Here is a 1064821-nt window from a genome sequence, read left to right as displayed (position 1 = left end):
TCATAAGTGCAGCGCCTCATTAATTTCCAGCATGTGAGAGGGCACACACATAAGCTAATGTTTCCATATAGCTTATGCAAAAGTTAAGTAAACCAAAGTGGACTACACTGCCCAATCTTGTCTCCATATCAACTCTGACAGCCCAGACTAGCCTATTGCGGATGGGGCATCCTTAGCTCAAAGCCTTTCATATCTGCTTCTTTCATGTCTCCTTCCACCAGGCTGGACCAGCCAGCAGAGAGCTGCACGCAGGCTGGGCGAGAGTTCTTGCCAGGAGTCCCATGGCTCCTTGCCATGTGGCAACTGAGCCGCTCCAACTCCAATTTACGGCATACGGGAGAGAAGCCTGCACTCCCCAGCTTCTCTGTTATGGCTCTTCTTTATACCCTGCCAGCACTGATACTCAGAATTGGTAAGAGTTACTTATGCTACTACCCTGTCTGCTATCACCTAACCCAAATATAGATGCCACAAAGTTAAGTTAACACGAGTCAAGTTAATATATAGAGCATCCTTAATTCCTCCAGTAAATCTGACATCAAAGACCGGATACACACATGCCATACCATCTTAAGGCCAGATTGTAATTTTTGTTTGGAAGTTGTTCGCCCCAGGTGGCTATGGCTCAGTCAGGTAAGCCAGGTGGTGGACGTCAGTCTCTTTTCCCAAGTAACAAGAGGACAAGAGGAAATGGCTTCAAGTTGCACCAGGGAAGGTTTAGATTGGACATTAGGAAAAATTCCGTCACTGAAAGGGTTGTCAAGCATTGGAACAGGCTGCCCAGGGAAGTGGTTGAGTCACCATCCCTGGAAGCATTTAAAAGACGCGTAGATCTGGTGCTGAGGGACATGGTTTAGTGGTGGGCTTGGTAGGGTTAGGTTAATGGTTGGACTTGATGATCTTAAGGGTCTTTTCCAACCTAAATGATTCTATGGCAATGCAGTAGTAGTGGATATTTACCACACGCTTTGGAGGGGTTTATAAACACATTGTTAAAACTGAGGTCCTCAAAACTGACCGAATGGACTTCCCAACCCATGCTGGGAGTAACGATGGTGTGTGTGCCATTTGAGCATATATAAGCATTAACGACGTTTTGATGGAGCATGGAGAATTGCAAATATCACTGCAGAAGTCACCGGCGTGCTAGAGACCCGGACAAGCTTTGATTTTTAGCAAAGAGCGGTGCATGTGTATACTCTCATACTATCCGCAGAGACCAAGCTTCTCCTTGTCAGCCTGGACCCACAGAACCTTCCTGAGATTCAGGAGCGCATTTACATACTAACGTTCTAGCGGTTGCCAGAAAGTAAATGGATGGTTACCTGGGCAATCAGAGGAAGACAAGACTACTCAGTATGTGCTTACATATTTAATATGGTTAGCTATTTAACTGCATGATATTTATATTATTCTCCAAATATGGTGACAATGAATCAATGTACTGTTTAACTCACAATTTGTCTTCAAAACTCGCATCACTTATCATGTCTGAAACATCACATCATGAGGTATTACAATCTGTAGCACAGGTAGATTATAAATAAAGCTTGCTAAGATTAAAAAATAATATTAAGGAAAATTAAAAAGATTGCCCTCGAGAACATTTTTTCTTTCATAATCCTTATAATCCATATTTTCTTGCATTCTTTCCTCCTCCGTTGTTTCACTAATGAGAAATGAAGCAATATACAGTTATACTGACTGACCCAATCATCAACTGCATAGTGTGGGAGAATAAAAGTAAGCCCTTCGATTCATGTTGCTCTCATGCTAAACTGCTATCCCCACTAACTTCTTATGCTGATTCTGCTGTTTGTCCTGCTTCTCCAGTGAAGCCTACACATCCAAAACAGCCTCAGGAAGAAGTCTAATCGTGGTGTTCTCCTACATTCAGCAGAAAATCCTCCAGACACACTCTGGGAGCAATCCTCAGAACACAGCACTGATCAATCACTTTGTCATCTTCCTTTATAGTAAAGGGACAGCAAAGTACCGTTCCAACAGTTCCTCCTTCTTTGCCACCTGCTCGCTGCACTCCAGAAGTAGCTACTGCAGCAGATTGTATTCAGCCTATTTGCTTTTTGCCTAAAGGCTCTCTCATGTCTCACCAACCAACAGTAGCATCACAGTACTATGTCCATCCACGATCACATCTGACATCCTTGACAAGATGTAAACAGAACATTGTTCTTCTCGTCTACAAAAAGTTCTCATGAATCACAATAAAATAAGGCTGCCTCAGAAGATGTGTCGATTCTGTTTAATTTTTTTGTGAAAGGGAAATATCCATCAAAATATATGATATATATGCACACGTGTACTCTCCCACCCTTGTTTCTTTGCAGGTTTCACAGTGCCAGATTTTTACTCGTAATTTCTGCTTTGCAGACTTGCAGGAGTACAATCAATGTGTTCCTTCCTGCACTTGGACTGTCCATCACGTTGCTCAGTTCTGGACCACATACAGCACGCAGGAGAAGAGGCTGGATTGGAAAAAAACCACAGTTTCTTTTACCTTTAATTGGTTCCTTTTACAGAAAAGCTGAACATAGTAAGACGCCACAACTCTACCTTACTCTACTAACCCGCCTGTAATAACATTCTGTCTTCCTGTTCCCGTTTACCCTGTCCTCAAAAAGTTCCACAGTTTCTGGTTTCACAGTGTTGTTCAACGTACCGGCCGTGCAAAATCCACGATGTCTTGTAGCTCACCAGTACTTGCGCAGGCAGACTCTGGATAAAGCTCTGTGGCCTGCGATAGGAAGGAGATCAGCCCAGACAGCCCCTTCTGGGTTTAGTCCATGAAATTACTGCCTTCAGTCAAGGCTTCATTCTAACAAGATTATTTGAACAATTTCCATGGACTGAGTACTTCTTTTCAACCATTTTTATAAAAGCACCATTCATTGACCTACCCAACGCAGACAACACCACTCTAAAATTTACTGGAGAACATTAGGTGAGAATTAAAAAGCATTTTTTCACTCTTACAAACTGAACATCTGTATTTTTAATAATAAACAAAATACCATTTAAAAGCCTGTATTTTACGTGGAGGGTTTTTTTCGAGTAAACAAAAAAAAAGGCAGAATTCAAGAGCCAATTTACTAATCTCTCAAACTAAAAAGCCCTGTCATTACCGTTACCTGGTTTGGTGTGATACACATAATCGCAAATGCAAAGCCTTAAGATGCGTACAAAAATTCAGGTTATGTGAGAGGGGCCAGTGATAAGCCTAAATGTTTGAATAAAAGTGGTGCAACATCTATGGCAACAGAGACTTGTAGAAGAGTTACCTACTTGTTGGCAATTTTGGCGGTTTGCAAAAGGTTATTGTACCTATAAGATTCTTGCTGGCTTTGTATTTCTGCATGATTTGATGACTGGACACCTGCTTTGAAATCCCTGCAAGAAGTGCTCTAAAGTAATCTGTATTGCTATAGCAAAGCTCAGCTTTTCCGAAAAAGCAGCCGCTGTATTTTCTGGAAGAAACACACAAACCATTTTAAAGACTTGACCCCTGATTCCTTCATCTCAGTACTTCTACTGACTTCAGGGAAGTCTCAGCATATGAGGAACACACAACGGGCTGTGATTCCACAGCCCTGAGCTCTCCAGACTGCTTTTCAGTCACGTAAAGCAAAGCAGCCTCCCCACAGCTGTGCTGTTTTATATACCTGAAAGGCAATTTCAAAAATTACCATGGTCTTACTAGGGAATTTGGATATGCAATCATTACTAAATTGCCATAAAGTTCCATATTACCAATTTTGTTATTACTGAACAGCTTCAAGACACGCAGTATCTTTGTGCTGCATCTCTTTTCACGCTCTAAAAAAAAAAACACACACAAGAGCATATGATCGACTGTAAAAATGAAGCCAAGTGTACTGTTGAGAAACTTGGTATTCTCTTATTTCTAGGAGAGTTATAGTGTAATTCTAAACTGTAGCATTCAGCATGTCTCCTGAGTTTCCTTGCTGAAATATTGCAATGGAAATTTTACAGCATCTGTGTTGCTTTTGGAAGCCATCACCTCACATCTGCTGTCTCTGTAGTGTAGAGCTTAAGTTCAGCGTAAAAAGGTACTTTGTAATAGGCAACAGGAATCGTGACAGAGCGGTAATTTACAGACTCACCCAGCTCTCCTGACTAGACTCGCTCGTTTTTAACATTCGGTAGAGATTTTAAAATAAGATACTCTTCAAGCAGCCAACAGCATAACAGTCCCTTCTTAAAATGGAGCATCACATCCAGGTCTAGAAAGAGACTTCTTACACCTCTGTCACTCCCGGAGATCTTAAGCCACATGACAAATTTTTCATTCTGTTTTGTTCACTGGGCATTGTTCAATCTCCTAACACTTTTCAGTAGGGTGTGAACTAAATTAGCACTAAAATAACCTTCAGAACTTTTAGAAAAGTTCTGGTTTTGACCAGAAATAACAACGCATACTTCGTAGTGGGATTTTTTTTTTTTTTTAATTTCCCAGCCCGAGATGCGAAGCACGGAGGAGGGCGGCTGCGTCCTCCAAACACCCACCTCTCAGGTCGGAAAGCGACACCTTCCCTCAAGGTGGGCGCTGGGCTGGAGGGAGGGGTTTTGCAAATTACCCAATAAACGTGTTTATTGTCCCATTATCGCCCATTTCCTGCGCACGGGGCAATCCCTGAGCCCGTTTAAACAGACGGAGGGGAGCGGCGGGGACCCCCTTAGCACCGCCAGCAAACGCGGGGGGGCTTTTTGTGTTTTGTAGTTGCCTCTCCGACCCCGCTCCGCCGCCCGCGGGGAACGGGCCACCTCCCCCGGCCCCGGCTCCGCTTCTCCCGCCGCCAAACGCGGCCAATCACCCAAAACCACCGTTCCGCGCCGCCGGCTCCCCGCCATCGCGGCCCCAGCGGGAGCGCCAGGCGCGGCAGCGCAGCAATTAACAAACAAACGCCCCGTCCCGGGAGGACGACAACCCCCCGGGACGGCCCCGCCGCGCTCCGAGCCCGCGCCCGCCGCCGCTCCCCTTAAGGTGGTCCGGCCTCAGAGGGGCCGCCCAACGCCGCCGCCCGCCTTCCCCGCAGCGGGAAACAGACCAGTCCCCGCAGGGCCGCCCTCCCCGGGCCCGGGAGCGGCGGGACAGCGGGCGGTCCGTGGCCTTGAGCGGGGAGCGAGGCGCCTCAGCCCCCTCAGGCCCCCACGGATCCCCGCGGGCGGGCGGGGAGGGCGGCGGGAGGCACCGCGACGCGGCGGCTCCTCCGGGCTGCTCCCTCCGAGGGCAGCCCAGGCGGGTCACCCCGCCCTCGGCGGGTCCTCAGCCGGGCGCCGCCTCCGCCGCCGGGCTGACGCGAGGGCTCGGGCAGCCGCGGCCCGGCGGGAACCGGGTATCGAGAGCTCCGGCCGGGCCGCGGGTCGCTTGCTAGGGCCGCCGGGATGGAGCTCGGCCCCTCCCGGGAGACTCGAACCGACCAGTCGCGCACACGCACCTGCGGCGGGGGCTGCCCCGCAGGCCCGGGGGAGCTCCGGCCCGGCCCGCTGTGCCCACAGCGCCGGTACCCGCTCAGGGAGCTGCCGTGCCCGGCATCCGCGGTTGTACCCGCGGCCGCCTGCGCTGCGGGAATCCCCACTTTATTGATTTTACACTTTCTCCCGCTGCGCAGCCCGAGCCGTGGCCCCCAGCGGGGGAACACCCACACCGCGCGTCCCACCGGCGCTGCCCACGCGTGGAGCCGCAGCCGTGCCGGGACGCGGGAGCCCCGCGCAGGCGAGAGCAGGTGGCGGCGGGCGCGATGCCACCGTGTCCCCAGCCCGGCCGCGCCCCCGCCGCCTGCGCCGACACCTGCAGCAGCCGGGCCCCAGGTAGCGCCGGCGCCTGACCGCGCTCCACCGAGCATGGGCTGGGAAGTCCCGCGGGTCCCAACGGTTCAGGACAAAACCGCTTCCCGGGAGGCTCCGGGCAGCTTGTGCTGCCCCTGGAGCGAACCCGACCGCAGCGGAAACCCTCTTCCTGCCGCAGCCCAGGCACCCGGCGGGGAGCGTTGCCCGCGCGCAGCCCGCACCCCTCCGTGCAGCCCAGGACCCGCACAGCCACCACGTCCCCCGCGGCCGCAGGGCCCTGCACACCGCCTCCGCTCCACCTTAAGGCGGTCCGGGGCCGACTCCCCCTCCGCCCCCCGCCCGGCCCCGCTGATAGGCGGACGAGGCGAGGGGGGCGGAGCCCGGCTGCGCTCGCTATAAATATTCATGAGAGCGCGGCGGCCGGAGCGGCGCTGCCGGGGCCGGAGAGCGAGAAGTTGTGCCGAGGCGCGGCCACGATCGCCCCGCGGTTCAGGTTGCGCGACTGGCAGCCGGTGGCGACCGGCTCAGGCTCCCCCCGCCGGCAGCAGCGGAGGAGGAGACGGAGAGCGAGGACCGGCTGGCTGGCACTCGGCCCGCAGAGCCCGGCGCTCGGGTGGGCGGCAGGAGGAGCCGCTCCGGCCGCCCCAGCACCGGCCCCACCGCTGCCCGCCCGCTCGGGGCGGTGGGAGCCCGGCGCCGCGGGGCGCACCGCCCGGTCCCCGGGACGACTCTGCCATCTTGACCGCGCCAGGCGGGGGCTGACACCGAAACTTCTCTTTTGCCGCCGCCGCTCCGTGCCCGGCCGGCGCTGGGGCAGCGGCGACCCCCCCCCTGCACAGCCAACCCCGCCAGGAGCGATGCGACGGCGGCTGAGGGGCCTTCCCTGAGCGGACCCCCCTCCTCCGGCGCCGCGCGGGGGCTCGCCGGCGGCTCCCTCTCCCTCCTCCCGGGCGACGGAGACCCGCGGGGGCTGCCAGCCCTCTCGCCTGCGGCCGGCACGGAGGGGGCCGCCCCCCGCCCCCCAGAGGGGTAGCCGGGGCGGGTGGGTGCTGTGGCGCCGCGCTGCCCCTGGCTGCCGAGCGGGACGGGAGAAGAGCCGGGGCCGCCGCCCGCCGCTGAGCATGGAGTGGAGTTACCTGTTGGAAATCACCTCGCTGCTCGCCGCCCTGTCCCTGCTGCAGCGCGCCGGCTGCGCCGCCGCCTCGGCCGCCAGCGCCGCGTCCTCCTCCTCCTCCTCGGCCAAGGAGCTGTCGTGCCAGGAGATCACCGTGCCCCTCTGCAAGGGCATCGGCTACAACTACACCTACATGCCCAACCAGTTCAACCACGACACGCAGGACGAGGCCGGGCTGGAGGTGCACCAGTTCTGGCCGCTGGTGGAGATCCAGTGCTCCAGCGACCTGCGCTTCTTCCTCTGCAGCATGTACACCCCCATCTGCCTGGAGGACTACAAGAAGCCGCTGCCGCCCTGCCGCAGCGTCTGCGAGCGGGCCAAGGCCGGCTGCGCCCCGCTCATGCGCCAGTACGGCTTCGCCTGGCCGGACAGGATGCGCTGCGACCGCCTCCCCGAGCAGGGCAGCCCGGACACGCTCTGCATGGACTACAACCGCACCGACCTCACCACGGCCGCCCCGCCGCCCGCTAAGCCCCCGCTCCGCGGCGCCAAGCCCGGCGGCCCGGCCAAGGCTCCCCCCGCCGCCGCCGCCCCGCCGGCCGAGGCCCCGCGTAAGCCGCGGCCGCCGCCGCCCTGCGAGCCGGGCTGCCAGTGCCGGGCCCCCATGGTGTCGGTGTCCAGCGAGCGGCATCCCCTCTACAACCGCGTCAAGACGGGGCAGATCGCCAACTGCGCCCTGCCCTGCCACAACCCCTACTTCAGCCCCGACGAGCGCGCTTTCACCGCCTTCTGGATCGGGCTCTGGTCCGTGCTCTGCTTCCTCTCCACCTTCGCCACCGTCTCCACCTTCCTCATCGACATGGAGCGCTTCAAGTACCCCGAGCGCCCCATCATCTTCCTGGCCGCCTGCTACCTCTTCGTCTCCCTCGGCTACCTGGTGCGCCTGGTGGCCGGACACGAGAAGGTGGCGTGCAGCGGCGGCGCGGGGGCGGGCGGCGCGGGGGCCGGGGCGGCGGGGGCCGGCGGCGGCGCGGGGGCGGCGGCGGCGGGGGGTCGGGGGGCGGCGGGCGGGGCGGCCGAGCTGCAGCCGGAGCTGGCGGTGGCCGAGCACGTTCGGTACGAGAGCACCGGCCCGGCGCTGTGCACCGTGGTCTTCCTGCTCGTCTACTTCTTCGGCATGGCCAGCTCCATCTGGTGGGTCATCCTCTCCCTCACCTGGTTCCTCGCCGCCGGCATGAAGTGGGGCAACGAGGCCATCGCTGGCTACGCGCAGTATTTCCACCTGGCCGCCTGGCTGCTCCCCAGCGTCAAGTCCATCGCCGTGCTGGCGCTCAGCTCCGTGGACGGGGACCCCGTGGCCGGCATCTGCTACGTGGGCAACCAGAGCCTGGAGAACTTAAGGGGCTTCGTGCTGGCACCGCTGCTCATCTACTTGGCCATTGGCTCCATGTTCCTGCTCGCTGGCTTCGTCTCGCTCTTCCGCATCCGCAGTGTTATCAAGCAGCAGGGTGGCCCCACCAAGACCCACAAGCTGGAGAAACTGATGATACGCCTGGGCCTCTTCACTGTGCTCTACACCGTGCCGGCTGCCAGCGTGGTCGCCTGTCTCTTCTACGAGCAGCACAACCGGCCCCGCTGGGAGGCCACGCACAACTGCCCCTGCCTGCGCGACCAGCAGCCCGATCAGGCCCGCCGCCCTGACTATGCTGTCTTCATGCTCAAGTACTTCATGTGCCTGGTGGTGGGCATCACCTCCGGTGTCTGGGTCTGGTCTGGCAAGACCCTCGAGTCCTGGAGGGCCCTCTGCACCCGCTGCTGCTGGGCCAGCAAAGGTGCTGCCGTGGCTGGGGGCACAGGGGCAGGAGCAGGTGGGCAAGCGGCAATCGCTGCAGCAGGAGGACTTGGGGCTGGAGGCGGTGGCTCCCTCTACAGCGATGTCAGCACCGGCCTGACATGGAGGTCGGGCACCGCCAGCTCTGTCTCCTACCCCAAGCAGATGCCCCTGTCTCAAGTGTGAGGAGGGGGAAAGAGGCCAAAGGTTAGGGAATGAGGGACACTGGCCTGCCTAAAATGCCCCCTCACTGTTTGGTGCCATTAATGAACCCCTAATGGTCCTTATTAGCCACAGCTTGTATAGAACAATGCAACTGGCAGAGGCCCCAGGCTCCAGCCCCCTCCTCCTTCCCCTCCATTCATATGCAGGGAGCATGTACTTCAAGGAGCCAGCTTATTATTTTGCTGGCAGAGGAGGGTAGAGGCTCACCCGTGTCTTGCAGAGGGCAAGGCACAGCAGCTTCTGATTCACTCTGGACTAACAGCAGCTCTTCCCTCATGGGAGGGAGAGTCTTCCTCTACCCCAGCCAGAGATGGGAGTCTGCTGGGACTGCAGGTTTTTGGGAATATTGGTGACCAGGCAAATGCCTTACAATACAGACTGAATCAAAACATGTCTTAATTATACACCCCAGCTAAATACGGGTTTCCTACATTAAAGGATGTATTTATATAATTATTTGTTACCTTGTACAGATGTGTAAAATATGTATATATCCAAAGCTATACAGTCTGTAAATTTTTTTTGTAAAAAAGTGTAGAGGCTACCCCTGTAAGAGCAAATATGAGTATTCTATTTTGTCAATAAAATGACTTTTGATAAATGACTTTTTCAAGCCTTTCCCATACTCCTGCCCTGGTTATTCCAGCTGCTCTGTCTTTAGGTGGTTCTATAAACTGTGAGCTACATTCATGCTTCAGTCATTGCAGCATAATAGATGGCTGCCTCTGATCCATAGACACAAGGAAAACAAGTCATTCAACAAGTTGTTCTGAAAAAGTGTTTGCCAGAACTGGGAGGTGCCTTACCATAGTTCTCCTCTGCTTTTTGAAAGATGACAGTGTCTTTAAGCTGAGCCTTTACAGAAGCGTCATCTCACATGGCATGTTAAGTATCCTTTTAAAATGGGTGTTATTTTAGGAATGTGTACACACACTTCTCATATCTGTTGTCTACACTTCTGTAAGCACCTGCCTTTCCGGGGATGCATACTGAAGTGTAAAAGGTTAATGTTTTAAATTCATAGATCATCTACTACAGTGGAACAGCAAGTTGAGATTTGTTAGATCAATCTCTTCTTAACAGATTAAACTAACATCTTAACCTTTCATACTTAACTTTTGTATATCAAATATGGTCCTTTTTCAAGAGAAAAGGTATTGTTCTTCTGTCAGGACTAAGCTAATTTATTTGAGCAGAAGGCTGTTGAATTAACAGAAGAATGCTTTGGCAATTGTTGAACTTTTTACCTGTCTGCCCAGTGGCTCAGAACATCATTCCTTTAAGAGGAGCTAAATGAATAGGGTTAATCTGTAGGGAACTTGGTTTCTTTTGAGTTTGGGAAAACTTTGATCTTTTCTCTTCACCAAACGTGATGTATAGTCTGAAGTTTCTTTCCCTGCTGCCTGGTTCCTCTTGTTGCAGACCAATTGGCCACCATGGAGCCTTAAAGTTCTTCAATTAGAGGGACGTGGGACTTTTTTTTTTTTTTTATTTTAAGAGGAAGACTTGTAACAGTTAGTGAACACCAGAGGGAAAAGGGAGAACAGCCTTTTAAACAGCTTTTCCCTGCATTGTTAGCCAGACCGCAGGCAGCAAGGCATGGCTTGGAGCATTATAGAAAAGAGCTATGAATGCCCTACAGGTGGTCTGCTCACATAATCTCCCCAATTTAAAACATTTTCCTTTACAGGACAATTGCATTACAAAACTCCCTTCTCTTTTGCTCCTAATTGAACCAAAGAACAACTACAAGATTTTCTTTCAAAACTGAGTATCTCAAAAAAAAAAAAAAAAGTAAATCTATTAACTACATTCTAATATGTTTTCTAAAATGAGATTGCTCAGAATACCAGGAGTAAAAGCTGCATTAGACATTATTCCAGATATTTTTATGCTTTCTACTTATATTCTGTCAAATTAGCCATCATTTAAAAGCAATTGGTTAGGTTGTGTGCTAGCAGTGAAAAGATAGCCCCAGGTTCCTTATTAACCTGTCAATCATGATAAGAGATGGGCAGCTACCCTACTAATGACACAGATATCAATCATGATTTGTGGGAAAAACCTTGTTCCATTGAGCACTGACTTGATTATTGGTGTCCCTTTCAAAGATCCCGTAACTTAATAGACTCCTCCACTTCTAGAAAGTTACCGGGATCATGAAAAGGAGGAATTTAAAATGCCAATCTTTAACTCCATGGAGGGAAAAATAGTTTTAACTACGCAAATGCAAAGGATGTTCTGCTAGCATTGATGCATGATGCCTGTTTATACACCAATTGACCCGGATCGGAATACTGACACACCTGTAAATGGAAAGTATTTTCCTGTATTGCTGGAAACATTTTTTAACAGTTGTTGAAACATTTAAATCAACGTGGCAATTTTCCCTGCTGTCAGTGGGGCTAAGATAGAGGTCTTCCTCCTGCTGGGGAAGCCCCACTTATGGAAGCACAATCACCTCATATAGAGAAAAAAAAATATCTGTGTTCCTTCCCCTCTAGTGGGTTCCAGCAAGGAAGACAGAGGGGAGGTACAGCCACAACTATTCTGTGAGAATTTGTTTAGGTAGGTCCCAGGAAGACTGCTGGTAGAGGTTGCTAGTGCTGAGATAAAAGCATTTTCTAGTAAAACAGAGGAAGTAGCTCTGTGGCTTAACCTACCCTGGCATGAGCTAAGAAGTGCTGCAGGTAGGCTTAGTCAGGAAAGCAGTCTCAGAGGTAGTTAGCTTAACAAGATGCCTGCTTTGGCATTTGGAAATGACTGCGTAATAAAGGTTAAACAAATAAAAATGAGACAAAATTTCAAATCACTAGAAACGCAAGCCTGGGGAAATGGTGCCAGAGAAGTTAATTTAGAGGTGCAGATTTTTGTGAATCAACATAAAATTTGTTTCGGGGGGGGGGGGGGGGAAAATACATCAGAAAAACCAAGAGCAAGGTATTTAGGTATGCCAATAGAAATCCACGGCTACACAGAACTTCACGTTATTATGATACCCTCTATCAGACTTTAAATTTGCTATGAACATCCAAAATACATTGGTGAGGTGGGAGGAGTTACGTGTTACCTTTCAAGGTCTGACGATAAACAGCATTCTCCCTAAATTTGCCATAGAGCTACTAAAAATACTCCCAGCAGACCAGTGGCCCAAGCCCGCGCCTGCAGAGCAGGAATACCCTCGGCATCCCTGCTGGTGTGGGCTCACCCCTGGGCAGGGGCAGCACCCACATGCCCCAGCAATCGCACCAGCTCACAAGAGCTACGGGAAAGCTTTATTACCACTGATGTGGCTCCACAGCACAACTTGCATAGCAACATTTGGAGAGCTGGATAGATGGCAACCAAGAGCCTCCTGCAGTTCACACAAAAGTCTAATTTACTTCTCCGTTCAGGAAAGTAACTAAACTAGCAGAGAAACATGGTTCAGGATGGGGTTTTTTTCCTTCTCTAGTAAGCAACATACCTTTAGAGTGTTCCTTTTCCTTGTAGGACCCCTCCCTGCTTTACATGTTCCTGCTTCAAAAGGAAATCCTATGGATTATTCTCCTCCTGCTGTAATGACTGAATAATCCTGCAGCCCCCAAAGGAGCCGGCCCACCTGCCAGTGGGCCTTTTTAAAAAAGGCAGTGCATTGCAGGTGTGCTGCAGAGCCTCAGAGGGACACCACACCTCCCCTAGGCCCTGCTGCTGAGCCCTTGGGAGCTACCTGGAAGTGTCCTGCAACCTGCTCCGGAGTTTTCCCTGTGCAGAGGAAGCTTCTCTGGAGCTTTGGTAATCAGTCATGGTAGGGAAGGGACTTCAGACAGGGAGGAATTGGGAAATTCTTATATATTGAAATAGTGGCCAGGCTTTCTGGGAAGGCTATGAAGGCTAAGACCGGCACGCAAGGAGTCTTTTTTTCCTTCTTTCCTACACAACATTTTAAAATCAAAGTATTGGGCTGTTCACCCATTAAAGAGTTCTTCAAATGTGCTTGACTAGTCCTGAAAGGTGTCCCAGGTGGGGTAGGAAAGATGGAGGTAGAGGCACCTGTGTGCGCACACTACCCGCAGTGTGCGTCAGCCCGGCTCCAGAGCCCAGGCTCTTTCCAGACTCACTGGGGCAGACACCTCGCCAGGCGCCTGAAGGTGGGTTGTAGGAAAAATAGAAAATGCAAGTTTTTCACAAGAGGAAACTAGTACCAGGAACAAAAGCAGAATGTCCAAATTTAAAAAGGAATCAGGAGCTAAGAAAAAAACCCAACAGAGTCCTTTAGAGAATCCCAGATCTACTTTGAAATATAAAAACTTCGCTACAGGTAAGACCACTGATCCTAGTGACCGTGCTCAACATACTTCTTTCACAAGCACTACACGCAGTGCAAAAGCCAAACCTAACCTGCCCAGTAAGTTAACCTTCTTAACCAATAGAGGCATGGAATTGTATATGGGATAGACAGGCCACATAATATGGGGCAAAAGCGAACTGGTGATAAAGAACGTTGGAAAATGACTAAAGATGTTCCTGGAGTGAAAGCTCACCTACAGTCAAGACCATGCTGGAGGAAAGCTCAGTGCCAGCCAGTCAAACCAGCTTGAAGAATCACAACCAGTTTCCAAAGTGCCTGTTACAACCTGCCTGTAGCATGCCCTGCTCCTGCACCCCATTTCCAGAGCCATGCGGCCTGTGTTTCTCTAGGCACACACTTCTTCCACTCCCACCCACCATGGACAACCCAGCTTCTGGCCCAACAGGGCAGCAAGTGAGGAACAATCTCTATCCATTGCCCATCCTGGCCATGTTCCCTCTTTTTTTGCCCCGCATACCAAAACTGGATGGTACGGAAAAGATAGCACACCTCTCTAGAATTAAAGAGACTGGGCAGCAAAGGTCACCATGAAAGCAACAGGATGAGCCTAAGAAGAATAAAGTGACTGATTTACAGATGGTCCAAGTAAGAAATATTAAACAGGGCAGACTCCCTGCATGTGGTCATGATGAGTTGTAGGCAGCCTTTAAGACAACTCAATTACAAACGTTCAGAGAGCTCTATTTACTTAAGCTTTTATAAATGCCCATCATTACTGTAATCAGGTATATGAATTTCACTAGTTCAGCAGAAAGGATCACACATCATAAATGCTATGGTGGTATGGAAATAACTACTGTCTGGTATTAAAATGTGGAGCCATAATCTGAGGTGACTAAGGATAGTCAAATCACTTCAGAAACTAGTACCTAAGGTCAAATGCTGAACCAGGCTTTTTGAAGGCTGAGATAATACTTTTTCACTCCTACAAGTCTCTTATCTATGATCTCAAAACACTTTACAGTCACTAGTGAATTAATAGTCAAATTTCTTCTTGGGAGACAAAAATTGCAGTAATAATACCCAGGCTAACGAAACTTAAGTGCAAGTCTAGGGGAAGAACCTGGATTTCATGACTCTTCTGTGTTTTCAGTAACGCTCCATTTTCCAAACACATCCTCACACCTATGCCCTCCCCACCAGTTTCCCCCCCAACAACGCCCCCACCAAAAGCCATAGTCCTGTACGCCCAGAGTGTACGCAGTTTCCCCGGCCAAATCTGTCGCCGGAGTGAACCTGGCACTCTCAAACACCAAACCCACTGCTGCCTTTACAACTTCTAAAGTACCCGAGCCCTCACACGGGGCCTGGGTGAGGGATGGCATCCTCTTCGTCAGGAAGACACGAAGAGGTTGGAGGCAGTTAGGTGAAAAGCAGCAGAGCGACGTGGGGCCATCGCATTCGGTTAACCAAGCCCAGCCTGGGCTCTGTATTGCTGAAGGGCTGAAGTTAAATCGGCTTTTAAGAGCCTGGAGAGAAATGACTCATTCCTCCCATTCTCTAAGGTATGGAGGAGGGAGCAGGTATGGAAAAGAGGGTTTACAGCAGTTTTGGAGTTGCATCGGGCAAGAAATCCCGGCAGGCGGAGGAGCCCCGGTGGGAACGAGCGTGCGGCAGGACCGGGACGGGGCGCGGGGGAGGCGGGGGGGGCGGAAAACTGCTCTGCTCGCCATCCAGCAGTGCCCTCAACTGGGAGAGACTGGGAATTTCACCCCGAGGCCCTGCCACCGTTCCCTGCTCTCGCAGGGCTCCCCAGCTGACGTTCCCCACCTTTTCTTTTCTCGACTTCTCCTCTCTCTTTTCGGTGCGTGGGGGAGGCGGTGGGGCGGGTGCCTCTGCACCCCCGGGACCTGCCCACTGCGCACCCACCTCGCACGCCCCGATAGCTGTGACCCGCTGGGCAGAGGTGACTGTCACCGCAACCCGCAGGGAACTACAACATCCTTTTTTAAAACACAGCTTTCCAAGAAAATATAAATTTAGTCAGAAAGATGTGGGCAAGTTACTATTCATATCCAGTATATTATAAAGGTGAAAGCTGGACTATCTCTTGGATACTGATTTTTTTTAATATGTTGCAGGAAAAAAACACGGTTCTTTTCCAATAATTTTTGCCCTACGTGTGATTTGTTAGATGCTTTCACGTGTTTTAAATGCTTTAGCTAGATGCTCTTTCCTCCAAACATTTGTCATTGATGAATTAATTAAACCTAATGTTTTTCACAAAGAAACATTAGTCTCAATTACTTTAATTACTTGATTTTTTTCCCCAGAAAATAAATCTACAACTAGAATGTCCCGTTTTGACATCTTCTGAAATTAGGAAGAATCATTTTCACGCTATGAACTGACTTGATTCGAAATGTATGTTAGACACGATACCCTCATCGTTTCTCAGTGGTTGAAATCTAAACGGCCTCTTTCAATGTAAATCAGAAAATGTCACAATCTGGCTTATGAAGCAAACGACTGGCTTTGGCTTTCTGTCCAAACGTAGGGTGGGAATAGAATCAAATCCGACTTTTTGGAAGGCAAGGGGGAATGTTTCCCATCCAGCCACAGAACCTGCAGCTTTGGGGCGGCGCGTGTTCTGTACATTGCTGCCATCTGGAGCCACAGCCTCCCAGCGCCGCAGAGAGGGACAACCAGCCGCTTGGCAGGGAGCTGCGTTACTTTCTTTCCCCAAACCTGCTGGGCAGAAAACACATTTAAAGTTGTGATTTTTAAGCTGAAGTTACTTTTTTGCAAAACTCGAGGGAAGCAGTATTTTGCCAATAATGGTTTGGAAAATGACAGTTTTCAAGAGTACGGAGCAGGGCATTAGGAGCAGTCAGATCAGGAAACCACAGAGACCCACAAGGAGCTTCATTGCTGCCATCCTCTAGCTCATTAGTGTACAAGAATTGTGTGTGTTGTTTTTAGCAGCTAAAGAGTTATTTATGGCTTCTATGTTCTCAAGCCAAAGTGAGTGAGGGGTGCAACCAGGGCAAACGCATCAGAGCAATGCAAATCACTGACAAGGCATCATGAATGCAAGCTGAGCAGAATTTAAATACAATCCATGAATGAGAGGAAAGATTTGCATGAGGGAAAGAATCATTAGAATCTGATTTAACAAGCAGCATATAAAACGGGCCTTTGCAGCTTAAAATGAAGCAAAGCACATTCATGTTATACATTCTTAATGGAAAAAAAAAGCAAAATCACAAAAAACCCTAATTTATTAGTAGAGCTTGGAATAGAAATGGTTTTCACAGAATACCTTTAGATCCTGATTCAGAAACTTGTGCTTGATTGCTTTCTTGAATAGAAGTGGATCATAAGCATGTAGGGTGGTAGGGACTATTTAAGTGCATGCCAAAGTCCTATTGATTTCAGTGAGATTTTATGAGATGCTTAAAGTAAGCGTATGCATAAATGTTTTCCTGAACAAGAGTGCATTTCTGAATTAGGATTTAACTCATGAATTTACACAGTGCTTTCAAATATAATTCCTTCTGGGAAAATAAGATAGATTAGAATAAAAAAAAAAATGTACTTCTGCATGTCTTAAAAGAAGGTAATGGAGAATTATGCTGGGCAGAATTATTCAGGGTAGAATTTTCTGTAAGGTACAAAAGCCAACAGTGAAAAAATCTGTGGAAGCTGAAAGTGAATAATGTTCATAGAGCAACTTTCATAGATCCTCTGCTGGTTTCACCCCAACTAAATTACGGAAGATTTTGAATATATGGTACTATGTAGGTAATGGCAGTCTCTCGGAAGAAAGGGCATATGTTATTTTACATTAAGTGATATTATATTTTATCTTTGAGACAACTAAGAGAATTTCTTTTAAGAAACTCCTGCCATTTTTCATTTCCAGTCCGTTGTCCCAAACACTAGGTAGAACAAAGTTTTATTTAATATCTCCTAAAATGCAATGTGTCTGCCTCTAAATACCTTGTCTTTTGAAGCTGATTCTGATGTCCTGTGTTTTCTGATAATAGGAGATCACATATCTCTGTCCACACCGGACAATCTTCTTGTTTCTGTTGAAGCATTGGTCCAGCTGTGTATTTACATCTCCTAGCAGATTCATGTGGAACTACAGCACTTCTTTTATGCATTTCTCTGAAGTAAGTAAGTCATTAGCAACAATACACATGAGAATTAGAAGAGCTCAGCTTACAGTTGTAGCCATATTGACTGTTCTTGTGAAAGTTAGACTTTAGTGTCAATTTTTCTTTTGGCATTTTAGAAGATTTCAGAGTGTTGCGGTGGTGACTTGCAAGATGTCTTGTTGAAATCTGTGAAAGGGATGACCACTGTGTTTTTGCTTTTCCTGCTATTTTCCTCAATAATTCTACCATGAAAATGAATATCATATGGTATTCCAGGTCCACAACAATACTATTCTCCTGACTTTGCTTTCTCTGTCTTTTTTGTTGAGCAAAACCAGTATCACGTTTGGTGACAGGTAACATCCTCTACAGTAGTATTTCCCCAGCTGTGATCATAGCTTAAATATTTCTTGATATCTTCATACTTTTTTTTTTCTTTCTTCTTTTTTACCCCCCTTCAAGTGTCATGTTTAGGTGAAGGCTAAAGTTCAGCTCAAGACTAAGGCATCTAAATGCCGGTAGGTATCTAATTATGTTTTTTTTTAAAGGTAAGCTATTACATAAACTCCTGTTGCAGTCAATAGAGTGTTAGTAATGCAGTCAGTGGGTCCTGGCAGGTGAGTCAGTTCCCTCTGAAGTGAACTTGTGGGCCTTAATTGCGCAGACATAGTCTCCAGCTGGTCCTGGAGACTCTTATCCAGTTTCTACCTGCCTCTCCAAATGATCGTGGGTCTCCTGTAATTTTCCGTCATGTCTGAAAGCCCCAGGTGAATGCCTCCGTTACCCTCTGGCAACTCTAATAACATAGGATACCTTTTCCCACATCTGGATTTGACCAGATCTCCTTGGAGAGTAGCGGGAGTTCAGACACCTACCTCACAGCCATGCGACAGAATGTAGGTGACGTAGCCTTGAGCTGAACCCTGCCAAGAGAGTCTGGTGATTATCATCAGCCACATCTCTGTTGCAAGATCTCAGTATTTTCTCAGTGGTGGATTCTTTAATTGCAGCTTCCTCAAGTTTTACACTTTTTGCTGGGCTCTGTCCTGTCTTTGCACAAGCTGGTACAATTTATTGTGTTGATTGTTCACTAGAGAGGTAGTTTCTTAGCCACCGGTCTGGCCTCTTTGGCTCTCTTAAAAGCACTCTGCACATTGTCTGCTAAGGATTTGGGGGGGAGAGGGGGTGTCAGTCTTGACAAGGGTTTTGATTGGTATAATCATATTTATTTGGTAAAATGATAATTTATTGAAATATACTTTGGCAGTCCCCTCCCTCATCTGTAATGATACCCATGTACTTCCTGCTACCTCTTTCCAGTATATTAACTTCTCTGTTATCTACATTAAACTTTAAAATTTATTTTGCTGCTGCTTCATTTCCTGGCAACGTCTTCTGGAGGTTATTGTTTACTTTGGGTTGCTTCCTTTCTTCATTTATCCAGGCTTTAGGTTGGCTTAAAGTGCATAACAGTATATCTTGAAACCATGCAAGTTCCATAAGTTCCTCTAGAGAGCAGCAAATATGTTCAAATAAAATAGTAACATGAGTCAACCCAATGTTCCCTGAAACACTCACAACCTTTATTGATTGAGCTAGCTAAGTACCGATAAAGGGCAAATAACTACAGGGAATGGAGGTCCTAAGCCTGAGTCTGGCATTTTCAAACCTTGTCTGAGAACTGTCCTAGCCCTGGCACTTGGTGTAGATGCAGCCCCCCTGCCCTCTCCAAAAGCCCGGCTTCAACCCAACCCCAACTCACCAACATCTTATGGCAGAGGGGAGAAGGAAGGCAACGAGAGTGCAGCCTGGGCCAGGGACCAGACTTGGATGCCCACCAGATCCGTGGGCTGTAAAGATTCCCATCCTTACTCATACAAGATTGTCAGCCAAGACGAAGCACTTGCTTTCGGAAAAACACCCACAAGTTCTCCATTCCTCATGGCCTTCAGTAGGCATGTGACAGATGAGGCTCTGTCTCCTGGTGTGCACTAGGGTTTAAGGGAACTTGGCACCTGACAGAGCACCACAATTATTTTTTTTAAAGAAAAATAGTCAAAGCTATGAAAAGTCTTGCCAGCTGTAGACCTCTTCAGACTAACACCACCATGTGTTTGAACCTAAATAATAGACAAATCTTCAGAAGAAGGACAAAGCTCTCTGTTCTTTTAAGATCAGTCTCCAAAGCAAGATTGACAGCTGCCTGCCTAAGCACTCACACAGCTGACACAGACCTAACAGTAAAGCAAACTCCTTCTTATGGGAAAACCCATAAAAAAAGAATTTCCAAAAACATGCTTGTGTTTTCAGCCCTGTTTCCAATAACATCTTCTGACAGTAAAGCTTCTGGGCCTGTGCTCGACTTCGTATCAACTGTCTAAAGCATCTTTTGCAAAGGTTTTTCTCTCAGATATAAGTCTGGCCAATCAAGCCAACTGAAGTCACCCCAGATCTGCAGAAGGCCTATGGCCGGAAGCAGAGCAGCTTTTCCCTCACAGTTTTCTGCGACCCACACTACATTTCATCACCACTACCAACCTTCCTGGTGGCATTCATTTCAAATTACCAGGTACCAAGGGACAAACGGAAACTGCCTTCCCCAAAACAACCACGTGAGCTCTGGTAAACATGAAGGGCTCTACAACATGGCTCTGGATGGATGGAAAATATTGCCAGGGTAAGAGCTGTGGCCAAGGCCAGACTGAAGCAAGGGGCTGAAACCCCTTCCGGAAAATGGACTTACCAAGGGTTGGCGCATACAGGGGGCTAGGCCAGGGTACAGCCGGGCTGGCCTGGGACAAAGCTGGAGGGAGCTGGAAGAGATGGACAGTGGATAGGGCCTGTATGCATCTTCCATGGCTTGCCTCAAGGCTGCTCATCTCGTCCTGGCATGCTAGCACAATGCAGGGAAAAGGGGTGAAGGCAGGCAAAGAGGGGAAATACAGCAAGAGAGAATGCTCTCTCTGCAGCTAAAGACCATGATTATCACCACATTTTCCCTATTCCTGGGTCGCCTTTCATACCAGGATCCCGCTTCTACAGTAACTGGATGGCACTGACTGGCTTCTGCTGGTAGACTGGAAAGAAACGGCAAACAAAGTCGGATACAGCAACACAGGCGGTCTGGTAAATAAGTTCTGCCTCATTTTTGGAAACACGCTTTGCTGAAGGTCCCGAAAATGGTGGAAGTGGTACCCCAGGGTGGGTGGTGAAGGCTGTACCTTGGTGCTTTTTGCAGAGTGTGCTGGCAGCTGGGGCAGCCCCACGCCGGGTGCAGCCGGTGTACTGGAAAGCCACAGCCTTCTGCACCATGAGACCCCACCTGGTATCGAGGCAGACAGAATATAAAGAGACTGGCAGAACTGGAAAAAGCTGACACTTACTAGCATTTTCTTTTTACAAACTAATTCCTGCAAACATTTACGTGCACATTGCATGGTGGTGTGCCAAATGGCAGAGAAGACTCAACCAAGAGCCTAAGTCCTCACTGAGATGGTAGGTGAGGTCTTCTGTCAGGCTGACTGAGGCACCCATACCATCATGGTATTCTTTATATAACCCCCTTTCAAGGCAGATCCTGCTGATTCTCCAGTCCAAATAAATTTATCTACAGGTGACTTTGTAGACATAGAGGTGTGCATGCAATTGTACTGTGTTCCTACCAAAGGGTTGCTCTGCAAGGTGGCCTGAGCTTTGCAACAGTTTCTCAATGTAACCCTATAGCACCGGATTTGTTTCAACTAATTTCCTAATTTCTTGTAAATCAACAGAAGAAACTCTCCATGTTTAAGGTGTTCAGTCCGTATAGGCAGAGGCCTGCAGGCTGCCTGCAGGGATGCAGTGGGAAGCTCTGTAGGGACTGGAAAGTCCTGAAATTTATCTTTTGGTGTCCCAACTGACCTGTTCTCATGATGACACAACTGCTTGGATGTTTTAATCAACTCCTTTCTTTGTGTGTGTGAGAGAAGTACCGTCCTGAGGAGGACTGAAATGTCAGCTGCTGAGTTTAAGCCACGCTGGTACCATTTTAAGGATTTTTACTGAAGAACTGAAGCACTAATCAAATAGGAAACTCAAGACTGTTGTCCTAAGGGGTTGTCAATATTTCTGTCCAGAAGTAATGAAATATTTTGCTCAGTCACAGGTAACTTGGAGAAATTATTTCCTATTTATCTGCACATTTCAGAGTCTATTACCATAGACTCTGAAAATTGAGATGGATTTCTTCTAAACTGAAGTAGCTCTGTGTTTCACATAGCACCAGGCCATGAGGTGGATAATTGTTACCACCCAGCTTTATTTATCTATCTATCTATCTATCTATCTATCTATCTATCTATCTATCCATCCATCCATCCATCCATCCATCCATCCTATTTTCATTACAGAAAAAAACCCTGTATTTAGATCATTCCTTAATTTAGGGTCATCTTTTCAATTTCATACAGGCCTGTGCTCCACAGAATCTGTTCTGAGTGGGAGAGAGGAGTGGGGCTGCAATGCAAATTCTGTGGTTTTCTCCAGTCGTTCAAAGATCAGGATCCTTTCCAGACTGTGTACCAAGACATATGTAAAAGTCTCTGGTGAACCTGTACAAACAGGTATCTATCAATGCATCACATTTGGTAGACTGTGTTATAGATATTCCATGTTTATGTTTTCAGAAAAATGCTTTAGAAAGAGCCTTGCTGAAGCAGAAAAGAAAGAGCCAATGTATACATGAGTTGTCCATCTGCCTACCTTTGAATATCTCCACTAGGCCTTCAAGGATACCGCAGAGCTTCAGGAAAAAGCAGGTAGCAGAAAGAAAGAGCTAATTGCACTGTATATGGTCTGTCAGGAGTAAGAATCACTCACACTGACTTTTAGAGAAATGAGCAGAAGGAGTGGGTGTTTAAGTGGGTGTCTAATTTGTCAGGACAAGGAAGGCATTGCTTAACAAGCCCAGTGGGGCTCTAAAAGCACCTTATCCTGATTTGTCTTTAAAAAAAAATAAAAAATGAAAAAAAAATTGCCTACCTGCAGTACAAGGAAAAAGCAGGAAATCACAGAGGAAAATCAAAAATTCATTCCGCTAGGTCAAAATCTTATGTTTCTTCCTATTATTGTTATTTCTTTACCAAAGGTAACGTGTTCAGTAAAATAAAATCCCCAAACACACATTGATGTGTGTGGTGCCTAAAGTGTCACAGCCAAAATAAATGTTATACACATAGAAAAGCCAGAAGTGAAAGGACCTTGAGTATTGTGTCCAGTTCTGGGCACCTCCATACGAGAGAGATATCGAGGTGCTGGAGCGAGTGCAGAGGAGGGCAACGAAGCTGGTGAAGGGCCTGGGGAATAAATCTTATGAGGAGTGATTGAAGGAGCTGGGACTGTTTAGTTTGAGGAAGAGGAGGCTGAGGGGAGACCTCATCGCTCTCTACAACTACTTGAAAGGCCATTGTAGAGAGGTTGGTGCTGGTCTCTTCTCACATGTGATTAGCGATCGAACAAGAGGGAATGGGTTCAAGCTGCAGCAGGGTAGGTTTAGGCTGGACATTAGGAAAAAATTCTTCACAGAAAGAATGGTCAGACACTGGAATAGGCTGCCCAGGGAGGTGGTGGAGTCAGCATCCCTGGATGTGTTTAAGACTCGTTTAGATGTGGTGTTAAGGGATATGGTGTAAGGGAGAACTTTGTAGAATGGAGATGATGGTGGGACTTGATGATCCCAAGGGTCTTTTCCAACCTAAATGATTCTATGATTCTATGACTTACTTCTGATTCCTGGCCCCAAATCCTCCATCTTTCTTGAGGGCACCATACATAAACATATTTTCTAAAGAAAGGCTCAGAATCTGCCGTCATCTTCACTCAGAAAATTGGTCATCAGTGAAAGATTTTCAAAGCTAATCCACTACTCAAACTCAACACTGCAGAACGTGAATGGGAGACAGCTCTCTGTCTCCTGGCATTTCCATACTGTGAACGGCACAGGATCATAAAAGTCCTTGGAGTTAGAGCTGTACTCCCATAATTAAATTATAGTTATGGAGATGGCCTGGGACATGCTGCCTGTCAACATCAAATGGGAGAGAACAGAAGGGGAGTGGGAGAAGGCAAAAGCTAGTGAAGTAGATCATGATTGTAATCTATCTACGTGGATGCTGGATAATTTTAATTGTAGCGATACAGTTCATAATTTCCAATCAGATTTCTGCCTTGGTGAACTAATTTTTCAGAAGTGGCATTGCTGTGCATCACAGGCCAAGAGTTCATGCTGTGGCTTTGAACAGAGACCAACTAATCTGCAGAACATTTTAGCAACGCAATTACAATGTAAGAGCACTACATTGTAAAATTACTTCTCTATCAGTTGAACATCAGGCTATTAAAAGTAGTACAAAAGACAGAAGAAAGAACAGCCTTTTCAACTACTCCACTTTCCTATTTTTGGAGATGTATTTCTTTATTATCCTAAAATACTACAAGCAGTAATAATTTATCTGTTCTCCATTGTAATCGTGATATTAAAATAAAATAATGTGCAATTAATATCCTCTTTAATGATCCCTTCTAGAAAGATAATCACTGCAATAACGATGCATCGCATAAGGGCAGATAATTTTAATAACTTGAAAGAATACACTAAGGATCTCTCTACATTGTTAACTTCGGATTTAATAATTATTCTGGTCTGAACTGTGAGATTCATGGAGAACAACTGCTGCTAATGGGAAATTATGCATTCCCTAGACACCTGTCTACAGTGTATTTCACGAGAGAGAGTTGCAGCTTTCCTTTATGCTGATGACAGTAAATCAAAGTGACCCAAACTAGACTGTAAGGAAAGAGGAGAAAGTGATGATAACTGATTGAAACTTGGTGTTTGGCTTCTATTTTGGTATTCAAAAAGATGTTCCAAACTAAAACAAAACAAAACAAAAGAAACTGAAAAATTTTGTTTAGAAAAAAAGTTTTTTAAAAAATATTTTGTTTAGGGATAAAAAAATATTGTTTTTTTTTTTTTTCTTTAAATCATGCCAATACTGCAGAAACCCCCAGTGATACCTGATTTTGCTGCATGGAAAACATGGATATTCCAGGTCTCCAACAGCCTAGTAAATACTTATTAAGCAAGTGAAGTCCTACAATGCAGTTGAAGATCCTAAGAAAACAACAGTTTTTTAGGCATTTTATAATTTTCCAATAAAAATTCTATTTCCCATGTGAAAACTATCACAGATTTCCTGAGCAGTTCCAAGTCTTATTTCCAGGGAGCTATTCTTTCTGTATAGTCTCATTTTCAGTACCACACGAGACCAGATGAGCAATATGTGTAGCTTATGTATTGTTCCGTAAACCCACCGCAGGGTGCAAGTGATACCTGCGCTGCAGCTACGGCAGCCTTGTCTGACCACGAGACAAAGCTTCCTGAGGGCAGGATTAGGAGTATTGTGCTTTCAGCACATCTTCAGAAATGTTTTTCTGAAGTAGGTGGTTTAAGAAAAGACTTAAAGACACACAGGCAAACTTAACAAGCAGCTTTTGTAACAATTTTCTGAGTATGAGATATGTTCTGGAAGGACTTAGAAAAATGATTCACAAATTTTAAAGACTGAATCTTTGCATAAACAGCAGAAAATCTTGTTGCTTCCTTGCTCCACATCTATTACTTTTACTCACTCTTTCTAGGACATCCAGACATCTTCACGGCACATTAACATTCAGCAATATTGAATATAAGGAGAAATTAGAGGTGTTCCCCTTTGTTCCTTCAAGCAGATCTTCTTTTCTGTTTCCTCCTCCCCGTTGCAGATGCCCCCAACAATGATCTCTCCTCATTTGGTTGAGCCGTGAAAGCTCAGAATAGTTCACACACATTTGCACATCTTCCCTTGGTCTGCCCTTGCTGGTAGATCCACTTAGTTTGTAAACCCATGTCTTTGTAATTAATAAATATGACTTGGAAATAGTTGTTAGAAGAGACTCAGAGACATTCCCTTAGAAGCAGGTTGTTGATGTCTGAAGCTTCTATCTGCTCCCCAGTGAAAAGCCCATACAAATCCTGCTCTTTTCGTATGCAGTTTTTATAAACACATTAAGTGCTTATTAAACTGGTCTGAATTATGAGTCAAAGGGTCCACAAGTCCTAAAAGCAGCCAGGTCTGCAGCCGAGTGACACAAACCAAAGGCCGCAATCTCACAAGAAACTGCAAACAGAATAAGGAAGAAGTTCAGTAATTTCATTTTCCATTTCAGACAGAGACAGGATCTTTCTGATTTGAAATGAGACTCCTTAGTCATTAAAAGATGTCTAGCTAGAGACACCAAAAAGCAAACTGTGTCCAGCCACAATGCATTTATTATTTATCCAACCCTATTTATATCTCATGCTGGGGGATTTACATGATAGACTGAATCCACATTTGTTCCTTGCATTCCTTCTCACAGCTGAGAAGATGCAATGAATCATAAAAGGTTCCATTGTTGCAATGTTTTGTCATGGTGTGTGTAATCAGCACAAACCCTATTAAAGAAGCTTCGGAGGATGAGAAGTTTAAATATTTAATGTTTTTCTGCCGATGATAAGTTTAATAATTAATGCTGCTCCTACCCTGGAAATGACAAATCATACAACAAGCATGCAGGATAAAAGAAACAAACACAGCTAATAGAGAAGGAAACTTTACTTAGGAGCTAGTAATTAAACACCTCTGTAGCATACCTCAGGATCCCCAAGTACTTTGAGGCAGAAGTAAATTCTGCCTCCTGACCCAAAGAGCAATTCTGTCCATCTATTAAGCTACCTACTTTTTGAAGGGATGCAGAAGATGAGGGATAATGAAGTTCTAGGCTTTACCTTGCATATGTGATATACAGACATTATGAGCCAAACTGTCTTAAAGACACCTGCACCCACAGGAGAGGAAAAGAACAATGTGAAAGCTGTTGTCCTTTGGTAGCCTGCACAGAGGAGCCGGCCGTTAAGTCATTTCAGAAACTTGCTATATGGCAGAGTAAGACTGGATCTGTGCCTGTTTACTCCTTTGTGTGGGTCTAAATGGAGAGGGAGCTACTCCAGCTCCAAGCAGCATCCACAAATACCAGCTCTTGGCACCCTCTGAATAATCTGTTTTGTAAGACAGTACCACCAGTACCTTTCTCTGAGTACATGCTCCTCCACATCCACTCCCACTGATGATCTGCAGGTAAACGCAACCTTCAACCCCCACTGACTTGTAGCTAAAAGCAAATTCAGCTCACGCACCGCTGTGCTTCAGTGCTGGACCACGCTTATGTAAATGCAACAGAATTAACACTGAAGCACAAAGCATGACAGTAATAAAATCTTCCGTGATTCACTCAATTTAGACACGCTTTCAAATGATTAGCATTAAAAGTCTGTCACACAAAGAGGGTGAGCACTTTCATATAGACAGTGCCACTATATCCTTCTCTCGGGGTAGAAACCGTTTTCCCTAAGCCCAGGTCTGAGATAATGCCATTGTGGGAGAAATAGGTATATCTAGAAAATGACTCATCTTACCTTCAGAGATGCCTGAACCAGGTCAAGCGACTCATTCCCCCTGCTGAAATGAAGACCAAGTCACACAAGACTAGTGTGACTATTTCAGACTGAGACACGTAACACTTTGCAGACATGTCCGTAGTACATCTACGCTGGTGCGCAGTCAGCAGTGCCAGGGCACGGGCACTGGAGCTCAGTCTGCTGCAACATCAAGCTGCTGGAGCGCTCCCTGACACCCTTCTGACCCACACCTCCTGGTGTGGGAATCCTGAGCGATTCTCAAGCACACGACCATTCCGAACAGCTAACCTGGATGGAGTCACCCTGATTTAGAGGCTAATGGAGCTGAATAACTCAGATGTGGTCAGACTGTGCCAGTTGACCTCAGGGTCCAAGAAAAGTACTGCCATGGTGTTGCTAACTAGGATAGGCGTAGCCTTCAGTCAGTAAGATTCAAGGGGTTTTTTTACACATTTCTTACACACTTTGCTACAAAAGATGTATTTTTATTTTATTCATCATCTACTCTTCTTGCTTTAATATCCTTTCTTAGAGTGGGCTTAGAGAATTTAGATGAGGAGATAAATTAACCTTCTGACAGTAGACAATGTACAACTGTGTGTGAAAGTCACAACTTTCCCAAGCTTAATCTTTTGCAATAAAACTAGATTAGGGTAAACAAGTGTTCACGCATACCCCTGGAAAATCAGATCAGACACATTAGCAACAGTCCACAGCTTTTTAAAGTCACTAACACTCAGACAAACATAAAGATGTTGTATTTTCCAAAGAACAGTTCCCTTAAAGCAGTAGCCTTCAAACTCTTATCTGAGGTTTTTCCTTCATCTTCAATGGAGCAACACAGTGTAGTAGTGTTTCTGCAGCATAACTTCAGCTGAGGGATCCAGCTCCCTGAAACCTTCTCAGTGACGCAATGACATGTCCTGCCAGGGTCACAGGGTAGTGTTCACTCAGGGCTCTATACCCATTCTGACTTTTTTGACCTCAAACAACTGGTACTGCTATAATTTGATTGTGCATCAGGGGGTTTTAGCTCAGCGGAAGGGCAGTATCCTAAAAGCTTGCTCTGAACCACAGAGGAAGAAACTCCAAGGTGAGACTTGATATGAGGTCTCAAAGTCAGGGCAGTATCTTTAATGAGGTCTTGATGAAGACTGGGTGTCACTTGCCTGCATGTAGTTCCTTGGTGGTCACCAGCACACAAGGGTTCTTCAGTGCTGTCTTGGTTAACAGCAAGACCTCCTGATATACAGGGCTTGTTGCTGTTGCTGTTAAGGTTAGTGCCGGCAGTTTGCTGAGAAACCACTTCAGGATGAAGGACAGCCTCTTCTTCCCCTTCAGAGAGCAGGGAGCAGGAGCCATCGCTGGTCTGGCTGCTATTTGATACTGGACAGTCCTGATTTTGAGGTGGAGAAAAGCTACCTGGCTGCACTGGAGGAAGATCTAAAATGCACTCATTCTCTATGTGGAGGTTTGCCAGCAGCTTCTTCTTTTGGTTTCTTGCTGTCATTCTCTGGAGAGCACAGGCAAGATCAGCAAGGCTAAGCAGAAAGGATAGACTGCTGACCCCCCAGATGAAAATCATCATGATGGATTTCTCAGTGGGCCGGGAGATATAACAGTCAACTGCGCTTGTGCAAGGTGAATGGTAGCAGGAAAAGCGCTCAGGAACAAAAAATCCAAAAAGAAAATATTGCACAGCTGCAAAGGCAGCCTCAAGTAGTGTCCTAAAAAAAAGATGAACAGTATATGCCCCAGAAAAATTAAGAACACTGAGGTTGTTTGCGCCACAATCTAATCTATTGACAGCAGCACTTCTACAGAGCTCCTTCGGGTTTGGGGGGCTTGATAAACCCTTATTCCCTTTGCATCCACGCACCAAGCAGTGCATTCTTACAATGTACATAGCCACCTTGTGCAAAACATAAATGCTGAACGCAGCATAAGGTAGCAGGATAGACACAGTCTGAATGAGCCAGAATCTGAAGTGAGATACGGGAGAGAACAAGTCATAGCAAACGTTGGAGCATCCTGGTTGCAGGGTGTTGCAGACGAAGCGCTCCTGTTCGTCTTGGTAGAGCGGATAGCCTGCTAACACCACCACTGCCATTCGCAGCAGAATCACTATCATTAGCCAGATCTTTCCTAGAAGAGAAGGTAAGAAAAAGAGTCAGAGCACTGAGAAGGAAGGGAAGGCAGGTAACGTAGTGATGCTTCTCTATACAAAAGACATTTGAAGAAATAGGGTCTGTTATCAGTCTCCTTTCCTAAAACCTCCACTTTGGCTTTGTTTTGACTGGGACTGAAACTCGTGTGAAAGTGTATTAGCTGACACATTCCATAACCTTCATCTAGACCTGGCAGTGTAGGAGTTTGATGTACAATGAGCCATGCCTACTGAAATCTCAGCCTAATGAAAACACTCTGAACATGTCCAAATCTGATAACAAGAGTTCACAAGTGAGTGAATAATCCCATTTCACTTAGAGTTCTTCCTTGAGGTTGGTTTCATACCTCTGCACCTGAGTTTTGTCCTATTTCAGTAATATAGATTAGCTAACACAGTATGAAACTCTTCTGGATACAAAAGATTTTTTCATGACATAGTATTTGTTCTTGGCCATGACATTTTATGTAAAGTTTACTATAGCCAACAAAATCTCTCTGTTGTGTCTAGACCAGTATTGACTAGAGAGCTAGTTAATAGGTGCTATTAGCAAAGTTATGCAAATGTCTTCTACAAATACACGTTTGTGTGCGCGCATGTGCACCCCAGTCATTTCTCTCTGCTGCTTTTTTGGTTGCTCCATCTTGATCATGTCTTCCAACCTTCATTCACCTTGGTGTGAGCTTCTCCCTCCATTCAGACCAAAAGCTCCCTTCTGTCTTGATACCAACATCAAGTGAAGCTTTACAAGTTTGGCATTTTCATACATTGCCTATTTCATCTTTCCCCAAATTCTTTCATATGAGTGCTTTAGTCTCGTCTTGGTCTCATCCACTTTGGTTGGAAAGATCAGGCCTTATCCATATTCCATTACACCAACAGCAGTGGAAAAAATCAGGCATTGGTACCCCACGTATCGTATCATTTGAAAGAAACCGTATTGTTCATGAGAGTTTCTTGGAGGATTTTGGATGGGGTAGGTTTTTATTAAAAATTTCTTGTAAAATTACACACACTGCTGTATTACTGACATAGTTATTTATAAAAAAAAAAGGAAAAAGAAAAAAAGAAAAAAATACTTTTCCTGGGCAGGATAGGAAGGCCTAGAAATATACTGTTATAATTGTCCAAAAATTAAAAATACATTCTGTAAAAACGCATGGAAAAACTCAACATCTGAAGTTAAGTTTAACACTGTAATTTCTCAAGTTTCCTTTTGAGTCCTCACGCTAGTTCCCTATATGGTTTTGAAAAAGTAATTTAGTTTAATAATACCCTGCTTTAATTTCATGTATTTTTAAAACATGCCAAGAAAAAAGAAGAAAACCCCCACACTTAGGAACAAAAAAAAATAAACCAACACCAAAACAAAGCAGAAAAGAGTGATAAGGTTAATTCTGGGCTTTAAGGAATAGTTAAGAAACCAGTTGTAACCACAGACAGAAAACCAGCAAGACTCAGTGACTAAAGAGAAGCATGTTATATGGAGTTAGTGGTTGAGAAATGCACTGAAAACCTCGTGTCATTAATAGTGATTGCACATCTCACATGCACACTAGGTTTTAAAGGCAGTTTGTAAAATAACACTAATACACATTCTAAAGGCTTATTAAAAATCCAGATCCCAAAGCATTTTTTCTATAAAATACCTGTTTATTTACCAGGTTATTATCTTGAACAACATTCTTTTCTATTTCCCATAAAGCTATTTCCCTGTAGCTGGTGTGAATTTTAAATATTCAAATATTTCTGCAACATTGTTTGATGCCTATTATTGCGCTGAACATGCAGTTTGAATGCCCCGTATAAACCATCGGTGGGTCGTAGACTCACTATGGGCTAGAACAGTAAAACTGCGCTCCGAAGTGGAAAAACTTCAGCTAGAAAAAAAGTTAAGGATATATAAGCTATATGAGACATCATCGGAGACACCTGTTGCTACTGGCAAAATAATAGATTCTCTAACCATAAATAAATTGAGGCCTTTCCCTTTTATCTTGAATCGCCTGAACTTTAGTGGTGGGTTTGCTGTGTTTTCAGCTTCCTGCCTGCTGGTGGACAGACTGTACCGTTACTCTCTTTTCCACATAGCCTGGGTCAACAGAAAACACCAGCTGTACAGAACCAGTCATCTTTAGCAAGCCATGTTTCATCCTTAGGTAGTGTTTTTTCCCTGCACGGACTTCAAAGTGTTTGAAGCACATTAGTTAATTAAGCTCAAAATACTACGTGCTATTTCACTATCAATTTTTAATTAGAACATGTACAATAGGGAGTGCTGCTTAAGAAAAATCAATGGCTCCTTAGGAAGTAGTTTAGCGTGACATACATTTTAGAGATAACCCCTCCTCGTATCACCTTCCCTAATGATTTGATCTTGATTAAACACACTAGAACAAGCCCCTGCACCAACCCCCCTGCGGCTGAGTTGGATGCTCCCTGCAATGCGCAGCACAAACTACAGCAGCTGTCCACGACTGGAGGCGAAGGGGCTTTGAAAGGCCCTGGAAAGTTTTTCTCTGGCTCACACTTTGCTCAAAGTAGCCCCTGAAAAAGGAACAGTGTCTTATTTAAATAAGAATTAAAAAAAGAAAAAAAAAAAAAAGGAGCACTCGGGCCACTGTTAGTTGAGGAAAATCAATTTGTATTTGGAGGTATTTTTAGATACTTGTGAACTTTGCTCCTTCGTAAAAATAAAGACCGAAAAGCAATGGTAATTAACCATAGCGGTAATAAACCACAGACTTCTTCCTGTAAAAGAGAGGGTTGGGTTTTTTTTCCCCTTCTTCAAACTTTTTAATTCATTGCTAAAGCTATTGCATACATTCTACTGTTCACTTTATGCGCTATAAATAAAACATTACTTCTGTGTGTTTTCCCCACGATCCCTACAACAACCATTAGAGCTGACTGGAAGCTCAGGCACCAAGAGGAGCCAAATTTGAAAACCTTGCCAGAATTTTTTCCATGAAGTTCAGAAAATATCAGAGGCAGAGTAGGAATCTATTTAACAAGAAAAGAAAGACATTAACCACTCATCACGTAACTATCTAAATAACAACTTCTTACTGTGAAGATCTCAGAGGTGCAGCTAGAAATTAGTCAATTATCAGTAGGACACCTGAGTGGCGTCAGGATATGGAGCAGCAAAAGAAAGAAGAGAGCTTTTTAAAAGTACTTACCTACAATAGTCACATTATAGTTGAGTGTGACAATCAAAAATCCCAGCGAGTCCCAGTGCTCCATGTTTGAACAGGTTCACAGCACTTCCGACTCCTGATGCCCTAACGATTTTGGCATTTCCACAGGAGATTAGACCTAAACAGGGAATAAAGGAAAAAAATAATAGAGAAAGGAATTTTTGGTAAGAGTCAACGATGGAAATGAGAAACCCAGCCACAGCAATGTATTGATGAAGGATTATCTTGATGATTTGAACAAGACTGTTAGCGTGGGGTTTTGGAACAAATCTTCCTAAGGCTGGATCGGTTTGTCTTGCGAAAGCTCTAGCTCTCAGATCCAATTGCTCCTACCTCTTTTGTGGATCCTCTGTCCAGACAACTGCAAGTAGGCAAACAACAACAGGAGTGATCTCTGCCATTGTAGACTATTCTTACCCTCCCAGGGCACACCAGCCTCCTGGCATTGCTGAGATATTTCAGCAATGAAAAGACAGGGAGAGGGGAGAGAGGGAAGAAAAGCATAGACCAGGAAATAACAGGCAGCTCTCTGTCTCTCCATGAGAATTGCAGATGGATTATAGAAGGAAAGGGGATAGAAAAGGACAAGCATCCCGATGTTTGAAAGGCACTTTCAGTTCAGCTCACTGGAAGCTATCCCATTGCAATTTTCCACAGCAATTTTATTTCCAAAACACAGCCTTCCTGACAGGACATCATGGCCCTGTCAATCACAGCCCCACCAAATTTCCTCCTGTGTGCTGAGCCAGGCAGAGGGGTGAGTGTCCCTGTGGGCAGGGTGAAAAAGAGGGGAAGCTTTAAAAAAAAAAAAAAAAAAAAAAAAAAAAAGGAGGCTGTTTTTTTGGTTTTTTTCAACACCCCACAAGTCACTTACTTTTCATTTATGTCAGTTCTTTCTGCCTAAACCGCTTGGTACTCTGGATATCACTCAAAAAATCCTAGGGCTGATTACCCAGCAACCTGAAAGCCCAGCAAGGGTCTGCAGCAATGATGGAGCGAGCTGTCTCTTCGGAGCAGGACACCCCGCGGGGTGCACGGTCCTTGGCTGCAGGGTGCAATTGCACAGCATGCCCTTCACACCGTGTGGCTGCACTGTACCCCAGGAAGTCTTATTTCCATGGGTGGAAATGAGACTCCCAGCTTTTCCTTCCTCACCCCCACCATACCCAGTTCCCTTGGGGAAAATCATCTGCTACCATTTTCCACCCACTGTTCAACTACTTATGGGATGTTACTCTGCCCTTTTAATTCATGCTTTAATAGGGACAAACATATTATGGACACTTATTGTCAGAAAATCTTATTAGTAACCAGAAGAACAGCAGAAAAAGGAGTCTGCATGTGATATAGCAAGGGAGAAAAGCGATGTCGTGACAGCCTGACACCTTGGGGCTGCCAGCAGCCCGGGCACAGCCTTGTTGCTCATGTACATGGACCCACGGCTCCGTTCCTGGTGGGGGCAAGATGAGTCGGCTCAGACAGGGAGCTGTGTGCTGATCCTGCATGAGTTATGGTCAGTGTGACAAGGCTGAGCTTTATGATTGACCACGCCTTACCCGGAAAAAAGGTAAAACTAATCATTTAACAAAGAAAAATGTAACTGTACAAAGACCATTTCTCCCCAGCTCTCTGCTCACAGGGCAGAACGCACTGAGCATCCTTTCTGCAGTGAGCCCCACCATAAGGAAACCCTAAAAGTGGAGTTTGAAAGGGTGGCACTTAAAAACTCTTCATCCATTAACCGTGTGACAAGATTTTTAGCTGCAGTAGTAAATACAGGAGTTTTCTTGGTTTCAGAATTGTTTTACATAAAGTATTTGCCAACCAACCATTTTTTCTGTTAACGAGTTTTATTTATGGTGTGTGATGATGGTTTTAGCTTCATTTCCCCCCCGTACACCTTTTTTTCAGACAGATGTGTGTGTGAGGAGAGGGAAAGCTGGAGGAAGGGAACAGAGGAAAGGTGCAAATGGCCAAGATATAAATTACGCTGAGATATGAAGGTATTCCTGGTTAAACATCCTTTGTCAAAAATAGAGTCAGGAATGCCGAGACGGTGGCAGGGTATGAATGCTCAGCAGCTGCATCCACACAATAGACTATAAATTGTCTCTGTCAATATTGCCAGTTAAAATATCCTCGCCTGTCGTTAACTGTGAGAGACCTCTACCATTTGTGAGCTAAGGATACCAGCTCAGGATTTAAGCCTCCAAACTGTTGCCTGCAGGACTAAGCCAGGCGACAACATCTGATCCCGCAGCAGGACGTGCTGAGGTAGGATGGCCTGTTTTTTTCTAAAAGAAAGCAAGCAACATCACCCTCCAGACTCACCACGCAGCCTAACTTAAGGATGGGTTTACCTCAGAAAGCTTAAATTCTGCATTGGCTTTTCCAGACAACTTTAGCTTTTTTATTTTAGCTTTTCCAGACATGTCGTATCTTACTTCAATCCAACACTTCTCCTTTTTGTGATGTGTCTTCTTCCCACATTCAGATTAGGAAGAGACCCAGACCGTCTAACCATCTGTGACCCTTCAGACCCCACTTGGATTTATTGCACCCAAAGGCTTCTACTGGCTGTCGTCTGGAGCTGTTTGGCCAAAGAAAGGCAGGGAACATATAGCCAATGCCAGGGCACTGCCCTCAGGGGCACTGCAGCAATAAAAAACTGCCTTTGAAGGACCAATGTGTCTGTAGAAGGACAAAAACACAGGCCTGCTTTCCTCTACAAGTGCCCGTCATCAGTCCAGCTTTGGGCTACAGGCTACAGTGGTCGTTATAAAGTGTTTGGTCTGCTAAAACGTAGACTGCAGTTCCTTCATGCCTTGACTCAGCACCATCTTTCAGCCCAGGGTTCCCATCTGAAGATACTCCATATTGTACCTGAGGATACTCAGCGTACAATTCCCCTCATTTTTTATTTATCTGTAGGTGTTCCCTGTATTTCCTGTTCATTTGTAAATACTGTAAGTAAACAGGGAGAGCAATACTACAGACATGGATACAGTAGCGGGGGGACTCCAGCTCTGCAGTGCCACCAGTTGGCACAGCAGCATCTTCCACACCAGAAGACAGGCACGTGGTGCACAGCCCCATCCTGCCGTACATGCTCCAGTGCTAGAATCTCACAGAAAACCATTCCCAGGCTGTAATAAAGTTCAGTTGTCAAATCTGTGAACTTGCATGGAATTCTAGTTAAAGAAGAGAGAAGACAGGCAGAAAAAATGGACGTGGCTTTGGGTAAAGCTAAATTTTGAAATCCAGCAGTATCTCATCACATCTGATTTTAGAAGGGGTCCTAAAAGCCACTGGAAAACTTTCAGAGACCAACAATGAAATATAAGAAGATGCAATTAAATCTATTTTAAAATCCACGACTGCCATCCACATTTCTAACCCGTTACCACAGATCCAGGGCTTGATCCCACAAAAATTCACAGATGTGACTCCATCACTGCGAGTGACCCACCGAAACTTTCCGAGCGACTGGAACTGCATTTCACTGTGGACCTGTGTCACGTCCCAGGCTAAGACCCAGGTTACTTGTCACAAAGCCCAGCAAAGACACTTTACTCAGACCTTGCCTCAGAATGACATCCAGAGGTGAAGTACAGTTAGCTTGAAGCCACTGCAGGGCTTCCCAATCTGGCAGCAAATCAGTCACCTGAAGGGTGCCACAGTGTGTATCACAAGCCAAAAAGCTTCAGAAGCTAGAGGCATTCCTCTGGTAGAGCAAATCCCAACCACATCTGTCCTACCCAGTCAGCACCTACACTAATGACATGGAAGTGCAGGGAAGTGGGAGTTACTACAGGAGATTGCATCCTACGTAGCACCTGACAATAAAGAAACCTCCTTCTACCAATTTCATTAACATCAAGACAAAACAGGTCAGCATAGCAGCCTCCTTAATAAAGAAGGGGATCTGGCATTTCAGTCCAGGTTCTTTGGCAGATTGTTATTCAAGAAAGAAAGAAAAAAAACAGATGCATATCTAATATTCTCAAGTCTAATTTTAAAATCTATTTAGAATTTTTCTAATTAGCAAAAATGATGTATTAGTGACCAATCTTGCAGTAGATCTAGCTACTCAGAAGGTGATCTGTAATTTCAGGAAAAAAATAATCTGTTCAGAAGGGACAGTAAACATTAAAATTAAGACAATTAATCTTGATGGCCTTGTTTTTAAAATTGGTAAAATACAGCAGAAGGCTGAGAAGAGGAAAAGAAGCTAGCCATGAAGGACAATAGCAAACAAGTAGCAGGAAAAGCTGCCCAGAACAAATGTTCTTTTTAAGACACGCATAGTGCATATGCACGCACTTAAACATGTCACACAAGCTTCAAAGTAATCCCGCAATGTGTGTAGAAGCCCACTATAGCGCACACATAGCGAAGGGGCCAGCATAGCATGGAAAACCCTCGCTTTACACAGGCACACGCAGCGCCACACACTTTGCATTCCCTGGGACCTCTGTTCGGCTGCCACTGGGATAATCACTGCAGGAAGAATACGGTTAAAAGTAGCCTCTCCCCAAAGCAGCTACTGCAGCCATACAGACATGGAGAAAACTGTGTGCGGCTCTGGAGCCCTCAGCACAAGAAGGACATGGACCTGTTGGAACGGGTCCAGGGGAGGGCCACGAAGATGATCAGAGGGCTGGAGCACCTCTGCTGTGAGGGCAGGCTGAGAGAGCTGGGGTTGTTCAGCCTGGAGAAGAGAAGGCTCCGAGGAGACCTTATAGCAGCCTTCCAGTACCTAAAGGGGGCCTATAGGAAGGATGGGGAGGGACTCTTGATCAGGGAGGGGAGCGATAGGACGAGGGGTAATGGTTTTAAACTGAAAGGGGAGAGATTTAGATTAGATATTAGGAAGAAATTCTTTACTGTGAGGGTGGTGAGGCTGTGGAACAGGTTGCCCAGAGAAGTTGTGACTGCCCCATCCCTGGAAGCGTTCAAGGCTGGATGGGGCTTTGAGCAGCCTGGTCTAGTGGGAGGTGTCCCTGCCCATGGCAGGGGGGTTGGAACTAGGTGATCTTTAAAGTCACTTCTAACCCGAACCGTTCCACGATTCTATGATTCCATAAAACAAGAAAATTATAACTCCAGAATTAGGGCTGTGGAGCCTACACACACTGAGGCAGGGGAGCGGTGAAGATTTTCCATCATGAACTATTCAATGGGGAGCTTAAACAACACCCTCCTACTCCCCACTGCTCAGCCTCAAACCCCTCAGTCCCCAGAAGTGGCATTGTGCAGAAGGTCTTTTAGGAAACTTTCAAACAACATGTCGCTCTTCCCCTTCCCTTGCTGCTACCTTCAACTCCCAGGAAGGAGATTCATTCACATGTGCTCTAATATATGCAGATGCCTATGCACAGATAGGTGAAACAGTCCAGAAGGACATCCAGAACAGTGGAGTTCAGCACATTTTAACTGCTCGTATTGATTGGACTTTGTAACTCCCACACTCGCTTGGTCATCTCCGTGCCTATATTGTGTCCCATATGTTGTTGTCTCCCTCTTCCTCTGCTAATTTAGTAAATCTAAAAAAAGACTATGTCTTACTGCATGCTCTAAAGGATTTAGACTATTCTCTTACTTTGCGTCAAACAGATCCCCTTACTATAAATATTTGAAGGTTTGGAAAGATCATCTTTCTAAAGCGAACTGTCTCAAATGGAAAAAGCAGCTCTCCTTCACACGTTGGTTCAGCAACCTCAAAGCTATTCAGCCAAGAACTTTAAACTTTTCGAGGCTGATCTGAAGGGAAATTAAGTAATGGGAAGTATAGTCTCATTCAGGAGCTCAGGGCCAATTTCTTCAAAAGTATTTAATTTTGCTGAGTAGTAAAAGTACAAAGTGAGTCCATGGGATTTTCAAAAGCACATTAATAATATCTGCTTAACTCCCGCTGAAGTAGGTAGCTACAGCAGCGCATGACATTATTACTGAAATTTACTCTGCTGTAACTCAAAAAAAATCTAGTATGAGAGGTTCCAGCTATTTTTTTTTTTAAATTTTGCACTTAACATTTGACACCAAGTTTTACGTTACATTTTTGCGCAGCGCAAATGCAAATCTGAAGGTTTGGAAAATTTTGGGATCCTGTATTTTATGATGAAGCTGGTAAATGCGTGTTTCATTAGTGCCCAACACCTGCCATTAATGAGAGGCTGCGTTCTTCGCCCAAGCCGGTCCGAACCTAGCAACGGGCAGGCAGGCAAAAAGTATGGTGTGCTATCATGGAAACTGTTTAAATAAGAAAAACTGGGAAATAGATTTCATAATAAACAAAGAATGGCAATAATATCTTTGAATTTAGTACTAATACACAATTGCTTCTCAGTATGAACGTTGCTCAGTTTGGGGAGAGCAAACAGATCCCTGTTTTCAACATACACAACACAAGGGGTTATTGTGTCGGTTCTGGATATCAGTAAATAAATCTGTCATCTCAGATTTAACATACAGGCAGCCACTGTGGAATTAAAATAAGAGTTATTTACACCTTCTTATATTTCATGGCTGATCATTGTAAGGAACAAAACCTATACTGTTGTCTCCGTTAGGGAGCACTGACCCTGCTTTTTCTTTCACTGGGGACAGATGAATTGTACCTCTGTGGTCATTCGCACTGGGCACCATGGAGGAAAGGCTAAACCTACACCAAAATTAAAGAAGGGAGCTGAAAAGAGAGACGGGATGTTTTTTCCTCTATTTCACATACAGGTTAAACGTCAGGAGTTGCTGCAGGCAGTAGTGAGTGTGGATTTCTTCTTGCGTGTGAAGAAATGTCTTTTTCAAGTTAAATCCATTCCTGTGCAGAAGTCAAAAGGTGCATTCTTTTAAAGCTCATCTACATCTTGAAAATATTCAAATCCCTCCAAAAGCTGTGTCCTGTCCATAATAAAATCCTTACCCATAAGAGTATTTCTGTCTAAAAATACTGTGTAATTTTATCATACTTATTCCCAATAAGAGACTTTGATCTTCAGCTGCATTTTAAGAATAATGAAGAAAAATTCTAATATTCTTCATAATTGCTACTCACAGCTTATTAAAGGAAAAAACAGTCAATTTCATGCACCAATAGCAGGATGTACAAATTATGTATGTACATCTAGCCATAGGATATCATTTATAGGACAATAGATAAATGAGTTTTTGAACGTCATCTTGATCTTACAAGCTTTGTTTTGAACTTAATCTATGAACTGCTAATAGTCTGTTTATTAAAGTGGCTTTGTAAAAAGTACTTTAAACAAACTGTAGCTGGGCCAACTTCCACAACATTGGGAAAAAAAAAAATTATAATTTCAGGATTTGAATTTTCCCCCCTCCCCCTCCAATCCTTTGCTTTACGACCCCCACCTGCTTTGCTAGTTGCCCACCGTTTCCATGGTTTCTGTTTTGCATTCTCACAGTGAGCATTTTTAATAATCATCACTAATGAACTCAGAACACACTGGGCAGGACACAGGGAATTCCCCTGTTAAACTGCAATAGTATTTGTACTTAATGTATTATATCAACCAGGATTTTTTGTTTTAAAGAGAAAAGCATCATAAACTTTGGCTTGATGGCTCAAACCCTGATAAAAATTAGCAGGAGTTCAACACCTGACTCTCATTTATGCTAGAGAAAATTTTTACCATAACATCAAAAGGGTAACGTGGATCTTGAAGGATTTATTCTGCTGTTTTAAAGACAGAAAGAAAACAGATGAGAATCGCCAAGAGTGGATTTCCTGGCAGGACCCCTCCCCAAGGCAGGCTGCAGCTGGGAGCCCACCAGCCCTGCCCACCTCCCGGCCTGGTCCAGGGCAAGGACAAATCACACCGTCGGTACCTTGTCCGATGTCATATTTGGGGCAAAGCAGGGAGCAATAAGGGGTTTTTGCCAGGAAGGTAAAACAGGGCATAAATGGATAAGGAAGCCGATTTAGGTCCTGCTTCAGGTCCAGTTTAGGCAAGGGGAGATGAAAAACATCCCGTCTCATTCTTGTGTTCAGCCTGCCGATCCTGCTGGTACACATAATTGTTGGCTTCGAACGGACAGCAGCTATTTTAATTGGTAGCACCTGTTTAGTTTTTAGCTATCAAAGCTCTTGGGAACGCACTGCTGTAGACATCTCCCATTAGCTGATTATTGGAGGGTTGAGTGGAAAAGCAAGGAATTCCTCAAGTTGCTGGAGGAGGCTACTAGCTACTGGAGGAGGCCAAGAAACATTACAGCTCCTGGAGACACAGTCTAGGCTATATAGGCAAGAAAATATGCAGTAAAAATTTGAATATGATTCAAGAGAATGTATCGGTAGCCTTACCCATAAAAGTGTATAAGAAGCATTTCTCTACCATCCCTATTAATAATGTGTTTTGTTTCATTTTTAAATGATAGTTGGACAGTCTGTTTTCCATGAAACAGCAGGGACTACTGATTACACTACTACTGATTACACTCCTTCTGCTTACCCACACTCACACGGCACTTCAGACGTTCCGTTAGCTGCGCCCAGGACAAACACGGACTAAACTACCTCATGTTTCTACACTTATTCTTCTTAAGCTTTGTTCCAAAGGCAGCTTCTCCCCAGACCAGAGAAACGTCTCCAGCCAACCAAGGTTTCCCTCAGAAAAACCTTTCAGTTTGGCTGGGTAAGGTGATTTTGCCCAGTGCAAGGTATCAAACAGCTTCCACTGAAAATTCTTTTAGCACCGATAATAGAAATGAAATTTCATTACTACGGCAAGGCAAGAACACAGCATGCAAAGACAAAACAGGACAATTAGCTCAATCTTTCTGCCTCTTCTGCATCATGACAGATACTTTGCCATTTCAATCTAATTTACAAAATTGCTACTGTGTGCCTGACACGTTTAAAAATTGTATTAGCTCTTTTAACTGGCCACAGATATTTATGGATATATTCGCTTGTGAACTGCATGGTGCCTCCTAACTGTTGGTATCTCCCTCTGTTTTTAAAAAAAATACTATTTTTTTTACGGTTTTCTCTTTTTGCTGCCTTTATTTCTCTTCATGGGAAAAAATATTTAGGGCATCCAAAAAGTCTTATGAAACATCTCAAAGAACAGTTGTTTAAATACTTTCACCCACTCAATGTGTCCACGATGTTTTCATTTCTGGGAAATCAATCTCATAAATTACCAAGGACCTGCATTCCTGAATATAACTGTATTCTCTTATGTACATGACAAATGAAGTTATGTCATCTTTATGTATATCTAGTCAATTAATCTTTCCTTCAATGACCAAATTAATTTATCTGCAAAAATACACAACTTTGGAAGGTTGTAACATCTTACATTTGAAAGTCAGCATGAGTCCTTCGGGATGTGTTTAAACTGCGTTCCCCCAAAGTAAATACTGTTGTTTCTCCACACTGAAGACAGTCAGAAGGACTTAAAGTTTTTCACTTACTCTTTAATGTTAATGTTACTTACATATTGACTTCTGCTCCGTTTAGTGATTTGTGGCAGGGATTCCTGTCCCAGATTGGGATGCTCAGAAGTAGGCGAGGGTAATTTTCACCTCAAGTAACGTGCCCCTCTTCCTACCTTCAGCAATTATTTAATTCATCCCCCAGGTTTAGAGGTTTCAGCTCCTCTAACATAGCTGAAGTGACTGTAAGTACCCAGTGGTGCCTGACGTGAGCTCGGTGTGCCAGCTCAGCTGCCCCTCTGCTCTCGGGGTGGGTGGCTGTCACACAATCTACTTGACAACATTTCCATCTTCCCCAGAGTTGCACTGATTTAATGCACAAACCCCACTATATACACTGTCCAAGTACGCGCAGATGAACACACCAAAAACCCACTGGCTAATGCTCCTGGCTCCGCTCTGAAATGCAAAAGAAAGATTTCATAATTCCTGATGTAACCCCCAAATTCCAGATCAGGTCTGTTTAAAAGTGGCCATCCTGCGGGGTGCCGAGCCCCCGGCGTCCCTGTGGTGACAGGGGTGACAGGCACGGCATGGGGCGGGCAGGCGTGCGCAGGGGGATCTCTGCAGATGGGCAGAGGGGGAAAACGCTGCAAAGAGGTGTTAGGTTAGAGATGCACTGGGGCTGCCTGGTTATACAGACCCCGTCTCACTGAGACGCACCCTGTGCATAAACGGACACCACGAACCAGTGCAGATCTGCAGAATTAGGCGTGTTCAGTGCCCGGGAGAAGGAGCTGGGTGGCAGCTCAGGATTGCAGCTGCAAGGACGAGGGTGAGGAACTTGTGGCGGGGCTGTCATGGGAAGCACCGATGAATTCCCTAGGTTGGAAGGGACCTTTCAGATCAGTCAGAATGGACCAGTCCAACCATCAACCTAACACTGGCAAAAACCGTCACTAAACCGCATCACTAAGCACTACGTCTACCCATCTTTTGAACACCTCCAGGGATGGCAATTCCACCACTTCTCTGGGCAGCCTGTTCCAATGCTTGATAACCCTTGTAGTGGAAAATTTTTTCCTAATATCTAATCTAAACCTCCCCTGGCGCAACTTGAGGCCATTTCCTCTAAATGCTAGCTTCCATGGTGCTTCCCATTGCCACAACAGATCCTCTTCCCCCGCTGCCCCGTATTTCCATTTTATATCCCATTCCAGGCTGACTTCCCAGGGAGCGCACCTCAAATCATAAAAAGGGTTGATGGGGTTGGGTTTTTCTGTTCAAATCCTGAGCAATTCTGCACTCAGGAGAACACGGTACATTCAGCAATAGATGCTGAAACTGTTTTTAGAGACACTTTATGAAGAAGAAAAGCTGAGGGAGACAGATTTTAGAGTCTGCTGAAGAAATCAAAGTTCCACTTTTCTTTTCTCCCCTGCCTCCCAGTCCTCTGAAGCTTTCAGTTTATACCATAATTTGTAAAATTTCATTGTTGATGTTACAATATGAAAGGGACAGTACCAAAACCTCCAATCTTGTATCATCGGATTTACCTATTCATAGTGAGTCAAGGAACCCAGACAAATGCATTCCTCAGGGGGGAAAACAACAGGTTCAAATGACATTTAAAATAATTACTTTTTCTATTAACAACTGCCATAAACGTTGCTTATCTAATGCAATTAGGACAAAAAAATAAATGCTCGCACGCACACTCACATACTGAAATTGTCAAAGAAAATTCAGCTCAAGTCTGAAATTATTAAAAAAAAAAAAGAAATCAGAGAATTAGATGCTGATTTGGAATCCATGTTATTTCACAGAAAATTTGCAACTGTTTTCTTGCCCTGGTTTCTTTTTCTAAAAGAAATTTGTTTTAGAAGAGTTAAAAGGAAAGTGTCACAGCTGGGATCAGATATCTAAGCACACAGCTCTAGCGAATGCATGGTTTAGCTATCCGCGTGCTTTAAGGAGCAGGACAACCTTGTTCTGCCACGTGCCAGCAAAACAGAGAACAAAAAAAAAAAGCCTTTCTGGTGTACCGTAATGACAGGGCAGCACAGAAAAGCAGTGATTTCACCATCTAGGTTTCTCACAGGTCAGAAACACTGAAGATGTCTGCACCGAGGTTCAGCAGTGGATCGATCCGTGGCTGAACGGGGAAGCAGAAGCATCAGGCGCGTCCTTTGTTCTCTTGGGCTCGGTGTCAGGGTGACACGACCAGCCAGTCTCATTTCTCCAGATGAAGTCAATACTGGCGCTTTGTACTTCGCAGTGGTTATTTCTGTCCAGCAGAAGAAATCATTGACCCAAAGCACTAAATGCAAGCAGATGCGGATGATCACTTTACCTGACAGTGTTCAAAGATATCCCCAACTATTTTCCTAGGATACAAGAATCAGTCCTCTAGTTTCTTAGAGGATGAATTTAGAATTGGTGCCCTATAAAGCGCTATTAAAGTACACATTCAGACTGTAGACTCATTCCTACGGTAAAATGTAAGGTGCATACACCTTGGCAGTAATAAGTAAGTGAAATATTTAACGTTACAAATGCTTGTGGCGATTTGGACATTTAACCCATTTCCACTTCTATGCAAAGCGACTACATAAAGAAGTTGGAATGCAGAATTACTGTAACTACAAAAAGGGGCTTTTCTTGTGGGGAGGGGAGGCGGCAGTCTGCAATTCACTCTTCTCACCCTCCCACCCTGTGACTTCAGAAGTGTCATTGACACGTACTGGGAGGTGTCACAAGCAGGAGACTCTCTTTACCCCCCTCTTTGCAAAATGTTCATACTGATGAAGCCCCACATCACCGCCAAATTACCCCCAGCAGCTTTTGTTCTTAACAGGAGCCCTTCTACTTTTTATTTTCCTTTATTTTGTAAAGTCTACCACCAAATATTATTGAGGATATTCTAGTGCTAGACAAAGTGAGCTAAGCTTTTGCATACGCAGGATGACCTTTTACTTTAAGGTCACAAGAGAAACCGCATGTAATTATACAAGTAAGGTGATCACCAATACTTTCCAAACACTGCTAGATTGTGGCTCAACACCACAGCAGTCCGGCAGTTCTAATGCACGATACTCAAGATTATTTGGTGTATGTTCTTTGCGTGTTGCTTCTGTGCCATTTTGCTCAGTACAACCCGGTCTTCCTCCTCCTAGGATTTATGGCAATACCATCTGCATATCCTGTCCAGTTGAAGGGAGACAATTATCCCTCAAAATCCTTGCCCAAGAAATTTAACAACATCTCGCTACTTAAAGTAGCATCAATGCCTTTTGGTATTGACACCATGGAAGACAAATAGATTTGCCTGTCTTTAGTTCCTGGTTTATCTTAAACCTAACCTAAACTTAAAATGCCTAATTCTGCCTCATAACCCTTCTAGCACACCGATCCCCATCTTTTTGGCCTTTTTCCACAGAAGAATGCGTAATTTGCCTGAAATACATGAGAGACAAGTATGTGGTCACAGGATGATCTGTATTGCTTAAATATAAGGCAGCAAGTGTAACACCGCCGCCAGTTCCCAAGATACTGTTTCCATGGTGAATAATTTGTACTAATGTCTAAAATAAAAGGGCATGAAAACTCAGCAGCAGTGAAGCAAGAAAACATAGATAACCGAAGAATTAGCTCTAGACTGAAGTGCGCTGCACAACCTCTTCTGTGAAGGAGGTGTCCTACTCTAACGCCTGGTTTAGTAAAGCACTCATCACGCGAGGAGCTCTTCATCCGCCTTTTGGGGATCTGCTTCACTGCCAGGGAATTCAAAGAGGGCAGCAGCATTAGTTCCAAAGATTTTCTAGCTTCAAAGTTTTCCTGCATTCCACAGCGCCGCAGTCTAAGTGGCAGAGATGCAAGGGAAAACAAAACAAAACAAAGTGTGAAACTACATTACGTAAGTACATTGAGTAAGCCAGAAATTGTCTGGTTTCACAAGTAAAATTTTTCACTTGGGGTTTTTTTTTTTTTGTTATTTGCTGCTTTTAATCTGTAGAGACCATTGACATCTTCACAAAAGATACCGTCCAGTGCCTTGTGTGAGTTTTACAAACTTAAGAGAGATTCTGGACAACTCATACGGGAAATGCCGGTACACTGTTGTCACCTATCACCACATCAAGAAGCTTGCTTAGCCTCCCAACACCAAAGAGTTCCTCTGGTTAGTAACAGTTGACAGTTTCCACCGACAATCACAGAATCATAGAAGGTTTGGGTTGGAAGGGACCTTAAAGACCATCTAGTTCCAATCCCTCTGCCCTGGGCAGGGACACCTCCCACTAGACCAGGCTGCTCAAAGCCCCATCCAGCCTGGCCTTGAACACTTCCAGGGATGGGGCATCCACGACTGAATGCTGGAACACATTCCACATGGTGTAAAGGGCATGAAAAAACAACTCTCTCTTTTTTTTCACATCAAATTGCATCAAACCAACCATTCTGTAAGGAATACAAGAAATACAGTCTATGTGTACTGCTCTGTCACCTGCCTTTCTTCAATCTGCCATCCTGTTGCTTCTGTCTTTAATGGGAAGAGCCTGATGACCAAGCCCAGACAACAGAAGTAGACCCAAGTGTGGCTTTTCTTGGCTAATGCCTTCAGTCATTTTTAAGCTGTGGGTCTGGGATTCACCAGTTACTTTTTATGGATTCTGAGAAGAGGAGCCAGAAAAGCAGGTTCATACATGCTATGAAACAATAATTTTCAGCATCATAATCTATATCTGCTATCAATTCTGGCTTCCTTATGATCAGCAGCTTTTCTTCTAAATCTTGTTTCCTTTTTTAAAGCATTTTCTCCTAACAGTGGTCGCTACATATCTTCTGTCATTACCTTTAGTCTACGCAACTCAAACTCTCATCCGTCCTGTGGTTTCCTGAAGATGTGGTTCGGTTGAAGAGGAAAAACAGAAACAGCAGAAAGACACTTACTGCACTTTGGGGGTAGATACTAATGTTTCCATATACGTCTAGGTTGCATGTTTGTGTCTATCTTTGAGTTGTTTTCTCAGAACCCACAATAAGTGGGCACTCCACCGCAGAGGTAGGAAGAGGTTTCCAACAACTGTCAATTCAAGGAAAAAAAAAGAAGTAAATTCTGATTATGTGTTCAAAACAGAAGTGAGGACAGTGCTAAAAGTGAGGTGGAGTGAATTCCTTACGAGAACCACAAGGAAGCAGAGAGCAATACGAGCCGGCAGTGGATGTGCCGCACTTCAGTTAAGTAGTTTAAACATGTCATTGGAAAATGCAATGTTCGTTACCAACAAAGGACAACTGTAAATTTGTTGCTTCAGCTGTTAAGGCTTTGGTGTTTTTCTGGTTCTGCCCTTTCAATTCCTTTATTCCCTCCCCCATACTGCTATTTTTATATATAGCCAACACTACCAGATGTCACTTTGTCATCTGCCACCAATACACCATCACCCTTTTCTCATGAGGTTTTTGCTACTTCTAATCTTCAGGTTATATCTAAGGTTTCTGGCATTAGGAAAGCTAGGAAGTAGAGAAAGAGGTGTTAAAAAACAAAGTCTGAACTAAGACTCCACAAATGTAAACAGTTCTTCCACCACTTCCTTAGTTTACATGATAAACAAAGCTAAATAAACTAAGTGAAACTAAGCCATATATGCTCATCCGTCTCCCTCTCTCTCAAAAAAAAAGGTTAAATAAAGATGAATAAAAAATACAGTTATTAAAAAGAATACCATTACCCTGCTATGGGACATATGCAATATGAAATATTGAAATAGTATGCAATAGAAAACAGGTATCATTTCAAAGACTGATAGGGCTTGTGGAAGGTGGAAAAGGTGATCAGACTTTTTTCTTCTTTTTGCACTTCATCACGCAACTCCAGTGTTCTCAGCCCCAAAGAAGAGTGTCTGTCAGAATGATACGTTATCGCTGACAAAAAAAATAAATATAAACAAAAAAAGAAATATAAACAAGTCTGCAGATGGAAAGAGGAATTAGGGAAACATCTCTGGGCTGCAGAGGGATGCATGAATAAAAACCCTTACAAGATGCCTTTTTCAAATATTTATCCAATTACCAATGCATAAATGACCAAACAAATGGCTCACTGGCTCAACATATAAAAATAATTCATTAAGACAATGATGCTTGAAGGGACAGGTTTATTACATTTCCTACACCTTGTTGTTTCTGAGCCGGTGACCAAAGCAATAACGAAACCCTTAATCCAGAAAACATTTACAGCAAATTTACTTTCAGGTTCTGAAATGAAAAACACAATGTATTTGTGCTGTTAATTAAAACACTATTTGGTTCTCGTCCCTTCTCACACCCCAGGTGATTCTCTAACCTTGCAATGGCATTTTCCATACAGTAATGCTTAAAAAACTATACTAAACACAACATAATCCTAAATAATATTTCATTTTTAATTACATGGTATAGAATACCTTGCAAACAAAAGACACTCATTAAGATTTACTGACAGATACTGTATTTTTTGGCAACCCTGGAACAAGCCAGAAGAAAAAGCAAAGAATTATTCTATAACAATGAGGGAAAGAAACGTCCATCTAAGTGTAGAGGATTCATATGGCAAAATTTAAACTAAAGAAAAAATCCACACTTACAGCAGATTTTTTTTTTAATTCTTAGTGCAAGAAACATAACCAAGTTAATCACAGAATCAGTACTAATTAAGAATATGGAAAATTCTCCTATACAGAGGTAGAGTCCAGTGCACAAGGCTAAAACGATATTCAATAGTCTAAACAAGACTGAGCCAGGTTTTACGGAATCCACTTTTTAAAGTATCAGACTGTATGTACATACATACAATAAATAGACTATACAATCTTTAAAGTAGTTTAATAAACTTCACAAAAATTATAGTAGATGCATTGAGATCTTTACATAATCCAAAGTTCATGTCTCTATCACGCAGAAATGGATAAACCCAATATTCCTGATATCAAGTTAAATGGAAAATAGTTTAGCAAAGTGTTGATAAATCAAAATATTTTACATATTTTAAAGCCTAAATTTATGCTTATAAAGGATGAATTTCAAATGCTCTGAAAATGTTCCGTTTGATACTATCTGTAAAGAGGTTTCAAATGCTGTAATTTGCATTTGTATCGTTATAAACACTTTCCTTACATTCCATGTTCAAGGGAAAAATGGACTTGGATACTCACAGTTCTGATGCATTGGCACAACAAGAAGTGATGAGAATTAGATTATTTTAAAGGCCCAAAGGAGATCAGGAGAATTTATGGACAAAACCTTCATGTCTCAAACTACACCGATCACATTAGAAAGTTAACAGAAAGCGGTTTGGTATCACTACTTCAATCCTGCCGGTGCCTCTCCGCCCCGAGGCATCCGGTTAGCATCGCGCTGGAAGCCAAGCGCGCATCCCTGGGCCCCTCGCTTTGCTACAAGCCCATAGGGCTTAATAAAACAAATACGGAATCTTTATGGTTTACCACAGTAGTGCATAAATCAGGGACGTCTGTTGCCATTCATTTCAGTGATAGTCGCAAAGAAAGGGTTTCAGGGAACTGAAAGTTTTCAGCTGTATCTTTCTAAACTGTGCAAAAAAAAGGGCGGGGGGGGAATCACCCTGGGGCGTTACAAAGCAAATACGCTTATACTGACAAGTTATTTTCTATAAGAGGTTAATACAGTTCCGAGGGGGCAACAGCTACAGTAAGAGGGAACTCTGTAACAGCAACAGAAGAGCTTAATAACTGGAGCCCAAAATTATGTTCACAGTTTGGTTACTTTTAATTTCTATAAGCACCTACGCTGGAAAACACAAGGGTTTGTATTTTACCTTCAAAATTGAATCTACTTGTGACAAATGCCTTGTTAAGATTTCCATTCTGCTCTTCTACAGGCCGCCTCACTGGAACTTTTTTTTTTTATTATTTTTTATTTTATACAAACAGACTCACTTTGATTTAAAGTAAACATATAAAAATTGAGAATATTGCTTGCAACAATGGACCTGGAGGTGAAGGAATGAACTAGTCAGGCCATACAAAAAAAAAAAATAAATCTCCCTCAAAATGAATTCTGCTAAACTTCCTAATGCTATGAAAATCTGCAAGAAGGATCACAAGATCTGTTGCAAATTTCAGAGATTTGGCCCAAATCTTATCATCATCATCTGAATACTTTAATAACCGTATCTTTATATTAAGGAAAAACAAATGATTCCAAGAACTCAGGAAGGCACACGCACCCAAGTATACTATAAATAAAACACATCATGAAATTACGAAGATCTTCTGATCCCTGTACACACTTTTGGTTCAGCACTATGGTCAAGTTCTCTCTTCTAAAATACAATAAAAGGCATACAAGAAATATAACATATGCATAATAATTACGAAGAATAATGCTAATAAGACAGCTTACAGAGAAAAGTGCAGTGAAAAAACCCAACGCTATTTATTCAGGGGCTTGTGCTACTGTAAATACAGATTTCGTATTTGCTGCTGTGCAAGGGGAAGAATTTATCCTGGGAAGCAGCAATAAGGAACGCAAAAAACCCAATAAAAAATAAAAAAAGATATTAAGAGAAACCTTTAGGATGGAACTCTCCCAACTTCATTCCTCTAGTGCACAGTCATCTGACTACATGGTTTGTTTTCATGCTGACATTTCTCTTCATGAGTACAGCACATCAGAAAACGGCACAGTTCTTAAATATTTTTCTGCCTCTACTTCATTTTTGTTTTGTTTCTTCTTCCAAGCACCTGATTTGCTGTTTCCTCATAAAAGGGGTAAAGCTGTTAGCAAAAGTGAGAAAAAAAATTGTCGCCCATGTTCTCTCCCGAACACCAATTTCTCCATTTCTCCTTCCACTAGGTATCTTACTCGTGTGCTACGCAATGGGGAGGCACTGTAAAGGCAGCTCGACAGATTTAAAAATAAAAAAAAATCAAAAGTCTTTTTTCTTTATCCCCCCGCCCCCAGCCCACCCCGAAAAAAATGGATGGATGAAACAGTACGTCCGTAGCATTATTCCAGTCTCCTCTGTTAGGAGATAATAGCAGGGGACCATCTAACCACAGTCAGATTGTCAGCACTGACTGACCGTTTCTTTGCAGCTTTCCTGAAGTCCTTATATTTATCTTCACACAAGCGGGAGATGGCCTACAAGAAAAGAATGAAAAAACTTCAATTGCGCTGACCACACAGGTAAAATAAGACTAAATGCAGATTTCTACATATAGGTAGAATTACAAAAAGTCACTTCATTAAGCCAAACACGTGAAGAGCTTCTCCCCAAATCCAAGCCTTTTCCAAGCCTTTTCTTTACAGGTTAGCCATCACAAAGCTCGTCGAGGTAGCTGGCAACACTTACCCACTGCTATATGGTAACTCACATATAGCATTTCCCTGGTGAAAAACTGTGAAAAACTTAATAAAACAATTCTAGAAATTGTAAGTATGTTTGTAGAATTTATAAAGAGGATGGCTTTTCATTTTTTTTTATTTCCTAAAAAGTCTTGTACTAATTATATTTTTCTCCACTGATGAATGGTCTGGCACAATACTCGCCCTGCTTTGTTTACAGAGTTGATGTTTACTTGCCTTTTGGAAGGAGATGGTGATATCTATGTGATCAGGCTATCTTATACGGTGCCCGTGGGAAACATAACTCATAGTCAAAATAATTTAATTTGCATTAAAAATAAATAGAAACGTTCAAAACCTTTTGAAGAGAGACACAAACATTATTCAAATGTTGACTTCTATTATACTGCACTGCAGTTAATGTTTTATGTTTCTCCTACTGTTTTTAGCCAAGTTTAAAACAAATATTTATTATGGACCTCATAGGCACAAATACACTGTGCCCTAAAACAGTGTGTCTATTAGAGTTTCTACAGGCGGGACGGGCTACGGCTGGCATCAGTAGGGATGTTAACTCAGATCAGACATGCAGAACTGCAGAGAAAGCTCACTGCAGGGAGTACTCAAGGCCAAATTAAAAGATGAACTAAATCAGTATTTTTATTTACTCAGGAATGCTTTTAAGTGGTGTCTTAAGATAAGATGTTTAATAAAAAGTATTATACAAACAAAACCAGCACGAATGTTTGATTATAAAAAGGCAATACAAATAAACAGCCTAACTCCACCAATCATTGTTTTCTCTCTTAATCTCTACTTCTATAGCACAGTAAGCTGTAGCAGCGAAGAGCCCTTTAATTTTAATTGTCCTGCAAAGACCAGAGGCAGGTATGACAGAAGTGCACGACTCATGCATCTGAGAGTAAGTTCACCTAACCCTTCCGTCAAGTCAGCCACAAAACATGGTTAAATTAAAAAAACAAAACCAAAAACGAAACAACACAAACCCCACCTCCACCAACAAGAAACCAGCTGCTACTTTTGAGTTGGAAACTGAATTTCCTTTTGTTAAGACCATTCCTGAACACAGTTTTCTTTCTTGATGCACACGAAGAGAACAACAGAATAAAATAACACAAATATTCCCACCGCTTTGTAGACCACAACGTAACTCGCTTAAAACTGCTTAATAACATTCTATTTAATTTAACCAGGAACTCATGGACTAAGAAAGTTTATGCAATTCAATTGGATTTAAAATACAACAGATGAAAAGTGTTTAATCATGAAATAATGTGCCAAGGCATGGCTTGGAAAACAGATGTACTGAGGTGGAGCTCGGCTTCTTTCAGCTGCCAAATCAGGCTATTGCTGTAAGCATCAAACAGCCAGAGAAGGTAATCACTTCAAAATTGCCTGTTTCACAGGAAAACTTCTGTTCTGGCACATGGTCAGATAAAATGAAATTTTGCTTGGAAGCGGCACTTTTAATATTTGGCATCTCTAGTCTCTGGTGATTAATCATGGATAGGAACCACACTGACTGCTGCCTAAAGCAATCCTGTATCTAACGATGCCTCTTCATTTGCAAATAATTTACAAAATTGATATTTGGAGCCTATTTGGCAAGTTAGTTAATCAACTTTAGCATAACATATGGGGAAACAAGAGAAAAGCATAAAATTGTAAATATTTATTATTGTCCTTCAGCTAAAATAAACCCAAATAGCTTATAAACACCTTTCTGTCATCTTGATATTTCTGTTGCTTCTATTGCTAGAAAAAGAAACCAATTTTTGACAGTTGCAAGGGCCCATTTCTCATATGAAATCAAAACATTCTTAAAACCAGCAACACTATCCGATCATGTGAAATGTTGTTGGATTTGATTGTAACACCTGTAATCAGCTAGAAAAATGCATACATATATATTCTTCCATTACATATATATATGCATACAGGACTAGAAGTCAGTTCCTCTGCTGAGTTAAGTGGCTCTAGATGAGACTGTCACTGGTGAAGGGGCAAAGTAAGGAGAAAAGAGGGGGGAGAAAGGCAGTAGTAGCAGTACAGGCCATGGCTTCACTGCTGGGAATGCACAAAGGCACACAACTGTGAGTGCCGCAACACCCACAAAAAAAGGACAAACCAGAGAGCACTCTGCAAGGACAGCCAGCACTAAGGCAGGAAGGGTTATACATAAGGAAAATGTAAAAAAAAGAAAAAAGAAAAAAGAAAAAAGAAAAAAGAAAAAAGAAAAAAGAAAAAAGAAAAAAGAAAAAAAGAAAAAAGAAAAAAAAGAAAAAAGAAAAAAGAAAAAAAAAGAAAAAAGATCACTATAACAACTAGAAGTTGTGATGATGGGGATTCTCCTTATTTTATGGGGAATGAAAAGAAAGAAGAGGAATCAGGTTACTCCTGACAAAAGAGCAGGGGACTTCTGTTCTCCCTTCATTTCTTGGCTAAGAGGATTCTGAACACACAAAACACGCAGGATTGCAATCAATCACTGCAACAGTGGGAAGCTGGGGGGATATAAAGACACTTCTCTACTTGTAACTTACATTATTTTCCTCCTCTTTTTTGTCTGTTTGATCTGTGGGACTGTACCTCTTTAGGCTCAAGAAAAAACAGCACTTAGTTCAAAGGGTTTGAACTACGTGCTCAAGCACTATCCTAACAATAAAAAGCTCAGACAATGTACAGCCCGTTAAACTGGGAGTGCCCTAACAAATGCTCTTACAAAATCTAGCCTTGAAACGAGCACAGTGCGAAGACCACAAGCAGAAATAGGGTAGGCATGTTTTGTGGACTTACCCCAAAGAGCAGAATCTGACTCATGTTTATCTCAGTACACGGGAGAATAACCAGGTGCAAGAGTAGGAAATTACAAAATACTGGATTAAGGTTGGATATCCAACAACCTTCCTGGCAGAAAAATCTCCCATATTAGAAAATAGTTCTCAGGAGAAGCAAAGGAAGCCTTGACATTTGACGTAATTAAAAGGAAGGAGAAAACACACTACAACATATGCTGGTTGGAACAAACAGCATTGGCAGGTGGACAGACTGGATGATCTAATGAAAGGTTACTTGCCATTTTTAACTTGCATGATTCCAGACAATAAGAAAAAAAAATAAAAGAGGGGTCATGAAAATGGTTTCTGGCTACTAGGTAGACTGGTGTAACAAGTCTTAAAGAATGTGGCCATTCTTTTAGGCCACAGAATGCTGAAAAGTAAGAAAAAATGACTTTCGTTTAGTCATTTAAAAGACAAAGCTACTTCTTAAGTGTCAATTGTGGGAATATTAAATAAGGAAAAACATCCACTGCAGATGCTCCAGAAAGCAATGTCATTTTTAACAAGTACTATAACATCTTATAACACCTCTAAGCTGATGGATCTCATCCAGCATTTCCATTTGATAAGGAACAGTATTTATTAGCCTTGTCCTTGTCCTCCTTGCATTGTTGTTTTTTTTTTCATCACGAGTATATCAACCTCATGACATTTGCAGAAATAGCAATGAAGATTCTGCCATGCCAGATCTAATACTCCTGCTTTAGACACATAAAATACCTTGAACATGCGAAAGTAGTAAAAACACGTTATAACTACTTCTCTGCGCACGACCTTTTGTGATCTCAAATGTCAGTAAATAAGTTGTTTGAAATCTTAGGACTGAGCAAGGTCCTTTCAGTTTACGGGACAAGGCAAATCCTTCCACTGCATACGCACATTCACTAGGAGCCTGTTGTCTTACATCACAGACTGCAGCTTGTCTCTCCGTATCAGAAATATCACAGCCCGTGTGGTACTACATCTACTCCACTTGACAATTCAGGCAACTGTTTTAAAAACAGAGAACTCTGGGCTCAACAGCACATGAGAGACCTAGAAAAGTGCTGCAAATGCATTTTGATAACTCTTGGCAAGCTAAATGCTTAACTGTGCTCAAGGAACCAGGCTATAATTTATGCTGTCAACTAGTTTCAAGGGCACGCTAATGACAACCGAGTATTGCCAGGGAACAAGGCAGTTCCCATCATGTTCCCTTCCTTCTGGACACAAAACAGGGGCAAGGAGCTGGTAGACCAAGTTGGTTTCACAGCAGATACTCATCCTCTTCCCTGAAGACATCCTCCTTGGCTAGCAGGATTACTTTACAGCCAACTTCTGCTAGCTGCACAAAGCATTCCCAACATGGGAAAATATTTAATAATATGGCTTTATTTTAAAAAATATTCCATTATTTCCTTTAAAATATGCATTCTCTTTAGTTAGTACAGAAGAACCATCAGTATTCTCTGGGTATTTACAGTCATTTCTTATTTTCTTTTCTTCTAAGGTTTTAGGAGCTATCGTTGTTACCTTCATTTGTAACCTGCTGTTATACGTTGTGTGCGCAATATAGACCGACAGTGTTGGGAAACACCGTGTACTAAATTCTCTTCAAAAAGTAATTAACTCAACTTTAATACATGTAATGGCACTTTTTATCAAGACCCACCATCTCATAAGTTAGTAAACTACCTCTTCTCATTTAAGATTACAATCCCAATGAATTTTAATTTTTTTAAATTCTCTTCAATAGAAACAAAATCTGATGCAAATCTACATCCCACTCCATACACAGAATTAAGTTACATTCTTATTGGAGCTATCTGCAAAATTTAGAAAGAATGAGAAATACAACTTTAGTGAAATCTGCTTTGATTCTTTCTCCACCACCTCCTGTTCCCACTACAGTCACAAACAAGTCAATTAACCTTCCCACGCACCATTTCCCCCCCCAAAAGCGTGTATAGTACTGCCTGCCTCTTTCACAGGAGCACAAGGAGTTTCAGAACACGCGAAGCTCACCCTAACCCACAGGCAAACAACCTCCAGTGCAAAGCTGCTATATAATTACACACGTGCAACGTGAAAAGCAGTTAGCATCTAACGACAAATTTCAAAATTAGTAATAAAATGTGTACACACTCAGGCAATAATGCCCTTATTTGAAAAAAAACTTCTTATCAGAAAGCTCAGGAAAAAGAAGATTCCAGCCTTGCAAAGTGCCCACAATTGTCAGATGATTTTAAATCCCTCCTGTGTCTGGGGTATTCATAGCATCCTGCATTTCGCAGGTCCAGACCATCCAACAGTGCTTTAAACTGCAGATGATATATTCAGGTCTCACAACCAGACTGTGAGCAGAGTCATTATAAAACTTGTGGGTACTTTCACAAAGCCAATTTAGACAACTGGAACTGAAAAAGAAATGGAAAGTAAGACAAGGTATGACGCAAACCGGGCCAAAAAGCTGCCTCCACATCCGTGAATTCCCAAAGCACAAACAAAACAGTTATGGAAATTGGGGCACACAATATTCTAACATCTGATGCAAATATTCGGGAAGAGATAGGAGAAGGGAGAAGCAATGCAAAAATTCCAAATCCCCCTATATATTCAGCTGTGAGCAATCTAAAAAGAAAGTGTCTTACCTCAAGTTTGTATGCCCTGTCCCTGCTGAGGGGCTCCAAAGGAAAACTCAGGTTATTCGCTTCTGCCAGGGAACGCAAATCAAAATAATACTTGGCATAAACACTGGAGGGAACATTAATATTGAACTGCAACAGCTCAAGAAACTGGCGTTCCAGCTCATTCCTGCAGAAAGAAGATAAATGTGAAAACATATTTCAGACTGTGCACTCTGAATGTAATTTACTTTAAATTGCAAATGGTATATACCAAGTTCATTTCTGATTCTTGACAGATGCAATTATCCTAGTCTAAGGTTTGACCTAGTCTACCAAGTTCTGTTGGCATATGTACGCCAATGAGGAATACGAAAGGTGCTGCACCTTGCAGCCGCTACTGCGATGCCGATCAAACCCACACACAAACTTCTGCTAGCAGAAGGGCACCTTTATCAGTTTAGCTAACCCAATCTGGGAAAGAAAAGCCAGCAGGAAAAAAATGTTGCTGTAGTTTCTGCTGTACCTCCACTAGGTGGGTCTGCACACACAGCTATGCAAACACAACGTGCAGACATGCCCTAAATTTGTCAGGCACCTCTCATAAATGCTGCAAATTCCTCTAACACCTAAATTACTGGAGAACTTATTTACTCTCTTCAGCCTTTCATAATCCATCTTTTAAAACTAAGTAATGGAAACCCTGAATTTTTCAGCGTACTGTCTTTCTGAACACAATGAAGCAATTTTTCCCTAGGACGTGTAGTCAAAATTCATAGTGGTGACCATTTGTTTTGTGTTTGTCAAAATACCTAATAGGAACGGAAGTCCTATTTGAGCTCACACCCCATGAAAACTTTGGTATAGCAATACATTATTACACCATTAAAAAGTATGTTAAGAAATAAGCAAATCAACAAAATTAAGGACTGGAAATGTTCATAAGTTGCACGGTAACTAGACATCCTACATAATACTTATTCAGGGCCATATGATACATTCAGAACAGTGATTTCAAGACATGAGAAATAAAAAAAATAAACTGATGGTAAAAGCTACACATGTTTGCTGAGGAGTATGGGGCTGCACAGCTGTGTCACCAGCAGGTATTGACTAACTATGATATTGCATTTAAGTTACATTTTGACTGCAGTGTAAGCGTGCAAGGGATGTACAGGGAGTTGGCAATAGAAAAGGATGGATCTGAAGATGAAAAGGTATTGGTACAGTAGTTTTTCAACACTCGGTGATTTTTCTTCTCAGTCTTTACTCTTACATCACTTACATCATAATCATTGTCCTTCCTTACCTTCGCTCTGTCTCTACCAAATTTCTGTGTCTACATACTGACAAATATTAATTAACATTAAAAGACTATCTAAAAGCTGGATATGGACGCTTTGGCATGCATTCACACTGTTGAAGATTGTAGCTTTTAAAAAATTCAAATTAAAAAAAAATACATTTTAAGATGTCTATCAATAAATACAGACGTTTATCTTTAAATGTCCTTTTATATTGCCACGATTTTACTTTCTGCAAGCTAAGCCTAAAGGTCTGTGTTAATGGATAATACAACGCCTGTTTTAATGGAGAAAGACATTGGCTGTACCTCTTTTGAAGAGCATCCCCAAATCCTTAAGAATAATACATAGCCTCAGATTCTTACTATCCCCTAGCTCCCAGATTTGAAGGTTAGACTAACTACAGCTGAGAAAGAACAACAACAAAAACATATACAGGTATTTCTTATTTGAACTAACATAATTTAACTAATCACCATACCCTTCTTCCCCCATACATCTACATTAGGCAGCTTTCGCATGTGCTTTCCTGTGGCCACTCTTCAAATTCACACAGGAACTCAAGGAAAGGCCACACACGTGCCTACAGATACATTCTGACCTTCAGTCCTCCCAAGTCCTCTGTCAGCTTTAAGGCACAGGTCAGTGTACTGCTGGTGACTTACAAAACACTGAAAGGTCTGCGTGATGCTTTGCAAGGCACACTTATGCCGAATGATTCACAGCAGTTGAAGATTTTGACCTAGAGTTTTTCTGCCTTATTGATATAAACAATGAAAGCCCACATCTTGCGTAGAGCTAGACACTGCAAAATCATAGTATTGTACTGTCCCAACTACCTGAAAAATAAGAAAGAAAAAATATCCAATCCACCACACTAGGGATAAGAGGAAAACAATAATTTGGAAAAACTGGCAGCAGGAATATAAGCATCAGGTCAACAAGCAGCAAAATCTTTGCTGGAGGGCTCACAAGGAGCCCCAAACACAAAGCCCATGAGCCAGATAAACCAAGTATACAGAGAGCACAGGCTTCACAAAGGCTTCTGGTTTTGCAGATTGTGAGAACCCTAAAATCTTGAAGAATTAAGGACAAGGACTCATCACAGTTTGGCCTAGGGAATGTGCAGTGTGGAAAGAGGGCCGACGTTAGCACGGGAGCACGGGTCTGACACGTGAGTAATGGTGTTATGTAGCTCAAGTGCAACTTCTAACAGTAGCACCGTCACATGTGTTTGTCAAAAACAATAACCTCTTTTTTTTTGTTTCCTTTCACACCATCACAGTATGCCTCATCACCTGCCTTCAAAAAAAGCTCTGAGAATCAGCAATTTCAAAACTCATATTTATAACCCTTACTAATTAATACTGTCACACGGCACAGTCAAACCTGTCAGTCTGCTTCAAGCTGTTCGGTTCTCTACTGCAGCTCGTGCCCCAGCTTCAGAAACGCTTTAAAAGCTCCCAGTTTTGCCTTGGAGAAGTGAACGGAGGGAGGCCCTTACTGCCACTGAATACCCGAAAGCATGAGAAAAGGATCAAGGGAAAAGCAGCTTAGCAAAATCATTCAGAAAACACTCGAAATACAGTCAAGGAACCATTATCTGCATGAAATAATACTGCACACAGAAATGTGAAGGGCCTGATTTTAGCCTCTTGTTCCCCTTATCCCCCCTTTTATTTTGGAAATTTCATTCTGTCTGAGTTATGTTGGAAAAGAAGTATCATCTACCATCCTTAAAGTGGCTTACATATTTTAAAACAGAAACTGAAATGGCATTATGTGGTATTTCCCGCCTCTATTTTGAAATGAGAGTTTTCCTCCAAACTAATGAAAGTACCTCCAGCATACCACAGCAATGCAAGCGCTGTGTTTTTCCACTTGGACTCAGGAAAAAAAAAAAAAAAAATCACCTCATTACAAATTGCTTGTTAACACAAGATTTAGAGATGACTTTTCTAATACTTGAGCAATGACAGCTACTCCCAATTTATAAGTCTTATCTAGCAGTGTATAAGCATGCTTAATTTAAAGCAATCAGCTGACTCCTAACATTCAACCTTTCCCTTACAGATCATTTTTAGGCCAGTTATAAATCTGACAAACGGCCAACTATTAACCTAAATTAGGGCTGCTTTGGCAAAAATGCCTGGCCTTTCACTGCTTTGAGATTGCAAACTGAGACTCAAAAAACATTCTGTCTGCATAAACACCTCTTCTCATCTACTTCCCTCCTTCCCTCTTCCCTCCTCCCAGAGTGCTAATCCACAACAAAACTCTCTTCAGTGGCTGCGATCCTGACGTGAGTGAGTTAAAGCAGAAACAAGCCTATACACTACTCACCACAGATACTTAGCTCTGCCTAAAAGAGCTCTGAAATACACAGATACTGTGCTAAAACATATTTCTAATAATTTTATTGTTATTAGTTCTTATAAGAAAAGGGGTGCACCAGTATATTGGTGTATGTGTGTGTGTGCAGCCCTTCCAGTGCCGCCCTCACACCCAGGCCAGCTCAGGTAAGGACACCTCGGAAAGTGTGCGTGGGATGTGACTCGGCCCTGAACGTATAGAGGATACAAACGCCGGGCACTTCAGCCAATATACGTAATACCTGCTAACCAACCAACCAAAACAAGCACTAGACTATGTAGTGAAATGAGCATCCATGTCAGTGTTTGTAAACATTACGGTCTTAATTTTATTTATTGTTATTGCAGTTCTTTTTGTTGCTGTTGGAACATACCTTTGATATGACTGGGGAGTATCCAGCCGGATACCACAACGCTCTATGCTGTTACAATGTGCGCTTCTTATGAACGCCATCAGATAGAAAAATGCCAATTTCTGTTTGCGAGTTGAAACACTAGATTTTTAACACCTTGGAAATGAACTCAGCAGGACACAGGGGGGAGGAGAAAAACAAAACCCAAAAGCACTAATTTTGAGTAATGGCAATAAATAAGTGGGTGATCATCTAGGGGGCATTAGGATGAGAACAATTTTTTTTCTTGCCTTACACGTTGGTCACAGTCTGTATGGAGAACTAGCACGACAGTAAATGTTGCTGAAGTGAATACATGCAGGCTCATTGGATGTGGTTTTTGGTTTTTTTTCGTGAAGTCATACATTTAAATACTCTGCAGGTCTGTTTTCATCACTGTGCATGAACATCCAGTGGTAAAATACACTTCAAACAGAAAACAAAAATAATTCATGCCTTCTATGTAAGCAACTATCAAGTAGACCTCATGCCATCTATCAGCATCCACCACGTTTAGATACAATGCAGATATACAAACTTTATATAATTTATGAGAGAACTTCCCGTCCCCCTCATAGACACAGATCTTGGCATTCATTGACAAAGATAAACATACTGAACTCACATGTCTTCGACCGTGATATCTTTCAGGATCTGGCAGTAATCCACGTTCCACACTGCCTGGTCATCCCAAACTTTGGATGCCAGTAGAATTGCACCCAGCACAATTCGCTTCCAGTTTGCTGGACATATATCTATCTCTGCATAAGTTAAAAGTCTTTCAAGATATACCTGTGGAAACACATTAAAATCAACACTTAATCTATTTTGCTATTAAGTAGAAATCAAAAACAAAACTATCCTCATAAACCCATTCCAGCAATTTTACAACAGTAATCTGCTCTTAAGACAATGCTTATATAAAAGCTGTAGGTTTAAACACATACATTTATGCCAAGCTCAAGACTGGATGTGACAAATTCATATTTCAGTTGGCCTTTGCCTTCTGTTCATATTACCAGAAACAAAATTGTTATCTTCTTATCTGTAACTGTTGCTAATATATTCACATGTTGGAATGAATTCAAATGATTGCTTAAATAAATTATTAAAATAATAATGTAAATAAATACAAAAGTACAAATGAGGAAGGCAAGGGTATGTTACCAGTAATAGCCACTAGCTACCACACAAACAACCACGGCACCATGTCACGCCGGGCCCCTGCGGCGAGCCTGTGTGAAGAGGTTCTGCAGGCACCTATAGGATGGACAGAGGAACAGCCACCACAGGAACAGCGAGCTGAGCAGCGGAAAAGTATCTGCCCAGAAGATAACGCATAACCAGTTTCCTCTGGACCGATAAACTCTGGAGATGAGTAACAGTAATCCTGTTGGAACTACACGAACTGATAAACTCAGGACACCGCAATCTGGCTTAATCTGCCCAAAGCCACCAACACAGGCTAGCGTCAATGAGAGCTCGTACAACCAAAACCTCATCCAAGAGGGTGGTGGCTTCTACCTACAAAGCCTACAGGATCACATACACACACCTGATCAAACAAGGGACTTCCTGGACACCTAGCAAAAAGCTGCTGGGGGTGGGTGAAGAATGACCCTCTGCTCCTGAGGACAGAGCTGGCCTGGCCCCCCAACTGATGCTCCAGCCAGGGAAGATGGGTGCATATGTCAGGCATCCACAGGAGCGAGTAAGTCAACAGGCTGTGTGAACAGTTACCTGCTATCAATAACAGCAGCTCAATTACATTAATAGCAACAGACCGACAAACAAAATGCCTTCTAAGAAATACTGGTTGTGGGTGAACTGCGTCCCCCTAATTCTACCCCCTATTAGGGAAAGGGAAATTACAATTATGAATAGTTACATGTTAGGTGAACAAAACTGGATACTTCTGCAATCCACAACATTTAAACAGTTTATAGACCAGCTGAGAAGATAGATAATAAATCCGCAGTTTGACTAAATTAATGCTTATTAACACCTAATCAAACAATGCCCAAAGAATAGCTAACATACATAAAAAATACCCAAACAACAGCTAATATGTAAAAAAATTAATCAAGTAATACCCAAAGAATAGCTAATAAATCAAAAATTCAATGTAGGATAGATATTGATAAGGGGAAGGGGAAAGGGGGAGCGTAGGACAGAAACTTTAAAACCCAGAACAGCTCACTTGTGATTTCCTAAAAAATTTGCACTCATACAAGCACACAGAGTTCCTTCAGTGATTTGTGCTTCTTGAAAGGTCTAGCATTATTAGAAAATATTATTCAATTAATAATAAAATAATGATTAATATACTTTGAAGCTCATTTATTTTTATGAGTCCACAATAAAATCAAGGCCAATTACATCTTTCATATAGTTTCGTTCATTAATTTTCACAATTATGTACAATTAATTAGAGCTTGGCACCAAAATAATCAAAAACAGCAGACAGCTCTTGTATGATTTAAAGTTTTACGGAAAAAACATATTTTATGAAAAAATATTAAATATCTGAATAGGTGCGCACAGATATTCAGCCCACAAAACGAACTGTCTCACACACTCTGCAGTATAAGTGGCACAGTGAGCAAGGAAATAATGGGAAAAAATACAAAATGCACAATATTAAACAACTTTTGTTCAAAGTGGACACCACAAAGTGTAAGTTCTTTGCCTCCTACTCTTACTGAAGGAAAACAGAAGTCGAGTTCCAGCGTCTGTAGCTGTCACTAATACTGTCATACTCCAACGAATTCACACGTAAAAAGTATACAATTTTCTCTCCTCAACAGACCACCTCTCCCAAGCAACAGATTTCTCTGTCCACTGTCAGGTCGTTTCAAACAGGTTTCACTGCACCCTTCCGGCAATGATTTAAGGAAAATGAGATGCGGTCATTTATCAAGTTAGCAAATTCTGCTCTGATTTGGAAGAAAACTTTTGTTACTGCCTTGACTGGCATCGAGGAACTGAACTTGTTCTGCAGTTTTATTTCTCACCCGTGGAACCACTTGCTGCGCACGAGGAACCAGAACTTGAACCTGGAAGTGCTTCAACATGACAACACAGACACATTTACTACAACCAACAATTAGTCCTGATATGCTACTCTGCAAAAATACAGGTTTGCATTTATTGAAGAATAACCTATTCTTTGTATCTTGTAACAGATCTTATAACACCCTCTTCTCTGCATAGCGATAAAAAGCAATTAGGTGGTTATTTAGGCGGCTAGTGCTCTTTCAGGAGACTACACTGACTGACAGAAACTAGCAGGAGATTGTATGAGATGCTCTGACGAAAGTACAATATACATGCGAAATACCATACCGACCTGAAAGGCTGCTTATTTTATAAAAACAGAACACTGCTTGGGATTCTGAAGGACCAGCATCTTGTTTTAAATCGTAAATACCTATTCTTCTACCGATGCTGAGGGAAATTTACTTCTGCTCTAACAAAAGAAATACGTGGCTGCTAAGAAAACTGAAAACATTCCTTTAAGATATAGGTGTTTAAAAATAATGTTGAAGTTTTTTACTTACCAATTTAAAACATTTTTTCTAAGATTATGGCTGATTTATAGATAATTACTAAAACTCACAAAACTTTTAGAAAATATCCCAAGTTTGGGGGGTATCTGTGCCTTCAAATAAATACCAGACTAACTTTAAACAAATAACGACAACTAACTTATAAACGAAGCATACATAAAAAAAATTAGATGCATAGAAATCTTATTTGGAAAAGCATCATCTCACTGATTCTACCAATGCCAAAATAGTTTCAATGAATTTTTGAAATTATAGAATACTGAAAAAGTCTGAATAGTTACAGTATGTTGGATATTACAGACTGGCCAAATAAATTAAAAAAAAGAAATCCCAGTAAAAGACCTTTGGCACTCCCCAAAGGGTTCTCTATTTTTCTTGTGTTAATGAGGAATTAACCTTAATCTTCTTTTAAACACTTTGTTCAACATTACCTACGTCATTAGGCACAAAAAGACAGGCATAATAAACATTCAAAAATCTCTTTGAAAAGAAAGTTATACTCAGCTATGAAGTCAGAATATTTACAGCATAAGACCTCTGGATAAAACTGGATTTTTCAGGTTTGGTTGGGGTTGTTTTTTGGTTGTGGTGTTGTTTTGTTGTGTGTTTTGGGTTTTTGTTTTGTTTTGGTTTTTTTTGTTTTTTTTTGGTTTTTGTTTTTCTAATAAGGAACGTATAGGTAGCAAGATAACATAAAACTAAAGCTGAATTTTTCAAGACTGCAGATGCCAGACTCCTGAATACACCATTTCTTCTTTAGTTGTGATTTGCCCCTGCCTGCCATCCAAACACTGAAGAAAACCGCAACGTTACCTTATAATGCTGTAAAACAAAATATCACTAATGGTTCAAAAAGGTATTTTCCTTCATAAGGAAGGCAAAACGCTATTGAAGCACAAAATTACAAGTTCCAAATTATTTGTCAAGCCCATTATTAAATACAGAGTTTTGACTTTTTACTTAGAGCATCACTCTGAAAAGATTTTGACGAGTAAAATTTGGTATTGGGAGACCAGAGAAACACAAAGCTTAGTGAAAAAGGTGGCACGTGGATCTCACCGGAGTCTGCGCTACCTGATGGTTCAATTTAAAAAGCTGCCTTTTGCTTTCCAGGCAGCCTGTGCAAACAAACCCCTTACACACTATATTACACAAACCAACTTCTTCCACTTAACAAGTAAAACTGCTCCTTGAATTATGAACAAACAGCATTCCTTGGATTTGTCCCCGGGAAGCAGAAGACTTCTTTAAAGCGATACACCATGCTACTGCAGGGAGCTGCATAAGCAGAGAGCGTGTGGAAGCCATAGTATCATGCCACTCTTAAATTAGGAAATGAACTCATTTGCTTTACATCGGTGCGGAATGTGACCCTTTACTGTTAATGCAAACCTCTTAAATTTCAACTTCCCACACGCAGTTTTATTAGATTTTGAATGAATACTCCATATCTATAGATACACAAAGCATACAAAAATCAGAAATTATCCTTTCTTATGTGCAGCTCTAGCTTCGAAATAGTGAGAAAAAAGGAAAAAAAAGAAAACCAAGTAAGGATGCTGTTGTGGGCTCGAATTCAACGACATTCAGAACAGTAAACTGATAAGAACAGATAAGAATGATGCTGCAAGGAAAGACAAAAAGGAGAATAATTCACAACAGATGAACTTACACCTAAGTAAAAAGGGAGCATAAACTTGCTACTACCTTCCCACCAGCATATACTTAAAAATTAAATAAGAGCTTGATAAGACACTATTCTTATACCACTTTAATTACCATATTTGAGCATCTTCCAAAAGCATGTTGAAGGATATGAATAATTGCTCTTGAGTCCTTGGTGATAACTTGGGCTTAACTCCAGGCGTATGGTTGGCTGGAGTGAGACTCTATCATCTTCCGATAACACTGAAGACGATAAATACCTTGCCAGGAGAAAAGCGCTTAGTTTGGCTTCTGGCTTCTTTCTTCAAAATGCCTTAAAAGAGAGCGTTTTGTTTTGCTCGCTTGCTGTGGCCTCCTTGACTGAGTCTTGGGTTTTAAGTGTATGCGTTCAAGTAAGAGAAGACCAAAAAAGAGCAAGACTACTTCTTGCAGCAAACATTTGTAAAAGTTTATCAAAGTCCTCAGCTAATGTGGGAATTCACTGTAATCTAGGACTTGTCTCCCAGAGATACGCCTATGCTGTCACGTTAGTGTAGTTCTTCAGCTTTCAGTCAAGCCTACTCAGTCACACACAGTCTTCGTTCTAGCTCTCCCTACCTCTAGTTTGGAGAGAACCAGGTAGGTGACTCTGCAGACAGTGAAATTTAGGCAGAGGAAAAGCTGGTACATACATGGGCTCTTGTCCTACTGATGTAGAGCATCCTCATAACAGCAGCATACACAGAGCCACGTGAGCTCTGTCTCCTACACAAATATGAGAAAGTTCATTATTCCTGACAAAGAGCTGTCGACCACTGTTTTTAATCTTGGAGCATTTCAATACATTAGGCCCAGGCCACAGTAACAGCCCAAGCACCAAGACTTTGATGGGACATCAGAGTGAAAAGGAGAGGTAGAGCCTGCCGTGTGCTCAGCAGTCTACGCCACTGCAGGGGGACGCTCCTGGCTGCTGCAGGGATGTGCTGACTCAGTGCAGACTTCTGGAGAAGGGCCAGGCGGCGCTCAGCCCGTTTGAAGAGGAAGGGCTGGTGGGTGGTCAGTCACTACGCTACTCATCACAAACAAACTCATGGCTGGTGGGAGAACACCACCTGCTCTTGCTGGCAAAAGCAAGTGAGTCTTCTCACATGCAGGCAGGCATGCTCCATCTCATTTAAAAAAAAATAAAAAAAATCACTGAAAACATTGAATGTAATGGTAAATGTGACATGCGGAAGTGCCATTTGTATGCAATTATGTCTATACGTTGAATAGCGTCTTAAACACAGGGGTCATTTTCTTAAACGTGGGGATTATATCCAACAGGCTTGGGATTCTGTGAGTACTATTCAGTATATTCATGTGTTGTAATGATTTTCACTGGCTTAATTTTCACAACCAAAACACTTTCTACATTTTCTTTGGGACTAGCTGCTGTAAAGTCATATAATAAAGCTCAATTTTAAAAGCTCACTGTAGAAAAGAATATTGTAACTCACATCTCAGAATGCTGGAAGAAATTTACTTATGTGTCAAGAGACCAAATAACGCAGAAGAAATAATATGAGAAACACTTTTTTTTTTTCTTTTTTTTTAAACAAGAAGTCTGAAAACCTCATCTCCTCTGGATTATTTTGATGGGTGTTCCTTGATAGAACTATAACTAATAAAAGATCAAATAAGCTTTTACTACCTAGAAGACATAAGTTAAAATAAATGCCATGATTTGCCTCCACCCACTTTTAACAGCTGTACCCGTGCTTAAGAATGGAACTAAAGCTTAAAACAAATGGAAGCTGTTACACCAATGCTACTTTTCTTCAATTTAATTGATCCTTTGAAGTGCCTCTTCTGAAGGTAATCTTCTGTGGCAAAACTTCTGACCACTCCTCTACTAAACATTCAAAAGTTGAATTCCAAAAAGACAACGGATTTATTCTGCCTTAATTCAACACCTAGTTCTCCTCAAACACTTTCATAGCTTCAAGAGTCTCATCTTCATCACACCTTCCATGACCCACTTAGTTCTATGACTGTATGGTTATAGATTTTTACAGAATGATAACAATACTATTTAAGTAAAAGATAAAAGTTACTGATGTGACATTAGCAGAAACTCACAGTGGCTTCAGTCAAACAACGTATCATTCTGAATTCCTCCCAGCTTGCAAACACCAAGTATAACTCAGTGTCAATACCAACAACACTACAATCTTTAAAACTCATTTGTAACATACTTCAATTCCTCACTGAAATGAAAATGCAATTCTGATCTGGAAAATACCAATGGACATTGGTCCATCAATACATTTTTTACTTACAAACTCAATACCTCCATTATTCGTCTGCTGTGTTTGGGAACGAACCACATGGTTTTATACGACTGTCAGTCTAACAAGCTTTGATGGACAACACACCTCACTGGGGGCATTTTAATAACTTGAGCACACATCAGAAGATACACTGCACAGAGTTAAGATTTCAGAAGAGCAATATTGGATTATAATTTTCCATCTCTTCCCACAGACTTGCACCAAGATCTTGCAATAACTGACCTTTACACTTGGAATAGGAGCAAAGTATTATTTAACCGTAACTGAAACCAATAGGGTGATTTGCCTTTGCTAAGAATTCATTTATCTGAATTAAAAAGAATTTATTTCTATTAATTAAATAAAATTACCACTCTGTGGGTATAGATAATCCCAAATTGGCTTTGAGTTCAGTGAACTCTGGAGAGATTCATTAGCTTAGACGCAGCACCACAGGAATGTAGTTAAATGGTTTCCAAAGCCATTTCAGGTCCAGCAGAGGTACAGAACTGAGTTGTTTCAGCAAGTATCTTGAGCTCATAAACCTGCCAGACCCGAAATGACTCCATGCTGAGCCAGTTTGGATGCCTCTGATCTTAACTCCCAGGACTTGGACTTGCAATAGAACAGTGGAGAAGCATTTAGCCACCCATTACCATCACTAGTCCTGGGGGGCTTTTTGTTATCCAGGCACAGAAGCATAACATGGCACAAAGCTAACCGGACTGGCAACAACATCCCAGCTGCAGCAACGCTGCTCCAGCAGGCCCACTGCTGAGCCAGAACTAATCCCCAGGGTGATTATTTGCAGTTGGGTGAATCCATCCTGGACTTCCTGAGTGTCTGATAGAAACCACAGCACCAAATGTTGTCCCAGTTATCTAGGATGTCCTGCTCCCCAAGATCCTGGATAGCAGAGAGCTGGTTACACAACATCCCAATCAACAGAACATACATTCGTTTGAAGAAACTGAAAACTAAAGATAGCACTGAAGAGCTCAGTTTTAATTAGTGTGAAACAGCATCTCATTTTTTCCATCTCAGAGGACATTATAGCATACTTTGTATGTTATATAATACCCTCAAGTAGAAAGAAAAGTTAAAATACCGGAGAAGATTTATTTCCTCTTTTTTTTTTTTTCCCCCTTCAGGAAGATATATACCAAATACGAAAGTGTGAATCATTTCATTTCAATATTTCATAAACCAAAGGAACACTCAAATTTTATTAAAATCTGACTACGGGATTCTTACAGAAGGTTTGTTTCTCTTTGTTACTTCATTTTGAAGGTGTTCGACATTAACTTCAATATCCCACTGACACCACTTATCACACTGGAGTTGCAGTCTAAGCACCCAAAATACCATAATTTTTTTTTTTTTCTTCACTTCCCTAAAACAACCGAGCAGGTTTTCTATGGAGGTTATGAAATTTCCATCCTTGGAGAAATCCAGAAATCAACTGGGCAGGCCCTGATAAGCCCGATCCAGGTGGTCGTGCTTTGAGCAGAGGCCAGACCACGTTGACCTCCAGGGGTCCCTTCCAACCTGAATTATTCTGTGATTCCATCTTTCTGCAGCACTGGAGTTTCCTGTGGTGCAACACAGAGAGCTCAGAAGTTGTGCGTTGCCTCCAAGCAGGCTGAGTGGGAGTCCTCAGCACACTAAAGAAATGGGCAATCACCAAGGAATGTCACTGACATTATTTACTAGAACAATTCTGAATTTTGAGGCAGGAGCAAGAGCAAAGCATTATCTTTTCTCATGCTGTTTTTATACTGCTCTATGTCAAATTTTATCTCTGTTTTACCAATAAAACTGTAGTGGCTCTATTTATTTCTCACTTGATTCACATTTACAGAAAGGAGATGATGGTTTTGGTATTTTAATTACCATAATTGAGAATCTACAAATGAACGTGTATTTGCAAAAACCTCCTTCCCTCCCTCTCTCATTTAAAGTCCGTATGAACTCACTACGTAACCCACATTATAAGTTGCAGGAGCACAGAACGACTCATGAAGACAGTTTCCATCCCAACACATCACGAAGAAATACGCAGTCCTTTCTCTTTAATGAGAAAACTTCGGCATGCCACAATTCCTTAAACTAAAAAGATACTCGTACGGAAAAAATTATAATTGGTAGTGGGTCCCATACAGCCAAATTACAGCTCTAATCCAATCACTACATTGCCATATGCTCTGTTCTAAGCAATCAGCCAGTTCCCTACCACGACTCTCTAGAAATAACTGTGCTTTGCAGTTGCCCAGCTGGGCATTTAAAATGTTCCACAAAGGTCTGGTGCCATCCATTTGCTGGAAAGGGACAGCCCGTCATTAGGGGCCTTGCAAATTCATCCCATTTTTATTTTTGAGAACAAATGTTGAAAAAGAGTAACAAACACAGTCACAAAACTCTGAAAATATGAATAACTGCAAAGCATCATTGTAGAAATTTGTAGGAAGCATTAATGCAACTGAGAGAAAAGTCACACATCTCCAGGTTTGCCCCATAATTTACTCATTTTAAGACAAAGATCTATAATACACATAAAATGCATTCAAACTATTAGGCAACATCGACTTTCCAGTCTAAAACTGGGATCAGCATTCATTCTTTGCCCACACAGAAGCCCTTAGAGATGCCTCAGAAAACAGACACCCATTCTTTGAATGAATGTCCTCTTCTCTTGGGGACTTGAAAAAAAAAAAAACAACCCCCTCCTCCAGCTTCAGTATTCTCTTTTTATAAAGTGTATATCCCAGTAGGCCTAAAGCAAGATTTGACTGACAGACATGTAGGTATTAACCGATAATGACACCTTTGTTGTATATTAGACTGTAGTCAAAAGATGAGAATAGTCCTAAAACCAGGGACTAGAACCTGAGTCTTCTGCTCCCACCAGTGCCTGTAGCACAGGCATAAAGCCATGTTCTTCCTGCCCTTCTCCGGAGTGTACCCTGACCCATGCGCCCACCTGCCAAGGGACTGAGGATCCACAGCACGGGTGGAGAGACCTTCTCTCTGTGCCTGGGAGACCCTCCTCAGATGTGGCAAAGTGGTGGGTTTCGTCCACCTCCCAGGGAATGCTTGAAGCCCAGGACAAAAGTGGTCACCAACAATGCTGGATACACACGACTCTGCTCATGGACTTCTTACACGAGGCGGAGCCTGGCTTCAATGTTTTGCCTTGCTCACCCAACCTCACTGATGATCCCGTATGGTTACTGGATGGAGAGTGACAGCTCTCAAACCAGGCAATAAACAGTACTTTGCACTGTACTCTGAGGTCTTCAGAGGAACCTGCATCTTCCATTAGCCTCGTAAGGATTGGTAGTTATACTGGGCCAGCTGAAAAGGACCTTGGCGGCAGATCAAGTGTCTCTATGGTCTCTGATCACTTTCTTTTGTGTTTTTGTTTTCTTTTATACAAATACTAGGGTTTTGATGCTTCAATTGAAATATTAAAAAAGAAAAGGCATTTTATCAGCATTTAAAAGTAAAAAATATTCCAGTGAAAGGAAATCAAAGCTTTAACCTTTCCTCCAAACACACAAAAAACAAAATTCTCCTCAAATACTATAATTTTCGCAACACAGTTCAACAATATTCTCTACCTAGTTGCTGAAAATGTGACTGGAGAGTACAATAAGAACTCAGGAATATCTGTCTGGATTCATTAAATACCTGTCTTTCCCAAGGAGAATTTATTGTTAGGTACTTCAAATTTCAAATTTCCCAGTACCAAATCTTCTCAGTCACAGTATGAACTTTGTAACATATTTCAAAAGCACATTCTCTGAACTTCACCAAAATAATTCAGCTGACGTACTGTATGTACTTACATTACGGCTGTAACTGATCAGTCTATAGCATACAGACCTAGCATATTTGCCTATTTGCAAATGCAAAATGTATCCTCTCTGAAACTATTATGGACACTGAGATATATTAGGAGCCTTAGATTTGGCCTATTTGCACAAAACTCAAAGTCACGCCAAGGCAAAGCAGAAAACTTGGACCATTCTCCTCTTCATGTCTACTTAACAAGGTTGTTTCATTTTTACAGAACAAAAGAACAAAGCATAAATATTTCATTCTCACAACATGCAAACACTGTATTGTTTTCCTGATAACGCTCCTGCCCACATTTTTAGTTGTTATCCAATTAATAGATTAACATAAGTACAACTTGTCACCTCTGCACTGGAGGAGACGGTGAAGAGACCGGCATTTCTCAGTGTTAGCAAGGATGGGAACGCTCTGGGTCAAGGGAGAAGCACATGAGCACTATTCTTCCCACAAAGTTCGGTCACAGAGTACAGTTCAGCGGTTCACTGGGACAAAACGCATTACTTGCAAGACTTTAAATCAGCAACACAATTGATTCTTGAAACTAATTTTATTCTTATGGTATTATTTTATAAATAAATAATGTGAATTAGTATTTAATTGTTTCAACCCTAGATTTTAATTTTTCACCTATCAGTATGGGAAATCTCCTGGCAGCTCTGGAGGCTGTGTGAAAATTAAATTTTTTGTTTAATTATAAATTGCTTTTGCTGTAATAGTGGAGGCTTTAATTGAAATATTTTAATTAAGTGCTCGAAGCAACACAATGCTGGCTTTTTGCTGAAGACTAGCTTATCTAACAGTCTGGAGTTTCACAGTTACTCAGCTCCTGTGCTGAACGTACAGCCTGCTGTAGGACCAATTGTAACTGCTGCTTCTACCTGGCTAATGGCACGTAAAAAGACAAACAGGGAGTGCATTCAACTACACACCTTAGACCACGTTAATAATGTGGGCAGTAAAAAGGGGTGGTTAGCACGGTTTAAAAAGAATTAGAGCGAGTGGAAGAAAGATAATAGTTGTAGCATCTTGTTCAAAATGTACTGTGATCTCCACAGATATCCTTCCTGCCTTCTGGCAACGCTCCCAGGAGGAGCAAGTGGCAGACAGGGCTATCAGATTGCGCCCCACGGACGGCCAGACTATGGCAAAACATAAGCTCCAGCAGGGAATGCTGCGCTCTCCTTCTCCAGACAGGGTATCAAACTCGAAAGCACTTGGAGCGTTCATAAATAGCTGTATCAACACTATTAAGATTTCAGGAGCGTGGGGAGGGCGGAAGGGTTGATTGCTTTTTCACAGATTAATTTCCACATTTGAACGTGCCAGAAACAACACGATCTGTCTCTGGGGCCCCTCCTGATGACACTAACAAATAAAGAAATGGGATCTAGAAGTGTAGAGGAAACCGAGAGCAGCAGCAGCAGAATTTCGTACTTGTAAAATACTATTTATCAAAAAACTCTGAAGCTTTCTGGAAAGAGCGGTCAGACAGGTGCTGTTACCCTGAAAACATGGGCAAGAATAGCAGAACAGTAACACTGATCGCTTGCACCAAACCTATCCTCAAACATCTGCATGGCTGCTTTGAGAACTAGGCTATAAAACCGTTTATCTGTGATCGTTGTGTTGGGTAAAAAACCCCAGGCACCGAAGTTTTCAAGCACTAACAGCTACAGGAACTACCTCTGCAATATAACAAATGAGTTAAAAACATTTATACTTCATTGCAGATCACACCAAAAGAGTTACTTGCAGAGAAACCACATGAGAACCAGAAAAGGCAAAATAGTTACAAATGAAAGATACTGAAATATTTGCCTGAGTTAACAAGATTTGAGGGGAAGAACTTTCCATGCATTGCAGTAACAGGAAGGTATTGTTATTAAAAAAAAAAAAGCTTTCTTCCTTTCTACTAAACAGCGCCCTCATTGATCAAATAACCTAAGATCGAACAACAGATAACTACAAGGTTCCACTGTATTTGACAGCAGATTAATTAAATTACACAAGAACACACTGATTCACACAACCTATCTTTCCTCCAGCAGAAAACACTTAGGAAGAAAAGGGAGAAGGACAAGTACTTAGTGCAATTAATGTGAGAGAGACAGAAAAAATGTCATTTCAGCAAACAAGTAATGGCTGGGTCAAGTAACTAGGTAGAGCAATACTTCAAAATGTAAGGGTGGAGCACTGCAGGGCGTTTCTTGCCCTATTTCTCTCATATTCCTGTTCTGTACTGGCTGGTACAATTCATTCTGACTGTCTGAAGAAGAAAAGCCTGCCAACTAATCTTAGAAGCCAAGGGAGAGAGATTAACAGAGGAAATGAGTAGGTCTGGGCTTCAAAATCCACCTTCTCCAATTTCCCCTTCTTCTATCTAAAGCGCATAACAAAGCTGTCATGAAACCACATGTTGTGATGGTAAAAAAACATTTTGTTCTTTTAAGATCTCTGAGTCAAGAACATGGCCAAAATCGTGCCTGAAAACTGAAGAGGCTTGTCAGAGTTGGCAAGATAAAAATTTCAGGAAAATTAAGAAATTCTCAGCTGGTGGAGATCACTTTAGCTCCTTTAATCCACATTGCTATGCTGATCCACACCAGCTGAAAATCTCAACCTTCTTTTGTGTCATGCTATTTTTAAGTAGCTAAACTTCAGTCTTGAGTACAATTGTTCAATCCTATGACATGGTCCTGAAAGACAAGTACTGTGCAAGTTAAAAAGAGCCATCATCAACATGTCCCAGTCACTCACCGAATCCTTCACGGGCCCATCAATTCTTCTCAGTGCTATTAAATTACCTACAGCTGTTCCTGAGCCTCTGCTGGGAGCTACAATGATACACAGCAAACCCCCCCCAAAAGTGGAAGCCTTTCTGCTTTTAACATTGCTTCTTGTTCGGAGCACTTATGCCACCTGTGTTTTCTATTAGTCACCTTGGTGGCCTGTAACATTATCACTGTGAGGGCAAGACGTAACCCCGGCTTCTGTGTCGCATGTTACCCAATCTCCTCTTCCATCACTTATTCTCCCCGAGAACATGAACCGTAGCACCTCTTCCCATCGAGAAATTCCCTTGGTCTCCACGGTGAGAAAAAAATTCCCTGGCAGCACCTAGACTTATTAAATCACACAAACCCACGCTTTGGGAACAAACTGGGTCTGTCAGATCATTGATGTCATCTCTCAGACACTCACCAGGGTGACAATGGCACATTCAGCAGTCAGTTGAGCAGCACTGAACAACGTCCGAACAAAGCGGTAAATCTGTTTCTGCTCTGGGTCATGTTTGTCATAGTCTGGTGGCACTTCGGATTTCTAAGGAAGAAATACTTCCAAATAGGTGACTGAAACAAAACGAAGCAGGCAGAAAGAAAGACGGTTCACACGAAAGGGAAGAAGAGGCAGACGAACTTACCGAGAGGGGATGAAGGTTTTCATCAAAAATATCTAAGAGCATTCTTCCGTCTGTGTCCCTAAAAAGTATTAAAACCAAAGCAGTGTCATTATCCGAACACGACAGCACACAGCTCTCATAGACATAAGCATATTGTTAAAACTCCAATACCCTTCATGCTGCGGAGCGCTTAGAAACACTGCAGAAATGTGATTTGCAAAGAGAAGTTGGCAGAAACTTATTCTGCCATAAGGTTCATGTGTAATATGAAATCCATATTACAAAGTATGCTAAAATTTTTAGCTTTCAATGCCCAGGACGCACAGCTTTTGTGCTCTCTACTGTGAGGCTTTTTCACAGCCTAAAAGGTACTACTATAACCTTACAGTAAAATCAGCCCAGCTTACTCTCCTGTTCTTAACCTCATCATGTCAATCCTTGCAATCTCTTCCTCCTTTATTGTCAACATCATGAACATTTACAAATACGCAACGCTATTTTTACAGTTATCCTTTAGTTAATACTTACACACTTCACTTTTTATTTATTTGGAAAACCCTATCCTACTAATGATTTCTGAAAGTAAAACGGACTACATAAAAAAAAAAAATCAGACAAAATAATATTCCTATTCATTGGTTTTATTTGGTATTTACTCTCTCAGATCCCTGTTGCTCAAGATCAACATGCAAGTTGATTCAGACTAACATCCAGTTTGCAATATGAGATTTTTGCTGTGTGTAATATTGGCAGGAACACTAACAATCACAGAAGCGAGTGGTATAACAGTACCAGTTAGAACTGGACGCTTTCTGGACAGACGCATCCATGTGACCTACTTAATACAATCCCATCTTTATTTATAGCATCCCTGGTCACAGAGTTCTTAAGAGAAAAACCACTGAATATGTTTTCTATCTTTACTCGATAGCACATGTCTCAGAGCATGGAAACACGAGTTTTTCACTGAATTCATGTCTACAAAATGTACTACTTAGCAGCTAATATTTAAACCTCAACATCTGAAGGTCACCTTTTTTTTTTTTTTGCTATAAAGCCTGCTGACACTGGAAATAAACACTGTGGGGGTTTTGTTTTGTTGTTTTATTTTTTTTTTTAAAAAAAAGGAGTCCCTAAATTAAAACAAACAAACAAAAATAGATTGCGATAATTACTAGAAAATTCCTAATGAGGAAGGATTTTAGGCCAGACTCTTTTACCCCTATATAAAAAAGGCTAGTATCTTAATGCAGAAGTAGTCTCACTGGAATCATCGATGTGCTACAGTAAACTGTGGTCCTTCGCAATGAGAAGAGAGAAAGAAAGAATTTCCTATTTTATTTCTTCATGCTGTAGCTGCTGCATGCTATGAAGGCATATGTGATTGCCCTCAAAAAATCTATTACACACAAAAAAAAGAGTTAATAGGTTTTCATCTTCATTAGAACAAGTTGACATTGTTGTCTTTCAAAAATGAACCATCTACTAATTGATCGAAGCATTTTTCTCGTTTAGTGTGTTGGGGTTTATTTTATTTTATTTATTGAATTAGGAAATTCACCAATACTTATGCATTCCTCTGACAACAAGACAGGTGTAGTCTTTTACACTTGTTGAATAGCTAAGCACAACAAAAGCTGCAGGAAGCCAATCAATATAACAATGACAGGAGACACTGGGAAAAGGAGTGATAACTAGAATGTTACAATCAAATGAAATGTGGGAAACATATGAAGGAATATTCTGTTTCATGTACAGTTTCTAAAAAACTGGGATTGGTGAGAGTTTAGAATATTATCTATAATATGTAAGTAATACATATTATAATATATAAGTAATTTAGTTTCAAGCCAACTGTGCAGGATAGAGGAACAAATAAATTCTGTCTGAAAAGAATTCTTTTCTGGCAAAGCAGGTGGTCGACTAATTTTCTGTCAAAACCAACCTTGAGCCTAAGAGTTACAGTGGTTTCTTACTTCCCCACCCTCCATAATGAACCAAAATCTACCACATACGTCAACAACTTCCTTTTCTCCTATAATGGCAGGAAACAGAACATATGTTTTGCTGTTGCTGTTTCAGCAGCAAGTACAACTGAATGCAGTTATCGGGTTGTCCCTCCGTTCCTAAATGACAGCCAACCGAAGACAGAACAATCATTTCACATCCTTCACTTCAGAGTCGTTAATTGACGTACGCGAGCCCACCCCAGCATCACTGCCAAGACCGTCTGTCCCGAGTGCGGCAGAGGGCACGTTCATATCACATCTCCCCACCCCGGGCAGCTTCAGAAGGGAGAAGCAGCACCCAGTTCTTCCTGAATAAATCAAATCTCCATTCCAAAACTGAAAGCACAGATAGCAAGTTTCCCAAGAAGGTAACATTCAGAATGGGTTCGCTTTCAAGACACTGACATGGGACCCTCTATTTTATAAAGGTTTAGCCTCTCTGCCTACTAGTTGTAGGTCAAATTTGCATCAAGTTCTGTAAGACCACAAATAGGCATATTCCACTGCAGGCTAAAATCAGCTCCATGGCAATCTGCACGAAGCGAATCTTGTGTACTTTGGCTCTGAATTCCTGTGGCTCTGGGTTCCTCCTGCCCGACTGTGAGCTCTAACTCATTTCTCACCTTTTGTGGTCCCTAACGTGCCCTGTTCTCCTGAGCCTTTTACTCATCTGGCATCACACTTAACAGAGTGTTTCAGACTAACTTATTTCCATAAAACTTTAGAGTCCGATTATCTTTGAGATCTCTACTATTTAGTCAAATGTAGTAAAAATTGATTAGTTAGCCCAACTAACCCAGGGACAAGGGAGGAGAGGGGAAAAAGGGAACCACAGATGGATAAACAAGTAATCCAAGCATGATCAGCTAATGCCTCATTTCCTGGGAAATGGGATTAAAAGTTAGCAAAAAGATTTCACTCCAACTTTTGCTTTACATATCACCATGTTTCAGTCCAAGGCCGACTGACATCTTGGAAAGTCTTCTAAGAGCTTTCAGAGCCTTCAGCAGGGATCAAGCCCTAAGCCTTTCTGCCCTTGTGCACTTCCAAAGGTTTCTCTTTAGATGTCAGCCTTGTTTCAAGAAGTGTGATGGGTTCCAGTGACCTGAAACATGGTCCCAAATGACGTACCAGCTTAACTTTAAATTTATGAGTAATTCCTTTTGTTCTAGTCAGACTTCTTACAGTCCAGAAGAAAAAAAATGTGTAAGTGGCTTGTTAGATCGAGATCTAAGCCAAGTTCTCTGAAAAGACACATTGAAAAGCCATGGACACAAAAGTCACTTAAAGTATTTACAGAATCTCTTATTAGAGATGTCAGGAAATATTATTTTATGATACTGTGACATATCACGAGAACATGGAATTTAAGATACAAAAGCACAATTCAATATGAAGAAAGTTAATTTATATACCAAGTTACTTTTTAGAGAACCTATTTTCTATTCAATTTTAATCATCTTGACTAAGCAGAGATCTAAAACATGCGACACCAGAAGAGATAAGCCAGGACCTGCTCTGTTTCTGAGGCATCTTGAATTACATCTATTCACAATGCCACTCATTGTATAATTAATGGGTTTTATTTCAAAATCCATTAACATTAACTGACCATGGTTTTACAGTTAAATTTACAAAGGTATAGTCTAAAAAAATAAATCTGAAAGACACTATTCAGATTTCTCTATATGTAATTGCAACATATGCAACAATGCAGATGTGTCCAGTGCATATAAAACTAAACACCGAATCATCAAAGTTTTTCAATGCTGAACTATGCTTCCAGATTTTTATTGTACATAATCCTCTGATTTTTATTGTTCTAAGCAAAATAATATATATATAAAAATATAAAAGAAACTGTTTCACATTTCTAACATGGGAAATAAGAAAACTACTACCCAAAACATGTTGAAAGAAACAGAGCATGGATTTTTAGGGTTTGGGCAGACCATTTATTTTGATTAAAGATATTTTCAGTACAAGATTTCATTATTCACATACCTGTTTTTGATGTGGTAATATATTGCAAGAGCTACACTGTAAAGAAAAATACAGAGTTAATATCTCAGAACTGCCAAATGAAATTATTTGTCATATTAACATGCAAATTAAAACCCAGCACAAAGCAAGACAAAAAGGATGCTCAACAGCCTATTTTCTTCTGTTCACTGTTAGATACCAGGAAAACTGCTGTAAATAGACAATTTTGTAATATTTGTTCAGCCCACTCCGAGTGACTCTTTTTCACTAGTAACGAAATACCTTACAAAACCCCTCATATTCCACATAACGAATTGCACATACCTTCCATTTAATGCCATATTCTACTAAAGTCAATAATAAAACTCCCACTGACTTCCAAGGTTGAAGATAAAGCATCACAGGCACTGGACATTCTCTTTTATTGCTTGCTAATGCTGCCAGGCTGACATGAAATGCTTTAATCACCATTGGTTTATGATTTTATATTTAAATCCAATAACTTTTGCCTGTCTTTCTATGTAGCCACTCACACACCAGACCCAAATACCAGGCTTCTACAGCCTTATGGCATCAAGTAACTTATTTGATCTCTGGAAAGACGACTCCCTGAATAACTTACTGCATTACGCATTTCCCATGTTCTCAACCACACACCCAAGTACCTCTCTCTCTATTCTGTGCAAAGACGACATGCATCCTTATATTCAGAGAAAGCTACGGTTTTAATTAAGTACACATCTAACTGATCTCATTAACGGTTGAGAATGAAGAGAATTAAGACGTGGCTTCTCATGGTTATGCTCCAGTTTCAAACTCATGACTCCAGCTTTATCGCAGGACATATGCTTTACACATGACAGAGCTTTACTGAAGGATAAAGCAGAATCAGCACCCTCCTTATTTGTTCCAGCAGCATAAAACCCAGTCAAAACTGACGAGGAAGGAGACCCAGTCAAAACTGACGAGGAAGGAGGAGGCAGTTCACCGATTCTATTTGTTGATAGTTTGTTTTGTCAGTGATTCACTGTAAGATGCTGATGTCTTACACTGACGCAAAATTCTCCCCCTTTTCTTTCCATAAAAGGCCTTTTAAAAGAGTCAATTGGCTCCTCTGTGATTTTATTACAGAATTTTTACATGAAAACTGACATACTATGTGTTAGGAAAACAATATGTTGGAGCTACATCATTAGTAGAATTTTAAATTACTTCAGGTTTGGTGGTTGGTTGATTTTTTTTGAACAGCCATGCAGTGGAAAATATTTTTTCTTAGTTGCAAGTAAATATATTTTACTAACGTTGTATAAGTATTATAGCTTTTACCTGGCTGCATTAGCAGTTTTTAGATCATAAATGCATTTTAAATTTGATTTTTTTCTATCGATACATATTTAAGGAATTAAGTTATTTAAGAGATACTGTGTACCGTGGACATTTAAAGGACACAGCCCTTGCTGAACACAAAAACCACATTTATGAATGAATTTAATTTGACTGAAAGCTATTCACAAAATGAATCACTCCTAAAATTTAATTTTAAATTACGCCCCTAGGAACACACTTGCAGCTCCAGTTCACTTTATGAAAGTAGATGCAAGAATCTACGTGCAGAGCTCTGCTTGGTGCCCATATGGTTGCCTTTGTAACAAAATGTCAAATTAAGTTTAGAAAATATTTACTATTTAGAAATCTGTATCAGAATCTGAAAGTATCAGAGCTGTAATAGATCAATCTATTATAAAACTACAGATTTATAGATCTATCTATAAAAATCTCAGATCCAAGTTTTATTCTGCTTTGTACACACTGGTACAGCTAGCCCTCAGTGTGCAGGAAAGAAGCTTATGGGGCTTTCCATCACCCTGCCCTGGCCACCCCACCGATGCCGCAGATCTCCAGTAGACGTGCTAATATTTTAAACAAACCAGTGCCTAACGTCACCCAGAAGAAATAAATGAACCGGCCGAAATACATCCCTCATAGATTTACCTACGTGCAATAGTCATTTATCTGCAGATATTGCCAGGATGGGAGCAAGAAACGACGCTGTACTACAAAAGCAATAATCCTGCAATCTCCCCACCCTTAAATCTGTTAAGTGTGCAGCCAGAGAGGCGTGCAGAGGAGATGAAGACTCCTCACCCAGAGGCCTCCTGTGCCAGACTCCAGTTTCTCACCCCACATAACCCCTTTTCAAACCCTCCGACCCCTTGCAGCTCCCAACCCTTCCCACGCCAGGGCCGGCTCTTCCAGCCCGACGTCCACCCACACCCCCCTGCAGCTCTGCCCCCCGCCACCCGCCCCCCATCTCTCCCAAATGCCACCACTTTGCCCGCCGCCCCAGCTTGTCTTTCTGCCTCCCCTTTCACAAGGCTGCTGCTGGCCACCGTGGCCCACTGAAAATGTTTCTCGGCTGCTGCAGCCAACTGAACCCACCTCTTCTTTCCAAAAACAGTCTCAGTTCCAATGCTAAAAGGGACCAGAACCACCCCCACCCCCCAAAAAAAGGATGCACTTAGAAAAATCTGCATGCAAAGAATTTTAGAGAAGAGTATGAGATTCCAGGAAGAAAAAAAACCACACCTCAAAAACTAAAAACATTTTTCCAGTGTTCATCTGATTTTAAAGTTACCAATAAAGAAAACTTGAGGAAAAGCAAGATTATTTCAGGCAGAAATAAATTACGAGGAATTAGGTGTCAGTGTGACTGTAAATCTCTTTTCCACTCCCCTCTTTTTTTTCTTACACAGAAAAATTAAGAACATGCTTCAGTGACCACCAACAGCACAAACTGCTTTGGATGTGATAGTCTGAATATGTTTGTCTCTCCTGTCTTTGTAGCACAGGCTTTGTCTCAATAAACTTTTGCATTTGAGTACAGCAAAGTAACCATCCTGCAAACAACTCAAGATATCAGCAGTCATAATAAACAAACAGCATAAAATGCCCAAGCATTTGTTGCCTCATTTTTCCCCTTTACTGTACAAAATGTAAAGAACAAGACACTATAAATACAAATTTCATTCCTCTCCAAACGTAAAAAGGCACCAGTGAAACCTGAAATGAACATTGGAGATGTCACCCAAGGGTAAACCCATGTGCACACCACATAAAAAGCTCCCCACTGCTGTGCAATAAACAGCCAGTGTCCTTGTACTCAGTAAGGAAATTAATCTGGAGGCAATTGATTTCCATTTCAAACACAATACTGGAAGGAAAGCTTAGCAAATGAGCATTTTCTCATGAACAGAAAAGAGCTCTTCGATTTCAAGAGATTTCTGATAATTCCCAAATTCTGGATAAATAAGTATCCAAGCAAGTTTTGCAAACTCATCCAAAGCAAGTATCCTGCTGAACATTGAAGCCCAGTGATTTCAGCTGCTAGAATGAGAGATTCTTAGTTGCTGCCTTCTGGTGAGACAGGCAGTATTGGGAGTTTGATTTTTCACAGACCTACACTCAGAGTAATACCATGTGCTCATCCTAGTCACTGCCTCTGGAGCATGACTGGATTAAAAAAAAAATTACTACTTCAAAAACTAAGATCTGTGAAGCTTGCTTAGTAATGACTCAGAACTATGTGTACATATATGCATATACATAACGTAGGTTCTAGCAAAAAAAATAATTATAAAACCCACCATTTGATGGTATACTTGAGGTTCGGTTGACTGACTGTGCTGTCATCCAGGAAAATAGTGGAGCAGGAACTGTACTTCCTTCTCAGCTGCCCAGGAGGATGCTATGAAAAACATGCAAAAGAACAATGGCAATTACGTAATACCAAAACAATTTTCTGAGGAGATGTAAGAATTTAGAAAAAACAAATTTCTCCGTCTCTCACAATGACGCACACAGTAATGTGATCATGTTTTGAAGCAGTTCAGAAAGTTCAGAAATAATTACCAGTGCACAAGTCACAACAATCCCTGCCTGAGCCTTGCCTAATGTTTTCAAGTCCCAATCTCCCCTCCATCCCTCCTTCCCAAAAAAACATGCAAAAATCTCCCTGCAAAATTACTCAAATTAAATACACACATTTGGAAAGCAAAGATGGACAAAGCCAATGTTTCTTTCCTCATTCCAAAGGAGTAAGTGGAAGAGAGAAATCATGTTAAAAATGAAGATTGATTTACACAGATACAAAACCATGCTTGAAGAAAAGACAATAAAAAAAAACCAAACACAAACACAGACACATGCCAAAAAACCCCAAAAACCTAAAAGAATGAAATAGGGGAAAGAGGTCTTTAAGGTAAAAACTACTAAAATACCTTAAAAATTAATAGGAAAAATTAAAAAAAAAAAAAATTAATCAAGAATAGATTGTTATTAGGAGGAAAACTGATCGAAGGATGAAAGAGAAAGTGGGTACGCAAATGAAAAAAGAATGAAAGTTTTCAACAGATTTCAGTCCTATTTCTGTACTAGCACAGGAAAAGATTGGAAAACTCATCCACAAAACCACATTTGACAACAGTGCTTATTTCTGAAATATTTTTTTTTTTTGAGAGGGCTTCTCCTTCATCTGTCCAGAGTAGCCAGCACTCCATCAGTCTAAAGAGAATAGTTTCATTTTAATCAGATAATAGGTATCAGTCATTAATGCCTTTTGATTTTACCCTTGCTTATTCTACCTACACAAGCGAATAACTTGACCAAGAGCTCGCGTCAGTAAAGACCAGTCAAATTACATGTTTAACTTAGAACAGAAGATTTAAATTTCAGTTGGCACATCCACATGACAATTCTAATTTGCCTTACAATGAATGTTGTTTCCAGTGTTTCAGTGGAGAGACCAATGGCAGAACCATCGGTGGAATCCACAGACATTTACCAGCTCAGAGCAACCGAGCACCCAGGCTGCGGCCCTGTGACTCCTTCCTCAATACATCTTCCCCTGCCTCATTTCCAAAACAGTTATTTTTTCAGGTGCCAGCACTCCATCATCTCATTAATGTTTTATTTTCCATAGGCAGCAGACTTCTTAGCAGCATTCATTAGCTACAGAACAGACAGACTCCTGGTAAAACCTACATGCATCTGAGTCATCTTTCTGTTTTTCCCAGCTATGTGCGGAAGAACATTCAAAGTCTTCCATTAATTGAAGAAAATCATTTTCTGGAGCTGTTGCAGTTGTAGAAACACCACGTTCAAATGATTTCAAAGTTCACCAACAAATTCAATCAGGGTGACCCAACTTGACCAATAAATTCATAGGCTGAACTGCTTTTCTTGGAAATTAAAAAGTTTACTGAAAAAAGGAAAAATACTATCCCCTCTCAAAAATTCTCCAGGAGTTTGGAAAGGTGCTTTGTAATACTTTGGAAGCTCATAATCCATCCACTTTCCAAGCTATTATGTTAAGCGAGGCAATAAACAGAAAATTTAGAAACACCGGAAGCATTAATGCCATAAAACGTATTATCTAGCATTGATGTATACAGAGAGAATGACTAGGGGACTGGTGATTTATAGTTTTTATTCTACCCACAGCTTAGTTCAAATTTCTGGATTAAACTGTTGAGTACCTTCCACAGGCATAACAAAGGCAAAGCAACTTAAAAACAACTGAAAATGAGACTGCTTAGCGTTCGGAAAAAAAGGGAGAGGTACAGATGTCTCAGCATCATTTTAAAAAAAAAAAAAAGCACACATGGAAAGTTTTAATTCTACATTTTAAGTGCCAACATGTTTTAAAGGTTTAGCTAAAATTTAAGATAAATGGACTGGATTCATTCAAGGCGAGTATGAGTGAAAAACAGAAAACGACTCCGTAGCAACACCACTACTAGATTTAAATTTTCTTATGTAAACAGCACTCTAACATTTGATACATGTCAATAATTAGAGCCACGCACCTTATTTCTGAAACTACCACATCACAGAACTCTCCACGGTTTTCAGCCCACATTACACTTCGTTAGGCTTAGAACTTTTCACACTTCAGAAAAATATGTGGTGTCTCATGCCTCACTTTCTGTTCATAACAACTTGGCAGGAAGGGGTACCTCTCCCAGTCTGAAACATGGTGCCAAGTGTAAACCTACTATCTTGGGTACATATATACACACTTGGGCCATGTGAATAACTAACCTATCAGTAGATCAACATTCCCAGTCTCTACTCTGACGCCCAACTGCAGACATATCGTACACCAGGTAATAGATTTTCTGCCTGTTCCAAATTACTGGAAAACACCCTCAGTTTCATATTCTAGCTTGACTAAGCCGGAAGACATCTCAAGTCACACAGTTCAGTCAAATAAGCTTTTCTGAATCTCCATAAAATGCTGCAGGTGAACCGTCTCCATCCTTGCAAAGGATCAAAGAGGTTACTGAGCATCGCTCACCTCAGTATTCAGCACCGTCCTATAAAGAAACCCCCTTCTGTGCCCATTTCAATGGGGTAAGTCCACACCCAAAATTGTAGAGGAGCTTCACATTTCCAATGCGTCATGTCTGACCACAAAATTTTTTCCATTTAGACAAGTCAGAGAGGCTCTAAGCAAGAAAAATCAGAAGAGCTGAGAAAGAATATAGAACCTTTGAAGAAATCAGCCAAACCCTCTAACATTAATGGGATCCTTCTCAGGTTCTGTCCCACCATTATGGATGACATGGGGGAAAGAAAGGACTGGTATAGCTCCTTTTGTAAGTCTTCATATGCTAACACGACAGTGAGCGTAGGACACGTGTGGAGCCTTGACAATGTCTGCTATTACAAATATTTACAAATCCAAAGCACCTCACTGATATGAACTGGGATACGCTCTGTAGGTACTTCAACTTGGCGTAGCAATATTTTTGTACCCCAGTTGAGATTCAGAGGACATCATGCTTCTCAACTTCAGTACGACTTCTGACTTCATCTCGCATCAAATTCCCAAAGGGCAAAACAAGGAAAACATGGCAGGTAAAAACTACTTGGAAAACTATACTCTGCTTACCCAGGGATCACTTTCAAATTGGAAGGTTGAAGTAAGGGACATTCCACAGAGGTCTGCTCTACTCGATGTAAAATATTGAGCAAAACTTTGACAACAGAATCAAGGTATTTTTAGCTGGATTTGCAGCTGACATTAACTTGCAAAGGACTCTCTTATTCAAAAAGGAAAACATAATAGAGGACTTATAGAGTTATGATGTATACAACAGGGTAGAGCACCCTTCCACTCTGCTCAGCTGGAATTTTATGTCCAGTTTTGACCACTGTATTTCAAGAAAGATGAACTGATTTCAGAGAGTCAGGAGGAAAGAGCAGCAAGATTAATCAGAGGTTTGAAAATCCCAATTTAGAAGGAAAAACTGAAAGACTGGAGAGGTTTTCTCCAGGAACAGAGCAACAATATTGGCCTTAAGTCATGCTGAAGGGAGTTCCAAAGAAGGGAATGTTGTTCTCCATGATCATTGTGGATGGGATAAGAAAGAGCAGGCTTATATTGAACTAGGGAAAACTAAAATTGGACATGGAAGTATGAGAGGAAGAGATGGCAAAAAAATACCCACCCCAAACTATCACCTTTTTCTAATGGCAGGGATAGCTTGAGTGACTTAAGCAGTGATAGAATCTCCATCATTGAAAGTTTTAAAGAAGAGGTAAACCAAACATATGCCAGGAATATCTTAGGTTCTCTGAGGCAAGAAACCAGACTGAACAGCCTCTTGAGATGAATTCTAGAACTATCTTCTATCATTTTGTGATTTCTTTTGGTGGAGAGAATTCGTAGCTCTTTACTTCGGAAGCAGTTGTTATTTTTCTCATTTCAACCAAAGACGTTCATTAAGAAACACTGGCAATATAGGTTCCAATGAACACATAATAGCTGTTTTGTGGAATTTTTTTCTTTACAAAAAAAGATGTATAACAGAAAAAAATGCTTCATAACTTGCTAAGCTTTTACCTGTGTCACAGAGCAAGCTCTAAGAGATAAAGATTCAATTTAATGCCAGGTGTTTCTAGCTCTTAAAAACAGCTGTTCTTCTGTCTTGCAGAGCTAGTACTAAGGAAATATCACCCCTTTATTTTTCTCGTAGTTTCATCCTGAAACTTTACAACTTTCCAAATCACATTTCTTTTAAGATGTTTGAACAATATGACTTACTTGCAGCTTACATAAAATACATCTCATCAGAAATAGAATGGCTTAGTTTGCCATCAAAATCACACAAGCTCTGCAGAACTGCTTCTATGTACCTGCTATGAAAGGAATCACAACAAATTTCTAGCCAATTCACAATGAGAACACACAAAAGGATGAATTTCTCTCAGCCTTCATTTTAGCATCACTCAGAAATTAAACCTAAATTTGTGGGGAAAGGGAAAGTGTTCATAGAATCACAGAATGGTTCAGGTTGGAAGGGACCTTAAAGATCATCTAGTTCCAACCCCCCTGCCACTAGACCAGGTTGCCCAAAGCCCCATCCAGCCTGGCCTTGAACACCTCCAGGGATGGGGCAGCCACAGTTCCAGTGCCTCACCACCCTCACAGTAAAGAATTTCTTCCTAATACCTAATCTAAATCCACTCTCTTTCAGTTTGAGGCTGTTACCCCTCATCCTATCATTACACTCCCTGATCAAGAGTCCCTCCCCATCTTTCCTGTAGGCCCCCTTCAGGTACTGGAAGGCTGCTATAAGGTCTCCTCGGAGCCTTCTCTTCTCCAGGCTGGACAACCCCAACCCTCTCAGCCTGTCCTCACAGGAGAGGTGCTCCAGCCTCTGATCATCTTCATGGCCCTCCCCTGGACCCGTTCCAACAGGTCCATGTCCTTCTTGTGCTGAGGACTCCAGAGCTGGATGCACTACTCCAGGCGGGGTCTCACCAGAGTGGATTAGAAGGGCAGAGTAGAGTGTAGTAGAGTGTTACTATTTCCTTTGTTAAAATAGTCATTTCAGGATGGTTTTGGGTAGAAACACCTAACGGACAGGTGCATACTGACCAAACCCCGCACTCAGAATGGAGCAGAAAGGGTACCCACCAGCCCTGTCCTGGCAGCTCTGTAGCCACACCAGCATGGCACTCTGCCCTCCTGCTCAGCAGGATTTGTTCATTTGGGCGCAATGCTTTCCTAATGAAGCCACACAGTTTTTGCACCAGAACTGGCCTTCAGCCAGCCAGCTTCCAGTTTGGCAGAGGAGCTTTAGTCTTTTTCAGTGTTCTTTTGCACTTGTCCGTCAAAAGATAATTTGCAGCCTCTGTCCTAAATAATGATAGCTCTGTCTCTTCTTCCATCAAACCAGGTGTAAGTTATTGCATGATTTTAAGAGGTACTATTAAACAGTATTTCCCCCCATGGAAAAACTGAGGCCTGCTTGCACCCGTTCGTGGAGACATGCACATTAGCTTCCAGGCAGTAGAGGCTGGCCAAAATGCTAATAGGCAAAACTGGCATGTAAAAGTACATGCGAAGCCAAATTACAACAGTGAACACAAATACCAAGACTGCTTCTGACTTGGAAAAGGGAGGTTCCTATCTTGTGGATCTTCCATTGCTTCAGGACATGATTTAGTTCTGACAACATTTTTCACAGCAGGAACATGATTTTACAGGTCAACAAAGTGCTTCCAGAATCAAGCAAGCCAGGCAACACAATTCTCTGCACGGCTCTGCAAAGCTGCATCTTCATCTTGCATAATTTGATACTACAGCACAATTGTCTACATTTCGTGGCTAGATACGGGTACACTCACCTGAACAAAAGCTATAGGAACCTGCACCACTGTACGCTTACCTTTCTCTGCCAACATCTACAATTAAAAAAAAAGATCCAGTCCAACCACTCTTAAGTAATTTAAGTAATACACATTGTTCCTCATCAGTCTACGACATGACTCCACCTTGTCCTCAGTTGATTAGTGTCGCCAGTGTTTGATGACGTCCAAAACTGATGCCTTAGACTAGATCTGTACTTGCAAGTTTTCGGCCCTCAAAGCTTGTCCTTACTCACGTCAACTATAGCAAATTACATCAGCGTACCACAGAGCTCCCGGGGGCTCAGCAACCACTGGTAAACTGTTCTGCAGCACACACAGGCCCCACTTAAGCACTGATAAAGCACCCTCTTTTACAAACCTGAAAAGATTAAATATTTCTTTGAACACTAAAAGCAGCTCAAAGGCTTGTATTTACATAGCGTATAATTGCTAGTGTTGTGCAATTTGACCAGAGGGACTTTACTAGGCTCCCAGCACAGCAAGTGTTATACAGCAGCCTTGTAAAATAACTCTCCCGTGTGCTCTCGTTCCACCTTAAAAGTTATTTTTTGTTTCTCCCCCTACAAAAGTTTGCCACTTCATATAACTTATTGCCTCGAGGCTGACAGTAGAGGTAAAATTCTTCACCCTGAAGGACAGGAAAAGAAGTGGCTTGAAAGACTGGAAAAAACCATTTCAAATGGTAAATTTAAATAAACTGTTAAAGAAAACCTGTTGATTCTAACTCATTGGAAGCCTGAAAAAGCATCTTAAACAGCATCTGTTCAGAATGGCATCAGTATAAGGACTCTGCTAGATGGGCCAGATGGGCTATAAAGGCCCCCTCTAGACCTGTTTTTATGTGATCTTGCAATGGAGAGGAGCAAAGACCAGATTAAGCAATCCCTAGGAGAGCTTCAAGAGCACCTGAGAAGCCTCTAATCTATCTTCCTGTTTATCTTGTTCTTCTCTTTGAGTAAGGAATGTTAATTAAAATATCATAAGGAATCTGGATAGCAATTATAAACCTCTACAACAGCCAGCCTTAGGCACTTAACAAAAACAACATTTCATATTTTATGTTGTGCTTTGCATTTTTCATGGATTAAAGCACTTTTTAGACTATGTTCCCATTTCAGCATGCACCATATTTACCTCTTATAATCACTAGCTGAAAGTGTTTGATTACCAGTCACGTGCCTAGTAGTTTTACAACAGGGAAGCGGAAGAGTCTCTTTATCCACTCTGACAGGAAAATTTGTGGGCTACACGGGAACAAATACCATACATCATTTCAAGCATGCAAAAAGGCTCACAGAAATTGCTCGTGCCACACCATGTACAGCAAAAGACCCCTCCGTTCTCCGCTAGTCCCCATCAGCAGGACTGCCACTGGGAAGAAGCTTCCCCTGATGTGAATCACTATGGGGTCACTTACAGGGACCGGGGTTCTGACATGAGTGATGCCCAGGAACTTTTCCCCAGGATGCTGAAAAAATTTTGGTCTATACACAGATTTTAGTTCTTCTACTTGGAATGATAAAAACAGTATTAGTGTGCTGGGATTTGAACATCCAGTTGCTGGGTAGTAGACAGGCGGAAGTCATGTCCAGATCCCTAAACAAGACGATGCTGAAAGGAAGCTGTTGCTACAAAGCTGATGAAAGATCTCCAGAATAAAAAAAAAACACAAACAAACAAACAAAAACACGCAGAAGAGAGATATTATTTCCCTTTATCTTCCTTTCATTTTCCTTCCCTTTATTTTCCTTCAGAAATATTCCAATGTTCAAAAAATATCTGTTATTTTTACTGGATATTACTGCTCATAAACACAGATTCAATTTTAAGAGCATATCTTGTCAAGAAGAGAAGAAAGTACTTTGTCAGAGCATTTTCATCTTGTCTGAAAGGGAAAATTGCTAGAAAAACTTGATGGAGAAAACAACTTTTCCCTCCCCTTTCCTGCTCCTTTTCCCTGCAAAAAAAAATAATCACCCAGTACAAAGAACTAACTACTGCAAACAATAATAATAAAAAAAAATCACTTTTTCTCCACCCACCCCCCCAAAATACATAAAACACGTCTTCCTGTTTGCTTTCCTTGTACAGGCAGAGACAGTGATGCAATCTTTCCTCTCTGAAAAAGGAAACGCCTCTATCTCCGTCTGCATCTTTATCCCCCTCAGCAGCTTGACTAAGCAGATTAAAAGAAAAGACAAGTGCACACCGAAGCAGCATTAAAGCCGCAACAAAAAACAACTGCCAGTTCAACGGGAAAGGGAAGTAGAGTCTGCTGCAACTGCTTAGAAATTAAAATAGGCTGGCAGAAAGCAAACACTCCAGGTGCGCTGCAGGTAGGTAACTTCCAGCACTGACAAGGATGCTGGAAGTTGTGCAAAGGATCCAGCACCATCTCCAACCTGTCCAGTCGTCTGTCTCCCTGGGCTCTGTGGGAAAACTGAGAGATGACAGCTTCTCCCTAGCACCCCTGTCACCCCCCACTTTCAGCCCTTGCCCCTGGCCTTCCCTACCCCCAAAAAAAAGAACAGCTGCTGCCTTCTTCCATCACACCCACTGACAAGGTGAATCTGAAACGTGGCAACTGCCAGCCCTCGACAAAGTGCAATAAATCAAAGCGGGAACCCGCTACTTGTATTTGAGGATGAAAGGAAGCTATTCAGCCAATTAAAATATTCTACAAACAAGAGCAAGCAAGAAAGGAAAAGAGTGTTGCTATCATACTGAGAAAGTGCATTTTTAAATGAAAAAGAGTCAATATTAATTCATTATTTTTTTCATACATAACATTTTGGAACTGTATCTGTATAAACTACTGTTCTCATCTATTACTACACAGAACTAGACAAGTGTCTAAAGAAGAAAAAGTACAACAGTTCTTGATACTTCTCTTGCTAGTCAGTCAGCCTGATCATTTGGGAGATGTTCAACTCTGCCTGCAAAATAACCAATAAGAGAGTGCACAAAAGGATAAAAATATTTTGTTGCTCGTCTTGGTTATTTGTCACAAGAGGAGAATAAGTATACAAGACTTAGAAAAGGAAAAAAAAAAAAAGATGATGTCATGGAAAAACCACAAAAGAGAAGAGTGCTACGTTATGGTGAGGAGTTGTTAAAGAAAGACAAAACAACATTTCAAAATTTATGTCCTATAGCTTGCTTCCTCCAGAGCAGATGTGGGGACCCAGAACTTCACATCAACAAGGAAAAAGATGAGTAGCAATAGCTCCTGTCAGAAATGCACTTCGCACACACTGAAAAATGGTGGAAAAGAACTGATCAACCAATAAGGTATATCATACATTCACTTACCACGTAAATACCACCCATAGTTTGTCACATACAATTGTTAAATTTAACTATTTCCTCAAATTTCTTCAGAAAAGGTGGTCTAGGAAAATTATGATGGTTCTCTGCAGCCTACAAAGCTAAACACAGTTCCCAGTCAAAGGCCACAGCAACCACTTCAAAAATGATCACCAGTTTGTGCGTCAGCTTTAGCAGACTGAATATTTAGGAGGTGTGTTACTCACGGGTGTGCTCAAGTAACAACTTCAATACCACAGGCCCTGTTCGAAAATATAGCTTATCTAAGAGTATTGGCTAAAAAACTTCACTGACTTGTAAGGACACACACAGAGGGCGCCATGGTAAGGACTTCAGCTTCATAAAAGCTATTTTTAGCTTTGTAATTCAGAAGTACTTTATAAGTACAAACAAGTCAGACTAAAGGTAGCAGTAAACCAGACTACTGGGGGAAGTTTACGTTGCTGCACCCTTAGCCAGTGCTTTGAATGATACTTGAAAGAAAAAGGAATTAGGAGGTATAGCGCTTAGGGTATCAACTGCATAAGCTGCTGCACTGAGCTCCCCACGACACAGCTTCTCAGTGACATGGTCACCCTTCCCTTTTCTGCAACAAGTCCAGCATTGCCTAAAAATATTTTATACGAGGGTTTGCAATAGTGTACTTCCAGCTGCATTTGTAATAGTCATCTTTGTTCACTCCACCAGAGGAATCCCCTTGTAGTCCACCTAACACAGAACACATCTTTTACGTGACATGGAGAGATTCAGGACATGAGAGAATTTCATCTATGACACATGGTGGACTGTCACAGAAACTCCGTTAATAGACACTTGCTTTGCAGTGTCTAAGTATTCTTTTTTTTTTTTTGCATTGAATCCTCCAAGTTTGAGGCTAAAAAGCACGCTGGAAGTTACCAAGCACACATTATTAAGTTTACAGGAACCCAGTGCATTAGCTTTACAAGTAATTTTATAACAATACAACTGCACTGCAAACAAGCCTCACATGCACTGCAAACAATGGAAATGTTTTACGGGCAAACAGAAGGTGAGAAGCACTGAAAATACCTGCTAACCTATTGGGGCCAACTTTAAGGCTTTTATAAGCCTCACAGTATCTCGTAACTTCTCAAAAGCTTAACTCTTGGGAAACTGAAATCTCAGTTTGCATTTGAAGCCAGGCAGGAATTTCAGAAACACTCGGCACAAACCAGTTCTGCCAACAAATGAAGCGGTCCTGCCCTCCCACCCCACTCCCCAGCTCATTCCTGCCTCCCTCCCTTTCTGCGGGTGCAAGTCCCGAAGTGAATCACATTTAGGAGCAGATCCATTTTAGCTTTTCACCGTGCGGGATCTACCTGCGTTCCTGCCCCAATCCAGTTTACCTGGAGCTGCACAAACGTTCGCCCCAGCACAGAGGAATGCAGAGGCTATAAACCACACCTGCTTCTTTCAGCAGCTGTACCGGCCCGAAAATGCTTCATGAAATTATGGCCTATATTTCCAGATAGAGAAAAGTTTGAGAACTTCTCCCCATTTCACCCTAAAGGCAAATACCATTGGGAGACAATTAGTTCTTTCCCTCTTCAATTTTACTGAGGCATGACTCCAGATATTTGAGCATAAGGCGTAACACACTGGGAACAGCTCTGGTTCCCGGTGCTTCAGTAGTACAAACAATACCAACTGGGGCAAAGAGCCTGGTCCCGTACCCAAAGCAAGCTACAGGGGATTTGCTCTCAGCTTCACCCAGAATTTGATTCAGAGGAGAACTGATCTGAAAAATGCCCAGGGTACACAAGCGTATCAAAACCCCATCTGCATACTCAGCAGGTACCACACGTCGATCCACTTTACATTCCATCAACACTGGTCGGGCACTTCAGAACTTCTGTGTAAATATCAAATGCTGCAGCTCTCTGCCAAAGCAAACTTGCATACTTAATTTAAAGTTTTGAGAGTTTTTGTAATTATTTTAAAAATCGTACTGATGTGTGCAGCTCTTTGTCCCAGACACCAGTTACCTACATATACTGGTTGTGAGCATGATATTGTCTTCAAACCAACAGATCTGTTCCACTAACTCAACAGCCGAGACCTATACTTCTGGATCCTGATGCAGAACAGACATCGGAAGCATCAGCACCCTCTCACCAATATTGAAATCATGTGTGATAACTCTTATTTACTGTATAATATAGACAACAAGGAGAAAGCTGCATAGTGAGGCATTTTCACTTACGTGGTTTATATAGAGACTCTTGCGTTTTTCTCTCACTGCAAAAACACAAAATATGATAGAAATATTACATGACTATTTTTCCCGATTAAGCTTCTTATATACCATTTATAATAAAAAGAAGAACAGGAGGCTATCTATGTGCAACGTTATAATTGCTTTTGCACTAACCAAGTATATTTATATATCAAACACAGAAGGAACATATATCTGTATGCATAGAGGCATTTATGCTCGCTAGTGTGGCAATGGATTAAAATTCTCATCCGGTTGGGTACTTCACCAGGCGTTGGGTCCGCATGGGAAAGTTAATATGCATTAAGCTGCAGTCCAAGTTAGCAATGGATTAGCCATCCTTCACCAGTTCTCTGCGCGGGCACTCCTGAGCCACCAGTGCCTTCGTGCAAGGTACCTTGCTGCCAAGTGGCCTATGCTACCTTGCAGGTATGAAAGGTATAAACCTAATTAGCTACACCATGGAGTTAGCAAATTCTCATCATAGCTTACTGTGCACCAACTCCCATAGAGCAGCCTGGAAACCACATGCATTACACCACTGCCTTCTATAAATGATCAGGTGCGAGCCTGGAACTGTTACTCGTGTCGGATATAACAATGGAAATATTTTACTTTGGTGAGGATGAACCAGTCACCACAAGCAAGGGTTGCAAGTCAAAGCCACAATTAGCCAAAATATTCAGAAAGTAAACAGCAACAGCAAGGGAGATAGATGTATAGAGTCTTAATTGTAAGGCAAACACTTATTACAGCCGATTAAATATACTCTATTTAATTTTTTTTAAGCACTTTCCCAATTAACTCACCCCATAGAGAGCCTGTGGAGCTCTGTTCCAGTGAAAATACCACAGCATTTAGGATACAAGTCTGGAGGCAACTAATACATAAATCAAACTGCAGGATTAAAATAATAATGGTTTCATGCTGTAAGTGATTAAATGCACTTTGTTGCACCATGATTTAAAAGCTATGCAACCCAATGCACTTAGCAAAATAAGAGTGTTCATAATGGTGGGATAGCCTGTCCATTCCCTGTTGGATGAGAAGCCATTACTTGTGATTTTTTATAAGCAAGCAATCTCACATAAACAAGGCTGTATGTGTGAATACCGTGAAATAATTGTGTTTAATGCAGACATAAAATGAAAAGAAAATAAGAAAAAACTTTTAAAAATCCTTACATAATTTTCCTCCCAGGGAGCAGAAAGGAGAATCACACATGACAGATGTTAGCCATGTCACTTAGTACATGCTCAGATCCACGATTACGGACATTGTAAACAGAATTAAACAGGAACAGCAGGAAAATTCTGATCGTCTAGTAAATAGTTAAACTGCTTGAAATCCTGCTAAAACACTGCACTACACTTAAGTTCCACACACTGCATTTATCACCAACAAGGGACATAAGTAATCTAAAGGGAAACAACAAAACGATGGTAGATACTCACTTTTAAGAATAGCCAAAGTATTTGTCTAGTATTGCATTTGTCTACTATTGCGTACAGGCAGTAAACAATTCTGATAAGCTGCATGTAAACCTAATAAGAGTACATAACTGAAAATTAACACCTATGAACTGTGACATTTTGAACACAATTAAGTATTTAACAGTGGTTTAATCACAAATAATTATACCACATACAAAGATCTTGCGGACAAAATCCTGTAAAGACAGCCTGTACATACACTCTAAATTCCATTTTAGTCACCATTTTCCCCCTACCTTAGTTCTTCTGTTCTGTATTTTCTCTTGTATTCATTATTCAATTCCCCATGAAAGTACAACCATCTATTTACCAAAGCAGGAAGAACACTCGCAGCTCATTCCCATTTGCTATTTCCATTCTCCAGAAGAATATATCCATGTATTTGGACACACCCCTCACTTCTCCCTGCTCAAGCACTGTTTGTGCTGCACATTCTTCCAAGCACCACGTTGACCTCCTTTACCCTATTTCCCCCAATAGAACAGAAATTCGGTCAGCCTGGATGCTCTGGTGAGGGACTACATAAAGGCAACTCTGCTTTTGTCCCTCAGGCCCAGTGTAAGGCTCAACTCTTTCCAGAATCCATGCCAGCGGGGAATCAGGCACAGCAGAAACCTATAACCGCTCTCTTTTGTGATCACAACTCTCTGTTTAAACAAGGGAAAGACAAGTATTGCACAAGGCAAAAGGCCACTTCTGCCAAGCTAAAATGACTCTGAAGTGGTCATTCCATTACTTGGCTTCAGTCAGTTCAAAGACGCTTTGCACTGCTCACACAGCACACTATGGTCCTCAGCAGACCAGACCCTATTATAACATATAATTAATTATATAATATAATTTTGTAGCATAAAGCCCTAACTGCAACTCCAGGCTTTTGGCTTTCAAGCATGGGGGTTTGACGAAATGAAGCTGAATCCATTTAGAGTCAGTTTAAACAATTACACTTCTACTTTCTTTCCAATATTTTAAGAACTGGAAGCTGGAATGGAACTTCTCAAGTGGAGACTGAGATGCTGCCAAATTGCCTAAGTTTTCCTCATTTTAAGGCCAATGACCTGTTCCTATTTCTGCAGGCACTTTCAACTGTTACCGTTGAACTTTCACGATAGTACGAAAATATATTATCCTGAAATAAAAGGGAGTGAGGAAATACGCACAAACATACATGTATGTATTTTTCATTGAGCTGTAATAGAAACTTTCTCTGTGCAATTTGTTAGACTATCTTAATGTTACCCATATCGGGATCGAAGACAAAATCCTTGAGGATTACATCAATAAAAATGTCTCACATTTTTGGTGTTTTAAAATAATTTCTTTTTGTTTTATGTGAGACAGGAGACCAGTCTTAGTTAACATTAAAGAGTAAGTGCCGTTTCCTTCACTTCTATCCACTATATAAATACAATTCCTAAACCCTCTTTGTCTGAAGCCCATCATTGCACTGACAGTCCAAAATTCAGCCATTACGTTGAATGTGTAAAGCCTCATGTAAGTTAGGAGAGGGGGACAGCTGTAACCCACTTACTGGAAAGACCATTACCAGCACCCTGAAGTAGCAACCGTTGCTCTCTTGCTATTTTAAGGAAAGGAAGTTACATTATTGGCGTGCTAAGGTTTGGAAACCCTGGCTTAACCGCAACCACACACTAAATAGTGCACGGCTTTTCAGTTACCTAGACCATCCTGCTTACAGGCCAAACTCAGCAAACAAAGGAGAACTTGCATAAAGCACTCATAGAAGTTAAAGACACAAAAAGTGATATTTTTTACTAGCTCTCTAAACAGAGAGAATTATTCATGTAAGATTCAGCACCTAGAAAGAGCTGGAAACATTTAGAAAAGCTACTTTCGTTAGGAATCGAATTAATATTTATTGTGTCTTCAACTTTTCTACAGATTCATTGAACTCTCAGGTAACTAAGGATGCATTCAGACTACCGACTAAGAGGGAGAGGCCATATTTAGGTGCTTAGTATTGGCATCCAAGCTTCACAGAACAATGGGAAATTCAGACCACATAATATCCAGAGATGTCAGATCCTGTCTCATTAGGTTTGGGGTAGTCAGCTTGTTGCTCTTCACTCACATGTTGATCAGAAGCAGCTCAAGCACAGCTCCCACACCAGGACAGTACTACAAGATTACCAGTGAGGCTGAAAGAGTACAGGGCTACTAGAAAGCCAAACGTGGAACTGCCTGAAGGTAATGTTGCCAAGTCCCTCTAGCAGGTAACAATGGACTCGGCCACTTCCCACTGTACAAACACGTGATGTACACTCAAGAGTCACAGCCAGATCCTGGATGAAACCTTGAGTCCTGATGACCCTCAACTCTCCAATACGGGTATTTTAAATGTCTGCAGGTCTTATCTACAGAAATATTTTCAGTTACAGTCAACAGGAAGGTTTGACAGCTCAATACTATACAAGTAATGGAGAGAGGTAGTTACGTGCCCACATTAGGTGTTTTCAACATTGCCAGCTCAGCTCTACCCTTCTACATTGTCTTAAGAAGTCTTGGGGGTCCCTAGGCTTCACAGCAGGCTGTCAGAATACAACCCTACAACACCCTAAAAAACCCTTATATTTTCCCCTTAAAAAGCATTTTATTGCATTTTGGTGCTAGGCAACATCCTCGAATAGTGTGGTAACTCCTATAGCTCACTTGATTCCACAACAGGCTCAAAGTACAGCCAAGCAAAATGCTTACTACTGTGAGTTGTCCCACCAGAATGGGATTGTTCTTGGCAATACATCAGCAGATAAATGTTTGCAGAATCTTTTTATTTTGTACAAGTAAAATAGCCTTTGGATTTTTTCCACCATGATCAAGAATAGCTGAACAGATCTTACATTCCTGTTGATAACATTTCTATGTTTCACTAAATTCATTGTTCTCACTCTTCGTATTACTTAAACTAGAACAAAGTTTCATAGACCAACTCTATCATTGGTGGAGACTGTCATTTTAAAAAATGCTTACAGTTAACTCCATACTGCAATAAATTAACCACTATTACTGCAAGTAAGAATAATCATCAGGTCAAAATTTTAGTTGTTGGACTTGGGATTTTTTTTGTCCTTTCTTTCAACAAGCTGTAACAAGAAACAGGTAGCATCCATGTGGGATTATACAGTCTCAAAACACTATAAAAACACCGTAAAGCAGACATCAATCTTCATAACACAATGTACTACGGAAATATTATCATATTCATTTTACAGACTAGGAAACCAGATTAGAATGGTAAATCAAATCCACAACCACATAACAAGGCGTTGACAGAACCAGGGCTGAATTCAGAGGACAATCTGAAGGGCAAAAGATGTACTCACATAATCAACTCTTCAATTAGGGCCTAAATGTATATCCTCTTTGTTCTAGTCATGCTCAAAAACTAGCAAAAAATATACAGTAAGTGAAAACTATATTATTTTTAAGTGATGTGCTTGACACTGCAAGTTACTATGTAAATCAAAAATGGCATTTATAGGCAGCAGAACGAAGGACAAAGAATTCATACTGAACAGTCAGAATTACAATGTAGAAACTACTTTGAAAGCCTTGGTAGAAAATAATGTGTTTTGCATCGATTATTCATCTTCTAAAACAACATGTCATACATGTCCAGGGAATGGAAAAGCCACAATAAGTGGCTTCTATTAACAGATGTAATTCCAGAGGGACGATTTTGTCTACGAATTAAAAAAACCACTCCAGACAAATACATGATCATATCAAATCCATAATAAGAGAAGAAGAGAGAATGTTTGGGTCGGATGGGACTTGTTTTGTTATTAAAATCTAGTACTGAGCTCATTTACAGTATCAGCTATATCAGAGGAAGCTCTGGACTGTCTTCTTAGCTAACGTAAACTGGCATTTTCTCAAGAAAATAGTCCTCATACATTTCCCAGAAGCTTGGCCTAATGTTCAGAGTTTAAAAAAAAAACAACAGTTACACAGAAAATTTTTGATTTAGGGAAAATATTTTAAAAATATAACGATATTAAGTTTTAGCTATATTTGTAGTTCTGATACAACAATCACTTGGAATTTGCAATTTCAGGATACGACAGGACTCAAACCTGTAACTTCTACTACTGATCTGACAAAATAATTAACTAAAGGTGTGACTTCTTTCAACTCTAACATGATGCCTATAAAAGCCTCTTTTTTGGGGAGGGGAATTATATGTTAAAAGACTATCACATGCATTCTAACAAAGGGTTTAGAAATAACTGTGATAGCAAATAACTGTAATAAATTCAGTAACCTACCATCTGTTTGTGATTTACTGAGAAATATCGTACTGGCCCGAGGATGATCTGATGGATTGAATTCCATGTTCAAATCTGTAATGAAAGAAAGAACAGCATAAAACCATCCATGATTATCCAATGGTATACACAGATTTCTTCATTCTTTTTAATAAGACCAAGTTTACATACTGAAGCAGCTATTGTAAAACAAAATCCATCTTTGAGGCCCACTTTTCTATCGTTCTTCACACTTTTTGGCATAGCAGTCATCTGCATCAACACAGCTTTGGGATTCTTTCTGAGGGCTGCTTTTGGATTAAAACAGATAAAGCAGCTGGAAAACTTTGTACACAAGAAGTCAGGAGTTACCAATTTACCATTGGTTTCTTCCCACCATGCCCCAAAGCCACTGCTAAGCACAGGAAGACAGCTTGTTATGTGCAATTATAGAAGAATTGAATATTATAAAACAAATATGCAACCCTTTGTAGATAGATGGGTTTCTAGCATTAGATGTGATTAAAAAAAGTAGATATTGCAGCTGATGTAAACAAATTATGCCTAGGCCGGAGTGTTTTAAATGGTCAAGATTACAAAACAACTTCGCAGATGAACATATTCCTTGATGTAACAACAAAAAACACACCAAAACCAAACCAGTCCTAAGAAACATTTACCAGCTTAAAGACTCGTATCTATCACAGCTTATACAAACTTCTATGAATGCTATTTTCTCTATCAAGGCTAAATTCCATTGAATTTACTTGCTCCCAAATTCCACACCACTACCAATTTGTCACAACTCTTATATGCCTGCATCCACTTGAAAGCGTGCTCCTAAAAATAGCACATAATTTTTTATCATTTTCTTGCTCTCCCAGTGTGGCTATCTCAACCTTAGTTCTCTTACATTCTTTTGATCTCCAGATAGACGTTCTCTTGTACTTAAGGCAGGCATTTATGCGAGATTACACATGAGCACTGATATGTTTATCTTCTGTGATTATCCCAGGCTTTCTACATTTCTCTCAGTCCCCTTTCATAGCTCTGTGAAAGCTCAGCAAAACTGGAATTTAAGCCCCACGTCTCATGAAAACAAAACAAAGTCTTTTTGCCCACAAGTCAAGTTCCCCTGTCTACAGCTTTCCCTGTTCCTTCACCATCCATCAGCATACTCCCTTCTCCCTTTCCCTTTTATTTACTAATTTACTATGTCTTCCATTTCCCTGCTTTTTTCTCCTGACCTCTCTGCAAATGTACTTTGTATTTGTGTTTTTCCCCTTTATGCTCTCCTGGTTTCCTTTTCATCTTCCTGCACTCTGCAGACCATGAGAGGAGCAGCCTGACACCCAACTGGTACCTGGACATAACTTCTGGAATAAACACGATCTTACTTACAAGGAAGAACCCAGAAACACAGAAGAGCAATTCCTCGGTTGGAAAGGGGGCTTACTATTATTATCAAACTCACAAACGAAAAAAAGAAAAAAATCTAAGAATTTCAAGGGAAAGTAACTTTGGTTCTCCCGGAAACCACAGTTTGCAGCCATGGTTGGAGAAGATTCTAGGAAGGTCATCTTACTACTAGAAGTTCTGACTTGAAAGGACTGTTAATTAGAGAGAATGTTTTCCTGTTACTTTCTGCACCTATATAGACATAGAGAAGCAAAAAAGAATGACCCATTGAGACAGATGGTGCTGGTAGATTGTTTTCCATTTCAGGACAGTTTTTCCATTAAATGGAATTCAAGATGCAATTCATTACATAAAGAGCAATCAGCATTTTACAATGACAAAATATATTGTCTTTTATCATCCTCATCATCTTTTATCAAACAGCACTATACATCACCATAAACAAAAAAATGTCCCCTTTTTAAAAAAAAAAAAAAAACAAAAACAAAAAACACAAAACCAACAACCACTACAGACAATCTTTCTACAAATCTTTAAAGTACAGCAATGCAAATTCAGTCAACAGAACAGGACCGGCAACAGGAAACTGAATTCAACTTACAAAACACTGCCCCAAACAGGCAAGCATTCCTTTCCTTCAGGCCCAGAAAATGATCTGCTCAGGGAGTAATAGCAACTGAGTACAGGCTTACAGGCCGCTTGCAGGGCCAAAAAGAAAAGAAAACCAATTGCCACATCTTGCAGTCAACTTGCAACTATTTAAGATCCCTGTGTTCTAAAAGGCTGTTATGCAGAAGCAGTAAACTAACAGAGGACTTAAAGTCTTTCTGAAAAAAAGCATGAACTACAAAAAAGCACTGGCTCTCGGATAAACTGTTATTCTTCAGACAGGAGCTGAAAGAAGGCCAGCAAAACCCAGCCTCAGCAGCTGCAGAGGCCAGACCAGGGATGCTGAACCATCCTGGCACAGGCAGTTCCCTGCTGCCAGGCAGTGGCCGTGGCTCCTTCCCACCAATGAACACCACAAAGCACCACGTGTCCTCTCCACATCCCTTCTCTCACATCCTCCCCAGCAACAGCAGCCATAAAACACATCCGTCTTTCTCAAACTGCCTGCACAAAAATCAGAGGAGGAGAACATGGGTATGGAGAGCAGCAAGGCCTGCCAGGGCAGGTTACCCAGCATAAGGTGGCCAGAAGAAGACAAGTGCTGCTGAGAGAGGCTGGTTCCCCACTTCCCTTTGGAGGAACAGCATAGGTCTCGTAGGCTCACAGGCAGAAGAAAGCACTTTTTGGTGTGTACCTTCAACTTGATCACTCCCAGCTCCTCCAGGAAAAAGCATAAGGCAAATCGGAGCATCCCACAGGCCACCTGTGGGACCACACCACTCCATGCCACCACTGCTGGCATACAGGAGCATTAGAATGGATGAAGTTTCACAACACGCAAGTAAGATTTCAGTCTCTGGTTGATCTTAGATGTCTTAATTTATTGTACAACTTAAAAACAAATGCCTTTTTGAATCTGGCAACAAATTCTTACAACTCTATCATTGGAAATCATGTTACAGGAGAAAGAGATCAAATTATATATATATATATATATATGAAGCTATAACTCATCATCAAAGGACATTATCCATCAAAAGGTTACCTCCATCCTAAATAAAGTAATATTTTCATACTGCTTTAGTGTTATCAGTAGTTCTTTCTAGTATTCAAAAAGTATTGTGAAAAACAGCCACAATATGAAAGGCTTAACCATTTTGTAATGGAATAGTTGAAAATACAGAGAGATTTAAACTCATACCAGCTATTCAAAAGAGAGGAAAATGAGAGCCAGAATTTCAATTATTGAAATCTACACAAAAATCTTCTCCGTTGCTAACAGTCTGCTCCGTGACTCACCATACAAACAAAAGATTTAAAGTGGGTACTTCTTACAACAGTTACCCTGCACTCCAAAATCAACTTTTAAGAAAAAGTCACTGTCTCATAGACAGTCCAACTCAAAAATCTTTCACTGTAGATGTTCTTTCCAGTTAAACAGATGTGGAATGTTTTCATATTTTCTTGTATCTTTTCATAGTTCAAAGTTCAGGTTTTCTTTTTTTCTTTTTTTTTTTTTTTGTTCTAAATAACTGTTAGGTTTTGCAAAGCATAACTCCCATTCTGTAAACACCTAAACAGTGTGATGCCTCGTGAAAATTTCAGGGGTTTTGTCTTCTCAGGATCAGGAACCAAAAGTGTGTGTCTACAAATACATGTATACATACACGTGCATATATCTATATCTATATAGATGTATATTTAAATCAAATCTAATGTTTGGTTAACTAAAGTCAGCCTCAGGTACCACTTCAGCTAAAAGATCATGTGCCTAACAGAATTCATATCATTTTGGAGGATTTGGGCAAGACCAGAGTTACAAACATATGCAAATACACGTAGGACTGCATCCTCGTCCTTGCTTAGCAGCATGCCAAAATAGCAGGTGTTACAATGAGCATTCCGATTTATCATGTTGAAATAAATTCACTCTCTCTCCAAGAAAAATAATGAGATATTGCATATAACTTTATTCGGTACGTAACTGCGGTGAAGTTTAAGACAACCACAAGATCACAATGAGATTCAGCCTGTACACTGTGAGAAACTTAGTTCCTCAAGCCACAGTAGCTGCACTCATATATGACCATAAAAAGAAGCGAACTGTAAAACAGTTTGGTTTCAGACTTGGGCAAAAGGCCAGGCAAGATTTTAAATCTTAAAGCAAGATCTTAAAAACCATTACTGAGACCAAAAATACTGAATAAAGCCTCAGTTTGCACTTTTTAAAAGGATAAGAATAAAGTTCAGATCAGTGTAGAAGTGAGCTACACGAATGACTGGAAGACTGCAGAAAATGCCTTCAAACGAGAGTCTGAGTTCAAACCATTTAGCTGTTGAAAAAGGAAAACTAGGAGGTGTCTGTAGTTCACATGTACCTTCACAGGAGGAAAAGAATTAAGTACTAAAAGCTCTCTCTAACCTAGCAGACAACACAATGGAAGAAGTGGAAAGTGAAAGCAGAAACATCTTAATTATGAACTTGGGTAAAAAAAAAAAAAAAAAAAAAAAGAGGATAATTAGGCACTGAAGCTCCACACCCAAGGAACTCAACTTATTTTGATGTCTTCCCTTTATAGAAGATTGCTTCAGCCAGACATCTCTAGGCTTTAGCCCAGCATGAGTACTTAGGCTCAATTTAAGAATAACTACATGCAAGTTACTGGCTTATGATTCATACACAGGTCAGACCAGATGATCCCAGGGGCTTCTAGCTTAAGTTCTATAAAATCTTCAGAAATAGCAATATTTAAATTATTAAGCACAAACCCTCAGCAAATCCCAGTGGCACATCTGTAAACTTTCTAAAATTGCACCTAACTCTGCTGCAATTCTTCAGAAAGAGCTACATTTTAAGACTTGTGGTCAGAATACATTATGCAAGATAAATACAGAAAAGGACGAGACCAAATCTTTCACGGCAAAATTTTAACGTAACAAAACAAAAAGTTTCTTCAACTCGTGAGTCCACTGAGATAGAAACAGGCACCACAAGAGGATGAAGGATGGGTGCTGCGGCAATTAACTTCTGAGCAACACGCATCAAAGCTTCTGCCGTGACACAAACAGGAAAAACCAACACAGTTGCTGCTTTTATAACAGCGCACGTGGGCTGCGGCACAGGGAGCAGGTCTGAAAATGTGTTTACCAGAAAAATAAGATGTTATTTCCTTCCTTTTGAACAATGAAAGTTGGGTTAAGTGTGCACTGCCAAATCTCTGATGCTGATTCAATGAGGAGCCAAAGTCTAAACTGAGTAAAACACTTGCTCTAGACTTCAACAGTTCTGAAATAACCTGGTGAAATTACTTTCCTTCCTTCCCTTCACCCCTGGGACCACAGGCTATTGCTGCCACTGCACAACCACCACTGTCGGTAAGGAAAGAGATAGTGCCACATATTAGCTCAGTGACCTATCATAGGCCTCAAAATGAAATCAATCCATGTTTTTTCTTCACAGAAGATATTTTTTTTTCTTAGCTATTTCTTAGCTATTTAAAGGAACTTCAGGTAAGAAAAGAACAGACCTGTCCAGGGCACGCCACGGGGGAAACTCCAGCTGATGGGCACTATGGGAATTAGTTAACCTCTCTGCCTTCTCTTCCCCACCCACAACCTGACATTACAGAGCAACTGCCTGGTATAGCCTGGTGGGTGGAAAACAACAAAAAACACCACAAAGTTGCTTATCAAAAAATTAAAGGAATGCAAGCAAAGAGCAATGTTTGATTAAACCCTACATGTTTCCAGGAAGCCTGTTGAGAGGGAAGAGAAAACAATCGCCACGGGAGCAGAGGGAAAGGGAAGCTCAGGTGATCCGAGGGAAGGGGCAGGCTTTTGCCAAGATGCCAAGGGCAGCGCTTTCAGAGCATCCTAATGCAGGTGGAGAATGGCCACCTCCATGGTACCAGCAGGACCTGAGATGTTATTTCTCCATCTGGCAGAAAGAGTGAAGCTCTCAGTGTACCAGCCCCTATGAATGAGCTGATGTCATCTGCGGGAAGGGAAAGAGAAATGGCATTCTCCAGGCACGGACCAGAGAATAAGTTTCCCCAACAGAACCTAGAAAAAACTGATAAAATACATTTCAAAAGTCTCATTGCACCTTATGTTCTTCTGCTTCTCTTTTACTCTGGTGGGCTGCTCCCCTCGATTAACAGCAATTAGCCGTTTAAATGTACAATAATGAAAATATTCCCTTAAATATTATTATATTATTATAATTCCCTCAGGAGTTGGTAAGAGTTAAATGGGTACCTCAGCCAAGAGGATCTCCCTCATCTGTCTCTAGACAAATGAAGCAATAAACCAAAGATTACTTTAAAAAAGAAGAGAGAGCAAAGAAACAAGACTGAAGAAAGCAATCTCTCACCGTTATTATCCATTTTCTTAAACTTTATTTTAAATCACCGTGATTTATGCAATGGAGACACGATACAATCTTACATTTGGAAAACCATGCGACTAAATCTACTACTAAAGTTTCCATTAGAGACTCCTGTGCATTAATGTCTCTAAAACGTGGGATGTGCCAAGCACTGGGACTAAAATAATTCACTGGGATGAATAAATAAACAAAGCCCTGGGATGCTTTCTGTTCAGAAGTTTTTACAGCTTTCCAATCGAAATAAGACTGAATTGTACAGGCTGATTTCACCGGGTAATAACAATAACTGCATCTGCTTTTACATAAAGCTTTCAAGATGTGAGATCCACTACTAGAAGTTTCATCTTGTGCCATTCAAACATCACACAATCACAGCATGAAGATTTATCAGTATCAGACCGCAAGATTTATCTGTACCTTTTTAGAGTGCTTCATGTCTTGTGTAAGCAGCAACTAATCTACCCCAAATGAAAATGCCTCTCAGCTGTGCTACCGCTTGTAGTATTCTTGTAAGAATGAATGTTAATGATGACATTCCAGTGCCTTTTAACAGTGATTACGAGAAGAAAAGAAAGTTGGAAATTGGAAGGCTTTCAAGAGGCTATTGGCTGGAAGGGCAAACTCCTTCAGGTTTGGCTAGGCCACTGGAAAAACTTGGATATGATCTTTGCTCCCCCGGAGCGATGGTATTCTCTGCGTACCATTCCAAGCAAACGACGGGCACGACATTTCTCAGCAAGCTCCAATTACGCGGTGACTCTGTTCCAGGCTCTGCTCTGATCTCGGTCTTCGAGGGAGGCACAGAGATAGTTCATCAATAAAAGGAGCCCTCTGTGACAAATAATGCTCATTTCTGTGCAGTCATTCCTCACCAGTCAGCCAAGTAACAACACAGGGTGGTTCTCACAGACACAGCTGTATTTATGTTCTCTTCTAGAAGGAAAATCAGATATATAACTTTTCACAGAACAAGGCTGAACAAGGTTTGCACCCAGAATTGTTAGGTTTTTATCATTTTTCACAATTTGCATTCCCTTTCACAGCAGTATCTCCCAACTAGACACATCTCAAGAGCAAATTAGATCAGCTGACACAACGTGGTATGCTAAGTCTCTTTTTTAACATCTCCTTGTATTTAGAACAGAAAAGTTAGCAATTAATAAATCTTTTCCCTCTCAAGTTCATCTCCTAAATGTCTTTCATATATTGTAGTGCTGCATTTATTAGTCTTTGCTTTAACTGTAACAAAAATGAAGCTTAAAAGTTTTATTGATAGATAGGTTAGCAGAGGATAAGAAAAAAAATATGCAAACACATACCCATTCCACACACACCCCTCAGGAAAACAGAGAGGAAAAGGCAATTTTTCCACATTACATGAAGAATTTAGCATGTACTTGGAGGCCAACTTCACTGTCAAGAGCATTCTCACTCCTTAAACAGAATTGTCCACTGTAAAAAGTGCCTAATGCAAAATATATGGCTGTGCATATATGTTTTTACATGGTACTCAAATACGGCTTCTCCAGCTTTTGAGTGTAACATAAAGGATGATTCTTCATTACAGCACCCTAAACGCACCTGAAGCGTAAATAAAATATAATATAATAATATAATGAAGGAATGCAGAACATGCTCTGCTCCGAAAGCCAGTTCTTTATGTTAAAATATCTTGATATAAAGAATGTAATTTTCCCTTCACTTACCCAAATGGAAATCTAAGGCCAGCAGAGAAGCAACTTTTCAAATGTGTCACCTTTAAGATTTTCCAGCAAAACCAGTTTCCTGTTAAAATCAGCAGGAGTGATGACAAGCCCGTGTGTGCGCACGCTCCCTTCCTTCCTGCCAGCATGCTCAAGACGTGCGACAGCTCAGAGGACACTGATAAATACAGGGTTGAAAACTGTCCTCCCAGAGAGCCCCCCCACCAATGTTTTATAAGAGAATTAAATTCTTCTTTTATGAAGCGTTCAACAGAATCTAGCCCAAGGATCACAACTGGACACAAAACTTGTTCATATGCAGATTATCCAGGGATATAAAGTGGGCATGTGCTGGAATACAGACAAACTGATGTCAGAGATGAAGGACAGCATTTCCTATGACATTACTGGTTCTCATAGACAAAAATTCAGTCTAAACCTCCATTTTCATTACAGTGAGAGCATAAGCAGATTTTTAGATTACATTGTGACAGCAAGTGAAGCCCTGCAAGTCCAACACATCTAAAAGCTCACATTGCTTCTGACTCCTTGGCATCGAGTAGGGAGCAGGTTCCAGCCCAGTGGATTCCACAGCCAGAGCAAGACCCAGCAGCCTCCCCCCAAGGTCTCGGGTCTGCAACCAACCACCTGCTCCAGCTCACCAGGATGAACACACAGTCAGGGAAACAAAGCTGAAGCCAAGAGAAGCCAGTCTAATGCTTCTCACCGAAAGGCATGGAAACATACCCACATCAGTTCTGCTGTTGGAAGGCAAAGTTGGGGCAAGCCTTGACATCATTTTTTCAGAAGCATGATCTGCTCTGAATATTGTAAGTAATATAAGCAATAATACGAAGACATTGGATGGGGCTTTGAGCAACCTGGTCTAGCAGAAGGTGTCCCTGCCCATGGCAGAGGGGCTGGAACTAGATGATCTTTAAGGCCCCTTCCAATTCTAGCCATTCTATAATTCTATGATTATTCCCACAAAACCTTTTTTTCAATGATCTTATATGATATGGTTGCCCTTAAGAAATGCAAGATGGAAAGAGGAACGACAATGCACGCTTTGCACTTCTGCACTTTGCTGTGCATCTACCATCATTGCTCATTTTCTCACTGCCAACCTTTCCATTTTGTTACCAAACACCGCTTTTTGGCACTTGAGAACACGGTACTCAAGTTCCCCAGTTCCACCTTCTCTCTTTCTCCATTAAATGACAGAGCGCCAGCTAACGCAGCACAGATGTGACCGTATCGGCATGCATCCCATCAGAAACAGGCTGGCGTCTCTCCATTCCGAGTGCATTTCTACGTAAGGCGGCAGGATGTCACCACCTGGACTCCTTCGCCGCATGTTTCCAGGGGGTTTTATTAACACCTGAACTACTGCCTGCTTTTGTCGATGTCACTCATGCCCCACTTACGGCACGGTAGGAACACAGCCACTGTCCTATTAACCTCAAACTGAAATTTATGCATTTCTCTAATGCCCCGGTGACGCTGAGCACCACGAACGATTTTTCCCTGATGCATTTTTACTTAATATATACACCACTTTAAAACGAATTCACTTTTGCCCTATTAGATCCAAAGATACAAAGAATGGAATATAAACAGTTGTGAAAGACTTTAAAAAAATGATTAATAATTTTTTAAAAAAATCTTATTTTTCTTCTTATAAGTCTATCAGCAAAAAAAAGTTACATTATGATTCATTTATCACTTGTTATGATAATCATATAACATGACAGGTGTCAAATCTTTTACAGATGTAAACACAGTATCATTACAGACCTAAACAAACGATACCGGGTGTTGCAATACCAAATTATTTTACTTGTCATTTCAAAACAGAACAGAACAGTACTACCATGGTCTCCACCAAGAGAGGCATGGAGCCACCAATGCCCCCAAGTGAGGATGTACCACAGATTTAATGCAGAAGTTATCGGCTGGCAAGGAATTATTTGTCACCGAGTGAAACACACAATACCAGTCAGCAGAAGTGTTGGGTTAACCTACAGTAAAGTGAGCCAATTTGACTTGAAGACACAGATCAATACAAAGTCAGCAGTATAATCATCATCGTCATTTCACAGCTGAGCTGACATTATAAACTCGAATCTTAGATGGAAGCCGTATCTGCTGCTTTGCACCAAGGTGTACGCATTTCATCATTCCTCAAAAAACAGACATCATTGCCACGCAAATCATTAAGAAACAGAATGACCTGAAGGATGTGTTATGTTCTGCAAATCAGGGCCCAGCAGCTTAAGCTGTAGCTCAACTCTTCATCTGGACAAAAGTAACTTACTAATAGTGACTCGAGTTCTGAGGAGCCCTCACAGCTGCCCAGCAGAGCCGGTCAGGCCTACCCTTCCTCATTCCCTTACAGAAATGGTTTCAATAAATGCCAGTGAAAATGGCATCTTTGCAGGGTCTCTTCTGTTTCCTTTTGCTTCCCTACTGAGCTGTGTGACCTGAAGTTAAAGTATTTATCAAACAGCTACTAGGTAATCCATCAAATACAAACAAAAAAAGAATCTGTTTTCATTTCTCTGAAAATTTAGTGCAAGTGTATTATAAAAAACACTTGTAAGGGTACATCTGCAATTTCAAGGACAGCAACTGTTTTTTTAATATACAAAAATACAATTTGCAATCTTTTCTGAGGAACACCACAGGATACTTGGTAAACTACAATAACAGGCCTTCAATATTTCCCCTGCAGATTTGTATTCACATGGCAACCAAATTACCATGCTACCAAGACACACTGTTAAAATCAGTACTACATGCAGATTGCCACCTAAAATTGAAAAGCCACTGACACTAAATTATAAACCTCCCTCATCACTGAAACTCAGTATTTGCGCCTGTATGCTAAAGCCCATCAACACAAAGAGCTGGAACACGTGTGTACGTCTACACCCACACCTGAGCCACTGAGCACTTCCATTACGGGTTGCAGTGCTGTCCCTAAACCCAGGAGGCTCACCCTCTTTAGTCTTGTGACAGAACACATACAATACAGCTTGCTCAACGTACATCCATGTAATTCTTGCCCATAATTCAGACACTATAGCTTCCAAAACCTAAAAACCTGCAACCTCCAGGTATTTCGGCTGCTCCTCAAAAACCCCTTAACTCACATCCACGTGTCCTATATACCAGGCAAATAAAAAGGAGCAAGAAGAGGGAAAAAGATACATTAAACTCTGAAGAAGACAACTGCAGATCTTGCCCTGACATTTATTCTCAGTCTTTGATGGAGTTCTTTCATTGACATTTGTTCCCAGAATCATTAAGTGCCGGTCTTGGAGAAGCACCTTGTAACAATTGAATGTGTTGCAAAATTGTTACCGTAGGAGGTAACATTACCAGAGTGATAAAAAGCATTACATTGATATCTTGTTATTTGCTGTGAATCTAAAACACTGCCATCCATCTTCATTGTGATTTACCATATTACTCTGAATACGTGAATAACCCTAAACAGACACAGAAAAGTCTTTAAAACAAAATCATCCAGAAGTGTTTTGTTCTTGTCCCAAACATGGACTTATTCCCAAAATTATGCTGGCTTAATGCCCAGGACAAGTAACATTCAGTCCCAGAGCAGTAATTAGTTTCAGATCCAATATCTTGCAACTCTTTAGCTCTTAATATGAGCTCTGGGCAACTGAAAAAGGGATAAAAGGAGCTTCCTATTTGTTTTTCTCCCAGTCCTGAGGACACAACCACTGCATATAAGATGCATGTCTTGAGGCTGACCTAAGCAGCCACAAGTAATGCAGGCACTTTAATTCAGGCAGATAAAACCTTACCAGACCAAAGCCAGAACTGGGATACCTGTGCGATTGGTAAGAAGGGGGAAGGTCACTGTGAAACTGCAATCCAAAGACTCGTTGCAGACAACACACACAAGGTTAAATTATGTACAGTATGGACAAAAAAGCAGAAGGGGGTACTAGTATTTCCATTACAGATGAGGAACTGAAGCAAAGGAATAAAGTCAATGCATCGCTAAAATCCTGGTGCCATTCTGCACTTAGTCTGCACCTCTGCAGATCAGACTCCAGGCCTCGATCTATCTAGTTAGCTAGAAAAGGAAGAGCACATACCTAGGATCCATAGGACCATCTTGTCCAATCTTAATATTGCTACTTTTAGATGCCTAATACAAAGCTAGTCACCCAGTTGCCCTACAGTCAACAAAGCATGCACTTTTAGAAATGCATTAGTCCACTGGCTCTTTGCCTCATCATAAAAATTCAGGATAGAACAGATGCCTCATACTCTAGACATGCTGACCATGTCTTTCCCGATACATTGCTTGGCAAAGCTACCAGGGAATTAATTCAAAATATGCATAAAGTGCTGCACTAACCCAGTCATAGTTTGCTTCTAATCATTCACATTGACACTATGTGCCACTTATTTCTTAAGTAGTAGCTTATTCCCAGATTATGGGAATTGTTCCATGTACCAAGGCTACTGGAAACGTCAGACGCTATGTAGTGTAACATCTTTGGATGACCATTTCCTATTATTGCCTGGCAGGGAAATGCTAATTTAACTCACCAAGTTCAATGCCTTTGAGCTATTTTTGCCTTAAGTAGCTCAACACTTTCAAATGTTCATTGCCAAATTCAGACCTGTGCTTAACCCATCCGGTAGATACACTGAAAGCAACAACTGTGAATTGCTACCACAGAACCGTTAAAATCACCTTGTGTCAGTCTACAATACTGCTTTCAGAGTTGCTATGACAAAAGAAAATCAGAAAAATAATATATTAAATCAGAAAAGATAATACCTAAAGCAGCATGCTAATCAGAATGATTTCATCAAGTCTCCTCCAAGACAACCTACTGAGGGAATCTACTGACAGGGAAGAATAACCACATCATTAGCAATTTGTACTCCTGTCAGGAATGCATTTAGTCACACCATAGATTAAATGTTTAAGCAATTGCTAAGCAGACGTGAAATTTTCCACTCTGAAGGCCTATGTCTAATCTGCCAATAAAAAAATTAAATACAGTGAGGCATTTCACTCAGGACAGCAGTTCCTCACTTCAAGTCTCATCAGAGGTTTTTTTTCATTAAAACAGGGCAGACAGTCGACATCACAGGAGAGGCAAGTGCTGATTGTATAGAAGCAGATATCCAACCAAACTCTGACTGCCCTTCAAAAGTGAAAAAAAAATACAATTTCGAACAGTCAGGAATCACCACATAAAATGAACAGGTGGTATTTACCAGAAGGTCCTACTCTTCTGAAGAAACTATTTTTAACAATAGTGTCCTGTTTTTAACAATAGTGTCCTGATATTTAAAGTACCTGGATACACAGAGGGAAAATCGTGCAGTTTTGTAATGGGACGTTATGTTGCTCAGACTTTCTAAAGTTCCTTAAAGGAATAACAAATATTTGTATAACGATCCAACCCACCTGGGCTTCCAAAGGCTTTAACAAGGTCACCTGCTTCTGAAACGAGGCAGACATTCAGTGCTCAGAAAGGCCAGGCACAAATTACTTAAAAGATGGGAAATGAAGCACAAGATGAAACCGTCACTTTTCAACAACTGTTCTCTGTTGTTTTTCAACACATTCAAAACCATGAAGTGAATTCAGTAAGACTGCAAAGTCTGCAGATGACAGGACATAATATAGCAAACTAGCATCAACTACAAAGAGCGTCTCAGTTACTGGTCAACAAAATGTCAGATGTAGAGAAATGTAAAAAACTGGGGCACATAGGAAAAAAAAATAATCTAACTTCATCCTCAAGATGATGGTCTTTGAATATTCCTACTCAGGAAATATGCTGTAGGAATTGGGAACAAATGCAACCAGTATGGAGAGATTCAAACCACATGAAGGAAGAGGTTCTTCAGCAACATTAACGCTGTGGGACCACTTGCCACAGGACACTGAAGCCCCTTAAGTTCCTACAGTTTCAAAGGATTCAAAAGGGATTAGACAGGTTCCTGGAAGGCAAATTTACTAAGAATTGCAAAGTATAGAGTAACTGCTCGGGAAGTTCCCAAGGTGCAATTTTAGGGCAACTAGGTATTCTGAAAAAATACTGTTGTGTTTCTCTGTTCTTGTATTCTTTTGTCCTGTGGGGACAATAGAGAGGGCTGGGCAAAACGTCCATATAACCAACACTGCTCACATTAAAATCCTGTTACATTGTAATCTGACAAACTAGAAAAATAAAAAGCTGAAATTAAACCAAACAGGTCCTTTGTGATTGAGAGCTACTGAAATATCTGAATTAATTAAACCCAAAGCAGGGAATTTACTAGACCAGCATGTACTTTTTACGCGAGGAGAAAAGCTGTCATTGCCTAGCAGTTTAACATTAACTAACTTTTCTCCACTGCTGCAGTTTTGCCAGCTTTACAGCATTAGATTTATTGCAGCATATGGACTTTCATCCTCAGAGAGCACCGACCAGACATGCATTTGCCTTTCTGGTAGCCGATGTTCTGGAAAGTAGAGGGGAGGGGAGGTACCACATGCCTTGCGCGTCGACCACAGCAACCAAAATACAGATGAGTTAGAAGTGAGACAAGTCCAAACCAAATTTTAAGTAAGAGCCCAATTATTCATCTGCTACAGGCCATGTTACCACTTCAGTTAATTCTCAGGTCAGTGGACTGCCGTGTTGCCATTTTTCTGGATGGAATGTCCCATCTAACACTATATACATGTCAATGCACTGCAAGTCGCCTAAGGATCTGTCCCAGTGCAGGAAGAATCGGTCACTAACTTCTTTTTCCCCCTAGTCTATACCTAGACTGAAGCCATAAACTAAAAACCCTACATCTCTGATTTGTAAAACGACGACTAGAGTTGCTAGTTCTGCAGGAAAAAAATTTACAGTACTTTTGGGTAGAAAGGAACAGAGGCTTTAGGTTTGGGGTATGGTGTTTTGGGTTGTTTTCCTTCACACGCCACTTAGATGAAATGCAGAGGATTTTGTAGGCCCTTGCTAACTGTGCAAGGAACACAAGAGGGATTTCAGCTTTCGCCTGGGTTGCTTTGCTTATTATGGTGCCTGCATTGTGCTTCATGTATGTGAAATAGCATGAGAAACAGGAAAACAGAGTATGAAATAAACTAAAGAATCAGAAATAGGAAGAAAAAGAGGCACTATACTGGACAGGCAATACTGTGCAAAGCACAGGGAAAAGAAAAGCTGCAACAGCTAGCGAGAGAAAATACCTAAAATGCAAAAGCCCAGTCAGAAACAGGCAGGGGAGACAACGAAACCATGGGAAGGCAAACCCATGGCTCATGAGTTAGCAACTAACAGCTTTTGTTGAACACTTTTGACTGATATTTATTAAACGTGTTATTCAACACACAGCTTACAATGCATTTCTACAACAAGGCCAGGTTTTGAAAAAGCCTTGGCTGTAATGGAAAGAGGGCCTAGATCCTGACTCCACCAGAGAGCCAACACCAGAAGCACGTCACTGCTCAGCGCGAGCCAGAGAAACTTCCAACACCTCAGTAAATGCAGCTCAAAACTGACGCTGCTTTTTATACACTCCGAGACCTCGGTGTAACTATTTTTTGTCATTCATTTTCAAAATACCACAAGTTCACATTTCTAAAAATTAACAGGTTTCGGATGCAGAGAAATATTTAATGTAGCGTTTTCATTCTGACATACACTTTTTAAAACAGATTTCCCACATTTTGTAAATCATGACCATCACCAGCTAGAGAGAGAAATCACAAATATAACAAAACAAAAATTTTTTTTTCTCTTACACTATGAGGTTTAAGTGTTCCCTCACCGTCTTAAATTTCTGCAAAAATATGTGAAAGTACAGCGTTGTCTTATGATTTAAAGACCTGACTGGCCTCTGACAGGCTGGCTGGATGGGCCGAGGCCAATGGTATGAGGTTCAACAAGGCGAAGTGCTGGGTCCTGCACTTGGGTCACAACAACCCCATGAGCACTACAGGTGCGGGGAGGAGTGGCTGGAGAGCTGCCTGGCAGAAAAGGACCTGGGGGTGTTGGTCGACAGCTGGCTGAATATGAGCCAGCAGTGTGCCCAGGTGGCCAAGAACGCCAACAGCATTCTGGCTTCTATCAGGAACAGTGTGGCCAGCAGGACTAGGGCAATGATCGTCCCCCTGTACTCGGCACTGGTGAGGCCCCACCTTGAGTCCTGTGTGCAGTTTTGGGCCCCTCACCACAAAAAAAGACATTGAGGTGCTGGAGTATGTCCAGAGAAGGGCAACGAAGCTGGTGAGGGGTCTGGAGAAGAAGTCTTATGAGGAGCGTTTGAAGGAGCTGGGATTGTTCAGCCTGGAGAAAAGGAGGCTGAGGGGAGACCCTATCGCTCTCTACAGCTACCTGAAAGGAGGTTCTAGAGAGGTGGGGTCAGTCTCTTCTCCCAAGGAACAGGCAATAGGACAAGAGGAAACAGCCTCAAGTTGCACCAGGAAGGTTTAGACTGGACATTAGGAAAAATTTCTTAAACACTTAAAGGGTTGTTAAGCATTGGAACAGGCTGCCCAGGGAAGTGGCTGAGGCACCATCCCTGGAGGTTTTTACAAGATGGGTAGACGTGTTGCTTAGAGATATGGTTTAGTGATGGTTTTTGTCAGAGTTAGGGTGATGGTTGGACTAGATTATCTGAAAGGTCCCTTCCAGCCCAGGTGATTCTATGATTCTATGACCACTTGCAAAAAGACAAGAGGGTTGTCTTTGCCTCCCTGCCCTTCAATCACATCCAAGTTGTGCAGAAAAATTACTTGACTGACCAGAGTTTCACCCACTGCTTGTGTTCAGTTTGGATCCAATCTGTACTTCATCCTCATCACCCCCCACAAAAATTCCCTGCTACTTCTTTTTTGTAATAATGCAAATTATTTTGCAAATCTGGCAGCTCCCAGCCTCCATTTATATAAGGAGAAGAATTAATTTCACTTTGCTGCTTCTACTTTGTCCTAACGACATGAAACACACACAGGATTTGATTGTATAATCTCCAGATATGTGGGAGGGATTTGGAGGTTTGCCTGAAAACCTGCTACTCCTTCTGCGTTCAAAAGCTCGATGGCATGTTTTTCCAAAGCACACATCCATGTCGCTGAAATCACAACTGAGTTCCTTCACTCTGTATCATCAAAAACATTACCAAAAAACCAAACACCACACAGGGAAGATATAAAATTAAAAAAAAAATAATTAAAAAATAGACAAGATGTCTGTTTAATAATTTGGACTTGGTCCTGTTTTAAATGAGAAGAGCTCTAAAGAAGGGAATGGATTTACACTAATTTACACTATCCAATAACTTCAGTGGTTTCAGTCCAAATACCAGCAGATCAGTCACCGTAAAATACAGCCACCAGAATTGACATTGACGTCACTGCTGTTGGCAGCTTTTTCTGAGAATTTGTGGACTGGCTGAACCTTAGCCTTTTTTCAACAAACACTCCGGCACATAACACATCAGCAGTTCCAGTGACAGCAGCGCTAGACAGGTCTCCCTGTTCCCTTTATCTATCACTCTTCACCGTGCCTTGGTCTTAAGGCAATTGGAAGTCTTCCAGTTACCAGTGAAGTCAGTCTGTTTTCATTTACTGGCAATAGGCTACGATTTTCAAAAACACCACAGAAAAAAAACTTTTAAAATTCACTTTTGCAAAGTTAAGGAACATTCCAATTATTCTATTTGAAGACTCACAAAACCGCAGAAAAATATAGAAAAGAGACAAGGTTCAACTCCACGTATTTTTGCAGCACAAGTACTAGCAAGGTGAATCTAGCTGAAAGGGATCTGCCTTTGAAAAATCTTTAGCATCATCTTTGTTTTCTGTTTTTCACCCCTTAAAACTTGACGCTGTCTCCAATCTGTCTGACTTCAAAAGGAGAAAATGATTTGTCCTCAATACAATTATATTTGCATACTGAAAATCGCTTTTTGAGTGGGTTTGACTTTTTTTTTTTTCTTCCTCCTATACCTTACATTTCTTCTTTGAGATACGCAAATGAAACTCCCACAACCGGACATCAATTTGCTCCCATATAACTAAGTGGAAAATAGCTAATCTATTCCTGAAGTCTTTTTAAGATCTTAGTCACTTTTCACCAACGCTGACAAGAGATGCCCTAAATTTTTTTAATCAACTGAATATGGAAATATATTCTGCAAGTTCACAGTATTTCATTTCTTCAAAATACCAGGGTGACTGAAGAAGCAGGAAAAATTTTGGAGACACCCATCTCAAAGGTTTCCTGTGTGCCTCGTGCCTTGGCTTTGGGAACATACACTGTACTCCATGGCACCCGTAGACCACCAGCTACTGGTATTTCTGGCATTGTCTTTTCAGCATGACAAAAGGAAGATTGTCATTACAGTGGAGGCAAAAGGCTGGGACTCCTGAGATTCAGGGTAAGCATTCAACTCTGCCACAAATTTACTATGTGAATCTGCATGAATAATTCTCCTGGATTCCAAACGCTGCTGTATTGACTCACTCACACTTTTAAACCTTTTAGAATGATTGTTTCTTGCTGTAAGTGTGCCACATAGCACCTCAGCTCTCATAGAGCAGTCTATAAGAGACTGTCTGCAGTAAAATAACGCAAATTAATTTCAAATCGATAGCCATGTGTAATGATTCAGGGAAAAAGTTTACACAGAGCTTATGAAAACTTTCAGATTTTAAGAAGTTGCTACTGAGAAAGCTGACATATCTTGGAGTGCCTTAGTCTGTCTTTCTGAAGAGGACCCTTAGCACGTACCCACCAAATTAAGATGACTGACTAAAACATCTGTACTTAACCAAATATTTGAAGGACTAATCAGAATGGTTGGAAAAGCTACTTTTCTTAGCTGTCTAAGAAAATGAGTTTGGGGACAGGAAGATACGGAATAAGGCAAGAGGACAGAGCTGACATGGGCAGGCTTTGGGCAGGTTTGAGGTGGAGAAAGGATGAACATGGGTGCTGCTACAAATGAACCCTGATCTTCTTACTGAGCCAAAACAGTGTTCCAGAAGAGGAAACAGAACAGAGAGTATACACTGTGAATATTTTATGCTACTAAGTAAATAGCAATGATATCCTAAAATATTTTAAGTGTACAGTGTGACACATGACACGCACCTATACAAGCAGTGGTTGCCCCAGAAAGCCAATACGGGTGGAGATCATGGACGCTGTAGTGTTTAAGCCACCAAATACCCTGGAAATCAGCACAGCTCTGAGTCTAAGGCAGTCACGATGTAAAGCTCCATTTTGTGACAGGGTGACAATAAGCCTAAAACCAGGAAATCTTTCAGATGTGCCAAGAAAGAAACAATACCACAGCCTCCTGAGACAGAGAAAGCACAGCAGATGTCCCAGCACTTCTGAGACTGAGAGCAGGCTGAGGAGCATTCAACTACATCAGTGTCAGCTCCACAGCTCTGGAAAAGACAGGACACATAGGCAAATCAAAATTCCTGCATTTCTGTCACTGGGTGAATCCATCACTGCATGAATAAGTTTCCACTTTCCATTTTGCCAACACTCTGCAAAGAGCAAGCATGCAAAGAGCTACACTTAAGGTTTAAGTAACTATACAGGCACTCCATGTTGGCCTATTCTCATATTTTTTTTCTGAGACCAGAACACCAGAAACTGTTCCATATTTCCCTGAAAAATCTAAAAGTGTTACATCTTTTTCTTCTAATAAGCCATAAGCTATTTTCTTTTCACGTTTGTTCTGAGTTTGTCACCGTGGTGTCAGAAGAATCATATTTTTACTAACAGAGGGCACCCTTTCCAAGCCAGAGCTTTGTTCACTTCTGGCTTCAAGGTGACCTTAACAAACATTCTAGGAGAGAGAAGAGAAGCTGGTCTCTCAAAATAGCTGTAAGAAAGTTCTGCTGAAATGTTTTTTCTCCCAAGCAAATTCTTCTCATTATTTTTAACTGTCATAAGAAAATCTTTCTCTATGCCCTCCCTCCCACTTCTCTTCACTAGAAAAATTTCATATCTATTCTGTAATAAATTAGCCTGTCTCCAGCTGTCATACTCTAACACATATACAATCAAGTGGAAAATCATTCCCTTCAATCCACCACAGAAAGCAACAAGCAATAGGAAAAAAAAAAAAAAAAAAGGAATTATTAGAACAGAATAGAAGCTTGCAAAATATCTTTATTTACCTCCCTTTCTGTCACCAAGATCAATTTTTCTTATTGGATTTCTCCCAGAAAAAAACCAAAAACAACACCACCAACAGCTTTTTTAAAGGGAGCTTCATATTTCCTGCAATGAAAAAAAGCATATGAATGCGCAAGTTTTTGCCCGCTATGTATAACCTCTGTAGCTTTATAAATTTCACCATTTACAGAGAGATGATTGACTACATATTAATTTTCCTTAAGACGTATGCTTTTCTGTCAAACTCTCAACAGAACATTCAAAAAATTACAAATGAACACATCACCAAACAAAGTGCAGAGACCCTCTAATACTGTCCATTTATGTAAGTGACAACCGTAATCCAGGCTGCACTAGTCTTCACTGTACTCACAGAACCTAATCCCCATTTCCCACTTTCTCATTTCAACACTGGCAATTCCAAACTTTGATTATCTTCTGTTCATAAAGGGAAGAACTCAACAGTAAAGACGTAAGAAATGACAGACCGCTGCATGGAGAACCAAATTTCACCACGGTCAGTTATCTCAAGCCTTCATTATTTGTAGGTAGACAAAGGTTCATACAGTTTGTTGGTAAAGGCCCTTGATTAAATCTAAATTAAAAGAGGAGCCTATCTTGCCATTATTATTTGATTTCTACTCAGACCAAAAGCAGAGCTTGAAGAAATACCTTGCCATGGAACACTTTCTTTCTAGTTCATTCCTACAATTCCTGCAAACATTTACATTCTCAACACTACTGGTGCAGTCTGGTGTCCGCACAGCTGCTACCCTTGAGGAGATTATTAGTCTCTTAATTAAGACATTTGTATATGCACGTTATTTTGGGAAGTAGAAATATTATCACACTGTTGGAAAAATTAACTCTTCTGCTCTAGCTAGTGTAGAATTGAACACTGTGACATATTTCGGAAGTTACCCTTCAAACAGGACTCTGTTATTACTTGGTCTTCGGTAAACAGAACAAAAAAATTGAAAAAGGATGATCTTATCCAAGTCATCAAAAGTAATCCCTTCTGTAACCAATATGATAATTTCCCCACCTACAAGTACAACTAAGTTTGTCTAATTAGTAGTAGCCAGTGATCATCCAAGTGATCATCCATCACTTACTTACTAGTCTATTGCTTCATCCAAAATCTTATTTTACCCTTCTCCCCGCTTTTACACACGTCCCATTCCATCCAAGCACGTGCTCTAGTACATCCTTTCACAATAGTTTCCAATGCTGCCAGGCTCTGAATGTTTTTTCTCATCACATCTTACTAGCTAATAAAACATTTGGAGAATGTCTCTCTAAACACTGTCTAGACCATGATGGGCTAGAAAATCTTAGCCAGAAGATTCCACTCTCTGTGTTGAAAAGTGGAATATGTGCGCTTTGCAAGTCCACACGCCTCAACTTCAGAAATAATTGTATAGGTGACAAATCGGAGAAAAATAAACCAGTGAACAGTTACAAGTTGGTAGAAAATGTATGTTTGAGATGGTCAAAGGGTGCCAAACAGCATCAGATGACTGTATTTGGAACAAATTCAGTGTACGTTACACTTGCAGCTGCATCCTGGAGGTTTCTCCAGAAATTTCTACTCAGCTCCTGTGGGGAAGCACTCACAGCTCTGCCAAAGGGCTGCTTGTGAGATGGGAGGTTCTAGCACAGGTCCTCACAAAGACCTCCTGCAGAGAAGAGCCTCAGAAAAAAGGTCCGTGATCCTCCTACAAACTCAAGGTGAGGTGCAAATGAGAACAGAAGGGAGAATAACAGAAAGGAAAAAAGTCTAAGCAAAACATAAAACCGCTCCTGTTCAGTGCTAGATAGAAGCAGTCTAGAAACGCAGCTGTTAATACAGCTCTACAGCCAGGGACTGGTGTTTGGTGGGAACAAATTTCATACTTCCACTTCCAAAAGTCTGTGAACGATATTATCCTACAGTCTCCTCTGGCTGCCAAAGGTCTGTTCCACAATAAACTCCTGCATTGCTGGTCCCAGTCAAAGCTGGGGCAGAAATATATGCAAGATGGGGAGGGGGAGGGAAGTAAGGGTCAAAGGGAGGTATTCAAATTAAAATTTTCCTTTTTTAAAAACTAATCATTGAATAACTGGGGAGTTTTGTCTGTCCTAGGCTTAGGCCTCAGGGTGTTTGCTTAAGTTTTCCCTTACATTTTCAACCGATGCTTTAAAAAGGTTCAATTGATGCAAGTTGCTGGCCAAACGTTCAACAGTTTGTGTCAATAATGGCTTGTTCTGCAAGTGCAGAAGCTATTTTCATCAATATAACTGAGTGATGAAGTCAAATTTGATTTGAAACAGGAAAGCTTGCTTACTCTATGAATAAAACCAGTAGAGATAAAATCATTAGTTCTAGAATTCAGAAGGATAAAGAGTCTAGAAACAGTACAACAATAGTTACCGTATCTTCCCCCTTAACAAGCTAGTTTAAGAAGTACGTGAATACTTTTTCCCTTTCTCGCCTTTCTAAGTATATGGGGTTACTTTATCCAGTAAGAGTGTTTTAACTGGGTTTGTGTATTTCTTTTAAATCCTAAATCCCTTGCAAATAGAGCCTGACATACACCACATTTAAAAATGAGTTACGCGTTAGCACAGTGTTTCAAGTAGATATTTTTATTTTTATCAAGCATAACTATCCCTACTGACACCTCAAAAGCAGCATGAAATATCACCAGGAGTTATCCTTGCTAAATATCAAACTGCTTATCACTCTGAAGCAGTTTGCATATTGTTAGTGATACATATAGTTTGTGGAACCTTATCCTCATGTAAATTAAAAAAAAAATAAATATAAATCACTTGGCATATTCTAACAGAAATATAAAGATTAACCTATGTAATCAATTAAAGATTAAACTGTACAGTTACTTATCTAACCTGTAGATCTTTCTTCTCTGGTCAACCAAAAGAATTACTATATAAAACAGATGCAACCTATTCTCCCTCAGAAATCTGAAAATGTAAAACACTAATCTAAATCCAAGTTTCCTATTTCCTTACTTGAATAAGGATTAAGATACATCCTTACTCAAAATAGTATCTAATTTTTCATTACTCCCTTCTAGACTCTGTTGAAGCTTTGAAGAAGCTCATTGCAACACAGCTTCAATGATCACAACACCCTTCTTCAGAACCACCACAGAAAAGCATATTCAAATGCTTATACCACTATCTACACTTGCTACTAGAAAAGACATTTTGCAGCAAAACTGCTCCAAAATCAAGTTTCTATTAATAAAGAGTTGAAAATATAACGTAATGCATGCTATTTAGAATCTAATTTCTTGTACTGCACCTTTGAAATTTATCATGCACCACAACTAGCACTGCACAGTTAAATTCCCTGTTAATTTTAATTTGCGTCAAATGAACTGAAACTCTGGTATCGTTCTGCCATACTGCAGCACCGGCTAGAGAACAGGCTGATGGTTTTAATTTAAGATGATCAATGGCCTGAGTGGCTATGTCAACAGACTGGCAAACAGTTCTATTTTTAAATCACAAAAACATATGTTGGGGCTTTATCATTTCATAGGGAGGTGTCTCCAATCATTAGGGAAAGCAAATAGGAATGTCAGGATCTCTCACTTTCCAGCTTTGGTACCTTGATCTGTTTTCATTTTTTTTCCTTGCCAAAACGTTTCAGACACTTTAGGTGTTGGTAAAAGATGTTCCTTACTCCTTGGGTATTTTTTTTTTTTTAACAGGACTATCATTAGATCTTGGAGTTAGTTGAGGAAGATTTTTCACTTAAAAATGATACATTCTTCCTGTTAGGTGATCTCTTTCTCATCTTCCTTGAATTCCCACAAATCTATTAGTTCTGAGGAACAACAGCACATTAAGTTAAAAAGAAAATAACCAAACAAAAAAGCATGGGGAGGGCTTTCTCCGTTGTGTTTTATTTTTCACAAGGAGCATGCAAAGACAGCTCAAAAGGAAAACTATGACAACAAGTGCCTGCAATGTAGAGAAACAGCAGGAGGAACAAAATCGACAGGGAGCAGAGACTGACTTGGAGCATGCGAAGGGGAAAAAAGAAGCTCGTTTGTACCTCCCATCAAGCATTTCTCTAATAATTGATTTTTAGCATCATCCCGATAGCTGGTAATAGACTACAGTGACTGAAAATGCAAATGAAAAAACATTGCCCATTCTCTTGATGCGATTAAAAGCTTTGCTCTTGGCCCACTCTGTGCTATGTGAGACAACAACGCAAAGATAAGAGGACTCCCCATGGGACAGAGCCCTGGACTACTCCTGAGTCATTCACTCAGGTCTGCCAACGACTCTCTCCACACGTCTCACTGCATTTAAAGATTGCCATGCATCTTCTCAGTGCCATGAAAATTACATTTATTTTTTTTTTCCATGAAGGCTGAGAAAATCTTGCATCCTGTAGCTCCGCCTCTAAGAAAACGCAACCCTGGAATCTAGAACACAAATTCAAACAAACCAACACTTGACGAAATCTCACTTTTCCCCCTTCTCTCCCCCCATTTTAGACAGCGGAAGACAGCAATTAAGGCACCACAGAAAAAATGTCAGCAGACCAAGACAGTAAAACTTACAGGTAAGTTAGCAACTGAGATAGTCAATCCTTGACGAAACAGGTAAACCTGGAGGTCCATCAACATTTCCTGCCTTCTTTATACACTTTCTTCCTTGACCTTTTTAACACGATATCATGATAGATAGATATAACAAAGTTGAATTAACCTAATTCTTTTCAATATCAAAAGAAGGAAAAGTGTTGAAGATGCTAACAAAGAAATAAGGTGTGAGAAAAATGAAATGGATAAAATACTATAAATTACCATTCTAATGGACAAAGTCTTTTTGACATAACACAAAAAACACAATATGATTTAACTTTCTTGTAGTGGGGTGGTTGGTTTGCTTTTAATAAAAAGAGAGAATAAAAAATGCCTTCAGACACTGCGGAAAAATTTTACACTAAATAACAATCTCAGCACAGTCATTCCAGATTTATACAGATTTGGCTGATTAGTTGCAAGATCAAAAGACTAAAAGTACATCAGGGAAAACAACTACAAACCAGATTTCAGAAAAATAACAAATCAGGCACTCAAAAAGATACGGGGTCTTATTTACCACAATCATCTTTTCTGGAGCTTGAAGGTATATAAATAGCAACTCTTCACTGAGAGGTTTATTATATTTCATTTTGAAATAGCAGGAAGTCTGACACTTCAGACAATGAAGGACTTCACGTGAATGTATTCTTCATGAATAATTAATAAAAAGTCAGTCAGCTTGCTTGGCTGCTTTAAAAGTAGCTTGGTTCTTTTGTTTCTTTTAGCTGCTGCCCTCCTACTTGTAACTGTAAGGCAGGCAGCAACACTTTTTCCTTAATGCCAAAACAGGAAAATACTCCTTAAACACATAGGTTGAAACAACTTTCTAGATTACACAGAGATACAATATGTTGCTATTCTCTCTGTAATTTTAATCTCCATAAAATAGTTTAACAGCTTGAATTAAAAATATTTTTGAATTATAACTCAGGTTTTTTTTTCCCTTTGCTCTTTATTACTAAAATATTTTAAGGCCCTATAAACTGGTAATGAATATTAAGAATATTTTTAATACCTTAAGATGCTCTGCATAAAGTAGGGCACACTGTATTTTTTTTGTGTATTCCATAATAAAGTAAATAAATGCTATTGGTAGAGAACGTCAGACCCAGCCATACCCCATCCATTTGTCCAAAAAATGTAACACAATACAAAATTATGTTCTAAAATGTGAGATATGGTTGATAGCATATGAGAAATTATTTTAATTTTTAATTTTTTCCACATTTTAGATAGAGAGAACCTGGTTCCTTTTTGCCTTTAGAAGCAGAAATACCTATAGTTTTACCTGAGAATTCTCCAGTTATATTCGGTGTTCATTCTGAGTAAGTAAGTATGTGTAAGTATTCGAGTAAGTAAGTGTACAGTATACCGTACTGATTCCAATTTCCCTGGTCAAAAAACTCCATTAGTTTGTCATTTTGTACAGCCCATATGGGTCATTTCACAATCACATTTAATATCTGCTACTGTAACAAAATTTCAAGCACAGTTTATCCTCCTAATGCATGACATAAGCACAACATGGACTTATTTTCTATTTAAACTAAATAAATGCAGCACAGCTTAGGCAGATGGAATACTGTGAAGGCTAATAACTTTTACAGTTGTGAATGCTATGCTGGAAACGTAAGCACCACGCTACAGGACATAAATTCAGGAGAGCGTTCCTTTTGACTTGTCAGATATTCTAGCGAGAAGTCCATTTATTCATTTCGTTTCGGACCCTGAGGTACTAAGCGGACACTGCAGAAGAAGGGTTCCCAAGCTGGTAGGACACGGTACAGCAAACTTTGCCCTCAAATGTGTCAGTTGGGGGGCCAATAATACACTAATGAAGTCTGAAAAGGTCATCACTTGGAGGTCTACACCACCCCAGCCAAGATTTCTGTTCCACAATTGGAACGCTATCGAGAAGGAATATTACTACTGTGTGTAACTTTCATATGAATGTTTTTGTTCCTATAACCAGGTTCTGAGCTAGGGGGATGTCCAAACCTCATAAATGTTCCTTTCCATTCTGCTTTCCCTTCACAATTTCTTTACCTACTTCCTATCACACTTCCTCACATTCCCATACCAAAATTACTATTTTCTTTACATGAAGAATTAAGAGAAGGAACCTAGAAAATAACTCTCACCAGGACAGAGGGAAGTCCAACAGACCCAAACTCTGTCACTCTGTGACAACAGAATGAATGGTTGGTCTACTGGTTACCAGTTATGACACAGATCAGAAAGTCGTTATGGAGTTGGGATGGGTAATACACTACTCACACGTGATTCTCAAGAATTCAGGCGTAACTCCCATGCCACAGACAAGGGGGACTTCATGAACTACCTCTCTGAGGTTGCCCTCAAGCTGTTCTTCTGTGCGTTTGCAGACCAGGACACATGGCACAACAGGCTCCTCTCTCTGAAGGGAGCCAAGAAAATGTACGGTATTGGGATTAGAAATAATTGGCATGACATTACAAGTGAAAGGTGTAAAGTATGTCATTAATTTATATGATCCTGAAAAAGCCTGCTTATTATATTCTAAATTATTACTCTAAATATCCGGAGATATCCTGGTGTCTCCCATTTTTTGGGCTAAGCAAACTTTCACTGCTCATTCAACTGAAGGTCTGATCTCACAACTGAAATCAATACACAAGGTATTGTTTTATGTATAAATTTTTTATGTACTGTATCCTGAAAATTTTATATTTGGCTACACTAGAAGCCTTCCCAGCACTCTCAGCTGATCACTTTATGTTTCCAATATGCAGACTCTGACCTATTACTTACAACTTTGGAAAACTTTAAGCGATCAGAAAGTTTTCAGCACACTTCTCAGACTTTGGGATGTTCAGCCAAAGCAATCTGGCCTATGTGCAACTCTAACCAGCCCTCCTTCATTTTGACAGCCTTTACTTATCCCAAGTATAAACCTCCCTCTCCCCAGTAGTTACGGGGGGGGCACTAGACAATGCACAAAATACACCAGCTGTAGAAACAAATCTGCAGCCCTGAATGAAGATAACAGTTATTTGAAGGATCTCTTCCCCTCATCACCGTAAACAAGCTGTGCAGTAGACTGTAAAAGAGAAACCAGTCTCACAATGGCAGAAAAAATGGTTCCTCTGCCTCCAGGCAGAGCTTGTTTTCTGCCAGGCAAACCCCAAACTTTGCAGAGGCAATCCTTAGCTGCCAGTCCTTGCGTTCCGCATGCCAAACCCCTCCTAAAGACTGCCAGAATAATCAAGAGTTGCAATTCTCAATCAACAGTAGCAGCTTTGCTAAGAACATGAACCGCTACATAATGCTCAGTACCCAGAAAAGTGAGTTCCTGGGCACTTAAAAATGAACACTAAACTAGCGGTCCTTTCCAAAATTACTCTGTATGGCAACTCACCAACTACAGTGTAAGGATAAACCTGATAAAACTCCTGAAAGACTCAGAAAAACACTTGTGTCCAGAAACACTACTGTGTAACCTCCCTTGGAACGAGATCTGAATAGTAGATGACCTGGGCCCACAAAGTGAACAATGGATGAGAAAGACACTGAAACACTGTCCATTATGTGACCAATGCTACAGAATAAGGCAGGAAAAGGTCCGTGGTTCGGGAATTCGCATAATGAGGGGAATAGCAAGATGAATTAAGTTTGAAAGGAAGCTTTAACTCCTGACATTTCCTATTATTCAAGTGTTCGATTTCGGGATCTTAATATTCTTTGAATACACCATTTACAACACAATTCATACAAAGAATGCCCACTGCCCATCTGCTTCATAGCACGTTTGAGAAATGTTATACTGTACTTGCTTTAGACAAAAAATTTAGAATAACAGGAACTGTGCTTCATAGCTGCCCACTATATCATTTTAAAAGCAGGTTCCTCTCTTGTGGTTTTCCAGCTGAGCAACTTTTTCTATTAAAGTATCCACCTGCAATTAAAAAAACTCTTAGTCCAGAATGAAATTCATTCATTCCCCGCTGCATTATGAAAAAAATGGAGCATTTACCACTAACAAATAACATAATTTTTCTAATAGTTACCGTGAATTCAAGATCTTTCATGACAAGTGCAACCCTGACAGAAGTTTTTTTAACTTGATTTCATTCTAGATTATCTACTTATTGTCTCCAGAAGGCATGAATTAGGAGATAAATATTATTTTTTTTTATTGGCAGGTGCAATAATATGTTCAAGAGAACGAGTGGTTCCTGCTCTAGAATTTGGGGGTAGATCACCACAATCAAAGCTATTTGGCTGTCAGCTTCCCAAGCTTGCAATAAACGACACAGTCCTTTAAAATGTCTGTGAACTACTTGTTTATAAATGATAAAACATACTCTGCTAGTAAGTAACTACACAGATCCTTATTCTGAATAAATACTAAGTAAATCAACTGAGGTAGACAAATGTTTGCCCAATGTCATTTGGTCTGCAACAAAGAACAAAAACCATGAAGCCATCAGAACAGTTTTTAATGCTATATTTTCAAATCCATAAATGCGTGCGCTCTTGTACTACTGTGTGTTTACCAAGTAAATACAGTAGCTAAGCTGTTGGGCTCATTAATCTCCAGTTCTTCATTAAATATCAAGCACCGCTCATTTCCCTGTGAGCTTTGCTCCACTAAAAATTGTGCTTACCTACATAGAATATTTTAGGCAGATGCAGGATTGCTCAACCTCCTCTCCAGGGGCATTATGACTATTTCAGCATCCCATCCCCTCACAGCACAGCAGAGCCGGCTCCCTTGCTAATATTATATCATGCAAACACACCTGTAAGTCTACCAAGATCATCACTATTCTGTTTTGCATCTTTGTGGTGAGTGTCAGGTTGAACAGCAACATGCAGGGCTTTAAATGCATCTCCTGAAAATACTTTTCATCAAACTAGAAATCTGTTGCCTGTAATGGACTTAAACAGCTAAAACTGATTTGCCCTATCCTTACAGCTAAGCATTATTAATAGCAGCTAGAATTTGTAAGAAAAAGACTGACATCAGAAGAGTGACTGAATAAACAACGAGGTTGTTTTTCTGAGAAAACAGGTGCTCTATTTCTACACATTTCGACGTGGAATCACACTTCAAATCACAAAATGCACTTATCACATTGGTAAAATGCAGCCTTCTTTTAAAACTTAAAGGCAAAATATGTGGCTATTTTTAAAATGTTTTGTATAATCATCTAAAAAGACACTAATAGCGGAGGCAAACTGGAACAACAAATGCAGGTAATATTCAGGGCATAAACACCCAAGTTACAAATCTGTTTCTCACACAATATTTCATTATTGCTTGTTCCAGTAAGCGCTACATTTCACACCAGCAGAGCTGCCCCTTGAAGAGACCAATTTTTCCACTGTTTGTTAACTAGCAGCTATTTAATAGACAATATTAGACAAAAAGCCTAATCACATGCAAATCTAAGCATCGGTGTGAGGGATGTTGTTCAAACAGCAACTGTCTTCATCCACCTGCGCAATAAAGCAGGCACATACACATAAAGAGGCCCTGGATTTGGGCAAACACGAACAGGGAGAGGTACGCGCTACCCGCAGACAGAGTCTTCATTATTATTATGCTGCTAAAACCGGCTGCCATGGGGAGACTTTCATCAAAATTCAGTGAAACCCAGGCCACTTGGCAAAGTACTACTTGGCATGCAGAGTACACCACCTACCCCAAGGGCCCGAGCAGTCTACCAAAAAATAAAATAATGATAACGAGCTATTTTGTATATGCAACAACTTCCCTATGCAATCTGTTTTACTGTTTTCTAGATATGCTTCTAATTGGGTGTGCATTTAGATTAGTTCTCACATAATTTCTGCACATGCAGATCATTTGTTAACATATTTTTACTACACAAAGCAGGTCCTAGGTAGTTAGCTACATCAAAACAGTTATCGTCTATAAAAAGAACGAAAGGAAGGAAAAAAGAGGAAAAGAAGAAAGGACAAAAAAAGCAAAAAAAAAAAAAAAATACAAAGAAAAGATAGGATGTATTTGGGTAAAAAACTAAGTATGAAAGTACACAGAGTTTTATCACCCAAGTCAGGAAATTTCAGCTGTCATCTTTTCTAAATGGACACATACAGAAGTGCCACACTTGCTTATTTTTGTTGTCCAAAAACAGGGCTCACAGACAATAGATGATGTCAGCTTCTTGGCTTGTAGATAAATATTAAAGCGTAACACTATTTTTAGCTAACTTCCTAAGGAAATCAGGCGTATGCAACTGTGTTAACGCTCAACCCTCACTCCTAATATTTTTTGAGCCCACAGCCAACTTGAACAAGTTTTGATAAAAGGCTAAACATCACAGTCGTACAACCCACCTGCCCATTTTGGGAAGGCCGGTAGCAGGGTATAAGGAAGACAGCATATCAAAGACCTTGTTCAAAGGAAGGTGGGAGGTCATCCTCCCCCTCTACTCTGCCTTGGTGAGGCCGCACCTGGAGTACTGTGTCCAGTTCTGGGCTCCCCAGTTCAAGAAGGACAGGGAACTATTGCAGAGGGTGCAGCAAAGGGCTACCAAGATGATTAGGGGACTGGAACACCTCCCTTATGAAGAAAGGCTGAGGGATTTGGGTCTCTTTAGTCTGGAAAAAAGACGGCTGAGGGGGGACCTTATCAACGCTTATAAATACTTAAAGGGTGGGTGTCAGGAGGATGGGGCCAGGCTCTTTTTAGTGGTGCCCGGGGACAGGACAAGAGGTAGTGGGCACAAACTTGAGCATAGGAAGTTCCACCTAAACATGAGGAGGAACTTCTCTACTTTGAGGTTGGCAGAGCACTGGAACAGGCTGCCCAGAGAGGTGGTGGAGTCTCCATCTCTGGAGACATTCAAAACCCGGCTGGACGCATTCCTGTGCAACCTGCTCTAGGAGACCCTGCTCTGGCAGGGGGGTTGGACTAGATGATCTCCAGAGGTTCCCTCCAACCCCTACCATTCTGTGATTCTTTGATGGTTCACTCCAAGAGGCAGAGGCTGGCCAGGCAGCACCCTGCCATTGCCAGCTCAGGGACAGCACCAGAGATCGGAAGACAGGAGGAAGATGGGGCACAGCAGCACAGGCTACAAGTAACAAAGATCTAGTAAGAAAAAAAAAAGAAAAAAAAAAAAGAAAGGAAGACTTCACTAGACTTGCTGCTCATGAACCACCACATACATATCTGCATATAGCGTGCTATGTTCTGTCTCGGCAGGAAGATCAGCTCAATTATTTAATGGGACTTATCCATCCCCAATTAAAACGGCCCTAAGTGCTCCTCACAATCTTTAAAATATATCCCTTGGCACTAATAATTTTATGATGAAGGCTAAATTATGTTCAGATCAAATTAAAAAAATTGAGGTAAATTGCATTAGGCTATTTAATACAAATGTTCATTCTGAACAGCAATTACACGTTTATTCTCATATCCTGTAGGAACAGGGACACAAAGGTGATCTGTCTTCACAAAAGCTCCAGATGCAATGAGAAGCAAAAGACGGGGGATAACTTAACTAACGGCATCTGGTTTTCCTCTGTGTCAGTGGCCTTATTGCTGGTAACCACCATAAATTACTTTTGTATCATCAACTGGGAAATCACACCAGCATGTGTCTACTCCCATTAACTTGGTCCTGGTCCTCATTTTCCTTCACCTTCCAGATGTTGTTTTCTTCCACAACAAACTCTAATGTTACAGTAACATACAGCATTATCTATTAGTACATCTTCTCCTTTCCTGCATTTAGGTTTCCTGCCCTGTAGTCAGAGAGGTCAATTTTTTCCTCTCCAGATACATTTTTTCAAATTTACGTTATTTCTCTCTCTCCCTCTTTTGTATTTATTTGTCTTGCCCTAGGGCTTTGGTTTTACGTTTACTACCTTTTCTCTCTTTTCTCTTCCTTAGCAGAAGAGAAACTGGAGACAAGTTTACTTCCCTCTCTTCCTAACATCAACATTGAGCACTCATTAGCTATTTCTTCAACTAGGTTCCTTTACCTCCTCTGCTTTCTTCACCTGCTTCCCAAGGGTGAAGGGCTTCAGCGCTGAGAAGAAGAGCAGGAACAATCACAGTATGCAAGAGGTGAAGTGGCAATGACTTTTTAGGCACTACAGGCAATGCCTTTACTGCAGGGGCCACATGGCTTCAGGTAAAGGCCAAAAAAAGGCCCAAGGTGAAGGCGGGGAGATGACCCAGAACACCATGATTGACTCTGAAAAAAAACAGGAGCGTTTGTGACTTTGAAGAGCCACGGAAATGCCAAAGCTGGGTAGAACAAGGGAAGCCTTATCAATTCTTTCACAAGGAAAGGCCACGCCGTGTTTATGTTTTCAATATAAGAAAAGCAGTTGCTAAAACAGAAGATTGCTATGTAGGGGAAGAGTGCTAAAGCACAGAGCAGCTTAAAGGAGAGTTGTGGCCTAGAAAAATGGAAGATTAAAGGGGATTGCATGAGAACAGTGAGAACATGCATGAGAACAGAGAACACACTGTAATACTAAATTGCACTTAAATATCATTAATTTTCCCAAAAAAGAACTAAAACCCTTTGCTAGGCTCACACTCAACCCATCTTGCTAAATAAAGCCTAAATTATGGGCTAATCATCTCAGCCTCCCTGCACAGTTGACAGAGATGAGCCTAACGCCTTTGTGTTCCTCTGTGCACATGTCAACGTGGAGATACAAAACAGAAACAGATACATGATTCCACTGGGAGAAGAATTACCTAAAAAAAACCAACACACCAACACAAAAAATTCCGTGAACATGCGATTAAACCACTACATTCTTTTGCTGTGTTTGTAGAACGTCAAAAAGACAGCAAGTAAATCTTTAAAAGCGTGTTTAAAGCTGAAATAGTGTGGGGCTGGGAATGGGATTTGCTCTCCAACCTTTCTAAGCATATTGTTCTCTCTCACACCTGGTCTGCAGCTCCTCCAGTCTCCCCATGCTCACGGCCTGTAAGCAATGGTTTAGTTCCTCCTAGACAGCTGGCAGCACCTTCGATTTTCTTCACAGCAAGTCTGACTGATCCTTGCCTCCTCCCCGACTCCGATTCCACTAGCAAGCTCCCAGTGTTCCCACACTGCCTGCACTCTTACCATGGACACCTGCAAGTCAGGAGAACGCACCCACCAAACGCGTGTATCCCTTTCACACGTTCTGTGCCCTCACTCAAACACAAGTGCAGGAGTACATTTAAAGAAAAAAAAAAAAGACAAGACAGACATAAGACAGACATACAAAGATGTCTGATTTATAAAATACAATAGTATGCTGCATATCTGATTTATTAATGTGTATATGATGCATAGATACTTTAAATCATTCATGTGTCTCGCACAAATGGAGACAGGCATCAAAATGACTATAACCTGATAATACAAGTTTTATGATTGGTCTCCTGTCTTGGTAAGAACTTTGCAAAGATGGTTCAGGAACCATTTCAGATGCTTTTCCCCTCCCTACATATCTGAGCCTACGGATGGGAGCCGCTACACACCATCAGATACACTATCCACTTACACCAAGACTTTCATCTTGTAGATACTAACATTAAAAATTTCAAGGGAAAGTGAAAAAAGAGGCAGACAAAAGAGTGAAGGAAGAAATAAATAAGAGAGTAGGCAGATGTAGGTTTTCACCTCCACAGGCATCACTCAAGTTACAAACGCTGTCAAACAGCAAAGCGCTAGATCTTTTTTCCTGTCCAAAACTTTGTCAGTTTTCAACTCACTGCTATTTTGTCATCTCATTAGAACCCTCCCAATTTTCTTAGTACTAAGTCAAAGTGATAATAGTTCCAGTGTTCTGTACTCAAGATGCAAGCCTAAACATCAGGCTAAATTAAGGGCGTTTATACACCACTGAATGAACAGAGCTAAATGGTTTTCTGAGTGATAGGTATTTTTGCAGAATACCTGTCCACATTTCTAAGGTTGCAGGATCTTCTGACAAAAAAGCTTTGTTCTATTTAAGTCTCCAAAGACTTTATTTTTCAGTGCTGGAACCCATTGAACGCAAGGTAGAAAAAAAATAATAATAAATTGCCACATAAATGCAGGCGTAGAAAAATCCTGCAAGTCCCACATTAGGTTCCAGATTTCTTCTCTGCTTTGTGCACAAACGACTGGTACAAACAAGACGGAATCACAGGCACACAGGAGACCGCCTGGGAACTCATCAGGGGCACGTTTGAAAAGGCATGTACTCCACAACTAATTGCTTTGGGGAAGAAAGCAGTCCAGAGGCTTACACCTACAAGGAATCTAAACTAATTGTAGAGCAAGTAACACTCAGCCCGAATTACAACAGGCCTAGGTTTATTACAAAGCTCCATAAACTTTCTCCTTTTCTGTACCACAAAACACATGCAGAATTAAACTTATGCTTGGGTAGAATATTTCAGCTGATATTATCATGCCAAAACCTTCAATCAGAAAAACAAATTAAGAAAAACAAGTCTTGGGGATGAGTCCCTTGCCATCTCTTCTGCACGCCAACATGTGCATCGTCCACGCTTAGCACAAAGGAAATAAGCATCACACATGCTGCCTATGAACTCACAACCACTCTGTAATGCGTTTGCTAGTCAAAAAAAATGTATTTAGAGAAGCTCATTAAACATCACTATAAAGACAGAAGAACAAACACCATAGTGAGGTTTAAAGCTCTGCTGGAGACAGACCCTACTCTTCCTGATGAAATAACCACTGCAATACTGAAATACATAGCTCAAATTTTATTTTCTGCTTAAGACTACACTGACATTCCTCCAAATGATGAAAACGGGTCACAAAACCTATATTAAAAAAGGTACACATCTTTGTAAGGTAATATTCATTATTAAATTAGTAGTTAATTTTTTAAGAGATACAAGTAGATGCCACATAATTCTTTGTTACTGATAAAAACAGCAGTGTGAAATGTTTGCCTACCATTATATAAAGGGAGGTGAGAAAAATTCTCTGAACAAGACAGATACGCATTTAAAAATAAGTAATGCTGGGGATGACAGAGGCACCTGTGCAACCTCATTAGGTGGGATGAATTCTGATGATCTCTTGGCAAGGATATTTTCCACAATTTATTTTTAAGAGACAGTTATGAATTTCGAGCTCAATGTAATATAATAATGGTTTTCTGTATACAGGAGAGATGATAAAAAAAATGTTCAACTCTGTATTAAAAGAGCTTCAGACTTGTAAGAGCAATTACTGTTCTAAACCATTTTTGTCGTATGAATCTCTCATGTTGTTGGCCAAGGGATGGGGAAGTTTTTCATTATGGTGTGTAACACAGGCATAAAAGCTGGAGATCTACCTGCCATTGGTTTCAAAATAAGAAATTAAAAAAATATAAATATAGCTCATAATAAATAAATAAATAAATATAGCTCATAAATGTCAACTGCCTTTTTGAAATGAATAGGGCAAAACTTTGGCTATAAAGAAAACAAAATAGAAAAAAAACCAAAAAACACCAAAAAATCCATCCTTTACAGATTTTCCTCTAAAAAACAAAGGTAGGTTTGTGGTTTTTTTATTTACTCCCTCCCATTTATGAGAGAAATAAAGATTTAAATAAAGATTTGGCTTTCATTCACATTCAGTCCCAATTTTTATCTCTCTAGTGGCTGGTCAGCAGCTTAGATGAAACTAGAGCATTAATACTGGCAGGACCGCTGCTATGCCATATACACGGAAAAGGAGCCTGTTTACTCAACCAAAGGGTTGAAATGGAATGGCACAGGGAACTACAAGAACAAAGTATCCCTACCGACAGGATCACAGAAGTAGCCGTGATATTAGCTCTCCTTCTCAGGCCGGTTCTGGACAGATTGAACATTCATATCAGAGAGTGGCTACTCTGAACTGTCAGCCCTGTTAACGGGTGACAGACAGAGGTGGCGACTGAGCGACAGTGCTGTCCCGCAGGTATTCTCCTACGGAGAGAAGTGGAATCCATCGTGGGACAGTGGGAAAAACTCAGAGCAAACCCAACGTGACCCCGAGACCACGGCGAAGAGCTGACAGCTCCAGAGGACCTCTGCTATTTCTTTGCTAGAGGCATTATTTATGTACTTTATAATGTACATCCAGAAGTCTAAGATCAGTCTTTATTCTACATTCTTCCTTCTGGGCTGCAGAAGACTACATCAGGAGTCATGCCTGCTCATTTAGGGGTTTTACGTGACTGCCCTTGACAGGCACACGAACAGCACGTCAGCACACACGATTCCTTCCCAAACAAGCCTTCACAGCCAGACCTTCCCTGGACAGCTTCTCTGGTGGAACACCGCAAAAAAAAACCCACCTCAGACGTAGACATCCCACAGAAGATCAAGGCACTGTAAACCTGGACCCAGAGCCAAGTTTATCCAGCAGACATACTGCTCAGGAAATAAGGAAAACTAGAAATGTCACTGTTCAACAGTTTGTTGGCAGACAAATTAAAGACAAATTAAATACATTCACAGGTTACCATGCCAAATGAAGGAAAGGAAATGTCCTGCTCCTTCTCCCTGGCCCTAGCAATATGGGTTTAATGTTCCCTTCAGTAGCACCGGGTGCAGGAGACCCTTCCATAAGCCACTCTGTCTGCTTCTGGAGGGAGTTAGAGTACACAAAAAGATCTAGAGAAATTTAAAACTGCATTTTCACTTAAATAGGAGGCAGTTCACATGCAGACTTGGCCTGCGATAAATAGTCCCCCGACAGCACGGAAGCTCAGCAGAAGACGAATGCCACCACACCAGTAAGACACGGCCGGGCCACCCAGTGCTGGGCTGGTCCCTGGGGCAGAGGTGGGCACCAGCACATCCTCTGGCCACCCGCAGGAGGACACCCTGGGCCCACACGGAAATCAAGCCAGACTTTTATTTAGAAAAGGAAAACCAAGCATGTTCAGCAAGGTCTATAAACCAGAAACTGGTACTCGGCTCAGTCTGCCAACTCGGTAACAAACACAGCCCCTACACAAACCAGTAAGGACGCCCCAGTCCGCTGCCCCACACACTGCAGGTGGGCACGCAGGGATGCATGTCCCCAGCACAAAAAGAGGGTGAAGGGGGGGAAACAGCAAGGAAAACCCTTCACAGGGCAGGTGAACGTCAGTATAGGAGAGCAAATACTGGAGAAAGGCAGTAGCCTGCTTCAGAAAATGAAAATATAATGCTGTAAGCTAGTACCCGCTGCTGTAAGACGCCAGGTTACTGTTGTATGCCTTGAACAGCGCCCAGGGACATTTTAATAAATTGACCCAAAGGTTACCTAGTTCCACCAGGATTTCCACCTGACACAGAACACTATTTTGCAGCATGAAATAAATTTTTCAGCAATGTCAACTCAACTTTCTACCTTCCAGAGCAGCAATTCAACATGCTAAGATTAAATAATGTTCCCTCTCCACTGGGGGTGACAAAACACTTCAGTGACAGCTGTGTCCCATAAACAGAGCTAAAAACTTCATCTCATGAAACACTTCAAGAAGATAGTTACAGTAAACATAGCCCTGCACTACAGAAACAGGAGCCTGGCAAGGAGGCAGACCATATTTTAAAAAGTTTCTACTACTATTTTTGTTTTGCACTGCCCTGACTTAATTCTGTCTTGTTACTGCTTTGCATATGTCACCAACCACTTTAATTTTTAGTTTTATTTACAAAAGCCAGGCTGCCTGCCCTCAAGTAGTGTAAAACACAGACACAGAGGAGACAAAGTTCAGAGAGTTCATCTTTGGAGACTCAAGCTTTCAGTGTACTGAAGTTCAGTCAAGTCTTTTTTGGCATATTTTTAAAAAATCATTTCTATTGCTGCATTAAACAAGGAAAAGGTGTTTTTATCTCATCCAATTGACTCCTATAATTTAGTCCTTATACCAAGCTTGACTTATACTCGAGATGGCAAATTTGTCATTCTTCAGACACTACCTATTGAACCACAAAACATGCTCTTCTACAGAGGTAAGAACCTGCATTACTCCAAACGCACACTCTGTATTGCTGGCTGCTTAAAATAGAGTAAGATAACAAAACCAACCACTGTGTTAAACCACTGAAAATATCCTTAATGAGCTAAGAGTGCCTCTAAAGTTGAGAGAAAACAAATTTAATTAGCTCTGTTGTTTCGTGATGTCAAAAGGGACCTTGAAAGTTTTTCAGATGAAAACAGAATACACTCCTACACAAATTAGACATTGATTTTAAAAGACAGGAAGGAAACAGTTCATACCAGATGCAAAAAGGGAGACCACAAATTTAAAATAACTAAATAGACCTGGTTTGTCCCTCTGCAGTACTTCAGGAGGACTTTGGTTAGATCTATACTGACCAAACGGAAGGCAAAAATCAAACCAGACCGAAGGTAGGTGTAACATGCACTTCATCCAGCTGGCACAAACTCCTAGGACGAGCCCCTGCTTCGATGAGGCAAACTGGGGAAAAAGATATATTACCCCACCAGCAAGTTCTCTTGTTCTAGTTCTACCATTTTCCCTCCTATGAGCAGAAGCATTTTTTTTTTTTTAAATATATATTTCATCTTAAGTACCACTGAACCTCCATAGATCTCTGCCACCTGACAAGCACCACGGCCCATTCTACAGCTTGAGTAAAGCAAACAGGCACAAGATCTTTGCCAGAGATATACATTTACGGTAATTTTCCTCTACTTGGAAGACTCAGAATAAGAAGAAAAGGATCTTTGAATATAAGAATAAAACAGATGAAATACACAAAATTCTCTTGATAAATTTTTAAAGAAAAATATTGACCCTTGCACCACTGAAATTATAAAAAGTAACAAAACAGGAGAACAACACTACAACATGCAATTTCACATCTTATGCAAGTAGAATTACTACCAATAGCAAGAAATGGAACAAATTCATCCACAGAAATGCGGTTCTTATTTTTGGAATTATCTTCATGCAAAATTAAACACCCCTTCCTCAAGGAAAGAAATGTAGATGAAAACATCTGAAGCTACTCGTAGGAGAGATCACTTTCTTACTAAAATAGAGGTACATTACCAAAAACAAGGAGCAAACGGGGCAGTGGGACCTCTAAGAAGCAGCAGAGAAAGGCAGCACAGAAAATTCTGTTGAGCAGCAAAGTATATGAGAGTTTAAACCTTTTATTCCTAAAACCTGAAGAAGAAAACACATGTATAACTTCCAGATATACCAATTTCACCAGGAGAGGACAGGAACTGTTTCCCATTAACATTGTAATAAAGGAAAAATGCCCGAGGGAAGCAGATCTGTAATGCAGCAGAAAGCAAACATTTCAAGAAGTATTTGTGGGAATAGGCTGCAGAGAGCCACCACCCACACGGTTCTGCCCACAGCGCAGGGAGCACCGGTGAACAAACGGAGAACTGAGACAGAAAGAACAGTCCACGCATCCAGATACAGGCGAAAAGCAGTTGGGGGGCGGGGGAAGGGTCGGGTCACAGATACCTCTTCCGAAACAGCTGGGAGATGGGAGTACAGAGAGGCAATTGGAGAGTGATGTTTCAGAGGCTTTGTGCTGCCCTGAAGGAACACTTCCATCTGTGGTCTTCTGCTGGTGGAAATGAAGATACGCTCCAAGACTTCAGAACAACAATGACAAAACCGCTGTGGGTGGTTTGGTTTTTTTTTTAAGCTTAAAAATTTTCAAATAATAACTGGCATCAAAAGGAATGAGTGTTCTGTCTCATGCTATCAGCACGGTTAGTTATCAAATTGTGTAGCTTCTTCCTGAAGCAGAGTGCCTCCTGCAGCAGAGCCCAAACACAGGACATCTCCAGGACATCTCCCTAGACAAGAGCACACTTCTCCTACAAGGAACCCACACTGAAGGGGGACATATTCATCACCCCTAGCACCCCAAAATAACCCCAAAGCATAGACTATCCTATTCTATCAATGCCACTTAATTTTTCAAGAAGACTCAGAAGATAAGGGGACAAACAACAAAACAAAGCCAAAACAGATGAGCAGGTTTTTGTCACGGCCAAAGAATGAAGAGCGGCTACAAAAAGAGAACTGGTTGCACACAAGATTTTTCAAGTATTTATAGGAAATAGTGACTGGAAACCCACAACAGGCACACCTCTCTCCAGAGAGGAGATGGAGACCAAAAAAACAACCCCACACCCCAAAGCCCATTACTGGAGGTTGCCGAGCAGACGAGGTCACGGGGACGCACGACACATTGGCCTTGTGCACTGCGCAGCCCGCTCCTCTGCCCATTGATGACGACGTGGTTTTGAAAACTGAAGGACAGAGATAAATGTTCAGGAAGCCAACTGAGCCCTCACACTTTTTTCCTTTTTCCAGGCGTTTTATGCAATGAGACTTCACCTAAAGCACAGAAGACAGCAGTTCACAAGAAAAATTATGCAAGTTCAGACAAGTTGAGAACCCCCCCAGGTCCACTTTGTCCCTTGGCAGTGGGCTGAAGCTAACCATCAATAACCACTGCCAAACTCCTACGAACACACAAAAGCCAATGGAACTCAGTATCTACTACTCAGGCCCATCACTGATGTATAAAACATTTATTTATGCTTGTCAGGTAAAAAAAACAGAACAAAAAAAACCCAACACTTGCTTGGGGAAAGCAGTATTTCACAGAGTGATTTAGTCTGGAAGAAACTGATAGTGAAAATAATTAGAAACATAAAATTAGAACATAAACAAATGAAGATCTTTGAGCATAACTGCCCCAAAAGGCATAACAAAGAGAAAAAATTGGGGACTAATCATTTTGACTGTTTCCACTGTAAATTATTATTTCTAAATATCAAGGGTTTAAGATAGTTATCTGCTATTAAGTCAACTTTGTTTAGAGTAGCAGATTCCAAGTACCTGTTTCCAATCCTCCAATTCTTGTTCTTTCTTTAAAATAGTAATAACAGTAACTACCCAACGAGAAAAGTACATTCAAGTAAGTCCCAGGACGCACAGACAGCCCACTACACAGTCCATTTCACCCAGCGTCAGATTCATTTTGGTGGGGGGAAAAGGCAAGGAAGATTAGTTACCTGAATAACCCTTACAGAAGGGGAAAATAATCAGATTGTAGAATACAGAACAAAGGATGGTCTGACAAAAACCAAATACGATGTTTATAAACTTACCTGCACTTTGTTCTGAAGCACGGGAAGCCAAAAAACCATAACAGTTTTAAAGATGGTTTAAAGATCTCATTAAAGGCAGATGGAAATTTAAAGAATAATGTTGAATCTTTTGAAGAATCATCATGGTCTGTCAGATGGGATGCTGGCACATTTAGCTGCCTCAGGTTGATTTTTCTCCACAAATCAGTATTTTAAAAGAAAAACAGCTTCCTTAGGATGAAGACTTAGTCAGGATTCTGTGTAATACAGCTAAAACAGATAAAATCTCCACACCAGGAGTACTTGGGTGGCTTAACATTCTTGGAGGCCGAAGACAAACACAACAGCAATATTAATAGATTGAGACTCGATTAGTAGATGTCAAGGTCCGACACAGAGACACTGTAAAGGGCTGTGGCTCTTTTACAGAGCAGAGAGGAGAGCACGACAGGATGGATGTAACAACATCGTCGTGTGCCATCACACCAGAAAGGCTTCCACTAACTGTAATCTCTCTCTTCAGTCACTAACTATAAATAGCATCAGCCCCAAAGCACTAGGAAACACAACATGCTAAGTGGAACCTCTGCTGAAAGAAATCGATTCAACCACAAGTCCATATTTTGGTGTTGGCAAATAGTTTCTTGAGACACAAGATACAAAAGCAGACACGTTAATTCTGCACACATTAGGAGCTCAAATAATCCAGGCCTGCAGAAGCAGGAGGCAGGAAGCTTGTTAGGGAAATAAATACATATTTTAGTCCCAAGACATGAGCAAGTAATATACTGTTTACTTGGTCTCATTTTGTAGCGGACAAGCCCACTTAATTCCTTTTCAAAATCAAGCTTCCACCTATGCAAGCTTCTGCATTAAATCTAGATCTAAGATAGTGGCCAATGAGGTTAACAATATAATTTGTTACTAGACGTAGACAGAAGCATAGATTTAGCACTGGGCTAAAAATTCCAATCACACAACCTGAGAAGCCCATGGTACATCCACCCAAATCTTTAAACTGCTTCATTGTTGGTGTCCGTGCAATGGCTGGGATTTTCCACCTGGGAACAGGCTTGCAGTAGCTGGCAGAGACTGAGGTGAAGAGGTCCCTACCAAACTCCATGGCAATTTGAGTCGTGAAACTGCATTACAGAAATTGATTAATTCCAATAATAAAAGCAGGTTGTGATAGTAGAGGAGGAACTGTAACAAGTATTTTCCCCATGTAATAAAGAGTGCATGTAATATGCCATTGGATTTATTTTTTGCAAGTTAAATCATGTTAGAAAGTATCTTACTGTGCAAGTATTTCTACCAAATAAACTATATAAACTAAATAAAGAAAAGTTACACTTATTGAGAAGGTGAATTATTCAACAAGAGTCGGAGTGACAGATTTATCAAACTTGCAAAGTAAAAGTGTATTATATATCCACACTGCTAAATATTTTATTAAAAAAGTAAATCCAACAACAAAACGAATCTGCAGTGAATCAAGAATACAATAAGTGCACTTCTAATAAGATTGCTGCTTTGATGTGCATCTGCGTTACGGAAACAAAGATTTCCCCTGAACAGAAAAGAAACGATACTAAATGTCACCTAAATGACACACATGCACAAACCACCCCACAGTCCCCACCCCACCAAGCCACCTTGTCCGCACTTCACAGGACCAACCTATCCAACAGCAGAACACGCAACAATTAGTGTAGTGTCTTCTCGGACTTTGAAATCACATTCCACGATACTTCCTGTACCATTAAAGGTATATAGTTAAGTGGTAATTTGCAACAGTTTATTTCTTCCTATGCTGTGCCCCAAAAAAATCTTGAGGGCAACTCCTAACACTATTTAAGTTATAGATGATGTATGTAGAAGGAAAGCCGGAGAGAAGATGTTGGGGGGGAATATTTCAAAAAAAAAAAATATCTTTGACTCATTGTGCTTCATAATTATGCCAAGCATCTCCCAAGGAAGATGATAAGCATACCAGTGCCTGAAAGATTTAACATCCCGAAATGGAGGAGAAGTTTGGGAACACCAAAACCCTCTTTATTAGCAGTTCTTGTAAAAAAAGCTAGTATTAGGCCGTATATACTATATAACACAAAAACACACACAGTAGACAATTAACAGCTAATAATTCTACAAAAGTAATTTTGATCTCTCATCCTTTTAGATAAACTTCAAATGCCAGAGGCTGTCAACCGCTTATGTCAACTATTGTCCATATAAGTCATCTCACCTTTAAAAAAAAAAAAAGTTTGAAATCTCAGACCCTGATTTTTTCTTCAAATACTCTCAAGCTCATCCACAGAGAGAGAAGACAACCATTGCTTACCCAGATGAAGAGTCCCCCTGCTTCCAGCAACAAAGCTGAGAAGGAAACCTACTTTGAGTTCTTGCTGTGAATCCCATTAAAGTTCAAATCTAAAGAAGATAAAGGTCCATCCTTCCCTTAGCCAGCTATTAATGTGAACAAGCTTCTGAAGTGAGGGCTTACGCAACCATTGAAATAAAATAGGCAAGACCTCCCAGCAAGATCTAAAACAATGCCATACGGTAAAGTCATAGGGGATTTTTTTTATTACTTCTTTTTAATTTCCAAGAACACTTAGAAGCATTTGTTCAGATCTTAATGGGATTTACCATAGCTTTTGTCTTTCTCAGGAATCAATGCCCATTTTATCTATTTTTACCAGAAAGGCAACTGCTGCTAGAACATCATGTATTAGGGTCTAACATTTTCAGCAGACAAACATTTTTCAAAAATTAGGTAGCCTCAGCCATACTCAAGGAAGCAGGAGAAAAATTCACAGCACGAGATGGGGTAGTGTTTCTCACCCTTCTTGCCCGCTGTGCAACAAGCGGTGACACTAAGAAATCATAAGAAAGTACCCCCAATTCGGGTGACGTTTGCAAGGCAAGTAACAGAAACCACAATTGCCAACCGCCATTTGCAGTTACTGTATGTCTTAAAAACAGCATCATCGGGGGCCACAAATTAGCATCGCACTAGAGAGATCACAGAATCGCAGAACAGTGAAGTATTATTTATTTATGTATTGTGATCTCCCAAAGTAAAAATCAACATACAAACAACACAGACATTTAAAAAAAAAATCAAAAGTAAACAGAAAAATAAAAGCATGTTCAGAATGTAGAAGTTTGTTTATCTTTAAAGAAAAATGTAGCTTTTGCTTAAATTTTATTCTTTAAATGAAAAAGGACTGGCTGATATAGCCGCTCCAACGTGCATATTGCCTTGATCTACAGCTTAGCCCTGTAAAAACTATATTTACAGAAAACATAGCTGGGACAGACGTCAGAGACGTTCTCCTCCTACACCTCAGTCACCTTATTAAAATGAAACCTCAGTGCAAAATTCAAACCTAGTGTAATAAGCATAGCTAATTTTTTCTTGAAGAAAACTAATTAATCCCAAAGCTCTCTCAAAGCTTAATATAAGCTCGTACTGGGTTTGGAAAAGCAAGAAGCTTTGAGCTTGTCTATGCTGAGTACTCTTCATGTACCAAAGTTTGTCAGGAAAAAAAAAATAAATGAAAGTAGCCCAAACAAATAACAAGGAAAAAAACCCTACACTCGAGAAAATTAAAAAATAAGGCCAAATTAGCTTTGCATATATCTTGAATTTTTTTATTCCTTTTTTTAAAAGCTGTGTAATCTCAATACTGCTGCATTTAATTGTGCAATAATTCCCACCTGATCAGAAGTGCAGTTAAAAATACCACCTCTCTCCAGAACAAGACAACGCTGTTAAAATACCAAACTTCCCTGCTGGGCAATTTGCCAGAAAGCAGCTCCAAATGTCTGGATTTCTTCCCAGCCCTGTGAATGCATAACACAGGAGGAAGAATACCCCTCTCCGGACCAGGACACACTGACATACCCGAACATAGCGGGCGTGAGGTGCTGTGCAGCATCCTCGCAGCATCCTCCCCTGCCTCAGCACCCCGACTGCTGCCAAGAACGGAGCCAAGGGGAAAGACCGCGGATGGATTCAGGCGCTCTTGAGAGATATGACTGACTCTGTCTCATCTTTGGCAGCTTGCCTTACCAAGTCATTTGAAACGTTGGTGTTTACTGCTTGACATGAGCCAGCAGCTCCCCAAGGAGCTCTTCGCTCCTCGCCTCGCGCCTGCGCCCCAGCTCCTGCTGCCCACAGCCCCGCGGCCGATGGCTCCCCAGATGTGGATATGGGATGTGCCCGTAATGCCCGCTACCAGGCTTTTCCTGGCAGACAAAGAGTTCCTCGCACGACAAATTGGCACCAAAAGGCGAAACTCCGGCAGCAGCAGCCCTTCCCAGCTGTGCCGGCAGCACATGGGCTGCTCCCGCCTGCACACGACGCTCAGTTCTCACCACGATCCCTCCCAAAGCCATTCTTCTAGAAAATCGTCTTCAGCTCCCTTTACTTTAAGAATTAGAAAGTAATAAATTGGAGGGGTTTCTTGCTGCCAAGTCTCTCACAGGTTTAGCTGTTTTATGGCAACCCTGGTAGACATAAAGCACCAACACAAAGTGCAGGCTGTCACGAGCTATACTACCGACAAGCCTTATTAGGGCTAAATTATGTCCCAGGGGCTACATGATGGACAACCTCCCCTCTATTATCATCAGAGCAGCGCACAAACAGGAGGGAAAGCGCAACCCAGCCAGCTCCTCCTGGAAGAGCGGGGAAAAACAGTGGTTGAATAAATGGGCTGGATGGGGAAGATCACTGGTTGCATTTCAAACTGATTACTTAATGGAACAAAGGACTAGGAAATAAAAATATAATTTACCACTCTGGTAATGATTAAATTTACCAGTCAGAGCTGGTATGTGAGAAAGCACAGTGCCCAAGAACCACTGACAGCAGTATTGTGATGAGCACTAAATTCTTAAGAAAAAAAAAGTTAAGTGGAAATTGCAGGGGCATATATGTACATAGCAGATGTAATACAATGTATTATTAAAGCCGTAGTAAAACCTAACGGCTGGAAGCAGTGATAAATACATTTAGATAAAACTTACAGTTAACTGTGAGAATAATTAACCTTTGAAAGCAATTTATTTATTGATGCAGTGATTCTTCTAAGTGCTGAAATTAAAGTTGAATGTCTCTATATTTTAAGGGTTAAAACTTCCTTCAGTTTCATTTTGCTACAACAAAGAAAAAAGGGACTATATGAGGATACACGTTTGGATTTGCATAGTACCAAAATAAATCATTTTATCTAAGCAAGGTTCTTGTTCCAGACTCACATGAACATGGTTCTTGTTCCAGACTCACATGAACATGGTGTTTCCATAAAATCTTTTTCCATCAAATAATGTAAACTTTGAAGTTTATATTATAACTGTAATCACACATTGGAGAAGCATACCTAGGGACAACAGAAGTATTTCTGACCTCTCAGCTGACGGAGGGATTTCCTACACTGCCTCAGAACACCAGAGCCTGCCACGTGGCACGGGATGCATGAAGAAAAAGCATCTCAAAATACCTGAGCAACAGTGAATCATTAAATTATTTGCAGCGAGCCATCTCCATGTCAAATCCCTGATAGGAAAGACTAAGCAGGGGTGCCTACTATATCCAGGCTTCAGGATTTTAGAAATACAACAAGCACGACAGTCAGCAGATGCTTTCAAGGTGTTCCTTCCCATGCCCTTGCCACTGACATATTTCACTGTGCCACACGGGTTCAAAACTTTATTTCTTAAGGCAGTGATTTAGAAACTAATAAAAAAAATTAAATATTTCAAGTAATGGATCCTTTACAATCTTTTGTAAACAATCCTTTGTAAACAATCCTTTATACTATAAATTCAAACTGATGCCTTGTTTTATTTGGAGAAACAGGGCACATCCCTCAGTTCTGATACAGGACCGCAGGCATTGAGCACCATGACACAAGTAACAACCTGTGTAATAACCCAATGTCTGTCTGAAGGCTCTCTGAAAACCTTTGCAAAGCTATTAGTAGCATGGTTCTGTTTCAGTTAAAGGCTACGGAGAGTCAGCATGGGTGGTAAATCCTGCAGCAGTTTTTTCTTCATGGTAAATTAACATCAATCTAATCTCCATCACACATAACACTGCTTTAGAGCCTGTGTCTGCTCAGACTGATACAAACAGCAAAAACTCCACTCAAACTGTATAGGCTCATAAAATCTTACATCTTAATTAAAAATAAAGAAAAAATTGTAAATGAGAACAGAGTCGTGGCAAGAAATGAAGTTATAATGGAGCTGCTTTTAGCTGGAAGATAATAGTCATTAAGCGACTGAGCAACTGCAGGAACTCTCTAGATGTACTCCAGTGTAAGAACTTACCCATTCTAATACTATTAAGAGAAACAAGAGACTAAATATTGACTCTAAGGATAAAAATACCCTTAAGTGATGTAGCCCATAACTGTAACATATGTGTAAATGTTTCACAAATCAAGACACTACAAATTACAGTTATTCACAACAGAACACACTTTATGAAGACTTTTTAAAGGCTGTTTTTATTTCACAGTCTTTGTATGATGATATGTATCTTCCCCTTCCCCAAGCCCTAAAGACATTAGCTTCAGCATAACATGTAAAGTACAGACTAGACTGAAGAGGCTGTAAGGAAGAAGTATCCTCTAACGCCGAGGCAAACTTGCAGTGTACTTTAACTTCGCGTATGTTTCCTAAACTGCAAACTCACAGACTAATAAATCCCTTAAGATCCGAGCTCTATCTTCAGTTTTTTGTATATGACAGCTTTTAATAAACATTAAAAATCTAAGTTAATTTAGAACTAATTTCTTTTAAAACATTCCCAAAACTTTTTTCATTTCCAGAGCCAAGGAGAAAGGAAGGCTGAAGAACTGCAGGCAACATTTTTGCTTTCTTATAGACCACCATGTACGTTAGTGACTGTAAGGCAAGAGGCGACTCAGCTCACTGCAGCTCTGCACCCAAACCAGCTTGCTTCTGCTCCAACAGACATATTTCTGAACGTACCAAAAATATTCCAAAGGCCGCGCTTACAATAAACACCCACCACAAGCAAGAGGAATTGTTATATTGACGTGGTTTCTTTCATCCTGATCTGAATGCGTGCTGAGATCCAACGATAACAAGAAACACAGAAGGCAGAGTTTGTCACTGTTCTTAGCTGCATTTCTGACATCTGTTTCACAGCTCTTGGAAAGACCATTTCCATTAATCTATCATGAGAAAGGACAGGAGATAAAATTCCCAGGCTGCAGAGGGCATTAGGAGACTTTCCTAGCTGACTGTACATTAAGAAAGAACTGTAACAGCCAAATTACATTACTGTGAATAGACGGAAGATGCTGTAATTCTATTCCTCCTTTTGTCTTCATGGAGTTATTTACGTTGCGATCTTGAGGGCAGACCACTTACCAAAGACATTACCAGCCACCTGACACAAAGGAACAGCAGACTGAGAACAGAAGGTGACATCCTGGTCCCATTCAGCATGAGCAGGTCTATGCTTCCCTCACTCAGCCTACCAGTTGTCACTGTGAGAGTTTACTCCTGCTGCACGTTAATATTTAAGCAGATTCCACCAAACAACCCAGAGATTCATTATCAAATCTCGGTAAAAGCAAGGGAAACAATTAAAGGTCTCATCACAAGAGAGCTTTAAATGACTTAAAAGCATAGCCTTTGTGGTATTTATGCATTTCAAAAATCAGAACAAAAATACATTTCCCTTTCCGTATCATTAAAACATAAACATAGCAAGCTGCTTCAAAGTTGAATACTTTCCTAAGATTAATATCCTAAATCAAAGAGGGATCACATGCTGGTCACATCCAGCTTCCACAGAAATAATGTACACTCAGCACACTTAATAACTGGGCTTCTTTTACTTAGAAAGATTAATTTCAAGCACCTGGCCTTGAAAGCACGAATCTCACTTTATATGACAAGATTCCCAACTGGCTTCTCTCATACATAAGCAAAAGCAACACTAAAAACAAATACAGGATCTGACAACAACAGAAGCTTGTGGAGAAGGAGGAATAAAAACAGGAGAAGGAGAGGGAAGACTCTCTCTTGTTACAAAAAAAATTAAATTAAACCATTCATTATATATACGTAACTCATGGGAGGTTTTAAAACATCCAACAGGTTTTCTGTTTTCCTGGAGGACACTAACACTCTCTACTCATCGTATTTGCTACTGAGGAATAAAAAGAAATGGGGTCAGCAAAGAGCATCTACTCACCTCATGTAACCTGGAGTTACCAACCCCAAAGTCTAAGTTTACAGAAGCAAATGTTAGAAAAGCACCTTCAAGCATGAAGAATAAACTGTGATATGGAAGCATGTTAGTGCTCACTTTGCAATCCTGAGTACAGAAACACAGTGGTCAGCCATTTGAAAGAGAAAAATAATTGGAACTTGCTCCTCTGGATTAACTCAATAATCAAAAAGCCCAATTTTATTGACCCATATGGCAGGAGCTGTGTGGGTTGAAAGATATATCACTTTTGAGAGTCTACTTTGAAGTCTAAAATAGAATAAGCATGGTGGTCTCAGCCCAAATCCCTCCAAATGCTGCTAAAAGTCATTTAATCTGGAGCAGCCGAATTCCTGGTAGGATGTGTGAGAAGAGATTGTGTTCCCCTGAACAAAACCGACAAAACAAAGTACCAACAACTTCACAGCACAGCTAATGGTCGCAGAGGTCTCCGTCTGCATTGGTTTAAGGAACAGAGAACAACCAACTCATTGCCTTCAAGATGTTTATTATCTAGCATCATAATTAATGCCATTTCAGTTAAACTCCATATGGGAAAGCAGCAGGAATTAAGAGTAAATATCAAAACTCCTGTCAAAAGGAAAATTATTTCAACAAGCTATGAATACATGTCATTATCTCCATGCCTGCAGTTACTAGACTTTAACTTGCTCTTAACAGTTTTCATTTGGTCTCAGACAGCACAAGAAGTAACAAGACTGCCAGTTTGTTCAGTTTTCCCACTTGAGATGGGGCAGCAGACACTCACATTCGTAGAGATTTATAGAAATAATTATTGTCCAGACAGGATTTAAACACAATCCTACAAAATACTTCCCATTTGAGGATGTTTTCAGGGAACAGGAAAGGTTTTGGGAGCCAACGCATCTCTTAATTTGCAGGCTACTTTTTATGCAGTAAAATATTCACAGTACATTTCTCAAGTATGAAGGAAACCAAGATAATAGTCTAGTTTACCACACACTTTGTGGTTTAACCACAAGAAATAAAAAGTAGTTGGCCCACGGGAGAATGTCTGTATGCAGTGGGGCCGTAGCTGAAACAAAACTATCCCAAAGAATGCATTAGCTATGACAAAGCAAGAAACAGAAGACCCTGCTTTATATATTATATAGTACATTTAGCATTCTACTTTTGATGTTGTGTGACAGTGATTTTCACTAGTTGACATCCATTGAAAAATACATATATGGTCAATAGGGCTATATACAGCCCTCGAGCTACAGGCATACTCCTCTGCTTATCAGTAAGACACCTTACATCACCTATAAGGATGTAAGTCCTTCACCTCCACCGCCTAGTATAAATTTATTTCTCCTTTGTTTTCAACTTCATCATACTAGAAAACGGCAAAATTTTAGTTTATTAATTTCTGTTCCTCTATTTTGTCAAGCTACCCTGATAGAGAAGAAAAAGTTCCTCATCCCTCATTGGCAGTGAGTTTAACCAGAGAACCAAAGGACAAGAGAGTAGGCCAAGGAGGAATGGGTGCTTCAGAGGCAGGAATCCAAGCTGTAATCTTACAGACAAAAATGCGAGAAATATTTTCTTTTTCTTCCCCCTCCCCCCCCCCCCCCAACATCACACTACTGCTGAAATTGTATATAAAAACCAGAGGAGAGGACAAACTCAAAAAAAACTCGTAATAAAAAGAGAACCAGGGCCAAATCAACACTTGGCTTTCTTTCAACCCAAAAGAAAAACAAACTTCAACAGGGGGAAGAGCAAACAGTGGAAGGGTGACCATCTGCAGGCAAAAAAAGGTCAGACATCTGAACAAACGTGCTGGAGCAGGGGAGCTCTCCAGACAAACACTTCCTTTTGGCAAACGCCCTCCCACTTACAAGACACTTTCCCCTGTGAAAACGCAATATATTGGCAGCCTTCCAAGTGTACGTAACGTGCCACTGGGCACCTGCTACATCCTTATGATGTCACCAAAAGTTAGCCCATAGCAGAAGTCTCCAAGGTTTGCACCAGCCCTAAGAAAGAGGAGAAGACTTTGGCTTGCTCAGGCTACGGGTCCACTCTGGTTACACACGCGTGGTCAGCCAGGCACAAACGGGGAGGTTTTCTTTCCCGTCACAAAGTGCTCAGCCAAGGGAAGCATGACCAGTAAGTTAAAACATAACAGTACTGTCACTGTAGCATTGAAATTAATATTATTTCTTACAAACCTTGATATAAAAAAACTAAGTTCAAATGCACCGAATTCGGAAGAGGGATTATCTGGGGACAGGGGAAAGAAGGAGGAAGCATATTCAAAATCATTTGGTAAAAAGGTAAAATAATTTACAGAAAGAAGAGAAGCATTTCAGCATCCATAAAATAATTTTAAATTATTCTTCCTCAGTGATATAAATACATAGAAACCATAAATTCAACACAGAGGCTGGAATTGGGTCAGTTTCCTCCCAACATTAACAGCCTGTGGGAAACAGATCCTAGCTTCAAATTGCTCATTTTTAAAAATTAAAACAACCTTGTCAGATTTAAAGTATACGCTATGCAGAGTTGTCCGGTGGATAACTCCTGAACTCCAATTATGTAGCACTTTTGTTTTCAGAAGACAGAATGACAGGGGAAAATAACTTAAACTAAAACATGACAACATACGTGTAAGTCAGCATCAGAATTTAAAGGTATTTCCAGTGCATGAGTTACATTTCAATGCAACAATAAAAGAATTGGAGGCAATGTTTTTACTTCAGTGACCTTTTAATCAGAGGGAAAAAAAAAAGGAGAAAGAACTCTCATCAACCTAATTAGTTCAGAGAATATTAAATGTTCTTAATTGTGAGTACAACTCAATGAGTAAATAAATATAATAGAGCAATGTAATTTGATTTTAAGCATCAGGTATGTAACAAAATCTCAGTTTCAAATCACTGAGGACACATACAGTATTTCCTATTTCTCTTCATAGGTGCAGCATAAAGTTCCTAAATATAGGAACACCCTATTGAGGAGCTCAAGAACCCACACAACTCGTGTGCCTTAACCACTATATATTCAAAGACGTCAAAATCCGGCAGAGACTTTGCAAAGTCCTCAGAAAAGCGGGCAGCCAAAGGCAAACCACAAGTTACCATGAACTGTTCCATCAGGCCTGATGTCACTTGACAGGCACAACTCTGAGATCCTCAGATCAATGGCCAATAAAAACACAAAAATAAGTTAAAACCCTCAAATCAGAAGATAAGTTTTAGGAAGATCAAGTAAAAGCAACATTAAATTCTTTACTATCAGGTAAGACAATGTCTTACACTTGTGCAAGAGGTTTGTGATTTAGACAGTTTTCTTACCACTTGTTTAATAGTTGGCCATGCTTTTTGGAAAAAGCTGAAAACCAGATTGTTACAGAGCTGCAACATTTCCGTTTAGTGCCAGCTAAACGCAGGGCTGTTTTGCAGCAGTCTCAACAGTAACAAGAATTACTTAAAAAAAAAAACCACCCTTCTCATAGTGATTTCTCTGATGGCAGTGTCCTGGTTCTGGCGGGGACAGGGTTATTTTTCACAAGGAGCTGGGAGGGGACACAGCCCAGAGGCTGTCCCAGACTAGCCGCAGGGGTACCCCACACCATGTGCCTCCTGCACAGCACGCAGCTGGGGAAACCGGCCGGGGAGCGGGGCAGGAATCGCCGCTCTGGATCGGACTGGGCTTTCCGGGTTCTGATGGGTGAACAGTGGTACATTAATCATGTTTTGTATGTTCCTTTATCAGTATTACTGTTGTTGTTTTCCCCTTTCCTCTGCTGTTATGTTAAACTGCCTTTATCTCAACCCATGAGTTTAGCCTTTTTCTTCCGATTCTCCCCCGAGTCCCGCCGCCGGGATGGGGGGTGAGCGAGCGGCCACCTGGTTCTGTGCTGCCAGCCGGGGCTAAGCCACCACAAGCAGTTTCAGCCCTCTCAGTGTGCAACACGCCGTAATACATGCATGATCATAGAATGGTTTGGGTTGGAAGGGACCTAGTTCCAACGCCCTGCCATGGGCAGGGACACCTCCCACAAGACCAGGTTACTCAGAGCCCCATCCAGCCTGGCCTTGAATGCTTGCAGGCATGGAGCATCCACAACTTCTCCAGGCAACCAGTTCCAGTGCCTCACCACCCTCACAGTAAAGAATTTCTTCCTAATATCTCATCTAAATCTACCCTCTTTCAGTTTGAAGCCATGTCAAACCACCAGAAAACCATTGACTACATGTCAAACCATTAAAAAATTAATTTAAAAAAAAATCCATAAAAAAGTGCTTAAACTGAAAGATGAATGGGGTCCTACTCCTGAAGTATCTCAGAACTAAACAAATTCTGGCATAAAACAAGCTAACGCCACAAGTCAGATTGGAGATTACAGGAACTCCGCTGCTTATCTTTAACAGTGTTGTCCTGGGGAATAAAATTGTAGGTCTTCTATAGCTCTGGAAAAGGCCTCCAAAAATATTTCTCTCTAACACACAGAGAACAGCCATGGATGACTAAATGCACAACAGATCTCCGCTTAAGAAGAGGCACGTGCTACTGCTCATTGAGAGGATGGTTACGTACTAAGGTTTTGGGATCCCTCTGTTTGTTTTTACAACTCCCAAAACAAAACAAAACCCAGGAAAACAAATAAAAACCCCTCAAGCCCAATATAATGTTTTAAGAATTTTTAACACTTTGGTTATCACATCTGCCATATAATTTTCATGGTCACTATTGACTTTTACCCCTAAGCAGGACACTGCAGTTCTCTCTATCTGAAAGCTGTATACCTGTTAGAAATTGTTTATTCACCCTCTGTCAGACAAGAGTGTTGCTTTACAACATAAAATACAGCCTCTACTAGTTATCCATTCACCCTTCTGAAAAGACATAACTGGTTTAGGATTTGTTTTTGTTTTACGTGAACTTTAGAACCTATATAGTTGCCTTCCGATAGAGACTCGGATAGGAGTAACCCTAAAGGTGGTCTGTCACAGGAGCTCCACTTCAAGTCCACCCCCAAGTGATTCCCAAAAGGGTAAGAAGCAACAACTCAATATTCATACTGGCAAAAAAAAAAAAAAAAAAAAAAAAGAAAATAATTGCTCTTTTCCTATAACAGCAACACAGTCACTTTACAAACAAACATAAAGGAGCTTTCAAGGGCAAAGTAAGGAAAGACTATCCCATTTCTCCCTCAGAGCACGCCAGAGTCTCCTTTCGATTTTGCCAAGATCTTAAGGCCAGCTCTGATCGCTAATACTGCTGGGGACTGGAAGACCCTCACGTCTCCAGAGAATCATAGAGTCACCTAGGTTGGAAGGGACCTTTGAGATCATCGAGCCCAACACACACACAGAGGATGCCAGTTTGCTGTATTTCTGTCCTACCAGGTTTGGGGCCGGGAATTCTCCACAGAGCAGCAGACTCCATGCCCACTGTCTCATTCGCCTTGTAAAACCCTGGGAACAAATCCACAACCCCGATATGCAAGTGCTGTCCCAAGGCAAAACCAAAGCCTGCTGTACATTTTATGCCCCACAGTACCACTGCTTGATAAACAGCAGAGTCATTTGACAAATAGTATAAAATTTGAAACCTGTCCCACATGTCTAAAGTCCAGTATTTACAGGGCACCTTTGTATCAGCTGCACAAGGAACATTATTTTAAAATGACCGTTTTGTTTACTTACTGGTTATTTGTATTGGTTCCATAGAAAATAACTGACTGGCACAACATTTTTAGAATACAAATGTAAAGTGATTATACCAGAAATTTTGCCTGCTATAGGCACATTATGACAGACAGAGATAAAACTCATCAGGCTCCAGCCTGCCATGGCCTCAGATGGTATCAGCCATCAACTTCAGTGCAGGCATGAGTGGCTTTGAAAGGAGACACTGTGATGTGAGGCTGCAGATTAAAAAGGAAATTTCAAGCCTTTAAAAGGGATTACAGTGTTGAGATAAATGAGCACAGGTGTGACCGGTTTATCTGGAATTAGCATCAGAATTTGGGACTTTGAAGAATTTAGAATGCTTAAAAGTCTGTAAATAAATTAATTTAGTGAAGGAAAATAGTCTGTCAAAGGACTTCATTACTTGGGGGTTGTTTTTCCACCACAGAAACAAAGATTAGAACTAGATAAAACAAAAGAAAGATATTCCTTCCAAGGGATCAGTGTGCCCACAGAGACCAGCGTTAACCCTGAAGCTTTTTTGCCACCCTGTTCTGACTTCAGTTTTGCTAGGAAATGAACAATCTCTGCACTACAGCATCATGCAATGAGCTAAAGCAGCCTTAAAGAGGAAAAAAAGAAACTCCACTTCTTTGTGATGGAAAAAATACTTCCCAGCAATACTGTTAATCAATACAAAACTAATATTATAAACATTTGAATGCTAAATCATACAGGTGTGATTTGGTGTTTCACTAAAAATAACATATCTGAAATTCCCTGGAAAAAAGGCCACTCAATCAGATGCTGGAATCCTACTGAATTATTTGCTTTCTCCAAAGGCGAGAGCAAAATAACCCAGTCAGATCTTTCACACACTTAAATGCTGTAACAGAGGTTTTAAAGACTTAGTTCCCATATCTTAACTTCACAGTGCCACCCCAGCAAGCTACTTAAAGTGAATAATAAGCATGTCTCTTAAGACAGCAGGTCCTCTCCGACTTCTGAGAATAATACAGACTTGTGTTGTTCTCACTGATTTGTGCTGTTGCACTCCTTACAGTGAGATTTTGATTCCTCTCTTTTGGATGTCTACTTCATGAAACAAGAAGCACGACAGAAGAAAATGAGAAAACTCTATTCGAAATAAGGAGACCCCCAGTACTCCGATTTAGCGCTCGTTACACATGGGACATGTAGCTGGCCTTTCCTAACTACGTGAGGAGTGCCCATTCAAAACTAGAAATACAATGAAAAAAAAAAAACTTTAAAAAGTTTTAATTTCAGATAACTAATCACATCAAAATGATCATAATGAAAATAGCAAATTCACAGTTGTAAAAAAAGTTGATTTGCATGATTAGGCATCAATTCTTTTATCAAAACAAAAATATGTATTTCTTAGTTTGGATAAGTTTCTTGATATGACATTTAAGCGTTGTTCATCTTACTTTCTAGCACACTTACATTCCAAGGTGATACATCTGTTTTATAAATATTCATCCATGTTAACTTTCTATATGAAACATTAATAAGCAAAATGAGTCATATATAAACAGAGAGGGAGGGGAAGAGAGGGAAGGACAGAGACACGATATTTGCTTAGAATTTCCAGAACAGTATTTTTGGCTTCTGTACCGCTTCGCTCTGTTTTGTATGCATCCTACAGTTCCCAATATCCTGCAGTGCATAAACAATCAGAAGTCTCAAACCATTCTCGGTGGTTTTAAGTATATATGTGTGTGTGTATATATATATATATATATATGCATGCACACACACATATAAGCAAATACGTATATGTGGGAATTATTGTTACCAGAAGGATTATGCAATTTTTTTAAAAAAATAAGGATAAGCATATCATACATAACATAGCTGAGCATATCGGCAAACATTGAATTTACCCTATGCAAAAGAACATTTTTCACATAGCAACAGAGAAAAGAGCAGAAAATAAATAGTCGAGAGGTCTATAAAGGACCACTTGAAATGCAAAACGGAAGAAAATTGGTAGGATTTCAGTTGTAACAGGAAGCTTCTGAAAATACATTAATTTAAAAATCAGAATATTTAAGTATTCAGAACAAAGAAAAAACAAGAACAGTTGTCTAGAAAGCAGACAATCCGTCAGTGGTCTATAGGGGTTTCTACACATCAGTCAGCATGAGGTAAGGAAGTCCAACTGAATCAGAAAATAAGCAGTGTTTGTCAATTACAGAAAATTTTCTTTTAAGCATGAAAATGCGTACTGAACGCATAAAGAATATTTCAATGGCAATACAAATAAAACTGGAGTTATCTACTAATAGTCTAAGAGCTAACTTAATCTCATCAAAATGACAGAAGAGCAGCCTCACAAAGAAAATGCTTATGTATCTTGGTTAGCAGATACAGTTGGAAGGATAAACTCAAACCAGAGTTAACAATATTAACACCTCCTTGCAATTATTTTTCTTTAATTAGAGCAACATTCTTCCACTCCCTTATGACAAAGTTAAAACAGAAGAAAGAACGGAGACGGTAAATGCCAACGCGAAGACTTTCGTTTTGTTAAATCCTGTCTTTCCATCTGCCTGGCTGGTGTTTCAGCGCCCATCACTGAACAATTTCCAGCTAAACAGCAACAGCAGGATGACGGCTGATGGTGGACTCTGACTGTTCATCCAGCAATTAGACGTAGCCACCCCCGAGCAGAAACACAACGTGTGCTGGCTGTACCTCGTCCCCGAGACAGCCCCCGCTGCTGAACACATCTAACCAATGTGAGATACAGAACGCAACCGAGAGAACAACGCAGCGCATGGGATGCTCTGCTAAAATGCCCGTTTCACATACAGTAGTCCATGTCACATTGTACGCTTGCGCTGGAGGTACTTACCAGCTGGTTTGCTCTTATCTTTAGATGCAAGAAACTGCGGAACGCCAAAGGGTTGTTTATTAAGTTGTGTGTAAAACTTTCACTTTCAGGAAACAGGCAGAAAAGAGCATCTGAGACATCAGTGAAGTCACGGGCAGTGGCTAGGAGTAGGTAGCAGCAAGCAACAACAGAGAGGTGACAGACTAATAGCACCTTCTGCTTATTTATTTTCATATCCAGATTTTATAAAGTAGTTACTTTATTGCAATTTCAGAAATGACTAGGGAGGGCTTTAAAACAATGATAGAAGGTATATTAAAAAATGGACAAGAGTTCAAAGCTCAGAATTTGAGCTGGATAAGAGGCAGTTTCAAAAACACTGACCGAGTAACATTTGGCAGGTTTTATCTGGGTTCTCCATTAGACTTCAAATCAAGATATGCAAACAGACATTAAATCTTTTTTTTTTTTTTTTAACTAGCCCAAAATTGCTGGAGTAAAAGGTGAGAGTAAAAGTACTTTCTTAATCAGTGTTCTGGACAGACTTTACATAAAATAAATACATAAAAATTATTGTCTAGAACGTCACCTGTTGACTATCCTAAACTGAATAACCTGAACAGTAATCTTTTGTGAAATGCAATCTTTGAAAAGGTTCTTCTATTCATTGGAAATGAAAGGGAACCGAAACAATAATGCCACAAATACACGAACACTTGACTGCGATCTCAAATTGCAATATTAATTCCTCCTTGAATATCTATCTTGTGAATAAATGCAGTTCAGAATGGGGAGGGGGGGGGAACGTTAACAATTTTTTCCCCCTAATATATTGTTTAAGGCACCATGAGATTTGACACGCACATCCACCTTCACCACGTGGCTAGTTCTCAACTTTAAGTTTAACCTCTGAATTTTACTTAACTTTCGAGCATATAATTTTCGCAATTACTAAAGCTGCCTATATAATCAACTGCAGCATATCCTGGAAGACACCTTTCCTAGAAGAAAACACTTCCTTTCATCCAGTAGTAATGCCTTTCCCAATATAAATTCAGTTTTCTTTTCAGTGGGCTAACACGCTCTAACACACAGAGCAACAGAAATGTAACTGTTAACCCAAGTTTCCTGTTTCCAGTTTCTTTTCCCCATCACACACTGCTATCGGGCAAGGAAAACCCAGATGACGAACCACAGCTGATGGTTTCACTGCGTTCCCAGCAAAAACCATTTATAGGCCATGTAATACCCAAATCACCCCCAGCGTTCTACACAAAAAAAAGAACTATAGGCACCATAAAGCTGGCTATAGCTCCTTCAGAAATCAGAAGGCCAGGACTGAAAACTTAGTTTTGGGAAGCCTATGCCATTTCTGTAGCTGACCCTGAGGGAGTTGATGCCTCGCTCTTCCCTTTAAGGCCAAAAGCAAACCTCAGTCTGTAAAGGCATGCCATTGTACTCCATAAGCACTAAAATCGTATTTCATATTGAAAATCTAACTTGATTTGCATGTCCTTATAAAACATAACAACATGGGATAACTGTCTTTCAGAATGACCTTCTTCTGTTAAGAAAAATATTAAGTAAACAATAAATAATTAGCATTGTTCAGTATTCTAGTTGACTCTGAAAACTTGTCACAGTGTGCTCGTAGACCCTCAATGTAGCCAAGGCTCAGCAAAATTAAAGTGTCAAATATCTAAGGGTGCCTGCTGCTCACATACCAGCAAATTTCCATAGGACTCCAGCACGTGCCCTTCTGCCTGGGAAATACAGGAGCTCACTCCAAAATAATCCCACAGACAAACTTACTTTCCTGTACCAGAAGTCACCCAAATCTAACACAGAGGTTTATACACAATGACTTTTTTTTTTTTTTTTTTTTAGGGCGAGTACTGTCTTACCTTTAAAAATAAGGTCACACCTGAAGACAGATCTATTTCTTGTCTTCTCCATTTACATGTTTACAGGTATTGTTCAGTTCTGTAAAGCTCTTCTTCTAATACTGCAGTCGGCAGATGTTTCTACGCACGTTCTTTCAGCAGCCATTGCCATCAGGGATGTTGGCTTGACCAGCTGTGGGATTTCTCAAATCCTCTGTTATGTGCTAATACAACACTTGAAGACGAGGACAAGTATGTAACGCGCTTTCTGGAAGGTGGTAAAACTTAGTAAAGGCTTATTTTGCCTTTTTTTCTTTAACCTTACAGAGTAATCAAGTGGTTTACCTTTTTGAAAGTCAGCCTTACGTAGTGAAAAATCTTAGCATGCTATATACATAGCAAACACTCATCAGAAATAAACGGAGGCAGTAACAGACCCTTTGTCTGAAGGAAGGGAGGGAGACAGAAGAACAGTTGGTCAGCCGCCTTTTAGATACCCTTTCACAGAGAAAATATTTGAGACAGGAAAAAAGTCTGTCCTTTGCTAAACGGTTGAAAAGGTGAGAAAGGATTTCCTTATCTCCAGGTTGTAACTACTACCAAAGCAACTATAAATTAATCTCTAAGTAGAGACACTTGCTGGACTTCACTCAGAAAGAAAACACCAAGTCAAATGTATCATTTAATGCTAAATTCATCTTCAACAGGAGAGCAAAGTTGCTGATCCTGTCTTTCATACGTCCCAACCGATGACCCTAAGAAGCATGCCACACGCGGTTCCCCTGCAGGGCCATAGGGCACTTCTCAGCATATATACGACCTTCACTCCTTAACCCTTAAGAAAAGGGTTTTCAGCCAGGAGTGGTGAGAAAGAAAAACTCCTATCTGAGCCATGAACAAAAGGACCAAACCCCAGAAGAATACCTAGTTTCTGACTACAAACAGGAAGGTTATTTTTCACCTTTTTTTTTTTTTTCCTTTTTGAGAACAAACAATAAAGTCAAGACCTATTGTACAGCGCATGGAGGCGTGAACGCATTAGCAGTCTTTGGCTGTTATCAGCTCTATTTGATTTCACGTTCCTGGCAGAAACCTATGTCCCAATGGCTTCTATGTTCACACAGAACCCCTGATTTTCTTTACACAAAGGCTGTGGGGGTTTTTTATATATACACGTATATATGTATATATATACACACACAAAAAAACCCCAACCCCACAGCTAAAACTCAATCTATTCCACAAATCTCACAGCATTATTTTACTTTCAAGGAAGCAGTTTTGCTACAAGAAGTAGATTTGCTTTTTACGTGGTCTTAACTGGCAGCAAACCCATCTATTTATTTTCTTAGAGTCCTCAGCAAACTGACGCAGCCTGAGGGAACTCCCAAAACTTGTATTTGACTTCAAGAGCTGCCTCGATACATCGCTTTGGAAAATAAAGAGATAAATTTTCTTCAATGTAGTTCCACTGAGCTCAGTTAAGCTTATTTACAAGAAATTAGTATTCAACCCTAAATGAGTTTTAGAGCTGAGAGAAGGGTATTTAAGAAAGCAATTTAGGGATGCTGAAATTCCTACTACAGTCTGTAGTACCAGTGAATAAAACGGTGTTTCCCTACCCATTCACCACGTGTCTTCTAATGTGTTTCAAGGGCTTTTAATTCTCTCACAAATATTACTTGTTGACATGGAGATTGCTTTGCTTGAAAGATGACTACTCTTATTTTTAATGCTAGCTTGCGGCATCAAGACACTGTCTTTAAAAAATAAAAATCTTTTATAACGGGGAAATAAAGGAATTTCCATTAAGGGGAAGAGGACATATATAAAGTCAAAAATAAATTCTGTTCTCAAAAGCTAGGCACAGTCTTTGCAAGATTATTTAATACCCAGATCGCCTTCAGCTTTCTTTGTAAATCTCATCAATCCTTTTTGTTTAATTCCATCTTTCTGGTAAACAGAGCGCTGAGGACATTTCTTTACTGCTGTCTGAGCTTGAAAACACAACTCACCCATTATTAATATACTATATTAATAAGCGCAGGCATGAATACATAAAGAGTGTTGTTCATCACAACAACCTTCATTCGCAAGTAATTTCTGATTCTCCGTTGTTTACTAGGTCGATGTACCACCATGGAGATGATAACGATCCCTTTTAATCAAAGGAATGACGCTAATGGAAATAATTAATGACAACTACCAATGTATTAGCTATTTATTTAAGATACATAGGCATGTGTCTGGGGCTAGCGGCTATATATTGTCATAGGGAAACCGTGACTTTTTCTTCCCATCTGTTTTAAGCTCCATTAGGAAAATACACTAAACCCAAGTTTATTTATGGGATCAAAAAATGCTATCATGACCCAGTCCTGGATAATAACTTCAGCCTGATAGGATAAGAAAGCTTACTTGCTGCAAAAAAATAAACCCTGCCACAAACAGATAAACAGAAGACAAAAGAGAAGGATACAACCAAATATAGTGGGTGCACAAAGAAAGCAGACCCAGGCAGCAAGAGGACAGAGGTAATTCCATTTAGCACTGACACAAAACTGCTCTCTGGAACCAAGTCTTAGGTTTTTTCTCCAAACGATAAGTAAACATTGGCAGACTCTTCCTTGAAAGATGCTGCAGAGATCTTTCCAGAGATCAAACAGGCTCCTGGGTGAAATTATTTGCCAGATTACAGCTAGATATTACCAACTCTCTAGAAGACAACAATAAAAATTTATCAGCACATTCTTTCCCTATTATTTCCTAACAGATATTAAAAAAAAGGACCTCAGGAAAGAGAACTATGGCAAGCAGTAGGAAGTTAATAGGACTATTTATAAATCAGATGCAATATCTCAGTAAGTGCTTCGCTGAACAGACAACTGAATGCTAAGCATCTTGCAAGAGCAAGCTCCATGTTCTCAATTATTTTAACAGGCCCTGTTTAGCAAACTTATCATAGGACTTAGCTGCAAGATAAGAACAAGCTCAGATGCTGTAATATCACTGCAAATATAAGCCCTTTGCAGCTAGCAATGGACTTGAGCGTACAGTTTACGTGCACTGCTCAACTGAAGCTTCACAATGCTTAATGATATACTGCTGCACACACCAAAGCAGTTATATCAAGAGTTATCTTTTTTTCCCACCTCTTATTTGACAGGTTACCTTTAACAGCTTATTTCTGGCATACCTGCACCAAAATTATTTCGCCTTGGTGAAAAACAAGAATAAAACCCCCATGTAAGAACTGACATTGGCCCAAGCAGGTCAGCACATTCTCTTGAGATCTAGATGCCTCCACTCATTTTTGTCACATAAATAAGACAAGTCCAGTCATACAGCTACAGGCACATTTGGCAGAGTGCTGACTTAACGTGCAACATTCCCCACAGGTTTGATTAGCACAGCACCATTAGACTGAAGGAGCTGCTTGTGGAGATGACGGCATGGCCAGCAAGTAGAGCACAAGAAGCACTCGTGACTGTTCCAGCAACTTTCTGCAAAACACTTTTTAAGAGAAGTGGACGACAACAGGGCTGGAGAGTCTTTCTGACCTACGAAGCCACACACTAAAACCTTCACATGGACAAGAGCTACAGACCAACAAACCCAAGGGAAGGAGGAGTACCAGACATGGGCCACGAGTGGGAGATGGAAACTCCTTTTTGGTCACATCATTCCCCAGCAGGACAGGGCTGGGCTGCTTGAGCTGGACCCCGTCAACCCAACAGCGACAGCCCTGCTAACCCCGCGGTGCCACCTGGTTTGCCAGGTGGCCCTGGCCAGGAGAAGCCAGTCGCCAGCCCCACAGACCTCCTCTGAGCTCAGGAGTCACACCTTCCCACCCCCTCAATAGAAAGAAAAACCTTTTTTAGCAACAGATCCTGCCTTGCAATTAGGCGATGCCAAATCAGTCAGATTTGAGTCCCCAAATAGAAACCAAGGAGACTCCTCAGAGACTCCTCATTTACATCAGGAAAGAAATGCAAAAATATGTAGTTAGAGAAGATTTACATACAGCTGGACACATTGAAGCATGGGCAGGGCATCAATTACAGAGACGGTAATTACCAGGAAATTTCTTCCATGAATTGCAAATCTTAATACTGCTACTAACTAGCAGCTTTTTATTTAGAAGAAAGCAGTCTGTATGCGTTCTGCTACTCTTTAAAAAGAAAAAACCTACACATCCACAGAGCCTATTAAAAAAATTACAATTTATGCACTGTGGTTTATTTGTAATCCCAAACTGTAATCCAGGATGTAAATTCATCATAAAGAACACATTTCCAAAAGTCATGAAGAAAATTACAGAGATGAAAAAACACATTCAATGCTACTGAAAAGTCCAAAGATACAAGGGGGAAATACAGAAATCTTACCAATATGTGCATAACAGACACACAGGCCGGAGAAAACAAGGATTATTTTATTTTCTTGACTGTAAAACAGGCAGGAGAGGTAGGAAACTAGGAATGTGCAGCAGGTGTTGAAACACAAACGTGATGTAATCTACAACAGGGTTTTGAAATCACCGTTGAAAGTTGTGATGCCATCCTGGGGTCATCACACAGACCCCGCTCTAGAACACACCGTTTGCGTGTACATATTGTGTACTTCTCATCACTCAAAAAGCACAGCAAAACAGAAGGGGTCAAATAAGAGGAGATGAGATCAGAGACAGGAACTTCTGTATGTTGTGGGTAGAAGAAGGTTGGGCTGAAAAGCACAGGCAGGAGGCAAGTAAGGCAGACAATGACAGAGATAAACAAGAAAAAAAAAAGGGGGAGGGGGGAAGGAGAGAAAAAAAATCAGACAATCTTGCTAAATCTAAAGGGACGGAGAAGGGCAATGATCAAAAAGGAATATACTTCTCTTTCAGCTGAAAGCGAATTTTAACATTATACTTGACATTATACCAGCAACATGACACACACCCCCCAAAAAAGAGAAAATAACATTTAACTTTTAAAATGCTATTTTCCAAAACATGTTAAATATAAAATCTTAGCTACAAAGATTTAATCCAAGAACACACACAAAAAAAATAATAATTCGGGGGGGCGAGTCTGCTACCTAACCCTAGTCTGTATCTCCACCAAGGCTAGTCTGTCTAGCCTTCACTTCTGGAGCTTCCTGAAGTTCGCAAACATCCCAAAGACAAATGCCACGCTGGTTTCACATCACACACTTATCCAGCAACCCAGTAACAGAAGCTCAGCTCAGCTAACCTCAGCCACCAGGGACAGAAGGACACGAGGACATCGGCCGTGTGCCCAGGACCTTGCTGCACACACCAGCTCCATCAGGCAGCGGCTCACCCTCAGCGAGCAGCTACCTTCTCTTCAGCATATGACGCTTGGCAGAAAGCACAATCTCAGAAATTACCATACTTCGCTTCAATAACCACTGCGTAATAAGCCAGTATTAATATACTTTTTTTTTTTCCTAGAGTAACAAATACATTGACACCCATGTGAACCCACGTTGAGATGGTCCACACAAAACCAGAGACAAAAGAACAACTGATGTGCTCCCTTAAGTTCTCTTCTCCTTTTCTACCCACACCCATGCATAACTTCACTGCTGTTGAACTGAATATTAAATTCAAAAATTAAAGCATGCACTAAGGAGAAAAATAAAGTTAAAAAAAAAAAAAGGCCACCACACAACCAGATACGTGAAAATACGAGAGCAGTTGCTCAATTTAAGTTCAGGTTCTCGGGTAGTAACATAAAGCTTCAGTGTTTGGATTGCATAAACTGTGATTCAAATACTTGTTATAAAAATAACTCTTTACTATAATATTTTTTAAAGAAATGTGACTTAAGGTCGAGAGCTTACTTTTCACAAAACATTCATTTCCAGTAAAATCTAACTTGGCAATGTCCCTTTTACTTAAATATCCGTTTTGCCAAGGGGAAACAAGTTCCTAGATGTAGAATTTACATCACTGCTTATATACGGAATTTAAATTTGTTTGTTTGTTTGCTTTAGCTTTGAAAGGCAGTATTGGCTTGTTTTTCTCCACACTACAACCAGTTAGATCTGCGTATTATTTTTTGTCACAGACTGGCTCTCCAGGACCACCTCAGTTACAGGAATCCTTCTCCTACCTAAACCCCCAAAAAAGTACACATATCCATCTGCAAAATTACAATTACAATTTCTTTCAGTGTCTGACACGGAGAAGGTAACTGTATATTGTCGATGCAGTACACGAGACACTGATCATGCCAAATGAATTATCCTAGAAGGGAGGAGGACATTTAGCTGCAGGAAGCACAACTCGAAAGCTTAAAACACAATTGTATTTCCAAACTCCTCACACCCTTCCCACCTCGACTGACGGACTGAATAAAATGCATATGGATTTCTGCCAGGTAGGAACAGTCACAATAAAAAGCTTCAGGAACGGAGTGCCACGGAGAGCTGTGTGTCCGTGGGGAGCATCGGGTGGGACTGACACGCAGCTTATAGCAGAGGCACGCGCAAAAGATGTTGTCATTCACTCGTGAAGCTGGATTTTATCTTCATGTTTAGTTTAACATCTGAACTTCAAATCTACTACATATCACCACATAGCAAGACATATCAAAAGACGAATCAGAAGAAAGCTCCCGTATCTTCATTTCAGAATCCCTTTCTAGGAACTGTTCACTCCAAATGCAAGTTCATCTATCATTGATTACTATTTCATAGTCAAAACACTCCAATTTCGAACCATATATATGAACAACTATGTCAAAAGGTTATTTACATTCCCTATTTTAACAGGGATAGCGAATAGGGCAGACAATTTCAAATTAAAGATCATCCTCAACAGACTTTACTGAGTTTGAAGATCCAATGAATTTAAGATCCTGCCTATAGCCGTAGTTGAAACTGTGTTAGTAACGAGAAATATAATTCTTTCTAATAAGATCTGAAACTGTGGGATTTTTCCTAAGTGCAAAAAACTCTGCAATAACTGGACTTACCATTATGAATTTTATCTCTGTTGATTTCAGTTATACAGTTTCATAAACTTAATTAATAAAACCAAAATGAGTCCTTTGAAGTCCTCCAAAATGAAAAGAAAAGAAAACAGGTATCAGGACAGATTGTAAAGGTCCTGTTTCGTAACAGCTGTGATATTCTCTCCCGGACAGTCAGGAGACAGCAATCCTACAATAAGCAAAACAACCATCTAGAAATAAAAATTTCTATTAGGGTTGTCTGCATGTTCTTGATCATAACTTTTTCTACTCTGTATTTCACACTGGTTATTTTAACAGCGTTCTTAGAGGAGGAGGAAATGGAAGGGACACACACCAAATTAGTAGAGACTACAGCTCACTGAATGTAAACTGTATATATGATGGTTTAACATACAGACAACTTTTTTCAAGCTAGAAAAACAGATGACATCTAAAACTCAGAACATTGGCCTAGGAATCAAGAGGTCTAATTAATTTAAAATGCTGAAAGAGCTTCTTCAAGGTCTGTAGATCACTTGCATCATTTTACAGAAAAAAACAGCTCACAAAGTACTTCAGAGATGTAATTACTGCTTGTAAAGCTCGCTGACCACAGCCTGAAAGTTCCCTTGAGCCAAAGCAGGGAAGCATGTCCTGCCTTGCTCAGGACCAGTTACAGTTCCCTAACTTTGGATCTTCAACTCACGCAATCTCGTTCCTTAGGAAGGTCAGAAAAGAGGATAATGTAACCACAGTATTTTTAGGTGTAAAAAGGAACTATTGATAAATACTAAAAAAAAAAAAAAAAAAAAAGCAAAAAACCCCAAACAAACAAAAGCCACCAAACTATAAGCACAGAAAAATAACTACTGCCAGTCATTTCACACACACAACCTCACATATACTCACAATTCCTGAACTACCTCCTCCTCAGGGAGTTCCCAAAGAAGCCAGAAAGTGTAGGATAGCATTTAAAACCATCTTTGCTGATCAAGTATAGCTTCTTTCTCATGCAGTATTATTTTCAATGTCTGAAATCAATGCATTCTTTTCAGCAACAAATATCGTAATAAGTTTCTTTATCAGCTGGAAGCATTCAGTAGGATGTCATAACACAAATAACAACACAGCAACAGGAAGGTACCATTTCCCAGAACACTAATGCGCTGGGATAAACTGCATACCAGAAACAATTTTAAGCATGCCAATAAGCCCCTAATTTTGCTCAAAATCTAGAAAAGGATCCCTGCACCACCAGTCTCGCATCTTCATTTAGTAACAATGCACCTTATCATGACATTTTGGGTAGCCTGGCTTTATAAAAATCTGGGGCAGTTACTAATTCCTCGGTATCCTCTGCAACAGTTTTGTCTCCTTACAATCCAACTTTTGGATTCCAGGATAACTCATCAATTCCCACTCTTAATGAAATAGCAATACAGCAAAGAAAAGAAGCTTTTAAAATTTCAACACAGTCTCATCTTGGTTTCAGTACTGTTGAAAGTAAATCTTTTCACTTCCCATCTGATATCTTCTGGATCTCAGCCAGAGGGGTGTAAGAATCATTTTGCAGAAAAAGAAACAAGCAAGCAAAGAGCCCGAGATGCAATTTTTTTTTTACTAAAGTTGGGCGGTTTTTTGTTTGGTTGGGTTTTTTTTTTTTAAGAGAATTATGAAAAAGTAGTTGAAGGCCGACTCTTCTTACAAGGAGAGAAGGATATCACACAGATACCAGTGCAGATCCTCTTCCCCTCAAAGAACCAAAGTGGAGGAGACTGTGGGAAATGTTATGAGAGGTAGATGACAATTCACTTTTAATTTTAGGATTAGCTCTACTCCTTAAACTTGTCTTAGCATTCAAATATTACAGTTTTCTGCAACATTTTTACACCAACAAAGACAGTAATAAAGTGACAAAAACATTGCTTTTAGCAATACATTTTGTGCATACCATCATCATAAGCCACAGGACAAGAGCACAACTTCTGCAGGACAAGCTGCATCTATGGTGGCACAGCAAAGGTATTTCAGTAAAATGGCTGTAACACTAGCCTGACTTAACAGAAATAGAATTATTTTTGGAAAGAAATGGAGTTTTCTTTCTTTTCATTAACACCAGTTAATGGAAAATGTACCTTCTTGCTGGTCTGAGAAACTTGTCTTAGCTGAATGACCGTTGGTCTAATAAACTCTTTACAGTTTGCAGGCACAAAATGTTACAGGAGGGATGAGAAAGGAAACAAACAAATAAAAACAAAGGGGCGGGGGTGTGGGGCGGGGGGGGGGAAGGATTTCATGCAAATTCTTCAGCCGGCTTTCACTAGTAATTTCCCATTAATGCCAATCACGGCTCCTTGGCCAGCTTCTATACTAGCTAAGGACAAGTCTTCAGGAAAACGCTGCTGCTTCTAAATTCTTTCTCCATCCAGTTCAGGCCAATGAGCACTCTAAATTTAAGCCAGTCCGCCCAGAAGAAGGTCAGGAGCTGCTGATGCTCAAACTGAACTGGCTGGGGGGATGGGTTACGATGATATATGGGGTCTACACAATCGGCAACAAACGTAGTTTAAGTTGAGCTTAATAAAACCATCTCTAATTTTGGTCAACTTCTGCAAAAAGCTTCAGATTGGGAAACATGAAAATCCTAACAGCCCATATCAGCAATTCTGGAATATTTGCTTTTAAAGTTGGACTGTAAGGAGACAACACTGTTACAGAAGTGGTAACTACTCCAGTGAAGGCACCACCTAAGCATACTGCTGGGAGTATTCTATCTAAATGAAAAATTGCTAAATTTAAAAGGTTTATTAACATTCACTAGCTCTTCACATATGTTTCAGAGATGTACAGCACATATATTTAATATTCTGCAGGAATATAAAAAAATCACTCCATATGTCAGAATGCACATAGAAAATTAATAGATTTTAAAAGCTCTAGTTATCCAAGCTCAAAGGAAAAGAAGCAAAAGTAATTATGTCGATTCATTTCTACATAGAAAGCTCAGAGAAAGGCTATACATCGTTCATGTTTTCAGTGTGTAAAGTGTATTTCATATTTGTGCAAAGATATCGAACAAGGAAGATATTTAGACTACGCCTGCTGTGCAGCTGGCTGGCGGGACAAGGACGGCTCTGAGGCAGCGCTCGGCTCTGCTCACTTATTCCCCTTCCAGCCTCATGGTACGTTACAGAGAGCAGCGAGAAAAAGGCAGTGACAGTGTCAGTGAGCTGCTGTATGTGCGCAGCAAACAGCATCTCACGTGTCTCAGGAACGGGTGTCCCACCACGGGGGTGCCAGGCTTCAGGATGCTTTTTGTAGGGTCTGACCTTGAGCAAGGCCTAAACATGCAGCAAACATGCCCCAAAAGTCTGAAAAACCTTCAGTAAGCACAGAAAATCAGCTAAAATAGCTATGACCACACAGTGGAGAGGCGTTCATTCCTTTTAGATACATTATTCTCATTACATGTAAAATCTAAGGAAAAAAACCCCAAACTCAAAATACAGTAGTCCTTTGATTTTCAGGAACGTGTAATTTTAAGTCTTGTCATTCTGCTTCAAGTACCACTTCACCCAGCCAAGACTGTTGATCTTGTGTAACTCACTTTCAGAGAAAATTTTAATCAGATGGCAGCGCACTAATAAAATTTGTCAGAAGTTCAAATATGATTAGTCTTAGCATGTGTGCATCTGAAAGCTTCTACAGCTAAATATGAAAATAGTGACTTCATGAAGGGTGTAAATTTACCGATTTGATGTGAATAATGTGAAAGGGAGTTTCTAGGAAGGCTTTGTACAACACGGTGGTGCCTCTTTGAGAAGCAGAGCCCAGCACAGAATAAACAGATGACGCCAACAGCAGAAGAAAAAAAGCAGGCAGTGAGGTATGCCTCCCCAGCAGTGTGCAGGGCAGGACTAAGTTCAGCCATGTAGGCCACAGCAGGCTCTATTTTTAGTTTTTTGATGCAGAAGATTGCAGTGGTACCTTGATACATGACCTCTGACAAATGCTTAGGTAGGTAATGCAAACAACGGTACTGAAAAGCTTATGGATCACCTCTGTGCAGGAATTCTGGCTACAGGAACAAGGAAATTTTTGAAAGAGAATTTCTGTAAACCAAAGTTGGGGGTTTTTTGTTGTTTTTTTTTTTTTTTTTTTTTTTTTTAAGAAAAGCGCTATCCTTTTCCAATGCAGGTGATAGCAGGAATGTCTGCGTGCAACATATTAGATCTTTAATTTGCTTCTCAAGTGCATATATCTTGACTTCTGTGAATGTAGGTCAGTTCCTTCACAACGTGCAACCCATCATGCCCTGGCTCTTGAAAGCACCACTATTCCCTTTCAGCAAAATTTCATTAGGTATATGGGGCAGACATTTTAAAACTTTCCTGTATTTTGCTAAAATCTTGTAATTCTTATGAAACCCAGTAGACAGAGATACACAAATACTAACTAATCTCATTTCAGAGACTCCCATATGCCAGTTTCAAGGAAGTGCAGAAAAAAAATATATGTAAATGAACAAACAAATGGCTTTTAAAAAAGCAGTTCATTCTTAGGAGCCTGTGCATTATGCAGCAAAAAATTAACATGATTGGCCCATTATGAAAAGGGCTGAAGAGGTTTATCAATGATGCACAGTCGCACAGGATGACATTATCTGAGCTAGCAATGAAAAATGACCTAGTGGCTTTAGCAGGAGTTTACAAAAAGGGGGGTGGGAAAAATCAGATTTTTTTGGGGGGGTGGGAAGAGAGAGGGAAGGACGAGACAGGGGAGGGCCTAATCATTAAGAAATGTCTTTCCTTCAAATAAGCCTAGGAACTCTCCATCTAGTCTCTGTTTCAAAAACAGCCTTTTGGCCAATTTCATTACAGGGTATCAGCTTTGCTTCATGCCGTTATATTTGTGGCAAGATATCCCCTTTGTCCCCCCCACAACAGCTCCATACTTGAAAAGCTTACTACAGAAATCACACTTCAAGCAGAGAAGTCACATTTGATGAGCACATCGGCACATGCTGGTTTTTCACAAGTTAAACCAACAGCGGGTCTGGCTGCGTGACCGGCTGACATGAAGAATAAGCGGAGTCCAGCCTACGGCCAGTCCAGCCAGCCAGCATTTAAACCCTGCATACACCCAGACGCTCACACAGATCGCACAGACAAAAGTTTATATGCAAATCATAGAATCTTCATGGTTGGAAAGGACCTTTGACATCATTGAGTCCAACCATACACACACAAAAAAAACCCCTACAATCTCTGCCCTTCAGAGCATGCCCTGAAGTGCCAAATCTACACGTTTTTTAAACACCTCTAGGGAGGGTGACTCAACCACCTCCCTGGGCAGGCTGTTCCAGTGCCTGACCACTCTTTCAGTAAAGTAACTCTTCCTAATATCTAATCTAAACCTCCCCTCCCACAGCTTCAGACCATTTCCTCTGGTCCTGTCATTATTCACCTGGGAGAAGAGGCCAACACCCACCTCTCTCCAACCTCCTTTCAGGTAGTTGTAGAGGGCAATGAGGTCTCCCCTCAGCCTCCTCTTCTCCAAACTCAACATGCCCAGCTCCCTCAGCCTCTCCTCATGTGACTTGGTCTCCAGACCCCTCACCAGCCTGGTAGCTCTCCTCTGGACACACTCCAGCACTTCCATGTCCCTCTTGTACAGAGGGGCCCAGAACTGAACACAGCACTCGAGGTGAGGCCTCACCAGTGCCGAGTACAGAGGCACGATCACTTCCCTGCTCCTGCTGGCCACGCTATTCCTGATACAAGCCAGAATGCTGTTGGCCTTCTTGGCCACCTGGGCACGCTGCTGGCTCATGTTAAGCTGGCCGTCCACCAGCACCCCCAGGTCCTCTTCTGCTGGGCAGCTTTCCAGCCACTCTTCCCCAAGCCTGTAGCGTTGCTTGGGATTGTTGTGACTGAAATGCAGGACCGGGCACTTGGCCTTATTAAACCTCATACAGTTGGCCTTGGCCCATCGATCCAGCCTGTCCACGTCCCTCTGTAGAGCCTTCCTACCCTCAAGCATAATCAACACTCCCATCTAGTTTGGTGTCATCTGCAAACTTACTGAGGTGCAGTAATGAGATAGAGCCTCTGATACATTAAGGTTTCTATCACTTTTACTTATTGCTGTCATTAACACTGCTGTAAAAAAAAAGTCTTGATGGCAAACATACAGAGCTAGGAATCTGCAAGTCTTCAATCGACTGCCATACTTTTCTTAAAGTAAACTTTTAAATATAAAGCACTGAAAAATGTTGAAGCTCCCCCTTAGCAATAAATCATCAAAAACAGATGGTAACCTCTCTACGTTACAATTATCCTGTAAAAATCTGTTAGGTGTTGTTCATTATCATGAGTCTGTACAAACAAACAAAAAGTATTCTGGTGACCGCAGTGACTGCACAATATTCAGAGAGGCAATTATTTTGCATATCTGTTGATTTTTGTAGAAGTCGTTACCTTCTTAGAAATTTTGTGAGGGGGAAAAGAAAGGAAGAAAGAGAAGTTCAAGTTCACCACCATCATTCTCCAGAGTAAGTCATTTGATAAATTCCTCCTCATCAAATCTCTTCAAAAATTCCCTTTACTTTTAGATACCACTTCAGAAACAGTTGAGAAATATTACAGAAATTGAGATTTTCTGACAAGGTACCAGTGACGTAGAGGTAAAATCTTGCTATAAAAGCCATTCCTACTGAAGCAGAATTCCTCCAAATGTTCTTTGAAAATCCGCTACTGGATTGGGTATTGTATTTGAATTATAAGAGACAACTCAAAAGCGTGATCTTGAAGGCAGATTTGACGAATATTTCCTTATGAAATATATAAGACTGGCAAACTTCAAATAGTTACACTAGTACTAAAACTTCCAGTTAAATCACTCTTCAAGGTTTGACATCCCTTTTTCTCTCTCCCTCTCATACCACCAGAAACTGGGCCTGCAACGGGCCCCACTCTCCACTTTTAAAAGCTTAAACAGCCCACAGATGATTTAAAAGTTCTAAAAGTTCTAGTTTTATTCAAGCAGCTTTACCCACTCCAAAAAATAAAATGTTTCATGAATTTCCATGGATACGAGCGTGAAGGCAACTGCCACATGAAACTTATTAACTCAGACACTGCATGTCATCATTTGTTACAGTCCCCAGCACCACTCATGAGGTAAACCCTTGCTGGGGACACAGATTTGCACTTCGAGAGCCCGACTGTCACTGCCACATGTACTGAGATGGATGGAAGGGCTCTCACTTGAAGAGCAGCAAGAAACATAAATTTACAGCGTCAAAGTAAGTTTCCTTTCAGCACATCAGCCTTTGGCATCACTTATTTAAAAAAAAGGTATGTTTGGCAACACTACCAATTTGAGAAATGCTTAGAAATACTTCATGACTTGCAGGAACACTAAGGAGTCAACATCCAGCATTTTCTCTTCATGACACAGATAACCAGGCTGTTGTGCTTTCATTGTAAAGAACATAATTGTAAAATGATAAAAATACCATTAGAGTTCTAGATTGTGAAGGCTTTTTCCTACCCCAGCGCCTCATCTGTAAACATCTGTATGTCATACAGCTTCAAACAATCCAACAAAAACATTATAGCTAGTCTAATAGGAAATAAAATTTCAGGAACCCAGTAACATCTCATTACATACAGTAATCGCTCTGTCATCTTTGACCTAAAGACCTCCAGTGAACATGACTCCAGGGTAACAGACCTGCGAAGCACGCTTCAAAAAGCTGTTTTACCCAAAGTATTTCCAGTTGTTTTGTGTGTACGGATATTTATTGTCCATCAGTCTCCTCCGTGAAAACTTATTTCTCAGATTCTATCCATAAAAAGGGGCAAGACACAGAAAGGAAACCCGAAGTTGTTTGCTCTTTTTCAGAACGAAAGACAGCTTGCCCATTTGAATATGCGACGTTGCACCGACAACAGTCCCAGATCAAAACCAACAAAATTTAAAAACAAATAATACAAAAGGAATTTTCTAACAACAGGTTACAACTCCAGCCTTGCAACATACCACAGTTTAAAGGGGAACAGAGACAGAACACACATGTGCCTTGATACAACAAATTAAACAACCAACCAAGATATTTTTTTTTTTTTTGCAAAGAACTACGAAGACGCAGGAAGTTATCTGCATTGTTAACAAGCACACACGCACTTACTACTTCCACCTATGCCCTTCTTCCCGCCCAGAAAAAACAAGCCACACGAAGAGCAAGGCACAAAAGCCGCGCATCTCTGACCAAAAACTTTCCTGCAGACCGTGCTGGTTGGTATAGATGGAGAAATCCGTACCATCAGAGAGCGCTGCATGCTGCTATGCTGGACAACACTGCTGTTGGAAGAATTAATCATTCATAGATCAACAATTGGTTCTTTCATCTCCCTGGCTTTCTCAGAGCAGACCATTAAGTATTTTTTTCCACCTACCGATCCTGTTACACTCCAATTTTTCAGCTGCGTGTAGCAAAGACATCTGAATAACATTCATATTTCCAAAATGTATCTAATTAAAAGAAATAATCTTAACCAGAGAGGGAACCTATCCGCTTCTACAGGCTTCATAACTTTGCCAGTGTCAAGAACTGCCTTAACATAAAACTCTGTAGTAAAAATCACAATCGAATAAGCCACAAAAAAAATGTGGAAGGCAAACTGAAGTGCACCAAAGTCTCTCTTTCTGGCTTTCTACCAAAGGCAGTCCATGGAAACTAATCCATGAGATAGCTGACCTTTCACCAAGTGAAGTTTTAGGAGTAAATACCTCTGCTAATCAAAAACTAAATTACATGTATACATTAAACCGCATCTTTAAAATTAAGCTGCATTCCCGTTAGCCCAAACGGCAGCACATTCAGTCGCTACTAAACCAACGGGAATACGGCTTTTTTGACTATCACTGCAGAGAAAGACAGGGAGAGGGAAAGGAGGGATTCAGGAGCCTCATCGTGACAGCAGCAGAGGAAGGAAAAGTGGCTGGAAGAGAGGGTTGTCAGGGGAAACATTTCTCCCGCTGTTACCGCCGCCCGGGTTTGCCCTTCCCGTCCGCAGCCCCGCAGCGGCCTGGCAGCGACCCCGGCTCGGTACGGCGGGGGCTGCGCTGCCCGCCCTGACACGGGGCTCCCTTCCCGGGGCCACAGCCGAGCCCCGACACCTGTCCATGACCCCCGGGCCCGGCGGGGCGGGCGAGTGTGGGTAATGCCGCTTCGCCCCACCCTGCGGGGACCCGCCACCCGGGACCGGGACCTGCGGGGTGCGGGGGGGGGATGCTCCAGCCCTGCCCGGAGGGTCCCACACTCCTCCCCCGGGGGACAGGAGCGGCTCCGGAGGACAAATCCCGCGGGGTTGGACCGCGACACCCCGGTGAGCCCCACGGGGGCGGGCGCGGGGACCCAACGGGGCCCGGTGTGCGGGCGGCAGGACCGGCCGGCCCGGCCCCCCCGCGGGGCAGAGCCGCGGCCCCGCCGCAGGGAGGGGAGGGGGATCGGGGGCTCCCCATCCCTCCCGCCCGCCCTCACCGTCGATGTTCTCCCGGTCGCTGATGTGCTGCAGGTTGCAGCCCGTGTCCTCCCGGCTCAGCTCGGCCTCGGGGCGGTAGGACTCCAGCCGGGAGTGGGCATTCCTGCGCAGCTTGGGGCTGGAGGAGACGCAGCAGGAGGTGGTGTTCCCCATCTTCTCGGCCCGGCCCCGGCCCCGGTCCCGGCTCGGGAGGCGGCGAGGGGCGGCGGGTCAGCAGGGGCGGCGGGAAGCCATGGGCAGCGGCGGAGAGGCGGGGGACCGGCGGGGGAAGAGGCGGCGGCTGCGGCGCCCTGCGGCTGCACTGGCCGGCGGATCCCCCCGGCGGCTCATCCGCGGGGGCGGCCCCGCAGCGCGGCCCGCCGGCGTGGGCTGCGGCACCTAAGCCCTCCTCCGCGGGCAGCCGGCGCCGGGCCCGCCGAGGCACAGCCCCATCGCCGCCGGCGGGGCCGCCGCGCTCCTCCTCCTCCTCCCCCGCCGCTGCGCAGCCGCCGGGCCCGCTCCGCACACCCGCCCAGGCGGCAGCGCCGCAGCCTCCGCGGCAGCGGCACCGCAGCAGCAGCAGCAGCAGCAGCCGCCCCGGGCGGCCCCCGCGAACCGGTTCCGGTTCAAGCGGGCGGTAACGCCTCCCGCCGGGCGGGCTGCGGGAGCGGTGGCCGGCGCCCTGCCCGCTGCCGGGGCGGCGGAGAGACCTGGCCGGCGGCCGGAGGGGCCTCAGCGGGGGCCGCGGCCGGCGAAGGCAGCGCTCCGGCTGTGGGCGGCCCCGGCGGCCTGCGCACGTCTGTGTGGGCGCTGCATGATGCCCATGGGGATGCTCTGGCCCTGGTGATGATGCTCTGGCCCTGATGATGATGGCCGTGGTGATGCTCTGGCCCTGCTGATGATGGCCTTGGTGATGATGATGCTGGCCCTGCTGATGCTCTGGCCCTGCTGATGTTGGCCTTGGTGATGATGATGCTGGCCCTGCTGATGCTCTGGCCCTGCTGATGATGGCCTTGGTGATGATGATGCTGGCCCTGCTGATGCTCTGGCCCTGGTGGTGATGGCCCTGGTGATGATGATGCTGGCCCTGCTGATGCTCTGGCCCAGTGGGTGGCTGAGCCTTGGGAAACCCCTATGTTTGTTCCCAGAGCTCATCATCCCTGTGGAAACCCAGCGTGGCAGCCAGCATCTTCTCCGTTTGGCCTCTGATGGAGGCCCCAAGGGCACAGTGGCCAGACCGCCAGCGGACACACTGCTAGCCCCAGCGCTGGGAAGTCTGTGTGCTGCTCCCAGCAGGACATTTTCACCCGTGTTTCTTAGCTTTTTCAAGAATGCACAAGTTCTTTGAGAACTTCATAAGAATTCCTTTAGACGGATGGTGTCAAAGGTCACTGGCCAAGGAGGGAGCACGTGTGTAACATGCTATATACCGCTTTCCCTCTCTTCAGAGCTTTCCCAGTCAAAATCCACTTTTTCAGTATTAGTGTAATGCCAAAGATGGAAGTTTTGCATGTTTTTTATTAGTTGGGGTTTTTTTTTCATTTTAAAAATCTCTGTAATCTAAGCAAATCTCATGACTACTGAAGGTCTGAGTCATGGTGGTTGAATGGGTACACTGATAATTTGACAACAGAAAAACACATTTATGGACTTACAAAAAATGCTTTGACTTACAGCCCCGCATCCAGGGAACCATTACATGTTACTCTACCAGGCACCTCATGATTATCTGCTGTTTTCATAAGATCTGCTCAAGTCAGATGATTACATGAAAGACTTCCAAGTTATCGTCCTACTTTTTTTTTTTTTTCAGGTCACGCATTTCAAAGAAAAATTAATTTTTAATTTTCAACTATCTTTGAATGTTTATTTGATGCAAACTTACCCTACCGAGATACAAAGAACAAGAAAGACAAAGAATGGTTTTTTTAAAAATCTGTTTTGAGGATGTATTCCGTAACTAATTCTGTGACACCCCCCAAGCATGGATGGGCAGCGGTTTGTGAGTTACATTGTCCCCTTGTGTTTAAGTAACTCAGGAGCAATAAGAATGGGTTTAGTGTCTTTTGTGTATTCGTGTCTTCAGTAGCTTGCATCCAAACAGAAGGAAATACTTGCTGGTCCTCTGGATTAGAAATGTTACCTTGTAGGTTGTCCTGCTACCCAGCGCTTCCCACCACCGTGTAGGTCGTTTCTTGCTGGGGGCACCTCGGCTGCTCCTTCCAGCACACCCCGCTCTGCTGCTGCCGGCGGGGCCTCCTGGTCCTCTCCTCACACCAGGCCCGGCTTAAATCTGATTAAATCTCAAATGGGCATAAGCAGTGATCAGCAACTTTCAAACACAAATTTGTAAGAGTCATATCATTTTAGTATACATACAACAGAATAATAAAATGTTAGTGAGGTGCCTTGCTTACCGCATCTCACAGGAGGACCTCAACAGAGCTACAGAGACCTCTGAGGAAGGATTTTCTGTTTGCTGCCTGCCATGGCTCCCTGACCCGCCCTGTTAAATCCTGCCTTCCTGTAAGAATCAGGGACACTTACCCATTTATGGCCTTTTTGACCTGCAGTGTCCCAGCGTGACCACTCCTGGGGCACCGGTGCCATTGTCTTTTAAGTACACGCTTGGGTAACATCAACTGGGAAGTCATTGTGTCACCTTGCCTTGCTGTACCAATCCCACTACATTTTTTAGGCATACAGCAAACACCTCATAACCCCTAATTATTTAGAGACTTTTTAACAGCTCTAAATCTCTTGTAGCAAATCCTTAGTCAAATCTTGCAATTTAGACATATACCACAATCTTCATAAGCTTTGAAACAAGACAGGCAATGACATAATGATGGAGATGGGTTAATTGCAAAATCTGCTTCTCTAGGGAGATAAGCAGAGCTTAAAAGGACATATTTTCTTCACTAAAAAGGGATGATTTAAACTTTGGTCTATAGTTAAGGCTAATATTCTAAAAGTAAACATTTAAAATTTTTTTAAATATAAAGTATTTAAAACTCGTCATCATCAGTTGTGACCGTGTAATCACTGTGTAGCTACCTATTTTCTTACTTGCAGTCTTTTCTTCTGAATTTTTCATGTACCTTTATTCCTCCTCCTTTCACCCCAAGAGCTTGCTGAAGTACATTATAATGACAAAGGTGCTACAATACATATTTAAAGATAAAGTCAAAGAAAAGGAACGCTGCTTTAGGGTAATGGTCTCCTGCTGGTATCTAAGAGCTGAGAAAAGTACATAGGTGAAATACATGTCAGGAAAGCTATTTGGTTGTCAATTATGATTACTTTATTTCAGCTGTATCAAGTGTATGGTGCAAATGTAACTGTATTGTTTGATAAATATTGGTACAGTAAAACAAGAACAGTTCGCTCTACCTTACTGACGTGTTTAGATGTCACGGAGAAGATCTTCTATGTCTTTCTTTGGTTAGAGACCGTTCTGTTCTTGAGGTTTAAGATTATGTATTTTAATGGTTTTGCCCTCCTGAGCAGCTTCATGCCTCAGCTGAGGAACACCATAAAGCTCCTTAAACTAAAGCCAGGCCTTTCAAGGTTGGTCAGCGCTGAGGTACCTCTGTTTACAAAGGGCTTATGCCTGCACAAAGGTATTTTTAAATCTGTAGCATCTCCACCATACAGAAAACAATGAATTTTGATAGGTTAAATATTAATGATGTGATGTGACCCATTAAATTTTTGTGCTTGAAGTCTTCCTGGAACATTGTCAAAAAACGTAAGTGTTTCAAACCAGCAGCTGTAGGTCACTGCTTTGCTTAGATAAGATTTGTATCTATTTTGAGTAGAAAAAAATGATAAATATTATTTAATACAAAACTACATGCTGCTTGCAAACTGAACGATAAGGGAAGCACAGTTTAAAAAAATATCCTTAGGATAAATGATTGGTGACAACCAGGTCCTTTGATTCTGCTCGTCTTTAAAGCAGTCTGAGGAATTTGTGTCACACAACACCTTCCCCACACCGCCATCTAATGTTTAATAAGAGTCCTACAAGCAATTGAGGCGTACGTTCACTCTAAAATGCCATATTGTCAAATTTATCGCAGAGCCAATCGTTGTATGGAGTTTAAGGAAAAGCTTGAAATGAACATTCCTATGTAAAAAATTATCTGTCTGGTCAACTGAGTCATACTCTAAGCTCTGTTGATTGTAATAGCTAAATCTCTTCAGACTATAATATTAAAGTCCAAATCAACTAAAACCATAGTGATGAACGCACCTGAGGAATGTTGATTATTATCCCTCTGATAATTGTATTCATTATCACTTACGTTTATCGTTACATGCCTAAATTCACCAGCAGTAACAGACTTTCTTCCTCAAGGCAGGTTCAGGACACATCATTCTTGATTCTGAGCCAACCCGCATGGCAAAGCCTTTCGCTGTGCTCCTCAAGAGAATGCATTCGTGGATCGTGTCTTAGATTCCCACCCCTATGGATCTGGAGGGACTACTCCTGTGGCAGATTTCCCCTTTGCTTAAGGTATTGATCCTTCTAGGATTAAGGCAGTCTTCTCTTTCTTGGAGGGAGAAATCCAGGGCTTGCCAAAAACCACCCTTTCAGCCTTGTCACAAGTTTCCTGAAGCCCTTTCTCTGCCCACCCCAACCACTGACGTTTGGGGGTTTCTGTGGTACTTAGCAGATAGGTGCAGCTACTGTTCCCAGGAGAGACACCAAGACCTAACCAGAAGTACATAAGAGGTGGCAGCTACTGCTTAGCATCACCTAGCTTAAAACCACTCAAATGGTGCCAGTGAAGTTAGCCCTTTGGTGACCGGCACTCCTGTTTCTCAGAAAGCAAATATCTTATTTGTACCAGAGAGAAACGTGTAAAGAGTAAATCAAGATTTATTTTGAAGATAAAGGGAGAAATTTGGGGTACGTACTTCATGTATTTAACTTCAGTGCGTAAGTCAGGATATTAATCTCGCGCTAGCCAACAGAGAGATACTATTCTCGGCAATAATTCAGAGCACAAAGTCAAGGTCCTGCTGTGAAGTGCATGGCAACTAGAGGATCCTATCTGTTTTCATTTGCTATAGAGGAGGAAATAGGCAATTCAAGAATGAAAGTGACACACTGGAGAGCAGATGTTAGAACACTTCCCTAAATGTGCACACCCCAGATAAGTTTTTATTTATTTATTTGCTTTAATTATTGCCATATTATTCACCAGTTTGAAATCACTGCAGAAAGAGTCAGTTTCCCCTCAACCAGGGAAAAATTGTTCATTGTTTAAGGTGAAACACTTCAAGAACAACTATACTGGAATATTTATGTATGTATAACCATTCATAGTTCTTTTTTATTTCTTCAGGGATGGAACAAGATAAGATCTGCACTTGGAAGCAGCCAGCACCCCACGCATTATGCCTGTGAGGGAAGATCACGCATAGAGCACAGGTCTGCAGGGAGAAGGGGGAGGGAGGAGTCAGCGTAGCAAGCGGTGCCCTGGCTGCTCTCGGGTCGTGGAGGAAGGCGCAGGCAATGGGGTTTAACCAGCTGGGTGCAATTTGATTGGATTAGGTTTGGCACAGTTTCATGTGCTCGTAATTCATCAGTGAGTGGAGTAACTATATTGGAAAGCTACTGCGGAAAACCAGCGTTGCCCCCGATGCTGCTGTCGTAGGTAGATAGAGCACAATCCCATACAGTCTCTCTCAGTGTTTTTCTCTCTCTTCATATTGTCGCCCTGTTCTTTCTTTTGTGCCAGTGCATGTCTTCCCATGTCAGGATTGGCCGCCTTTTCTTGGTCTGAGATCTTGACACGTAAAGAGCAATAATTACTCAATAGTATGGCTTGATGACTATGAGCAAGGGTGGGAGTGCCCCCTCTTGAACAATGAAACCCCTTGTAGAGAAAAGCCTAACTAAACAAAACAAAATAATGTGTAAAACCAGGCGGTGCTGCCACAAAGCACTTTGCCAGCTAGAGAATCTATATGGAGTATGAATAAGAGCCTACTGTGTTTTAGTCCTTTCTGCTTGTGAAAGATACTATTCTATAAAGAAATATCTGTTAATCTGTTCTGATTTCATACAAGTCCAGGCAAGTATAACTTCTTTGGTTTCAATGAAGCTACTCCTAATTTACACTGAGAATGAGACCTGACCCAGGCGCAGCAATTTGGGATACCATGTTTGGACAGAACTGTTTTCTCTCAAATTCATCTTAAGAAAATAAAACCCCCCCCACTTTTACCCAAAACTCAATACCTGGCAATTTTGAATATCAGTTGTGGCAGCTCGCAGTTAGAAACATTTATGCGTCGTATGAGCTTACAAGTTCCTGTATCAGAAATACAGCTCACCAGAAAAGCATGTGTCCGTACATACGTGTGCTCAGGCTGAGTCCTCTATATGAAGAGCAGCATCAGGGAAGTTTATTGCTTTAGCCTACAGCTCGCCAGAAGACCAGCCTTTTAAACTAGAATAAGAGAGGGCTTTGAAGAAAAGTTAAAGGTTTCAGAGTCAGGGAATCAAGCTAAATATGGCAAACTGTATAGACTTACCTCGAAAACTGTTCCTATGAAGCACGTTCTCAAACTGGGTACGGTTCTGCTAAGTATTAACATCTATATCGAGTGAAAACAGACCTTCCTCGGTTAATTTTCAAATCAGGAGGTGAAACGAAACAGTGAGAAAGTTCTCAGTATGGAAATTAAAGCTCTTGAAGTATCCGAGTTTTCAACAGAGAAGTGTCCAGGCATGAACCTCGCTGATTTTTAGCAAGGTGCTACAACTGTAAATACCTGTAGGAACTCCTTTAGTGTTGCAGAGAGGCCAAAAGTCACCCCTCTCAAGACAAACCCCCTAAGTTTCTGTGTATATGCCTGGAAAATACAGAAAATGGAAATACAGATCTTAGAGGTAAAGAACCACAAATTAATTAATGCACTTAACAAATAAACAGCAGATATATAATTTTGAGTGTGTAGTTCTTAAAGGCTTTGTTCAGCTTCCGGAGGTCCTACATGGGGCAGTACCCTTTCCTTTGAAAAATAATGTAAGATTGCAAACTGCGTGCCTAAACGGGCTGAAAGTTTTCCTTTCTTTTCTATTTGAACAGTGAATTCTGTCCACTCTCAAAGGGCATTGGTATCAACATCCTTTGAGCAGAAAGGCTGGCCTACAAAAGTAATAAAAACATTTACCTCTGTATGATTTCCAAAGTCCTTTCCCTCTCAATGAAAAAGTACGCAGGACATAATCAAGCCTACAGAATTCAAACTGAATATTTAAAAATTTCCCCTCAAGTATAGCAAAAGCTGGCATGATTGTTAGAATCAGTTTCCATTGCTTCAGCAAAAAAGGAAGGAAAGACTTTCTCCTTTAACCAGGTGAAGCTCGCTTTCTTTTACTTCGGCTGCTATCAGCAAGCCTTCAGTCAGACACATCCTAAGTGACCTGAAGGGAAAGCTTCAACTCTTTCTGCTTATTCATTTACTACGTTTTAAACTACATCATCATGGAGATAGCAGCACTTTGAGAATAACCACCCACTGATTTGCACACAGTCGAGGAACCCAAATTCAGCTTTCTGCTCCACTGCAGGCTGCGTGCAAGACTTTTGAAAACCCCCTCATCCCTGTTTCTCACATCCCTTTCAGGGAAATGGGAATAATAAAATCTCACTGTATCAAAGGGTATTTTTAAGACTAAAATATTTAAAATGGCAAGTTGTTAATGTATTAGAGGAAAGGGGACCGAATAAAATGGCTAGATTACTCTCAATCATAGTTTTTCCTATCCTATCGTGGCACTTCTGATGTGCACGCTACCATCACTTGATGCAGACTGTGCCCGTACCTGTCATTAAATGTGAAATAAATCCTTGTATGTTGTAACGCATTCTGCCACTTGTGTAGCTTATTAACTTTGCTGTCATCATCACTCAACAAGCAGATACATCAGCTGATAGAAGAAACGCCAACGTGAGAATAGTGAGTTCATAGGTTAAAAAAAGTCATCTTTTCTCTATAAATAGAGTTGGTGTAAATCACCAGAGTCTGCAAAACGGGCCTGGGAAAATTAGTCACTGACCTACAAACACTTCCCGCTGGATGTCTGCAAATCCATTTCACACAGTTAAAACTGATGAGAACTAAAGCAGATAAAGAAGCAGGACCATACGGTAAAATAAAGAATAGAGTGTCCTAGCGAACATGAAAAGAAATGCAAGTACAAGTAATAAAAATGTATTAATACTGCTGTGCAATTATTCTACATAATTAAAAGACAAAATGAACCATTTAAAGTTTTTTTTAATAAAAATAAGGGAATACTTTTTAAACTCCTAATGAGGAAACAGTTACATATTTTCACTATCCTGCAGTCCTTGTGGCAGCTCTGGAATTTTAGCAGCTGGCCAGCCAGGAGGCCTTGTCATCTGCCATCGCACCCAGCACCGTGTGGCTGAACAGGGAACTCAGCACAGCAATTCCCATAGAAAACTGCTGACTAACACTGGGAAGAATCTAGTCAATTTGAATTACACTTCAAATTAAAGAGAATATAATTAATGAAGACACTTGTATCTCAAATAAGGATCTAGCTTGCTGTTTTTTCCTTCTAAGTTCCTTCTCTGCTGGAACTCTTCAGCCAACACTTTACTAGACTGTCCTCTGCTGAGAGACCTCTCCCACTCACAACATGCCCCTGGGGGAGTGCTACAGGAAATAAAATATGTGCATTAGAACAGGTATTTTCTTAGGCCCAGTTCACTGCATCACCAGGCTTATTGTAGCATAATTTTGTTGCGCTCATGAGTGTGATACTTTAAAAAAAAACCCACCTGACTAAATTGGTGATGAGTGTCCCTTTATTTTAAAGCTACTCAACTGGAAAGGATTTAGAGACACCAGATTTTTACATTCCAGGAACTTTGAACCATCACGTATTTTGACAGTTTACCAAGTTCTAATAAATAACATGAAAGCGTGTTACAACATATGACTATAAATTGCAGCCCTCCTGGATATGCTCGGCTCCAAACTGAGAAGAGAGACCTCCCCAAACTCATTTTTAAAACCAGAAAGGTATCTTGAACAATACAGGACAGAATATCTGTCCATAAGCATATACACATTTTCTTAAAATTTTATAATAAAACTTCTAAAATAGCAGCAAGATCTTTTCAATAAATAGCAAAAGCACAATAAAATAAAGACTTTTTTTGTTTCTGCAATCTCTCAGTTTAAATAATTGCTAATACTGGGTGAATTACATGAATTGCAAAATTTGGTACAAGATTACAAAGCAAAATTCTTTCTTTGGAGTGCTTAGGCAATTCAGGCCAGATGTTTGCAGTTGCCCCTTAAAGCTTTAAAGCTGATGAAATCCAGTCTTTGGACTTTATTTATGTATTCACGTTATGCAAAGTCTCTAACCTCAGCTTTCATTGCCTTTGTCCATAAGAAAGTTGCTAAAGACACATCTCACTCATTAAGTATGGTGGTTTATCCATAATGATAATACAGTATTTTCTCAAAGTCTGTTAACTGGTCTCATAACGTTCCCAGTTGTTCAGACTGAGATATGTTAAGAATTCACAACTGGTATGGGGCTGCCTACATAGCTAAAATACGTGTCTTGGTGGTGTCTTGGTCTTTCTCATCAAATATGTGTTGGCAAAGTGTTTAGGTGCAGGATAAATCATGCTGCTGGCCACAGTGTAGTCAACAAAAGCAGAAAAAAAATATACATGAAAGTAATGCAAAATACATTTTCTATCATTCCTCTAGAGTGTTAGGGCTCATGGACTCTTTGAGGTTGATCCATACCCTTAATTGGACAAAATCCCATTGACAAGAATTAAAAAAAAAAAAAAAAGGGAGGGGGCAAAAAAAAAGGCAACTACTGGAATAAACAGAAATACAAACACCGAGTTAACTGTCTCACTGAAAGCGCTCACTGCCCCAAATATCCTGCTTTTATATATGCTTAAACTTAACGTACAAATCTGCAGGTGCCATCGAAGAAGCAGATGCGTCAGGGAGCCCGTGGAATAATGCATCACTAAAAACTGCACAGTAGGGTCAGTCCATAGGGAGATTCCCAACAACTGCAAGACCCAGCTTGCGTAGCTATTCACTCCTCCGTCCTCACTCTACCAATCACTGCTCAGGTTTAGCATGTCCATATTTATTAAGAATATTCATTTTTTCATAGAGGATAGGTCACGTTGTAAAGAGTGTATTTCCACTGACACTGCATCAAACCACTCAGGCCCAATGACAGCAACACTTGCACGTACCTAAGAGGGCCATTTCAGACAGGAGATTTGCCACCCTGAACTGTTAATAAAACTGGCTGTCCCAGGCTCCCGTATGTGTGATCACGTCTGTTCCCCTCTGCCAACATTATTATTTGTGTGGCCATATAGGAAGCTAGGGCACGAGCCTCTTCTTGTTGAAGCTAAATCAGCCAAAAAAGTTTTCAGCCAGTTTCTAACCCAGCTTACCAAGTGGTTGTGCTGACGTTATTACTAGCTCAAGAGAAGCAATAGAAATCGGTGACTGGGGAAAGACAGGACTTTTTCTGGGTCATGGTCTCACTCGAGGGGCTTAAGTGACAGAGACAGCAGCCTAAATTTGGGAATCGTGCCTGAGAGCAAATATATTCTCATCAGTCTTCTCTATTACTACTCCTACACTGCCACTTCCTTTTCCAGGACATCCAAGATGCTGAAATAAAAGCAGGACAGTATTTTTAATCAAGTGAATTTGACTAGTGCCAGACAACTTCAGCAGCTGACTTGAAATCTTCCACCGTGCCGTTCTCTGTTGGTCATATCATTCGCTTCCACCTCAAGAACCTGGAACATCACAGAGCATTGCTGAGCACAGACTAAGAATCAGAAACATACAATACGGATATTGAAACAAGCACTGGCTTTTTATTAATCCTGTTATCTTTAACTATCATGCTGGAAATCATAATTTTGAATTATCTCATTTCACAAGCAGAGCTGCTGGACCCTCTGCTTGTGTAATTTTGGAAACGTATTTTTAAGCAAAAGATGCCATGCTTTCTGCTGTGTAGAAGGAAAACTAGAATAGTAATGTTCTGTCAGAGAAGGAGTTACATATTTTTGACAACAGAAAAAAGTTCAGCTGGAAGTGAGAGGCTATGTAACCAAGCGAAACTTAATCTCTTCTCATCCTATTTTGCAGAAAGCTACTGCGCAATCACCCGTGCACTCCAGCTTCCTATCAGTCAGACACGCAGAAATTGCAAGCTACTGGCTGCTTCTTCCCAAGTTGCGATGTCACACTCATCTTGACTTCTAGCACTCGACTCGAGAGTTAGAGGAGATGATGCAACAGAGAAGACTGAGAAGGATATTATCTGGCTGATCCCTACATAAAAACCAAACCAAAACAAAAATAGATTACATCAGAAAATGACCAATTTAATAAATTTGAGGCAATTTTCCCTTTGAGGTTGGACCTACAAATGCAAAGCTCTCTCAGTTCTTACTAATGACTTTGAGACTATGCAGTATTATTTTTATGAGAAGTGTAAATAATTCTCACACATTCGTAGAACAAGCATAGCCTGGAAAAATTAAATCTTAACTTCCTTGCAGCTGTCTCCAAGTTTACTGAATTCCACCTGAAATAAGAGAAAAATCACTCCTTCAATTCTTGGTTAAGGATGGGCAGTTTTAGTTCTGGGTATTTCTGAGATCAGGATACTTGCATATTATCCCATGTATCATATTAATACTTTTACTTACAAAAAGAGTATACACATCTGGGACTTCCCCGGAAATATTTCTATGGGAAGAGGTTGAGGTTTTGTCCAAGATTTCTAGACCCAGATGTCGATTGGACTACTGCATTGTTCATGTCATCTGCCTGTCAACTCTACATGCATTATTTTTTCACATTTCCTTCAAAGTTTCACAGCATTGTACATTCACAGCATTCACAGCTGTGTATACCAAGTATACTCTCTTCTTTTTGCCCATGAAATGGGGGAAATCCTACTTTCTTCTCTCTGTCAAGACATTCCAGTTATTTTTTTCATTTTATACAGGAAGGAAACAGGCTGTCTTTAGTACCTATTGTATTTGTCTTAGCATCATTCACATCTCTGAAGCTTCTCTCACCCACAGTACACACAGAGCCGAGTAGTGGCTATCTCGGTTACCATACCCTGTATACACATCAAAAATTATAAAGACTAAGAAAAGTAGAGTAAAAAAAAGCGTAAAAAATATTATTTGGAAAAAATAAATAAATAAAATTGTCCATTCACAGTGCAATTTTAGAATATATAAATGTAGCTTAATAAAGAAACAATTCCTGCCTTCACAGTCAAGTTTCTGCTGCAGAACTTGGAAGCTGCATAAGGCACATGTTGGCCAACAGCCCTGGGACAGAATTCCCAACATCGGCATCCCCCCATCCTTGTGTTTGCACAGGAGTCCACCGCCTCCAGTCTTCATCCAGTTTTTAGGGCAGATCTCTGGGGAATAAAAGGTTCACATTAGAAGTGAACTTGCGTTGTTTGTGTAATTAGCTATCAAGTGAAAGGAAAGAAGATTGAGTCACTCTTACAAACTGAAAATGCATTTTTTTACAAATAAGGGATAGAATGCACGCCCTCAGACTCTGATGGTACAAGACCAAATCTGACTGTAGAACAAGTGGATTCAAACACCTGGCCTGAATAAACACAAACCCCAGCTCTCTAATAAGGCCTGAAATAGAGAAATGTTGCACAACTTGGATTAGCATTTTTCACATGATATCTGTATAGAAGATGTGGGACTAACAGTAGAACGCTGTTTTCAGCTCAAGCTTCTCCACATAAAGATATGCTGTCTTCACTAGCCACGGAACTCAGCGGAACTCCCAATGCGATTTACAGAATTTTCTTTGCAAGACTGTCGTCCCCGAGCATTGCAGAGGAAGCTTAGGCAACAACCTAAGGTATCGGGATTTCAGTACTGGTGTAGCATTTAGAGCTTATTCGTGATCCATCCAAGAATTTGTTGGATATAGAAAGAATAGGAATTAGGTTACGCGTTCACAGATTTGACATTCTGAAATCACAGAAGTAAACATCATAATGAGAGATGCATATATGCCATTAACTAAGCATTATCAACACACATTTACACTATGCTTCTGCTGTAGCACAGAGAAGTACACATAAGATGTTCTGTTCTGCTCAATCTCATATTTTGAAATGCATCTTAATTGCACAGCCCTACTCTTTCATCATGCGTCCAAGGAGAATGCAGGAATTGTCGTAACAGAGTGGGCATTGTAACCACCTACCTTCATTTCCTGCATTCTGGACATCATGGATGCAAGTTAAGCGGCATTCATGGTATCAAACCAGTTTCCAACAAAAGGGTATCCCGTTCACCTCATTTTATACTTTCCACAGTTAACTTTTATGAAAACCCATAAACCAGATGGCATCTTCGTCACACCCACTGGACTCTTCAGGTCAAGAGAGGCCAATGGAAGAGATCATGGGGAAATCTGATGTTGCTATATCCATTCTGGGGTTTCGTCCTCTTGGGCTGTCAAGTCAGAAGCTTTCACTGGTATTGTATGTTTGGTTTGGTGCTATTTGTGTGTTTTTTGTTTTGTTTTGTTATTTAATAAAAGAGATGAAATATTATTCCATTACAAACCAAGTATTTTTAGGCAGCGATAGCAGGAGGCAGCTGCCTTTGTCATTAACCAATTTCCTTTATATAATAAAGGAAAAAACACTGCTGAAGAAAGTACTGAGGTGCTGATGGGCTGGCAGTAGAGACTAAGTCAGTGTCTGGGATTTTCTGAGGGAGGAGGAGTGTATGTACCTCTCTGTCTTTGGCAACTAAGGAGCTCAGTTTTGTAACTCTTTATACCACTGTTACTTCCACCACTGATCTCACTGAGTATTCTGGAGTCCTATACTTACTGCATATACATGCTGTAACCCTGTTGTGTAGGTAATTTAACTATGTGGACCAAAATAACACCCATTATCCACGGAAAACTTCCGTAACAGTCTATTTCAACAAACTAATCTGTATTTCTGTATCCATATGTACTGACCATCATCAATTAAGACTTTTCTATCCTACCTACTAACGCAAATCAATTTAATACCACTCTACCAGATTGCATAAGTAAACAGAACACAGGATAACACACAGAAACTGCAAGACCATAAGAAAACCCCTGGATTCCAGAGGGGACTGAATAGGTCATAGACATACAGAATTGTAGAGGCAAGATCCATAACTCAACTCTGTAAGTCAAGATTTTTGTGTGTGATACTGGTAAGACTGAAAGCATACGCTTAAACACAGGATAACAAAAAGGCTGCTGTCTGCACAGAGAAGTAATCGCACATGTCTGAAAGCTGCCAGCATCAGTGGCAAGTGGTACTGCAAATGGAGACAAAAATAACTTCAAACATTTTCTGATCTGCTCTGATTATTAATTTATGTTGTTCATCTGAATAACATAACTTCTGAAGTTGACATCTGCAATCCAAATAAAGTAAATAACTATCTAGGTTAGACTACAGATATGGGTTGGAGAACTCTGTTGCAATGTACAATTTGTACATTTTACAATGTTCAATCTTAAACCTTCTTCCCTAACAACAACAAAACAAAAAAAAAAAAAAAATCTTGTGAGGAGTTTAGGGTTTTTACTGTAAGAATGTTTCACAGGTAACAGTCAATTCCCATTTACATACCAGTGCCGCAAATTAACTTATTGACAAAAATCCAACACATTTTAACAAAATGGCTTGACAATACTTTAGAATCTTCTCCTGGGATTGGGTGTTTTCAATTCCAAATGAGCATTTGACTCATTCTCAAGAGTCACAGTGTCACACATTAGTTAGTTTAAACCCTGTTCGTATTCTTATGCAATTGTCCAACTCCATAAATATCCATAAAATATTTCTAGAATATATTCAAAAGGTTAAGAACTACTCAGAAATAATTAAGTTTTTACTAAACCATGGGTTATACTAAATAAGGTAAAATATGCTAGCTGGTAAGGAAGACTAATGAAAAGAAAAAAAAAAAACATTAACATTATATAGTATTTAATGGTCATGGATATCTTTGTACTTTAGATGTATCAAAGTATTTATATCCACATTCACCAACGTAGAAAAATTAAGGCAGACATGATGAGCTATTTGACTAAACACACTGCAACATGGTCAGATGTAAAGAAAGGCTTCACTATCCAAAATGAGATACGAATGAACCTGTATATCTCAGTTCTTGATTAAGAGCTCCTGACATGACCACAGTTTAGCTCCCATTAACAGCTAGTTTCTTCAGTCCTCACAGGGCTGCTAACACTCAACCTAAGACTCAAGAATCCAGAACGCAGGCCTGATACCACCAGGGGCCTCAATTACCTTCAAAGTTGCAAAACCTACCTCATGCTTTCAAATCAAACTTAGATGTATGTAGCCAACAAAGCTATTACTACCCTTTAAAATGACAGGATCCACGCCTGGGATGTTTACGGAGCATCTTCTGTGGCAGAGAATCAGGATCACTCTCCCAGATGTGTGGGACCCGCATACAATTCCTCCCCTGCCCAAGAACATTCAACCTCACCTCTCCTGGGAGAAGTCTTCAATGGCCACGCTTGTCGGGGTCTGCTGTCTGTACACCGCTGTTCCGACAATACAGCCTCCACTTCCTTACCATAGCTGTTCCTCTCAGAATTTTTTGTTCAAGATAAAAGTTGATCTGTCTTGAGAAAGGTCAGGAATTTATAAACTTAGTGTTAGGTGTATCTGGACTAATTTTAGCTATTGAAAACTCATCCCTCTCTTCCTCAGCTTTTCTCTGAACTTCCTGTATGTTCAGTGCAAGAAAAGGGACTTCATCAAGGGCAAATAATTCCATCGTCAGTGTTATGGACTGCACTGTGGAAACACTGCTTGCTATCCCACTGAAACAGAGAATTAGACTACAGAGCAATACCTAGATTTTAGATGACAATTTTTAGATACGACAAATATTACTTCAAGCAACTAACAAACTTGTCTTGAATTCTCCATGACTGCTTCTATAAACATTTCCGAATTTTAATCTAAGTAGTCATGTATTGTGTAGAGCTTGTGCGCATTGAGAAAACCAGCTACCATATTCAGGACCAGATATCTAGAGTTTAGACGCGCAACAATTTACTGTATGATCCAATGTCTGGCCGTTACGGTAATACTATTTCCTACAGCAGGTTCGCAAATGCTGTTGTAGTGCTCTTGGGTACCATCAACGTGGGCTTCTCCTTAAGGTTTCGGCCCCTCTAGAGACTGTGCAGTGATGAGGCACAAGTAAATCTGCAGTTCAAGCTCTGGATGTGAAGCCCTCTCTTCTCCAGGCAGTTCTGCTTCTCTCGTCACCGGACACACTCAGCTTCAAGAGTGCTGAATGAGAACCAGGCATAGCACTCCAGCCTCATTTCGTACCCCTCCTCCTCAATACTTGGCTAAGACAGTAGGCATTACTATTTTTTCCATCTCATCTGTTCCAGTAAACTCCTTCATTTTGCCTCAGGTACCTACTGCGTTTGTTTTTTGTTGTTGGGGAGAGGCTGGTTGGTCATTTTGGGTTTGGAGTGTTGGGGGGTTTTTTGCTTAGATAAGTAGCTTACAAAAAAAAAAAAAAAAAAAAAAAAAAAAAAAGACAACCTTATTATAGCATCTGTTGGTTCACATGGAAAAGCTGCAGCCAGGTCCCGCTAGGCTTTCTGCTACGATTATCGACTGACAAGAGTAAACAAAACCTGCTGATTTGTGCTACATGTCACATACCAAGTACCACCTGGTCACATATCAGCTACGTTCCCTGTGGTTTTGAATACCTTTCACCTTGCATTATATTGCTAAAGATTCAAAGCAGGTGACTTCATCAGGAATATAATCTTTAAGCACATTTAAAATGTATTTAGTCGTGCTTATGAAGATATTTTATTCGATAGATCTATTTCCTTACCAAGTATGTATTTTAAAACTGAGCTGCTGTTTTTACACCACTTCTCTATATTACTGCAAAGTTAATGTTTTATTTTAATAGGATTATATCAGCAATTCCATTAAATGTGTTTCACTTTACTGGGCATCTGTCCAAGATCCCAGATAACTAATCTCTAAAAAGTGACCTACATACTTAACCATTGTGCCCGTTCACAAGGGACACTGACTGACTCATTTTCTGTTTGATCTATACACAATTTCTCTTGTGCAATTGCACAAATCATTATACTTTACTTTAGTCATTTTTTTCTGTATATGGAGATTTTTTCCAAGAGTAATTCAGACAGATAAAATTGCCTTGTATTCTAACCAAAAATTAAGTTTATAATGACACCGTTAATCATGTTTTCCTTTGTCCTAAGTAACAGTCTTTATGTTATGAAACTTTAGAGCATGGCTTTGATAATTCTATTACGGGAGTACCCTTCTTGCTGAGAGGAAGCTTTTCCTACCTTCAGATTTGAGCATATGCCTTTATTTTACCTTTACCTTGAAAAAGTTCTTCGACATGTCTGTAGCCATTCCCTTAGTGCGAAGCGTGTGTGAAAAAGCCTAACAAGTTCCATTACGAAAGGTGGAAGCTGACAACCTTTCTAGAGAAAAGTTCAGACTTGAATGTTGTTACCTAGAGGCAGCTAGGTCAAACTCTGCTACGAGAGTCATGGCTCCCAGAGAAGACTTTGAAAAACAAACTAAAAGGAGTTGATAGAAAGTGATACTTTCAGAAATGAGAATAACCACTTCGAGTTCCCTTACATCTGACTTTGGGCAAATGCGCAGTAGAGAGCAGAGGTTCTGCTGTCAGATATTTATTAAGGAGATCTGGTACAACTGTGCCACTGTGAGATGGCTCTGACCCGAGGCCTGCAGACACTGCAGTGCATATTTGCAGTTGTTTCTCCTCTCCCATGTTTTCAAGTTGGGCAGTGAGACCTCTGCTGTTAGTAAAACAGCTCAGCTGCATTATGAGGGAAAAATCCATTTCTGATCCCCAGGGCGGTAATGGCAGATGAGGGAGACCAAGCAGAAGACTTAAGCATCTTCAGGGCTAAAATATTGGCTAAAGAAATGTATCAATTATTTCTTTCATTCTAGAAAGGGGAGGGGGAGCGCGGTGAAAACAGAAGGGCTTTGTCTGTGAAACCAACTGACCTACTCGAACAGCAAGAGTGAATGTTAAATATTTGTTTGAGTATAACGTTTCTAGCCTCAGGAATCTGTGGAAGAGATGCACAACCAGATCTAGTATCGGCCAAACCAGCTACGCTGAAAACAGTTGGGCCAGTAAATCAAATGTATAAGCTTTGCAGTCACACACCACAGTGAAAGCGGATGCCAACCCTCCTCAGACTGTCTCAGCTGCAACACAAACTTTAAGAAAAGCTTTAAACTGTGACCAAGTTAACATGACATTTACGACTGGAAATTGCATTGTATTAGCAACTGATTTAGCTGTTAATTAAATTATATAAATATTTAAATGAACCTCTTACTTAATAACTACAATTTTGAAATCATGTATCTTTTCAGTTTTCATAATACAGGCCCATTAACTTACCATATGGAAATTCATTTGTTGTTCTAGATCTTGAGATCACATCTCATGTATATGGCTGAATCTCTTGAATGAGGAAAAAAAATTCTGTTTAGTTGCTCAGTTCAGGCTTCACAGGAGCTATAGAAAAACGCTACATGACACAGTCCTGTGGAACCTCTGCGGATGTGACTATACTATATATTCATGGTTGGAATGCAGAATTTATTAGAAAAGTAAAATCCATCTAGCCTGAAGAATGGATTTTCTTCATCACTGTGCCTTTATCTTTTCCCATTTTCTGTATTCCCAGTGTCCGCCCCTGCCTTTATTTCCAAAATGATCTTTCCATATGACTGGATTAAAATTGCATTATTTCATCTTCCCTTCACACCATTATGTTTCAAAACATACCTAAGGTTTTTATTATATTTAATTTTTGTGACCTAGAACTAGTAACTACTGTGCTTCAATACCAGTATTTGTAATATCATTTTCATTTTTTAAGTATTTAGATAACTTTCTATTATTAGAATTTCTATAAATCAAAATTAAATTCTCATTTTGGCTTTCATTAAAGGGGACTATTGGTCAGGAAGACTCTATACATTGAAAAATCTGTCAGTTGTTTGTGGGTTTTTTTTTCTGTTAGAAAGCAATCAAATTATAAATCACCTATTACTAACTACATCTTAACACAGGAACAGCAGGAAAAATGAGTTTGTGTTCTCAACAGCCACAGAACACCCCATCTCCCACCCTCCCCTGCTCGGGATACAAGAAATTCTCTACTTCTGTAATATCCTTTGGCTGCTTAATCAGTTTGGAAATAAAGTGTAGACATTTATACTCCACACGGTGTCACTCTAAAACAGCTGGAAAAAATCATGTCTTTTTGTTTCAAACTTCACCCAAAAAGGTCAGAAATGACTAGCATTCCAACTTCAGGAGAGCTCACTACTAGACTCTCTACTCAAAGCTACTACAATGTAACAGTAAAGGCTGTGGGTATCTTTTCTTGTAAATAGTGTATTTCAAAACCAGTCTATTTTTAACTTATTTGCCTAGCTGAAGTGTGCAAAATTGTCAGTAACTGTTTAAATCTGGGACACATCCAGCAAGTATTTTATCAGGGTGCATTCCCTTGCCCGTCAGTCAACTACGCAGAGAGCAACTTCAGACCCAACAGCTTCGATCTGCAAGGCATACACTTTGCCTATAAACATATTCCTTTTTAATAAATGTGGGGTATTCCATAGAAATTTCAACATCCCCCCAAAACTCCTAATAGTTGTCAGCAGTAAAACTCATTTTCTATGTTTCACCTGCAATCAGTGAATTAATTCTCTGGACTCTAAGGGGAGAGAATTCGAAGTAAGTTTTCTTGTATCTAACAAAGCTTACATCGTAGCTTCTCCTTTAGTAAGTCCATGCCTTCTTTGGTAAATAACCACTTATTTTCATGAACTTTTGAGGGATCTTTGACACATCTATCAACTTTAATCGAAATTGAACATCAAGTTCAAAACATACTAGAAGAAATCAGACACAGGCATGAGTGCCTAACTGTCATTTCACAGGAAACAAGATTAATATCTCAAGTAAATGAAAATCATTTACAAGAAAAGACACAGAACATATGGAACAGATCTGGTAGCGTGAGGGAGACAGCTATAGGTGACAATTCACACAAGATACTACAACAGAAACTGGAAGTAATTTTGAAGTGTTAAGGCTTTTGATTCTGTGCTCAATACAGCAGAGCTCCGATATCTGCATAGAGCAACTGGATTCTTAAAAAAAAACAAACCAAAAAACCCACCAAACAAAAAAACCCCACCATTCTTACAAAACCCAAAAACCAGAACGAAGAAAAAAAAAAACCTCCAACCTGCAAATCGCCAATACCTGCCTGCTTCTGGTACTCTGTAACACTACAGCTTTCAAACACTTTGTTCACTTGGTCCTGATTTTTTTTCTGTTTCTCTCTGGCCATATTTCATGTTAGGCCCATTTCTAGTAGACATGCTTCAAAAAAGCTAATTAGGTCAGGCCTCAAATGAGAGAAACAGAGGAAAGTCTACTTTGAAGATCTCAACAGATTTTGGTTGCCAACTTATGTCAAGAAGGCTGCAGTTCCAGGGCCATGTCCGGATCTTTAAAGGAACTCACAGCTTCACTGGTGAAGAGGCAGGTGTGTAAGGATCTAAGTATTTTCTTGTTTGTATGGCAGCTGACAATATTCTGAAAGCTTCTAGTTCATACAACAAGGATCTTGGAGAACCTAGTTTTTCAAAACTGATTTCATCAAGCAAAACACCTTAGTATGCATTAAACTTAAAACTGTGTTTACACTTCTTTCACTTCTGTAAGAATTAACAAAAACTGGGAACATGATAAATACTTTGCTGAAATAAATAAGAAAAAAAACCCACCAAAAAAAACCCCACTACTTTTAGAGAACTACTTTAGAAGAAGCAGACCCTATGGTCCAGACTGGTTTTGTTAAACAACTGTGCTGCAGCTGTTACCTGGTATGAGCACAACATTTGGAAAAAAAAATAAATAATGAAAATGAGGCCATTAAAAGCCTCATTCAAGGCCATTTGGAAATTATATTTTTGAAACCACAAAACAAAAACAACAACTGAGCTAGGTAACAGGACTTCTGAATTGTGACATTTTTATAGTTATAATTCCATTCACAAGATGTATTAATCACACTCAATTCCACTGATATGGCTAGTAAAGGAGAGGAAAAACCTCAGCAGTTACCATAACAAAGACACTTCCTTCACTGTTTTTTCCGTTCAAGTCATACATAACACAATGAAGTTATTTTTTTCCTTAGCCTACACACAGCATTCAGCTCTCACATTAGCCTCTTTCTCTTTGAGTTTTTGTGCATATACCACAGCTTCTGCTTCATAACTATGTCTAACAAGCAATTTGCAATAAGGAAGGTCTATCTCAGAAGTAGAAAAAAACAAACCTGAGAAAATGAGAGAAAAGATTCATTAGAGACAAAAGAATAAACTGATTTTTGCTACCTGCCATTGCCAGTCTGCATGAGATACTATCAAATTGCCCTAAAAATTAACTAACTCATTTTCTTCAGCTTTTATATTAAGCAAATAGTAAAACTAACATAGCTTTTGCTGGAATAATGAAATCATTGTTATCCCTCATCCAGAAGGGCCTCACAGTGCCTTAAAAAAAAATAAATCCCTAAACAAATTAGACCCGCTCCCTCCATAAGACAATATTTTACCCACAAATGCTGACAACCAAAATGCAGCTACTTCTGTCAGCCGCTTAACAGCTCAGCATTCAATACATTCTTGTCATGTACACACCCACGCACAAAACACCAAGTGGATAAAACAGAAAAAAAAAAAAAAACTGTGGGCAAAATGAGTCAATCCAACCCAGAAGCCGAGCAGACCCCTTTGTTTTCTTTGAAGTGATTCTTCATTCAGAAAAATACTACACTGGATTTAGCTATTGCACTGATGTCTGCAGAATAACAGTACAGCTCAGCAATTATGTTTGATAAGAATGGAAGGAAAACCCTGGAGAACCAAGTGGGAGACAATAGAGCTTGCATTCCTTATGACTGGATCAGTGCCTGCACAAAAACCTACAGTTATTCTTGCAAACAGAAAAATCCGTGGGAACTAACAATCAAAAAAAAACCCTAAGAAATGAAACCTGCACCTACTCACAATATACTTAGTTTAATCCCGTTTTTCCCAGGTCAAAACAGCTGAGGCTGTTTTAGACAGTCAAGAGAGAGCTCTGCCTAGACAGCCTAGAGATTTCTCTTTATAACGCTGCTCCCCACCCTGTTTAGATGGAGAAGAAACCAGCTATGACTCAAAGCTGTACCTTAAGAGGAAGCTGACTATTACATTCCTTATCGCCCACAACTCTAGGAGGTTGAAATAATTTTTCAAGAGACCATTTCCCCTGAGCTACGTGAAATTCTATTTGAAAAAATGCATCCATGCAGTCTTGTGTACACCTTCCTGTAAAGGCAGATCCTCTAGCTATCTGCCTCAAAGAAATTTGCAAACAGTTGCATGGTTTCAGCAAGGGAGTTTTGTATCACAGGGATGCAATTTTCTTAAGAAAGAAAATCACAATTATTTCAGCCTTTTTTTCTGGTACTGAAAAAAAAACAAAATTCCCGGCTCTGATAAATCAAAGGTTGGGCAGTGCTCAAGTTGTCTTGTAATAAACAAACTCAGATTCATTTAATGTTTCTGCACTAAGAGTAATACTGTGTTCAAAAGACCTTTCTGCTGCACCACACCAAGCACTCTGCTTTACAAATCTGAACTGCTATCAGATTCCTGTGGAAATTATACTGGTATCCAAAACTCGGTTATGTTTTTATTAGAGAAGTAGGTGCTTCCCAGCCTTGTCAAATGAGACAGTGACACAGCCATCAAGTAAGATAATTAAGACTCAATACCTCTTCAGTTGCTAGTTGTACATTCTCAGCAAACTCTCCGAGAGTAGCATTAAGTTGTGGGAAAAGGCATTAAAACTAACACCACACACGCCACATGACAGAAGGTAGTTTTTGATCTTGTGGTCAAGAAGTTCTTCGGAAAGAGTATTGAACCCAAAGCCTGGTTCACCTGAGAACTTCAGTAGTAAAACGGCGACAGAGGGAAGTCCCAGTACTCACACGAACCACAACAGCCACTGATACTGTGTTTCCTTAGGTACGTGATCGACAGCCACATCACAGACCTTTCACAAAAATCAACAGTTAGCTTGCATGCTTGCACTGTACAATTTCAGATTATGACACTTTTAGGAAAAGGGACAGATATATCATTTACACAAAGAATGAGACGTGAAGAAACTCAAAGGGACAGCTTTTCCAGCCACTGTTACTGAAGAAAACGCGTGGAGCTCAGTGTCTGATCCATTTGGTAATTCTCTGCAAACAGATTGTTTGGCCTTTGGACAAACAAAAAGTAGTCACAAAGTGAAGAGACAGACAAAATGCAGAAAGCAGTTTCCTCCCTCCCATCAAAATGTATCCTCAGGAACAAGATCAGTAACTGATTTCAGTAAGAACCCTAGGATTTGCCCTAAGAAGTTCAACACAATCATTATAAACTGATGTTTTCTCTGTCTGGTATCCAGAATGTGGGTGGCATTATAGAAGCATAGTCAGTTTTGCCTGGACTGTTAGGCAGCACAGCTCCTGAAATGTGTTAGTGTCACCTCCCAAGAACTTTGGCAGTTACGAACTCAGGCCCCAGTCAAATTTCATTTTTCTTCCATGAAAAGTAAAAAGTAATGATGAATAGTTCCAGCCATTTTCACTTTTTCTGCCCTCAGAGAGGAGCACTAGCAAGCACAGGACTTGCATGCACAAATGCATGCTTGATGGACAGCAAGTCAAAAGAAAAATTCTCTTCTCATTCATAGCACATGTGCATCTAGTCTGGATTCCAACGCTGACATACATTCAGAAAAATGACACTTATGTAGAATAAAATGAGTCCTACAACTGATCTAAAACCTGAGAGGGCTATATTGACACTGTAAAGAGAAAAAAATAAACTGAAGGAAGACTTAGTGTGATTTGTTTTCCTTTATAATCTAAACTAATTTGTATATCCTAGCATATATCCAATCTATCACTTTAACCCTGTGATATGCTGCTTGAACAGAGACACAGGCTCCAGCAGTCCCATCTCATGTAAGTATTTTGGTACCCATCTCACGTAAGTATTTTGGTATTATTTCTCTGATAAACCCCAGTGGTACACTGAGTTTTCCTTCAAATCTTTGTTTAATCCCAGGGAAGACTCTCACAAGGTTTTCAATGTACATATCTCAAAACAACTCAGAAGTGGATTTATTGTTTTAAGTAGTAATTTTTGCAATAGCAATTTGACAACAGATGCTCGGCATTTGTGCAGACCTGCCTTTGCTCATTTTCAAAAAAATTGTTTCCTACACAACAAGATGAATCTTGGCTCTAATTTATCAACCATGCATCTTAAATCTTCTTATTCACCAACAAACTCACTCATTTTAACTTTAAAATACAGAAACGTGTGTTGCTAATTCTGTCAAAATTAATGCTATACCAAAGTGAATTCTGAGAATGAAAGAATAATACCTGATAAACTTTTATTTTTTCCTAGGCTTAGTCTAAATGAGCCAGGGTTTGCGCAGTTGACTTTTCTGAAGAAGGATACTTTTCCCTGGTGCAGATAAACAGATCAAATGGAATTTTCCAGAATGACCAAACACGACAAAAGCATTTGGATTTAGCTCCCGTTATTAACAAAGCACCCCTCCACACACAGGTTATTATTAAAAAAAACAAAAAACAAAACATTAAACAAATGTTTAAAAAGTATTAGCAAATAAATGACTGTAGATTACCTAGATGTGGAACAAACAAGGATTCCTCCTATCAAATTTCTAACTACAGTTAGGACCAGATACTATTGGGAAGATAAAGAGAAGTTTTTATTGGAGAGACATCCACCATGGGCCCAAGTTTCTTTCCACTTAAGTTTTCAAATCCCTTGCGAGTCAGGAGCAATGCCTACCTGTAACAGAAAACAGATTCTAGTGATAGAGCCACAACAAACAGTTTGCAATCTAGAGGCTGCAACATGGGCCTGCAGACTGTACTCACCATGTCCAACTTTCACAGAACCTTTAACCTTTGCTGACTTTAGCACTTAGGATGTATTTTCACAGTAAAACAGATGTTTCAACGTTACTTTACTTTTCTTCGAGACCTTAAAGCAGAGCCTGTGGGCCCAAAAAGCAGCCTGTTTCCTTTTTAAATCAACTGATGTGGCTGTGGAAAGTGAGAGATAATACCCCTTCTTAGAAATGATCTCACTTAGGTGCCTAGTGAGACTTTCAAAAGATTTGAGAAAGTCATTCTGTGTATTTCAAGTAATTTGGGAAAATTAAAGAAAACCAGATTTAAAAAAAAAAAAAAAAAGATATACCCTGCTCCAACAGTGTCAGAGAGAAGATTGGGTTAAGTGTGAATTCAGTTTAAATTAAGTGAAGTCTCAGTAACTTTAGTAATGGTACAATTCCATCCCTCCCCGCCTCCACACACACACACACTCCCCCCAGTAAACCAATTAAGTAGGAATTAAGCCTTTCTTCCTACCACATCAGTAAGGCAATGGCGCTGCTAGTTCCCGCAAGGCTCATGAATATTCTCTAACAGACTGTACTGGCCAACAATCAATTAGATCATTCCTGAATTAAAGAAATACCCAGAAGCAATTTTGCATAAGCACTATTTTCTTTCAAAGCACAATGGAAACTTAGTATGTACTACGTTTAACAGAAGCATAGTCTGGTTTAAGCATGGGTTTATTTTAAAAAAAACTTCAGCTCTCACCTATAGGCTATTCCAGAACCCTGTGAATCAGGAGATAGCTGCTCTTTATTGGAAAGCTTCTCTCTTTAAGTCACCTTTACTTCCTCTCCGTACTTTGCAGAAAGCGCGAAAAGAACTACACCATCAGCCATCACTATAAGCAACTACCCAGAATCCAGAACAGGAAGTATTCAGGATGCAAAACTGATTTTTGATATATAGACCTCTAATAAACCAAATATCCTACAGAATGTAGAAAATTTAAGGAAATAGCAGCCATATACAGACAACTTCTTTCAGGTATTTACAATATACTTAGCATCATGTCACGAGTTTAGGTATGCTTTTTGTCTTTGTCCTCTTCCAGATACTCATGGGTTTTAAAGCATCTCAAATAACCACATGTTTAAAGGAAATCAGACACTACACAGGTTAAACAACATGGTTCTATTAAAAACTATCTTTTACCATGGCACTCAGTGACAGCAATACAATCCTTTTTTTCCACAAAGCAACTAATATAAAAATATGCCATAAAATCATCTGTAGACTAGTACACTAGTACATATATGTAATCATAACATTCTTTTATAAACTCTTTCCTGAGATACCTTGGGTTGTTTGATGTTCTTGTATTACCGGATGCATTATCTTTATGAATAATCTAAAACAATTGTAAAATATTTTGTATGTGCAGGACACTCAGTAACATGTAAAAAGTAGTATGTAAATATATGGCAAAGAAACAGCTCTTAGAAATTATGCGCTTTTTTACTTTGTTACATTTTTTTAACATTGGCTCCTTGGGAGATGGAGGGGAGGAGCATGAAAAACCTGAAATTAGAGCTATGAATTGATGAAAAGAAGAAAAGCATTTCAGGAATGTTAGAAGTTGGAATATAATATAAATGACACAAAGAGAAAGCCATAATTCACGTTGGCTATGTATTGCCTTATAAAGCAACTGGACATATTTTAGTCAGTTCACAGTATAAATATTTTTACTAATCTGTTTTGGAAGAGCAAATGTCTTTTAGGGTTTCAAGCTCCTCTATAAGTTTCTTGTTCTGAACTTCTAGCACTGCAACACGACTCTCCAGACATTTTATGTATTCTTTCTTCCGACGTCGACATTCTTTAGCAGCTTCCCTGCAAAAAGCAGAAGTAAAAAGTGCAAACAAAAAAGCCATTTGCATGCCATTAGAAAGCTCAGCAGAGTATGGAGACTATGACAGAATTCCAAATTTTGGAATATCTCCCAAATCAGTCTTAAAACACTAAGCAAAACTGGGTTCCACAAGGGCCTCAAGTGTCTCTTTCTCAATTTCATATGGCAATCTGTAGAATTGCTTCCTCTCATGCCTTGATTAAAGTTCATAACAAACAAGGTCCAAATGAAAGACAGTTATTCTGCTTTATGACAATAAAGATCTTTGAGGGCCTTGAGTTCCTCAATGAGAGTCTTGTTTTGGTTTTCAAGCACAGCCACACGATTTTCAAGACATTTGACATATTCTTTCTTCTTTCTGCGACATTCTCTGGCAGCTTCCCTGGAACCAATACAAGGCAAATGACTACAAGAACAGCCACAATATGGCAAAGACTCGATAAATGAAATTACCTGCAGTCCCTGGGTTCCACAATAACAATAACAACCACCACCAACTGTTGGATTGCACAAACAGAACAGCAGATAGCAGCCATAAACAATAACGTGATTGAAATACAATTCAAAACAACCAGAACTTGAAACAAATTCAGCATCAACAAATACAAAGATGGAATTAATACACAGAGGAACTGAGAAAACAGTGAGTAAATGGTAATGTATTGACTTGAGCCGTACTAAACACTAAGACTGAAAGCAGCATTTCTTCTTCCAGTCACACTCCATTTTGTGTGTATTATCTTCAGGAGTATTATCTTCTGCAATAAAATTTTAAAACCAAACCCAAAGAATTTACTTTAAAAAAAATACAAGCATAACACTAATCTTTTCAGCTAAAAAGCTAGATGCCAAGCTTACAACTTGATGTAATTTTTTTACCTTAATGTAACAATCCACAGTAAAATTTAAGTCCAAACAAATAAAATTTCTTAGCATTTCAGTGTTGTCCACCTGGGCACGTTTCCGCCACATACATCTGTGGGTTTTTTTGTTGCTGGCAAATGGCAGTCTGGAGCCATTCTCATAGCTCTGCTCAGAATTCTGTATTCTCAGAATACTGAAGCTAAACAGTTTGGGTAGTAATTTCAGAAGCATGTGACTGAACAAGCATTCAATTCCAGGAGAAGTTTTAGAAGCACTGTGAGTCCACTCCTTTAACATGACAAATTGTGAGAGTGTAACTTTCCAGCAAGTTATGTGAGAGACAGCATAGTCACTAGTTTTAAAACTGAAGAGAGGAGAAACAAAAGGAGGCATAACAATGCAGCAATCCTTGTGAGTAATTTAAAATAAAGGACAGGCATGAGAGCAAAGCAATACCATGAATTTAATCATAAAGCAAGCGGCTATTCAATGTACTAGAGATCTACATAGCAGACTATTTCTTCCATTAATCTAACTGCTATTGATAGCAGTTGAAAAACACTTTTGGCGCATTGAAAGAAAGGAAGAGTCCTCTATGTATAGCAAGAAGAATGCACAGAGAAAGACTGGCATTTACAGCATACAGTCAGGTCCATGCCAACTAATCAAAAAAAATATACAGCCACCTTGCACAATATGCCTCAGAAAATGACAGGGGCACTGCACAATAACTTATCCCAGTAGCCAAGTATTTAGGAAAGCCTGTAATTATCATTCCATCCTAGAATAAGTCCTCTTCACAGCATCATTAATGGACAGCTGCTAATGAGATCCTCAGATATTTTCCTAACCAATTCTTTGCTGGGATGTTTCAAGATGTACAAATCCATACTGGTCATTTTACTGCCACTGGGGGGGGGGGGGGGGGCGGGGAAGTAAAAAATTATCCAACAATAAGTATACCTCCAGATCATCATAAAAATTATCAGAAAGGGACAATAGTAATACTGATTTCTGAATTACCGTCATATTTTACAACTAAAAATCCATGGTGGCAAGGTCAACTCTAACTTTCCAGAGTTGACAGCCAATACTCAATGATGAGCTATGAAGATGTGGGATGACTGACAAAGAATTTCTTGCCTTCCTTTCATCAATCACAGGCACTGCTCATGACCTTAAGAAGAAAACTTCATTAGAATGTTTTGGGGTTTTGGGGTTTTTTTTGTGTTTTGTGTTCTTTTTTAAACACTGACTATTAATTGTTATGTAGTCTTACCTATTTTTCATAAGTCTCAGCTCTCTCTTGCGTGTTGCCTCTTCTGCCAGTTGCTGAGGGCTATGCAAAGTTCCCGGTGAAGCTGCCATTACCACTCCCTGAGGTAAGGTAGTACTGGGAGTTCGAATCTGGTAAGCTGGCATGTCTCCAGTGGCAGCTGTATAAAAGAATCGTATTTTAAACTTTATGGCAAAAAAAACCCAAACTACTATGCAGAAGTCTCTCTGGAAATAACAGATTTCTGTTGATGAGTTATCCAGGATCCCCGCTACATAAAATATTTCACAGGCCTGCAATGTCACAACTATATTTGTTATCTTACCAGCTTTTATTTCCACATTGTAAAATAAGTTATCTAAATTGCTCTAGCCTGTGGCCCCACTAGCCAGTCAGACGGAAGCCTGTGAAAGCTTCCACATGGCTCTTTTCAGACAAAACTAACTGAGAAACACTGTCACAGCATCCATACTTATTTCCCGTTTGCACCACCCCACGAAAAGATGGTTCTGCTGTTGCAGCCACTGAAAGGTTTATATGCTACCCCTGTCCTCTAACAGAGGCTTCAGGAGTCAAATTCCTTCAGAAGTCAACTTTCTCCTCCTTCTTTGTGATAGCAACAGCACCAGCCTTACTGCCTCTCCTCCCTTTACAGCAGCAGTTTGGCAACCCTTGGATAACCAGTCAGAGCTGCTGTTGCCAAAATGAAAAGGAATAGACAAGTGCTCATGGTGAACAGCAGTATGTTCCTTGAGCAAGAGGACCACAAATAGGATGCTGCAGTATTGGCAGGCAAGAGGAGGTAGTGGCAGTTGCACAGGAAGGGGTGTAGCTACATAGTAAATTGGAGTGCAAAAGTTCAGATTCAGATCCTGAGTCTACCAATTTTGAGCTCTCCCCAACCTAACCACAGATCTGAAATCGACATGTTGCCTGGAACCAATACCTTTCCGATAGTCTCACCTCCTTTCTGTATTTCTGAGGTACTTTGTTCCTACGTGATGTACCCCAACTTTAAAACATCATGAAAATCCTAAGTACTTCTGTCTTGTCTGACACGGGGTGGGGGGGGAAATCAAACAAAAAATGTATCCCTCTTCAAATTATAAGCAAGTATTTACCTATTTATTTCCATAAATATTTTATATTATCATAGAACAAAACTTCAATTTTTGTCATTACAGTAACTGAATATAAATGATGACATTTCAGGGGCTGTTATGTTATGTTTAAAGCAATTCAAATAATGGAAAAACTTAACCTGGAAAAATAAAATGTAGACAGAAATACTGTGGAGGCTGACAAGTAGAGCAGTAAAGAGACATCAGCCAACTACAGGGGGAATAAACCAAATCAAAACCAAAACCTAAACATAATTAAAAAATTACTATTATTTTTATTAAGTTCATACAGGCGCTTCACTAACTAAATACAAAAAATAGAATCAAGCTGTGTTTAGAATACAATTCTACAGCCATGTCCTGAAATCATTATCAGCTTAAACACTTTGCACCTCCCCCTTCTCTGAGTCCTGCGGGTAAAAGTGTTTGTGGAATTACAAGATGAACTGGACCAGTGAACTGACCTAGGTTAGGGATAATCCCCTGGGGATCAGGGAGGGAGAGAGAAATCAGCCGAGGCCAGCCCTGTGAGCACTAACAGGCACCCACCGTGAACACAGGGTTTGGTTTTCTTTTATATCTACAACAGAATTACTTAACCTTTTAAGTTCTCCACATCTGTTAGCAGCCCCAGTTATGTCAATTGGATGATACTTCAGCCCACCATTTATAAAAATGGAATTTTAGAAACTCTTCAGGCTCACCTTTATGCTAGCCACATTACATATATTATATAGACTCTATGGTAGGAGCTACCTTTTTCTATCTCTCAACACTAGGTAAAAAAGAGATGTTATCTTAGTTTGCATTAGCTACAGTGAATTAAAAATCCAAGTGAATCATTTTATAAATCAAGTCATGTGGAAAGACCCATAACCAAGGTCACCTCAGCCTGAAAAGACCAACTATTTTGTTGTCTTTGTTTGATTTACACTCAGATGTTAGCTAACAGGACTTACTGCTGCTGTTAAGAGGACTCAGTGTGATAATGTACCTGCAACATGGCTTAACAAAAGTGAGTCCCTATCTCAGCTGGGATCAGCAAACACCACTGTAAGTAACAACATGTTGCGTGAATGGTTTGACCAGGTTCCAGTAGTGTCTGTCCCTGCCAAACAGTTGGCTCGCTTATAAACCTACTGGCCTGGTAACAGAGATAAATAACCATTTTGGTTGTATAGACCTTGTAAACCCAGACACCACAGTTTACAAAAAAAGAAAAAGAAAAAAGCCTAGTATTGACAATGTATCTTTTAGCTGTACAGTAATATGTGCTTTACGATACATTATTGCAAATCAATTGTTTCAAAGTCAGCAAAATTTTTGTATAGTATCCAAAAAAGACATCGGGAAAGATGAAACAGGCTTTAAGCAGGGAGGATTAAATACCCTTGAAAAAAATCATAGTGTAAGTCTAATAATGTATCTACATATTACCGAGAAGTGTCCCTTCCATTTCAGCACCTAAGACAAAAATCCCACACATCTTGATCCAGCCTGACAAACTTCTGTGGACGCTTCTAATGAAACCCCATGGAGGTTTAAAGTCATTCCTAAGATATCGGAAGTAGGACTGAGACTGTTAACAAAGCAACAAACCTGGAGATAGTGTATTTCCCTAACATATTGCCTCAGGTAATTTTTTTTTTTTCTCCTTAAAATTGCAAGGGACTAAAAAGCCACTGAAAATCTAAAGCTCTGAGTTGAGACCTACAAAAAGGAAATTATTAGCAGGAAGACAAACAAACTAAAAACCAACCTAAAAACCAAACCACATTCAGAAGAGTACAACTAATCTTGTAAATTAAGCTCTGACAAATGAAAAAAAAAAAAAAAAAAAAAAAAACACCAAAAAAACCCCCCAAACCTTCTATCAGTAGGTTCTTGGAAAAAGTAACTTGCTGAACACTAGAGAGCATCCCTGCACTTGAGTTCTTTCAGTGACTATCCAGGAGAAAAAAAGCCTGATGTATTATGTATGATGAAAAAAAGCCTATGTATTACTATGGCTATTCTCCCCTTCTGTGAGTCATAATGATGGGACTAGATTATCAAAGGGTTTTTAACTTCACCACTAAACTGGCTAAACAAGGCATGAATCATTATTCCTTTGAGCACAAAAGAAAAAGAAAAAAAAAGGAAACCGTGGACTCGTACAAGATACTTATCTTTGGATTAATGAAACAATATGTAATGAAGCAATGAGCAGCAGCACGTAGGTACTGGCTGCGAACTGGTTAACATTACAGATCTGCCGGAGGCAATTGACGAAGCAGAAAGGAACTGACTAAATCGCAGCATGACTTGGAGCTGACGTCAATGTGTATCTTGTTTGGAGTTTAACTTTTCCAGTTCCCTACTGCAACACGATTCCAGGAAATCTAATGACGTCAGCCTTTTGAACTCAATTAGCTGAGGAACAGACCATTTTAACAGCGGAGGAGAAAACAAGCAGGCATTACAATACTTAAAATTATTGCTTTCAAATTTGTTTGCATTCAGTATTTTCTTTACTAATAAAAGCATAGGCTTTGTTTACACTACTGAAACAATGCACACCTTTCTTTTACAGCTATGCTTAAGCCTATTTTAGCTACCAAATCTGACTGCTAAACAAAAAAGCAGTGTCATTTTTACAAAATAGAACAATTATAAACATAGTAACATATATGACTATGTCCACAATGAAGAAGGATTTAAGAGTGTGGATTTTTTAGCAAAATCCTGCATCAGAAAGTAAAGATTAGTTATCTGAATCAATCTGTGCAAGAATTCATGCACTAACAGTGATTTCCCCCCCTCTCAAAATGAAACTGTTAAAATTGCTCTGAAATCCTACACTGACTAGATATAACCAGAAGCTATTTGTACCAGGTTTGAAAGACAAAAAAGTTACGGCAACAGGTTCAAAAGAAAATGTTACAAATACCAAGTAAGCACTGCTAAATACCCAAAAATGTCATGTAAAAGACTAAGAAAATTTTTACCTGTTTCATCTCCTGTTACAGCCATGATCAGCTTCTGCACACACGATTCTCCTGTTCCTCTACCAGAGCTCAGCATGAACTGTTCCAAACTAGCAAGCATGGGCAGGATTACAAGCAAGAGCACTGACATCACAATGACCTCACTTGCTTACCACTGTCATTAATATGCTCTGTCACTGGAACAGCTCACTGAAACTGCAGCCTGAAGAACTCCTTTTCCAGTAACCCCTTTTTTTCCTTCCTCTTCCATATTTCTATAAGCCTAGCTTTGTTCTTTTTCCCTGAATTATTCATAAAGCTACAGAAAGCACTCACCACTAAGCTGGCTGCAAAGCAAGACCTGAAAATTCACAGCAGCACTGACTGACAGAAATTAAAACGTGTCTCTAGAATTAATGAATGAATCAGAATGATAAAGTCATAACTGGATAGAAAATAGTGAAATTTTAAAAAGGCATGCAATTGTTTTGATTGGAGCAGTTCCACTAAGAGGCAAAGAACTGTCGGACCCATGTGCGAGACAGGAAAGCTTAATAAGCTATAACAAATAGGTAAACGAAAGGCTAAAGCTCCTTGCAGAGGGGGGGAACCCACAACTCATTTCATTTCCGTTTAAAGCTTCGGAAAAGATTGAAGAAAGCTCCAAAGTAAGTCAACCTAAAGCTAGTGATTTCAGATGCTGTAACAGGCAGAACAGTAACTCTGGATAGGGGCTACCTCTCCTCAGTTCCCTCCTTTTTCAAAATAAATCCAACAGATCTGGTTGACTTAGTTTTAAAAAATAAAAAATTATCTCAGCTCTAACAGAGTTACTCCTTATTTACATCCATTTAAATGAAATTAGTTTCAGACCAGTCCAGGCATTGGTCGGTATATACGGCATAGCAAGCTTCTAAGGCTTTTGTCTGTAATAAACAAATTCAGACCGGTATTCATCAACTGTGAAACTATACCAAGGACGGCAATAATGGAAGCATCAATGCAAAAAAGGAGCACCCTGTGATTACAGAACCACTTCAGAACCATATGAACAGAAGATCAGAACTGAAGCACGCAAGAAATTCAAGCCACAGATCTCAAATATCACTGTTCATATCACTGATCATATTATGAAAACACACATAGATCCAAACAGAATGATTTTTAATACAAGTTTTCTACACTCACTTTCACTAATATTTAAACACTTCCTAGCTAGCAAAAAAACCCTTAGCCTGTATTAGGAAAATGTCAGGACATCAGAACCGCCTCTTATTTTACCTATGAATGTAAACTTGTAGCAAATGAAATATCACCCAGTTGGATCAACACCTTTGGTGTTTTTATACTATAAACCCTTTTCCACATCACAGGTTATCAGAAAATATCAAGCACAGGGGTTTTGTGATGCCATCCACTACTACATGACATCTAGAAAAAATGTAAATATATATGCTATCTGAAAGATTCTGAGACAGTTCTATCTGCCCTAGGACCAATATTTGGTGTTGTGTTGTGTTTGGTTTTGTTTTCTTTCTTTTACTTCTGTGATTATTACAAATAAAGTTTATATGCTGTCTGCCTAACCTAAATCATTATAAAAATATACGTAAGTGGAAAGATTACCAAGCAGAATGTTGCTTTTCTATGATAATCTGTGCTATCACTATATTAGGTGACCAGTAAACTACAAAACTGTCATTAAATGTCATTAAATGAAAAATGTTCATAAGCTATATTCCTACAGACTTTCTAGCATAGGCAAGATGACCTGTAATAAGGACATACTAGAGACTTGTATATCCAACTAATTCCATTGTCTCACTCCATCCCCAAATAACTCAGGTTTGTTGATGATATGCAATTATTACCATAGAGATCTGTATTACTGTAAACATCCTCAGGTGCTTTCATACTCTTCGTATATACTCTTTTTTAATTAAGGTTTGTTGTTCGGGGTTTTTAAGATTTTCCAGTATCAATAGCATGTATAATAAGTTGAAACCTTTTATCTTCTCATCATCTCTGAGTTCATGCTCACTTACTATTCCCTTTATATTTTTCCCTGTATATGTTATGAAGCATTTCTCTTCTGTGTCAACAGCTATGAGCATCACTAAAGCACTGGACTTTGTTTGGGCCAAAGGAACAGAGAATTCCAGGAAGTCAACTTCTCTGTGCATGGACAGAGAATGAATCAATTTAGTTAAAAGCATCTAGAAGCTTCCAGAAACAGCATATAGCAGGTATTTGGTAACTGTCTCCAAATCAGTTTTGAATGTTTTCATCACAGGCAAGACACTTAATGGGCTATACCATCAAGTAGTCGTGCCCAGCACTTAGACTGAACAGGTAGGTTAGAGGACAGCCCTGCCAGAGGACAATCCTGAAATGGAGAGTCTGTAAAGGAAGGCCAGACAAATAAAATTCCCAAGGATTGAAATGCTGCCATATACGATCCCTAAGTTCTGTGCTTCTTCACAGACTTGGGGAGGTTTTAGGAAACAACTGAGGAGCTACTCTCTCTGCCCTCCTCCCTGCTGAAGCTCTGAAGAATCAAAGCAATACATACAAAATACTACAGTCAATCTGGAGAGACAGAGAAGTCCTCTAATTTAAGGGATGTGTACGCACGTGTATAGAAAATATATTAGACTTGTACTCAGAAAACATGCACTACCAGAGTGGGAAATCTGTCTGGGGGACAGCCAAAATTGGTTCTTAAGGCTTTGCTAAAAGTGTATTCATAATAATATTTAGGGAAGTTACAACAATACTCTCTGCATGACAAAACCTAATATTTTGGTTTAGGCTTTTTCATATTATAATCTTAGAACTTCCTTGAAATGCTTCTGAAGAGTCTTGGAAAGACAATGTATTTCAGCAAAGAATTAACCAGAGGCAATGGAAAAATTCAAATTAGGTATCATTACTCAGCATTGTCTCAACAAGTTCAGATATCTACAAGCTATTAGCTTTATTTACATCCTGGGCTTCCTTTATAGCAAAGGGAGAAAAATAGCCACTTAAAGACAGAACTTATTTCAAACACCCATATTAGGGCAAAAAAAGCACCTCAATCTGGACTTCACCAACTATCTCAGATCTGTATCTATTTGTCTCTACATTTAGTCAGTGACTCTCATCTACTCCATGAATACATATTTAAAGTCTTCCTAGCTCTTCTGGTTGTTTATTTCAGATAGCTGTCTCGGCTTAAGAAAGCATTCATACAGACCTCCCTCCCTACTTCTCTGTAATGACTGAAAAAAAAAAAAATAGGGAAAATAAATTCCCTATATCCTTCGTGGCAGCCATTAATTTAGTGTCTCTATACAGAAATCTCTTCCCCATTTTCAAGGGTTTTCCTCGGCATAACCCAAATCCCAATGCTACTTTCCCTGGTATCAATAAGAATCCAAGTTACCTTTGGTTCTCAATCTGCCTCAGCATTTCCAAAATGCTAGGAACTGTAGAAGGAAACAATCCTACATAAACTACAGCAAGGTTCAAGAATTCACTACTTACAGTTCAATTCACATGTGTGCATTTTATAGGACCTACAAAATGTTCTTCTGTGAGAAAACTAGCTTCAGTAAAGGATCTCCTTTCTAATAACTCCAAGAGTCATAAATTGCAAGATAATTCTGCCCTAAACATATCCGAAGAACTTCAGAACTTGTGTTTTATTAAGATCGATTGACTGCTGAAAGAAACAAGTTAGTTTCATATATTAAATGAGATGTAGCCTCACCTCATCTAACAGCACCTTCACTGCAATGAAACATATCTCTCAAAGTCTAGACAAGAGAATTCAAAGCAGAAAGTGTTTTTGTACCATTATTTCCTCCTTGTAACTTTTTTAATGAAAAGAAGTAGCTGCTTTACTGAGCAGAAAAACCGTGTCTCCTTCTAAGACTGTCTTTCATCTTGTTATGCATAAATATTTTATTTGATAGTGCAATAATGTCAACACAATATAAAAAGCCTTTTAAGAAAAGTTGTTTTATATGAAAAAACTGAAATGCAGTAGACTAATAAAATATACCTTGAACAACAACTTGGCTTCCAGGAACAAAAAACTGTTGTGTGCCATCAGGTGATTGTCCCGCATATTGCACAATAGTAGCACCTGGCTGAGGAGCTCCTGAATTTGTCATTGTTAATGTCTGTAGTCCGTGGACACCATCAGAGGATGGATTAGAAATCTGGATTGTACCACCTTGAGTTATAGTAACTAAACATAAAAAGAAAAAGAAAAGTTAGGCAATAGAAAGAGATATAACACATATTAAAAACCACATCTCCCTTTTTAAAATAACACGCAAGCTCCACAAGGTAATAAGGGAGGAAAAAAAAGAAATAAAAAATGAGCAAGTTGTTGTTTCAGTCTGGCCTCTAAAGCAGAAAGTGCCCCATTTTGGGGCAGGGTGGAAGAGAGAGAAGCAAGAATAATAAATCATTGCCTCTATTCTTCATGAGATCCACAAGAGTAGGTTACCAGCAGCACACAAGCTTCCCAGCCAGATTTGTCACCTCTACCTCCCAGAGAAGTTATACACAGCCAAATTCTGCCTCTCACAGTTAGCACCAAAAATGGTATGTCTATGTGGTACGGTGCTCTGATGGTGTAAAAACAGCCAGTTTGGGTTCCTGAGCAGTAAAACATCAGCACAGAATCATACAAAGTTCTTGGCTCCACAGTGAGCCTGGGTAAACAACTATGTCACAGATGTCCTGCAATTATTCATTCAGATCACAACCCAGTACTTTCTAAACAAGAGTGAATTAACTCCAGTAACTCTCTCCCTTACAGGACTGATTCCTGCCACATTCCCAGAACAACACACTGTCCCCCACTCTATTCACTGTCCTGATCTCAACCACTGCACACACTTTTGCTATGCTGGAGGTCTACTGGAAATTGGGCCTTCAATGAAGACTGAAGGACTTTCCTGGACAGTCCGTGGAGTTGCACATCATGCAGACGGATGGATGTAAGTGGCATCTTCTCTTCTAGCTAGGACTGAATATGGTGCCAATACCATTCTCTGAGTATAATCAACAGCTCTAATCCAGAAAAATCAGATCTTTCCCTCCCTTCCAAAACTGGAAAAAGCAACTAAAATTGGTCTTTCCAAAAAGATTTCTTAATTCACCAATTATTAAAAACCTGTCCTAAGACAGCAAGCAACCCAAACAGATGGCAAAAGAACAAGTAATTTTCATTTCCCCTGCATCGCTTCAGACAGAACATCATAATATGCACAAGTAGGCAAAGCTGGGGTCGGTTGATTCACACACTCCAACTGAACAAACAACTCTTGCATGGTTAGACCACCACTACAGGTGAGGCAAACCAATTTTTTTTCAGTATTCAATAACCAACATGACAGAACTACAGCCAACAGAGTAGGTTTGTAGTCAGACACTGCCTTATGCAAAACTATTCATTCCCCTTACAGAAAGATGACACATGTGTTGATGGAGGTAACTAGGAAAGACATTTTATCTAACTGGTCATGCCTGTCAGACTGTCTGCTTCCATAAGCCAAAGCCAATAAGCTCTGAGGAAAAACACATTTGGGAACCATAGCAACATACCATTTTGGCTGGTAAAAAGTAAGCAGAGAACAGCCATCGCTGCTGCTAATAGAAAAAAAATATATATTTTTTTTAATTCAAGTTCTTCCAAAAATAGTCATCCCAGACGTCCATAGAGTCAAAATTATCTTTTCAACTAAACTGCCTTTTCTATGCAGGAATAGTGAGAACAGTAGAGAAAATATGGAATCAGCAAATGTAGTAAAATCTCTGTTTTAAACCAGGGCACAGTACAGATGGCTGAAGTGACACTGCCAAGACCAGTTCTTCATTGCCGTGGACACTGTACAAGCTTAATTCATGAACTGCTGGATGCCTGCACAAGAGAACCCACACGAACAATGCTGTCCAAGAAGAGAAGACTACTCAGATACAGTAACAACAAGCACAAGAAAAGACCTATTGGCAGGGAACGTAAAGATAAAACAGATACATGTAGTGACGTTCTGCATCATATACAGACTGAAATCAACGCAGGAGATGCTGCATTCCCACACAGCGTTCCTGGTTTTAGCTGACAGCAGTTCCTGAGGATCACAAGCAGCCAACCAGATGGCTGCTCAGAAATGCTGCAGATCTGTGTCTTATATGTGTAAGGACTAGAAGTAAACAGTCAAGCTCTCTTCAGTAAATTCCAAATTAACACCCCCTCCACTACCTTGCTAACACTTGGATTCAACTTGAAATCTAACTTTTCTGGCAAACAATAACTTTAAGGGTAATGCCCAAAAATCCTAAGAAAGATTTTGATGTAATTTTTCCTAACTGGAATTAGAGAGAACACACAGACTTCACTCCAGAAAAGGATGTGTGATATTTTAACTTACAAAGTTTAACTTAAAAAAATAATGAAATTAATGAACTAATAAATTGTGTAAGAAAAAACATTTCCAAGAAGACAAAGCTCTCAAAACAGAGTTTTTGAGGCATTTGAGCCAGAATCAGGAGAGTCTATGAAGGCTAACATTGCATCCTGAAGCAATGCCTCATTACGGCTGAAACTTATTTAACAAGTTAAATTATCTTAAATATACAGCACATGTTTAAGGCTACAAATATAACTTTTTCAAAGAAAAGGCAGCATAAACCAGAATTATTCTATACCTTATGCCTGGCTCATGTAAAAGCCAAGTTTAAATTATGATAAATGAGTTTTAATTAAAGTTTTGTGGACTCTGTTAATTCAAGCACATTGTTGGTGATGCTCTCTGTTGGACTTTTCAGAAGTAAATATTTGATTGAACAAGAAAGCAAAACCTGTGAATTTAATTATTCTTTTAAATGCTTCCCTTCAAATTAAAACATCCTCAATTAAGAGGTAAGAACCACCTCCTGCAAGACATTGCTAGTAAAAGTACAATTCTGGTGTCCTAGTGGAATCTACAATTAAGAAGTCTAAACTCCAAATTTCTTAGAAATCCAAAAGGTTTGAAGGCTTATTAGAACACAATACAGACACTACAGCACTTCTTGTTATGCCTTGAAGCTGCAAATATACATGCATACATATATATATAAAAAACTAAACCTAAGCCAAACCAAAAATATAATTCAAAAATTAAAGAAAATAAATTATTTTGGTCAAGGATACCTGACAGATTTTGTACTGAATAAATGTCACTTAGCATGACCACAAATCCACAGAAAAGAGCAGTTCAGATGCTGGACATCACGAAGCAGACATTTATTTATGTCTATACCTTACAGAAAAGGTAAGAAAAGCAGCTTAGGAGCCCAGGCAAAATTTCTTTCTATGCCGAAGGGGTAGATAATATTATAGGCAAATTCTGTTTTCTCAGAGTTCATAACTAAACTAAAGTTGCATAAATTAAAAATAACTGAAGAATTCTAAGGGTGACTAGAATACCACTAGTACTCTATCCTCTTTTATATGCTATCACAATGTTTTAATAGACTTCCTCTGTTCTCTTGTTTCAGGAAAAAAACCCACAACATCTCTTTTGCAATTTTCCTGTCATGTCAAAGGAAAATTAACTGCATTTCACATGAAAAGACATGAAAAAAATAACTGTAGGAGTGAAGCTTTATCCAATACATAATTGAAGAAAGAGTTGTTAGAAAGTTATCCCTTAGATGATATATGATTAAGTCCAAAGAAATTATAGGGAGTGAATTATGTGACATTTTAAACATAAATGCAGGAATTTAAAAAAAAATAAAATAAATCTATAGAACAGAACTGTGAATCTAACTTTTAACTTGCATTTGGCTTTAGTGTCAAATGTTGGAGACCACGATTTAGGCTAATTCTGCAGTTAAAGTGTTTGTACTTGGCAATTGGAGAGAAAGACACATAGTTCTTTTAAGAAAGAAAATTCAAAGTTAAGAAATAATTTCGTACTCCAACCTTACACTTTAAAAAAGTCAAACTCACTAATTGTCATTTCATGTAATGAATAGCACTAATACATAGCAAATCACAGTAATTTGAAACTGCAATGATTTACAACACTGAACATTCATGTAAAAGTGTTAACATTTTTCATTTCACCTGAGCCTCACCTCTACATTTTTGATGAATAGGAGCTCTAAGGAGGACTAAATCTAGAACCAACAAACATTACAAGAAACAGACTAAAAGTCTATAACACCCATGTTAAGAAAAATTAAATATAAAAATTGTTATTATTTAGAAATACAGAAGCTCTCATTCTTCTTCACCAAAATCCAATATCTCTACTTCATTATGGAACTCTTAGAAACAAAGTTGTTCCTAGAAATGTTCTGCAACATCACATAGTATCTCTGCAAACATACTGTATTGCCCTGTGTTAGTATGATACAGGCTGGTTGGCATGGCCATCGCAGAAATTCCAGAAGGTGCTCCTTCATCATCTGACTTTTCTTCTTCTTCAATCTTCGGTACTGCAGGAGCATCTGATGAGAGTTCATTCAAAATTTTTCTAAAAGAGAATATAAATAATTTTATATATGTGAAAATCCATATACATGAGAAAACTAAGTCACTGGCTTTTATCAGACAGTTCTGCTGTAATACATAAGCTGCCTTTAAAAACCAGCAAAACCAAACTAAGAAGTCCTTACCGGTATGAAGGCCTTCTTGAAAGTATTTCCCTACGTTTTTGAGAATCAATTATCCCTTCTGATTCTGCAGATTCATCTGCAATCGATGCTACCTGTAATAGCAAAAGTTTCTGAAATTCATAACTTCATAAAAAAATGAAGACGGCAACAGAGTAAAAGATCATTTTTAAAAATTCCTTCCATGTTTGCATACAGGAAGTTTGTGCATTTATTTACCACTAATGATGTGATTTTGGACTTTACAAAGCAAATCACAAATTATGAGATTAGCAACACAAAGCCGCTTAGATGACATCTTCCATTTGAAAAAGAAAAAATCAAAATAATCCAGGTTACTTTTTTTGTGAATGACACCAAGAAAAAGTACTGAAGACAGAAGATTAAACATGAAATTAAACATTTAAAATACAGAATACTGCACTAATGCATCTTATATAACAGTACAAAAGCCTCTTCAAAAACACACCAAAGCTATTTAGAAAATAAGTTTATTTAAATATACACATTCATTACACTTACCAACACATGTTCACAAATACAAATACATTGCTTAGCAATACTGTGCAAGTTTTAGAAACTCTTGACAGATCCACAATGTCTCATTTTCTCAGGCCTTTATTAGTAGTCTTTTCATAGGCTCTCTCTTAAAATTACCGAAGATGACATTAAGGCCTGGAACTGAATGACACTCTTTACCAGCAGCTATCCTATTACACAGAACTGAAAATGATTATTGAACAAGGAACATACACTATTTCTTCATTCATTTAACTACTCAGAACTATTGGTGTGTAAGATTTCCAAACTGAAACAATGCAGTAAAGTTAGTGTGGAAAACAACTTTTCATTTGAAGACAGACCAGACTGGAGCTTCAGACTAAGCGCTGTGTTAAGCTAACACTGAACAAATATGAGTTAAGTAACTAGAAGGCTCAAATGTTCAACCTGGGTGCAGTGGAGGCTTCCCTGCAGCTCAGGGAAGACAAGGAAGACCTCTACAACCAATGTGGCTGCCAGGCCTGAGTGCTCAGTACTAGAAACAAAACCTGCACGACCCCAACAAACTGGCTAGAAGGTTCTGGAAATTTATGGGACTGGGTTACCCCAAATCAAACTTATAAAACTACACCTTGAAAGAACTGCAGGTTACTGCAGAATTAAATTGTCTCTTCACTTGTGAATTTTATTAAGTTCCAGTTGTGTTTAGAAATATTTAATGTAGCCTCATTTTGCTAAGTAATATGTAGGAACTATCATTAAAACTCTACACCAGCCTAACCAAAAAAAAAAAGACCACCTAGAAATAATGAGAGGTACTTCCGCATGTCTACAAATACATAGCCCCAAACCAGACTTCAGAGCTGACTGGCAGAGATACAAGAGCTTCAAGAAGTTTGTATTCATCCTTTTGCAGGATGGACTAAATGCTGACCAGCAGAGATCTCCTAAAAGGCATTTTTCTCTGGTAACCTACACGATCTGCTCATGGATCAACCTTCAAGCCTCTGGCATAAACCTTCAAAACTAAGGCAATATTACACAGCCAAGAGTCTGGGCATCGTGTCTCAAAACAGAACTCTTATTCTGCGAGGGTGGGATGGGGGATGTGGGGGAATAAAAATCTATTTGGCTCAGGCCAAACAGCAGGGAAATAAGACCTTAGTGCCTTTAAACCTTCCCATTCCACTAAGGGTTACCAATAGCCACCCCTAGTTTGTGAAGAGGGCCAAAGAAGTCAGGAACAGTCATACTTTGGGAAGAAGGTAAGGAAATCAAATGACGATTTAAGTATTTTAATGTGAAGAGGACACCTTCTACAAGATATCTCAAAAGTTCTAATTTTCATCAAGACAGAGATAAATTTAATGTTTCAACTTGTTGTAATAGCAAGCAACCACATTCACAATGCTAACCAATGGAAACCACTGTAATTTCTTCCTGGGCATCATTCAGACTTCAACTTTACCACACCGCCCTGCATTTGAACAAATTTAACTTCGAGCTCGTGTTAAGTCTGCCAATAACTGATACATTACAGGGAGCAAGTAGAAAAGTCAAAAAACAATCTGAACTTCAAACCTTCCTACAAGTAAAATAACATTAACAAAACAGTAAGGCACATGATATAGCTAAGCATTTTTTTCATCCCAAAAGGAACAGCATTACAAGGGAAAATGTTGAACACCTTCCAGATTAAAGCTGCAGGTGTTTAAGGGAGAGGTCATGCAAGCTTTAACATCAACCTTCAGCATATTTATTTTTTTTTTTTAATATTAGAGTAAACTGATATCATTTCCCGAGTTCCCTACTGTCTGGCAGAGATAGGATATCAAGTTAAAGCCAAATGATCTGAAGGAAATGCCAGGTGGCAGGATAAAGTACTTAAGAGGATCGCAGAAGGGCTGAACAATCTCTGTAATGGACTCTTTTACAGGACCTTCAAGCCCTTCTTGTAGAATCACCTTATTTGCCATTAGCATGCTCATATAAAAACAAAGCAAAACCCTGGAACTAACTAAATATTGATCAGGGACAACCTTCCTATCTCTACTCCTTTGGGAAAGGGAAGACAGCCAGAGTTCATTCAATACAACAAATAGTCAACTTCCACTCCTCTAAGAAGACACAGAAGCAGCTGGCAAGAGATTCCACACAAATTCTTCCTTCTGAGCTTTGCAGTAAGTTCTCTATTTTTGCATGTATGTCCTGACTACCGCTTGAAGAAAAGCAGTCACAGAAACTGTGAATGACTGTAATATGCTTATCTGATAAAGTTCACTCTGGCAAATTACAGTTAGAAAGAATACCATTGAAAAAAGTATTTATTTTGAATAGTCTGATTTGACTTCAAGTTTGACTAAACCTAGGAGTCTTGCCATCTTCTTCTGTGCCTGTTTCAACAGTGATCTAGAACTTCGAAACCTTACCAGGTCCCATCATCTACACCTACTGCTTACAAAAAAAATATTCAGTATCTGGCCACAGTTTTATTCTTTTCCTCTAATCTCTAAGATAAATCATACTTATATATGCCTTTTTATTTATTATACTTGAAAGGTACTAAGAAGTCTCAAACATTAAAGGTGGCTTCTCAAGAAGATTGACAATGCGTGTCTTTTCCTTAACATGTTGCAATGACTGCACGTAAAACTGTTCATACATAACAGGTATACCGCCTCTCACCAGAGATACAAATTCAATTTGCAAAAGGCAATTCAGTTGACATTTTACAATCAGATTTTAAGAAAACTAGAGCAAAGGCATTCCTAGCTACAAGAAAAACATCAATGGGAGGCCAAGTAATTTTCAAAGCACTGCAAGTTCATCGTCTCTAGTCTTTTTCACTATTTAAAAGCTCTAAAAACTCTTAAGCATTTTGCACCAGTCCCTGTTTTCTAACATCAGCAATTTTAAACATGTGAAGATTTGCCAAATAAATGTTTATTTTGAGGCTGCCCTTATTTTTGATCTTTACATATCCACACCCACAAAAAGCAATACCAGATGCTCTAACAGGGCCTGCTAAAAACAAGGGCTCATTTGACTATAATATGTTTACTTCCATTACATCCAGATGCTTTCCAAAAATACAGTACAAGATACTTGCAAATTTATGAGTTCACAGTCTCATTAGAAACATGATGTTCATAGAATTTAACAAAACAGAAAAAACTGCAAGATACACTAAAGTAAGGCCACGTTATTACACAAATTTGCTGTTGCGCAAGGTTCAGGGTTCCAAGACACAATCACTTAAAAGATAAACAGGAAGCACTAAGGAATCGCTACACAATGCTAGTAGAGCTGCTACTGGTTGGCAGTTTGCCACCTTCTCCCCTGCTGTTTCTCACACCATATAAGCACATCTTACAGCACTGGTAAGAATGAAGAGAAACTGAAGATGGGGTTGGGGGGCAAGAGTTATGAGGCACCAAATATTCATGAAAATGTAACAATAAAAGAGCTAACCTGAATAGCTTGCATGTGTGGTGACTGAATGACTGAGGGCTGTGTGGCTTGAATGACACCCTGGACATGAACAGTTTGACCAGAAGGCAACTGCACTAGAGTTACAGCTGGAGATCCTCTTCCAGCACTTGATGCAGCTACAGAAACCTGCAAAAATTACAATCATCGTGTTTAAGTAACATGCCTTAAAACTTCAGCAAATGCTTTTAGAAGTGATACTAAAACAAACTGGTTTTGATGCTATATCTAAAATAGCTTCTATGTATCTAATTATCAAATGCAAAAATTAAGTTTACTAGTAGAAGGTTGGTGCGTATCTTTTCCATTGGTATGGAAAGTTTAAAACTGTCCCCTAAAAAAATGCTATTTTTTTTTTTTTACAGTTTTCTTACTATAGACTTCAGACTTCATGTTTTCTTTTCAATTAAAAACAACTCTAAGCTATCACACGCTACATCTGCTGTCGCTAGCATGAAGGTTAGGAAAAACCTCAAGAAATATAACAAAAAATATCAACAGTAACTGAAGTGGTATGTTGCTGCAACAACATACAGGGCAGAATGTTCTTAGTCAGGAAAAAAAAAATAATAATCCAGAAATGCTTTGGTTTTGCTTTGTTTGTTAGGCAAGAAGTTAGTTTGAACTTACGCTTTTCAGATACATGTCTCGAGAGACATGAAAACATTTCAGATAGCAAAAAAAATTGTTAAATAACATGATACATGGATTTGTATGTTGTTTTAGTTTAAAAAAATCCTCTTTTTAGATATATATGTATAGATATCTCACTCAAGAAAAACAGAGTTGAAGTGTATCAGTGCTCCAATATAAAAATAAAAACAGCTGTTTCTTCTTTAAGCCTAGCACAGCTGAAGAATGTGTTTTGTTTAGGGATAATCTGGTCCCTTTTTCTGATGACATTTTAGAGCATATGCAGCTTCCCCCAGCCCTCGGCTCTCAACCATTGATACTGAGGATGAATGGGTTAAGAAACAGTTTAACACCTACAGGCTAAGAAATAGTTCAATATTTATCCTATTACTGTTAAGTCTATTAACAGAAACAAATACTGAAACAAAGGGAAAACAGTGTGATTGATCTCAAGTTCTATGTGATGAAACATCTCTAAACTCAGAAAAGGAAGAGAATGACAAAAATAAATCACATGATAAAAAGAGATACTGTGTTTTTCAAAGTAAACTGCATTGAAAAGCCTTACGTATACAATCTGCATGTACAAGAATAAACCCAGGATCGTATCTAAAATTTTGGTATTATTACCTTCCTAACCTAGTTCTCAGCCCCAAAAGGTGTCTGGTATGAGCAGTAAAGGTAAAAAGAGATGACAGTGAGGAGAAAAGCATGATGAATGCTGAATATAAAAAGTTAAAGAAAGTTTTATATTCTTCTGTATTCACACTTATGGGTTTTTTTAATTCCAAATATTAAAGAAGCTTTCATTCCTGATCCATAAGACATTGTTTGTCTGGGAAACATTCATTTCTTGAGGCAGGCGAAAAATTTTAGCTACTAGCAAGATGCAGTACTATCAAAAAGACCAGATGTTGTCTCAAATTATCTTGAAGAAACAATGTTTCTAGGAAACAGAGACAGGATCTTGTCAACATTCACTATGTAATGGTTCAATTGTTAAAAGAAACTGAACCACTTTTCAGGAAATAGAACAATTGAGGACATTTCTAACCCTGAAATGGAAACTGTCATTCCTTAAGTGGCATTAAATAGCAATATATAAACAGGACATACAAACCTTCTTCCCAATCTATAAAACAAATATTAATATTATTATCAGAAATAGATATTTGAGATGGTGATCTATAAAGTCTCGAAGATTTGAAGATTATGATCTATTTTGTGTCAAAGCTGACATTAACCTAAACCCAAGCTTCAAGGAGAGGGCATGAAGCAGTCTAAACATTTACAAAGCATGCTAATTTTTCAAAACATTACAAAGGCAATTTCACCAAACTTTTCTATTTACTGCTATCTTTGTGAGAGCTGCAACCTGACATAATACTCTGTGTATCAGAAAGAACTTTCTGAGTACAACACACACAATACAAGGTGAACAGTTTATAAGTTTGTTTTTAGTACACAATGGGTCAGGCCCATATAATCAGGAAGTAATCCAGTACTCAAGATTAAGAAACACTACATTAATTTAAAAGCTCCTTATTCAGTATAACCACACAAGAAAGAAGAAAACCACACTCAGCTAATACTGTTTTAGACTAAAGTTTACAATATCACAGGAGAAATTGTTTTGTCCCCATTAATTCAGGTAAGAGATTAAACGGGGGAAGTAGGGTTGAGGGAAGAGGAGATGGTAGTGTTTTAAAACTGGATCAAACCAAAAATGATTTTTTTGTTCATTTATATCTATTTTAAATGGCTCAATTTCATTTGATCACCGTTTGCTAAATTTCCACCAATATCCGAAGGTTATACAATGTGTAATGTACAAACTTTACTTTAAAATCTCTGCGATTCTTTTGTATTAGGTTTATTTCTACAACTAAGACTGAAATAAATCTTTCCAACTTCATATTCTGCATCTCTTTTATAAATATTAGAAATTATTAAAATGATTTTGATTCACATTTCCCCTTGCAGTTTTCAAATTGAATACTCCCATGTTAATCGAAATACTAGAACCTTTTGATGCTATCGTGAATAAATGCAGACTGAAACAGACTTGGCAAAAAAATTACTTTCTGACATCAGTGATGAGCAACACTACCTTTAACATCATTACTTTAAACAGCTGTCTGGTACAATGACTGAAAACAATCCACAGAAGCAACTCAGGAACACAGAGGATGAAGGAGAAGCTTAACACATTAAGCACCTGGTTAAACAGTGTAAGGGTTATGTCCCTGACAAAGGCAAAGAGACTTCAGATGTTGTAATGTCCTTTCGGGTTCTATCCTGTTAGGTATGCAACAGTCAAGCACAATAGCTTCAACAAGCATCAACCATGCATTCTGTCATAGCAGTATGGTCCCAGACTTCGTATGTTTGGAAATGTAACTGCTCCCTCTTCCAACAGGGGAGAGAAAAATAGTCAGCAAAAAAGATCATGCACTATCTTCATACTGAGGCACACATTCTTTCAAAGAAAAAGCTTACTTATCAGTTATCTGACTTCAAGATGCGTTTCCATCTGAACAGTTACACTGTGGATGTACACACTCTCATCACCCAAGGTCAGATAACTTCTCCCTACAGAGTACTACAGACGTTACTTTCACATTTAACCCCTCACACCTCAAACATTACTGATATGAAGTACACAGTGCACAGCTCCATCTGATATCTGTCCCTGCTGTAGAATCTAAACACTACAAGGACTCCAGAAGTGAAAGGTACTTCTGGTAAAGGGAAAAAGGCGGCAAACGTTCGGGTTAGAAGGGACCTTAAAGATCATCTAGTTCCAACATCCCTGCCATGGGCAGGGACACCTCCCACTAGACCAGGTTGCTCAAAGTCCCATCCAGCCTGGTCTCTCATCTAATAAGAGAGCAAAGGACTCACCACACTCAAGCACCGAGTATGCTGAAAAGCTGAACACAGGAAAGTTTTTGCCAATTCTATTGCCAAAGCAGCAGCACATAGTTTTAAGGAAGACAAGGCTAGGCTGATTTCAACCATTTGGTGACAGCATACCCTTAAGGTAGCACAAAATGGTGACAAGGCTGCAGGTTTACAATGCTCTAACATCAATTTTACTAAACATCCTGGACTTGCATTTGGCAGGCTGGTTTTAGAGCTATATTTACAACAGCCTGACAAACTTCTACAGGGCTCAATCTGTTGGGAGCAAGATTTAAGACAAATTTTGATGCCGAAAGCTCACAAAGAGAATACCCCTTAAGTGCTAAACCTACGCAGTCTCTGTTTGCAATGGTTTGCAATGGCTGGATCACTATGCACTCCAGGCTCCAAAAAACTCCCTCTGCTCGCTCTGACAGGAGTTCTCACATTGTAAATCCTGACCCATGGATTTTTAGAGCCAGCACTGAGAGCTCAACAGCTGATATCTCATACCAAGACAGCAGACAGCTCTACTGATAGATAGAACATGACAAAGTTTACAAAAACTGATCCAAAGAAGAGCTCATCAAGGATGTAGGATTAAAGAAAAAAAAAAAAACACAACTGAAACTATTTTGTCAGATCTGAAAAAGGTATAAGTACATTCCTCTTACATTTTTATAATGCCCTAAGCACAGGGCAAAACAGAAAGCAGCATGGCCTCTAGACATCCTGCAAAAGGAACATCTAATTTATCTTTGAATACCAATGCAGATGTAACTGTTCCAAGATACGAGTTTAACTATCATCATAATCAGAATATTTAATTCCAAAGTAACTTCCTTTTAAAAACAGCCCCATATGTATTAGTATAAGATCTGTGTGCGTGAGACAGAACCCTTGGAGCCCATCTCAAAACAGGTTGTGAAATTTTGCACCTTGCACCTTTGCTCTTCCCTGAAGAAATGGTGTCAAGCTTCTGTACACACAGGTGTCCTGTACTTTTACAATAGCTTCTAAAGACAACCACCAAAATTTTTACAAATTAATATTTTATTAGCTCATTATTTTGATGGCTGGATCACTAAAACACCACCATGTCAATTCACTGACTGGCTGAAGCAAGGGATGCAAGAAATTCAACTATAAATGTGAACTCACTCTATATTAATTAATTTTAAAAATAACCCTTTAAAGACAGAAATTGTCATTTTTGCCTCCATGGATGAAAGATGCATCTCGGTTTTGCTAGTTTAATTTACTAATGTCTACTTTTGCAGAAAAAGTAATTTTACTTTCATCACCAAAAAAACGCAGTACATAGCAGTATCTATTACACAAGCTAAGGGGAAAAAAAAAAAGATGCTATTTTTTCTCTATTAATAATGTACAATAGGTGCTCCTTAGCATTGGAGGTTATCCCATTACACCCCAGTGCTCCAGCCCAGATATTCTTAGTTTCCTCTCCCCTCCCTCCCAATAGGGGAGACATTAAGAATGCTTCAGCACAAAACAATGTCTGCCCTCTAGAGATTATCATCTTATCAAATACCTTGTCTGCCTTTTTAAACCTAAATGGCAAGTATTTCTTTATATGAACTCCAGAGGAGGGAAAAACAAACCCACAAAAAAGCCCACGAAAGCACCACAAAACCCCCACCTCCTAGGCATTTGCATCCCTCAGCATTTTGCTAGTCATTCCCTGGCCAAAGTCATACTTAAACAAAAAAACAAGGAAACTAAAAACCATGAAATTCCATCTGAACATAAATACACCCACTTTTTTACTGTGAGGGCAGTCAAATACTGGCACAGATGCTCAGAGAGGTTGTGGAGGCTCCATCCTTGGAGATATTCACAACCCAGCTGGACACGGTCCTGGGCAACCTGCTCTGGCTGACCCTGCTTGTGCAGGGGGTTGGACAAGATGATCTCAAGAGGTCTCTGCCAACCTCCACCATTCTGCCATTCTTTGATAATACACAGAAAGCTACAAATTGAGTATTAAAAGATGGTGTATTAGAATGCTTTACTTCTGACTGAACCAAACCAAGGTTGAACAAAACAAATGGTTTGTTTCAAAGTTTGAAAAAAAAGAAACAAAAAAAAAAATCAAACAAAAAACCTACAGAGACACCTGAAAAGGAGCCCTCAGCCACCAGGCATTTTACCTCTCGGTAAGAACCAAGTCATTCTTCTTTTCTCATATTCCTGCACATTTGCAAGAAAATTAGTAGGAAAGGTGACTGGAAGTTGGCGCAAGGTACATTTCAGTCACTTTAAGTGGTTGTCTTCTCGTAACTGCCGTCCTCAAGAGGCCAAAGAGGGAGAAGGAGCTATCTGTGCCCTTCTGTAACTGTCAAAATACACAGACGCTGGACCAGCAGCACCGACATGAAGGAATTCCTCAGAAACACCCCGAATTTCCCAACCCATACCAGCAAAAGCAGACAGGCGATGTCCCACACCTCTCAACGTCTGCCTCTAACGCTTGCCATGACAAACCGTCTCACCTTCAGAGCCTGCCAGGTCGGAACATAAGGTAAGAAAGTCCTCCTCATCTTAAGCCAAAGAAATGTCACAACAAGGCCTTTCAGCACTAAGCTTTCTGCCACAGCCCGTTTTACCAAAAGAAATGCTGTGTCAGTTCAGCCTCACGGTGCAAGGGTGCGTGCAGGGGCTCGGCAGGCCGGGAGGGTGGGAGGGCGGCCTGCAGGCCCCAGCACTGAGGGGAGCGGATCAGCCGGCCAGGCCCACAGCACTGCCCTGGCCACTGAGGCCTCTCAGCTTCACTATTTTTCCACAGAAAGGCACACTTGTATCAACCCCACTTTTCCTGATGGCCCAGGAGAGGAACATTGACCCCAGCTATGAGCGCTGAGCAGCTCTGACAGCTTCAGGCCGGCTCTCCAGGCCGTCTGACCAAAAAGAGGGACTCACAGATGTAAACTCCAGACTATTATCTGGAGTATTATTCTGAGCCTTCAAACTGAAATGCACGTTTCATTTTAGTGCTAATTGACCAAGATCCACCAGTACTTCAGTTACCAGTTTTAACGGAAAGGCCTGAGGCCCACACCCAGTATGGCTGAACCTTCACACACAGTACTCAAGCATTAAATGGAGATAAACGTAAAAAGCGTTTTCCTTGGGACCTGGCAGAAGGCCTCCTACAGCATCAGTGACGCTTTGTCTCTAGACCAACATTAAAAATCCCAAGTGGCAGAATTCACAGGTATTTTCTTCAGACTTGCACATGCCAATAGATTTTACATGTAAATCATCCTGTGAAGTTAAAACACAAAATCTGAAATGAACTATGAAAGAAAGAAGAAACAAGGGGATGACATCAACAGAGCAAACGAAACAGAATTCTGGGTTTCATGCTCCATTCTTAAAAAAACCCAAACAGTATTCCCAATGCTGCAGGTATGAAAACCACAACAAATGCCATAGGTAACAAAACCAACAAATAAACGTTCATAAATATTTCGCAGTCTACTTTGTGTCTGAAGACCTGACAAAAAGCAGCTGCATGATCTTGAAAATATACCTATAATGTAAATCAAGTATCTAACATACCAAATACATGGCATCAAATCTTACCAAGTAACTTCTAACTTCTCATGATGAAGAAATTCTGTAAGACTTTTTTTAAAATCAGTTTGTTTATTTCACAAAGGGTTTTTGCAGATGCTTCTTAGGGGTCTATACAGCTTTCTGAAGCTATAAATCTCAGTACTGGCATGAAGACTATTTCTCTCAAGCGCTGAACCTTTCAGTCCATATTTTTAATATTTGAGAGTTATTATTACATCATCTTTTATCCATTAACTACCAAAGAAGAATCCAGGTATGACTACCATACAGAACACGTAAAGTGTATTTTTTAGATCTGCAGACGCTGTCATTGGATGCACAAGGAAGAAAGAAAACATGCATACATTCAAAACATAGTTGCAAGAAGATGAAACACATTCTGTACAAAAACTAGAACGAGGAAAGGACCATGGTTATTTTTATTCATTTTTGTTATACAACACATGATACACACATTTTTGCAATGTCTGATCTTGCAGCCGCCTCAACTCTTTCAGACCCTATTCCCATCTCCATAACAAACATAATTGTCTTGGAGAAGTCGAAAAAAAAAAAAAGTGCCTACTGATCTCTCTGAAAAGCCCGGCCTCCTAAAAGCGTTACTTTTTCACAGACCAGATGTTATACTAGCCCTTTGTTAAACACCACAGGCATAATTTTCAGTATACCTTTGCTATATTTTTCCTATTTATCAATAAGACTTACAGAACACAAGAATTCCATATAAATTGAAAATTTAAAAATCACAGAGTTCTGAATATCACTTTATTGATTCTTCTCATCTTTCCACATTTAAACTTACCTCAGATTCTGGGGAAACCTGGCTTCGGCCTGGCTGATTCTGAAGGTGACCAGCATCTCTGTTGGGCACAAAATCCACTGCATTGTCATCCGATTGCGATTCAACCATTTCCATGGTCATCCGTCTAAAAGTAAGTACATACCATATCTAAATAATGCAGTACAGGGAGGTATATCATTCATCTAGGGAGAAAACAGCAATTCCAGACTATTTTATATTTGGAGCAGACAACTAACAACTAACAGAAAATACATAGGTTTCTCTCAAAACTGTCAGATTAACTGAAGTCCTTTCCTCCCATTCCCCCATATTAAAATATTCACTCATATAGCCAGGAGCTCTACAAGTACTTTGGAAAACCGCAAGGAGGGGCAGGTCTGGAAATGGTTCTCAGGGGAGGGACAAGTCCCAGGGTCCTGTGCAGTGTTGACAGTGGGGCTGGGAGCGCGGCGCTCCAGAGCAGCCCACCAGCACTGCAGGCAGCAGGTCCCTCATGCCTCCCACTAGTCAAGGCTCAAGTTGACCGTCAGCCGTGTGCTGCTACAGGCCTCTCGAACCTTCTGAGATACCGACCCTTGGCTGGGATCTACACTTGAATTGTCTGTAAACTACTCACGGCTCAAGACCCACAACGATTCTTCTTGTTTTGCAGGTTTAAAAGTAGGGTAAATTTTCATAGAATAAGCAACTCCCTGACCCTCAAAAATTATGAGTTTAAACTCCACAGAGAAAGTTTCCAAATGTATCTGCTATATAAAAATGCAATTACCTGGCAGTTGCTTTTCCATATTTCTTGGCACATTTAGTCATAACGGAAGGTGTGTGTTTTAAAACAAGAGCTTGGTTCTCTTCGGCTCCCTTTCTCTCCTACCAAACCCTGCACTGAAGGTGCAACAGGTGATGTCACAAACATTGCCACGGCAACAGGTCAGTTTACAAACAGAACAGAGACAGGAGAGGGTCAGGCAGAGGCAGGCAGGACACCCTGCAGGCGCGCTCCCACCTACACCTTCCTTACATAAGGAACTGAGGCCGCAAAAGGAAGATGCGATATAGTTGTGGGATTTAAGAGGCAGCAAATCTCGCTTCCTCAAATTCATTTACTGCAACTAGGGGATGGCAAGACCATCTGAACTCAAAGTTCAACTATTTCAACTAGCTGACAATTACTGCAGTTTCTTCTCAGGTCTTACACTGAGAGATGGAAAACATGGGGAAGGAAATGTGCTATGTGCCTGACTCTGAGGCTCCTGAATTTAGTCCCACATGTTAAAAGTTAACTACATTAAATCAAATTAAGTATAAACCCAACTCCTTTTGCGGCACTATTTTACAGAATCTTTGAGGAGAACAAATAACTATTTTTTTTTAAAAAATCACCCTTTTTGCCTAGAATAAAGGCATGAAAATATGAAAAGGAGTCCAGTCAAATGTTGCAGAGAAGCATACTTCTAGCTTCTATTCCTCCAGTGGTATTCTACTGACCAGACTTAACAGTACTACAGGTAGTGGTAGCCAGGCTGTACACGATTCAAGATTTGATGGGTTAACGTCAGTATTTCTGCCAACAGAAGTAAAATACTCTATGCTGATATCAATTCAGATTAGATCCATAAGGAAACATTTTACACCTAAAATCCTTCTACATTCCTGTCTTGTTAGTTACCACTAATTATCTTTTTCCTCTAGATACAGTCTAATGAAAGACCTACTGAAATTCACCAAAGTAGAACAACTCTGGGGAGAACGTTTTCACCAAGGTTTCCACCATCATTGTCCATAACAAGATGCTTATCTTATTAAAATATTTCAGGGGGTTTTATGCATTCGATATATCAATAATAATTTAAAAAGTAGGGAAAAAAAATCCTCCTTAGTACACTAGGACCATCCACAGAGTCTCAAACGTGAAAGCTGTATCCAGTTCATGTAAGACTACCTCCATAAGCTTCAGAAGAGCTCACGCACCAAGGAAGATTAATTAATGTATAGATCCTGGCAACATATTCATTGCAATCTCTTCCTAAAGATGGGAATATAGTCAGAATTAATTCACTTTATACAGGCCCTGAAGTATTTTCTTATCCAAAGCCATCTGTCACAGATAACCTGCTGCTGGAAAAAAACCAAGTACTTTTACTCCCACTGAATGCATTCTATAAAAATTTTACCTGGAAAGAGCCACTCTTCATGTTGTAAAACATAGGGTTTAGTTTCTAAATTTTAGCTTAATTCCTCACTTATTGCAGAAAACTATAAAAAAAATTAGTTATGTTTACTGCTTTGATTATTAGGATTTTTCTCCTAAAGTCTTTTCCTCTGCTGTTCTCCAGTAACTGAGTTAGCAAATAGCTATGAAAAGAGCACTAGTGCAGCAGAAAATCTAACAAAAAGTTATCACTAGTATTTTACAAAATACAACAAAGGACTGTATCTTTTAGATTATCTGTGTTAAATTAGAGAAACAACAGCAAGTATTATACATGCCAGTGAAATAACAAATATAATTAAGACTTATGACATACCTGAAAAACTCAAGAATTAAAATAGATTTTCCGTCTATAATTGTGTATATTCTGACTCAACACAAATTATTGTCGATTTTAATTCTCTAGCAAAGTGGAGTAAAATCTGAAAATTTGTATACTGATTTTAATTAGCTTTTTTTTTTTTACTGCCATAAAATGCAACTGTTTCCCTAGAACACAGCAAAATACATTTTCAAGATAAGCTAAAATTGGCTTCCTTTTGACAACCTGGTAATTCTAGTATGTTTGTAAACAGAGACTTGTCTAAAAATGCTGTCCAAATACAAAGACCTAACTATAGCCTATAAACACGAAACAAAAATAGCAAAGGGCATAAGTAACTTTAAAAGATAGACTAGTTATCTTGGCATAAAATTCAATGAGAAAGATGACTAAAGAGAAAATGTAGCACATTAGTATCATAATGCAGACATGTTACAAGATTATGAATCTTCGGCAGACATAACCATAGGGGGTTACTAAACCTGCAGATGAAGGTCAGTTGCAGTCACTTGAACCCACAGGGCTAGAAGCAGTACAGCCACACAGGGCCATGTCACTTCGTGTGGGCTTGTGCACAGCTTGAGACCATGCGGGCTAACAAACTCCTGAATGTCACAGTCCAGTCCAGCTTATCGCTGTCTTTAGTGCACTCTCATTAACTCACAGTTTCCTATAACCTGAGGTGTGCAGGTTTTGCATTTCCTGTATTACCTCATATATCGTTCTACCATTAATACAACAAACTGTTTTTAATAAATATACATAAAAATACAGAGCAAGATCATAACTATGTTTCTTCTACAATATCAGTAATACAGACTGTGGTAAAAAACAGTTATTAATTCAATCCAAAAACTACCAACATAAACAGTTTTCACATGTATCACATTGAATCAGTCTACACTGCAAGCAAATTCTAACATATTTATTGCTTTTAAGTTTCAAAGAGAAATCTTTTGACAAGCACTTAAAGTCCTTTATAAAAGTGTATCAGTAGTAGTACACATCACACTTTAAAGTCTACATTACTTAATTTAAAGGAAAACCAAGCAAACAGTTTGAAAGTATGTGGTCTTAGGTTCTGTTTAAAATTATATGATGTTTTTCTTTATTGTATTATTAATTATATACAAGATTTAGTTTTACGTTCAGCATTAATACATTAATTTCTTACATTTTCCACCTTGGTTGCTACCATCATTGAACAGTAATTTTAAATATTAGGCTGGATTTTTACATTAATAAAAAAGATACACCTCTCACCTCCCATAAAAAGGGGCAAAAAATGGCTTTCCATAACATAGACAAAGATACCTGCTTCTTCCTACATAATAGCAAAGAAATCTTCAGGATCTGGCAGGAGGTTTAACCGTTAACTAGCTAGTAACATTTCAATACACATTAACACACGTTCACTATAGTCACTGAGACTAATGTACAGTAGGTCAGCAGCAGGTAAACACTGATTAAGAAGATGCACACTGATTAAGAAGATGCACATCAAAAGCTTCTCCGGCTGATAGCAGCACATCCCTGATGGGACAACACTGACAGACAGCATTAGCTAAAGGAAAATATTGCCCAGGTGACCTAGAAAATTGGAAGTCATTGACAGCTAAAGGTGTGAACCTTTTATATTTTTTCCGTAAAAAAAAAGTTAAGGAGCATCCCTATCAAGATGTGTTCCTGTGTATAAAGATTACAAGAAATCCCTTCACTCCCCCCCAATACTGCTGTTTGTTTTACAAGTACATCACTGAATATTAATATAAATATTTAATGTCTGTTGGTGAAATTAAACTGCGTAAGCAAATGGGTACAGTATTTTGCATAACTGGAAATGTGTGGCTCTCTAATTAAATACCCAGAGACATTTTAAAGACAATTTCTTTATTTCAACAATACTTTATACATCAGAGACTTTATACAAAGGTGGCTTATTACAAAGAAAATTGTAAGGGGCTAAGAAATATGTTTCAACCCTTGCTCCAAATCTCTTTGAAGACTTTTATTAACACGGAAAGCAAGGACAGAAATTTACAAACACCTATTTTGCATTTATTGATGACCTCATGGTGAGTGTGGACACTCTCAAAATGTACTAGTTTCAGAAAAGGATTGTGTTTTCACATATGAAGTCTATAACCTGTCTAACTACACTGCTTTGGGTAGCGCACCAGCCGGCAAGGTGGTCACAGCATTCGGCCAGGTAAAATGAGCAACAGGGCAACGGACTAGATTCTCAAAGTGTCATCTTTCTGCTAAGTTTTCAGCATCAGCAAAATACTTATTAGTTTCTTGTGTCTCCTAAACTCTAACGTGTTTTCTCGTTTTCCTCCCCATCCTTTTCTTCCTAGAATATCTTAACAAAACCCTCAAAAAAGAATTTAAAAACCCAACCTGCCATTGCTGTAAACACAAGCATGCTACCTGCCACTGCATCTGCCACCTCAATCATCAGGCCAGGACGGTGCTGAGCCTGCTGTGAGGAGGACACACGGTCCCCCTTTAGAAGAGTCCAACCAATCCCTCAGCAGGTACGGGGATCATTTATTTAAGTGTCGGTGCCTGGGGAATCCTTTAACTGCCACAAGACACGCTGCTCCGCTCAGCACCGCGTCAGATGCAGACACGGCAGTGCTGGATGCAAACAAATCCCTCAAACTTTAAGTCAGAGGCAGGGCTCAGGAAGCCCACTGCGATCCTTTCCCACCTCGGAAAACCCTGCGGGCAGGGACGTAACCGGCCCCACCGGACTAAAGGGGAAAAGCCACCAGGCACCACGGCCTGCCCCCGCCCCTCCCCGACCAGCGCTCTCCCCTCGGCTGGGGCAGCCCCCCAGAGGCCCGGGGCCGTGACTGCAGCGGCCAGACACGCTGCCCCCTCCACTCCCTCGCCGGGCCGCCGACAGGCGACTCCATGCGGTCTCGAAGGGCCCGAGCCGCAGCCCGACAGGGCCCGCCAGGCACCTCGGGGATGCCGGGCCGTAACGGAGCGGGACGCTCGGCGCGTCTCGGGGACACCCCACAGAGCCGCGCGGCCCTCCCTCAGCGAGGCGCGCTCCCGGCCGCCGGCGGGGACGCGCCTCCGCCCCCTCCTGCGCGCTCCCGGCGGCAGGGGCCGAGCCGAGCGGCGGCGAGCGGCACAGCGCCCCCCGGCACAGCCCGGCCCGGCCCTGCCCTCCCCGCCGCGCCGGCGGGTCCAGCCGCCGCCCGCTGCCCGCTGCGCTGCCCCGCTCCCGGCCCGCGGGGGGTCGGGCTGCGCGCACACGTGTCCCCGCCCCCTCCCGCACTCACCCGCCGCCCTGTACGTGCTGCCCCCGTCACAGGGGGTGGGAGGGGGGGATTGGGCCGGGCGGAGCCGCACGTCGGCCTCACGTCAGCGCTGATGCAGCCGCGCCGCCGCGGGGGCGCTGAGGAAATGGCGTCTGCGGCGACTCCCAGCCCCAGCGGCCGCGGAGGGGGGAGGAGCCGGGGGGTTAGGCGGCGTCACCGATTGGCTACAGGGCGCCCAACGGCCGGCGGGCTGGCCAACCGCCGCCGCGGGGCTGTCGGCAGCGCTCCTCATTGGCTGGGGGGCGGGACGAGCCGCCCGGTGTGGGGGAGGGGTGGGCCTCCCCTCAGGCTGGGGGGGGCTTGGTGGGCTGAGGCTGTGCGGAGCCGGCCGGCGGCTGGCGGTGTCCGGCCGTGGCGGCTCGGCACGGGGCGCCCTCAGTGGCGGGCGAGGGGTCGGCCCCGCTCCCCGGGTGGGGATTGCACTCGAGGGTGCGATAGCAGGGGCGCGATGCCGGCCGCTCCCCGCGCCGGCGATAAGGGTGGTGGGCTGGGCCGCGCTGGCCCGCGGCGGAGCGGCCTCCGCGCACAGCCCGGCCCGGCCTGGCCTAGGCGGGCGCTGCTCCCCGGCCGCCTCCGGGGAAGGGGAACTGGCTGTCGTCCCCTCGGCGGTGCCGGAGTAGCAAGGTACAAGGAAACTTGCCGGGGGAACGGCTGGCGGGCAGCCAGCGGCAGGGCCGCCCCGCAGAGCGGTGCCCCCAGCTTAGTTTTAAATCCTTCTACTTACTGAAAGCACATTCCTAACATCAGTTATTTCTTATGTGGCGTATTTTATTTTTTTCCTTTTGAAGTATGCATTGTATTTTGTATTCATTCGGCTAAATAAATCAGAAATTTCTAAGAGATAAGGAGCGGGAGTGACGTGCGTGTTTCCCTGCTCGCTGCCACGGGATACGCTCAAATGGCATGAGTCATGTTTGGTTTGCACTGTACGTTTGAGCATTTCTTGTTCCAGGAAGTATAAGGTTCATGTTCTCAGTTTTAATAATTTTAAAATGCCATAAATGCTTGAGCCCTCTAGTCTGTTACTAGTGGTGTTTTAACACCATATATCTTATTACTGTTCAGTATTTTACAAAGTAGCGTCAGAAGGGATTAAACTACAGTATGTTTTAAATTACATGTCTATACATCTCTCCACTTATATTCTGAAGTATGTAGTGTATTTGCCCATTTTATGTGTTGGTTTTTTTTTTCCTGTGAGAAACTATTCAGTGGTGTGCTAAATAAGAATGAAAAACCTAAGTTAATTTCACATGACTCATTGTGATTGAAGAATTGGAGGATGTGTGTGTCAGGTTTGGTAATACGTCCGTACAGGTCAAATACTCAGTCTTATTCATGGAATGAAGAGAACCTAGATATTTATTTCCTGTGTTTAAAAAAAACCAAACGAATAACTATCTTTGACTTCGCGAAAGTTGAATGATATTTATTTACAAATGGTTTTGCCTTTAAGCATGTAAGTCTGTTAATGTGCCTCACAGAAGTTATTTAACATAGACATCAAAATCATAATCTTGTGCAAAGAATACAAAAATTTTAATGTCCATATTGCTTATGCAAGTTTTCAGTTTTCATCCTACATTTCCTTTGTTGAAATATTGAACAACACCCCCTTCCTGTTTTGAGTTCTGTTTCCCTCCTTTTGTTTGTTGCATGTATTTTATATGTCTTTTCAGGGTTTTAAATAGGAGTTTCTCTTCCCACGATTAATAATCTTCTGGTTTGACAGCTAACCCATTAGGTAAAAAATTGTTATGCCCATTTGTCAAAAGATATGCTTTACTAGAAAACCTCTGGTGAATTAGAAAATATTTGATAGAAAAATGAGATAATCAAATGAGCAAGCAAGTATAAAACTACTGAGAATAACTCTGCTGAAGCCTTTGGAAAAAAATCCGTCTTTGCTTAGTATACTTAAAAAGCCAAAAGTAGCTGTTGTGATACTGGTAGAACCTCACAAATATTTTTGAAGGTAGAAGTCTGATCACAAACAGGAATAAATTTCAAATGACTCTGTTAAATAATGGAAACCACTGGAATTAGTTATTTATAAACAAGCACAATTTCCATGGAACTCTTACAGTGTGAATTTGGAAAAGCAGTTATTTTCTATTAGTTTTCGAGTAAGTCATAAGCAGCTTTGGAATGTTTAATTAAGAATTTATTACTCTTCTCTCTGATTATTTAATGAACTGTATCAGAGCAGCGAGCAAACTGCCAAAGGGATTTAGTCCTTGGTGATATAAAGACCACTAAGCAGCTTCAGCTCTTGACACGGGTTACTGAAGTTGGTCAAGTTCTGCCAGGGTTTAGCCTAGCCACAGGGCTGGTGAGCTGGAAGAGGAGGGCAGCGAAGTGTTGTGTTCTTACTGTGGCAAGGTTGGGGCACTATGTTTGTTAGCTGAGGCCGAAACAACCTTTGCTACAAAGGTGTGTAATTTTAACTAAAATAATTCTTAAATGGTTCTAATTAAATTGGTATCAGTCCCTGCTATGAACTAATTTAATTTCAAATGCTAAGACCAAAAGCAATCCATAAGAAGGCTGCACAGGTCAGGATTCTTTATGATTGTCGTAATTTACATAAGATGGTACTGACCATATATTTGAAATCCAGGCTGCCATCAGAATGACTACCTGGGTCGTCTTTTATCTCTAACCTGAAATGTCCAACCTGACACCTACTGTGTCCTGCAGATTCAAGGAAGTATGGATGATTCAGTAGCGGCTACTTTTTTGATGTTTTTTGGCTTTGGTGGGCAAAGTCAAAAGTTCTGGAAAGAGAAGTTGAAAGTGTAACTGAAAGAGCAATGTCAATTTAAGCAGCCCCCATCTCGTTCCCACCCCCTCAGTTACACTGATAGGACTGCTTGGGCAACTGTGGGAAACCCAACTGTCCAGGGAATTAATTTGAGTTAGAAACAATATATCAAGAAAGAAAGTTTCTTTCAACCTGGATCAAGTCTTAAGTCTGGTCCACTGCACCGTCACAGAGAGAAGTACTACCATAACTGAGGGGGGGTTAATATATGAGCAGGGAGTTGGAGCAACTTCAGCTGACACTGGCATCAAAGGAAACATAATGCTCTTTGCAGAGAACATAAATACTTCACCAACGCACATTACATCAATATAAATGCCATCAATGTAATCTTCAGACAACGGATTTTACATATTGGGTCATCACAGCTATCTTTTAAATAGTTTTTTTAAGGAATAGAATTAAAAGAACTTGGTGCATTTTAGTTATAATCTTATGAAACACTTATATGTTTTTCTGGTAAAAAAATTCATAGATTGTCATGGCATAAGTGAAGACAGAAAAAGGGATGTGCTACTTATATTGTAGATTTCTTTTTAATTAGGATTCAGACATTTGAAGATAATATAGGTTAGACTGAGAAAAACAGACTGGCATTCTATTTGAAATAATACTGATATTTAATAATTTTGCTTTGATTATGCATTATAGAAATGATGCCAATATTGCCATCTCGACTGATGTTTAAATGTTTGTTCTGTGATTTTTTTTTTCATCCTAGAGCCATTTGGTGTGTTACATATCTCTCTTTTCAGCCTGTTCCATGCCTACACTTCCTAAACATGATGAAATACAACTTTTAGATTAAAGAAAGGCTAAAGAAAAAACTTTATTCAAATTATGTCTGAAATGCCCATAATGTTATTTAAATAAATAGAATGGTAACTTATAGGTAGGTCATTATGCCAGAAATAATGCGCACTGAATGCTTAGCTGAAAAGTGTCCAGTAAATGTATTCTCATGTAACAGTTAATGAAGCTCACTGTTAGGCTTTTCTTACAGTGTTCTGTTTTTCTTCACTTACGCAATCTGATATTTGATGTCTCATCTTTGTCTCCTTAAAGATTGCATATTTATAATTATTGTCATATCTCATAAATCAATTCCTTTTTGGGTATATCAACCTAGAAGAGACTGAACTACCATAAAATAATTGCACCACAGATCTCTTTGCAGACCGCTCAAGTTTTAGCAGGTCATAAATAACCCTACCCCTACCTCTTTCATTATCTCTAAAGGAACAGAAGGACAAATGCAGAACTTGCAGAATGGTCACAGGGAAGTGCAATCAACACACAGCCACTGTTTTCACAACTTATTTTGTAAGTGCGAAGAAAGTCAGAAGTAACTAATACCCTCATGCTGCAATAGATGCGTCTGAAACAGAACAGATTAGGCAAGTACACTGTAATGAGTATAAAATATAAAATATTGTAATGAATATAAAATATTACTAATTATTTATTTTACCTATTCCTTTTTGATAAACTGCTAGCAATGCAAGAAAAATATGCATTCCACTTGACTTAAAAATAGAAACAGAAATTACATATCCTTAAAAAGGCAAATATTAACAGTATTGTAAAAGGTGAAAGCTTTGTAAATTGTGAGTTTTTTCCCTAACGTATATAGGTTTTTAAAAAATGTTACACATCTGTAGGATTAAAAATATTGTTATGTTTCCTTTCCTAAACTATGTGAAGATAGAAGTAAGACTGAGTGACTGTATGAGTAGTGTAAGAGCAAATTACTGATCCTTTTATTCTTATTTTTTGCTACTGCCCATCACTGAAACCTCTGAAAATTGCTACTGCCTAAATTAGTGCTGTGCTAAGGTACCGCCTTGACTTCTGTGGGTTGCAGAAGCCAGAAGCCCAGGAAGGAGTAGCCTTGAGGAGTCCCAGGTACGGCTTAGTGAGAAGTCTGGCCTAACAGCTGTGAGGCTTTGCAGTACCTCAGCTAGCTCAACACTGCCTCGTGTCATGTAAATAACAGGATTTCTTTATTTGGAAGGCTTGGACGTTATTATTGTTGAAGGGAGTATCAAGTACTAATCTAGTTCAGTTTTTAAAAATATCATTACTTTGATTTTATTGGGTTTGTGATGATTTGATTTTGGATAATAACTTGCAGTAACGCTACAATATTTTACACCCAGGTGTACAGCCTGAAATACAACATTTCAATGTGGTTTGTGCTGTGGGTTTTTTTTTACTTTTTTAGGATTTATAATCATAAATCTGATTTTATAAATACTTAACAGGAATCACAAGTGATACGTTACTGTGTAGGTTGAAATGAGGGGTACTTATTGATGCACACACACATACATGCCAAAGTAAACCAGAGGAGACTAGCAGCTAAACTGCAGTCACATTATTAATCATTGTTTGAACAACACCGCAAACAACTAAAATGATTTGTGAATGTGTAGTTAGATGTTTGGCGTGGTGTTTGTAAGAAAAGCTTTATGAGAAGGAGAATTGACGCGATTCACAGTGTCTATTTTCTCACCTACCATTCCTAGGTCAGGTTTCCCATCACTGTTGTCTCACCACACACTGGAGCAAGAACAAATTAAAAAATGGGGAAACCCATAGTTTGGCAAATAACTTGACATTCTGTGAATTGCTGTGTACTCATTTGTCGCTTACTCATTTCATGACAGAAATTATTATAGTGGAAGAATAATATTCTGACTAGGTAACAGTGTAAGGTGGCTGAAATGTTTAATTTGACTGGTAAGTTTAACATATATGAATGATGGTATTTCTGCTGCAACAGGAAAAAAGAATGGCAATTGAGATCTGTTACATTAAATTCTCTCATTTCCTCTGCTGAATAATGAATTTTCCCTATATAATAATTTCCTTATAACATATAATAATTTCCTTATAACATGATGTTATGGTTTGAAGAACCCACAACAATTTATTGTTGTTTAGACAGTCATTCTATCACCCAGTGATCCCTCCACACCCAGGAAGGGGAATCAGAAAAAACAAGGAAACCCAAGGGTTGAAATATGAACAGATTTAATAGAATAATACTAAATAGTTAACATTAATTATATGAAAGAACCAATATTGATCCTGATACCAATATAAAATATATGAGGATTATACTTAGACAATTCTATCAGTAGGAAGCTGTGCACTCCCAGCAGTGGGTAGCAAATGTCAGACACTGCAAGTGTTACTGCTTCAGGAGGAAAGAAAGGGCTCAGTGGTCTGGCACCAGGGTAAGAAGTTCTCAGGATCACAGCCATCATAGAAGAGGAGACACTCCTCAGCAAACTTTCTAATTTATATTGAATGTGATGTTCATGATATGAAATAATCCTGTTGGACAACTTGGGTCAAGTGCCCAGGTCTCACTTGTCCTCATTCCCGCACCTGGCGAGCTCAAAAATACTGAGGCTTGGAAACCCACATACCATAGGTGACTATAAAGTAAATATTTTCACAAATTCAGACACTAGAGTCTTCTAAAAATGCAGTTTTCCCTAGCATTAGAAGAGACCTTACTGAAAAGTAGTCCCTGCTTACTGCAGGGGGCTTGGACTAGATGACCTTTAAAGGTCCCTTCCAACCCAACACATTCTATGATTCTATGAAAAGTAAAATTACTGAAAGAGAAATTAATCCTGTGTCACTCAAACCAGGACATTCCACTCCTTATTTCATAGCATATATATGTCACACTCAAGTTACTGCTACATTTGTCTTCTAATATATATGCACATGCAGACATAATTCTCTAAAGCTATGAACTGTTCCTCTAAAAGGTCTATTGAATTCCTTTAATCCAAAACTGTGGGTTCCATCTGCCATAATAGTCTTTCTGGATAGGAACAAGTGATGTGGCATTCACTGAGTTGTCAGATTGGGACAGGGTGACAGACAGGTGGAGTTGGGCGCAGCAATGTAGTGTGTTGTGCCCGCGGAGAGCATGTTCCCTGTTGCTGGATGCCACTGGACAAAGCTGGCTCTGGTTTCTCATTACCACTATGTTATCCTGAAAAATACTTATTGCACACTGTTAGTGTTATGTAACAATTAACATCATACAGTTTAAGGATTCTCACCCAAAATCAGATCGCCTTGAGGTACACATCAAACTTCTCCATTCTTCCACATCACCCACCAGGTATGCCCCGGTTCTTCAGCAAAAGCAACCCCATGAGTGGGTCTGCCCTTACCTGAGGCCAGGGTAACCCAGACTGTTTTCCCCAGCATATTCTTTACGTGCACCACAGGGACCTTTTCCCCTTCTACGGTAGGTAAAAGCTCTGACTGAGTGGGATCAGCTCAGCTGACAGTTCCCCTGGTGTTGACTAACCAGGTGGCCTTTGCTAAATGCTCATCCCACTTCTTAAATGTCCCAGCACTCATCGCTTTCAGGGTAGTCTTCAGTAGTCCATTGCGTCATTCGACTTTCCCGGCAGCTGGTGCGTGATGGGGGATGTGATACATCCACTCGATACCATGCTCTTTAGCCCAGGCATCTATAAGCTTATTTTGGAAATGAGTTCCATTATCTGACTTAAATGTTCTCTGGAGTACCATATCGCCACAAGACTTGTCTTTCAAGGCCTAAAATAGTGTTATGGGCAGTGGCATAAGGCACAGCATATGTTTCCAGCCATCTGGTGGTTGCTTCCACCATTGTAAGCACATGGTGTTTGCCCTGGCGGGTTTGTGGAAGGGAGATACAGTTAATTTGCCAGGTCTCCCCATACTTGTATTTCAGCCACCGTCCTCCATACCACAAAGGTTTTGACTGTTTGGCTTGCTTAATTTCAGCATGTTTCACATTCATGGATGACCTGTGCAATAGCATCCATAGGCAAACCCACCCCTTGGTCACAAGCCCATATATATGTTGCATCTCTTCCCTGATGACTTGAAGTGTCATGGGCCCACTGAGCTAAAAACAATTCATCCTTATGTTGCAAGTCCAAGTCTACTTGAGGCACTTTAATCTCAGCAGCCTGATTCCCCTGCTGGTTGTTTTGATGTTCCTCAGTGGCCCAATTCTTGGGTATATGGGCATCTACATGACGTACCTTCACAGAAAACTTTTCTGATTGGGCAGCAGTATCTTGCCACAAGTCAGCAGCCCAGATGGGTTTACCTCTGCGCTGCCAGTTGCTCTTCTTCCACTGCTTTAACCATCCCCACAAGGCATGTCCCACCGTCCACGAGTCAGTATAGAGATAAAGCACCGGCCACTTTTCTCATTTAGCAATATCTAAAGCCAACTGGATGGCTTTCACTTCTGCAAACTGACTTGACTCACCCACTCCCTCTGGTGCTTCCACAACTCGTTGAGTAGGACTCCACACAGCAGCTTTCCACTTTCACTGTTTTCCTACACTACGATAAGATCCATCAGTGAATAGCGTGTATCACCTCTCATTTTCCAATAGTTGATTATATGGTGGGGCTTCCTCAGCACACACCACCCTCTCCTCTGGGCACCCTCCAAAGTCCGTGCCTTGTGGCCAGTCTGTGATCACCTCCAAAATTCCTGGAGGACTGGGGTTCCCTGTTCGAGCTCACTGAGTAATTAGTGCTACCCACTTACTCCACGTCGCATTAGTTGTGTGATGTGTGGAAGAAGGCTTCCCTTTAAACATCCAGTTCAGCACAGGCAACCAGAGTGCTAGAAGGAGCTGTGCTTCAGTGCCACTTACCTCTGAAGCAGCTCGAACTCCTTCATATGCTGCCAATATCTCAATAATTCTCAGTGGCAGTATAGCGAGCCTCTGATCCTCTATATGCTCGACTACGAAACCCTAGGGGTCAGCCTCGAGTCCCTCCAGGTGCCCTTTGCCAGAGACTCCAGGTAGGGCCATTCTCCCCAGCTGCGGTGTAGAGCACATTTTTTATATCTTGTCCTATCCGGACTGGCCCAAGTGCTACTGCATGAACAATCTCCCATTTAATTTGTTCAAAGGCTGATTGCTGCTCAGGGCCCCATTTAAAAGCATTCTTCTTTCTAGTCACTTCATAGAGAGGGCTCACAATCTGACTGTAACCAGGAATGTGCATTCTCCAGAAACCCACAATGCCTAAGGTGGCTTGTGTTTCCTTTTTGTTAGTAGGTGGTGACCTAGCTGTTATTTTATTAATCATGTCCATTGGGATCTGGCAACACCTGTCTTGCCACATAATTCCCAAGAACTGAATCTTTTGCACAGGTCCCTTGACCTTACCTCGTTTGATGGCAAAACCAGCTTCCAGAAGGATCTGAATTACCTTCTCCCCTTTCTCAGAAACTTCTTCTGCTGTATTACCCCATCCAATGATGTCAATGTATTGCAGGTGTTCTGGAGCTCCACCCTTCTCCAGTGCAGTCTGGATCAGTCCATGGCAAATAACAGGGCTGTGCTTCCACCCCTGGGGCAGTTGATTCCAGGTGTACTGGATGCCCCTCCAGGTGAAAACAAACTGTGACCTGCACTCTGCTGCTAAAGGAATAGAGAAAAGTGCATTAGCAGTATCAACTGTAGCATACCACTTAGCTTCCTTTGACTGCAGTTCATAGTGAAGTTCTAACATATCAGGAACAGCCACGCTCAATGGTGGCGTAACTTCATTCAGGCAATGATAGTCTACTGTCAATCTCCATTCGCCATTAGGCTTTCACGCTGGCCATGTGGGATTGCTAAAGGGTGAACGAGTCTTACTGATCACCCCTTGGCTTTCCAGCTGATGGATCAACTTCTGAATGGGGAGCAAAGAATCTTGATTAGTGCGATATTGTCGCCTATGCACCATTGTAGTAGCAACGGGCACATTTTGTTCCTCGACCCTCAACAGCCCCACAATAGAAGGGTCCTTTTACAGGCCAGGCAAAGTACACAGTTGCATGACTTCCTCTGTTTCCACTGCTGCTACACCAAACGCCCACCAGTAACCCCATGGGTCCTTAAAACACCCTCTCCTGAGGTAATCTATGCCAAGTATGCACGGAGCATCCGGGCCAGTCACTATGGGGAGCAAAGTCAGTTCTTGAGATCCCCCTGTCACTCCAACAATAATGGTGGATTCTGCCCCTCTGTGATTTGATGGCATTAGGGTGCACTGTGCACCAGTGTCCACCAAGGCCCTGTACTTTTGTGTTTCTGATGTGCCAGGCCATCGAATCCACACAGTCCAGTAAACTCAATTATCCCTTTCTCCCTGATCATGCACGGTAGCCCACAGGGTATGTCGCAGTGTGTATCGTTTCTCTTGAACGGGTTTGTCAGGGGAATGTTTTTCCCTAATGGCTGAAAAGCCAGGTTGGGAGTTCACGCTGTTCACCAGCTGGGATATTTTGTTGAGCATGCTGCAAAAGAATTCCGCGGAATTGTCAGATGCTTTTCTGACAGCTGAGACATCAATCTGTGGAAGAACACTCAATGCCGCAGAGTTATCAGATGCTTTTCCTGTGGCCTGGTCAGGTGGTTTTTCTGCAGCTGAGACACTGGCCTGTGGGGTGGAAAGGGGGTTATCAGTGTAATGCTGCACTCGAGCATCCATCTCACCCACCGTCGGTGCCTTATCGTCTTTCCAGCTAAACAATGACAATACAATAGCATACACTGGTGGTGCACTCACTACCCACTTGTGCCAAATGGGTCCAGTAATTTTGAGTGCATCTGGATCTAATGGTGTCAGCGGGTTGTCCAAATCAGTAAAAATCATCTCCCACACAGCTATTTCCCTCAGATTCTTAACACCTCTCTCAATAGTTGTCCACTTGCATGGGTGGTATACGACGTCATCCCTAAAAGGATACCTGCTCTTCACACTTAACAGGAGTCGCCTCCAGAGGGTGAGGCATTGTGGTATTCCTCCAAAGGCCCTGTCAATACCCGATTCTCTAGCCAATGGTCCCAATAGCTTGGCTTCTCTACCGTCTAAGTCCAAAACATTGGCTCCAGTATCCCAGCATCAGAGCAGCCAAGTAACCACTTGCTCGCCTTCATAACGGCTGTAATCCTCACATATATCTTGCAGCTCACTTAGGGGTAATCATCGAGTGTTTACCTCTGCTTCTGTGGTGTGTGAATTTCGTGGTTGACCATCGCTACCTGCTCTAATTGCATATTTCCTCTTAGGTACAGGATTGACTGGTAGTGGCACTGGTTGAGTCTGTAGGTCAGCTGCATCATCCATCACTGAGGTCAGAGTAAGTTTAGTACTCATTGAAGCTGCAGGTGCAATGTCTGTCGTGGCGGCCGGCAGGATCTGCACAGGTGTGATGTCTGTCCCGGTGGCCAGTGGGGTCTGCGCAGGCATGATGTATATCACAGGGGCCAGTGGGGTCTGCGCAGGTGTGATGTATGTCGCAGGGGCTGGCGGGGTCTGCACAGGTGTGATGTCTGTCACAGTGGCCGGTGGGGTCTGCGCAGGCGTGATGTATATCACAGGGGCCGGCGGAGTCTGCATAGGTGTGATGTCTGTCACAGGGGCTGGCAGGGTCTTTACTGGTTGTGTCCCTTTACGGCAGATCCAGCCAATGGAGAATAGCAAGCCTGCAAAGCTTAACACAAGCACAATGATTGAAACATCCCAAGGGTATTTTTGTTAGTAGGTGGTAGTTAGTAGTTAGTTAGTTAGGTAGTTAGTAGACTCTCAAGAACTGTTGCTATTAGTGCCACTGGAAAACACAAATCCTCAAGAGACACCCCTCCCCTTGCTAAATGGCCCGTAATATAACCCAAGGTGTAATTAAGCACAATGCCCCAAGGTGAGTCCAACCGTGGCCATCTGCGAGATGCCATTAAGTGAGTGACAAAAAACAGAAAGATTACAAAAGGCCTGATAACATAGCAAAATACCGCCACACAAGATAACAAGGCGATGGCTTTAACTCCATTTTTAGAAATGATAAATTGCCCTAAACCAGTGATAAACAGCAATGAACACTCCCACAGCTCCCAACATAAATCTCTACAGACACACCAGAGGAGTCCAGCAACAGTTCTCTTAAACCACTCCAACAGAATCATAATGACTGTTTGACAAATCCCATCAAATCTGATTAAAATTTAACCCCTTAAAAACTCTTAAAAGCCTACAGTTTTCCCAGAACTCTTTGAATTAAGTGCAAAATACCATGTTAGGTACCAAGTTCATTAAAACTGGCACGTTGGGTGCCAAGTTTGTTATGGTTTGAAGAACCCACAGCAATTTATTGTTGTTTAGACAATTATTCTATCACCTGATGACCCCTCCCCACCACGAAGGGGAATCGGGAAAAACAAAGAAACCCAAGGGTTAAATATAAGCAGATTTAATAGAATAATACTAAATAATTAACCTTAATTATACTGAAGAACCAATATGGATCCTGATACCAATATAAAATATACAGGGATTATACTCAGCCAGTTCTATTAGCAGGAAGCTGTGCACTCTGGACAGCCAATGTCGGACACTGCGAGCGCAATGGCTTCAGGAGGAAAGAAAGGGCTCAGGGGTCCGGCACCAGGGCAAGAAGTTCTCTGGATCACAGCCATCAAGGAAGAGAGAGAACTCAGCAAATTTTCTAACTGATATTGAATGTGACGTCCATAGTATGAAATAATCCTGTTGGCCAGCTTGGGTCAAATGCCGAGGCCTCGCTCCTCCTTGTCCCTGTACCTGGTGAGCTCGAAAACACCAAGACCTTGAAACCCACATACCATAGCTGACTATAAAGTAAATATTTTCACAAATTCAGACACTAGAGTCTTCTAAAAATGCAGTTTTCCCTAGCATTAGAAGAGACCTTACTGAAAAGTAAAATTACTGAAAGAGAAATTAATCCTGTGTCGCCCAAACCGGGACACATGAACATAATATGTACTTCACAGTATTCTTAACCATTTACAATTTATTAGTGTTTGTAGAGATCTTTGAACGTCTTTGGTGAAAAGTATAAGATTTGTATAAAACATTATTTTATACTTACAACATGAATATTAACTAATATCACTTTCCAAACAACTGCTTGAATTCTATTTAAAATTTAAATACAGCAGACTTTACTATTAAAAGTCTTTTGAATAGGCTGTGTTAAAAGAAGTACAGAGAAAACAGAGTTTGCTGGTATGAAAAGCTTCCTGAAAGGTTTACAAAGGCTCAGGTAGCTTAATGTGAATATATTGTATCACAGAAATGTTTGCTGTTGTATGATCATGCTTTGCAAAAGATTTATGCTGTGAAGCAAGGTAAACGGATGCAATAATGGGGCAGGCACTAATACAGACATGGAGAAACTACCCCACACAAAGGTGAATGACATTGACCATTCAGATCCTGCAGTAAAAGACAAACACTTATGTAGATCTCATACTCATTCAAAAATATGCAATGAAAATATGAAAAAAATACTAGGAAAAATTTGCATTGGGTTAACAGTCTGGCTGCAGACCAAATTTTCTGGCACCTGTAGGTTGTTTTTCATGGCGGAGCAGATTTTTTTGTTGTTTTTGGTAGAGGGTTGTAAATGACAGTGAAAAGCAAGAATGAAGAATAAAAAATGAAAAGCAATAGAATAAATGGAGCTCACTAGCTGCAAAGTAGAGGTGTCTGGGAGCTATAAAAGAGAAGGAAGATATAAAAGTGAAAAATAATTAAATGGAGTAGTATTCAGTATAACAGGAGATTATCAGGCTATTCACAGTGTAGTTTGTGTGACAAAGTTTTTGTATTTCTTTCATGTCAAGACTTGTTAGTTCTTAATCTACCAGTAATAAACATAAATGGCTAAAGCAAGATATTTTTCTTGAAGAGGAAATCTCTTTTATCAAATGCTAGCTCAACTAATCGATCTCCTTGATGATGCTATTTTGCCACCTGGCTTAGTTATGAACTGTTTTTTCTCATTCTGTTTATCTCCCACTTTGGCACATTACACAAGTGTCAGTCTCCATTACGTATGAATAATGTGTTTTACTGAACTATTTGAGAGACTTATATAATTAAAAAATCATTTATCAAAAAAAACCACCCAAGGAAATTGTCAGTGGGATGATATCTAGTTTAATATGGAAAATGAGGTTTTAGAAACGGGCACTAGATGTTTCCTATTTATCATATTTAAGTGAAGACGGATATTGCTTGCTCTTTTTTCCTTTTTTTTTTTTTTTTTTTCCTGGAAACAACAGCTCTGCAAATTCAGCCTTGTCTCAAAGCTAAGTTGTATTGTCCAACATTCATCATCACTAAGGGTTGTACAATCACCGAGTTCAAATGTTTTCCTTCCATCTATGTGTATTTATACATACCCCCCCCAGATGTCAAAGAGCAGTATGCTGGGGTGTACATTTTTAGTCTAGTGGTAGAACCACTCAATATTTACATGACTATTTTCTCCAAAAGATAGCGCCTAGCAAACAAAAAGCAGCAGACTTCTTCCTCTCGCAGTATCTGTTGAGCAATACTTTTTCACTGTGTTACAAGCATCTCCTTGTAAGGATTATTTTAATATGATTTTAAATAGGATTTTACTATGGTGCACATGATCTATGCATTTTTTATAAGAAATAGTCATATTGCTAAAAAGGGGGGTTGAATCACCGTCTGAAGGCAATTACACAATTTCTGAATTAAAGAGGGAGAGGAGTTTAAAATAATATTGGCCTGGTTGTGGTGTTTTGATTGGCTCGCTGCTGATATTGTAAACAAGTGTATTTCTTAATCATGAGTGGGCAGAGGGAAAATAACTTTCTCTGGAACTTGCCGACTTTCCTTCCATTGCGCACAGTGCCCTCACGTGGCTCTTTCATTTTCCTAAAGCAGCCGACAGAGATGATATATAATGTTTTACCAGTGCTGTGTACTCAACTCTATTACTGCACCTCTGTAACACATAATATCTTTGGGATTTTACGCGTATAAGATGAAGCATGAAAACTACAAACAATAGCTTATTTACAATAGGAAGCTTCAGGGGTAGTTTTATATTAAAATTACAACCGTGAAAGCAAAATCCCAATAATGAATTCAAACCCAGCCAGGTAATGACCCAGCCAGGGCTCCTCCATTTTCAGCAAGCCAGAAAAAAATGTCACATAAGAGCTTCTAATGAAGCTCTTTTATTCTTTTTCTAAGTTTGCTTAGATTAGCAATCTAAATAGGAACACCAAAACCTCTTAAATTACTTGTTTGTTAGTAAATTATTATCTCTACTTCCACCTGGCCCGTAACAAGCAAATACCTGAGCTGTCTGCATTTGATGGAAGGACATACAAATGAAAGCTCTGAAAGTTTTTACTATTTTGATACCTCACATACAAAGCTATTTTATATCTGAGAAGTCCTCTAAGTAGAATCATTTAGATTCAGAGTTACTGCATTACTAAAGTTTTACAACTTGTTGATCTTTAAATACAAGTTCTAAATACACAATTTTACTTGTCAGTTATGTTACAGAACTGGGATTTTTAGCAATATTTTTTTGGCAAAAAACATAGGAAAGGAAAATTATCTAGGATTGCTCATACATGCAGATAATTTAACTGCTTATCTACAATGACATGAAAATAAATCGGTGAGACATTTTAATAATCAAGGAAAAAATGAGATTTGTGGTTTTTTTTTCAAGCTATCTCAGGTCCTGGGGAAGGACAGAACAAATCTGGGAGTTGAACTAAGCAGTTGATGGCTAACTAATAAATGTTGTTTGGGGGAGCTCAGTTCCTGTTTATTTTCCTGTTTAATGAACAAAATGATGTATATTTTTTCAGTCTTAGTGTAGCTTATGCAGGTTTAATTTCTTAAACTGCTATTTTTTATATATTCGGCACTGCCATCTTGTGGACATGATTGTACTGAGCTTCCATTTCTTATCAAGAATTAAGAGGGTTTAAGCAGATAAAATAGTCACACATTTAAAATTCTTCATAAACTTTAAAAAAAAAGAAAGCTATAAGAATAATACTTTATTATTGTGGTTTTTTATAATCACAAAAGGTACACTCAATTTGCACTCATATTTTGTACATCACCACATGAAAGACAAACAGACACAGTAAAAGTCCAGATTAAAAATAGCTGTAATGAACTAAAGGTTCATTACTGCTTTCATTTATCTTGTTTTTAGGAAAAAAATGTTATTTTAATATTATTATCTGCACCAATAATGCAGACTAACTCATTTAGTGAATATTTAATGTAACATGAACATAACTTGAATAATCCAGCATAAATCTTGTGCGCAAACTAAAGAATGTGCTTGCAAGAGAAGGAGAGAGAGGTTACTTGCTCAGAATTTAGTAAATATTCTCTTTTTCTATATGAAAAAGGCTAAAGGATCTGTTACTGTAAAATGGGATTTAAAATTAGAAGCATAAAGAGCAGGTAGTAACATGGAAGGCATCTGCAAATGAAATGGTGGTGGTGAGGAATGTGGACTGTTTGCTGTCAGCTCAGACTGTGGTCTGTAAAACAGCTTTAAATAAAGCAGTAGGTCATATAGTGGCATATTTCATATAGTGTTTGTATTATCAGAGGCCTGTGGGATTCCTAATTTTGGACCAGAATAATACAGTGTTAGATGTAGCATAAACATAAACAAAATACACAGCTCCTGCCAAAATAATTTATTATATAAAATAAAACAAGTTAATACAAACAGACAGAGAAACAGGAGTATCAGATAAGAGAAAACAAATGCATATAAACAATAGTGGAATTTCAGGAATACTGGTTAGAATGATGAACAGACTTGACAGCAGATGCAATCATGGAAACGTTAAATTTGTATATCCGTTGTGGCAAAATTTTAAGGTGACATATTCATATACTACAAAATAAGCTGTGTATGTCTCAGTACTGTAATCAAGAATTGATACAGAATTGATAGGAATTCACTGAGAAGTTGACTTCTCCATAGGACCCTCCTACAAAAACCTCCAGAGCTTCCATCTGTGTCACCCATCTGTGACTCCACTGGCTACAGCTGCCAAAAGATAACATCCAGGTTAACCTGGATTTAAAGTAAGTTTGGAACGCTCCGTTAATTGATAAAGCTTTGTCAAATGTCAACTTTCGTAGCTGGTATTCTCGGGCATGTCTGCCCAGCAGGCATAATCCACCCCATCAACATCTGCAGAGTTAACACTGAATTAAACTCACTGATGCATAAATCATGTATCCACTCACGTAAAGCACTGGTGCATACACACACAAGTTTTAGTCTGGTTCTGAGTGGATACATTAAAATTATTTCTTAATGGACTGTAGGAGAACCTCTCTGTTCTTGTGGATATGCAGGCAGCACTGTGGGAGTGCTGGGATGAGTTCAGCAGCACACACAGTAGCGCTCGCAGCATGCTCATCTCAGACTCCATTTAAACCCGAGAACAATTTTTAAATACCCTCCATAAAAAGCAACAATGACTGTTCGTTTTCTTCCTCCTAATTGTGTTTCCCAAATCATGGTTCCCCACTGCAGTCTTCCAGAACAGAGTTCACAGAAGAAGTAAGGATTTGGTACCTAACTTAAAGCCTGTGGAAACTGTGAATATTCACCATCTCAGAAAATCAGCACATGATTCTCCCGTGCTGAACACCCAAAATTACTAGATTTGAAAATACCTTCCTTCCCATATCTATGTTCACAGTTTCCAATAGTTAACTCAGAGCAATACTTTCTCATATAACAGAATTTTAGAAAATGTGTGCTGTGTAAAGTTTGGGTAGAGTACAGATATGGATGCTTTTCATTAACTGCCATCTAAGTTGTGATATCTAAATGATCTTGTACAATTAATACATTCACACAGCACGATTAAATAGCATAATCTAATTGTGTCAGCATATATCTTAACTCCTAAGAGTAAATTTTACCAGCTTGTTGCTAATGCTACTGCTAGAAAGGAGCCTTCAGCCCTATAAAATGGAAAGTGTGCCATAGATACAATGTAACACTGGCAGAAAATAACAAGCAATCAAAAGCTGAAAGTTACAACCACACACCCCCACCTGCGCCCATCAAACAGAAGAGCTAAACCAGCAAAACAGAAAAAGAACTTTTTTTCAGGTTGAAAATAGGGAAGTCTGAAGTGGTGTTTAAAATGTCTAGAAAGAGTTAATAAAACTAATTCAAAACAAAGAAAATTGTTAAGGCTTAAAGAAAAAGTTGTAAGCACTGGAAATGAAATGGATAAGGGCTTGATTTGACAACAGGAAAAGGAATTATTTTGGTATGAGTTTTGAGTGATTTGAACAATAGAGAGCTTTCTGAAATAAATGTCCCTCTTCCATAAAACTATGTCTCTGTAGATCCTTAGGCTCTATACTCTAAATGGATCCTTTTTTTAGCTTTAATAAAACATAAATATTGATGCAGAGACATTTTTGGAGAACCTCCTTAACATGCGTAGGTTTTATGTAACACCTTTCACATTAACATGTTTTAAATTTTTCAGTGAAATGCTGTAAAGCCTGTGTAGCCTTGACATTCCATTCGCCCGGTTGAATGCTTCTGTCACTTAGGCACTTCTAGAAAACCTGCCCCCAATACTTTCTAAATTTGAAATTTAAATTTTAAAAGATGAATCATAAGGTTCTATTCCACTTTGACAGGAACAAAGTTGGACCAGCTATATTTAGCAGCAGGTACTAGAGGGTCCTAAAGTCTGGCCAGTATTAAATATACTCAGAGAAGCAATCTGTACTCATATTTAAGATGTTTCAAAACAAAACACTTAAGGTGCAGTTTATCTGAACCGGTCTCACTAGGTTCACTTTGTAACAGAGCCTTGGATGCTGTTTATCCCATCATAATGTAGGTAAATGAGGTTAATGACATGCCTGCTTCTCTCAATATAAAAGGGGGATCTAAAACGACTAGCTCAGCTCTAGAAATCTACTTTGTAGATGCAGAATTAGCATCTCTCAGAATCTCCTTAACTGCATATTAAAAAAAAAAATCACCATAATATTGCTTACTACTTGAAGGCAAGTGTACTAAATAACCTCTGCAGTGAATGGACAGAAAGATTTCCAGAAAACATTCTGGGTGTTTATCACATCATAAACATTTTTGTATTTTGCTGCTCTTTGTCTGCATCTACACTCACAAACGTGACACAACTGTAGAAAAGAACTGTTGGTGCTGAGGAATTGATATCCACACTATATGATTTTCAGAGGTTTTACTTCAGACTTTTGATCCCATGAACATTGACCATTGATGGGCTGGACTACCTGCTGATGTAATTGCCGGGTTATTACATAATTTTGGACAATTTATTTTTACAGCTGTCCATGTGAAGACCCCTGCCAAACTGAGAGCCTAAAATAGTCATATTTAAAAAAAAAAAAGGTTAATTAGATGTGATACTTTTTTAATATACATAGAATTAAGATACTTTGGAGTACTGTAATTATGTAAACCTGATACCTACATACAGTTTTACAAAGATACAGAAATATGCACTGTGACAATCTCATATTCAATGTAGACTACAGAGCACTTTTACTATATGTCTTTAGAACCTCATTTTCTGTTTTCTAACAAAGTGCCTTTTTATTCAAGACATATTTAAGTTTGCTTTTGCAGAACTGAGGAACCGGACTTGGCCTTTAATAAAAAAGCAGCCTAAGCAATATTTTTCCACAATCAAGGAAAAAAAGATATTTAAGAATTTGAAGTCAGTGGTTCTATTCACGCAGAAATGTAGAAATACATCTCTGGCTATTATCCGGGCCCAAAGAAATCTGTTCTGGAAGTTATGAGAAGTGTAAAAGAATCTTCAGTCACTTTTCAGAACACAACTTCACTGTATCAGCTGTGTATTTCCAATGTTGCTATTGTCAGTTGAAAAGGAAAAAACAGGAGCACTTGAGTAGCATGAAAAGGAGGATACAGGTATGAAAACTCTCTTGCATAGTAAGAACAGCTGTGTGGCATTTCCGTAATTAAATAAACAAACGTGTGCTGAAATCAAGCACAGATTTCTTCTGGCAGGAACCATACTCCAAATAACAGAAAAAAGAAATCAGAATTATAAATGTGTTATATTTTGGCTGATGCAGTAATTATATTAGTAATTACTATTCCAAATTTCATATTTTTTCTGAGTGATGGTTAATTTTCTCATTGTCCTCCTATCCCTCACATACCTGAACTTCCTAAGAGAAAAGAAAAACAATGTGAATTAGCTATTTATAGTGAGCTATTTTTAAGATTTTCTGAACACTGATACCTTTTACAAAGAAAATAAAAAGTACGTACTTAAAAGTATTTTGTATGATATAATGGTACACATGCACCAAAGGGAAAAATAGTAAAGAGATTATATAATAACCTAAGGAGGTACTACTTATTTCTTTGTAATCTAGTAATTGTCTGTTAAAGGATCTCTTAAGAGCAATCTTTACCCTCGTAAGGGATACAGTTACTAAAAAGAAAATATTTTAAGTTATTCAAATATATAAGAATGGATGGGTTCAGGAGCATTAGAAGATGAAAAACAGTTTTACAGAGGGAAGACAGAGGAAACTGCCACAAGAAAGTTGAAGTGTGAGTTTCTGTTGCAAGTTAAATTAACCCGCAGTTCATTTGGAGAAGGGGAGGAGAAACAGGTTTCAGGAACCAGATGTATTTCTCCTGCTCTTATGAATTACAATAGCTATCCCTCTGACACACAGCTTGTAGAGCCATGGTAAATCGATAAAAAAGGTACATTTTTGCACCTAACTTTTAATGCTTTTACATGTTTTCTAATGTACTTCAGAACCTTCCTCTCCTCTGTCAGTCCCACAGCCTTTCTGCCATGAAAACCGGAGACAGCTTTAAACCACGTGCTGGTTTTGCCTCTGGGACATACCTCAAGAAACAGGCCCACGTTTTCCTGCAAAATGGAAAGAAGCAGACTTCAGTCACTGCGGGCAAGAAGCGAGAGGAGCGGGAGCCGCGGGTCCCTCCGAGCAGCAGCTGGCCGTTTAGCCCTGACTCCTCCCATCAGGCACAGGCCATCTCCCGCACGGGAAATACCCGTGCAGAGGCTTTAAACTACTTTGTCTCCACAGTGGGTTTACTCGGTTATTTCGACTTAAGAACTTTTTGTTGCCGTTTTCCGCCAAGGAGACGCCAAGGCTGGCGGCAGGCGCCCTGCGGAGACAGCAGCCACAGGCGGGCGGACAAGGCCGGGGCGCGGGCCCTGCCGCTGCACGGCGCCTCTTTCTCCCCAGCAGGTGCCGGCAGCAGTTTACCCGCGGCCGGGAGTCCTCACTGTGAGCTCGGCAGCCGCCTGCTCCCTCCGCAGCGGGACGGGGACACCTCCACCGTCTGGGCACACGGGAATCTCCTCACACGAAGCCCTGGGCACCGAGACACCCCGGCACAGGGCGTTGGAGCAGCGGCTTGTACTTATCTGTCCCGCCCGCCGGCCCGCCACAACTCCATTTCGAGCCGGGCGGTGACCAGCCCCTACCGCTTCCAGCCGGAGCGTGCCGCACATGCGCGGACGAGGGAATGGTCACCAATGGAGGCGCAACGCGTGCGCAGTGTGCCCGACGCCGCATGCGCCGTGCGACCCCGCGCCGACGCTCTGCGGGGTAATTGAGGCCGCCCGCGCTTGCCGTAGAGCGGGCTGTACCAAGCCCCGGTTCTCAGGCGGGGGGGGGGGGGGTCAGAAAAGTGACGGTGCGCCGGGACCCGTGGGCCGCCGCCCATTCTGTCGCCGGCGGGGCGAGCCCAGTGGCGGCGGAGTGAGGGAGCGGTGCGGTGAGGGAGCGGTGCGGAGGGTCGGGGGAGGTGGCGGTGGGAGCGGCTGCCGCCGCGCCCCGCCGGCGTCAGTGGCGGCGCCGGGCTGAGGGGCGGGGCGCGGGCGGCTCGGGTAATGGCAGCGCTGTGAGGAGGGGAGCGGGGCAGGGACCGCGGCCGCAGGGCGAGGAGCGAGGGAGGCCGGCGGGTGGGCGTCGCTGACTCAGGCCTCCTTGTCGCCAGGTAACCGCCCTCACCGGGGGAGCCGCCGGGATGAGGGGAGGGAGTCCGGCGGTCACCGTCCTGTGGGCGGCCGGGCCGGGTGCGTGTGGGGGCGCTGAGGCCCTGCCTCCCGCCCGGGCCCGGGCGGGAGGCAGGGCCTCAGCGCCCCCACACGCACCCGGCCCGGCCCCGACTGCTGCCCCGCGTCCTGCCCTTGCCTGTGGGGAGGGTGCGGTGCGGGTTCTCTGGCGGGGCCCGGTCATCTCTTCGCCTCGCCTCCGCCCGGTTTCGCTCTTGTTTTTTTGGGTTTTTTTTTGGGGGTGGGGGGGAGGGAAGGCTGTGTACGCGGTTGAGGCGGGTATTCCTGCCCTTGGCTGTTCACCCACCTATTAGCTTGTGTTATTTCTTGAGGGGGTTAAACAGGTTGGAAACTTGGGGAAATGTTTTGACGCTGGCCAAAAAAACTACGTTTATTTGTGCGAACAAATATACTGAGTGTGACGGCGGTGTGTTTTAAAGAATGAGGTGATGGAAGCAACACCCTTTCGTTATCCTCGTGTGTAAATACATTTCAACAATATCTGCTTACCTTAGGGTTTGTCAAACAGGTATGGTTTCCCACCCCCTGAGTAGCATAAACCCTAGGGTAGATATTGTGCTGTGCTATAATTTTTACCACGGAAGTTACTTGTATCGGTCCGAGATATTTAGTTCTCTAAGCTGGTGAGCTTGCGCACAGCAGACGCTGAAGCACAGCAAACCCCCAAACCCTAGCATCTTACAGGAAAAAGTTATACTGTATTTGTTAATGTGTGTGCAAAGCAAGTATAAATTCATATCGATGTGAAAGCTGTAAGAGAATGTCAAGTAACAGTCAGCCCTGTCTTAAGCTATTTAATCCTGCAATACCTTTGTAAGTACGTGGATGCACATTGCCATACATATTATTAGGTGCTGGTGATAATAAACACAGCATTAATGATTCTGTGGGATGTATTGCGGGGAGGATGTTTTCTTCACCTTTCCTCCCTCTCCTCAGTTTTGTTTATTTGTGAAGGGAATTGTTCTTTTACCTTGGAGATAGCAAGTGTGCTTCAGAGAGAGCAACCTATAACGTAATGCTAGGTATGACTTCACTACCACAAGAACTTCTTAGCATTGTTAAAATGCTTGTGGACCATGATTATTTTCTCTTGGGGTCAGCTGAAAATGCTCTTGGGTTTTCCAGAAGAAGAATAATATTAGAGCTTTTAGAAGACTACTGTTTTTTGTTTTCCTGAAAGTGAGCTCTACTGCTGTTTACTTCTATTGCCGTTCGTGTTTCTCTGAAACATACATCAGTTTGTGTTTTTCACCTTACTTTCTTTGATGGATATATGTTTCTTTTTTGTCGGTTGTCACTGATTTTTCTCTGTGCTAAGCTACAACAAACATACATGGATTGAAGATTTTTTTTTTTAATTTCCAAAAGTGGTAATAGCCATGTTGCAAATATAACAACTTAAATGTTTCTTCTGAACTGAAAATATTTATGCACAATTTACTGAGCTTTTAGTTCTTCTTAAAAAAGTTTCCTGTTAATAAAACCTAGGATAATACCACTTCCTCGATATTGCTTAGCTGCTACTCAGTTTCTTTATGAAATCAAAGCACATGTGGGTTGGGTAATACATTGGTTACATTTTAAACGGAAGCTGTTATGTTGCAGGTAGAGGAGAACAACACTCTGCGGTTCCTGAATTAGCAGTTAAGGAGTTTGGTTAGTTAGTCAGGGTGACATTTAGCATGCATAGAGTGTAAAAGTTGCATCTGGTTGTTTTTTGGGTTTGGGGTTTTTTTGGGTGTGGGTTTTTTTTTTTTTTTTTCCCCTTAAACTGAGAAGCTGTATATCCTGCAGTTTGAGAGAGCTAATCTGCCTGAGAAAAATTAAGAGCTGGTAGCGGTTAAGGTAGTACACTGGTTGCTAAATATTTTATTTAGCATGACGTTTGATTTTTTTTTTCCCACTGTTATAGAGGTGTCCCTCTTGTGCTAAAAGTCTGGTTTTTACTAGTTTCTTTTTTCCCTTGTGATCTTGAAAATTTGGGGAGACAAGTTAACAGTTACTTGCCAATCTATTTAAAATGAAAATAGGAGTATTCTTTCCACTTTTTGTTTTAGTCTTACAATGTCATGTTCCTGAGCAAGAACTAGACTTGCTTTGTGCATGGAATGTCACACATCAGGTCCTTTCTAGATTAGGTGCACAGGACAGAGACAAATAGAAACAAAGAAGAGGCCATCACAGTTGTGTCTCTCGGGACCTCTTTTTTTTTTAAATTACCTTACTTTTTTCCTGGGTTTATTTCAGTAATTTAATGTTTTTTGTTCGATAAATGCCTTCCGGTATTTTTGATAGGAAATTATTAACACAGCTTCCGTACTTTCAAGCCGTGTCTTATTTGAAAGAATTCACTGTTTGTCCTGCTGCACCATGCAATAAGCTGCACAAGCTCTGCATAATGCTCTGTGTTTAGATGCGTTTTCTCTTTGTCATCCTGATCAAAGCTTTCGGGTTTTGTGGCTTTTTAAATACAACACCAAAAATGTCTCATGAAAGCTTGAGGTGAACGCAGGCTACAAACTGACAGTAGTAATTTCAAATACTCTGGTAATACATTCAGTGTATTCCTGCCCAAAATTCTCTCGGATACAGCTGAAACAATCTTTGCCTAAAAGTGAACAAACAAAAATTTACAGGAAAGTTGTTTTCTTCATTTGGCACTGTTAAATGGGTGGCTTGGTAAGGTGATGAACTTTACGAAGCACGATGTTGTTAAATTAATTGGTGTTATGTTATCGGCTATTCATGCAACATTGATGTTCCATTCCATAATGTTAAAAATAAGGACTTGTGAGCTTGATTTTGGAGGGTGGGGAAGCAAGGGTGGGTGTTCTTTGTGGTGTTGTATCATGGTGGTGCAACAGTGTACAAAGTTTAAATTGAAAAATTCAAAGGAAATGTATTTTTTTTTATGATTGTGCAATGTTGTCTGACATGTTTAATTCTTCTACAGATTAACACTAAAGCCCCACAATGTCCTTGAAACCACGAGTAGTTGACTTTGATGAAACATGGAACAAACTTCTAACAACAATTAAAGCTGTTGTTATGTTGGATTATGTTGAAAGAGCAACGTGGAATGATCGCTTCTCGTATCCTTTAAGTGAAAATCTGACTTAATGCGCTTAGCACAGAGTAGGCTTGCGTTATAGAACAATTTCAGTGGTCTCGATCTGAAACTTGTGGTAAGGTTGTAGCTGTTATTAAGCCTGTGGGTCAATGGATATGTTGAAAGGGATGGGGAATTCTGGGGAATTCTGTGTATTTGGGAAGTGTTCTGTGTGAAAATCACCACAGTAATAAAAAGTAAGCCGGATTGAGTTTTACTCACTTTTAGTAGCTCTAATACTTAGCTTATGATACAGCCGTTCACAAAAGTACAGGCACTGAATTTCCCCTGTCCTGATAATGAGTTTTTCCTGTATGCCCAAGTGTGTGTAGCAGGGGAAGCACCTAAGACAGAGAATACATGTCTTTAAATTTGGGGGCCCAGGGTGTGGTGAGATTGTTCTGTTTAGAGATGTCTCCCTCTTCTTTACACTTCTAAGTGTACTGATGACTACCGTAATAGACATTTCTATGGCAAGGGTGTATAAAAAAGCCTTCCTCCATTCCCTCCACTGTTATTGACTCTCTATTCCTGACAGTTAAGCTATGTTTAAAAATAATTACTCCTCTAACTGTGACCTGTGGTCCTGCTGTTCAAGTCCCAGCTGTACATATATTGTTGTAGTGAAAGGTTTGCTGTTCTACATGTAAAATGGAATGGTAATTTTTTTACAGATTTAAGTTTCAGTGAACTTCTTTTAAAAGAAGTGTAACTATTCTAACCCTGTGCCCTGTGTCTATGTATTCGTTAGCCATTACAGTGTGGTGAATAATTAGAGAATTTTAGGAGGCTTTGCAGCTGTTCCACAGCAATTTGACTGAGTTTGGTTTAATTATAGGGGAGAAGAATCGCTTAGACTTATTTATTGATTTGTTAATTCTTCTGAGTGGAAAAAGAAGCTCCTGGTAAGATTCTTACACATAGATTTTTTTTTTTTTTTTTATAGCATAAGCTTATTCTGTGTGCAGGAGCTAGACTCTAAAGTCTCTTTCTGAATGTGTTACAATTTCTCAGAATCACTTTCTCATGTGCCAGTGTTTTGAATACGTGCATGTGTATAAATACATAAAAGAAAAATACAGTTGCTCATACTGCTTGTGGAGCCTTTTTCTGCAATATGGTACAATAATCTTTAAGGAGTTCTTTAATTCTAAAACTTTGTAATTAATTTCTGGGAGCATGACTCTTCACTTTGTCTTGGAGTCAAGTTCAAATGACTCCAAAACTTACAGACTTTTTGAATTAATCAGTTGTGCACTTATGTGCTGACAAATTGTGCTATAGTCATTCTTTCTAAGCAGCTTTTGAGAATTGCATGTTTCAGTCTTCAACAAGTGATTACTTCTGTAGCTTAGAGCTCTAAACGTTTAAACAAAGGCACCTAAAACAGATTTAAATCTAAAATAATAACTGAGTGAGAACTTGTATTGATTCTTCTCATCACACTGTTTCACTTAGAACTCCTTATGTGGTGGCCTTGTACGCAAGTCTGCTGTTGATCCTCTTTTGGGATTTACTCCAGTTGATTGAACATCAGAAAGGGAACACTTATGAATAGCAGGCTCTGGAAGCAGTCTTGGAAGAATCTTTTGGCATGTAATTCTTAAGACCTTACTTACTATCATCTCTTAATTACATTCCTTGGAATGTGGCGCTATTAGTGCCTAATTTGGCACAGGCAAGAGCCTTTTGGCTTATTCTGTATGGCTGAATGGCCTGAGGAGGTTGTGTGACTTGTAACTTCCAGCATAAATGTTGATTGTTTAGTACTTCTGCTACCTTTAACCGAACTCTGTGTTTTAACACAAACCGCTCACTGAGTATTCGACAACTTGGTGAAACTGGTAGTTCTGTACATCTGGTATGTAAGCTTTTTACAGGTTTTAAATATATAAAGAAAACTAATTTAATGATACATTTTAGGAAGATGTTGCATTTAAAAAATACGTCTTGTTCTTTGTTAGCTTTTCATTCTCTGTTAAATTCAGTTTAATTGGAGTAATCTGTTTCTAAACATCTGCAGGGATTTTAAAGGAAACGTCATATTAACTATTTTTCTTGCTGCTTAATAAGTACAATAAAAAGGTGACAAATGATTTGATTAGTCGAAACAATGATATGGAAACAAAGGATAAGATACAGCAAAGAATCATGACTTCAATCTGCCGCAGTGTATTCTAAGAAGTGTTTGTTTTCTCTTGTGCTGCTTGAGACAGCTGATATCAAATGGTGCATGCAGACTAATAGTATTTTAGGGTTGAGAGGTTTGTACTGTGCATATTCCACTTCTAGAACTATTTTTTGCCTCACTACTTCCTCAGAGCTTGTTTGTCTTGAATATAGTAATTCTTTGTAACTCTCATGGTAATTTTATTGTTAAACATAGCTTATTCTTTAAATATAGCTTATATCTCAAACTTGAAATGCTAGAATGGCAATGGGCTCAGAACCACAACTGTATAAGAGTTAAAATCTTCTGGAAAAGATCACTTGAAAGACCATATGTCACTTTATTTAAACTGTGAGTCATCTTGAGCCACCTTTGACCTTCAGGTTTCCTTTAAGGTTCTCTGCAGAAAGAAGTGTTTCTGAAGTTGTTTCATTGTCTGGTAAATGAGTGACAGTTATATCTCTCTATTTGAGATGTTATTTACAATAATTTGGTTGTTATGAATGCTTTGTATAACTTTCAAGACTTTGCTTCTAACTCTTCAGTAGGCTGGCGAGTGCTCTTTAAGTTAAAACGCGTGATCAAGCTTGATTAGAGAGTGGTAGTTCCTCTGTACTTTGATAACTACCTTTTAGCAGTAGAACTTTTTTGAATGGTTAGAACATCAGGATCTTCCTGTTGTCTTGGGTTTTACACCAGCCAAATAAATAGGATGAGCAATACCCGGGGAGGAATTAGACATACTGCAAATAGGATTATTTCAAAAGTATGCAACATGGACATCTGTTTTTCTTCTGTTTTTCTGCATGTTTGTTCTCCCTCCTCTGATCCCTTTTTTACACAGATCCTATGATGGAACCAGAAACTTACAAACATGTATCTTTAATATAAGAACCATCCCAAAGAGAAGGAAGAGTAAATAAAGGTCATATGATCATGATTCTTATGACTGTGACTCCTCAAGTACTGTATGAATTTTGAGTCTGGTGTAGAGGAAGACCAGCCGTGACAGAAATTTTCCAAAAGCTCTACGTTAGTCTTCTAGAGAAAACTTATTCAAAACCTTCCATTAATATATGGTCTTAACTAGATGCTTTTCTAACCCTGAGGGCAATATTTGTGAGCTTTTGTGGCCTTGGATACAGTATTTTCTTATTGATGGTAATTTTTTTTTTTTCCTTATTTTAGAATTGCTTTGGCTTCCCATTGCTGGGTAATGCCCCTCAAATAGCAACTACTGGAGCACTTAAATCACACAAGACTTTTGATGTTCTTGTTCTCAACACAGAGTGAAGGGCCCCTAAGCAGCAATTTGCCTTCAGCTTCCTTTGAACTTTCTTACCCTGCAAAACTGTGCTGAACTGGAAGGACAGATAGCTTTCACCATTAAAAATAAATTATTGAATAGTAAAGGCTTCTTCCTGATCTTCTAAGGGACAGCAGCACAGAAGAAATGTGCTTTGCGTTTATGGAGTAAAATACCAGTGATGATTAATGATTCATCTCCCCTGAAAGGCTTTGTTTGTTTGGGTTTTTGTTTGTTGTTTTTTTTCTTTTTTTTAAGAGATTCACAATATTTTGAATGCTACACTTCAATTTGAATTCTGGACTGAAAGATATAGTTAGATGAATAAACTAGTACAAATTGAGCAAGAATGTGAACTTTCTGTAGCAAAGCTGCCCTGTTACGTGTTTTTGAGACTCATGGTAGCTCTTTTTTTAGAAATACAGAGAAACATGGGTATCAAACAAGTAGAATTTAGTGTTGATTTTTATCATTTCGTTAATATAGGAAAACCTGTGAGGTGCCTGTGGAGGTACTTCTGTGATTAAGCTCTTAGTTTAATTTCAGCAGGTATGCAAACTGAGTGTTATATGTCAAGACAGAAGACTAGATTCAGCTTTCTTCATTTGCAAGAAAATTTGACTGTTCTCTAGAATAAGGAAAGGCAAGTTTGGAGGATGTGCATCTTCATGAAGGGGCACAGATACCGGTTTTGTTCTTAAATAGGTTTATTACAACTAAGAAACTTGTTTACAACAGTCACGTCATCTGGACTCTTAACTGAAGCTGAGGGTACAGAAGCTAGATAAATTCAGAGATAATTGTTTGCTGCTTTTGTCAGATAAGCTGCCATTATTATTTTCTTGTGCTGTAGTGGTGAAGAGTGCCTATTTCCTCTAACTTGTGTCCCCTGTCCTTCTGAGTACCTTACCAAGGTTTCTAATTCTGGAATTGACTATCACAGAAATATATTTGCATAGTGAAGATGCTTGCGATTTGAATGATATTGAGGATGCTGCCACCACCCCCACCCCACCCACCCGCCCCCCGCAAACAAAAAGTAAACAAACAAAAAAAACCCAAAAGCACCAATTGTTCTTTACAATCTGTTTAAGAAAACTTTTCATTCTTTGCTACTAATTTAATAATTTTTTTTTGTATTTCATTGGTCATAATTTTATTAGTTGGTGTAATGTAACTCTAGCTGGTGTTACAAAGCAGTGAATATTGCCTGTTTTGTTTGTTGGGGTTTACATTTAATGCTCTTGACATTCTGAGGAGAATTCTGGTAAAGATGATCTGTATGGATGAAATAACTGTACTCAAGATTAGACTCTGATTAGGCTTTCTGAGATTCTAGTTGCCAAATAAAGGCACTTTTCCATTTAGTTATCCTACATCAGTGCCCTCTCTGTTTTGAGTAGCATCAATATAAAAAACGAAACATGCTTTTGGGAAAAATTGTGTGGTGAAAGCTTGACTATAGACTAAGCAGGTGACTTGTCAACTGTCCTTATGTCTTCTACCTTCTTTTATGCAGGCATGTGCTTCTTGAGGTAAACTAGGGGAAAGCAGATCTCATCTTCCCTTTATTAAAGAGCTTCCCTTGAAAAGTAATCTATACTAAGTCATTATTTTTTAGCATGGCTGGCTTTATAAAGTGCCTTGACTTAGTAGATAGGCATGATGTTTTAAATAGTTTTTGCAGAACTAGTTTATTTCCCACAGTTGTTTACCTGAAGCTTCACTTAATCCTTGCTTGACTTCTCTGAAAGCAAAGTTCTTAATCATAAATTCTGTTCCTGACAAAGTTTTTAAAAAGACAAAGTGTCTCTTTAAAAACTTGATATAAACCTTACAAACCAAAGGTGTTGCTTTGCGGGATACTTCAGGGACAAACGACCTTAAGGGGTTTAACTGTTTGTTGCTGCCCATTTAAGTGAGTGAGTATAACTGCTTTGTGTGGCTGTGATCTAAACACAATTACTAAAGTGATAATAATGGTTAAAAATAGAATAAAGTTTTTGCATCCACACCACCATTGTGATGACTTAATTTCCAGTGTCCCACAAAATTGTTTTACCTGTGTAGTTGGGGGGGAATATGCAAGGACTGGTTTGGGGGAGGAAATCTTGAAGTCAGCTTCACTTCATGTTTGCTCTGCTCCATACTTGGCTAATCATGTTCTTAACCTAATTAGTGTTTCTTTCCGTTATCTGAAAAGAAACTCAGTTTCACATTGGCTGCAGATACAGAGGAAGAATTTTGGATGAAAGCTGCTTTTTCACTTTGAGACAATCATATATTATTCATAGGTGGCAAATAAGTGTTAGAAGCTGTGTCAATGTGGGGCTACCAGAAGTTCTGGGATCTTAGCTCTAACATGCTCTCACCTTCCACTACCTAAAATTTATTAGTCATGCTTAAAACTTAGATTCTTCACAAATCAGGACTTATACTAATTTCAGAAAATGATCCATTTTATCTTTTGTGTGTGTGAGGGAAAAAAAGGTTCTGTAAATCTTAAATTTTATTGATAAGTTTTTACACTTTAAGCCGGTACAAACCTTGACTCTGAGCCCAGAGACATTTATGCTTTGTGTGTGGCCTATCCTGAACCTCTTGGAGAGAGACTTTATACTGAGACTAAAATTTTTTTGGAAAATCATGTACGCCATTTGCACAAGGTAACCTATGCAGTTACTGATGTACATATATGTATTGTTTGTTCTTTTTTGACTTTAGGGAGGGGTTTTATTTATTTTGTATATATGAAAGTATGCAGATTTTATGAGACTAAATCACAGACGACAGAGTTCTAGAGGCAGAACTTATATCTATATATCCGATACACATAACGCACATCACACAAAACAATGTAGACAGATATATAGATATCTGCCTATATGCAGCACAAAAGAAGGAGCTTTCTTTTTAAGCCAACAATTAAGGTTTATCTAAAATATTAATTGGCTTGAAAAGTAAGTTCTTTCTTTTCTGTTGAATGCTTATAATAAAACAAGTTACAGAAATGTCTTCATTTTCCAAATGTAATACAGTTTGTCATTAGCCTTATGTTACAGTGTAAAAGTATCTACTCTGTTGTCTTGGAAACTGATTGTATATACTAAAGAAAACTTCTGAAATATGTGGGAAATAAAATAACAAAAATGCTTGGGAGGGGAGGAAGTGATGACAAATTATTTATTATGACAAATAACAGTACTCGTATACCTATATAGCTGTGAATTAACTTTTGTCTCACCAGCTGGGACAGCCGATTTCAATAGAATCTTGATTCATCATTTTGAATTTATAGGATTGATGAACAGTGTCTCCTTGTATGTCAGTAAAAAGAGAAGTAGATTTAAATAAGGTGCCTGCCTGTCTTTGGTGTCTGTATAGGGAATGAAGAACTGCAAGTTCTGGATAGTACTGCTAAATGGCTTGATGCTATTTTTTGAGCTTAGGGTATCTGTGTATTTGACAAGATGGACTGGGTATCTTAATAGGTAGTTCCACTGGTTGCAGAGAGAATACCTCTGATGCCTTGGTAGACTAAATCAGTTCATTAAACTGGCAAATAACAGCCATAAAAATTCTTCCTCGTTTATTTAGTGAGCTGGATGAGCTCACTTAGCATCATCAGGCAAGTGCCAGCACAGGAGAAGCTGTGGGAAGTAGTGGAAAGCATAAATGCATTTTTTAAATTGGCTATCCACCACTTGTCTTTGAAATAACGTTGGAAAACTTTCGTAAAATTCATACTACAAAGGAAAGCACTTTCGATTCTGTTTTGGCTGTTAGCTTTCCTCTTTTACATTATTTTTGCATAGGCTTCTTTGCAGCTTGAGCCAGAATTTAAAATTACGTACTCTAGAGAGAATTATAGCTGACTTCCTAGGATCTCATCCTCCTTCATAAATCATACTAATTTGTTTAAATTGTTGAACTTATTCCTTTGAAGTATTAATGTATTTTGAGAAGTTCAGTACATCAGCAACTTAGATAATTCTCCTAAACTGCAAAAGATTTGGGCCTAGATTTACAGAACTTAAGACGTGTTTAAGTTTGCATGTATTTGCACATCATTAAACTTGTTTTATTCCAGGATTCTTGGTAAGTATAAGGGCTTGTGTAACCAGTAAGGCATACTGATTTTAAGTGGTTTTAGTTAGGCAACTCCTCCACTGTGCGTGTGGCTGCATGAATTTAAAATTGATTTGTGTCAGTGAGGGAATAGTTATGCGAGTTCTCCCACCAGTATGAAGTGAGAATATGAACCGTGCTTATTCAAGCAAGTACTTCTGCTAAGGCAAATAGAAAATAATATGTTACAGAGATTGTTGCAATGACCAGAAAACTAACAAATCTTCATACTACAAAGTTTTGGCAAGCCAGCCACAACACCTGAAGTTGGGGTTTTTTGTATTTAAAAAGAACAAAGTTATTTTTACACCAGTAAAAGCTTAGATGTAGTCTTAATTTTGAATCTGTGGTGTTTATTCCAAAATGATAATCCTGTTATAACTTCCTATGTATGTATGCTATTTTCATACTAATTTTAGCGGGGGTGCATGTCTTCCTTCACAGAGAGTTCTGGAAGCTGAAGAACAAGTACTGGTTATGTATCACAGATACTGGGAAGAGTATAGCAAAGGGGCAGACTATATGGACTGTTTATACAGGTAAGCTTTGCAAATTAGTAGTTAAACTTTTGAAATGTTTACAGTGATCTGTCGCTTAAGTCTAAGAATGTTGTTTAAAGAGAGCAATAGCTGAGTATGCCCCAGATCAGTTTTGGAGAGAGTATAGTTATGGTAGCAGAATAATGCTCCAACAAGTTTTCTGTGCATTGCTCCTTACCACTGAAGTAATTATCTAAGATGATTCCTACTGTTCATTCATTACTAATGTATTCTACCTCTGATTCTGATGTTGCGGTGCCAAGTATGTTGGTGCTAGTCAACCCTGCAGTGAAGTAGCTCATAATCCTAGGTGTTTTTCTACAAGGATGGCATTGTACTGGTGTCCAGTTGAAGCAGCATGGTTTGTTCCAAAGCTTAGCCACATACCTTGGCAAAAACAGAGCTCTCCCTTCTAGAAGAGGCTTTCAGACAAGGCTATGTGCTCTCTGGCTCATTTCTTTTCAGGTGAATGTTTGAACTGCAGTGATTGGAGGAGGAGTGAAAACTTCCCCTTGTTTTCTGAGAATTTCAGAAACTAATAGACTGTATACAGGCAGTCAATTTTACAGTTTTGTTTTTTTCTTTAGTAGATTACAGCCAAGTCTATAAATAAAAACACAACTAACCCCTGTTATTTTTGTACTTCTACTGTTTCCTGAATTGTGAGTGTGTTTTGTTGCTACTAGTTATAGCTTAAGCATATAAAACTCACTCATTCATGAGTTGCTAGAATTATAGCTATATTGAGGTGACTTTGGATTTACTAGGATTTGGATTTTAATTCCATACTGACTGTAGGTTCAACACGTCCATTATGCATGTGATACCCAGCAGGTAAATATAATTTATGGGGCACTGTTAATACTGTACTTATTTGATGGTATAATGTGAGGATTTACAAAGGATTTCACGACCTTTACTATTACATTAAGAGATGTTTGTGTGATCTTGTAGTAGAACCCATTAAATTATTGCTAGCAGACTGGGAACAAATGTGGTGGAATCCATCCTGGCCTTGCAAATTTTAGTTCCATAATGTCTCACTGACTTAACTGGAGAGTTGATACGGGACTGTGGGTGGGGGAATCCTATTTAATGGGTATGAATCTCACTGATTCTGCTTTGTGTAACAGATTTTCTGAACGCTTGAGTGCTTCTGGTCATAAACCAACAAATTAAAGTACTTCTCCAGCAGTGTGAACCTGATTTTTTGTCTTATTTTCAAACAAGCTTAGGCATTTTTTCCCCCAACAGTTGTTATGCACTTGAACCAACCTGTAAATATATATAAGCTCAGTAGAGTGGTATTCATATATCAGTGAAGCTGAGTTCTTAAACTCTGAAGTTATTTTGTGCCAGCTCTGCCCATTCTAACTCTTCTTCCTGCTTTGCATACGGTGTTTTCGTCCAGAAAATGTACTTTTTAGGTATCTTGTTGGAAGTAATTTTACCACAAAGTTATATCTTCTTTCTTTGTGTTGGAATTCTGAGTTTTGTCATATACTATCTTTTAAAAGTCTCTAAAGGGTATGACTTCAATAAAAAAAATGTACATTGTAATGGGAACTAAAAGACCCTCTCACATGAAGGCAAGAAATAACGCAGTGCTTGATTAGTAGTCATAATGACTTTCATGCATTAGAAACACTTCATTACATGTTATGGCACTTTTTTGGGGTTTTTTGAGAGAATTTTTTGTGTGAAAGTACTTCTGAAGACCATAAGAAGGTATTCTGTTTTTTATAAAGCTATTGGAGTTCTTTTCTTACTTGCACACCTGCTCTCAAAAAAGTACCATAATTTAGTTGACTCTGTTGTATCCCAGGATCTAACTTGTGTAATTCTTCCAACAATGAAAACTGATTAATCTTTACAGCTAGTGATCTTAATGTTATTTTTAAATAGGTTCCTCAAACTTAAGTAGACTCGTGTCTCTGCTTCTTAATCCTTCTACCCTGATAGGTAATATTTGACATACTACTAAAATGTGGATGCTATACTTCTGAGCGAAATTTATAAAACATGAGACACATCATGTGACTGGCAACGCAGTCAAATGATTTCTTTCTATGTTATTGGTTTTGGTTTGATTTTTTTTTTTCACCCAGCCCCCAGGTGCATTTTACTAGAAAAACAAACTTGCATTCAGTTTGAAAACTAAAATCGTCTATGTGCTTGGTTAAACCAAGGTTCTAAAACTGATGGCATAAGGAATACCTGGTGTTAAACAAACTTCTTCAGTTGTTTATTTTAGTTCTGATGATAAACATAATAGATAAAAACAATGCTGAACATTGGGGCTTATCAGTGCCTTGGTGCTGTAATTGTTTTTGTAGGTAATCCTACTTGTGAAAAATCTGTTTTGTGTACCTTTATTTCGGGTAACTGGAGAGTTTTCTTATCCAGCAAACTTAAATTAACTTAAATGATTATTTAAAAAAAAAAAAAACACAACCCAAACAACTGAAGTTTTAAAATCTGCTCATAATAAAATCCTGAAAAATAAACACACATAGTTCAGCTTTTGCTTTGTTTGTTTTTGTCTTTTATTTTAAACACCTGTAATAATACCAGTATATTAACGTATAGTAATTCTTAGTTCTTTAGCCTAATCTTAGTTCTTTTTCCTTTTGTACTTTTATGTGAAACATCTTCCTTCCCTTTCAAGATTAAACTTCAGCCAGTTTTGTCATGATAGGAGTAATTTGTATTCTGAGTAACCTATAACACAGTTCAGACTGGTATTAGTTCTAGTCCCCTTCTCATTTTTTAAGTGTTAAGCAGCTACTGATTTTAATCTTGCTTACTAATTATGTAACTTAGTAAATGTGGGGAAGATTTAAACAAACAAGAAGTCCTATTAACACTTGAAACTGAAATTAATGGTATCTTTCTATTGAAACTTCTTCCACTGAAGGAACTACCTTCATTTTAGACTATAATGTTAGCATTTGGTATCCCTGGGAGGTTTACTTCTACATCAAATATTTGTTGTCTCATAATTTTGGTAAGCGTGTTGGATTCGTAAGATTTCAGTATCTGCAGTGCTTTGTTGTAGTGAAAAGGCTTTCATTTATTAGCTAATGCTCAAATTGTGGTAGATTACTTTAACCCTATTTTACAGATCTGTAAACCAGTGAATACTTCATCTGTGTTTGAGTGAATCAGAACAGATAGTGGATTGTGAAAATTTCCAGTGCTGAGCGCTTGTGTGTATACGCTGCTAGACATGTTCAAGCATTCTGCTTATATAAAGCACGGTGGTTCTGCTGCTTTTAGTATAGCTCTTCTGAAGTCACCATTGCATGTTTTCATTGGAGCATTTAAAAAAAACCAAATAGGTGTGAACAAACCTCTGAAGGTCATCCTTATGCTCAGACTAGGGCTAACTTCAAAGTTAAACCAAGTTGCTTAAGGTTTTGTTGAGTCAAATTCTGAGCTCCTTCAAGGACAGAGATTTTGACGCCTTTATGAGCAGCCTGTTCTAGTGCTTGATTACTCTCATTCTAAAACAATTTCCTGTATGTCTGTTTGGAATTTGTCATACTGCAACTTGTTGCCCATTGCTTCTTGTCTTTTCTCTGTGCTCCTCTGAGAAGAGTTTGTCTTTGTCTAATGTATGTCTCATGCTCTGCACCCTAAATATTTCAGTGAGCTTTCTCTGGACCTTTTTCCATTTGTCCAGATCTGTTGTATTTGGGTACTCAAAACTGGTCGTAAAAAAAAAAAAAAAAAAAAAAAAAAAAAAAAAAATTAATTCCAAAAGAAAAAAAGATTTGAGATTATACTGTTTGCACATCCTTTGCGGTTGTTTGCTTGTGCTTTTGCTTGGTTCTAGAAGTTGATGGTAAAAGTAGGGAAAGGGGAGAGGAAATGTGGCAAATTTGGTTTTGAGGCAGATTGTGGTGAAGCTCTTGCCATGAGTGGTTCTGCCGACCCGCTTCTTGCCCACCCCCTTTTTGCTTGAATCAGGTAGGTTTTTGCAGGGGTACCTGATCTAGGTTAAATATTTACTTGTGGCTACCTTGTTTGTAAGATGCATCGGTTGCCCAGTCTGGGTTTGTTGAGAAGGCATGTACTGATGGAAGGAAGAGGGTGTGAATGAGGAGAACGTAGGTCTTTCCTTTTTAGCAAGCTTAACAGGAAAAAGCAGAATGGCACCTGCTGGCTTTGCTCACATGGGGAGGGTGGGAAGTATCAAGGAGCATGCCTGCTTAAGGCTTGTGTTCCAGCTATTCTGGATGTCCGTACAAGTTTTATATGAAATGGCAGGCCTGTAGCCTTCTACACAGACTTGCATTTACAATGGATGATGGTTATTGATGGTATCAGTTTACAGTACTCTGTAAGACTCTGGAGTCTGAAAGTAGGTTAGGCTGCTGTATTCCAGTTTGTCACCACTGCAGTATCACAAGTCTTCCCTCTTTGGACTCTGTGGTGTCCTAAATTCTTTCAAGTTCACAGGTTTCCATAGTGTGTTCCTCCTTTTCTTCTTTGCTTGTCATTTGCCTTCCTGCCCAAAGTGTCACGAATCTGGTGCAGTCTCTGAAGCCTGAATCTCTTAAAGTGTTTCAGTAACCTGACTGTCTTCAGAGTCTGAAACTGGGTGTCTCAAAACTGCTAGCTGGATTGGAATTTAAAAAGAATTAAAAATTAGTTACCTTATTTAAGCACTAACATAAAAAAAATTATAAGTGTAGTTATGAAATATATTAGAAATACTTTTCCCAGTTATCTGGGAAAGAGGAGGAGAAGGGTTCAGTTTAAAAATGTTATTACATTTCTTTTAAGGGAATACTGAGAATTTAGAGGGATGTTTTGTCAGGTCTTGTGCAGAAACCATTTTATGTTCTTTATAAAAACAATGTATATAATAGTAAATACTAAAATAAAAAATATTTATAACGTATCTTCTTTATAACTGTTAATTAAAAAATTTCTGCAAATTCTTCTCTTATCTTTAGTATTTGTAATACAGCTGTTTGCTAGTTACTGCGACCTGAGTAAGGGATCATAACTGACAAAATGGGCCCTGTAAAAATTGACACTGTCTGAGAAATGCCAAGTAATGAACAGTACAGGTAGAAGAAAATACATTGTACTTAAAAATACCTGATACTTAGGACTGCTTTTCTGTCACTAAAAATAAATAAACTACTGCCATTCTAATGCTAGTGAACTTCTTAGAATTTAGCAGTTATTTTGCATGAGTATGAGTAATGTGGTTGTGCGTGTTGAAAGGTTGGATACTTGCACAAGTATATTGCACACCAAGAAAATGCTGATGGTGATATATCAGGCTACTGTTTGATATCTCAGTTACTAACACCGTACTGTTTTAATATGGTGTAAGGTCTTTTAAATTGAAGTAATTTATATTTTTAAGAATTTCCTACAGATAGCAATGGCATTGGTTAAAAGAGGTTATCTTTTGTGATATGGAAGAACAACTTAAAACAAGAAAAAAACAACTTAACTTTTGCCTGTTTTGATTAGAATATTTTTATTTCTATAGGTACCTCAACACACAGTTTATTAAGAAGAACAAATTGACTGAAGCTGATCTTCAGTATGGTTACGGAGGGGTGGATATGAATGAACCATTGATGGAAATAGGAGAGGTAGGTATCCTGGAAGTGGGAGTGGATATCAACGGTATTCAGAAGTGTTACAAATTGAGCTTTGTCCTTTTACATTTTGACTTTTCTGTGTCACAGGATATGAATAGTTAAATACAGTAGGAGACATAAGCGCTGAACCCTTTGTAAAATGAGATTACAGTTTTGATGTAGAAATATATGGTGAAAGGATTGGGGGGGAGCAAATATGAAAACTATTGGGGAACTTAAATTTAAAATATGATAATAGACACCACCTTGAAAAAAATCTTAATGACACCACTATCTAGAAAATATTTTGAAGAAGCAATACTTTTGTTTTTGGAAACCCGTGAAAAATTACTTTTAGGTAATTTCTTGATATCACAAAGTGTAACAACTTTTTTTTGAGATTAGACTTCCTAACATCTTATTTTCTAATGCAAGCTGTTTTGTACTTCTATCGTAGCAACTTGGATGGAAATTTTGAAAGAAAAGTAGACATTCTGTGCAGGAAAGTATCATGTAGAGAGGGCTTATCACTTAAAAAAAAAAAAAGTAGTAATTTGGGTTAAGCACCAGGGTATTGACACAGTTACTAATGTAAGTTGCAGAGGCTGAGAATAATATTTAATTACCTATAAGACTAAAAAAAATTGTCAGCAGTAGGACTACATTCTGAGATACCACGCTGTACAGATGTGAAGTATACATTGTTTCTGTTACTTCATGGCTACTCTTACTGTGAAATATAAGAAAGTAAAATAAAAAGGCAATTTTACAGGAAAAAAAAAATCTTTCAAATTTAAAAAAAAAAAGTGTTTCAGTATGTCTTTAAGAAGATTTTGGAAACACCTTTTCAGTCTGAATCAGAACAAAACCACAATCCTGAATACAGTTGAGTAGAAACTTTTCTTTTGAATGCTTGTCTGTGTATCTGTTTGCTTTGTGTCTGTATGTATACACACTGTTAGCTGGAGAATTCATTTTATTCTGTCATTATGTAGTGGTGTATTGTGTTTTGTGGTTTTTTTTTTCCTTTCCTCTCTACATTGGCCTTTTTCTCTAAGAGGCAAGTGAACATTTCTTCTCTTTCAGTTTGGAAAGCTAGAGAAAACTTTTTTTTTTTTCTTAGTGTTAGAGCTTGACCTGTCAGCGATTACTCTTCTAGCTCTTTGATTTCATTGTTTTAAGTAAGAGATCTCTGCTGCCTTTAGTGAAGAGTAAGGAGAGATTGTGATGCATGAAGAAGCACCTTCTGTGCTTCTGACCCAGCTACCCAGCTGATGAAGAGAGTGCTGCCAGTTGAAATTGCTAATCCTCTGACAGGATGGGGATAGGCTGAAAAAAAAACCCACCAGAAACATGATAAACTTTAAGTCAAGGCAATTCAGGAAAGGAAATTCTTCTCTTGTCTACCTGCGCAAGTCTCGAAGGCTTGCCAATCAGTGGCATTTGTAAAGGCTTATCGGAGCTTGGAAGCACATATTGCTGTACTGTTTGTGGTATTTTCAAAATTGCATGAACGTTATTCCTCGTTTCCGCAGACTTGAGACTTACCCGAGTCTGTTCCCACAATTGTTGAGGTAGTCCTTAGGTCTGTGTGAATGACTGGTAGTTCAGCTGCTTTGGGGGCTGGGAATAGTCAGGGCTTGTTCTTGGGGCTGGGCGATGCTGATGTATTAATGAATTTTCCCCGTTACAGTGTGCTACTCCATTCTGAGGTATCACCCAAAGGATGGTAGTGGCAACTTTTGTCCATAGCTTTCTGCCCTATGATATGTTTACCAAAGAAGAACAAACAGCTGACCTGATAATTCAGCTTTTTTAGAGTATTCTGTTTTCCTCATGTTTATGGAATCATATGCGGGGCAGAAGGACAATGACGCACACTTTTCTTCAGGCTTCCCAGCAGTGGTTCCTAGGATGGAACATCCATAGCTCATCATTTAGGCAGGTTATGGGGAGGGTCAAGATTCTTAAACTACAGCTGGCAGCCTTTGTTTTTTGTTTCAGGTGTTTGGATGATCATGTCTGGAAATCTACTAATGAGTTTTTCATTGTCTCACTCCTCAAGACTCCCTCCATTTCTCTTTAACAAATACTGTATTTTTAATCTGTAGTATTGGGAGGTAAACTTTGGATCTTGAGGCAGTAAAGTTAATCTCAGTTCATTACTGATGTAGGATTACATTTATGGCAGTTACTCCTTTACTCTGAAAAGGAATGGAGACTTGAGTCCTACACTCGAGTAGTTTAATGCATTAAATTGCAGCACTGATTTTGGTGAATTCATTGTCCCAGAAATAAAAGTAGTTCATGCTCTTGACCTACAAGGCACTTGCCAAGCTTATTAAGTCTTCGTTTTGAAAGCACTTTCTCTTTCATTATGATTATTCCGGTTTAGGATTCTATCTTTTATTCTTTGGATTGCACTAGGGGCTTTGACAAAAATCTTTATTTCAGTTGTTCATCACTTAAGAATGGAGGGAGCAAACGTGCTTATTCTATATATAATTCTCTTCAGTCTCAGGGTGAAGTTACAGAAATAATGCCCAGTATTTGTAGAGGCAAAACTGTACTTCCTATGTACTGCAGTTTCTGTCTCAGCGTCACTCTTGTGTGCTAATGAAACTTTTTGAGCTTTTCAGTAATTTGAAACGAGTACATGCTTGCTTAGTTCTTCTGCGGTGTGTAACAGTAGGTGCATACAAGAGACCGGACGTGCTATGTGATGTGTATGGGCATGGCTTCAAACAGTTTATCATCTCGATAAGCATTCCAGACATTCAGTAATTTTGCACTAGGAAAAAAACAGGATGAGATCAGTTGATGAAAGTAGTCTGCCAGTGCTTGCAAGAGATCATTATTTTTTTTTCTGTCCATAAATTATGAATGCATGGTGAAGGACACAGCCTTTCTGAGGTGAGCTCCTATCACCAATTTCGAACTTCTGAGCTTTCAGTGACTCTGTGGGGAGCCCTGAGATAGAAGGTGGTTAAGATGTGCCTTCTGTTTATTTTCACCCATCATGGGGTAACAGATTCTGGAAAATGGAGAAAACTGCCATATTCTGTGTTATCAATCTACATGGAGAAGTAAAATCAGTCCCTCTCTTCAAGGAGAAAAAAAGTCTCTTGAACTAATACATCGAGTTGCTGGATTGACCTGTCTATTTTACTTGACGTGAAAATTCCAACAGGCAACTTGAAGCTGTTTCAGACTGGTAGATCATATGTGAGAGGTTTCATGTTAGAGACCACATTTCAGAGACTGCATTGCAGAATAGAGTCACCTGAGGTCATCCCCTTCTTCTCATAGCCACAAAATGTCAGATTTGGTTTTGTTTGTTTTGGTTGGGTTTTTTTTCTCCAGAGCTAGCTTCTTTCAGCATTCTCTGCTGGATGAGTTCCTTATGTCTTAGGGAAACTCTTTTCCTCTAACTGTTCTGCTACTGCTCTCCACAAGGCAAGGCAGTGAAAATGACTCCTAAGAAAACATTGAATTAACAAGATTATCTGTCTTTTGATTTATAAGCAGACCTTTACCTCTTCTTTTGAACCTGCTTATGATGCAGTTGGGTCAGCACTGCCTCCCAGATTTCTGTACCCTTTATTACAGCATGGGATAGCTGTGACAAACAGAGCAAGTTCATTTGTCTGCTCTTTAAAAGGAAGATTTATTCCACAAAGTGGATCAGATTGGATACCTAGTCGATAGCCAGATGCCTACTTTCAGTTAAGACATACCTGATCAATATTTTAATTTTTACAGCTAAGGACCTGTTAGTTGTGTCAAAGCTTTCTTAGCAGCAATATTCTGCTGTCCTCACTGACTTTGGGCATTTCATTTTTTCCCAGTCTGTTACTCACCGGTAGGTGTTTTTAGAGGTCTCAAATGAGTGTGGGTATATGAGGGATCACGTTATCCACTTTGGGCTTTAAATTTGATATTGACTTACGTATAAAAACTCCTTTGAATGATTGAAGTTGTGTTTTTAAAAATGGTATTTTTGTGAGCAATTACTTCACCCACAAGAGTTTGGGATACTTGAGTCCATTTGACTTATTCCTCTAATGATATATTGGGAATAGAGTGACACTATTTGAATTCCATTTAAGTCAAATATTAGGTTGCCAGTGACTTTGCTTAAGCTGTATGCATCTTAGTTTGGAGATGCTCTCTCTGTGTTGGGTACAAGGGTTCTGTATCCTTGACTGTGATCTCTAACAAATTGTTCAAGAGACATTCCCTTTTGTCATCTGAGGCTTATTTTGCTATAATTTTTAGAAATTCCAGTGTCTGTACACGTTCAAACACTTCGGGTGGCAAAGCATGTGACCTGCCTATTACTGTGCAGATGTTTTGTTTATATGTACACTCAAAATTTGCCCTCATAACCCACTTGCCTTAGGGCCCTTGTATACATTTCAGAATCCCTGAGAGAGCGGCACCAAGGAATAAATCAGTCCTATTACATGTGTGGGAAGCATGCAGACTGGGTAGCATGCATTCAGACACTGCCTTTTTAGAAATTCTAGGTCTGACACTGCTAGTGTACAGATATGTGTGTTCTTCATTTGTATGCAATCAGATGTTCTAGAAGAAAAATGATAAAATAATATACTAATATATTGACAAAGCTTGGGGGAGATTGACACAAAAGAATTTTAAAATGAGAAAGAAGAGGGTATCTAACAACTTAATTCTTAAAATCCTGAATGTGAAATTGCATCATCTTTGGGTTTGTTTTGGGTGGGTTTTTTTGTATTTTTTATTGATGTAAACTTGTGTTGTGTCCTGACAGCTAGCTCTTGATATGTGGAGAAAATTAATGATTGAGCCACTGCAGGCCATCCTTATTCGGATGCTCCTCCGAGAAATAAAAAAGTGAGTGCTTGATTATTTTTTGCTTTTACACAATGTGGGGGTATTGCACTTTTTACTTTGAAAAGTCCGGGGACTTTGACCAAATTCTTTTATGAGGCAGCTTCTTACCTGGTGATGGTGTTCTATCAGCTTCTCTCATTGTATCTACATACTTGTGGTTTGCATGTGTAGAAAAAAAACTCTGAAAAGAAAATAGTTAATGCACTGTAACCCGAGGTTAGTGCTCTCTTCTGTTTCAGCAACCCTTCTTATCCATGGGATTGGGGAGTAGTTAATATAATTCTCCAGGTACCATAGGATGCCTTTTGCATTTTTCTCCACCTTATACTGACTGCTTATGGCTTCTGTGCTGTCAGTAATCTTAAGGACTGGGACTTATGCAAAGATTTGCTGAAGCCAGAAAAGTTATGTCGCTTTGTATGCGACTCAAAACAATTCTTGCTTATCTGCCAGGAAGACTAAGGTTCTGGGTTTCTGTTGTTCAGATGAGTGACTTCACTTAACATTCTTGGTGCTTTACTTGAAGGAAATGGAAATAATAATTTTTTTGCACTTTGAGTCAGTTTATTATTTTATTTCTGAATAACTTTGTTACTTTTAAACAAAGATCCGGGTTGTTACAGGGCTTGGGGCTTTTTAAGTTTTGATTTAAAGCCTTTATACTGTTTAACTAGAAAAGGATCTGTTTGTTTATGAATAAACAGAAATTTTGAAATATACTACAGACCTTGTGTATAGTTGTAAGTTCCATCAGTTTCTACACTTTTACTGCTGTTTAGTGTAGCTCTGCAATGGCCTAATGACTGGTTTTTGTTTTTTTTTTTTTTTTTTAAAGTGATTGTGTGCCTGACTCAGGTGACCAGGCTAGTGTAGGTAAACTGAGAGAGTGAGGTAATTTGGCTGATTGAGGTTCCTTGAATGTGCACTTGGTCAGAAAAAAGTTGTATTTATAAGGCATTAAAAAACTGATTATAATATTATAACTTTATTTTTTCCTTCCTGAATTACATTTCTGACAACTAAGTAACTGATACGGTGACCCTCTCAGGTGGTATTTCTGAAGCCAGGAAGTAATTATTTGCTTTCAGTTGTTGAACCATGCTTCCTTTGTAACCAGTGCTAATATTGGTTTATCCATATGTTTACTATAACAGTTTATTTTTACTAAATGAATATTGCTTAATTTACGGTGAAGAAGATTCTGCTTTGTCACATTAAGCACAGTGACATTGAAGGCTCGTTTTAGTCAATCTGTGTATTTCACTGGTGGATGGGAGTGGAAATCTGTGTTAAAACTGTTTTCAACAGACATCTGATGCCTCTTACAAGTAATGGTATGTATATACCTTGAGACTGACTGCAGACCTCACAAGGGTATTTAGATGAAGACTGTCACTGGCTCCATGGGGTGTTAGATCTTAAGACTGTAACAAGTTGACGTTATTTGTTATTAAACCATTTGGAAAGTTTTTATTTAAAACTTGAGTCATTGTCTGTAATGGTTGGGTCTGTATTTTTCCCCCCCTTATTAAGGTTTTTTCTGTGTGATGTCAAAGGAGTTAATTCAACTCTGTTTCTCAAAATGTACGTCTAATAATCTGCCTATCATGTAACGAACTGTATAGAGAACTATAAGAGAGAACTTATTATAGCTGTTCTTGCTGGTATCATTAAATGTTGGGCTTGCTACAGGTATTCTGAGGATGGCCTTTGCATGTAACTATGGGCTTGTTGCTGTTCTTTGATCTGATTCCAGTGGTCAGTACATTTTGTAAGAGGCAATTTTAGAGAATTTGCTGCAAACGGATGCTAAATGTCTTTTAGCATTGAGTTCAGCTATTCAGGGATTAAACAATGTCTTTGAAGGAACAGGTATCAATAAGCTACATCTATCAGAGGTGCAAGAATATGCATGGGAAGTTTATTACCTAAAAAATTAATAAAATTACTAATACATGTATATACTTAGAAACCTCTCGATTAGATGCCTTCTTAAGTGTGTGCATGGTTCAATTTATTAAAATGTTTTACAAAATAATTAAAATTTAAATAGATGGGACAGTTGAACTTATAACCAGAAGATTTTGCATAGTATACAATATTGTACAACATTGTAGGCAACTAGTTGCATATAAAAGTATGTTTATTACTGTACTGGAAAAGGCAGGGGGAGCAGAGCCACAAACTTTGCTTTCAGGTTTTGTTTTATCAATGTATTTAACTGGAATTTCAAAAAGGCTTCTGACTAAAATCTTGAACACATCTACTTTTTAGAAGCTATAAACTTGTGCAATATGCTATACATTTAAATTAACAATAAACTTTTTTGGCACATGAAAAATAAAGAAGTACAAGTAGTGACTTGTGGTTCAGCTGAACAAGAGGGCTAAACTGATCTAAGAGTTTGCTGATGCCGAAAAGGAGCAGGCTGTGCGCTAGTGCCTTTCTTGTGCTGAATTTGGTGCTCATCTAGTCCCTTAGTGAACCAACTCAACTGCTAATATGACAGAAAACCATCTTGGCTAGTATTTCTCCAGATTGGCATGATGAGTCAGTTCAGCAAAGAATTAGATGAGTGCCAAAGCAATGCAAGAGAGATAGAGGCCTGTGACTGAGCAAAAGGGAGCAGGATTAGCTCCCTTGAACAGCAAATAATTGTTAAATCACTTAAGCCTGTCTTGTCTGACTACACTTCTCTTAATATAGAGTTCTGAATATAACACACTTTCTTCCCCCTCCCTCTAGCCCAAGCACTTCTCCTACAAGGCAAGCTGAATATCAACTTACGCATTTTTGTTTCAACACAACAGGAAGCCGACAAGATCTCGAATTGTGAGAAAATTCATCTATGAAATTCTTAAACAGAAATAATTTGGAAATATTCAGGTGCTATCTCAAATGACAGTGTGATTAGTACAGACTAACCAGGAGAGGCTTCTCTACTAAAGATAACTAACACTTTCTAACTAACTGAACCTATTCCTGTCTAAGCTGATACATTATTTATACCATTTGTTTGAAAGGAAAACTATTGGAAGTTAATAACTCTTTAAAAAGTGTTCAAAACAGGCTCTTCTAGTTCACTGTGAATTCTGTAGTTAATTGGTCTTGATAGACCATTGGTCTGACACAGCAGAGCACTTCTTTTGAGTGATGGAATCTTCTTTCAATGAATACCATATTTATTACTGTAACATAAACTTTAAATATGTTCTGTGGGGCTATAGTAGTACACTGGATGATACATGTTAAACTTCCACTGTTAGCTTTAGTCTTAAGATAGGAACAAGATGGAGTTAATATAAAACAGCACAATGTCCTTGAGCGTGTGTTTTGTAGTTTTCTCCATTTCTTTTGAAAAGAGAAACTCATAATCAGCAGAATTAGTGAAACTTGTATTTCTAGCGCTTTACCTTTTTGTCCAGGCTGCCAAACAAACATCATCATTCCCTTCTACCCTCCCAACATGTCCTGTGATATCCCCACTTCAAACCATGTGGCAGCTGCTCTGTAGCTGTATGCATCTATATTGTTTGCTGACTGCTGCCAAGAAGGAAAATATGCACTTAATAGGCTTCCACCTTGGTGGGGTCACCAATTTATCTTATTTTAGTTTGGCAGATGCTCTTACTACTACAACTTTAATGAAAATCATCTTTGAAAATTCTGTAGCTTCTGAAACTTCTGTCAAATTCTGTTGAAACTAGCCATTTGTGTTACAAATTCTTGGGAGTGGAGTGGCATTGGTGTGAATAAATAACTGAAGGTGCTGCCGAAGTGGAAATAATGCTAGTTTTGTGATATATACTATTTATCACATAGGTTCATGATGAAGTTCGTAACACAGTTCTGACAATAAATTTTGTAACTACTTTGCTGTAAATGTATCGTACCTCTCCTGTGAAGACAGGTGGAGAGAGTTGGGGTTCTTCAGCCTAGAGAAGAGAAGGCTCCAGGGAGACCTTATAGCGGCCTTCCAGTACCTAAAGGGTGCCTACAGGAAAGATGGGGGGGACTTTTTACACAGGCATGTAGTTACAGGACAAGGGGTAATAGCTTCAAAATGAAAGAAAGTAGATTTAGTTATAACGAAGGAATTCTTCACCATGAGGGTGGTGAGACACTGCAACGGGTTGCCCAGAGAAGTTGTGGATGCCCCATCCCTGGAAGTGTTCAAGGCCAGGCTGGATGGGGCTTTGAGCAACTTGGTCTAGTGGGAGGTGTCCCTGCCCAGGGCAGGGGGCTTGGAACTAGATGATCTTTAAGGTCCCTTCCAACCCAAACCATTCTATGAATACTCACCCCTGAGGAAATGTATGTTAAGCTACTAAACATTCTGCAAGGGTGGGGGAAAAAATGTGGAGAGTGGTCATCTGTGTTTAAAAAAAAAAAAAAAAGTTTATATGATCGTGGCAGTTGTACCAAACTTGTCATTTGAATGGCAACTGCATCCTCACTACCTATGTTTAAGTCCTCTGAAGATGATTTAAATTCTTTGTCTTCGTTATGTACTACCAGCTACCCATGCCCTCTGGCCTCTGCTTCAAAAGCCCATCTCCTCCCTTGCAGCTTTTCCATGGAGCGTCTGCCTCCTTTACTTTTACAGCTTTTTTCCTAATGATATGTTCATCTTTGAATCCCCTGGGCCTGACCTTTGCTGCCCTCGTTTCTTCCTGCATCTGCATGAAGTGGCGTGTGAACCAAGCAGAGGGGAGCTGAGTCTTCATCTGTTATTACAGTAATTTTTCTTGTGTTTGTGTCACTGGTATCTTTCCAGGTCCAGAACCTCTCATTCCAGAAGCGGACTGGACTGCTTTGTAATATGCTTACTTTTTAGTTATGTAGTTTCCTGCACTCCATGACACGGTGCTGTGTTCACAGGCTGCATGCGTCCTGCAGCTTACTGTGGTCCTGGTCCCCTCTGGGAGGGAGCTGGGTCCAGTCCCTGGTCTGGTGTAACCCTTCTTCCCTTCTGTGACCTGCTGCTGCCATCATATAACCAGACCCAGCAGAGGGACATTGGCAAGAATGCAGGGTGTGATTACATGGACCCAAACTCAGACTTATTCCATTGGTTCAGCTACCAGAACCAGAGGAAACCTTCCTGTTCCCCAGGGGGGAAAAAAAAAATAAAAATCAGGCCATCCCTGCTGGAGCAGTCACCTGTTAGGTTAGCTCATTTGTAACGGGTGACCAAGCTGCATAAACCATACAGTGCCTGTTTGTCATCTGTTAGAGAGCTAGTTCTTTCCACCCATCATGAGCTTAATTTTTCAGATCTTAGGACACAGTAGTATTTAAAAGCAATGCACATAATTATCCCACCTCTATCCCTGGAAAGATGATGAAACAGCTTGTTCTGGGCGTCATCTCTAGGCATGTGGAGGAAAAGAAACCTATCAGAAGTACTCAACATGGATTCACCAAGTGGAAATCATGTCTGACTAATCTGATAGCCTTCTATGATGGCATGACTGGATGGATAGATGAGGGGAGGGCAGTGGATGTTGTCTACTTTGACTTCAGCAAGGCGTTCGACACAGTCTCCCACAGCATCCTCATAGGGAAGCTTAGGAAGAGTGGGCTAGATGAATGGACAGTAAGGTGGATAGATAACTGGTTGAAAGACAGAGCTCAGGGGGTCGTGATGAGGGGCACAGAGTCTAGTTGGAGGTCAGTGACGAGTGGTGCTCCCCAGGGGTCAGTACTGGGTCCAGTCCTGTTCGACATATTCATCAATGACCTGGATGAGGGGATAGAGTGCACCCTCAGCAAGTTTGCTGATGATGCAAAGCTGGGGGAGTGGCTGATACACCAGAAGGCTGTGCCGCCATACAGAGAGACCTGGACAGGTTGGAGATTTGGGCAAAGAGGAACCTTATGAAATTCAACAAGGGCAAGTGTAGGGTGCTGCACCTGGGGAGGAATAACCCCATGCACCAGTACAGGTTGGGGGCTGACCTGCTGGAGAGCAGCTCAGTGGAAAGAGACCTGGGAGTCCTGGTGGACAACAGGTTGACCATGAGCCAGCAATGTGCCCTTGTGGCCAAGAAGGCCAATGGCATCCTGGGGTGCCTCAAGAAGAGTGTGGCCAGCAGGTCAAGGGAGGTCATCCTCCCCCTCTACTCTGCCTTGGTGAGGCTGCACCTGGAGTACTGTGTCCAGTTCTGGGCTCCCCGGTTCAAGGACAGGGAACTGCTGGAGAGGGTACAGCAAAGGGCTACAAAGATGATTAGGGGACTGGAACACCTCCCTTATGAAGAAAGGCTGAGGGATTTGGGTCTCTTTAGTCTGGAAAAAAGACGGCTGAGGGGGGACCTTATCAATGCTTATAAATACTTGAAGGGTGGGTGTCAGGAGGATGGGGCCAGGCTCTTTTTAGTGGTGCCCGGGGACAGGACAAGAGGTAGTGGGCACAAACTTGAGCATAGGAAGTTCCACCTAAACATGAGGAGGAACTTCTTTACTTTGAGGGTGGCAGAGGACTGCAACAGGCTGCCCAGAGAGGGGGTGGAGTCTCCAACTCTGGAGACATTCAAAACCCACCTGGACGCGTTCCTGTGCAACCTGCTCTGGGTGACCCTGCTCTGGCAGGGGATTGGACTAGATGATCTCCAGAGTCCCTTCCAACCCTATGATTCTATGATTAAAAGTGTTGTGAATATATGAATAGTGTGTGGTGTATGTCATACAACAGCTGGTGTGGCTGTTCTGGTAAACCTGCCTAGCTCATGGGCATTCTCTGGAGTTTTTATCAATTACAAACCAAAATGAATGAAATTAGCAAAATTATTTCTACCCCATTCCACCGCAGCCTGGATGGACATATGCTAGTTTTAGGGTTTGAAATATTTTTGCTGGCTTTACTTCTTCTTCCCCCCCGCTTTAATTTTTTTTTAAAATCACTCGTGTAAATGACTCTCCTGTATCAACATAAGTAGTTTCTTTCAGAGAACTCATTTTATCTTTTCAGTGCAGTCTGGGTAAAGTAAAAGTTCTTATTCTATATACATGTATATGTGTGTCCATATGTATTTAGAAAAGGAAATCCTTTGAAATTACAACTGTTGATCCTTAAGTGTAAATATAGTTCTATAAATCATATTTTAGTCCTATTTAACACCTTAGGAGTTAAGGAATATTTTTTACTTCTTTGTCAATTGTATGTGAAAGGTGGTCTTTTTTAGAATGGTTCATGTTTTAAGAAAGTCTCTGCAGCTCTGAGTGTGGGTCTGTTATTTCCAATCTTTGCAAAGGAGTGAACACTAATGTCTTTAGCATGTAAAACACTTGTTTTAATTACTTCCGTTTTCAACTGAATGGGACTAAAGATAATATTTTCTTCACTTGAACTTGCTCGTTTAAAGCTAAGAACTTGACTGGAAAACGTGAGATTTTCCTCTTCCAATATGTGATTAAAAATTGTGACAATGCACCTAGTATGTTATTTGTTACACTTGACCTCTACATGTTGAGTAGCAGATATTCAGAAGAGAAAATAGTATGCCTCTTGGCATGATGTTGGCAAAAAAATTTTATATTTTTTTTGGCAGGATTGTGAAGGTAATCTATTTGATAAAGGCTACAGATGCAAGATGGAACTTATTGTAACTTCTAAAGTACTTGCTTAGAGTATGTAATTTGGAATACCTATATCCTTAGCAAACACTTGGAAATTTCATGACCTGCAAATGCTTTTGAATAGTTTACAAATTGCTATCTCAACAATTTAAAAGTAGAGGAGAGAAAGAAGAGTGCATTTTTATTTTAAGATTATTCTTCTTCAGTTTTGCCTGTCTAAGCAGAAGAATTTACTGGAAAATGGTTTCATCCAATATTATTTCTTTTGACTATCAGATGAGTTACGTTAGCTACCTACATTCTCATGACTCTTTGCTTTGCCTGTTTCAGTGATCGCTGTGGAGAAGACCCAAACCAGAAAGTAATCCATGGGGTTATTAACTCCTTTGTTCATGTTGAACAGTATAAGAAAAAATTCCCCCTAAAGGTAGATACACACTTCTGATTTATGCTTTTAATTTTGAATGTTAATCTAGTATATGTATTATTTGTCCTTTAAAAAAATTTCTCCCTTTTAGTTTTATCAGGAAATTTTTGAGTGTCCTTTTCTGAATGAAACAGGGGAGTATTATAAACAAGAAGCTTCAAATTTATTGCAAGAGTCAAATTGCTCACAATACATGGAGAAGGTAAGAGATTTTTCTGTACACGTGCAATAAGTAAAATCTAATATTATCAATTTACTGATGATACATGTCTGTACAGTTCCCATAGTTGTTCTTTGTTGTACGCTTTCATGCAGTTTAAACTATGCTTTTTTGGAGGCATGGTTAATCTGAATATAAAGTACAAACCTTGTCTATGGATGGACTGTCAGCTTCAAAATATTTCATAATAAATGATATGAGTCACATGAAAAGCAAAAAGAAAACTAAAACAAACCCAACCATCAACAACAACAACAAAAACCCCAAAAAACTAACACAAGATAGAAGAGTTGAGGAGAAGGCTATGAGATTGCTGTTAACCATAAGGAGCATAAGCTAGTGGTTTCATAACTGAGGTGAAATTCAGGGACAGGCTAAGACTTCAATTAAACCAAAAGAAACACAGATTCATTTTGTCTATCATTAGCAGTCTGCAATTGCATTTCTGTCCCTAGGCTCCCCTCATATTCACTGGATAGAAGTACTGTGTTCATGTGACTTTTTTAATGATAACGCTGATTTCCTTCATTGAAGTTATAAAGAGATTTTTTTTACACCTGTACCCTTTGAGCAGATGTTTACGTACAAGCAGATGGTTTTGTAACAGTAAAGAGATTCTTATATAATTAGGTATTGTGGTAAAACTTTCTCAGAAGGAATAACGAGTGTGGTAGGAGAAATTGGGGAAGACTGGTCACAAAGTTGGAGGGAAGACGAAATTTTGAGAGGAGAACTACTGAGTGCTATTAGATGTCTAGTAGTGACTGAGCCTCGTTAGTACTCAGAGTAGAAGATAGTTCAGCAACAGCCTGATTCAAAAGAGAAAGTTTCATTTTTCAGCATCCCAGACAAGTTCTTTTATTAACTTGTTCGTGTCTCTCATTCTACATACTTATACCCTTGTATATTGATGGTTCTGTATTGGTTGCTAGTATTTCATCAGCTCTCAATTTAAAAACTTGTCTGTAGGTTTTAGGTAGATTAAAAGATGAAGAAATGCGGTGTCGGAAATACTTGCATCCCAGCTCATATGGCAAAGTGATACATGAATGCCAACAGAGAATGGTAGCTGATCACTTGCAGTTTCTACATGCAGAATGTCACAACATTATCAGACAAGAGAAAAGAAGTGGTAAGTCTCAATGGTCACAAAAAGTGTGAAATGGTTTTTGTTGTATTCATTTAGCATTGCAGTTTACTATCTCCATTTAGTGACCTTCTGTGCGCCTAAGCATTTTCAACTAATATATGTTACTTATGTAGAAAGCCCAATTAAACCCTGAATGACATTTTTCTTTTACCATGTAATTCCCTTTCATCCTTCCAAATATATAGTCAAAACCTTCTTTTTACTGTTAACAACCCTTCATTGGGCCAATACTCTTTCTTTTTCCTTGTCTTAGTCGGCTTAAAAACACACTGAAGTCCTGTGTCCTGTAGAATTGATCATATTTTATGCTTGTGTTTTCATTTGTAAACCAATGGCTCTGTCTTTACAGATTTCATCATCTTTTGACAGGTCAGGATTATAAAATATTTTGCCTTCTTTTCATAGCCACTTTTCATTGTCCTGAATTTTTTGTGACCTCTGTTCCCAGATCATTTTTACAGAAGCAGATGCTTTTATAGTTATATTCCCCGCCTGACTAAAAAAAATTATGCTTCCTGATGACTACGTGCCTCTTATCCTTGAAAGAATGCTTATTCTTGCATGGAAGATGGTATCTAGTATGTGAAACAAACTATTTTCACAGTCAAATTGTATCTAATAGTAGTGTTCAGTTTCCAGAGGGTTTTGGAAATTTGGTCAGAGCTTGGATCCATTTTTTGAAAAAAAAAAAAAAAAAAAAAAAAAAAAAAAGAAATCATAAAATAGCAGTTGCTTATTTACAGCTTTTCTAACCTGAGAAAAATTTCAAGCCACCACTGGAGGATAACAAAAAGTTGGGAAGATATCTGCACTGATTTTAGTCAGTTGCTGCTAAGGGAGATTTAGGGAGGCCGAGGATTAAAATAAACTGGCACAATACTTTTCCATCCTTGCCTACCTCTCCTCTTGGGGTCTCTCTAAATAAACAGTATTGGAAGAGTGAAGTAGTCACAGTGGCAGTACTCAGTAAATACTGATATTATCCCTATTCTTTCCTCTTTTTCTTTTGTCAGTGATTCAGTATATGTTAAATTTTTTTTTCAAAACAGTTGGTCTTGTTTCAGTCTTTGAAAAGTTCTGTGTGAAATTATGATACTATATTAAGTGTTGATTTTTAGTGTTTCTAAGCATATTCTATAAAAACGTATCTCTGTTACAGACATGGCAAATATGTATACTCTACTTCGTGCTGTGTCAAGTGGTTTACCTCATATGATTCAGGAACTACAAAACCATATCCATGATGAGGGCCTTAGAGCAACCAGCAATCTTTCTCAGGAAAATGTGAGTTTCCTCAGGCAGCTGAAATTAACTATTTGATTGACATTCCTGATTAAATGTTTACCCTTTTCTTTTTAGTCTATTCTGTTTTGGTTTTTTTTTTTTTTTTCTTAATTTTGTCTATATGAAATTGGTTTGGAACATTATGGATAAATTGTAATTTCTAATCAGCACACTTAGCTGTGCAACACATATCTATCCTGAGAGCTGATTGTTGTGGTCTAACCAGAAACAACTACAGCTAGATATTTCTCACTGTTGTTTGTTCAGTGCTGTCATAGCAAGTAGGTCCTTTTGTTCCATGTATGTATTTTTTTTCCTGAATTTCTCTAAGTCAGTGACGTTTGCTGTTCTGGTATGTTAGGAACCAATGATTCCATTTATTTTAATTATATGTTATTTGTAAAGGCTTGACAACATCCTGTCCTGATTTCAGTGTGGTGTTTTCCACTAATAGCTTTGTAGTCTCATATTTTCATGTAATTTCTGAAAATACTGTAGCTTAATTATTTTACTAAAGTGTGTTAAACTTTTTTCAGTTCATATGTATTTAAATTACTCAATTCAATTTTTGTTCCTCTAGCATTGCTGTTCAGAAACAAACAAGCAAGCTTGCATTTGGCAGTTTATTTGTACATGTATACATCTTGCTGTCAAGATCTGTGCTCACTTTAGGATGGTGACTTTAGCCATCCAGTGTTTCTGTCTATAATAATACATAGATACGAACTGTTGTAAATTCACTCTTTTATTGACTGCACAGGAGTGCTTACTCTTCCGTCACTCCTGTGCGGATACTGAAAATGGGCTGAAGTCTTCAGTAGTATAGTTTGCTTTCAAACTATTTGTAAGTTTCTTGGGCTTACTCTTTCAAACTAATAGTGTCTGCACGGGGAAATGAATGCAGAGCCATGAGGGTGATGAAAATTCACAGCCTTATGTAGATAAACTCAAAATGTGAAATACTTGCTCCACTCTGAGGATTAAGTACTTTGTCATCAAAACATTTTTAATGGATAACCTGAGGATGCACGTGGGGAGTCAGGTGATGCAGCCAGTGCATTGCACGCTCTTGTGTTGCTACCTGCCAGCTTGTCTGCGTAGGGTGTCCTCTAATTCATATTAGTCCTTTCTATACAAAATGCTGCAATGTAGCACACTGAATGTGATCAGTAACTGCCCTGCATAGGAAAATTCAAAGGGTTCATCTGGATTTTCTCTCTGAAGTCAACGTATAGGAGAAGCCAAAGTTTATTTTTCAGCAGTTTTTGACTTGATTGCTGCAGTTGCATGTCAGCGTTAGTGCTTTGTAAAGGATTTCAGGGTACGATGGAAAAGATTACACAGAATGAGAACGGTATAGACACAAATCTGTGTTTGATATCAAGACTGTAAATGTAGCCATAGACTCTTTATTTCCGAAACATGTTCAAGCACAGTAGCTTAAGAGTACAACAATGCAGAATCAATCCTCTCAAAGACTTAATCACCATGATTTTAACTTTTATCAAAAAGATTAATTAGGAAAAAATGTACAACTAATGTAGATATGTTTGTGTGTAGATAACACTACTTTTCTCATTAACTTTCTTTCTATTTTATCTACCTTTTTTAGATGCCAACTCAGTTTGTGGAGTCAGTTTTGGAAGTACATAGTAAATTTGTTCAACTCATCAACACTGTTTTGAACGGTGATCAACACTTTATGAGTGCCCTTGACAAGGTAACTTTTACTTAAGTAGAAAAAGCATTGGAAAACAAAATGTGGGACCCTCTTTCAGGCTTCCCGGAATTCTTCAGGGCATCAACACATGTTCAAACATAGAGTTCTTATGTAGTTTTTCTAGTTTATAAATGCAGTGGAACAAAAGACAATCCAGCATTAGGGGAAAAGATATGTACAAAGGAAACCACTTTAATACTTAAAAGTTTTCTGAAAAAAAAGACCTTTCTTTTAATCATAATTCAAAACATAAAAATGGAGGTGACCCATTTAATGTAAATTTAAGTGCAGATAATAAATAGACAAATTGTGGGTTTGGGGAAGTTTGGTAACTCTTACATGCATTTGAACTTGAATTTGCTTGCTGCCATAATGTTTAAACTATGAATGTGATAGTATTACTTACATAGAAGCTTTGTTTAGATTTTTCAAGTTAACTTCAAAGAATGTGTGGAAACTTACATTTACTTCAATCACTGTCACAATAGCTAACTTTTTCCAGGAGAGAACTGCACTTGAAGTTAAATAAGCCTGTTCAGGGAAAGAGGCTTGCTGCTCTTTTTTTTGAAATGCATGGCCATGAAGGTATTTAAGATAACAGTTCTAATTGTTGTAAATTTTAATAATAACAATGATAATAATAAAACCTATAGCTAACTTTATTATTATTGTCGTTGTTATTATTAGTAGTAGTATTACTGCTACTAAATTCTGCAAAACATGCAGGGATTGACTGGCTCGTCCTCAAAAAAGAAGTATGTTTTATCTAATCCGTTTACTAATTTCCCACTCTTTCCCATATATCCTTGTATCTTTTTTCCTAGAGAGTGCACTTACTACTTTCCTATCTATAATTTCCTGTCCTAGAATGCATGCATACATTTCATTACTCTTTTGTGGTGTTGACAGTAATTGCAGTTTGTAGTTAGGATCATAGTTTAAACTTTGATCATTTTCAGCCAAGGTTAATCTGGAAAGACATAGTGATGAAGATACCAGTAATAATATCAATAGTAGTTACCCATCTGTATTTGTGATACTGAAAAAATAATCATTTAGTATTTTAAAACAAATGCTTATTTTAGTACCTTAATGCATTTCTGTCTCAATTGCAATTAATGTCCTGTACCAGAAGGTGGAGTAATATGGGATCGATGACTACATTTGCTGGTACATAGGCAATGTCCTTTTTCCTTAAATACATCAATTCTTCACTTCAGTGACCTTTAAGATTTTAAATATTTACTGTAATAATCTGCTGTCAGTTTTTCATGGTGGATATCAAAACTGTTACTGTTGCCTCCAGTATTATTGTAAAAGAGTGCTTTAAGCTTCAAAGACTCATATTTCTTGTCAAGTCATGTGTTCCTTTCTCACAGGGATTCTAGGGACCTATATCAAATATTGGAATGTTGAGGCATTGTACAAGAGAGGTGCTTGTCAGTTCTTCTTTATAACAATAATAATGTTTTCCTTCCATAGAAGGAACTATAATTCCTCGGAACTATGGTGATGCAATATTTTTCATTCAGTATTAGTTTAAACTGTTAATTTAAATGTGACGTTTAGTTTAGAAACTAATCTTGATTATTCTGAAATCTTTGTTTATAATTTCTAATTCTAAACTGCCATCATCTCCTTCCTTTTCTTTTTCATCATATTCATGTTTTCTTCTACTACCATATTTTTTGTACTGCACTGCTTCGAATTTCCACTTCCAACAATATTTTTTCTCCTCTTTAGTCCATCAAAAAATCCAACAGCCAAAAGATCTTTCATTTCTTACTGTTGTGAGCACACCACATATGTTTTTCAGCTCAAGATACATGCCGTTGATATAAGCTGCTGTTGGTGTGCTGCTGCTCAAATCTGCTTTATTTGCAATTATTCCTCAGTTTCTTTCCATCCATATGTTTTGACCATACATATTTCTGAATACGAAAATCTTCATACTTTACATTTAAGTTTCTAATGAGAATTTAATTTGTTCTCCTGCTTTCTGCCATTAACTTCTGTTCCTCTACTCTTTCCACGTCTTTTAAATCTCAACTTAAAAACGTTAACCATGCCAATTCTCACAGAGCAGTAATTCAAACCCTTTTATTCATCGTTTCTTTTTTTGACCCCCTTTGGTGTAGTTCAGCTTTACAGGGTCTTGGATGGTCTTTGCCCTGAACATTTTTTGATTTCTTCAAATTGCATAAAGTTTTAAGTCATTTGTATTTTTTCTTTTGCTCTTTGTTCCTATGTAGGCTTTGACATCAGTAGTTAACTATAGGGAGCCCAAGTCGATCTGCAAAGCACCTGAGTTGGTAAGTGATATGTATTATTGTAGAAAGTAGTAATACATTTTTATAACTGTCAAATGAATAGGCATCACATGATATCCGTTTCTCACACTGAGTCAGCCTCAGGTGTGTATTTCAGTAGTAATGAATAACTTGCACACATATTTTGTGGTTGTGGAGATTTGGTGCGTTTGTAATTTTTGATACAGAATTTTGTTTTTTCTGTGAATGTAGTATGTATTGTTTACCTATGAATACAGCCCTTGTAATAGAACATGAGACTGTAGACTGTGATTTATTTCATGCTTTAACTTTTGTGTAGAAGTTTGGAATACCTTGGCGTACATTTGTTCTCAAGCTTGACAAGTAGGTTTGGGTTTGTTTTTTCTTTTTTTAACTTGAGCTGGCCAAGTACTGTGACAACTTGTTGAAGAAATCAGCAAAAGGAATGACAGAAAATGAAGTAGAAGACAAACTTACAAGTTTCATTACTGTTTTCAAATACATTGATGACAAAGATGTATTCCAAAAGGTAACTTTTGATATTCAGTAAATGATAAAATGTTACATGTAAAGTAGTTATGCTTTTAAAAATCCTCATATCTGATTTTTTTTTATGCAGTTCTATGCCAGAATGTTGGCAAAAAGATTAATTCATGGTTTGTCTATGTCCATGGATTCTGAAGAAGCCATGATTAATAAACTAAAGGTAATGTAATATTCTTCTAATGCTGAATAAACATAGGAGTATGTAATGTTGAGAGGGAGCAGCAGAGGGTGCCAGAGATAACTTCAATCAGTAGATCCTGTTTCCAGTAGCTGAAAGGAAAAACTAATTTCTTGGTAGTCTATGAAAGGTATATGGCCAAATATCACCTAAGCTATTGAGATATTTATGAGGTTTTTGGTAGTTTTATTAAATGTGTTCAAATAATTAATATTTAAATTCTAAAAGTACAAAGGACTTTCATAAACTAGCTGTCTTTCAATTTTATGAAATAATGTTGTTCATATAAATCAATGTATAGAAATTGAAACTAAGATAAATCTGATCATTTTCTTTTATGTTTGTCTCCTGTTGTAACTAGAGTTCTCTGTAAATATTATAACAACAATTTTGCTGACTAGTATTTCATATTTTAGTAGTGAATGTGCATGATTTTATAATAAGTACTGTTTTCACTGTGAAACCTGTTAAAATATTTCTTCACAGCAAGCCTGTGGTTATGAATTTACCAGCAAGCTCCATCGAATGTATACAGACATGAGTGTTAGTGCTGATCTCAACAATAAATTCAACAACTTTATCAAAAACCAGGACACGATTATAGATTTGGGAATTAGTTTTCAGATATATGTTCTACAGGTACTAATGTATGTTTATTACTATTGAGTTATTTGTACTTAATTTTTTGTGTTTTGATAACAAGTGAACAATTTTTCTAACTGTGAATACTTCTCATATGGAAACTGACACCTTGTGATCATTGTGGACTAAGCTATTTTCCTAGTATTTCTTTTTAAAATTAACCCACTAGCACACTAAACAATAATGATGTAAAATGCTTTGTGTTCTTGTCTTGAATTAATATCTCTGTGGGGCATGCACAATGAGCAGTAAAACTGCTGTTGTAAATTGAATATCTTATAGCATAATATGCTCTATAGATCTGTCTAATAGTGTTATTTTTTCTTAATGTATATGTTGTATGAAAATGTTAATGTTTTTATTTTTCCTGGTACCTTTAGGCTGGTGCATGGCCTCTAACTCAGGCTCCTTCTTCTACGTTTGCAATTCCTCAGGAACTGGAAAAAAGTGTACAGATGGTAGGTTAGTAGGAGGCTTCTTATAAACATGTGGAAAATGTAAAATAACTCCAAATAAAAGATAATCACTCTGACAGAGAAAAACCTGAGCTGCTTCATTTTGTTTGTAAATTATGGCTATCCTGTTTCCAGTCCATGTGAAATTTGAAAGGGTGACCCAAATGGCATACTGAATTGATGTATGTATTTGCATAGCTTTTCTTTATTTTTCATATCTCTCTTCTACACATCCTGATTGATGAGGGAGATACTAATAAATACAATCAAATGAACCAGGGTGATTCTTAAAACCAATTCCTGATATTTAGATAAAAGAAGATTTTCTTTCTAATATTAAATCTGAACAGATTTAATAGCAGATTTCAATGCAGACACGTTTCTTGTCCCGTATTTCTTCTCCTGTATGGCTTATAGGAGCCATTCAAAATCAAGCTTTGTGCAAACTTCTTTAAAGCTAACTTTACAAATTTTCAAAGCAGGAAAGGTTTTACTTTGGCCAAATATTCTCTTTTTATGTGAATATTTTTGCTTTGTGGAAGTGGAATATTTTATTACTTTTGATTACATTATTGTGTTCTAAATGTTACCTGTAAATGTTTGTGTTAAAATACAGAATATGTGTGTTGATCTTTGCTAAAGTGTATGTAATGGTGAAGTACATTTAGGCAATAAAAATTTCATATTATTGGGCATAATGGATTTTTAAAGCAGTTTTTATACCTCAAATTGCTATCTGATGTAAATTATAGTGGCAAATGACTGTTTCTGCGGTAAAGGAGCATTTTCTTGTTTCTTTCAGATAGAAAGTATGAGAGCAAAATTTCTGAATTTTTTTCTTAAAAAAAGAAAGGCAGCTTAAATACTAAAACTAAGGTTTAGCAGGCACTTGCCAATATATGCAGTCTGATTTCTTCCTCTTGGCTAATATGTGGGATTAGGGTCAGGTTTATATTTTATGTTTTCTGTTGGATTTTCGACCAAATTTCAGTTATTTTCAGAGGACATCCAAAAGAATGCTGTAGCTACTAAAATGCTACTAAACCCCCCCATTTTTATATTTCTTCTTACAATCAAAGTGATCAGACTTTTATTACATATGTTAAAATAAAATCTTGATTTTTTTTTTTTTTTTTTTTTTTTTTTTTGTCCCCACAAACCTTGCCATAAACTTCCACTTTAGTCTTTGGAGAAATTCTTCTTTTTCTTCCTGTCAAAGTAACTTTTCTGCATCAGTTTAGCCCACAGAATGAGTAAGCTGGAAGCCGTGTCCTCAAAAGGTTCTTTAAATATTCTGGAATATCTTTAATTATTCTTCAAAATCTTCTGCTTCCTTTCATTTCCTAAGGCTTTTTCTTATTCTCTCTCCATTGCTTGCTAGTTTCCAGGAATGGCAGGATTGAAGGATTATATATAATATGAGAATAAGATGACCTTGCTGCTTCTCTGTATGTTTGATTTTTCTTATCGCAGTCCACAGGTCACTTATGCCCTTCCTTCTCTTATCCTTTGTTGATGGAAATAACATTTAAATATGCATAAATAAGCTTTGAAAGAATCTTCTAAGAATTGCATTCCTAGAGTTTTCTGGAAAGTGGTCTCATTTAAAGTAGCCAGACTTACACAATTCAGTGCCAGATTTCAAGCTGCATAGCTAATTTTCACTTGCCTAAACCCAAAAATTTAATTTCTTAAAGAGGAGAGGAATTTTTAGGTTGTTTTTAAGGCCTTTTTTTGTTTAGAGGTAATTTTTTTTCATATTCCTGTTCTGCTGTATATTTGTGTGTATTTGTATTATTTAAATATTAGGGAAAAATGCTTCCCAGAATGATTGACATAGCACTTCTCATAATGACAAGAAATTAATGTAAAAATCAAAAAAAGGAGGAAGAAATTAGCATTACTACTAGTGCTAGTTTTGCATATAAGATTTTTAAAATACTGCGTTTGAGGGGATGCTTCAATTTTTGGGTGTCAGCACAATGAGACATTACTTCCTAAATCATAAATGTGTGCTGCTTTGTGAAAATAGGTTTTGGAAGTTTTCAACAGAAATTTGAGTATCTGTAGTCACTTCTGGATTCTGAGATGTTTGCAAACCATGTAGTTGTGTCTAGCCTGAAACACAAATTGGAAGGCAGCAAAAACTGTGCCCACTTTCAAGGTTGCTCTTTTGGAATTCCCCCTAAAAATATGTTCAGGAATGTAAGATGAGATCTGTTATGAAAGTCAATGTGTAGCTGACTGTGGGAAATACCTGTTAACTAAAAGTTCATGGTTTTTGAAGGATGCTGTTTAAAAAAAAAATCAGTAAAATGGATTTTCTGAATTGATTTTAAATAGGATATCAAAGTCACGGAATGCAAAATGATTTCACCAAGGTGAAAAAATAAAAATACACTTGTTTTTATATGGAGTTTGAAGGAATAGAATAATAAAACCTAACAACATTGATAGCTAAAACCTCTTAGAAATTATTTTAAATTCAGTAGAGTTGATGCTGCTTTGGAACACTGTTTAACTACAGTATTTTGTGCTTTGAGAGTATGAATGTGTCAACAATTCATGTAGTCCTCGAGTGATTTGTTAATATTAATATGTTCAAGTAGTTCAGTAAATTACTGATGTTCAGTCATCACCCATATTCTATGGGTGATCAATCAAATGATTGATCTGCAGTGTTTGCATCCAATATGGTGAACATAAAACCAGTATTTCTTCACTGGGGTGGTAGAGTGGTAATAAACTATTGTAAGTAGGTATATATGTGACTAATTGAAGTTCATTTTGTTTTGCAGTTTGAATTATTTTACAGTCAGCATTTTAGTGGAAGGAAGCTTACTTGGTTACATTATCTCTGTACAGGTAAAAATAAATGCGTTGCTAAGCTTATACGCTATACAACTAACAGTTATTGTTTAAAAGTCCTTTTCAAATGGCAACAGACTTTGGGGTTGGAACATGATGTTGCACATAAAGTCAACTGACTTATCTTGCATTATAAATTAATTTAATATTTGCTGCTTAGTATTTCCAAAAGTTATGTTTTGTAAACTTGCATATGTTATCTGTGATTTATTAAATCCAAGAAAAACTAGTTGTACACTTTTAAATACAAAACAGCACTGCAGAACTGCTGAGTTAATAACAATTGCCCTGAAATTGTTTCTGTACTATGAGATGACTCTTAGCTGAATACTAAATAATTTTAAGAATGCATATTATAGCGAGTAAAATACCCAGATATGCAAATATCTAAGTAAATACATATATATATATTTACTTACATTTGTATTTCCTATATAGAAATACATGTGTAAAAAAACATCCTAGAAGAGATATATAAAATTGTAGCTTAGTTTAGTAAATATTACTCAATTGCATTTTATTTCAAGCACTTTCAGCATCAGGCTTTAAGGACTGAGCACCACAACATATTACATGGAGGTGAAAACTAGACTAGCATACAACAATATAAAGTAATGAAAATCTAGTTCTGATGACAGAAGGTAGAAGGTTGCCATTAACTCATATTCACCTTCACACAGAAAATCTAAATCTGCTTTCAGGCAGACTTCGGTGCTTTTCATCTTTTTTCTTTTTTTTTTTTTTTTAATTTCAGTGGAATTTAAAGAATATAAGAATATAGTGAAAAAGCATTAATGGACAAGTCTCTTATTTTGTTTTTAAATCATTCCTTGGAACAACTTTCCTGTAATCACTATTCTGTGATTCTGTGTAAGCTATTAATAATTAAAGTTTATGCATTGCAATGCATTGAGGCTGTTTGGAATTTCCTTTTTTTATTGCTATAAATTATATTGCATTATTCAAATTCAACACTGTAGGTTTCCTTTTTTTCTTGAAAATACTATTGTTCTAGTGTTCATAGTTAATCAGAGGGCAGACCACATTCTATATGTGTAAACTCACAATATCAGTTTTCATCTTCCCATTCCAGGTGTTAAATGCATACTTAATGGTGAATTGCAGGTCTGGAAATGTACGAGGACCTCTAGTAGTTGGACTTTAGATGACTTTTCAGCACATTCATCAGTTTATAAAATACTATTTGTATCATTACAGGTGAAGTAAAAATGAATTATTTGTGCAAACCTTACGTAGCCATGGTGACAACATACCAAATGGCAGTGTTGCTTGCTTTCAACAACAGTGAAACCGTCAGTTACAAGGAGCTTCAGGATAGTACACAAATGAATGAGAAGGAACTGACAAAAACCATCAAATCCTTACTTGATGTCAAAATGATCAACCATGACTCAGACAAGGTATGCAGTAACGATATAAAAAACTTCCATGTTTTCAGGCTCGTGATTCTAGTATTTGTTGGGGGCTTTTTTAATATAAAAGGATCCACAGTTTGCCTTTTTTTTGTCTGAACTATTATTGACCCTTGTGAACAATTATAAATCTGTATTTATAAGAAAAGAGACAGGAGGAAGTAGACTATCTGTGTCATACAGGCTCTCTGTGCCTATAACAGACAGCATGATATGCTGAAAAGGTGAGAGCGCTCGGACTGTATTGTTTCTGTTGCATTTAATCCATGTGGCTCTAGAATCACTGCTGTTGGAAGGGAATACTCTTTAAATACACCACTTTCAAAGTTGTACTAAATCATAGGAAGGAGCCTGAATAGTAAACCGAAGAGTTTTACAGAGATCCTAAAAAAAATTTGTGGGATAAAGAGACTGAAAGTAACAGCAACCATGTTCTTCCTTGCTGACAGGTTACAGGAGGAGGAAGGAGGAGAAAAGGGAGCAAGGAGGGCTTGGTGTGAGAGGGTTTTTGCTGCAGTTTCCCAAACTCTCATTCCATGAGTTTCATGAAATTCCAGTAATATCTGAGCTTTGGTTGTGGTTAAGGCAATGGTTGATACAGGTTCTGTTTCTGACTCTGCCACATACTTCTGTACAACTGATGTGAAACTAGTTACCCGTTTTCCCGTACAGCGAAGGGCACCGATATCTGTTACGTAAAAAACACTACAGAAGTGCTTGCGCACCCCACACAGACCTCAGCACGTGCTGCCAGCTAGCCCAGAAGGCCCGTTATTTAGACAGTATCAGGCCGAAGAATCTGCAATAAGCTGTTCACTTCACTTATGAGAAGAAATCCAAAGCTGCTCTGATAGCTGCTTTTTTTTTAAGCCAGGAAAATATTAGAAAATGGAAAGTGAGTTCACAAGGAAGATCTGATGCTTGTCTGAAGCATAGGACATGCTTCCAATATCTAGAAATAGCTCAGGTTGGAACAGTGGCTGGGAAGATTCCTGTTAAACCATGGGTGAAATACAACACTGGCAGCTATTACAGAAAACAGCGAGATTTTTCATAATCTTAAAGTTGCCCATTATTTAAAGGGTTTACGTTTATTTATGTCTGTTGTATAAGGTTTGCCCAGTTTCTTTAAGCATATGTTATTACAGAGTGAACGATAAGCTTTCCAACCCTTTTACCTTTTAATGTTTACCACTGCATTTTCTGGTCCTTTAACTTCCAGGCTATTATATTCAGACATCTCTGCTAATTCTGTTTTCTTTGCACTCCATCCAGCAATGTGAAAGCAGATCTGTAGACAGTCTATCAGCTTACTTATGAGTAAGCCAGTGAACTTTAGTGGCTTAAGCAGTGACATTAAATACACTTAACTTCTCTTTACCTGTATCTGAGCCACACAGAGAATTACAATGTATTAAATGTTGTAGTTTGCTTTTGTTTGTTTGTTCTTTTTTGACAGAGGAAGGAGAAAAAGAAACTTTTGTCAAAATCTTTATTGGTTCATTAGAATCATGCTTTTTGAGTTCATGCATAGCACACAATTTATTTTGGTTTATACTCAACCATGTAGGCAGAATAACGCTAAAGTTTAATCTTAGCTTATATTTTTGTAAAACTCTTGATATTTGCCCTTCTATGTTAAATTTTCTATACTGTGCCTGGATACTATAAAATATTACAACAAATAATATTTGTTGCATAATATAAAGTTGGTATTAATATTGTTTTGAGTATATATTTAGATAAGTATTGACTGTGTTTACTGAAGTATTTGAACCTGAGCCAACCATGGTTTGGCAAAGTTCCAAAGTCTAAGAAGCCCAGTAACTTTATTCTGATGGAAATTGGTAATACTTGTACTTTTTTGCCTGGAAACCGCGAAGATTGGTCAGGTCACCCTGTTAGTTGAATGTAAAAGTGTTTGAACTGCAGGGATTAGTTACTATTTATTGAAAGAAATGGACTTTTGCGTGTAGAAAAGAATGGAGACTCTGATAGGAAAAAAATTAGAAACATATAGATAGATGTGGAACTGTAAAAGTTGCAGTTTGTCAACTGTTTCTGCTATAACATAACAAAATGCTTAGATGTTTTTCCTTGAGTTCTGGAAGGCAACATTAGTAATAGTTGTGAAAGCAGCAGTGCGCTCTCTGGAGATTCTGCCATAAATAAATGCAAATCCTACTTTCTTTGCAGGGAGAAAATGAGTTTAAATGGCCAGTGTTTGCAACTAAGAAAAGCTGTTGAAGTATTAGAACAGAAATTGCTTTAATCATATTGATTTGTTAACAATATTCATGTATGTCAGAGTTCTTTATAGCGTTTTCTAAAATAGAGCTGATTTCTAGATTAGTTAAACTGTAGCTTAAAAAATTGACCTGGTTCAAGTGGCATTTTAGAATTTCCAACTACAAATCTGCTGAAATTATTTGTATGTATGCAAGCCTCTAACTTGAGATTTTTTGAAGTAAATTGTTATTTTCTGTTTCCAATTCTGATTTTTTAAAAAGATTCTTTATTGCAGGAAGATGTAGAGGCAGAGTCTACATTTTCATTAAATATGAACTTCAGCAGTAAACGAACAAAATTTAAAATTACTACATCAATGCAGAAAGACACGCCACAGGCAAGTATTCTTTGGTGTTTCTAGCTTGAACAGCTTAGTAAGCTTATTTTTCTAAAATCAAATTTATTGTATTAGTTTGGTGTAAGCAGATATAAGAGTCCCTGTGTAAGATTTACACCATCATAGCAAAATTGTTTACGTTTAAAGATTAAGCACTGCAGGTTTTTTTGTACTAAAAATATATGCAGGAGAAGATGGAATAGGGAATAAGAAAAAAAAGAAGAAAAAGATAAACAAGAACTATTCCTCTTGTACCAAATGGGGTTGATATTTACCTTGTTTTATCTAATGACTTTTTTGTTGGTGGTGTTTCAATAAAAGCAACTTATTCCAGGAACAGCAGAACCAATCAATTCTGTTTTCCTATGATTTTGTGTCCTTCGTCAACTGAAATTAACTCCAGTGTTGATAATCTGTGTTCCCTCTGTATCTCCTAACACATGGGATTTTGTACAAGAGATGTATGTGCTGCTAAACTCAACACGTTGCAGTAAATTCTGCCTGCCTTTCTCCCTAGCAAAATCTCTGGTTTGGATGTCTCTCTTCTACCTTCCTGCTGACTTTCATGAAACTTGGTATTCTTGATTTACGGATGTACTTTGCCTGGAATTGAACTTCACCTAGATGTATTAATTGACAAATTTTAATACAGTAAAAAGTATAGATTCAAGATACCTTTATGCAGTGTTTATTGATCTTACTATATTGTAAGCATTATTATTCTTCCCATGTTGCAGGAGATGGAGCAGACCAGAAGTGCTGTAGATGAAGACAGAAAAATGTATCTTCAAGCTGCTATAGTCCGTATCATGAAAGCACGTAAAGTGTTGCGACATAATGCTCTTATTCAGGAGGTAAGATAAAGTCCTCTTCCTAAGCATGATTTGATGAAAATCTTTAGGATATTTGGGCAAAACATCTGGCCATGAAACTCTCCTATGTCAAAACTAACAGACTTCAGTGAAATTAGTGAGAATTTCATTGGAGTCTACTTTGAACTGCAGTACTGGAGCACTAGCTGTGATCCCTCAGTCTTGTAAATGTGTCTTAGCGCTAAAGCATTCGGTGCCTCTGTCCTTGCTCTTTCCTGTTGGCTGTCTCTATGCTGACACGTGTCGTATCCTGTAAGAATCATTGCCAGAGCTATAGGTTCAATTGAAAACCTGAGTATCGATATTCTAGGTATGAAATTTCTACAGAAGCACCCAGCCAATTTTGAGCTCTAATTGTAAAGTTGGATTTTATTCTAATCCATGGCTTAAATTTTAGAAGTTGTCTGGGTATGTAGGCATGTACTTCTTACTCTCCCTTTTCTGTTGAGAGCTACAGTTGTCTAGAATTTTTTAGATTCTAGATTAATGATCTGTGAACTGTCACAGACTGGCTGGGAAGGAAGCGCTATTTCTTTTGGTTTTCTCCCGTTTTCCCATCTGTGCTAGTTGCCTGCCTTATTCCAACCCAATCCTACCAACCAATTCTCAGTTTTAGTTTTAGCCTTCCAAGGCATTCATTCTTCAGTCTAATTCACTCTTGTGTCTCCTGAGCCTTGCCGGATAGCCTCAGAGTGGACAGGTGGGAGAAGGAATAACGATTCCTGCTTTATTGGACCATTTTGAGCATGGAGGTGGAGAGGCATTCAGTCCTTTTGAGATCTGCCATATTTTTTTCTGTCTTGCGGTAATGGAGGAAACCATTTACCACACCCATTGTTTAATTTTTATTTCCTAAAAAAAATAATCAGAGAGCTTGTAAGCCCAGAACTTGCAATGTGAGACATCGTCAAGGTTTTGAGTATTGAAATACTGCTTGTACACAAATACTCTGAAAGCGTATTTGAGTGTCCAAAAGATGAGGCAGTGTAGGTCCTGATTACTTCTCAAAATCTTTGGTTATTTTGTTTCCTGTTACTTAAATCATCCATGCAATGGAATGGCAGGGACTGGAAGGGATCTTCAGAGATCATCTAGTCCAACCCCCCTGCCATAGCAGGGTCGCCTAGAACAGGTTGGACAGGACGCATCCAGGCGGGTTTTGAATATCTCCCGAGAAGGAGACTCCACAGCCTCTCTGGGCAGCCTGTTGCAGGGCTCTGTCACCCTCAAAGTAAAGAAGTTTTTCCTCATGTTGAGATGGAATTTCCTGTGTTCCAGCTTGTGCCCGTTGCCCCTTGTCCTGTTGCTGGGCAGCACTGAAAAGAGTCTGGCCCCATCTTGTGGACACCCACCCTTTAGATATTTATAAGCATTGATGAGATCAATTACAATGAAATCCTGTAAGAATTTACAGTTGAAACTAGAAAATGGTAGGCAAGCCCTGTTTCATCTTTGAAAATACATTTTTCTGCCTACTCTCAAATTCTTAGAAAAAGTTTTCAAAATGTACTTTGCTTGAGACCAGTTTATAAGGATGGAATAGATTACAAATTTTTATGTTTTAGAAACAAAAAATCCTTTCTGGTTGCTTCTTCCTTTGTTTAACTCAGAAGGGACTAACTGACGTGCCTCTGCTGCACTTTGCTATGGCAGTACTCTTGCAGAATAGTACAGTCTATTAACATCAGGTATTTTTTCACGTTTTGCAAGAAAGGTGAATATTTTGATTGTTACTCGATTAAAAACTAAGTAGAGAGTAAAGTTGCTGCTCCATTTATCTGTCACCAGCCACATCTCCCTGTGTTGGTTTTTTTACCTTAACTTTTAACTAAATTTATGACACTTTTGAAAATCATATGATTTATCATTTAGTCTTTAGTTCTTGGTTTTGAATACTACTTATCTCCTAGGTGGATTAGAGCATTTAAAACTGAAGGCTAGGCTTATGTTGATATTCATTGATATTTATGCTGCAGTATAGTGTAAGGATGTCATATAGCCTTAATTGAGCACTTGTGAAACCTCAAGCAATAAAAGCAGTGAAGCAGTCCAAAATCCAGTAGGGTTAATTTTTCCTTCTTTTTTGCACTCCAAATTAATTTGTGCCAATCTCCACGCTGCCTCAGCTAAACTGTTACTGTTACCTAAGCCTGATTCTTTAAAATGTTAGGTGTCTTCTCTGTAGTCTATGATATAGACATATTCTTAGGCACTTCAGAAGTTGCCAGGTTTTACAGCAAATTGTATACTTAATGCTTAAACACAAATATGAAAATCTCATGTTAAGTCAAAATTTTACCTAGTTATGTCTGCATTGATCTCTGTAACTTGTTTTGCTTTGTGTTGCATGAATAAGGCCAAATTGACAGGTGGTTGTGAGTTGAACATGCTCAGCTTTCTCGCTAGACTGACCTTTATTAAAAAATGAATAACCATCACTTCTATTAAACTTCTGGAGTATGCATAACTAACTTCTTGGCTATTCAGCTTCCTTTTTTTTCCCCTGCTAATCTTGTAGTAAGACTTGATTTACTGTCACAGGGCTTTTTATTTCTTAAAACATTAGTTTCTGATATTGTTACTTATTATGGTGACGTATATACATAGTTCTTGTTACTTTTATCATGATGCTTATATACCTACATTGAAAGACTCTTAGCCTTAATGTAGTTAGTTCTGATTCTAGCAGTTAGAGTACAGCACCACACAGTTCATTTAGGGTGAGGCGTCCAGGAAAATACTCAAGGCCCTTGCTAGACCTGTATATGTCAGCATGAGGTCTTTGCTGAGTTGTTAGATAGATTGTGTTAGATATGCCCTCATAGCTCCATGCTGCAGTCGCTTGCAGGACAAGGTAACTTTTCCCTTAAAATGAATACGGTCAGTGGGAGTAGTGGAGGGATAAAGGTCAATGCGGTCATTCCCAGAAAATTTTTTTATTCTGACCATCATCAGGTATTTCTATCCATCCTTCTTATTTGTATTATCTTTGAAAAACAAACAAAAAAACCCTACCAATACAAAATTCTATCTTTTGTTCTTTCTGTCCTAAGTAAATATATGAAGTAGGATGATGACAATCAGTTTGAGTGTAGGGCTGAAGTTAGGTGAAATCTGAGCAGATCTATTAGCTCGTTAGCACCAAGTTCCTTCTCATTTGTACTGCTGTGGAACATACCAGACCCTTGGCTGCCAGCCCAACAAAACTCGCTCTTTTGAGCTTTTTGTTTGCTTTGCTGTGTGAGTTCTACCTGGTGAGCTCTCTTGGCTCACAGAGGGCTCCAGCAAGCTCTAGAGCTGGGACAAAGCCAGCCATGAAAAGTTGTAAAGAAAACAGGAAATCCAGCTGAAATAAAAGCCACTTTCTTTAGAGAACACATGAGAAACTACAGGCAAAATACATTGTGAAACTTGGGCAGGAAGATCTTTTGTTTGCCTCGCTTGCCATTGCTAGGAAGTGGAGAGGAGAAAGTAATAGTCATTTTCTTTGCTGCAGGTTGGCCACAAGAGTAAAATGTGAAAAAGTTTTGAAGTTAATAGATACGTGTATTCTGTTACTACACACCGTTTCATCCTCTTTTCTACATGAGAATGAGCAAAACTGAGAACCATTAAGAGACGTCTAAAGTTTTGCCTACAGCTCCGGTTTCTTCCACAATGCATATCTATGTTTTTACAATAAATAATTTTTTAGTGTATGTATTACAAAGTTCCAGCATAGCCAGATGGAGCTTGCCAAATCATAGGGCTGTCTACAGTGACTGAAGAAAGAGAGGTTCATCCCAATTGTCTCAAATTGTATAGGAGAGGAGGTCAGTGGTAGAGGGGCTGCATTTACATCTTCTGGGCAGCTGAGCAGTTCAGGTGCCTTCCAGGACCAGGTGTACAGCACTACATGGGCTGGAATTTAGACAAAACACAACAAATTCAGCTCACATCTTGTTGCAACAGCAATAAAGTAGTATAACTTTACAAAATCATTACTACTTGGGCTCTGTCTTTTGTGATGAAGTGTCAGCTAGGGCTTTTCAATAAATTTTCTGAAAGAAAAAGTGTTATGTTTTTCTTGAAAATTTGATTGTCTAGTGCAGTAGAATCTCTGAAGATAGGTTGCATTTTTAATATATCTAAACTGTGGTATTCAAGAATGAATAAAGTCTTATAACATTACAATCCGATGTTTTTGTAATTTGCTATGTACCTGTTTACATGCCTTCTAAACATGTCTTTTTAATGCTATAAAGAATAGGTTTCACAAATCTTTATTAAATTGTCTTCTCTATTTTTTTATGATAACAAAAGTGGTGATGGATTCAAAGGAAGTTGTATTCAACTTTAGAGGTAGTTTTGAAAAATACAATCAAGGGAAATTTAACCATTCAGAATAGTATAAAGTATTATTAAAACTAAGCTTAACGCATTCTTCAGGCATTTAATTTCCAAGTAAGACTGATGTAAGTCAAACAAAATTTGGGAGTCCATAAATGAATCGTTCCAGAACAATGGAAGTACATAAAGAGAAGTAAAAGGGACCTAGTCTAGGAAGAGAAGTCAGTTAGCAGAGCCAGCATGGAAAGGCACATAGCGTTTTACAAAATTCTCACTTTGCTTAAACTGTGACAATAGTAAAGTGAAGAAATGTGTTAATGTTAGATTAATTTTTAACCTGAATATTTTGTACCGTGGCAAATTAAGCAAGCAAGAGGACTGAAAAGATCTGGTTAACGTGTAGGCAAACTAACCAATGAGCAGAGCAGTCAGTTTAAGTGTCCTGACACTAATGTATAGAGATGCTTTGTTCATTGTTATAAATGAACTATTCCGGGTTTATTTCATCCTGTCTTTAAAAGAAAAATATACTGAATTTGCCTTAAAGCCCTTAGTGAATATTTCTATAGCTTTTATAACTGTTGTAAATAAAAATAACACAAAACCCATGTCTTTCTTTTGCAGGTAATTAGCCAATCAAGAGCTAGGTTTAACCCAAGTATCAGCATGATTAAGAAGTGTATTGAAGTTCTGATAGACAAACAGTACATAGAGCGAAGCCAGGCCTCTGCAGACGAGTACAGCTATGTAGCATGATGTTGCTGCCCTGCAGGTATGGTCGTAAGGAGATCATTGCTGTCACTGTTTGGTGTGTTCCTGTGGGAAGAGGCAGGCCTGTGCCTCCATAATTGGTCACTTGGCAGCCCCTGTTTTTCTGCTGTTTACAACATCACCAGTGCCATGTCATGAGCGTCAATGAAAATGCCTATAGATATTTCAAGCTCATGTCATTATGACATTTCTTAAAACTTTACTAAAAGAATGAGTGAAGTATTGCTGAAATGTGGAAAATTGGTTGGGTACCATGCTTTTTTTTTTTTTTTTCCTCCCCTTTCACGTTTGCAGTTGATGTTTTTTAATGTATCTTAAGACAAAGTAAAAAAATAAAAAAACCTAAATATTGTAATATGACAGATAACCTAATAATTGTATCTACATTAAAATGTAAAAAAAATGACGAACATGATACTGCTGCTTGTCAAATAAAAAAATAAAGTTATATAATGTGTCTCGAATGATTGTAGAAATGGATATAGCATTAATGTCTGTAAATATTATTCAGACCTAGAAGACTAAAAATAATGTTTTGTGTTTGGGTTTTGGATAACCTCAGAAGTAAATCTGATGTTAGGATAAATTTATATGAAACTGAATACCAGGTATGTTATGTTTGATGTGACTATAAAAAAAATATTTATGGTTAAGTGCACATCTTGTTTTCTTGAGATTAGGCTAATTTACATTCTTAGTGCCTGAAGGCCTACTCTGTGTCTGCTAATCTCACACTGTAGGAATATGTTACAAGAGAAAATAAATAGACATTTGAGGGGATTCAAGTAGTGTAGTTCACAAAGAGTTAGAAATGAATATAATGAACGTCAAAGATACAGTTCAGTGGCTTGTGAAACCACCCTATTAATGGGAAAGAATGTAGCAGACTAGTAATTGAAAAATGTTGTTTCACTAATGCATTGGGTAGAAACTCTACATGGATAGGTACCTATGTTTGTTTCCACATACGCCCATACTGGTTTTTTCCTGTTTTCCCTCCTAACTCATATGGTTGTATTTATCGTATTTTGTTTTCTTCTGCCCCAATTAGATTTCTAGCTGTTTGGGTGGGACAAGAAATCCATGGGCTATTACATGTCCTGCGTTGTTTATCAGGGATGGCATGGTGACTGTTCACTCTCACATAAGCAAAGTATAATTTTAAAAGGTACTAATTCTACCGCTGGAAATAGTTGGAGTTTAGGAGCATTAAGGGTGTGAACACTGAATACCTGCTGCAGAAAAGAGCTTCCTTATGGCCACGCCTGCTATTATCATTGACAGGATAAATATTAAGTTAACTTTAAATGTTCTATTTTTGCCAAATTTTATTTGTGTGCATATAAAATATATATATGTAGATATATATTCTTTGCAATATTTTTTTAGATTGTGTGATATTTCATCACCTACTAAAAGTCCACAGATCAAGAATTAATTTTAAAGGAAAAAAAAAGCCTTTAAGGGGAACTTTTTCCTTCTTTTTTGTTTTTCTAGTTCTTCACTGTATGAAAGGTTTCTCTCCGACTCTCAGATTGTTACTGTCTCTTATTTCTTAAGTGGCATCACGTTCATATGTCATCTGGAGGGTATAGTAAACTTTCTATAGTTAACTAGGAAATGCATCAAGGAGTGGTAATAAGTTTTCCTTATGTGGATTTTGCTGAGAGTGAATAAAGGGCAATAAACAATGAAGGGCACTAAGCACTTCTTCCATATTTATGGTGTTTTGTCCCACTACACTAAGATCTAGATTTTTTTAAAAATGGATTTATGTCTTCAAGAAGTGGATTTTTTTAACTGATCGTAATATGGTGCCATAAGTTCTTGTCTAAACTGGTAGTTTGGAGTTGTATATGCATGTTAGGAGACAGCACAGGTGCTTATAGTGTCACTAAGTGTAGTAAACAGGAGACACATTAGCATAGATTTTGACTGGAGTGACTTTTAATCTATTTCAGTGTGAAACGTTTCTGTGCTTTATAAAAAGTAATTCATTACTTCTTATGACAAAAAAAATAGAATAGAGGAATATTTTATGACACGACAGAAAAAATATTGCCTGAACATTGAATCATCAGATCCTTTCTCCAGAAAACAAACTAACAGTGACACCAAAGCTTCTGGAAACAAATGTGTTTTATCTTGTAACTTGTGTATGAGTCAAAAGATTTTAAGCTTGTTTCTTCATAAAAGGGTTAATAAAAGCTTTATTTAAATATAGATTGCAGTAGCAAAATTTTAAGACTGAGTTTGAAAAAGCCTTAACAAATTTATTTTCAGAATTACTTCATAGATGAAACAAAAACTTTACTGCTCTAGCCCAAACGTGTAAGGTTTTAGCATTACCTTATCTCTGAATTTTTGCATACCTAAAACATCAAAAGTAGTATTTTGTTTTTTAGATAAGCATGCTGCTGAGTTGAGACATGTTTAGTGAGTTAAAAACATTCATATATTTCAGCACGGTTGGCACCCCCAGACAATGTCTTTCATAATTATACACAAACTCAGTCTTTTCAGTGCCTCTTGGGAAACATGGCTGTAGCTGGGAAACATTTTGAATTCTACTTTGTAACTCACACCTTCCCCCTAAGGAAAAAAGTGGTGCAAAGATTCATCCCTGTGTAGCTGGGTTAGGTCACTGAAGTCATCGCTGGCACACAGTGGTGCAGCGTATAGTGTAGTGCTACAGCCTGGCAGCTCAATACATCTGGCAAGTGTCATTTCACAATACAAAGTGCTGTGTTAACAGGAGGGGCAAATCATGAAAAGAGAAGACGTCCAAAAATGCCTTGTTCTTTTAATTGTTCACTAAAAGGAACTGGTATAATTGTACAGATTTTTGTGTTTATTATAACCCTGTTAACATGTATGACCTGCTAGTTTATTGGGAGCCGAACAGCTGAGTCTGGAAACCTAATGATTTCATACATCTCATGCATTTCTAATACCAAAATGCATTTTACCTCTAGTACTGAGTGTTATAGATAATTCCTATGCCAATTGAAAATGTTATTTCTATGATGTTTTAATTTGTCTTCAGATTGATTATCGTACTCTAGGAAAGAAAAACGTGTACCTCTATTTCAGTGTGTTCATACATACAGGGCTGCTGGAGCTATGAAAGGTACTTAAATCACCACAACATGAGAAAACAGTTTTCAAAACAGGGAGTATCGTTACTTTTTAAGAAATTTTTCAGTAAGTACATCACTTTTCCAAATAAGGAGCAGAGTACAGAAATTGGTCAAAGGATAAATACATTTTGTAAGCTGATATCTTTCATCTGTTTAGAAGGCCATTTCTTATCCTTAAAAAATTTTAGTTTTTTAAGGATAATTTTAAAAGCAAATCTTACAACATAGTATTGATTCTTGAGCAGAATAAATTATTTGTACTCTAGAGCAAATATGTTAGAACTGTCTATGCTTTACAAATACGCTAAGTACGTAGAGTTAATTAATCTAAGGTATTACAATCTATGAAAATACATTCTCCAGAAACAGTTGTTCTTGCACTGAGTGTTTTCTCATATTACAAATTTGAAGTTATCCTTACTTGCTTATGGTAAATTGTGCTGTGCTTCCTAGCTGATAACAATAGAGTTTTTGCAAGTTTCCAGGCAAAAGAAGAGGAAAGGCCAAAACATTGTTTGGGTATAATAATTTTAAAACAACGCAAGACTCTGCTAAATGCAAGTGTGTGTGTGTGGATTTAAAGAGGGAAGGTGAGCAAATATGATAGTATCTGGACGTGTTAGCTTGGATGTGCGTTTCATGTTGTCTCTCGGTTCTGTGGAATTTGCAATTGCATCAATAAGGAAAGAAAATTAAAACCAGCAAAAGGAATGAGGAAGATGAGGGGGCTGGTCAGTTGGCCTCCATTTTAGAAGTGTTGGAGTTGTATTTTTGCATTCTTTATCTTTGAATGGTTTAAACATGCATATGTTAATGACAGGATTACTATTGAGTTCAGTATTGATGATTACCTGTCGTGTGTTTGAGGAAGAAGTGTGCTGGAGTATTCAAAGCAGCAGTGCATTTGTCATAGCCACATGTTGGTGCTGCTCCCATCAGCTGTCCCAGGAAGCAGCAGGAAGACTTGAAAGCTCCCTTAATCTCCCCAGTGAGTCCAGTCCTGCATGTGTAGCTGAGAAGTCAAGGACTCTCCTATGCCCGAGAAGTATTATGAAGCAAGTCAAAAGGTATTGTTAGTAGCTTCTAAAACAGTTCTAGTAGTTTAGGGAATTACTTCCTCTATTAATTTCTACACCCTCTCTGGGACCCTTGTGACTGAAAGCTATCAACGGTGATTTAAGCAGAACTGAAAAGCCCTCTTGGTTGGTTGCTTTGACTGGAGCCCTGAACAGCTTGCATTAACACTGTCATAAGTTCCTCCTGCTCAGCTGGGGAAGGTAATGGGTGTGTGCATTACTAGTCTATTACAATATCAAGTAAAAACTTTGTACTTGAGACACTGATGGAGCTTGCTGTATATGAACTCTTTCTAAAGCTTCTGGACTAGCCAGAAATCTCCTCTGGTCTTTTATACTGAGGAGGGCTGTACTAACTTTATGTGTCCTTCCATCCGCTCTTCCACTGAGATAAATAAAATCATACGGTGGTGTTTCTATAAATACTGCTCTCCTAATCTTCCCTGATGTGGTGTTACATACCAGGAACAGAAAATCATGTATTTTGGGACTACAGAAAGTAAAATAGGATGGATGAAACACTTCCCAATGTCTGTATAGCGAGTCAGTCTGACTCTTATCCAGCCCAGTGTTTGGTATATTACTGTTTACAGCAGCAGTGGATACATAAGGAGATTGTTAGGCGTGTTTTCATCTGAAAGTGGCCTTGTTCTTAGCATAATCATTGTTTGGTAAGCACTGTAGTTATCACCTTTTGGTGGAAGCTGGTGGTTCTGATGTATGTCAGACTTTTTTCCAGGAGCTGTGCATGGTAGCACTGCAGTTGCCAACAGTTATTAAAGAAGAGTGGTTTGAGGACAGTTTTGAAACTTGACAGGTCATCGTTGCCTGTCTTTTAGTGTTGGTTATATCATCTGTAACTTACTAGGTATATAGGATAAAAAGTGTGACACTTCTTGGGTAGTTTTTCACATTGTATTGAACAATTTCAGTTTCATAAGATGTGCTTGATCTGTTTTAAAAACCTTACGCATGTGTCCATTTTCCTTTCGTCTTTCCAGCCACCAGCTTCATGGTCATCGGGACTTGAGTTTGAGAGATTAAAAAAGAATATGAAACTCCTGAAACTCTTACCTGCTTCCCAGGGCTTTTTGTGTATTTTTTCATTGCAATATTCAAAGGACTAAAAAACATTTATTGGGACAAGGGACCTGTAGCTTAGTCATGAAGGTGTTCCTGTGGGAGCTGGGGCCGTGGGTTGCAAGCAGTGGGGGTGGTACACTGAAGATGAGCCATCTGCTTCTCGGGGCAGAAGGAAAGCAGCGGTGGCCAGAATTGTGTATGCAAAATTCAGCCACTGTGTTTGTTGATGTCCATAATAAACTCTAATGATAGCTAGTAATCTAGTTACCGGTAATGAATTAGTATGTGAACATTTAAGTTTAGGGGCCGTCTCACCATCTGGGGACTCAGACTTGGAAATCAGGCTTTCAGAACTGCCTTTTTGGATGTGAACATACGTTCTGCCTGACTGCCATCTGAAGTCAGGAAAATGAGTCATGTGAATCTCACCTGTAACCTCGTCTCAGTGATTCCAGGTGAAATTCTCTCTCCCTTCCCCACAGTGGGTTTCTGCTGCCACATGTTTTAGTGTACCGGTAATGGTGTATCTAAGCTTTACTGTAGCCACAAATGGAAGGGAATAGACGTACACCCACAAAGCGTGCGCTGCTTAAAACCTGAGTCATGGCTGTGAATCAGAGATATACCCGTTGCAGCTGGTGAAAGCGATTTGGGAGGATGTAACATTCCTCTTGAGAGCAACAGTAGTCGTCTCATTTTGGGCTAAGAGAACCTTCCATCTGTGTGAAAGGAGACTCTAGCCTTAAGAAACCCTCTATCCATTAAGAAGACACCACAAATTAATCCTGGCATCCATAATTATTTTTTTTTTAGGGATATGGTTTAGTGGTGGTTTTTGTCAGAGTTCGGTTGTTGGTTTGACTCTATGATCTGAAAGGTCCCTTCCAACCTAGACAATTCTATGATTCTATGATTTTTGAGTAAAATAATCAAGAAATTACCCTATCTGCTCCTCAGCCCTCTTTCCTCAAGGCAGTAGCCTTGCCTGTTTTGGATGCCCTACCTCTTTCAGAGTGCTGGGCATTTAATTTTTAAAAATGTGTATTTTAAAAGACATGTATATCGTTTGACAGGAAGAGAAACGGAGCTTGTGTCACTGAGTGAGGCTGGTATTAGCTTAGTGGGAAGGGGCAAGTGGGGACGTGTATTCAGGTCCCGAGCGACAGCCTGGCAGCTGGGGCAGAAGAGTGTGGGGTTTTGCATGTGGACTGACAGACCCTCGTTACTCTTTCCCACACCCAGGCACAGCCTTTGAAATGCAGAGCTGGAATATCTGCTTGCTGACAGGCAGAGCTGGAATATCTGCTCCTTCCCTTCCTGCTGCAGCTCCCGTCGAGCGTAAGGGCTCCGTGTCTGGACAAGCCTTGCTTTGCCAACCGGTTCCTAGGGGAAGGCAGCGCCGTCACCCGCTCGCAGGGGAGGAAGTGTTGGGTGCGAAGAAGGTGCGCTGCATCTAACTACCCATAAAGATGCCAAGAAGCATGGGATAAAGTTCTTAATAGTGTGTTATCTGAAGTGGCTCAGGAAGCTGTAGGTTATGTGGGTCGTATGCAGTGACAAAGATGAAAATAGGTAAAATAGCTGCTTTATGCACAGATTTGCTTTTTCCTTTTTTTTTTTTTTTTGCTGGTTTCTAAGTCCTTTAGTAAAATAACATACATACCGACTTTGGAAAAGCAGATCTTCAAGAAGTTTATTTTGGAGGGTTTTGTGTGAGATGTTTAGTTCACACTTCTTGCTGATGCAGACTCTGGGCTTTGCATCTTCCAGAATTTCCTTCCAGGCTCTCTAAAACGGCCATGATGCCGTTCCACACCTGAGACAAGGGTTGGTTGGCTGAGCTCCAGGCACCAGAAAGTTGTTTCTCTTTGCAGGGGCTGTTCTTGCTGTGTACACACCTTCTTGCTGCGTCGAGCTCTTCTTTCTTGCCATACCCCTTTAGGCTTTGTTGTCTAGCTAGTGTGTTTTGTATATGGCAATCATATATAGTGCCTTAAAACTTACTTTTTTAAATCCCTGCTTATGAAGGTACGTCACAAGTTTCTATCTCTCTGTGTGCTTCTGTAAGAAGGTGTTTGGCCCAGGCTTCCTTGGAATGTGATTTTATTACTGTCATACTCATGAGAGCTCTGGGATACTTACACCAAATTTTCTTCAGGGGTTTGGCATCGGTCATGGCTGGTTTTAAGACCAATTATAAAACTAAAAATCACATTAAATCCTGTCCATGTAGACTAGAGTTTAGATAACACTCTTACAGAGCACGGCAAACCATCCATTAGTGCTTCATGTCCTAGAGAGTAGTATTTTGAAATAACTTTTTGTTGTCCTTAGAAATCCTTTGGGGGTTTATTTTGTTGATTTTTTTTGTGTGTAAAATGCTTGTGAAAACCTTCACTTAGCTACAGATTAGTCAGAGTATGGACAACATAAACACAAACTTATTTTCCAGCCATCATCTGTAGTGATGGAGGAAGCAACTGTGATAGGACGTCATTGTATTCATCCTCTGCTGGAGGCTACGGAAACTCTCAGAGATTTTAGAGGAGTTATGTTCAATAACAACTGCTCTAAAATCACTGTTTGTAGAAGTTGCAGCATGGAATGGAGAGATCCTTCCACTGTTGTGGTTTCACACAATGGGATTGTTAATTTCTTTACTCAACAGAATCATTGGCTGATTGGGAAAATTTGGGGAAGATGTCAGAAAGCTGTCAAAAATGCCTGGGGCCATTGCCATCAGCAGGTGTTTCTCATCTTCCCTGAAGCCACTTGTACAATGTGATTCCCCTGCCAGCTCTGCAGCAGCATTACTCTCGTGATTTAATTGTGTCTGTGTGGAAACGTGGGTGCTTTCCTTAAAATGTATTGTTATAGCAGAATCTCTGCTGTTCACAGAGACTTTCCAGCCCTAGTGGCTGTGAGGAGAGCGGTGTGACAGTACGTTCTGCTGAAAAGGTCAGATATTAGGAAGACAAATATGAAGAAATTAAGGTGTATTGCCTCTCCTTTGTTAGTATGAAGGTATTTGGGGTGCATGAGCCTGTTCCTACAGCAGAGGTAGCGGTGGCTGCCAAGCCGGACAGTGCTGGCTGTCCCCTCCCTGCCCTTGCCAGCTCCTCCCTGGCTCCTTCCTGCGAGGCAGCCAGGACTCAGCTGGTCCCAAGGCCAGTGTCCCACAGCAGCAGCAGCCACCTCTTCTTAACAATATGTTTTAGGAGAAGAAATACGCTCCACGGTGGAGTCAGTATTTAGCACGGTGGGCTATCTGTGGGGTCCAGCAAGAACAGGAGAGATTAGAGGGCACAGGATGTAAAGAAACGGAATGAAACTTACATGCACACGCTTGGGAAGAGAGGGTCCAGCTGGTGCCATGCTCTTGTGATGTTGGGGGTGGGATTGAAAGTCAGGACCCTGCTGGGATGCGTTTCTGCCGAGACAGCTGCAACCTTTTAGCAAATTTGGTTGGGAGGGTAAAAAGGGCACGATGCTTTGCATCTCATTCAAATGCCTTCTCTGAGTGAGAATTCCACGCCTTGCGGAAAAATGGACCTCTCTTTTCCACTAGAATCCTTCTGGGTGGAGATGACTGTTGTCCTCATAGGAGGAGGAGGCGTGGGGAGTACTGCAGTTTTTGAAAGGTATTGATCATTCTCTTGCCAAGACAAAGAGGGAGAGAGAAGGACTGAGAAACAAGATGGGCGTGAAGCTGTTCATAGCCAAATCACTGCTACAGTAGAAGGGCTCTAGAAAGGTGGGGAAAGGTACGGTTTGGGGGTTTAAGGGTGTATGAAATAGAGGAACAGACAGAGGCAGAGCTAGCAGTACAGAAATGCTTGCTGTGTTTCGATGTGTGGTGCACCAATTTTGCCTAGGGTGGGAGAAAAGCCTGACCTACAGTTCTTCAGCTGGGCAGTTTGTAAGCACAAGTACAGGTAACAAATGAGAAACTTCATGTTTTATTCCCTGTAATTTACTACTCTCTTAATATCCTCTCTCCTTGAGTTCCCATCAGCTGCTTCCTCAACCCCAAACCCGTCTTCCCTTGAGTTTTGTGTGGAGTTTCTTATCGTATGAGTTTTTAAAGCCTTGTTGAAAACAAAGAGCTCCTCAGTTGAGTTGTCTGCATGTGAGTGAAACGTGGAGTCTAAGCTTGATTTGGAGAAGAAGCCAGAAATAGTGAAAGTGATGAGAGTTCCAGGTGCAGATACCAAACTTTCTTTCCGAACTTGTTGAAATGGGTTAGCAGTGCTGTGAGTCCTGAATGGGCAGGAGAGGATGGGAGCAGCCCCGAAGCAGGAACAGACCGGGAATGGAGCCAGGGAATCTATACCTGTCTTACCATTTGAAATGAGCTGTAATTAATCATCGTGGGGGGAGGAAGCTGTGACAGTAGAAAATAGATATAATAAATCCTGTCGTGAGGAGGCCGGTGCTGCACTGCTTAATGCCTCCTTATTGTTTTGAGGTTCCTGTCTGAAAGCTGTTTGCTTTTTCTTTAATGTCTTTATGGGTTTGGGGTTTTATTCCTATTTTTGTGTCAGAAGCAAATATTAAGAAAGAAATTTTAGATGTCTGGGATCTAGTCATCTGGTTGGAATACACAGGATAACCTTGCGGTGAGAAAATGTAAAGATTTTAATAATTTGTGTAACAGAATACTTGTTTTCATAAATTCATCTGCATTTTCCACACACTAGGTGAAGTAGCTTTCAGCATTTTGAATGTCAGCATGGTAGAGCACATTTACCAATTTCTGCACAAAATCAACTTAGTTACAGGATTCCTGCTTGTATGAAGGAGAGATTGAATCCAGTGGGGTTAGGCAATGTGCCTCTTTGGTGGCATCGCGAGCCTTCTGTGTGTAAAGTTCAGGTAGAACATCAGCTATATATTTTGCAAACTTGTTTTGTTTTTGCTAAGGGAAGGAAATATAATTTTAATGCTGCCTGATCATATCTGAGTTCGTAGAACATTAATCCTTGAGATCTGAAGTAGAAAATAAGAGTTACAACTTTTTAAATTAAATAGAATAGAAAATTCACTTAGTGAAGATGCCTGTTTTTCAAACGTAATAAAAAAATAATCTCTGTTACTTCAAAACATTCAGGACCGTACTCCTACTAGAGTAAAGTTCAGATATTTCCAAGAAGTTCTGGAGTTGCCAGTGGCCAGTGAATTAGCCATTTTTTTTAGGTAACAGTAATTATTGTGTCAGAACAGTTATTAGTTACAAGTTTTGACTGTGGATTGCACTTTCCTTTAAGGTTTACTTATTTCTACTTGGATTTTGTACTTTTTTCACCTTTATTGTGCATGAATGAGATGTGAAATCTGGAGTCTGTGTTCTGATTGAGTCAGGTCAAAACCGCACGTGTTCGTTTTCCTTCCCTGAAAAGTAGTTTATAAAAACAAGATATGCCCTAAGCATGATGCAGTAAACTTAGTAGGACGTACTTTATACCCATCCTATGAAAGCTAGTGTACTGTGCTGGTGGGAATTTAAGATACATAGAATCACATAATTGTTTTGAAGAGACCTTTAAGATCATCAAGTCCAGCCATTAACCTGGTACTGCCAAGTTACCACTAAACCATGTCGCTCAGCACCACATCTTTTAAGTACCTCCAGCGATGGGGTTTCAACCACTTCCCTGGGCAGCCTGTTCCAATGCGTGACAACCCTTTCAGTGAAGAAGTTTTTCCTAATATCCAGTGTAAACCTCCCTTTGCGTAACTTGAGGCCGTTTCCTCTTGTCCTATTCCCTGTTACTTGGGAGAGGAGACCGACCACCACCACGCCAACACCTCCTTTCAGGTAGCTGTAGAGAGCGATAAGGTCTCCATGAGTACAGAAGTAGAAGTGAGAAGGGCCCTGGTTTGGTGGGCTGGTCACTCGTGTAGAAGTGTGGAGGCCTGAATGCACGCTTTAGCTCCCAGGTGATATCTTTTGCTCCACTTGAAACAGTCCTTGAAGAAATCATAGAATCATTTACATTGGAAAAGACCTTTAAGATCACTGAGTCCAACTGTAAACCAAACACTGCCAAGTCCACCGCTAAACCTTGTCCCTAAAACCCAGGAACATGTGGAACTAAGCAATTTTGGGTACGCGCTGTGGTGGGCAGTGCTGTGGATCTGGAGAAATGTGGAGACGCATCTGGGAGCAGAAGCCAAGACTTGCCCCTGGTGGCCAAGAAATGGGAGTGTGCTTCACTCTGGCTGGGTGGAGTCCCGAATTTCTTTGTGCTCGGCAGCATGGCTTCAGTAGCAGGAGTGGGGAGGGCTCACTCCCTGATGAACCTTTATCCAGGTGCCCCTAAAAGGCTGCTTCGAATTACCTCGGGCTGAGCGTAGGGAAGTGAACCTGGGTCTTCTCCTTCCTGGGTGTACGTTCTAACCAGCAGGCTATTAAGTAAAAGGCGTAGGTGAGAAGGTTGCTGGCTTCCTCTGGCTCTATTTTAAAAGGAAGTGTCTGCCATCAGTGCATTTTGTAGGGCGCCTAGTCTTGGGTGCTCTGAAAATACCTTTCTGACTGAGCCCCTTGGGGGACTCAAGCAGATTCTGGAGCCTGCTCGGGCTGCAGCGCTGAGCTGTTTGGCCCTGCTGAGGCAGTTCTGGGCACGCACAGGGGTGAGACACCACCTATCTGGAACATCTGAAAATCAAAAAAATTGAGGTGCCCCTGCATATGAACTTTCAGGATCACAATTTTTGTTACTATTGGATTTAGCTTGATTATATGGCATGATATTTTAATTCTGAAGAAAACTTGGCCTAATAAAGTCAATCCCCATCTCTGTGAGAAGCAGAGATTTTTTTTTTTTTTCTTGATAACATGCTGCAAAGGTCTTTAACAAATTTTCATGGGCAACTTCCACGGTTGGATTAGTGCCCTCATTCAATCAGAGTGTGCAAAATACAAACCCTTGGCAGAGCTAAACTACAAAGTGGAGGAGATTTTGAAAATGCTAGAGTGAAAGCACCAAGGGAAAAATATCTGAAATCCTCTTATATGATTATTAAAACAAAAACACACACACGAAACCAGCAAAGTCTTAGGCTGGGGTGACAGAGGGAACTGGCAAGAGAACAGCCTGTTCTAGTTGGGTGCTTTGTTTGATATTAGTTGGAAGCTGTAACAAAGCAAGTATTTCAGGTCTCCTTGTAGTTCTCTGGGCGTGAGCTGGCCATGAGTTCATTGGCCACGTTCTCCTTCCACAGCATGGCTGATCCCAGCTACCTGGCAGCTCCCTGCACTCCCCTTCTCTAGTCCCACGTTTTCTCTTTTCTCCGTTCAGGTTCTTAAGAAACTTCACACTTGTCTCTTCTTCCCAACCCTCATCCACTGAACTTCTCAGCCTTTCCACCCAAATACAATTTTTCATGTACAATTGCACCCATGTCTGCACTGCGGATTCCCCTGAATTAATGTACCCTTTGGTGCACCTTGTTTGCTTGCACTGGCCTTTGGTGCGTGCGGTTAGCGCTACCAAGAGACAATGGTATGTGCATCTTCACTACAGTCTAGTCTACGCTAGCGTTAATGCAAACTTTTAGAAATAGATGAAAAAGTCTTCAGGAGAGCAGCCTCACCTTCTGGCTTCTTTCTTCAGCAGCTGTTCAGTGGCACCTGCATCCCTCTTCAGCAAAAACGATAACATTAATAACAGTAGGTTCCCCAGTAGGAGACTATGTTGCTGAAGTGATATGAAGCTGTCTGAGAATCCATGGTTGGACAGCATGGTTTATATTTCAGGCCGTTCCAATTAATGTTAATTTCCTTTCCACTGCCATGTATGGAACCTTACAGGTGAGGAATTACTTTAATTATGGGTAAATTGCATCTAGTTCATGGGGCTGAGGCCGGTGATTATACTCAGAAGACATAATGAAATAAACATGCATAAAATTGCATGAGAAAATGAAAACTTCTGAGAGGAGCTAAAGGGAAAGTAAGAGAATGAAGCTGAATGGCAGACTGAGTACCATTAGATTTGCCAGGCCAGGCTCATAGGCATTCTCTTTCCCAAAAGGAAACACGTAAGATGAGAGAATTTGACCTACAGGCTTTAATACAAAAACTTATTAGGCAAATCACAAAGATTTGATAAGAAAAATGTAAAAGATGCTGTAAGATGAATGACTGTGCTCTGCCAGGTGCCTGCTGGTGGCAACTCCTGAATGTCTTCACTCCTCAGGATGTTTCCATTTGCAGAAAGAAGCCGTGGTGGCTGCACTAGCAGCTGGAGAAGGTGGCAGTGAGTCAGGCTCGGCCTCTAGTATCGCCTGCCAGCATGTGGGAAAAAAAAACCATAAAACCCCTGAACCCATCGTGTTTCTGGAAGTACGTAACATTGAGGTGAGCAGAAGCTCTCTCCCTGGTGTGGCTGCTGGTGGGATTTCCTCCCAGTGGAGCAGCCTTGGCTGGAAGGTCTCCTCCCTCAGGCCGCGGCCCGGGTCTGCTGCCGTAATGCAAGAGGTTGGCACCTGAGCAACCTGATAGAAGAGCTGTGGGACTGTAGATGACCTCTTCGAGTGTGTGCTGGTTTCAAGGGATACACTTTGAGTTAAAAATAGTTGAAGGGTGAATATAAGCAAGCAGGGAGACAATCTAGGGGCATAAAAAAGATACAGTAAGGGATGGCTGGGTGGACCTAAAGGAACTTCAAGCTGAATATGAGGAGAACCTTCCTTACCACGGTTTCCAACAAACTATCCAACAGCATCCCAGTGTTTTCAGAGACTTAAAACTAGAATGAAATACATGATAAAAAGTACAACTCAAAGCAGCTTTTGGCAAGTGTAGAGTTCAGTGAACTAGAAGACTTTTACCGCTTATAATTTCTTTTGACTGAGATGTTGGAGGAGAACATCCACAGAGCTCTGAGGAGCTTTGTTCTTTGTCCTTTACAGAAATTAAATACAACAAGATAAAAAAGAAATTAGATTATTTGTTTTAAATAAAATTACACTTGTTTCTGTCTCTCTCTAAATGAGCTGTAGAAGAGTTGCAGTTGTTTTATAGCACTCAATTATTTTCTAAATCTCTGTTAAAACGAAGGCCTTCTTTCATGCTTTAGGTTTTGTTTTACTGAGCAGGCAGTTTATAATCATAAGCAGTTTTTCATTTAATAACAAACTTTGAAACTTAATGTATAGGAATTGTTAACATTTGTATTTGTTGAATTAATATTTCCTTTTATCTGGATAAAATTTCCATTATTTTAGCAGCATATATAATCCTTTTTTGATGTTTTGAGATGCCTAACTTTAGAAGTCCACGGTGGAAATGTTTACACCTGAGCTACTCATCTGCTGTTCTTGTTCAGTCAGTAGCAAAAAGTAGGTCCTTTGTGAGAGGAATTTTGAGTGATGAGGTTACATGTAGATACCTGTATTTATGTAGGTGAATCCTGCAGTAGGAGCTTGGCTGTAAGGAGTGCGATGAGGGGCAACCAAAGCTGGGCCCAAAACTTGTCAGGAAAAGACCTTGCAATTCCTCTGTCCTGAATTCAGGAATTTTTAGGGTTTGAACAAGACCCAGGAGCCGCTGTGGGAAGTCGGTCACTCGGGATGCTGTACGAAGAGGGCACTTATTGGTGTTGACTTTGGTCGTGGAGGTCGGGTGTGTAGGAAGAGAGCGCTGAGCTGACAGACGGAGCCTCTTCCTCACGGGGCTGAAGTCCGTAATCCTTCGCGCAGCTCAGGCTGTTGGTGCCTCAGTTGCTGCCAGATAAAGCTCTGTTCTCTGAGCTAATGGAATAATGCAATTAGGAGGAGGCAGTACTGATAAACTCTTATCCTTTAAAGAGCTGGTTGTTAACAAAGTGACACCCGCTGTGCCAGGCGCAGCGTGGCCAAGCTTGGACAATCTGCCCGACCAAGCTTTGCTGTGCTGGGGGGGCCACCACGTCGTACCTGCCCACGGCCCAGGAGTGGGAAGGAGTTTTGCAGACAGAAATTAGGGAAGAGGTGGGAGCGGAGGAGAACACGATAAATGTCACAGCCATGCATGGTGTGGAAACGACAAGTAGGGATTGCTTTCACTGCGTCTTTTCGTACAAAAACTATGGTCATCAAATGAAGCGAGGAGGAGACAGGCTAAAAACAATAAATAATAAAATGAAGTGGATTTTCATAGAACAGGTAATTGAGTCTTTAGGTTTTGCCTAAAGTATGTTATGACTGCTAAAAGTGTGTGTGGCTCAGGAGGAGGCTGGACACGTTCATGAAAAATCTGTTAAGGGCTACTAATACCCAAGAGGCCACATCCAGCCCAAGAAGTCCCTGAAAGTGGCTGGAGACAGGGAGAATATGGGCAGAAGTACGTGTTCTGGCACTGTTCTTATACTCTGCTCTGGGCTGATGCTGCAGGAGACGTTGAAGGGTTAGAGGCACCTTAGTGCTGACTTTTGCAACCGCTCTTAAGTGTTCTTTCACCTCCAGAAAACCATTTAATCTTCCTTAAGTTGATAGCTTTTTTCCCAGAACAACCTTGCATGTTCCTCATAGCACAGAACCATGTTTTCTTTTCCTGTCATGTTATAATAATGATTTGTTTTGTTGGCTTTACTCATATTTATTTTTAAAATGAGATATTCATCTCAGGGGAACAAAACTCATGAAAAAAAAACTTTAGTCATGCCAAAGCACTTCTGGGAGATCTGTTTTTCTACTTTAGAAGATGCAAAAGTAAATTTAACTTGCTGAGGTCAGGCTTTCATCCTGCTTTCCAAAATAAGCTACAAAGCTGTTTCTGTTTCTTTTTAAATTATTTAAAATGATCTCGGAAGACTTTTGGTGTTTATAATTATGAGTTTGTCCTTAAAGCTGATGAGCAACAACTCCGAGAGTGCACTGGCACGCACTGGCATGCCTTGAATTAATGGCCCAAAACATGCAAGGCCTTCATTGTGAAAAGTGCAAAGAATGACAACGGGTATAATAAATTCAAGAAATATTTTGGTTTTAGTTGTTAATTTAAGACAATAGGAAAATACTTGAAAGTCTACATTTAACGTTCCTCAATTTTCTGAGGGTATTTTTCTTTTAACCCTAGGGTGATATGTGTGATGCCACTAATCACAAAAAAGCGCAGATAGCTAAAGATTGCAAACAAACAACGGTTCTTTGCTTTTATGATCAGCAGCTCTAGATACAGGGGGTGGCGCGAATCTGTCATGGGTATAGCATCTAACTAGGAAAGCTGTAACCTAGAGGCACTTCTTTCTTTTCTATTCCCCATCCAAAGGGAAGTTCGCTTGTATGCTGCGTTTTATCTGCTCTGGTGAGAGGAGCTCTGCTTCTCTCTGCCTTTTATGTCAACCTGGATTCACGAGGCAGGTGGGAGCGAACCTGATCCCCAGCTGACCAGATGCGTGTCTGCCAAAAGCAACACGGGCATCGACAGCCTCCAGCTTTCTGTCCCGCCTACTGGGGCTCTTCTTGTTATCTCCAATGAGGAAAGCAGCATGATGGAGCCTAGAGATGGCTGCAGGTTCACAGCAAGCGAGGGCTGCTGGCACGGCTAAAGCACGCTGCCCGGGCTGAGGGAAGACTCCATCCAGTCAGTATCGTTAATCCCCTTCACTATGGAAAGAGCTGAGTTGGAAGATCTGGTTTTAATATTTCTGAATATGCTGTGTAATTGTCATTATGCAACTACATTTGCATAATCCCAGGCAACCGCCTCAAAAACAAACTGTTTCTGAATGTTCAGATTTAAACCCGCCTTACAGAGATGTTGGGTGCTCACGGAAAGCACTGCGGTCCCTGGGGTGTATATTTTGGACAAGCAAATGCTCTACAAAGTGCAAAATTCACTGATGAGTGAGACAGAATCTCTGCTCAGGAATCTAAAAATTGTCATCCTCTGAGCAGTTTTGGCCTTCATCTTCCTCTGCTTCACCTGCTTACTGTGAAATGGGATAATGATATCGGCTCAAGTCAGGGTTATTGAGAAGAAAAGCACTCAGATGCTACAGTAAAATTTTCATTAAAATTTTCATAAATAAATGGCTAATATTGCCCCCGGTGCAAAGGCTGGGCAGTACACTATAAGTAAGGCTTGGGACTACGCGGTGAATATCTGTTTAGTGAGTCAATAAGCACACAGTGCAGTGGGAATCCAGTGACAGGACAACCATGTCCTTGTGCAATCTCAGCTGTACCCGTATTTGTCTTTTTTTTTCTTTTTTTTTTTTTTTGTGATGGTACAGCCACGTTTTCTTTGTTGCCTTTAGAGCACGTAGACTGGAGGGGCGTTTGAAAATGGCACTGTGGAAAAGGCACCATCTTTCCCATGGGCGTGCGTGTGCGGGGGGCTTTGCTCAGTGAAGCTGTCAGGGATTTTAAATACCTCCTTGACGCGACCGGTGGAGCTCAGAGCTTAGGCAGTATAAGTATGATCCAAACTGGAAAGAAATAAACCACAAAAAGCCAACCCAAACATACACTTGTTATGAGTTAAAAGTCATCTTCAAAGACTGCAATGAGCCTGTGTCCTCAGCAGGAGGTAATATCAGTGATAACCGATACCTTGAGAAATTACCCCTATGTAAGAGTTCAGAAGATCGTACGTGCTAAGCTCTGCTATGTTACCTGCTAGCGCTTTTTGATGCTTACTCCCACAGGTAACGTTGTATTACTCAGTCTGGAAGTCAGGGAAGGAGCAGCAAATTCATCTGCAAAACCAAACTGCTGTCTTGGGGAGCAAGCGTTCATTTCTGTCTTTCCTGTTGGAGAACAATTTCTGCCTGGTCAGAAGTAGATGCCGAAATGAGCAGTGAATGTGTAGGGTGAGATGATTAACCTGCAGAGTAAAATGCCTTCAGCATGGCAGTAGAAAGCCAAGGTGAGAATCGAGGCCCCTGCTGCGCCGCGCTGGCCTGTGTCGCAGGTCTGAGAGGACCCCGCTGTGGGGAGCCCAGAGCTGCTTCCAGCACTGCTGCTGCTCCGCTGTCATCCCAGCAGGGATATCGAGCCCCCAGGTGAGGAGGGGTGAGAAGTTTATGCAGGTTGTAACTCCAAATCTGTGTGTGTAAAGCTCCCATTTGCATTATTTGCTCTTGCACGGTACTTAGTTTGTGCGTACTGAGCCAATTACCTACAGATTCCTGAAATTAGCTTTGGAGAAGATCTGGCTTGCCTTTTTCTCTCAAAAATAGACACAAGGCATAGTTTTTAAGTCAGCTGAATGTATTACTGAAAGGATTGCTTTTGAATTAATCCAAATTTTTGAAGAAGAGTGAAAAAAATTACCCGTTTCTCCAATCTGATCCTCCAGCAACAGCAGTCTGACTCAATATACTGGAAAGTTTCTATTAATCTTCATAACTTTGGGGCTGCTATTTCTTCTGATTTTAAGATAGCAATCACTGGGACCTGTCACAGATGCCATGTCTACTATAGACCCCACTTCATATGCTCTTCCCCTCTTTGAAGTACACGGGGAGGAGCGTGGACTTGACACCCAGAGATTTAAGGGGTGCCGGGATCACCTGGCGAGACCTGCCTCTATCCTGCAGAGCTTGCTCCTTCTCACAGACCTTGTCGTTCTTTGCATGATTATATCAGACAAGTTGACATAACAGAAAAGGATTTAAGTCCAAGAAATAAGATTGCTCGGTCCACTGAACCCTCATTTTAGTTCTTCCTCACCACCCACCTGCTAATTTTGTGCCTTACTTGCTCATTTTGCTGCGCAGGCCAACAGGCTCAGAGGTTCAAGCTCGGTTCAAATAACAACTTAAAAAAAAAAAAAAAAGACACGAGCTGAGCATTCCCAAAAAACTCACAAACCTGCTTAAGCAGGCCCCTAAAATTGCAGTAGAATTATCACTGAGATAGCGGGTATTCCTCTAGGCTGAAGTGATGCAATCTGGTCCAGCCACATGGGGCTTTTCTGATCCATATCTCCCAATTGAGTGCGTTTCTATCCGAAGTGCATCCCGCTCACAAAGCACACGTTCCTCACCAACACAAGTTCGGCACCGGGCAGCAACTGGGACCGACCCTTCAGAGCCCGTCCTGCTTAGCGGAGTCGGATATTTCGTTCTTTGGGAAAGGTGGTGAGCGTTGTCTGTCTCTGTACAAGGGAAAACACGCTGAATTCAAAGGCAAACCAAGATGTTCTCTGTGTTTGGAAAAAAAACAACACAAAAACAACCCCGGAAAGCACTACAGTAAACAAACTAGAAAAACTTAGAGCAGATAAGGCGTAGTAGGGCAGCCCTCCTGTGGGAGATGGGACCTCTTTGATATAGTCAGACAAACAAACAAACCATAAAACCTGTCTGCAGTAAGGGAGTGCGGGTTTGCTGATTACTCAAAAATATTTAGTATGTGAATTCTCTCTGCTTACGTCGTTCTGCTTATGCATTGCTGTGAAGCCTCAGAAGTCATAAAATGATCTTATATCAAATACAAACGGAAAGCAGAGGGTGCTGTAATTCACCCGCTCCCGCGGCGGCGGTGCTGCCTGAGGTAATCTGGAACCCCTCCGCAGGGACCCTGAGGCCTGCAGTTCGGCTGGTCTGATGGTCTCCATACCCTGCAAGGAATTAATGAAAATATTCAAATTTAAAGATTTGTGATTAATGTGGAGGTCAGCACGGTTGTCAGCCAGATGATTTATTTTCACGTAACTTGTATCGTATTGTCTCTAGATTGTCATTTATTTTTTTTTTCTAGTCTGCTGCACGGCTGTAGGTGGGTAACCAAAGCCGTGTTGTACCGATTGCTGTAGGCAGGGTATAGCTGAAGGGAAACTGTCATTTTTGGAACCTGGACTGCGGCAGGGGACAGTCCGCAGCACAAAGCTATGCTTGGTTGCTGGCGGCTTCTGTTTAAACCCGAGGGCCGGGCAGTATTGCATACTTGGTGTTACCTGGCAGTAACAGACAAAATGCCAGGAAGGTGATGTTGCAGGATGCGACTAGTTTATGGGGGCTTTGGGTTTTTCCCAATGTGTTTTGAGTGATCAGCTGTGAAATAGTTAATAATTTTGATATGCACTGGTGTTTTTAGGTTTCACGGTAAGTAGTAAGCAAATATCCAGGTGCATGCCTCCTTTGCTCCAGATTATCTATGGTGTAAGAATACCTTTGATCGATATATACAAGGTTCGTATTTAAAAAAAAAAAACCACAGCATCCACTGCTGTGTTTTTATGCTGCAACCCATGGGCATGTTGTTGGAATCTCATCCATCGTGGTTTCATGACCCAGTCCTCCTCTAGTTTCCAACTGAGCTGCTGAAGTTACAGTCTCTGTAAAAGCAGCCAGAAGGACCAGTTCCTGACTGCCTCATGGTCATCTTTCTTTTCCCTGGTTTTCACTAATCATCTTTTTATCAGTTACCCCGAGTTCTCCCTTGGGCTTCTTTTCCTGATCTCTTACTACTAGTAAAATTTGAGAGTCAAAAGTGAGCTGCTGGTTTTGGTATCGCTGCTGTCAAATTTGTTACTGGAGGCTCCAGGCTAGACGTGGTCTTTAAGTCTTCTGTCCCTCTAGAAGGCATACAGCAATCATACGTTAATTAACTTTATTAAAATCTACATATTTCCTCCTCTTTGTGCACAAACTGCCAAAATCCCTATCTGAGCATCCTGTCTTAATTCCTGTGCTGTTCCTCCCCTCAAGATTGAGTTACATATGACGGCTGAGCTGGTCTGTCACCTGTTCAGCACCAAAATGGGAAAGTTTTTCTCCGGCCTGCTCCCACCCTATTTCCTCCTTGCCCCATTCTGCCGCCTGCCAGCTCCTGGGTTCAGCCTGGCAGAAAGCTCTCCACTTTTTGTTGCTGGATTAGTGACTGTTGCTTTTTTAGTGAGTTGGGTATTCTGGTGGTGGGGTCGAAGAAGCACCAGAATCACAGAATGGTAGGGGTTGGAAGGGACCTCTGGAGATCATCTAGTCCAATCCCCTGCCAGAGCAGGGTCACCCAGAGCAGGTTGCACAGGAACGCGTCCAGGTGGGTTTTGAACGTCTCCAGAGTTGGAGACTCCACCACCTCTCTGGGCAGCCTGTTCCAGTGCTCTGCCACCCTCAAAGTAGAGAAGTTCCTCCTCATGTTTAGGTGGAACTTCCTATGCTCAAGTTTGTGCCCATTACCTCTTGTCCTGTCCCCGGGCACCACTGAAAAAAGCCTGGCCCCATCCTCCTGACACCCACCCTTTAAGTATTTATAAGCGTTGATAAGGTCCCCCCTCAGCCGTCGTTTTTCCAGACTGAAGAGACCCAAATCCCTCAGCCTTTCTTCATAAGAGAGGTGTTCCAGTCCCCCTAATTCAGCAGCAAGGAATAGGGATGTGAGAAACTGGGTGAATGTTTTCAGCACTGAGGATTATGAGCCCAGCGAGGACTCTGCCATTGAATTTACCTTCAAGCCTCTGTTGACTTACTGGAGCCCTTACACTGTCCTCATGGTGCACAGTTTCTACAGCGTGTCTCCTTGCCTGTCGCTTTGGGCATGTTCCTTCCTGATGTCTGTCTCTCATCTCAGCATCCAAAGTTTAAGCTTCTTCCCTTCACCCTGAACGCCCTTCAGAGTTCTGCTCCTCTCTGTTATCTTCTCCTGCTTTAACCCATAACCTTCACTTCACCAGCATACTTTCATTTTCCACCCACTTGCCTTTTTTTTTGTTCAGATGTAGCGATGTGTGTACATATATACACACATTTGTTTCGTATTTGCCTCTATATGTAAAGATCCCTCCCCCAGTTCATCAGCAAGATGAGAACCCTCTCCCCAAAATATGCATCTTTGTAAGGAAACAATGAGTAACAACAATGGAGGATAGATGAAAGAAACTGCTATTTATGATTTATATGAGGAAAGAGGGTAATGTTTATTTGGTTTAAATACTCAGTCACTCTCATCAAATCTCTTTTATCTTAAGGAATCGGGTTTGTGCAACAGGGATGGTGCATCGCATGTATTTTTAGGGCCCGTTGCACAGCAGGGAACTGATTCTGATGATCATACCCTCACGGAGATATTTCATAACAACAAGTGTAAGTGAAGCAGGTCAAATAAAATCACATCTGTAGTCAGTGCTTGGAAGCAGAAAATCATCAAAACAAAGTGGTTTTTGAAGCTCTGCCTTTCTGAAACATCATTCTGCGTTTTCTTGGGGTTTGTGTCTAACGTTGGCAGCAGCAGCCTGTGCTGGCAGCAGCGGGGGCGTTCCTGTCAGACACGTTTTCAAAATAGATCTGCTACAGGAATTCCAGCTGTCACCCTGCTCATGGTGTGGCCTTTGCTGTTGGGGCTCTGGAGAGTATCTTTAGCTTTCCATTTCAAGAAAGGTGGTGGTTGTCAAAGAAACCCCTAACCGATGTCTTTTTCCATTGCTTGTTATATAAAATACACTTTTTCAGTGTGCATCGCAGGCCAAAGCACAGGTGGTTGTCAGGAAACTTAAGGTGACCACAAAGAGTTTGAAAAGGAGCACTGCAGGTACAGAAGAGAAGATGAGCCGCATTCAGACAAAATCAGATTCGATCTGGCCTTCGTGACGTGGCACGGCAGCAGAAATACGGGCAGAAGATGAGACATGAAACCTTCTGTTAGCAGAGCTCGTCTCCAAGACTGCCTCTGCTTCTGGGGAGGGACTGGGCCATCTCAACCGGCTAAGTTCCATGGCTATCTTTTGCATGTGTCAGTGTAATATAGTATACACTACCTAACCCTTGAGGTCTTTTTGTATGACTTTCACTACATAATTGAGCGTGTGGGGGGGTAAATATTTAAAAACATACATCAGCTTGTTTCCCTGAGTGAGGTGGGAGTAGAGTACCAGCACTGCTCAGCTGGGTCCCGTTCCCTTCTCCCTGTACCCTCCCCTGATGCAGCCTGATATTTATTTTCTGGTGCCAGTGCAAAGTACTGCTTTGCTCTTTCACCTCTTTATAGCAACTGTGTTGTAGCTCTGATAGTTAAGCTTGTAAAGGAAGGTGGGTTTGTAAGGGCAGGTAATATATGTTATTAGACCACCTGATGTAAAATGTGGTCAAGCATTTCAGCAAGATGCAGGTGTCACTGGAAACCACCACTCCCAGGCTGCCGATACGTTTGTCCCAGCAGCAAAACTGAACCAGGACTGTTTCACCCCTCTTGAGCTCCTCATTCCTCACCCCATCCCCGAAAATCCCTGAATTCACCTTCAGAATGGGACTGTGCTGTAAAACTAGTGAAGTTCCGCAGGTCATTTTGAAGTAACCAAACAAAAGAAAAAGCAAGCTGTAATTATGTTAATTAATTAGCCCATTTGTGGGAGAAGCGATATTAGCAGAGAGCTTTCAGTAGGAGCAGAGGATTGAGGCAGACAGAAAGCGTTTGCAGAACAGGGAGAATTCAGCAGGAGATGAGATGTAAAGAGAATCGTAATGAGCATAAAACCAACGTCTCTATTTATTCTATACGATTCAACACTAAATAGTATAATGATAATAATATTTAATGCCAAATATTTTGTAAATCTTCCTTGAGGACTGGGATGGAGATGTGAGAGGGAATTATTGTTTTGCAATGTTAAATGATAACTGTGCTTTCTTATTTATAATTCTTGGAGTTCATTCTGGTACATAGTGGTTGGCAGGTTTCACCCACATGTACTCTACAGGGACCTCTGGTACGCTGCATGACGTGCATCGCATACTGGATGTCTAGATGTTTGAGGAACGGTTGAGGAATTAAGAACATTTCTTGTAGACCATCTGGGGGCAGGTTGGTAGCTTTTGCATTTCAGATTCTGGCAAGATCTGGCTGTATTCAATGCTCCACTTCTTTTCTTTTTTTTTCTTTTTTGAAAATTTGGGAGACTGAAGATTTGCTTGAAAGTGGTGAGATTGACTTCTAGAGAAAGATTTGTCAAGGATGACTTTCTTCCCTAATAGGCTGTAATTCTTTTCCATGCGGCTGCCACTTTGAGGCAACACGTGACAAACAGAAGTGTCTTGTTAATGGGAGTTTTCTTATTGCATATGATGTTTGCTAGAGATTGAACCTGGTTATTTCTTACATTTCTTATGCTCTCACATGAAGGTAGCATTTACACCTAGCAGCTTTAGTGATATTTAAGCCAAAGCGCCAGTGTAAGAATACATTAAAAGTAGAAACCGAAGTTTATCAACATTTGTTTTCTTCACGATTCCTTGCTTCCTCCATGTCTACCCCCTTGGAGTCAGTAGCTATCTAAAACGTCTCTAAAATTGAGACCTTCACAGCTGTGCAAACTGTGCGGCAACCAACCGTTTAAGGTGGCCAGAAAGGAAAGCTACTTCAAGAATGGAGGCTTTTTTCAGATTTTAAAAAAAAGTCATATTTAAAATTCTTTTGACCCTGCGTCATAGCATGAGCAGCTGTCACCACATCTGACCGGGAGCCTGAAGGATTAGAAGGAAAAAACTTTGTTCACTGCAGAAAGGAAAGTTGTTAGTGGGTTTAAGCCGTTGTGTCTGATGGTGGGAGCTCTGTCTAATTCCTCCTTATCCTCCATTGAGCTTTATGTCGTCCACAGCTCTTGCCCTATCTACAAAATTTTCTGCCTTTATGGTTTTCTCACTTACATGGAGACGCTTTATTTTTTCTAAAGTGCTGTCTCCCAGCGCTTATTTACAAAGCTCTAACCCTGTTCGCATTTATAGCTCCATTAAAAATTACAGCCCATCCCTGGCTGACCTGTCCTACCCTGCGCTGCCGCCTCTCGGCACCGGGAATGCCTCAGGGCCAGCATCCCTTCCGCAGAGCAGGACCCCCTCATCCCGACGTGGGTGATGCCAGGACCAAGAGAAACAATTTGCAATAATAATTGTAGTGTACAGAAAGCCACTGTATTAAACATGTGGCACGTGTATCCTTTCAAAGGGAGTTTTTAAATATCAATAAGTAAAATGTATTAATACAGGATGCATATGGCTAGTAAAAGTGTGCCTTGCATCACACAAGAAAGACATAGCAGCTCAAGTAAATGGTTAAAGCACTGTACAGCAGTAAGAAATATGTGTATTGTTATGAAAAACATACTAAAGCAAACTACCCACCTGGATTCAATCCTTATGCTTTTTGGAAGCATGTAGCAAGAGCAGAAATGAAGCTCTAGTTTTCATTTTCCAGAAAATAGCAAGTTAGAAGGAGAGAATATTAAATACGTGCAAGACAAGGAATTGTGCTCTTTAGAGGGAGAAAGTCTGATTCTGCATTGTTGGGTGTGATGCTGTTTTGTTGGTTTGGCTCTTGTAAATTAGCTGTAATAATCTGTATTTACTTCCATGTATTTTGCTAATAACGCCGATGGGTTTATCCTGGGGATGAATTTCACTGACTGCATAGGAACAATGTTTCCTTGACATTTTCTTGTGAAGTTTTAGCAAAAGTGTTTTTAAGTTGAAACCTGCAGCTCAGACACTACAGCTTTTTCTGCTGCTGAAGTCAGATGATGAAACAGGCTTTGTAAGAGTGGACCGTATTCAAAAGTGAACCCATTTTAATTGATAAGCAAAATAAAACACAAAACCTAAAGAATTCAGAGACACACTGCAAGTATCTTAAGATTCAGAATTGTCTTTTAGTGCTGTAGTGACAAGATGTTAACCTTAATAATGTTGACAGTTAATAGTCTCATTAATAGTAGTGCAAGGTGCTAATACTTAAAAATAATTATGGATTAAGCTTTCCAGTAGTTGACTAGCAAGTTGGGCACTGTACTTTTTTTAATCCTGTATTTAATAATATACACATATATTTTAAATCAGTGCTTTCATGTTGTACCATGTTATTGACGTTTTCTTTTTCCTAAGTTGTTGATCGCTAAAGCAGGGGACACGTAGTGCTCACCCAGGCAAACCTTACAGAGATTGGAGTTGTACTCCCTGCCAGGGCAAGGGCGTATTTTAGGCTGGGTGAAGCCTTCCCAGGCAGAAACACTAAATAATTGATCTGCTCATCCACCTGAGTGAGCTCCACTCATGCTCCACTTCACCTGTCCGTGGTTGACTGAATTCGCTGTGATGTGGTGGCCGGAGCTGGTGAGCAGGGACCGGGGAGGCGGCGGCAGCGCCTGTCTCCACACGGACACGCTGTGTGGCTGTCCTTGCTTCACCGGGACTTTTTGACACGCAGTCACTAAAGGCAGGAAAGCTCTTTTGATAGATCAACAAAAGTCTACTTTTTTATTTCAATGGCAAGCCAGAGGAACTCTTTATTTAACAACCAGCACATAAGTATCGTGCAACAAACCAGTGGGCAAGTTTGCTTTAGCATCTCACCCAGACCCACACGGGCATTTAAAGGTCCCTTGTTGGTTTTTTTAACTCTGAGAGAGGTCTCGTGCTGCTCTCCGGGCAGCAGCCGGCCTGTCAATGCAGCAGGCAGCAGTCAAACTGGGGCTGGCAAGGCGTTGAAAGCCATTTTCCTGCTGCTGGCGTGTTCACCGGCATCGTTCCACGGGGCCTATTTCTGGAATGCAAGAAGACGATGGTGCTCATTCACCACCGGAGAGTATATCCGTGACACGGATGAAGGGAGCAGCTGGTGCTTGCCTAGGTCCCTGTAAAATTTATTGGCAAGGGAGTGGCGCTGAAAAGCAAGTTTCACGCAGAAGATTTGTTTCACGGAGTCTGTACATGTCTGCACCGCTTCACTTCAGGAAAATATTTGCATCCACCTGCACTCATAGAAAGGTGTCTTAATGTCAAATTGTAACAGGTTTTGCATGTTTATTTTAACCAAATAGTGCATTCTTCTCCAGGATTAACAAAAAGGATTATGCTGAGATACTTAGGGATCAGTGCTGAGTATTCTTGCGTGGAGTGGTGACACGGGGCTGGCTTATCAGCAGAACACCAGAGCTATACCTCCGCCCTCCCTTCAGCTATGTCTTTCAGAGAAGGTGTGTCTTCTTATGGAGATGTCTATCTCAGCATAGAAGGTAACAGAGATGCTTAGCGAAGGTGGGGTCACCTGGAACCGGTCACCTTGGCTCTGCGTTAGTATTTTATAACAGGAGTGCTATCGTGGCAGGAAAGCAGGAGTTCTCTGCAGTGAAGGCAAAGCACGGGGGAGTGCTTATACAGCACAATAATTACTTTGCATTTAATTATTTTATTTCAAGAAAATGTGCTTTCTGGACATATCTACTCAGATTTTTTTTTTTTTGTAAGTCCTAGTAAGAGCCTCTTAGCTGCCAACTGCATTTGAAGGTCTTTCATACCAAGCCTTTCACAGCGAGCCTTTCCTGAGAGAGAGCTGGGCAGCTTCTTATAGAACTATGACAGTATGTGGGTATGTAAAAAAAACAAAAAACAAACCAAACCAACAAAAAACCAAAAAGATCAAACAAACTTTATGCTTACTGTATCTACGATTGCTTTGATGCCACTAACCATGTTCTGGGAGCAGAGTCTGTGATCTTTACCTGGGCGTAATCAATCCATACCTCCGCAGTGCAGCACTTTCATCCTAATCTGCAAGTTTTGGTGAAATAACTTTGAGGGAAAAAGCCTAAAGCAGTGCACATAAAATGTATAATTTCTAATTACATATTTTAGTGTCTTTTGGTAATTTTCAAGCGGATTCATTCACAAATAATTTGGAAAGACAAAATACCTTCCCCTACTTGTGAAGTTATTTGACTTGTTGTTTACAAATCTATCACTATATAGCTACCAGTTATATCTAATATACTATATACACTGTACAAATGACCTCATGATTTTTCATAGTAAATAAACATCAGAAAAAAGAGACGTTAGAAGAGGAAATATAGACAGTTCAAATTGGAGTTGGAATGAGCTCAAGTTAATGGAAAGAAATAAAAGCTTAAACCATAAGACTACAAATTATTGCTCAATGGAGCTAAGTGAAAGAATCAAATCTTAGAAGCGGAAATGTTTGCCCATGTTGCTATTTTTTTACATGATAAATGTAAATATGTCATCTGGAGGTGATGTGTAAGGGGGGCGGGATTTCGCCGTCCGACAGGGACAGACAGGAGGCAGGGTCAGGCAGCCGCAGGAGCCGGGCACGGAACAAGACTGGTGCAGCTCTCCAAGAATAATGCAAGTTTTTTGAAGGGTGGCTTTTACCCAAGTGTTGGTCATCTGGAAAAAGAGCCTATGGGATTAATTTCTCTGTGCTACTGGTCTATGGGGGAAAAAAACCCCAAACCCATCATTAACCACTAAGTTATATATGTGAAACTGAGAAATCTGTCAGCTTTTGTGGAATTCTCCAAATTTACACTACTGTTGCTGTGCTTGTTGTCTGGCTGCATACCTGTCTAAGTTTCTGTGAATTAATCAAGAATTTTGTTCCAGATTGTATTTATTGGTGATGCTTTTATGGCTGCATGGAATATTGTTTTTTATTTGCTGGTGAGGGAGGGAGAGGTTTGCCTAATCTATCTAGCAGCCCACTCAGCTCATAGTCAACATTCAGCTTCTTAGTTTTCCCTTTTACTGGAAAGGAAAGTAATACAGGCTACATATATTTGAGATACTATTTTTTATTTATGTAAACCATATCTAAAATGATGTTCCCCGGAAGACACTAGGAATAAAACAACAGGAGGCGGTTCCTTCTTGCAGCCTCGGTGCTCCTCCTCCCGGCGCTCTGCTCAATGCGGACTCCTGTTGCCTTCTTTCTGTGCTAAGTTAAGAGCATTTCTCTTGTTTCAGGCAGCTTTTCTGCTGCCTTTTTTGCTTTTCCCAGAAACATCTCCATCTTAGAATCCTCATGTCCTTCCCACAGCCTTCCTCATCACCACCAACATCGTTAAATTTCCACTCAGTGCAACACCTGCCCGAGGCAGCAGTTTTTCTCATTTTAGCTAGTTTGTTCCTAAAAGGAACTTAGCACGTTCTTATTTTAATCCTGAGTGAAGACTGCTATACTGCCCACTGTCCCGGGCAGAGGGGAGCTGGGTGGCAGAAAGCAGCTTTGACAAAGCCCCCACCAGCGTCTGGGTGCCCAGTCCTGGCCTCAGCATCCGGGCTGGCACAGCGTCCACCAAAGCTGGGTTTGTTGCTTTCAAACAAGTAGTGCTGGGGCTCGTTAGTCCACCACGGATTCCTCCCAGCATCAGCTGTTGCTACTGGCTGTAAGTACACAAGAATATCATAAAGACACAATCCTGTCCAATTCAAAGGAGTCTTCTGGTGGAAAAACAGCGAAAGGTCGTGTGTCTTCATCCCTAAGAACCTTCCTGTGCATTTGATTGTGGGCCAGCAGAAGCTCTCTGTTGTGTGGCTGTGAAATGGACACCTGATGTCTTGGACTGTTTTGGAAGTGCACGGCTGCATAGCAAAACCAAGAGGCAAAACATGCAACTTTACAGGAAAAATAAGAAAAGTAATAATAAACAGGAGGCGCACAGAAAATCTAGAGATGAAGGCATGTTAGCTGGTGAAGGGTCTTGAGCACAATCTGTATGAGGAGCGTTTGAAGGAGCTGGGGTTGTTCAGCCTGGAGAAAAGGAGGCTGAGGGGAGACCTTATCGCTCTCTACAACTACCTGAAAGGAGGCTGTAGAGAGGTGGGGGTCGGTCACTTCTCCCAAGTAACAAGTGACAGGACAAGAGGAAACAGCCTCAAGTTGTGCCAGGGAAGGTTTAGATTGGATATTAGGAAAATTTCTTCACTGAAAGGGTTATCAAGCACTGGAACAGGCTGCCCAGGGAAGTGGTTGAGTCACCATCCCCGGAGGTATTTAAAAAACATGTAGACGTGGTGCTTAGGGACATGGTTTAGTGGTGGGCTTGGCAGTGTTAGGTTAACGGTTGGACTTGTTGATCTTAAAGGTCCCTTCCAACCTAGACAATTCTATGATTTTTATGTTTCTTGAAATTCATCAGAGTACGATTTACAGCAAACAGTGCAGTAAGGCTGACAATTAATAGTGACAGAGGAGAAATTAAGTCTTAGGAGAACAGACTTAGAGGGGAAAAAAGACAGAGGGGAAAAAATTATCTTTTAGAAGAACTCAAGATAAGATGTGATATTAAAAGTATGATGGAAGTCTTTTTCTGATATTAAAACCTTCAAAGGAGAAACCCTTTTTAATAAAGCCGTTTGCTGACATGGAAAATGGGCAGTAAAGGAGCCAGTGACACATGAGAAACAGTAAGAAAGGAAACCCAGCTGGCTACAGAAACCACACGACCACCTATACCAAGAAAGGGGTTCGCATGGCATCCTCCTTTAGATACAAATCCCCACAGAGAGGTAGGACTTGACATTAGGTTCAGAAGAGGTTTAGCTTCAGTTTGATTTTTAAACTTCTGTATACGACAAATCATTTATGTTTGACGAGGTTCTATCGGGGGTTCTACAATGTGTGCGCAATGTTATAGAAGTTTAGACAGAGTCTGTTCAGGAGACAGGAGCCGCTTCATTTCATGCTTTCATTTCTCTAGTTAGGAGGTAATTTCAGTATCTTTTTTCATGGAATAGAAAGGCAGTTCTTCACAGCCATATCCAGTTACAGGAAAATTCATATTTTATGTTCCAAAACAGATGATATCGGAAAGGTGAAGTTTGTAGTAAATCTCCAGGGTTTAAAGAGCTCATCGATGTCAGACTTCTTCACAGAGTAATAGGAAGGAACAGCATGATAAAAATACAAACAAAAATGTAACAAGAAAAACAAATTTTACAAGGAGACTTAGCAGAAGATGCAGTCTTTGAAATGTATTTATGTTAGGTTCACTAGATTTTTAAGCCCTTCAGCTTCTTTCTAGAGTCGTCCTCTTCCAAAATGGCTCAGGAAAGCAGATGGGCAGAGGCCGGGATCAGCTCTGGCCCCATCTGGATTTCCTCCGGGCTCCCTCAGCCTGGCAGAGGAGCCAGAGATGTCCCTCAGCACCACCCTGCTGAGGGGACGCGGCAGGGATGTCGCAGGGTCCCAGGGGAAACCTCTCCCGGAGGTGGCACAAAGGGGGAGAGTGGCTTTGGGCGGGCAGGCGACAGCACACAGCTGCATCGCCTGCCACCGAGGCTTTCTGATAAAATCAGGGGAGCAATGGCAGCAGCTGGAGCCAGGGAGACTCAGGCTCCATGGAGAGATAATGCCGGGGGGAGGAAGAGGAGCTGAGCAGCAAGGTGCCAGCTGGAGCTGCAGGGGTGAAGGAGGGGGCTTGGGGTGTCCTCTCCCCACCCCAGGAGCTGACCCCTGCTCCGAGGCAGCTGTTCTGGTGACGCCGAGCGTTTGTCACAGCATCTGGTGGCAGCCAGGCTGTCACCCCTTCATCTGCCCGCGCCTCGCTGCTGGGCAACAGCGTTGCCCCTCCAAAGGGTCTTGGAAAAAGTTTGCATTGTAATCCCACTTTACTGTAGCTCTTTTAATTACTGTGATCTGCAGTGAGCCAGCGCACTCCTAGAAATGTGCCATCACAAACACAAGGTTATAAACTGGCCCAGTTCCTGTACTTGTTTTCCTCGATGAGATTGACAGTACTTTCTCGAATGAGAGACAGCCTCATCTCCACGGGCTAAACTTTAGTGCTCCGAGACATAAACACAAACTTTGCCAAAGGACTGAATAAAAAAAAAAAAAACAGCCAAAGGATTTCATCTCCTGGGCCCTGGAGCAGAAGGTCACTGGGCTGATACTCAATTTGAGATGTCTATGTGCAGTGTTAGCTGTGAGGTTTGCATGTATAAATTGTACAATAACTGTGACTATGCCCCTAGGATCTTTTTTCTATGATTTTTCCCAGTGTTTTGTGAACACTAATTCAGACTCTTCATCAGGTTGCTTTGATGGACTGAAGAAAACGAGTCCCACAACACAGAGTTTGGTGGTGAGAATGCCAGCGGATGGGTTAATTCAGAACAGCCTGAAGGTTTTGCTCTGCACTAGAAGGTCCTTTTTATCCTCTAGCACTGGGAGACCTGGAAACATGGAAATATGTAATATCACATCAGTCAGATAAATATTTAATGTGGTGCTGGAAGCTGGGAAGAAACACCACGTGGAGATTCACACTAAAAATACTCTCTCTTCTGTGGTCTTTCCCCAGAACATCTGCTACTAGTTCTGGAGTTACGATAGTGAGCTAGATGGATATTGGTTCTTGACACAGTATGGCTGGTTTTATGTTCTTATACATATGTATTTGCTTAGTCTTGCTTGTCACAGCAGTATATTTCCAAATTGCTTATGAGTTAAAAAATGAGGAATGAGCGAAAAGTGCGGATTGGAGGACGAGCATCCATCTCAAGAGTGTTATTTAAACATTAACGGCAAGGATGAGTGCAACACAGTAATGAATAAAACTGGGTAGTCAAAGGTGATTTTTGACCGTGAAATCATAGAATCATAGAATAGAATCATAGAATAGAATCATAGAATGTGTTGGGTTGGAAGGGACCTTTAAAGGCCATCTAGTCCAACCCCCCTGCAGTAAGCAGGGACATCTTTAACTAGATCAGGTTGCTCAGAGCCTCACCAAGCCTGGCCTTGAATGTCTCCAGGGATGGGGCCTCCACCACCTCTCTGGGCAATCTGTTCCAGTGTCTCACCACCTTCATTGTAAAGAACTTCTTCCTAATGTCTAATCTAAACTTGCTCTAGTTTAAACCATTGCCCCTTGTCCTATCGCTACATGCCCTTGCAAACAGCCCGTCCCCAGCTTTCCTCTAGGCCCCCTTCAGGTACTGGAAGGCTGCTATAAGGTCTCCCTGGAGCCTTCTCTTCTCCAGGCTGAATAACCCCAACTCTCTCAGCCTGTCTTCATAGGAGAGGTGCTCCAGCCCTCAGATCATCTTCGTGGCCCTCCCCTGGACCCGTTCCAACAGGTCCATGTCCTTCTTGTGCTGAGGGCTCCAGAGCTGGACACAGTACTCCAGGTGGGGTCTCACGAGAGCAGAGTAGAGGGGGAGAATCACCTCTCTGTATCTGCTGGCCACGCTTCTTTTGATGCAGCCCAGGATGTGATTGGTCTTCTGGGCTGCAAGCGCACATTGTTGGCTCATGTCCAGCTTTTCATCCACAAGTACTGCCAAGTCCTTTTCCGCAGGGCTGCTCTCTATCACATCATCCCCTAGCCTGTATTGGTAACAAGGATTGTCCCGACCCAAGTGTAGGACCTTGCACTTGGCCTTGTTGAACTTTATAAGGTTTTCTTGGGCCCACCTCTCTAGCTCATCCAGGTTCCTCTGGATGACATCCTGTCCCTCTGGCCTGTCAACTGCACCACTCATCTTGGTCTCATCGGCAAACTTGCTGAGGGTGCACTTGATCCCACTGTCTAAATCATTGATGAAGATGTTGAACAGCACTGGTCCCAGTATGGATCCCTGAGGGACACCACCTGTCACTCCTCTCCAACTGGACATCGAGCCATTGACCACTACCCTCTGGATGCGAGCATCCAGCCAGTTCCTTATCCACTGAACAGTCCACCCATCAAATCCGTATCTCTCCAATTTAGAGAGAAGGATGTTGTGGGAGACTATGTCAAAGGCCTTGCAGAAGTCCAGGTAAGTGATATCCATTGCTCTTCCCTTGTCCACTGATGCAGTCACTCCATTGTAGAAAACCACCAGGTTGGTCAGGCAGAACTTGCCCTTGATGAAGCCATGCTGGCTGTCTCTAATCACCTCCCTGTCCTCCATGTGCCTTGGCATAGCTTCTAGGAGGATCTGTTCCACGATCTTCCCAGGCACAGATGTGAAGCTGACAGGGTGGTAGTTCCCAGGGTCCTCCTTTCTACCCTTTTTAAAAACGTGTACTATGTTTCCCTTTTTCCAGTCACCAGGGACTTCACCTGACTGCCATGACTTTTCAAATATCATGGAGAGTGGCTTGGCAACTGCATCAGCCAATTCCCTCAGGAATCAGGGGTGCAACTCATCAGGTCCCATAGACTTGTATATGTTCAGGTTCCTCAGGTGGTCATGAACCTTGTCTTCACTTACAGTGGGAGGGACTTTATCCCGCAGATCCCTGTCTTGCAATCCTTCAGCTCGGGAGGCATGAGGAAAGAGGCTGGCACTGAAGACTGAGGAAAAAAGTTGTTGAGAACCTCAGCCTTCTCCTTGTCTCTTGTTACTAGTTTGCCATTCTTGGTCATCAGGTATGCTTTCTTTAACCTTTCTTTTCTGGTTGACATACCTGTAGAAGCCCTTCTTGTTATTCTTAGCGTCCCTTGAGAAGTTCAGCTCTAGCTGCCCCTTGGCCTTCCTGACCCCATCCTTACATAACCGGGCAGCATCCCTATACTCTTCCCAGGACACCTGATCCTGGTTGAACTGCCTGTGCAGTTCCTTCTTGCCTTTTAGTTTGACCAGCAGGTCCCAACTCAGCCATGCCGGTCTCTTCCCTTTCTTGCTTGATTTTTTACACCTGGGCATTGAGAGCTCTTGTGCTCTACGGAAAGCATCCTTGAAGATCTGCCAGCTCTGTTCTGCCCCCTTGCCCCTGAGGACCATTTCCCAGGGGGTCCCGTTGACTAACTTCTTGAAGAGCTGGAGGTTTGCTTTCCTAAAATTCAGGGTCCTGCCTAGGCTCCTCATCTGGCACGTATCCCTCAGGGCCATGAACTCCACCAGTGCGTGGTCACTGCAGCCCAGGCTGCCTCCAGTCTTGACATCCCCGATGAGCTCACTTGCATTGGTGACTATGAGGTCCAGTATGGCATCCTCTCGAGTAGGGCTGTCTATTTCCTGTCTTAGGAAGTTATTGTCGAGGCACTCCAGGAACCTCCTGGATTGTCTACAGCTCACCATGTTACTTTTCCAGCAGATGTCAGGGTGGTTGAAATCCCTCAGCAGGACGAGGGCCTTCGAGCACAATGCCTCCTGTAGCTGGAGGAAGAAGGCTTCATCGGTAGGTTCTCCTTGATGAGGTGGCCTGTAGTAGACACCAACCGCAAGGTTCCCTTTATTGCCCTGGCCTCTAATTCCTACCCATAGGCTTTCAACTTCCTCTTGGCTGTTCTTTAGGGACATCTCTTCACGCTCTGTCCATTCCTTAACACAAAGGGCAACACCTCCGCCCCTCCTTCCTCGCCTGTCCCTTCTGAACAGCCTGTAGCCGTCGATAGCCACGTTCCAGTAGTAGGATTCATCCCACCAGGTTTCAGTAATGGCCACTATGTTGTAGCTTTCCAGCAGCACGGTAGCTTCCAACTCCTCCTGTTTGTTGCCCACGCTGCGTGCATTCGTGTAGAGGCACTTCAGCTGGACTGTTGGCTGTGACGCCTTCTTAGAGGAGCACCCTTTGGGTGTTTCACAGGTGTTTTCCTGTTGACTCAGACTACCTCAGGAGCCCCTGTCTCATCTCCATAAGACTTTGGCTGTGATGTAGCATCCCCAGCATGCCTCAGGGAAACAGGTTGAAGGTCCTTACTAGTGTCCCCATCCCTCTATCCCTGACGTGTTGTCCCACAGCTTGTCACAGATAAGCCTAATATTATCATTCCCCTCCCCCTTCACATCTACTGTAAAGCTCTGCCAATCAGCCCTGCAATCTTTTGGGCAAAGACCCTCTTCCCCCTTTGAGAAAGGTGTTTCCCATTTGATGCTAATAAGCCCAGTGCCAAGTAGGCTATCCCATGGTCAAAAACCCCAAAACTGGCGGCGACACCAGCCATGGAGCCATGTATTAATGGACTTAGAACCATCTGTTCCTTCCAGTGTTACTGCCTGCAATTGGAAGGAGTGAGGAGAAAATAGCCTGTGCCCTAGACTCCCTCACCAACCTTCCCAAGGCCCTGAAGTCCCCCTTGATTGCTCTTGGTCTACGAGTCGCACCTTCGTCTCCTCCATGGAAAATCAGTAATGGGTAATAGTCCGAGGACTGTATCAAACTAGGGAGTTTCCTAGTTATGCCCTTAACCCGGGCTCCAGGAAAACAGCAGAATTCCCTGTGAGGAGGGTCTACCCGGCATGTTTAACCTCTGTTCCCCTCAGGGAAGGGTCACCAATGACTATAACCCTCCTTTTCTTCCTTGGGGAAAAGCCCCGACGAGGGTGGGATTTGAACCCACGCGTGCAGAGCACAATGGATTAGCAGTCCATCGCCTTCACCACTCGGCCACCTCGTCCTGCCTCTAAAATGTTATTTTATTGTTTGTTGTATTTGAATCTAGTTGGTATTATCTGCTGTTTTCTTGTAGCCTGGACCACACTCTGCTTGCAGGTTCCTGGTATGAACCTGGTAACCAAGTATGCTGATTGCAGTGCAGATTTTGAGATGGGGCTGCTGGGAACAGAACTGCACCCTGAGTTAGTTTAGAATTAGCCAGTTTAAAACTAGTAACTTTGCAGGTCTTCAGCGAAGAAAACATACCGGATCACAGCCGTTGGTGAAATTCAGCTGATGAGAAAGATGCTCGGTTTAGATATGAGTTCTAAATCTGGAAACATGAATAGCTGTCAGCATGTACATTTATCTGTAATATTTATTTATGGTAGTTCCATAAATTTATATTACTTTATTAAAGTAAAAATGTGAACTTATGTTATGGCTTGCTAGTAAGCGTGATGATCGTTTTTTTCAGACTTTCCTGTTTACTGTTTATTTCCCCGGGACAGAATTTATCTGCAGCAATATCACTCAACGCATATGTTAAACCATTTCCTCTAATACACTATAGCTGATTTATTTTTCCACAAAGCTGATCTATTTGGTTCTGGAAAGCTCATCTCTAGGAAAGGATGTCCTGTAGGAATTTGGCTCTTGGACGCTGTTGATCCTTTGCTACCTGCTGCTCCTGACCCGGTGGGGGAGAGGGAGCAGAGCAACTCTGAACCACTCAGGGGAGACGCCGCCCCCAGGATGCTGCTCCCGAGCACCTTTTTGGGTTTATAACACTGTGAGAAACTCCCAGAGCCCAAAGGGAAAAGGCAATTCAGAAAATAACCTCGAGATTCGAGTGATAGAAAAGCGAGACTCACGCCACCTTTCCAATCTCTGACTTGCACTCTCCGGTTTTGCTACGCCCAGCAAACTGGCCCACTGTTATGCTTTGGAAAAAGCGTTATTACAAGTTGAGGCAGGTTAGTTTAGGCAGGTTAGTTTAGGCAACACTCGCTTTAAGAAGTCCTTGCCTTCAGACGCCCATGCACACGCCCACCTCTTTGTCCGTAGATAATTATATGTACATTAGATTATTCTGAATCCCAATTATGACATAAATTTAATAAATTTGAATGAAATTGTGTGCGCGTATTATATTTGGAATTTTTCGTTTTCCTTTTTAAGTTTAAAAACAGGCCTGAGAGAGGCTGATTTCACTGATAACTTATTTCTACAGTTCTCTCTTTCATCCACCTGTTGTGTTTTTGTGTAACACTGAGGGGGTAGGAGCTGTTTCTGTGGAGTTTGGATGGCTCCCGGAGCAGCGGGGCTGCTAACCTTCAGCCACCTGGAGCAGAGCGGGAGGCAGCCAAGGTAAGGGCTAGGAGGAAAGCAGGGCACTTTATGAACCCTCCCTGTCTTGTGCACCAGCCGTGCCCACGAGACCCAGGGCCTCCTTGTTACCTCTTTTCATTTTTCCTACCTGAATAGTCCCCTCAAATGAGAGATATTCCATGTACTGCAAATTAGTCACCGTACTTTGATGCTTGGTGTCACATCGGGGGAAAAGGTTATCCTGTTCTTGCTGATAATGGAAGAATATTGTCTATCTTCCCTTTAATTCCCACTGAGGAGGAGGCATTTTTCAATCTAATAACTTAAATGAAAAGGCAGTGATCTTGGAGTTTACAGCTATCAAAATACAGTTCTGGCTCTGCCAGTGACTCAATCCGTGGCCCTAAATACCCCCTGGACTTCAGCTTCCTCCTCTGTCAAGAGGGGAGATGAATACTTACTTGTGCTTAACTGCAGCGATGATGCAAGACTTAATTAGCTGTGTTTGTTGAGAGCTCTGAAAATGTGGAAATGTCATTGCTCTTGATCATCTTGAATAGCTGATGGCTTGGCTCCTCAATGTGTTACTGTTGGGCCCCCTCTTCAGAAGTGAATGGGACACATAAAATCTCCTGGGTTTGTTTTTCTGCCTTGGCTGGCCTCAGAGCACAGCTGAAGCTTGGTCTCAGCTTTGGATGTCTAAGTAGGTGGACAGAAACTCGGCGGTTTCAGAAGGGAGGGTCACATCCCACCTGCTCCTGGTCCCAGTTCCAGGTTTCCTCTGGGGCCACATTAGAGAAGGTGCTACGAGCGGCTGCCTCCTTAGCCTCAGGTTACATCTGCCTGCTCTACAACTACATTTTCTCATTTTCTGTTTTGTTAACACGACAGCTCATTGGTGGAGGCTATTAAGAAATTATGGCTCCTCTGGCAGGACTCCGGTAGCAGCTGTACCGGCAGAGAGCTGCCTAAACATATAAAAACACATCACAGAGGAATGTCATCAGAGGAGAAAAATCTTCCATACCAGTGACCAGGATCTTTCAAAATATGAGTTTTTCAAACCTTTTTTTTTTTTTAAAATGAGGCTGCTCACCCAATATCTGTGGGTGTGGCTCACTCTGAGCTCCCTCTTCCTTGGGCATGAGCAAGCCTTGGGGAAAACCCTTGCTCAGGGCTGGAGGCTTAGGCAAGCTGCGGAAGGAGGAGGACTCACTTCCATGAGCTTGTCCTACCATGCTGCTGTCAAGTTTCATACACCCAGGCCGTAAAATGTTGCTCCCTGAACTATTAGGCCCAAACATGGGCAGTTCTTACATTTTACAGGAAAGAAGGAGCTAGAAATGTGAGTTTTGGGTGCAGCCATAGACCTTAGCATTTCTTCATATCTCCATTCTGCGTGAGCCTACATACCATTTTTGTTAGCTCATGTTTCACACAGCCTATGTATTTCACGTGCGTCCCATGCAGTATATATAGGCAGTTCAAACATTGCCCACAGCTTTAGTGTTGTTCGTTAGTACAAGAAAGGTTAAAGTCAGGCTCATTTGCAGAACAGGTGCAGTAAGTCTGGGCAGGTTATGGAGGCTTTCAGGAGCTTTAAGTTTGTGGTCCGTGGACCTCTGAGGTGCTACCACTAAGAAGTAGCAAGTAAAAAAAAAAAGCCACTTCTTGTCAATAGGCTTCAAATTTTTACGGAAGAGTCAAAAGACCCATTGATACATTTTTAGGGGTCTACCTACTGAAAAGGATTGAAACCACAAAACACAAGTTACCCTTAAGAAAGGTAAATGAACTGTGGGTATCACACTATCAAGCACAGATGGTCCACAAAGAGGAACGCCCAAGCAAGATGGAACAGTTACAACCTAAAATTAATCTTTCTGTAGTTAAGCTCATGTAATTTTGTGGTCATTGAATTACAGAATAGAAAGAAATGAGGAAAACGCCTGGGGACAAAGCACGATTTTGGTGATAAGCGATTTGGGAATAATAAAAAAAAAAAGAAAAAAGTTTAGTGTGCCCACCTAAATATAGGCTGTGAAAATTAAATTTATTGCCTATTACATACATTTTGACAAAGTTAAAAGTACATACACATAATTAACTGTCTTGGAGGTTTTATTTAAGTGACAATAATGAGACCTGCTATTTTGTAGCTTTCTTTTTAAGTTGTATCAGCATGTCTGTACTTGAAAAATGGTAACAGTTTAGCTGAAAAATCTTGCTATGATTGGCCAACTTTTTATAAGCTGCAATCTGATATCCAGTTTGAACACCTAGATAAATATTAACCACCCAGGCAGCAAATCAATATCGTTTGGGGTTTGGGTTTTTTTTTCACTCTGTGACTAGTCTGCCACAGGTAAGTCACTCGACCCTTCTTGCCCTCTCTAAAATATACCTTCTCTCAACAGCTCACAAAACAAAGACTTTATACGGTGACCTGGCAATTCCTCCAAGGCGCAGAGCTACGTGGCACACACGAACATCCATCTCCCAGCCGCTGTGAAAGAGCAGAACGGTTTTTCTTTCACAGAGCAAACCATCATTACTCAATTTTATTTTTACAAGGCTGCAATACCATTGCAACTGCCTCTCTCCCCTCCTGCCCAGCAGGCTGCCATTTATCTCTGCTTTGCTGAAAATGAACTTTTCCATTTCCACCTTCCCCGTGTCGCCTCGATACTCTCGGCTGCCCCCGGCTCTGAGCTCACTCGCAGGCAGCGGTTGTGGTGGGCGGTCGTATGATTTCAAGCTCCTCAAGCTGGAAAACTTTGCCAGAGTGAATCACTTTACTTTCTTATTACTGCAGTTAGAAGCAAGCCGAAACTTGCCATTCGCAAGGTAACTTTCATTTTGTTCCCCGCATTGTTTCTTTGCCCTTGGCTTCCAGAGCTGAGGTGGTTTTTTTTTTTTCTCTTCTGCCAGCTCCACTTGAATCCAAAAACAGGCTGAGTGAAGTAGTTACTCATCTTTTAAACTAACCTGAAAGCTGCCTGAATTCAGGCTACTGCTTAGGATATTTACTATTCGCACAGTTATCTACATTTTAAACTTGCTGGACTCTTCTGGTTGACATGAACAGTCAAGTTCAGTGCTGTGGGTTATTCCATGGTCTGATGAGAAACTGGTGATGAAATCAGGTGTGTCTGTGGCACACTCCTGTTTATTTATAATCAAAGCCTTGTTTTCCATTAGTATAGGGTAGATCTTAAGCAGCAGCAGTTTCTCAGATCTAAATCCTATTTCAGGCTCACTCAAGCCTATTTGTGAGGCTTTTTCTCAGGACCATATATTTTTATGGTCCTCTCTCATCTTCATGAACTTCCCATCCCTCTGTTAGACATATCCACCATTGCAAAATAATACTAAGGAAACTAATCCTTTTACACGGGTCTCTGTTTTGGGTGGTGACATACATAATGGAAGCTGCTGGTCACAAAGTGGAGTTGCAGCTCCTCTTCATATTCAGCCCGCTTGACTACAGATGTTAACATGGTCAGATGGGAAATCATTGCAGTGCCAGGGAGAGGCGGGAGCAGGCAGGTAGGGGGGAGAAGGGGAGTCAAAATCTGTGTCCATGTTGCTTTTGGCAGAAGAGTTTTGGCCAGAGAGGCAAACGTTAAGAGGAAGAAGAAAACTGGCCTTACCAGCCTCAGGGATCGCTGCTGTTCTCTGGATTGCAGGAGAAGAGGAGATACTTGAGATGATAGATTGGGATTTTGGGCAGGGAGGTGTTCTGTGGTATTTTCTCAAGGAGAGCTGTGCTTTACCAGGTCTCTTTCATCATCAGGTGAGAATAAAACAGGGAAAAGCATCTATAAAATGACTGTTGAGAAAGTCTGCGCTGGTGGAAGTTGGAAGCGTGGATGGGATTAGTCAGCTCCAGGAACAAAATGCTGGAGTCCAGAGGAACATCTGCCCCCAGGGAGGGCAGGACCGCCTGGATCTGTTAGTTACTCCTCGGTAGGCAGTGTAGTCCTCAGAGCAGTTATTCAAATATTAATATGAGCCTGAGCCTCATGACTTGGTGACGGTGAGCCAAATCTTCCTGCAGTGCGAAGGCAGATCAGGCTCATGATGGATCCATTCCCTTCCACCACAGGCACCAAAGCTCAGCTGGAGCTGTTGTATTACTGTACAAGCTCTCTCATAGGTCAAGGGTGTTGGACTTGAAGGCTTTGTCCTGGGCATACCTTTACTGAAAATGACCACCAACATTGTCTGCTATGACTGATGAAACTAGTATCTCTGAAATGTCTTATATTTCAATAAGAAAATCTTTGACTGGCAGTCCCAAATAGAGTCAATGGCTGGGTGGTGTTGTTTGGCCAGTGGAAGCTACAGACCACAATAACAATATATTCTCCTTCTGCCCTTAAATAAAGTCCACAGAGTTCAACAAAATAAAAGTATATTGCATTTCATGTATTTGTTTTAGGATTTCACTACAATTGTTAAAATACTGTGGGGCAAGCCAAGAAATAAATAGGGTTTTAAATAACTATCATGTCTCTGGTTAGTAAGATAACACAACATGCATTTTTTCCTAACCATTTCCAGAGTCCATAAATACTAAAAAATGTGTATTTGTCTCCAAGGAAGTACAGCACAGGACTGTTCGGAGCTGTGTGTGTTTGTGCAGTGCACTCCAATAACAAATTAATGGCTTCCCTGGTTTGATGCATAAGAAAGCTTGTTAAATTGCTTAGTTGCGGTACCAAAGATATATTGAATCATTTTGCATACACGGAAGTGCTGACTCCACAGCAGAATAGGCAGACACCAGCAAAATGACGCTCTTAATCCTTCTGCCTATACAGTACCTGCTCTGTGAAGAGAAAACTTTGCCTAGTCATTAGTGCTGCAAAACAAGTGCGTTAACGATTATTAAATCAAAACTCCCCACTCAAACCAGCGATGGTGTTTTACACTGAGTTAGCGTAAGTATAAAGCACTACACAAGCGAAATCTAGAGCAACATCTTCCATGTCTGATAAGTCTGGCACCTTTCACCACCACTAAAATTACCTCCAGCCTCCCACGCACTAAGACGGTGCTTTACAATTAGTTCCACTAGCACCGGTGAGAAAAGTCTCCTGGTGATGCTGACACCTGCAGCCGAGTTTATCCCTCAGTATCTGCAGAGACCAGGGTCAAATCCTGCCTGCTCCCACCTGCGCAGCCTCAGGGAACCCTCACTCAGCCCCTGCCTTTGGATATTTGGTTTCATGTCCCTTCTGTGGGGACTGTGATTAAAGGGGAGCTTTACCTTTTCTTTAGGCTGAAGAAATCTGAGACCAAGGGGGACTGTGACTTGCTGCGGGGATGGTTATTTCTCAGCTCTGGCTATTAGTTGCAAGAAATGTTTTGAGAGGAGAAAACTGCCAAAGGAGAAAAAGGCTGTGTTAAAGAAGATGAACAGAAAGAGAAACTGGGGTAGGGATGGGAAAACAGAGAGGCAACGTTAGCGAAAAGAAGCTACTTCAAGGGCTTTATGTACACAGCGCACACATCCCTCGCTTGGGCATGTGTTTGTGTTTGCATGAGGGATGAAAAGATTTTTTTAGTAAGCAGCTGTGAATTATTGAACATATCATGGATCAGTATACGCAAAGAGGAAATGCAAAAATAGAAAAAGAAAGGAATATCAATATTACATAAGTGATTCAGAAAATCTCTAAAAAAAGTCAAAGGGAATAGATGAAGTTAAAACCGGATGAAACAGAGAAACATGCAACTAGAAAAGTTAGAAAAAGTCATCATATCCTAAAAGCTTGAGACATTAAAAAAGGCCAGAAAGTATATTCATTGTATAATAATTAAGAATGAAAGAAGATGCTATGAATATGAAGCTGTCCTGTAAAGATGGGCAGAATATATAAAATATTTTTATGATGAACTGCAGGAATCCAAGTTTGCAGTCACCACAAGAGAAGAACAAATTCAGATAATTGCTCTGTGCAAAACAAAGTGTCTGGAAGTACAGAAGAAGGAAGAAGAAGGCTGAAAAAAACCCCTTAACTATGTACGTTAGTAGAAAAGTCTGAACGAAGATGGAGAGGATGAGATCAAACTGAAATTTCTCAGAAAAAAAAATATCACTCCCTGCACACAGCTTTCTGGTGATGCTGTTTATTTACTAGGCTGCCAAAAATGATACTGGCCGAGCAGTGGGCCTTGTGGCAGACATATAAATCAAAGCAAATATTAGGAGGTTAAGTACTGACATAAATCACATAATGTATGAACAGTCACATTGGCTATCTTACACTTACTATTTCGCCTGTGCACACATAAAGGCATTCAAGTTAAACAGTTTGCTGTGAATTTTAAAGCTTATGTGACTGAGGTAAGTGTATTCAGTTGGGGTTTTTGTTGCTGTTGTTTAAAAAATATCAAATTATATGGTAAATCTGTATTATAAACTTTTTTCAATTTTTTTGACACCTCCTAGGTGCTCCAAGCACAGGTAAAGATCTCAGTGTGTGAAAACCTGCAGAGATAGTTCCTTTGTTGAATGAATACACTGTAAAAAAACTTAAGCCACTTACAGAATGTTGATAATAGGAAAAAAAAAGATAAGAAAGTATCCACATGCTTTGCTTGCAGTTATTCACTCAGCAAAAAATAAAGCAAACCCCAGAGAACAGGCGAAGGTAGAGGTCAAGAACACACTAACAAAATATGCTAAAAATTCCTACTAGATCTAAACCAGGCTGAGGTCTATAGCTGGTAAGTGGTGAGTATTTAGTGTTTCAGAAAATGTGGGTAGATAAATTGGATAGAAGACTCTCAAGCGTTGCTAACACGTTCTCTTTTGCCTGAACCACACCGTTCAAAGCCGTGTGAAAAGCTCCAGCCCGAACAGAGCACCTGTGCGCGTAAAGGCTCCCTGCACCGCTGAAATGAGCAGGGATAAATATCAACGCTATTAATCTTGGAAGACAAAAGCTGACAGCCCTCACAGATAGGAGGGTGACTCACGAAACAGGCAGCCCAATGCCATAACCGGCGACCGCTGCCTGTCCCGCCGCGGACAAGGACGACTCAGCAACGCGAAAGGCAGCTCTTGAGCTGCTACAGTTTATCGGCCGGCATTTTAAAGTACGTTGGCCATTTCGGGTTCCCTTTGGACACCATGATTCAAACCGCAGTGATTCAGAGTGTGTCATCTGGCCGTTTGCAACATGAGGTCAGCAACCTCCCGGAGCGAGGTGGAGAAAAGCCCCGGGCGGGATAAACGGTTTCTCTCCAGCTTCAAGGTACCGGTGTCCGTCGCAGCTGTGCTTTGCAACAGTAAGAGCTGGAAAACATGGACTCCAGCCACATCTCCGCTCAGTAGTTTTAGACTTTAAAATCTATTTCAGGTGGGAAAAGTATAAAGAAAAGCAGCATTCAGTGTGCTCTCATTTCAAGCTGTGAGCTGGAGAAGGTATTGGGTTCTCTAAGAAAAAAAAATCGGAAATCTTCAGCAGCATATTGATAAATCTCTCAAGGAAGAAAACGCATTTGCAAAATCATGTGTCAAATGAATCACCTCTATCTACTACGTTATCGGTGTAACAAGTTAAGAAGAAATTGTTTTCCCTTATAGAAAATAGTTGTTTGACCCTGGTAGATTTTAATTATTGAACTCTTGCAACGGCCTATTTTTAATTAAAGTCTTTGTTGGCTTCCCTGGATTTCAGGTGAGGTTGTGCATTTGTAATTTCTGTGGTGTGGGAAAGACAGCCAATTTTTCATTCCTTGAAATCAGTTATAGTTTCTTTGGCTATAATACACGTGTATACCAATATTCCATGTTTTATTTCCACTGTCTTTCTGTGGTAAACAATACCCTGTGCTAGTGATTCACTGCACTTGAACTCATCAACTTGATATAATTTAAGTTCTGATAACTTATTAGTAAGAAGTTTTGTTTGTGTTTTTCTTTTTTTTTTCCTAAAAGAAAAAATAAACCATAAAAGACATTACTAAGACATATCAAACACACACTTACCTCTGTATAAGAGAATAGCTATTAAACCCAAGATAAACTGAAATGCTAGAACAGATGTCATGATGGATGTAACTGCATTCTCAGATGGATTAGTGTGGAGCCACAGTGTGAACTTCTGGCAAATTAGAAGGCTCCTGAGTTTGTAATCCCCGGCAGCAGGAAGATCGGTAAAGCTAATCTTGTCCGTCTGATCTATCCGTTTTGGTTTGGATGCGTGAGTTATCTGCTCTAAATCCTGCTCTCAAATCTAAACACACATCCCCTGCCGAAGGCAGCAAGACCTGTGCTCAGGTATGGTCCTGAAGAAGACCATCCTGTAATTTTAATGGGTGAGAAATCCTGTTTTTTAAATACGCTGCCGTTTCCTTGAGTTCTGGAACGTCAGTTGCTGAAGGGCCTGTGCAGAGGATGGCTTTTTGCTCAGTGAAACAAGATGAGACCTGAGTGAAGGCTTTTTTTGGCATTGAACAGTGGCTCTCATGCTGCTCTGCTGCTGCTCTCCACCGAGACGCTCCTGCAGCTGTAGTCCATGCCTTAGCGTAGTCAACAACAGATTAAAAACCACAAGGTGATCTTACAAAATGATTTTGTTGCCACCGATATCAGCTCTTCTTGCCTGTTGCAGCGCAATGGACTCGATGTCTTACCTATGCCAAGGCTAGTTAGTCAGCTTGCTATCGGAGAAGACAACTTGGTTTCAATTACAGATTTGAAATCTTTGCAGGCCAATTTAAGCTGTTTGGTTTCTTCTGTGAAGAATTAAAACATCCTTATGGTGTAAAACACTGGGCTGAATTTTGGAAAACTTACTCATTTACTGTCATCATCTTTGCAGTCTTGAATAAAATAGATTACTGGCAGTATGTGACAATCTGTCATGTATTTTACCTCATGGGGATTCTCCTATTTCATTTGAGTCTTCTTTTTACTGATTTCAGCAGCTGCAAATACTTTTAAGGAAGGCAAGAGGAAGGGAAGGCAATAAAAGGATGTGAGATGAAAAAAGAAGTGGGATAAGGTATGGAAAAGAGGATAAAGTAGAGAAAGAGGAGGAGAAGAAAGGAGATTTTGAGGTTCGTGAAAGGAACACGGAAGAAAGCAAAGAGTGAAACAGATCATGTGCCACCTCTCTGATTCTTTTTTTCTTATTTTGTCTTCTCTAAGTAAGCCAGGAATGATCTTAAAAGCAGTGTCCAAAATTCAGCTGTCTGGTTTTGCCCCATTTCTCTCTATAGGGAGCTGCAGGTGCTCAGAAGTACTCAAGTCTGGCCATACTGCGCATCTGGAATTTTTTGGAAGTTGTCAGAGAGTAGTTTTGCAGTGGCAGTGAAGGTGACCGTGTGTATCCTTGTCACAAGGAATCCTGTAATTCATTCCCTGCCAGTCCTTCATGCTTTGATACTTGCCTGCTGGCCTGTGCCCTAGGAAATGCATTCTGCAGGTGCTACGGGACTTTGCTCGGGAGCAAATATTTATACAGGAGTGATAGATAGCATGTGTTGTCAGCATGAGTAGCAGGAGTGCATTTAACTCCATGTGTAATAGGGATGAACATGTTCCAAATGCTTGTCTGTATTTATGTCCCTCTAAATTCCTGTGCAAATCAGAAAGTCTCTGCTGCAACATCCTTATCCTATGCAATCCTTCCTGTTACCATCGACACAGGGAGAAGCTGAGGAAAGGATGTACTTCCCTTCATGCTTTATCAGTATTTTCCTGCAGTCATCAAGTAGCTTGTTATCAAAAGCCACGTCACTGTCCCATTCCCTTTCAGTCCAACAAGGACAAGAACAGAGTAAGAAATTAAACGGGGATCCCTGAAGAGGAACACCAGCTGAGAAATATATTCTTAATATGTTTATAAACCACATGAATGATTTGTATGGTGGAATATATGTACTATCATGTTTCGATAGGCCTTTTGGCTAACATACCCCGTGGGTGTTCCTCTTCATGTCACAGGAAGGTATTTTTTCAGGAATGTTCACCAATAGATAAAACCTGATTGTGGCAAATAATTTGGCATATCTTCTCTTCAGCAAATGGGTTCCTCTGACAGCATCTGAATTAGTTCCAGCTCTGGCAAGTACTTGACAAACAGAGCCCAGTACTGTAGGTCTATGTTGATATTGTTTGATCATTGTTTGAGTAGGGTAGATAAGGCCCTAAGGGCCTGATCCAAAGCCCACAGAAGTCACTGAAAAGGCTCCACAAGCCTTTTTAGTCGCTGGAATCCTCTATTCTGTGTTTCAGAGTTTGGAAACCTGTGCCACGAACTTCATCAATAACTGAAAGGCTGGAAGAAAAGCAAAGAGCAAACTTCTGGACAGGCAGAAAGAAGGGAAGGAGAATGAAAATATCCAATAAATTCTCAGCAGAGACAAAATATCTCCATGTAGCTTTTGTAGATGAAGATTGAAAAGATAGGTAACCTCTGATATTTTTAGGAAAGCACCAAGTGCCTAAAAGCCTTAAGACAAACTTAAAATGAACATCCTAGGGTCTTAAAATCGTTTACTCTACAAATACCCTGTAGTTCAGTCTTCTGTAAATTAACCACATTCACCTTGATTTCCTGTGGTGGTCATAAATCCCTCGAGTTCTACTATTTTTAAGAGCTTTATTTTTACAGTTTTTAATGACAATTGCTGGTAAGTGAAAAGTTGCTAAAAGCTTAATTTTACTAACGATAAGTTTATGTGTTTGTGTTCAATATTATAGGGAGAGACAGTAATGATCCCTCTACTTAGTTTATCTGGTACTTTGCATGCTGAAAAATACTGGAATTATTTTTTAATTTGGTAGTTGTTGTTGGGAAAATCTGATGATTGAATGTCTGGAGTTGCCCTCTGAAATTCGTCCGGGATAAAATTCCAAATCTGTAAAAGTTCTTTCTCTTTGTCCTGTGAAATTCCACTGGGATTTTCTGGTCTCAGCTGCTGACATTCACTATGCCCCTTCTTCCTTTTGCTTTCCTCTGGAAAAACGTTGTCAGCTTGCCGAAACTATGACTGGTGGTGGACTTTGGGGATAACCGGGCTCACATCCCCAAAGCAAAGGCAGCGGTCACACTGGCGTGGCTGGAGTCTGCAGAGCAGCTTCAGTGGAAGGGCATGGGAGAAGATCGTGCCTCCCAGCACAATCCCTGCGGTGGCTCTCGGTCACTGCGGGCACAGAGCTACACATTCCCAATGACCCTGAGGGCAAATAAAGAACGGCCAACTCCAACGCCTGACTTGGATACACATTTTGCAATACTGTGACATTCAGAACTTTACCTATGTCATTATGTGAATATAATTCGATTCATCCCATAGCATAAATACAGTACGTCATATGAGAGCTGTGTAAAGCTATTTGCGTACGTGTTTTCCTTACGGCAGTTCAGAGCTCTGGGTATAGGTTCGTAGCACCCTTTAGCATACATGAAGACTGTTCAGGTATCTCCTGGCAATGTCCCCTTCTGTGCTCTGGACACCCTCATTATCTTCACTCCTTCCGTGTAGGTCATGTTTTTTGCTTTTTAGACCTCTAATGATTCTGCTTCCTATCCTGTGGATTGTCTCCAAGTGCCCACACCTAAAAGTGCCTCGATATTCCTGCTCAGGCCTTCCCAGTTCTCAGCACAATGAAGCCATTACTTGATATACCTTAGAAAATGCGCTCCCATTTAAACAGTTTGATGATGGCTGTAAACCACCAGAGAATCATTAAGAAAACTATTAAAAATACTTGAATATAATTCTTTTAAAAAGCAGCATAAGACCAGTAGAGATACAGACAAAAAAGTAATAAGTTCTTCTAACTCATTCTTTAACCCTAACCACCTTTTCACTACCTGAAGTTGCTTGAGGCACGGGTTGGAGGCCCTGGAAAGGACAACAGTCTTGTGGCTTTTCCTCAAAATTGTGGATTCTTCTTTGCTACGATCTCTTCTTTCTATTATACCTCAAAGAAAGTTCTTCTTGTCTTCTCAGACTTCGTGCGCCCGTGTCTCCTAAGTCTGACATTAACACCTGAGTGATCCTGTAATTACTTTTTAATGATTTGAGGACTTTCCATTCCCCAAATCCCAGCCTCTTTCAGAAGTTGTAGAAAATAATTTTTTATTCAGCCTCATTTTTTTTCCAGGCCAGAGCTAGCCACAATTACTTAATAAGCTTTAATGATTGTCTCATTCATAAAACAAGATGTTAGGAAGCATTGCCTTGCTGCTTTGTGGAAGTACCATCAGTATGTAGGAAAAAATCACAAAATATAACTTTTTTAAAAAACTTTAATTCTTTGAGGAATACTGTTACTCTTCAGTTTGACATCGGTCTTTCCACAGTTCTGAATGAACTCTACCTGGCTTAAGGAAACATCTATATTTAAACACTGAATCAGTGTTCTGTCCTCGGACCAGGGAACATCCGTATGCCAGGAACAGCCTACTAAACCTGACCGCATGCAGAATTATTCCAGAAAAAATTATTTGATATAAAATATAAAGGCAGGATAAGCTGTGAAATAGTTCTGGCAATCAGCAACGTTCCACTGCCTGAATAGTTTTAACATTCAGATAAAAGTGACTTTTGGTGATCTGCATTGAGCTGCAAGATTCTCACTCCTTGCCCGTTTGCAGTGTCCTCGCAAGGGATTTCGACTTGGTGGCCGTTTTGAACAGAACTTGAACATTAATCAATAGTAATATTAATCATTAGTAATTGTGAGCTCTGATTCTCTCCATCCCATGTTCCATCTCCTACTTCTTCCTGCCAGACAGCTAATTGCCTCTTCATGGAAATCTTCCAACAACGTACCGGTTAATAAATGAATTGTCAGGTTCTACGGTATATTAGCCCAGAAAAGCCCGACATCCAGGACTATATATATGCCACCCATATTGCAACATGGTGTCCTCTCATTAAGTACACAGAAAGTAGTTGTAATTTTTGTAAACTAGCAACTCTTGCCAATTTTTCTCCTGATTAGTATAATCCTTTTCTCGTAATCTCTTATAATAATGTTTTATACTTCATTTATCTTACATAATTAGACCTTGGACAATCTCGCAGCCTTGCTACTTTTGTTTGTTAAAGCTCATTCTTCCTTCTAAGACATCAACAAACACTGTACTTGGTAAATTGTATTCAAAATGTTTTCAGAATGATGTATGTATCACTCGTGTGTGTCTAACTGGCAGGAAAGAAACTCAAATCTCAGGGATCCTTGCTCCTGTTAGTACTACCGCTATTCACGTGTGAATCTTTAAGTTCTGGCCTTAAATCAGATCCCAGGATAAACTTTTCTTTGTACTTCACTACTGAAGTTTCCCGTTTTACACATTTAATAGAAAAGCTATCAATATTTCTTTCTAAACTGTTTTATGGTTTTTTTTTTCCAGGAGAACAGCTGGGAAAACTGCCAAGAAACTTGCTAAAGACAGTAAGAGGAGGAATTAAATCGCAGAAAAACATGAAAAACCTGTAGCAGTGTCTGAACAGTGAAATAATTACTGTCGACCAGCAACTTTATCTAATAATAAGTTTTATAGCAGTGTGGTGAAGTTCCTGATATGCAACATTATGTTTCAGCAGATAAATGCAAATGACAACTGAAGTATAGCGTTGAACATTACAAAGTCTTTGCCACTGTAAAATTGCTTGTTAAAGACAGTCTTGGAAGAGACTCTATTGACTTCACATTTCTACAGCTGTTTCTGCAAGTTTCTCAGGTGGTGTCTATTAAACCAAGGATTTATACCTCTTTCATCCTCTCAATATGTTCCCAGCAGCTCTTATGATCATCTAGAAAGTACAGAAGCAGCAGGTTAATGGAAATTTTCAACATTTTCCAATAATAAATTTGATGATCTATGGCCACAAAAACGTGGAGTGTGCTCAGTCATGAGTTGTAAACTGTTTACTCCAGTTTTATTTCATTTCTGCCTTTCTGAACTCCTGCAATCTGCCTTTATTCCCCACAAGTGAACACTGGGGATATGACAAAATATTATAACATGGTAGGTGTGCCTGTTCCCTACTTTAACAGGCAGATGTACTGTTTCTCATCTAGAATTCAGATCCTCATCTATATTATTAGTTCAGATAAGTCAGGCGGGTAGTGGTAATGAAATGAACATCTAAGCTTAGAACTATCTGTATGTCAACGGATGGACTGCTCGAGCTTGTGAGTGTCCCAAAGCTTTCCAAAACTGCAATTAATAGAAAAAGTTCTATGGATTTCAGTGAAATGGGACCAGATGTTCATGGGACCAAACTAATATAAGTGCACTCCTCCATTTTCTTCACCGGAAACTGCTAACTAGAATGCAGAGGGGTAGGGGATGCCATTCTCACCTTACCCTTGACTTAACTGGGCAATAATTTCACCCTTGATGTTTTAAGAAAGTCATTAATTCTTAACTGTGTACCTACTGAACCTCAGATAGCTTTGCCATTTTTACCAGGTTTGAAGTTATTAAAGTTACTAATACTGTTACTAAGGGAACAAGAGTTGATGTTGTATGCTACAAAGCTTACGTGAACTTCATGTCTTCAGTACTGTGTACAAATGCAGAAAAAGAAAAAAAGCAAGCTGCTTTTTTGCGCCCTGCCTTCCTGTCCTCCAAACGCTGCCTTCACTTTGCAGTTAATTTGAATTGTTTCACCATTTTTACCCAAAAGAAATATGTTGTCAGGCCACACTGAACGTTCAGTGAACTGTGCAAACTCCATTGTCTTCAGTGAAACCCATGAAAAAACGTGAGTGCTATCTGTAAAACCCTTTTGACTTGTGACAGCTTTGAGCGGAGATTGCTCAACAGTTCCCTCGATGCCGATGTTACTGATGATGCGCCCGCTCTGTGCTGGTTCTGGTGCGTTACCAGGGACCCAAAGGACCATGAAGACGGTTTCGTCTGCCTGCGATGGCCCTCCCCAAACACCAGGAGAAAGCTTTCTGTTTCTATCAGCGGACATTCCCTCTGGTTCAACGCCTTGCTTTCCACGTACTCACGCATGTGAGGAAGAACGGCAGCATCTTCCCGTCCATCCCCAGACTGCACCAACCGGGAGCGGGGGGCGAGGGTTTTGCGGGGCTCCTTGTGTCGGTTCGACGCCGTGTGTGCGGCCAGGGGGCCCCGGCAGGGCACAGCGAGGCGCAGCGCCGCAACCACCGGGGGCTCGGTCCAGGCACCCACGGGGCTGGTTCCGGCTACCCCCGGGACTTGGTCCGGGACACCGTCCCGGGCTCTGTGCAGGCAATCCCCCGGGACCTCAGTCGGGCCACCCCCACCTAGCCCGGCTCCGACCGAGCGGCGGGCGGGTCGCGCTGCCGCCGTGCACGCTCCCCGGCAGGGCCGGCCGCCTCCCCTCCCAGCCCCGTGCGCGCTGCCCGGCGCCCCGCGGAGCCGTCCGGCTGCCCCCGCCCCGCTGCACCGCCCCGCGCCTCCGGAGCGGGGAGGCAGCGCCGCCGCTGCCCCGCCCGCCGCCGCTGCGCGCCGGGGCAGGCGCCGAGCAGGTGGCCGCAGGCAGCGGGCAGCGCCGCGGCATGTGAGCGGCCCCCGGCTCGCCGCTCGGCCGCGCTCCCCCGGGAAGGTAGCACCGGCCCCCCCCCACACCTTCCCCTGCCCTCCCCTCGCCGGGCCGGCCGCGGAGGCAGGGCGCCCGCAGCGGCAGCCCGGCGGCGGCCGGGGGCTGAGCGCCGCGCCCCGCCGGGGGGCGGCCGTGGCGGAGGGCGGAGAGGAGGAGGAGGAGGAAGGCTGCGCGGGGCCGGAGGGACGCGGGAGCCCCCCCGGCCGCCCAGGATGAAAGTCACCGTGTGCTTCGGGAGGACGCGGGTGGTCGTGCCCTGCGGGGACGGGAACATGAAAGTTTTCAGCCTGATCCAGCAAGCGGTGACCCGGTACAAGAAGGCGATCGCCAAGGTGAGGGGCGCGGGGAGCGGCGCCCGCGATCAATATGGCGCTTCCCGGAGCGGGGAGGGAAGCGAGGGGGGGAAAAGTCCGGGCTGCCCTGCCGGGGCGAAGGGAGCGGGGCCCGGGGCGGACGGCGGCGGCGGAGCCCTCCTGGAAGCCCGTGCCCGGCGCCGCCGAGGGGAGCCCGGGTGGGGGGGGCAGCGGGACGGGGAGGGGGGCGGCCCCTCCGCGGCGGCCAGCGCGGCTCCCCGCGGGCGCCTGGCGGGCCTCGGCCCTTTGTTCGCTGGTGCCTGGCGGCGAGGTGGTGGCCCCCGGGGGGTGTCGGTGTAGGGGTGAGGGGGGGGGGCGCCCGAGCCCGGCCGGGAAAGAGGTGCGGGGGCCGGCGGTGCCGGCTCTGCCCCGGGGCGGGCGCGCGGGCGGCGGGGCCGAGTCGCCGCGGGCCGGGCGGGAGTCGCCGCGGAGGGCTGGAAATCCAGCCCCAGGCTTCCCGGCCCTCCAGGCCCGGCGGCGGGAGGGAGCGGGGGGAACACGCCGAAGGGGCGTCCGCCGGCGCCCCGCGGGCTGCCCCCCCCAGCGCCGGAGCCGGGCTCGGGGGGGGCCCGCAGCGTCGCGGCCGCCCGCGCAGCCTCCGCGCCCGCCCCGCTGCCGGGGGTGTGGGGGGAGGCTCCGCCCGGGCGGGAGGCACCGGCGGGGCGCCGGGAGCGACGGCCCGGCCCGGCCCGGCCCGCGGCGGGGCTGGTCCCCGGTGCCGCCCGCGCTCCCGCGGCCCCATGTTGAAATCCCTGGCTGTGGGTGCGCAGGCGGCTGGCTGCACACTTGGCTTTCCCTCCATAGGCGATTTGTTGGGCTTTGGTTTTTTTCCTTTCCTCCTTTTTTTATCCCCCCCCCCCGCCTCTGCACTTTCTTCTTGTTGTTGTAAACTTCTTTTTAATCAACTGGTTTGCTGGGACAATGTGGCTGTCGTGGGCTGAGGACTCCAGCAGCACTCTTCCCCTTCCCTCTACCTGATCCATCCCAGCAGCCCAGCTTGCTTTTTTCTCTTTGGCCCCTTCTGACACACTTTATGCTCCCGAACCTGGAAGTTTTGTGTCGGCAAGTGCTGACTGCCAGGCTCTCTGAAACCTGCAGCAGAAGGAATAGCGTGAACAGTGTATTGATTGGTTTGAAGTGATTCCCAGGAACGTTTTTAAGATCAGTTTTCTCAGAATTCCAATTCTGTGAGTGGAAAAGTAACATGAGCTACCTGTTACCTCCCCACTTGATTCCCGAAGAACATGGTTTTGCAGAGGACAAAAGCGTTTCTGTGTATTTTTATTATTCCTCTTGTAACACGATTGTGATTCTGGCTGGAAAAAGGGTAAAATGATTCACTAGGATATGGCCCTGACTGCCTATCAGCTGTTATTTATATTTATATAATGCATATAGTCATCTACCTGCACATAGGAAACGGTGGCCAAAAGCGTCTTTCTCATTACAGTAAACCAGTGGGCAGTAAAATGTGTCACTTGCGGGGGGGGGGGTGGTGGTGTCACTGAGTGCCTCATCCAGCCATTCAGATGAGAAGTATTTGCAAAATTCATTTGTTAGTGTTACAACATTGATAAAATTAATTATTTTGATGTGTTGTGTTCCCAAACTGTGGCCCTGAGTAACTGGTGTGGCACTGGGCTGCGTCCTGGTTTCCTACTGTTAAATTGCATTAAGGGGTGGCAATTCTGTTCTGCAGTGTAATGTTAAGCCTGGAAGTGATTGCAGCAATGAGCACAGGAGAAACACACACCAGTCTCCAGGAAAAGGTGACTGCAAATGGTGTGGGTTTGTTCAGGAAAGAAGTGACCCACCTGCGGAAACATGAAAAATTGAAAATGTAACTCTTCTTCAGACTTGCTAAAAAGTTTGCAGAGGTGCAGCCGGGCTTTCACTGGCCCCTAGTCCCTAGAGCTCCTGATCTTGAGTTTAAAATGACACAGTGGTTTTATTTATTAGTATTTATATGGTGGTTATGCTGTATGCCACTGGTATGGACTTGAGGTAGCCGTAATTACTGAGATTGTTTCTATTTTATGGAAATACTGTGGTTGAAAACACGGTAGCAGAGTCCACAGGCTTTCTCTGAGTGTTTTATACAGGCACTGTCAAACCTTGCTTTTAACTTAAATTCGCTGAAGATTCTCTGCGGTGATGTTTAGGTAGTAAGGAGGTGGATCCTCAGTGTCTAAGTAAGTGTATAGTGCTGTTTGCTGTGGTCGCTGTAGAGTAACATAGTAATTTTACGGTTTCAGTGGCAGACTTTCATAGATGACTGTCTGTTTATAGCAGTTAGGTTGTTTTTTTTTTTCTATGCTAGTGTAGCAAGTCAGGAAATTGTCATTTCAGAAAGAAACAAGGGAGGGGACAAAGTAATTCCTAAACTGAGAGGACAAAAGTATATGTGCACATATGAACATATGACCTGGCAGCTGGTATCAAGCTGACACCAAAATCTACTTCACCACCACTGTGCTGTTATGGCAAAAAGCTTATCTGGTGGAAGGTTATTCAAAATATTTGAATTAAGTTTATGGTTTTCATACTTACAGGAAAACCAGAATTTCTCATCCTGCAAATATGTGTGTGTCCGCTGTATGCAACGGTTCCTTCAGGAGAACTGCTCGAAGGCTCTGAGCACCGAGCTGTCAGCCCTTCTCGGATTCCCTCCCGCTTTGTCATGGTTTCCAGGTTGTGATTAGGAATAAGCTATCTGCGCGGCGAGCGCTTCCGACCCACCCCTGCAGTCGTGGCGAGGCAGCCTGGCATGGCGCTGGAGGAGTGCCAGGAGCCTGTAACTGCACATTTTGGACCTCAGCTTGAATTTTTCTGACTTAGTATTATTTAGGTTGAGTAGGTGTGGTGAGAATGAAAAAATACTTAGGGGAAACAATCCAGATAATAGCAAGGTTCTCCACTCTGTAAAATTTTAAGGCTTAAAAAGCATATAGATAACACACGTAGTTATGGCAGTTAGTTCTGGGTGCAATTGTCTTTGATTAGGATTTGTAAATGTCAAAAAACTCATTATGGATTAACACTGCTGTCAATACTAAACCTTTAAGTGTGGAATAAGTTATTACTATGACACGCTGTGCTTGAAGGTTGGTCTGTGCAGGAAATCTTTCTGTTCCTTTGCCATTATTCCAAAAGAAGCTTTGGGTTTGAAATGTGACCTTTTTTTTCTGCAAATTGTGTTTGTGGTGAACAACCAAGCGAAACCAAGGTTTGAAAAGTCCACCTTGTCCAGGGCAACTGGAGCCGGGAAAAATTGATCCCACTTATTGAGCCCTTGTTTGCATGGTGGCACACTGGTGATGCTCTGGCTATGTGGCCAGACCGGCGCAGCCTCCGTCACCATTTCTGAGTTAAAGGAGCACAGTTTGGGCAATGGGCCTCAGAAATGGTGTGTTTTCCAAACCCTGCGTGTTGGGGGCTTTGCAGGTTGTGTGTTGGTGTAGTTCTGCTCATGGCTTCCTAGCAATTAATTTAACGATAAAAAAGCGCTGGGTGGAAAGAGGGATTTTAAGGAGGGGAACTCAGCCACACCTGACTGGTTTAACATTACTGGTAAGAGATGGTGGGCAGCTGAGATCAAACATGTTTATCAAATGGTTGACTATGGCCTTGTTTTAAAATATGGAAAATTAAAACTAAAAATGATGTATCAGGTAACCTTTTGTCAAAAAAATGATACTCATACTGTAGCTTTGGTTTGATCTAGTCGTAGCCAGAGACGTTTCTGACTTTTTTTGATGACTTCCGACTCTCACCATAATCTTTGCGTGCTTTGAGTTTTTTGGTATGTCGTAAGCATTTCACCTTTTATGTTCTTTTTCTTGCAAATATAAATAAGTATGCATAAGTAATGGGTACATATAATATTTTTTTTTTAAATTTTAGCATTACTGTGTTGTCTTTGCATGAGATAAATGAGCGAGGTAAACAAGAATATGAAATAGGAATTAACAGATTTACAGGAGTTGTTTAGTCTCATGTTCAGTCCCCACAGGAGTCGTTCATCTCTTTGTGATAGTTCAGTCTGATATCCTGCATATCACGAACTTGTAGTGATGTTCCTAGACCTTGTGTATAACCCTGATTTTCTAGTTAAAATAAGTAAATTAACAGTTTTCCTGCTGAATCAAAAAGATTTTAGGAGGACTCTTTTGAGACACCTTTCCCCTCCCTCTCACCAAGTGCTGTGGGAGATGAAGTGTTCGGGGGTTTGGATGTTGTATGGAACAATGCCTGAATTGTTAATTTAAAGACTGTGGTACGTTAATATTTGTGAAAAGACATTGTAGTCTGCTCTTTGATAGTGTTTGAAGGCGGTTGCTGATAAGAGAGCAGAACCGGGTGAAAGTTGGCTGTGTAAGCAAATGTAACAGGTGTCAAATGACCATATTCTCACTTAATTTGTTTATAGGAAGCTCCGGCCACCCAGAGCTTAAAGCTCCAACGCTTTGGTAGGTCTGACATTCATCAGCAGGGAAGTGTGAGAGAGAGGCAAAGGTTGTAGTCTCGGTGAATATGTTCAGGTTTTTTTTCCCAGTTTTTTTTTTTTTTTTTGTTCTCCCAGTGCCAGCTAACTGGGATTTCTTGGATTATTTGCTTAAAAGTCAGCTCCCAGACAGCAGGTTGTCTTCAGGTACACAACGGTGACTCTGATGCTTTTTATGTTCTGCAGAGCAAACAGTTTCACAGCTGCTCAGGAGTTTGTCACTGGGGCATCATTTATAGGTCCTGATACACAGGGGTGGGTTGGTATGAAAATCTGCTGATTTTACTTGGATTTTGTATTGGTTTGGGCATATTCCCCGCTTGAGTCTGGTGGCTGGGTTTTGGACACAGGCTTGGCTGGCTCCTCCACAGTGCCAATGCAGAGACCCCTTCAGAATCGTAATGAAAATGCTTGTGGGCAGTGGTGCCTAAATGTAGCATAAAGAAGATTTAAATTTTTTTTTTTTTTGAATCAGGTTTTGTTTTGATATCTGCGTGAATCTTGAGCCTGTTTTAAGTAGAAAGAAGTCTTATGGACTGTTTTCGGAATGTGCAGGAATCTTCTCCACCCCAAAAAGGAACCATAAACCTCCCAAATCCCCCTCACCCCTGCTGCTCAGTTGACTTGTCAGTTTACTGGTAGCTGACCCCACCAGGATGAAGTCTCTGGGCTCTGTGTTTAGTATTGTCTGGGCAGTATTTCAATGATTTACCCGAGCTCAGCCAGGGGAGCCCATATTCCCTGGGGCTGCCGGTACTTTTCTCAAGCCGGCTGTTGACCTCTTTGCTGATGCTGAGCTCCCAGCAGTGGCAGTGAAACCCAGCTGCCTGGCAATGTCACCCTGCTGCGGTGTGCTGAAAGCAATGAACAGCAGCGGAGAGCTGCTAATTTAAGGAAGGAAAGTACTAAAATGGGTCACGGTCGCTTTGTGTTTAGAAAGCTGTTGTGTGATGCTGCAGGTTTGGGAGTTGATGGTGGAAACGCAAGGCTACGCCTTGGATATAGTGACTTAATTCCCTTCACTCATTACAGAAAACTTACTTTTAACCACTTCTCACCAGCTCCCTCTGTGTTTTCAGCTGAGTGAGTGTTTTCCTGTCATTCTGCGCCTCTGTGCACAGGTGACTCACACGTTTCAGGGTGAAGGTGGGAATGAACCTTTGGATGGAGCATGGCAGTGGCCGCAGAGGTCCCCTGTACTTTGGTTTGCTGTTCAGCAGCACTGTGCCCGAGGGGACCTGTGGCTCGGGAGGTGGGGACCTGCAGGAGCTGTGCTGTGCCCTGGGCAGGGCTTTGCTGCGGCCTCTTTCTGCCATGTCTTGCTGGTGTTCAGCCATCCGTGGTACGGAGGAGGAGGCTTCTTTTTGGGAGGCCTGAGAGCCACGCTGGGGCTGTATCCCTGTTATCTCAGCAAGCAGGGTAAATGCTTTTCGAATTACCCAAGGCTAATATGGAGGAAGACTGGATTCTGTAATGCTTATTAAGGGGTGTATAAGAAGTGGACAGCATGCGAGTTCTTCAGCTTTGAAGGTGTTTTTCAGTAGAGGGTATGTGTGGTACTGCTGTGGTTGGCTGATGCGCACAGTCCCTATCTTTAGCTGGATGGGACACATCATTGCTTTCGGTTTGGCATTATGTGGTTTCTCAGTATTTCAGCGTTACTTAACGGTGATCGAAGTTAAGTGTTTGTGGAAGAGTGGCTTGAGAGTGATTTCTCTCTGAGCAAACGCGGTGCTTGGCTGCTGTGAGCAATTCCTGTAGCTCTGAGGGGACAATTGCGGAGGAGCCTGTGAAGGTGCTCAGCGCGTCAGGAGAACAGGTCCTGCAGGCAATTTGGGGTTTAGGGAGTTGCCAGCCTTTTTTCTCCTGGGCGATAGCCTTCCACCAGTGGAAGACCATCTGATTCTCATAGCTTTTTACACTTAAACTTCAGTTAGAACGGTCACAGATGTTTTAGTTCTGGTATAAAAACACCACTGGAAGTAACACTTTCTCAGTTGTACCAGACTATGACATATTTTGGTCGTGGCACATTTAATCTGGTAAAATAAGATGGAGTAAATGGGGGAGAAACACTGGTGATGCTAGTTATACAGAATACGGTTCATGTACCTTTAAAACAATTTCCTGGTTCTTCAAAGGGAAATAAACCTTTTCATCCAAATATAAATTGGATGGATAAAACATGCAACAATGCTGAACCGATGCTTATGTGTATTGAAAATAAAGTGGAATTCTTCTAACATCAATCCAGAGTATAGCACAGGTGTTCTCACTCAGAAATATTTTGTGAGCAGTAAGAAAATAAAAAGTGGAGCAAAAAGTATTAAAAAATTCTGCAAGATACTCTAGGGCATCTGGGCTTTTTTCCCCCCTCCCTTCCTTTTTAATATACATTATATATTTTCCTTGTTTCTTTGAGGTCATTTTACTGTAATGCTCAGCAGGTCTGGTACTGGAAGATAGATAAAAAACCACCAAAAAACCAAACTGCCTTTGAGCTAAGTTACATAATCCGGTGGTGCTGTTTAGAAAAAATGAGAAAGAAAAAAGAATACAGCAGCGCAGATGTACTTAATACTTGTCAAAATGACTAATATTGACAGTCAAAGAGAAATAAGTCAAATTCTAAATTGAGGAAAAAATATTTTTAAATTAACAGTGATCACTTTTTGTTTCTGAGATAATCACATTAATTTTACTTGTTACAGTCCTTTAGCGTTATCAGTTTTTTTCCTACTGGTAGCCTTAGTTATTTTCTCAAATTGGTTCCTGATATTTGTTACATCAGAAATAATTTTAGTAACTATTTTGTTGCATTATTTGCTGTTGCTCTTTTTAAATCAGGTAGAGGGTACATGACAGTAACTTATTTTGTACTTAGCTTTCTTCTTGTAAAGTGATACACATTAATAACCTATTTAGTCTCAAACAAAAGGAGAAATGTATCCCTACTAAAAGCTCTCAGACTGCATCCTACACGCTATGTCTCAGGGCTGGGATCTCCAGTGGAGGGGTAATAAAGAGTAAATAAAAGCCAAGTGTATTTCGGTGCGAGGGGGTGCGACTCCTGCTGCCCAGGAGCAGGGATGAGCATCCGACGCAGCTGGGCCCTGGGATGCTGCTGTGGTCCTGCCAGGCACCGAGCTCTGGGGCTGGAGCAAGTTGCCTGGTGTCGCCTCCTGGATCATTGTGTCTCCAGCTTGTCAGGACTTCTGTGGTAACTGAGACAGGGCTGGCAGAAGGGAAATGACTGTGGAGGAGGAAATAAGGATGGGGTGTCCTTGGAGACCAGCGAAAGGAAACGCTTTTTCGGTACTAATAAATGGATGTAACTCCTGGTGCCTTTTCTTTCACATGAGAGGGAAACAGGAGTTTGCATGAAGCAACACAGTAATGGAGTAAATTAAGTACTGACAAATATAAAGAGCTGAAGATGGGAAGAAGCTGGTTAACTTGGTGCCCTGGAGGTGAGCGGTCAATTTAGGAAGAGGATGAAAAGTTGACTTCAGTGTTACAACAGATGTTACCTAAAAGGCTTTCTTTTAAAAAAGAAACCTTTTTTTGGAATTTATTATAGGAAGCTTCTCTTTTTGGGCAATAAGCTTAGTGAAAGTAGTGAATATCTGATTTGTTAGGGAAAAGAGACACTGTTTTGGAAAAGCGATGTCACATTTTTGGACATACTTTCCACATTCTCTCACGCTCAGCCTGCTGCTGATGCAGCGAGATTTTGAATCCTTTGCAGGAGGAGCGAGCTGGTACGTTGTTAGCAGTTTTCTTTTTAAGTGGCCACATTTATAGGATTTTTGTTCCGGGTATGCATGTCTTTACAGACTCAGAATGGCAATTTCAAATGTTTTTGGTGTTCATGTTGTATTACTAATAGGAGGAAAAAAAAAGTTACGTGGGTATAAAATGTTTTAAATGGAGATAGGACTTTTGGGAGTGCCTGTATGTTTGTGTGTGCACCCACTTAGGTGTTTTCGTTTGTTTGAAGAAATGTAGCCACACTTACTAAATGAAAAAGTAGTTTCACCTTACTCCATCTATTTTGCATGTGCTTTCAAAGTTGTTGAGTTACTCTATCTTCCCCCTAGGCAAAGGCCACATAATGTTTTTTTCTTCTCTGTTAAATGTCAGAAGCAATATCCTACTTGTGAGAAACTTGCAGAGATACACCTTTTTGTGCATATAATGAGAAGAATGACTTTGTTCCAAGTTCTTGGAGTCCTTCTGAACAGGAAGGAACAGGAGCAGAGTTTCATGAAATACAGAAAAAAAAAGTACTTCTAGGGATGCTGGAGTGTCTCTGAGACCAAGTAGCCTGAAAGTTTTGTTGTTATAACAACTTAAACGACAGTTTAAAAAAAAAAAATAAATTGGAAGCTTCAGAACCTTTAGCTTCTTTAATAAACCGCTAAGTGGAATAACAAGGCTTGATTTAATTTGGTCTCTCCAAGAACCTGTTGTACCAAGCGTTATTTGCATTTTTTTAAGTGCGCATTTGTTTGTGCTGTCAGTTTTTTCCCCTCTGCCTTCCTGTGAAGAGTGCTTGCCCGCAGCTGCGAGCGCTGGGAAAGCGGCCAGCTACCAAGTACCAAAAGAAGAAGAATTCAGGCATCTGGGCTGCGGTGGCCAGCCTGCAGTGGCCAGCCGTTCCTGGTGAACGAGCCTCTGGCTTCAGCGCTGCGTGTGGCCTATGAAGAGGGAAAGGATTTTATCCCCCCTTGAATTTGGCTCTGTCTTTTGGCAGTACGAGGCTGGTGGAAGGCCTCAGCACAAGAGACTCCTCTGCTGTCCTCACTCAGTCAAGAGTCCTGTCTTCTGGGCATGGTGCAACTTCAGAGCATCGTTTCCAAACCCTATATTGAACGTTTTTTCTGGCGTTAAGCATACTAGTTTGAGAAGATAGGTTTGATGTTTTCTGCCCTCACTGAGTTTCCTTAACAGCAGCTTTTATTGCTTTTTTCAGTTTTTATTCATATGAAAAATAGCACAAATAAATGTGGTCTGTAATCATTCTGGAAAATTTGAAGTCTGAACTAAGAAATTGCAAGAAAAATTGGACTGGGTGAAGTAAGAGCTTTTAAATTTGGAGTTGTCTGTTAGCGTAGGCTCTGTGTTACAAAACAGCCAGTGGACATGGTTTTAAATGTTTATAACTGTGTGTATGCAAAATATTTGAATTATAGAATGGCTTGGATTGGAAGGGATCCTAAAGATCATCTAGTTCCAACCCCCCTGCCCTGGGCAGGGACACCTCCCACTAGACCAGGCTGCTCAAAGCCCCATCCAGCCTTGAAGACTTCCAGGGATGGGGCATCCACACCTTCTCTGGGCAACCTGTGCCAGTGCCTCACCACCCTCAGAATAAAGACTTTCTTCCTAATATCTAATCTAAATTTCCCCTCTTTCAGTGTAAGACCATTACCCCTCATCCTGTCGCTCCCCTCCCTGTGTATGTCTAAGTACTGCCATTTGTTTAAAGAGAAAACCTACATTTTATAGAATTAGCTAAACTAGTCTAAAAAGCAAATGTTATACTCTGTATGTAAAACAGTGTATTTAACTTGTGGTTATATTGGGCAATGGAGTCGTCTCAGCCCATGCACAGCAGTCACTCAAGAACATAATGCTTTGGTAAACTAAAACCAGATGTTAATATGCGTGAAATGTTATTGTAATCAGTGTCTTATAAATCTCTCCTTTATTAGTATAGTTGTTTGAAGTAAATTCCTGATGACCTTTTGGTTGCTTTGGTGTGTTGTTAGAAAATAGCTATTGTTAGCTTAAAGCCCCCCTGCTAAGTTATAAGCCACAGATAATGAGTATCCAGTATTGTATCTTTGGGGTTTATAAAATATTTAGCTGAAAAGGCTCCTGGTCCTCACCTTGTCTCTGTGGAGGTATGAAGTTTCCTTTGCTGGTGAAATTCCCTAGCTGGGGAACTAAAGCAGCAGCAGAGGGGAGCTAGCTTGTACGAAAAGCTAATTTGTGCCTAGTTAAATATTCTTTTGATATTTGAATATGAAGTAATTAGCTTGAAGGTACTGCTGTTTACCTTTTAGGATTTGGAGGAGTCTAAACAAGCTGATGAAGAGAACTGTGTCATAAATCTACTTTTGAGATATTTTTTGAGGATTGTATATTTCAGATGGAGACTAAATCTGCTTTTTGTGGTGTTATTTTACTGGTGGCCAGTGACTGGTGGGAGAAGTGCTGGGCCAAGTGGTTAAGGAAAGGTTTGGGCAGTGGTCTGGTGTCTTCCTGCAGGTGTATGGGGTGATCAGATAGACCCATGTGGGAATCCCCTTTCTAAAAATGCTCTCAAGGTGGCTGCGTAATTGCTTACATGTGGTTGCTGCTCTTCTGACTTTTAAAAAAATATGTTGTTCAGTATTTACCATAGCCATCTACTGTACTTGAGCCCAATTTTTAGGAAACGGTTTATTTTGTTCTAAATTACTTCCATTTCCTAATTCAGTACTTGCTTGGTCTCATAGTGGAACAAAATGAAAAGGGGATTTTTTTTTTCTGTGTTTTATGTGAAAGTTATTAAACTATTTTAACTCTGTAAATCATAATAGCTAATTTTGTGAAATACATGTGCTGCTTTACGGGTGATCTGTTTCCCTTTATTAGACCCTGTATGATGTCTGTGATGAGACAGTGTGTAAAGACTGCTCTAACTCTAGCTGCCTTCGCGAGTTGCTTCTGCTTGAGTGTGCCAGTGTTCTCTTGCCTTCTGAAAGGCTTTGTTTCCAAAGGCTGGTGGATGCCAAAGACATTGAGAATAGAGATCCATTTTAAGACACAATGAGTACACATTTTTTCTTGATCACTTTTGGAGATTGAAGTTGTGTGTGATACTGAAATGAAAAAGAAAAAATAATAGTTTTTCTGTAAGTAATTAATGTTTTACAGGGATGTTGTTATTAATCCAGAGTAGCTGCTTTTTCAAAAAAGTGTGTTGTTTCTTTCTGAACTCCAGTGCGGAGCGTAAGAATTCACATTGTGTTTTGTGTTATTCTGCGGTGTAAGCTACAAGCTGGGATAGGGGGCAGAGATCTGAAATCAGTTTATAATAACCAGCCCTTTGCAGCCTGCCTTTCACCTGATGTGCTACTCAGGAAGCTGGCCTTTGGTAAAGACCACATGGCTTCAGATTTGTGAACTGGGCCTAGATGCAATAAATAGGAGTGTCCGTTTTTGCAATTGCAAACTGTGTCTTTCTTAGCATCAACAGCAAATGGGAGTCAGCCCGGTGCTGCTCACCTGCCTGCTTTGCAGCGCATGGAGAGCTGTGAAACCAAACACTGAGCTCAAAGATGCCAGTATTTATCTATTTTAATGTTGTAGCTCCCCTTTTACTCCCTCTGAATAAGTAGTCCTCAAAATCCAATGTGATATGTAAAGCAAAGTTGTGCAGTCCTCCCCCCCCAACTCTTGCATCCTTAGATACAGTTTGTTCTGCATCGTCACACCTGCTGCCAGCCCCCGTCAGAGAGCAGATTGCAGCCCTGCAATTAAGTGCTCCTAACATCTGTTGGTGGTATGCCAGCAGCAGGACAAGGCTTTTAGCTTCGATCGGCTCTGCCGGTTTGGGAATGTTGTTAAATAGAGAAGGGAGAAACAAAATATCAGAGTCATTTTGAAAGAAATGTAAAGTAAATACGCAGAAGGAAAAAGTGGAACTGATACAGTTTACCACTTCAATTTCTTCTTTAAAGCACGGATTTCAATGCATATTATGCTCAGTATAGGAGAACTCCACTAATTAAAACTAGATATGTGTTTTATTACTTCTTAAGCCACTTTAATGGTGATGATACTATTTAACAAGCACTTCATATCACTTTTCAAGTAATGTGTACTAGGATAGGACCTGTCCATTTGGGAAGCTTTTGGAAATCGGGTGATAAAATCCACTTGAAATTCAGATGTTCAAAAGCATGGAGACTTTTCCTCTTTACTTCTGCTGTTGCCCAGGTCATTGGACTTGATTTTCCGGTGCTGTATCCAGGCTCGCCGCCGCCAAGCTGTGCTTGCTCTGTGCCATACAGGCACCAGCTCTGTTACCGCAAGGTGAGCGGAGGCTCTGATTTGCAGCGTGGTTGGGCTGCCATGGCATGCTCTTCTCTAGTAGATTAACAGTTTTTATAGCTTGCTGTCATTATAGGATGAACTACTTCAAATTGCCTTTATCTTTAACATGGAGGTAAGATTATGCATGCAGGTTGTACAAGTTGTTAGTGAAGACGTGTGTCTGTACACAGTTAAAAGATTCACTAACTCACCTGTAATTCAGAAATCAGAATGTCTTCAGAGAAGTTTAATGTAACTTCAGTAATATATTGTAAAAAATTAATGAGAGGTACTTTTTTCATGACAACTCTTCCTTACTCCATTTTAACAAGTTTCCAAATGCACAGGAACGTGAGGTGTGGAAAGAGTTGTATGTAGAAATGAATAGAGACAAGAAATGCTGTGGTTAGGATTTAAGGAAACGTTTGCAGTGTGTTTCAGTTCCTTTCAGAAGCATTGGCTGAATCCTGTGGTGAAATACAAGAACTATCTAGTTAGTTTTGCTTCACTGATGCTGTGATTTGAGAAGGGAAATGAATCTGTCAATGCTCTGCTTTTTCAGGTGTGAAATAGGGGCGCAGAGTAGGAGCGGGCTCCTTTTAATCACTGCTCTCCCAGTGCAGCCCTGCATAAACTGGGAAGCCCTGTAGGTTTATTCTAAGTACAGATGATGGAGAACAGGAGCGCTCACCTGGGAACAGCATTGTGTGTTCCTGTGGCTCATTCTCTGTGAGGACCTTGTTAACTGCATTTCACAACAGCATGATGTTAATTGCAGCGAGCGGGCGTTGCATAAAGTTCTTCTGTGGTTTTTCTCTGCATCTTTGTGTTACCTTAGGAAAGAGAAAAGTACTTTGCTGTACCGGTGCAAAGCTGCGACGCACCCATCAGTTATAACAGCTAGGAGCTGCTGGAGCTGGGAGTTGAGCTAAGAGCTCAACTAGGAGCAAGGTGATGGCTCTCAGTGCCTTCTCCTCTTAATTTGGTAACTTCCTTCTGTGCTTCACCACCTTGTCCCTTCAAAAACCAAATCCACAAACAAACGCCATAGCGTGAGTTTGGCAAGTACATAATTGTCCCCATGGAGCCCGTGGAGAAGGGAGGCACAGGAGGTCGCTGGCTGGTCCAGGACCACACAAGCAGTTCGGCACCGAGCTGGAAACAGAAGTGCCGACTTGCTGACTCCTTAACCACAAGACTATCTTTCCCCTCTAGTAAGGATGTGGTAAAACATCGCTGTATTTAATCCTTCTGCTCTCCTGTAGCTCAGCCTCTGTATGAAAAGACACGCCACGCTTCACCAAGCTGAAAAGGGAATATTTTGTGGTAATGGGCTGTTGAAAAGAAAGTCTCTTCCTCTTAGAAAAGTGTGGACTCCGTCATCTTAAAGTGCTTCATAATTCCTGTTTCTTATGTAATTTTTTGCAATTTACTCATGCTGTGGTTGAAACTTTTATACGGTAATCTGTACTTGGCAGTAAGGATGTTGGTTCCAATATTGCATACTTGCTTAAATGTTTATAACAGAATGGAAGCAAGGAAATGCTGATGTTTGACTTTAGTACAGCTATCTGAAGTGATTTATGAATAGTGGTGTTTGTTTTTTTTTTTTTAAAGCTAAGTAATACACTGAAGCCAGAAGGAGATCTATCAGTGATGTATTTGGCTCAAATATGAGAAATTTAGAGAAGGGAGAGTATTGATCCATGCTAGTGGAATTTAAATCTGTGTCCCCTCCCTCCATTAAAATGCTGTAATCTTCTTCTAATAGAGAAGTGTTGTAAGAAAGATAGTCATGGGCAAAAAAAGTCTGTGGTAGTCAGTAAGCGCTCTAATAGTGTTCAGCTGATGCTGGTAAGAAAGAGTTGTCTGCATGTGTACACATTCGTTTTAGATTGATGGGGTTAATTGCCTTGGTCTCAACTTTGCTTGTAGACTACTGTGCTCCTGACGCTGATTTAAAAGGAACTCAATCTACCAAAACTTTTTAATCCCTTCTGCATGCAGTGCTGAAGAAAGCATGTTTTCCCCTTGTAGGTGTAAGCTTTCATGACTATAATGTCATGTTCAGGATCTCTATATTAGGGATAAGAAAACATGCAGAGCTGCAGTGGGGCTGGAGAGAGCAAACAGGAGAGTGTTTGCTGTAGTACATATTAAGTAATAATAATACTAAGCCCTGAAAATTGGGATATTGCAAATTATTCCACCCCTAACCAGCTTTTTAAATGATTGCTTTGAGTTTGGTAAGCGGTGATTTATTCTTTTGTGTTTTAAAAAACATGCTACAGCACAACTGCAGTTTATTATTACTGCTTTTGTTGAAGCCTTCAGGTTCTGTTAACAGCTGTCATAGTCGTCATGTTATCTCCAGCGTTTTGCAAAAATGCAGCTGGTGGACTATGCAAATGGAAGCATTTGCTAAATAATTTTAGATGACATTATAACCATTGTTCATCCTTTGCCTCTAGATTTTGTATTTTCAAGTGACTCTGGAGGCCTTTGACAAGCACATGGTTATTAGGCATGAGGACATACAATGCAAAGTAATTTCTTGAAACTGGATAGCCCGAGAGATTTCAACAGAACCTAGTAACAAATATTTCTAATGATTTACATGCATTATTTTGTGTCTCTTCCTTGTTGTGGCATATTCCTCTTACTCTAGACATCCCTCTTCATTAGAAAGCCCATGAGAAAATAAAAGCTGCTTGTATTTACAATTAACCATCCTGAAGTTAACAGCAAAGATGCTTTTTTTTCCTTTGCTGCCTCTGGAAGCTGAGCTATTTCTGACCTGTTGAGTGGCATCACTGTTCCTGGCTTTTTCATCAAAACTAGTTCTGTTCTACTAGTTCCTAGCTATTTTTTCTGGTGCGGTTTTTGATTCTTGCAATTATGTTGCACGACAACGTCCCCCTTCCTTGTATGCACTATATGCACATTGAGAACTCTTGTTTAGAAGGTTTCCTGGTCCTCGTGCATTACTGAGTTACACAGGGATGCTATGGAAAGAAATCAGAGAGAAAGTAGTACCTCTGTTGTGGTTGTTGCTTCATCTGCTGTGTCCTGCAGTGGAGGAAAGGAGGAGATGATCTGCAGGTGCTTATAGATAGTGTATAAACTTCTCTTCCTTTACTCTGCCACAAATATATATATATATATATATATATTTTTTTTTTTTTAGCCTGTCTTTTAGATTGTCTTTGGACTACTTTTTTGCTCTCTTAAACTCGGGCTATTCGCTGTACCAGAACAGTAATCAAAGAATTCTGTACTGTCCTATTAATCTTGCATCCTGATTACATGAGCTGTTCCTTAAGGCATGCAATAACAAAACAAAAGGGGTGGCTGGTGTACGGGAATGATTACAGCAGCGTGCTTTCTGTCCGGGCTCTGTCATGCTCTTACGTGCCGCGCTGTTCTCATACGCCTGAACTCGCCGTGTGAGGAAATTGCAGCCGGATGGATTTTTCAGCTACCAGCAGTACTGTCATGGGAATGTCCATGCAAATGCTACTGAGTCAGGAGTTTTAACAAAAAGTTGAGTTTTATTGAAAGCAATTGAACTGCAATGGATGGTGATGAATGAATGCGTGGTGGTAGGTCTCTGCCAGTTCAGATGTTCCTTATTTTCTGTTTGCCCTGTAGTTCCCAAGTGTTTCCAAATGGAGATTCTTCTGATAATGACTTAAAAGGATATTTCTGTGTCTGTTCTGTCCCAGGATATATTTATATTGAATTTTCACACCATTAAACAACTTTAAATTCTTTTGTGTGTTTTTTAACGGCTAGTAAAACTTTTCTTCATGTAAACACTTTTACTGATGTTAAGAGGAAGTATAGTCAGCATTTCATCAGCAACAGACAGAAAATGCGTTGGATGAGCTTATTGCCAAGCAAGCTGGATATAGAAATCAATATTAGGAAAAAAACCCAACAAATTATCAATGTGAGGGAGAGGAAATGATTTAGTTAAAAATGTAAGTAGGTAATTGTCTGTATTATATAACTATATACTTTTCACTGAAGTCCAGAGCCTATAAAATCAGGTATGTTCACTGATTTACAGGTTGCTCAAACATGACTGCGATCTGAGTCAACTGAACTTCTTGCATAAGAGAAACCAGCACATCCTGAGGATCAGAAACACTGAAGGACACTCCTTTTTTTGAATCTTATGTTTCCAGATGGAAATGGAAATATTCTCATTTTTCTCCCTCTCCTCCTTGCCCCCTCTCCTTCCCTGGCATTGATTGTAGCTGTGGAGCTAGCAAGGGTAGACTGTCTGCTTTCACAAACCAGCCATACTTCCATACAATTGTGCTATTTGCTCGCTGCTTTATCAGTCCAGGGCAAACTGTTCAATCTATTTTTTTTAACAGCACCTCCTTTTTATTACACTTGTACAGAGCACGGGCTTGGTTGTTAACATTCAGCTGGATTGTGTACAAAAAAACAAATGGGAGTCATCCCAGCTCTGTCAGGCATTGAAATGCCTTATCTGCTTTTCTGTTTTAAAAAGCCAATACATATCTCATCTGCAAAGAATAAAAACTTTGCAAACATCCTACAGTTTGTGCTGTGTGAATGAATTGAGAAAATAGTCTGTTACGTGTCTGGAATTTGATATTTACATATCGAATGTGAAAGGCAGAGCATCTGAAAGAGAAAACAAAACCACTTGTTTGCGTCTTGGGATGAGCATATATGGAACCAGTCCGCTACAGGGGAATGATTGCTCTGTTGTGGCGTGTTACGTGTCACATTTGGTTAGAAACTTGGTAGAAACACCCTGAAATTAGCAGAATTGTGTCTGGGCAGTAAAGCTGTCAAATTCTGGAACTAAACTCTTAACAGTATACGTTTAGCATTATATGACTTGCAATTTTCTGCAGGCAGCAGCCCTGCAGCTGCATTCACATTGTCATGAAATCTGTGGAGTGCAACCCCCCAGCATGAGCAGAGGTGGCCTTGATCCCAAGGGTGTCCCTGCGTGGTTCCCAGCTCTGAGCAGGGCTGGTGCTTTGGGTATGGCTGGATCACTGGGGATTACTGGTGTGCAGAGGCAGCAGGCAATGGGGGTGGGAAGGAGAGACAGAAGGATGTATTTGTACTAAGCCGTTACATGGACTGTCCGTGTCTTTAAGCCTGCTCTTCAGAGGTGGTGAATGTCACTGATGTCACTTGCTTGCGTCACTGCAGTAATACCTGTAGAAAGAGGTGCTACATGGGTGATTGTGACATCAAAGGTCGGAGGGGACCTTATGCTTTGTTAGCCTGACCATGTGTCATTACCTTTCCTGGAGTCCCTGTGGGGTGACCTGAGTGAGCGACAGCCCCTCCGCATTGCCTGTCAAAGATACTCCCTAGAGGTGGCTCTGCTGTGGTTTGAAGGACCTCTACTGAAGTTGAAGCCAACGCATTTCTAGGTAGATGCCCTGGTGAGTGATTTTCTTGCTACTGAGAACATGCAGTGTTATTTCCAGTTTGTCTTCAGCCTTGTATTAGGTCTTGTGTTGAAAGCAGCGTGGTGGGTGTTTGGTCTTCAGGAGTGGATTCTGTTTGAATTTTTCTGGTGGCACTGCAGGTCCCCATGAATCAGTGTCTTCTGCGCCTATGGATGCTTGCAGGTTCTGCGATAATGTTCAGCCTTCCTCTTCTGGATAAATAATTTAAACCAAGTATCATCAATATGGAAAACTGAAGAGAAAAAGGGTAATGCAGTAAGACACTACATTTGATCTTGCAATGGCTTCCCTTCAGATGCAGTCTCACTATCTCTATTTGGGCTCTGGATAATCACAGGGTTGAATTTCATTGGATTTCAGTTACAGGAACAGAGTCCGTAATTAAGGAGTAAAGTAAATGGTCCTGAGGGTCAGCTTACTGATGTTTTGAGGAGTGATTTAAGTGATTCTGTTTAATTGTTGTTTAAGGGCTGACCTTTTATGGGCTTTTATTATTACAATTTTTTTTTTAGTGGCCACTCTTTCACCTGCACACATAAAGGCTCTACTGAAATAGAGTTTTGTTGCTGTCTTACCCAGGACCAATTTAGGTTTTGTTCTTAAAAATCGCCGAAGTTTCTAGAATGTGTTTGGAGTGGCCCACTGAAACGTGTATGAATGCTTTCCCATGATGGAGAGGCTCCATATGAGTGCCGTGTCTCATCAGAGTGGAGGAGTGGTGGTGCATGGAAATGCTCAGTTATTCAGAAGTCTGGCTGCCCCACTGTAACAGGTTGGGTTGAGCATGCAGTTTGGTTTGGGGGTGAATTGGTGCTACTGGCGTCAGCTGCCGTGGATAGCCTGCTTCCCTTCGTAGGCGAGGGCTGAGATTTCAGCCTTCCTGCTGGTCTGGCTGATGTGGTCCCAGTGAGATGGCTGCTCCAGTTGCTGATGAATCGCATGAGTGTAAGGATCCACTGAACACCTGTGTCATAGAATCATAGAATGGTTTGGGTTGGAAGGGACCTTAAAGATCATCTAGTTCCAACCCCCCTGCCGTGGGCAGAGACACCTCCCACTAGACCAGGTTGCTCAAAGCCCCATCCAGCCTGGCCTTGAACACCTCCAGGGATGGGGCATCCACAGCTCCTCTGGGCAGCCTGTTCCACAGCCTCACCACCCTCACAGTAAAGAATTTCTTCCTAATATCCAATCTAAATTTACCCTTTTTCAGTGTAAAATTGTTACCCCTCATCCTATCGCTCCATTCCCTCATAGAGTCCCTCCCCATCTCTCCTGTAGGCCCTCTGGCGTTGACCACGCCATGCGGCTTGGTGTCATCGGCAAACTTGCTGAGGGTGCACTCAATCCCATTGTCCGTGTCACCGACAAAGATGTTAAACAGCACTGGTCCCAGTACTGACCTCTGAGGAACGCCACTTGTCACTGGTTTCCACTTGGACATTGAGCCATTGACTGCAACCCTTGAGTGCGGCCATCTAGCCAGTTCCTTATCCACCAAGTGGTCCATCCATCAAAGCCATGCCTTTCCAATTTAGAGACCAGGATGTCATGCGGGACAGTGTCAAATGCTTTTCATAACTCCAGGTAGATGACATCTGTTGCTCTCCCCTTATCTACTGTCGCTTTAGTACCATTGTAGAAGGCCACCAAATTTGTCAGGCGTGACTTGCCCTTGGTGAAGCCGTGTTGGCTGTCACCAGTCACCTCCGTATTTTCCATGTGTCTTAGCAGAGATTCCAGGAGAATCTGCTCCATGATCTTGTCAGGCAGAGAGGTGAGACTGACTGGTCTGTAGTTCCCTTGGTCTTTCTTCTTTCCTTTTTTGAAAATGGGAGTTATGTTACCATTTTCCAGTCAGTGGGAACTTCACCAGACTACCACGATTTTTCAGATATAATGGAAAGTGGTTTAGCAACTTCATCCGCCAGCTCCCTCAGGACCCGTGGATGGATTTCATAAGGTCCCATAGACTTACGTACCTTCAGGTTCCTTAGGTGGTCTTGAACCTGATCTTCTCCTATAGTGGGCAGTTCTTCATTCTCATAGCCCATTTTTGCCTTCTGCAGCTTGGTGGTGTGGTCAGAGCCCTTGCTGGTGAAGACCGAGGCAAAAAAGTCATTTGCTACCTCAGCCTTTTCCATATCCTGGATGACCAGGTCTCCTGTTTACTTCTGGAGAGGATCTTCCCATGTCTTCCCTTTATCTCTGACATGCTTACAGAGATTTTTCTTGTTGTCCTTGATGTCCCTGGGCAGATTTAATTCTATCTGGGCTTTAGCTTGCATAATCTGGTTCCTGGACACTCGGATTCCTCTCTGTATTCTTCCCAGTCTTTCTGTCCTTCCTTCCACTCTCTGTAGGCCGCCTTTTTGCTTTTGAGCTTGTCCGGGAGCTCCTTGTTCATCCATGCAGGCACCTTGGCTTTTTTGCCTGACTACTTCTAGGCACTTCTTTCTAGAGAAAGAAATACGCAGTGATGTAAGCCAGTAATTTTTCTTCTAAATTTTATTTCCTGCAGTTTTGCTGAATCGCTATTCATGCTCATGAGCAATGCACATACTTTCTGCAGTATCTCTGCTTTCGCAGCTTTGTGCCTACAAATGTTAAAACATCTCTTTCAGAGAAGCCTGTTCACTGGTGAATGGAGTCAGCGATTCAGATGGCTGTTTGCAAGGGAAAAGGAAAAACCAGAAAATCTGAGCACGATTTTGTGGTGTACGGCAATCAGCTTTCACACAAGAAATGAAGCTTTTTTAGCATTCACAAGCATTGGTGTCTCTAGGCCCTCCCAAAGGTGCAACACTTGCTGCTTTAGCGACACGCACCTCTTGTGCAAGTGGGACAGGGAATGGAGCCAGCTGGCCCCGAGTTCAGGGTGAGAGATCTAAGAAATCACAGGTCTTGTTAACTCCATACGGTCAAGAGTCAATGCAATGGTTACTTTAGCACATTTATCCATTTTATATTTTAGATTTAGGATCATGAGCAGCAAGTTCTTGAGATTTGCATTCGTGTAGCCGTGTGTATTGACAGCGGTCCTTCAGTACTGAGTGTCTGTATCTCATTGACTGGAAGCCACCTCAGATACACGAGTTGCCCTCACTCATTTGCTGCACAGAAGTAGTGGCATATCTCATGCTCCTTACTGGATATATATTCCCTGCCCCCGCTATGATTTAGTTGTCCAGTTGTAGCAGTAAACGTGGTTCTGAAGACTGAAAAAAATCTTTGTTTTAACATGGGACATCTTGTGTTTCCTGGACTGAGTCTTGTTAGAGAACATCCAGATTCCTCCTACTATTGCTATTTCACAAAACTAATATTCATCCCCCCCAAAGTCAGTATTTTTAATAGTTTTAATAGTACAACCCCCCCAAAATTTACGATCTTGTGATATCTCTTTGTATTTAATGAAATGATGCCAGACTCCTAGTGAGTCCTCTGAACTTACGTAATGTAAAACGTGAATCATTGTGAGAGAAACCAAACCCAGTATCATCGCTGAGGGTAAACGCGCTGCTGGTTAAAGGTGTATCTTTGCAATCGGAAGCCAGCAATAAATGAAATAGCGAATCAGCTAGCACAATAACTGAGTCTGGCAGCCAGCTCTGTTCGGGTGAGGAAATAGGTGGGTGTGCGGACTCTGAGCACAACCGGGCTGTGTTGAAGCTGCAGGCGTGTGTTGAGAGAACAGGTTGAACTTACATGCTCACACCGAGGTGGGAGTGTGTAACCAAGGCATCTGTGAGAAGAAAGAAAAAAAGTCACGTTGCCTCCAACAGGGAGAATAAATATGCTGAATTTTTCATTGAAAAGACTCGCACTTGTCAGGTTTTAGCCATTGCGAGTGTTTGCCACTATTAGGTCTAACGTCAGAGCGTGTGAGAGCTGTTGCACATCACTAGATGTACACGCTGCCATCACCAAAATCCTTACGTTTGTTTTCATTTCATATTCCATACTGAGAATTAAAACACATTTTGGAAGAGTTACCCAGCTTGGTCTGTGCAACTGTCAGCTTCTCTTGGGCAGTTCAAGATACTTTTGTAGCACAGTTTCTTATATTAAATGCTGCTGCTGTACACAGGGACTCTGCACAAAGCTCTGATTGCAGCTCTTTTTCTTCTTGGTGTTACAAATTGATATCCTCATGCCGAGATAGGTTATCTTCACCTTCCTCAGCCCAGCCAAGTCTGATGTGGAGAGCAGAGTTCATGTAGCCTAATGGTTAATCTGCAAGGTTGGTGTCTACAGCTGGTCTGGGCACCACAGGCTCTGTTTAGGGGTGGTGCAGAGAAATACATCATTTTGACATGTGATTCACCTTGTTCTGAAGTAGCCATGTGAAATAGCTCAGATTTTAGAGTCTGGGAGCTGGCTGCGGCATGCCTGCAGTTACTTAGGGCTCACACACTTCCAGTGCCAACTGTCGGGGTTGCTTTAGCGGATCCCATCCATTACGTATGTCCTCTTGTCACAGGTCCCCTTTTACATGAGTGTATGGTCTTGCTAAGTGGCTGCTTGCTATGTGTAAAAGTAAGCATATGCATGGAAAAAACCCCAGCTCCCCAGAAATCTCTGCTGCTAGCTCATTACGTAGCCCTAGGTAGGTTGCACTTATTCTTTACTTTGGATAAAAGCGTTTGTGCCTTGCAGGATGGCGTGAGGGCTGGACGACCTCTGTATAAGATTGTATTTCTCATCTCATTGCTGAAGTACAGACTTCTCTGTACTCTGGGGAGTACTCAACACTGTGGAGCTGAACCACGTTGAGAAATCTTCTTTGCGTCTGTTGTTGGGAGGAGGGTTGAGGACTCCACGGCTCCTCCCACTTGAGACATTTACTCTTATTTTGTCAATAATTTGACTTTTTTTTTTTTTAAGGTCACCCCCTTATGAATCAAAATGTTTAGAAAAATCATATATATTTTTCTAAATAACCTCAGATAAACTTTCCAAACCCAACAAATGTTGGTTCAGGTTTAAAAAAGAGCATAATAACCAGTTCATGTCTATCATAACTTTTTTTCTCTTTGCTGCTTCCTAGTTGGACAAAATTTAACACTATCTTTGTTACAAATGGTAGAGGAAATAATTTAAAATTACTTATTTCAACCAAATAATGCAGTGGACTGAAAAGTGTTTCAAGATCTGCATCCCTGCTCTTTCCACAACTTTGAAACCAGAGAGCCGAGTGGTGACAGGATGGAGGCAAATGGGTTTTACACATGCCTTACTCTTACGTATGACACGTGAGGAATAAAGATTGAGCGCCCTGGAAAAAGTGGAAGAGAAGTGCCAGGGTTGTATGAGCGCTTCTGCATAGTGAAAAGTGGTGTCGATCAGATCCGCAGGCGTGTTGCAGCAGATCTAGAAGCTGTTTGAAAAGAAATCAGGGCAGTTGTTCTTTCTAATGTAAACATTTTGTAACTCTAATTAAAAGGTGTAAGAAGAAAACAGTTGTTCTTGGAAGTAGGGAGCTGTTATATAGTGTTTTGGGGGAAGCAAACTGTATTGTTTTGCAATTTATATAATGTAATTTAAAAACTAAAGTTGTTCTTAGTGGAATGCCCTTATGGATGTAGTCAGTGTCAGGTAACCCTAATCTACAGATAACCCGTTACAAAGAAAGGCAGGTCTGTAAAGTTGCAAGCTGTTACTTGCATTGGTTTGAAGTAAAGTTGAAGCTAACAGCTTGTCAGTATTGGTACATTTGGTAGTAAAACTTCTTACAGTTCTTTATAAGAGTTTAAGGAGGAAATCTTTCATTGTATCCGCAATGACTTGGCGTAAATACTGTCACACACAGTCAAGTTGTCACCGTATGTTGAATTCAAGAGTACTGGGAGGTGAAATACTCATTTGGCAGTCTTGAAGTTTCCAGTTCAGGATGGACAGGCATTGGGAGTTTTGTACCACTGTTAGTTTTTTTTCTTGAAGTGAGATTTTTGTAATCCCTATTGTTATAGTGTTTATTGCTTGCCGTTGCTCAGCAAAATACTGAGAAGTGTTTCAGGGCTGCAAACCTGTCCCTTTCCAAGCCTGCACTTTACCACTGAAACAGAGCTGCGTAAGTTACAGAGTCTGGAAGATGAAAATACATTTCTGTTTGTTGCTTTGTAAGCCATGTCTTCATTTATGTGAGCAATGAAAAACTCTAGTGCAACCTGGTGCTTGTTAACCTACCGATCATAAAATCCTTTAGAAAGCCTTTTTTTTTTTTAAATTTTTTTTTATTTTTTAATTAAGAAACCCCCCACAAACCCCACCTTCTTTCTCAAGGCTGGGTATTGGTGTCTCTATTGGGGAGTTTTCTCTTTGGTTCTGCACTGTTGCTCACCATAATCCTTCATAATCCCCCCCTGTGTATCACTGGATTATTATTATTATTATTTTTCTCAGCATGGGTTTTACCCAGTGTCTTTCCCAACGGGATTTAAGTGTGTGTTTGAGTTAGCAGATGAAGTGTGTGCACTGGCGGGCACTGAGCACCTGGGAACACGGCTGATATTTTAAAACAATTCTGTTCCTCAGTGCAAACAGTCCCTGTGATCTTTACCTTTCTTCCTCAATTTCCATTTGACTTTGTAATTCTGCTCTGTCCTAGTGAACACTGATGTTTATAGTGGCATGTACTGTTACTATAATCAGTAAATATATACATGAATTACTGAAATTCAGGTATAGTATTGTTATTGTGAAGCCAGAGGACCTGCTTGTGTGATGCTGACAGCATGGGTTTTTGAACTCGGAGCTGTTTGTATCCTTAAAAAAAGTGTTTTGTAGCTGGGAGATCTTGTTTCTGTGGATCCATCAAATGCAAGTGACAAAGGTGGCAAATGTGAATTTACAGCATTTTTTTTCTCTGCGTAGTGTGAACAAATACAAGGTACCATGAATGGCGGTTGCTGTGAAACAGTAAATCTGGATGTAGTTAGTGATCGAGTGCCAGAGAAGCCATTGGTACGGCTAAAGGCCGATGAAGGCTGAAAGATGCTTTGCCATCTGCAGTGACCTGTGGAGCAGTCTGGATGGTGCATTGTCTCTGTGGGGTAAAAACCAAGCGCCTTGCCCTTGCACAAAACTTGCCTGGACAGGCCTTGCTAGCATGAAAGTTCACACCAGGTAAATCCCAAAATTCTGAGTTTAATACTTAACTTCCTTGAAGTTTTTAATTTCTCAGATTCTTCACTTCAGACGTTTGCACAAATTTGAGGTTCTTGGAACTCTTGCTCTGCCAATGTTGCCAGGCCGATACAAGTGGGCTTTGAACGTCTTGAAGTTAATAGTGGTTTGAAATGAAGTATTCAAATGAGTAACTCCCAGCCTTAAAATGGGCTGCTGTAAAATCTTTAATGTTCTGCACGGTGGATGTTCAACATAGAATTTATTATGAATTATTTAGGATGTCTTCGCTCATTAGGTGCTGGTATCCAAGTGAAAGGAATACTGCTATCTAGCGTTGTAAAAATACATACCAGGATCAATGCTGGCTGGAAGAAGGAATTCTTCCTTCTGGGGAAAACTTATTAGGTGTATCTCTTTCAATTACATTGCCTTCAGATGTTGCTTATTTTACTGTAAGTTTAAAGATTATGGGGGAAAAAATTACTTGAGCAAACTCTCAAAAACTGTTAAGAGGTGCTGCATACTTCACCAGGGAGGTGGGTGTACAGTTGCCTGCTGTGATTGTACGCTTCGGCTTTCTCATTTCCACCATTTCGTCATAATTTGGAGTGGTCTTCTGCCCTCTTGGCCTCTCTAGCCTGAGTTTTGAACATTTATAAGAACTGCCGTTACTTTGTAAAATGGAATATACCGGTGGGTAGCTGGGGTGGGGGATCCTCTGACTTTTAGGGTTTTGGGGCTTTTTTTTTTGATACCATCACTGGCTGTGAAATCAATAGCAAGTCCAGGCTCTATGCATTTCTCATGCTAAGGGTGTTTTTTGATCTTAAAACATGAAACGTGTTGATTTTCACCTGCACTGGGAGCCTGTAGCAGGTCAAGTTGTTGACTCTCGTAGAAGTAGCTGCGCTTCCCTCCTTGGTGCAAGGGAGATGGGGAGGGTGGCTGTGCACGGCTGTCCCCTCGCTGTCCCCTTAGGGCTGCAGGGACACTGCTTGAGGAGACAACAGAGACTTCTGCTGAGAGTGGGTTGAAGCCAAAACGGAGAAAGTTTTTTTTGGGGCGAGGTGAGCAAGTGGTCGCTCTAGGAGAAGCATTGGAAAATGTCAGCAGTGGCAGGAATGGGGAAGAACCTGATGAGCAAGTAGGGTTGCTCCCAAATGGAGAAGGGTAGGATGTTGTAGCCAGAGGCAGGGAATAATAAGGCCAAGAAGGATAATCATCCCTCTGGTAACGCCTGTGCTGAACAGGGAAGCAGGTTCAGTTATGGCCCTGCCAGCAATGCTTTGAAGTGGACCAGAAACCCCTGTAGCCTTTGGACAAAATTTGTGAGAAAAAGAGTTGTGAATGAAATTTTTTTTTTTTTTTTTTTTTTGCTTAAGAGCTCATTGGAGAGGGCTGGGGGAGGGGAAGGGAGAGCAGTCTGCCCGCAAGGTGGAGGACCAAGGAAGCATTTGTGCTGTGCACAAAAAAAAGAAGACAGGAACCAGGAAATGAAACATCTGAAAATTGCAAGTTTGTGTGTAATCATGGGAGGGCTGGAGGAAAATGAAAGTTGCCTGAGTGTGCACCAGGGTGACTCGGAGTTAAAGTCAACACGCAGTCACTTCGGTGTCCTCCTTGAGCTTGTGAAGGGGTTACCATGATGCTGCTGCCATCACCGTGGATAACTCAAAAACCCACCCCAACCCATAAAGCCAACTCCCACCAAGAAAGACTATTCTTCCCTGCAGCCAGCTTTTTGTTTCATTTGCTTCCCGTTCTAGTAGTTAGGCATCAATAACACCAAATGCAGGCAGACAGTATCTTCCTATCTTTAAATACTTGCACATTTTTTTCCCTTCCCCTGTTTAATAGGAATGCTTGATATTCACATCCCTCTCTCTACACAAAAGGAAAACCGGGGCAGCAGGATGTTGGGACTCTGTTGCAAATATTGTGCAGCTACAGATCCCAGAGAAATCAATAGGAGGAATATGTAGAGGTTTTTCCAAGTCTGAGCTGCGAGTTATTAATCTATAATTATTTTAAGAAATATTGGACCTGGATTAAAAATTCCTGCACTTTGGTCATCATTGTCTTCTGCCTCTCTGTAGCACAGAAGCTCCCCTCCCCCTGTCATTTATGCTTGTCTACTCCTTTATAAATTATGGGCATGCTCTCTAGTTAAGTCTTTGATGACAACAAAAAGCAGCTTGTATCTCATTTCAGTAGACAGCAATTTCACTGGGCTGAATATCTCATTGCTTTTGCATCGCTGCATTGTCTTGGCTTCCATGTTCCCTGTTTCTTGTAAATTGATTTTAAAAATAAAATAAAATGAAGGACAAAGTGTTTTGCTGTGCTACAGGCATTGTGTTATCTGAATGATACAGCTGAGAACAGAAGGACTGGAGATACCTGCTTTTAAGGAAGGAGCAGAAGGGTTAAAAATAGGACTGGTTTGAAGGGTAATAAATAGGGCAGATGTAATCCAAGTGAGGTAGATAAGCATGCTTGCTTTGGGGAGGGGATGCCCTTACGATGATGATCACAAACTGATTACAGGCCTTGATTTTGAGTGGTGGTGGTGATTTTGCTGAAGTTCCATTAGTCAGCACTCACCCTTGGTTTCGCCGTTGAGCTACTGTAGTGGGGAGGGATGGGCTGGAGCTTCAGTGTTAGGCAAGACAGGGATAGTGAGGTACAGGAGGAACAGAAAGACCTGAGCTAAGTGAATCTGCTTATGCTGAATTATGTCTTAGTGCTGCGTCAGAATGTGTAAGTCCTGCGCTATTTGAGAGACACTTTTTCTTAATAGTGTGACCAAACTTCTACGTGGACTCTAGAGTGGTAGGTGGTAGGGTGCATACATATTGCTATTTTTTATCTTTAACTGATACTTCTGAGCTCTATATGAGCTGAACTCTGACCCTGACTAAGCTACCTGGTGGCAGAGGATGAGACATCGAGATGTGTGACTGCAGAAACCAGGCTCTTCCACTGGGGCTTGTTCATGCTGCTGCCTGCCAACCTCAATGAACACCACCAAAATGTGCATTGCTGGATCTGCAAATAGGTCTGCTGTGATGTAAAAATCTGCTATTTTTTGTAGTGGGTTGGTACCAGTTCCTGCAGCTGATGCCTCTGCAGTCTCTGCTAGGGCCTCTGCCCCTCTCAAAGGTAAAAAATGGGGTTTTGTTGCGTTACCCCCCCGAAATGCAAACACAGCATTGGAAGGTGGGGGCTCTCCCAGTCCTGCCCTGGTACCATCAGCTTTGCTTTCCTCTCAATTGATTGCTCAGGCACTTACTAACTTTATTTACTCATTAATTTATTTATTAGCAGAGGTATCTAAGTGTGAACAATTGCTTTAAGTTTCACTGTTACTGTTTTTTGGAGGCAGTCTTGCTATTTGTCTAGTGGCCTGTAGGGTTTTCTGCTGTTCAGGAAAGATTTCAAATTTGAGATCTTGCTAATAAAATATTTTAGTATAAAATCAATTGTTGTTGTAAAAGGGAAAAAGACTTTACTGGTGTGACTTTGCTCTTTTTCCAATGAAACTGTGAATTGTGTAGTACACTCCGGCTGGGGGGAGATTGCCGTTTCAACCACTGAAAAGCTTCAGGAGACGCTTCTGAAAATAAACCAAAATTAGTAAATCCTTTCCATGGAGTAGTAAGGTTTGTTTTAGCAGAAGTTTTATTGTATGTTAAGATTTGCAGTTAATTTCAGAAGCCCATTTATATCCTGACAAGGCAGATGATGATAGCATCAAGGTTACCTTTGTGTGTGTTTCGTTGCTTCGTTATGGGTGCCTTGATTGAGAGGCTTGTGCCTGCAGCCTCGTGGAAACCATGGAAGCCTATGCAGGAACAGTAGCACTGCTGGTTTCTGTTAACCACCGGGCTTGCCCCAGTCCTGAAACAGGTTGTGAAGGAAGCTTTAGCGACTGACAGCTGCACTGCACTGCAAAGTAGATGCTTGTAGAGGTTGAAATTTGCTGAGGAAGCTTGGTAAATGGTGCGTCGTCTTCTCTGGGGTCTTCTGCACCTGCAGTAGGTCTCTCCTTTGGCAGTGACCCCTCTGGCTTCCCTGGGCACGGTGTGTTGGTCCATCATGGCTCGAGCAGCCCCTTCTCTGTTGCCACTCCTGTCCCTGCTCCAGCATCCCGAGTTTCACTGGTATCGTACCTGTTTAGGAAACATACCCATTCAGTTAACAGAGACGATACGCAGCGCTTATAAGACTGCCTAATACTGGAAGCTTTTGTAACTTATAGAAGGCACAGGATTTCATGAAAAAATACTTGGTTTATGATGTTTTACTTATACTGCAAAATTCTTCTCACTTGAGGTTATAAAAGTGAGAGTATTGCTTCCAATTTTCCAGTAGCAGCATTCCCATCAGACACTGTAACAACAGAAGGCACTAAGCATCCTGCCCGTTTCATTAGAACAGAGCTCTCTAGAGTTCCTGAGAGGCAATTCTTGCTATATTTATACAGCATTATGGTAAATGTACTTTGAAACGAAAAGCAGGTATTCCCAAGTCTACAGCTCAAGTACTGTTCTTGCAGAGAAATTATGTTTTTCTCCTAAATCTTCTGACACTTGAGGATAGCTGTGAAGTTAGAATAATAATAATAAAAACAGGTTAAAAAAACCCAGCACCCAAAAGCAAAACTAATAAACCCCAAGCATGTATTCCCCAAACCCTCCTCCACTCTCTGCTCCCACTGTATCCTTACTTCCACCCCTCTGCCTTGGTAGAGGTTCTTTCCAGACAAGGTGGGGGGGGGGGGGGGATTTACCTGTCATTTTTCTTTCAGATTTTAAAAACATGAACTTCTTTCAGTCTAAATCAATGAATAATTGTAATGATGAAGCAGCAAATTGTTCGCATGTACTTAAAAGTTTGCTAGCAAGTGAACAGTGTGTTTTTAACAGGGACAGGAATTTGCAGAAAATGGCAGAGACTGCAGAATATACGTGGCTGTTTCAGAGTCCTTTTTGCAGGGCATCGCAGAGGGTTTCTGGCACCAGTTCTGAGCACGATCTGTCTGCCTTTCAGAGCGAGCTTCCTTTCTTAAAGCTCTGCACTGGAGAGAAATGATACACTGGTGAGGAAAAATGTGGACTGAGAAACACCGGGAAGGGAACTCTGAGCCCACCTAAGTGGAGTGCTCGTTGTTTGACTCCTGCAAGAAAAACAGACCAACCATAAGCATTTTAAAAAAAGAAGAAAAAACCCAAAACTGAGTCAGGATGCAGTACAAGGCCCATAGGTGATACATAGGTGTACCAGACATTTAATCAAAGGAAAAATTTTATCCTGAAAAAAATATCGTTGAGGAACAGCAGGGAATTGGAAGAACAGAGGTAGCACTTTACTGTTGCCCAGCTTTATATTTCCTGTACCTGTCCTTGCTGCCGTAGGTCAAACTGCGTTTGGGGTGAGGTGTTTATGTTCAGAGTTCAGCGACTCTGGGTGTGGATATTTACTGGTATTTTATTTACTTTTGTAGTAAGTCATGTTTACTTCTGGTTTGTAAGTTCTAGGTATAAGAAACAAAACAAGATACCCGGGCTCATTATTTAAAAAAAGTGTAACCACTCTGATGGCAGAAGCCAAAGCGCAGGCTGGGTGCTTGAGCAGCATCCCCCATTGCGAGTGACTGGACTGGGGTGAAATCTGTGAAATACTGCTGAAGGCAAATGCCAGTTTGGTACGAAATATGATTTTTCTTTGTCTTACCCAGTGAACTCAGCTAATTGAGGAAGCTACCTTACGTTCGTTGTGGCTTTTGTCATTCTTGTTGTGGTTTTAGTATTACATGATGTAGCAGCTAAATTCTTAGGTATGGAAGCGCTTTCTACACTGTGCAGCAGTAACTGCATTTTAATGCACCCATAACATTTCTCCAGCTAACCTTTGTTATTTTAAAGACTCCAATAAATTAGATTTCTTTTTCAGTAAGCATTTTTGGAATGTAAGTAGCTTTAAAACTTGTGTACACAGCAAAAGCCATATTAATAATAGTCTAAGAGTTGGAGGAAAGCAAGGTATTTTATTTGCTTTGTCCGCTGATTCACTTCCCATCGTTGTGGAGTACTTGCCTGATTTCCTCTGAAATCTTAATTTGATGGAGCCTGTCATTTGACTGTTGGTTTCACTGCTTTCTGACACCTTTAAAAAAAAAAATCTCCCTCCAGTGATGACTGCTACAAAACCCTCTGTTTTCTTGGGGACAAATGCATTGTTTTCTAGAAGTGGCTGCTATTTATGATTTTGTTATATTTTTATTTATTTTAATATTTAAGATGTTGCAATATCAACAAAGCAAGTTACCAGAGCAGCTTAGTGTTCTCTTGCAAGATCTCTTGCAAAGTATGTAAGTATTTTTTTTTTTGCCTTTTTTTTTTTTTTTTATTATTGTAAGGCCCGTTTGCCAGATAATCAAGGCTTCATCAGAGCCAGAGAGCATTTGAAGGAGACTGTGTGAAGTGACACAGATGCTGGAGCTGCTTTGGTATCTACGTGGTGAATGCCAAAAGGCTCCTGCAGGAGTGACCGGCTTGGGCATGTGGTGTTGGCAGGAAAGGGAACGTGGAACCTCGAGTGGTTGGGGGATGCTTAGTCTTAAGGATCATTGAAATTACTGGGTGCATGTGATTGCTGGGTGAACTTCCTTAACTCGCAGGAAGACTGCCTTCTTCCTCTGTGTTTCATACCTTCCAGATATGTAAGGAGCTGGTTGTGGACATGGATTCATGCTACAAGCCCCAGCAGTGCGTTTTGTTGGGAGTGACTCCTGTTCTCTAACAAGCAGTGGGGATGCAGCGTGTAAAAGGGCTGCTCAGCAGCAATGTAGTATTTGAGCAGTATATTTCTGATCATTTCAGTATATATCTGACCATTTATGGCCTGATTATCTGTGGTCACCTGGTTAATGGTGGCTGTGCCATATCGGTTTTTTCCTCCTCACAGAGAGGTAATATGCATCCATGCTTTCTGCTATGGTATCTTTTCCTTGGTCTGCGTGGTTGTACGCCTTGCTTGGCGGAGGGCTCAGAAAACACTGCATAATTTTTTTTTTTTTAATAGGAGAGGGGAGGAAGTTGGGAAGGATCTTGTTACCCTTTGCCAGCCTCCAGTGAATTTCTCCTCCCTTACTTGCATGTTCTGTGATAGTCTGCGGCAAAACGGAGGAGGCCTCCCTCCATGCCTTGTTTTTGTTCACCCTTGGTCCCAGGATGCTGACTCTGGTGGGAGGAATAGCAGTTACTGTCCAGCAGACCAAGGGCTGTTGGCACTCTTGGCCAAAGCACCCATCGGTTGAATTTGGGGCTACTTTATAGCTGTTGAAGCCAACCTGAGCTGGTGCTACTGCTGGTGTTGCTCTCCTCACCCTGTTTTCCCCACTGTGCTTCGCTTTGCTGCAGAGGCAACGTTCAGGAGCTGCTTACTTGCAGAACAGGTGAAAGCCAAGTGAGGAGACAAGAAACAGCAAAAAGAAAGATCCAGGTCACACCAAGGGATGCAGGAGCAGGGCTCGGTGAGGCCTGGGGATGGGAGCTTGCTTAATGCGCTCGTATTGCCAGGGACCACTTGTCACAGCACCCCCAGGGATAAGTCACAGTGACTGTGGGTCAGCATTAGGTGTGTGGAGAGCTGTGTCCCGTCCAGTGGGATCTCTGGGTTGTGACTTGAGCCTTGCTGGTGCCATGCTGTCCTGAGGTGAATGTGCTTCCAGGTCTGGCCCAGCCTTGGGCACCTGCGCCTCCCCTCTGGCTTGGGGCAGCCCTGTCACTGCTGCTCTTCCCTGTCCCTGAGGTCACCTGTGTGACCACTCCAGGAGGCCAGGCTTCCGCAGGTGATGGGGCATAAATAAATTACCCCAAGGATGTCAGCATTAGCATTTTGTTTTGAACACTGAACAAGTAAATACTATGTCCTTAAATGTGCCTTCTGCTTTCCAAAAGCAGCTAGAAAAAAATCTGTATCCAGAATTACAAAATATTTTAGTCTAGATTTTGTGTTTTTAAAAACAAAACATTTTCCAGTAGTAGTTCAACAACAGTAATCGAAACGCTTTTATCAGCATAAATAGGAACAGAATAAGCAACAAAAATGTATCTAGAATCACAAAGTCATAGACTAGTTTGGGTTGGAAGGGACCTTTAAAGGCCATCTAGTCCAACCCCCCTGCAATGAGCAGGGACATCTCCAACTAGATCAGGTTGCTCAGAGCCCTGTCCAACCTGGCCTTGAATGTTTCCAGGGATGGGGCATCTACCATCTCTCTGGGTAACCTGTGCCAGTGTTTCACCACCCCCATTGTAAAAAATTTCTTCCTTATATCTACTGTAAATTTTCCTTCTTTTAGTTTGAAGCCGTTACCCCTTGTCCTATTGCAACAGGCCCTACTAAAAAATTTGTCCCTGTCTTTTCTGTAGGCCCTCTTTAAGTACTGAAAGGCTGCCACAAAGTCTCCGCAAAGCCTTCGCTTCTCCAGGTCAAACAACCCCAACTCTCTCAGCCTGTCCTCATAGGAGAGATGTTCCATCCCTTTGATCATTTTTGTGGCCCTTCTCTGGACTTGTTTCAATAGGTCGATGTCTTTCCTGTGCTGAGGGAGCTCCAGAGCTGGACACAGTACTCAAGATGGGGTCTCACCAGAGCAGTGTAGAGGAGCAGAATCACCTCTCTTGACCTGCTACTGGCGACGCGTCTTTTGATGCAGCCCAGGATCCAGCTTTTCATCCATCAGTACTCCCAAGTCCTTCTCGGCAGGGCTGCTCTCAATCCCTTCATCCCCCAGCCTGTATTGCTACTGGGGGTTGCCCTGACCCTGCCCTTGGCCTTGTTGAACCTTATGAGGTTCACATGGGCCCACTTCTCAAGCCTGTCCAGGTTCCTCTGGATGGCATCCCATCCCTCAGGTGTGTCAACCGTGCCACTCAGCTTCTTGTTGTCTGCAAACTTGCTGAGGGTGCACTTGATCCCACCACCTATATCATTGATGAAGATACTGAACAGTACTGGTCCCAATACAGACCCCTGAGGGGCACCACTTGTCACTATTCTCCATCTGCACATTGAGCCATTGACCACTACCCTCTAGATGTGACCATCCAACTAATTCCTCATCTGCCGAACAGTCCAGCCATCAAATCCGTCTCTCTCCAATTTAGAGAGAAGGATGTTGTGAGGACCCATGTCAAAGGCCTTACAGAAGTCCAGATAGATGACATCTGTAGTTCTTCTCTTGTCCACTAATGTCGTCACTTCATCACAGAAGGCCACTAGGTTGGTGAGGCAGGACTTGCCCTTGGTGAAGTCACGTTGGCTGGCTCGAATCACCTTCCTGTCCTCCATGTGCCTTAGCATAGCTTCTAGCTTCTAGGAGGATCTGTTCCATGATCTTCCCAGGCACAGATGTGAAGCTGACAGGGTGGTAGTTCCCAGGTTCCTCCTTTCTACCCTTTTAAAAAATGTGTGCTGTTTCCCTTTTTCCAGTCACCAGGGACTTCACCTGACTGCCATGACTTTTCAAATATGATGGAGTGTAGCTTGGCAACTACAATGAATGGTGGGTGGCTCAGATCTTTGCAGTGATGTTTTTCCAGGGATAGGGAGTACTGTTGTGCTGGGGAACATCATATATGACCTCCAGTTGTTTCTGTCCTGCATGTTGTAGCTGCCCAAAACTTCTGGCAGTAATATTGCAGTGAAATTTCCTAATTTATCCCTGCTGTTCCCGAAGTCATGTGCGATATGGGAGAATCAGCCTTTTGAGGAAATCTTTATGAGGAAAGGTTGAGAAACCTGGGTCTGTTTAGCCTGGGGAAGAGAAGACTGAGAGGGGATCTCATCAATGCTTAACAATATCTAAAGGGTGGGTGTCAAGAGGATGGGGCCAGACTTTTCAACGGTGCCCAGCGACAGGACAAGAGGCAACAGGCACAAACTGGAACAGGAAATTCCATCTCAACATGAGGAAACACTTTCCTTTGAGGGTGGCAGAGCACTGGAACAGGCTGCCCAGAGAGGCTGTGGAGTCTCCTTCTCTGGAGATATTAAAAACCCACCTGGGTGTGTTCCTGTCCAGCCTGCTCTAGGTGAACCTGCTTTGGCAGGGGGGTTGGACTAGATGATCTCCAGAGGTCCCTTCCGACCCCTGTCATTCTGTGATATATCTGAGTGTTTCCTTTCAGTTGTCCTCTGATGTAAACTGAGTCTGCTCTCTTCTGGTGAAGAGGGCAGTCATATAAACTAATGAGCTGGCTGTTATATAGACATCTTACGTATAATGACATACTTTCATTACTTATATATGCCAACTGCCCTGTATCACAGCATGGTACCTGCTTTATAGCAAAATGACAATTTTCTTCTTTACTTGTCACATGGATTAAGAATCAAATGTATTTCTGAACTTTGTTTCTTTACTTTACTTCCTAAGTGCTTCTTATGTACTTGGAGTTCAAAATTATGCAAATATTTGTTAACATTGACTCATTCTAAAGTCATAGCGTGCTAGAATTTCACTAGAATAAAACATGGTCCTCTATGCCAAGTTAAAATGCTTTCTGAGGGTGAGCAAGAAAAACAATGCAGATGTGCAATGCAGATGTGCAATGCACATGTCTTGGCAGAAGACAAGGGCTCTGTATGGTATATCTAGCATTGCTGCCTGGGCCTGGCCAAACGTTCCCGTAGCACATGTATATGGCTTTTCAGGCAAATAGTGAAGAGAGTTTAATGCGGCGTTCAAGCACAGGCTGAACCTCTCTGGAGCTGGGGGCACTTTCTTCTGACTTCAGTGCCATTTGAGCCAGACCAATTATGTGGTTGCACGTTTATCTTGGCCTTTCAGGGTAGTCTCTTTTGGATTTAGTCTGTAATCAAAAGAGAATGTAAGAAACGGAAGTTTCAAGTAACCTTTCCCTTGTCCCCTTTTGCCTTTAAGATTCAAAACAGGAGAAACTTATGTAGACAGAAATATTCTAAAGCTAAATACAAGTTAATTGCACAAAACCCTAAGCTTAACTCCTCTGTGTCTGAGCTGGGCTGGTGAAAATTTGAGCTGTGACTTGTAGTCCAAAGACAAACTATATTCAGAGTTTATCTGAAATGATGAATATTTCTTCTAGAGGAGGTAGGGGTTTTTAATTTATTTATGTGACATGTCTATACTATGCTAGGAGCTGTTTCTGCCCGTCTTCAAAAGATGGCTGAGCATCACCCACTGACCTGCAGCCTCTGTCCTCCCTCCTGCTTGCCCCAGCTAACGTGTGTCTTGTCCCTGTAATTTAGACTCTTACGTCCTCTTGATGTGGGACAAACCCCATGAATCTCTGAAGGGGCTGCAATGGTAGTGATTTGTGTAATTTCCCCAAAGTCTTTCGCTGCTGGTTAGAGAATACTAATCTTTGCTTCTGGTCTGAAGCCCTCTTTTATTTTCTTCTTTTGGCTTCGGGGGCAGCCAGGAGAACAGGGACAGAGAGGTGAGGAGGCAGAGCCCTTCTCCCATGCAATGCAAGCAGAGTAACAGCCACGAAGGCCATACTTCAGCCCCATCATAGACACGGAAAGTGTTACCTCATTGAGCTTGTGCCAAAGTAGTCTGTGGATATGCCTGTTCCAGAACTAGAAGTAGCTAACTTTGCCTTGACGGGTTACAGGCACCTCTTACTTGTGGGACACCCCTGCCCACACGCAGTCTCCTCTGGAAATAATAAAATGAGTTTTAGGAAATTCAGTTAGGTAGGTCAGTATAATTTCAAGTAGACCAACTATGAGCTCTAATTTTTCTGGGGCAGGTGCTCCATCTCTGGGAGAGCAGGACCCTGGTGCCTGCTGAAATCTCTATCTGTCGTGGTAATGTCAGTAATAAGCTGGGGATGATGATGAGGAGGAGGACATCTCGCCGAGCTTCTCCTCTGTGTCACTGCACCGCCATGGGCAGCACTGCCCACATGGTCTGTGCCTCTGCTCAACTGCAGCTCTGGTGCCTGCAGCCCTCGGCGCTGAGCTGGGGGTGCCCTGTGCACCCCGTCTTAACTCTCTTTCACTTAAGCATTTTCTATATGTACCTATAGCCTCGCCTGGTTTGGGTAAGCACAAAAAAGGTGAGCTCAGAGTAAAACTTTGCATCTAAACGTCTTTGGATTTTGAGGTGTGAAAATCCTAAAGCAGAAGCGGTTGGGGTTTTTTTTTATCCTTTTTGATCATGATGGTGTTGTGAATCAAAATACAGGCATCTTTTCAGTTGTGACCCAGGTCCAAATTTTGCATCCTGAATATCTCCGTATGGACCAATATATGCAGACATAGCTGCTTATGGAACTATTTCTGACGTCTGTCATTGGTATATTGATCTTAATTGTTGTAGTGTAACATTTGTCTTTTGAGCACATGTGACTATGAAATCTTAATCACAATTTTATTTTATTTTTTAAAGTTTGGAAGAGTAGTTATTTTGAAGACATGCCCTTTTTCCTGTGAACCTTGAAAGAGGTGTGTAGCTTATCAAAGGCCATGTGGTGGACTAATAAAAGTTCAAGGAAGTCTTTTCTTTTTAGATTTCTTTAAAATGTCTTTATTTCATCCAGGTGAGACTGATCTAAAATTCAAAGCATAAGAATTTTTATTAGATTTATTGCGTATGAGGATATAAATTATCTCTTTAAAACATCAATGAGCTAAATTATAATGGATTTGTTTCATTTTACAGAATACGACATGTTCTGAATTAACTGCATAAACATGTCTACGGTTGCTCTTCTTTTACAGCTCAGTGCTGAGAACGGCTCATGTAGACTCACTGTGTTGTATTGTACAAGATTGTACTTCTCATAGGAAGCATGAAAAGTCCCAGAGCTCGAGATAATGTGGGGCTTTTTTTCTGTATTTATAACTGAGAAGACTGTTTGACTGTGAAGTCTAAAAGTTTTGAGTCCACAGCAGTTTAAAATAATTTTATTTCTTGCTAAAGCTAAGTAAATTTTGAAACAACCGTGGTTTTAAATAATAGAAGTAGCTAGGGAACAAATATTCTGTTGTGTGAATATAAGTAAGGTTTTACAGCATTTCAATGAAAGGGGTTGCTTTTGTAAAAACTGCTTCCTAAAATGCGTGAGGGGGGTGTTTCAGAGAGGGTGTCTTCATGGGGAGGTGGGAGGTCCAGCAGCAAGGCTGTACTCTGCAGGGCGCCCTACGAACCAGCATCTCGTGCAACCCAGATGTCGAATGTCTCTGGTGACCCTGGTGTCTCTTCTAGAAAATCTTCATCTCAAATGAAAGCTTTGCCAAAACTGACGTTTTTACACTGAGTTTGGTTTTCAAGAAGCTTGCATTTAAGAAAACTTTGAGGATTCCTAGTGTCTCTAAGCCGTCTGAAATATTTCTCTTCTTTCAAATGGCAAATTTTTACTTTGTTACTAATTTTTGTGTTGTACTTTGTCTTTCTAGACAGGGAGGGAACTTCATTCCTAGTCTAACAACCTGCAAGCTATGTAAAAGAACAGTGAAATGAAATCAGCCTTTTAGAAAATGGGAAGGGTGGCAGATGTACGAGTCATCCAGCAAAATAAAACATTATTAGGACTAAAATTTACTACTCAGTGCAAACCTCCTGATGAAATCCACGCATGTGAACTTGGAACGTCAGTTTGGCCTGGCCGAGGGAGTTGCTGTGAGTCAGTGTCTGATGACAGGCGGGAGAGGGTGATCCCTGCTCCTGCATCGCTCTGTGTGCCGTGTTTGTGTCCTGCCACCGACTTCATGGTCGTGCGATCCATTATATCTACTGGGATAAACAGTCTGGGTTTCAAATTGAAGACTAAATGAACAGGTTTCTTGCCTTTCTTTTTTGTTCGGCACTGATGCATAAAAATTCAGCAAAATTTTGATTTCTTTCCCTTCCCCTTTTAATTTTGAAGGGGTGCGGTGCTGTGAATGGGAAATGCTGCCTACTTGGAAGATGGCAGAGGCCTCTGGCCACCTTTATCTGGAGTTTGCAGCCGGTAGATCTTGCTCTGCATCTTACTGAAGTAAGAGAGAGTTCATGACCGCTCCGTATCCGAACAGCTCGCTATTTATAGACTGGGAGCTTCCCTGGGAATTCTAACATCGCAGCTGGTCTGGGACACCCGTGGCACAGCCCAGTCCCCAGGTGACGATGTAGGTGTCATGTAGGTGCCGTGTCTGCCCGAGTTGGTGTGCGGTCGGCTTGTCCCGCGGGCACTGGGGCTTTCCTCTGTAGGCGGCGGCGAGTTACTTGCCTGTAGGAAAAAGCATGTAAAAGCCGCTGTACGAGTTTCTGCTGAGTTGAAGGATTCTCCACTAGAAAGCAACACCCCCTTCCCCGCCGTACCTGGAAAATGAAAATGCATGTTCAGGCTCTTGCAAATTATTTTCTTTCACTTAATATTTTCAATTGTGTAAGCATACATAGTATTTACCCCCCCTGCCCCGAATCAAAATAGAGTATGACAGAAATCTGAGAATCCAAGTTTCTTATGGCAGATTTCCTCTTCAAGAACAATATTCTTAGCTTTAAAAATAACAACTGGAGAGTGAGTTTCATATGTACAAGGTTGTTATTTTAAAATAAGAACTGGAGAATGGGTTTCATATAGACAAAGTTGTTATTTTGATGCTTGCAAGCTTCTATCAGTCCAGACATCTTGCTATTAAAAAAAGTATGAGGGATTTTTTTTTTTAAATATATTTTTATCCCAGTTATTGAAACTTTCATTGTATTTTTAACAGTGCTATTGCTGTTAAATGTAGAAGAGAAGAGACATAACAAAGGCCTGTTGGTTGCTAGGGGAAAACTTGCAACGTTAAATTAATTAATTTGAAATGTTTTGCAAAAATACATGGATGGAGGCTGTGGTTAGAAGAAATGGTTTAAAACTTCGGTTAGTTTGATGAAGTACTGGCTGGGGAGCTGTTAGTGTGTGCTATCTAAAACATATGCTGAAACAGTCAAAAAGATGCTGTACTTTAATCTATTTCTATACAGCAAGCTCTTTTATTTTTGCTCTAGTGCGTGTTACAGAACAACAAGCAGGTCTTTGTCCTCTTCAGTGGAGTCTAAGACACTACTTTAAGGTACATAACAGTAGTATTGGTTATGCGCTGAGCCTGATCATTCAAAGTTAGGAAGAGATGCTAGCACCTTCTTCTAGCTGTGTTTTGGTGGTGCGCTAATTGGAGAGATCCCAGGTGGGTAATACAAGCAGGTTTTCCAAAAGAAATATAATTGTATAGTTTCTAAGAACCTGTGTTTTTTTTCTACAGCTCGTTAGACAGAGTTTGCTGCTTGTTCTTCTTAGTCTCAAATATTCTGTATTTGTATTAAAGGAGTTAGTTACAGAAAATAGAAGTTGCAGTGCTTTAAAAAAATAGTACTTTTCTGTGAACATATCAGCTGCACAAAAATGACTAACGGTGTTTTTCTAAATGTTTTTGTTTTTACCAATCCTATGGGAAACTTACTTTTGCCATTACTTATGAAGAATTCTCAGATTCTGTATATAAACATGTGTGTGTGTATATATATAAAATAATTATGTTGTTACATTGAAAACATTTTCAGTAAAGTCAGTTTCTCAGAGCACATGATGAACTAGAAACTGGAGGTTTCAAAGTCAGGGCTTGAAGGTATAATTCTAGGTGGAATATTATGATGCATTTGAGTATATTTCTAACATGTTACGCTGCACGCAATTGCAGTCATTTCTCTGTATCTTCTGCCAAGGTTGACTTTGTAACAAAGATGGGATTTCCTAATTTAGACCTCTTTGTAAGTTATGACTGAGAACACCAAAGTGTTGTATCATTCTTATATTAATCAAAACTTCTAGAGATACAAATGGTGGTGCCCTGAGCTGGAAAAATTAAGCAGTTTTTACAATTTCCTATATGGTATACTCAGAACTCAGCTGAGAAGACATAAAGGTTTACCTTTTGTTCAAAATAGGGCTTGGCATTGCTTCACTGGTTTTAATGGTTATTTTTTCTTGCTTTCTTTTCTGGTCAAGAAGACTAGCTGGTTTTGCTTCTCTCTTAATCAAGTATCCTGCTTTAATTTTGACAAGTGCAGACATGCTGTTAGAGAATTAAACCATTTTGAAAGACGTGTAATGGGTTAGAGTTCAGTGTGCTGCTGTTAGCCGCTCCCTATCGCGGGAGGTGACAAGAGAGAAGATAACTAAGGAAGTGAAAGGAGTTTTTTAATGCTGACCCTCGTCTTTCTGCATTACAGGGTTCATTTTCAGGGCTTAACTTGCCAGCTTTGTTTATGTTGGTGGTCACTAATGCAGCTAGGTCTGTGAGGGTATCACAACGTCAAGTTGGAAGGGGTACTGGGCATGCTCTTAGATCTGTTTTTTCCCGTAGCTGTCATCTGTGTTTGCTTTAACATCTTGGAAATGCTCTCTGTTTCTACTGCTGGCCGGGTATGGAAGTGATGATGAGCCATAAGTGAATATGGGTGATGGAGGAGAAGAGTGGGTTTTGAGAAGCTGGAGGAAGAGGGAAGGTTGCAGTGCACTTGGCAGCCGTGGGGGCAGATGATTTTTGGTGTTTGTACCAAATTCTGGAGCTGGAAATGAGATTGAGGGAGGAGCTTGAAAATGAGGAGAGTCACTGGTAAGGTGAGGGTCCAGGGCAAGGAGAGGAGTCAGGGTTTTCCTGTTCAGGACAAGGAGAGGAGTTAGGGTTTTCATGTTATGGGCTCTCTTCACTGCCTAAGAGTGTGGGAGTGGGATTCTGGTTTCTTCTGGTTGAAGTGGGGCTAGCCTCAAGCTTAGACCAGACCTGAGCTTAGTTATCGATTTGAAAAAGAGGATTATCGTGGTTTTGTAAGGAGAAACAGTAACTGATGACCTCTGAACAAAACATGGGTGCAAATTGAAATAACAGGAGAAGTAAAATGCGGAGTTGGTAGCACTCAGTGCTAGTTCTGTCTTTGTTTTTCTGGTGAGATCTCCAGCCTGCTACGGTGCTAATTGCATTTTGTCTTAAATACCCTGCAGCACAGTCAGACAGTAGGATTAGAGCCATGGTAAACCTAAGATTATCTTGGGGTCAATTTTTTTAAAAAAGTCTTCAGAAGTTATGAATACATTTGAAAACAAATCCTTGAGATTAGTATTTTTGGGAGTTTGGTTTTAAGGTGTTTTCCCTCTTTCACCCTAACATGGATTGCTGCATTGCAGTTCCTGGTCTGGATTACCAGCAATCAGAACCCTGAATTCTGAGATGGACAGTTCTGTTTAACTTAACCTTATAAAATAAACATTATTATAATAGTTGAATTTATATAGTGATTGTTCTCAAAGTTTAAGACAAACACTAGGCATGTTTAGGTATGAGTGACTACTTATTTAAATCAGTTTCGCAAGTAGGTATTGAAATTACGCTGCTTCAATAGATTGGGTAGTTTGGAAAAGTAATAGCTAAATATTGTTGTTAAAAATTGTTCTCCAGAGATGAAAATAAGGCCTGTTTTGCTTAAAAGATCTTGAAAAGTATTTAACTGATAAATTAATGTGCTACTATGATTATTTCCACATTGCTTTTGCAGATGCTAACTGGAAACTAATTTTCCTTGGTGGGTTTGACACGGAGGCGCATGCATGTGTGTGCACAGGCGCATATTAAACAGAGATACTGTTCCACTGGTGTCTGATCCTTAGGGATGAGATAGTGTAGCGGTGGTGTGCAGGGTCCTCTGGCCTCATGTCAGCATACTTAGGCAATGTAGGAAGGTTTTTGTATGAGCTACAATGTGTACGGAGTTGTGGAGAAGAAAGGAAGGGAATAGTTATAGTCTTGGGAGCAGTTTTCAAAGAATCATAGAATGGTTTGGGTTGGAAGGGACCTTAAAGATCATCTAGTTCCAACCCACCTGCCATGGGCAGGGACATCTCCCACTAGACCAGGTTGCCAGCCAGCCTTGAATATCTCCAGGGCTGGGGCATCCACACCTTCTCTGGGCAACCTGTTCCAGTGTCTCACCACCCTCAGAATAAAGACTTTCTTCCCAATATCTAATCTAAATCTCCCCTCTTTCAGTTTAAAATCGTTACCCCTTGTCCTATCACTACACTCCTTCATAAAGAGTCCCTCCCCATCTCTCTCTGTTTTATAGGGCACGGCGGAAACTCCTGAAGCTTTCAGTCCCTCACTCACTATTAGCAGGATTTCCCCGCAACACAAATCAGCAGAAACGCTCCGCGTATCTATTCTGGGTCCTAGGACCCGGTGTTGATCTGTAGATGTTTTTCAGCATATGTTAGTTTATCACTCTTTATTTGTGCCACATACCAGCTCGATCCAACAGACGTAGGTGACTTGGAGGATCAAGGGAGAGATCAGTTAGCTCAATTAGATATCCACAAGTCCATGGGTCCCAATGGGATGCACCCGAGAGTGCTGAGGGAGCTGGTGGAAGTCATTGCTGGGCCGTTCTCCGTCATCTTTGAAAGGTCCTGGAGAACAGGCGAGGTGCCTGAGGACTGGAGGAAAGCCAGTGTCACTCCAGTCTTCAAAAAAGGCAAGAGGAAGGAGCTGGGGAACTAGAGGCTGGTCAGCCTCACCTCCATCCCTGCAAAGATGATGGAACAGCTTGTTCTGGGCGTCATCTCTAGGCATGTGGAGGAAAAGAAACCTATCAGAAGTACTCAACATGGATTCACCAAGTGGAAATCATGTCTGACTAATCTGATAGCCTTCTATGATGGCATGACTGGATGGATAGATGAGGGGAGGGCAGTGGATGTTGTCTACCTTGACTTCAGCAAGGCGTTCGACACAGTCTCCCACAGCATCCTCATAGGGAAGCTTAGGAAGAGTGGGCTAGATGAATGGACAGTGGGATAGATAGAAAACTGGTTGAAAGACAGAGCTCAGGGGGTCGTGATGAGGGGCACAGAGTCTAGTTGGAGGTCAGTGACGAGTGGTGCTCCCCAGGGGTCAGTACTGGGTCCAGTCCTCTTCAGTATATTCATCAATGACCTGGATGAAGGGGTAGAGCGCGCCCTCAGCAAGTTTGCTGATGACGCAAAGCTGGGAGGAGTCCAGAGGTCCCTTCCAACCCTACCATTCTGTGATTCTGGGGCACATTGCTTCTCCCATAAACTAGATGGGGAATGACTCTGTAAGCACCATGCGGCGCCCAGACAATCTGCTGCTCTTGTGTGCTGCGATGCTGCGGTGCTGGGAGCGTGGGGGACCTCTTCCCACATGCACCCCACTTACAGCAACTGCATGGGAGGCAGGGAGAGCTCCTGGGTGCCCCTGTGCATGTCTGTCTGGGTGGCAGGGGAGAGTAAGGTGTCTGGGATGCTAAAACTCTAAATCCTATCAGAAACGGAAGATATCATCGCTGACCTGATTTACATAAATTGTGCGTTCCTTGCACGTGGTTCAGCAAAGCTGTTTATATGGCAAAGTCCCCCTCACCAAGCCTTGACTTTGAAGCTCCCAGAGGAGTAACACAGTCATCAGAACAGAAAGTGGCATTTCATATTTTTTATTAATTTCATAGTTTACAGGGTGTCGGAAATGTGAGGCACTGTATATAATGATGTTTTTGCAACTCTCCCTATATATTAATCATTGTTTAGAGTTCACATACTACAAGATTAATTGACTGTGCCCACTTGGGAGCATATATCAAAATTGGTTGTTTCCTTCTTTCATGGTGCTTGATATTAGTGGCCCCCAAATGGAAATCTTATGTCTGAAATAAATTAGTCTCCTGATCTCACGTTGGATGTCATTAGGGTAGATCACTGTACTTATACTCTGCTAAATCTTCCTCTTAAATACTTTCCCAGACTTGCAATTTTTTGTGTTTAATCAATATAGAACAATCACACACATGTCAGACTACAACATATATGTGTGTATACATACACACACGAGTGGATGATTATTCCAGTTAAATCCATTATTCAAGTCTAAATGTAGTACTGAATTTGAAGAGCTATCATAGTGGCTGAAAAAAGCAATGAACACTTAAATCGAAGCGATGCTGTAATGATGGGTGGAGGTAAGAGATAAGCTCCTGGAAGAAACAGGAAAGCACTTCTCTCTTTCATCAAATTCACTCATGGTTCAATTGACAAGCTGTAATCCAAAGATGTTCTTCATTTCTTCAGCATCATTGCCCAAATTTTGGTGTCCCTGCATAGAAGATTGTGCACCATTATACCCAGTGCATTTCACTTACATATTCATGAGCCCTTAACTTGATTACTGTAATTCATCTCTGTCATCTGGAGTTAATACTGATAATTACAAATTGTAATCGATAAACTTTTGTTGTGTTATTTGTTGTATTTAAATGCATTTTTATGGAGTAATCTCTGTGTTGCAGCAAAATACTCTGAGAAGGACACATTTTTCTTACCTTACTTGTGGATTTAGTACACTGGGAGTTTGTGGGAGTGCTTGGATAGAGGTCAAGGATTTTCCTACAGAGGAATAAATCCCATGTAAAAAGTTTTATTTTGCAGTTTGGGCAGGACAGTGTTATTCTGTGCTCACAGCGTAGTTATGAGGGATTTTAGGGATACAGTGTCGTTCCACTCAATGTGTTTTTCTCAAATATTTTTTTCCCCCTATCAAACAGAACTTAATTGCGCACAGCATAAACAAACAGTAGTCATGGTAAAAATGTGTTAATCTTTCAATGCCAAATATAAAGCTTTATCCTTCATTTATTAATTCTCAAAGTTGGTTGCCACACGCATGCTAGTGGCAGCGCAAATTAACTTTTCTTTTGTTGCGGGTGCCTGACTTGACGCTAATTGTAGAGCTGGGGTGTAGGCACTGGGGTGCTCAGGAGCCTGGAGCTGCCCTTTGGTGGTGGCACCTCCTAGTGGTTATCGGGCTGTGTGCTGTGGGGAAATGTCACTAAAGTCATCAGTTTTGACAAGGAGCAATGTTTTCATAGAATCATAGAATGTGTTGGGTTGGAAGGGACCTTTAAAGGCCATCTAGTCCAACCCCCCTGCAGTAAGCAGGGACATCTTTAACTAGATCAGGTTGCTCAGAGCCTCATCCAGCCTGGCCTTGAATGTCTCCAGGGATGGGGCCTCCACCACCTCTCCGGGCAACCTCTTCCAGTGTTTCACCACCCTCATTGTAAAGAACTTCTTCCTAATGTCTAATCTAAACCTGCCCTGCTATAGTTTAAAACCATTGCCCCTTGTCCTATCGCTACATGCCCTTTTTGGAATAGACCACCAGGAGCCATGTGAAATGTAGCCAGGTCCCGTGCCAAGTCCTGCACTGGGGAAGGAGGAGCCCCGTGCAGTGGCACAGGCTGGGGCTGGAGCTGCCTTGGGTATGGGGGCAGCTAGTGGGCAGAGGCCACCAGGTCAGCAGGGCATGGCCAGGAGACGGAGGAAGGGATCATCCCCCTCTGCTCAGCATGCGTCAGTCCACATCCAGTTCTGGGATGTCCTGGGGTCCTTTCCTACCTGAATTATTCCCTGGTGTTAGGTTATTGGGGCATGTGGAGATGATGTGTGGTTTAATAGGTATTGGAAGCATGAGCACATCGGAAAGTTGATGTAAATTAATTAGTGATATCATTTCTCATGGATTGGTATAGATTGCTTCTAGGTAAAGTGGATGAGTTTAAAAAAATAAAATAAAGAAAATCCAGATTTCCTTGATACATAGAAATAATCTGTTAATAGGAAGAATTTAGGTATCTGAAGACACAGTATTTTGCCCAGAAAATTTTAAGGTAGGAAACCAGGAATGCTGTATTACTTCTCAGACTACTTTCATTATGGATTTAGGAAATCATAATTTCTTTTCAGAAGAGAAGGGATTTTTTTTTTTTTTTTTTTGAAAGTTTATGCATACTGCATCGTGGTTAACTGCCAAAGTAAATTCACCATTTTTTAACATCAACCATTTGCTGTTTAAAGCAAGATCCAGTAGTTCCTTGATGCTTTTTTGTGCACTGGTAGTAATGCAGCACAACTCCATAAGTAGTAGTGTTCCAATGGTTTACTGACCATATTATTTTAATTTAGTGGGTTTTAGGAGACATTTAATTGCTGAAGTGGACTAATAATCAGCTCATGGTTTTTTGGCTATCAAACTTCTATGCTGAGGACTGAAACGGATAGTGTAATGTGATACATTTTAAAATAAATCACTGTTATTTTTGAAAGTGGACATGCAGGATGCATGCAAGAGCTAACATTGCTTTCCACTTTGGAAACAACCTTTCCAACATTTCAGTGTCTCGGGAAGAGTGATATTGGCCAGATGTTCAGATTTTTGTCTTGGATGGATTTCTGCTAAGTTACAGCCCTTTTAGCGAGGCTGGGAAGGTATTGGTGAATGTAAAAATGGAACAAGATGCTTCAGTGATCAGACTTGCATGTTTTTCTCTTTTTCACGACTAGTTCATATCTGGGATCAGTATATACCTCTTGGTTGAAGACATTGTATATATACTTACATGTTTGAAAAAATTGAATCCCTGACCAAACCCCCTTCTAAAGGCAGGATTTGTAACCTTCCTGGGTGTGTATCCCTATTTCTCGGTAACACAAAATACCGAGAAATTAACTTTACAATGATACATCGCCAGTCCAAAAAGCAGTTTTACAGGTCAAGAAACAAAAAGATGAAAAGCAGGAGGCTTATTTTCTACTTTACAGTGTTCAGCTATTTTCTGTAGTCCTCTGTAGCCTTGTTTTTCTTGACTTCATGGGACAAGGTGGAGTAAACATGCTCAAAAATCTGTGTGAGGGGAGTAATTGCAGATGGAGTGTGGTCAGAAATGGAAAAGGTAACTGTCCCTTCAGCTCATCACCTGGTAACTTAAGAGTTGCTACAGATATCAGTTGGTTTCTGGGGTCTGCTTTCGTTAATGTTAAGTATTTTGTCGGCTTGTGCCCTTGCAGAGACAGTGAATGTACTTAAGTTGTACCATTGCTGCCAACTGTCCGAGGTGCCATATCAGTGAACCTTAGAGAGCGTGATGGTCTCTGAAGCCCATTTTCCCCTGTGGCTGCTGTCGGGTGTCACACAGCAGGTCTTTGTGCCTGGAATCCGAGGAGACAGGCGATGGGAAGGAGATGCAATTCAGACCCAGGGACTTGTTCTTGCTGGCGTGTCGGGCTGCGGAACGTAACTGGAATCCAGCTGACACTGCCAGCGTTCGTGGCTTCCCTTTGGCACCTGGCTGCTTGTTTTGACGGTTCCTCCTGCAGCACAGAGCTAGACAGGGAAATGAATGAATTCACTGGCAAATTTTCAGATATATTAGTTTTTTATTAACCATTATTTTCCTTGCAGCTTGTGTTAACACGCCCAAGTGCCATATGCTGCTGAACAAGTCTGGTACACACCCCAGCCTGATGATTTAGTTGGTTTTGATCTGTGTGTGCTTTTTTTTGCCACAAAGGCTTTATCTGTTCTCAAAATACTCAAAGCAGTGAAGACAGCCACACACAGGGCCATGTAATCTTAAATTTCAGATGTTTTTAAGCAGAAACTAAAAATATGTACTTAATTTCCCTTTATTTCCTCACTTAATACGTGTGAAGTTTTATTGACACGCTTGGATCTCCTTCTGCGCTTTCAGTCGTCCTGGTGGGAGTCCATTTTCCATTGAGAGTTATGCTGAAATACCTGTGCGTGACTGTCCACTTGACAGTGTTTTTTAAAAATCATTTAAGGATCTATGTACTGGAAAAGATGCTAAAGCAAAAAGCTATAAACTGTATCTAAATTTAAATCATTTCAGTTTTAGAAAGCTGATCTCCGATAGGCACAGGGAGCCTCAGTGAGCTCAGCTTGGCAAAGCCAATCCATTTCCCCAGACGAGTGGTAAGAAATACTCTTCCTACTTTGGCCTGAACAGATTAGAAAATACAGGGGAGTGTGGGGAAGAAAAATCAGGTTTACTGAATTTCAAGATGTGTAATGAATTGTAGTGGCAACTGCAGTTGGTCTGCACCCAGCCGAAAGCTGCGGTTGGGAAACCTGGGTTGTTATGGGGGAAGGTAAGAAGTGTGGACACCTCGGGGGGAGCGCTTGCTGTCAACGCCCTGGCCCCCGGTACTGCTTTCTGGGTGGGTACAAGGAATCACCCCCCCAACATCCCACCCCCAGCTGTGTAACTGTAGCCGCGCAGACAAAGCAGTCTTTTTGATGCCTGGGGACATCCTCCTGGTGGGCAGGTGAGACTCGGTCCCTGGGGTGGGCAGAATTTGTAGACACGGAGCATCGTAAGGTGGGCTTCATAGGAGCCTGATTCTCTGCTTTGTCTTAAATAGATAGCTACATCCGATGAAGAAGTTTGTGGTGCTTGCTTCTTGTGCAACATGCGCAAAGTATTTCCAAGAATAATCTTATTTATTGTAACTTTTTATGTTAAACACTTCAATCAGTTTTTGGAAACGGTACATTTACAAAAACCAAGACACCTATTTGGAACTTAAGGGTAAGAAATCTTCCCATGCTATTTAATAAGAACACATTGCGTTTTCCATTCCTAATTCTAGGTATTGTTTTCCACATAAGGTCCTTGTTTCCATTATGTGGGAACATAAAAATGTTAGCTACAGAATATTGAATGATATTACTTAAAGGAATGGTTTTCTCAGTTTTTCCTTTGTGCTTTTTAGAAGTCATGTTGTATGGAATAAACAGAATATGAATGGCTGCATTCTTACTGCCTTTGTAATGTGCCCTTGCTTCCATTCTCAGTGCTGGTGTTCACTTAGCAAATATTTATCTTCCATTATAGAGGACTTTGGAGCAGAAAATGTAGTGCTCAAGAGTTTAAATTATAAGTACCTTTATAATCATAGTCAAGTAGAATAGTTAAATGGGTGTACACAGGAAACAGGAGATCTGACTTGCTTAGACTTGAGCTGAGTGATGCAATATTTAAATGAAGCTATTATAAATCAGGTTTAGCATTACTTCTATCCTTGTATTCAATGAAGTGAACTTGCTAGTTCTTCTGCATGAACTGGTGACAAAGGAATCTTTACAGCTTTTACAAAATAATTGCACATTGCTAATTTACACATTGGTGGAGCACTGTTAGCTAATGAGTTTTCTATCAAAGCGTGTTTTTATATCTCTAAATGCATTGCTGATTTGGAGAGTGCGGTACCCTTTTGCACAATGATAACAGTGAGAGGATATAAATGTGGCTTTGTTCTGTTGACAAAATGTGAAAATCTGATTCTAACATAGAAAGTCAAATTTTGAAACAACAGCAAAGTGTCTGACTCTGGGATGTTGCCTAAACCAGAACAACTCTGAAGGAGGTTTCTTGAAAAGCCTCCGAGAAATTTTTAATTTTTTGTTTAGTATTTTTTTTCATATTTGGAGAAACTGACTTTTATAGACTCAATATATTTTGCACTTTTGTTGTTTTATAACTAGCAGACATTTTCCGTTTCACTTGTGTAAGGACCCCGTTGCGCATGCCCTGGGCAGACCATCTCTTGGTGGGTTAGTGTTGGAGACCGTCCCTCGTTTGGGAGATCTCACTTGAGAGCCCTGTTCTGCCACCAGGAGAAGGTGATCCCGAAGGTCTTTTGGGTGTCCTGAAGGAGCGATTGGACCAGTTTACTCCACACATGAAGTTGTGTAAACTCCAGTAAACTCTGGTAATTACCGATTTCCCTTGTATGACTCAGGAACTGGTCCAAGCCAAAACAGTATTTTTGGCTGCTTCAGAAAATGCTTGAAGACTGTATTACTGCAATTGCATAGGGAATTACGAATTTCTGTTCACTGGTTGTGATGGAAAAGTACGACCTGACCGAGCTGTGAAGATGGTTACCCTTGTAACATTGATGTAGTGGTACTTCAGATTAGTGTTAAGTTGAATTCAAATTGGTGTTAAGTTTGGTGCAGTTTCTTTTGTATTTATCAAACAGCGCATACAAGCTGACTCTTATACAACGTATGTTCATTGTAGACAGAACACAGATTAGGAATTTAAATGTGAACATTTATGCATGCAGTTTGGGTGTTTCCATCTTGTTTCCATTGGTGTGTGTCTGTTTGTTTTTGGTTTGTTTTTTTTTTTTTTAGTATGGTGCAACTAATCCCTACAAAATCTAAGTACTCCCCTCCTCCCTAGTCCTCTCTTCCCTCCCAAGCCTCCCCCACAAAAACCTTGATTTATGTGAAACCTTTAATAGAGTAAAAGGGCCTCAAGAGGAAGACTGCTCGGTGAAGTTTGGAGAGGGCTTTAATGAGAAGTTTCGTTGTTATTTCATATTTACTTACCAAATCCTGCTAGAGTAAATTCTTGCCAAACTAGTTTTATATATTTCTTGTCTGGTCTTGCTAATGTATTGTTTTGTATCAGGATCTTGTCTGACAGGAAAAGCGACCAGAGCAGTTCAGGCTATGGCACAACGAATAGGTGATGGAGGAAAAATGAAGTCTATCTACAACTTCTTATGCAATATCAAGAAACTTTTAAAGGAACTAATTAGCAAAAGCGATGCAGCTTATGTATCAAAGCTATTTTTGATGTAGATTGTACATACTGAAATAGCACAATAGTGCTTTAGATGTGGGCAATTCTACTATTGATTCTGTAATCATGCGTGTTTTCCTACATTTGCCTTGGAGGTGGGAAATACTTGTGGTGGGAAGGAAAAAACATAAGGATATGGGAGTATGGAAGTTGTAGTTTCAGTTTGGGTGCAGTTTGTGTTGATGGAAGTAGTCAAGTCACTGAGCCAGTATTGCGATTATCTAGTTTTAATGTTTCCATTCTTCAGTAAGAAGATTAAGTGATGAAAACAGAAATGGTGAAGTGTGTGACATGAGGGATCAGATTCTCTTAAAGCCCGAAGCAGTTATTCCGTTTCTGATTTTGCAGTGAAGCCTGGCTCATGGTTCAGTTCGGACTTGGCTTTGAGATGGAGCGATTAGCAGAAGAAACCTGAGTCCAGTCCTTTAGGAGTGCAAGATGCTTTCTAGCATGTCAGTTTGGTTGTGTCTTCAAAGCCTGAGTTTTCCCAACTGTGTTTCAGTCTCTGATGTAGATGTGAGAGGCAGAGGAGGTTTTTGTAATGGGCTCGCGGATGAGTAAGGATCCGTTTTCCTTTTAGGTTAAAAGCAGAGTTTACAAAGGCACCTCTTCAGCAGGCTTCCCTTTAGAACTTGTTTGTTAAGGAACTTGGAAGGATTTCTGGTTTACACAGGATGCTTTTTCCAGCCCCGTCTGTGTGTCAGTGGAGTATTCAAACTTCACAAAAAGTTTATCCTAGTATTTGCATTACATACCTTTTTACAGAGTAACCTTCTAGAATATATAGCTATGTCTGCACCTCTGTGTGCATGACAGTGTGAATAAGATAGTCCTATTTTTAATTCTTCCTGATTTTTTTTAAAAAAAGGATGCTGAATTATCTCCTATACTGTGCTACAACAGTAAGTGCAGTTTGAGGAAAAGCCATATAATAGGAAAATCGGTTAATTATATAATAAATACTTGCTTAGAAAAAATGTAATAATATTTAATACTTAGAGAAATTAGAGAAAAAATCTCTAATTTAATTTCTGAAATGACTAGCCTAATGGCTGTAAAATGTAATTCTGATATCTGATCATCTGATGATGATTTACAGCAGTATTTAAGGTGGATGTACTTATACAAACTATGAAGTAAGCTTCGTGGTTATCAGATTTCTCCAAAATCTTTGACCTATGCATTTATGTCACATGCAAATAACCAGAGTTCTAGGATAGTAAAACCAAAATGAATATCCCTTGATTTTCTTTCATGCAGCATGCTGCCCAAGAGTTCATGCAGCATGTCCTCTCAAGATTTAAAACCGTATAGGGATTTAGAGGAATTCTGGTGGTCCCATTTCTTCTCCTGTTCCAAGGGTGGAGGGTTTTTTTTGGTGGGGATTTTCTGGCGTTTCCCTTTGAGTTTGTTTGGGTGGGTTTGGTTTTTTTTGTTTGGTTTGAGTTTGTTTTTGGGCCCTCTTTTATATTTTTTTTAATTTTTATCTTTCACTTCTAGACACTGATACCTGAAAAGACTTGTATGCTAATTGCTATTTTTAGGAAGTCAGGCACTTTGCAAGGTGTTGCAAGTTTGAAGGTCCTCAAATTAGTCACTTTCTGCAGTCGTGCCCGCTCAGTGAAAAGCAAGGAAGCTCTCTTACTGCTAGACACTTAACAACAGCCCGGGGCATTGGCACTGTTGTGGGGGAGTATTTGAGAAGCAAGAAAAGATTATGTATCATGTTCAGGTTATGTGTTTATAGTACAACTTTCCCCTCTTAGAAGACAAACCTTTTAAGAATAGCACGTTGAGTACTAAACAGCACTCGGGTCATGTAGCAATATGTCGGAAGACACTTTGTGGATGCAACCTTATTCTATCAATTATGGTTTCTTTTTGTATCAAAAGTAATAATGAAGGCTATAAAGCCAGTCTTCCCAGTTACTGGTAGACACGTGTACACACACAAAACCACACACACATATATATGCATATATATACACATATATATGTGTTGGTATGTATGTCTGTGTATATGTATCTTCTTTTAATTAAAATGTGGAAAGTGCTATTCGTATAAGACTTAGATATCCCATCTGCCAACTCTACCAAAGCACGAGTAGAAAGCCTTCTGATATAATTTAAATATTGGTTTGTACCCTTTATAGCTGTCCTGTAAAAAAAACCAAACCACTTAACAGCTGTCCTGTAACATTTTGTGGCTGTTGACCACTGAGATACTTTTATTTGGAGGATAATGTATTTTCCTTTTATATAGTGTGTATATTCAGTAACACGGGGAGTGCTGTTCCCCTACATGTCAGTGACAGGATGGTGACTCATACAGAACTGATAAAAGTGGGAAGAGTATGTATCTAATCTAGGACAATTTAAAAAAAGAACTTTGGCTTTACATTTCAATTTACATTTATTTACAGGAATATGACCGAAATGGATATTTTAATGTGAAGCTTTTACAGGACTGTGATGTTAACTGTATGGTGGAATGACCTTTTTCTGTTGGTATGGGATACCTGATATTATTTTCTTCTCCTTTTATGCAGGATCCAAACTACTGGATACAAGTACACCGGCTGGAGCACGGGGATGGGGGGATCCTAGATCTCGATGACATTCTTTGTGATGTAGCTGATGACAAAGACCGTGTAAGTACAAACAGCAATGAAAGCCGCTCAGTGTGCACTGTGTGTTGCCATATCAGCGTTCTGTGTTTCCTGCGCTTGTGCAAAAGTGGGGGTCAATACAAAGGTTTTATTTTTTTTCCTATAGTTTGCTTAACAAATGGGAGAAGTCTGTTACCATTCTATTTTTCAAAAAGTACAGGAAATCTTCTATTGAAATCCTGGGTTTTCCATCCTTTTTTGTTCTTCAAAAATTCGAGTAAGAGTAGAAGGCTGCAAGAATAAATAAAAAAAAAACAACCCACCTCATACAGTGGAAAGAAATTGAATCTGTAAGTTAAGATTTTAGCTTCGTGTTGAATATGTGAAAAATACATGCTATTTTTAAACTGTGGAGGGTTGGTGGATTGTTTTTCAAAAAACTTTTTGGGAGGAATTGCTGGTTACACAGAACTTGAGAAAATAATTATACGCTGCTGGGTCTTGAGTCCTTTTACTCTTTTTTTTTTTTTTTTTTTTTTTTTTTTTTTACGTAGAGATTTAGATCACAGTCAGCTAAGAGGTTTTTGGTTATTGGCCGTTTGTTTGAGGTTATAGATACGTCTTTGAATTACATGTTCAAAAAGGGTAAGGTGGGAAACACTGTGGCAAACTGTAAAGTCGTACTTAAATACGGCACTTTTCTCTGCAAAGCCTGGTGTGTTTTTCGAAGCTCTTGAGAGCGTCTCAGCCCGATACAGCCTTCAGCCTGGAAGTGTGTTTCAGGACCCTGCTCCTTCACAGACGGGATCCTTAATTGCCGCTGTTGGAAGCAACAGGCGCTCTGAAGGCTCCTTGAAAACTGGCCAAATGATGACTCTTAGGCTTATTTTTCAGAAATAAATACTTTGCCTGCAGTTATTTCTTGTGACAAAATTTAATTGACATGGTTATTTCAACTGGAACTTTATAAAGAAAAATTATGTGAGGAGTCTTGGGACAGGGAGACTCCTCGCTGTCTGAAATATTGGGATTACTCAAGCTGTATAGAATAACAGTGCTGAGTTTTCAGGAATTTCTTCCATAAAAATAGTGCCCGGCTAAGATTTCAGGAAAAGCTAATTAAAACCTCTAGTTATCTCATATTGAAGTGCTCAGCTGCATGATTAGTTTATCTTTTGCTTATAGGTCTCAAGGAGGCTGGTGCAAGTTGTCACTATATATATTTTTTAAAAAAAAGAAAGACTTTTTTGAATCATGCACTACTTAGCTTCTCACGTGTCCCTCCCTTCAGAAGGAGAAGTTTGAATTCTGGTGACTTCAAGACCTCATTCTTTGGCTGTGACCTTGGCTTGCCGCCTTCAAGTGGGGTAATTCCTCACAGTGAAACTCCGTGGGTGTTTTTATGCGTGTGACTAATAGATGAAAAACTCTGACTGCAACTCAAACAGGCTAAGTCATTATTACAATATTGTTTTTTTGTATAGATGGACAAGATACCTAGTAATTAGTAGTATTTATTTCTTCATTTGCCAAGCTTGTATCCTCTGATTCTGTGAATCTGGCACGTCTCTACTGATAGTACTCGTCAGTTAAATTTCCTTTTTTTTGAGGGATCTTGTAGCATTGATTAGGAAGGTGCAATATGAACATGTACTGTGCTATACTGCTTTATATCCTTGAATTAATCATTCCTACTTGACATTTGATTCTTTTCGAGCATTTCAGTCATTGGTCATTGTTTTTCAGTTTACCATCTTATATTTTACACCTGACCTTCCTGGTTCCCCTTGGTTTTGTATTGTTAGCTTTGCATTTGATGCTTCCTCCATAGCAAGTGTATCAACTAGTTCTGTGTTAGCAGAACCTGAAGTAGGTCTCATTAATGCAAGGTTCTGAATATATCTCCAGCTAGTGATGTTTTATGTATATACGCTTAAGTGTATCTTGTTAAAAAGCATTGAAGCAGATGATGTCTAAACATTTACTTAAATTATTATTGAGGTCTGTAGGATTAGTTAGGCTCAAAATCAAGCATTAGCCTATGTCTGTCTTTTTTTTTTTTTCTTTTAATTGGGACAAAAATATCTAGGATATTGCAAAACTGAACACTTAATATCTTTGTGTTTATTTTCACAAGGAAGTTCTTTACATTCTTGAAGACAAGTTCATTGTGCTATTCACTACTTATCATCTGTACTTTTGAAAATCAGTTTGCTCTTATCACGGTTCTTTAGATGTAAGGATCACGCCCAAAGAGATAAATGTAATTTTTATCTTTTTTCTGTTGCTTTTATGCCATAATTATTTGTAGAGTGTCATATAAGCACAATACAAAACGTGAAGCAGCTAAGGACTAGCTTGTTCTCTTGATGAATTCATCACTCTAGGGAGCAGTAGTCAACTATATTAGTAAAATAAAACTGTAATGCGAAGAGTATATTTACTCGTATTCCACTGTCTCCATGGAGAAAATATTCTATCCTATAACAAATACAAAGACCCCTAGAGACAGCAGCTGTTCTGAATGGAATAAGACAAGTATCTTTGTGATGGTGGCCTTCACATTAAAATGCAGCATGGTATGGTGACTTTATTTAGCTTCTTCAGTCTCTATATTTTGGTATTCTCTTGTAAGTTATCATTCTGTGATTCTGTAACTTACTAAAACAGAATGGGTGAGTAAGGATTGCTCTCTGGAATAATTTGTGATGTTCGATGTTGTTCCCCCTTAAAAAAAAAAGAGAGAAAAACATGAAACAAACTACATGGAAAAACTGATTTTGCTAAGCTGTTTGTTCCTTTCTGGAACAGTGTTTCTTAAGCCCTTTAACATAGTTCATTTAGAAAGTGCATAATGCATTCTAACTTAACTGGCAGGCAGCTTCGACATTCATATTACGCAATTTCACTACACATGAAGTTGCCAATGAAAACTTTGTTAATGCAATTAATGGTAGTAACAGTATGAAAACAAAAATTAATAAATCCTTATTTGGCTATTCTTTTTCTTGGATAACTTTGTTGTGATTTATTGAAGTGCAAATTTTTCCCAGGTTCTATTATGGAAAGATAGTTTTCAATGGGAATATCCAAATGTTTTTTATATTTATCTGTCATTCTGTATACATGAATACAAATGGATTGTCTTCTCTTTATTGTTTTTGAAAAATATTTGGCTACAAGAAAGAAAAATCTCTTTTCAACTAGTGGCATCCGTTCCAGTCCAAAGTATGAGCATGTTTGGTATTGTTTGAGAAACTCCTTGGAAAGCTTGGGCAGATGAATATCCAGTATTTTTGAGTATATTTGAATATCTCCAAATAAAGGAGAAATAATTCCTTTTAACTTGCTTTTAGTCAACTGCATAACCTATTTTCGTTATTTTAAAAATACAGGTTTCTTGTGAATTTAGTGATTAGAACAATATTTTAGAGATAGGTTAACAAACTGATGTGTTTAGATTTCTTTTACTTATAAAAGTAGCCCTTCATTTGAAGGTTCTCAAAAACCATATGTCAACTTGACAAGTTTCCAGCTTGATGATAACATACTCGATGACCTCAGTTCAGTTCTTAGTAAGCAGACATTCTCAACAGCAAAAAACCCCAACCAACTGAACAAAAATAACCCCCAACCATCCTTAATAATCATGGTTTTCTCCTGGCAGGCTAAAGCACATAGACACTTCAGCGATCCTCATGCTTTGGGTGTAAAATGGGAGTACTTATTCAGGGATCTCATAGGCCCTTGTTTATCCATGGAAAAAAAATATTCAGGAGATTGTGGTGTAATCTCCCATTTTAAAAGTACGTGCATAAATATAACTTGCTCCCTGTTGAATTCTCACTGAAGTAGTCACTTGTATTTTGCACAATTTAAAAAAAATTATTTCTTGTGCAATTTTATGTAATTTTTTCCTGCACAGTAGTGCTTAGGCCGTTGCTTAGCTTTGGAGATCAAAATGTCTATGTTTGGTGTAGCTGCACTTCTGAAAAAATAGAGGCTTTCCTTCCCAAGAGAACAACAGGGATCTGCCATTAATAGCCACTGGTTTTGGTGAAAAGTTGGCAAATAGAGCTAGTTTGAAACAATGTAGGATATGAACCTAATGGCAGTTATTCATAAATTAATTTGCCCAAATGTATGAGGTTTTTGGTGGCTTGGGATTAGCAGCCTGTGAATGTAAAAGCATCGGCATTTTACCATTTCCTTCATTACTGTCTTAATAAATTTAACACTCTAGTTCTCAAAAATAACCACTGTATTTTAGTGTATGCTTAGAGTTACAGTCTGGGTTTTGTTCTCTACATGAAGGGAGGGGGTTTTCTTGCTTGACTTAACATTTTCAAGTATTCAGTCATCTCTTCACGCTGCATAATTCATACTTACGCCCACTGAGTGCAGAGAGAAAAACCAGAGGAATATGGTTTGGTATTGTCTGGAGTGAAGTTTCATGCTTACCGCAGTGTTTGTGTGTGTGGTGTTAGTATCCAGCCCAGGTCACTGTAAGATCGACGTGACGTTGGTGCTTACTGTTGGTTAGACGTATTTTGAACCTCCTGGAAATAAGCACAAGAAGTTGCTGAGTGGGATACTGTTTGTGATTCATTTCGTAGATCTGTCCTGACATGGAGTTTGTAAACATTCGTGATGTAGAGTTAGGTATGTCAAGTAATCAAATTGCTGCTGAAATTCAGTGAGATCAATTGCAGTTCATTTGCATCCACTTTTAGAGACCTACAGAAACACTGTTAATACTATTATGAATTTAATGCCCGCTTGCTTCTAGTGTGATGGGAGAAAGTCTTTGAGCAGCCTCTTCACGTAATATGAAGACATAGCAGGAGCTTTTCCCAGCACAGTGAACAGGAAATGAACTTTTGGTTTTAGTGTTAAACATATGGTCAATTCTAAATAATACTGTTGTTTTGTTTACTTCCTCTTGGAAAGCGCTGTTGAGTTAGAGAGGCACATGATACACAAAATGTGGGTTTGGAAGGGATGACTGTATTTTGTTTGTAACAAAAGTTAACTTGAAACCAACACAAAAATAAGTATTTTGAGCAAATGCATGATGATGTTAAGGTTAAAGGCTAGCTGGGGACTGGACAGCTGTGATTACAATATCTCACTGCTATTGAATTTTGTTCTGTCACTGTTGTTTTTAGGGACAGTTGTGCAAGACCCCAGTTCTATAGTAAATTCTGTGTTGAACAGTGATAACGTGATGCTGGCAGAAAGAATGAGATTCTGGTACTCCTGTGTCTTCATTCTCTTCAAAATGTTAAAGAGCTTGTGAACTTGATGGAAGTTGCACAGATAAACTTGTTATCTTTAGATTTCCATCAGCACATAATCAGAATACTCAAAGTAGTGTTGTTTGTTCTAAATTTGGGGGTGTCACAGCCTCATTTAAACAAACTTACAGCTGAATTTACATTTGAGTTCCCTTTGAGTCTGCGTCTTAAGAATTTAACGCTAAAACCATGAACAGAGAAGAACAACAACTTTTTGCTGTACTTCTGAAGTTTGTTTCTGCCATTAACAGATTGAAACACTGGAGTGAATGACAGAATGTCTAGGTCCAGTGCGGCAAATCCGACAGCAAAACCTAAAAATGCGGAAAAATTACTCAAAAATATGATTCTTAGTATTTACAATACCAGGATGGGTATGCTCTTCCTTTTTCTTCAAAACTGTTCCATCAAATTAAATTTCAGCTACTGCTGTCATTATCTCTCCCACGGTATGCAGCTTCTCTCTTCTTGTTCTGTGACTGCCTTCACTGTATCCCAGGAAAACAGGATGACCTTGAAACAAATTGTTGTCGCTCATAAGTGACTTGGCAAAACACATTTTGAGCATAAGGCATTCTTTTCTTGTAACAGCTTAAAATAACTACTTGAGCCACTGAGCTTGGGAAAGTATTGATACTGGGAAAGAAACCCTTCGTACAACAATTCCATGATTATTTTTTGTTAAAAAATTCAAAAACTTCAGTTTAACAATGAACTTTTAATGTCATCTAGCATTCTGCAGTCTTTTTAATTTTAATTTCATTTTTAGAGACTGACAATTTGATATTTACCAATTTGTCAGAACTTTGGTTAAAAAAGAATGTCTATGTTTTAAACAGGTTTTCTTCCTTTAACACTATTGACTCATTATTACGGGGATGGCCACATGATTCTTAGGTCGTCTTGCTGATGGATTTAAAGTAGAAAATCAAAGTTTTATGTAGTCTTTATTCCTAGATGCGCTTTAATGAAGACATATTTGGAAATAACATACTCCAAATATAAATATGATCTCCTGTCAAAGAATGGATTTAAATGCTTTTAGTATTTCTAATAAACTAAGTTTTAACTTCACAGTGTTTATGGATGAGCCTGAACCTCATGGAAGTGAGGAAATACTGGACATAATTTTATTAATATTGAAATACATGCATTTACCAGTCACTAAGAGATATTAAATGTAACTAAGTGTTGTCTCCCTTCTGTAGCTCTTAGTTTTTCATCTCTTTCGGCACTGTTCTCCAAATTACTAACCTCATAATCATTTACTTTTTCTAGATCTGTGAAGACAGCATTTCCATTCATGATTTCTTGTTTATTTTTAGGATAAACTGCAATATCCCAATTCCTTTCCTGTATTACTGAAGTAGTTGTATCAATGCACTAAGAATTCCCAGGCAGGAGAGGAGGGACATTTGTAAATGCGTAAATTAGTTTCTGTGGAGATCTGAAGAGCTGCAGGTAGATCTGAAAATTGAATAATTTGGTAAAAACTGTTCTCTTGAGCAATAGTAGGCCCATGCATGAATATGTACTAGGTTAGTACAGTCAAAACCTCAAAAACTTGCCGTGGCATAAGAGGGAGGGTCTTACGGAGCATAGAGCAATAGAGCATCTATTGTTCAGTATATTTGCAATTATTCTGAAAAAAGGGAAGGAGGGTGTGAATACTGGAGCGACAGATTCCATTATTGGGTGTGAAACCGAACGTTCATGGTAAATGCTGGTTATGAAGGATTGCAGAAGCGTCCCGTGATACAGAGGGAGTAGACAATAACACGGTGGATGAAATGCCATTTTGGCAAATGTGATGTGCTTTCAGAGAGAGACTCCTTTAGCTGAATGGACAAAATAATGAGTTCCGAGCTAGCTGGTACATTGGGAAAATGTTTTTCATTTTGTAATAGACCTCTGGGAACATTGGCTTATGCTGTAAGGTACAGCTCTGAGACATAATAAGATCTAAGAAGGCTTCCAGCAGCTTGTCCTTGTGTCTGCCTCTCCCCACGTTGTCATCCGCGTCCTGCCACTTACCTCGTGCAGGCTTTGGCACTCTGGGCCCTGTCTCTTAGCAGATTTATTCACTAAAATGGCAGAAGACTCCTCCTTGCAAAAACAACTGAATATTTTTCTGCTATTTTATGAGCATTGTCAGTTCACCCAGAGGAGTGAAAGCTGAGGAGGAAAGGCAGAGGACTTCACTGCTGGAAGTGGTTGAGGTGTGAAGGAAGAAGTAAGAAGAGGGAGGGGTGGCAACATGAGTGGGCTGAGACCTTCCCGTTCAGTTCAGCAAGGCAGCCGGTGGCTGTGGAGATGCCAGAGGGGTCACTGTGCCAATCTCCAAGGTGGCCGTGGAGATGCCAGAGTGATCCCTGTGGGGAAGTGAAGGGTAGAGAAGGCAACACGTGGTGGGATCTTGCTGTTGTACATGCTGGTGGGGAGCCTTCTGCTTCCTCCAGCCACAAACCAAACAACCAAAAGCGATTTTGTAGAAACAGCAAAAGCACAGAGCAAATGCCAACATTGATTCCAGGTATAGATTAAAGGCTTCTCTACCAGCAGTCTCTAAATGGACCAGGACTCAGCCTTTAAAAGAGGATGGAAGAAGAAAACTGTAGGTCACTGTAAAATCAGAGGTGACATTGAGGAATCATTCTTTCATCTGCTTCAGTGCAAGATCTGGGGGCATCAAATGAATGTAAAGTTTACATTAGCAAAGCAAATACTACCTTTTGTTTTCAAATTTGATTTTTTTGAGTGCTGCACATTCTTATGTTTAGGGGAACTGTGAATAAATATAATCCCGATCTTTTTCTGTATCTTTGAAGATTTTAAGGATCTCTGTCCTTTTCCGTTTCCTTCATAATTTACTTTCTCTCCTTCAGAAATCCATTCATTATCTCTGCTCATTCTTGTTACATTTCTTACACCTGTTTTAGGTGTTTTTTATCAAAGTGAAAACATCAGGATTGTACCTGGTATTTGATACAAGGTCAGATTAATTTTAATGGATTTTTAAAGTTTATTTGTGCTTTTGTCAGTCTTAATTGCTAATATTTATTTTTGTGCAAATAAGTGTGATTAGAGTATGTCATAAGAGTAGTTATCTACAAAAGGCTTTCACACTTTCCTTGACCTTAATTTTTTATGATATATCAGAATAGTTGTGATTTTTATCAAATGCTGCAGATGCTTCAAGAAGTTTTGGAGGACGAATCTTTTTCTTGAGAAGTCATCGTTTAAAAGCATGTATAATGCTGAGTTATCTGCTTATTTTTACCCTTCAAAAAGATGATGCTTGTAAATCATGGGAACCAGTAATTTAAGTAGGGTCTCAATTTGTGAGAAAGAGTCTGTTTAATCTAAACTTTGGTGAAAACCACAGAGAGTGTTGGAATGATGATGGTCTCACAGTGCCTAATGTTAGTAACACTGAAGGTCAATATGTGGCTGTGGATGATGACTGCTACAGTATTATAAACCCATCACAATTAAGAGATGCTTTGTACTAAAAATATTTAATAATTGATATTTTTGCTGTGTCCTTTAATAATTACTGATTCACTACTTAGACGTAGTTGTAGATAATATGAAGCAGTGCTTTCTAATTCTTCACAATGTAAGTCTCCACAGAAATCTGCAGTGAATCTAGAATTAGGCCATTTTGGCTAATAAATGCGGGATATTCTGAGGGCTTTTCATTAATTTTAGCCGTATCACTTTGTCCTAGAGGTATATTATTCATCCTACAACAAAAAAAGAAATTGTAGAAAAGGCTGGTTATGGGAATTCATTAACACTACCCTCTTACTCCTTGGTATCGTCAGGTCTTAAAAGAAATGGTGTTCCAACTTCAGAGATATTTCCTAACAGGGGTGGTGAGACTCATACACTAGAGGACTGACCCATATTAAAGCTTAATTATAGTAATGGATAATCCTGCAAGTATAAATTATTCACAGTTGTTTTGTATGCGAAGTAGCATCATGAATAAATTAAGGAAAAGTTTCTGGAAAAGACCCTGGACAGTAGCATAAGTTTGTCAAAAGATAGTTCTCCTCCTTGTATGTTAACCCAGATTCAAATCTCACAGCGTGAGGTTTGCAGGCACACTCCCATATGCACAGCTCTGCGCTTGGGGGATGTTTTGCTTCATGGAAATCAATAGCAGCAAGTCTTGGGGCTCTACACCCTGGTAGTGTACCTTGACTAATACGTTATGCAAGGGAAACATTCCTACCTAAACACAGTCCTGGTACAAAAGTTGCAATCTCAGCTCTCTGATAAGATTCCCACACTGTCACTAGGATGAGAATTCATTGGCGTTACACTCTTATCCGTTGATACCAATACGTCTTAAGAGAGTGCTGTAACTTCATAGTTATTTCCCAGGAAGGATGGTAAGATTCATACATATGCTCGGACTCTATTTTCCAGTTGGCTTAGTAGATAAATGACCTCTTAAGTTTGTAGCGTGAATAATCTCTCTGACAAAGAGAGAAAGGGGAATATTTGAATTGGGTTAAAACAGGGCTCTTGTTTTAATGGGGCAGCTATCTCAGGCTAAAGGCTCCTTCAACATGTGCCTTGGAACCAATGAGAAGAAAATAATGCTGTCTTTCTGGGGGAGCTTTCACCAGTCTGCCTTTTCATACACCTTCCTAGCAGTAGCCCAGAAAGGAAGGAGTTAAGAAGATGCTTTGAACCCAAAGTCTTCTGCTTGGTCCCCACACCCTGTTGGTGTACTTCCACACCCTCTTGGTGTGCAGGGAACTACCTTCCGTTCACCTTTAGCGTGCTCAGCAGGATAGTCACTACATTTTTCAGATTAGCATCACTGCTGAAGCCTGTTTGAGTTTATACAGCAAGAAGGAGTTCTGCCTGCTCTTCCGTGACATACAGCATTGCAGGACCGTCGGCTTTTTTTCATTTGTACAACCTGTTGGAAGAACTGAAACTTCCTAGATGGGCTCCGTCCCTTCTGGGTTGCTGTGCTTCCTACAGGGTTGAAGACTGTTCCCTGTAAGCTTGGTGGAAGCTTGATGGTACTGAGTTTTTATTTTCTTGGGACACTGTTTGCTTGAAGGTAGCCATACTTCGGTGGATGAAATGGCAGACACACCTAAGAGGAAAATTACAAAGAAGTCGTCGTCTTTTTCATATGATCGCCGGAGAGATTCAGTGAAAGTTAGGAGACAGTCCAAGTCTCTTAGCTTTAAGTCAGCTACACTGGGTGCTCAAAAAAGGCAGACACAGAAAAAGCAGGTTTGTATTTGGATATTTCTCAAAAACTATCCTTACTTCCTAAATTCTTAAAAACATTGTAAAACTTGCTATGTTAATACAAAGCGGAAAGCAATCTCTGCTGATTTGCAATCTGTGTGTGAGTACGTATGTGTATACATACAAGCTTGTGTGCGGGAAAAGCTGGATTTTTTTGCTATAATATTTCTTAAGAGCTAGCTAAACTTGTGGTGTTAATTTAATTGCAAGGAAAGTCTGCATCTTCTCTGCTTTTACGACGTGATTGATGATTTCTGTTTTGTCTCAAGGAGTTGCTCCTATAGTAATATGCGCCCTGCGAGCTTTTGGTAGTGTGTCGTCTGTTGTCCTGAAAAACATGATGGGTACTGAAACTTTTGAAACTATTATTCAGATTAGAACTGTTTCACTGCTCTTCATTATTATTATTATTTTTAATGTTGAAATGTACCAGACTGAGAGCTTTAGTGAGTGAAATATTTTACTTATTCCAGAACAGGTAATGCAAGTCAGCAGCAGCACCTGTTCTGGTGGGACCAGTTCTTAGGGTTAGAGGGCACTTAATGCCCTGGCAGTGCTGCACTGCCATAGCAAAAGGCTTTCATGCACAGGTCTTTATCTTTTATAGTTGGGATCTAATTAAATGAAATCTCTCCAAAGAGAAAATGTAGTGTGCGCTGTAGTAAATGAAATAAAAACAAGTGAGTCAGTTAATGAAATGTCTTTGTATACTGATCTCCAATTTAATCTAATAAGAAAGGAGCACAGGATCACTGACTATCAGCCATCTCTTGCTCTGTGTTTGTGTGCACGGGGTGTCTTTTTGAAGGCTTTATAGGAACTTTCCAGGGAATTTTTAATTAGCTGTGTAAAACATAAAGTATTTTAAGACTTTGCAAATACTGCTTCCACAAATGCTTTAAAATAAACTAGCTTTTCATTAGCAGTGTAGGGGAATTTCTCATGTGCAAGTAGTTTTCAGGCCCATACCACATCTTTTCCTAAATTTTGAGGGCAGTGTATCCACTCAGATTTAAGAGAGTATATGTTTTGTGTCCAGTGTAAACTTTGGTATTAACTTTAAAACACAATGAATTTGATGTGTGTGGGTTGATATTCATTGTTCTTGAAAGCTTAAAATGTCTGTTTAAATAGCAAAATAGCGACTAGGAGAATACTAGGACATTCCAGCTTTAGTGTGCTTCTTTAGCGTTAATTATAGTTGTAGCTGAAGCCCCTTTGTTTGAATCAAAGTTTCAGAAGTTTTAAATGAGGAAATATTTGAAGAAATGAGGAATACCTTCAAAAGGGCACCAAGCTCTGACTGTTTTTCTCCCCTCTATTGCCAGAAGCAATTTCAGAAGTAGAAGTCGTAAAGCTAAATTGTACGGAGATGTAAAATACCAAATGACATCTGTGAGCATTCATGTTCATTGGATCTTTTTGGGAAATGGAAAGACTACTCAAGTTAATTTAATAATTTCATTTGTAGGAGAAAATAAATGAGTACCCCTGTATTTCAATTTTTTCAGGCCTTAAGGTTCTTGAGACTTCTCATCTTTTGGATAGCTGCCATGGTTACTGTGTGACCTCTAGTGGTTAATGAAAAATATGCTCAATTATAGAATTCAGCCTGATACTTGAAAAAGTCATGAATGTGTATTCTTACTGATTTAATTATTTAATCCTCTAAATTCTATTTTTATTCAAAAGGAAAAAAATCATCTGCTTTAACTTAATCTTTTATGGTGTCACTTCCAGAAAAAGTGTTTTACTAAAATCATTATTCTCATGGATGGGTATCTGAATTGCAGTACTCAGAGATGCAGAATTATAGGAGTAGTTTTAAGAAACTTTTACTGCTTTGGCTTGGTTACAATATGGGTGAAACGACTGAAAGGAAATGCTCCAGACCAAGCCCTGTTTTGATCAACTTGTGTATTGGATAGATATGAAGGAAGGACTTTTCTGCCTCAAGAATGTATTTTTTTCCCTCTCTAAATGCTCCAATTAACTGTAAAAAAAATGTTATTTTTTTCCTACAAGCGTGGTCTTGTTTCAATCTTTAAATCATTACAATTAAGTGAGACAAAACCATCCTTACCTCCTCCCTGCTCCCCGCCCCCCCCTGCAATGGCAGCTATGGCTACAGGCATCAGAAATGCTGTTGAACACAAAACTTGATTGCTTTTGTTACTGTTGAACTTTTGACACACTGAAGAAAATTATAGGTTTGAAGTTATAAGAATCTGATCAGTTTTTAACCAGGCAGACCTAACTATTCAATACAGTGTAACTTCTGTGATTACTCAGGCTGGTTCCAGGCCTGAGTTATTGAGTGAGCAGTAGTTGTTACTGCAGCAGGAGAAATATTACTTAAAAATTCCTTTTTTGTTGCTTGATTCTCTTTCTTCTTTTTTCTTTCTTTCTTCTTTTTTTTTTAAACATTTTTTCCAATGGATGTTTGACATCTGAGAATATTTAAAACTGTGCTTTGGTCTTTGCTGTTTTAGGAGACAATAATAGACTTTGCTGCTCACAATATATGCGGTTTTACTTGGGTAGTTCCCTGGAGGAACAAGACTGTGCCTCTGCTTATACAGGCAGGCAAGCCAAAATTAGTTTTATAAATGTTTTGGTAGATTGATATCAATCAAAGTCTGTTAAAATAAAAAAACTCTACAAAATCCTTTTCTGCTTTCTTGGCCTTTGTATCACTGCCTTTTCTGCAGAGTTTGATTTCTATTTTCCTTTTTGTGGTAAAATTTCCATTTTGATTTTTTTTTTTAATAAAACATTAAGATTCATAAATCACTGTTAAAATATTAAAGAGAATCTGAGAACAATTCTAAAAGGCATGTGTCACAGTTTCTGAACTACAGTGATATGGCTGTGTTTAAGGCAAATCGCTGCACTTTTCTTGCTTTTCTGTGGTTTTTTGTTAGCTTAGCTAATTTATTAGAAATCGAAAATCGTAAAGTGATCAAACTCAAGCATTTCAAATATCCCACTGAACGTAAAAATCAACCTCTTCCAAGATAATCTTCTATTAAGTTACTTACTACTACGGATCGCTTTTTTTATTCTGTTGATTTCCCCAGACCTTTCTGTTCTGAAGTGGAAAATCTGATGGTAGTTACTTTCACTGGCTGCTGATGTCGTATTAGTTGATCTGGAAGGAAAGCCACATTACAGAAATACGTAGGCCGCAACTTCTCAGGTGTATGAGTATTATGCAACATAATCTATGGAATGTGTGATAGTTTTAGGAGTAGTTGTTGACTCTTTTATGTTTTGAATGAAGAACAAATTCAGTTACATGAAGTAAAACCTATAAATAAGTTTTAAGAAAATTTGAGATTGAGATCCTTACGTGCAAGGGAACATAAAAAAGAGATCCACTGCTATTTTTAGCTGTTTTGTGAGAGCCTCACAAGTCCCATTTCTCTCTGTCATCACCAGCTGACTGATTACCGTGACATGGGCTGAGGCCTCAGTGGATTAATTAAGATTTGAAACTGTTTTCCTGAAAACTACTTATGTTTTGGATACAAGGTTTTGGAACTTGGCAGGGTTTCATCCTCATACAAGAGTATAAAGAGCTTGCATAGACTGCGGATTCGTGGTTTGTTCCTGTATACTCCTATTTTTTTCCATGGAGTGCTATAGAATTGAGCTGAATAACATTTTTTCCTTTTCTTTTCTTTTAAACTCCGTAATTCCGGAACTGTGTGGGATGTGCCTTCCACTATCCCAGATGCGGAACAATAGGTACAAAGAGGGTGTTGTTAGAAAACCTCCAAATCTCTGTGTTTAAATATGACTCAGTTAATAGGAGTGCTCCAGATCCCCTGTTACGAGCATCTGAGAGCAGGCAAAGGCCTATGAGTTACAATTTCTGCTCTCCTATTAGAAGGAAGCACTGGGTGGAGAAACAGCATTGGGAAGGCTGTGGATGTGAGGGAAGGGGGCTGCTCGAAGAGAGCAGTGGTTTGTCACGTTAACCTCAGTGGTAAGGAACATATATAGTAGACGTGCCAGGTGCAGTGCTACTGGTGCGTGACAGGTCTGGTGAGCAAAACCCATAGCAGAAATGCCAACAAAGCAAGTTATTTGTAATCTATTCATAGAATCATAGAATGCTTTGGGTTGAAAAGGACCTTAAAAATCATCTAGTTCCAAGCCCCCTGCCATGGGCAGGGACACCTTACACTAGACCAGGTTACTCAAAGCCCCATCCAACCTGGTCTTGAAGATACCTGGCCTATTAAGATACGTAAGCGGTAAAGAAAAATTAGGGATGAGAAGAATCTCAAATAATTAATTTTCAGCATGATCTGTGATTGCTTTTCTTCAATTGATTTTCTTCCTATCTTTTGCAAGAGCTTGTTTTGAAGTTCCTTGGGAATCTTGAATGTCCTCTCTGGGGAGAAGGAAGCCAGCTTTAAGTGCAAGCCCTCAGGATTTGTTGTGAAAATCTGATCCTGTTTCTTTTAAAATGAAAGCAGACAAGCATGTAAAGAGAAAAAACATGTGATATGTCTAACAGAGCACTGGGAGATAAGAGCGTGTAGGTTCCTCTGGCAGTTGAGTTGTTAGAAGAAACTTGGCCTATCAAAGCTCATTGACTCTGGAGCATGGCCAGCTGTTAACCGTGGTGGTTAGCTATTATTATTAAAACTGTGATCATAGCAGGATGAGGTGGGTCATAGCTGGTGAAGTGGGGCTACATCGAGTAAAATGCAGAGGAAAATCAGAGGAGAGTGGTGCAGTAGTGAGAGGCTTGGCCATCGTCAGCGTTGGGTTGCTACTTTCCTTTTCTTACTGTGGCTTGTTTGTGGAGATTGTGGTAAATGTGTGCATTAGAGTGCTTCCTACAGCAGCATAAATCATCGTGCCTTGGTGGCATTCACTGTGATGGTGTTGGTTAATGCCATCCTCTGTGCTGTTTTCCAGGGCACTGAGAGGAGAAGTTGCCCTCTCCCAGAGGCGGCAGGTTCCTTCCCGTCGTGCCTTGGCCTTGTGGTTAATGTGGCATCACGTACACTCATACCATCTCAGGAAATATTTTGTTGTGGTGTTGAAATAACAGCACATTGCCAGGAGCTTTTCAGATTTAATTGGTGATTTCTATAATGCAAGCAAAATATTAGGCTTTATTTTGATGATTTTACAAGTTCGTCTGATCTAACTTGACCTATTATTTTTAACTCTGCCTGAGTAATTGTTGTTATAACTCATGTAAGAGTTAATATGATTAATCACACTTTTGGATTCTTAAAGGTGTGGCTTTGTGACGGATTTTAGCTGATCTAAGGCTGTGGTGCTGTGAAGGAGGGTGGCCTCGCACTCCCTCCGGCCATGGCCGTGCTTCCCACCTCTTCCTGGCACCAGTGCTAGGAGTTGTTGGCTGTTCCAAGATGGGTCAGCATGCTGATTGTCCTGAAACTAACCCTGACAGAAAAAAGGACAGTGGTCATGGAAGACGGGGTAGAGACCAAGGTCACTGCAGTGAGAAGCAGTCAGGAGGCGGGGGATGGCTTCACTGTTGCCAGACCCATGGATGTTACCACAGAGCACGAGTCTCCTGCAGCAAGGCCGGGTGGGAATGGCCTTCAGGGCTCCAACCCTGCCAGCTGAGGGAGCAAAATGGCAGATCAGGTGTCTGACAGTGCAGAGCGGAACACAATGCAGAGCGGGAAGGAGGTACAAAGGAAGGCGGGTCCTTGGTCTTGCTCGTGCCCACAAAGGGCTGGTGGTGACCCACAGAAGACCGAGTTAAGTTTGGCCAAATGCAGCGTGCTGAGCTGATAGGTTCTGTATATATTCACCAGACTTCTCACTGGAAATACCTGCTCTGCTTTAGTTGATGCTTTTGGTCTGCTGTTGGAATGTAGGTGCACACCGAGGCGAGTGAGAAATGGAAAAGAGTCACAGAACTGCAGAATGATTGATGCTGGAAGGGACCTCTGGAGTCTGCTATTCCAACCCCCCTGCTCCAAACAGGGCCAATTTGCCCAGGGCCTGTGCAGTCTGGATCTGAGCATCTCCACGGGTGGAGATTGCACAGCCTCTCTGGGCACCTGTTTCAGTGTTTGCTGCCAGGGTGAATTCCTCGTGTTGCAACTAGTGTCAATATTGCTTCTCCTCCCACAACTGGTCACCTCCCAGAAGATCCCAGCTCTCTTTTCTCTCTCTGCCCTCCCACTAGGCCATAGAAGACAACAACAAGCTTCTCTTTCTGCCTCCTCTTAAAATAGAACCAGCCCAGCTCTCTCGGTGTCTCCTTGTATGTCCTGTGGCCCAGCCCCCGCCATGCTGGTGGCCGTTGCTCATGCTGTCGCAGCCTGGTCTGTAGGCAGCTGCCTTCACTAGGAGGACATGCTCCTGACTCGCTTTCTGAGTGCTGTCCCGGAGGGATCTGCCTGTCCTTGTCTGCAAACCCGCTCAGCACCCAGCCAGTACTGATGCACACGGATTATTCATTTAAAATTCTTGGTGGTGTTCCATGATTAGCAAGGAATCAACACACTTTTATAATAAAATCCGTGCCTGTCTTTTGTATATATTTTTCTTGCTGCTTATTTGCTATTTGTGCAGGATTATATCCTCAAAGTGAGGAGGATGCATTGCAAAAGACACTGTTGTCAGCTGCAGTAATGCCTTTCTAGGTTTAGCCATTCTATTCCAATTTAAGGGGTTTGGGAGTAAACCAAATACAAACTAGGTGGGGGGAAAAAAAAAAGAAAAAAAAGAAAGTAATGATTTCTCAGCACAAGAAGGACATGAACCTGTTGGAATGGATCCAGCGGAGGCCACGAAGATAATCAGAGCGCTGGAGCACCTCTGCTATGAAGACAGGCTGAGAGAGTTGGGGGTGTTCAACCTGGAGAAGAGAAGGCTCTGGGGAGACTTTATTGCAGCCTTCCAGTACCTGAAGGGGGCCTACAGGAAAGATGGGGAGGGACTCTTGATCAGGGAGTGTAGTGATAGGAATGGTCTTAAGCTAAAAGAGGGGAGATTAGATTAGATATTAGGAAGAAATTTTTCACTATGAGGGTGGTGAGGCAGTGGAACAGGATGCCCAGAGAAGTTGTGGATGCCCCATCCCTGGAAGTCTTCAAGGCTGGAAGGGGCTTTGAGCAGCCTGGTCTAGTGGGAGGTGGCACTCCCCTGCTCGTGGCAGGGGAGTTGGAACTAGATGATCTTTAAGGTCCCTTCCAACCCATACCATTCTATGATTCTGTAATTGTATGATTTTGAGACATACCTACTGGTAACACTCCATTTCAAAATGCTCGTACTCCCAGCACTTTGGCAGAAACAGAAAACTAGAGTTTTACTACCCTTCTGTACTTGAAAGTACCTTTTCAGTGCTCTGCCACTGTTTTTGTGGAATGATGACTCTTGCGTGGCTTAAAACTTGCATTATTTTGTGCTATATAAGCAATATTTTGGTATGTATTCTGAACAACTGTTCTGAGTGCATGGTCTTTGCTTTCATTTCAGTACTATTAGAAAAAGTTATGTTACGGAATTTGCTAATTGAAAATGATTTTATCTCATTTCCAACTAGTGAATTTGTCACTTTTGTAATAGCCACGAAGTGTTGCTCCCTGTTGCTCTGTACGAGAGTGAGTGAGCATTTTTCTTTACAGCAGGTTGATTTTAATGTTTCTTGACAAAAAGGAAGGAAAATTAATTTTAATTATCTAAAAATATGTCCCCTGGCTCCAAGTGCAGTTCTCAGACAGAAAGCAAGCAGTGTTTTGCTTTCTCAGCAATTTCTGTCACTTGAAGCGTGAATTGATCATGGAGGTAATAGCACATGGGGAAAATCCAGTGGGAGCTGTCTGATTTCATATGTGTTTCAGTTCAAGCACTTAACGTTCTTTTGATTTGTGGACTGTAATTTTCACTGACAGTATTAGCGGCTTTTAGAAGAACAGCCCCTGACAGATGACATCCATCTCACCAGCTGCTGCCTAATCTGACTTCAGGCTGCTGATTGCATTATCTGACTGATTTGAAATACAGTAAATATTAATGACTGTTCATCTGTTATTTAAAATAAATAGAAAGTAGTTGAGAGAGTGATGGTCACATTTCACGCTTACGCTGTAAGTAGCTTCTTGTCATCTGTGGTGATGGTATCAACTTTCGTGACTGACAGCTTTTCTTCTACGATAATTTCTTTGGGAAAACTCAACGTTGTTTTAATTATCTTTTTTCTTCCAGGGCCTTTATTACTCTAGTTTTCAGTATGGTCAGAAATAGTGAGATGGCTCGTGTGGTGTAAGTTTAAAACTGAAAAATCAAGATCTTTGTTTCTTTGTCAATCTTACAAAAATTACCTTTCAAATGAATAGTCAAGAATGTAGTCAAGAAATGATTAATAAAGTTAAGAAAATAACAAAAGTAGCATATTACAGATATATATTCAAGCAGAGCCAGAACTTCTTGTAGGAATATGATGGTTTCAAAAATCTTTCCTTGGACGGTTTCTGAAGCACGGGATAGAATTTATGACCAAAAGTCGGAAAGAAGTTAACGAAGTGCAGAACAGGATGGTGGTTATGGTTCTTCTAATGATCAAAATTTGAACAGGGGTTTGAACTTATATCTGTCATATGCCATATGTGTTAAAATAGATGGTTAGAAAGCTTACTATAAACATAAAAACTCTTTACTTACTTCTGTGCTGATCATTCTTAAGATGAGTTATGGAAAGTTTTCATAATACAGTTTTCAACTTCATCTGGTAATGCTTTAAGAAAATGCACAAAGCAAAACCCCCACCAAACCAAAGAAACCCCACACAATTGTTTCCTTTTTCCTCAGAAGAAAACCCAAGAAAATTGAGGTAGCGATGACTCTGCCATTTGTTTGTCTTTCATTGCTTTCATTCTAGTTTTATTGAGAGCAAGATCAAACATGAAGTGTCATAACTTTGTGCTTGTGAGAACCACAGTGACCCGCAGTCTGTCACTCTTGAAGTCAATTTGTTCATTAAGGACTGTTCCAATTTTTAAAACATTGTAAACTTGAAACACTCCTATTAAGCTTCCTTAAATTCTCTTCTACAATCCTTGCTTTACTGAATTACCTTCTCTTCCTCTATTAGTACTTTGGCATGTTAAGGCAGACTACATTGATTTCTTTGTTTTGAATATTAAGTTATTCTTGTTGCACATTTTTCATCAAAAATAGCTGTCAAATCTGTCAGCTGCCAGAAACAGAATTCAGCTTTGAAAACTTTTTAAATATTGCGATGCATTTTCATTAAAACAAGTTGTCAGCAGAGAACACACTTCTTTTCTTGACACTGTCATACCGCATTGATGAATGACACCGGGCAGCCATGTTTCACTTTATGGCATCGGTCGAGTACAATACCAGCCTTGCAGCTGCAGGACCGAGACATCCGTCTCTTCCCTATCAGCCCTTGGCACCCGTTTGCTCCATGGGCGGGCGATGGAGCACCGACACCGGCAGTTGCTCCCGGCCATGGATGGATTTGCACTGGGGGAAATGGCTGCAGGGCAGTGGCATAGCCAGTTTTTTGTCTTCTTAGAATGGCAATCATCTCCTGAATCGTTAAAAATGTTGACGCTTGCTGTTATAAAACAATTCACTGAGCTATTTAGTACTGTGCATGTAAAAATATGTTTGCTTGCTGAACTATGATTAATTCCTTTTTCTTCCTCTTCCTGCGCTCTGTCAGAAGTTAGGTGGGCTGAATATAGACACTTACTCTGATGCAGATGAATTAAATAACTTGAGCATTGCCTTTGGCTTAATGTCTTGGAGTCAGATGACTCTTCAGTATTTAGATACCTGAGCAGCTACATTTGGATTACAGAACAGGGAATTAAGCTTTTTTTTTTTTCTTCTTCTTTCCTGTCATACATGTTAAAAGAATAACAACTAACATCTACTCATTAATAAAAACCCAAGACTTCAGTCCTTCCAGGTGATAAAGTGGTGGTTTAGGGAGCAGATAAACTCTATGGTAAACTGTTTTGTTCTTTGGGTATGTAGCTATCCTTATTGTTTATATAGCATCAAGTTAAAGGTTTGTGACTGTAGGAAGCAGTCTGTGGTCTGTAGGGTGGGGTGAGGTATTTGGGGCATTTCTATCTAGCCCTTTGCCTCTTGGCTCTCCATTTCAGACACTCGGCCTTTTGAGTAGCCATCAAACGTGAAAAGGTGGGGAAGTATTTGCTAATAACTTAAAGGTTTAGCATGTAAAGATGTTACAGAGATGGTGTATGACACAAATACCAGGATGACCATCTTGATGTACCCCTCCATCCATTTCCCCACTGCTTTCCTGCTTATGGCTGCCAAAAAGCAACTGTATTTTCATTTGCCAAAATAAAAAATAGGCTGTTACATGTATGCTCACTTCAATTTTATTGGGAGGAAAAGTGCTTGACTAGCCCCTCTGAAGGTATTGTGCTTATCTTACAGAAAGGTCTATGTTTCCTTCAGATTTCCGTAGCACCTCTCAGATACTGTATGGATATTGAATCTAGGTTAAACAAATATTTGGATCTGCTCTTACCTGTTCTTAATAATTTCCAAATGTAAGGGCCTGGTGGTATGGAGCCCAGATAGGCTACTTTTAAATCGCTCCTGAAGTTGAGAGGTAGATATTGATATAGTCAGTGAATTTATGTGTTGGGAACTTTGCAGAGATTAACACATTAATCTTCTGCTGCATGTTAGTAAACACTTCATTATTCTCATACCCTGATATTGAAAACTGTTGCAGATTTGGACCTAGCTTGTCCTAGCACTCAAACTGTTTAGATCAGTGTTTGGGTCGGACTTATGAAATATAGCAGCTGTATCTCATGCTTTGATCAGCCAAGAAGAAATCTTAATATTTATGGATTTTGTTTCAAGTTTCTCTGTTATAATTGTAAAATTGTACCATATGAATCATAATCTGAAGAACTCCCCCCCCTTTAAAAAATACTAGTCATATTCATTTCTAAAATGGAGCCTAAATTTTTAACTAATTTTTTATTTCAATTTGTTTTCAAGTTTATCTTTCCATCACTACTTATTTTCTTAATTCTACTGCTGGAAAAGCTGTTGTTACAGAGACTGAAGTGAAAGGGCATATGGCTTTTTATTGCTGTTGTGGGAATTAGTCTTGGAGCCATGACAAAATTAGTAAAGGGCGGGGGGGGGGAAGCAATAGGTTTTTTCTTTTTGTTGGTTTTACCTTCTGCTTCATTATGTGTTTAATTCAGTAGATAAATCAATAGCAACATCTGTAACACGGTGAATTAATTTAATGTAAGAAATTTGGGAGCAGTAAATTAGTGACATGGCAACAAGCTTCAGCGTAGACAGAATTAAAGCAGTACCTTTAAATGTTTTTTAATAATAAAACATCTTAAGATGATAGGTGATTAAAGAAATTAAGAAATAATTTCCAGATTTTTAAAAAGGAGAATTCCAATACAGGATATAAGCTTAATTTGCAAAAATCCCAGTTATCTAACTGTGGTAAGCTGTAGATACTTTACAAGTCCAAACATAATTTATATACAGTTTGGAAGGGAAATCTCATCTATGTAGAAGCAGTTATATTTAATTATGATATTCTGGTTAACAGAAATAGACATTGTGTGTAAGAAAACAAGTAAATGAAACCTCAGGTTTCTTGTAAGTCACAAATAGGAGTGTCCTTTCACAGAACAGCAGACAGCAGACCAGTGTTCAGCGGGAGAACACAGGCCATATAGCAGGCCGGTTTGTTCAGCATATAGTAGCCTGGCTTGTTCAATAAGTCCCTTTTTGAAAAAGAAAGCAGAGCAATTTTCAGGCTGAAGTGTGAGTCAGGAGTGTTCGAAGGAGAGAGGATAGAGAGATTTCTGTCCTGGAAGTCAGCGGAACAGCCGGAGGACCTCTGGGGAAAAGTGATGTTTCACCTCTTCAGTGGCTGGCTGTGTTTTGGCCCTGTCACAAGCATCCTGTGTGACTGTGGGCAGATCTGTTTTGGAGAAATTGTTGGTGTGACACACATGGGTAATGAGGAGAAGGAATGTGGTACGGCCAGGTCCCATTTTGTTACACAATACAACTGCATGTAAGCAAGAGCGGGGTCTGAGCTGGCAAGGAGCAAACATGAAGGAAGACTTCCCAATTGATTGCTCTTCTTATATGCTGATGTTTTTACGAATCTCATCTTGTGGGGAGGGGTTGACATGTTTTCTGTCTCATAAAATGTGTTTGTTAATGTAAGTCCTATTTCCCAAATCTCTTGGGTTTCTTCTGGTGGGATTAGAATGATCCATTTGATATTTCTTGCTTGGATTTCTGAGAGGTGTTTGGCCAGGTCTGTCTCCAAAAGCTCTAAAGAAGACTTAACAACCATGGTATAAGAGAGAAAGTTTGCCTATAGATAAGGAAAAAAATATAAAAGTAGGAAATAGAGGGGAAGGGTAAATACCACGGCTTTATTGTCAACAGTAGAAGGTCACCAGCAGTTTTTTTCAGAGATGACTGCTTGAGACTTGTGCTCTTAAACAGAACTACAAATGAGCTATAGAGGGAAGCAGGAGATGGCAAAACTGAGGGATGATCCTAAGCTGTTTACAGTGGTAGAGACTGGGTCTGCCCCAGTCTTTCATGTTTGGTCTTCAGAAGATGAGTAACGGGCATTACAGTGGTAGACGAAACTGAGTTCAGTTAAATGTTGAGGGTGTGTAGGTTTTTTTTTTTTTTCTCCCCTTTCTAATTTTATGTGTGAAGTAATGATCTTTGCGATAGCTGTTACAGCTAAGCACTGAGATCTTGTGCTTACAGCTGATAGCTTAACAAAAATATCTCTGTGTTCAGTAACGTAGGATGGGGTAGTTTTTTTTTTTTTTTTCCCCGCATCAGACATTGATGCTTTGTAATGCTGACTTCTTCGTGTAGGTTTTCTGTAGAAAAAAATATTTCATTTGCTAATGGTACATCAGGTATATTTAACTTCCTGTATCAGCTTCAATAGATGGATATGTAAATTATATGTTTATCTTTAAAAATGTAAATTTTACTTTCTACTTTTCTAAGATTGTAATTCTGAACTGGCTATATCTAGGGATTTTAAATACTAGAGTAAAGGTGTTACTGTTTGTGGATTTACAGTATAGGACAATATTCATTATACTTTTATTAAGTGGCTAGTTTATATAGTACTTTTAAATTTATATTGATATTTACAATGGCGTGATTTTTTTTCATAGCAATTCTAAATTATTTTTTCTAATTGTATTGCAATCATAATTGTTATTGATGGAGAGACATTCTAACTATTTAGTGGTGTAGCAGTGTGGAAATTTATTCACTGAGTGTAAATATGAGCACTTGTTTGTATTCTGTCTATAACCTGATACGTGGAGTACTTCTTGGTCTAGGAAATTTATAGTGAGGACTGAATGAATAATAAAAGAGGACTACAGTAATTCAGTTTCATTTTCTTAAAAGGTAGAAAGATCTGAAATAGGCTAGGGAATGTTATTGGAGTAATTGCATTGGCCACCCAATAAGGAGTACCTCCCAGTTCTTGCTGTCCGTTTTGAACCCAGCATTTGCAATATGCTCTAGGTGACCTTGCTCTGGCAGGGGGGTTACGCTAGATGATCTCTAGAGGTCCCTTCCAACCCCGGTCATTCTGTGATTCTGTAGGAGTTGAAAGAATTCTTAATATTCATCATGAAATTCTGTTAAAACCTTTTCAGATAGTCTGTTTTGCCTTTTTCAGGCACTCAAAAATGGGACGGTAGCATGTTGTCTGAGAAGTCCCTCCCTGAAGGTGAACTGCAGCTCGCGTGAGGCTCCTCTCCCCGCTCCCCGGTGACAGGTTTCACCTTTTGAGTCCTCCTGGAGGAGCAGCTGTAATTTGGCCTCCCTGGGCTGTGCTTTGGTGCAACCACTCTCCGATTATCGACTGCCGAGGGAGTGTAAGCAGATTAGTGAGCGGAGCTAAAGTTGGCTTCTGCCAAAGCCTCCACAGCCTTGTTTCCAGATGCTGTCGGAGGTCTAATTTAAAGAAGTGTCCTGGGTGCCTAAATGCCTAAATCCCTTGACTTTGACGGAGTCCAGACATCTTACTCAGTGCTGCGAATGTGTTTCTCAGAAATGATGAAATTCCAGGAGCATGCTTGTTATCTGTGTGGCTGATTCTCTCTCACACCCCTCCCTGGTAGCAAGCCTGGCCTCGGCATGCCGCCCCGGCTGCTCTTCTCGCTCGCCGTCATCCCTGTTGGCCAAGGAGCCTGAGGAGGCCATGCAAAGCTGGGGCTTGGAGTAAAACAGCTTTCATGAACAGCAGGCAATTAGCAGGGGGATGATGCAGGTCCTGGCTTAGGGCTCCTGTCGCTCTGGGCCTTTTCTGTTGGCTCTCCCGTCAGGGTGCCTGCGTTGTGTTTTGCTTGAGTTCGGGCCAAAATAAAATGGTATCCAGCTGCCCTAGCTGATATTTAATCTCCTTTGGTGCTTCAGCGTGTATGTGTTCCAGGACTGGATTCCTCCAGTTTGTCTTGTCAAATAAACGTCAGCATTTAACGAGGTTAGCTGGGTAAGAGTATTAGCTGAATTACCTGCTCCTCCGTGCTAACAGTACGGCAGCTCACCCGGGTAGTGCCGAAGCTGTCGCAGGTACCACTCGGTTAAACTGGGAAAATTGTATTTTCCATTGAGTGGGTACAGCTATGTTGAAACTTGAGTGTGTCGAGCTGCTTAGGTTAAATATTTCACTAAATCTACTGAAATGATTTAAGTAAAAGTTGCTGGAATGGATGATTGCTTCAGAGGTTTTTAACAGCAACTGAAATGGGTACATGAAAAAAGTAAAATGTAGAATACAACAAATCTACAAGTTACGACAGGGACGCCGGTTTGTCTTATTCTCTGCCCTTTAAAATTTTAATAATGGCATGTTTTTATGTGGAGTTAATGAGCCCTGAAAGGAGAAATCAGAATTGAAACTTCAGGTCGTACTTATTTTCATTTTTGTTTTCCATAAACGTCGGGAACTGGTATAGTTTTTAGTTGCATGTATATGTTTCTCAAGAACATGGTGCAAAGTTAAGTGGCATGGGGTCTTTATCTCAAAATACGCACTTATAATGTATTTTTTCCCCTTTTTATGTTTCAGCATTTGCCCTTTATAAAGGAGTATATATAGCTGTGGATTCTTAAGCTTTGGTAAATGTTATACTGTAGAAATCTCATGTGGCGTTCACTGCATACCATGCGTTAAATGTTTTTGTATAGATAGCTTGCTTTTCAGCATAAAACATTAAGTGCTTTGACATCTGTTACTGAAAGATTCTGTGTCGGAACTGGGTACTGATATGATAGTAAGATTTGATTTGATATGGCACTGACTATTAGACATTCTGGCAGCACTTAGCAAAATCTCCCTCACTCCCATTTTTTTCAAAAGAAATCTCTAGTTGATAAAAATGGCTTTTATTCAACGTACAGAGTTTTAAACAGATCTTAGCACTGGTTTTGTGGTAAATATTGACTGGTAAGTCATCATTTACGTTTAGTACATCCGTTCATTTGAGGAATGTTAGCTAAACCTGGGATCCTGCCGTTGCAGGGACATGTCTGCTCTAATGATGCAATCCCGAAGAATAGATCCTACTTTGAAATTTACATGTGTATGTCTGTATGCACTTACTGGAGAATGTCGCATCGTATTTGAGTAGAGAGAGATTCAGTTCTGCTAGTGTTTGTGAGAGGTTCCTTGTCCAAAATTCACCCGCAGCTGTATTTTGGTTGAGTTGGGAACTCTACCTGTGACGTTAGCATACCCGCTTTTTTTTGTTAGTATTGCGAAAGACAAAATGTCATTTTTTGCAAGATCCTGGGCATTATTTTCTGATGCTTTGGGGTTTAAACAGCAGGTAACACGTGCAAATTGTATGCAAATTAGAGTGGTTTATATTTTTAGGCAAGCCTAAAAGTTCTTTATAAAAGGCCCTTTTCCACAGCGTATTTACTTGGGGCAGGTGAGCGGAAGCTCATCTCTCTCCCTGCTGTTGTGTAGCACCTGGTTCGCAGGCTGCTGGGGAGCTGCTCCGGACCATTCAGACCTCTGCAGCCTGGAGTCGTTGTTCATAATGAATATTCTCTTTCTCTTCTCAGCATGTGTGTAATTAATGGGAGAAACTATTGTAGAATAAACTACAGGCAGGTACAGGTCATCATAGCCAGGTGTTTAATTATTGTCATTAGGAAGCATTTGGAAGTTCCTGGTGTGCACTTCTAGAAACATAACAGTAACTGGATCCCTTTGGATTTGGATGGATTTGTCCATTGTATTAAAGGATGATTAAAATGATTAGATGCACAGTGTTGAAGCATTAATTTTCTGAACATCTTTATCAAGAAGAGGTAATAATTATAGACTACTTGATATGTTATACATGTCATGCTCCTTTTAGCTGATTTTTTTTTCCTGCAACTGTGCCAGATTTTAATTAACATACTTGAAAACAAGTATGAAAACTTGTGCATTTATAATTATATCTTCAATAGCAATATTATTGTGCTTTCAAAAAGGTATATTTATCATACAAAAAAGGCTTAGAATTAGGGTCAATTATAATGTTCCTCAAGAAAATACTGGGGTTACGTGTGAAGCAGATGGTTTTACTTTTTACTGATGAAAAAAGCAGCAGCCTGGATGAAAATAAACTTTTCTGTGTGGACTCAGGGCTTTGTTATGAAATGATTCAGAGTGAACAAGGTGCTTTCCACAGAGGTCCAACGAGAATAACCTGCTCATTGCGGGTTATGAATGTTTTGAGCCCAGAAAACTTTCATTTTTTTCGTCTCGCTTTTAAAAACATATCGTTTCTTGCGACGGCTTTATTTGCCGTTCTGTCTCTTTCCTGTTTCAGAGTAGTGTGTAAGAACATGGAGACACTAGCTACCTCTTGTGTTCAATCTCTTTAATTACAGTCATGAGCTTTTTCTGATTTCTCCCCTCTCCTCCCCGCAAAAGGCTGGGTAACCGCTTGTTTTTATTGTTAGATTTCAAATAATTTTATGAAAGATTATAATTGGTAGCGGCAGTGTTTTGCTATTATGCAGAAAGGTAGATGAAACAATATTTCTCCCTGTATGGCTTTTAGTGAAATTCCTAGGGTTTTTTTGTGGAAGTTTTTTTTGTGGACCTAGGTGTGGAAGAGCTGGTCTTTATTTTGCATTGATGAAAATTAGTACGTGTTAAGGAAATAAAAGTTCTGAATTCACTAATTTTTTTTTTCCTTTTTATTAAAGTATTGCAAAAATCTCTAACTTACTTAGTGATCTGTAGGTCACTATAGATGAAGATGGATAAAATAACCATAGGTGCAGTTTTATGGCATGCATTTTTTTAGTGTTTGTTCAATAGATAATAACAAGTGTATTGCAAATGCAAACAAATAACTGTGACCCTTGGGTCTTTTTTTTCCCCCAGGCATTTGGGAAATCTTTCTGTCATATTTAAAGTATGTTTAGGGATAATTTGGCCTGCTAATTTGTAATACTAGTGTCTCTGTTTTGTCTTAAAGGATACAAATCTGATTAACTTCTGTAGAAGGAACACATATTATAATGCTACAAACCTTTGCAAAGTATTACAGTATGATTTAAGATATTTTGTTTTTCTCTATAGGAAGATGCTGTTACAGGATAGGGGTCTTCAACCTTCTTGATTTGTGGACTCCTAGACATTTTCCAGTAGAGGCTCGATACCCTTTATTGATTTCTGAATCGAGTCTTTCTACTTCTCCATTTAAGCCAATCGTTGGAGACATACCAGATGTATGAATCTGTTTTTAATCTGGAACTAAGGAAAAAGAATTAGAATTTTTATAATTTTTTGGAGAGCAAAGATTACTAATTCTGAATGATTTGGGGTGATAACAGTGTCATTGCAAAGGTAATTCTCATTAATTGGCCAGTTTAAAAAGAAAAAATACAGCTTTATTGCTAAATTAGTTGTCTTCAGAACAGCAAAGTGCAGGAGCATGACTGGCGTCAAGTGCAAGTTTATAGCTTTGAATTCCAACGTTGTACTTGGTGTAAACCAGTGAAGCTGCAGGCTTGTGAAAGTTTAAAAATAAACATCTGTGAGTATGGTGGTGTGACATGTACTTCCCCCTGCAACTGTAGAGTAACACGTCACAGAAAGAGGGAAACATTCTGATGTTTTTATAGGCATGGTATTTGGGGATTTCTGTTCAGCTTTTTGTTCATCCACATGTGCATAAACATGAAGACAGGCTCTCTGTAACTCAGGTTTTTTCAGTGGAGATCTTGCATCAGCTCTAAGTGGGAACGCAAAATATTAACAATGTGCAGGAAATTCCACAAGTATAGGGACTTTTGAGTGCTTGACTGCAGTCTCCTCCATAATATTTTTATATTTTTGAACACAGTGGTTCCTGTTTGTGTACGAGATGGACTTCTCAGATGATGAAAGCTGTCCTTATCAATCATTTGATTCCCCCTTTATCCTGTAATTTCTTTTTACTCTTGGATGCTTTTGCTTTCTTGTTATTGATAGGTAGCTGGAGAAGATCTTTCATTCTCTCAGTAGTTTAGTTGAGCTCTGAAATGTTTTTGTTATCTGTGGTGTGGCAGAAACATAGTGCAAAATATTTCTGCTGCGTCTTCTCTTTCTGTGCATTTTTAAACACGAGACATGCTTGTAGAGAGACACAAGGAATAGTTTGTTCCCCATTTCAATAAATTGTGTTCTGTTAAGCACAGTATTTACTTTTAAGGGATGGCCCTTATAGAGCTTTATTTCTTACAGCATTTTCTGTGTTTCACGGATTTATACTATCATGCAGACTTGTATATATTTCACATTGCCTTGGCATATGCTTTAAGTGTTATTATTTTCCTAAATACAAATGCACTTCTCTTCTGTATCACAACAGCTAGTGAACCCAGATGCTGTTCTTTGGGAGTTTTGATTTTTCTGGTAGTTTGTATCCTTGGCTGGCACGGCAGCGTTCGGCAGAGGGTGCCAGGCGGCTGAGCTGTCTCACTTGTTAGGTTTGTCTGGATACAGTTTGCTTATGGGTTTCCCACGATTTGTCTGATGTGTGCAAGTTTTGCAGTTTATTTGTGCACAAAATCCAGTGCAGATCCCTTATGAGACTTGTGTGTGGGCATTTATTTAGATGAGCGGAAAATGGCTTAACACTTATTTTCAGCTGAGATGTGGAAGCAGCAAGCTTCCCCCTGGTGCTCTTCTCCGAGCTTGGGCAGGGCAGGAGAGAGATGCCTCATAGGCCGATCAGATCGTGCAACTGCTGATATCAATTACACAAATTACACCAGTTTTGCAAAATATACATTTTCAAATATATAAGTTTTCAAATATAAACATATTCAAATTTTTCTTCAGAGTGAGCAGTTACACTCAGCCACGGTTAGGTGTTAGTTTAAATACAGTGCATTGCAGCCCTAGTGTTTTTCTTCATTTAAGGAATTCACTCATGTTTTATTTTGCTATATTAAGTTTCTTGTTCTGAATTTAAGGGAGCGAAGTGAGTGTGCACGTGGCTCTGGTAGGGAGGCTCCTGGCCAAGCCTCGGAGACTGCATTCATGCTCCCATGAATTTGGCTGTCTCCAGTAAATGCTGCTCATCTCCAAGCAGTATCTTTCCCTGGTAGACAGTGCTTTTACTGCTGAGCAAGTAGGTAAAGTCACTTCAAGGGAGGGGAAAGCATTTCACTCTTGTTTTATATATTTAGGAAGCTATTGCTGCTTTTTTTGCTTCCCCCACTTTAAACTGTTTTATCTAATTCAGGATATTTCAAGACAGTCACTTAAATAAAAATAAACAATTAAAAAAACATCATTAAAAAGTATGTTGTGCCCAAAATGGAGTCAATGATGTGTCCCACAGGACCAGAAAATGAACCTTACAATATTATGGACAATTTAAAATGGGCAAATTTAATTATAGCAGGAGTGTGCAATTACTGAATGAGGTATGAGAGACATGGGAAATGTTCCCATCTAAATAATGACCAGAATGTGCTTGTTCTAATAATATTCCATAACACATTTAGGGCCTTAGGATTACAACACTTTCAGGTTATTAGAAGACAATGATAATAGTGTGTTTTATTACCAAATTACTACCATACTCTCTGAGGTATGAAGTGATATTAATGGCCATTTTCAATAAGGAATAACATTTTGCAACATCAGTAGCATTTAACCATATTAAAATATGTTGCGTTTTGCAGTAAAGCCCTGGGGTACAGAGATGAAAACTAAAGAGTTTAATTTTGAGATGCAACTGGGAAATTACTTGGACCTTCAAAAAAGCTTTAGGGTAAAAATACATTAATGAAGTATGTTTTTTAACTATTTGCAATAAATAAAAAGATACATGTAGATTACCTGGTTGTAATTTTGGTTTATAAAAATGTTAAAATCGGTGCATGACCTACATTCTGTGTAGCGTGCTATATAAAACTTCAATTATCTAAGTGTCTGTTAAATCTAGAAATGAACCAATAAAAGAGAAAATTAGTACATACATGTAAATGAATGCTGGGTGGAATGCATATTAAAAATATTTTTCAGAATGGAGGCATCTTTATAGAATAGGTGACAAGATAACATTCAGTTTCTCTAGTAACATATCCTTTTAATGAGGAGCTCTGTCATCATACAGTTTACCAACAGCCATTCTTTACAGATTTGTCTGCCTCTTTTTCTGTAAATATTGCAATATTTGTTTTGCCAAGGTCAGATGCTCAGACTTGGTGGCATTATTGTCATTGATCTGATCAACTGTAAGTCTCATACCATCTGGTTTAGTAGTTATGTTAATTCCAAGTAAATAAGTTAATTCCAGTCACTCAGAACTGCCAAAGACAGGAAATTTTGTGATGTCAAAATATGTCTGTGAAGCTAAATAAACCCTCTGTACATATTGTATGTTATGGAAAGTTGTAAAAACTAAAGATGCATTTTCCTGTGGGAGCATTACTTTCATTCGTTCAAAACAAATCTGAGTTTTATTTAGAGCCATAAAAACATGGAAATCATACTGTGGTTTTATAGCAACTGTAAAATACCATAAAATATGTGTAAGTTACCATCTTACTGTTGAGTCAGCAGTTGAAGAATTGCATGTGATATACATACTAATTGTATATGATACCATTTTATATTATACAAGTATAGTTATATGGGTGCAATAGCATACATTAAGGATTGGTTTGCAGCCACGACCTTGCATTTGATGTTAGATGTGGAAGTGTCAGAATTGCAATGCTTGCCACGGGTCTGTACAGAATTAATGGGAGGAACTTGCTCTCTGTTGCCTTGGAGCCTTAGTTCTCCTTAAAGATAAGAAAGGTAAATCTATCCTTTAATGCTGTGCTAGATCATGGGAGCTTCAGTTCTGCTCTCCCTTAATATTCAAAGATCCTAATTTGAGTGCTGAAAATTCAAAAGGTTACCTTTTAAGAATCCTTGGGATTTGTGTAAAGTGAATGTTGGTCATGAGAGTATCGTTCTCTTGATACTGCGTGAGAACGTCTCTTTGAAAATGGAAGCGTTTGGGGCTTACGCAAAAACCTGTGTTATGAAACTCTGGATTAGAATCACAAGAGCTGGGCAAAATTTTAAAGACTGAAAAAACAGAAGTTTTAGTTTGGACTTGAACGAGTCCTGGTGCAGCTCCAATTTGATGTGTATCCTTTTTTCCATACTGTTTTGAAATGTGTCAGTTTGTGGCTCTTCTGCAATTTGGGACTACTCCAGCCATTGCTTCATGGCTTATCTCAAAATTATTCTAGTATTTAAGATTAAAATTAAGTTTTGTTCTAGTCATAAAAAGAAACTTTGCTAGACTATGTCGGATGATAAAATCCAGAGTCCCACGAGTCTTCATGGCTTAGAGCTGTAGGGCACAGAAGAGGTGATGTCTGGTGGCTTTGATACTGTAGTGTGGCCTTGGGAGCCATTGTGTCTAAATGAACAGAGTGATTTGAAAGGCTTTCCGGGAAAGATTAGCGTTTAGTGGCACAATATGCAAATTCCTTGCTTTGTAATGGCGTGTAATGCAATTTGAGATGGAGTTTAACTAGTCCGGTTTTATGCATATAAACTTAAAAACAGTATAGAGCCTTAAATGTTAAGCTATTTATGTTGGTCTCACAGTTTAATATGGTGTATTTGACTGGATATTGTTTAAATAAAATCAAGACAGTGAATGGAGGTGCACATTTGGATTAAGTGGCTCTTGTAAACGCTGATAAGACATTGCTAAATCCAAAATGTGTGTGGTTTTCTGGTGGCAGAAACTACCAAGTGAGCTCTTTCTTCCCGTTTCATATTCGGAAGATGTGCAGCCACCTGCCGTGCCACACGCAGGAAGGAGGTGTGGGCCGTCTTCTCCTTGCCCTGTTGGGAACATTCCCCGATGGGGGTGTCCTAGTTTTCTGTGTCCTCTAGTGTCACGAGGAGAGTTCTGAACTGTGATGATTGTGGAGTGCAAAGTACTGTTCATTTTATAAAACGAGAATTGATGGCAAAATTGTCAATGCTTGCTATGTATTCTTTCATTAATGGCTTATAGAAATAGTATCAAGTTTGATTTATCACTGTGTAATGATTGCTCAAATAAGAGCCTTGCTTATCATTTAGGAATGCTTTGTGAATGCACAGGCAGGTATGTGTATATATGTATATGTGTGTTTGTATTTATATATCCATGTTTATGTAGACATTTGTAAAGTGTTCACTAGGACAGATGTGCTCTGTGCTTATGTGCTTCTAGCTGTGCTTTGTCGTGTCTTCAAACTCTTGCACTTTCCAAGTCTCTAAATCCATCAGTGATTCAGGTGCAGATTTCTGAAGGAGAATATTGTCGATTTGAAAATCATATATAAATATAAAAAATAATGAAAAGTATTAAAAATTATTTAAGCTAGAAAAATATTTTTAATGTATTTAGTTAGTCTGGCTTTGAATAAAATGCATCATGTCTCTCTGAACGTGTTCTTCTCCATATTTCATATTAAAAAGGTATAGTAACAAAGCCACTGTTGATTCAAACCAAAATAGTTGAACCATAGCTCAGCTGTGTGAGGCAGGGGTGAAGGCAGTTGATTCAGTCTAGACCTTTCTAAGGGTTTTTATGATGATCCCCCTCTTTAGGAGGGAGCCCCAGTGACTTCACAGAGGAGGATACTTTTTTTTTCGTGCAAAGAGGAACCACTTTTTCTGTATTCCTGTATGGGCTGAGTGCACCGAGTCCCCTCCGCTGTTCTTTCTGGGTCCGGGAGAAAATGCTCTAGGATATTGCAGATTTGGCCAGAAAGCCTCAGCTATTTACTTTCCAACAGGAAAAGAAAGATGATGGACTTAAATCTGTGTAGAAAAAAGGAGTTTGCCAGCAGGAAAAGATGGTTTCTGTGCCTGGTGACTTGTTCTTTTCATCCGTTGCCCCTGGACAGACAGAGCTGTGGCCTAGAGTTGTGGCTGGGCTTCCCCCACATAGCAGGCAGTGTGAGAGACTGCGTGGGGAGAAGGTGGGAGAGGTAATCCCCTTCCTACCGTCGCTGCCATGCATCCTGGAGCCCTGGCTGATGCTAGGACACCCAGGGCAGCTCTCTGCCCGCCTGCTCTCCTGGAGGTCACAGCTGGAGAGAAGGAGCAGTCTGGTGTTGGCAAGGCTGGTCTGGACAACTATACCTACCCTAGGAAAAAAGATTTTGAGCAATGGAGATACTTACTATAGTCTTAAACGTATGCCAGACAGACATTTCTGAATTTTCTCATTTATAAAATCTAAGTATTCTTAGTTGTACTGCAGCCACTGCTGCTCTCACCACAGTCATTATTTAGACCGTGGGAGCACAAGCAGCCTGTTGTTGTTTAATTTACTGGAATAAGTGTAATTCTTTAGTGAACAGTTGAAATTACTAGGTGTAGCCAATAGCAATAAATAGCTCACAAAGCGACATATAAAGCTGTGGTCCAAAGCTTGTCTGGTTTTTTTTTTTGGATTCTCAGGAGATTCCTCCTGGTGTTCTGCATAAAATTTTATCTGTTTAATATCAAATAGAGCTCTGGGTATTGTAGCTTAAATGGTGACATTCTTTTCAAACTACTGCTTGTGCATCTGATTTGCAAGTGCCAGGGCTGGCGGTGTAGCTCCATTTTCAGTCTGCGTGGAAGATGCACTAACTGTGCAGCAGAGGTCACTGTAAGTTTGTGGTTGAGACATTTTAATGCTACTTATCAAAATGTAGTACTGCAAATGTTAGTATTATGACTACGAAATTCTTGTCCCTGCATTAGCTTTGAAATGAAGCAGTATGTATTTTAAGAAAGATCTTTTATGTGGAAGTAGAAAGTGGAAGTGATTATAAGATTTCAAGGAAACTTGAACAGCCCTAAGAAATGTGGCATGTACTCAGAATTTCATCATCTTTTGTATTACTTATCAAGATTTATCCAAACGATGACTTCTGTAGAAATACCTCCTCCTCCTTCCAAAATGTATCACTCCTCTCTTCCCCCAGAAGCCAGGTGTGTCAGTGCTGTTCCCTAGCACAAAAGCTTACACCTTCCCGCAGTCTCCTTGTCCTGCACTTAAAGTCCACAAAATGAAGTCAAAAAGAGCACGGCTTTCCTGTTTGTTTTGTGCTTTGCTAAAGGCAGCATTGAAATATTTCTCTTTCATAATTCAGTGACTGAACTAGTTTCTAACTCTGTTGCATTTGCTGTTCTAAAAGCAATGTTGATCTTCTGCAACTACTTTTTGGGTGAATCAGAAGTTTATTCTGCCAGAGACAATTAGGAATCTGTGTTCTGGACTACTGCCACAGTAGTCATCTTGCAGAGAGAGGTGATGCATGCTCCTGGACGTGCAGTATTGTCACCTCTCCAGTAAAGGGGACAGCTGCAAATGAGCAGGGTACCTTTCTTCTCATCTATAGTAGCCCTTTCTGTTATTCTCATAACTGAATCTGATGCGAGAGCTTCAGTTCTCTGATGTCTTATCAGACATCTGATATCTTATCCCAGCTGTTTTTCCCACCTGGATCCCTCATGGTACTGCTTATATTTGCCACAAGCCATGTATCTTCTAACAAAGAAGCCAGCTGTGAGCTCTATCTAATTTCCAAACTCCGTACGTTTTGTCTTGTTCCCTTCATCATCACAGTAAGCTTTTTAAGCTGTATGGCAGCAAAATAACTTTTTGCTGCTGTTTTCCTGCTGGACTATGTACCTCTTGCCCTGCCATCGTGTTGATCAGTAGTAGTCCTCCTCATCTGCTGCTTGAGAATGTTCGTCCATTTTCAAACAAATTAAACCAGCCATAGAGCTTCTGAGAAATGCTAGTTTAAATCTTTTTCTTTTCCTGCTACCAATTATAGCTGTGAAAAGTAGTCCTTGGGAGAAATATCAAAAGTCACCCTTCTTCTAAAGACAACTTCCGATTTTCATTAACCAGGAAGTTAAAGAGGCTTTTGGCTCTTTTGGATTTTTTTTTTTCTTGATCTTAGTTCTTCAAGGGCTTGTGTAATCTTATTATGGAAATAGTGCCAACAGATGTTTGCAATTTTGCATCCGCTGCAGTTCTATGACTGCATAGGCATGGGAGACTCTGGACGTTGATTAGTGGGGAAAAGCGGGTGAAGTTAGATTGTTGGTAGGTGTTTGGGTGGAACAAGAAGGAGCTCCAATTTCATTCAAGAAAATATAGGAAGGAGGAGTTAATTTAAGCAAGGTCATCGCATGGTGGAAATGTTTGTGAAGTTTACAATAGGAAGAGTCTTCTGTTAGACTGGCAAATAGACCCTTGTCCAAAAATATTCCCATTTTCCACTGTCCCTTTGTCAGTTTGCAAATGGCTTTTGTGGTAGCACTGAGGTGAGACTGAGGTGAAGTAGGCTGGAAATGCAGCATGGCGAACCTTGCAATCAATCATGAACATATTTGTGACTTAGGAACAACCAATTTTGGCAGTTGTGAGAAACAGGAACTATATTGTTAGTTATGTGCCTCTCTATGGTCCTCTGTCTTTTCAGTTGTATTCCAGTTTAGTCATGATTTACACTACCATATTTTGAAAGCCAAAAAAACCTCACCAAAGAGTGTGCTGGGCTGGAAGGATGTGTAGTGGTCAATGGCATTTGCGTGTTTGTCCTCCATGCTGTGGTGAAGTCTCTTGAGTAGGCCTCACTCCCAAAGAAGCATCTGGTGCAAAGGCGGGTGGAGAAGGAGTCAACCTGCCCTACAGGACAAAGAATTGTGGACTTGGGAATCCCGGCCCAGCCTATGGTGACAATCGGCCTGCTTGGGTTGGGCCCTGATGGCAGGATGAGAGGTCATGGCCAGCCCAGTCGGAGCTGCAGGTCTCAAACTCCCTCCACTTTTGAAGGAGGCAGGTACCAAAAGGCAGGTGTCTGCAGCTATGGTCAGAGCAGGAGTACTGATGCTTCAAAATTTGGGTTTTGAAAATAGCACCATTAGTGTGATGTCAATGTTCTCTTTGTTCCTTTCTCTGCAGGATAATGAGGCAAAATCAAATAAGCCAAAGTGCAATAGAAGTACAGAGTTAAAGACGTGTGTAAAATTTCTAGTCAGAATTTCAAAAATACGCAGCAGACTGTAGCTTTTTTTCCCCCCCAATGTTTCTTCTCTCCGACTGGTAATTTCTATAAATTGTTATGTCCTATATGAATATTGCATGCTCCCTTCCAGTTGGATCTTCTGAAGATGAATTCTACTAATTAGGCTAATATTAAGATAGTAACTACCCATAATTTTTACTGTTATACTGCACCTTATCACAAAATTCCTTTTTAATAGGATACGAAATATCCTTTTTGAGTTGTCAGCTTGAAATACTCATGGTTGTTTCTGTAAAGATGAGGTGACTGAGGGTATTTATGGATGTGTCTGCATGGATAGAGGAAGACTACGCAAAGCATTGATCACGTACAAGGGTTTGCTCTCCGTTAACAGGTTAGTATGTCCACAAAGTGTCATTCTCCAGTGGGCCCATGCTGAAGTGTTCTTCGGTTTGTAATATTGTGGGCGTTGCTGTGCAGATGCAGTTTGGGATTCCTGGTGCAGGTATTTCTAAAGTAAATAACAGCTGCTAAGCAGTTCCGAACAGCTGAGCTTCCTCATAGTGAACTGACACAAATTGTAGGGCTTATGGCTTCTTTCTGTTAAAGAATTTAGTGCCTGTTGGATTATCTTCGTGTCTTCAGAACTGAAAAATTTTGGTTTGGCTATCATGGTGGTGTGGTTTTTTTCTTTCTTTGTTTTTGGTTTTATTTTTAAAACCAAAATCTTCGATCCCCCAAGGAAATATTGGTATCACCTCCAAGAGTGGTTTTGTGAATGGTGGAAAAAGCGTGCACGTATTACGGGCTGACTTAGGGATCTAGAAAATAAAAAGGTAAGTGCTTTTTCATTAAAGAGCCTTAGTTCTCTGTTCAGAACTTAACTTAAAATAAAAGGGCATAAGGATTGGAAACAGGCAGCAGGTCATCATACAGCCTTTAGCAGTGCTCACCTCCACGGCACGAGGGGCTCATGAAGAGGAGATGCTCCTCTCAGTCACTTCCTTTCAGCCTTTGTCAGTAATCAGAACATTTTTAAATAGTAAAACACAAATTGCCAACTGATCCTCAACTTGGTGATAGAACGTCTTGTATCAGTTTTCTGGTCTGATTCCCAAATTTGGTAAACAAAACAGAACCCCCCACTTGTGCTGTATTTATGGAAAGTGGACACAGTGTTGGGTTTTTCCCAATGAGGTTCATGAGAGATCATATTAGTTTAACCTTTTCATGTTAAGGTGCGGATGAGAATGTTGTGGCAGGAATATGATTTTAACACCTACTGTTGGGAAAATAAATTGAAAATGTTTAATACACGACACTGGTGGTAAATAGCATTCTCTTTGTTAGAATTAATACCTATTGTGTGTGTATTAGATACATACAAGATATGAATATGTTTTATAGAAAACCAGCTTGTTACTATCTTATTGAAATGTGTTTCTGGTAACTATTAACGCTCTGGTGCAATTCTGCAGTCTTTTCAGTGAATATCCATAGTTCTAAGATAAATACGTAAATAACAATAAAGAAAACCTTTGAAATTCAGCAATAGCTGAATTCAAAACACAGTCCTATGATTGATTATCCAAATGGGTAAATCTTCTTCCGAAGCTCTGGTCCCACAGGGACCTCAACTGTGTGGCGTGCAGTCTTTTAACACAGGTAAGGCAGTGAGCAGCTTCAGAGTCTTTCGATTTTGTCAAAATTCACGTTTTCACAGCAGGCTTCACAGGGAGATCTCCAGTGGCTTCCAACTGCTGCTGTTTGCACTGGTACATGAAACGCCTTTCTCCTCTGCATCTCCTTGTAAGAGCAATTCATTATGATTGTAATATGTTTATTCTCACTTTGCTTAAAAATAGATTGTGAAGGGTAAAAAGAAAAACCGAAGAGAGAGCCCCACCACCTCAAGCATTCAGTGTCCAGGTGCTGCCCAAGATTCAGCCCAAGTGCAATTGGAAAAGATGATGAAGCAGCTTTCAAAGGAGGGAGACCTAATCCCCATGCTTCCTTCCTTAAATCCCCCACTCTACCAAACTGAACATTTCTTTCAAAACAGCACATTTAGTGGCCTGTAGTATGCAATGCATTGAAATGGCTATGAGCAGTGAAATAAATCTTTCGTTTTATTTCTACTTTGATTAGTTATTGACATTTTGTCTCTTTGTGACCCTCTGCATATTAATATTTAATATGCAAAAGGATAGGGTACGTGAGATCTATGCAAACCTAAAGGTTTCTTCCCAGCAATAACCTTGCTTAAGGAGAAATATTGATCAGTTCTTAAGACAAGTAAAGGGGCAGCTCCTCTGGAGACCTGCTCCTATACCTCAGGTCAGGTTGGTTTTAGTTCTTCGTGCATTAAGTTCCATGGTGGTGATACCGCTCAGAGCTTTCTACAACATTTCAAATGTAGATACTGAACTGGAGCAAGTTAAGCTCCAAGCAATTACATATACTCCTTTTACAATGAAATATCACTTTTGTTGCTGCTGTTTTGGAAGTGTGTCTGTGTGTACTTACATGTATATATAAGGATTTTGTAGCAGTTTGCAAGCGATGTCTCAGCTTGTAGCCAATTACGACCTTTTTTTTGAAATAGTCTTCTGAAAGAAATTTTGGACGTAGAAAGTAGTTAGCTAATTTCGACATGGTTGGGATTTTTTTGGGGTCTAAATTGGGTGTGTGAAAACTCTGCTTCCCAGCTCAGAGTGTCACTAATCCAATTTGTTGATTTAAAAGATAAGATTGCTTGACTGTAAATTTAATCTAGGCAAGGTCACTGGGAAAATTTGGACTTGGCTAAGCTGGCCAAAGAAGGAATGTCGTTGTGCAGAGCACAGGCTCTATCTGCTGAAATTAATTTTCTCAGTGGAGAAGGCAACAGTTCTATTTATTTTTCTTCTCTCAGTTTCTCCTTGTTACATTGCTGCATGTGTTTTACTTGAAGCTTTCAAAACCATCATATCAGAAAAGTGGAGGTTCTTCTGAAACCCTCTGCAAAGACGACTGGCTGATGTCACTGAGTGATTAATGTGCAATTAAAATGAAGATAATAAATAGCTCAGCATCTAGGCTGGCTTGGACCATGGTAGTATACTATGGCAGCGTTCTCTAAAAAACCCAACAAAATCCTCTGACAAAAAAATCACTTTCTCTGAGAAGGCTAGACAATATGTAAAAGTGTCTGTCACTCTACGAAATGTACATACTCCTGGTGTGTTTGGTAGTACTAAATGGATTTGCTTTTAAATGAACTAGCGTATTTGCAGCCAAATTTCTTTGTCCTCCTGCTGGCTCCTGTAATCAAATGTCATAAGTATGACTGTATAACATCATAAACTTCTTGACAGTAACGAGTTGACTCTGCATTTTCTCTGGCACCTGGAGTCTTGAAGCCATTAGTTACATTAATGTAATAGACCGTCTGCCCTAGCCTTGGTGGGACCCACGTCTGTGAATCTTCAGTAGAAGGTGGAGATTCATGTTCCTCCTTTGATTCTGCTGAGGCGCAGCAGTAGCCCCATGTCCTATGGCATCTCCTCCAGGCTGGGAAACACATACACCAGGAGTGATACAACATTTTGGAGGTGTTTACAAAAATAACTAAGGAGCATAATTCAACATAAGGGCTGAATTATTGGAGATGAGAGCTGAGCAGATGGCTTAATACTAAGATTTATGAGTCACCTGAGATGCTGAACATTAAATACATGCATATTTCTTCCTATTCTTAGGGATCTGTAAGTTTTTCATTCCTCTAGTACCCTTATTTGGTGCCATCTGGCCTTTTGTGATATGTAATTTTAGAGTAAGCCAATTGGGTAATAAAATATTTTCGTTATAGGTTTACAACTGGAGAGTTAATGAAAGGTCAGCCGATCACTGCAGAAACTGCTTTTGTTTGTGTTATTACCGCGCTTTAGGAAATTACTACCACTGTTAACCCCCTGGCTAGCCGAAAAAATCGTATAAGGACCTACCTGCTTCAGTGCGAAGCCAGCCGGCCTCAGTGGTGATCATGGGTGTGTGAACTAATCTGGATGCCAAGGATCAGATCTGCAAATCACACTCCCAAACTCATGACCTTACTGCACTCTTAAGTGCCTGTTTAGCTTCCTAAATGCTGGACCATCCTTTTTTCAATTATAATATTTATTAATAACTTTCAGCTTTGTATTTATAGCTTCCATTTTTAGAAAACATTGAATAGAGTTTAACAGAATCTTAATTTAACAGAAAAATTATTAGTTTTCTGGATGTGTTTTTTTTTTTTTCTTTCTTTTTTTTTTTTCCATGTCATGGCGTGTTTATTTTGAACAGGGTGTGGATATATTTTCATTTCACTTGGCTGAGTGCCTTTCCCACCCAGCCACACGAACAAGAGGGAACATCTTTCAATTCAGAAGTTGGCAAAAATAATGGAGCAGCAAAATTCCACCCTTGGGAAAAGGTTAGGTAGAATGTGAGAAAAGCAGCAGGTTTTGCCTTAAGGTACCAGGGTGAAAATTGATATCTTTGCATGGGATCTTTCATTAACACATGGAAGAACACAGAGAACACATGGAAAGATGTACAGAAAAGTGCTGCTCCTTGAAGAGAATATCAGCTTTTCTTTACTAGGGAATTTTGGATATTCCTTATGTATATTCACCTGGAGTTTTGTAGCTGGTACTGGATGATCTTTCTGGTTTTCTGAAACTCATTTTTCATCTTTACTAGCTTTGTTCAGAAGTGCTGACATCATGAAGAGAAATTATTTCTGTCCAGTATAGTTTAAACTGAAAAATTATGGATCAATACTGTATATATCTGAGGAGGCGTATAAATAACATGTATTGGAGCAGCTTCCTATTTTCATATTTCAAGAATAAACAAAAGAGGGTAAATGATTCAACTGTGAAGGATCAGAGAAGTTTTAATCTTGATCAGGGAGTGCAATGATTTATGCCATTAACCAATTCTTGATGGTAGTCATGTCACAGATCTGCTCTGGCAGCTGGAAGATCCCAAGGGACAATATGCTGCAACCCAATGGGAGCTAAAATGTAGTTTGCAATGAGATGGGCAACAGCAGGAGAGTAATATGGGGAGCAGCATAAGAGGAATATGAGTAGCAGTCTCACATGCTGCGTTCTTGAGTAACATGGTTTTTAGCAGCGTGGATCAAATTAATATTGAAGTTAGTGCTTCTGTTGCAAAGTTTCTATCTGGCTGCACTCTTACAAAGCATGTAAGACAGGGAAGTCTTGTCTGTGGGTGTTTGCAGATCTTGAATTCAAATTTGACGGGAAGAAAACTTTTTATTTCAAAACATCCATTGTGAAATTCCTTAGTTTAGCAAACTGGGAGCTGTGGTAATAGCAGTTGTATTAGTCCTAAGTGCCTGAGTGTGTGTGCTTTCTGTATAGCTACTTAACAGATAGCGCGGAGAACTGCTGTCATGCTGTCTCTGGCAATACCACATATTCAGCTGCAATTTCTACATTGGTTTCTAGTTTATTGATTGGAGATTGTGTAGGCTGCACTAGTGGGAAATCCCCGTAAGTGTAGCAGAGGTTGAGAAATGGTAGCTTGACTGCTAGGAAAAAGAAATCTTCTGTATTATTACAGAGGTCACCAAAGTTTGTAAAAATGTATGAATTGGCTGCTTTCTGGAGGGTGTATTTTTTGCAATATTTAAGTTGTAATATACTGTCTGTGATACTTATATTCCCAGAAGAGTACAATATTTTGATGTTCTAATGTCTAGTCAAGCTCTATCATTATCATTTATAGGGCCCAGTGAATGAGATGAGCACTTAATAGAAATGAAGTTCCTGGTCAGAGGAGTTTTCATTCTAATTATGTAATTAACATGAATTAATTTATTAACTTGCAGATGAATATGGATTAGCAAAATGATTAAAAATGAAAAAAACTATTAAACTTTTCTATATTACAGTTTCTGTTTTTGTATGCATAAACCTGGACTATACCATCTGATAGAACAGTTGTTTCACTGCAGGAATTTATATTTACAGCTGAGTTTCCTATGTGGATAAAACTGTTCTCCATGGTAGGATGCAAGTCAAAAAAGTTCTAAAAATGAAGCAAAGCTAAATGACATACTGTGACTGGATAAATTTATTAAAATGGAATTTCAGGGAATGTACATAATGTATAATGCATATATTGGTAAAACATTTGACATCTGTTTTATATCACTGGCAGTGACACCCCTACAGTAGTTTCTCGAGGAACTTGAAATTGCTAACACAGTTACAGAGCTTTAAGTTACCAGGCTGCTTGGGACTTAATTCTGGCTTTATTGAACATCTGTGGAGTAATCGTTTTTCTGTTTTTTAATTTTTTTCCCTATTTCCTTATATTTGGGGTTTTTTTTGGGGTGTGGTGGTGGTTTTTTGGTTTGTTTTTGGTTTGGTGGTTTTTTTTTGTTTGTTTGGTTGTTTTTTTTTTTTCATAGTGACAGCTGTAGTTAGCTGCCTAATTACAGAGTCATTGCGAATGTTCCTTCTTCAGAGGCTTGCTAATGGCAGTCATTGATTAACGAGAAGCTACGTTAAGGTGTCATTATATAACCACTGAAACGTTTCTTTCCATTTCATGGTCAGTGGCTCTTGTTGACCCCACTGATTAGATCGTAAATGCAGAAATGTCCTACTGGAAGTTCAGCTAAGGGCAGGAGAGAAGATGCTTTTAATACTGTTTTTATTGTCAGGCCATATTCAAAAATAATCCAGAATTTTATTGATGCATTTCACATCTAGGATATAAATTGTTCTTGGGGAAAATATTGCTCACAAAGGTAATTTGGAATATAGGCACAAAAGAATGTAGATAATTCAGTATTTACTCACTGATTTCAAGAACAGGTATTTCTACTTATCCTTTGTAATACATAATATAAATATATATACGTGTATATATACCTGAAAACTTCAGACTTTGGCAAAATTAGTCTTTCACTGTTGATTTCATTGTTTGTTTGCCGCCTCCACACAGTTTCAGAGGTCTCTACCTTCATGTGTAAATAATCCATAGGTGCTCATGTAGAATGTTAATAATTACAAAATATGATTAAAATAATAATTAAGTAACCAAATGAAGCACTCCTCATGAAGCAATGCTAGAATTAAAGCTCTACGTGTACATTTTTAATTTCCATAAGTCTTTTCCTCCTTGGGTTTAATTTCTTGTGGCAGCGAAATGCAAACTGGAAACCACATTTGGCGTCAGCTGGTTTTTGAGAATTTAGTTCTGCTGCCCAAACCTCTGCTAATGCTGTAACGCATAGAAGTAGGGTATTATCCTCGGTCTCACTTTGCATACAGGTAAGCAGGAGATAATCCGTATGTTTAACCGGTGCAGTACATAAGAGGAGTGTTTTCAGTTACTGACTATGGGAGAGCGTGAATGTTGGCTGGTGAAGACTTTTCTGCCTCTTTCTACTGAACTGCTTATATTTCACTTGCTCCCTTCCAGCCTCTTCCATCTTGCCTCGCTTTTGTCTCAGTTCTTTTATCTGTATAGTTCCAGTTCCTCGTTCTTCTTGCCCAGGACCTTTTATTACCCAGTCGTAGTGTCTGCCCTCCCTTCCTCTCCTTTGAAAAGATTTCTTTCTTTTTTTCTGCCCTGCTGTCGTGAGCATCAATTTGAGCCATTACTAGTAAAAGTGTCTGCTGTGCTTGCCATAAGAGGCAAATAAAAGAAACATGCCCCTAAGAAACTGATGATCCTTAGGGGAAAGTTTATAATCTAAATTAAACAGGGTACTAAAACTTGCTGTTCTCAATAAAGAATCAATTTCTATGGGTTCCTTCGGTGCAGGTAGTTTATGGCAGCTAGCTGATCGTAGTATTTTTGCTAGTGTTCATTTCAGCAGAGGATTTATTCTGAAATATTTAACTGTTTTGAACTTGATTTTTCAAAAAGTGTAAAAAATCAACCCCCCTGCAAGATAAATCTGTTTGGTTTTCATGGCTTTTCTGCAGCTGAAGTCAAATGCATTCGGGTTAGCTGGTTCCCATGTTGCCATCCTGTCTAAACTTTCTTCCGGGATAGAAAATTGATAAGTATCTGATAACCGCTGTGGAGACAAAACAGAAACATAAAGATCATATGTTGTGTAATCATCCTGATTACTCTGAGCAGTACTATGCTGCAGGTTTCGCTAATCAAGATTAATTGTGATCTAGGCTACGTGAACTGCCATGTAGAGTGGATTGTAATTAAATAAAAATATAATCATTTTAACATTGTGCCACTAATATGTATTTACAATAGGTAGTACTTTTGAAAAGACTCTTATTCCCTACAGTGATTAGGAAGCTGAGTTATATTTTCTAACTGCACAGATGTTGTTAAAAGCTCATATTTCAGGCCATAAAGACTTATTATATTTGAGGTTGTACAGCAATAGAAAAATGGTTTGTGCATCTGTCTATTGTGTGAGACTTGAAAACTAAAAAATATCTGGAATGGTAGAGATTTATGGAAAACCTAACGTGTGTATATATGTGTTTTAAATATGTGGTAGGTAATTTATAGTAGGGCATTGCTAGCAAAAAAAAATTGCTTTGACAGGTCTTTACAACTCAGAGGTAGAAAATATTTAATACAGTGTGTAATAAGAGAATCGCCTCTGTTTCAGCTTTCTCAGCATGAGTTGACAGGTCTTAACTTGACTTCTTTCACGTCGTGTCTTTGAATTTTTATCTAGAATGGTTTGTACAAATGCTCCACTTTGAGCCTTAATGAACCAAAACGTTTTGGGGTATGTATACTCAGGTTGTTCTGTGTAGGGGCCTAAATCTGTATTCCAGAATATTCTCTTGTGTATTCTGACAACTAGAAATGTAATAAGCTTAAATATTTCTTCTTTTAATAAGGAAATAGGAGTGCATCCTTGGCAACTGTACAAAAGCATTAAAAACTTAAGCATGTTAGTGCATTTCTGCCCATCTACAAAATGGGGTTTTTGGGTGACTTTTCTCTCTGCTGCTGCTGTTTCCACCTCTTGACCATTGCTTTTATTAGATACCGCTTTGTTGGGTGTCTGCGCTTCCATCCCTGTGCCTCTCATGGATAATGGAGTATACCTCAGAAGATCTTTAATTATGCCAGCTGGGTGGGTGATCTGCTAACGAGGGTTCTGCTGCCCCGCAGCTTCCTGCCCGGGCAGGATATTACTTAGAGAAGGCGGTTTATTGACCTTGTGTGGGCTGGGCAGGAGCCACGCTGGGCTTGGGAGTGTATCGAACACTTGCAGGGAGATTGTATCGATGGAGGGGGGGGCGAAAAGCCACGGTGTCATGAGTAGAGCCGTCTTGTGCGTTCGGCTGAGATTTTATCTGTGAGCACCAGATACAGTGGGCTTTTTCTAAATGTGATTTTCTTTCAGAAGATGTGCTTGTTAAAACCGAAGGAAATTAAATTCAAACGGGCTCTCAGATAACATTGAGTCAAGCAAATAAATGGATAAAAGCAAGGAAGCTCTGGCCATCAGTGTTGGGGGGTCTTTCCCCATCCATCACGGGCTGGCCTGGCTGCCTCAGGTGCGGTGTCTTACCCGTGGCCTTGTAGGGTCACGTCCTGCCCTGTGGTCTCCAGGCCTACATTAATCGTCATGCAAGCTTTAATTGAGTGACCCATGAGCAAAAACTTGGTTAGGAGCCCTGTTCTTCTGCCTGGAGGAAACATTTTTGAGCCTGATTCCCAACAATTCCTCTCCATGCTGCCACCTCGGCAGGCAGGCAGCGCTCAGCTGTGGGAGCAGGGGGACTCAGGGGACCTCTGTGAACACCCTCGGCGTGTGGACATGGTACATCCCTGGTACTCTGTCATTTGAGTCTAGACAAGGAAAATATATTTCCTAAATAAATTATCTCAGAAAATACTTTTTTTTTTTTGTTCCACAAAAGCATCATCAAAATTAAAGAATACAAAGCACGTGGATTTTTTTTTTTAAACAACCATATTAAGAAACACCATTTAGTTTTGCCTCTTTCAGAGCTGGGAAGAGATAACAGAAACCCTTTTTAAACGGGACATTTTCATTTGTTTGACATCCGTATGAAAAGGCAAATACCATGCTGTGTGTCAGACAGTACTGTACCTGCCACGTGTCCCAGCCCTTTTCTTTGGGAGTGAGTAGCGTCACACAACCTCTGAAAGTGGTCAAAACAGTCTTATTTTGTGGCTGACTTTGAAGGAGAAGAGTCACTCTAAATTGCGTGTACTTCAAATGCTGCAGTGTCCATAGCAGAGCAAATTTTTTTTTTTTTTTTTTTTTTTTTCCTCCCCATTCCTGAGCCACCGAGTGGGTCAGAGGTGTGGGTCGCACAACTGAAGGAGGCTGCAGTACAAGATGGGAAAAAAAAAATCGTTGCTGTGATTAAAAGCATCATTTGTTCAACCTACAACCAAGCAGTATCAGAAAAATTGTCTTTTCTAAGCAAATATGTAATGAATGTTATTTATGCAACTGTGGTGAGGCACTGTTACTTTCCCAACTAAATATAATAAAACAGATGGTATTAAGCCTTAGCAGCTTTAGTTTTGCCTGTATTAATGAGAGAGTATGGACTTTATAATCATAGTTTAGTATTATTATCTGACACTTAGGTCGTCTTACGGCTTCTAATTCTTAGGTAAAGGTGGATGGATGCCTTTGGAGGATACTCCCCTGAAGAGTGGGCAGTTCCTGTGCTCATGCATACTCCTGCTCCTTTCTTCTTCTTCTTTTTTTTTTTTTTTTTTTTAAAGATGACTTCCATTCTTTTCTGTATCCATAAAATAGGTGGTTCCCTTCCTGTAGACACAGTTCAGTAAAGAACTCGGACAGTGAACAGTTAGGTTCATTTCATTGTGACTATTTAAACTGAAATTTAACCTCGAATATTAAATGCTTTGCTGAGTCTGGGTTTGAGTGGGATGAGATGATTGCAATAGGAAACGGATCCTTCTTGGCACTTTCCCAGGCTTCCAGGCTTGTAGAGGTGTTGCTCATGTTGTGTGCGGTTAGTTGTTGAGGATTTTGAAAAGGAACCAAGTAAAGCCACCTTATCAGAAGATAAGACACTTCTTTATTCCATTTTCTCCTCACTGAAGAAGACCAGATAGTTGAGGGATGTGTCTCAAACTCTTAGCTCTACCTTACGTAAATTTTGGGTTGTCAGGAAGTTATGGTGTTACCAGTCAAAATATAATAATTTGACCAAGGACTCATAATATATTGTTGCTGAATTCTAATTATGGGGGGAAACAAAACACATGTAATAATTGTTTTCCAGCATCCTGTTACGACCTTTGAGTTACTGATGTTTTTCATACATCTGTTTAACTTTTTGGCATTACAAATGTCTCTATTCCACTTCCTTTTTATAAAATTGAATGGAAAAGAAGTTATCATTTCCTTACTCCTTATCTTTAAATATGTTTTATGCATTTCTTTTTTTAATTGTTAATTTTGCCTTGTATTTGAACTTATACTGTCTGTTTCCTTTGGGGCTTTTGAAACTCTAAGGAAATCCTTGTTATTTCCAGAACAGCCTTAACTGAGCTTTACAAATGTGTGTTCAATGAAACCTCTTTTGTATCTTTCTGTTCCTGTATATGTTACACAGATTCCCCTTCAACTTTACATAGGTGATAATGGTGCCTTTATGACATGTACATCTATATACACACATAGACATGTATGTTCTAACTTACACTCTTGTCTCTTAAATTCTTACATGAACTGTCAGTCTTATTGTTCCCTGGAAGCTGATTTGCTTTTAAAGCTGAAGTCTTTCTGGGAGATACAGTAAAACAAGATTGCAGTTAGATTTCCACTAAGTAATCTGTATGGATTGACTATTCCTGAAGGCGGTTTTATTTCCTGAACAAAAGAAACGTGACTTTTTCTGCTTGGGTTTATTACTTTAAAATTAATGTGATTGGTGTAAATCAGAAAGGCTTAGTATGCCAAACGCAGTGCAGCTATTTAATACTTAGATGAGACGTACTGGAACAAATGGCAACAAGCCATTTTACAGAAGTAATCGTAATGCTGAAACCAAAAGTCTGTGTTGTCTCTTGTTTAGGCTTTGATTTTTATGACCAGAAGAGGTATTCTGGTCTTTAGAGATGGTTATCATTTATTTAGAAAACTCATATGTGATCTGACAGGGGGTCTCCTTCAGTTGTGACTTGATTTTTTTGGTGTCCCCTTCAGAGGTGCTCTGCAACTTGCTATCAGTGCTTCTGGTATAGAGAACGGGCTGAGGAAGTAGATGAAGAAACCTTTTAAGTTCAGAGAGGTAAACTGCAATAAGCACTTCAGTCTCATTTTAGAGGACAGAAAAAAAGAGGCCAAATCCACAAAATTACCTATTAGGAGAAAAAATTGTGTTTTTCACAACAGAAATGCTTTGTGGGAATTGTTCCCATTAAATTAAGCTTAAACAGTTGGAGTTTGAGTTTCTGTCTAATACAGGCTAGCAAAGGGGATTGGAGGAGGTCAGGTTTTAACAACAGCTCTATTGTCCAGATATTTATTTAGGCTGGAGACAACTGGCCAGTTTTAGTAATGCAGGACATAAATTGTGGGCAGTGGGCACTGGAAGGGCTGGGTTGGGGCTGAAATACACTGACTCACACCGCTTTTTCCTACCAAGCGGCTCTGAAACAACAGATGTGCTGGAACAAGGGTAGGAAGGAAAGCGTGCTGGCAGTCTGGATCTGTGTTTGACTAGGGAAGGAAACTGGGTAATGAAAGAAGAAAAAAGACATGAGGGAAGGGAGCAGTGGAAGTAAACAATAACAAAAAGTTAAAAGAAACGAATCTTGGCTTTCTCACAGAGCTGTGAGAAAGAGCAGCAATAGAGTAGTTACACTAAAACCTTCATTTGCCGAAGGTGTTATTTTTTTTCTCCGCCCCTTTATGTAGAGTGATAACCTTATTCAAACTAGCAATTTTGGATGAAAATTATCACTTATTAATCTTTGGTTTACCTATTAATTTTCCTGTAATGGAAAACAGACAAATTCTCAGATTCCTGCTACTGCAGGTCTTTTAAGCCCTCTGCAACTACAGACAATGGTAGTCTTTTTTCTTATCTAAATAATTTATAAGGGGATGGCTGTTAGCCAAGAAGTCCGTGAACAAAGCAGAGAATCACAGAGATTTGTTTTTACTAGTAATCCTATTATTAATACATTTTTGACAATGGTCTGATTGAACAGGAATACATAGTTGCATCAAGAGCATTTTTGGATACAGACTTCTTGATCTGGGGAGGGGCTGGTGTTCAGAAGGAATGTAGCAGCATACCTCCTCATTGTTTTAGTTTTTGTTCTGTTTTTTTTTTTTTTTTTTTACTTTACAAGGGCGAAAGAGGGGCTTCCTTCCATTTTAGTAGAGATTTTAGCTTTTCAAAAAAGTATCTTTTAGCAAAACACTAGCACCTATTAGATTAAAATATAATTCACAGCTGACTAAAGCATTTCAACCATATCTATCTCAGATTAGAAAATGTGAAGAAATTAAAATCCAACTTTTCTCACCAATTTGTGATAGCAATTAGTCAAACTTGCTGTTAATGAACAGAGTCAAACCTAACTTCATTGGTTTTCCCCTAAGCTTTCTTCAGTCCTTTGGAGAAGGAATTTTAAAAGTAGGAAGATCAACTCAGCTGTAGTTTTGTTTTAAAGGGGAAGATGATTTCTGTGATTATTCTCTCTCCTAATTGATTTTTCTTTTCTAACAGGGACTTTTGCAGTATGTACGAAATAATTTTGTTGAGAACAATTCACTTTTTGCTTTAGAGAAGTGACAAGATTTAATCTCTAATTCCATTGAGGGGAGAAAAAGTTGATAGAAATTTTACCGAAAACACAGCACAACTAAAAATAACGGCAATTTTAGGTGAACACAAAACTAATCGAAGCCCGTTCTGTAATTCCATGTAAGGAAATCCTTCTGTGGGGAGAGAAAATTTACTACTGATTTTCAAAAGATATTTATACACAGGTACTATAGACACAAGTTGCTCGTATATGAGAAATTAATGGTAAAAATCTTCTAGATATGGCTTTATTTTTGTTTCTTTTTCATCGGGAAAAATATTTACAAATGGTTTTGGGATAATACATAATTTATTGCTACAAAATTGCAATTTGCTTTTCGAAGCAGGGAAGTAACAATGTATTTTTAATTTAAACAAAATATACTTTTTTCATTCTTAACAATCTTATCCATCAGCTTTACCACAATATCATGTTTTCTCTCTTTATATGCATTATGCATATACATTTATCTATATTTGCCTTAAGTGGACTAATTTGTAGTCTGTTTAGTTATAAAGATGGATCCTCCATAGTGTATTCTAAAGTTCGGGAAACAGACACCACTTCCATCACTGTTGGATGCTTTACTGAGGCTTGTAGCAAATAATGGTTAGCTCTTCGGAAAAGTCTTGTTCCTCTTCAGGTGGCTTCCTTCAGCGTTTATTTATTTATTTATTTAATTATTTTAATCTTATGATACAAGGTCACGTATCTTCCTATTTTTGCATGTTTAAATTTTGCCTCTTTCCTGCAAGGAAACTCCCCGTTTTGTGACACTTGACTCTTATTCTACTCTGTCTGTGCTGGTTGTGTTACCCTCCGCTGTACAGCTTAGTCACTGTATTTAAACACAACTTTTAGGAAAGGTCGAATGAAGATCAGAAGATGTAGATATTGTTCTGATCTTTGCTTTACTTCCTTTTTCAGTCACTTACCATGACTGTTATTGTCCCCAGGCCTCGGGTACTGATGCCTCGCTGCTTCTTTGTTGAAATGGTGCTTTTTCACCTTGTTATAGCAGGTGCCTGGACAGAAAGGTCTGAAATTCTCTTCCTGTGCAACCTTATCCTTGAATGGGGAACATTAACAGGAATAGTCACACTATTTTACTGAATAGTTTTTATTCTTATGTTGGGAATAGGAGTACATAGTAAATGGAGAACACTGCCTAGGAGGGCTCTGAGTCACCTTTGCCGAAAGTTCATCTGACAGCAGAGGGAGCCTTGGTTCTGACACCTGGATTAAGTGCATACATTTCAATTATGCCGATACCAATTACGAGTGAGTTTTTCCCCGTATTGTGACTGTTACATAGTTGTAGCTGGCAATACCCCGTGTAGACCACCGAATATTGAGCTTGCTAGCTTGCAGACTTAATTACAAATCCATGGTTTACTTTTGTAATCTGTTGTGCTCTTAACAGTGCTGGGACTGGTGATAAGTCTATCAGTTTTTACTTGGTCACTAACACAGTACCAGCATTAAATTCTAAATGGCAGCCTCTGTGTTTGCTGTCTGTGCTATCTCTGATAAAACATTAATCATTTCGAGGTTCCATTCAAACCCATTGATAGAAATTGTGAAATGTAATTTAGCTTTGAGAATAGAATTAATGTTTTCTAATAGCTCTAAGCTATTCTATGATTTATTGGTTCCACTGCTTGAGGGTTTTTATAATCTAAATTGGTGATTACAGATGATACACAACATTGTGTATCATAAATAGGAATTATGTGTCTGGTGAAAACGATAATGGGGTTTTGTACCTTGTATGTATATTAGTACGTTCAGTAGTATATTAAAGCCCATTTTAGAATGGGAAGATAGTTTTGCCCACATGTAGATCTTCCCAGCTCATTCAGTCAGTGAATCTGCTACTATTTACTGGTTTTCCTCTAATTTGAGAAATATGTATTGCACCAGAGTAGCGTAAAATTAAAGGTGCACCTGTGGAATCTCATTATCCGTGATATGCTCTGCTTTACGACATGCTTTTTAACATTTTTACTTGTCTTTGAGGAGCCAACTAAGACTATAATACTGTTTATGATTTCTGAGGGAATTTTAGTCCAATGATTGATTTGTGATGAATGTATCTAACGGTTGTGTTTGAGAGGATTATTTTGCATAGCCAAGTCCACCGTTGGAAGCGACCTTCATAAACGCGGAGAGGATGAAGTGAACATCTTTGTGGACAATGGAAGTTTTATATACTTTTACTGAAGTTTTAACGTGTGCTGTTAATTTTCTTACGTGACACAAATTTCCTAAATTTCTGCCCTGGAGTGTAGATGGGCAGTACTGGTCTGCTCTTTCTGTCATCACTGGATTGGTAGACTTTCATAATCATTCGCAACAACCAGTGGTTTTGAAAGTCTCTTGCTGTCATAGAAATTTAAAATCTGTTATGTGGTTTGAGTTGGAAAGGACCTTCAAAGGTCATCTAGTCCGACCCCCCTGCCATGGGCAGGGACATCTTTTGCTAGATCAGGTTGCTCAAAGCCCCATCAAACCTGACTTTGAACACTTCCAATGATGGAGCAGTAACTTCTCTGTTACCCCACAGATGAGGTATCCATAACTTCACTGAAAGTAAGTGGGACTCCTTTGGGAAGTTATCTGGAACAACTAGCTTGTAATAGTGATCTGTAAATTATTCCTCTAAACCTTCACTGATTTTTTGAAATTTAAATCTTGAGAAGAAAAGACATTAAAGTGCCCCAAATATTGCTTGTATTTCCTTTTGTTCTTCATAATGTGAAGATATGCAATAAAAGTAAATGTCAAATTTAAGTAGAATTAATGACATAGTGATTTTTGATAGAAATGGATTATACTGTGAAAGAAGGTATTTCTTATCAAACAGTGCAAATCGGTGTGTATTTCTTATTTATAGTGTATACATCTAATTATAGAGAAGCTCACTTTAGACAAGGCTTTCAATGAAACAAGGAAGTCATTTATTACATTCCTCTTAAAATTTGTAAGGAACTCAGCTTTCATAGTGATGACCATTTATTATTATTTTTATTACATAAATACTTAGATAAAGAGAAACGGGTGCCAGCAGCGAATTGAATAAAACCCCCAGTTGATCAATAACCCAATTTAGTTTAGAATTTCTTTAGAAAATATAGCAGTATTAATCAGGAGAGAACGCTTCAAGTATAAAATTTGATTTTCCTAGTGGAAAATCAGTTTGCTTTATCAAAATCTTAAGGTCTCTTTCCCCCTTTCTCTCCCCATCATACAATTCTCCTTTTGCAGTCAGGCTAAATCAGATTTGTCTGAAGCAATAATTGGTGATTATCTCTTAACTGCAAGATATAGTTGAGCCTCTTTGGTTAATCCTATCTTGCTTGCCATCTATAGTGAGTCAGAGCAAGACAAGGGAGAGAGGACTTGAAATGTGATTTCTAAGGTCATTTTTCCTGTGAGGTGTAATTATGTCCAAGAGCTCTGCAAATTGTGGAGGCAATGGCAACTGGACCTCGGCAAAGAGATGTGCAATGGTTGGGGTGGAGAACAACTTCCCTCCTCGGCGTGAACGCGCCTTTCTGTGGCACGGCAGGAGGGGTCCCAGGTTCTGTTGTGTTAGTGGGGAAAAGTAAAAACCCTTGTGGAAAAGTTTTTATTGTTCTGTGATCTTTCTTGTGTGCTCGTGCAGAACATGTTCATTATTTGGGCTAATGAAGTGTTACAAGATGAAATTTACCTAACAGAAAAAAATCCCTGCTTTATTCCATATAGAAATTTAAAATGAGAAGTGAGGATTATTTATGCTTATGCAATGTTTTACATTCTATTAAAAGCTGGGGTTTTGCTTCACACTTGGGAGAGGGTTTATGTATGCCACAAACTTTCATTACATTCTTATTGTTATTATTGTTGTAGTTATAATAATAATAATATTTTTACTGGGTAGACTAACAAAAGTTACCTATCTCTCAATTCAAATCCCGACTTTCTGGTTTTATTTATGCTTCTTAGCATCACTTTGTCAAAGATGACACAGTTTCTGTAGAAGTAAGGCTCTTCTGAGAGATGCTGAGAGCCTTTCAAGTGAAGTCTGTTGGAGCCAAGAGGATGATTTATAATTTTATTAGCAAAGTCTTCTCCTAGAGACAGCTTCATTAGATGTTTTATGGGAAAAGAAAAGTTTTAGAAGTCCAGCCACTAGTTTGTTCTTTTGCTGTTATATACCAGGAAGCCTCACTGCACCCTTAGTGCCAGGTTCTTGGATCCTTGGCTGGAGTCCCCATGACTGTCAGAGCAATCCTGGGCAGTGTGGGAAGAGAATAGCAAAATGGTAATGAGATGGTGATTTCACAGTTTATGGATTCATTATGCGTCCTCTCTCCAGCTAGTCTGTATTGCTTTCAATTTTGGAGAGCAGATCAATATGATAACTTAGATATCAATCTCTAGGTAATGTTGCATAAAACTAACAACTGTTAAAGGAACTTCTTTATAAATTACTGATATGTGTTCTTCTATAAATTACTGCCTTGTGTTCTTATAAAGTATTTTTTACAGTATTTTGATCTACTCTTTAGTGATACTGTGGTAGAAGGAAGAGTGTTTTTTAATGTGAATAAGTTTTTCATATGTAATCTTGTTAGTGGGAAAAAAAAAAAATATATATATATACACACACACAATCTTCTTCCAGAGCTTTCCCATTTTCAATTTGCCATACATTTGAAATGATGTTTTCGTATTCTTACATCAGCAGAATGCTTTGTTGTCCTACATATTGCTGTAGAAAATATACTGAAAACCTCTGCTACCTGGTAAAAATCTATTAGCTGTTCCAAAAAAGCAGCTTGACAGTATTAGGACTGTATCTCTTATGTTTGTATAATACAGTAGACTGAATTTTCAGGCCATCAGCAAATCTTGTGTATGCAAAATGCAATTTTAGCTACTTTGTGGCTGTCCTTAAATCCTTTCTCTTAAGATGTCAGTTGAGCAAAACCAAAGCCTCTAAAAAAGCTGTAGCACGACATCTGTGATTTCAACAAATCTTGTGCTTCGTGTGTTTGGTGCATTGCCTAAGAGTGCCTGGGATGCAGCCAGACTCAAAGACTCTACGTCTGCAAGGTTAACATAGAAACATTCACATCATCAAGGTTATATTAAACAGGAAACACTTAAGGGACGTTGTGGGAAAAAATTGGTATTTTTGGCTTGGAAAAATGTCAGAGATTCTTTTATTATAGTATTAAAATAAAATCACAATTTAATTTTTTAATAATTTTTATTAACATTTTAAACCCAAATAACTTCATATTATTTCCCCCCCCCGCCCCGTTCTTGAGATCAGCCAACGTGTGATATACTGGAGATCCTTACAACTCTAAGAATTTATGCAATTTTTGCACATACAATTGTGGTCAGTACTTATATTAGTAAGTTTACACTAGCATTACATTAGCAAAAGCATGCTGGGTGTTTTTGACTGGGAGGTGGCTTATGCCAACAGTTGCAAGAGGGTTCATTAACTTTTGTTGTCCATTCCTAAAATATGAAAGACGTAACGGAGCAAAGGATACAGGAACAGTGCATGCAAGATGTGTGCTTACTTTAGCAGGTAGTTCATAATTTCATAATTTTCTCATTTTTTTTCATAATTTTCAAAATTCCATAATTTTCTGAATTATATGTGGGAACAAAGATGGTTAAAGCTAAATACATAGACGCTGTTAACATTTCAGCCTGTTCAAAAAAGACATTGAGGTGCTGGAGTATGTCCAGAGAAGGGCAACGAAGCTGGTGAAGGGTCTAGAGCACAAGTCTTATGAGGAGCGTTTGAGGGAGCTGGGGTCGTTCAGCCTGGAGAAAAGGAGGCTGAGGGGAGACCTTATCGCTCTCTACAACTACCTGAAAGGAGGGTGTAGAAAGGTGGGGGTCGGTCTCTTCTCCCAAGGGACAGGCAATAGGACAAGAGGAAATGGCCTCAAGTTGCACTAGGGGAGGTTTAGACTGGATATTAGGAAAAGTTTCTTCATTGAAAGGGTTATTAAGCGTTGGAACAGGCTGCCCAGGGAAGTGGTTGAGTCACCATCCCTGGAGGTATTTAAAAGATGGGTAGACATAGCGCTTAGAGATATGGTTTAGTGGTGGGTTTTGTCAGTGTTAGGGTGATGGTTGGACTAGATGGTTTGAAAGGTCCCTTCCAATGTAGGTGATTCTATGATTCACATTTTCCCCTCATGGTGAAGATGTTGCTTTTAGCCATGTATTTGGTGGTGGGAAACAACTGTCAGCCCATTGCATGGGATGGTAGAGCAGTGCGAGCACCCACCCAATGCATGAGATTCCCTGACTAGTGCTGGCATCTCATCGGCTGTGCTCAGCCCTGTGTGCATAGGAATGGAAAATAGGTCTGGGGGTCCTTAATTTTCGTATCCTTGTCTTGTACTTCTTGCTTTCTATACTTGGCGGCAAGATTTCAGATTCCTTTTTAGAAAGTGCTTTGATTACTGATGGTTTGCAATTTGTTTTCATTTTGTCTTGGACAAATTGCAATAGTAGAGAGGCGGCTGTAACTTAGGTGGAGTTAAGCACAGAGATTTTGTCCTTAAAAGACAAAGTATTAATAATGGATACATTTTGTTTAGGCCAAGAGGCTATGACAGTAGTTGTATTTTTCCTAGTGAGCAGGAAACCGTTGAAGCTTCCAGAAAAACACTCTCATTCTGGGGAGGTGTTTTTAGTGCATAAGCAATACAATTAACGCTCTTCTGAAGAATGAGGTTTTGTTTTGTTGAATTGTTAATTGAGTAGCTGTGCTGAGAATTGGTATGTGTAATCCCCCCCAACAACACAATGTATGATTGTAAAAAGACACATGGATTTTTTTTTTCTTTTTTTGCTTTTTTTTTTTCCCCTTACGTGTTTCTTCCTAGACAGAATTTGGAGTGGATAAGCAAGGGATCATAGGCAAATTTCTGACCTGTCGCTGTACCTTGTGGCTCCTGCAAGTCTGTCAAAATGAAATTTCCGAAAATGAGTAACCATTATATAACTTCAGCTAATTTTGGGGGTAGAATAGCAGTTTGCTGCTTTCAGCATTTCCATTTCCAGTACTATTGTGTGCTGATGCATGATGCATCTGGCTGGTGAGGTCAAAGCAACTAATTTTCTGCGGCTGTGGGTTGTGGGTTGGCTATTCAGAAGTAATAACAGGATTAAAGTAAGTTCTCTGGCCAAGAAATGTTGCCATTTCTAGTTCTGTGCTTGCAGGTTTTGTGAATGGATATGTTCATAGATATTTTGTGCTGCAGAAGAAATAACAAAAATAATTACCTGATTTGATTGTTTGAAATCTGCATTCCTATTTCTTATGTGGTTACTGAAGATATGCTTAAATTTAATTGTTAGAATTTTCAGTTTAATGTAATATATGTTTAAGTATTTTTGTAATTGTGTTTTCCTTATGTTCCATTCAGAAATCAATGATGAGATGCCTTTTTTTTTTTTTTTTTTTGGTTAGTCATTAGTATTCACGGCTCTATCAGACTGCAGTTCGAACTCTTCACTTGTTTTTGTCACGGAAGATGATGGAGCAAGGTTGCTTAGAAACACTTAGCCATACTCGCAATGGGAGTTATCAGTCTGTTCTGTGTATTCACCTGCACATGCAGGGGAGAAAATTGAGTTTCTCTTCTGATTATGTTAATTCATTGCAAGTTTGTTTTAGCAGTAGTAGGCTTAAACATACATAAACATGCATTTCCTTTCAATAGTGAGAAAAAGTAGAGTAAAACATCAGCTCTTTTTCAAACAGTTATTTCAGTGTGAGAGGTTTAATTTGCTTGTGTGCCCTCCAAGCTTGTGTGCCCTTACTATTGTTGGCTGAGTTAATCAAGGAATTGTCTTTTATCAACAAGTTGCATAAATTGAAGTTTATTTCATGACTTATTTAAAATGATTTTTTATAAGTTCCTAGCTTTAGCATTCAGCTCAAGAAAATATGGCTGTCTGACTGCCAACAGCAATTACATTTTTCCTTAATCTAGTGAAATTCTTGATCTTTTTAAGACTGGCCTAAAAATAAACCAAGTCACTCAAATTACACAATTTCTGATCTTTTCAACTATGAGTGACTTGGCCTATTTTTAGGCCAGCTGTAATTGTACAGTAATGTGCTGGAAAAGATAAATGTAGCTTTTTATCACCCTAAGTTCTAAGCACTCCAATTATTACACTTATTAAATATGCTGGAAATGCATGTATTTCCTCCTTTGAGTCTGGAATAGACTTTAGTATCTTTTCAAGAGACTGAAATATTTCATATCGCTGAGCTTCTGCCACTCCTTAACACACAAGCTGTTGTATGGTGGGTTGTTGATGTGTGACCCTGCTTTATCTTCCTTACTTTATGCTGAACTCATCCTCTTACATCCCAAAGAGCAAGGAATCAGATTAAAAGTAAAAGCTGCACAACGAAGTGCTTCTGTAAAGCTATAAAATGCTTATGGATAGTTTATACAATAAAACAAAAGAAAATAATTCCTATAACTACAGCTGTGTCAGTCTTCTGACAGACCAACAAAATAACAATTGTGAATAGGCAGGAGATAATTTAATTCTCACTTTAGTTTTCACTATGATTGTAATAAAAATCAGATTCGAGTAATATAATTTATTAAAGCATATTACATGTTGCTAATGAGTGAATTATTCTGGTGCCTGTAGACTTAGATACCTTAAAACTGTATCCTTGGCTGAATGTGTTGCTTGCTTAAAGTCATTGAATCTGGATTTTCATATAGAAGACAGATACTGAAAAAAACCAACACCCAAACAACCGATCAGAACAACACAATAACTTAATCTGGAATACTTTCTTTGAAGCTGCAACTGAAATCTGTTTAGCAAAGCTTTTTTTTTTTTTTTCTCTTTTGCACATAGCACAGAACTGAGGAAATGGTATCTCTAGTACTTTAACTTTATGGTGCCAACGTTGTCTTCTGTGACTTTTCTTTAGATTAGGTGTGGGTCAGAAGAGCTGAAGATACCAGAACTGTGGTCTTAGAAATGCACGTTCCCCCCCTGCCCCACCCCAGTACTATCCCAATCCATTTTATATTTTTGTGCTGAACACTACTTCACATTATGAAACAGGGTTTGTTACATGCTTTGTAGTTTGACTATGCATTGATTTCCTAGTCTGGACAGTTGGTTTCCTTTTTCTTCTCTTGCCAGCCTCTGGTCCCTGTTGCAGCGGGTAGCTGTATATTTTGAACAGAGCGATGGACCGGGTGTGCTTAGTCTTCACAGCTCTCCTAATGGCCAAACTATGCCACCATTTGTGTTCTGCAGATATCTGGGCAATTTGCAGTCCCTTAGATTCTTATTAGGAAAATGGTGTTTAGAAAATACATGCTCATGATGCATGAAAGTCAAAACACTATCAAGTCAAGCAGGTAACTTGGAAAAGGTAAGGAGACAGCGCTTTCCTGAAAGAAACAGTGTGGAGAAGAGGCTGCAGGAAGGCAGGCGGGATGTGCTTCTGTCGTAGAGTCATGCAGTAAGAGCCTATTACAGTGGCAAATAAAACCTGAATTCTGAGTTACACCCTTATGGTGATGTTAAGGTATTTGTAGCAGGCAAGGGGTATATGTTTGGTCGGTAAAAACAGCTCATCTGTTGAGTTCTAACTCAGTTGCCTGCAGTGGTCTAATTGTGCCCATGGCTAATGTGGCCCCTTCTGTGGCTGGTGTTTGAGGAAAATGTGGTATTTCTTTTTTTTCACTCTTTAGTTTTGCAAATATGCAAGTTATCTTTGTGCTTAGAAGTGAGTGTTCCTTTTCAGCACAGTTTGAGTTAGTTCCCTGCTTATCAGTTTAGTGGAATCCTTTTTATTTGCTGGGTTTCTTTCGATTCAGAGATACAAAGTTTTTCAGTGTTTGTACTACTTGGATCCTCCCAGAGCAGGAGGGCAATTGCCTTTTAGAAAAGAAATTAGAATTAAAACTGGAGTAATTAATTCTTAATAGTATTCCTTAATATTGAGTATTTATTCCAAATTAAAATGGAGCTAAACTGCAAATTACCAACATTCTCTGCAGAAAGGAGACCTTAACCTAGCTCTTGGGCTGTTAAAAGGAATTGCATTTTATAGCTGTTAAGTATCTTGAGATAAATTCCTGTGTCTTTTTCAGTAGAAAACTATTTTAGGTTGTTCAGATGGTGTATGAAAACAATCCATGATTAAAACCACCCATGTCGCTAACTGCTAATAAAAATTCACTTAAAAGTTGTGTTCTGAATGAGAACCCAGCAGAAAACACAAAACCTCCTACACGTATTAATGAGAGAAACTCTCGAGGGAGAGTCTGTGCATCAGGTAAGATACAGACATGGGGAAGCAGAACCAAAAATATTCTCAAGAGTAAAACCCAGAGGAAAGCAAGTTGAAAACTCTCTTACTTTCTTCTGAGTTTTTTCGTCTCCTGTTCTTTCTCTTGGTTCATGAGATGAGTCCCACCATTTCCCTCCAGCAAGAGCAACAGCATTTTGTAAGAGTGCAGTGTGGTGCCCAGACCCCTGCTTGCTACCTTCAGGCTGCAATGCGTCATGTTGGCATCACTTTTGAGCCTTCTAAAAGATAGGTATCTTGAGATCTGGTATTGCAGGTTCGTTGTTTGTAAAGTAGGAGAAGGATGGGGTTGATAAGGGGCTTTGAGCAACCTGGTCTAGTGGGAGGTGTCCCTGCCCATGGCAGGGGGGTTCAAACTAGATGATCTTTAAGGTCCCTTCCAACCTGAACCATTCTATGATTCTATGTTGCATCTATGAAAATGGAGTTGGCTGATTCAGATTACAGGCTCCTCTTGTTTATTTGCTTGCTAAGGTGCAAGTAAAGCTGCAGAGGGAACATTTGGAAGACCTGTGAATGATGGCTGCTGTTTTGGCCTCCCTTGACTCACCCCGATATCTATTTGGAGCTTCAACCACCCAAAACTAGGCTTTCTATTCATATTTCATAGCTCTAGGAAGTAGGTATCTTGCTCATCTCTTGTGGACTCCCTTACTGCTGCCCCTCGGAAATATGTAAGATGCTCAACACCAGGCACAGAATTTAGTTTTTGGTATGACAGTGAGTGATAACCGAGTTGCAGGAGCATTTTTAATATACTTGAACGAGATTTTGGAATGCATTTGGTTTTCCCTGGTCTCAGTTTCTATAAGTTAATACTTTGTTGTGGGTTGTATTCATGTAGCTTCTCATAACTAGAATGCTCATGTACAGTAAAGGCATAATTTAATTCTTATTCTGACTTCTGGAGTGGTTTCAGTAAAGATAATTTTGGGTCTTTTCCAAAGGTAGGAATTTTTAGAGTCATGATTTTTCTGAGTTCCTTTGGAAGATGGGTGGTAGGTGGTACATGGCGTGGAGTTCTGTGTCAGTGCGTTAGGAATGAGAAGGGCCCATTAATGAGAGCTCAAGAAATACTTTGCAGTAGGAGATTTGTGTATAGAAACTATGTTTCTCTCTCTTGCTGAAGAGTAGAAATCAAAGGAATCGGTATTTGAGATGGAAAGATTTTAAGGTCTTAAAAAAATTTTGGAAAGGTGTAACAGATTTTAATGAATGTTTCCTTTGCAGAGATTTTAAAACTAGAAGAAAGCATTATAGTGTTTAAATCTAGGGGGCCTTATATTGTTAGGCAGAGGTAGTCACTGTGTTGATATTTGGGAGCTTTTCAGTCTAATGAAGGCGGTAGTCTATGCCTCTATGTAAAACTTGTGCAGCTTTTACTGCTTGAGACTTATTTAATTCACTTTGTGTTTTGTGACATTTTTACACATTGTTTTTGAGGAAAACCAATCTTTATTTCTAGAGCAATACATTGTTGCTGTTTTTTTACAACATTGTAGTGTATATGTTTTTTTTCTTATCCTGCTTGTTTAGGAGAGGGGTAAACCTATAAAGTTTCCTGAAAAATTCCTTATGGCCTGGAGAGAGGAATAGTAACTTGTACGTTTTCCAGTTGTATACATTTTTCCTTCTACGGAAGATTTATGCTTGGTAATACAACCCTGTGAGTTGAGCCACTTGCTGCAGAGCAAGATTTCAGCACCTAAAGCAGTAGGAATGATTGGAATGCATGTTTTGCATTTTGATTTCCATCCTATAATGGTGACCTTTAGTTTCTCTTCGTTTTTGTCATGTTTGCCTTTCTTTGTGCTTAATGGGTATCAGTGTTGCTTTTTCTTCATATCAATAGTGGCATTTGGTAACTTCTGTCTTTGTTCACTGGGAGAGTTAAATGCTTTAAACCTTGATCAAATGCCATGTTAGATGTTGAATTATTATTAATAAAACCACTGCTCTAAAATCATGCTTAAATTTCAGTGTATTCTTTATGTTCCTCTGGTCCCGTTGACTGTATTCGGTATGCATTCCTGGTGCTGCTTTGATTGCACAGAATTAAATGGAAAACATTGTGAAAAGAGGGAATATTGATTTTTCTTCTACTTAAGCAATGGTTTTCCAAGTGACAGAGCTCAATTATATTATACTGGTTATAGGACTATTTAACATATGCCTTTTTAGTGAAGTGATTCTGGCCGGTAATGTCCTGTATCTTAATTAAACCAATATTCTGAGGGCAGTTGGGTAAAACATACGTTTGAAAATGTAAATGTCAAGTATATTGTACCAAGGCTTATCTGTTAAATACTGTGAGGTTACAGCCCGGATGAGGCTGCCGGCAGTAATAACAATTGTTCAGCCTTTTCTTCTTCTGTGGCTGTGTAATTAGATCATGATGTTGCCCATTTGATAACTACTGGAAAGCGCAAATTAGAGTAAGTTGGAAGTGAATGTATGAACATGGTATTTAAATTTTTAATTACTGAGTTGGAGTAGGTGCTTCGCATGAGGGCAGCCTGCAGGCCTCTCGCAGAAGTGTCATCAGAAAATTCCACTTAATGTTGAGAAAAATGCTGAGAGAGAAGTGTCTTTTGAATAGCAAAGACAGCTCAGTCACTTAAAGGAATTAAAAGCAGTTTTAAAAATAAGTGAGGAGCTGGTGGTGTGTAGTGCGGGCATGGCTTGCCTTTACGTAGAATTCGTGCCCTGTATGTACTTTATATTTTTTGAGGTATCCTGATCCTGCGCTGTGCAGGCATATGGGGCTGCGGGCGTGTGGAGGGAATCACAGATTCACCCAAGCAATAAGTAATGAAACATTGACGGCCTGTTTGGGAAACACAGTATAGATTTAGTTAGGTGGGTCGCAGTTTCTATGTTGACCTAAACCCATTACAAATAAAAAAAATAATTAAAATTAATGGTAGTAGGATCTCATAAACCTTGTGTTTCTGCATTGACTGATACACGTTACAAGCTCTAACATGAAGATTGGGTCTTTTGCTTCTGGCTCTTCCTTTCCTGCCCTCATCCCCAAGTAGCCATCAGGACGACCAGTGCCGGGTGCTCTAAAGCGAGTGTACATAAAGAGAAGAGCAATCATTACTATCAGCTGTATCTATCCAATGCAGATGCGTTTTTCTATAGCGGGAAATATTTTAGTAGCTTGGGAAGAGTATTCTTTTTTCAGTTTGCGTATTTCTGCTTCCATTAGCTAATCAGGATGGTTCTGAGTTTTAAAAACTGATTAGGACAGTGCTTCATGCTAAAGGTACCATAGGGATGCTTTACAACTTCTTTCAGACATGTTTTCAGATGAGATAAGAATGTAGTGGTGTGGTGTGCTATACTAGTGTAGTGTAACAGTGCGATAGAAGTAGCCTGCACCTTACACAGTAGCACACTTTTGTATTCCACTTGTTTTTTCCTACCTTAGCGTAGACTACTGGAACAATTCTTGACTGTAGAATATGAAAAATTTAAATCTCTTTGAAGTTAGCAGAAGAAAGCAACTTCTCTATAGTTGAGCAATCAAGATAAAAATATGACATTCTTTGTTTGAGGGATAAGTAAGTGGCTGTCCTGTTATCTCAGCGCTTCTGTGTTGTTTTGCAGGATGTGACCTTTCTGTTCTGCGGGGACATGATAAGGGTATCTGGAGCCGTGATTCTTTCTTAAAATAATGCATAGAGACTAGAGAGAAGAACAAAAATGAAAGGCTTCACCTTGTAAAGTTTGATGGTATTTACCTTCACAATAGCAATGCTTGATTGATAGCGTACGTGCGTATGCCGTGGCTGCCAAATGCCGATGCAGATTTGACACAGGTTGATTTGTAAGGTTTTTGTTCATCTGGATTGGTGAAAACTGTCAGCTGGGGGAAGCTTCTTGAGTCATCAGGCAGCCTGAGTGTAAACCTTCTGTTTTGGAAGAAGGTTAACAAAACAAACAAAAGCCACTGCACCGTACTACATGAAGTTACTTGAGATCTTTTAAGAAGTTCTGTTCTATTCTACTTGAAAATAAAATAGCATTTCCAAGCAGGTTAAAAAGAGGAACCAGCAGGACTGTCCTACCTCGGAAAGATTAATTGAGGCCCTGGAATTTTTGAACTTTTCATGATCTTGAGTTCATGGTGTTTATTTTTTTTCCAACTTACGTGATTTAGAAATAAAGGCAAAAAATTCTGTAGTTCCACAAGGTTATTGTGGTTGTATGTTCATTCTTCTAAGAAAATGCACCCAAATTTTCTCCCCTTGCTTAACCGAGGATATGAAGATATGTCCTTTCTGTCTTTAAAATGTGATTAAGATCTATTTTAAGTATTTTTCTCTTACTTAATAAATGTAACTGAATGTCTTATAAAGACGTACAGTTTCAGTATTCACAAGATAGAGAAGGTAGAAGCCGATTTAATTTACAACCAAGATTTTTTTTTTTCTTTTTTTTTTTTTGGTTATTGACAGACTGCCATCAATATTGACATTATAAGAGCAAAGGCTTTCCATACAGCTCTATGAGCCACTGTGGATGGAGTAGAGCTGCTCATGCTCTAACAACTTTGTGATTTGTTATCTGCTTTGCTGTCTTCCACTTAACAGAGCATCCCCTCCTAAGCAAGATTCCCGCCGATGTCTTGCTACTCCACGTGCACTTTGCACTGAAGATGCAGATCTGTGGAGGGAATATTTCTACACAGACAAGTTACGTGAAAGACACGTACAAAAAATAACGTTTTCGCCTGTGGACTGACATGATGCTGTCCCATATCAAGCACAGACCCCAACTCTGTTGACCTTTTTGCACATCAGGAGCTACCTATGCTAGGTGTCCTGTTGAACTTAGGTGAATTTTCTCCACACATAGTATTCTACATGGACACATATGTTGGGAAGCTTTTGCTTACTTTCTTGTGCAAGTCATACTTTTTATGGCTGAGTCTTCTTCCCAAGGGGGAGTTATTTTCAGATTTTGAACTGGACGCTGGATTCTGGTAAGGTGATATTCCCACCAAAATTAAAGCCTGAAAGACACATCTTCTGTAGCTTGATAGCCCTGGCAGCAGTGGTGGGTTATCTAGAAGCTCCTTTAACACTTACGCCTTGATAACTGAAGGGAAGAAATATTATTACCATATTACTTGCTGAATTTTTTCCAGTAAAACTTTCTGTTTTGTTGTAGTTGCTGATCTAGTCTAGACCTTTCTTGCCCATATCCTGCTGAGTTGTTGTCTTGAGGACTCCAGCAGTCACTGTCTCTGGGGGAGAAGGGTGGTGTATGGCCTGGAAGGTTGTGTGGAGCAAGGCAAGGGCAGGCTAGGAAGGGTGCAGGTCCATGCGTGTCCCTGTCGGTGTGGGAGGGGAGAGGTTTTGGGCTGCATATGGAGAGCTGGAACGAGTCAGGAGAAACAGCAGAGACAGTTGCTCAAAATGTTTTTCTTGGATGTGTTTCTTCTTATCTGCAATTTTTGTTTCTCCTGAACATTACTGAGGATACCGGACTTGTATTTCTGAAAATATTACAATGTTTGTTGGGTGTTGAAATTACAGTAGTTTACTTTTAGTCTTAACGTTAATGAAATTTTCTCTCTAGGGAGATTTTGGATAGTGAGAGTAAAGAACTAGTAAAGCTGAAACTCACATCTCTGTTGATACAGGGGGATTAACGTCCTGTCTGGAGAATTATGAAACCATAATGTATTATAAAGAGCTTGAGGGACGTGACGTAGACTCAGCTATTAAAGAAAATTCAGACTTAAGGTGGAAACAGTGTTCGGCCCTACTGCGTTCTGTGTAGAAGGTGGCAAAGTAAAGTACTGGTCTCAGTCAGTGAGCTGTTGGGCAGTATGCCCTAATGTTGGCATTAGCTCCTATCTATAAATATTCTTCTCTTGGCTGTGCATGGGGTTTAACTGGGAGATGTTTGGTCATTGTTTAGTCGGCACTCAAGTGTGGAAACCAGCCAGTTTGAGTAAAACATAGAACGCTTGTTAGGGCGAATGAGAAACGTGCCAAGCTTCATGTCTAACGGCGTCAGGAAGGCAGTTGTTTCAGCTGCCATTCACTGGTGATCTTGTTGAAGAATTATGTAGAGAGTGTTTCCAAATCAGTCTATGGTCTTCACGAGATGCCAAGGTTTGGGAAACTTGTACCCGTGCTTTTTGTCTGGTATTCATTTTGTAATTATGAGTGCGTAATACTACTAGAAATAGCTAGCTTTATTTTTCAGGCAGAGTGCTGGAATTTGTGATAACCGTGTCCCACAGTCAGTCTTCTTCGCTGTGGTACTGTTCTTGTTCAGACAAACGCCTGACTTACCTGTTTCTTACTTCTCTGTTTTATGAAACCTGGGTGACACCTTCTAGCCCACAAAAAATGCCACCAGTCTGAATCAATCTGTGTGCAACACACTGTTGAGGCTCATGTACTGCGAGTGTCCTGGGAGCACGAAGTGTACAAACTGACACTGTGCTGCTGGCTCTTCGTTATCCGTAAAGCATATTAACTATATTTTACGTACAAAACCATCTTTGCATACATATGGCCAACAGAACAGTTTATTTCTGAAAAACAGCTTAGCCGTTACTGGCACTTGCTGATTTTGACCTAAGAAGTCTTGTCCAGGCCAAAATTAGAGTTTCTTCAGGCTTGTTTGTGCCTGTGACATCATTTATGCAGACTGCAGGCTTCACTAGAATGCCAAGTATGAAACAGCATCTTGCTAAGAATTATTTTTGCATGGCTAATTATAACATTTCAAGTAAAACACATTTTGTATTAATTTTCAGTACTCTTCTTTAAAGTTTCACATCTGTTAAATTTCATTTTATATGCATATCAGCCCTGGCAATAAATACTTTCTTTAACTATAGTAATGCATCTTCTGAACAAATCTTTTTTTCTTTTTTTTTTGTTTCCCCTAGTCATATGATGTTTATATTGTGATAACGAGGTCAGGCACTTTATCATCTATTAGAAACTTCTGCTGGATAGGAACTCTGAAGAACTGTCTTGGAGACACGTTGTGCTTTCTTCTTGTTAATATGACTTAAGAAACTTTACTTTTTCCTCAAAGATCTTTAAAGAGGCCTTATAAATTTTTTGTCAAATACGTCTCTGTTAACTTTATCTAAAGGTTCGCTGCTTGAAATTTGCTGTGAATAAAATATATTGACTTGGAGATAATGACTCAAATTCTTCTGTACCTTTTTTTTTGATGCGCTTTGTAGGTGTCCTATGAAATTTAAATTCTGCAAGCATTACAAGCAGCTTGAGGATTGAAATGTTTGCACAGGATAAGAAATGTGGGGACCAAACTTCTGACATGCTGGGGCAGGTGATGTTAGTGTTTTGTTTTTCAAATTGTGGTTTTAGGAATGTGAAAGGTGATGTCCTCACTGAATAAAATGCAGGACTGGAATTGAGGAATCCAGGTTTCTGTTCCAGTTTTTACAGATTTCTGGAGTCACTTGCATGGGCTTTTAGTCTTAATAGTCTGTTAGGAGCACTATCTTCCATCACAAAACATTGGGTTGCCTTGGAATGCTAAATAATGTAATTTGGACATTTGTGTGGAGATGCAAACATACCATCAAATGATTTTATATTAAAGCTTATCTGTCCAAGAGAGTAGGTAGATGGAACAGATATCTCAGTGGCTTCTCAGTCTCTGCCTAGCGTTTTGTCAATAGCAATTCACGTCTGTGTCCCCGTTAGTGCTGGGGTGAGGTTGCAGAGTTACACTAGTGTGACAGCAGTTACAATTATTGGGGAGCAAACATAATTGTATTTGAGATACCTTCAAGGTGAGTTGCAGTGGGTTCTGCCAGGATTTGCCATGTTATGTTATTCATTGAAAATCAGTAGCAGACTAGGTAAATGGTTGTTAAGAGAAAAAAAAAAAAGTGATAATGCAAACACAAATACCGAGTTGCCGGGCCTTTCTGTGTAAGCATTTTTTCTTGGCCTTTTAGAACATTTTTCCACTTTCTTTGATTTGCAGGGACCTTTGGTGTGTCCTAGTGAAAATGCAGACCTCTTGGCAGTGAATTTGTGCACATTAACACTGCTTGATTTTCATAGTTCCTTTTTGCGGGCATGTTTAGGAGTGGTTCACAGACCAGCAGGTGGCCCAGGGCTGGAGGTGAAAGCCCATTGTTTTAGACAGTGTTTCTCCAGTACTCGAGTGTTTCTGTAGTTTTGCTAAAGCCAAAAACGTCTGAAGTTTTGCTATGGAGAGAATGGGGTACGTGAAAGGAGAAAACAGGGCACTATCTTGTATGTTGTTATGAGATGATCAGCATACACGCGTGTCAAGTCCAAGGACTTTAAAAAGTGTTTGATCATTATAGTATTGAAAAGGTCATAACATAGCAGTGTGCAAACATATAGCAACTCATGTGCTCATGCCAAAATGTATTGCTGCAGATTTCCAAGTACTAGATTTATTATTCGAGAAGGTGGACTTAGCATGAACTCTGAAAGATGCCTTACGGGAGGAAGCCAAATACTTGAGGACTTTCAGAAGCACAGGGGGAAGCTAGTCTTCTGCCGCACACACAAAGTTCAAAGTCCTGTGCTCCAAGATGTTACATTCTTTCGACTTTTATTTTGTACCTTATTGATTGAGAGCACGAAATGGAATTTATTGATGGAAAAATTAAAAGCTTCTTTCATAAATTCACTGTAGCGTTTTTCATGAATGCGCCAGTGTTTGACACTTGCATAATTTGTTTCCTTTCAATTTTTGACTAAAAAGTGTAAATCTGGCATTAGTGTTGAGTATACCCAGTAAAATGTTGGAAATATGTCATCCAAGTCCTATTTTCTCATTTTTGGCACCTTAAAATAAAAAATTATCAGACATAATTTATATAACAGTGCTATCATAAATGGAGTAATTAAAGGCTTTTTATTTCAATTTTTATTCCAGGAAAATGATCGGGGTCCAGTAAGTAGCCGGTAGGGAGGATTATAAAGGAGGAACGAGTAGAGGTATTGCATTGAATTCTTTAAAGGTAGCATATTCTAAACAATTTCTTGAATACCCCTAAAGTTGATGTTTACCAACCTAGTAAACAGGTTAACAGGTTGTGGACACATCGTGTTTGGCTCTCCTTGCTGGCTTCAGTTTAACTTTAACCTACGCTCTAAAGATCTTTTGAAGGTCTCTTGAACGGTGCATTGCTACAAGCTGTGTCTTGGGAAGCATAATGTGAACTACATGTTGTCATCTTGCATAGATTGAGGGTAATTACATGCTACTTTCCTACAGATGTGGAAGTTTTCTGGATGCTTTCCATCTCCCTTGCACCCTATGGTATATTTGTTGTTCAGTAGTTGTGGATTTCAACCTTTGTTTTACAGCTCTCTGCATATTTTTTTTCTTTGTGGAGAAACCAAAAAATCATTCGTTTAATAAAAACATTTTCAATAATTATACACACTAATGCACTTCCTTTTATTATGGTATTAATGATACATAACCCCTACTGAATTTGTTAGTCCCAGTCAACCGTAAAGATAAACTGAGGAGCTGTGATTTTTAGCAGAACGTTTTGAAATACGAGCAAACTGAAAAATGACTGTTATTATAAATCATGTTTCTCTGCAGAATTGGTATAAAACCCTACTTAAATCTAATATGTAAAATCACATCGTGGATCATATGTGAACGTTTCTAAGTGGTATCCACATCTGTTGTGTTTTTCTTCTAGCGACACTTCAGAAGTGCTTTTTTGTTGTTCATGTGTGCGCTTTTAGTTTCAGTAAGTGAGCAAGGTCAAATTATATTGCTGTTCTGGGAGTCCTTTTTATAATCATTTATCTGCGTTTTTTGGTGGATGAGTAAGAAAGTCTATTAAAGTATAGAATAACAGTTTAAAGAGTGCAGTTCTGTTAGGTGCCATAGGAAGCATATCCTTGTGAAAGGCACTTGCTAGGGATGTTGAGAGACAGTACTCGTGCCTTTGTTGAGCCATTTTCTTTCCCTGTGTTGGTGCCATATAAAGAGCAGCAATCCTGTACTTCTCCCTCTTATACTAAACCGAAACACAGTATGAACCTGGTTGTATGGGGTTTTTATTGATCCATTATTCCTTTTAGATCTTGGTCCATTGGAAGCAATCGAGCATTAACCAGGGAGTGGTACATGCCAGGACTGTTGGCTTCTGCCAACAATTCGGACGTTTTTAATCTTGCTTTGGAATTGCCATAGTTACCTGTTTTCGATAAACATAGAACAACAGACTTACAGACTTGAGAGAAAATCCTTTTGTATGGGTGACTGAAGCTGTTGCTTGTGTAAGGCCTCCACACATTATTGACTGGAGGTCGTGATTTCCACCAACACTGGGAGGTGTCTGGACCATTAAGCCACCTGGCTGAAGCCACCTGGCCAACCTATTGCTGTCTGTCCCTGCTGTGTTAGGTGGTGGGTTTGAAGACAACTAAGCTGCTCCTACTTGTCTCTCCCTGTACTTGGCAGCACAGGGGCTTGTTTGTGGTCCCAACAGTTTTGCGGATGTGCAGCCCGTTTGCCGCTGCAGATGTCATCGCTGTAGGAACTCGAGATGTGGGAGCACTGGGTAATCCCGTAGTTACAAGAGACATCCTATTTGTTTTGTTGAGGAGGATGAACAGAACTCTCTGTGCTAATGCATCACTTCCTAAGGTCTAATGTTACTGCAACTCATTAAAAATAAAATATGTTTTTATGTTAGTGGAAGACTAATGAGGGAAGGGATGATGTGTCTAGAAGCCTGTCTTTTCTCAGAACATTTGAATTAGCCTATTAAGTGTTTCTCTATAAACCTTGTTTCTCTAAATTGACATGAATTTAATACTCTCACACTATAGGGTGTGTTTTCTTGGTTTTGTTGGTTTGTCAGGAAGCATTTGTATCAACCCTTCTGTTTCTCAGCGCAAAATCGATTTACTTTTAGGGGAAATCGGTTGGGCCAGAGGTAAGCAAGTGGGAGAAAAGTTTCATTTGGTGAGCTTTGATGAATATTGTATTGCTGTTTATGGCCCGAAGCAAACATCATTCAACTTAATAAGTCTCATTCAAGTGTATCAAGTGGGATGTGGTTCAGTTTCCTGTTTTGTTCTTTTAGAGACACACTGAGTTCAATGTGTCAAATTACATCTAAATTTAGGGCAACGCTCCTTAAATAAATGGTGTTTTTTTTTTCCTTTGGACTTTCAAACATTTCATAGTTGTTCACTTTTCTTTTGCATTTTGTATAATATGCTGCTTTCACCCTGGATTGCTTGTCAATTTTCTATTATTAAATCACTGCACCGAGATTAGAATCTGTTCTTTAACGGAAAGATATTTCTATCTGTGATACTTGTTTTGTGTTTTAATGCAGCCCATATTTTAAGATGAAAGGATAGTTGCTTTTTACCATATTAAAAAAGACCTAATAATACCAGAGTCGGTGATGGGTGGTGGTGTTAGTAATTGGCAAATAAAATTTCAGCGGATACAAGAGTATCTGTGAATTGTGAAATGAAACGCTTTCTTTTTAACAAAATGGCTGGACATATTATTTCCAAGGAGAGGCAGCAATAAAAAGGGGGAAAAGGTGTATTAGTAACTTATGAAAAGTCATCATTCATAGAAATGTTACTATCTTTTGTTGTGTATCACAATCAATACATCAGATTTCTGTTTTCAGACTTTTTATTCTTGCCATTTTGTCCTGCGTTTATCTGACAGTTGAAATCCTTCATGGAGGGATGGATGTAAAAGGACTATGTGGCTACTCTGCATCAATGGGATTTCCATTTAGCTTCCTTGCCGTGGGATGCTGAAAGCTTTTTCAGTGTTTTTCTTGAAGTTCCTGACTCTGTTCATCTGCAGTAGACAATTTGATTAGCTAGAGGATGGTATGGCTAGAAAAATTAGAGGATTTGAAAATGTTCCTTGTTTTTTAGGTAATCTCACACTTTTAAAAGGCAAAAAAAACTTATCTGAGAAAAAAATGGATGGAGGTAAAATTGCCAATTCAGTGGAAGATGGTGAAACAACAGGAGAAAACTGCATTCTTTGCTGTTAGCTGAAGGTATTCATCAAAGTTGATTTTTGGTAGCCAAAGTAGTTTAGTTATTAATTTATACAGAAACTTAAAATAACTGAATTTCTTTTGAAATTTACTCTTAAAAATATGTGCAGGGGACTTCTCTACACATACAAGTAATACTGTTTTTTTCTTCCCTTTAAACATGTTTGTTCTGGAATAGGATGTCTGCTTAGATTCTTGTTAACTTTCTCCGTAAAGTGGAAACATTAAAATAAAAACAAAAGCAAATGATTTTTCTAGTGCGAGTGTGTCACACAAAGAGCTATTCAGAAACTCCTGTTGAGCTTTAAGTGGACTCCTGTGTCAAATGTGAGCAATAAAGAGCTTGACTACAGATGAAGATTCATCAGTTTTCTCCAAGTAAATGAAGGCGTTTGTATGTTTTATTACTTTAGGATTGAAATATCATATTGTTCTGGTTTTTTTTTGGGGGGGGGGCAGAAATTACATGCTCAAAATTGAGAGATTCTAGGATATGACATACACAACGGGTCTGTTTTCAGGATATTTTTTTGCTTATCTGAACAATTGTTTGCTACCAATTGAGCAGCCTTTGTTGTAAAATATAACCAGCTTTTTATTTTGCCCTTCTCTGTCCCTTCTCTCCCATTTCAAAGTATTTCCTATACAGAAACAAACTCACATATACTGGCTTATGCATGTGATGGAAATTACTTTAATTTTGCCATCAGGATGTATGCCACAAGTATTTCTTCAGTGTCACGGAAAACTGGGGGAAAAAAAAAATCAGAATGGATGTTCTTGCTCTGGTTGTCACTCCTGCCTGGTGTCACGGCTTCTGCTGGCATTGACAAAATCTGCAGCAGGGCACATGTTGCTACTCGTGGGGTTGGAAAGAAGTAGATTGCAGGGACTAAAGCCACTCAGATCTCACCATGGAGGAAAAATACCAACGAGGTGTTGGGGGTTGGTGTAGTTGAAGACCTGTGCTCATTTGCCATACCTGGAAGATGAGTAGTGACAAGGAGAGTACTGAAACCCTTAAAGTTCACTGTCTGCCACATCCATGTCTTGTGCCAGTACAGAGAGGAAAGAAAGACAATACAATGGGTTTTTTTTTCCAGGCTGGTACCTTAATGGGTGGGGAATCTCAGGGCAGAAATAGATTATTGTTAAGATGTCACCCTGATGTTGGTCCGCCTGAATTGAAAATCTTGTACTCTAGAGGTGAGAAAATTATTCAGGCCTTCCTGTGCATCCCCGTAGTGGTGTTTACCTTAAACACAGATTTCCATTTGCTCCATGGCTTTCAGTGGGACTGTTGTTTTTATGGAGACTACTCTACAGGATTAGTTTACTACTGAACCTTAATTTTTTTTAAGAATTCAAGAGTCCTCTTCAGTTCAAGTTTTCAAAACTGCTTAATATGTAGACTTTCATAGTCGAGTTTTGCATCTATTTAACCCTCTGTGCAAGTTAGGTATTTCCCGAAAGGGTAAGTACAGAGTATGTAGCTCTGGCTGAAGGCATTTGTCGTTGTCTGTATTTTTTAAAGGAAAATTTGGCTTAGCATTTCAGAAAGGAAGGTGTACGTAAGATGTGTGTTACTCAGGTAAACCAAACTTTCAGCTCAGGAAACCTTTGCTTCCTCACAGGGGCCTTGTACACGTTTGTGTCCCCCAGGTGACGGGTGTAGGAGATCCCTGCCCGGGGGGGCTCCTCTGCCACCTGCCTTTTGAATTCCCTCATCCTGGGAGCTGCAGAGAGGACTTGTTGTTGCAAGGAGTGTACGATGCTCAGTTCCTTCCTTGCGAATCGTGTTTCTCGTTGTCTTTACGCCGCTGTTCTTGCTCTGAAGTAGCCAGAAGCCTCTCGCTGGGGCAGGTGCTGGGTCACCACATGCTCTCGCTGCTCCACGGAGGTGCAGGTTGGCATTCAAAACCCCCTCTAGCTACTGTCTTCAGATTGGTCTTGCAAATAGAGCTGGCCTGTAAGGAAATGTGGGGTGGTCTTCCTGCTGCTCTGCCAAAGGGCCGAAGGCTTTTGAGAAGCGTTAATGGCATCATTCCTTGAAGAGCTTTCTGAAGCCTAAAGACCTTTTTGAAACCAAACTCTCTCATGTTTCAGGTGAGGAATTTAGCTGGTGCTGATTCATTTGCTTACCATGAGACTGAGTGCATTAAAGGGGTTGGACTAGATGATCTCCAGAGGTCCCTTCCAACCCTATGGTTCTATGATTCTATGAATCCCACCCTGTCCTGAGGCCATGAGTGGCAAGCTGGGGAAGCACCCAGGTGGGGGCACCTCACCTCAGCTGTAGGGGCAGCTTGGTGTCGTGTGGGGATCACCGTCTGCACAGAGGCTTCTCTTTGATACAAACCAACGACTGCTCTCATCCCCTGATATTTTTAATTAGATCTACTTTTAAGTATAATATCCTTCTGGTGGGAGGGACAAAAGAGGGTATTTTATTAGGTTACAGCATAAAAGTGCCATCTATCATGCTGCTCTGCTAAGATAAAATTATCAAATTTTTAATGTTCCTGTGTCTGGCCTGTCTTCTGAAACACGGTACAGTTTTATAGGCCCTGTTCTTGGTCACGTGGAGACCACCATGTCTGGGTGGAAGAAGCATTCTTTGTAAATATAAGATAGATTTGAAATAAGTCATTTTATTAATTGTACATTGATATATGTGAGGTCACCCTGATTATAGTCTGGACCACTAACACCTTACTCATCTTGCTTTTTTTGCTTTTCATGTGTAAGGTTTGGGGAAAAAACATGAATTGCAGCTAGTAGTGAAAACAGATTTTGCTGTTGTGCATGCAGTTCTACCTTGGACTCCGTTTTCCTTCAGTGTACGCTTTCAAGCAGTGGTACTGTTTGTAACTGCCACTTTTTGGGCACTGGATGTTGCTTCTCCAGGTTCTTAAGCTGTCCCTCTCTCTTCTTCTAAGAAGCCTGCAGTGGAGGAGGCTGGTGTAGCCGTGAGCATGCCAGTCCCGTGTGAGAAGCATATGACTTCACCTGGGGATATGAGCAGGTCTGGAAATACATGTCCTCATTTTCCCCCCTAGAACTTTCGGACCCAACACTAAGTTGTGTGCTGATTTCTGAAGAGTAGGAGAGGTAGGTGCATAACAAAGAAACAAAACCATCGTATCTTGTTGTCGAATCCCCTTAATGAAAACTTTCAAAAATACTTCTAGGAATCCTTGAGAAGCATTTATGTTTTTTAAAGAACTAACTGCATTTGGAAAATTATTATAAATGTGTAATTTCTAGGTAGTATTGGGGAAATATTGTTAACATCATTACTCGCAAGCTTCTGAGATCCAGTTTACGTTTCTCTAATTTAATTTGGATTTTCCTGACTTGGCTCATTAAAGTCCCCGAGAGAGATTTACATCAAAATTAATTATATCAATGGTTGAATTGCTTAAGTAACTTGGAGAACTCAGTTTCGAATAGGTTGTAAGATGCTGTTTAGATAGTATGCTTATGTTTCATAAAATGAGATGTTACAAACCCTATAGATTCTCATCTAAGATGGCTTTCACAGAAGTAATGGTCTCTATCAGGGACCATTGAGATTACTATTGTACATGTACTTTGTAATTGTCTTTTTGTAAATTTAGTTACAGAGTATTGGAAATTGTTAAAAAAAACCTAAATGTGGGTACTGTAATAATAAATAGTCACAAATAGGGTTCTGTGGAAAGGTTTAACTTTTATGAAAAGAAAATAATCAAAACTTAAGGGAACAAATAGTGATATTTCATCTTACTGTGAAAGAACTGCTCAGAAAAGCTAATCCAAGTTCTACTTTTCCAATAGACTTAAAAACGTGTATATATCAGAACTAACACAGTTGTCAGGAGTTAAGGGTTTTGCCGAATCTGTGCTTTAGCAAGTTTTACTTTGATCTCGAGTGAGAATTTCAGTTTTCCAAGACTGCTGTTGTGGTGGGAAAATAAACAACTTCTCTTTTTTGTTTGCAATGCCTTTGGTTACTTTTGGAGCACACTTGTTGTACATTTTTCACTTAAAATCACCATAAAGCCATAAATTTGGCGTTTGGGAATCTTATTCGATTCCTATCCCTCTCCCTCCTTTTTGTGGCAATGTAGACCTATAAAAATAGCAATTGTAATATATATGATGGCGTACCTGGTTTGAAAGGCACGGTGCAATTACAGTACCAGAACTTCTGGGTCTTACAGAAAGACTTCTGCTAGTGTCATAGAAGGTGAACATGTAAACCTTATTTGCAAAGTACTTTGATATATTTAAAAGGTTTTAAAATCTTATTTAGTTCTTTTTGTTTTTGCGGAAAGGAATATAAATACAACATAATATGGTTTAACATAATGAAACCCAGAATCACTTAGAAAACAGAACATAACAGGGTTGTGCTCCTGCTGTTTTATCTTCACTCCAAACAGTTAAGGGCTGAAAAACTATTTATCACTTTGCACATCAGGAGAAAATACTTGATGATCCTACCATTGCATGGTAGGACTTACATTCTCACAGGAGGAGGTGCCTCCCTTCCTCCAAACATGCCTTGAAGTGCAGAGAAACCCATCAAAGTTCCGAGCAGCTCTTTATTGTTTGTGTCCGCGTTTCCATTGTGCGCTGTGACTTTTCAGAAAGGCCAAGAGACGACTCTTGGAGAAGGAGCAGAGTGAATGCATTGCAAGCGACCTGCATTCTGGAGGTAACCAGACCTCTGAAAGAAAATGGTGTAATTTGTCTGCGTTATGAGAAAATGAGGTTGGGTATGAATCCTTTTGAATTGTTATAGAACCAGACCTGACTATATATAAAATGCAAATGTTGTGAACTTGTAAGAAGTTCTTTCAAATGACTGTTGCAGCCAGCACACTGTCAGAAGCTGTTATCCAGGATTCTTTCAGAGTTTCTGTAACCCAGAAAGGGCAGCAATGCAATTTAAAAAATTACTTCATTGGTATAAATAAATAGTCTTTAAATTTTAAAATAAATACAGTGAAGTCTTTAGAGCTAAATAGGGCTCTTAGGGTTATTCCTGAGGTTATCACACATGCTGGATGTCCAGGCTCATTTGGAACATATTTTGAGGTTTGTATGGATCAGCTTTATACAAATTGTTGTAGAAAAGAGAAAAACTTGATAGGTTTGTAATTTGGAAGTTTTGCTTTGAAATGCCCTGCTTGAAAAGAACAGATGTGATCAGGTCTGAACAAGTGGCATAAGTAACACTAAATCCAACAGTCTGGATTTAGATAATTTTCAAAATATTTGTATAAAATATTTGTATTATAAATGTATGTTTAATTTTGGCTTAACGAGTCTAAACACAAAGATAGCGTGCGTGGCTTAGGGTGTCCCTGAGGTGCAAGTCACTAGAGAATGGAGATAGGAAGTATTTTTGCCCTGTTCTTTTTGGCATCTGCTGTTGAAGGTTGTTAGAGGCAGAATACTGGGATGGACGGATCCAGTATAGCTGTGTGTTTTGGTGGGTGTCTGCTTTTTGCAGGGAGTGGTTTGTTGTGGTTTTTCTTTTGTTTTGTGTGGGTTTTTTGTTTGTTTTGTTTGTTTTGGTTTTGTTTTGTTTTTGGCTTTTTTGTTTGTTTTTTTTTAGTTTATTTTATAAATGCCTGGTTTTCTAGAAATATTTGAGAATTGCTTTTCCTCATCGACCTAATTGTTTCTTTAATGTACATAGAAGGTATCAGTGGACTTATCTGCTCAAATGTCAAAATGGCCTGCTGCTGAATGCTATTACATAGTTAATTTGTTTTAATGCCGTTTTTATGTGCATGCTATCTAGGGATGTGCTTTCATCATCAAACAGTATTGGTCCCTCTGGATGACTTTAGAAAGTAAGGATGCTGAGGGAAACCCTTTGGAGACGACTGTAACTTTGGCAGCTGCTGACTGCAACACGAGTGAAGGGGCTGCCTGGCACCAGTCCCCGGGAGCTGGTTACGGTGAGATCGGCCCCATACCATACTGGGTGCTTTCCACCTCTGAAGTTGTAAGAAGTACAATTTTCAGTGCTGTTCTTCTCCCACTGGTGTTCTGGGAGAGATGAGATCTCACTGACCTTCAATTACCACCTTTTACCACCACTTCAGTGTGCAGGAAAAATATTTCCCTTTCCTTTTCTTCACTGTTGCACTATGGTTGTATATTTTCCAATTATTATGCAGAGTAGATTGTGCTGCCTAATTATAGGTGAACCGAGTTAAAGTAGGTAATCTTTGTGTAGGAACGTGTCAGCCATGGCGGTTTTTGTTGTTGTTGGCTTTTTTTAAATTGCAGCAGGAAAGAGATTTGAAAGGGTGACTACTTTCGTTTAGTGCTTCTAGGTTTATCTGTCATATCACAAATATTACTTGCTGTGAATTTACTGTGCACTGGTCGATTTAGTGTTTATAATTTAAGATATAAAATTTAAGGTAATATAATTCTTTTTCTAGGGAAAAAATAATTGCTCATTCATTTATCAGTATTTCGATTAAAAAAATCATATCCTGCATCTCCTGAATGGACTAGTTAGGGTATTTCAACACAGAAAAAAACCCAACAACCCAAACCTAAATCAACAAGCAAAAGAGGATAACCTAATTTTCCCACAAAAGCCTAGAAAAGTAGGGGAAATATTTTTCTTTTCCATTTCTAGCTTGTCTTCTGAACGTCAGGCTAATAACTTCTTGCCATGTTCGGAATATTTCATTTGAGTTCTGACAGTAATAACTGTGTTTTATTTGGCTGTCAGGGGCCCTGTAAGACGGACAGATAATGTGTTCATTCTCTGTCCAGTGGGAAGAGAATACATTAACTGTCTAAAACGATATGAAAAGAATGAGAGCCAGTTAAGTTGATTTTAGGGAGAATAAAAGCAATGTATTTATTTGCAGTGCTACATTGCATGTTGTTGGTTAGATGGGCACCGGTAATTCCTTGGGGGTTATATAAAACAAGCCAAACCAAACACAGCTGTGTCTTTTTGTGAACGCAGACACCCACTTGTTCTGGAGACATCATCGCTTGAGATGCTTCCTTGTTCCCTGTACTTTGAGAGGTTTGAACCTTTCTCCATCCATGTTATAGGAGATTTAAACTCTAATGAAAAGTCTGCAGTGAAGTATAGCCTTTAACAGGGAAATATGCTTTCTGGGACATCTGGTGTAGAAAAACTGGCTGATTCAAGCCCAATGTGGCGTGTAACAAGTGGTAACTGCGTAGGCATCCTAAGCCTGCTTAGCGTGCTGCAAACTCTGAGGAGCCTGACTTGGGGATGAGAAATAATTCATCCTGAGACTCCACGAGTATCTGGCATATGTGCGGAGGCGTGCAGAGACTCGAGCAGTTATGTTTCAAGGGATGTGGCTGCATCTCCATCGTGGGCACAGCACTGTAGCAGTAAGGCAGTCATGTCCTTCTGAGCGCTCGCTGGGTTGTTGCATGTGGGGAATGCAGTCTGTGTTTGTGTACTCTAATTTTTCTTCCGTTTTCTCATTGTCCAGTTGCAGAATGTCAGAATATGTTCCTGATTTCTTGCCTGGTGGCAATGACATTGGGAAAGGAATTGCTGCCCATATGTATTGCTTCACTTCTTGTCACTCTCAGCTGCCTGAATCCATTCTCCACCTCAGTCACCTAATTAGTCTAATACTTTTGACTGTAAGTCTTTAATGGAAAATAGCCTGTGCACAGGATTTCAAAGTGCTTGAAAAGATTTGTATTTCACAAGGACAAGGTAGATGGATCATTAATAATGGACGGACAGATCTGGAATCCTAAATCTAAACAGCCACCCTCTTTTGCAGTCCCTTATGTCTCCCAAAGGCCTGTGGTGGCACCTCTGCCCTAGTTAAGATAAGAAATTCTTTCCCGGTTGATTGTCAGAGCGTAACGGGGATACTGAGTGGGGTTATTCACTGAGGAAGGCAGAGTTATACTTGGTTGCATTACTAGGTTGTGTCTAAAATGACCTGCAAACGAAAACTGGGCTGTGTTCCTTGTACGTGCCTGGGAGGGGCAGTTTCAGCCAAGAGCAGCACAGGGCTCAGCAGCAAAAAATCAAATCATCAATTTATTCTCTGCTTGCAGACAATTTCAGGGAAACTGGGGCACACAGCCCCTTATTATTTTCAGCTTTTGTCTAGACTGCATATCATTCCTAAGGGTTAGTACCTCTGCGGGTCACACTAAGACCTGCAGGCGGTCAGTGATGACAGTTACATATGTCATGTACGTGGTTTTGGGGATTATGAGTACTTTTAACAGCAATTTTTCCTAACTTGCTTTCAATGTTTTAATTAAAATGTTGCTGTAGCTTTCCACATAGTCTGTGTGACACCAGTAAACACTTCACTGATTGCCTGTGTGACTAATGCAGCTGGACACTTGTCAAGATAATCTAAGATCTTTTCGTATATACAAGAATAAAGATGTCCGACCATCCAAACTTTTGTCTGTGGCCTATTCATTTTTTAACTTGAGCACCGTCAACTCTCGTTAGATTGCCGATCCAACGATGTGAAAATGACCTATCATGTCATTTTCGTGCAGTTCGAACTACTGCTTCAAAATAAAAATCGGATCATAGGATGCATGGTCTTATGAGCACTTCATAACCTGTGTTTCTTGCTTTCAGATTAGCTTTAAAACATCAGCCTTGGACTGGTGGGCACTGTATTAACAGCCACGTCATTCTCATAAATTACATTTTTGTAACCTTTTAGTCAATTGTTCTTGATTTAGGCCACGTGGTTAAGATGATGCACAGCATGTAATGTTGCTGTAATTGTTCCTCTTTGAACACATGTTCTGTAGATTTAATGTTTCTTCTATGTTGTAAATGATATTTGATGTCAGTCCTCATATTTGTTAACATCTAATAGTTTAATAATTGGAAGTACAGCTCTTTAGTGGAATTTTACGGTGCTTTTTTTTTTTTATCTGCCTCTCTCCATTTCTCAAATACTTCTGCAGTTGAGTAACACAGATGGATATTTATGTTGCCTAATTTTAGGCATCTGATTTGTGCTGAAGTTAAGCAGCTATCCTTACATCTGTGCAGCTAGTGAAAGACAGCTACACCCTCCAGAGAGCTATTCAGCATCAGGTACACTGAATTCCCTGCCTGTACGCAGGGACCAGCTTCTCAAAACAAGAATCTAAGATTGATGTCTGAAGTTAAGCAATGCTTCTCCAGGAAAAAAATATTACAGAAAGATGAAGTTCAGTCATTTTTATTTTTTTTTTTTTGTGGTTTAATCTTAAGGTCAATTTGCAAAGTTAAGTCTGCTGCATGACAGGATCTAAGCGGAACGAGCTGAGTGCGTAGAAGACTGTTTGGTGCGCAGGTTGCAGGAAGTATGTCTGGCTGCTGAAGGGGTGCCAAGCAATTTAGGACTTGGTGCTCCTCGCTGGCTAGCTGTTCTGCTAACAGTCTTGCAAAATCCCAGACTTTGGGGTATCAGAAAAACATCTTACAGAATATATGTGAAATGCTACTATAGGTTTAGTTGGCATGGATAACTTGGTTCTGGCAGGAGTGATTGATGTGTCTCGGTGAAGCAGTGTAGCCTGAATATAGTCACAACTTGTATCTTTAAAGCACATGAAACCTTTCAGTTCCTAACCACCAGTGCCTATTGCAGGTAAATTACTTAACACAGAAAGTAAAATTGTACGCATAGTCTCTGTTTTCTTATTTGATGAATCAGACCTGGACACAGAGGTGTGAGCAGGAGCTTACAAAGGACCTCCATTTACCAACAAGAGTCTTTGGTCAGATGCCCTACCGGTAGCCCTCTGTCTCTCTCTCTGTCTCTCTCTCTGTCTCTCTCACCTCCTGTGGTACCCCTGCTTGTGCTGGTGTTGGCCATCTCTCCTTTCTTTGGTTTTGGAGGAAGCGTATGCTGCTGGAATTGGCAAATAAATGGCCGCGCAGTCAGGAGGCTCCTGTCCGGCTACGAAGCCCAAGCCAACAGCTGTGTCCAACTAGTGTGCGTACTGCCTCCGACCAAAGAATTACCTGGTGGGCTCTGTGCTGCCCACTGGCTCCATACTGCGTAGTCCTTCTCCAGGAGTGTTGTCTCATGCTGAACGTCAGTGGTTTTGGTGACGGGAGTTGCAGTTCTGGACTTTTAACCAACCAGTTCCCATGTGTTGGGGAGCAGAGCAGACGGATAATACATTGATCTGAAATCTTTCATCTTAAATTTGATCATTGGTCTTAAATTATTTTATTACCAAAGGAGGCAGAAAATAAGTGATGATCCAAGCTTTTTAAAGTCTGTCATTTAGGGATTAGAGGAAGGAGGAAGCAGAAGCATCCCTTCCACCACCAAGTGCCTTTTGCCAACACTGAAACTTGTAGCTGTTTCCTTGTCTGACTGGGCTCTGCAGGAAAACCTTGCAAGAGGAATTTAGAAAACGGTAGTCTCTATCAGCTCAGTTTGAGCTGTTTCTACCTGACATATTTGCATGTAAGATATACTGGACCAGTTAATAAAGAAAAACCTTTCTTAGTTTGACGCTATAAAGTAAACAAATTGGGTTGAATGTGTGTTTCTGATGAGAATTAGTTACAGCTTGATTGCCTTAGTTGAGTGGATTTTTTTCTTTTTTTTCTGTTATCCCAGCTGTTTGCATTATAAAATATATGAGAATTTTATACTGAAATGTTTTATTTCTGCTGTATTTATTTCAAGATTTTTATTAAAAAAATCAGCAGTCTGGGCAAGTCTGGTTAATTTTTTAAATGGATTCTAGTAGTTCTGTAGGCAGTGTTTTTTGTGTGTGTTTTGGATTCTTCCATATTACTGGATTTCTAGGATCAAAGTGAACACAGTGAAAAGGCAAGCGTGTTGTTAAATATCCTTAATTATTTTGTCTCCCTCTGTATAGTTTTATTTCACAGAATTTAGAATGTGTTCTAAAATAGCATTGGAATTCCAATGCTATTTTAGAATCTGAACATGAAAGCTCCAATTCAGGGCTTTCTCCTAGGAAATGTTTGCTGGAAGGTGAACGGAAAAGTACTTTGGTTTTAAGTGGAATTTATAAGGAACAGCAAAGTATGAATTAGATTCCAATGTACTTCCAATGCAATATTTAGAGCATCCTACATTGAACTGTTTATTGCTTTTGCTCACAAGCCTCGAAAGTTATTTTTGCTTTGTTTCGGAGGGGCTTGTTGACTGATCCAAGCTGTTCTGTGCTTTTGAAAGATGAGCACGCTTTGCATTTCTTCACCCACCGTTCCCTGTGGTTTTTGACTTCTGTGCAATCAGCTGAGGGGGAGCAATCTCCTCCTCATACAAACGGCGTGTGTCCTTCTGGCCTGGGCATGTACCATGGTCCCAGGACCTGTTTTGGGAAGCATCGAGCCTGTGTTGCATCAAGGTGCGTTGCGCCAGGACATGCACTGTCGTCCTGCTCAGAAGAGCAATGCAAAACACCAAATTGAGTTCTTAAAAAGACTTGTCCTCTTGAGCACCTGGTGCTTCAGCTCTGCAGTGATTCACACCAGGGCCGCAGTTCCTTCTCCAAGTTATGAGTAGCTTCACCTGCTGCTCCCCGACTGGAGGTGTCTGGGTGCTCAAGCAAGTCCCTTTACTCACCCTTCAGTTTTAGGGGATGCGAGTGGAGTGTGACCCGCAAATAAATAGCCACAAGCGGAACTAAAGCTTGCTTGTGGGAGGCAGTATTGTAAAACCAAAGTGACAGTGCTCGGTTTTTTTCTCAGAGGATACTTCACATACCAAAACCTTGATGGGATCCGCCTGGGCATCTTCAGTGTACAATTTGCTAAGTTAGAACTGAAGGAATATAGCTGATAACAGACCCAAAACAAACTCATAAACTAAACTTTCTTCGTGCACAACAACAGATGAAGAATGAACAGAAGTGTTTATAAAGATGGCAGCTTTCTGGCAGGGGTGGGGGAGTGAAGGGGGGAGTAGCTGCAGTAGCTTTTTTTGGGGCAGAGTTAATTGGCCTCAGAAGAAACAACTGTCATGCCTGCTCCTCAGCACAAGTCATTCCCCGAATTTCAGCTATAAATTAATGACTGGTAAATCCCACCATGGAGGGGGAGGCCTGCTTTGTGCTGACTCTGAGATATATCCTGTCATCTTCTCTGTGCTGGTAGCACAGAGTGTGAATGTGAACGTGCGCTTTAATTCCAGTGCTGCAGCCGCTGTATGGTCCTTCTGAGCTGGGCCTGAAGCCCTCCACTCCTGCCACCCCGGCCGTGAGTCTTGCCCTCGCCTCGGCATCCCTGCCCGTGCTGCCGCCTCCTGCTCCCACCCTGGAGACCCTTTTAATGCTGTGAATATACAGCCTTCCAGAGAAGAAAGTTCATTACCTGTCCACTGACTGGTGCATGGAGCCATGATGTATCTGTGTTTTATACGAATCCTTACACTCTTCTTCCCTCGTGTAAATGCATGTGTGCTTGTTTTCCACTCATCTCCGAGTGCTGTTGAGGATGCAGCCTTTGAACAGGCATCTGAGATTGTAAAATGCCTATATTGAAAAATGCTAAGCTATCAGTGCCAAATTAGAAATGATATGTGTGATAAGTCTTTTTTAATCATGTCTCTCTTTCCCCTCTAGATTTTTTCTCTTTTTTTCATTTTTTTATTTTTCTTTTTTTTCCTCTTTTCCTCCAATCTCTCCATTCTGTGTGAATGTGAAGGGATGGCTGAGACAGTCCAGGCAGCGTTGGCCTTTCTGACAAAGTTATTTATCTAGTCCGGGGGCCAAAACCATCCTCTAAAACATCCAGTGCCACCCTCCCCCATCGTCCCCAACTCATCTGTACCAAAACATCCAAAGCAAGGTGGTTACTGGGAATAAGCAGAAGTGAAGTCCATCTTTGGAGCGCAGTGAAATAGTGCTCCGGTCGGTTATGATTTCTTCTCAATGTCTAGTAGCATTTCTGCTTTCATGCCCTTAATACTAGATAGGTTTGTGGAAAATTCTGGCATTTTAAGCCTTTTTCCCTCTTTGCCACATGGTGCCATTGTCTGGGGGAAGCGCCCATGTGTGCGCTGGTATGAGCACAGCCGTGGGACAGATTTACATTTCTTGTTTGCATTTTTTTAGGCAGTCGCACAAGTCCACCTTTGAGGACTAATCTCCTTTTCTTCTGTATTAGTTACTCCGGAATTATGTTTAAATGGAACTGTTACATATTTGAAACTTGGGGATTTATCATTTGGAGTTTTAAGGGACTTAGCATAAGATTTGAACCTCAAATACTCTTGGCAAACTGACAGCATTTGAAATTTTGATTTAGATCAGCTTAAGGACAAAATGCTTTATCAGTGATCTGTAAATTGCATTAGCTACAACTCAAAACACTGAAAAAAAATCCCTTTTCAGCCATTTGCCACTTCTTATAAGGAATTTTGTAATGCAATAATGAGGCACACTGCCTAGTTCTCTGTTAACATCATACAGTAGCTTTCAGCCGTGTGTGCCCAAAGCTTGGTTTAAGTAAAGCATATTTCAGTACCCTGTGGTGGTTCCTGTTTGAATGGAAGATGTTAGAGCTGTTCTGTGTGTCTGAAACTTGAGTCACTTCTAATGAGCCTGATCTTTACACCAGCCAAGTCAACAGTGTTTGACATTGTAGACAATAAGAAGAATGTGTAATGAAATGAGAGTTCATTTCCTCAAATTATTTAATATTTAGTTATATATGTAAGCACTTAAAGCTGTGTATCTGGAGCTAGTTAGCACCACTGTTTTCCGGAGAAAGACGTATGGTATTTTACTAGTGCATGCGGTGCCCCAGAATATACAAAAAGGTGAATTTCGGATCATTAGAGCTGTCAGTGATGGATGGAAGAGGAAAAAATGGAGAAAAATTGCCTCTCTCTTGCTATCTGCCCTCCTCAGTGGCGGTGCAGGCTGTCACAGCGGTGCGTAGTGGGGGTAGAGGGACAGCAGGGACCAGCATTGGTGCTGCCCCGGCCCCCCCCATGCCCGCGCTGCCCGGCCGAGGGAGCCCTGGTCCACATGCTGCTGGCGTGTGAACCGGTGATGGCGGAGTTCCGTGATGAGGAGGCTTCCACCCACTTGCCCTCGCTTCTGCCAGCCCGCTATTTTGCTGTTATTCTTGCTCGTCTTCTCCGTGCACATCCTGCGTGTCCCGCTTTGCATTTTTACGTTATATCCCATTCTGCTCTGTGTTCTCCCCAGGACGTTTGAGGTTCCCATGTTAGGAATTCCTGCCAAGTCCTGATCCTAACATCTGTTCCCGACATTATCCAGATGCTCTAATTTTGAGGCCTTTAAAGACGTGGCTTTTCTGATCCCCTGTTTCTCTGAAATCCAAGTAACCTGAAGCACGGATACGATCGTGAAAGTGTTAATCTAATTGTTAAACAACAGTAAAGTCATTCTGGAAATGACACTTTTGACCACAAGAGTTTTTGTAATTGCTGGTATGTGCTGAATGTAAATTAATTCATTCTGTCTGCGATAGAGTTACTTTTGTGTAGCCGTGGCTAGATGGAGCTGTCAGAATGCGTAAGGCGGTTTGATTTATGTGCAAAGGCTCCGCGCGTTAGACTTTCCTGGTATGCGCTATTCATTTTATGTACTTACGGGGTTCAACGTTGATGCCCTTTTACTGTTTTAGCATCGATGATATAATGCTTGGTAATTATTTTGGAAAGTAGAGAAATCATTTGGGATACAACAATTAGGCACAGAGACTGTGAAATAAGGTTTGCTTTCAGTGAGGGGCAAGTTTATTTTAAAGCAAGGACATTTGAAAAAGTAATGAATGCATAAATGTTTCTGATTAAATGTGTTGGTTTTTTTTTTTGGTTTTTTTTTTTTTTTTTTGCATTTTTGTGGGCAGAGTTGTTTTAATAAGTGAATGGTCTCTGGTGAGGCAGGTAATTTTAAAAGTGGTCTTGCACATCAGGAAAGGTGACCCCTAATGAAAAACATAAAAACTATTCTCTTTAGAAGCTACGCTTTCTCTCATTTTTTCAGTATTTGCCTTTTAGTATTAATTACTAGGATGTTTTAATTAATAACAGATCTTGGAGGTATTATCTGCTTCCTCTGTTTAGTCCTTTTAAATGTTAATCACTTTTGACAGCATAATTTACCCAGCTACCTGTGTCAACCTTATGCAATGCGTCTGCTTTGTGTGGCGCCAAACTAGAAACTGCACCCCAAAATGGTTTTCCAAAAGTTCATACAATTGCAAAGATGAAGTCTGGCAGGAGGAATACAAAGAAAGAAGAATTAAATGAAGACCTAATGAGACAGGGAGTCAGAAGGGCATTCAAGGTGGCTGGAGCTTCCCAAGAAATTATTCTTATACTAGTGGTAACCAGACCAAATTCACTTCTAGAAGATGTTTAGAGAGGAATGGAAACTAAGAGGTGAAATTGGAGGTAGCCCTGGAGCCTATGGAGAGTTTCCATTAAGCAGAATTGTGAAGTGTGCATAGAACACTTAAAATGAGTGAAAAGAAAAAAATAATTAAATCTTTACCCCCCAACTTAAAAAAAAAATCAAGTAACATTAACCCCCAGTTGCCCTAGTACTCTCCCTGGTATTAATGTCATCCCCTCTCGCCTTCCCACCCCAGCTGTTCTCCCCTTCCCTCCAGAGGTGGCCCACGCTTGTCCTTTGCCAGGCGAAGCAAAGCAAGCTTCCTCAAGCTGCCTTCAGCTGTGGTTGTAGTTTTGTTTTGCTTAAAAGATTTTTAAGCTGGAAATATTTTAAAGCAGAATAGCAATAATTTTATTAGTCACAAATCAGCAGAGAATCACCAAATTTTACTCGAATGGAAGTTTGCTTAATGAAATATCTAACTGTGCCACAAGTGTAGAAGCAAAGCGAGTGCTTCTTTGATTTGCTTTGATTGTATTTTTCTGTATAATTTACCAAGAAATGAAATTCAGCAACAAAGTCCCCTGAAACACGTGCTGATTTTCAAGGACTTAGATAGCCATGCTTCTCCCAGCTATTGAAAAAGAAAAGCAACTTTTCTTTGTGCTGGGCCCTTGGAGACTTCAATTCTTTATATTTTTAAGGGTGTTTGAAAGGGAATGTTGGGTTCTGAAAGATTTGGAGGGTTTTTGAATATATAGTACTAAAAATTAAAGGGAACGATAAATGAATCAGAACACCATTAGTTCAGTGAGCGCTACTCAGAAGAATTTATTTGTTTCTAGGTTTAAAATAAATAATCTTTTGCTGCACAAGTCAAACAGCTTGTTTTGTGTGATGTTTCTCAATGGAGCCTTCGGTAATCAGATTCCACACACGCTTTAACCTTGTGCAAAATTTAATGAAAAATAGAGTTACTAGTGAATATACTGTTTTGCCAGCTCAACAAAAGATGTTAAGTTCTGCATATTTTTGCATAATAAAGATGAGTGTTGACAGTGTAATGATCCATTTGGCACAGATAAAATCATGAATGATTTTAATAACCTTACAACAATATTTGAATTCACTATGAAATATAATATAGACGCTTCAGAGACAGGCCTGCTGCCCTGGTATGGAGTGCCAGCTACTTATAACCTTAAAAAAGAGGAGAAACAAAGGGCTAGGTCAGCCCAGAGGAGACGGGGAGGAACTGGGGCATCTACAGGATGGAAGGGATCTGTTTTGAAGTTCTCAGTTCAGTCCTTGTCCGCAGATCGAAGTGGATGAGTTTTGGCAATGCTTGTATCTCCTTCCCCAGGCTGGGTGGCATTTACATTGCGTGTTGGGGAAATGCATTCATGGATATGGGGTGAGCAAGGTAAAATGTAAGAATGGTGGTGTGTTCCCGAGTTTGGTAGCTTGAAATGATTGTGCATACAAATATAATTTCTCTTCGTGGCTCTCTCTTTTAAGAATGTTTTTCAGATTGATCTAGGTGATGGTAGGTGCATTGGTCCCAGCTCCCACAGTGATTTAGGGACTTAATTTTCAAAATGAGTTCTGAAGATAAGGCTGGAGTCTTTAAAGCTTTCACGCTAAATGATTTAGGAGTATAATTCCATCAAAAGTCCCTATTTATGTTCCTGTCTCTTTGGTTGTAATGCTCAAGTGCTGCGTCCCTGTGTAAAGAGAGAGTGCTGTAAGGCGGTGGAGGCTTCTGCACCAAGTAGACAAGAGTCACGGACTGATGCAAACTATCATTAGAGTAATATCAGAGATCTCCTTTACAGTTCATTCCTGCATCGCACTGAGTCAGGTGCTTTTGTTTCTGTGAATGTGCTTTAAAGATGGATGTGATGATATTAACCAGCTAGTTCCCTTGTGAGGTCCTCCCTCCTTACTCCCCATTTCTTCCTGCTGCTTATTGTTTTTTCCTGTGCTTGGTTTCATGAGCATTTAGAGGTCAGATCTGAAAAATCACCAGGCAGCTTTTAAAAGCAGAGTTTCAGAAATATCTTGGCATCTGATTTCTAATGATTTTAGGAGGAGAAAAGAAGTGAAATGCCTTTCTGCAACCTTATCTGCCAAATTATTGTTGAAAACGTGGCTCCAGATCGTTTTGAAAATGGTTTTGGCATTGGATTTCAGTGAGAGTTCCCGGGGCTCAGTTACTACGTTGTTTAACTTGGTGTTTTGTGGGAAATACACAGGCCCTATCTCCTTCTAGAAGATTATGGTGTACAGTAGATGGATATCTGTCTGGATGTGGATGCACCAGGCTATTTTTTCTTCATACAGAGATCACTATAATCCTCTTGGTTGTAGAAAACCTAAAGGTGTTTAGGAAGAACCGTAGTATGGCAGTTTTGGGATCCTCTCCCTTTGTAGACTATCAAATGTTATCTAATGGGTGTCTTTTGCTTAAGACCAGAGCTCCTAATCTGGCATAGGTTCACCTAATAATTCTGGTGAGTCACGTCCCCTGTGCCTGGAGGGGGACAACCTCCACAGATCTTCCAGTACGTGTTTCTTGCCATCAGCCTGGTGCTGTTGGACTGCTACCGTTTAGTCTTTGTTTTGTAAGGATAATCCTAATGGACTCTAAGTTAAGTTGCATTGTTTTCACTATTGTTACATTTTAAAAGAATATAAAATGTTAGTCACAAGTGAACAATCAGTCGTTTGCTTTTCAGAATTTTTTAGAGCCTTATTTAAAGAAAGGGAGGCATGAATTATTGCCTAATGTGCTGATTATTTTTGTCATTATGCACAAAATCAAGATTTTTTTTTTTTATTATTTTTTAAATACCAGAGGTAGATGTCTCTCTCTGAGATTTTTAATACTAGGTAATGATGGTAGTTAAAAAAAACATACCTATCTTGTTGTTCTTAAGAACTCTGAAAAGTTTCTTGGGGGGAAAAAATAAGGTGTTATATGAAAGGCAAAAGGTACACAGTTTTACCTTTTGAACAGACCTTGACGTTGATTTAAAATAAGCCTAATTTAATAGGTATTGTATTGCACACCGAAGATAATTTAGGCTAATGTCAAGGACAAGTGTTATCTATTCCTTTGTTGTAGTGAGGTATTGAAATAATGAGTGGAACAGAAGGGAATCAGAAAATGTTTGAAGTTTTTCATCTGTGTCTCTAGATGGGTATTTTTAATCACATTCTCCTGGCTTTTGCATGCAAATTACACTGAACAGCACACTATATAGAATGAAGAGCTGTATTTTACAAAATCTATTTTCTTGAAGTTTAATAAGCTTGCAAAGATTGGCCTATGCTTTAACTAACTAGGTACCTTTTCGTACCTCAGCTGAAATGAAAGTCTTATATTTTAAATGCTGCTGTTTTGGTCCTGTAACAGGAATGGAAAGCCTGGTCTTTTTGGAGGTTTCTGGAACAATTTTTTTCTTGGTACTCAAGGACTGCAGCTCCCAATGACAGATGAGACAACTGTTAAGATTTAATACATCTTTATTTCAGCGATATATTTCGCTGTCTGACACCAGCCCCTCTAATAACCCCGGTGTCTGGATTACTTACTGCATAGCGTCACTGCTTAACTGCTGACCTCTGTGGCAGAAATGAAACACCAAACTCCTGGATGGTCCATGCTGTTGACTTGGAAATTTGCTGACCTGCAGAGTCATCCCGTACCCACAAGCTCAGCTGCATGGAGAACAATCTGGGTATCTTTTTGAGCCTTGTCCTTTTAGGAAAGGAGGGAGACTTTCATAGTGCACTCTAAAAACGTAAAATGTAAAAGTGTAAAATATAAAAGTAATATTAACAACATTGTCCTCAGTGTGGTTCACATATATTAATTTTTGCTGAGTGATCAAAAATGGAGGAGATGAAATTGGCTTATTCACATGCTCAGATATGTCCCTGCTACTTTCCAAGCACAGCACTCTCTCTTCTGATACTGTGTTTTCTTTACGCACCTCTTTAAAGCCAGGACAGATATTTTTTTTTTTTCCTATTTCTTTTCAAAATGAGCTAAGAAGATACCATCGTAAATCATATATTGTGGTAATTTTGCAGAGTATGTCCTTAGCCTTGAACAAGAGGGCTGTTTTTACAGACGGATTTTGGAAGAAATCTTTTCCGTATAAATTGAGGATTTAAGGAAATAACAGGGTAGCATTATACTCTATATGCTTTCAAAGGAAGAGTCGGTGAAGAAACAACCCATTACAAAAATCCAATGATAAAATACCTGTGATTGAAAAACTTTCTAATTTAGGACAGAGATATTTTTCCCAGCTCTTCTCATAGCCCAAACGAGCGCGGAATTAAGCATTTTGGTACCTGCTGCGTGGAGGGACTGTAGCAACTGAGGAAAGCAAACTTCTCTCTAAGTGTAAAACCTCCATTTTTGCTGAGAAGCATCAGAGAAAAAAAAAAGACTGTTTAAAAGAAATGAGGATGTTCTTCTCTATTCTTGCAGTCTCGTGTTAGAGTAGTTTTGTGTTTAGTTGCAAGCTCTGGAATCTCTTACCCCATCATCTTAATCAAACCACTGTTGCAGCATTTGAGATGCTGAGATGTGTCAGCAGCATTTCTGCTTTTTGGATTTTGCACGGCTGCCCCCATCGTCCTAGAGATGAGTGCGGCGATGGCACTGCCCACACTCTCTCCAGGACTTAGCTTAACAGCTGTGGGTACTGGCGCTGATTAATGCATTCAGTCGTTAACTCCATTGAGAAGGCTGGGATCAGTAGCTAATTCATACTGGTTGTGGAGCCTTCCTTAGCGCGGTTAAAACTAACAGCAGAAATGCAGCATTCAGGAGCATGAGTTAATGTAACAAACTGGAGCTTCTACCTGTTCCTGGCCCAGGTGAGTATGCTCTACCAAAAAGAAACCCACCTACTGGCATCTATGTCCTTCTCCCCGTGTCTGTCAGCTTCAGAAAACTGCAGAATTCTTCTACTTCTCTTTCTGCCAGCAATGCCTTCTGGCCACGCAGGACAGGGCTGCTGGGTTGTCTGTCTGTAGGAGATGACAAAGGTAGCTGGTTTTTTTGGCCATGGAAGCTATCTGGTGAAGGAGTCCAAGATCCAGCTCTGGTGTTGGACTTGTTGTGTCCATGCAGTAGGTTCAGTTGGATAAGTAGATCAGAAGAAGGACTTTGCAGGATAACCAGTTTGTGCGTGCTCTGTATGTGCTGTGTCTGTTGGGCCACACACAAGGGCTGGCGGCTTGAGTCTCATTCAGTACGTTATGCAGAAGTGGGATGTCTGGTACATTCAAGGTTTGAGGTTGTGAAAAAGCAAATCCAGCCAACCTGACAGGCAACTTAGTGGCAGCTACCTGTAACAGCCCCCATAATACTTCTAACGCCGCTCAGTTATTGTCTTATTTTTTGGTCTAAACATCAGCATGACTTAACCCATGGAAGTCAAGAAGGGAACATTTCAGGCGGAATATACACAAATTACTTTCCACAGTGGCATAGTCATGCTTGCTTTTAGTCTGTTGCTCGTCAATAGAGGGGAAAAGGGAGGAAAAGTCTTTTAAATATATGTAATATTAAACTACTATGTTTTAAATATTTTAGAATTTTAAATGCATTTTAAATATATTTAATAGTCTGGGAACTTACAGGATAGTACCTAAAAACTGCATTTAATTCCTACTGGGAGAAGATGAGATTGCAATTTAATATTGGTTCTAGAATTTCTCAGATCAAAGTGCTGTAGGAAATGAATAATCAAAAGGAATGTTTTTAATAAAAAGCTTGTATATTTACTTCAGAATGGTTTCTTAGATTTAAGGAATCATGAAAGCAGAAGGTTTTTAAACTGTCTGTAAAATTAAAGTGTCTTTTGAATCAATAGATGAGTTCTGATCTTGCAAATATGATTTAACTTGATATGTTGAGCTTTGAAAGTCAAGGGTATTTACTTAGTCAGCAGGTTTGAGAATGACTTTCAGTGAGACCTATGATGTATTTTCCAGCAGTGGTTATTTTATATCATGGGGTTTTGAGGGGGGCAAATTATGTTCAGCAAAGGCAAATGCGGAGTCCTGCCCACGGGCTAGAATAACTCCATGCATCAGTATGGGCTGGGGGCCCACTGCCTGGGTAGGAACAGACCTGGTGGACAACCCACTGAACGTGAGTCAGCAGTGTGCCCTTGTGATAAAGACAACCAGCTCCATCCTGGGCTGTATTAGCAAGCCTGTAGCCAGCGGAGTGGGAGAAGTGACTGACCCAACCAAAGGCCACCAGGGTGAGTCAGGGGGCTGGAGACCATCACAGGGAAAGGGAGGCCTTCAAGGGTGCTGGATGGCCATGCGGTTACCTAAGGCATGGCATTCTTGATATAGCTGCTCTCTATCAGGTATGGAGAAGACGGAGCTAGACTTCTCTGAGATGCACAGGAGTAGTGTGAGGGGCAACAGACACAAATTACAACAAGGGAAGTTTCAACTTGATACAGGGAAGTTTTTTTTCTGAAAACCAAGAGTGGTCAACCACAGGGAGAGGTTGCCAAGAGAAGTTGTGGAGTCTCTATCCTCGTGGTTATTCAAAAACTGACTCGATGTGGCCCCGAGCAGCCTCCTCTCACTGACCCTGATTTGAACAAGGGCTTGGACCAGATGATCTCCAGAGGTGACTTCCAGTTCAGGTTATCCTATGATTCTACATGAGTTTACGCTTCTGTATAATCCACAGAAGATCTAATACAAAGTGTTAATTCGATGGTAGAATGTGACCCTTAAAATGTCCTTCATATTTTTCCAAAAGCAATAATGCAGTGAAGTTATGAGAATATTGGTTGTTTGGCACCTTTCTAGCTACATTACTTTGAAAAGTTGTTATGAAAAGCTAGTTTTGTCTTGGTGACTGCAGCTGATTATTTAGGACAGGTCAAGATTTTCTTGAAATTATAAAGGTTTATTGTTTGTGTTACAGTTTGTCTGAAATGGAAACTGCTTGTCCTTTTTCTCCTTTTGAAATGTTGTGTGGTCTGTGAGTCTGTTGAGGGGACACTCAGGTTGCACATATAGCACAGAATGCCCTTAAATGCTGCTATTTTTGCTAATTGATCTTTTTTTTTTCTATGTCTGTGGGCAGTAGTGCGTTATTTGTGAAAATGTCCATTTTTTTCTCTATTTCCTCTTACCAGTTCATTGAGACAGTAGTTATATTTAAATGGGTTTTTAATGAGCCATGTAGAAAAGTGAAGCTCAAGGAATAATAAGTATTTGGGTCTGCTGTGGGGCTATTAAAGTCAGTTCAGAAAGCCTAGAAATTGTTTTCATATTTAGTTTATTTCATATCTAAATAATAATTGGCTACTCCTTTGCTAATTATTTTCTCTAATTTATGTTTTTTTTCTCTTATAGTCATCTGTTCATTCACAAGGAACTTGTATTTCAGGATGTTTTGGAGTCTGAGGTGCTATTAGCTGAAATTTGATTTACAGCTGGGCCTTGTTAAACAAGGACTCTTTGGTTCCGCATTGTAACGTGGACTGAGTAATATGCAGGCTGCTTTGGGTACACCTGGTTTTTGCCAACCCTGAAGACTTACTGTAGAAAACTGCGTATATTCTCTTGCAATCTGCTTTGGTTGTGCTCATTGCAGAGGAAATGTGTGGTCAGTTCTGCGGTTGCCTTGCAGGTTTGCTGTGTGGGCTTGCTTAAGCCTAGAAAAGTTTTTTGCTGAGGAAAGGACGCCAGTGATGCTCGCGTTTAAATTTGCTGCCAGCCTCCTCCATGTTCTCTTTCCAGATGCTTGCTGCACATGTCTGAAAGTGTATGGCAGTGCTCTGAGAGTGACTGCAGTCTCTCACATCAGCAGATCCAGGTGTCTGTCAGAACGTGTGTGCAGACAGGGACCTGTAGGTTGGGACTGCAGGACAGGGCTGGGCTTAACCCTCTGGCATCAGGGTTTAAAGGAGATGCTTGGAAGTAGCTATTTTAGGTGGAGATATATTGACCAGGCTAATTTAGAATCTCATTTGGACCATCAAAATCTCTCTTTTCAAGGACCACAGTCTCCTGTGAAAAAGTTATTTATTCAGTTATTAAGCATGAACTGAGAACTAGAATCCTTGCCAGCGTGGGCGCCTCACTGGAGGTGGGTGTTGAGCTGCTCCATCACTCAGAGCTGCCTCAGGAGGTCTATGCTCTCTGTTCTGCTGGAAGCAGAAGAATAATTCCTTGTGTGAAAGGCAGTTTCATACACGAATGGCCGTCCTGCAGGAGAAGATGTGCAGTACAAATGCCAGAAGAGCACAGCAGCTGTGCAAGGGAAGACCACATCTGGAAGCTGTTGTATGGGCCAGGAGGGGAAGTGCACGGTTCAGCCAGCAGAATCGAGATGCTTCTGGTTGCTCAACGGATCAACTACCGAGCAATTGGTCACTGAACAGTGGAAAAAGTTGGGAATGTCCTTGTATGAAATTATCTGCTAAGTGTCCTTCTGGTGAGAAGAAACCAGATATTTAAAATGTCTCCTAATCATTAAAAAAGATAAGTGATTTCAGGTTCACTCTTTGTTAAAAAGAGCAAACAAGAAGCGCAGAGGATGCAAAGACCAGAGGATGCGAAAACCAGAATTTCACTTGCTGGCTATCTAGCAACAGAATAGAGCTGTAATCCTAACTGACGTTAAAATATGTCTGAAATCATCACTGGTGCCTGCTGATGGACCAGTATGAGATTCATCAATAAATATTAAAAAAGAATTAACAAATTTTGGTTAGATAGTTAGGAATATGCAAAATTCAAGTGATCTTTTTGACAATCTTACTTGTCATAGTGGGGGGAAAAATACACCAGAAGTTTCTATCTTTACGAAGTTTCCGTCAAGTGGAGGATTTCTGGTTTTGTACTGGAGATGACCTGATAGCACCATTTGATAGTGATGGATTGTTTTATATGGTCTTAGTACTTAATGAAAATGTAAACAACCATTGCTGGTACGAATAGTTTTTTAATCCAGTTAATTAACATTCGAGTACTTAATCTAGTCAATTAATTAAGACTGCATATGTGTTTACTAATTTTTAATTACCTTAGAATAGACGGAAATTGTAATAATTAATGTTGGAATGCAGACTGCTGCTGCTGTGTCAATATTAAAGTAAATCAGTCTTCTTGCTTTTTATTTATTTAAGTATAACCTGGCGAGTATGATATGTTGAGTCCCAGACAGAGCAATAGAGAAGCTCATCCTGGTGTCTCTTCCAGAAAGAACTAAAGATTGGAGTGTAATTAATTCTGTACAGTGTTGTGGTGTTGTGGCAGGTCAGTCAGATGTGCTATAGAGGGCTGAATGCAGTTACCTGCTGGAATGCCTTCCTGCCATGCCACAGCCAAAGGCGTCTCAGTAAAACTTTGGTTTGATATCTCAGGCTGTAGAATCATTTCTTTGTAAGCCATTTGTTTGATGAAGCTGGTATATTTAGCAAAAAGGATTGAATTATGTTGCTTCCTCTTTTTCTGTTTGCTGTAAAAAGAGTCTTGATCAGTTAAGAGAGGAGTGTCAAGTTGGTAGCTGGTTTTTAAACTGTACTCCTATTTTTTTTTTTTTTTGGTCTTCAGAGAATGATGGTAGCAATAAAAAAAACACCTCTTAAAAATATCCTAAGGATCACAAGTATGATTTTTACCAGTGGGGTAACTGTTGAGTTTTACTGCAGTTCCTTGTATTTAAAAAAAATTGCCGTTGGTCAGACACTGAATGTTGTTCCCTTTTAAAAAAAGTCATATCTTTTGTTGATAATTCATAAGATTACTTATATTTCTTGCCCTGGAGTTTAAAAAATAGAAGTATTTTTGTTTATGCATATTGACCTTTCAAGGACTTACTCTAATTCCATTGCTGAAATGGAATGAACCTTTCCATAAGTTGTGATCTGAACAAAGCTGCTCTCTTTATATTTGAAAGTGCTACTGAATATTTAAAACTCCATTTTTTCTTGAAAAATTAGTATGTGCTTACACTGGTTACCAAATTCTTATCTTGTTCAAACTGATGATGCTTCCTGTGGCAGCTTACACAGATGAAGAATGTGGATCTGTATTGAAACCTCCTTTCCGTTGCTTTTTGCCATATTATAATTAGAAATGTAAACATGCCAGTATAAATTAAGCCTATCACTTACTAAATTTGTTTTGAGAAGACAAAGTGGTTTGTTGCCACTTGATTTTATTTCTGTTTTCCAGATTTTTAGTTCAGTGATTGAAAAATGCAAATACTGTGTTCTGTTACCGCCGGTCATTAACACAGCTGTAATCTATTTAACCATATTTTCAGGTCTTTGATGCATTCAAGTTCAGGTCCCATGGAATAGCGGGTGGATAACTTATAACAGCTACTATTATTATTTGTTATTATTGTTGATGTGAAATTTGGTCTTTGGCTGTGGGTTTGTCTTTTTTTTAAAAAAAAAAAAGGTTCAAACAAGCCAAATGGTTCCAACTTTCACTGAATTTTGGTCAAGGATCTTTTGAAGCGCTATTATTGCCCTGATATTGAAGACCCAAGCTATTTTCTGCTTTCTTCATGCATGGTTATGGTTTGTTCAGCCCTTCTGCTGATCCCTTCTGCAAAGAATGGATGGTATAGATGAGTATCTCAGGTCACTGCAAGTGATGAGATCTAAAACTGAAGGACAGAGAACAGGAGGCACAGCTCATGTGAGGTATTGGAAGTAATCATAGAGTGATTCTGGAAAGGAGTATGCAGGTCATTGCATTTGAAGACTGACACTGTGCGTGGTTATGGTAATTTCAGTCATTTATTTCTAAGTAAAAAAAAAAAAAAAGTCAACATGGAAGCAGTTTCTCTACAGAAAAGATGCTGTTGTTTCCAGAAAAGATAGTCATCTTTGTTTTTTACTCTCTTTGTAAATCTCATATTTAAAGCCCAGCAAAATACCATAGGTTTACCATTGACTTTAGGGCTGATAAAAGCTGGTCTAGTAATCTGTGCTCCATGGTTTGCCAAAACATGTCTTTGGCCTTTAAACATGACTGGCATCTCGCTAAAAGGCCATTTGTTTCCCTGGCATATTATTGCTGTGGATTTCTGCTGCAAAGGTTTCTTCGTAGGCCCAGCGACCCACTCGGGTGGCTTCGCTCTATGTAGCCGTAAGGTGGCTCTTCTGATGATTTTTGTTTTGTTTCTTGTTCCTGCAAAAATGGTAGTTGAGCTGTGATTTCAGGGCCTCGAGAGGTACAAAAGTACACACTTCTGTGTGTCCTCTCCTTATCCTTGAAGAATTGCCCTTGATTAAAATAAAATGTGTTGGAGAAATCAGAATTGAATGCTTGATATCAGAATACAGTGGAAGATGTTCTGGCCGTCCTTGTTTCCTGTGAGCTCACCATCATCCATGGAGTGGCATATCAAGCTCTGGAAATCAAGATCCAACACTGTCTATTCACAGTAAGTCTTCCAGTCCCGAAGACTTTCTAGCTCATTATGAGGAGCGAGCATACCTTTGCAACGCTGTTTTACAATGAACTTCCTAACCTGCCTAGCAGAGCTGATGCAAACCCGGGTTGAATTATAACCTGCTACTGTAGAATAAAATGTAACGCTAATTAGAATTGGAGAAGACTAACATGGCTTGTATTTCTTCACATGTTGTATGCAAAAATGTTACAGCTTGGTATGATTTTTAATAGAACTGAAGCCTTTTGAAGGTTTGATGCTGTCAAAGTGGCAAATACCTGCTAAAATACATAAGATCAAAAGCTAAGCTTGAAATGAGAAGCATTTGTTTTCAGATGTTCTGAAGTCATAGGATGTAGACTGTCTCGAATAGGCAAAAAGCCGGAGGCAACTTACAGTACCAACACACATATATAGAGATTTATATGCACATACCTTTTTACATATATATTATATATATATTTTTTATATATATATATATATATATAAAAATACTTGCAGCAGCATGCATTGAGTAATACTTTTTAATCAGCCTCAAAGGAACAGAATGTAATTTGGGGATTTATCTTGATACATGCCATGCAAAGGAGAAAAAGATTTGATGTTTCATGCCTAGAATTCTTAAATACATCGTGTGTGTTTTGTTCTGATACCTTGCACCTCTTCACTTGTGGATTAATTTATTTTCAGTTGCTGGAGATGGGTAATTAGCTTGTTATAAAACAGATAGTTAAAGTGTTGTGGTAAAGTCTGCTTCTTTTGAGAAAAACACTTCAATTTATGTCAGCATTGGTATTTCACAATGTGTTAAAAAATTAAATTTCCAATATTCTTGAGCTACTGACATTTTAGGTTTTATCACGTCTCTTTTGTTGCTTTCCTGTGTGTAGATTTCTCAAGCGTAAAATAATGAACTGTATGTTAAAAGCATGTTCTAGCTGTCTGCAGCTCCAGCCTGGTTTTCCTTCTGCTCCCTGCCTTTCAAATAGCACTGGAGAGAGCACGGACGTTTTACCCATTACCAGTTCATTCTTTCTGGTCGGTGCATGCCAGAGCCTAAATTTGCATTAGGTATGGAATTACTGGCAGAAGTTTGCTACTCTATGCAATTTCAAAACTACTCGTTAAAAAAGTTAATGCCTGAAAGTACTTTCAAAAGCTGAATTCCCGAATGGTTTCCACTTGGGCTTACAGTGCGGTTTTCAAATTTTTTTACTGATGTTTGTGTAAGCTAGATTTGAGTAAAGGGACTAATATTAAAATGTGTAGGATGAGATGATGCCAGATTCACTTAAAAAAAAAAAAAAAGAAAAGAAAAGAGAAAGTGACCTCTGATTCCTTTAGTTTATACAAAGCTTTAAGTGTTGTTCTAACAAAATAAACAATTGTGGAGATCAGCGTAGGTTTAAGTTGATTTGGTCCATTTACCCTACCAATTTGGACAGAAGAATGTAACGCTTTCTTGGAAATGTCTTTCAAATATTACATTATAGATTAATTTATAGGCTGCAGAATGCTGTTATCCATAACACTTTTTTTACTCATCTTGAAAATTAATTCTAAAATTAAATGTGTATAAGAGCTGGCCTTTTCCCTTTCAGTAGGTCATAGAAGATAAATTGGAATAAATTATTTGTTTCAAATAAAAGCCTTCATTTACAGTGGAAAAATTTTCTTGGATTTACCGAAAAACACTGTGATGTTTTTCCTATTTCCCTTGCAATGGTGAACACTGATTTAGTAAATCTTTATTAAATTACTGACTTGGCTAAGTTTCAAATTGGGTTTGAGTTCTTAGGCTCATCTTGGAGAAGCTGATTGTAAACAAAAAGAGAAGTATCTCTGAAAATTTGATGAAAGAAATTTTGCAAGGGAAGCCCACAACTTAAATTGTATAAATAGAGAATAAATTAATAGATAATAGATTAATGGATGATAATTTGCAGTGATTATAACACTCTAGGGTGGCTTCATGTTTTGCCTGTAGCTTTCAAGGTGTATTAACAATATTTCTCATTGTATGTTTTTATTCTGTAAAAATGTGGTTTTGCTCATGATTTGACTTTTTAGTAATGATGTATATAGAGGTTTCAAAACACAGGTGATAAATTCCAGTGCACGGGCATCGATCGGCACTCGGGTAGTTTTCTGCAGTTCTGGGTAAGATGCAGTGGTTTGCTGGGGAAGGTGCGACCCTTCCTTTCCTGACTTGGTGCCATTCACTCTGCGGCACGCAGGGATGGGTTTTGTGTCCCATCAGAGCTGTTGACCCTTTGTACTATCCAATTAATGTCTGCCTTTCCTTGAGCTGATGATGTTGTGATCTAGGCATTGATCTGAGTCTCTGCTGATAGACGTTTCTTGCTCTTTGGTGGATAGAAGTGATGAAATGCTGATCTACAATGGCACTTTGTTGTTGAAAGTTTTTTTTATTTTTAACGGTAGATTAAATTGTCATTTGCAGCTTGTAGCTGTGTTTGATGAGCAAGATCCACACCATGGAGGTGACGGCACCAGCGCCAGCTCGACAGGGACGCAAAGCCCGGAGATTTTTGGCAGTGAGCTTGGCTCCAACACGGCGTCGGCCTTTCAGCCTTACCAAGCAACAAGTGAAATTGAGGTCACCCCTTCAGTCCTTCGTGCAAGTAAGTAAACGTTCTCGGTATCTCAGCGTGTTTCATCTTAATTTACAAGGATGCCAAGTGCTGTTACCCATTCATGCTGCTGGGAATATGATTCATTATCTGTCCTTATCAAAAGCTGATCAAAATTGAGAAACTGCGTAAATGCTTGTTGCATGCAAGTAAACAAACCTTTCTGTTTTAATAAATTATTTATAAACTGCTTTTAGGAACAATAAGCTCCTTCTGTGCTGCCAGTTTAAAATTGTCCTCACACTGAAAATCACAGCAAAGTTTCCAAATGCAATTTTCAGTTTTCCAGTTTTATTCCATCTAATGAAGAAAAGGGTAAAAAGAAACTACAGATAGGAGCACTTTCTGCTGAACCTGTCAATGTTGCTAGGTTATGCTTGTCACCTTTCCGTAAAAACACCTGCTGATATGTGCATTTACTGGGTTGCAAAAATACACTTTAAAACCCAGAAACCATAACCAGGAACATCGCTTTATTTTGTTTATTTCAACATGGGGAAGATTTGTTGCAAAGCCACAAAGGAAGGAATTCACAGTTCTTGCTCAGGCAGGATCTTTGAATATTTCAGCTTACTAAGGAGAAGAATCACCAAATGAAACTTAGTGTGTAATTTTCATTGTTGTTAAAAGTACCATGCAAACAAGACAATGTTGGATAAAGCATTGTGCCCCACTTACAAAAATGTCTATCATTTGGCTCACCGAAGTTTTGAAGTAGTGACTCCGTTCCAGAAAATTCTTGTCAGAAGTCATTATCAGTCAGACCTTTGATATTCTACAGATAATAGCATTTTAAACAACTATTTGTAATGCCCAAGAGATTACTTTTCTGAAGGTGTTTTTTTTAGTGGATAAAATCTGTGTTTAAGTAATCGGGTAAAACACAAATGGAAAAGTTACAGCTCTATATTAAGTTTGAGGGGTTTTGTACAAGAGCGTTTTCTATAAAATTAAGGGAACCACATTTAACAATTAGCTTACATAGACTTGAACGTGTATCTTTTCATGCTATAACTATGCTTCATTGCAACACAGAATTAAATTAGGGAAAGGATTAATGGCAGAATAAAGAAGCATCCTGGAATTTCAGGACCCTTCTGTTTTGCTGTCACTAGGGTATGCCACTGCTTAATGCATATCTCATTTCCATGCATAAGCCAAAAAGCTGTCCTCCTGGGTTCTCGACTTCAGGGGGTTAGAGCAGGCAAATACATTTTCTCCTGAGTGTGATCATCTGGTGTATTAGTGCATCAAAATCGCATAGCACAGATAAAATTCAGTGATATATCGGACAGCTCACTTATCTTTGGTGTCACTCTGGAAAATACATGGAATTCTTAGCTAGTTCACTGATTGCTAAAATGGCCAAAAAGCGCTTTGAGACCCTACAATACAAAGGTCTATAGAAATGCACAAGACTTAAAACTGTTGTTAAGAATTATAGCTCTTTTGACACTTTTATAAAAGCGTGCAAAAATAAAATGGGTGAAACAATTTGTCATAAATGTGTTATCACAAATCAGAGATGTCCTCTTGTCTAGCCAATTGCTTTTTTTTAATACTGACAATTAGATGTATTTTTTTTTTAAATGTTCCAAACCACAGGCTTAGCATCCCAGTCCAGTAATACTATCCCATATTAAACATACCTATTTCAAGAATTTCATTTAAATATACATTGAAAATGGAAATAATATCCCTATTGTATTTCCTTGATAACTTGTGAAGTGAAGCATAGCATACAAATGGTATTCTCAGTATTTCAAATAATTATCTTCTTACTGTGTAAGTTCTATTCAGCAAATAAAACCCATCCAGTTTTGTGGTAGATGCAGATCCTGATTATTACATGTTGACAAGGTCATATATCTATTAATTGGATTGGAGATGGGATACAAAATTGCTGTAATTATTGTAATTTTCTAGCTAATTGCAGGGTTGGCGGTGAATATTTTACTTCTAACAAATGAAAAACAGTATTCCGTCTGAAATTGGTTTATAGCATTTTAGACATTTTGTTTTACATCTCTGGTGCTTTTTGCTCGCGAGCTGAGCTCTTGTTTCTCAGCAGTTCTCTGGCAGAAGCGTAGCTTTGTGCCATTCTGCTCCCGCTCACCAGCACCCGAGGGGTATGGAGCGGGCTCCGTTCGGAGGCAGCATCTCGGTGCATTAGGCTGGGGCTTAAGGGCCTGCTGAGATTTTCCTCTCTTTGTTCTGGTTGCCATGCTACCCCTTTTGTTTGTTTATAGATCACGCCATCGCTCCTCTCCCAGCAAGGGAAAGGTTAGCTAGATCAGGTCCAGCTGGAAAAGTAATATTCATCTGGATTCCCTCTTTTCCCATGCACAAACACAGCCTGTACTTTGCACGTGGGGGGCTGTGTCAAATTGAATCTTCCTATCTAAATGTGGAAACAAAAAGGAGGCAGCCCCATACCCCCTGTGTCGTTTTGCAATGTGAAAATACAATTCGTCGATACTAGCAGTTGGTTTATTTATGTTTCCTACCTAGCTCTTTCCCTTTTAGTGCTTTTCTGTTACCCAAGTTAAACTTCCTCTTGTTGTATTTCATCAGTTGAGATGCATTTTTTTTCTAAGCATACAGTACACAAGGCGTTTTTTGTGTGTGCCTGTGTGCTTTCCGAGAAGAGGTTGGAAGCTCACTGCAGAAGATTGTTAAAGCAGACTGATGTTTATTCCCCGCTGAAATATAAACTGGAGGCGCAGGTGAAAATTGCCAAACCTAATGAGCAATTTGGCAGATAAGACAGGATGTCAGGCAGTGACAGTTCAGCAGCGGGTGCACTGCCTGTGAACCAAGTTGTTTGTTTCACAGTACTGCATTTAAATATTGTAAATAAAACCCTTTTCCAGCTACATGAGATATCGTGAAAAGGGTCATCTCTTTGTCTGCTTTTCCTTTTAAGTTATTTAGCTGTGTTAAATAACCAAGGGAGGTCTTAGTTCTTGGTCTTGGTGTGATTATATGTTGCAGGTCTCTCTGAACATTTCAGCAGTTACAGTTAAAAAGCATTTTTAATATAGAACATTATTTGCAAAATATATTTAGAGAGGTTTAGAGGACTGATTTTTTTATTTTATTTTATTTTTTTTTTCTTTTCCTGGCCCAAAGTAGAGAAGAGCGAGGGGGCTGGGAGATCTTTCTTGCTTCCTTTAGCTGTTTAATGGGAGGGTATCAAGAAGATAAAGCCAGACTCTTCTCACATGGACACGTTATTGCTGGAGGCAACAAACACAAGTTGCAACAAGGAAAATGCCAGGTGGATATTAGGAAAACAATTTTCACCTCAAGAGCGAAACAGGCTGCTCAGAGACCGAACGTGGCCCTGGGCAACCTGATCTAGCTGGTCCTATTTTGTGTGGAGGCGTTGGACCAAATGACCTGCAGAGATCTCATCCAACCTCTGAAGTTACCGTGTAATTCTGTGACTCGAAATAATAAAATTACATTGTTTGCTTCTTGAAGCTATTATTTGTAAAAGCAAATGATGTTCATAGCGAAATATTTAGTGGACTGTTGTGCAAGCACAACGTTGTGCACGTGCAGCTTCCCAGCATGGTTTAGTAGTGTACGGTTTGTGGCAGTGTGACACAGACCAGCTGGCGGTGCCTTTTACCAGACTGCTGCTTTTGTTTTCAGGATGCCTTTGGTAGGTGCGTCAGTTCCTTTGAAAGGAGATATGGGGTAATTGTAAGGTTCTCCTAAAGGCTGGAGAGTAAACATCTCCCCGAAACGCTGGCCAGAGAAGTCTATTTTCTTCGTCATTTCTTAAATGATGAAGAGCTAGCTGGAAATGGTGCACTTCAGTGATGTCTTTGCTCAAGTGATCTCTGTTACATATTTTAGTAGGACTCTGAGCATCGGTTTCATATTCTGGTCACAGAAGCAGGAAAAAACCCTGGTCTAGATGAGAATGATAAGAAGCGAGTGCGCAGCTGGCTGTGAAGATGTACTAAAAGTGCAGAGGAGCAAAGAACTTGTTGCATCTTACGTCCTTGTTGACCCAGCAGCGTGGCTGTTGCTCTAAGGTTCCCTGTGTGCATGCGTGCCCTTACCCTGCAATAAGCAGCAAGTTTATTTCTCACAGGTGAGAGCATGCATGCAGACTCTGGCTGTGAATTTGTTGAGATACTGAAGTTCACGACCTTGCTTGCATTTGAATGTGTGGATCTCTCTGCGCCCTCAGAGTAGTTTTTAGTAGTTCACTGGCAAATTAGTAGGACATATCAAGTATAGCTCCTGAGGGCTCTCTTAGGTTAAGGACTGTTCAGTATTTTAATAAATCTGAACTGGTATATAGAGTATTGCATAAAAAGCTAAGATGGAGTTTCAGGCACTTTGGATGTCAAGGTTTCAGTTCAGCATTCTCTTCATACATTTATAAACTGTTTTGAAATCAGTGAGGTGTGCACAGTCACTGCATCTAGAAAGAAAAAAGTAGTTTGCAGTGCAATCCTAGTGAACAGCCAGAAGGTTCTGGGCATTGTAGCGCATTATTATGGTGCATCTGGGCATTATGCTCTTCCATCAAAGGATCAAAGGCGAGTACTGTTGTGGGCTCACTGAAGTAGCTGTGAGCAGGAAGACTGTAGCTGAAGTGACGAGCTGAGGTGACAGACTTGGAGCAATTGTAAATAAGTTGGAGAAAGCTGAAAGAGAGCAACAAGAGTAAGATGCACTGGAGACTATGACCACGTGTTGGAAGGACTGGTTCATTTAGTTAAGAAAAGATAAAAACTGATAGGGTCCAAGGCTTCAAATGTATTCGTTTTTTCTCATTCTCCATGTCTGCTAAGAGAAGGGCAGTTGGCATTTCCTGGGGAAAGGCCATTTTTGGTAACCTGGAGGCCTAAAAAACATTTTTACACCTCATGTAACAAGCAAGTCTTTGTGGGAATGGTTCAGAGGTGTGTTCTGCGCGTTGCTGAGCGGTGCCATGTGCTGTGCTGTAAGGCAGGAAGGCAGCCAGCTGGTGGTGGCAGATCTGTCCTGTTCCTGGCAAAGCCGTTGGGTTGTTTGGTAACCACGGGTGAGCCACTTCTGGCATCTGTTTTAAATACGTATATGTCTTTTTCTTAGCATCTCACAATTTGAGTGTTCAAAAAATCCAATACTACGCAAACCAGTTAAAGGTGTGAGTGCATAAATAAGTGTGTGAATTTCAAGTACTTTAAAATTGCTGTTTTAAATATGGCACTTCACTGATTTCATACAAGTATTTATCTAGAGTCCCAAATGCATATTCTCAGAATTAATTTGTTAATATTTCTAAGTGCCTTTGTTTAAAGGTTTGGGACACTGCATGTTAATATGTCGGCAAAGAACTGCAGAGGTGAGTTCATATCTGTCCTGGTTTCAAAAATGACGATGGTTTCGGCATTCTTTCCCACATATGGCCAAACTTTTTCATTCTTGTTTGTATCTCTTTGAGTCCTCATTCAACCGTGAGTCAGTTTTATATATGGAAATAAAGTCATTTTCAAGTGTTGAAGAACTAAGGAAGCAAGAGATTAGAAGAGGGAGGAAGAGAAAGATGAGTTCATCAAAAAACAGATGTTTGGAGCTTTATCAGCTGGAGTTATCTCTAGGGTTAAATAGCTGCTTACAAAATGTAGATAAAGTCATCCACATTTATAATGAAAGATTATGGCTTTAGAGGCAATGCCTGCTAAAGTCAATGGGAGGTTTTCCACTAGCTCCACCGAGCTTTGGGTCAGGTCAGCTTTCCATGATGTGAGTCTCCTTGGTCAGGAGCCTTCATCGGCGACCAGTCGGTGTTCGGGTGCCCGTCATTCCAGTGCAGTTCCAGGAATGAAATCCAAAAGATTTCCTAACCAATGTTCCCACTTTTGCTTCCTTGCCAGGTTCTCAGATGTTTCCTTTACCATGTCAGATAAAAGGAAAAGAACCCCGAACTTGAGGCTTGCACCGAGCTGTTGGCAGGTGAATAAGGAAGGTTTCTCATGCATCAGAGTTTGAGGAGGAGATTTAGCAAAGTCTGTTTCCTCACCTTCTGGTGCTCTTGCCGTTCAGGAGTTCTTATCACATATATCCCTGTAGCTCTATCAAGGATGTGATTGTTTCAAAGCCAGAGTTATTGAATCAAGAAATCAGTACCAGGTGCTGCTTTCTTCCATGAGGCTAAATTTGTTCTTTCCACAGCACAGTTCTGACTTGAGTGATCTCCAGTTGGTGTTTTCTCCAAGCATAGATCTCTGCTGTTAATTTGGGATTGTTGAGCGGTTTAAAAACCATGTGTTTTTGATGAGGCCGTGACACGTTTGTAAAAACAAACGGATTTTAAACTGCTTAAGTTTCTAAATTAACCTTTAATATCTTCAATCTTCTCAGTACACCATCAAGCAAAATACTCTAGCTTCTAGTAGGATTAAAAAAAAATCACTGAAACCAATAAAGTAAAGAATTTTAGAACTCTAGAGGAAACCTAAGTAATGAGACATTTCGAGATGTCATTCCATACAGTGAGGGCTTCTATCTTTGAGTACAGATAATGGGGAGTAATAAAAAGATGGTATTGTATCTGATACCTGGTGGTATTTTTTACCATACCTACACAATGTAGTACAAGAGAGATAATAAGGAAGGGTTATGAAGATGTGAAGTATTGAATTTGAATAGTTTAAGAAGTCAGGTTTGGATATTAGTCTAAATTTGACATCTTAAATAGATTTAATGATCACTTGAACAAGAAGCTATTATGGAAATCACAGCTGTATTCTCAGAATGTTTTGATATGCATGTGTGGTGGTGTTGGTGTTGCTGGGTTTTATTTTCCCCTACTTTAAATGAAAGGTAACGTTTTCCTTAAGGGAACTGTGTTTTTATGTACGCAAAAATGTTATGCCATTTTATCCAGTCACACATTACAGTGTAGCTGCACAATTCCATTGCATTGTGGTATCATGGGTTTAATCCTGTTGTGATAAAGCTGTTTGTTTATTGAAAGAGTTGGTCAACACACATGTATCAGTAAGTTTAATAACTCTTTCTATAGATAATTTCTTGATTACTCCTCTATTTCTTGTTATTTCGTTGTAAACAAACAAGAAGGAGCGCAGTGAAGGCAAAGGAACGTGAATCTGAAATGAGCAGGGAATGCTTTTTCACAGTACACGCAACCACTCTGAGATTTTTTACTTTATGGAGGCATGTGTACATGTTACACTTTTTTTTATTCAACAGTTTCTAAAAACCTCATGCAGTATTTATAGGTGGTACTTCTGAATTGTGATAAAACAGTATGCTTCAAGGCATCATTAATATCCAGAACTACCAGTCCGCGGGAGTAACTGGTATCCCGGTCGCATTTTGCTTTGCTTTGAGGCAACAGCGTTGGTCTCTGGGGGGTTGATTACTGACATAAGTTACTCGCAGACAATTTGCCAACAGGAGGGGATGCAGAGTTTGTCAAATGTGCTTAGTTACTCGCTCAGTCCTAGGCAGGATGATCTAATGGAAAGGGTGTTGTAGGGCTAGTGAAGAGCGTTGTGCTGCTGGGGGCTCTGTGCCGTGCTGGCTGCAGGGTTACGCTGTGTTCAATGCAGCAGCTCGTGCGTCCCCCCCCACCCCCTAAACAAAGAAGGATGTGGATATTTATTACCACAAGCCCAAGGCTGTAAGATATTATACTTAAAGTATATCCTCAATTAGGCTAACCTTGCACTTCAGTGAGAGCATTATTGCTTGATTTTGTTCTTAATTCACAAGGGATTCTTGCTTCCTTATTGCATTTGCAACATGTGAACTCACATACTCTTTTTTTCAGACGAGGATGTGTTTTGGAGATAGACTATCTCTTTTGGTGATTACTGGGAAAAAGTCGCTTTAAATTCTGTGTCTTGACATGTTCTTTTGAGGGGGATGAAACAGGGACAGATGGCTAGTGCTAGTTGAATAGGCTTGGTTTTTAGTTTGTTTTTTACTTACTCTCTCATGCACTGAAAAGGGCTGAAAGATGATACAGAAATAAAGGAGTGGATGAGAAATAACTTTCCATTAATTTATTGCCTTATTTCATACTTTTAGAAAGATAAAATTTGTTTCGTCTCCCACCCATCTCTTGTCGTAAATTTTAAATGAATTGCGTAAGTAAGATGAGCTCCATCTTCAGAAATGCTGTGGGTTCATATTAGGGGCAGATCAAGCATTTTGGGTGAGAATATATGTAGGAGAACTTTTCTCCAGAGATTTTGGCCCCCAATAGCAGTGGATGCCATGGATGTGACAAAGCCTGGTTTGAGCCCATGATCCCGGTCTGAGGTGAGACGAGGCATGAGCCCACCTCTGGCTCTCCTGCTGGCTCGGCTTGGCTCAGTGTCCCCGACTGGTCTGCAGGCAGGGCCCCCTCGTCTCCCCCTCTGTGACACTGCGGCGGCAGGCGGCGTCCCCCTTTGTGACATGGCGGGCACCTCGCTGGGGTGGCGTTCGCCACCCAGGCCAATGTCAGGGCTCGGCTGCTTGGGATTGGAGGCGGACATGAACTCGGGCTGTGTTCCAGGTCTGTGTTTCTTGCCTCTGTTAGGGATTTAGGTAATTGATTCTGTCAGTGTTTTTGGATTTATAGAATCGGGAAGTGATTGTATATGTGGAAGGGAGTTGGGGACCATGTGGGTTTACAAATGAAAGCAAAAAGTGGTGCTTAGGTTAAGTTAAAATATTTATACTGCTGCTTGCATGCATACAGTAAAGGGCAGTGCAAAGACAGCAATAGCAAACCATTGTGTTAGCTTCTGGAAATTGTGCATATGAGTCAGGGACTAGGCTTCTCAAAACAAACTTTGATCAACCATTAAAACCTCATCCTGTGGGGCTGGATTTGATTCAGCTCTCTGTACAGCACTGTTTGCAACTGGAAGTAAAATTGGGACTCTTGGCAATTGCTGGGCAACAGCTGATTCGAAGCAGACACAACGGATGAGGTTAATATCAACAGACTTCAGGTTCTGCATCTGAGCTAAACACTCGAGGCAGTCCCGTTTCTCATTCCTGGAGAGGAATTAGATACTTTTTGGGTGAGTTCATCTGAACTGTTTTACACCTTATTTCAGGATGTGATGGGCTATGGCCTAGACTTAGCTGTGCTGGCTGATCTCCGTTGATGAGAGAGATACAAGTTCTGGAACAGATGCCAGTGGATCCCATTCTGTGTGTGACTTACCTCACACTGTAAAACTAAATTTTTATGTGAAAGACTTTTTTTTTTTTTTTAAGTGAAGTAGGATGTTGCCTTTGTTGCCTTACAAATGGTCATTTGTGTATTTGGAAGAGAAAGGCTAAGTGGCATTTTACAAAGCCAAGAGCTTCTCAGTTCAACCCACAGAGCAATTTTACGTGGCCATAGGAAGTTCCTACGTAGCCATGATTATGCTTGGGAAGTGTATTTGGGTCATAGGCAGTATGTCATGAATGCAGATAGTCCCACGTTAGCTTTTTTTCAGATTAAAATTGGGTTTAAGAAACTTCTGTGAAATTTTATGGTTAAACTAACAGTATCATCTGCCTTGGGGGGTCTGACACTGGTATCCAGTCACTTTATGCCGTGCTGCTCCCAAACAGGTAAACCTCTGCAAAGAGGCAGCTGTACTTTTTCTTGCCACGCGTTCTCAGACCTGGAAGCGTAACAGGTCCTGCCACGTGGCACTGAAAAGCCAGCCTAAATCTGCGGGAAGAGCATGACGCGGAGTTAATGAGCACTGAAGGGCTTGCGTTGTCTTCACTGCTCTTTGCGGTCGAGAGCCTCTGTACCCCGTTCCCTCGCGCACCGTCTGGGTGCGATGGCCGTCCTGCCCTTACCACCCTTCAGGGTGTCCCGGCTCCCTGTGGGCTCGGAAGAGGGAAGCTCTCCGTGTGCACGCCCAGCCTCTGAACGGGGGTCTGGGGAAAGGAGCCATCCCTTGAATACAGGCTATTAAAGTAAATGCCTTTGCAGGTTTGCAGAGAGAATGACAGTGAGAAGTGACTACCGAGGCTGTTTCAAATGAAATAACATTTGAAGCAATGCTAGCAGTTCGTTTTTAGAAGATTATATAAAAGAATAAAATTTATGTTCACCAGTTTCTGATAAGTTAGAGAATGAAGAGACACACCTGCCTTGTTAATCAGCCCTGTATGAGATAAAAATTAATATTTCCATGATTTTTACTAAATCCTCTTTTGATCTCTCTGCTTTTGGTCTTTTTGGAACCAAAATCTCAGAAATGTTTTCTGCATATGAAGGCTTTATCCACCAAATATAAAAATGACGTTAGTTTCTTCTGCTCCGACCCATTTTAAGCTCTGATGTTTAAGACCTTCATTAGATGACAGAGGGATTTTAGGTCAAGCACTGCCTGACTTTTGCAATGATTTCCATCTGAAGGGTCTTGCATAGTGAAGTCTCTTCATGTTTTATTTAAAATTTTAGTTGGGCTCTTGACTCACGGAAAAATAAATAAAAATGAAGGGCTTACTAAGGGTGCCACGGTGAAAAAATTATGGAACTGCTTTTTCAAATGCACTGCATGACATTTATCCGTGAGAAATATCCATTAAGTGAGCGAATAAAGTTATTGCTCTAGTTTGACATAGTGGGTAATATTTCTGTGAGTATTGTACATGCAGATGATTTACCCCTACCTCTGTTTTAAGTTCACCTTTGAAGTAATATAACATAAGTGGACAAAGTCTTCTCGTAATCCTGCCTTCCCATAACTCTTTGCTCAAAAGGTAACGTTGCAGTGAAATAAGTATTTTCACTTTGTCCGTAAGGGCTGGGGGAAGTGTGTTTGCAGTTAGTGCTGGTACTGAGGTAGTATTTCTAGTTTGCACTTCGGCAGCGGCCAGGGGTGCGGGATATGTAGCTCAAGGCTCGGGGTGAAGGTTGAAAAAGTCTTTGTGAAACTGCATCTGCAAATACATATAGATGTTTCTTTATTGCAGCTCGGGCTGCATATTTCTTGTGTTAGCTGTAGGGTTTGCCCTAACTCACGCGTGTCTGTTGGCAATTCATCTGTGCAGTAGTACGTTGTGGTGGCAGCAAATCCAGGAAGCCCGTGGAGATGAGAGTCCCGAAGAAGTGCAGGCTTGAGCCGTGTCCTCGGTGGGGCTGGGAGCGAATGGTCATGCTCTGGAGGCTGCGGGCAGCAGGTTTGCCGTGGGGCAGCCGTGCTGGAGAGCCTGTCCCAGGCTGCGGGCTGGGCCGTGGGCGCTGTGCCGGGGCTGGACCCACTGTCTCCTCCTTGTACCTGCCCAGCGGGATGAGCGGAGGAGGGCGGTGCTTGCTCGTGTTAAACATTTATGCTTTTATATTAGAATTTCCTTAAAGTTCTGAGTGTCTGTGAGTTTGGGGGTAGCACCGTAAAATGATATTTATGCACTGTTTACCTGGTGTGACTGCTGGTGTGCAAGCAAGTCTTCTAGGAGTCTTACTTCCCTCTGCATTTTACCAGAATGATTTTGTGGATGTGAATTCTTTGCATGGGATTCCTATTACGGGCTGAATTGAATATTAAATTACTCCTCAGACCCTCAAGGCAGTACACCAGCTTCACTCATACTGAGCAATTTGTGCCATGTACCGTCTTCAGTTTCTGAATTCTCCCAGGGCTAGGATTTTGCGCCATTCATTTCCATTTTTCTTTTTCAAAGTCAGAATGTTTTACTAGGGGTGAAAAATATTTTTAATGAAGTATTTTAATTTGTTCTCATGTTAGGAGCTTGTATTCCCCCCTCCCCTCATGGAGGTTTCACCAGATGTTTTAAATATTTTCTGAGTACATGTGCTTTCAAGGTTTTTCTGCAAATCCAATCGTGTTTAACAGGCACCGAGTCCTTGTGAATCAATGTTGTTTTTCTCTACTTTATGCCTCCCAGTTCTGGCAGATGTCTTAAGTTCTAGGATGAGAGATTTTCTGTATGAAAGCAGATAAGATTGGTACATAGTTAGAATTTCCTCAGAAAGGAACAGAGTTTCAGACCTCTGTGGGAGGAAGGCATTTCATTGACCACATGTTTTGTAGAATTTAGTAAGTTTAGTAACTAATTAAATCCAATAATGCATCTTATGCTGTATCAAAAGTGATGGCTTTTGTAAGGAAAGCTGTACTTGTGATTTTTCTTCACTTTTCCTCCTTTTTTTTTTTTTTTTTTTTTAACTTAAGAGAGTGGCATATGTAATGTGTAAAGAAAATATATTGTTTTCATGATCTTACCTTGGGAAAAGTTTGTGATCTTAAAGTCATAGTTTAAGCAAGATGGATGATAATATTCACTCATGGATACACGTACTTAATTCAGAGTTTAATTTTCACCTTAACCGGCCAAATTAAATGTATTTGTTTCATTTTAGCCATAACTCTTTTCTTACTTTTTTTCCACTTGCGCTGCAATAGAAATTCTTTGTTCCGTGTTTCCTTACTTGATTTTTTTTCTCCACTATTGTTTCTGTCATTTACTTTAAGACACCTGAAGGGTCATTTTTAACAGTGAAAAGTGAGGAAATGTCAAAGGTAGGGCTGCTGATTAAGGCTCTCGGTGTGCCCTGTGCTTTCTGTCTGTAGTTATCAGGCTGCAGAACGTGAGATGCTCAGCACGTGTGACGGGGACAAGGCTTTAGCCCAAGAGAAGGTTAGCTGGTGACTTGATGCTCCTTCCTTCTGTTTCCATTTGCTAACTTCTAGATTGAAAACCTGGTGCAGCTGCGTTAACTTGATGCCTCATGGAAATTTTAGAAAGGAGGCAACCACTTCATATCAGTCTGTGATCAGAAACAGAGGGAGAAAGGAAAAGAGAAGGCATGAAGGATTAAAGAACAAAGAAGCATGGGTCAGAAAAGAACCAAACAAAAAAAAAAAAAGAGGAGAGGAGCTAGTTTGCCATATAAACAATTATCCCAGGAGCCATGTAAATGATTTATGATTATGAGAGAGAAGCCAGTAGGTTTCTGCTGCCCTCCCTCTCTCCCTTTCTTTCTCTTTGCAAAAACTATCCGTAGAATCTGAGACCTGGTCCATGCCAGAAACCGCAAAAAAAGTTAAAGACATGAAAAGGAAAGATAATCCCGCGTGATTACACTTTTGTTATTTCTCAAGTGTTAATCACAAAATGAAAAATGGTATTGTGTGTAATCTTAGATTTGTATAAGTGCATGATGACATTTTGAATTACCTTTTCTGAAACGCAAACTGTGGATGTCTCAGACGTGGAAAGACATTCACTGAATTGCAGAGCTTTAAAAATGACAGTCCTGAGGCTTTGATGGATTCTCTATCTCCCAAAGTCTTGAAATTAAAGTCAATATTTTTCTGTATTTCCAACAGAAGTTAAAAGACTAAATGCAGACATTATTGCACGGTGTACCTGGGCTTATATAGGTGTTTGACAGGATGATCACAGGGTGTCTTCAGGATTTGAGTTAGGAGGCTTGTTTGGAGTCTCGCCATAGCTCTGCAGTGTGTAGCGAATGGTTCTTTGCATACTTGGACTTGTGCTTTTCTCATTTAACATTCTTCTGTATTTGTTTTCTTAACATTTCTTTTATTTGGTGCAGTTTTTCCAGCTGCACTCTCTCTCCCTGCTTATGGTGTCCATTCCGGATGGTTCTGTAGTCTTTCCATCCTGTCTGCCATGGCCTCTCCTTCCCTAGTTATACTGCCCTGATATGCTTTTCCCCTGCAAACCCTCCAGGAACCTGGTTTCTCATTCATCCATGCCCTGTTTTGTGTCTAGGTGGAGAGTGTGGTTTTTTTTTTTCTTTTTATGTGGCTTTTTTTTGTTTGTTTGTTTTGTATTTTTTTAGGAGTAAAAGGAGAATATTCGCTTTAAAGCTATTTTGCATTTTTTTTTTTTTTTTTATTAAATTCGTCTCCTCCTTAGTGCAGATTAAGGAGGAGGTACAGCTTGTGGTTCCACCACCATGGCTTGGGCTGGTCTCGTTCTCCTGTGGGACTGGCTGGTGACTGAGCTGCTACTCGGGAAACTGGGGCTGATAAAAATTCTGCAGTGACTTTTTCCACTTTCTTGGCCCTTTAACAGAAACTGATCTGTTTTGGCTCAGCTAAAAAATGGACATCTTGAGCCCTTTTCTTCCCAGCGTATTTCTCCTTTTTACCATACTTCATGGCCAACTGCTGGCGTAGCTGTACCACAAAAAATTCCCGAGACTGTATTTTGCAACAATGGCTTCAAGTGTGGTCTGACTTAATTAGTAGGAAAAACCAGCTTATATCTCTGGCTGTATTAGGGGCTTCGTGCTGTTGTGGCGTGACTGCTTATTGTTGAACCTTCAAGGCAGAAGACAGTTTACCTTACGGATGTGGCTTTTTTTTTTTTTCTTTGAAAGAAAAATAGGATAAAGATGTAAGACACACATAAATGCTAAGTATGATTAAAAAATGTAAAAATGATGATGATATAAAATTCTGTGAGGAAAACTGTGCAAGAATGCTTGTGGGTCTAGGTTTTTGTTCCTTTGCTTTTACAGCAAAAGACTAAAAATGCTTATGCAATATTAATCCAGGATATACAGCAAATTGCTGTTTGGAAGCATTCAATTTTCTTCATAATTGTTCTCCATTCACTTGGCCGATTATCGGTAGTTTCAGGGAATTAGAGATGCTCCTTTTAGAAGTTTCTAGTGAACTCTTTAGAATTGTCAAACAATAACAAACCTGCCACTTAGGCAGTAATTTTCCCTCTCGCTGTCCTCACACTAATGTTAGATTGCTATTTGGAAAGGCTAGACAAGCAAACTGCCATGTAGTAAATCAGTAGGAAATTTTTTTCAGCCTCATGCTACCGAGGGAATTTTGATCGAATAATTTTTCTGTTTGTTTTGTTCACTCATCCTCCAGTTTGGGTCCAGAGGGGTTGTTTTTTCTTGGTAGCAAGATCTGCAAAAGTATGTTTTGTTAAAGAACTTAATACTATAATTTTGTAGATTAAGCTTGTATTTCTTTAGTCATGTCCAGGTGAGCCCCAAAAGAACTGTAGTTCAGAGTGTGTGATGTCCAGGTCTTCCCTTTTCTTCTGCTTTAAAATGAAAAGGGAAACAAAATTGTTAAAGTGCCTCTGTTACGGTGTTGTGAAGTGCCATTTACTGAGAAGGTGGCTTTCTGTCCTCTCTGGATGCGTCACAGGACTCCCTAAAGCACAAAGCGTGCACAGGGACAAGAGCTGGAGACCTTCTGTGGTCGGAAAGGGGTGTTGGGAGTGTTTCGTGGGAATTCTGCGACTGCCGGATTCAGTGACGCGGTGGGGTATGTTATGTACCTACCCGTAGGTTACAGATGTGCTGAGCAGCAGCATCTCTCTGATTCTCGATCTCTGTCTCTCCCTGGCTCCTGGAGTTAGCAGGCCAAGGGCACCGACATCCCAGCGCTGTCCCTGTGCCAACCAGGAGTGAGGAGTTTTGACATCTGAATTAGTGGGGGCTTAGGTGGTTTTGGCCCCTGTTCCTCTCAGTGTAGCTGCTTCCCAGCCCTGCTGAGGTGCTGCTGATGAAGAGGAGCAGTAAAGCTCTCGGAGGTGTTCAACTGCTTTTCTCTCCGGCTATGTGGAAACAGCAAAAAATGATTACACTTGATCGTTTTCTTTATTCCAGTAGTGGTACTTGAGATAACCCGACTGCTTCTGAGGAATGTGAGAGCAACCTTGCTTTACACAAACAGTTTTGGTAATCTCAGAAAAAGCAAATATACCTGTTTGGTTTATTTTAATCTGCCCTACATTAGAATTGTCATAATAATCACACAAAAAGTGCAATGATGGTTGTATTCCAAGAACCGATGAAACCTGTGGAAGGTGAGTGAGGGGTGCTTGATGCTGAGCATGGAACGGGGAGCAGCCCAACTGCCCTCCGGTCCAGCAGCAACGTGTTTGTAATAACCTGCCCCCGAGGGGCGTTCCGCCACCAGTGGCCTTTCCTCTTGCTGGCTTTTGCATGATGAAGGTGACACCCTCTCTCAGAAACGTTCTGCTATGGAGAGGCAGGGACAACCCTCCATTACTAAGATTTAGACTAGATTTCCCACATGTTCTTAGGCTTGGCTCCCTTTTAAAACGTTTTGAGAAGGTTTGCGTTTTGCCTATGTGTTGTGCGACCAATGGGTAAGTTTTCTCTGCTCCTGAATTTGAACTGTGAGTCTAAGAGATAGGACGCTAAACGTTCTTTGGACGTATTTTCAAATGCTTTAAAAATACATAAATCCAAATCTCATCTGAGACACAAAAGTCAACTATGTCATGAATTAATAACTTTTAAAATAGTTTTACAAATTCCAGAGAAGAAACACAGAGTAATGAACTTGTTCTCAGAAAGCTGTTTAGTTTCAGAAACATTTAAGAAATACTTTTAGTGTTTATGCAGATGATATGGAAGAGAATGTTTCCGTTTCTGTATGGACAAGATCCCAGATAAAACTAATGTGTGTCTTTATGAATGCAAATTTACTTTTTGGTCTGGGATGACCTTAAACATCTGCATGAGGGTTCTCTGTTTTAAATAGCCTTTTTATTCTTAGTGATGAGTAAGTATCTTAGATATTATTTAATGTGGTAGATTTTTTTGACATCCCATGTGACATATTAAATACACTAACTCTCATATAGTTGTTAAAATACTCTGCCTTCAGAGATTACATAAACATAGGTAACTAAACAGTGCTAAGCTATTTCTCTGATCTCTTATTTTACCTGAAATTCAAGATGCCTACTTTTATTAAAGGGTAAAGTAGATTTTAGTCAGAGGCATGATGTGTAATGTAAAAATAGTGTAGTTTGGCAAAATATATGTGAGCAATTTATATGTGAGTTAACTTTCAGATTTTGAACTAAATGCTTCAAAAACCAGAGGTGGTTTCCTCCTAGAAGTCCATTGACTGCTCGATGATCCTATGGATGTTCTCCTACTCACAGTCATTTGTACATCTTCCCTGTGTTTATTCTGTGAATGTCCAGGTGCTGTGTACAAACACCATATGGATGCATGGATTGAAAACTCAATATGCTAGGGAGGTCTTAATACCAGAAAGCTTTCTAAATTCTAACGTAAGATAAAAATGAAGATAGTAAAATCCACTGCTCTCAGGTGGGTTAAAGAAGTAACTCCGTCATTACAGGAGATGGCTCTCTTCTCCTCCTGTGGACTCCTTTTAGTGGTTATGCAAGATAACTTTCTTTCTTTTGAGGAGTGGAAAATATCTGAATTGGATTTCACAGAGCCTTTATGAAGGACTTAGGTTAAAAAATGTTATTACAGTGATTTTTATTTTTGTGCATAGCAGTAGCATTTTACAGATATGCAGCTACAAGCTGGGTAGGGGAAGCCTCTGGATGCTAAGGGTTGGTCACCGTGGTGCTCTTAGTCATTCTTTATGTCCTGACTGTGGCATCAAAGTGCAGCTTGGGCCTCTCATCCAGAAAGGGAAGCTCCTCCTTTGCATCTCCATCTTGACAGCTGGATGGATAGTCACCCTTCCATGTTCCTGTTTTACTCTTGGATATATTTTCTCGCTGACTGAGGTTGTCAGCCATGGCGCTGCAGGGCTGTGTCTGGGTGGAGCCACTCAGGGAGGTGGGTACTCTGTCCATCAGCCCATGCGCAGGCAGCCCTGGCCAAGGCTCTAGTCCTCATATGGACTAGAGGAACTGTAGTTTCTTTGTTTCTCTTCTGTCTGTCCTCAGTAGAGGTTTTGTCAACCTTATTATCTTTCTGCAGGGAGAACGTGGAGAGAGTGAGGTGTGAGTAGGAACTTAACTGGGTTCAGGTGCAGGAGGTGGCATTCAGTTGCCAGATCAGATGTATCAACATTTTTCTTCTGCTCTGTGGAAAATGCAATGGGTTTGAGGGGTTTTGCAGACTACTCTTGTCCAGCTGACTACTTGCAGGGCTTTTCCTGGATATACTGTCCTGGATTGTGGATTCCACTTTGAATCTGTTGGGATTCCTCATGTTAAAGCAACAGCCTATTTGTGCTAGTGGAAGAGGACCAAATAGTACACACTGGCTGTCCCTCCCTTTTCTCATTTCAGTGTATCAGTGCGTTTTGGACTGCAGAACAATAAATACCTATTAACCTCCTTTGAAGAATGAAATGGAATGAATACTCCTTAATAGTGTAAAATGAATAATAATAATCATAATTTTAAAAATATCAGTCATTTTTGTAAAGTAAAATTTGTCTGCCTTATGTTCCCTTTCTGCGTGCAGATATTTGAAATTGTTGTAGCACATTCTAGGATGAGACAAGGAGGGAAGCTTGTGGTGTGGAGACAGCTTGGGAAAGTTAGCTGCTGGGAACCTGACAAATTCTGGCATGAAGTATATACCATAGTATTTCAGTAAATATCTTCTGTTAGTTCTGGCTAAAGCTGTTTCTCCACTAAGAAAGACGATCTTCATCTCTGGGCTAGAACCAATCACAAATTATAATGAAAATTGGCAACGGCAAGCATGAAAAAATCATTGATCCAAAAATTCATGAACTGTCTTTCATGTAGTGAAATTTCTTTTTGAACTTCAGCCGAGGCTCTTTCTATTTGCTTATTCTTGGTTTTGAACTTTTAGGAATAATTTTTGACTCTCTTCAGTCTTGGCAAAGTGAAATAAAAAAAAAACCAACGAGTGAGAGGTATGTAATTAAGCATGCAGCGTAACTGTGTGTTTCCAGGGTTGTAAAAGGGAGAAGAGAAAAAAAAAAAAAGAAAAGGGGAGGTGAGGGTTGGAGAAAAAGGGAAGGAAAAACAAAAAAGATAGATGTTGCCAAAGTTTCTCCAAGGTTTAAAAAATTTTCTATATTTCCAGAAGAGAACAATTCAGGCTCCCTGTTGTAAGGCACATTGTACAGTACATGTACAGATAGACAGGAATGCTCAGCTTTGCACATGCTTCAAGCAGCAGCTCGTCTCCTACTGCTCATTAGGCATGGCTTTATAAAGAAGGGAATATAGTTTATTATTATAATCTGTTTCTAGTAAAGAAGAAGAATTAAAGATGTCTGTTGGTCTGTCACCCCTAGGAGAACAGCAGATGTTCTGTTTTATTGTCCCATTGTGGGCAATATCCAAACAATTTAACTAACAACTTCCAATGTAGTCTAAATTGTCTTACTCCCTATTTGGCTACTGGGAACACCGGAGTTTTCTGCAGAAAGTGATCTTTAACCTTGAGAGTTAATGAGAAGATTTCAGCATGTTGTGCTGATAGATGGAGCTTCTTATTCCCCACTCTGTAATTGGAAAGAGCTTGTTTGGATGCCGTTAGGTCTGTGTAGTCCCCAAACTTCGCCACTTCCCAGACTGTTCTCCAACCTGCCCCCAGTGAAAGGTCAGGCACAGCATCACATGTTTTTGCAGAGAGCCGCACTATTCTGCCCTCTCGTGTCGTGGGCATGGCAGCTCCGCTGCCGTGCATCCCCTGTGGATGAGGAGGGTTGGTGGCATTTCATCTCATTACTTAAACACGCAAATACTGGATTTCTCTTCAGGGATCCAGCTTGGTACTTGTAGCTGAACGACAGGAAATAATATTCTTGAGATCTTTATGCTCTGTGCTTTGCCTTTGAGCTGTATTAGTCCCTGCGTGCAGAAGAGCCTTCTGCTAAAAATTGTCTATCTGAGCACATGGGGTGGCGTGACATGGCCTTTTCCTCGTTCTGCTTGAGATCTTTTCTTGGTCATCAGCGGTAGGTATGAGCTCATCGAAATGTTAACTCGCAGAGATTTGATAACACTTTAAATGAGAGCGTGTTTCATGAATGTACCAACGTGTTTCTAATAATCCTAGTAAATGTTTCTGTCATGGAAACACGAACAAGCGCCATTAAAATTGCAGAAGCTGTTAGTCATTTTTAATAGATGTTCAGGTCTATGTTCACTCTATCTTATTATAGATGTTAGTTGTAATTTTTTTTTGCCATGTCGGAAACTCAGTAGCGTGCAATAGAAGCTGCTCCTTCCCACACGTTCATTCTTCTTTAAATTTTGTGCATATAGCTATGAAAATGCATGCACAGGTAATTTCTGACCAAAAAAAAAAAAGCCCCTTTAAATTATTGTAGCCAAGTTTTCTTGGTTGCCAGAACTATTATGCTTCAGTTAAAAATCTGTCTAAATAATTTCTGTAATGAAGCTACGTGGATTTTGGGGTAACGGAGCTCCAGATCCACCTCCAGGTGCTAATATCCCCAAATTGTTGCCTTCTCCAGCCTGACAGTTGCCTGCGATCTGGATGTAAGTGATCATTTTTGTGTCTTAGAGAAACCCCAGCTGGGTTTTTGACTATTCCTGTAGTTCTCCGCGGCGGAGCGAGGCTGGCGCTGGCCATGCTCGCCCCAGCTTGCGGGAGGAGAGGCCAGGTGCCCAGTGCCTGCTCCACCCTGAGGAGGTTCTGCTCCATGGAAACGTGGAGATGTGCCAGACGCTTTCAAAGATGGAGTATTCATCCGATGACTCACAAAGAAATACCTGTTCCCTCACTGTTTCAAACATAAATGAGGTAAACAACCATCATACATAACTTGTTCACAGTTCACGTAGTTAAGATACCGATAGCACCCTGCTGCTGCCTGTTATTTACCATACCCTGTCGACACACTGGGCTTTTCGGCGATGTGATGGCTTTACTAATCCAGAAGTTTGGTTGTTTTTTTTCCCCTTCTAAAGCCCAGTAGAAATGCCATAAGTTTCATTTCATTGCTGTTTGCCCAGGAAACAGCTGGTGGGTAGGGTCTCCTTCGGGCAGGAGCTGCAGAGGTGACGCTGAGGGGCAGCAGTGGAGCTCTGCAGCCCTCTGGGGCACTGCAGACCGTTACCTTCCTGAAAAGTCAATTAGTGTCATAATTCATGAGCCAATGGGTGCGGCATTAGGTTCTGATGGAGAGCAGGGAAGGAGAGAGATTCCCATACCAGCTTTGTAAGGACTTGTGTAAGAAGTCGTCCCTTGCTAACTACGCACATACCTGCTGAATTGCAATTGAATTGCAATTATCTCTTTGGTATCTGGTTATGTTCCACATACGAATCCCCATCTCACACAGGAGATGATGACGCTCTGTCAGCAGCAGATGTTGTTAGAAAGTTGATTCTAGTGTAAGTCAGAACGGATATAGACTGACAGGAGTTCTGAACTCCTAGTATCTGGTACTGCAGAGTAATGCCACTTCTGTCCACCCCTTTTCCTCTCCTAAGGGCACAGTGGTGGCCTGGGGACCAGAAGGGGGTCATGACATTGGCAACAGCAGCAGGTTTTCTCTGGCTGAAACTCAGTGATGAAAGAACCATAGCATGTATTATACACATTATAGCATTCATGGTTCTTCCCAACTGAGCTCTTCAAGTTGCAATCTAAATCCTATTGTTGCATCTGTATTTCTTCCCCTCTGTCCAGGAAAAAGTTGAAAACTTCTTCCTCCAAGTGAGCCTTTCTGAGACTACCCAAAACACTTAGACCATAAACAATGTACAGTTTTCCCATCACCGCATTACATTCACCAACAGGAGCAATTTTACCATTCAGTTTTAGGGGATTTTTCAAAGTTGTGGTAAGAAAAACATCTGCCAACTTCCTTTCCGTGTCTTAGAGCGATGAAACATTATCAACTCAAAGCAGCTAGGAATTTGCTCCTGTCACTGCAAACCCTTGCCTGCACTGCAAAATGACTTGTGAATGCAGATACAAAATACAGTGTCTTCATTTTAATATAACTAAATATCAATCAGAGTCTTATTAGCAAGGCATGATCTTTGATGTCAGCAGAAAAACTTCAGCAGTAGCAAAGTCGATGATGCTTCTACTGTCACACAAGTGTCTGAAGAAGTAATGAGTGGGATGCGATTTTGCAAAAAAAAATGTAATATCTGGGGGACTAGCAGTGCATTTTTCCTAGATTTGTAGCAATAGTGGGAAAATAGGTAAAGAGGTAATCCAGCAGGCTTTAAGGAAATCCTTAAAGAATGTACCCAAAAAACTGAGACTGCAGCTCATTAAAACGTACTGAAATATAATTTTTTGACAGAGATGAGTAGAACATTTGTAAGATCTGACATTTTTGTCTTTTCTTTTGGCATGCAAAGATATTTGCATTTTAGAAAAAAGCCCAGAGAAAGGAGACGGAGAGGGTGTAGGTAATTAAATTTTAATTTCGGTTTTAAAGATCTTTCTCTAATTAGCTTTAAAAGTCAGTGTCTAAGTAAATTGAGTTTCAAGGTGCAATCATCTTTTTCCTCCTGGATCTCAGTATTCAAAAGTAAGAAGAAAGAATATTAGAGAAATAGAAGGAAGATTGTTATTTTAAAGGCCTTTCAAGATAAGGATTTAACATTACCTCATTATTAAAATATAATTGTGGCAGGTTGATGTTTTCTTATTTTTAAATCTCAAAGTCATTGAGCAGTCATGGTTGGGAAAATGGAAAACTTAGGTTCTATTAAAAGAAATTGAAAATGATACTAAGAAGGTAAGGACTTTTCTTTCTTTTGTTTTGTAATAAGACTTTTTTTGGTGGCTTGGTGTCTTCTTTTCACTGCTGTCCATTCTTCCAGAGATGTTCTTACTTTCCTATGAGTTGGTTTTGATCGTAGGCATGCTAATACCGTGTTTGCTATTTCTTAAAGCTATGCTAGCATGCAGTGGCTTTTTGTTTGTACAGTTTACAGAGCCAAGTATATTTTCTCTACATTTTTGTGATGGTTAGGGACATATGCACACCTGTCAGATTTTACAGGCTGAATGTAAAGAGTCCCACGACCTGCCTCGTTCGTCTGCCATCTGCTAGACCACGTTGTGCATTTTTAGTGCCGCGGTACGGCCTCTGCCCCGCTCCTGATGTGGCTGCCTGCCAGGTCTCCAACTACATGGGGCAGTGGTGTGAGGAAAACAGGGTAATTGTGATTTCTCATTATTTTAATGTGCAAATGCATATAAACGTGCCATTTTAAAGCTAAAGAAAGCAGAGAACAGTATTTGATAACAGTGAAAATATGCCTGTGAGGAAGCACATAAGCTGTTGTTTGAAGATGAATAGCTAGAAGAATAACTGAAAACAGTTGGGTTTGTACATGAAGTAATATATATCTGGAATCGTGTGATGTTAACAATGATTTTTTTTTTTTTTATCTCTGTAAGAGGATGGCAGTCTTGTTACTTCACCAAGAGTTCTGAATGGAGAGAAATTCATTTTAGAAGTTGATGTTTTTAAGCATAAGCATATTTTCATGTAGAGAAATGCTAAGTATCTAAACTGTGTCATCTTAAGCTTTCTTGTAATTCTGAGAGAGACAATCATCAACACTAGATAGTTGGCATTTGTAGGTGAATGATGCGCAACTGGTATAATATTTTCAAATGTTAAAGTATGTGAAGGAAATTTAAGCATCTTGGGAATTCCAAGTTAATGTGAGCATAAACACTTCACTATGGTTTGAAAATCAGCGTAGAAATCTTAAAAGTTGGAGGCAATCTTAGTCTAGAGATTGTTGTCCAGTAGGCTGTCATGAGGATTCCTGTTAGTATGAGTTTCATTTAACGTCTTTAAATCTGGGAGAAGCAGTACTGTAAATAGTATGTTAATTAAATTTCCAGATGTTGATAAACTAGGAAAGGAGAATAATATGAATGGAGGAAAGAAAAATATCCCAATAGAGATGTAGTACACAGCCTGGAAAAATACAGTTTAATTCAGCCTGAATAAATAGAAGCTAACGTATAAGAATATTGATCTAAACCGAACATATACTTTAATTAACAAGACACAGATGCTGAAGTGAGGCTATAGAAAAAGTTTTAGGATTTCTGTGGATGTTCTGGATTGATACCGTGACAATAAAGTACCCAAACGTGATTATTGTTGACTATGTATTAGTGTCAAAGCTCAAAAAAAGACAAGGAGGATACTACTCCCTGTAAGACAGCACTGAGCGTATTTCGTAAGAGAAATACACTATTCTGGGTGTCTTCTGAACAAATGAGGACCAGAATAATATTTACAAAAATGAACAGCAACAGAGAATTAAGAGAGGCAGCAGTGAAGTAATGTGCTGCGTGGCACCGTGTAGGGGAGAAATGCTGTAATTGTCAGTGATACATGAAAGGAAAGGATAGTTTTGTAAGTGAAGGGGAGATAACTAGTAACAGGAGGATAAATTTTGGGAAAATAATACAAATTCAGAAAATAAAAGAATTATGAAATTTTTGACCAAGTACAGAGTATTCACGATGGGAAATGCTGGAAATTTTTTTATTAAATAGTAGATACTTAGAAGTGGAAGGGATTCTAGAGGAGAGAAAAATAACACTCTAGGCCACGAAGAGAGAGTGGGTGGTATGTTACAGATAGCCTCTGCCTTTGCCGTCATGTCCAAAAGTATGTTTCTGAAAGATCTGCAACTGGTAGTGTCTTTGCAGTGCTACTGCCTTGCATGCCTCGCGGCAGCCACCTCCGTCTCGCATGTCGAAGTTTGCTTCTGCAGGACGGATGATGCACTTCTCCGAGGAGTTGTTCTTCACCTCTTGGAACTGCTTATGTTTTCAGTATTTTTTCTTTTCTAATTTGAGATTCCTACATACGATTTGCACTGTTCTGTTAATCTTGTAGAGAAGTGCTGGTTTATGTTAGCTGCTGCTGGAGTTTAGTGCAGTTTGTAGATAAGTTCACAATCAGCTGGTTTTTGTCTGCAACTGTTTTTCTTCTATCTGAAGAGAAGAAGCTTTGAAACGCTGTGTGGTAGTCCAGTTTGCAACAGCCTCAGTGATCTTTGGAAGTTACAATCGTTTTGTCTCCAGAGGTTTGCGAGAATGAAAGGTGAACTGATTTGGGGATTTGAGCTTTTGAAGGTCATAAGGGATGTTTGGCTCTCGCTGTGTCCAGCTGAGTGGAACGAGGAGCTGAACTGATCTTGCTGAAATCGGAACCAGAGCTCGGGGGCTGTGCTGGAGTGTGAAACTCAAGACTTATCTAAATATTTTTTAAAAGATATTTCAGGTAAATATAGACAAAGTCTTAACTTGTCATTTCAAGTACTTTAAGCTGAAAGGCTCAGTCCTGCTTTCCTGAGCCCCAGGATAACCCTCATTCATCCTTTCTCTTGGATTCCAGACGAGGGTTTGAGCGGTATGATGAGCTGGACGGGCGACAGAGGCAGTAAAACTGCTGAGTCTTTATCTCCCATCCACAGACCAGTTTCTTGGTGCTGAGGTAGGATCTATGTGTGTCTTGTGTATACAGCACACCCTGACGTACGTACATAGATCTATGGGTTCACTTTCGGGAGCTCTGTCTTTCCGTGTCGAAAGCTACTCTTTCCCACAGAGTTTTTTGGTTTTACTGAATCATCATTTTCCCAGACAAGACTCTAGAGTGTGGAGAGGAAAAAAATCCCAGTTCTGTTCAGGTCTACTCATCAGTCGTGGGCCTGATGGTCTGTGTGAGGTGGCCAGAAACGACCAAAAGATCATTCCTCATTTCTGTGCCTTAAACTCACTGCACACCAAACTGTGCAAGCTGGCAGGGGCACCGAGGAGCTGAAACAGCTGTTGAAATCTTCACAGAGCAAAATTGTCTTGGCTGTGCTGTATAAATATATGTGTGTATTTTTCTAGTCGTGCCCTCCAAGCTGACATCTGAGAGGAAATTGCTATGGGAAGGGTATATATTAGCTCTGCTCGGAGACCACCATGCTTTGCGCTGAATGCCTGCATGCAGGACGACATATTCAGCTTTATGGATGAAATTTGCCAGATCCTCAAATGCTTTTTGCTCGTGAGCATATTTGAAAATCAGAGGAGGTGATGACCCTTTTAAAATAAAAATGGAATTGCTGGCAGGAAGGAAAGGTAAAACTGTGTTTTCAACCTTTAAAGATGGTTATAAAATGTGTATTGGCTGTTTTTGTAATTTATGGTGAAACTGCTGTTGCTTTTAATAAAATGAGACTTCCAGTCAGAATTTCATGATTATGAATGTTAGCATTTTGTTATCGAGCTTAGATTTATCCTACAAATAACCATTTTCTAGCAGAACTTGGCTATATACATAACTTAATGGGATTCTCTGTCACACATAATTCTTTCTGAAGTTATAGTGTTGGACTCATTGCTGAATACTTCAAGTCCTCGAGTGTGGCTCAAGAACTGAGTTAGTGGTAACTTTCATGATTTTTAATTTAATTTTTCCTTAATTCTTAGACTTTTAAAACTTCCTGTAATTCATTATTAGATTTACCGTTTCGAGTGCTTATTTAAAAGGCACCTTAGCTGCAGAAGCAAATCAATATTTACAGTGCATTAGTGCCACAGAGAATTTGAAGCCTTGTGATTAGAGTTCATTGCTGTTTTATCCACTCTTCAAAGAAACCACAGACTTCAAACGGTATCAGCCATCATCCTGGAATCAGTGACATTGCATCGGTCCCATGCGTACTTCATCTTGTGGTTTAATTATTAAGTTCCTTTCCTTTGATTTTCCTTTTAATATTTCAAGTATATCCTCTTCAAATCTATAAATTCAAGTAAACCAGAAGATTGTAACCAAGAAAATATTGGTAGAAAAATCCGTTCAATATATTCTTTTATGTTGTTGTTTTACTGGAGAGTATCAAAACCCAGTTAGAACAGTCTCTCAGAACAGAATTGGGGAGAGGAACGCAGGAGATTATATTTACAACTTGTGATTAACATAGTGTGAATAAGATTTAATTCTTGGATTAATACCTGGAGCGGTATTGACCGTTGCCAAGCAGCATACACTAGAGCTAGCTCCATGTGCTTGTCCCATTCCAGCAATAAAAAAAAAATAAATTACCATATGTTTAAGTTTCCAGTTTAACTGGGAAATACATAGATCCAACACACCCGAATTATTGTCATTTATAATTCATGTTATTGTGAAGTTTGGTTAGTAATAAAAATGGCATTTCCTTATGTATGGAACCATTTTCATGAGGTGGGACTAGAATTGATCATGTTGTATCTTTATATTGACAGAATACCCTTTTTTTTACAAAAAAAAAGAAAAGATTTGGAGAAGTGTTCAGTAACGTCTGAAAATATCTCAACAACTAACCTTACTAAAATGAAACGGGTCATATTAAAGGTGGCTAATCAGTGAACAGATTTTGTAGAGAAACTTCTCCCATTAATGTTTTCTCTGGAGCATATTAATATTTGGGAATTCTGTTGCATAATTAACTTCCTGTATTGCGGAAAGTCTCTTCTGCTTACCATGGTGCAAACTCTCAGGTTTTCACTAGAAAGCAAAAGGCAAGGCAGTGATAATTGCTCGCTTGCCTCCAAAAAGTGCTGACTTGAGTTCCCGTTTCTTCCTTCCTTTCTTTGTTGGCAATTCTGCTTCTCTTCTTAGAGAAGTTCACCCAACTGAACTTTTGTTTTCTCAAGGAATTTGATGAAAAAGTGTAAAAATACAAGAACATTTTGCTATCACCGTGCTTATATATAGATGTACGAGCAGAAGGAGCGAGTGAACTCATGTTTGAAAATTGTAATTCTCTGTTGTAGGGTGGGTAGCTGAGGCAAACAGGATAATATGCACGGGCTGCTGCTTGGAACAAATATAGATTGGTAGTTTTCTTAAGTGGCACTACGTAATACAGAGCCACGTTCTTGCTTAGGCTAATTAAGAAACGAGGGGGTATGGTCAGGGCTGTGCCAGCAGCACCGTCACCGCTGCTGATGGGTGGCTTCATTAACTGTGGTGGGGCCGTGGCTGGGACTGCAGCTGTGCCACCTCCTTTACAGGCATCTCTTGCCGTTTGATGGTGTGCTTTTGTTGTTTGCCATCTAGGGGGAAACGAGGGGCTTTACCTTCAGCTGCTTCATGAAATGTGAAGTAGTTGAAGACCAGGCAATCAAAGAAAACCCCTCAGAGTTTATGAGTGTATACTGAGTAATCAAAATCGAAGTAGAGTTGACTCAGACCGTAAATAGCTTTCTGTGTAATTAAAGTGTTCTTTCTTGAAATATTCTTTTAATTACTTCTGTTATATATATATAAAATATGTACAAATGTACATATTTATAAAAGCAAACATTTTATTCACTAGAAATTAACTCGTGATTATTTTTGTTATGAAAATAATAATAAAAAAGGGATTTTCAAAGGAAAGAGAAATAGTATCATTGTGGAAGAACCCAAAAATTAATTATCTCTTATTCTTGTATACCAGGGTGGGCATGAAATAGAATACTGTTTGGTGTTTTGTCTTGTAACACCTGTGCATACCTCAGCAGCATGACTCCTAGTTGTTTAAAACAAAAATAATAAATGCTCACACATTTTCTCTGTGTGGCTTGACTTACTGTATTTCTCACGGTCTTTATAATGCCATGCAAAATAAGATTCTATGTTTTAATACTGTTATACGTAGTGTTAACATAAAGCTCTTGTAAAATTTAAAACTAGTCACTTAAACCCTTGTCATTGTTTTCCTGATAGTATTGCGAGAGGTGCACCTTCAGCTGCCTCGAAGACTGTTTCATCGAAGCATTAAAAAAGAAAACAGCCTGGTTTTCATTCTCAAGTGTTGCCCAGCGTGCATTTCCCAGTAACTCTGCTGCTTACCTGGTGTAGCTTTCACCTTTTCCTTTCCCACTTTGCATTCAGGGTTCCCAGTGCAGCAGTAAAGACAAATTCAACTGATAAATCATGTCCCCTCTGTTCTGACGCTGAGTGGGAGGGTGCCGAGAGGTCGCAAATACAGGCAATGAAACTTCTGTTTGGGCAAGGAAAGGATAGATATGTGGATATTTGTTGTAGGATAATAAATGGAATTGGAAAAAATTAAGTTGTATTTCAAGAGAAACTAACCTTAATGGGACATCAAAGTTTCCAGAATGGATTTGACCTCTACGTATATTAAAAAAACCTATCTCTTTCCAATCAGTCTACCTGCCTGCTGAATCATTTATTACTAATGAAATATTTTTCTCTTGTCAGTCATGGCAGCCGGAAGGCTAAGGGAATCAGGGTAAATCAGCACAGATCTTGTTTCAGCTGTCAGGCGGAGGCAAAGGAAGAATGCAGAATAGAAAACGGTCACTTCCATAAGTTTTGAGAAAGAAACGGAGAGTACATTGTAGAAGGCGAGGAGGCTGCCTGTCGCTGCCGAGAGGCGGGTGTGCAGCTTTTGGCAAGCACATGGTGCTAGTGGTGCCCATGCTGCGGCCGTGGCAGTGGGGTGGGGGACACGTCGTCCTAGTCCACGCCATCCTTTGTCACCAGGCTGTTCAATTAGTAGCCTTTGGCTACTTGCTCTTTAAAATGCCTGTAGGTCACCTTAGCCTCTTAGTCGTTCAAGCTTTCTATTCCAGGGTTTTATTTTTCCAGGCTTTTTTTTTTTTTTTTCAAGTTGTTCAAGCTGTTTTTTGATTTGATACAGTATCCGACAGATAGCAATGCTGCGCTTGTTTGTGTGAAGCCAACGAGCTGTACTAGGTTCAAAGAGTTTGGTTTTGCCCTCATTTTCTCCTCGTGCGGCCAAGCGACAAGGCTGTGGTTTTGAGGAAACAGACCTTGTCCTTGAGGAACTATGCTGAGGTCAATAACTCCTTACTCTGTGAAACCACATTTGGTCAAAACCACCCATCCAGAGCTTGAAAAAATATTTTTCTTATGTGAAAAACATTTTAAATCAAGTCAATGTTTATTTACTGTCTGTTTTATTCTTCAGATATGCCTCTTCATGTCCGACGTAGTAGTGACCCTGCACTGATTGGCCTCTCAACCTCTGTAAGTGATACAAATTTTTCTTCAGAAGAGCCTTCACGGAAAAACCCTACAAGGTGGTCCACAACAGCAGGCTTTCTCAAGCAGAACAACCCTGGCGTACCCAGTGCTCATGAAAGAAAGGTATATTTCTTTTCCCCTCTTTATCCAATAAATGACAAATGTGCATGAATCTTGAATTGCTGATTTGTCCTTCTCTCACCTGGTCCTGGTTTAAACTTGTGTTTTCTGACCTTGTCCACCAAACCCCCATCATCAGCAGAGGAGCGTTTGGGTCACACACATTTCCTGCCCTCAGGAGACTCTTGGTGATGCCCACAGCAGGGGCTCTAAAAACTTCATTTTGCTATTAACTTTAGTTGACGCTCTAATTACTCATTATTCTGCAAAGCAGGGCATAAATGCTGTCGCATGGTTTCTTTGAATGCAAATAGGTCACGTCTATAATGATCTTTACTGATCTCCGTAGAAGTCCTAATGTCAGTGAATAATGTGCATGCCCACAGCTGGTCTGGTTTGTCTTTCTGACCCGACGTTGCTACTTTTTACTTTCTGAGGCGTTAGTCAAGTAATACAAAACACAAATTACAAATGCTGTCCCTCCTTGATAGCATTCTTAAAACTAAAACAGTGAAATGCAGAGTGAGTATTTTTTCCTTCATTTTTTTCAAAATGATTTCAGTATCTCTACATGAATTACGTTATTAGCTGGAGAAGTCAGCAGGAAGCTCTCTTCTGAGTCCATTATTGAAAAAAAAATTTGGAAGAAATATTCCCTTTTGTACAGCCCTGACATTGCCCATAATTGTGATGGCAACTTGCAAACAAACTCACAAGGAAAAACTTATGTATATTTTCCAATAGAAATGAGTAATGTTTACAGAAAGTTGCAGTTTTAGTTACCATTCTGACTGCTCAGCACAAAATCCAGTTGGAAAATAGGCAGCTTATTACAGATGTTTTTTTTCCTTTATTATTATTAATTCCGTGTAGTATAAATGCAAACTAAGACACTGCAGCCAGGGCTCCCACACCCCAAATAAAGACGTTTTCACATGCTGCTAGTGAACTCAAGTATCTTTGGTGGGCTTTTGGTTATTTCAAAAGCATCTATAAAAGCACAGTGCTCGTAGGCATTGAGGTCCATATTCTTACAGAGGTGTCAGTTTAACATGGTGTCATTAGGTCTCTGCTTGATCAGGATTTCAGGTAGGTAACGGTATATTTTCTGCCACTCGTGCTGGTGTGGCACAGAAGTGCATGTTGTTTTGAAAAATACCCTTATACTATTCTGATTTGGAGAAGAAAAATGATAATCTAATCCACTTGAATTGTTAATATTTTCAGTTAATTTTTCTGAAATCCTAACGAGACTGCACTTCATTACTCCAAAGCATAGGTATGGAGGGCCCTACACAGCATAATCAGATTTCTTTGCGTGTCTGAAGTTAGCAGAAATTGGAGGGAACTGAACAGCAACTCATCTTTCACACTAGTCGTCTTGCATCATTAGTTGTTCAGCATGTACTTACTCTTGATTTTTGTGAAAATATTTCATGTCTACTGGAGCATGGTGACCCAACTGGAAAGGAATGCATGTGATCTCATGTAGTGATGAGAAGCAAGGCACAAGGGCACATTAAATCAAGAAGATTGGAAAAAACTAATGTAGGTTGGTTAGTACAGTAAATACTGATAATTTCTTTTACCTTTTTTGCACACTCTATACATACATCAATCCTTTCAGTAGAGCAGCTCACAGAGTGCACTGTTTTTAATAACTAAAACACTGTAAACAACTAGAATTAAATAGTAATTCCATGTGCAGCTTACGTTATGAATTAATCCTGAGTTCATTTGTGTTAGACTGTTTTTTTTTGTGTTTTCAGCATCCTGGTTTCTTCACGCGAGTCCAGCTTTTGCAGTGAATCCTATTTCTCTTAGGAATGGATATTAAGAATTCTCCTTTCCTTTCCCAGTATTAGCAACAGTTTCATTTGTAGTATTATTCTAAAGAGAGCCTTTTTGAAGTCTCTGTCACCAGTCACTTACCGAAGTACTAACACTGAATTTTTACAAAAGTATTTTGTTTGTTTGAACTATAACAAGTCCTCACTACTTTTCTTATGTTAGGTTGTTTCCTTCAGCTACTCGGATAACAAAAGGAGGTGGCTGTGCTTTGTTCCAGACTGTTTCGTTGATTATAGATGACACAGACATTTCAAGCAAAGCAATGAGAACAATCTTAATTTTCTGCTCAGTGCATTGGGCTTGAGCACCCATATATCTTTTGTGGGCGGTTGGCACTACGTAATGTTTTCACTGCAGTTCTCTCTCTTGACAGCACAAGAACATATGTTCTTGGGCTGAGATTTGCAGCACAGTTGTAGATTAGCAACTTTGCCCCAGCAGTATCTTGCAGAAACAAGAAAAGGGTTTCTGGGAGAGTTGCCAAAAGCTTCATCCACCTACTGACTCTAAGAAGTGACATTACTTTCAGCCCGTCACCTCTAAAGAGAAATAATTGACAGGTAGAAACCCTGTCCAATTTTTGGAGGAATTAGCAGAGAGAAACCGTGTGTATCTGGCAGAAGGGAGTTATTTCTCGGGGGCAAGCAAGAGAAGACTCCTTGTTGGTGTTTGTTTCATTTTGGGTAAGAAGAATTTGGGATGGCAGGAAAATGGGCAGATGCCCAAGATGAGATGAAATGAAGGGGTGGGAGTGATGCCATGCACTGAGGGCTGTGAGGAGCCAGGACATATGCCAGGAGTTCTGGGCAAACAGAAAGGGAAAAGGGCACTGGGGAAGAGGAAAAAATGTGGGATATTTGAAGGATCCTGTTGAAGAAATTGTAGTGCTACCTGTAGTTACTAGGGTCAATGAAGCTGGACACGAGGCTCTCCTGTGTCCTTAAGAAAAGAAGAGAATGACCAGAGAGGGACAGAATTTGGTTCGGAGAGGCCTGGGTAGGTCCTGCGAAGATTTGAATGTGTGTTGAACTTGAGATGCATTTCTATTACAGTAAGCAGGATGTTTTGGTATGAAACCCTTGCACTAAACTGGGCACGCAGTCTGATCCATTTTTCATATCATCAATATAAAGAAAAATATTTATTACCAGGATATCACAATACACTCTGTGTTTTCTTAGAATTGGAATCTCGGCCATTTCTGGTTTCTGTGTTGTTCATCTGTAAGAGCAACTTGAATCCAGACCTTCTGTGTCTCAAAGTATTTATTTGAAGGATTGTCGTCGTTATCGATTATTTACAAGTTATTGTAGTGTTGGTAACTGTACTCAGCTAGGTAATTCTGGACCTCTTCCTGGACCTCTTCCTTCTGTATCATTCCCATGAGTGGTCTCAACCTAATGAATAGGTCTCTTCATCTGTGCAAGTATTCACAAAATTGGCTCATCATTATCAGCAGCTTTAGTAGGTAAATTTGTTTCTGGTGTGTTTTTTTTTAACTGCATATTAAAATCACTTTCAGATACATTTGTGTGTGAGAGACATATCTGCATTACCTAGTGAGTCATGGCTTGACTTAATCCTGTCTCTTGCTTCCTTGAGCCATTCTAATGAAACAAGAAGAAATCTCTTAGTAAAAATATCTTCTCAAAGGCCTGCAGTAATACCTGATTTGCAAGCTGTAATTTTGTTTGAATTGTGTTGAACTGTACAGCTGAACAGATTGTGTGCGGCTGAAGCATATCAAGTGTGCTTTTTTTTCACTGCAGTAAAATGTTTTTTGATATTGTTGTTTTCTGAATAACTGTTAATTTGAATGACATTCTTAATATTTCAGTACCAAAGCCTATTGGCTCAACTAGCTGTCCTTAATTGGTGTGAGCTGCATGAATGAAAATCAGGTTTCTTTTCCCTTAGATGTTTGTGTTACTGTGTTGGAAGAACATAAAAATGCAACAACCAGATACGTTGCTTCTTATAGCGACTGTGAATTAATTATCCCATATATTTTCGCGTGTTTTTTTTTTAATTTGCATCTCCATTTGTGGTGAGGAATTGCATATCGTTGCAAATTAGTTGTCTGTTTTGATCCTGCTTCTCTGAAAGATGCAAGGCTTGTCTAGTTAACCTGCCTTGCTTAATGCAGGGGTATACCATGGCTAACTGGCTTATGAAAAATTTCCCACTGTGACTTTCCTGAATTTGATTCATATATTGTTGCATCAGAGATAGCAGCGTTGGTACAGCAGAAAGAAGTGAAAATGTACACTAAGAAGGGAGAGCTCAAGAGAGAGCAATGAGAGAGAAAAATGATTGTGCATGGGCTTCTGTGCCTCGCTCGCTCCTGGGTTCACCCACCTGGAGCAAAGCAAATGGCGTGCAACGTGCTCTGCGTGGTGGATCAGCAACAGCAAACACATAACCGAGTGTATTTGGCACATCGTTTTTTAATTTTTTTTTTCTTCTCTTTTTGCCTTCACCATTTAGTCAGCAGCCAGTTTTTTTTTTCTTTCTTTGTTTTTAAATGCGTTTGCCCATATATCTGTTTCGAGGTTGAAAATAGCTATGCCTTGTAGGAATAATTATTTTCAGGATGTACTTTCTTCCTACTTGGAAACCTAATCTTTTTGGGCTCTGTAAACTGCAGAGGAAGAATTTGAAATGGGAGTATGTGTGTGATCGAAGTCTCATCTAGTGTCAAATCCCTTACCTGTAAAGCATTGTGTTTCCCACCATCTCTTCTTGCAGGTATTTTTACTGTTCCTATGGGTTGAGACTGATGAGTACAAATTTTCCGATTGTTGGATTGTAGGCTTTTTTTATTTATGTGAAAGATGCGATGCTTTCTAATCCTCTTTGTAAACAGATTGAAAAAAAATTCTCTAATGAAATATGTCTAGATAGGAGAAAAGCATGCATGTATTATATGAAAAGCTTCAGCAATAATGGTATGTCAGTGTCAAAGTCAGATTTAAAGTGAAAATTAGTTGCGTTTAGCTTTGAGTCTCTTTAAACACAGCTTAGTGAAGTTTGCTTTATCACCAACACCGAAGACACAGCATTTCAATAGGTTTTAACTATAATTCAGAGGATTGAAGTGTCTTATATTAGAACTGTGTGTGTTAGTGTCATTTTGTAGCCACAGAGTTTGAATTGCAGAGTGTAAATCGATGAGATTGAACAGGGAAGCCTGCGGGCTAAAAGACTGGGAATCATTCTGGGAACAACAGACCAAAGCGTTGCTGACGCTTCTTGGGAACCTTCACTTCTGGTTCATATTCCTGCAGAAGGGAGGCATCGCGTACCGATGAACAATGTTGGTAGAGTGCTGTAATACAACAGAATCAGCTAAGGAGAAATACAGAGTAAATGCAAAAAGCCTGGCATCTCTGTCATGATAGGTTTTAAACCCCCGCATAATGAATGCAGCTTTCTGCTTTCAAAATAAAAATGGCAATGTTTTAAACAGAAGTTCTGAAGGATTCAGTAGCCATGAATGTTTCCTCGTAGAGGTTTATTCTCTTTTCAGTGAGACAGCCACAATTTTTGTCATTTCAGATGTGATTTCACATAGACTGAGAGAAAGGGAGAATGTGAGAGAGTTATCTACAGATGATGAAATAGAGTGTTTTAATGCAGAAAAAGTTGTTATAGGAGAGAGATTAATGGAAATTCAAAAAACAAAAGTTACGCTCACCAGTTTTCTTTCTTTGTGATAAAAACTTGTCTCTGGCAGCTTGTCACCTGATGTTGAAATAGTTTAGAGGAATCGTACCCAAACAGAGTACAATATGAAATAAACATAGTATGTGTTATTTTTGTCCTGGGTAGTGTGTAAAATTCATGACTTCCACAGAATCACAGAAAGCTGAGGTTGGAAGGTACCTCTGGAGATCGTTTGGTCTGACCTTTCTGGTCGAAACAGGGTCCACTAGATCAGGTTACTCAGGTTCGTGTCCAGTCAGGTTTTGAGCATATGCATCTCCAAGGATGGAGGCTGCACCGCCTCTCTAGGCAACCTCTTCCAGTGTTCAATTGCCCTTACAGTAAGAAAGTTGTTTCTTATGTTTTGATAGAATTACTTGTGTTTCTTTACGTATCCATCTTCTCTTACACTTTCACTGGATACCATGGAGAAGACAATGACTTTCTTTACAGAGCAGCTAGCGATATTTTAGTGCAATAAAAATTGAAATCTCTGTGCAAGAACTCAACATTCCTCACTTTCAAAATGTGAAAACAAATTCGGTATTTCTCATCATCATCATCATCAGGATGGGAATGAGAGACATAAAATGAAAACCCCTTGCCCGGTGCATAGAGAGGTAACAGCCAACGTGTACAACTTGACGCTGTGTTATTCTGTTTGCTGAGTACTGTGTGCACGGGCAGCATTCAACTGTTTGCATCCAAAGTCAGTCATGAGCAGATGCATTAAGAAGCATGGGGAAAAAACAACCAGAAAAAGAACAAATCCAAAGTGAAGGTGTGATTTTCTCCATCTCTTTTGTTGTTCTACCTCTTTTTGCTCCAAGTTATCCATTCGTGGAAGCCCATCTATCAAATTGCCTCCTTGTCCCCCAAAAGAGACAGATTATTAGTGCAAGATAATAGAGAGATCTGAGAGCTGGTGAGTTTTTTTCCCCAATTCTGCTCTGGGGCTAAGCAAGTCTGTTGATCACTCTCAATCTTTGTTCTTCATCAGTAGCGTAGGAAGAATATGTCTTTTTCTCCCGTGCTGTGCTGTCCCATCTCCCTTTCTGTGTGATGGGTGAGCAGTGCCTGAGTGAGCAATGCCTGGTCCATAGGTGAGGGGACACAGTGCTGCATCATGAGCTGGGAGTGCCGAGGAGGGTCCGGAAGAGCCCCCTTACTGGGGATGAAGGAATGGTGGCACATGGACAGGTTGTTTGTCTTTTCACTTCAGTAAATGCAGTGTACAGCACCTCTCTGAGAGACGGAGAAAGCTATACTGAAAACACAAACCTCTCAAGTACATGGTATAGGATAATTGAAGTTGTAACGAATGACTGACTTTTCCCCTGCCATTTATCTAAGTGAATGTGTACTTTGCAAATTCCCATGTTTAAATGTTCAGCTCTATTTCTTTTAATTTTTTATGTTCTTGCATCTCTCCCTGGGCTTGAGGGTGAAAAACTCTGGGCCTGAAAGAGTAGCTTGATAAAAGATTGAATAAGTTTACAAAAGAAAAAAAAATGTTGGATATTCAGGTTTAGTGATTTTATTTTTGAAGTTTAGAAACACACACATACATTTTCATTGGCAAAAGTTGGATCTGGGTTTTGATAGAAACACACACATACATTTTCATTGGCAAAAGTTGGATCTGGGTTTTGACCTACTTTCATGTATTTAGTTGTAACCCACAACTGTGCATTTACAGTATACACTCTCGTAGTTCAAGAGTTTCTGCAGACTTGTATATTTGTCGGTTTTGTTTCCATATTATCAAAGTTGTGTATTGGTGGAAAGCAGGTTTGGATTTAGGCTGAATGTGTAGCTAGCAAGAAAAAGAAGTTTAAAGTAAAATCCAGGTTGCGGGTTGCACTGCTCTACAGCATTCTGACATGAGTCTGCGCAGTTTAAACAGTGATTATTTCAGCCTTTTTTGCTGTATTCCTTGTATTTTTAAATGAACCTAGGTCATGTTGCAATGAATACTAATGACACAAGAAGACAAGGAAAGACAACCAGGCAAAGTAGTCTCAGAATAAAATTCAGGCCCAAGGTGGAACTAATCAATACAAAAGAGTAGTATGGCTGGGGAGGAGATGGTAGGATTTAATTAGTCGGGAAATTCAGCTGCAGTAAATACAGGATTTCAAACCAGGAACACCTAGTCACCTTCTGGGCTTATTTCTGTTATGATTAAAGTTGGGGCTGAAACAGATGTCACTTAGCCTGGTTTTGTTTCACAGCCTGACAGAAAGGGGATGATCATTCTGTGCTACCCCCCAGTTTTATTGTCTTATAAACGAGCTCTTCAGCTCCTGTATACAGATGTCCAGCTTGAGAGCGTTGCCTGCTGAGCACAGGAAGTAAAAGAAATTTGGAGGAAAGCTAGAACCGTAAGACGGAGAATGATGGGAAGCTGTTTAGCGTGAGAAAGGCTCATAAATTAATAAACGAGCAAACTGAACGAGAGGATGCCCCTGAGACTGCAAGGAGCCTAAGGTGACGGTGTTGCTGTAAACTCAGATAAAAGAGAAACACGCTGCGACAAGCCACCCATCTGGTACCTATTTGGGCCTTTCCCCGCAGACCACAGGAGGGATACTGGTCAAGGTCTGGCATGAATTTGCAAGTCGGATGAGGTGAGGGATGCTTTGCTGGGAGCCTTGGGGAGTCCCCTGTCCGTGTTGGTGAATAGGGAGGAGGCTGGTGGTGGGGGCGAGGGCTGGCGGAGGGGGGGAGCGTCTGGCTGCAGCGTGCGAAGGCACCGCTGCTTGCCATGGGTTTAGGGCATTGCCTTCCTGCTTCTGACCTTAAATCACCCTGCTTCTCCATGCTTGTCAATGTAATGAAGAAAGAGAGGAAAAAACCCAGTTTTGTTAGTCTGAGAAGACAGAACAGTTACCTCATCCCCCGGCCTCCTTTCTGTGTTCCAGGACGGCAGGTGCAAGTTTCTAAACATTGAGCTATGGCCACCTGAAAGCATCTACCCAACACTTAAAAGCATACTGCTGGTGGTTTAGAAGATATTCTTCATTTCAAGATCTAAATACAAGATGCTTGTGAAGTTTTCTGTACCCCATCGTTTCCTGTTCTCCTTAGCTCCCAGAATTAACATTCTATTTGTTAAATCCTTTCTTCAGAGCATACTTTTGAAACTACTTGATTATCAGCTTTTTTCTCCTCCTGCAATTTAATTTTTTGGCTCTCCCAAGGAATCCAGTGAAGGGATGTTGACATTTAAAATAAACAAACAACTTTAAAAATGCTGTTTCATCTAAATCCAAATTGACATAAAGCATTGTATAAATTTGCGTACAAAACCAAATATCTGGTGAAAATGGCAGGATTGTGCGTTATTATTGCATTTAAACAGATAGCCATATAGATTCATGTATAGCTGGGTATATATACATAGAAACTCTTTAGAGGCCTTTATAGTGGCACAACAGAAGAGAATATTTAACTTTAGTGAAAAATAGTAAAAGGGGAAACAGGTTTCTAAGTATAATAGGTAGCTTCATGATGTTTTCAGTTAACTGGTTCATTTATTTTTCGAAACTATGGAAAGCCATGCCTTTATAGTTAAGAAGCTTACAGAAATAAAATCCAGCTTCTGAATTATAATTAGAGAATATCAACTGCCGTATGTTATTTGGGTCGTTTTGCATTATCTGTCTTGAGGTTTTATTGTTAGATTAATAAGTAAAGAGTGACTAGAAGCAGCAGCTTCTTTGCTATCCCTCAGTCTGAGAAATAACAGTGTACACTGGTAATTTCTGGCTTTGCATGGATACATGCAGAGATCGTGACATTTTTGATTTTTCCGTTGTAAACAACAGAATGTTTTGGATAGGCAGTCTTATGTTTTTTAGTTTACTCTTAATTTAACCCATATTCTTTAACACTAAATATTTACATATAACACTGCATGCACAGAAAGCTATCTGTTCGTCATGGCCCCTGGTTACAGCGTTTTTTTAAGGTCAGGACTTGCTTGTCAATCAAAGGGTAACATGGAATATATGAATTGGAATTGGACAGCTCTGGAAATTTCTGAGCGTAAGGTGATAGAACTTAAGCAGAACACTGGCTTTTCAATTGCCTTTCTCCTTGTTGGCATCTAATGAGCTATTGTCTATGCATAATACATTAATTCCATTCACAAGCTATAGAGAGGGTCATTTCTGAAGACTAGTCTTTCTGAAAACATCAGAATGACTACAGAGTGGTCATTCTTCTCATCTATTTTCATCATAAATAGGGCATGCGAGTTCTTTATTAGACTATTAGATTTACATCTTCTGCATCCTGAGACAGTTTTTACCAGTTGCTGGAAATGACCCACGTTGTGGCTCAGAGCTGAGAGGAAGCACAAAGCTGTGGTAATCCTTCAGTGTCGGGGTCCTCTTCTTCTTTACTCCTTGGAGTGTGGCCTAAGATCAAAAGTTCCTCCTGTTGGGTGACCAGAACCGGTTCCTTCTTATAATGTGTTAGATGGCTGGGCTTCATCTGGATTATTGTAGCTCCTGGGGTCATGTTCTTCAATAGAACTCAAACAAAGCAAGCTTTGAAACTAAACTGTAGCATGATAAAGTGAACTGAATCTACTCAGAGGAAAAAGAAGCTCGTCCAAGCAGTAGTGTCAGATTCTTAAGATATATAGATATTTATAAAGACGACTGGTGCAATTATTTTCGAGGTAAACTGTTGAGATTTAGTACAATTTGTTGTTAAAAAGCTGCTGATGAATAAAGAGAACAGTTCCAAATATGACCTCTGTGTAAGAAGGTGTTTTTCTTTTAAAAGGGAATTTCTGTTTGTTAAATACATCTATCGGTTTAATTAATTTCCCATATGCAATGTATTTTCCCCGTAAAATAGACATTATTCATGCATCTTTCTTTTTTTGAGAAATGGGGATTTCTGAAAAATGTGGTCTTATCCCTCATTTATTTGTCTAAAGTCCAGTTAAAAAAACCCAACACAGCCACAAAAAAACCCAACCAACCAAGAACCTCCAGGAATCTGTTTAGTAGACATTCAGACAGCATGGAAAATGGGGATATGTGTCTACTACTGCATTTATAAACAGATATTTGCATCAGACAGAGAGGTATTTACATAAACTATATTAATGTTTTGTTAATCCTGTAATTCTATGATTTTATGATAATTACAGCTTTTACCATCCTGTCTGAGAGTGACACCAAACTGTTCAGGGTCTAACATGAACATAGTGAAGCATAAAAAGAAAGAAAAGCAGCCTTTATCATGATTCAACAACAATAAATACACTTGTAGACATGAATTTGCCCAAAGTCTCTCAAATGAAATTATAACCTCAAAAGATTAAATGAATTCTCATCTCTTGTCAACATGGACAAATCCTATCTCAATCTGAGGCCATCACAAGGAATCAAACCCAAGCAAGCGAGAAGTTTTTTCCAAAGTGCACAGCATATAAGACAAAAGAATGGATAGTAAAAAAAGGTCAGTGCCCAAAACGGTCTCTATTAGTGAAGATCCTAAATGAGAGGCAGGCAATTTGCTGTAAAAATTATTAAAGTGAAAACTCGGTTTACACTTTTGGATCTCCTTCCAGAGAATTACATTGAAGAGGTCTTCAATCTGCTCTACTCCTGTTGTATTGCTATGTAGTAATTAAAAAAAAAAAAATCACACCAAAATTTTCCACATTGCATTAGCCATACAGGAGGTCAAAACAAAGGGAAAAACCCAACTTCTTCACTGTTTGGAAAGTGGCCTAGCGGCAAATGGGATAACAGATGTGGAACTGTCACCGTACCGTGTGGAGGACATTCTGGTTGGGTTAGTGATGCTGGGGGTCTGTAGGGTTACAACGGCAGGTTAAAATCACGAGTGAGTTTATGCACTGACAGCCAGTAATGGAAGTACACAGATCGTGCTAATGCATCATTTCATCTACAACTGCAGAGTCTTTGATGAGGAGCTTGTTATGTATTGCAACTCATCTGAAATTAAAAGTATAGCAAAATTGCTTCTTTTTTTCCTGTCCTCTTTCACCCAACCCTCCAGCAAAGCTCCGCAGGGACACTATGCTGAACTAAATCTTAAAGTGTTAGATTATGTGTCCTCATTAAAAATACTGCAAAATGCTGCTGTTAAGTGTAGTAGTAATATTGTGATTTGGCAGTTTTAGTGTTACATTGATCAATTTCCACTTCAAACATGATAAAGCTGACATGGCTTGTGGTCCCCAAAGATGTTTGGGAAAGAAACTTTTTTTAAAAAAAATTAGAGCATTTAATTGTAACTGGTGATGCATGTCAGCCCTGGTCCCAGGAGGGCTTACAGCTGCAGCTCCAGAAATGAGAATTCCCTGTGTGACCCTGATGGCTTCTATACCATGAAATCTTTTTCTTTATGGTATTGAAGTTAAAAGCCATACACGCCTTTTCCAGTCGGATGTTGGGAGTGTGTGTGCTAATGCTAGATCATGCTGAATAGAAGTAAAGCTTTCTGGGTTAATATTTGCCTAAAAAAAAAAAAGGACAACCCCTCTCTCTCTCTCTCTCTCTCTCTCTCTCTCTCTTTATATGTATGTATGTATGTATGTATATTTTAAATAGTAAACAAGATTGTGCTGGTCCAGCAAATCCCAATGTCTAAGCTGCAGCGATGTGTTTTTCACCTCCACCTCTATAGTTTGTCACCACTGCTATCTTTGAATTAGATCTGGCAGTAGCAGTAATGGAGATCCCTGCGAAGAGGTGGTTCCAGGGTAGCCAGCAGCATCTAATGTTTTTCTAATGTTTCACTGTTTGGCTAACAGCAAAATGACTCTGTATGTGATGGCGACACTGGTAAGGTATTTTATTCCACTCTGATAATAACGCTATTTTGAGCCTCTGAGCAGCACTGAGAAACACAAGGAGTTACAGGAACCACATCTCTCTGCTATTCCAACTCTTACTTCTGCCGTCAGAAAAATTGCCGAGTGACTTTGGTGCCTTGTGTATAAAATAAACTGGTGCAGGGCTTAGCAGGAGAAAGACAATCTTCTACAGAAGTAGGCTACAGCAGAAATATTTCAGTAGATGGGATGGACATACTGCTCTGGTCACCACAGATAGTATTAGGAGTAAACTCCTTGCAGAATTCTTGACGTTAGTATAGGTGCACCAACCTATAGATGCACCACCAGAGCATCTGATTGAATTCTTTTAGCTTATATAATTTCACTTACACTGTGTGCTCTGGCGTTTAAGACTTTACAGAATGATATTCCAATATAAACTGTGAGCAGTAAGACTGTCCTGCATGAATCAGATCAGAGACTTAGCGTTTGAATGATTGGAGAACAACACTTCCCTTGATGAACTTTTTTTCCTTCTGTCTTTCTCCTGCAAAAAACTCCTCTGCACGGGTAATGGATGCTGTGTGGAGAGAGATTTTTGTGTAGCATAGATAAAAATATCTTTTTTAAAAGTTTATGTTGAAGTTTGTAAACACGAATCAATAAAAAATGGAATTATCTATAAAGTACACAAATACAGAAAACATCTCGTTACACAGGAAGAAATTTCTATTCATTCCCACTAGGTGATAGTCTGTCAGACAGCGAGTTATTGTTAGATGGCAATAACACATGCACCAACTGTATCGGGGGTTTTGTGCATGAAATGATCTTTTGTTATTTCTTTGTCAGATTTTGATTTTGTTGTTATACCTTTCCACCACTTTGAACAAGAGAAATTGTTGTTTTGGCTTATAGGAACTGTGCCACCTCTGTCACCAGAAGAGAAGAACTGAATAAGAGAAGCAACAGGAAAAAATCAATTTGTATTTACTGTTCCCTGGCTTTTATGGCCCTGCTAAGGGACAGTTGTACAAAGCAGAAACTCACTTCCACTGTCCTTTTCTAAGCAAGAGGTTGAGCAAGTTTCTTGTTTGCTATGTGGTTAACCGCACTGGAAAACTGGATTTTTTTTTTTTTGTTGCTCCAAGATGCAGCGTTCTTATTCATTTGTGGCAGGGTAAACTGATTTATGGTGGTGATTTGTTCAGCTGGTTACTTTTGCAGACATTTTTACAAGGTTATCTTGTGCTGGTTGAATTCAAGCTTTAATGTCTTCAAATGGAAGACTTATTTTTTTACCACAAAGTCTCTTTCAAGAAAAGAAGTTGTCATCAATTAAGAAAGCCTAAGTTTGATGTGTCAGCGAAAAGACTGCTCTTACACAGGAAGCCTTTGAAAACTGTGCTACGTATCACAGTTATACTGAGAGCTGGATTTCCTGGCAAAACCAGTCATATGTGTACACAAAATAAAGTTATTAAGGACAGTTGTAAGGGAATTGATGCTGCAGTCCATATTTTAGAATATTGGACTAATACTGTGCCAAGCCAAAGAAATATCAATACAGTAAATAGGGAATGGAAATACTCGTGCTGGTAGACCGAAATACTGATTTAAGAAAGGGTAAAAAATTTGCCATGTGCTACAAATAAAAAACCACAGGTTTTAGCTGCAAATGTGTACTGGTGGTTATTTACTTTTTTAGAGTTTTTTGAGATTCCTAAAAGCAGTAGTATTGCAAAATATGTAGGACTGCAGTCTTATTTTATTTGCTGATAAAGTACTATGGTAAAAATAGATATTCTCTAAATTATCTGATTTGGCGTGAGGATAGACAAACACTGACTGAAAAAAATACTGTGCTCCTGAAGGAAGGATACTACCAACATATTTGTAATCCTATTTTGAAAAGCTAAGCAGAATTTCAGTTCCATATATTATTTCGGTTGGGGGAAGCTAACCTATGTAAGTTATCCGTAATTCATTGACTTTGGGCTATGGGTAACTCCCATCATTAAGGATCTGCCTCTGTGTTTTTATTGGCTTTTAGCGATCAGACTGGCTAAGGACTAATCATCTTCAGAAGCTGAAGAATTTGTACAGCTTGCGGGAAAGATGCGAAGACAAACTCATCAATTAAAAAGAAAAAAAAATAATCTTTTTTTTATAACTCTCAATGGGATAAACGTATCTACATCAGCACAATCTCCATCTGCTGCTGTTTTGCAAATGCGACTGTATTTGTATACCTTCAGGCAAACCAAGCAAAGCATTATTATGTGGAATAATAAAGTCAAGTTTTGAACTCTGTACCGTGCTATTCTGGTCCAAAGGACCTGAAGTAGTGAGACCTGGAGCAGTGAGACAGCTTTGATTGTAACATTGATTACATACAGAGACTTGGGAAAATTATGTAGTGGCCTTAGCTGTCACCAGTTGGGTTGTTGTACGGTGTGTTTGCTTTTGGTGAGAATGAAACAAAGCAGCGTGATGCTCCGAAAGCCTTGCTGACTATGTGCTTGGGAAGTCTGTGCACTAGAGGTTTGAGGTTGGAAAAGAGAGATAGCGAAGCACAAGCGGGTGCAGGAGCTACAAACCCACCGAAGGCTTTGCTTGAGCTTCACTGGCATTAAGGAAGGGGAACTCTTGCAATTGAATGGCCGGGCAATCACGTTGTCCTTGGGTCCAGCTGATCCTGCGTTGTCCTTTGTCAGTCTTCCTTTTGCATTCGTTTAATAACCAGCTGCATTGTTAATGTGCAAGGACTGGTTGTTTTTTATAAGACACTTTTTTGTTTCTTTTAAACTAGAAAGATGAAAACTACAGAAGCCTACCACGAGATACTAGTAGCTGGTCTAACCAGTTTCAGAGAGACAATGCTCGTTCATCGTTAAGTGCCAGTCATCCCATGGTGGACAAGTGGCTGGAGAGGCAAGAACAGGTAATATATATGTGTGTATATATATTACTTTATCAATCTAATCTTTATCCTACTCCAGGCGATTACAAAGAAGTGTATTCTTATGTGATACAGGCTCTCTAAGCATGATACAAGCACCAGCAGTATGCTGACTAAATTTGTATGGGAATTCCTTCTGCTTCCAAAAAAAAATGCGTTAAGACTGAAATGGACAGCTGCAAATTATTTCATTTTTGAGTCATAGACACATTTATATAGTATGTGGAATGCTGCTGCTGTTCACAACTGATACCAGCAGGGTTATTTTAATTAGAGGGTATTATTTAGATGAATATTTTGCCGTTGAAAGCTAATAATATTACTACAGAATAGCCAAATGCGGGTCAGTTTTGGCATTGCACTTTTAAATGCTTGTTGTTATTAACGTTGTAAAATGCATTAATTATAGATTTGAAGACTGTGTTGTCTTATTTATTTAGTGTATATTTATACTGCTGTTGATCTTGTGGGTTTTTTTGAGACGCTAAGTAATTCCAACTTGTTTTTTTTATTAACAAGCTGGTAGTCATAGAGGTTTAAAGGTCTGAAATTAAAATTACCTAGCAGTCACTTTATGTATTTATACGTGTCTGAAATTTTCCAAGTGTCTTCAAATGTATAATGAAAATGCACCATTACTACAGAGACTAGAAATATAACAGGAAGCCCTTATGTAGGATAGTGCATATGTAGGATTATTACCTCATTTTTCTTCGTTATACAATGTGACATGAAAACATTGAGTTTTTGCGTTGAACGTGAATGTACACATTTTGCATTTTGCAGCAATAGAAACCATAAAACCAGAATTTGCTATATACAGAGGAGCTTCAAAACGAAATTTGCTATTGACAAAGCCCAAGCTTCTTACAGTCTGCCTTGTGAATGGTGGGGAAGGTTTAGAGTCCAACACTGGGCTGGTGTCCTGGGAATGATCTCCTTCACCCACAAATCCCATACCCATATTTGTAGTCCAGCATTGACAGATCATAGGATATTCCAAACATTTTTTATTCAACCCCATTCTTAGTTAAAAAGGAACTTAAGTAATATCACAGAGTATAAAAACCTAAAAAACTCAAATGTGAGCTATTAACTATTTTTGTATCTTAGAATTAGCTGCAGATTCATTTAAAATTATATTTTATGAAAAAACCTCTGTCTTTGGTCCTTGTGTATTTTCCTCTGCACGTTTAATGATAGAGGCAGTTCCGTTACTGTTTTCCTCTCAAAAGATGTAGAGTTAGTGCGGATGGGTTTAGCTGCTGTCTTTGTATGTGCCTGTGTTGAAGTGGAAAGTTGGTGCCCAGATTTGAAGGCATCTCCTGTGACCGTTCTGCTTGTTTGATGTTTTCGAGGCATATTTCCATGCATCATTAGATTTTCACCGTGGCAGTTAATGAAACTGTTGTCTCAGCAAAAGAAGTTGGATTAGGAATCTTAATAGTGATCACCTTACAAAATGTTGGGTACATTAATATTTTAATATATGATGTTTTATATTCATTTTTTTGCTGACTTTGGTCTCTGAGCAGCTTAACTAGTTCAATTTATTCACCGATTAGGTAAATAATTGGGCACTAGTGGCAGTCTGGAAGCGTATTTGCTCCCTGAGTTAACTGGTTGGAGTCTGAAATTGCAAATACCATGTTTCTTCTGAGCAAGTTTTCTGCTTTTGGTTTTTGTTTGTTTGTGGTGGTCTTTTTTTTGGGGAGAGGGAGGGGGTTCATTCTTTAAATGTGTTAAAGAATCTGCATGTGTTGGAAGACCAGGATCCTTTTGTGATTTCATATCGGCGGGATAATTAATTAGACTGAGACCTGTTCAATGGGTACGCACCAGAGAAGAAAGCCTGTATGTAGTGAGAGTGGATGTAGCACAGCTCTGCAGAGAGAGGGAGGGAAGGGCCTGGCAGGGGATGGGGTATGGGCAGGCAGAGATATTCTTCCACTCTTTTTTGGGTTTTAAACTCTAATATATTTCAGCCTCTGTGGGCTTTTTGTTTTCCACTGGTTAAGCCTTTTGCTTCTGTGAAGAAGAAACTCAAGTGGCGAGGCTGCTATCTGGCACAATCAATTAATTCAGCAGTTTCCAGTCCTGTCCCCGTGTGCCTGCCCGAGGGAGCCGTGGAGGGGCTGGAGTGGTCTGCGCACCCTGCCCCTGCGTGTGTAAACGTAGCTGAGAGCAGGTCTGGCACCGAGGGTAAGGCAGTGACAGCGCCAAGAAACCTCTAGGGCAGAACCCATTACACATACCGGGGGTAATAATAGTCCCGGTCTAACCTGCCTTTATGGCTCTTGAGTGGAGATAGTGAACACTGGATTCATCTTGCAGACTCCAGAGGCTTGTTGTTGGAGGAAGTCTCTTCTGGCTTGGGTGGAGTTACTTCTCTCAAAGCTTGCCTCGTCTCATCCTTTTGAATATCAGGCAAAGAAAAATTCCAGGATGATTTTTGTCAGCTTCCAACATACATGAAAATTCATGGGAATTTGAGGAGCGAAGGTGTGATGCGCCAAAGAATTTTTGTATGCAATCATTTTTGTATGGACGCCACCTCATTTCCCATGAGCAGAACTATGGAGCGAACTATAATTCTGCAACATCTCAGCCCGTTCTGCAGGCGAAACTGCAAGAGACCTTGTTTTGAGTAAATCATTATAAGCTGCTGTAGCAGGGACTAATAAGGGCACAGAATTACATAGAGTAGTTGTTAGAGAAACAGTTCCGTAAACTTGTCTAGATTTTAGTGCCTAAAAATGGAGGAATGCATGAAGCCTGTTAAAATTCCTGGGAGTAATTGCTTTTGCTCCTATCTGTTGTGCTCTGCTAAATTAGAGTGATACATCAAAGAAATGGAAAAGATTAATTCTGCTTTCTGAGTCCTTTAAGGCATGCTGGTTGTATATGCTGGTTAGCTATATCAGCCTGAGGATTGTTCCCAGTTAGTTCCAGAGCCCTCTGGTTGTCCACAGGGCAAACGATCCATGGATTTCTCAGAAAGTTTTGGTATTTCTCAAGGCCACAAAGTAAGTTATGTGAAACTGTTTGTACCAAAAAATCATTTCACCACTATAAAGCCCCAAATACAGTTTCAGAATACAGTTAGAAATTTAAGGATTGGGTTGTTTTTTGGTTTTTTTTACCCTTTTGCACAATTATTTCATTAATTCTCCTACAGATTGGCAGGTACTAGGAATAACATTTGCAATCTTTAATTCAATTCTAAAACATCTTAAAAAAAGAATAACTTGGTTTTTGTTCTTCACCTTGCCCTCCACAGCACTTTCGTTTCTTCCCACAGCAACCAAACTTTGAGGAATAGTTAAAATCTTGCTTCCTCTGAAATTTATTCATATGTATGGTAATGTCACTTTTATTTGAGAAATCCTTATTCCCTCAGTTCACCTCAAGACTTGCTCAGGCCCTGATCAAATCTGGGCTCATGCTGTTTCATACCAGGGAGACATGAAAAGGGGATGTATGAAAGAGTTAAACTTTTCACCAATTCCTTAAGTTTAAGTACAGAGAAAGCGTCTCTTGTGTTGTCATTTTAGTTTCATTAGTCAAATATTGGAACTGGCAGCAATCAAGACACCTTGAACTGAAATAGCATATTCCTTGCTCTGCTGCTGAGGCCTTTTTTGCAGATGGATAAAGAGGACCCGGCTGCCCTGTGTGCTGGGAAGGGGTGCGAGAACAGCAGGAGAGGGAAATCCTACAGCGACCCTGCTTAATTATGAAGCTGTTGCAAATACAATGAGATTGGGTCAACTGAAATGATACGCAAATTTAGATACATAACTATTGGATGTACGTCTGTTTCTGTCAGGGCATGAAAGCAAGGTAGGAGATGGAGTTAAGTTTCATGGTTATTACTGAAGAACAGGTCTGATTCCTAAAACTAGCATCTAGCAAAAACCAGAGATAAAAGTAACTCAAATGTATTCTGAAATGGGAAGAGAAGTTGGTTACTACTGCTATCTTCTTGAGCAAAAATGTGCTGTGTGGAACACTTTCCGTGAGTTATTCTTGTTCATGACATCTGTCCATAATAATCTGGTGCAGTTTCTCTGGTTCCTTTTTGAATGAGATCAGACGTGCAAGTAGCATATGGTCTTACATGCCCAGCTGTAGAGTACCTGCCTTCAGCTTGTATTTTCAGCAAAATAAGGCCTGCTTTTAATATGATTGACTATACTCTCTTAAAACATTTGGATGCTACAAATTAGTGCGTCTCAGCACTGTCATTTGAAAAAAAAATAAATCAGAGCTTCAGAGGTAGGTTGGTGAATTTAAACCACCGATTTCCTGTGGATTCTCATACTCCAGCTTATGCACGTTGTCAAAATTTTCATTTAACAGCAAAACCCTGCTTGTATTTTATGCCTTAACATAAGAATAGAAGGCAGAAATGCAGCTCATTTGTTTTGTTTAGTTCTGAATGTTTCACAGTGTCATAGCTAATGTATATAAATATTTTTATTTTCACTAGTGTGCCTCTTTTGCGTTTCTCCTTGCCTGACAGGTGTGTTTTGGATTTTGTTTCTAGGTTTTATTATGACTGTAACTACAGTGGAAAGGTCTGCAACTTCTGTGTTTCATGGTCTGGAGATGGGGAGGCCTGGGGGTTGGAGGCTCTTCTTATCTCAAACTCCTCGCATGTAGGGGTTGAAACTGCAGTAAAAATTATTGTCATTAGTAAGGAGTTGTGCTTTAAGATTTGGAAAAAGGATTAGCTAGGCCTCAGTTGGAGGAATCATTTTTAACTTGTTATCCATTACTCCGTATAACGCCAAGATAGAGTCTCGTTGCTTTCCTCCCTATCTGAGTACGGGCACTTTATAATTTGTCCCTTGTGATAACAACCTTAATGAACACAGAACCATGACGGCGTGTAAATTATAAAATACAAAGATGGTTTTAAAGCTTGTCATATTCCTTATAAAGAATTTCTGTCACAGAGAGATGCGTATGTTTGAAGCTCTAGGCCCAGTGCAGAGGCCTGTCTCTTTCTGGGGGGTCTTCAGCGGATGGTCCCGTACAAAAGGCCGGGGGTGCAGAGGCGTAGCCAGAAGGGTGCCCGGGGATTGTGAAAACAGGCAGGACTACTGTGAGGGAGGAAAAAGTGTTACCAGCTAGTGAATGAGGCCATGGCTAATGTGATTTGCTTGTTTCTGCAGGTGGAGCTAGAGGAGGTGGCTGAGAAAGGCATGGCTTGGCACCTGGCTTTGTATTAAATAATTGGCCATAACTATAACTATGGGCAGGTAGCAGCAGTGGCCAGTGCATTGGTAGAGGATTCAGTAAAGGTTTATGTTAGTGAAAGAGCTGATCAGAAGACTTCAAGGTGCCCCTGCAAGAGTTCAGAGTCTCCCCAGACCCATATCCACTTGCAAATTCAGCTTTTTCACTGCTTGGGACCAGGGCTCTTGGCCGTGTGATCGCACTGGCGTCCACCTAATGGGGCTGTCAACACCCCGACTGCTACAACTGTTTCTTCTTGCTTTTGTGCTATGAAGAAGGTGAAAGAATACTGTCTCTTAGCTGCTGCTGCTACAGGTATCTAGGTATTGACTGCTCCCTTTATTTCTGTATATTGGCAAGATGTTAGCTCAGAAACAAAAATGCCCAAATGAAATGTAAGCTATAAAGTGCTGGCTTGACCCCCTGCGCAGCAGGAAGAGGGACGAGTATGTCTCAGCAAGGGCAGAGGTTGCATCTAGCTCTGTGCCAGCCAAATGCCCTGTCTGGCTGCCAGAAGAGCACCTTACTAAACACAGGTCTAATAATAGTATTCTTTTTTTATTTTCTTTTTCTTCGACTAATCACACCCTTGGATTTTTTTTTTATATACAATATGGTCAAATTTATTATATGATTTCTAATAGTCTTTGACTTCCCATAAGAATATAGTGGTATTGGGTTTCACTGATCTGTACCTGATAAGAATTAAGTGATTATTCTGTAGACTTGTTTCAGTGTTCTCCCCATGTTGCATTTATTATTATTATTATTATTGTATTAGAAAAAATACTATCCATAGTGAGCTCCAAAATGAGAAACCTGTATTTAGGTGTTTGTAATGTGAGTACCCACATAAAAGTATCCCAGCTCCTATTGTCTGGTGCTGGAGCCTGCATCTTCATCCAGCCGTGGCATGTGTGTGGTCGGCTGGTGTCTTCCAGGCTGGACCCCGCTGAGCTGCTTCCAGAGGCTGAGGCTCCGGTGGGTGTTGCGGTGCCCAGTTCCCACAGACGTATCTTGGTCTGGGAGATTTGCTGGAGCTGGTTCTGTGTTACGTGTCAGAATGCTTAAAAAGGGGCATGGGAGGGTAAACCAAGCTCTTAGGATGGGCATGTAAGTTCTCTACTTGTGTAATTATGATTTCTGCTTTTTAAGGTTAAAATCTTCACCACGTTTTTCTGTAGGGAGAATCAGAATCACAGGCCTTTTCTACATTTAAATCTGACTTTGAACCTAACTGGCTTCAGATCAGATATCTAAAGCTAAACTTCATTTCCATGTTTAAAAGCCATTTGATTTTTTAGGTTCTAACTTGATCTGTTTCTGATTTTTATATAGACTCAATTCCTACCCCCCAGAAGAGTTGTCATATCTTCTGAATTCAGAAGAATCTCTGTATTCTTCTGTATAAAGATGAATACACTAATACACATATTTATTAAATATTCTCTAAATGTGTGTGCATAACCACAGAAACAGAGAGGAAAAAACCTGAAAAAGAAAGGCTTATCTGTATGCTGAACGCATCAGTATGTACAGAGACAGAATAAAATATCAAACCACAGTATGTATTAGTTTTAAGAAAATATTAACATGGAATTTAGAAGTCTGTGCACTTTTATGCAAAATGGACATTTGCAGACATGACCTTAATTGTATATTTTGGAAATACGTTCTTCATACTATTTGTCTTGGAGACATGAACAAATCTGAAGTTGTTTTTCAGTGCTGAGGGTTTCAGTTTATATGAGGCAGGAGGTTGGAATAAACAGCTTTATTGCTTGGGGACAGCTGTAGTGGTGACGCTTTTATAAACAATGTTTCATGCTGACATCTATCTTGTTCTCCTTTGAAAAATAATCTGTCATTTCATACTGTGTATTAAATAGGTGAGACAGTTCGGGGGCTGCAATCTACTTTCAGTTATATGCTGCTGTGTAGATATGAATTCAGTGGCAGAATGTAGCCCTATATGTGGAGAGGTGATTATAGAAAAGTCAATTTTACAAAAAACCTCCTGGATTTTAAGTGTTATAGAAAAAGACATGCTTCATGTTCAGATGTGTGTTTTCACACTCAAACACTCTCATAGATATAGGTACACAGGCACATAAATATGCAGATGGACTGGGCAGAAATTTAAAGAATCGTAGAACAGTCCAGATTGGAAGAGACTTTAAAAGATCATGTGGTCCAGCCTTTTGTGGGAAAGGGAGCCTAGGTGAGACTATCTAGCACCCTGTCGAGTCCCATCTTGAAAGCCTCCAGTGCTGGGAACTCTACCACGTCCCTGGGGAGGTTGTTTCAGGGAATGGTTGTTCTCACTGTAAAAACTAATAAAAAAAAAAATATATATCAAGATGTAACCCCTTGTGATGCAACTTGTGCCTGTAGCCCCTTGTCTTCTCCATGTGGCTCCTTGTGAAGAGACAGTCAGCCTCTGCCCTTTTTGTAGCCACTCTTTAAGTAATGAAATCCTGAGATGAAATCCCTTCCGAGCCTTCTCTTCTCCAGGGAGAAGAGACCTAACTCCTTTAGTCTTTCCTCACAGGGCAGGTGATCACCTTTCTGGCCCTCCTTTGGACACTCTCCAGTCTGTCCGCGTCTTTCATGAATTGTGGGGACCAGAACTGGACGTGGTACCCCAGACGCAGTCTGACAAGCGCTAGTATCTGCTAGACGACCTACTTTGTTCTGCAGAACCTTTCTGAAGAGTGTTGGCATGCATGAAGGGCATTTTCAGACTTGCTAGTAACTATACACTGCTCTTTTTCTGCCCTTTGGGACCAAATTATTTAAATAATCATGTTGTTATGGTAGTTAATGGTAATCTATGATAGCAGGGATATAAGCAATACCCTTTTAAGTTACACGGATATGCTGTAAGAAGCTTTAAATAAATTATTGCTGTTAGTTTTCTGACTATTTCCTAAATATTTTGCAAAACAGTTTTATCTCTGGCTTTTTTGACTGCTGTCTGTCCATGGTAGCAGGTCAGATAAGGACATCTGAAAATCCCTTACTGGGCCTGGAAATGCGTTTCATCTAAAGGATGTCTCAGGTCTTCCTTTTCTTCTTTTAAGAACTTGTTTTCTTTCTTCATGCTGCAAAAGAGGTTTATCTTCTCATATGTTTACTTTTTAGTCCAGGCGTATATAATGCATCCCAAGGAGTTGTTTATAATAGAAACGCTCTCGCTATTTTCATAATGTGCTTGTTGCTGCTATTATGCTGTGTCCTCAAAAGCCCCGGTGGGAACGTGGTACGAGTTAGTACCGTGCAGCCCTGCTCGAGGCGGTGACGGCTGCGCGGGTCCCGGGGGCTCCGTCCAGCCCTGCCTGCGTGGGCGAGAGCACAGGGACCGTGGGGGCATGGTGGCCCCGTGATGGCAGAGCCAGCAATACCGAGCCGGAGCCGCAATTACGGCATGCCAAAGTAATGCAGAAGTGAAATACATTAGTAAAATTAAAATTTGTCCTCATTCCCTCGGTGGGTAATACAGCTAATGAAAATAGATCTAACTAAATTAAGATAATTTATTTCATTAGTTTACAGCACTGTAAAACTTTTCAGGGCAGTACAGCCCTTCCATACAAACCTGAAAGAGATGCAGTTCCACTGTTCACTTCAAAGACCACAAAGGTTAAAAGTTTTAAGTGTATTAAAGCAATTCTGTTAATTGTGTCTATAGAGGATTCTCCCTCGCCCTTGGTAAAGTATTTTTAATTTAAAATTCACATTATGCTCATTCTGCATTCTAGCCTTTTAACCAAAGTGTACATATGTAAGTGATTACTTGTGTCTTTGAGGCTTAAAAAGAAATTCTGCATTTTTGTTTCAGAAGGTGGTACTGCTAGTACATGCCATTGATATTTTCCTCTTTTTTTCCCTTCCGTTTTGTGTTCTTATTTTCTCTGCTCTACCTTTCTGTTCTCCCTGCATACCTGCTCTGTGTTTTACAACACAGATGTCTACAAGACAGCAACCAGTCCCTTGGAAAGAAAGACATGACATCTCTAAACTCCAGCTCCCCAAATCCCTTGTCTCTTGTCAGTTTTATTTTCTTAAGTCTTGCTGGTGTCCTTTTTCATATTCTATTAGAAAGACACCATTCAAAATCAGAAAGTTATCCCAAATGCTGTTTTTTCCCCCATTCCTTCCAAATTATAAGTAAACCCAAGACTGAGAATCAAATTATAAGTAAACACAAGATTGAGGATTTGCTGGTTTTGTTGCCATGCCAAAATTCTATAATTCTGCATTAGAAGTCAGTCTGGCCTTAGCTTAAGCTTCACATTAACTTGATTTTCAGTTAACTTAATTTTTGCTTCACTTGAAATGGAAAAAAAAAATTTTTTAATAGTCTGATTTTCTTCCTGGTACAGTTTTTCTTCTAAATGGCTAATGTTTTTTATTCAAAAGAAATATTGGTATTATTAATTTGTAGTGGAAGTTGTAGTCCTTCCTACAATAAAATAGAACAATTTATCTGGACAGGAACATGGATGTGAGGGCTCTTCGTGTCTCGCTGTAGGGCTTAGGTGAGATTCAGGTAAATCACTGCTGAGTCATGCAAGTCGGTTAATTCCACGCAGAACAGAAATAAAGTGGTTATTTTGGGCAAGGAAAAATGACAGATTTTATCTGAATGGGAAACTTATCTCATTTACTGAATAACAGCAGGACGATTTTTATGCTTTTTTCTTTCTGTGAATTATTAATTATGAGAAAGATGCTTTCAGAAAAGGGCCAAGTTTGTTCTGTCTGTTGTGGAAGTGATGGTTAATTTATCTTCCATTGATGGCAACAGGAAAGATGCTTTTTCTTTAAAATCCTGTGTGAACAGGTCACTTTAATGACATGGTTGCACTTTGCTGTAAAGGGGAATGATACTATGTAACTTGGAGTTAATAATTGAGTTATGTGGAAGTAATTTGTCTGGGTTTTTGTTTTATTTTGGGTTTTAAATTTAATCTCAATTTTATTGCTGAAGTACGAGCATTTCATTATTGAATGTAGTACTCTTTGGCTGTATTAAGTGGTTACTGTAATTTATAGGATACTTTGAGTAATGTCATGATTCCTCATGAAGTGACACAGCAAGATTTAGTGAGTGCAGCAACTGAGTGAATGGAATTACGTAATATGGCCTAGTTGATGCGATATACCATAAGATTTTCATTTATTTCATCAGTATAACTGGAAGAGAAAAGAAGATAATAGGCCAGCCTTGTCAGTTCATTCACTGACTGATTTGAAAATAAGCCCATTCTAAATTTATCTTGAAACTGCTTGGAGTTGCATATGAACTGGTCAATCTCGGTAGTTTCCAGGGCAGGGGAGGGGGCAAGCAGGGCGAATGAGAAATCAGGATGTACAAAAAAGTTATTTACTTCTGTATGTGTCACATGCAAGACAGAAGAAACGACACTCGCTCTCTTTTTTTGAAAAAAAAGATTTATTTGTATTTGATCTGATAATTGATAAATTATCTGATAATTGATAAATTGATAATTAAAAGTGTTTTCATAAGACCCAACAACTAACTGCCAAGTGCCTTGTGGCACTGATAAAGGGTTTTTGCTGAAAAAGAAAAACCAAAGAAAGAAAACTGATTTGAAACTGATGCAGTTATTCTGGTTGAGGGAGGTCCCATACTCGGGACACACAAAAAAAATTAAAACAAATACAGCACAACTAGTGTTTCGATGAAGAAGCAATTGATTCGAAACATGCGAAGCAAGTAGCACTACAAATATTAATGAACTAAAGATTTTTTTCTAATACACTGCTGTAAGGATTTTAATTTTGAAATAAATATTCCTTTTAAGTTTTGATCTCTTGCGTGTGATACTTAAGAATAAACATTGTTGCCCAGATCCCACATTGAGATATCACTCACTCTCATGCCAGCTGCATGGGATTACTTTAACTTCATTTGGATTGAAAATTATTACGCTGCTTTTTCCAGCCCAGGGATGGCTATTTATGAATTTGAGCAAAATCAGTTGGCTATGATTATTTTAGTATATTTTACATTTAAAATATTGTTTGTTTTCACAGTTTAAGAATTAATGTTAAGGGCAGCATACATACGCAACTATTTCCAAATGAAAAAAAAAAAAAATTAAAAAAATTTATTCTTTAGGCTGAATATTGCAAATATTTTACAGACTGTGGAATAAACACCCAAGGAGTGAGGTATCCAGTATGAGCAAAACCTCTGGTCCTCTTAGTATTTCTTTAGAATACTAGGCAGGAAGCCAGTCTTCAGTCACTTTGTATCAAAGCTTAATTTCCTCTTCCTTTTGGATACCCTCATTTGTCTTCAAAAATCTTTACTTTTCTAATGTGTGGGAATTCGTGATTGCTTATAATTTCAACCCATTTATCCAAAGCACAGACTAAATTAAAAATCCCAAAAGAAAGCAGTCATATCTGTGAGCATCTCTATTTCAAGCTATTAAAAGTTACATTGAGTATTCCATCATACCATTTTTATTTATCTGGGTTTTCTAGGCAATAATTGTTACAACAAAGCACAGATTTCATAAAGCAAGCCCATCAGTATTTCTTCCTTGTAGTTACACTTTGTCACTGTAAGTAGCTTTCTCTTCATGAAGACTCTTTGAACTCATCTCTCATCAAAACGGATGGATTCTGCTGGTGATTTGAAGGTCAGTAAAATTGGTCACTGCACAAAAGAAGCATCTTATAATATTATACTTCAGTAGGATCGTGTGTATCGCAGAATTCCGGGGAGGCGAAGTTAATGGGGCTCAAGGACCCTGACATTTTTTCCCTAAATTAACAAATGTCAGTCTTACCGAAAAGTTGAAGATTGGGTAGGAGGCACTTGATGTCCGTACTGGTGTGTCAGGGGACAGCGGTAAATACTGGGATGTAGGCTGGGAAACGTGTAGGAAAAAAACAAAATAAATGTTCATATCTGAATCTATGTGAAATTCCTTCCTCATTGCAATGCAGTGCCCTGATGGCTTTTTTTTATTTTACAGCTGCATGTGCATGTAAATATAAAGAGAGGCACAGCTGAAGAGAAGTTGTGCCCTCCCGTGCCGTGCCCCCGGGGGTCTGAGCGTGCCGGTGTCAGGCAGGCTTTGACTTGACTTACTCCGAAGCCAAACCTCAGAAACCTGGGGTGAATTCAGAGCAGCGCCTGCATATCCCTGCGGCTGGGACTCTGTTTCGGGATGGTGGAAGAGTCATTTTGAAACCACCTCCGGGGCTCTTTCAGCAGGGCAATCATCAGCCGCTGAAGCTCTGCTGGCTTGTGCCAGCTGGAAGCTGACAGATGTCCTGGTGAGAAGTGAGACCCTCCTGGGTCACCCGAGTCCAGAGCCCCTACAGAAGACAAAATTTATTTGATTCATGACAGCATCTTTCTGTTTGCCAGTTAACGTATAGCAAACTTCCCTGTTCATTTCTATAGTTCATCATTCTTACTGCTCATCCAGGTATACGTTGGAGTTCACTGAAGTACACCCCCTTCGTGTTTATGTACTAGAAATACAGAACATAACATTAATTAATGCCCACTCCTAGGAGCAGTATTTTAAAGCGGTGTCATTGTTGACACATACAAATACATATATGTGTGTATGTGTATCTCTGTGTTTAAATGTATCCATATGTAACTTGGAAAACTTACTTTATTACAAATGTTTTTCTTGTAACTATGTTTTTAAAGACATTCATATTGTGGAGCCTCTTGGTCACCTTCCTGATATTATGATTATCCTGATAACTTCAGTAACTGTTTTAGAGGAGAAAGTGCCCAGTTTAAACTTTTGCATACTAAAAGAGGCAGTGAAGGAATATAACTTTGTTTTCTTTGAATTTGACTTTGGTTTTTAGCCCCCAAAAGCAGTAGTCTTTATGGTTGTATACCTACAGCTAGCCAGAAATTACGGTGATGGAATAAGTTTCTGTGTTTGTTCAATCATGCGTAGCAGCATCAATTTAGTTCATGTAACAATCTGGAAAATTAGTCTTAAGTAGTGTGTTTCAAAAGTGCTACTAATAATTATTCATTCAAGTTCTGATTTTAAGAAGATCTTTCAGGAAAGGCTGAATTTCAAGCATATAGGTACTACACATCATTTTCTCGATTTTCAAATCTTGGATTATTTTTCTGTTGTAATACCAATAGTCTGAACTGGGATAGGTTTTAGGTAATTGTGGTGATTGAAATCAAGGAGACCCTAAATAAGATTGGAGGTCAGCAAAGCTATTATTAGCGTGACAAAGTTTAACAATGCAGAATCTGGGAGGCGCAGTCTTGCTTCCACCTGGAGCGAGAAGCTTGAATATTGTTTCAAGAAGGAATGTTTCAGAAATGCTCAAATAACCAGTTTGTGCTCAGTCCTGTACTATTATAAATCTCTAAATGGATTCTGTAAGTCACCTCTCTTATCTCATTTACGCAGTTAATTTTTTTTTTTTCTCAAAGACATTAATTTCACAGTGGTGGATAGTTTAATTTTCTTCCCTTCTATTTTAGTAGACTGACAGTGGAGATATCACCGTCTCTGACACGTCATCTTTTCTCTCTATAATACGGTGTATTTTGTGGCTCTAGTGCAGCAGTAGAGTGGCCCAGAAATCACAATCTGGGATTATTGTCTTTGTGTATCCTCAAGGAGTAATATTTTAAAGTCACTGCATCTGTTGGTACTTAAGAGCATGATTTTTACTTTTTATTTTTGCCAGTTTTTACCATCTGTGTGTCTGTTTTTTGGCTCCTTGATTTAATTTTTCAGTTTAATTTCTCAGTTGCGCTGGGATTTCTTTCTCTTTCTCACACATGCTCTTTTTGACTCATCCATGAACTTACATTAAAAAAAAAAAATTATTTATGGCAGTTGCATAGTAAAATTCTTGGCCTTCACAATTTGGATTTTTTAATGATATCTTTTTATCGAGTCTCTTCTAGTAAATGCACGTCATTTTTGGAAGTGAAATAACTTTTGTTAGACTTTGTTTAAGTTTTAAAAAATTAGTTTGGATTAAATTGAAGCATTTTGGCGGGAAAAGCTAGCTTGGTCACATTAAACATGTTCTAGTCTTTCATACTCATTTAGTTTTTAATGCCCAAGAGGGAATAATTTTCTTGAGAAATCTGTGTTATAATCATAAACAGACATAATTCAGTAATTTTCTCATGAAACACTGGCTGAAGTTTTGGCACTAATGACTTGAAACTCACACAAGCAGCAACATTTTTGTTTAAATTCCAAGAAAAATACTAATGAAATATATTAAAATAGACACAAAATATACATACAGTGTGTTGCAGACTGTTTTCAATAAAAAGGATGTATCTTCATCAATTGAATGAACGTCTCATGAATTCAGGCATGTTCTAGCATTTCAAGAATGTTCTGGTAGTACTTGAGTCATTTTCTCTGCTTATCCTTTAGCAGTTTTTTACAAAAAATTACATTATGCAAATAAATTTTTAATGCAGGAGGGTAACTGTGCAGAACATCTATCAAATATTTTGCTTCTGTATGTGTTTGTGAATATTGAGAACTCCTGCTCTGATCTTTTCCTTGACATATGTATTTTGCTTCTCACTTAAAATATAATACATTCCTTAAGGTTGAATTTAATGGCTTTTTAAAGAACAGGCTGGTTTATTTTTAGCCTCTTTTAAATACTTTTTAACTGAGGATTTTAAAGTTTAATTTTACCTTCTGGTGTAGTTGCTTCCTTTTTTAATTTTTTTTTTCTGGTTTCTAATGAATATTTTGTGTAGTGCTGCACAAAACAGTGAGTAAGAGTTACATTAAAATACCAGCACTAACAGGTAAAAACATGTTCCATTTGGAGTATGTGCCTCCCGTAATCTATTGTACCCTTTCTGTTTGTGTGGGCTGCTTTGAATTATTTTTTTAACAATGCTGTGTACTGTCAAAAGACCAAAAGAAATACTTTCTTCACTTGAGAAGTCATTTTTTGAAAGGAAGCGTTGCTGTGAAATTCTGAGGAGCGGAATTAGTCATCTTCTCTTCTGTCTACATATGCATATAGTTTTTCCTAAATACACTCTGTAACAATTTTTTACTGTTATGAAACTGGGAGAGCGTGGTGGTTTTTCCCTGAGGGATTAGAGATTTCGTTCCCACTTGATTCCCGTTGTGTTTTGCTGAAAACCTTTTGTTTTGGAGGAAGAGGAGTGGTAGTGCCTTATTTTAAATTCTCAGTTGTCATTAAGAAAGCTTAGTGGGGTTTTCCAGTTTTCCAGATTCAAACCCTATTTGAGTGGTATCGGGAATGAAAACTCAATTTATCAAAATTTGAGTTCCAGAATTTTCCCTGGCTCTAGGGATTTTATTGCTGCCAGGTTTAACTTCCCAATTTCCTGACAAATATTCTGTTACTGTAAGTAAAGGGGAAAGCTGAGTGAGCAAACCGGTGTGCATTTTCCAGTGTACTGTGAGATGTGCGAGATGTGCACGTCGTTACAACACTGTAATAGCATCCATGCAGAAATGGAATTGATTTAGAGCTGATAATACGCGATGAAGAGACTGCTGATCATTTGTTTTCGCGTGGCTTGAATCCTAAGAAGTGGTGTGTTTTCAGTTGGGAGTATAAATTAAGAATCAAAGGTAGGATGCTTTCACTACTATGGTTTGTTGTCCGTAGGGCTACTTGGAAAGTGCCAGCAAAAATTATCACCTCCGCTGTGTTTTTTTTCTTGCCTGCCACATGGAAAACAAGTTGGTCTCATGTTCTCACGAGATGGAGCTGTAACAGCACGTGAGCAGGAGCGTGCATTGGTCTTTCCATAGTGTGGGTTTACTTCGGGCTGAGAGAATTCAAGCGGTATTCAGACAAGGGGATTCCAAGTGCAATGATGAGAGCAGTCCATCTGTTTCCAGCAGCATCCCCTCTGAACTGGAGCCTTGCTCCTACTTTGAATCTGACTTAAGTCTAAGGATAACCCACATTTGAATACCAGACACACAGTTGTGCTTTACTATATATTTTGAAAGGCTTGTGGGAAGCTAGATGTAAACTTTCGCGTTAGATAGTTACCCAGCTGACTGGTACATTGAATTCATTGAGAATAGGAAGGCCTGGTTCAATTCATTTCCATCCCTTGTATCGCAGTCATTTTCTGCAACGATGCGTAAGGATTGATTACCATAGCAACAGTGTTTTAGCTTGTACTACTGTGAATGTGGTTAATGATAATAGAATTATCTAGTCATTTTAAATCCTGTTATATTATTAGGTCATCTGAACCATCCTCTTACTATGTATTGAGTTATTCCCTGTAGCCTATCTTGTAGTCCTTTGTCCGTGCTGCTTTTACATGTGTTGAGCAGTGGGGATTCTACTTCTTCCCTTGGGAGACTTTCACAATCTGATATATCACCCCATTAAGGATTTTCTTCTGATATTTAGTCTCATTTCACCTCCTTTCTCCCAGCTACATGGATTTATACCATATGGAAGTTCTGTCCCTATCTTCTTCCCTATCAAGCATTTGCAATTAATCCTTCTTCTTTAACTGCATCAGAATATAACAGCTAAGTATTTGTGCTTTTCAGGATTTTCTTACAGGGAAAAGCAGGTTTCTAAACCCATCATCTCTTCTTCTTCTTGACTACCTCATTTTGATAGGAAAGTGCCTAGTACTCAAATGCTACCTAGGTGATCTCAAGTGCGTAGACAAAGAACTTCCAACTTTCCAGTGCTTAAATATGTTTGATTCAGCATATGCACCACTGGAATGCTGGTTCTTCTGTGTGCATGTGTGCCCTGCTCCATCTGATGTCTGTAGCAGTGTGTGGTCTCATAAAGGACAAGAAATGCTCCTTAACCCTTGCTACAGGTCAGCAGAAGTAACCTCTCCTTGTATGACCAGTCGAAGCGTGGATGGGCGTAGATGTCTCTGCTGTCCTCCACGTACATGGGTCGCACACTTTATCCTCTCTTGTTATTTCCTGTGTTCCTAAATCCTTTCTACCTACATTGCTTTTCCAACATGAAGAGAAGTATTTTCCAGTCACGTCCAAAGAGACACACAAATGGAAATGCAGTTGTCCTGCTCTAGTCCAGGCATTGCACAGTCTGTGCTATGTGTAGATTGGCTAGATCAGGAATTCGTTTAAAACAGGAAAAATAAAGTACTTTTCTATATAGTGAGGCCGTGGGTTACCTGTGTATGTATTACATCATTGTCGTACTCTGTGTCTGCTTTCCCAAAAGTTGTTGTGGATTTGGTAAGTAAGGCAGAGGAGTATTGACATCTTTCCAGTAATCTGTTATTCTCACTGCTACGTATGTTTTTTGACTAATTTTCCTCATTAATATTTGATGCCATACAGTTGCCCATTTCTTTTGTTTTTATTAATCTACAGCGTAAATAAGTGCATACTACATTAATATTCATCCATACTACCCCAAGAGGGCAGAAGTCTGGGAACTGCCGTTTGAAATTACTTTTAGAGCTAATTTTGCTGCAAAAATACTTGATGCTGCAGTAAAAAGCAGATATATTAAACCTACTTCGGTATTATCATCAATTAATTCTTTAATTTTTGGTGATTTTTGCTGGGCTTTTTTTGAGAGGTGGTGCTACTTTTTCCAAGATTCTTCCCTTTGAGGCTTAGACTAGATTGCATTTCTCAGAATGCATTATCTTACATTTATTCAAGTTTCAATTTCCTCAATAACCAGGCTTCTCAGTCCACCAGTGTGATATATATATATCTGGAAAGTCTCGCAAAGCTCATTGATCACGTTTTAAAAGATTGTTTTAAACCTAAGTTGTATTTCACTGGGAAATTTCATCACTTTATTTTTAACTTGCTCTTCCAGATTAATTCTTCAGGTAACATTATCTTGCTGTCAGTCCCTTAGGAAAGTATTAGCTTTTCTATTTCAAAAATTGTTTTAATGTTCTTTTGTTTCTGTGTGTATATGCATGCTCATTCTTTTTCTCTGTTCGTTATTGCCTTCAACCTGGTCATATGTAAGGAGAGAAAGACAAGGGCGTTTCATTAATTGTAAGGATTCTTCTTGCCTACACTGTCTAGAATACACGTGTGCAAGATATTTCTTTAAGTTTTGTTGTTTGATTGTGTTTTTTTTTTTATTTAAATCAAACTGCAAAAAGGTTATAAATATTAATATTAAGGAACTATTTTGAGCCTGTGTAGCTGAGGATAGACCACAAAAAAAAGAGTGGGGAACCTGCTGATTTTAGTGAATGAAAATTGAGGGGTTTTAAACTCATCTGTTTGTTTCTCCATATTTTCTTCAAATCATATCATTCTGTGTGAACACCATGAGTTTTATTAATTTCAGTGAGAAACCACAACCTTTGTCACAATTTATTATTTTTTTTTTTTTCAAACTGGCCTTGCCTTTATACTGAATTGGTTCTTAATTATAAGCAGTGACCTTTATCTTATTTCAAAGGTTCACTCTCTAGTCTCTTCAAGATTTGATGAGAAAGCAGATGACTTTCTCCTTCCCATCTAGTCAGGAGTATTGGTAGGCCAGTATTGTTCTTTCTCAAATTTGCTGGCATTTGAGGAAGTACCAAATACACTCCAGTCCTAACGACATCAAACCTAACTTCCCAAGGATGAGAGAAAAGCCTGTTCTGCCCATCTGCTTAGTCTGAAACTCAAAGTATTCTGTGAAAGTGGAAAGTGGAAGTGCCCATAGATCTTGCCCAGGGATGCAGTGGAAGAAGCGCTCAGTGCAGTTTGATTTCTAAAGTTGCTTCTTTCTGAAACCCCAGCATTTGCTTGTTCTTCAGATTTCTTCAAGCGTTCCTTTCATAGTTTGACCAGAAAAAAAGCTTCAGAATGGTAGGATAATAGTGCTTGCTTCCCCTGGATTCCTAAAAGTAGGTATTTTTCAGTTTCAGAAAATATGTATGAAGAGTTAAAGCAAAATAAACATTTCCTCAAAGAGGTCTTAGACTGGACTAGCTTCATTGACTGCTCGTCTGGGATTCAGATGTGGTTTATGGGAAATTGATAACAAGTTCCTGTACATTTGGAAACTTTCAGCTTGGCTTTAGCTAGTTTATAACTGATTAAGTGACAACTTACGTCAAAGTTGGAATGTTTAAATGTGCTGTTTAACAGTGTCTACCTCCTTTTAATCCTATATGACACAAGTTGTTCTGGTTCCTTATCGAATTTTGTTCCCCAAAATGCTATTGTTAACCTTAAAAGAGTGTTTATGTAGACGTCTGTGTATAAAGTGCTGTGCCTTTTTGATGAAGAGAAGCACTTGAGCATGTGCCTCTCTAATGTGTATGTGACTTCCATGACTTCCATGCCCTCGCCTTTTTTTTGTGGGTGGGGTGGATGAAGAGAAATTCAACCACAAAATGTGTGGGGTTTTTTCCTCTGTTTATGCATCTTAGCTTTCAATGAACTCAGGAAATAGCACTTAAAAGCATTGTTATGCCTCTGTCTTAATTTGATCTCATCTAAGGAAGATGGTGGAATTTGAGTAATTTGTATGAAGTTGTTTAGGTAACTATTTATGTTGTGACAAATGAAATTCTGCTGTAGATTAGAAACTGGCAGAGAGAAAACAATTATGGAAAATAGGTCAGCTGTATACAAGGGCAAGAGGGATTTATTCCTAGAAAGCATGCTCCTTTTGAAAGAGGGGGAGTGCTGAGGTGGCAACTTCTGTGAACAAGTCACAATTACTTAGATGAGTTGAAAATAGGTAGGATTTTGAAGGAGGCAATAGAAGAGGGATGAGATTGGACATAGAGCTGTGCAAGTTACTGAATGTTGGAAAGAATGCCTTGAGCTGTATGTGAAACTGCAGATCAACAGTATCCTTTCAAACAACTTTCTGAGGCCACAGTGTTAGAGGCATTTTAAGCCATCTCTCCTGCTGAAAGAAGCAATCTTGGCCATGCTTTTCTTCCTCCCTTGTGCCTCCCTAAGCTTTAATTAGACTGTTAATTAGACTGAACTGGACCAGCCTGGGAAACATAACCAATTACATTCATTTTTATGAAACATTAATTTTAATTTAGATCTTTTGTGTAAAGATACAAATGCTTGAATAAGCAGAACGGAGAAGGTGGACGGAGGGATCCAGTGATGAACATGACCATCTAGGAACGGGAAAAGATGGGACTGCCTCTTTCAACAGACCACATCTGTGTTTTGCCCTGGCCTTGCAGCACGATGAAATGCCGGGCTGAGGTGTTATTATGGGCAACACAATGGAAATACAGTTGCTTGGAAATACTGTACCTCCATTATGTGTGCTGAATTCAGCCCCTACTGCTCTGACTTGGGGAGAAAAAGGAAGGGAAGAATCACAAATGGAAACAAGGTTTTTGAGAAGAATTTTTGAGAAATTAATTATATTGAGAGGCTGGTACCTCTTCTGGTGCAACAAATAACACTAAGTGAGTTACTTCTTGAAATGCCTTTCTTTTTGTTACTTGCAGAGTGCTTCTGGAGCTGTGGGTCTAGCACTTGTGTGATGTCCTACACTGTTCCTCAGTACATTTTTAGACAAGAGATCTTCTTTGGTGTCCCTGGAGAGCTTAGTGAGGTGGTGGTGATGGTGATGATGATGATGTGGCATGGCTGTTGATCACGTTTCATCACGTGTCATGTAAGAGTTTCGTGTGGCGGGGAGCGGTGCACGTGCTGGTGAGGTCTCGGGACCAAACCTCTCTGAGGGAACCACTGCTTTCCCCAGCCTTCCTCCAGCCGCCAGCCTCCAGGGGCAACAGGGCCTGTGGTGCTGTCTGCTGCCCTGAACGGGGAATGACCTACTGTCTGCAGTGATGAGTCTTGGTGTTTTTTTGATGTTTTCAGAAATTTGCTTTGTGCTATTTTATTTTTTTAAGTGTGCTTTTTGTTTCGCTTCAGGAATACATGCAAGCATTTTACATTTTTCTGAAAGTAAGGCTCTGTCTGTCTCTGAGAGATCACCCCGAACTAAAGCATCTAAGGTTGGAGATGGACCTTAAAAATCTGTAAAGAAATCCTCTGTGCCTCAGTTTCCTCAAATAAAGAAAGAATTTGGAGAATGACTTCTAATCTTCTTCGTGAGGCTGCAGTGAAGCTAAAGCCATTATTGTCCATGAAGCGCTTTTGCCCTACTGTGCTGGAGGGCACTACAAGAAGTACTGAGTACTATTTATTTGAAATTTGATTTAATGCCTTTGATTAAAAAATTAATAAAATTGTCATAGACCAGATTGTAACCCTGTAGGCACTTGGAATGGAGCATTCGTAAATGAAGCATTTACTGAGAAGTTTGAAATTGTTTTTCATGTTGACTTCAGCAAAACAAATTGAGCAAAGAACAATGAAAAATGCTGTAGTATTTTCTGTTATTAAAATGGTGAATTTGTTTGGTGCCTAAGGTAAAACCCATGTTGTGCAAAAGACCAAAAAGCAAAATGCTACGGCATAACAGGGGAACTCAATTGAAGCAATTTTAGTGGAGTTTCTCAGTGAAGGATAAGGTGAAAAGCAAAAAGTGGCACGCAACTGTGCAATTCGGCAAAAGAGAAGTAAAAGATAGAACTGCAAAATGGTAAAATCTCATCACTCAAACTTTGCACAGGAGCCGAGAGCAGGCTTGGGTGCCTCCTGCCTGCAGGGCCAGGTGCCTGCATTGCCGTCGCTGTGACGGGGCTCCCTTGGGAGCTCCCTTCCTCCGCCGGGACTTGGGACGGGATCTTCCCTGGTTTTCTTCCTTTAGGGGGAGGAAGAGCAGAAATGGGAAGAATTAACATTTAGCTATGCAAGTTAGGAATCCCTTAGCTCGGGTGTGTTTGCCATCTACGTGGTGCGTAACACAGAAGACCTTTAAAACAGATAAGTAGGTATTTTTTCTTTCCAGCAGTAGGAATTTAAACAAAAAAGTCATATATTGAAGCTATATGTTAGCAAATCCTAGCAAATAAGAACCAAAGATAAATCACTGTCTAAATGAGTGGAAACCCATGTACTTGTCTTTAAGCAAAATGATAAAATAGTATAATTATGTTTTCCTAGTTCTTTGGTCGAAATCAACAGGATGATTTTTAGTAACAAAAACCCCAAACCTTTGAAAGTCATGTTTCCTAAATGAGATGAAATTCAAAGTTGAAGAATACGCGCTAACTTTAAACTCCCACCAATGCAGGGACTTTTATGTTATTGGAAAACAGATATTTTAATTAAATTTTTAAAAAGCCAAGTCTTTAATAAGCTTCCTGATGTCATCTCTAAACAGTCCTGAGCCATGCTGAGAAAAATATCTGGAATTGAATTTTGTTATTAAGATGCCTGTGTGAGGAAAATGATGTTTTGTGTGACGGAGAACAGAGTGCTATACTTTTAGCTTGCTTCTAAATTGACTCTTAGGTTCAGTACTCGAGGAGATGGAACTGTTCTGTACTTGGCTGAAGCTAGTGAAATCCTCGTGTGCTGATACAGATCTGCAAATCAAGCAACAAGGGACTATTTCAGATTAAAAAAGAAAAAAGAAATGAATAAGGATAAAAGAGCTATGAGACCTGTTTGAAAATTGCCTAATGACAAATTCAAGTTGCTAAATAAGAAATGCTTTTTGTATCTTAAGAAAAAGAAAAAGAAATCCTCAGAAGGATGAAAATCGCGGTCTTTGAAAAGGTGAGGTGAATAGTAATATATTCAGGAACGTTACAGGGAAAATGTGAAGTGATTTATGCAGAATTTTCTCCTTTCCTTTGTCTCGATATCAAGGGGAAACTATGTGACTCATCTATAATACATCCCTGCAAAAGTCTTTCAGATCTCTAAACTTATAGGTGGAGGCACGTACATTTGGTTTTCTGCAGGGGAAAAAAGTGTGTGTCCCAATTCCATGTAGCCGTTGTCATTTCTTCAGCTTTTAAAAATCACGCAGGACTTAATGACTTTTTTTTTTTAATGTCTATATACAGAATAAGCTAACTTGTCAGATTAAAACAAAAAAGTATTTAAAATTCTGTTGTTCTACATTAGTTACAAGCAGGTGAACTCAGCGTGGATCTATTTATAGGAGTGCTAATGGATGTGCCTAATTTGACCTACTTTAGACTACTCAATGGAAAATACAAACACACTGTAGTTGTACTACTGCCGTGTAATTTATTTTTACTTACTTCAAGAACAAAATAATATCTTTGCCATTGTGACCTTCTAAATATATATATGTATCTTTAGAAACATATATATCTGTATAGTTCCTGGATGCCATAGTAACGCTCCATGTTAGAGGTACATTGAGGTATTTTTTCCCTTGCATAAACATCAACTTCTCCGTATAAAATGAATGTTAGTTTTTTGTTCTTTGCTGGTCCTGAAATCCCAGATCTGTATAACCTGGTATTGTTATTGAACTCAATTTCTTAAAGAAAACTAGACTTCATTTTTAAAAAGCGCTCCTGTTGTGAAATAATTGAAGTAAAGTCTCTTCTGCCAATGCAGGGGCAATTTCCTCTATATAGGTGGCTATTATATGAGTTAACCAGGGGTGGTGGCGGTACATATAGATGCACATATATGCATCAGTTAACATGATGAAAGGGAAAATAAATGGTATATGAAGTTAGGAACCAGGAGTGTGTTTGTTACATGGCAAGTGCCGCACTCATGTTGGCTCGCCGTGTGGGCATGTCCCTGTAATTGAGGTAATTCCTGCATTATTCAAGGTAAATGATAAAAGAGCCTGCACAAAACCAGGCCTGGCCTTTGAGCTAAACTTTGCAGGGGAATTTGATTATACATTGGCCTATAACTGTAGCCTTGTTTCAAGTAAAGCTGATAACTGTTTCCATTAAAGATATTTCCCATGACTCTGACATCAAAGTATGACTTTGAATCTGTATTTAGTATGAACCCTAATATTTGTTTTACACTGACAGATCCTGGTGGTCTGTATGTCAGTCTGTGAAACACGTGGCAGAAGTATAGAATTTCAGAGATTTGAACATGGAAATAGTCTGTGGATAAGCCTTATTTAAAACGAACAAAGAGCATAGGCTTTCACCTGGGAAACAGATATGTTTTGGATCCTGAGGAAAAACAGAAAGCAGAAGAAAAACCGTAACTAGGGAGTCACACAAAATGAACCCATTTTATTTTTAAAGCAACAAGCAATTTGAGGTAATTTGATATAGTTGTACATGGATCTATGAAATTAGTACTTCTCTATGTAATGCAATGGACACACCTAGAATTTGCTGTTGATCAAATCTTCAGAAAGCTCTTTAGATGCTTTGGTTAATACTGAAAGTGTGGAATCCATGCTTTTAATCCATACTTCAAATATTTAGCACGAGAGGTTAGTACTTTCTTATTGCATCTAATCTTTAGTGGACTTCCTATCATCAAGTTGCTTTTTAAAAACTTTTTGGTGAACTCCCCAACAGGTGAGACTGTTAGTCCTGGAATGCCCCATCTGGTCATGCCAAACCTTATCTGGCTATTCCCGTTCCCCGTGGTTGGTTTAGTTTACAGTTTGCTCTGTGAGTGAACTCTCTCACAAATCCATTATGTGATGAAATGTCTTGAGTTTTGTAAATCTTCCAAAACTTTACATCTAATAAAATGTTTAAAAAGTACATTATGGACTGCAAGTGTTACCAGGTGATAAGAAAATGAATAGGTGAAGCTTGTCTGGTATCATTGGGCAAGAAGAGGCGTTCTGTGGCTCAGCGTCCTAAGCTGCTGCTGTGACAATTAAGATCTATTTTAGTATTACTGCTTTTCAAAGTGTCATACCCGAGTATCTTATTTGTCTTTGCAAACATGGAGTATTATCCCCAAAACAGTAATAGAGAAATGCACTTTTAAGTGATTTTTACCACTATTGTATAGCAAGTTGGTGTAGGAATTAAAGGACTCAGTGTTGTCTTCAGCTTAAGTCTGTCTTAAGTTTGATATGAGAAAAAGATCATCAAGCTGTTATCAGGTTCATTTTGGCAACAATTTACCCATTTGTCAATGAACAGAAATTTATGGCACTGAATTACAAGCATTATAATATTTTCTAATATACTATAGCAATTTTGGTGATGCATATTTTTTCTGGACTTAGAGCTGTTGCGAAATGGCTGACCATGAAATAGTTGTGCTACAATAGCACTTGAGTCTTCCTTAAAATGTCCCTTAAATATGATCTGGTGGGAACGGCTACATTATTTTTGTTATCCATTTGATATTGGCCATCTGTAGAGGAACCTTGATGTACGGATTTGTTACGGTAGCTATCACTTTACAGCACACCTCCTCCCTCAGCCTCCCACCTTGGGCTGTCAGTGGTCCCGGAGTCGTCACTGAAATGCTCTGGAGTGGGCTGCAAAACTACAAATGTTGTAGTTTTCACGCAAACAGCGAATACAGTCCATGAGATATGATTACAAATAGACATTGGGAAATGCTTGACAATCAGTGTTGCTTTAGACATGACTCTGGTTTTCTTTCTCCATCAGATGCCATTTTGTGTTGTTTCCCTTGTATGGGTTTGATGAGTTGCTTACGTATTTGCAATTTTTTTTTTCTTATTTTTTTTTTCTTCCCCTTTTTTCCCCCTCACTATTCTTTCTCTGCTGGCAGGCATAGACCATTCGGCTACATTAATTAACAAGCACGTTCGATCAACAACAAAAAACCCCTCTGAGTTTTAATGCATTTCATGCTGTTTGTTGGCGAGCTACCACTGTAAGGTCATGTCTGAGATTTCCTCTACTGTAAAGAAGCAGAACCAGCAAAATGTCTCAAGTTAAATTCACTAGCAAGAAAACCTTTTATCTAACCTACTAAAACTCTTAAAAGGCTCTTGTACTTTTCTGTGCTGTCTACAGTGCCTACTGTAAAAAAGAATTAACTGCAGCATCCTCTAGTAAAAAGCTTTTTTAGTGGAAGCTCCATTAAATGGCCGAGCGGTATTTGTGTTGTGGTCCTGCCATTAGCCTGGGCTAGCTGTGCGATAGAGGTGTGTGCCACCAAATTGGTAGAGAATAGATCTGTGTGATTTCAGGGACATATCACAGGCTATTGAGCCCCTACAGACTATGGACTTCAGTAAACCTCTAAACTAATACGTGCTACAAAATAATTGAGATACCATAGGGCTTGATCAGTTTTTATTAGTATTACAAGGCTTTTAATATATATTCTAAGAAGAGTCATTAGGCATGAAAAAATGGTAGTTAATCAAAACTGAATGAAGCGTCACATAGGCTTGTCAAAGGAAGGTTGTATCAAATTATATTCATTGGCTATCTGGTGTTCCGCTTTTTGGACAATAGGAAATCAAATACATCTCTCTCTAAATCTGCAAAAACATTTCCTTTCAAGGCGCTTCACAACAGAAATAGTGCCATCATGAAGCCAACCAGTTTTAAGGCTCAGCTTGATCAGTTTATTAAATGGGAAATAAGAGATGATTGCCTGTGATAGCAGGGGATGAATTTGATATTCATCAGAGACCTGGGAAATCCCTTCCATTCTGTGCTCCTCTGTCTCTGTGTGGTATCTGTTCACTGACTTGACTGAGCAAGGCAAATTTCATTTTAGAGTAGTGAGGCATATAGAAACCATATGAATATTGCCGTTTCTAATTGTGGGATGACCATCCTGCACAAGGATGTGAATAACATAGGGATGACTGAGATATGAGGAGACTATTAACTCATATATATATAAAAGAGTAAATCAATTTTTGTGTTGATTTTTTTGTTTGTTTGTTTTGTTTATGTGGATGATGATTTTATGTAAGGTTTCTCTCTCTCCTCTCTCTCTCCCTCGATTACTGCTAATAGCAGTGCATCTAGTATAGGACTGATGTGGATTACACAAAGCTCTTACCTAATTACTTGTCCATATATATGTTTGTGTTCAAGAGAGAGAAACCCCATTTCTTTTTATTCAATAACTTTTGTTTTTTCCCCCATGTGATCTTTCTAACTGCTCTTCAGATTTGATTGAAAATTGCCATTCTCTGGAGGTTTGGCCGGTTAATCAAGAAGTGAGAACATTAGCACAAAAGCCTGATGCTGGTATATTTGTGCTAGTTAAGACACAGAAAATAGGTCCCCTAGGAGCAGTTTCCTATCAAGTCTGATCATACAGAGACAGAACCTACTTTATGTTGCAAGGACCAAACAAACATTTATAAAACACGGCTGCCAGGAGACTAATAGCAAATGAGGTCTCTTCTTCCATAATCATTACAGAGAAGTGCAAGAGAATAACAAGAGAAAGATGAAGGGAAGGGCACATTTTAATAACATAAGAATTATTTTTGTTGTGTCCCAGCTGAAGAAAAAGATACTGGTGTGCAGTCTTACAGGAGCTTTTTGTTATTGATAATGTGTTTTTCTCTACATTAAAATCCAAAGTACCTGTTGGAAGTTACATACTGTTCCTTTCTGTTTGGTATTTATAGTATTTTCACTCACTGCACTAAAATGTAAAGAAATTAAATGCTAGAAAACAAACAAGTGTGAATTCTTCTTCCAAAACACAGAGGCTATTTATTGAAAGGCTTTTATTTGCAGAGGGGTGTATGTCTGGTACGTTTATCATCTGTTGCTCACACTGGTAGCTCTGCCAGTTTACCCCGATGGTTGCAACGTTTGCCCCTTCAAGACCCTGCTTTCTGTTGCTAATGCTAGAAGTGTTGTATAACGAGAACTTCCACCCCGTGTGAAAATACTTTGCTGCAGTTATTCTGCAGGCTAGGAAAAATACAAACCAGATCTAATTACGTTTTAAAAGATGGTTCCTTTTTATAGCTCTTGTGCACCCATGTGAGCCCGTCTTTCTGCTGAGGCTGGGTCTCTTGTTCAGCTAACAACTTCACAAGTCAGAAAAAAATTTCGTTTGTGTACAATGAGAACAGATTTACTACAATTTACAGCTAAATTTCCCAGACTTTTTCTTTTCACTGAATATGTTAAATCTCGGTGTGGTTGAGCGTGCTTTCCCAGAGAAGGGCACCTGCCGTGGGATGGGGCTGGGTGCTGATGCTGAGCACCGGTACCCTGGCTGTCCTGGCTTTCCATAGTGCCCTTCCCGGCACTCAGACAAGGTGGAGAATTAAGCTCTCTAAATTGAGTGTAAGTTAACAGCTAAGTCAGGGCAGGAAGATGCAGGTTTGGGAGAAGGAGCCTGTACTTGGTGCTGGAGATGCAGGTAGAGACACAAGAGGAATGGATATAACGCTGCGGGTTGCAGAAGTGGACGAGGAGTTGGTGGTGAAACCTCAGCGCAGCTCCATGCACACATGTGTTGCGATAACCTTTACTTGCAGCTTCCCTTTCTTTAGTGTTAATTGGGATTTACTCAGCGCACAGATGCTTACTGTTTACACAGGTCAGGTTTTTTTCTCTTGCATTGGCCAGTGCTGCTGACCTTGCTGTGGAGTGCTCAAGTCATTTGAGTCATTTGCTCTCTGTCATGCAGCCATTATCACTAAAACACCCAATCACTTTCTGGGCAATAATGAAATAGTCATTATGGCCCTCTGAACTGAAAAAAAAACCCAACCCAAACAGCTTTACTCCCATTTTTTTTCAGTTATTGGTAGAATGGAGATGCTGCTTTTGAATTTGAGAGATGGGATTAAGTGTTCAGAGAAGACAGATTTACACGGAACACTTAACGTGCCTTCGGAGCCCATCTCCCATTGTGTCAGGCTGAAGTAGATTGTAATCAGCACTTACTTGGACCAGGCACCTAGAAATGAAGACTGCACAAACGAAACGTGTAGGAATTTAAGTGACTGCACTAACTTTATTCAAACTCTGGCTGCTATTGAGTTTTCTGGAGGTAATCGTCTAAAGAAGACAGAGGAATGTGAAGAAGTTCTGCTTACGCTTTTGGGGAGTTCATTACAAGTGTATCGAACAGCAGAAATGAGTGGGAAGGTGCTTCTTTGAAGATGAAGTAGTGGCTGGTAGTAATTGTGGATTTGTCGGAGGCGGGAGCTGGTATTTTGGTAATGACAGATAAAATGTCCAGTAAGATAGGGAAGGCATGGCTGGTTTTGAGCTTTGGAAATAAAACAAGGCAGTCTTCACTCAGAAATAATCTCAGAAAATGTAATTAAAGGGTCTGTTTGGGTTCATATATATTGAATAAGGTTCTGTTGGCAAGCGTAATGCTAACATTTCTTAACTCTGAGGATTTCTTCAAAAATGTAAAACAAATTGGCAACTTTTCACATGTATTTCATTAATGCTATGCAGGTGAATTGTGTATGCAGAACTGCTAGTATTGATAGTCCATTTTGAGCAGTTAAGAGTTTTAGAGTCGTTAATTTTATTGCAGAACTTGGAACAATAATAAAAAAAACAAGTTGTGCGTTTTTTTGTTGTTTTGGTTTTTGGTTTTTTTTTTTTTTTTTTTTTTTTTTTAGAACAATGGCTTGACTTCCTTTAGCACCTACATAAACTTTTTTTTTTAATTATATTTGCAGGATTCTGCTACTGTGTACCTGTGCACAAACTTGACTCTTATAAGACACAGGAATTTTGTACAGATCCATTTAAAAGTAAAAAGAACTCTCTGAAATTCCTAAATCTCTTAAACTAAGAAAAATTTTAAGAACTTTGCTTTCTTTTTGGTGCCATTGCATTGTTTTCATCTCCATATTAGTAGCCGAAGCACATGACTGATGGCATATGTGCTTCATGGACAGTTACATCCATGTCTGGTGGCACAGCGAGGGTCGGGTGAGAAGCCCAGGCTGAGTCATCTCAGCAAAAGGGAATTGGGGGAATTTTGCACCGAACACATTAGGGTACGTGGAATTACACTGGAAGGGGTGCTTTACATTTTCCGCTGAGCTGTAAAAAGGAAATGGTATTTTAATTACTACATTTCAGTTTTGTGAAAAAAATAAAATGGAAACAAAAAATCATTCTGTCTGTAGCGGCTGTACATTAAAAGGTGTATCTTTTGATATAGCAGGGATCGGTATTTATTTATAGAGAGAAAAGAAGCCTTGCAAGTTTGGGAGTTGGCTCAAATGAGTTATTTCTGAGAAACGTCTGCAATAATATCCATCTGGCTTCTCAGAAACTTTCTTGGTCTTCTAAATGTCCTTTTCCATGGTTTACCTCATGGTAGCACATCCGGGTGGAATTTGTCTTTCAGAAGAAAGCTACTTTCCAAATAAAGAAATAATTGCTCGATGCAGAAATTTTCACAGATAGTTACTTTTCTTAGTAAATCAGAATTTTAAGTCAAATCCCTCTGCAGGTGTCCAATTTTTCTCTGTTCACTTCAATGTAAATCAAAATCTGTGTTATTTCGAGAAGAAAAGAGAGCCTGATTACTGTAGTATTAAAGATTTTTAAAAGGATACATCATACATCTGTTGATTATGGCAGTAGTGCTTTCGTTAGGGCGGTGATTCCTCCTCTAAGCACCTATTTACAGGCACATGCATGTTTTTGATACAGATCTGTCTGCCCGGGAAAAGCCAGACAGAGATGTGTGGGAGCTGCTGTTTCTTAATTGCTTGGATAACTGACAGTGAGTCTGGTTCCAAAACTTGCTGTGTTTATAATTCTCGATACAAAAGGCACAAAAAGTAGATGTGACGGTGCCAGATAGCATCTGTTTTACATAGCTTTCGGTCTGCAGTTTCTGATGTGTTATATGCTGGTATTAAAAGATACGGTATGGGCAGGAGGCAGGTAAATTGGCTGTTGCCTTCGTCCTGGCTGTGCTCGGGATCAGGCAGGGGGATGCTCCTTCCCTGGGCCTCTGGACCACCAGGTGGGTTGGAAGGAAAGAAAATGGGATGTACAACAGGTGGAGAGGCTTAAGGGTTAGTTGCCATTAGGAGGCTATGTGAATGAAAGCAAAGATGCTATCAGGGGTGGGAAGCGGTGGAAAGAAGGATTTCCACAAGGATTTAGCTCAAGTCTTGCAGGGCGGGCTGTGTCTCAGGAGGGCACTGAAAGTGGGTCTGTCGAGAGGAAGACCGAAGGACTGTTGCAAAGACCGAGTGGGGCGTGGGCAGTTTTGTTTACAGGCTTACTTTAAACTAGTCAAGGATAAAACCTGTGGGGCTGGAAGATGCTAAGTTGTAGGACCCAAGTGGTAGATGAATGATGCTCACGTTGTACATATATAGATGTCTGCTAAAATGACACAGCATAAAGCCAAACATTTATCTGTTGGCAGAGGCACATCTACTGATAGGTAGGATGTCATTTCAGTCTCTTCTTACATGTATTTATACTTACCGTATGTTCGCTTGAAAAGACCACACATGGAAAATTGCCCAAAACAATGTATTAACAAAATTACATTAATTTGTGATGACCTTTTATCATAGCTAAAATTCAAAATTGTGTTTCATCAGCAACTCTGACTTTAGACTTGGAGATACTAGCTTCAGTGCAATATAAATACTTACATAGTTTTCTACCGTCGCCAGTGTCCCTAACTTCAAAACAAGAAACCCATAGCAACAGTGATCTGCAAGATGCTGTATGAAACAAGGTGGAACGCTTCTTTTTAATGTGAAACAACACCAAATTTTCTCATTTTTCTATATGTATGCCTTTTTGCATGTAACTTTAGAATTGTCATGCAGATTTCAATATTTATTTATTTTTAAACTTTATGCAGTGGTACGTACAGAATTACAGCTGAAATCCGTAAATATGGATGATGTAAATGTAAGCACTAGTTTATGTCATATTTATTAATTATACGGATTATCCTTTATATTTGGTTTATAAGCAGCTTTTACTATATGGAAAATATTTTATTTTGAGTTCTTGTTTACATTCATAATGCAGTTCAAGGCAGGTTCAAGATGCTGGTTAACCTTTGAAATGTATTACTTGCCTAGTGCTTAACAGAGATAGATGACGAAGAAGTGCATATTAAAGCCTCTCAAAACACAGGATCATCAATCTTCAAGTAGCCTGGCTTCACGCAGCGCGCTGCTATCCCGGGATGCACAAGGCATATCTGCAGCCCATGGAAGCCTTCTGCATCCAGCCTCCTGCTTTTGCAGATTCTCAGTGGAAATGTCAATTGGACGTTACCAACTGCCTCTGCCTGCCCTTAATATCTCTTCAATAATTTAATATATTGTCTGACTCTGCGTGCTGAACTCATAACCTATCACTTCTTATTTTACTGGCTTGATGGCTCTGACTCTAGAATCTTAAGTCCTTGTTTGAAACCCACTGTTCACACTTTATAGTATTTTCTGTTTGGTCACACGGGTAATTGAAAGTATAAGCTTCTAATAAGTAACATAGATATAAGAATGGTTTTAGATCTTCTTACTGGTAGTCCTTGAATTACCTTGATCTAAATTTGAAAGTACAGCATTCACAACTTCGACATTAAAATTATATATTCGGTGAATAATGTATATACTTTTTGGAAAGTCAAATTAAAAATAAAATCAATTGGTGAGCATTAGAGCCTCACGTAACTCTTTGATGTCAGCCTTTTCTGGCATGCTATTAATAAAGGCCTGTGATAAAATGTTTAAGGAGGTCTTGGTACTTTATGGAATTACACAAGCTGCGTTTTCTTATACTGTTTTTAGCTCTTTGCAAATGAGTCTGAGTGAGCTGCCGTGTGTACTCATTCGAGTCCCCAGTAACCTGCCCAGAGAGAACCTGGGAGGAGTTTCCCCAAACGCTGCTGTCAACTGATTCGGTGCTTTTACTTGGGTACTGTGTGATAGCTTCTGTGGCCTTGCTTTTACAACTGCAGTAAAATTAAGATATAAAACTGACTAAACTATGAATATCATTACAAAAACGCATAAAGCGACAAAAAACAATTTATGTTCTCAGACAGCAACAGAAAAGATTTTTGTAGTTGTGGGAGCACACATTTCCACTGCACGTGTGGTAACCCCAATAATCTGAAAACGGTATAATGACATTATTAAAATTAGTTAATCTATTAAACTTAAGTTTAAATTTTTTTTTTTCCTTTTTTTTTTTTTTTTTAAATATCTAGGATGAAGATCGAGCAGAGGAGGACAAGGGCAGAGTTGAGCCTGTTGGACATGCAGACACTGGTTTGGAGAATGCTACCAATTTTTCCCTGGAGTAAGTTACTGGCACAACACATTGTTTTAACCATGAGTCTTTAGACTGAACACAGACTATCAAAAAACTCCGAATAATTTGAATTATACTGCTCTTAAGAAAGTGGGGCAGTCTTTTTTAGGTCGTGTGTCATTTTGGTTTTAAACAATTTGCTTCATAGACCTTTTTAAAGCAGATTTTAAACAGTTTAAAAAGCCTGTGTTAAAGATGAGCATGGGAAACTTGACATTTATAAGTGCTGATGCTACAGTAGGTTTTCTGCCTCAAAGAAGACGCTTATTTGATGGAACTCTGAAAACTTGACAGAAGGAATAGGGTCAATGGTAGCACAAATAAACCAATGGGCAAGGATTTCAAAGGGGAAGATCTTAATTCCTGTCACTAGTTCACAGTCTACTGGGAAGATGTGCGTGGGGGTCACATAAGTTATGTGGTCAAAAGGCTCATACTTTGTGAATGGATCAAAACCGATGTTGTTTAGGACTGCGAAGCTGCTCCTATTTTTAAAAAAAAGTGAGTAAAGTGTACTTTATTTCATCACAAGATACATCAAGCTTGACCTTTTGGATTTCATTGCAAAGAGTTGATCCATACCTCACTATGGAATTAATGACAAAATAGACCTTCTACCCTTAAATTAAATCTTTTAAATGTATTAAACCTAAATTTTAAATAAAAATAAATCTTCTGCTCCTGTTATTTCTGAATTAAATTATGAATTAGGTGCAGAGGGTTTAAATGTTAGAGAAAGATGATGGTGACATCTATTAGGCAATACATGCTAAGTTTTACTCCGTTTGATTTACAAAATCTGTTACATCTTAAATTCCAAATGCTGTTTGCTAAATAGAGTTTGCAGAACTTCTGTCAAATTTAATGCTTCTTGGTGTTGCTTTTAAGTAACTTTTTGACTTTTCATCATCTGCTACTTCGTTCTTTTCTGGTTTTATACCATACATTTTTGAATGTTTGTTTGAAGTAGTTGGCCCAAACTTCTGAGAAAATCAGGAAGCAAAATTGAAACAGCCTCTCTTAGGAAGGGATCATTTCCTTTTATTTTCCATTTTACAGAGTTTAACATTTGATTTTGGGATTGATTTGTTTTTAGAAAAAGGATAAGAAAAGTAGGTGCCTAGACCTTAAGAGTGCATTTTGGAAAAAAAGGAAGGTCAGTGACTCAAGCAGTAGAACAAGTTAAACAGTGTAGGCTGGATACGAAAACCGACTTTTTAAAATTTTTTATTTAAGCTGTGTTTCCAGTTACGGCAGTTCCTGGTGAATCACACTGATTTTCACTTACTCTTCCTCAGGCCTCACTTTTCTTTTAAGTTAATAGGAAAGTCAGAAAAAAGTTGATCATAGGGGGCAATAGGGTTACCAATAGCAAAAGACATTTTTTAGTGGAGCTTTTGGATGTGAAAGACTGCTTGATTCCCTTGAACTTCTTTGCACAAGAGTTAATGAAAACTTAGCCTTAACGTACAGTGGGAATGAAGTGAAGTTAGCCTCTGCCGGAGCTGGAACAGGGGACATCACCAAATGCTGTAATGCTGTCAGTCTTAAAATATTTGTCTTGTCCAAGTCTGAAGAATAACGTGGTTTTGGCTGATGTCTCTCAGCTCTCCTATGCTTGCAATAATTTCTTGAGGTAAACAATGGCAACAGGGATAGAGACCTTCCATTTGTTGTCTTTAAAAAACGAGTTAAAAAAAAATTAGACAGGAATTGAGGTATATGACAAATGTAAAGGCTACTCTAAAAATACATTAAAAAAAAATAAGTAAGAAATATAAAACCAAAATATAACGCAGGATTTTTGCTGACTTCTTAATAATACGTGGTCTGGTTATTCTCAGACTCCGGATTAAGCGCTGCAAGCTTTTTTGATGGGCCACCATATGATCAAGAGCTTATTGAAGGAAGTAGAAAATTTTACTGCTGTCGTAGGGTATTGGTCTCGCTCTTTGCTCCATTTCTAGATTAAATTTGATTTGTACACTTATGAGAAACAAGCTTCTCAAAGATCTGTGTGTATATATATGTATGAAGGGCCAGGAAATATGTAAAAAGTATGTAATACTAGAGAGACGCGTAAGCCACAAATTTAGGTCGTGGCTTTCGTTCAGATCTGTCACTTCCAGATTTACTGAGAGGTTTGGCCTTCGTGTAGTATTTTCTTATTTGAGTCTTTATAACTCTTTATGGTCTATGGGCTATATTCCACCTTTACAGATGTGGGCATGTTTCTAACGCATTGCTAGATGTGGTCCAAAGCTATTTCTAGAATTTTTGCATGTCGCTTTCTGAACCTGTACTTTCCTCTTTCAATTTTCAATTTTTTTTCTCTACAGCAAAAAGTTTAATTGATAACTAGGTGCATAGTTGCTTCAGGAGGATGTCTGGTTGATTGTGAATGTTATAGTTAAATCTTACTTTGGAAACTTTGACTAGTAAGGAGATATAGATACAGCAAGCTTCCAGTAAAAGAAATGGAATTACAATAAAACAAATTAATGTGTTTTAAAACTAGAAGAATTTTATCAACTAAATATTTAATAATTTTCATTTGATTACAGAGTAGTTACATAAAAACTAATGTTAAGGGCTCTCCCTAAGATAAAACAATAAAGCGTGCAAGTGCTATGATCAGCATTTAGGCTACTGAGGAAAAATTGTGTGTGGTATTTAAGGTATTTCTGCTCAATGGTCCAGACAGTTAACTTTAACTTTAGAATACGGAAAAAATAAAACAATATGCATGCGATGATGATGATACCTATTTTTACGTAGCAAACTAAGTTTACAAAAAAATTCTTTGATTTGTTTGTTTTCCTAATTGAACTATTTCTGATGATTGATCTCCTTTCATGCCATCAGATTAATCTTCAGGTACGTAGCATTCCACAATGCTTTCATCACCATGACTTGGTTTCTGGAATGGTTTTGTTTTTCTGTGTATGTTTGTGTGGGGTTTTTTTGGTTCCTTCACGGTACATGTTCATATTCCCTCATTCGTCATTGTCTCACAGCGATATGGTAAAGCTCGTAGAAGTCTCCAACGACGGTGGGCCTTTGGGAATCCATGTAGTGCCTTTCAGTGCCCGAGGCGGAAGGTAACGTATCGTGTAGGATTTTAATTGAATCATAACTTAATGTGTTTTATCTTAGTTCTGTTAATTTTTGTATTTTGTATGTTTTTCAAAAGGCAGTCTCACTGATTAAGAAAGGATGAAATGCGCGTTTACTGACTCTGTACTTGGAATGGACTCTATAATGGAAAGGCTCTGCTTAAAGGAGTTAGAACTGTGGGGTTCTAATAGAGGTTCTGTTGTGATATCACAGGAAATTGAATTATGAGGACGCTTCCTTTTGGACTCTTAAAATTATAATCTGCTGCTTTAATTCAGGTGGATACGTATGCAGCAGTTCCCTGCTGACTATTTAGAGCCACAACTTCCCTAATAACAGCAGGAATCTAAACCAGAGGTGTCCTGTGCCTGTGCTTGATAAGAGTTGAAGAGAAAACAATCATCATGCTTTCGAAGTTTAGTGTTGTCCCATCTGTTGGGGTGAAAATGAAGTAGTAAAACCAGTTGCAAAATTCTGGTTTTGGGGAAGGTGAACCTGTTTTGTTATATGACAGGCTGGAACTCTTGAAGTTGGATTGTTTACAAAAAAAGGGTAAAGAAAGTCCTTTACATTAAAAAATACAATGTGGGGGGTTAAATTCCTAAACAGAATGCATCATCTCTAATGCTTACTTTGCTAAAGCAGAGTTTTAGCATTCAGGGTCATTAACATTGTCTCAGAAACAAAGCTTAACTTTTATAGTAATTAGTGGTGGATTTGAAGTTTTTAAGTGTGTTGAAACATGATGGTTCTTCAGCAGTATATGTGAATATTATTTTGGTGATGTATGTTCTAAGTATACACCGTATTTTCCCTCTTTAAGGAAAAGAAGAACAAATATGTATTTTAAAAAGTAATCTTTGATTACACACGAAGGGGTGTTATGTTCTCACGTCTGTTGACCCAGCAGCAATTTCAGTTTAGTAATTAAGAGCAAAACTAACTTGCTAGACATATCTGTCTCTCTGTCAAATAACATCTTCTTAACATCCTCTTTTCAGAAATGATAAATGTATTTTTCTTTCTGTACCAAATACCTTCAAGGATTTTAAATACAGTATAAGAGCTTTATTTGCAGTTGTTACTTTCAACCCAATGCTTTCATAGCCATACTGACATGTATTATGAGAAAATGTAATTATTTTTTTTCATTTAAGGCTACTTTTTCTGAGGACTACAAGTATTAAGAACAAACTTCCGTAAAGTAGTAAAATCTTCTCTTCATAATCTGAAATTTAGTAAATTCAGTGTGGGGATGGAAAGGGCATGGGTGAATGGTACTTCAAACATAAGCTCAGAAGTAAATCCCATAAAGTTGGAAATGGTTGAAATGTTCACAGAGTTATCTGGGATTTAGACAGCGTGAAGGCCAAGAAAAAGGCTGGTTTAAGAATGTTGGCTGCCTACTAAGTACTTGTTTAATAAAATTGATGTTAGAAATGTAGATTTTGACATTTTGAATACGAATTTTAACTCAAGTAAAATTCATGTCCAGGATGTTAATGTGGTTGTCAAATCTGAGGTGAAGCTTAAACTGTTTATACATAATGAGAGCATGTAAAATGAAAAAGCCGTAAACACAGAAATAAAATCTCTCTCTCTCTCTTTTTTTTTTTTTTTTTTTTTTTTTTTTTTAAGGATGATAGCTATGCCAAGAGCTATGAAGGACTTTTAACTCTTTTTTTGTCCTGAGTTTGGGATTATATGATAAAGTTTTAGTACAGGAAAGCCAATCTTAAATATAGATGTTCAGAATCAGGACATCAACATCAAATTCTGTTACGAGGGAAATAATTTGTATATTAAAATTTGTCTACTTTTTCTTCATAATACTAGAACTCCCCTCATTGAAAAATGGAGGGTACATGCAATTGCTGTTTGAGGTTTTTTTGAACCCCTCCAAAATAATCCGCTGGAGGGGGAAGATACTCGGGTCCATGTCTTGAAAGTGTGGAGGAGCAGTCAGAGTTGGAGAGGACCTTGGATATTTCCATAACATTTCTCACACGCTCTCTGCATGGTAAAGGAAGAAAAGTAGAGTTCATTGCGCGGTGTGGATGATGAGCACTCGCGTCGTACTGCTGCTTTACTGGCAGCTGTGCCCACACCTCTACGTGTATGATTTTTTATTTTTATTTATTTTGTTTTACTCCTGGTCCTCCAGCTCTTTTGAGCAGATAAGAGACACTTGGTTCTACTTTTGCTAGATTCAGAGGGAGAGCAGATGCTTGGCAGGGATCCTCCTCGGCCTCCTTGGTTCTCACTCCAGCACATGGCTGCTCTTTGTTCCTCCTCTGGCTGCAAAGCTCCGTGCTGCAGTGAACTAACTAACTTGAGCGGGGGATCTGCTCAGTAGAAACGTAAATACACAAAACGAAACACAGGGCTCAGTAAAGACTTTGAGGGATGTCCAAAAAAGAAAAGATCAGATGTATCGTATAACTTAGTCCATTGGCCCGCTGTCGTTTTATATTTGTTTGGTATTCAGTTCCAGTTATGCTGTGTTTTCAATTATTTTTCTTCCAGTTCCTTGCTTTTGCTTTTGAAAATGTTACTTAATAGGCAATGGTTGTTAAATCAGTGATTTAAAAAGTGGAAAAGTGTAAAAACATACTAAAGCAATTCTGCCTTTTTTCCCCTGCACAATAAGCAAGTGGCCTTCTCCCCCCTGCAAAAAAAAAAAAAAAAAATCACCCCTCTCCCAAAGCAAACACCCCAGATGTCTAAAAATTATATGCCATAACTATGTTCTTTATTTATATTGAGGAAATATTTGACTTTTTCACGGTCTTTTGAGTTTGGGTTTAGAGTAAGAATCTGTCTTCAATATTGGCTTTTGATCTTGAGCAAAATCTGTAAAGATCTATGCCTCGTCTATGTGGATGCTACTAATTATTTCTGTTCCTAGTAAAACAGAGACTTTTTTTAAATTAAAAAAATAAATAAAATCTCTCCATAATTCTCTGGGAAAAGTACTATTGATTTGTACAGACATGGTCAAACTTTCTTTTGTGGATATGTTTCTTTATTATCCTTCTGTTTTTACCCCTAGAAGTTCATCAGTCCTTAATTGGCCTTTTTGATCATATGCTTTGGATATGAGAGTTTGTTCACCTTATCAAAAGGGAGGAGGGGTATACATATTCATCACACCCTATGGTTGTGAAGTTTTTCAAAGTAAAAGTTTTTTCTGCAAAACCTGCTTGCATGTTTTTGCAATGGCATAGATGCAGTGCTAAGCAGAATAGGAGTCATGGAATGAAAGCAGAAAGAAGGACAGAATAGGAAGTGATCAGGAAAGTGTTTAGATAAAGAGTAGAGCAAAGAGGAAACAGATGAAAGCATAAAAGGAAAGAAAATTCTAAATCTCTGCAAAGTTGCCTAATTGCCTTAGCACCAGTCCTTCCTTCCTTCGTGGTACAGAGGAGCATAGGTGCTCAGAGAGGAGAGCAAGTACTCTGTCCCTTAAGAACAGCATTTGAGCAGTCCTGGCTGAGGGAAGATGTTGTGTTGTTGCATAAATGGGGTTTCTATTTTTAAGAGTCTTTGAAATCTTCTCAAGGTCTATACCCTAGCTGCTCTTCCGAAATCCTACCATGTCTGTCTTTGGAAGGAGGCTCAACTGACAGAAGGAATACATGAGATAACATCAGAAATCTCTGTCAATAATGATACGGAAGTTATAGTCCCATGGTTCCAAGACTACTGTGAAGTCTACTCAGTGAAACAGAACAGAAAAGGATTTGGATATCCATCTGAAAACCCCATAACGAACATCCATTAATAAGTATCAGGCACGTTACTTTGATGCAGAACAGTGAGTATGTAGGGCTCTGCCAGCTGTTCTTCCCACCGAAGCGTGCCACAAACTCCGTGATAAACCTGCAGCTAAAAATATTTAACCTGTAGGTTTTTGTTGTATATCCTAAATGTCTTGAAATATTAAGGGAGTCTCAGAAGAATGGGAAAAATGAGAGACTGAATTTTATTGCTTTTAGATACTTTAAATGACAAACATAACAGATTTTATTTGAAAAAAATGAAAAACCACAGGTGAAGGCAGGCATTGTGTATATACAATCCCCATACTAGAAAATTGTTTATACACTTTTCTCTTCTGTAGTTCTCTTTTGATGGAAGAAATGCCCTTCATTTTCTAGAGTTTATGAATCACTTCATCTTTCACTGTAAAAGTTTTAGTCTTTTACTCAAGATACAAAGAAATCTAAAGTAATACTTGATAGCCATTGTCTATTCTGAGAGTCCTTAATACTGCCTTCAAGGTGCCTCTCTAATGATCATATTCTGTTTGATCATCTAGGAGGTATGTGTTATCTGCATCTCCACTTACTCCTCTCCCGCATTTCCAACCTTTTAAGTCTCAAAGGTAGCCATGGTTTTCAAAAACATGTGCATTGGGAAAAGATTCCCTGTGGTGTGAATGTACCGTTCCCTCACTCTTTTAGCTGAATTCAAGGCTTTCTTTGTCTGATCTCATCCTTTTAAAAGTTATATAAACTTAATTTGAAATAGTATTCAGGCTAAAAAACTGAGGAGTAGTTACCAAAGGTTGGAAATTGGTTCCGGACTTCAGGCGTGAAGTTATTTTAATGCCTCTGCAGTAACGCCGTGACGTCAATGTTGTGCAAAGCAGTTTATGTCCAATTTAGCATTGATCAGCCACGATAATTTAACTTGAACGAACAAGCTGATTTGCTTACTCTGACCTTCGAATTTCATGAAATTTGTACCGTGTTTATGTTCCTGTAGAACTTCTCAGAGATCTTTCATTGCGTGAAACCGCTACACGTCGCCTTTTCAATCAATCTGTATTTTTGACCCTTAATCTAGTTTTTTGCCTTTTCATGTTAGTGACTTTACATAAACATCTAAATTGGTTATTTTCTGTTCTGTCTGATTTGATTATGTTACAGTTAGCTTGCAGGTAATAGGTAAATAACTTCAGTGTGTACGTACAATAGGCGGTGATGGCCAAATCATATTCTAGATGCTCAATGTAATATTTTTATTACTCTCATAGTATTTACACTGTCAGTTTTTATTAAGACAAATTATCATCATTTCCATACAGCTGGATGGCATGTGGGGAGTTCAGAATTTCAAAGAACTACCCAGACTAACTCAGGCGATTTAGATGTCAATAAAAACACTCGCTGCTTGTTCCTAGTTTTATCATTGGTTGTAATTTATACTGAGAACTGAAATGTTAACACATGTAGCCGAGTTTATTTTAATTGTATAATTAGAGTAATGAACCTTGTGAAAATACAGTGGTGCAAATGGTAATATAATCTAAGCTGTTTACATTCCCAATTAGGTATTTAAAACAAATACAAAGATTGAGCTCTGTGCTTTGATACTATTTTCCTTCTGTCCCCGTGTCAGCTAACATTAGTCTAAAACAGTGCAGGTACCAAATTTCCATTTATAGTTATTGTTTCTAGAGGGTTACAAACTTCCACAGTGTTTTGCAGAGGTTCACACAATATTTATTCCCATTCTTTAAGAAGCTGTAGTTTAAGATGTTTATAATGGCAGAACTTATGTTAGAAAACATGTTGACTTACTTTAACTGGACAGGATTCAGCAAATTCAAATGCACCCATATATTTGTATGCTACATGGTTCTGTTTAAGCAAATATATATACTGACTTTTGTATTATGTACTAGATTAGTTTACCAGGCTTTCAAAATGTATATGTTTTCCTAATGTAGGAAACGTAATATTGAAACTGTGCTAGAGCTACATCTCCACTTACCAGGATTAATGGTGGTGGCATACTGCAAGGAAGAAAAAATCCAATTAGTTTTTAGGTTATTGCATATTTGCAATATTAGGTCTACTCCGTTTATCTCCAGTTACTGCAACAACAAACATGAACTCCCATAATGCCTTTTTTTAGAGTCATATTCTTACATCTAACCATAATATGCTGAAGAAATACTGTAGGAAATTGATAGGCTTTTGTTACTAAAATTTTCAGGAACATACGTTTTCTGCAAGTTGTAGGAGACTTTACTCTGCTATGCAGAACTGCATTCAGGAAATTGTTTCTGGAATTGTGTCTAAAGGCATCTTTGCCGCATGTATTTATATATAAAAAAAAAAAAATTAAAAAAAAAAAAAAGGCACTGGTTTCAAATTTGACTCTGGCTGTTCATCCAGCCTTGAATCTGTTCTCTTTAACTTTATATGCCTTGGTTAACCTAGCTCTAACATTTGTTAAAAAGCAAAATCCTCATGAGCACCATATGTTGTGTGTGAGATGAGCAATCTTGCATTAGTAGAACTTGTAGCCTTTGTTTAATGAGATTATTTGCAATTTTGACTGGTAGTTTATTTGTGTGTTACGTTATTTTACCATTGGCTTGGATTAGTAATATTTTTGCTAGATTTGAGAGCTTAGGTGAAGTAAATTTAAGAAATGACGAACTATGCATAAAGATGCATCTTGCATTAATAATTTAATATAACTTCAGAATGTGGAAGAGTAGAAAGCAGTTTTTCAAGAAAAATGCTGTGCAGAAAGCATTGATAGACAAATTACTTTATAATCATAGGTATGTGGAGACATTAGGATGATATAATCGTATTATTTTGTATAGTGTATTATCATAATATTAACTTGGAGTGTTGTACTTTGTGTAGAATGTGTTTTGCTATTTATTATTAGATATTTGGTAATTTTTATATTTAACCATATAAAAACTGCACCTGTTGCAGTTACTGTGTGTGCTCTCGTGCAAGCATTGCCTGCACATCCAAATTCTCAGTTGTCTTTGGGCATCACAGAGGAGCACACCTGCACCAAAGTGCTGTTGGGCATGAAGTGAAAGAAAAGGAAGACTGGACACAATTCTTCCTTCTCCTTCTCAGATATTTTGGTGGTTTTCTCTTAAAAGTAGCATTCCGAACTTTATTTTTGCTTGTTTGTGTCTTCCCCATTTAGAGATACCCTCTTCAGTAACTTCGCTTTGGGGCTCAAAGATGTTGTCTCCCCAGAGAAATTCAAGTGAAAAAGTTACCAACTTGTTTTCTAACCATCAGTTTCATATGTATCAAAACTATAATTCTGAGAAAAATGATGCATCGAAGGCATACAAGTCTTTTTCCTTTTCTTTGAGCAATGCAAATATTTTTGTCATTAACGTTCATAAATGTTATTTTAGTGCTTTCTGCAACTAACAATGTAATCTATAAAAATTATTTTTATAATTATTTAGGATGTCTCAAAAATCTGAGATTGTGTTCAAGGCCTGTTTTAGCCAACAGAAGGAAAAAGGGATTGAATCAATATTTCGTAAATTTGTTTTGTTTTATTTCCTGTGACAAATGCCTTCATAATTATCACCAGATTTTAGTACAATATATGCAGCACAACGAGCTCATTAAGGTAGTGTTTGGGTGTTGTGGACTTCAGAATTTTTTTTCATGCAATCTATTAGAGGATTGTGGGAAAGGCAAAAAGGACACCATCTAGAATATCTAGATAATACTTCCCAGATCACATCTTAAAAAGCTTTTTGCTAGCTCGTTGATCAGAAAAAAACACGGGAAGAACTGTTTTTGCTTTGGGGAAAGAAACAAAAAGACTTTTTTTTTTTCCTTTTTATTGGGAGATGATGGGTTGTTGGAAGGAATCTACAAACGGTGGAACTTTCCAAACCCAAAGAATATCGACTTGGGATGGAGAGGGGTGGGAATAAAGACACACTTGTACCGGTTTTATTTTTGAAGAGGTTTTTTTCTGAAATGCGTGTATTCTAGAGAAATTATTCTTTAGCTTTATGGAATCTTTCTGGTCCTTGTGCTCACCAGCGTTTCTGCAAAGAGACAGATTGCTAATTGCAGCAGCCGAGCTAAAGTCAAACCCAGCCACATCAGTGACTGCACCCAAATGGTCCATTGGGAACCAAATGCGGGTGGAGAAGGTTTGCCTCTGATGGGGACCCCCCCACAGGTCAAAGGTGCCATACGTTAGGTGTTTGCAAAAAACTCCGTATCAGTTGGAAACAGAATAGTATCGCTTAAATGTTAATGTCTGACTCAAACTTCATTTGATGATTTGTGTTGTCAAAATGCTTTATGTTGTTTTTCTCCTCCCAGTCTGTTTACATGTATAGATCCTTTCAACATCATATCTTAATGTCTCTAGGTGCTTCCAAAATGGAAATACTACTAGGATTGTTTCTCTTACTCCTTCATCTGCCTTGTAGGAGAAAACGTATGACTGTTCTATCAAATAAACACCTTATTTGCATATGTTGATGGTAAATTGGTAAACGAAGAATTTAAAGTGGAAGAAATAAGTTAATTTTGCTTTTCTGAGCCATTTGATGAAGTGCTCAAGTGCATATGTAACTTTTGAGCTCATGAGGAGTCTGTTTAAGCATCATTGACTGCTCATTTACTTCGAGGTATGTGTGAACTGAAATGCTGTGATCTCTGAAAGTTTTGTGCTAAAAGACATATGTGGTCTTGCAATTCCTGTCAAGCCACCAAGTATTTTTCACGCCATGCCTTGAAATGACTTCTGAAAAAGTAATGCTGTTGACTTGGATGATGTGAATTTGACCCACTGATATGTCCTGTGGGATTTCAATGTAAAGCTGATCTTTTTTAAAAAAATCAAAGGCAGTGTTGATGCAAGAATAGTCCTGAAGATGGAATCCTCCTTCAAACCTAGAGTTCAGGTATATAGAAACATCATTGACTTTTGACACTATCCTCCCAGTACCTTGGAAATCCACTCTTCAGGATGCAATTCAGAATTTCAGGTTGAACATTTGTCTACCTTTTCTCTCTAAGAATGTCCTTAAGATGACACTGTGGGTAAGCACTAGACAGAGGTGACCAACTTATTGCACAAAGGCTATCAAATGGTAATTGTCATCAGTCATTACTGAAACAATTAATATGTTGAATTAAAAATGGCATTTAAGTTTTTAATTTCCTCTTTGCCATTTAGTAAAAAAAGTTAAGGCTTAAAAACGAAAGCTTTTGGTTCACGTTAAGTTCCTGCATCCTCTATCCATCCCTTTGTTACAGGCTGCTTATTATGTGAGTTGACCCCACGTTTCACTTGCGCAGAAGCAGTAGTGGTGGCTGTGGTATTCTCTGCTAATTCAGAAATTCAAATTTTAAGTTGAACCTGTTCTACTTCAGTTAACTAGCACAAAAGATGCTGGCTGTCAGATGTGCGGTGCCTCTTGGAGATTTTACTGCTCAGAAATCTAGGCCTTTTGCAAGAATTGACGTGCTATCATCATACTGCCTGTTCATTCTTACTTTCACATGACATGCTTGATTCACCTAGGGTCTTTGTTTCGTGGATAAGGGATAATAATTCAGGTAATGCTTATAAATTATTTGAAACTATGATATCCTACTTCAAGGTAAAGATGGTTTAAAATTTATTTTCTGTAGTGATTATGATAAAATATTAGATTAGTAGGATTCTCTATGCCGCAAATTGCTAGATCAGTAATCATTTGTAATCTTAATGTTCCAGAACCCTGGGGCTGCTGGTAAAGCGATTGGAGAAAGGTGGAAAAGCTGAACAAGAAAACCTTTTTCGGGAGAATGATTGTATTGTCAGGATTAACGATGGAGACCTTCGGAATAGGAGATTTGAGCAGTAAGTATACTTACCGCACATTGCGTTGCATTATTTAATCTTTAACACTGCATCTTCCAGTGATTTGAGGAAATAAAGTATTTAAGAAAAAATTGTCTAAGCTTGCCTTTTCAATAAAGAATAGATACACTAAGGGATGTTAGTGGTTTCTAATTAGCCAAACTACAAAAAATTCAGGATAATTATTGTCATTAGAGTATATGCACTTCTCATTTGATTGTTTTTGCACATTATGGATTTTTTTTCTTCTTGCATTGGTAAACTGTTTATCGTGAAATCCCGTGTGATTTTTGCTCTTTTACTTGCAATTAATCATGTTCAATATATGTGGACGGCATGGACACTTTATTTTTAACATTTAAAAAATATTTGTGGTTTCTATATACGTGAGAACTAAAGGTCCTATATGCAGAAACTTCCTGGAGAAGTTTGGGAGATCATAAATATTTGCTCAGTGGAAGCCTGGATTTTTTAGAATCCCAAAGTGGTGAATCAGAAAGACTTTTAGAAGTGAAATCAGGTTGTAGTTCACACACAGGTAATTGAAAGAGAAAGCAGAAAAACGGTATGCAGAAAACGAGTGATTTCAAAGGTGATACTATTGTTCTGAAAACCCTAACATGTTGAGGGCCAAGGAATATAATTTATTCTGATCGTCCTGTATTTAATATACATTTGAAATGTGTTTTTTATTTCTTTGACTCTAATCTGGATTGGAACATGACCCTGTACCATATGGTGGAAGGCAGCTTGTCTCTGCATGTTCTAAGGTTCTGAATCACAATTTGTTAAGTCTGTGAAGAGAATTGTTGACTTTGTGTACTTTGGATTGTGACCCAGAGCCCAATGTCTGTCTGTGCAGCATTAAGCATTTTTTTCCTATTCCTTAATGTTGTATGCTGAAAGACTACTAACTTACAAAAAGTAAAGCGTAAACTAGACTTTTTGCAAGACTGCATATACTCTCAGCAAATCATGGAAATACATAGTCTTTGTATAAAGTGTAATTTTTGTTCCAATAATTCTGTTGTCACTGTGATTACTGTCTCTGAAGAAGCAATTATCAAGGTTCAAAACGAAAGGACACTGCAGTCATGCCATAGAAATGTCTGCGTTTCAAGACTGTGATTAAGATTTTTGCTTTTCCGAGTCCAGTATTTGGTACATTAGTTGTTAAGCATATTTAACCATTGTGTTACCCTAAGGCGATAAACCCTAGCACAAAGCAGACCAAGTAGACTAGTGAACAGATTCAAGTTTTATGGTTTATGCTTGAATGCAATGTGTCTGTCAGCTCGTGTTGCTTAATTAACATCAGTAATTATGCTTATAATGTCTTGTAGTCTGCCAGTCCTAATTTGCTAATTTTCTGTTCATTTTGAAACCTAGAGCACAGCATATGTTTCGCCAAGCCATGCGTACGCCGTTCATTTGGTTCCATGTGGTCCCTGCGGCAAATAAAGAGCAGTATGAACAGTTGTCCCAAAGCGAGAAGAACACGTACTACTCCAGCCGCTTCAGCCCCGATTCCCAGTATGCTGACGGCAAAAGTATTAACAATTCTGGACTTCACACGTTACAAAGAATGTCTCGAGCGGGTAACCAGTCCGATCAGACAGACTCCTACTCGCAGCTACCTCATAGTGTGAATTCATCAGGGAAACCACCCTCGGGCCTGGTACCATCACCTCAGAAAGTTCTCACCTCCACTGCAAACAGTGGGTATAACACCAAAAAGATAGGGAAGAGGCTCAGTATACAGCTGAGAAAAGGTAAGGCAGTAGTGCGCTCCTCATATAGCGTGAGGTATGTGTATGTACACGTCTCCAATGCCGTTGTCTTGGGCAGGGCAGCTTGCAGTAGCACGGGTGATGTGATGGGTTGATTTCGGAAGCCACATTCACCCCGAGAGCATGCCCAGGGTCCAGCCGTGCATTTGTGTTGTGCAGCATGTTTGTAAAAGGCTCTTTTGAAGACTTGACTTTGTTGTTCTTTTGGGGGCTTTAACATTGTTTTCTGTCTCTCAACTAACAAGAAGTGGTGCAGTAAGTGCTACAAATTCTGTTGGCCAAGACCTAGGGAGCGGTGAACTATTTAATATAAGTAAATAAGCTAAAACAGCCCATATTCTGTACTTCAAAGACATCATGACTTTTCAAATGGAATAACTGTGGATTTGCTGTTAGATTTGAAGTGTTTTGGATCCAGTTGGTAAATTGGACTTTCTCATTTCCAGCTAAAGCTTTTCTTTATTCCACTGGGATGTGAAAGCCTTTATTTAAACGGCTGAGGTGTAATGGGATATTTCCTATCTTGGGCCTTACGCTAATGTGATTTGAATGGGGGTGAGAGACTATTTAAGGGCAGAGGAGAAAGCAGTGCATGCTTATCTCAACATCTGTGTTATATGTGCACATGTAGATGCATGGAGTTTTTATGATGTTTAAATGTCATGAGTGAGAAAATTTGTTATTTTTGTGTAGTTACCATCTAGATGCTTTTAAGATAGTTTGAAGTATAATAAAATGACATTTAGATGCAAGTATTTCTTAGCTCTTGGGAGATAATTTTTTTAAAGGATTAGACATGCTGTAAGCTTTATGTTATTAAAATGAGCATGTTTAAGATGAGATATAATTTGATCTCTAGGAGCAAGAATAGGGTTTATATTACACAGCAAAAAGTTTACCCATGTGACGCTATACTCTGTGAACTCAAAGTACGCTGCCCTTAGGATATTGTATGTGCTTAGTGTTAATAATGTTTACTAATTAATCTTTTCATCAAAAGGTATCAAAGAACGATGCATTGAATGGTAGAGATTTTACAGTTTCACAGGTATCAGGCTACTTGTCAGATTATCATTATGCTTTCCTTTCTATGAACTTCACATGAACCACCAGATTGCTTCTTTCTGGTTGCTGAATTTTAAGCTCTACAAACTTGGATGACATAAGGTTGAGTTGACAGTTTGCTTCTGTTGTTGATGCTCCTTCAAGAAATTCTTTAGGCCATCAGCTCAGATCAGCCTGCTTGGAAAAACTTATTGGCTAAGTAAGGAAATCACTGTGCTTTTACAAATACACTCTCTGTCGTTACAGTGATTTTTACCTATTTTTTTGTGTGTGTCTGTGGAAGCCTGTAGAACTATCACTCGGACATTACATAAAAAATGCTTAGCCAGAAGCAGAAATACACGTTTCATATAATTTGAAAGCACCAATAAATGGATATAGAATATGAGAAAACAATATTTTTGCACAAAACAAATGTGGCGTCATAGCTACTCATAAGATAAGAGAATGTAATTTTGATGTGTTATGGATTCTTTGACGGGGATGTGAGGTTACATTTTGGTTATCTTGCTCCGGATACTGTTTCATAAATACTCTCCCCACTTCCAAAATGTAATTTAGCCTTGCTGGGAGCAGTATGTTCGAAGGTTTTGGAGTGAAGGAGACGCAGGCTACCTTTTGATGGAAAGCGATCTATAAGATACTTTAACATCTAGTTCACACCAGAGAAGTTTGGTGCTCTTAAACTAGTAAAAGCTTTGAAATCTGAATCTAGAATATATTTCAAAAGTTTAGAGGGGATATTTGTTCCTAATGGTTTGCTGATGTGAGACTACTACTTCTGAAGAAATGGCACCTGGCTCAGGTTATAGACAGACAGAAACTATTTACTGTACTGTATTTTATGCATGGTGATATTTAACAAAAAAAAAATTGTGCATAAGGAAGGCTACATTTTTATCATTGCTGTCTTTCATTTGTTAATATCCACTGTAGAAAGAGGCATGTCCTCCCATTTTGGCTTTCATTTGATCACTCTGAGAACATACATGTGGGGGAACAAATGAAGCAAAACCCTGAAGTATGCCCCTAAGTAGTTTGATATAAATATCAGTGCAATAGGGATGTTGATTGTCTTTGATTATTTCTAATGCAGGATGTTGTAATATTACAGGCTGTATAGATATTTAAGGAATGTGCTTTCATTGTAGCTAACAGACAGCAGTTATTTCACCAATTACCATCATTACATTAAAAACTCCTTGTGGGGTGCGTTAAGTCATAGAAGTGTGTAAAACTTCAGCTTGAACCTCACTTTCCATTTAACCTGTGCATTCTGGTTAATGATGTAGTATATGAGAACTAACTCTTTTTCAATACGGACAGACCTGCTTTATTACAGCTGTGTTTCTATATATTGCATGAGCTTTATTATATAAAATGACATGGTAAGATAACCCTAGAGTGCGTGCTTCTATAATTATGATTTCTTAATATTTATTGCTGTTTTGGCATTTTAAAATAACCTGAACTTTCATAGGATTTAGCTGTTTAATAAAGTCAGAAGAGAAGGTCAGTCATATGTTTCAGTCAATGCAGAATGTTTGTTGGCTTTTCTAAATGAAAATGGATATCTGTTTATCTTTCCTTAAAGGTCAGGGCCTGAACTTTAAGCATATAGATGTAGGGGTTATTGCTGATATTCTAATGCCATTAAGGCCGTATAACAGTCTAGCTTAATAGCTCACACAAATTAAGATAGTACAAGACGTGACAGGGAGCCTATATTTATATGTATTACGATGTAAGCTGATACACAGGAAGGATAAATAAATAAAAATAGTTCTTTACAGCTAATATATAGAGAAAATAAAACCACTGATGTAACACCCAGAGTGTTAGGACAAATTTTGACCTCATATATACACCGGGACAATTCCAGAGTGTTTTTTCTTTGACTGCAAGGGTTTGAGCCAATGCAGTTGAGAGAAATTTAGTCCGGCACTTATAACTTATAAATAACCAATTTACAAGAAATGATTCTAAGGGTTAGTCTTTGAGCATGCAGTAACTCGCAGCATTTAGCCTGATATTCGCTAAAGCATTCAAAAGGCCGCTTTTCTATTGGCCATTGCATTCCTCAGAGTTCACATATACCGTTTTGACATCACTGTACTAAGAGAAGCCTGAAGTGCTCAGTCTTGAAATTAGCTTCGTTTTATTTGATTGCCCTTAAGTGTAATACTCATTGCATTGGATCATTTCTGTCTATAACTACATATTTGTCTAGCTAAATTAAATATATAATTCTTTAGGCAAAATGTCAACACTGAGCTCTTGTTTTCTAAGTTGATCCTAGTTCCCCCAAATATTTTGCTATTTTTTTGTCTGTAGTATTCAATGAATCAGGACTTCAGTCCACATCTCCCCATTTCCAGAGAGTGACCTGTCTGCTGGCCGTGGGAGTTATGAACATCTCTTCCTTTTTGGCTCAAAGATTATTTCTTTCTTGCAAAATGGTATAGCTTCAAGAGAAAGAAATGAGTGACACAACTGCTGGACACCTTACAGCAGGAAAGCTGTAGGAATCACCAAGTCCATTATAGAAAGGGCGTAGCAGCCGTGTCCTAGGACAGGAGTCCAGAGAGGAAGGAGGCACCTTTGTGCAGTGCAACAGAGAAAATGGTTAAATTGTAGATGTGAGGAGGATTATGAGACTCGTTGCTCTTCAGAGTTTCTTGTTGGATTCCCGTTTGGCTTGATGGCCCTTCTGTGGTTGTTAACGCTCCATCTTCCATACAGAGCCGAGCTCAAACACTGCAAGTCCCCCCAGGTGACTGGGCAGTCAGTGGTGTGGTGCAGTGACACTCAGCCCTGCTGCACCCACGTTCCTTTCTGCAAGAAGTCGTTAGATACACAAATAAGATGCCATGGGTGGTTTGGGCGTATGCTAATTTAAAATGTCATCATATTTGCTATGGAGTAAAGCATATATATGGACAATTACTTGTTTTACTTGGGTTATATAGTAGAGCATAAAAGACAGGACCCTGAACTTTTCTGTAAGATATCCTGCATCATCTTACTGAAGTGTACAGATTTACATGCATTTTTCATCATACTCTCCTGTTTTCCCACACAGTTTCTTGAGCCAGACTTTGAAATGACATTTAAAATTTTTATTTAAAATTTCTTTTGAAGTAATATGTTCTCTTAGACTGGTTTTAGAATTAGTGTTCAGATGCAGTAGGGGTGTTTGTCACTTTTGAAATGAAGCGTGTAGATGCCTAAATTACTTAAGTGACCTTGAGAAATGAGATTCAAAAGTGAAGCAAATCATTTTGGGCATTATTAGCCACTGAAGAAACATGAACTGCATCAAGCTTCATCTTTCCATTTTTTAAAAGCACTTCTGATCACTATTTATTAGCAGGCTGTAGCAAAAAGAGAAGAATGTTTCTATTAGGTTGATCAAAGATCTTCTTGAGAGGTCTGAGCTTTGCTGGGAGAAATAAAAGTTGTTCCAAATAAATCAACTACATAAAAATGGGCATGCAATTAATTTGTCTTGATTGTGCATGTGGCTGCAGAAATTGTATAGACAGCTGAGCAGTCAGCCTTCTAAGCAGTCATTTCCACGTACAGTTACCCTGACTACACACACACAAATTCTGAAAATACAGGGCTTAAACTAGGAGCAGTAAAATAACTTTTCAGGAAGTATCTAAAATGGTCTTGGTTAGTTTAGTGAAACCCCTGACAATAACGAGAAAATATTTACTGTTCAGCTCTTGCATGAGGTCCAGTCCTTAATAAAAACTGCTTTCTAGCATCAAACAGTAGTTAATTATTTCAGCAATCACGCACCCATACATGGATCTCAAGAAAGAGTCCACTGTGAAAAAGAAGGAATTAGGAATGCTTGGAAGGAGAGTGTCTACTCTGATGATTGTCAGAGAGCATTTCACCCTTCTGCTTAGTTCTTTTGTAATGTTATCTCCTGATTCTGGATCGTTTTATAATCTAATACTTTCATTAAGTGGGGATGCTTTATTTTGTAATTTTTGTGACTTTGTGTCACAAACTGTTTATATGTATAACCAACCTCCCTTATTGTTTTAGGAAAGGGAGAGCATGTTCTTTGTCTTTCATGAAGAATCTGTGCTTTTCCTTAACAATCCTTTATTCCATCTGAGGACTGTTCACCCACATGGATTTTCCATATATAGATTGTTCTGAAACGTTCTCTGCTTCTCTTGCATAAGTACTAACAAATGTAGTGCCCAGTTGTCTGATTATCAAACACTTTCTATTGTTTTGGAAATGAGATATGGGTTTTTTTAAGTTAGAGAGATCTGTACCAAAGTAGCTGAGAACTCATCTGCATTTACTTAAATTAGAGGAGAAAGATTTACTTCTAGCTCTGCTTGCAGTTGTGAAAGGGAAGATAACTGTAAGTGAAGTATCATAAGAAGTTGACGGTGTAGGCCCTTCAGATGTTCCTTACCGGGTCTCTGAACTAATGTTCTTCTGAGAGCGACATGAAAGTACTGGAAGCAGTGCAGAGGTGATAATTGCTTTTTATCTCATGTTCTGGCAGTGTTTCTACCCAGCAGCACATTTTGCTGTCGAGAATTTAGACCTGCAGTTGGTGCTGGATGAGAAGCGCGCAATTGTTCATGCAGGAGAGCCTTAGAAAGACAGAAACGTTACAGCAGACACACTCTGTCCACAATCAAGAAGATAATCCTAGCATTAGTGAGCTACGAAACACTTCTTCACTGGGAGATAACAGAAAACCTAGCCACCTCGACTAAGATTTAATATTTTTTAGTAGCATCCTGTCAGTTTATGATCAGGCTGATTCCAAAACAATGATGATGTTAATTTTGAATATATATTCAATTAACTTCGGTGAAAGTTTTTTGCCTCCCTGTCTTAATGCTACTAGAACCAGTTTCCTCCAAACCAGCAACTGAGGCATCAAATCTGCCTCTTTTCTGTCTGTACAACACAGTTCTTTTACAATTGTAACTGCCCTTTCTATTCACCTAATGCTACTTTGTCGTCAGCTCCGAGCTGGCTGGGCTCTCCAGGGTAATGCCACCTTAGAAGGCGCGTTCAGCATCACATTCAAGAGAAAAGGGGAGCTCTGACTTGTCGAGAGAGCTGCTGATTTATCAAAAAAGCCTAAGAATTTGAATTACACAAATTAGTGTCTAATTTTTAAATGTTATTATCACTCAGTGTAATTTGATCATTGTCAGAGACGACAGCTGTGGAGGGAGGGAGATGTTTTTTACCTTCTTTCTTTTTAATATCTATAAGAGATTAAGTTGAACGTAGCCCAAATAATCTAGATGTTGCAAAGTAAAGCTCCTAGCTTTGAGTAGGATGACTCCCGTGTTTTCAAAAAGATGGAAATTCCTTCTATTTTCTGCTTTGTTCTGGGTCTGCCTGTGTGTGTGCCCAGTTTGTCCCATATTTTTATTGTAAATCAGAGATATCAGAGGAGCCTAGAGTATGTTTGCACAGTTCTCTCGTTATTATAATGCAGTTTTACACACTGAGAACTGAAAACATTTTAGCAGCAAGAAGATATTAAGGTCTTATATGCATTTCTATCAACACGACAACTGAAATGCAGGGAATAGAGATAACTAAATCAGTTATGTCTATAAAAAGAAAAAAAAAAAGGAGCTTAAAATTAATCCAGTCACAGAAATAATATTTATTTTTGGCCTTGGTTGAATGTATCCATTTATTTCACAATCTTGTGAATTTCTAATTTATATACAATAAGCACAGAGTTTATGAAGCTGTATTATACAGCTAAGGGCAGCTCTAGTGCATGAATAGTAAAATGAAGCAGTGAAGACGTAAGAGAAAAGTGACACCCAAAAGCTGCCTTATGCAAAGCTGTACAGAGCAGCACAGCAAAGTTTAGCCTGGTTGAGGCCCCTTCTTTTCACAGAAACGAGTAATTAGAATTTTCTTCTGCTAATATCTGGGCTCAGTGTGGATTTGTGGCATTCTGCCGGCTTTGGTAAAGGCTTTCTGGAGATTTGACAGCAGAAAATGCCACAGTCCAAATTTATATCCTGTGTGCATTTGTAATGTGAACATTTCAACTTCTGTTTTTTCCGCGGGGGTTTAAAGTGGAGTGTGTGAACCAGACATCTGTAATGATGCTGTAATCAGGCTGTGGGGATTAAGCTTATTAATAATGAAATATTGTCCTGGGCGTGCAGTCGTGTTCTGGTATCACTTTACAAATTCTAGCAGACAAAACCTGTACTCAAAGAGCAGTATTCAACACGGATCCTTAAAATAAGGAAAAGATAAATTCCATAAAAAGCTGAGATGTATCTTAAAAAAACCTTAGATCTATACAGATCATCTTCACATGTTGCAAAGAGTTAGAGAGCTCTGTGAACGTTTGAAGCATCATTAAAATTGTGAGGTCTCCAAAGTAAAATATGGATGTTATGTGATCTAATATTTTTTTCATCTCTGTGTAATAGCAATGATAAACTTTATAGCAGCCTGAAAGTGGATGAAGACTTTTAAATTCAAATGTCACTTTTTCAGCTATGTTGAATGCTGCAGACATAAGGAAGGAGATTGTCTCGGAATAGTTAGCCTACAGGAATTGAGCCAAATTTCCTGAACAGTATGAGCTGCATGCACTTGCTGTGGATGCAGGAGGACTTAGATACTTTCAAGGTGAAGACTTCAAAAGGTTATTTCCCTCCCAGCCCTGTCACCTGTGTCAACTTGCTTCTTAACATGGTTACCACCTTGACAATAAAATACATTCTACTAAATTTTAATCAAATGTGATTATGCAAATTTCAGAAATCTGCCATGTAGACTAATGTTGAGTATATTGGACGCCTGCTTCCTTTTCACATGTGTGAATATTAACCTGCTGAGTTAAAAAGCAGACTTAATAAATGAACACGGGGAACAGTAAGACAGAAATTAATTCAGGCTTTAACCTCAAATGGTTATATAGTTGTGTGTCTTTCACACAGGTTGTGTTTGGCTTCCCAGGGCTCAAAGCCGAGGACTGTTGCATAAAAGTTCGGCTTCTGTCTGTCCTGTGATTTTGTGCCGAGGGGTGTGTTGTGCAGCTTTTAGGGACCATACCTGATACTGCCGAGTCCTAACTGCAGGTTGCCTTAGTAGGTCAGATTAAATGGAGGCTGGGCACGCGTATGCCTAGCTAGTGAACTTGAACTGTAGACATATCTTGACAACCTCTGAGATGTTTCAAATGGAGGTTGTAGATGCTGACAGTCTGTCAGGGATGCTCTCCGCTGAACGGCTGTCTGCATTCCATGCTAGAGTAAGTGTCCTCAATGGACTTGATGTGCACTGTTGGATGAGGGGAGTGTGTTTCAATGCAGAGTTTCAAAGGTTGTTGATAACACTGGACAGATTGCATCAAAGGGAGGATCACAAATGAGCTTTCAGCATAGTAGGAAAGGCTTCTGTCTGTCCTCTCAGCTTCTGAATCCCAGAGCTGATGGGGTCTTAAGGTACGCTTCAGTTACCAATTGCGGGCATAATTTCTCTGAAATACGACCAAGCCTCATTTGCCATATTGACTGGACCCCCTCTCTGGATTTCTCTAGGTCATCTCAAACATCTCTGTTTTCCTTCAGTCCATCTTAGCCACGTGTAGTCAGCCCCCTGGCTGCACATCAGGACCTCAGGGGTGGCTGCCTGGCTCTGCTCCCTGCCTGCATGGCAGAAGGTGGGCTGGGACCCAGCAAGGGCTGGGACAAAGCCCCAGGGCGGAGGAGCTGTTGACAGAAAACAGCCCAGTGTCCCTCGGAGCAGAAGAAATGAGACTACCGAGCTCTGGTTCTGTCTGTCACCTGCCGGTGTCCATAAGTGAGCTGACAAAGCCCCGTGGCCAGCAGTGTCGGCTGACTGGCATTGCTGAAAGAGTCGCAAAAGAGAAAGAAAGGATCCCTGACGAGATCCAGATTGACAAGGGGGAAGGCGGTGGTAGGGTATCAGCTATGCTTTGTTCTGAGTCCTTGTCGCTCAGTTCATCTGAAATAGAAACTTGGAAATCTGGCAATGACTTGGAAATCATCAGAACAGCAAGTTGCAAGGAGGGCCTGCCGAGCCACCTGTGCCAAGACTCCGTGCTTCAGCTATAGCGTTCCTATATATGTCTTTTTTTCTTTTTTTGCCATGCAGTAATTCCTACGTCTTATAAATGTATTTTCATGGATTGCATCAGTGAGGTACACATACATTCTGCTGGCTAAAAATAATACGTAACATAAAATGTGCATTTTAACAAGTAATATTCTACATTGTTTATGCAGGTACAGAAGGCTTGGGATTTAGCATTACTTCAAGAGATGTCCCAATTGGTGGCTCTGCTCCAATTTATGTGAAAAACATCCTTCCGAGAGGTGCAGCTATTCAAGATGGGAGACTAAAAGCTGGAGACCGATTAATTGAGGTGATGGAGTGTTACATGTTTTTTGTCTGTTTTTTGGCATGAGCCCATGCACTAGTTCACTTCCAAAAGCCTTTAGTAGTTTATGTTATAGGCAACATAAACTCTGTTTCCTTTTTTCTTTCTCTCTTTTTTTTTTTTTTTTTGGCTTTGTTTTTTTAGGTGACAGATGAAGGGCTGTGCATTTTCAGTACAGACCTGTTTTAAGAGCTGGACCCAGGCTACTATGAAAACATGAGTTTGCATGTCCTTATGTGAATACAGTGCCATAGTCTTGCATTGCTGTTTAGGAACAAGTTGAAGCAAAGTAATTGTTACCTAATACGGGGCATTAAATCAGCATGGAGTGATAGACCAGAAATTGTAGATGTTGCCAAGTGTGGAAGACAAAACCCTGAGAAGGTTTAGTAAATTAACTTAAGGCACAATAAGAGGAGGGTAGTGCCACAGAGAATCAAGGCCACTTCTCTCCTGAAGGGGGGATGTCCTCAAGGGAATTAAATTTCTCTTAGATAGGCACACAGCAGAGATCTTCCTGCAAATCCAGCTGGAGAGATATAAGATGTTACCACCCACAGCTCTTCATTACCGTCCCTAAGCCAAATGACGCTGGAGGTACAGCTGAGACTGTAACTGCCTGTCAGTGCCCTAACTTCACTTTACTGCAAAATTGGCAAAGTCAGCTTGAATTGCTGCTGGAGGATGGCCCTTGGTAATTACTGTAATTCAAAGTAACCCAGATGACTTGGGTAGAAGGGGGCTGAGAAGCGTTTAAGACAACAGTTATGGCATCTCAGCTGCATGAGCTGTGGTCTCTTAGGAGGGAAAGGAAAAAGATGGTTTGCTGACTTCTGAGCACCATGCTCTCTTGCTTAACACCGTTAGCTGATTCACCTTTCCAATGTGTTTCTGAACAGGCAAGCCTGAGAACACCCTGTCTTTCTCTGGCTTCACCCTTACTCAAGTTAGCTCATAGAGTGGGAAGTCTACCTGTGTGTGTTCCATACCTGTCTGTACTGGTGGGTGACATGTGGAGGCCGAGGGTTTCAACCGCTGAACAAAGGCAAAATAAGGAGTAACTGCTCCAAAGTTATTTTTTGGGGAAAAAAAATAAATTTATACTTTTGACACAATTTATTTTGCAAGGTATATTTGGAAGATATGTATAACACCAAGGCATGTGGAAACTGAACCAGTTTTGTATCGCACATTGATTTTGCCAAAGGATTTTTATGCAGAAATTCTTGTAAAAAATATTGGTAGATGGAATTAGTTAGCTTTGGAGTATATAGTTGCTGTTAAAGAGGAGGAAAATACTGCTATCTTACTTCTTATTTGTATTCGTATGTAAAGAATGCATATTTAATTAGTTCTATTAAAGGGAAGCTGTACGGACGCAATAAGCAAATTGCTTCAGTGAGGTTTTTTTGATACTTTCCCATATGACTCATGTGACTTTTCAGTATGAATTTCTACTGTTTTTCCTGTTTTGGAGTCTTATTAATTTCTAATATTTCCTTTGCTACAGGTAAATGGAGTTGATTTGACAGGCAAAACTCAAGAAGAAGTTGTGTCCTTGCTGCGAAGCACCAAGATGGGAGGGACTGTCGGCCTTCTGATTTTTCGACAGGAAGAAACATTCCATCCAAGGGAACTGGTGCGTAAAATAGAGAGCAGCTAAGAGATTTATATGAGTATGAGCAAATGATTTGATCTTGTCACCTGCTAGTAAACATGCATGGCCAGCACTGAATATAAGAAAAAAAAAATCCAGCTTGTTTGCTTTATTTAGAACATTTTACACGAATGGTTTTTATTCTCTTTGACATCTGGAATTAAGTATTTTTTAATAATGTATAAGTGAGAGTTTTATTTTGAGTGAAAATGTTTGTTATAGAAGATGCTGTTGGATGGACTTTATTTGGGTGCATGCAGACAAGTAGATTATTTCATATCTTTCATATGGACATATCTATGTTTGAAAGCCTGCCATTTGTCCCACTACCTGCTCACTAAAATATTTCAGAGCATATAATACTGTGCCAAAACAGGATATGTCAATACCTTTCTATCAAAAAGTGGAATATATAAGAAATAGTAGCCTATTTTGAATATAAATGCAATCTCTGTGGAATGGAAACCCTGCAGTTATTAATTTAGCAGGGTAATTCAGAAAATGTTGCTGAGGAATTTACATGAAATGGAAATAAAATGATGTTTCATACTGTACCTGCTCCACTTGCATAGTGTATACAGATATTTCTCTGATAATTATTCAAGATAACTTCTGTCATGAAAAGGTAGACTGTGAATGTAGCAGTCTTACTTTGTTCTGTATTCAATTAAACTGCTGAAGTTATTTATTATTTGTATTACCTTAGCTATATATAGCTCTAAAAATAACTTATTTGGCTGCATTATTGTGAGAAGATAGAAAAATATAAGTGACAAAGATAAATATGATGAATTAATGGCTTCATTTTTCTATTGGATTTGTGTTATTTTGAATGCAAAGAGAATTAATTTTTGTTTGGCTGTTCCAAGACGTTTAACGTTAGCCTTTTACTTTTCAAAACTACAATTAAACTCAGTAAGTCAAAGTGGCAGAGAAGGTTACAAGCGAACCACACTTTTACCTTAATATTCTTGGAACGTGACTTCAGGTACTAAAGTGAAAGTTGTCATAAAATGATGAGAAATGAACAATTTGAAATCATATTATGCCCTACCTTATTACTGGAACTGTGAAAACAAGCTGTTTATAAGTTCCTATGATGTAATTTGCACAGCACTGCTATCTTACATAAAGGTGAATGAAAATGCTTTTTAAGTTTTCTAAATAAACTTAGAAGTAAGAAAATGCCTTAATTCTGTGTATATTATTTCTATAGTAAAATGAGGAAGTTGTAATGCATAATTTAAAAAGATATTTTGTTTAAGTAATTGTGAACAAAGATATGACGTGAGTAATGCAGAGATTTAATAGTAATACTTGATGTAGTTTTAAAAATAACAGCAAATTAGCCCCTTCAAATGAGTCCAATCGCATTAGCCTCCCAGCTGCTACTCAGGCAATACTCTCAGCTATTTTGGCAAACGCCAGCACAGGGAAGCCCCATCTCCTCCTGGCCGTCTCGGGTCGTAGGTGGGCTCTGCGCTGTGTCGTCGGAGATCAGAGCTGAACTGGTGCCGGTCTCTGCAGCTCCAGTTGAACAAATGGTGTTGTGAGGATCTGACAGTACATGCGTGTGATGATCCTCTGTTGCATGAGGATTTGTTTGTTTGCATTTTGCGGTGGAGAATTGTTAGGTGTGCTCTGCTGACAGCTGTCAAAGAGCAGGAGCAGAGTTGCTGGGGAAGGTGTTGAACTATAAAACCCATCGTAAGGGCTGTTCTTTCTTCTCTGGTGAGAAATAATCCTAAAAGCAAAAAAAAAAAAAAAAAAGTCTTTTCAGCCAGCTCCTCTCATTGACTTTTACTAGCTTTATGTACAAAAAAAAGAAAATTAATAATGGAGGAGGGAGGGGAATGATCTGAAATCATGTCAGTTCATCTTTTTCACATGCAAACTGTCTTTGGCCATTTAGGAACAATTTGTCTTTGCATCCTTCCCCGATTTCTCTCATACTTTCTACGTTTGTATGCTTTAAATATTAACGGAATGAGATGTGTCTCAGAAACCGTATGCAGAAAATCATGTTATTTGATATTATCCTTCTCATAAAGGGCAGGACTCGCTGTTGCTTGCTGAGGAGCACTCAGTATTAAAACCCTTTTATATTTGCCAACATTTGTACAGATAGTAATCCCAATAAAAGAGGTGTTTAGATTTTATGTTTTGGGTTATGGCTTGTTGAATGACCTTTGAAAAGATACTTATCCTTGGGTTTCTTTATAAGTAAAATTAAGATAATAAACTTTCAGGAGAGTTGTGGAGTTTAATGTCTTTGATGTATGTGACCATTATTGTCTGGAATGTACCTATGAAAATGTGTAGTTGTATCTAAAACTGACAGGAATGTTCAGCTGAGCCCGTTGAGGTTAGTATGGGATCATTGTAGCTTGTGTGGTCAGGATAGGGGGTGCGTGTGATGGAGAGCCATCATCCAGTGGAGCAGATCATGGTAAAAGTGAGTAAAAAGTGGAAGCAGGGAAAAAAATCAAATTGGCGGGAGTTAACTTTTCTAACCAGTGAGATCTGGAAGAATGATTATACTTCTCCAGAATACCTAGTGCCAGATAGGGAACACATTAGGGCTTGTCCGCATCAGTGTGAGGGGCAGATTGCCTCTTAAAAATCTTCCCTCCCTGCCCCCTCCATTTATGAAAGGGGTGAGGATAACTCTGGTTAAGTAGAGCTCCTGTAACACTGTGGTTGCCTCACATAACCAAACGTAACTTGCTGTGAAGGATTTTCTTAGAGCCTGCTACTGACGATGTGAATCCGCTGAAGGATTGACTTGCGTTATTTTTTAGCTTTTGAGCTATATTCTCAGTAGCAGCAGAGACTGGCAGAGTTAATCCCCAGTACCCTACGAGTTAAGATGGCCATTGGTACATGTAGGTCCTTTACATGTTCCTGGTAGTTGGCTCCTTCATCGTTTTTTTTTCTTACCGGTTATTGCCTGCAGGTTAAAGCTAACTGGATGTTTGCGTTACTACTTTGTCACTACGTTTTTGTGCTTAATCATTTGAATCTCCTCCAAAACAGCCCAAAGCAAAAAAAAGTCCAGTAAACTCTAGCGTTTCATTTTGGCCCAGCTGAAAGAAAGAAATAGCTGGTTAGCCCAAAAGCGATCAGCCAGACAGCAGCAAGGTGGCTCCTGGGTGCTCAGAGGGGTTATAATGTGGGTGTACGTGGGCTTGGAAGAGTAATAGGTCCTTGCGTGTGTTTCCAGAGTTGGTTGAGGAATGCAGAAAGGTTGTCCAATGATGTATGTTTGCCTTACGTACCCTGAGACAGGGGTGAGGAATGCAAGGTACAGGAGGGTCCCACCTGTGGTGGACCGAAAGCACTCTCCTGTCCTGGGATACCCGGTGCTGTAGTTATGGTTCATCCAAACACACACTCCCAAAAAGGGAGTCCCTTCTTAAAATGAGAATGGATGTTTTTAAAAAATAGGTACTTGTTTAAAATATTTGGAAGGCTTCATCTGGACTGCTAAGGTTGTTCTTTGAAAACTTCAAAGCAGAAGGGAAAGGCCAGGGGAGAACATCCCTGAACGAGAATGTTCCACCAGCCAGAAGATGGTGCAGGCAGCCGTGATCCTTCCTTGGCCAGATAGTCGCCTCCCTCAGAACCAGATAAAGTCAGGTCCACTGGCCTAAGATCGCTGGAGGTTATTTTTGTTCACCTCTCATTTAGTGCCTGTTTAGACAAATTTGAACCAGGGAGTGTGATGAACACCCTTCATTTTTCCATTACCACTTCACGTCAGAATTAGAGCTCTTTGTTTATCCCCCTGCTGATAGATAGTATATGTCGTATGTAGTCGTGTTCTTATTTATTTTTTTTACTTCCTTTAGAATGCAGAACAAAGCCAGTCACAAATTCCAAAGGAAACGGTAAGAGCTTTGTCTTTTCCATACTGGAAGACTCCCAAATGTTTTTAAATTGATATGGCACTTCTCCATCAAAGATTCACAGATCCTCCTTTCACCTTATATACTGTAGATGGCTCTCTCTAGCTTTACATTTTAAATACGTTTTTTAATGTAATTTCAAATACTGTTTGACTATTAGATGCAATTCAATTATTATGTACATTCAAGTGCTATTTGAAATTACATCTTTTATACACAGCCAAGGGCCTAAAGTTGGAATAAGAGTAGACTGTTAGTTTGGGTTACTTGTTGAAACTAATTGTTTAAATCACGGTTGTATGACTGAAACCTGAGATACAAACACAGAAATTAAGCAGTTTGGAGTTAAGTCTCAATTGTATCCTCATAGCAAACCACTGTTCGTTAGTTATTTCTAAGAAACTATAGGGAAGTAGTATCGACTTTAACCCTTTGAAGGCTGTTACAGGTTTGTATGTGATCTGTCAGTGAGGCTGTATATGGAGGTTGTATATTGTTTATATACCTCATTTTAGTCAGTGGAGCAGGATCAGTCTTAATACACATTATACTAATATATGTAATTTTTTTTTTCTAAAATAAAAGGTTTGTTTTATGAAATATTAGCAGAGGATATAAAAATACTATATTACCTTAAAGGTATACTGTTTCTTAGTTAAAAATGTACTTCAAGAAGCTCCATTCAATTAGGTACCTATTTCAAAATTAAATTATAAATTAGGTTATGGGAAAATTAAGAGGGTTTGTGCTGGGATTTGAAATTAGTTAGGGTGCTGAAAAAATGAAAAATTTTGTCTAGGTGATTTGGAATGCCTTACCAGCAATGGTGAGATGGTGTCTGGCATAAAAAGAAAGTCAATGCTAGGTAAAGACGTGTAAGAGCCATCTCAGTGAGGTAGTCAAGGGTACATTAGTTGATACTGCTGATGTTTCAGGCCAATGGAATGTAGCTGCTAACATGGGTGTTTGGGTTGAATGCAGCAATATTCACTTCTATCCCTCTCTCTTTTGATGTCTTTCTAGTCTCAAAGTCATCTGCATAAGGGCTCTGCAAACTCATGGGTGTATCATTGTTTCAGGCGTGCCTCACAATATTTTTTTAGTATATCTTGTTAGTGAATGTATCATTTTATCTTCATCGTTTTTTACCATGTACTGCTGATATGTAAGGAGATCAAAGATCAAAGCCCAGGACAGTATTTCTGCCTGTAATTGAATACAATTGAAAATCATTTGTGGGTGCAGCCTTATAAAAGTGTTAGGAGTTGAAATTCTGCCCACAAACCTCATTAAGATTAGGCATGTTGCCTATAGGGTGTTTATATAAAGCAGTTGCTCATCTGTTGGAAAGTTAATGTTTTGTACCAAATTCCATGGTGAAATCTTTGCTCTTATGATTTTTCTGATCAGCTTCCTGACTTTATCTAAGAAAAGACTAAAAGAAAATAAGGAACTCTCATTTGTTCTCTGTAGATGTGAGCTAAAAATTGCTTGTTAACCAGGGGATTACGCAAGAGGGACGGGGAGTGTGTGAGTAGCTTGGGATTTCTGAAAAACCAGCCAGAAAGCCCTAGCAAGCCATGGAAATAAGGAAGTGAACTGGAAAACATGTGGAGATATATTTGGTTAGTGAGGGACTGAAGCTCGAAAGCTAGTCAGTGCAAAAATGATTTTTGCACAATGTCTTGGTTTTTTCATTCGTTATGGGGTGGGATTTTTTTGTTATTTATTTGAAAGCTCAGAGCGACAGTGATCAAGATCTCTTTAAATTTGCCTTCTCCTGGGTGGGAATAAAAAATGGACTAAACGTGAAAGGTTTCAGTGGGTATTTATAATGCACAATGCTTTTGCACTTACCTCCCTTCTTCCAATCTACTTTGCTTTGGATAGGTGTGATTCTCCAGTTCTACAGAACTAATTTTCCTCAGCTGCACATTAATAATACAGTCACACACCTTTTTTTTTTTTTTATTATTATTTTTGAAAGTATTTTTCATTGCCTTCCTTTATTCTCCTTGGTTCTGTCTCAATCCCTATTTATTCCTCCTCTGTCTACTTTTCAGGTCTTTGAGATTTCTAATCTTGCAATTTCTATTTCTGTGCCTGCTCTGATCTTTGTGCCGTTAGTTGTGAGGTTTTAGTCTCCAGGTGTCAAGGACTTGATAGTAGAAAGCAAAGCAAAAAAACAACAAAAAAAAGGATGATGAAAGCAGTAAAGCTATACAAATGAGAGAGATGTGAAATGCAAGTCTGTTTTTAATTTAAAGGCAAAATGGTTGGGTTTGTTTTTGGTTTTTATTGTTGTTATGTCTTTGGAGGGAAATAGAAAAAAATGCACCTTTGAAATTAAAAAAGAAAAAAAAAAACCTTGAAAATGGAAGGCCTGAAATAAAATTTATATGTAAACCCCAAAATATAAAACCTAATTTATCAACATCGTATTAATATTCAGGGGTTACATTCATGTAACTGGTATTGTGAAATCATTTACACTAATATTGTGACACTTGGATGCAGTAGTTGAAATCTTCATAGATGTAACAAAAGAAAACCTTGCAAATTAGTTTTTTCTTAATTTATTTGTGGCCTGAAATCCTTGAGAGAGAGTTATTTCTTACTACCCATGTAGGAAAGCATACGACTTCCCATTTTGCACGCCATCACAGAATACAGATTCTCATATTCTCATTCTTGAACCTTCCGTATGAGGAGGTTTTGTAACTTGCTAAGCTCGCAGAATCGAAGCTTTGCTCTCCAGTTATCCATAAGAAATGCAAATCGCTAATGCATCTTCAGCTCTATCCAGTAACTGTGCCCTAGTGAAAACAGTGCTGCTGGTTTTACCTTCTGTTTTGCTGACGAAGGGAACAGGCGCTCCGTTTACTCCTGGAGCAAGGATATCTCCTGTATCTTGGTTGAAAGATTGTTTCACCCAGCCACCAGTTTGTGCCATTTGTGTAGCTGATGACAACACGGAACAGATGCACCTATTTCTAAACATGGTGATTATTTGGAATGCAGGAGATTGACCGTAATATGAAAACTAGTAATTTATCATTATTACGTTTCTGTTTCTAAGCATAATTATCTTAATCTTGTTACAGAGCATTGAAATGAACTGTTAATTATGCTATGTAAAACATCTGCCAATTAATTTTTCCTCATACTCTTTGAAAGTCAATAGTGTTTCGGTAATATTTTGCTTTTACAATTGTCATTCACTGTTTGTTTTCTGAATTCAGAACCCACAAGTTAACTTTCATGTAAGCATAATGCTAGAAAAATAATAATTATTGTATATGTAAGTATTTTCTAGGGAGCGTTGTCTATTGGTAAAAAGAGATTCAAAGTTAGGATTCAGGATTTCATTTCATGATTGTTGCACTCAGCAGCATGGGAAAGGTTTATTTTTCTGTTCTCATTTGTTTTTCTGTCAAATTGCTGTAAGTGAGCAGAATGTTATGAATTTTAGTGAGTGTAGGATTTGTAACAGTGACATAACAAGAGCGGTTGGTGTGTTGGAACAATATATAAATGTTTAGCAGCCCTGATAGAAATTGCAAATGGGATTGCTTTTTATTTTCCTCTGAACTTGAACATCTGATACTCTTGATATTATCTGAATTTCTTTTTGATCACCATGTTTTTTCAGAATCCAAGGATAATGTCATGGCTAAACCTAGCAGCTTTTTTGGGTTGAATTGCTGTTCCTGCAATAGGTTTTTCTGTGTGATTCTGAGTAAATCAGCTAGCTACGCTTTTTATGCAAGAATTCATCACCTACAGGAATGGGGTGATACCACCGTGGTCAGAGGCATTTGTAAGAACTAACACATATTTATTTTATGCACTTTTTGTTTGCAACTTTTTGTGTTACAAATATGAGATGGACTAGCAAATGCCTAGAAAGACGTAACTGACAAAGACAAATCGATTAATGGGTGAAAGTTTCTTGGAGCTTAATCTAGGGGGAAGAAAGCACTGTCACTGTTGAGCTTTAAGATGGTGATGTTCTGAGTGTGTGTGTGTGTGTGCGCGTGCGTGTTTTTTACTTTTGGTAAAAAGCTGTTTGTATTACTTCAAGATACGTAGTCACTTACACACAACTTCAGCATTTATAGAACCTTTGTATCATTCAGTTGATGCAGCTCTTCCTTCACGCAGAACCTTTTTTGGAGAACAGTTTAGAGCTTCGTCGATTTCCATTGCTGCAATAGCTGATCCAAATGTCTGAAAATTGAGCCAAGATCATACAATGACTAATAGCAGCCTACACCACGAGCAGTGCTATCATTAGATACAGAATGATTTTATCAAAAGAGGAGAGGTTTGACTGGTGATTAAGCTGGTGCTGTTATTTCCTCCATGGCGTTAATAACTGATGCTGATTATTTTTATACCTTTTTATCTTCTAACGGTGTGAGGCATAAGGGTGATTACGTTTTAAAAGCAATTAGTGCTATTTTGAGTGGTTTCAGATTATATTCTTAATAAAGTTGTGACATAAGAAACAGATCGCTGGCCAGATGAAAGAAAGAGGTAGTGAATGTGTGATCTTCTGCAGGATCCTGTTGTGTTTACAGTCTTTTCCCATAGGAGGTACTCTAGTATCAAACAGCATGTTCTGGGGCATTAATGAGTAGAGATGAGACATTAATTCCTGGTGAATAATTACAACAGTTGAATGACTGTGTTTATGAATGCTCTTCGAGTATTCTGAATTTCCTGGAATGTTCAATGATAATCCACATAAACTTCTGTGCGACATTGTGCTTGGGACTGACCCCCAGGCTCCTGGTTTTGACTCCATCGTCTGCAGATGATTGCCCTGGGCTGCAGTGTGGCACACGCAGGCTGGCTCCGGACAGCACTGTGGGGCGGCTTTAGCCTTTTTCTCAAAGCTGGTGTTGATAACACTTGCTGGCCAGTTGCCAGTTTTGTGGAAGGCAATGTGCTATGTGTCCCTCCACTGAGGTTCTCTAACAGGGTTGCCTCAGTGCCACTGTTGCACAGTGATGTGTGCACATTGTTATTCACCATTATTATACTTTTCCCTACATACCAGCCTTAGGTTATTTTGGATAGTAAGAGTTGATTGTGTTAAGGCATTTACAACTCAGACATCAGATATCAGACTGAAAGGGGCCACCAGGTCCTTTAGTGGGTCATCTGCTAGCACAGGCAGTGGGGTCATCAGGTTCTTTCAAACACTTGACCTAATTTGGGTAAGTGCATTGTTGCTTAAAATTACTGTTTAAACCTCTGAAAACTCATTTGTTACGTGTAAAGCTTGTTTTACTGCACTATTGGCTTTAAACTCTTGGTGTTGATATTTCCTTGCTATTAAGTCCAGGAAAAAAAGTGAGATGAAGTTGTTTGCCACGGTTGCCTGGAAGCCTGTATCAGGAGTAGGAGAAAGGCACAGGTCAGTCCCATTGCCCAGTAGGGGCATTGCCTCGTGTGGGACGTGTTTCTTGCCGTGGACTTCTACAAAGGCGTTATTTCCCTTTCAACTTTGTTTTTCTGTCTGGCTTTCCCAGACGCTCACTATCTGTTTCTTTAGTCTTTTGGGTCTTGTATAGCCACTGGGCCAGTGAGGGAAGTATAAAGATTTTTTGGGAGCTGTGTCATTAGTGTGTCGGGCATTGAAGTTTCCCTTGAACAGGGGATAGCGCAGAGAGCTGTAGCTTTATAGGCTTCTTTGGCAGAGCAGACACCTGCTGTGTATCTAATCCCTTGGTTTTTGCCGCTCTAGGGTAAGCATCTTGTAAAGAAATGGGGTTAGCATTACAAGCACGTATATGTTTCAGAACATAGAGTAGGACCACAAAGTTTGAGTAGGAACAAGAGTTCGGAACAGGGTGTGTTGGCCTGAATAAGGCACAGTCGTTATGGTAAAGGCAGCGGACTAGTCCCTGAGTGAAGTTCGGAGATGCATAACCAAGAAAATATTTTTAGCGGTCTGATCAGTTGATTTGAAACGTAGAATCTCAAGTGCTTAAACCAGTTTCTACGACAGCCCAGATCAGAGTGTTAGCATTAGGGAGAATAATGTTAGCATAGACAAGCAATGGCCTTCTTACAGACATGAATAACAACCATGTGCATGTATTTAAACATGGGCTTTTGCAAAGCTTTGCTTTTCATACTAAATGAAAATCACATGCTGGAATTCTTGTGCTTTGGAAAACATCTAACTTTTTCCTAAACCATTTTTTAATCCATCAAAAGCATAAAACTGAAAACATTTTTGAATGTGGAATATGTTTTTTGATACTAAATTAAATCCTTAAAATGGACATAACTGGAAATGTAACGGGCCTGTTTTGTGGTGTTTTCATGAGTGTTTCTGTGTATAAATAAGTACCAAAGTTAATCCACATACAATATGCAAAAAACTTTTCCTTGATCGGATTAAAATTAAAGCAGGCCATATTTCCCATAAAATCTCGGAATTCAAATGTAGTTTTTGATATTTAGCAGCTGCTGTTTGATTTGAACAAGAGTGCAGTCTTTGCCAGATGTGACATATTAACTTAGCTAATATGAATAATGAGTCTCAGTGTATACGTGCAAATAAGATTCATTAGTGTTTATCTAACATATGGGAGATATTAAAATACTTAACCTAGGAAGAGTTAGAAAAAGAAAGCAAGCGTAAGAGTTTTAGTTGTTGAGTTGGCTTAAGCCCTACATCATTTTATAACTAGGTAAGAAGACACTTAAGACCCTTATAACCTGTAATGCAACACATGATCGTTTGATTTTATAAAAAAAAAGAGGGGAAAAAAAAAGATAAAAGGCCTTGTTGTTTTTCAGGAGGAAACCGGGTTGGAGTGTGCATGTCACGATTGGATCAGTAGGCAGGCTTTTCTCTGCTGGAGGTCCAGTTTTAAATCTGAATGAGTTGCTGTAGTTGTATTTCTGTAATGCCTACCCACGGCAGGATGCATCTCCTCCTCGGGAGAGGCCTCCACTGAAGCTGGAGAGGTGTGTTACGGGCCACCTACATTGCTCTGTTTTCAGTACCTCCAGCAGTAATACATCTACATTTTTATAAGTACTAAACATCACCCCCCACGAAACAGTTGTTGACCACGGATGTTGTTTTGCTTCCTTAGAGCTGCTCAATTTACGTGTTCTACATTTCCATATGTGATGGCATATGATAAAAGTGAGAGTTGTCAACTTTAGGTGTATCTCAGTTTAGAAGGTGGCCTGGTATGACAGTAATGTCACCCACCTAACTTGAAGGACAAAACAATTTGAGTCATCTTTGATGTCAAGAATGTTTTTGCAGAACAGCTAAGTGAAATCTCCTCTCTCTTGTGTATATCATGCATGTTTTAAAATAAGAATTCTACTTTGTTATACTGAGACAAATTTTATTGGTTTCCTGATGTATAGGAGTTATGATTTTTTAGTACTGCGGGTGCCTTGTGAGAAAGAATAATGAATTCTGTATTAAAATCTTCTACAGATTGAAAATATCCTGGGAAAGACTGTGACGTTAGGTTGGAATTCCCCATTATTGGGACCGAATGACTAAACCTGGGATTTTGAAAATTCCAGACCTTTTACTTTTCTAGCCTGCACTTCCTAGACCTGGTGGGCTCGTAATGTCCATGGGACTTCAAACTCGTCTTTCAAGAACTTGAGATTTTCAGTCCGGACACATTTGAAAGAGAGAAGATGCATTTGTGAGGCAAAAGGCTGATAGATTAACAAAATAGTAATTAAACAGAGGCTAACGGGCTTAGGGCAGTGACGTTAGGAGGCTGGACGCAGCAGGATTTGGGGGCAGGTAAAGTGAATAGTGTAGATGGGGGGTAGGGTTTGTGCTGTGGTTACAGAATTTATCATGTGAACTTCATCATGGCATAAGAAGGGTGCGTTTGTATATGTACATGCATGTGCGTGTGCGTACAGGAGCCCTGCAAATGTTTGTGTGTGTGTTATATACATAGCTTGGAAGTACAGGTTACCCTCTAAGAGTGGGGATACGGAGCTTTAGTAATTGCTTCTGTGAAAGACAGCAGGAGTGCACCGGATTTTTGCTGAGAGTCCCATGATGAACTTATTTCTTTCCCCTATACATAATCACAAAGTAACTTGCAGGCAGGTTTCAGCGACTTAATAGCTGCTGAGACGACAGCATGTCTAAGCTTGCAAGAGGATGAACTTCGCTGGAGAGAATGTGGCCGGATTTGTAGCTGCAGTGAGCCGCTTCGGAAACTTGTCCCAGCTTGATTGAAAATTGCTTCCCCCGTTAGGTGGGAGGAGGTTTTTCTTTGCTGTTGGGTTTCTTTTTTCAGCCATCTCATGCTGCTTACTCACCAGCTGAACCTGATGAGATTTTATAAAGGGAAGAAGTCCCAAGCAAGAAATTTCTTCATCGTATTTAAAACATAAAAGGATAAGGAGGAGATGCTGTTACTAACATGATGAAATAGACTTATTGCACTTTTAGTGTCAAGGTCCATTTTAATGTTGTTTAGAAAATTAAATCATGTTTTATGATCAGATCAGAAATCAGTGTTATGTAGAAGAGAAAAATAATTTCCTCCTGTTTAACCAATGGCTTTTTTTTAAATCCCCCTGTGTATCAAAGCATGGCCGTAAGTTTGCTCTAGTCAGGAAGTTTATCTTTAAGATATATTTATGTTGTATTTAACAAGTGAAGAACTTACCTCAAATGTCATTTAGTATAAATTGATACTAAGTATGAATTCGAAGCAAAAAAAAAGAAGTCACCTACATATTTTATCACCAATCGAATTTTTATTACAAATTACATACTTGAGCAGCTTCATTCATCCAGCTGAAGTCATTTCAGATGACCTTTTCCTCAGCAGACTCTGTCTGACCAGAATATTGTGCTGCTGTTAATTGTTTTGGACACAGTGTGTGAAAAGTCTTAAGGGAGTTAAATTTTGTTGTTCAGGGTTCATAGTACATAATTTGGCTTGCATGTTTACTGCTGGCCTGTCAAAGTATATGAAGGAATAAATTTCTCCCACAGATCAACTAATCATGAAAATAGTGTTGAGGTGTTTGATTGACATAGCGAAGCTGTTAATTTAGAGTATATCAAGATCAAATGGAAGTTATTGCAATTAGGAAGTGATTGTGTTCTCAGCTGAAATTTTTAAATGCTGCATTTTAGATTTTTGTGCATTTTTATGCTGTCTCATGGATGTATTAGGGAATTTTTATGATTTGTTACATTTACATACTTAATGCTCGACACAATTTTAGCGCAAATTTTACTTTTTTGATTGGGGAGAGTCACTGTACATGCAATGTTTGTGTACTCTCTAAAGGGCTTTGGGGAACAAAGGATTCAGCCACTCTGAGGTTTTGTTGGGTTTTGTTTGTTTGTTTTTGTTTTTACGACTTTGGTTTAAAATACTATGGTATCCTGCTAAAATCTTCCTGCTTATTTCTCTAAGAACGGCTCCTTTGTGACATGCTTAGACGTTACTGATCACTATATAGTTCTGTTCCGAGGTTTGTATGTATGAAGTTGTATTCAATATATCATATGTAGTAAGACCTTCTTTGGTACCATGGTGTGGCACCAACTTTAGAGTCGGTACTTTCATATCCCTAGTCCATAGTCCTTGAATCTTAATGGTTCAGTTATTCTTGAACCCCACATTTTTCTCCTAAGTATTCTTAGGAAAAATTGTGGCATATCAGAAAGAAATGCTTGTTCTCTTTATCACTTTCTCTTTTTAAAATCTACATTCAAGCATATGGTACTGACAGATGACGTGCAGATTCTAGAGGGCAAAAGACTTCTCATGTCCCTAAAATTATGGACACAGGCATGGTGGTGAGGCAAGCTGGCTGAGTTGAAAAGACCTGTGGATACCCTGTGAAGTCCCTAAAGCAATTTAGCTTTAGCCCAGTAATGGTATTTTTTTCTTTGGATGAGTTGAGCAATTTTCTCATGGCTTCACTACTTCTGTTCTAGTGCTGAGGCTGCTGTTTCTCATTTTTTCACATGCATGATCTGCTCACTCATGTGCAGCTGCTAAAGAGAAGTTTCTTCCAGGTTTGGGCGTTAAGTATCACCTCCACACTCAGGTGTCTGTAGCCCAATATTAGCACTAGATCTTTTCCCTATTTAAGCCTGTAGAAAACAAGCCAGCAGAAGACTCACATTAAGAATAGTGCTGAGCTGATAATGCCGCTCTTTGGTCTTGCTGAAGAGAAGTGGCGTAGAGGCCATTAGCCCGGTCCTTGGGGATGCTTACTGAGATGCTCTCTCCAGTTGACCCTTTGGCATATAGAAGTGCACCCGATGGGGACAGGCTGTGCCGGGAAGCAGTTTAGGTCTCTGCACTGGAAAGGAGCTGGCTGTGGATGAAGTTCTGGCATATTTTTAGAACAGCAGAAAATACATGGGGGGGAAGATTGATTGTAAATTTATGATAACAGTAGTAAAGAAAAATGCAGTAAACTTAAGTGCTTTGTTGGATTACCCATACATCCTGCCTTGGCTTTATCTCCCTTTTGGCTTGCCAGCTTTTATTCCTACTATTTATTAAGGAATAAAAGTGAGCAATGTTACAGAAAATAAAAGGTAACGTGCATGTGTCTCAAATTGTTTGATTCTGCAGCCACCTGACGAAAGATGCACCTCAAATGTATGCTGTAACTAGTGCTTTTGTGCCCCAAATGGGAAAATGAGGGTTGTAATTTTCCCCAAATTTGGCAAATATTTTTTCCATGGACACAGTGCACCTTTCCATTCCTGACAGCTAGCACAGATCATGCTGATTTACATGGCCAAGAGATGTATTTGGATAATGGAATTCATAAGCCAGCCAGTTTAGCTGTGGCACTTGGAATAGAGAGTGTTGATTTTTATTTTTTTTTGTAATTGATGAAGCATTATGCTTTGTTATAAACAAAAGATGGTTAGAGACATGCAAATATTGTCTAATGCAAGGGAAAGGTCTGGTGAACACATTAAAGCTCATGCTTTTAACCAAGTGGGAAAAGACAGAGCTCCTGTTTTTCTTCCCTCGGCTGTTCTGGTTCTCTCAGCAGTCTGACTGCCTTCCCATGTGACATTTTCGCATTGCATTTCTAGGTCAGTGGTGACACAACTAGCATGCTTGTGCCCAAATTGATCATCTCAGTCTGCTGTACTCCACATGGCTTTCACATCCATCTTTGCTGTAGTCTGTGTTTGGATTTCAGAGGAGCCTGTCAGCTTTGCATTTCCTCAGTTCTTAAGAAACAGGGGTGGCTCAGCAGGCGCATGTTAGCTTCTCATGTGTTTTGTCCTGCTCCAGGTATCTGGGAGTAGGAGAAAAATAGGAGTAGCCAGCTTTGCAAATAGATGAGAGTGACATGGGAAAAGCTGGTATAAAATCAGTGTTAGTAAGGGAGGTGACACATTTCCTAAGGTAATGAAAAAAAATTGGCCAGATTAATTCTTCCAGAGAAGAACTTCGGACTGTTGGACATTACTGTGCACTTTCTGGCGGGCGTTCTCTTACTTTTTCTCCTTCATATGGGTGAAAAAAAACAGCACAGTTGGGTTCATGAGCATCTTTCTGGAGGCCAGACACTGTGCCCACTGCAGAGAATTGCCTTTAAGGGCATGACTTTTTTCTTTAATTGATAAAGTTATAACCAAAAGTGGTTATAACCACTTTGTTATAACTGAAAGATGATCAGAGACAAGTGGACGATGTCTACTGCCAGGGACGGGGCTGGTGAACAGCTCATCCCTCCCATTCCTCCTTTCAGCAGCAGCCTCTTGAGTATAAGCAGAGCTCCTCAGGGCCTGGCCGTTTTCTTTCCTGGGTGCTGTGCCCATGCCTGCTGCCCCCACAAGTGCCATCACGCTGTGGGGACACCCCAGGGCCCCTGCTCCCAGCCTGCTGCCACCCCAGGCTCGTCGGGAGGCGAAGCGAGAGGCCGGTCTCCTGCACTTGCACGGCTTTCGGATGCGTGGAAGGGTGTCACTGAGCGACTCCCTGCCAGGGACGCTGGCAGGTCTGGGACTATAATTCCTGGTGTTCAAAGCCTGGGATTGTCCCAGTCAGGCTAAAACTGGGTGTGGAGGGCAGTGAAGAACCAAAGATGTGGGTAGGAGGACAGAGGTGAAAGGCAGAGCTGGGAAAGATGGGAAAATGATCACTCAGAGCTGGATTTGATGCTAAGCCTGGCAGTAGCTGTTGCAGATATCAGCTGTGTAATTTTCTGTTTTTCCTAACACAACGAGTTTAAACAAAATGAGGTGAGGTGAATGAGTAATTTTTGAATTTAATTTTCTTGCACTTAGTTTCTCTCCATGACTGCAAAGCTACCATAGATGATGATGATATTTTAAAAATTCTGTAGGTTTGCAAGTAAGACAATATTTCTGATACCGCTCTCTTTTGAGAGAGAGTGTGAGTTGGTGTTAATGGCACATTCAGTAATGACACACGATTCAATTATTTTACTAGACAGAGAAGCACTTAGACCCAAACATAAGATTTCTGAATCCAGGCATCAGCTGGAGGTGACTGAATATATACTATTTGTGCACGCTTCTTCAAATAATTACTGTGGAAAATATTGTGGCATTGTAGTTAAAAGCAGGTTTTTTTAATGCTAATAGCTGAGGGAAGAGAATTCCCGAAGAGAAATGCTCTTCTATAATCCCATGTTAATCTTCCTGACAGAAAGCAGAAGAAGAGGAGCTTGTCCTCACACCTGATGGCACCAGGGAATTCCTGACATTTGAAGTTCCACTGAATGACTCTGGATCAGCTGGACTTGGTGTGAGTGTCAAAGGTAACCGGTCAAAAGAAAACCATGCCGATTTAGGAATCTTCGTCAAGTCCATTATTAACGGCGGAGCAGCATCCAAGGTGAGAGGGAACATCTGTGTACCTTTGTTTTCCTCGGTTTTCCATAATAAGGCTGTTTTAAAAATAACCACAGATTCAAGAGGAATGAAATGGCTCTGTAACTAGCTTTTTCCAATTACACCATCAGAGGTAACATTTAGATTTCTACTCAGATTCACGTGTTTGTTTATCCCAGGATTTAAACGGCCTTTACAGATTCTCGGGAAGGATACGAGCAATCTCTGGTACAGTTCAATTAGTATGCTATTTGTGCAAAGAGGTTAAGATAATAGCTTGCAGTGCAAATCTGTAATTGGAGAAGACATTTACTACAATGGCTGCAGTGGAAGCTATTATACCTGTGTTCATTTGGCCATAAAGTACTAAGACTAAGCACAGTTGTTTGGGTTTTTTTTCTTTTGGTCCAGCAGACTAAACTTCTTTTGTGTGTTTTTTATGTAACTAGCTATAATCTTTCCTTTTCCAGGATGGCAGGCTTCGGGTGAACGATCAACTAATAGCGGTAAATGGAGAATCATTATTGGGCAAAACAAATCAAGACGCTATGGAAACTTTAAGGAGGTCCATGTCCACTGAAGGAAACAAACGGGGAATGATTCAGCTTATTGTGGCGAGGCGAATAAGTAAATGCAATGAGGTAATACGCTTTTGATATCAAAACTCTGAGTTTTTACTTCTAACGTATTTGTGTTTTAGGAGATGTCACGTTTCCTCTGAGACCTGGAAAATAATATCTGAGAAGCTAAAGAGAGAGAATTACAAAATGATCCGAATTTCAGTGTTAGACATGCTAACCTTATTACCAATCAATAAAGTTTTTCTTTTGAGTATTTTCATCAATGAATAACAGGAAACAGTGAATAAAACTATATTGATTTTGTAATTGGATCCCACTGTTTACGTGATTTTTGTTCTTTGGAGATTTTTATGTAGGTCTATTGAGTCTTTCATTTATAGACTTAGTGTTAACTGACTTGCTTCTTTGTCACTTTCATTTTTTTTAATTAAGAGTAGAGCTCTTAAATTTCGTTATTGTATTTTATCTGAGCAATTAAAAGTTCCATGTAAAGATTCTGCAAAACTTCATGCAAATAATTCTGTTATTTTGGATTTTAAATATGTTGGGTCTTGGCCTTCATTGCAGGGAAGTATAAAATACTGAATTTAGGGTGACATGGTGATTCTTTTTCTGATATTATTTGCAGCTTCTGTCTCCTCCATTGGAGTGTTAATGTCTTGATGTTTTGAAACATTTTCATGATTTCTAATAGTTTATCTTCTAGATTAATGTAAACAATACTATATAGCAGAAATATGTGGGCATATGACGCTGAGAAGGACTGCAGATGCTGTGGAGGATTGAATTAGACTTCAAAATGATTTTGACAAATTGGAGAAATGCACTGAGTTAAACAGGGTGCAGCTGAATGGTGGGTCGGGGAAGCATCTGTTCTTAAGACATCTAAAAGTCATTCTTTCATTCTTGTTAACACCGGTAAGGTCTTATCAGAGATGTTATTTCTTGAGCATCATGCTTCAAAAATGATGTGCACAAATTGGTTTAGTACTGCTGATCTTGCCTAGGGGGAAAGGGAATGGTTTATTTCTTAATGCATAAAATTGATCTTAAAAAAATTCCAGTTTATAGCGTATTATAAAATCACGTTTGAAAAGACACTAGTCTCTCTAAAAGTATTAAGCTCCTCATGATTAACTTCTTATACACAGCTTTAATACGCATACACACATTTATATATACACGCTGCTAGAGAGCCACCCAGGACGCACACAGTTTCTCACTTGGCGGTGAAGGAATTCTGACCGTTTTATATTTGGCGACGTCCTGTTCAAGCCATAATTCTGAACTCGGACTCCAGAGGGCACAGACTACCCTTTGGAGACTGTTTATTATTCCTACTCAATTTCAGATGTGTTTTATATGTTACTACATAGAAAGGATGAAATATTTTAGACTATTTCTGTGTTTAGTATATAGTTATTATTTTTTTTCCCAAAAAGGATATGGAAGATGTTCGCTCCTCTCTTAGTGAAAGTCTTCTATAACAGATGTACCAACACAGTGTTTATAAACATGATAGAACAAATCCAGCAATGGATTTAAATCCAATAGATTTTTTTGCTCACTCAAGTTAAGAATAGTTTGGCGCCCTACATCTGTTTAGCATTCACTAATTTATTTTGCAGAAATCACATGGCAAAAATGCCACAGCTGAGTCTACATTATATGTGCCCCAAGATGAAAGAACTGGTGATAGAACCAGATTTAGATACACTGAAATGTAGCTGTAGAGGGAGCAGGATGGGCCGCCGCTACCATTTTTTGTGGATTTTCCAGCTCCTCAATGAGCTAGTGAGATGAGCTGTAATAATTTGGGAAAGTGATGATATGCAATTATTGGTGTAGTGATCATCTATGCAAAATAATTTTTGTAACTATTTTTTCTCATGAATTCTTACTTTCATCACATTAATTCAAAGGAAATAACGATGTCAATACTGTTTGCATATTTTAGTAGGATGAAAGCACGACTTGCATGGACATAAAGCTATTTACCTGCTGAGCTGGCATTATTCAAGAAGCCGGTTTTCTGAAAGTCTTGCAATGTCCGTACTTCAATAAAATGAAAAGTGGAGAGAGAGGGTTTTTTCTTGGCATTTTGCAATTAAACCCTAGTTCTTTGTTCAAGAATTGGACGGATTTAAACTGTAGATATTATTAATCAGATATAATACCGATGAGCTGTGATAATATTACTTATGTATTGTGTAGACATGGCGCTTAGGGACATGGTTTAGTGGTGGACTTTGCAGGTTTATGCTTGGACTGCAATGATGGTTGGACATACTGGGGTATGGTTGAACTTGATGATCTTAAGAGTCTTTTCCAGCCTCAATGATTCTATAAATACCATATATGAGTGTGGTATTCAGCCAGCTTAGCCCCTAAGTAATGAATGTATGGACTGAGACGCAGCTGGAGAGCAGCACTGCGTGACTGAGTGTCACGGTGATGTTCACTTTCCCATGGAGCATCAGATACTGGCCATAACTGGCAGCCTCAGCTATATTATGCTTAATTCGGCAACTTAGATCACTTAGATGCAGTGGCACACAAGCTGTCCCCTTAGAATATTCCTGTAGCTGCCACCAGCCCAGTATAAAGGCTCAGCAAAGATTTTTTTAGTATTACAACAAAAAATAAATGACATCTGACTGGCAGCAAATTCAGGAGCTTGGAGATTAGAAGTAAAAGCATCAGAAGGGCAGAGCCTGTCTTGGTAAATCACACCTTTTACCAGCGTGTTCCTCAGAAATAGGGTTTTACTGCTTTCTGTTAAAGACAAAAAGAAACATTGACCTGTTGAGAAAGTATTTCCCTGGTGTTTTCTATGCTTTTCTTTCTCTTTTGTTTCTCCAAAAGTGTCACTATAAAATACCAACAGCAACAAAAAAGATCCTGTTCAACTGATTTCTTCCCTGTGTTGATTCAGCATCGTATATGCCCACTGTATGGACAAAAATATAACTTATACTCTTGTTAGTCTTGCAGAACTACAGTTAAGTGGAACGAGCTTGATTATATTCCCATTTGTGCATTGCCAACAGCGGTGTTCATTCCGCTCCATTCCAGTGGCGTGGTCAGTCCTGGGATTCCCTACCATGCCACAGTGCAGAAGTGTCTCGGAAGGGGAATCTGTACAAGTGGTGATAACGCCAATGCAAAAAAGAATTATGCTCAGCTACTGGATGATAAAAAGATTTGCTGTCTGGCTGTTAAAAAAAGCAACAGCAAAAAGAACAAACAACCCAAGCCTTTGTGGCTTTTTTTCCTGGCTTCAAGTCCAGTAATCATTTTGCATTTGCAAAATCAAGCTGAGTTCTTTTGAGATAGATAGGCAACCCAGTCTGCTTTTTTCTTTGGTAAAATTGAGTTTGAATTGGATTTTAAGAAAGTTAGCAGTATGAATACTGTTCTTTTGGTTTTAGTATTCATTTTCATAATCAGCCCTAAGAATTGCAGGAGGGAGCAGAATTCACTTGCCAGCACGGTTCTGCAGAGTGCCATTTCTCTGTGTTTCATTTCAGACCAGAATTTTCATGTGCACTCTGTATTTTGGTTGCTGTCTAGAAGAGAGGATGGCTCAGCTGGCTTTAGAGAAGTGGGGACAGTTGCTTCCGACCTGCTGCAGAGGAGCTTTTTCTTTGTCAGAAAGCTTTCTTAAGGTTCAAAAGTCAAAGTCTACTTAACTGGAGCATGAAACCTTTTCATGCTTCAAACTTTGTAAAGTGACCTCTGATATTCCTTTTTCATGCCAGCATTATTCTCGTACAGCTTCAGCAGTTCTCGTGTTATAGCCTAAGCCTCCAAAGCAATTATAGTAACAATAAAAATGTACATAAACACCGTAAGAGTATTATCTGTAAACTCAAAAGAGACCACAAACTTCCCAGAAGGTAAAAAGCATTTTTATGCTGTTGTGGTTTTTCTGAACTGGAGTAGCCTGTAGAAAGAATGTTCATTGACTCACCAGGAGATAGAATATAAATCCATCCAGGTTTTCAAGTGAATTATCTTGTAGTAAATATTGATATAAGCATGGAGCGAGTGGTAGTTATGAATGAACTCCAAGCCAAAACTGTGTATCTGAGTTTTTCTCCTGTTTGCATTACGTCTGCACGGGTACAGTAATATAGTTAACTCTGTAAGCTGTACTATTACAAACCTTGCAAAGCTTTGTTTAATATCTCCGCCACGCCAGACAAAAATCACACAGGGAATAGTTGATGGATGCTGTTAGATTAGTGTAACAAAAACATTTAGTTTGGGATTTGGATATATCTAAGTTTCTCTCCCCCCTCCCCTCCCCCTTTCAAAAAAGTTAAATATGCTGTTCAAACCTATGTTTTCAACTTTCAGCCTTGCCCTCTGTGATCAGCATTGTGTGTTGATTCCTCAAGTTTCCTTTAAAAAGACAGAAAGACTTTTAAGGTACACTTCCGAAGTTGTGCAGAGAGTGGCAAAAATGGGAAGAATAACAATAGTAGTGACTTGATATTCATATGCAGACAGTATTTAATACCTCAGTTTCAGAAGACATGGCCATCAGCTTTTTGGATCTTTAAGTTGGGGCTGACATTTTTTTAATTAGCAAGGAGGCTAAGATTTAAGGAGAAACACTGGAGCTCCTTGCGCCGTGTTCTGTTCATTAGTGATATTATTATGATTAGCCTTTATGGGCAAACAGCTGCTGGCTGCATGGCCCTGACGCGTGCACAGCGCTTAGGCGTGACTGCCAGGCAGATCCCTGCAGCTGGCGGCAGTATGTGCTGATTCAAGAAAATAAAGGTAATCGTTACTTTTGGAATCCTGCTCTTTTCAGTCCTGCAACCTGGACAGCTTAGAGGCACAGATTGCTCATCTGCACTGTGTTCATGTCACACACAGGCAGCACTTGTCTGCCATTAAGAGAGAGAGCGTCACCATTTTCCTCAAAATGAGAGATTTTGAGGTTGGTTGGGTTTTTTTCATATCTCCCTTTTTTGACAGAATTAATGTCTTGCCAAACCTGCCTGAAAAAAAAGGTTTGCAAGTGATTTGCAGACCCCCAGGTTTCTTTCTGCGTGCCTGTTCATTTTTGCTCCAGTTGCTGAGTTGAAATCGGAGCATACCGTGAAGCAGAGAAAAAGTCGTGAAGCCAAACCATATAAGGACCTCAGCAACTGTTTACATAAATCGACTGGCAGACAGATCAGTGAGAGAGACTTTCCAAATGAGTGGTTTCATTATAAAAGAAAGGAAGCAAGCAAACACCTATTTTTTTTTCTGGTGTGCGTGGAAGTATAAAACATTCAGCGTCATTTTCCCTGCATGCATTACCTAGTTACCTACTTTGAAATTGGTATGACAGGTTTGGTTTTTGTCTTTTCTTGCTAGATTAGTTTTGTGGCAACCTTCTGGAGTTCATTTAACTGTGGAAAAGACTTCAGTATCTTCTCCAAACCCGGTGATTTCACTGTTCACCCCCGCTCTAAGTCATTGATAAAGCTGCTCATCAGCCTAACCTCTGCCCAGCCCTCATCTCTGGGGGAACCTACAGCTGACTCTTCTCCACCCTGAAGACTGATCTTTGTTTCCAATCCTTTAGCCAGATTTCAATCCAGAAAATGAAAACTTAGTTTCCTTAACGCCTTTGATATGAAGGTAAAGGCTTTTTGAAAATGTAAATATGCCACATCCAATTCATTGCCTGAGAGCTTGGAGAGCTTACTGGCACTTTGTGCAACTCCAGCATCCCAGTGAGGCGGGATTGCCCCATGGATGTCTGCCTTTCTCATGAACCCACGTCCATCATGCTCAGTGATCTTACTCTTTTGTGTAGATGCCACCATTTTATCCAGAAGGAGGTCTGTATTTCCCAAGGTCCTCTCTAGATATATAGGCAACCACCAGTCCTCTGGCACCATGGCCATTCATAGCAGTATGTTGAACGTTTTGGCCAGCAGTTACGCAATTTCATAGTTGGGTTCCTTCAGGGCTTTTGGGAGAATGCCATCCAACCTGGGTAACACGTTTACTTCTCACCTACCCATTTGGTCTAATGCTCCTGTGTATTTTCTTCTGGCTGATCTCACCCCTCTCCTTATTTGCTACAAAGAATGGGGTCAGGTGTGGAAATCCCTCCCTCCCCACCGATGTCTTTAGCAATAAAGACTGACACAAAGAAATGACTGAGCTACTCTACTGCAGACTTGTCCCTCAGGAACCCTTTCACTCTTGCCATCAAGGAATCCAATTGATTCCCTGTGTACCCTCCTATGTCTGATGTCCGTAGTGAACATTTTACCTTCCGTCTAAGCATCCTCTGAAGGGTGCTGCTTAAATTCTTCCTTCTTTCTCTCTATTTCTTGGGCTATATTGTTTGGGTTTTTTTTTTAATTGTGGCACGTTTTACCTGAGCTTCTAATACAGGACTTGTTAATATCCTTTTAGGCCTCTGTTGGTCTTTTTGGTGCATGATTTTCAGTGTCTTTAGGTAAACGTCTTAATAGGAAACATCTCAAATATTTTAAGAAGTTAGTTATTGGGAAAGTATGTACATGGGTTTCTGTTTTGTAGTATCTTGTATCTTCTGTTCTGCCCTCCTGCCAGCCCCAGTTTATTCTGACTTACTTTTTTTCCCCTTTATCTGTTTTCTGTCCTTGGTATCAACTTACAAGCTCGATCTTTGCCCAGGTTCCTCCTTATACCCCACAACCTACCATCTTAACTATATTTTGCAGAGCTGTGTGGGTTCCTTCCCACCATTACGAAAGCATTTTTTGTCTTCTGGTTGTCTTTTAACATTGTCAGAACAAGACTTTCTTAGAAACACTGTGCTAATTTTACATTTACTAGTGCAAAATTGTGCATGCAAGTCAAACCTGACCCTTTTACTGGCTATTTACCTACACTTTTGCGTCTTGCAATGTCTGTCCCTAAAGCAGGATCCCAACTTGGGTGGTAAGAAAGAAAACCGTATTTAGTATGGGTAGCAATATTGTAAAAGTATCTCTGTTGAAAAAGGAAGCTGAAGCATTTTGGACATCTTAGCCACAGTACACAGATAAGAAAGGAAAAAGAAAGCCTGGAGAATAATTCCAGAAGAAAGAGCTTCAATACCCTGAATGCAGTGTAATATATAGCACATTTGTATACTGACTTCTTTAAAATCCATAGTGCTTGCATGCCAGTATTTGGATAATTTACTTTCTGAAGGAAAAAGGGAGTCTGATGGTTGTTTCTTTAAAAAAAAAAAAAAAAAGTAGTTTGTTTATGCTTTGAATATTTTGGCAATGTTCTTGTGCATAAACTTTTTTAATATTTATGTGCATAACTTCAGATAGAATGGATGGTGGTGTTTAAGTAGAAAGGACCGCATTAGTTGTCCTTTTATCATCTAGATAAGCAGCAGCTGGGCTAGTTAGTACAGACAGTGCTTTAGCAAACAGCTGGTTCTTATCTGAATGACAAAGGGCCAGGGTAGAGACCTTTTTTATTTTAAAAAAAAAAAAAAAAATCTTGTTTCTATTTTTATTTTAAGAGAGTGGAGAGAAAAGGAGCTACAGGCAATCTGTAGCATGTGAGGGTTTATTGCATTTTTACGAATATGATCATTTATTATAGATCAGTGCTAGGAGCCAGAGAAGTCTCTCTCTTCAGCGCGGAGAAGAGAAGGCTCGGGGGGATCTTACCAGGGTCTATAAATACCTGATGGGGGGAATAAAGAAGACCAATCCAGACTCTTCTCAGGGCTCTGCCTAGTGCCAGGACAAGAAGCAACAGGCACAAACTGAAATACAAGAAATTTCTTTAAATACAAGAAAAAAATTTTCTTCTGAGAGGGTGGTCAACCACTGGCCCAGGTTGCCCAGAGAGGTAGTGGAGTCTCTGTCCTTGGACATATTCAAAACTCAACTGGACAAGGCACTGGGCAACCTGCTCTTGCTGACCTTGCTTTGAGCAAGAGGTTGGACTAGATGATCTCCAGTGGTTCCGTCCAGCCTCAACTGGTCCGTGACTCTGAACTGTCCCACCAAGAAATGCTCCTGCTAGGGGCAGGTACTTATACAAAGTGTGGGGGCCAGTTGCTGCCTAGCCTGCTTTCCTTGCCAGGCCCTTAATGAAGGGCAGGAATTCGTACATCTTTGTTTATGTTGCCTACTCTTTATCAGTTAATCAAATCAAATTATACCGGATAGCACTGATATCAGCTAAGGGAAGGAACTGGAATGTGCAATTCAAGCTTTCCATTAGAATTGCATCAGGAAGAACAAGTCTTTATTTGAACTGCAGTCTTGCTTTGGACTGTCGATCTCTTTGTCTTGCCCACAGCACAGTTTCCAAATTAAATGTATTTTTTTCTTACACAAACTTTCTGTTAACAATGTAAGGAAAATACTTTTTCTGTTTTTGAAAGCCAGTTGTGTAATTCCTGTCTAATTTTTGCTATTTTTAAATGGTATTGTATCTTTTGTAAAATATTTGTGTAGTTGGCTGTCAGTGCCTTTGTTTAAACCCATCTTTTGAGATGCTAATTAGAAATGGAAAAAAGTTTTCCCCATAAAATGATAAAATACGTGATTCTCTTTACAAAACACAGTGATCTAAGCACAGCGCTCTTGCTATTTCTTTTATTTACCCTGTACTTTACTGCTTTACCAGGAGTGAATTTCTGTGTATTTCTCTGATTCAGAGCTTTCTGCTTGTCAGTATCTTTCTGAAAATCTCTTGAGACCTTCCTCCAAATGAGTTTGAAAGTTGATGGGTTGTCACATAAAGAAGGACTGTGCGATATGGCTCACTAAAAGCTGGACACTTGTTACATAAAGTCATCAATATAGCACTGGGAGAATAAATCCCAAAGCACTTTGATATTTTCACACCTTATTTAAAGGCAATGAAATAAAGGTTAGTTTATTATTTAACGCCTTTATCATGCAAGTTTCAGATCTCAAGCAGTTTAATGTTGCTGTGCTTTTTTTTCTCATAGTGTTTCAGAATTTAACATTTCTATTCTTTTTGAATTTGCCTTAGATTCCTTTACAACAGAGGCTACAAATATTGTTTAATTTACTTTTCAGTAAAGCTGTCAGTTGTAATCTGCAATTTAAAAAAACTAATAAAACAAATCCTCATTTCACAATTTAAACCTTATTGAGTCTAATTCACTTGCACGGCAAGTTTATTATTCTCCTGCAGCTTGACGTGCCTCCAATTGTAATTGTGTTGACCCTCCGATGCAGTAAATCTCCCCAGTGCTTATCAAACTGGGAGAGATAAGTCTACAATTTGGAACTTCATTAAATATCTCATTTATATTAAACAGATGATGGCTTTGAACAGAAATAATAATTTTTACAGGCTCTGCGACCTCCTGATCGTGGTCTCCTCGACTTTGTGTGGCGGTGTTTTGCAGACCTCCACCCCTCCGTGTACTGGGCGTTACGCCAGCACCCCAATGTCAGAAGTCGTTAGTCCATCGGGCTGACTTCAAAGCCTCTGCTGTGGAGACTGCAGCCGGGTGCTTTGTAGCCCTTGAAGCAGATTTTTAAAAATCTTTCTTAGCATACATTTCTTAGTCATCTGGGGATTGTGGGTAGAATGATTAATAATGGGCAGCTGTTTAAAGAGGAAAAAACAACCAACAAACATGTTGCTTATTATGGTAATTCCTGAAACTATGAACTACTCCTCTCGTGCTCATTTAGATACCAGTCCTCGGAATAAGCATTCCCAGTGGCTTCAAAGAGTTTGCAGCGTGCTCAGTATCTTGCAGTATCTGGTCCCCACTGCATTTCAATACATATAAAATACGTGCGCTTAAGTTTTAACTATACACTTCAATATGAAGAGGCGTGTTGGTGAAAACAGCTAACACTTTGATGTGTGAGTTCATATGATTACCCTGCAAAACTCATCTATTTTTTAATATTTGTTTATTTTTTAATAGCGCTGGATTCAGTCCACGCTGTTTAGATGAATTGATTAAATGTTCTCAGTGAAGCTCCTTTGGTAGCATCACTGAGTACCAGCAGGGCGCTGGAGCTCAGGTGAACTGAGGGGGTGGGAAGGCTGGATGCTGCGAGGGCTGGGTGATGGCGTGGAGAGTCTTTGTCTCTGCGGTGGGTGGCTGGGTGCTGACAAATTTGGTATCCGACCTGACTGGGAAGTGCCCGGGCACTTGTTCTCCTCGCTCCCAGGGGCCACGTTGGGTGGCTAAACCCAGCTAGATGATATCAAGTTGCTTTCTTACGTTGCCTCTCATGGGCACTGCTTTCCACTGAGCTCTGATTCTCTGGGGCTCACTGAGGAGAACTCAACTTTTTCCTCTCTTTTTAAAAAATCGCAGAGGCGTACGCAGGAAAACAGGGGATGATCAGCTTCTGCAAACAAATGCTGAGCTGGGAAGTCTCTCAGAGGAGCCTTCTGATGGAGAGCAGCTGGGGTGGGCAAGCGGCCGTACATGCAGTCTTCTCCCCTTCTCCCCATATGGCCAAGCAGCCTGTCTCCATCGTTTTTCTTCCACCTCCTACTTTGTCTGCCTCTCAGTGCCCCGGGGAGGTCTGCCTGGAGTCACGGCGGGCAGGGACCCAGCAGCTCCAGGGGGTGAGGCCTGGGGTGGGGGGGACACCTAAGGTCTTGCTGGTTCTGGTTTTGGTGGCTCTGCCTGGATGCTGCAGCAGTGCAGGGATCAGGGAAGCTTCCAGACGGGACAAAGCACGCGAGGCCTCTGTACCCTGCAGCCAGGAAAGGCAAAACAAAGTACTTATCATAAGTAGAAAAAAAATAAAAGTTACTGTGAAGTCTGCTTTTTTTGTTTTTGTTTTTTTTTTTTTTTTGACTTTCCTTTCTAACTATGAAATGTTTGAGTGTTTGCATATTGGTTACTAATATGTGTGGTGGGGTTTCCTGGGGGTTTCCATGATGATTACATTTGAAAGCAAATGGCCCCACTTCAAAAAGCGCCAGCAGCCCAATTCCAACTGGAGTTCCTGCTCCGCGCTCCTGACAGGAGCCTTGTTCTGACAGGCTGTCAGTGTGGGAGCCATGGCCCAGCTGTCTGCCTGATAATATTGAAAAAAGCCAAAACTGTCTGCTTAAGAAATTATCTAACAAAGAAACATCAAAATGCAATTTTTTTTATTCTTTCTTTCCACCAATTTTTCGGCTGAAGGATTTGAAATTTGACAGGGCACCGTGGGAGGTGAGTGTAAAGTGGCTTAGAAAGTTGGTCATTAAGCAGAGCTGTCGTTGCAAATTATATTTGTCCAGGGTGAGAAGTTCTAGCTCATTTGGTGCCCAGACAGGTCTAGGCCTTAGGCAAGTTGTTACAGTTCCCCCATGCTGGTAAATGGACCCTGGGCGCTAATTTTTCTCTCTCTGTGCAGTTGGAGTCACCCGGGAGCCCCTCTGGGCCAGAGCTGCCCATAGAGACTCTGCTGGATGACCGGGAGCGGAGGATTTCCCACTCCCTCTACGGCGGGATCGAGGGTCTCAGCGAGTCGCCCACGAGGAGCACGGCGCTGAGTAGGATAATGGGTGAGTCACGTCAGCTCTGCCAGTCGGGGCCTGTTTTGATTCTTCTCTGTGATTCATCGGAGGGCGAATAATGTGTTACGTGGGGATGAGGGAACATGGAGGTTGCACTGACCAACTTAAAACATGCCTTAAAATTGTTCCGCGCAAGCCTTCTGGATAGTTAATGTGAGAAAAAAAGTCAATAAATGGAATGGTGAAGTGAATTTCATATCCCGTGGCAGGTAGTAGAGGAAATAACAGGAGCATTTAACATGTTTTTTCTGTGTCTGAGCTGGGAGAGTAAGTTATTGGTCCGACTCGTCTCCACGTTGAGTCTTCATTTGCATGAAAGTCAGTGACTCATGAAAATTTATAATTAATTTCAGCATTTCTTCTCCTCTGTTTCAGTCATACAAAAGTACAAAAATAAATAAGGCAAACTTGCATCCGTTTATGCTTATTAGGGCATTTCATTAATTTGTTTGAATTTTTGCTTTGCAGGACACCCATTTTAAAACCTTGTAACTAATTTTAAGCATCCCTTGTGTAGATTTTGTGCCATACCATCTGCATGGCCCCGGTGAATAATGAGGTTATTAGCGGTTGCTCTGCAGCAATTCAGCTTCCGATGTAGAGAGCTAGGTAATAAAGACTTGCCTTGCCACGGGAGTGGTCGGATTTACTGACTAGAGTGGGATTATTTTGAAAGGATTTTCAAATTTAAGCACAAAAAGCAACTTGATGAAAATAGCACCTGACAGAAGATGCGACAATTGCTTGCTTGAGTTGCAAGCTTTAAACTTAAGATGTGGCCATTAAATCTGGGACTTTTCTTAGTGTGCTTGACACACAGACAATATATTAGATGATGCTGCTATAAACTTGGTATGAAGTAAGGCTGAACTTGTTTTTTTAATTCCTTGAGATTGGTTTTCAGCCTTAGAAAATGAAAGTCCACCACTCAGGCTTTTTTCGAGACAACAGTTTGTACATATATATTTCACTTCGTTTTGGGGTTGGGTTTGTTGTGGTTTTTTTTGTTTTGTTTTTTTTTAATTTTCTGTTTGCTTTTTCTTTGTGGTAGTAGAATGGCTACTGAAAATACAGTAATTTGCTATTTAAGATATTTAATCTTGATCAGTTAAATCTTTTGTCTCTTTTTTTGTGCATTTGGGCAACAACAGTCAGAAATAAATCCTATTCTCTTCTATTGCATTACATTTTGTGCAGCTCGGAAGAGAAATTGTATTCCTGAGAACCAAAGAAGCATGGAATCTTTTCACCCAAAGTCATATGCTGTTAAAGAGAACAATTAAAAAAAATATTTGTTGACAAATCTAAGGAGTGATAAAATAATTTGAGGTGTTTAGCACTACTCTCCTATAGAAGGGACTAGTTCTTGGGGTGTCAAGGCTTTAGATAAAACATTTTTGGAAAGCACTACCTTCTGCTTTTTCCATCAATGTTGCAGAGGATTTACACATAGAGCTCATATAAGCATTAACGAGTCATCGCTTAAACACCTTGTCCAGTGATGGGAGAAGAAACCCTCAGAGAGTCTGTGCGCGTGTGTCAGCAGCGCAGTTTACTTCCACATCAAAGGAACACAGGGCTTGCCACAACAAATCGAACTAGTGGTTCATCAGTCTGGTATCATCCCTTTAACAGTAGCCAGTAACTGATTTTTCAACAAAAGAAAAAAAATCTTTCCAAAGCTCTTAAAAATGTAATGCTTTTGGATATGTAGACATAGGGGAAAAAAATCCATTCTGTGTTTTGTGTTTTATAACCTGAAGTTGATGTTTTGATTTCCTCTATATCATTGTTTTCCTGTATTGTTTTCAGAAGCCAGGAACAGTGTAGAAAATTGATTGGTTGTGACTTAAATCCATTGGTGCTGTAGTTGGAAGCACATGGAAAATCAAATTGTGCTTGAACCTCATAGTAAATGTGATCTAGTCCAACATAAGTGAAAACTGGTCTTGCTAGGACCGAATCATTCCCTTCTGTAATCACCACAGCTTCACAGAGCTGTCATTTTTAAACTCAGTTTTTAGGTAGCAGTCCATTTTTTAATATGCTAATTTTTCTAAAGCAATCAGTACCGCTAAGTTAAAACTGCAGTGTTTATAATGTTTTGTGATATTATTGCGTGCATGTTTTCTTGCAGTGCCATGCAACAGAGAGACATTATTACCTGTTGGAAAAGATATGTACAGTTGATTTTTTCAGAGTATCTAATGTTTTTAAGACTCAATCATTTATTATACAGTGTAATTCCTGTCCTATTAGCATTGATAGTGAGAAAAAACTCAGAACTTTTATCTTCTTGAGAATGTGTATGTGGGCTTATATGATTCTTCCAGAGTTTTCCTCCTCTCTTGAAAGTTGGTATAAAAGTGAGGATTAGTCCTAACAACAAGTTGGCTGAGGAGGACTGGAGGTCTCTACCTTCCCATGCCGGTCCTGACCATGAAAACAAGCCAAAAGGAGTGGTTTATGCAGTGCTGATTCCCTCCAGTGTTCTCCCCATACTGAGGAGCCCTCTCACTTGCGGGCTGTCTGAATCGTCTGATGTCTTTTTATTTACCCCTCCATGGATTTAACCATGTAAACTTTTGGGACTCGGTACCTTGTGGTGAGGAGGTCACAGTTTGATTTCATTTGTGAAGGAGTGGGTCTTTCTGCTTCTTTTGCTATTGGATAAAATTGATGGATTTTGAGTTTTGTTCCTAGGTTAGACTATTCAAAAGTGATAATCTTAAAGTCTGGAAAATGCCTGCTCTTTTCAGTCATTGCTTAAAGTTGGAACAAAACTTTTAAGATAATTTTGTTTCTTTTAAATACATCTAATGTAATTTTCAGGAAAGGTATTTAAGACAATTTCCTTACTCGTTCAATCCATAACTGACAGCAAGAACTGGTTGTCAGAGCCTTGCTGTGAGAGTGGGAATAAAATACCAATTTTAGAATGTGATTTAAATTATGTAAAATAATGTTTGCTTACTGCAAAAAGGCTACATGAATCTTTTAATGTTTCTAGCGATTCTTATGTTGATCTACTTTTCTAGATGATTATTGCTATTATAGATTTTCTTCCACTTTTTCACTTGATAATATCTCACTAAAGTTTCTGATGGAGAGGAGATACTGCTTTCTGCATTCAGGGAATGATATTTGTGGTTCTGAAGAGGCATTTTTTTTATTTATACAAATTGTGTTTTCTCTTCTAAGATTTAGATGGCTATAGTAAACCCTTATGTTCATTTATTTATTTTTAGTATTTTTGGGTTGCATGTTTGTCGTGGTTTAGCCTCAGACGGCAACAAAGAACCACGTGTCGCTCGCTCGTGCCTTCCAAACACAGGAAGAATCGTAAGAAAAGGCAAGACTCTTGGGTTGAGACAAAGGCAGTTTAATAGAACAGCAAAGGGAACAGGCAAACAACAACAACAACAACAACACGGATAGGGGAATATACAAACGCGATTACGGAACCGCCGCTCCCCCTGCCGCTCGCCGCTCGCCGGCCGGACCCGGGCCGCCCCAGCCCGCTTTTAAGCAGCAACTTCCTGCCCCCTCCCCCGGCAGCTCAGGGTGGGCGTGGCTCACATGGCATGGAATACCAGGAAAAGTTAACCCTATCCCCACCGGAACCAGGACATTATCCACCCCTTATTCCATACCATCTATGCCATGCCCAGCAGGTTCCAATGAATTGCCACCACTTTCCCCTGTTATATATATATATATATACACACATATAATACCCTTAGTTTATGGGTCATCCCTCCAAAGTGTCCGTTGAGTTCTTTTAATCCACGGCTTTGGGCTCCATCTGTTAGAACAGTCTCTCAGGGCAGGTGAGATGCTGGGTGGTGCTGGTCTGTTGCATGCTGTATTTTTCGGAGCTTGTGACTGGTGCACCTGGTGTTGCTCATGCACGCAGTCTGTAGGCTGAAGATGTAGATCTTGAGGAAACTGCTGGGCGCCGGCTGCTGAGATCAGTTCTTATCCCATCACCCCTGTGCCTTACTTGTAGTACAACTGATAGCAATGAGGACATACAGTGACAGTGTTACTTAGCAATTAACAGCACACAATCTGATTCATTGGCTATTCTCGCCCAAAATCAGATCTCCATGAGGTACACATCGGACTTCCCCATCCTTCCGCATCACCCACCAAGTGCACCCAGGTCCTTGGGCAAAAGCAATCCCACGGATGGGTTTGCCTTTGCCTGAGGCAGGACTAACCCAGACTGTCTTCCCTAGCATATTCTTCATGTGCACTACGGGGACTTTATCCCCTTTTACAGTACGTGGAAGTTTTGATTGGGCAGGGCCAGCCCGATTGTTAGATCCCCTGGTGTTAACTAGCCAGGTAGCTTTTGCTAAATGCGTATCCCAGTGTTTGAAAGTCCCACCACCCATTGCTCTCAGTGTAGTTTTTAACAGTCCATTGTATCGTTCTATCTTCCCAGAGGCTGGGGCGTGATAGGGGATGTGATACACCCACTCGATACCATGCTCTTTGGCCCAGGTGTCTATGAGGCTGTTTCGGAAATGAGTCCCATTGTCCGACTCAATTCTCTCTGGGGTACCATGTCGCCACAGGACTTGCTTTTCAAGGCCCAGGATAGTGTTCCGGGCAGTGGCATGGGGCACAGGGTATGTTTCCAGCCATCCAGTGGTTGCTTCCACCATTGTGAGCACATAGCGCTTGCCTTGACGGGTTTGTGGCAGCGTGATATAATCAATCTGCCAGGCCTCCCCATATTTGTATTTCAGCCATCGCCCTCCATACCAAAGAGGCTTCAAACGCTTGGCTTGTTTGATCGCAGCGCATGTCTCACATTCATGGATGACCTGTGCAATAGTGTCCATGGTCAAGTCCACCCCTCGGTCACGAGCCCATCTATATGTCGCATCTCTCCCTTGATGGCCTGAGGAGTCATGGGCCCACCGAGCTATGAATAATTCACCCTTATGTTGCCAGTCCAGATCCACCTGAGCCACTTCAATCCTAGCGGCCCGATCCACCTGCTGGTTGTTCTGATGTTCCTCCGTGGCCCGATTCTTTGGTACGTGGGCATCTACATGGCGTACTTTCACAACCAGATTCTCTATCCGGGCAGCAATATCTTGCCATAGGTCAGCAGCCCAGATGGGTTTGCCTCTGCGCTGCCAGTTGCCCTGCTTCCACTGCTGTAACCATCCCCACAGAGCATTTGCCACCATCCATGAGTCAGTGTAGAGATAAAGTACTGGCCATTTTTCTCGCTCAGCAATGTCCAAAGCCAGCTGAATAGCCTTCACCTCTGCAAACTGGCTCGATTCACCCTGTCCCTCACTGGCTTCTGCAACCCGTCGTGTAGGACTCCACACAGCAGCCTTCCACTTTCGATGCTTTCCCACAATACGGCAGGACCCATCAGTGAACAGGGCATATTTCTTCTCATTTTCTGGCAGTTTATTATATGGTGGGGCCTCTTCTGCACACGTCACCTCCTCCTCTGGTGACATTCCGAAATCCTTGCCTTCTGGCCAGTCCATGATCACTTCCAGAATTCCCGGGCGACTGGGGTTTCCCATTCGAGTTCGCTGCGTGATCAGTGCAATCCACTTACTCCATGTAGCATCGGTTGCATGATGTGTGGTGGGGACCCTTTCTTTGAACATCCAACCCAGCACCGGCAGTCGAGGTGCTAAGAGGAGCTGTGCTTCTGTACCAACCACTTCCGAAGCAGCTCGAACCCCTTCATATGCTGCCAATATCTCTTTTTCTGTTGGAGTGTAGCGGGCTTCGGATCCTCTGTATCCACGACTCCAAAACCCTAGGGGTCGACCTCGAGTCTCCCCTGGTGCTTTCTGCCAGAGGCTCCAGGTAGGGCCGTTCTCCCCGGCTGCAGTGTAGAGCACATTTTTAACATCTTGTCCTGCCCGGACTGGCCCCAGGGCCACTGCATGGACTATTTCCTGTTTGATTTGTTCAAAAGCTTGTCGTTGCTCAGGACCCCATTTAAAATCATTCTTCTTCCGGGTTACTTGATACAGAGGGCTTACAATTTGACTGTAATCTGGGATATGCATTCTCCAAAAACCCACAATACCTAAGAAAGCCTGTGTTTCCTTTTTACTAGTTGGTGGAGACATAGCTGCTATTTTGTTGATCACATCCATTGGAATCTGACGGCGTCCATCTTGCCATTTTATTCCTAAAAACTGGATCTCCTGCGCAGGTCCCTTGACCTTACTTCGCTTTATAGCAAAACCAGCGTTCAGAAGGATTTGGACTATTTTACTCCCTTTCTCAAAAACTTCTTCTGCTGTGTTTCCCCATACAATGATGTCATCAATGTACTGCAGATGTTCTGGAGCTTCACCCTGTTCCAGTGCAGTCTGGATCAGTCCATGGCAAATGGTGGGGCTGTGTTTCCACCCCTGGGGCAGTCGATTCCAGGTGTATTGGATGCCCCTCCAAGTGAAAGCAAACTGTGGCCTGCACTCTGCTGCCAAAGGGATTGAGAAAAATGCATTCGCTATATCAATCGTGGCATACCACTTGGCTGCCTTGGACTCCAGTTCGTACTGGAGTTCTAGCATGTCCGGCACAGCAGCACTCAGCGGTGGCGTGACTTCATTCAGACCACGATAGTCTACAGTTAGCCTCCACTCTCCATTAGATTTTCGCACCGGCCATATGGGACTGTTAAAGGGTGAGCGAGTCTTGCTGATCACTCCTTGAACCTCTAGTTGACGAATCAGCTCATGGATGGGAATCAGAGAGTCTCGGTTAGTGCGATACTGCCGCCGATGCACCGTTGTGGTAGCAATCGGCACCTGTTGTTCTTTGACCCTCAACAACCCCACAACAGAAGAATCCTCCGAGAGACCAGGCAAGGCAGACAACTGTTTAACTTCCTCCGTCTCCAAAGCAGCTATGCCAAAGGCCCAGCGGTACCCTTTTGGGTCCTTAAAATACCCTCTCCTGAGGTAATCTATACCAAGGATGCATGGAGCCTCTGGGCCAGTCACAATGGGATGCTTTTGCCACTCATTCCCAGTTAGGCTCACTTCTGCCTCCAGTACAGTCAACTCTTGGGATCCCCCTGTCACCCCAGAAATACAAATGGGTTCTGCCCCTCTATAGCTTGATGGTATTAAAGTACACTGCGCACCCGTGTCCACTAGAGCCTTATACTCCTGTGGGTCTGATGTGCCAGGCCATCGAATCCACACCGTCCAATAAACCCGGTTATCCCTTTCCTCCACCTGGCCGGAGGCAGGGCCCCCCTAATACTGGTCATAGTATCCATTACTCACTTCTTGCATAAATGACTTGGAAGTTCCTTCAAGAGGATCAGAAGCAAGATCAAGCCTTCTGCTTTGTCTGGGGAACGGCCCACTGGAAACTGGGGCGGCACTTTTCCTGGAGGGATCCCCTTTTGTGGTTGTCATTCCTTGCAACTCCTGTACCCGTGTCCGCAGGATCGAAGTAGGTTGTCCGTCCCACTTCCTCATGTCCTCTCCGTGGTCCCGCAGGTAGAACCACAGGGTGCCTCGTGGTGTGTACCCTCTGTACTCTCTCTCTTGAGTGGGGAAATGCCTGCTTCTAATAGCTGAGATGCTGGCCCGTGCAGGTGGGGAGTAGGACATATTCTCTTCAAGTTGCTGGACCTTCCGCGACAGTTTCTCCACAGCTGAGACAAGGGGGGAAGAGAGACTTTCTTCATATCGCCGGAGCCGGCCAGCTACCTCATCCACCGTTGGTCCCTCTTCACCTTTCCATTCCATTACTGCCAGGGAGTTGGCATATGACGATGGTGCGCTCCGTACAAACTTCCGCCACATGGGCCTTGTGCATCGCACCTCATCAGGGTCTGTGGGTAAGTCTGCATTGTCCAAGTCATAATAAATCATCTCCCGCACGGCTAATTCTCTCAGGTACTGGATACCTCTTTCCATGGTAGTCCACTTGCTTGGCTGACATACAACATCCTCGCTGAAGGGGTACCTCTCCCTCACGCCTAACAGGAGTCGTTTCCAGAGGCTGAGGGCTTGGGTCTTTTTCCCGATCGCCTTGTCAATGCCGCCTTCCCTAGACAGGGATCCCAGCTGCCTGGCCTCCCTACCCTCTAATTCCAGGCTACTGGCCCCATTATCCCAGCACCGGAGCAGCCAGGTGACAATGTGCTCGCCTGAAAGTCGGCTAAAATCTTTTCGCATATCCCGCAGCTCACTCAAGGATAGGGATCGAGTAATTATCTCTGGTTCTGCCTCTTCCTCCTGCTCTCGTGATGGCCCTGGTTCATCATCATCTCTTACTAAGCGAACTGATTTCTTTGTGTACTTCTTCTTCTGTATGGGGGCAACTGATACTGGCATGGGTTGGTTCCCTGGTTCAGTGGCAGTGGCTACCACGGGGGTTGCAGTAGCCGCAGTGTCTGTCGCAAGGATTGCAGCAGCCGCAGGGGCCGCCGCAGGTCTGGTTTCCATCTCTTCCCCTTGAGGGTGCTGCATAATTCTGAGCAGTGCCTGGTAGATACTGGCCAGGGCCCAGCACAGCGCGGTGAGTTGTGCCTCTCTAGAATAGCCACAGCATTTTCCCTTCAAATATTCTACCACTTTATCAGGGTCCTGTAATTGTTCAGGGGTGAAGTCCCAGACCATTGGAGGTGAGTAGTTCTCTAGGTACCTGCCCATGCTCTCCCACATGCCATGCCACCCCTGACTATCCAGCCTCGGAGCAGATCTCCGGGTGGTAGTCTTAAATAGTCGCTTAACCCTAAACAAGACCTGGAACGTATTCAGGAGACATAGCACTACGAACACGCTAGTTTGAGTATCCCAAGGATATTCAAAATTCTCAAAAGCTGTCATACCTGACCCGAAGGAGAAAAGGGAGGCAGAAGGGCTGGGGAAATTATTAACAAATTCTGAGAGACGGTGTCCAATGTACGGACAGGACAGCAAAACCGCATAAACACCCCAAAATAGCCGTCTGAACAGTGATGTTATCATATCATAAACAGATATCGCACAGGACAGCAGAATGATAATCCTCATCCCTGTTCCAGACATGGTAAACAGCATCGCAGGGAGTACATAAGCCATATAGGAATTTATGTAACACAGCCATGAGAACAAACCAAGCAACATGATGACCAGTGACTACTTACCTAATAAAATAAATGCATACAAAAAAAAACCAAAACCGTTTTTTCCACGTTCTAGTTGGATTCTGTCGTTATCTCAACCCTTCGAGCCCCACGTTGGGCGCCAAAAAGGACTGTCGTGGTTTAGCCTCAGACGGCAACAAAGAACCACGTGTCGCTCGCTCGTGCCTTCCAAACACAGGAAGAATCGTAAGAAAAGGCAAGACTCTTGGGTTGAGACAAAGGCAGTTTAATAGAACAGCAAAGGGAACAGGCAAACAACAACAACAACAACAACAACACGGATAGGGGAATATACAAACGCGATTACGGAACCGCCGCTCCCCCTGCCGCTCGCCGGCCGGACCCGGGCCGCCCCAGCCCGCTTTTAAGCAGCAACTTCCTGCCCCCTCCCCCGGCAGCTCAGGGTGGGCGTGGCTCACATGGCATGGAATACCAGGAAAAGTTAACCCTATCCCCACCGGAACCAGGACAATGTTGTTAGTACATTCAAAATAACAACTGTGTTATGCTGGTTTGCTTGGCTCTATGATTAAAAATTCAAGTCTGTTCTGATACACCTTTCTTGTATATCATCCGTTATGCTCCTGAGTTTTGCAATACGCAAATACATAGCTGCTGCCTATATAAATTATTCTGATTCAACAAACAGCTTAGTACAAAGTCCTCTTTCATCTCTTTCTTCTAGTTGCTGATATTTTTTTTATGAACATGGTGGGTTTTGTTGCTAACGGTGACTAAACAGAAGTTATTCATTAGGGGGTACACAGAATAACAATAGCTTGCACTGAAATCTGCTTTTCATCCTGAAGAATCCCCCAGAACTTAGTAAAATTTGATGGTTCCTACACAACAGGAAATACTTTGTTCTCTACATATATAATTACTATCTTAAGGATAGAATCAGGAGGAAGCACTACTGAAAAAAATTTAGCTAGAGATGTAGCGTATGTGTGTCAGTGCAATGAAAATAACCCTTTACAAGCAGAATGCAGTTCCCCAGCCAGGAGTCTCATCAGAACGCGGTGATCTGCTACAATAGTCTTGACAGATCTGAGCACCCTCTTGAGATGCGTAGACATTTTTGTCCTTAGACATTCCCCACACATGTATTCCCACTCCCACCTCTCTTTAGCTTGGAAAATTAGATGATGTGAGTATCTATGGGAAATTTTGCCAAAACTCAGTATATTGCTGGGGACAAATATGCTGTTAGTGAATAAATAAATAAATAAATAAATGTCTGGAGAAATTCTAATTTGTCATCGCACAAGTCTCTGTATCCTTCCTGTAGGAAGTCTCATCACTATTATTATCACCATAGACACTATTTTCTTTTATAATATTTTCTCTTATTTATTACTGTATTTATTACTTTGGTTAATGCTCCATTATTCATCACAGAGTAGCTGTTGCTGATTTCTTGATCAGCCAGGTTAGGAATCACTTGCCGTGTCAGAGCAGGAAAGGCCCTCTACTTGTGGAAGAGGCTTGAAGTGTAGCATTGGTCTGAATCCCACGAAATCAAAATGCTCATGAGAGTTACTCATAAAATAATACTTGGTTTTGAACATGTAAGTGTTCAACAGTTTTCTTACACCTTTCTTTAAAAAGAAAGCAATAGCAAAAGCACAAGAACCAAGCCAGATGCAATACCGTGACAATGCAGTGTAGGATGGGAGCCAAGTTATTGCAGAAAACAGATTAACCAAGCTTCAGGGATTTTCAAGATTTAAAAGGCCCTGGAGTAGCTGGGTTCCTCATGAGTAAGCCTGTTGTTCATTTTATGTACTGTGTATGCTCAAGGGTTTTTTGGAGCGCGTTATGTTGGTGGTTTAATTCAGGTCCAAACTATTTTCTGGTCTATTGTAGGTCTATACTATTACAGGTTTGAAGTGTTGCTGTTTAGCGTATTTTTCCTTCTAAACTGAAAGTCGTCATAGACCTGGAGACCACCCATTTGGTAGTGGAGCTCTGAGACTTCTTTTTCTGCAGAGACAGATGGGAACCCTTCTTAATCCATAGTTTGGTATGGTCCTTGGGCTACGCTTGTTTAGATTGGTAACTTGTTCAAGAAATTTGAGCCTCATTGTCCTGGGATGAGATGCACTTGAAAAGGGGAATGTTTTTCCTCCCTTATTACACGGTCCCAAATCCTACATATTATTACAGATTACCTTGCTGAAGTTGAATTAATATATGCAAAACTGAACTTGAAGTGTATTCTAAGTCTAAATTTTATAGCCCTTTTCTAGCCCGAGGGAAAATTATTTTCTTGGAGAGGTTTGTAGACAGCTCGAGCAACGTCTTAGATTTGTAGATCAGTCAAATATACTGATGATTACTAGGTTTGAAGTTCCTTTGATGTTTCCTTGTAATGTTTCTCACAACACTTGCGGAGTTGCTTTCTCCAAGGGTATTTTCTGTCCACTTCAGCTGAGCTCTCTACAAAGGATGTATTGAGTCCGTTGCTGAGGTCTGTCTAACCATCTGCTGGAGGTGAAGCCTTTCACCTGTTTTTAGCTTCATCTGCAGTGAAAAGCGTAGGCACGTCAGATGGGTTTTCTCCTTAATTCCAAAGCAACTATTAAAACGTCAGTCTTCACCCTTGTCAGACATAAAGAAGGGTAGTGAAAAGTTAAAAATGTTACTGAATTACTGTAGCCTCTCAAATGGGAAGTTCAATCTGCCGAATGCCATAAGGTTATACCTTTTCACAATCAATTCTTTGGAGACGTTATTAACTGCAGAGTTAACAGTCTTGTAGGCATTATGTTTGGAAAGAAGTGCATTACCAGGCTAAACATTAGCCTGTCCATCAAAGAAGCTATTGCTGGGCAAAGAATCAGCTGTTAGGCAAACTGAACACATTCATTTCAGTGTGACAGTGATGAGATGTTCACTGTGCAGTACCTTTTTCCTCCAGCCACTTCTTCAGTCTTCTTCAGTGATCTCTCTAGAAGCCAGTTTTCCCCCCTTTAGAAAGCTATACAAAAAGGATTATCTAGTGCAGCGGTGATTTTAGCTAGCTCTTTACACATAAGGTTTTGTTTGTTTGTTTGTTTTTTGATAATTGCATGGAAAGGTAGGGATGGTAACTGAAACCTTTCCAGAAAAGAGGAAAAAATTCTTTTCCCCTAATTCTACACATTTTTTTCCATATCTGTAGGAAAAATAAAGCGTGTAAATATTTGATGTGTCCATAGAAGCAGTTTATGTTATGGAAATACAAGTTTTGCAATATATTATTACTGCAGTGCATTCTAATTTTAGAATAATTTACAGTTTGTTGTCAGATTAACGGTTGATTAAGCTAGTGCTTTTCTTCTCACAAGATGTGACAATTTTACTAATGGTTTTAGTAAGATAATACCTTTCCAGGAATAAAATTCATGTAATGTTGTGATCATTCATTAGAAATAATGTTTCATGTAGTAAGAGTTAGGACCAAACATTTTAAATGGCAGATCTTTTTCAGTTGAGCATCAACATACAGTAGGAAAAGTATTTTTAAAGATATTCTATCACATAAAAAATTATGTGCAGCTAGTAGAAAAGAATCGCACTTAATAATTAGCCATTGCCTCACATAACTAGATAATTTTCATCCAGATTTGCAAATCTTTATTTTCCTTAGAGCAAGTTTTAGCTTAGTGTTTCTCGATACTGAAATAACCTCTGTTTCTTCCAGGTTAATATTTTAAATGGTGATAATTCTATATTTCTACTGTTGTCCAAATAATATTATATAATCTCCGTCCTCCCAACTCTGTATGTCATGCATGTATCCTGAAAAACAGAGTTATTCAGTTTAAACCATTGTTATGCTACAAAGAATTGCAATGGAAATATTCCTTCTGATATTCTTTCTAGCTTTTTAGTCTGCTTGGTGGCATAAAGTTTTCTATAGTTTTAAAAGTTGCTTCTGCTTTATATAGAACAGTTTGAAAATTGTTATACAATCTTATGTGTTGAAATGATTACCGGAAAATATAATCATGTGTATATATTTATCCCTATAAAAGTAGTGGTGGTAGTGAGTTCATAATATTTTTATGCACATTAAAACTGGTTTTTACTTGGAAACAGCGTTTTACTAGTTTGTAAGAATTCTCTAAATACCATCTTTTAACTGCTACTCTCACAAATGAACTCAATGAAGTCTGCTACTGAACAAAGAATAATGTTGAGTCTTTAATATGTCTCTGTCATGTATGTGGTGGCTCTAGTTTAAGCATTTTAACAACAGTTTTAAAGTTTATTTGAATTTGGTGGTAATAGAATCAGGTCCTTTTTTTTTTTTCCAAATTTTGCACTTGTGCCTGCAGATTATTTTTTAAAGGAGAGAATGAAAATTTGGAATTGTTTGGTTTTGTCCGTGAGTTCTCATCACCTTTCACAATCCTTACCTTTGTGGAGGTACTATTAAAGGGTTCCAAGTTCCCAGTAGCAGTCAAACAAGTTTCAAATTTCAGGAGGGCAAGACTGATCAGGAGAAGTGATGAGCTCTGTTAGTCCCCTTTGAACTCTCTTTGTTTCTAGCAAACGATTTGATGCAAGAGAAGATACGGTCTTCTGGGACAGGCTCTTGTCGGTGGTGCCCAGTGACAGACCCAAGACAATGGGTACAGATTGTCTTGGGTACAGATTGAAAAACAGAAGGTTCCCTTTGAGCATCCGAAACACTTTTTCACTGGGAGGGTGACCGAGCACTGGCACAGGTTGCCCAGGGAGGCGGTGGAGTAGAAATGTTCACAAGCCATTTGGTCAGGGTCCTGGGCAACTGGTTGTAGGTGTCCCTGCTTGAGAGGGAGGGCTTGAACCGGATGAGAGGTCCTTCCAACCTCAACCCATCTGTAATTCTGTGATCTTCTTGTAGTAGGCCACAGATACAACTGGTGTATATTACTTTCCAGACCTCTGCATAGGAAGATTTGTATGAAGTGAGACATAGTTAGTTTTATTATCTATGTCGTGTCACTCTTATCAGTAGCACTGCAGTTTGACATGACATTTTATCAGCCGTGATTATATATTATTCAAGGCGCTCTCTGCCATTATTTAGTTTTGGGTTTTTTTATCCCTTTTATCGTTCAGGTAAATATCAGCTGTCTCCAACAGTGAACATGCCCCAAGATGACACTGTCATTATTGAAGATGATCGGCTGTCGGTACTCCCTCCTCATCTCTCTGACCAGTCGTCATCCAGTTCCCACGATGATGTTGGGTTTGGCACTGTTGATGCTGGTGGATGGGCTAAAGCTGCAATTAATGAGTCAACAGACTGGTAAGAGCGTGATTTAGTGGAAGAAAAAAAGACATGACTGCAGTTACGTCTTTTTCTTTAGTTTAATTTTTGGCTACTGCTAATCTTAATCTTTTTTTTTTAAAAAAATCACATTTAGATTTCACTATTTTCAAACTGCTAATTGTCCCTGTTTCAGGAAGGACGTCTGTACGGATAATTTATTAGGCTTTTTACTTCTGGTTGCAGTTTTGCGCTCTGTCAAAGTACATTTGTGGAAATGTTACTAGTTTTTACTAAGACCAAATCAGTATATAGCTGTGTTAATTTGATGATTTAATGTTAATTTAGTTGCCAACTGAGTTAGCCCTTTTAAAAAAACTTCGCAAAATTTAAACACTTGATTTTATGAAAGATGCAAGAATAATTCCAATTGGAAATTCTAATTTATAAACTTCACTGTAAATATTTCTAAGTCTATAAACCAAAGATTTTATTTTTATATTCCAGTATATATCTAGGATCATTTCCATACTTCTCTATATCTTCTTTATTTTTCTATGCAGTGATTTTAAAATCTGCTTTAGAGGTCAAGGCAGTTCTTTGTTCTGCCCTAGTGTTAATACTTGTGCAACAACGACTTTTTAAGATTCTTTATCATGCATGAAGAAATACCCAGGAGCAGGGAATTGATCGTCCCCCTGTACTCAGCACTGGTGAGGCCCCACCTCGAATACTGTGTCCAGTTTTGGGCCGCTCACTATAAGAAAGACATTGAGGTGCTGGAGCGTGTCCAGAGAAGGGCAATGAAGCTGGTGAGGGGTCTGGAGCACAAGTCTTATGAGGGGCGTTTGAGGGAGCTGGGGTTGTTTAGGCTGGAGAAAAGGAGGCTGAGGGGAGACCTTATCATTCCCTACGGCTACCTGAAAGGAGGTTGTAGCGAGGTGGGGGTCGGTCTCTTCTCCCAAGTAACAGGTGATAGAATGAGAGGAAATGGCCTCAAGTTGCACCAGGGCAGGTTTAGGATAGATATTAGGAAAAATTTCTTCACTGAAGGGGTTATTAAGCATTGGAACAGGCTGCCCAGGGAAGTGGTGGAGTCACCATACCTGGAGGTATTAAAAGACATGCAGAAGGACACGGTTTAGTGGTAACTTGTCAGTGTTAGGCTAATGGTTGGACTTGATGATCTTAAAGGTCTCTTCCAAACAAAACAATTCTATGATTAAATGATTTGTAACTATCATGCAAAGGCAATGTACTGTAATAGTTCCACATTTAAAAATACGGAAAGTAATAGTTCTACATTTAAAACTGTGGAAAGTAACTTTATGTGTTTAATCTGTAGTAAAAATAATTTCTGTGGATCTTAGGTTGACTCTCTATTTACTTTTATATATTTTAATATACAAATCTTAATCATAAATGCATTGAGCTCCATTATTGACTTGCTTAGGTTCCTGGCAAAGAAATACTGTTTATTGCTTAGTTAGTACAATTAATACAGATCTAAGATTTAATTTGCAAGTCCTGTAATTATCTATAGTAATAGCAAAATAAAAGCCCACCCCACTACACTGCCACTTCTTGAAGCTAGATAATTACCACAAATAGTGTGAAGTATATGAATTTTCTTATTTTTCTTGTCTCTTGAGTCTGTTATGAATGTGTCAGCAATATCTTAATAAAACAGCAGTAGCACCTGCCAGCTGATACGCACCTGTCGGCTTCTTCTTTGCTTTGTATTAGTTTATTTCACCTTTTGTCCAGGAATTGAGTTCTGTATTTTAAGCACTGTTTTAATGATTGTATAAAAAGGTAATTTTTTTTCATCCTCATTTGCATTTTTTTTAATGTTGCAGCTCTTCTCTTGGACAAGTCATACCTGTAATTTGGGCCCTTAAAAAGTCCATCTGTCTTTTGTAAAAGCTTTTAGAGCTGAGAATCTGAGACGTTTAAATAGAATAGTGCTCAAGGCTGCACATAATAGCTTATTGCTGAGGGAATTTTTTAGCCGAATATGAGCAAAAACCTACGGTATAAAGTAAGAGCCCATTGAAGCCTGCAGATGCTTTTACATTTAGTTCTGCAGTGTATCTTGCTATTCATATACTTCTTTGAAAATGAAAGTAACAGTAAAGAAAATAGGGATTAGATATTGTGGAATTGATCATGCTCAAAACCTTTAAATGTGTGTCTTTATGTGAAATTGTAAAGGTCTTCAGATACAATTGCACTTAAAAGAGTAGATCAGTGCAGCGCCTTCTTAGATAATGTATTCTATTTGTAAAAAAAGTAAATAGCAGTAGAATTAGATTGTTGCATTAATTTCCTGCTGCTAATGGATGAAGGAAGACTTGTAAAACGAAGGTGCATTGTATGATTTGGCTGGAAGGCACAAAGGGTAAAACTAAGAATATGGATGAAGGGTTATCCAAACAAGAATGGCAGCTGTTCTGAATCACAGAAGAAAATGTAAGCTTTTCCAGCCTCACAATATCTCCCTAATCCTTGATGAAAATGTTATGAAAACAAAGGGGCAATAAGACAGGATTAATAAGTGGAATTTTAATAACATTGAGGGTCAGAAGACGGTTACATTCTTTTAAGGATCAGCTGTCATTCCAGAAATCTTATTTGTTAAGTATGCTAGACTATAGTAAATTGCATTTGGCATTGCTTAATGACTTGCACTAAATTCACCTTCTGTCTTTTATTAATGTAGTTGAAAAATATTAAAATGAGGCATTTTTAGGGGCATTAGTTCCTCCTCTGTGCTCATTGGCTTTTGCAGTTACGGATCTTCATGGGGGCTTTTGAATACTTTTAGGCAATGTGCATGTATTCAAACTCCTGTGATCAGCGCCTTCCTTAATTACTAAAACACACTCATGTGACATTAATAATAGAAGTAAACCAGGACATGAAAATTGAGGACTCTACAAAGGGCTCCGATATTTGTACTGTAAAAAGGTACGAGATGTCGTGATGTCAGAGAACAAGTAATTTTTGGTGCTAAGTAGTGCCTTTAGTATGCAGGATACTATCCAAACATGGAGTAATAATCCTCCTAATAAGTGTGTGTGGAAGGTAGGTGTGATAAGGACAGATAAGGGAAGCAGAGACAAAGCCCCTAAAGGTGGTGTCAGTGGAAACGCTGGGATCCGATCTCCAGAATTCCCAGTTGCTGACGCCGTGTCCAGACCCCACTGCTCTCTCCGGGACCTGTGGTGCCCTTTATCGGGTTTTATTTAACTTGGAGTTTTAGTCTGTTCTTAGGACTTCAAGTTTAATATATATGTGCACACTGTATTTACATGAAAATGATACTCAGCTTTATTAGAAAATTTATATATGCGAATCAAAGCAAGCTCAGATGAAAAAAGGAGCATACGGCCAAAACAAATAGTTTTAGAAATTCACCCTTTTTGAAGAAAGTGTCACAGGATACATTTTGTTCGGCAAGATGAAGCCGGTCTTCTTTAACTAATGTGAGCTGTGTTAACAGATGTTGCTAGAGAAAATTCTCACTTAGTAAAACCACATTTTTCTGGCCTTCAGAGACAGGGCTGGCTAGCAGCGAGCCAGAAACTCCTGTGTGGCCTTGGGAAACTCATTTATGATCTGATTATGAAAGGTGTTGAAACCCTGTAAGTTCAGTTGAGTCACTCAGAGGACGTCTTCAGACTTAGGTGGTTCTTATTCAGCTACATGTTGGGCTGCTGTAAATGCTAGAAGTGTATATTGACCTTGTCTGTTTTATCTTTCTATCATGTGGAGCTAATTTTTTCCCTATTTTGTGGGAGTGAATGTGAGGACTAAATAGTTATTTTTGAGTTCGGGCTCTGATTCATCAGAGCTTTTAAGCATATGCCTCAAAACGTTGCTGAATTGTGCAGACATCTCTGAAATAGTTGCAGTAATTAAATGTAAAACATTATGAGCCTGAGCCAGAAACATTGAAGCCAAAAGGCACTTGACATTGACTTTATTCATAGAAGCTCTGATTGTGCTCTCACTTAAGGACTATATCCTTGTCACTTGCACATCTCTCCTTATTTGTAAATCTGCCACTCCTAGACTGAATTTCATCTAGGCTGCCGGGTAGTGCAGATAGTGATTTTCATCCTTTATCGTACTCGATTTCCTTACCTCCCTTCACTATTGTGCCTAATATTCGGGTGTTTCTTGATCAAAGATGCTTCTATAAATTATAGCACGTGGCATATACAAACATGTTCACATTGTGTAATTTAACAGTATAAGTTTGTTTCTGCAGCAATTCGTGACATGCCTGTTTCTCACTAAGTAATAGATGTATATTATACCTACCCCTTAGAAAATTATTCCTTTGAAACATGTTATTGAACAGTAGCATGTATGTATACAATATTTTGAATGGCATTTAGTCTATTTAGAGATCTCAGTGACAAAATACTTAGGTTTTTTGTCTTTAAGTACAACAACAATCAAAGGGGGGATTTTGAGGGATCTTTTTCCTATTGGATAGATAACAATGGTGCAAAATACTCATTTTTTCACTATTTTATGCTTTTGACTTATTTTTTGCCAGCTGAAGTAGAAATCGAAATTCTTTGTGCCTGCCTTCAGGCTCTTTTTAATACTCTCCCCTTCTCCAGGAGTAAGAATAGCTTTGTGTGAATTTCCTTTCATACTGTTTATTAGGAGTAATCGATCTTGCAAGTTTTTTTTGTTTTTTTTGTTCTTTTAATTTTTTCTATCATGTATTGTGGCCATTGTGACACATTGCAAGCCTAGGATTTGGCTTACACACCAAATTTTTCCTGCATTCCTGCAGTCATGATTCTACCAACATTTGACCAACGTGAATAAATCTTCAGCGTGCTTCTGCGGGAGCATGGTGAAATGCTGCTCGCTGAAGACCTGACTCGCAGCCAAGGCCACACGAGGAACCCACAGAAGAGACAGAAACCAAGTCCCTGGTTCCCATTTAGCGGTGGCCATTGTGGCAAATCCTTGCTCTGTAGGGAAGCAATGAGTAAAAATAGGTTTGTCTGACATAGACAGGTTAAAACCAGGAGGTGCTGTGAAAAATTTGCAAACAATTTCATATGTGTAAAGAAATTTTAATGTAAAGTCTTTAAATTAAAAGTTTTTTAAAGGTCTGTGGGCTTCGGACAGGACAGATTCTATTTATGCTTTATAAAAAACATTCTGTGATGACGAAAAATCTGATAATTTGCATTAAAAGAGTATATTTATTTCTCATTAAGAAAACAGAACTGTTTTATTCTTCCTTAAATTTTCCTATGTTGGGATTCTACATTCCTGTAGTATATGTGTAGTACACCAAATATATACTTCTTTCATTAAATCTCATAAGTGAAATTCTTGATACTTTTTAACTGGAGTTGCTCACTGCAGTAAAACCAATCCGTCGTGTGTGTAACTGACTTCTTGCAGTGGTTTATTTAAAAATGTGTACTTTAATGCTTTTAGAAGTCACGTGCTAAATAAATGCTTTTCTCTGCAGAGTGAAAGGTTGCGTGATCTTGATAAATGTTCGCATGATTTTTTTCCCTTCCTACAGCACTCTTAGTCCAGATGTTGATCCAGTGCTTGCCTTCCAGCGAGAGGGTTTTGGACGCCAGAGCATGTCAGAAAAGCGTACAAAGCAATTTTCAGATGCCAGTCAGTTGGAGTTTGTTAAAACACGAAAATCCAAAAGCATGGATCTAGGTAGTGAGTGATATTTTTTCAATTATTTTATTTGAACCTGATTTTCATGTTGTAAGTATATAGATTTTGTAATTCCAAACACATCGTTCATGTGCAGTACTGCACGTAATGTCTGCTGGTGGGAAGTAAAGCGTTCTTAATGTGAATGGCCAAGTGCCCTGTGTATTGTTTGTACCTCTTGTAAATGTCCGTACATTTAAATATCATAACCCTCTGGATATATAGTTATACATAAACATAAAAGGTACATATTAAAATGGAGGTAAAAAGCGCATTTACCAATCCGCATAGAATAACTGCATAAAACTGTTCCACGCTGTGGTTCTGGGTAGACAGGATTATTCTCATTTCATGATTATAATGCAATTAGCCTTAAAGATCCTTCCTAGTCTCTTATTTTGTAGGTGGATTTTGATTAAGATATTAAAGATGCAAGTATTTTTTGAAGAGTTCATTCAGAATTAGAAAACGGGGCTAGTCTGATATCTGGTTGAGACCTAAGTTATAATATTTGTATCAGAAGCCCTATGAAGGAGCATCGGCTAAGACAGGCAATCTGCTACAATCATGTTAACTGGTAAAACAACTGAGAATAAGTAATTCCTAACAAGCCCATCTATTCTTCTGCCATTGAACTTAGATTCTGAAGTGCAGAATCTAGTAACCTTAAACAGTGAGTTTTGATTGTTTAAACACACCAAATTCCCTACTCAGAATAATGAAATATGATACGATTCGCTTCTTGACAATAATTGTGAATATCTTAACTACAATCCCTGATTCACCAGTTTCCTCAGGGGACAGTAAGGTTGGTGGCATTGACTCGTCTTGACTGGTCGTGATGTGCTAACGTGTAAATAACATATTGTACCTGCCTGTGATGTGAACATGACTGACATTGCATGAAGGTTACTAGTTTGCTGCCATTTCTACCCAGAATGTTTGCTTACTGTTGCAGTTTATTTGCATGAAGTATGACATTGCTAAGGTCCCCTAACTTGAAAAACAATATGGAAAACGGAAGGAATGTTGGATGCATGTGGGGCATGGGCACTAACTGGGCTAACCGTTATACATTTACCTTTTAACAGTAGCTGACGAGACTAAGCTCAGTACAATGGATGACCAGAAAACAGGTAAGAATTGACAGTAAGGCTGTTGCTATAGAAACCTTGGTCAAAGCAGCTTACCACAATTACAGAACTGCCAGTCAAATTGCATGAAAACATGAATATTCCAGTACTTGCATGGCTGCTTTCTATTGTTGTGAATAATCAAGTCGTACAGAAAAAGAAAATTCTCGATGGAGATAAGTATGTGGGGTAGTACATTCAAGCAGGTCATACATGTGACTGTAGGGAGACACCTGTTTCTACACTTCGAACTCATAAATATTCACAGTTGTTTGGGTTTTTTGTCCTTTCCAAAAAAATCTTGGAAAATTTCCTCCTAGCTTCAAACTGTAATGTGCAGAGAGATGATGTAGAAGAGTCGAATGTTTGGCTATTACAGTGCTAACACAGTGCTTGGAAATAATTATTTTAATTAGAAAACTGCTACCTTTGCCTTAAGTGGTCATCAGATATGTGTTGTTAGTTGAAGATTATTAGCGCAAGTTGATTTGCCTTTGGAGCTGAAACCTGAGCGTCGTAACAGAACAAAAGAATATGTAAATAGAATCTTTTCCACATACCGTCAATTGTAACGTTTCACACAATGATAATGAGAAATAGCTTTCAAAGCGTATTTTTTATTAGTAATTAAAATAATGCACCCGCTGCAATTATGAACCTTTATGATTTATTAATATAAGTTAGCTTTTGACCTTTGGAATGCTATTTTAATTAGGATGGATCCAGAGGACACCATAACATTACTTAGCTCTAATTAGGAACAATTCACCTTTTTAACCAGAAAATATTATTTATTTTAGCATGATTTGGGGAGTAGGGCATTCCATGCAGAATTTACAATTAATAATTCACAACTGCATCTCTCTTTAACCACGCTTTACAACATGAGTAGGAATACTGAAAAGCTGTAAGTAATCAAGTGATAAAATTATAATTTTTATTTAAACAGCTAAAACTTCCAGCTCTTGAAATGTTGCAGAATGTGGCCACAGACTTGCAGCTTTACAAATTGAGAATGAGTACACAAAATTAAAATGTATGAATGTTTTGAAGGATGAAAGCCATCAGAATGTGAATCTATGAATTGTGTTAATGGTTGTGGTAAGAATCAGTGCTTAGGAACTACCTTCACCCCTGAGCATTAGTCACATAAAAAGGAGTCACAGATCAAACTCAAAAGTATTGTAAATTATTTTTCATTTTCTCGTTAGCCTGCCTATTTGAATGGGATGTGATTAGAATGGTGTAAACCCTGTGTGTTTTAGTAAAATGTGATGCTTAGGTGGTGCATAGTGGTTTTGGTGGTATTAATAGAGGGTGGTATTAACCAGAGTGTAGTTTTTCTCAGTGTATAACACCTGGTTTAAATTCCCAAAAAGAGACAAGTCAGACAATTTGGGTGAACGAGCATGACCGTAACCATCTGGATTAAGCAGTTACATATTTTGTGTGCAGCAGGCTTAATAACAGGAAAAAAGGAAACCCACCTTTTACTGTACTTTTATTTTATTTATCTAGTGTGTTTTTAACCAGGTTTTGTATATAAACTCTGGATTTCTCCCATTACTGAAGATGGATGTGGTTGCTAAACAAACCACTTACTGTAGTTTGGCTTAAAAATCATCTGGTTCTAAGAAAAAAAAAATACTTCCAATGTGTGGTGAACTGTGTTTTAATGAACTCTAGAAGCCAGAAAACTTCAGCATATATTTACTTTAGAAAAAATAAAAACAAACTCTGTTACAGTCAAAGTTGCACTTAATAGTATTGGCTGAAAAGGAGAGTGTAGAACTCACCAGCCCTAGTTGCTATAATAGATTTTTAATTATTTTTCTTTCTATAGTTCACTTGAAGTGCCTAATCCTTGCAGTGTTTACAGTTCATCCTAGGGGTTAGAAGTATATTCAGTAGCAACTGAGCATGGCTCATTTATTGAGTCCCAGGCACACTATAGTTCCAGCTGGCTATTTTTTCACATATGCATTGTGAAAATGAAAAAGAAAAAAAAAATCACAGAAAATTTATTGAAATTGTTTATTTATTTATTTTTACACGGTGCTTTTACAATAAAATGTTTTATTAAATGGAACCAAAACTAAACTATTTTGGATGCAGTTGCTTGATCCATCCCTCCCCTGTCCTCCCCAGTCAAAATGTCACACTTTTTTGTATCAATTGAACTAGAAATAGAAGAATTTATCAAATCCAATGGACCAGATGTTAGTAAATAAATAGACTCACTGCTAATGTCCTTTAAGAAAGCGTCGAGAAAGTAGACTTTGTACCTTTGCAGAGCTGCTTTAATCAAATAGAGGGAAGTTTTTGTCATAAGCTGCTGGTAGCATTTAACCTGAAAGCTGATAAAAATGACGTTTCAGAAAGAAACAAAGTCGTCATTTAAAAGAAAGTGCTGATGAAAAATTTACTTTATAGCCTTTTAAAAATAGTCATTGAAGGAAACCCTGAAGGAAACAACATATATCCTTTTGACACCATGCTTTTTTGCCTTTGCAAATCGCCCAAGCGGCTTTGTGGCGCTTTATAAACACTCGAGGTGAGAGAAGTGGGAGCATAATGAGTTGTTAAACAGCGTCAGCACAAGGCAAAAACAAAGGGCTTGGAGCAGGGAGCAGCACGTACGCTCCCTGTGACCGATGTGTGTTACGTGTCTCGCTGGATCTGTGTGTGCTGTGAAGTTTTGTGGTGGGGGCTGTCTGTGCTGGGGAAGGGAAGACGCACACAATGCCGGCGCGGTCCGGCATGAGCAGGGGGTGGTTGCATGGCCTGGAGGACGAGGCTTGGCCCATGTCCCCGAGGGCTGGCCAGCTGGGGACACAGGGAGTGGTGACGCATATGTGCTGGGCAAAGGGCTGTGCTTGACAAGGGTGGTGTGAGCATCCCCCAGAGCCCTCGGGAGACGGATGGGGGTGTGTGGTGTGTAGAGCCGTGCCGTACGGCTGAGCAGAGCCTGCGCTCGTGGCAGCAGCCACGGGAGGAGGACTGCTGTGGTACCGAGGGATGCATCTGCCTCAAAGGGTATTTGTTAAGAAAATCGTTGGGAAGGAAAATTTTGATAAATTTCAAATTTTAAAAATGATAAAAGAACCCCTTTCATCCCTCAGTCATATAAAGATGCTTTAGGTAGACGTGTCTTTTTCTCTTCTTTTTTTCTACTTTAAATTCTGCTGTCAAAATTGGAGTAGAACTCATTCTGAGCAGATAACATTTCTGATGATTACCACCAGCACTGTAAAGGCTGGAAGAAAATGCTGACATTTTTGTATTTAGAAAACAAGGTTTTGATGTGACTCATAAATTTTAAACAGAATCCATTTTAAAGAAAGTTTGCTGTTTCTCACCGGATTATGGGTAAACAACTCACTTTCTGGCTGGTGAATTCTAGTGATAAATTCTGAACTCACTCAATTTACAGGGAGGCTCAACTATATATTTTGAAAATAGTAGACTTGCTATGAAGCGGCCATAGAAGATAGTGAAGGTATTAAAATATACATAGCTTTATGATCATGGTGCTTAAATTGCTTGTGAAAGGACATTTCCCTCTTTCAAATTCTGCAACCTGTCCACATTCGTGTTCGTGGCCACCCTAGTTCAATAAATATTCCTATCATATCTGTAATCCATTATTAGTTTTACAGTACTCGAGGAACATTAGGTCATATCCCATCTAGCTTTTCCTTCGGGAAAGCACAACTTACATAAATACAGTTCTCACAGAGATCTGTACTGGGTGGCAGGAAATGGGATTTTTTTAAGTCCTTTATGAACATAAATGGGTACATAAATGCCTTCTTTATAATTACTGTTTACAAAAAGAGCCACTCAGTAATTAGGAAAAGATATACGAGTATTTCATTTAGAAGATTGCAAAGCAGAATCTGAAATAAGGAAGTTTACAGTAAGTTACCGTGTAAGAGGATACCCGTTCCTTTTGTATATGCAATTGAATCTGTCAAACAGTTGGTTTATATATGGTTGTCCTGTTTCCTCTTTTTTTCTTTCAAAATGTTGCATTCATTTTTCCTGTCTCATGGACTGTTTTTAACAAGATACACCATCAAAAAGTAAAAAACAAAATCTCATTTGTTGCGTACTGCAGGCATTAGTGGAGGAGTAGCAGATTTTGGCATATGCTAGAAAGTGGACAGCTTTATAGGGCAGTGTCTAAATTGGATTTCTTTTACTTGGTAAAAAGAGCGTTACGTAAAAAGACTTGCCTTAGACTTCAGCCCACGTTCAGAAGTTTGGTGAACCTGGGCTGCAGTTTGTTTGCACAGCTGGGAAGCCATCAACCGCCCTTGTCCCAGCTGGGTTCTCTTCTTCACCCCAGCCACTGCGCTGTGCCCCTAGCTGTCCTCGTGACCCTCAGCCCTCCAACAAGTACGGGCTGGGAGTGAGGGTGGCTTCTTCTAGGAGATGTGAGTTCATCAAGATAAAATTTCTAATTTATTGGGGTGGGTTTATTTCTGGCCAAGGGTCCAAAAAGCAGGACTCCAGACCACTGGGGGAACCAAACTGTAGGAACTGTGTAGACCTGTGGAGGAGGATTTTTTTGTTTGTTTCTATTTACAAGTTCATCTTATCAGTAGGGCAACTGAAGGGGAATAATTTGACAGCTGCTGTTTGAATGTATTTGATCTGAGGGATTTCAGTTTAACTTAATTGCTCAGACTTTTAATAGCTGAGTGGAAAATGAAAGCGTTTGCTGCCTTGCTCCACCTCATACCAAGTTAGCAAACAAGAAGGACACCTGCCATGCTGCTATTCTGCGTCCCTTCCGTAGGTCCAGCAACCAACCCCCTTCCTCCCCACCCAGTAATGAACAGTGAAAGAAGCTGGGTTTAGTAGCGTAGTAGCAGTTTTCTCCAGTGTAAGGTAGCTTCACATACCTTTGTTAAAGAACGGTGACAGATACTGTCTCTCCTCTCCCTCCTAATATCTACCAGAATATAGGGATCAACCCCAGAGCCTTGTATTATTGTGAGGTAAATACTTTAAAAAGATAATTTTCCTTTATTGCATTATTCACACCAGACCTTGCTTACAAATGCCCATTGATTGATATTCCTGAGGGTTCAGTTCTTGGCTCTGTCTCTCAGTGCTGCCTGGCTTTGAAATATATCTTTCTGTGCCTCTCTCAGATGAGGATAGTGATATCAACGGAGTAACAACCCACCACCTGGGACTGCTGTGGTGCCACAACACCCTTCTCTGTTCTGCTCCCTTTGCGTAGAGAAAAAGTGGGTTTCCATTTCCTAGGCGAGGGCTCTGGATCATAACTTCAAGGAAATGGAGTGAAGGTGATGATGGTGTCCCACCTCATCTTTCTCTGCAGCCACAAATCCTTTGGAAAATCTGGCCAAGACTATACTGCACTTTGGAATAAAATAACTTCAACTAAATGCAGTGATTTCCCCCCCCCCCGCCCAGTTTTAACAATAATATGAGATCTAATTGTGCAATTGGCAGCTGATTTACACCGTGACTGTGTTGTGTCTAAAAACAGAGGCTAGACATTTAGTCCACAAACCTGAGAAGAAAAGTCGGGATGGGGAAAGACTTTTGCAGAATACTGTCTGGGGTTTTCTTGGCACACCTGCGGCCGTGCTGCGGCACTGAGAGCTGCTCTCGGCCCCAGCTGTAGTGCTGCCCAGACATCAACCGGGTGGCTGCCAGCAATCCCTTTCTTTTCCAGCTGGATAACTGGTACTGCCTGACTAATTGGGTCCTTTCCACAGATATTTTTAAACTTTGCAAAATCCCAGCAAGTCAACTGATATTTCTCAGAAGCATTTCATTATGAAATTGTTAGCAATTCGATGCAAGTCTTTAAAACTCAATTAGAAGCAAAGAGCATGTTCCTTGAAGCCAGAAGTCAGGCTACTTTGCAAGACTGTTACTCTAAACATAATAGGATTCGTGCCCATAATCCGCTCCCTGTTCATCAGTTGCTAGTACAGATAAAATTTTCTGCTCAAAACAAAAATAATTAATAGCGTTGTTTGATGCCGGAAGATATGTATCTCTGCTGGTTTTATGAGCTGTATTTTTAAGCCCCACGATTACTTTATCGTTCAAATTGTTAAAATAATAGTAATGGATGTTGGTCTCTCTTCACTGATTCGAAAAGCCAGACATTGCTAACGTTGTTGGTTTCGTTGACTATGACTTGACGTCCTCATTCACTTCTGAGACCAACAAATCTGCAGAGAATTCCCTGCAGATTACTGAGAGATGATGTGAATAATGTGAAGTGGGTCCCTAAAGACTTTTGGGATGGATATGCATAATCAAGCATGCAGTTCTCAATACTAATTCTAATTACCTTTTTTTTTTTTTTTTTCTTCCCCCGGAATCGCTAAGGTTCCCCAACCAGAGATGTGGGGCCTTCATTAGGTCTGAAGAAATCCAGCTCATTAGAAAGCCTGCAGACAGCCGTTGCTGAGGTGACTCTGAATGGTGATATTCCCTTCCACCGCCCGCGCCCGCGAATTATCCGAGGACGAGGCTGCAATGAGAGCTTCAGAGCTGCCATAGACAAATCATATGATAAACCTGTAGCAGATGATGACGATGAAGGCATGGAAACTTGTAAGTAAACTATTGCCGTGCATAAAAAATGCTAACAACATAGGTTAATTCCTTTAAAGTGATTAAAATTAGTAGAAGATAATTTTAGGATTTTTAAAGAATAGAGCTACCTTCTCTCCATCAATTTTTTTTCCAGGCTTTTTCCCTTCATATGCATTAACAGATTGGAATACTCTGCAGCTTCCTTCCTTTCTGAAATAAGATTATTAGGAGTGTGTTTACTTAAAGTGCTATGAAAATTTTCTGTAAGACAGCTAATTAATTTACTAATGTAAATTAGAGAAAAAATTATGCAGAAAGACAAAAATCCCACTGAATTTACGTTACAAAAATATGTGCATCTAACTTTGAAAGAGTACATTTGTAGTGTCTGGGGGAAAAAAAGAAATCACTGTCCTTTAATTAGAGTGAGTAAGGCTGGCAGATCTAATAAAATATAAAGTTAATGATCAGCTATTACCCACCCTAATGGGCATTCATTTACATTTTCAGTTCTTTAACCCGAAGTATGACCCAACATGTGGAGAATGTCATTAACATAAAAGAATCACTTCAAAGCTAACCTTATCATTATTGAACTGTATAAGAATGGGCTGGTAAAATGACAACTTCTATTGAATGAAAATAGTATGAATGGTAAATTACCTCAATCAGGGGTTGTATTAAAATCATTGAATTTTTAACCTTCATGTTGCACTACTTTCAACTTGTCACACACCAGCAGAATTTTTTTCAATCAGCCTGCAGCTAGTTAAAAGTTTATGAATGAAGATGATGGTGGGAGGGTTGAAGTAGTAAAATATTTAGCCTGAATGCTAACAGAAAAAGCTTGAGAAGAGATTTTCACTCTGCTCTTTTTAAATTTTTTAGTTTCAGAAAGTCTATTTCATAAGCGTCTTTCCCTGATATTCTTTTATAAGCTACTTGCGTAATCACTCTTTTATTTTTTTAAAACTCTTTGCTTTTTTATTTTTTTTAATCTGCCTCTTTCTAAAAGCATTCTGAGACTGAAAGGGAGGTCATTTTGCCAGTCACTTTTCTCAAAGGTGGTTACGGACAGAATTAATTCTGCTTCGCTTTTCCAGCACCTAGCAATTTCACGCAGCAGTGAGGCTAAATGCTGGTCTGGTGCTGCGGGCTGTCAATCTATTTCTGGCCAGTAGAAGAATAGGTAGAAAAAATGTGTAGTGATCCTGATCATTCTCCCAGATTGCATACCCTATGGTCTTTTGGGACATAAGACCATGTTTTTCTCGAAGGCCTTGTTTGGTGTGAGCCCACCGATAGTAATATCTTGTTTTGAGGCATCAGATATCCAAGGCTTTTCCAGAAGTTACAGATGGTTTAACTTCATTTGGTCAAAAATATAGCAAAACTGCTGTCCTGAAACACTTCTAGGTGAATATAGGTTTACCAGATTACTGTAAGGGGTTTTGAGCTTGTTGATGCAATGCATAGAGAGTAGCGAGGAAGTATTTGGTGGTCTTTGTGACCTTTGCATGGGAGAAACAGAAATCAGACAAAGCCTTCTGGCTGAAATCGAAATGCCATGGGGTGAGTCTTTGCCCTCATCTCTCTGTATGGATGAAGTCGTCTAACACTGGTGCACCACCTCAGTGACACGGGAGGGCAAGAGCGAGGCTGTTCTCAAATCTCACATGGTAAAGGGGCTGAGCAAAGTGTCACCAAGCTATGTGCATAGAACCGCGCGTTGTGTTGAGTTACTTGTGTTTTAATACCTTCCATATATTATAATTAGACATCTAATGAGTAATCTGGAAATTTGCAGTGCCAGGTTAATAGAAGCAGATAAGTAGCAAAGCAAATGTAGTAAGTTGGTTGGACAGAATTCAGTCCTTTAGGTCGTGTCCTTCTCACGGTGGCCATGGGAGCTGGCCCAGCCGTACGTTGCCTGGGAGCAGCACAAAATGCTAGGTCCTCAGGTCTATCTTTCGGAAAACGTTTCTGTATCTGTGTTAAAACTGAAAGCACTGCAGTCTGCTCCACTTTGTGTAAATTATATGTGGCTTCAGATTTCAGAGAATTTACCAAATGGTGTCTTCAGCTGGACAAAGCCTGGGCACATACAAATATGTAGAAGTTAATTTAACAATCTGGTCCTAACGTAACTAATGCCTCACTGCTGCCGTAATGACATTGCCTAAGTTTTTTTTAATTGTATTTAATTATTCCATAATTGTTTGAAATTAAAATGTGGCTTTCTCTCATTATAAAACCCAGGCAAACATGTTGGTGGTCAATTTGCTGATGCCCTTGAGGTTGGATCCATTTGTCTTACTTGAATTTTTCCCCCTTTCTCCTCCAAGTGTTTCAGTGCTAAGAGTGCATCTTTCTTCCAGACAGTGATCCTCTTTGGAGTAGCAAATAATAGCACTGCAATTTATTGTATAGAGGAATTGTTAATATGTCATCACCCCATATACAAAAGCTATAAAAATCCAGGTAGTATGTGTGGCGAAGGGGCTGACGCTCTTCTGGATGTACTTGCTATCCTTAGAACAACATGCTATTAAATTACTAAATGTAGGATGAAAATCAAATAGCAGTGACCAGTTCTGGGGTAACATTTTAAAAAGTATTTGAGAAGAAGTGTGTGAGTTTTAATAGCTGTAAAAAACTAACATTTGTGGAAAGGTGTGGCTGTTCAGCTTTTGCAGATCATTTTTCCTGCCTTTTTTTTTTTTTGGTGTCTTGTTTTGGGTTTTTTTCCTTTCCTTAATACTTGAAATAGCTGACTGGAAGCAAAATGTTTATCTTTAACGTCTTAAATGAGAACAAGGCATTTGGACTGGGAGAGAGCGACAAAGCTTTCTAATCTTTTGCTGAATCTTAATTGCTAGAATCTAGGGCTGTATTAAATATCACAATCAGAGGCCTGGAAGCTTAGTGGCAAAATAGCTTCACGTTAAGGAGCTTTGATTCCTCATGTGCATCTTTTCCATTTTATGGCCTAATTAGGAGAATAGCTTCATAATACCTGTTTGTGTAGTTCTCCATAGTACAGTGTGGTTCATGAAATGACACTAGTTTTCAGGTTTAATTGATGTTTAAAGTATACTCCAATTTATTTTTTTGGCTTCAGCAGCCTGAAAGGGGAGGCAGGAGGTTGCTGGAAAGGAAGGAAATAACAGCACCAAAACAAATACATTCTGCGTTTTGCAGTAGCCTAATGTCATTACTGCAACTTAACAAAAATCAGAAGTTTCATGTGAAGGCTGGGCTTGAATTTTAATTGAGCAGCATTTGCATTTGTTCTAAACACTAGTAATTAGGTGTATGTTAATTGCAGAATAACTGTGCTGCATAAAAGTGAAACAAGTTTCTTCATGTTGAGTCCTTTTAAGAAAACTGGAAATCTATTTACTGCAGTAGAGACACCAGCGTTTACTCTGGAAGAACAGAAATCCTAGTTCACAGGGCTCGGTCCAAGCTACGGAGTTAATTGCAAGCAAACTGCGTAAGATAGACAAATATTTATTGCAGCATAAGTGTGGAAAGGATGCAATATTATCTCCATAGAATATGCAAAATAAATAATAAGAGGAGGCATTGTTATGACAAGTTGTTCAGCAACTCAGCATAGCACAGTACACTTAATACATATTTAGGATTAATTTAATGTATTGTTATATGAACATGAATAACCATAGGTCAACACTGATTAATCTTTAAATTTCTAGCAATGGAGTACCAAATAAACATTTGACTTCAAAATTTGTCAGAAATTTAATGCAATTTTTTTACTAATTATATTTGTATGCAAGTACAATCTTTTAAATGTCTAGTTGGTTTTAACTGGAACAGATTGTAGCTATAAATTAACATGCAAAAAATTAGCATTTCTATTCCAAAGTAGTTTTCCACTACTCTTTTAATAATAACTAAATATCATTCCAGACACTGATTAAGAAACACCGTGACCAAAAAAAGTACAAGTACAGCAAGTACAGAGGCATGTACAGGACAGGCCTATTAATTTTCTAAAATACAATTATCCAAATATTAAAACTGGGCCTACAATTGAGAAGCTGTATCATCCCTTAACTCATAGCAGTCCTGAAGACAAGTTAACATAAAATGCTGAGACCTGTCCATTATTTTTTTTCTCTGCCTTTTTTTCCTGGTGGTTTGTACTTCAGAGTACTAGTTGAGATTCAAAAATAGTTATTAATGTTGAGATTTATCTGACATGGTATGTTTTTATTGAAATGTGTTTATGTGATCTTCCAGGGTTGGAGAATATGTATAGAAATCTTGGGATACTCAGTGAATAAGTACCAAGTCTATTGGACAGGTCTGTGTCTTGTAAAATATTAATGAATAAACAGTATTTCGCAGGCAAGTATCTGAGAGAGAGAACAGACAATAACAAATGGCTTCCAGTCAATGATTTGTAGACTTTTCATGTTCAATGCATCACTTCTAAGGTGAATATGAATGATGACTAAGAAAAGCAAGTTATATTCTACAGTAGTCTGTGTATGAGAAATTTCTAAAGAATTAACACACTTCTATTGGCTGTAGAAGAGTCACTGAGGTTGAGAAACAATCAAATCAGTAGGATTAATAATGAGAAGTAGTAAACATATGCTAAACTAAAAAATGATTCTTTTTTCCTTCTATAAGCTGTGGCCATTTCCAAATCTTACTGAGTACTAAAAAAATTTTCTTTTCCATAGACTGTGTATATGTAAAGTGAAACGATATTTTTCAACTTCTACTGCCAAAAGTTGTTTGGAGCCTTTGTATTCATTAGAGCTACAGGAGACAGCGTGAAGTATGCATCCGTGATCCTAATTGCTGCTTCATGCTGTCTGTTGGAAAATTGGGAGATGGTGTAGCCCTACTTATAGTGTGATGATATGAAATATTAGAGCTCCTGGAAGGAAGGTCACAGCTTCACCAGCCATGCAGTGTTGGCTTTAAGTTAAGTCAAAATGGTCACAAGATTCTGACCCATGAGCTTGAGGTGTTTCATCTCTTTCTCACTAAGCTATTGGAGGAGTTTTCAGTTTTTGAATGGATTGCTTCTTTTGGTCATTTTTCTTTCAAATTTTCTGAAATACGTGTGTTCTGTTAAGTCTAACCTTGGGTATACTTCAGGGTTCTTGGAGTCTTGGTCTCGGATTAGAAACAGAGAAGGAACGTGTTATCTGCCCTTAAAGAATTTCACGTGTTCCACTGGATGGAATCTTCCCACCCGAACCTCCCAGGCTACCCCATCTCAACCAAGAATAAAGCCGAGAATAAAAATCATGGTGCATGATGTGTTTTAAATGGCCCCAGGAAATGAGTAGTGTGACAAAACCATTATGTTACTTGCAGCAGAAGAAAAAGTCTATTAAGGCTTGTACTGAGGGTTAACAGTCCTTAATGACTTTCATATTTTTATGATAATATTACTAGAAATTTACTGACAGGGCATGCTGCACTGCTGTTTTTCTTCTTGCAGATATTTCTGAAGCTCTCCTCAACTGATTTAGATACTGAAACAAAAAGGGCCAATTAACATCACCTTGCTAATCCTCTTCATTAATCCATACATTATTCCGAGTATCCACAAAGCACGAATCGTGTTTTGCAGAGTGTTCTGCAGAGGTGAATTCCTTGCTTCTGGGAGTCCAGGAAATCCCCACATGAGCAGATACTGATTTTTTTATTTAAAAAAAAATATATATTTTGTGGTTGTGCGTATATCCTGCTTCAAAATACGTTATGCAGTACACCAAAAAGCCTGCCCTTGTTGTTTGTTCTTGTCCCACTGATGTTTCTGAATATGTGCTTTCAGTGGAGGAAGACACAGAGGAGAGCTCAAGATCTGGTAGAGAATCTGTGTCCACAGCAAGCGACCAGCCATCCCACTCATTGGAGAGACAGATGAATGGAAGCCAAGATAAAAGTGACAGAAAAAAGGCTGGAAAGGAAAAGAAGAAAGATCGAGATAAAGAGAAGGATAAAATTAAGGCAAAGAAAGGAATGCTGAAAGGCTTAGGAGACATGTTCAGGTAGGTGCTTTGCAATCAATCAGATGTAGAATAAATTATAAAAAGAAGTTTCATCTTTCAGTTATTCATTTATATTGTGACTGTTTGCTGAGGCCGTATTTTACTATACAAATATACATGGTGTGTATCGCCTGATCTCTCCATTTTTGAGCCTACGGGTGGTGTCGTGAAAGGGGAGCAGCTCAGAATGGAAGAGAAGGAGATGGCTGGCAGACTACAGGGGCTACAAAGGAAAAAGTGGTTTTAAGCAACAAACTGCTTTGTCTTGGGAAGAGTCTTTGGTGATATCTAAGTACTGTACATATTCTTTGACAGGTCAAACAATTTTGGGTGGTGTTTTTTTTTTCCTTAAACTGTGCTAATACTGTACCCAAAGCTTACATGTTACTAAATGAATGTTTTTCTTTGCTTTACTATTAAGACTGTTTGGTATCATGGAGGCATGATATGAGTCAGTTTGAGATTGAAAAACAGCATGCTTCTCTCAAGGAAAACAGGATCTAAATAAGGTTGTGTGCTCTGAGAATCCACAGTCTGGAGAAAGGGTCAGTGAAAGACCTGATTTTTACCAAGCAGTGAGTTTTTTTGAAAGGCATCGTCTTTCCAGCAGACATAAGATATCTGAAAGGAGCAGACTGCTGAGGGACGCCCTGCTGTTCTGGGTAAATAGTGAAACATGACAAACACCTTTGATCACTTGTGGGAAGGGGTGAGAGAGCAAGAAAATCAGTCTTTCTTTTAGCTTGCTAGAGTAAATAAATATATTTCCAAGAAAAAACAATATTAAGGCAGTGTTTGTTTTCTTTTGTATACGCAGTGATTCATTATTTAATTTTTAAGTGAGATACCAGTAGTATTTTAAAGATTTATTAACAATTATTCTCCTCTGAAAACATGTAAGTGGAGCTTCAGTTAACTTTCATCCTGTTACCTTCTTTATCCTGTAAAACATTAATGGAACCTAGGTTGTAACTGCATAGGTTCTTGAGAGTTGTTCTGTGTCTGTGAGTTGTATTACAAAATTAGTTATTAGAAAAACTAGTTAATTAGAAAATATTAGTTAATTAGGAAGAAAATTAGTTCATTAGAAAATATTAGTTAGAAAATGCACTTAGAAAACACAAAATAATATCAGGTTGTTAGACAGCATATGCCACAGAACACCAAAAGAGTCGTAGGAGACAGTCCCACATGTCAGATAGGAGGAGAGTTCTTCAGCCTGGTCACCTGCAAGTCCCACGGAGATGTCCTCATCTCCTGGGTGTTTGCATGCCTAAATTCCAGCCTGGAGTGAAGAGTTGCATCCCGCGCGGGGGGATGGTGGAAGGTAGGAGATACGAAACGCTGACTGGTTCTTTTTTGCAGTCTTGCCATTTTTATACAGCAGAAATGAGAGGTAAAATTGAGGTGCATTATACATGATAATGAGCTCTAAGTAGCTTATTGGATACCACGAGTGCTATCTCAGTAGTTCAGTCAGAAAGTGTTTCCAGCATCTAGAAAGCTTAGGCAGCTCCTCGGTCCTCAGTTTCCTCCTGTGTGACATTCTCAGTACCTAGAGGACCTGTGAGATAGCTGCTTCATCTTGCAAGCTTTGGTGCGCAGGCAAAGGGTTGACTTGCAGAGGGTCCTATCCAAAAGAGAGGAGCCTTCACGTTCCAGAGAGCCGGCTCGATGCAGGGCTCGTCAGCTCCTCTCTGCCCTCCAGCCTTAGAGCCTAATGTCTGCTGTTCCCATGCGTCTTGGAAAGCTCTAGATGGAAACAAGTGTAAAAGTGGGAATTAATACCATTTTTAATCAGGTGCTCCCAGCTAAATAGGAAGTAAGCTTATCTGTATGCTGGATATAACACTTCAGAAATCTTTAATCTGGAACCAGCAGTAATTTGACTGATGGGAAGATCTGATGATCACTTTGTTGTTTGCTCTTCATAACAGTCAACATTTTTCTTGAGGTATTTTTTTCCCTCACTACCATTTCTGAGTGAACTTTACTTTTCAGTCTCCTCTTAATTAACGTGGGAGCAGTGCTATCCAGATGCAGTTGACTCCTCCTGGATCTGTAAATTAGCTTGCACCTTGTCAGCCCACCCAAGAGAGATGCTCCTGGCAAGCAGGAAAATGCTGATTGAAGGAATTAAGCACTATGCCTCATTTCCACTCGGTGCTTGATTTGCTTTGTTGACAGGCTTCTCAATAGTGTTTGAGAGATGGGCTTTATTATGTCTGCAAGATAAGCTACTATTTCTGCCTATAACATGCTTTGTTTTTCTGTACATCTGACATATATCATAGATATCAAGTAATCACTGAAAGAGGTTGTGCTATAGAAACTAATGATGACAGTAACATCTAAAATTCAAGCCCTGATCAAAGCATAATTGGATGTTTTGGTTCTGTGCAACATTGTGATTTCTTTGTAGTTTTTTCTTTTCTCCTTTTCTACTTTTTTTCTTCCTTTTCGGTTCTCTTATCTTAAAATAATCTTTCTTCATTAGGTTGTATGGGCGAGAACAGTTGTGGGATGAAATTACTGTTAACTGACAATTTATTCCGATGTCTGTGTTTAGCCAAGGGGCTTTTTACTGCCTATATGCAAACTGGCAGCTCATAAAGTGGAATCTACGTGATGTATAAAAATAAGTCTCCTTGCCTTCAGTTAAAATCTTAGGATTTGCTACTTGGATCTTCATTAAACTGTACTGTGAGATGGAAACTCCTACTAGAGAACCCCAGGTTACATTTATCCTCCAGCATCTAGTCATCATTTCCAAGAAATCCCTGGATGATTCAGCTGGCAGGTTAAAAATCACAAGTGAATCTTTTAAATATTTCCATTGTTTTACTGCTCTTACCAAACATAGTAAACAGGGTTGACCTAACCATGAAGGAGCACTGTATAAAACACAGGGTGCAGCCTGCGTGGCTCTGACATGTGCAGCTCCCCTTATTTCCAGAGGACCTTTGCTGACATTGGGCTGTGGACAGTCTGAAAGTTCACCCTTCTCACTGTGAAATAAATCCGTCTGAGCACGCGTGTATTTCTTTTTTCAAATTGACATTTCAGGGCAGAACAGAATAATTTATTTAAATTTGTCATTTGGCTGGGAAGTCCCTTTCTCTTCACAGATGAATATAGGTCAAAAGTTAACCTAGGAAAGTGTTGAACAAAAATACTGTTCTATTGGAGGAGATGGAGGTGCTGCAGAGCTTTGCTTTACTCCTGAATGGATTTGTTTTACCTGAACAGTTGCATCATTCTTGTCTTTCTTATCCCTTCAGTAGGCCCATGTGCCATGTCCTGTGGCTGTTATCTCGTACCGAATGAGAGTCTGTGCAGTTCTTTCTTCTCCATTGCTGGCATTTACGGGGTGCCTGGGTGGCCACTGCCAGCTGTGCAAATAGTTTTTGGGAAGCTGATATGAAGTTCTGCTAGTTTTTGTGTTTCACTACTAAGAAAGCTTGAGTGGATATATGTTTTGACATCCAAAGTTTATAAAAAGCTGTATGCTTCCCCAAGTGCAATCTAAAATATGTTTACTTGTTTCTGAGTCTGATTTTGTTTGTTTTTAAGTATAGATTTTGCTTCTTGATAAGAATCAACCTGACAAAAACAATCAGTTGATAAATATGTCATTGTAATGTTGCCTTAAGAAAGAGGCTTCGCAGTTTCAAACAGTGCACCTGTAATTAGTGCCGGTAGGGGTACATTAATTTGATGGGCTTCTGTGTCGTGCAATTCTTTGGCATTCCTCTCCTCAGAGAGAAAAATTGTATATGCTTCCTTCTTTTCGCCTCCTCTTGCCCCTGTCGTGTCCAGGGTATTTTCATTTATGCACGTGGGTGCCCTCAGGATGTAAGATAGGAAGATTCGAGATTGTTCTTATTTGCAGGTTTTGGGCAGTGATGAAATGACACCCTACTGTGGTGCAGCTGATCTTTTAAGATCCCTGTACTTCATTCACGCTTATTCCCAGTGTACAAGCTTGGATATTGTTTCTAGATGGGTGACTGGACTGGTGCACTAATATGTGATAAGTAAGTGAAATGGTAGCTCCACATCTTTCTCCAGCTTCCTCAAGCCATGGATAATTTTCCTCCGTGGCCACCCATGAACTGTGGTTCTGTAAGACAGTGGCATCACTTTTGGGAGGAATTTGTCTTACTTGCAAGGTAAGAGCCATGCTCTTACTGAGGAATTTGTATAGGAGAAAATCTCATTGGAAAGTTTTATGATAGAAAAATTATGTCCAGCAAGTGATCAGTCTTAGAAAAGGATGCATCTGAGGAATAACATCTTTAGAAGAAACTGAAAACTACCAAGTTATTGAGAATAAGGAGGGGAAAAAGCAGCTTTGAATTTCCAAAGGGAGGATGGGAGGCCAAGCTACCTAGCCCATGGTAGGGACAGTCATTGCCTGATAATAAACAAGTAGACATCAATATGATCGGATAAAAACGGATTTGCAGATACAAGTAGTATGTTTGAGTTTACTTGGTGAACTGCTGAGGAGAACAAAAGATGGGGGGTGATGTACACGTTGTGTCTTAACCTTGAGTTTAAGCAAGAAAGTATCTGCGTTGGTTTTGGAGGTTGCTTATGAAATGGTTGTAACATAATTTGAAGCAACTGCAGATAAGTATGTTATATGAAGTAAGTAAATTTTCTACTGTAGGAATTAATACCTCAGTCCCACATAAACATAACTTTTCAACAGGAACAAAAAGCACCATGTGTTGAAGTTCATGGAACAAGACAGTGTGCTTAATAGTAATCATGTGCATATTTGTTTTTAGTACTGGAGGCTGTGTATTTCAAGATCTGGCCTTTAATGTTGATATAAATGTAAAGCCGTAATGTATAGTGACTGATCTTTAATTCCTCTCTTAACTGTTGTAGCATACAGGTGGGTAAGTCAATGCACTGGATAGCCAATGCAAATGTAATATTGCCAGATTGCCATTAAAATCTAATCCTAATTAGTTTTAATTACATTTAAAATGATTACTAGGAGCTTTGCAGTGTTGTATCTTCCAGTTCTGTGAGAGGAAATAGATAATTTCGTTTGCAACCTTGTTTAGCAGAAATCGGATATACCGTTATCTTTCCTCCCCCTCCTCCCCCCCCCCCCCCACCCCCGGCAACAGCTGCTTCCAAGGTGCACTGGACATGTCCAGATTCATAAACATACTATTTGTAGCTTTGAATTACGCATTTCAACCACATTAGCCGTCTGAGACCTCCGACTGGGCATTTGGGAGAATAGCCTGCATGGATTACTGCTGCTTGTTACATGACTTCCTTGTGTTGCCTACTCTGGTTTTCATTTGAGTTTTCTCATCGTAATGTCTGTTAGGAGATGAAAAGCAAATCACAAGGGTTATACCATTGATTTAGTAATTACCTTCTTTCTCTTTCATCTAATAACAACCTTCAGACTTTTAGGCAGGCACATGACAAAAAGGTATCTGAGTTGTGTAAAATACTGTTGAATTACACCCTAATCAACAGGACTGGAAAATACCTCAAATTGATAAAATAAAATCTGTAGTCTGATTTTCATCATTCAGTAGTTTAAGAAGCGGTAATAATGTCATTTTCCTTGGAAGCATAACTAATAGGACTTTGTATTGGTGAATGACGCTGATGTACGGACTTAATAGAAAACATGGGAACGAGCTGTGGAAGTTGGAAGTATTTTTTTTTTCTTTCGTCCTTTGCTCATGGCACAAAACACCATAAATCTTGAGCCTTAGAGCATAGAGGAGGAGGTTATTGCTTAAACACCTGTCGGTTGTATCATTTCAAACTTGGAAGCTCGTTGCTCGCACACTGAATTGCGCCTGGGTTTGCTAATGCTGATCGGAGAACGTCACCGACAGCTTGCGGTGCTTGTGCTGAGACTTTCATCAGAAACGCTGAGCTGGGTCGCTGCTCAGGTAAATGGAATCTGGGGCCATTTGTGCTCCGGTTTTCGCCTGCTACTACTAAGAGCCAGCTGGCACTACTGTCATTAAGTCCACATCTGCTTCCCTTCTTCTGCCACCAGCTAGAAAATGTGCGACCCACTACAGTCCTAGATGCAGCGTCTAAGCATGCTGCCTTTTCAAGATTCAGAGGAGGAGCACAGTCCTCATCCTGGCTGCAAGCTGGATACTGCTAATGGCACCTTCTTGTCCTGCACTGCTCTGGGCTACTTTGTCCTTACCCGTTTTCGAAGGTTCGGCCAGCCCCTGGGATGCACAGAATCAGAAAAGCCTTTCAAATGGAATCAGCCATGCGGCAAATTGTCATCTTTGATGCAGACAATTACCCAGGACTCTTATAAATGTCTTTCAAAGCATTTTCATATTCTTCACTTCCTTCTTTCCAATTAAAAGTAAATATAAGGGACTGAAAGAGATAAGGGCGATTGAAAATAGCTGTTCTTTTTTGGAAAGGCAAGCCATCCTCCTTCCTTCCTCTCCTCACTTTTTCGCCTTCCTGTTTCCTGCTGCTTGGTGGAATCACTTGCTTCGGGGAAATGTGTGTTTCATTGCCAGCAGTCCCCAAACGCATTGGTTTTTGACTAAGATGTCATTGGGGCGAGGGGCAGTGGAATGGCAAATTCGTGTTTCTAAACCAAACAACCGCACAAAATCTGTCAGGGATTTAAGGAATGTGGCTTCATTAAGTGGTTAGTAAACTCTATGACTTTTAAACGAAACACAGCAAGCGGTGGTATGTGATTGTGCGAAGGAGATTTGAAGTGAGAGCTTAACATAATCGTATGTGGCTTTCTAGTTTGTCATTCTGACGGAAAGCAGGGCTTTGCTGTATGTATTCTTAACACTGGATTTTCCCAGGGTAAATCTTGAACTTGTAAATCTGATGGGGATATATCGTATGTGGTGGGTTTTTTTTAAATTTGAATAGAATCAGGGCTTTTGTTTCTAACATCCAGAAATAAGTGTCAGGATGACCTGTTACTAGAAACGAGTTCATAGTGGCTGCTAACATATTCTCCCAGTATCCTTCCTTTCCTTGTCAGTGAGTTTAAATAGAGAACCTTTGACACCTACAGCACCGTCTCTGCCTGCAAAGCAAGCGAGGGAGGCAGGCGACGTGACAGCTGAGCCCTCCGCGATCCTGCCCGGCGTTGTGCGGAGCTCCTCTTCAGGCCCGCTGGATGAATATAGAGCGCGAATGTCGAGGATGACACCTACTTTATAATCTCTGCAAAGCAGGCCTTTTCAGAGAAGAATTTGTTGACAGTTCAGAGATTCAAAGTCAATTTCAGTTTTAGTTCCTATAGAAATAGGATTTTTTCCTCCACCTGATGTGATAATTGAAGACTAACTAGGCGGTGTGCTACTCCCTAAAAAAGTATGGTAAATAAATACTGTCTGGAGACGTGAAGGGTCTGTTAGATGAAAAGCTCTATTAGTGACATTTGTTTCATTATCTGTTGGAAATGTTCTTAGGAGATTTAATTTGCTCCTGATAGCACCTGTACATCGGTATACATTAGGAATCCTGTAGATTATGTTTTTAAAGCAAAGTCTTATTTGAAAATCCTTTTTAAAAACAGGAATAGGAATGTTATCTTTAATGAAAATTAATGCAACTTAATATATTTTTATATGAAGGTGACATAGACTATTAAGTCATGGTTACTTGAGGTACTTAAGTTGGCAGCTGCAGGACAGCTGATCCTTTTCGAAAAGGCAAAGCTCTGACTTACTACTGCTTTTCACTTCTTGGGAGCAACAGTCTGTATTCGTGGGGCTTTGGCAGGCTGATGCCTCCTGTTAGGATTTCCACGTGTCCTACTGTTGTGCAGAGAAATAGTCATTCAAGACAGAGTTATAAAACGCTTCAGTAGAAATGGCAAAATGAGTACAAGCCAGTATGATTTCTGGAATAGAATATACTGGAACAGAAATAGTCTGTGAGCCCCTGCATTTCCTTGAATGTAGTAAGAAAATAATGGGTATAAGGCATGACCTTGCATTTCCCTGAATGCAGTAAGAAAATAGTACATTTTCTTATTAATTCTTTCTGAATGCCGTATGAGGCATTCGGAGGGCTTATTTAGGCTTTTAAGTTGTTGTTTCAGGGAAAAATGAGAGGTACAAGAGTTTGGTAGAAAAAATAAGAGAGGAAGAAATATTAGAAACACAATGCCAATGGGCTATGCAAATATTTCCCCCACTTTGAATCCGTTGATGACTTCTTCTGGAAGAAAAAAGGGATAGAATTAGGAGGAACTGAAGAGATACTGAAAATACTACATTCCTAGAGTGATTCAGGCAGGAAGGGATCTCTGTTTGGTTTGACTCCTGCTCACAGCAGTCCAGCTTCAACATTTCATCAGCTTGCTGACTGTCACGCCCAGTTGAGTTTCAGATATCTCCAAGGATGGAGACTCGGCAGCCTCTCTCGGCAGCCTGTTCCAGCGCTTAATGATGCTCCTGCTGAAAAGTCTTTGTCCTCGGTAAGAGGAGATAGGAACAAAATACACTGAATGATCACTGGTACAAAAAAATCTGAATCAATCAACATGTCCTTATCCTTCTCATAAAGCAAAAGCATGTGGATGTACAATAAGATTGTAATCCAAAAAGTTTAAATTTTGAAGGAATTTTGTAATGTGTGATTACTCTCAGGGACTTACTGCCCCCACAGTTCCTTGACAACCAAGAATATAGGAAATAACACAGCTAAGCATGCATTTGTGACTGTAAGCGTCCCATTGCACGCCAAGGGTTAAGGAAGAAGTTATCTGTTCTTTTTACTATGCTTCCAAGCATCTTACTCTAAATTGTCTTGGACTGGCAACTATTAGGATACCAAGCTTGATTGGCTGATACGATACCTAATAATGTCTGATATGATCCACTGAGCTAGAAAGGTGATTATTTCTGTGGGAATGAGGATGAAACAGTCTACGGAAATCTTCCTTTCTAATATTTCATCCAAAACCAGAAAATGTCACCTGGTTTTTAACTAAAAACATAAAATTTGTGTTGCGTTAATGCTGATACTTTTCATTCTCATGTCGAAATACAGATAACAAGTAAAACCTCAGCCATTTGTAGTTCAGCCAGTCACAAAAGAAGAGAGTTTATATTACTTTTGAAGGGGGAGAAAGTATTCTTTTTAATTCCTTCCATGTTCGGTAGAGTTTAATGTAAGAACATAAGAATATAGTGACACAGAGTTGAATAATACCCGGTAAGTCCCTGTACCCCAGTACTGTGTCTCTGACAGTGGTCGGGAGAAGCTGCCAAGTATGAGGTACCACATCAGGGACATCAGGGTAACAGCATAGCAGTTCTTCCCAGGTATGTCTTCCAGGCTTTCCATGGTCTGCAGCTCAAGGATTTCTTGAGACGGCGCCTTTGTGTTGAAGTACAAAATAGCGGTGTGGATGTTCTGTTCTTAGCAATTTGTCCAGTTACTGATGATTTAGTGTATATTTACCTAATTCCAAAATACTAACAAAATTTGAAGTATATCATATACAAAAATGTCTTTTAGAGATTGTGTAGAATGACTTCTGTATCAAGGAGCTGCTTTTACAAGTGCAAAGACCTGATTGCTATGCACTGCAGTAGATCAGACTCATTATGTTGGTATTTTATGGCTCTCAGGTAAGCATGTTTGCAAAGTAGCAGTAAACCTTTTTGATGTGCAATAACATTTCAGTAGTTAATGTAGTGTTCCACTGCATATTAACTTTTACTGCTTCTGTGCCAACTACAATAAGCAGGAGTGCAAGAAAAGGCTGTAGATGTTTGTAAAACAGACCCCGCTGGAACGCATTCACTTCATGAACTGGTTTTACAGTGTATGTTTGGGGTAGCTGATGAGGTGATTAACAGTAAATTTTGAAATGTTTACTTCTGCAGAAGAGAAATTCATAGTTTCTATAAATATTAACGCTTTTTTCAGGACTTTTTAAATATTAGTCTTGTAGCTCCTAGTCCTAAAAGAAAAAAAGACCAGAATGGTTTCAAGGAACTACTTGGTGGTCTTAGCTATTTTCAACAAATATAATAGCGTACCACTGATATGTCTGTTTTGAAGTATCTGGTTTATATGTTGAAAGTACGTTCATAATGCTGTATTGGAAGAAAAATTCTCTGTTAGAAATAACTAGTTCAGTAGATATATTAACTTCATAGACCTGGCTTTGTCAATGGAATCTGCAGTTAGTCCTTACGTTGTGCTTGCAATACAGAAAGTTCGGCACATTGCTTAAGCTTTCAAGAGGAACTGTTTTCTCATTTCAAAAATGGGATAGTACCTTGTCCATGCTAGTGTCTCCAAGGGCTTTGATGTCCCATGGTGTTTCCAGTGTTGCAGAAATACAAAATATTTGTGTGCTAAAAAAATATGGTATCTACAGCTTCCAGATGCTGCTGTTGAGTTTAGTTTGATGGTGGATGGAAAATTATGCGGATTTCCTCTTTTCTGCTATGCTGTTATAGGTAGTACTTAGAAAGAAAATGTCTAATCAGAAACAAAGTTTATGGATTGGCTCTAAAAGTTCTGAAAAAGAAGATTTAATAACAAATATTCATCTAGAATCTTAGCTGTATCAGCATTTTTGAGTGCCACAATAATGAAAGTAGTATATTTTTATACCGATTGCAAGTGCTTCTAGCATATTCAACACCAGGTGTGCCAGCAGTATTTAGAATGCAAGCTGAATTGCTATTACACATTTCAACAGCAACATACTACAAATAAATCTCAAATATTTCACAATGTTATTATAGATGCTATCTTTGTCTTTAACCCATAGTGCAACAATCCTGAAATTCAGAGCACAACATGCTGCCACAAGCAGGAGTTTCAGGTGTAGTGGTACAGTTAAAGTATTTCTTTTCTCTGATGTTGCAGGTGATAATACCAACAGTATTATGATCTGTAACTATTAGGAGTCCCGATTATCATCTCTGGAGCTCTAAATACTTTGCTAATTCTGTTTGCCTTTTATAACTGCAAAAGGAAGAAAACTGGTGGTGTAAGATAGATAAAATGTGAAGACTCAGTGCCATTTTCATTGGTATTTTTTTTAAAGATTTTATTTTAGACTATATATTCATAAGAAATATTAAGTTGGCAGTGAAAATTGCTGTATACTGTGTGCAAAATTGAGCATGAGCAGAGCTGATCTCATTTGGAGAAGAACATCTCAGGAACCAGATATCTTTGATGTTGAGATTGGGTTTATTTTAAACGTCAGCTGTCTGGGTTTCTAAATAAATATAGGCCCAGTCACTCACTTCTTACAGTGCCTGAAAGTGTACGAAAGAACAAAAATGTCAGTGTGTATGGGCCTGGTCCAGGTGTGAGATCTTCTGTGCTAGGAGCTTATTTGTGTGGTGGCTGGAACAAAGAAAAACCCATACGCATCTCTCGCCTGTAATTAGTCCTATGCAAGCCCCTTTATACACCTTTTCAATCTGACATAAATCTCCGCTCCCAGCTTGGCCCTGAAATAATCAGCGGTGTAAATCACAACTGATAAAGTTATTTCCACTGCAGTTACCATGAAGACAGCTCCAGCTCTGAGCACCGGCAGCTACGGGATGCCGGGTGTCCCCAGGGCTCCGGGTAGCTCTGGGCAAGCCCCAGCGCCAGCTGCTGCGGGGACCCGCTGCCAAACTGATGTCCCAGTGATGATCCACCCCAGTCTTGTTGCCGCTGCTCCGGAGGTGGTTTGTTCCGGTGCCGCTGCTGCGGTGCAAAGTCTCGCTCTTCGTTTTCCACCCAGAAGATACTGTATATATAAACTAAATTTTCATGCCACAGGGCAGAATATCAGCTGATAGAATAGGCAGAGGTATGTGAAGCCATCACTGGCATGCTAATGTATACTAACCCCAGCCTTGGCTCAGGCCAGGTCCTGTGCCTTAGCCCTGTCTTTCTAGCAAACTTTCAAAGTAGCGTACCTGTTATTTTTTGCCCTCTCTTTTTATGACAATATAGATTCAAGGCTATTCAATCTAGCTTAATTTAATTGCACTCTAGAGAACCTTGTAAAAAGTATCCTATTGGCACAATTTTTTAATTTGTTTTTAAATTGAAGTTAGTTTTTTATCCCCGAGGAGACTTACGTGGCACTGTGGAACCCAGAATGGGACAGGAGACATTAAACTGCAACCTATGGCCACCAGCACTCGGGTGCTGCAGCTCAGCGAGGGGAATTACTGTTCCGTGTTGTAGGCGTCCTCTGAGAAGGGAACGGCTGCACAATCACCTGGGCTTTAAGGATATTTTGGTTGGACTTGTCCCATAGATCCTACAGCGTTTCTGTCGTCCTCCTCTGGAAAACATCTGTGCCTTCCTTACCTCCTATACCTATAAATATGTGAATATTTATGTAAAGATATAGAGTCATCACCTATTGCTTAATTTACCCTACAGAGGTTATTTTCTAGGAGATGTGTATCAACAAAGATTTTCAGTAATTGACAGAAAAAGTGCTGACTGACTTATTAACATTTCTAGGTAATGAGATCTGTAGGGAAGTTTTAATCTTTGGAAGGTTCCGGATGAACTGCCAGTAGTTTGATTAACTTTTTGTGTGTCTGTGTTAACCTTTGCTGATTTTATACTGTGTAATTGCAAGGCTGCAAGACTAAGTTGTTGGAATAATGTTACCGCAATTTCCTGGTCTAACTAGCCCGTGTGTTACGTTTGAGTCCTCGTTTCTCTGCCTGTTGCATGTGCTTAGCGGGCATCTTTCGTGATTTACTTGTCGTAACGCACATTTACGCAAGGCATGCCATGCTCATATGCATGCAAGGGAGCGTTTCAGTTGTAAAATGGAGTTACGAAGACTTCGTATTCCTGAGGTGGTGGGTTTTTTTTCCTTTTCTGCCACAAAAGTGTTGAAGCCATTTCCCTTGCAACTTTTCTTGTTGCCTTTTTTTTTTTTTTGTCTTCTCTTGAGTGCCAGTAAAATGGGTGTGTTTTTATGTTTCATTAGCATTTCTTATAAGGTCTGCCTTTAGACCAGTACCCATTTTCTAAATTGTACTTCTGTAGGGTTGGAAAAAATCATGGTAACCAGATGCAGTATTTGTCTCTGGCCTGGCAAAGTGTTAGGTTTAACAAAAGAAGCTAATAGAAATGTTCAAATTGACCCTTCTCATCATTTGGACTTCTTGGAGCTCAATCAATCTCTCATTATTATCAGAGTTATTCACGCAGAGGCAGAAGTGGTAGTATTTCTCATAATCAGCCCTTGAGCCAGACGTAATTTGCAATTTTGAAGCATTGTATTTTGAAACAATAATGCATTAAAATGAACAGAGCAGGAATTAGAAGTATAGTTGTGGAGAGAACGCGTTGAAGAGTAGCCATGGTTTAAATGCTCTCCCTAAGCGCTCTTAGTGGACACTGGTAATTAGAGGCACACAATGTAGTATTATTAATACCTAAATTGGTCCACGATTTTTAAACTGACCTGTGGAGTTTTAAACTAATCTGTGGAGACAAATGCAACGACAGAAGCGTGCCCATCTCGCAGCATGGTTGCAGGGCAGCAGTGGTCAGGTGGGAAGCGCCGGGGTGAGGGTTTGGGACCTGCTCAGTAGAGTCTGAGCAAGAGGCTGGCCTGGGCACCCAGCTCGCTGGGAAGGAGCGTTTTACCCTGCCTTAGAAAAATCCCTTACCTTATAGAAGAATAACTACATTGTACTTCAGACTCAAAAATAGTCAGGCACCTGTTAATAATAGGCTGCTGTTGATGCTTAGAATTTGGGAATATTTTTGGTCCCTGTGTCTGGTATTATGTATTGCAAAGTAGAGTGTTGTATGTCTGCTTTTATGTGTGTAGTCTGGAAGAGACGAGTTGGCATGCTGGAGGCCTTCACTCAGACTTTTTCAGGAGCCTGCTCTTTACTTTGTAAGTGAGACTGTGTTTTTACAATTTGTATTTACAGTTTAACATCTTACTGCCCAGTAGTGAATTACCTAACAGGGCACTGCAGTCTTGATGGGCAAATTCTGTCTGAAAGGGGGGACAGGAGCATTTGTAAGTACGTTAAACGACAGTAATGAAAGGATATGTTGCCCATTAAGATTACATTATCTATTGTAAGACTGAATTAGCTTGGCTGTGTCACATGTATGAGCTACTTTCTTCACTGACAAATAGCACACACTTAGTGTATCAAATTTAATCTTGGGGCAAGTAACTTTGGGGTCAATAACTGCTCTCTTTTTTGAATACACACACCATATTAAAGAGTTTTTGCCACACAAGCAAACTTTAAAATGCTTAGACTGTTATGAAACTTTCATTAAAATGTCATGTACTGCTTCTGTGGTTGCTTCCATCACTGGTGATTGCTAACATAGTTGTATTTAAGCAGAAGCTTTCTTTTTTATTCCTGATTCCTTCAGGGATGCCGCAATCCACAGTTTAACAGGTTTTGGCTGACCACCATGGAAATGAGTTATTTATGGTGACTTTAAGTACATTGTGGTGTTGCTTAATGAGTTGATTCTGCCATACAACAGAAGAATCTCTTGTCTGTTTGCTGACTTGCTGCTGTCTTTCAAATATTATCATTGTAAAATTATCCCCACTTCCTTTGACCTTCTTAGCCTGTTTTTAAACTGAAGTAGCTTGGATTAGTTGTTAGGTTTTTTCCTTATTTCTTGTGATTTATTTATTTATTTATATATTTATTAGAGCTGTCAATGGCTCCAGCTAGCTTTAGGCAACCATGAGTAGCAATGCAAGAAGATTATCTTCTGTTTAGAAATTTGCAAACAGATGGTCTCTCCGTAAATGAAATCTGTTTTTAAAAGTTCCACCATTTTATGCTGGAAGTAAATATTACAAATGCTTAAGTTGTGAAAAGAGAGCGACTTGGTGTGAATAATATTCTGCCTGTTGTGTCATGCCTTTCAGGAAATGTTATCAAAACTGTTTATGAAAATAATTGAATGAAACCTCATGACATGTCTCTTGGTTTGGCATCATACCCATAGTCTATGAAGTTGGGCTACTGACTCACGAAGACAGGCAGATTAAGTTTCAGTGTCTGGAAACGGTTACCGATCCCATATGTCGTTCCCACTTCTTTCTAGGAAGTTGTGGGATTCACCGGTGATGGTACACATGAAGTTTATGTGTCATCCTCACTGTTGTTTTTGAGTAGCCTTAGTTTGGTGAGGTTTGGTAGAATCCTCACCTGAACGGTGCTGAATAATGGTTAGTCGTTAGAAAGTGAGGCAGAGGATGTTGGTAGAAAATGTGTGAATACATCACAGAAGACCTTCACGTGCTTTACAACACTCCTGCACAGGGTGGCAACTTCAGAGAAGGCTGATAATTTGGAGTGATAACCACTTTGATTCTCCTGCTTTAAATTTCTATGTTCATGACTGAGCACTTGAGTTTCTCCATTGCTTGAAGGCAAACTATTCCTCTGAAGAGGTACAAGTGTACATCTCCAGAGGTACTCTCCATTTTCATGAGTTACCTGTGTCCTTTTGTAATGCCCCTTCCTTGGTTTGGGACAGCAGAGTTCTGCAGGAACCCTCCTGGCAGGGGTCTTCTGCTGAACATTACACCAGGAGGACTGCTGCTTTATCAGTTTTAACATCGGCAAGGAAACCTGTGGAGAATAAAAAGTTATAAACGTCCATTTTAACTATGCCCACAAGCTCCTACATCAAGGTGCCTTGCCCCTGCTGCCTGTACATCAGTGCTTCTGTATCATCTCAGGGCAGTGCTGCTGCCACGTCACTGCAGCGGGCATTCATTCCGCTCCCTCCTAACAAGTAGAATTTGATGCACTAATTTGATTAGACGTGATAACTGGCTATTTCTAGAAATCCATTGCAAATATGTAAATGTTAGCACTTACAAGCTTATTTTTAAAAATAGCACTCGCACAGTTTTGCTTTGAAAGGAAGGCTTGTAAACCCTCAAGTCATCACTAGGCAGAGTGATTTTTTTTGTGCTCTATGTTGAATCCTTGTTTATGCTTATGAAATTTTATTTTAGGAACAGAATGTCTTTGCGTGTCACAATAATCTTTTGCAATATAAATTTTATGATTTTGCTGATACAGCAGGATGAAAAAGATTACAGAAATCATTGCAAAATCCTTTGAGTAGTGTTAGGTTGTGCGTGTTTGAATACCGTTTGCTACTATGGGGAAAAGAGCATGCCGTGAAGACTGAAAGCACTGATAGAATAGCTCAAGACACTTACCATTTGTTAATTTTTAATGATGGTCTTTTTTCTATTAAGGAACCTAATGCTACTGAATTTCTTCTGTCTCAATCAATTTTTGTGTTTTTTTCATTAATCAACTAATGCATGTTTCTTCTATAGCTCTTTATTCTAATGAAATATGTGGATGATTTGGCAGACGACAATGATCTCATCAGTAACGCATCAGAGTAAAATCCATTTAGCAGATTATATGTATATTATTTTTGTTATATCAAGGTTGCTGTTACATATTCTTTTAAACTGAAGCAATTTTTGAGATAAGTTCTAAATGTGGAATTTACGTTGCTACCACTCGGACATCCTCCTTTCTTCATTTCTTCTGTCTATATATTTATTTATGCAATATCATTTACACGGTCTTTGTGTCTGCATGTATATTTTATATACATTTCACATCTTTTATATATAAGCATCATGTTGTAGCTTGAGCTTGTTCTTTAAGTGTTCTGCTACACTTTCTTCTCTGTTGAGTCTCGCCCTGTTTAGTTGCTCTGACGCGTTGGCCCAAAGCCACTGAAGGCACTGGCTAGTCACTGCCTCTCTGTCGAGCACGATAGGCTTTGGATTAGGCCACCTCCTAGTTGATGACAGTCATTCAAACAAGTAAGCTTGAAAGTGAGCCAGCTGGGGACTGCCGGAGAGGTTTGGGTTTGCATTTTAGTTTGATTAGATTATCCAGAGTTCAAGGGTTTTCCTATTTGAGGGTCAAGCTTCGGGCATATAGGTCTGCGTTCTCATCTTTTTATTAATAATAATGTGACAAACTAGTATCACAGGGTCTGAGGATGGTCCTTTACTCTGATGTGACTTGGCTGTTACATTCTAGAGATCATGCTTTAGAAAATGGTCCTCTTACATTTTTTAATTTCTTCACTTAACTGTGATTGCTATTGTTGGCTGAATTTGAGGATTAAGCCTGTGGATCTGTGAATATGACTTTGAGCATTTACACTTATCTTGAAACTTTCTCTACCCCTTAATGTAAAAGGAGAATTAAGAAGCTATAAATTAAGTAGAACCCTGGAGTATCTTGGCAATTAGAGTGAACAAGATTTCAGCTGCTCTCTTTCATCAGTTTCTCACACTCTTGGACAGACAGGGTATTTTTTAATTTACAGCCTGTATTTCAATTAGTCACAGAAGTTTTTTCTTGAAGCTTTTGCTTATGCAGTTACAAAATAAAATTAAACTACTTTTTAGCTATACTTTTTATAACAGGGTTTAGATGGGAGAGCTGCTAAATAAACTAGCTGTTACGTGAGGTAGTGTTCCTGTATTTATAAACGATGTTACCGTTACAAAGAGGTTATTCTGAAGCCACACAGTATGTGTCCTCAAAGAAGTATTAAGCTGTGTCTATGAAAAAATATGTTTATGAACAGAAAGGGGTTTTTTTTAATGATTATTTGGGGTTTGGAGGAAAATGTGCACTTTTCCTTTTGCTCTTTATTTTCCACCATGAGTAATAATATTCTGTGCTTTGCTTCTAAGAATTCAGACTGGGGGAAGTGGTGGCCACAGGTCAGTGTTGTGCTGCTATGGCTGCAGGTGCTCCACAGTGTCTGGTGTAGCTCGAGCTTTAGCATCAGAACTTTTAACCATGTTAACTTTGCGTGGCAGTAGTGTACGCAGTTTTGCTGCACATCATGCGGTAGCTTGTGTCTGTGCATTGGTATCTTCTGCACTGATTTAGGTAGGGCTTTTATAGCTCACTGTCAAGTTGTTGGCACTGAATTTAGCAAATGACAGGAGCTTGGAATTAGATTCCCAGGACTGTCTGAACATCGGTGTCACAGATGCTCCATTTCTGCACTGTTTTGTTTTTTAATTCCAACAGTAGTTCTTACCTTTGTTTTTACACGCTGTCCTCCTTTTCACTAATGCAAGAGCGTTAATAGTGCGCAGATCCTGAGAGCTGGAGTTCTCATGTCTGCTCCTGAAGGCAAGTTGTTGTTTCATTTGCATTTGTAAGAACTGCAACAAGTCTCCCAGCAGCCAGCCTCACAGCAAGGGGAATGAGACTATCACGGGTTCAGACAAGTGCCTGAAAATCTCCAGGTGCTCCAGGCACTCGCTAACCAGCTTTGTGCGGCAGAGAGCAGCTCCTGCGACGATGGAGTGAGCAGCGAGGGCTGGGATCAAATCGCTTGGCAGTATCCTCAAGGCCACATCCTTGCGAAAACCTAGAGTCTCTCTGACGCAGGATAAATGGATGGTGATTGCTATTTTACAAGGGAAATATCGTTAACAATTGCACTTTGGGAGTTCCAGCCTTAGGTTGTTATCATTAAGTGAGCAGTCTCTTCAGTGGGGGAAGTTATTATGCAGGTGTGCCAGGACATTCAATACGTGCATTATGGAAGAAATATTATTGGAAGCAGTAAGGTTTCAAAGCTCCCATGGGTCATGTGTGGGACATACATCCCAATTCCATCTTCCCTTCCTTTTGAGTACCTGAGCAGTAAAGAAGTAAGCTTCACAATGATGCGAATGCTGGTGGGTTTTGGGGAAGGTGTCACACACATTAATGTTTGTGGGGCAAGTCAGGGGCTGTACCGCTTGCACGTTTAAGAAGGTGAAACTTTTACAAAGGTAAGCCAGATCTTTTCCCTGAGACCCCAATTCAAATTGGGGTCTTTTAAATACGGGGAGTAACTCTGGGGACCTGGCCCAAACTTTGCTTCTTTTGACTCGTGGGCCACTGGAGAGCAGCAGGGAAGTGCTTTGCCACTGGCTGTGAAGATGGTGCAGGGTGGCTGTGGGATGTGCATTTGGTGTTTTGAAAGGATATTGCATAGACTGCTTGCGTTTCAGTGGTCTCAACACTCATATTTTTATTTCTTAGTGTCCTGTTTTACTTAATATTCATGAATCAGAGTAGGAAACATCTATCTGAGGAAACTAGAAGGACTAGTGGTTTTGAATAGCTTGACACCAGTGTAGTCACCCCAGTATGTAGGGTTGTACGGTGGAGGCAGTGTTAACAGCTCACTTTAATGGTGTGCCTTAGTATTGCTGGATGTTGCTCTTCTGTAGTTAAACTTGGCTTGAATATCAATGTTAAATAATTTATAAATGTCTGTTATAAATTTGGTGGAGAGGATGCTGATTTGGGCTGTGGGTTTCATTATCACTATAAATCATACTTCGCAGAGCAAACACTTTTAATAGAAATAAATAGCAAGCACACTTACTGTTAGTAAGAGTAACCTTACCAAAACCTTTGACCGATGTTTGGAGTGGGAGTGTTGACTGCTCCTACAGAAATAAGAGAGAGGTGTGTGTGTACACATATGTATCCCCACCACAGTTCTTTTAAACCCCTTTCTCAAGTGCTTGGTGCAGCCCGGAAAATGTTTTTCCTTTGTTTGTCTGTTACTTCTACTGTTGTAAGCTGAAGCTTAACAGAGAGGCTGTTAGTCTTGAGATCTCGGTGGAAAAGAGAAATCTTGAACTTGTAAGTATTTTTGCACAGAGGTCTTGCGAAAAGTATGCAGCCTCGTTCAGAGCCAGACTCCTTTAGGGCTGTGTGTTTGCAAAGGGTTCTGCAGCTCCAGGACTTGGGAGTGTCGGGGAGATGCTGCCAGTGCAGGTGATGCTGTCAAAAACACGAAGCCGCAATCAGGGAGGGGGGAGGACGACGTTGATTATTCCGGGTTCGAGTGTAGGGACAGTGCAGTTAATGTTGCTGAACTTGTTACAGGCAGTGGTGATTATGGCAGATATATCACTTCTGCGGGTGACAAAGTCCAGAGAAGGCAACTTTGGAAGACCACCGTGGTTGATACTCTGCCAGGCTGTCCACTGCCGGGATGACCACAGAGGTTGTCAGAGATGGGCACTGGGAAGTCTCCGGTCAGAGAGGGGACACTATAGCCACCCTTTGAAATGCTTGGGGAAGGCTGGAGACTTTATGAGGACTGTCCCCGAGGACAGAAGGAATGTTCACTCCCAGATGATCAGAAGAAAACCCTGAAAGGGAAGAAGGGTTGTTGCCACAGCTTGCTCCTGAATCAAAGTCAGTCGAACCCCACTGCTGCTCCGAGTGCTGCCTGTGTGGTGAACCCAGCTCTGCCTCCTGTCCCACGGCACCAGCGTGGTGTCTTCTGGACTCCTGCGGTTGGATCTGGAAACTCAAACCATGGATTTTTGCTTGGTTTGCGCTACATATTAACATTAGAAGTACACTCCCCACAATCATGCAGCCTCACCAGCCATTTATTAGGTAGCTTACAAGCATTATTAGAAATTTCCTACGTGCTTTATTTTTTTAATAAGGTATTGATTTCAATATATTTCTGTTCATACTTGCAATGAATTGATTTATGGTGGTAGAAATTCTATTTTGCTGCCAAAACCTGATGGGTACTGACTAATTCAGTTTTATCTTTTTTAATCTTTTGTTTTTAACCACTAGTTCTTTTTCAAAAATTATCTGGCTACTCTGGAATCTGGTTCCTTTGCCTTGCCTGACATGTTGAATGGGTCAAGGAAGGGCAGGAGACAGAAGCAAACGTGGCCATCCAAGAGATGCTGTGCGAGAGTACCACATATGTTGTGTGTCTCCTCGCAGCTCTGCGTGTTCTGTGCGTCAGACCCCTGCCACCCCCGGCACTCTCTGTGTAGCGGGGTAAAATGGCTCAGTTCCACTGTCTTTCTGCCAAAACTCCTCTCTTGGCTAGAGGATTTAGGGCTATTTTAAATTAACCATTGACAGAAGTCTGGTGTATGACATTTGGAGCTTGGTTTGAATCTCTTGTGTCATATATGTAAATGTTTTGCATAATGATTTTGACTACTCTCTAATAAACAGGTGGATGTTTTAAAAGGTACACGCTGGTGTTTCTAGTCACTGAATTTAAGTACATCAGTTTTACATATAGTGTTTTATAAAATCAGAGGCTTTAACCTTATGTAGTATTTTGTGTTTCTTAACCCTGTCATGTCCTCTGCCTTTCCCTTTTCAGATGATTATTAATGAGCAATTTCAGTTTTCATATGCCTGAATTACTGTGGAAATAAGCAATGTGGGACTGTGGAGAAGAGCCATGCACTTTAAAGTCTGTGTACATTCTCCTACACTGTACTTTTGTGGTGTTGTGTTTTTAAACAGCTGCCCTAAGAGCCATAAACATGGTTACGCAGTAAAATAATATCTCTTGACTGAGTGGCCAGAAATGAATCTTTCTGCAGGGTCGCTGTGTGGTACGTCTTCAGCCCACACAATGGCTTTGTACTAGAATCAACAGGAACAAAAGGGAAAATATTATAAGTGTCTGGTGGACTCTAAATATTATCAACAGTTTACATTCATGGGTCAGAAGAAGTTTTAAGAACTCTGTTTTATTTCACTGTTTGTGAGCTTTCAGGGTGTCCTGTCCGCACCATTGCTGGACTTTGCACATTTCAGTGTTTTCATTTCACTTTTGATGTGAATGTAATTGTGGAGTGCCACAAGTGTCAGTCAGCTCTCATCTGAGTGTTTGATTTAAAAAAAAGTAAAATTCTTGCTGCTTTTGCTATGATAAGTGATCCCACGTTTAAAAGGTATGTATTATAATAAGATACAGTTTAATAGATATGCGTTATTCCTTCTGCCTTAAATAGAAAATTTTCATCCAAACTTTAGATGTATTTAAGGGCTATATTTATACGTTTGTTTAGTTCGCACTATATAAAAGTCATTCCTTTCAGAGTAGGTCTGACATATCTCAGAAATACATGCAGTTTTGTCCTAATAAATCTAATTATCTCAAATGCCAAACTGTGCTCTCCCTGAAAGTCTAGAAGAAAACAGTGGAATATGCAAATATGGAAGAAAGCTAAAATACTTGAAATGTAGCCGGTAGAGGGGAAGAGGAGACGTGAGGAGGGCAAACACTGGGTTGGCAGTATCCCGCTCCATCTGGGACAGCCCAACCGGCTCCATCCCTCCACTCAGCCTCCTTGCACTGGAACTCCCTTGGGGGAGAAGCGTCATGAGTAACAAAGTTTAAAAAAACACTTGGTGCTGGAAAAAAACAGATTTCCGTTTTTGGATGGCATCCACCGTGTGGTGAAACTGCTCTTGTGGGGCGGGTGCAGAGGGTGGTACCGTCTATGGGATGGCTGTCAGACATACAGCGCAACATCTCTTGCAGTTCCTCTGTGAAAGCCTTCACTTAATGTAAACTCGAGTTGCATTCTTTGGCAGCAACAGTGTTGAGTAATTTCTAAAACATTGTTTGACCGTGTATTTGAAAATAGTGACCCCAAAATCCTGGCAGAAAAAAAGGAATGTGGTCCTTTTTTTCTTTTGTTTTATTCTGTTCTTTGGTGCGGAATTCTATAAATTTTTAAGAGGGGTGAAATAAAAATAATAAATAAAAACTATGCAAAAAACCCAAAAGCAGCCTGAAAATATTAAAAATTGAGATTCTGAGGTCTTTGCACTTTCCCTTCCTGGTTTCCAAGCAGCTCTTCTTGGAGGACTCTCTTTGTCATAGGAAAAGGAAAATACAATTTTGTTCATTTCACAAGTTAGATTCTTTTTTTGTGTGTTATTAACAGGTTTGGCAAACATCGCAAAGATGACAAGAGTGAGAAAACTGGTAAAATAAAAGTGCAGGAAGCTCTTACTTCAGAAGAGGAGAGAATACGAATGAAGCAAGAACAGGAGAGGTAGACTTCAGTATTTGCTTAAACCTTGATAGAGAGAGTTTGTTTTTTAAATTGAATAACTGAAGTTCAATTTTCACTGATGAAATTTCCCAAATGTTGATATGTTTATATACTTTAAATAACAAGACAAAGCTGGATTTATTTTGGACATTAGTACCAACAGCTTCTTTGGCTGCATTAAGCATCTTTTATAGACCCAGAGCTCCTTTCCTTATTGAGGAGACTGGAGTAATAGTATGAAATGTTTTCTCTATATATTCTATAGCTGATTTTATTGACATTTTCAGAAAACAAATATTTATATAGAATGAAATATGTTTTGTATTTTTCTTCAAAGCCTTGCATATCTAGTTTTTTCATTGATATATTTAGAAAAAAACTAAAAATTATACTTATCAGTATATTTGTCACTGGAGCTCAGTCTATTTATGTGTCATGCAGTCTGTTTATGGAATGATATGTATATTAAACTGCTAATTGTAAAAATGAGTGGTGAGTACCTCTATTTTTCCTTGTCAGCTTCCCTTAACATGAAAACCCTATATAATATGTATATATGTCATATGCTCTTCTCAACATTTCCAATCTACTTTTCATCCTGTCTCTTGTAGCCCTAGATATTTGGGCTTAGACTCTGATATCTCTTATATCAATTTAGTCAAAATCTTGGAAAGCTTAGGTTGTAAATTAACTAGTATTTGGGGATGTGTGTGGAGAGAAGACCTCTTTGAGTAGACAAATCTTCCCTAAAGAGACAAACTTTAAAGGGTTACAAATTTTGAATGCTGACTGGTAAATTTAGCAGTGACAGTGAACTATGAATTGGAATAATTTATCTAAAAATTATGCTATAGTTTAGCCATAAATTGTGGATTGATTCAGGAGCTATGGAGGGAAATTTTGTTCTCCTTGAACAGGAGGTATGACTAGTTAGTCCTAATGATGCCTTTGACCGTCATCTCTATGCACCTTGGTCGTCTGCGGGTAAGAACAGAAGTTTATAAACAGTAGCTTCATCATTCTAACAGCTCACTGGAATAGCAGAGCCACAATAACTCTTGTTCAGTCTCCTCAGTTGAACCTAAAATGGTTTGCTTTCAGTTCTTTTAGGGTTGAGTGATTTACATTACAGTTAAGGCAGGCTAGGAGTATACATTTATCAGTTACTGAAGATCAGCAATATCTTCTTAAACAGCAGAAGCTTTATCACCTGTGACCATCTGTTTGGATTATATTGTGGGAAATTTTTTACTCTTTAACAGATATACTAGCATAAATTGATGTAAAAATTTATTCATGTCTTTCTCCATCCATTCTGACAGTAGAGGGTGGCTGGATCACAGTGCTTGGTTATTTTTTACTTGTCTGATTGGGTTTTATTTTCTCTTTTTTAACAAAAGTGAGGCAGGGTCATTACATTTGTTCCTGTTTTTAAGAGTAATGTGCTTTCAGATTAAATGGTAAAGGGCAATACTGGAACCGAAGGAAATAAGTGACTTTGGATACGAGGGTGTTTGTGCAGTCAACTTCCCTTTAGGCATGGGCAGACCTCCCACTTTGTGGATAGACTCATGCCAGGGGTGCAGAGACGTTGAAAGCTGCCTCCCTCGCTCCAGCCAGCTCCGGGCAAGGGGAAGGTTAGGCACACGTGCGCAGTGCTGACCCCAAGCCTGCCCAGCATGGGGGGTTTCTTAGTAACCTTAGGTCCCCAGATAATCGGCCACATTCATTTATTCAAAGAAGAAAGATCTGAGGTTGGAGTTCGTAACATTTTCTCTCTTTTCATTCTCTCTCTGTGTCTCTCTGTGTCTCTCTGTCTCTCTCAGTAAGAATGGTGAGAGTATAGACTGTCCATGTGGTGATGTGAGAGAGGTTGCAATAGTCACGCTGGGTACCAAGGTAGAATCATGAAATTATTTGTATAGCCCTCAATGCATGGAGCAAATTCCTAATCCCTGTCCCTCAAGTTATGCTAACCGATTTGAATCTCTCCTGGAATCTCACTCCTCGTGTGTCATAAAAGCAATTTTATGTGTTCACTGAAACTGCAGAAAATGCATGTGCCAGAACTTCGTAACAGCTTGATGTTATCGTAACACGGGTCCTCCTCCTCCCGTTACTCTCTTTCCCTAACTGTGTATTTGCTTTCCTTTGTGTTATGTCTATAAGAGAATGCAAGTTCTTCGGGGTAGTGGCATGTACAACTAATAAAAGACAATAAAATAGCAACCAAATGTGTGAGGTGCTTCCTTATGTTTCTGAAAAATTCAGATGTTGATTTGGTCCATAGAGACTAAATATTTTTGCAGTTAGAATGCAGAGAATTTCCTTTTGATCCTGTAAAATAATGATGTTAGATACATGCTATTAATGAAGAGTACTCTTGCAAATTAACTGAACAATCCCTCAGAATGCTTACTGGGAGACAGAGTAACATATTACTGTCTTAATGAGTGTTGGTTCATAATGGCTGCTATTTTAACTTTGTTTTCTGTGGTTTTTTCCCCCTCGATTTTTTTAGCAGTACAGTTCACTTGCTCTGTTTTACTTGGTGTTTGATACTATATACCTCTATAATGATGCAATGCTTTAGGGAAATATGTTGGATTTAATGAATTTACTATGTATGAGCGGCTAGGAGCAAAAATCCTTAGGGGGTCAGAGAACAAGTGAACGGTCCATTAAAAAATCAATCATGCCCACAATTTTATGGAATTATTATGCCTTGACTTGATAATTTTAATAGTACTGTGCTTACAATAGTATTTTCTTTAAAGTCTTAAAAGTAGTGTTCATATTGATTATGAGACAAATAAGCAAATTAATGTTCTTCAATTTACCATGATTGAAATGAATAAAATTGCCTTTTATAAACATATTATTAATAATAAGCTGTATACGGTATGCATTTACTGACAATCTTAAAGTAGTTTTGAACAGAAAATGAAATTATCTAGTTGAAAATACAGGCAGCTTTCAATGAAACAGTATACTGGAACAATTAGGAGCATCATCTGAGGAGACCACCCACCAATTTTACTAAAATTGCTGTAAAATGTTTTCTATTTGTAAATTCTCCATAGGTTGGATTAACATTTCATCCAAGGCCATAGGACATTGTCCCCCTGTGTCACTATTCTTTAACACTGGTTTACTCCAGAGAAAGAAGTCTGCTTTCATTACCTTTGAGTGTCTGCCAAACAATGATCTGAAAATCCATATGGGTTCTGGTGTGCTGTTAGAAAAGGTGCTTCTCCCCAGCAATGGCACTGATCAAAACCTTAAGACAAAACTAATCAATAGGTTTTTCTGAACTTTGCCTTGTGTCTCTTAAGAAAGAGATTATACTGCAGAGTCTTGAGGAAGTCGAATAAGATCTGGATTGAATTAGCTCTACTCCTGTGCCACATCACAACTGGTTTATATATACGCTAACTTGGAGCTTCTCTTTGCCATGCTGTCATCCGGTCCATCACTGGACTACTAAAACTGGATACCAGTGAGGTGCTACATCTGCTCAGATATATGGCAAAACCAGAATTGAGTCCCTCTTGGTTTTGTAATAGAACATCTTCTACCAATTCCAGACTCTCCCGATGCACCTGTGGTTGGCCCATCCTCCTAAGAGCAATGTCTTGGATTTTACAGATTGGAGATGCGTGGGATGTCGTGAGCTTTCAGAGATGCTTCAAACTGCTTATAGTTTCACACAGGCATTGCTCTGTAGGATAGACTTAAAACCAGATTTTGAAACTTTTGTCAATGACCAAGAGGAGTTAGTGTTACAACCTAGTTAGTTTTCACATAGATGGTCACCTTCTGCTGTGCTATTTGATCTAAGCCTTTGGAAGCTCACAGACCTGTCCACTTGAGAAACTCTCTACATCTGTTTTTTGAGGGCCTCCCAAGATAGGGTTTTCTTGATGTGTAGCCAGTGTGTCCATCGGTATCCTGCAGCCTGATTGCCCTGAAATGTTTTCTGACTTCTTCAAGACCCTGTAGCATAGTCTCGTTCTTAGAAGATGTGAAAACAGAACTGTTCAGGAAATCTACTGCTTTGGCCTTCTGGTTTTGATTGTTGGCTCTTGCTGGGGAGAGACATCACTCTAACACCAGATTCTGATACCTTCATCTTTCCCTCTTTCACCCTTGGATTTTTCCTTGGATTTCTTTTTTGGGGTGTTTTTTTATCTTTTTTTTTTTCCCTTTTATTTTTCCCTGCAGCTCTGTGTTCATTACAAAATAAATCTTTAGCAAATCAAAAACCTTTGGCTGTGTTCTGCGCTTCATCAGCTTGGGCACGTGTGTGCTGGCCCTGTCTTCAGCCTGGGACTGACTTTCTCTAGCAAACCAAGCGCTCCCCGACCCAAACAGCTTTACTCTTTGTACCTGGGCAGTAGATAACTGAGGAACAAAATAAACATACATTTTTGTGAAGTTTTCAACAAATTCAGCTGTATCCAGCATGGTTCACCGCTAGATAATGCTTAAAAGATGAAAGTTGCAATTCTAATGCAATCTCATGATTCAGAGGATGTGATCCCAGCTATGGGCAAATAGTGCTTATGCTTTAATCTGCCTCTAGAGGCACTTCCTCCTCTTAAAAGAAGAGTCTACAGCATATTTTCTCCGTTTGGTTAATACACTCACTTAAGAGCTTTACTAATGTTCTATAAATCTCTGGGTTACCATAAAAGTATTAATCTTAGTATTGTATTCTTCCTCAACTTCCACTGAAATGGATGCAAAATCGGGTGCTTACACACCTGTGTTGCGAGGATCAGTCTTGAGGAGATAAGGAGAAACCTTTTGGAAGAGAATTAAAGTGCTGTGACAGAGGCTCCAGAAATGCGGGGAGGATGACGGAGCAGTCAGGTGGGGGCTTTTGGAGCCAGGGGCTTCCTTTGCTCTGAAAAAGCAGCCGTACAATTCCAATCTCGGCTATGCTTGTTGGGAGGAAGATTAACACACAGCGAAGCAATACCGCTCTTCGTACCTATAGTTATCATCTGGAAAAGATGCTCGTTTCCACCCTTTCTGTTTTGGAAAACATAACCTTTTTGTTCGTTTAGGCTACAAAGGGAGTTAAATTTCCATCATTCCGCTGTTATTGTTGCCCATGTGTGCGCAAGTGTCACCAGCGCTGGCCCCGGCGGTGCGGCGGGGGCGGCGGGGCCGGGAGGGGGAGCTGCCGGCACGGCGGTGGCGCGGCACCGGGGAGGGGGGAGGGAAGGATGGAGGGAGGGGTGGCATGTACCGCTGAAACCCTGCTCCGGGCTGGAAACCTCACCAGGGCTTCCTACGGCAGAGCGCATCTCAACGCCTTGCTATCGACTGAGGGAAAACTCTATTTATAATGGGGGCTGGGGAGATGCTTTTAGTGTTGGAGGTAGGAGGCGACCGCTGTCGCAGCTGCCAGAGCGTGGCCGAAAGAGTGGGAGAGGTGACCGAGGGTCGTGGGCTTGCAGAAGTACCGTCTGGGAGAGGTGGATCAGGCATTTGTCTCCGTACTGGTAGACTTGGCGTTACTTTTGAAGATCAATCAATAGGCTGACAACATTTTTGGTGCGAACATAAACAAGGCTACAATTTCAGTGTGTGCTGTTCACGTAACGATTTTTCCTAAATTTAGAGTGAAACATTCCGTCTGTTCATTAGTAGTTGAAATAACATTGATATTTTTTGCTGAAGGATTCGGTCATTCCATAAAATGCTTCCTGTATTATATGTTTCCTAAGGGTATAAGGGTCTTTATCTCCAACATATAATAAACTTCTCTTCATCTTTCTCTAGTGCCATTAAAGCCACAAGCCCTTTGTTGTAAAAGTATACTAATGAATAGAAATGTTACAACAAGAACAGAAGTCTTGTGTTTTCCCTTCATCATGCATCATCCATTTTAATTAGACGAAAGGATGGTGAGTACTGTGACAAGAGTCTGGAATTAAAATCATTAATTGATGTCAAGCTGACGAGAGACTGCTAACATGAATTTACTGACAGCAGGAAAGAAATTAACCTTATTACTTTATTTAGTACATTGGGGCTATTTATTATATTTTCCTATGCAAGTTCAGTGTGTTCCATTTATGATGATTGAGAAAGACAAATAATTAATAAAACCTAGATAGTCTTTTTACCTCCTATCAATGAAGTTTACATGAAAACCACATCAATTACATACAAAAACCCAAACCCACCACATCCCTTTAATCAACATAACTCATCAAAACCATTATGGCAATATTTTTGATATTTTAAACGAGTATAATACGCTATGCTCTCTAGCCAAGTAGAATTGCAGAAGTGATCTGATTTAAAACCATGCCTTAGTTTCTTAATGTCAGTGTTGCAAAAAATGAAACATATTTTCTCCAGCAGTGACATTGATTGGAATAACTGTCTGTTTTGATCATCGTTGGAAGGTCAGCCTAACAAAGATGAGTTTTAATGTTAGGCATCTTTATTCTTTAGATGAAAGAGTACAACAGTGTCTTACAGAATGACAGCAGCATCCTATAGATAATTTGTGACCCAAAGGTCATAATAAAAGAATAGAGGGGAGGTCATCCTGTAGTAAAGGCCATCTGGAACTGTTAAAGTATCAGATGGAGTAGGGGGCTGAACAGCAGGACACTCTTGGTGTCCTTCCAGATTTCCCAGAGAGACCATAATATTTTTATTGGAAACCCCCAACTTTCTTCGCCTTAAGCAAAATATTTTCATCAAACAGTTTCGTCTTACTTTTAGGAAAAAAGACAACATACTGTGATAGGAAAAGAATTTTTATTTCTTACATAGCCTAAGCGTTATCTGTGTCTTTAAAATAACGCAAAGATTCAGCTGGAGTTTTGCGGCTGCTGTATTTTGATGCCACTTAACAGCTTTCACGAGAACTATTACCTCTAAATCCATTATTACTGCAAACATTCAGAATGTAAATATTTCCTAAAGTGACTTGTGTAAAATCTTTTCTGATAAAACTCCTACCCCCTTCCCAGCCCTTGAGAGAGGAGAGAAAAAAAAATCCTCTGTGAATCAGAAAATCGGAGCAATGTGTTTCTCATTGTCACTTATTTTGAGATGGGGTCTGCTTGTCAAGGGATATTCCAGTTTTGCTGAGATTTGTAGCATTGGTTTTGGCAGTGGTGTTTTACACAGTGGATGAGGGTGCAGGACGTAAAAACAAATCAATGGCAGTAATTTTTGTACCACAGAACACAGAAATGAAGCATGAGAATACTGAGCTTTGGAAAAACATTTCAGACCAGTTCCACTTCATGAAAACAGTGACTCTGGGAGATATGTAAATTGAAGCTTTTGTGGAATAATAGTTGCCGAGGTAGTTTTTTAACAAAGCTCTTCGCATTCTCTAGCCGCATATTGTAAATATAGAGATTTTAAGGCATCGTGCTGAAAGTATATTTTCTCTATTATTCCTCTGCAGTGATTCAAGACACTGTACTGGGCAAGGTCTGGCCAGATCCCTTGCCAAACATTTAAAAACCTCATTTACGTGGTTTTTATAATACTCTGAGTTACAAATTTGGTGAAGGTGTCTTGCAGATCATGTGAGTTCAGCACTCTGTTAGAAAATTCAGTTCTAAGTAAGAGCTCTAATACATTGTGTTTCACTTTTGAATGCCAATAACTTTAGCATAAGGCCGCAGCATGTCCTCTGGTGTCCCATAAACTATGATCTTATGGGTAGAGTTGCTGTAGCAAGTACTTGTTTGAGAATTAAAAAAGCTGTACCATAATTACTAACTTACTGAACTTACTGTTGCTGAGTTGAACAGAACTGAAACCCCAACAGATTTTCCAGCCTGCACTACAGGACTCCAACAGTAAGATAAAGCACTGAAACCACTCTTTTTTTCTAATTCTTAGATACAGCAGCACATGTTTGACTAACCAGAAAGACACCTAATAATGTGTTCACAGCAGGCAGATAGGTCCCCCCTCCACACCACACCTGGAACTTTGTTGTTGCAGTGGGGTATAAGAACTCTGGCTCTGTTCCTGGCTGTGCTGTAGATTTATGCTCTCACTCAGTACTGTGACCCACCAAGGCTTTAGAAGTGAATCCCGAGAGGTGTTGCAGTTGCTAATTTGTGGGTCCTGAGCAAAGATACTGACTTATAAGCTATGTTCTCTGTTGGTGGGTTGGTGGGTTTTGGTTTTTTTTCCTTTTCTTTCAACTTCAGTGTATGAGATTCACATAATCCCTTGCTTTGTTGTGAGGTTTTTCATTGTATTTTTTTGTCACTTCAGACTGTTTCATTTTCCAACATCAGGATTAGGCTACTTTATACGTAGTACTCTAGAAACACAGAATAATGGACCTGAAATAGAGCTAGTGGCAGAGTTTTATACCTGCTTTTGTTACTTGAGTTCAGCTAGATGAGCGTAGCTGCTGGATCGGCTCAGCTCAACCCACGGATGAGGGTATTGTAGCTGGACCTCCACTTACTGCCTGCAGGATCTGGGAATGACTGATTTGATATGTAGTATGATATATGGTACCATTTGATATATGGTATGCATGTGTCATTTGTTTCTTGCACGTACAGGAGCAGCTGCTCCTTACACATCCAACTGCAGAATTCAGATGTTACCCACCAGTGCTGCTTTCTGACATTGTTCTCCAGTGGGAAAAAAATATTTTAGGGTAAGAAATGGTCCAACAAAGCCTGCGGGTGAGAGGAAACCAGGGCTCTTAAAGTGAGGAGAGATGGAAGCAGGAGCTCTACCAAGTCATGTTTCAGCAACAGCTGAATCTCATGATCTTCCTCCTTTCTACTTCAGTCCAGCAAAATCGATAAATAGGAGACCAGAGCTACGCTAATCTAATGAGCAGGGATCTTTTGTCATAGGTGTAGATATCAGTTCTTCTGAGCAGTTTTGTAATGCAAAAGAAAAACTAAATTCCATTTTGCTTACAGACAGCAATGACGTTCTTTGATGCAACGTGATTCCCAGCAGGATAACCGTCCCGGTTGCCCATCTGGGTGATCTTCCACTGCTGGGGTCGCTGACCCTTGGATCAGACATGAAAATCAAGAGAGAAAATTTCAGTCATGGTAGTGTTTGTTTTGGAGACGGGAGGACCTGTACTGCCCGTGTACCTGATACATTTGGCTTCAGTTGAAACACAATCTTTAAAAAAAACACAGCAGACATCCCCTCCACACCAAAAGGCTGCAGACTGTTAACTGCAAAGCAGTCTAAAAACACCATTGAAATGTAAGGAAGGTGGCAATTTACAGATTTTTAAAATCAAAATAAGCACGGACTTTCAGTTGTTTACTCCAAGATCCAAGAAAGGAGGTTTGAGACGCTCTGCTAGGGGGATGTATCTTCGCTTTGGAAAGACAAAGGTTGAATCGAGGTGGTCAGGGAATAAGGAAAGGTAGGGGTGAAATACATGAGATTCCAGCAGGTTAGAGGAGACGATTCTGATGGCTCCTTTAGTTTCATCAGCGTTACTTGGTTTCAGATTGGTGCTTGCGCTTCACCTGCTTATACATGTAATATTTACTTTCTCTCCTGCATTTTTTTCATTTCTTTACATCTTCATTTGTATTTTGCTGCCTTCTTTAACAGCCTTCTTTACAAACTCCTTATGAGCATGTTGTTCTCTTCTTAATGTATTAGGGCACTTATAGTAATCACCTTTGTCACCTTCTTTCTTTTTTTTAACTACAGCCCTCCTGGGTTGTAGCTCATTAAAGGTTTTTGAAATTCTCATGTGTCTCTTCTGCATGTAGGATTTGAGGAGGGGGGGAACTTCAGAGAGACTTTAAGTACTATCACATAGTCTAATTGGCAGATAGACTGTGATTGTTGAAGGAGGAAGAAAATTAAGAAAATTAAGATTGTGTAGATGCATTTTTTTAATTTCAAGGTGGTGGACAGCTTTTTTTTTTCTTCTCCCTCATTTTTTTTTCTTTTTATAAGTAGCCCTTGTTATGTTTCTCCTTTGTTGTGGAGCCATTATGTAGGAAATATATGTGTGTAAAATTTCTGTGTAGGTACAGAATTATAGATCTGGAAGAGGGATCATGTCACTTTGCCGAGGTAGGATCTCCTGTGTATGTCATTCCTGCAAGGCATTTGTTTCTTACTGTTTTGTTTTGGTTTTTTCCCAGTTTGTAATGACAAAGACTCTACAACTTCCCGTGGCAATATCTTTCCCACTACCTTTTTATTAGAAAGTTTCCCTGCCCACAATATCTAGTTTCAGTTATTCTTGCTGCAGTTTAAATACCTAGTGCTTGCATTAGAGATGGAAAACCTTATTCTTTTCTTCCTTATGTATCTGGAGGCTGCTGTCATGTCCCCACTGTGTCATTTTCTTTTCCCCAACAGCTTGGTATTGCTGACTCATGAGTATCTGTTATCCAGTAGAACTTGCAGATCCATTCCTGAAAAAGCAACTCACAGATTTTTCCCCTAGTTTTAATTGGGATGCTTAATTATTCCAGCTATGTAAATTACCTTCCAGTTGCTGTTACTGAAGTTAATTCTATTTTTGAAGTCTACTTTGTCTATTTTTCAAGAACATTTAAAATGTTAATCCTTTTCTCCAAAATTCCTGCATTTGGGTTTTCTGCAGATTCAGTAGCGTCCTAATTAATAATGAAAAACCTGAATAAATTCAGAGAGAGATCCGTGTAGAAAATGTCTCGATCCGTCCATCTAGCATGACTGGGTGGCTGAGAGCTGCTCTCTAAATACTCTGTAGGAACTGCCTGGTTCAACCCATCGCATCCATCCCATTGCTGCTTTTCTTAGCCTGGGAAGTGCCCTTTGTCCACTGTTCACGAGGCCATTCACTGTGTTGTAGAAGGAAATCTGATTGACTTGACCGCATCTGTTCTTGATAAATCTATGGTGGCTACTGCTCGTCCCATTATCTTCTCTGTGCTTACCAATAGTTTGTTTCAAAGGGGATTGAAGTTTATCTGATGAGTCTATAATTCTTCTCCTCCTCCGAGGGACATTTGACTTTTTCTAGTCTTTCAATATTTCAGCTGTCCTCAACAGGTTCTCGTGGTTACTGAAAAAGGTCTGAGACTGCCTCAGACAGTCGTGTGTGTTGGATGAAGTTCAACTAGCTTAACCAGCTTAACCAGTTTCTAGCTACTTCTTTTGCTGTTAGATTGGAGATCTTTTTGTTATTGGTGGCAGTATCAATTGTGCTGGCCACCTGCTTGAAATCAACCTTTTTAGTGAAGACAGATGCAAAGAAAAAAAAACCATTAAGCCTTAGGTCTCCTCAGCATCATCTGTCAATATCGTTCCCTCACTACTGAGCAGGGGAGCAACCTTTTCTTTGCTCTTCCTTTTACTGCTAATGCAATTACGCAATGATTTATTGTTACCTTTAAAGCTCCCCGCTACCTTTCTTTCACATTGTGCCTTGGCCTTTCTGATTTTGTCCCTGTATGCTTGTGCTTATCCATAGCAAACTGACCGCATTTTGTATATGTTTCTTCAGGTGTTTGAGATCAGAGGACAGTCATATTTTAGGCAGTTGGCCGCACATGTATGTACACAGGGGATATGACAGAACTGTTAGGTTTTTTTTCTTTTAACATCTTCAAAAAAGGTTGGTCTCTGTCCCTCCAGTTTAAAAATTATATTTAGCCAGCAGTATTTTCTGACTTCTTTTTTAAATATACTAAAGTTTTGAATGAAATCGGGGGGGGGGGGGAGTAAATGAGGAAGAGGAGATGTCTGTCGTGTTTACAAGCTACTGCTGTTGCTGCCCATGATTATCCATTGCCCACAGTGATCCTTTAGAGTGATTTTCCCAGGAAAGCAGATGGCTTTGCTGAAAGATGGTTATAACTGTGATAACTGACTAGCTCTAATCACGATAAGAAAAGCTAAGTGTCATATGCCGGTTCAGAGGGAAATCACAATAATGCCTATAATCAAGGTACCCTCATTAGAAGAGTAGTTGTCAGAAAAATTCTGCTTGGATCCAGACAAAGGTCAAAGAAAAATACAGGAGAGGACAAACTCCCATGTTGACTTGATTGCCAAAAATTAGGAAAAGAGCCATTAAAGCCCTGGAGGCAGTCGAGGAGAGGGGGAGGAGGAACGGCAAGACCTGGCTTAGTGGCTGGCACGCTGTGCCTGCAAGGTATTTTTCACTAGCAAAGGAGGAGGGGACAAATTTGACAAGATGTGGCTACTGGCCAACGCACCTACTGATCTCTTTATTAGAAACAATATCTGGCAAAAATTGGACCGAACATGTTCATCCCATCTGACTAACTTAAATGAGCTGACTGGCTTTATAAACGTGTCGTCGTTTTTCTCTGTTTTCAATCCATCATCCCGACGCATGCCAGTCTGATGGCAGAAGAACTGAGAACTGGCAGTGGTGAATGGCTTGTCATTTAGCTTCTGTCCTTACACAATGCTGTTTCTATCCTTAATAAACATTGTCAGCCATCTCACATATGTGGAACTGCAAGCGTTCAGTACTGATTTTGTAAATGAGTGAGCCTCGGTGGAAAAAGACGAGGTTGTGGATTATCACTTGGGCAATAGCTGAATCCTGGCAGCAGCAGGAGGATTAATTGAATTGACCAAGCAATTGCACACCAGAAGCAGCAGCCAACTTTGTTTCTGCTCTTAGGGGAGGACATTGCTGCCATTGCAACAGCTAATGTAATGTATTAGCCGTGAATATCCTTCCCATGCTGTGTTCATCAATTAAGATAAGTAGGTGGTTTTTTTGCAAGGATCCAAATCACTAACATGAAAAAAACCCATGAAAGGGACTGAAGCTCCCAAGGGACTGGCAATATAATTTCACTCTTAATACTACATGAAACTAGGGTCTATTTCTCTTCTTTTGCCAACTTTGCTTTATTCACCTTTACTCACAACAGCTCTGCCAACACCACAGGATTTGTGTTTTCCATTGCTGAAAAAAAGTTCAAGTTTAGTTCGGATAGAAATGCTGTTAAGTATTTGGTTCAGGGTGGGATTCGGCTCACAGACTAATGTGATTAATTTGGTATCTAGATGGGATCTACATGACTTTGTGGTCAAAGGCGATGTACTTGACACAGTTTGCAGAGCCTGGAGAAGGATTTGGCTTTGCCTTAAAATGGGCACGTTTCTGCCATTCAGCTGAACTGCTCTCTCGACCCCGCGGGCAGCCGCCTGATGGGACTGACCCTTCACCAACTCTTGCGGAAGCCCAGAACATCTGTCAACACCTAAATTTAGGTGTCTAAAATGGTAGTTGCTGTCATCTGAAAGCTGAATCCCACTCACAGGGGTTTGAAGAAGGGAACGAGGTGGCAGCTGTTGGCTGGAAGCAGCAGCACATAAGCTTTTCCCTTACTTTTGTGACCACCGTTTCAGGTGCATAGGAATCGCTATACAATGGGTATGTCTATCATTACTGGATTATCTTGCAGTGAAAAGCTCTTCTAACAATTATAGGAAGTTCTGCAGCTAGCAATATTGTCATTTGAAGCAGTTATCATTAGCTTATGAATTGAATGGCAAACAAATGCATGAGGATAGTTTATACTTTACTGAACGTTATAATTTGAGTCTCAAAAGCATGACAATACGTTGTTGACATTTTCAGTATTAACACTTCAGCAAGAAGGGGTTTAGAAACTTCTTGGGATAGCTTTTGTATTTTTAAAAGTGAAGTTTCATTTAAACATTGCAAAATTGATTACCAGTTTTTGCAAAATTCTTTGAAGATGAAAAGAGTTATGTGAATGCTAAGCATTATTATTATTATTGTTAAACCCCCACAAAATCCGTAGGAAGGCCATAAATCCTCAAAATTAGCTGATCTGAAATTTCAGACACATGCATTTTTTTTGTGCTGTGTTGTGAAGGAATACAATTCAGTGAAGACAGCTTAATACACATATCCGCATTGTGACACCAAAGCACTGTGGTCAAACTCTTTTCCAGACACTAGACTTCAATACCGGGAGCGTTGCTGATTAGGGCTGAAGTACAGAGCAAATTCCAGGTTCTCATCAGTGCTGCACACTGTGTTTACATAATCATTTTAATCTTTCCCACAATAGCCTGCACCGGCATTTCCCGTATGTATACTTCATGCGATATACGCTAACAAAAGATTTAGGCCATATCATCCATATACCATGTGCACAAGGAGAGGGGGGTCAGCATAAAAAATAACATTGCATTAAGTTCAGGTTCTTCTATAAAAATATATTCAGAGTTAGAAACTATTATAATTGCAAAAGGAGTAGTGCAATATTTAGCTGATAGCTGTTATTCTTTTCAACAATATATCTACATATTTTTTCCCTGGTTGTTTGGTTCTTTTAAATTTGGAGACATAATGTTTAAATGGAGTATGTCCTGCATTTAGAAGGCAAAAAAAAAAGCTCTATTTTAAACAATATTTAAGAATATGTTAAGTAATCAGAATAGCTATGCTTTTGTCATGTGAAAGTCATAGGACTTGCACAGCGGTTTAAACATAAAGCACAGAAAATTAATTAAGAGAAAAAAATCACAACATTTTGTGTGCCAGTGTAGTCGGACGTCTTATAAGCTTCACTTTAAAGTTATCCTTTGTTAAATGTTACTTACTGCAAATGGTTACCGAGTACTTTGCTTATAATTAACAGTAAGATTTATAATGCGTTTAGACTCTGATTTTTAATACTATGTATTTGTATTAACATGTTGTATTAGCAATTGTAGAAAATATTCTAAAAATTTTCCTGGTGGATGTGAACATAATTACTTGCACAACACTTCAACAATCAGTTCTCTCCCACTTGAGCAGGAATAAGTGTCCCTCATTGAACCACGCATGGGAGAATCTTAATGTTCTTGCTGCAAATGGTGCTGTGTCCAAATGCATTAAATAGCCGATAAGCAGATAGATGAGAAAAGTTGGTTAACATGAAACGGGGGACACTCACGTCTGCACCTGTAGAGATTGATGTGATATTCATGGCCAAAAGTTAGATAAGTTCACCAGCATCTCTCATAGCAGTCAGTGGAACACCGAGGGCAGTGTCACTAATTGCCACCAGTAATAGTGGTAATTTATAAGCACTTCAGATAACATTGGGGTTTTTCTGACCGGATTACCCTGTGCCACGATTGCTATACATCTACCAATGTCTAGGAAATTTCTGATTTCCTTTGCTTCTCCCATTCAGAGGACAAATACCAATAGCCAAATGCATTCCTCCACCGGGTAATTAATACAGGAGTACGAATTGGAAGTGAAACATGCAGAGGTGAATCAACAGCTGCAGGTCATTTTCAGGCCTGTTTTTCCTTCTGCATAGATACCTTCCAAGTGATTAAGGTTGTAACATTTCTGAATTACAGCTTTGGAGTATAGGACAGTGTAAAAAAAATGTTTTTATTTAAAATATATGCATGCAGAGACACAGTTTAAATTTGAAATGGGTTTTGGATTTAAACCTGAGTCCCTCTCTGTAAATTAAACAAGAAACAAAAAACAATTCCACTTCGATGTTGCTGAAGTTGCGGAGGAACATGCTGTCAGCTGAATAGCGTTACTGTTTTCATTTCCAATTTTCCCTATTAAAATAAAAAGCAGCCAGTAAAGAAAATAATTTTGTTTTTGCAAAGTTGAAATATTAAAAATTTATGCCGGTTTAAGTTAAACTTCCTCAGATTTCTTCTATGTGCCTTTTTTTTTTTTTGGGTATAGTTGTTTTTCTTTCCACTGTGACTGAATATGAGTGAGCGTCGTGGTGCACAAGTCAGTGGTAGTAGACGTAAACAGAGGAATTATGCCGAGATATAACTTGAGGCATGTAAGTGAATCACTGGACCATCAATGTAGATGGCACGAGCTGTTGAAGGGAGTTCAGCCAACCGGTTGTATCCCAAATCAGTGTCCTTGGTCAATACTTGTAGGATTTGGGGGGAAAATAGGTCTGCCTATTCGAGCCATCCTCCTGTTCCCTTCTTTTGTTACGGCGATTTGTGTTAGTATAGAAAGAACAAATTGCTCGGGACTCAGTGTGATGAATACACGTACATTTAGATGTTCGCATACCAGCGCAGGGGTGGATTCACATGCTTGGACATAGACATCTCGTGTTATTTGAGTTACCGCAACCTCTGAGCTGCCAGCAAGGGTCTGGCAGATGTGACAAGGACAGACAGGAGTCCTTCTTGCCCAGCAGCTGGAGTCCAGCAGGATCACCTGGGGATGTCAGGTCACCGTAGCTGCCTATGTTTGAGCCGCTGAATCAAGGCTGGGTATCCAAGCTCCCGAGGAAGACGGGAACAACAGCAACACAAGTGTCTCTAGAGCGACTCTTTGCACGCTGGGATATACCAGCTGCTGACTTACGGCTCCCTGGGCTGTGAAGGGAGCCTGCACGTCTGGCTGGTGTGACCTCAGCTACTGCAGGCACCTAAATTCTGACGTCTTAAACTGCAGCCTGCATCCCACCCTTTGTGTATCCCCTTTTCTTTTTGCAAAGACTAATCTTGATTGTGGCCAAGTTTAAAATTTCCCAAAATGTCAAAGTTACCTAACGTTAAGGCTTTTCTGTTTTCAAAAGAGACAATGCTTGCTTTCAAAAGGGACAGAGGCTTTGAGTGGGCTGCTCTGGTTAAAATTTGGTGGACCAGCTGTCTTTGGAAATGGCACGTGACAGAGGTGTGCAGAGCTGTAGTCTGAATGGATGGGTGCTGTCACACTGTGTAGCCGTGGGTGTATTAGATGAAAAAGGAGCACATTTTCCTAATGGAAGGGAGGAGACAGCTGAGTGCTTCATTTTGCAATGATGACAGAGCATTAAATTGGTCTGGGGAGACAATTGTTGGGGGCATTGTGGTTTTTTCAGTGTGCTATGCATGTGTGTGTGATACATCACATTTTCTAAAATTCTTTGAAGCCCAGATCAAATTTTTGCAATAGCTTTGTGTGCTTTTGAAAATATAACCCATGCTCAATTTGTGTTTGTCAGATTCCTAAATGTCATCTGATTTTATCTGTCACTTTTTATTGTACAGCTAAACAAGTGCACCTACATACAAAGCCCCAGTACGGCATCACCTTTCATTTGTAACTTTAACATAAGGCACATGTTGTTACTTTCTGAGAAGAAACTGCCTACTTTTGAGCGGTGCCGGATTCACTTTGTTTACATTTTAAACACAACATGCATATTTTAAATGATTCATACAAGAATCTACTTCTGCTGTTTACTATGTGCATGCATACATAAATATATATGTGTATCCCTTATCCTTACGAAGTTTTGAAATTCTGAAAGAAGTATGATTTTTGTGGTATTGGGCCAAGAAAATTAAAATTCCTCTCTAAAAGTGGGCATTAGAACCATTAAATCTGTTTGACTTTGGTGGAGTAGAATACAATAGGAATGGTGTCGGAGCATTCTCACACAGGTCAGGTGATAGCACAGGCATCCTAAGATGTGCGAAACAACAGGTAAATTCTGTTTACCAACAGCTATGGCTAGTCATTATTTAACTTAATAATGAAAGAAAAGATAGTGGATAATCAGACTTCTTCCCTAAAGACCACTGTTGATTGTAGCATTGCCTTGTTCTAGGCTTCAATATCCAAGGTAAACCTGAGACTCCATGACAAACTGAAACTGGAAACACTTCAGTGGTTTTCATTAAGTCAGGCTACCTAAAGTGTCTGCTAACTCCTGCTTTCCAGCAACTTGGGGGGGGAAAATTAGTTTCAGTCTTCTTTTAATTTTTCAGAATTCAAGCAAAAACTCGAGAATTTCGAGAGAGACAAGCTCGTGAACGTGACTATGCAGAGATACAGGACTTTAACCGGACGTTTGGCTGTGATGCGGACCCAATGTACGCTGGGATTGCTTCCTATGACTCTTCTTCAAGTAGCGGCACAATAACGCTGAACACCCGACCACAGAGCCCGAGGGAAGGGCAGACAGTGGAAGCCTTGTACGCCCAAGTGAAGAAACCACGGAATTCAAAGTCTTCACCTGTAGACAGGTAGGCACCAGGCATCAATCAATACACTCTTTCAGAATCCACCCTGGTAATGCTTTTGTTACGGGAGATGACTGTGCATCAATTGGAAAGTCAGAACTGCATTTTTATTAATGACTTTTTAAAAGCATTTATGTAGAAAAGTATTGAACTCACGCAAATCAAACTTACAGAATGGGATGTGAAAGTTATTTTCTGCAGAGCTGCTGTTTTTCTTCTCATTCTTCAGATGGTTTGCAGTTTTGGGGTCACCGTTTGGTATAATTCAAATTGCATTCAAAGCTGTAACGTCATCTGGTTTATTTACCAGAGCTCTAACTGATACAATTGTGGAATACAACATTTCCAACCTATTCATGGCAGTTACAATATCTTTGGGAAGTTCTTACTGTTTAAAGCAAAAGTGGGTTAAAGTTTACCTGGATTCTAGTCCTACCGTAGTCCTGAACTTCAGTCTAGCAGGTGGAGTTTTTTTTATTAAATATAGACCCAAGTGAGTAAACTCCAAGCTTGACTCATGAGTTACTTTCTCTTAGGCTGTAGCTTATGATTTATACTCTTCCTATGGTTACATTATCTGAACTAAGTCGTACCCAGTTTTATACTGAAATTGGACAAAACTTCGGTTTCTGTTGATAGAGTTTTGAGTTCATTTGAAAACCTGAAGCTAAAACAGGCATGTAAACTAACATAAAGTAGAAATAACCAAAGGCAAAATTCACAGCTTTTTTGTACTTTAACAATGAAAATACATCTGTTTTCTTGGCTTACATCTATGATCTTGTAGTTCTGCATTTTCTTCATTTTAGAAAAGCTAACACTAAAATCCTAGTGCAGGAGGTATCGTTAACTCTTTCAGAGCTTATTAAGTTAGCTCATAGTAAAACCATTTGTTGCTTTGTTTTCAACCTCATTCTTTCCAGAAGAAAAATTCTGGACTGTCAGTTAAAAGAGCAAAGCGGTGTCTTTGGTTGCAGTGCTGAGGTCTGTATAGCCCTAGATGAAGACTGGCATTCATCTTGCATGTTCTGTTCTAGGTGGTAACAGAGTCATTTGGTTTTGGTCTTAAGGAAAGTAGCTGTCATGCAGAGTTCAGCTAGTTGTCTAAAACCTTTTTTAATTTAGGACAGAGATTGGTGTATTTAACCCTCCCCTGGATCTACTTCGAAAAGTTCCTTTACATAATCTTGCTAAAAACATATCCTCTAACATGACAAATAAGAAAATCTCAGTTGTGTTGTTGAAAGCATAAATTTTTCCTAAAATTCAGAAATGCAACTACCTTTTCATTTTCTCAGTCACCCTGCTCTCTTGTATTGCACTGTGTAAAGGGTCTACTTTTCATATTAAATAAACGTAATTTATATATTGTGGGTATGTACATTATTTCAGTGAAGGAAGCAAAATAATTTTAAGACATGACAGCTTCATCCATGCACTTCCAATTTTATATTCCTTAGCCTTATATTGACTGGCGCTGGTATGCCCAGCTGCCTGACATTTCTGCACTTTTGTGCCATTGGAAATCAAGATAGTTTGGTAGGATATGGCTGCTGCGTGGTGACTCTCACGGCTGGTTTTGTTAGACCAAAGGCAGTGTTTCATGCTGGAGCTGAATGGCATCAATGTCACATCAGCAAAAAAAAAAGTTCTTTGATGCAAACCTGGCACGGCGAAATAGAAGACCTGCGTGACCTAGCTGACTCTGTGTGATTGCTGATAAAAGAGCTGGGAGAGAGTGAGTAAAACTGAAGATAACGGAGTACCGGGGGATTCTGATGTTAATCACAAGGGTAGGGCTGAAGAGCAGTGTGGTGGTTTTGCCCATTCAGGCTGCTCCTGGAGCAGAGAGGGACCCGTCTGTCCCAGCTGGATCGATCCGTGACAAAAGGAAAGACCCAGCGCACACAACGGGCTTGAGCAGAGGGAGAAAATGCAAGTAGGGGACAAGAACTGGGGCAGGGAAAGACACCCCGACTCCTGCGGTAAAGGGGGGACACATTTGATGAGAAACACCTGGAAAGAAATAGGCAAACCAGATGGAAAAAGATTATTATTTGCTATAGATGTGCTCTGAAGTCCCTGTCCAAGGGTCTGAGGCATGAAGGTGTCTAGTGTATGGGGTTTTCTTTCCTCTCTCCTCACGCCTTTATTAACAGCCAAAATACGGAGCTGGTGAATCCTACCCGACACTGGGAGACCTTTTGGGGAATGTTGCAGCGACTTGCTCAATCTCAGGCTCAAATTTAATGCCCACAGAAGTCAGGTCTGTACCTCGGGCCCACTGCTGGGAGAGGGTGTCGTCTGCTTTGGTCACGGAGGAGGTGTAAGAGCTGCGAGGGAGCAGCTTTCAGTCTTCCTGGAGGTGCAGGAGGGACATCTGGGAGCTTGACCCCGTGTAACGTTCAGCAGGAGAGCCTGGATCGTTGCTGAGCTATCTTCCCAAGGCTGCTCTGTGCTTTACAGGCTTTAGTTTAGAAGTATTAAGAAAGTATCATCTGAGCATCATTTTAAGAAACAGTTGTGGCCATGTGGGCCTGAGGTACTTGTTACTGTGTTGTCTCCCTGTCTGTAGAATACCTGGCTCCTCGCCCCATGTGCATTGCAACTTATTTCTTGCCGTCCCTTTCCAGCAGTGAGACCTTCGCCCTTCACTCGGCATCTCCCACGATGCCCCTTTCCACACCAAGCATCCCAGTGCCTCCTCATGAGGCTCTTCTCCAGGGAGCTCTCTTCTCTGCAGTCTGATTTAGCCTGATAATGCTACAAGAAATTTGAGGAGAAATAGTTGGTTGCAGTTCTGCATCCTTAAAATGTTGTTTACATTAGCGTTCACCTGTGGTGAGCATTATTTTCATTGTATTTTACCCCTTTGCCCTGCTATCCTTTCCTTTCCTCTGGACGTTTCAGAGGTTACCTAAATAGAAACAATCGCTTCCAGCCTTTGTGGCTGGGAAGGGAAATCACTCGCAGCGTGATCCCCTTGCGCTGAACTGCCGGGAGCTGGTAACGGCCAGGCTGTCTCAAATCTTTAGCACGTTCATATTAAAAGCAGCATTGTTTATAAGGGAAATGTTATTTCTATTACAGTTTGCTGCTTAGTGCCAAGCAAAATTTGACATTTAAGTATGTCCAAAAGGTTATTTAAAAGTCTCCTACAAAGAAGCCTATAACAAAATGTCCCATAATAGTTTGCATACCATTGCTGAACACTTATGACAAATTTTTCCTTAACTTGCAAGAGAATTACTGCGCCTGTGTGTGAGGCCTTGTCAGGGTCAGTTTTTCTTTAATATTCCTTCAACTTCTCTCCTATTTTCATCAACACATGCCACCAACTGATGTAAGTTTAACTGTGTCATGGCATATGAATGATAACAAAGTGGAGGACAAGTATGTAAACTGCTCATCAGTATAACGGACAATTTTATTTTATTTTTTGCAAGTTTAAGGATCTTACGAGGACAGCTATTGTAGTGATTCAACAAATGATGGTACTATCAAGTTGTCAGGCAGAGGTTCTCCAAGTTACTTCATAACCTAACTTGAAACCAGTGTTAAAAACAGGTCTGTTTCTTCATTCTTCTTCTTGGATATTTTATATTTGTATGTATCCCAAGCACTGCAACTGTCGACAGACAGGTCAAAACAGTAAGAAGAACATGGTTATTCCTTAAATAGTTTGTCTGTCCATTTCTCTAAATTAGAAAGTGGATTGTATAATGCCAAAATACAGCAAAGGAGAAAGAGATGTTAACCTACTCATTGGAAATTTGCACATCTGTACACACATCTGTACGTGTGTCAGTGAGATCGCTTTACCCATCTTGCCAAAAATGGCTAGTAAAACAACAACTTATAAATAGTAAATTTTACTCAAAAATATCCTTGCAGGACTTTAAGCTGGTTTAGAATTGCTTTAATGCAGATTTATGTTGCGTCAGAGCTAAATAATTGATGGATATTGGTGGAATTTGGGGAACGGTGGTGGTGGTGTTTGTTGGTTTGGTTTGGATTTTCAGTGATAGTTATCATCTGTTAAATAAGTCATTGAAACATGGGAGATTCTTTTTTTGGGGGCCTTCTTCCGTAACCCATGCACATGAGTAACTCCTGTGAATCTTGAAACACTTTCAGTTCCAGTTACACTAGTCATAGCAAGTCTCTCCAGTAGCGCTAAAAAAAGTTGGTTTCTGTTCTTGATGCTAGACATTTAAAGCAGATTCTCTTTCTTAACAGAGGAGGAGTTTATTGCTCAGATGAAATGAAGCTCTAGCAATAAATAAATAAATTTTAAAAATACGTTGAGAGTGATTGGTGATCAGTATAGCTGCACGTACGTCAGCTGCCCTTGCGGTGTTAGCTCCACCCTAGGTATTGATAGCTTACAGAGACAGGCTGCTAAGAAGTTTTTCACTTCTTGTGTTAGGCATTAACGGAGCGAAATCGAGGTGGAATGTATAATCTATGTTTATTTTACAGTTCAGGAAAGAAGTGTCTCAAGAACTGTGTTCTTGCGGGTAAAGCTTTTAGCTAAAAAATGTTTCTCCTATGTTTTGCATCATACAGGAGAGAAGCTGCACGACTGATCAATAGTGTTTTTCGTGTAGATGACAATGATGCTATACAATGGGGTTTTATAGCGATCACCTGACAGCCATAGCTGAGCAGTACGTAGAAAGACAACTCCTAATGGACATTTACTGGCTGTCACTCTGTAATCATTTCCCACCAAAAGTGCATTGTCCTGAAATATAATTGAAATAAAATAGGCACTGTGCTGCTGTAAATCTAAATAGCTCGAAAATAGTAGGCTAGACTCCTCCAGCATGCTGACGACATTTTAATGGAAACATAAATACCATAATCATATGCTTTTTGCATGCATTTTGCCATTAAAAAGAAAAAATGTTCATTTTAGAAGGGAGACCTTTATGAACTGGTTCCTTTTCTATCAGAAGTGGCATCAAGTTATGTCAAAGGAATATTTGGGAACTATTTTCAGTTATTTTCAACCCCACTTGCTTTAACTGTCATCTGTTTGGTGCGACTCTGCAAGATGCTGTTTTTAAGGTCACCACATACTTTGCTTGCTGCTTTTCCAAAAAGAAAGGGAGAACATTTTATTAAGATGTTAACTTTTATTCGCTCAGTGGTATCTTTGTGCGTAAATTGGCATGAGAGTAATGAATCCCAGAAACTGGAAAGAAACACTCTAATATAATATAGGAACATGTGAAAATTGAAATAAGCAGAACCTGTCTTTCTAGTGTGTGTAAAATAACTCTTAGCAATAGCAGAATGGGTCATGAAAGCTATGAAATACTATATTGCCATGCCTGGATAAATATTTGTTAAAAAAACAGGGCGCTTGTGCAGCTATATTAAACTTCTTTATTGGTAGTGTCAGTGACAGGAGCGTTCTGAAGTCTGTGGGATCATTTATGCATAGGAATCTGAGCTTACTGCCAGGCCCACCAGAGATGGAGATAGGAGTTATTACTCAGGGTGATGCATCCTGTAAATACTAGGGTATTTCTTGTTTCTTCAATGAAGAGATTTTTTGACAGTTCTGGAAGTTGACTTGAAGAGCACTTTCATGAAGGGAAAGGCCATGGCACTGTAAACCATCTCACCAACGATATTTAAAACCTGCAGAGCTGTGCAGAAGGGTAACAACCTAGCTTAAATAAGATGATGAGTAAGCTCTTCCCTCCTTCCTCTGTTTACTTCTCTTTGCTGATGTGGAAGTGTTTTCCTGTGCCTGGAACCCTTGTTCTTCGTTGTTTATCACCCTCTGCCGTCAGCAATGTTTCAGAAATTAATAGTAATAGTTTTTAAATCTTTGTTTTCCAGTGAGTGTCACCCTTCTGTGGCATAGTGAAACTTCATTCCTGTGAGAATCTGGCTTCTGGAAAGACTTTCCTGGCCTAGAAAATGGTACATATGTCATTATGGGATAATCAAACAGACTTTCCAAGACAACCTGCTGGAGAGCAGTGGGTTAATGAACTATTTGCAGTTCTCTAACGTGTAAAACTGAAAATAATGCTGGGAAGTCATTGTGATATTTTTCCTCCTCTGTCTGTGATAACCCGGAGAAGGATTAGTTAGAGCCTCCGTGAGACTCTTCATGGGGTTTAATTTCACTTTAGCGCTAACACATTGGGTTTTTTTGTTCCGCTACCCTTCATCCTATAAGCCAGTAATCCTTGCCCCCAGGACTGCCTAAAAATTAGCTTGGTCTCTCATAGACCCGTATATTTAGAACCCAATAGACACTATTAGCATTGGCATTTTATTATCTTAGGTTGGTTGTTTTCTTTTGTTCTTCCATCTTGATAGAATATAAGACAAGTTTTAATATAAATTCATGAGGATTTATGTAGGCTCCCTATTGTGAAAGTATGCAATTGCACTCCCTGTTTGGGTTACCACGTTGGAGGAATAAATGGCAGACTTACAGTGAACTCTATTCAACTCTCCCATTTTAATTACTTGAAAGTCCTGGTTTCTTTCTGAATAGATACCAAGCCCTGATACTGTTGTGAGAACCACGTCTTTCTCCGTTTACCACAGCTGCAGCCTCACTTAAACCCCGGTGGTTTTGCTTCCTCTCTCTCCTCCAGTCAGCTTGCCGTGTAATCTGAAGTGTGACACCTATTTGTTTGTTTTTACAAAAGCAGCCCGAGTTGTTAGTACCTCTACAAATGGTTGCAGTGGGAAAATGCACAGAAAGATAAGAGAGAGATGAACTTCCCTCTCCGGGTTACAAAGCGAGGGGGTGAAGGGGGGCCCAGCCGAAGGTGCCCTTAGTGCCCCTGACCTGAGCGACTGCTGACGAGCTCCCTGAGATGGAAATCAGCAGTATCTGTTCAAGTTTGCAATTTTCAGTTCTTTAAGTGCAGCTAATGCTTTTGATTAGAGACTGTACTTATAAAGGGTAGATCAAAACCTGTCACTTTTCATCCATTTAAGGCCATAATATGTATTAGGATTTTAAATATGTTGTAACTAAAGTATGTATAATATTTTTCATTGGTATATTAGTGCAATTTGCACACAGATGTAGACCAGTTGGGTGTTTTCTTGCTTGTAGGAAAAAAGAGAACCACGTTTACATTTTTCAGATGGTAGAAGGCAGCATTTAATTAAAAAAAAAAAAAGAAAAGAGTACTTAACTTCTGTATCCTAGTATGAAACAAAACATGATGTAAAAACTAGAAAAGGCAATGTCTTGGGCATCGAATGGTTATTGTATGGCTCAGGATTGCAGTCCAAAAAACCAGCTGCGTGTGTAACATGCACATCTTTATTTCCCACTAATGCCATCAATTCAGTTTGAAGTTCTTCATCCTGAGAAAATTATGTACACAGAGCTGAAAAAGCAGAGGCTCTCCCGTTCATTAAATGAAGCGCTTTGATCCTACCAGTGTAAACTGTTAAAATCTGTTCTTTGCTAGTCCCGCTAACCAAAATTTGGATTGCGAACTGATGTTATGCAGCACTTGAACACCATAATTTAATCAGTTTAATTTGTTGTTGCTCTTGAATGTGGCCCTTTCTAAATAGAATACAAATTTATGATTCTTCTATCTTTTATGTCCCTCCAGTCAACCCATCTGTTCCTCTTTGGTGAAGGATTCAGGCTTCTCCTCTCCAAACATTTAAAAGAGCCCGGGGTTTTGCATGGTCGAGTTGTCTGATCAGAGCGGAGGGGTGCACAGGCAGAGCTTGGAGGGAGTGCTGTGTCTTCACTGAATCCTGTCTCTCCACTTGCTAAAACCAAATACACATTTTGAAGTTAGGTCTTTAATTTAATGTAGGTTAATGGATGAAAAGTAAAATAAAAATTATTTTTTTATTTATGTTCTTCTAATATTGGAGTGGTTTGGAGGGTTTTTTGCCCCGTTCTTTTTTTATGAATGGTATCTCCTTCACAGATGAGACAAACTATATTTAACTACATTGTTTATCCTTATGGCCAGTCTTGTTTGTTTCTGTATGTGACTTAAAAAGCATCCTGCTTACGGTCGAAGTAGTTTGTCACTGGTGGAAGTGGTGGAGTCTAATTGTGGGGAGGAATCCTCTGCAGTAAATTTTAGGAAGGGAAAGAACATCACTACACATACTTGGGGGGTGGTTACTTCCTTTAAACATCTTGTAAACTCATTGAATGAGTGCTTATAAAACATACCACACTGGCAACCCTGGAAATTGAGAAATTGCTGAAATATCTCATTTCATTTTGTTCTTGGTTGGAAAGCTAAAAAACCAATGCTTTTCCACTCGTCACTCAGAAAACAGCGTATATTACTGCAGCCTTATACTTCATAGCATATTGTTAAAGAATTGCTTTATAAGGTGTTTGAAATCTTGTTCCTTAAGGCTCAAGCACTATGATGTGAGACATTAAAAAGTTTCTTGCATGACCTATTTTATATGATTATGTATTTCTGAAAAATGTTGTTCTAACATCAGACTTATTTACTTGCCATTAATTTTTTTTTTTGTTCCTTATAAACGCTAGTGACATTTAAATAGCTTTTCAATCTGATGCATTCACAGAATTCTTTCTTACATGATGGATATATGAAATGTTATTACAGTAAATAGATCACATACTTGTAATGGATAGGTAATTTCATCTGCCCACAGCTTAGACAGTGATATAACATATAAGACTTAATTTATGAAAGAAAAAGCAAAGGAGCAGATTTTGCTTCATTTTAACTTTTGTGTATAGTTTTGTAACAATAATGCACGGCACGCCTGAGTTGCATCGCATTCTGTAATGAAATGTCCTCTGTGTTCAGTCTCGATTACAGCCTTCCCTCGTTCCTGGGTTTCCCTTTAAAAGGGAGCACAGTACAAACTGGGATGAAAAGAGAACGCTGAATTTCTACTGCCAGCATTTTAAAAAGCAATTAGAATCTGTACAACTTCAAGGGCTGTGAGAACTAATGTCCCTCAGACTTCTCATTTCCACTCATCTTTGGGAAGGAAATGTATTTGCAGAAGACCCCAGTACCCGCAGTTACAGGCCTCCTAGGTAGTAGGAGTAATTGTCCTGAAAGCTCTCTGACCTGGCAAACAAAGGAGACAAAAAACAGTAGCATCGGTCTTTATTTCCTGAGACATAGTTCATGGCTCATTAATAGCTGTAGTATATATTACTGGGTATTGTACGCTGCAGAGGAAACAAGCACAAGCTCCCTGTCATTACTATGTAATTGTATTAGTAGATATAGTGTAAAAAAAAAGAAAAGAAAAAGGAAAAGAAAGAGAAAGTTTAACTATATATTATTTTGTACATCATCTTAAACTGTGCTGTGTCTGCTTGCATAAGATAAACTCTATGCATATTTGCTAAAATGTTGTCAAATTAACCCACCCGTTTCTAAGGATTGCTAAATGCCCATCAAGGAATGGAGGGATGCATTGAAGCTATTTTAATTAGCAAAGTGTGATTTAAAGGTTGCTAAAATCAAAAAGAGCTTATTCATTTTTCATCAATAATCATTTTCCTTAATATTTCATCAAAACCTGCTGATTCGGAGACCACCTTCTGGGCTTTGATTCATTATGACTGCAGACATAATTTAATTTTTCCCCCTTCCTCATTCTGTGATATGCTCTTTCATCTTTGAGACATTGTTAAGATGTTTCTAACATTCACAGATTGCTAATTGATCCAACTTTTTCAAAACTGTACTTAAGACAGAGTCTTCTTTTCTGTGGAAGCAATTTTCCATGCATTTGCTTTTACTAATGTTTTCTTCAATCTCTGTATCTGATAAAGTATAAATTCTCAAATTGATATGTTAAAAATTGAGGACATGTATAGTTTTATAGATGGCAAGTGAGGCAAAAATATGAGAGATGATAGAGGGAAATTAAGAGAGTTGGTACAGTCAGTAAGATTGCACAGTCACTAAGTAAGTTAGGCCTTTATAGTTCATTTAAAACTAACTTGGAATTAAATCAGTGCTTTAAGTAATGTTTTTTATCTAAATCTTTGGGGGATCATGAAGAAAAGCAATTATGGGAATTTATGCAAAGGCATTTTGTGAAAGGATGTACAATTAAAAGAAATTGCTCCTTTCACTTTAGTAGGGCTGTTCATCTAAGTTTTGTCTACATTATCATACTCCGGTAATTTCTAGTCCCAAAATGCACTTGTGTTACTATTTTAAGTTGAGATTCATAACCCGTCTCTTCTTGGAAGGTCTCCCTGTAGAGTAGTATCCAGGAAACTTTCCATTCGGGTACCGTGTTAAAACACGCGATGGTTGGTTACTCGGCGTCAGCAGAACGTAGTGAGTTGGAGCAGTCCAAGTGCCGTGGGCTGTACCCTGAGCCTTTTCTCTGGGTGGCTGGAAAACAGTCACAATCTTCATTTTCCTTTGCTCATCTCCCACGCGTGAAAAGCGTGTCTCAGTTAATGCCCGTTCTGTGCACACACTGTGATTTAGGGCAGGGCCATCTTTTTCTTTTCTTGTTTGTATCCATTTTCCTCAATCCAGTCTAATTAGAATTTCAAAAAATGTCCTCTACGTCTTGCTTAGATGGTCAGAGCTAAGTTGTTGTTTGTCCTCTTAAGCCACATTGAACAGTTGACGCAGACTGAATTTCATTAGCTTTCATTAGTTGCACTACTCTGATGTAGTTAAAATCGCTGCAGCTTAAGATGTCAGAATTTAACAGGAAAATAGGTAGAACTGAGATTCAGCGTCAGGAATAATCCTACTTTATTGGAGCTCAGGCTTATGTTTTTTAATATTCCTCCTCAGGTTCGGATGCCTCCCTTATCTATGTGGCATGTCATACGTGAGTGTGTGTCACATTCAGCAGAGCACGTACACACGTGCAGAATGAGATGCAGGTGCAGGAATGTGTTTCACTGGGGCAGAATTTTTATGTGTGCGTGTTTATGTCTGCCTACATTGATTTCTATAAAAAAAAAAAAAAAAAATCTTCTGTACAATTCCTCCGCTCCAGAGGAAGTGACCTCCAGAACTCATCTAGTCCAACCCTCTGCTCGGAGCAGCTTTGATCGGGTCAGGTTGTTCAGGGCTGTGGTTGTTTTATTCAGGTTGATATTCCTGAATATCTCTGAGGACGGAGATTTCATCCAGCTCCCTGGGTGCCTGTTCCAGTATTTGACCAGCTTCATGCTATCTAAAAAAAGCAAAAGGAAAAAGAGAAAGCTTTTCATATCAGAATTTCCCGTGCTCCAGTTTGTGTCCATTTTCTCTCATCCTATTGTTGTGCAATTCTGAGAAGAGTCTGGTGTGGGGGAGGGTGGGAGGGGAATTAATTAATCACTTTGTGTAAGATTTGTATGAAAAAACAGATTCCAATTTTTCAGGCATCAAAAGAAATTTTTAAAATAATAAGGATTATCTTACAAAATAATACTTCATTATTATCATTGAACTTTTCCTTGAATGATTGCCAAAGTCGGTCGGCTTTTTTCTTAAAACACCTATTGTATTTCCGTATTTCAGAGTTACACGTAGGTATGTGGCTTGTTTCTCACAAATTGTTTTGAATATGTATATTGTCTTTTTCTCCACTTCTTCAAAACTTGGAAGAAAAAGTTTGAGGACAAAGTATAACTCTTCGTTCTTGAAATACAGGAAACTGCCTTTTCTCCTCTATGATGTCACAGGTTTTGTATTGTGCGTACAACATTCAGCTCCACCAAAAACAGCGCATCTGAAAGTACCTTTGAGGAACGACTCAGAGTCGTGTGTGCTGTTGGACTGCGTATGCTCCTTGTATGTACTTAGCTCTTGCTTTGCAGTCGGTCTCATTCTGCTGGTGGAGAATTGTGTTGCTCCTGCACGGGCAGGGTTGCTGCCATGTGGGACCTGCTGCTCTGACAGCCTCTCTGCTGCTAAAGGATTTTCAGTGTTTCTCTTTTAATACCAAGTTCCTGCAGCTCATCTGCACAATTTCCTGGACGAAAAGAGATCATAACTCCCAGGGAAATGATGCCGTGTTGGCAGGGAATCGTGAAACACAGGCTCCCAAGTGTTTCTCAAGGCCCTGCTCACCTACGTTTGTTCATGAGCTACAATTTGCAGATGGCGAGTGCTGTGGCATTGCAGGAGTGGAGCCTCAGGAGAGGCGGGTGCCTCCTGCCGAGCTGAAGGGCTGTACCGGAGGAGAGGGAGGGGGAAATGAAGCAACTCTCCTGTGGAGATCAGGAACGCTGCAGGAAGGTGTTCGGGGAGAGGAAGCTGCCTGCTGTGACAAAGGGGAGCCAGCTCACCCTCAAAAAAAAAAAAAGAAAAAAAAAGGAGAAGTCACCTGCCCTCCTCGTAAGCACAGATGAGGCATGAGGATGATCTATAGAAGGTTGTCGTTCATCTAGAGAGTGTATTTGCGAGAACCCTAAAGAACTTCATAACCTTTAATGGGGACCTGTAGTCAATAGAGCGACCATCTCACTCCACGGCCGATCCCCGCGCCACTCCCTGCACTGACAGGCAACCACCTGCACAGTGAAACACTGCTGCTCTTTAATTGCATATAAATCAGGGCCGGGGAGTGGAGACATGCCAGGAGAGTCTGGAAGGAGAATTTAAGTGAAAAAGGTAATTACCTGAGCTGGAACATGGCCAGAGCACCAAGGTTAACACCTGTACGCTTGTGAGAAGTGCCTGGTGATATTCTTCCAGAAACCATTTTCTACTGAGTTATAGAAAAGACCTTGTTAGTCACTTGGTCTGACTCCCTTTGTACACGGGATCGATTCCGACTGTGGTTTATTCCATCACTCGTGTAGTGCATATTCAGTCACTTGGAAATGGGGTTTGTCCACCAACTTTATGTGGAGCCATAGCCTACTCTCTTTCTTTTATTGCTCTTATTTGAGAAGACAATTGCCTGGTATTTAACCTAAATTTTTATTTTATTACCTCCATGTTCTCTTGAATGTACTAGGATCTAGGGCAGAAAGACATAAAGTGTCTGAAATTCCCAGTACCTATCTGAGAGTGTCCCTTGAGATCCTAAGGAAAGAGGAAAAAATTATTTTGGTGTGTGTTCCTCAGTCACAGAACAAGGTAGATTGATTCGCTGTTGCTGAGACCTCTGTTGTGCTATTTAGGCTGCTGCAAAGACAAAAGCTAGCTCAGAGGTCACCACATCACACCACAGAGAGACAAAACCTTACCATCTTCCTTTCCTTCTCTGTTTGGAGACAAACACAACATCTCTCCTTTTGTGAGCTTTGTTTAATAGTATTTTTCATATTTCACCCTCTTAGTTCATTACTCCATCTTCAGTCAATTTACATTTCCTGTGCAGAGCACTGGAGTACAGTTTGAAGCAACTCAACAGCCACATCCTCCAGTGTTCTGCCTGAGCAACTCAAACCTGCTTTTCACTGAGGAGATACGGAGAGCAGAGCTGCATGCTGCCTCCAGTCATACAAGAACTCTGAAAAGTATTTTTCAATTTATTTCTCAGTAAGATATTTATCTCATTTTATAATCCCCCATACTTTCATCTGAAGATGGCTAGCTCTTGAATACCTAGCTCTTGAACACTCTCTAGTAGGAGGAGAAATAAATTTTGTTTTGCTCTTGACCATGTTTTTGATGGGTGTTTTTCATTTGTAAGAAACCTACAGCATTTCACAAGGTTGCGCACAGTCTGTCCTAATTTCCTGTTATGCCTGTCGGCATTACCTGAACAGCTCTTCAGAGGAGGTATACAGGACATTGTGTCCGTTTGCTCATGTGAGACTCAAAGTGGACATCTAGAAGGAAAAGTTTCTTTCCTACAGGTTGAGCTAAGTCTCGGTAGCCGTGGCTGCAATATTTGTATTCCTTACAGATGGGCGCTGAAAAGGACTTCTGCACATTCAGCAGATGGTTACCCAATCTCTATTCATTTAAGCTAGGCGGTTTAAGATCTGATTTTTATTTTTTGTTGTTATTAGTTTTTACAGTTGATAGCATAGCGATCATTAATATTTCACTGACTCTTATAATAAAAAAGAATTCTATTGTAATATTAGAAGGAGATGTTGAAACTTGCGTGTGATTTTAAACTGCTGTGTACCCAGACTGACAATTTGTGCTAGCGTACAGGAAAGAAAAGGAGCTAAGAGAAGTTTAAAATCACGAGAGCAGAGGAAAGCAATTTTATACAGTAAATAAATAAGATATTAGGAAGGATGACATGAGGGAAGTGGTTGCTATGAGAGGAACATGTCAAAGTAGGAGGAAATGAAAGTTAGAAGCATCAGGCTGAGAACTAAAGAGTGCGAATGAGGTTGTGTGTCCGTGGCAAAAAGAGCTCTCAGACTGAGACTTGGAGATGAAAAGAAGTGGGGATGAAGGTAGTTATAGGGGGAAAAGAAAGGTAATTACATTTCAGCAGTCCTTAATCTATGTCATTAAGCTCCTCGGCTATGATATAATTCACACACAATTCACCAGAATACAACCAATTAAATTCTGCTGTAATACTTTTTCTCCCTGCATGAGCTTTCCTCCAGGATTCACCTGAGATTAGGCAAAGGCATCTGAGCTCATTTCTTCCCTCTCTGCAACTTCAGCAGTGCTGCAGATGCAAAAATGAAGCCTCGACTGCTGCATCCCGTCATCTAGATTCAGCTGCTCTTCCCTCCAGTATCACATCAGAACAATTTAAAGAGGCGTGAAACAGCAGGAGCTGCAATGTAGGTGCTTAGGTTCTCGCTGCTCGGTCACATTACTATCTTGCTGTATCTGCAAGGGTGTTGCAAACTTGATTAAAAAAATTAATGATGAGAAACAAAGGGATGAGCAAAGAGAACAAAAGAAAAAAGTGAAGAGAGCGTGGAAGAAGTTTATTGCATGCAAGTCATCCAATTATCCCTGAGAGCCCAAATCCCTTGTCTAATTGCCTAAGTTGATCCTTCAGGACTGAACGGATTAAATGAAATAGCAGGGCTGGTGGAAAGCAGCCTATGGGAGGCATTTTGTGAACAAGCTTGCATGAACAGCGGAATGGAGTTTCTGTTTGCTTCTGTTTGTCTGGGCCTTCTGTTATCAAAAGAGTAGCAAAGAATGAAAAATATGAGGGCTTTTGATTAGAAAATAGTCCCTTCGGCTCAGAGTTGAGGCACTGGGGAGTGCTGGAAAACCTATCCTGATGCTTTTTATGCTGTGCTAGTCTGTATGGTATATCTCTCTCCGGGATCATAAACTCTCACTTTACACTATATTAAGTTCATTTGAAAAACTGAGGGAAAAGAAAAACTTCTTTAAAATATCTCAGTACGAAATCACTAGGCACTGGAGAATGTCAGGATTGAGCTGGCGTTAAAACGAGAGCAGGCTGCAGCCCACATCGTTGTCTCACAGCAATCGCGTGTGCCAAACTCACAGCGGAGGGAAGACGACTGTCGGGCTTAATGTACCTTAAAGGACTTCTGTTTAATACATTCCTCTGCATACGCGCCAGATAAGGAAGAGTCCCATCTAATAGTCTAGTATCTCATCCTGTCATGAAAAATATCTCTGCAATTATGCCCTCCTAGACAACATCAACACCCCCCCTAACATCAAGGGGGAGAAGTATTAGGGTGAGAAAGAAAACACGTTAGAAGAGTGGAAGGCAGAGGAAATCAGTCGTCTTCCAGTCATTTCCTGTTGACCAAATCCTTCAGTTTTGCCCAGTACGCTGCACCGTGAAAGAGAACTTTCAGAACACAAACAAATCCTCAAGCAGTGATGCTGTCTCACTTTTATTTATATAATGCCACAGAGTGTGGTGCAGCGCTTCATAGCGTTTATAATAAGATCAGGTCATCTCCCATACAAATCTTGCAGTTGTTATGTGAAATGTTAAGGTGTAAGACAGCATTGGCTACAGAATGTTGCTACAGAAATGTTAGGTGGTTCATTTGGATGTCCTCAGGTGACATCCAGCTAAGAAATTAATTTCCTGAGAGAAACCCGCGGCAGAATGGAAACATTTTCTGAATTAGAAAGAGCTTAGCAGGGAAGACAGAAAAATAAAATGCTTTCTAAGCAGTCCTAAACCTGACTTACACCTGCTTACACCTTCCCTACTTACACCTCAAATGTTAGTGAAGAATAATAGTTTTTAAAATTCCTACTCAGTTATTTCATCAAAACCTCTTCCCAAGCCTGCTCTGTGGTGCACACTGAAATGATTCATGCAGTCATACCGTCCTGACTGAATAATTGATACATTTTGACAGGCTGAATGTACAATGCATTACATTTGCTTCTCAGTATATATATGATGATTAACGTAACTAGGTCTTACGTGTGCTCATCAAGGGGAGAAAAATGCCCCAAAGAGAATATTATTTGATGGTTCGATGAACTGAACTTTGATACTGCACTTAGACTGTTGATAGCATTAAGATAGTCGTGATGGTTTATGGATCTAGCTGTCAAATTAGAAAATTCCACTGAGTTAGAGAGAAAACCTGGTGAAATGCAGAGAATTTAAAGAAATGCCATTGACATGTTTAGATCCAAAATTCCTCTTCCCAAATTCTAGTCTTAGCTCCAGGAGGATGAATGGATATCTCTGAAATAGTCTGATTTAATATGGTTCCATCGCACCTAAATCTGTCGGGATGTGTCCTAGCCAAAGCCACAGAGGTTCCACAAAAAATAATTCAAAGCTTTAAAAAGGAGCTTATTCATGCCTAACTTAGAAAGCCAAGCTATCTATATAGTCAAAGGAGAGAACTGGTATCCTCAGGAGGGCAATTCAGAGCATCCAAGTGAGATAGCTTCAGGCAGAGTTGTAAATGCTCCCTAACCATACATATTAATCCTGCCCTGAGGTAATGACCCAATTACCAAGCTGATACGCACTCATTAAGTCCGAAGTCAACCAAGCTTCCTCTCTGTGCATGCTGCAAATGAAGTCCATTCATGAAGGCTTGGCCATCCGTAGCTCTCCAGGGATTGTTGGTTTTGCTCTTATGATGTTGTATACCCCGATGTCATGGTGCACGATCATCGCTTTTGCATCTAGCTTTACAGTATCAGAATGAGGTGCAGGAGTGCTGAGATTCTCATAAAATGGAGGCACTGAGGAGGAGATGCTCACACACGGTTAGTGTAGGTATTAAGAGACAGCAATCTATATATAGTGCATAGAGAGATCTCCACAGGGTAAATCAAAGCACTCCAGGAACATGCTTTTCTCAAATGTCTGTGCAGGGAATCTGGTTTTCATAACATACACACTAAAAATTAGACATGTGACTATCCCATGAAAGGCAAATGCAGTCCCCAAATGTGAATGTTCAGAGCAACTTTGGATGTCCTAAAGCACGCAAACCCAGCCTATAGCTCCAGTCAAGAAGGATGTGGTGCTGCTGTAGGTTCCTTTCATATCTGCTGTTCCTACGGAAGTAAGTCTTTGGGTAACTTAAATGACACTTAGATTTCCATGTTTAGGCATCTGAGTTGCTGATGCTCATTGAGTGACTTTTAGCTACAGTTCCAGTAGTCCGCAGTGGAAAGTTAAACCTGATTTGTCTACATGTAAGATCAGGATTAAAACCACTGCGCCTGCCTGTCCTTTCCTCTTGGTTTGATCATTCTCTGTCCTCGTTCCTGTGCGTAAGAGTGGAAAGTATTACACAGGAATGTGACAGTGTCTGGATGGCTACTGTGTACTCTCAAATACTCAATTGCACGTAAACGTTACAGCATTTAAATACCTGTAAATGCTAAATGTTCATATGTCAAACAAATACTATCTAAAGGATTTCATTTAGAGGAATTTAATCATCAAGTATTTGGACCTTTCTTTTGCCTCTCTGTCTTTATTATCTGGAAAGGGAACTTAGATTCATAACTGCTCTCACAAGCTGTTTTCTGGGACAGGAATATAGGCAAGAAGCAAAGCAGTGAAGATTCAGCTGATTGAATCTGGCCAGTTTTAGAATGTTTCTGGGCTTTTATTCTTCTAGAGACTCAAAAACTGTTAACTAAACACTACCTCTTTCACTAAATTCAAAGCTTATTTTTTCTTTTAAGGTGACTTAAATGAATAGATGTCTGTTATATCTTACCAGCTACTTTGTTTTGATGGCTGTTTAAATATCACAAACCCATAGACCTGATTACCAAATTGCTAGTTAGCTGGGTTTTATTTTGTTTTTAAGAAATGTGTTGTTTCCGTATTATACTATAAAAGTTGGTATGCTTCAGTGAAAATAATGCCTTAATTGTTGAATATCGTCTGTTTGTAGCTTTTGAGTAAACTCTGCTGTGCAGTCTCTACCTCCTCAAACCTGAGTTTGAAAAACAAAGATTTTCACAAAAAAATCACAGACATTTCCTCAGCAATTTCAGTTGCAGATGGTAGCCCTAATTTGTAGCTGAACCTCTGAATGGCTGCTAGAGAAGAAGTTGCCTTTCAAGGGCAAAATAGCAATTGTATGTAGTCATCTACTTATAAATGTTCCATTAATACCATTTACTCAAGCAAGATGAGAACCTTTTTTATAAAGACCATAAGAATTTTTGCTTTATGTAGATAATGTAGTATATGATAGGTTGGGGGAGACATTGTTCAGAGAATAATTTAAAACAGCATACGAGAATTCTGATATCTCAGCAACTGTAATATTGCCAAAGAAGTCATGGCATAATGTAGTCGATCCCTTAAAATGCAACAAGAGATTATTTTAAGATTTGTAATGGATTTTTTCTCACTTGATTATTATAATTGGCTCTATAAGTAATACATTTTAAATATTTTATGTTGGCAATGCCAGCATAACAAAGGACCTGACATGAGAGAAATGCAAATAGACTTTGTTTTACTTCATATGCAATAATTATTAATGGAAAATTGGTTCATAAATGATTTTCAAAAGGATACAAAAGATCTTACAAAAAGATCTTTTCAAGAGCTCGTCCTTGCTACTATCAGAGCTGCCCTGATGTGACGTAATAGGTTTCTCAAAAGAAGGAAATTCTCCCTATTACTATTGAATGAGGCAAAAATATTAGATTTACAGTGGAAGTGGAAAAGGCATTTTGTCTAGTGATAAGGAGGATGAAGCACTGGAACTCGATTGCCTGTAGAGGTTACAGATTTCTCCAACACTGGAAATCTTTATTGTCAGGTGAGGCTGGCATAACCAGGTACAGCTGACTTCCAGGTCCCTTCCAGCTCTACTCTTCAGCCAGGGAAAATCATTTGAATTCACTGAGCATTTTTGTGTTGACTGTTGTATTGTATAGACTCCCTGATGGAAAGTTACTGATTTTTTTTTTTTTCTAAGCACATTATTATTTTTTTGCTAGTCAGTAGGATTAGATGTTTTTTTTTTAGGAATACTCATTCCAGTAAAATCACTTTTTGTGTCATGCTAATGTATTTACGTACTAAGTTTTGGAGAATGTGTTTTTAGGATTAAGAGGACAGGAAAAGAAAAGGAGAGCTTTTTGAGGTGATAGCATTTATTGCAAGGACCCTTGTGCTAAATAGTTCAAAATGGAGTAAATTATCTTGCACTTAACATAAACTCAATATGTTGCAGAAAGTTGCAAATTCAGAGCTAATGCTCTGAAAATTTGTAAAGAAGTAACCTTGCCAAAGAGGCGAATGTTTAGCTTTTGTATGTCTGAAAAATAAAAGCTGTAACTACTACGTTTAAACTGCTGTTATAATAAATATTTTTAAATAAGTCTATTGCTTTGGGTTCTTTAAGAAACACCTCATTATTACTGCAGTGGTCTTCAGGGTGCTTTTAATCAGAAAATCATGTAAATTGGTAGACTGGTTGGCAGCTAATAGACTTCAAGCTTTAGATGAATTATTTTGTGCTCATACAAGTAATAGGCATATTAAATCTGAGGATTTCATCATCAAATCTCTAATACGAGTGAAACATATTGAATAGTGATACTTACCACTTGTAAAGTATTTTACTGCTTTGAAGCATTGCACAGACAGTTGTTATTGAAACCCTGTGAGGGCTAAGTTGTTATCTCTGCTTCAAGACAAAATATCGGCCCAGCTGAAGAAGTCTGTAATGCAAATTGCATTGACTGGAAGTGTGTATCAGGGAGGTTTCTTGATACGATTATACTCCTCCCTGGGTATTTGCCGTTGGTCACTGTTAGGAGATATGGAGCAGATGGACCTTTTCTGTGATCCAGTTCAACTGTTTTTGTTTCTTTTGAGGTAGAAAATTAAGTCACCAAAAAAAAGCATAAATAAGAAGTCTATAGTTTTGTGAACTTAATTGCACGTAGAATTTACTGGCTTCTTGAATACATTTGCAGGCACTTTGCAAAGCAAATAGGAATCATTCAATTAGATGTAAACATACACTGAGCAAGTCACCTGAGCTTTGCTTGTAGAAAATCAAAATCTAATGAATACATTCAAAGGGATCTACGGTGTAATTTGCCTCATCCTAAAGCAATGTCTAAGTAGGTCAACTGAATATGTCCTAACAGTCCTCTTTATGTTAACTGACTAAGATGAATAACACAGATAATAGATGTCTTTATTTTATTAGGTGAATCCCACTCTCTGGCTCCAGATACTCATGAAGTTGCTATTTAAATCTGTGACAATATGCCCTTTACTGACAGTGGTGAAGAACACTGCCCTACAGCTGCATGTAGTTATCATGCAAGTACCCAAATTTTATTTTGGGGGGTGGTGGACGGGTGTTTTTATTTTAGCGTTTCCACCGCTAATGAAGACAGGTGGTAGAAGATGAGCATGGGCTTTGGGTTTGTCTCTGAGGACTACCACTTCCAGCAGCCATAGTGAAAGTTACCACCACTCGCAAGCTGTCTGCTATTTTTTAGTGCCTCACCTACTGCTTAGTGTAGCACAGTTTAAGGCTGTGGAGGGGAATGGGAATGATGCAACTTGCATACTAAATTTTTCTGGCCAAATATTGTTTGCCACAGTTTTCTGACTGCTCTGTATTAAACTTCTCTAGGCTCACTTGCAGCTGTTTGCACCCCTTGACTATGTACTATCCTGCATCAGAGAATTGTTCTCAAGTCAAGCATGCAAAAAGCAGGGCATTCAAAAATATAAACCACATTTAAATCTTTTTTTCCCTGAATTAGCTGCCAGAATGTTGCGTGGAGGCTGTGTTGGGAGCCCAGTGCCGTACACCGCCTTCAAAGGGGAGCTTTGAGCTGGGTGTGTTGCCATTCCTGTTTCCAGACTGCACTGAAAGATCAGGCCCTGTGTCATGCACATATTTTGTAAGTGGTTTGTGCTGGTTTAGATTAAATTACGTTCCATCAGTGCTCTAGATTTTATTATCACCAAAAGAAACATTCAGTTCACCTGCCACTTAATCTCCCCTCTTCCTCCTCTCCTATTCAAGACTGAGAACAAATGTTGAATGAAATTATTTTAAACCCACACATTTGAGACATATTAAACTTAATCTTTCTTGTCCTAGGATGTTTGAAGTTGTCTGCTTTGTCAATTATCAACACATTGGCTTCTGCTGGACTTTATTCAGCGCTCTTCTGTTTCATTATAGAAAAGTAAATTAGAATTGTGGGTTTAGCATATATTTTCTCTCTTTTTATGATGTCTTTCTGAGAAATATGTTACATTTTTAAGTATTCAGATTTTTAATCGTCAACCTAAAATTTGTCTTTAGAACGTGGTGGCAAGATACATTTGCTTATGGAACTCCACAATGTCTCTTCAGTAAAATACAGCTTATACCCTAATTACTTTCTCTTGATAGCTGTCTATTAGATTTCTCAAATATTTATTTACTGCTTAGGAATCATTTTAGCATTCACTTTCTTTTTCAAATAATGCATTTGACAGCAGGCAATGTTATATTTCTTTTTCTTTCATGAGCTTTGCACATCCATCCACTTCCTTTTTGCCATGATGAATTTCCTTTGTAGTTGATTATAGTGATTTTCTGGTTTGACATCCCTCAGGCTCTGCCTACTAAATCAATATCATCTTTTAGTGAATGTTGTTGTTGTGATGAGCTTTTCCCCCACATTTAAAGACTACTTTACAGTAAACCCAAGTGAAGATTTTTTATGATGTGTCAATTTACTTCTTCTTTGTACGGCTGTTTCTCAGTCAAATCTAAATCAATTGTTGTCTAAAGGTTTCTCATTTTCTACTCTTATAAATTGCTACAGTCCAGTTTTTTTGTTTTCCAGGCTGGCATTTATCTTTGTCGTGTAGCTGTCCACATTTTGAAGTATACAAATACCATAGACCTCTGACGTTCCTTCATTAAATGTTTTTGAGGTGTTGACCAGATTATGGAACTCATCAATTTTCCCTTAAGACACAAAATGCGTCTCAAGTTCTGTGGAAGAGGGGAAAAAAAATATCTTTGTTTGCTTACTCATCTGGGAAACTACAATCTGTTGCCAAAGCCAGTTATCAGGAGCTTTGATTAGAAATCAGCAAAGACAGCTGCTGAAAAACATAGTGAGAAAGATTGTATCCAGTTAGAGAAGAGTTCCTTTGACTTTGGAAGAGCAGAGGGACATCACCGAGGGAATATGCATATGCATTTCTTTTAATGTGCAGATAGCTATGGATGTAGGTATTCTAGCTTGCAGTGTTTGTTGTTGTTGTTGTTGTTGTTACAGTGTCACTATCTCTCTCAAGACTTCTTTATGACTTCTTTACATTTAATTATTTGTGTTGCATCCATATGTGTAGGCTTTAAGTTTATCAAATTGTGTAAAACATGCCCAGGAATGGATTTGGCTTTAGCTGAGTGATCACCAGTTTGCTAGTGGTCTTCCCAACAGAAAGGAGGGGGAATTCAGTACTACTTCAGAAGTTCATAGTTGCTGCACTTCTGAGTGGTTTTGTCCTTGCCATTCCATTTATCTGGTGGCTTCCCCTTCTCAAAACAAACTTTCGACAATAAACAAAATTCAGAATCTTAGAAACTTTTCTGAAAGAGCTTATTGTCCCATAAAGTTTCTTGACTGCAGTAATTTTTCTTGGTTTTGCAGTTTTTCCAGTTTGCTGAAGGATTTTCTATAGAGAGACGCCAGTGGTGTTGAGAAAGTGAACCTGAGGACATCACCATTCATGTTAATATCTCTGTACAGAACCAGTTCCCATTCCCAGAGCTCTAATGCGCTGCTTCTGTAAACAATTGAGCTGGTGCGGTGTTTCACAGTCACCAAACCAGAGGAATGTTTTGTTGCCCTGCCAGCTTCCTCCGTTTCTGACAGACTCGCCTTCTCCCAGTGCCAGCTCAGGAATCACAGGGCCATTTTCTACCCAGCTGAGCTGGTGGCGTCACTACTCTCATGAAGAGCCTGGTGATTACCAGAGCTGGAGTTAGGTGAAAATGGTGTTAGGTCATGAGCATGGAGGTGGGAGAGGGAAGACGTGGCCATGGAAGGGGCGTGACCAGGTAATTCTGAACACTTGGATTGTGTCACCCTTGGTTGTGAACTGGAGCCTAGTGTGAATTCGGGTCGTGCTGTGCCTTTCCCACTTGCACCTAAAATGATGTAAAGAGCTTCAAAGTTGGGAGTCAGACCTGGCTTCTTTCTGTCATATTTCCATGATATTTGTATTTATTTTAACGGTTGGCCATTAAGTAAAATACAGGGTAATACTGTTTCAAATCCTGTAAATTTCTCTTCTATTAAGGGTTTTATAGGTTTTCAATGGGATTTTCATTCTCTGTCATTACTGTAATTGACAAAATAGCTGTTCTATAGGCCTACTTCAGCATTTCAATTTAAGAAGTCCATACTTAAGGCAACATTTTCCAATTTAGATACTTAAATTTGGTCTGCCATCCATTTTCTGCAATACAGTAAGACTTATTTTCAATGACTTAATATCCATGATTTTGAAACATGTATTTGGGGTTTTCTGCACTGAATTAACCCATTTTGATTTTGTTGTCTAAGAGGTCTCAGCATTGGAAAATGTTGACCATAGTGCTAGATCAAAATTAATAGATATGGACATGTGCTTTTCCTAGGAAGCAACATCAGGTGCTTTTAGCATTTGGGAAAGTGGATGACCTGAAAAGAGAAAATGGAGATGGCACGAGAAGAAATACTGTAGTAACTAATCACAAATCTTCTGATATTGCAAGTACCTGATGCAGTGTGACAGCAGTACAATGAAAATGTGAGGATCAGCTTGATGACTAGAAGAAAGCTGTGAGAAGGATACAGATGTTACTGATACTCCAGATCAAGAAGGGCAGCCCAAGCAATATCAGTGACCCCAATGGGAGAAGATATAAAGGGAAGCTTTTGGGCTCCTGAACCTGAGTTGTTCAGGCGGAGCAGATGCTTTTAGTTCCTCAGCTGGCTTCTGCTCAGGATTGGCAGTGTCCGTGGTGTAGATGCACAAAAACAATACTAAGTGGATGTAGTTGACATGTTTTTCTTCTTTTATTGTAATTGCTCAGTGTCCTTTGCTGTTTGAAGCTGCGTTGTTTAGAGCAGAGCAGCAGTAGTTCAAATTACATTTTTAATTTGAAAGCAATGGGATTCAGTTACCTGGCAAGAATTCAGTGGTCAGAGTCTCGACACTTACAATAGTTTATTTTACAGGATTAGACAGCTTCTTTTTCATCTTTAGTGGTTGAAAGAATTATGCACATTCCTTGCATTAACAGAAAAAACACTTATTATCGAGAGTGTTTAAGTAACTCTTAGTCTCTTTCATGTTATCCTTTAGTTTCGTAGTTAGGAGGTTACGATCCACTTCATAAGGAAAGAATTTTTTTCAAAAATTGGAATAATTTCTTATAAAATTGTATTTCTATTCCAATTAATTTGCACTCTGCCTTGCAATGTCACTGGCAAGAGCAAACACACAATACATTTCTTGTGTGGTAGTGAACAGAATCGCTGCAACGCAGACATGAATGCAATGACAACGTATTTTAAAGGGGAGACATAGCATATCAGCTACCACTGTGAGTCAGGGGGTCCCTCACTCCAGATAGTAGGTTTGTCAAAAAATACCAAGAGCTTCTGGAGAGGAAAAGATGTTGAGAAATGGAGCAGTATACGTACCACACTGGGTCCCCACATCCTGCAACTGGAACTTCTCTGTGTTCAGGGAACGCTCAGCGAGAGCTGAATTAGCCTTTTTTTTTTTCTGAATGCCTTTGCCTAGACATTACTAGTTTGATCTTTGAGGTAACATGCGTATTGGAGAAGCATCATGTAGGTCGGGCCCCACTGTGCTGAGTGGAACTGTACAGCAAATAATTAATCTTGACCCCTTGCTGCCTGTAGTTACAGTACAGACGCTGCCAATGGACGAGACAAAGAGAAGCAAGAGTAGAGCCAGAATGAGAGAGATGGAAAAATATCAAATAGTTACAATTTTTACCAAAGTTCGCTTAACAGAAGATCATAATCGCATATCTTATACTGAAGTATGTGCGTCTATAAATAGGGATTATATGTATTTCATAATTACGGGGGGTGATTTTGTGATGCATTTTGTTCCTTACAAGGACGTATTAGGCATTAGATAATTATAGAGCAATGATACCAAATCTGACATTAAAATTAAAGCTTTGAGATTTATACCTTCTTTCTAAAAAGACCTTAAACAGTAAGGCCTTCGGGTATGTGCAGTGTGTGCTGACTTGGTAAGCATTAAGATGTTACTGTGCCCCTTCCTGAATCTGCTCATTTTAAAAGCTTAACCCTTTAAAATATTCTGTTCAGCTCATTACTGCAGCAAGCTGTGACACTTAAACAAAACAAAGATAACATTCTCATATGAACAACGGATCACAAAAAATGCTTTCTTTCATCCTTGCTTCTGACCATCTGTTTAAAAAAGTCACAGGAAGCCAGTCTGTAATCTGTGGCTAAGAGTTTAAAATCACATGCGTTTTTTGTGACACATACGTGTAGGGTGCTGGAATAGTTTGTATTAGCTCTAAAGGTTGGGTGATTTGACCTTGACATCTGTCAGATATACCCAATCCTCTCATAGAAAGGAAAAAAAAAATATGCTTTTTTTCTGCTTGAAGCTCACATATGTGTACATGATTTCACTTCCCTTAAAACTATCTTCCCCTGGTGTGCTATGTATTTTAACTGCCGTTTTTTTAAACCATTCACATATATTTTAGTGTTATTTTCCTATGTGATAAAACTGTTACGTATAATGTATATGCATATTCTTTTCTTTTTGAATAATTATGCTTTGAGAAGTAGTACTTTTGCACTGTTTCCTCAATGCCTTCAGCGGGTAGTCTTCAAACCTAGAGTGATGCTTTCACTGGTAGCTTCTAGATGGAGGTTGATCAGATCTCATGCAAAAATTTCTCATCAAATCCTGAAGCATGCAGCAAGGAGGAGAGAAAATTGTTGTACAAAACTAGGCTGCAATACCTACATTAAAAAAAAAAAAGCGAGAGGCTTGTATTAGTTTTTGTGATGGATGAACGTTGTCTCTGTAGCATTGTTCGCCACAGCATCATCACCAGGGTAACTTTAACCAACCTAACATTAAATGCCTCAAAAAATGCAATATCCATTCTCATCCTAGGAAAAAATTTCCATACTAAAATGCAGGTGAACCACCTGATTTTTTTCTGAAGGTGACTGTATCTGGCTTATTTTATATGTCAGCGTAAATACCTGCAAAACTGCACCAACCCCAGTTAAGTTATTTGTGAGTTTGGTAGTTAAACCAGTACATTCTATTCAGTTTAGCCTTTTACTGTTTGGGGAGCATTGTTTTCAACTTACTTTATAGCGATAGAGGGAGAGGGAAAGATGTCTGTAAATACTCTAGGCATATTCCAGGCAGTCTGAAGACAGTGTCGTGACCCTGGAGAATGTTCACTTAAAATCTTGATTTTTTAACTGTTCCTTTAGCCACTTCTATTTAAAGAATACTTGGTTTCTCTGATTTAGTTGTTTGTATAATTTTATTGATGGACTGCAGTGACCCAGAAATCATTGAGCAGTTGGCTTTTTTATATACAATCATAGATAAGATAATTACGTTAAACATTAGGATGAAAAAATTTCAAGAAGCAAATGCACTAAGAGAAAGAAACTGATCCAATGGTGCTGTGATTTATATATCACCAGTGGGAGGTGGCATATTTAATAGCGTGTAGAAGCATAAGGCTCTCATTGTCAGTGGTAGTATTGAAGTGTTTTTTTTCCCTTCTAAATTTGCAATCCATAGCTATAGCAACAAATAAATATAGCAGTCACATTTACAACACAGTTATTGTGGTTTGCATTTGCTATAAAAGGTATATTTTAAAATAATTCTCAGAAGATAGATTATAGCAGGTTTACATTAGGGTTAGCTTCCTAATAGGTCCTTTGAGTGAGAATACCCGGCATTTGCTGTTTACCTAAATGAGGCACTAAGTCTTCTAGACCTGGCGTTAATGCTGTGAATTAGGAATTAGATTTTCAACCTGTGCATGGGATTGTATTTCAAAATACTCCATTCTTTTTTCATATCAATTATCTCAGGAATTCCACGGTTAACTACAGTTTGCCACAGTTATAAAGTAGGAGCTCCTATTTATTGGTCAAGTACTATTTTTGTGTTTGAACAAAACACCTATTGTTTTGCTTTGCTTATCAACAAGCACTACTGTTTTCAGCTAAGGTTACATTTAATAATTAGGTTTTCTAGGGCCAAGAAGTCAACTATATCTTTAATGAGTTCAGTGACATCACTAGGGCTGCTTATGCTCCTTGGCAATAGTCTGCTTTGTGTGAGCAGATCACATTAGCTTTAAGAGGAGTAGCGCAGATGCCAAGGTCAGGGCATTGGCAAGTAAGAGATCTTTGAGTAAAATGAAGACCTAAAGCTAAAACTACCCAAGGCAAGGGAACAATGAGCTGCTGTTTAGCAATATGGAAGCAGCTCTCTTAAGAAGTTATTTTGTTCCATGTTTAAGTGTTTCCTATGTAGCTTCTCCCTGTGAAAGTTGGGTGAGGAGAAAGGAGGATCCTGAAGGTCTGGGCTAGGAGTAGTAAAAAGAAAAAAAATATGCTGATGCAATGGTAATACTGTCCTTCCTGCCATTTTTTAATGTTTGAGCACATTAAACGTGGTGGCACCTTTAATCTATAAAGTGACCCTCAGTCTATTGGAAATTTGCAAGAGAGAACTGGGGGTAGAATTCTTTTTTTTAATACCTGGTTGAGATGGCCTGCTTTTTGCAGTTGATTTCTGGTTTGGCATTGATATACAGAAGTATAATACAAAAAGGCTATTGCTTTGTCTCTGTTCAAAAGGTGAAATTGGAAAATTCTCACCCATTCCTACTTCAAAATACTCCTTTAAATTGTGTATAGAGGAAGAACAGGACCTGCTTGTGCCTTGACAGAAGGCCAGGAGAGGACAGAATTCGTACAAAGAAAATGGGCAGGAAGGCAGTGAAACAAGTCACTGAAGAGAGAGGGAGCCAGTGAGGGATGTTACAGCAGGTAGAAAAGATGGGAGAAAATGCTGAAGGAAAATAGTTTGAACTGGAAATAGCCTTCAACCAAAACCATAGAGTGTTCAGGGAGAAGTGGTGGAATAATACGCAGACATTTGTATGAGATTTAAAAATTGCACATCCTGTCAGGCTGAGTAACATTCATCCATGTGTTGCCTACTGTTGGAAATGCTAATTTTTTTCACACGACTTGCCAGCTTGCTCTCATAGATTCGAAATGCAGCCTCTACTGGTTGTGTTAGAAGTAGCTGAGGAATAAACGTGCCCAATTACTGAAATATGTCAGACAAAAAAGATTCCATACGTAGAACGAGTGGAAGGGGAAGGGGATTGGCAGCAATATCAGTATGAAGTTAACTGCATGCATGTGTTCCAAGTGATTTGAAAACTTAAAACGTCATATCACATTTTTACGTGATGGCTTTATCTCATTGCCAGGGCAAGGTACCTTCAGTGCTGGGATGTAGATCTATGAAAGCGCTTAAACCCACAGCAAGACCTACCAGCATGGAAGCTCCTTAATGACTAATGCCTAAAAAACGAGGTGCCTAAACTGGCGAGCATGCTTCGGGTTTAATTTAGGATTCCTTGGGTGCCCTGAGCTCTGCTTCTGTGCGTGACCAAAACCGAGCTAATCCAAGTAGCTTGACATTTCTCTGCCTACTCCCATCTGCGTGTGCGGAGCACAGCGAGCGTGTACTGACTCAGCTGGGGGCCTCGCACAGTGTGTCGCGGTGGCTGCTGAAACAAAGAGGAGCCAAAATCATCATCGAACACCAGAATGGGGACGGCAGCTTTTAGCAAATGAAAGGCGGGAAGTCACTTCTCACTTTTTTGTGCCACATTTCTCCCTCTGTCACAAGGGTGCCACTGTAGAGCGAAAAACTCCCTGGGCCAGAGCAACACGCTATGAATCTTTCCCTGAAGGTTAAAGCATCCTGCTGAGGATTCCCGGCTGTTTATGCCCTTGCCTTTTTTTATTCTGTCCAGTGGCTCTTTTAACGCATATTGTATAAACAGATCTCCAAATCATTTAAACTATAGCTTTTATTACCGAAGTCCCAATTCTACAAAGCAACGGGGTGGCAGAACTGAAATGATTTCTCCTGTCACGTAATGTCATATTCACTTTTTCAGATGCTGTTGCCTCGTATATTTAGAGAAACAGCTGCTTTCTAGGGAATGGGTTGGAGGGCTGAGGAGGAAAATGTTTTCCTCTAAGCAAGTTTATAGGAGCTACTTTGCTGTGATTGATTGTGAGAGTTGAAGTGTCTGAACACCAAAACAAAGGCAGGAAGAAAAAGGTGGGGGAAAAGGAAGACAAACTGAGATCTGAGAAAACAAATTGTTCAATAAATAGAAGCCATAAGAGCTCCGTCATTCCGTATGTGGCTTGCTCAGGTTTCCATGAGAAAAATCTTGCCACATCGCTTCCCAGTAGGAAATGGCAATACAGATTTTAATGCTGCAGGGAAAAGTGAGAGTGCTAGATCGAGTATGGCACAAATGCTGACAGGTTGCTGTCTTCTGGCTCAGAGCTTTGATCATTTCAGTCACTGTCTTCATCCACTGCTCCCAAATTGGTCCCCTCTGTCCATCACAGAAGCTCGTGCCTTCCCATGCAAAGTTTGCCATCAGTGCTTTCCGCTCTTGCCGAGATGATGCTTTTCTTCTGTACGAAACATGAAGTGCAAGTGGTACCTTAAATCCTAAGTAAAGGAAAACAAACATCTTTGAGACCTTCTCCTCGTGAGGAAGTCTCTCTTGATTAGCACTGTTGACCCAAATGTGGTATCTCAGGTGCTCACTTCAGTCATTCTCCATGAGCTCTTGGGATACGTTCCTGAAGCTTGCCGTGCAAGACTATTTTCTTGCTCGACATCCTTTCCAGCCAGCCAGAGCTCTCTGTGCTCTGTCACTGACCTTGCTGCTGAGAGAAGCGCCATGCACATCACCTGCCACGGGGTTAGGAAGGAGCTGTTTCTGGGCTTTTGGCCCTTAATGTAGTATTCTGAATATTCGGTTTAGAACTGTTACGATCAGTTTACAGGACGCCTTGTTGATGCTGTTGTATTCAAATAATATGTCAATGGGATAAATGAGGATCTGGCCCAGCAGACAGTGCTGCTGTTTAATGAGAGCTCAGTGCTTCGCTGTAACTTTGTATCTCCATAATGAATGTGTTATCAGACATTGATATGTTATCAGATGTTAAATAGAGTAGTATTAGCACCATAAGCTTTCTTCAAGACCTGCTCATGACTCAGGCTGATGTTTTAACTCCAATCCAGGAATTCCACTGCTGGAGAAACAAACCTTTTACCGCTGTGGCATATGTGCAGTAACTTTGTGCCAACCTAGCAGACCGTAAATGTGCAGCAGCTACGAAATCCAATGAAAACTGAAATGCAGCAGTTTGCTTGGTTTATTCTGTTTTGGAGTATCAGGAGCTCAGATCTTGAAAACTTGGTGATGGATCGTCCTATACTCTGCTGCTGAAAAGCAGCATTAAGAAAGTTGTTGTTTGCCAACTTTTCAGAAATATGCTGTCAAATAAACCCTTATCTTAGATAAGATAGGCATTGCTTGATAAGCCTCACAAAAATGTAAATTAGTATTTGGCTTCCTTCTAGATTGAGTTCATTCCTTAAAGGTTTATCTTTTCCTACAGAAGTATTCTCTATTGGTTTTTATTAGACCCCTTGATCATGGTTTACCACATCTTCTCTTTATGTTTCCAACTGCCCAGATAGTGCGGGCTTTCTGGTGAACGATCTGGTCCTGAGTTTGATGGATAATCTCAGCAAACCTGTGAACTGTAGAGTTTTGAGCTGGGAGAAGTTCAAATTTGTCCAGACTAGCCATGTGTCATGACACTTTATGCCTGCATATAGTGCACCAAATGCAGTTATGCAATGGAGGAGAATATCAAAGATGTTTTGAAGGTTGCAAATGGGTTTTATGAGTGAGAATCATCATTTTTGTTGCTTCCAAAGATGAAAGTGCTCAATTTTCGCACACATGAAAAAAAAGACTGTCAGATGTTTTAAATGTAAAAACTGCATAATGTGGCTTCTTGTCATATCTGTGGTTCCCTTGTGGATGAAAATTTTAATCAGATGGTTTTGTACTTTAAAGATTTTTCATTTGATTTACAACTTGTAGGAGTGGAGTAGCAGTAAGCAATCAGGGAGAATGCCATGAAGAGGACAAAGGGAAGGTGAAACATAGCGTTAATAATTTAGTTTCAATAACCTTAAAAGGTTTACCAGTCACTTTTAACCTTGTATCAGAAAAGAGAAAAGCACAAAAAAAACAAGCTACTGCAGTGAATCATAAAAACGTTTCTTTTAATTTGTTACTCATTTATCTAAGTCCGGATAGAAAGCAACTGATGCATTTGTTAAACAAAAGGGTCAAAAAGACAACTACCCATCAATTTGACTTAGTCCTTTTGGAAGGACTGCCTGCAGTTTTTCCCGTGTCAGTAAAGTCACTGTAGCTGTGAAAATGGAGAAGGGTTATTAGTATTTCAGACTAGCCAAAGCAACGTTTTAAGGATGCAATAGGGTTTTCAGAACTGCTTAAGCAGGTAAGGCATCTAAATGTTATTGATCTCAGTGGGAATTAGGTACCAGCTCAAAGCCTCGCACACTTTTAAAAAACACCTATGCTCAGGTTTCTTCCCTGCTGGCTTCCAGGCCCTGAATCTGTATCTGGTCTCCTGTGAGTGAGGGTAACACAAAAAGTGACATCTTCAAGATGATGGTGTGGGACTTTTTTAAAAGGAGTCTAGTTTTGTTTTTTGTTAGGAAAGATCAGGACATCATAAAAATTCATGTGGGGTTTGTATACATAGCTCCTCGGCTGAACAGTTGTGCTTCCATATTTTGAACATGTACATTTTAAATTTTGCCTCAAATGAGCTACATGTATTTCAATTTTTGGCACAGTGCTTTGAAACCGCCTTTGTAACTCTCTGTTACATTGTATTAGGCAGTTTGTACAACAATGGTAAAAATGAAAGTATTCCTAAGTAAAGGAATTAAATGCCGGAGATCTGAGGTAGGGAACCCAAATTTTGGAATTTGCTGTGGTCTAGTTTCATAAAAATGGTTTAACACTTAAACGTTCAGATACCTGGGCTATAGCATGGATTATGGAGCATTTTTGCATGCGTGTGCCAAGTATGGCATAATAATAATATTGTGTCAATTATAAGTTTCTCCATAATTTTTATACAACAAACCTTAAATGCCTCTTCTGTGCAACTTTTCTTTATGCAGCCAAGTTTTAAAACCTTAGAGTATTGATTACGCCACTGAAAACTGCAAATGTGCTGTCTTTTTTTTACGTAGACTTGTTACCATACAGCAAGATTCTGTACTTGCTTTTGTTTTGCAGTTTTGTCTTAGAGTTGGGAATATTTTGAGTTGCCAGTATACCTCTTTGTGTTACAGACCAGAGGGAGTAATCATTTATTTGCACTGCAGAAATGATCAATGACTTCACTTGTAGTTATAAAACAAATGCATGTGAAAACAGAGTCCCTCCTCCAAAGAGATTGCTGCTTCATAGATATTGAGAAGCATCATGTAAGCATGGAAAACAGTGACGAGCACATGCATGATGATTATATCATTTTCACTGTTGCCCAGCTTTTTTTTTTTTTTTTTTTTTTTAAATATGTGAGCTGGTAAAATGGATTATTTCCAGCTTGTGGCATTGTTGATTGGTTAATTACCATTTTCCAGTATACCAGAATTTTTCCTCTGAGAAGAAGCTCACAATGAAAAGTGAGGGCAGAAAATTCACGGTTTAATCCAGAGAATGGGCAGGTTGCATTAAAACAAAGTTGAAATTACAAGCCCTGAGACCTCCTCAAATGAAGATCTCCATGAGTGGGTCACTAGGCTTAGAAATGTGTTCATGTTCTTAGCTGCTCTTTTGTATGAGTATTTTGCTGAGATAGGAAATATACTTGTTCTAATAGTGGTTTATGAGGGATTAAAGTAAGGTCTTTCTGATTTGTTTGCATTTTAATGAGAATGTAATTTCTTAGTCTTACATCCATGTAAAACCCCCACACTGTCAGATTTGTAGGGATATACATAAGTTTAAAAGGAATGGTAGTTAATTAACATTTGGAATATACTTCGTCTTTGAAAATGTGGACTGGGGGTGGAACAAGTCTGAAACCAAAATAGACTGGCACGCCATGAGTTTCTATTTGAAGTGAACTAATTGAACTAAATTAGTGCTTTTTGTATTCATGGATAGTCTGTCTCCTCTGATTTTTATTATTTTTACTAAATTGCTCCTTATTAGAAATGGCTGTAGCTGAGTCCGTGAATTGTTGACAAAAGAATCTCTTCAGCTCTGCCTTTGATTATTTGTGGTATGCTGTTGATCTTCGGAATAATGTTCTATAGTTTCAGCTTTTAAAGCAAAAGAGTAAAACTTTTATAAACAGAAAGAAAGGAAGTTTGAAGATATTTTAGGGCAGCTATGCAAACGCTTTCCATGTAAGTCTCTGTCCAAGAGAGTTTTGTTCACAGTAAATGAACAAATAAGACCATAGATATAAAGTTGATTTTTATTTTATTTTACTTCAGGGAGCATCTGCGGATACTTTTTTGCAAAATTTCCTCATCTGAGGTATTCAGTGTGTTGTAAGACCTCCAGTAGTAAGCAACTTGCTTGTTAAGTAATGCACAAGTATCTAAATTACAGTCATGTCTTTACTATTTCTTAATCTTAGCCTCAGCTGTATGATTCCTGGAATTTTTGCTAAATTTATTTCCAAGGCACTAACTCATGGGAGCAGTCTCATGATTTTAAGCTGAAGGTTTGAAGCGGGCTTTTGTAACATTTTATTTATGGAGTTCATTTATTGACTTTTCTGTAAGGTTCAGCGCTGTAGTGTCTGGGCACCTCACGCACAGTAATGCAGCGAGCATCTCAGCACACCGGTGCAGTCAGGGAGGTTTTATTTTATGGATGGGGAGTTGGAGCACTTAAAAACTGGCTGGCACAAGTGCACCGGCACTTTGTGGCAGAGTTGAGGAAAGAACCTGCGTCGTCTAATTCCCACTCCAGTACCCTGAAAGAAACACCATCTTTCCTCTCTAAACAAGTTTGCGCTTGTTTTCCAGTGACAAATAGACTGTCAAAGTAGTTTAAAGGTCTGTCATGGTTGGAAGCCATCAACTGTGATTCCAAAGTTAACCAGGAGCTTAAATTTCCTCTCCGCTGGCAACGGCCGCTGCCCCTTGAATTGTGGGGCACTGTAAAACCCCTGGGGAAGCGCCGTGACTGCGTCGTAGTTCAGACGAAATTGCAAAGTCTGAGCATTTCGGGACATGGAATAGGCACCATGTCCCAAAGGCACATGGAATAGGCCTGTAATTCACAGGCATATATATAATAGGCCTGTGAATTTTATATTTATATATAGGTATGTCTGTATTTTTGCTGTGAAATCATTGATAACGCTGTGACAGGCACATGGCTGGAGGGGGCTCGCGGGACGACGTGGAGCCTGGCCCGTGGTATGGCTGTGACAGAAACGCTGCCGCCTGCCCAGGCGCTTCCCTGAGGCTTCCCCGTGGCCATCTCTGACATGTGGGGCAAAGATACGCGTTTCTGGGGTGGTTTTGCCTTCAAAAGGGAACGTAGGTGTGCTGTCAGTGCAGTAGGAAGATGAGAAAAGTGTCATCAGTTTAATTTCTTCCCTCTTGCTTTCTGAAGGAGAGTCTGTGTCAGGGTTTCTTGTTACCTGATCTAATTTATTGTCAGAGATTCTATTATACCAGGCTAGATACTGAAGTTACTTGCAAAGAAACATGTAATTTTCATGTGCGTAAAAAAAAAGAGGGAAAAAAAAAAGAGGCGTGAGCAATGTAATTGCCAAAAAAGAAGTGTTTCCATGTGGGAATATCATCAGTGTGGAGGAGGGGATGCTGGGAAAATTATTCTGATCTTCAAAGTTTATTTTAGTTTGGTACATCTGTACAAATGCAATTTACCTTTAAGCGTAATTGGCTGTCGTGTTAAGCTCCCTGTCCACTGTGAGGAAATCACCGTTATAGCTTTCATAAGGGAAGGAATTCAGGAGTGCCTTGTTTACATTGCTACCATTTATAAAACATTTAAAGCAGCTATTCTGCTGAATAAACATTCGAGAGCCCGAAGGATAAGCATATCGCTTAAACTTCTTAAGACTAAACTTTCCAAACCATTTCCTGCCAGAGGGACCTAGCAGTAAAATTGCAAACTCTGTGCTCCAAGATGAGATAGGCAGAATTAGATTAAGCAGCTTACTGTTGACATGTCTATTGATCTGGGTTCAGCGCCGTTTCCTGTCTCTGCTAGCAGTTAGATTGCTGTATACAATAACACAGTGGCCTGGTTTATGTGAAATTGGGGGACTCCGAGCATCAATTACTCCAGGAAGGCAGTGGCACTGGGAGATAAGGTTAAGCCGCTCACAGTGTTTAAGACTGCTGAAACCCAAGCAACATATTTGCTGTCTAAATTGCTGCTTATAAATTTGACAGCGTTCCATTTATGTTGTTGATTTTTTTTTCCCCTCCTCTCCAAAGAGAGATCATCCTGTATTATTCCCTGCAGGTAGCAGTTCGCTTCTCGTTATAAACATGCATTGTTCGTCAGTCTTCCCTTCCGATCAGCCCTTTGTTAAAAGTTCCTAAGCATCACCTGGATATTTGAATAGAAAATAGTTAGACAGGAGTGAGAAAGGCATGAAATGTTATAGAAACTACACACAATAAACTAACAAAATTTTCACGGTCGTATCGATGCTGGTACTGCATTAAAGGAATCTTTTTGTACTTTTTTTCCTTGCTGTCTGGGAACACGACATTGAACAGTGGCAAAGAGGAAAGAAATCTCGTACCCTTGAATTTCTCATCTAGTCTTCTGTTTTCTTCATAAGCAGTTCTCTCTTATGCCATGTTACTTTTTATCTTTCTCAGAGTCTGTTAACAGAATCAGTTGAAAGCAAAATGATGACTTTCACATTTAAAGAAGCCTGGAGAGAATTGTTTCAGGGGTCTGCTTGTGATGAACTCAACCTCTTTTTTTTTTTTTTTTTTTTTCTGGAAGAGGGTCACGCAGAAGAGTTTTTCCCCAGAGGGTACCTTTTAAACCACTTTACAGGTGGCTATCTCAGTTTTACGCCACATGCATTGCCATTGTCTTAAATTCAACCTTCAAAAAGAAATTCAGTATTCCCACAGAAGTATTAGCAAAGTTAAGTCAGTTCTGGCATTGCAGTGGGAGTTCTGTGCTGTGAAACTGATGAAAGGAAATATTTTAATAGTGACATTTGAGTTCGTTTATCATGACATTTTAGGGACTTGGTGGTACATATTTTTATCTTTGAACAATCTCTCAGCAGTCTACTGCCGTTAAAGTGGGGGAGGGCACTCACTCCTTCCACACAGAGCACAATGCGATAGAAGTCCAAAACGATACAGCAGCCGGCTGTGATGAACAGAAGTAGGAGTTCTAACTGGTATGCGACAAAAATGAAATTAAGTCTCCTTTTATTAATTTAATTTTTCAATAGCTTGACATGCTTTAATTAACATTGCCCTGTGCTAAAATTACAACAACATCTGAGCTTCTGTATATTGGCTCATACCTTGGTGCTATAACTGAATATAGGAAGACTGGAAAGCTAACAGAACATATTTCAAATATGTTTTAGCATTTCACTGTCATGGTTTTGAGTTTTATTTTAATGAATTGCTGATTGATGTTATCGTTGGCTTTTGTATAAGGGGCACCAAAGTATTACCAGCGGGTGGACACTAATAAACACTTTGTATTGCTTAAGATTTTAACTATTAATACAAAACCTATTCCAATTATTGCAAGGAGGCTGAACCCACGAAGTCCGATGTCACCGAGTTATAATTCCATCCTCATCTAATGCTATTGTGCAGGTACATGTGTGATCTTTACGGGGAGTATCCACTTTCAGACGCTGCACTGCTTCATCACAATAGGATTCTGTCATTTAGTGATTTAAATTACATCCTTTTATTTTGTTAACTCCTTTAATAAGTGTTTTAAACTGCCACCTTCTGCTCTTTCTTTCTTGCACCTTCTCCCTCCTGCGGAGTCTCCTTGCTGGCTTGCTAATTCTTCAGGGTTTTCCTGACACCTTCCTGTCCGTCAGTCCTGTACAGTTAATCAAGGGAACCAGTGAGCATGCAGGGGTTAGCCTGGAGCGGCATTAATCGGGTTTGCTTTGACTTAATTGTGCCTATTGTGATAGGGGAAGTAAGCACGTAGTGCAGGAGGCTGTCGCTGCTGATTGCTTGAGAGGCTCAGCTTGCGATACGACGTACAGTATGGTGTACAACCCCGGAGTGGCTTCTAGTCGTTAAGAAACAGTTCTAACGTTTTTAGCCTGGAAAGACATGAAGGTAATAGCTTTAAAGTAGAAAACTTTCTACCCTGGGAAGAAAAACAAAGAGCAAATGAATAATAAGCAAAGCAGGTATTGTTTTGGACTGCTGAAATTGTATTAGAAGTGAATCGGTTGCAGCATTTACGTAGTTAACTATGAGCAGTCTCTAGCGTATCTGTACATCCTCTGGCACAGCCATATTGTAAGAAGGGACTACGGGAAAGTGATGAGCAGCTGCACAAATCACTGTCCGAAGACATCAAAACCCCATGTGTTTTTAAGGACCAGCACGACTTTATCACAGAGTACTATTGATTGTAATTTGGCTCTTTTTCCACAAAAGTTCAGAAAAGTGTATACCACGTTTAAATGCTAAATTCCCACTGAAGGCAAACTCATGTTGCACGCAGAATAGCTGCATTATTTTTTACTTTGATTAAAAAGCAAGATAAGGATAAGGAGATTCAGACAAAATAAATCTTTTGGTTGTTGACTTGTATATGCTTAAGTGATTACAGGCCTCGCTCTAGTTCTGCAGTTGTGTCTATTTGATGGTGTTGATATTAAAAATGAACTCTTACAAAATTAAACATAAAATTAGACATATCAAATGATTAAAATCCAGCAAAAGGCACTATAGACTCCACACAAATTATAAAAGAATAGGAATGGTTCTGCAGATGCTATCGGATGAGCTGTTACCCAGTTGTGTATTGACAGAAAACTACCAGTTCAGCCTTATAGACCACATTTTTGTGCCACATTTTTTTCATAGTTCCCAGGTTCCCTGCTGTCTGTGTAAGATCCAGAAGCCACAACATCTTCAGCTATTTGTGAAGTACCTGTAATAGTGTGATAAATAGCTCACATACACCGTGGGGTTGATGCACTTTCTCTTTTCATGTCAGAACTATCTACATTGGTATAATTTCAAGGTAATAGTCAGAAAAAAAATCCCATGACATTATTATTTTCTGTTATTTAACATTGTTTTCCTATCTCGGTATGAAAGGAATGGAATCTTTTTGAGGTTTTCCAGATGACAAAATCCCAAATGGTATCAGGGCTCTCAGCATTTGAAGGAATGTGTTGTAAAAAGGTAAACACTACTTTACTTTTTATAAAATTAATTCTAAAATTAATGTCTGATTTCCTAAATAATGAAAAGGAACACCCCTAAAATTATTTATATTTTCTTCTTGTTGGTTTCATGTGACCACAGCTTTAAATTGAAATAAAACCTTTGTCTTTCTCCTCAGTTAGAATCTCTCCCGTATGTTTTGATAGATCACTGTTTCATTATATATAAGATTTAAAACCCATTTTCCCAGTCTTGAATAAACATTTTATTTTATTTAATCGATTCATTTTTAAACCTGTACTCAGGACATATTACAGCTTCTAAGCTGTATCAAAACAATTTTTAGCTATTTTTTTCCCAGTTGAAACTGAATTTTTTCTCAAGAGGGCAATTTGCTGTTTTTGAAGTATTCTGACATACATGGAAGAATAGCACATATGACAGTCCTGTTCGTGCTAACTTTGCATCTGGAGCTTTCGTGATGGAGTCATTTACAATTTCACTGCTTCATTGATAAACCATTATCTGTACACTTTGTTATAACTACAGGGGTTTGCACTTTGCCACAGAAGAGTAGCACTAGGTTCACTGCAACCTATTTCCCTAATTTCTCCATAATGCACCGTGACCTTTCCCAGGATGATGTTTCTTTGTAGCAAGGTGAAGAGGAAGAAAAATAAGAGTTTGCCCTTTCCAACTAATTGACCAATGTTTTGTTTTAAAGGTAGTGTTACCTTTTTAATGCTGTTGTTAAAGACATAAGTTCTTTATTCCTTTGTTCTACTAAATTCTCCAGTTCTCTGGAACATACCATAACTGTAGTCTAAAGGTTAAAATGTACAATTTAGAAGTAGAGTCATATGCAGTCTGTAATCATGTCACTGTCCTTGCAAGTAGTACCAATGATAGTGTTCATTACAATTCAGTAATAACAATTACAGCAATTGTTTATTAATTCCTAAATGTATTATAACATTTTCATCTGCAAAGGATGACCTACAGGAGGAGGAGTTTTTCAAACCATATATTAAGAATTTAAAAATCTCTTATTGATAGGTAATTCCTTTTATCCTTAAAAGTTAAAAAAAATTCTATAAATAAAAATGAGATAAGCTATAAGAAAACTTTTTTGGTTCCTGTGTTTTCCTGAGGAAGACTTATTTTTGTAAAATGTTCTCAGGAAGATCTGCGAGCTGGATTGCACAAGCAGTTACAAAGTGAGACTCAATGAGGAAATAAAAGAGCTTTGCATTTACTGATTCCTCACCCAAGCCATATGTTTTAACACGCATGGGGTTTGTTTTGCTATTTCAGGGCGGAGAAGCAGTAAAAGCAAATATTCACATATACACGCACAGCAGACTCTAAATTCAACTCTTTCTGAACATAAATTTGCTTTCTTCCAAGTAGGAACGGAAGGTTCCCCGTGATGTGGCAGAAGCCGCAGCGCATAAGGCACCGTCATACGCTGGATAGACAGACATTCTCAATACGTCAGACTCCTCCATGCTCAATTGGAAAAGCTATTAAGCAGTGACTGCAGGGCAGTGTTTTTACTTTTTCCATGTCTTGGCTTGTTTATGTTAAATCAGACTGCAGGAGGTCTGTTGCGATTCTCTGGCAGTTATTGCAAGGCTTGCTGTGGCAAATTCTATTTATGACACTTTCTGTATCCTAGGTGCAGTGAATCTTGGCAGACAATCTGGAAAATTTCCCATCTTTGGACTTGCAGAATATAATATCTCAGTAATGGTGTGACTGTGGTGACTCACTGTGAAGGTCCTAAGTTCAACTGCCACAGTAGCCAAAAAATCTAGACACGCTTTAATTGCTGGCATGACATTTGAGGTATTTGCTTGACCACTGGACGTAAAATATTAATTTGAAACTCCTCCTGTTTTGGCTGGAGTATATTCAAATTGAAGATAAAATCCAAAAGCGGCATTTCAGAGGTAGGATAATGGCTTCTGGCCAGCGTTTTGTTACCAGTGCGCTGGTCATGTCTATTAAGAGGAAATAATCTTACATGTGTGTATTTTTGTACTGAAGCTATTCTTGATGTGTGCGCTGCCAACCATGTGATTATCCTACACAAATAACATATTGGTGATTACGGAGATCTGGGATTCTGTTATGGTTCTGCGCGAGTGTAAACATGTTGTCAAAAATCATTTATCCGTACACTAAATGCCGTTGTTTATTCCATTGTTAAGTCTCACTTTAAAACTGGTGACGAACTTTTGCTTATGCAAAAGTATATCTTCCTTATAAAGCCAGGGACCGTTACAGCTTTTGGGGAACCTATTTTATATTCACTTACAGCATCTTAGCTTCTAAGAACAAATGCAGTTTATTTATAGAGTGAATAAAACTAAGTGACGGTAAACGGTTGAGCTAGGCTGAATAACTTTCCTGTGGGGAGGTTGAGTCTTCAGCTCCTTTTGGTTTTAATATCTGTATTTCATGGTTAGGTGGGGGGAAATTAGTCTGCCTAGTTATAAAAAAAACCAAGTTGGGGCCTCAGGACCCTCTAATCTAAGTGAGAATTATGATTATATAGATGGCCATCAAAAGGTCGGTGCTCGTATGACTGCTGGGTGAATAATAAGACTTCTGTGGGGGCTTTGGTGTCTTGGCTTTACGCTAGGCTTCTGAAGTGGTTTGATAAATATGTAGAGCTAGAGGAACCATGGGATAATTGGCGCAACCCCCTGAGATCTCTGGGAGGTTGCCCAGAGCATCTGCCCATAAGGCATGGCCCTCAAGCTGAGAGCCCCAGCTTTGGCAACACCACGGACTTATTTGCTATCTTGCCATTAGCTTCAATGTAATGACAGAGCATATAGGTCCACGCGATTGCTCTGTAGAGGCTGCAGCAGCATGGATTAACCTTTTCCTGACATCTCTCTTTTTTTTGTGCCATATCGTGTTTCCAAATTCTCATGCAGTTTCACGTGTCTGTCATTGGCATGGAAAAGTTGACAGCTGCTACATGATGGCAAGGCAAACGTATCCTTGCCTTCTTGCAGTCCTCCTACTTGTGACTCACATAGTTTTCCTGAAGGAGAGTAAAAGGACTTTAAGGACAAAGAAATTCTTTTGGCACCTTGGGAGACTTTTTCTTTCTTATGATAAGAACCACCACAATAATACATTTTGCAGTAGGGGACATACCTGCTTTTTAAGACTGATACCTATGGAGTACCATAATTAACGAGTCTGAAAGTGGTAAGAAGACAAAAGAAGTGAAAGAGAGCTCAGTCTTGTACTTCCCAGCTGCTGACGCCGGTGACTTCAGTAACGAATGCCTATCATGCCAGAAATGCAAACAGCATGTGGACGGGTTTGTTTCCATTGTAAAGAGATAGCATGCTTAATTAATTTCATGAGGCCTCTAGGCCGCTGTTCACAAAATGTGCTTACAGCACAAAGTTAGGTTTGTGGGTTAAGGCCAGGGTTAGGGAAGGTTTCAAGCGCTGATCCCTAGACTCAAATTACTTTTAACGTTTTCTTTAATGATACAGATACAATAGTTTTGCTTAATTACACTTTGCTGTCTCAAGCAATCTTTCCCTTGAGTCACTGAAAGTTTTATTACAGCGTCTTAATCTGATTATGAAAATTAATGGACTTGTACTATCTTTAATTTGCAAGAGTAAAATCTCCTTTTTTTAAATTTCAAACAGATCAAAAGTATATAGTAGAGGAGAGTTTTGAGTTTGAAAGTTTAAAATCTTACAGTGTGAGGTGTTGTAACATAAAGACAATATATGATAAAGCAACATGTTACTGACCTGATGCAATCAGCACAAAGTTCTTCTTCAAAATATTTAGCAGTTGAAAGCATTTAAGTAAAATTTAGGAAATACACATCTTGAATCCCACAGGAACTTGGAGGATGTAAAAGCAGACACATGAGAAAATGCCCGTGAAAGCCTGAAAACACACATTTTTGTTTCCTGCCACTGGTGTATTTTGGGTTGGTTGAAGCAGAACGTAGAAAGTGTGTTTTCCCTTTCGCCATTAATGTGGAGCAGCCCTGCTTCTAGGACACTGGGCTGCATCCTGCGTAACCCTGGGCTTTCACCTCCATTGCGTGTGCCCTGCAGAGTTGGGGTGCCCCCAGTCCCACTGCAGAGGCGGGAGCTGTGGTTCGGAGGTCTCACCCTCGCCTGGTTGTTGCAGGGCTGGGGTCACCAGGGGCCTCACCAAGCACAAGCTGCTTCTGTTGGCTCTCCTTGAGTTGTGTTAAAGTCCTTCATGTGTGAGCTATCCCTGATACCGCACTGCGTTACCGACACCAAGGATACGATGAAAGCCAGATAAAATTATCACCGTGGCAGACGGTAGGAATTGGTGTGTGTTTTAGCAAAACACACCCACGGTTAGTTCCTGAGACCACTTCTGCACTGCAGAATTTCCTAATGTGCTGCCTTAGAAAGCTCAACTGTAGCACAGCATCTGCTCCACGTTTTTTTATCTTTCTTTGCCTTTTCTAGCAAGTTTCTGATTTTACATGTGTGTTATGGAGGCATTGGGATGTAATGGGAGACAGGTTGGATGCGATGAAGAAATAAACTAAGAGAGTTAAACTGTGTGCAGTTTCTAAGGAAGGAGAAGCCATTGGCCATCTTAATTCTGAGATTAGGTATGATTTAGTACCAGCTAATTAGAGATACAGCTGGTGGCCAGGAGTGTGGCCATATATGAAAATCATAGCTTTAAAAGACTAAGAAAATATACTGAATGTAGGCGTGAAATTACTGAGGATTTATTTGAACACATTTTACCATTGTCTAAGTAATAATCCACAGATAGCACAGGAGCTAAAAGCAAAGTGTTTCTGGGAGCAGAAACACTTAAATTTGTACATGCATTTTACACCATTTTTTCACTAATGGGTATGTACTTCCCTCCCTAACCTGGCAAGGATTGGGGCCTATAAAATTAGTAAAATATAAATTCAGAGAAGAGCAGAAACGTACCAGGATGGTGATTCACCCTGATAGGAAATTAAATTCTCTTTAGGGAAAAAACCCAAAAAGTTGTATTTTGCATCTGTATACATACAAAATATTCCCGGATTTCTTTTTAAACCTACCGGCTGAAAAAACCTGCCATTTCTGAGAAGTGCCATTCGATACTTATGAAGATATTAAAAGCAGTTTCCTAAGTAAAATAAGAAAATAAACATTCAAGATGTTTTTTACAGAAATAATATTTTCATTTAAAGTCAAAATGATGGATTTCCTTACTACCTTTTTTCAGCGTTTCCTGCAAATTGTATGTAAATGAATGCAAATAAGCAGTCCTCACTAGTAAGTTACTTAGAAGTGTAAAAATGCATAAAATTAACATGCTCAGACAGAGCTGTGCATCTCATTTATGTAAAGAATGTTTAAATTTAAATTAGTTATTTCAGCTAACAGTTATTGTTTCAGGTCATAAAATGGTTTTTTTTGTGCATTTAGAGAGAAAACGCAGAGAAATTTTGTTATCTTCTGAAAACCTGGTGGTGTATATGGGAGTCGGTCCTGTGTCACCCAACCTAAAAAAAAACACACACCCCCCAAAAATCTAGGAAATAATGAAGAGGTCAGTGCTGCCATTTTGAACATCTTCCACCAACATGTGGAATAAGTTCCACCAGATTTCATGACCTGTTGTCTGTCTATCTATTCAACACTTCTGCACTGAATAAACCTGAAACCTAGTGGAAAAGAAACCGTGAAAACCAGAATCACAGAAATGTTCTTTTTAGTTCAGACCTGCTTAAACCCTGCCGCTACAGCCAGCAGACTCCCCACCCGACTCTAATGGTGCTATACATCACGAGAAAGGAAAATTCTCTTTGATTTTCAATAAGATACCAGGCTTGAGTAATGCCTGTGGTGCCATAAGAGATTAATGATCTCCGTGCTATTTATAACCATGCAAACTAAATTGTAATTTTTTGTAGAATTACCAGAGTTTTATTGTGCTGCCCAGACAAATTCAGTGAGTAGGACTCATTAGTGTGTAAAACGGAGTTAATTTATACTGAGTATCCTCCGTCTTTGGATAGGTGGCTCTATGTAAATCATCTATTCTGGTCATTAGTTTAGGCTGTTTGCATTTCCTTTGCTGCATGAGCATAAGTATGAAATATTAACTAAACTTCCTTGGCGAAAGTGCCCCCTCATGCCTCATACTTGATGTGGAAAACATTTGCTCTTCTTGCAGACCTCCCATGTAATTGAAGGGTGAGAGCTGTATTCTGTAGTTGAAACACCTGGTGGTAATTGGTATTTAAAACAAATTTCCGCAGCTCTAGAAGCAGAAAACCAAGGTATCTCTAGAAAGCTGTTCGATGAACACTTCTGAGATATTGGGAAAATTGTAGTGAATATTTCAACAGTTGATTCCATCATGATTGATCTTACAGATTTTTGAAGTAATTGATGGTATTGCTTCAGATCAGTCCGTTAGTGCAAATAATTATTAATCAATATGCACTCAGCTCTTACTTTAGAAGATAATTTTAACGCATGATTTATTCTGAACATTTCAATTGAGCTACCTTTACAAGGAGAAAATCAATTGGCTAGTGGTCTAAAGCACTTTAATTATCTGAAGAGCTATGTTCTTTTTTAGCCTTTTTTTAAGCTTTTTTTTTTTTAATACATTGTCCCATTGTAATAAAACTCGTCTGCTGGGCACTACTTTGCTGTCCTCAGAAATACAGTGAATCTCTGTTTCAGGTTATTTTGTCTTAGAAGTTTTCAGTTCAAGACAGCAAACATACTAGGATTAAACGCCAACTTTGGAAATTAAATAATATAATAAATGGGGAAAAAATAGAGCCTTTTCCACATGAGAAAACAGTTGGGGTTTTTTTGTGAATGTGTCAGCACATTTGCAATTTCTTTGGATGTTTGCTCATTCATAGCAAGCGTAGCAGTGGAAAATTACAGTTAATTTGAAAGGATAACGTGATGCCAGAACGTAGACAGAGGTTTGAAACATTATAGGACAAAAGGTGAAATCATTAATTCATTTGCAGTGGATATTAAATTCCTGGAATATGCATTACTCTCTCATCATATTTATATTTACGTGTTTTAATATGCCTGTAAATATTATTGTGAGTCTGAAGCGGCATTTGTGCGGTGTCCATGAACATGTCAATACATCCTTTCAAAGTATTTTGCACTTGGACTGAGACATAAGGTTATGGAGCCATCTGTCATCGTGAAAAATCATTAGAATAAGGAGTGCGATATAGTTTCACTCATGTTCCTGCTATGTTTTCTTTCACCTACACCAGTACAAACTCTTCTCTCAGATGCCCTTGATAGGCTCGACAGGGAAACTTGAAAAGATTTCTGTGCCCAAATAGATCAAATGCCTGCTCATTCACACCAAAATAAGACTTCAGTCTACAGAGAGTCCTGTGGCTACTCTTCAGGATGTAGGGTGGGATACCCTGGAAGTGCACGGGTAAGAGTTTCTGCCTATAATTAACAAAAGGACTTCACATTCTTGAAATGGCCTGGTTTTAATGTTTGGCTTAATATACATTCTTTATTGTATTTCTTGTGTTTCTCCCAAATTAGACAATGAATGTATAATCATAAACATCCAGTTTTCTGTTTAATGAGATTACAGTCATTATTACTTCTGAGTTCTCATGGGTTTCCACAACGCTACAAGAGATGAATCAGTTTTTCCTTTGGAATAGTACAGGAAATACTTATGAATTTTCATCTACCAAAGAAGCTGTATATCTTCAAGGTGGGAAAGTTGAGATTTTAGGGATGTATTTTGCTGGAAACATTCCTTAAGAAGATTCCTTAGAGGGTGTTAGCGATGTACTTGTAAGATTTTTAAAGAGTCAAATAATAAAGAGATGGCACTACAGTCTGAGGACCCAATTACAGAAACACTTGTACATATGTTTATTTTTAAGTCAATAAGTACTGTGCGTATGGAAAACATGTCCTTAATTTCTCAGCCTTCATCTTCAAATGTAAGTGTTGTAGAAGCAGGGCTTTTGAACCTCATCCTATTAGGTGCCGAGTGCCTTATTTGCTGTCTGAGCTAGTGGGAGATCTGCCTGCTCGATAGCTTGTAGCAGGTAACTCTGTTATCCAGACAATTAGAAAGGAAGGAGGGGTTTTGCTTTACGGGGTAAAAATATATTTTACTTGATGTTAATTCCTACAGCTGACTAAAATACTGGCTCTGAATGACCTCCCAGAGGATGTCTTGGAAGGAAGTGTTATGGCGGTGTGTATTTTCCTGCTAGGAGGCTGTGACTGATGACCACACTTTAAATTCTGTTTTAGATGAGACAGATAGAAGCAATAACAATGTGAATATTAGAATAAATCTTTGTTCACTTCAAGTGGGTGATTAAGGTTTGTCAGTGGCTTGATTTGTGATCGAGGTTTTTGTAGGAGCAAGAGAGGGGTCAGTCTTTAGGTATATTTGCTGCTCTTGCTTGGTGTCTGAGAGTCTGTGTGCTATCGCCCCTCCTTTTGCAGAAATAACAGCTCTTTTGTTTTCCTCTGTGACGATGCTTGTCATCTGAACTTTTGCCTTGGTATATCTAGCTAAAGTTATTAACGAGAATCCTGACCTGGTTTAAATCAACTGAATTTTTCCATTCAATTCAGTTAATGGCCTTTCTATTTTTACTCAATATCCTTTTTGAAGAACAGCTTTTAAAAACCTGGAATTGGAAACAGTGCTGTATCCTCTGCATTATGAGAAGACGTAGATATGTGTTCATATACCAATCAATAGTTTTTTAACTTGTTCTTTTAACTATATCTATTTTTGGAGGTGATTATCTCCATCACCAGATAGTCTGTCTAAAGAGTATAGTAAAGGTGATCTCTCTTAGCTTATTTAGTTCAACTTCCAACAGAAGTGAACTATTCAGGGAGTGTATTTAGAAAAGTCTATTTTTAAAGAGTTCTAACGCTAGAACAAAGGACAGGAGCTCATGATGATATGCTGGTAGGACTGCCACATGCAGAAGTACAATAGCGAGCACCTCTGACTGCGGAGGAACTGTCGAAGCACTGTAAAATCTAGTTGGTATGTGTGAAAGATCAAGCAGGTTAGCTCCTGGGATTTTTTTCTATCAAGATACTTTCTTCCTTCCATTCTGTTGCCTGCTGTCTTCAGAGCGCAGTGGTATTGAGGCTCTGCAGATTTAAAACATCTGTCTTTCCATCTCCAGTGTACTGCAGAAGGATAGCTCTCAAATTTAGCAGTCAGAAAAGTTTTAGCTGACATGTTAAGCTGCTTTTGTTTTTAGGAATTTTTATCCTTGTTGAGACTACATGTGAAGTAGGTGTGCCAATATTTTCTATGATGTGACCCTATTGTTAATTTTTTTTTAAAGAATCTTTGTAGCCGTTATTACGGAGTTCAGATCCAGCTAATTTAAGTCAGGGTTAGGGACCTAAATTATCTTGTATTGCCCAATTTAGTGTTATTATCAGTGTTTGAATTCTGTTCTTGAGATGCATGAAAACAACGGCAGGCTTGGTAGTGTTGTGAGGAAAGAGATCATCGTTTTATATTAAAAGGAAGTTGGAAATAGATTAATTTTACTACTTTTAAATAGTTGATAGTGTACTTCTAGAAACCATTGGGATTTTCATATTGCAATGAATTTGATGGATTTGGCTCATTGGGTACAAATAAGTATGAACTAAAAATTCATATACACTTATGTCATATGAAGAAGTGTGCATTAAGACCAGGTCTTGATAATAAATGATAAAGTTTATGTTTTCAGGTTATACAAGGCAAATATAATTATAATGTCTTCATTGGTACTCAGCACAGGCTTAAGCTTTCAGGTTTGAACTCACATAAAACTGTTAATTTATGAGCTATGTCATGTTAGTGTTGGATAACTAGCTAGAAGATAAATCTGTACTTAATACAAATCTGTCTGAGTTGATGATGTTGAATGTAATTTATATAGAAAGTCTAGTTTTGTTGTGAGAAAAAGAGCAGTTTTATGTGACAGCTTTAGAAGTAGACATGGTTATTAATCCTCGATCATTGTGTATATTCTCAGGAAATTTTTTTATTTTGCACCGTATTTGAGGATTATTTTTTTTTTTCATTTTGTGCTTAGTCACAGCAAAGTATGTTGTTGTGCTAAAGTTTGGAGGTTTCTATTGCTTATAGCTATTTTCCATAATCTCTGTTGAGAACTAATTCTGCCTTATTCAATAAACACAAGTTTCTGGGGAGCAGGCCTCAGATCTTTGTTTAGATCCCAGATGTTGTCTGGTGGTGTTGAAAAAGGAGAAACGAGCTCGCTGTGTCTCGTGATTGTATAGTATAAAGTCGGTTATAGATGACTCCTTCATGTTGTGTTTTGGGAGTATTGGACCAGAGACTTGTGACTTATTTCAGAAGAGGTCTCCTTGTCCTTTATTAACTGGATATAACATGAAGCAGTCTCATAACTGATTAGCATGGTATGCTATTCATAAACAACATGCAATTAGCGTATGCTAATAATAAGCAATATTCTGCTGAAATGTCAGCATCCAAACAGCTTAGACAACATCTGTTTGAGCAAGACGTGCAATAGGCATTATATCTGTATTTTACTGAACACCACTTAACCAAAATTCTTGGTTAACCAAAGTTTGCTTATATCCCCCAGGGTTGTACAGCATACAGACACTAGTCAGTTTAGCTGAGCATAGTCCCTGTAAAGCTGGCATTTTGGAAGCCAGCTGGCATCTTTCTGCTGTATTCTGTGATTGAGAACATGAAACACAGCCTGTTTGGAAGGAGAGGAGTCCAGCGAGCTTTGGAAAAGCTGAGAAAATCTTTTTCTTTCTGATAAAATAAATGAGATTTTAGCTGAAGGTTTTGATGACCCCTCAAGACATTTGACTCAGCATGAAGACGGAGGTGTAGAAATGTGTCACTATGGCGTATCTGCAGCTCTCTCTGTATATGATGCACATATATGTTTCCATATAAATAATGATGTGTGGGAGAAAATAACACAAGAAACTAAGAATGCATTTCTAAATATGGTATTCTGCCAGAATATGAAGTCCCTTTTTCAAGAAGACTGTAAGCTTCTTTGCACTGATAATTTATTTAAAAAATTTTATAACTCTGCTCCATGTTTGTGGTCCTGTGCGAACTGCCCATTTTTTGCAGGCCCTGATTGTAAAAGTGAGATTTTGTTTCTGATTTCTCTCTGACCTTCCTCTCTACTGGTCAGCGTCCAAAGAATTTTTTGTTTGTTCTTATTCCTCATGCCATGGTTCTACGGAGTGATAGGTCTTCAGTCAATAAAACAATTCCTTTTATTACCAAGCCCATTTTCCCACAATTACCTTGACTTGAAGAATGAATTTGCTTCATTGTATTAGAGAGAATATTTTCTGACAGCTTTTGAGTACAGATCATTAAAAAATTACCAGTTTGAAATGTTGACTTTTGTCTCTTTCTTTGTCTCCTTCTATCTCAAAAATAGCTTATCACATCTTTCAACTTTCTAAATAATTAAATCTCCTTGAAAACTCATGCATATTCTGTGTTGGATAGAACAGGTTGTAATTAAGCAGAGTTATTAACGATTTTGTTGTTGATAAATTTGGGCCCAACTCTGCTCTTGTAGATATCAGTTGACTTTATTGGTCTGATCTTTCTCCATAGAGGTTACTGTTGTGAAACAGGTGTAACAGAACAGAAAACTGTACTAAAAATCGTGTTTGCTATGTGAATGGTAGAAGATTTATGATATCTTTAACTGCCCGTTTCTATACATTTAACAACTCGTGTTCTACAAATGATGAGGTAGACAAGTGCTTTGATGTCACTTAACAATTGTCAGCTGATTTAAGGAATTGGTTATATTTACTGTTTTGAAATAAAACAGGAACATTGTACACTCCGGAGTGTGTTGGAGTCCAAGCCATGCTAACACCAAGACCAAAGTTTTGTTTAGGAACTGTCTCTGTCGACCAAAGGGTATTTTAAGATGTTTTATCTCAACTATCAGTTTCAAAAAACAGTCTCACCATTTCCTAGCTGTGGTCTTAATAGTAAACTCTTAATGGATTTCTAGGTAAATCCAATTAATTTTGTTGTTTTCAAGTTAATTCATCAGCTACTGGAAACCCCCAATTTTTTTATTTTAAAGTATTTTAATTTCGGTTTCCTTCTCACATACCTATCCTTCTGTCACTTGATTTGTCTGCATGAAGGCCTTCCTGATCCATAGATGAAATTCCGGAGTGGTATTTTTCTGTGACTGTTTCTGCAACAATATTTTGTAAAAGGGCACTGGTGCTAATTTCTCCTTCAGTGACGTCCCTCAGTTATAAATCACAGTTTTAAGAGGATGTAACCCAACCCAACCCACTTCAGTGGAGCTTTGCCTCTTACCCTATTCAAGCCTACGAGGTTGGTCCCCTAACAGGCTGGAGATGTAAGAAATTACAAAGGTTTCAGCCCCTCTTACGCTTTGTCTTTCTGACAAGGGAGATCCAGACTACAAACCAGAATAATTTTATTCTTTTTGAAAGGACAGCTTTTATGCAGTAGAAATATGAGCTGAGATTAGAAGTACACACTTGTCATGCACATTAAAAAGGTAAGCAGAGCTTCATTGTAACACTTGGAACAATACTTTCATCCTTAACTTTCAGTATTGAACACTGATGCACAAGTTACTCTTCCCCAGCTGTTTACTCAGTAGAGAGGGATGGTCTGAATTTTGCTTCCCAAAAAGCCTGTTGCCCTCTGTTACGGGGAGCCTGCTAAGGAACCTGAATTGACGAACCTGAGTCTTATACAGGTTCCCTCTCCTGCATCACGCTCTCCCTATCCTGAGGTGGTAAGAATAGTGTCAGTGTAGCTCAAGCCAGTAATGTAAATTCTCTGGCTGTATCACCGTGAGGGCAGAGAGAGGCTGTCAAAGCACCTTTGATATTCACTTGAAAAGACTGACTTCCCACAATTTTAGAGGGATCTTGTTGATCATGACATGCTATTAAGGAGGGAATAGCTGGATTGCAGTGCTCGGAGTCAGTTTAATTGCCCACTGGACAAAACTTGCAGAGTATAAATGGACGGGAGAGGAAAGGTCAGGATTAGGGGTGGAGAAGGAGATACTGTGGGAGCTTCTAATCATTTTACCTAAATTAAAATCCATCAGGTATTTTAAATTTTTTGAAATGCATTAGACAAAAAAGAGTCCGTTTCTACTCTCATGAATTTATTTTTCTGCTACAGTGACCCATAGGCTAGTATTCAATTATTTATAATGACGTATCAGTAGTTGTGGAGGGTTCAGATCCAATATGCTAATGACAGTATTGTATCAGCATATGAACTTAAAAATGAGGTGGAATGAAACATTTTAAAGCAATGTTTTCGTCTCTTCTCTCTATTAACCCTTAATAGCTTCAACTCTTCTGTGCCGATGTAGGTTTTCTAAGTAATGATTGAATATGAGTTTTTAGAGGTTCATTCTTTCCATAGATGCCTTATAAGGTTCTCAAGCACAAATTCATGAAAATGGCAAAATATTTCCATCAAAAGTTTGCATGTAAACATTGCAAGTCTGTGTCCTGTCTGTTATGAGCAGTATGGTATATATCTTTCTGATTCCCAGTGTGTTTTGCAGGGAATCAGGACGTAGGAAATCAGGGCAATTCAGACCCCGTCCTCAACTCCTTGTTCATATTCCCTATGGGGAAATTCCCCTTCTGTATTTCTCTGAGCATTGCATCTCAGACATGTTCCACTTTTAAACAAGGATTTGGCCTTGGCATCTTTTTGATGTAGCTTCTTACGGTACTATCAATACTTGTCATCCCAAGATCATGAGGGTTCTTAAAGAAGTCTTGAGATTAAAATTTTTCTGTTCTTTTAACTCACTTTATTGATTCTTGAGCCTTTAGAGATTTAGTGGCTTGTGTTTGCAGGTTTTTCTGTGCCAGACGTGTGAGTAGGTCTTTCTTTAAAGGAGAAAAAATGGTTTTTTGAGCAGCAGAACTGAAAGTCTTTTGTCCTACAGGTTTTTGTCACATTTTCTAAACTCTTTGTCCCCAGCAAGATACTGTGAGCTCCCTTCCTATTACATTCCCACCAGAAAAGAGACAGCAATTGTACGAAGTTCAGCATGTCTAAAGCTATGTGCATGCCAAGTAGCCAGGACAGGTACGTTGGTCAACCAGCTGGCAGCTCCAAAGCAGTGTCTTAGGGCTGAGTTATGACCACACTTTCAATGGAGTGGCCAGCAATTTCAACTTCTGTCCTCAATCCAGACAGTGATTTGTATAAAACTCTTAGGAACTTAATTATCTCTGAGACTTTTATCCCTAATTTTAACTTAAATCAGCCTGTAGGTTGAAAAGTTATTAGAAAGCTCTTCATAGATTGAAATACAGACCAGTGAGATCATAAAAGCTTCCTTTTCTTAGGAAACTAGATTAAAAATGTAAGGGAAGTGTAACTCCCATCAGTTGGCGCTTTGGGAAAATACATAAATGTCATAAGACTGGGGATTAAATCATGAGACTTGGATAACAGAACTGTTATATGCTGCTCATAAACTGATCTAATTTCTCAGATATAAAATGTGTGAGCGGGCTGTGCAGTTTCAAGAACATTTTTCCTATTTACCATGGCAGACTATTGGCAGGAGGAAGCAGAACTGCCTATTACATACGCATGATAAAACTGTAGCAACTAAATGGAAGCTGAGGTGGAAACCCCAGACAGAGGGCTTTCATTAGGAGAAAAACAGCCTCTGTTCTCCACCAGCATTGCTAATCACTTCCTATTGGTGATTTTATAACCACAGAAAGCTCTGTGAATTTAATTGCTGGAAGTTACCTTTTTATTTCTTTTAACAGCATCTAAAATTCATGCTCAGGGATACCAATCAATCAGGAAACAAATCTTTGCTCTGAGTTAGCCTTTGCAGGTGGTTTAAAGAAAATTTAATTCTTTCCCATTTGGCCATGTGCAACACCTTTATCCTCTTGATGAGGGCAAAGTGAAGGTCTCCTCTGAGCTCACTGTCACTGCTGCTGTAGTTGACTGGGGTGCTGAAAAGTTGTGCAGGTGGCAAGCTTTGCCCTTGAGAAAAAGCACATCACCTCTGTGCCTATTATTTTTCCTGAAAATACGTAACTTCCCACTTCCCAGAAGTGGCAGCAATAAACAATTGTACTACTTCCAGCATCAGCAATTTTAAATGCCAACTGTATGTGCCAATGGATAAACATGGGGGTTCTTTTAACAAGAACATAATTCATCTTTTTTTTTTTTTTTCCTTTTTTATCATGTCCACAGTGCTCTAATTATTAGGTTTACTGCATGTCTCTTGTGTGGTAACTTTATAGTATTTCTACCGTGTGGTGTATTTTCGACACTAATGTGCAACTTCACAATACCATCCTAGGTTTTCTGCCTGTTTCCTCCTGAACGTATGTCATGCCATTTGTCAAGTGATTTAATAGCACCCCTTGACCTTAAAAATAAAATAAAGCTAGATCAGTTTATAAAAACATGAAAAACTTTAAAAGCAGCTTCCACTGCACATTCTCCCATTCAATCCAAGAGCTATCAGACAGCATCATTCATTACTCACTTTTCCTGAAGTAGATGAAATGACATGGTGTAAGTCTCCTTATTTATAATAATGCTTGGTTTATATCATGGAAGATTTAAATTTTGGTGAAGAGATGTTATTAAAGAAAGGTACAAAGCGAGTGATTTGTTACAGCACTGAATTATTTATGATATGGTGAGTGTTAGCCGGGAACGCTGACTTCTTAGTCCATTGCAAGCGCCTGTATCAGTATTTTTATGAAGGGTGTTCTTTATCACCGAACTAACTGAGATCACATTTACATTAGTGCTTAAATTCAGTGGAAGAAAACAATGTGGCATGAATATGACAGATGTACCATAAGAGCTTAAACACCTGTTTTCTGTTTAGTAATTTAAGAGATTTGGAAAGCACAAGCACAATGCAGACCTGGAGCATGTGTGACGAATATAATTTCTCTTTAAGATTCTCAGTCATCACATAAAAGTGATTGTTTTAAATGTTCTTTGCAATATTGCAACTTCTATTGTCTGCTATTGTGAAATGGAGAGTTGTTAGTAATGATGTCTTTTAAAATTTGGGCAATTCCTCTATCATATAGAATGAAATATTGCAGTACTTGAATGTTAGACTTTCCCAGTTCGATAATTTATGTAGGGGGGCTGCTCTATCTGCTCTTCAAAGCGGAAATTCTTTAGACTGACTTGCAAGTGTGATTCCGGGGTGGTGTCTCGGAGGTTGATGTATTGCCACATGGAAGCGTATTTTGGTTTTCCTTTCATCCTTTGCACTTGTCCCAGTGTATTCTGTATATGAGAAATGAGAGCAAGAAGTGTTAAGTGGAAAGGTGGAAATAACATACTTACCATATCAGTGGTATAACAAAACATGGTAACATATAGTGCATCGTTTTAAGAAAGGATACTCTGCTGTGTGAGCTAAAGTGGCTTCTGCTTAACATCTGAGGGACCCTGGAGTAAACCTTGCTCAAATTCTTTGTATTGTTCATTTACGATGCCCATTTCACTTGCATGACGCGGTTTTTAGAGAAGAGTCTTTCTGACTGTTATGTGGTCAGGTTCAAGAACTTGTTTCTGTCTATCTGTGGGTCATCTTTTTATATTTCCAAGACTGCAGTCAGTAGAAAGAGAGATGAGAGTTACTTGGGGTCCACTGTAATCTCTGAGTCCCTGTGATAGCCAAGATAGGCAAGACCATGGCATCCTCTCCTCTCCTCTCCTCTCCTCTCCTCTCCTCTCCTCTCCTCTCCTCTCCTCTCCTCTCCTCTCCTCTCCTCTCCTCTCCTCTCCTCTCCTCTCCCCAACGTACTACCCTGAAGAGGGAGGTTCAAGGGGAGTACCAGCTGAATCAGTTTGCCTTGCCGAGGAGTCTGCCACACTAGACAAAATTTCAATTTACTGATGTCCATCACGAGATGGAATAGAGCTAGAAAACTGCACCATGTCACCTAAGAAGTTCTCCAAATTCTAAAGGGGACTCCAAAGTGCTGCTTCATTTGGGTAGACCTAATTGTGTGTATACACATAGGCAGCCAAACTCATACACTCATACACAAGCAATTACAGTGCATAATGAACAAAACATTTTAATTTATATTTTTTAAAGTATTCCTTTCAGTTCATTTGTACATCTAAAATAATACATATATTTCTTTTTGTAATGAGTGTGTCTTATCATGCAAATTCCACAGCTATTAGCAAATCTTTCAATCAGCAGAAAAATTTAGCTCTTACTTACCTTGCTAGAACTCTTGGTTGATTCATAGGTAAAGTAAATAAAGAGGGGACTTGCACAGCCAAGTGCCTCTTGGCTTCAGAAATACTATAGTGCGTTTATCTATCATAGCTAGGAGCTCTGGGAGTAGTCCAAACCAGATAATTTTCAGAAGGTAAAAGTGTAGGATACATATTAGTTTACTAACTGTTATACAGAGCTGACTTAGGCTTGTACCTATTGTTATAATCTTGTTTACAATTTGGGTTTCAATATCTCATCGCGGCCGTAGGCTGAGTTGGTCCCTGATGATGTCAGATACCGTTTGAACATAGTCTCATTTGAAACACAACAGAATTAATGAATAATATTGAAATGCAGGAGATAGAATCAGTAAACATGGAAGAACATGTTTATTCTCTTCTTTTTGGCATCAAAATAATTTTACAAAAAGCGTTAAAATAAATTTCAGCTCCACAGCTCCTCTGTGAACTAAGGAAATATTATCCATGCTGAAGGGTTGACACGGATGATATTTATCTCTGTGCCAAAATATGTTCCCCTTGCAAAAAAAAAAAAAAGTGGTTTACTGGTCTTTTGAAATGACTTCATACTTTTCATCTGGAATTTCTTCATCAGTTCCTCTTTGCCTTGTTCAATTTGGTATTTCTAGTCCATCCAATTTCAATTTAAGGTTTCAGGTGACAGAAAAAATAACCACATATATTGTATATTATTCCAGAGCTTAATCACCCTTATTGTGATAATATATACTGTTCTTTTAATAGACATGCATTTGAAAGTGTGGTGACAAGAACTGCAAATGATTTCCTTTTACTGTTATCAATGTCATATGCAGATATACGTCACTTTTCCAATCCTACATTGCACATCCAGGTGCAAGAATTCACAAAATACTCAAGTTCTGAGAGCCACTGTGCTATAGTAAGAATATACTTTTCTGTTGGTTAAGAACATTTTCTGTTGGTTATTTATCAAGACTGCTAAGATATTTTTAGCTATCACTGCTGTCCACAATTTTGTTCTGAGGTATTTAGGTTTTCAAATGTATCTTGAGTCTGCCGCTCGGTCCTGTTGGCTCTTTATAATGCACGTCTTTACAATATCACCAAAGATATTCCCATGAGGTGTTGGTTCCTCATTTACAATTTCTTTTTCAGATTCTCAGTGTTCTTTAACATGTTTAATATATAAGCCATGTTGATTTTGTGCCATGCTACTTTTTCATCAGCGAGATAATAGGGAGAGATATTTATACAGAAATTAAAGCAAGTCTTTTCAAAAGTTATCTTTATCTACTGAATTTGTAATATCATCACAAAATGATATGAAATTCCCTCAGAAGACCTGTTTTCTATTAAACAGTGTTGATTGGTATTAATCATGCTACCACTCAATCCAACTGATTGCCTCTTTTAACATTATTTTCACAATTTTTCCTTACCATGATGTCATGTTGAGATGATCCCACTTACTTCCTGGAAATGTTGATACATTGTCTTTTTTCTAGATTTTAGAATTTCTTCTGTGTTACAGTAGATATTATACTTCATAATCATTGTCCAGAGGAAATCTTCAGACCTTAGAAATTTCCTTAGAAATTATAAAGCACAAGGAGTCTGGTCTTGCAGGTTGGAATACAATCAATTAAAGATCTTTGCTCTTTAGTAGCCTCCTTATTTACTATTGAATCGACAACGATTATTCTGCCCTAATAGAGGAAAAAAAATTCACTTACACTATTACCAATCATTTCTACTCACTAAGGGATATGGAGATATTTTCCATTTCATATATATAACAGATGCGTCTGTTACATTCTTTAAAACAAAAATGAAATGGAATAATCACAGAATTCTCTTTTCTGTGCTTCCATGAATTTGGGATGGGGGGGAATTGCTCTGAGCTCTTAGCCCACAGTGGAAAGCCATGAGTGTGTATCATGAAGTTTAAAATTAATGCTACCTCATCATAATTTTTCTGTATTTAGTATCAAGGAATAATGCAAAATTGACCCAAATATTTATTACTTCGTACCCTTAATAAAACTATATGAACATCAAGAAAATGTTTCAAGTGAATTTTTAAACTGTGCAGCTGAATATTTGGTAACAGTAGAATCTTAGGTATTTCAAAGCATATGTGCCTTATGTCTTGGGTAAAGTTCGGCTTATTTTATTTTAAAATCCGTTTGAGTATATTGGTCTGCTTTTCTGCTTCCTTACATCTTCTTTAAAATTTTATTTTGACGTTGGCAAACTGAATATACAAATGCCAACAGAATTCTTATGCTGTGTTGAGAAGCTTTTTGGTAGCCCAGGCAGCTGTATGCCAAGAGTTTGAAATGCTAGAAGCTCTTTATTTCTATTGAGCAGAGACACTATTTGAAAAATTACAGCATAATTATTGTTTTAAATTTTTTAATTTTTACAGTAAACAGCTACACAAAATTAACCATTTTAAATAACAGTCCAACACATTTGAAGTTTGCAAAAGAAATTCAATTTCCTTTCTCTAACAAAATGACCAATATGAAATTTTCTTCTTGGCTAGGTTAGAAAAGAAAAGAATAAGTTATCTAATACTTGCTTTGAAGAGCTGTCTGGATTTTGAAAAGGCAAGACTTCCAGATTGCCTGGTTTGAAATAAAGGGTTGTATGGTCTTGCAGTATTGAAAATAAAAAAAATCAAGGGAATACTAATATTTTTATTGTTCCTGGGTTTGTTACTTAAAAGAGAATCATATCCATACTTTGCAACAATTCGCCAATTTCCTTAAGGCTTTTTGCAGCATGCATTGATTATTGCTGCTAATTGGGAAAGTAATTGAAAGACGCCTGCCTCTTGTGTTTTACAGCCATGCATTGTCATTAGCAAAAGCTATGCCCTCTGACCCCACGAGCTCTCAGGGGTCAAAATGTATCATTATATCGGAGCACAGTATTTCATAACAAAGGCCATTAAACATTTTGGGGTGTTTTTTTTAGTGAAAAGAATAGCTTATCGAGGAAAAGAATGACCTGCTAACTATATTTATCTTACACTTTGAGTAACTGCTGGCAAAATACAGAGTCCTGAGATGTGCTGTGTAAATATTTTATGAAGGAAGCTTCTCTAGCAGAGATGTTAATAATTTAAAATATGATGTACTACATACCGAGTTTTAGGAATAGACATTTAGTAATAAATTTGTATTTTGTATGAAAGCCTAGTAAATGACTCCCTTGCCACATATTTTGTGTTACAATTGTGTTTGCATGTCTTCCTTCATAAATTATGCCTATGTATATACATGTCACAATAAACTCGGATTTTTAAACCAGACATGATTCCAGGGTCCATTTAGAAAGTATTATAGGTCACGTTTAAAAAAGACGTCGCCTCCAAGTCAATAACGTATGCCTCCAAAAAGCCAATATTTTGTTGGAGTTGTAAATTTCTTTTGTTTTTCCTTCTGAAGCTTCCCGTGCAGCTAACAGGGTGATTGAAGGACCTCAGAAGAGCAGTCCCGCAGAAATGCAATCATTGGCTTTAAGTCAGGTTTTATTCTGTTAAGCATGGCTGCAGCAAGGATAGCATTCCTCTTTGAGTCAGTAGCCAGTTGGTTAGAAAAGTTAGCCAGGAGACACCAGACCTCATTTGTAGGTGCTTTTGTGTCCACATCCGAGTCTAGGCACGTAACTCCTCTGGACTGAGCTTTAAATGCACTTTGTTTAGAAAACTAATTTACAGTATTTTGCATACTACTTGAACGCTTTGGATTGTTTCAGAATAATGTTGTGGTGATAAATATTCACATTATATTTCCAATTTTCACAGGACTCATGCTGGGGAAGCAAAGTAGATAGACCACAAAGCAGTGAATCAGTATAAGGATGGGCTTATAAATGTGTCAGTCAAAATATCTTTTAATTCTTCAGGTTTAAACTTTATTTGCCGATTCTGCTGTTTGTATTGCACTCTTATCTTTTTGTCCTTAGTTGCACTTGCTGGTTTATTATGCCATGTTTTTTTAATAGGAAATTAAGTCTCTGGTCTATGTAGAATTAACCAGAGAGAGCATCCAGAACAAGCCGCTATGTTCCAGTATGTCAGAATAGGTTTGCCATTTCATACATGTGAAATACGGTATTTATGACTGTAATATAATAAAATATTTAAAGTTCAGATTATATCTCTTCTGTACTAAAATTCAGAACGTTTTCTGTCAGGTAGGAGTATTACATCTCAGCATTAACTCTGTCTCTCTGCATCAGATAATGCTCCCTATTTGTATTTGTTAATGAGTGCAGACATTCATATTTTAGTACCTGATGGGGATGTAAGAGACAGAATATAGATTTTTTTTTTCCCCTAAATTAGAAAATTATCCGAACGGATGGTTGATTAATAATCATTCTAAATTAAAGTGCTTTCATAAGCTACCATACAGAACCTCACTTTTAAAAAATCAATCTTTCAAAGCTGTCACTTTTGTCATTTGTTAAGCATTTGTTGAGGAGGAAAGAGAATATTTGTCCTAATTCTGCGCTCCCTAAGCTGTGCCAAGAAAAAGGGAAAAAAAAAAAAAAGTCATCCCGCTAATGCACTGTATTGCAACAGAGATTAAATTGATCAGTCTGCTTAGGTATTTCCAGAGTGTCCCTTGCTGTAATATCTGGGCTCTGTATCGATGTGCTGTACAGTGCACTAATAGGTAGTAGAAAATATTTGAATAGCTAGCAATATATCTCATTCCACAAAGGACTTTTACCATGGTGGATTACTGAAATCATAAGCCTGGTGTTTGAAAGGGCCGAGACTTTGGTGAAATGCTAAGAAGAAAGGAGGAGCAAATTTCTCAACTTGGCGTTAGCCTTTTTTTGAGGACGTGATGGCTCTGAGCCTGCCCAGGGAACTTTCCCACAGACGTTTATTGCAGGGCTGGGACTGAGACCAAGGGTGAGAGACAGTAATTTATAAGTACTGATCCTGGATCTGTCATCTCCTCTCGGAGTAGTTTTAACACAGAATTCTGCTGCAATTTCCTCTTCTTAATGAGCCAGCGAGGATGAATCAGTTAATGTTTGAACATATCTTTGAAAATGTTACAGGCTGTTCTTGTTTGACTTTCATTAAGCTTTTATTTTAATCTAAGAAGACAAGTCAAACAAAAAAGATATGCAAAGTACTTCATATTTTGGCCAAAGCCTATTTAGAATACTGTACATGGATATCTTAAACAACAACAAAACAAAAAAAAAAAAAAAAAGGAAAGAGAGAGGGAGAGAGACTGCATAAAACCTTAAGTGCATTTACTGAGCTCATGTCTCCTGGTATGACTGACCTGGAATACCTAATGCTGAAGCTTCTTGCAAGGAGTCTGATCCTGGGTCTTGCACGAGGCCCAGCACACACTGGGGTAGGAATTTGTAGTTTTGCCTCAGGTGAACTTCCCGTCGTAATGGATGTGTTCAATAAATTCTAGTTATTGAATTTAAACACAGTCTCAGTTCTTAGAGTAATTCAAGGAGTTTTGGATACTGAGACCCAACAAATGCCATTTTAGACCTCTTAATAAATTATAAATACATGACTCAGGGGCTCAGAGCATGGATGCATTGTGTTTCCTCTCTCCTGAAAAGAGGGAAGCAGACTCAGGGAAGGAGCGTTTGGCTGGGCAGCATTGTTCTTTGTTACTTTCTTCCTCTGTAGTTTTTTCTTTTATTGCCTTTGGACATGCTGTAAACAAACACCAATCTCTCTCCTCTATCACATTAACTTGCAGGCTGCTCAGCACTCCTCAAAGTCTCACAAAGGTCGTAACATTTCTTTAATCATATCTAGCTTACTTTTCCTGTGGCTGCCCAGTTTCCATGCTGTTGTGTCGAAAAAAAAGCGTGTGATATTAACCTTTGGGTATTTGATTTGTTGGTACCCCCAAGAGGAAGTTGAAAGCAGAGAAGATCACAGTTTGTTGATTGTGTTTGTTGTTCTGAATTTATATTGTGTTTAATTAATCCCATGCTTCATGTCATCCATTAGTCACCTGAAAGGGCCAGAAGTATTTTGACTTTGCAAGGCAGGTAGTTGGGGAATGGGGCTCCATCTGAAGTTTCAGAACTCAATCACACCTTGGGAAGTGATGGTGTTCCTCCTTGCACTGCCAAACGCTGCTTGTGCACTTCACACTCAAACTCAGGGACGAGCTGGACACACCTTTTGAAGTCAGGACACTTTTTCCTAAGGTGTTACTGGTAGAGACGTGTATATGAAGGGGAAAGGTTTGTTTTCTTTATAATTTGAAATCTAGTCCTCAAAGGACCCATCTCGGCATTTCGTATAGTCTAAGTCTTGGTGATGCCTGTAGTCTCTCTTTTCATGACACAATGAGTTTCTTATGCTTTTATTGTCTTTCTTACTGAGAGTTTTAATTTTGTCTTAAAGTATTTTGTAGCTTTTGAGCTGTTCCTGGCAAGAGGGTGGAAAAGGAGCACTCTTCTGAAGTTCAGTCTTGTTAAGCCTGAGGCTACAGGGAGCAGGGATCAGTGTGTTTTGCTGACCTTCCAGTCCTGCGCTGTAGTGAGACATAAACCTCCTGAAAAGGCAAAACTACCTTTACGCACCTACTGAGTTTTCAGACGAAAACCAAAGGGCCGCTGTATTTCCAAGTATAAAGGCTATGATCTCAGAGGTCAAACTTCTATTATGTCACTTTGTACTGAAAAGTTGAACAAAACAAACTTTCCATTAGCACTCCACTAGCCGGGATTTATTTCCTCCAGTGACTTTTCCTTCTCTGCACACTTACGTGATTTCTCCAGGCTTTCTTCTTATTCTCATGTGGTTTTGCCTCCCCTCTACTTCTGCCTTCACTTGCCTGTGTCTGGTCCTTCCTCAGCAAGAACGTCTTCTCCTTCCTAGTCTTATTCCCATAGTGTGGGAGTCCGTTCTGTATTTTGGCACATACAAGTCTGACTTTGGTCAAGTCCCCTTATAGCCAGTGGAAAGAAAGAAGGTTTCCTGGAGGTCATGTCCTCTGGAATGCTTAGGTGCCTAAGGTAAGTTTTACAGCTATCATTCATTGTCTCTGTATACTGATTTCTCTGCCTAGGTTAAAAACTGACAAGCTTTCACTCACATGTTTAACTTTAAATGTTTAAAATTTGAGTGAGATGATCCTCACCATTATCATTCAGAGTTTCCATTGCCCCTTTGAAGGTCTGTATTTCATTACAGATTTTCTAAACCCCGTTCTTCTTTCCATCTTGTCCCAGTGTTTTCTCCTGCAATACTGTCACATTTTTATTATCCTGTTTGCCTTTTCCCCTTCAGGTTTGTGCATAAGTACTTCATCAGCCTTTAAATCTCCTGACATCTCCATAAACATATGTTTGTTCCTCTTCCTTCCCTGTCGAAGTTCCCTTAGCTCTTCTCTAATTTAAATTTACTCTTCTAAAAATCACTTTCTCCCTCATGAGCTCTCCACACTCCTCTTCATTTCTTTCCTAGCTGATCTGCGGAAGAAAAGAAGAGCAGAGAGGCAGAGATGTCTTGGATAATGTCTGTCCTACTTTTATACCAGCTAAAACACGACCGAGGAGCGCTCAGCCTATTTTCACCGCTGTGCTCTCCTCCTCCCCATTCCCTCTCCCCAGCATTCTACAACACTGCTAGGAATTTCCCAGCTCTGTTCTTCCTGCAGAAGGCAGGTGGTCGGATGCCATGGAAGGCAAAAACATGGATCTAACCCATGAAGAGCAGATGTGTGTATTGGCCCGCAGTAATAGCCTAAAACCCCTACTTTCCCTTTACTCAGAAACAGCTATTTCACACTATTGTCGTTAACATTTGGCTCCTGCAGCGGCCTATTATTGTTTAAAGTCTCTGACACATAAAACCAGAGTCTTTATTTCAGAGGGAGTAAGCAGGGGAAAAATATACATTCCATCCAGCAAATTTGCTCTATTACCATATGTTCTTACGCGGCGGCTTCTTTTCCTGACTTTAAAGACCTCTGTAGCAGCCGCAGCAGCAGCAGCACCTGCCTCTCCCCGGCTTCCCACGAGCACCCTTAATCGGCTCTGCTCCCCCCCCTCGCCATCTGAGCTGCCCTCAGCGTGCTGATGGAGAGCCGGGGGTGGGGGTGGGCGTAGCGATTCTTTCTTGTTTCTCATCTCCCTTACATGCGTTTCGCTTGTACGAAACTCTCACCTTGTTGGAGCAGAGGAGTGAAAAGTCCTTGTGAAGGGATCAGCTCTTAAACAAGTTTCTTCTTTAAATTCTGCTTACCAGAAGCCGGCCTCGTGGTGCTCCGTGCCATCCGAGATGAGGGTTGTAGTAATTTAATTGTAACACTCTTCTTTTACCAACTTGGTCAATAACTGAATGATATGAAGGGTCAAGGTTTACAAACTAGTGAACTCTGCTCGTGGATACTGTTGTTCTCCTGCTTGCTTTTCCCATTGAAGAGTAATTGCTTTGAGCACCAGAAATGATTACAGAAGATTACACCTTTTAAAGCAGCCTCAGGATCTCGTTCTGAGGAAGACCACAGTCCGTAAAATGTTGTGTGCCTCACCCAGCAATTACTCACTATGTTGTAGATAATTTCAGAAAGCATAAATTGCCCATTATTTCTGAAGAGGGTTGTTTTTTTGACCAGGCGTACTGAACGTGGATGCTTTTCCAACAGATTTTCATGCAGCTTCCACATAGTTGTACAAATGAGAAATAAAATATTGTATTTCCATTTCTCCCACTCTTTTTTAGAATTTAAAATTTAATTATTTTATGGTAAAATTTTTTGATGAACAAAGTTTAATAAACCATTGTAACTGCCTAAAATATAAGTTTGGATTTTGCCATATAAAAATATTTCATTGCAGAGATGTAAGTGCATATTATTGCAGGTCAGGCAATTCAATACACAATAAAATATTTTAATTTGTTAAACAATTTTTTTTCATATCGATATCACCGTGTAGCATTGATATCGTCTTCTGTGGCAACTCTTTACTGGATGTTGTCTCTCATGAGGCAATATATTGAATTTTTATGGTGTATATCATGAAATACCTCGTTTCAGTGAAAAAATCCAACCTGTATTGCAGAATAGACGCATAAAGCACTTCAATTGCAGTCCGTGAGAGCCTGTAGCAATTTGGGAGAGCACAGGTGTTTGTTGAAGTGATCCCGAATGGAACATGTGCAGTTCAGGTGAACCGACATTAATGTTTTTATTTAAGGAATAATGAAGTATTTAATTTTTGTAGATAATTTTAGAAAAATATTTTTCAGCATTTCTGCATCACAGGTTTTTCCATAGGTGCTTCTTTCATGGAAGAGCTTAATGTTTTGACTTTTCACCCCAACCTGATTTTTTTACCCTATAAAAATTCCAATTTTTAACTGGTTTTAGAAATCAGTAACCTCTTGTGCTTATTTCAGAGGCAGGAGATATATTGAAAGCACTATCTTTAGGAAAATGGTATATTCATCTGTCCATGTAAGCTTCAATATAATGTATTATTAATACAATGTAATTTTAAGAAACTTAATTGGATTATGCAAAAGAAATTCCCTTAAATTATTAAAAACAACATAATTGAGGTTGGATGAAGAGGCTGTGGTGCTGTACTGAAATGCGGAGTATTTTGCCCTCTTGCATGCCCACATGAGGACGTAAAGAAGAAAATGTTTCTCTTATTCTTTTCCACGTGTTGCTGCTATTTGTGCTGCGGTGCAGTGGCGGTGACTGGCTCTCACAGCATCGCTGTGTTCCGCAGGGAAACGGGCCAGACTCGGGGTGTCCTGGGGTATGTTCAGCCACACGCGCTAAGAAACCGCAGTTCAGGCTAATTCCTTTCCTCGCTGTTTGCTTCTTGGAGCCCGTCTGAGGAGGTCTGACCTCAGGGCTGTGGCAAAGCAGGAATTTGAGAGCGTGGTAGATTATTTGCTAGATATCCTCGTTTAGATAAGAGGCACCATTGAATCTTTCTGGACGGAACTAAAATCCTTGTGATGACATTTGTTTTACCATGGAAAGTGGTCGGTCTGTCTCTCATGGAATATTAAAGGGAAAAGACAATCAGTCAACTTTAAAAGCAGGTATATTTGGACAGGGAAAAGACACAGCACAGTCAGATCCAGAGTAAGGAGAACAAGAAAATTAATTGCAGCTAACTCTAAGGGACCATTGTGTTAACACTGGGAAAAAGCAGTGTCTGAAATGAATTTAGGAATAAGAACTATCTGAACAGTCGAGCACAGTGTGAGCAAACAACTTGGTGTTCTACACACCAAAGCCTGATTTTATTTTTAAAACAGAGCGCAATGTTTGTCCAAGACTTTCAGCTGTCTTCCCATGTTGCAGGGTGGGTGTGCATATGCTCACACATGTACGGCATTGTGCATTTCCTACACAATTGCTGAGATCATCCCGTTGGTTGGATCTGTAAACCCACACTCCAGCGTAATAAAAGGGGAGTTACAATGCTTGAGTCTCTAGAGGGTGTAGGGGGGGGAACTATAAGAAATTTACTCCTCTGCTCATAAAAATAAACCTACCTAAGCTCAATAGTTTTTCCGTAACAGGCATTATTAGGAACTGACTGATCAGCAATACTACCCACTTACATCTGGCATTGAATTTTCTAAAGATATAGCTTTTTCATTATCCTTAAAAAAAAAGCCCTGTATGCTTACAGGGTAAATCCTACTCCTTTAGTGCCCTGTTCAATATACAGTCTTCTCTGTCAGCTCTTTCTACTACGGCATCAGGTGGCATGGATCTAAAAAGTAAGTGCCCAAACCCAGAATAAGAGAGAGCTATAAGAGATACCTTCAAGTATAGCCTCATAGAATAATTCAATTTTCAATTAGTACATAGCAGCAAAAGACAGGTGGACAAAAATTGACTAGAATTAGAACGGTGTGTACCACAATGACCATGAAAACCAGAAGAATGCTGACCAACAGCAGCTGAGATCTGATTTATCAAGTAAGGTGTATTAAACAGATATTTCCAGAAACTGGGGGGACAATGATTCCTGATTATGGAAAGAAGCCTGCTGCTTTCCTCTCAGTTTCCTTATGGAAAAGGGAAGAAACAGGCAGAACCCATAAAAGGTGACAGCTCGTGTGAAGTCTAATCCTGCTGGTTTACCACTGAGAATAATTTTAATTTCCAACTGCCAATAGCATTTACTATTCTGTATATAAAATCGCCCTTAACTGATATTTTTTGACTGCCGTTGAGCTTTATTTCATTACTTGCTGGATACTCCCAGCTCCCGTTGTCTGCTGGGGCACTGGGGGCACTGCAGCAGTTAAAAAGTGCTCCTCTAAACATGTAAATGCAGGGGTGTGAGTGCTGGTTCCCGCACACTGCTTGAAGTCAACTTCTAGCTAGGTTGGTTACCTGGGAAACAGCTGTCAGCACAGTGGAAAGGAATCTATTTAGTGTGGTGGATAGGTGACGGTTTAAAAGAAAAAAAAAAAAAAAGAGAAACAACAGAAAAACCCCGCCATTGCCCATAATTTAGCTTTTTATTTGTATCACGAAAGAAACAGGAGGTAGGGTGTGCTTTCTAAGAAGTTTGTTAAGAATAAATTATCCCCCGAACTGGTCTGGAACTGCAGAAATGGTTTAATTTATGGGAAGAGTCTTTTTATAAGGAATTTCAATAGTAGCTCAAAATTTTTTTATAACAACAATACTGAAAATAACATAATTTTTGCCAGTTATTTTCAATTTGTCTGCTGCAAGTATGCAATAAGTGAGAAAATTTAAGTCGTTGACAGTTTTTATTTGCAGAGTTCTTCCAGAAGAATTAGTCTTTAGAGCACCTGTCTAATGAAGGTAAATATTGCTGGATATTTCAGATAGTGATTCCTAAAGCTGCAGCAGAGACAGCTTAAGAATAGCTTTTACGAAGTTGTCAGAATTAAGAATTCCTGGCTTCTGCTCCGTGCTCAACTTCACTGACCTGTGTCACGTCTCAAAGACAAAAGCAGAAAAGACAGTGAAATAAAAAAGCTGGTTGTCTTGGCACGAGTTACGGGTGACCTAATGATATTGGCACCATCGAAGCGAAGCTCTGGTTGTTACCTGTATTGCTGTGCAGTTTCCCTCTTTCTAAAGGGGGTTTCATGCTGCTGTTTTGGCAAAGAAAGATAACTGCATCACTTTAAATTATATCAAATACGTGTATCAAGTAAATGCCTATCTTCCCAGTTCATAGGTTTCTGGTTCAATTCATGTTAAAATTTCAATCTGAGGGCTTCCATAGTTTGATTGCAGTTACTTTCTTAGGTTCCTCTTCTACCTTAACGCTGGCTTCCTTAAGGCTGCCGGATGAGTTTAGTACCCCCCTTCTGTTGACATACAGTGGGAGCAGGACACCATAGGGACCAGTTATCATCGAAAAAGCCAGACTCCTGCCTTTTCCTCTGCCCCATGTCACCTCTCCCTGCCAGTGCTAGTGCCTACAGAGGGGTCAGAGAGCTGATCTTCCTCAAAGCAAATCCCGTAGAAGATGAGAATAGAAAAAAAAGGGAACAACCAAGGTTTTTCCATTCAGCTGCCTGATTTGGATGTGACTTCATGAGTGCTTTGTGGCTGAAAGCTTGGGACAGGAACGTTCAGCTGCAGAGGGCAGAACTTCTCCACAGCAGCCAGCACTTCCATCAATTTGAACCGAATGTGAAAGACACTGCAGTTGTCTTAGGCGTTTTTGAGAATCCTAGCCGAAAGAAGCCATACTTCTATTTTACAACAATGATTTCCCAGTCATTTAATTTAATCCTCTAACTAAAGATTTAAGAAATTACTCTTCCTGGGTATTACCGATAGTGAAATTCCAATTAACTGATGTGAGCATCAGATCAGTTAGCCGATAGGTGTACACGTAAAGGCAGGCATAGGATAAATTCATTAAAATGCGGGAAGAGTTTGAGGTATTGTATAACATATATGTGTTTGTTCATGAGTAAATGTGACAAAATGGGGCATGGAACAGCTTTGAGCTATTAAATAGAAAGGGAGTCCCTTAAGAGTTTCCAAAGCAAAAGCAAATAACACGTTTGTACCTCCACATGTCATGAAATTCAGATTTTTTTGTCAGAACTTTCTTTTGGAAAACTCCATTTAGTCTAACTGGTACTGATTGTTTAGTCCATCAACTGGTAAATTATCGTCTCAATTATCTGTGTATCCTTGTTTCAAGAGCTAATATTTCCCAAGCTTCCAAGATTAGAAAAAGCATCACATACCATTAGTCTGGAACACCGCTGCTCCATAATGCTGTTACCATTTCTAGTCTTGCTGATCAATATCCTCAAAACCACAGTCCTTAGCTTAAGTTAAATATAATTGTCCTGTAGGAAAGATAGGAAGGAAGGAAAAAGATATCCTGGAAGCTGTTTGAAGGCAACTGAAGTTAGCCGAGAGCAGGTGGTGAGAGGAAATGATGATAGATGAGTGCAGTTTATTTCATAAGTTCATACTTTATGGTTCTAGAAATAAAGGTGCTTATCCCTAACACTGTGTATATGATTTTAGTTTTATATTTTTTTTAAGCAATCCAATGACAACATTATTGCCTCAGTGATACTTTGTGTGAAATAAAATTAAGACTGCCTAAAGGAACTAGGCTTTTTCTATTCCCACAAAAGGAGAAGACAAATTTAGCCCAAGAGGTGTCTATGAGTAAAATGATGTGGCATGAAAAGGTTCCTCCACAGAGGAGGAAAATTTCACATGACTATAAGCATACGTTTATGTTAATTAAGAACACATCTAGGGTTGGAGAGGCTTGAGAAATGGATATTACTGTACAGAATATATATGATCACTCTTAAATATGTTGTGCCTGTAACTGCACATTACTATATGCTCCACACTATACTTAGCAAGTCTGTCTGTCAGAAGGCTCTAATTGCTTTATGTGTGAGAACATTAAGCTGCAATAAATTTATATACACAGCTGTTCCATTACTGTGGAACAAGTTTTATCTCCTAATAAATTGATGTTTCTTTTTAGTGTCAACTGAAACCAAAATTTACACCCAAGAAGGTGAACCTTAACATCACGTAATTAGTTCAGTGACACCAGTGGTAATAGAGGGTACACACTGTACATCTCTTAAACATATCGATGGAGAAAAGTTTTGACTTCTGTTAATTGTTTCTTGAAAGCTTAATTGTGATTAAGAGCAGCTTTAATTGGAAAAGGAAAAAGAATCATGACCTTTAAACATACACTGCAAATAGCATGTCTGCATTTACAAGGAGTTGCACCATAACAGAAAAAAATCTAAAAGCCTCCTTTAAAATAGGAGGGGGGGGGAAGGCATTGTGGTTCTGTACGGAGTCACATTTAGGTTAATGGAACAGAAGCTTAGACTGCCCTGGACTTTTGATTAATATTTAATTAATCTTCTGTAGGAGACTCTGATTTGAATTAAACTGGGTACTAATAAAGGAACCAATTCACCAAAGAGTTCACATAAATTTGACCTGCCATTATGAGAATTTAAATTAAAATGGCCGAAGTTTTGTTTTCTGCTCATTTTATGCCTGCTCTATATCAAGTGCAAGTAATTTAATAGCACTGATAGAGCTGGGAAAAATGCGTTCTGAATTGGGCACAAGTAATAGAGCCATAGCTGTAATAAAAGACATGCCGTTTGGTTTATTTTAAATAAGTACCTTGAGCTAATGAGTTGTATTGTTCCCTCAATGCAGACTTCTAGAGCCCTTGCAAAAGAAGCAATTACCTGTACACAACAAGGGGAAGTATAGTTGCTTAAATGTAATCAGATAACCAGGCTTGTGTCTCTGTCTTTGGTTGTCTCGGGTTCAGCCAACAGGAGAACGAAAGGAGGAAGCCTTATGTGAGTTGTGAGACTATTATTATTTCCTTTGTGCCAATGCCTTAAAAGAATATTGTTTGGTTCCACAAAATCCCCAGAGTGGTTTTGGGGAGCTGCTCATGCCTTCACATTGCCTCTTACTCAAAGTGGCAGTAAAAATGATGCAAAGGAAGGCTGTCCCCAACTGCTCTGACTTCCTTCACTCCCCTTTCCATTGTGTGTGGAGGTGGCTGGGGTCAGCATTGCCGACCACGAAGACAGAGGGGGGCCGAAGGGGCTCTTGCAGGATTCTTCTTTTTACAATCCTGATGGATATTTAGCGTCTACTTGACCTCAACATAATAAAAATGAGTTTGTAGTTATTTCACTTGCAATTTTTTCTGCCAGCTCTTTTCATAATCATGGTAGATACTGTCACCATCTTGCGTGCTAGTCAGCTCCTAACCTAGTGAGCATCTTTGACGTGCCCTCTCCATATGTTTGGATGATATCTAAATCCCACAGAATTTCTCCAAGTATCATTTGTAAGGTGATTTTTCTTGTTCAGGTGCTCTGACATCAGAAGTCTGCTCTGATACCCAATTCATCTGGCTTTAGGTGTCTCCAGTGTAGTCCAGTATAGCTCGGCTCCCTTTGCAGTCAGTGGAGACGCGGGCACTGAGCTCACCACCAACTGCATCCATTTGCTGTGGGGAAAAGGACCAAAGTGTGTGTGTGTGCTCCATTGTGCAAGAGCAAATCTGTTCTTAAACTGTACGATCTTTGGTTAAGGGCTGGTTGTAAGCAGTCTGTGCAGTGTCTGCTGCAGATAGGGTCCTGCTATTTGAGTAGTGCTTAATGATGCAGAAATCTGGCAAAAATAATAAAAAGTAAATAGCAAAAGGGCAGCAAAATCAGATCTTTGTGGGTCCTGCTTCCTAAGGATATTTATCATTCTTTTCTTACATAGCCTCTAATTCCTGGGTTTGGTTTCCCCGAAAAGCAAATTACTGTGCAGCTCAAATGAGAATATTCACGGGAACTGAACTTTATCTGAGATAGCAACACAGTAATATAAACTGCTCCCCGGAAGCTATGTCTTGCCTTAGTTCATTTTGAAAATTCCCATAGATAACTCACGGCGTTTCTGTTACTTTTGGTAAGGGAGAAGTCATTTTCGGAGAAGGCTAGTGCTTACACAAGTGATGTGCACTACCACTGCCCTCTTTACAGGGTCATGGCAGTCACACGTGACAAAAACCACGATGTGATCTGTTACGATATAACCTTTGAATTACAGAGATAGTCCAACACTATGAGTTTATTTCAGAGGTTAATCATAAATACCAGTGCAGTTCTGTGCTGATGCTTCATTAGTCTGTCACTTTAGCACCTCATTGCATTAATAAGGCTCATTGTATTGAAAAAGATTTTAAAAAAAATTAATTGCAATTTTTATTTTTTAAGGTGATTGAAGAAGACACATTGGGCTTTTAAACTCAAGGGGTAGAAAAAATAGCTTTTAATACATTGTTTTAATAAATACGTTTGTTAAAAACAACGTAGTCTTCTATATAGGCCTCTCAGACAGATCAGCCTATTTAGTTTTTTGGCTAGTGAAGGATGGTCAATGCCAGTAGAAACAAGTCTATAATTTGCATTAAATGGAACTGGCTCTGCAGTATTGCTTACGTTAATGGCTGCAGTTACTTGCTTGTAATACTTCATCTTGTCATTTGGGAGCATGAAAGAGCATTTTGTAGGTATGTATCAAATTCTTCAGGTCAGCTGGGTTCATAGTTATGCAGGCTCACAGTTCTGTAGCTTCATTTTGTTCTGCTGGCAGGAGTTCCTCTTTGCTGGAAATACCCGAAGGAACATCTTAAAGAAGATGTGGAGAGCGTTAGAATGGCAGGGTACAACTTAGCCTTTTGTCATTTCTTTAATAATTATACATTTTCTGGTGTTGTAACAATTAATTCCTTTTAATGGAGAGTAGTTATGTACGAACTTTAGATGGATTTATTAGCTGTTTCCCTGGAATATAAATTGCTGTCATCAGTTGTTTGAAATATTCCGTTTTCATCTCAATGTGATTCTGTCATCCCAGCAATGCTTTTAGAGTCTTAATCCTGAAATAAGAGAGGAAGGAAGGGAAAACATCAAATAATGAGTAACAATGGCGACTTTTTGTTTTGGGGGGTTGTTTTTCATAGACATTTGTTTACTGTATAGATCAAATGCTTAGTGTGTCCTTTGACAAGTGCAGTCCATTAAATGCTTTATTCATGAACTGGGATCAAGGGATTGTCTCAGTTCTAGCCTGCTCTCTGCAATAAGATAATACAAGCAATTTCTATTAAGTATTATGCTTTAGGAGAGTGGGGGGAAAAGAAAAAATTCTTTAATCTCTTTGATCAGATTTGAATGGCAGAGAAATCTTATGCATTAATGTTTAAAATTAGAGATTTTTATCAGCAATCATTTCAGTAAGTAGAACTTGGGCTGCTGTGCTGAATAAATATACTTCTTAGTATGTGTAATGTGTTGATTTCCCTGGAGTTGCTCTTTAATTCATTGTAGAGAAAAAGTGAAGAACTAGTAAATAGGAAAAAGAAGCAGCTGAGTGATATTGCTGTAAGTGGACATGTTCAAATTGGTATGACATGCATCTTTGTGGTAGCCCAGGGATAACTTACCAGATCATTTCTATAGCAAATTGTTTCAGACTCAATCCCTGAATTTTATACTGGTAACAAGAAGCTCAGAGCTCAAAATTATTCATAATTTCTTCCCCTAAAACCTTTTCAAAACTCATGGTCAGATCTTCAGGTGCCCATAAGCTCTCAAAGCTCGGTTGGACTCAATGGGTCTAGGCAGGGTTGCCTAGTTAAGGCTTGCGCCTTAGAGCTCTGAACGGGAACTGGCATCGCTGTTCTGTAGTTAGAATCCCATATGTAGCAATTTCCATTTCAGTGAAGCTTACGAATTAGAAATCTCACTTTTTTAATAGCGTTCAGGAAATAATTTCTGGTTTCTATACAGGGATTCAGGAACCGAGCGCGCGTCAGACGCTCCAACGGCAGCAGAAGGTTCTGGTTTGCGGCAGCGTTTTTGCTGCTGGGCCTCCTGCCTGAAGCGTCTGAAATAGAATTACAGTACAATTTATTAAATTTATTATCACGCTCTAGAAGAAAAAGCATTTTCGTGTTTTTATGATTTGATCTGTACCATGTGACTCATCTGTTATATTTTGGGACATGTGGCCAGTACAAGTTTGAACGGCAGTAATGCGCTCGTGGCTGCACTGCCATGCTTAACATCTTCAGAACTTTATTTTAGTGCTTGCCACTTGGACTGAAATCTTCCTAATTAAAGATGCCAGAATAAAGCAGTATCTTAGAAATCCAACTGAAACTAGGTAATGATGACAAAATAAAGTGATATCAGTTTGGATATATTTTAACACGATGTCAAAACACATTGTCGTCAAAATCCCCAGAGACACCATTATGGTGTCAAAATGAAACATTATCAACCTAAGACTACAAGAATAACAACATGAAATAATACTATTGTAACTTTGTAATGTAATGCCAATATCATGCGAAAGAAATTTGACGTACTATGTGGAATTACTTATTATACATATTTCATTTCTTTCTGTTTACTAAAAAACATATGGCAATTATGTTACTCAAGAAAACCGTATAGCATTTGCATAGCATTTGCTGAAGTAACGTGAAAGTTGAGATACAAATTAGCCATACTGAGGAGATCTTAACTGCAGAAGTGGTTATGTTGCAATCCTTGGCTTATCTCAGGCATGGCTATACACATCTATATGTTCGAAACCCTAAAAATCTTAGGGTTTTTTTTTTTCTATGAAGGAGAATTACAAGCAGTAGTATAGTGTACTCTGTAAAGAACCATTAAAATTATAGTAAAGTAAATGAGAACTGGTTGTTGTATAGACTTCATACAGGGTCTCAAAAACCACTTCTTAAAGAAGGCTGTTGTACATTTGTGTGAATGCAAACAGTGAGAGGCTGAGTGACTTAGAGAATTTTATTCTAATTAATTTTTCTGCCTAAGGATTAAACTACTAGGTTATACTGCCATGCCAGTTGACCGTCACCTTCTATCAGGCTTTCCTAGTACTAGATTTTCTTAGGATTATTAATTTTTCACCTACCTTAAGCCCAAGTTAGCCATCTCGAGTGTGATTATTCTGCCCTAATGTAGTTGTTTAAAGCTACCCATCTAAGCCTGAGCTTGTCCCTCTTCTCTTCTTTGTCTGTGAAGAAAAGTAATGAGCTCTCAAGGGTAAGTAATTGCATCCTAAGACAGGTGCTTTGAATTGCCCTATGGAGTAACTTATTTCTCTGTATTTCCCTTAGAGAGGGTCTAGATGGGTAGTTTTAACTACATGTCTGTCTTTTAGATGATTAAAATCGGTTGAGAAAAATCCCGCCTTACCTTCTCCTGGTAAATAAATTAGCTTTCCTATAGCCTTTATCAGGCTAATTGGCTTGGTAAATGACTGAAGTGGCGTTACAAGTAAATGTTGTATTTCTTCTGCAGCAAGAGAAATGCACACTTTTGGGTATCTGAAATCTGCACATGAGTTGAGACTAAGCAGGCCAACAACAATAAATATTAGAATTCAGGATTTCTAATCCAGTGTTTCAAAACATAGCAAGACCCTCAGCAATTACTGAGCATCCTGCGCAGTACATCTGAAAAAGAATTCCTGAGGAAAAAAACATTTTCAACATTTCCAGAGAAAAAATAAGTGAAATAACTTGAAAATATCTTAAGTAGTAAAAGTTGAGTTCCAGCTGACTCACTAAATAACCAGCTGAATTTTTGGGTAAAAGGTAAGTGCTCTTCTTGTCTGTCCTTGCCTGGGATTATTTTTTTGAATATAACTGTAGTTTTATGGCAATTTCTAGTTTTACAGTTAATCAAGACAGGGTGGTGGTAAAGCATTATTGAAACATCTATTTATTAAAATCTTCACCTATACAATAAAATGCTGAAAGGATTTAGCCAGAAATCAGTTGTTTTGCAAAATATAATTTTGAGATTTTTTTAATCTCCGTATGCAAATAATATTTAATTAAAAATCTTAATTAGTTTTTGTGCTAATCTGTATAAATCTTAGTGATCAACTTCACAAGAAGGCAGCAGCCATATGAACTTAGGCACCAATTCAAGTAATCAATCTTAGCTTTGATTTTTGTGTTTTCTTGTTTAAGTCACATGGAAAACTGCATGCACAGGCACCAAATGATGAAATGCTTAACAGTAGGCTCAGATTTAAAGTTTTATTTAGAGGTTGCAGATTATTTAGTGCCAAAAATAAAACAACGATTCCACATTTCTCTGTGTGTTGTATAGAATTTCTGGTCTAGTACTGATGCTCCTAGCAGGGGGAGTCTCCCTAAGTTTCAGATTTCAGAAACTGTGTGAAGCTTTGACCTGGCCTTGGTATCCTTAGGCCAGTTATTTTTGTTTGTTTGTTTGTTTTTAATGGACAACTTCTCATTTTGCGCTTGGAAATTAGCCTATAGTTAGAGTCAGATATAACATAAAACCAATCAAAATATTATTTTGTGATTTACAATGCGATAGCCCCTCTGTCAAAGAATAGAAATAATTATACTATAATTATGTTAGCAGCTTGTAAGGACTGTGGGAGCAATGTGAACTTTGCGTAATGTATTATCTTTTTTAAATGTTCAGGCATTTAAAAAAGATGTCTTTGTCTATACATCACTGTTTGTCTAACAGTGTACTGCTTGGTACTGTAGTTTTATTTGTACTTTAAAATAAGATGTCATTTTTAGTGAGGGCAAGTGTCCACAAGAGTCAAAAACGTTCTGCGTTTTGCTAGTTGCAACACCCTGATACCTATTTCCTAAGAATTTTCTGTGGTTGAAGAGAAATAAAACAATATAAAATATTTTTGGGGGTTTCCAGTATAACTTACATCAATGCATTAAGCAAGATCTAAATACCTTTTAAAGAAGTTTTTTTTGCATTGAAACGGAGCTAAATTTCACCATTTACAAACGCAGTGTAATGGTGCATTATTTGAATAAAATATTACTCACTGACTTTTGATGAATCCTTCAAAGCATATGGTACAACTAGGATTTTATTTTTTTTTCCCCTGTTTTTTTTAGTCTCTAGAGTCCTCCCATGAAAAGACACAGGCTCTGTCTGCAGTGTTGGCTGGAGTTGGGCTCTGAAGCAGATTTTATGCTGTAAAATATAGTGTTACCACACGGCGGTAGCTGAGTCGTGTCATGTGTGGTAGCATGAGCGGGGTTATACCTACGTAACAACATTCACGCTACACAGGTGGTGTTGGCTATGGACAGATGTTCCTTTTTGCAAAGAGCTGCCGTGCTGTAAGGAGTGACTGCTCCCTAGCTGCTTGTTGCTGCCCCTCTGCTGAAGATTTCTGCCCCCGCGTCTCATCCAGAGAGGAGATCAGAGGGGGCTCTCCCTAAATGACTTCCAGCAGAGCAGCTGGATAAGCTTAAACAAAATGGAGACGAAGGCTGACATGGCCTGAAGCCCACTAGGGATCTCTCCGATGATCCCTTCTGCTGGCACAGGAATGGCCAGCTACGTCCAGGAGAGGATTTCTTCTCTGTGGTCTTTGTTAAATGTCTTTGTATTGCTGTGCCAGGCAATCCTCCTCCTGTTGACACAAAATAGCCTGTGATGCCTAATTGTGGATGTTCATCAGACCTAACAGCACTGGAGCCATCATTGTCTGTTCCAGTTAGGATAGGAAGGTACTTAGAAGGTCAGAGCCCGCTTCTCCCTGCCTGCCTTTGAAGTAATTTTGTATTTCATTTAGAATCAAAAATGCAAAATTCTCCTTTGCTTGAGCCTGATCACCAGTATTTTTATTTTCTTTTCCCATGATTTATTAAATCTTTGTGTGTGTATTTCTGCCATTTCCTTAACACCTGCATAAGAAATTCGCAGTTAGATGCCATGTATTTTCTTTTAGGTTACATGTGGTGTTCTCTTTTTTCTTTTTTTCTTTTTTTCTTTTTTTTTTTAAACTCAGAAAACGCAATACCTTATGACAGTGGCTATAGCAAGTTCTGTGTGGCTGAAAATTGTCTTGGCTTATATCTGCAAAATCTAACAGCTCCCAAGTAAGGCTTAGACTGTGTGATAACCCAGTAGCTGAGTATCTGTTTTCAGATGTTTATAGCAAGCTCCTAAAATCTCTGCTTTTCCTTTTAGTAGAAGAATTCCCCTGAAAAGTAAGACTGGATTTCTGTCTCCGGTGTGCAGGCTCTGACAGGCTAATAAGGAAGAGTGATGGTGGCAATAAAAAGGGTCTTGGGTGCATTCTTCAGATTTCACTGGTTGTAAAATGATGGCCCTGCTACAGAAGGGCCACAGAGGGACTCGAAGTGAAATCTAGTCTGGAGAGTTTGAAGAGACTGTTGTGGTGAAGTGACCTCCCTATCAGCTCCAGCTCGCCGCGTTGTTTATGGCCATCGCATCAGAAGCGAGTGCCGAATTAAGAGTATTTGAGACTACCTTTTAAACCCAGAGAACAGACATGTATGTTTTTTATTTTTAATGACTTACTCGGTTGAAATTGGTGTGAAACGATCAAAAAATCACGATGTCAAACTTCGGGAATTAATTTCTTTCACTGAAGAAAGCGAGTGCGTTTGGGGACTTGCGTAAAGTCTTTGTGGTATCGGAGTTGATGACTACCACTGTGAAGGTAAACTGGAAATGACAGAAACCTTCCTGATGAGCTGATTTCACATGCATACATATTGACATAAATCCTAGGTTTTAAATCCTTGTTTTGATGGAATTAATATACTGCAGTGGGTAGGTATGTGTACAGGTAACATGTTAGATCCTGCCTGTCACATTAAGCCAATCCCTGAATTTAGCTGCCTTTTAAAACTGCAGCCTTTAAAGGATATATAATGCTCTGTGTTCATTTAGCAAATATGAAATGGCAAGAGAGAAGGATTTTTATAACCTTGTGAACAGCAGAAATAAGCCGAGATTGAAAGAGATCTGGGAGGGGAAAAAATTCAGATAGGATGCATACCCTTCAGCATGCAAGAAGCTGCCCTTGTTAGAAACTAACTTTGCATGCATAATTAATTTGAGCAGCACATTCCATTTCTTACAACTAGAAGAGAAATTGAATTCAGGTGTTTGGTGAACATATGGGGGATTTACTGTGAATTTATGACCTGTGGTTTGAGTGTAAAACCCCAAGATACTAGCTGATAAAACTTAATGAAGCTTGTTCAGAGAAGCTATTTTTATTTGCAGTTTTGTAATTGATACATTTTCGGGTTTTTTTACACCTCTCCCCCACCTTTTAATGCCTTGTTCCCAATAAATTCTTTGACACTTAAGAAAAACAAAAGTAGTGTAGGATAAACCTTTCTATGCCTCCTTCCAGGTTATAACTGCACCGTGTTACAAGCACATTTCCAGTCCAACAAACCTGATTTCTTGCTCAGCTGATATTTTTTTCTCAGACTGACTATAGCAATTCTGTAATCACACAACAGCTCTTTTATATGATGCTGGCTGCAGTTGCTCCTGTTTATTTACCATGTCTCTATGTGTTAATACCTGTGCGTTCGTGGAAAATCTATTCCCTGGTGTCTCAGAGGATGGATGTAGGGCACACTGGAAGGGGAGGACCAGCCAAATGCTTACACTAATGTAAGCTTGAGGACTGGTATTTAGCGGCCAAAAAATAAGCCATAGAACAAAATCATAGGAAAAGACCTGGTGGCAGGAAGGAGACAGTGCAAACTCTGTCGCTGCTCAGCCCTCATTGACCCCGTCCGTGTCACTTGCCATGAACAGATCTGTTCAACGTGAACAGACCAGGCAGACGATGCATTGGAGTTTAGTGCTAACTTTAAGCCTGGTGAAGCCTACTTGCATTTTATTTTACGTCCGTGGCTTCTTGTGACAACCTGACAGTTTCTACTTATCCACCCTCAAGGGCCATCCGAACCAGACAGATCCATCTGCTTGGAGGAAGCACCGTGGCGAAAGGGTGCTCAAGTTTCAGTAAATGTACCAGAAGCTTTTATATTCAATTATAAACGCTCTGCTTTCTGTTGGGATGTTTTTATCCTGCTCAAGCCATGAAGGAAGAGGCTGATTTTGTAGACGTTCAGCTAGTTCTGAACTCTGGCAAGGATGCGTGCTGCCAACTAAGGCACGACCACCACAGCGAGGACATCGTTAATCCGCAATGGGATGGAAATAAACAATTTTTCTGCTCCTCTCTACCTGTAGGCACAGGTAGATTAAAATTCAGCTCTTGATTTTTAATATGACACGAGTAATCCGTCCAAATGGAAAGGAATTTATTTTATACAAATAGGTGATAGTAATTTGCCAGCTTGAAGTAAATAAGAGCCCATCTGTGTTTTATAACTGCTATCCAGAGATCTAAGCAGCCGGTCAGACCAGTGAGTCCTTGGCAGCTCCAATCTGTGTTAAAAGATTGCAAGGTGTAAAGAACGCTGTTTGTTTACTAACCTTTTGGTTATTCTAGTCATGTGGCAACTGCCTGGTGATGTTGTTAAGACCCTTTTCCATGCTTTTTCAGGCCAATAATTTTATTTTTTTTTTTTCCAGAGCTTTAGTCATCCCTGTTTGGTAGCATGTCTGTATCTACTTTATCACACTGAAAATCTGTCTGTTTTGAAAGGATTACAACTCTGTACATCAGTGCATGACATCACACGGAGACATTGCTTAATGATCTGCGACTCCAATGGTCATTGCTGTGGCTGCTTGTTTCTGGAAATATGTGACAGCTCTGGCCTATCTAAGCCTTGCTTACCGTTGCATTTTCAGCCCGTGCTGGCGGGTGTGTGTTTTTAAAGCAGCGCTCACAAAATAGCTGATTGTGAAATGTGCCATCTGCAGATGGAAGGCAATGGGGTGCCAAGTGGAGATGTGATACAAGGAGGCCCAGCCGCTTTGCAACCCAAGTTAACTTTGGCCCTAAAAGCCTTTCCTTGATTTTTATTTCTTTTAGGAACTTTTAATAATGATAGCACTTTGAAAGAAAAACATCACTTGCATCTGATGCTAGGAGGTGCTAATTGTCTTCCATAAGTTCACAGCCATCCTGATGTTAAGTAGGCACAGGGAAAGGCTGCCTGGGCAAGCTGTGGTTACTGCAGAGAGTTGTAAGTCTGGTTTTGCTAAAAAGTTTGAAACTAGCGTAGGTCAAATCTTCAATAAACTTTGGATGGGTTTCAAGTTAAACTCCGTCATTCCTGCTAGTAGTCCTGAATTCTTTGAGGTGAATTTGCCGTCAGATTTTCAGTCCATTTGAATAAAAAACTCAAACCAAACATGGTGTATTTAATTAAATTTTGGAGGACTTGGAAAAGTCAAAAGGGAATTTAAGCAGCAGGAACACCTGCAGCCCTGCATCCTAGTAGTCTGTTGATATGACCCTACCTCTCTTGGATGAATTCATCCAATAAGTTGAAATTCATTTTGCCTCAGACTGTCTAAGGACTGTGCACACTGGATATAATTTGTTTAGATCTGTTCCAAGGGATAATGATGTGACTTGCGTAAAGAATTGTAGATAAAAAAGAACATATCAGCACCTGAAAAGGAATAAAGTTAGGTTTGTACTTTTGGGTTTGCACTGCAAAATTTTATTAGTGACATTTTTTTATTGTGATTATTATTTTGGCATTTCCCTCCTTCTGGAAGTAGTAATTGTTGACTGGGAGCTGAATGAGGTGTCAAGCAGGAGTACCAAGTGTTCCCTGAGTGGAGTGGGAGTGCAGTGGGAGACACAAAAAACATAGCGAAAAGGCACCGGTGATAAAATTAACTGGATGAAGAGAGGCACGAAAAGAAATGGCAGACAGCATGGAAGGCCAGCATGGAGATGTGCAAGCCTTCGCTGGTGCAGAAGTTAGGGCAGATGAGTAATTTAACCTAGAAAATCAGAACAAGGTTGAGAAACAAATGAAAATGAGAGGAAGCCAATGTGAGATACAGTCTAAGCCCTCAAATAATCTTTTCTTTAAAGTATCTTAGCCCCTCCTTAGCTGCCTGCCTTTTCCCTTTTCCTATTCTAAGTAAAAATGTTTCATTTTTTTTATTATTATTATTATAAAACCACTGACTTGACCTCACTTTCTGTGTCTCTCAGACTTTTTGAACACAAAGAAATTTAAGTAGATAAAGAAGTGGTTTTGTCTTTTAATTTAGCTCTTTCTTTTCTGTGAAATAGTCCTTTTTTTATAATTCACTTCTTTTGCAATTTTCTAAATTTGGGTCATGTCCCTTGCTTTTCAGATAAAATAGAAATATTGTTAAAAGATTTATCTTCTCTGCCATTATCAAACCTTTTAATAACTTTGAATAACTTTTCTTAAATCAACTTGACTTCTTTTTTTCTTTTATTTCTTTTCCTTTTCCTTTTTCTTTTCTTTTTTCTTTTTTCTCTTTTTTTTTTTTCATTAGAATAAGTTCTTCTCAGGTCTGAGACAAGTTAATCACAAATCCCAGCATCCTCCTTGTCCTTTGTTTTTCCATCTCTGCAATGTAAGGGGTGCCAAATTCATGCATTTGCTGTTTGGGAGGAGACATACATTTTGGCTTCGTGACATGGGCACTATGCATTTACTTGCTATTCCTCTGTTGATGTAATTGTTTTAATGAATAACAATCACAAAATGTGCAGAAGTCCTCAGATCCGTAATAATCCTTCCAGTAGCCCATTTTGAGGCTGGTAGAGTATGTCCATTCCTTAAAACACACAGGGTTTAGTACAGTACTTTGGGGCTTACTTTCTATTTTTCTTTGCTGTTGGATAATTGCTCCAATGTCACTTTTGTCCCGTGATCCCTTACAGTTTGAAACAACCTTGATTAAGGAAGGCTGATTATTTACTGATCATCTCGAGTACATCAAGGTGTCCATGTATGGTGCTTTCCTAGTAATTTTGCACAGAAGTTCAATGACATTTCTCTTTCAAATGTATATTATTATACCTGAAATACTTAAAGAATTTTGCTACACTTAAGTGCAATTTATCTTACAGAAAACACTGTCTGTGTAGAAAGTATTGGACTACTTGTTTGTTATATTTTAACAATACCAGTTTTAAAAATGAAGAGACCATTTAAAAGTATTTTGTATGTCTTGTACTGGATTGTGATGATTACATTTAAAATCTGCAGTCTACAGAAATGCATCGTAAAAAAACCCAAGTGGTTACATACTAACACAGGGCAGAATTTTACAGTAAAGAATAAATTTATGTAACATAAAACTGCAAATGGAGATAAGCTGTTCACAAAATTAGGTTGAATTAGGGAAACAGAATTAGCAACACACCTACAATGAAGTGGAAATTTTGAAAATGCCAGTGTTTCATTTCCACGTGTTGAAAATAAAGCTTTCTTTAACTGTACTTTTCAAAACGGCAATTTGCACAAAGAAGTTGACCTACCCTACAAATAAAGCATTTCTTAAAACTCCTTTTTGCAACAAAATGAAAGAAAACACTTCCCTAAATTTCTTCCTTTTCTTTGTCTTTGGTTTCAAAGAAAAGAAAAAGAAAACCAAGCCTCTTTAAAAATTAGCCTTGCTAGAACCATGCTATTTTTTTCTGTTTAGCCAACCCAGCACTGATAAGCTCCATTTAATGGCACTGAAAAGAGTGGGAGGTAACGTCTCAAACACCTACAGCCTCCACTCCACTGCGCCTACCACTCCCGAAAGACATGGAAATCAGTCACAAATGGACTCCAGAACCGTCTCTTTTTATAGGAGAGAAACCATGGGATATAAATTCACCGTGTTTTATTGTACCCCTTGTCCATGAACAGGAATCTGTGGAATTGCTTTCCGTTGTCTCCCTGCAGATTTCTCTTTTGAAACAAAGTAATAGCTGACCATTCCTCATCAGCTCTTTTGAAATAAACAATGAAATGCAGGGCTTAAGAAGGCCATAATAAGAGATTAAAGTGCTTCTGGTTAGTCTTGATATAACATATTTGTTTGTCAGGCTTCCTGTGATTCCCACATTAACTTGTTTGAAATACGGTGGCAGTTGTAGGGGTCAGGTGGGAGCTGCACAGCTGGAAAAACGGCAACAAAATTAATAAATACCCACTTTCCTCTGCTCCGTGAAAGAAGCCATTCCTGTGCATATTTCGTTATGGTTTCACATAAACCTGCGCTATGGAAAGTGGATTACCTGGGACAGGCCTTGTGGAAAAAGTTGATGGTTTTGAAGAATTCCAGGTTCTGGGTGTGCTGGTACGTAGCGGTACCTCCGGGGCTGAGCCCCCCCCAGCCCACTGGTGTCTGCGGGGTGTCAGCCAGCACCGGTCTGATGCCTGGATGCGTTCCTGCCTACGGCACCCTCAAATGGATTGCTTTTCACCAGCCCCCCAAGCCTTTTAATGCTTTCCGACTGATCAGCTTAAAAGACTTGTTAAAAACAGAGCTAAGGGATGACAGGCTCTTATTGATTGGGGAAAATAATCAAATTTTATATAGGTAGGGCCTCCAGACATTGTAATGAATTTGATGTGAATAAAGATCTGACAGTACTCCAGTTTATTGATTGGGAAAATGTATCTTTCATTATTCAGTAGCAGAGATGATTATGACTTTTCTCTTAATTTCCCTTTATGTTAAGTCTGACGCTGACATGTGCATTCCTTGTCATTTCTAGAAGTAACATAGACTGAAAAGATGCCAGCAACTTTTGATGATTTTTAGGAATGGCCTCATTCGTCTTATCCTTCAGCATCTGAAGTTTGTTTTATAAGTCAAACAGGATTAATCATCTTTAGAAAACTAAAGATCTTTGTACTAAATGCTTGGAAATTATTTTTAAGTTTGTAGTCCTGCTTTGTAGTAGCAGTCTCGTGCTAAGAACTTACAGTCACAGATGGCGGTTCCCAAGTATATTGATCGTTTCCATCCTCCCTTTCTTAGCAACAGATCCACCCCTAACAATCATGACCGGATACAGCGCCTGAGACAAGAGTTTCAACAAGCAAAGCAAGATGAGGACGTGGAAGACAGGAGACGTACTTACAGTTTCGAGCAGCCATGGGTAAGTGTACGGATTCTGTCAAAACTGGAGCGGTTCCCTAACTCCCACCGTCCCTGGGCTGGTCGAGAGCAAAGCGGTACAGACACAGGGTCCTCTGCCTCCAGACCTCTGCCCTGTCTGTTGTCCCTGGTTTTGGTTCATTGGTGTTTATTTCACTTTTAAACTTCTTCAGCCATCTGTCCTGTGTGCATCTAGCACTGTTTGCTCTGTGTTTAGCCCCTCGACTCTGTGAGTTACTACTTGGATTTTGTTTTGCCTCAAAGGCAATATCAATTATTCTGACATTTTCTAGGAAAATCAGAATAAAACGTGTACTAACGATAAATAATTCAGAGTGAACATGTAGCCCTGTAAATGGTATTTTCTCTGAAGCAATATCACTGTGATTAATTCTTTTTCTTAAGAAGAAGAGCTATGTATTTTCACAGTAAAAAAGGAGAGATATGCATAATAGCATGCTTCACAATAGTACCCCTTTGCCACTTATATTAGCCGAGACAGTTCTGTCTTGAGATATACATCCTAATTGATCATTTAAATCCTGTTCAATCTGATCTAACGATGTGATACAATTATGTAAATCCATGTGCTTATCTTGTTTAACATAATTGAATGAATCAGTGTTGCCTTTTTAATCAATTACGTATCCTAAATTAGGATCCTTTAAATATGGGGCAAATATTTCATTGTATTTTTGTTTAAAATTCCACAATAAAGACAGTGAACAATTTGCTCGCGTTCCCAAAAAAAGCGAGAGCTGTATGATGACAGCAGCAGAATCTCTCATAGCTTCCTCCCGTGTCGGTGGTGGGTTACTATTACTCATGCACACAAGACCGAGGTGGCAATAGTCAAAGATCCGCATCTGTGTGTATTTTATCACTGAGAACAACCTAGGTAACATCATAATTCATATATCCTCTTTGGTTGCCTATTGTGGTGGACATAGAAGATATTTTGACTTTTGTCTTTGTGTCCTTCTCCATCTTAAACTCACCAGTTTGAACCTGTGGTGTTTTTGACATGCAGCATGGAGAGGAACAAAGGTAAACGTATCCCTACATGACCTAACACTGCTTAACGTGCTGTGTCAGGATATAGGCTTCTATTTTCCCATGTTAGAAAACCTCTAACCTTCTCTGAAATTGAATAAATAGAATAAACTTTTTTTTTTTTTATGACCAGATGTTTTCAATTCGATGCGGTGAAGATAATGTGACAGCTCATCACAGTTATAGTGTAGCAGGTTTTGGGTGAAAGGGGGTTGGGTCTAGGAGGTACTTTCTATTATGCATATCAACTGCTGTTTAGTTTCCAAATGAGAGATTTGAGCAGCATTCTTGGGAAAAACGTGTATGAGAAAAACTCGCACTCTTGAAGACTTGGGAACTTAACTACTGAAGGTCATGGGCCAAATTGTTGTATATCTAAATGCCATAGCAACTTTAGACAGGCAACTTGGCTTTTATTATAGTTTCTTGTAATGAGCGAGGAGGGAATTATTTGGATGACAGGCTGATTACCTTAGGAATGGAATAATTTCCTAAATTGTGGGTCAGAACATTGACCTTTCCTTTTTCTCTTATTCAAACAAATGGGATGTCTCTGTTTACTCCCCTTCTACAGATCATGCAAATGAGCTCAAAGTGACTAATTCAACTTAATGTATTAATATTAATTCTGAAGCTTATTGTTGCTTTTGTAGGAGCTGCTGTGTTGTTAAATATATAGGTAACCAAATGTTTTATTTTATATACGTACTTTAAAAATAATTGTCCCAGGGTATTTTTGAATTATATTTTTTTTTCCATCGGGTACTCCAGCCTTTCAAGATCACAATGCTTGGAAAGGATAAAGCAATGATCTCATCCATTTCAGCAGTTCACAGTCATTTCAGTGCTAAGGAACCATAACCCTGTCTCTTAAGGAGTGTGTATTACTTTAACATATTAGTTTAAAATTATGGACTTTGTTAAGACACCCTCTCAAAACAGATCCAGATGTATTACTAAATACCAGTGACACCAAAGAATGCAAAAGTGGTTTATAGTATATATGCAGGAAAATACTTAGATACATCCATCAACTTCTTTTCAGTCCTCGCTGTCTGTGAGCTGTTGGTTACAAACCGCAGCAGTGAAAAGCGCACCTGTACGTGGACCCTGGTTGAAAAGTGTGTTTCCACCTGAGGGAGACGGGTTGCGCAGCCTGCATAAACAAAAGGCTTTTGCAGCCAGAGATGCCTCTAAGCTGCATGACAGCAGCCAACTCTGACCTGGTTTGGATAGAAAGAGAGGGGAAAAAGAAAAGCATCCAGAGAGAAGTGTGTGCTATGAGGTGATAAGTAGTTTGCATTTCTCATTAACAAGATGATGGGAGGGTTGAGGATAGGGAACAAAGTGCTGATGTGATGTGGGACTATTGGTTACTTTAAGGAAGTGTAAATGAACACGAAGTTTGCAGTGTAAGTAATGGATACTGACGGAAATCTGGCAGCTCTGAGGATATCCAGAGGAGCTCAATAGCTCAGGAACCCTCTAATATATTATCAAAATGATCCTACGAACGTCACCAACTCCAATCCATCCCAGACCATTAATGGCCTGTGACACAGAGGTCCGGTTACTTGTGACAAATACCTTCAGGCTCCTCCACGGGTGGGAGGCAGATCTCCGTACCATGGAGCGCTACATCGTGCTGGCTCTGAACGATACCCATGGCAGCGAGACCAGCGCCTGACCCCGTCCCTTTCTGGCTGTTCGCATCAGGTGAAGGTTATTTCTCCGCAGACGAGCTATGCAACAGAGCTGGACTTTTTGCCCATCTGTGTTTGCCCAGCAAGTAAACAAAATACTTGACTGCCTACGAGTGTTCATACAGCATCAGGCAGCTTAACAGACACAAAAAGTGATAGCGCTGGAATGAGATGACACCGACTATTAAGCAGCGTAATATTTCTGCTCAAGGCCATTTGAATGACACACTGTTAAGGTTTAATAACTGAGTAACTGTCGCACCATCTCTAAAACCCACTAGTTCTGCAACCGAGTCAAAACTTCATGGAAAAGGTTTTCACATTTATTTATTTTAGGATAACTTTCTCAGGCTTCATAATTTTATTTTTTTTTTTCTCTTACATGGCTTTTTTATTTTTTTTGTGTTTCAAAAAACAAGGTACAAGAGGGTTTAAAGGGCAATACTGTATGCCTGTTGTTTCACGGAAAAAAAATGAAAAAAACCCCAGAAAAATAACATAAAGTATGAGTAATCCATTTTAATCCTGTTGGTGTTAATTCCAGATAGAGTTTTCAGAAATGTGTATCTGGGCATGTAGAATTGCATGGAATCACAGTATGTCTGGTAATATTTAAGGCCCTTGCTGTTGCTATGACATTTTTATACCAATGAAGGATTCTTTTGGGGCTGTTTTTTCTGTTTGGTACCAAAGTTTAGTCTCTAGTTTTAGTACTTTTCTGGGTGATATTTGGTCTGCTGAGGTTTATCCTTGCTTGCACCACTCCTGGAGTTAGGGGATTTTGGTTGCAATTTGTTCCATATCTTGTATTTTTGCCTAGTCACATCTTAATTAACAGATCCCCACCTTCAATAACGAACCCACAACATTATAGCCCTAAATGCCATGGGAGTGAACAATCCAATTAAAAAAAGAGCATATTAAATCAATTCAAAACACTACAACTGCTTGCCAGTCCTGCTTGTAGTAGCACAGCGATGATCAAAAAAAACCACAAAGATGCAGGAGGGACAAAAGCTGGTGGTTTATTTCTCCATTTCTAATAAAAAAAATCAGTGCTAAAAATGGAAAGTGGCAAATGTCATTCAGAAATGCGTTCTTCTCCGATCATCCCGGATCTATTTGGATGGTGTGAGAAAATTGGCATCAAGAGAGCAGCTGAGCAAACTCTACTTTAAATATTTAGGAGTTAAATAAAAAGATATTTTTTTTTCTGAAAGATAACAGCTAACTGGGTCAAAATAAATATACTACTTGACTCATCTGAGTATAGCTTTAATTACGTGCACAAATTTATGAAAGGTAAATAATTGCATGATTTTCATAGCGGAAAGACTCCAGAGGTCCTAACAAAATACTTAGGCATGGCTTGATAGATAGACGCTCAAAAAATTTAGGGACTATGTTTGTTTTTTCAGCTGCGTGTTGATGTGTAGATCTTGTCTCTAAGACAGACTTAAAAAAATATATATTCTTTTTTTATCTATGGTACTCGTATTTTATCCCTGTATTCAGGTCCTTGACCTATTCAAAGACATACTGAATTCTAAGTAATCTAAAATTCTTTTAGCAAAACAAAAGCCTGATTTTTATTGCTGTAACTTCCACTGTAGCATATTTAACGTGGAAAAATGAATAACAGACTATATTCAAAACAATTCTAATTATGTAGAATTACTCAACACATTAATGAGAAAGAAAAGTAGTATATTAAATTTTTCTGTTATGAATCCACCTCAAGAGTCTCTTTCAGGATATTTTATTCCAGACATTAGGCAATATCTCATGGATCGTTGCAGTAGACAAAGAACACCTTAGGAGCTAAATTGCTGTTTCTCCTCCCCCAATCTGTTTCAGAGAGGACACCAAAGTTGTGCAGGGCAGCCCCTCCACAGGTAGTTTCTCTTCAGTTGTGTAGTTAATATCCATTCTGTGCCAAACGTGGGAAGGATTTCATGGAATACCAGCAATTTCTTACCAAGATTTAGGCTCTGACTTTAAAACTTTTTCCCCCACTAATTTCAGTCTGCTTTTTTATGTGAAACAGAAAATGAAGGTAGAAGATTTTAAACAGAAATGAAATAATTTTGGTTTGTAAACAAATATATTTATCACTCACAGGCATGCAGTGTATGTAAATACCCCACGCGGCATTTCAGGGCTCTCTAAATGTTTTGTTTCTACCATATTGAAGATTTTCTTTTTGCTGCTGCTGTACGCAGAATGGAAGTCTTAGTCCCATACCACGCCATTCAGCTTCCTACATATACGCCATAGAAAGGTACACAAAATGATGGGATTTTCTTATTATAAGGTGTTCGAATTAACACGTACGCCTATTGGCAAGTTTTAAAAGAAATATTGCTATATGTTCTGTTCACCACAGAAACACAAACAAAAAGATGGAAGTAAAAATAGTTTTCAAGGCTATTTCCCAGCACCATTGAATGTTTTTTATCATTCTGAATTTTGGTATAGACAGTTACTGGATTGCCTGTCATCTGTGCCAAGTACATTTGCACATAAAGCAGGCAAGGTCATTTAATCTTATCTATGTCTAATTAGTGCTGAACTATAAGAACCATGGACTTTTTGGGGGGCTTTGCATATACCGACTTCCCTGGATGAACTTGAAACGTCTTGGTTAAACACAGAGCTTTATCTGGAAAAAAATCAGCACGTTTATTTTAATACTAAATAATGGTCTTCTTTAATAAATAGGAAAATACTAAGGGATTTGTTCCTTTCGTAATCCCCCTATTCACCATTTCTTTATCAGCAGAAAGGAGTTCTATGAGTTTCAGGAAGCATTTCTGCCAGCTTCTTCCTATGGCAGTAGGCTGTGAGACAGGTGTGTCACCTCAACTGGTGGATCACCTGTCACCTGAACTGGTTGGATCTCCCCGAAAGCCCAGTGCCCTGGATCACCCCCCCATGATCTTCCCTCTCTAATTCTGTGGCAACTTTGATCCATGCCCGTCCTGGAGGATCCATGCTGCCACCACGCTGAGCTACCTTCCGTGAGCAGAAATGCCACTCTGCAGGGAAGGAAACTGTGTGGGCAGCCACTAGAATACCTAGGAAAGGGAGGAGGCACCTTTATCCTTAAAACATGCTGGCCTTTATGGCTGATAGTGGTCCGTCCAATGTGAGCCATGGGTACATTTTTTGTAAAATGAAAAAAACATTGCTTGGATAAAGTGAGAAATCTGTAGAAACCTTTAACATTTCAGTCCTGGTTTTAAATTAATGTCTCTTTGAGAAGAGAGACGTGTAATTTCATGTATCTTAAAGCACAATTTTACATGCTGAGTATTGTTTAACAATGCTGAATGCAATAACTATCATTGCCACTTAAATGTATTGTGGAAGACATGAACATACATTTATTTGTATAATGCAGCCGTGGTTGTTATTGTGGCCTTGACCGCATCCTGATTTAAAAGGTCAGTGCTTGTCATACATCTCATTGCAAACAAGGCCAGAGTTCTTATCAATCTCTGCTGTGAAGACCGAGCTGTTGCCAGGTTTGTTGGATGATTTCAGGTTGTTATAATTGTACTTAGCCTTGTGTTGATACCAGTGTTAAAATTACTGTTATGTGTATTCCTTATACAAGTTTCTTTGTTGCTGTTGAAAGATGTGGAAATAGTTCAACTTTTTTTTTTTTAAATTGCCTCCATTTTGTGCTGACATAAATGGGGTATGCATGTATATATACAGGCGTGCTTGTATATATATTTTATATGAATATATATGTGTAAAAGTATACTTTGGGGATTGAGACAAAATTACCAATTAGCTTTTAAAGACTAAGGTTACTTATGATATAAATATTTTTGATTTAGATACTTTAATTGAACGCATATTGAAAAGATAAATCATTGTATGGAGATTTTAACTTTTCTGAACAAGTTAAGGATCCATAAAGGCATGTGTTAAGTCTTTATATCATCATAACCATATATCAAGGGCATTCACTATGATATCACTGAGGTTTTTTAATGAAAAGATTTGAAAAAAAGGCCTTCTCATTAATAAGATAATTGAATGTATCCGTATGTTTGTGTTTATGTTATGTTACGGAATATGTGATTACATACGTATGGAGTACTTTTACGTCTCATTCCCATATTTTTGTATGCTTGAAATCAGATAGGAGATTAGATTATATGAACATCTTATTGTAGATGTGAACAACATGCAGACAGGACTCTAAGTAAGTATCCTTTTGAGATTAGTTAAGTCTTGCAAATCCACTTAGTTTAACAGGACATACAGGTACCTTCAGAAAATCAGATAATGGCTTTTAGAGGTTTGCCTTTAGACCCATCAAATTATAAATGCTGTCCATTAGATGAAATTCTTTGTGAACTGCTGGGGATCCAGACCTGACTCCTCAGATCCAGTCGTTCTGGGCATGCACTACAGCGGGCAGACAGGCGTGACCACAGCCCCTGCCTCTGATTAGCCATTGGCTCCTGTGGGCATTCAGAAAAAAAATCCCTGAAGCTACTTTTTCATCTGAGTCCACTCATAGGGCTTTCAAAGCCTCTATCTCTGTAGTAAAGGCTTTTGTGGTACCTTCAGCTCTCTGCACATGTGTGTATGTGTCCTTGCATTCACGCTTTCTAGATGATGCATTTTAGTGTCTTGACATAAACCTAAATTGAGGAGCAGCTCAATTCTAGCTCCACCTGTTTGATAATTTAACCATTCCCTGTGCTGTAAAATGCTTTAATCTATTTACAGTGAACTGAACAGTGAAACTGTGTTTTCAAATAAAGAGAAGCAATTCTGATTTCATGTCTTATCTGTGATAACTACTTTCTCACATATAACATAACTGTAGCTTTCCAACTCTATGCAAGCTTTCCAACATTGTTAAAGTGGAACCCATGAAATGAGGAGATTGGCTCTAAAATCTTAGTTTAAATGTTTTTATTCCTTATGGAGAAGTTGAGATGGGAACCTCTAAGTTTCCCCCTGGTTCTCTGTAAGCTGCTTATAACCACACTGGAGAGAATTCACAAATAAATCTTGTGATTTTCAGGTAATCACTCGCTTCCATAAGCTGAGCCCTTCAATAAAACACCAAATGTCAGAAGACTCTCAATAAAGTCAAGAAAGTTAGAAATGTTGACACATGCAATAACTGAAACACTGCTCTGTATATGTTGCCCTTATTTAATATAGTAGGAAATCTCCATGGGGTTGTTGGTTTGGACATACATACGTACGGCTTATTCATCTCTAAGAAAATTTCCCACAGGGCTGACACAGGATTCTGTTTTCTCAACTTGTTGCTTCATCATACCATTCCTAAAGCATTTTTCATTAGAAACACTGTTTTACTGAGGTTTTTACGGAGTAAATCTATTCTGAAGTAGACATCAATGTTGCATGAAGTCTTCTCTTAAACAAGGTCTCCATTACTTGTAGCCTATGCTTTCACATTCTGATTCTTTTGCACAATAATCTTCTCGTAAGGGGGAAGGCAGCTGGTCACCAAATTGTATCTATCTGTTAAATTCTGAGCTGAGGCTGATGCTCTGTCTGAAGTGTATTGCTATTGAAAATGAAGTTTCTAAAAGCGGTACACCTGTTTCAAATTTGTTGTGTTTCTGGCTACCTGCAGGTACTTGACTACATAGTAAGACAAAGGAGAAGTTTATGTCACAAATGACAACTTCCTAGTTCTAAAACTTGTCTTCAGCGTAAGAAGCTTTGAAAAGCCTTTTATCTTTCAGATATTTGTCAGCCATTATGGTATCTTTCGGCTGCAGAAATTATAATGGTGAAAAACAAAAGAGATGTTCGTTTTGAGGGAGGCAAAGATAAAAAGGCAGAAAGGGCTTTAACAAAAGCAGTCTGAGACAGGCTGTTTCATTCCTAGACGCAGCCAAGTGGCTCTGCTCCCTAACCTCCCAGTGATTAGACTTAGGTTGTTTTGAATAGAATTGGTAATTTTAAGGCGATAAAATAATGTTCTCTTTCTTTGTTAGGTGAAACTTTATTATTAAAACAAATAGAAAACCCCATAACATTCTTTGACTTTTGTGGCACACCGTTTTGCAGCTTGAAATCATAAAATCTGAAGAAAGTAATGATCTAAAATGAAAAGTGATATCTCTACAAAAATAAACATTTTCATATTCCAAAGATCTTGACCGCTAACGCTCTGTATTCCCAGAAAGACCATCCATTTTCGCGTGCTCTTAGTATTGGCCTTAAAGTTTCAAATCGTCACCTCATTAAGATGTTAACTAAAATCCTCCTCAGAGACACAGGATTCCCCATTGTCTGCTGTGGACTTGCTAAATTTATCTACTTAATCATATCGAACCAGCGAATGTTTCCTTGTCTCTCAGAAAGCAAGCGGTGCGTGTCTGGACCAACAGCAAAATAGGATGGCTCCGCTGAGGTAGAGCATCACTTGAGGGTACTGGTGAGGTTCAAAAGAGCTGCTGTGCTCCCTCCTCCCTCAGATCCTCAGTGAGGTGTAAAAATTAGCATTGCCATGGCTAGGCTAACTCATAGTGTCTGAAGATCTGTTCCACTGACTTAATTTAAATTTCAGTGTTACTCTAAAAGCATAACGCATTCTGGACCAGTATTTTCCCAGTGCATCTCAGAAATGGTAGGTCAGAAACGGAATCTGTAGCACCGGCCACTGTTACGGGTCAGAATTTAACCCAGTTATTATAAAGGAGCTACCTGAACTGCATGTTGAAACAAATACAACTGTATGTGTACAATAGCAATTTATTTGATAGCTCTTTTGTGGGTATTTTTCGGCTTTGTTTAAGACATTTTCGTTTTCCCGTTGTAGCCAAGCACCAAGACGTACTCACAGAGTGGCAGACACTCAGTCTCAGTAGAGGTTCAAATGCAGCGGCAGCGGCAAGAAGAAAGAGAGAGTTTCCAACAAGCTCAGCGGCAGTACAGCTCATTACCCAGGTATGGTAACTGTCTGAAGCTATTCGGTGTCTATGAGCCTGGAGCTAATTTCGTTTGTGGAAGGAAAATGTTGTACTTAGTGCAGACACTTTTGTTTAGCATTGATATAAGGTGGAATGTATTCAGTGTGGAAGAGGCATAAAATTTCTTAAGTGAGAGCATGTGGTAGTTGTTTATTTTAGGAGAATTACTTCAGAGCTGATTTCAGTGGGATTTGATGACACTCAGCACCCAACAGAATTGAGACACTAAAACAAAGCTATTCTTTGTGGGACACCATCCAGTTTAATTTTCTGCAATTACAAAAGTCTCCTGAGCATGACATGGGTTGTCCCCTTTGGACGTGTCGGATGATTTTTTTTCTGTTGCCTATTTCCTTACTGGGTAGAAATTCTTTCTTTGTGATGCTAATACAGAGAAAAAATTAAAAGAAAAAAAAAATCTCAAGACCTCAAACAAAAGAGTATGGAACTGAGGAACTCTATCCAAAAAATCAGTTTCCAGTTTCCAGTATATACATTTCTTCTAAGTTTCTGGGTCATTAGAAATGGGGTGCTGAAAATTAGTAGCCTTTTTGTCTAAACAAATCTGTATTTTTAAAAAATCTTAGATTTTTTAAAATCATCTGTTTGGGCAAAATGTCTTTTATTTTATATTTAGCTTTAAGAATTATTAAGTTTACCCAACTTGTATTGTAAATTAACTACAATAATTAAGCATTATGCAAGTAGTCTTTGCATTTTCAAGTATCAGTGTCAATGATTGAATGGAGAATCCTTTACACCAGAGGTCGGTGTCAAATTCCCTTCCAACAAGGTTGTATTATTTTTTGTGTCCAGTGTGGAAATGGTGTAGAAATTTATTTTTTTTATGACAACATATGTTTTACCAAGTGTATCATAAGACTTTTTTTGGAAAGAATTAGAAGCTTCATAATCAAAGTTATCTAATCATGAACTCTTATCCTACCAACATCTTTGAAAATAAAACCGATCTCTCAGATTTTCACATGCTATAACAACTTTTGGTGCAGAATTTTTCTATTAAGTTTGGAAGGTGGGAAAGGAAAATGTAAAGTTACTGTGTTTTCTTAGATAGTTAGTTTGTCATTTTGGAAACATTTGTATTCCCTTTGCTTCCTATCTCTACCTTCCTTCTGAAGTGACCAAACCTATTAAAGCCATATTGTTTTTCCTGAGAAATTCTCTTTCAGTTTTGCTAGCCCCAGCAATGTGCAGATTGAGTGGAAGAGCATGGATGTTAGTGTTGCTTTTAAGTTGGGGGGTTTATTTTTAGTTTTAAAACTATGATTCTTAAAACTCGCTTCCCCTGTTCTGCTCAGTCACTGGTAGCACTTAAAAGTTGGAATTCCGTTGCAATGCAGTTGCTGTGGCAGAAATTAATAACTGTAAGGAGAAAAATAATCTACAAAAAATTTGGAAAACAATGCTTTGGGTCATAGAAATGCTTGTTTTGAAAAGAGTGACTAAGAATGTCACTCAGTGTGGTTTTCAACATGAGAAGTGACTGCAAGCTAGCAATGCATGTTATTGAGTAATTAATGATAATTTAATGACTTTGTTTGAGCGGTCTGAGCTGTGCTGAAAGCAGTCAGAATTGTAGGACCTTGGGCTAAGGTCGAGTGCTGTAAATACCATTATACTCCTATAACAAGCTGGGACATCCAGTTCTCCAGCCTTATGAACTATTTGTAACTCTGTGACCGACCTTTAAAGAAATCTTACTGTTACTCTAAAACTTAGGTCCCAAGCTTAATGTTGCAACTGTGGCTGTGTAATGATTAAAGTTTGTGCACTGGCTTTGTTTTTGAGCTTTGTTGCTTCTCATCTTGTATAGTCTCTAGGAGCCTCCTTTTTTCCCCTTTATACTTTCAAATCACTAGTACTGAAGGCAAATAAACCCTTGAGTCAATTTTAAAGGATCTTCCCAGAAAGACAGGGAAAGCGGGCCAACTAATTTTGAACAAGTACCAGAAAACAGTCAGTAAATTAAATCAGTTCAACTAGTCATCCTCTCGTCCCATGTGAAACTGTAAAAGCAATGTTTAACTCCAAGTTGATTTTCTAGTACTTAAAATTTATCTTGCTCTAGATCAGAAACCTGAGAGTTTCATAGCCTACAGAGGTTCGTTCAATTTGCTTTTGTTCCAGGGAGTGATAAAACATGGCTCAGAAACATCCTTTCTTTGGCAAAGTTGGATATGTGAATACCAAGAACAGCTATAAAAATTTGCATAAGAATTTACATTATGTTGTAATTTATGCTGTAATAATTTACATTCATTCTGAATAACTATTTTCATCCAGAGGGCTCAAAATCTATTATGAAATAAGGTGGATATGGTCATTTTCAAATTATATGTGTGGAAGAAAGATTGCAAAAACATTAGGTGACTTTTTACTTTTACTAATGGTGGAAAAATTCTCCGGCTTTCCTGTCTCTCCACGGCATATTCATCGGATGAGGCCACATTGAGTCATGTGTGTTGACATGAAAAACCAAGCCATGTGTAAACAACTAAATGATTTTCGTATTGACTCATGTCGCAATATATTTTGTTTTACTGCTTGATTCTCGTACGCTAATTTTAATCTCGAAGTGGGTATCTCTTTTGCTGCAGCACAAAATTGTTTTACTTTATCATCACCAATCTTATTTTAGATTCATAAAAGCATCTAGCAGCTTGATAGTAAATTAAAGCTATTTCAAAACCATAATCTGTCTTCGAAATAATGTGATGATTTATTGTGAAGTGAGATAAGAATTTGTTATTCCTATATGTATTTGAGTTATTTATCTACCCCCTGGAGCCAAAAAGTGGGCAAAAAAGGTTATCTCTGCCTTTTCTTTTACGAAAGCTATAGCAAACTGGGAAACACTCCTGATAGCACAAAGTTCCTTAGTTCTGGAAATGGTAGGAAGAAACTCTCATCTGTGTAACTACCTATCAATAATGAGCTTTATCTTCTGACTTGTGTAGTGTTAGAGCAAGTGTTTTAAAGATCCTCCTGTTGCATTTTTAATCTAGTCTAGATTCAAATCTTTCATGAGTAGCTTTACATGTGCTGGCTGTTATCTGTTTTCTTAGGAAGCACAGCAATGTGTATGGTATTTCCTAGTCTGCAACTGAACTGGAGCACTTTTTTCACGTAAACATGATGGTGGTTGTCACATTGGCTGGGTTTTCGTGGCATATTCCTCCTGGAGAGGCCTAGAACTCTACAGGAAATGTTTTCCCAACAAAAGAGGCAAGATGCCTCCTTGGGACAGAAGACAACATGACTTCTGGAGAATGCTACAGCTGGGGGAAACCCGATGGCATTGCAGAAGCACCCTTCTTTCCAGGGATTGTTGTCAATAACAGTAGAAGGGGAACCAGAGCATTTGTCTTAAAAGCCTTTTCCATTTTTCTTTCCAGGCAAAGCAGAAAAAATGCCAGTTCTGTATCTCAAGACTCCTGGGAGCAGAGCTATTCCCCTGGAGAAGGGTTCCAGACTGCGAAGGAAAATCCCAGATATTCCAGCTACCAGGGATCGAGGAATGGCTATATGGGGGGACATGGCTTCAATGCCAGGGTAATGCTAGAAACACAAGAACTGCTCCGTCAAGAGCAGAGGCGGAAAGAACAACAACTGAAAAAAAAAACTTCTTCTGAAGGGCCTAGCAACTATGACTCATATAAGAAAATTCAGGACCCTAATTATACCCCTCCTAAAGGTCCTTTCAGGCAAGATGTACCGCCTTCACCATCTCAGGTAGCGAGGCTGAACAGATTGCAAACACCAGAAAAGGGAAGACCATTTTATTCTTGAGGTGAAGAAAATGAAGATCAACTTATCATGCAATAAGGAACATTTTCATATAGAGACATATTTTGAAAACTTTTTAAACTGATGGTACTAAGGAATATATCCGTTGCCTGTTTCAGTGCCTTCAAAAACACGGGCAAAGCATTGGTGGGCCTTATGTCTTTGCCGTTCTGTCTCAAGTGTTGAATTCATGGAAGGATGTTCCACCGTTTGACAATCATAGCGGAAGTGAGCAACACCGCCCCTGCGTACCGAGTCCCGTAGCCCAGTCCAGTAGCTGTCAATGGCTTATTACTAGGATTTGTTGTAATGTGTTTTACTTTGCAGTGACTTATTACATCCACATGCAACTTTGTGGCATAAAATTAATGAATTTAAGGTTGAAGGAAGCATCGACATGTCCTTTTTTATTTCTCTCGGGTCAGGAGGAGGGTTACAGGTCACTCTTGAGTGGATAAGGCTTAGCTCTGCTCTGGATCGCAGTCGCAGTTCTAAGATGTTTTATGGTGGAGTCGTTACCAGTCTTTGTTGATCAATATTTAAGTGTCTATATGCTGAAAAACTATCCTTCTCCTATTATGCACATATGCAGTCTTTTTCTCTCTCTCTCCCCACTCTGAGCTTATTAAAAAAGCCTTTATCCTGACTCATGAGGAAAACAATATTAAGCTTTCAGTTATCCTGAGAATCCTGTTGCAATTGCCTTATAATCTTAATACACAGTCCATGACAAATGAAATAAGTGGAGAGAGACTATTTATACAGTCACAGCCAAGCCCTTGATAAGTATATTTTTCTATTTTATTAAAGATGGGAAATTATGAACAAACATACAACTGAGTTCTGCTCTGCTTTGCTTCTAAATGAATTTGGTCATATGAGAACTGTGTCTAGGAAGAGAACTAGGGAGGGTATCATACCGTGGTCATCTTATACACAGTTGTCTTTGGGCAAATTTGGGAGATAGCTTAAAGCAAGAGCAGAAGAAATCAAAGTTTTACTTTGGATCAAAACCTGAAAAGGAAACAATTTCTTCTTTTTTACAATTTGTGAAGCTTCGTGGACAATTGCCTTGTGCTTCCGTATACTGTATTGTTGCATCGTGATGCTACATTACAAATAAACCTTTAAGTATATGAATGAGAGATAAGTGGAGACAAACTGTTACACATCATCCTGGAAACATGTCAGTGTCCAAAAATAACTAAAGCAAAAAAGATTGCTCTAGCAGTGAGTAATATTTGAATGTGCATATGGGATATGAGAATTTCTTTTGCAGCAGCTGTTTTTATGTTTGTTGGTCTGAACTTCATGTATTGTAAAAAATATAGCTGGGTTGCTGAAGTGCCTGCAAATCCTGACGTGAAAAGGCTTGAGAATGGATCTCAGCATATCATATACAAAAAGGAAAGAGAGAAAGCAAGAAAGAAAATCATGTATTGCGTGATTTTAAAAAAACGCCTATTTTTTTTTACTGGCACATTTTATTTTTGCGCCAACTTGTTTCTAGAATATATGTGAAATATCAGCACACGTATCTGTGTCTTTTATGCCTGTTTGTTAACGGTTTTTGTTGTTAATAATGTACTCCGTGTTTAAAAGTTGTTATTAGTGTAAGCACAGTGACATTGGATGACAATAGCTCTTTTACGCAGAATTTACAAAGCTGTGTAAAACAGCTTTCCGTGTACATATGAAATTTAGAATAAAAGGCTGTTTCCATCCTCGTCTTGGTATTGCCTGTAGACCGTTATGAGAACTGCAGCAGACATTGAGTTTAAAAAATATTTAACAGATGTTATTTTATCCTATTCCTAATGGTTTGCGCGTGTCTTTCTGTGAGCACTTATAAACATTGGCAAAAAAAAAAGAAAAGAAAAGATTTACAGCCCTGCTGAACACCTGAAGACTATCCTCAGAGGGAAAAAAACACTCAGTTTAACGTCTTGTGTTATTTTAGGCCTTACCTGTGACATTTAAAAGGTGCCTTCTTAAGACTAACCTCTGTGGCAAAAATCTTTTGTGCTGTAGCATGGAGTCCTCTCCCCACGGAGAGCACTGTGAGAGGGGCACCCGCTGTGCTCCGGCCAGATCCGGGCACGTGTGAGGAATCCCCCTCTGCTGCGGGTGTGTGTTTTGGGCTCTGATGGGAGCCCTTCACAGGAATGTTGACATGCTGAAAAATGGGAGAAGGCAGATTTATGAATAAAGCAATATTTACAGTGCCAGTGATACTCTGTTTCCCCCATTAGTATTGGAGCTGCGTCTGGTTTTCTCCCTCTTCCCCTCATTCCTCCTTTTGTTGGATACTGCAGGAATGTCAATCATAATTCTGTATATGCATGACATCAGGCTGTTGCCATGGCAATAATAGTGTCAAATTATTCACTGTGACTTTAGTGTGGGATCTCAAGGGGAAGAGTGGCAGGAGCTGCAAGGTGGACAGGCGGCTTTCGGTGCCCAAATAAACTAAAGGTGTGATTTTGCAAAAGAGCTAAATTGTAGCGGCTTGCAGTTGCGAGCGGGGAAATAATTGCATTTGCAGTTTTGCAGCCCTAGCTGTCTCCTCTCCTGACTGCATTCCCAGATTGCATAGTTTGATGTTTCTATGGAATTATTTGGACAGGCAAATAATTGCAAGCACGAAAAAAGGCATTCACAGGAATGGAAAACAGGTTGAAGTCCTTTTCAAAATAGGGTCTTTGATAAACTGTTGTAGGAAAAAGGGCATATGTTTGGAAAAGTATGAAGTACGGGATGTTTTACGTGTAAGGATGGCATATGTTAAAGTTTACCCTTCTATGAAACTCCTCTTCAAGGTGTTAACAATTTGCCATAATTAGATGCGTTCATGAAAGAAGGCAGATGTTCTCTTTGGGCCGTGTCTGTGTTATGTTAGTAAAGAATAAGGTCTTTTTCTGGCTTCGTCATCCTGTCTTCTTCCTGACATAGCCTAGACAGGATTTCTAATATTAACTCCCATAAGTTGCAAAGGGCGATAAGGAAGTGGGAGGGAGATATTTTAATAGAAAATGACCTTTAGTTCTGCATAGTGAATAGATTCAAAAGTTAATTGAGCTAACTACATTACTGCAGTAATTTGTTTGTGGACGCATTACCATTATGAGATTAACTCTGTAACATTAGTGTATTTAAGAATGGTCACAAGACAGACCGTAAGGGAGTTTACAACATCGAGGAGTGGGTGTAAAGGTTGCACATTTTTCTCTGTTGAAACCCTAAAAAAACCATCTGCAAAGCCTGCTGGTTTTTTATCAAAATAATTTGTTAATGCTATTGAAATTCCATGGGAAAGTTTAATGTTACTAATGCAGAAGACTGCTGCCTTTCTAAAAAAAAAAAACAAAAACCAAAACTACTTCCCCTCTTCTTATAGGGCCTCCTTGGAAACAAGAGTGAGTTATTTATTGCATGGGCCAGATAGTTTAATATATGTCTTTGAGAACTCTGCCATCAAAAACAGCAAAAAATGGCATAGATCCCAGCTGAACATGGTCGGAAAGTACAATTGCCATTTTTTGCTGGCAAACAGCAGGAAGAACAACAACCCAAAATTTAAACCCATCATGACTGTAGATATATGGCCTGCTTTTCAAACCTGTGCTGATGTTTTACTCACGTTCTATCTGCTTACGGGTGTCTGTAACGTTGCATTTATCTGTGCTGGGTATGTTGAGAAGGGAAGGGAAGAAACCTTGGCCAGACAAGGAAGAGATGCACCAGATTAGCAGTGTTGGCTAAAGACAGGATATTCTTGAGTAATTCAAACCTTTGAACTTGCGTTGTTGAAACTTAAAGTGAATTTGGCTATTGCGTGTCCTGGCTTGCAAGTCTATTTTCAAAATATTTCCTAATTCTATTTGCTGTGCCTGACTGTTTCTACATCTTTCTCTCCCGAGTCCTCAGTCTAGTTCATAGGACTTGTGAGGAATCTGTCAGGAATGCAAACACAGAAAAAAAACCTGATCTATTTTTTATGCTGCTGTTGTGCCACCACACCCTGGCCTTCCGGACTCAATTTAAAGTTCATCCCTAACTTGGCAGAGGAAAAGCAAGGGTTAGAAATCCAGGATGGGGGACTGACTTCATGAAAGTAGGGTTTGTGTGTGTGTGTACATGCAAGAGAGGGAGAGAGAGAAAGAGGCACAGATTGGATTCATTTGCCTTTAATTCATGTCCAGCTTGAAACCCTCTTCAAAAAATCTTGCAGCATTTCTTCAGAGTTTTTTCCATCTGTGCAGTAACCAGCTGATGATTTGATGCACATGGTTATTGTTTCATGCCCTTTGCACAGTTCTTCTATTTGGTATCAGCATCACACTCTCTCTTTTACATCTGCTGATTAATTCTGTTGCATTTATTTGTTTCTCTAAATGGCATGCAATTCATTCATATCCTAGGCTGCTTCTTGCCAGTGATTGATATTTCTCTCTCAGCTTTGCGAACTTATTTAATATTTTTCTGTCCTTGGGAGTAGTGCTATCTTTTGTAATTTACACTTTAATCATATTTTTAAAATTGAGACTCAAGGCTTGAGTTGGGATTACACAAAGGCAGACTAAAGAATATGGCTTTGATTTCTATTCGGTGTGCAGCGCACACTTCCCAGGCGGTTGTAGGGACTGTACAGAGTACTGCCTCAAGGAGATGAAGGAAAACATCAAGCCCAGGAGCTTTGGAGGAAAAAAAAAGTTAAATAAAGTTTTGAAAATATTTATGCCCACTGCATGCTATCTACTGTGAAAAAAAATAATAATTCCTTAGAAGTACCGCTCTCTGTCTGACTGGCTGATGGTTTCAGAGCTCAGACAGACGTGACTGTGGTTTAAAGATGGCTGGTTGGAAGAGGAAGCTGCTTGTGCCCTTCCAAGGGATGCCAGGACCCTCTTCCCTTGCAAATTGGCTCCCAAAATACTGTTTTCAGCTGCACATCTTACAGCAACCAAGGTCTGGAACATTCACACATTGAGCTGAAAACTGCAGTGACATCTGTCACAGAGGAAGGGATGACAGCCGTGGGTGATAATAGCTTCATTTTTCTGATTTGAATCTGTTTGTTTGTTCAAGTAATCTTTGTCTTAGGAAATTAAAGAAAGAAATGAAGAGTGAGGGAGAGGAGTAAAATGTGAGCAAAAAGGTTCTCCACGTTCCTTCCACTATTGTCAACATTACAGCTACTGGTAGTTAGTTGCCTTTTTTTCACCTTTATGCCCCAAAGCCGTAAAAAGGGATAAACTAGCTGGCAGTAACCTCAGCGCAAAACTCATGACCCTCCTAGAGATTCATTCTATTGTGTAGCCTGTAAGATCTGAATTAACAACACGACAAGTAAAACAATTTTACTGTCCCTCCGTTATTTCCTCTGTGGGTTTCCCTGGGGTGTGTTTACATTGTCAGGCTTTGGGACTAAGGGCTGTGTTTACTTTTTAGACTATATAGAACAGAATACTATTGTTGGCAGTAAAAGCTAGTAAATATTTGGGTTTTTTTCAATGTGAAGGGAGCTTTTTTTAGAGTTGGTTTATATGGATTTTTGCAACAGGTGCATGACGGTCCCATTTTAGATGTATTCCTCATCCTAGCAATATTCTCATTCATAGGTACAGAGCATATTGCTGGAACCAGTAATAGCTGGGGAGTTGCTACATATGGCAGGTAAAATGAGTTCCTCAGATCACTTTATTTAACCAGGAGACTACTTCTTTTAAGCTTTTATAGAGGGAGGGAGGGAAAAACAGGTCTCTTCCTTGTGGAAATAGGAAGCTGAAGAACTATATAGAGGAATTTTGAGGAGCTGCAGCCTTCTGCCAGGAGCCCAGAACAGTTATCATCTTCGTGTTCAGCAAACTGGAGAAGACATTAGTTTTCACTGCTCCACCAATATAATTCTTATTCCCACTTAGAACTTGCTGAAGTCTGAGACCCCCTTCTGGGTACCCATCACATTTTATACCCTCTGTAGGGGCAAGTGCAAAGCTTCGTAATACTTCAGTTGTAGCCAGGCTATTAAAAGCCAGTAGGCTTTTAGGAACAGGAATGTTTTGGCCTAAAGCTTTGTGCCTAATCATGATGTACGTTTTGTTTCATTCTTCCAATCATCTGTAGGATCCTGTCCATGACACACGTCTTCCACAGTTTCCTCAGCGTATGGTACATTCCAGATCTGCTCTGTGGTCCAGCCCAAACTGAAAGGGCTATTCTAATAAATGTTTATAAATAATATTAATGAAAATTTATTAATACCTGATCTGTTGGTTTGGGGCTATGGGCTATAAAGGAAGACAAATTTATGCCTGAGGAACTACTTTTGCATTTGCAGAGGAAGTTTAAGAAGTCTTTTCTCACTTTAGCATCTGAGGATTAATCTATTCAACCGCAGCATAACAGGGACTGGAAGTGGCCATGTCTTGTTTTAGTGCCTGGTTGATGCTTTCCAAAAGTCTATTTTATAATCTGGACTGAGTTCGTTGTAATTTTGTACGTATTGTGTTCCTTACTTTGAGAACTGTATAAAATCACATTAAAAATAGAAGCCACTAAATTATGCAACCTGTTGCTGCCCAAAAGCTCAGCTAATACTAAAGCCAGCAGAATAGAAATAATTCGTGTTTCAATATCCCATTCTTTTTTTAAAAAAATAATGCACAGAAATTTTTATGAATAGTAGTATACAGAATTTTGCAATTGTTCATTCTTTTTTTTTAAAGTCAGTTTGCATGAATAGTTTTCTCATCTTTATGCAGAAATTTTCCACATTTTTGTTGACTAAAATATTACTAATCTAATTTCCTATTAAAAAACTCATTTCCAGCATTGCAGAGCTGAAAGGTGCTACCAAGCATTTAGTCTTCAATTTACATACAACAAACCCTGTAATCTGATGGGTGATTTCACACAAGGATGGCTGCATGCAATTACATGGGCAAAGAAAAAATTTCATCCAAGGCTCTGCTCTACAATAATTTCATCTGTTGGTCTACCACTGAGAGTTCTCCTATTGTTAAATTGCTTATTGATGTGGACTTAAGAGTAGAAAAATCCACACAATGTTGTCAAACTAGGTTTTCAATGCTGTTTGCATTTCTTTTTTCTTTTTAATTATAATTTGGGTTTGTTAGAAATGGACAAAGTAAACAGATTGGAATAATTCATTTGAGTTAACACTCATTGACAAGAAAACATTAAGCATTCTCCAGATGAAGCGTCAGTCATGAAAGACAGAAGGATAATCCTAACATTACAACTCAAGTAAATTAGTTTTCGGATATATATTCCAGCATCGCATGAAGCTGTACCAATTCTTAATACTGGCATAATAATATGCACTTTTAAATGATGCCAGAAATCATCATTACAACAGAGAGAGGATTCACACACTGTTTGTGTTTATTAATGTGGGAATGTTGGAAGAGTATTTAGTATTAAATGTCACAGTCTACAGTGATTGGAGATAAACAACTGTAAAACTGATTGAGAAGATTTGGGCAGATAAACGCAAATGGCAAGCAGAGCTCCACACACTGCCACGGTGGAAGCACATCCCGACGTTACGCCTCTGGCATGGCAGCACCAAGCGCAACTCGGTGAACCCAGTGCAGCCCCTTTGGAAAGGTGTTGAGTGAAGTTGGAGGGTGCGGGACCATGGTAAGCGTGAGCCTGAAGCACATTTACTCCTTCTGCATACAAGGAAACGATTTGTACCTTAGCTGGCCTACGTCTTTCTTGCTTCTGAAGACTTGCACAACTTAGCTGTGTCTGACCATAGGTGGACAACTAAGCTGCATTTTTTCTTAATTGCATGAGGGTGGATATAAAATTCTGCCCCATCACACTGTGCCAACATGACCATCGTGATTCCTCCTCAGAAGGTTTAACTCAAAGCTGGTAACTCACTGTCCATGAAGGCCAGGACATCTTTCATCCAAACAGAAGGTGGGAGGAAAGCAGGGCAGGGAACTACCCTGTGGTGTCTGTATGGGAGGCTGCCATTTACCACAGAAGAAGCCATTGAAATAACGTTAATGTGACGTAACCGTTAAATTTCTCTTGAATTAGACGGTATGTTGTGAATTTCACAGTAATGTCCTCTGCTGCCGAAGGTTTGAGACGCAGGAGTCAGGCTGGGGAGGTGTGTCTGGAAATCTGACTTGGTGCTCTGCAGGCCTTAAAAAAAAAAGGAAAGAAAAAAGGTATGTTACAGAGCAGCTGATCTGTCTCCTCGTACCACGTGTGTTCTCCCAGTCCACACTAGACCATAAATGAAATGTGGTTAAGGGTTTATCTCCCTATAAATACCATGTATATTTATTAAATGGTGAGTGATTTGCATTATTGTGACATTTGATCGGTGGTATTCGGATCCAGCTGGTAAAGTTTCAGCAAGGAGCTGGGAGAGCAGCAACAGTCCTTCTATTGTCTTGAGCTGGCGTTGTGAGGCAGCAGTGAAAGCAATACAGGCAGTGATGCAGTAATCTAATACAGAATACAGGCTGCTTCTTTTGTTAAACATCTTCTCCTAAAAATGCTGGCAAGCGCACATTGTTTCCTTATCGTTTTTTCCTCTTGAGAGATTTCAATTCCACTTACCCCACGGGCCCAAATCCTTCCTGAGCACATGAGTTAGACAGCAAGGAGGATTACTAGAAATAGCGCAGACAATGACCAAAAGCCGTCTTGCGTGCCTTTTCTTTCCAGCCAGCCACCCACCTTTCATTATCAAGGGGATGAATACCGTATCTGACTGCATAATCAAAATCCAGTGACCTGTCAGAGCAGGCAGTAAAATAAAGCTCTCTTGCTGTTTCCCTTTGACTAGGCTTCAGTTCTGGAACCCTTTTAACCCAGATTTTCTGACATATTGTAACTTGTAGACATTTAAGGATGCAATCACTGAGCTAATATGTTTTAGATTGCGTCCTTATAATATATATGGTATATTGAACGTCACGATTTCTGGTAAAATTGGAGCACCCTGATGCCAAAGTAATAGCCTTTAATTAGAAGAGCTACAGCAAAGAGCCGTTAAAGCATATTGAACAATAGAAATCCCTGACAAGTTTTTCCAGCAATATTTCTGCCTGTGATATTTGCCAGCACATTCCTGATGAATGTCTAAGGTAAAAACGAATGCTCATGTGGATCTTGAATGCCATTCAACATATGGAAAGAACCGCTTACTTTTCTTTAAATACAGTCCCACATAGCCACCAATGCAAAAAACTTTTTTTCTTTTTTTTTTTTTCCTCCACTAATTCATTACAGTGCCCTTAGCGGATTAATGCTGGGCAAAAGTTTAGAGAATGTCATACAAGATGCCAAAGGGGCATCTGTTGCAAAGTCTAAACCTAAACTCTGTCCCTTAGAGCCAACTCCAGATTTTGTACAGAATAGGGGAGAGCTTATTTTAAAATGTTTTCCCATACAGTATGTTTCCCTTGTTCCCTCTTAGCTGAGCCAAAAAGCAGCACAGCTCAGCACAGGCGTAATTCTCTTTTTGTAGGTTGGTGAGGGAAAACAGAAGGGCTGGTTTCACACCTCCAGGATAACCGTGCTACCAAAGGGGGTCACAGAGCAGGTGCCCTGGTAAGTCCCACACGTCTCTGTTGTCTGTTTGTCTCTGGGGTTAGAAAGTAGGCAAATCTCTTTGAGGAGTCCTCTCAAGGTCCTCTCAGACGTTTGCAGTATAGAGCCCCTCCACAGTCATTCCAGATTTCTGTTTTTCAGACCGAATAGTGGCTAATGTGCTGACGTATTTTAACAAAAGCTATTCTGCATTTTTAGAGAGAACGACTCAGGAAAACACTTCTGGGATTTCTTTTTTATTTTTTTCCTTTTCTCTCCTTTCACAAAGGTGTTAAGCTAGTGCCCTACCCAACCGTTTTGCCCAAAGAGGGTGAAAAACAGTCCCTTTTGTAACACAGATTTTGAGTCTCCAAAAGTGAGAAATGCTCTTTGTGCCATTTATTAGCAAAATTTAAAAATTACTATGTCTATGAGCATGGTACCAAACTCAGCAGCAAGCAGCAGACGGCCTGATTGTATTGTGTTAACACTAGACCTAGATCTGTCTGAAAGCACTTGACAAACTGTGTCTTGGCATTGGGCCCTGGAGTCTTTAGTTACCATTTTTTCATCTTTGAACTGAATGAAAATTTAAATTTTTAATACTGATAGCTTTCTAATTGGTTGATTCTTTGAGTATTTTCAGATTAAGCAAGATTAGGCAGATTAGTGCTCCTAGGCAAGTAGACTTTTATAGGCAAGATCTTCACAGCAGAGTTGCATCTCTTAGTGTGCAGAAGTAAAACTTCCTAGACATCTATTTTGTGTGACAGAGAAGAAGTATCATAACCTAGTAGAAGATATTATTTTTTAGTATTTTATTTCAAATTTTAAGGTGTGCAGTTGCTGGATAATGAAAAAATACTTGGAAGCAAGCATTTTGGGGGGAATGTACATGAATCAGAAGGATGCTTATTTTGTATTTTCACTTCCTATGATCTTCAGAAAATGCTGACTGCAGTCAGCAATGTTGGCAACAGTCCTTTTTCACAGAACCCTTGAAGTATTGCAATACCTCATTGCCCGCAACAGCCAGCCAGGCTTTTAATAAATTAGTCCTGAATGTATGGAGAGATTCTGGAGAGATTCTGAGGTCAGAAGAGACCGCTATAATAACCTAGTGTATTACCTAACTTCCTTTTTAACACCAACTGTAGAATTCCGCTCAATACTTCCTACATCAAACCCAGTAACCTGTGGCTGAAATCAAGAAAACCTTTCTGAAAGACATCTAGTTTATATTTAAGATGATAAGGGATGGAGAATTCACCACATCCTTTGGCAATGTCCTTAGTTTTTAATTGCTTGCACTGATAAAAATTTATGTTATCATCAGCCTGGAGTCTTTGAATTTCATCTTTGATGATCTTACTGTGCCTTTTTGTTTGCTCAGTTAAAAGCAATATTACATAGATGTAATTTTACACACTGAGCATACCATTTCTCCATAGGACCTGGGTGCCAAATGAGAAGCATTAGTCTTGAGTCTCAGGAATTCTGAGCATGGAAAACATGAGCACCCAGATCATACAAGAGGAGGGAGGGAGGAAGGGTGAAGCCCAGGACGATGTTATGTGCTGAACTTCCATCTGCAAACTGGACACAGTCAACAACAGAGACCCCTTTTGAAAACCTGGCCTGTAAATACCACAACTCGGACTTGGAAATACATTTTCAAGATAGTGTCTGCTGTCAGGTTAACATTCTTTTGATGCTTCAGTATCTCCTTTTTAATGTTTTTTGATGTTTCTGTAACTAAAACCGGGTTTGTTTTACAAAGAGATGGTTTGCAGACTATTAGCCGGTACTGTGACCTAGAGATAATTCTTAATGCTGCTTCTGTTTGGTGTAAAATCATGATGCATTGTCACCTTGAACCTACCATCGTCTCATAAAGGGCTTTAATCTTATTCTCGCTGTTGAACAGAGGCATTCTCATAGCCTTTTGTAGTCAAATCGTAGGATCTGACTGAAGCTGTTTTCAAAGGAATGTATTTGATAACTGAAAGTTTAAATTTGATTTGAAAAACTAACATAAATATTTTGTATTCTAATAGATTTTTATTTTTGTATTGAGGACAAAAAGGAGAGCAGGAACTTCAGCTTCAAGATAAAAGTCTCTTGAGAAAGCCTAAACCAAAGCCAGTAGTCCATAGTCCAAATCCATTTTTACCTTTTCTTTGCTGACAATTTTTTTCTCTGTTTCTTCCTCTAAACATAGAGGGATATTTGCCATTGCAGTGATAAAAAGGTGAGCAACATAGAGTTCAGTCATGCCAGGGAGAGAATATACTTTACATGAATATGTCAAGGTAATGTCAATTAAAAAAAAAAAAAAGAGAGAAAAAAAGAGGCACAGAGTGACTTTTTAAATCTTTCACACAGATCTTATCTATTCATAACCCAAATCAAAGCAACTCTGATTGCTCTATCAAGTGTAATATATAATTAAGGCAATTCAGTCCTAAGGTTTGGGGTTATCGCAGTTCTTTTGATTTGAGTCGCTGATTGTCTTAGTGAAAGAGCTGGTTGGGAATTTTTTGACAGAGAGGTTTTCATCTTAAAGAAAAAAAAAAAATCTGTCAAAAGGAAAACTTTTTAGCGAGGACAAAGCCTACAGAATAATCAATCGCCCAGGAGTTACAGCACTCACAAGAGCGTGGTGGTGCAAGTCCAGGCTCTCAGCCGGGGCGATGCCCGAACCACCGGGTTGCTGAGGCTGAGGCACTCTCTTCTCTTGTCTTCATTTAAATTGTATTGCAGTAAGTGCCCTAACTACTGGGCTGTATATTCAGTCCCTCTGTCTCGCTGGCTGGTTTTGATTTGGCCCTGAGGTGGGAGTGAGAAAGGTTTGAAATGCTAAGAAAGCACTCTCCTACGCCGCGCGCCTTTGCTCTGAGATTTTTGTGAACTGGCCTGCCCTGAAGTTTGACCTCGGCAGGTTTTTTGAATGTTCATTATGCCAGAGACCTGGAGCATACATGAATTTCAGCATTTGTGTAAGACCCGTGAGATTGAGGGAGCCGTTCATATGCTCGCGCTTCTCTGTACTCGGAACCACCTTCATGAATCGGGGTGTGAGCAGCACACAGATTTTAATACTGCGTAACGGTGAGGTTGCAGACATTTTGAGGAAGGGACTGTGCTTGTCTATCCATATGCAGACCACACTTAAAAGCTGCGCATTAGCAGGATACAGCGAGGCTGAAAGGTGTTAGCGGCTGCCAACAGGGATGTCCGGGCTCCAAAGAAAATAACAATCCTCGTTAAAAATAATGGGTGTGCCAAGTAATCGCCCAGGCTCAACAAACAAAGCAATCAAGCCCCTTTATGAGGTAAAAGCAGCTGGTGGCTGAGGAAATACCAGCGGCACTGGGATGTAGCTTTACGACACAGGAGCTTCAGCGGCAAGGAGCTGGAGGAGTTCGTTCCTTCCTGCCCTCCCTGCCTCCAGCCTCTCGCCCCCCCGGCTGCCGCCCCTCGGCACCGCCTGCCTAGGGGGCTCAGCTCCACTTAACTGGGGTAAAAAAGGGGGATCAATAATGGCTGGGTAGGGCAGGGTCTCCCAGAGCTGTGGCTGCTACCAACACCCCATCAACTGAAATAACATTGAAACTACAAACCTTATTTCGTTCCATTGATTTTTATTTTTTTGCCCTTTTTGGTGGCTTAATATGATTTTTTTCATCGTGAATAAAAAGGAATAAAATAATGTGGTTTCTGTATTATCTTTAGAATAAGAATTTAGTGCCTCATTACACATTTTACTCAATGTAAGACTGAGAAATAGGAACTCTTAAACTCCTAGCCCAGCCATGCTGCTTGCTGTGGGCTGTGTGTCTTTATCCTGGGTACTCCACTCAGGGCGGGATTTACATTATCTAACTTCAGCTGTCTAAATGTTAAGTGTCTAGGATAAGTTACTCATATAAACGTATTCCTGAATCAGCTGAGGGGAAGGCACCGACACAAAGAATTCCTTCCTATCCTAAAAAAATGTTCAAAACTGGGTGCTGAGCCTGGCCCCAGCCTTATAGAAAGCCTAGTGATTCACAGGTGATTTTTGGAGTACCCAAGTTAGGTGTGATGATTTCCACCCTTTTAAAATCAAAATTGTGTTCCACTGAAATTTAAAACAAGATTCCTGCATATTTCAGTAGGATGAGGATGTGTTCTCTATATCTCTCTTTGAGAGAATTTCTCCTCTTTTAAGAGGAAAGCATGCCAAAGTCCCTGAGACCCCAGATCCAGCTGAATACCTCCCTCCATGTCCCATGACATGTTACACTGGGAAGCGTACACCGGGTAATGCTCAGTGGGAGAAAAAAAACAACTCGCCTTGCTTTTTGGTCAATTTGTTCCTGAGCCTTATCTATCTCACCAATCTGGTGCTTTGGAAATGTAATTAATATTTACAAAATGCTTCCTAGGTGGAAGACATGAAAACCTCTCTGTTTATTAATAACAAATACTTAAAAAGTGAGCAGTGAACGCTTAGTCCTAATCATATATGCTGCTGCTGTATTATGGAGGAGATGAGAAATCCAACATTACTAATCACCAACCTGACAAACCATGCAGCCCCAGTCGCAGAAATTACACGATTCCAGCAGGGAGCTGTCATTTTAAAAAAATAACATTAGATAAAAACTTTTGTTCCGAAAAGTTATATTAAAATGCCCACCATCTGCTTTAAACCACAATAGTGAGGAAATTTAGTGTCTGAAAATCTCTCCTTAACTCATGCCATTGTGCTCCGTAGATGGAAAACCTATTTGCATCTAATAAAACAATGCGTGCCAATAGAAATCTCATCTCTATTGGCAAGTTGTGTAATTCTTTATAGCTATATACTAGATCCAGATGCTTTGGCAAGGAATATCTTCCTTCAGGAGTACTGCTTGAGGGAGCCTGTATTGATTGCCTTCACAATTATAGATTGGACCATGGCAATCACTTAAGACAGGGAAACATTTTGATTCTGCATTGTACAGGCTCATTCTTGCCTTTAAAAACAAACCGAAAAAGCCATCTATTTTTACTCTGTGTATATTTCTAACAGTGCATCATAAAAAAAGAGATTAAACGGGCTATTAAGGAAGGTAACCAGCACGTCCTGCAGACGTTTCCAGTCTTCACATGAGACATTCAACAATTAAAATAGTACAAGGATGGTCCAGCCCAAAATTCCAATAAATAACTGCAGATCAAGACACTGGTTGTCGTTAGACGCTTCCCTCAGCCCTTGCAAATAACTCGGGCTATTTAGGTTGATCAGCAGCCCGGCTGCCGCTTCAGAGCAGAGCAAGAAACCTGCAATGGCACTGGTGGCTGTTGCTCCCCTGCCTGCACGGTTGCCTTTTTACTCAGAGCCTGTGACTAGACACAAGTCAGACTAATTTGTCTTAATTCAGTTTAGTTAGATGGGGGCAGCTTGTAGGGTGGGCTGATATTTAACATTAAGTAAATCAATTTAGCGTGAGCTTGTAGCTTTGCAGGCACATCTTACACTGACATAAGCAGTTCTGTGCCAAAAGAAGGCCCGTGCTGTGGCTTCTTCTGGCACACCCAGATCCAATTCAATATACCGGTATAAAGTCATATTTGGAGATATTTGTAATCATCTCTTAAGTTTTAGGTGGCAGGTATGATATTTATCAGTCTTTTAACCTAAATCTTCAGATTTCAGCACATAGGTAGAACAGGGTTTGCCATCAAGGAGATGTTTTGGGGACATTTGTGGACATTTTCTATCTGTTGCATCCTCATTCTAGTCTACTCCGTTGACGGTTTATTCAGTAGCTTCCATGCACTCATTGATGGCAATGAATTTAGTGCACACAATTTCTTTAACTTTGCCTGATGCTTTTGTTTTCAGTAGTATAATTAGCATAACATGTTCAAGAGCTATCAACTCGAAACTTTTAAGTTATTTACCTTAAGTGAGCATGCAGCTGGCACAAGACAATTTTGCTCTACCTTGCATGTTTCACAACAAAAAAGCCACAATTGAGGACAGTACTCCCAGTTTCAGGAGAATGTAGCCATTGAAAAAATTGTAGGAGGAAAACAAAACCAGGGGTGTTATCTTCTTCACTTAGAGAAAGATTGTCTGAGAAAATGTATCACACTTTTGAGTTTTCCCCATCTAGCATGAAATATAAGGCCTTTCCCTTAGATAAATTACACCTTCCAACAGAAGCCATAACGTTAAAGAAAATTTTTTGGTGGGCAGCTTCCATATTTTGAGAAAGCTTGAGTTCTGCTGGGTCTTTCAGAAAGTGACAGCCTGCTATAGGGAAAATACTGAATCATACAAATAATCTCAGAGTATGCTGCATGTAGTTTATTAGCTTGATTTTTCTTAATTCATGTTTGCTGTGAAAATACAGTTTGGCCAAGCAGAAGGAGGGAAAAGTATGTTGTGGCACATTGATTTTACTTATACGAGCACATAAATGGCCATGTGATAGTTCCATAGGTTAATTTCATACCCCTGGGAGAGGCTCAGTCTCTTTTTTTTTCCTTGTTAAAACTTCACTTTCATAAATAAAACCGAGTTTTCATGCTTTGCTAGACAGTCAAGATTCAATGAAAGACAGCTACTACCACTTGTCTTGACCACTTTGCCTTCATTTTCCCTTGAGCACCTTTTAGGCAAGGTGAAATACTGTGTCCCTCTGGCTTGAACCCCCGTTCTCTAAAATACGATACAGAAAAATGCTTTTCAGCTGCAAAGATGATTGTGGTGCTGCGTTCCAGAAAAAAAAAGAAAAAAAACAACCCAAACCCAACACAAAGAGCTGCAGAGAATCCCAAAGCAACAGATCGAACACCATTTGACATAAATGAAAATCTTTCCATTCACTTCAGTAGGCTTTAATCGGACTTGTATTGCCTTATTTCCTAGTTTTATTTTGAAGTATCCTTTACACTTAGAGATGAGAACTAAACCCTTCTCCCCCTCCCTCTTGGTGTTTATGATCCAGGCTTTTGTAATAGCAGCATTTTCGTGCAACGCCTGCAGAATACCAATGAAATATTTCTTCCCATAGTGACACATACAATCATCGTCAAGTGGGAGGAACGGTATTTACAATATCCTACTAGATTCCCTCTTTAGCTCACTAGGTTCCTTCATCTGTGTCTTATGGCTTATTACAAAATGCTGTGAGAACACAAGGTACACCTACACCTCACTAGAAACACAAACCAAATGACTTAAACCGCATAGTCTTTCCATGACTGGCACAAATTTTCACCTGGAGAATACGGACTTTATTGCACCTACACTGTTGTAGTCAGCAAAGTGACATAGTAGATAAGTTTAGATGAAGGTGTTTACTGGTGGACAAGCCAATAAAAACTCCTGGTTCAAATGTTTTGAACTCCTGGACCCTTTCCCAGCTTCATTTACTTTTTAAATGCACCGCATGGCAGAGTTATCCATCAGACAGCCCAGTTGTGTATGGGACTCCGTAATGCATGTTTGTTTTTAAGCATTTCTAATGCTGTTACTCTGATAGCGGTCAGGGTTTCTGGAAATAATCAGTGAATCCCAAGTCAGAACAAAAGTGCTAATGTGGTACCGAGTTCCTGAGTAAATAAACAATTGCTAAACAAAATCTTTTCAACAGCATTGTATGTCTGTGTCAACATTGTGTTTCCTCCGTGAGTCATCTGGTCAGCAGCACTCCAGCTACATAGAAGAGGTCATCCACTTCCTACAGCTCTGTGCCGAAGACTGAAGTTTTGTTACAGAATGTGCCACTCAGGGTTTCCTGTGAGCCGTAGGAGTTGCATTTTTTGGCAGGATTAGAAACAAAAATCAGAAGGTAAGAAAATCCTGACGGGCATATTTGAGGGGGAAAAAAGACATGAAACAAATGCTGTTAGTGCCAGTCTCAGTGGCCATTAGCTAGTAAGAGATAGAGGAACGTGTTTGTTTTTATCACCCAACCATATAGATACAGAATTGTAATACATGGGAATGATGCTTCAGATACTTTGTGTACTGCAGGTTAATAAGAAATAACTAACGAAGGGCTGTGTGGTGTGTGTGTGAAGACATCCTTACAGGTACTAAGTTGTTTATTTCAAATATCCAGCACTTCAGTAAAAAAAACTGATTGCATACATCTTCAGAAGTGTATCCAGAATCAGGAGGTACCTACTTTTTATCTCAGATATAGCAGAGTAGCCATTCTCCTGAGAATTTTTTTAACAAACGTGGGAAACCCCACAGAACTCCTTGATTTCATGTGATTGCTACTAATTAGGAGATGTAGAAAGCTTACAATAATCAGGACATCTGATAGGATTTTTGCCAAGGCAGTTAGTTTGAAAGAACTTGCAAGAATTTTGCAATCTGTGTGTTGGTCCTGATTCAGCTTGAACCTGAACTCTAGCGTTTGCTTTTTAATGTCCCCTCTACCCATGGTTTAGTTAAGCTTCTTATCTCTTATTGTGGTGCTTTTTAGTGTGCAAGCTGAAATATTCAGCCTTTTTCTAGTCCAAATACAGTAAATCTCTCCTCTGTCTTTATAACGTAAGATTCTTGGATGAATCACTTCACAAATTTCAAGCTAATAACTTATTATTTTTCACTGATATAACACGTAGGTAGATAACATTCCATCACCGGTGACTGTAATCACCTTCAGCCCCAATTCAGCATCCTAAGTTCTGGCTTGATTAAGTATTTGTCGCTTCTATTTCATCCTCTCCTGACAGAGATAACTTTGTTTTAATTCAAACTGTCACACTCTGGAGTTCAGGAAGGACATGAAAATGTCAGGTAATAATCCCTCCTCAATCTTGTGAGTAGTTAACACTGCTAATATGCAGAACCATTAGTATGTTGGCATGATTTTAACTTAATCATTTGCAGCAGCCCAAGCTTTATTGAGATCCGTTAAAGCCGATCTGGATAAGCGTCGCCCATCTTTACATGCTTTGCTCTGCTTTCAGTGCTTAACAAAAGACACATTTAATTTTGCAACTTTTCCTCTACCTTTGTAACTTTATTTTAAATGGGTTTCATCAGTAACTTCAACATTTCATAAAAGTAAATATACGTTTTTTTCAAGGAAATAACCTCTTGGAAAGAAATCCAGTCCCAAACAGGGCCTCTATGTGGATACTGTTATCTCAGGATGACTGAGATTACCATGCCAGCATAGTTAGCTATGCAAATAAACAGAAAATCTGCCTATATTAAAAAATCAAACAGATAATAGAAAGATAAATAACACCTGAAGGAACTGATAATACATAAATAATAGCTGGTTTTATGTCCCTACATTTCCAGCAGTCTTTGTCTTTAGTAGGGTAATATTTGGTACCTCATTCTCTGATTGTCTTTCTGAGTGGACGCATCAAGAAGGATAAAACTCCCCCCAGGAGTTAAAACTACAGACAGGGAAGAAGCATTGTCTTTTTAACAGCTGAATACTTGACATGTTTCTACTATGAAGGAGCTACATGTAAGGCCTCCAAGGCCTTTGTCCTATTGAAGATGAAACTAAGTTTCTGTCTACTTCTTCTATTATAAGATCACATCATTCTGCTTTAGCAGGATGAGATTATTGGTGTAGTATATCCATCCACGCACCTACCTATCTTCTCTTGTCTTTTGATTCATTCTTTTTTTCTTCTATAGCTTAAGTCAGTGCCAATATTCAGCACTATTACTTGAATTATGTATGAATGTACTTGCTTGAAATCCATGACACCTGCCATCTCTGTACCTTTAGTAATGATGACTAAACACAGCCAAAGGGCAGTTTTGTAGCTGATGAGTCAATTTATCATCAGGAATAAATGACACACTCTTGTTCGTGAGTAAATCTTTGTAAACAGAGTGAGCACTTCAGAGATGAAGAAATTTTCTGGGCTGAGGACTGCAATTTGGTGTACGTTACCCAATTCTTCCATAATGTGTCTACAAACATTATATAGTTTCAACACTTACCATAGAACATCTGCTTGTATTTCTGAAGCCCTTTAATCTGAACTGGATTTCTCGAATATTGTGATCTTCTCTCTTCACTTCCCTCATTACGTTTGTAGCCTGTCTACAAAAGCAACACATTAAAAGCAAATATTTTACTTTCAGGCTCACAACCCAATAGCAAACTAATGGTCACTAACTCATAGCTTGACTGAATTCAAGTTGTTTCCATGAGTTCAGGTAAACACAGAATTAATGAGATGGTAAGTTTTCCATGTGCGAAATCAGACCAAAGTCATAATCATTTTTCTCTCAACAACCCTTCAAGGTGACCTGAGGTCCTGCACTGAGGGGTTGTTTTCAGTTTGTCATTCCTGAGCTTTTTGACACTGTTATTTGATTTCCCACTTTCTTTTGCCATATCACCTGTACTTATGTGGTGCCCTTATGTGGACCAGCAGTTACTGCCCGCTATTTGTTTGGAGTTGCAGCAACAACTAGGAGATCCTCTTCAAAACTGCTAAGTCTTTGACAAAATAGCCACAATAACACATTTGCTTAGTCTTTTCTGTTTCTGTATGCCACAGTTTCCATTTATCCTGACTGCAACCATTTGGATTCTGTGATGCACTGGAGCCTGCAAAATCTCCTTCCAATAGCATTCTTGAGCTCCCATAGAATTAAATAGAACCTCATAGTCAAAACTAATCTTCACTCTGCTTCACACATATCAAATTCCCCATGCTAGGGGAAAAAAAATCTCTGAATATTTCAGAAGTAAGCTGAGGTTTGCTATGAGTGCCTATTGTGCCCAAAATGTCATTCTTCGCAAAGTATGCCTTTAATTTAAAAAACACTTTTCTGGCTATCACTTTGAACAGCTCCCAGGTATAGTAGGAAGTAATTCTTTCCCTCCAGACTAGGCAGAAGGCATGCATTTTTCTTGACTGTTAAAATTCAAAAGTTAGGAATCCTTGTAAAAGCCGGAATTCATTTATTTGGTGTTTTTAACACATCTTTTTTCTTACAAGAACATATTTTTTTCATTTCCCTTTCTGGTGTCACGAAGTCATTAGTATTTACTCATGAAAAACTATTTAGCAAAGATTAAGGCTCTGGAATTCATGAAGGATCTGGTTATGAGGGATCAAATTTAATATCAATGAGATTAAAAGTTTACCAAGAACTGATTCTGGCTATTTCTGCTCTAGCTTTATAAAAGAAAGAAGATGAAAGGCCAAATTCTCAACTGGTGTAGATTGGCATTGCTTCATAGAATGAAACGGAGATGCATTCCGATGAACACCAGCTGAATCTCTGGCTTTGAGATCATCAAAGTTAGCATGTGCTAACCCTATGTGGTTATTGGCCACACGTTCCCCACTGTGATGGGCTGATGTGAATACATTAAATATCCTGTTGGGAAATTAACTATTCACATTATTGGGAGACATTAATCCTTACAATATAAGCAATTTCCCTGATGGCGGTACCAAAAAAAAAAAAAAAAGAAAAAGAAAGAAAGAGTTTGGGAAGTGGAAGGTGTACTAAGAATCTAATGCAGTGTGTTCCAGAGTTTCTCCAAGTAGGAAGTGCACTTAGTTGGGTCAGTACATTTGCCTTAATTGGGTGTGATGGGTGTGAACTTTACTCTACAAATTAGTGTTCAGGAGTGTGTCCGAAAGCAAAGTTGGCTGAAATCAGACATGTGTTTCACAGCAACAGAATTCTACATGTACATTATCTTATTGAATATTAGAACAGAAGTTGATGAATCCTCAATGGTTAATGTCCTTGGAGGACTGTGAGTATGAGATTCAAATATATTAAAAACCTTGGTGGCCTCCGTAGAGAAAATAAATGACAAGTGAGAAGAGAAACGGAAAATAAAATGGGTGTATTTGCTTTTGCTATTCTTCCTTTTTTTTATTGCATTTTTATTTCCTGCTCAGATAATCAAAAGAAAACTATATATAGCTTACACCAAACTTTATTACAAAAGGAACTTGGTTTGAGGTTGTCTTTATTACCAGTAGCTTTTTAAAAGTAGCCTTGAATATAATGGACTGGTATTATGAAAGAATCTGAAATAGTGCAGAGGAAAGATATTTGCTTATTGCTATCCATGGGGAACTGATTTGTTTTCTTATTTTATTTGCTTTATTCTTCATGTTGTAATTATATTGGTTTCTTGATATCAGCTGAGGAGGAGCTGTAGGTTCCTATATTACAGTGAGAATCCAGGATAGCTGGGTGAACTGATAATTCAACAATTCCCTATTGTTTCTTCTTGCAACTGACATATTTTAAGATAAGAACAAGGGAGAAAAAAGTCTTTAAACTATTTGCTAAGTCCTGGTGAACAGTGTGGTATGTGTCTACGCGCAGCAGTTGGATGGTCAGTCACCTTCATTCCTTTCTCTCACCCCAGACAAAGTTGGTTACATATTTAACAAGTTAACAGTGATGGAATTCATGTAGGAAACATCTCTACAGGAATTGTGAAAGGCTCAGCTCCATTCTGACTAAACTCAAGTTATACGTGATACCACTGTTTCTTGTGTGTTTTGGTCTTGCTCACTAACAGAAGCAGCCTTTTGAAAGAAGAGTTTACACACAGTCACCAAAACCCATGAGCCAATGTATTCCCCAAACTACAATTCCCCAGACTGTGCTGATGTGCTCTCCCACTCCTTTCTAAAATGGTGGTTTATGAGAACAGAACCACTTTTTCACTCTGAGAGCGCTAAATCTACTTTGAAAGCCATAACAGATCCTAGCTGTTTATAGCAGATTTATTCCGCAGTAAATGCCCCTTTTCATGTAGCGCTAATAATTAATTTGGCAGACTTCAGAAGAATAAAAGATGTATTAAATTATTGTCCTAGAGACTTAAACATTTAACCTGAAAGTCATATGACAATTGTCAGAGTCTGTGTTTGCAGGCACAGTGAAGGAAGAATTCCTTTAGGAAAAATTGAGATTTTAATTATTGACTTCTAGGAAGACATGATTAACAAGGGCTTCTCATCCTCAGTTATCAAATCCCAAGTGTCTGCTCTTGCGTCTTCTGTTTCTTAAGTAAAATCCCCAAAGTTCCTTCCAGTTCTCAGAGTAGCCTCATTAAATCAACTGTAGTTAAACCTTCAGTAGATTAGAACTTGTTAGGGGAATGTAGATATAACACTTGATTACCTTTCTAAAGCTGATGACATGAATTGATTTTTAGAGATTGGTCAGCCCTGCTACCACCAGCGAGCCACCTCCTCCCCGCCCCCAGTTTTCCCAAGCACAGGAGTTAATCCATGCTTTTAGCATGCTTGCAGTAAACGAGCTCTACCCATAGTCAATTGCTGAAGTTCTTACTGGGAATAAGCAAGCCCTACAAGTTCTGTAATCCACTGATACTGTACATCTTGTATTATCTTTAGAAAAGATGCACTACCAGGGAAAAACATTGTATATCATCACAGCAGAAGACTTTGAGCTGTTTAGCACTATGTGATTAGATCTAGGACTAGTTCTTAACTTTTTTGAGGCCAAGAGCAGTTACACCACTGCTGTTTCCACCAGAATAATGACAGATGACAGACCTAAACACACTGTCTAAAAACTGATTGTAATGGACTGGGTACATTTTAGTGTCAAGTTTTGCCTCTATAATGTCCCTTTGGATAACTCTTGTTTTCTTTTGGTCAATACACATAAGGTGTCTACCATATAAAGAACACAGTAATTTATCAAGAGTAATAAACAAAAACTATGTCCTAAAATAATAATTTTACTGAATCATGATGTGCCTTAGATCAATTTTGTAATAGTCTACCTTGGCTATCTAACAGGTGAATAAAAGGAATGCTTAAATCAAAGCACTTTCTGCTGCTTTAGTATAAGGTAAAGTTTTGTCCATTTTGTAGAATTTAGTGTTGGTATTGCACCTCTTTGGTTGGCTATTCTTCTAGCAGTTGTAGAATATTATTGTTAAGTAAATTAGAGGGAGCAGAACATTATCCCTCTAGCCCTTATTGGCTGCAGGATTAATTATCAAGTTGATTTTAAGATTTGGTCACTAACAAGGCCTTACATAGCTTAACTCATCCTTTCAACATGATTTTTTGATTGCTTATTCACAAATTGTTTTCTTTGGTCATCTTCCAAGTTTTTTTCATTTGTCTTATATTGAATCTACAAACGTTTTATATCTCATATATGCATTCACATAGTACAAGGCCTTAGCAATGAAGATTCACCACAAATTTAATAATTTCTGAATCAACCACACAATTCCTGTGCTGAAGTGATAGTTGCAAAATCTTATTGGCAGTTGATTTCATTGCAAAAACTTCATGTAATTACATGAATTATCTGCTTAATAAAGGATGCATTCAATGATCACAGTATTTTTTCTGTTTTTCTCGTAAGCACATTTCATACTAGAGAATTCTTAAGTTGTATTCATACAAGAATTTTCTTCACCAACTTCTGAATTTCAGTGCTGAAAGAGAATAATAATTATTCAGCTTTGACCAAAAGTGTCTGGAAACATCCCTTTCTGCAATAGAAAGTGCCATGGCTCTCTGCCGTCCGTGAATTGCAAGCACAACTCCACTTTACGGAAGATCTTGCCTATGAAATATTCTGTTCTAAGCTTCATAGAGCCCAGTTTGTCTCACTCGGAGGAGTAAGAGTAGGGTTACTAGTATCTGCCAGTTTTGAACCTACAGTTCAAGGGAGTCTAGGTTTTTCAAACCTATCTCGGAGCACTAGAACAGCTTCTCCAGTTTTTGAAGTATGAGCTTAATGAATAACTCCCCAGAAAATAGTTGCTTCTGACATTTCAGCCAAAGCCCTGCTGCTTTTGCAGGAGCCTATAAGCTTTTATCTTGCACATTGGTCTGAGCTGCAAAAATGTTCCAGTTTATCACATACTGTTCTCTACTGTCACTTAGAAATATGCTTGTGCTTGCTGAGTGAATATTGATAAGATACCTTAAGACTGTGATAAAAATGGGGCAAAGAGAAGATATCTTTCAAATTTGATAAATAAAGTCTTTAAAACACTGATAAAAGACTTCTGAGAGTCCATTATAGAGAATGAATTCTCAGAGGTGTACATGAAGTTGGGGGTTTATTGTTTGGTCATGCTCTTTCAAAGGTTTAGGGCTTTTACTCTGTGTTTCTAAGAAAAAGCTCTTTGAAGGTCATGTTTGAATTCAAAGCTGTACTTATTGTCTGTTTTTCCATGCTATCTACATTACTGTTGCATATCGCATTTGGGAGCCCAATAGCTCCTGAAGGTAATATTTTCTAATTCCACTTATCCTACCCTCTGGTGCAGCATTTGTCAGTGCAGGTTTCTGTCTGCAGGTGTTGATAAGGTAAAAAAAGCTACCTGACTAACATTATTATGCTGCTTATTTTTTCCTAGGTAGTTTGAAACGATTATCGCTGCTGGACTATAGTCATGTGCTGAAAGATAGCATGCCCTCCTTCTGCTATACCACCCTCAGCACTTTAAAGCAGTGGTAGTTGTGCAGATTACCTGGCAGTGAGAAATCTTACTGTAATGGAGAGTGGGTGGGGGGAAGAGAGCTTGGAAGGAGGACGGCGGGGAGGAGCTGCTTTTCACTGCTGGTGTTATTCTTCTACTGAAGGCCATGGCTCCTTGTTCAGGTGTCTGAGTGGGCAATTAATCTCTTGCTGTTAGAGAGCAGCGCTGAACATAACCACTAAACTACTGATGGTAATGGTGGTCATAGAAAAAGAAGGGAACACTAAAATGGAACCATAAAAGCCTCTGCAGTTGACTTTACTCTGCGAGACTTTGGATTCTCCTTCTGCGATCCTCAGCACGTATAACGTGAGGGTCCCCCAGCCCTGAGAGAGGTACATCTGGGCAGGGCGAGGGGGTCCTCCCCGTGGGACCCAGCAGGCATGCGGGGTGCCTTGTGCTGCTCTGTGGGGCTCGTGTGCCTCTGCACCACCTCAGCCTGAAAATTATTTTTATTCCATCGATATTTTTCTTTGAGTGTAAAAAAAAACCCCAAAACAAGTGCTCCACTGAACCAGGAATGGGAACAAAGAGCCCTTTGATTGCCACATGATCTTGACCTGGCACTTCTATGAGAGGTTAAAAAATTAACTGCATGCTCAAATCATAACAAAACGTATTATGAGGAGACGTGCTCGGCTGTACAGACAGCTCAGCTCCACCGCCTCCACTGCAGGTCTCCGCGCTTTCCTCAGCAGAGCGTCAGGCCACTTGTAGGCATAAATACAACTTGGCATGTCCAGCCAGACCTGCCTTTCAACACCTCCCGTGTGACAAAACATTCCTCCTTTCTGTTTCTGTAATAGAAACAAGCTCCCTAAACCACATTTAGCTGTAATGGAGATAGTTTACTGCAGTCTTTCAAATCCCCTTTTTCCCCAGGCTCAGTAATAACATAGCACTGGGATCAAAACATAGGTAATAAGCACATTGGAAAAGGAGCATGTCTCTACATCATAGAAGAAAAGTTTCTGTACTTTCAGCACTTTTTCTTTTTTCCACCATTTTTATTTTGTCTTTTCTTTATTTTCATACTCTCTCAACTTCAGAAGCTGATGCACGATATTCTTAGCCCTTTACTCTGCATACCATCATGATGACCAGTGTAACAGCACATAGGTTGGTAGCGAGCCCAGCCTACGTGGGTAGTCAGTCTTCTCCATGAGAATCTGGTATTTCCGTCAGCCATGTGGGTGTGAACAGGTTTCTTACTCCAACATTTTCTAACAAAGATATCTAAAATATTACCCCTGGATGCATGCAAAATACATGTTTGTAAGCATAAATAAATGGATAACATTTTTAGCAGCGAATTTATGTATGCTTGACTAATTCTTTCTGCCTTAGTAACCATAAGAGGATGAAAATGCATTAATAACAATTCTGGCCTGACCAGGATCCTGTGAAGATTCATTAGGTAACTTGTAAAAGTAATGGAGAAATCTTTTCTGTGCCTCTCTCACTTTGGTTTTGGAGCATGAACTAAACCTCAGTGAGTTTATTCTCAAAACCTCCTTACAGTTTGGTAATTATTATTCTCATCCACATGCCTACATTACAATTAAATGGAGATTTAATCATGCTTCAGTGGCTCAGTGCCTAAACAGGAGTATCCAGTACGTATTATCAGACATATGAGTCATTGCTATAGATGTGGCGCCTGTGAGAGACCTGTTCTCCCTTTGGAGAAGCATCTGGGGACCAGAGTGGGCACCTGCAAAAAGTGCTAGACAACTCTGTGACAGCAGTTCAACTGAAATCTTAAGGAACATTTCGAACTGCTCTCTAACACTCTGCATTAAGCCTGAAAGTGCCTGGGGTCATTAAATATATATGTTTTGGATCCAAAAAAATTTCTCAGGTACTGTAGCAGAAGCTTCTGCACCTGATCAGAAGCCATGGCAAGAGAAGTGAAGCACCGTGCCTAAGCAACCCTGAAACCTGCACAGGCTTTGAATGAGAAAAGAGGCCTTAAAATCTAGTCATTTTGGGTGTGTGTTGCACTTTTTTGAATAATCAAATAATTTCGCAGAATGGCTTGAGTGGTTGGCTCTCCTAAGCATGAGAACAGTTTGTTTCCACAGTTTCCATGACCCAAAAGATTGTGCTTAATATCTTAACTAAACTAGGGCACATGCTGCTGTGCACAGCCCAAGCTGGCCAATGCCAAAGTACCCATGCAGTGGAGCTGGGGTACTCGTGCAATAATCCTTGGCCATTCTGAAAGGATCTGATCCCATCCCAAGGGAATGCACCAGCAAGCTCGAGCACCAGCAAGTTGCCCCATTGAATGTGTGGTTGTCATGACATCAGCGATGCAAGATTAATTGTACCAGAGAAGAAGTAAGAGTAAGATGATAACTAGTGTATTCTGTTGTTGCAGTGATGTAAGGTCCCTACGCAAGGGAGGAAACCTCAGTCTGGGACCAGAAAGCAGGACTCAGCTTATTTCCCAGAGCCATCTCACTTACGTGCAGCTTCAGGCATCTTGGGTCTGTGATGGTTTTGGATTCATGAATTTAACATTACAGCATCAGCAAAGGGGAGTGATTGGGCGGGGCTAGAGGGATCTTTGTCAGAAGTTAGTATAAAGATAGCTGCAATAATTAAAGTCTCACCTATGTTTGGAGGTCTTCTGGAAAGAAAACAGCATTAAAGTGGGCTTTTGAACAGATGCAATATTTCATTCAGGGACAAATCAAACCATGGGCCATAGGCTGGACATTCTTGCTCTAGCACATGATAGAAGAGAAGACGACACCTTGCCTTATTGGTACTGTAAAAAATATCTACGCTCAAAATAAGCACAATGTTTTTAATCTCTTATGGATAGAGGTACAGCTGGGAACCCTTGATATAGGTGCTTGGTCGGGTACTTGCAGTGCCGAACTTCTTGCTGGCTTTAGGCTTCCTGCTTGACATCCTCCTGCACCCAGGACAAGTCTTCCTGTTTGCTAATGAGGACAGATGGTTCTGTCCAGATGGGTCTGTGAAAGGTCACATGAGAAAACTGGGCTTTTTCTAACTTGTGGAATTTATCTCACCATCTTTATACTCCTTGTGAAACAGGACCATTTAACTTCCCTACCTGTCCTGATATTCAGTGCTCGAATGGGGAGGTGTGAAGATGGACCTAAGTGTCTCAAGGTTATATCAGAAGTACATGGCAGGAACTGAAGCTACGTCTGCTGAGATTGGGTCCTGGCCTGGGGATCTGGCAACCCACAGCTTTACTATTTAACTTCGGCTATGAATACAACATATCTTTTTTCCTAGCTATGATGCTTTTTTTTATGATGTTAGCTGCAATTGTAATCATTAGTTCTGAGCTGAATTGGGCAGGGAAGAAGGAAATGCTATTTCTTTTATTACCCACAATATTTATTGGCCTAGGTTGCTTTTCAGGTAATTTGTATTGAGTATTTGTTTCATGTTGCTTTTTAAACTTTCCTCTTTGCTAGTACTGCTTAAATTTTATTTTTAAATCCTTTTTTGGTAGCTTATTAAGTTTTTGATTAATGATGAAGATTTCCAGAGTCCTGCTACTTCATTAGATTATCCAACATTTTCACTCCTTATAATAAGCACAGATATAAATAGAAGGTGTGTTCATTTAAGCAAGACCTGATAGTTTTTTCCATAATAATCATGACAATAATGAAGTTGATTAAGTTATTGATCTTTCAGGATAAACGGTACCTTAAAAAGATGTGGAACTAGGTATTTAAAGCTGATGGAGACACTGTTTTTACATTAGTGCAGCATCTGACCCATGAATATAATATGTCCCATCTGCTGAAATAATGGCTCTGTTCATACTACCCTTCTCCCCAGCATTTTTTCTTCAGAAATGAGGAAATGATCATTACTTTATGGCTATTCTAAAACCAGAATAATCATTTGCTTCTACCTGGTATGGTCATTATTCATGCATGCCTCTTATTTTATCAAAAGCTGTATTCCATAAGATTGAAGGTCCATTTATTCCAAATATTCTTGGCAATATGTAGAAACCTCAAAGTGCATTGTTTTCATTTCTGACAGAAAACTATGCACGACACATGTTTTTTAATGCATTGAACACATGTAGTACCTAGTCTATAGCAAAATGTACAAAATTAATAGTGTAGAGCTGTTCATTTGAATTCAGAACTGATGCATGGGCAAAACATATGCACTTAATCTATCAATATAAGCCATTAAGATTAACCTATCCTGTACCTCATTCTCAGTGTAAAGAGGTTTTCTGCTGTGATAAGGTAGGTGAATTATCATGTGGTACTACTCTGGCTTCCAGAAAATGTAATAGTGACTCAAGTAATAGCAGCTTCTATGCCTATACATCATGACTTTCCACTGTATTTTTACTGCATATCTGTGCAAATCCGTACTTTATTGCTCCTGCATGAATTTGGGCTGATAGAGTAAACCACTATTGCCATGGCAATAATAGCAATCAGGGAGTGAAGGTTGTGCCTTGGTGCTTTAGGCCAGCTACAATAATAAGACTATTTCTCCACTCATTCAAACTATTTGGTTTTGAGCCTTTCTAAAATGCTTTTAGAATCATTTGAGATACAAAATGGTCTACTTCTTCAATAAAGAACTCTAGCTGGAGTAAATTCTTATCACTGGCTTAAACTATTAATTTTTTTGTCGTAATTACCATGTTTGATAAAGTGCACGTCTGATATGTTTGTCCCTTCTGCACCCACAAAGTCTGCTGGTGCTTTAAAATATTCCTTCACCTTCTGAAGCTTGCTTAAAAAAAGTTTAGCTTGCACTAGGAGTTGGAATATAAAAGCAAATTGAAGCATTGATTTCCCCATTTCGTCACCTCTAGAGAACAATTCATAAAGCACGGAAGTTCTAACTAGTCAATCAATAGTTGCTACTTAAATCAGAGACACTGCAGATAGCCTGTTGTTATTAAAAGTATTCTTCAGAAGATGATAATAAATGAAAAGAGAGGATCCAATTCAACCTCTGAGTGGAGTTCAAGATTGACACACCGAGGGAAGGAAAGCTGTACATGCAATTCATCCTTTTTCCCTTCCCCACACGCAAATGGGAAAAGCATATTTCCCTAAAGACTTCCCAACTCTTAAGAACAAGGATGACCTGAAACACCAAAATGTTTTGTGAAAACATCTTTACTACAAAATGGCATGGAGGTCACTGTCAGACCCCCTGGCAGCTTGCTTGAACCCCTTGACTTCCCAAGCCCAGTCAAGAGGTCTGGGTCCCGTGTTGCAGCCTACTCCTGGGTCAGACACTCTGATGTTCCTGCAGCAGAGGAGAGGCCTGGAAGTCTCAAGACCTAATAGACCTGTATGAGCAGACAGTCTGAGCTGGGAGTCTCCAAGCAACCCCGGAACCAGGCAGTTTGAGTGTTTGGTGCTCCTGCGTGATTTCTGGAACAGGCTGAGGAGACATGGCAGTCAGGAGCAGCCACTTCATGAAAGCGAGACAAGGTTTTCATTTCTTTGGAAAACTTTAAAGATTGTTATTTCATTCTGGATGAAATGCAGGGGTTGGGATTTTAGTTTAAAAAAAAATAATCATATGGAATGGGAATTTTAAGCTTTGAACATTTCCGCTATAAAAGATTCACAATACTCATGCAAATGGTGCAGCTGACAAACGTGTTCCTCCATGTGATGGCAATGAAGGAAACTAAAATTACAGCACAAGATGCAGTTCTGCGTGGTCTCTTTCTGAAGCTGAACTTGAGAGTTGTGAATAATGCACACTTCAAATTACTTGATTAGGCTGTTTATCAGTTATTGGAAATCTTGTGATTTTTCTACACTCATTATAAGGGTGTACTTCTTGGTATTAGTTGAAGACTTGTGCACATAAACAAATAACAGCAGAGTGGGTAAGGTGTGATCTTGCTGCCCTTCAGCTGACAGCATTCAAGTTGCTCAAGCACACGAGCTAGTTCACGAGCAGCCGGGCCCACGGTGGGCAGCAGTGCTGGTGGAGACAGGAAAGACCACCATGGGACAGCCTGTCCTGAGGCAGAGGGCAACAGCGGAGGAACCCCACTTTGCAGCAAAATTTAACCATTGCATGCATAAGTTAACCATTTAACCATCAAAGAAGCACATGGTGAACATGCTCAAACATCTATGATAAAAAATCTAGCAGCTACGTGGGACTGGTGAGGGGCACTCAACACTAAAACCAGGGTCAGGGACACTTGCAAGGGACTGCAGCCCATGGGTGACCCATGGTGGGGCGGGGACATGCAGAAATTGGTTTGCATTCACAGAGGACACTATGAGATAAGAACGTGCACTCAGGGGGGTTCCCCTAGGTCTCGAATACCATGCAGACCCTTCCTTACCCTGCAGGAATGTGGCCATGTCCCGGGATACCTGTGCCCCGACTGGGAACAGATCGCTATTCTTTGCGGTCATACCTTAACCACTAGAGAGAACTTTTCTCATACTGCTCCGTCAGAAGGAGGTGAGAAGCAAGTAGCCTGTGTCTGTGTGAAAAGACTGTCATTTAAATTCACCACCCAGTAATGTTTGAACAAATAAAGCTGGGCTTGCTGCCTCTTTGTTCTTTAATAAAGGGGAAAAAACCCTCTGTTAACCCATGGACAGCGAACTGCAAAATGAGATTTAGTGTTTAAAGATATTTCTACAGTTATTATTAGATTTAGAGACCTCCAGCTATATCAGTACCCAGACATCAATGGTAGGGTCAGGGCTGTGCTTCTTATCCTGCTTAAGAAAACATTATTTTTAGCTAATAAAGTTTTCTGAATCTGTGTTTCTTCCTCTATTGTTCATCTTGGTGCTTTTCTGTTACATTTAAACCATATTACATTTAAAGTAAGATGCCATTGAGATGACATCCAGTGACCTATTTGCATTGGCTATCTCTCACATGCTGATGTAATGGTGCATGACCTATCAGCAAGACATTCAAAAATGCAAGATTGATTGGGCTAAGTGTTAATTGTTCTATTAAAGGGGAAAAGAAAAGTCCCACACCGTCCTTCTCTTAACCTCAAGTCTGACCCTGATACTATCTATCACAACTCAACATATCCTTCCTGCTTCCACACCTGTAAAATTAACCCTAAATAATTACAGTCTCTAATGGACCCAACATGTCAGGTTAAAATCAGATTCTCCAAAGACATTTGATAAAGTGGGTTGAGGTAATTCTGTTTCAGTGTGGCAAATGAAACATACATTACTATTAGAAGATATGAGATGATGCTGAACATTTATAAGGTCCCTCTGTCTGGGAGAAGCGGAGATAATATGTCACCGGGAATAAGGGCAGTATGGTAAGGCTTTTGATGTAAAAAACGTATTTTAGCATATGAGACAGAATAATTGCCTAGCTCGCAAGGCCTGGTGAGTTGTCACTGGACTAAGAGTCCTTTGAGAAAGGTTTGTCCCGAAAGTGGGTTACACTTACAATATGCACAAATTTCTTTTCCAGTAGGTAAATACTACTCCATGTGTGTGATTCTGCTCAGTAAAACGCTGAAACCAACGTCAGAAAGAGCAGTAATGTTGTGAGGCACAATGAGAGAAAACCAGGCAGCTTGCAGTGTGAGAAGTGACAGTCTGCGATTTTTAATTCATGACTATCTGCTTTTCCTGAGTGTTGGTAGTTGTCATGCTAAGCCTTGAAAGATGTGTATGGGATCATAAACAATAACCCAACTGGTTAAATTCAGCAGTAGTACTAGGAATAGCATGGGAGGTCCTGAGCTGGTAGCCATCTAAACCTCAGATTCTTTCCAAAGTAAGCCAGAGATTTCCAGAAAATTGATCATAGTCAGTCTGAGCATAGTGTTCGTGTCAAACAGGAGATTTGTTCTATTGCAAAATACAACTGTTTGTATGGCACCCTTCTCTGGATGAGCTCAGTGGCTTTGCTGACTGACAGTGGTCTATTCACAGGTACTAAATCCAGTGGAATGACATCGTCTGAAAACAGTGCAAGGCTCCATGGAGGAACAGAAGATACCAAAGGTGAGTAAAAGGGAATCAGTAAGTGGTTGTTGGGAGAGCTGGCATCAAAAATGAACATATAGCTAGAGTTCACATTGTATGAATTTCATCTCCTCTGCAGTAGTTCCCTCTTCCCTGAATTTGAGTAATTCAAGGCTTTCACAGACTTTCTCCCAGAATGACTATATCACTCGGTAAAGGGCAGATGCAGGCAAGTCTCAGCCACTCTTAACAGGAAAGAATAACTGGTGGATTCATTCAGCTCCTAAATTACCCACTCGAATCTCATGCTTTTTAATAGATGTCAAAAATTCTTACAGATTCAGCCATATTGTTGACCACATAAAAGAAGCCTAGCATTAATGGTCATCTGTGTGCTTCAGCTTCCTTTGAAATAGCTTCAACACAGACCAGAATTCCTCTGTGTGAACCTACACAATAGGGTGTAACAGAAATACAAGTAATTATTTGAAGAGACAATTTCTCCCAGAGTAGCATGAACTTTACCTTTAAAATTGTATCCAATTTGCTAAACTTTTAATGGGAAACAGATTTGAGAACATGAGTAATATTTTACTTTGGCATGTGTATGACAGCATTGGTTTGTAACAGTGGCTAGTGTGTGTCCTTTGTTAAATTGAAGAGCTAAGCGCTAGGTCTTAAAAAGAAGTCCAGCGTAGACGAAATGTTTCAAGGGATGCTTTAGCTCGCCGACTTCATTCAGGATGTGAAGGCGTGCAACTGCTCAGAGGAGCAGCTCTAGGAGTTGAGTCTAAGTCACTGCTGCAACAGTGCAACGATTTTTTTCAGGATAAAAAACCCAAAAACTTTAAAGGCACTAAAAGGACTCACAAATATGAATCCCACTGTCTGTCAGCGGCACAGGTTCTTAAACACTTGATGACCCAATTTGCCGAAGTATTTAGAAATCTAAAATTTAGATAAGCACCTCCTGCCATTTCAGGAAGCATCCATTTCACTTCCACTGAAATCTGCATCTTTAAGTAAAGAATTACCTCTGAAAACATGCCTGAAGTTGCTTTAGAAAGGATTACACCCTTGCCAGTTAGACTTTTGAAAACTTTACAGGATGATATATCACAAAAGACAGGAAAGCAAGCCTCCCAATTCCTTCCCAGCTCCTCCCAAAATATTAAAGGCAAATAAAACATTATTCCTAAGCTCTTTAAACTCACTAATTAAAACCACACTGCATTCAGATCAAGTTTAAATGTGAGTTCTTAAAGTTGACAGTGTCTCTTTAAGGCAAGTACTTTCAAATGGAACAACTGCCAATTTATGGAAATTTTAATACTTAACAACTTTGACAGTGTCCCTTTGATTAGCCTGAAAAAATGAAGTTGCTTTTGATAGGAAACTTCATTCACTTATTTAAAGTCTCTACATATCATCCTGGAAAATCTGAATATCAGCATTCTGTCATAGGAAAAATTTGGTAATAAGTGCAATTTTTCACCGAAACTTAACGACGAGAAACAAAGATATAAGTTGTCATCTTTCTTAGGTTGTTCTAAAAGATGCTTAGATCCGAGTAAGGGTTTTTTTGTGTGCTGGACACAGCAAAGATTAGATAGAAAAATGAATGTCATATTCATGTTGAAACACACATGATGACCTCTTGAAAGAAGGGAAGAATTCAACTGGCTTAAGGATATAAATTTTTATTATTTCAGAATCATGGGTTTCATTAGTTCCCTTAATTCTAGCCAAAATTAACCAGGTGAGAAAGTTACTGCATATAAAACATCATATGTAGCTAGCCATAATTTGGTCAAAACAGATGAACTATTGTTATAGAGGGAGAATGTGAGTGGGACAAGGTGTTAAGATCAGATCTCTTTAACAAGTAAAGAGGTGGCTGGTGGATACAAAGAGATGATATCTGATGTTAAAATAAATCCACGGACCGTGTTCTGCCTTCACTGAAGTCTTTTTGTTCATGACAGTTACATTTAATGCCTAAAAACTGATCTTTATGTTGGCTTGGCTGCCAGGAGCTACCTTAGGGAAATTCTGACCTTGTCAGGACCAGGAAAGTGAATGCTGAGTGACTGAGAGAGAACAGGATTTTCAGTCTGACGTTTTGGGGTTTGGCTTGCTTCTTCTTTACTGACTTCATTGACGAAATAGCTGCCTCGCTTGAATAAGTGGTAGCAGTTTGAAGGCTGGGCTCAAGCCCAATTAAAAGAGCATAGTGCAATATTATAGAAGCATGGCTGGGACTGACACAATAAGGGTATTTCCTTCTGCTCTTGGACCTCTTGTACTGCTCTCCCCACTACATTATTTAAAAAAAAAAAAAAAAACCAACAGAATCAGAAAAGAGAGGATACATTATTTCCCTGACGTGTGTGAGGGCCTTGGACAAAGCTACTACTCTTGGTGTGTGTTAGGATGAAACTCTCATATCCATTCCTGTTAACCTAGCATCTCCTATTTTCCCCTTCCATTTTAGGAGAGCTGTTTCTACATTCTGAGCAATTACTGTTGTCTTTTTTTGTTCTTACTCTCCCACTTTTCTACTCTATTTATTCCTTCTTGTCACCTCTTTCTTTGCTGACTCCCTCCTCTTTGTGATTTTCTGCCCCTCTTGTCCTCTCCCTGTCCCATGGCCGTGTGTGTCACTGCCATCACTGCCAGCTGTGCTGAGGGGCCAAGGGGCAACAGAAGGAGAGAAGGGATGTTGGACCTGCAGCTTCAGCTGGGGTTGTGTCTCTCAATGGGTAAGTTACATCTCTCTAACTTGCACAGAGAACCACCAGAGGAGAAGGCGAGTGGGGAAGAAAAGAAATATTGAAGATAACGCCGTGGGCTACAGGATTGGTTTTGCAGTTGTTAGCACGTCAATGGCTTGAAATGCAGCAAATTTTAATAAAGATAGTGATTAACAGCAACAATAACAAACAAAGATGGGCTCCAACCCCTCATGAAAGTCTCTTCTTGGCTGCTGACCTGAGCTGAGAGAGAACAGAGGTATTGTAACAGGTTATAAGTGCTAGAACTAATGTTATAGATAAGACTGATATGCTGATCCTTATCTAGCATTGTTCATACAAGAACTGTTTTTTTAAGATCATCATGATATTTTCAAATGTTTTTCTACAATTTGAACTTAAAGAGTTACTTTTCTTATGATTGGCAGTATATCAACTTTAGAAGTGTTTAGATCAGCTGTTGTTGTTTTACTACTTATCCCATAGTAGCTTAAGCTATGTTAAAACTGAAAATGCATAATTTAAAATGGAAGAAAGGATGTTTCCTTTGGAAAGGTTTTAATGGAAGCATTGAGATTATCAAGTCCACAGGGTTTTTTTCCAAAAAATTATGAATGATGAAAAACAATGAATTACATCAGAGGCCTGACTGAAACATTAAGTGTAATTTTTGCTGCCATGAACACTATAAAATGAAACTATGTGCTTATCTGCCTAGAATATATAGCTCTTTTCTGAATAACATTTTCATGGGGAATAAAAGTAGCAACAGTCACAACGTAAATTCAGTCTCACATTTTAAAAAAAAGTGCCTTATGATTGCAGCCATTTAAAATGGAGATTTTACACTGGGCAAAGTAAAGCATATTTAGCTTTTTAGTGAGTATGTATTGTTAAATTTGGATTAAAAGAAGCCAAAGTGAGAGTACAAAAAACTTCTTAAGTCCCCTATGAAGGCAACTGGAATTTCAAACTGAAAAAAATCATTAAAAATAAAGATGAAAATAACGGTCCACATGTAAAGCCCTGGTGAAGAGAGTTAACTGTGCATTCAGCTGAGCACGTTTATCCTGCTCTGCTGAGACAGACTGGTAGGGTGGAAGATTTTCAGCATTTGTTCATTTAAAGATAAGGATAACTCTGTGCACAGAGCACCGCAAGCAGAATGCAAAGAGACTCCCTTCAAAGTCTGCTCAAGTCAGTAAACAGACTTCTTCGGCGTTATAAGAATTCTTGCCCATCCTCTTGTAATTCCACAGGCAAACTCTGCCAAGGCAGCTACTTCTAATTTCTGTTAAATGAATGATGTCTTATTCAACTCAGACTGATAAATAATTCTCGCAACTATGGGTCTGAACTTGCTATCTCACAGACGCTCTGATGCGTTTGGTAGAAGAATCAACATTATGACTCATCTGAATTATGTTACAGCAAAAACCTCATTTGGTTGATACAGATTTTTTTCTACCAAAATGAAACACAAAGTAGCTCTTCTCCTGATTTCTCTCTCTCCCCCTGTCATTCATTTTCTTGTGCACTTTTTTAATACAGAAACTGATTTTATGAGAATGATATGTTTTCCTAGGGCTCAAATAGTGACAGAGAACCTTACTTGTCTTTCATTATTTCCTTTAAAGAATTTTTTATTCAAATATTGTTTCAAAACATGTGCTCACACAATAAACATACCAATATCAAAACTTACCATTAAGGCAATCATTTCAGCTGGGAAGAAAATCAGGTTTAGGATCTGATAAAACAAAGTGGAATATATTCTTTTTGCCTGTAGCTTTGGAAGCTTGGAAAGTCCTATTATCCTAAGAATTAAATTGGCTTACTCTAATGCATACAGATGGCAATGCCTTGTGCTAGGTACAGCTGCCATATTTTTTTTTGTCCTCAAAGGAGAGAGGGAAAAGTCTAGTCTGTCCACCTGCAACAAACAATGAGTTTTCATTACATAAAGGTGAGTTTGAGGGTTTATTCCGCATAGTTCCATATGCATGCTTCGAGACATCTTTTTGTGCATTTAATAAACTTTTCAAGTTATCCTGGAAATGACATTTCTTGGAAGGAAAACAGAATTAAAATGTGATGCCTGCTGAAATGTTAAAGAAGTGGCTGCTGAGCCCTGTGGTCAACAAATAATATTTGCAAAAAAGCACAGCAAAATTATTTTTTGGAACACATCTATTCATAATATAAACCACGAATCACTATGATCTTCATTAGACAATCTTTGAGAAGCCTAATACATCAAAAGAGGGATTTTCATTTCAGTTCATTGACTATTCATGCAAAGACATTTCTAACTTGGTTTTTTTTGTGCATGACAGTCGGTGATTTTGCTTAAATCGCTATTTTCCACTCTCAAGGCAAACTCAGCAGCATTTTCAGGCTCAAAGTTGACTGCAAAAACTGCTTATGAATAAAAAATTCAGGCTTTCAACTCTGATACTCACAACCTTTGTTTCCAGTGAAAATGTGTAGGCAAGAGTAAATACTCACAAGGATGCTCATAGAAAGCACGAGTTTCACAATACCTGTGAACAGCTGCTGACAAAACTGCACAGCCAACTGAAATTCTTGTGATGTCTCTCTCAATTTTGATAATACAAACAATTTTCATTCAGTTAGTGTGAGTGTGAATCACTGAGTGTGACTGAGGTGAAGGTGCTTGTTCTTAGAAAATGTGGTTAAGTGATGTAAGTAGATCATAAACTACAGTAAGAGGATGGTCACACTAAATATTGAACTATTCCAAATATAAACTGGCTTTATAATATGTATATTGCCTAATTTACACAAAACTTTTACAATCCTTATACAATAAAGGAATGACCTTATCCTAGCTCCATCCGTGTAGGATAAACATGGATGATGGTTTCTTCCTTAGAAAACTTTGGAGTCATTAGTTATGTATGATTCACTGGAAAAAAACCAAGCTAAAGAGAAATAGAAAAGTCTTAGCTAAAAAAAATATTAAATCTTTGCATGTTAGATAAGGACAGATACAGTTTTCTTTAAACTGTCATAAGTGCTAAAATGAATCCCAAATCGCAAATTGCCTGAGATGTAGGTTCATGCTTTTTCTGTCTGGGTAAATTTTAGTCGCAGTCCAATACTCAGAGAGAGCTCTTTGGGGGACAAGATGGAAGAGGAACATTTTACTCTCATTGGACCTAGGGAAAACAGGAGTCCTGAAGATCATATTTCTTAAGATTGTAAGTAAGAGATTCTTACAACAATCTGTTGCCAGTCACATCTCAAAAAAACTTTGTATATTGTTTCCTGCCTTTTAAAGTACGTACTCATACTTGCTGCATGTTGTGAATGAATAAACCAACCCCCAAACAGAGGTTACCCTCTGCTCTTAAATCCTTCTGGTCCCTTGACATTTCTGACTGATGGAAATTGGATGTAGAGGCAAGGCAAACTACTCTGGATAAATGCTTCTGAATAGGATGATGGTCTGCTGCTACATAAATCCTGTGTGCTGTCAGATCCCTGGAGCATTCTTTGTTCTGGCCTTGGAGAGATTTCTTGTCAGCCCACCAGACAGCAAGAAGAAAACTGCAGTTGATTCTGTCTGAACATCACACTAAATGAACAAAATGATGATTCTCCCTATATGTACATTCAAACTTCTTTTTCAGAGCTCCCCCGGTTCTAGAACAGGCTCCAGAACAAAGAGAAGTCACCTTTTAATTATCCAAATGTTCTTTTCAGAGAACAGCTATCTGTGTAATTTCCTTGAATGACATATAATTTTTCTCTGCAGAGTATTGCAAACAGGGAGAACACAGGACAGATGGGGAAGAGGAAAAGGTGATAAAAAGAATAGAAATATTGTGCAATAATTCTTCTAAATCTTTCCGTCTTGCTGTACTGTGTTGTGATCATACACAGCTCATGCCGCTTAACACTTGAAACTGCAAGCAGTAGGGGTTAAAGAATAAGCAGTTACTGAGGAAGTAGAGAGTGGGGTGATAAAGCTCGCTGATGGGACTGTTATTCAGGGTAGTAGAAATGACAGCCAACATGGACAGAGTGTTGTAGAAGGACCTTGTGATAGTGAATGATTAGACAATAAAATGGCACACGAATTCAATACAGTTAATGTAAAGCAATGCGCACAGGAAAAAAATCTAGCTTCACCTAGAAAATGATGAGGTCTGAGCTGATAAGGAATTTAGGAATGAAATTGTGGGATTTTAACAGAAAGTTCTGTGAAAACATCGGCTCAGTGTTCATTAGTAGTCCAAAACCAAATCAAGCGTCAAGAAATGTTAGCAAAAAGATAGAAAGCAAACCAGAAAATATTAGACTACTGTATAAATCCATTATTTATCTGCATCTTGAATAATACGGGCAATCCTAGCTCCCCCATTGAAGTTTTAACTAAGTATCCAATCCAAATAACTCTTTGGACTGGAATAAAGCCACCTGAGATGGACTATGGCAAATGTGTGTAAAATCATGAGAGTCATAGAGAAGGTGAGCATGGATCTCCTACAGCACAAGAACTAGGAGACCAGCTATACCTACAAGCTAGTAGTTGAAAAGCGCAACATAAGAGAGGAGAAGGTCCCCCTGGCATGTGAGCAAGCTGTGGAATTTCTTGCCACAGGATATTGCAGATGCTAAAAGTTTATGGAGTTCAAAAAGCAACTACAAAAAAATATAGTGTGAGGGCTAATAACTTCAAAGACATCATCCTTAGCTGAGGAAGCTGTGTGTTGCAAATCACTGGATTGTATTTTGGGCAAGTGTCACCTTGTGCTTGCCTTGCTGTTACACTGCTAGAGCTGAGCTAAACGGACCAGCGGTCTGGTCCAGCACAGGTGTTTTTATGTTCTCGTATGGCAAATGAGGGCTTACCAAAGAGGAAAGAATGAAACCCCAACTATTGAAACAAAAAATCTCCACTGTCTTCAGCAGGAGTGTGGAACAAATGTCATTCAAAGGGTCTTTTTCCAGAAAGACCTCATTCAAACATATATATACATATATTTACAACTGAAGTGTAGATACGGTGGTAAAGGCAGATTTACATATAGATTTCAACTCACCTGAGGAGAGTTGAATTGATTCATCACTTAACAGAGATGGAGGGGAAGTGTGCAAAGTCTGTCATAGAGGTACATTGATTTAGTGGCTTAAACTCAGGATTACAATTTACAACAATTTTGTTTCTATTTTTGGTGGAGCCAGGACCATGGTGTGAGACACGGTCAGGTCCGGTCATTTGAAATATTTGCTATTGAAGCTGGAATATTGATTCGATTTTCCTGAGAAGAAAGGCATTTGTGGGAGTACGTATCTGTTACTACACTTTATCGCTTCTGTTTTCTCCAATAGGATGCTCTCTGCTTTATTTCTTGATGTTAATTTATTGCATCTCAGTGAATCTAATATGTGAGGGGTTTTCTGACATTTTAGCAAGTAAAATGTGATTCTGATAACTCTGAGAAAAATCATGGCTTAACCTTTCCCAGCATAATGATAATAATGATACCATTTACAGGAAAAATTGCTTTAAATTGGTTACAAAACACGTCAAAAGACACCTTACCAAAGTGAGGGAAGAAAACTCAGAGTACATTTTCATAGTTAATTTTGGTTAAATAGGCTAATGAATGTTTTCTGCCTGGCAGCCAAGATTGCCATGTGGCTGCAATCGCTGCTGGGAGCAAATGCTGCTTGTTTTTTTCCTTTTCAGTTTGTTCTTGGATTCCACGCCCGGCTTTATATGGATCCTGTGCATGGCGTCAACAAATTCAAAACTGACTTGTCTGATGCCTAAGACACAGAGCTCCTAATATGGTGCCATGTGTCTGGCCTATTCAGAAGGTGGATTTGCATTTACTTCACACAGTTTTGCATGCCATTTTCTGTGTTTTACCAGAGAGTTAGAGCGCAACATCCCCATAACCCATGTCAGCAGATATTGGGTTCTGAACAATAAAGATCTGGGGAGAGATTAAAATCTGGTAGTCCCCGGAGTACTCAACCCTGCCTCAAGCTGGTTGCTGTGCAGAAGTTAAGCTTCAAGCAGCCTAAGAGATGCATGAGTCTACCACGATTGTACCAGCAGCTGTGCCAAACCCTCTGTTTTCAGCACTAAAGGAGTGGCATTCCCTGCTTTTAAACTTTAAGGCATGAGATTTATACTTTGCTTCATTCCTTGTAGCTGTCTGTTTACAGTCCAATGTCCTTCCAAAATCTTGATTTCTGCTTAGAATAAGGCTGCCAGAGCAATAACTGCTCAAGTCTTTTCCCTTGCCTCCTTCTCGAAGCCCTGCAGGAACACTTCAGTCATGTTTTCATGACTTTTCTCTGTAATTGCCAGTGATAATAACTTTTTTTTTCTTTTTTAAGAAAAAAGGAATCTGGTCTTTATAATCAACTGACAGCAGGAGCTGGGGTTTCTGAAAAAGCATCAGAGACAGTGAGATTCATGATAAAAATCTGCCTCAGGAGAGCTGCTTTCATCTTTTACTCACTCCATCTTTTTCCTTGCTTACAGGTTGCAGCAGAGCCCTGAATAAGCCTTAAATAATATTAAAAAGAAAAAGACTTTGAATCTGACCCATCGTCACTGCAAATAATACTATTGGGGTGGCAGCAGCTTGTCTGTTCTTGCTGCAGAGCTTTCAGATTTGAGCTGTCCTGCAATAGAAGCTACACATGGTGTGAAGCAGCCTTTGGTCTGAAACTACAGGGGCTGTAATTAAACTTAATTGAAACCATGTCTGTGAGACAGAGGGACAAATGTCTTTAGGAGCATCACCACAGCTGCATCTCTTCTGAGTAAAGACAGCACTAGTGAGGAAAAAATAAAACCCAATACCAGATACTACGGGTAAGCTAATGCTGTGTAATGTCCCAGATTGTACAGCAGGAAGAATTTATGGCAGAACTATAAAGCTATTGGGTTCTTTGTAAGTATAAAAAGCTATAAGGATGAAGAGTAGTTTTAAATGTATGTATTTCCTTGTTGTCAGTTCTGTACAGGTTATTTCACTGTATTTTTATTGCTTATGTCTAGCCACAGGGAGAAGCTGATTAAGTGGTCTAATTTTTCCTTATCTCTTATCTTCACTGCTTGACCTTCCTGTTTGAGTGTATTGGGTATTTCCAACTGCGTTTCTATTATGAAATCCAGATTGTCTTCTGGAAGTATGTTGTATTTGATGAACTACAAGAGAAACACAGGTGGGTTTCTGATAGCAACATGCCTGGGTTCCTGCCAGCTCATTTTATGGGCTGCTAGGGGCTTCAAAGCAACCGTGTTATGCAGAATCTGCCATTTTGAGAAACTCTGTCATGCCAGTGCCTTGGGGCTAGATTTCCTGTGAGCCTGCAGACTCCCTGCCATACATCCATGAAACACAGGAGCCTTGGATCAGTTCTGCAGGTGGGATCTGAGGTCTTTAGGCTCATCTTCCTTTTCAGCTGAGATTCTTCAGTCTGTAGTGGCTCCTAACACGGAGCAGGGATGCCAGGAGCACCACCTCCTCACCAGTGGTGTGCTCCCATACTAGATTGACAGTCAACAACCAAGCTCAGAGCCATTGTGTTGCCCATCGGACCTTTTGATGTTGTTGCAGCCAGAGGGAAAAGATGAAACTGGAAGCAACGGGGAGGTTATAGCACACTGTGTAGAATTATTGTGATGAGCTGGGGAAAGGCAAATCTCGCTGCTTTAGTCTCCTGCCTCTGCAGCAAGGAGCCTGGAAGCCCTGAGGACTTCGTCTCTGTTATTCAGCTCCTGGCTCTGCAACACTGTGCCTGGCAGCCTCGGAGGTGCTCCTTCTCCTCCTCCAAGCTGGCGATCTCACAGCTTCAGACCCGTTGCTGAGGGAGAGCAGGGAGCAATTTTCCAAACTCAGCTGTAAATGCCAGCTCTCCTAACTTTCTGCAATCGAATGAGCCATGCCAGGTACCTCACAGCTTGTGCTTCTTCCAAATGGTGTCGTGGGTGTCTCAGATGGTACTGGGCACGTGTGGTTGTGCTGCAGGATTTCACCCCAATTTTTCAGGACAAAATATTTTGGTTCTTTCAAGCAGAATCTTACTACAAATCATTTTCAAATGAAATTTCTACTTTCTACTTACCATTTCATTCTGAAATGAAAGGCCATTTTTCTCAGAATTTCAGAAGTCTCTGTAAAATACAAATGCTTCCTTTAGACCAAGTCACCATTGGCTTTTGAACAGAAGGGACCTGGATCCCTTCTGACTCCTTCAAACCTCTGCTGATAGAATCTTCTTCTTGGCTTCTCCCAGAGCATCCCTCAGAATACTGATGCTCTCATATACCATCTCATACCCAGTTAATCTAGTTCTTTGTCTAACACACTTCACAAATTATTGTAATATTGCCATTTTAATTCAGAAATATTATATCTAATTATGCTAATCCTGCAGCATTGATTTTACTGGTGAGATCAGCTTCTATCTAATATATTTTAACTCTTTTCCCTTAAATACCACCCCAGGCTGTCCCTTCGTGATGAGAACTCTCAGCAGTTCCGTCTTCTCTTGGTTGTCCCCTGGCCAAGCAGTTCCACCCTGTTGTTGCTCCCTTCTATTGTTTATCAAATTTTTGTAATTATCTTATAATGTACACTTATAAAATGCACATAGGGTCTCCAGTTGTGTAAATATTTGGTTTATTTAAATGCAAGTCGCAACTGCTGCTTTTTCCTTCTTCCTATTTTGTCTGTGTCATACTTGTGTTGCTTCTAGGAGTAATTAGACTCCAAGTTTTTCAGGACAGGGAACACATTTTCTGAGTTGGCACAGTGGGTCCCAATATTGACCAAGACCAGGAGACATTGCTATAACATAAATAAATAATAACATCTCTAAAAATCTTTTCATCACCTTAATGGCTATGTGATCTCTGTGCATTTTTGTGATTGCAGTAAGTAGTTGTAGAAAGCATTGTGATAAAGTCAATAGAAGCATGGTATGGTAATGTAAAATTAATGAGCTAGATGGTAATCTTTTTAGGCAAATCGTGTTCTGTAATACAGCACACCCTCTCAATTAGTCTGTTCTCAGGAGCCAAGGAATCAGTGTATTGTGTGTGAAGTGCACAGTAAAATTGACTGCGTTACTCAGGAAGATCAGTGTATCTGATAGTCAAAGTGCAATAACCTCATGTGGAACGTAATCTTATATCAAAGAGCATTATAGAGGCAATTCATGGTACTTCCATGCTTATGTTTTTACTGTCCCACAGGTATTTGTTAGGGAAGGAGACCAGTAATTTTTGTTATGAAAACCAAAATAAGGAAGCTGGGCTGATGTCTTCTGAAAGCTTGTGCTCTGCCAAAGCACTGATCAAGTCATTAATGAAATGTACGACTGGCAGAGGGTGTGAAGATCTATTTCACACTCTCCATGGCAATTACCTTTCAAATCACTAAGGTTAAGATTCAGACTTTCTTACCTAGTGCAATTGATATTTGAATCACTCCATAATAAACACTACGAAGCACGATATCAAGTAGAAAAGGGATGTGATGTGCAGTCATGGCAACTGCCCTCCCACTAGACTCTTATCACTGCACAAGGGCTGGACAGAAAGGTTCCTTGGTGGAGGGAAATGTGGGGATTGTGCAACACCGCCCAGGAGTAAAATGATGCTGCCTTATCTGATACTTGTTGAACACCAAGCAGTTTCTTTCAGTTTTACCTCTGTTGTCATTTTTGCCTGTGTATGGTATTTGCTGAACAACATGGGCACACACACGTGTATTATCAGCACAGATGAGCTACAAGCTCATGTATAAAACTTACTGCAGTAGCAGTGATACAAAGGAAATATTTGATCCTATAGTCCACTCAGAGAAACGTCCAGTTTCTTTAATGAGCTCCATGAGAATTTGATTAAAGATTGTCAGATTGGGTTCGTTATTTCTGATGAAGGGATTAGCAAAGAAATTCATTAATGGAGCAATTTCTGGAGGCTAGGACTCAAATTCGGTTTGCATCATGAGGGAGATTCATTTCATCTCAAACTATAGCTCAGTGGCCATTAATCTATATTACATTTTCACAGCCAGTGAAAGTAGCAATTTGTGTTTGGGATTGGAAGACTGACAATATGGGGCTGACCCAGTTACGGGTCAAACAAGAACTAGTACAAAAATCTTTCCGTTTTCAGAAAATTTGGACCACATGTTGATTTCCTGAAGATTTCAACTTAAAAGTTTGGAAAGAAGGTGGATTGCCTTCTGTTTTATTTTACAAATCAACTTTAAATATGTCCTGATTCATTTGAATGCTTGGGGAAAGACACCCGAGGTTACAGAAAACAGAGACCGATGTTGACTGTAAAGGAAGATGAAGCTTATTTTCTATTTTAAACCACTGCATACTAAGATCTCATTCTAAATCTCACGGAAGAACCATCTCCACAAGGTCAAAATAATAATCATGCTAGAACAGTATTAAAGACATAACAACCCATATTTTTTATTCCATATCCCCAAACTGTTAAAAGAAAACATATTATGCGCTGTTTGAAAATTGCCATAGAGGCCAAAATAATGTTTTATGTTTTCCCTCATGGTCTTTTACAATTATTTTTTTCTGTTTTCTCTTGCATCAGATGATTAACTCAAAACTTTGTGCTTCTAAACTGATGAAATACAGTTTACTGCAGAGAAGTTACTTGGAGAATATCCAGTATTGGCCATTCAGGAATGTGCTTCCATTCATTTCAAATAGCAGGCATCCCTTTACTTCGTAAGCAATCGTAGTCTCCAGTGTTAATGGTGTCTACATTAATAAAGTTCACTTCATGAAAAAGCTACTGGACTGTGATTTATTTTATTTATTAACAGTTTGATAGAGTCTATTTTCATTCATGTCTTCAGCAGTGGATAAACAAAGGAGCTATTGATTATATACAGAAAAGTTTCTGACAGCTTCAATTAGAATCGTCTTCCTTTGTTCAAATGGCAAATCGTATTCCTGGAAAATTTCCTACCTCTTTGGATTTTGTCTGAAAGTTAATTTATCAGTCGGCATACCACTGGGTCCAAACCTGCTTTTACTGAAGTAAGTGGGAATTTTGCCATGGGCTTCAACAGGAGCAGGTGCACGCCCCTAATGAGGTGTGTAATGGAAACGGTGTACACACAAAGAACCTGGACACTGTCAGCATGAGAAACACTGGAGAAGAAGAAGGATTTCTCAGAATCCCAGAGCATGCGAACAATGTGTCGCGGTGACATTTAAGCATTGACAAGAAAAGTGAAGAGATCAAGTGGAAGAATAGAACTAGGCAAGAAGATATTGTCACACTGGAACAATTCACCTCGTGCTCGGAAAAGTTTATGAAAACCTTGAATACGGAGGGAAAGGGCATCATGATAAATGAGAGCACCTAAGCCACATTAGATCAGCTGATAGCACAGTCATCTTTGCCAAAATCCCTGAAGACCTTGAAGCACTGATGAGAGAATTAATCATGAAGACTATGGCTTGAGCAATTAGGATAGGAAGAGTTGAGTTGTTCCCAGTGGAACTTGACCCCCAGCCTGCACCCTGTATTGAAATCAAGTATGACCCAAACCTTTGCTGAAGTATGAAAAAAAGGCAAAGGAAGTATTTTCACCTCATTATTTCTCATTTCATTCACTGTATCCAATATAGTGTGCTGTGGGTAGTCTCAGACTGGTATCAACTAAAATAGCACCAGAACAGCAAGACACTATGACTTTATCAGCCGGTATTGCACCCGCAGTAATTAGCCCTGCTTCTCAGCAGTGAGGAAGGGCACGTTAATGAGGTTGAGTGCAGTGTTGCGCAAATCCTATGGAACCGATTCTGAGAACCAAGAGAGGCACTTGCTTTGTGCTAGTCTGCTCCATGGAGAAGTATCAGATCCAGCGGTGTTAACTGGGGTGTCTCCGGCATAGGAAGGTCTAGCACACAGTGAGGCTGGTGCACGTGTATCCTGGGCAATGCACGTGCCAGGGTGCTGCAGGAGAGGTTGTGCTTGAAGGAGCTCCATGACATCTCAGGGTATCACCAGACAAAGTAGGAAGATGAAGACTATGTGCACCTTCATGCTGCAATCTTACTATGTGTTTTAGCCTCGGGTGAGATACCTTATGCAGAAGACAGGGGAAAAGATATGTAGAGGTTGCCGGGTACTCCACTGTTTCTCTCATTGATCGGCACAATTTATTTCCCAGTTGTGACGAAAGGACCAACCTTATTTTGCCAAAAGCTGCTAATGACTTGTGTGATGAGTGCCAGGACTACTCATGTCCTGAGTCTCCAATTGTCTGAGGCAAGAGTGGGTGTTTGCACTGCAAGAGCCAAGGATGCCTTGTGCGGGAAACAGAGGCGTTCTGTAGTGTGGGCTTGGAAGGTTTTTTTCATACATTTGATGGTGGGTTTTTTTTTAGCCAAATGTGGCTCTGAGTCTGGAAGGAATCCTAGAGGGGCACCTTTGTTGGACATAACTACTGTTTTCCTATCTGCTTTGAGTGTTTTATCTTGCCCACAAACTAAAGCACACGTAACGAGGAAAAGAACATCAGTCATTATTTGTTCTCTTGATTGGCAGAGTTGCATGGGTGAAGGTAGATGTGGATCTCTTGGGATGCTGCAGCTATCATGGCAGGAAATTTTTTTCCAGTCAGATATTCAAATGAGATCTGGGATAGGAATGTAATTTGTCTCTAGTTTTATTTTTAGTGATTTCACTTTTCTGGCTTAAGTATTTTGTTCCCTTTTATTGTCAAGATTTATTGCCAGCACTGTTGTGAAGTGCAGCCAGTTCCAGTCCTCTGACTCCTTCTTCCTAAACTTAATTTTTGTCAATGGAATAGTTTCCTGTAAAACGTCTAATTGTTGGCTTGTTGGCAGATTACATCCAAGAGTTTTTTTAAAACTGACTAAGGCCAGCACCAATTAAGTGGCTGGTGCCAAGTCCCTTAGTTGCTGATGGAATAAATAAGAATTTCAGTTGTTTCAGAGCTGACTGCATTTTTGGACAGTCAAGGAAAACTTAAGAACATTAAGTTCCTAGATTCTAGCTACAGTATTGGTTATTTGTGTTTCTATAGCTCCATCCTTTGACATCTTCAACACATTTATTGACACAACTTCCCTGTTGGGTAGGAAATGCTGTTATCATTATTTTTCAAGTGTGAAACCACAACCCCAAGAAACTATAGCCAAGTTTATATTAGAAAGTACATCACATGCAGGAGAAGAATCAGCCTTCCCTAGAGGGGACAGCAGGTTGTACAGGAGTGCTTTGTGTAACGAACATTTTATTGGGTCTGCCAAGAGATAGGCTAGACTGAAAAAAGGGAAGTCCATGCTGTATTTTTGCATCTATACTAGGAGATTCTGTTCATAACAAATCCTTGGAGGAAACTGTCCTTCTAACTCTCTATCCAAAATGGCGTGCCCAGGAGAACGAGGCAGATCTGATTGAGAATCCCTGGAGGTGAGCCTTTCCCCCATAGCCCTACTGAACTAGGACTTCCCTTGTTGCTGGCAAAAACATCTGCAAAAACAATTACTACAAGCATTCTTCTTGAAAGCAGTGACTTCCACTGAGTAGTATTTGTGTCCAAAATACTGATAGGAACATTTTTGTCTTCCTCTTCACAAAGACAGCATTTCCAGGACCTCTGTGTTTGCGTTTCTATCAGCTGGCATGTGCTTCTTCTGTATCTATTCTTTGAAAGTAGGAAACACACCACACTGTGATTAAGAGCAGGTTTTAATGACCATCTTAACTCCAGACACACAGAGTTTCTCTGTAATGGACAAAAATGTCACATGCCATAAACTATACCTTAGAGGGAGGTTCAGCTCCTCACCTACGCCTAAAATTTATTGCTCATACTTTTATTTAACCTGAACTTTAAATTATTCCCTACTCTAAAGGAAAGGAATAAAGAATAAAAAAAATAGGGAAAAACATATGGGTTTTACTCTAGTTGTGAATTATGTCAAAAATATAAATATTTTTTTCTTTGTTTATGTATGAAACATCATCTAATTCCTTGATGAAAGCTAATTTTAAGTATTTATTTTCCTTTAAATTTATTCTCCCCCCTCCAAAATACAAACATAAAGGTTAAGAAGTAAAGTTTGACTTCTGTGTTCCTGAGTTTTCTTTAAAAATCATGATAGAGCTTCCAGGATGATGAGTTATTGGCTGTCAATAAAGTAACTATTGATCATAAACTTAGAAAATTCATCCTTCTTATGTGTGTAAAAAACAGAACATGCTGTGAACTGCAGAATAGAATTAATTACTTTGTCCCCGAGGGAAGTGCAGATAATTACCAAATAACATTTCTATCAAAGCTGTAGCTAAGTCCTGAGTGTTACATGAGGCAAATTCTGCACTCCTACAAAATGAATAAACTTGTCAGTACTTTCACACAAATTAAACCTTGTAACATTTCAGTAAAAATCCTATTAGGAATGTCCTCATTTTTATAATTAATTTGAATTTCTTTAAGGGCAAAGGAAAAATAGATGTTGGAAAGAGTAACCATATATTCAGAAATCTTGTGCTCTCCTGTGGATATTTTTAACAGATTTGGTTTATGTTGTTAAGTTTTAAGGATTCTTTTATCACTTGTTGATCAATATAGTTTTAAAGACGTCCATATTGCTGATGTCTGTACTAGGATGGTTGAAATATACATTTTAGAATGCAGTATTGTAGTGGAAGGATAATTCATGCCTTGCATGAATTCCCCCCTATCTATTGGCATAAATTACAGCTTTGAGAGAACGAGATGCTTGAAGATCTCATTATTTTATGTACCAGCCTATGCTCAAAGAAGAGGGGAGATTTTGCAGCTAACATTTTGCAGGACATCCCAACTATTTTAGTGAAACTTATGCTACTCTCCAGAATTCAGTGGAGACAACTTCTGCCAGTGAACAAACACTGCACTGGGAATCATTTGTGCAAAGCCTGTTCTCTGTTTCATAACGCAGGACTTTCTATTGGAAGAGGTTGAATTATTTATTGGAAATAAACTACCCAGCACATGTAGCTTTTTTGCCTTGTTTGCAAGTTAAGATCTGATCCTAGATTCCATGAAGGTATTTGTTATTCAGAAGTCTTTTCCAATAAAATGAAATATTCTGACGCACAAACTGTCTACCAGCTGTTTGTGGTACAGGACACCAGTCACCCTCATAGCGCCTGGCATAATTATTGCCTAGCTATAACTCAGTAAGCGGGGGTGTACGTGCACTTCCCAACACACCTACTACGATATGCCTAAATTATGGGATGTCAGACCCTTTGTCAAGAAAAGGAAACTTCACTCACAACTTCACAATATGACCTTTCCTTTAAGTGCTTTAATGAACAGTGAAACCGCTAACAATGCAAACATCTGAAGTGGTATTTGTTTGGCGTTTGAATGACCACCTCAGGGCTAGGTTATAAGGACACTTCTCTTGTCCTGACTAAAGCAGACTTCCTCAGCTACGCCTTCCCACCGTTGCCTCAGCTGGTGAGGGTTTGTGGTGAACAGGCTGAAAATGCATCTAGAGGGAAAGATAAGAGCACAAACGAGCTGCTGCAAGAGGGATGTGTTATTTCTCTGCCCTCTTCCCTGTTGTCCCTTCTTCTGGCCCCTGAGCCTCACTTGTGCCCTACGCATCCTTCCCTTCCTTCTCCCCAGCTTGCACTAACGCTGGCACTCACTGGGCTCTTCGCTGAGATGATTTAACTCGCAAAACCCCCACAAGACTATTGTTTTTCTTTGGTAAACTTAATTTTCTGCTTAGTTTCTGAGTTGCATCGTGCTTGCAAGAGTCTGTTGAATGCCAGTGCTGGTGCAAGAGTGAGAAGAGTACAACCTCCCCTTTTAGGCAATAGTGAGCTCCCTAATATGAACGTTCATTTAATGTACTGGTCTGAATTGTAAACTTAAATGTGTATGCAGTGACTAGAGAGACTCTTCCATCACACACCTAACAAGGAAGATCCTTAAATAAATGATTGCCCATGTAAGTGATGCCTTCTGAGAAGGAGAAACTGTTAGAAGTAATATGCATAGGGAAAAGTGGCCATACTTACAAGCAGACTAAAGGAGGAAAGGCTTACTTCCCTACTTCCCTGTTTTCAGAACCTTCCTCCTTCCTGAACCAGAGGACTCTAAGCACCCTACAAGGGCCTTTCAATCTCTGGGCCATGGAAATAGTGTCCTTCAAAGGTCCAGAAAGTGACCTTGGGGAGTTCCGATGTGAGGGCACCAAGTACACCAGGAGTGTGTAGAAATCTCAGACTCCTGCGACAGATAGACTTTATGGATGTGGCAGACTTCTAAATAGGGACTACGGTTTCTTAAGGTGAATTGCCTGCTTTCCTTTAAAGGGAAAGAAGAAAGTGCAAGGACGACACCGAGGCTCTGGTCACCGAAATGCTCTGAAACATTCAACACTGATGCAGTTCCAGGGAGAAGTGGATTTTATTTTTCATATATATAACGCTTAGAGCAAGGAAGTGCAGAAAAGTCTTTGTACTTCCACAAACCCATTTACTGTGGCATTGGTTTGTACAATATCTGGGAAAAATACTGGAGCTGGAATCAGGGTCTCAGGACTTGGGAGATTTCCCACTCGAGTTATGAAACTGTCAGAAGAAAAACAGACTGAGGAAAACAGACCATGGGAGAATGAGTAGATCAGAAGGATGCTTCCAGAATATCTTTTGCAGGTCTGTGGGAACAAGCTCTGCTTTTGCTCCAACATTATTGTAAGCTTTGAGGATGTGGCTAGTCCAGTGCTGAAGCCAAGCAAATACATTCTGCTATAAAAAAAGACAGTAGCAGCAGCAGCTGTCTTGGAGTGCAGACAGCGTGAGCTCATATCTGTTCTCAAAAGACTGCAGAACAGGACCGTGGGAGCAGTAACAGTGTCTCTATGGTGTAAGCAGAGGCTTACACCTGAATGTGCTTTCCTGTACGTATACTGGAAAAACCACCTCTCATGTTGGAAGGAGAAAGAGGATCCAGGACATGAAGACTGGCCCTGTAATTTGAGAGCTTACTGAAGCTGGAGGAAGAGAACATCTTTTGGTGCTCTGGACTTGACTCCTATCCTAGAGTAGCATTATTTTTCTGTACATGCAGCCTTGGTTCAGAAGGCTCCAGAAGAATGAGAAAGGTCTAGCAGCTATTTCCATTGCCTGGATCAGAAATAGGGATGTGCTGTTAAAATAAGAATGGTGGGTTCTGGGATGGTTTAGGGGAAGGAAGGAAGACAGCATAGGAAGCTTTCTCATTTTCATTCTTGTCTTCTGGGTGCAATGCCACTGCCTGCCCAGGTGAACATGGATGGTTTCTGGGAGAAGAAAGGGCAGACATTAGAGAAATTTGCTGGAAGAAATTTTCATAGCCAGTTCAGGAACTGAACTGCCTCCAGCAGGGCTCTGCAGTGAGATTGTGTTGTGCAGCCACTCTAACATGACAGAATATGAGAAAAGAGTTGTTTATAGAAAAGTATTCTTTTCCTATGGGCAGCATGGCAGGTATTTCTTCTGGGGGTTAGTAATTGTTTAGCCGTAATGTATGGTAGAGTATCATAATCTAATATAAGGGTATTGAGTTTTGTGACACTGGATGTGTTTTAGGCATCCAAATCTTAGAGGAGTTTGAGAAGGGAACCAAATAATTAAACAGACATATCCTCTGAAAGCTGCAGCAGTGGTCACATGTTGTAGAGTGCAGCATAAGAGTTCTCAGGCCACTGTTTGGTCCGAGCTCAACCAAGAGTATATGGGACAGTTACTTTTGGCTGGGATTTTTGGCAGTGTGGTACTTGTTTACTCAGTAGTACAGCTACAGCTAGGAAGATTGAAAGCATCTTTAGGCAACAAAACATATTGTTTAAGAATTTTATGCATCCCAGATGGGATGGTGGATATTGAGCAAGCAGATTCTGGTGGCCTCCCTGTTCCCTCTCAGGATATTTGTATACAGCAGATTACAGTCAAACATCATGTGAGAGATCTTTGTAGCCAGGATCTGTAACCCAGGAATGTGTGGATGTGAGGGTCTTTAAGGGAATAGGAAAGAAATAATTCCATGTTGAAGGAGAAGATTGGGAATCAGAAAAGTTTTCAAAAAGCTTGAAGACAAACACAAGGGCATTCTTCTCTGCTGTATCTGAAGGGTACAATGGAAAGCATTATGGAGGGGACATTGAAGAACACACCATTTTGTGAGACCCACTAGGTCAGAGGGACCAAGCCACTGATCTTCAAATGCACAGAAGATGGTGGTGAACGTGAAGACAAATTCCTTCCTTGTGTTAGAGCTCTGATCAATATTGCTGTTCCACTGATGGGATTTTTGGTCTGTATGATAAACAAAGACTGTGCTGATATGCTGAGGACACTTTAGGACTACTCAGTTTTCTGAAACCATTTCTTGCAGTACCACAGGACTGACAGAGAGGATCAGGACTCCAGTGCATGACTGACAGAGTTTCCTGCAGTTGTGTTGTTGGTGAAGGATGCAACTTCCCTTGGGGCAAACAGTTGACAGCAGAATTACATTTTCAGGTTTATCGAGCCCCTCTGTATGGTTTTCAATTATGTCTTCAGTAGTGGCATCTTACTTTGAGTTTCTGTTACAACATAATAACAGTTGATGTGACTTAGAACCACTTTTTTGCTTTGCTTATACTCATAAAGAATGAGATTTTCATAGACTCAGACAGAATGAGACTTTATTTGCAAATTTGACCAGAAAGTATTATAAAGCTCACTGAGAATAAGCACAATTATTCATACTCTGTTTCAACTGTCATTGTAAAATCTCCACCTGATTCTTAACTAATAAATGAATTAAACAAAATTGTTATTTTTATTGGCCAGTTTGCAAAAGGGAAAGATGAATGTTCCTGCTATTTAAGGTTTTTGCCACGCAGTGGAGAACGTAAACAAATGCCACCAACCTCAGGTGATCATTCCTACTGTATAAATAATATTATGATAAATTCACTGGGTGTGTTATCTCTAATGAATAATTCAGCCAGTTGCAGCTATAATGAAGAATGCAGTGGAAACTCATCTACTCAACATGTATTTTGGGGTGTCTATTACAACACCCTAGGTAAAATTTTACCAATCAGGTTTTATTCCTCAGGGCTTTCTTTCATGTCATGGAATCTCCTGTATTTATTTATATAGGGAAGATGGAAATAGAATTGGTTGATTTTTTTTTTCTCAATGTACATTACCCTGCTTCATTTACTTTGACAGTGCAGCATTGTGAAGAATGATACACTTGAAATATTGAACATTTTGCTAGATGCTTGATCTTGCAGTCCCTCTCTGTGCTGAACTAATTCACTATGATGTCCATGTGATTTTTGCACACAAGATAATTACATGATCAGGCCCTAAATTTTTAACAATTTGTTACACCAATAACAGAAAAAAACACACTGAAATAATTGACCTTGACTTCTCATACATGCGCACCTCTTTATCTGACCATGTATAACACCGAGGACAGTTAAATCTGTTCCCTTGCAACAGCAACAAGAAGGACTGATACTTGAGCAGATGATGGAAGCAAAGCGATTGCAACACCAAACGTGAGCTGTGAGTCAGTTGATAACATACAACCTATGATAAGAAAGACATGCTTGTCTTAAAAATTATTTATATTTGGAATGTGCTTATAATATTCTAGCAGAGGCAAGGTTTGTAGGGAGATATAATTGTGAATCAGTTGGGCTAATAAATGACATACCAAAATGAATTTTAATTAGATTAGAAAAACATTCCAGAGAAGTCATTGTATAAAAGAGGAAAATTAATAAATGCACAACATCTGCACTGTTCTTTTTTACAATATTAGGTTGATAATAGCGACTAAGTAGCTATTAATATCTGAGTAGTAAGCTGCTGCTTCTGCACAAAGGTAAATATAACATTCCTCAGGTCTGAAGGATGGCCCTTTGCAACCGCAGCCTTGGTAAATTTTTATGGAAGTTAGGATCCCAAGTTATGTTGGGAGCATCCAGTTGTTTCAGGAAAAAAGTCTATGCTGAAAAATGAAGGAGAGCAAAAAACTGAAAGTTGACTTTCTTTGCTAGTACCATGGAAAGGTTACGAAGTCCAGGCCTGCTCATAATGACGTTCCAAAATGGTGTAGGAAATGGGTACCGGCTTCCGCTGTCAATCACTGTTTAGAAATGTCACCAATAATTTGTACTCTGGAAGTGCTCAATGTGCGGACCCCTGGCTCTAATTGGATCCACTGATTTCAGCTAAATCTCGTCCTGTCAGCAGCTCAGCAGTAGGTAGGATATTGAAGTTATAATGAATCCAGTAATAACTTTAAATTGCCAACTTGGATTATTATTTTTTTTCTGGTTAAAATAGTTGTGCTTTCCTGGGGAAAAAAAAATATCTTGAATTAGTTCTTAAATAACTATGCTAAATTACTGACCAAGCAGGTGGGACATATGCATTTTATATATGTGCGTGTGTGTGTATCTGTACGGTTCCTTCAGTAGAGAAAATTAGGAGAGAACGATACCCAGATAAGTTGGATTAGAGGAATATGATTTCATATTTTGGTCTAGCAAGTCTTCCATTCTTATGGAAGAAAACCTTTTTTTCTGAGAAAGAGGGGTGAGGAAGCCAGAAATCTGTACAGCAACCTCCTATATTGTTTTGGTAGCTGCTTTTGTGAGGTAGGGGCAGTGCTGCTGTTTCAAATCCTGAGTTCTTACCTTGGTTGTCCAAGGAAATGAGGTATACCCAACAGTGCTACTCAGCTGTGTCTGTCTGTCTGTCTATCTGTCACCTCATGTCTTCCCCCAGGAATTCTAAAAGGTGTGATGAAAGTTCAGCAAATTTGACAAAGGATTAAATGTCTCAGATATCAAGCACATACAAATTTTATGTTTACCAATGTAGAGAGATCCTATTCAAGAGAGAGAGTGCAGTCCCCGCTGTGCCGGTCAGCCGGCCCACAGCTATGCCATGGCAGTGAGAAACCCATCCTCCCTGTCTGGGCTCCTGGTCACAGAGGTGGTGACGGTGAATGAGCGTGAAGCCCTGCACCACCACACCTGGCTTGGTGGCAAGGTCTGGCAAAGGCCCCTTAGCAATAAGAGGAAATATCTCAGGCTGTTGTAGAGGGGGTGACAAAGGCAAATCCCCGCTTTGTGAGGCAGGGATGGAGAGACCCAGCAGCATCATAGCGGGCAGAGAGGATAAGGACATCTTCTGAAGGGACTAGGGAGCTTAGCAGACGCTGGAACATGGAAGGCAGCTGCAGCTAATGCAGGGACATGGTATGGAAGTGTTGGGAGATACTACACTAGTGATTTGGCCTAGCACATGTGGGGAAGATTTAGTGACTTGCAGGTGGAAGATTTGGAAGAAACGTAGAGTTACTGGCGATGATGGAGAACACAGGATATATATCCAAAGGCAACAAGCCTTCACTAGCTCTGCAACACATGGAACAGTTGGGTTAGGTTTGGTTTGGGTTTTTTTGGATCTGACTCATTTCTTCCTTGATGTGTCTGTGCTGAAATGACATTGCCTTAATATATAAGGCAGCAGGAGCTATCACTCAGATGCAGCATGAATACTTGCAAGAACACCTGAAAGTATGTTCTTGTGAATCTTTCTCTAGGCTAAAGGAAAAGGTGTTTTTCACAAATATGATGCATCCTTTTATTATCCAACTACATGAGTGTATAATGTGTATCATAAGGCTGAATAAGGTTTACACAACCCATAACTACAGTATCATCATGGCTTCCTTGTCCCAGGAGATGGACTTATATACCCAAAAAATATTCTCTGTCTGAAGAGGTCTCAGCTATTTTTGCCCCAGCTAGCATGCATTTATAATAAAATCAATGAAATAGAACAAAGAACAAATTTTAAGGCATTGACTTTTCCTTTGATAGATTATGAACCTTATTCTGTATTGCATATGGAGTAGTCATTTACATGATCATTCCGACCAATTGTATTTCTCCACCCTGCCCTCTCTTTGTGCTGTTAAAAACAATAGTAATAATTGTAAAGCAATAGCAAATCCTGCCTTGTATTTATAATTACAGTTTTTCTACTTTAAAGTTTTCTGGTTTAAAATATTTCCATGACAAGCTATAGCTTTGCTTGATAATTATCTCATTATTAAGATTTGGGTTTTTTACTCTCATGAGATATTCTTTTCCTTTAGTCTAGCCCCAGCTACACCTTCATTTACTATCAATATTTGTTCTCCCTTCTGAATGTTTGCTGTATTCAAATGCCAATACACATCATTTTCCTATGGTCTGAAATAGTCTGAATTTGGTCATCTCTGGCCATATTGAAGACCTGTTTGATGGGATTTTAAAAAAGAGATAAGCATATGTTTCCTAGGCACTGGAAAAGCAGAAGGAAGGTTTTGTATGCGCTTGGCTGACTGGGCGCTCCTGAACTGATTGTTTGAATACATCTGTGATTCAGTTGTACTGCTAATAGCGTGCTAAGACACTGAGAGCCCAGGATAGAATCTTTCAATTATTGCTTCATGCCAAATAAATGAATATTGGACAAATATCACATTACCCTATGTCATAATTTACCCAGATTTTAATGTGACTTTCTTCAGACTCTCAAATCCTTCAGCTTCTTTTCTCTCAGTTCCCTTTGATTTGCCCACATCCTCCTGATGCTGAAGTATCCAAAAGAGAGGAGAAGAAAGCGATTGCAGAAGCAAGATAAACTTGGAACGTAGGAAGCTGCGGTTGAATTATTTTATGTGTAAGCTGGGTTGGAAACTGCAAGCACAGTACAGAAAGTATATATTCAGATTTTGGCTTGCAAGAAAAGGAAGCAACTCATATGAAAAATGACCACAAAAGGAAATGTGTAGCTGAAGAAGAGGAGGACGTAAGCCTGCCACCTGCCTCCTTTGGAACGAAGTAGCTGGTGTATGCATGTTTTGCTTGGATTCGTTTCAGTCCAGCTTTCTAAACTTCTGCTTTCCTCAATCTTGGCTCCTTTCATGGTGGGATCTCCCCAAAGATCCGTTATTATTTTGGTTCAGGTAAGTTACTTTACACTGGTGCATCAGCCAGAGCTGCACTCCTGTGAGCAAATGTTGCATAAATTATGAAGAGGGGAAAGGAGAAGGAGAAAAAAAAATCCATTAGCAACACTTAGAATGTAAGTGTCTGATAACTGTTTTAATAACCGTACATTTGTCTTAAGGATCAAAGACTCCAAAGGCAAGTATGTGGATTTGTGGCTTGTTTTCATTGCTTTGTATATCTGTAGGTGGAGAAACAAAAATAAACATAGATAACACCAAATGGAATGAGTGACTGGAAAACTAAACTCCTTAGCCCCTTTGAGGGATTTTATCCAGCTAGCAAAGTTTTGCAGTAAGATATGCAGTAAGATATGCATAAAATGGTAAAGAAGTGGTCTTATTTAATTAGCTAATATTTGTAATGTAAATGTTGATAAATTAGTTAATAGGCTGGATTCCTTCCCTGCAGAGGGCTGCTGAAAGGGACGTTTTTTGGAGGAAAGAGAGATTGCAGCATTAGGTGCCCGCAGCTTCCCTTGTGCCTTTGCTGGAGATCCAGGGGACAGCTAACATGACAGTGGTGCGGGCTGTGGGAAGAACAAACAAGGAACAGCCTTATCTGGTGCTGTGCTCTACTGCTGCCGTCAGTCTTCCCATTGACTTACCCTAGTAGGACATTCAAGGAAAACGGGAAGGGAAAGTGGAGAGAAAATTGTGCACGAGATGAATCCACGTAGCCTCTCACTGAGGGCATGTCAGGATTTGGGAACTGCAAAAATATGTCAAGAGTTGGATGTTGTGAGCGTACAACAAGGTTCTTCAAATCAGAGAGGTATGAACACAAAATGCTTCCCCAGCCATGGTCGAGGTCTTGGCTGGAAACCTTGCTAGATGGGGAACTGGGACAGAAAGGCAAGATCCTATTACAGCTGTGGCAGAAAACCAAACCAAAACAGCAGCTAGGACTATGGGAATGATGACTCCTGTATCTGTAGTTGCATGTCTCCCTGTATTTAGGGATCTTAAAAATGTCTGAGTTGGTTCCTTCTGCTGTGCTATAGCAAAAGTTCCATTTAAGGGCAAAATGTTCTTCTGCAGGTGCCTCACCCAAAATGCAGGTGTTAAAAGTGAAAAGCTAGGACAGCACTGCAACACAGGAATGTTTGGGAAATATTAACTGGAACATCCATTACTAATTTTTCTAGGGTCAGATTTTCAGCATTGAGTTCTCTTCTTGCAGATAAAATTTCATGCCTGTAAATAATTACAAACACATTTTTCATATGTTTTCATTGAAGATTTAGTCATGGTGTTTTCATTGAAGATTTAGAAGCGAAATACTGATGTTTACAACTGCAAATTGAAGGTGAAACCTAGAAGTTTTTTAGACTTTCTAGAGCTTTACTAGACTTTCAGGTGTACATTTTTTTTGCAGAAAGTCGAACTCTAGGACATTGCATGGGATACATGAGCCCATACATTATTTTCTAACTAAAACTAGCAATCATTTGAATATAACATCTAAGTTGGACAAAAATGAGAACATTTTCATGAAAAGATATGTTCTCCAAATAATACTTTTTTTTTTTTTGCAAGATTTTTGGCTTGCAACCCTGCCTCAAAAGATTTGTATTAACTTTACCTCAGTGTTTTTCCTTTCAAGCTTATTCCCAGGGACTCACCTATTCTTTGACAATGATTAATCCGAGACTTTTGAGTGCCCCTCATACACAGAAGAACAATTACTGCTGTGTCTCTCCTATGTATACATCTTTTTTACTGAGGGATAATTGTCTACCTCTCCTTTATGTACATCCCATGCCACCATGGCACCAGTTGTACCTGATGGAGAATAAACAAGCATGGCAGGAATGGTGGTTTTGAATAACTGATTGCTTAGTAAAGGTCTCTGTAACTGGGGATACTGTGATAACTTTTTGCCCTGCATTCAGAGAGCCTGCCAAAGGTTGGCACCTTCAGCGAGTGATGTGAATAAATTCACTATAGTGAGTGCAGAAATGTGTGCCTTTTCTCTCCTTATAACTCTTTTGTAACGTGGTCTACATTTCTCCTACATCTTATGCCCTAAAGTTGGAGACTCGACTGCCATTCAAGCTGTCCCAAAGCCCCAGGCTGCTTCCCCAGGGCGGCCGGCCATGGGTGCAAGGCTGTGCCGCAGGGAGGGCTAAGCTGCTCTTGCTCTCCCTCCTTGCCCAGCTGCTTTGGCTGGCACTTTTCTCTGCCCTCCTGCCAGACGCCTTTACCTGTGGATGGCAAGCAGTTCTCCCCTTCTGCAGCACTCACCTGCCACTACTCGAGTTCACAAACGACTACTCAAGCCTGAGAGAAATCCAGTGGCTGCTGAGTTTTAATTCCAATGTTCGCAGGTAGCTGGCAATTAGCAATAAGCCGCCTGCCCCTGCCTGTACAAAGACAATGAAAACTAGCACTCCTTCTGCTTGATTATGATTGCTAAAAAAGGCTGGCTAAAAAGCGTCTGAGCTGTTCCCTCCCTCTCCCTTGCCCAGCTGGCTCGATAATCATCAGCCCTGTCCACTCAGCCTGTAAAATAGCAGTTAGCTGAAGAGCAGAGGTTGAAAAATGCCAGTCACTTTCATACCCATATGGTAACCGTATTCCTTGGGTAGCTGTGAAGGGCTGTGATGTTGCCACACATCTGTATTTTTATTCTGCTATAATGTGGACAACCCCGGGTACAAATTTAGCTCGAGCCATAAGCAGGTTTGAGTGTTTCCTCTGTCTCAGGTCACACGCACGCCGTCCTGAAGGAAAACACAGATGTATCTGTGCTTGTAAAGCAGTGTTGTGAGTCCCTGCAGAAAGGAGATGAGACTGATCTAAGAAAAGATTCTGATATTCTACATGTAGAGCCATCACAAAAGTTTCCCTTTTTACCGTGTGTTTACTTTTAAGTAATACGCAGTATAGTATATGAAGTAAAAAAACCCAATGCATAAAGAGGCCTGAAAGGAAAAGGTCTCCTCCACCTCACTTTCTCCTGGACACTTACTCCCGCTCCTTGCCTCTCATTGACCACTTCTGTGTGATGGCAAGGTGAGTTCGATCAACTCACTGAGCCAAGAGAGACACAACCCTGCAAACAAAAGTTAGTTTTTAGGATAGTTACACTCTTGTTGGGATGGGTGGATGGGATGGGGCAGGAATACCTGGGACAAGGGACAAGCGCTGGGACCATACCCTGGCGTCTCACAACGGGACATGAGAAGCGGTGATCAGACATGAGAAGCAGGCACTCTGCTGAGAGGCACAGTATTTTTTAAGTCATCCTCTGTATTCGGTGACCTCACAGTCATCAATATAGTTATCATGCAGCTGACACATTTCAGGAGAGGTGTTTTTCAGAAAAGGATATTTATCCTTAAGTGGGCATTCAAAGCTAGTGAAATTAGTAAACAAGATGTTTACTCGACTTGAACAGAAGCAATAGGCTGAATGTAGTATTGTTTGTGTGTGTTTGTTTTTTTTTAAAAAGGTATGAATGATCTACTTTCAAGTAGAAAATTATATCATTGTTGTGGTTAAACCGTTCACACTACTTGCAACTAGGGGAAGAAAAAATACTTGCCTATCCCTCAGCCTGAACTAAGCACTTGAGGTTTTGGCAGAGAGGGGTTAGCTCTAAGCACAGAGATACACATGCAGAGATTCTCACGCTGATCTGTGCAGCATACGTGGTTTGAGAGGTTTTAGGGGAAAAAAAGTTTCAAAATTCTTTCTGGTTAAACATGACTAACAATGAGGTAATGGTGGCTCAGAAACATGTTGTAGTTAAGGTTGCACTCTAGAGACTGTGGTTAGCTTCCCAGGCTCTGCAATTGGGCCAAGAAAAGTAATTACAGTGATTAATAATAATGTTTGATTTGCCAGTCACACAGTCCTTTCCTCAGAGCTGGTTGGTCTGGAGAAGGGGGAGGTAAATCGGAGGAAGGAAATTAGAGCAACAAAGTACAGTTCTTGAAATGTATAATCCAAACACTGCTGGAGCCAGCTCAGCCTGGCATCAGCTATTTTTATACAGCTGTATACTACGGCTATGATTTTGTGCTGTACAGCAGGAGTTAATTTATGTATCTCTATATTACTGCTATGGATGTGTGCAGTACAGTATGGGATAATTCACGCACTGTACACTACAGCTGTGGTATTGTGCTGTACAGAAGAGGCTGTTTCGTGTAACTGAACACCACACAGGCGATGCTGTGCTTTGTAGACGAGCTATTTTGTAGGTTTGGACACTACAGCAGGGATAACATTTTGAATTTCAGAGGGTGAATAGCTATAAGCACCTCACCTTTCTGATGGGAATTTACTGTGAATGCAGCAGTACCCAGCGATGCATAGCAGGGCTTGAAAAGGGAGCTTTGGCTGTGACAATAAGCATAAAAACCTGAATAAAGTCCCATGGTGTGTTTCCTGCCCTTGCCTTTGGGTGCGATGGTGGGGAAGGTGGGGCGGGCAGGAGGAATCAGTGGTGCCGCCGGGGTCTGCTGCAGCAGAGCCGGGCGAGGAAAGGCAAAAACCGATCCCTTGGCAAAGTTGGACTTCCTGATTACAGGAGTCCTTGGTGGCACCACAATGAAGAGGAGTTGCCATGGAAACTATTGCAAAAGATTAAGCATATCAAGGAAACCTGATTGTGAGAGAATGGGTGGAAGTAATAGAATTAAATTAATGTAGAAACGATGTTTTTGTTTCATTCCACAAGTCATGGTAGAAACCTTTACATTCACAAACATCCAATTAAGAGAGAAGTTATAGTGAAATCTGCAAGCCCCGTTTCAGAGGAGCATGATTGCTCTATAATTAAAGGAAAATAAATAGTGTTTTACTATCCAAAATTAAAATCCAGTGGTGCAGACTCTGTTATTCTTCACTTTCCCACTGTAGAATCTGCTGAGTTTTTTTGACATTTTGAGGCAGACAGGCCACAGTGACCCCTTGGGATGTACTCACAGGTGCAGTGGCTTCCAGCCATGGAGTGGCCAAATGAATTTCAGATATTTGAGGGAGGAAGGGAACACTTAACTCCTCATTTGCTTTTGTCACATTCTGGCCAGGCTCCTGGACCAGCGAAGCTGCGCTCATTTGCAAGTTATGAGAACAGAATGGCAAAGGTCAGCAGTTTATTCTGCCTGTGCTGGGCACTGCCTACGCCAGTCCTTGGCATAAAGCAAAGCAGGCTTCAGGCTCTTTTATAGTGCTGAGAAATAACTAGCACAGCTGGCTTAGGCAACTGGGAAGAAGGTGCTTATGGAGTTCATGACCACTCCTCCCGCTCCTGGTAACACCCCAGGGACAACCAGGGCCTTGGCATCTGGACCCTACAAAGGGGACTAAAGCCAAGTAACCAGTTAAAGCTTTTATGCAGTGCCAGAAAAGCACAGAGTATCTGTGATAGATACTCTGATACAGGATAGACTGGAGAACCCAACCCACTGACTCCTGTCCTTGCACCAGCACTTTGATGTGCCACCATCAGCAAGGGATTTGCCTCGTAAAGATAGATTTCTGGCCTAGTATGAAATTAATGACACTGGTCTCACCCTGCTGCCAAGGGAAGGTTTCTGGGAAAAGTGGAGACTATGCTTCATCAGTGGAAGCACTAAGCCTTGTGTCAAGAAAAACAATGAAGTGTTTTGCAATAAGACGAGACACCCCAAGAATGACAAAGTAAGTGTGCGCAGAGGTTCTTTCCTGGTTTGGAATAGATGCCTTGGACAGGCTGTGTCATTAGGCCTGTCTTGCTAAGCTCAGAGTCTCTGAAATAATGACACTGGAACATCTGAAGAACACAGCTCCTCCCTATCCTCCTTGGACTGAGTCGTATCCATACATCTGCAAAGCTGGCCAAAGCCAGGGAGCTGAGGTTTTGTGCAACAGATCTTCATTCACTTTAAGCACCTGTCCATTGACCAGTCACAATCCAGTTTTATGTAAATAGTGTTCCAATTGCTCAAACAGTGCTACTTTTCAATGAAGACGCCTAGGGAGATAACAGAACCACGAAGTTATCTTGCCATCAATCAGGAAATACGGAGCTGGGCATTTTTTGTAATTGAACCTGTGTGATGATCATTGCCTGCCTTTTCCGTTTACTTAAGGCAATGCCTGAGGTGACAGAAACTCACACCAGAGAAGACAAACACAGTCCTTCCTGATTGAATTTTATTACCGAGGCCCCAAACTTTCATCCAGAAAAAGTGTCCTGCACCGCACTAACCCCTGTGCCTTCATGAAAAAAGGCCTATGTCACTGCCACGAAGTGTTTATGGTATCGATGCCATACCAGCAGGTGGCAAGTGATGAAACTTCACGAGTGTGTCACTGAATGACAGAAGAGTGTTGTTGTCCCACATCACGTCCAAAAGGTCGCATGTTGAAGATGGTTTTGACACTGCAGCTGGCTTCTTTTCATTTATAACTGTCACATAAAAACTGTGACACTGGGCAATATTATTCTTGATTTTGCAAGATCACAGACCTGATTACTGCATGGTGCTTTCCCTAAGATACCTCTGAGAGCTCTCTGGAAACTTGAGTTGGTGCAGATGATTGTTTAAGATGCTGTGAGTAGAATTGCCCTGATACCGCGGTGATGAATGGAGAATAAAACCCCAGATAAAGAAAATAACTCCACCAGCAGACACAAACAGCTGTACCGGTTTCCTGTTTGCATCTGGCTTCAAGTCAAGCTGCTGAGATCGCTCTCTAAAGTCCTGCATGGTTGGAGTCCTGCTCTGCTATGACTGTCTCAGCCTTGTGGTAACAATTTTGCAGTGATATTAAAAGCCAGCTGAGATATCCGTGCTCATATTGTGTTGCTGGGGGCAGCCAGGCAGGGTGGAGCTCTCATGGTCTCGTCTTCTGTGTTCAACAAGAACAAACAAGATGTTTTCAGGGTCTGGCATCCAATTCAGCTTTCTTCTCAGGCTTTGCCAGAAGGGGCTTGGCATTTAGTTTGTTGTCTTGGTGGATTTATATGCTGGCACTGATCAATAGCACGACATAGTGTTTGTTACTACTGCACGTGGATTCGGAGTCTTGTACGGATCAGGAAATAAATAAAGTACAATGAAATGAATCCATAAAAGCATGTTTTCTTTTTCATTCTAGCAGACAAGGGAAATGTATGGAAAAGAAGAGAAAACACTTTCAGCTCTTGTAATTATTTAAGGTTATATCTCAATGTGAGTCTCTGTTAAGAATATACAGTGTTGTTTTTTCTTTCTTCTGCCTTTCCCACACTGTTGTGCTGTACACTTTATTATTGCTGTCACAATCTGCTCTCTGTCCAATATGATTGCTATCCCCAAAGGTTTATTCTACATAGCAAACATCCTGTAATAGTGACCTACTCTAATAACAGGAAATTTATTTTTAAACTGCATAATGCCTGCTCCATATTAATCTGTTTCTTTTCCAAAAAGAAGTTTGACAAGAAAATCTACTAATATTGCCCAATGCGTGATTGGTTTCCACAAAATTTCATATCTTCTGAAGTCCCCAGTGTTTGCTAATTTGAGATAACAATGAGGCATTTTTTTCTTTCGTCTTCTGGTCAATAAATGCTAAATAATAAATATCAGCAAACAATATCAAATCGGTCAAACATCAAAGGTCAATGCTCATCAGTCACAGTCTTTTTGGAAGCAACTTTATTCTCCTCATTTCAACCAGTAGCTGCAGAAATAAGTTAACCCTCGATGTGCATAGATCATCTGAAATGGTCTAAAATGTCTTGTGGTTGTCGCCATTCTGGCATTCTAGAAGGGGTTAATTTTTTTCTAAAAGTACATGCCTCTTCCCTCTTTCTTTACCTAGCACTGCCTTTGTGATATCACTTTGGGGTCAATGACACTGTTATCCAACGGGTGATAAGACATCACTGTTGATTTTTCTGTCTATAAGCGATTTTCTTGGGAAGCAAGAAAACGCTTCTTCAAAGGGCCCAGTAAGTTTGCATTCACTACATCTGCTGGAATATCTAATGAATAAGTGTAAGCCTTTTGGGTTTGCTAACACAAAGAACTAATACATCTTAGACCATATTTTAATACCCTTAAGCCTGAAGGGTCACATTATCAAATCTCTGTTCTGTCAAAGTATTTTCAATTGTGTCTTTTTTTGACTCCCTTTAAACGTGATTTGACAGTACTACTTCCAGATCCATTTTATACTCTGTGGTGCCTGCTTCAAGGATATCATATTCATCTCTGTCTTAATGAGGTTGAGTTCTCTATCTGCTACCAGGCTATTTTCTCCCAGATAAATCATCGCGTCTGCTTCTGTCAACGTATCTAAAGTAATCCACAGATGAGAACACAAGCTGATTTCCACTAGTCTGTCGCTCTTCCCCCTGTATCATGGCACTCACTGCATAACTAGCCCCTAGTGCTTCCCTCATCACCACTCTGACACTGATCACCTTTATGCTTCATGGTTTTCCCTTTTAGATCTTTAGTGGGGCCTCATGCACTCAGACTGGTATGCAGGAAAGAAAACGTGCTCTGCGTGTTAGGCCCTCTGAGAATTCAAGCAAAAAATAAAACAAAATTTAGCAAAACTTCAACATAGTTTTCCTTCCCAGCTTGGCTAAGTTCTTCTTCAGATAAAATGCTCACAAAGCTGTCATGGATTCTGACAGGAAGGATGTGCTTAACGCTTCACATTGGTGCCTTCCCATGTTAGCATTTGACTTGGACAACATTTAATAAATAGCCGAACTTGTCATGTCTTAATACCAGAATTGAAAAAGAGTAGAGTGTAATGCCATCAATTTTTTCATCTGGTGCCAAAATATCCTGGGAATGAGCACATTGCTACCAGTTATATTTGCTGAAGTCTGTATGCTGTCCGCTGCCTGATGGGCCACTGGACTTTTCTTAGGGGTTTTGAGACACTAAACCAGTTACGAGACGTATGGCTGTTTGTGCTTCCAAATCTCTAGATGGATAGTGACTTTATTTGACTTGTGTCTAATTAAACTTCTAGGTAGATGACAAATGTCTTTTCCAATTCTTCGTTTTTTAAATGCTAGTTGCACTTAGGGAATCCCCCTTGGGGAGTGAACCTGGCTGAAGCGGCTCTGCCTGCGTAATGGTGAGCTGCAGCCTGTCCTTCCGTGCTGACACGGTAACAACTGGAAACCAGTGCACCAAATCCTTCACACTCCCATGGACACAAGTGATATTTGCTAGGCAAACTGGTCTTTACATAAGCTTGTGTCATCGTTTTTCTCTTTTCACGGTCTCTGGCTAGGCAGGATTAAAAGTGTGTTAAAAACAGAGGGAAAAAACCCAACAAAACGGCTCAGTCTGTTTCCTGAATGCATGGCTAATTTCTTTAGTGTGAAACACCTTCCTTTTTACTTCTGTTTCATGTTTCAATATTTCTACCACATGCAATAAAAATAAAAGATAGAAGCATATCAGAACATTTTAGTATTTCACAGACTTCTGTAAAGAGTTGGGAACTGCACAAGTCTTGCCATGTGGGCTGCTGTAGCAACATCCTATTCAGTATCCTTAGAAGTATTTTCCATAGAACTAAACCCCCTTTGATATTTTGTTTAAAAAAAAAATTACACCAGTTCAACACACTTTTGCAATAAAGAAGCAACTGGCGGACTTCTAGAGAAAGGTCTCTCCTGCTGGAACGAACACAATATTTATGTAAAAGTGAAGATTGCACCTGTTATGATCACTCGTTTATACCGTTTTTAAATAATGCAGCATTTTTCCTCTCAGATCTAGTTCCAGCATCCAAAATCTTTATAAAGACAGCTGAATACTGGGGTCAGATGCAGTGGGGTGGAGCTTCCCACTTTCTGGCATGAGAGCGTTTCTGCATTTTTATAATGAGCAAGTAAAAGCTTGTAAAAAGTAATTTATGAACTTGGATAGGAGTCTGTGATTGAAAAGAGTTGGTGTGATTACGGACAATAATGAGGAAGTGGCAGGATGCTCTTGAGTTTCCACTGAAAACATGCAATGGATGAATAGAAAACAAAACTTGAATGAGAACTTTCCTTGGCATTTGCATTGTCAAAACTGTTCTGACCTTTAATTGATACATCCAGCACCTTTGCCTAGGCCTATGTCTGGGGTATATTTTGCTAACAAGGATGACCTAGTATTAAAAGTAACTACTCTTATAAATTTCTCTTGACCACTAGTTGGCCCACATAAAAAATATGAGGGAAATATACCAGAGAAAGAACTATGAATTCCAAAGAAAAATAACGTATTGTAAGAAGAACAGCAATAAAGGGGTGGAGGAAATGAAGGCAACAGCACCGAATTACAATCATAGAAGAATTTGCGTTGGAAGGGAGCTCTGGAGGTCACCTGGTCCACATTCCCACTCAAAGCAAATACCAGGGAGCATCCAGCTATAGATTAAGCAGACTGAAGTTCACTTGCAAAGCAAAAATTTGAAAAGAAAGTATTTTTCTACAGTAAGCTGCTTGCCTTCGCTTTAGCTGAGACATAATGAGGTACACAAAGTGCAAATAAAACCCTCTGTGATTTCGCTCAATGCCCAGAATACTGCATTAAGCAGCCCTCGGTATCAACTGCTTTTACTTCCAATTACTGCTTCCCAACCCAGCAACTGCTCCCTGCAAAGACTAACTGACCGATGCTGCTAAAGTCACATAAGTGCTGATAATACCAAGAATTTGGCCTGCACTTTATCAGCAGCCCTCAAATCTCATTACCAGGTGGGTAGACATCATTATCTCTTTATCCCATTGGGAATAACAGTGTGCAGAGAAGTTCCTTGCTGAAGGTCATACAGCAAGTCACTGGAAGAGTCTGAAAGTGGAATTAAGGTCAGTTGTATCCTCATCACGGACACTCACATGTTGATAAAGCTGCTGGCATTGCACCCATGCAGTTATCAGGACCATTAACTGAACCTCCTTGTAGTGGGGATGGGAGAGCTAGTGACTAAGAACTGTCAAATGTACCTGTCTAGAAAGACGCTTTGTGTCCTGAAAGATAAGAACTCAGCTAATTTTTACCTTATGCTTAAAATTCAGGCTTTTCTAGTGTTTCATGTTGATGTCACATTTTATTTTTTGTTGTGTAGTGTGTCCCCGCAAAGTATTTCTTGTCCCTTAGAAAAATCAAAAGAGTACAAGACATTGAAAACTGGGAGTGTTGCTAAAGCCATTACATATAATCCGATACATATAAACTTGGCAAGGGATGCTAAGAATAACAAGAAGGGCTTCTACAGGTATGTCAACCAGAAAAGGAAGGTCAAAGAAAGCGTGCCCTCCCTGATGACTGAGAATGGCAAACTGGTAACAACAGATAAGGAGAAGGCTGAGGTTCTGAACAATTTTTTTGCCTTGGTCTTTACTGACAGCCTCTCTCCTCACGCCTCCCGGGTTGAAGGACCTCAAGACGGGGACCTTCAGGTCCTTTCCTTCCCCGTGAGGAACCTTCAGGTTCCTCAGATGATTCCAAACCTGATCTTCTCCTACAGTGTGCAGTTCTTCATTCATGAGAATGAAGACCCTGCCTTTGCATCCTGCAACTTGGGTGGTGTGGTTGGAGCCCTTGCTGGTGAAGACCGAGGTGAAAAAGTCATTCAGCACCTCAGCCTTCTCCATACCCTGGGTGACCAGGTCTCCTGTCTCCTTCCTGAGAGGGCCCACATCTTCCCTAGTCTTGCCTTTACCCGTGACGTACTTATAGAAGTTTTTCTTGTTATCCTTGATGTCCCTGGCCAGATTTAATTCTGTCTGGGCTTTAGCTTGCCTAATCTGGTTCCTGGTCGCTCGGACAGTTTCTCTGTGTTCCATCCCTGGAGACATCTCCTATCCCTGGAGACATTCAAGGCCAGGCTTGATGAGGCTCTGAGCAATCTGATCTAGTTGAAGATGTCCCTGCTTACTGAAAGGGGATTGGACTAGATGACCTTTAAACATCCCTTCCAACTCAACACAGTCTATGATTCTATGATTCCATGAACTAAAATGAGCATTTCAGGTGTATCGAAGATTCATGAAGATAGTAAGAGGGACTACTGATGTTTACCTCTGCTATGATGCTTTGCCAGTGATCCAGCAAAATCTGGTAATTTCTTGTTACTATTTCCATGGGTGAATTTTGTTTTATTTCTTTGTCATCCCTTTGTAGGATCAAGCAGATCTTTCTGTTTATCTATGCAATTATTTTATTCGTTGACTCTTTCTTTTATTTGTTTTTTCCCCGGGAGACATCAATATTCATTATATCTCTAAGTCTTTTTCTTTAAGTTCTCTAGCTATGAAATACAAGACATAATCCCTCAATTTATTCCAGTTTAGGAAAAAAAATCAACAGAAGAAAGGCTCAGGATATGTCATAAGATTTATTTCCACTTCAGTATTTTAGACAACAGATGATCCATTTACAAAGCAGTGATCTGTGTCCAAGACTGGACTTTTCTGACAAATGGACATACAAGGCAAAGCTACACATTCTGAGTATGATTTCCGATTACCTATGACAGGTACCTGAGGGTGTCTCTCTCTTTTATAGTTTGGGAATCTTTGTATGGCTCTTTATGTCAAAAACAAAGTCCTGCTAAATTGAACCGAACTGATAAACTTCAGGGATGAAATGAGCTCCTGCTTGCTGCCAAGAAAAATAGTACAATACTTGGTCATGTTATTAATCTTGAGAAAATGCTTTAGGGTAAAGAATTATTGTTTCAAATGTATGCGAGCACTTTTGAAAAAAAGTAGAAGAGCTGAGAGTAGTAGAAGAGAGGCAACTTTAAAAAGAATAGAGGACTTTTTATTTTTAATTCAAGCTACTTAAAATACCTTTAAATGTCTGTTCCTAGTGTAGTGTCTAAGATAAGCTACAGATATTCAATGTTGCCGAGAAGGTGAAGGTGCAGTAAAAACACCACTGGGGGAATTAATTTCAACCTATTATTTTTCAGTATGTATATTGTTCACAGTATAATTCTATTACCAAATACTATACTGAAATAGAGCAGGCAGAGCCAGTTGGAGTGTAGGGATCTTGAATAGATGCTCACAATAGCACATTCATTTTCAGCCACTATACAATATGCAAATGTATTCACTGTGATTTGTAATTGACCTTAAAACTTACCATCTACATGCCACAATTCCCGTATGGTGAGTACTGTTCTCAGTTTTCCTGCCAGTTTGACAATAAAGGATCTCATCATGAAAGTTTCACAAATATAGAATTCAATCAGCGGTGTCTTGAGATTTTTTCCTTGGTATTTCAGAATTAGCCCTATTTCAGGCTAATAATTACACTTTGTGTAATTATTATGGGCTTGTGGCATTCCTCAGATAAACATATAGCAATGACTTAATAAATTGAAACAATTCCTTTTTATGGTTTACAGAAATAGAGCCATTTGAGCGGGCAAATGAGATTCCTCTGATGTACATCTGATGTACATAGTGTTTGGTCATGATGGGGCACAAGTAAACAGAACTCTGTTTCACCAGGTCTTTGGATTCTGCTGAGAGGCAGAAAGGGACAAGGATGGAGAAATCTGTTGCCACCATAGACCATGGGGTGACAGTAGAGTTAGTGCCTGAAGCAGTCGGCACTGTATGTGAATGCTTCAGGGACTGACTGCCAGGGAAGTTGTTCAGGTGCATGACCATAATACGATCCTCGGCAGAAGCACAGGCTATGTGGATCAGTGCTAAAGGAAAGGGCTACACCCCTCTACCTCTGGCCTTCTGTATGCATGACTGCAGTAGAAGGAACATCATGATGCATTTCCTGCTCTGATGCTCCTTCCTATCCTGTCCCTAAAATAATTTTGTTTCAGCCCAACAGTACTACCAGGAGTAGTAGAGGAGATGAAAATGGCACCGAGCCATGCAGCCAAGACACTCCCTGATCATGGTCAGAACTGGAGATGGGATCAGTTCGATCATGCATCTACTGAGTACCATTGTCCTTCTCTTCTCCTTTCCCTCATCATGGAGTACAATCAGTTATTGAAGAAACCCAGGGCAATGGGTAGAAGGTACCTTTTACAGAATGTGGGCATTTCCCTGTTTTGCGGGGACCTAACAATCTGGAAGTCCCTCTTCTCATTTTTTTTCAAGGGAGTGTTTTTCCACTGTCTTTTCTTCACATTTTGAATTTTTAATCTGAGAAGTTCTGCTTGACACAGAAAACTTTTTAATGGCCAAGATAAACACTGTTCTATTAAGTAAAACTATTTTGTGGAATTATGAAACCTACTCAGCTTACCAGGAGGCTCAGTAAGGCATAATAGGAATGGAGATTTAAATTAACTAAGACGTTTGTAAGCTGAGATCTAGCCAACATTTCTGGAAAATTAGAAATCAAGAAAATAAGGTCAGCTATCCAAATATTCTTATCCCAGCTATTTAATTTGCTAAGCATACTTGCATTGTGTTTATATTGCATTGTGTATTGTATTTCACAGGGGCTTGGAATATTGTCTCTTGGTAGAAAGGAAGTTGTTAAACAATTGTCCTTTTACATCTGTCAGCTCAAGGCTATTCAGATTTATTCTAGTGGAAGCTGAATCTTTCAACTATTTCCTCACATTCATCTGTCTTTTCCCTCCCATGACAGGCACAGAGTCCTCCAAAACAAATCTGAGACTTTTGCGAATGACAGGTTACTACATGTAATTGTGAACTCCCCACATCGTACCAATACAAATAAATAGATTAGATGTTCTCTGATTATAAGAAACCTTGTCAGAAAAATGCAGTTACACGTTTCTCTCATGCTAGATACTCTTAGGCACCAAAATGATGACGTATTACACATTTTGCATAGGCTAGTTTGTGTCTAACGCAGGACCCACTTGAACATTTTACTTTTGAAAGTCTGATTCAGACTGATAACAAATGACTTCATATTCCACTAATAAGAGATTGTTGGAAAGGGAGAGGACAGAGAAGACACAAGCTAATGAAGAGCGAAAATACAGAGACTGAAAAATGAAGGGAAGTAGGTTCATCCATCCTTATTACTTACACAAAAGTTAAAACAGCATAGGAATAACTGTTGAAATGTAGACCAAAAAAAATTGGTTTCTGGCATCTCTCAGCTCTGCAGAAACATTCCTGATAATTTGTATTTCACACAGGAAATCATAGCCACATATGTCATTTTGAAAAATTCAGACTTCTGAGATTTGAAAAGTTCCTCTATTTTTCCGGCACAATACAGCTACAGTGCTCTAAATTATAAGGGAGTAAATCAAGAATAAAAGACTTGACTTCAGTGGAGTTTGCCTGGATTTACATTCTTGTAGTCGGAAGTCTTGTTGGTGAAAAGCCCTTAGACGTTACATGTACTTGTTCCAAAATGCAAGATCAGTTATCTCCACAACCCGAGTAATGAGACCACTTTTTGCATTTTTCGGGGAACAAATAATTTGTATGAGTTTTTCTTTCATTTATTTCAAGTAACAATGAACAAACACTCTGAAAATGGCAGGAAGGAGAAACAGCAGCAGGGCTCTGGCAAAGGCAGCACATTTAGTGGCTCTATTAATAAACTCATCAAGGCCGAAGCACGGGCGCAGGCACCGCCCGGAGATGGCGCGGCCCCTTCCTGCATTACTGGGCTCTGCCAGGCATGCCGTGGGCCGGGGACGGATCCTGGCACCCAGCAGGCTCAAGGCCAACCTGCTTGGCAGACTTTAGCTGTGTGGGTTTAGCTGGGTCATGCTACCTGCCGTGAAGCTCGGAGAACCGGCCACAGCTTGTTTTATTTGCGATTATAGAAGTGGTCGGTGAAGTTACTCGGGGGTCATGGAAGGGATATGAAGCACGGACACTTTGGGAAGGAAGCAATGGTTGGCAACAACTCTTTCTCCATATCAGTAAACACCTGGAAACCATTTGATGAGGGAATGAAGAAGGTTCAGGCCAGTTCTCACTTTCATTAATTGCTGGGGTGTTGGTTTTTTCCTCCTCTGTTTAGGTGTGAACACAACAGGCTAAGAGAGATCCCGCTGACACTGCAGTTTTCTTGGGGGAATGTGTGAAGGTTAAAACAGACATGCTGTACCTAGTGGCAGAGAAGCAGCGGCCTGAAATCCCAATCTATGCAAGAAGGAAGATGGCCTGGCAATTGAAGGATTTCTGCACTGATCCAAGAGCTGGTAAAATGCAACTTTATGGGGCAGGCACTTCCCACAGACCTCTTATACACCCAAATCCAAGGAGTGGATGTATCCCTCACACACACTGAGATGCTGCTAACACCTGCATGGCCCTGTGAGAAAAATGCAAAGGAAATCCAGATATTCTGGCCTTGACTCCCTTCCTCATGGTCCTTCCATACCGGTCCTGCCGTGGCTCCCTGCCCTGCTCCCTCCCCAGCCCCCTTGGCCTAACTCCACTGACCAAGAGGCTGCGCGTCCCCAGCTCTTGGCTCTGCCCACGAGCGCCCTCCCTCTGTCCCTCCCTCCCCTTCTGCATCCATGGGGTTTCCTCAGTTTGCAAACTCCTTGGGGCAGCAACTGCTCGTCTGCCTACAGCGCTGACGGACACTCTTCTTGGCCGTCCCCAAGGCACAATCAGAATAAATGTGAATAACAAAAATAGTGACAAATATCATCAACATTAGTAATGACAATAATAATTATTACTGTTGTTATTATTGCACAGTCTACCAGAATGACTTGGTAATTATTTGCATAATTTGTATATATAATTTGCATAAGCAGAATAAAAGAATGTTCCCATACCCAGAGAAGATCTCAACCATAATGTTTTGTTCCCTGTATGTGCCAAGGATTCCCACTGGTGTCAGTGGGAGATTTTTTTCCTTACTTATTCTCAAAACCAATTGCTCTGATGACAGAAATCAGTGGGAGTCCCGATAACATGTGGCTTCATCCAGTGGGATGCTGAAGGTGCTTTGCTACCTTTATCTCCAATTAAGCTCTATACAGATGAAGGTACTCAGTGCTTTTCAGAAGCTTCTCATGACGTGCAGGATTGAGCCCCTCAAGACAGCTGTCTTTTGGGCTCTGACTATGCAAAGCTGAGCAGAGATTTTTTTTCTTCTTCATTTTAATTGTCTATTTACAAAACAGATTCCAGCAGCTCAAGAGCATTTATGGCCTAATGGAGAAAGCCGCAGTGGGTGGCTTTTTGGCTCTCAAAGAGTAAAAGACTCATCAGTGGCAGAGGGAAGAAAGTACAGATTATGCACACTAGGCAGGGCAAGGGGCGCAGGGGAAGCAGAGGCGACTTAAGGAGGTGTTTGCAGAGTGCTCTTCCAAAGAGCCTGGCAGTGCCTCCAAGCTGCCAGGCTCAGGAGGACAAATATTGTCTTTCAATTTTGTGCAGAGAATAGACTCTGAGAGGCTCCAAACGTCTGCGGCAGCGTGAGTTGTCATTTGAAGGGTGTAGTTTCTTGGGCTTCTTGCATGGTTTCCGTTCAGAAGCTCTTGCAGGCTGTGCCTGGGTCTCCGTGTGAGGGGTGTAGCCCCTGGCACATGACACTGGGGGCACTTTGCTCCAAAGGTAGCGTGAAAATTAAGTTCGAAGGATGTTAGGGAAAGGGCTGCAATATGAAAACCTGACATTATATGGGATGGCAGGGCAGAACTTCAGGTTGCCACAGAGGAGCCCTTCCAGGCTTAGGATTTGCTGTGCTAAATTCTCATATGGTGAGATAGTTTGACTTTTCTTGCAGACAAACAAGAGTCTGCCTGAGAGCTTAAAGATCATATTGCAAACTCTCCAGCGCCCAGAAAGCTCAGGGCCCCTCTTTGCCCCTCCGGCAGCCCTCCCCGGGCTGGGAGCGGGGCTCTGCGCGGGTGCTCAGCGTCACCCTCCTCCTGCCGGGCAGCCCAACAGAGCCCGATGAACGCACTCTGTAAACCCTCTTCATCTGTCTCCATACCAGCCGGGTTAGATTATACTGCAGGCAAAGGCATGTTTTCAATGTTTACTTTCTTGTCGAGTAGTCAGCACTCCTTTTTGCTTCTGGAACTGCTCTGGCTCTGCGGCTGGATCGGAGCGTAACAGAGGACAGGCTGCAATCGCTGCTATCTAAACACATTATTAAATATGGGCATGCCAGATCTCACAGAGATCTGGCCTTCCTGCACTTGTTTAACTTAGCACTGGGCGAGTCAGAGCTTGCTTCCACTCCACGCAAAGGCATCTGCACCGAGGTGGGAATTTCAGCTGCTTAAGTCTGAAAACTGTCAGAAAAGATAATTCGTTGCATGACACTACTTTGTCTTCTCTCTGTAAAACTGGCAGACTTACCTTGATTGTGAGGACCCTCCACAGACCCTCAGGAAGGCTACTTCAAATTAATGATCTGTGACCATTAAGAAAAACATAGTGACCTTTCTGACCATAAAGCCAGATTTACTTATGGTGCCTGTAGTTTGTACTCATTTTATGGACACAGCAAGGATGATTTTGGGTTGGGTTTTTTTCATGCTGGGAAACCTTTTAATCCAGCTATTCAGACACCTCAGTAATCTCCTTCTTAACTACTATCCCTCATAAACCAGCGCCCCTCCACACTGTCAGCTGCAGGGTTAGATTGGTTCCCACAAAGGCCACATTTACTACCCTTGTGCTCACACCTCCTTTCCTTGGGGAATGTCCGTGTACCTTAAACCATTTGTTCAATCCAAGGTTTTAGTTTTGAATATTGACAGATGGTCTGGGAGGGAAGATGTTTCTGAGTCATTATTCACAATCTTTAGATAACAATATATGCCCAGGAGAAGAAGATTTTTATCTCTTACTTCCAAGTTCAAAATGCTCATTTAGGCTTAGTGGAAGACAAAGGAAAGTAGCCTGTACACTAACTATGAGAAAACAAGAAATGTCTACGAGATTGTTCCCAATTTCTCATTTTATGTATGTTCTCATATACGCAGAGGTTATTCCCAAAGCCGTATCTTTTTCTTTTTCTTGTGGCTGAAAAAGTAACTTAGTGCCTCTAAGTCAGAAAAGAATCTGTTCCCCACGTTTTTCTCGAAGTAAATCTCCATTTTTCTGCTGTTTTCCTGGTAATAGCTTCATCTTCCAGAGTTCATTTTCACTTCACTGTATTGCTATTTCCAGATTACCAAAAATGATGCCAAAACTGACTCATAATAGATGCCCACACAACATTGTTTTTGCATTATACAGCATAGGATTAGGGAGGTGATTGCATTATTAGATTTTATATGTGAAAGAAGTATCTTTATTTTAGGAATCAGTTTGGAGGAGATGGGGAAGGCAGCCTTTGTGTCCTATATTGAAAGACTAATCCCTAGGGCTTGATTTTGTGTGTAACCTTGATTTTTTTTGCACCTGCACAAAACTAAAGGCATTTACATGTCTAGTTATTATACCTGATTGCTGGCTAATTATGTGTGTGAAAAGGGAGATGGGGGAGGGGGGAAAATAGATCTAAAAATAGATTTTTTCCTTAGTATTTTAGATAAACTGAGATATTTCCCATATAAAAACCTTTACATTAAGAGACTTTTGGCAGGGAAGTGAGAGGTATGGCATATGAACACCATTACAAATACCATTTTCTAGCCATGGCATCTGAACATAAGTGGAAACATGTTAAATATTCTCCCAGCCAAATTTCAAAGCCAATTAGTCTTGATTTTTTTTTTCTTCAAATGTTCATTAAGGGCTGGAAAAGAAAACACAGACGTGTTTCAATACCAAAGGTACAGCAGGTTATTTTGTTCAGGGCTTTGTTGAGCAGGAGTGTTTGCTCTAGGACTGTGCTGTTTTAAAACTCCTTATCCTCACTCGAAACAACAGTGTGTGGAGTACAGATGATTTGCTGTCCTCAACACTGTAAATCACAGCTGCATCAAAGACACTTACTAGAGGGAGAGAAAGAGTGAAGATTGGAGAGAAAAGGTTGTATTAAGGCTCCTGTATTTTTCTTATTCCAGAGAGGATAAGAAAAAGGAAGAAATGAGGAAGAAACTTTGTGTTTGTTCAGTAATGGAGTACGCAGCCATGAGAGCTGACCAAATGCTCCCAAATATGCTCATTTTGTCTGGCATTATGCAGAAGACATTTTCAGGGGTGCCAGGTTACTAAGTCCTCAAATCCATTTACTGTGGCCTGGAACAGTTGTTGATTTCCATTTCAATAGTTATTAGGGTTTTTTCTTTAGTCATCAGCGAAGCTTGAAATAAATACATTTTATTAGAGTTGGCAAGTCTGAGAACAGATGTGAGATCTCCCATAATCTAAAGGCAGGGAACCCATGGGACAGCAGTGTTCAGGATGAGGGCTGTTTTCTTCCAGAAAGCATTTGCTGTGGAAATTCTCAAAGCGTGTGAGGTCTGCACACATTTCAGTTGCGCAAAAGGAGAACTGAGAGGTATTTTACCCAGTTTTGGCTGCTCGTCGCTTTATTCTGTTAATACACAGTGAGCTATAATACATTCAGTCATGATATATTTATTTGCACTTGTTTGTGATGCCTAGCCCAGTTTGCACAGACATTTTACAGTATCAGACCCCAAAACCCAGACCCATAAATCACAGAGAACATCTGTTATTCCCTTGTGGGAAGGGTCTTAAAAGAGTGTCTTCTGAGCATCTCTGTTGTATGTCATTTATTACAAGTGGGCCCTCAGCCTGGAACAAAAGAGACCTCCTACATCCTCTTCCCCAGGCAGCAATTAACTGACCTCATCTTCCCGCCCCCTTCATCAGCCCCCACAATCAATTATCCCAATCAGCCCTTCTGAAGAAGAAAACTGGGCAAACAGGTGGACCATTATTCTAAATAGTTTTGGGCACTTAGGAAAAAGAGTTCAATACAACAGGGTACTTATGCAACAGTGGCTGCAATTGTAGAGAAACTGATTTGTGTAAAGGTATATATCATTACAATATTTTCCACGGTTTGGGTTTTTTCCCTGAATACATGTTTGTATAGCCGTGCCTGCGTGTGAAATAAAATTTCATAGATCTTTTGAGGTACTGGATAGAGCTTATCCAAATAGTAGTAATTCTATATACCTGTTGCTGGCCTCTCAAAAAAAATCTCTTGGTAGGATTGTATAGCTCCTAATTATTGTCAGAATAAGAATGTATGCATAGAGGCTGACATCAGCCCACGGGGTTAAACAGTAATATGGTAGAGGGCAGCAGAACATGGTTAAGTGGAGCAGAAGTGCTTTTGATCCCTGGACAGTCATGGGCCACAGTGCTGAGTACATAAACTCTCTGTCATTCAGGTGGGAGAAGCAATTAAGCTCCTCCCTGGAAGAAGGCAGCTGAAACAATAGATGCTACTGCCCAAATCACTGTCCTTGGGGCAGGCCTTGACTAAAGGAGAAGAAGGGGAGATTTCCTGAATTGGAAATAAACATAGCTTTGATTATGTGAGCACGGAAGGAGAAGATGAACCTAAAGTAGCCTAGAGAAAACAGGAAGATCACTGACCATGTGGTCTTGGGAGAAAGCAAAAAGAGAAACAAGGTCCTTTGGATGCATAACTGGCAGTAACGGCCTGACCTGCTGGACAAGAGAGCAATTGTATTTGTTTTAGGAAAAAAAACCAATATACAAAAGTGAAAAAAGTTGACTCCTTTCATTAGTGTTATCACAACAAAAGTATTACTGAGGTTTAAAGTACCACAAAAATTGTCTGGTAGATGCGTGAATGAAAATGTTAAAGAATATTCTCCAGATATTTATTAGAGAAAACACTCCCATATATTTTATGTGTTTCCTTTCTCTCTTCTGTGCAATTGTCAGCTTACAATTAATTTGAGCCATATGAAACTCCGTTGTATCAGTGGAGCTGCATATGGGTATAGGAGTTCATCTGCATGTGATAAACAGAAAACTGGTACCACACTGGGTATAGAGTACACATACACATCGTTGATTCATATAACAGAATGTGCTTCAGATCTCTGAGAACTAATGCAAAAATAAGAAGCGTCCAGCTTTGCAGCATTTTCCAGACGGTCAATCTTTTATTAAAGTAAAAAGTTTACTGTCTGCATCCTTCTTGGCTGGCTTAAATGACTTCAATATTCAGAATGTCCTTTCTCAGCTTCCACTGTGAAATATGGGAAATCAGAAAAGTAGCTGTTTCTAATTCGATTGTTTCAAAGTCCATTCTGAAATCTGTACCCCGCCGAATCAATGGCAAAACTCCAACAGACTTAAGCAGAGCCAAGATTTTATCGATGATCTGGAATAAAGGAGTAATTTTTCCAGGCTTTCATAATAAGTATTTTAATCCACGGCTTATTTATGCACTACAAAAACATTTAGAGATCTTGGCATTCTTTTATTTGTAGCATTTTGCCATAATACTTAGTATTCTGCCAGTTGACTAGAGATGAGCCCCAAAAGTACACCAAAATGTCAGGCCCGACGTTAACGGAGCCTGCAAAACATACTCTGGCTAAGGAAGATGTTGATGGTTTTGTAACTAAGGTCTCAATACACTGGAACATTTTTATTGTGCACAAACCTATCTTTGTGCTTTATTTGAGCTAAAAATCTAATGGAAATCGGAAGCCAAAATTAGAAGTTGTCACCGCAGTTACATGGTTACGTTGTACAGTCTTGGTATTTTGAGTTGATTCACTGAAGCTTGCTTAAATCTTTTCTACTGCATTTGTTAAGTTGCATTATTATTACTCATGCTGTTAGCAACATCAAGTGATCTCCGCGTTGCAGAAAACACCCAGCACTTATTTTCAAAACACTCAATTACACAGCAGATAAGTATTATTACCCCATTTTATAGACATGGAAACAGAGGGGGCAAAGCATCTTTCTTTAAGGACAAGAGTCCATGTATTTTGTGTCTTAGTCTAGTCTGCTATGCAGTAGGCCGTACAACTTCCAGCTGGGTGCTGGTGATTAGGTGTTTTTATAGCCAGGTCTTTGTAATTCTTACTTTTTCCTAAGGTAAAGGATTGGTGCATGGCTGTAATGTCTATAAAATGTTAAAGCTGTTAAAACACAGTTTTTGTTGTATGTCATCCAATTTGCAGTTGGGAAATGGTAAAATTTGCTTAAATTGAAAACATATGTTGTGCTGGAAAGTAGGTAATGGAATCTCCACCTTTGCATGTTTGAGTCTTGCGCCTTTTCTGCAATTTACACAATAATAAACCTAACTAATGAAGCTATTTTAGCCATTATAGATCATTTTATTTGGTGATATAAGAGTCTTCATGCTAGACCTGGACAGGAAACATTTTTCATGTCCTATAAAAGCTTTCATGATTTCAAAACTGTTCCTGTTCAAAATCAGATGAGCCTAGAGGCTACTAAAAATGCAGTGCAAAAGAAGCTCCTCGCCCACCCCAGCATGGCACAGGCGAAAGGCCAGGTACTCCTTCAGGATATGGGGGGTTTGCTTTAGGGCAGGTGGTACTTTCTGATGGTGGTACTTTTCACCAGAAATTCCATACTTTAGAAATCGTATAAACATTTTAAGGAAAAAAGAAATGTGTTCAATGAATTGGTTTTCCTTGATTAAAGAAATGTGTTTGAAAATTTCTGTCAAACACCCCTTTATATTCTCAACAAACATACTGTGGCTGAGATATGTCTCCTAAGAGACTTTGGGCTGATAAATTTTCTTGCTCTCTCCACTCAGAAATGGGCACATTTTTTGATATTTGTTTTATGAATCGCAACCAGCCACCCTTAAAGCGTGGATTCAAAATGTGCTGTGAGAAAAGCCTGTGAAAATGTAACAGAATTTCTCCATTGTAGTCCTTCCCCTTTCTTCTTGCTCTGCCACTGTCTCACTGTACTTGTTAAACATCTTAAAAGAGAAGGTTTTGCATCTACCTTCAAATCAATGTGTCTTAGGTATTTTATTTTGCTTGGCTGTATTTTAAACTTTTCCTTTAAACCTTCACTCTTACCTTCCAGAATTTCTTCCTGTTTTACCTGACTGTTTTCTTCTTGTCATCTTTTCTTCTTTCTTACTATCTCTGATTGTCATTCCCTTTAGGATGGGAAACAGCTGCAGGCCAAAAGTCAGAGAACAATCATAAAAAGCTATCAAAGGATGAGTAAAAGATGAGAGTAAATATGGCAGTGTTGTTTTCTGAAAGCATAATGACGGCACCTACCTGCCTCGCCTGGCTATAGACAAGGAATCTTTGGGAGTGTTAGAAGGACAAAACTGTATACTCTATTCCGTTAGACACATGACTAATTCTGAGTGATCACTAATTAAATTATGTCCGGTAAATACAAAAATATTCCTTGGAATTTTATAGAGACAAAAACACTATTACCACCACTGAAGGCCTCAACCTTTGATGGAGACTTTACTTTGAGTATGAAATGATGACAGGAAGAAGGAATGAATTTACATTCTTCCCCCCATCTACTTAACACCACCAAAGGTGGTGACATACCCTCTGCTGATGTGACGAGCTAGCAAAAGTAGTGCAGCATCTGTCCCCGAAATTCCCTTACTACTTCAACTTGTAGTTGCATCTTGCTTTGTATTCTCTCCACTTTCTACAAGAGAGCATCATTTGAACATAAATAAAATTAAGTCAAATAATATTGCGATAATCCATCAGTAATGATAACATTTTAATTTCCTTGAAGTTTGCTTAATGTTTATTGTCTAATTTTTTGCTCCATTTCTGCTAGACAGTACAATCTGGCATTTCTTATGTCAAAGAACACAACATTAATAAAACCTCACACTGAACCATTGTCCTTTCTCATTATTCGAGCTGCTTTCCAAAGACTGCTGTTTACCAGTAAGGATGGGCCAAACAGCAGGCACATGAAGGAAAATATTATGAACTTTGATGCATACCCATAATTCTTGGTTCTTTGGCTGGTGAGAAGACCTGAAAAGTGTAAGGACGTGGATGAGCTTACAGAAATTTATTTTTTCATGAAATAATTCTTCACCTATAAAGCTAGAAACTTTACATTGTTGAACAAATATTATGACATAAAACATTTGAAGTACACCAGTAATCAACTTCTCTCATTGCCCAGGAGTTTAAACAAGCCTCTATTAAAGTGAACCCATTTGCTGAACAAAAATTGCTTCTTTATCTTTTTCTGCATTGTTCTCATTTTATTATTATCATGGTTATTGCCATTATAATTAGTCCCATTGCTTCTGCTGTTGTGTCACAGTCATGATAAAAATCAGATGCTCTTTAAGAATTCCTGTTGTAAGAAGAAAACTTGCAACTCAACCTCAGAAGGGTCCCCTTTCTCCTTCTGCTGAGCTTTTACTCCCATATATATATTTCAGATCCATATCTCAAGGACACTCCTGCCCTTTAACAGCCAAATGTCACAGCCTTAGCAACTAAGGTTAAAACTCACAGATCACACTAGAGAAGAATATTGGTGTATCGTGCATCTCTGTATCATGTATCTTCAAGCAAAATACTATTGGTGCTTGCACCATGACATCTTCCTTGTTATATATTTTGTGTGTTGCCTGAACCTCTGGATTTGTAATCTATGGTTAAGACATCTGGATGACAACAGCAACACAACGACTTTCTCTACACCATCTCTGATGTTCAAATGCCAGACATATTCCTTTTAAAGCTACAAAGCAGTATATTAAAATTTGTTTGGGCAGCTGTTCGAGTGTGAAGTGTATAGCTGATTTACTTTACCAGAAAAAGAATTGCAGTGCGGATCTGCCTCTTCCAGATATAACTCATCACAATTTTCTTTTCCATTTAGGATCTGGTGAGGCAGAAATAACCGTACAAAAGTATTGCTCTCTATCAATGTCTGTGGAACAAACTAGTGTCTTAACACACTCACGCTTGCCTTAAGAGGCCAACATAGGGATCTAGTATTGTTACGAGCTGAATAGAGTTAGTATTTTCATAAACGTACATCAGAACTGTATTCACCATGCTGGGGAATATTGTGACATGACCTCATGCTAGAAGCAGCTGCTTGATTAGAGTGGTTTCTGGAAGAAGTTTGCCTGTGTTCTGCTTCAATACATTCCTTTTTTTTTTTTTTTTTTCATCGTTATGCTAGAGGTGTGCTTCAGCTGCAAAGACCAGATCTGTATTCAAACTTCTTCAAAGTTGGGCACTGTTTGATGTCTAAGGGCAAATGAAGGTTCTGCACAAAATAAGGTTGCAGGCAAAAGCACGTAGCAATTACTATGAGATGCAGGATGAGAGTTCCTTGGAAAACGTTGATGCTCTTGTTCCTTACTTTGTTTATGGCTCTAGGGATAAGTTTCAAGAGGCAGAAGAGTGGAAATAGGCCAGTATATGTCTCTGTTGGGCAGTCTGCTGTCACGGATGTTCTTTCAGAGCTCTGTTTATATATGCCCAAGTCTGATTTTTTGCTGCAGTAAAAAAAAAAAATATATATATATATATATATTCCCAGTGAAAGCAAATATTCTCATAGTCTCTGGATGCAAAATCAAAGCAGTGCATCAGACTGTGGTTTTGAAGTCCCGGTGCAGGCTGGAGAACGAGCTAGAAACAGAATTGGTACACAAACTGGATGAGAGGTCAAACATACACGAATCCTGTTGGCTGCAGAGCTTGCTGCTGACACTGAAGGATAGTGGCAGGTTCATGGCAAGATGGGGTGGTACTGACTGGAGAAGGCCTGAGGAGGCTGTGCAGGGCCCTTAGCAGCTGGAAGGAGCCCTGGGAAAGAGGAAGAAGTCCTAAAGGGAATACCAAGACAGGCATGAACAAGATAGTAAAGGATGCAGGATACTGTATATTACTAGATAAATCTCACTGTGATTCTGGCTTTATCTCTTTGTTAATTAAGATCCCTGGCATGTGCAAACTTATCTGCTTTTACTTGGTTTCATATTGGCAACGTAAGGAACTTGGGCAGCTCCCCCACTTTTTCCCTTGTTAGCACTATTTTTTATCAAAGAAGGGTTAAGGGTGGAAGGGACCTCTGGAAGTCATCTGGTCCAACCCTGCTCAAGCAGGGCCAGCTATAGCCAGTTGCCCAGGACCATGTCCAGGTGGCTTTTGAGTATCTCCACGGAGGGAGACTCTATAACCTCTCTGGGCAACCTGTGACAGTGCTCAGTCACCCTCACAGTGAAAAAGTGTTTCCTGATGTTCAGAGGGAACCTCCTGTGTTTCAGTCTGTGCCCATTGCCTCTGGTCCTACCACTGGGCACCACTGAAAAGAGCATATCTCTGTCTTCTTTGCACCCTCCCTTCAGGTATTTATACACATTAACAAGATCCCCCCTGACCCTTGTCTTCTCCAGGATAAACAATCCCCAGTCCCTCAGCCTTTCCTCATAGGAGAGAAGTTCCAGTCCCTTAACCATCTTCTTTCTCTCCGACATGTCAAAGTCTGTCTTGTACTGAGGAGCCCAGAACTGGACACAATACTGCAGCTATGGCCTCACCAGTATTGAAAAAAAGGGGAAGGATCACGTCCCTCAACCTGCTGGACATACTTTGTCCAGTGCAGCCCAGGATACCATTAGCTGCCTGTGCCGCAAGGACACATAATGGCTCATGCTATCTTGCTGATGGTTATGCTAAAGACTCTTTTCAGATGTACACTCCATCACTGGCTTCTTACTAGCCACCAGCTAGACCACATCGCCAGGCATTGCCACCTGATTGCTCAGGAGAACCTCTGCTCCCCAGAAAGTTCCTCTGGTGTTTCTGGAGAACATGCCGCGCTGACAGGCATGGCAGAAAGTGCTGCCTTTGCCAGGACTTGAGCTCAGGGCAGAGTTTGTTCTTCCTGATGGGACTGTTTGGACCTCCTGGGTTGTGCACAAAGACAGAGGGCCCCACTTTGCACCGACTGCTCAGCCAGGCCCCAGGTACGGCAGAGCAGAACAGCCTCCTCTGTTCATGGCAGGGAGGCTTGTGAAGACCCTCATTTTATGCACAAGCTGGCTCACAGGTTTTGTGTATGATTTGCACATTAGTCATGCTCTTTCAGTAGCCGTACCTGAGAATGGGATTAGCTGCAGTCCCTCATCAAAAGCACTGAGCCCTAAAATAGTTCCACATGGCACAACATAGCCCCAAGTGACAAAGCATGCATTATTTTCCTCTCCCAGAGTGTCTGGAACAAACCATACTGAATGATGTGTCACACATTAAGAACAACTTTATTTTTATCCTGATGGAATTCCAGGAAGCTAACTCCAGTGCCCTCACACTGACTGAAAACACGTGATGTGTCCTAATAGCTACAGGCGGGATGAGGCAAGTATGTAAAAGGGACATTTAATTAGTTGTCCCAGAAGGAGCTGGAGCGTTGTTACATAAACCGCATGTTTCTGACAGGCTTGAAGGTATCTAATGATTTATAACACTAGAAGAATTTTGATATATTCAGTCTAGAAAGGCTGTGAAGTTTATGAGACAGATCATTTTAAGTTTCTTTAGTGAGTCTTATTGGAATTTAAGCTAAATTCAAGAGAAGACCGTGCTACAGGTCACCTTAGCCTTTAAACAAGCTCCTGTTGTTGGAGTAGAACAATATCTTCAAGATCATCTTGTTTTGGTTGCATCTTTCAGTCCTGCAAAAAAGCAGAAACAAACATCTTAAATGCGACGGTACGGTTGTTGTAATTCATGTGTTAGAATAATTGCAATTTATTATCTATGTGCAGTGCAACACCTACGCAGACTTACTCAGTGAGCAGGGCCCCATTATTCTCAGCATGCTGCAGTTAGATCTTGTTCTGCCTGCATGCGTCAGACCAGATGTGTTTGCGTTTGAGCAATTTACACAGCGTATTAAGGTGAACGCGAAGATACATCGTTCTTCTGACCAACAACATTTGGAACCGTCTTTCTGAATTCCGCTGTTGTGCCTCTTAGGTTTCTAGCTGCGTGTGTTTATTACAAGTCTTTCTTGAAATACGGGATTTCTAATTGTGCCTAGCAGCCCAATTTGAGTGCCAATCAGATCCTCAAAACATGTGACTCAGGAGAGATTTTTCCCAGTGCACCAGAAGTATCAGATATTCCTGGGGTGAGGGGAACTGAGAGGGAACCAGGAAGAGTTTGGAAATGAAAATCAACCCAGTGGTCAAAAGGTTTTTCCAAACTTCTTAAATCATTTAATCTGGAAAGCTGCTCCAGCCAGACGAATAAGATGTTATACCGCGCTATTTTCTTGTCTTTTTCAAAGCAGCTAATAGAAACAGTTAGAGGTTCTTAAAATAAAATTTAGGCATGCAAATTTTCCTACGGAGGGAAGCATCTTAGGTGTTGTGATACAAAGCAGCGTAATTACACCAAAATATTTCAGACATTCAAATGTCAGGACTAGGAGGTGCTAAATGCAGTTAATAATACAATAATGTTTTCTGAAGGGAAAAAAAAAAAGTAAAATGTAAAAGAAAAAATAATTAGTTAACATAATAATAAGGCTTAGCTTTTAGCAGCTGCTTTACATCTTCAAACCATTGCTAAATTATTAGCTAATTGATACCAGATCCTCCACATGCTAGCTCGGCGCGGAGTCGCGGGGAGGATGCCAGCGGAGTGCTGTTGTTGGCTGGGTCGGTAGACGAATGTTGCAATGTGAGCGGTAGGAAGTAGTAGTATTACCATATACAGCGCAGCACCAGGCCCTCTGAGTACTGGTCCTAGCAGTAGTAACCTTGCCTTCGAAAGGATATAATTGCTCTTATGGGGTTGCCTTACATGGAAACCAAAATGATATCAAGCTTTAATAATTAAATTATGCGGCAAGTCAAAGGAGGACGGATTTGTTCTCAATAGAACACAAGAGACTACTTGCTTTGGTGACCTAATTGCTGCAGTTTTAAAAAAAAAATGATTATGATAACTGATTAAAAGGAGCCAGGGAGCTTATTCACATTTGCCAAGAGCACACAGCAAATCAAGCTTTATGACTTGAAATGAACTCGGTGCTTTGTCCAGATTAAATTAAGAAAGGAGGTCACCGAAGTGAGGAGTTCAGAAGAGCACTTGAGACTGGAAGTATGAGGAATGAGCAGCAGAACTGAAATGAGGAAGGTAGAAGGGAGACAGGAGCCATTTTCTGCTTCTACCACTCATTTTCTTCAGAGACTAGTGAGCAGGGAGAGGGGAAACTTATTCAGGAGCAAGAAACCACAACAACCCATCCTATAAAACTGCATTAAAAATATCATCATGAGAGTGAGTGGGCAGTGACGGGAAATCTTTGGCACACGTCTAACCGGTACTACGTAGGACTGTTGCTGCGCCCAGACACCATCAGGGGAGCTCATGTTGTTGTCTGCTTGAAGGAAGCATGCCACAAAAACTAAAACAAAATTAAAGGATTCTGACACTACAGGAAAAAAGCACTTTCTCTATACCATACATAGGCTTTCGAGACCTCGCAGTACATTCTGAGTTTATAAAGAAAAAGTAGTAAAAAACGTTAATGATGAAGTCCACAAAGGAGATTCCAGTGCAACATTTCAGGCTATTGCATTCTGGCAGCCTCAGCCTTCCTCCTGCTGCATAGGCAGGATCTCCTCACTGAGGTAGGGAGGATTTAGGTATGTAAAGGTCGGACTCCTTCGTCTGAGGTCCAAGTCTGCACGAGGCACTCCCATTTCCTCAGCTGTCAAGAGAACTAATTCCTCTGACCTCTCCTAGGTGAACCCTTCAGGAGGTGAATTGCTATCTAGATGGACTTTCTCCCTGTTCACTCCACGTGGGGTTAGGGTGACTGAAAAAAGACTGCTAATTTTTAGTTTCCCAGGTTAGGGCACGTGACTCACCAGAAGTAGCATCACTAAGCTGTTACACAGAGCCGGGAGCCTATCACAATTAGTAAACAGGGGAGAGAGAAGCAGGTGAAAGCTCTTACCCTTTAATTTGATCAGCACATGACTACCCTAAGCATTCATGAGAAGAAATCTTCCCTTGGCATTGAGGTCCTACATTTCTTTGCTGCTCTGAGTAGCCCACCTCAAGGGCAGAGGAAGCCCCTGCTCACAGTGGAGCTGCGGAGAGACAGGAGAGGTGGGCAGGTTATGAGGTGTTGTTCCAGCTCTTCCCAAATAGTTTACAGTCTCCTGGCACAGGAAACTACAGTATTTCAGGTTACCTTTCTAGGGCCGGTGGAGGATAGATTTAGCTCAGAGCACATTGTGTCCTGCTTCACTCGACCCACATGAGGGACGCTAAAAATCTCTTCCACAATTACATACACGTACCACTGACAGGATATTTGCCCGTTGCCATTAAATAACTTTTCTATGATTCCTACTATGTGGAAAAGGTCTCAAAAGCAGATTTAATGGCACGCACATACTGGCTGGCCAGGTTAACAGTCCTCAGTGCAAGAATACCTTTGGAAATGTGAGTCTATCAGCTCTTGGTACTTAGAGAGTGAGCAGCACATGAAGCTCCTGACAGAGTCCTCAGCATCTTCACACTTAACAGGCCATGAATGTTGCTGTGGTGTTCTGCACTAAAGGTTTGTTCTGAAATGCAGTCTTGTTAAACATTTTTTGTGGACCTTTTCTGAACCTGGGCTGAATTTTTCAAAGGTGTCTATGGGAGTTATCCATTTCCCAAAGATGTCTAGTGGAAGTTGTTCTTTGTACTTTTGAATGTCCCTGTATGGGCAATTTATGGCAGTTGCTTAAAAATGGTATTGAAACTTAATCAAATAGGTGACTTGCTCTGTTAAGAAATACATAAAGGAACCATGACATTTTTAATGAGGCTTTTCCATTGGTTTGGGTGACTTCTGATATTTTGTGAAATATGCCCCGTCCATTAAAAATTCTTTTATTGAGAGAGGGAATTTTGGCCACGGCCCCAAGGTTATTACTCACTGTATTCAGAGGGTACTTGGAGGATCTTTAATTTCCAACTGGAGAGCTGGCAGAAGGACAGTAGGTTTAACATTTCCTCTGAAGGATGACACCTCTAAAAGTGCCACACGCTGCTTATTACTGCAGTACACTGGATAGGAGCCAAAGTCCCAGTATGGGACTTGAACCCACAAGTAGTTGGCTGTGAGACAGACATGCTACCCACAGAGTCACAATGACACCTGGTAGCATCTTAATTTAATAGACTACTTTTTTCAATGGCAGTCTCTTGTCTTGCATTTTTATGGTCTGGATCACTGAAAGTTTATTTTTCACTTCAGCATGGAGAATGACACCCTGCTTTCCTTTCCTGTATTGCTGTTGGCAGCTATGAACAATATACTCTTCAATAGTTATGTCCATTTAAAAGTAAACAAAAATCAAACATTATATCCCCAGTTCCTCTAAGCTCCTTTAAACTTATGGCAAGAAAAAATCTAACTTGTTTTAAAAATAAGCTGGGGAAACATCTGAGTCCACAGAAGGCCACTGCAGACACGAATACTCATACCTCTTTCAGAGGCTTTCATAGATGTGAAAACTGAAGACACACAGCATCAAATACTTAAGCCAAAATTTTCAAAACCAAAAGATGTTGTTTGCTCTTGCATTTGAATGTTAGATTTGAGACACTCTATAAATGTGTCGTTAGCACTTTCTGAAAATCAGGTCTCTTTAAGGTACCTCAAGCTGAGCCCAAAAAAACAGGAGCCAAAAACACCAGTTACATTCTGGCATTTAAATTGGGGAATGTGTGTCCTGGTATAATGTGTCTCAGTGTTCGAATTTGCAGCATCCAGGTGCTGGACCTGCAAAAACAGAGGTAAGAAAAGCAGGGACATGAACTGGAACGCCAGTGTGCAACTCCCAGGCTGCTGCAGCCCTTCCGTGAGCTGGGCTGAACCTGGTGAACCTGGTGTTCCTCCACACCGCTTTGTTACTGGTTAATGAAGCCTCCTTCTGAAGCACAGCAGGAATTTCAACACAAGCGTTTACCACTTATTTCTGGAAATGCAGTAATTTGGGTCCCCAGGCATCTTTGTGGCTACTTGGTAAGAACGCAAACTGCCATTTTGGTTGGAAAAAACACGGCATGGGGTGAGGCAGGAGGCAAAGGGGTGCCGGGGGAAGGGGAGGAGGGGTCCGAGCTGGGGGAGTGAACGCATCTGATGGAAGACAAAGACGGGCAACACTGGAAACACTTGGGGCAGAGCTCCCTCGTTCTGGCACAAAACCCCAGCACTTCTGCCAGCGGTGGTACCAGGGCTGCTGACAGGGGCTCTTTGTGTGTTTTATTTTCTTGGCTCTTGGTCTGCAAAAGGTTGGGCACCCATCGCCTAAGCACAGATCCAGATTTGCAGGTGTCTGGGAATGGAGCTGAGGGAGCACTGCTCCAAGCCCTCCCAGGCCTGCTGCTCCTCTTGCTTAAATGAGCTTCCCTGTATTCAAGTGTTTGCATAATCCAGGATTAAACTGTGAGAGCTTTACAATGTGTTTGCCCTCCAGATCTGAAAGTTTATTTTTGACCATAGCTAATAAATAGTTAATACTCACATTTGATTAAAAGAAACCTTTACTAAGAAAAAAACAAACCTAAAGCAAAACTCATAAACTCCTTAAATATCAGAGAGATTTTTAAAAAAAATAAATATATATAAATAAAACATTAGTGCACTCAAGGGAAAATAATATCATTTTGATCTCAGTTAGAAAATATATTTGTCAGCACTTAAAGAAAAATATAAGCTGTTCTGTCAGGTAACTAATGGGATTTTTAAGATTGGTGAAAATATACCACTTCAAAAGCATCAGCACTAATTTATCTGTGCATTTGAATGCATCAGTTTGAACACAACATATTCCTCACTGCAAGATGAAGTTGGTGGGATTTTTAGCTAGCAGGAATTTTTCCATGGGGCTTTCAGGCCCTGCTTGAACACCAGTTCTCCATTAACCTTCCAGCATCATCAGAAGCTCCCTGGCCTTGGGGATATCTCTGTGGCCTCTGAAGCTCTAGGCAGGCATGGAGCTCTTCAGTGTAGCTTTAGCTGGGATCTTGGGTCATTTTCCCTAATGTAGGCATAAAAAATGACATGATCTGATTATCATAGATGCCTTTCACAGGCAAGGAGAAGAAGAGCCACCTCAAGAGGGAGACTGATCTCATTCCTGGATGTCCAAGATCTGAGGTATCCTAGACACCAAAGCCAAGTCCGATGAATCACTGTCTGATGGTGTCTATTTTTCTCCAGTGACTATAGAGACGGCACGAGGTCACTAACACTGACCTGGATAGCTAACTTTTTGATATTTGAAGTTAGATGATCTATCCTATGGTCAGTATGAAAGTATTTGAAAGATGCATGCTTCCTTAGCAAATCACATTTCTGAGAAGAGCAACCTTATATTTTAAAACACATTTTATACTTCTCTATCTTTTATTGACTTATTCTTGGCATTAAAAATTGTCACAACAACATCATCAAGGATGATCTACAAAGACAAAGAACAAAGGATGAAAACTATGTGTGGTGTTCTTTGTCTTATGGCTGCCTTGTTGTTGAAATCTGGTCTGCGCTATTGATAGGACCATTAATTACTACAGCTAATAAATGTTTTCAGAAGTATAATTCCCTCATTCTTTCCATAACAGTTTTGAGCAACCATCACAACTTTGCATATGCTCATCCACAGAGTGGGGTCCCTATCTGAGATGTGATCAGTATGTCCACCTCAGACATCTAATTAAGAAGTAAATTTGCCAGCAAATTTCATTATTGAGAAGTCACTCAGAGATTCATATAACCATTAGAAGCGAAAAGGAAAAGTAATCAAGGAATTAACCATTGGACAAACATTTACCTATGAGTCTATTAATTAGTTAACCAGCAGTTCAAAAATAATTCTCACAGCTTTAATATAGAAGCTACTGAATAACAATGTATCTATTTTAATTCCATTTTGAAGAGGTTATGATGCTATCAGTTCCCAGAAGCTCTGTTCACCTGATATTTTTAAGAAAATCTTGGCTTGGAATTAGATGAGAATTTCACCTCTAATTTGGAAAAGAATGGAAAGAGCAAAGAAACAAGTATTGAAATCAAGAATTCTAATTTATGGAAGCTAAATAAAAAGAGACCAAATGTTATTTTTAGTCCATTAGTTTATAAGCAGTGTCTAGAATACAAAGGATGAACTGGTAATCTGAATATTTTTGGGCACTCGGGGCTGTCAATTCTTCAAAGGAAAATAGCAAGTAATAAATGAGAAGGGTGTATTAAACAGGGACAAGCTGCTCTACTAAAATATGCGTGTCAGGTGTATGTAGTAAACATGCCTCATTGTCACTGACATTTGCCATTACAGAGTTAAATGGCTTTGAGAGCCATTTGAGAGCTCCTCAGTTCCAAGGCATACACTGCAAGTCATAGAAAAAGGAAACACTTCTTATAAATCACAGTGTCACAAGAAGTGTAAAAATGACTGCATTTTAGCCTACAGTGAAAAGATTATAGTTAATGCATTAAGTATGAAATCTGTTAAATTCAGAATTTTTCACTTCAACAGCTCTCAGGACATGTGAAGTTTTCTTGTTCGTCTTTAGACAGACAAAATGGCCATGGGCCTAAACTGTTAACTCCGTAATTTTCACTACCATGTTCCTTTAACGTGGTGTTCAGGTTTGTAGATTATATAATTATTTTCATTGGAAAGCACATTTTAACATCTGGGAGTCATTTGAAAGAATGTAATCAACTTGTCCTTTTTTTTCGGAGAGTATCTTCTGTTAATATTTAACCCATAACTGATTGCATGATTTACCAATTTAACCCTGACCAACTTGTGAAATTTATCATCTTTGGCTGTTACTACACAAATCTATCATGGTAACAGAACTTTTTTCCAGCTCTGTCTGTATACAATGCTCTTCTTGTCTATGGCAGGCTGCTCCATTCGTGCTGCTCTGCTGTGCTAGCGGGGCTAGCACTGAGAACAGGAATTTCCTAAATGTGGTGGAACCTCTTCAGGGTGAAGGCTTTTTTTTGATTGTAAAAAACCTTCCTTTTCAACAGTGGGCCAAATCCTGACACCTCTCCTTACTTTCTAGATTTAGTGTTATGTTTTTAGACTTCACTCAATCTAATACATGGTATTATGTAGTATAATCTAACTCAGAAGAACCTTAAAAGTTGATCAGATAATATGAAAAGAATGCAAAGGTGATTATAAATACGCACACCACAATACTCCTGGGGTATGATCCCAGGATTTTGTGGCCTCTCACAGTTTCCCAGATTTTGCAGGACTGATGCTCAAACAACTTTCAGTTATTTTTCAAAACTGTGGTGGGTCAAAATCAAGTTTCATGGAAATCAGTGTCAGCTTTGTCTTACCCTCTCTTTCCTTACCCCCTTTCTTTGAGTGAACTATGAGGTCAAAGAGGGGCTGGGGGAAAAGCCCAGAAAGAACAATATACCAATAGAAAGGGCAATATACGTCTTTTAAATAAGGTCTAGGAAAGGTCAAATAGTAAAGAGGTGAGAAAAAAATAACAAAATAAAAGGGCAGGTGCAAGTGAGAGAGCTATTAAATCAGAGATGAAATCAAATTGGGGAATAAATCAAACGATAGAGTCTAGACAGAAGAAAAGGTTGCAGGCCCTACAAGTGCTGGGAGAAATAATATGTCAGTAAAGACAAGACAAATCAGGATTTGCACACTTTTAGTGAAAGAGCGCCCAGCAGAGCACATCTTATAGGGGAGGGAGATGCAGGGGGAAATTTATCTTCTGTGTGTACAGTGAGTGTGCAGAAATATGATCAAAATCAGTTTGTTGCTTGATTCAGAAGGACCGGCTCTGATTGCTTAAATATTGAGTCTCCTCATGATGGAAGACAGCAGCATCCTCCACCCAGACAGAGACCCGGTACTGATAATAATACCAAATGTTCATGCCCGAATGGAGAAGGGGGAGTTGAGGGAGTTCCCCAGACATAAATCATCCCATAGTTAAGTAGAAATTGAGTCTCCCTTCCTGCCACGCTAATACCACAGGCACTCTGGGGTATGATTTAATCTGGTTTGACCCCAAACTTTTGTAAAGATAAATTTCTGCACATTTTTGGAGAGATCTGAATCACTTGAAGGTAAGAGCCGCAGTGGTTACACACATGGAAGATGGATGGTTTTGCTGTTGTCTGATCCGCAGAGCAGTTATGCTGTAACCATGCATATTATTGCCCCTGTAATTGCATCCATCATACCTCCCGTAAAAACAAACAAATGGACTCCCAAACTCACTTAAAACTAGATAAACAACTGTTCTTTGGCAATGTGACAGATACTTATTGCCTGTGAGTAGCCCATAACAGATAGGAAGGACAAGGATTAGGGTGGATTTGTAAACCATAAATTGTAGAAATCCACTCAGAGTCTCCAAGCCAGACTCTTCCCTTAACTTTGCTTGAGTTATGCCACGGATAAATCTGTCCTTCTGTTGAAACTCAGTGAAACTTTGTGCAGTCTCCTTTTACTGTGTCAGTCATTTATGTGTTGCAAAAGCTAGGGCTTCAGTGAATCTAAGTTAGCCTGGTAATTTTTTCTTCCCAATTTGTGGAAAGATGAAATGTTGCATTTTCTGTGTCTCCTCTTTTCTGTATAAAATTGTATCAGATGAAATTTATTAGAAATAAATGTAAATGCTGCAGAAACGTGATTTTATCCATATTGGTTCTGAAAGAGCTAAAAACAAAATTGCCTTTTCTAAAATCTATATATAGATATATAAAAAGAATTCAAAAATCTGCTTGTTTTACTTTTGCCCACAATAACTAAAAGTACAAAGCGATTAATCAAAACTCACCAAAACCAAAAAAAACCCCAACATCCAAAAAACCCAGAGGATTAGCTAATACTCTAAACATTAAACTACTGCATGGCTACAACTAATTCAACATTAGAAGAGATGTGACATTATTCATCCTAATTTACTTGGCACAAATGGATTTTGAGTGCAATGCCTGGTGACCCGGGGCAAGCCAGCAGTTTGAGCAGCGCCGTGCTTTGGGGCTATCCTGCCCACACGTGCGTATCTGCTAAGTCCAACTGGAGAGTGTGCTGGAGCAGACGTGGTGCTTGCTAGGAAGCTCTGATTGTGCTATCTTAGCATGTCAGTGGTGCCCCGGTGGTGCTCTGATCTTTCCGACTATCTCTGAGTGAGAAAGTCCACACAGGAGTTGAAAGCAATTTAGGTCACAGAGAAACATTCATTGCAGGCAGTTCTGACAGCTAAAGATGGTCACTCCCTCAGCTCTTTGCTGCTCATCATTTGCCAGACGAAAGGTTTGAGTGCACTTCTAAATTCAGTCCAAAGTCGCTCAGGGGTGAAGGCATTGCAGGTCCACCAGAGCTCTGCGTCCTGCACAACCTTGCAGTAAGCAGCCCAAAAGACAAAAAACACTTTTTAAAAAAACCCTAGGTTTTCTTTGAGTAAAAGCTGAAGGAACAAAATTACCATGGAGGAAGTCTAGGAAGAAATGTAGCAAAGGGAGAGTTTGTAAATAAACTTCCTCCTGCACCATGTCCTGTCATTCTGACGGGGCTGCTCTGAACCTCAGCAACTCAGTGATGTTCTGGGTTGCAACAAAATTTACAGCCTGTTTTGGACTCTACACCAAAAATCTTTCTTTCTGTAATCTCTGTTCAACCTGTGTTCCCTGCATTTCTCAATGGTCTCTCTGTCCTCCCTTGCTGAGTCCCTCAAACTCATCCTGTGCTCTGGAAACGTACGTCCCTTTTGCTGCACCCCACCATGCTCTGTTGTTTCCTCAGAGAGCAGGGCCTCTCTCTTCTTCAAGCTTCCTTCTGACCCAGAGGAAAAGAAGCAAGAAGGCTTCTGTTGTAGTCCTCTCTGAAAAAAACCCCAGCATGCATTAACATATGGTTCCCATGAAGAACAACAGAAATCCTCACAGTAAGCTCACATTGCCAAGGAAGATGGTAATAAGCTTGTTCCACCAGCAATAGTCCAGTGGTAGCCTGATTCAGCTGTAAATCCCAATTACAATCCACCTTTAATACCTGTTGCCTTTCAGGAGCCCAACTCCTACCTGTGCATCCAGGTCTTTAGGGAGGCTCCTGCTCCTCTCCACAAGTGTCCCCTCAGGCTGGGGGCACCTTCACCCTCCAGTTTATGATCAGGCTTGGAAACACTTGGTTTTGTGCTCCCTGAACCAGATGCTCTGGGAAGGATGACATGTGCCCGAAGGTGAGACAAGCCATCTGATCCGCATTCAGATGGGTTAGACAGCCTTCATATCATGCTATCCCTGGGCAAGATGGTTATTTCTGATCACCAGCTGGGAGCCATTGGAAGCTGCATCATGTGCACTGCTACCTCCAGAAGGGGATCTTTGTGGCTTTGGCCAATCTGTATCTAATTTTCCTGCATGTATCCCTGTAAACAAGCACTGCTTTGGTTAATCTGTATCTAATTTTCCTGTATGTCTCCCTGTAAACAAGCATTGTATTTCAGTTTAACAACATCCTTAGCAATGAAGAGCATAAAATATAGCAGAGGGAGACACAACAGCACGGTGACAGGAGCGGAAGATAGCCACCTGGAAAATCTGACACATGCTCTGGCCACTGATTCGTGTTTTCTGACTTTAAAATGGGACAGGCAGAATGATCCCAGTCCCAGTTCAATGGGACTAGAGGAAGCAGAGTTGAATTAATAAGATAAAGGCAGAAATGGAGCAAACGGCAGAGATGTCATATGGATAGGGTGAGGCCACAAAGCGAAATAAAAGACTGGAAAGGATGCTGTTCCTCCTCAGATGCAAAGTGGTCGCAACCAAGAGCAGATTTAGTGACAAAACGGCCAGAAGCAACAGCATCTTTCCCTTTTTATTACGTTTTATGGTCTGTGTGACAATAGTTTATTCTTCTAAGTCACAGAAACTCAAGCTTACATCCGTTCCTGTTCCAGGAAGGCAAAACATAAATGAATAATGATGCTTTCCAGAAGTAGAGTGTCAGTGCAGATCTTGTTCTGAAATGGATCCAGTTTCTTGGGGAAAATACCTAACAATTCACTTAGGTTTGAATCTTTGATGGTTTATTGTTTTGAGTTGATATTTTAAAAACAAATAGTTGTTTCTTCTTGTGGAAATGTTGGTGGGTAGAGAACATTTCACACAAAGGGGTTACTCTCCTTTGCTTGTCTTTCCTTTCCTGTGAAACACTTAACACTGTTATTTGACAATATCTCAGCTATGTGCTGCATTTGAATAGAAGGAAGGAGGGCTGTGACAGCTAGCAGGGGACATAGAAAGGTGCCTAGTGTGGTTGTTTTACTGTATGTTGCTCCTTTTGATTCTTCTGCAGAGTTCTGTACAAAGACAGCTGCTGCAGATTGAATAATGCATCTTGAGCATATTAAATGTATCCTGCATATTCAACACTGAAAATAAATATCAGATTCTCATACTATTGTGTATTGTTCAATAAATTTGGCCCATTGTGTGCCATTTCCCTAGCTTGGTTTGTCTTTTCTCTCTTTTGCCATTCAGCATTTTATTTGCCTCTTTTCTTTATTTTTAATTTTAAGATATTACAATCATCCCAGTATTGTTCGGATGGAAACAGGAATTCTCTTCTTGCAAAGTTCCCAGGTGAACTCTGAAATAAATGGGATATAGTTGCTGTTGTCTGATATTTACTTGGATCTGAAACCTCATATCATTCACACGGTAACAGACTGTATTTTACAATCAGGAGGCCAAACCCATGGTTGGCAAAACTCCACTGAACTCACTGGAGTTGAACTGCTTTATTGAGTTGCCTTGTGAACCTAGATATTGTAAGTGGTCGTACTGTAGTCCTTAGAGTGGAAATATCAATGCCTTTCAATACAACACAACTTTGAATATAACCCCAAACTCCTTTAATTCCTCCAGGGGCATTATGTTAGTTTTATTAATAAGTGGGGAGGGTCTTTTCTCCAACATGCTTTGTTAGCCTATGCTGGTAGAGAAGCTGTTCTTTGAGACTATTTCAATTGTAAAATTGGAAGCATCTCTATGACATAACCATTTTATGAGGGTATTTGAAACTGGAACTGTACTTCTGGGAATGAGATCACATCATAGGCATTGACCAGTGTGATTATTTCATTGCTTGAAATACTTGGGGGAAATCACTTCTGAGAATTACTTTGTTATTTTAAATGTGTTTCTGTGCTGCATATCCCACCCACCTCCAAGTTCCAGCCTGGCCTTCAGCTACTTGGACTCTCCTCCTTCCCCTTCACTCGGCCAACATTAGCTTTAGTTCACACTTCTCTCCGATTTTCAAGTTCCCAAATGAAAACTTTCCCTGTGGACCACTGTATACAAGTATGTTCACCAGTCTACCACCAAGGTCTCTCATTTCGGGTCTCAAATTATCTGTTATCACCATGTCCCACTTATGCCTATTTTAGCCGTGCCTATAACAGTGAATAAGGCTCAAGTGCCCATCCACAGAAGTGCTCATCCATAGTGGTTGATACTGTTTAATTACTAGGCTGCTTCTGCCACGCCAGCCACCACGTTTGAAGATGGGGATTTAGGGAACAGCGTGGGATGGAGATGGTTCCCAGTGGGCAGCAAGTGTCAAAGAACAGTTTCAAGGAGGATGGAGTTCTGCTACGTCCACGCAAGCTGCCGTGTGACCCTTGCTCTCCTGACCTGTTTGGTATATTAGCAGAGATGTAGCTGATTTGTAAATTCTAGAGACTCTGATCGCAATTTTCCTGTTCTAACTGAGAAATGATGGCCGGGACTGGGACTACCCCATAAGTAACCACTGTATATGCTGAGATGAGAAGCGGATCTCATTTCAGATGTAGGCTGTACGTGCTATGATGAAGGACTGCCTTTTTCCCTGCTTCCCTGCTTTTAGTGTAATGTTAATCAAATGAGTACTGATATAATGCATGATAACAAATAATCCTATTTTTAAGTCTTAATTAAAATTGTATTTCACCTTTGGAAGGAAGGTTATACCTTGATGTTGTTTATTCTGGCTTTCTCGCACACATTTACTGTATATTAAACTATAAGTCCAGGTGATGGATATCCAGAAGTTGATGGATTTTAGAAAATAAGTTTTTCATTAGGAGGAAGAAATCACAGCTCAGTTTAGAAAAATATTCTGAATATTTATTGCTAGCAGTAGCTAAAGCCAAATCATAAATTGATAAATTCTCTGTATGTATCCTAGGAATCAGACAGAGAAAGCATCTATACCAAAATAAGAAGATAAGTGAGTATGTAAAATTACATGGCTTTTACATGTCTTGAACATATAGCTATAAACTTTGATTAATATCAATACAGCTAACAGCACCAGTTCTTTAAACAAGCAAGAAACCTTAGATTATTACAGAGGAACCTGTGTCCGTACTCCCCTTAGTCCCCCACTTGTACAGACTATAAGAAGGGTACTCCATGTGGAGGACTAGCTAATGATAATAGTAACTATTCAGTTACTGATCTTTAAGAAATACTCCTATCCTCGTGTAAGTTATTTGTTCATGTGAATTGCTATCGCTTCTTTGTATGTATGTTTCTTGGCTGGTTTGCTGCCATGTAAAGTGAGTCTTACTCATTTATTCAACAATCTGTGCAAATTTAACATCATTTGGTTAATGATTTCCCTGCCAAATTCAGAGAGACAATTGTATTTAACTACAAACCTCATTTTAATATCTTATTTAAAAGTCTAATCGAACCATCACTATTTTGCCTTTGATTTGTTGCATCTTTGTGTGTTGTCTTGGAGATTTTGATGTTGCTTCCTTCCAGCTCTATTGATATTTATAACATGGATGGTGTGTTTCTAGAGGCATAAAAGGGTGGAGAAGTGCCTTCTGATGGTCTACAGTTCAGGTTACGAAAGGTCTGAGGAGGACACTTCACTTGTATAGGGTGGAGATGCTCTATTAATGACAATGTTAAAAGAAAACAAGCAGCTAAACCTGGAGTACGTGCTGTGGCAATCACGTTCATGGAATTAACCGTGGAACTTCAGGTTCAAAAAAATGAATATGAAACCCAAAGCCAGCTCTTTGAAGATTTCAGGAAAAATAAATATGTTAACATCTGCAAATAATCCCTTCTAGCAGCAAGAAAAAATACATAGATTAATAATAAAAAATGGTGAGTCAACATGCATTCTCAATAAGGCAGTTTGAATGTAAAATATTAAAATGCTTCTTGTAAAACAGGTCTAGCTTTTGATGGGTACTGGGATGAGGTACTGGTTGGCAAACTGCTGCTTTAAACAGACTGTAGGGTACAGTGCAGGATTTCCCAAATTCTGAAATCCAAGAGAATAATCATCTCACATGCGATGGGCCCCGTTTATGAACAAGATGGTTCTTGTGCTGTAAAAAAATGCCAGGTTTTGTCCAGTCAAATCACAAAATGAGAGATGAGTACAGATAACAGTAATTTTTACCAGTTTCATTCCTTTTCAGTGTTGTAGCAGCAGTTATGGGAAAAAAACCAGAAAGATGTAAATAAGTTCCTTCAGTAGGGCTGTATTCTCTTTGTAGTTTATTACTGGATGGTCCAACAGCCATCCCCCCGCTCTCTGTAACAGGAGCAAGGCATCCATTTTCTCATGCACAGATTGAGTAATGGTACTGCCATATTTTATTTCCAAATTAGAGGAAATGTCACTCAATGCTCATATTTAAAATGAGAAGGAAGAAAAGCATTCCCTTCATGCAGTTTAAAGAAAAACAAAAAAGTTAAATCTGTTAAATATCCACTGACATTTGTATGAACTTAAAGCAAAGCACGCATCACATCTTGGATTACCACAGTTCATATATCATATCAGGAAACATATATGGATTTTTAGACTGAGATATTTTGATTTTCTGTGTGGTAAACAATTTCACTGATCTGTTTATTACACAGAAGACCTGGGAAAGGCTCCTGTAGCCATGTAGCCAGGACACAAAGGTGCCCTGTGTGCAACCCATAGGCCTACTAAAGCATCTCACAGTAAGTACAAGGGTAGAGCGAGATACTTGGTATCTATATGTGCATACCTGCAAACACAGAGGATTCAGCCTCCTATGGGAAGCTTGGAAATTATTTAGCCATCTGCTCTGCAGATCACTCAGTCCAAATATAAACAATTTGGACAGCACATAAAGGAGATCTCTCTTGTTTTCTCTCCCACACACATTCAAAACTAATCTTGAATTTGAGGCCTTTCATTCAAAATTATAGTCCAGGCTACAGTCCCTACTGTGAACTGACATAAACCATTACCTATAAAAGTGATTAAAGTATTGGTATCTGCATGTACTTCTGAGCAGCTGGTCTATATTTGATGTATATCTCTGTTCCTGGCTCCACTATAGAAAGGGACAGGGCAGAATGAGCTAACCGGCAGAGATCTCTGAGGATCTTCCTTTGAAATCAGCAGGAATTTTAGCAGGGTTTTCTTTCTTCTCTGCCTGCACGGAGAAAATCCTGGTGTGCTTGAACCTGCTGTGCTTGTGGCTGCTTTTGTCAGTGCTGGAATCTGCCGGGCGTTTTGTAGGCACTCAGGAGCATCCCAGGGAAACCAGGTTTCTCAGCCTGCTGCCCTGGCAGTAACACTGGCTTCAGGTCCTTCAGAGCATATGAGCTCTGTTTGCTTTTTAGAAAAACATGCTTGATTATCTTCTTAAAATCTGGATGCTTCACTTTGAAATATTTTTCCTACCAGCTGTGGTTTGATCCTGCAAAGTGCTGAGCACTGTCAGCCATCACAGGGCTTTAGCTGGACAACAAAGTCTTTGCAGTGCTCCTGCCGTGTGCCACCACTGGAGTTGCAGACTGTACAGCTTTGTCCAGATAGACTTATCCTTCCACAGTGAGGAAATAAAATATTCACAGTAGATTATGTTAGCTGTCTCTCTGAGTTGCTTTAACACATCCAAATAACTGTCCTATTTTTCATCCGAGCCAGCAGCCTCCCTGAGTTTAGTTACCTGTGTCAATCTTAACACTATTTAAATAAAAAGGAAGAGCTTTAAAATGTGAGAGAACAAGCCTAGATACTTTCCCATGGGGCACCTCTGAGCACAATAGTATCTTCACTTCGATATTTTTTCTGCATCTCTTTCAAGCTAACCACATCCAGACTGTGGACATGCCAGGAAATGCCATTCTGGGACTAATTTACTGGTACTGAAAATGTTATTTCCAGAACTGTCACTTTCCAAGGGAATTTAAGTATCCACAAGTATTTCAACTGTGAGGATCCATTTTCTGACATTTGGGATCCATCTGCACTCCAGTCCAGCTGGAACCAAACGGGCCTCATCCATCTGTAATCTCCCTGAAACTGTCCAGGACTGTCAAGGAAATTGCGCTATGACCACACTGGAACCAGTGTTGGTGTTGGCTGGTATGGTTCAATGCTTTGTGTGGAAAGGGATTTAAATGAGATCATTTCACTACCCTTTTGGTAAATTCCGTTGGGAAACAGCTGGAGGCAATGATTTCATTGCCTTATTATTAGTTGTATTATAGGACACAATAGAAGCAGAAAAGAATAGAGGTTGTGTCAGAATTTTATGTAAAAGTGTTCTCTCCTGCCCAGGCATCAGCACTGGGTCAACAAAATACTGATCAGACCTGAATCCCACGGGCAGGCTAAAAATGGAAGGACGCATCAAATGGGGCTCCATGGGGACTGTTTTTGGCTTGGTATTTTCATTAGCAGATGATGGAATAGAGATTATACAGATGATAGAAACCCAGAAGGGACTGCAAGAATATTTACTGCAGGGCAGCCCTTGAATGCAAAACAGTCTCGACAAGCTGGAAGTCAGTGTGTTATCTGTCTGGCAGAAGTACTGGGTAGTACACCTAGGCAGAGCTAATCATCTGCACAAATACGTCACGTAGACCAGGCAGTTCGGTAGAGCAGGAGATTGCAGTGGATCAGCATGTCAACCTAAGTCAATAATTTGAATCTGTTTCCCATGTTCTTCTTCTTTGCAGGGATATACAAGCAAGCATAGCTGCAAAGGCAGGTGAAGCCATCTTTCTGCTCCACGCAGCCCTGTTTGGACTCAGCAGCAGACTCGTCAATCTGGGGCACTTCGAGAAGGATGGGGAGCAAAGGCAGAGAGTCCAGAGGAAAGGAACCGAGAATGATCAGAGTTCTAGAAAACCCAGCTGGTTGGGTTGACTGAAGGAACAGATGATATCTAGTGTGAATAAGAGATAATGGAGGGGGAAACACAGTTAACAGTCACTTAGGCATGTAAAATGCTAGTGCTGGGGGAAATTAATATGGTCTTGTGCTTTGGACATTAAGTAATAGGTTGAATTACTACAAGAAAAAATGGGACTAGACATTCAGAAAAACTCTCAAATTGTACAGGCAGGAAAGAAATAGGTAGTCATCCAAGGCAGTAAAATGTCCAGCTTTACAGGTCTTTAAGAACAAGGGTAACAAACACCTTTCAGGTAGGACACTCTTAGAACTGATCTTGCTTTGAGAGTCTCCAACTTTCTGATCTTTCCAAGTTGGAGTAACATGGCCATGGTCTCAGCAACATTCCTGAATAGCAGCTTTCTTGCAGTGAAACTTCAGGTGCAGCCTTAAACCTGTTGAAAATAAACAAAGAATATCTGAAGTGAATTAAGATTTCACAAAGAGTATGCTCTTCCAAGAACAAAGAAACTGTGATCGATGGGAGCTACGGTTGTTATTTATTTAAGAACAATGAGATCGTCTCTGGCACTGCAGAGGCAGAAGAGAAGAGTAGCATCTTCCTTTCCTACACCTTATGTTTCCGCACTTAACCAAGATCCAGACCTACCTCTTTTGCTGAGAAAATCCAACAACTTTTTGAGCCTATAAAAATAGAGGGATGGGCTAGACACTTTCCAGAGCTGACTTCCTGTAAGAGATAATGTCTGCTAAGCCAAAACTCTCCTTTGCTGTACAAAGCCCATACTAGATTAGCACTTGTCTTGTTCTCAGTCTTATTTGGGATGGGTTAGCTGTGCATCCTCTGGGATGTGTTCTGGCCCTAAAGATTAGTCAAAGCGCATCCTGTAAGTAAAATAACTTCCCTACCAAATGAGACAAAATAACTCAGTTAAACAAACAAAAACTTCACAGCAATCTTCAAATAGCTTCCTCAGAGGAGAAAGAAAAGTCTCCATAAATGCGCTTTTCCGCATGTTCCTGAAAGTCAACAATTTTCCTTGGTCAGGTGAAGGTGTGTGATCTGGTAAGTCAGGGAAACTGAAGCTACATCGCCATGATGGTATTTGGACCAGGTGACAGTACAAGCTGGTTTGGAGTGCACTGGGGACACTAGATCTGCCTCCTTCAGAGCCGAAAGAAAAACTTTCATTGCCGTGCAGACATCCTTAGTCAGGTTCTTATTGGGAAAAGAATTAAGTGACACATTTTATCTTGGCCTGAAAGAGCCAGGAACTACTTGAGGACCCTCCTCCCAAAAGAGGAAAATAATCCCAAATAAATAATTCATGTCCCTTGTTAAACTGTAGGGGTAATGAATGACAGTTAGTGCCTTACAAATGGGATCTGCAAGAGGAAATTATTCCTACAATCCACTGATGCTTCTCCTTTGGAGGCTTGCTGATTTGTTTAGATTTGTCATTTGCATATTTCCAACCCCTCAGCTCTACTGAGAATTGTGCCTCTACCTCCTCTTTGCCCACAGCTGGCCATCCACCTCCCTCTAAGCTGCGTGAAAAAATTTGCCCTCCCACAACTACACTGTTTTATTTTTTGTATAGGCAGTGATAAGTGTTGAGTGTAAAAGACTCTTTGATAATTTAATTCACTTTGCTGAATTATGATTCTGCATGCACCATTAGTTCAATCACAAACCAGCTACAATAAGAATTAGGTCTGTTTTGCAACATGAAGCAGACAAGGCTGTTCAGTGGAGCAGTCAAGGATGTTTAATGTTACATTTGTTGTTGACTTTGAAAACAAACACATGTGCACTGATGTACAGCAATCTGAAAGTCCCATGCAGATGTAACAGCAGTGGCGTCTTGGGGATCCTGGGCTTGTGTTCAGAGATGGCAGTGACAGAGAGGTGGCAATGCTGAGCAAGTGCCTCCTGTAGTTGTGCATGTTGTACCAGGCAGGAGTTGTTGGGAAAGTGGCTTTCCCTGACATCATTGGAAATCAAGGGACTCAAAAGTGAAAAATAAGAGCTTCCATCATGAGGAGGTGATGTCTGAAGAGCAGTGGGTTCAAATAAGGAGTATAAGCAAGAGCACTTTAGGAGGGATGTCACTCATCTCCATGCAGGCTTGAAAGTTTGAAAGAGGAAACTTCATGTCACTGGGTTACATTTAGTATTGAATTCTGATCAGCTTTCCCTTCTAATAATATTTGCCTTGACCTTAGCAGGGCAATTTGTGTCAGAGAGGTAATCTCAACTTCTCCCTCATCACTTCTCCCTCATCACTCTTTCACCCCACATTTTAACACTTACTCATGAAAGGTTGGCTGGGAAACCAGAACCAAACACCACCTAACCATGGCTGAGTGCCAGCCTACAGCTACAGTCCAATGCATATATTGCTTAAGAACCTCTCCAGTATTTATTTTGGAGAGCATCATCCTGATATTTTCAAAATTAAGTAGTAAAGTATTTAGCATACCCTCTTCTACTTTCCTCTTGGAGCCAGAATTTGCAACGGGAAGTCCCCAGTCAGAAAAGTGCTCTTGGCAGGGAAATTACTTTTAACCCCTAATATGTTGTTCACTTATCCTGTAAAGGCCCAGGCTGGTCAAGAGGGAAAGTCAACAGCTTTATCCTTGAACAGCGCTGCGTGACATGGAGAGGGGTGAGAATTCAGTGATGACAGCTCAGAGTTATTTCAGCACTCCCCTTATCACAGAAATGGTGCAAAGCCATTTTGGCTTGTAGGAGAAGGCAAAGTTGCCCCACCTGGTAACCTATGACAACACCACAAAATGAAAATGTTTGCCATTTACCTATGACTGGAGACAGTGAAAAGATTTTTCAGGGGTAAATTTTGCATCTTTTTTGTTTTGCCAATCAATGTTAAAGCAGACAGAGCAAATTGCTTCCTGTATGTACATATTGAGAAGCAAGAATTTAATTCATTGCTTGCTGTAACTTTTCTTTAATTAAATCAGAAAATATCTGACTATCTTAAAGTCTAGTGAACTGGTAGAACCTAGTGCTTTCCTGCTTTTCCTGTGGAGCAGCTTATAGACTTGAGCTGCTTCATCCAGCACATTTGACATCTGCCACGTGCAAAGACCTGCTCCAAAATCTATTGAAATGCATACAAGATCTTCAGATTAGGCACCAACTGTTAAACAAATATTAATTCAACATATTTTTGTTGTTCAAGATAATGACCTGTTTCCTGTCACAGGCTGTCGTAGTTTTCAGATCTCTCATTGTTTTTTTCTAATATTGAGATTACAATGGCAGCTCAAGGTCCTGGCCGGATGGCTGCTGCCTTGTGTTAGCCTCTGCCCATGCGCACACACCAGAAAGGCAGTCCATGTCCCAAAGAGTTTATTACTAATGTCATTATCACAGAAGTTTCTTACTCTCATGTTTTTATATTGTAAGCTTCCATTACACTAAGGTGGCAATAAACCTATGATCCCCATGCTATTTATGGATTGGTTCATTACATTTCTTTTAAAAAAGCAATATAAATGTCCAAACTCCTATAAATACATCAGCGTTGCTGCTTATCTTGCTTGTTAAACTGGCAGTTTTGTAACCTCAAGACACCGCAGCTGTGTAATCTTTCACATCTATCTGGCACAAGAACTGTGGGTTTTTTCCTCTCCCTCGTTTCCATGTATGAAAAAGGTGCTTTGATACACTCCTTGTAAACAAACTACAACTGCTACTGATAGCAAATATATTGGCTTATCCATAGAAATACTGGCCTGTAAGGCAAGATAGGAATTTCTACAGTCATTTGGTATTCTGATCTTCAATCAAAACTAGCTGTATAAACAACAAAAATATTCCTGTTTTCAGCCATGAATCAAAATCTCTGTCATGCTGGAACTCCATTGGCAAATCCTTGAGAAGGAGATGCTTTAAAATATTCAAACAGAGTTTTCAAACACTGATGCATCCAAAGACAAAAAGTCTAATCCACATATCCTCTGATGTTGCTGCATTTGTCAAGTCTCGGAAAAGAGAAGGCAGTGGAGTTCCTAGTCTGAATGAAGACATCTATGGTTTCTGTTCTCTTTTGCAGGGATATGCTTGTTTTTTGTGCTGGACTTATGCTGTATGGCAGTGGTTATGTACAGCTGCAGTGAGGCTGGTGGCAGAAGTAATGAGTTCATTTTCACAGCTCAGTAGCTGTTTATTTTTTCTCTTCAGAAGTTTAGTTTTCACTTAAAATAACAAAAGAAAACCCCAATTCCTTTTAGTTACAAGCAACTTCATGAGCTGCATGTCAGGAAAGAACCATTATACCGGGCTTAATAAGTAAGGAGTCACTCCAGAAAAGCCATCAAACTCACGCTGCCATGAGGGCAACACACCCAAGATTGGCGTCTCGCCCAGGGAGTGCTCACTACCTGGGGAGATCCGCCAAGTTGGCCTGAAAAGCTGCCCCTCAGAAGAACCTGGGCTGCTGGCTACAAATTAGTAATGACTCCTCACAAATTTAAGAAGCTGCAGTCCTGTGTACAAGCACAGCTTTCTGTCAAAAGTGTACGAATCTCATCAGGATAGATGTCAGTTAAACCGATTTTGAAGAACAGCGCTGTTGGTTACAAACTATTGATAGCCGACCTCCTGGAAACTGAAGGCAGTGCCTTACACGTGCACAGATCCAGATGTGCAAGTCAAATCTTGTGGGTGCCCTTCGAGGGCCAGGGAGGTAAGGAGGAGAGGAGAGAGTAAAGAAAGAAGAATTTAGTTCTGTAACATTTTCCAGAGTTGACACTGGTTCTCATTATCTGCTATGTTTCATGCCTGACTTTTCTTCTGAGACGTTTGATTTGCATCATCGTAGTTAATTCTGTAGGCCACAGTATGCTTTGGCATCTTTGCTGTTTTAGAAGCCCAAGCAGTGCATTCTTCTTCCGTCTGCTTTTAGCAAGAAAAATCTCTCCTTTTCTACAAAATCTGTACTTCATAAATAATAAAAAAATGGCACTTTTGCTGTGCTAAACTTAGGAGTTTGACTCTTAAAACCCTATTTATTTTTTATTTTTTTTTGTAAATGCATTCAGTAGCCTCACTTTACTGCCTTATCTTTCATCCACTGCTCACTTCATCCCAGTGCCGACCTTGCAGGGAGCTGGGAGAAAGCTTTGAAATATGCCATGTGTTCATCCCGTGAGGAAGACTGGACAGGACATCTGGGGTTTTGTGGACTAAGCAGAGAGAGTGTCACTGTGCTGGGGGACACTGTGCTGGTCTCCAGGAGGCAGAGGTCAACCCTGGCAACAGCTTTTCTGCCTCACACAGGTAGATGATGCCTGGGTCTTGCCTGGATGTGGACTTATGCTGCAGCCAGGGCTTGACCCTGAGCTCAGGAGTGCACTTGGACACTCAAATTTGATTATAACTCCAGGGCTAATGCTCTTTTGTCTTCACACATATGTGATTGTCTTTCTTTCGCTGCAATAGCCTGCTTGTGCTCGCTCCCAGTTGGACTGCCTGTCCCTGGAAAGACTAATCCATACGTTGATGGTTCTCTGCATAAAGAGTCTCTCTTTAAAATGGAAAGAGGAAAAGTTTACCATGGCTAACTTGTAACTTGGAATAGCAGGTGGCAATTTAATTGGAAGATGTAAGCTGCTTACTACTAATTTGCATGATTATAAGATTTTGTAATTGCCCTGTAAAAGTTAATTTGGCATTGGGTTCAGTGAAACTCAACTGTGTTAGCATGATATTGATGTGTGTATGAGATTCGCTGTTGCTGTTTGATATGTTCCCCGCTGAAAGACCAAAGGAGAGATTTGAGGGGGCTATTTTTAAATATATACATGCACACACACAGAGGTGAATCTCATTGTAATGACCCCCGTGGGGCCTGGGTAAATGCATGTTGTATGAAGGAGTTCACTGCAGCAAGAGTTGGTAATTTGTTCTTTCAAAATAATGAGGAAATATCTGGTTTGAACTGAACATCGATATCTAGTAATTTTTGTGAAGATTACCTCATTGATTAACATTTAACCCACATTTTAAAAAGAAAAATGTTTAAGAAATGAAAATGTACACTTATAGGCTAAATATAACTTGCGCTGAGGAAAATGAGAAAAAATACGATTTTGTATTTAGGTCAACCTTGTATTGGTGTTTGCTCTAACACAGCTAATTAGGAAGGAAAGATTGCTTTTGTTATTGGGCATTCAGAAAGGGGAGTCTGAAGCGGAGCTTATCTTAGCGCCGCTTGACTTTGTGGTGTGTGTGTGTATTATCTGCCTGCCTCCTTCCCGCATTGTATAGACACATCTTGCAGGCTGCAATGTATGAAGGGTTTCTGCTGTGTGGCACAGGTCCCTGCCGGAGGTTTCAGGGCACGGCTGCAGGAGCACGGAGCCATGCTGGGCTGTGGAGAGCGATTAGCTGGAGTCTCGTATGCGGGGCAGGGGGCCGGGGGCTGCTGGCTGGCGGGTGGGTGTCAGGGTTCCTGCCAGCCCTGGGTGGGACTGCCAGATCTGCCGCTCCACAGGGAGCCCGGAGTGTGAGGGTACCTCAAGGCAAAACAAAGTGCCCTTGAAAAGCAGAGAGCAATGCCAGATTTGCCACCTTCTTCCTTTTCCCCTGCCTGGAAGCTGGCAGCCCGGAGTGGTGCGGAGGGGTGTCAAGGGCCGAAATAAGCCAAAAGAGGAAAGGTGCAGTGAGGGTTGTGCTAAAATGCCTGATTCCGATCGAGTATCTACATCATCAGAGAACAAACTACGCTTGACTGCGTTGGTAAGATACCCAAGCACATACCTCGCTAAAAGTACAGTAACGGAGTTGCTGATGTTGTATATTTAAATTAATAACATGTCGATGTGCCTCAGTGGGCTGGGACCCAGTGTTGCTGAATGCAAACACACACACACATCCATATTGTTTTTTATCAGGTAAAACTTGATTTCTGAATATTTTTTTTTTTCTCTCCCCCTTTTGTCTCCGCCCCTTCTTGTATTCCATTATGTCTGTGGGAAAGAAATAAGAGGAAGGCTGTGCGTGATGCTTGCAAATATGATAGCCAAGTTAGCTTCATTGAGCGTGGCACGGAGTGGGGGGGGGGTCTGTATGCTGGTCTGCAGAGCATGAAGGAGGCACCTCCAGACAAAAGGACCAGGAGTGTTTTATCTACTCCTGGCAGCAGGGGAAGGTCCTGCCAAAAGTTTGGCAGATGAGGATGGCCTGAAAGTTATCCTTGCAACTGTGTTAGTGTTGTATGTGTTACTGGGAAGAAAGCTGGAAGATTCAGAATAAATTACTACTGCGAGTGAAAGCACGGGGAAATGTATGACAAAGGTTTAAATATTGCATTATAGTCCTTAGACAAATTCTTTTAAGTTGAGAGCATGGGAATGTTTTTCTAATGGGATGCTGAAAGATGTGTAGATAAAGAAACAATTAGGGAGGAAATTGGAAATCTGGAGATCTGAACCTATCTTTTACTCAAATGCTTTAAAGTCATTCAGGTGTTCACAACTATTTAAATCCTTCACTTGTTTTATGTGCCTCATACAAAGCAATGAAGCAACGCTGTCATAAAGAGCTCTCGGCCCTGCTCCAGCCTAGATTCATCTGACATAGACAAAACAAAACAAAACCCCCAGAAGCCCAACAATGCCATTTCATGTGCAACATTATATCTACTGAATGAGAGGAAATGTAGGCATGCATCAGAGTAAAGTACTCTTAAAAGCTCATTTGGATGGTATATTTTTTACCTAGAGGGGAAACTACTGTATATGCAAAACTCAGATGAATATTTACAATATCCAGGAATAGGTACCAGAGGGGGGGAAAAAACATGCCGCAAATGTAATCATCTTCCGAATGGTCCAAAAACAAATTGTTCTCACTGCTGTTGCTGAGCAACAGTCCCACGATGGGATTCAGCCTGTGCAATGTACGGTGGGAGAGTCCAACCTACCCAGAGAATGAGAAATCAGAATACCAGGAGAGGCGGCGGAGGGGGCCTGGCGTGGCTGAGCTCCTCTTCCCAGCAGTTGTGACCCCCTAAGTACATATTTTCACCATTCTCCTGACCTTTCGCTGCCTCCCTGCTCTCATAACTGGCTTAAAATAAATAGCGAAGCAAGACCGGTACCGGAGAGCAATGGGACTCTGGCTGTTGTTGTAACAGGCCAGTTTGTATCTAGGACATTTTCTGTGAAGTAAAGCATTAGCGCTTCTTCTGAGGTGTTCAAAGGCTAGGAAACTCTGGGGAGGGAGAGGGAAAAGCAAATAACAAGTCTACCAGACAATTCATGGGATTTAAAAGCAGTGCCCCTCTGTGACTTCAGCTCTGAAGACCACATGTGCTCTCATTAGGTGGTAACACAGTAAAAATCCACTGTCTAAAGGGACAATAATCCACTATATTTTGAAATAAAAATTCTGGAATGCTTAATCATCTGACACAGTATGATGTCAGTTTTCATTCACTTCCTTCAACGGGTTATTCTTACAACAGTTTAGAGACACAGAAAGGAAAAGGAAACCACAAAACATGCATGTTCAAATAATGCTAATAGACTGTTCTGAAGTTAAAAAAAATAAATTAAAAACAACCAAAAAGTGATTTGTGGCTGATGGGATGACTTGAGAGAGCTCACTATACCGAGGTGTGGAAAATAGTACATTGGAATAGAGATATTTCAAATGTGTGTATGACAGACCTGGTAATTTAGTACTTGGTGGATATTGCTGTGGTTGTTCATAATGCAGTGTAAAGCTGGCAGTCCTCTGGGTGGAGGAGTAAATCTGGGCTTGCCCTGGTTTTCATGATCAATACATTTTATAACACTTTTTATTTTAGCTATTTTTTTAAAAGCTGACATGCAAGGTCATTATTTTTCTAGGTAACTTTGCCACCAACATGGTATTTGTTGTGTGAAACAAACTCTGCCTAGCTTTCATTTTGTATCCCTAAAATTATTATCCTACATGAAACTCTAATTGAAAATATGGTCTTTTAGGCTGAGATATCAATGGACAGGTTGACTCTTTATAGAAAGAGGCTTATGGGGAAAGAAAGGAGTATAAGAGTAAAATGAACTGCTGCAGCCTCAAAATATCTTATTCCAGTTTTGAAAGGTGGTACCCGGTAGCTGTTCTTAGTGATAAACCAGCACTAAGTGTCCGTATCCCAGTCCCCAAACTGCCAGAGTTGTTCTGACCGCCTGTGTGGACACATTACAAAATCATCACAGCTGGATCTCACCTTAATATTGGACCAAACTGAGCGCTAAGTGTAAACAACCGTAACCTTTCACATGCTCCAAATCAAGATCCCATTCCTGTCGGGGGACAGGAAGAAAAACAAAAGCCAGAGAGTAACCTCTTACAATTCCACTTCCTTGGTTCAAGGGGAAAACTTCCTTTTAAAATACTGGAGAATAAAGTTTTCCTGCTTGTTAGACTGGCTGCCAAGCTGCTGCTTTTGGGGTAGCAGTTTAATAGAGTTCCTCACATACACAACAGGCTAGGTGGGGAATCGCAGAAGAGCACAGAGGAAACTCTCACAATATATTTCCCCCCTATTATTTCTCAGCCTATTTTGAAATTAGGAAATCACATGGAAACAGCAGGAGGATTCCTAGCCTTGCACTATTTCCTTCCCCTGTGATCATGAAGTTTTATTGCTGCATGAGCCCTGCTGCCTACCATTTCAGAGAAACTCAGCAAGAGGTAAGGTTTTTCTAAGTGTGGGTGGTCAGGTCCGTGTATTCAGCAGAAGCAATAGGGCTATTCAGCTTGAAAAAAGGCAGCTCAAGATGAAGTATGGAAGAATAATTTTCAAAGAGAAAATAATGAAGAACTAACAAAAGCACCCAGGGAATTCATTCTTTTTTTTTTTCCCCTTCGGTAATTGCCGCTGAAGAGGCTGGCACTGAAATGACATCATTAAGTCAAGTTATCTCACTCGTACACTTGTGGGGAAAATTGGATGAAAAGAAGGGAAATTTCCCCAGGACTCAGCCTGTTGCATTGGAAAGCTCTTCTGGTGAAAAACAGTCTTACACAGGGAAAGAGGAGTAGACATTTTTCGGTAGTTGGGAGGATAGATTTTGAGTTTCTAAAATTTTAGTATTATTTGTACGTGCAGATATTCACATTCGTATCCACCTTTATGAGTGCATTAACATTATCTGTGTCAGAGCATGTTGCTTATTTTTCAGAAAGCATGTACAAATGAGTTTCCTGGAAGGCAATTTCACCCAAACAAACTTTGCTTTTAAGCAAATAGCACATAATATTTCTAGGAAAAAAATATTGACTATTGTGTATTAGCAACACACTGCTCATAAATAAGCAGCAAAGTAATATTGGCACAAACCATGCAGTGGGTAACATTGACCCACAAGGAAAATCTTTCAAGAACTTCATATGATTGGAGAAAGATGAAATTTTTTCACTAAATTGGTGATTAACTGAATTGTTCCACTCAGTACAGCTAATATTCCCCAGCCTCTCCCATAGGTATAGCACGGAAATTCATAATGGCAGAGCCCTGTTCTTTTTTTCCTTACAATATTTGATATCCCCACAAGCAGTTCAGGGGTACGTGCTACAGCATGCTATAGCGCGGGAGAGCGTTAGGATATAATCTTCATTCTGCATCTGCAAGTAACCTCTCTGAAGATCATGAGGAAAGGAGCACCTCCAAATACGATACTACGCTTGACTATTTTTTTTCTGAGATTAGTTAACCAAAATTCAAGCTGCAAAAGGAGAAAACACCCTTCCCATATTTATGTATTTCTTTGCTTATTAACAATACTCATGGAAAGTTGCTACGAGTAGAGGCATACTTCAAAACAGACTACTATTATCTAGTCTAAATTACGATATTACAGAATCACAGGATGATAGTGGTTGGAAGGGACCTCTGGAGATCATCATATTGGACATCCTAGTTTCAGAACACATGAAAAACAATCCACAAAAAGCCTGGTTCTTCCAGTTTCACGAGGGAATGTAGTAATGTTGGAAGGACAAATAGGGGAAATTATGGCATGGAAAACTAGCCATTTTTTAACAGAGCAACATTTTTATTACAAAAGTTATACTAGTAACTTCATAACCAAAGGCAAAATTCTCTCTCCTGAGCACCTGGATGCTACAAGCTTTTGTTTTGGTTTTGGTCCTCACTTCCTCCCCTCATGCTGATTTTCAGCCTGCTGTGGGAGACGAGTGGTGTTGCAGTGTTCTTGAAAGCAGAAAAAAATCTGCTCCTCTGATTTGAATTTACAAAGCAAAATGCTCTTCTTTTCAAGCTCTGCTCTGTGCTTTGTGTACTTTCATATGGTTAAACTGGATTAATTTATTTTCTACACTTTCTGTTATCTCTTCTCACTCTGGGGCTGTCACATCTCTTGCTCAGACAGGCATGGGAAGGGAAAACTTATCATTGCATTTAGATGGTATTCGAGGAAATATTTGGTCAAATCTATTGCTCTGCATCATATTTATCTTCTTGATGCATGAGCTCCTCATTGCTGTTCCTCCACGGCCAGGTAGGGAGGGAGCTCTAGAGCTGTAGCTGCGATTTGCCCTGTTACTCAGCATAACTGGCTGTTAACAGAGGAGCCTAAATTGCTTCCTTTTGTAAGTGAAATGTCTTACGCACAACCCTGCCCCCACTCTGAACACTCCAAAGGAGGATACTGCTGCTGTTTCCTACCATACTGCAAGTTATCTTCTCCTTTAAATAAGTTTTTACATTGAGATCTCCCCTCTTGTTCTTTAAGCCACCTTTTCCCCATCTTTGGACACAGGGGATGTGTCAGACCAGGAGAGGAGAAAGCCAGAGGAGCCAGTACTCTCGGTGACTTTCGGCTGGTAGAAAATGTCACTGTGCAACCTTTTTGGAGGTTCAGCCTGGAGCACAGGGCAGCCTGTGCCCTGGCTTCAGCATTTCAGGAGTGACTGCAAGGCACAGGCACTTGCGCTGCCTTTCCCCTCTGCAGCGCAGTGCCATTACCCAGCCACGGCGCCGAAGCAAGCCCACGTACACGGGATGCATACAAACTGCTTATTGTCTTTCTGTCAGAAGCATCACCAAATAGTCTCGCTTTCCCCAGACAAAAGCAGATATGGATTGCAGAGCTGGCAAGAAAAACAAACAGCAACCCTGTTTTAAGTGAAAACACTGCCAGATACCATGAGTAACACAGAGAACTAGCGTCAGACAGATACTGGGTAAGAGTAACTTACTCGTTTTAATAGAGGTTTTCTTACCTCTAGCTGTTCATGAGCGCAGTGAAGCTAAAAAAGCCTTCCCCTCTCTCCTTTCTTTACGGAGCAATGCATACTCTGCGCTGAGTACCTTGGTGTAGTGACTCTTTGCGTTCTGTCAACTTAATGTAGTAATCTAAATATCACTGAGCAGGTTGGGGTTTGGGCCAGTCTTAATGAGATAATATCTCATAAGGGATTGATCCCAGATACAGTTAAGGGGCCTCGCAGCTAGTGTTTTGCAATACACTGCAGATTCTGCAGCTTAGTAAAAGAAACAGAAAATTAGTAAGGCATATGAAGAAATGCAGAATACGGACTCTTAGTCCCCAAGACATTTCATGCTCTGTGGATTTCAGACTCTTGTACCAGGCTTATGCAGTCGTTTATTTTTTTGTCTGCCAAGCATGGGTGACATCATTTGACAGGCAGTATGCTTACTTATCTGTTTTCGCGAAGTAATGCTTTTGCACGTTTTTCTTCATTATAAGCTCTGAATAAGTGAAGTGCAACGTTCCACTTAAATAGCTTTCGCATGCAAACATCAGCATCACAAGCCAGGTTGTAGGAGAAAATACAATAGGAAATAGAATTTTAAAAGCAAGTACTGCAGAAGCAGGGCAAAATATATTTCCTTAAGTGTTATTTATCCTTTTCGAATTGTTCACTTTGTGCCGTGACAGGAATGAAATGTATTCCATGGTACAAAATTGTTTCCTGGAAATGAAAAAGTGATTGACACCTAAGTTTGAATTATTGTGAATATGTGGAAAAAATGGGATTTTACACATTGACAAAACCAATAAGAAGTTTTAAAAGCATGTTTATATTGGAAAATTTTAGTACAGAACAGCCTAGCTTTTAAAAGCAAAATGGTCTTCATGCAACAGGCTCTAGTTGAGAACAAAGTGCCATTCAGCACGAAGGAACTGATTTAACAGCTCAATTATTGATGATGCTGAGTCAGGAATCTGCAGATTTAAAGTCTCCCTTTGCTTCGTCACTGGAAGTAGGGAATCAGCAATAACAGACTTATCAAAGATTTCTGATAAACCTGCGCTGTAAATGATGCATTTCTGATTACGATTAAATTTCTGTTGGACAAATGATGGACCAAGTACTGAAACCCTTTCTTGGCTATAATTCCTTGCTTTGCCAGGCTGGTACTGCTTACATCCAGTGGAGCTTTTACCGACAAAAGAAGAACCGTTGTCTGCCCCACACTCCCCCCAGTCCTGGCACCTCTGGGAGATCCCTGTGCATCCCCTCAGGGACGGCGACTCCAGAGCTGTTCACTCGCTGCTGCCTTTAACTAACCCCTCTGCAGTGGAAGCAATACGTGTCTAAGTGGAATAAAGCATCTGAATAGCAGAGTGTGCTGCCTCTGGTTTTCTCAAATACAAATTGAAACTACTTTGTGTAAAGGATGAAAGAAACTCTGCTCTCCAACAGAAACATCCAAAGGAAAACCAGGAGCTCATATCGGCAGAGCATTGTTTGGCCTTTCATATTCACAGCGCTCGGGCTGAATTATCTATTCCCATTGCCTGTATTGTCTGGACACTATGAAACAAATTATTCTACTCTACCTGTCTCCAGAATAAAAGGGCATAAGCCTTCATAGTCTGCAAGAAAATATTTTTCTCCCTTAGATTTTTACCGGGCCGTTCCTAGTAAACCTTTTTACACAATTACTTTACCTTCCAACCGTTACAGTACTGTACAATTTTCAAGAATAAAGTGACCATTAGCAGGTATTAGCCAAGAAGTGAGAACATTAATTACTTCTTCAAGTAAGCAATAAATGAAAGCGGCTGAGTTTCCGGAGGGTCGGCATCTTTGCAGTCATTTTCAACAGACCTTTGCTACCCTTGGATACTTTTAAACCAGGTGAAGTGGAACACTAAATGTAATGCACTTAGTAACATTAGTCCTACTGTTTTGTTTTCTTCTTTGAAGAAAAACTTACTTGATCTCCCTGCAGCCTCACCCTCGCCCTATGAAGAAGCATTGAGAGCGTAGACTTATTACTGTAAAATATCTTTTGCATGTGCAATAAAACCTGGATGTCCATATGGCCTCCAAATGGTCCATGCCCAACTGAGAAACAATGGGGTTCTGTTGTTTCTTAGATAAAAGAGTATCAAAACCAGTCTGACTCATAGAGATAGGTCTGGTTTCTTTTACATTTAAGTGTATGCAGTTTTTTGACTCAGCAGGGGAATAGCTGGATGCTGTTTTCTTGAGGGTGAATAATGTCCCCCCCAGCTTCAGTATGACTTGATTTGTTGTACCACTGTCTGTTAGGTGTCAGTTTTGGAGAGGAAGGTAACATTCCCCCAAGAAGAGGCACCATTCTGCTCCCAACAGACCCTCCACAACCAGAGGGGCATTCAGGGCGTGTGGTGCGGCAAGCCTGGCAGCACCTCTAACACACAGCACACTCTGCGTCTTGGCTGCTTTATTACCAATATATATACTTGTTCTATGTACTGCTTGATCTGTTACCTATCAATTGGTTGCCTTGGTAAATTAGACAATTTTTTTAAAAGCATATATATTCACGTACAACATGTGGGTGGTGCTTTTCCCTTCTTCTTTGTATAAGTATGGTCTATCCTGATTACAGCAAGCCTTTTGGGAATATTATAGGATTAGAAGCTCCAGAAAACTGATAGTTAAGTACTTATCAGGAATAAATGAATCAGACCAATTTTCTTTCATTTTTACTTTCAGGCAGGTGATTTTGTGGGACAAGGCTCTTTAATTGGATGTCTCAGCACTGTGAGGTCAACACAAATTCTGTTTCTCTGCATAAAGAGAATATATCACAGAAAAGATGGTAGAGTGCAGTAATACTGTCCATTATATAGATATATCTTTCTAGCTCACACTGATTCTCTGCATCAGCTGGGGTTTTTAACACAAATGAAAGCATATTAGCCTCAGAGGCAACCAGTCAGGAGTACATGTTCCCTAATTAGCACTTTGATGTAGTTTTGTCCAGGTAACATACATAGCTTTAATCATAGCAAGCCATTGTCTGTGATGGTCAGCAAATCCCTGGGTCATCTTTTCATCTTACAGTCTGATGTCTCAAGGATAAATGCCTGGAAAGACTTTCTTTTAATACCTGCTTACTAGCAGATGCATTATGGGAGGCTCACCTTGATCCCTAAGATGCAGAAATTGCTTGGAACAAAGACCCAATAATAATGTAAAATATTGTCCCAAATGTATCTATTTCTCTGATTTTTTCTGGCTTATCAGCAAGTTTGATGACAGAAGAAGTAAAAGGGGAATTTTATTTGGAAAGAGTGGTAGTAGACCAGGTCCTAACTTCTTCTGAATGTCTGTCAAGAGCAACAATATTATAAATTCATCATACATTAATCATGTATACCCACTAGGGAATTTGCTGTTTCGGGATTTATCTGTCATAGGGAAATTCACACAACCAAATTATTCCATTTATTTTAGTATGATAACTAATCAAATGCAGTTTGTGACTCCGTGGTTTGTGATGCATTCAGACTGGCTCAGAAGATGCTGGCAGGGGACAAGCTGGGTCTGTACCTGAGCTTCGCTAAGGACGAGGACTCCCCATCTGCTCTGCTCCCTTTTGCATTGCACAGGACGCTGTTGGGTTTTCCAGACCTCCCTGGAAGGCTTGATTTCACTTGGTTCCCCCTCAATGGGAAGGCTTGATTTCACTGGGCTGGTTGTGGTGAGCACTGTGGATAGCCATTCGGGCAGCTGTACAGATCTGTTGGCTTGGAATTATCATCAAGACTTGGGAAAGCAAAATTGATCGTGGAGTACCAGCTAAAGGATTTGAATCAAAAAGGTTTCGATGCAAAGAAGAAATGCAGGGTGATAGTGCAAGGTTGAATATTGTTAGTACGGATCTGTTCTGATAAATGTGGTCAATGGTTTGCTTTTCACAGTTCAGTTAACATTTATTTCAAGGCTGAGAGGAAAACGCTATGGAAATTTCCAACCCACTTAGACACTGTAGGTGCAGGAAATTCTGCTAAGGACCAAAAAAATCATGAAATCAGTGTAGCAGCGTCTTCCTCTTTAGAAGCAGTGAGTGAGGGAGCGTGCATGCATTTACCCTGCTAGCCTGCCTCACCCTGGGCCAGCAAATAAATGACATGGCATTAACAAAGCAGCAGCTTTGGAGGTAGTTGGCAACAGGCTTCAAGAGTCGCCCAAGTGCGGTGCGTGTCAGAGGTGGCCCAGAAGGTCCTGTTCAGAGAAGAGAAGACAATTACCCAGAGGGGACTGGAGACCAGAGAAATGCCAGCGAATGAGTAGCAGAGCAAAACGGGGCAGGCTTGGTCCGGGCTGTGCTCAGGCACCTGCGGAGGAGGGGAGACAGGGACATGGCTGCCCTGGTGGCAGAGGGGGACCTGGGGAGGGGAACGCTGCCAGCTGCCGGGGCAGGAAGGACAGAGACAACTTGATGGCAGTGACAAATGAGCAGTAAGCACAGATCACACTGAGAGTAAAAGAAGGAGGAGTGGCAGGGGCGGCCGAGGCAGCGAGCTCCCGAAGCGGCCACAGGCAGCCACCCCACCCCTGGCACCACAAAGCAACCGGCAAAGGGGCAGAAGCGAGCGAGCTGATTAGTGGCTGCCGGATGGGAAAACAGCGACAGAAAGGCCACTCTCCATGTGGATCTGATCGAGCCCTGGCTGCAGTCAGCACAAAGATCCCAGTTCATCTCTGTGGGCTCCTGGTAAGGCCCGTAAGAGTGTGAGGACAGCCGTGGGGGAGAGGAGCCATGCGAGTGCATGGCTCACCCCCTTCAGGGTTAGAGGCATAGTCCGACACTGGTCCTGCCCGATAAACACATGTTGAACAACTTTTTAGAATTGTCCATATTTCTTGTCCCTGCTGTTGCCCTTGGTCTGTCAGGGGACTCATTCCCTGTGCAAAGAAGTCCTGCCCGGCCCGGCTGGCACCCTCCCTCCGCTGACGTCCATGCCTCCCTGCCCTCACTGGTGTCACCAGCTCCGAGAGCCTCCTATCGTTTTTCCTCTCTTTTCCCCTTAGGATGGCATGTACCGCAGTAAGGCCTCCTTTTAATCTTCTATCCTCAGCCATACAAACCTGGATTTCATCTCCAGTCCCTGGATAATCAAGATATTTCAACAGCTGTCAGTTTCTGGCAGAGGCCTATTCTACCATTTTTTTTCAACAACATATTTTTCATAGCTGGTTAGAAATATGCAATATTTTGTCATAAAACCAGCCTCATTTGCAGGATTTGAATGATTTTTTTCCCCTGCTTTACAGTTACCTTTCTCTATCTTACACTTTAGAGATTTTTTTTCCAGTTTCTTGCTGCTGTTCAGCACTTTTGCTTATGATGTTAGAGCTTTATCTGCCACTAACCCCATATGCTGTGCTTCTGTAATGTCTTGTGATGTGTAGTTATTGAGTGGATATTTTCTCTTCTTGTTTTTTGTTCCCAGACTCATTACCTTACATACTTTGAAACTTATAAGCTACTTATCTGTCTCCAGCTCCTAGACCATATATCCTGAATTTTGTTGCCCTCCTTCTTTGTTTTGACTGCCCCTTCACTTCATATCATCAGCAAATGTAATCCACTTACTGCATCTTCTTTCTTCCAGGTCGTTGATATATAAAGTGAAGAAAATTGATCCTCACACTAATCCTTGTGACTCTCTTTTAGTCACATCCTTACATGCTAGACTGTTAGCATACGTAGTTACCTCTTAAAAAAAGATTTGAGCTAGTTCATAGCGTATTGAAATCGGATATCCCAAGAAGGCTGAGACTGCAAATATAGAGAAACAGAATAGGAAGAAGGAGGGGTACCTGGAAGCCATCGGTCTTTCCCCATGGGGCAGGAGTTGAACAGGGGTCTCCAGCCCTCCTGTGGGTGCAGGCACCTCCCTAGCCAAGGGCAAACTGCCTGTGGGGAGCAGGGGCTGATGTGAGATATGGTCTGGGAATGCCAGCAGCCACTGACAGGTTTGCATCTCCTTGGTGAGTCCCAACATGAATGGCCGCATGAGCAATTCCCTCTTCCTAATGTTCTTGATTGTGTTTTGAAGCTTCTGGAGGTTTAAAGCTGTCTTCTCATCCCTGTCTCCATGATGTGAGAGAGGAGTCTTTGTAGTTTTAATGGAAAGCTGTCATAAGCAGGTGTTAAAAGTGTATTTCTTTTGTATACCTTCACTTCCCAAAGTCAGACATATAACATAAAGAGCCTGACTTTTCTAAATAAAAATCTAGTTAAACAGAATGTACGGATTCCTGTTATCAGATATTATTATCCACCCTGAAAAAATCCCATCAGTGGATTGTTAAGCACAAGCTTGCTTTTGTGAATTCATGATGACTTTTCATAATTAAACCATAATTTCCCCAAGCCTGACCCTGACTAGTATTTAAATTTTTTCCTACTGCTGCAGTCAGACAAGCAATGCAGGGCTCTTGCATCAGAGGCTTTACAGTCACCTTTTCAGAGGAGAAAGATAGCCTGTCTAGCATGCTGGGCTGGGACTCGTGAGACCTGGCTCTAAACCCTTGCTCAGATGCAGGTTCCGTGTGTGAATTTAGGCAATGGACCTAATCTACTATATGTCCTAGTACCACATTTCTGAGCAGAGATAATAACTTCCTATCATCCAGGAATCCAGCGCAGACAAGAGTGAGGCACTGAGATGCATGAAAAAATACCCAGTAAATGATTTTTGTGACGATATGGTGCTTCTTTATTGAATCATCTTGGTTGAGGATGTAACTCCTCAAAGGTGGTGGGCATCTGACTACAACAGGAATGAGACATCTAAACAAATACTTTTGAGGCACCAGGCCCAAGTTTACACCATCAGACTGGCTTCAGACTGGCCGCGGTTCAGCAGTGGGTCCGGCCTCTTTAAGCTGAGCTGGCTGAGTAACAGACGCTGCTCTAGCTCCATTATAACTGAAGATGTCTTTCCACAGATGTGTCTGTGGCCACAGCATCTGAGCTGAGCAGGGCAGGCACCATGCTCTGTTGGGGTGCAGTTCCCACACCCCCTTGGTGCTGGCTCCCCCCCACTCCCCACCGGCCTCTGGAGGAGGACGGAGCAAGTGCTTTTGCCTTTCAAGCTGAGGACCCACACTACCTTTCTGGCTGGTGTTCAGAAAGCTGCACAATACTGGGGTAACAAAAAGGCTCTGGCTGTAAAAGAAAAAAAGTGGGAAAAAAAGGACCTCGTGCCTGCTGTTGTATCACATTCACTCATCCACTCAATCCACAGCTAGCATTCCTCTGGCAGGACACCCTGTCTCCAGCTCCTTACTGAAAAAAGAAAAAAAAATTCCTTCACTAGCAATGCATAACTTTATTATGTCTATTTTGCAGATGGGTTGGCTGAATTGAAGTAAAGTTGTGACTTTTTCACAAGACACCTAAAAGTGCTCTATGCTGAGAATCCTGGATTCTGTTTTTCTTCTCCAACTCAAAATTTCAACATTTAGAGCCAGGAGTGAATTTGTCAGTCATGGGCAAAAGAGACCATACTTGCCTTATCAGCATTGGCTAGCACAGTACCTGTTTCTGATCCTGTAGTGGGGAAACAGCTCCAAACTCCTCATCCTCATCCCATATCTCAGATGCCTTCAACAGTCCATACGCTGCATAGTACACAAGAATTTTCCTTTGTTTTATTCAATTTTTATTTTAATGCCACAATTGTAACTTGCATCTCCTGCAAACCTGCTCCGAAGAGACCAGGCCTTTTACTGAGATGTGTGAAGGTGGTGTTCACCAAATGGGTTAGGAAATGGGTGCTTAAGAACAAGGAATTAGTCTGGCTACTATGACAGACATCCTGAATGGGAACAATTTACCATAGGGGGGCTGTGACCTGGAGAGGGAGATAATGGTAAATGTTAGGATCAATTTTGTTCACTTTCTGTACCTATGAAGAAATAAAGAGGCGTTAAGTGGATTCATTTGCTCTTCAATTGTGAAGTGGCAGTTAGGACAAAAGAGGAGCGCAACAAAGTTCAGACTGAAATGATAAGGAGCTGAGAAAGAAAGGTAACCTAAAAATTTCGAAACAATGTTTTTTTGTCTGGAAACAAAAATAAAAGCAAAGTAGATTTGCTATGCACTCAGAAGTCATAAATGATGAAATGGATACATACAGTACACTTGCATACACAGGTGCTGCCATTATGGATGTACATTATAAATCTGCAGGGCACTAAAGTGATTACTCTTTCCCCCATGTCTCTGAATGCCATATTTTTCCAGCATGCTGGATCCCATCTGGCCTCAAAGTTCCGTCATTCTTCAGACATTTCAATTTCTTGATTACCTGTCAGGTTATGATCCTCAGTTGTTTTTCTTTTTTAATATCTCTTCCTTCTCACTTGGGAGATGTCCATGTGTTTCTGACATCTGCCACCCCGCCTCGTGAGTCCCATGACAAAGCACTAATTAATCTGTTTATTTCGACAGTGTCCTCACCTCCTTTCAAGAAAAGACCCAGCCTTTCTCTCAGAGCACCCATACCAATCTTAGTTCTTATATTTGTGGTCTTCCATAGTTCACCATAACTGTCTCCAGGTTTTTCATTGAGAAAGAATGGCCTTTGAATCCAGAAAGATTGCTCTTCAAGGTCACAGCTGAAGGTGTTATGCAGAAACTATTTCCATTGTACACCTTTAATAGATAAGCTTATTTTCAGTTCTGCTGTCAAGCAGGACCATATCCCATCTGTTGATCTTCCTATGAGGTTCTGAATACCTTAAATTTTCATTAATTCTAAAAGCAAAGACATGATTGATTATTTTGAAAAGTAAATGCTCTCATGCTCTCATGTTACTGGAAGAATCCAATGACAAATTTTAAATGTGGATCCATATTTCCACCTTCCTTCCCACATTCTTCTAATTGTAATGGCTTAATACCATGAGAAACATATGAGGAAAATCTTGCCCTAAGTAAATACACAGCAGGTGTGAAATTTTGATCTGGACTTGTATGCTAGTCCTTGGTCTCTTCTGATGACAAAGGACCATTCAGAATCCAGAGTTTAATTAGGATTGTACCCACTGCTTTTGTGTTGTTTTCTGTGACCACAACCAGCACAAGTGCTTTGTTCTTTGTGTAGAGTCCAAAGATGAAGTTGGACTTCTATTGCTTCCGGGCAGGGATGGGAGCCTTTCAGAGGAGTCCAAAACAGCCAGATACTGAGTTAAGGCTTACCTAAGAGAGCCAAGAGAAAGGGCAAAGGAAAGCCAGTAGGACTCTGACCGACTGCTTATGATGGCCAAGGCAGAAGGGATTGTGAACACCTGCAAAACCTTTGTCTCTTAGGGAACTTTATTGGCGCAAATGCAAGCAAATAACGCACTTTGAGAATCACTTTTTTTGGACTTAGATGCCCAAGTTCCACTGAAATCACCCTTTGGATATTTAAGCAATTTGGAAGGATTTGGGATGAATAGTTGTCTTATTTGTACAGCTGAAGAGCTAGTGTTGCCTAACACTATGAAGATTAGCATGTATAAATATACGAGCAATAAAGCTCACTTTTATTGTGCTTGTTTCCACCTCTTCCACTGCAGTGATATTTTTCTTGATTCTTATCCTCCACTTATGTCATTACTCCATAAAATTGTATTTTTACTAAAACCATTTTAATCTGTTCATAATTAAGGGCTTTAAAGCAGCAGATGAAAATGGGAGAGAGATGTCAGCTTTTTAGGAAATTAAAGAATTTACTTCATTTGAAAATGACCACAGTGCTTATAGAAGCAACCTCTGCATTGAAGTATTAGCATTACAAGCAAGAGCAGGTTACAGTGCCCTGGAAGTGAACTTGGATTGCAGTGGGGTCATGCCTGAATGGCAGTGCCCTTAGAGGATTACCTGTTCCTCTGAAGACGCCAATCGAGACAAAGTTTAGACTCACACATTGAAACGATGGTGCAGTTTGTATTGTTCGGGAGTTTGAGGATTTTGGAAAAGATGCAACCATTTACATTATTCAACCTACATTTTATTTGATAGTCTGTTTGTCAGGCAGTAGTTACAAGAGAAACAGGGCTGAGGAGCAGTTGCTTGATGAGCAGTAGGCTTCAGACTGCATGCTTTAAGTAGGGATAATTTGTAAATACTGATATTTCTTTTGGCTGAAGCCTATAATAATGAAGTGTACAGGGTGCTGCTTTAGTTATCTCATTATCTTACAACCCCAAGCAACCTTTTGACATATTATATTGATTAAAGCCAGAGAAAGTTGGGCATTTCAGCATAATTTATGCAAACTCAAACCAATAATTAGAACAGCTAATTAGCTATTGGTATCTGATTTTGTAATAATCTAGGAACTAAGATAACAGAAACAATACACACAAGTCTTGTTTGGTAATAAGGAATTTGGTTTCTCTAGCCTAGCAGTGATCATTAATTTTGCTGTGTTTTGATTTAGTGTTTGTGTTAATATATTCCAGTATGTCTGAGAATATGAAAGTAACACCTGGTGTGCTCTGTGCAAATGTTTCTCTGCTTCAGGAGAAAAGCCAAAGGGGACACTCAGTTAAACCTAGAGCATCATTATAAACAGTCTGGTGGGGATAAATGCCCATGCTTTCTAAGGCTAAAAAGAAAAGCAAATGGAAATATGTGATTCTGTTTATCTATTTCTATACAGGCAAAGAGAGTGCAGGGGGTAGTGCAGAAAGAGCATTTATGCTGTGAAGTTTGTTTGGTGTCTATTTGAACAGTACAAGGGGTTCTACATGCAGGTTTTTGTTTACATCTACGTTCGGTCTATGTTTGCAATTTGTTAGTGAAGGCAGCAAGCCCAATTAAAGGAAAACCCCTCTGCGCTCAGAGTTTTAATTTTGCTGATATCCCAAGACTGTCAAAAGTAGATATTCCACCTAGATTTGAGCATGCCAGCACTGAGCTTTGCTAGGCTAGAAAGAAAACAAAGACACTCCGCTGCCTTTTATTTCCTCAGCTTCAAAACAATCTCTTCTCTCCTTATGAACAATACTCATCTCCTTAAGCAGAACTGAGATCTAGTAACTCACATAGTTAGCTTATTACATAAAAAAAAAAGGCTCCAAGAATAACAGGCAGGGCCACTGACCCTGAGACACAAAACCAGAAAATTGTTCACACCAAGCCAAGTTGCTGGGTTGCTGGAGAAATGTGGCATAAACTAAGTCAACTTCAGCAAAGACAGAAGTATCTACTTTTTAATTTCAGAACATAAATACATCAATGTCCTTTGAAGATAGCTTTTATTCTATTATGCCTTTTCAAGAAAGGTTGGTAGCTGAATCAGACCCTTTATCAGATGGCATTTCCCACTGGTATAATACCTAGAGATGAAAACAAAATTAATCTGGCTCAATCATTCACTTTATCAAACTCATCTTTAAAACAGGAAACTGTAGCCTACCTTTATGTAACAGAAAGCCAGAAAGAGTTGTTCAGACCTCTCATGTATCTTACACTAAATAGGTAAAACCATAATCTTTCTTACGTCCAGCCACCCCACGTGCATGTACTTCCCACTCTTTTCTCCTTATATACATTATTATGCACACTTACAAGCACTTCTAGCATTATTAGCACACAGAAACTGGAGCTTATTATATCCAGTGTATCTATACATTAGCATAGCATCTCTGGCTCAACAAGATGTGGCGGAGCTTCAGCATGAATTTTCTGGCCCATGAGGTGAATGTAGTGGTCAGCGGAGCTGAAGGGTTAGCTACATCAGCTAATTTACACGCTGCCAAATGCATTTTTGGAGCTGTACTGGAAGAAAATGAAAATCCGACTCTCTAACAAGCCTTCCTGAAGGCAGTATAAGAAAATGATTACATGCACCATAAACCCATGAAATCTCAAATCTCATCTTTGGGCTTTCAGACCTGGGATTTTGACTCATGCCTACCTCTGTATAAAACCTGAAAATCTAAGAAGAGTTTGGCCAATAGCAGGAATACTTTCTACTTCTTGAGTGGCAGCTTTTAAAAATGGATTCAAGCATGGTCCTGTCTTATGACTTGGTCCTATAACCCAGCCTATTTGAAAGAGCCCCCTTGCCCACCACCCCCTTGCTGCCCTGTGTATACACACACACACACACACACACAAAGCAAAGCTAGTGAAAAGAGAAAGAATGTGAGAGGGACTACAAAAAAACAGGCTCAATGTCTGTCTTGTTCAGTTAGCATGTCACCAACAGTGGCCAATGGCTGATGGCCAACAGAGATTTTAGACAAAGGCAAGTATATAGTGACACTTCCCTAGTTTATTTTTCCACTCTGCAGCAATCTGTAGGTCAGGGCACTCATGAACCAAAGAAGACTTCTTCCTTTTTGGTGGGCCTTGATGTTGCCTACTAAGCACTTTTCCAAAAACTTTTTTAAGCCTAGAAATGTCTGCCACCCACAACATCCTAGGACTCTGCATTCCATAGCTTGACTATGTGTTATAAGAAGGATTTGATCCCACTGTGCTCATGCAATATGAAGTTGCTTTGCACATACACTGAAAGTCAGACTCTTGATCTCCTGCAGATGTGAGGAGTGCAGGGTAGGGGACTGGGTTGGTGAAGAATTCATAGCCATCATTGTTGCTGCAGAAGGCTTTTTGAGAAACAAAATCCCCAATAGTTAAAAGAAGGGAACCTTATGGGGATAGCCATCTGATTACCAGCCAGGTTACAATGGCAGATGGATACCAGTGCTCCAAATTCGTGTGATGCAAAAGCAGAAATGTCACTTTGGGCATCTCTCTCTTTCTCTCTGTACCTACCACCTAAGTAGGACTTCATAAGGTTCAGAGAGTAGGGGCACATGAAAACTTGTTCAAAGCCCCCTACTCACAGCTGTTGGAGTTCAAGTGGCTCTGGTGGAGGCACGTGGAGAGCAATAAGGGAGAGACAGCTGCTCCTGCAGTCTCCAAATGTTAGCCACAGAAACGTGCCTGGGGACAATGTCATAACTACAGGGACAACTAACTCATTTCCCCAAAGCCTTTTCTAGCCCACACAGCCTCTGGAGTGGACTGGACAGGAAATGGTACATAACCCCTGAGGAAATGCAGTAGTGGCATTTGGAAAGATTGTGGTTAATTTCTACAGCCACAACTTCCAATGTTGGAATTTCAGCTGCTAGGTCTGTGCCCAAATTTTTCCACAGGATGAACCCAGGCTCATCTCAGCTTTTGAGTTCAATAGACGGTGTTCAAGTTGCCCCATACAGGCTTACAAAATCACAGACCACATTTTGAATTTTCTGTATCTGTGTGCATGAGATGTTACATTTTGGACTCCATTCAGTGCCCTGAGGCTAAGGGGCAGGATGGGAGGAGGGGGCTACTAGAGACTCACTCCATCTCTGTAGCTCCATGCACCTTCTCACCAATGATCGTTGCCTGTATCACTCAGTGGCATCTCACCTGTAACTGTAGTATAGCTGTAATATACCAGCCTTACTCCGGGGAAGCACATGTCCATCGTCATGACTATGAATTGTGTGGTCCACGTGTGCTCAGCTCTGTTGTTGGTTGTGTGAGACCTGACTGCTACGAATGTGTCGCTTTTTTTTTTTTTTGGGGGGGGGCGGGGGGTGGAAAACAACAAAAAAAAGACTTCTGGTGAATGCTCGTGGAGGAGGACTTCAAAGAACGTACTCAGTGCAATTGGATATATTTTCATTCCACTAAAATATGTGTGCACTTTTATATCTTGCAATATTTGTTCAGCATTGGAAACAGCCAATCAAATCACAAAATTGGCTTTATTTTAAAACGTGCAACCAAAGCCATAAAGCCAAACAAGACAAAATTAAAAGTAAACCAGCCAGTTTCTCTCTTCTGCTAAGGACCTTTGCAGCAAGCTGTTTTGCAGTACCTATTCTTCCTCATAACCGTATCCTTTTTCTCCAGGGGATCATTTTAAGCTTTAGAAACTGCAGAAGTCATCCTAAAGCCATTTTTCCTGAAGGGTGTGCTCAAATGGAAAAGAACCCTCTTCTCTTGATTTAGGGTGTGTAAAATGCTGTCCTGATCCTACCAGGCTGAAAGCTGCACACCTCGTTCTTTCCCATAACTCTTGCATCTGCAAAGAGACCCACTGACTGGAGAAAGGCAGTGCATGGGTTTAGCAGCATGCCCATGTGTTCTACATTATAAAAAGGGGCCTAAGAAGCCATTTTCCTTGCACTTTCCAGAGAAACCTCCCTTTTATTAAAGAGCGCTTAATCTGTTGGGATGAAAATTACAACCAACTGAAAATCCACCCAGAATCTTGAGACAATCCCAAATCGAGCATTTTCAGACACTGAATCTTTTCAGTTAGTTTAAAAGATTTTTTTTCCCCCCATGTATAATGCCCTGCCCTGTCTCCTGGTTCCTTCCCATAAAGAAATACAGGATTGCCAGCATACCACAAGTGAGCCTGTGCTTCAAATATTTCCTGCCTGGTGGGAAGTAGTAAATATGATGAGAGAGAAAAATTGTTCCTGGGAGATATTCAACCTAATTTTGTAGACTTAAGACATCTGATTGTCCTGGGAACTCTGCGCTTGCAGCTCCCATTAATTTCGGTTGCAGGTGTCTAAATATTTCTCATGCCCAGAGGTTCACATATTTGTAGGAGGATGTAGATAAGGTTTGGATAAGCATATAGCAATTCTCAGGTTAAACAAAGCAGAACTCCTTTCCTCTTGCTGTTCACCTATTGCTACTTATTGTCGGATATTAAATACACGGGTGACAAGGATGTGCCAAGCTGATCTGAGAGAGAACCAGAGGATGGTTTCCACTTCCAAAAGCACAATGCCATCTGTATAGGATGTGGGATACAATTTGTAAACTTTCTTTAGTGGATTCACTGAAATTTCCTCATTCAGTTTCTTAAATTTTGGGAAGAAAGAAAAAGGGAATAAAGGTCATTGTCCTCATCGTCTGTTTTCAGAGATTTGTTCTTTTAATCTAAGCCATTTTTCTCCTTCCCTCACCCCTTTTTGGTCCCTGAAGGGAGGGGTATGCCCTATCCCACGATAAACTTGCTGTGATTCAGAAGAAAAGAAGCCCACAAGTCTCAAAAAGTACATGACTCATGCTTCCAAGGAGACCTCTTGCTACTAACATAGCACAGTGATTTTAAAACAACTACGATGAGTAGGATGGTGGCACAAGTTTTCTCTGAAAGTTCAATTGCTGCTTTGCTGGGGACACATACACAAAACAAATATTGCTTAGCTTGCATATGGTGACTTCCACTGAGCAAATAGTTGTGAAGTGACAAATTAGCCTTAGTGCCTTCGCCCCGCTGCAAGGAGAGGCACATATGTGTCATTTCCCCGATGCCCTGGGGGTCAGAGAGATCTGTCCCTGCATCTGGCTGCCGCTTCTCTTAGAGATGCAACCCGTGGATCGCACACCCAAGTTGGGGAAATGGTGTTTATCTGTAGCTGCAGCACAGCAGACGTTCGATCTGAGATGATTATATTTAAGTTAAGGAGTTGTCAGTGACAGTCTGTCCAAGTGGGCTGATGAGGTCTTTTTTGCTTTCTCTCCAGCAGTGAGGAACACGTGATGCTCACGTCCATCTCCTCTATGACTCGTTCAGTTACAACCTTTGGCATGCCAGGACTAAAGGGCACGTCCTTAACGTTTCTGAGAGCAAAACATTACAGCTTCTTTCCTACCGAGGATTAAATTGCAGCTTCAAAATTTGATTCATAAAGTGAGCATTATAGCCCTGTCTATATACCCAGATTAATCCAAGGGGACCGTGGCCAGGTTGCAGCCATTTATTTCTGACATGTTAAATGATCTGAAAAGGATTTTTTTTAATTGAGTTTGGTTTCTTTCTATTTAGTTAGTTGTTTTCCTTATATCATTTAAGAAAGTCTTATGAAGGACTATCATTAAAATACGCTTCCTAACAATACTGGAGTTGTTAAGGGAAGGTAGTGTGAGAACATGGTTTTGATAGGTGCAAAAGCTAATATTTCTATGTCTTTGTATTAAAAAAAATAATAATCCCTTGCAGCTTGCCTGACAGCTCAATACGCAATGGCCCCATTTTGACTCTTTGTTTTGATTATTTTCTCTTTTTTTGTGGTGATTTTCTTTATTTTTTAACTTCTTAAAAATGTTGATACGTAGTAGTGATATATTAATGCACAACTAGATAGGCCAATCAGAATGATAAAATAGGATAATGCTGATGAGGTAAAATGCTTCAAAAAGAGACATTATTTTAATATTTGTGGTTTTGATCTGGGTCTACGATAGTGTCTCTCTAGATTCCTTTTTTATCTGTTCATTGCCTGACTTGCCTTCCCACTTCGTTAAGACATTCTTTAATTCGCATTAAGTAACTAGAATCAGGCATTAAGGATCATCTAATAAAGATGCCTTAAGAGCTGGGCAGTTCGTATTCTTGCCCGTAAGTCTCACATTGACTGTTTTCTCTGAACTCTGTGAGTTAACTGTGAGATATTACTTAGTTTAAAATAAATAGAAAATCATAACATGGACCATGCTTCTGTGACTCTGAAAGACATGGAAGAGATTTTTATGCTTTTCTGATATAAAAATGTTCTTCTGATTTATTAGATTTTCTTGCCCTTTAACTTCAGATGTATCTTGAATGTCAAGCTTGATTTTTTCGTGTTTTAGTCATGTGCATTCATTTAGTGAGCTGAAATAATTTCCCTGCCTTTCTGGTTAAATTATGCCTTTTTTAAAAGTGTCCTTTAGACAAATAGCAGTCTCTGTTAACAAGAACTAAAATTTTACAGACAAACTAGTATGTTTTTTTCTCGGAAATTTGATTGCCATGCTCCTGACGTCTTCTGAGTTGGATTTTTATAATTTTTAAAGAGGAAGTGTAGATGCAGATAGTATATGTGAGCTTGTTTTTTTATAATGTTCTTATGATTAGTTGATGCACTACACGTTGTAATCAATTGTTCCTACAGCAGGTTTTGAGCTCTGGTGTTTTTACCCAGTGGCTAGATCTGTTGCAGATACTCTGTTCTATATTTTAGAGCAAAAAATATCATAATTCCCCTCTGTGGAGGATTAGTGAGAGCGAGTGAGCTTTCAAATACCAAGTTTGTGGTTTTGATACCAGATGCAAAATGGCTAAGGGATATAAAATTAAGGGTAAGCTGGAAAAGAATGTTTTAATTAGCCTGAAATGTTATTCTGATTTCATTTTACTTTGCTGAAAATAAGTAATAGTGATGGCTGTGAAGTTACAAACAATAGCAAGAATCTAGCGATCCGAAGTCCCCTTTGAAGAAGGATCCCTGGATGACCCACGTCTGCTGACACCTGGCCCCCCAAGACCTGTCTTTGTTGGCTGGACCACTGCAGTCATTTGTCTACATTAACACTAGCTCAAAAATCACAGTGGTATAAAATGTTGGCTTGAGAAACACCAGGTAAATGAGGAAAGGCTGAGGGTAGGGCAAGAGCAGTTTGTTTTTATAGGGCAGATAAAAGAAGTCTTTATTTCTAAATTGAGTTATATTTTTTCAGCTATTCCTGCCTATAAAAGTTTTAGTTCCTTGCCTTATGCCCTTGTCCTGCCCCATAAACTGGATGTTTTCACAAGACAATATCTTCCGCAACGCATATGGGTCATCTTTTTGAGCCAATATTGTCATCAGGTTCACATGGCTACTGTATGTTTCTGAAAAAATAAATCCCTGGTTTTGCAATGCATGCAGTAGTTTCCTATTGTCATCAAGAACAACAGAAATATAAATCCGTGCTTGAATTAAATCCCACAAATGCTATGGTTCTTTGACAGTTGTTTCTGTATTTTTGTAAGGGTTATAATTTTCAAGTTAGATTAAATATCAGTATTTTCAATGTAGTTCAAAAATAATATATAACAGCTGTTGATAAGGAAAGCAGCAACGAATCCTGGCATTAGATCCACTGGCACTACATTCATGCTTTTGCTGTACAATGTGTTATACCTCTTAGACACACTCAGTTCTGGCCAAGGACAGTGCAGCAAAGAATTAAAATTCAAGCACTAGAGGCAGTCTCTTTCTTTCCTTCTGAATAAATGAAGGAAAACACAGAAGAAGGATAAATACAGAAAACAAAGCAATGGGTGTATCTGCCAGGATTCATACCAAATACTGCCATGCTTTGTTAATACAGGTTTAACTAATAGTTAACTAATTTTCCTGCTTGAAAATCGTAACGTCTGTGAAAATATACGGTACAATATTCTAGTGCAGACCGACAATTACTATTGGCTTCACTGGGAGTGCAGATTGCAAGTCAGGGTGGAAGTGGGCCCAGGCTCCACATATTAGACATGCAAAGGCTTATGGAGAACTTGTTATATATGGGAGCTACCTTGCATATACACACTAAGGAAAACATGGGCTTGCTGGTTTTTAGCCTTTGCATCACATTTGCAAAATAAATGCAGTTTGCTTAAGTATTTTCTAAAAAGAGGGAAGAAAGAGTTTGTCTGCAATAAACGCAAGGCACAAAGATACCCATGTGAGTACGTATGACTAAAGCAGAGCAAATAAATCAATAGGTAAAGTATTCTTCAAGGAAAGCAGAGTCAGCTGAAAGGTGACGTTACACGGGGGCTAAATCATTTCTCCCTGCTCGTGTGTGGGGACAGAGGAGGGACAGGCCAGCTGTGCAGGAGGGAGGTGAGAGCCATCTCCCTGCACGGGGGCTGTGGGGAAGGGATGGTGGGAAAGCATCCCGCAGGTGAAGGCAGGATTGCTGGCGAGGGGCGGGAGGGGCAGGGCTGGCGCGGCTGTCCCTCGGGACCCTTGTGCCTTGCCCGTGCCCTGCAGCTGGGCCACCGTGGCTGTGACAGGGGGGCCCTGCGCTCCCCTCCCTCAACGCACCTCTGTCTCCTGTGAGGCATCACCCGGCCTCAGCTGTCCTGAGGCAGTGGTGTTTTCCTTGAAAAACACATCTTTATTGCCTTACAAATTCATTATAACAAGGGACTCGTGTTCAGACTGAAGGACACACTTATTATTGTCCTGTGGTTTTCAATTAATAAGTTCACAGCTAACAGTTTTTAAGTACAGTGAATCATGCAAATTTCCATATCACAGCAGCTAATTTATTTGTTTGTTGGGGAATAGCAGGCGCCACATGAATCTGTTTTGAAATAAATTCCAAGAAAGGCAGACGATTTTGGTCGGAGCTGTGGGAGGGGGGAGCAGGAGCGACCGGCGGGGTAATGTAACGAAGCCTCTGCACAGTGCAGGGTGTCTAACGTGTGGTATGAACATGAAGTGAGCAGCAGCACGGATCTGATATCCTGGGGACAGATCCTGAAGCCCAGCCCTCACTAACTGGGGGATTTCTGGCCAGAACTAACATGACTGTATCTCCAGGTTGGAATGATAAAATCCAGGTGCATTCTGTATGTGATTGCCAATGACTTCATTCTGTCTTCCACATACAGTTCCAGCTTTTGTTCCCCAGGCAGTTTTCACTGCTGGTTGCAAACACAAGGATCATTAAGTTACAAGCTGGATTTATTTACCGTTTGCAGCTAGATCTGAAAATAGTTGTCTGTTGTACCAGATTTTAATTTCAAGCCTGTTTGATGGGTATATAAGATGTGTTCTTACCTGTTCTTGCAACTTCACACAATTATGCTTTGGATTCAGTTCTGCCTGTAAGAGCCATAACTGAGCTCAGATGGAGACTCAGGCAAGAAAGGCACAGCAGAGTGCTGTGCCAGAGGTTTCCAGGACACGGGAGTGTTGTGGCTTGAGGTGTTGCTGCTGCAGAGCTCAGGTATGGACACAACACCCACAGAGAGTTCTGCAGAAAGCGTGTCAGGCTGTGGCCATCACTAGAAGTTTGCTGGATGCCAGTGGTGCAAAGGCCCTGCTCTGCGAGGATGAATTTCATTCATCGTTCATATGGGTAATCTGCAGCTCATGTGGGCACTCTCATATTGAAGCTGACACTGTGTTTTTGGCCTGGTCTTTGTGGAGAAGGAAGCACAGTAGATATTTTAGTGACCTTTTCTAAATAATCAACACCATAGGCAAGGGGCTGGGCTCCAGATCCATCTCACTGAATTTTAGTCACCTGAGGCTTTTAAGTGAGCTGTCCTAAACTACATCATTGGTGAAGGGAGCTTGAGGTTACCTGTCAGCTCAGATCTGGTGCCTTGATTTCTGATTTGGCTACAGAGGCAGGCCAGGAAGACTGAGCTTCAAATGGTGAGATGTCAAAAGCAAGGGGGGGGTGGTTCTGCACCAGCAGCACCCTTCCCCCAGGTGGCAGGTCACTGACTCACCTTTCTGGGCCCTCTTCCGAGTCATCTTTCTTTTATTTTTTTTTTAATCAGGCTGAGATATGGTCTAAACAAGTCTGCAACCCGTGCACTTTGGCTGCTTTATAAGACGGAACTAGTCTGCCTTATTGTAGTCATCTGTGCAAATGATAGCCCCTAAATGCTTACACAATGAGGCCATAATTTAAAGTATAATTTCAACGTAAAAGTGACAGGAGGCTTAAGCAGGCTATCCAAGGGAGAGACTGAATGATGTTCTTGATGTTTGAAAGGAGATGAAAGAGTCACTGATATGGAGAAGCCCATTTGAGATAATGGCAGCGGAAGAGGAAATGGTTCCTGCAACACGAGAGATGAAAGTGGAAGAGGGAAACACTTATGCAGCTGTGAGAAGGAATTTGGCTGGTTGTGACTGAAAAAGAAAAGATGCTGGGAAGAAATAACATTGTGAATGTAGCAAGGGGGGAAAGACGATGAACATTTTTAATAGGGAAATAGACCACTGGTCAGAAATAGGAACGTAACCGGAGTGTGATAGTACTGAAAAATTTCCCAATGTCTCTCTTCATGCAGGATGGATATTCACATCAAGTGCTGCGATTTAATTAAAAACATATTAAACTGAATAACTCCTCTGACTGTCCTTACATGTGTATTTTTTTCACATTTTTCATTTTGTTTAACCATCCAGAATGGGGAAAAGGCATAGTTCCTTCAATTCGAGGAACCTGACTTGAATTTGATGGTTCCTTTTACAACCCATAAAACTCATATGGCTAATAAAGAACATTTCTGACCTTTCACATTAGGATCACTCTGACTGCTTTCCACATATTCAGCCCATCTGTCTTCTTCTGGATCTGTACTTCTCACCAGCAGTAAAAAAAACCAAACCAAACAACAGAAACAGGTAACAAAAAATGAAACTATTTAAGCTGCAGAAGACAGGAAAATACTTAAATAGTGTCTTTGGAAGTGGTTTACATTTTTCTGTTTGATGGAATAAAACTCAGATGTCCCAGTGTTTTCATTCAGTGAAGATGAAGGCAGAGCATCATGGCAGACAGAATCTAGAATGTCCCAACAGTTAACATTAAAATGTGTTTTTTTTCACACTGAGAGCAACTACTGATTCGCAGCATGGAGTTGCCGTAGCATCACTTGCGTCGGTAAAGTCTGTTCCTTTAAAACAGAAAGGATCTCTCAACTGCTCTTTATTTTTCTCCAACATAATTTCACATGTTTTTAACAAGAAATAAATAGGTAGCAGGAAAAAGATATTTGTTCTGGCTTAAGTGATCTCCATGTAGTACACTAAGTTCACATTCTGGCCACAAACACGATTAGTATGTAAATAGTTCTGTTTGTAATCAAAGCCTTCAGAAACTCAATTTCTGGAAGAAAAGAAATCCTACAAATTACAGCACTCAGGCAGACCCACTGAAGTCACTGCAAATATCGTCTTTGTCAAGGTGGACTTTGAATCTTGGTCTTACAATAAAGAAATATTATCCACTGAATAGCTGGTTAAACAACAACCGTCTCTTGAGGGAAACGAGAGCATGAAAAAGAGGACCAAAAAGAGAAGGGGAATGAAACAACCAGAAGGAAGGAAGGGGAAAAAAAAACAGACACAAACTGGAACTGATCTAGAGGATAAATAAAGGCAAAGGGCATGCTTAATGCAGGGGAGAAGAAAATGACAGTAAAAGAGACAGAGGGAGAATGACAGGGAGAAATAGTGGGGCAAAAAATCCCAATAACAGAAAAATAGAGGCTTAAAATAAGAGTGAATGCTGAAAAGATAGATAGAAACAATGCTAAGAGGGAAAGAGGAGAAAGACTGGCATGAGGCCTCACTGGCACTGTGAGGAGAGAGGCTTGAAAGAAGCCTCAGCGAAACAATAGAAGGATGTGAAACGGAGGCACGAGGGGGGCAGGACGGATTAAATAAGAACCAAATGTAACCGTAAAAAGGCTCTGAGATGTAGGCAATGAAAGCATGTTAACAGGGAAATGTTGTGAGTGTATGTGTGCATGTGTGCATGTGTGTTTTCACCCACTGGAAAAGATTCTGCCTGTCCCCCGCTCAAAAAAAACCCCCAGCCACCCAAAACAGCTCAGTCTCAAAAACAAAAGCCAGGAACACTCAATGTCATTCTGGGCTTCAGTTATTATCCGGTTTTTTGCTTTCTTCCCTTTCTCAATTTTCAAACAAGCACCTCTGCAGTTGCTGCCCCTCCTTCAAATCCATTTAAAAAATCCTCTCTTGCTGTGATGGCTGCAAAAGATGCGACAATTGGCAGGCGGCTGCTGTGCTGAAGCTAGTATTTGTCGTGCTGACCAGTTTTCTATCTGTTTCCTTGTAATTCCTAGACAGCTCTTTGTACCTGCTTATTGTCTTTTCTCTCGGAGAGGAAGCACTTTAGGATGGGGCTGTCTCTGTGCTTGTGCAGCAGCCAGTGAAGAGGAATATTAGCAAAGATTCTCCTGTGATTGCTATAAGTCGCTTCTGAAAATTTCTGCCTGTGTCTGAGGGGGTCAAAATTGGCCTTTTTCTTGGTTGAAAGGAGGTATTTAGCTGCAACACTGCATTCCTGTTTACACGTGCTACATCAGAGCTCACTGAAAAGCCTCCAGAGCTGAAGGGAGGCTGTAGCAGCACCCACATGGACTGATGGCTGTAGCTCCCGTTGCGCTGGTGCAGCAGGGGTGGCCAGGGCTGTGTGGCACAGGCTTGCTGTGTCAACACTTCAGGCTCCCTGCTCACTTTCCCATGACCCGCTGTGGCAGGTGAGCGTGTACGGTCCCTCAGGGTGTGTTTGTGTTGGCCCAGTCACCCACGGAGCACAGCAAGAGCCAAGAGAACATGAGGAAGAAAAGCAAAATTGTTCAGGCCTGTTCTGTGCCTGGAGGGGCTGTAAATCCTGCTCCCCTTGTGTCCATGCTCCTGTGAAGGGTGCAGAGCTCAGGAGGGCTCCCCTGGACAGCTTTGCCTGCAGAGGGGTGGATTTCACACCCTGATGTCCTCTCAGACCCAGGTGGCTGCCCACTGTCACGCAGAGGGGTGGATTTCACACCCTGATGTCCTCTCAGACCCAGGTGGCTGCCCACTGTCACACAGCATCAACCTGGCCTGCCCTGACCACCATTTTGTTACCCATTCAGCTTTCTACACCAATGTCTGTCCATCGGCCATCTCCCCTCCTGGTGCCTGTGGCAGCAGATACACCATGACCATAGCAATGTGTCTGTACTGCGCCGTCATCTGACGGGGAGGGTGGCTGTTGGTCCAGCTGGGGAATGAGTCCCTGGAGGGACCTCCTCCAAACCACTGCCTCAGCTGCAGCTCAGCACATCATTCCCCTGGCTTTATGGACCTGCGTGCGGTGCAGTTCCTTAATTCTCTTCTGCAAAACAGCACAGAAATACAGCAACACCTACCATGACCTCCTGCTCGAACAGGCAGTACAAGAGAGCCCCTAAATCCAGGTGCAGCAGTGTGGGATATTCGAAGATGTTCCTTAAATATTGACTGCCACTGATATTTTGTGCAGGTTTTTCTTTTTCAAAAAAGAGCTACTGTGAGAATTGAACAGGTCACTTGGGACGAGAAGGGGAACATGGGAGAGGAATAAAATGCAATTATTTACAGTGCAACTGAACAGATTTTTTACACAGAGGGTGACAAGAAGCAACAGAATTGAGGAATAACTGCTAACTTGACAGAAGTAAAGCTTCCTGGTTCTTAGTTAGATTTTTTTAATATTTTTCTTACCATGACGAGGGAAAAGAAACTCTTGACCTACTAAGTGCAGCATATGGGGCAGGGCGGGGAGCTGCTGTGAGTACCAGACAGTGCTTCAAGAAGCCAGTGCTCCTAAAGGTACTGCTCAGGTACCGTTCAATGCACAGATTGAAATAGGCTCAGGTTGTGAAGTTTGGATCAAAACCTGCAAAGAATTCCAAGCTTCCCAAAATCTATTTGTGGATACATGACTGGGAGGTTGCAAGGATGAATTTCTGTGAGTGGATCTGATTTCCCCAGAAGTCTGAGCTGTGCTTCCATGCCAACAAATCCACATTATTGTGTTTTAAACAAATGATCATTAATGATGATCTTAATGATCATTGACATTGTTCTTGTAGAAGAGCCAGAGAAATGTCACCCAGTGCAATCTTTGTTGCTAAGGGGTTAAACACTTTCTTGGCTAAGGCTGCTTGCTGACCTAGCTGAAAGAGAATAAAGCTATAGGTCAGCGAGTGAGATTGCGCTTCCTTTAGAAGAACTGCCCAGACAGACCAGGAAGATTACAATAAGTGTGTAGAGACTAAGCTAGGAATTAGTGACTAGGGAGTGCTGATTTCAGTTCTTTTATGTGCAGTCTTTGGGCTGAAATCCAGGGAGCTGCATTGGCATAAACTATTCTGGTAACAGAGGATACACTGCTAAGGCCCACGTAGCCCGGGGGCTTGAGCACCACCGTACTGGGGACTGCTGACACTTGAACTGGGAACTGGCGGAAGAAAAGATAGATTGGTCTTATTGGATAAGGGGAGTCATGGTTAAATGGTTACGCAGGGCAAAAGGGGATCTCAGGAAGAAAGCATTATTAATAATCTTTAGATTTCTCTCCATGAGACACTTGTTCTCCAGCAATGTGAGGAAAGGAGGTGGCGAAGGCAATGTTGAACATACGTTCACAGAAATGGTGTTGCATCTCAGCTGATACGTGGGATAGGAGGTTGTATGAAAAAGATCAAATTTGGCAAATGCAGGACACGATCTCACTGTTGGCCTATTAATATGGTTTGGAGCCTTGGAGCAACAGCACCAGAGAGGATCCTCAATCTGCTGTTTCTCTGGGTGGAGCAGTAACAGAACAAAAAAAATGCAGATACTTGTCAACAATAGAGATTAGAGCTGATATAATTAGTTATAATTTACCAACAGCAATATCTCCAACTTAGCATTCTGTCTGGCAATGCCAGGCAGTCAATGGCAGCCAAGTTTACAACTGACAGCCAGTGTTTTCTTTTAACAATATTTTAATAACTTGTCTGTTTGAGCTCACAAGTACCCAGCACCTTGTGTCAGCTGGCTGGCACCTGTTCTCACAAAAGTAATAGAAGTAGTATATCATACTTTGGAACAGCAGTTGGCACTTAACAATGTGACCATGAATAGCACCACGTTCAGCTGTAATCATACTTCACCTTTTGGAAGTAAATAGCAGGAAATACCAACAGTGAATTCATCAGGAGCGATTTGGTTAGAAGAAGAAACGAATGGCTGTGCATTGATTCAAAACTCAAGTCACAGATGGAGATGGGTAAAGAAGAGGCCTGGAAGTGTATATAAGAAACTGAATGGGGAATCTGAAAGCAATTCCCTAAAGTTCTCCTGGACGAAGCAGAAGACAGGTTGCAAAGCACTAAGTAGAAATCTGTTGGGAAATCTTTCTGGAGAAAACCACCTGGAGGCAGATTGCTTTCAAATGCGGCCTTGAAAATCACTCTGAAATTAAGGGACCCTGCCATAGCCACAGTGTACTGCCTTTGATGCACTGAGACAAGGACCATCTCCCTTCCGTGCTGACCTGTGCTCCCATGCAATTACCTCTCCAGCTGATTGTACAAGCCTCTTCCTCACAACTGGGAGCTATTTTCATAGACCTCATTGTTTTAGACAGTTTTAGAAATGATGGTCTATTTCTAATGCAAGAGAGCCCTAACAGTGGCTTCCCTGCTAATGGACTGTAATTACAGGATTGATCCCACATCCCTGGCAATATGAACCCTTCTGTGCTTTCTAAGGCAACAACAACAGCATAAATCAATGGTCTGCCACAACAAGCTTCAGAGGATTCAGGGTGAACAGACCTTGGTATATACACAGTAAGGCTTGGCAAATGGGGACAACACACACCTGATTAGCATAGTATCATTAACTTATCTCCATGGACATGCAAAGGATTGTCCTTGTACTGTACTGCATTTAACAGCTGGCAAGAAACTATCATTTTCAAAATGGGTCTTTACACTTGAGAGTGGCCCTATCTGTGTTAGAGGCAACAGCAGGAGCTGCAGAAGACATAGAACAGATGTTGAACAAGATTCTCCCCTTGAGGGAGAATGATTTCTTTCTTCCGTGAAGATATGGCCCTGGCATGTTATTGGATAGGAGCAGGGAAACTATCACAGCATGGACATTCACTTTACAGTCTCTCATGGATAAAGTGTCTGCAAAATCATGTTAATAAAGAGAAACACTTGTCTGTGAAGTAATAAAGAGGATTCCTTTCGGTATATTCATGAAAAAGGATAGCTACTTCATATTTTTGTATTTGAAAGTAAGTGAGACATCTGTTATGTCACATTACCAAAACTATACTTACAAAGGATAATAGATCTGATTCTTCTCACCCTATATGTTTTGGCAGGAACTGTTAAACGTGCTGTATGAGAGCCTTGGTCCTTGTCTCAGCAATTTTTCAGCTACACCTGTGCCTGGCCATACACCCGTTGACGTGAGTTCTGACACTGACAGGCAGACTTGGCCTCCTGGCTTGACTTCGGACCTACCCCATTACTACAGACGTGTCTGGAAAACTTGACTCTAGGTTGGAGCCAGCTCCTGCCCCTGTACCTGCCCTGCTTTTGTTGCTGGGGCACTGTGAGGCTGTGTGGTGAGACCTGTGCCCTGCCTGCTTTGCTGCTGTGCTCAGCCCCTGGCCTTACCTTCCCTTCCAGAGCAGTCTGTTCCTTTTGTCTGAACAATCAGTTGATCGTGTCCAGCAAAAATGCCTAGATCCCCCAACTCTCATTTAATAGTGACATGACAGAGGCAGACATGGTGGGGTCCTGTAGCAAGCTTATGCAGAATACAAATATGTGTCTTTGACAGTCAGCCCCTCTATTCAACAACTTAGGTGGATCCAATAGCATCCAGTGTACCCAGAGTCTTTGTCAGATTCAATTGTTCCGAATGTCCTAGAGAACGATCTCTAATTTAACAACAGAAAAGTGTTTACTTCTTATGAATCAAGAATCTGTATACACTGTCACATCAATCAAACTGGTGAGTTAGAGCAGTGGTTCAATTAAACTCTGAGGGAAATGATAAAGTGATTTATCTGAACCTATTCCTGCAACCAGGAGATACTGCTGTTTATTAACAGTGAGAGTAGTTTCACCAGGTTTTTCTCTTTTTGGCATCCTATATGGTCCACATCCAACAATAAAATGTTGCCTGAGGGGACAGGAAAACAACGCCCCTGCCATCATGAAGTATACCCAGAAACTAAAAGGTTGGCTAAGAACTTTATGTGACTTTGCACAACATGATGTCCATTGGGTCCAGACAGGGCAAGAACAAACAGATAGAGAAGGAGCCAGATGAAGAAAATGTGAGTCTGGGACTGAGTCTTGGTGTTAGAGTCCAGTTGGCCTCATTATTAGCCAGATGGCACATTCAGTATCAAGCCCTTGGAAGGGTCAGCCCAGCAAATTACAAGATCTGCCAAGTAGATTTGGAAAAAGAGAAGAAAAAAGAAAAAAAAAAAGACAGAAAAAAGCCAGATCTATCATGTCCATCTGCTGGGCAGATGGATGGCCAGAGAAGGGTTTCTCATAGTCTCACATAAGTATGATCCAGGGCTGGAGTTAAGTGGTAATTCCTCAGAGTACAAATTATACCAAGAAGATATCTAATCCTCGCACAGTACAAAACAATAACTTGTTTTGTAGACATGTTCAAGGCAATCTTTTTCTAGTTCTATTGGATTAAATATCGCTTATCTTCCAGTGCTCATTTCCATACTCCCATTTGGGTGTCTGATCTCCTTTGTGAGGGCATGAGGAGTGGCAAAAGAACTGTAGAAATGTGGAAGATGGGCACCATTTGTTACAAGCATTTGGAACAGTCTCATTGATTTTAGTACCAGTCCAGATTACCCTGTGAAGTTCTGCAATGACCTCACCAGTATGTGTCTTACAGAAGATAGTACTGCTACAGGAATATGAGGAAAAAGGAATATCCAATGTCAGATTCAAGCCCACAGGTCCAATGTGGTAATGAAGGTTACAGTACATTAAGACTCTGAAATGCTGATATTAATAGTAACATTTTGTTTTATTTTATCTACCTTACATAGTACCTTGGGAATTATGATACAGTAGCATACTTGCAACAATTTTATTTCCTGATGAATCACAGAATCACAGAATCTAGGTTCTGAAGGGATCTCTGGAGATCATCTAGTCCAATGCTCCTGCCAGAGCAGGGTCGTCTTAGAGCAGGTTGCACAGGAACGCGTCCAGGTGGGTTTTGAACATCTCCAGAGTTGGATACTCCATCACCTGTGGGCAGCCTGTTCCATTGCTCTGCCACCCTCAAAGTAAAGAAGTTCCTCCTCATGTTTAGGTGGAACTTCCTATGTTCAAGTTTGTGCCCACTACCTCTTGTCCTGTCCCCGGGCACCACTGAAAAGAGCCTGGCCCCATCCTCCTGACACCCATCCTTTAAGTATTTATAAGCATTGATAAGATCCCCTCTCAGTCTTCTTTTTTCCAGACTGAAGAGACCCAAATCCCTCAGCCTTTCTTCATAAGAGAGGTGTTCCAGTCCCCTAATCATCTTTGTAGCCCTTTGCTGCACCCTCTGCAGCAGTTCCCTGTCCTTCTTGAACCGGGGAGCCCAGAACTGGACACAGTACTCCAGGTGCAGCCTCACCAAGGCAGAGTAGAGGGGGAGGATAATCTCCCTTGACCTGCTGGCCACACTCTTCTTGATGCACTCCAGGATGCCATTGGCCTTCTTAGCCACGAGGGCACATTGCTGGCTCATGGTCATCCTGTTGTCCACCAGGACTCTCAGTTCTCTTTCAGCTGAGCTGCTCTCCAGCAGGTCAGCCCCCAACCTGTACTGATGCATGGGGTTATTCCTCCCCAGGTGCAGCACCCTACACTTGCCCTTGTTGAATTTCATAAGGTTCCTCTTTGCCCAAATCTCCAACCTGTCCAGGTCTCTCTGTATGGGAGCACAGCCTTTTAGTGTGTGAAGAATTGCCCTGGATGACAGAGGATATTTGCATTCTTTGTTTTATCCAGGATGGGGTTGTGGGGAGCTGTGAACCAACCAGGAAATTAGCTTCTAATACATATGTCTGACCTGAATTAAAACACTCAAGTGGATGCACCTGTAGCCAGTTGATACAGCACAGTTCATGTCTACCTAACCTCTCTCTCTCTAACTCCCAGGCAGGGCAACTATATCGAAAGATTTAATTTGAAACAAGCTCTGCTTGTTTCTTGCTTTGATCCTGCTGATCCCTGAGCCATGTCCATTGCTTGTCTGGGAGAATATTGGACTGCCTGGTCCAAAGACACGCCGTGTACCTTGTTAACAGTTTTCCAGCATGGATAATGGTGTGCCAGTGCTTGGGATATGCCCTAACCTTACTCAATTTACTGGCATAGTTGTAGGTGCAGGGTTCCAGGAAGGGTTAGGGGGATGAGGACAGGCGGAGGAAAATCAGATTCAATTACCAGCTCCAGCAGATGTGCTGCTGAAGCCTACATAGACGAGTGGTTTATATTTAATGGAACTAAAGACTGTTAATCCTGTGATAGATTATGGTCATTCTAGATTTGGCACCAAGGAGTACCAAGAATAATTTTAGCAGAGATCTAGAATAATAACTGGAAATTTGAGTAGGAAAGTAACAGAGACCCCATGACAAACCTCTTGCTCTCCTCTGCTCTTCCTGAGCTCCAAGAGGTGAAAAGCTGATGAAATCAGGCTCTGAATGAGATACTTGGTGCTCCCTTACAGCTGCTTTCTCATCTGCACTTCATACTGCTGCTTCTGCACTGCGCAAAGCATATGTTATGTGCTCACTGCTGGTGTGCACTTGCAAGGTACTCAACGGTCAAAAATCTAACAAGAAGATGGGGGGAAAGCCCAGCTTGTGAAGGAAAGAGTTGATGAGTTTCAAAATTCTCAGTGAAGTAAATATATGATTTCTACAATATTCCTGCAGGCATCATAGGTATTGTGTTGCAGCTTTGCACATTTTTTCAAATTAACTATGATTTCTTGAATTTTTTGAGAACTTTTGGTCTTGTCAAGAAGTGAATGAAAATGGGGACAGTGGCTGGACTTTGGCATGTCATGTATTCTGCAACGGAGTTTCTCAGAAAGACACACATGGGTTGATGCGCTATCGTCACAGCAAACCGAGGTAGACACCAACCAAATTAGGAGAAGCAGAGAGCTGGGGCTGTGCCTCCTGAGCAGGGGAAGAGTTGCTGACTTTTAGACAAAAGCGGCATTTCTTAAGTGAATCACAAAGGATTCTCCCACTGCTTGAGTCAGCAAAAGCAATGTAAACTTGTCTCATCCAGACGAAATTTTCATCGCTCTTAGCTCAGTGCATGCAGTTGACTCAGTGTAATCCTTCAGGAGGCAATATTTATCCAGGGAATATCTTAGTGTCAGTAGGCAAAGCAGTAAGTCAGCAGCACCCATGTAATTGAAGCCACAGCATGCCATTGCATGTAATGAAAGCAGCTCTATACAAGGTTACCAAATCTGTGGAAGCAAGACCCATATGAGGTGATGCGGCCATTAACTTTCTTTATCTTTTCCATTATGTTTGAGAGCCTGGTTGCAGGCTAGCAACCTGTGGCAGCAGGCAGCAAAGACAAAGTTTTGCCGAGATGCGATCCCCAGAGAGAAAATGTGTGACAAAATTGTACTCACTAGGTAATGTCCTGTTTATAGCTTGTGGTTGGGAATGGCCTTATCTGTGTTCTTTTATACACTGAGAAAGTGATTAAAGCCTCATTTTCATTTCCTTTCATACCTGACTGTTATCATCCAGATAATTTCAGCATCCTTAATCAACATTTGCAGGAGTAAACAATGCTATGCTAATAACAGTGTTGTGCCATAAACATTTCCTAAGTCATGAAACGTTACCACAAGGAAGGCAAATGTTAGATTGTCCCATTTTTAAAGATAGCAAAATGGAAGAAGAGACTGGTAAAGCGAGTGGTCTGTGATTATATTGGTCTGTGTCAGACCTGATATTCCCAGCTGTCCTGTATTTAAGCGCCAGACAGTTGTACATCCCAAGTTTTGCAGCTCTGCATAAAAACCTCCCATGTGAATTAGTCTATAGATTTTAACATGAAGAAAATTAAAAACAATAACCAAACCCAAAAACCCAAACCCCAAAACCAAAACACCCAACTTGAAGGAAAGAGATTGTCTTATCCAATCAAGGACAACTGTTTCTGTTCACAGGGCGGTGGATGACTAGAGAAAGAGATACACAAGTTACCACTCATTACCTGTTCCACAAGGAGGAAGCAAAGATGATGAACAAGCCTGTTAACAGATATGACACCCCAAGCAACCATGAAGCACTTGCTGAAACAGTTGGGATTTTAGTGCCAAACATCTTGATCTTATCACTATCACATTACATGGCTAAATAATACAGAAGTGAATGCGATGTGTTCTCTCCAGCGACGACGTTATCCCATAAATGGAAAAGTGTTGAAGACAGAATGTGCTATATAAGCATAAAATATAGATGTAGGCCTTAATTTCCACTAAAATCAATGAGCCTGGCTTGTGCTTTGCACTTGTGTAGCACATTCCATCTTCCCTATGTTATTGCCTCACCAATTAGAAAAATTAAAAAGCCAAGATAGGGGCAGCAGCTGCAACATCCAACAAACAACACATAGAGTCTAGGACCTGAAGAAAATAATGCACATTTCTCATAAAAAGATAAATAATAGCAACCTTAAAGGCCTAAGAGAATTCCATCACCTTTATCTCATATTCTTCCAGTTTACTTGTAGTTGAAGCATCATGGCACTCCTGTCAAATCCTCTGACTTTGGATACTGTAGATAGAAGTTTACTCTGAGTACATACTCTGAATGCAAATCTCAACTTAAGAAGCTTGGTCAGAGACATATTTTTGACCGTCTGTATTTTTATCTTTCTAAATTACATTTCTGCTTTGCCTGAAGTGCTAAAGACATGACTTTTTTTTTTTTTTTTTTTTTTTTTTTGAGTGCCACTATGACTCATCTTGCCTGTAATCACTAAACAATGGGAACATGACAGTTTCTGGCAGAGCACATGAGACATTTTATCACTACGACAGACACTCAAGATGGTCTGATTGCAAGGGGGAAAATATACCCGGTCAAATTAATATACGGACCAGACAAGAAAAACTACCATCAAACCAATATTTCAGACACCGTGCAATAAAGTGTTACTATATGCGTGTACATAAACAGTAACAAGGGGTGTCTTGAGCTACAGGAGCAGGATACAAAACAAGAAAGAGGGTGCTTCTTCCACAAAGCCGGGTGTCCTCCTCCACCCACCTGCAGCACAGACTTCCCGGATGGCAGCAGTGCCTGACCCATTCTTACTGTTGTGCAAGTCCAAGCAGCACCTGGGAGCCTGTAGCAGCAAAGAGAGGGGATGGCATGGGTCAGGTCTTGATCCCATGCTCAGAGGCTGTTAGTTGCTCAGTATAGGCACAGGCAATGTCCACTCTGTCACGTAGATGTCAGTCCTAGCCCCCACTGAGCCTGCCTGTTGAGGCTGTCCTGATGAGGCACTGGGGTTGCTCTGGCTAAGCCCAGGCAGGTTTGGTGACTACCAGGGTTCATAGTCATGTTCGCATGTTGGGTGTGTTGGATATGGGCAGGGTTGGACATGTCCAGTGCGGGCCAACGGCAGGGAGTCTGACCTCAACTCTCACTGGGTAGCCCCACTGAATACAGTTGATAACCCAGTTACAGCCAACAACGAGGAAGGCAAGAGCATAATCATGGTGCTTTTGTCTAGTTACCATTTCATTCTTCTGATAGAGCAGACACGGCTAAGAGATTGCAGTGTCCCAGCTGGTGTCTGGGATGGAGACATACAGACCTAGTGGAGTGGCAGTACTCACCTGAACTTCTGTTTAGAGATCCTTCTATCATAAGTGTTTCCCCTAACTTCTAGAGATCCTTGAGGGCATGTGGTTGCAGTGACAGATGAGATAATGTTGGGCCTAAACTACAAACCCAGTATTTTTTGTGTGGAAACTTTTGAAAAAATTATGATTAAAATTTGTGTGAAAACAAAAATCATTTCTACACCTCTTGATTCTCATCAGAATAAGGGTCCAGCCAGTTGGAAGATATTTAGATTATTTTAGATTATTTTAACCTGGTGACCTGCAAGAACTGTCAGAAAGACTGTTCTCACAAGAAAAAAATCATGTAAATATTGCAGATAATTGAAGAGTGGAGACTTGATGGGGCAAAATAACTCCAGATTCAAAGCTCTGTTAAGACAAAACTCTCCTTGGCCTCTAAAAAATTTTGAATAAACTTGAAAGCAGAACATGGATATCAAATAACTTCAAATACTTTGTTTTCTGCATAAATCCAGCCTGCAATGTCAATAAAGGAGAGAGACCTAATTATTATCTGGGAAATGACTGCCTGGTGCACTGGGGAGAAATACCACACATTCCTCCTGTTCTTTCCTACTTTGATTCTTAGGAGACAAAATATTTGATTTCATTTTTCTTTGAGTAGATAATATGCCAACATTAGCTGATATGAGGCTGTCACCCGCTCACTCTTTATAAGTAAATTACTACAAGCTCACTGCTTAATCTTGCTGATTGGCAAGTCTAAGAAATAGATATCTGTAAAGGGACCTGTGCTGTTAATCAGTGCACCAGCATCAAATTAAAAAATGTTCTCTGTCATGCAGATGACCAGCTGGCTAAAGCAAATAAGATAGAAGTCCAAGAAGCTGCTGTGCTTTTCTCTGTGAAGTGAGCAAACTCTTTCATGTCTAGTATTTCCATGCAACAAAATCCAAGCAGAACACCCAGGGAAACCAGACAAGAAAGGCAGATGTTTGGACTGACTTCTACTCACCACAATTTGATTGACACATTGGTTGGCTTTGCTTAGTTGCTGAGGAGACCTGTATGTGAAGTGGGACCTTTCCCAAGAATTGCAAGGCCACCTGTGACTTTAAGTCTTCCTTCCTCCTACAAGTTAAATGGTACCATGGGGATTCCTGAACTGGAATGCTGGTATGTCTGATCCCTCTGCTTGAGTTCAGGGAAATGGTATGAAATGGGTCAGAGATTGAGCTCAGGCAGTAAATCACAAGAAAGAGGTTCTTGGATTATTTCATACAAATGTTTACTGATCAATTACCCGTATTGCTCCTTGAGTTCTGTAGCTGGTCAGTCACTTGCCAATTTGCGCTGCTATTGCTGGCCCAGGAGACTGCAATATATTGACCAGTATGTGGGAGTTGGAATGTTTTGAATAAATTAGGTCTAAAGAGAATAAAACATTGCAGACTGCTTTCTAGCTGAGACATTCCTAAAGGACATATTCAGGGAAGGGGTAATTCAAGAATAACGGGTTAGGAAATTGCCCAATCAATGTAGTTTGATGTTTACGTGTAATTTCACAATACGCTATTATGCTAACCACTTGATTGGCATGTATTTATATTTTTGTGGTTTCCAAGCACTCAGGAAATGTGGACCCAAGGAAGGGGTGATTTCTTTGGGAGATAAAATAGCCATCAAATACAAAGAATACTGATTGCTGCTCCACTTTGCTTACCTATTTCTGCTGTCCTAACAAGTGAAATGAAATGGCAAAGCCCAGCGCAGCTGACACGTCAGAGATGAAGAACAACATTTTCTGAATCCAAGGAAGTTCAGCACCTTTGTGTTTATGTTTTTTTGACCAAAATTTGCTTCCAAAATCAGTTGCAAAACCTTTCAGCCCTAACCTGCTTCCTGCACCATCGTAGAGCGTGGAGCTGAGCCCATGCTGACTTTGGTAGGTCTGCACCAGTCTTTAGCTTCCGGTAAACCTATGCAATTGTGCTGGCTTCTCATAATGGAAGAGTTTTCACTCCAAATCAGCAAACAAACATTTCATATTGGTCCTTGCTTATCACAGTTAGTCCTGTCCTTATAAATAACATTAATAGTTCAATAGCTTTTGTACTTTTGCCACACTACCACTTAGTCAGTTTCCATCAATCACATGCTGAAATAAATCTCTGATAGAATCAAATTAAGTGCTCTGTGAACAGTTTACATCACTTCCCGAGCTTAGTCCCTGAACAAGGACTCTCCAGTGCCTATTGAATATTTACTTCATGCTACCCACTGCACAATACAATCTATTGCTCTTATCCAGAATCCCCATCCTTAATGAGTCTTTTAGCGTGTGGAAAGGAGAGATTTATAAATAACTACACTATCAGAAAATACCCTCGAGCACTTCCTTTTACAGTATTTACTAACAGCTTTTCTATGTTATTTTTTATTATTTATCTTGAGATTAAAATCAGACTTTATTGTGTCATGTTCAATATTCTATGGGAAAATATATCTATAGCAGATCTTGTCTCACCAACTGCCATTCACAAATTGCCTGCAAGATGCAAAGCAAAGTGACATGTGGCCCAGAAAGTCATTATATGCTATGATAGATCCAATTGTGTCTGTCTCTAATGGATTCTTATATAAATTCTATCCTTAAGGTTACTTCCATGAAAGCAACATTCAAGAAGCTAGTCCGTGTCCTGGAAATGGCTGCATGGACATATCTCTCAACAGGTGGTTCTGTTCTTTGTCCCTGAATTCAAAGTAAGCATTACAGAGCAATTCTTTGCAGAATATTGTGATAATTTGGAAAAGAGAATAATATCTCTGAACATATTCGGAATAAATGGATCTGAATGAGGCATAAGCAAGCTTATCTAGAAGTGTTGCGCAACCCTCCTTCTGCCTTTAATTATGAGCAGGACATGCTGTTAAAGATCCCATCCTTGCCAACAACTAGGGAACTGTCCTTCATTCCAGAATAAATCCAAAATTTATTTAGAACAAAGGCTTATATCCTGCAGTCTCTGTTCCTCCCCTGCTACGAAACCTATAGAATAAATACATCCATTGGGGAAGAGTTGCTGCCATTGTTGATGAATTTGTGTGTTCATATTTCTGAAATAATTATCAAAGTAGTAAAAGACTTGCTTAGGTTTAGAATGAGCTTTCGTATTTGTTTGTATCTTAAAAAATATTAAATAGTCTTAAATAGAAAACAGTCTCTTCTTTCCTTCTTCTAGCAGCATATACCTGTAGATTTGTGTGTATACTTGTATTGGGTTTCTGTGTCAAGGTTTTGGTAGTGGAGTGCTGCAGCGGTGGCTTCTGTGAGAAGACAGGAGAAGCTGTCCCCGTGTCAGACAGGGCCAGCTCCAGCCAGCTCCAAGACGGACCTGCTGCTGGACAAAGCTGAGTCCATCAGGGATGTTGGTATTGCCTCTGTGATAACACAGTTAAGAAGGGGTAAAAACCACTTCACAACAGCTGGGAGAGAGGAGCGAGAATGTGTGGGAGAAACAACTCGGCAGACACCAGTCAGTGAAAAAGAAGGGGGAGGAGATGCTGCAGGGCCCAGAGCAGAGATTCCCCTGCAGCCCATGGAGAAGACCGTGATGATGCAGGTTGTCCCACTGCAGACTGTGGAAGTTCATGGTGAGACAGATATCCAACCCGCATCCTGTGGAGGACCCCACACCAGAGCAGCCATATATGCCCTGAAGGAAGCCTACAGAGAGCCCATACAGAAGCAGGCTTCTGTCAGGAACTGCATCCCATGGAGAGGAGCCCATGCAGAGCAGGTTTTCTGGCAGGACCTGTGACCCCACAGGGGACCCACACTGGAGCAATCAGTTTCTGAAGAACTGTACCCCATGGAAAGCACCCACGCTAGAGCAGTTCTTGAGGAACTGCAGCCTATGGGAGGAACTCCTTGGAGCAGTTTGTGAAGGACTATATCCCATGGGAGGGTCGCCACAATGGAGCAGGGAAGACCATGATGAGGAAAGATCAGCAGAGATGAAGCATTATGAACTGAAAGCAACCCTCATTCCCCATCGCCCTGCTCTGCTCGGGAGGGAGGAGGTAGAATTGTTGGGAGTGAAGTTGAGCCTGGGAAGAAGGGAGGGGTGGGAGAAGGTGGTTTTAGATTTGTTCTTAATTCTCATTATCCTACTCTGTTAAATTGGCAATACATTAAATTAATTTCCCTAAGCTGAGTCTGGTTTGCCTGTGATGCTAATTGGTAAATGATCTGCCAGTCCTTATCTCAACCCAATCTCAACCCACGAGCTTTTTGTCCTAATTTTCTCCCCCTGTCCTGTTGAGACGGGGGAGTGATAGAGCAGCTTGGTGGGCACCTGGTGACCAGCCAAGGTCAACCCACCACAAAATCTGAACACATCTACTCATTTAAGGCGTAAAAAAGATATGCTTCTGCTTGTTATATATATAAATTTCTCTTCCTTTATTCCTTTTCCACAGGTTTCCATTAGATCAGAAGTGAGAAGAACAACTATAGGTTCACAGAATCCTAGTTATATACTTCTGTTGCTGTAGATGATATGTAGCATTTTTTGTGTAAAACTCCTAACCATTTTCAGATTAATTAAATTTTTTTTCTTCTATTGAAAATAACAAACATAACAGCAAGAAATATGAAGATTATACATGGAAAATATTTCGCTTTATTAATAAAGTGCTTGGATTCTTGCAAAATTTGAAATCAAAATCTGTAGTGTCTATAATAGAATTGTATACAAATGCATCTTTTATTTGTTTTTCAATTTTGTGAAGAAATATTGCACATTTTAAAACATTTCCACTGGAAAGAGCAAACCCTGAAGGGGAATTTTTTTAGGAATTTCCAGGAAGAACCTGGATGTAGAATTTTTATTTTTGACACAAAATGAAGAGGTTTCATAGCTTTCCATTTGGGAAGCTTCCTCTATATGTCAACCTTATTCTTCTCAGAAAATGTTAATATGTAAAAGAACTTAATTCTTCACTTTTACAGCACATTTTCAGGGAAATTGATTAGTTTAAAAACAGGTACCTTTTGTGAAGAAACTCTTAGCTTTAAACTTTTTACACATATAAGGATTTATAAGGTACAAAGACGGATTTTTAATGCAGATTTATATTTACTTGATATCATTCTGCACAATTCTACCTGAGAATCTGTCAAAAAGAATTTCTAGATTAATTTTACTTGATACAATACAGGATCTTCAGTTGCATGTCCATTACTGCCATGCACGTGTAATTCAGGTGTGCCTCTTTACTGCACAGCGTACCTTGCTGCTTTGCAGGCATGTCACTACCTTCAGATCACCGCTTTTTCACAGTTAGGCCCAGGAAATGTATAAATGATAGATGAAATAGGATGGTGGCACGGACTTTTTAAGGAAGCTCAGAGAACGTGACGAAGGTGGGTCTAAGAGCTAAAAAGTTCCTTCTGTCAAAACCACTGAAGAACATACGCCTTGCTATTCCTCTGTAACTGCACTAAAGCCCACTAAGATGTCAACTCAAAATGATGGGAAGGCCCTTATTCTCCATCCCAATAGCTCTGAAGAAGCTATTGATTTTTTTTTTGTAAATAATAAGCCCAGTTGCAGGAGAACCATAAAACGTCATGTTGCTCTTTCCAAAAGTGCTACCATGTAATGTCAGTAGCTTTGGTTTTATTTAATTTTGTGATTAAAGTTTTTATTGATTTCTCTGCAGTGTAGAATATATCAATATCTTTGGTTTCAAAGGAGCATTCGGTAGCACAGAAATAGAGAAGGACTCAACATAGAAGCAGGCGCTTTATTTTAAATTTATGAAACCTCCATAGCGAATCCCCTGAGCATGCTGCCAGCAATACCTTTCAATTGTGCAACTCAGCCTGTGTTGTCAAACCAAGTCCCTTTGGTGCATCTCAGTTCACGCGCTTGTGTTTTTTAACTAGAAAGAAGCTCGTTTAGGAGTCAGTAGGAACTAATATTATTATATAGAAAGCTTTTAAGCCGTCAAGCGAATGCCTTCACAAGTTACTGTAAATCATGCATGCTTATCCCTTCTCTACCATTGGCAGGCCATGGCATGCTGCCTGGGAGAGGAGGAGAGAGGTCTTTCTGTTGGAGCCTACGAGGACTCGTATGCTTCACACTTCTGAAGAATTATAGCCTCCCTGGGTTCAGCATGGATGATGAAACCAAAGCCCTGGCCACTGTCACACCTGCAACTTCTATGATGTCTAGAAAGACATGGACGTGTTGTGTTGGAGTGGGCCCAGAGGAGGGCCACAAAAATGATCAGAGGGCTGGAGCACCTCTCCTATGAGGACAGGCTGAGAGAGTTGGGGTTGTTCAGCCTGGAGAAGAGAAGGCTCTGGGAACACCTCATTGCAGCTTTTCAGTACTTAAAGGAGCTCATAAGATAGATGGAGAGAGGCTTTTTACTGGAGCCTGTAATGATACGACAAGGCGTAACGGTTTTAAAAGTAAAAGAGGGCAGATTTAGGTTAGATATAAGGAAGAAATTTTTTACTATGAGGGTGGTGAGACACTGGAACAGGTTGCCCAGAGAAGTTGTGGATGCCCCATCCCTGGAAGTGTTCAAGGTCAGTTTGGATGGAGCTTTGAGCAGCCTGGTCTAGTGGGAGGTGTCCCTGCCCATGGCAGAGGCTGGTTGGAACTAAATGATTTCTAAAGATCCCTTCCAACTCAAACCATTCTGTGGTTCTATGATTCTATAAACCCATAATACAGATTCAGTGGTTCATGGTTACAGAACTTCAAACAAAGCCACTCATCCAACTTACACACCTGTTTTTCCCCCAGGGTTGTTGTATAGTAGCGCATTTCAACAACAAACACATTGGCAGCCTTACATGGGGAAATTGTTACAGCCCACTCACACCTGAGTGCACGTGCATAATTCTTGGTATGTCATGAGGAGACCAGGCCTTGTAGGTTGGTGAATTCATAAATGACATAGGTAGAAAATCCTTTCACAGAAAACACAGCCCAAATCCCCTAGAGTACTTGAAATGGTTTTTTGAATAAACAGAGAAAGAGCCAAAGAAGAAACTGAATTCACAAAAGGAATCTCCAGATAAAAATGGAGCAGAGTTTACCTGAATGCACACGTTACTTTATTAATGTGGTTTTTTTTCAGACAGGAAGGAGGTTGCCTAATAACCTCTTTGACAAGCCCCCGTCTGATCAGCTCCCGTTTCCACTTTAGAGAGAGATTCCACATCTAAGTGGTTTGTAAAGGGTTAATTAATTATTAATAATGTCTGAATACATAATAGGTGCAAGGGGCTATGCCATAGCTGGATGTAAGCATGCCGGTATGAGGTACTCTCGTTAATGGTGAACCATGGATAAAAGCAACCTGTTGACCCGCTGGACTGCTTACAACATTCTTAAACATCTATGAACATGTTATCTATGAACATTCAAACCTTTGAATGCATTTTGTAAGTAAATCCTTATTACAAAAGTGTAATCCTTTTTCCTTTCCTTTTATCAATCCATTGCTTTTAAACATTAAAAATGGCATGACGGCATAAGACCAGGTTGCAAAGGCATAAGTGCAAAAACAACTGACAGAGCGGGATACTGAGGGTTTGCGGGAGGACCTAAACACGTGTGCTGTGTCCTGCGCTGGGAGAGCAGGCGGGGTGAGATGGCTTCTCCTCAGTAAAAACAACATGTCGAAAGAATTCAATAAAAACAGATGAGCTTCATTTTTGCTACAAGGGTGGCCATTCCTCTTGACCCTATGAGCCACGTGCCCAGATCTTTGTGTGGCTGAGAGCCATGAGACACACACCTCGGAGACCCTAAAGGAAAGGGACCTCCAGGAGCGTTTCGGGGGCAGGAAACACTAACTGCTCCCCAGGGCGCCGCCGTCACAGCCGAGGCCGGGGTGGTCTGCAGTGACCGCTCTGCTCAGTTCCCCCGTGACCCCCCCCTCAATGGCAATTTCTGCCGCCTTGCCTGTCACTGCCAGGGCTTCGCCTCCCACGGCAGAGGAGAGCTCCCACACTCTCCTGCCTGCACAGCCCCATCGCCCTGTTCTGCCCAGGTTTAACCCCAGTACGAGAGCCGCATTTCAGCTGCTTGCAAGCCTCGGGCCACTGCTATTCTACAAGAACAAAAAGGAAAAATAAATTGGAGGAAGAGAAAAGTGTGCTTACTTTGCTAACCATAGCTGTTATGCCATCTTTGTCAGTTTGTCCCATCTATCTATTTCTTATTGTGTGTAGATTAGGCGACCTTTTGGGCAGAAATCCTGTTTTCACAATGTGGTCATTGCAATTCCTAAACAAATGGATGAAAACCTAACATACGTCCTTGTATCTAAGTAAATCTGGTGGGGAGCCATGTTCACCTAACTGACCAGTGCCCCAATCCTTTGGTCTTGGCAAAACCACTAAACTCCTTGGGAATGTTTCCTCAGATGTTATGAGGTACTGTTCCTATTATGGCTTTTAAACTGGGTTTGTTCCACTCTTAGTTCATGTTCAAACCACCAACAACTAGTTAATATTATTATTAAGGTCTTAAACCAGCATGTTTTAGTGCACAGATGCATGGTCTCCTTTTAAGCATGGGCAGAATGTTTCCATCCTGCCAGGCTTAGTTTCAGACATCTCAACCCCACAAAAACCTCACCACTCTTCACTGGAACACCACAAAAACCCCTAACAAGCAGGCAGGGAAACATTTGTTACTCCTTTCCACTTCCAGAACGTCTGATCATTCAGGACCCACCATAAATATTTCCTGGCTGAATTTGCCTTACACATGAACCCTGTTTTTACTTTTTTTCCCCTTCCCTTTTTTTTGGCCTTCTTTACAAGCATCGTTGCAATTTGTCAGCAAGCAACTTGGGCCAATCTCACAAATAGTTTAGTTAACAGCTTATGAAATGAAATGATGTAAGGGACCACTCCAAACAGGGTCAATTTAAACAGGCTGCCAAGTCTGTAACCTCGAGGGACTTGGATGGGGTTGAGGGGAGGCACCAAGCAGTGTGGGCTTGCAAAGATTTCTGCCAGGTGGGCTACAGATGTTCGGCTTCAGTCCACTTGCATGGCATTCACCTAGGGAGATGCTAATTCGGTCCTACGCACGTAGAAAATTAGCATGCGTATACACATTCACCCTGCAAAGGCCCCTCTCTGGCTCTGCTTTCTGAAGTGCTAAGGTTTATAGGTAGAGTAAAATGGCTTCGTAGGAAGCCGCAGCACTGCTTGTATCAGCCCTGAGTTTGAATTCGTTTAGTCAGCTATCTCAGAAAAACAAAAACACAGTGTCCCTTACTATAGATGGAAGCTGCGTTTCACGGCACAGGCAGCTGCGGTCACTGTCTTGCAGCTGTTAAATGAAGAAATACCATGTGAACACTTGGTCTGGTTTCAAAAGACCTAAAAACACTGGCCAAGAAAAATGGTACATCACGGTGCTGCTTGGCCATTTGCCAAGACAAAGAAACTTGTAGATTTCTAGGGACAAGAGGCCATGTGAAAGGAATTTTCCTCCTTTCAAAGGCACATCAAAATATACCGGAGGGTTTATTTATTTATTTATTTTGTGTGTGCTCTTGGCAAAGGTTTGATTGATCACTAATGCAGTATCAGCATTAAACACACATCACTTAAAGAACAACTCAGAAAACAAGGCAAAGGGCGATATTTTAAAACCGTAGGTCTGAGGTGCACCAAAGAAGTTAAAGGCAGAATTATTTCACACATCGAATAACAAGTAGATGGATAAGAGTCCCAAAAAGGCAATTAAAGATAAAAGTTTATAGGGAGGAAAGGATTATTCTGTGGCAAAGGCTCAAGAAAAAAAGCTATTGGAACAAAATTCTTTTTTTTTTTTTTGACTCAGGCTCAGACATCGGCATGGGCATGTCCACAGGGCAAAATGCTGTGCTGTGGAGCAGAGGTTCACAAGTTCTCCCTGCAAGACCTACCTCAAATCCCCAAACAATATAGATGCAATGCTCTGCTAATGGCTAATATTAATTCGGAGATGACAGTCCTCCGCATAGGGCTTTCCTCACTACCCGAGCTAATGCATATGTCCCCCCAAGGAGCTGCAACTACAACCTCCTTTCACTACCTGCAAAAGAGGGACAATTCCAGTGCATCTCATTTGCATCAGGAACAATTGCATACGTATCAGGAAACTGTCTTCAGAGTCAGCTGAAAATTTCATTAGAAATGCAGCACGAAATAGTAAGCTTTCTCATTGCTTTTGTTTGTCTGTTTCTCCAGAAGGATGGAGAGAGATGTTTAAAAAGCCAGGCAGAGGGATATAGGACACCCAAAAAGAGATCAGGTCCTCTGGGGGGAATTATATTTTCTTCATTCTAAAGCATCTTCTGCAGCTAGCTGTGCAACACGTCTGGCTTGGGCCAGCTCCTGGGCTTGTTTATGTACTGGAGACTGAGTGCCAAACTCTCCTGACAGGAAATGAGTGAGACTGCAAAGAGAGTATTTCGACAATACAAGAGAAACTCGTAAGTTTTGGTAACCATGTTATTTTATTGGTTTGTTTGTTTAATGTTGATACTATATTAAAGGTCAAAGGTACAATAGATGTTAGGGGAAATAAATATGCTGGTGAACAGATAAACGCTATGGAACCCCCAGTAATTAACAAGGTCCATATGTATAGTTTGTTCATAAGAGAAGAAACTTTTTTCCCTTCAATCTGAAAAGGCAAATCCCTTTTTTGCTAAATCTACATGCAGAGTTTATGAAGCAAACCTTGCCGCCCTTTCTCAAGGGAAACTCCCACTGAGCTCAGGGGGAGTTTCCTCTGAATAAGACTTTGGCCTATTATTTTGGTCTTCTTTACCTTGCCCTTGAAAATCCTCTTCAGCTTCAGGCGCCATAAAATTCAGTGCTGGAGTCACCCCACACTGACCACGCTTCTGTGAGCAGAGGACATGTTCCCAGGCTCTTTTGCCTGGTTCTCGGAAATAATATTTCCATTTCCACTTGATTTTCTTGCTCACATTCCTCTGTGTGTACAAATTTAAAGAAGGAAGTTAAACTTCCTGTGTGTGTTAGTCTGAAATAGCATCCGAGGACTGGAAGAAGCGGTTGTATTATGGACTTAGTCCAAAGCTCTAAGAGGTCGAGGGAAAGATTCTCGTGACATCACCAGCTTTAGGATTAGAGTCCATTTGCAATAGAAAACTTGAGAAATATATTCATCCTTCTCATAGGACACTAGCCAGATAGCCTTTGCCAAGAATATTCCACAGATCTCTGCTAGAAGAAAGAGGTTAAAATCAAAGCCATCAGAACACACAGTTAAATGCATTGCATCTCATATGAAATATGTGTAAGAATCACTACCAGGAGATTACGATGGAGGCGAAATGCTATTTGGAATTGAAGCCAAATGCTGATTAAAGGAAGCTGAATGCTTCGCGCAGTGACCCCTCCCACAAACATATCTTGCTTTTGCATTCCCTTTGTGCTCCAGCAATCCTCTGCGACTGCATCGTTATCCCATTCAAAGTGTCCATCCTAGATGCTCAACAACCAGGACTAGTTGATAGTCTCATTTTCCCCAGGATTCCCCAGAGCACAAGTGAGCAGAGCTGGGATTCCAACCTTCAGCTGCTGGTCCTCCAGAGCCCTCCTAACCATGGCTCTGGATTTGTCTTGGAGAGATTGTTCAACATCTGAACTTATAAAAATAATTTAAAGAGTCAAAATCAATATCACACTGAACATTTCTAGGAAGAGAATTTAAATATTGTCATTAGCCCCAATTTTCAGGCACAGCTAAAGATTTTTTACACCACCCTTCAAAGCTGTCATGCTCTGTGAAGAACTTTAGAAAGGTAAGGTTGTGGGTTTTCGATGACATTCTGTGGTTAGCCAAGGAACAAGTCACAGCCCTCACCAGAAGCATCATCAGGGCCCATGCTGAGGCTGAGTGGTAGTTCCCCCCCTTACCCCTTCTCTGTGAGCAGTTGCATCAGAAAGGCCGCGGGGATGACCGGCGTCAGGACCTGGGAGGGGAAATGAGGGGGTGAGCCATGACTCCTGCATTGAGGACTTTCTTTGAAGAGCTGCCAGTCTAGGATCTTTCACCAGTAATAACACTTGTTTCCTAAAAAAATCCAAAGGTAATAAATTACAGGGAGAACAAGGTATTTTATGCTTTGTGGTGTGATGATCAAAAGATGTTATCATTCCGTTTCATGTTTGCAGACAGTTAGTTGTTACTCCAGGTAAGTAACAGGCAGCTATTTTTTCCTTTGAATGCTGAAATTTTATCTTCTTGTCAAAGGATGGTCTGTGGGTGAGTCCACAAGGGAAAAGAGAGGAGACTCTTCACCCTTCTGGCTCCCCTTTCTGCCTTGTCTGGGATCCAGCCTCAGGTTCTCCAGTAGGAATACTGATGCGGAGAGTAACACTGGGAAAAAGAAAGAACAGAGGCAAAAATGTCAGGTGCCTCTCTGGTTAGTATTTACAGAATATGCTAGAGAAATTTTGCTGGAATATCTAAAGGATTTAGAAACAGAATCATAGGATGGTTCAGGTTGGAAGGGACATTAAAGATCATCTAGTTTCAGCCCTCCTGCCTGGGGGCTGGAGGGTAGGGGACGGGGGGTAGTAGGCTGGAGGTAGAGGAATGGGTAGGGACACATTCCACTAGAGCAGGTTACTCAAAGCTCCATCCAACCTGGCCTTGAACACCTCCAGGGATGGGGCATCCACAGCTTCTCTGGGAAACCTGTTACAGTGTCTTCCCACCCTCATAGCGAAGAAATTTTTCCTAATATCTAATCTAAATCTGCTCTCTTCCAGTTTAAAACCATTATCCTTCATCCTATCCCCACACTCCCTGATAAAGAGTCCTTTCTCATCTTTCCTGTAGGCCCCCTTTAAGTACTGGAAGGCTGCAATAAGGTCTCCCCGGAGCCTTCTCCAGGCTAAACAACCCCAAATCTCTCAGCCTGTCTTCATAGGAGAGGTGCTCCAGCCCTCAGATCATCTTCGTGGCCCTCCTCTGGACTCACTCCAACAGGTCCATGTCCTACTTATGTTGCGGGCCCCAGAGCTGGATAGAGTACTCCAGGTGGGGTCTCACCAGAGCGAATAAGGTCAGAATCACCTCCCTTGACCTGCTGGCCACGCTTCTTTTGATGCAGCTTGGGATGCAGTTGGCTTTCTGTGCTGCAAGCATGCATTGTTGGCTCATGTCCAGCTTTTCATCCACCAGCACCCCCAAGTCCTTCTCGTCAGGGCTGCTCTCAATCCATTCTCTGTCCAACCTGTATTTGTGCTTAGGATTGCCCCAACCTACGTGCAGGACCTTGCACTTGGCCTTGTTGAACTTAATGAGGTTCACATGGGCCCACCTCTCAAGCCTGACCAGGTGCCTCTGGATGGCATTCCTTCCCTCCAGCGTGTTGACTACTCCACACAGCTTGGTCTCATTGGCAAACTTGCTGAGGATGCACTCAATCCCACTGTCCATGTCATCAACAAAGATGTTAAACGGCACCGGCCCCAGTACTGACCCCTGAGGAACACCACTCATCACTGGTCTCCATTTGGACATCAAATGGTTGACAAAAACTCTTTGAGTGCAACCCATCCAGCATATTCCTTATCTACCGAGTGGTCCATCCATCAAATCCATGTCTCTCCAATTCAGAGACAAGGATGTTGTATGGGACAGTGTCAAATGCTTTACCCAAGTCCAGGTAGATAATGTCAGTTGCTCTTCCCTTACCCACCAACGCTGTAACACCATTGCAGAAGGCCACCAAATTTATCAGACATGATTTGCCCTTGGTGAAGCCATGTTGGCTGTCGCTGATCTGCTCCTTATTTTCCATGGTCCTTAGTATAGTTTCCAGGATCCATGGTCTTGCCAGACACAGAGGTGAGACTGACTGGCCTGTAGTTCCCCGGCTCTTCCTTTTTCCCCCTTTTAAAATGGGGGTTACATTTCCCTTTTTCCAATCAGTGGGAACTTCACCAGACTTCCGTGAGTTCTTGAATATGATGGATAGTGGCTTGGCAACTTCATCTGCAAGTTCCTTCAGAACCCATAGACGAATCTTATCAGGGAGCATGGATTTCTGCACCTTCAGGTTCCTTAGATGGTCTCGAACCTGATCTTCTCCTACAATGGGCGGTTCTTCATTCTCCCAGTCCCTGCCTTTGCCTTCTGTGGCTTGGGTGGTGTGGCAAGATCTCTTTCTGGTGAAGACAGAGGCAAAAAAAGTCATTGAGTACCTCAGCCTTCTCCATATCACGGGTAATAAGGTCTCCTGTTTCCTTCTGAAGAGGGCCTACATTTTCCCTAGTCTTCCTTTTACCACTGACATACCTGTAAAAGCTTTTCTTGTTGCCCTGGCTGGCTTTAACTCTATCTGGGCTTTAGTTTTCCTAACGTGATGCCTGCTGCTCAGACAATTCCTCTGTATTCCTCCCAGGCTACCTGTCCTTCTTCTACCCTCTGTAGGCTTACTTTTTGTGTTCAAGTTTGTCCAGGTGCCCCTTGTTCATCCATGCAGGCCTCCTGGCATTTTTGCCTGACTTCCTCTTTGTTGGGATGCATTGCTCCTGAGCTTGGAGGAGGTGATCCTTGAATATTAACCAGCTTCCTTGGGCCCCTCTTCCCTCCAGGGCTTTATCCCATGGTACTCTGCCAAGCAGATCCCTGAAGAGGCCAAAGTCTGCTCTCCTGAAGTCCATGGTAGTGAACTTGCTGTGTGCCCTCCTCACTGCCCTAAGGATCTTGAACTCCACTTAGGATGACACACAGCTCTGAGTTCTCCACAAATTTACAAATATTTGTACAATATTTGTGCAACAGAGCTCTGACTCCATTGCTGGAGTACCAGGACAGTCCTCCTCCAATCCTACACCCTGTGGACACTGTGGCTTAAAAGTCACCATGAAAGAGACCAAGCCTCTTTTCTTGATCTGAAAGAATCAGAAATCTTTAATTTCGTGGTGGTTTGTTCTAGTTTTTATGCTGTTCTATATTTCCAGGTTCCATCTGGTACCTGAAATGAAAATGTTGTGAGAAGCAATTCTGGTAGTACAGCTGAGGTGGCAAAGAACAAAAGCAAATCCCTATAAAAAAAGGCAACCACATCTTAGACTGATATCTAATCTTGATTAGATTTTTAGTATTTCTTTGAAAGTTTCCACTTTGCATCTCAGGAAATAAACCCTGCATGTTGTTCTTTAAATGCAAAAGCCATTGGATAAACTGAATCTTAAAACAAAACACAAAAAAAAAAAAAAAGAAAAAAAAGATATATTTGTAATGCAACATCAAACAATTGTTCTATTGGCACACCTTCATAATGGTTTCTTTATGCAAACTTTATAGCCTTCGCACCGTTTCCTGATTCTGTTGTTTCCAGTACATTTATTTCAATGAACACAGGTGTAAACCTTTTAAACAATTCTGAAGATCAGTCCTTATTCTCGTGCTTTAGGATGTGCAGTTATACAAAGAGCTTGCATAAACTGCTAGTGGGTAGCATAAATGGAGCATCCTCCTCTTCAAGCTACACCATTTACACCCCTGTGTAAGTACGTAGTGTTTATGGTATACTTCCATGCTGCTTCTTATTTCCTACGGAGATCTTTTTTTACATTGTTAGATAGATGAAGAACAAAACAGGAGCATAGGGTAAATTGCTTTGAATAAACAAGAACTGACCAGATCCTTTACCAAGACCTTGAATTAAATAAAATCTAAATCCTTTGTGTGTTTACATAGAAGAGTTTGCGTCCTTCTACTTTCTGGTCTGATCCAGTCCTGTGAAGATTAATTTGTCAGTATACACATCCAGTCACAACCCAGCAATACTGCAACCTTTCAAGAGGCTCTACTGTGGCAGGATTTCTAGCCTAGTTAGCCTAGTTTCTTCTCCATATGTTCTAAATTTGCAGGCATTTCTTTGGACCTTGAAATGTCAAGATATGAACAGAGGTAATCTGAGCTTTGGGCAAAATTGGCTGCTGAATCTCACACTATGGCTCGAGTCCCATCTCAAGGTTTGAGGCTTGTTTGTCATCAAACCAGAATAGTGATAATATCATACAAAATATTCTTCAACTTCTATCTCAGCAATTTCAGTACCATAATATTTGTATAATAGCAAAATTTACATTGCTTTCTTGTCTTCTCTATGTCTTCAAAGCATGTGCGGGATTTATTATTATCATTATTCTTCTTTGGTATTTTATCTGTCTCCCCATCTTTGTTTGTTTTGCTGAGAATGAAAAAGTGAATCAGACGCAATAAGTTTTGGTTCTGACTTTGAAAGTTATGAGATCTGCAATCACACTCACCTTTTCCAGAAGAGAACATTGTAATCTTTGGCCATATGTTAAGAGGATTCTGTGACTTGCTGAACTTTAACAGAAATGTCAGCTTCCCTAATCAAAGTATGTGTCAGGGTTGCTCTTTCAAATGCTGGAGATACCATCTCAAACACTTCATTTATGGTGTCAGGCTGCTGAAAAGGATTTGCTTAAGTTTGCTAAGGCCATTGAGAATCATATCCTTAATGTTGTGTGGTTGGTATTGTCCTATTTGTCTTAGTAACCTTATCTCTTAGCAAAGTAGCTAGATGACAAAGATATTTTCTCTAAGGATCTTTAATCTCTTGTGTTGCATGTAAACTGTGTACAGAGAGCTTGCAATAACGTAAATTAAAAGATGTGGTTTCTCTTACCCTTTACACAGGCATTAGTCTAATATTGCTGAATTCTACCACGGTGAATGGGATACTTTATGAATAGCTGCAAAAAAGATTGGAAGGATATCAGGGTGGAAGCTTTATAGCTTTTTTTCCCCTAAAAAGAGAATGCTGGAGCTATCCCAGGGTTTCTTTGCATGGTGTGGTTTAGCTCTACTAGCCAGCCCCTGGCAGTAGGGTGCTAACAGCAGACACAGTCCCAGCTCCACACAGTCCCAGTTCTGAGCTGTGCTCAGAATATAAGATGAAGAAGTTTTAAAACAGTGTATTTAAGGACATGATGATATTTTCCCTGAGTATTTTCGGTTTTTATTGAAATCAGTATCTGTGAAGTCTGCTCAGATCCTTAACAATTTCCTTTTGAATTTATGAGTTTGCATACTGAAAGCAGTTTTACATATATCTTCCTTTTAATTCGCATGGGAAAGATATTCACTAAGTCATTTTATTTCTTTTTCTCATGGGAGAAAGAGCTGCTTCACCCATCTGTATTTACGTTTTTGTTAACTCTTTTCAAAAATACAAGCTGAACTTAGATCTTGCACCTCTCATTCAGGAAGAAATCCAAAAGAAATATGGGTGAATTTAGCCTGACCAAAGAACATAAGATTGGATTTTAAGATTTTAATGGAAATTCAACCCTGTCCTTTGAGGGAGATTTTTCCCACTCAGGACTAAAATAGAACTGCAGTTTGATGAGCACTGTTAAACAGGAGCATCTTTATTCAAATCTTCACCTGTTACAGAGCTATGCCAGTTGCATTAAGACTGACATTAAGGAAATATAAAATATTTCAATAACTTATTTTCCACACTGCTCTTCCTTTAACATGTTTTGTTTATGGATTATAACATTTATAGAAGCAAAATAAAAATAAGTCTTTGTAATAGTGATTATGTGTAGCGTTTTGAACACACGATAAGAATTGTTAATGTTTTGCAACATGCCAGGCCAAATCCAAAAAGCTATTTTTGAAATATCATTCTGTAAATGTTTTTAATTTGTGGGCCCACTTTGCCTGTAACCTTACCAGGCTCCTGATGGAGGCCATGGCCCTGGCCTGTCCATAAGAGACCAAAGATCCTCCAGGATGTTACTACACAGCAGTCGCTGAGGTCCATATAAGCATGTATGAGCCACCTCCTGAAGATTAATAGCCAGGGTATTAACTCAGCACACTGCAACACCACCCAGCACAGCCAGTTTAAAGCCTCCTCAGATACTCTAGCAGAGATCGCAGTGTTGTCAGCCCATGTCCCGACTGGACACGCTCCTGAGCACCCTGCTCTTCATCTCCAAAGGTGCCTTCCCATCTTAACCAATTCCGTGATTCTGCAGTATATCATTACTCCTCCTCTCTTTTCCCCTGGCTCTTCAAATATTGAAGTACTTCACCTCATTTCATGAAGCAGATTAATCCAATATCACCATGTAAAACTGCCGGCTATGCTTCCCAGGGCAATTCCCCCTCCTCTCCGTCCTTCCCTGCCCTTGTAGCAAGGAGCCTTGGCAGACCTGTTTTAATCCCCTGCCCTTCTTGAAGGTGGCAGCCCCCTCCACCTGATGATGTGCAGAGTGAGAGCCGTTTCCCAGTCTGCTGTGCTGCCGATGCGAAGGCACGGCCGGGAGCAATGAGGAAAAGGATGGAGCCGGCAGAGCAGTGCCGACATTCAGGCTGTCACTGCTCTTTCGGGCAGTCCTTTTCCAGATAGCGTAATGAGGAATAAATTGGGACCTGGATGAATGCTCAATAGGAGAAGGGTGTAAGAAACCATCCCTCTCTCAGTGGTGCTTTTGCCTGGCCCTCATTTCGATTGCTGAATCTATTTAAAGTTTATCTTTGCCCTGCGGTGCTGGTAAGCAAGGCTGGCAATTCCCTCAGTCTGGCAGCCTCACTTTGCTGCCCTTTTCTTGAATGCGAGCGTTTTCTGTTAAAAGGATTCCATTTAATACCCTGCAAATTATCTGGGGTGGTGCAGAGCGATTTATTTTGTAAGCCTTATGCTGGGGATTGAAATTGCTTTTCCTCATCTAAACACGTGGAGCAGGGAGCGAGGCCTCCCCCCCGCCCCCCGCTCCCTATGCTGTGCGTGGGGCTTGCAGCGGCCACCGCAGCACTAACCACGGTGGCCACCGGCACTGCTGGCACCCTGGTGCAGGCTGTGATCGCCAGCAGGTAAACCTGCTGCTGGCTCCTTCCAGGGGGCAGGAGGCAAAAAACCCAAGCGGATTTTACACAGGCGGCTGTTTGAAGAGGCTCAATTCTTGAAAGAAAACAAGGCTTCAATTTGGTTATCCCTGTCTGAGGGAGAGAAAAGGTTAGACCTGCGCTTCTCACTGGGGCTTTGTACCCAGAAAGATGCCCAAGGTGCAGTCCCAGGCGTAGGATGAGCAATTAGTGGTGCTGGCACTGACCCTAGGTCCTTGTCCAGATCAAATGAAGGCAGAGCAAAGTCGCGCAGGGAGACAGCGGTGTCACATGCTTCATCCAACCTGCTTTATAAACCGAAAAATACTAAATCTGGAGGAAAGGAATCCCCAAACTTCCTGTTTTTCTGAAAGCAAAGCTGCCTCAGAGTCATCTCAAATTAGAAAGAGGATACAAAAGAGCCGACTCATTTGTTTGATATAGTTTAGCAAAGAAATCCACTGCAAAATGCACAACCCAACACTTTCTTTCATGACTAAATACTTGACAGCAAACAAAGGAAAGGGAGTTTAAAACTGTATGAAAGAACCCTCTTTCCTCCCTTTCTTGGACATTTGCATCCCTACCACTATCTTTATGCGAATAACCATAAGCCCCAGCCACAATTGTACCACATAGCATAGTTATAATAAAAACAGACATTAAAAATCATCCAGCAGAATGCATTCCCACATTATTTAGGGGCATTTAGAAGAGGATTTGGTACAGATATGAATAGCGAGAGCAGCTTATAATAGTTAAAATAAATTTGTCTGGATAGAAAACTTCATGCTTCATGGTTTAGGTCAATCTCTAATTTCTAGGGATTAGAGTGAATCTTTCATAAGGGTAGATTATGCTACTGTTCCTTTCCCTGGAGTATCTTTTACTGTCTTCTGAAGATTTGCTCTTAGTCACTGCCAGAGGGTAGGTACTGCGTTTGATGTGTTTGATTCTGTAAGGCAGTTCCTGCTTCTTGATGATTTTTATTCAAAATAGGCCAGAAAGGTTAAGAATGGAAGAAATAAAGTAATATCATTCTTACTTTAGCAATGGAGGACCAAAACTTGGACACTTTTGTGGCCTTTTTCAAGGGCATTTAAAGAATTTGTGGTCCAGTCAGACCTCTTCGTTACATTATCCACAGCAACAACTTTATTCTTGACCAGTATTTTTTTTTTTGATGGAACAGCACCCTTGGTTTTAGTCTTGTTCCAGAATGAAAATCACCAAAAAAAAATGATGGCTTATCTTGAGACTCCCAGAATTCATCAGATTTTGGGTTTCAGTTGGGATGCGGTAAAGTTGGCTCACTTGTTACTGATATCACTTCCAGAACCTGCATAGCTATTTGAGCACTCGCTTAACACAAAAGTGATAGAATCTGAGATTCATGTAATGGGCACAAGAGATACAGAGTGCTGAGGAATAAAAATATGTTTGTGACTAATTCATTAGAGAAACTCCTCATGGAAGATGTAGTTGATCATGATTTCCCTGTAGTGTTGTGAAAATTAGTATCTGCCTGGGTTATATCTACCCTGTCTACCCTGTAAATGAAAAGAGCTCAAGAGAAATGCTAACGAAATGCTAGCTTCAGTCTTTTTTTTAAGAATGTGTAAATCTGGGGGGGGTGTCTGAATAATATAACTTGCTTTGATCCTAGATCTTCCGCAGTGTTTCTCTTCTTCAGGCAGAATTTGAACATAATTCCACATTGTCTGGTACAAGGGTATCTGCCCACAGGTTTGTCACAGCAGGGAAATAATTTCCACACTACCCATTTCATTAAGAGGGGCTCAATATCTCACTAATTTATTATATTATTTTCTTTTTTACAAATTAAAGTAACATCCTTTTTTACATTGGTTGTTTTGTCATTTTAAAAGACCTCTCTTGTCTCAGCTTTCTCAGCCTGTAAAATGTAGTTAATACAACTAATCTGGGAAGTTCTGGGCCTAAAGCTCTTTCATAACATGACATGATAGTATAATCCAAGTTGTATCACGTATCCAAAATGGGAAAATTTGTTCCATTTTAATACCTAAGAATAAAGATGAGTCCAGAAAAAAAAGAAAGAAAGGACATGTATTTCTCTGTCTCTCTCCTTTTAATCTGAAGAGGGTTTAAAGGTGAAGCTGAAGTTGCCACAAGATTCCTGTAACAGTTGAGCTATGTAATGAATGCTTTGTAGAAGGAGGGGTAAATATTTCCCGATAGATAATAAATTTTAGTTTATAATAAAAATTATAAATTTGTAATTGAAAACAGGAAAAAAATTTCCACCTGATTCATTCTTCCAAAATCTTTGGATTCCACAGCTCTCTTCACTCAGATCTGCCTGGTTCAAGCATGGGACATGGGCTATCCAACCCTATTATCATGCAAAACCATACGGAGTTTTATAGAAGGAGAACCTCAAAGTAGGGAGGTTTCCAGCCCCTCCAATGTGTGAGAAAGGATCATCAGTGAGCTTCCACTTTACACAACCAGCATGTTTGTCAGTGAAACAAAGGCGGGGAAGTACATTTCCCCTCCATAAATACGTATTGCATCAGCCTTGAGGTTTCGAAACCAAATTAAATTCCTTTCCTTCTGGTCTCACTGTTGTATAGAGTGGCCACAGGCTGCCGCGCAGCTGCCATTTACGCGGCCTTACATGCTCAGGAGTCACTGAAGGGTCTGTCTGGTTCGGTTCTGCAGCTAGTGTTTTATCAGGGCTAAGGGCTCACTGGTGTTTTTCAAATGCTATGCAGGATATCTATTCACAGAAAATGAAATACCTGTAAAGTAATAGATGCACATGTGCAGTAGCTTTTACCTGCAAATATCCTGAGCTGAGGGTCAAACATGTGGGTCTCTTACAAGCTTATCCCTTCTTTCTGCTTTAAACCTCCCAGCAGAATGACTTGAAAATTTCAGGGGCAAAATAAACAAATCAGACTGACAGAATTGGAGAAAAGCAGCTTAAGAGGAGCCTGTCAGCACAACCTGCTCCCTTTTCTAACCTGGCAGCAATTCCCTCTGGGTTCCTGCCGTTCTCCTCTGCATTTCCCTTCCAACGCTCATTTCCCTATGGAGCTCCCTCAGCCCATCCGATCTTGAACATCTGCTGGCATTGAACTCCTGCAACTCTCAATCTGTTTCCCCTTGGCTTCCTTCTTCCTTCCAGTTCATCTTTCTTATTTTTGTCTTGGTGAGACTTCCCTCCTTCTTCTCTCCGTCTTCCTGCTGCTATCACCATTTTCATCTCTCCGCTCTCTGGGTGACACCAGACTGACTCTCACTGGTGAGGAGACCTGAGCGGGTTGAGTCCCCCGCCCCGAGGCAGCCACATCTGCCTGCTAACTTGCTGCCACCCAAGGGTCAGTCCTACTCCTCTCCTTCAGACTACCGGCATTCCTCCGCTTCCCCTTTGGTTGTTCTAGTGTTTGACCTGAAATAAGCTGGCTACACGACCTTGAAAGTGATGGGAAACTAACCCAGCAGAAAGTAGTGAGTAGTTTTCTACCAGTTCAGTGAGTTAAACTGGCTGACTGAAGCAGGACGCTGCTGGGGGAGGAGGTTTAGTTTTCTTGCCCTCTATACCTGTAGTCCATAGTGGCAGGGTCATGTTGTCGGGAAACTGGGTGTGTGGATGAGAGGGGAGGTAAAGGAAGAAAAATACATGAATTTGGGAGAACCGTTGAGTCTGTACCATCTTAAGCTTGACCAAATCCATTCCACCATGTGGGATGTATTCCGTAGGCTGAGAAATACGGTGATCTTGTAAACAAGGGCCAATAAATTGCTGCCTCAATGGCAGGCCTTACTGCAGGACAGTTGCTCCTGCTCATTCCCACAGACAGGTCTGACCAGTCTGAATATAAGCCCAGAAGCATTACAGCAACCCAGGCCTCTGTCTGGAGGCAAGGATGGAGGACTTGGGTTCCCCCACCTTCAGCTGAGGGTTCTTGATATGTAATTTTGTGCTTCATCTCATCAAAAAGCCACATAAACATGAATATCCATGTTAATTACATTATAATTCAGCCTTAAAGAGGAAGAAGCTGAGACTGCAGAGGTTAAGTGACATGTGTCTACAAAGGGAACAGTCTGAGATCAGCCCCTGTCTCCACTAGTTGTCAAGAACCAGAATTTTAGCTCCTTAGTTTGGGAGAAATACTATTAAAGACAAAGGGGTCTAATGGCTTAAGCATAAAGCCTAAGTTTGACTTTAAGCTCTTTCAATAACTCCGAGTAGCCTCAGGTAAGCTGTGTAGTTCTCTAATGTAAAACAATAATGGATAAGGGTGCTCTGACAGGCACATCATTCTTATTCCAGTACAAATTGGAAACCTAATGTTGGGAAAAATTAAGCAGGGCAAATAGAAATTAGCATGTAGAAACAGGGGACTGATGTGAGAAAAGCATATACAGAGTAGTATAAGAGGAGTCTGGGGAAGTCACATGTACATCTGTCCCAAGGGACACTTTTCAGGTCTGTGGTCCTCCTATACATTTCCTGCAGAGAAGCACAAGCTTATAAGTGACACGTTAATAGGTAACATATTGATTTTCTTCCTACTTCTTCAGGTTTTGAAATACGGAAATTAGACCAAGCGATTCCTGATTCATGCAGTGTAAATAAGAGGAATTCAGCACTGATAGAGATCTGACCTGAAAAAAATTATACATGTTTCCAAAGCGGCAGTCTGCTTTATGTTCCTTATGTCATGCAATACCTTGTTGTACCAACAGGCAGGTAGGCAACTCGTCGGCAACAATGACAAACATACACAGGTGTATTGTTAGTGCAAAGTAGTTGTGCTTAATTCTCTTTTCTTTTCCCTTGATTTTTTGGAGGAATCTTTTGTAGTCATCTTTTTCCATTCCTGTATGTCTGCAGTTGATAAATTATTTCTGTTCACTTTAATCCATTTTTTATTATTCTTCCAGATCTTTTTATTTTTCTGGTGTTGCTGAAAATAAATCTTTTCAAGTCCTCAGCAGTATATTCAGAGTAATGTTCTGAACTGTATGGGCGCTTCTTCTAGGAGTTAATGAATTAGAAAATAAGGAAATAGTGTTTTAAAATTAGTTAATTATATTAACTTTAAAAAAACATGTATTAATGAATGCTGTTAACTAAATTGTCATGTATTGGTTTTGACATATTCCCCACTTGAGTTTTCATGCTGTCTCTTTGTTTCTATGCTGAGTGCATGAGTGATGTCCTAATGCACCACAGCTCTGCAGCCACATTTCCTATGGAAACAAGGCTTCTGCAGTCAGCTCTTGGACTTGTACTCCTCTAAATTTTGAACCTGATGACTGTTTTTGACAGAGAGGCAGAAGTCCCAAAGACAACGAAGTTCCTACAAGCTTCAATAAAACAAGTTGCCACATACAGAAAAATCTTCTAAGTGACTTGACTGAAGGAAAAGAACATTACATACACATACGTGGCCAGACTTCAGAGAATACACGCAGAAGAGACACCATACGAAAATACACTTAAGATAGAAATGAGCTTTAGTCAAATCTCCTTAAAAACCAAAGACAATCAACTGAGAAACGTAAATTGTAGTAAATCAGACTTCATTAATTCTAGGGCTCACCAACATAATTGTTTTCTTGTGCCAGATCAACACATTCTCGTTTTGTTGCCTTAGATGACCTTACATCTATAGCCAGTATATTTTTATTACAGTTTATTCTCAAAGCAGATCCTCCTGCAGCTGCACTTTTTCCCAGGCTCCTGCTGGTTTCACCTCTACTGCATTTCCAAGTATTTATTTTGCTTACAATGAATCACGCTCTATCTAGATTTTAATAGACTGGTAAGTCAACTGAATCAGCACTGCGTCCATGAATAGGACTTATAGCTACCTCTGTATTAGTAAATTAAGCATGCCCAGGAACATTTGCTGGCACTGTGGCAAGCTGATGCAGAGCAGCCTGCATCCGTACTATTGAATTAGCTTACCCTCCAGAACAGGGTGGCTGAATGCAAACTGCCTATGGAGAAGGACTCCTTCCCCGTGCTGTTGCTGGGAATTGCTTGGCAGTGTGTTCACTGGGGTGTTTGTACCTTTGCCAAAAACATGCCAGGCATCATCCTAACAATTTCATAGTATAAATAATCAAGCTCCAATGCCTGGGAATGTCCCTTGGCCCTGCCTAATTAACCGTATAACTTGAAACTCCCACATCCTTATCTACGGGCAGTTTGTGCATGGCCATCTCTGCTTCCAGCGTGCCAATTCAATGCTGGTATGAGTTGAGCATAACCTCTAAGCACGTGAGCTGAGCATCCCTAAGCTGTCCAATTTAAAAAAGAATAAGCTCAGACCTTCAATTTAAATGAGTTCAGATTGTTTTGCCCAAAACAGAGAAGCTGCATCTCATATAATCATCTCATCTGAAGGCTGTAAGGGAGGCAATTTCTTATAGGCAGGCTCAGGAAGCAGGGCAAACCAAGGAAGACGTGTCAACAAAACTGATTCCACACAGTCCTGAAGCTACGAGTTCTCAGTGGTCATTCTATTTTTCTGTAAAAGTGTAAGTTTCCTGGCTTTTCCAGTGCAGTGACTTTAATATAAGGCCAACAGGTGTTGAATTATTTCTGCAATGTATTATGCATCTTAATTTCTCTTTGGTCTCAATCAGAAGTCTTATCAACTGCTCAGAAATTCTGTTTGTATTTTTTGGTTTTTAACCTAAGCTGGGTTTCCTTCCTTCCTTCCTTCCTTCCTTCCTTCCTTCCTTCCTTCCTTCCTTCCTTCCTTCCTTCCTTCCTTCCTTCCTTCCTTCCTTCCTGCCACTCCTTCCCGCAACACAAAGTAGATAACTAATCCTTATACTCCTTTTAAAAGCCACACTCCAGAAAAGCACCTAACCACATGCTAATCTCAAGTGAAGAGGCTACTCACATGCTCAAAGTTATGCAAGTAATTAAGTGCTTTTGTAGATCAAAGTCTGGATTTACTGATGTGTATCTGAAGATCAGAGGCTGATCCATTACTCCAGAACACCTTGGAAATAGGTTTTATGTTTGCTCCTTCTTCTCTTGTTTGCATTCCTCTGAGACTTTGGTAATGAAGGGAACTATTTATTTTCTCACTACTAATGTTCTTGACTGGAAAGCAGAAATCCTATTTTTAGTAGTACATTATTCTGTCTCAAAAGGGAGAAGAAGAGGGAAGGATGTAAATTGTTACGAATATAATATACTTTGGATTAAGATATAAGGCTACTTTATCAAGGCTTGCTTTGTTACCATTGTTAAAGGGACCTGGTAGGGATGAAAGGAATTAGAACGGAGGCTCACATCATTGCAGTGCCTGTGCCTGGATCAGGACTTCCATGCTTCCAGGCACCTTTTCTCAGGGCCTTCCTTCTCAGTAGCAAAAGCCACACATTCCTGAAGCTCATAAAGCAAAGCTCAGATCAGGGAAGATTTTTTCATTTTATTAATTTGTTTCCATAAATTCTTGTTTAATTTATTCACATTTTAGAAGGAGTTTACATGCTTTAAATACTAAGTCACCTTTAATTTTATTCTTCAAAACCTGAGTTAATTAAAAAGAAAATTCAACTACAAAGCAAAGAATTATTTCACAATCGCTCAAGCCTATATCTCTCCTCTCTTCTGTGAGCAGCAGCTCACAGAAAGAAGTAGAACTGGCTGATCCGTGGGAGAGGTGAAAGCAAGAGAACCTGCTCCCTTAGAGCCTTGTCTCTTACCTGGACGCTGTGGGAAGTCCTCAATGAGTAAACCACGGGACCAAAATCTTCCACGAAGCTTGGAGGCGGAGCAAAATTTCCTTGCAAACCTTCTGACATTCCTGTTGGAAATCCATTGGGGAATTAATGGGGATGTAACCCTGGAACACTGATTGTAGAAGAATGTCCCTATCTCTTCCCCAACTACTCGGGCGGTAACATTCATTTCAGACTAGGATACCTTCTCTAGATCAATGCTGGTGCTTCAACATCTTAAAATGAGCTTCATAGTACTATTCTGCAAGCGATCTATTAATCTTCCCCTTTCCAGCCCTCTTCCTCCAGTGGCTGCTTTATGTACCCTAGGGCTCATGCTAGTCTACTGGGAACATGGCAATATCATTCACCCAAAGGGAAAAAAAAATCAATCCTTTTCAAGATCCCTTCATCCTGGTTCTTTGCTCTAGGCAAGCAACGTCCTCTCTGCCCTCTAGATCTGCTCTTCTGTTTAGCTTGGGATGACTTCTTAGCACAGTGACTGCCATTTATCAGACTGTCGTAATGCCCACAAATGCTTGATGGGATCTGCCTTTATACAAATGCTGTATTTGAGAACAGGATGGTTCAGCCTACTCTAGGATCTAGGCATGGCCAGATAAAAGACCCAGGGCTTTGTTCTCCAAACAGCCACCCATGCTGTAGGTCTCTTGCTAAGCTCTTGGTCAGTGCAGAACAGGGCAGGAGGGCAGCAAGGATGCTTTTGATCTTTGGAGGGGACCTTGCTTGCTTGTGGCAAAAGAACAGTTAAAATCCAGTTTGAAGGGCGTGCTAAAATCACCCCTTAAAGCTTGCAAGATCTTTTTCAGTAAGTGGGGAAAAAGTCTTTAGATCAAGATATCTGACGTATGATGATACAACTCAGCCTGTGAGGCAAAATGCTTAACGAAATGGAGGCCAAAAGAGCCTCAAGGAAGAAAGTTCAAGGAGAATCAATTAGCACTTTCCAGTCATCAAAACCAAACATGCACAACCATAGCTGTTCATCACAGTTGAATCTATTCTCACACAAGCAAATACATGGGCGGTGAAAGTAAATAGCTGCATTACCCTAAGTGCCTCATAATCATCCTTAATTATGAAGAACAACCATTATTACTATTATTATTACTATTAGACCTGTTAGACATAACACTGGCTTCAGGAGGATTTGAATTAGGCCTTAAAGTGTCCCATACTGTTATGGCACTTGCCTATAATTTCCATTTCTATTTTCTGATGCTTTCTTTAGTTCTGCTTTGCCATAGTAAAAATAAAGCTATTCTAGTGGAAGGAATTTAATCTCTCAATTTAAAACACTGATTTTGCTCAATCACTACCAAAATTTTTATTACGTCTTAGTTTGGTTTTTCATTTCCATTGTGTTTGCAACAGTCTACATATAAGACCCTGACAGATATAAACAGTTTCTATAAGAGCAAAGATCTCTCCCTAACATCATTATGCTAATGCTTTGTAAGCATAGCACCTATGGGAATTTCAAGTTGTCAGGTTTTTTTCTGAAAGGCATGTGTTATGCCAGTGTATAATATACACTGTCTCTGCTGCAACATTAAACCACGGAAGAGAAGAAAATTTAATCCAACTTGCAGAGCAATTATTCAAAACTAAATAGAGCAGTCACTTGCAGTAGGGATAAGAACAAACCAAAACTCTCATGTAAACCAAATTCCCGACACTTTATTTCACTCCCTGCCTTTCTTTTTCATTACTACACATGCCTGATCAGAGTAAATCTGGTCAGGTTGTCCCTTTCCCTCTGCAGAATCTGGTTTCTTTGTAATGACAGACTTTGCCAAGCGGCATTAAATGACTTTCTGTTAAGGACTGGGAACATCTTAATTACATATCCTAGGTACAATTTTCCTTTTCTACAACTGCCCACACTCCCAGTCTTCCTGAAGGCAATCCAAGTTACAAGTCCACTAGTCCTTCAAAAGGAATTCCAGGAGTTAAAACTCAGGATCTCATTTACTATGCCAAATCTGTGATTACAATGCAAGTTGCTGGCTTCCTGAGAGCACAGTCCAGCTCTTTCATAATGGGGATTCTGTGTCACAGACTATTTTACTGGGAATGTAAGCACTTTAATAAGAAAAGGATTGATTTTGCAACTGGCACAAGATTCTAATGATTGAAAATAATGTATTGATTTTTTTTTTTTTAAATTAAAGCCATCTCTCTATTCATAATGGAAGGTCGTGCCCTGCTTGAGATTTATCACCATAGGCCTTGGGTGAAGCTTGCAATTTTGCTCTTACACAGTGAACATAAGGGAAAGAATAGACTATTAAGATGGATTGCTTTTTTATTTTATTTATTTAAACCAGGTTAATGTTAGCTTTTTATGTAGACAGAGAAGTGTGGGCAAGAAAGTCTTAGGAATTACGTGGGAATAGATACACCAAAAGAAGTAGAACCTTGCACTCTCTATCCTGCTGTACCCAGCGTACAACAGGATTTGAAAGTAGTCCTTCAGGTCCTTCAAGATTGAGACTTCAGGCTTTCACCTGCCTGCCCGCAGCTGTGAATGCCTGGTTGAAAAAGTAGGACTCAAGGCATAGATGTGAGACAAGTCACGCTGTTCCAGATCCTTGGCTGTGTATTCGAAAGCACAAGAAAGGAGGCAGAGCACTGAAACGCATGTGTCTTGTATTGTTACAGACGCAGACTTGATACCTCCAAGGCAAATAAATTTGCTGAATTACACTGGGTTTAGGGGTTTCTCTGGTCTAATGGGTTCACATGTGCAAGGCATGAGGCTTCTTGGACAAGTTCCCCAGCTGTGATGATGTTTTTTTCTGACCCAGAATATATTCCACAAGGAGATGGTGTCCTTTTGCTACTCTTTATCATTATTGTTGATCTACAGCATTGTTTTGGGTTTTTTTTAAGCCAGTATTTGTTATTATTATTATTCCATTTCTTATTGCTTGTTTTATTAATTTACAAGACCTACAGCCTAGCAACAAGTGGGTCTAATTTTTAAAAAATATAAATTAAAAAATCCCCATAAATTAACATGCCATCCCCAACAAGTGATGGTACTAAAACTATCACTAACCTGTCTCTAGCTGATGATTAAAGGAAGGGACAGAATAATAATCTGCCTGAAGCAATGCAGCAGTAAGAGTCACACGCACAATGTGCACTGAAGGAGCTCCGTTCCTCCCTGCAAGCGGTATCACAGTGAGTCTAGGAGACAGGAAACCACCTGTGGGAAGAGGAATCTGTCTTTCTGGCTCAGGAGCAGTGGTTTCAAGTTTGTCCAGCCTATCTATGTTACAAGGGTGCTTTCCTCTATTCTGCATGCTGGTACAACTACCTAAAGTTATTTCGTGTTTGACACCTGGTATAATCTGCATGGTGAGTACCATGTGCCCAGTGCTAAAAGAACCTGGACTTAAACTTTCCTGAGCAGAGTGCATGGGCCAGATTTTCCCTGTGGCGTAGAGTAGCTCCACTGAGGCAGGGAACAAATAAAAGCCAGTCACCGGACCTCAGTGGTACTGAGATCCCACCTCAGAGGTGGTGGAGCCTCAGGGTACCTTGTGGTAGTTTCTATTCCAATGGTATTCACAGTCACTGTGCCAACAACCCGCAGAGATCTCCTATTTGCATTTTTGCCTATCTATAACTTGATCCAATGTTCACTAAAGCCAACGGAAAGCTTTCTGTTGGTTTCAATGGGGTTTGGCTCTCACAGTGTTTGTGCAAATCAGAAATGTTCAATCTACACTCTGCAGGCCATGTGCAGGTTGCTACGATAATTTATCTAGGTCATGGCCTGCCCCAATCCTCCCTCTTCCCCTGGGAAAATGTACCCTCCCCGCCACATGACGGTGATTTGGAAAGAGGGCAGCCAGGAGCAGGCAGGCTGGATTGCTGCAGAGGAAGATGTGCCTGCTTGGCTTCCCACTTTTTCGTGGAAATTCGGTTCCTACCTGTGTTCTTTGACTCTACAACGTGTGCAAAGTCAGTCACGTAAGCATGAGCATATTGAAGCTATGCATGTAGCAGCAAGCCCACAGGAGCCCCGTGAATAGCCTCTGCTTCATAGATCAAGGTATGTTCTCCTCCCTGGGAAGAGTTGGGTCCCACATCATCACAGTCATAATATCACGTAGCCAGACTGTAGAGACAGTGTGCTGGGTTAGTCTGCGGTCAAAGGGAAGGAGATGTGTAGCTTTTGCTACTCCTGCTGTAACTGACTTTCCATTCTTTCATAATGTAAAATTCTCCCTGGGTTGCAGCCCAAGCCTTTCAGGAGGCAAAACCACTTGCTGAATGTCATGAAGAAAGCAAGTTGCTATGCTAAAATGCTGGCAGGAGTTCAAACCCTGCAGAAAGTTTAGGGCAGTATGAAAACACAACACAGAAAAATCGTGTGAGCAGCACTTTTTGTCTGCTGCAAATAGTCGGCGTGCATTTGGGCAACTTTTTTATATTATACAACAAAATGTTTTTTAAGAAAAGGAGAAGGGAAGTGAAAGAACATTTTCTTAAAGGGAGACCACCTGTTATGAACATAGCCATGGTTGTTAGCTTTGGCAGTAATTAAGAGGGGGCAGTTATTCAGCGGCCTCGGCTTGTTGGCAGTCTCTGCTCGGTGCCTATTGCTCTGGTGTTCATAATCACTGACCAAGGACATGCAGTAGGAAAATTAAGAGTTTGAATGGGTTTGGAAAGGACTGACCTGTTTTGCTGTCTCTGGAGTGACTCTTTCTAACAAAGATACACTGAGGCTGCTTAATCCTGCAAAGTGCAGTTTACAGATACCTCCAACAAATTAGGGGTATTAGCCCAGTTGAATTAATTAAAGCAACGTTAACATGCACAGACTGCTTCTGAGGCTTGGCTAACCAGCTCAAAGCGAGCTCCTCGCTTTTATGCAGCTTAGACATACTTTTGCAGGGCTGCGTGGGACTTCGTCACTGTCACACACTGAGCACTTCTTCTGTCTTCCAGTGCTAACACTTGCTGTCTTGTGCCAACACTAGCTAGTCCCTCTATAAAAACACTCAGTTGCACATTTTGTAGCTTCTGCAAGCCATGTTCTTGGCTTAGTCTCCAGAGGCTGCAGTCTTCCCTGTCTCTCTCCTGACGTGTCAACCTCCTGTTGATTTTTACTTCTCCAGTTGCCTGCAATGCCTCCTTCTTGCTCCTTCATGCCAGGGAGTTGATAAAGCTTCAGTTTCCTTCCTCTTTATGCTATTTTCTCCCCTGATTAGGGAACTCGTAGGCTCCCAATTCATACTTTCTTCTGGACTCCCCCATCGCCTCTTCATGCTGTTTTGACTACATTGGCCTCAGTTATATTTCTCGTGCCCTTTCTTCCCCCATATCAGAGGTTCAGTTTTACCCTGGTTCTCCCTCTTTTCCTGCTTGCTGGCATATTTTCTTTCCTACTTTTGGCCAAACGATACCCATATTGAGCCTTGAAGTTCTGGCCAGGCTAGCAGTTATCACAAAAGCAAGCATTTGTTTGACCTTAAATAGCTGAGAGGTTTAGTTTCTTCAAATAACTTTCTCTTTGAGTGGGGGTGTGCTGCTCACCAGAGAGACATCAGCCAGTCCCGGGGGGTCTGTCAAGGGGGACAGCATCACAAGTAACGGACCTCTGAGCACAGCAATCCCCCAGATGCTGAATAAGGATATTCTCGGATGTGCAGCTATAGGTTTTGCACACCCAGTAAATACAAATACCTTTCTGCAGCTCATCTTCTTTTGCTGTGGTTGGCAAAAGGACCCTTGATTCTCTCCTCTCTTTTTTTCCTTCTCCTGTGAAGTATCTTGGAGGCAAGTCTCAAAAGTTTTACTGATGCTTTAATGGAAATAAGATAACCAGCCCGTGTAATGGGCAGTTTCCTGGCAAATTCCCTTTTCTTAAACGTACTATCTGAGTTTAATGAGTTGAAACTCACAAGTATAATTAGCAAAAGGCTTAAGATACTGCTCTCTGAACTTAATTGAATTTAATTTACAGTCTGGACAATTACATTTACATGTTGAAGCAAATGTTTGCCTTTATTTTAAAGTATTCATCTCTTCTTATCTTCCAGGCCTTAGTGAGGCGAAAGTTCACTCATTAGGCTTTGTGGTACTAGGACATCTGACTTTATTTGGCTTGAAAACTGAATTCGTGAAATGCGATCCCTGAACATATCATAAAAGGACTTAAGCTTTTCTAATGGAAAAAAGTGTTATCAGCTGTTAAAATGTAAGTGCTTAAGCCTGAAAGGAATGCCATATAGTATTAGCATAGCAACCTGCAAGTATACCAGAAAAAGGAAGGGCTTACAGTAATTAAGCTGTGGACTGTGTTTGAAAGAGGTTGGGGTTTTTGTTGTGGGTTTTTAAATTTATTTATTTATTTTTATTTATTTCTGATTAATTTCTAAGCTTATTGCTATGGAAGGCTCTGTTGCTTTAGAGTATGTTCATTTTACTCTGTCACTATGGGACTCTCTTTCAAGAGTTTGTAAATTGTATCTATATAAGACACAGGACAGTTTGTTTTCGTATGGAATCTCCTAATATATAGGCATTGCTAATACATAGGTATTAGGGCTTTGAGTAACCTGGTCTAATGGAAGGTGTCCCTGCCCATGGCAGTGGGGAGTTGGAACTAGATGATCTTTAAGGTCCCTTCCAACCCAAACCATTCTGTGATTCTATGATCACAGTTAGCCAAGAACATCATGCTTTACAGATCTGAGCACCATGGGCTAAAATTCTCCTTCATCAGCCAGAAGTCATGAAACCTAAGGCAGGAATCCGCATGAGGAGACCAGGCACCCGACTGTCTGCAGTGTTAATCTTCAGAGCCCATTAAGGTAAAAGGTAAATAAAGGCCCCCTCTGTTCTGCTCTGGACTAGGAGAGAAAATTCAGCAACAGTTGGGGACTTTCTCTAAAGCAACAAGAAGCCAACTATTCATCAGAATATGAAGTGTTGGAAAGCCATGGATGGCAATATCCTGCAGTAGCAGGTGCAGGGGCTGAAGTTAGACCAAGTGGAGGAAGATGGAAGAGGTGAGAAAAACAGCAGCCTGTGAGCAGCGAAACAGCTCACAGTGCGGGCTGGTGGAGAAGGATGCACTGAACAGGTTCTCTGCTGTCCTCCCTGTGCTCCTGTATCAGTATTTTTTGAGAGAAACTGCTTCTTGAGAAAACCAATTAGAGAGAACTGAGTGCAAAAGCAATATAGTTATGCACTTACAGGCTGCGCAAAGGCAACCAGAAGACAGGTTTTACTCTCAGATATTCCAGTTTGGTCTTGCTTTGGCAAACAGCAGAAAATTGTGATCTAAGCCAAACAGCAAAGACTGTATTCTGACTCTGATTTACAGCTTCTTCTTAAGCAAATAGGCTACTGGACGTCACAGCTTGCCTGGCCATATTTCTTGTTTTCCCTGGGTCTTCAGAGCTAGGACAGAGTCTCTGTCCTCTTCCTGAGTGCCATGGGTAGAAATATAAATATGCAGGTTCATGATTTCAAATTTGATATTGGTCAGAAACTCCAAACAGGAACCACTACACTGTCAAACCAGGCACTGTACGAGGTACTTAGCGGTTGTCTCCAGTAGTCTCAGGATAAGGTAAAAGTAAAGCATTATGGTTTGAAGGAATATTTCTGAGTGTTTCCATGCTGCAACACAGCTAGAGGCACACCAGGTACCTTTAGACTAGCCAGGCTGAGGGCAGCTGGCAGTGGCTGCCGCAGCAGCAGCACAGGGCCACCTCTGAGGAGTAAAGGCGCTAGAGCTCATTTAAAACTTCACCCAGGTATATCTACAGGAGCTGCAGCAACTTTAAAGTGTTGCCTAAGTATATATCTGGAGCAAGCGCACACTGTATTACATAGTTAAAACTGCAAAATTCATGTCCAAACAAAAGCTGATTTTGCCTGTGATGGGTGAAGGTGCTGTGATTCCCATCAGTGTCCGCGGGATTTGTTTGATTGTGTCAATGGCTGACCAGGCCTGCAAATGTTCATACATTGTTTCCTTTGATAATTACACCTATATTAAAACCGACTGGGGAGAAGCCCACAGACTCTCATGTCATAAATGCTGTTGTCTTTTATTACACTAACCATTAGCATCAACATATACAAAAGCACTCATTTTAATTTGACACCTCTTTCCAAATAGGTGTGCATGGGAAAAGGCCTAGTTCACTGTGTGAGGTCGACTGCGACATTGGCCTTTTGGGAAACCGTGTGGCTTCTGGACCTCTCTGCAGCTGTTCTTCTGCAAGTGCTGCTCTCGCCATGTGGGAGCCCCGCTGCCCCCTTTTGCAGTCACGGTGTTGCACGGTGGAATTCGCTCTGGGCTTTGTGAAACCCTCCTTAGGGCTGTAAGGCTCCAACCTGCGCACGTGGCTTCCTCCCTCTCCTCTCATTTCAAACCCAGGAATACGTTTGCAAGTTCTTCAAGCTTCCCAGCCCTGTCGAAATGGAAGGGAAACACAACATGGTCACAAGCATGCACGGTGCCCCGGGATGCCAAGGAGAGTTATTTGGGTGCTGGGAGGAAGGATAGAGCCCTCGCGCCTTCTTTTCTCTCACACCCACACACCTGCTCATGTGCATAAGGACGAAGCTCTGATCCCATGCCTGTGGCTACCCTGCTTCCTCTTGAATCACACCACCCACAAAGTAAGCAGGCTTTAAAACTTGGCATTAAGAAAAACAGAAGTAGATTTTCCTGCTGGTAAATTAATCTGCCAAGGCAAACCCATCCCTTATAACATGAAACTTTAACCAGCTCTTGCGTTGAGATGCCCTAATTTGAACAAGGAAAAGTTTGCAGGGAACTGAAACCTGACTTTTCACTAAGAGATAAGGCTATATACCTCTCTGCCTGCAAGCCCACGGGTATTTAAAGAAAAACCACGAAACAAAACAGAATGTCTTTACATATTTAAATGAATTAAAATGAACCTGCTCTAGATGAAACATTCAATTCAGTTCCTTAACTGAGTTTCTAAAGGGTGAGTTCCACTACAAAAGAAACTTATTAAAGAATAATGAAGACTGTCAAAAACCATATGCTTAAAAGCTGGTAAATAACAAAGTAAGGCTTTTAGTCATCTTGACTGGACAAGGTGAGGTCAGAAAGAAACAACAACACATCCAGCACCATGGCAATGGGTTTTTCATGCTTCTTGTGTTAAGCAATTGCTTTTTTAGAAACAAGTCTTGCTTTACTTTGGTCATACATTCTCTTCTGTTAATCACTGTCTTTACCCTGACCCTCTGATATAGAAATTCTCTTTTATGCAATATTTTAATTGAAATGGTGTGTTTCTTTTTTCCTTCCTTTTTTTAACTGAAGCTATGTTTCCCTCACTTGGAAGCACAGACAACAGAATGAAAGAATAACATATTCTAAGCCATTGGTGAAATGCTTTTTCAAACAACTATATGTTGTATGGATCCTGGGGCTGTCGTTATTTTCTTGACATTCATTTATTCTGAATCAGTTAATAAGTCAGATCCTATGTCATGTTAAACATTTTTTCCATGTTTATTTTCCCTCCATTAATAGCTATATTGTAATAGTACACAATGCCCTGAGCAAAATTTAATTCACTGGCACTGATTTACAACTGTAGAACATGTTCTGATGGGGATAGCTGTTGAAGGAAAATCACTTTAAAAGCGTATGCAGGCATAAAGAACTGATCAGTTGACATCTAGTTTTTGCTGTGTGGGAACGAAGTAGTTGTTAATTATTTTACTTTTGTTGTTGTTGTTCATTCCTTAGCATATTCTCTTTTCTTCTTTATAAGTAGGCAAATGATCAATGATGATCAGGTGCTGTTTCATCTTAAACACTGTTTGAGAGCCTCAGGGTTAACAGAAATCTCACTGCAAAATGTTCATAAAATTATAGTGACAAGAACAGAGGCTTGGAGTACTGCGCTGAGTCGTGTAAGAATACACCTGAAATTGAACTTAGAAGCCAATAGTATCTGAACGATCAACACTGCACGTGTTACACTTTTTTAAGTAAAGCAAATTGTTTGCCAATGGGACCCTGATGTGTAAACAAGAGGTAATTAATGAAGGCATTGGTGCAATTGCATGGAATATGAACTTCCCCCTCCAAAATCTTAGTAATGAAAATCAAAGTATATTTTGTTATTTTTGATGCCCATAGCATGTAAATAAAAAAGAAGTCTCAAGTTACAGAACCAGGATCTCATGGCCAGAGAACGCTGGAGGGAGTATAAGCAAAAGCTGTTAGTAAGAGCTAATGCTAATTCCTGTCCCTAGGAATAACATGACGATGTGGCTCTGCAGCTTGCAACATCCATTTCCACTCCTCTCTTTTTTCAACTCCTTTACTGTAGCCAAGCAAATAATAAAATACTTTTATCATTACCTTAGTATCCTATGTCTAAACTAGTACACAGAATGTTTACTTTACATTGTTCACAATGAGAAGCTATTCTAAAACTAAAAAGTTTTGTTTGAATCTAATTCTGACACAGCTGAAGATTTTTTATATAGACCTCATGCATAATAAAAAAAAAAGCGTATTTAACATAGGCCATCTGTAATTTCTGTGTCAGTAGAGAGCTACATAATTGTTTTGAAAATATACATCATTCATTATATATGAATACTTATATAACCAAAAAAGACATCACATAAATCATTTCAACAAACGGGACCAACTCACTTTTGACCCTAATGAGTGTGTGAGGTACTAATTTCCAAAATATAAACTATATTTTAAAATAATGGAGTGAATTTATTAAATGTTGCATAAAGCTGATGTAGTGTGCATACTTAGGGTGACAGAAGTGTTTAACTTTGCTTTCAAGTTGTCATACCTTAAAAGCTTGTGAGGCACTCTGCCATGAAAAAAATCTTTAGAAAAAGGGAAAAAATAGGAAAAAAGGCTAAGGGCAGGAGAGAGGGTGAAAGGGAGAGAAGAAGGCAACAGGAAGGAGGGAAGGGAGAGAGGAAGGGAGGGAAAGAGGGACACACATAGGCAAAACTCGTGCCTCAGTACCTAGAGAAGTGTTTCACTCGTACCATCATTGTCAAACAAGGGTTCCTAAGTTTTATTGTACATAATTATCTCTTCCTGCAAATTCAAGTCACAAAACTAATTGTTAAGCATCACAGGTAACATTGACAAGCAAGTGCAGTGATCTGTAACCTCTACTTAGTCCCTGTCATTTGAAAGTCACACTATGCTCGCGAAGCAGGACACCCGTTTCAAGGTCTCCTGAGTACAGTTCAATCTCCTTTTGTTGATAGTCTAGCGGTAGCTACCTTGCCTGCTGTAATCTTATTTGTCTCAAATTTTTGCACTGAAAAGCCACGAGAAATTTATTCAAACATTGTCTGTCTTTCCGAAAGATAATTACTATTTCTAACAGGATTTGTATGCTTTACCACTGGACATGATCGAGATTTGGAAAAGCACCTTTAATGGGTTTTTGAGATCTTGATTGTTTTTCATTTCAAATCAGAAGAATAGCAAATGTTCTGCAAAACAGAATCCCAAAACAATTGTACTCTGAAAAAAAATAGAATTTTACTTTATTTTAGTATTTTTATTATATTTACTTAGTTCGTGATGTCATAGTATGGCATATGATCATTTCTTAGTATGTTATTTTAATAATAAGTAAGAATTGTACTCACATTCATTATACTTTAACATCTTTTCCAGATTAGAATTTCCTGTTTATCCCATAATGAAATAGCTGACAAAAAAACCCAGTTTCATTTAGAGAATAAGTATACAAATTAGGGATTTGATTACATTTTTAATATCCTTTTTTTCTACATATTTTAATATTAATAGCAGTACTTTTACTCTAATTCATACCTTGAATAACTTATCTGCTAGACTAGAGTGTGTGTTGTAATGAAACCTTAAGTGTCAAACACTTGCGCTACAGCACACACAGGTGACACTGTGCTCCTGAAAAGGTGATGCATTTCAATTAGAACCGATTAATGGCTGTTTACAGTTATTTTAAAAATAATGTGAAATGAAGCCTTTTGCTCTGTTTTCACATGATTCACCATAATTCTACAGTGCTGCTGGTAACATTTCATGCAAAATTGTAAACAAATAAAAATGAAGACAAGGGAAAACCATGTAGAATTCACGTTGACCTGACAGGGAAGTTTCAGTGTCTATAGAATGGTGGTACCTGTCAAATTCGTGCTTCCTCATTCACTTTGGTTACATGTCTGCACAAGAGGTTGGACAGCCTTGGCCTTTGCAATGTAACACACAAGTCAGGACACCCAAATATGAAAAACTATGATGGTCAGCATTAAAAAGAATCAATAAAAGGGAAATCGCAGTTGGTAAAACTATAGATCAGGTGCATGTAGGTACTTATGTTTAGCTTAGAGATGAGCAGCAGCCATCAAGCGAGGAAGAGCCCTCCTGAAATCTCAGTCCAAATTGGAATGAAATATTATGCAGTTCTGAAACTTTTAAGTGTTTTATCACTCAGACTTGCTGGCCAAGCGCAGAAGGTAGGCATGCCCATGCCAGCAGGCTGTGAAGAAGGCTGTTCCTGCAGTATTCATGACTGCAACTAGAGAGGAAAATATTTTCATGCGAGAGTCTCATCTGAGTTTTGCAAATCAGAGACAAACACCCTGACTGAATTCAAAATTTGAGCTTGATGTGTCTGCACGAATAATAGAAACCTCAGCAACAGAAAGACATATTATCTATAGCTTGGCAAAGAGAAGCCACTTTCCATGGGATCTCTCAATATTCATTTATTTCTTTCTTCGTTTACTGCGCTGCTGTAGATAATTTCTCTTGTTCTGTCTCACATTGTTCTTGGTTAGTGGCACTTGCCTGAAATTAGTTTCTAATTGGGATAAATGAACTGCATGTATTCATGGGGCCTGGGCAGTTGTTTTTGGCTTCCAGCAAAAAGGAGTGAACAAGCAGATTCTGGTGGCTGCTGACAGCTGTTTCACATAGGCTAGTGTTATCAGGGCAAACACATGTAAACGATATGAATAAATAACATGCAAATGTTTATAAATTGAGTGAATTTATCAGATTATCCCCAAGCTAGTTTTAGACCAAATTTAGTGGCAGTAAATCCTTTAGCGAGTACCACAGACTAATGCTTCCTATTAACACATTAGAAAGTATGGCACCTTTTTTTTGTTGATTTTTTTTTTAAAAACTTTCCACTTGATACATACAGTGCAGGAATTTCTAGTTCAAGACAAAGCAAGGGCAGCAGTCGGTGTGTGCCAGCCATCCTGGGTGTGTACTCAGGTTAACACTTCACCACCCCATCCTGAGAACAACCTCACCAAACCCAATGTGTACAGAGGTACATTCTTATTTTCTAGCCAAAAACATTGCTGGTTTTGGCTTTCAGATGTTGGCATTTACAAAATACTGTACAAAGAAACATGTAGTGTGAACTGTAAATCATAGTGGCTGCTAAACAGTGGCTCGGTTTACCTGGATACCAAGAATGGATTGGGAAATTGGACAGAGAATCCTTCACTCATTTTTCTTTTTTTTTTTCTTTTAATTAGAAATTCACTGCAAAGATTCATCCAGAGTAAGTGATCTTAGTTCCCTGCATCCTAAACAGAAATCACTGCAAGAAGCAATCAAACATGCTTAAAAAAACCTCCAGGTCTGAGCTAATATTCCTGGGGTGTCTACCTCCACCGAAGTACGGTGAATGCTTACCCTCCTCTGGGCGACATCCACTCTTACGACTCTTCATCACTTTTCTATAAAATTGCCTAACACCACTGCGACGGATTTCCAAAACATATAACATTGTTTTTAGACCTGACATTTACACTGTGACACCTTCAACTGAGCTCTAAGTTGGCAATGTATAGTGTTGTTGCATAGTGTTAGTCTTGTTTAACTAGACAGTTTACTTAACAATTTGCACTTTCTGCTTCTGCTGGGGTCTGCTTTTGTCTCAGTTTTATTTATGTCGAATTGCAAGTTGCCCTTTAATACATTGAATTGTCATTTTATTGCTTCTGCTAAATATGTTTTTATCCATAATCCTATAGTGGCTAAATTAATCTGCACAGTTAATACCATTGATTCAATTATACTCTGAATGAATATTACATGTTGAATTCTAGCCTTCTTTTTTGTTTAATATACATGGGAACTAACCACATAGGATTTTGATGTAAATCAAGAACTAAAATACTAGAGATGTGTAAATATTTTTACCTCCCAAAGTCCTTGGAGATTCACTGAAGATGTAATGCTTGTAGCAGAATTGAGTTATAGTGAGATTCAAAGCTGAATCCGAAACAAGTCTGAGTCTAAATTCAAATCAACAAAACTTCCTTTAAGTCCTTAATATAAAAATCTTGCATGGTCACTTGATCATTTATTTTAATAAAGATTTTGGATTCTGGGAGTCGGTAGTCATTGCAGAAGCTGTTTCCATTGCATATAAAAAGTGTGTTTAATCTCTAGAAAACATTTCCTGGCCTTTGGTCTTTTCTTACTGGGACTTCATCTACTGAATTTAAGAATTTGCAATAAGATAGCCTCTCCCTTTTAGACCAAACTGCCTCTTAACTTTTTAGTTGATCAACAGAATAGTCTGGTCTTTCTGGATTTGAAGCCAATCCAATAAAGTATCTGTTCACATAATGTCTTGCCTATGAACTGGAGCCTGGTTTGTTCTCTGCCTCCTATGAAATTAGGAGGAATGCAGATATTAACATGTTGTGCTTTTCACACCCTTCTTCCTCCCTCCTTTCTTTTACTCTTTGCTTTCTTTCTGCTTTTACAAAATTCTGATTACAGCAGCTTTGAGAATAATGGTGTCATTGGTTGTTCCTTCTGAGGGGGCCTTTTCTTACCAGAAGTACAGTTTGATGCTTAAATGACCTTGGGAGTTAATCACTTCTTCCCCACTGGGTCTTAGATTTGGAACAAAGTAATTCTGGGAAAAAGATCTGGCAGATGAAATTATTTTCTTTCTTTCTCTGGCATATCGTCAAGGTACGTTTACCTGAGATAAAAAACACCAAATGAAACTCTTAAAAAATAAAGTCTGCTACAGTAAAGTTTCTTCTTGCTGTTCAGCTTCCTAAGGATTATGCACAGTTACATGTTCATTTACGTGCCCAGAGATCAAAAAAATATTTATAGTCTTTAGTTCTGAGGAAAAGATTATAAATAGATGATTCCTCTCGGAATAATTGATATTTGATGGTTTTTGCACAGGATGTCTTGGTGGATATCAAGAAAATCAGATCTTGGGAGAAGACTGGTACACCCTCCCACATGTTGGTAGATAAAAATTAGACAATTATTGTTTTCATGAAAGGAAATCCTTTGTTGGTGACAAACAAGGCTCAAATATGAATTCCGCAGGATACCACAGTGTATTGATGAGGAGGATGTAATTTTTGCATTCCTGTGGAGCACTTGTGAGGGATTTAGGTGCCCAAATCATGTTGGTCTTCAATTCATCCCTTGTGGCTGAAGCCCTGAGCCTGCAGTGCAAGCATCAGTAGATCCTGTCTTCTATTTCTATGTTCATTGATAATAACAATCCTTATCAACAGTCTGGAAAAACAGACATTCCTGAAAAGTATATGTGTTATATTAGCCATATTGCAGTCAAAATGCCATTACGGAGACACTAGAACTTTGGGTTACATTAAGTCATGAGTATCAGTGCACTTGCGTATGCCTCAAAGTCGAGATTTCACTCCAGCTAAAAAGCACCATGTAACAGAGGTAGCAGATGTTTAATGGCTGCACCATTGACAATGTGTTTAACTGTTATTAATATTTATAATTCAGTAATGATAACCATGGCTCCAAAGTGCACTAAATGCACTATCGTTATTGCTTTAAGGTAAACCTTTATCTCAGTTAATTGGCTATGTGTCCCACTCTCATGTAGCCCATATGGCAAGGCCAGGAAATAATAATATTGTTATACTGGAAAAAATGAGTGACTGCTCTCAAGTGACTCTTTGGTCTCCAGACAATTATTGAACTGGCTTAAGCAATGGTCATGCTAAACAACCATTGCTCAGCCTTAAGGAAAGGAGTAATTAAACTGCATTTAGTGAGATTCCTAGAAACAACAGAAGCCATTGCCAAAGGCAATGGGTCACACGGCAAGGCTTAATCAAAAGCTGCTACCTGTGGTCTGACAGGTTGACTGGTTATAACTGCATGGCAAGCTATGGACAGGTATTTCAGCAGCAGAAGTGAGTATAAAGCCATCAGAGTGAGTGAAGTAGTCGTGGGCATGGCCAAAGAGAATGGAGAAAACACTGCTTTGTCATGGAACTCAGTAGAAAGAAAGGCTGGGAATTCCTTAGCAGTAGCTAATGAGCTTCAGGAAAGACCCTGTGATGTGTTGTCTTTCAAAATGATGAAGACCCACCGAGAACATACCCAAGAAGTTTCCTTCCCTTTCTCCTTGAAACAGAAAGCAAGGCTACTGGCATTTGACTAAGTGGCTGTGCCAAAAGCCGTAACAACCATGCAACTTTGATCTGCCCCTTTGACTGATAGTCTTAAACTAATCAACAGATCATGACAGCAGTACTGTACTTCATACTTTTGTATAAATTATTTTTTTAAATATTTGTATATTTAGTTAGGCTCTATGTCTGTCCTTCATATAATCACAGAAAATATTTTTCACATGCACAAAATTGGATCTGACCAAAGGCAAATCAGGACCCAAACACTGGATGAGGGATTGAAACAGCACACTGCAGTTTTGCATATATCTATACTGCGTATACAACATCCACTTATATATGGCATAGAGACGCTCTCTCCCTCACCTTCTGGGGATCTCAAGAGAGGAGACTGAGTTTGCTCAAGCTGTCTGTGACAGTTTCCCTTAGCAAGGTCTTCTCCTTCCCCCTGCAAATCTTTCCAGATGTGCAGTGGTCCTAGCCATCACTTGATGTCCCAAAGCCTGTTTCCATGTCTGTTACCTTTGTGGGCTGGACTTGGTATGCCTTCCTTCACTGGAACCTTCTGGGTTTTGGGGTACCATTGCCCTTATTCTGCATAAAAATGAATGCTAGCTGTTAATGCTGAAAAAAAAAAAATTAAGAAAGAGAGAAAAAAAGCTGAAAAGGACAATGCTACGTCCCCCACAGAACTTGTTTCTTGGCCTTTGCAAATACCAATGACAGGATGTCCTGACTACTTTTTGCTGACTGATCCCATTAGGAAATAGGTTAGATGGTACCTGCTTCCTGCGGCTCTGGCTGGCAGGTCCCCAGATGGACTCAAAGGGCTTATAAGCCCAAGTCCCTTCCCATCTTTGCCCAGTTTACTTTTGTCCAAGAATCCTCCTTGATGAGGTGTACGTGCATGAAGGAGTTAGAGGCAATGATGCAAAGGGATGCACAAGAGGTGGAGGGGCAGTCCCTACCTGTGCTGCACCTGGATCAGCCAAAACATCCTCCTGGCCACTGGGTCAAGGTATTAAGTACATTGACTGTCTGGATCCAAACCATGGAAAATTGTTAGGTAACAAACCATCACTGTTTTTTCTTTATATCTAACTTTTCTCCTTCAAACCAAATACTAGTAACATTAGTAATCAGTTATTTATTAAATCTCGCTACCCCAGGGTGTATTTATAAATATATGACAACTTCATGTCTAAAGACAAAAAGAAGAAATGATCAGCAATACAGATATTTTTAATATATTAACTAAAAATAATCAAGACTTTAAAAACAAAACAAAAGAAGTCAAAAAGAAAACAAGAATTAAGAAACAATATTAAAACATTTTCTTAGTTGAAAATCTTCTTTCATGAAGCTCCTGCAATCTGGAACTGTTTTCTTCTACCTCATCAAATCTCAATTTAAAACACGTTCCCTGTCCATGCTCATTTCCTCTATTCCATTTTCGTACATATGAAGAAGTCATGTCCTGTTATTGGTTGAAAAAGCATCATGTACTATGTTCATACATTCATACTTTAATAATATATTTAGAACTTTTGTGAAAAGTAATAATGACTCACATCTGTACATTCATAAATGCAGATAAATGCACTCTTGCCAGTATGTTCAACATTTCTTTACCCATGGAAGTCCTGATTCTTGAATGCAATGCTAATAAAATGGAGAATATAATTGCTGGTATTTCTGACATACATTACTCATAGTTCCAGGATGTTCTGGAAGCTGCCAGGTATACAGGGAAATGTCTGAGTCCTAAAAGTTACATGAATTATGTATTTCTTGTATGAAATTTCAGATGATCCAATATTTGTTATACCCTATTTGCTATTCATCATTTGCTATTCATTATACTTGTATTTATAAGTTTCAGTTACCCAATCAGGGAGTGCAGACAATAGTATGTGATTTGGTTGACCAGTCAAACACTTCAAATAGTGAATAGATGACACTAACAATTTGCGAACAAAAAAAATAAGCTGAAATCTGTTCACATAAAACTCTTCAGTGAATACTCACAAATAACAACTGTGTTTGTAGAAATCAGGATTGTTTCCAGAATGATTCAGGAACTGCAAAACGGCCAAATTAGCAACAAACACTATTTGCAATGGATAATTCAATCAGTCATAGATAAAGGAGAATTCAGCAGAATCTGTGATTCTCCTCTCAGAAAATGTTGAGTAGTGTTTTCTTTCTCTGCCCCACCATCAAAGCTGACTGGAAAACATGCTCTTTTCTTGCAAACTTCAGTTTGTATGAGATGTTAAGCAATGCTTTTAATCTTAACGGCATTTTGCAAACTGTTGTCCTCCCTGTCTTGAGTCCCCAGGTATTTTTTAGCCACACTGACTGGCAATAAACTGAGGCATGACTGCATTTATTAAACCTGAAAATCCATGCCTGTTTAAGTACCTAAATAATCAATCAGTTTTGATACTCAACTTCAGAAATCTGGCTTAACTGCTTTTGGGCAGCCCCAGAAAGATGGTGTCAGGACTGGATTCTCTCCCCTTTACATGTAGATTATCTGTGAGAGCCACAAAAAGACCAGAGAAGTTCGTGACTGCCCCTTATCTGTTCAGGCAATCGAACTAGCCGTATAACCATGGTCTGGTGGGATGACTGATGGCTGAGCTGTATTACATAGATACAAACTATTGTATAGATTTGACAACTCCTTTTTAATAATATTCTAGCGCAGGGAGACAGATTGACATTCCCTACCTTTAGCCATGTCAGAGACTACTCTATTTAGTCATCTAGGTTCCTTCAATGGAAGGAGGGAAAATTCATTTAGACTAAGTCACCTGGGACAGGATATATGACTGACAGTGGTAGGAGACTGGATGATAAGCCCTTAGCAGACACATGAAGGGGAATTCATAGGGTGATGTTAGAAACCCCTGGTATCCCATGTGGCCTCCAAAGGCCCCTCCAGAAAGCTGTGGGTCTCTCCTAGGTCCTGTGCCATATCTGCACTAGTGTCCTGCATATCCTGAGTTGCATAAAATTGCATAAAATTGCACTAGATGTCTCTACACAGGCAAGTGAATTGGTCTGACTTTTACGTTACATTGGAAGTATTTTACAAGTGTTATTGAATAACTTCACTTAAATGTCTTCTCTTACCTGTGTTTTCGTCAGACACTGAATGCAACTTAGAAGTCATGTTCTAGATTTCCCTTGTTTTTTTATTTAAAACCCACAACACATCTTAGGAAATGTTAGAGATTGTATTTAGCTCTTATGTACTATAACAAGTAACCCAGAATAATGTGGAAAGATCACAGAGTTTCAGAGTACGAGATAGTGAATTTTCTTCTTTTGCTTTAATGACATTTACACTGTTACCTCTTTACGTGTGTGCACTACCTGGTTCATAAAACCCAGGAACAGGAGAAAATGCATTTGCAGCCTGTACAAGAGCTGTGAATCAAACACGGGGTCCTGCCCTGGCTCTCTGCCTGCTTTGTCCTCTTTGGAGTGAAGGGAAAACAAGGATGTGAAATTACCTGTCTCCCACCCGACCACAGCTTTTGGGATGTGCAAGTTACAGGAGACACTCAGGTTACTTCTTACTCTTCCACTATCACCTGCTTTTCTACATATATTGTATTTCTTGTTTTCTTCACCAGCTCCCTGTGCCAAGCTACAATGTAGCAGTAAAGCAGCCGTGCAAAGTGGGGAAAAGTGTCACAATGAGCTGATTGATCAAATATTTCTCAATTTGTTCATACACTGTGTACAGTACCTACTTACATTTCCTCATAAACTATTCCATCAGCACTTTTATATAGAATCATAGAATGGTTTGGGTTGGAAGGGACCTTTAAAGGCCATCTAGTCCAACCCCCCTGCAATGAGCAGGGACATCTTCAACTAGATCAGGTTGCTCAGAGCCCCGCCCAACCTGGCCTTAAACATTTCCAGGGATGGGGCATCTACCACCTCTCCGGGCAACCTGTTCTGGTATTTCACCGCCCTCATTGTAAAAAATTTCTTCCTTATGTCTAGTCTAAGTCTTGCCTCTTTTAGTTTAAAACCATTACCTCTTGTCATATCACAATAAGCCCTGCTAAAAAGTTTGTCCCCATCTTTCTTGTAAGCCCCCTTTAAGTACTGAAGTACTTAATAGCAAGTACATAACTTGCTGAGGGTGCACTTGATCCTGCTATCTATGTCATTGATGAAGATATTGAGCAGTACTGGTCCCAATATGGACCCCTGAGGGACACCACTAGTCACCAGTCTCCACCTGGACATTTACCTTCTGGATGCGAACATCCAACCAACTCCTCATCCACCTAACAGTTCACCTGTCAAATCTCTCTCCAATTTAGAGAGAAGGATGTTGGGGGGGACCGTGTCAAAGGCCTTACAGAAGTCCAGATAGACAACATCCGTAGCTCTTGCCTTGTCCCCTAAGGTAGTCACTCCATCATAGAAGGCCATTAGCTTGGTTAGGCAGGACTTACACTGGTGAAGCCATGCTGGCTGTCTCCAATCATCTCCTTGTCCCCCATGTATAAGGCATCAAACTGCAAAAGCTGTATTAATTGTCCTGCTTCTTAAACTGTGAGAATGGTTTCTTCTGCTACCCACAGTTTAGATACACAGGATTATAAGAAAAATCTGCTGTATATTTCTAAATGTTCTCTTTGATGTCTATAACTATGTTTGTTAAGTAACAAACCCATGAAAATAGAAGGCAACAGAATGAAGTACATCAGGACAATACTGAAAAATTGTTCATTTTAACTTGCAGCACTTGTCACAATGAAATTTCATCTTGAAATTCACATTTACATTTCTATATTTATTATTTTAATCCTAGGAGACTTTAATCTTCAGTCCTGGAAATGGGGATAAATTTAGCACCTATGATTTGCTCACCTACTTCATTGTTTGTTTTCTTTTTTTTTAATATATCTGTGGTCTATATTCTAGCCACACAGCTATCTTTTTTTTCTCTTTTCTTTTTTCTTTAACAGGAACATGTTGCAGTTTTACAAGCCTTAAAGGATTTTTTTCCAGATTAATTAAAAAAGGCTTACCAGGCTTGTACTAGAAAAAAACAGATGGGATGACTCTGTAAGTAAAGTCATTCATTTACATTAGAGCTTGAAATGAGTGGGGCTACTCAAGTACATCAAGTTACATAAGTAAAGCACAGTTTGGACAGCAAAATAGACTATTACAGCTAATCATATGTTAATACTGGGAGTCCAAGAATGAATCCCAAATCTGGCAAGATGCTTTAACCCACCTTGAGTTGAAAAGTGTCACAGAGGAAAGCCTGAATGTTCACTGGAGAAACTCTTTAAAATAGAAGCACCATAACGTCTCTGAGTCACAGAGCTTTACAGAATGCAAAAAGGTCACAGCGTGGTCATCCCCTTGAGGAAATCTGAGTAATATAAAAATTTTCTGCCCTCTGACTTGACTGCATGGGTGGCTGAGCTATTTTACCACTCAGGAAGTCTTGAACAGCAAAAATGCTGATCAGAGGACAAAAGTTGCAGTACTGTTTTCCTTCCCCATTCAGTTTCTTTCACGTTTATTTTGATATTGGGGGTTTTAAATCACATGGAATGATTTGGCTGATTATTTTTCCCAAAATGATGTCCTGGAAAGAAAATCCTATAAGACTTGTAAAACAGAGAAGTTTTTTGCTTTAAAAAAAAAGTATGTGAAGGAAGCAGAAGGTAAATTAAATTTTAGAGAAAGGAAAGAAAATAGAAAATTGGATAGCTCAGCCATATGCAGGAAGACATGAGTGCTCACACATATACGTTCTTTGCCAGTGTAAAAATAATACCTAAATATATGCAAACAGATCAACTCATGTAGACATTCATATAGTTATAGGGGGATACTAACACAGGCATACATTTTTGTATTCCTTGTTCATCATATGAAATTATATATAATCTGGCATGCACCATATCATATTCATATTCGTTGATCTAATTAGAAAATTTTTAGTCTAGCATCATTGTTTTTTAATCATTTCCACAGTTTATTTCTGCCAGAATATAGTGTTTCTGAGAATAATACAGAAAGAGTCTTACTGGGTAATTCACCACTGGGAGGTTGTGAATTTCCTGAAAGTGATCATGTTTGCTTTTAGTTAAAGTGCTTTTTCATCTCAGTGCATTCCCAAACCTATCAAAAAATTTCTTGAAGTACAAAATTCTTTATAAGGTTGTCTAAGAATGAAGTAAAAAACTTAGAAGTGATAAATTCATTAAGAGCTCCTCAACAAAACACAGCTATAGATACACTCTAACAGCTAATTATCTTCTGGCTCTTATTTGCACATTTATACAAGGTAAAGGCAGAGTGTGGAAAAACTTGCTGAGCTGGTCCTTTGGTTAGACTCCTTCCCATCTACCCCTACACAGGTTGTATCTTGCCATTAAGATAAGATTTTTGGGATAAGGACTATCTCTTGACTCCATATTTGTATGAGAGCCAGCACAGTGACTACTGCAAAACACGGCAAAAGGAAAAATTCCTACTCACAAGGCCATAGCTAGATGAATGCAAAAACAGCTGTTCTGGCTTAGACCAACAGTCCACCTAGCTGAGTATCTTGTGTCCATTAGTATCCACAGATAAAAATCCAAGGAAGAGCCAGCACATGTAATGCTTTGCATATTCAGACTAAAACTATTTTCAGCTCAAGGATTTTCTCATCTTGATGAGATTTTCCTATTTAGTAATCTCCAGAGGTCGACTCTTGCAAGTATTTGTCCAGCTGCCTGTTGATATCACGCCAATTTTATGCACAACACCCTCTGGCAAGCTGTCCCCACAGGTCCATCACCCACCACATGAAGAACCACCCTCTTTAGTTTGTCCTGAACCTGGCCCTTATGCATGCACATGATGGCCCCAGTTCTCATTTTTGGCAAAGAAAGTGAGCTGTCAATCTTCATGTCACCCATAATTATACTGAGCTCTACCAAATCCTCCCTAAGTTTCTTTTCCAAGCTGAGGAGCTCCAGCCTATGCAGTTGCTGTTTGTGCAGAAAACATTTGAGCAAAAAAGGGATCATCCTTGTTGCCCTTCTCTGGACCTTTTCAAATCCTCAAATACCTCAGAGACCCTTTTTATAAGTAGAGCTGGGACTGCTTTTCCTTATGTGCATCACTTTACATATATCTACACTGCATTTCATCTATCATTTTATTGCTCAGTCGCTCAATCTTTGTAATACTTCACAGTCTGCCCTTGTCCTACAAGTCTGAATAACTTTGTACCATCAGCATATTTCCTTACCTTACTGCCTACTTTCTTTTTCAGGTCATTTTTGACATTTCTCTCTGAGGCGGTGTCGGTTTAACCAGCTTGTACTTGCTGCACACCCTCAGCACAGCTAGAAGAGCTGCCCATGACCTGGACTGGGGTGACACAGTGACCTGGATCGGGAAAGTGACCTGCAATTTTTTTGCTGGACTATTTTTAAACGGGGAGGCAGGAAGAACATAAGCTGATACTGCTGTCAAACATGGAAGCTTATTCTTCCACTGCCCCAATGGTGAGGTGAATGAGAGAGCTTAACCTTGAAATCATCGACTTTGACTGCACCACTCACACATTTAAACCTTCTCAGCCACTGTACATAGTGCCCCAGCTGACCAATAAGAAAAAGGATAGAGAAAGAAGAAAAGGTATGTGTATTCCTACTTGGATTAAACTTTGCCATTTGCATATCATAAGAGATTCCAGCTTAAAAAAAAAAAGGCAGGAGACTAACTGGACTCTGTAAAATGTTAGCCCAGGGATCTTACGAGGAAGAAGATGGAAGAAATGTGGGTCAAAATGAATATGGGTTGGAGTATGTCTCCAAAGTTTAGGTATCTTAATGTAGAAACCGATGCTTTTCATTCAAATCTCCCTTTAGTCAGCAAAGATGGGTTTTGTTAGGAAGCAATTCATACAACCTCTTTTGCATGTCTACATTAGAATGATTTCAATGACCATATTGATTACATCACCACTAACTGTAAAAAAGCTTGGGACGATCAGTTCAGAAGTAGACATCTTCTGATGTTCTGAATCCCACTTTATGCCTTTCTACCTTGCTCGTGTCTAGAAAAAGTTAAATGATCTATAATTTGATAGCTCATGAATGGGTACTAAAGTTTAACCCCATGGTTAAACCTTTCAGCAAGGTCTCAGCATGACTCCCTAGGTCATCTCAGTCATCCTAGGACATCCAAGATAAACATCACGGACGATACCTGCAATTTTTCTTCAGTTATCACACTTGTCCCAAGATATTTCCTGAAAAATCTGCTCAGCATTTCTAGCATGAGTTATATACGTGCTCCAAGCTTCAAAAAATAAAAATCTACTTCAAAATGTCTACATCAATCTCAATGGAAGCTGCTTACCCACAGCTAAGTATGGTATGTATGAGTAGCAAAGCCATTTGAAAACAGTGACCAAAACTGTTTAGTAATAAAGAAAAACATAGAGGGTTTGTTTCATTTCCTTCCCTTATTCAAAATCAATAAGTGAGAGCTTTAGAAAGTTATGAACTACTGAAAACAAAGGACTGGAATGGAAAACATTATACAAAATTAATTATAGCAATCACTGTTGCCACGTTTGTGATTTACAAAACGTATCTCTCCTTGCAGTAAGAAAGACATAAAACAGGATATGAAATTAGTTGGAGAACAATACTTTTTCTCTGTATGTTTTCCTGAGTACCAGATTTCTAAAAATTCCCTGACCGTGACCAGTTTTCTCCGGTGTTGCAATCGTATTGTGGGTAGCTTAATGTCCCAATGTGAAAGGCATTAGACAGCATAAGCGAGTCAAAATACAAGGTTAGCTAGTTTTCCTGAAGGCAAGCAAAGGAATCAGAATAGGATGCTGAAAAGTGGGACAACCTTAAAGCTGTGGGACATCTGGCTGCCCTGTACGAGATGGAATCGAGCAGCTGCTGAACTGTCACAGGAATGCTCTACAAAGGCGCACAGGAATTGTTGTTCCAGATCAAACTAATGGTACCAGTACCAGATGCTTCAGAGGAAGATGTAAAACTTCCATAATAGGCAATTATGCAACAACATGTTGGTGAGGGAGGTTTCTCCTTTAAGTCTCAGACATTTAGCGTATGATTTATATCCTGAAGAATGTGGATTGATTTATGTCCTGGAGAAACCACAGTTATCCTTATAATTCATATAATGGTTAATCCTTCCTTTTGAAACATCTACATTCTTTTTCTGCATGTTATGGTAGGAACAAAATATGAAGAAATACTGCAACCAACTGAAACTCAAGGAAGGACGTAGAGGGGAAATGCAATGAAGTAAATTAGAATATGTCCAAGAGGCCAGGAGTAATCACAAAAAAAATTTGACACACATGTTTTCTCTTTTAACCATGTGACAGGGTTAAGAATGGCTGGAGTATAGCTAACAAAGCACAGGTTGGAGCATCCAGGTGTGAGGTTGAGCAGAGGCGGGGAGCTGGGAGTGAGCACTGCCAGTCGGCTGGATGAGGCCCCCTTCCCCACCCGTGTCAGAGCTGCTGACTGCGGCACCACCACAGAGGAGAAGCACCAACAAAGAGGCTCTGAAATCCAGTTTCCTTAGTCATTAAAACACACACATAATTCTATGATTAAAAGATACCCTTAAGTCCCATTCTTCTCAGAGGCAGAGATTGTATACCCTCATCACATGGCATGGTATTACTTTTGGGCAGCTTGTAGTCCAAATTTTGACCAGGCCATTGAGCTGCTTCTGAGCGCTGCTAAATGATAGACTAAGCCAGTCGAGTAGTGTCATTGAGATTGCTTCTCTAAAGAAGGCAATAAATCCCCATTGGTCAGGGTTACTACGGTAGACTGAGCAATTTTTCTCTCTCTCAGTGCATGAGCATGTACTCTAAACTATTTATGCTAAGAAAATGCATGCCAGGATCTGAATGTTTGCTAGGGGTATGACATGACAGGCACACATGCTACAGCTGTGTACATCCTGCTGCTGCCAGAGACTGTATTTCATTTTGAACTACTTAAAGGAGTAGTTTAAGTTTTATGGCAACCCACAAAGTGCACCAGCATATAAACACGTTCTCATCTGAGAGAGGGGTTTTGGTCCATGCTACCACTTTTGAGCCAGCACAAAATAGTAAAGATACAAATGGCAGATATCCGTTTAAACATAAGCAGGCAGAATAGTTAAGTCACCCAAGTGTTTCTTAGATTATAAAACCTCGAGGAACCATTGTGCTAATCTAATCCAATCTTTCTGAAAGACATCCTGTTCTGAGTTACAGATTTCCAGAGACAGAGGTTTCATCATAATCCTTGTTAAATTGTTCCAGAGGTTAATCATCCTCTTTATAAAAATAATGCCTTTAAATCTGAATTTTTCCAGCTTCAGTGTCCATCTACCGCATCTTGTTATGTCTTTGTCTGTTGAACTGAAGAGCCCCTAATTATCAAATGTATTTTCTCCATGGAGATACTTATAAACTCTGATTATGTCATCTCTTAACGTTTCTTTTGATAAACTAAACAGATTGAACTCATTGAGTTTACTATCCTTGTTTTCTTGTCCCTTAACTATTCTTCTACTTCTCCACCAAATTGTTCCTCTCCTCTCCCCAGTTTGCAGACAACTTGGTAAGGTGGTGAACCCTATAACTGGACCCATTAATGTAGTCACAACCACACAGATGCAAAATATAAAGAAGACATAACAGCTCAACTCCACCTCACTCTTCCAAGGATCACAAAAGCCGTATTTGTTCAGTTATGATTCCCTGTTTACATTTTGAGACCTACCAGTTAGACAGTTCTAATAAACTCAATGTGTGCTGTGCTGATTTTTAGTCATTACAGTTTCTTAAAGAAATGTTTGCTGGGCACTCAGACGAATGCCTGACATAAATGCATGTATATTGTATCAATGCTATTTACCTTTATTAACCCAGCTTGTAATCCCATTAGAGAAAGACATCTGCTTGGTTTGACAAGAACTATTTTCATAAACTCGTGTTGATTGACATTGAATATATTACACTCTTTTGGAAGTTGCAGTATCCCAATTGATATCATTTCATAAGGAATTATTCCGTCAGCTGCTGAAAGACTGCGTTCTGTCCCTGTGGAAATTCTGTGGGTCATTTTATATTAAGTTGATTCTAACTTATATTAAACCTACCTCAGACTTTTGTCATATACTATAATACAACCATCATTGCAAAAAGGCTACCTTACATGAGCGAAATGACTGAGGTACGAGTGCAAACACTTCACTACAAATTAAACTAAGCAGGTAGTCATATTTAAGCCTTAGGCTTCCAGAAAATCAATCTTCCCATGTAAGGAAAGCTCATTGATCTACAGCCTACATGAGTGTGTTTATTTAAAAAAATAAGTTAAATACATTATGATAACATAGGCGAGCATGTAAGAGTATGTGTTAAACCCAAAACACCTCAATTTATCCAAAGCTATCCAAAATTTATCCAAAGCCCAGTGATAATACTATAATAGTAGATAAAGAAAATTCCCATCGTTTATTATAAAACACTTTACTCCCAAAACCTCATAAAGGCAACAGAAATAATAATTAGTATTCCAGGCCTGAACTGCAGCGGACAGAAGTGTAATAAGATGATATGTAATCAAAATGCCCAAAGTTAACGAAGAATAGGTTCAGAAATTGGTAGTGGATTCTAGGGTGCAAAAACTTAGACCGTATGATCAACAAGAGCATTGCACTTTAGAACACTGTAGCATCTAGTCTTTAAGTTACACATCAAGGTTTACTATATACCTAAAGCGTTGAGATCCTGTAAAAAGTTCTACCTAAAACAACATAGTCTGCTGAACTGGAGTTTCTTAAATTAGATAGTAGGAAATGACAATAAAAGCATGAGTTCCACATCCTCCCTCCTTGATCCCCAGGGTCTGGGCACTCATTCTCCCATTGTTGTGCCAATTTCTCTCGGAAAGCTGGGTAAAAAACTGTTTCTTTAATGGGTTCTTTTTAAAACCAGATGGAGAAGGAAATGCTATTATCCCGCACCCCTGTTTTCCAGAACTTCCAGCGTCTGGGGCGCTCATCTAGAATATGGGGTTCTGGATTCAATTCCCTTCTCTGTCTAATGAATTTAAGCCCTATTCTCCCAACTCGTAAGGTGCCACAGTCATTAAGGGGGCTTGTAAAGGTTTGTTCTTGTTCCCACATACTACAGTTCTTCCACTTTAGCTGACCCATTTAAACAATGAAATGGAAAAAGAGAGATGACTCTAAATCCCAGAGTTTAAGTCACTCACAGGAATGTGTAATAGTAAAACATTATAATAAACGAGGTGGTTCCCTAGTCCAACCTCTGTTACTTGGTACTCGCTTTCTCTCTTTCTCATTGAATGTTTAAGTTGGCCACATAAAGTGGTAGAGCCTCAGAATGGGAGAACGAGAGTGTCCACTCCATCCCACTGCTGTTAGTGGTAAAGACTCATTCCAGGAGACAGGACATGAAGGCTCAAATCCACCTCGACCTAGGAAGAAGTTGAACTTCTGTCATGGATTGGTGTTGATGAAAAAAGTCACTTGCTGCATTCTTGTTTCCTGGCTTTCTTAGAGGCAGATCAGCTGCTAAGTTTGCTCTAGAAGGCACTGATCTTTGTAGGAGAATGCATTTGAGTTATGGCAAGATTTAGGCCAGGGACTGGTTTTGAACTGTTTTGCGAGTCTGTCTAGAGTGGGAATTTAAGAAAACCAGGCAGGATTAATCTCACAGAAGTTGAGTTGACTAACATGTAACAGGTTTAGTCTAAGTTGTCTAGGTTCACTTTGTAATGGATATGAAGTAATAGGTTCTGTAAGAAGGCAAGTCACTCCAACTATCATATAACACCTTGCACACATACCTGTTTTGCTCCAATGACTATAGAAGAAGGCTAAACAATCCATTCAGATTAGATGCCTCATTCTTAATGGCTCAATTAAGGCAAAATGAACCCTACTCTTAAAATCATAGATCTACTTCAGGTTTAAGGGACAACTACTGAAAGAGCTGCGGAGCTAATTTGTGGATCTGAGTACCTGAGATGGTCAGTCACGTCTAATACTCCTGGTTATGGCACAGCCTTTTATGGTTGGACTGAAGAAAAAAACAATCCTGCTTATTTCTGTTGCAGAAATTCAAAATCATCCCTTTGGAATTCACCTTGCAAGTCCAGCAGTATATATGAAGTGTGGCTCCTGTTTTCTGTCACACATGGCTTCCCTGCCCTTTTCCCTTTGACTGCACCAGCATAATCCCAAGAAAACGTCCTTTTCAGGGCTTAACTCCACTGATGAAGTGTGCTTATTTGTGCCAGACCCAATGTACTTCACTAAGCTGCAATTCAGTTATCAACATAGTTGACCCAAAGCTGACCTGAAGGCACAAGATAAGGTCCAAGACTACCTGTCTAGAAGCAATCAAAATTACTTTGTATTAAAGTAAAGATAGCCACTTATTAACTGTTTTTTTTTTTTCTGTATCCTTTTCTTATTCAGTGATCATCAGAAATGAATCTGTTCTGACCACTGGCCACTGACTGGTAAATTGATTCCTTTCCTGGCTTGTGATGAGTGACCGCAGAGAGTGACTGCACAGATGAGAGATATCTGGAATTGCCATTCTCCAGATCTCCTGAGTTCTGAGAATCCGTGATTTTTTTTTTATTATTTTTTTCCTGAGGGGAGGGGGATAAAACTGAAATGAACATTTTTAATTTTGTGGAAATTGAATTTTCTATTTAATAAATTATTCTGACAAAACATTCCCAAATAATAATAATTCGACAGACCATTTTTTTGTTCTCTAATAATGACACAGTGTGGCCAAGGCTGTCAAAAGGGTAAAATGTGGAGCAGAAAAGACTCATGCGCATATTCCACCATGTTGTTGAGATTTGTTCTGAGATGGTTAAAAATTGTCTGAGTTGTCTACAGCATCACGTGTATCATTGCTCTCAATAGTTACAAGACTGTCTGGCAAATACCATGCATGCATGGCCAGAGGATTGTATTTGCTAGACAGAAAAGAGAAATAAATAAAAAGAAATAAATAGGGTGGGATCAACTACTGGAAAACCTGAAGGATTCTTCCAGCACTTTTGTGTTTCTAAGCCTCGTTGCCAAGGCCTTTAATTATACACATTAGTTTCCAGCACCTGCGTTAATGGCGTAACCATGTCTGACAGCCAAGCCAAAATTATCATGTAGCATATACTTGGTGGCAAATCACAGATACCTTGAATCAAATAGTTTCAAGAACTTTCTTTGCAAACTATCGAGGAGCCTAGCTTGACCCCTGTCGACCTTCCAGTATGTTATAGCTAAAAACTTAAAAATGCAGAGCTGGAAATGGAATGTACAGAGAACTCATTCAGCTGTCATTTTCTGCTACTGATAAAATCAGATACAGTACATAGGAAATGCTTCATCCTCTTTCTTCCGCCCCCTACTTCAGTTTTTAAGGAAAGTAAGTCACGTTTTCTCATATATAGAAAAAAAGGCGACTCATTTTCCAACTAAAACAAATATTTTTCTTAAACCAACTTTATTTTCCCAAATATTTGACAGGAGCAGACTGTACAGTTCTGAAGAAGTTTAGTCAGCTGTGTGGAATGACTTTTGAAGTGTAAAATAAACCTTTACTTAACAGATGTCAAGAATATGACTTTGTGAGATAATGACAGGTTTTGTAATAGGTTGGTGGTGGTTCTTTCTAAGTGGAATGAATGAAGTTTTGGTGCCAACTCTTTAAAAAAAATGACAACATGATTATTAACAATTGACTGGAATCAGGAAAGAAAAATCAACAACAAAACTGACTGTACTTCTTTTTTGTGTGTTTGGAAGGTGCAAGTTGCTCACTAAATTGCACGGAAGTACAATTATCTTTAATAGGTACACACTTTCTTTATTTGGGAGCTGCAACAGAACTGCAATCCAGTGCCCAGGAGGACAGCCTCAGACTTGAGACACCAGACAAAGTTGACAAAGTTGATCTCTTCCTTCGGCCCATCTTCCTCTACAGAACTTGCATATCCTGATTCCACTCTAATTTGATGACAATTTCAAGAGATGACTTATCCCTTATTCAGTCAAAAACAGTTCACTGCCCCACCAGTTCACACGACTTCTGGGGACAGAAATAGGATCCACTACAAGAATCATGTATTCTACCACCTTCCCAGGAAACAGGGCCGCTTCTGCTGTCAGCACAGTCAACAGCATGAGAAGGGCATTAACACCCCCTCTAAATATTTCACACAGAGCCAACGCTTTGCTGTGCTAAACACCAGCAGTGAAGGCTTGGAAAAGTTGATGCACCTGAGGTGAGTGGCACTAACTTTCCCTGCTGGCTGAACCCATTGGTATTTGGTATAGATTCCAGTAAACTTTCTAATCGTCCAAAAATAGTCCTGTGGACTGTCCCAGTGCCGTCTGGTTGGCTGCAATTGTTCTGTACTGTCAGCCGGAGTATATCATCCTGAGCTGGAAACAGAAATGTGGGCTTATTGCAGGATTCAGAGAAAAGATGAGGGACATTTTTATCTCTCGTGGCCCCACACTGAACTTGCTTGACAGCACTAGGCAGACCTGAGAGCGTGAGTTTTCACAGGGGCGGGGTCCCCATTAGAAGGGAGTACTAACATGGACATGTGTACTGACTTTTCTCGCTTGCTGGCCTTGTGCCTGAGAGCCAGACCTGCTTCTATATATATCAAAATTTTTGAAGTCCCCTGGGAACAGCTATCCTTTGCCAGTGAAACCACGTGTTGCTCATCCCCCTGTCAGTGCTATATTCCCAGCTCCCAGCCCTGCCAGCTGACACACTGCTGAGGCCAGCAGTGGAGAGGATGGCCAGCCATCCCGACCTGCCTGTTAGGTCACCCAAGGACCAGCGCTCACCGCCTCTGCTGCTTTCTCATCAGCGTCCTTCAGACTGGCCCCTCTGGTACTTGTCCTTCTACTCCAGCTCATCTCTATATTTCTGCCCATTTTTATTTGGGATCATCTTCTTCTTGTCAGTTCCTCACTGCTTTGTTGAAATTACATATTTTCTTTCCTCTCATCTTCTCTTTATTGCAATCTTGTCTGCTGTTTTGTTGAAATTACATATTTTCTTTCCTCTCATCTTCTCTTTATTGCAATCTTGTCTGCTGTTTCTCAGATTCCCCTTCCAACCTTCAGGTTCCCATGAATCCTCTGCACCCAGTTTTACAGCTCTCCTCCACCCATTACTTCATCTTTCCTTCCATCCTATCAATACCCATTTGACAGTCCTCTCCACTCTGTTGCTCCTAATTTCCGAGTTTACTATACCCCTGATTATTCTGTACAGGGATGTGAGGAGGAGAGGGATGAGTCACCTAAAACCTTTGCACATGTGTACAAATGCCACTTCAAGTCTGAGGTTTGAGAGGCCATGTTATTAAAAAGTGACCGTTAATATCCAGGCCAAATGTTATTTCAAAGCATTTCCTTCCTTCCCTCTCTGAATTGCCGGACTTAGTTTCCAACAGAAGCTAATGAAGAAAAAGAAAATACTTTGCTCTGCGTAGGGTATTAATGCAGCAGGCCTGCAGTGGCTCTTCTGGAGCCCTCCTCATCTACAATGGAAATCCATGTAAGCCCCCTGTAAATACACACCCTCAGCATTTCTGCTAAATGCATGCTATTTACACAATAGCCCATTACAACAGCCCATCTGTCAACCCTCTTTTATGGCCACAGGTGGAGGATGAAAAATTCTTTTGAAGAGAGCACTGAGGGTCTTTGGAGGAAAGCTTGTTTGCTGCTGTATAGCTGGGCCTCCCACAGAGCCAAGATCTGCAACCTTCTGGGGCTCCCAGCCATGGCTGGCCTTTAGTCAAACAGTGCCCAGGGCAAGCCAGAATTTCATGCCTTTCCAAATCACTAATTGATTGGGGATAAACATTAACCTAGAATTTCAGTCGTGCAGTCTAGTCTTAAGCACGCCGGGCAGCCGCCCAGCTAACCCACCCCTCAGGCTAACCCTATTTCAAGGGTCTTTGTATAAGACCTAGAAGGTCATGGAAGTTTAGTTCGTTTTACGGTATGGACAACTACAAAGCATCTAAACATTTTTATTTTTAAGAGCTTCCCTTTAATTCAGAAAATTAATGTGAAAATATAGTGGACAGAAGCAGGGCATGTCCCAAGCTCTCAAGATGGACTCCTTGGTTCAGAGATCAGAGCAATGAACCAGCACCTCAGCCCAGATTGCAAACTGAAGCCAAACAATTATTTAGATCACATACACACTTACAGTGACAGATAATCCACCCGCTCCCTGAACTCTGAGAGACATCTTGCCCTTCCAAAAATGTCATTGCAGGTTCTCAGCGGATCTGGCAAAGAGTATGTGCAGTTTGAATACCGCTGGCCAGAGTCCAACACAGAGCATATAAGTCCTGGGCTCTCACCCCATCACCACTGTGGGAATAAAGTTTCTAAGAGGCGGCTAGAAATCAAAGAAAGAATGACAGAGATTTTTGTGACACTCTAAAACTATTTGCTGAGAGCTGTAAGGTTGCTAGCCATTCTCTTTTTTTTCCAGAATGATTCAATTACCCAATTAAAAAAGAAACAACACACACTGATACACAATTCAAGCTGAAAAAAAGCCAGCATGCGGCAGACTGTCCTTAGAGCCAGGTTGCCCCTTGCCTTGGACATATGGAATGCATTTATTATATTATTTTTTCCATTACCTTTTTCTATTTTTTTCTCATTCTGCTCATCTCAACATTTGTTTATAATTCTGCACCATCCTAGCTGATCCCTTCTTTTTTTTTTTTTTTATTTTCTTTTTTTATTAGAAGTGATTCTTTCTGAGCCTTCTACCCAAGTTTCATCCCGGTAGAATATCAAACTAGTAACACTGAAGGCAAACTTTTGAACGCAGGGTATTGAGTTAGTTCAAAATTAGGCAAAAACACTCAGAGACCAAAGGTCCTCTTTATGTTGAAAGAAGAAATGGGAAGGTAAGACATGGACAAAGTGGTAAAATAAACCTCTCATTCTCTGCAGCATCATCAGCTGAGGACATGTCCACACCTTCCAATGCAATATTACACCTTTGGCTGCTGCCCAAGTCCAGTGTAAGCAAAAGCACCCAGGCACTGACATCCCAGCTCAGGTCCTGGAGGCAGAAGAACTACATTTACATAGCACAGGACCCTAACAAAATAACTCTGCCTCTCAGCATGGCTAATTATCAAAGACACAACATTATCCTGAAACCAGATGAGAAGCTGGCTTGGGAATATCTATAGTATGCTGTATGGTGCAATATAGATATGCCAAATCAAAGCTACTGTTCAGTAGAATCCTTCCTGAATGCTACGCCCACAAATGTCAGTCAGATTGATTTCTGACATGAAGTGCCCAATGACAGCAACTGTGAAGTGTTTGGGAGTGTGCTGCCTTCCAACTTTTAAGCCTTTTATGTATTTAAGATGTATTGCTGTCAAAAATAGAAGTTCTTCCATTATTCTTTGTCCTTTCAATCTTTTATTTTGCAACTAGGCACATTCTCTCCCATCTGCTTTCTCTCCTGCTGATAGTTTTCTGCCTGTGGTGCATAAATGCAAAGTATTGGGTTATGTGGGCAGGGATGGAGGGTCTGTTAGACAGCAGAATTCTATGAAAAGGTGCAACCCCAGAATATTCACTTTCATAAACCTAATTGCCCCATCAGGGTCCTAATTGTCCTGTCAATAGCCCATTTCAAACTCCAGGAGTGTTGAGATCTGAGCAGTTGGAGATAAACGTGTTCTAAAATCTGCCCCAGTAATATCTTACAGGGGACATAACAGCAGATCCGTGTGCTTTTCCCAGCAGGTTTCCCTCTGTAACTCTTCTCCAGTGAATAGAGCCGTAGCTCACAGGAAATATGACCTGGCTATTTTGTATGGTATTGACTATGGATCAGCTCTAACTATATATACAACTTTGTCTGGATGCTGCTCAGAGTAGGCTGGTGAGCTGTGGTACAGAATGCTGTAATGCTTTTATTCTGGGTCTGCAGTGTCTGCCTGTCTTATTTGTAGCTGATGGCTAAATTTCTATCCGATACAATTGCTGAAATAGTCTTGAAATGGGAACTGCCTGTAACTGATGTAGTGATGTCTACCAGCATTTGCAGAATCTAAATGACAAGCTCCAAACACTAGCCTCATCTGGAGTAGCATGGCCAGTTCTGTTTATCCCTGTTCCAAAAAGACATAATAAAATTGGTGCAGGCCAGGAAAATTACTCCCAGTTTGGCATGGAGAATAGATTTCATTTCAGAAGAGACTGAGAACAAGACTAAGTGAGAAGATAGAGACAGAATTCAGCTCTCCTTAGAGTATAATAGCCAGATCACAGCACTCTGCTTCCATACCACAACTGTGTCACATCTGGCCCATTCAGGGCATGGCAAGGGTGATCTTGGTTTGTCTGTATGCACCCACAAAAGCATGTGGCCATGTGGCTTGTTTAGCCTAAGACAGCAGAAAGTGTGTTTACATCAGTGTTTTGATTCAGATCAATTTTGAAGCAGATCTCCTGATCTGATAGCTTCACCTTGCAGATTGGTTTTAGAGGGCATTCCTTTCAGATGAAATTAATTTGGAATATGTGATAAAAGTTCACATGGTGAGCTCCATCCACTAATGGGAGTGCAGCGCGCATGATCAGACTCAACCAAGCAGAGTAGGTAAAATCCCCAAAGTGTTTGTAATGTGGACGTGGACTCCTCAGCACCAAGTTTCATTCTACAGGTTTGGTGGTATGAAACCATGCTTCTTGCTAATGTAGACACAGCTAAATAATGTGTCCATTTGCTGAGAAACAAACTAAGAGAGCCCATGCTGAGCATCACTGCCCAGCTAGGTTGTTTCAAAGACTCTCAAGCATTTTCACACAGCTCCAAGTTAACAACAATGACTGCGGTGAAGAAATTAAAAAGAGCCATTAGACTTATGAAGTTCTGGATCAACTTTTTTAGCAAGACCAAAAGAGGATAAGGAATTTTAAAAAGTTTTAACTTTATGGAAAGGATTACACAATCTGACTGCCTGTGTTAAACAGGGGATGGAGAGGACTTCCTCATCCCAAGAGTTTTCTCCTACTTCTGCCTACTTAGGAGGTGTCACTTCCTACATTTATTTCAATATATGCTATACTAAACTAAGTAATAGTATTACAAATAGTAATGAAACAAAAAAGGATTTATTTGAAAGAGAACTTTCCCTCCAAGGATCCAAGACAAGGTCTCTAGCACCACACAGGGAAAACCTGGGTCAAAAAGCCCTGGTGAACTGTCACACCTGCATAAGGGAAATGAACTTTGTGAAACCCAAGAAATGCATCTTTTTTCTTAGACCTGAACTGAATTCAAGGAAACTCAGAAAAAATATAGGACCATATGTGGAATGTAGTTGGAATATAGATAAGGGTTGTCACATGTAGATGGACCTTCTTTCATAGACAACGGACTTATTTCCTTTTTCAATCAGGAGAGAGGCATAGGGGAGTTTCTTATGACCCCCTAATTCTTTGCCGTTGTTTAAAAACAAAATTAGAGCAGCCTGAAGGTTGCTGCAAATTTTGTGAACTGGTTCCCAGGGCGTCATATCCTTTGTGGCTTCTCAAAATGTGCTCGGCTCTGGCACTTCAGTAATCACTGGAACACACACAGTCTAGCCGATACCTATGCCCAGCAAGAAAATTTGTATTGGTGCCCAGGTCCTTCAGCCTTAACAGATCTTTACCTCTCCCAGATACATGCCCTGGGCTGTTGCCAAAGGGAAGGAGACCTGACGCTGTGACGAGTGTCTGTCAGGGACTCACCCAGCAGGAACATACCTCTTGCATTTCCTAAGGCTAAAGTGGTAGAAATTTGATTCTGGCCCTTTCACCGTTCACCTTAAAACCTGTATTATATTATACTTGCTACACAGGGAATTTTGCAGAAAGGACCAAGTAGAGAGACACCTCTGAACAGTCAGTTCCCCAGCAGCAATGGAAAAATCTCTGAGGTACGCAGAGGACGTGGTTTTGTGATTAGTGAGCAGGACAGAGAGGTCAGGAACTCTGGGCTTCTCATATCTCTCACTGGCTTCCTCTGTGTCCTTGGGAGTGTCACTTAAACTTCTGTGCCTCAGGACCCACATCTCTGAAATGGAGATCATTAAACCTACCTACTTGTGATCTGATTGTATTTGTAAAGTCACCTCACATCCCCAAATGGCAGGACTTTATGGGTCCTAAGCACCATTAGTGTGGGCTGAGATTTACAAAGTAAATAGCTAGAGTTCCACTATTAGAGTTATTTAAAGAAAGTGTGGGTGTAAGCCTAATGTAAGTCATGTTCAAAAAAACACACTTTCTTTGTTTCATTGTTCACTTCCCACTTGGCATTCAGAATATTTAGAGACTAATTGTTTTTAACACTTGTGTATATTTTTTCCTGTGACTGAAGGTCACAGTAGTTCATAAAAGTTGGACAAGTTTTAAATAACCAAAGTAAAAACCCACGAACTTTGGAAATTTGAGTACAAATTAATATATTCTTTAAAGGAGGATTTTTTTTTCCTTACTGTCTGTGCTTGTGATGAATTTAAAAGAACGTGACTACTCATTTTTCAATAAATGAGGAACTCCAAAAATATCAGTATGATTGTTACTTAATTCTGCACATTTTTTTAAATAGCATTGTTTTGAATGACCTTCTTAAAGTGAATGATACTAAAGCATATATCGATAACAGTCTTAGGGAATTACATCAAGCACCATGTGTTGGCTCTGCCTGCTGTGTCTGCCCATCTCTTTTAGTGCCACAGCTGTTTAGTGCTTGTTCATAATCAGAATGTCTATACAATTCCAACAAGAAGCAGTAAATCAAGTATCATAATCAGAGTTCTCTTGAAAGTCTAGCAGCAGTCACCAAACCCTCTGAATGTTCTGCTACCCGGCATTTATCCCACATGTATGAAGGTTAAAGGCTGACATTAGGTCAAACGATGGATGTTCGGATCATGTCCAAACTGGAATGGAGAGAAGATTTGAGACTGAAACCAAAAGTCAGTTGGTTCCAGGATTAGTATCTTGGGACAGGCCTGTAAAATATTCTGGGTAAATTGTAATTTCATAGAGATACAATCTGTAACATACAGATATGCAAATATAACTGTCATTTCATATGCACTTTAAGTCTGTATCAGTCAGAACTCATGCCAACAAAAGTGATCTTGTACCTACCACTGTAGACTGCCTGTTCCTGCCTTCATGTCACTATTTACTTAAAAGACGTGTATGTGTGGTGCTTAGGGACATGGCAGTGCTAGGTTAACAGTTAGACTTGATGATCTTAAAGGTCTTTTCCAAGCTAAATGATTATATGACTCCAAGAGTCTATGATTTCTCTGATCAAGTCCGTAAGAGAGTTCACATGAACAGTTTTGCCAGCATTACAGAAAGAGCAGTGGGAGGATAGTGATGAACAGCAGATGCAGAAGGATGCTGGGAGCTTTTAGTGACATCACTGACTCATGTCGCTCTAAAATTGCAGCCTATGTCGGCAGCAGAAAAAAAAACTGTTTTCATGAAGGTGTAGTTTGTGTGACTTGTATGACTACAAGACTCTTATCTTTTTATCTGTTACTATGCGGTTTGTGACCATGGGGAAAATCAGCAATAAGATTCCAACAATCAGATGACTTGACGTCAACTTACAGTTTTCAATGTGATTTTCATAAGAGCTTTTTTTCTTGAAAAGAACCGGAAGAAAAATAGACATTCTTTCACATTTTTTTTTAAATCAGAGGAGGTTTTAGTTGTATTGACCTGGTAGAAATATCGTATGCAAGACAAAGTCAATTTTGCATTTCAGACGTTCTTGTGGAAGTTTAGCTATTCTTTACAGCACCTGACTTTGATCCGGAAAATGTTCTCCTTCTGGTTTGAATTCAACCCAAAGCTAAACCACAGAGAAAGCTGAGGTCCAGAACTTGGACTAAAATCCCGCTAAAAAGGCACAAGCGCCATTGCTGAGAAATTTCTTCTACAAGTCACGTTTGGTTACACCTCAGTAAAATGCCAGATCAAATGCCTTGCAGTCACTATGCAAGTTAGATTCCAAACAATATTGTGGTCTCTTTGAGGTAAGGACAAGTAAGGACAAGTGAGGGAAGAGTGCGCAGACCATTCAAGGGTCACACACTGAGAGCAAACCCCCCACACTCAGTTCCCAAAATGTACACAGGCAGACGCGACCCCTTCCATCTCCACAGCACTTCAAAGCCACTCTTCTGTTCTGCGACCCAGGTGCCAGACCCAGCTGGACAGTCAAATCTACTGTCATGTCTCTTCAGAAGAAGGGTGGGATAGATGAGCAGAGAGGGAGAATTCTTGCCTGAGCCCAACACCACGGCATGTGGCTGACCTTCTCACCCACTGGGGGAGAAAATCCTGCAGAGCTCTGTCTTAGAGTCTTTGTCTCACGAGTGTGCCTGCAATGGGCACTGAGTACTGCCCAAACTGAAGCAAACCAACCAAGACAGAGCCAAGGAGATACTCATGGAAAACCAATGATTTTTCTGAAAAAGTGCACTCTGTACTTCCTTGCTTACCATGAGGCTGTGAAAGGGATGGTGCCACCTCAGGCATGGTCACTCCTTAGGATGCCCCTTAAGCAGCCCTCTGCAGGTCCCAGCGTCTCTTCCTTCATTTTACAGAGACACTTGTTACAGTTGTTGGCCATGCTAATGCATTCTCCTCATTTTGTTAGGGACATCTGTGAAATAGCCTCAACGGATTTTGGTGCATTCAGGCAGGATTTATGAATGGGTTTTAAAGCAGAAAACCTGCTGCTGAATACCCATGCTCAGTCGCACTTTGATAACCAGTCACTTAGATGGTTAAAATATAACTTCTGTGAGATGGGCTTCCTCCCACTTGGGCAATTACTACAAAAAGAGTTTGCAGACAGGGCCCTCTCACCACAGAGCCCTTCTTCCTGCTTCTCCATCCTATGGCTTCATAAATCTCTGCTTGTGACATCATAATCTGTTGCTGTGGGAATCCTGCTGGTATCACAAACAGGGGATTATGACCTCAAAGTAGGAGCAAACAGAAAGAAGAAATTGGTTCTGTGAGAAAAAAAAAGTCCTCAGGGAAGATGAATAGATCGTTCTCCCAGATCTGTTAAGATCAGGCTTACCCACGTGCTGGAAACCTGAGATCAGATTCCAGATTGGTGTGCCTTAGTAACCTCATCTGCAGTGACAAGAACCTATTGAAGACTCCCTTCACATCCCCCTACAAAAAGCTGGATAGAGATGCAAGGCAGATAGGCTTTTAGAACAAGTTCATAGGCAAAACATAGCAAAAGATCTCTTTTGTGGTGACAGTGTAAAACACATTCCTTACCAGATAGGGTAAACTGGCTATAATCAAATAGGCATGTAAACTGAGTTTATATAAAGAAAGTTCAGTTCAACCTCTATCATCTGCCCGTTTTATGACTTTGTTTTCGTAATTTCGTCTTTGAAGAACATGCCACAAGGTTTTGGCCATATCACTGTGGACACCTAAGAGAAGGGTCCCCTATGGGAACAGCTGCAGGAGACACTGTCTGAGCAGAGCACTTACATCTGAGCAGCTCAGGGACCCAGTGGGTCACAGGCAGGTGTCAGCAGTATCATGCTGCTTACACTTGCTTCAGTTAGAGGGAGGAGAGTGCCTCAAGATGTTCAGTGCAACCATGCTATGGCTGACTGAGACCCCTGAGAGTCACTGCAGTTTTGGAGCTGATGCCAGGGCTCTCAGGGGTACTGCGGCTGGAAAAGTAGAAGGGGTTTGGTGCCCTCCTTCATAATTTGCACACAGGGCTCTTCCAATGTTTATCCTTTACTATTAATCTATTCGAATAGAATTTGAAGGAAATGCAAGATCAGTAAAGGCATATGCAAATATAACTCTTTTCTTGTAGGTCATTGCCATAGAAACTATTGCTACAGGATCTAGAGAGACATGGACAGATCATCAGGGCACAGAAATGAGGGTCTCAGCCTCTTGGGTCCATTAACATTAATACTTATGAAGGTTTGCTCTATTTTTTAGACAAATTATTTGTGTTCTTTTTCTTAGTTTTCCTACCTGCTAAATGGGAATAAAAATCCCAATTCATCTCAGTGAAGTTCTAGGAGGAAGCCTCATTTTGTGTGGACCAGCAACTGGAGAAGACAACGCAAGTGCTTTAGGGAGTGACTTTTCAATAAGGTTCAATCTCCGTTCCAGACTCAGGCCTAAGGAGTCTTTGTGTAGCCCCAGCCTGGGGACTTTCCTTTGTTCACGCCTCAGGGCAATAACAGTGTCACCCAGCAGAGCCATACTCTTCACTTTGATAACCAGTCACTTAGATGGTTAAAATAGAACTTCTGTGAGATGGGCTTCCTCACACTTGGGCAATTACTACAACTGAATTTGATTAGAGTCAGTCTGCAATACTCTGTATTGCATCCTACATCACATAGCGAAATGATCGTGCCTCTGTACTTGGCGCTGGTGAGGCCTCACCTCGAGTGCTGTGTTCAGTTCTGGGCCCCTCTGTACAAGAGGGACATTGAAGCGCTGGAGCGTGTCCAGAGGAGAGCTACCAGGCTGGTGAGGGGTCTGGAGACCAAGTCACATGAGGAGAAGCTGAGGGAGCTGGGCATGTTGAGTTTGGAGAAGAGGAGGCTGAGGGGAGACCTCATTGCCCTCTGCAACTACCTGAAAGGAGGGTGCAGAGAGGTGGGTGTTGGCCTCTTCTCCCAGGTGAATAATGACAGGACCAGAGGAAATGGTCTGAAACTGCGGCAGGGGAGGTTTAGATTAGATATTAGGAAGGATTACTTTACTGAAAGAGTGGTCAGGCACTGGAACAGCCTGCCCAGGGAAGTGGCTGAGTCACCCTCCCTAGAGGTGTTTAAAATACGTCTAGATGTGGCACTTCAAGGCATGTTCTAGTGGCAGAGATTGTAGGGTTTTTTTTGTGTCTATTTGATTGGACTCGATGATCTCGAAGGTCCTTTCCAACCATGAAGATTCTATGATTCTATGTGCAATACCTCTGCTCCACGGGCAGCACGTCAGAGAAGGCGGGAGATCCCTGGAACTGCTCTTGCAGCAATGCTGCTCTCAACTGTCCATGATGTTACCCCGGGCCCCCTCTAGGCTCAGCTTGCCTATTTAGCAAAATTGAAAATGTGTTCCTTCAAAATTAACCGCTCTAGCTGAGGGTCTAGTTTCTCAGTGAGCAATCTTAGACCGCACTGTAGCCTTAAGCAGTCTTTTCCTCATGCTTCCTGTCTTATGTTTTTGATGACGCCTCTCTTGTGCTGGCAGTAGGAATTGCATAGCCTCACAACACAGAAAACAGATCTCTTTTTTTTCCTGTATCTTTTTCAAACAAATCAGCTTGTTCATATGGTTGATGATATGACAGCTAGCACTGCCCCAAGGGAAGGGAATGTGTGGTCAGAGGCACGGGAGAAGAGCTGAACCGCTGCTTTTGGCAGAAGTCCACATTCAGACTCGGCTAAACTGTTGAGGAAATAATTCCCTTACCTGCCTATTCTGTCATCATCATCTAGCCTTCTTTTACCATCAGTCCCATTCCTCTGGGTAGGTACTGAAGGACTCCACTTAAACTTTGTTTCATTACAGTTGCTTCCCAAATTTTCCTGGGCAGGTGAACATACAGGTAATGTGGAAGTCTATATTACATCTTGAGAGAGTACCGGAGTGGAGGGTGCTTGGGAAGGCTGAAATAGTTGTTGAAAGCTATTTGCTGTCTGGTTTCTAGGAGACAGCATGACTCATTGCATCTTGCCTTGTAGTCTGCACCTCTCAACCATTTATCAACTAACACACTTGATCAAGACTGATAAAAAATCTTTTAGAAAAATTATAGAGAGCTGCACTATAGAATGGGAACATTAAAGTGTGGAAATAAAATGATTGCTGAAGATAAGGTCTGTTCCACTAACATTGAAGAATGTAGGCTCACATTCATCCCAAGGGATTTATTGGTGGAACTCCCACTAGTGCAAGTAATAAATGCATGCATAAGTCTCTTTGTATCTTGACAATTTTCCCCTTACCATGCTTTGACCAAACTTCACAGTCAGCAGTCTTTCGGGGGGGGGGGGGGGGAGGGCTGTATCTTTAAATTATTATTGCCCTTATTTCATTCAGCACTACCTAAATATATCAAAGCTAGAAAAGAATCTTAATTTTAGTTGAAAAGTACCATTTACATATGCACACCATTGTAAGATCAATGGTGTACGTACCACACCATTATAAGGACAATAAATAACAGTAATAGCAATAATAACAGTAATGGTCCAGAACATGATTTCAGAACCACAAAAGAGCAGACGTGGATTTGGTGTGGTAATCATAAATAAGAAATAGCTGGCAATTAACACATTGCATTTCAAGCTCTGAAAGGAAAATGACACTAGTGTGATAAGGATATTTTCTGCATCTCATTTAGAATAAAGGTGTAAACGGCGTATATGACATTTCGTAACTGTATATGCCCAGAGATTAGAATGCAGGAAGCAAGCAGAGACATCACACATAGATTATAACGGAAAGTTCAGTTACTGCTGTAGAATGTACAGATTCGGTCTTATGAAAACAGTGCTTTGAATGCCTTTTCTGACAAGCAAGAAAATGTTGTCAAACATTTCATTCATCAAATGTTATCTTCACTATACAAGAAAAGTATTCTAAGTCCTGACAAGGCCCAGGAAGCAGAAAATGAAATGAAACAGAACAACTTTGCTGCCTGTCCAGAGGAAAAAATCAATAAAAATGACCACTGAAAAAGAGAAAATTCCTCTTTATGCAAATATAGGTCTTCCATTTTGAAGCTGATAAGTTAAACGGCTCCATTCATGTTGAATTTTAAAAGGCACAGCTGAAGAATATGGGTGACATTTTCCACAGCGTGTACCTGTTTTAGAACTGTAAACCTTGGGTTTAGGTGGTTTAGATGCCTATGAGTGACATGTTCAGGATGGAGACACTAGAAGTCGTGGATGTGCACCAGAAAGTGCAGTTTCAGATCGACCAGATCTTCTGAACCTGGGTGGAATCCAGGTAAGGGGGTTTGTATGAATGAAAATAAATGAAGAACAAAACTCTGTCTGAGGTTACTGCCTTCGGCAGCCTGCTCCACCTCGAGTGCACGGGCAGCTGCTCTCCTTGTAAATCAGGGCTCGGCACTGCGGTGTTGCTAAGCAAACTGGAACCGGAGACGGCTTCCTCCCGACCAGGGGCTCCGCTGCGCCACGGACGGGCAGCCGGCTCCGAAAGGGAGCAGCCGTCCGTGCAGGGCAGCCTGGCAGAGAGCCGGGGGCAGTGGCAGCCTGGTCTGACCCGTGACCTCCATGCTTGGACCTGCCGCCTGTGACTCATGGTGAAGCCTGGCCTTCTTTCCCGAATGTGTTTTTCTAGCACTTTTTTCTTTCTATTTTCACTTCCATTTTTCATTCCACTGGAGAATGAAATGCTTTATCCAGCTCAAAAGTTTACATTTTTGTTTTGGTAGAAATTCTACACGCATGCACACAAAGGGTACACAAAAGTACTTTTTAAATTTGTGTTAATTTAACCAGCAAAATGACTGTATGAATTAACTATGCAGCCTGACTCTTAATTGACTCTGACACTTTACTGGTAAGTCTTAGGTTTACCTTGGATATTTCCAATTTAAATTATTTAAAATTAATACGTGACCCATTTTGCTGGCCCCAGCTTAAATTCCTGTGCATCTTTATCAAGACTATTTATTGCTATGGCACGAAGCAGGGAGGGAGGGGAAAAGGCTGGCGCCCGGGTGATCCGTTCTCCAGCAGCATGTGGGAGAAACAGGTTCTCTTCCAACCCTCTTGTTCCCCAGGCTGTCATGGGCACCGAGTGCTGCAGAGATAGCAGCAGCAGCTTCTCCAGCTGATTAACCAGAGACAGTGACAGACTTTAACAGGAGTGCTACCCAGCACTCCAGAGCCAGAAGAATAGTTGCCTCAAAATAGAAGCAGATGGGTCTGCGCAAAATGATGGGACTTTGGAATTCAAAAAAGTGTGTTAGTGGGGAGGGAAAGAGGGAATTGTGTATCTCATTTTAAAAGAGGTTTTTAATATGTACACTCTGTCTCTTACTATCTTTTCCAGCAGGAAGATAAGGAGGTCAGGCTGTGCTAAAATATAATGAGCTGTGGTAAACCATCATTTTAAAATACGTTGAAATCTTTAATAGCAACAGTAGAAGATATTTACAAAAGTACCACATTATAGATAATTTATACAGGGATAATTATCCTGGTAATAAATCTAAATAGGAACAAGCATGTTTTTTCTTTCATATTGTGGACAAGTCAAGTGGAGTGTGTGAAAAACAGAGAAACGTCCTATTTTACAAATCAGGTCTGAGTATGGAGCTGAATTTGAAATTTCTCATTGAGATTTCCTGAGTCTAATAGGACTTTGCTGGTGTAAGGATCAAACTCTGAAGTCGGCAAGTCTTCATCTCCACCAGCTTTTACACCAGGGTAACTCCTTAGATCTCAGTGAAATTGCTCTGGATTTATGCTAGAAACATAGATAAACAGAATTATCCTCAAAAGATGGCTTCCCATTTACTGTAAAAAAACCCTAAGGATTAGAACTTTATTTATTGATCTGATCTCAATGTGGCAAATCTGCGTCCTAAGGGCTTGTTGCAGGGCTTTAGGATTGTTTTACACTGCTCTGAGATGGAAGTCACTTGTTCCCCCACTATATAACAGCTGTGACGTAGCATCTTCCAAAACACTGAAAATTACACTTATAGGATTCAGCTCATCTTCGATTACAGATCTCTAAAAGTTCACACTATATTAGAAAACAACATGGGACCAGACCCATTCTCCAACCCTGGGCTAACTTTTTCACGTCCACATGATTAAACTCTCTCAGCCCTCAAAAGCAGACTGACCGCGTTTAATACGTTTATTGAGGATGTGTCAGGCCCATGCTGAGCCCTGAACTGTGTGTGGGCACTGTCTGGGAGAGTGCTGGGATGCCGCTGACGGTGCTCACAATTTGACCATATGGATGGTCACGCACCGGTGCGCAGGGCTGTGTGAGAGCCTGCCTCCGTTTAGTACTGTAAAAATAGTCTTGGTGTCTAAGCCTGTCTGCTGCCTCTTAAATGCCCTTCTGAGATGAATTGACACCTACAGATGCCCATTTCTCCTCATTTAGTTTAGACAACGTCTATGGTGACTAACTCAGACCTAAATTTTAACTTTGCATGCGTAAAGTGAAGTGAAGCGTCTGCTAACCAGAGTGTTTCAGGTACAGCATATACATGAATGAAGAAAGAAAAGGAGGGCAGGTTTCTTACTGCATTTAGTGTCTGGTAAAGCTGAATCTTTGTGTAAAGAAATAAAGAGTGAAAATAAGGGAGCCTCTGCCACGTGTAGATCGATGCAGAAGCAAGCACTCACTGAGCCAGGAGAGATGCTGACACCATGCTTTTCTCCTGTCTGCTCTGTAAGCAGTATAAACAGTAATAGACATTGTATCATCTCAAATTGCCTCGTCGAACGTAATGCTGATTTTAGACTTGGTTTGAGCCTCCTAACTACCGTGGAGCAGGGAATATTTACTCTCATCTTAGAAGATTTTACCTGGCAAGGCAGAGCGAACAGCAGTCAATACCATTAGGGTGAGCAAGACCCTTCTGCACTCCCAGCAATTCTTCAGGGCATCATCCCCGCAGAGCCCTGGGGATCTCAGAATCAAGTGGAAAAACAGAGTAATGGGCATGTCAGTGCAGACTGATTAATCATCAGTCAAGTCAGAGTTTGGGGGACACACAGACACTTATCCTAATGTAAGGAGAGCAAGCCCCCACTTACTGCCCTTGTTACCTAATGCTTGACATGGCCTCAGTACTCACCCAGACCTGGCAGAGACCCAGAGAGAGATGCTGATATTCAAAGCTGCAGTTGCTGATTCCTTGAGTGTCCCTTGATGCATCTGATTAAAGCAAATGATCGATACTAAACTTTGAGAAAAACTAGTGTGGGGATGTTACGGATGACAGCCCATGAATAAATAACTCTGATAATGGCATTTGTCTTACTATAAAGCTCATTCATAATTTAGCAAGAATAATGCCCATTAAAGAACACCTAGAATCACTGACAAAATAAAGAGTTGATTGGTTTCTGTCTTCTGGGAACTCTCTCATAATAAGCTCAGTATGGAAAACTGGCTACGAACTCTATATAGTGATTATAAAAGTATCTACTCTCCAGGTTGCCTCCTCCTCATTTAGTCTTTCTTCAGCACTTCTTGGACGTCTGCTTTTGATACATGTGCTCTAACTTGGAAAGGAAAAATGTTGAGAGAGGGCCTGTCTCTTTCACAAAAATGAGGAAGAATTTCACCCAACCTCCACTGAAGTCATTAGAAACTGATTTGGGTCCCAAAGTAAATATCATGGGACCCTTAGAGTAAATACTGCTCCTTATTAAGCAAATCAGTGTTGCTGTATGCTAAATTTAAAGGAAGAAATAGCCCAGTTATGTCGGAGGAGTTATGTACTTTAATAAAATGTAGCTTGAATATTCATAACGTACAGTTATGTAACGCCTATAAAATGTTTCCTGCCCCACCACCACAAAAACGGTTTGCAGATGTCTTTTAATCTAGAAATACTGTCTGTCTAAGGCAAGAGGAGAATGCCAATACCAGAGCCTTGCTCTAACAAAATACAAGTGGTTTGTATTTTCGCATAAGGATTGTGCATATGCACTGGCACATCTGCTCACTGTGCGGTCCCGCAGCCTGGAATGGATAACGCTGACTTCGGGGATTAATGCCAGCCTCACTTGAGTAACAAACACTTGTACTCTAACAGCCTTTGCAGCACTAAAACAGGATACGCTTCTTTGGACGTCGCGTCAAAACGCAAAGTACCATCCGATCCTGCCCTCACTGGGTGACCACCTGTTTCTATTTAACGTCTTCTATTTAACAAGTATAGTATGATGGTGATGGAGCCAGAGTGTTTCAGAAGCATCCTGGAACAATACTCCATGTGGAAAATTATGGTGTCCCGTAGTGCTTCACATCTACCTCAACTATATTAAACACTACATAAAACAATACGAATTCCAGACGTTCTCTCTAGATATTGTAAGTATGCTACGCCAGTATTTATGAGAACAAAAACATGCCAAGGCTTTAAATCCATGATTCTAAATAGAAACTTTGGGTTTCACGCAAGACTGAGCTCTCAGCGTACTGCTCCCCTCCCCAAACATGCCTCAACCTTGAACGTGACCACAAATGTCACCACTGTCACTTCTCTTGAGTTAAAATACAGAAAAGCAGGAAGGTATATAGCAGTGCACTCCAGAGCTTTGCTTTTAGAGACCGAGCAGTTCGGATATTGAAATCCAGTGACTTCCTACAGATCAGCTCATCTGATGCCTCTGCACCCAGGCCCTGGCAGTGCCTCTTCTGCCTCTCATGCCTGTGGGTGAACACCAGAGAACAGCCATTGTTAACTGGCACTTCTTTAGCAATCAGGGCAGGAAGAGAAATGGTTTCAGAGGCCTGAAGCCAGAGGCCTGAAGCCAGAGGCCGGGGAGATGTGTGAGAGGGGAGGGGAGGCTGCGCGGCTCCCCTCAGGCCCACCAGCAGCAAGGTTTACCAAGAACTCAAACAACACCCACTGTTTGCACTGCTATCCCCTTGCACTATCATCCCTTACATTCCTGAGATTTCCCCCTCTCCTTCCAGGCCATTTCAGTCTCTTTTACCTGCTTAGGTTTGTGGGAGAGCAAAGACTGGGGCACTGAGGTACCAGGACAGATGGATGGAGCAAAAGAGGATCCAGGGCGGAGGATAAAAGCTGTTTGACCTGGAAGGAAAAGTATTCCTGTGGTTCTGTCCCCCTGGATAGAGTTATGCCAGAACAGGAAACCACCTGGCGCAACGTGAGGGAAACCACCTCAGGGCAACTGCCCGCTCAAACACACCCATAGAAACACACACACGTAGCTATTCTGGGTGGAAAGGATGCAGATTGGAGTCCCTTGAGCTCAGAGAGTTTCACCTCAAGCCAAGGGGTTATGTCATGTGGACAGTTTTCTTGTGATTTTTCTTTTCCCCAGTGGCAGATGGGTTTTTCCTGGAATAATACACGTGTACTTCCGTGCACTGAATTACACTTTTCTCCTGTGGCTGTCTAGAGTGAAGTGTGGAGGACTGAAGCACGCTAATGCGAAGAGCTCGCACTGCGTATGCCATATGAGCCGTACCGGGGAGATTTTAGTCTCCAAGGATAGCAGCCCAACATACTTAATGAACACTGTTACTTTCTGTTATTTCCTGTAAGAGAAAGTGGAGAGAGACGATTCACTAAGGAAATCTGCATAATTAGGGTCCATCATTTCCTAGATGGGAACATCACAGTCAAAGCAGAACATTTTCCCCCACCCTTTTAGCAATTCTTCTCAAGTAGCTGTTAGCTCCTCCACCTCTGGGAAGGGTGAAGGGAGAGCTAATGCCAAAGAAACCTTCACCAGGAGAACTGCTTCCCCCTTGCTCAAACTGCCACTGCTCCCCCAGCATTCTAACTCCATGTATTTTCTGCTTGGGAAGTGTTCGTTTCAATTTCATTTTCTTTTATTGTGTGTGGCTTTTATGTTAATTTACAAATCATATACTAACCCCAAATTGAATTTTGGTCTGGCAGCTCAGGAGCAGTATGGTGGTCTGCCGAGGCCTGGTCTTTGCCAGGATCTGCCCGATGCCATGGGAATGGCACAGACTGCCATCGGATCAGTCCTTGAGAACAACAGTCTCAAACTCCTGCTTTGGCCAACCTCATATTTTGCTCTGCGTCTTTCCCAGCAGACAGGGTCACCACTGTGTGCCATTCATGTGGAAGAGACTATCCAGCCAGTGGTCATGGAGTGGGGAAAAGGGAGGGAAAGCGGATGTTGAATAGTTCAAAATGGAGAGGGAGAGATGTTAGAAATGTACAATCACAATTTATATGTTTTGTATTACTTTACCAGAAGTTAGTGGCATACATTTATTAACACTAAAATAATTTCTAGATAGTCCACTGCTACCAAAAATGGGAGGTCCCTCTCTACTCCACCTTTCCCAACTGCAAAACACTAGCTCCTATGTATGGCTGGCTGTGGCATACATCTGGATGGCCCTTCTCCCTTTCCTGTGCTGGTTTAACTCACTACTCGGGCAGAAAAACTAATTCAAGGAGAGTGGAGAAGGGAAAGGGAGAAGGTAAGATTCCTGTTGGCTCGGTGAGTTAAAGCAGCCCAGGGACACATCTGGAAAATGACAGAGCAAGTGTAAAGGAGAAAGTAGAGCCTTAGTGTTAGGAACAGGGGAGGGAAAGGGAGTGGAGAGGAGATCAACATTTCAATAGCAGCAAACTCTTTTACAGCCTCAGTTGCTCTTAGGACAGGACTTTCCTTTGTATCAGCATGAAGGTAAGTAATATCAGTCTAAGCCAACTCGAAGTCAGAGCATCACCACAGTGCGTTTGCTTTTAAAACCATTTCAACATAAAAATCCCCTATAAGCAAAGGCTGCGGGTGAGAGAGGGGGGAAGACTTACAAATGTGCAAATCAGGCCTGAGTTTACCTTCATTCAGAGTCTCTGAGCAGCTTAGCAGCATCAGGGCTGGAATGCCTCACTCGAGGATGTCTGCTGGAGTGCTCGACCTTCAAAACTTTTTCCAAGGTTTTTCTCAGTTGGGCGTTTGCATTTATGTCTTATTCTCTCATTCTGCTATTGTTTTTCTTATTCTGCAAACTGAGGAAAGGCTTGGAACTTGGATTGCTCGATACGTTTAATATAGTTTTTTACCTTTTAATGGGCTTTTAAAATAAAGTATATGACAAGTGAACAACATAAAAATCTTCAAAAGAAAATCCTGCAAGTAGTACACTTTATGTAGAGTTGATCAAATTAGGAAATCAAACAGATTTTCTAAAAATTGTTCTTGTGACAACAGATGATCATAATCTCAGCTTTGTGGTAAAGTGCATGGACTGTATACTTTCCAGTTCCTTTTATTTTTTTCCTCTCTTTTGATTGCTAACATATTGAATTATTTTTTCTCCAATCTTCATACACCTTTCTCTGATTAGTCACTCAATATATTATCTAAAGAATGATTTCACACAGCACCACACTCAAGTCCAGCAAAAGTGGGAAGTTTCATAAATCATGTGAGAAAGCCTTTCCTTGTAAGTCTCTAAGACTTAATCAGTCTGGATAAGTTTTGTATACAGTCCTAAGCACCTCATTTTTTGCACTAAGCCTTCAAAAGTTAGAAATCAGCCCCTCTGCATTCCACCTTTTGAAATGAGGATAATTACCCTCAGCTCCACAGTAGCTGGAAACCTTAAAGCTACATCTAAAACCTGTGCTGCATCTAAAGACAGAAAGAAATGTTTTGGCTTTTTTTTTTTCTTTCAGTACTGTTAATGCTGTTACTGCTTTGTAGATCAATAGTAACTTTTCCTAAACAATAGTGTACTTTGTAAATCAAGATCCTGGTTTGGGCAATAATAAACGGTCAGCTTATGTTAGCTATTTTGTGATGTGATTAGTTTATTATAAAGTATTCACCAGGCCATGTCTGTGGGGAGGGGTGGATTGCCAAAAGGGATAACAAATGGCAGTCTGCCACTCACAGAGACCACAGACCTCACTGCTTTGCCCAAAAAAGCGACGGCCTGAGATTTCTTATCTCTTCTAAAGTTTCACACTAAATCGAAGACCTCGACAAGAACTTCCTGTCCCTTCACCTAAAAGCCGCTGGAAACTTGTGGCCTTCAAAGGTGAGATTTGAATATCAGCTCTCCCCTAGTGCCACTTTGCAATACAAAGGAACCTCTGAGCTTTAATTGTCAGACAAAAGAGACTGTCTTAACCTACACAGTCCCTTTAATTAGGGTCTGCATGTGTATACATCAGTGACCTTTAATGGCAGGCCATTAGCACCTTTAAACATTACACCCTGATTTGTTTGGAGTCTGTGTACAGAGAAGGTCTCTTTAATCTGAGGGAAAAGATAATAAGATCCATTGCCTGGGAACAGAAGTCTGCAGAATTTTGTACCTGCTCGTTTCACATTGAGGACACCTTGCCACTGCAATACCTTCCTCTTGGAGGCTAAAGCCCCTAAGTGTTGACAAAGTTAAACCAGTAACGAGTGGTAAATAGCAGGAAAGGAGTGTAAACTGTAGAGGGATATATGTCTGGCCACAGGACTGTTTATGGCTCAGTTAACAGACCTCAGCTGAATCGCTGTAACTAGCCCTCCCCTGGGGCTCCATCACACTATATGGGCTGGATTCTTTCTCCTGCCCGTGGCTACTTGATCCCCATGCCTCTCCTCCCTGCCCAGTGGTACCACCACAAGCGCTTGTTGGGCTGCAGACTGAAGTGAGCAAGAGAAATAACTCGGGGGGGGGGGGGAGGAAATAACAACAAAACCCAGTCTAGACTTCTTATCAGGTGGACTAAACTGGATTCATTCATTGATCTGGTTCATGGCAAGACCCCATCAACCACTGAACCCACAGAAACAGGGAGAGGGCCCTTGCGGTACACAGTGAGGAATAAGTGCTGGGGGTAAAGTGTGGCAGTATTGCTGCCAAGCACTTAACCTTGGCTTTAATATGTTGTTTTGCAAGGTGACGTAGTCTAGTTTTAACATTGAAGTTATCAGCTTAGTAATATGGAAAAACTGAAGTACAAAAACCAGTAAAAGGGTAAAAGATTAGTCTCAGTTCTCTGGCCAGGCCTCCTTCTGGTAGAGGATTTCCATTGCCTGCAGCTTTCCAGCCAGAAACCCCTACCTCTGGTCATTGACAAACTCTAAGTAAGCATTAGCTTCCGTGTTCCTGGTGACCATGACCATGATCATTGTAACCAATAATGTTTTCCAGGCCTTTGACTAGGAAGTTGTTTAATGGTCCATTTAAAGGGAAGTGATCTGAAACCAAAATTGGTATGAATAAATTCTGTAACGCTGTAGTAGCAAACTTACTCCTGATTCATTAGCAGCAAATTTGTCACTTTCAAATGCAGTATTTTTTATTATGCTTATATGTGGTCCCCTTCTGATTCACCTAATGATCCCCCTAATAATTTCCCCACCACTGTGCACACTTTCAGGACAGGCCTATCTGGTCACCTTCTGGTCTCTACCACTCTGACGTCCCAGAGGCTGTCTGTCATTTCCCACCTTATAGGCTAGCACAGAAGCACATTTTTCCATTTCCACAGACATTCCAGTGATGGAGACTGTGAGATCTCACCCATGCCTTTACCTCTCTGATCACTGTGAGTGTCCCATCTGTCCCCTCAGGTTGCCTCATAAAGATTTCAAACTCAGTGCTTAGGAGAAAAACAAAGGCCTGGCAGGCCTGAAAACATGGAGACTGACAAGCCTATTGCACTCCAGGTAGATGCCAGAAGCCCTTGGTCAAGGACTTTGAGAAGTACAGAGGTGGATGAGAGATACTAATCATCATTCCAGTGCAGAAGGTACCACAACCACTTTCAAACAGGAAGCTGATATGGTCTGCGAAGGCATCACCTGAAGTCATATTTTGCTGCAGATTCTGCAGCATTTATATTGATGCCATTTATATTCTTGTGGTTGGATGTGACAAAATGTTCCACTACCTTCCTTTTGCTTCGTATTTTCTTTTCTCCTTGTCTCCTCCTCACATAAAGGCTGTTGGCCAGACCTGCATACAAAACTCTCCTCCCTTCTCCCAGACTTATTATCTGTCTTAGGCAGACACCCAAGTCCCTTCAGACTTCAAAGTTTTCAGCATGTATGCCAGGAACCAACCATTCTTCCTGCACTCCTTCTCCTCTCAACCTCCCCATGACTTCCCCAGGCAGCTAAACTCCAAAACAGAGTTTTCAGTTATCCAGAACCCAATTGTTTATCATAGCAATACCCACCAGGGCTCCTGGAGGAGTCACGACAATGAGAATCATCCTTCTCATTTACTACCGTAAGCACTGGAGAGAGCAAACATAGGCCAGTGCCTGAACGCACATGTGCTGCTGACCCTTCCCCTGCCAAAGCCCAAAATAACTCTTTTAGGAGAGTAAAAACACAGTAAGTTGCCAGTTACTGCAGATAAGCATTTGCAATCTGACAGTGCTGGGTCATGTTTGCTTGGGAGATAAGGTGGAGGCTGAGACACAGGAAGCACTCAGGCCAAGCTGTAATGTTTGTGAGGATGCCTGGCCTGTCCCCAGTTCCTGAATTAGTAACATCCCTTTTATAACCCTGCAAGAGCTCTGGTGGCACCAGTCTAACTAATACAGGGCAAATCTTTGCAAAGATGCCCTTTTACCACAGAGGATGTGTCATTTGTAATCGGAATTATCTGCGGTCCTATACAACCTGTGTGACGCTGCTACAGTCAGCCTGCCTACACCCCCTCTGTTAAGAATCCATCACCACCTGGAAACTCTCCCTTCTTTTCCTCCCATGCAACACCACTGTTCTCAAAGCAATGTGCATCCTACACTGAGAAATGTCTGGGGCCTCAAGGTGGCTATCCAGAACAGCAGATGTTATGGCAGAAAAGAACTCCCAGACGTGAAATCTCTCAAGAAGGAATATCTGTGAATATGACAAACTGGAAATGGCTGGGAGATCAAGAACTTCACTCACAGGCTGCTGAAAGAGTACAGGAAAATATCTGTGTGTTACACTTCTTACTTTTCAGAGCTGACTACTTAAAGCATATTGGTGATCACAGCCACTGAGCACCTTGCTAACCTTGAGCCAAATAAAACCAGTATCCAACAAGAGCTTGTAGGCTCCCAGCATCACAACCTATATTTTCCAGAGAGATCTAATGGGGTTTCACCAGAGGGAGCAGCAAAGCTTAGAGAAGAACCACGAGTCTCTGGATTTTCATTAGCTGAGCTCATTCAGCTGACATGGTAAACCATAATAAGGTAGTTAGAGAGGCCCAAGAGGATGCTCTGCACCCAACTAGAGGCTAAAATTGCGGAGTAAAATAATTATGTATTTTACACTGTGTTGTGAAGGAAGATTTAGTAGTCCTACCTTCAATAAACAAAATGTCCTTACCTTGGCTACAACCTCTTAAGATCATTTCAGCCATATACGATGATGTACTACACCACTGGCAAGACCACAGCTTCTCTATGGCAGGCAGGGATGACAGCAGCCCCCGGCTATCTCACTTCTAAACATGTTTGAAGAATTGCTTTTTCAACATTCAGGGTCTTGGCACTTGCAGCAGGTGAAGGGGGTTTTTGCCTCCATGCATCCATCACTGATACATTCCAAAGCCCAACCAGTTGGAACTAATGCTATTCTGCATTTGAGCTAAATTGTACCCACTTCTCTTTGCTCTTGAATGGGCATTTAAATCCTTTTTGTATTTGTGTTACACCTATGTTTTAAAGCCCTGCCCAAGTATTCATTGTCTGGTTTTGTTCTAGACAAAAGTAATTTTCTTGTGACTCAGAAGGTTTATTGCTCATTTCACCCAGCACCTACAGAAATCAATTGATGAATGGGGTTTCCATGCAGTGGCCTGTCCATGTGTGGTACACAGACCAAAGGTACTTGGATTGCTGGCAATCAAAGGAGTTCGTCTACAGCAGACACAAATTTCACATGGGGAAAGACTGGTAATAAAAAATTATGATTAACGAGGGAGGTAGAATAACAAAAGTCATCCACAACCAATAGAGATGTGTGCCAAACTCTTTATAATTTATTGGCCATTTTTTTGACAGGCAAAGACGTTACTTTTTTTTTTTTTTTAATGTCTGCCCACATTTGTTAATGGGAAACATTGTGGCTTTCAGAAAGCTTGTGCTGCTTGGCTGATGTTGCCAGCAAGTCTGTGGGGCCTTGGCCTTAACTCCATACCTAAAGGAGCTCTTCTTAACCATGATGCTCACCACCAATGTTGGTGACTGTAAAGAGGGTTACTCTGCCAAATGCAGACGTTCACAGTGACTGTTACCCAGGTTGCCCTTAATAGTGGGTACCTGGTCAATATGTCTAGTTCTTATGGAAGCCTGGCGTGAGTGGTTGGGCTGCAGATGTCTGCTCTGTGGATAACTAAGGTTAAGTGAGATGAATCTGAACATGGTTGTTTGCAGTACAATCTCTTCCAACAATTCCACCTTTATTTTCTGCATCCTGAACAGGCCAGAGAGAGTATCAATGCACACCATCTTCATTAAGTGTCTGTTTACATTCTCGTCTTTGGGCAGATTGTTATCACCCTCCCAGAAAAGGATGCAAATGTCTGGTAAACTGAGTGTTTTGGAAATCTCCATCTTGGCCCCTTAATCTTGGAGATTTCTGATTAGCCACCTCCAAATATCCCATAAACACTGAGGAAAATATCCCATATTGCAGTGAAAAAGATAAGGCACAATTCGTGGGAATTTTCCTTCAATTTGAACAGATTTTAGTTCACAGCCAATGCCTTCAAATGGAATTGCAATTGGACAGCTGTCCATTTCCATGATATTTGCTAGTCTGGGACATGGCTGGAAAGGATCTTAGATATTTGATTTAGTGGGTAACTACTGCTTTGACTAATTTGGCTATTTGAACTCGCCAGATGCAAATGTGGACATTTCGGAAAGCACCTGCTGTCTCCAGGGATATTTGTGAAAATGAGGTGCTGTCTCTCTTGAGGCTTATCTTGGCAAACAGAACTTGGTAAACCAAAGCCAAATATTGCAAAACATCTCTTACTCTTTTACATGTCTGCTTTAAAAAAAGAAATAATAAATGTCTGTGAGACCAAATAGATCCTAATTAAGTTAAATCAACTGAAGGGCACAGGGAGAGAAAAGGAGAAAAGAATATTTCAAACAAGCTATTTTTGGTTTTGCCTTCACAAAACTCTTTTTCTTTCTCTCTCTTTGTTTATATGGCTGGGCTCAGCCTCAGCTGAAACAGCTGATTCCAATAAAGAAGTACTGGCAGCTTTAAGACCTGCTTTCCCCCTTGAATCTAAGAGAAAAACAGAAAAGAGTTTGCAAACTTTTCCAAGTGGACCTGGAGGGGCTCACTTTCTAGAATTTGAATGTCTGGCAAAAGAACTCATGCTAATTATAACATCTCAATGCTCTCAGCTTCCCAAACCCTTTCCTGGACTTTCCCCAGAGCAGGAGAAGGAATGTGCAAGACTTCTATTGCCAGTGAATGGTAAACTCAGGAGCCCCCATTTCTTCCCTTTCTCCAGCTGAACCCACACCTGCCTTGGACAGGTCCGTCTATAACAGCTGTGAAATGCATGTTTCATCCTTGTAGCTTGGAATTGCTATGGTGTGAGACCACAGCAAATTGAAAGCCTGTATCCTGCTAAGACAATTTGTCAGTCTTCATTTGCAGCAAGCTGTGTGGCAATGCCACTGCTAGTTAAAGGGTCAGTATGACTTTCATTTCAGATTACCTGTTCTTTTTGAGGGCCTCTGTGCATTCCCACTTGGGGGATGTAGAATTCCTTTTGCAACAGACCTGCCTTGAAAAGCTAAGCGCATAATAGAGTGCTTAAGAATGCATGCAAGGATGCCTTGATTACCTGCTCCTTATTAGGGACTCTGTCTTCCCAATGGCTGCATCTCTGCAGCGAAGAACAGCTGGAAATCCGCTGTATATTTTCAGACTAAACCTTTCCTTTGCTTAGGCAGACTGATTACGAGAAAATAGCTAAATGTTTTTGGCTCCTTAAATATTCTCCATAACGATGCATTATAAAGGACATGATTTTTGAATCTAGCCAAACATCACATGCGTTCGTTGTGAGAGGAGCATGAGGGATCCTCATGCATATGTCTCTGGAAAGCTGGGTACAACAGTGATACAGTATGATGCTGGGAACAGATGAGCGTCCCCCCAGGGACTCTGATTTGGTCTGAGACTGAGATGTCCTGAGGAAGAATTACACAGCTGGCCTCACTTCTTTTTCCTAATGTATCTGTAGCACATCATCCTGTGCAATCCCTTGGATGTCACGATGTACCCGTATGCCAAGAGAACCAGCAACTGCCCACCTAGAGCTGCTTTTCACAGCAGAACAGCAGAACCTTTCTGTACAGCAGAATAGCAGAAGCTACAACCTGTTTCAGAAAGCTTATCTTATAAAAGAGTCTATTTTTCAAGCAAGAATTTTACAATCCTTTCAATAATTTAATTATTATTTTCATTTAAATGTTCTGCCTTCCATCAAGACCTAGTAGTTTATTTCTGATGTTCTATTTCCCCTCTGAACATTATTTTCTGCCCATTTATTTCTCAAGTTTCCTCTTTTTTTTTCTTCTTTCTGTATCTGTAATGTCTTACTTATACGTTTAATGAAAACAACAAAAAAGCATGGAAAATGAATATATAGCAAATCATGTTTCAGCTACCATCTCAGACAGGAAATGGAGAAATCAAATAAAATGGTATTACCTTCTGGGCCCTGATAATAGGTCTATATCTTTGCATGTATTCTTC

General features: G+C 40.2%; 6 protein-coding genes, 3 long non-coding RNA genes and 1 other non-coding gene across 43 annotated transcripts; 5 read left to right on the top strand and 5 right to left on the bottom strand.

Annotated features, from left to right (window-relative positions):
* Positions 1–6255: 6255 nt before the first annotated feature.
* Positions 6256–9603, top strand: FZD8 (frizzled class receptor 8). Its single transcript, XM_054193261.1, has one exon. The coding sequence runs from the start codon at positions 6951–6953 to the stop codon at positions 8958–8960; it is 2010 nt and encodes a 669-aa protein (XP_054049236.1). The 5' UTR covers positions 6256–6950; the 3' UTR covers positions 8961–9603.
* An 18343-nt stretch (positions 9604–27946) lies between these two features.
* GJD4 (gap junction protein delta 4) lies at positions 27947–32401 on the bottom strand. The gene is made up of 2 exons (XM_054192615.1): positions 32338–32401; positions 27947–29133 (listed from the first exon to the last, which is right to left on the bottom strand). The coding sequence occupies exons 1-2, from the start codon at positions 32399–32401 to the stop codon at positions 27947–27949; spliced, it is 1251 nt and encodes a 416-aa protein (XP_054048590.1).
* Positions 32402–48604: 16203 nt separating this feature from the next.
* Positions 48605–178262, bottom strand: CCNY (cyclin Y). 2 transcript variants are annotated; one of them, XM_054191235.1, is made up of 10 exons: positions 177701–178262; positions 100493–100567; positions 94702–94736; positions 83075–83175; positions 79452–79487; positions 75460–75517; positions 75240–75359; positions 61281–61447; positions 56615–56777; positions 48605–50919 (listed from the first exon to the last, which is right to left on the bottom strand). In XM_054191235.1, the coding sequence occupies exons 1-10, from the start codon at positions 177852–177854 to the stop codon at positions 50803–50805; spliced, it is 1026 nt and encodes a 341-aa protein (XP_054047210.1). In that variant the 5' UTR covers positions 177855–178262; the 3' UTR covers positions 48605–50802. The 2 variants fall into 2 exon arrangements, with proteins under 2 accessions (XP_054047210.1, XP_054047211.1); XM_054191236.1 differs by lacking the exon at positions 94702–94736 and having other exon boundaries at positions 177701–177764.
* Positions 178263–202133: 23871 nt separating this feature from the next.
* CREM (cAMP responsive element modulator) lies at positions 202134–237643 on the bottom strand. 16 transcript variants are annotated; one of them, XM_054189838.1, is made up of 10 exons: positions 237497–237642; positions 232439–232551; positions 231670–231793; positions 223713–223859; positions 219744–219835; positions 219456–219601; positions 216678–216722; positions 215122–215310; positions 206990–207146; positions 202134–202878 (listed from the first exon to the last, which is right to left on the bottom strand). In XM_054189838.1, the coding sequence occupies exons 2-10, from the start codon at positions 232477–232479 to the stop codon at positions 202875–202877; spliced, it is 945 nt and encodes a 314-aa protein (XP_054045813.1). In that variant the 5' UTR covers positions 232480–232551; positions 237497–237642; the 3' UTR covers positions 202134–202874. The 16 variants fall into 16 exon arrangements, with proteins under 16 accessions (XP_054045813.1, XP_054045806.1, XP_054045808.1 ...); XM_054189831.1 differs by lacking the exon at positions 202134–202878 and adding an exon at positions 203654–204827; XM_054189830.1 differs by lacking the exon at positions 202134–202878 and adding an exon at positions 204686–205228 and having other exon boundaries at positions 237497–237639.
* Positions 237644–258982: 21339 nt separating this feature from the next.
* CUL2 (cullin 2) lies at positions 258983–315834 on the top strand. 5 transcript variants are annotated; one of them, XM_054189772.1, is made up of 23 exons: positions 259192–259302; positions 259705–259889; positions 262338–262476; positions 268533–268635; positions 270542–270636; positions 276152–276257; positions 281041–281123; positions 283869–283955; positions 289035–289131; positions 289223–289333; positions 290321–290483; positions 291661–291785; positions 293398–293505; positions 295758–295817; positions 296197–296325; positions 296416–296502; positions 297007–297159; positions 297543–297620; positions 300416–300482; positions 301704–301906; positions 304443–304544; positions 305282–305398; positions 310370–315834. In XM_054189772.1, the coding sequence occupies exons 3-23, from the start codon at positions 262358–262360 to the stop codon at positions 310499–310501; spliced, it is 2325 nt and encodes a 774-aa protein (XP_054045747.1). In that variant the 5' UTR covers positions 259192–259302; positions 259705–259889; positions 262338–262357; the 3' UTR covers positions 310502–315834. The 5 variants fall into 5 exon arrangements, with proteins under 5 accessions (XP_054045748.1, XP_054045745.1, XP_054045749.1 ...); XM_054189771.1 differs by having other exon boundaries at positions 259693–259889; XM_054189773.1 differs by lacking the exons at positions 259192–259302; positions 259705–259889 and adding an exon at positions 258983–259080.
* Positions 315835–346784: 30950 nt separating this feature from the next.
* Positions 346785–346866, bottom strand: TRNAS-GCU (transfer RNA serine (anticodon GCU)). The gene has a single exon. It is a non-coding gene; the product is annotated as a tRNA-Ser (tRNA).
* A 16808-nt stretch (positions 346867–363674) lies between these two features.
* PARD3 (par-3 family cell polarity regulator) lies at positions 363675–830077 on the top strand. Of its 14 annotated transcripts, none has more exons than XM_054191461.1 (25): positions 363675–364090; positions 418406–418507; positions 521249–521429; positions 551136–551314; positions 566509–566640; positions 599913–600004; positions 603034–603117; positions 612668–612793; positions 614183–614565; positions 623937–624076; positions 625602–625730; positions 629600–629638; positions 642349–642537; positions 643004–643174; positions 654487–654637; positions 668892–669081; positions 674612–674760; positions 675852–675896; positions 682278–682505; positions 688315–688531; positions 711336–711446; positions 729213–729470; positions 814690–814810; positions 824398–824525; positions 827965–830077. In XM_054191461.1, the coding sequence occupies exons 1-25, from the start codon at positions 363971–363973 to the stop codon at positions 828356–828358; spliced, it is 4059 nt and encodes a 1352-aa protein (XP_054047436.1). In that variant the 5' UTR covers positions 363675–363970; the 3' UTR covers positions 828359–830077. The 14 variants fall into 14 exon arrangements, with proteins under 14 accessions (XP_054047436.1, XP_054047435.1, XP_054047443.1 ...); XM_054191460.1 differs by having other exon boundaries at positions 674612–674763; XM_054191468.1 differs by lacking the exon at positions 566509–566640.
* A 15566-nt stretch (positions 830078–845643) lies between these two features.
* LOC128905759 (uncharacterized) lies at positions 845644–864034 on the top strand. Its single transcript, XR_008464968.1, has 3 exons — positions 845644–845772; positions 861378–861449; positions 863905–864034. It is a non-coding gene; the product is annotated as an uncharacterized LOC128905759 (long non-coding RNA).
* Positions 864035–942980: 78946 nt separating this feature from the next.
* On the top strand, positions 942981–982324 carry LOC128904765 (uncharacterized). The gene is made up of 3 exons (XR_008464633.1): positions 942981–943083; positions 981588–981693; positions 982226–982324. It is a non-coding gene; the product is annotated as an uncharacterized LOC128904765 (long non-coding RNA).
* A 31417-nt stretch (positions 982325–1013741) lies between these two features.
* LOC128904763 (uncharacterized) lies at positions 1013742–1029505 on the bottom strand. The gene is made up of 3 exons (XR_008464632.1): positions 1029415–1029505; positions 1022640–1022711; positions 1013742–1014103 (listed from the first exon to the last, which is right to left on the bottom strand). It is a non-coding gene; the product is annotated as an uncharacterized LOC128904763 (long non-coding RNA).
* Between the last annotated feature and the right edge of the window lie 35316 nt (positions 1029506–1064821).

The sequence above is a fragment of the Rissa tridactyla genome, chromosome 2 (assembly GCF_028500815.1).
Source record: "Rissa tridactyla isolate bRisTri1 chromosome 2, bRisTri1.patW.cur.20221130, whole genome shotgun sequence".
Taxonomy (NCBI): domain Eukaryota; kingdom Metazoa; phylum Chordata; class Aves; order Charadriiformes; family Laridae; genus Rissa; species Rissa tridactyla.
Note: the sequence above shows the minus strand (reverse complement) of the source record. Positions and strands in the feature narration are given on the sequence as shown.

Coding starts and splice junctions, on each gene's coding strand:
- CCNY (XM_054191235.1), bottom strand. CDS start 177,854: ATGGGGAACACCACCTCCTGCTGCGTCTCCTCCAGCCCCAAGCTGCGC. Junction 83,176..94,701: donor AGAGTCTCTATATAAACCAC/GTAAGTGAAAAT, acceptor TGTTTTTCATAG/CATCCTCCTGGGCAGCTGAG. Junction 50,920..56,614: donor ACAGGGCATACAAACTTGAG/GTAAGACACTTT, acceptor CTTTTCTTGTAG/GCCATCTCCCGCTTGTGTGA.
- FZD8 (XM_054193261.1), top strand. CDS start 6,951: ATGGAGTGGAGTTACCTGTTGGAAATCACCTCGCTGCTCGCCGCCCTG.
- PARD3 (XM_054191460.1), top strand. CDS start 363,971: ATGAAAGTCACCGTGTGCTTCGGGAGGACGCGGGTGGTCGTGCCCTGC. Junction 624,077..625,601: donor CTGGAGACCGATTAATTGAG/GTGATGGAGTGT, acceptor CCTTTGCTACAG/GTAAATGGAGTTGATTTGAC. Junction 629,639..642,348: donor CACAAATTCCAAAGGAAACG/GTAAGAGCTTTG, acceptor TCTTCCTGACAG/AAAGCAGAAGAAGAGGAGCT.
- GJD4 (XM_054192615.1), bottom strand. CDS start 32,401: ATGGAGCACTGGGACTCGCTGGGATTTTTGATTGTCACACTCAACTAT. Junction 29,134..32,337: donor CTATAATGTGACTATTGTAG/GTAAGTACTTTT, acceptor CTTCTCTTCTAG/GAAAGATCTGGCTAATGATA.
- CREM (XM_054189831.1), bottom strand. CDS start 232,479: ATGACTAAATGTGCCAAGAAATATGGAAAAGCAACTGCCAG. Junction 231,794..232,438: donor TATGGAAAAGCAACTGCCAG/GTAATTGCATTT, acceptor ACTTACTTTTAG/ACGGATGACCATGGAAATGG. Junction 204,828..206,989: donor CTGAGACTTATGAAAAATAG/GTAAGACTACAT, acceptor TGCTTTTTGCAG/GGAAGCTGCTAAAGAATGTC.
- CUL2 (XM_054189773.1), top strand. CDS start 262,358: ATGTCCTTGAAACCACGAGTAGTTGACTTTGATGAAACATGGAACAAA. Junction 283,956..289,034: donor AGCCGACAAGATCTCGAATT/GTGAGAAAATTC, acceptor TGCCTGTTTCAG/TGATCGCTGTGGAGAAGACC. Junction 305,399..310,369: donor ATAATGCTCTTATTCAGGAG/GTAAGATAAAGT, acceptor TTTCTTTTGCAG/GTAATTAGCCAATCAAGAGC.